Source organism: Microcaecilia unicolor, chromosome 3, assembly GCF_901765095.1.
Source record: "Microcaecilia unicolor chromosome 3, aMicUni1.1, whole genome shotgun sequence".
NCBI lineage: Eukaryota > Metazoa > Chordata > Amphibia > Gymnophiona > Siphonopidae > Microcaecilia > Microcaecilia unicolor.
In genome coordinates this window covers 475,114,478-476,267,910 of record NC_044033.1, presented here as the reverse complement: position 1 = coordinate 476,267,910, position 1,153,433 = coordinate 475,114,478, and the positions used below count along the sequence as shown (strand labels likewise).

The 1,153,433-nt window shown below is 42.5% G+C and overlaps 4 protein-coding genes across 5 annotated transcripts; 1 reads left to right on the top strand and 3 right to left on the bottom strand.

The window, feature by feature from the left end:
• Positions 1-216,920: 216,920 nt before the first annotated feature.
• On the top strand, positions 216,921-351,167 carry B3GAT2 (beta-1,3-glucuronyltransferase 2). Its single transcript, XM_030199010.1, has 4 exons — positions 216,921-217,571; positions 307,677-307,821; positions 350,650-350,798; positions 350,884-351,167. Exons 1-4 carry the CDS (start codon positions 216,921-216,923, stop codon positions 350,968-350,970), a joined length of 1,032 nt encoding a protein of 343 aa, XP_030054870.1. The 3' UTR covers positions 350,971-351,167.
• A 240-nt stretch (positions 351,168-351,407) lies between these two features.
• Positions 351,408-735,792, bottom strand: SMAP1 (small ArfGAP 1). Of its 2 annotated transcripts, XM_030199008.1 has the most exons (11): positions 735,531-735,792; positions 627,122-627,255; positions 590,076-590,161; positions 552,850-552,925; positions 523,972-524,049; positions 518,911-518,991; positions 413,036-413,120; positions 371,288-371,415; positions 361,811-361,979; positions 360,507-360,811; positions 351,408-352,368 (listed from the first exon to the last, which is right to left on the bottom strand). In XM_030199008.1, exons 1-11 carry the CDS (start codon positions 735,646-735,648, stop codon positions 352,234-352,236), a joined length of 1,395 nt encoding a protein of 464 aa, XP_030054868.1. In that variant the 5' UTR covers positions 735,649-735,792; the 3' UTR covers positions 351,408-352,233. The 2 variants fall into 2 exon arrangements, with proteins under 2 accessions (XP_030054868.1, XP_030054869.1); XM_030199009.1 differs by lacking the exon at positions 523,972-524,049.
• A 45,998-nt stretch (positions 735,793-781,790) lies between these two features.
• On the bottom strand, positions 781,791-818,576 carry SDHAF4 (succinate dehydrogenase complex assembly factor 4). The gene is made up of 3 exons (XM_030199005.1): positions 818,476-818,576; positions 795,342-795,494; positions 781,791-782,114 (listed from the first exon to the last, which is right to left on the bottom strand). The coding sequence occupies exons 1-3, from the start codon at positions 818,534-818,536 to the stop codon at positions 782,005-782,007; spliced, it is 324 nt and encodes a 107-aa protein (XP_030054865.1). The 5' UTR covers positions 818,537-818,576; the 3' UTR covers positions 781,791-782,004.
• A 10,503-nt stretch (positions 818,577-829,079) lies between these two features.
• FAM135A (family with sequence similarity 135 member A) lies at positions 829,080-1,118,131 on the bottom strand. The gene is given in 23 exon segments (XM_030199007.1): positions 829,080-830,151; positions 833,947-834,060; positions 841,365-841,475; positions 874,597-874,748; positions 878,822-878,919; positions 885,016-885,107; positions 895,640-895,797; positions 911,863-914,185; positions 928,597-928,751; positions 929,409-929,482; positions 939,013-939,168; positions 971,318-971,367; positions 976,084-976,161; positions 988,616-988,769; positions 995,093-995,219; positions 996,239-996,402; positions 996,404-996,413; positions 1,009,515-1,009,585; positions 1,009,709-1,009,848; positions 1,034,748-1,034,827; positions 1,051,579-1,051,699; positions 1,071,765-1,071,854; positions 1,118,054-1,118,131. Coding segments are annotated over 21 exon segments (4,590 nt in total). The 5' UTR covers positions 1,051,656-1,051,699; positions 1,071,765-1,071,854; positions 1,118,054-1,118,131; the 3' UTR covers positions 829,080-829,945.
• Positions 1,118,132-1,153,433: the final 35,302 nt, after the last annotated feature.

Sequence of the window (1,153,433 nt, the reverse complement as noted above, 5' to 3'; positions counted from 1 at the left end):
TGCGAATCCTGCTTTGCAAACCACCTATCAGACCTGTGAGTTCTTGTACCAAGTAGATCGCTGCCGAGCCCGGAACTCGGACCAGGTTCTGCTTGGCAGCCGGACAACCCCGGGTTTCACCTGCGCTGACCACCGTTCCCCAGAGGTTGAGCCCCTGGGTGCGGGCGGCCTGCAGGGCTTACGAGATGGAGCAGGAAGCGGGGTGATGAGCATGATGGCCAGACAGGCAGCAGGCAAGAGAGTGATTCAGGTACAGGCAGAGTCAGTAGGCAGGCAGCAGGTCAAGAGAGTAATCCAGGTACAGGCAGAGTCAGTAGGCAGGCAGCAGACATGAGAGTAATCCAGGTACAGGCAGAGTTAGTAGGCAGGCAGCAGACATGAGAGTAATCCAAGTACAGGCTAAGTCAGCAACGAAGAACAAAGTAGAGGAGAAGCACACTACTGAGCAAGTAACACCTACCAAAGTAGAAGCCGAAGCAAGGAGTCTAGGGAGAGCTCAGCTGATAAAGTGCTGGCGTCTGACATTAGCAGGGAGAAGGGGCACAGCCATAGGACCAGTGGCGTAGCCAGAAGTCAATTTTTGGGTGGGCCAACAGGTTGGATGGGTGGGCACTAGACAGTGGTTTGCTGGTAAATGTTTAACAACAGGCTCTCTCCCCGGTCCACCTCTGCGCCCCCCCCCCCCGGGCCACCTCCCCTCAAAATAGCAGAGCTGGCTATAGCCGGGGAGAGAGCCGGGGGGGGGGGGAGGCAATGCATTACTCTCTCCAGGAAAAAAAATTAAATGATCCCAGGTGCCAATCTAATTCATGTTTAATGTGGGATAAAATGCCATAAATAAGTGAATAAATATAAACTTTTAATGTTGAGCACCTGATTCTCAAAGTGGACATATTCCAAACACTATAATGAAAATAAAATGATTTTTTTCTACCTTTGTTGTCTGGTGACTTTGTTTTTCTGATCATGCTGGCCCAGTATCCGATTCTGCTGCTCTCTGTCCTCTTAACTCCGTTTCCAGGGCTTCCTTTCCATTTATTTCTTTCCTTTCCTCCTTTCTTCTTCATTTCTGGTCCTCCGCAGACTTGACTGTCCAGTGGATCCAGCTTCTGCCTATTTTCTCCATCCATGTGCAGTTTTTCTCCTCTCTTCCTTTCCCCTCATATCATCTCCTTCCTCTCTCTTCCCTCCCCTCCATCCATGTCAGCATTTCTTCTTTTTCCCCTCCATCCATGTGCATCTCCTTCCTGTCTTTCCTTCTGTCACGTCCATCCATGACCAACAATTCTTTCCCTGCCCTCTCCTCCATCCACCCATGTCTAGCAACCCTCCTCTCTCCCCTGCCCTCCCCTCCATGTCCAGCAATTTCTCCTCTCTCCCTGGGCCCTGTCCTCCCATCCATGTCCATCGATGCTCCTCTCTCCCCTTTGACCATCTCCCTCTCATTCCCTCTCCAGCACTCCCATTCCCCCCTCTGTCTCTCCCTTACCCAGTCTCCTAAATTCCTCCCCCATCTTTCACCCACTTCATTAGTCCCCCATTCCCCATACTCTGTACTCACCACCCCTCCCAATCCCATCCTTCCCTCTGCTCACCAACAATAAAGAACGACAACGTGGACGCAGGCAGCAGCTCACAGGTTTGCTTCCTGTGATTTGAGTGAACAGCGACGGCTGCGCGGGGGAGTAGAAAGAGATTTTCTAAATTGATTCCAGTTCCTTCCCTCCTTCTCTAGTCGCAGCGGCGAACTGGCGCGGGTGGCCATTAAAAGCATAAAGTAGCCAGGCTCTTCGACTCCGTCCTTCGCTTCCCTGCCCTCTCAGCGCGTCCCGCCCACCCGAAAGGAAATGACATCAGAGGAAGGCGAGACGGTGAGAGGGCAGGGAAGCGAAGGACGGAATCGAAGAGCCTGGCTGCTTTATGCTTTTAATGGCGCCACCCGCGCCAGTTCGCCGCTGCGAGTCTGGAGCGATCAGATGAGCCAGAGCTGCAGTGTGTGTGCGCTTGGGTGGGCGGGTGGCCGGGCGGGCCTGAGCTGAAATTGGGTGGGCCTGGGCCCATCCAGGCCCACCCGTAGCTATGCCCCTGCATAGGACAAGAGCAGGGGAAGGAGGAACCGGAAGACCAATAGGAGAGAAGCAAGGGAAGCCAGGCAGAGGAAGAGCAGACCCAGGTGGGTAGAAGCAAAGCAATCAAGGAGCCTGCAGCCAGAGAAGAACTACACACACATGGCTCAGGGCTGTGTCAGTCAAGTGTGCATGTTGACGGGACCCTGCACAGCCCGAGGACGTGGCTTGCATTGAGGTAGGGGACAGGACACCACCCCTCCCTGAGAACTGAATTGATTTACACTTTTCTGACTACTGACTGTTCTATTATGACCCATGAACTGCTTAAGCTAAAGCTCTAAAATGCCTGAAAGCTGAATCTTTACTTTCTGCTGAGAGCTGTAAATTCGAGGTCATGCTGATTCAGCAAGGAGCACTCTTCCCTCCCTGACAGAGTTGACTGGCTCAGATATCACAAGGACACTAAGAATGTACACAGTTTGAAAGTGAAGATGTGTTGAGGTTTCTAGACAAAACGATGATAAGACCTGGGTCCAGGATGGATTCCTGTAGCAAAATAGCACTACAATCTCCTGTGAAAGAAACATTGGACTTGTTATAAGATGCTGTGTTACATAAACATTTAGATATTGCGTTCTACATTCCATAACATTCAGATAGTGTTTTCCATTTTATGTAAACAATAAAGTAAGACAGAAATTAGCCGACGTAAGACAGAAATTAGCTGAAGTTGCAAGACTGTATGATTTGGGAGGGAAATTATGCCCAATCCACTGTATATAAGGCACTGTTGTATTGTATGTAGACAGAGGCTGAGATGATTGACAGTGAGTAATTTTTTGTCTCACTCCCTCTCATAACAAATTCTTATTTGTTATTGCCTTATTGCTTTATTATAATCTAAATTGGTGAGGAATAAAGACTTTCCCTTACATATCTTGGGGGTGGCTGGTCCACTGTATCTTGGGGGTGGGTGTAAGGAGGCAGAAACCCTATTGGTATATTTCTTATGGTAAGTAGAAGGATCAGAGAAAGAATTACCACCTATTATAGCCTTCTCTGGGACTAGGTGATTATCAGAGGGGACCATATAACCACAGACTCCACTATCAACAGAACAGACCTCCCCTTGGCACCCCCCCCCCAAGTGCAGACTGCCCCCCCCCCATAGCAGAACCCCTCTCCAACAACAGCCTCCCCTCCTGGCACCTCCCCCCAATAGCAGATCTCCCCCTGAAAACAAACTCCTTCCCAATAGCAAATCCTCTCCCTGATAACAGACTCCAGCCCAGCACCTCCCTTTTAATAGTAGAACCCCTTCCCCAAAACAGTCCCACCCCCCTAGGCCCCCCTCACCCATCCACCTATTGCCCCCTCCCCAGGGTCTATCTTTTACTCCCTGGTGGTCCAGTGAGGTCAGGCAGGCAGGAGTGAATCCCACTTGCTCCTGACTCTAGTGGCTTCTGGTAGAAAATGGTTGCTGCAAGCTCTAACAGCACACCACATAATGCCCTTCTCCTGCCCACTTTTAAAAGGGTTAGTGCAAATATTCAGTGAGACTGACCAGTTAAGTACCACTGAATATTGGTGGCTGGCCCTCTGAACATGATTGTAGCAGGTTGCCTCTTCTGCCTGCTTAAATCCCTTTGAATATCGACATGAGAAATTAAAGAAGTCAGCACTGAGGCCAGAAAACAATGAACGATTATGGCCGTGTTTACTAAGCTGCGTTATAGGCGCATTAACATTTTTAACATGTGTTAACCACGTACACGCCTACAATATCCCTATAGGTGCCTACACAGTGTGCGCGCTAATTGTAGGCACATTAAAAATACTAACGTGCCTCAGTAAACAGGACCCTTAGGGGTATGTTTACTAAAGTGCATTAGCGTTTTTAATGCACCTGTAAATTTAAGGTGCGCTAAACGCTAATGCGCCTATACATTTCTATGGGCGCGTTAGTGTTTAACGCATGTAAACCATTTATACGCATTAAAAACGCTAACGTGCCCATAGTGCCGCTTAGTAAACATAGTCATTTCCTCACTTACACCTATGTTTACTAAGCGGCACTATGGGCACGTTAGCGTTTTTAATGCGTATAAATGGTTTACATGCGTTAAACACTAACGCGCCCATAGAAATGTATAAGGAATGAGAGATGGAGAGGGAGAAATTATGAGCTTGGAGGTGATAAGAAGGATTTATGAAGAGCTGGATGGCAGATGAACAATGGAAATTTTTCAATAAAACATTGCATGAGCATATACTTTGGAACTCCATAAACTATTTAAAATGACCCCTTATAAATTTTAGTAATATGCAAATCTGAGTTTGACCAGCTGCAAGATACCGCCCAGATTTGGAGATGGTATAGGACATAAATGATTTAAATAAATATCTTCTGCTTCCAATTTTCTTATGAACTTGAGACCAGTGTTGTCAGAATCATGTCAGATCTCTCACAAGCAACAGGTCACAGTACTGATGAGTTTAGATATTCCTTTCTATACTAGGCCTGTACTATGGCCCTGCTGGCCCTCGGTTTTCCTAGCTTTGCTATTATCAGCATAATTTTAGTTTCTCCCTGCAGCTGCATGTAAGCAAGAGTGCTTTATTACATGCCAAGGAGAAACTTAGGAGGAACTGAGGCTATGCGGCCCATATATGGCAGATACACTTGGATATAACCTTGATGGTGATGCAGTGGCGTTCCTAGGGGGGCTGCTCAGCTTCATTTGTTTCCATGCTCCCTCTGCCCCGGAACAGGAAGTAACCTGTTCCGGGGCAGAGGGAGCATGGAAACAAACGAAGCTGTCTGGCGCGCGGCACCCCCCCAGCGGCGTGCACCCAGGGCGGACCGCCCCCACCGCCCCCCCTTCGTACGCCACTGTGGTGATGAGAGACTGAGGACTCGGCAGACTCCAAGATGTTTCAACGGAAATATGTGTTCAGAGAAGAAGGACACCTGGTGTTTCATAATACTTACTTGTTTGCTACAGGGTTTGGCACACTGGGAGCACGCGTTACTGATAAGGAATTAGCCAATTGCCACAAAGTGTGCATGTGAACACAAGTAGGAGAGGATGACACAATGGAGGAAATTGCCATTTTTGTATATTACTATATTGTGTAATGGAAGGAAACAGGAAGATCCATATTTGACCACAAGTTAGTTTAGGAGAAATCACATGATGTAGGAGAAACGAAACTTACAACTGTATATATGTGATGGCTAGGAAGGTTTTGCTGAGCAGACTTTGTTATTCAGTCTTTGCGTCTGGCTTTTTCTGTGTGACAACCTGCTCCAGAGCGAACAATTATTTTGTATTGGCTTAGTCAGATACCAATCAAGATTTTTACTGGTTGCGCCTATATCTAAGTCTGATTGTCTCTCTTATTCCAGCCTCTAGGGCTGAAGTGTTTTCCCTTCCCCAGGGGCAAGGGACAGGATTACACAATATTGATAAATTTGAGAGACTAGAGAAGGAGGGGAATGGCATGGAAAACAGAGGCAACCATGATTAAGGTGCAGATAAAGAAGGCCAAGAGGGATTACGAAAAAAAGATAGTATTAGAGGCAAAAAAACATAGTACAAATTTTTTTCGGTATATTAAAAGCAGGAAGCCGGCAAAAGAATCGGTTGGGCCACTGGATGACCGAGGGGTAAAAGGGGCGATCAAGGAAGACAAAGACGTAGCAGAGAGACTGAATGAATTCTTTGCTTCGGTCTTCACCGAGGAAGATTTGGGTGGGATACCGGTGTCGGAAATGGTATTTCAAGCGGACGAGTCGGAGAAACTTACTGACTTCACGGTAAACCTGGAGGACGTAATGGGGCAGTTCAGCAAACTGAAGAGTAGAAAATCTCCTGGACTGGATGGTATTCATCCTAGAGTACTGATAGAACTGAAAAATGAGCTTGCGGACCTACTGCTAGTGATATGCAACTTATCCTTAAAATTGAGCAAGGTACCGGAAGATTGGAGGGTGGCCAATGTAACGCCGATTTTCAAAAAAGGCTCCAGGGGAGATCCGGGAAATTATAGACCGGTGAGTCTGACATCAGTGCCGGGGAAAATGGTAGAGGCTATTATTAAAAACAAAATTACAGAGCACATCTGAGGACATGGATTACTAAGACCAAGTCAGCACGGCTTTTGTGTGGGGAAATCTTGCCTGACCAATTTACTTCAATTCTTTGAAGGAGTAAACAAACATGTGGACAAAGGGGAACCGGTTGATATTGTGTATCTGGATTTTCAAAAGGCATTTGACAAGGTACCTCATGAAAGGCTACAGAGGAAATTGGAGGGTCATGGGATAGGAGGAAATGTCCTATTGTGGATTAAAAACTGGTTGAAGGATAGGAAACAGAGAGTGGGGTTAAATGGGCAGTATTCACAATGGAGAAGGGTAGTTAGTGGGGTTCCTCAGGGGTCTGTGCTAGGACCGCTGCTTTTTAATATATTTATAAATGATTTAGAGATGGGAGTAACTAGTGAGGTAATTAAATTTGCTGATGACACAAAGTTATTCAAAGTCGTTAAATCGCGACAGGATTGTGAAAAATTACAAGAGGACCTTACGAGACTGGGAGACTGGGCGGCTAAATGGCAGATGACGTTTAATGTGAGCAAGTGCAAGGTGATGCATGTGGGAAAAAAGAACTCGAATTATAGCTACGTCATGCAAGGTTCCACGTTAGGAGTTACGGACCAAGAAAGGGATCTGGGTGTCGTCATCGATAATACACTGAAACCTTCTGCTCAGTGTGCTGCTGCGGCTAGGAAAGCGAATAGAATGTTGGGTATTATTAGGAAAGGTATGGAAAACAGGTGTGAGGATGTTATAATGCCGTTGTATCGCTCCATGGTGCGACCGCACCTTGAGTATTGTGTTCAATTCTGGTCGCCGCATCTCAAGAAAGATATAGTAGAATTGGAAAAGGTGCAGCGAAGGGCAACTAAAATGATAGCGGGGATGGGACGACTTCCCTATGAAGAAAGATTAAGGAGGCTAGGGCTATTCAGCTTGGAGAAGAGACGGCTGAGGGGAGACATGATAGAGATATATAAAATAATGAGTGGAGTGGAACAGGTGGATGTGAAGCATCTGTTCACGCTTTCCAAAAATTCTAGGACTAGGGGGCATGCGATGAAACTACAGTGTAGTAAATTTAAAACAAATCGGAGAAATGTTTCTTCACCCAACGTATAATTAAACTCTGGAATTCGTTGCCGGAGAAAGTGGTGAAGGCGGTTAGCTTAGCAGAGTTTAAAAAGGGGTTGGACGGTTTCCTAAAGGACAAGTCCATAAACCGCTACTAAATGGACTTGGGAAAAATCCACAATTCCAGGAATAACATGTATAGAATGTTTGTACGTTTGGGAAGTTTACCAGGTGCCCTTGGCCTGGATTGGCCACTGTCGTGGACAGGATGCTGGGCTTGATGGACCCTTGGTCTTTTCCCAGAATGGCATTACTTATGTACTTATGTAAGAGTGAAGAGTGTACATTGTAGTCAGTGCTGGGTGCCAATTACTTAAAAATTGGTTTAACTTTAACTGTAGTTACTTTACTAAAAAAAATATTTTAGCTACTTAATTAACTACATTTTTCTTGTAGTAGTTTGACTGCATGAGACAACTAGTAGTTAACAAATGAAGAAATGTTAACAGAAATTAGGAAAGCTGGCAAATTGGACAATATAATAATGGGTGATTTCAATTACTCCATTATTGACTGGATAAATGTCACATCAGGGAGTGCTAGGGAGGTAAAATTCCTAGATTTAATAAAAGACAACTTCTTAGAGCAACTGGTCCATGAACCGACAAGAGGGGGAGCTATTTTAGATCTGGTCCTTAGTGGAATGCATGGTTTAGGATGAGAGGTAACGGTGTTGGGTCGCTGGGAAACAGTGATCATAACATGATCAAATTTGAGCTAATATATGGAGTGAAATCACAAAAGAAATCTATTGTAGCAGCATTTAATTTTCAAAAGGGTAACTATGAGAAAATGAGAAAAATAGTAAAAAAAGAAGTTAAAAGGATCAGCCACAAAGGTTAGGACGTTAAATAAGGCATGGGCATTGTTTAAAAATACCATCTTGGAAGCTCATATCAGATGTATTCCATGTATTAATACAGGTAGAAAGAAGAGCAAACAACGACCAGCATGGTTAAAAGGTGAAGTGTAAAAGACTATTAGAGCCAAAAAAACATCTTAAAAAAATGGAAAAAAGATCCAAATGAAGAAAATAAGAAGCAACATAAGCACTGGCAAGTTAATTGCAAAGCAATGATAAAGAAGGCTAAAGGAGAAAAACAGAGAAGAAAAACTCATAGTAATAAATATTTCAGGTACATCAGAAGCAGAAAACCTGTGAGGGAATCTGTAGAACTGTTAGATCATCAAGGAGCAAAAGGGGCACTCAAGGAGGACACGGCCATAGCAGAAAGACTGAATGAATTCTTTGCTTCAGTCTTTATTGAAGAAGATGTAAGAGATCTACCTGGTTTTTAAGGCTGGTGATGCAGAGGAACTAAAAGAAGTCTTGGGAACCTGGAAGACGTACTGAGTCAAACTGGGGAGGGTGGCAGTATATAAGTGTGTATTGGCATATTGACAAGAGTAGTAAATCACCAAGACTGGATGGTACTCAACCCAGTGTTCTGAAAGAACTCAAATATGAAGTTTTCAATCTGCTGTTAGTGATCTCTAACCTGTCGCTAAAATCGTCCATAGTACCTGAAGACTGGAGGGAGGCCAATGTTTTTTTTAATCTTTATTTATAAATTTTACATTTACATTACCAACATAAATGCAATGGAAATATTCAGGAAATGAAAATAGTATACATTGATAAACTAAAAGGAAATACAATTCTCCATTCTTTTGTCCACAAAACTTTGATCCAAGTATTAGGTAAAAAGAAAAAGAAAAAATCTATATAATTGAAATTTGAAGAGCAGACTTAATCCTGCTAGCCTACATATAGCATTTTCTCACTGGGAAACAACTAAAGGCTTTTCCACATTTTCTTGTGATTGAATAAACTGTAGCAGTTTTAAGGATCAAAGAAAACATAATTATTTGCATTTAGGGATACCAAGCATCTGCATGGAAATTTTAACTGGAAAACAGCACCCAAGTTAAGAACTCTTGTCTTATAGGACAAGAATTCTCTTCTTTTCTTCTGAGTATCCCTCGCCAGATCAGGGGAAATTTGAATCCTTGAGCCCATAAAAACTGCACTTGCATAACGGAAATAAGTCCGTAAAATATTATTCCTATCCATTTCTAGAATGAAGGTAACTAATAATGTAGTCCTTTCAGTCACAATCTCCAAGGAGCTTTCTAGGAATTCAGTCAAATTTAGGTCCGGTAAATTTTGAGGATGTCCTTCATTCATTTTCTTTATTCCAGTTATGTACTGGGCTCTAGCAATAGGTGGGAACCCTACTGCTGGTATTCCCTGTACTTCTGCAAAGTATTTTCTCAACATGTCCACTGATGGATTAGCAGAGATTTTGGAAAATTTATGAACCTCAAGTTATTCCTGCGACTTTGATTTTCAAGAAATATTAATTTACGAGTATGAATCTCCCACTCCTTGATTAATGTGGCTGTAATACTTTGAAATTTGGCAATCTCTCCTTCCAAAATTGTTACTTTTTCTGTGTTTTCCTGGACTTTCCCAGCAGTTTCTTGATATTTTGTTTTTAATTCAGTAATTTCCCCCTTAAGAGAGTTTGTAGTAATTTGTAAAGAAGTGTGGATACCTTGAATGGCGTCCCAGAGCGCTTCTAGCGTTACTACAGCTGGTCTTAAGGTTCCTTGGTTTCCTTCAGGGGTGATAGCTCGATCCAAAGATGAGGTAGCCATTTCCTCCATTGTTAATTTGGTCGGCGTTGAGGCTCCAACGGGTCCTCCCAGGACAGCTGACAGGGGCTGTATACCACCAATCGCTCCGGTCTTCTGTCCCTCCGTCAGAACCGAATCAACTCCTGGACATGGGGGGGGGGGGGGGCTGTGTGAAAGGGAGGACTAAGCGAGACTCCCTCAATGCTATGATCCATTTCCGTGGATCCTGTAGTCGCAGGTAAGCGCTCTCCGAGTGTCCGCACTCCGAAGGACTCAAGGACGGTCTGATGTGCAGCGGGATTTACAGCTTGGCTCGGGGAGGTAAGAGCTTTTGCTTTCCCTTTCCACTTTCCTATGATGTTCAATCAGGACTCTTGCGTTTTTTCCTCCTGGGTGCTCAGGAGCTCTGACACTCACACCCTTTCAATCGCCATCTTGGATCTAGAGTTCCGGAGGGAGGCCAATGTGACACCGATTTTTAAAATGGGTTCCAGGTGTGATCCAAGAAAATACAGACCGATAAGCCAGACAAAATATTGGAAACTATTATAAAGAATAAAATTACTGAACACAAAAACATACATGGTTTAATGGGACAGAGTCAGCATTAATTTAGCCAAGAGAAGTCTTGAGTCACCAATTTGCTTCATTTTTTTGAAGGGGTGAATAAACGTGTGGATAAAGGTGAGCCAGTTGATTTAGAGACATTTTTTCAAAGTACTTACACTTACAAAGTTACATGGAGGCTCATTTTCAAAGCACATAGACTTATAAAGTTACATAGAGAGGCATTTTCGAAAGGGATGTCCAAGTTGCAACTTGGACGTCCTTGCAAAACTGCGAAATCTAGAGGCAGGGAAACCCGTGGTTTTGAAACAAGATGGATGTCATTTCGAAAATACCGTCAGGGACGTCCAAATCCTTAAATTTCACCATCCCTAGATTTGGACGTCCCTAGACATGGACGTTTCTGATTTTTGGTGATTTTCAAAACTGTTCATATCAAAAACAACCAAATGCAAGCCGTTTGGTCATGGGAGGAGCCAGCATTTGTAGTGCGCAGGTCCCCCTGACATGCCAGGACACCAATCGGGCACCCTAGGGGGCACTGCAGTGAACTTCATAAATTGCTCCCAGCAACATAGCTCCCTTACTTTGTGTGCTGAGCCCCCCAAAACCCACTACCCCAACTGTACACCACTACCATAGCCCTTACAGGTGAAGGGGGGCACCTAGATGTGGGTATAGTGGGTTTGCGGTGGGTTTTGGAGGGCTCACTGTTTCCTCCACAAACATAATAGGTAGGGGGTGATGGGGATGGGTCCGCCTGTCTGAAGTGCACTGCACCCACTAAAACTGCTCCAGGGACCTGCATACTGCTGTGATGGACCTGAGTATGACATTTGAGGCTGGCATAGAGGCTGGCACAAAATATTTGTAAAGATGTTTTTGAGGGTGGGAAGGGGTTAGTGACCACTGGGGGAGTAAGGGAAGGTCATCCCCAATTCCCTCCGATGGTCATCTGGTCATCTGGTCATTTCAGGCACCTTTTTGTGCCTTAGTCATAAGAAAAAACAGGTCCGGGTGAAAACGTCCAAGTGCTCGTCAGGGACGTCCTTGTTTTTTTCAATCATGGGTCAAAGACATCCAAGTGTTAGGCATGCCCAAGTCCCACCTTCGCTACGCCTCCGACATGCCCCCTTGAACTTTGGCCATCCTTGCGACAGAGTGCAGTTGAAGACGTCCTAAATTGGTCATGGGAGGAGCCAGCATTTGTAGTGCACAGGTCCCCCTGACATGCCAGGACACCAATCGGGCACCCTAGGGGGCACTGCAGTGGACTTCATAAATTGCTCCCAGCAACATAGCTCCCTTACCTTGTGTGCTGAGCCCCCCAAAACCCACTACCCCAACTGTACACCACTACCATAGCCCTTACAGGTGAAGGGGAGCACCTAGATGTGGGTATAGTGGGTTTGCGGTGGGTTTTGGAGGGCTCACTGTTTCCTCCATAAACGTGACATGTAGGTGGAAAGAGGAAATTACATCAGAGGAGGGTGGGACACTGAGAGGAAAGGGAAGAGAAGGCTGGAGGCTAGCCGAACCGAGCCTGGCGCTTTCACTGCCACCGCTGCGGCTTGAGGTAAAATAAAAGTTTTAAAGGCAGGGTGGCAGGAAGGAAAGGAGGGCTGTTGTGGGAGAAGAGGGTGGGCAGGTGAGGGCCAGGGTTGAACTGGAACTCAGGGGCTTAAAAGGAGGGGCAGGTGGGGGCTGGGGCGAGTCACTGGACATGGATGGGAGGGGAGGACAGGGGAGAATCGCTGGACATGGATAGGAGGAGAGGACAGAGGAAAATCGCTGGACATGGATGGAAGGGGAGGGCAGAGGTGAATCACTTGACATGGATGAGAGGGTAGGGGAGAAAGGAGAAATCGCTGTACATTGGGGGGAGGGCAGGGGAGAGAGGAGAATTGCTGGATATGGATGGAGGAGAAGGCAGGGGAGAGAGGAGAGTTGCTGGATATGGATGGAGGAGAAGGCAGGGGAGAGAGGAGAGTTGCTGAACATGGATGCATGGAGTGGAGGGCAGGAGAAATGCAGGGCATGCATATAGATGGAGGGGAAGAGAGAGGAGACATGCTGGACATGGATGGAGGGGAGGGAAGACAGAGGAAGTAGATGCACATGGTTGGAGGAGAGAGGAGAAATGCTGGACATGGATGGAGGGAAGGGAAGAGAGTGCAAGTGAGATGAACATGGATGGAGGGGAGGAGAGAGAGGAGAAATGCTGGACATGGATGGAGGAGAGGGACTTCCGGGTTAGTGCTTAGTAGCGCAAGGAGATTGTTGAGTGGCAGCCGGCAGGCAGCATGTGGGAATCGCTGCGACTGCGAGCAGAGCCTGCGACTGGAATCGCTGTCAGGAACACTGCTGCTGGGCGGGCCTGCAAGGAGGGTGAGGGAAGATGAGGTGAAAGTTGCTACAGCTGCACGGGGGGAGGGATGATGGGGAAAAGATGTCACATGGGGGAGGGAAGACAGGGGACAGCAGCTGCACAGGGGGAAGGGAAGATGGAAAGAAAGATGCTGCACAGTGGGGAGGAAAGATGAGGCATGGTTGGTTGGTGGGTGGGTAGGTGGGTGGGAGGGAGAGGGAGATGCACGGGGAAGAAGGGAGAGATGCAGCAAAGGGGTGGATGGGTGAAGAAGGGAGAAGTCATGGCTGTGTATGAGGTGGAGGGGAGGGAGACATGCTGCATAGAGAGGTGATAGGTGATGAGGGGGAGAAATGGTGGGCATAGGGGTGGAGGGAAGGGAGAAATGTTAGACATGATGGTAGAGGGGAGGAAGAGAGAGATGCATTGGAAGGGGAGAGAGATGTTGGATCAGAACACAAGGGAGAGGAATGTTGGACATGATGGTAGAGGGGAGGAAGGTAGAGATGCTGTATGGGAAGGGGAGAGAGATGTTGGGCCCAGAATACAAAGGAGAGGGAGAGAGAGATGGTGGACAGTGGGAATGAGAGGGGGAGATAGACATGGGGGTGGATGAGAGGGAGGGAGAGGGACACAGTAGGTGGTGAGGGGGGAAATGGGCCATGGGGGAGAGGACAGGAATGAAGAGAGAAGGGGCAGGAAAATATAAGGCTACCAGGGTGGGGTGGGGAGGTGATCAGATGCTGTGTGGAGGAGTGGCCTAGTGGTTAGGGTGGTGGACTTTGGTCCTGGAGAACTGAGGAACTGAGTTCAATTCCCAGCACAGGCAGCTCCTTGTGACTCTGGGCAAGTCACTTAACCCTCCATTGCCCCATATAAGCCGCATTGAGCCTGCCATGAGTGGGAAAGCGTGGGGTACAAATGTAACAAAAATAAAAATGCTGGTTAGAAGGGTGGAGGGAGGAAGACGATGGGAATGGTGGAACCCTGTGGGAGAGGCCAAGAGGGGGAGGAGAGGGTGGCAAGGAAATGAATGAGAGATAGTGATTACAGAGGGTAGAAATATGGTACTGGGGAGTAGATTAAAGATAAAAGAGAAAGTAGGGATGGGGAGGAGTAAGATGGGGAATGGGAGAGCTAGTGGGTGAAAGAAGAAGATGGAAATTTGATAGGTAGTTGAAAAGTAAAAAGGAGACGAAGAAGGGTGAGAGAGAGGCAAAAAAAGAGCTAAAAAGGAATGATCAATATGTCAGAGGCAGGAATAATGAGGGAACAGATAGGAGAGAGGAGAAAAGACAAATGGACTGCAGCCGCTTGAAGAAGAATTAGCAGATGACAGAGAGGAAAGCAGAAAAGAGAAATTGGAACCAGCAAGATGGAAAAATAAAATGTCCAGACAACAAAGGTAGAAACAAAGCATTTTATTTTGAATGTTTTAAATGGAATATGTTAGCTTTTGGAAATGTGCATAGCAAATGTCTTTCTATTGTGATCTGTAGAAAAGGAAATGCGTCTCTGTTTTATGTCTCCAGTGTTGCAGTAATGCTATGTTTAACTTCTTAGGGTTCCCTTTCAATTTTTGTCTAAATATTTTTATTTCTAATTTATGATCCCTTGTTCTGTATTTGGTGAGGGTCTGTTGGTGTGATAATAATGGCAGGTGGGAGATTGGAGGGGCGACAAAGAGGAGAGGGAATCGGGGAGGGGAGCCCTCCTTTATTTTCTGACCTGGGCCAAGTAGGTCTAACACCAGTCCTAACCCTTGCTGTATAGCTGGTGAGGATTCCCAGGCATCCCCAGCTAAGGACCTCCTCCAAAGGCGGCCAGAACTCCCTTCTACCAAGCTCTGGCACAGCATCCTTCAGCCATCGACAGCTAAGCATGTGTGGGGTGCTGGCATCAGTGGCTTACGGTCATTGCTGCTGCCTACCAAGCTTGGTAAAACAGAGTTCTGGCCACCTTCAGAGAAAGTCTTCAGCTGACTGAGCTTGAGGATCCTCATTAGCTAAAGTATTTATATTTTGATGTGGAGGTAGGGCGGAGCAGAGAAAAGTTTGTGCCCACCCACTTTGGGCTCAGGCCAGTGGTGTGCTGGAGCCGGCTCGCACCGGCTCGCAAGAGCCGGTTGTTAAATTTTCTTCCGGCTTGCGAGCCGGTTGTTGCAAATAGCGAGCCAGCTCTGGCTCTCCTCCCTCCCTCCTGCCTCCCTTCGGATCTGCCTCACCTCCCACTTGTTTTTTAAATTCTTTGGTTCCAGCGCCGAGTCGCCGACTGTCTGAGTCCTCCCTTGCCGATTTGCGCTTTAAAAATGGCCGCCGAGACTTCCAGAGGTGGCCTCGCGAGACTTCGGCTGAAGTCTCGGTGGCCATTTTGAAGCGCGAATTGGCAAGTGAGGACTCAGACAGTCGGCGACTCGGCGCTGGAACCGAAGAATTTAAAAAACAAGCAGGCGCGCGGTGAGGGACCGGATCGAGAGGGAGGGAGGGAGGAGAAGAAGAATTTAATAAAACAACTCGGGAGGGGGTGGCAGGGGGGAAAAGAGAGTCGCTGCTGGGCATGGGTGGATGGAGGGGGTCGCTGGACATGGGTGCATGCAGGGCAGGGGAGAGGAGGGTCACTGCAGGACATGGGTGCATGCAGGGCAGGGGAGAGAAGGGTCACTGCTGGACATCTGGGTGCATGCAGGGCAGGGCAGAGGAGGGTCGCTGGACATGGGTGCATGCAGGGCAGGGGAGAGGAGGAGAGAGAGAAGAAATGCTGAACATGGATGGAGGAGAGAGAAAAGTGAGGAAGGAGATGAGATGAGGGAAAAGGAAGAGAGGAGAAAAACTGCACATAGATGAAGAAAATAGGCAGAAGCTGAGGACCAGAAATGAAGAAGAAAGGAGGAAAGAAATAAATGGAAAGGAAGCCCTGGAAACAGAGTTAAGAGGACAGATAGCAGCAGAATCGGATACTGGGCCAGCATGATCAGAAAAACAGTCACCAGACAACAAAGGTAGAAAAAACATCATTTTATTTTCATTATAGTGTTTGGAATATGTTCACTTTGAGAATCAGGTGCTCAACATTAAAAGTTTATATTTATTTACTTATTTATGGCATTTTATCCCACATTAAACATGAATTAGACTGGAACCTGGGATCATTTAATTTTTTTTCCTGGAGAGAGTAATGCATTGCCCCCCTCCCCCGCTATAGCCAGCTCTGCAATTTTGGGGGGGCGCAGAGGTGGACGGGGGGGGGGGGGGTGCAGAGGTGGATGGGGGGGGGCGCAGTGGTGGATGGGGGGGGCGCTGAGGTGTACCGGGGAGAGAGCCTGTTGTTAAAAATTTACCAGCACACCACTGGCTCAGGCCCACCCAAAACTGGCTGTCTGGCTATGCCACTGGGTGGTAAGGGCTGAGGCAGTAAATACCCTGTTTCCCCGAAAATAAGACATCCCCTGAAAATAAGACCTAGTAGAGGTTTTGCTGAATTGCTAAATATAAGGCCTCCCCCGAAAGTAAGACCTAGCAAAGTTTTTGTTTGGCCCCAATGGGTGCCCACACTCTCCCACCAGAAGCTCACTATTTGGCAACTAGCCACCCAGCCCAGTTCCCATTAGTGTGGAGGTAATGATGGCGATATGGTACTGTGATGTGGTTTATTAGGGGAGGTTGTGTTATAGACGTCCGGCTCTCACAAGGACACAAAAAAACATTCTTTTCCTCGTTCTTCCTCTATCAGGGGCCATCGTTGGACTTTTTTTTTGTATGTGTAATCGTTTGGTTCTCTAGTGTGGTGCATTTGGGTATAGCTTGTACCGTGTTTCGCCGAAAATAAGACATCCCTGAAAATAAGACCTAGTGCATCTTTGGGAGCAAAAATTAATATACGACACTGTCTTATTTTCGGGGAAACACGGTAGCTGCATGCTACTTTTCATTTTAGCGTATGACCATTTGCTGCCCCCATTTTAAAAAGCCCCTTTTCCCAGCCATGGTAAAAAAATGGCCTAGCACATGCCAATTTCACATGTCCACACTACTGCAGGCCACTTTTTACCGCTGCTTAGCAAAGGGACCCCTTACTGCATAAAGATAGGACTGACTTTTATGTGGTCCTATTTATGTAGTTAACCTGGCCAGTTAAGAGCTGAATATCGTCACTTACCCAGCCAAGGATGACTCCACCCCCAGAAAACTCCTAAAATATCCAGTTTATAGTTCAGTGCTAACCAGTTATTTTCAGTGGCACTTTGAAATCTGAGTAGGCATCCCTCACTGCTAGATTAACAACTGCTGCTACAGGAATAAAACAAAATAAAGAAAAAAGTAAAGATGAGGAGTCCTGGATGATTGTTGTATTTTGATGTGTGACTGAAGACCACAGCTATTCATTATTTTATTTATTTATTTATGTTACATTTGTACCCCGCACTTTCCCACTCATGGTAGGCTCAATGTGGCTTACATGGGGCAATGGAGGGTTAAGTGACTTGCCCAGAGTCACAAGGAGTTGCCTGTGCCAGGAATCAAACTCAGTTCCTCAGTTCCCAAGGACCAAAGTCCACCGCCCTAACCACTAGGCCACTCCTCCATGTAAATGCACTGTATCAGATAATTTCTATCGAAGATAGTTTGCTGCAGTTAATTCTTTTTCTTATGTGCATGGAGAATGTTTCCTGAGTTCAATTATTGCATCCTAATGAAACACACCTAGTATACTGCTTTTTAGTAAGAACAGAAGAGAGGGGGTGTGGCGGGGGAGGGGGGGTCATATGCTTTTAGATTTCTTCAGGCCTTCCTGATCAGAATTATGTCAGACACATTGATCAGAAAGTAAAGTCTAAAAGTCAGATGCCTTTTACTACAGCTGATATGTTTTAATAAATTACTACTGGTTACCTCACACTCTGCTACTAATTAGTGACTTTACATGCATTATTTAGGAGATATCAAAGACAGGAAAATTATACCCCATAAGGGATGAATGCATAATGCTGAGTGTAAGAGCTTTATTCTCTGTCGTATGATGGAAAATGTTGGATTATTTGTAGTAAATAATTAGCAGATTTTAGTACACACAGCTTCAGCTTTAGAAATGTTAATTTCTTTCTTCATCTCTCTCTCATTCACCCCTGAATAATTCACTGCTGAGTCACTTTAAAGTTGAAGTAACAAAACATCTGTTTACTCACAGTTTGCAGTTAGATTATAATCAGACAGGCTTATATATACATATTATTATACATTTGTATTATCAGCTCCTTCCATGTGCTTAGATGGTAATGGATGCTCACACCACCATAGATCCTCTCAGGTTAGGAGAGATCATGAGCTCCATGTGCTCCATGTGCTGCATCTGCTGCATCTAACCCCCACAGGAAGTTGCATAGCAGTGTGACCTCTCTAAGTAATTCACATCAGAGGTCACAGAGTAATCACAGAGAAATAATAGGTGACAGGCAATGCATGTAAAATACAATTACATTCCAACAAACCCCTTCTCATGCATAACTGTCATGCAATTATTTATTCATACAAAGTTCAAGCTTTATACGCAGATTCACAAAATGTTCTCTGGGTAACGGTTTGGTCATGATGTCAGCTGTCATCTCACTGGTGTGACAATAGTGTAGACTGATGACCCCTTCTTTTGCCAACTCTCGCACGTTGTGGTATTTCGTTGCGATGTGCTTGGTGCGTGACTGAACCTTGTCATTCTGTGACAGTCGGATGCAGCTCTGATTATCTTCCATTATCTGGATTGGTCTCTTTTCAGCTATACCAAAATCCAGCAAAAGTTTTTCAATCCACATCAGTTCTCTGCACGCTTCCGATACGGCCACATATTCAGCTTCTGTAGAAGACAAACTCACAATACTTTGTTTATGACTGGCCCATGAAATTTGTACATTTCCATACATAAACACATATCCACTTGTGGATTTATAATCAGAATGATCCCCTGCCCAATCTGAATCACAGTAACATATTAGTTTTGGATTACTATTGGCTGAAATCTTTAATTTACAATCAATGGTACCCTTTAAATACCTTACCATCCTTTTAACTGCAGTCCAATCTGATTTGGTAGGTGAGCTGACCCTTCTGCTCAAAATTCCTACTGCATTTGCTATATCAGCCCTGTATGTGGTAGCTAGATATAAAAGCTTACCTATGGCTGATCTATATTGGATGTTATCTGGTAAAGGTTCTCTTACTGTTTCATCCTTCAGAAAATCAGTGATCATGGGAGTGCTTACAACTTGGGCATCTTGCATACCTAAACTTTCAATAAGCTCATTTATTTTCTGCTTCTGGCTTAGAAGATAAGAACCATCATTTTGTTTCTCAATTTCTATACCAAGATAGTATGACACATTTCCAAGTTCTTTTATCTCAACATTCTGGTTTAAACACTTTACAATGTCCTTGTACTCTTGCTCACTTTTGCTTGCAATGAGCAGATCATCAACAAAAGCTAAAATGTATGCATATTGTCCATTTGTGCACCTAGTGTACAAACATTTATCTGCTTCACCTTGCTTAAATCCTAAATTTGTCAATATTTCATGCAATTTTTCATTCCAACATTTTGCACTTTCCTTTAATCCATAAAGACCTTTGTTTAATTTACACACTAGCTGTCTTTGTTTTGTATTTATGAAACCTGTTGGCTGTTCCATGTACAAGTCTTCAGTTATATCTCCGTGAAGAAACGCTGTTTTCACATCAATGTGGTTGACTTGCATGCCTTTTGAGACTGCAATGCTCAGAAGTGTTCTAATTGTCGTGTGTTTCACTACAGGTGCAAACACTTCATCAAAATCTTCTCCATATTTTTGAAGATATCCCTTTGCGACTAATCTGGCTTTATACCTTTCCACTTTTCCTTGTGCATTCCTTTTTAACTTGAATACCCATTTGCATCCTATAGCTTTCTTGCCAGGAGGTAATTTTGTAAGAATCCAAGTATTATTTTTATCCAATGCATCAATTTCTTCTTGTGCAGCTTTATGCCATTCAGCAGCTTCTTCTGCTGGCATTTTCTCAATCTCATCCCATGTTAAGGGCTCTTGAGCTTCTGCTGACTTTGTTAGGTAAGACAGTCTTGGGGGTGGAACACCTTTGTTTTCCCTGGATGAGCGTCTGACAACAGGTTGGTCTGACCTTTCCGTATCCTCTAAATCTGAGAGTTCTTCTCCAATTGATTCCCCTTCTCCAACTGTACTGTCTTCTTCAATGATCCTTTCTGTGTCTGTTTCCTCTGCCTGTTCCTCGTTAGATACAGGTGAGTTGCTTTCAGACATCTGCCTTGGTATGGCATTTATATACACTGGCATGTCTATTATGGTTCTAGTTTCATATTCTGGATGATAAGGCTCATCTGGGATAATCCAGCCTTTATCAACCCTTTTGTTTTCATCAAAATATGTAACATGTCTTATGCCAACAATGCCAGTTTTCAGATTCAAAATTCTATATCCTTTGTGTCCTGGAGCATAGCCAACTAAAATGCCCCTTTCTGTTGTGGAATCCAGCTTATGCCTTCTTTGCTTTGGTATATGAGCATATGCTGTACTTCCAAATGTTCTTATGTGTGACAGGTTTGGCTTCCTACCATGCCATGTCTCATGTGGTGTGCGCTCAGCGCCTTTAGTTGGCATTCTGTTTTGTAGGTACACTGCTGTGGGAATGGCTTCCCCCCATAGTCTTTTAGGGAGATTGCTATCTGACAGCATACATCTGGTCATTTCCACAATTGACCTAAATTTTCTCTCTGCAACAGAATTTTGCTCTGGTGTATAAGCTACTGTTGTGATATGCTGAATGCCTTCTTGTTCTAGAAATGTGCGCATGCTTTGTGAAGTGAACTCACCACCATTGTCGGTCTGAAGAACCTTTGGTTTTCTTTCAAATTTATTGCTCACCATGGCTACGTATTTCTTCAGCATGTCTGTGACTTGACTTTTCTCTTTCAGCAAATAGGCCACACAATATCTAGAGAAATCATCCAAGAATATTAGCACAAATCTGTTATTTCCCAATGATGGGATATTAAACGGTCCACATAAGTCACTGTGTATTAAGTCCAGTACTTTATTACTCCTATTTCCTGTGTATGCAGGAAATGAGGGTCTCACACCTTTTTGAGTAACACAGTCTATGCATTTCTCCATTTTACCAGCATTCTTCCTTACTTGCGCCATATGTGAGGCTTCACCTGAAATGCTCAGTTTATAAACATCATTATGCATAAAAGCTTCAGCATACACTTCATCATTTTTAGAGATTGTGCACTTACTGTTTTCAAAATGAATCACAAATCCCTTCTTATCTAATGTAGATACACTAAGCATATTACAAACTGCTTGGGGAATATACAAGACATCACTTACAGGAATTTCTTTAACTTCATTAGACACTTTGCATTTTAAGAATCCAATTCCTTTTGCTTGGATCTTAGCAGTCCCTGCGTTTGCAGTTTTAAGAATACCTTCCTCTGGACACATTTCCTGAAAGAAATCCTTACAATTGGTTAAATGGCATGTGCTCCCTGAATCCAAAATCCAAGTACTTTCATTTGAATTATTATTTACCATAGTCAAAGATTTTTCTGCCATTAGAAAACCCTTGTGTTTATCTTTGTCCTTCATACATTTCCTGGTTTGAAAATTCTTTAGTTCCATTGGCTTAGGTGAGCTAGAGGGAGTGTTTTGTGTTTCCTTACACCATTTAGATACATGTCCCTCCTTTCCACATGAGTAGCAAATCAGCTTGCCCTTGGGTGGAGTTTTCCCATAGCTCCGCCTTCCTCTGTTCTTTGCCAAGAAATTTGTTTCATTTCTCTCTGACTGACTTTGAGAACACATCTCCTCAGAATCATTTATTATGCATTCCTGCCTTAGTTTTGATGTTGCCTGTTCAAAAGATTGCCCTTCAATGGCCTCATTTACAGACCTAAAAACATCAAACTTCTTTGATAGTGAGGTAAAAAGAAATGCTCTTTTCAATGCATCACACATGGGAATTCCAGAAAGTTCTAACTTTTGAAATGAAGACATAAGATGCATAATGTGATCATTACATTTACTTTTATCCCTTAATTTGGTTTCATTCAACTCTGCCAGCCAAATTGGTTGCTGCTTTGCATATGTAGTTGCATACATAGTTCTCAGTTTATATAAAATGTCCTTTGGTGTATCTTTTCCCTCCACTAATATGGCTTGTTTCTCTGAGAGAGCTTCCAAAAGCATGCACTTCACATAATAGTTTGCATTGTCCCATTCAGCCATATTTTCAGCTGTTCTGTCTTGGTCTAAGCATATATTTAATCTTTTTGCTCGAAGGAGACATATGAATCTTAGTTCCCACTGCCGATAATTAAACTCAGTTAATTTAGGCACCTTGAGAGAATAGAACAATGGTGAATTTCTTCCCTCAGCCATTTTCTTAGCCTTCTGTCTGCTGTGTGGGGGGAGAGAGAGACAGACTGAATCTTTCCTTTAAAACTTAAGAGAAAAATGTGGCCCTTTTTTCTGCCTGGTAATATTTCTCTTCTTTTTCAATTCCTGAGCCCCTGGGCCCATAACCCTTTTGTTGGATTATTTGTAGTAAATAATTAGCAGATTTTAGTACACACAGCTTCAGCTTTAGAAATGTTAATTTCTTTCTTCATCTCTCTCTCATTCACCCCTGAATAATTCACTGCTGAGTCACTTTAAAGTTGAAGTAACAAAACATCTGTTTACTCACAGTTTGCAGTTAGATTATAATCAGACAGGCTTATATATACATATTATTATACATTTGTATTATCAGCTCCTTCCATGTGCTTAGATGGTAATGGATGCTCACACCACCATAGATCCTCTCAGGTTAGGAGAGATCATGAGCTCCATGTGCTCCATGTGCTGCATCTGCTGCATCTAACCCCCACAGGAAGTTGCATAGCAGTGTGACCTCTCTAAGTAATTCACATCAGAGGTCACAGAGTAATCACAGAGAAATAATAGGTGACAGGCAATGCATGTAAAATACAATTACATTCCAACAGAAAAGATCATCAGTCATTACACCAGTGACTGAAGACCAAGTACTTTAGCAAATGTGCTTGTATTTGGATAACAGCTTTCCTACCTCCTATTGTATCAGATTGTGTACCAGTGTAAACTGGTGATGCCCCCCTTGAATATGGTTAGGTATACAAAAAAATTTTTTGAAGCGCAGTGTAGGATTTATGTAACAGCAGAAACTGGTTGGTTTACAATGAGAATATAAAAGTAATAATAACTAAGTAATCCTGAAAACGGAAGTACTTCTGTGCATGAAAGAAGAGTGGGATCTGGGGGTAATTATCCAAGTGGAGTGGAAGAGTGGCCTAGTGGTTAGGGTGGTGGACTTTGGTCCTGAGGAACTGAGTTCAATTCCCACTTCAGGCACAGGCAGCTCCTTGTGATTCTGGGCATGTCACTTAACCCTCCATTGCCTCCAGTACCTGTATACAATATGTAAGTCACATTGAGCTTCCCATGAGTGAGAAAGCATGGGGTACAAATGTAACAAAAATAAAAAAAATCTTAAGATGGACAAACAGGTAGAAAATTTGATGACATAAGCTAGAAAAATGCTTGAGTGCCTAAGGAGAGGCATGGCCAGCAGGAAGATTTCATTTCAAATTCTGTATACAATTCTGGAGACCCCACCTTCAAAAAAAATATAATCAGGATGGAGTTGATCCAGAGAGCGGCTACTAAAATTGTCAGTAATCTTTTTGTCATAAAGCATATGGTGACAGACTTAAAGATCCTAATATTGTCCTCCCTTTTGGGGTTGGGGATGGGCCCTGACCCATCTCGGCATTGGGTTCTTGGCGGCACTCCATCCTGGAAGTCTCTGAGCAATCAATTGTAGGTATAGGATCCAGCAAGTTAAAGGGATGGCAGAGTTCAATTGCTGTAATCTCTTTCTAATTCTATAACACGCCTAGTATACAGTTCATACATCTCAAACCATTGCCTTTTTCTATAGTACAGTCTGGAGGGCTAACTTCTCTGTCTTGACTTAGTTTGGCTTTTCAGCCTCAAAGGTAGAACCCCTTCAGTCTCTACCAGCTAGCCATTTTCAATCTCCCAAAGAAACAAGGATTAATGAGGAGCAAGAAAATAAAAAGAAAACAAACCTTCACCAGTCCCACCTGATCATGCTTTCTGGATTGCTGCCTGTCCTGACCTCTGCCTGAACCTGACATTGTTTCCTGATTGCTGCCTGCCTAGTACTCTGCTTGGACCTGGCTGTGCTTCATGCTTGCTGACCGCCTGGATCTCTGCCGGGACCTGACTCTATTTGCGGTAGCTGTCTGCCTCACTTCCTTGCTGCCTAGTCTGGTCCCCTTCATGGTAGTCCTTTCTGCCCAGATCCTCCAGAAGTCCCACTGGCTGCCTGCACCCAGGGAATCAACCTCTGGGGAACGGCGGCTATCGCAGGTGAAGCACTAGGCTTTTCGACTGCCTATTCTAGAACTGATCCCATGCCTTCGGGCCTGGAACTTCTGCTCTAGGATCGGCACATGGGCTCACAACCGGCGGCTTTGCACAGGTCATTCGCAACAGTCTGGCACAGACCGTGACACTTCAAAACACTGCGGAAACTGAGAAGAATCAGAGACTATTTCCCCAGACGGTCATTCCATCTTATAGTACAGACGCTGATATTGTCGCCACTGGACTACTGTAATGCAGCAATTTTTCAGATGCGCGTATTGGATACACGCCAAAATGAAATTACTGCAAGAGCCAAGCGGTAGTCGGGCGGTAACTTCATTTTGGCGTGCGTTGGGCATGTGTAGACGCTTACACGGCTTAGTAAAAGGGCCCCTATATGTTTTGCCTAAGATACACAAATCCGTTGATCATCCACCAGGACATCCTATTGTTCAGGGATAGGATGTCAGACCTGTGAGTACCAAGTAGAATGCTGCCGAGCCCGGTACTCAGACCAGGTTCTGCTTGGTGGCCGAACAACCCCGGGTTTCACCTGCGCTAACTGCCATTCCCCAGAGGTTGAGCCCCTAGGTGTGGGCGGCCTGCAGGGCTTACGAGATGGAGCTGGAAGCGGGGTGATGAACGTGATGGCCAGACAGGCAGCAGGCAAGAGAGTAATCCAGGTACAGGCAGAGTCAGTAGGCAGGCAGCAGACACAAGAGTAATCCAGGTACAGGCTAAGTCAGCAACGAAGAACAAAGTAGAGGAGAAGCACACTACTGAGCAAGTAACACTTACCAAAGTAGAAGCCGAAGCAAGGAGTCTAGGGAGAGCTCAGCTGATAAAGTGCTGGCGTCTGATATCAGCAGGAAGAAGGGGCACAGCCATAGGACAAGAGCAGGGGAAGGAGGAACCGGAAGGCCAATAGGAGAGAAGCAAGGGAAGCCAGGCAGAGGAAGAGCAGACCCAGGTGGGTGGAAGCAAAGCAATCAAGGAGCCTGGAAGCCAGGCAGAGAGAGAGCAGAGCCAGGTACATGGAAGCAAAGCAATCAGGGAGCCTGCAGCCAGTGAAGAAATACACACACATGGCCCAGGGCTGTGCCAGTAAAGTGTGCGTGTCGACAGGACCCTGCGCAGCCCGAGGACGCCGCTTGCATTGAGGTAGGGGACATGACATAGGGCTAGTATTAGAGTCCTTGTCAATTTTTGTTACTTTTTTATGACCATTTATCACACATGGAGGGGCATTTTCAAAATGACATCTAAATCCAACTTTGGACGTTTATAAATCTTATTGTTGTCCATGGTGGCTGTAAAGAACAGGAACTTTTAATATATGAATGAAAATAACCATGGATTATATCAAACAAGATGGGCAGAAATTACTGAAACCCTGAGTACTATCCAGATGCACTGAAATAATTTGGACAAATCCAAAGATGGAAATTCAAAATATAGTGACAGTGAAGCAGTACTTTATTCCATCTCATTCTGTTCCATTTATTTCTATTAACAGGACAAAACAAGAAGCTAATCTGCATGTGCTACACTTGAAAAAAAAACAGCAAATAATTATTGAAGAGCCACAGAGAGAGGCTGCCAAAAAAGATTTCAGGCTAATCATGGCTTTCTATCAATCCTACCCTGATGTAGAAATGATTTCATATATTAACGTATTAAAATATTAGATGATGGCAGATAAAGACCTGTATAGTCCTTTCAGTCTGCCCAACAGACTGGATGCAGGGACAAAAATACCATAATTGGAATATGTTAAAAAAAAATAAACATGATAAGCTAAAAGTCTCTTTTTCAAAAACTGAGTCAACTAGCAGCTTATTTATGTATTAGGATTTTGTTTTTTACTGTCTTTTTGAAGGAATTCACTCAAGGTGGTGTACAGCAATAAGAACTCAAACATAAGCTATAGTCAATTACAGCAGTAAAATATTCAAACAGCAATACATAGTACACTATGTTAGAATGTCAACACCATACACAATAAAACATTTTAATAGACAACATAGGGTGTAAGCAAAGATGAAACATATAGCTAGATTAGATAGATTGACAGGAGTACGAAAATAAGGGACTAATTTAAAGAAAGTTGCAAATGAGGTCAGAAAGGTGCTTGAACATTACCTTAGCTAGGGTAGGAGTGGATAAACGTGTGTGTGTGTGTTTGTGTGTGTGTGACTATCAAGTTAGTTACTTAGAAGTAAATACTATGAATGTACTTATTGTAAACCACCAAGAGCTCTACAGACTATATGGGTTATAAATGTTTTAAATACATAAATATTCAAGTTGGCTAATATTTTACATTAGAGATATAGTGAAGGGAAACAAAAGCCAAAAGTGTACATTGTTCACAAAAAGGAACCTGAATGGAGGCTGATGAGAATTTAAAAGATTGATGAGTGCACGGCAGCCTTCTCCTCCCATGAGATCAGCTAGGCTGCCCTTCAACACCACAAGTAAACTGCAGCATCTGAACCATCTGGTTCCTCCAAACATGATAAGCTTGTTTGTATGAACTGGCTGTTTTATTGCCAAGATAAGTGAGACATCTTGTCAAACAAAATATTGGTGAACTAATAGAGGGAAAAGAAATCCACAAGCTTGCAGCAAAACAGAGATGGGAGCTATGGAATCCAGAGTGATTCAAAATGTGCCCTTAGTCAGTGACCTTCCAGTGCACACCCCTCCCCCTCCCTGACTCTGGTCACTTACCTACATATTCCATGATGTCTCATATATAGGGCAGGATTGGTCCCCTTCTGATCCTATCCTGGCTGAGCTCCAGGTTCAAAATGGGAGATCTGACCCATAGCAGTGGTCTCATGTAGGGGTCTAGCTGCCATATAAAGAGAAATGAATATTTTAGTATTTTTCTGTCACATTTTCTTGTTCTCTTGCATTGCTACATGGCTTTGAAAAAACTTAAGTGGCTATTTTGGGTTTATTTTATAAAATGTTATCCCTGGATTCTATAAAGGTCGCCCAAATCTGAGCTTCCATATTTGGGCGTGGATCACAGATCTGCATGCAAACTAATGTGTTAATTAGCCATTAACAATCATTGAATTTATTTGACACTAATTAGGACTTATGGATCTGCTTATGCGCTATTCCATAACACTGTGTTCCTAAATAATCTCGTATGCAACTCAAAAGGGAGTGTGGCCAGAGGAGGGGCTTGGGTGGCTCAGGGACCCTCCCAAAATTTAGGTGCAGTGTTATAGAATAGGGTAATTTATACGTCTAAGTGCCATTGGTTGTGTGCCAGCATTTACAGCAGGTTTCACAGGCATAAGTCCTTGTACCCAAAGCTGAGTGTGGGAATCAATGCTCAGCGCTATTCTATAAAGGCTGCTTGATGCTAAGTGACCTTTATAAAATTGACCCTTGATGCAGATCTTTCTGGTGCCCAACTTTGGACATCATTTACAGAATTCCTCCCTGTATGTCTTAACTTTTCATAACTCAGGCACTTAGAAACCCATTGTTCTGCCCCCATATTCATGGAGGCAGGGTATATTGTGATGTATATTTAATATGAGTATTATTTTTTATGTAATTGCATTGTTTGTGTAATAGATAGCATTGTGTATTAGGACTACTTTTCCTTTAGTTTGCAGTTCCTGTGATTGACTCCTTGTGAGCTTTCCCTATTGGCTGTTAGCTCTGAGCTAGGGCCAGCCCTCCCTCTCTGTCCCTGCGGACTGTGTGTGAGAGACAGCCCAGTCTGCTTTGCCTTGGTGATCAGTAGCTGTTCTAAGGGCTGATCCCTGCTTAATCTACTATAATTCCATCAAGATTTTTCATCACCTCTCCAAGTCATTACCCCAAGTCATTCCCCATTTATTTATTTTCTCTGAGTTCTCCCCCTTATTTTCCTTGAGTGTTACAGCTTTTCCTGTCAGCTGCAGTGGCATACCGAGGGCGGGGCGGTGGGGGCAGACCGCCCTGGGTACAAATCAGTGGGGGGTGATCTGCTCCGTCCATCGGTTCACCTCCCTGCCTACCTTCCCCTAACTTGTTCCGCGGTGCTGGCACGCACCTTACACCTCCGTCGCGGCGCTCACTCTGTCTCCTCCCAGCGGCTCCTCTCTCTCTCCCCATCGTCTCGACTACACTACTTTCATGCGTCAACGCCTTCTTCCTTCAGCGCCTGCAGTGCTTGTGCGCCCTTCCTCTGTGATGTCTCCTCCGGGTGGCTCAGGCTGGCTCCTCTGTCCCAGCTTGCAGACACCTGCCAGCTTCAGTGCAGCCACAAGCCTGCTGTGCCTTCCGCTTTGACACTTCCTGCACTACTCCACCCCCACTGGACCACTGGTAGAGTCAGCAGAAGAATCAGGGGATGGATCTTGCGAGTCTTTGAGGTCACTTCCCGTTCCAGGTCCAGAGCAGAGCCAGGTAATTAGGCCCCGTGGGTCATTCCTAATATTTATTTTAAAATTGTGCTGCCTTGACTTTAAAAAAATAAAAAATAAAAACATTTGATTGCTTTTGCTGCTGCTAGTTTGGCAGGAGCAGACTGCCGGGGGGAGGGGGGGGAGGAGTGTCATGAAATGTAAAAACGAAGGACTTGGGGGGTCATAAAATGTGAAAAAGAAGGACTGGGGGTGTCATGTAATGTAAAAAGGAAGGACTGGGGGTCATAAAATGTGAAAAGGAAGGATTGGGGGGTCATAAAATGTGAAAAGGAAGGATTGGGGGGTCATGAAATGTAAAAAGGAAGGACTGAGGGGTCATAAAATGTGAAAAGGAAGGATTGGGGGGTCATGAAATGTAAAAAGGAAAGACTGGGGGGTTGTCATGAAATATAAAAAGGAAGGATTGGGGGGTCATAAAATGTAAAAAGGAAGGACTGGTGGGGGCAAGAACACTAGTCTGGAATGGATGGGAGAGAAAGTGGGCACCTGGCTGGACGGATGGAGGGAACAGAGAGAGGTGCGGACGACGCTGATGGAAGAGAGAGAAGAACGGGCAGACCAGATGCTGGATGGAAAGGGGCAGAAAGAGGAGACTGAAGCTGGATGGAAAGGGGTAGGGGGCAGATGCTGGATGGAAAGGGGCAAGAGTGAGGGGGCATACACTGGATGGAAGGCAGGGAGAGAAAGGGTAGCACTGCAGACACACGTGCGGCTGGATGGAAAAGGGCAGAATCTAGATGGAAAGGGGCAGACCAGATACTGGTTGAAAAGGGACAGGGGCAGAGAGAGGGGCAGACACTGGATAGAAAGGGGCAAAGAGGGGGAGCATACGCTGGATGGATCTGTGCCAAACCTATCCTTATGCTTAAGACTTTTCCTAACTGTTTGTATATCTGTTGCTTCATGTGAACGAAACTTTTCAAAATCAAAATTAATAAAAAGTGTTCTTCGATCAACTGTGAGTGAAGATAGATTGACAAACCTGGCTATACTGTCCATTGAACATGAATATATAAAGGAGATCAATTTTTATGAAATCATTGACAAATTTGCAGACGTTAAGGCTCGTAAACAGAAACTGTAATGTTGTTATTATTTATTACTGCAACAGACCAATATGTAGGTATGGGGGTTTCACATCTTTTTTTTTTTCAAAAAATACATTAATGTATTTAAAAAGTATTAATCCTTTACTTTTGCGCTTTTCTGTATTGTAATATTTATTTTATGTTTGATTTTACTGGTCTGGCATGATGATTACATATGCAAGTTTCAACAAAAGAAAATGTTTACTGTCTTTTCTTTTTTAACCATTTATTTCATTTCATGATTATTGCTAAAAATAATTTTTTCATGGGAGGGGGTGTTAAAAAAGGTCGGCCCTGGGCCTCAAGTATGCTAGGTATGCATGAGTTTCCCAGTGGTGGAAGAAGAAATATATCATCTTGCCATACTGTTGGTGTACATTTTGAAATTTGTTTTGTATCAAAACATAGTTGCTAACTAGTCTACCGTGTCCTGCACGCTATTAAATCACTTCTAAATTGCTTTTTCACTCAGGCATGCCTAATCTATTACAGATGTCATTGTCATCCACAAAAAGACCCAGGGGTCCTTTTACAAAGGCGCGCTGAAAAATGGCTTGTGATAGTGTAGGCGCGGGTTTTGGGCACGCGCCGATCCATTTTCAGCGCGCCTTTAAAAACGGCCTTTTTTAAAATTTTTGCCAAAAATGGACGTGTGGCAAAATCAAAATTATTGCGTGTCCATTTTTGATCTGAGATCTTACTGCCAACTGTTGACCTAGCGTTAAAGTCTCATGCAGTAATGACCTACGCGCGTCAAATGCCACTCGGACCCATGTATCGGATACTCGCCAAAAATGAAATTATCGCAAGAGCCACATGGTAGCTGGGCAGTAACAGAAACTAAATATTAAATCCCAGTAATTGATGATAACATCTGATATTTACTGCCTGCAATATGTCTCTTAATAAGATTTCCACAGAAGGAAAAACGGCCTCAAAGAGCTCAAGGATATATTATATCTGCAGAGCTAATCGGGTCAAAAAGATCCTCTCTTCATCATTGGCCATAAAAAAAATCTTCTGAGATGGAGTACTGCCCACAAAATATAGTTTACAAAAAACGTGGTAAATACTAAAGCACTAAATCATTTCTGCAGTCTCTGCATGGTAAATAAATTAACAGGCTCAGCTCAGACTCAGCTATCATCAGGTGAGCTTAAACGAAAGAAGACACTTATCTTAATTCGAAGGCCAGTAGGTATTTCCTATGCCCGTGCCTGTATGTTGAGTCTGTTTACAGCGGATTCACTGCTCACTTATTACAGCAGTCTATTTCAGCAGTCTTTGCCCTCCTGCCCCAAGCCAACGGTGGCCAGCGTTTCGCGCTGCTGCATCAGGGTCTTTGAGGCTGGGTTCTGCTGCAAACAGAACAGATATTGGAATTTTGCATTTCAAAAGGATCTACTAAAGTTATACTGCTCACCAATACTCTTTATGCTTCATAAATACCTTTGCACTACCTGAAGGTGACCATAAATGTTTGTGTACGGCGTCATTTGCGACAGCTGTTGCCTTACCAGCCACTCCCTTAAATACTATCAATGACGTCAGACGCCAAAAATAACCTAACCTATCACAGTTGATGTCTGTCAGTTTAACAAAAACTGGCTCCATTCAATACGTATGTTTAGACCCGTAGGTTGAAGGGAATGGAGCTTATGTATCCATTTCTGCTCCTTTTGAATCAGAGTACAACGATAATCTCCTCCCCTAGAAGAGCAAAAAACAGCTTGTAGTACTAAACATTTAAATTCTATGAAATCGTGACTGAATTGCATACAATGTGATACCAGTGGCACCCTGATCTTCTTGGTGTTAATAGCACTTTAATACTCTGCCAAACGGGTTGATAGTTTTCTTGATGTTTGACCTACATAAATTTTATTGCAGGGGCACTTGAGACAATAGATAACATGAGAAGATGAACACATTGTACTCGATCTCAGTGCATAAATTTTTCCATCTGCTGGGTTGGTGAAATCTGACTTTTCATCCCCTTTATCATTTTCATTGCCCTTCTCTGTACCTTTTCTAATTCCACTATATCATTTTTGAGATGCAGTGACCAGAATTGCACACAGTTTTCAAGGTGCAGTTGCACCATGGAGCAATACAAAAGCATTATAATATCCTCATTTTTGTTTTCCATTCCTTTCCTAATAATACCTAACATTTTACTTGCTTTCTTAGCCGCCACTGCACACTGAGCAGAGGTTTTCAACGTATCATCAACGATGACACCTAGATCCATTTCCTGGTCGGTGACTCCTAATGTGGAACCCTGCATCATGTAACTATAGTTCAGGTTCCTCTTTCCTACATGCATCACTTTGCAATTGCTCACATTAAACGTCCATTTAACACTACTCTCTGTTTTCTATCCTTTAACCGGTTTTAATCCACAATACAACACTACCTCCTATCCCATGACTCTCCAATTTCTTCCTGAATCTTTCATGAGGTACTTTTTCAAACGCCTTTTGAAAATCCAGATACACAATATCAACCGGTTCACCTTTATCCACATGTTTGTTCACCCCTTCAAAGAAATGTAATAGATTAGTGAGGCAAGATTTCCCTTCATGTTGGCTTTGTGTCATTAATCCATGCTTTTGAATGTGTTCTGTAACTTTGTTCTTTATAATAGACTCTACCATTTTGCCCAGCACCGATGTCAGGCTCACCAGTCTATAATTTCCCGGATCCCCTCTGGAACCTTTTTTAAATATCATCATTACATTGGCCACACTCCAATCTTCCGGTACCACACTTTATTTTAAGGATAAATGACATATTACTAGCAATAGTTCCGCTAGTTCATTTTTCAATTCTATCAGTACTCTGGGATGAAAACCATCCAGTCCAGGAATTTGCTACTCTTCAATTTGTCCAATTGCCCCTTAACATCCTCTATGTTTATAGAGATTTCATTCAGTTTCTCCAACTCATCAGCTTTGAATACCATTTCTGGCACCAGTATCTCTACCAAATCTTCCTCGGTGAAGACCGAAGCAAAGAATTCATTTAATCTCTCCGCTATGGCTTTGTCTTTCCTGATTGCCCCTTTTACCCCTCGGTCATCTAGCGGTCCAACCGATTCTTTTGCTGGCTTCTTGCTTTTAATATACCTTTAAAAAAATGTACTATGTGTTTTTGCCTCCAGTGCAATCTTTTTTTCAAAGTCTGTCTTTGCCTTCCAAATCAGCACTTTGCATTTAACTTGACATTCCTTATGCTGTTTCTTATTATTTTTAGTCTGCTCCTCGTTCCATTTTCTGAAGAATTTTCTTTTAGCTCTAATAGCTTCCTGCACCTCACTTTTTTTTAAACTATTTTTATTAAGCTTTTTAACAAACATAATTTCACATTTATGAATGATAATACACAATTTGGAAATAAAAATTATATAGACAAGCAAATATTTTTTTATGTTTCAAATAGTTATCGACCACAAGAATAAGAAATCAATCCAAGATGTAAGATTAATAATATAATCTAAAGGAAATAAACATACATTGTAAATTATAATAATGAAGCGTCACGTCCCCGAGTGATTAACTCCATGGCTGTTAAACTGTGTGCATATGGGATTAAACCACTACATTAACCTCTTCCCTACTGATTAGAAATTCCTCTAGCTGTTTGGGGTCAAAAAATTGAAACTGTTTAGATTGAAACACTATTCTACATACACAAGGAAATTTCAACAGGAAGGTAGCTCCTATTGCCACAGTTCTTGTGCGTAAAGCCAAAAGGGTTTTACACCTCTTCTGAGTCTCTCTTGATAAGTCTGGGTATATTCTTATTTTTGACCCCCAAAAAACTGAATCCAAATGTCTTAAAGAAAGTCTCAGTACTGCATCCCGATCCATCTCCAAGGCAAATGAGACTAATAATGTTGCTCTTTTCGTTATAACGTCTAATGATGACTCCAAAAAGGTAGTCAGATTCATCACTACACCACCTTGAGGAAATTTTTCTGATTCCATTCTAGAATCAGTTGGCAAATAAAACGCTCTAGTTATTGGTGGTAGTGAATTTTCTGGCATACCCAATATTTCCACAAGATATTTTTTTACCATTTGTACAGGGGTAATAAGAGGTGAACTAGGAAAGTTTATTAGTCTCAAATTAAGTCTCTTAGACTGATTTTCCAGATATTCCAGCCTTCGGGAAGTAAAGTTTTCAGTCTTTTGCAATTGAATTAATGCAGTTTATGATAACGTCTTAATGATTATAGCATTTTTTGTTACCACAGATTGTAGGGAGGAATGTGCAGTAAAGGTTAAGTCCCATAGTGACTCTAGTGTCACTACAGCTGGTTTTTCCATTTTCTCCAATGTTAGTTCAGGAAGGGGTGCTTTAGCAGCATTTTCCAGAATACTCACTGTCTGCAAGCAGTACAGGAGCTGATGTCGCTTCTGGAGCTCCCAAACTGTCGTCCCTCTGATCTCCCCTTGTCTCCAAAGGGCTCCCTCCCTGCAGACTCTGCTCTCCACTAGGGGTTGAACCTGCAGGGCTCATCTGAAGACACTGGCTTCCTGGTTGTGGAGGAGCTGCACGTTCGATGGGGCTGAGAGAGGCCCCATCTACACTGTCGGCCGACGCAGAAGCCCCAGCCTCAGCTACCGGAGAAGAAATCTGCCCGGGACCCAGTGCGACTGCAAAATCTTCCATCTTAGCCTGCCAAAGTTTACTTGTCCCGTCAGAGAGAGAGGGAATCTCTCTGACTTTGCCTCTCCTTTTCCCCATTCCGGGGTTCAGGTAAGGAGCAACTTGCTGGCGTTTGCAAAGAAGAGTGAGACGCGTCTGGTAACACTTCTCATACTGTCGCCATCTTGGATCCCCTGCACCTCACTTTTTAACCATGCCGGCTGTCATTTGGCCTTTTTTAATAAACAGAATATATCTGGCCTGTGCTTCCAGGATGGTATTTTTAAACAGCATCCACGCCTGATGTAAATTTTTGACCCTCGCAGCTGCTCCTCTTTTTTCACTGTTCTTCTCATTTTATCATAGTCTCCTTTTTGAAAGTTAAACGCTAACATATTGGATTTCTTGGGTATACTTACTCCAAAGGTAATATAAAATCTGATCATATTATGATCACTGTTATCAAGCGGCCCTAGCACCATTACCTCCCGCACCAGATCATGTGCTCCACTAAGGACTAAGTCTAGAATTTTTCCTTCTTTTGTCAACTCCTGTACCAGCTGCTCCATAAATCAGTCCTTGATTTCATCAAGAAATTTTACCTCCCTAGCATGCCCTGATGTTACATTTACCCAGTCAATATTGGGGTAATTGAAATCATACTTAACAATATTTGGAATCTGTAGAATTCAATATCAATATTATGGCAATAATTCTACAATTATATACCAGGTATTTGAAGGTGTATCTTGTAAGTTTCAATGAAGAGTTGGTGGAGAAAGAAAAGACTTCAGTATTCACGGAGATACCTCAATTTAAAGGACACACCTTTCTGAGTAAAGAGGACTCCTCATTAATCATAAGTCTTCAAAAAACACTCCACATACAGTTTCATATTCATGAAACAGCTACATAACCACCTCTCCACAATACCTATGGGGTGAGACTCAATTTTATAGTGAAAGCGTGTAACCAGATATTACTTATCTTGGATGACAAATTGTTCTCCTTATCTAATATCCTCTTCACGATAATGATGATCAATTCTCCCAACAGGGGAACCCTGTTTTGCCTTAACACAACACTAGGCAGACAACAGGCAGACTAAGGAACAGGGACTGAAAGCTGTCAAGCAGCCACTAGGAGAGATACAATCAATATGCTAAAAGCTAAACTGCACAGGAACCAGGCAAGACAAACAGACAAGAAACAAGACTAGGAAGTAATAAAACTTAAGCTAACCAACATAGACTGAACAAGAACCAGACAAGGAATTCAGACAAGAAACTAAACTAGGCAGAAGTGCAACAGAGCACACCAACTCACCCAGAGACCTTTGGCAATGCAAAGGCAAAGTAGCAAAGCCCACAGGTGCTTAATAAAGACCATCACCTGCTGAGGCTCAGCTGCAGAAATCCCAAGACAAGTATGGGTGCTGCTTATGGACAAACAAGGCAAGCAATTCTGGCAGACAGGAAGGACCGGACCGGCCTCTGACACAGGCTTGGGAAACAGCAACAGCTAGTCTATAGCTGTCACTGGTACTGGCCACCAGAGGGCGAGGGGAGCCCAAACCAGCAAAACAGTCATAATCATGACAATTGGGTAATTGAAATCAACCATTATTATTGTATTGCCAAATTTGTTAGCCTCCCTAATTTCCGATAACATTTCTACATCTGTCTGTTCATCCTGGCCAAGCAGACGGTAGTATACTCTTGTCACTATCCTTTTCCCCTTTACACATGGAATTTTAATCCATAGGAATTCCAAAATGTGTTTTGTTTCCTGAAGAATTTTCAATCTATTTGATTCAAGGCCCTCCTTAACATACAGTGCTACCCCTCCACCAATTCGATCCACCCTATCACTACAATATAATTTGTACCCTGGTATGACAGTGTCCCACTGGTTATCCTCCTTCCACCAGGTCTCAGATATGCCTATTATATCTAATTTTTCATTTAGTGCAATATATCCTAACTCGCCCATCTTATTTCTTAGGCTTCTGGAATTCGCATATAGACATTTCAGACTATGTTTGTTGTTCCTATTTAAATCATGCTCAGTACTTGAAAGTATTCATTTGCAATCTTTTGTCTGATTTTTATTTTTATTTAAGGACATCTGATCTACTATGGTCTCTTTTGAAATCTCACTATCGGGATACCCTATCTTCCCTGTTTTGGTGATATCTTTGAAAGATACCTTATTCCGAACCATGCGCTTTTGAGCGACTTTTGGCCTTCCCCCTGTTTCTAGTTTAAAAGCTGTTCTATCTCCTTTTTAAATGCCAATGCAAGCAGCCTGGTCCCACCCTTCTTAAGGTAGAGCCCATCCTTTCGGAATAGGCTGTCCCTTTCCCAGAATGTTGCTCAGTTCCTAACAAATCTAAAAACCTCCTCCCTGCAACATCGTCTCATCCACACAATGAGACTCTGGAGCTCTGCCTGTCTCTTGGGCCCTGCACATGGAACGGATAGCACTTTACAAAATGCTACCCTAGAGGTTATGGATTTGAGCTTTCTACCTAAGAGCCTAAATTTGGCTTCCAGAACCTCTCTCCCACATTTTCCTATGTCATTGGTACCCACATTTACCAAGACAGCCAGCTCCTCCCCAGCACTATCTAAAATCCTATCTAGGTGACATGTGAGGACTGCCGCCTTCGCACCAGGCAGGCAAGTGACCAGGTAATCCTCATGTCCACCAGCCACCCAGCTGCAACTGCAGTTACACCAGCCGTAGACCTGGAATAACTTTGATTGTGTAGATGCAGCAAGACAGCGGCGTACCAAGGGCGGGGCGGTGGGGGTGGTCCGCCCCAGGTGCACGCTGCTGGGAGGGGGTGCAGAGAGCAGCTGAGCACCTATCTGCTCAGCTGGTTCCCTGCTCCCTCTGCCCCGGAACAGGTTATTTCCTGTTCCGGGGCAGAAGGAGCAAGGAGCCAGCAGAGCCGAGACCCGTGCAGCTGCTCCCAGCAGCTAAAAATGCACCCAGCGGGGGGGGGGGGGGGGGTTTGATGCGCCGGAGGGGGGTGTCATTGCACCGGGGGTGGTGGTGTCGTGCTGCACCCGGGGGAGGTGCGCATTGGCGATCCGCCCCGGGTGGTAGCTGACCTAGGATCGTCACTGCAGCAAGATAGTGTATGTGTCACAGCTGTGGCCATGCCCCATGCCCCCGGCTCACCTTCTGCCATTGATAGGTGTCAGGGTCAGGCCCCATGGCTTTCCCCAGGGCTCCAAGCTGCCTCCCCAACATGACATGCCACCCACACTGCTGCCTCCAGCGCCCTTAGGTGCCCCGCCAGTCATACAGCTGCTTACTCAAGGGCCATGATTTAAGGGACCAGCAGTGGGAGATCGACAGGGCATGTGCTGGAGCCTTTATAAGGGATCTTAGGACTCTTCTGCACTGCCTTTGCAATGGGTCTCTTAGCTTCTGCCTGGTGTGTGTTGCTCCGCTTGGGACTGATCCTGTCTGCTGATCCTGCCTTTGCCCGTTTTTCCTGTCCATGTCTCCAGTCATCCTGCTCTTGTTCCTGCTTCATTCCCTGGATTAGCTTCTTGGCTTTGACACTGGCTTGGCTTCTCCATTCCTCCTGGACCTCCGCCTACCCTGACTCCAGCTTTCCTGACCATGCCTTGTTCACAGCCTGCCCTGATCTCCAGAATTACTTAGACTTTCCTGGTCCTCTTCCCTGGAAGTGTTACTTGGACTTTCTTGGGCCTCTTCAGTACCATCACTGGTATCCGGTCCAGCTCACCTGCTGTTGGCCTCCATTATGGTACTTGCTACTACCTATGCTGGTAAACATACGACGTGGGAGCCTCAGCCAACTGCAACCCGATTCAACCCTAGACCTTATTCAGCAAAGCTTGCGCCACTTTTGGGCTACTCCTTGTCATCCTTAAATTCCACAGATCCTGCCTACTCTTCTGGAAAATCTCAAGATTGGCCAGCCTTGATCCTAGTCTGGGTGTGACTCTCCCCTCGCCAGTCAAGGCCTACCTAGCCTCTGGGTTAGTTAGGAAGCATAAACTCAACTGTAGCCAAAAAAGTACTCCCCGCTTCGTGACAGGATTTGGTCTTCCCAGAAAAACCATTAGATAGATTGCAACTTTTGAAGAGTACAGCTGCTAAAATGATCTTTTGAAGCAGTTAGTATGATAGAGTTACCTGATTGTTGATGGACCTAAATGCCAGAATTATTTGTAAGGTTTCATGTCTGGTCTTTAACTTCCCAATCTATCCACTGATATTCAACGGAAGATAACCGGCTATCTCCCACTAAATACCCTGGTCACCGGCTATGTTACTGCTGATTTTCACCGGCTGACTGATTAAGTTAAGCAGCCAGATAGACCCACTACATGGGTCTATCTTTGGCTGCTAGAACCTAGCCAGTAAACCAATGAATATTGGCTTAACCGGCTATGTTTGTGGCCTGCCACAAAAAAAAAAAAGCAGAAATTCAGTGCTGGTGGAGGATACGACCCCAACATTGAAATTTTGGGTTCGCCGGCAACAGTGGGAGTTAGCCGGTCTAACTCCCGCTGTCTCAATATCGGGGCCTAAACCTTTACATAGTTTAGACTCAGTTTTTTAATATGATCTACTTTATCATTCTTCATCTCAGTTAACTTTAAAATTAAAGAAAAAATACTAAATATTCTTCTCTTTCTTCCGATTTATCGTCTTGTGTCTAAAAGAAACTATGAAAGATCTTATTCATATCAGGCTGTTTCTTATTGGAAATCTCTTCCAACTAATCTAAGACTCAAAAATTCTTGTGTTACATTTCGTAAAAATCTTAAGATTTTTGTTTAATGAATATTTATTTGTTAATTTTGTTTAAAGATTGTTTATTGTTTATTTAAGCTACAGTATGTTATGTTGTTATGCTTTGTTGTATTGTATCTTTTGTCTGATTGTAAACTGCTTTGGACCCTTTGTGCGACTTTAACAGTCTAAAAATGTCAGACTAGATTAGATTAGGTCATACATATCCGACAGTATTCTGTAAATTGCGCATGTAAGTGGCAGCCCTGCCTTCCCCCTCCCATGCTCCACCCATGTGAATGCCCCCTTGCATTTATCTGCTATGCCATTTACACATGCTATTACAGAACAGTGCTCAGTTGCTTTGCTGCCACTTATGCATGTAAGTGTACACTTACCCGTAAAAGTGTTAGGGCCTTGTTTACTAAGCAGCGTTATAGGCGCATTAATGTTTTTAACACGTGTTAACCATGTATGTGCCTACAGTATCCCTATAGGCACCACCATTGCGCACGTGCTAAGTGTAGGCGTGCTAAAAACACTATCGCACCTTAGTAAACAGGGCCCTTAGTATTTTATACACATGTGCTCAAGTGATAGAATGCCCCTTTACCTCCGGATTCTATGTAGCACAACTTATGTTGTGTGCACAAATACAGTCATATTCTGCATTTGCGCGTACAACCTAATTAGTTGACAAGCCAATCAGCACCGATAATTGCCAATTGACAATTATTGACACTAATTGGCATTAATTAAAATTTATGCACAGAACTGACTATTTGTATTCTATAACGTGCTGCACGTACATTCTAAGTCGCATAGTTGAAAAGTGGGCATGGACCAGCACTCGGTGTATTCTATATACCGATTGGAAATTTAGGCTTATTCTATAAATTACGCCTAAATTAAGGCATACTTTATAGAATAAGCTTAGGCTAATTTCATTTCGGTGCCGAATTTTTAGGCGTGATATATAGAATCTAGTGCTTAATGCACTATAGTAAACACATCTCTATATTTTAGGATGAAAATTAATTTAATGTGAGCACCTAATTTTTTTATATTTGAATTTCAGACAAAGAGATTATACATAAAATATCTCAGTCAACAAGGAATATACTTATGAAATTTTAAAGATAACAGACTTGAGTAATATCCATATATCTCCCTGTGGGTGCTTGTCTAAGAATATATATTGGTGCAATTCTTAAACTACAATAGGGATTTGTTCAGAATTTAAAGGGAATAAATAGGAATAAAACAAAACACAGAAAAGAAAATAAGATTATACCTTTTTTATTGGACTAACTTTACATTTTTTGATTAGCTGATCTGAAGAAGAAAGGTTACCTTCAAAAGCTAATCAAAAGATGTATTAAACTAGTCCAATAAAAAAGGTATCATCTTATTCTCTTTTCTGTGTTTTGTTTTATTCCTATTTATTACCTTTAAAAATGGACTAACACGGCTACAGAAATTAAAAACTGCATCTCTTTTAAATGGTGGGTCAGTCATATTTTTCTTGAACAGAGGAGCATTTCTGAAAAAAGAAAACAGTGCTCTGAAATTAGCATCTTTAACAGACACAGCAGAAGCTTGGCAAGTTTTACCAGATATGTTGGCACAGCTTTGTTCTGTCATTAGCAGCTTTAAATCTGTAACTTCCACAACAGCCCTGAGCTCAAATTGCTTATACAGCACTCCTCAATCCTCTGCTGTCCTGTGAGACTCATGGGAGGTTTTTTCCAATCTGAGAAATGCATGATTTAGGATTTTTCTTGCACATAAACATCACATTGTTTTCTTCTAGAAATCTCAAATTATTTTGTGAAGGATCTCAGAGAGTTTTTGTAGTTTGAAGCTGACAAATTTGCATTATTAATGCTAAGAACTGCAGCTCCTGGTTATCTCTAAGGATCTTCATGTGAACAGCATTTCCGTCTAAGGTGATAACCAGCAGAGACAGTTGAAAACAACATGTTAGCTGGGGTGGCTAGCTTTTCAAAACATGATGACATGATCAGGAATACTGAAGTAAAAAAAAACCTCATTTTGATTTTGTTTTATTCATCACATATGGATCAAAATTGTCGTTCTTTATGCTTTTCCTTTGTACTGACTCTCAAGAGCTTTATCTTTATTGAGGAACTTCCTGTACCACTTTTACTGACACACAGGTCAAAGTGGTTTATAGCCTAAGTAACATAAAATTGAAAAGAAGTACATCAATAAGATAGGAAAGAACAATAATCATTCCTGACATAAAAGATAACAGAAAAACACATTATTACAAAATTATTGAGAAGGGGCAAGTGCCCAGGAACGCCAAACCAGTGATTCCTCAATACGTGCTATAAGCCTGCTGAAACAGCCACTTCTGATTTAAAAGAAGGCAATGATAGTTCGTTATGAATTATAACTGGTAAAGAGTTGCAGAGTGCGGGGGCTATAAAATAAAAAGCACAAAGTCTGGTTCAGTCCAACAGTGCTGCATGGGGATTAGGCAAAACCGAACAACGATCATTTAGGCCCCTGTTTACAAAGCTGTGCTAGCGGCTGCCAGTGCAGTAATGCCAACACAGCCCATTCACCTGCGGAATGGGCTGTCGGCATTGCCACGCGACTTTGTAAACACGGGGGTTAGTGATCTCAAAACCTGAATAGGGATATAAGGAATAGTTGATGTCACTAAATATGATGGAAATTCTATCTGAAAGGCCTTAAAGGCAAGGAGCAAGATTTTACACTTTACTCAGAACTCAATGGGAAGCCAGCGATATTTCTTCACTGGAAAGGAGTGACATGAGCTGACTTTCGGGAGTAACAAAGAAGACGAATGGCCATGTTCTGTAATGTTTGTGAGTGATAATGTGTGTGTGAATGCTGAAGAGATAAAGGCAGAGGCAGAGTGATTGAAAGGATGGAAGACTTGTAGGCATATTTGTTTGCTATAAGCTTATTAGAAAATAAGTTTGGTTTAAAGTAGCACTACACGTACTCAGGGGCAGACTGACCATTCGGGCAACCAGGCAGTGCCTGAGGGCCCAGAGGCTCTGCCTAGATGCCCGCCGCACACTACAGCCCTCCCTGGTCCTGCCTTTAAAGGCGCACCACTGATGATCTAGTGGCCTCTGCGGGGAGGAACATGTTTTTCCTGCCCGTTGTGCTGCTGTTATTCCCCCTGCCCAGCACCGCCGTATTTTAAAAATTGCGGCCAAGACTCCCTGCAGAAGTCTCGCGAGACTGTTGAGACCTACAAAACTACTACAGGAAGTCTCGGCCGCCATTATGAAAACACAGTGGTGCAGGCAAGGGAATAGCAGCAGCGCAGCGAGCAGAAAAGAACATGCTCCCCCCACCCCCGCAGAGACCACTAGACCAGACCACCAGGACCCTTCACATAGGACCAGGGCAACTGCGGTAGGGGAGCAGTAGCGCGGCAGTATGGGGTTGTCGGGCAGCGGCCGGGCAGGGGGCCCAGACCACTCTCAGTCTGCCCCTGCATGTACTAGAGTGGAGCTGTACAGCATTCATGATCTGAACTGTAACAGTACTCACCTTGAGTATTGCTGCAATGACACCTAGATCTTTTTCTTGGTGCTGACACCTAAGGTGGACCCTGGCATGAGGCAACTATGATTTGGATTATTCTTCCCAATGTTCATCACTTTGCATTTGTCCATATGAAATTTCACCTACCATTTCGATGCCTATTCTTCCAATTTCCTAAGGTGTTTCTGCAATTTTTTACAGTCCACATGTGTTTTAACAAATTTGAATAGTTTTGTGCCATATGCAAATTTAATCACCTCACTTGTTGTTTCTAAATCATTTATAAATATGTTAAATAGCACTGGTCCCAGTACAGATTCCAGTTGCACCCCACTAGTCACCCTCTTACATTGAAAAAAATAGCCATTTAACCCTATCCTCTGTTTTCTGTCCAATAACAAATTTTTAAATCCACAGAAGGACATTGCCTCCTATCCCATGGCTTTTTAATTTTCTCAGGAGTCTCTCATGAGGGACTTTGTCAAAAGCTTTTTGAAAATGTCAAAAAAAAAAAAGGCACAAAGCGGCAGATGGACATTTTCAAAAAGCTTTTGACAAAGTCCTTCATGAGAGACTCCTAAGAAAATGAAAAAGCCATGGGATAGGAGGCAATGTCCTTCTGTGGATTAAGAAGTTGCAAAACCGTCAAATCACTATTTTTGAAACACAATTTTTAGATGTTTTTCTATGCAGTTCATCTGCAGTGTGTCAAAATCACAAAGGGGATGATGGGGGCATATTGGAGGCGAGATTTGGGAGTTCCTAACACGTGGATGTTTTCCTGCCATAATGGAACAAAGCAAAATTGTCCAGGACTAAAATCTAGACATGTTGGACTAGACCTGTTTTAATAATGACTAAGTCACAAAATGGTGTCTCAAATGACCACTGGAGGGATTAAGATATGATCCCCTCCTTAGTCCCCCAGTGGTCAGTGGCCCCATCCTAGCCCCCTAAGATGTAAAAGAACTAGTACATATCAGACTCTGACTGCTTCAGATGTTACGACCAGTCCTCTTAGAACAGCAAGCAGGTCCCTGGAGTAGCCTAGTGGTCGGTATAGTGCACTGTAGGGAAGGGGACCCAGACCAATATCTCACTCTAGCTGTTACACTTGTGGTGGAAAGTGTGAGCCCTCTAAACTCAACAAAACCCTACTGTACCCACGAGTAGGTGGCACCTGCAGACATAGGGGCTGTTGTAATGGTATACAGATTGGTACAGTAGGTTCTTGATGGATTTTGGAGGGCTCACCATACATTATAAGGGGGCAACGGTGAGATGTATACCTGGGACCTTTTATGTGAAGTCCACTGCAGTGCCTCTAGAGTGCCCCACTGCTTTGCTGGGATGTCTGTGTGGCCACTCTACTAAGAATGCTGGCTCCTCCTACATCCCAATGGCTTGATTGTGTTCATTTTTTATTTGGACTTTTTTTTTTTTTTCAAAAATGGTTCAAAAAGATAGACGCACTAAGCATCATCTAGTAAATAGCCATTTTTGAAAAAAAAAAATATATATACATTTTTCAAGTTTGAAAATGGCCATGTTTGCTACTGGATTTTTGGATGTTTTCTGCAAAACAAGTCAGATTTAGACATCAAATTGAAAATGCCCCTCCACATCAACTGGCTGACCTTTATCCACATGTTTATTCACACCTTCAAAGAAATGAAGCAAATTGTTGAGGTAAGCTTTTCCTTGGCTGAATCCATGGTGACTCTATCCCATTAAACCATGTTTGTCTATCATGCTTATTTTCGAAAGAGAAGGGCGCCCATCTTTCGACACAATTCAGGAGATGGGCGTCCTTCTCGCAAGGTCATCCAAATCGGCATAATCGAAAGCTGATTTTACACCCTTGACTGCTTTCCATCATGGGGACGACCAAAGTTCATGGGGGGGTTCGGCAGGGTAGCGAAGGCAGGACTGGGGCGTGATTAGGAGATGGTCGCCCTTGGCCGATAATAGAAAAAAGAAGGGCGTGGTCCATTTTTTTTTCATGATCAAGCCTCAAAAAGGTGCCCGAACTGACCAGATGACCACCAGAGGGAATCGGGGATGACCTCCCCTTACTCCCCCAGTGGCCAGTAACCCCCTCCCACCATGAAATACAAGTTTAAAAATAATTTGCCAGCCTCTATGCCAGCCTCAAATGCCATACTCAGGTCAATCGCAGCAGTATACAGGTCCCTGGAGCAGTTGTAGTGGGTGCAGTGTACTTCAGACAGGCGGATCTGGGGGGGGGGGTTGGGAGGCTCAGCACCCAAGGTAAGGGAGCTATGCACCTGGGAGCAATTTGTGAAGTCCACTGCAGTGCCCCCTAGGGTGCCTGGTTGGTGTCCTGGCATGTGAGGGGGACCAGTGAACTACAAATGCTGGCTCCTCCCATGACCAAAGGGCTTGGATTTGGACGTTTTTAAGATAGACATCTTTGGTTTCCATTATCGCCGAAAACTGAGGATGACCATCTCTAAGGTCGACCTAAATGTCACGATTTGGGCATCCCCCACCATATTATGGAAATGAAAGATGGGCGTCCATCTTGTTTCAATAATACGCGTTGCCCCGCCCCTTCACGGCACTGTCCTTGGAGTTGGGCGCCCTTAGAGATGGTTGTCCCTGTTCGAAAATGCCCACCATGTGTTCTATAATGTTATTCTTTATAATAGTTTTCACTGTTTTGCCCAGCACTGAAGTCAGGTTTACCGGTCTGTAATTTCCTGGATCACCTCGAAACTCTTTTTAAAAATTAGTGTTACACTGGCCACCCTCCAGTCTTCAGGTACAATGGACAATTTTAACAACAGGTTACAGATCACTAATAGCAGATCAGCAATTTCATGAGTTTTTTCAGTGCCCTGGGATGCATATCCTCCTATCCAGGTGATTTACTACCCTTTAGTTTCTGAGAAGTTCCGAGAGGAAGACATTTCTCTAGTAAGTGAACGCTATTTTGCTTTGTGCTTTGGGTACTTAAAGATTGGGGTTTAAAGGAGGAATTGTAGGTTAGTGTTAGGCAAAATAAAAATATAAAAAGCAATCTCCATAGTCTTTTCCACTTAGTTTTAAAAACTTTGTACCACAGCATTAACAGATAGAATCTAGCAGGCACTGCAGGATCTAGTTTAGTCTTCCCACCCACCCCTAGGACAACTCTTCATTTATAGTCAGTTATTGTAATTAGGGTAACAAGCAAGGAGTGCTCTTACAGAGTTTTAAATGCATTTCATTACCATCTAAGAAGGAAACACTAAATAAATCATATAATATACTATATAAACTAAAAGACACTTTTATATTAGGCTAATATCCTTAATACTGTAGCAAGTTTTAAGTTATTGAAAAACTCAAAAACACTAAGATGGAGTCAGCAGTCCAGCAGCGAGAGGGGTGCTATCCAGTCTTTTGCATTGAGTGTCACATGTATGATTATCTCCCAGTTGGTGAGATGTCATATGTGTGTGCCCGATGCAAAGAGCTTCTAGCTCTCAGAGAACGTGTCCGTTCTCTTGAGGCTATAGCAGACTTGGTGGAGCTGAGGGAGACAGAGAGGTACATAGATGTGACCTACAGGGATGTTGTAGAGAAGTCCCACCTCCAGTCTGGTAGCCCCTGTGCTACCTTGGAGGAGGGAGGTCTCCTAGAAGGAGAGCATCACCCTGGTGAAGTAGGAAGTACTCCTGTAGCCAGGACCTGCCCACCAGTGGATGTACTATCCTCTCACACCGAGGATATGTCTCCAAGTGCTGCCTGGGAGGGAAAGGTTAGGGCAGCTGTGGTAGTTGGTGATTTGATCATTAGGCATATAGATAGCTGGGTGTCTGGTGGACATGAGGATTGCCTGGTGACTTGCCTGCCTGGTGCGAAGGTGGCGGACCTCACTCGTCACCTAGATAGGATTTTAGATAGTGCTGGGGAGGAGCCGGCTGTCTTGGTACATGTGGGTACCAATGACATAGAAAAATGTGGGAGAGAGGTTCTGCAAGCTAAATTTAGGCTCTTAGGTAGAAAGCTACCCGTTCCGTGCGCAGGGCCTAAGAGACAGGCAGAACTCCGGAGTTTCAATGCATGGATGAGATGATGGTGCAGGGAGGAGGGTTTTAGATTTGTTAGGAACTGGGCAACATTCTGTGGAAGGGGGAGCCTATTCTGAAAGGATGGGCTCCACCTTAGCCAGGGTGGGACCAGGCTGCTGGCGTCGGCATTTAAAAAGCAGATAGAGCAACTTTTAAACTAGAAACGGGAGGAAAGCCGACAGTCACTCAAAAGCGCATGGTTCTGGAGAAGGTATCTTTCAAAGATATCACCAAAACAGGGAAGACAGGTTACTCTGATAGTGAGGTTTCAAATGAGACCATAGTAGATCAGGTGTCCTTAAATAAAAATCAGACAAAAGATTGCAAATTAATACTATCAAGTACTAAGCATGATGTAAATAGGAAAAACAAACATAGTTTGAAATGTCTATATGTGAATGCCAGGAGCCTAAGAAATAAGATGGGAGAGTTAGAATATATTGCACTAAATGAAAAATTAGATATAATAGGCATCTCTGAGACCTGGTGGAAGGAGGATAACCAGTGGGACACTGTCATACAAACTATATCGTAGTGATAGGGTGGATCGAATTTGTGGAGGGGTAGCATTGTATATTAACGAGAGCCTTGAATCAAATAGATTGAAAATTCTGCAGGAAGCAAAACACTTCTTGGAATCACTGTGGATTGAAATTCCATGTGTAAAGGGGAAAAGGATAGTGATAGGAGTGTACTACTGTCCGCCTGGCCAGGATGAACAGATGGACGCAGAAATGTTAAAGGAAATTAGGGACGCGAACAAACTGGGCAATGCAATAATAATGGGTGATTTCAATTACCCCAATATTGACTGGGTAAATGTAACATCAGGGCATGTTAGGGAGGTAAAATTCCTTGATGAAATCAAGGACAGCTTTATGGAGCACCTGGTAGAAGAGCCGACGAGAGAAGGAAAAACTCTAGTCCTAGTCCTTAGTGGAGCGCATGATCTGGTGCGGGAGGTAGTGGTACTGAGGCCGCTTGATAACACTGATCATAATATGATCAGATTTGATATTAACTTTGAAGTAAGTATACATAGGAAATCATAAACATTAGCGATTAATTTTAAAAAAGGAGACTATGATAAAATGAGAAGAACGGTGAAAAAAAAAACTTAGAGGAGCGACGAGCGACTGCGAGGGTCAAAACTTTACAACAGGTGTGGATGCTGTTCAAAAACACCATCCTGGAAGCCCAGGCCAAATATATTCTGCGTATTAAAAGAAGAGGACAGAAGACCAAACGATAGCCGGCGTGGTTAAAAAGTGAGGTGAAGGAAGCTATTAGAGCAAAAGAAAATCCTTCAGAAAATGGAAGAAGGAACCGACTGAAAATAATAAGAAACAGCATAAGGAATGTCAAGTCAAATGCAAAGCGCTGATAAGGAAGGCTAAGAGGGACTTTGAAAAAAAGATTGTGTTGGTAGGAAAAACACATAGTAAATTTTTTTTTCGGTATATTAACAGCAGGAAGCCGGCAAAAGAATTGGTTGGACCGCTAGATGACCGAGGAGTAAAAGGGGTGATCAGGGAAGACAAAGCCGTAGCAGAGAGATTAAATGAATTCTTTGCTTCGGTCTTCACCGAGGAAGATTTGAGTAGGATACCGGTACCGGAAATGGTATTCGAAGCTGACGCGTCGGAGAAACTTAATGAATTCTCTGTAAACCTGGAGAGTAGCAAATCTCCTGGACCGGTTGGTATTCATCCCAGTGTACTGATAGAACTGAAAATTGAGCTTGCGGAGCTATTGTTAGAAATATGTAATTTATCCTTAAAATCAGGATCTAGGGACTTCCGGTGACGTCATCGCCTTGATGGCAGCCTAAGCTTGCAGCTCCCGATTAACCCCGCTAATAAAGCGAACATTAGCGAAATTTCTTACCGGAATTCCTCCTATTTCGCATGCTGGTGGTGTAAAATAGCTGGCGCATTACCCAATGTCGCAAAAATTGAAAACTATAACGGCTAAAGGGGGAGCCAGGAGTAGCCAGCGCGCTTCCAAGACAGGAGTGCGCCATGTGTCCCCGCAACGTGGTGAGGCCTCCGATTCTGAATCGGTGCGCTTGGAGGAAGATTGTGGTGGAGATCTAGAGGTGCGTTTTACCAAAGTATTGAAAGATTTGCGGAAAGACCTTGCTCATATGAAAGCGGACATTGTGGAACGCATTGACCACTTGAGAGGAGAACTAAAGGAGGTGGGGGCCCGTATTGACGACCTCGAAGTCCGCGTCGAGGAACAGGGAGAAGCGATGTCCCAATTACGTCGGAACGACGAGGGATTCGAAAGCCAACTGATAGAGTTGCAATATAAGGTAGATGATATGGAGAATCGGGGACGTCGGAACAATCTGCGTTTTCGAGGGGTCCCGGAGGCGGGAGAACAGCAAGAAGATGTTAAAATAATTGTACAAGAACTGTGTAAGCAGCTGCAGGCTGAAACGCCGGATAGTCCCATGCCCGAAATTGAGCGGGCTCATAGAGCTCTGGGGGCACCCCCACCAAATAAACCTAGAGATATAGTGGTGAGATTTTTGAAGTATACGGACAAAGAACAGCTTTTTACGTTAGCAAGACAATGCAAGGATTTACAGTTTAATGATACTCCAGTGCATGTGTATCAGGACTTGTCGGCCTTTACATTACAACAGCGGAAGCTTATGAAACCTATATTGGAAGTGCTAGGCCGCCAGAATGTGAAATACCGTTGGGCTTTCCCATTCGCCCTGTGTTTTACTATTGCTGGAAAACATCATAAGGTGCGTACACTGGAGCACGCGCAGAATACCTTACAGAAGGCGGGAATCATGGTGCAGGAGAGTGAGTCACCTATGGAGTTGACTGCAGCCCAGGATAAAGTACGTCAGTGGCAACAAGTCTTTAACAAAGCAAAGAAGCCGCGGCTGAACACCTGACTTCTTTGGGACTGCAGAGACTGTTAAGATTAGTAACTACCAGAACATAGAGTTCGGTGTGAGTGTTGCATGAGGACACACGGAGGATATGTGTGCATGAATTAAGGAAGGGGTCGGGGTTGTTTGCTGTTGGGTGCTAGGGGGTTGGGTGAGATGTTCATTTCTGGGGGGTTATGCGGAGGGTGGGGAGATGGTTCCCTTTGTGCCTTACGCAAAGAATGTTAGATGGGTAGAGGGGAGGGGGAGGGGGGGTTGGGATGTTAGAGTTTTCTCCAGGGATGATTGTTCTATACAAGAGAGCGTTATGTGGATGTGTGATTGCCATTACTAAATGACTTCTCAAATGAGGATTGTAACCTTTAATGTAAAAGGACTTAATGTGCCAAGAAAGAGACAATTGATATGGCAAGAAATACTCAGACTGAAACCCCAGGTTGTGATGCTACAAGAGACGCATTTGAAGCGGGTTCATGAGAAACTGTTTCGACATGCTTCTTATTCCAAGAGTTTTTTTGCATCTGATACCTCAAATAAGAAACAGCGAGGAGTTGCGTTGCTTTTCCATTCAGACTTCCCATTACAGGTGCAACAGGTGAAGAGGGACCCGAAGGGCCGCTATGTACTGGTCAGAGGATCTGTGGAAAATAAGGAGATAACTTGGGGGTGTGTATATGCTCCCAATTCGGGGCAATCCTCCTTTCTCATGTCGCTACAAAAGCAAGTAAGCCTGCTAGCTGGGGGCCAGCTTATCCTAGGAGGTGATTTTAACGCCACCATGAACCCTGTTGTGGATAAATCTGGTCTGGTATCTAAGGGGGATAAAATTCTTGCAAAAGTGTTGAATAGGGTTACTGGTGAACTAGGTTTGTTTGATTCATGGAGGGATTGCCATATTTCAGAGAGAGATTACACCTTCTATTCCTCTGTGCATGATATCTATACTCGTATTGACTACCTTTTTGTGGATAAGACTCTGGGGGGAGTGATTCAGGATACCAAGATTGGTAACATAACAGTATCCGACCATGCCCCCTGCTGGGTGGATATTCAATGGAACACGGAGAGCTCTAATGGGGGTGGATGGACTTTTAACAATACCTTGCTGACACACAAGGGGTTTGGGTCGGAGTATTTGGAGGTGCTTAAAGAATATCTACATTTTAATGTGGATTCCGGGCCCTCTATAGCAGTGGTATGGGATGCCCTTAAAGCAGTGTCACGAGGCCATTTTATGAAGGTGGCGGGGAGGTTAAAAAGAGAGAGGGAAAAGGAAAAGCACTATTGGAGGGGTCAGATCAGAGAGTTGGAACTTAAGCATAAGCACACTGGTTCCCATAGGATATATAAATCTCTACAGATGGCTAGATTAAAATTAGACACCTTGCTTACGAGGGATCTTGAGTTTATTAATGATAAGTTACGACTCTATGGATACACTACTCGCAACAAGATTGGGAGGCAATTAGCATTTAAATTACGCAAGTTGCGAGCAGAGAGAACAATCTTTCGAATTAAAGGGCCTAGGGGTGAGATTAAGAAAACATCTAAAGGTATTAGAGAACAATTTTGTAAGTTCTATGCTGACCTCTACACTAGAGATTCAGCGATACAGATGGATGATATTCAGTCATACTTAGATACCTTGGAGTTACCAGTTATGGCCTTGGAACATAGGGCTCGACTGGAGGCTCCGATTGAGGTGAAGGAAGTGATCCAAGCTATTAAAACCGTGAAATCTGGAAAGTCGCCAGGGATAGACGGCTATACTGGCGAATTTTATAAAGCATTTGCACCTCAATTAGCACCAGTGCTTGCTGAAGTATTTAATTTTATACGTGAGGGGGGTCCCCTTCCATCAACTATGGCACAGGCTTGGATAGCTGTTATTCCTAAACCTAATAAAGATGTGACCGAATGTGCATCCTATAGACCTATTTCTGTACTGAATGTGGATGTGAGAATAATGGCTAAGATTTTGGCTGTTAGGCTTAATGTGGTGTTGCAGACCCTCATTCATCCAGATCAAGTAGGATTTGTCTTGAACAGGCAGGCCTCAGATAATATCAGGCGTACTCTTGATATTATGTATGTAGCGAAACAACAAAGGACACCCTATTGCTTGCTAAGTATTGATGCAGAGAAAGCATTTGATCGTGTTCATTGGCAGTTTATTTATCAGGTCTTAGAGAGATATGGATTTGGGTCTAAGTTTCAGAGTTGGATTCGTGCACTTTATGAATCTCCCAGAGCATGTGTCAGGATTAATGGACAGGTTTCCCCTTTTTTTGACCTACAACGGGGTACCCGGCAGGGGTGTCCCCTGTCGCCTCTCCTTTTTGCCCTTGTAATGGAACCTTTAGCCGTCACTATTAGGGAAAACCTTAGAATAAGGGGGATTGTGGTTGGACAATTGGAATCCAAAATTGCACTTTTTGCAGATGATATTCTCCTGACTCTCTCTTCCCCCATGGAATCATTGTCGGAGGTCTTTCAGGAGATAGATCGTTATGGGCGGGTATCAGGGTTTAAAATTAACGTTATTAAGACGGAGGCCATGGCAATGGGGTTGACTGAAGAAGAATATGGTAGATGTAAACAAGAGTATCCCCTAGCTTGGGTGACGGAGAGTATGAATTATTTAGGGATCCGCCTTACGAAGAGCTTTGATTGTTTGAGTGATGCCAATTATGTTCCATTGTTGAATAGGATTAGGATTGACCTGGAACATTGGGAGCACTTGTCCTTGTCATGGTTTGGGCGTATAGCCTCCATTAAAATGAATATTCTACCTCGCTTGCTATATCTTTTTCAAGCGCTACCCATACCAATCAAGGGACAATTAATCCAGTCGATGCAGAATCGATTACATAAATTTATTTGGCAGGGAGGTAAATCTAGACTTCCCCGGGCTATTATGTATAGGGCACGCAGGACAAAGGGGGGACTGGGTGTTCCTAAATTGGATCTTTATCATTTGGCTGCTCAAGCCAAAGCTGCTGTAGAGTGGTTCCAGGAACCGTTGCATAAGTTACGGGTGCAGATGGAACAGAGTTTGGTTAGAAGCCCATTGAAATTGGGCCATTTGATTTGGCTGGCCCCTGGAAGACGATATCTGGGAACTAATCTGCCTCCTATTATTCAGTATACATTCATATGTTGGGATAAATTGGAACGTAAAAAAGGTTTTTATAATTCTCGACTGTCTCCTATAGCATATCATTCAGCTTTCCCTCCGGGTTGTGTTCCTTCAGCTTTTGCAAGATGGCAGCGACAGGGATTAGATTTATGGGGGCAATTAGTGGAGGGTAAGGGATTTGTTTGGTTTGCTGATTTGGCGGATACCTATAGTTTACCACACAGGGATCAATATGCTTATAACCAATTATGGCATTTTCTACAATCTCCTGGTATCAAGGAGAAATTATTTGCGGAAGTGACCTTTTTAGAGGAAATTTGTGTTCGGCAAGAAGGCACTAGGGGGCTGATAACGTTGTTGTATGGATACTTGAGGGATGCAATGCCAGAGGTTAGTCACTACCGTGCTAGATGGGAGAAGGAATTAGGAGTGTGTTATGAGGAAGCCGAATAGCAGAAAATGGAGAGAGGAACCGTTAATTGCTCCCCAGCAGTTAATATTCAAGAGAATAGCACTAAAGTTTTATATCGTTGGTACCTCACACCATCCCGTTTGAGTCACATGTTTAGGGGGGTCTCCTCCCTTTGTTGGCGGAACTGTGGCCAGAGAGGCACTCATGGTCATATTTGGTGGTCATGTCGGAAGGTGCAGGCCTACTGGAAGGCGATTCAGTGGAAGGTGCAGAGGTGGGTGGCTCACCCTATTCCTTGGGACCCAGCTATATTTTTGTTTAACAGACATGTTCCTGGGGTGCTGGGAGCGAAACAGATTCTGGTTAGACATTACTTCAGTGCAGGGCGGTTAGTAATTGCTCGATCATGGAAGCAACCTGGGTGTCCTTCAGTGAGTAAGTGGAAGGCTCTTCTTGAGTACATTGCTGAAAGAGAGCGACTGTGGGCTAAAGAGAAGAACACTTTGGCTAAATGGAAACAGGTATGGGCAGTTATGGGTATTTCTTAGGTTATTTTTGATATGAGGAATGGCAGGGGATAATAGTGGGGGAGTCCCTGGGAGGAAGAATTGGGGGGGAGGGATTAGGGTATTATGTTTTGGCAGAGGTATTGGTGTTGTTCATTTTGTTAAAAAATGTTAAAATGTAACTGGGACTAGCTTTGTATTAAGAAGGTGTTATGTGATAGCAGAGACCTTCGGAGAACTGACTTTGTCTAATGGAAATGAGTAGATGTGTTTATGTCAACATGTATGAATGATAAAGTCTTTCAATAAAGCTCCTGGTTAAAAATTAAAAAAATAAAAATCAGGATCTAGGTGTTGTCGTTGATGATAACGTTGAAAACCTTCTGCTCAGTGCGCTGCTGCAGCTAAGAAAGCAAATAGAATGTTAGGTATTATTAGGAAAGGAACGGAAAACAAAAATAAGGATATTATAATGCCTTTGTATTGCTCCATGGTGTGACCGCACCTTGAATATTGTGTTCAATTCTGGTCTCCGCATCTCAAAAATGATATAGTGGAATTAGAAAAGCTGTAGAGAAGGGCGACGGAAATGATAAAGGGGATGGGATGACTTACCCTATGAGGAAAGGCTAAAGCGGCTAGGGCTCTTCAGCTTGGAGAAAAGGCAGCTAAGAGGAGATATGATAGAAGTCTATAAAATAATGAGTGGAGCTGAACGGGTAGATGTGAAACGCGGGGCCACACCAGCCTTTAGGCATGCACTGTTGGCTCTGCTGTCCTCTGACCCCTCTGGCATCAACTTGGCAGAGGGCCGGCAGAGCTGACAGCACATGCCTGAAGGTTTCTGTGGCCCTGTGCTTGCTTTTCTTGTTTTGCCGTGGCTGCTGCTGCTCATCAAGAGAAGCAGCAGTGGTGGCAGCAGCAGATCCCCTGGCGCACAGTGTGTCTCAGCAGGAGACTTCCCTGCTTTGGCAGGAATGCGGGAGATGACCCGCCAAAGCAGGAGTTTCCTGCTGAAAGCAGGAGACTTGGTAGATCTGCATATGTTTCAACTGAAACTATGAAATTGCTACACCACCTTCACCAGTGGAACATGGGCAATGGACTCCTATGAGCCTCAGAGGAAATGTTAATGCTGATCTAGAGGAAAAGAGAGAGAGGGGTTTATGACAGACATATTCAAATATCTCAAAGGTACAAATAATGCATACAAGACAAACTTTTTCAAAGGAAAGCAAAGAAGGCCTTTACCTAAGGAATACGGTCTTGCTGAAACTGTCCTCTGCAAACGTGACTAGCATGGGAAAAGGAGGAAAAAAACTGGTGCTTAGGCTGGAAAGGTAAATAGCAGATGTATGCATGCTTCTTTCCACAATCCCCTGCCACCCACACAAATAGCAGATGCAAAGCTCATAGACACTTTTTGTGCTTTCAACTTGCTGTGATTCAAAAAGAAATAAAATAAGCTGTTTCTCTTTTCAGTTTTTCCTACTGTAAAGATATCATGGACATGATATACTGCCTCTTGTGATAGAAGCAAAGTGCTTTACATTTATTACATGCAGGTACTTTCTCTGTCCCTAGTGGGCTCACAGTCTAAGGGGCCCTTTTATTAAGCAGCGGTAAACAATGTCCTGCGGTAGTGTAGGCACGTGTATTGGGCACGCACCAGGCCAGTTTTTACTGCACCTACAAAAAAGGCCTTTTTTTTAATAGGATGGGGAAAAGGACCTGCGGTAAAAATGAAACCAGTGTGTGCCCAAAACAGGCCTGAGCCCTTAATGTCACCCATTGATCTAGCAGTAAAGGCTCACACACTATATGTGCGGTGACCGGTCAGTGCGCGCCAAGTGCTGATTACCGCCGGAACTAGCATGCATAGGAGGAAATAAATAAATAATTCATCCACATGTTATGGGTGTGGCCAAATCTGAAATTACCACCAGGAGGGAGTGCTGACCTGGCAGTAGTCTCATTTCGGCGTGCGCTGCATGCGCATAGAGCCTACCATGGCTTAGTAAAAAGGCCCCTAAGTTTTTGTACCTTGGGCAATGGAGGGTTAAGTGACACCAGCAGAACAGTGGGAATTGAACCCAGTTCACCAGGTTCTCAGCCCACTGTGCTAACCATTATGCAGGCTGATTGAAAATGGCCTCAGGAGTAACGTAAGGGAGTATTTTCTCATGGAAAGAGTGGTAAATTCATGGAACATTTTTCCAGAGATAATGGTAGAGGCTGGAACAATAATGGAATTCAAGAAAGCATGCGATTAGCACAGAGAATCCTTGGATGTGAAGAAATGAAAGTAAGAAAGAGCTGAAATTAGACAAATCGTGAAGTATTGCACTAAACCTATGCAGACTCAATCACTGTGAACAAACTTTTAGGCAGGGCCCCATCAGGGGCTCTTTAGATTGCAAGCCCACTTGGGACAGATAAAGTACTTGCATATAATATAGGTAAACCACTTTGGCTGTGCCACAGAAAGGCAGTATATCAAATCCATTACCCTTTATCCTTTACTAGGGGCTATTGGGAATCCATGTCAGAGCTGTGGGACAGGAGAACACCAGTATAGGTAAGCGCTTGTTCCCCTTTACCTTTAAGAGAAAGGATGGGAGGACAGGAGCCAAGTAACTAACCATATACCTCTCCAACCCCTCCTGCCAGCCGGGTCTCAGTTTCAGAAGTCCTTGCAAACATCTGATTTGGTTTTTTTCGTCACCATAGGCCTAATTTCTGGATTTGCTTCCATTACTATACGCCTATAGAATGACAGTGAATCCAGAAACTGGACTGCCGCACTAACAATATATAGTAAGATCGACTGTTTGCAAAAACTGCTAAGCATGCAACTGGCAGGAAGGAGGAACAGAAAGGCAGGGGAAGGGAAGTAGAAGGCACTCACAGCTAGTTTAATGAATGCAACAGTGTTCTCCTATGTCTGTATAATTAATGCCACCGGCATCACTCTATTTATAATAATTAATTCCCACAACACCATGGTTCTTAATCTAATCCTCAGAACTGTGCCAGCCAGTCAGGTTTTCAGGCTATCTATAATGAAGGGAAAGGGAATGGGACTTATATACTGTCTTTCTGTGGTTTTTCCAACTACATTCAAAGCAGTTTACATATTATATACAGGTACTTATTTGTACCTGGGACAATGGAGGGTTAAGTGACTTGCCCAGAGTCACAAGGAGCTGCAGTGGGAATTGAACCCAGTTCCCCAGGATCAGAGTCCACTGCACTAACCACTAGGCTACTCCACTGTGAAGAGGCATGAGATAGATTTACAGGCACTCACTCCACTGTCTGCAGATATCTCTCAAGCATATTCATTGTAGATATGATGAAAAACTATCTAAACAAACACTCAATACTGCATGATGCCCAATCAGGATTCCGGTCGAATCATAGCACAGAAACAGTATTAGTCACCCTTATGACTAAATTTAAACAAATAATTGCGACTGGCAATAATATACTCCTCCTACAATTTGACATGTCAAGTGCTTTCGATATGGTTGACCACGGAATCCTATTACACATACTTGAATACTTTGGCATTGGAGGAAATGTCCTGAATTGGTTCAAGGGGTTCCTAACCCAACGTTCGTATCAAGTCACATCAAATTCAACCACGTCTAAGGCATGGACACCTGAATGTGGAGTACCACAAGGATCACCTCTCTCACCAACCATTTTCAACCTAATGATGATCCCTCTGGCAAAACTCCTATCAAACCATAACCTTAACCCATATATATACGCTGATGACGTGACAATATACATCCCTTTCAAACAAGACATTAACGAAATCTTCAACGAAATCAATCAAAGCCTACACATCATGAACACATGGGCAGATGCATTTCGTTTGAAATTAAATGCAGAAAAACTCAATGCCTGATACTCACCTCCCAATACAACACAAAGGAATTCACCGCTATAAACACACCAAACCTAAACCTTCCAATCTCAGAAATGCTCAAAATCCTTGGAGTCACTATCGACCGCCACCTAACACTCGAAACTCACGCAAACAACACAACTAAAAAGATGTTTTACTGCATGTGGAAATTGAAAAGGATAAGACCATTCTTCCCAAGATCCGTCTTTCGCAGCCTAGTGCAATCCCTCGTACTCAGCCATCTGGATTACTGCAACTCACTATACGCAGGTTGCAAAGAGCAAACACTGAGGAAACTTCAAACAGCCCAGAATACGGCAGCCAGACTCATCTTTGGAAAGCCAAAATATGAAAGTGCAAAACCATTACGAGAGAAACCGCACTGGCTTCGACTCAAGGAACGCGTCACTTTTAAAGTATGCACATTAGTCCACAAAATCATCCAAGGCGAAGCCCCAGCCTACATGTCTGAGTTAATAGACTTACCACTCAGAAACGCCAAAAGATCATCCCGAACTTTCCTCAACCTCCACTTCCCCAACTGCAAGGGCTTGAAATACAAGACGCTACACGCGTCAACCTTTTCTTACATGAGCACGCAGTTTTGGAATACACTGCCGTGCAACTTAAGAACAATCCACGAGCAAGCTTCCTTCCGCAGATTATTGAAGACCCATCTTTTTGAAAAAAATTACGGAAAGAGCCAAAACACATAAAGTCCACACTTACTGTTCATTAATGCACCATACATCCACTTCTGAACTCTCATCCCCCGTGATCTCACATCACTCATACCTTTACTCACAGAAATATGTATACCATATGTCTTTATGCCTTAGTATTGCCCTTTAAGCTCCCATTGTCTCTTTCCAATGTTCAATGTTTGTGTTCCATTGTTGCACTCCTTAACGACACTTCGATTGTCTCGCATAATTCTGCACATCCATAACCAATTTGTAACAAATTGTACTTCCATCATTCATTTCTTATCGTAAGCCACACTGAACCCGCAAAAAGGTGGGAAAATGTAGGGATACAAATGCAATAAATAAATAAATATTACGGACTGGACTGAAAACCATTACTATAGAGGACTTTATAAGAAAGTCAAGGTCCGGAAAATAGAACTGTGTCACACTTACTGTAATTCTACTACTTGGTATCTTGATAAAGGCATCACAAGAGAGCACACTTAGCATTAATTCTATAACAGTACTTAGGCATACGCCTAAGCTATTGTAGAATACTAGCAAAAGCCAGTTTGTGGTGCCAAAATGTAGGTGTGTCCACTTACACCAGATCAATGGGTGGTGTAAGTCAAGTGCTCCATGTAGCAGATGTAATTAATAGTACAATACGACGCTGATTATCTGGAGTATCCTCAGCAGGAGGGTGGTCCAAATAATCATAAATCTGGGTGATTGGAGAAACCTACATGAACATCCAATTGTGGTAAAACAAAACAAATTCGCTGATTACCGGCCTTCCCTGTTTCCACGTCTCTTGTAGTACCCCCCTTAAAGGGCAGGCTTCTCTCTCCTGTTCCCACACCCCCACCCCCATGACCAGCAATCAGGCATCTCTCATTCTTCCCCCCTCTGGTGACCTTCTGCTTTTACAGTTAGCAAGCATTGAACACAGTGCCTCTTTCTAGCCTGGAACCTCCATCTGTGGCGTCCCACCTCCTTTGAAGGAGCTTCCTATTTCCTGGAGCAAGGACACTACACGGTGGTCAACAGAAAAACAGATCAGTAGTAGATATAAATAAACTTCATTGATGGTGCAAGAATATTGCCTGACACAGGCCGTGTTTCGCCCAGCAGGGCTGCATCAGGGGCTATAAAATAATAAAACACATAAAATAACTAATATCAAATGATATAAAAGATATAAAAAATATAAAGAACAAACTAATCCTAACAGCTGAAAAAAACCATGATACGAAACTTAAAAAACTAAACATACCCACAATGTGCTATGTCAAGAATGTATATACATATAAATTATATATATATATATATATATATATATATATATATATATATATATATATACAAGCAAATAAGCGAGTCTATATCAATAAATAATACATAAAATAAAACAATATATTTAAACGATCCCTAGATGCAATCAGGCTCATTTTCGAAAGAGAAGGGTGTCCAAAAAGCGACACAAAAGGCGCATGGGCGTCCCCGTGTAAGAAGGTTGCCCAAATCCAATAATCGAAACAGGGCCATAAGGACGTCTTCAGCGCGAGGATGCTCATCTATGGTTGTCCCCACAGGGGGCGTGTTATGGGCGGCATTACGAGATGGGCGCCCCCAGCGTATGACGGGTAGCGAAATGGTTTCGCATGGGTGGGAACATGTGCGTCCTTAGTTAGACCTGAAATAAAAGAGACCAGGCTAAGGGGGAAGTCGTCTTTAGTGATTTGGTGGAGATGGAGAGTGGTGAGATCGTTGTTGGGAGAGAAAGTTGAGAGTTGTTCAGTGTCCTGGTTTTTTTTTTAATGAGAAGTCTTTATTGTTACCTTTGTCTGTGTCCCTGGTTTGCTGGTCTATCTGCCCTTCAGTATGCTGGGGCTGGTGCCCACTAAGACCAACTTCTGTGTCTGACTGGTGTCATCATCCGCACAGCAAAAGAGGCTTAACATAATCCAGTTTGTTTTGCAGCATTCATATACATAGCCCCACATGTGAAGACCCAGGAAACAGATGATGAAGAATGGCATTAGCAGATAATCACAAATGGAGATGAGGAGTACAGTGCACTTTAGAGACTGATGTGCAAGAGAGCCACACAGGGAGGTGGGGTAGACATAGAACTGTGGAAGGAGTGTAGGGGTCACAGTGAAATTACCTTTGTGGGTGGGTGACTGTTTTGGTGCCATTGTGCCAATGCAATGGAAAGAATCGAAAATACTACTACTACTTATCATTTCTATAGCACTACTAGATGTACGCAGCGCTGTACACTTGAACATGAAGAGACAGTCCCTGCTCGACAGAGCTTACAATCTAATTAGGACAGACAAACAGGACAAAAAAGAGATAAGGGAATATTAAAGCGAGGATTATAAAATAAAGACTGAGAAGGGCGCTTAAATACTATCCCAGGGACGCCCATGTAAGAACGTGATGGGCGACCCTGAGATGGGCGTCCTAATTACGATTATTGACAAAATTCCTAAACGTCTCCAGTTGCTCTCTGCGATTTGGGCGTCCTCATTTCAATTATGTGAGAAACACGTCCTTGTTACTGTACTTCACACATTAATGTTCCTGCAACTACATGCACTGTACTTGCAGGAACATTAACTACATGCACTGTACTTGCGGACATCCAGGTACGGGAATATAAGGAACATTAATAAGGGACGCCCAAAGTATAGTAGAAAGGACGCCATCTTCCAGAACCGCGAAAGGACGTCCCTAAGACATTCACTGTACTTGCCAATTTGTCATATCAACGTCCTTATTACTATACTTTTGACTTCTCCGATGTAACCTAGCTGTCCCATCACTACATGCACTTACGGAACAGCCAGGTACATCGGAGAAGTCAAAAGTATAGTAATAAGGAAGTTGATATGACAAATTGGCAAGTATAGTGAATGTCTTAGGGACGTCCTTTCGTGCATAGGCGTAGTTTGACTGTTTCATTTGTGGGGGCAAAGGATGGGCGGAGCATATTAGCATATTCATTTGCATATATACATATGCAAATAAATATGCTAATATGGAGGAAGGAATTGAAATTTACAGGCAAAATATCACAGATGCACATTTCAAAAAGCTGACATATTTCAATTAATAAATTCTGAATAAAATACTTTTATCTACCTTTGTTGTCTGATCATTTAGTTTTTCTATTCGCTTTGGTCCCAGTGTCTTCTGTTTTATGCAGTGTCTTCTTTCCAGTAGGCTTCCCTCTGCTCCCCACCCTCCCAGTCCCATCCATCTCTTGTTCCTTCCCTCTGCTCCCCACCCCTCCCAGTCCCATCCATCTTCTGTTCCTTCCCTCTGCTCACCATCCCTCCATCCCATCCATCTTCTGCTCCTTCCCTCTGCTGTGCCTGACCTCTCCCAATCCCATCCATCTCCTGGTCTATCCCTCTGCTCCCCACCCTTCCCAGTCCCATCCATCTTCCCTCTGCTCCCCACCCCTCCCAGTCCCATCCATCTTCCCTCTGCTCCCCACCCCTCCCAGTCCCATCCATCTCCTGCTCCTTCTCTCTGCTCCCCACCCCTCCCAGTCCCATCCATCTTCTGTTCCTTCCCTCTGCTCACCATCCCTCCATCCCATCCATCTTCTGCTCCTTCCCTCTGCTGTGCCTGACCTCTCCCAATCCCATCCATCTCCTGGTCCATCCCTCTGCTCCCCACCCCTCCCAGTCCCATCCATCTCCTGCTCCTTCCCTCTGCTCACCTCCTCTTCCAATCCCATCCATCTCCTGCTCCTTCCCTCTGCGCCCTCTGTGTACGTGACACGGCCGTCCAATTTATTTGGACCGCCACCCGGTTTTGCCGTTCCATGGACCGTGGACCGCGTTGGAGTGCTGAGAGCAATGAGAGAGCCACCGCTTGGATCCTCTGGGGAGGTCAGCTGTCTGCAGCTTCCCGGAAAGATAAGAGTTGCTTCTAGGTTGACTGCTTCAGACCCACCAGACATCGGAAGTAGCAGGAGATCTAAAGCAAGAGTGATCAGTTGCTTACGATATCGGATTCTCAATTCTTTCTTTCTCTATCAATTTGAATAAATTGTGGAGTCAAACGCTTACATTACTTTCTCCACTTGCTACAGCTGTGTAAACGAAGCTAAATGGCTTCTCGTAATAGATATATTTTTTTGGTGTGGGATAGGGTGTAATTCAAGACCAGGAGAGGGAGACGATGATCTCCTATGTCTGCTTTGTTCTTAGCGGTCATGTCAGTGTGGCACTATTATAAGTGACTGAAAAGCATCAAGTCCCATCTTAGGGCAAGTGAATTTACACTTTGACAATTCTTTAGACTCATCATGTCCATTCTTACGCTGGCATCACATCCATACGAGTAACCTTTACCCCAAAATAGCTGCCAACAGGGAAGGATTTATCCTTTAGTGGGTCCTAGGCAAACAAATATTTTTCTTGTTGTTGTTACAATAACTCTTTATTGATTTTTTTTATATTATAATACAGTGTAACAAAACATTGTTGAAATCGGAGCGTCCAGTTACATGTCATTACTGTCACAATTTGAAGATTTGTTTTTACGTCAGATTCGTGATTTTTCTCTTGGTGATCTCCTGCTCAGCTGGTTACTCAAACTCTTAACATTTTTTTGCTTAGAGTATTGCAGAGTTTTATACTCAGGGTTTCCAAACAAAATATGAATGAGAATTCAATTGTTGTAAAACATTGCTGCAAAAAGACGTTTTCTATAAGAAGAGGTCCAATAGTGCTTTGCCTTCCTTGCATCGGCTTGCTTGTATTGAATTTAAGATCTTGAATATACGTGTAATTAAATTTGCAGATGACGCAAAACAATTAAAAGCTTTGCATCTTGTGCCATGGGGGGGGGGGGGGGCGCCAACTGATGGTCTGCAGGGGGGCATCAGAGACCCTTGGCACGGCCCTGAGTGCAGTGGACTGTAGAGAACGAGACCCAGGCCCATATCCCACTCTAACTGGTACACTAGTGGTGGAATGTGTAAGCCATCCAATAAACACAAAATATTGTAGTGGTGTACGGTTGGGTACAGTTGGTTTTTGGTGGGTTTTGGAGGCTCACCATACAATTTAAGGGGATAACTGTGAGATTTCTACCTGGGACCTTTTATGTGAATTCCACTGCAGTACCCCCTAAGGTGCCCCACTGTAGATGTAATATTGATAGCACACTTTGGGGTTGTATTGGGGTACCTGACACTTAGTACAAATTGCCATGTTTGCTACTAGAGTTTTGGACATTTTTCGCAAAACATCCAAAATTTGATTTAGGCATCATATCAAAAATGTCTCTCCACATGTTCCAGGAACTGTTCCAACACAGAGCTATAATCATGGCAAGAACTATTTTGTTGCTAGACCATGCTACCAATGCAGCACAAAAAGGAGCGTAGGAAGATATGAAATCCAAAGTGAATCATGGCAGTTTTGTAAGTATATTGTCACGGCTGTAGCCGTGTGTCTGCACCCCGACTCACCACACCATCCTGGGGACTGAGCCCTGTGGCTCTTCCAGCCTCCGGTGGTCTCCCCATCAGGTTGGGCCATTGGTCTTGCCGCCCCCTGTGTCCCAGACTGCTCCTCCGGCCCTTTGTCCTCTGCTGTTCTGAGGAATGTCGGCACTCCTGGGCATGCATGCGGAAGACGGGTTTAAAGGGACAGAGGTAGGAGTCTGTTAGGGCGCCCGGAGATAACATCACTGCTGGGAGCCTTTTTAAGAAGTCTGTGCCTCCTCACTACTGCCTTTGCAATGTGTCGCCAAGCATCCCTGTGTTTTTGCTCCTGCCTGCCTCGTCTTGCCCAGTCTCCAGTCTTGTCCTGCCCTGCCTCCAGCCTTGCCTTGCCAGTCTCCAGCCTTGTTCTACCCTGCCTCCAGCCTTGACCTTCCCTGCCTTCAGCCCACCTTATCTTGCTCTGTCTCAACCCTTGTCTTGCCCCATCTCCAGTCTGCCATGTCTCCTTTTGACCCCATCTTGTCTCCAGCCTTACTTCCGACTGTTCCTGCTTCACCCCAGGTTCTGGTTCTTCCAGGGCTGCCCCCAAGGGCTCTTTTTCATTGCCACCCCAGATCCTGTTTCCGCCAGGACTGCCCCCATGAGCTCTTTTCATGGCCACCTCAGGTACCGGTTCTGCCAGGCCTGTCCCCAAGGCCTCTTTTCAGAGCCATCTGCTGGCCTCCAGGAAGTACTTGCCTGCTGTCAGTCAGGATTCCCCAGCTGTGGTCCAAGGTCTCACCCACCTAGACAATGATATATACCCAAACATACTAGAGGAAAGGAGGGTCAATGAAGCAGCCAAGTAGAAAACATGAAAATTCAGACACACGGATTCTGGGGTCTAAACATGTTCTTTTGTAGTTTTATTTGATGTCAGAAAATTATTTTATTTTGTGCTGTCTGCTTTATTTGCTAAATTAGCAATCTTCCTCCTTTTCTTTCATGGTCCCAAGGTTTGTTCTGAATAAAGCAAAATCTACTTTGCGTGATGTTAATCACACTTATATGTTTACAAAGTGTGCTTTGTAATATGTCCTAAATATGTATAGAATGTTTGTACATTTGGGAAGCTTGCCAGGTGCCCTTGGCCTGGATTGGCCGCTGTCGTGGATAGGATGCTGGGCTCGATGGACGCTTGGTCTTTTCCCAGTGTGGCATTACTTATGTACTTATGCAAATATCTGTTTGTTCAAGTGTTTGCTATTCTACTACTACTACTACTACAACTTATGATTTCTATAGTGCTACAAGGCATACGCAGCGCTGTACACCATACATGAAGAGACAGTCCCTGCTCAAAGAGCTTACAATCTAAATAGGACAAACAAACAGACAGAACAAGCAAGAGGCAAGGAAATTAAAGAGGGGATAAAAGGTACAGGGCAAGTGAGTAGTGGTTAGGAGACAAAAGCAGCGTCAAAGAGGTGGGCTTTTAGCCTGGATTTGAAAACGGCCAAAGACGGGGCTACATGTACAGGCTCGGGAAGTCTATTCCAGGCATGGGGAGCAGCGAGATAAAAGGAACGGAGTCTGGAATTAGCAGTAGAGGAGAAGGGGACAGACAAGAGAAATTTATCCATGGAACGGAGTACCCAAGAGGGGGCATAGAGAGAGACAAGAGTGGAGAGGTATGTGAAGCATTTATCTTTCTACCAGGTATAACTTGACTGCATTCCACAGAGGAATTTCAGAAAATCTGATTTATTCTTGTTTCTAAAGTGTTCTTGCTTCTCAGATATCTATCTGTTGGTTGATGATTGATTGATTGGGATTTAACCATCTTTATGAACATGGCTTTCGAACACCAGTGTTGTATCAAAGTTCCTGATTTTGCTGTTATTTTGCAAGTGGCGTGTTTGAATACTAAAGAAGATTATTATTAAGTTACCACATTTAATCCCCTGAAGAAGCCTCTGTGAAATGGGAACTCATTGGATTTTACTGAATAAGTGTGCGCTTTTTCTTGCATGCAAAATGGAAATGAATTTCGAAAAGTAAAAGACTGAGAATATGCAGTATAAAATATAAAATATATTTAAAAAGCAGTGAACTGTTTTTATGGAGATTTTTGGCCAATAATGAATTGAGCACTCACGTCTCTGTGATGAATCACTTAGAGGCCCTTTTACTAAGCCACGTAGGTGCCCACGTGCGCCCAATGTGCGTCAATTTGAATTACCGCCCGGCTACCGCATGGCCCTTGTGGTATTTTCATTTTTGATGCACGTCCACTATATATGCCGGAAAATATTTTTATTTTTTGGCACGCAGGTGCTAATCAGCATTGTGCGTGCATAGACCATTACCGCCCAATTACCGCGTGAGGCCTTACCGCTAGGTCAATGGCTGGTGGTAAGGTCTCAGACCCAAAATGGACAAGCGGCAATTTTCATTTTGTCACATGTTCATTTTCACCAAAAAATTTTAAAAGGCATTTTCTACAGGTGCGCTGAAAAATGATTCTGCGCATGCCCAAAACACGCATCTACACTACTGCAGGCCATTTTTCAGCACACCTTTGTAAAAGGGCCCCAACTGCTTCAGACTATTGAAGTCTTTTCCTCTATAATTTTGAATTTTTTGTTTTGAATTTGTAGCATTTTCCCACCTGATTACAAAAGCCGAGTTAGCGGATGCCGGTGCTGTAATGCTGACACAGCCCATTCACTTTGGGCTGTCTCAGCATTGCCATGCAGCAGCCTCTAGAGTGGCTTTTTAAACAGGGGGGGGGGGGGGGTTGTGTTTATGACCCACAAGTTTTGAGATTAGTTGTGAGTGAACAGGCCCAGACCAAAACGTCCAACTTTTAGCCCTGAACATTTTTGCTTTGTTCCATTATAGCAGAAAAACATCCAAGTTGTAGGAACACCAAATTCCCGCCCCAACACGCCCCTGAAACACCCCCTTTTGATTTGGATGCACTGCAAATGAACTGCAAGAAAAACATCCATCTGCCACTTTGTGCCGCTATTTGGATATTTCTCTGTTTTGAAAATGAGCCCCATGATGTCCGTACAATACAAATGAAACACCTTAATAAGCAAGCATTAGAATATTCTAATAACATAACATGATAAACACAATCCGCCTTATTTTCGAAAGAAAAAGACGCCCATATTTTGACCCAAATCGGGAGATGGGCATCTTTCTCCCGTGGGCAGCCAAATTGGTATAATCGAATGCCCATTTAGGGCGTCTTCAACTGCACTCCATCACGGAAACGGCCAAAGTTGATGGGGGCGTGTCAGAGGTGTGGTGAAGGTGGGACTAGGGAGTGTTTATCGGCCGAGGAGAGATGGGCGTCCTTGGCCGATAATCGAAAAAAGAAAGGTGTTTTAAGCGCGAATTTGGGTCACTTTTTGGACCCTTTTTTTCACGAACAAGTCCCAAAAAAGTGCCCTAAATGACCAGATGACCACCGGAGGGAATCGTGGATGACCACCCCTGACTCCCCCAATGGTCACTAACCCCCTCCCACCAAAAAAAACAACTTTACAAACTTTTTTTTCCAGCCTGTATGCCAGCCTCAAATGTCATACCCAGCTCCATCACAGCAGTATGCAGGTCTCTGGAGCAGTTGTTAGTGGGTGCAGTGGACTTCAGGCAGGTGGACCCAGGCCCATCCCCCCCTACCTGTCACACTTGTGGTGGTAAATGGGAGCACTCCAAACCGCCCCCAAAACCCACTGTACCCACATCTAGGTGCTCCCCTTCAGCCATAAGTGCTATGATAATAGTATAGAATTGTGGGAAGGGGGATTTGAGAGGCTCAGCACCCAAGGGAAGGGAGCTATGGACTTCAGAGGTAGGTAACATTTTTTTAAAATTGTTACAAGTGCCCCCTAGGGTGCCCGGTTGGTGTCCTGGCATGTGAGGGGGACCAGTGCACTACGAATCCTGGCCCCTCCCACGACCCAATGCCTTGGATTTGGTCGTTTTTGAGCTGGGCGCCTTCGGTTTCCATTATCGCTGAAAAATGATACCGCCCAGCTCAAATCCACACAAATCCGATGCATTTGTCTGTCACAAATCGTATTATCAGAAAAAAGATGGACGCCCATTTTTTTCGAAAATACGGTTTGTCCCGCCCGTTCACGTACCCGTTGTCAGAGGTAGACGCCCATGGAGATGGGCGTTCGCATTCGATTATGCCCCTCAATGTCAACAGAATACAAATAACACACATTAATAAGCATGCATTACAACATTCAAATAACATAGATATAGAGCTCATAGTTTCAGTACATTACAATGAGACATCTTAATAGGCAGTCAAGGGGGCACGTGTCATTGAGACGTACAGACAATTGGGTAGGGCAAAGGTATTGGAATAAATAGATGGGTGGCTAAATTGAAGGCAAATTATATGTATAGTTGAATAAGGTAAGAGGAACTGTTACATAAGTAACTATTGTCATAGTGGGACAGACCAAAGGTCCATCAAGCTCAGCATCCTGTTTCCAACAGTGGCCAATCCAGGTCACAAATACCCGGCAAGATCCCAAAAAAGTACAAAATATTCTATACCGCTTATCCCAGAAATAGTGGATTTTCCCCCAAGTCCAATTTAATAATGGTCTATGGACTTTTCCTTTAGGAAGCCATCCAAACCTTTTTAAACTCTGCTATGCTAACTGCCTTTACTAAATTCTCTGGCAACGAATTCCAGAGTTTAATTGTACATTGAGTGAAGAAACATTTTCTCCAATTCGTTTTAAATTTACTACTTTGTAGCTTCATCACATGCCTCCAAGTCCAAGTATTTTGGGAAAACGTAAACAGATGCTTCACGTCTACCCGTTCCACTCCACTCATTATTTTATAGATCTCTATCATGTCTCACATCAGCAGTCTTTTCTCCAAGCTGAAGAGCCCTAGCCACTTTAGCCTTTCCTCATAGAGAAGTCGTCTCATCCCCTTTATCATTTTCGTTGCCCTTCTCTGCACCTTTTCTAATTCCACTATACCTTTTTTGAGATGTGGCGACCAGAATTGCACACAATATTTGAGGTACAGTTGCACCATGGAGCGATACAAAGGCATTATAACGTCCTCATTTTTGTTTTCCATTCCTTTCCTAATACTACCTAACATTCTATTTGCTTTCTTAGCTGTAGCAGCACAATGAGCAGAAGATTTCAACGTATCATCAACGATGACACCTAGATCCCTTTCTTGGTTGGTGACTCCTAACGTGGAACCTTGCATGATGTAGCTATAATTCAGGTTCCTCTTTCCCACATGCATCACTTTGCACTTGCTCACATTAAACGTCATCTGCCATTTAGACGCCCAGTCTCCCATTCTTTGTAAGGTCCTCTTGTAATTTTTCACAATCCCCCCGCGATCTAACGACTTTGAATAACTTTGTGTCATCAGCAAATTTAATTACCTCACTAGCTACTCCCATCTCTAGGTCATTTATAAATATGTTAAAAAGCAGCAGTCCCAGCACAGACCCATGAAGAACCCTACTGACATTTAACCCTACTCTCTGTTTAACCAGTTTTTAATCCACAATAGGACATTACCCCCTATCCCATGACTCTCCAATTTCCTCTGGAGTCTTTCATGAGGTGCTTTGTCAAACACCTTCTGAAAATCCAGATACACAATATCAACCGGCTCAACTTTATCCACATGTTTGTTCACCCCTTCAAAAAATGTAATAGTTTGGTGAGGCAAAATTTCCCTTCACTAAATCTATGTTGGCTTTGAGGGGCATAATCGAACGGGGACGACCATCTCTAAGGTCCGCCCATCTCTGAGGACGTCCCCTTGAAGGGGCAGGGCATCCCCTATTATCGAAACAAGATGGGCGTCCATCATTCATTTTGATAATACGGTCGGGGACGCCCAAATCTCAACATTTAGGTCGACCTAAGAGATGGTCGACCTAAATGTTGAGATGGTCGACCTTAGAGATGGGTGACCTCAGTTTTCACCGATAATGGAAACTGAGGACGCCCATCTCAAAAACAACCAAATTTGGTCATGAGAGGAGCCAGCATTTGTAGTGCACTGGTCCCCCTGACATGCCACGACACCAACCGGGCACCCTAGGGGGCACTACAGTGGACTTCACAAATTGCTCCCAGGTACATAGCTCCCTTACCTTGGGTGCTGAGCCCCCCAAACCCCCAAAAAGCCCATTCCCCACAACTGTACAACACTACCATAGCCCTTATGGATGAAGGGGGGTACCTACATGTGGGTACAGTGGGTTTCGGGTGGGTTTTGAAGGGCTCACATTTACCAGCACAAGTATAGCAGGTAGGAGGGGATGGGCCTGGGTCCACCTGCCTGAAGTGCACTGCACCCACTTAAAACTGCTCCAGGGACCTGCATACTGCTGTAATGGAGCTGGGTATGACATTTCAGGCTGGCATAGAGGCTGGAAAAATGTTTTTTAATTTTTTGGGGGTGGGGGGGTGGGAGGGGGTTGGTGACCACTGGGGGAGTAAGGGCGGTCATCCCCGATTCCCTCCGGTGGTCATCTGGTCAGTTCGGGCACCTTTTCGAGGCTTGGTCATGAAAAAAAAGGGACCAAGTAAAGTCGGCCAAATGCTCGTCAGGGACGCTGTTCTTTTTTCCATTATCGTCCGAGGACGCCCATCTCTTAAGCACACCCCCATCTCGCCCTTGGTACGCTGCCGACACGCCCCCAGAAAGTTTGGTCATCCCCGCAACGGAAAGCAGTTGAGGATGCCCAAAATCGGCTTTCGATTATGCCGATTTGGGCGACCCTGAGAGAAGGACGCCCATCTCCCAATTTGGTTTGAAAGATGGGCACCCTTCTCTTTTGATTATGCCCCTGTTTGTCTCATTAATTCATGCTTTTGAATATGCTCTGTAATTTTGTTATTTATAATAGTCTTTACCATTCTGCCTGGCACCGACGTCAGACTCACCGGTGTATAATTTCCCGGATCTCCTCTGGAACCTTTTTTAAAAATTGGCGTTACATTGGCCATCCTCCAATCTTCCGGTACCATGCTCATTCTTTGTTGCAGGGTATGTGGCAAGCTAATCCAGATGAGAAATGAATGGATAGACAGTCACCACCTTTATTAAAAGTTTTACCTGCTTCTTGAAGAAGAGGTAGTCTTGAGTTTGGCATAGGTCCTCTGGGAATGAGTTTCAGCGTGTGGGGGTTGCACCTGAAAAAGCTTCCTGGTAGGTATCACATTGTGCAATTTCTTTTCATGAGAGTACAAAGAGTGATGATGCTCCTTCAGAGGAACTTGGAGACCCAAATTTGTATAGAGGGCTAACTTATTCTTAGGTACTGTGACCCATTTTGTATGAGATTCTTGAAAATCAAAAATAAGAGTTTTAAATTAGCCCTGAAGGGTACTGGCAACCAGTGCAGTTTTTGCAGGAAGGGTGTGATGTGGTCATGCCATTTGCAGCAGCATTCTAAATGAGTTGGAGCTGGTGAAAACTCTTTTTGGTTCGATCAATGTACAGGGTGTCACAGTGGTCCAGACCATAGGAGCCAACTTTTCAAAATTATTGGGGGTGCTAAGCCGAGTGGAAATAACCCCTCCCTAGACACATACAAGGAATTTTCTCAATATTGGGGGTGCTCAAGCACCCACAGCACCCACAGAGTCAGCTCCTATGGTCCAGACACAACGTTATCATGGTATGAACTACTGTGGGCAGGTCCATCTTTTCAATACATGGAAAGAGATTTCGTAGTTGCCGCATAAAAACAGTTTTTAAAGGTTGTTGATTTTGCAGAATCAAAGTACATAATGAGTGTAATGGTATCTCAAGATTTCTGACCTGTGATTTTTAGGGTGAGTTCATACTTCCCAATTGGTATTTTGAAGTCAAGTACCTGTCCCTTGTGTTAGAAATTCACAGAATCTCTGTTTTACTTGGGCCCAGGCAAAGTTTATTGGTTTTTTGTTCACTCCTGAGTTGCTGTTAGACAGGCAGTCAATTTACTCAGAGCTGTGGGAAGATCTGGTTCAGTGGGTATGAACAGCAGCACATCATCGGCATAGATATAGAATTTTTTGTTCCTGAACGTATTCTCAAACTATCTCATTACATTTACATGCTATAGTTTTGTTAAGTCATTTCTAACCTTTATTGAAGTACTAAGCTTCAGTCTTCTACACTTTGTACCAGAAAATTGTGATAGTTAATGGAAGATGGTGTTTTGAATGATTTATGGCCTTGCAAGAAAAATGTTGTCATTCTCAACCTCAAAATTGTGCTAATCTTCGGAAGCCCACTAGATGGAGCTCCTTTATTATAATATATATGGCATGTTACTTTTAAGTAACTGTTCTCTTCAGCTATCCCTAGCAAAGTAATTTTAAATGCAAAAAATGACAGTTGTAAATAATTCAGTGCTACCCTTCCAAACTACTACGACTAACTCAGGATATGAAATGTTAAATAGAGTGTCCAGTAACTGTCAAGAGACTAAGGTTGGCGCTCAGGTCATGAAAGAAAACAACTTTGTCCTGATTAAGTATAAAATACTAAATAATCAGTTGTATAGGTTCATAATTTAACAGACAGCACCTGCTATCTGAAATAATGAAAAAAGCAAAGTTTATAGTTTTGGGCAACTCATTCGAGCCTTTCAGAGAATCAACTTTAATTATGAATAATATCACATTTCTATTGGAGAAACAAAGATCTTGGGGCAGTTTCTGATGAATATTTAACCTTTGAACTTAATATCAATCAAATTGTAAGGAAAGGATTCTATGCTATAAAAAGATTGAGGAGAATAAGATCTAATTTGAATTTTAATGCTTTTAGACTTTTGGCACAATCACTATTTTTACCTCAGACAGATTATTGCAATGCACTATTAGTAGGTATATCGGAGGGGTTTTTGAAGAAACTTCAAACATTCCAGGATACTGTGGCTAGACTTATTTGTCGCTCATCTAAGTGAGTCAGCCACACTGCTATTGTGGAAAATCCATTGGCTACCCGTCAGGGTGCGAGTTATATTAAGCTACGCACGATTACCTTTTCCATTCTAAATGGGTTTGCCCCTGAGTATTTATCAGATCTTGCAACTCTCTCTCAGAGAAATGTCACTTTGTTGAATAGACTAGCATTACTATTGCAATATCCCAACCCTAAGGGAGTTATTTATAGATCTGTTTTTAATGGTTTATTTTTATTTCAGTCTGCCAAGTGGTAGAATGCAATGCCTTTAGACATTAGAGTATTAGCCCAGTCTAAAAGGTTTAAGAAAGTCCTTAAACCATACCTTTTTCAACTATTTAATAAGTAATGATGTACATTTTAAGTATGTAGCTCTCTGGGAATGCCTAGTGTCATTATCTTATTGTATACCAAATGGAATTCTGTGGGATATAAGTGTTTCATGTAAATATTGTGAGCACTCTGGAGGGCTGGTGCGAGGGAAAGGGGATAGTGGGTCTTTCAGCCGGCATCATCCCCGTTCATTCAGCCCAGCTAGGAGAACAGGGCGCCATCTAGGGATCAAACTGCCAGGGAAAGCTGTAATGCAGGAAAAAAACTACACTCCCCAGAAGCCAGTGCAGGGTCAGCTGAACTCCCAGGAGGGGGAGGGTGGAGTGACTGATTGGGAGATGAGGTCTGATCCTGGAGATGGGGAACAGCTGGTGGAGCTTGGGGAGGAGGAGATGGAGTGGAATAAAGAGGAGGTAGAAGGAGAAGGTAAGGAGGAGTGCATGGAGGTTGGAGGGCTTGCTCAAACTTCCTCAGGAAAGGTAAAGGCTCTGGTGGCGGGAGTGTGGCCCAAGCTGTGCATACTTGGAGAGGATAAAATAATCCAGTGGGGAAGCCACTGGTGGAAGAAATTAACCCATAAACTATCTAAGGGTAGAAGATAGTGCTGATGAGGGGAGGCTACAATTGGGAGCAAGACAAAGGTTTGCTGGGTGTGATATTCTGAGTTAAGATTGGACTGTGTTAATAAGCTGAATGTGGAAAAACTGAACTGACTCTTGCATTCTTGATGAAGAAACTGCTTGAAGATTAAAGCTGTATTAAAAGATGCTGAGAAAATAAAGACCTGTGGTTTTCAAGAACTATAAGACTACTGGAGTTTTGTGTGTCCCAGTCGTGAGCTGATCCTGGGCGCAGGTCAGCTGGGCAGCAGTTAAACTAGGACAAGCAGTGCAGCAAGGCGGTGGTTGCAGCTCGTACCGGGGAAAAGCTAGCCAAGCTAAGCAGGGTCAACCCCGGCTCTCACCTGGAAGGGTGACCTGGTTACAATATATAATTATACTGCACATCCAATATATAATGCAGCAGTGTAATGGTCTGTCAAAAACAACAAAGGTAAAAACACAATTACCTACATTTTTGAAATCCACTTCCCGAACCACACCCTCTCCAAAGGACATCACATGATGTGATAACTGCAAGCGAGCCTTCTCGGGAGTAGCCCCCAAGCTCTGGAATGCACTCCCTAAAAGATTTTGCTTAACACAAGACTATCTCTACTTCAGGAAGCAGGTAAAAACTTGGCTCTTCAACCAGGTCTTTAACAGAAGAAGAAATGATACCGGCTGCACATAGTATAGCAGGAAATGTTTATCTACTCCTACCCTAGCCAAGATAATGTTCAAGCACTTTTCGACTTACATTAGTACATAATGTCACTGCATCTCAAAAAAGATAAAGTGGAATTAGAAAAGGTACAGAGAAGGGTGATACTGTGTGCAATTCTGGTCACTGTGGAGAGAAATAAAGGGGTCTGTAGTGCAACCTCGCCATCAAGATGTGCTATCTTCCCTGTTTTGGTGATTTCTTTGAAAGATACCTTGTTCTCAACTTTGCACTTCTGAACGACTGTCAGCCTTCCCCCAGGTTCTAGTTTAAAAGTTGCTCTATCTCCTTTTTAAATGCAGATGCCAGCAGCCTGGTCCCACCCTTCTTAAGGTGGAGCCTTTCATTCCAGAATAGGCTCCTCCTTCCCCAGAATGTTGCCCAATTCTAAATATGAAACCCTCCTCCCTGAACCACTGCCTCAGCCACACATTGAGACTCCAGAGCTCTGCCTATTTCTTGGTCCCTGCGTGTGGAATGAGGAGCACTTCTGAAAATTCTACCCTAGAGATTCTGGATTTGAGCGTTCTGCCTGAGAGCCTACATTTGGCTTCCAGAACTTCTCTCCAACATTTTCCTATGTCATTGGTACCCACATGTACCAAGACAGCCAGCTCCTCCCCAGCTCTATCTAAAATCCTATCTAGGTGACACATGAGGTCTGACAAGTGACCAGGCCCAAGTGACCAGGCAATCCTCATATCTACCAGCCACCCAGCTATCTACATGTCTAATAAGCGAATCACCAACTACAACAACAACCCTAACCTTTCCCTCTTGTGCAGAAGCTCCTGGAGACACATCCTAGGTGCAAGAGGATATTGCATCTCCTGATGGGTTAGTCCTGGCTACAGGATTACTTCCAGCTTCACCAGGGTGATGTTCTCCTTTTAGAAGAGCTCCCTCCTCCAAGGTAGCACAGAAGCTGCCAGACTGAAGATGGGACTTCTCTACAATGTCCCTGTAGGCCTCCTTTATGTACCCCTCTGTCTCCCTCAGCTCCTCCAAGTCTGCTATTCTAGCTTCAAGAGATTGTACTCATTCTATGAGAGCTAGGAGCTGTTTGCATTGAACACACACATATAACCTCTCACCAGCTAGGAAATAATCATACATGTGACACTCAATGCAAAAGACTGGATAGCACCCCTCTTGCTGCTGGACTGCTGTCTGCAGCTTAGTATTATAGAGCTGTTTAAGATTTCTTAAGGTACTAGAGATACCTGGTGAATATAAAGAACCTTAAGATTATATGGTATAACATGTCATGTATTTGGTGTTTGCTTCTCAGAAACTAATTAAATGTAATAAAAACTCTCCTCTTTTTATCCTAATTAGAAAAATTGACTATAAATGAAAAGTTGAGCTAGGGGTTGCTGGGACCTCTGGAAGGGGTGGGGAATGAGGACTGAACTAGGCTTGCTGTGCCTTCTGGAGTCTATCTGTTAATGCTATGGCAGAACATTCAAGTTTTAAAACTATGGGGAAAAGGGCATGGGGACTAGTTAATAAAGTTTGCTTTTTCTTTTCTTTTTTTTAATTCTAACTGTTCTTATCAATAACCTACAATTCCTCTTTTAAATCTAATCTTTAAGTTACCAAGCACAGAGCAAAATAATGTCACTTACCCAGAGAGATGCCCTCTTCTCTCAGAACTTCTCAAAAAGAAAGTTAAGTAGGACCTTTCCTTTCTACATAGTTTGGATTCTAAGGAGACTGCTTGAAACAAACACTTTGAAACTAACCCAGTAATCAGATTGCCCTTAGTAACTTTTGCAAATATTCTATTTCCTCACACCTTAATTAACACCTAATTTAGGTCAGTAGCAGTGCTACCTCTCCAGCAGGCAAAGAACAGAAAATATCTTTCTTTTTGGACAAAGTTTGAGCCTTGCTACTATCCTTTGTAATATTTTTGGCTGTAATGTTTCTACCTCTAGAGAAAGTTTCAGTTTAAAACTATGGGGAGGAGGGCTGTACACTATGGAAACTAGTTAATAATGTGGGGGGTTTTTTTCTTTCTAAGACTGAACTAGGCCCTGCTGTGCCTTCTAGACTCTTATGTGTTAATGCTGTGGCAGAAAATTCAAGTTTTAAAACTATAGGGGAAAGGGTATGGAGACTAGTTAATAAAGTTTGTTTTTTCTTTTCTCTTTTCTCTTTTCTTTTTTCTTTTTTTTTAATTCTAACTGTGCTTATTAATAACCTACAATTCCTCTTTTAAATCTAATCTTTGTTACCAAGCATAGACCAAAATAATGTCACTTACCCAGAGAAATGTCCTCTTCTCTGAGAACAACTCTCTTTAACTAGTCTTTTATTTTCTTACTCCTGTTACTCTATCTGTCTAAATGTTCCATATTTGCTTATACCCTATGCTGTCTATTAAAATGTTTTATTGTGTATTGAGTTGGCATTGTAATGTAGCATACTATGCCATATTTTATATTGTTGTTTGAATATTTTTACTGCTGTAATTGACTATTATGTTTGACTTATTCTTGCTATACACTGCCTTGAGTAAATTCCTTCTAAAAGGAGGTAAATAAATCCTAATAAATAAATAAATATACTGTGTGGGGAACTGCACAGGGCTTCGGTGGCTACAAAAGATTGGCCTCCTAGTAATAAGCAGTGAACTCCACATCAGGTTCAAAACCAGTTTAATCTTCAGTAGCCTCACAATACACAGGTTAAATAAATACAAAACTGTGGTACAACGGTAAGTTCTCTTCATTTACCCTTTCGTAGGAGTCAATAGGTAAGCACAGAAAAAGAAGCTTAATCCATAGTCAGGAGCACTGACAAGGAATCCAAAAAAGTGCCTCACATAGCCAGCTGGAACTGAAACATAAACCCAGAGTATGAGCACAGGCACAGGAAACCAGGAATCCCGACCAGCTGGGAACTCAGGAGATCTATAAGGACCAGGAAACATAAGGAAGCACAGGTACTACATTTGAAGACCCAGTGCTGGTCCAAACCCTGTTCTAGAAGCTTGGCTCAGCAAGGCCAATCAGATAAGACACAGGGAGACAAATGGCTAGAAACAGGAGAGCTGTTATGATTGGGGTCAGAACCCCTCTCAAACTTACCTCTTTCCTGGGGGTCAGCTTCTTAGCTGGCTTCTGTTTCTTTTGTCTGTCCTTTCTGAGCTGGCTCTGTCTCTCTGTGCTGGCAGCTTCCAACAGCATGGGGTTAATTGTTTCACATTACTACAGCTGTGTGGGTGGACTGAGTTAGCTCTACCTCTCTTTGGGTGTACTGGCTTCAAGTGCTTCACGGTGTTGCATTGGTGTGGGTTGGGCCTCTCTGGGTCAGTGTGCTTTTGCCTAGGTCTAGGGAGTACGACATCATCAGGGAGGGCCTTGATAAGGAAGTGGTGTTGTTTCCTTCAGAGCCTTTGCAACGGTGATGTTTGCTTTAGGTAGGGTGGTGCAGTGTGCACTTTTGACTTTGTGTCTAGTTTCCCTGCTTGCTTTTGCTAAGGCCCAGGTTAGTGTTAGTGCAGTGTGCACTGGTGTCTGTGTGTTTAGCTTTCCTGCTTTTTCCCTTGTGGTTCCCCTGCTTTTCCCTCTTGGTTTTGGAAGCATTGCTGTGTGTAGGGCTTTGGAAGCTCTGTTACTGTTAGAAGTACTTCAGGGTTTGTGCTTTTGGGAGCATTGCAGTCTTTGCTGTTTGGGTTTTGGTGCTGTAGGAAGCACCTTGTTAGTTTTGTGTCTAGCTTGCTAGAGTAGTGCTTAGGAAGCTTGTTGGTTTTGTGTTTAGCTTGTTGTAGTGCTTAGGAAGCACCTGTTCTGCGTAGGTGTGTAGCTTCCCTGCTTTCCTTTGTAGTGTGTGGTAGCACTTCTGCTGTGTGTTTAGTGTTTAGTAGCACCTGTGTTAGCTTTGTGTTTAGTTCCCTGCTCTGTTAGTTTAGGGCTTAGGAAGTCCCTTTGTTGAGCAGGGCTTAGGAGCTCCTGTTTTGTATAGGGCTTAGGAAGTCCTTTTGTTAGTGTAGGCCTAGGAGTGCCCTGGTTAGTCCAGTTCCTTGGAGCACTGCTATCTCTTCTGTTTCCTGTCCTGGTCCCTGTGTCATCCGGTATCCAGTAAGTCCTGCCAGCTACTCAAACCCAGGAGCTCAACTCCTGGGGGGCTTAGTAGCTAAGTGCAGGTGAAGCTGTTTGGACCAGTCCAGTGTGCTCCAGTCCAGTGTTCCAGTCCGGGGAATTCCAGTCCAGTGTTCAAGTCCAGTGTTCCAGTCCTGTGTCCTCCAGTCCGGGGGATTCCAGTCCGTGTGTTCTGGTTGCTGGGCGGTGCCTGCAGTCCCTGCCGGTGCCGGTGTGCTTGCCCACCGTTGGTTGGTGGGTTTTGCCTGCTGCTGTCACTCCTCGTCAGCAGCCCAAGGGCTCACGTTTGCTCCAGAGCCCGGCCCCGCGGGCTCTGAACCTGAGAACCTGACAAGAGCACACCCATCCCTCAAGGAAATACATGAGATGGGGACACAGTTCCTCCTACAGACAGGAAGGCTTATGCTCAACACAGTTAATCAAAGCTGTCTGCTGACCCTGACATATACAAGTATGAAGCAACACATATCCATATAGATTTACTATTCAGACTTACCACATTACTAGGCATAGGGTTGGCTAGTTTCAAGATTGGTGTATTCAGAGCCATGGAATAGCTCAGGCAAACAGTGATCAGGCAACTAGTTTACTTATACATGATTCCTTCAACCCCCACCCCCGCAACTCCACCACCACCACTTACTACCCCTGAGAATTCAGAATGGCCCTAAGTGAATTCAAAAAAAGTTGGGCTTCAGGAATACATTATTAAATTAAACAAACAGTACAGACGTGAAAACAAAATTACAATACCCCAAAAATAAATTCCCACAACTAATTGTGTCAAAATCTCAAAAAGAAACAAATACTATTTACCTCAAATTATGATAAATGAGAGGAGGAAAAAGACCTCAGAGTACCAGTCTCATTCCAAATGCTTTTCAGATCTATGCCTTGAAAAGGACAGTAACTTCACTGGTCAAAAAAAAACACCATACAATAAAGCAAACTGCTTTTGAAACAAAACCTTTTTAAAGCCAAAGTGCAATTTCAATGAAAACTTATCTGAAGAGTCGGAAATAGTTCTACTGGCCATGGCCAGTATTTCACTTATGGAAACCGCATCAGGGTATTAGGACCATATCAATGAGCACAGTATTCAAAATAGTGCTTCGACTATCAAAGATAGCTTTTTCCTCCTCATATTTATCATAATTTGAGTTAAACAGTATTGTTTCTTTTCGAGATTTTGGTACAATCTGATTTGCCTTTACACATTGATGTCTGGTTTATACCATTATGAGTTCTCTACACCTGTTATGGTTCTATTTTTTCTAACTGTAAGGGAAGCACAAATATGCTTTCTTGAGCATTAATGACTCCAGTCATCACATTAGCCTTGTCAATTAGATATAGGGAAAGCCATAAGCGTTCCTATACACCCGTTCTTGGAGAGGGAACCATGAAATGTCTTGTCACCGCCAAATTCACTTAATTTCTTTATCTTTTTATTTTCCAGGTGTGTGTCTTGAATGGAAAAAAAGATCATCTTTATTGTTTCTTGTTCATTTCTTTCAAACAGACGTTTAATTTACTTTACAATTTCCATGTATATATCCCCCTTATTTGTATATACTTTTTCCCTTCCCTCACCCATAATTTTATATGTTGTTTTAACCATGTAAATATGTAGATAGGCAGCAGGTCCTTGCACATCTTCCTAAGCCCTCAGACATGCTGGTTGTGGGAAAGGCAGTATGCTGAACAAAGAGTAAACTCTAGTCTCCTTTGTTAAACTGTACAGCGCTGCGTAACCCTAGTAGTGCTTTAGAAATGTTAAGTAGTAGTAGTAGTAGTCTAGGCACTACCTAGGCACACCAGCTGGTTGGTATCAGACTGGTTGCTAGTGCGAGACAACACACCTTTACTTTGATTAGCTGCCTAATGGGTGTGGGTCTGCAAGGTGAAGCGGATATATGGGGCTGGGCTCCTGCTGTAAACTCTTTGGCACAGACATGGAAATGCTTAGAGTGGGCCAAATATGGTCAACATCAGTAGTGCTGCCCCTTCCTGGGGGCAACAACACAAATGTCTACCTATCATCTTTGTCAAGGGACAATTGTGATGGGAACTTGGTTCCAGACTCCAGCATGGAACTGGACTGGGGGCCCATCATGCTATCCCCAGTGCCTGCACATCTCTCTCAGACAGATTCCTTGGGCATCTGCTCACCACTTGAGGGGCCAGGATACCCCAGGACCTTGCAGGGAAATATCTGGCCTAATATCTCAGTTCAAGAAAGGCCCCACTCACAGATGCCCTATGGTCATAAGCTGGGAGAAGGGAGTGGAAGGGGAGACTTCAGTCATGTGTGCTTCCCCTCCCCCCCCCCCCCCCCCCCTCCAGTGTAAAACCTGGTAGCAGCTTCCATATACCTTACACCTGTGTCAGTTGCTGGAGAGGCCAACCTAAGTTCAACTGCTATTGCTGGCAGTGGCAGGCCATATCATATTCCCTGTCACCTCTTTTTGTAGTTTCTGGGGGCATGGCATAATGGTTTGGAGTGTGGCCTAGGATCCTGGGGGGGTTGCAGGTTCAAGTCCCACTGGAGCCTTCTTGTGATGCAGGGTACATTACAGCCCTATGGTTGAGCACTTTATATTAAGGAGGAGCTGTTCTGTTTGTGGACACTGAGGTCCCTTTGGAAACTTCTTGCCCCTGTCTTTAACCCCCCCCCCCCCCCCATTTTCCTTCTATAGTCTTTCACTTTTCCAGGGTTTGCCTAGTAGTGCTTAAACCACAGGGCATCAACAAGTATTTTAGAGAGTAGATGCACAGACTTTTGTATGCTTAATACAGACAACATTGTATTTGTAACCAAAATAAAACTGTCAACTATTTACAACTCTGTTTGTCCATGGGCTTCAGTGTTGTTGCAGCCACTGTTGCCTCTGTTCCTCACGGAGCATCCCGAGGTCCCTGTGTATTTCCCCTGAATGTGGCATAGGGCTCTCAGCCCCTGCTGCATGTCTCTGCACATGCCTGTGACTTGCAGCAGGAGCTGGGCTAGGAGGGCTGTCAGCCGGATTGGGGGGGCACACCAACAGGCATGGCAGCCGTTTGGGGGGGGGGGTCAAGCTGCTGTGAGCTCCTTCCCAGCTGCCTGGGGGCTCTCCCTCTGTCCTTTCTTCCCCCTCCAGTAAGGACATGTCCTTCCAGGGGTCCTCCTCCTCCTCCTCTATGGCCATCTGCTGGATGGGATAAGGCCTGACTATTCCCGGCGTACCTGTCTATACCAGTGCCTAAGCAAAACACAAATTGGTGGAGATAGGGTTCATGTGATGGGACTTCTTGAGATCACATACATAATTTTTTAATCACATGTTCAGCAATGCTCCTCACAAAGCCTGTGACAGATGGCAACAGCCAGATTAGGTGGGGAGCAGGCTAAGGTGGTAAGTATGCAGTACACAGGCACAGGTGCTGTGTGAGCTGAGGTAGCTATGGGGACAGAGGATGGCATGCTGGCTTTTCTGTGCAGCATGTGCACTGTTACTCATTTCAGCATTTACCCCCGGATTCTATATAGCATGCATAGATATCCGCGCCAAAATCAGTGCGAATTCTATAACAATGGGTGCAATTTAATTGGCTTAATAAGCTAATGAGCACTGATAACAGCACTTAACAATCAATAATGAGCAGTAATTGGCACTGATTAGAATTTAGGTGCACAACTCACTAAGCGTATTCTGTAATGATGTGCGCCAAACTTCTAATGTGTGCAAGCAAAAAGAAGCATGGTTATGGGTGGGGAAATGGGCATTTTGTAGGCGTTCCAAAATTTCCATGCCTACTAATAGAATATGGTCCAGTGCACCTAAAGCTATGTGCCGGGATTTACACCACATTTTTGTTGGTGTAAATGGATGCATGTTAAGTTAGGTGCTGAAATATCTACTAAGGGTATTCTATAATCGGCACCTAAATCTAGGCACCGATTATAGAATACGCTTAGCACTGATTTCAACGCCAATTTATTGGATGCCATAAATAGAATCTCCCCCTTAATGGTTAATGGAAGGGGCCCCATAATTACTCATCATTGGATATTCTGTACATTCTGATTTCTGCAATGGTTTGTTATTCTTTATAATGAAAACTCAATAAAATTAATTGCAACAAACAAAAGGCACTCACTTTTCCTGACCCTGCCTGTGTATGGTGTTTGCACATGAGTAGTAATGTGATCCTGGGAGACACTGCTTCACACTCACCTTTCCAGGCTGCTCCTTACAATCTCTGTGCCATGATAGAGATGTTGTGGGGTGTCAGGTGAGTCACAGGAGGACCAGGAGCTTTGACTCTTGCACAGAAAAAATTCGGCTCCCTTCACAGAGACATTGCTGTGCATACTGAGGAACTTCTTCAATATGCAGAGGTATATTTGCTGCAGATATTTTCGCAATGCGGGGACCAGTACCACCATCGCACATTTTGCATAGCGTATTTCCAATTGGCGGAGACATTTTTCTCAAGACACTTATGACGTTTGCGGTGCATCTTTTTATGAAATATTTTTGGTGTGTATTTTCAAATATCAGAAAACATTTTTTTGCTTCTTCCATTATGGATTCGTTTTTTTAAACAATTTCCCAATAAACATTTTTCCTTATTTGGATGGCATATTGAAAATGTCCCTCCACATCTCTGAAGCAGATGACTTCTAAAAAATTGTAGAACAATGTAAGTGAGCAAGCTGCTTTGTTCTTTATTTTTTGAAAGGCAAACTGAACTATACTAAACTTCAGAATCATAGCTCTACACAGTGCTTGAACTGTTTGTTACAACTCTTGTTTCCTGTGAATAATCATTTGGGTTAATTATTTTTCCATGAAAATAGGTCAGACCACTTTTGGAAGCAGCTTTCTTGAGTTGTCTAAAATTATTGGGAAGTGAATCACAGTATTGCCACTATTGCCACTAAGAGGATAAATACCATAGTGAGTTGATTTCATTCACAGCCCACTACAGTACACTAGCTATTAGCTCTTGTGAACTAAAAAGTCTAAACCTGATCAGAACTTCCCCCTCTTCCCCATTTATCACCCCTTTATCTACTTCCTGATACCAGTGGTTATTATATATCTTTGCAATCAACTCCATCTTTCTTTTCCCCTTGTGTATATAGCAGGTGAACTTCTATCATTTAGTCAAAAGTATATTGTTCTGTTCTAAGTCTACCCCTTACACTTTCCCCCCTTTATTACTAACCTGCTTTCCTTTCCCAGAGACATCAAGGTAGCTTTATTGGGTGTCATAGAGGTCATCTGTATCTTCCTACACACAGGTCATTTAATTAGACAGCTTCATTTCTCTTTCTCTCTATAAGTTGAAGGGAAGTAAAATCTTGTCTTTCGTCTGAGTCTCTTTTCCCTTATCACATCCGAGTAGGCCCCGTCAGTGTTGAGAATTATGAGATCCACTTCCTCTTGGAGTCTTGAGGCTTTCCACTTCCTTGATCTTCAAGTCTAAGATTGGGCAACCTGCGGTGTGCCATTCAATTTTATGCCAACCCTGAGACCATGGGACGTATACACAGAAAACATCATTAACCAGAGTTTTGGCAATCTTAAATACCGTATTTCAGAAATATTTTCAGAATAGCCATGTAAGCCAGATTTTTCCCATTGTTTTTAGTACTTATTTATCACAGAAGGTCTATCGAGCTCTGTGGATTTCTGTTTCTGACATAACGTAGGGTTACAGTCCATTAGAGATAGTACTGATATGTATGTGTCCCTCTGTGTATAATGGTTGCCCCCCTCTGTTCTAGTCCCTATGTTCCCCTATGTTTCTACTCATAGGGCCCGATCTTACAGCAGGACACTTATCTGAGTAATTCAAAAAGACACCTATTTTAAGCTATTTTATAAAGGCAGTTCAGAAACATATATGCCTTTAAAAATTAGGATCTCAGTGCCATGTTTTGCTCAAAACATCCAAAATCCAAATTACAAATATAGCCATTTTCAAAACAGCAATGCATCTATCTTTTTTTTTTTTTTCCAAAACTGACCACTTGCTAGATGTTTTTGTTCTGTGTGCTTTTATCTTTTTGGTCCATTTTCACAAAAAAAAAAAGTCCAAGTGAAAACACAAAATCAAGCTATTGGGATGTAGGAAGAACCAGCAATCTTACTAGGCTGGCCACACAGATATCCCAGCAGAGCAGTAGGGCACCCTAGGGGTCACTGCACTGGACTTCACCTAAAAACTCCCAGGTACACATCTCACCATTGCTCCCTTATGTTGTATAGTGAGCCCTCCAAAACTCACCAAAAAGCTACTGTACCCAACTGTACACCACTACAATAGCCCTTATGGCTGCAGGTATCACCTATATATGGGTACAGTAGGATTTTGTTGGGTTTTGGAAGGCTCACACTTTCCACCACAAGTGTAACAATTAGAGTGAATTATGGGCCTGGGTCCTCCTCTCTACAGCGCACTGCACCAACCACTAGGCTACTCCAGGGACCTGCTTGCTGCTCTAATAGGATTGGCTATAACATCTGAGACTGTCATAGAGGCTGATATGTACCCTTTCTTTTACATGTTTGGGGGTAGGAGGGGGTCAGTAACCACTGGGAGAGTAAGGAGGGTCATTCCTTTCTTCCTCCAGTATTCATCTGGTCATTTAGGGCACTTTTTGTGGCTTAGTCATTATTAAAATAGGTTTAGCTCACAATTTCTTAGTTTTAGTCCTGGATGTTTTTGTTCTGTTCCATTATGGCTGAAAAACATCTAGATCTTAGAAACTTCCAAGTCCCACTCTCAGAACACCTCCTTGAGATTTGGATGCACTGCAGACGAACTGCATAGAAAAACAGCTGGAAAATACTGATTTGGATGTTTTGGTGAGAAAACGTCCAAATGCTGCTTTATGCCACTTTTTAGACATTTTTCTCTTTCGAAAATGAGCTCCATAGTAACCTATGGAACTTTATATGTCTAAATTCTTTGAAAATGAGCCCCAAAGGCATATGTAGAACTTCACCACTGTTCTGAAGAAGGTGTGATTGTGTGCATATCCTCTATTCAGGTAGCCATATATTTTATAACATATTTGTGTTCTTTGCAATTCTGCCTCCACTCCACCACAAGCTATGCCCCTGGATTGTGTAAAAGTAGGTGCACTGTTTCTGTGTGTATACTTTTTATGCTCATATGTGGTTATACAATTTTATAAAAATCCTTTTTTTTTTTGCATATGAAACGCTTTTCATGCAGATAAAACTTTAGAAAATGACCTCCTTATAGTCCCCGAGTGGCTACTCAGTAGCTAGATACTATCTTCCAAATGTTCCAGATTCCAACCACACCATACTTCTCTAATAATTATTTTTCTTAAAGAGAGAAAAAAAAAATATATATATATATATATGTCTATCTTCCTACCATTATAAATTGGGTCAATTAATAGTTGAATTGCACTGCTTTGTTACAAGTGCTCCTGTTTCCTTCCTTCTCCTCTGCAGATTGCCTGTGTATTGACTTTTCCTGACTGTTTCAAGTCCTTTTCTTCAACCTCTGCTAAAAAAAATCATTGATGTGCTCCATATCATTTTCCTGCCCTCCATTCTATCAGTTTTTCACCTACCCCTCGCTCTCTCTTTTTTTTTTTTCTGAACTAGCAATGGCAAAGTCTTCCTACCCATTCCATTTTTTATATTCAGTACAAAAACAGCTTGCAATCACTTACAATCTATAATCATTATAAAGGTTCCATAAAGAGATATAAAACATCTGATTTCATGATTATATGAGGAAATATTAGGAGAGTAAGAGGAGGATTTTTACATCAAGATATAATTCCATAAAGGTCGCCAAAAATTGTGGGCACAAATTTAGGCACATTTCCGATTTGCAAAAGCAATTTAATAGAATAATAAGCCAATTAGTGTCAATCATTGACTTTTTAACAAACAATTATTGGCACTAATTAGATTTAATTGGGACTTACATGTATAAAGCTAGGCATGTGATTCACACTTTTTTATGCACGGTCCAAAAAAGGGTGTGTGGAAATGGGAGGGTCATGGGTGTTTCAGGGTGAAACGTGGGCATGGTTTTGAGTTACGCACTTAATTACAGAATACAGGTGCTCTGCCTGTAAATTTAAGTGTAGTTATTTGCACCACATTTTCATTGGTGCAAATGGCCGTGCCTAAATTTGCGCGTGACTTCTCTGCTTAAGCAGGTTATTCTATAAACCGTGCTGAACTTTAGGCACAACTTATAGAATACTACTTATGCGGGTATTTTTCGGCACTGACGTTTTAGGCACCATATTTAGAATTTAGCCCTTAATGTACACTTTTAATGTTTTTATTAAAATATAAAATTGATTTGGCATATGGTTTTACTCATTTTCTCATTGTATCTTATGGTAATATCAAGCCTCTTGTGTTTTGGACTAACCAAGGCCTCGGACATTTATATGTAGAAACACTAATCTACAGCTTATGAGACCAAGAAAAGTGATTTTTAACAAATATGGTCACCCTAAGTTCAGTATACGATCAAGTAGAGGATTTTGATGTATTATGTTAATGTTATCTTGAAATGTACCATCCCTAAAAAGGATCAGTACAGAAACTGATGTGCGTTGTAAAATTTCCTTATGGGAAGGAGGGTTGAGGTAATTTGATACAGCTCTGTTTAAAGGGTGATATATTATCCCACATTACTGCATGGTTGGTTTTGATATACTAAACCATTCTAATGATTCCCGACACGACAATGCCATTCACTTTGAACGGGCTTCGTTGGCATTGTTGTATAGAAATCATTAGCGTAGTTTGGTAATAAAAAGAATTTAAAATAAAATATATTCAATAAAACTTGGAATAATAAATATCAAAATAATACAGTTTTCAGATTCAATTTTTGTATTTATTTATTGGGATTTATTAACTGCCTTTATGAAGAGATTCACTCAAGGCAGTGTACTGCCGGTACAGTTTACCATAAAATTTACAATAGGAATAAAATGGGCCTTGCTGCAGATAACTCGTGCTAATCTTTAGTAAAAGACCCCCTTAAGTCCTTGAGCAATTCATCAGAGGAAGAAGGTACTCACATAAATGTAGAAAAAGATAATTCTAACTAAGTTAACTCAATCTTCACAAACATTTTTAGATACATTCACTGCAGTACAGAGTTCAATAGGGATCCCTCAACAGTTAGGGCCCAGACCCAAGAGGCAGCTGAGGAAACACGATTATATTTAATATTTTGTCTAAATCGTGAACTAAGGATCAACAAGAGGTGTTATCTATGGGTCTATCTTTTGTACCTACTCAACATTATGACCCATTTGCTATGCATCAGTATTTGTATAATGTTTTTTAAAAATTAAGGTTGAAAATGTATTTTGAGAAAAACGATCAAGAGGGTAATAAATGTAAGGAAAAAACACAATCTTTTTCACAAGAGTATTATTCACCAGGACCCATAGACACAATGCTAGCAACATTTCAATAATGGGTGTTGAGGGACGTGCAAGATATGGAACACAGAAAAATTTTTACATATGGTAATTTATCTAAAGATCAAATAAGAGCTTTAAAATAACTGCAGGAAGATGAGACTGTAGTAAATTTATGAGCAAACCAAGGAGGGAGGATAGAAGCTAAGGATAGAACACAATATTTTAGAGAAGTTGAGAAACAATTAGGGGATAGGTCCTTTTACCAGATATTGGAAGAAGATCCTACTCAGAAATATCAATCAAATGTACAGACCTTATTAACCATGGCTAATTATGCAGGTACAATAACTGGTAAGGAGTATAAATATCTTTTTAGACAATTTCCATCTATTCTGAAGATTTATTTTGTATCTAAAATACATAAAAAATGTTTGGGAACTCCCCAGGGCATCCCATTGCTAATGGTAGATGTTCATTACTAGAGCTATTGTCCCAGTATTTGGATTACTATTTGTGATCAGCTATATATTCTACCCATTTGCTACAGATGTTACATCAGATGTGAATTTCAGAAAATCAGTCTGTTACTTTAATTACATTAGATGTGAATACGCTTTACACTAACATCCCTCAAAGATCAGCATTATCGATGATATACTAAACATTAAACAAATTGGAAATATCTTTACAACAGTTTTTTTTGTATAAAATAGCAGGATTGCTAATTACTAAAAATTAGTTTTGCTTTGAGGAGAGATATTTTCTGTAGATAAAAGGAGTTAACATGGGGGTTACAGTAGCCCTGATGGTGGCGTTTTTGTATATGGCTTTATATGAAACATCAAATTTACTTCTCACATTGGAGGTCATAAAACAGAATTTTTGGACATAAGTATACATTGACTTGGGAGAATTTCAAACTATGGCTTATCACAAGAAGACTGATAGGAATACTCTTCTCCACTACAAGAGCCATCATCTTACCCTTTAAAAAAAATAGTATACATACAGGTCAATTTTTACATATTTGGAGATTATGCTCTGAAAAGGAAGATTTTTTGAATCAAGCACAGGAAATGAAACGTAGATTTAATCAAAGAGGGTATCCATACAAAGTAGTGCAAAAAGCTTTTAAAAGAGCATTTAATATTCATAGATCATGGTTGTTTTATCAAACTGAGAAATATGAAGAGGATAAAATGACATGTGTTTTACCTTATGTTCATTCTGCCAATACGATACAGAATACAGCAGTTCAAATTGTCCAATTTTGATAGGATCGCTTCCAGCTATTTATCATTACACTGGTTGCTTATTGAGGCTAGAATCTATTTCAAATTGGCATGTTTTCTCTTTAAACTTCTACATGGCTTGGCACCAGACTAGTTATGTTCACATTTTATATTCATTTATGCTTTGAGAACAAGATGCACTGGTACTGTAGGTTATTCTTTCCCATCATCAAAAGGTAAAAAGAGATTACATCTCTTTGAATTAGGGTTGGCATTTCAAGCGGCAAGATTATGGACTATGATTTCATCTATGTTTAAATTTTCTCAGTCCTATATTCTTTTTAGGAAAAATTTGAAAACCCTCTTGTTTCAGAAATATGTATCTCACACTAATTACTGATATCACTAATTATTATTTTTTCTTAATTATTGAATTCTTCCCAGTTAAATGAAATTGGCTTCTTAAAAAAATTGTAACCCGCTCAGAACTGCGAGGTAAAAGAGGGCTAGAAAAATGATTTACCATTACCATTTACCATATGGTGAAAGAAATAATATGTAAACATTGGCCAATGTTAAATCTACCTACAGGTTTTAAGCCATTACCCCGATTTGCATACACATGAGGACAAAATTTGGTAGAAAAGCTATCAATAATTATAAAGGCAGAGAAGAGGAGGGTAATCATAGCAAATGCAAAGGTTGTACGTATTGTCAGCATGACATTGAAAATCAGTGGACACAAATTCCGAATCAACAAACGGATAAAATTTTTTATTTAAAATCAAGAACAGATTTTGATTCACCATATGTCATATACGCCATTCAATGTCCTTGTGGACTATGGTATATAGGTCAAACAGTTAAAAAAAATTAAACATTGGTTAGCTCAGCATTTGAGCAATATCACGTTAAAGAAAAGTGAAGCCCCTGTGCTTTAGTGGCACACTGGCTTTCAGCACAGCATGATATTCAAGATTTCAAGTTCATCGTGTTGATTCAAGGATGGAAGTGATATAATGCAAAAGATGTTCCAATGGAACAAAGCTTGATATTTGAGTGGAGAACGATGGTTCTGTTTGGGTCTTAATAAAGAGGTAGAGTGGCCAGGAAGCTAAAAGTGTGGCATATGATACCGGTATATAAACAAATGGGATTTAGTAGTGCACATGCATCGGCGTCTTGAGAGCATAGGCGCCATTGCTCCCTCTTCTGGGTAGAGGTCCACTCTGGTTTTGTGGTCAAAAATTAATACAAGCTATATGAGGTATATGGTTGTAGATATAATTTTCAGAGGGTTTAGTGAAGTTTTGTGATAACCACGGCTCCCTTGTAATATTAATTTGTATGACTGTAGATAACCCCCTAATGACACCATGAACGAAACACAGAACTGTGTTGAGTTTGACAAAGGATCATAGTTTTAAAGAGCTGGGAAGAATCAGGTTTGATAAAATCAGTTGATAATGGAGATGGAAAGAAACCAGATGGAGCGGAAGGTTAAAACATTTTGAAGAAAAATAACTTTGTGATGTTTTATTAAGTGGTTTGAAAATACACTGCGTATGATGAATGGAGATTGCAAGTATTGGATGATTACAAAGATAACTGATAAGAACGAGAATTGAAGCAGACTGTTATTTAGGAGTATTGATCAAATATTTAACATCTGTTAGCAATATATTTCATGTATACATTTTTGAGGGAAGACTAGGTAATTTGGTAGTCAAAATATATTGTTTAAAGGAAAATAAGTTCTACTCATGTAATTAGGAAAGTGAGGAAGTATGATTGTATGGTGTGAAAGGTTAAGGTATGTATGTTAAGTGTGTAAGAAGTATATGAAAGGTGAGCTGTGGAAGTTTGTGAATTGTTTTAAATGAATAATGAAAAAAAGGTTAATTTTTGTATTGATATTGTGGTAGTTACTTGGATTTTATTAAATTTATTTATTTATTTATTATATTTGTATCCCGCACTTTCCCACTAAAAGCAGGCTCAATGCGGCTTACATAGTAATAGGTAACACAGAAGTTTGTTATGTAAAGTAGGAAATTAAGTATAACATAATAGAAGGATGGATGGGTAGTAAATGGATGGGTAGGTTGGTAGAGACAGGTGATAGAGAGAGGAGGGTAAGGTGGGAGATAGATTCTGGGTCAATGTCATTTTCTCTTCAGTATATGTAAGGTAGATGGGTTCATGAGATTAATCTGGGTCTTTTGGGTAGGCTTGTCTGAATAGATGGGGTTTTGGTGCTTTTCTGAATGGTAGGTGGTCATGGATTGCTCGGATAGGTCTAGGGAGAGTGTTCCATAGACGGCTGCCCAGGAAGGAGAAATTGGATCCATAATAAGTTTTGTACTTGAGACCTTTACAGCTGGGGTAGTTCAGGTTGAGGTACTTTCGTGAGGATACAGACATGTTTCTTGCTGGAAGGTCGACCAGATTTATCATATAGTTCGGAGATTTTCCGTGTATTATCTTGTGGATTAAAGTCTGGGCTTTGAAATTGATACGTGAGATCTTTAAGTCTGTCCCCATATGCTAAAACCATAGAACATTTCAGTAGCCCCCTCTGGACTGACTCCATCCTGTTTATAGCTTTTTGAAGGTGCAGCCTCCAGAACTGTACACAGTACTCTAAATAAGGTCTCACCATAGACTATTATTGACATATTATCACTTTTTTTTATTTTTTATTCATTTATTTGTAATTAACAAGCATTACATCTTGTATTTAGAAACACAGAAAGGCAAAAAAATTATAGAGGAAAAAACAAAATACATTTTTATATTCTTCCTTAGACCACAAAACAATGGGGGAAGGGAGACGTGTCTGTTAAAGAAATAAAGAAATAACATAGTCTTATATAATAAGAAATAATAAAGAAAATGGCCTGGCTCATTAATCCACCATAATAAAGATTAATCCGTTGTTAAATTTTTACACTGGGGGTACATTGAGGACCCGCTTTTGTTCCAGGAAAGATTTTAGCTGATCCGACTCAAAAAAAACATACTTTACATTAAGATACTTCACTATGCATTTACAAGGATAGGATAGCAAAAAGGAGGCTCCAATTGCCCTTGTCTCCTCTCTTAACGCTAGGAATAACTTTCTCCTATCTTGAGTAGTTTTAGTTACGTCTGGATAAATCCAGACCCTGGATCCACAGAAAAGTTTCATTGAATTTTTAAAGTACATTTTTAGTATTGCGTTAAGATCTTGTTCAAAAACTAGTGATATCAATAAAGTCTGTCGATGTGAGACTGCTGAAAAAGACTGTTCCAGAAACGCCGAAAGATCTTGTGATTCCTGGTTATTCTCTTGTGGTTTCACTTGATTGCTTATCTGCTTCAATTCTCCCTCTTTATTTTTAGGCAAAGGAACATAAAAAATTTTATTAACTGGAGGAATATGAGAGGGGGAATATTGTAGATTTTCAATCAAGTATTTACGAAACAGTTCCATCGGACTCAAGCCAATTATGACAGGAAAACTTAGTATCCTTAGATTCAAACGCTTATTAAAGTTTTCAAGTTGTTCAATCTTTCTCAAAGTCATCAATTTGTCTTTAATCAAAACATTGTTAGTCAGTTTCAGCATCATTATTTCTGTTTGAATCGAATCTATTTTTGAAGTAGTGTCTACTTTAAAGTTATCCATAGCTTCAGTTAAGACATCAACTTTACTTACAAGCATGGAAGTCTCTTTTACCATGTTCGCTACAGTTTGAGTCAGTTCTTGAATAGCGGTCCAGATCAACTCCAGTGTAACCACCTGGGGAGCTTGCTGTTCCACAGTTGTTTTCTCGGTCCGCTTTGGGGTGGAGCCGCCACCTGCAGATCCGCCGCCTTCGACTTCCGAAGCGGCTAGATCCGACATCCACTGCCGACTACGAGCTGGACAAGGTGGTTGATTAATATCCGGCGGGGACAAAAAGATCTCTGAGCCCAAGTGAGCCGTCGCTCCTTCGTCGGCGCTCACAGCGGGCAAACTCTCACCGGAGTTAAACGTGGGCTTTGTTGTGAAGCGATCCAGCGTCGTCTGAACCGGCGATGAGGTAAGAACCAATGGCGGATGGCTCTTTACCACGGCTTTCCTCTTTGTATGAGGCATTTTTAGAAAAAAGAAACAGGTTTTAGGTATAAGTCCAGAGAGCTCGAGCGCACACACTCAAAGCTGAGCCGCCATCTTGGACATGCCCCCCATCACTTTTTTCCTCCTGGCTATTTCTCTCCCTATGCACTCAAGCATACTTCTAGCTTTCACTGTTGCCTTTTTTACCTGCTTAACCACCTTAAGATCATCAGATACAATCACCCGTGGATCCATTGTTCCTGCTAACCTGAGCAACAGTCCTCCACCTACAGTCCTACCAGTGGGGGGGGGGGGCAGTGGCGTACCTAGGGTAGTTGACACCCGGGGCTGGTCATTTTTTAACACCCCCTCCAAAACCCAGTACTAGGCTTACCGAAAATACAAAACACTCAGGACCTATAGAGTAATTCTACCATACCATAAGCAGTAATTTCTACGAGTCACACAAGGAAAGGAAAGCATTTTAAACACTACAGTGAGCACTAGAACCAGTGGCATAGCCAGACCTGACATTTTGGGTGGGCCCAGAGCTAATATGAGTGGGCAATATATATAGATAGATAGAGAGAGAGAGAGAGAGAGAGAGACATGAGTAGTGTTTCTTGGGATACTACAAAATAATGCCTTAGAATGCACTTGATGATGGATTTCTAAGTATTCTGCCCAACAGCTGCCCTGCATCAACATAAACCACTAAATTAAGCTAGCTTGGCACTATTACAATTTATTATTGGGGAATTTTTGGGTGGGGATGGGCTCCTCATTGCCCTAGGCACGCACTGGCAGTGAAACGTCTACCCCCCCCCCCCCCCATCCAGAAGCCCACTACCAGACCACAGCCATCATTTTGATAACTAAAGAGTGATCAAAATGCTGGCAGGTCATGGTGGTGGGCTTCTGGGTGGGGGTGGGCTCTTCACTGCAGGGCAAAAAAAGGTATATTTTAATTAAATATATGCATTTTTTGCCCTAGGCAGTGAAGTGCTTACCCCACCCAGAAATTCCACAACAATAATTTTTAATAGTGCCCACCAGGCCCCAGCTAGCTTAATTTAAACAAAAATTACATGATGATAAAATTATGATGTTAAAAAAAAACAAAAAGCAGTTACAATTTTATTACCTGCTGCTGGGCTGGCAGCTGCTGCTGCTGCTTGGCACTGGCAGTAAAGTTACCTGGGCCTGGGGCCGAGACAGGATCCGATTCTCGAATGATCTCTTCTGTTCTTCTCAATTCAAAGTCTGGAAGACCACCACCTTTCCAGGGAGGGCAGGCAGGGCCAGGCTGAGGCTCGCACAACCCTGCATGCGTTCATGTGGCCATGTGCACCTATTTTTTTAGCCTGCCCTCCCTCAGACCACGTCACGAGCGAGCGGAGGAGCCAAGTGGAGCGAGAGCGAGGCTGAGAGCATGCCGCCGCGCACAGCCACATCCGGGTCCGCTACTGCGTAGGAGGACAGAATCTGTGTAGATAACCACGAGTGCAACGCACTCTCTGCCTCTAAGCCCGAAGGTAGGTGGGCTGGGCTGAATCTGATTGATCGGAGCCCTGAGCGCGTGTGCCCGCGACCGTGACGTGACATACGCTAGGCTGTGTGCGCTTGAGTGGTGGGCGGGCCTGAAATCGGAGCCTGTGGAGACTCAGAGAGGACAGATAGCTGCCAGAGCGCCGCGGTGCCGTCTCTCTGTCATCAGGTTAAGCTGCTGCGCTCGCTGCTGCTGCAGTTGTGTGGCGCTCGGGTGGGCGGGCCTGGGCTGAAATTGGATGGGCCTGAGCCCACCCGGGCCCACCCGTAGCTATGCCCCTGACTAGAACATCAATTCACCTATTGTAAAACAAAACCAGACAATAATATAGATCGTCGATCCTGCACAGTCAATGCCAACTGAAAGCCATGGCATTGACTGTGCAGGATTGATGATCTGTATTATTCTGTCTGGTTTTGTTTTACAATAGGTGAATTGATGTTCTAGTGCTCACTGTAGGGGTGGTAAGGAGATGAATGAGAGGAGGATAGTAAATACAGAGTATAAAAATTGGTAATGGGGGTAGATAAAAGATGGAAAGGGAATAGAAGGCTAGGGAAGGATTGAGATGGGAAATGGGAGAAGAGAGAAGGAGATGGAAAGTTGATAGGTAGGTGAAAAGTAAAAAGAAGAAGTGTGAGAGTGGGTGAAATTTGAGTGGACAGAGAGGGAGGAAAGAGCTAAAAAGGAAAGATCAATATATCAGAGATAGGTGTAGTAGGGGAAGGAAACAAGACAGGAGAAGACTGGAGAAAGGAGAAAAGACAAACGGACAGCAGCCACTGGAAAGAGAATTAGCAGAAAACACACAGGAAAGCAGAAAAGAGAATCTAGAAAGAATAAACTGTCCAGAAAACAAAGGTAGAAAAAGTATTTTATTTTGAATGTATTAATTGGAGTACTTTAGCTTTGGGAAATGTGCATAGCAAATGTATTTATATAAGGGGCAGACTGACCATTCAGGCATGAACATTCATACAATAAGCACATAGTAATAAAAAGAACAGATGTAGAACAGTGATCTGAGTAGGGTGGGATGGGATGGGGGGGGGGGGGGTCAATGATCTTTATTGTCCTGGGGCCCCAGATCACTGTCAGTCTGCCCCTGGAGGATAGTGAAGTTTCTAGAATCCAGTGGAATGCAGGATCCAAGGTTACAGTTTTACTAGAGGCAGGTCTTATCAAACAAATCTGATCAAATTTCTTTGACTGGGTGACCAGTGAGTTGATCTTGGGAAAGCTCCAGATGTGGCATTGTTGAATAGGAAGGGAGCAAGGAAGAGGCAGTCAAGGGCAGTAGCTGTCCTTGTTCTAGGACGAGGAAGGTCAAATTCTTGTTCTTCTCCTTTGGGAGAAAAGGAGCATTCCTTTAAGTGAAGCAATGAAGGGTGAGAATAAGTTCCAGGAACAGCCCAGCTACAAGAGGTACTCTAGAAGGTTACTTCCCAAGACCACAAAAGAAGGATACTTGTCTGGGAAACTGGAAGCAGCAACCAGGTAGTGGGACATTAATAAAGGTAAGAGGATAGGACTTCCGAGAGGTTTCCTTAGAATAGCAGACCATCCTGAGAAGTATACTGAAAGGTCAAGCATGTGCCCTTGAGTCAAACTGACTGCCGGTGACCACCCCTTCCCCCTTTTCTGGTTTTCATGGTATGATACAGGAGTGGTTTGTCATTGCCTTCTTTGCAACATGAAGCACCACTATGTTGCTGCTGCCCAATATTGGGTGGGGGGGGGGGGGGGTATGACCCAGACTGGAAATGGTGCCAGAACATGCCCAGCATCAGACCTAAGGCATGGAGGACTTGCCCAAGGCCACAAAGAGCTGCTGTGGAATTGAACCCGGCCTTTGCTGATCCCAACCCACTGCTCTAACAATTAGGCTACTCCTCTGCTCTGTCATTGCATTTAGGCACCATTTTATAGAATAACATGAAGCCAGAATTTTGGCTTTTATATTGGCACACACACACACACACATGTAATTGCTGGTGCTCACCTAAATGTTGACATTCTCCTTATAGAATTACTCCCTAGGGGGGTCTTTTACTAAAGCTTAGCTCGAGTTATCTGTAGCAGGGCCCATTTTATTCCTATGGGCCCTGCTGCAGATAGCTCAAGCTAAGCTTTAGTAAAAGACCTCCCTAAGTGAAAATCATGCATCCGTGGATCAGAAGGTACACTACTATTGGCAGAAATTTTAATGAATTAGATAAATGGTTCCAAAGCTTTGGGTGGAGGAAAGGATTTTTCACACAGAGCTACCAAGATACCCAGTTCTAGGAATGGTTTTAAGTTTACATCCCAAATCAGTGTTGGATTTATAGTCCCTGATCCCATCCGTTGAAATCAGTGCTGCGGGTCCCATAATGCATTGAGTAGGCAGAAATCCAGAACTGTCCTAAAACCTCCCTTCTAGAACTGGATAACTCGGAAGCTCTGCCCACAGTGTGGATAGGCCCACAGTGAGAATGACTGTACAATGCCAGTTCCCTTGTAGGAAACTAGGTTAAAAATAGGAAAAGACTCATCACTCTGTAGCCTGCCTAGAAGCCTGTTCTAACTGTGCTAGAAGCCCAAAGGAGGAAGTGGAAATTGCAAACCAAAAGAAAAGAAAAATTTCCTCTGAGATAAGTACTAGGCTTGCTGATTAGGCCCTCCAGTCATCTGTATATATGGCACATATGGGCCATCTGACAAGCAATTTGAACAGCTGCTCTTTCTAGCTGCCCTGTTTTACAACTGCGTAGGCTCACATTTTCTACCTCAAAAATACACTTTATTTTTAGTTGCTTTTTAAAAAATGTTTGAATAGTGACCTGCTATGTCAGAGTAACAGTCCCCTCTGTGGTTTCTAATTACATAAAAAAAGATTTTTCGACAGTGCAGCCAGCAAAAGCCCTAGGCCCCTGCACATATCACTCCATCAGCTGTTACTGGTGCTTACGTTGGAATTCTGCAGACGCAAAACAATGAATGAGAGGCACAGATTTAGCTAACCGTTCGCCGCCTATTAGAATCCCAAATGTGCAGGCAACAGTTCCAATCATTTGTTTTACAGACAATTACTTTTTTTTTCCTACATGCCATCGCTATGCCTAAGCTGACATGTTTGATTTATTGCTTTTAATATCTCCTCAAAATGCTCTTGGTCACCGTGGACACTCCATTGATTTTGAGAAAGCCACTTCATTCAATGTGAAGCCACTTTAATCCAAGGAATCATTTTTTTGTTACATCAACAGGAGCAGTGGAAACATAACCGCAATAATGAGAATATTAAAATAATGTTTGTCTCTGTGTTTTGCCAGCCACCATTTGCATAAACACAATTTCAGAGGCTTTAAGAAACTTGCTAATACGTTACAGTCTAATAACCAATTTGTATGGTCCCAGACCAGCTATCTAGGACATTTAATATAGTCCACAGTAATGCTTCCAAATAAAGGGTGACCTGCCATGAGAAAAAAATAAGTCATTTACCATCTAAAGAACTGAACCTACATAACAGGGATCGAAAAAGAGATGATTTTTTTTTTAAGGCTTATAACATGTCAATAGCTACACAAACTTCAGCAAAGTGAAGAAAGCAGGAAGAGAACTGAATTCGTGGAATGCTCTCAGGCTACAAGCATATTAACAGAGAATTATATTCTGCTTGGGTTTTTCTTATTTTGTAGTATGCCGTTTGCAATGTTCAATTTAAGATGGAATGAAAAGGCTCTAGAAGGGCAGCCATCTCTATTTCCAAACACTGTTAATAGGCAACATTCACATGCTGGAGTGCCTCGAGCTTTCAGTGAGCTCTCAGGATTATAGCTCCTTAGCTAGGGAACTGTGGCGGAATCTCTTTGCTGAGTCAGCTCCCTCACTTCTAGAAACAAGCGTGAAGCATTTTCTTTTAAAAATACAGCATAGATGTGCAGTTCTGTCAGGGCACACTCAGAGCTCCTCAAGGCAGTAGCATGTCTCTTGTGGGGGATGACTCATCCTAGGCTTCCCACAATGGAACAGTGATAGCATTTCCCGACCAAAGTAGACTCCCTTTTTCATGTGGTAGTCAGTTTGCAGAATGGTGCACCAGCAGGTGATTCATAAGGCTGGATCAGGGTTTGGAACTCCAAAAGAGTGGCCATGCCAAGTCTCCTTGATCTCACAAGGCTGGAGCTCTAGATTGAAGAAGATCTGACAGGCCTAGCATGCCTTAGTGGCAGAATTTCTATTTTAGTTCAGAACGCTTCAATTCCTGAAATGCAAATGGCCCTCTGAACTTGTTCTCACTCAAAAACCCCATCTAAATTGCAAGATTAACTTCAAATAGAGCAGAGAATTCCTGAGGGACTGCTGACAGTGGAAGTTGTTTTTGCTGGTGGATGCGCAGGACATTGAATATTGGTTGGCTGAGAAACTGTATCTCAAAGCTTGCAAGACAGGAAAACAGCTAGAAACTGTAAAGAAATTAATTCTGTTTGATAAGTTCTAGAAAAGCATGACTATAAATAAATACATTTTGTGAGAGCGTTTTAAATAAACTAATTTTGTGTCTGTAGGAGCGATTAAGAAGGTAATTCTATATGTAGGCCCCAATATTTAGGTACCAACTATGTGCATAAATGACCAGAACACAGGTCCTTGTGGTCAAAATACTGAGAAGAATTATAAAACAATCTAGGAAATTAAGTTGAAGTTCAGGTAAAATAGTTTGACATTCATTTGAGAGGACCTAACAAAGATTTGGGTTTCCTATCACATTATAAACCATAAAATTATACTTCTTGTCACCTTTGGGCTCATTTTCGAAAGAGAAGGACGTCCATCTTTCGACATAAATCGGAAGATGGACGTCCTTCCCCCAGGGACGTCCAAATCAGTATAATTGAAATCCGATTTTGGACATCTCCAACTGCAGTCCGTCACAAGGACGGCCAAAGTTCAAGGGGGCGTGTCGGAGGCATAGCAAAGGCGGGACTTGGACGTGCCTAACACTTGGACATCCTTGACCAATAATCAAAAAAAACCAAGGACATCCCTGACGAACACTTGGACGTTTTCACCCAGACCTGTTTTTCTTATGACTAAGGCACAAAAAGGTGCCCAAAATGACCAGATGACCACTGGAGAGAATTGGGGATGACCTCCCGTTACTCCCCCAAGTGGTCAGTAACCCTCTCCCACCCTCAAAAAACATCTTTCAAAATATGTCATGCCATCCTCAGATGTCATACTCAGGTCCATGACAGCACATGCAGGTCCCTGGAGCAGTTTTAGTGGGTACTGCAGTGCAATTCAGACATGCGGCACAAGGCCCATACCCCCTACCTGTTACATTTGTGGAAGGAACAGCGAGCTCTCCAAAACCCACCACAAACCCACTGTACCCATATATAGGTGTCCCCCTTCACCAGTAAGGGCTATGGTAGTGGTGTACAGTAGTGGGTAGTGGGTTTTAGGGAGCTCAGCATAGGTTCTGTCCTTCAAACGCTAGTCAAAAACTGTATTACGTTAGTCCAATAAAAAAACAGGTTGATCTTCTTATTTTCATTTTTGTTTAGTTTTGCTTTGTTTCTATTTATTACCTTTAAAGTGGACTAACAAAGCAACCACTTTACCCAATTAAGTGGTTAGGAGGGAAAATTTTCACCAGAGTCAATTATAAATTCACATCAAAAAGTGAGCAACCCTAACCTTAGCATTAGATTAGTTGTAGGCTATCCATATTGTCATGCTTCAAAATCTTGGGTGATATTCAGACAGTCTACTACCAATAGGGGAAATTAGTTAAACTCAGAGTATAATATTTCATCAAGATAATACTAAAGTACTCCAACTCAATTATTAATATTTTCTTTAATGAAAAAAAATGCGCATTTATCATTCATATACAAAAATGGCTCCAAAGGAACTCTGCCTAACAAACCTTTCACACCATGAAATCATCCACATACATCCAGTCTCAGCACTTTTCTTATAGTCATATTTTGTTTATAAAGTGACTAATTTACTAACTTGATAATTACTGCTGTACGAACTAACACTCTACAATGCATACATCACAGATAAAGTTACCCTACTCCATGTAACAAATAGCCAACATAAAGTTTATCTATGTATAAATCCGCCAGTAGAGTCAATATTGTAAAGTTTATTTCAGCAACAAAAGACGACAATCAATTTGTTTCCGATGGAGGAAGTTCAACTTGCAGTATTGTAGGACATGGCCCCAAAATGCCCACAGTAACCAGTTCAAACTCCTGCAATTCATCCAATCATCACCAGAACATAGCTCAGATTGAATATGCTGCTAAACTCCATAGATGAATGCAGTGCCAGGCTTGAAAACAGCTTCTGATGGAAACCACTTTACATAACCATTCCAATTATGTCATATCCCTCTAGTTCCTCTCCGACTATGTCATATCCCTCTAGTTCCTCTATGCGAGACCACATTTCGTTGTTTACTTCATCAGGAGGAACAACATCCAGTCCCTTCTGGGACAACCATCACGGCAAGACTCTCCCGGACTTCAGACCAAATCCTGTGACAAATATAGTAAAGAAGTATCGGTAAATAGGTTGGGGTGATTCAGACAAAATGTTAAGGTGTGATCATGTGTCGGGGTTGAAAACTGTCCATTTCCTGATTAAAATACCATATTTCATTATTCGGTGTTTATGTCAGATACTGTGAACAGGTGAGTTTTAGTTTTTTTCGAAATTCTAGATGATTATTCGTGGATTTCAGGCATTTTGGTAGAGAATTCCAGAGCTGTGTGCATATGTAAGAGAAACTTGACGCGTATATTGATTTATACTTCAGGCTTTTACAACTTGGGAAGTGAAGAGTTAAGTACGTTCTGGCTGATTCAATTGTGTTTTTAATTGGTAAGTCAATTAGTTCAGACATAAAGCTCGGAGCTAGACTATGTATTATTCTGTGAAGAAAGGTACAAATCTTGATTGGTAGCCAGTGTAGCTTTTCCCGGAGGGGTTTTGTGCTTTCAAATTTAGATAAGCCTGGCTGCCATATTCTGAGCAGTCTGTAGTTTCCTTAGGATTTGTTCCCTGCAACCCGCATATACTCCATTGCAGTAATCGACATGTGTTAATACCATTGTTTGAATCATGTTGCGAAAAGTTTCCCTCGGGAAGAATTGTTTTACCCGCTTGAGTTTCCACAATGTGTGGAACATTTTCTTTGTAATGGCGGTGGCTTGGTTCTTTAGCGTTAGGTTGCTGTCAATAATAATGCCAAGGATTTTCAGGTTATCTGAGATTGGAAGTGTGTTCCGGGGTATGTATGGCTTTGGGGTAGTTTGTAAAATGTTGAGAGGAAAGAATAAGGCATTGTGTTTTTTCTTTATTGAGTTTTAGTTTGAATGTCATAGCCCAGGTATCCATTAGGCTTAGGTATGTATATTGTGACATCATCCACATACAGAAAAGGGTTAAGGCCTTGATTGAAAAGAGACTTGGCTAAGGGGGTCATCATTAGGTTGAAAAGGATGGGTGAGAGAGGTGAACCCTGAGGTATTCCGCAGTCGGTTTCCCAAGGTGGAGAGATGTTGGAGTTTGACTTTACTTGATATGACCTTGTGGTTAGGAACCCCTTGATCCATTTGAGTATATTCCCTCCGATTCCTATCCTGTCGAGTATACTTAGTAGTATATTGTGGTCTACCATATCGAATGCACTAGACATGTCGAATTGAAGTAGGAGGATGTTTTTACCTGGTGCAATTTCTTGCTGGAATTTGGCAAGGAGAGATACCAGTATAGTTTCTGTACTATGGAGAGGTCTGAAACCGGATTGTGATTCATGAAGTATTGAGAATTTGTTGATATACTCTGTGAGTTGTTTGGCTATGATACTTTCCATCAATTTGGTTGTCAGTGGGATGGATGCAACAGGATGATAGTTGGTGATATCATTTGATTTCTTCTTGGTGTCGTTTGATAATGGTGTAAGTAAAATGTTGCTTTTGTCCTAGGGGAATAAGCCTTGTTGGAAAATGTTATTTGGATGGGATGTAAGATCTGCAATGAATCGGCCAGGTGGTGATTAAATAGTTGGGACATGCGTCGAGTTGACAATGAGCAGATGAGAGTTTTCTGGTTACCTGCTATAAAAGATAGATGCATATTTACAGACTAGCACAACATCGGTGGTTCCAAAAATCTGTCCTGAGGGAACTCGAGCCAGTCAGGTTTTCAGGATATCTGCAATAAATATTCATCAGTTAGATTTGCATGTGCTTCCTCCATTGTTTGCAAATCTCTCATGAATATTCATTGTGGATATCCTGAAAACATGACGGGCTGGGGTTCCCCCAGGACAGGATTGGGAACCACTGTTCTAAACATTTATGCACATAACATGCATATGTATTAGTGCCTAGTTTCTAGAATTGCCCTTTTTATGGCCACTGAATTTTGCTTATTTCAGAAGCACAGAGTGCAGCCTTTGATTGCCTGTTGTGAACATCTGAATTGAAGACTTTGCATATGTTTCAATGTATTTACCTATGTGCACACCAATAGTCTTCAATTAACAAAACACTGCTCATTAAGGGCTCCTTTTACAAAGCTGTGATAGTGATTCCCGGTGCGGCAAATGCGATGAAGCCCATTCAATTCCTATGGGCTTCATCGCATTTGTCACACGGGAATCAGTACCGCAGCTTTGTAAAAGCAGCTCTAAGAACTTAAAGGTACTCTGTATCAGGGCTTCTCCTGGAGGCATACCTAGCCAGTCAGGTTTTCAGGATTACCACAATGATTATACATGAGATAAATTTGCATATATGGGTCTCCAATATTTACCCATCTATCTCATGCATATTCTGTAAACCCGACAGGCTAGGTGTGCCTGCAGAAAGAGGCTTGAGAAGTTTTCCTCTGCGTCATTTGCTTGTGGCTGGTAACTTAATATTTGATGATTAGAAGAGCTGAGGAGGGTGTCATGGCAACAGACACTGAGCATATGTCATGCTGAGAAGTACCTTGAACGTATTTATTTTAAATGGTTTCTGCTATTCGTACAGCTATTACTATGAATGGAAACGCACAGTTATATGCTGAAAATATAGACGATTTCCCTGTAGTGTACTATAGCTGATAATGGTATTAATTTCTCAAAACTGGTGCTCTAATATACATACACATTTCTTTTTAGCAATGAAATAAAAAAAATAGACAAGGAAATCATTTTGTTTGTGGTAATTGATATGTTTAAAACATAGTTTTTATATTTTGGTACCACTGCTGATGATAATCTCTCTCTCTCTCTCTCTAAATATATATATGTGGAGGGGCATTTTCGAAAGGGATGTCCATGTTTTGATTTGGACGTCCTCGCAAAATGTCCTGATCTAGCGGCAGGGAAACCCGCATTTTCGAAACAAGATGGACGTCCATCTTTCGTTTCGAAAATACCGTCAGGGACGTCCAAATCCTTAAATTTGGTCGTCCCTAGATTTGGTCATTCCTAGACTTGGTCGTTTCTGATTTTCGGCAATAATCAAAACCAAGGACGTCCATCTCAAAAACGACCAAATGCAAGCCATTTGGTCATGGGAGGAGCCAGCATTTGTAGTGCACTGGTCCCCCTGACATGCCAGGACACCAACCGGGCACCCTAGGGGGCACTGCAATGGACTTCATAAATTGCTCCCAGGTACATAGCTCCCTTACCTTGTGTGCTAAGCCCCCCAACCCCCCCCAAAACCAACTACCCACAACTGTACACCACTACCATACCCTTACAGGTGAAGGGGGCACCTAGATGTGAGTACAGTGGGTTTGTGGTGGGTTTTGGAGGGCTCACTGTTTCCTCCTCAAACGTAACAGGTAGGGGGATATAGGCCTGGTTCTGCCTGCCTGAAGTGCACTGAACCCACTAAAGCTGCTCCAGGGACCTGCATACTACTGTCATGGACCTGAGTATGACATCTGAGGCTGGCAATCAATATTTTGAAAGATATTTTTTTGAGGGTGGGAGGGGGTTAGTGACCACTGGGGGAGTAATGGGAGGTCATCCCAATTCTCTCCAGTGGTCATCTGGTTATTTCGGGCACCTTTTTGTGCCTTAGTCATAAGAAAAACACGACCATGTAAAGTCATCCAGGTGTTCATCAGGGACGTCCTTGTTTCTTTCGATTATGGGTCAAGGACATCCAAGTGTTAGGCACGCCCAAGTCCCGCCTTCGCTACGCCTCCAACACGCCCCTTTGAACTTTGGCTGTCTCTGCGACGGAATACAATTGGGGACGTCCAAAATTGGCTTTTGATTATACCAACTTGGACAACCCTGGGAGATGGACGTCTATCTTCCAATTTATGTCGAAAGATGGGCGTCCTTCTCTTTCGAAAATGAGCCCAATAGTCTGTATATAGATAGACATATATCATAAACTAGTGTTTTCCAAACCGTGTCCTGGAGGCACACCTAGCAAGTTGAGTTTTCAGAGTTGATATAATGAATATGCATAAGAGAGATTGCATATATTGGGTTTCTAATGTACACAAATCTTTCTCAAACAGATTCATTACAAACATTCTGAAAACTGACCCACTTAGGTGTGCCTCCAAGGCAGCTTTGGAAAACCTATATATTCTTTCTATGCCATCTATGAACAGTAGTTTCTTGCAAATCAAGTTTCTGAAACTTTTAATGTGGCTGTCTTAAGCTGTTTGGTTTGATTGTCAGGGTGTTTCTGTATGTCCTGAATCCTCTATGGAAACAGCTGACTCTGACGTCTGTCACTTGTCTAGTGCTTAAAGTTCTAAATCAAAGACATTGAATAGCTGTACTGACATCAGCGTGGACAGCCTGTGCTCCTTTTCTCCTTGTTTTTTCTGGATCCAAAAGGCTAAGAAGGCAATTCCATAAGTGGAGTCTAGGTTCTGTTATAGAATAGTACAACCGGGTATCAACGTGCCTAACATTTAGGTGTTCACAGTTACACCAGCCCTAGAGTTGGCGTAAGTGTGGACACCTAAATACGGCAGAGGCACGCCTATATCCCACCCATGTTCCACCCCTATGTATACCCTCTTAGAAATAAACATTATCGAGGCGGTTATTTTAGAAGCCGTATGCGTAATTTTGATGTTCACAACACAGAATTTAGACATGTATTTTGCATAGAGGTCTAGATCCTGTAAAATCAGGGATATAGAAGTCTAAATCTCAAAAACATTAAGAACATAAGAATTGCCTTCCTAGGACAGACTGAAGCTTCATCAAATATCCTGTTTCCAACAGTGGCCAATCCAGGTCATAAGTGCCTGACAAGATCCCAAAAGAGTAAAACAGATTTTATGCTATTTATCCTGAGAAAAAGCAGTGGAATTTCCCAATGGAGTTTTCTTTTAGCCACTTATCCAAACCTTTTTTGAACCCAGCTATACTAATTGCTTTTATTCTTTAATCATATGTTGACTGAAGAAATATTTTCTCTGATTTGTTTTAGATATACTACTTCATAGCTTCATTGCGTGCCCCCTATTCCTTACATTTTTAGAACAAGTAAACAAGCGATTCATGTCTATTTGTTTACTGAGTGAAGTGGAACACATAGACGTGAATCACTTAGACCTCTATCATATATCCCCTCAGCTATTCTACTCCAAACTGAAGTCATTGCATCCCCTCTCTCATTTTCGTCACCCTTCTTTGTACCTTTTCTAATTCTGCTGTATCATTTTTGAGATTCAGTGACCAAAACTGCACAGACTATTTGAGGTGCCGTCACACCATGGAGTTATAAATAAGGTATTAATATTCTCAGGTTTTTTCTCCATACCTTTCTTAATAATTCCTAACATTCTATTTGCTTTCTTAGCTGCCACTACATACTGAGCAGGGGATTTCAATATATCCTCCTAACGTGGAACTTTTCATCACACAGCTATAGTTTGGATTCCTTTTCCCTACATGCATCACTTTACACTTGCTTACATTACATGTCATCTGTCATTTGGATGCCCAGTCTCCCTGTCTCAAAAGTTTCTCTTGCAATTTTTCCACAATCCTCTTGTGATTTATCAACTTTAAATAACGTTGTGTCATCAGCAAAAATACATAAGGCAAAGGAGCATGGTCTAGGTGTGTTTGGGGTGGGGCTAGGTCACAGCCTAAAAATAAACACGCATTCCCCAATTTTAAAAGGAGAATGCAGGTCTAAGTCCAAAGGATGTTGAGCTTTATGCCTGCTCCCAAGGACGTCTAAGTTTCAGAAAAGTGCTTTTTGAGTGTAACACTCCACTGGAAGAATAAGGGTAGGTTGTCCCCTTAATCCCTCAGTGTTTCTTGTCCTCCCCCCTCTCCAAAAGCAATACCAGCCTCAGATAATGGGCGAGAATGTAAAAAAACATAGACATGCATGTTTCTAAAATAGCAATAACATACGTGTATTTATAAATGTGTATGTTCTGAAATACCAGCACTTACATGTTTATGATTCTGTGTTTTGCCCTTTGATATTGAAGAAGTGTATGATTCTGAAATGAATGCACCTACCACACGTAACCAGGGTATAGACATCCATTTTACCATGTATCTTAGAACAGACTCTACATTGGCAAAGCCTTTTGTCTAAAATTCTAACAGACCTAGAAATATCCCAATCCAGATGTCTCAGTTCTGATTTGCACATCTGTTTTAAAATGCTGCTGTATGTAAATTAAGTGGGTATTTGCAGCATATCACATGGGGGCCCTGCTAGTATTTAGGTGGGTAAGTGCACAAATATTAGCTCTCAGTTCATAGACTTGACCTTTTAGGGCGCTCTGACTGTAAGAAACAGCACTTTGAATAAAGATGCTGGAGAAAACAGCTTTGGATATAGTGGATTGTGAATGCCAGTCTCAGTAATAAAAATATTTGAAGGGAAACTGGTGTGAGGTGTGATCAGAAGTTGCAGCCTATCAAGATATTTCACCCAATCCTAGACCGAGATTTAAATGCTAAGGACAAGATTCTCTCCCAGTTGGGGAAGGAGATAATAGGGAGAGAAGGGGGTTATTATATTTAACTATGTATTTATTTTGAACAGCAAGAAGATGTAATAAAGATACAAAAGCAGACTGAACAGCTTGATACAGGAGGAGGTTTTTTAGAGAAAACCAGTCTAGCTGTTTTCCACAGTGATGATGGTTGAAGGTGTAAGAGCAGATTGCACAACAGTATGAGTCAGAGTGATTCATAAAATCAGCTAATCTATATTTTTTCTGTTCCCCAATGAATCAGAAGTTATGTAAGAGATCAGCTCAGGATTTCTCCTAGCAAAGACTGAGCGGCCTTTTTCCTTGCTGACCTACTTTGCTTTAGTGAAGAACAGGAATCTCTAATCCAGTGCATGAGAACTTCAGCAGTGTAGATAATGAGAACTTTCTAAATTGCCCTTCTGAAGATAAGGCTTAAAATGCAAAGAACAATAAAAGGACACACACAAAAAAAAATAGAAAAACATAGAAAATGATGACAAATAGACTGGATAGGCCACATGGTTCTGTCATCCACACTGACTACTAAACTCTATAATCTCTTTCTCTCCCTCCAAGATCTCCTGTGCTCGCCTTATGTTTTCTTGAATTTAGATACTGTATTTGTCTCCACCACCTCTACTGAAAGGCTGTTCCATGTGTCCACTACCCTTTCTATAAAGAACCTTTTCCTTAGATTACCCCTGAGTCTACCCTCCACTCTCTTCCTAGGATCTCTTGTTCTTGACCTTCATTTTATTTGAAAGAGGCCCATCCCCTTTATCATTTACACCATGCAGGTATTTAAATGTCTCTATCATATCTCTCCATCCCACCTTTCTCCCAAAGTACACATATGTAGATCTTTAAATCTCTCTCTATATGATTTAAGACAAAGACCATTGACTATATTAGTAACTGTTCTCTGGATTGACTCTATTCTTTTTGTATCATTTCAAAGGTGCGGATTCCTGAATTGCACACAGCACTCCAAATGAGTTCTCACCAGAAACCTCTACAGAGGCTTTGTTTTCCTACTGGTCAGTCCTCTCCCTAGAGCAGTGGTTCCTAAACCTGGTCCTGGAGGCACCCCAGCCAGTCAGGATTTCAGGATGCCCACAATGAATATTCATGAGAGAGATTTGCATGTAGTGGAGGCAGTGCATGCAAATCTCTCTCATAAATATTCATTGTGAGTATCCTGAAAACCTGACTGGCTGGGGTGTCTCCAGGATCAGGTTTGGGAACCACTGCCCTAGAGCAAGGGCTCTGAACCCAGTCCTCGAGACATACCAAGCCAGTCTGATTTTTAAGATATCCACAATGATTTGAGCAAGACTTTAACGCTGTATTAAGACTATATTTTAAAAATATTTAGCAAAAGTTTTGTGGTCAGAAACTATGGATTTTTCCAGATGTGACTAAGATTACTCAGGAGAGAAGGAAACAGTTTCTGGAAATGAGAGAGGAAACTAGGACTTTGGGGGCAACATTTCTACTTGCCTACCCGTGCAAGTGTATTGTTAAATATTTAGGTATAAAATATGTGTTTTTTGTGCCAAATCAATTAAGAGAGTTTATAAACCTGAAAAAGATTGTTATAATTTAAATGGAGATGGTGGATGTTAGGGCTATGCCTTTCCTTAAAATGTTTCAATTTAGATTCCCTGATTTATTTTACAGTCCTCCCCCCCCCCCCCTTATTGTGGTCTAAGGTAGACGTGGTGAATTAATAACTGATGTTAGGGTTAAACATTTATTTTCCTATCTTTTGATGTATATTTGACATTATATGTTTCACACATGTCTAATATTTCTTGTAACAAGCTTAATACTTGTGAAAGTTTTAAATTGCATAAATAAATAAATAAATAAATAAATAAATAAATAAGATATCCACAATGAATATGCACGAAATAAATCTGCATGTGCTGCCTACATTGCATGCAAACTTATCTCATGCATATTCATTGTGATAGTCCTGAGAATCTGATTGGCTGGGTGTGTCCCAAGGACTGGGTTGAGAACCCCTGACCTAAATGGAGTTCTAAGAAATGAGGAAGACTCCCCAGGTAAGGGAATATTACATTGCTGGGAGTTTTGGGGGTCCTTTTACTAAGCTGCAGTAAAAAGTGGCTTGCGGTAGTGTAGGCATGGGTTTCGGTCGTGCACGGAAATATTTTTCAGCGTAAGTACCAAAAATGCCTTTTAAAAATTTTTTTCCAAAAATGGACATGTGGCAACATCAAAATTGCCGCGCGTCCATTTTGGGTGTCTGACCTTACCGCCAGCCATAGACCTAGCAGTAAAGAATCTGCGCAGTAACAACCTACGTGTGTCAGTTGCCACTTGGCGTGCGTCCAAAAATAAAAAATATTTTGCAGACGCGCACCAAAAATGAAAGTACAAGAGGTACATGGTAGTCAGGCGGTAAGTTCATTTTGGTGTGAGTTGGGCGCACGTAGACGCTTATGTGGCTTAGTAAAATGGGCCCTTGGTGACTTAAAGCTTGGGATAGAAGAATATTTGTATGATTTTTTTTTAAACAAGTTCAATACTTGAAAAGTAATACAGGCGTATTAATTGACTGATAAATGAGTTAATAAAAATATAAGAAAATTTAGTACAGGAAAAATATAAGCCTTCTTTAGACCACAACTGTGAGGGAAGGAGATACATTTTCAGGAGAGAATTTAAGGAATATTGTTAAATTGTATATAGTTTAACACACAATACACCTGATTCATTATACATTTAAATCAATCCATAAGATGTACTATCAAGCTGAAACCAACTTTTTTTTTTATTAACAAAGGCATTTAGTTGTTCTGGTAAAAAGAAAATATATTTAAGACCTAAATATTTAATCACACATTTGCAAGAATAATTTAAATAGAAAGAAGCTCCTATCTCTAGGGCTTCCTTCCTTAGGGCAAGAAATTCTCTTCTTCTTTCCTGAGTTTGTCTTGTAACATCCAGGTACATCCATATCTTTTTACCATAAAATAAAGATTGTAATTTTTTGAAAAATAAACGTTTAACTGCTTCCAAATCCTGTTCAAACACAAAACATACCAACAAAGAGCGGCATAATCGAACGGCGCCGGCCAAATAGATGGCCGGCCATCTATATGGCCGGCGGCGCAAAGAGCTGTCCCGAACCATATAATCGAAAAAGATGGCAGGCCATCTTTTGTTTCGATAATACGATTGGGGCCGGACAAATGTCAGAGATGGCCAGGTTTGAGATGGCCGGCATTGGTTTTCACCCATAATGGAAACTAATGCCGGCGATCTCAAACCCAGCCAAATCCAAGGCATTTGGTCGTGGGAGGAGCCAGCATTTGTAGTGCACTGGTCCCCCTGACATGCCAGGACACCAACTGGGCACCCTAGGGGGCACTTCTAAAAATGTAAAAAAAAATTTTAAAAAAAACTCCCAGGTGCATCGCTCCCTTACCTTGGTTACTGAGCCCCCCAAATCCCCCCCAAAGCCCACTCCCCACAACTCTACACCATTACCATAGTCCTTATGGGTGAAGGGGCACCTAGATGTGGGTACAGTGGGTTTTGGGGGGGTGGAGGGCTCCCATTTACCACCACAAGTGTAACAGGTAAGGGGGGATGGGCCTGGGTCCACCTGCCTGAAGTGCACTGCACCCATTAAAAACTGGTCCAGGGACCTGCATACTGCTGTCAGGGAGCTGGGTATGACATTTCAGGCTGGCATAGAGTCTGGCAAAAAAGTGTTTTTTTTTTTGGGGGGGGGGGGGTGGGTGGGAGGGTGTTGGTGACCACTGGGGGAGTAAGGGGAGGTGATCCCCGATTGCCTCCAGTGGTCATCTGGTCAATTGGGGCACTTTTGTGACACTTGGTCCTAAAAATAAATGGACCAAGTGAAGCCGGCAAAATGCTCATCAGAGCCTGCCATCTTTTTTCCATTATCAGGCGAAGCCGGCCATCTCGTAACCATGCCCCGTCCCGTCTTCTCTACCCTGCCAAAACGCCTCTTTGAAGTTTGGCCGGCTCCGTAATGGAACGCAGTTGGCGCCGGCCAAAATCGGCTTTTGATTATACCGATTTGGCTGGGTTCAGGAGATGGCCGGCCATCTCCCGATTTGTGTCGGAAGATGGCCGGCGATCTCTTTCGAAAATAAGCTGGAAAGTCTCTCTTTCAGAGTTTTCCCGATATGGATGATTCAAGAATCTCATTTACATTTAAGTTCAATTGTTTTTCATTTCCTTGAAGTTGAATTTGAGATTCCATCTCTAATTGAAGTTCTGGGGACTTTTTATTTGGTGCATAAAATATGTGATTTAATGGAGGAATAAAGTCAGAGGAATATCCCAGAATTTCTTTTAGGTACTTTTTAAAAGCATCCAATGGAGAAATCCCAATCGAGTACGGAAAATTCAAAAAGCGAAGATTCATTCGACGATTATAATTTTCTATTTGTTCTATTTTTCTGTGAATCAGTGGTTTCAGATGAAGAAAGAGATTGGGAAGGGAAAGTGCCAAAAAAAACTGTGCTGGAGCCATAAGAAATAGCAGAGAGAAAGTATAAAAAAGTTTAAAGAAGATGTTGGAGCAAAGGCTCTGGAAGGATCGGGGTGGACCTGGGAGTCACCCTGGACTAGGCTGTAAGGATATGCAGATGGACTACAAGCTCTCCACAGCACCTGGAAGGCAGTGGGTGGACCTGGGAGTCACCCTGGACTAGGGTGTGAAGATATACAGATGGACTGCAAGTCCTCCACAGCACATGGAAAGCAGCTGGTGGAAACACTGGGCTCCTGGAGAGAAAATTCTGGAAGGATCGGGGTGGACCTGGGAGTCACCCCGGACTAGGCTGTGAGGATATGCAGATGGGCTGCAAGTCCTCCACAGCACATGGAAGACAGCTGGTGGAAGCTCTGGGCACCTGGAGCAAAGCCCTGGAAGGATCGGGGTGGACCTGGGAGTCACCATGGATTAGGCTGTGAGGATATGCAGATGGGCTACAAGTCCTCCACAGCACCTGGCATGCTTGGGCATCCACGAGGCCTTCCCGAGTGGGGAAATCAGAGGCAGATGGCTAGTAGGTGAGGAGAATCCTAACACCCCTACACCCTTCTAATAATTTATCACAGCTGTTTGTTCCACAGATATGTGGCCAGTGGTCTGGAGGATGGCCCCTGTGGGGGCCTGCCACCATCCAAACAAAGGTGTGTGTACCATAGCTAATCTCATCTCCTTTCTCCTCAATACAAGTGACTATGGCTATCTCCTGAGGACAAGGCTCATGACTCCAATTGTCAACCCCCAGAGGCCACAGGAGGTTCACTATAATGGGCCCAAAGTGCTACTAGAGCAGTCATTGAGTGTACATCTGTCATGCTGAAGAACAGATTCCGCTGTCTCAATTGCTCTGGTGGTGAGCTTTTATAAAGTTCCACCAAGATTTGTGGCATAGTAGTTCTACTAGTGACATCATGTAGCTTGGTCCAATCTAGTGGACGAAGGTGCACATTTTGAAAATTACTCTTGCTCTTATTGGTAGCCAGTGTAGATATTGCAGCAGTGGTGTTGTGTGTTCGTATTTGGATGCATCGCAGATTAGGCATGCAGAGGTGTTTTATGCGGTTTGTAGGTTTTTTTCAGTATGTATTCTCTGCATCCTGTATAGATGCATTGCAATAGTCTAAATGGGACAGAACAAAACTTCGGACTAGAATGCGGAATATGGGTTTTGAGAAAAACGCTCTTAGTCGTCATAGTTTCCATAGGGATTTTAATACTTTTGATGTTAAGTATATGTTGGTCGATCAGTATTCCTAGCACTTTTACGTTGGTCTCTAGGGTGTATACTGTTTGGTCTCTGTGGATTTTTTTACTTAGTATTGATTTGGACGGGCAGGTTTTCACCATGAACTTCGTTTTTTCTCTGTTGAGTTTCAGCTTAAAAGTCATGACCTAGGTTTCCATCAGGTCAAGTGCCTGTCTGATCTCACTCAGTGCAGTCATGCTGTCATCTGCAAAGGGGATGTACAAAATAAACCAGGTTAAGGCTTTAACTCTACTCTAACCACTGGTAAAATCTAGGGTATGGATGGAGAGCTTAGAGTACCTCTCTGACAAAAAAAACAAAAACAAAATGATAAATAATGAATAATAATAAATTTTTGTGTGAAAAGGAGAAATTCTCAGAGGCTGAACTCACCCAAGTGGGCAGCCAACTGAACGTAGGCTTATCATAATGGATGGATGGGTTTCTCTATCATGGAATCTCTCCCCAATTTTTTTCAGTGCACCCATGAGCACCACTGAGCAACCCTATGCTCTACTTCAACTATACAAACAATCACAGTAAATACCAACTCATAGAAACAAAACAGGTTTAAGCTCTCAATTCATATCCTGATCTAAATCTAAATCCCACACTAAACAAGTTCCCTACTCACTTAAACCACATGCGCAAGTCAAAAAGACTTTACTCCCGTGCCCCCATAATAATGTGAGACATGAGCTAGTCTACTCACAGATGATATCTTTCATGATTGAGACAATCGTCGTCAGGGACCAGGTTTTTTACTGCCTGTTCCTGAAAATAGATACATGCTGCACCAACTTTCTGAGAAATCTTTCTTTTGCAAAGGTGATGCATATGGTTACATGATTTGCATAAATGTATGTTTTAAAGTCGATTGTTTCTAGTTTGTGGCCCAAGGGGGTCATCACAATGTTGAATAATGAAGGAGAGATGGGAGAACCTTGGGGTACTCCACAGTCTGGAGTCCATTCTGCTGATAGGGATCCTGACATCTACACTTTGAAGGATCTGCTGCTCAGGAATCCCTCAAACCAGGGTAGAACCTTGCCTCCTATTCCTATGTTGTCTAGCATATTTAATAGCAGCCCATGTTACACACACAACTGCAAATTAGCATCATAGGAGCCAACTTTTCAAAATTATTGGGGGTGCTAAGCCCAATGGAAATAACCCCTCCCTGGACCCATACAAGGAATTTTTCTCAATATTCGGGGTGCTCAAGCACCCACAGAGTCGGCTCCTATGGCACCAATTAGTGATTGTTAATGTCAGTTATTGGTATATATTGCCAATTTAGTGCCAATTAGTTAATTATATTATACACATAACTGGCCCTGTTCTATAACTGCACACCCAATTGCATGCCTAACTTTGGACACCATTTATAGAATTTGGGCAATTGCGCCATTATCCCTTTAGAGTCAAAGTGAAGCTGTCATGGTAGTCATGCCTTCTGCATCAGAAATCTGCCTTACAGACGGCATCAGGGGCCATTTTAGCTCATGAGAGCCACTGCCATGTGGCTCACTGAAGGAGTCAACCTAAGGAGGTAGCTTTTTAGGCAGAACTGTTGGGGTGTAAGCAGGGGCGTAGCTAGACAACAGATTTTGGGTGGGCCTAGGCAAGAAGTGGGTGGGCACCACGTATTCTCTCCCCCCCCCCCCCCCCCCCACACACACACAAAACAAATATCTTAGCTGGTGGGAAAACGCTTATTTCCACCTTGGCAGTCTGCAGCAGGCATGCATTGAAAACTGAGCATGCGCAGGTGCCGGTATCATGGAGAGTAGCGTTTTAATTACCATCAGGGGGAAGTTTTCAAGTGGCGGAGCTTGGGATCCCCACCAGCTACCGCTAAACATATGCTACTGTTGGGTGGGCCTGAGCTCTAAGTGAGGCCCACCTGTGCCTACGCCACTGGGTGTAAGTAATAGTACTTTCTGGGATAAGAATATGTTAGAAGTGAAAATGATTGAACATTTCAGGTGAGTGGGTAGAGTGCAATATTCTGGTAAGTTTTTAAAGAAAAAAAGATCAATACTGAATTATTCATGATTCGATTTTGTCAGATAGGCCTGTAATTACTTTCTTCACAGACTCATGCGTTCAAGGTTTGGGGACTGGCTATTTCACAGATTTGTCCATGGGGTAACAAAATTTTTCATTCTTGAAGTCATAAATCATGAGATGATATAGCTGCAGTTTTTAAGTGTGAGTTGGCTATTTCTAGGTTAAAAATTGTCAAGGACTGGTAGGGTATGAATACCTACTACATATTCATATGACTTTTTATGGGGGGTTTCTTAATACACTGACTGGTTTATTGTGGTTAAAGGCAGTTGAACAAATTAGTAAACTAAATTAAGTTTAGTTGTTCTCCTTCAGTTAATCTGGTGTTTTTTTTAATATACTTTTGTGCGTAGATGTTCGTAGGGTTTTTATCGATGACATGTTGAAATCTGTAGCTAGTCTTTCAGTGAAATGAAAATCTGATGATCGTAGGCTATTTTAACCTACACATTGATAATCTGATGTGTGCTAGCTCAAGATGTGTTTGCCTATTTTAGGGGCAAATAAGTTAAGGCAATTAACCCCTACTCATGAGGTCCCCATTCACATGGTTGAACATGTCATAGATTTAGTATTTGGCTCAGAGATATGAAATATAGCTTTGGGTATAATTTTGATCCACACACAGTGCAGTCAATTCACTTGGGTAAAGCAAGGAACATAGTGTAACCATATCAAAACAAAAACCTTTGTTTAGTCTGTGAAAGAGAAAATAATAGTCAGTAATTCTAATTCTTTCTACAGAGAAGAAACGGACCATAGAAGTGATTGAAGCAATGACGCTGTGAAGTTTCTTTAAAGTCTAGAAAGAAAGATACTTCTGAGGTCCTTTTCTTCTCTGTTGAAAGAATTAGAATTAGAATATTTCCTTTTACAGATTAAGCAAAGATTTTTGTTGTTTGATATTGAGTTTTTGGATATCATGGATTGTGTCGTGGTCCAATCACCATGTGAACAGCAATTCTATAAACTATGCAATGCATTAATTCACCCCTTGCACACATAAATGTATAGAATTCCAGCACATGTGCAAAACTGCACACTTACCCACAAACACACTAGTGGTGCACCTAAGCACAATTCTCTAATAGTGCGTCTAAGTTGCATAGGGCCAGATTGAATATATGGTGTCTGAAAGTTCTGTGTGGAAAAAAAATATGCCTTGTAGCGCTATAGAAATGATAAGTAGTAGTAGTAGCTAGACGGTTATGCACTAGCTGCCACTCCTTAATTACTTCCTTAATAACTTCCCCATCACTCCCATCCATAGCCCGTGGGCCACAGGGTCGTGCACTGTCTCATGACAGTACCAGACCTGAGCCTGCCCTTGGAAAGGCCTGAATCACCCCCCCCCCCCCCCCACACACAATTTTCTTCCCTATAAACATACTTTTCCTGCTAAAATAAGCTGCGACCTCCCCCCACCCCAACCTACCTTCCCCAACCACAAACCAACTTGGGAGCGCAGGGCGGGACAAAAACCACAGCAATGATAAAACCTCCCACCACCCTTCTTCCCAAAACAAAAAACCTTTCCCGCTCCCACGAACATTCCAAACCTATATACGGCCCCACCCCCACAACATTTCTATCCAATCCTTAAATTCTCTACCTATTTCCCAAGCGCCCAATTCCTTTTCCTTCCTATATTTAACCTCACTCCATTAACCCTTTACCTGCCCCTATCCCCTCCAACTATACACCTACACCTTTTTTCTTTCATGGAAAGCTCAGCCAATGTTAACACTCTATGCTGCCAGGAGCAGAGGGTTTCCATAATGATAGCATGGCTGACAGGATCAAAAGGACAGATCACTCGAGCCATGTGTAATCCTATGAAGAGACAAAAATGTTAGAGAACAGAGAACACTGTAGAAGCTTTATGCCAGTAACCTCCCCAGTGATGTCAGAACGAGGCAGCATCAAAAGTAGAAGTAAAACCTCTTTTCCAAGAATAATGAAGCATAACTACAACCCTTGTCTTAAAGGTAAGTGTATGGCATCCCTTTCAAACCACATTTTCACTTCTGAGACATTAACAGAAATACCAATAAAGTATATTTAATAATTTGCTTGGATAGGTAAACAAAGATTTGCTATAAAATATAAGAAGCTGGAAGACAAAGAATTATTAAGTTCTACAAAGCAGGCTTGACTGCTTTTTTAACAGAAGGAAATAGTAGGACACTCACCCTGAGATGATAAGCAGATGCAGCTATTGGACACGTACACGTAGTTCTGCTACAATAGTTTACTAGGTTATGATTATGAATGATGTTTTTGTATAGTGGTACAGTTGGTAGCATCTGTAAAAATAAATATTTTCAAGCAATTTTTTAATTTCTATTGCAAAATATTTTCAAACTCCAAATGTCCTAGTCTGTAGATTGTTTCCAAATGTTTGCCAATGGAGGTCTTCTTTGTTTTGCTATCAAAGAAGCTGCATCAGGGCAACAAACAACCTCTCTTCTTCAAATAATATTGTGACATCACTCCAGGAATCAACTAATTTCCCTCCTTCGCTTCTACCACCATTTCCATGCCTCCCCATCCTCTGAACTGTGATTCTATTACACCAAATTGTAAGCTCTATGGAGTAGGGACTGCCTCTATTATGTGTGTCTGATAGTGCTTTATATGCCTGTTATTATCTTAGAAAAAATAAGTAGCATCAGTTATAGGAGAAGGCAGGCAATCTGCCCCTACCTGTGTACTCTGTCTGTACTCTCTTTGGATTCCTTCTCTCTATGAAATCTCTCTAGCCTCTGGGGCCAGGGAGGGTCAGAGATTTTTTTTTAACCATTTCTTTGTCTCTTGTACACATATACCCTTGGATTCTATATAGGTCACCCAAATTTGAGTGCCCAATCAAATGCATATGCAAATTCATTAGTTAATGAGAGTCAACAATCAATAATTGGAGTTAATAGGCAACAATTTGCACTTGCATGCACATCTGCCCTAGTCACTGTTCTATAGTATCCATACCTAAATTTCATAGCATGCAACTGAAAAGGCACACAGCCATGGGTGGAGCATAGGCTGATCAGGGGGCTTTCCCATAAGTTAAGTGCAATGTTATAGAACAATGTCATTTTCATGCCTAAGTTGGACACCGGCTTTATACAAGGCTTCAGCAGGCGTAAATCCAGCATACAATGTTAGTCATGAGATCCACGCTATGCTAGTATTCTGCAAAGGGCGAACACCCTTTGCAGAATACTAGTTTAGGGAGGATCTTTTCAGAGCCTAACTTTGGGCACCATTTAGTAATCCAGCCCACAGTGTTACCAAAGCTGTTACTGAGATCCCATTCACTAATTGCACATCCAGTGACTGTATACTGTCACTCCTGCTTTTGCAGCCAGGGAGGGTAAGAGATTTTTTAACACTTCTCTGTGTCTCTGACTTACTACTACTACTTATCATTTCTATAGCACTACTAGATGTACGCAGCGCTGTACACTTGAACATGAAGAGACAGTCCCTGCTCGACCAAGCTTACAATCTAATTAGGACAGACAAACAGGACAAATAAGAGATAAGGGAATTACTAAGGTGGGGATGATAAAATAAGGGTACTGAATGAGTAAGGGTTAGGAGTTAAAAGCAGCATCAAAAAGGTGGGCTTTTAACCTAGATTTGAAGACTGACTTACATACAGTGCTGTCTAAAAGTCTGAGATCACAGAGTCTGCCTGCTAAGTGTCTCTCACTAGTGAGTAGTCAGTGTCTCTTGGATCTGGAGTTAGAGAGGTTGAAATCCATAAAACTGAGTTCTCAGACACACATTTAATGCTACCTAGTCATAGGCATCCATCATATTAGACATGGGGAAACTAAGCCTTCCCAGCCCAGAGGATGACCTATCCCACCTCTGCTGCAGTTTTTGCTGCTGCTGCCAAGGGCCAATACAGCAGCAGCAGCAGCAACAGCAATAAAAGAAAAAAAAAAAAAGAAACTCAGAGGTCTATAAAATTATGAGTGAAGTGGAACGGGTAGAAGTGAATCGCTTGTTTACTCTTTTCAAAAATACTAGGACTAGTGGGCACACAATGAAGCTACAAAAGTAGTACATTTAAAACAAATTGGAGAAAATATTTCTTCACTCAATGTGTAATTAAACTCTGGAATTTGTTGCCAAAGAACGTAATAAAAGCAGTTAGCTTAGTGGGGTTTAAACAATGGTTTGGATGGCTTCCTAAAGGAAAAGTCCATAGACCATTATTAAAATGGACTTGGGGAAAATCCACTGCTTATTTCTAGAATAAGTAGCATAAAATGTATTGTACTGTTTTGGGATTTTGCCAGGTACTTGTGACCTAGATTGGCCACTGTTGGAAACAGGATGCTGGACTGGATGGACTATTGGTCTGTCTAAGTATGGCAGTACTTATGTACTTATGAGTCACTTCCTGTATGCATGCTGCCAAGGATTCTGCCAGTCCTGCCCGCTCTGATTTAGACTTCCTGTTTTGGAGTAGGTGGGATCTGCAAAGCCATCAGAGGTGAATATACAGGACGTGGCTTATAATTTGTTGATGTGAATTGTCAACTTTTCAAGTTTCATATTAAATAAAAAACAGTCTTTTAAAATTAGTAGATTTAAAGTTGTATGAGCCTACTCAGATTAGTGAGGAGGTGGGTGCAGAAATCTTGGTAGGTTTAAATTCTATAAGCCCTCAAGTTGCATCACTGAGATCCATTGTGGCACTTCTCCTTATACACATTTTTGGAACTTGTCTTCAACAGTCATATTAGAAATAATAATAGTTTTAGTTTGTCAAGGCCAAAGAAATTAGATTGATGAATTCACTTGAGCCAAAAGGATATCATTTCAGCTAAGTATGTCACAAACATCAGTCAGGATGAAATATTTTACCTAGGGAGGTACTTTTTTTTCTTGAAAATTTTGGTTCTGCTTCTTTTAATTTTTGCACGATACTTCTGATTCATCCATAACTTTTCTCATTCTTTCCAGGTAACTAGCTAATGGATTGGCTTCCTGTGGTTAATGAGTCCCCATTAGCTTTGCTGATAAGAGATGGCTCCGACAATTGACATTCTTATGCTTCTGAAGCCTGACATTTTACTTGCTTTTGTTCCCGCACTTTTATAGCTTATGATCTTTAAACTACTGAAGGGAAAGTGAGGCCGAATCTCCTCAGGGATTAACAGAGGAGCACAAAAACTAGAGGTATTAAAGAACAATTTAATACATCAATTAAAAGAACGATAATAACAACAACAAAACCTTTTAAATAAATATTTACATATGCAGGGGACCATGTTGGGTTGGGGGAGGGCAAGTTTTCAAGGCTCTACTACTGGGATGCTTTTCCTCTCAGCAAGCAGCACATTCAGGCTTCCAAAGGGCAATTGTCTGTTCTGAATAGTCTTTCAAAATAAAAGAAACTATCTTCTCATTCCAATTCCCAACATGAAATAAACGTATCCCTGCCACCCATCCCCTAATCCTGTGGCTGATGATATCATTAGCAAAAGAGAAAGTAAGCACAGCATGGTACAATTTTCTGTCTTGCATTTATGTATTTATTTAATATTTTTCTATATAGTTTACAAGTTAACCAAAACTGTTGAAGTGATTTACAATTATAATTGCCCTACCGCTCCACCTCCCAGCATCCTCGCTGCTTCTGCTTCCCAGAAGCAGTAGCAGCAGCAATGGCAAAAAGTAGAAAAAAAGGTTAAAAGCTGAACTGGAATGGTCATCTTTGATCTGACTGTGGGTCTGTGCAGGGATTGGTTATCGAGTACATGTGACTTTGTAGGATGTTTTTAAGGGAGGTTTTTTCAAACCGCCGCCATCTTTGACGTTAAAGAATTCTCAGTCGAAGAGACTGGTTTGGTAATTTGTAGGTAAGATTAATGGTTTTGGGGATTTGAATAAGCTTTTTAAATGTGCATAAACTGTTAATGGATGGTTTATTGATTTTTAGGGGACACTCCTTGAAAAAGCCAAATGGCAAAACATGTCAGAATTAGTCCCCGACTGGCTTGAGCTGAATAAATTATTCAAATGAGTAATCTTTTTAGAAATTTTCATACTTATTAATTGCTGAGGTGAATTTCCAACTTTTTTAAAGTTTTGAATTAAATGAAAAATATTCTTCAAAAACTTAAAAGTTCTGTGAGCCTACTCGGATCAGTGAGGAGGTGGATGCAGAAGTCTTGGTAGATTTAAATTCTATGAAACGTCAAGTGGAACCACTGAGATCCATTGCAACTATAATTGTAAGTGGTACTTCTTATATATTTTTATATCTTATGTTAAGGAAGTTTGCATAAATGACCATTTTTGTTGCCATCTTCATAAGGTCTTGCTCATGACAAGTGACATGTGGTTGGCTTTTGGCTCTTGATGAGGTGTTTTATATGATGGTTTCTGTTTGTATAATGCCATGTAATTTCATCTCTGTGAATGTACTTATTGTAAACCACCAAAATAAATAAATCTTATTGCGTGCTCTTGTCACTTAAACCAGATTATGTAAACTTAATGCCCACGGTATGATTGTGCTGCCATGTGTTTGAAAATCAATAAAAGTAATTATTAAAGAAAAACAGTGTATGTTCTAAAAATAATCTCCAAGTTTCTGTATTATACCTTGTACTGCAGTGTCCTAATAAATGTAATCAGAAAAATCCTAGAATGTACAAAAACTGGTCAAAGACAAATTAGGAAAGTCTCTATCTGAACAGTTAAATTCACTTAAGAGTTATGTTCGAGAAACAGTCACTTATTTACTTCCCAAATGTTAAAAAACCTTAAATCAAATAGGATGATGTCTGCATCAGTTTTGTATCAAAACAGAAAAAGAAGTGAGGTCAACCAAAAGAGTCCAAAGGATGTGAAAAATTTCTTGACTTTATTCAAAACAAATAAAAGAAGTCCATGTTTATGTCAGACATAGGTTGAGCAATAGAAAGGTGACTCGACACAGCCGTGTTTTGGCAAGATGCTACATCAGGAGTCAATTATTCTAAAACACCGAAAATGAAACATATATAAATATATGAAAAAATAATATAAAATTAAAATTAGAAATGTCCCTGTAGGTCTCCTCTATAAATTCTGTTTACCTCTGCTCCTCCAGGTGTACCACTTTTGCTTCTAGAGATCAGATTCATTCTCTGAGAGCCATAAACTCTAATTACTGAGTACAGACATATAACCTCTCTCCAACTGGTAGATAATCATACATAAGGAACACGGGGTCCTTTTACAAAGGCGCGCAGAAAAATGGCCTGCGCTGGTATAGGTGCATGTTTTGGACGCACAGAGGTCCATTTTCCAGCGCACCTGTAAAAAAAGCCCCTTTTTTTTGGCCGCCAATGGACGTGTGGCAAAATAAAAATTGACGCATGTCCATTTTGGACCCGAGACCTTATCGCCACCCACTGACTTAGCAGTAAGGTCTCGCACGTTAACCCGGCTGTAATCATCAGTGCGCGTACACTGCTGATTACCGCCCAGTTAGAACCGAGCGGTAGAAAATACAAAATATTTTCTGATGCGTGTATCGGATGCGCATAGACACATGGTAGCTGGGTGGTAGTTCCAAATTCAAACACGTTGGACGCATGTAGGCGCCTACGCGCCTTAGTAAAAAGCCCCTCAATGAAAACACCAAATAGCCTCCTCATTACTGAACTGCTGTTTGCATTCTAAAAGATTCTCGAGCTGTTAGTTGTTCAATATTACAAAGGTATGTGTGATGTTTAATCCAATGTAATATTCTTCAAATGTATGTAGAAGCATATTTTCAAACCATTTAGACTTTGTAAGTCTAAATGTATACCTGATAGACTTTAGAGGATTTTAAAATCCTTGTATGTTTGCATTTTTCCTCCCTCCCCAACAAATACCCACCCGGCACATTGTTTTATTTATAGACTACTCTCAAGAGGGGGGTAATTGTTCAGACATAAATTTGAAATTTAGAAAAAAGAAGGGAGTAAGCCTGATCTACAAATATACTAATTGCAGTCCTCTTGCATGTCATTTAGGGGGTCTTTTACAAAGGTGCACTAGCGTTTTTAGCGCACGCTAAACACCCATAGGAATATATGTGCGTCTCTATTGTTTAGCATACTCTTATTTTTAGCACACCTTTGCGTGCTAAAAACACTACCACACCTTTATAGACGAGGCCTTTACAAATAATTCAAAGCACTTAGACTTGCAAAGTTCCATAGGTTACCATCAGGCTTATTTTCGAAAGAGAAGGGCGCCCATCTTTCGACATAAATCGGGAGATGGGCATCTTGCTCCCAGGGTCACCTAAATTGGTATAATCGAAAGCTGATATTGGGCATCCTCAAATGCTTTCCATCACGGGGACGACCAAAGTTCACGGGGGCATGTCGTAAGCATAGCAAAGGTGGGACTGGGGCGTGCTTAACACATGGACGTCCTCAGCCGATAATGGAAAAAAGAAGGGCATCCCTGATGAACACTTAGCCAACTTTACTTGGTCCTTTTTTTTTTTTACGACCAAGCTACAAAAATGTGCCCTAAATGATCAGATGACCACCGAAGGGAATCGGGGATGACCTCCCCCTACTACCCCAGTGGTCACTTACCCCCTCCCACCCTAAAAAAATTTTTTTGCAGCCTCTTTGCCAGCCTCAAATATCATACCCAGCTCCATGACAGCAGTATGCAGGTCTCTGGAGCAGTTTTAGTGGGTACTGCAGTGCACTTCAGGCAGGCGGACCCAGGCCCATCCCCCCCTACCTGTTAAACTTGTGATGGTAAATGTTAGCACTCCAAAACCCACCACAAACTCACTGCACCCACATCTAGGTGCCCCCCTTCATCCCTAAGGGCTATGGTAGTGGTGTACAGTTGTGGGTAGTGGTGTTGGGGGGCTCAGCACACAAGGTAAGGGAGCTATGCACCTGGGAGCTTTTTCTGAAGTCCACTGCAGTGCCCCCTAGGGTGCCCGGTTGGTGTCCTGGCCTGTGAGGGGGACCAATGCACTAGGAATGCTGGCTCCTCCCATGACCAAATGGCTTGGATTTGGTCGTTTCTGAGATGGGCGTCCTCGGTTTCCATTATCACCAAAAATCGGGGATAACCATCTCTAAGGTCGACCTAAATGTTGAGATTTGGGCATCACCAACCGTATTATCGAAATGAAAGATGGCCGCCCATCTTGTTTCGATAATACGGGTTTCCACGCCCCTTCGCGGGGACGTCCTGTGAGGACGCCCTCAAGAAAATTTGGGCGCCCCGTTCGATTATGCCCCTCCATGTACCTTTATAAACCTATGGAACTTTTTAAGTCTAAGTGCTTTGAAATTAGAGAGTCATGGGATAGGAGGTAAAGTCCTATTGTGGATTAAAAACTAGTTACAAGATAGAAAACAAAGTATGGTTAAATGGTCAGTATTCTCAATGGAGAAGGGTACATAGTGGGGTTCCCCAGGGGTCCGTGCTGAGACCGCTGCCTTATAAACATATTTATAAATGATCTAGAGATGGGAATAGCTAGTAAGGTAATTAAATTTGCTGATGACACAAAGATGGGCATTTACGAAAGGGAGGTCCAAGTTGAGATTTGGACGTCCTTGCAAAACGGCAAAATCCAGGGGCAGGGAAACCCATATTTTCGAAACAAGATGGACGTCCATCTTTCATTTCGAAAATACCACGTCCAAATCCTTAATTTGGACGTCGCTAGACATGGACATTTCTGACTTTAAGCGAATTTCGAAACCCAAGACGTCCATGTCAAAAACGTCCAAATGCAAGCCATTTGGGCATGGGCGGAGCTAGCATTTCTAGTGCCCTGGTCCCCCTGACATGCCAGGACACCAAGCAGACAACATAGGGGGCACTGCAGTGGACTTCATAAATTGCTCCCAGGAACATAGCTCCCTTACCTTGTGTTCTGAGCCCTCCAAATCCCATTACCCACAACTGTACACCACTACCATAGCCCTTATGGGTGAAGGGGGCACCTATATATGGGTACAGTGGATTTGTGGTGGGTTTTGGAGAGCTCGCTGTTTCCTCCACAAATGTAACAGGTAAGGGGGTATGGACCTCGGTCCGCCTGTCTGAAGTGCACTGCAGTACCCACTAAAACTGCTCCTGGGACCTGCATGCACTGTCATGGACCTGAGTATGACATCTGAGGCTGGCACAACATATTTTAAAAGATGTATTTTGAGGGTGGGAATGGGTTAGTGACCACTGGGGGAGTAACAGGAGGTCATCCCTGATTCTCTCCGGTGGTCATCTGGTCATTTCGGGCACCTTTGTGTGCCTTATTCATAATAAAAACACGCCCTGGTGAAAACGTCCAATTGTTCGTCAGGGACGTCCTTGTTTTTTTTTTCAATTATGGGTCAAAGACGTCCAAGTGTTAGGCACGCCCAAGTCCCACCTTCGCTATGCCTCTGAAACGCCCCCTTGAACTTTTGACGGGCTGCAGTTGGAGACGTCCAAAATCGGGTTTTGATTATACCGATTTTGACGTCCCTGGGAGAAGGATGTCCATCTTCCGATTTATGTTGAAAGTTGGACGTCCTTATCTTTCGAAAATGAGCCCAAAAGTTATTCAAATTTGTTAAATCACAAGAGGATTGTGAAAAATTGCAAGACGACCTTACGAGACTGGGAGACTGGGCATCTAAATGGCAGATGACATTTAATGTGAGCAAGTGCAAAGTGATGCATGTGGAAAAGAGGAACCTGAATTATAGCTACATGATGCAAGTTTCCACATTAGGAATCACTGTCCAGGAAAAGGATCTAGGCGTCATTGCTGATGATATTTTGAAACCCTCTGCTCAGTGTGCAGTGGCAGCTAAGAAAGCAAGTAAAATGTTAGGTATTAGGAAAGGAATGGAAAGCAAAAATGAGAATGTTACAATGCCTATGTATCACTCTATGGTGCAACCACACCTCTAATACTGTGTGCAATTCTGGTCACCGGATCTCAAAAAAGATATAATGGAATTAGAAAAGGTACAGAGAAGGGTGACGAAGGTGATAAAGGGGATGGGATGACTTCTCTATGAGGAAAGGCTAAAGTGACTAGGGCTCTTCAGCTTGGAGAAGAGATGTCTGTGGGGAGATATGGTAAAGGTCTATAAAATAATGAGTGGAGTGGAATGGGTAGACATGAATCGCTTGCTTACTCTTTCCAAAAATACTAGGACTAGGGGGCATGCAATGGAGCTATTAAGTAGTAAATTTAAAATACATTGGAGAAAATATTTCTTCACTCAATGTGTAATTAAACTCTGGAATTCATTACCAGAGAATGTGGTAAAAGCAGTTAGATTAGTGGGGTTTAAAAAAAGATTGGATAACTTCCTAAAAGAAAAATCCAAAAGCCATTATTAAGAAGGGGAAAATGCACTGCTTATTTCTAGTATAAGCAGCATAGAATCTATTTTATTGTTTTGGGTTCTTGCTAGGTACTTGTAACCTGGATTGGCCACAGTTGGAAAAAGGATACTGGGCTTGATGGACCTTCAGTCTGTCCCAGTTTTGGCAACACTTAATGTTCTTAATACTTGGAGCCACTCATGCCCTGGTATTGAATGTCCACTCCAGAGTTAGTTCAGCATGTGGTTGAAAGCAAATTACCAGCTGCTTACCACCATGGGCTGAATACTGACCCCATTATCATTATTATTTAACATCATAGCCCGTCATTCTAATGACCACAGTGGATTTCAACAAAACATAATGAGTTCTCTTTTTCCTGTGTGCAAACAATCTAACACCCCTGTTTACTAAACCATGCTAGCAGGTGCTGTGCGCTAATGCCGACACAACCCATTCACTTTCAATGAACTGTGTCGGCATTGCTGCGTGGCTTAGTAAACAGGGGGGGTAAGTTTGTTGTTGAGGCAATGGAGGGTTAAGTGACGTGCTCAAGGTCATAAGAAACTGTAGCAGGCCTCAAGCCCTAGCCTCCAGGGCCGCCGAAAGACAGAGCCAGGCCTGGGATAAGGCCGCCCTACTCGTGATGCAGCCACCGCCCCTTTACTTGGGACACAGCTGATGCTCACTCAGGCCACCACTGCCCCCACCCCCTACCTTCCTGAATCAATGTGTCTGCTCCTGCCTGGCCTGTAAGAGGGGGCCCGGCATCGGAGTACGTCTCTGTCCTGCTCCTGTGTGCATTAAAGCAATCACCCAGGTCCCGAAAGAAGCAGGAGAGAGACAGATGCCTTGGAGGCTGAGCCTGGGGAATTTTGGCCCCCCACCCCACCCTCTCAGCAGCCCTGCTAGCCTCCCTGGCTCACAGCCTGCTGTACTAACTGGCTAGTCTTAGTTTATATTGAAATTCTGTCCCATCCTGTATAGAGTGGAGATTTTACTCCAATAGAGAAAATTTGATTGAATGATTTTATCATATTTCATGGGTGGTTGAAACTGGCTAGGAGTTTATTAACTAGAAAGCCCTTGGGACTTTTTCTTGCAGTGGCGTTTACATCCAGTTTAAAGGCAGAGAAACATGATATATGGAGTGCCACTTTGATCTGCCCTCTCTTATACCTTGCTTGCCCATTTTTGCTCCCCTAACATTTCCATCCAAAGATCTCCCAGCTCTGTCCTCTTACTGCAAGTCTCCTTGTTGGAGACACATTTTCTGCAGTAATTCTGCAGGAACCCGTCTATTAACAACCATATATAGTAGTATTTGCAGGGGAGTGTGTACACAGCTCATTCTGCCTCTTTTCCATAACTGAATATGTTAATGCTATTTGCCAGGTGAAAGACATACAGGCTTATTTTCAAAGCACTTTGGGAGGCTAAGTTCCATAGGTTTCTATGGAACTTTGGGAGGCTAAGTGCTTTGAAAATATGCATGATAGTATGTGTGATTTTATGTATGGACAGAAGGTTAGAATGGGTCAGTTCATAGACCCGCTGACCTGTTTTCCAGAATAAAAATGTTAGCAGAAATAAAAGGAACTGTGGAAATTGTGAAGCCTAACAAACAGAAAGGAACACTGAATCTGACTGGTCGACCGCAGTGGAAAAATAGATTTTACATGCCTACGTTCCCATCTGTTTGCCGTGGGGCTGTGACAAGCTTACCAGACCAACTTGTGCATTTTGATCAGTGGAAAATCAGTTATTAACCAGCACAGAACTATTGATTTTCCAACCCAGTCATAACAACAAAGCAGTGAATCAGTTAGTATTGCTAACAGCCAGTGTGCTGGAAAGCTAACAGCCTTCAGCAATGCGCCTGTCATTAGCAAACCAGTGGTTATTTCTCAGACAGGAAACGCTGTGTAAAAACAGAACAGTTTTCAGCTGACAGAAATTATATATATATATATATATATATATACATAAAATTTCTGTTAGAAAATTATTTACAGATGATCTTTGCCATAGTTTAAGTGTCGTCGCAGGTTGCAGCACCTTTTTTGTATCCAACATAAAAATTAGCTAGACTGCTGCAGGTTGCGGACTTCCATGATGAACGCTGCTCGCAAGCCACTTTGCAAGCAGTGATACTCCAGTGGCCCAGGAGCATTAGTCTCAAAGCTGTGACCCCAGGTGCATCTAACAGGGGCTGTTGGATCTGTTCCCTACCTCTGAACACCATCTCTACTCCATGACACCCCCCCCCCCCCCCCGGGAATCTTACCAACACATTTCAAGTTGCTAGATGTGCTATTTTGCTGATGGCACAGGCATCAGCAAGAACAACTGGGGATCACTCCTGCTTAGGGACCCATTAGGAACATGTCAGTAGGCACACGGGTTGTGAGGATCCTTTGTGGTCTGGGTATGGTGATCGGGCGAGGGGGGCCTTCTAATCAAGAGGAATGGTGATCACGGGATGTGGGTCTTAATGGGAGGGTCTTGATCAGGTGGAGGTGATGATCAAATGGGGTGGGGAGCAGCCCAAAAGCATTGAGTCATGTATTTTTTAGTTGGGGTTATTTTACTGGCTATAACATGCAGCGAACACCGCAAGCTGCGGTATAGTTTTTACATAGTAATGAGCTGTTTACATCTCACTACTATGCACCCTGTGTTATCCCTTCCATTTTCTCTTCACGATTGGACTTCTTGCACCACTGCTTTCCACTGCCAGTGTCGCGTCTTCCGCGCCTACCTGTTCTTCTTCGCCCGTGGAGGGCGGGAGTCAGCGGCCGCGGTGCGGCCATGGAGGTCGGCGGGCCGAGTCGGGACCGGCGCACGGCGGCGGCGACCGCCAGTCTCGCCGGGGGGGGGGGCGCCGTGGAGGATTCGTGCCGCACAAGATGGCGGCGCTAGAGCACGCCCCGACGTCTTCCCCACCTCGGAGTGGGAAGGCTCTGAGGCTCCGCCTCCCCACTCCTGATTGGTGAGACTCGCCCTCGGGGGGGCGGGAAGGCGCGGGATTTAAATCCCGAAGATGACTGCCGTCGGGACTTCCGGATCGGATGTCAGAAGCTGACACAGTGGATTCCCACAGCGCTAGCCGCCCTTGCTAGCGGCTCTTCAGACGCTAGCCGCCCTTGCTAGCGGCTCTTCAGAGACTGTGTGACTTCTTCTTCACAGCGCTAGCCGCCCTTGCTAGCGGCTCTTCAGAGACTGTGTGACTTCTTCTTCACCGCGCTAGCCGCCCTTGCTAGCAGCCCTTCAGAGACTGTGTGACTTCTTCTTCACAGCGCTAGCCGCCCTTGCTAGCGGCCCTTCAAAGACTGTGTGACTTCTTCTTGGCGTGCTAGCCGCCCTTGCTAGCCGCCCTTCAGAGACTGTGTTACTTCCTTCACAGCGTGCTAGCCGCCCTCGCTAGCTGCCCTTCAGGGACTGTGATACCAGAGACTGTGTTGCTGGCTACCAACCAGGTCAGCCGTCACCCCGCGGTTCCAGCAGTCCTGCTGGCCGCCTGCAGCTGGGGGCTCAACCCTTGGTGAACGGCGGCCACCGCGGGTGAAGATTCGGGGTGCACGGCTGTCCTCTGAGGTCTCTCGGGGCCTCAGGGAACCTAAGGGCTCACCCATAGTAGAAACAGGACAGCCTGGCTCCTTGCCTTTGGAATCATCTCCCTGTGGATCTCCACCTTCATTCTTAAACCTAGTTTAAATCTTTGTGGCAGACCTGGTTTTCCAAAGTCTTCTTGTAACCACATCTCTGCTCTTCACTTTCTGTTGAGGCTTCCTTTTCATGTGCTGATTGTTCATGAAATGTATAGGTTATATTTTGTTGTCCTATTTACTCGCCTCCCATTCATCTTGCTATGTATTTGTCCTGGTTATCATTGTCCTCCATCATCTAGTTTTGGTTATTTGTGGTCTTTAGGTCTTGTGGTGTTTTCCACCATGATATTCTATTAATGGAAGTATACCCTATCTTACTTAGCTATACAAAGAACGTGCCATGAGTTTAGGTAACCATCTAATTATCACAACTGACTCTGTACCACGCATCTTGTTCACATCATATCTGCTCTTGGTCCCGCAGCTATGCGGTAAGCCATATTGCAGAAAATCTTTAGCATCATATCTATGTTAGTTGAATGTTCTAATGCATGTTTATTGGCATATCATTAGTATTATGCTAACATTGTATTATATCTCTGGTATTTGAATTCCAGTGCTGTTAAATGTGTATATTTTTGATACTGTTTCATGGTAGTTCTATTATTAGGTTTCAATTTACTGTTTTCAAGTTTACCTCATTTATTGTATTTATTTACACTTGGTTATTTTATTATAGTTATGCTGTTAATAAAATTGTATGTTAAACTGTACTCCTCCTTGGGTGAATCTCTTCATAAAGGTGGTTAATTAATCCAAATAAATAAAAATACCACATTTTAATAAATAAAAAAAATAAATAAGCCTATATTGGCATTAACAGCAAAATCATAACTTGTGGTTATAGTCAAATTGCCTAAATTTGTGTCCATGTAATATTAATTTAAAAAATGAAGTTTTGGTAAGAAGGAAAAGATCAAAGAGTTATAGGAAAACTCCTTGGTTGTATTCTATAGAAATGAACCCAGTCCCCATGAAAAGATCCAGACAATGACGTTTTGCACTTACATGCTTCTTCGAGCATGACTAGGCATCTTTATGCCAATCCGAACACACAGAGTACAATTCAAGGTGACAGCAGACACCTCCCAAATCCTATGCCCTAAGTACTAGATGTAGCATTATCTAAGCTTATATATAAATGGAGCACTTGAGATGCAACATACAGATGGCTAATTATATGCAGTAGAAGTTTATCATCTGAAGACGATTAATCAAAATGAGAACCTGAGAGCATAATTAGTAAACTAGAGAAAAAGAAATCTGTGACAGTGAATTTGTTTTCCTAAATACTGCCTCATGACGGCTGAAGATTAATGGATTACGGAACACGTATTCAAATGTATAGATTTCCTTTTCAGTTGATAATGAAAGCTAAAACGTATCTTTTATTTTTTTAGGTCTTGCCTTTCCAGGGTGAATTACAATCAGCTACAGTAGGTATTTCCCTGACTCCAGAGGGCATCTTACAATCATCTTACAAGCCTTCTTTATTAAAGCACGCTAGTGATTCCCATGCAGCAAATGCAATGCTGTGACGCATTTGCCATGCCGGGAATCGCTAGCATGGTTTAGTAAAAGAGGTCCTAAGTTTGCACCTGAGGCAATGGAGGGTTAAGGGGTCCTCTTACAAAGCGTCGGTAAGCCCAACGTGGGCTTACCACACACTAACCCCAAACTACCGCTGGCCCAATATGACCACTGGTGCTAGTTCCACTTCAAGTGCGTGCCATGTCCAGCATGCCAGAAAAATGTTTTATTTTATAGCTCGGCACTAACCCGGTGGTCATCACTGCACGTTGCCTGGTTACTGCAGGAGCCCTTACCGCCTCCTCAATGGGTGGTGGTAAGTGCTCTCCCCCCCCCCCCCTTACCACATGGCCATTTAAGGGGCTTTTCGTCCACTGTGGTAAAGAAGGGCCCTGGTGCACAGGAAAAACAACCCCTGCTGCTGCCACAGGGCCCTTTTTCCTACTACTACTACTGTTTAGCATTTTTATAGCGCTACAAGTTGTACGCAGCGCTGCACAAACATAGAAGACTCCTAAGTGACCTGCCAATGGCCACAAGGAGTGCTAGTGGGATTCAAATTCTGGTCTCTCTGGTACACAGCCTGCTACTCTAATCCACTCTAAGACATGCAAGTGCTTGTCACATATTGAATGGAGTCTTTCTAATAAGAAGCATTGGATGTTTCTTCTTTAAACACCGATGTTTATTATTACTTAGGAATTGAATCAATAACATTTAGCAAACTTGTTTTCATTGGGTGGGGAGGGGGAGTCTTGTTAGCCTTAGAAAAATAAAATTAGAAAAACACTCTGAAAGTCCTTTCCTCTGACATTCATGGGTCAGTTTTTAAACATTGGAGTGACTGTGAACTCATTTTCAAAGGGAAACCCCCAGTTAAATCATGGTAACAATAACCACCTGCTTGTGGTGGACTCGTTCTACTCCTACCACGGATCTGTTCCTTTTCAGCACAAGGTAAAAGTACCCTAGCTGCTCACCCACAAAAAATTCTTTGAAAATTGTCCACAAAGGGTTCACGTATAAACTACCTTTTTTTTTTATTAATTTTAATGTATTGGTAGAAGAATAAATAACATTTATTTTGAGGCTTTGAGAATTTCATTCTATGAACAACTCTTCCCTGTGCAAAAATGAATAATATCAGTAAAAAGAGGACATGACATGAAACAGAGGGTAGTCTCAGAAATAAGGCAATATTTCTTTACTGCAAGTAGTGGTGACTTTATGGAACAACCTCCCACTGGAAGTGATGGAGGCAAATGAAATGCAGGTAAATGAGACAGAGCCAAAATTAAATCAACAGATCCAAGAAGGCAGTGCCAAGTTGTGAGGGAGGGGGGGACAGGACAAATGTGGCAGCTGCTATTGGTGTCATGTCTTAAGGGGGTGTCATCAGAAGGCAGCTTTTTCCTATTCATTCATTCAAGCACTTATATACCAGTTAGACCTAAGCAGCTTACAGTTTCATTTTACAGGTACTGGGTCTGTCCCTAGTAGGCTCACAGTCTAAATAGTACATTGTACTACTGTTGTACCTGGGGCAATGTACAGTTAAGTGAGTTGCCCAGGGTCACATGGAGCTGCAGAAGGAATTGAACCTGGTTCCCCAGGATCTCAACCCACTGCTAACCATCAGGCAGCTGTGGGAATTGAACTCAGTTCCCCAGGTCCACAACCCACTGCACTAACCATTAGGCCACTCCTATGACTATATTTGTCAACTGTTTCTTGCTCCATCATCTCCTCTTCCAGGAAGTTTGTAGGAAATAGGAAGGAAGTGCTCCTCCTAGAGATTGGGGAGGGAAACAGAGAAAGGCTGCTGCTGGACGGGAATGAGGAGGTAATAGAGGAAGCTGTTGAACAAGGGAAAGTGGGAGACAGAAGGGATACTGCTGGACAAGGAATGAAGGTAGAGAAAGGTTATACAGGGCAAGCAATGAGAAGAAAGAGAGATACAAGATAAGGAGTGTTGGGGGGAATGGGGCATATAGGGCATGCAATGGGGAGAGAGAAAATAAGAGGTATCCCAAAACGGAAGTACAGTAGGGAAGAAAAAGAGAGGATATAGAAGAAGGAGTGAAAGAGGAAAGGAAGAGGTGGCAGGTCAGGAAGAGAGACAGAGGAAGATGTTAGAGCTGCTGCCACCAGATGGGAAAGCAAATACTTCTGCTACCAAAGAAGACACCATTGTGTTGTAACAGGCAACAAGGATCCATGGGCAAGAAAGAATATAATTCTGAATATTTGTCCTGGCCACAGGAAAAAAAAACCTGTTTTGTCACTGTAAAGAGACCTATAAAGTATTTATAATCTAAATGAATTCAAGACTATTTTAAATCATAAATGAAATCAAGTCTGATCAGCCCTAACACTTAACAATCATCAGTCTTGCTTTTCAAAAGTTTGTGAGCACATGAAATGATATCACATTATGTAATAAGAAATAACTCTTCAAACTCATAGGGCACAGTTCTATACAGAGCATCCTTACGCATCAGGATGCACAAAATTTGGTGCCTCTGAAAGTTCATTAAGATTCAATAACATATGCTCAAGCAAGGGTGGCCTTTATAGAATAGGTGCATATGTTGGCCTTAACCTTCACTCAAATGTGGTAGGACACAAGGGGGCTTATTTTCAAAGCACTTAGGTTTACAAAGTTCCATTGGTTACTATGGAACTTTGTAAGTCTACGTGCTTTGAAAAATACGCCATAAAGCCTTCTTAGGGTGCAGTAGCATGTCCATGCTCATATATGCATGCTCTATGTGTTGACATCACAGGCACAGGGACAAATAGCTGAAAACATGGCTGCCATCTGGCTGCCCAGTTTCAGTGCTCAGGACACCCTCCTGCTGGCCAGGCTCATTTTGTCGAAAATAAGGAAGCCTTTTCCAGAGCCTAGCCACAGGAGGTACTACTTGAAAGTGAGAAAACCCTGAACAGGCAGGAAGTGCTATCAGAAGGACAGAGTAGAAAAGAAGGAAAAAAGAAGTAAAATATCTTTACCTTGTGTGAAACCTGATGCCACACAGAACTGTGTGCTGTAGCAGATGGGCTAAGGATATAGCTGCTGTAGCTATAGGAAACTTTGTCCTGGGTTTTCAAAAGGGAGAGGGAAAGACATTAGAACCTGTGTGCAGGGTGCATGTGATCCAGTCACATCCTACAAAAACATATTCAGGCTCAGCAGTCCTACCAGAAGTACACGTAACCACTCCCCCCCCCCCCCCCCCCCGGCAGTCTCATCTCCAGCCAGTGGTGTAGCAAGGGGGGGCGGGAGGGGCGGTCCGCCCCGGGTGTCAGCTCAGGGGGGGGTGCTCCCTGCCAGCTCCCCCCCCTCGGCGCATCGACACCCCCCGACCAGCTCCCGCACCCTACCTTTAACAAGAATATCGGAATCCGAGGCGCAGCGCCTCGCGCCTGCCCTGCACGAAAAAGAAATGTGGACCGTCGGGCCTTCCCTCGCACTATCTGTCCCGTCCTCCACTGACGCAACTTCCTATTTCCGCAAGGGCGGGACAGACAGAGCGAGAGAAGGCCCAACGGTCCACATTTCTTTTACGTGCAGGGCAGGCGCGAGGGGCTGTGCCTCGCCTCAGATTCCGACATTCTTTTTAAAGGTAGGGTGTGGGAGCTGTTAGGGGGGGTGTTGATGCGCTGAGGGGGGGGATGTCATCGTGCTGCACCCGGGGGGGGGTGCAACGGCAAACCACCCCGTCCCGGGTGGCAGCCCCCCCTGCTTTGCCACTGCCTCCAGCTACAGTTCCACCCCAGGTGCACACGAGCAGATCTCTCACTTCTTCTCTTTACTGCCACACTTACAACTCCCACAGGCGGGGACACACAAGCTGGGCATGAGCCGGGTCCGGAATACTCCTATAGGCCGAGAATACTCTTTCTTTGGGCACTTACTCCTCAAGAAAAGCCAGCAGTCTTCTTTTCTTGCAAAAACAATAACTTGCTTTACTAACAGGAACTCAAACACAGTTCATAATAGTCAATTTAGTTTTATCACTTCAGGGATCCTTCAGATGTATCAGCACAGCTTAAACCTAGTCTCCAATGATATCAGGGCGCTTTTCTACATTCACATTTCGGTCTTTCCAAACAGTGATTAACTTTTCACCAAACAAATTAAAAGAAAGATGTTGTACACGGTGATTTTTCTCCTCTTGATAAATTTCAGTCTACACACAACCTTTCGACTTCTCCGTCATTTGCAATTAATAGGGTGCTTGACCTTGTCCTCAGAATCAGCTTTCCATTCTTAAATTTAAGTCTAGAGATTAGATACATGGAAATCACTGCACTGAATTCCCCTTACCATATTTTCTATGGCTTGGGTACAGCAACGATGAGGGTCCCGCCCTGTCTCTTCTCAGTTTAAGATCCTTTGATCTGAACCACACCCGATTTTAATTGATGTAAATCCCTACACCCAAAGTTCAGCGCAGATCCCAGTGCTACATTCTATTGTGTGAAAGGTACCCATCCTGGAGCTTTTTAGACAATACCGTTAGCACTGATTTTTTTTTTTTTGCACCGAATTTTGAGCACTATTTACTGAGTCTAGCCCTTACTGTGTGGGCAAATGCTGGAAATAACTCTAGCAGTTAGCATAAATTTTGTGGCTGTTGTGCATTACATTTGATCATTAACCAGTAGTAACTGCAAAACCTTATCACCATTTAGTAACTAGGCCTCTTAGTGTTGACTATTTTGAATTAAAGGGGGAGTACATCTTAAAGCTATATACCCTGTTTCTTCTATTTGCTTGGTAGAGCTTTTCACTGTTTGAATTCATCCATGCCATGGCTGCATGAGGTTGTAAGCTGTGCAGTGTCTTAATTTACAGAGATTCATAGCAACTTCCAGGAAGTAAATTTAATAAAAACATGTAGGTGTGTCATGATTTTTTAAACTAATGTTAACTACATGTCTTTTATTGCTGCTTTAATAGTCTTACAAGACATTTTCATTCCATGCTTATTAAGCCACGCTAGCAGCTACCATGCACTAATGCCGAGACTGCCCTTTCACTTTGAATGGGCTTTGTCGGCATTGCCTCATGGCAGCCGCTAGCACAGCTTAGTAAACAGGGGAGGGGGGGTTATCTTCATCCACAAACCTACTTTTAAGAAACAGCCATGAGGGAAATAATGTCTGTGAAAGAACTGAGCCGATGCTCTTAAAAAAAAAAATCTTTAAAAAAATTACAAACCTCACAACAGCCCTAGACAAGCTGTGAAAAGTCTCACATTTATTTCTGAAGTACAGTAACATCTCCACATAACTTTCCTCTTGGCTTGGTAGAATGTAACAGAAACTGCAAAGAATCCATTTTCCCCCAGGACTGGGCAGCTGTTAGAAACTGCACCACAATTGAAAAAGCCCCTAGCTATGTTTCTTTTATTACGGTCACCATCCTTTTGGGAACCTCTGGAGGACTTTCTTTTGTAACTAGCGAAGCTAGAGGAATGGTCTGGAACTTGGCAGCTAAACTGTAATGCTAAAAAATGCAGGGTCATGCATTTGGGCTCCAAAACCCCGAGGGAATGGTACAGTTTAGGGGTGAATAACTTTTGTTCAGGAAAGAGGAGTGGGACTTGGGAGTGATCATATGTGATGATCTTAAGATGACCAAACAGGTAGAAAAGGTGAAGACAAAAGCTGGAAGGATGCTTGGGTGCATAAGGAGAGGAATGGCCAGCAGGAAAAAGGAGGTGTTGATGCCCCTGTATAAGACTCAGGTGAGGCCTCATCTAATATAATAAAATGCACCCTCAACGTTCTGAGGACAACGTTCTGAAGCCATCTGACGTCACTCCCAGGCTGAAGGGTTCGTGGATTCGTGGTGTGAAGCCTTCAAGCCAGCCAGTCGTCTCTGCCCCGCCCTCACGTCAAACGTCATGACGTCGAGGGCGGAAAAAAAAACCAAACAATTCCGGCAGCGCAGCATCAGGGAAGGAGGCGGCGCTCCCGACGTCTCTAGCCTTCCCTTCGCTGTGCTCCGCCTTCTTCTGACTTCAAGGATGACGTCAGAAGAAGGCGGAACACAGCGAAGGGAAGGCTAGACGTCGGGAGCGCCGCCTCCTTCCCTGACGCTTCGCTGCCGGAACCGCCACGGAGGTAAATTTAAAAAAAAGAAGGGCTGTGTTTCGGTAGCTTAAGTCATGAAGAGATTTTTCCAAGGAATCAAGACCGACATGAAGTTTAAAACAGCTGGGCCGGGTCATAAACTGACAGAGGAAACGCGGTGAGGGGGAGCTGGGAAGATGGTGTGATAAAGTGTTTTGCTCATTTAGGACGCGTCAGTTTTAGGTGTTAAAGAGGGGTTTGTTTTAAATAAAAAATGCAAGACCGCTGATTTGGGGGGTTTGGATGAAGAGAGGGAGGGTACACACTGGGGATACGTGGGTGGGACGGGAGTTTCTTCTCTTTGAGATTCTGTTTATAGTACAATCATATGCGCTTATATTTGCAGTTTAATAATAGCCATGTTGTACGTATGGAGGGGGCAGGGGACAGAGAAGCATGGATGGATATGGATTGCAGGGCAGGGCTCAGGGAGAGAGGGGAATTACTGGATAGGGATGAATGGAGGGGCCAGGTGACAGAGGAGCATGGATGGGCATGGATTGGGAGGGCAGGGAGAGGGGAGAGGGGAATTGCTGGATAGGGATGAATGGAGGGGACAGATGGGCATGGATGGATATGGATTGCAGGGCAGGGCTCAGGGACAGAGGGAAATTGCTGGATAGGGATGAATGGAGGGGGCAGGTAACAGAGGAACATGGATGGGCATGGATTGGGAGGGCAGGGCTCAGGGAGAGAGGGGAATTGCTGGATAGGGATGAATGGAGGGGACATGGGCATGGATGGATATGGATTGCAGGGCAGGGCTCAGGGAGAGAGGGGAATTGCTGGATAGGGATGAATGGAGGGGGCAGGTGACAGAGGGGCATGGATTGGGAGGGCAGGGCTCATGGAGAGGGGAATTGCTGGATAGGGATGAATGGAGGGGACAGATGGGCATGGATGGATATGGATTGCAGGGCAGGGCTCAGGGAGAGAGGGGAATTGCTGGATAGGAATGAATGGAGGGGACAGGTGACAGAGGAGCATGGATGGGCATGGATTGGGAGGGCAGGGCTCAGGGACAGAGGGGAATTGCTGGAAAAGGATGAATGGAGGGGGCAGGGGACAGATGGGCATAGATTGGGAGGGCAGGGCTCACACTCTCTCTCTCTCATATACAATGTCTTTCTGACTCTCACTCTCACACACTCTGTCTCACACTGTATCACATTCACTCTCTATGTGCCACACAGTCACTCACACACTCGCTTGGTCTCATACACTCACTCGCACAGAGAATCTGTGTCTCACACATACTCTCTCTCTCGCCCACACACACACACTCTCTCTCACACTGTGTCTCACATACACACTTGCACACACTCTCATTCTCACACACACACTCTCTCACAAACACACTCACACCCAGACTCACTCTCTCTCTCACACACACACACACTCACACTTTCACTCTGACTCTCAAACAGTCACTCTCACATACACTCTCCCAAACATACACACTCCGAGGAAAACCTTGCTAGCGCCCGTTTCATTTGTGTCAGAAACGGGCCTTTTTTACTAGTTTAGAATATTATGTACAACTAGCCGTTGAGCCCGTAAAAACGGTCTAGTAGAGGAAGGGGGGGTTTGAAAGCCCCCCCCGATAGATCGCCACCACCCCTCCCCCCAGGGTCGCCGCCCCCCCCCCCCCCCCCGGAGTCCCCTCCACCCGGGCCGGGTACCTGGCTTCACTATTCAAACTGCTGGAACACCGCACACAGCTCAGCTGAGCTGCCGTCGGCCTTCCTTCTTCTCTGCGTGTGTTCCGCCCTCGTGTGACGTAACGTTGGCGAGGGCGGGACACAAGAAGGTAAGGAAGGCCAACGGCAGCTCAGATGAGCTGTGTGCTGCGTTCTCGCGGTTTGAATAGTGAAGCCAGGTACCCGGGCCGGGTGGAGGGTGGGTGGCGGCAGCGACTCCGGTTGGGGGGGGAGCGGTAGCGGCAACCCTGGGGGGGAGTGTTGGCGACGGCGGTTCCCTCACTCGCAAGTGCGCAGGTTCCCTCTCTGTCACGCCCCCGTCATCACGTATTGACACGGGGGCGGGACAGAGAGGGTCTCTACTGCGCATTTGCAAGTGAGTACGCCTCTTGCCATTTATATGTTTGATTCTGGAGACCGCACCTTCAAAAAGATATAAACAGGATGGGCACAGTCAGGTGGCTACTAAAATGGTCAGTGGTCTTCATCAAAAGTGTATGGGGACAGATTTAAAGATTTCAATATGTATACTTTGGAAGAAAGGTGGAAGAGGGGAGATATGATAGAGACATTTAAATACCTATGCAGCATAAGTGCACAGGAGGCGAGTTTCTTTCAACTGAAAGGAAGCTCTGGAACAAGGGTGCATAGGATGAAGGTGAAAGGGAACAGACTCAGAAGTAGCCAGAGGAAATACTTCTTTGTGGAAAGGGTGGTAAATTCATGGAACAGCCTCCCGGTGGAAGTGGTGGAGACAAAATCAGCATCTGAATTCAAGAGAAGCTTGGAACAAGTACATAGGACCTGTAAAAAGGTGATAGAGAGAGTAGATGGCATGGATAGGCAGATTGGATAGGCCATATGGTCTTTATCTGCCTACATTTTTCTTTTTCTAAACAACTTAAATTATTCCTGAGCTGTATTTTTGTGGCAATATTTGCAGGTCTTCTTAAATTTGTCCCTACATCCTGCCTTTCTAAAAATGTTGGTTAATGGTTACAGTGTCTGCCCAGCTTCTCCACTAGATGACACCCTAGTGCTTCATCTAAAACACCTTTGTAGTTTTGTATGTTAGAGGAGCAGAAACCCTGTGGGATATCAAACAGATGGATAGAAGAGGGCTTTATATTTCTGGGAGTCTTTCAATGACATAATTCAGAAGGTGCAGCACCACTGCGGACTGATCTCGTCATTCTAAAATGAGTGTACAGTAAATGGAAAGGTTATTATACCCTCGGGCAATCATGCTTCTAACTCTGCCTCTGCTGGATAAAATAAAGCCAGACCACCTGTGCTTTCCAAAGCAGACACATACCAATCCTTATAAAGTACTACATAAAAATCATCTTTTTTTCTTTTACACCTTGGTTGCCTAGACACTTTTCTAATTGGGTTGGTCTCAATCTGATCCACTTTTTGTGTCAGTCTTCTAAATTCTTTTCTAGGTTTGCTATTCCATTCCTTCTCTCTTCTTGTCCTTCATCCCTTTCTTTTCTATAACTGCATGGTATTGATCCTTTTCACATTTCTCTTCTCTGCTGCTATATCCACCCATATATGATTCTCCCTTTCTTTCACGCTTAGGGGCTCATTTTCAAAGCACTTAGCCTTCCAAAGTTCCATAGAAACCTATGGAACTTAGCCACCTTCTTTTTACCGCTCATCTACCTCCCTCTTATTCCCTCTCCAGCAATCCCATTGTTCCATCTGTTTTTCTCCTTCCTCAGTCACCTAATGCCCCTTCTATGTTTCACCCACTCTCTAGCCCCCCCCCCCCATTTCCATTCTCTCTACTCACCCCCTTCCATTTTTCTGCCTCTTTCCAAATCTATTTAATTTTCCACCTCTTCCCTTCACTTCTATCCAAGGGCTGCATGTCTCCCTCCCCTCCCTTTTCATATGCTGCATTTCTCCCCTCTCCATTCCCTTCTATGTATTGCATTTCTCCCCTCTCCTTCCCTTTTCATCCATGTGCTGTATTTCCCACCTTTCTCCCTCTCTCCCCTTCATGTGCTGTATTTCTCCCCTCTTCCTCTCCCTTCTATCCATGTGCAGTATGTTTCCCTCCCTCTCCCTTCTATCCATGTGCAGTATGTCCCCCCTTCCATCTCCCTTCCTTTCTATCCATGTGCAGCTTCTCTCCTCTTTCTTCCCTTTGTGAAGCCTTCTGCTTCGGATCTGCTTGGGCACGTCATACTCTGCCCTCTAAGTACAGGTCCGGCTCATCATGGAGGCAGTTTTCAGTTTATTTAGGCACAAAACATATAAGATAATCCTCCAGGAAACAGATAGTTTGGTAATCCGTACTGACTCTGCTGTCCAAGCGGCTTGGCCCCCAATGTCCAAAACCCCATACTCCAAAAAGGAATGATTCCCAAAATACAGTAGTTAACCCAAAGAAAATAGTTCAAGCACCCCAGCAGTTCATATAAAGCAGTTTATGCCAAGCAATTCCCAAAACACAGCAGTTCATATAAAGCAGTTCATGCCAAGAAATTCCCAAAACACAGCAGTTCAAAGGGTTCAAAGAAAAAAAAAACCCAGTAGTTCATATAAAGCAGTTTAAGCAGAGCACTACCTTTCCCCTCTCCCTCCTCTCTTAATCACCACAGGGAGAGTAAAAGGGTCCCACCTAACTTGGCCAACACTACCTCCTGACCAACACCCCAATACCCAACAGTTGTAAACATGCTCTCTTAACTCCCCTTCTGGGCTAGCCACCTTTTCCCTTTTTCTACCAAGCCGTCATACCATGCAGCCAGCTGCTGTTTCACCTGGGTGCCTCCCAGTTTAGCCACTGCAGAAGTATCCATCGGATCCTCTTGTCTTCCCTCCTCCACCTTTTCTTCCCCTTGCCACTCCATGGGTTCTTCACCACTCCCACCGCTCAGCTGCTCCTCATCTCCCTGATTGGGTAGGCTCAGAACCTCTTCCCTTAGCCTAGTTCTCTGTGACAGGTTTTCCCAATTCCCCCCTCTTGTCCTTCTCCTAGCAACCTCTGGGGGCTGTTGGGAATGGAAGTCCCTCTTTCTATGGTATGTCCTACTCAGGGGTTGTTGGGAGTTTTTTCCCTTTCCTCCATTCTTCAGGGGAAAAAAAACCTTCTTTCTTTCTTTCTCCAGCCCCCTCCTTCCCCCTTGCGCTTTCATTCTCCCTCTCCTCCTCATATTCCTTACACCTTCTAACCATGTGCTGCATGCCCCCCCTCTCCTTCCCCTTCCTTCCATGTGCAGCTTGTCCCCTCTCCTCTCCCTTCCATCCACATGCAGTATATCCCCCCTCTGCTCTCCCTACCCTTCCATCCATGCATGTGCAGTATGTCCTCCACTCTCCTTGCCCTGCTCTTCATTCTCTGTGCACCATGCCTCCCTCTCCTCTCACTTCCCTTCCATCCATATGCAGTATGCCCCCATTCCACTAGCATGAAACCCCTCCCTTCTACCCATGGGCAGCTCCTCTATTCTCCCTTCTACTCATGAGCAGCTTCTCCCCTCTCCCTCCCCCTGCAGGTCTAGCACTCTAATGTCACCTCCTTGCCTCCACTACAAACTTGCAATGCACAAGCGGCTCCCTCCAATAGCTCTGAGGCTTTCCCTCTGCCACGTCCTTCCAACGCATAACAGGAAGTTGCAACAGAGGGAAGGACCCAGGAACCATTTGGAGAGAGCCTGTTGTAAACGCTGCCAACAATCTCTGCAAGTTTGTAGTGGCTGCAGGGAGGGAGGTGGGGAGGACAGAGGGACGTAAGGAGGTGATGCTGGCCCATGAGAGAATTGGTACAGATTTGGAGGTGGCACTTGTCACTCCATAGTGATGCCTAGGCCCAGCCTGAGGGGTAGGGTAGGTGGCCTTTCACTGGGGTGGCAAAGGGGAGGCAACTAAAATTTAGGGGTGGGAATTCCCTCCCCCCTCCCATAGAAACACCTGCATACCATTCTGGTGCTTTGGGAGGAGCCTGATCTAAGTTCAGTGCAGTCTTTTGGTCTTCATTAGGAACTGTAACACTTGTTTGTTGAGGACAGTTCTACGGAACAATTTATTATTACTGTTGACACAGAGCTCATTATAATTATTTGGGTTAATGATATCCCCATGTTTATAGAATGTTATAATTAACTCCTTGATTGAGTTTATTTATTTATTTATTTATTTATTTATTTATTATCTCATTTATACCCCACATTTTCAACTGTGTCAGGCCCAATGTGGCTTACATTGCACCGCAAAGGCAGCCACCAATACAGTAAATTAAGCTAATACATCATTAAACCTGCATAAGAAATAAAGGAGAGGATGTGAATCAAGCGGTGGAGACACATGCTGAGTCTTTTGGGTAGGCTTTTCCAAATAACAAAGTTATGAACATGGCTAGAATGTCTAATCAGATTAGGTTTACTAATGCCCGCTGGATTTGTACAAGGGAGGCAGCCACAGGTAGGCCTAGAAGGGCCTAGGCCCATCCACTTTTAGCTCAGGTTCACCTAGCAGCGGTGCACCATTGGTATAGCTGGCAGGGTTCTACAAGCCCCACCAGATGAAAACATCTTCAGCCCACTTAACTCCTGGGTCATCAGAATATCAGGGCAGTCAGAAGCAGCACTCCCAGTCGACACCGTCACCCCGCACAAGCTCAGTTCTCACACAGAGCTGAGGCTGTCTTTAGCTGGTGGAGTAAGAGGATCTCCCTCCCCCAGCTACTGTGTTCATGTTTAAGTTTGATGGGTGAGTAGGGGGAGCAGAGGTGGTGAGAAGCAGAGAGGAAATGCATCGTGCCCTTCCCTTCCATCCATTGGTCTATCCAAAGATTACCTTCTGGCTATGCCACTGACTTTTACACTGTTGTACTTGAAATTTCATTTGATGCCCTGTTGTTCCTACAAGCTTTTCTGGGCTTAAGTATCTGGAAAGTCACACAGGAGCAGAGGGCGTCTCTGGCAGCTGTTTTCTGGTGCCATTTCTTGCCTGCCTGACACAGTGCATCCTTTTTCATTCATAACTGTTTTTTAATCTGTTAATCTTAACTGGTTTTCAATAACCAGTTATCATAGATGATTTGCTATTTTAACTGGCTTTCAATATAGATTTTAGACAGTTTCTATTATATATTTATTTATGATCAGTCTTTTTAAGTAGTGCATATTTATTTGTACATTTAATCATGATTAGTGGTTTTTAGCGGAGTATATTGGTTTATTTCATGTTTTACATCACTCATCAATGTGAACTATATCCCCACATTTGTCTCACAGTATATTCAGTGCAGTTTTTTATCCTGGAATATACATTCATCTATTGCACCAGGTTCAAATTCTGTTTATAGAGACATAGAGGTAGGGGTGCATTTTGATATCCCCTGAATAGTGCATGTTTAGTTTGACCATATCCCTTGTATAAGGGCATGTGTATTACCAGCAAATTCATTAACATTTTTATTCACACACTTTTGTGCAATAGAGGGTTTTTTCTTATTAATAAAGCTTAGCTTGAGTTATCTGCAGCATTTTATTCCAATGGGCACTGCTGCCGATAACTCGAGCTAAGCGTTAGTAAAAGACCCCCATAATATTTTAATTTTTTTGTTACATTTGTACCCTATGCTTTCCCACGCATGGCAGGCTCAATGCAGCTTACATGAGGCAATGGAGGGTTAAGTGACTTGCCCAGAGTCACAAGGAGCTGCCTGTGCCTGAAGTGGGAATAGAACTCAGTTCCTCAGGACCAAAGTCCACCACCCTAACCCCTAGGCCACTCCTCCACACAATTTGCACGTTCAGCTCTTGTTTATCAGCCATCTCTTCTGTTTTCATGATACATGTTTTCATGATATGTGTGTTTTTATGACATAAGTTACTTTTAACTTTATATTTTTTAAACATATTTGGTACATTATTTTATATAGTCCACTTTGTTTAATTTATGTTCATTATATTTATGTTTTATATATTTTCTATATATGGCTTGACATTCTATTTTATTTTCTGTACACAATGTGGGGCATAATCGAACGAGGCGCCCAAGTTTTCCTGAGGACGTCCTCACAGGACGTCCCCACGAAGGGGTGGAGAAACCCGTATTATCGAAACAAGATGGGCGTCCATCTTTCATTTCGATAATATGGTCGGGGACACCCAAATATCAACATTGAGGTCAACCTTAGAGATGGTCATCCTCGATTTTTGGCTATAATGGAAACCGAGGACACCCATCTCAGAAACGACCAAATCCAAGCCATTTGGTCGTGGGAGGAGCTAGCATTTGTAGTGCTCTGGTCCCCCTGACATGCCAAGACACCAACCGGGTACCCTAGGGGGCACTGCAGTGGACTTCAGAAAAAGCTTCCAGGTGCATAGTTCCCTTACCTTGTGTGCTGAGCCCCCCAAAACCCACTCCTCACAACTGTACACCACTACCATATGGGTGAAGGGGGGCACCTACATGTGGGTACAGTGGGTTTGTGGTGGGTTTTGGAGGGCTCACATTTACCACCACAAGTATAACAGGTAGGGGGGGCATGGGCCTGGATCCGCCTGCCTGAAGTGCACAGCAGTACCCACTAAAACTGCTCCAGGGACCTGCATACTGCTGTCATGGAGCTGGGTATGATATTTGAGGCTGGCAGAGGCTGGAAAAAATATTTAATTGTTTTTTTTAGGGTGGGAGGGGGTTAGTGGCCACTGGGGGAGTAAGGGGAGGTCATCCCCGATTCCCTCCGGTGGTCATCTGGTCATTTAGGGTATATTTTTGTGGCTTGGTCATAAAAAAAAAAGGACCAAGTAAAGTCGGCCAAGTGTTCGTCAGGGACGCACTTCTTTTTTCCATTATTGGCCGAGGACGCCTATGTGTTAAGGACGCCCCAGTCCCGCCTTCACTATGCTTCCAACACGCCCCCGTGAGCTTTGGTCATCCCCGCGACGGAAAGCAGTTGAGGACGCCCAAAATCGTTTTTCGATTATGCTGATTTGGGCGACCCTGGGAGAAGGACGCTCATCTCCCGATTTGTGTCAAAAGTTGGGCGCCCTTCTCTTTTGAAAATAAGCCTGCAAGTCCTGCCTCAGGGGTCATAAGAGACTTGCAGGCTTATTTGTGACCCCTGAGGCAGGCGGCTGCCTCCGCCAAAACCTTTGAACATTCTCTCCCAGGCTGGAAGTCAGTTTGTTGCCCTCTGCTCTTGTGTAGATTTCCTATGGTGATCCTCCGAAGGTTTGTCCTGCTTCTCCGTTTTGGCATTTAAATATCTGGAGACATTTCTCAATTTTCTATGTTGTTGTAGGAGTATCTAATGGTATTTGATAATCTTTGAGTACACTCACCACAAGGATTCATTTTTCTTGTTTGTGTTGGTTTTGATCTTATAGAGGTATTGGAAACACTCATTCTAGATTTTGTGCCGTCCCTATATCCCAGAAGAAATTGATATCTATGGTCTTCTCAGCTTCAAACAGTTTTTTATTCATGTATTCAGTGTGGTTATACTTTTTTACAGAAACCAGACCATGAAGCCTTTATCACATGCTGCTGTTCTACAAATTAATAATTAATGAATTGTTTTGCATGATCTCTCATTGCAGTAGCTCATTAATTTTGGATTTAAATAAGATTTTGTACATAGGAAACTACACCGTTTGCACTGGTCAAAATCTGTGGGGGAAAAAAACTGAGAAGGAAGCTCTAGCTAGGCACAGAGATAGTGTTTGTATGTGATATGTAAACCACTCTTGTACCACTGAAAGAATCTAATAAGTATAAAAATGTAAGAACACACTGCCCACCCTGCTCAAATGTCAGAATTTCCATGCATTTTTGCATGTAAAGACCCACTGATATTTATTTTCAGTTTTGTACAACACACTTTGGGGGTCTTTGACTAAAGCTTAGCTCGAGTTATCTGCTGCAGGGCCCATTTTATTCCTATAGGCCCTGCTACAGATAACTCGAGCTAAACTTTAGTAAAAGATGCCCTTTAGTTCTGTTATATGACATAGAGGGGCATTTTCGAAAGAAACGTCTAAGTTGGAATTTGGACGTCTTTGTAAAACGTCCAAATTCAGAGGTGGGGAAAAGGTCATTTTAGAAAAAAGATGAACGTCCATCTTTGTTTTTGAAAATGCCATGGATGTCCTTGCATTTGGATGGCTTTGATTTTCAGCCATTTTCGAACACAAAGACGTCCAAATGCAAGCTATCCAAAACAGAGGAGGAGTGGTTTAATGGTTAGTGCAGCAGGCTTTGCTCCTGGCAATATGGGTTCAATTCCCACTGCTGCTGCTTGTGACTTTGGGCAAATGAAATGCATAAGGGGCATTTTTGGATATGACATCTAAATCTGAAATTGGACGTTTTTTGTAAAATATCCAAAATCAGAACAGGAAAGGTCAAAAGTCTATCTTTTGCTTTTGAAAGTGCTGTTTGGAAAAATGTTTTGTGATTTGGGGGACAAAGGGGAGGTGATCCTAGTACACCTCTTGTGTGGAGTAGAGGAGTAGCCTAGTGGTTAGTACAGCAGACTTTGATCCTGCGGAAGTGGATTCAATTCCCACTGCAGCTATTCATTATAAAAACTGGTCTAGCTCAAAACATCTAAGTCTTTGTTCCATTATTGCTGAAAGACGTCCATGTCTTAGGAACGCCCAAGTCCCACGTTGAACATGCCCCTAGCATGCCCCCTTGAGATTTGGACGTCCTTCTGACAGACTTTAGAGAAAGACGTCTAAAAAGAGGTTTTGATAATACTGATTTGGACGTTTCTGGGAGATAAAAGTCCAAATGCTGACTTATGTCACTTTTTGGACGTCTATCTGTTTTGAAAATGAACTGGATAGTCAGTGATACTATTGCCCAAGAAAGTATAACTGCCCAAGAAATCTTCCCTCACTCTGCTGTTCTCTTTATTTACTAAAGAGCCTTTTTACTAAGCTGCAGTAAGCACTAATGCCTGCTTACCACAAGTTAAAAATGCCTACCGCAAGGAGCACTGAGGTGTCCCATGATAGCTTTAGCATGTACACGAGCTTCCCATGTGCTAAAAAAAAATCATTTTTATTTTTTAGCGCTACAGGCATGTTTGGGGGCAGAGTGGGCGTGTTTAGTGATAATGAGTTAGCACATGGGCATTGCCACACACTAACCCATTAGCACTTGGTTAGCGTGTGAGCCTTTACCGCCTAGAAAATAAGTATAGTTAAGGGCTCATACGCTACTGTCCATGCACTAATGGAAAAATTAGTGCATGGCCATTATTGCCAATATACAAAAATCAGCCATTTTAAAAGATGGCCTCAGCACGCAGGCAAACCGTGAACAGCAGCGCAGGCCACCTTTTAGCGCAGTTTAGTAAAATGGCTTCTTAAAATTTTTTGCTCATTAAAATATCACTGCAAGGTGCAACATAAAAACCAAAAACACTTCCAAAAACAAGTCAGCCGTATCAATTACATCTAAATGATCCAATTAACCACTTGCATGTATTTATTATTTATCTATAAAAATGTGATTGTCCCTTGAGCAAAGAAGCACATCTAAATGGTTTACGAACGGTACTAAAACAATTAAAACATCAAGATAGGACCAATAAAAGAAACAACAGTATAAATAGAAATTCACATCACTTCTCAAGCCCTCAGTTGTGCCTGAATGCCAGAGGAGAAAGCTATGTCTTCATGCAATACAAATCAAAATAATCAAACATTTACAATCTCCATCCCCTTCTTCATAAACCCAGTCAATTCAGTTTTCTACCTCCTCTCCATCACAACATCAGTCAATTCAATTATTCAGGCCTCAAAGATTTGCTGAAACAGCCATCTTTTAAGAAGTTTATGAAACTTCATCAAATCACAGGCTAATCTGATTTTCCTGGAAAGCTGATTCCAGAACACTGGAGCCTGACATACAAAGACTGATTTTCAAGTCCCTTTACCTTTAACTAACATCCCTGAAGGAACCTTCAGCAAAACTCCTTCTTGAGAATTCTAAGGCCTGAAAGGCACATATGACCTTTCAGAAGACTTGCCTTTCTCATTGGCAATTAATGTCACCGGCCTGACTACCGAGCAACACTTAGCTTGAGTTTCCAGAACCACTGAGCAGCTGGTTCACTTTTCCCATTTGCTTCTTCTAAGAAATCTATTTTTTCTCTTCCAAGAGATTCTGTTCTCAGAACCCTGTTCCTTGTCAGATATTTTACTCCTGAGACATTACAAGTGTGATAGCATAAGCTGCTGTACAGTGAGGAGCCTTCACAAACACAGCTAGACCACAGTTTAAAGGTGAACGAAACTCTAATTGTGTGGTTCAGAAGTCAAAAGGAAAAATATACAGAAACGTGTTCCTCTGACAAGCTATTAGTCCAGGAGTATATGGAATGTAACTTAGACTTCAATCACAAACAAAAGAGAGGTCTGTTTCCTTCCATATTACAGAAGATTCACAGTGTACACAGGGTTTGCAAAGTAAAAGCTTTTTCTACCTCATAGCCAGTGCTTTTAAGGTGCCGGTACACCAGTCCCCCCTCCCCCCTTCGGCAACTACAAGCTCCCCTTCCCTGGGCCTTATCTTAAAAGCTCTAGAAACACCAACTCACGAAGCCAGTCCCAATCTCAAAATGGCCCATGAGCACCTGTGGGAAGTCATGGCTGCCATTTTGGTTGTAGGGGTCACTTCTGCCATGAAGAAGCCACTAGACCACTAGGGCTTTTAAGGTAGACCACGGGAGGGCCTATGGGTGGGGGAGGAGGGATCTTGTGATCAGGGGGGTGCCCCGCCCACCTGCTTGTGGAAGAGGTGGCTGTATAAAAGTGCAGCCAGGAAAAAGATGTTGGTACAGCATACACTGGCTAAATAAAAATAAAAAATAAAAAAAGCTCTGCTCATGGCTACCCCTTCTGGTCCCTCAAATGTAAGCTTTGTAGGCATAGTCTGGAAGTCTGCTTCTTCCTGCTCTAGGCTATTCTGTTATTCCCCAACACTAGCTGAACCATGCTCTCCTGGCTGAGCTACTCAGGCCTAGGACTCTTAATATGAACCTGTGAGGGAGTGTGCCTAAGGGAGACAGGCATCTTCTTATAAACTCCATCACAACAAGCTTTAGATTTTTTTTTTTACTTACAGACCTGAGACATATTTTTCTGGTGCTGAAGCAGCTCTGTTTAGCGCTCATGCTTCTCTCATTGATCATATGTGGTCCTGCCAGGGAGACAATTGGTTCTGGCTCTTGCCTGTCAGTATCTCCTCCCTACACACAGGTGAGTCCCTTCCAGATTTTCTCTCTCTCTCTCTCTCTTGTGCACTTACACTCAAAGAATAAAAGACTCTTGGCCTTACTCACTGATTTCAGTTTTACACTTTGGACCCAGCCTTGTGGGGTCTCACTTCAGAAGTGTTCTTGAGACATACCAAACCTGTCATGGCCCCTTTAAATAAAAAGAGAGAAAGAAAAACAAGATTACCATGGATTGTGCCTAATGAAGCCAGCTGTGAGGGAAATTGGACAGCTTTGCTTAGAATACCAATGCAACGCTTTATTTATTGATGTGCCAGGCAGATGCAGCCTGTTCTTATTTTTGTTTGATTTCTGAAAGAGAAATTCTTATGGGATTTGGTCTCAGAAAAAGGCATTCTGACATGTAAAAAAAAAAAAAAAGATCCAAGCAAAAAAAGCAAAGGCTCCTCCACTCTCTAAGCATAACCCCCATTTTTCCAAGGCTTTCCCTGAAAACAGGCAAGGGGCCATCTTCAAGTACTGCTCAGCAGTGTTCCAGAAAAACTCTTTTAAAACTGGTAATTCCTTTCCTCAAAGCATGGGAACTAGAAGCATTGTACGTTAATTTTCACACAGTCCGTGAATCAGCATTTTAGGAAGGTCTTTCATAATTTGGAGAAAGATATCATGTCACAAACAGATGTACAGATAAAGAGATACCTTCTTCCTCCCCCTTCCCCAATCCTTTCCTGGCCCTCTAAATTTTACCAACTATTACAGGAAGAATTTTCCATGGGTTTTGTTATTTTTAGTAGTAGTATCATGTAATTGTGACAGGGAGTCAATCCTTATTAGAGTGAAGGTTCTGTTTCATGGTGGACAGGCTTCATGGGCCTGTGGATGAATTCTGTCCCTAGAAAGGGTAGACCAGACTCCTGTATAGATACGATTATCTCTCCTGTGCTGTTGACAGGTTTTCTTTAAGGACAGGGACCAAGAGTCTGCCTCTGAGCTCCACCAGAGCTGAGGAACAACCAGGGGATATTTATCCTCCAGTTGCTAAGAAGGTAGACATGTTAGTTATTTATTTATTTATTTATTTATTTATTTATTTATTTATTTATTAGGATTTATTAACCACATTTATGAAGAGATTCACTCGTTATACTCCCTTTAGTCCAGTATAGGGTGTGCCCTGACCGGACACTGTATATATTATGTGCAGCAAGGATATACCGCTACCAGTACAACATATACTCCTACGATATGTCCACTGGAAACTGCTTAGTTATACCTTCCTGCAGTTCCTTGGTTCCTGGCCTACACCAGTACTTCTCAGCCTTCTCCTGGAGGCATACTTAGGCAGTCAAGTTTTCAGGATTTGCATAAATGGAAGACCCATTCTCCTCCATACTCATTATAATAAACCTGAAAACCTGATTGGTTAGGAGAAGATTGAGAAACACTGTTCTATATCCAGCTCTCCCATCTAGCTCCTTGCTTCCTGCTCTGTGCCCAGTTCTCCAGTACATTTCCTTGATTCCGTGGCTGGCCTGGCAATCCCGCTTCAGTGCACCTGTTCACCCCAATCCTGGTTCTCCCAGCCACCCAAGCTTCTGCAGGTACACTTTTCTTGTAAATACTATACAGCATTCACTTAAATTGGTACTGACAGACGTGTCTTTGATGTACCCTTTATATATAGTTTACAGATAGGGCGCAACTTGTATTAAATTAATGGATATTTCTACCACCCTGGCAATGGGTAGGTAAATATCCCTTGGTCATTCTTCCACTCTGGCTCTCCAGTTGCTCAGAAGTAGGCTCCCAGCCTTTGTCCTCCAGGACCAACAGTTCAAACTAGTCAACCTTGACAGCTGTTCTGAATGGTGACCTGGCTTATAACAAACTGCAGTTGCTCTCACTCCCCAGACTGGCACCATGTATAAACTTCAGACTCACAGCCACAGCTGTGATTCCAAACAGTTCCTATGTTTATCCTTAGAAGGCATTCTCACACTGAAGACTGGTAACTTCAATACATCCCAATAGACCCACATTCAAATGTAAAAGAATCGCAGTCAGTCAGGGATGAATTTATTTATTTATTTATTTATTTATTTATTTATTTATTTATTTATTGCATTCGTATCCCACATTTTCCCACCTATTTGCAGGCTCAATGTGGCTTAAATTTACTGGGTGAGACTGCAACTTCCTCAGGTGGATCAGAATTTTTCCCTTTTTGCTAGGGATTTCCTAAAGTGTTACGCTTTTGGTATTCATTCCCAGTCCTTGAGGGTGTCAACAGTTCAGGTTTTAAGGCTATCCCTTAATGAGTATACACAAGAGAGATTTGAGGTATGCAAATCTCTCTCATGTATATTCATTAGAGAGTTCCTGAAAACCTGACCTATTGGGGGCCCTTGAGAACTGAGAATGAATACCAGTGGTTTAGGCCTATAAGTTTGTGGCTCAGACCCTACTTTATGAAGATCAGAAATAATTTGCTTACAGTTCTTATATGATAAAGTCAGAAGCAGCTCTTGGAATCTTATAAACTATGTAGGGTATATTGTATAATTCTCTTAGGGGGCTGGAAACAGACCCTGAGTAAGACTGGAGACAGAATGCAATTCCTCATGCTGAGTCATGAATATAACAGAGCAATTTTACTATGTCTTCTGGAGCTGCCAGTGCCCAAGAACTTTATGATCTTTCTACATTAATGACCTTTCAACTTATGTTCATACAGTAGATCATGCTCTGAAACTGAACTGGTTCTTATTTGCATGATTGATTATCTCTTCTGTGTTGTGGTGAGTCTGTGTTGTGGTGAGTTAGCCACGCTGATTATGTTGGTTGAGTTAGCTATGTTCAGTATTCTTCATAATGTCATAGAACAGGTTGCAGAAAGAAGTAGGAGTAGATGAAGCTGTTTTCAGTAGACCCACTCAATTCTGGAAAGAAGGTTTCATTCATGAAATTGTGGTGGGTGAGTACTGTACTCGGGATCTTTCTTATGGCATATTGCAAGGCTCAGTGCTATCATTTACTTTGCTCAGCATACTTTCAAGGACACTCTGGAATTTATCAGAGAATTTATTAGACAAAATACATTTTTTGATTAGTTTTCAAAGGTAACCCTTCTAAGATCTGAAGAAGGGTTACCTTCGAAAGCTAATCAAAAAATGTATTAGGTTAGTCCAATAAAAAAAAGGTATCTTCTTATTTTATTTCAATGTTTTGATTTTCTATTTATTACCTCAGTTCTGTGGAAACTGTGGGGATCTTTTACTAAGCTGCAGTAGTGTTTGTAGTACGCGCTAAACACTAGAGATACCCATAGGAATATATGGATGTCTCTAGCATTTAGCACGTGCTTATTTTTAGTGTGTGCCAAAAACTCTACCACAGATTAGTAAAAGACCCTTTGTGATCTTTTCTCTCAGTTGCACATCTCAGAATGGATGTGCACAGGTTTGTTCTTGGATTTCTTTCCAAATTGTTCCTGATTTTTGAGTGCTTTTTTCATACATTCGTTTTGATTTAAAAAATATTAAGGTTCATTAGAACTTTTTAATGCATGCAAATTAATTGTATAAGAATCAATTTGTAGGTTAATATGCATTACATTGGTGTGAAGAAACAGTGTGTTTTAAGCATGTAAAATGTATTGGATATTTTCCTGCATTATGTTTGAAGTGTATTTCTCCTATTTGGCCAGCAGATGGTGCATGTTTATGCTTAAAGCTGTTACAGAGGACTGGCTTGTCTTTCTTTATTTGGCACACATATGATAGGAAGTGTCTAGTGATGTAGCCAGTTTTTATTTGAAACTTGACTGCTTTGGGCTCTGATTGGCCTAGAGTTTGAAAAATTACCCAGTAGTGCTGACTGTTGCTTCAGTCTTAGCCAAAAGAAAGAGAGACAGATCTGTTTGCTGAGGCTCAGTGAATTATATGTCCTGATCATCCCAGGTACTGTTTAGCCAGTATGCAAATGTTTAGTTAATGTTATAATTGATCCATATTTCAGTTACCTGTTATTGTATGCTAATTGCACTTTTTTTGTGTGTTCATTGCTCCAGCGTGTGAATAAATATATTTGTTTGTTCGTTCTGCCTGTCTGGACTAATAAAGAATCCCGGTAGTTTGTGTGTTGGGTCTGTGAGTGCTTTCTGGGAACAATGGGACCGTTGGGAGTGTGGCTCCAATAACCTAGAAATCACTGGGGATAATTTGAGAGCGGGAAACTCACCCAGAGGCAGTTGTGACCCAGTTGATGGGAGGAGGGTACTAGTGTAGAGCACAAGCAGTAGGTGCAGGCTGACCTGAGATGTGCTGGGGCTAGACCCTCTATGTGGCCACAGGGTAACCCCAGGTGGGTGGCTAGGCATTTCATGACAATTGGTTTTGCAAATAATAATCCCCAAAATCTATAAATGGTGCCCAAAGCTAGGCATGCAGTTGGGTGTGCAGTTCTATAACAGGGCCAGTCACGTGCATAACATAATTGGCACTAATTGGTGCTAATTTGCCATTGTGTGCATAACAGACTTACGCACCTATTCTATAAACAGTGCACCTAACTTCTCCCACACACAAATGCAAAGGAGGCATTAACATGGGAGAGACATTGGCATTTCAGGGGTGTTTAACTATTCTTGCATACACTTTATAGATTAGTTGTATTTATGCACCCAACTGCCATATTTAGGCAACACCATTTACACCAGCCATAGATATGGCATAATTGGACATGGCTAAAGGTTGGCATGTAACTGCAGACTTATGCTAGTATTCTATAACCCAGTGGTTCCCAAATCTGGTCCTGGAAGCACCCCAGCCAGTCAGGTTTTCAGGATACCCACAATGAATATTCATGATAGAGATTTGCATGCCCTGCCTCCACTGCATGCAAATCTATGTCTTGAATATTCATTGTGGATATACTGAAAACCTGACTGGCTGGGGTGCCTCCAGGACCACGTTTGGGAACCACTGCTGTAACAGATTTGGCACGTACCTCTGCCGTTACAGAATACTAGCTTAGCGCCCAGTTATCTGGCACCTAACTTTTCCAGCCTACATTGAATTTACCCCTAAATATTTTAGGGTGGTTACTGAACCCAATGAGTATCAATAAATGCACATCCATAAGTACACGCATCCATTACTATCAGACCCCAGGGTTGTCCAACCTCAGTCCTCAAGGACCACAATCCAGTCGGGTTTTCAGGATTTCCCCAATGAATATGCGTGAGATCTATTTGAATGCACTGTCTCCATTGGATGCAAATAGATCTCATGCATATTCATTGGTGAAAGCCTGAAAACCTGATCTGGCAAGGGCCGAGGTTGGACACCCCTGGACTAGACTATTGTAATGCTCTTCTTTACAGCATTATTTGCAGCTTACAGTTTTTCTGGGATGAGCAGCAAGTCAAGTTTCTTGAATGACTTCCAATTAGCTTCCTTTTCCTATGCTCTGCAGCTCCACTGGCTTCTGTTTAGCCAATCTGTGCACTTAGAAGATTAACTGCAGTGATACATCGAGTAATTTGTAAAGCATATATGAAACTGCAAGCTTATTTTCAAACGATATCACAACTAAGGATTTCCCTTTGAAGAAAAGGGCAAAGTACATATATACCCACTGAAGGTATATGCTGATGCATGAATATTTATAACCACAGAGGGGGGTGAGCAGTTTTCAGTGTGGGAGGGGAGGTCTACATGGGTAAATAGCAGGACTTGCTTATCCACTCTTAACCTTAGCTGAGATCATGTCATGTACCTTTCTGAATCCACCGACAGCTTTCTTTAAGTTAGTCACCTCATAGGAGCCAACTTTTCAAAATGATTGGGGGTGCTCCTCCCTCCGGCTCCCCTCCCTCCCTCTCCCCCTCCTTCCCTCCGAGGTCCAGGCCTGCCTGCCTCCGAGGTCCAGGCCTCCCTCCCTCCGAGGTCCAGGCCCCCCTCCCTCTGAGTTCCAGGCCTGCCTCCCTCTGAATTCCAGGCCTGCCTCCCTCCGAGTTCCAGGCCCCCTCCCTCCCTCCGAGTTCTGAATTTTAAAAGTCATCTTACCTCAGGGTCCCGACAACAGCAGTGAAAGGCAAGCAGGCTCGGTGCTTCAGCCTGCCCTTCTCTCTCTCTCAGCTCTGTTCCCGCCCTTGCGGAAACAGGAAATGAGGGTGGGACCAGAGCTGAGAGAGAGAGAGAAGGGCAGGCTGAAGCACCGAGCCTGCACACCTTTCACTGCTGCCGTCGGGACCCCAACGTAAGATGATTTTTAAAATTCTGGGTGGCACGCAGGACGGTGAGGGCGGACTGGCAGAGGACTGAGGGAGAAGAGGGCGGGCACCGGGTAGGTCGGGCTGGCGAAGGAAACTTCCGGTTCTGGCGGGTGAAATATTGGGGGTGCTCGAGAACCCACAGTACCCATGGAGTCGGCGCCTATGAGTCCCCTTATTCTCTGTGTAACTCCTGTGACTCTAACTGATCTGTCTATATATTCCACCTTCACTTACACATTATGCTGGGCTATTAAGATGTTTTATTGTGTTAACATTGTAAGTAGCAGGGGCGAGCCAAGGCAATCTGCCGCCTGAGGTGACGGCTGAGATGCCACTGCCGCCCTCCGGCCGTGCTTGATATCTCCCCCCCCCCCCTTCCCCGAGCCTACCTTTGTTTCCCAAAAGACAATGACAGCAGCAATTCCCATAGGCTGCTCTGTCACCTGAACTGGCCTCTTCTCGCCATTGCGGCCTGCCTTTGAGGAAACAGGAAGTTACATCAGAGAGATGGTCCACAATAGAGAGAAGAGGCCATGCCAGCAGTAGTGCAGCCTATGGGAATTGCTGTCACTGTCAACTTTTAGTAAACAAAGGTAGGCTCGGGGAAGGGGACTGAAGAAGGAAGGGGGGAAAAGCCAGACTGCGGCCAGTGTGGGGGATATGCCGCTTCCTGAAGAATACCGCCTGAGGCCCCCGCCTCAGTTGGCCTAATGGTAGGGCCACCAAATAGAATACAATGGCATAATATGTACTGATATTTGAATATATTTTTCTGTTGACATTGTCTATTCTATTGCCTATATCCAGATTGATCTTCTTGTACACTGCTTTGGCTGAATTATCTTCAAAAAGGCAGTAAATGAATCCTAATAAATAAGTAAAAACCTTTCTGAAAGATTGCCCTTTTCCTGTTTAGCCTAAGGAGGAAGGTTTGTCATGCATAGATGACTGAGTCTTCACGGCAGGACAGTTTCTGGAATTCTGCCCCTTTTTCAGTTACGAATCTGCCTCATCTCATTTTCATTTGATAATGAATTTCCAAAAGTCCCTAAATCTACATGGCTTACTCTAGAATTCATTATTTTTTTAACTCACATGATGCTATTTATTTATGATTGTTATTTCCATATATTTTGAGGGTAATTCTATTACATGCGCCACTGGTTGTGACAGATATTTTAAGATATTCTATAAAGAAAAATAGGCACCTGCTTTTCTTCATAGAAGACTAGCGCAAATGGCTGTAAACCTGTGGACATTAAGTCATGAACACTTACACCAGCCGTATCATTGGTGTAAATGCCTGCACCTAGATAGTAGTATGTACATGAGTAAATTACATTATTCTGCATGCTGGGGGGGAGGGGGCTGGAGAGAGAAGGAAAGAGGGTTCTTTCCACAATGAATATGCATGAGATCGATTTGCATACAATGGAAGTAATACGTGCAAATCAATGTCATGCATATTCATTATAGAAATCTTGAAAACCCAACTGGGTTGTGGCCCTCAAGGACTGTGGTTGCCCACCCTTGCTCTAGATTTGTTTTGTTTTTTAATGTTTATTTTTTTCAGCTTTTCACCCATTCTGTTGTTTGTTTATAGGATATAATAATCATGGTAGTCAGGCTTCAAGCTTTATCATGTGAAAGGTAGCATATCTTCAGCAATCATTTAAGAAATTAATCTTTGTAGTAGCATTAGCATGAAATGACTAATCTTATATCATGCTTGTGCAAATTATCAGCTGTTTTCAAGCCTTTGAAAGAGTGGGGGTTGTTAGAGCACATGAATCATGTTAGCTACAGCTGGGGAGGCTAGACTATGAGTTACAAAGGCTTTTAAAACATTGTGATTTTTTTTCTGCTTCTCTCTTTAATCATTGATTCCATGTCTGACATTTATATAAGCAGATGTCATGTTGGATAGTCATGCAGCAGCCTGCTCTGGTTAAATTATTTATTTGGTACCTGAATCACTTCAATATCTTGGCATTCTCCAACAGACAGGATTATCATTCAGGTACCCAAACTCATCTAATGTGTATCCCCAGACTATTTGCAAAGTGCTAGAGAAAGGGGCTGAGCTCTCATGGATTAGATAGGATGGGAAGAAGCAATTGATCCCAATATTCAGTTAATACACAGTCAAGATGCTCTCTCTACATATTTATTATCTAGCAATAAGGTTATATAGTATCAGGGAAACTTCTTGGATTTTTCTACCTGCATAATTTGTCTAATAATCTCTCCCAAAATGTAACTAATAAAATAATGCTAAAACAGTTATTTTGCATGGTCTGGTCATCTTCAACTAATTAAGGGGTCCCTTTACTAAAGTACATTAAGGGGCTCATTTCCAAAAGAGAAAAAGTCTCAAAAATGGCACAAAATGGCATTTGGGAGTATTTTCTAAACTTGGATTTGAGACATTTTTCTCTGCAGTGGATCCAAATCACAAGGGTGCAGGATTTGGGTGTTCTCAAAACTTGGGCTTTTTTTTTTTTTTTGCCATAATGGAACAAAGCAAAAATGTCCAGAACTATAAGTTAGATGTTTTGGTCTAGATCTGTTTCGATCACACCTAAGTCACAAAAAGGTGCTCTAAATGATGAGATGACCACTGGAGGGATTAAGGCATGAACCCCCTTACTTCGCCAGTGGTCACTGACCACCTTCCACCCCCACCCCCCCCAAAGATGTGGTAGAAACAGTATATACCTGCCTGTATGGCAACTTCAGATGTAACATAGTAACATAGTAGATGACGGCAGAAAAAGACCTGCATGGTCCATCCAGTCTGCCCAACAAGATAAACTCATATGTGTATACCTCACCTTGATTTGTACCTGCCTTTTTCAGGGCACAGACCGTACAAGTCTGCCCAGCAGTATTTCCCGGCTCCCAACCACCAGTCCCGCCTCCCATCACCGGCTCTGGCACAGACCGTATAAGTCTGCCCTCCGCTATCCTCGCCTCCCAACCACCAACCTCTCTTCCCCCACCTGCTCTGCCACCCAATTTCAGCTAAGCTTCTGAGGATCCATTCCTACTGCACAGGATTCCTTTATGCATATCCCACGCATGTTTGAATTCCGTTACCGTTTTCATCTCCACCACCTCCTGCGGGAGGGCATTCCAAGCATCCACCACCCTCTCCGTGAAAAAATAATTCCTGACATCTTTTTTGAGTCTGCCCCCCTTCAATCTCATTTCATGTCCTCTCGTTCTACCGCCTTCCCATCTCCGGAAAAGATTTTTTTGCGGATTAATACCTTTCAAGTATTTGAACGTCTGTATCCTATCACCCCTGTTTCTCCTTTCCTCCAGGGTATACATATTCAGGTCAGCAAGTCTTTGCTCATACGTCTTGGAACGCAAATCCCATACCATTCTCGTAGCTTTTCTTTGCACTGCTTCCATTTTTTTAACATCCTTCTCAAGGTACGGCCTCCAAAACTGAACACAATACTCCAGGTGGGGCCTCACCAACGACTTGTACAGGGGCATCAACACTTCCTTTCTTCTGCTGATCACACCTCTCTCTATACAGCCTAGCAACCTTCTTGCTACGGCCATCGCCTTGTCACACTGTTTCGTCGCCTTCAGATCCTCGGATACTATCACCCCAAGATCCCTCTCCCCCTCAGTACCTATCAGACTCTCCCCGCCTAACACATAAGTCTCTCGTGAGTTTCTACTCCCTAAATGCATCACTTTGCATTTCTTCGCATTGAATTTTAATTGCCAAACCTTAGACCATTCTTCTAGCTTCCTCAGATCCCTTTTCATGCTTTCCACTCCCTCCCGGGTGTCCACTCTGTTGCAAATCTTAGTATCATCCGCAAATAGGCAAACTTTACCTTCTAACCCTTCGGCAATGTCACTCACAAATATATTGAACAGAATCAGCCCCAGCACCGATCCCTGAGGCACTCCACTACTCACCTTTCCCTCCTCTGAGGGAACTCCATTTACCACCACCCTCTGTCGTCTGTCCATCAACCAGTTCCTAATCCAGTTCACCACTTCGGGACCTATCTTCAGCCCATCTAGTTTATTTAAGAGCCATGTTATGGCCAGTCCTATTAGAACAGCAAGTAGATCCCTGGAGTAGCCTAGTGGTTGGTGCAGTCACTGTAGTGCACTGTAGAGAAGGGGACCCAGGCCCATATCCCACTGTAACTGGTACACTTGTGGAAATTGTGAGCCCTCCAAAACTCACCAAAACCTACTGTACCTACATATGGGTGGCACCTACAGGCATAAGGGCTATTGTAGAGGTCCTGCAACCATAAGGGCTATTGTAGTGGTGTACAGTTGAGTATTTTTGGTGGGTTTTCGAGAGCTCACCATACCATATAAGGGGGTAAGGGTAAGATGTGTACCTGGGGCCTTTTATGTGAAGTCCACTGCTCTGCTGGGATGCCTTGTGGCCAATCTACTAAGAATGCTGCCCCCCACCTCTCCCATATATCCTAATGGCTTCTTTTTGTGCATTTCTTGCTTGGACATTGGTTTTTTTCGAAAATGGTCCTAAAAGATAGACACACTGAGCACAAAAACAAGTTGGACTTTTTTTGGTTTGAAAATGGCTATGTTCGCTACTGGATTTTTGGACATTTTTCGCAAAAGGTTCAAAATCGGAGTTAAACATCATATCAAAAATGACTCTCCACAGCAGTTACCATGCCTTAATGTGCAGAAAGTGCAAATTTAACATGGCACTTAGTAGGAAGTGTGTCCAGCATTTCTTTTGCAGGTCATATGTTAAAATTTCCATTATTGAGAATTAAGGGACACTGCCAGGAGGCTGAAGGAGCAGAAGACCTCAATCTCATTGAACTTAAATGAAAAGTTGACGGTTTGGCTCCCGAAGAAGCATACTGTGAAACGGAGGTGCTCTGTTGAGCAAACTAGAAAAAGAGAAAGAAGTATCGTTCATAAATAAGATAAGTGTCCCTTAATTCTCTGTTGATTTAATAATGTAAAATAATGAAAATAAAATAAAAGAATTTATACACATTTAAAAATTTGAAAAAAATGAGGTTTTTTATATCAGTCAGGACATTCACACGGCATTTGTGTTGCTAAATTAATAACAACAAGTTGAGCATCTGAGGTCTTCTCCTTCCTCTAAAAATTTCAACAAAAGGTGTTAATCCACAAACAAACCTATTCTGGAGATGGAAAGGCAGTAGAACTAGAGGACATGAATTGAGGTTGAAGGGGGGGCAGGAGTAATATCAGAAAGTAATTTTCATGGAAAGGGTGGTGGATACATGGAATGCACTCCTGCAGGAGATGGTGGAGATGAAAACGGTAATGGAATTCAAACATGCGTGGGATAAACACGAAGGAATCTTGATTAGAAGGAATGGATCCATGAAATCTTAGTTCAGATTGGGTGGCACACCGGTAATTGGGAAGCAAAACCAGTGCTGGGCAGACTTCTATGGTCTGTGTGATCCTGACTGAATAGATATGGATGGGCTGGAGTGTAAATTCTAAGGGGCTTCGACGTTAGCTTCAGAACTTTTAGTACAAGAACAGTGCTGGGTAGACTTCTACAGTCTGTGCCCTGAGAATGGCAAGGACAAATCAAATGCAGATATACATATAAAGTATTGCATACCATGTAAAATGAGTTTATCTTGTTGGGCAGACTGGATGGACCATACAGGTATTTTTCTGCCGTCATTTACTATGTTACCATATTAAATTTATATGCGTGTGTGGAGCATAAATGTACAGAGTACTGACATTGGTGATCTCATGTGCATACAAACGTGTGTAAATGACAATATTCTGCCTATCTGCTGTTCTGTAATGCCATGCCTAAGTGGCATAGGAGAGAATTCTACAAATGCCCCTGGATTCTACATAGTGCGACTTAAATTGTGTGCACAAATCCAGTTGTATTCTGGATTTGCATACATAACTTAATTAGTTAACAAGCTAATCAGCACCAATAATTATCACTTAACAAACAATTATTAACACTGGCATTAATTAGAATTGAGGTGCACAACTGTCTAAGTGTATTCTATAACATGATGTGCAGAAATTCTAAGTCACATAGTTAAAAGGGGGACATGGCCATGGGCGTGGAATGGGCAGGATGTGGGCATTTCTCAAATCTATGTGTGTTGTTATAGAATATACCTGGTGCACACTTAATTTAGGTGTTAGTATTTACAACAAGTTTTAAGTGGTATAACTACCACAACTAAATTTAGTCACGTAGACGAGTGTTCGGCGTATTCTATAATCCACATGGAAATTTAGGTGTACTTTATAGAATATGCTTAGGCGTATTTTTTTCAGTGATGAGTTTTCAGATGCCACATATAGGATCTAGTCCATGATGCCTAAAGTTAAGCGCTAATTCGGTGCCCAAATTTCAGCATGGAAACGCATTCTAACGGATGCAAGGCGCTGAAACAGGGCTGAAATGGCAGATTGGTGCGGAAATACACTTACATGCCCAATTATTTTTCGCAACCTGATACAATCAATGGTACTAAGCCACCTGGACTATTGTAATGCACTTTATGCCAGCTGTACAGAACAGAACGTCAAGAAACTTCAAACAGCCCAAATACCGCAGCCAGACTCATATTTGGAAAGACAAAATGTGATAGTGCAAAATCCTTAAGAGAGAAACTACACTGGCTTCCACTTAAAGAAAGGACCACATTCAAGATCTGCACGATTATTCATAAAATCATCTACGGAGATGCTCCAACCTACATATCGGACCTCGTTGACTTACCTCCCAGAAATGCTAGAAGAACTTCCCTCACACTTCTCAACCTACACTTCCCGGGATGCAAAGAATTAAAATACAGACTAACACACGCTACCAGCTTTTCGAACTTAAGCACGAAGATGTGGAATGCACTACCCACAAATTTGAAAACAATTAACGAAATCTCCAACTTTCGCAAATCTCTGAAAACCTATCTCTTCAACAAAGCCTATCACGAGAACCCATAGCGTAACTATAACACTTCACCACTCCACCATACTCTGAACAACGCATTTCTATAACTGTCTGTTTAGCTCTTCTATGTTAACCTCGATCTCATTGTAATACCAAATGTATCTTTTACCCTGGAATGGCGATGCCATAACAGGTCTTTGTAAGCCACATTGAGCCTGCAAATAGGTGGGAAAATGTGGGATACAAGTGCAATAAATAAATAAGTAAATTATAGGATAGCACCTAAGAGTATCCATGCACAACTGCAAAGGGGACGGTTCAGGGGCATTGTGGAAAACTCTGCACAGTTATAGAATACTGTGGATGCACACCTAACTAGTACACCAAGATTTACACCTAGGTTCCATTAGTGTAAGTCCTTGCACTCAAAGTGGAACTCGGCAACCACACTATTCTATAAAGTGCATTAATCCTGGAGCGCCCTTTATAGAATAACGTTGAGCACCAACTTTTTTAGCGCCCATATTTGGGTGCCTTTTATCTGAATCTGGCCTATAGGGCACCTGAAAAATCCGCACGGTAAAAAAATATACCGAGGCGTATTCTTTATAGTACGCCTAAATTTTATAGAATAGGCTTAAATTTCCATGCAGCATATAGAATTACGATGAACACCTCTCTAAGCGACCAAATTTGGTTGCGTCCATTTGAGCATCTAACTTCCATTTGAGTGCCTAAAGTTAGGCATCTAATTGGTACTTAACTTGTGGTGCACTATGTAGAATTAGGGGGATTGTGTGGTGACTGTGCCGGCATCATCCATTTAGTTTAGGCCTCCTATTTCCATATGTAATGTCACATAACCCTTCTGAAATGACCTCCCAAGTGTCATCTATTGCACTCCAACAGGAAAGAAATTGAGTAGACTGACTGGACCTTATGGTCATTATCGGGGGAATTCTTTTTTTTTTTTTGAAATATTTTTATTAGTAAGAGAAACGTACAAACATCCGAAAGTTCGCCATATAGCAATAACACAAAATATCGCTCAAGTGATTTACATTTGAAAATAATAGTAATATAATACACCACAACACAGTAATGGCACAAACAAACAGATGACATGTTCTATCTCACCGTTGTGTGCACATTCCTCTCTATTTTCAGCTTTTCTTCCCCCCTCCCATCCATGCCCCCTCCCTCCCCTACAGAACCAAGACCTAAGTGCCTGAGGTACAGATCGTTCCTGTCTCCATGATTGGTTATAACGATTGAATTATACTGTTATACAGTTGTACCATTGAACATTTATACCATTAAGCATTAAACACTGGAGGCTTTCCCAGGGGGCAGCTGTGTCAGTTTCACAAAGCTGTTTCTCCAAAGAGAGCGGCCCAGTGGAGGCCTACCCCATGGGAATTCAAACTGACCTCCCCCTTCCCAACCTGCCATTTGCTTCATGCTACTATGCCACTGAGTAAGAGGAGGAGGGATTTTATTGACCCAATGTTGTAGGATAACTTTTTTCGCTAGGATCAGCGCCAGTAAAACGAAACGGCACTGATACAGGTTCAGTCCCTGTGCAACCAAGTCTGAATCCAAGCCCAGTAATAGGACTCTATAATTCCATTCTATGGGCTGTTCTAGCACATCGTCCAAATGCCCCAACACACCGTTCCAGAACGTCCGCAGTGCTGAACACTCTAGAAATTGGTGCGTCAGGGTACCTTTGTGATTTACACATCTATTACAGTCGTCTGATGCCCATAGTCCCATGGCCTTACCCCTACTCCTAGTAAGATACACCCGATGCAGGATCTTCAATTGAATTTCGTGACAACTCACATTAGGGGTTACCTTGTAGGCCAATTCAAAGCATCTCTTAATCTCCCTTTCCGACATCGCACTGCCCACCCCTGAGCTCCACTTGGTGGCCAGCGTGTCCACATAGTTGGTTGGCCTCCATGTTTTACCCACTTGGTACCAGACTGAGAGCTTATTGCGTTCCATGGGCAGTTGCTTGAACACTACATCTAGTGCAGTAAAGGATGGGAGTCTGTTACTCTTCTTTTTCAAGGATAACACATAATGCCTGATTTGTAAATAAGAAAAAAATAAATGCCGTGGGATATTCCATTTGGCTTGACACTCTGCGAATGATAGTATGTGGGTTCCCCCTTCTGCTAGCACCTGCCCTACATATCTACAACCTATCTGATCCCATTCCTTAAAATATCGGGATCCCCTCCCTGCGGGAAAGTCGGGATTATCTAGAAGTTCTATGAATGGAGAGGGGCCTGCTGCTTCCCCCACCCTCTGTCGCCACCAATCCCATGCCATGCGTAATGGCATTAAAAGAGGAGAGATCTGAATCTGTGATCTCCTGCCATGCAGGGTATTGAGTACCGACCAAGGGTAGGCTGCGAATTTCCACACCCGTGGCGGTGCATATTTATAGCAACCCATGTGTATTTCGTTAATCCATCTAAGGAGCGCTGCAACATTATAAAGACGAAGATCCGGTAAGTTGACTCCCCCTTCATTTCGACCCCGGACCAGCTTGCCATAACCTATCCTAGCCCTCCGGCCCCCCCCAAATGAATGAAGTTATAGCTCCCCGATATACCCTCTCATCTTTGCTGTGAACCCATATTGGCAACATCTGTAGGCAGTACAGGATCTTAGGGACAAGTACCATTTTGACAAGAGCCACTCGTCCCAAGAATGATACTGGTAGGTCTTTCCATTGATGGCACAATTTTCTTATCCCGTCCAGCTTCTCAGCTACATTCTTTTTATACATGACCTTGAAATCTATGTGTAGATAGACTCCCAAGTATTTCATCGGCCCCTTTGCCCAAGTCAACGGAAAGTCTGGACAGCTTTGGCACTTACAATTTTTGGATAGCGCCATAGCCTCTGATTTGTCAAAATTGATCCTGAGACCGGAGAAAGAGCCAAACCGTTGGATCATGTCTATGAGGGTGGGGATACCACTGGTCGCCTCCCCTAAAAAAAATTAACATATCATCCGCAAAAAGATTTATTTTATATTCATCCTTCCCTATCCGAATTCCTGTTAGTTCTTGGGACTGCCAAATTTTACTCGCTAAGGGTTCCAAGGCCAGTACAAATAACATTGGGGATAAAGGGCATCCCTGGCGCGTGCCCCGGAGCAGTGGGAACGACTGCGACAAGGCATTGTTTATCAAGATCTGTGCCGTCGGATTCCTGTATAGCGCTCGCGTCCCCCGCAGAAATTCCCTGTAGATGCCAAATTGGGGAAGCACCCAGAAGAGATAGTCCCACAGTATCTTATTAAACGCTTTTTCTGCGTCTAGGCTGACAATAATATTATCTCCCGACTTGCCTCCCTTAGCCTGCAAAGCACTGAGCGCTCTGAGGATATTTGTGGACGCATATCTCCCCGGCACGAATCCTGATTGGTCTCCATGCACCAAATGGGGAAGCACCTTCCCCAACCGAGCGGCCATGATGCTGGCAAACAGCTTAATATCTTGGTTTAGTAAAGATATGGGACGATAAGATCCCAGCACCTCTTTATCGTGCCCCGGCTTCGGCAGCACTATGATGGTGGCATGTGTCAGAGTCCCCGTGGATTGCCCTTCCGTGCACAGTGCCTCACATAGATCACTGAACGGCCCTGCTATCTTTCCTCCTAAAATCTTGTAAAATTCTGGCCCTATCCCGTCAGGTCCCGGCGCTTTGGCTAGTTTAAGCTTTTTAATGGCTGCTTGAATTTCCTCACCCGAAACTCTCTCATTCAACGCGTCTCTTTGGTCTTGAGAAAGTGTCGGGAGCTGAAGATTCTGGAAAAAGGCCTCCCTTTTACTCTCATCACAAGTCCCCTTATCGTACAATGATTTATAAAAATCCACAAACGCTGCCTGTAATTTTTCCTCCCTTTCTAGTTTTTGTCCCCCTCTATTTTTAATACTAGTGATAAAATGCTTTGCAGATCTACTACGTACCAGGGTTGCTAATAAGCTCCCCGTTTTATTGCCCCACCTATGTAATTTATATTTGTATAGCTGGATATCCCGCACTGCCCTTTTGTTCAACGTCTCGTTGATCAGGGCTTTTGTTTCCTTAAAAATTTCCTTTGCCTTCTCATCTCCTCTCATCATCGCTGCCCTAGCGTTCTGCAGTGCTGTAAGCTGGTCAAGGAGCTCCCCCTCTCTTATCTTCCTAGTCCTAGCGGTATATTCAATGATTTTGCCCCTCAGTACAGCCTTCCCTGCCTCCCATAGTGCGACCGGATCATTTACAGAGTTCTTGTTATCCTCTAGAAAAAACTGCCATTCCTGTTGGAGATAGTCTCTAAATTCTTGCTCCTGGTACAGTGTGGGGTTCATTCGCCAGCCCCCTTTGCTCCTAGCCCCACCCATGGCAACATCCACCCACACCAGACTGTGGTCCGATACCACAGCTATTTCAATCCCCGCCGCCTTGCTCACAGAAAAAAGGCCCTGTGATAATAAGATACAATCCAGCCTTGCCTGACACCCGTGAGCAGTGGAAAGGAAAGTATAGTCTCTCTCGTCCGGGTGCAACACCCTCCACACATCCACAAGTCCCAGGTCCCTCTGTAGCAACCCTACGCCTCTGTCTTCTGCATCCTTAGGTCTCATCTTTGGTGGATTACAGTCAACTAGAGGATCTGCTGTTATGTTAAAGTCCCCTCCCACGATCAGTTTATACTCTTGTAGTGGAACCAGGGCTGCTATTAGTTTGAGAAAGAATTTTTGGGAGTAGACGTTAAGGGCATACACCGAGCATAAAGCTACCTTTGACCCACACAGTATACCCATCCATATCACAAAGCGACCCTCAGAATCCTGGACCGTCTTGTGGCACGTATAATCTAAACTTTTACTTAAGAGAATGGCCACTCCCCTCTGCCGATTGTTGAAGGACGAGTAAGCCAGTTCCCCCACCCAGCCTTGTTTCAATTTCAGATACTCTGTGGCTGACAAATGAGTTTCCTGCACCAAGAGAACCCCCACTTTTAGTTGTTTACTATATTGCAAGATCTTTTTGCGTTTAATGGGTGAGTGTATTCCATCTGCATTTAGAGAAGCTATACGAATGCTACCCATTTCCCCACACTAGTGTTTTGCTAATACAGTGTGTTCTACCTTTGGTACCCTTCCGGAGTGGCATCCCAGCTATGCCACCCTGCAAAGTTAGTCCCCGGTATATATCTTGTACCTCCCTTGTCCTCTGAACTCCAAAGTGAAAGCTCTGACTCCACTGCCGCATATCCCTGCCCTTTCTCCCAGGTCTCGGTCCTATTTGCCTAATTCCCCTCTCCTCATCCCCTCGCCCCTCCCAACCCGCCCCCCCCCCCCCCGTCCCCTCTCCTCTCCCCCCCTTTCCTATGTCCCCATGCAGCCTCTCTTCTCATCCCCAGACTCACATATGCATCCGCTCTTTGAGACATCTCATCCTGTTCCCACCCATCATGCATCCATCTCCTCACGTCCTCACTCACCTTCCCTTTGTATCCTGTGATTGAGATTTGAACCCTCTCAACCATCCCCAACTGAAATATGCATCAACTCCCCACCCCCACCCGCTCCCCCCATATCTACATTTGTTGATTTGGAAAAGTAATTTGCATACCAACATACCAACACTTCAACTTTGAGACCGTAGTCCATTCCCAACTTAACTGAGCTGCAAACAGAACTCAAAAACATAACAGTAAATAATACGGTACCTAGTACAGATGTAGCATTGCAGCAATTTAAGCCTCATTTTATGATTACTGCCTGTATCGGATCAACTTTGTGTCATTCATATAGTTCGCCTAGCCGCTCTAAGGCCAAAGTGCTATTAGTTCCTAGCGGTTAGGCTAAACTTACACTCCCCTTCAGGACTCTATCGTTGGCCGAATGACTAGCAGTGTCGGTGATCCCTGGCTCCCAGGTCGCTGTAGCTCCGCTCCACGAGCGCAAGGTTTATTCGCAAGGTGTCTCAGGCCAGTCTGTCCTCTCAGTGTTCACCACTCCGCTAAAGCACTGATCCAGTCGTCCGCTGAGTCTTCCTTGCACACATGCCTCCATATCAAATCGTCCGCCCTTAGGCCGCTGCTCAATTCAAGGCTTTCCAAGTCCATTGTCTGTTCTGTTGCTCCTCCGGTGAGGTACCTGCTCAAAACAGTTCCTGACTCACTGCGTGCCCTCTGCGATCGCCTCCATGCCTTGCCGCGGCGCTCTCGCCACTCTCTCCAAAAACGCTTGGATTTCCTCTATCTTTGTGTAAGTAACAGTGCGGTTGTCGTGAGTAACTCGCACTTTGGCTGGGTATTGGAATGCGAACTTGATGCCTTACTCAAATAGTTTCGTACAATATGGCGCCATCAGCTTCCTCTGCTCCATGACCCGGAATGAAAAATCTTGGAATAATAAGATCTTTTTCCCTTTGTACTCCAGATTGCGTTGTCTCTTATATTGTTCCAGAATTTTAGCTTTATCTGCATAATTTAAATATCTGGCAATGACAACCCTCGGGCGATCTATTCCCTCTCTCCGCGTTCCTATGCGATGGATCCTCTCCACCTTACCGGATTCCAGTGCAAGGCCCAGCTGTTGGGGCAGCCACTTTTCTGCCAAATCCTTTAGTTCCGAGTCCAGGGCTGATTCGGGGATACCAACAAATCTGACATTGTTGCGTCTTCCCCTATTCTCTTGGTCTTCCACGCGGTCGAGCAGTGTGCGCATCTGGGATTCCAGGGTGCCGAGGCGCCCCTCTGCCGCCATTGCTTGATCTTCTTGTGCAGAGATGCGCTCCTCTGCTTGCTGTAGTCTGGCCGCGTGCCCTGCTAGGCACTCCTTAATTTCGTCCATGCCGGTGTGCAGTTTGGCTAGTTTGTCGTCCAGCAGCTGTGACATATTTTTCAGGGACATTTGTACTATATCCTCGTGCTGCGGAGTGAGGCTCTGACCACGTCCCGGCGAGATCGTTGAGGCAAACGGGGATTGCGTCGCCATTTTGTTTTTCGCCACGCTGCTCTTCTCCTTCCCCGATCGCAGTGTCTTTACTGGCATGCCGCTCCGCTCTGGCTCTCTTCTAGCCTCACCTCCTGCGCCTCAGCTGATTCAGTGTTCGCGCTGGTCTGTTTTAGATCTGATTAATTGTCCAACTCTTGCTCCATGGGGGAAAAATTAGGTGAGGAGCGGGGAGCCGAGCTGCCAGGCGTCCGCTCAGTTCTCTTGCATCACGTGACCCCCTATCGGGGGAATTCTATGTAAGGCACTGAATGTTAGTGTAACCTTTGGTTCGTTTATGATAGAGTGAGCCCTGGGCAGCAAGTCATTAGGGGAGTGACTGGAGGAGCTCAGAGGTTATAAAGGGGAAGTTCAAGGGGAAAGGATTGTCCCTGGTTACCTGAGGTCTGAGCTACCTATAGCCCTCTGTCAGGTGACCCATTGCAAGAAAAGAGGGGTCCTTTAGTGCCAAACCAGTGAATTCACAGACAGTAAGCTGTCACATTGCATCAGCCATTTGATGGGCCAGAAACTCTGAGGATTTGGGGAGTCCAGCCATAACCGGGGCTCGGGTAGGTCGCAGTCTACTCATAGCTGAGGTGAGACTTTAGGAGTGCAGGCCGAAGGTAAAAGACAGTTATAAGGAGTCTGTTCGGATGGCATTGAAGTACATCAGGAGAGTGAAATCCACTCTGGGATTCAGTTAGGCCACAGGACAGGCATAAGGGTTTTGCACATGTATTAACCCAGAAAAGACTATTGCTTGTGATCATCTTGAAAAGCAATCACGAGTTATAACCTGGGCTGTACTAAGATGAATGCAGTGAAATCATCAGTTATCCAGTTCAATAAATGTTCCCGTTATTCTTGATCCTCTGTCGTATGGTTCCTGAATGGATGAGCTGACAAGACCTGGACCTAAGTGAAAGCCAGTCTCTTGAGCCCCTCTAACCTGGGTGACTGGCTCGGGTTACATTAGGCACTACTTTTGGCGTGGAAAAGAGTTCTAATGGATGTAAGGTGCTGAAACAAGGCACACAGATCCTTGGGGAAAAAAAACACTTGCGTGCCTATTTATAGAATAGTGCCTGTGAGTTCCAGTGGGAATCTACAAAGGGGCATGGTCATGGGTGGGTCATGGGCATTCCTTTAAAATGTGTGCAGTGATACAGAATAGTTCAGATCTGCGCCCAACTTGAGCGGTGAGATTTACACCTGGTTTCAGTTGGTGCAACTCCTCATGCCCAAAGTTGGGTGCTGATCCTGGAATGCCTGTTATAGAATACCATTTAGCGTTGATATTGTTTGGCGCCAAATTTTGAGAGCCATTTACTAAATCCAGGCTTAAAATCATTTCTATATCAAATGTTTGTCTAGGTTCTTATAATTTTTCCTATTGTATATTCATGGAAGGATTGTTCCATTAGAAATTTTTAGTATTGCTTTCTGTGCTTTTGTAAACCACAGTGAACTTCTTCAGAGTTATCTGTGGTATGGAACTACTGAATTATGTTGTTATGTTATGTTATGTTATATTTTATGGGGTCAATATTTAAAAGTTTATCAGGTAGCAGCATCTGCCCCCTGGAAAATTCTTCTGACACAAATACTCAGCTACACTATCTAGATAGTACTGAGGTAGTCTAGGGACAAAGACACAATTTATCTGGCTAATGGCAATTTTCAGTGCTGCTATTTGGATAACTAGGCAGATACCTTAAGACAGCAAAAATGCTAGCCCTATGTGCTATCCAGATTGTGACTAAATATTGCTCTACCTGGATATTCATCATCAGCCACTATCTGGATACTGCCAAGGAATATCCAGACACTTTTTGCCTGCAGTAATACACTGACCACTACAAGCTCTATATCTGAGGGTATGTTTTTTTTAATGTGTGCTCCCGAGTTTAATATTGTGTAATTCATTGCAATTTAGGGCCAGAATAGAAGAATTGTAGTAAAATCCTGCTGGACTCTGTATCTGCGTTGTCAGATGACATTTTCACAGCACTTTCCTCTTATAGAGGATAATTTTATAATGGATTTTTTTTCACATAAAAGCCCATTTACATGCAAAAAAAAAAAGCTTTTCTAAAATTATCCCAGGAGTTACAAATGCAAAAGTACACGAAGGGCTAGGTTCTACGTATCACGCCTTGATTTCCATTCGGAAATCAAAGCGTATTGTATAAAGTAAGCTGTAATTTAGGCATACGTTATAGAATATGATGAGTGCCGCTCTGCGTGATTAAATTTAATCACGGTCAATTATGCCAACTAAAACCTAGTGTAAATGCTAATGCCTAAGGGCCCTGTTTACTAATGTGCGTTAGTGTTTTTAGCGTGCCTACACTTAATGCGCACACTAACCATGTAGGCGCCTATAAGGATATTGTAGGCATGTACATGGTTAACGCATGTACATGGTTAGCGTGTGTTAACAATGTTAACGTGCCTATAACACTGCTTAGTAAACAGGGCCCTAAATTAGGTGCGGAGGAGGAGATTCTATATATGGCACCTAAAAAATTGGCGCTGAAATCAGTGCCGACTAACCATAATCTATAATCAGTGTCTAGATTTAGGCGCTGATTATAGAATATGCGTAGCTGATATTTCAGCGCCTAAATCTACGTGCTTCCATTTACACCAACGAAAATGTGGCATAAATCCTAGCGCGTAGATTTAGGTGCACTGGGCCATATTCTATAACTAGGCATGTAAATTTTGGAATACCCACAAAATACCCATTTACCCGCCCATAACCACACCCTTTTTGCCTGCGCACGTTAGAAGTTTAGCGCACATTGTTACAGAATACGCTTAGCGACTTGTGCAACTGAATTCTAATCACTGCCAATTAGTGATCACTATTGCTTGTTAACTGCTGTTATGAGCACTCAGCTTGTTAAGTTATGCGCACTGTTATAGAATCCGCACCAATTTCAGTGCTGATCTCTAGGCGCACTATATAACATCTGAGGGGAGTGGGTGTATTCTACAACAACGCACATAGATTTTAGAAATACCCATGAACTGCCCATCATAACCATGCCCACTTTTCAACTGTGCGACTCAGAATTTACACACATCGCATTACGCTTAGCAAGTAGTGCGCATAAAGTCTAATTAATGCCAACTAGTGCTGATAATTGTTTGTTAACATCCAATTATCAGTGCTGATTGGCTTGTTAAGTAATTGAATTATGCACATTGTTATGGAATACGCTTTGATTTCTATATGGAAAACAAGGCGCGATATATTGAATCCCGGGGAAAGTGACCAGAAGACTCGTAGTTTTATATGATCCATGTTTAGGCATATGCAGGGGCAGAGATTGGGTGGACTATGGGTGGATTACGTGCATCGTTTATAAAAAGCATGTGTCCATGCCTATTTTGTACACAAACTTTTATGCCAGCTCCTGAGTGGGCTACTACTCAGCAGTCCTAACTTTATGCACCGAATTAACTGGGCATCGGTCTGAATATTGGTTGGTACTTGGTTAACTTTTGGGTCAGAGGTCATACCCAGATATTCAATCCCAGGACACATGTATGCCATGGCACTGAGTATCCGCTGTTAGTTCAACCCGTGGACTGAATATCGGGTGCCAAGATTCTTGGAAATTACACTCCTTTTAGGCATGTACCATTGTATTGCTCTACAATGGATTCATCTTTTGGCTTATGTTAAGACTGATATAAAATAATATTTACATTGTGCTGGGCTGACATTTGAAGCTGTGCAAACAGCTCTTTGTGTTTTAAGAATCAGCCATAAAGTATGTAATTTAAGTGGGAGAAAAATGAATGAGCAAGTTTCACTAGCTCCTGACAAAGCAATCACTATTAATGGGATGTATTTTTAGCAGGTGATTACATCTACAGTCTGCAGCAGGGGTAATATTAACTATGGAGCGGCATTTTAAAAAGTGTGATTACCTGACTCTTCCTCCCCCTCTCCCTCTTTAAGTTCCTACCAGTTCTACCAACCATACATGTATGTTATCCACCATAATATCACCTTGTATTCATTCATAAATTGTATTTGTTCAGACCGGAACCGGCTAACGCCGTTAACGGTTAACATGTAAGCCACATTGAGCCTGCAGAAAGGTGGGAAAATGTGGGATACAAATGTAGCACAACAAGGCTACAGGTAGTGGGTCTAATCTCACAAAGTGTGGAATGTTAAATAATGTGTAGAAGGAGGGAAGAGACCTCAGACGGGTGAAATTCCAGCACAACTGCTGGCTATACTCCTGTTAGAGTTATCACCATGAATCAATCATTGGTCTCAGACCCACCTCCTTCCTTCATGTGGACATATTCGTTTTTTATGAATAATTTAAAAAAAAGTATGCTGTGTCAACTGTGAATCACACAACTTCGAGATTGGTAAAAAACCACTTAGCTCATTGTAGCTTCAGTAATGGGGTTCCCCACCCAACAGACCCATTTCACAGGAGGGGCTTCTTCAGGGGAAAGCGAACATCCAATTTAGCCGCATTGCTGAAGCGGCAATGTAGCAATCCTACAAAGACAATGAGTGATTAGTGAACCTACCATCCTGCTTATAATCGAACGAGAAAAACGCCCAAGTTCCGACCTAAATCGGGAGATGGGCGTTTTTCTCACAAAAACAAATAAAGCGGTATAATCGAAAGCCGAACTTTGGACGCTTTCAACTGCACTCCGTCGCGGATGCGGACAAAGTTGACGGGGGCGTGTCGGAGGCGTGGTGAAGGCGGAACTGGGGCGTGGTTATCACCCGAACAGAGATGGGCGCCTTTCGCCGATAATGGATACGTTTGTAGCTAGAATTTAGGGCACTTTTCCTGGACCCTGTTTTTTCACGAATAAGGCCCCAAAAAGTGCCCTAAATGACCAGATGACCCCCAGAGGGAGTCGGGGATGACCTCCCCTGACTCCCCCAGTGGTCACTAACCCCCTCCCACCACAAAAAAATGATGTTTCACAACTTTTTACTTTCACCCTCAAATGTCATACCCTCCTCCCAAGCAGCAGTATGCAGGTCCCTGGAGCAGTTGTTAGGGGGTGCAGTGGACGTCAGGCAGGTGGACCCAGGCCCATCCCCCCCCTACCTGTTACAATTGTGCTGCTTAATGCTTAGTCGTCCAACCCCCCCAAACTCACTGTACCCACATGTAGGTGCCCCCCTTCACCTCTTAGGGCTATAGTAATGGTGTAGACTTGTGGGCAGTAGGTTTTGAGGGGGATTTGGGGGGCTCAACACCCAAGGGAAGGGTGCTATGCACCTGGGAGCTCTTTTACCTTTTTTTTTGTTTTTGTAAAAGTGCCCCCTAGGGTGCCCGGTTGGTGTCCTGGCATGTGAGGGGGACCAGTGCACTATGAATCCTGGCCCCTCCCACGAACAAATGCCTTGGATTTATTCGTTTTTGAGCTGGGCGATTTCATTTTCCATTATCGCTGAAAAGCAAAAACGCCCAGCTCACACCTTGGCGAATAACACATGGGCGTCTATTTTTTTTGAAAATACGGTTCACTCCGCCCCTTCACGGACCCGTTCTCGGAGATAAACGCCCATGGAGATAGGCGTTTCTGGTCGATTATGCCCCATGTCTCATAAAACCCACATAACCACACAGACAAACTGAACAAAGACACTTACATCCAACATGACAGACTTCAAATTCGAAGTTGGGCTAAGCGTCCATGTCCACAAACCAGCTGATTTTATATATTCAGCGGCCAATCGTGGACCGGCGCCGCCCTAATCAGTCATGGATGGCTATGCCAGAAAACCGCCCACTAGTGGGCGTAGTTACGTGCCAACAACTGAAGAAATCACAACATGGACATCCAAACATCGATGATGGGGTTGGCGCCTACATTTCTTTATAAATAACTAGCGTAATCAGGTCTATATGTTCCTATAATTTAAGCATGAGCACTAAAGCCAGCCATAGGGTTGTTGTAAGTACTCATGCCTAAATGCCATAGATATATGCATAACTTATATTATTCCATAGCTTATCCCCCAGATTCTATATAGCAGGCCAAAAGATCCACATATAACTTAATTGGCGTAACAAGCTAATCAGTGTTGATAACAGCACTTAAGCAATAATGAGCACTAATTGGTAATAATTAGAATTTACATGCACAACTCGCTAAGCATATTCTGTAATAAACTGCTCTTAAATTCTAAAGTGTGCGTTCAAAAGGGGCGTGGCTATTGGCAGAGAATTGGCATTTCATGGGCATTCCAAAATTTACGTGCGTATATATAGAATATAGCCCAGTATGTATAAATCTACGTGCAGAGATTTACACCACGTTTTCACTGGTGTAAATGGAGGCACATAGTTTTAGGTGCTGGCTTATTAATTAAGCATATTCTATATATTGCACTTAAATCTAGGCACCGCTAATAGAATGCACTTAGGCGGAAATATTTACCACATGGATTTTTTAGGCGCCTTATATAGAATCTTGCACTATGTGTATAAGTGTGAGCCCACTCAGACTCCAGCTATGTGTACGTGTAGCTGGAAAATACATGCTATGTAAAATACACACATATTTACAGAATACTGCTTAGGTAGATTTTTCACATTTAAGTATATGTGTGCACACATATGCACGTGCAGGGTGAGGCAAAAAAAAAAAAAGTAACCCCCTAGAGTTTTCTCAGCAACTGCTTTGAATTTCAACAAGAAATTTTAGGTACTTATTTAGTGTGGAAAGAACTACAGCCATGTTTCAATTATTCATTTACTCCTTTTTTATTCAGAAAGAATTTAAAGACTTTGGGCTAGATTTTATATATGGCACCTGAAAAATCTGTGCAGTAAAAGAATTCACTTAAGCGTATTCTGTAAAGTATGCCTAAATTTTATAGAATAAGCTCAAATTTTCACACAGTGTACAGAATACGTCGAGCGCTTCTGCATGCAACCAAATTTAGTCACGCCCATTTAGGTCATGTGTTACTTGGCGTAAGAATAGGCTTAAATTTCCACACAGCATATAGAATACACCGAGCACTTCTCCGCACAACCAAATTTAGTCATACCTATTTTGTGTTACTTGGTGTAAATCTTGATGCCTAAATTAGACGCAGAGCAGATGTATTCTGTATTAATGCACATAGATTTAGAAATGCCCATGACTCGCCCATTTCACGCCCTTAACTATGCCTCCTTTTCAACTAAGCGACTTGGAATTTGTGTGCACCACATTACAGAATACACTTAGCAAGTTGAGTGTGTACATCTTAATTAATGCCAATTAATTAGTGCTGATAATTGCTTGTTAACATCCAATTGACAGTGCTGATTAGCTAGTTAACCAGCTAAGTTACATGTATTGTTGTAGAATTTGATTTCCACGCAGAATTTAAAGCATGATATATAGAATTTGGAGGTTTACTTTTCAAAAATTTTGTGTAATTTTTCTTTCCCAAGAGATTGTCTTATTATTTTTTCTTAGTTGTAAACCACCTAGAATTTGGTGGTGTTCGTGGTATAGAAGCATAATGTAATGTAATCATAGTTACATATTACTATTCAACAACATTTAATTATCTTAAGCTATGTTGATGTTACATTTTACAATTACTACCTAGCGATTTTTGCATATTAAAAATGTTCAAGCTAAAACACAGCAAAACAATACAATTAACAATATGTCCGAATGTCTCAGTCACTATGAATGCTCAAAGTGTCCACCCCCAGCTTTAACACAGGCCTTCAATCATTTTGGAAAGTTCTTAGCCTTGTCGATTGGTCCCTGTGGCAGGTAGTCCAAGATCATCTGCATGCCCACCTGGCTCTGCCTTTGCCAAGTCACTCCAGTCCAGGAGAAGGGAAGGGTCACTCTCTATAGACTCCCTCACATTTCCCTAATGCATTGGTTCCCAAACCTGTCCTGGGGAAACCCCAGCCAGTCAGGTTTGTAGGATATCCATAATAAATATTCATGAGTTAGATTTACATGCATTGCCTCCATTGCATGCACATTTAATTCATGAATATTCATATTCAGATAGCCAGAAAACCTGACTGGCTCGGTTCCCCTAGGACAGGTATGGAAACCACTGGCCTAATGAAAAACCTCACAGAGTGTAAAATTGCTTTCCCCCATTGACTTTAAATGAAGTGAATGAACTAAATAAAATGAATATTTTCAGCATTCAGACATGAATGGCAATTGATCCAAAACCGAACCAAAATGATAATTATTCCTGTGTACACCCCTAGTGCACCATTGTCTTGTTTGGGTTTCCAGATTCCAGACTGGAACTACTGTCATTGAAGAGAATGTGATGAAATTGATATCCTGAAAAAACAACTGGGTTTCAGCCCTTAAAGGACCAAGTTTGTTTTCCTCTACTTTTCAGTGTTTGCTTTTTTTTCTGTTTTGTTCATATAAAATCTTTAAAGGAGAATCAGTTATTCCCCTTCTATTCTAAACTGCCAAATTAAGTTTTCTATTAATGAATATTTTTATTTCAGTAATATGCATGCAAGAAGAATCAGAAACTAAACAATTTATTTATTCATAAGAAAGGCTTCCAGCTGAGAAGGATCATTATAAGCATATTTAACTTCCTGATAGGTAATACAATATCTACATGGAAAAAGCAAGAAGAATGTAGCCCCAAGGCAAACTGAAGATTGGAGGGTGGCCAATGTAACGTCAATATTTAAAAAGGGTTCCAGATGTGATCCAGGAAATTATAGACCAGTGAGCCTGATGTTGGTACCGGGCAAAATAGTAGAGACTATTATAAAGAACAAAATTACAGAGCATATACATAAGCATGGATTAATGAGACAAAGCCAGCATGGATTTAGAGAAAGGAAATCTTGCCTCACCAATCTACTGCACTTCTTTGAAGGGATGAATAAATATGTAGATAAAGGTGAACTGGTTGATTGTGTATCTGAATTTTCAAAAGGTATAAGAACATAAGGATAGCCATACTGGGTCAGACCAATGGTCCATCTAGCCCAGTATCCTGCTTCCAACAGTGGTCAATCTAGGTTACAAGTACCTGACAAAAGCTCCACTAGTAGCAACATTCCACGTTAACAGTCCCAGGGCAGGCAGTGGCTTCCCCCATGTCCATCTCAATAACAATTTATGGACTTTTTCTACAGAAACTTGTTGAAACCTTTTTTAAAACCCAGATACGCTAACCATTGTTACCACATCCTCCAGCATCAAGTTCCAGAGCTTAACTCTTCTTTAAGGGGTCCTTTTACTAAGCTGTGGCAAAAAGAGGCCTTAGGTAGTGTGGGCATGTGTTTTGGCATTTATCAGGTCAGTTTTTACTGGGTCTGGAAAAAGGACTTTTATTCAATGGGCCGGGAAAAGGGCCTGCAGTAAAACTGAAATCAGCATGTGCCAATTTACGGCCTGAGCCCTTAATGCCACCTATTGATCTAGCAGTAAGGACTCACACACTATGTGTGGTGGTGACTGGTTGGCACACACCAACTGCCGATTAACACCGGAAATGCTGAACAAGGTAGGAAATAAGTAAATAATTTGTCCAGGCGGTATGGGCACACACAAAATCCAAAATTACACCAGAGGGTGTGTTAGCCTGGTGATAGTCTCATTTTAGCACATGCTGAATGCGCGTACAGCCTACTACGCTTTTGTAAAAGGGCCCCTGTGTGAAAAATATTTCCTCCTATTTGTTTTAAAAGTATTTCCATGTAATTTCATTGAGTGTCCTCTGGTCTTACACGTTCTATTCCCCTCAGGATTTTGTAGACCTCAATCATATCTCCCCTCAGCCCTCTTTAGAGAATGACACAGGGACAAAATTTGTCCCTGCCCTGTTCCCGTGGGTTCTGTCTCCGTCCCCGCCCCATCCCCACAGGTTCTATTTCTTTCCCCGCCCTGTCTACACAAATTGGAAGATGGGCATCCTCACAGAGTCGTCCAAATCAGTCTAATCGAAAGCCGATTTTGGGCGTCCCCAACTGCTTTCCTTCTCAGGGATGGCCAAGGTTTAAGGGGGCATATCGGAGATGTGCAAAGGCGGGACTTGGGTGTTCCTAACACATGGACGTCCTCAACCCATAATTGAAAAAAAAGGGCGTCCCTGACGAGCACTTGGACGACTTTACCTGGCCCTGTTTTTCTTACGACCAACCCACAAAAAGGTGCCCAAAATGACCAGATGACCACCAGAGAGAATCAGGAATGACTTCCCCTTACTCCCCCTGTGGTCACTAACCCCCTCCCACGCTCAAAAAATATCTTTCAAAATATTTTTTGCCAGCCTCTATGCTAGCCTCAGATGTCATACTCAGGTCCATGACAGCAGTATGCAGGTCCCTGGAGCAGTTTTACTGGGTGCAGTGCACTTCAGGCAGGTGGACTGAGGCCCATCTCCCCTACCTGTTACTTTTGTGGAGGAAACAGCGAGCCCTCCAAAACCCACCACAAACCCACTGTACCCACATCTAGGTGCCCCCCCTTCACCCGTAAGGGCTATGGTAGTGGTGTACAGTTGTGGGTAGTGGGTTTTGGGGGGCTCAGCACACAAGATAAGAGAGTTATGTTCCTGGGAGCAATTTATGAAGTCCACTGCAGTGCCCCCTAGGGTGCCCACTTGGTGTCCTGGCATGTCAGGGGCCCAGTGCACTAGAAATGCTGGCTTCTCCCACGACCAAAGGGCTTGCATTTGGTCATTTCTGAGATGGGCGTCCTTGGTTTCCATTATCGCCGAAAATCAGAAACGGCCAAGTCTAGGGATGACCATCTCTAAGGACGACCTAAATTTCAAGATTTGGGCATCCTCGACCGTATTATCAAATCAAAAGATGGACGTCCATCTTGTTTCAATAATACAGGTTTCCCCGCCATTCCATCGGGACATTTTGCGAGGACGTCCTCAACAAAACTTGGGCGTCCCTTTCAATTGTGCCCCTCATCACATCTTTCTACTGTATACTGTATCTGGCTGTCAGCATGAGATGAGAGGACTAAAAGCTAGACCTGGAGGCCCACAGCAGTCTCTGCTAGTGTGGGGCAGAAAAAAACCTATTGGGACCTTACACTTAGATCTGTGGTAGACTGGAACAGGTTTTCCTCCAGGGTTTGCCTGTACTTAGCATTATTAGTCTTTTCCTGAATCTTCATAAGCCTCCCTGATCCAGCTACTTCAAGGTACCTCTGAAATATTTAATGCTTCCACCACTGTGCTTTACTGTAGCGATGATGGTAGAAAGGAGGATGTGCTGTTTGTTTTACACCATATGCATAATTTAGTATTAAGACCAAAAAGTTCCGCATTTGTCTTACCAGACTTATAAAATGTCTCCTATATGCAAGCAGTGTCACTTAATGTTTCTATGTAAATTCTGTGTGGCACATCATACACAGGATATTGGGCTTGATGGATCTTCGGTCTGTCCCAGTATGGCAACACATATGTTCTTGTGTTCTTATGTTTCTTTAATCCACACTCCACAGCTGCTAACTTTGGAAGAATGGCCTGACTGAGGCTGTATCTTGGTGGTACCAAACTGTTTCTACTTTATAACAATAGATGTGATAGCACCCCAAGGGATATTCGTGCACCCTGAAACTTTTTTTATCACCTTCCCCATTCTGTATCTCTAAATAACTTTATCTTGGAGTTCTAATGGCAGCTCCATTTTCATCATATTTCATCTCATTTTTCAGATTCACTTCATACAATAGAAAGCTTGATTTTTCATCCAAGAGTATTCAAATCAGCTGAACTACTGATAGGACACAGATGGGCCCTATTTAACTTATTAGGAGCCTTGTTAAAGCAATTTTTGGAAATGGAGCTCATTTGAGTTTGCAGTGACAAAGGATGTGAAGACTTATGCAATCAAGCTATTGTGTTATTCATTAAAAGGATAGAGAATGGTTTGTAGATAACTGAAGCAAACGCTTATATTTATGCATTTTGACTTGTATTTTTAGACAGCAGAATATGAAAAATGTGCAATGATGTGAAGACTTGTACAAGGCACTGTAACTCTGATTTTATAGTCTATTGCAGACAAACCTCAAAACTTTCTGATTTAATCTCTGAATGCAGTGAGACTGGATCTTTCAATATGGTTGATCTCTACCAGTAATAAGAACCCTGCATCCTTTCTAGTGGTTGATTTACCTGCTACCGTTGATGCAGGTTACCATGCATATTTTGGTAATTGGCTTCATCAACAATAATGGGACTGATGTCAATTAATGTACATGACGACCTGAATAATAGCACAGATTCCTGTGGTTTAGTGAATCATCATGTAAGAGCCTTGGGTGACCTCCCTTTGGATTCTGATGGTGCTGAGCCAATGCAAAATAACAGTGTAGGGGATACTTCATCTCAGGGCAGCTCATCAGATCGCTCTCACCCAAAGGACTCTCGGAACAATTATTTTTCTCTTGGTATTTCCTTCTTAACTCATCACATGTACACTCTTCTCCAGAGAATCTGTTCTGTCCAGGGGGAAGGGATTTCTCTCCAAGGCCCAGGCTTAGATTTTTCCCTTCATACAACTAGCTTTACTGTAAATTGATTAAACAATTTTTCTGAGGCAGACTTTTTTTCTAAAGTTCTTCAGCATTAAACAACCACTGTATGTATATTCCATATAATTTCCTGATCTGTGTCTGTGATCGTTTCCACTATTAGTCAGCTCAGCCAACCTATTCCCTCTTTACTGAACTTCACAGATCCTCCTGTTTGGGATCTTTTCCACACAGTCATTCTCCAAGTGGAAATATCTCTCCGCAATACCTTCTCTAGTCAAGCTGTTGGCTGGGGCCTGTTTCATTCCAATCAAGATCTCCAACTTACAGTTCAAGCTCTCAAATTCATTTCTTGCATCTGTAGTCAGGCAGAAGGGTGGGTTAAACCTCTTACTTTGCATGCAGTTTATAGAAAGATGATAACTGAAGACTCATGGGAAGATTCATACTGGACATGAAATAGAGGAGAATTTGAAATGGGTAAACATTACTCCTATGGAATGGCCTGAAGTAACAACAAAAGAGTTGGAAAGCAGGTTAGAAAGAGCTCCAGATTAGAAGAGAGCTGGCCCAAATAGAGTGATCGATTTTTGACTCAAACATTTACCATCCTTCCACCATGAAATGGCAAACTGCAAAACTCAATTGATGAGGCAGCCAGGTTTGACACCACATTGATACTAACTAGAGCTTTACGTTAGTCACAATTAATGCCACAATTAACATGTTAATTATTAATCACAATTTAAAAAAAATTAATCATGATTAATGATTAACTACCCTCCTTTTCTCCCTCCCCCCCTTCTGCATGCCCAGCCTGGCATCTCCTCCTCCCCTCCCAAACTGCTGGCAGCTCTTCTCTCCCTTCCCCTCCTGGTTTGCCTTGTTATTTGCAATAAATCTTCACCCTGCAGCTGCAGCATATTGAAACGCTGCCTCGACCTTCACCAGGCCTTTCCTTGTGACCCATCTCATCTCCTTCTGATACAACTTCCTGTTTTCAGAAGGGGGCGCTGGATCAGAAGGAAAAGCTTGGTGCAGGCCCAAGAAGCATTTCAATATGCTGCTGCAGGGCAATAACAATACTGCAAATAGCAAGATAAAGCAGGAGGGGAGGGGAGAGCCGCCAGCAGTCCGAGAGAGATGGCAAGCGAGAGAGGGAGGAGGAATCGAGAGAATGCTAGCAGGAGGGGGGGGAATTGATGAAGAATAGGTGAAGGCACAGGGGAGGCACATGGACAGAGAGAGAGAGAATGGGTGAAGGCACAGGGGGCACGTGGAGAGAGAGAGAATGCATGAAGGCCCCCTCCAAAGCTACAGTATCTGTTCAATGGCTGGTGGAGTAGATGAAGCCCTGCCAGCCAAAGAAATCTGCTGCCAGAGTCACCTCTTCCTACTCATACTGCCTCAGGAGTGAGGAAGCCACTAACACACTCCCCAAGCATACTCAGTTCATGCATGAACTGAGCAAGCAGGGAATGTTAGCATCGGTGGCGCTGATTTCCTCTTTCCTGAGATGGCACAAGGAGAAAGGGGGATGTTTTGGCAGTGGATTTCTTCAACAAGCTTTGGCAACCCCACCAGCAAAGAAGGTATGATATCTAATGTGAGGTGTGTGGAGATGGTGAGGAGGGTGAGGAAATGCATGCCCCCCAGTCCATCCCCAGGCCTCCTCAGTTCATCCCTGTGCTCTCCCATCAACAGCTAGCTATGTCACAAATTTAATTGCACAAGTAAAAGTTTTAATTGTGCAATTAATTGTGATTAAAAATTTTAATCAAAATGCAGCCCTACTAATAATAGGCAGAACACTTGTGCTTCCAAAGGGAGATCCAAGTAAAATTCCTAAAACTTATAGACCAATAATTTGTCTACCTACAGTCTATCAGCTATTTACTACAATAGATACCAAAAGAATATGCATAAACTATAATAACATCATGGCAGTAGAGCAGAAATGTAAAAACAGGAGCATATGGAATGAACGACCAGTTAAAGTTGAATAAAGCCATCATGGCCAGTGCTAACAAAAGCATAAATCTTAGTATAGAATGGATTGATTATAAGAAAGCTATTGATAACGTCCCACATCCCTGGATAACAAATTGCCTTGAAATGTACTAAATAAATCATGAATTGATTGACTACATCAAGTCTACCATGAAAATGTTGCAAATTACACTTCACCTGCAATATGCAGACAGTTTGCCATTCCTAACATCAAGATCCAGCGAGACATATCCCCACCTCAGTTTTGGTTGACACTTAAGGGCCCTTTAACTAAGACACGTGAGCGCCTACATGCATACAATGTGCATCAAATTAGAACTACTGCCCGGCTCCCGCGTGCCATGGGCGGTAATTCCAATTTTGACGTGTGTCCACAACACGCTGCAGAAAATAATTTCTATTTTCTACCGCATGGTGCTAACCAGGCAGTAATCAGCAGTGTATGCGCACTGACGATTACCACCCGGTTAATGCATGAGACCTTATCACTTAGTCAATTAGTGACGGTAAGGTCTCAGGCCCAAAATGGACACGCGCTGGTTTTTATTTTGCCGCACGTCCATTTTCGGCAAAAAATGCCTTTTTTTGCAGGAGCGCTGAAAAATGGACTTGCACACGTCCAATACAGGTGCCTACACCAGCGCAGGCCATTTTTCGGCACGTCTTAGTACTCTTACGAACTCCTTTGGCTATGGGTTTAGCCTTACTCTTAAAGATGCCAAAAAATCTGGAGGTCAAATCATACTTATTGTTTATAGATGATCTGATGCTCTATAGTTCCAGTGACCAGAAATTAGCGGAACAACTTCGAGAGGTGAAAAGCTTTTCAGATGACATCAAGATGACTTTTTGTTTGGGCAAATGTGCTAAGGTGAATTTCATTAGGGGAAAGTTGAGCAAAACTGAAAATACCTGACTGATGACTTTGAGATAAAGGTGTATATAAATATCTAGGAGTGGAGGAAGGAACAACTATCAAGCAAAAATCATTGAGAGAAAAAATATCTGTAAAGAATATTATAGGAGTCGGGGCTCATTTTCAAAACAGAAAAACGTCCAAAAAGCGGCACAAAGTGGCAGATGGACATTTTGTTTGCCAAAATGTCCAAATTGCTATTTTTGAAACCCATTTTAAGGCGGTTTTCTATGCAGCTCCTATGTAGTGCATCCAAATCACAAAGGGGCATGTTGGGTATGGAATTTGGGATTCCCAAAACTTGGACATTTTTCTGCCATAATAGAACAAAGCAAAAATGGCTGAGGCTAAAAGTTAGATGGTTTGGTCCAGACTTGTTTCAATCACAACTAAGGTCACAAAAAGATGCCCAAAATGACCGGATGACGACTAGAGGGATTATTTTATTTATTTAAAAATTTGTATTCTGCATTCTTGGTGGATCACAATGTTACACACAAAATAATAATAACAACAACAACAATTAAAAAACCATAGAGACATTCAATATGGCAAATAAGTTCTTAGTCAAAACATGAACACATTCAATATGACAAGGCATAACCCTACCCCCTTACACTCTTCAGAAGAGATAGTTGATCTCTTCTTTGAAATCTTCTCCTGGGTTTTCTGAGGAGCTCGTGTCCTTAAAAAGAAGATCATAATTGGGAGAGAATAAGGCATAAATCTCTTCTACATTGTGTCTGGAAAAAAGTGAGCCCCCTAAACATTTTGCAATAACAACTGCAAACGTGCACCAAATTAATTAAAATTTTACATGCACAAAGTGACATTTATTTCAAACAATGTTGTGTGGTTTCATAGAAATCCACCTTAACGGTACTAAGATGTCAAATTTTAAATAGCACTACCCAAAAGTTAGAGTTTCAAACACAGTTAATGTCAATCTGAACAGTCCAAATGTTTAAATCTGATGTTCAAAGTGTCCCCTTTTGCATGAATACATTTACCAGTCAATCCCACTGTCACAAACCTGGAATATCAAACATGAAACCAGATGTACACACCTACGACGCACTTAATACCTCTCTTTTGAGTATCTCTAGCTTGGGCGTGCCTACACTCCCGGCACGTCTACATCTGGGCGTGCCTACGTCTGAGCGCCTACATCTGGGCTTGCCTACTCTGACATCAGACGCCTTCACTTTAAAACTAGGAACTTCTCACTACTTCATTGCCTCAGCTATTACCTTCCTGGTGTCTGGTGCGTTTTTCTTTGTTGCTGTTCTTCTTTGATGACTACTGCCTGGACCTGACCTCTGCTGGATCGCTGCCTGACCTGACTACTGCCTGGACCTGACCTCTGCTGGATCATTGCCTGACCTGACCACTGCCCGGACCTGACCATTGCTGGATCACCGCCTGCCTTGACCACTGCCCGGACCTGATCTCTGCTGATTGCTGCCTGCCCTGACCACTGCCTGGACCCTGACCTGCATAGCTCTGTCCTCACCTCCTTCTGTCTGAGCCCGAGTCCTCTCGCCCGACTTCCTAAGTCCTGTTGGCCACCTGAACCCAGGGGCTCAACCACTGGGGAGCGGTGGTCGCTGCAGGTGAAGCATTGGGCTTCTGACTGCTGGTCCCTGGATCAACACAAGGGCTCACTTCTATTCCTGATAGCTGTCACTCCCACCACCAGTTCACTGCTCTGTCAATGATACTCTGATCAAAGCAGCGCCACTCTTCAATCAATTGTTTTTTCAAATGGTTGGCATCATGGATCTGGCAGCGGTAGACTTGCTCCTGCAAAATCCCCCAAATCTGGTAGTCCACCAGATTGAGATCTAGACCCAGAGTATTTGATTTTCTTTTGACAACATTTTGTTTATTAATACCCAATGACATCACAGATGATGTCAGCGAGTAAGTAATTAAGTCATGTTGGAAACTGAGATTTGTGACAGAAATGTGTAAAAATGAAAAATCTCTTAATCAGGATGAGGGATTCCTATGTAATTTGGCGTCGGTGACAGAAATAGATTTCACTTTGTGCACGTACAATTTGAATTAATTCAAAGCAAGTTTAAGGTTGTTATTGCAAAACATTTAGGGGGCTCACTTTTTTCTGGTCAGTGTAGAATGGAAATTGAATAAATCCAATATGAAGCTTACCAATGGGTATATAATAAATCAATCTAAGCAGCAGAAAATATCTATTATTATCCCTGATTACAGGAATCCCACTGTGCTTTGAGGGAATTATTCTATATAACTAATTGCCTTTCGTTTGGTCCCAATCAAACAGATGCAATTAATACTTTGGTTATCCACTACAATTTGCCCTGTATTTTTCAGATTGTGGGCATTCATAGGGATCTAGACAACAACATGGAAATGTGATCGGTCTGCTGGAGTTTATTCCTTGGTCCTTTGTAGCTCTTTTCAGCCAATATATTGCCAGGCACTAGATGAGCTTTTAAGATGATGAGACCAGCCATATACTTCCTTGACTTCATTCCTGGCTTTCAAAACCTTCCCATGAGAAACAATTAAAACAAATCAATCAGATAATTAATGCAGCTCTGATGGAAGAAAGCTGAGATATATTCTTTATTGAAAAAATAAAGACTCTTGATGCTAATGATCCAGAAAATTATAAAGCAGTTTCTAATCTTTCTTTTTAGGGAAATTGATAGAAAGAGTATTAGCAACTACAATGCAGTTTCAGAAGTTTTTAGAGGAGATTAACCACCTAGGCCCTTTTCAGTCAGGCTTTTGTGCAACATTTAGCATTAAGACTGCTTTAGTGGTATTACTTGATAATTTGTGTCAAGGTTTAGCTCAAAGGAAAGTCTTTTTGCTTGTTCTTTTGGACCTTAGCACAGCATTTATCATTATTTATTTAAACATAATTTTATCCTATTCAATATCTAAACCTAGGAAGGTAAACCAACAAGGTAGACCTTGTAAAAAAAAAAACATTTTATTTGCAAGATACTGGAATTTCTTTACAAGGACACTGAATGATTTTATTTTCATTTACAGTGACATACTGCCTCTGACACAGCTATACTGATGAAATATGGCCATGTCGGGCATTTTATGTTGAACTTCTGGGAGCTTTTAATCTATTAATAAAGACTGTAGGGTCCTTTTACCAAGCTGCGGAGAAAAGGGCCCTGCGCTAGTGGCAGGGGCCGTTTTTCCCGCACGCTAGGGCCCTTTTTACTGCAGCAGGTACAAAAGCCCCCAGACACATACTCTTACCAAATTGCCATGCGGCGGGGAGCCCTTACTGCCATTCATTGAGGTGTGATAAGGGTTCCCGCACTAACCCTGTGGTAACTGGGCAGTGCATGGCGATTACCGTCGGGTTATCACCATGCAAGCCATTTCTGGGGGGGGGGGGGGTTCTTTTTCCCCCGGAAATGGCATGCACTCAAGGTGGGACTACTTCCAGTGGCCACAATGGACCGGTGATAGTCCCAGAAGAGTGAGTGGTAGGCCCGCATTGGGTTTACTGCCGCTCTGTAAAAGGGCCCCTGTGTCTTTCACAGGGTCTGCCTTGTTGTTTTACCTTCCATATTGGATTTGGTGAACTGTCTGCCTTCCTGTTTTTTAACATCTGAAATTATGCATACAAAGACTTAAATCATAATAAAACAGCAATGAAAAACAAACTATATCACTGACCACAGTAGTTTACTAACTTGGCTTTCTAGCAGCCCCATGAAATAAAGCTGTTCTAAAAAATCAACAGTTGTGGCCTGGGTATCACTAAAGCCTGATGTTGACCCCTATCTTTGGGCATGTTGTGGAAGGCAGAGGAATTGGGTGACCTGAAATCAGCATAAGCACACGCCTGGTAAGTTATCCAGGTAAGTGATGAAGGCCAGTTCCATTGGAGCATCTGGGAGGGTAACTGGTGAGACTATACATATCCATGGTTTTAGAGGGCAAATATTTTTTTTCTTCAACCCTGAAGTCTAGGAGAGCAACTGAGAAACAAAAATCTCTTTTTCTTGACCCCTGAATCTGAAGCGCAGCTTTTGGGAAAAATATCTTTCTTGATCCCTGAAACCCAGATGAAGGAGAAAGTAGGCTACTTAGTACACTGTCCTGGAAGCTCTCACCTAGGTACAGTGCGGAAACAGTTATGTGAAAGAGTTCCTTTTGCAATCAAGCTGGTCTGAATATAGGACAAGTCCAACCTGGTAGGGTCTCTGAGCTCACACAGAATGGAGACAAAGGAAAATGACTGGAGGGACCATCAGAGAGGCCTCTTCATATTTGACCTGAGGAAAGGCAGGTGCACTAGAGCCTCAGGTGGACTTTTTCTGCAGCATATAAGGGAAGGGGATTCTAGTCCAGCCAACGTAGCTAGACTCAACCCACACAACCAGAGAGGGGTGAGAGGAGTGCACAGGAGAATCAAGTAGTCCGATGAAGAGTTGAGGATAGTATAGCTGCTGTATACACTAATGCACATGTGCTGAAGAGATTATAACTACCTCTAGACTATGTTATTACTGCTGCTCATCTTCAATATTGACTTTTCCTTGACTTTGAATACTCCTGGGATATTATTAAAACTGGATTTACAGTTAATTCAGTGGAGTGGGCTTGTTTTGGGGAAGTACCCAAAAAGGCAGTCGAAGTACAGTAACCAGGAGGCCATGACAGTGGTAGAGTGAGGGCCTTAACGAAAATTGTCCCCCTGCTTCACAAGACCCATTATTTTATTGTTTGCTTAGCCCTAGATAACGCTCTAGACCGAGGGACCCTACATAGGTTGGTTTATTGTTTTACTATTGCACTTTTTTTTTTTACTTTGCTTTTGATGTAATAAAACAATTGAATGCAAAAAGCAGTAAAGTAAAACTGTACGCTAAAACAGCTGCTAGATAAAAAACAGAGAGAAAGGAGCATGAAGCCCTGATAAAAGATTTTTAGGTAAGAAGGACTTGATGTCCACATTTTCTTTTTTTTTTTTCTTCTTCTTCATGATTTGGCATTTTTGAGCTTTGTCTTGTCTTGTTGCATGGCTCGAATTAACAGATGAACTGTTTGCACATTGATTCGCCTAGTAAATTATATTGTCTTTTCTTGAATCGAGCTCCTGAGTGAAAGGCTGGAAAATATTGTTGACATGAGTGAATCATTCATGAATTAGGGTCTTGAAGATAATTCTTCCCTGGACCTCAGGACCCAAGAAAGGATATAAGGGGCTGCCTCTCCCTTTACTCCTGTAATACAGCTTGAATAAGTTCTCTGATGAAAACTCTAGTGTTGCTCATGATAATTCAACAGGGCAATCAAATTACCCTCTTAGAGACCCTTTGACTAAACTGCATTAAGCAGCTAAGATGAGTCTTACAACACTATAGACATTAGCACAGGCCCGCATTAATGCCCTCTGCATTAAAAAAAAAAAGGAGCTTGATAAAATTCCCATGAGCTGCCTAACATGGGAGCAGATGGAAGCTGGGCGACATAGGCAAGTGGAGAAGTGGTAGGCTGTGACAGCTAGCACATGGTTCAATACTGAGTTCTAGCTATCATGACTGCTGATAGGATGACCACAGTCAATGCTGCCTCAAGAGGAGGAAGAAACTGAACCTGTGCAGTTAGCAGTCCATTAGCACAGCTGCTGTAATACTAGGTGCAGTGGCACACTCCAAACACCCTTCGATCTCAGCTCCCATCCCTTAATACATTTGACCCACCCCTGAAGGCACTTCCAATCCCCTGATCCACCTTCCCAAGGTGACCCTTGAAAATTTGATCCCCATTTTGCACAAACCAGCCCCCTTCCATAAACTTCAATCCCCAAAGAAAACATCCAGCCTCCAAGAGCCCTGTTTTCCTCTCCCTCCCCCCACAAGCACACACATGCACAAACAAAGACCTCCCTGGGACCTACTTGGAGGTCAGCATTGATGGTCCAGTGGTCCCCAGCAGTGTCTTTAAATGGAAGGATGCCCCTTGGCAGTAGTATCTTATTTGATCCCAGCAACAACCCAGTTAACAGTAGAGGAGTATTGCTGCCATTAGGGACCACTGGACCACCAATGCTGACTTTCGTGTAGGGTAAAACTCTGGGGGGGGGTGGATATTTCTGTGGGGGATGGGTTTATGGAAGGGGGAGAGGTTTGTGCATGGGGGGTCCAACCAAGGGAGGGCTCAGATGTATAGGAGAGCGATGGGAGTTCAGACCCAGAAGCAGGCAGGAAGAAGCTTGCCAGCGCCGGGGGGGGAGGCCAGGCCCGAGAAATTTCCCCCCCCCCCCCCCGTCCCCCTCTCAGCGGCCCTAATACAGGCATACCTCCTGCATTTCCCATATGGGCTTTGCATTTACCTCGTATTAATCTTTGTTGTTAACATGCAGTAAGTGCAAAATCTACTGCACTTTAATAAAAGGGCTGCTTTGTGTTCAAATTTGGATTTAATTGTTTAATTTAGGCTACATTTTAAATTGTAGATATACCATTTAAATCATTGCCCCTATGCCAAAGTTTCCCTCTCTCCAACCCCCATGCCCAACAATTTTCCCTCTCTCCAAACCCCCTTCCACTCCCATGCCCCCAACAAGTTTCCTTCTCTCTAACCCCCCTATGCCCAACAATTTTCCCTCTCTCCTACAGCCCCCGAGCAGCATCTCTCCTTGTCTCCCTCCCCTTCACTCCCATGCCCAACAATTTTCACTCTCTCTCCTACCCCCCCCCCCCCCACCGTGCAGCATATCTCCTTTTCTCCCTCCCCTCTAATCAACTCCTATGCCCAACAAGTTTCCCTCTCTCTAACCCCCCTCCCCCCATGCAGCATCGGAGGCACTGCAGCACTTCAAACCTTGAAATTCAAAGGGTTGTTAGTGGCATATAAGAATTTCTGTGCTGCTGCCGGTTGACCCAGAAGCCTTCCTTCTGCTGTGACTTTCCTCCCAGGAAATTACATCATAGTTGGGGGAAAGACGCAGCAGAGGGAAGGTTTCTGGTCAGCTGGCAGCAGCGGCAGTGATTCTCACATGCCGCTGGCAACCCTTTTGAATGGGAGCAGCTGCAGAGAGAAAGGCAGATGCGGGAGCCTACCTTGCTCTGGCATTGGCAAGGATGTACCACTGCTGGATGGGCCTGAACCCAAACTGGTTAAGCCCAGGCCCACCCATGGCTATGCCCCTGCTTTGGAACGCTGCCTTTGGGGGATAGGCACAGAGTGGAACTGTACAAAGTGTAAATAGCCCTGCTTGAGAGTGCCTTGTAAGATATACCCTAAAGGAGGAGAATACAGGAAGGTTTATGTAAATACTGCACTTTTTGATGAAGAGTTCATACTGTTGGATGTTCCTGATGTTCAAGAATAAATGGTTTGAGTCTTAAGTTGCTGCCTGCTGCGTGATTATTTGGACTAACAGGTATGCAATTGTTCTCCCACAGACAGCCAAGTCTGTCAGCCTTGTTTCCTACAGAGATTTGAACCTTAACTTTGAGTAACATAGAGGAGAAGAGGGACATCCCACCTGCTAACTTTTCCCCAGGTAGAGGCACTGCGCTCCAAGTGAGTAAAGATCCGATGGAGTCAGCCTTTCGCAGGCACTCTAGCCCAATTGGACCCCAGACATAGAAGCCACCTAGGAAAATGGGTGTTACACTAATAATACTCTTTCCACTTCCCCAGAATCCTAGAGCTCCCAAGTCTTACCCCTCAATATCTGGTGATCCTCAAGCTCCTCTGTAGTCTCTAACTCCTCCTGCACACAAGCTTTCTCTCCACAGCAAATCTTCTCTCCCTCTTTGGCTAGTATGGTACAGGTCTCCTCTTCAGTCCAGAATCGGTTGGCTGTCCACTGCAAGGCTAACACAATCACTTTGCCTCAGGTAGAGGGCAGGTATGAGGGAATGTACACGAAGAACAAGATATGAAAAAGGTAGCATTTCGATTTTAGGTTAAATGTAACAAAATGTCCCTCCAACTATAGACCCAAGTCCTTACAGCCAAAATGCACACTGAAAGAATAAAACACAAGGCTCAGATATTCTAAAAAAAAAAATATATATATATATATATATATATATATATATTTTTTTTTTTTTTTTTTTAGAATAACTGAGCTTTGTGTTTTATATTGTAAGGAGGTTGGAAGGTCTAAGCAGCTCAGGAGGAGGTATGGGGCCAGACTATATTCCCCACAAGGCCCTGAGAGAAGGGATCGGGGTGGTAGGTCCCAAAACCCGGTGTGGCCCCCACGTGGAAGGGAGGGGAAAAAGGACTGGAGAGAGCAGCTGCGATGGCAGGCGAGGGCCAGGAGGGGGAGCAGGGATGACAAAGCTCAATACCCGTGGGTTAGAAATCAGTACAAGATTCCTTCCACCTGGGAGGGGGAGGAGGTCTCCAACCCACAGCCTAGCAGAGAGGCAGAGTTAATGGAGTGTTTGGAGGAAGGGGAGGCTGGAGAGACCAACACACCAGGTTTGGAGGAACCAGTGGACATGGACTGTAATTGTACTTTGGGGCAGAGTTGCAGGGACTGAAGGCAGTGGGTGGTCACAGGAGTCAATTAGCTGTGTTGTGGGCGGTGTACTGCCATTCTGCAACCACCCAAGCGGAAAGACTTTTAAAACTGAAACCCAGGCTGTTGAACTGGGGGAGAACTTGGATTTAAAGGGAAGTTTTTTTCTTGTTGCTTTATTTTGGAAACTGAATGGGACTTAACCCCTTGAACTGAGATTTTGTGGAGGAGGGGAAATAAACTGTTTGGGAACTAAAAGCTGTGTTGTCTGGAAGGACTTTGTTTGTGGACTGCTAAAGGGAGCCTACCACCCCTGAAGGTTTGCTACCGGGATTACAGTTATTACAATATATATATAAGTTAATTTATTATTCTTGGAACCAAAAGAAAGAGTGTAAATCAGAAATAATGCATTTATGCTAAATTACCCAAACTGATGGTATATCAATGAGTATTTATATACCTGTCAAGGCGAGTAAATTCCTGATTAGGACCCCTAACTCCAAAGTGCTACAGAAAAAGATAGCTATAACCTGAATGATGCTACAGATAAAATCCAGATAACTTCATGTTTTTTTTTTCAGAGGCTTCTTATACCCTTTTCATGGGTAAAGCAAGCCTCACAGTCTAGAACAGGTTTGGGGATTCCCAATGTTGTGATCTGGAGAACCAAAACACCGAGTCAAAGGCGCCAGGAGCAGAGTTAATCTGACAATAAAGTCACAGTTTTTGTAAACAAATCTGTTGTTGAAGTTATTTTCACTGTCCTGTAGCCTTGGCCATGTTTAGCAATGTCATTCTAACTGCACGCAAGTCTGAGGCCTATTCAGGCGAAAGGCCATAGCATGAGAACTGAAGCTGGCCTGAATTTATATCTTTTAAAGTCATGTTTGTAATGCTGAACAGTGCCTCCTGCAGGAGCCTTTTTCTCCCACACCATTGCCTTGTTGGACCATACCATGTGCTCTCTTCATCCGTGTTGAGTTAGAGGGATCCCAGAATTCAGTACGTGGTCTGCTATTTGTCTCCTCATGGAGGAGGATTGGAGCATTGACACACAGTGTATTCTCCCCACTCAATCTCCCCTTTCTCCCTCCTATTTGCACCCCCTCCCATCATAACCGATAGCCCTGCTGATCTCCTCTCTCACAATTTTCTCATTTCACAGATCCTCCTCATGCTACCTGCTCCATCCAATTCCTCCCCCATAAGAACATACAACTATAAGATAAGCCAAGCAGATTCAGACTGAGGTACATCAAGCCCTGTTTCCTTCCAGCAGTAGTCAGTCTGAGTTCCAAGTACCCAGCAGATCCCCAAAACTAAATCAAATTTTCTCATAGGTCATTCCAATATAGCAAAGAAGGGGGACCCAACTGCAAACAAATAAACATACGCCATACAAAGCAATCAGGATAAAAGTCCAAATGCTACTAAGTTCACTTATAAATACACACATAAAACATGTAAATTATACAGTCATGTGGGTTGCCAACAAACCTAAACAATGCTAGCAGAAATTCAATCGTTGTCCCCTGCTAGCCTGTCACATTTATGGTCACCAAATATCAAATTTGACGTGAATATAAATGTGATTGATTAACAGTGGACAAAAATTGAATTTCTACTAGCATTGTTAGATTTTTTTTGGCAAGCCAAATGATTGTATGATCTATATGTTTGTATATGTATTTTCATTAGTGAATTTGATGTAAAAACCTATACTAATTATTTGTTATAACTATTTGAAGACTTTTATCCCAATTGCTTTGTAAGGTCAACGTTTTTCAACTGGTGTGCCGCAGAGTCCACAGGGATCCCATAGGCATAGGCATAGGCATGACTACAGGGTGGCAAATGATGGCAAGTGCCACCTCAAAAAATTGCCTTGCTGTCTCAAAATCACCCTGACAGTCCAGCCTCCCTACTTCCCTTTACCCTGGTCCCTCCTATGGATCCAGCCTCCCTACCTCCCTTTACCCTAGTCCCTCCTATAGGTCAAGCACAGTTTTCCTACGTCCCTCTGCTCCCATGGGCCTCCATACTTGCAGTGTTAGCCAGCAGTGATTACAACAGGCACTCTGGCCAACCCTGGGGTCCTTCCCTCTGTTGCAACTTCCTGTTTCTGCACGGAAAGGACACAGCAGAGGGAAAACTTTGGAAGGAGCTAGATGTAATCACTGCCAGCACTGCCTGTCAATGCTGCAAATCTGTAGGCCCACTGGGGGGAGAGCAGTGGGAGGTACAAAGGCATGTTGGACCCACATGAGGGGATGAGGGAGCAATAAGCTGCACATGGATGGGAGAGGGGGAAATGCACATGGAAGGGAAAGTAAGTGGGGGGGGGATCCACATGGATAGAAGGGGAGAGGGGAAAATGCACATGGATGGAATGAAAGGGAAGGGAAGTGGGGAATGCACATGGATGGAAGGGAGAGGAGAAAATTCTGCACATAGATAAAAGGGAAGTGTGTGTGTGGGGGGGGGAATGACCACAGATGGAAGGGAATGGAGAGGGGAAATGCATATGGATGGAAGGGAAGGGGGAAATGCTGCAAATAGATAGCAGGGAAGGGAAGTAGGGATACACATGGATGGAAGGGAAGGGAGAGGGGAAAATACAGATGGATGAAATGGAGAAGAAGTGGGAAATGCACATGGATGGAAGGGAAGAAGAGAGGAGAAAATGCTGCACATGGATAGAAGGAAAGTGGGGGAAACGTACATAGATAGAAGGGGAGAGGAGAAAATGCTGCACATGGATAAAAGGGAAGGGATATGGGGGATGCACATGGATGGAAGGGAAGAGGAGAGGAGAAAATGCTGCACATAGAAGGGAAAGGAAGTGGGGGGATGTATATGGATAGAAGGGAAGAGGAGAGGAGAAAATGCTGTTCATAGATAAAAGGAAAGTATGGGGGAACAATGCACATCTGTAGACGGTAAGACATAGGGGGAAATGCACATGGGTGGAAGGGGAGAGGGGAAAATGCTGCAAATGGATAGCAGGGAAAGGAAATGGGGGATGCACATGGATGGCATGGAAAGGAGAGGGGAAATGAACATGGATGGACAGGAAGAGAGAGAAGAAAATGCTGTACATGCAGTGGTGTGCTGGAGCCGGCTCGCACCGGCTCGCAAGAGCCGCTTGTTAAATTTTGACAGCTCTTGCGAGCCGGTTGTTGTTCGGGGCGAGCCGGCTCCATTGCACGAGGTAAGCATGGCAGGAGGGCGCCATGCTTACCTCCCCTCCCGCTCCCATCCATGTCTAGTGATGTCCTACGCCTCCACCCTCCCCTGCCGCTCCCATCCGTCAGTTTCAATTACCTCCCTGGAAGCGCCGCCTTATTTAAAGCCCTGCTGCCCATCTCCCGCTGCCTTCCCTGCTTGCTTCTGAGGAGTTCGCGCCCTTAGTCCCACCTTCTAATGTCATTCTGACGTCATTTCCTTTTTCCGCGAAGGCGGGGCGCAAACTCCTCAAAAGCAAGCAGGGAAGGCAGCTGGAGACGGGCAGCAGGGCCTTAAATAATGCAGCGCTTTGAGGGAGGTAATTGAAACTGATGGATGGGAGCGGGAGGGGAGGGTGGGGGCGAAGGACATCGCTAGACATGGATGGGAGTGGGAGGGCAGGGGAGGGAGGAGAATTGCTGGGCATGGATGGGCAGAGAGGCAGGGGAGAGAATTGCTGGGCATGGATGGGCAGAGGGGGGCAGGGGAGAGAATTGCTGGGCATGGATGGGGCAGAGGGGGGCAGGGGAGAGAATTGCTGGGCATGGATGGGCAGAGGGGGGCAGGGGAGAGAATTGCTGGACATGGATGGGTAGATGGGGGCAGGGAAGAGAAGAGAATTGCTGGGCATGGATGTGTAGAGGAGGGCAGGGAGAGAAGAGAGTTTCAGGACATGGATGGAGGGGAGGGCAAGAGAAATTCTGGACATGGATGGAGGGGAGGGAAGGGAGAGAGAAGAAATGCTAGACATGGAGGGAAGATAGAGGAAGGAGATTAGATGAGGGAAAAGGAAGTGAGGAGAGAAACTGCACATGGATGGAGAAAATAGGCAGAAGCTGGATCCACTGTACAGTCAAGTATGCGGAGGACCAGAAATGAAGAAGAAAGGAGGAAAGAAAAGAAATAAATGGAAAGGAAGCCCTGGAAACGGAGTCAAGGGAACAGATAGAGAGCAGCAGAATCAGATACTGGGCCAGCATGATCAGAGAAACAAAGTCACCAGACAACAAAGGTAGAAAAAAATAATTTTATTTTCATTATAGTGTTTGGAATATGTCCACTTTGAGAATCAGGAGCTGAACGTTAAAAGTTTATATTTATTTACTTATTTATGGCATTTTATCCCATATTAAACATGAATTAGATTGGAACCTGGGATCATTTTTTTTTCCTGGAGAGAGTAATGCATTGCCCCCCCCCCCCCCGGCTATAGCTAGCACTGCAATTTTGGGGGGGGGGGCGCAGAGGTGGGGGAGTGCAGAGGTGGATGGGGGGGCGCAGTGGTGGATGGGGAGGCGCCGAGGTGGACCGGGGAGAGAGCCTGTTGTTAAAATTTTACCAGCACACCACTGTGTACATGGATAGAAGGGAAGTGAGGGGGAAACACACACGTATAGAAGGGAAGGGAGAGAGGGAAATGCATATGGATGGAAGGTGGAGAATGAGGCGGAATGCTGTGCATGGATGGAAGAGAAGGGAAGAGATGGAAAATTAGATTTGAGAAGGAGGCAGAAAATGTAAGAAGGCTGAATGTGAAAGATCAGTGCTAATAGTGGATGTAGGGCAGGAAATGGAGAGAAAAAATAGCAAAATGGACAGGAATTCCTGAAAACAGAGCTAAGCTCATAGACAAAAGGAAACAGAACCAGAGACTGGGAACAAGATGATTAGAAAAATATAACTCACCAGACAACAAAAGAATGAAAATGATTTTATTGTTTAGTGATTAAATTATGTCAATTTTGAGAAATTGCATCTGTCCGTGTTATTTTGCACTGTACAGGAGGACATGCATTTCTTTCTATTTCTCTGGTGTTGCATGACATGCAGAGTCCGGATCTCTGCTTCCAGTTTTTGTCTGCCTGTGTTTTGTCTTCCCTATTTTGTATCAGGTGAAAGGCATGTTCTGCAACTGAGGTGAAGGATTCTCCTGGCATATGGTGCTTTTTCCAGTTTCTCAGCAACAGGTATATTGGTGCTCCAATATATTTCAGTAGTATAATTAAACGAAATAACTACTGAAGGTTACAGGTATGGGTAGGGATGGAGGAGATTACTTGCAGAGTTGGGTGAGGATGGAATTGATCTTAGCGGGGACAGGTGGGCATGGGTTGGATTCCAGTGGTGTGCCTTGTAAGGGTGCTGCAAGATGAAAAAAGATGAAAATCACCGATACAGGTGGTAAATGATGACTTTCTGAAGTCTATGTGGCTAACAAATTTTATGGACTTAGGAACTTCTCTGAGCCTTTCCTCTGGGAACTTAGAAAGGGCTACTGATTGTGGACCAACCTTTGTATGCTGACCTCCCCAAGATGATGGAGTGCTAAAGAACAAGAGTATAAATCTCTCTTTAAAGGAAATGATATTATACTGGTCATGTTCCATGACTAAAAGCTAAAATATATCCCTATCAGTGTTGGCAGAGATAACTAAGCAAACTGAATGGACTGACTAGTCTTTTTCTGTTGCCATCAAAAATGCACGTATGATCAGACTAGGAAGAGAAAAGATGGTTTATCAACAAAGGAGAAAAGTTCACAAGTAGTTGTGAATGAACATTTGCAGTGAAAGGACCTCTGCACTATTTCTGACCAAGCTTGGAAAAGAGGCGAAAGGAAAAATGATTGGACAAAAAAGTAAGAATAATAATAAAGGTAATGATGGCACAACTATCTGTAAAATTAGTCTACTGAAGAATCACAAGCACCCATGGAAAATGTGTCAAGCCCGTGCATTCAAACTAGAAAAATCCTTATATTGGGAGATCAAATATCATAACAAAACCTAAACAAAGTTCATTCGTCTAGGGATGGACTGTCATACTAATATAGTAAATATGGAGGTGGATTTTTGAAAGGATGTCTACGTCAGAATTGGGATGCCCTGCTCAAAACATCCAAAAAAAAGGTCCATCTCACAGCTACTTACGAACAGCCCCACGCACGGCTTCATTTTTGTTGCAGCCAAGTTGAGGAGGAAAGCACGAACAAGGAGCTTGACATCAACAAGTTGAAGCCATTAGATACCCCTGATGAAGACTGTGTTTGTTGAAACACGGCCTGTGTTGAGTTATTCCATCAGCATTTATTTTGAAGAATAAACTTTGGTCATCCTGAACATTTTGGTTGGCTTTCTCCACTTTTTTGGTTTGACTTGTGTGATTATGTGGAATTCACCAGTGCTCTCTGGTGTTTTGTGATAGTTCATGCATGCACACACTATCGGCGTATGTCAGCATCTATTCTGAGCTTGAATTGAACCATTTTTGTAACTACCTTCATTTTTTGTTTGGAGTGTTAGTATTGGGCATAGCCAATGGCTTCAATGTAAGCTTACGATTGGCTCTTTTTCATATAAATAAGGCCATCTGAACAATGAGCCGCCATTTTGAAAGTGCTCAGCTAGTGATAGTGAGCAAGACAGCAGTAAGTGTACGGTCTGCTTTTTTTAAGAAAATGAGTTTTGTTTTGTAAGCTTTTGGTAACATTTGCTTCTATTTCTTGTTTGCAGCATTTGAGAAATCCCCTCCTGAAGCAGCAGTATGGTCCCGCGAAACAGTGGCCAGTGTCGGGGAGTGTACTACAGCTGCTGAGCTATGCTACATTTAAGTTAAGTAGCCAGTTTTTTTGAATATATAAATACATAATATAAAGAAAAAAATTTAAAGTATGTAGTAAAAAATAAATTTTTTTCTGATTTCAGGATTTTTTTAATGCCAGTGATTGATGCAGCAGGATTATTTAAGTGATTGAAATAATCTGCATTGTCTGAGGCTTTTTCCTCCCCATTTTTCAGATTGTTTTGAATGTTAGAGTGAGCAGTGGATCTGGCTGTTGAAAGAGCTGAGCACAATTATAGTGAAGTGAGACAGTGCAAAGTACCTGTAAGAGAAATTGTAAACCGTATAGTCGCCTCAGGGATCACTTGCAGTATATGAAGTGCTGAAAATAAATAAATAAATCACACTTTACATTTTAAAAAAATCACAGATGAAATTCCCTGAAAAGCTTGTACAAAGAGATATGTTTTCATAACCTTTATAAAATTGCGATAAGGAAGAACAGAATCTCAAAGGGCTTGGAAGAGCATTCCATAGCACTAGACCTGCAATGGAAAAAAAGCACTTTTATGGTAATAGAATAATGTATATTGTTCGAATCTGGGACAACAGCCTTTCTAGCCATATTTGACCTGAATGATCTATTAGATTGATAAAACTGTACTACATCATGTAAATACACTAGAGAGAAGCAAAACAAACTCTGGTACATCATTACCAAGATTTTATACTATATCTGATACTTTACAGGCAACCAATGCAATCCCTTTAATGCTGGCAATACATGATCAAATTTTGAAATATGGCAAAAAAAAAAACCCATATGCACAGCCGCATTTTGAAATACCTGTAAGGCATGGATGCACACAGGGTTTGCAGTTACCATGCATTAATTTTTGCAACTAACACATAAACTTTGCTGCACTTTAGAGGGAAAAAAAACCCTTAGTTGTGTGTTTCTCTTCCTAGTTTATCACAGAATAAGTCAACAGTGCTAGATAGTGAAATAAACTCTAAAAAAGAATACAGTCTAACAACCCATTATTACAATCCTATACCTGAAAGTGTAGAGATGGTAGTTTCACCAGTAAATTGAGCAAGAATGAGTTGGAAATTGCACCACAGCTATCAGCAGAGCATCCAAAGTTCTTGAAATCATATAGAGATTTTTCTTTCCTCATGCACAAGGCTGAGGCTTGGCTAATTCTGAGCAGCATTAGTTAAAACTCAATCACTTCTGCACTGGCAATGCTTAGTCTGATGAGATCCGAAATGATTCTGTCATAAACCCCTGAAGTAAAACAGGGTTGGTAACACAGCAAGAACAGCCAAATTGAAAACTGCTGAAGTATAAATGTATTTAATAAAGCCAGCAGTAGTGGAAAGAATAACATTGGGTTGATTGTTGTTGGGGGTTTTTTTTCAGTTCTTCAAAAAATCCAGTAGTTACAAGATTCTAAGAATCTATTTAACAAGATAGTTGAAACTTCTCATATATTCTTTATGTGTGATCACATGTATTCGTTAAAGACTCTGTTCACCCAAAATAAACTTGGGGGCTCATTTTCAAAAGAGAAAAACATTCATAAAGTGGCATAAATCTGTATTTGGGTGTTTTTCTCACAAAAACATCCAAATTGGTATTTTTGAAACCAATTTTTATATATTTTTGTATGAAGTCCAATCAAATCACAAGATGGAATGTTAAGGGTGGGGTTTGGGCATTCCTAACACTTGGACATTTTTCTTTCATAATGGAACAAAACAAAAACATATGTTGGATGTTTTGGTCTAGACCTGTTTTATTTCTGAATAAGCCACAAAACAGTGCCCTAAATGACCAGATGACCACTGCAGGAATAAAGGAATGACACCCCCTTACTCCTTCAGTGGTAACTAACAACCTCCCACCTCGCAAAGATATAAATGAAACAGTACATACCAGCCTCTTTAACAGTTTCAGATGGTATGGCCAGTCCTATTCGAGCAGCAAGCAGGTTCCGAGAATAGCCTAGTGGTCAGTGCAGTGCAGTGTAGAAAAGGTAACCCAGGCCCATAATCCATTCTGTTACACTTGTGGTGGAAGGTGTCATTCCCTTCCAACCAACCCCCTCCCCAAAATCTACTGTACCCACATATAGGTGACAACTGTAGCCATAAGGGCTATTGTAGTGGTATATAGTTGGATACAGTAGGTTTTTTGTAGGTTTTTGAAGGGCTCACTATACAATATAAGGGGGTAACAATGAGATGTGTACCTAGGACATTTTCCGCCTTATTTTCGAAAGTGATGGGCGCCCATCTCGCAAAGGCACCCAAATCGGTATAATCGAAAGCCGATTTTGGGCATCTTCACCTGCACTCCATCGCGGGAATGAACAAAGTTAACAGGGGCATGTCAGAGGCGTGGTGAAGGCAGGACTGGGGCGTGTTTATCGGCCGAGGAGAGATGGGCGCCCTCGGCTGATAATCGAAAAAAGGCGTTTTTACCAGGAATTTGGGTCACTTTTTTTGGACCCTTTTTTTTCATGAACAAGTCCCAAAAAAGTGCCCTAAATGACCAGATGACCACCGGAGGGAATCGGGGATCACCACCCCTGACTCCCTCAGTGGTCATTAACCCCCTCCCACCAAAAAAAAATCAACTTTAACAACTTTTTTTCCAGCCTGTATGCCAGCCTCAAATGCCATACCCAGCTCCATCACAGCAGTATGCAGGTCCCTGGAGCAGTTGTTAGTGGGTGCAGTGGAATTCAGGCAGGTGGACCCAGGCCCATCCCCCCTACTTGTTACACTTGTGGTGGTAAATGGGAGCACTCCAAACCGCCCCCAAAACCCACTGTACCCACATCTAGGTGCCCCCCTTCAGCCATAAGTGCTATGGTAATGGTGTAGAGTTGTGGGCAGTGGGATTAGGGGAGGGATTTGGGGGGGCTCAGCACCCAAGGGAAGGGAGCTATGGACTTGGGAGGTATTTTAATTTTTTTAAACTTGTTACAAGTGCCCCCTAGGGTTCCCAGTTGGTGTCCTGGCACGTGAGGGGGACCAGTGCACTACGAATCCTGGCCCCTCCCATGACCCAATGCCTTGGATTTGTTCGTTTTTGAACTGGGTGCCTTCGGTTTCCATTATCGCTGAAAAAAGAAACCACCCAGCTCAATTCCGCACAAATCCAATGCATTTGGCCGGCACAAACTGTATTATCGAAAAAAAGATGGACGCCCATTTTTTTTCGAAAATACGGTCTGTCCCGCTCCTTCACGTACCCGTTCTCGGAGATAGACGCCCATGGAGATGAGCGTTCGCGTTCGATTATGCCCCTCCACATGTGGTCTATTGCAGTGCCCCCTACGGTGCCCCACTGCTCTTCTGGGATGCCTGTGTGGCCAGTCTACTAGGAAAACTGGCTCCACCTATGTCCCAATGTCTTGATTTTGTGCGTTTTTCACTTGGACTCTTTTTAAATGGTCCAAAAAGATAGACGTACTAAGCATAACAACATCTAGGAAACGGTCATTTTCAAAGAAAAAAGATGTTTTTCTGGTTTGAAAATGGTCATTTTCACTACTTGATTTCTGGACGTTTTCAGCAAAACGTTCAAACTCGGATTTAGACGTTATATTGAAATGCCCCTCTTGGTCTCCTAGTAAACAAAGAGCTCACCACCCTTAGCTTACCTGAGGGCAGCCAGTCCGAGTACCAGGTGCAGATCCTAAGTGGGTGGTGACACAGATGTTTGGAAAAGCTAGAAGGCCAGGCATCAGGGCAACTTAAAATCCTTTTGGTAAGGGGGTGATTCCTATGTCAGAAGTGAATGGATAATGGGTCATTTTTTAATACAGAAGGGAAAGACCCCTCCACTGTGTCGTCCTTCCCTGTTCTCCCACCCGTACCTCTGTTACTGATGGTAATATGCACATTGAAGATTCTCCAAAGAATTATGTGCCAAAAAATCAAAACAATGCACCAAAATAATACAACCTATTAAACAGAACAATATTTACAGTTGATTATGTAAGTAACTTTAAACTGTATTTTGCTGCCAATTCTGGAAATGTATGTTTTCTGCTGCCTATTTTATTGTATTGTATGTTTTAATTTTAGTTTTTTTATGTTTTATTTTTATGAGCATTTGTTGTCACCCACTTAGATGTATCGGATAGGCAGGATATAAATTTGATAAATCGATAAATAATAAATACAAATCTGTAATTTTACACTGATCTTCTAGTCAGCACCACCCCCAAGTCCAGCATCTTCCTGTTGACTATCCAGCTCATTTTCGAAAGTGATCACCGGCCATCTTCCTACACAAATCGGGAGATGGCCGGTGATCTCCTGAACCCGGCCAAAACAGTATAATCGAGATGGCCGTCTTCGCCCAATAATGAAAAAAAAAGCCAAGCTTCAAAAAGGAGCCCCAACTCACCAAATGACCACTGGAGGGAATCAGGGATGACCTTCTCTTACTCCCCCAGTGGTCAACAACCCCCTCCCATCCAAATGAAAACAAAAAAACCTTTTTTGCCAGCCTCTATGCCAGCCTCAAATGTCATACCCAGCTCCCTGATAGCAGTATGCAAGTCCCTGGAGCAGTTTTTAGTGGGTGCAGTGCACTTCAGACAAGTGGACCCAGGCCCATCTCCCCCTACCTGTTACACTTGTGGTGTTAAATGGGAGCCCTCCAAAACCCACCCAAAACCCACTGTACCCACATGTAGGTGCCCCCCTTCACCCATAAGGGCTATGGTAATGGTGTAGAGTTGTGGGGAGTGGGTTTGGGGGGGATTTGGGGGCTCAGCACCCAGGGAAGGGAGCTATGCAGCTGGAAGCTATTTTTATTATTATTTTTTTTAATTTTTAGAAATGCCTCCTAGGGTGCCCGGTTGGTGACCTGGCATGTGAGGGGGGCCAGTGCACTACAAATGCTGGCTCCTACCATGACCAAATGCATTGGATTTTGCCGGGTTTGAGATCGCCGGCATTATTTTCCATTATGGCTGAAAACTGATGCCGGCCATCTCAAACCCGGCAAACTCTGACATTTGGATGGGCCCAACCGTATTAACGAAACAAAAGATGGCCGGCCATCTTTTTCGAAAATACTGTTGGCTCCGCCCACTTACAGCGCCGGCTCCGAAGATGATCGGCCAGCTATTTGGCCGGCGCCGTTCGATTATGCCCCTCCACGTGATCAGTGATGTTCAGCAGCACTGTAACAGAAATCATGTAGTTACTAGCAACCATAAAATGCTTTGCCTATATGTTTTTGGAAGGTTGCCAAATGACCACCAGACTTCAGATTTGCTGCACTTTAGTTTATTGCTGAGCTACTAAACATGTTTGGAATTTGCATTATCTTTATTAGCTGTATCTAATGGTTAGAGTAACAGGGTGAGAAGCAGAGAAGCCAGGGTTCAGTACCTACTGCCACTTGTACAGGTCACTCAACTCTCCACTCTCCACTCTCCATTGACTCAGGTACAATCTTAAACTGTAAGTCCTCCAGGAACAGGAAAATACCTACTTTACCTGAATGTAACTTGCGTTCACCTAAGAACATAAGAGTAGCCATACTGGGTCAGACAATGGTCCATCTAGCCCAGTATCCTGTTTTCCAAGCAGTGGCCAATCCAGGTCACAAGTATCTGGCAGAAACCCAAATCGTGGCAACATGCCATACTACAAATCCCAGGGCAAGCAGTTGCTTTCCATGCCTGTCTCAATAGCAGACTATGGACTTTTCCTCCAGGAACTTGTCCAAACCTTTTTTAAACCCAGATACACTATCTGCTGTTACTACATCCTCTGGCAAAGGTTCCAGAGCTTAACTATTCATTGAGTGAAAAAATATTTCCTCCTATTTGTTTTAAAAGTATTTCCATGTAACTTCCTCGAGTGTCCCCTAGTCTTTGTACTTTTGGAATGAGTGAAAAACTGATTTACTTCTACTCGTTCTACATCACTCACTACTGAGAAAGATGTGAGATAAATCCAATTCTAAAATCCAGTACCACACATTACAGAATGACAAGGGGATGGGGACCCACAGTAACCGCAGGGATGAGCACAGGGACAGAGCCCATGGGAACAGGACAGGGTCAGAGCCCACAGGGGATTGGGTGGTGACGGGGACAGATCCCACAGGGATGGGGTGGGGATGGGGACAGAGCCTCTGAGGACGGGGACAAACTTTGTCCCCGTGTCACTTTCTACTTTGAAGCCTGTTAATGAACTGGACTGTTATTTATGTTTGATTGATGCAGAGGACAATGTTTTTTATTTTTTGGAAAAACAAGCAAACATGCTGGCCACAGCTAGCAAAATTTGCATGGAGGATCCTGTACATCCTGCTACCAGCACATCTTCTAAGAAGACATCTTCTATTGCAGGAGGGACTGTGGAAGACAGGAGAGCTAGACTGAATTCTGAGATTGTTGATGACTTCTTATTCATCCACAGATTAAAAAATCTTAACAGTGCTGCTACTACTACTACTATTATTTAGCATTTCTATAGTGCTACAAGGCATACGCAGTGCTGCACAAACATAGAAGAAAGACAGTCCCTGCTCAAAGAGCTTACAATCTAATAGACAAAAAATAAAGTAAGCAAATCAAATCAATTATTGTGTACAGGAAGGAGGAGGGTAGGTGGAGGCAGGTGGTTACAAGTGGTTATGAGTCAAAAGCAATGTTAAAGAGGTGGGCTTTCAGTCTAGATTTAAAGGTGGCCAAGGAAGGGGCAAGACGTAGGGGCTCAGGAAGTTTATTCCAGGCGTAGAGTGCAGCGAGACAGAAGGCGCGAAGTCTGGAGTTGGCAGTAGTGCAGAAGGGAACAGATAAGAAGGATTTATCCATGGAGCAGAGTGCACGGGAAGGGCTTCATAGGGCATATTTCTCAACTCTAGGGTATACAGAATGGGTTGTATTTTTACTCCTGGACATTTTAACAGGGTGGATTAGGATTTCTTGGGTTAGTAGAAGTCAGCTATTGTTGGGGTTGGAAGGGTAGAGGGTGGTGGTGGTGGGAGGGTTTATTATAGCTGCTCATTGTTATTGTTTTCTATTTGTAATTTATACACAACAGTTGCACAGCATATTGTTCCTTTTTATACTTGAATAAAAAGATTTAAATATAAAATCATAAGTGTTTGAGGCTTCTGCAGATGAGAACAGAGCCCACGGGATGGGGTGGGGATGAAGACAGAACCCACGGGGATGGGGGCGGGGATATTGTGAATCAATACAAAATTCTACAAAAACACTCAACCAATATGGCAACTGTACTATACCATAATAGCACTAACTTCCAGGACTCACACAACAAGGCCATACCTAGGAGATGGCAGCACTAGGATATCAATAAACCCATAGGGGAAACTAAGGGGCCCTTTTATAAAGGTGTGCTAGCATTTTTAGCATGCACTAAAAAGAAATGTGTGCTAAATGCTAGAGATGCCCATATATTCCTGTGGATATCTCTAGTGTTTAGCACAAGCCAAAAACGCTAGTGCACCTTTGTAAAAGACCCCCTAAATCAGATGGATTAGCACAGATCAATCCTACAAAAACATTCAGTGCCTTTATAACCACACCAAATAGACCCTCACCAAATACAGAAGAAGTAACTGTAAACTAAATAGAGAAATATATAGACAACAATTGAACTAAACCCCAGGAAGCCAGACTCTGCAGATGGGCAACACCAGAGAAAGAGAAACAGTGATGCTGTACTGTGCAAAATAAAAAGATGACGGATACAAATTTCTAAAACTGACATTTCCACTCACTAAATTAAAAATTAATTAGAACAAAAAATGGAAAATCAGGGGATACTTTTTTATTGGACTAATATATTTTTGACTACCTAGACTAGATAGAATCCAGACCTGACGAAGGAAGTTTTGGACTCTGAAAGCTAGCTAAAAAAATATTTAGTCCAATAAAAAGGTATCACCAAATTTTCTAGTGGTTTATTTTGTTTTATTTTAATGTATTAACCTTTAAAGTGGACTTATACCACTGTCACACTGCTTCACCCTAAGTTAAAAATAAAATTATTTTTTCTACTTTTGTTGTCTGGCCATTTCATTTGGTTCCTACTTTCCTGTCTTCTCTTAGATCTCCAGGATCACTTGTTCATTTGTTCTTCTTCTCTCTTCTCCTGTATTCTTTACTTTCTCCACCCATCCGTCTCTGATCCTGATCTTTTTCTTTCAGCTTTCTTCTATTTTTCTGCCTCTTTGCCATTCAGCTTTCATTTGTTCTTACTGTCCAGCCTTCAGTCTCACTACAGCTCACCCAGAACCTCTCATTTCCCAATCCTTCATTTATTATTTCCTCTCACCTTGCCATCTAACATCTCCTCTGTCTCTCTCTCTATCCCTCTCTCTCTCTCTCTCTTTCCACACCCATCCAGCATCACCCCGTCTCTCTCTTTCTCTCTCTCTCTGTCCTTCCCCATCCAGTATTACCCAGACTCTTTTCTCTTCTCCCCATCCAGTATTATCCCATATCTCTCTCTGTCTCTCTCTCTCTGTCTCTCTCTACCGCCTCTCTCTCCCCTTCCCCATTCAGCATTATCTTGACTCCCTCTTCTCTTCTCCCCCATCCATCATTGCCCCAGCTTTCTTCTCCCCAATTCAGCATTACCCCAGCTCTCTCTTCTCTTCTCTCCCATCCAGCATTAGCCCTTTCCTGCCCCCACCCCCTTGCAGTTTTACCTGGTCAGCATCTGTCCAGAAGTAGTATAAATGCAAAAAACAGTGAAAAGATGTATGGGACCATATTCCTGTGCATCCCACTGCTCCCTTTGCCAGTCATGTCCTGTCCAACTCAGAAAGATTTTCGCATAGAATGCATGGCCAGCAGAGGGAATGGTGGTGTGCACAGGAAAATTGCACCACATGTATCTTCCTATTGCTTTTAGTGCTGATACCGCTGACCTGAGAGAACAGCAGCAGTGACATACAAGAGATGTTCTCCATTGGGACCGGGGAGGCATAGCTGCCCAACAGGGTCATTTTCAAAAGAGATAGATGTCCAAAAAGTGACACAAGTCAGCATTTGGATGTTTATCTCAAAGAAACGTCCAAAGGGGCGTGTTCAAGGCGGGACTTGGGCGTTCCTAATACATGGACGTCTTTCAGCAATAATGGAACAAAACAAAGACATCCAAGATTACAACTTTGATGTTTTGAGCTAGACCTCTTTTTGTAGTGAACAGCTGCAGTGTGAATTGAACCCTCTTCCCCAGGAGCAAGGTCTGCTGTACTAACCACTAAGCTACTCCTCTACTCCATGCAAGAGGTGCCCCAAGTGACCAGATGACCACTGGAAGGACTTGGGGATCACCTCCCCTTACTCCCCCAGTGGTCACTATCCCCCTCCCACGCCAAAAAATGTGATTAAAATATTACTTGCCAGCCTCTATGCCAGCTTCAGATGTTATACTCAGGTCAATTAGAATAGCATGCAGGTCCCTGGAGTAGTCTAGTAGTGGTGCAGTGCACTGCACACAGGTGGACCCAGGCTTCTACCTTCCCCTACTTGTTACACTTGTGGAGGAAACTGTGAGCCCTCCAAAACCCACCAGAAACCTCCCTTCACCTGTAAGGGCTATGGTAGTGGTGTACAGTTGCAATAGTGGGTTTTGGGTAGGTTTTGGGGGGCTCAGCAGACAAGGTAAGGGAGCAATGGTGAGATGTGTACCTGTGAGCGTTTTATAAAGTCCACTGCAGTGCCCCCAAGGATGCCATATTGCTTTCCTGGGATGTCACTTTTCCACTATTCTACCTGATGCCAAGCTTTCTATTTTTTATAACATCTGAGCCTTGTGTCTATTGTTTATCAGTAGATTTGGGCTTTGAATTCAGATCTATAGATGAAAAGGAGTTCTCATTACATATATCTAAATACCAGAGTGCTATTTTTCCATACTTCATAGCAAGAGTGTACATTCCCTAATTACCTGCCCCAATGCAACTGAAGCTTTTACCTCCTCAGTGCATGTATATGGTTTCATCCCTGTGTGGATTCTCGGATGCCATGTGAGGCTTTCTTTCCAACCAAAGCTTTTACCATACTCAGGACATGTAAATGGTTTCACTCCTGCATGTATTCTGTGGTGCATTGTGAGGTTTACTTTCTGACCAAAACTTTTACCAGACTCTATACATGCAAATGGTTTCTCTCCCGTGTGGACTTTCTGATGCACATTGAGATTTACATTACAACTAAAGCTTTTACCACAGTTAGAACATGTGGATTTTCTTGTGTATTCTGTACGTTTCGTATTTGGATGTATTAGATTGTAAGCTCTTTGAGCAGGGACTGTCTTTCTTCTATGTTTGTGCAGCGCTGCGTACGCTTTGTAGCGCTATAGAAATGCTAAATAGTAATAGTAGTATTTGTTTGAAAATGAACCAAAAAATAAAACATCCAACTCACAAAACATTTTTCTAAACAGCATTTTCAAAAGGAAAAGATAGACTTTTTGTAGAAAATGATCTTTCCTGTTCTGATTTTGAACATTTTACAAAAAACATCCAAATTCAGACTTAGATGTCATATCCAAAAATGCCCCTTGTGCATTTGACTTGCCCAAAGTCACAAGGAGCAGCAGTAGGAATTCAAACCATAGTGCTTCACCTCGACCTCGCTCCGTGTGAAAGAAGCGCAGCAGCGACAGTCTGCAGATTGCCTCCCTTCGGGCTTTCCCTCCCTGTGTCCAGCCCTCGTTTGATATAACTTGCGTGAGGACGGGACACAGGGAGGGAAGGCCCGAAGGGAGGCGATCTGCAGACTGTCGCTGCTGCGCTTCTTTCACACGGAGCGAGGTCGAGGTGAAGCACTATGATTTGAATTCAGGGGGGCCTGGCACAGTGGTGGATGGAGGGGCGGCAATGACGACGACCTCGGGGGGCAGGCGCGGCCTTGCCCCGGGCCTGGCCCAGTCTCTCGGCAGCCCTGCCTGAGGCACTCCACTACTCATTTTCCTTTCCTCTGAGCAAATTCCATTAATAGCTACTCTCTATCATATCTCAACCAGTTTTCAATCCAGTTCAATACTTTGGGTCCCAAGTTCAGCCATCTCAGTTTATTCAGGAATCTTCTGTGAGGAACTGTATCAAAGGCTTTGCTGGAATCCAAGTAGATTACATCTGGCACATGTCCTTTATCCAGTTCTTTCGTCACCCAGTGAAAGAAATCAATCAGATTCATTTGGCAGCCTTTTCCTTTGGTAAAATTACGTTGCCTCAGATCCTGCAAACCGTTGAATTCTAGAAAGCTATCTTTCCTTCAGCATTGACTCCATTATTTTTCTTGCCTGTAGTTTCCAACTTCTTCCCTGTCCCTGTTTTTGAGAAGAGGGACTACATCTGCTTGTCTCTAATCCTATAGAACCTCTCCCATTTCTAAAGATCTTCGGCAGCCAACCGCAGTTCTTGTCCAGGATACTGATTTGAAGCATTCAGACCTCAAAGGATAGAACCATGAACTACAGAGGGGTATAATTATATTGCACATATTCTTTCAGTATTATTATTTACTGAACTTATGCAGTGGTATTCCCCTTCTGTGATGTTCATTCTCATATAGTTACAGCCTACAGCTATGAATAAAATCATTTGTTGCATTGCTGCCTGTGTGGAGAAGGTTTGGCAATTGAACTATCATCTGTACTAAAGCAGAACACAAGTGAACTTTCTTTTTATTCTGTCCTATTTTGGTGTAACTTTAATGGACAGTGATCATATTCCATTTCATAGGAACCATCTGTATGAATGTGCCTGAAGTGAAAAAAGGGGAAAATATCTGAGATACCATTAAATTAGCTTCATTCCCTGGCATTATCACACCAGGGCACCTGTGACTTTGTCTGAGAGAGATTTTTTCCTTTAGCAGAGGAACGGAACTAGTGTATGTGCTGCAACTTTGTACATTATTATTCGCATAGCAGGTCCCTGTTCCACTATTGAGTATACTGAGTTTAATTATATTTCCACTGCACAGATATTTCCATATTTGCTGTTCAGCACATGGTCATTTGTCACTCTTTTCCCCACAGATTTCAGTATATATTACACCTGTCTTTGACCTCTCTGCTGAAGAAGTCTTCAGGGTGAATATGTCACTTGGAGTACACTTTTCTATATGAAATAATTGACACTATGAAGCTATAATTTAATTGAAGGAAACTAGTAACATCCTGAAGGGTTATATTATCACTATTTATTTATTTATTAGGATTTATTTACCGCCTTTTTGTAGGAATTCACTCAAGGCGGTGTACAGTAAGAATAGATCAAGCATGAGCAATAGACAATTACAGCAGTAAAAATATTCAAGTAACAATACAAAGTATGGCACTAGTAACCGTCCACTGAATTACAGCTCTGCAATCAATATGTCTTTCTCCTATCCACTGTTTTTATAACCTACTAAGAAAGATTTACTGGGACAATTAAACACTAGATGTACAAAAGAGTTTTTCCCATTTTGAGTCTGGGAGGGGGTGGATTCTGGCTCTTAAATATCCTTTGAAGAAACCCCTGCAGCCCATAATACAGTAATTACTAAGCTTTTGGGAAAGAAAAAAAGGTTTGGTCCAGTTCAAGAAACGAGAATATACAACATCTTATTATGAAATACAGAATATAAAATATGAATTATAGTAGATTCTCTTTTGTATTTAACCTAGTATCACTGTTTAAGTGAAACACATATAAACAAAAAATATACTCTCTCTCTCTCTCCCCCCCCCCCCCCCCCATGTATTCTTTCTCATTAACAGTATAAGAACTTTTCTTTGTTTAAATGGAGTGAAAAAGAATATGTTCATCATGAAATACAAAGATGTTTCAGGAGAACAGTAACCATGAATTATGACCCCTCACTCGGTGGACACAGCATGGTATTGCAATAGAAGACATAATACAGCTAGGCTCAGCTTTCATATGTTTAGATACTGGATTGACACTATTCATAGAGCTGCAAGTTCCTATTCGTACTTTTTTTTAAGCATCTTGAATGACAAGAGAAATAAAAGTTAAGCGGTGAAAGGGAGAGAATACAAAGGCACCTTGTCATATGTGACTTTAATCTTACTTGGCAATGCCCGGCTTCATTCTCTTATTAGACACCAAAAGCTGCTGTGAAATGCTCAGGTTTCACATTGCTATATTGATTTCTGAAATCTTGTGTTTACAGTTTCTCTGCTCAATACTATCCACAGTATATACTAAGGCGCTGGAACTGGCATGCTGATTGTAGAAACGCTGCATGGGTAAAAGCACTCCTTTTCATCCTATGAATACTTTCTGTCTACCTCCAATCACATTTTCTATATTTTTTTCCTCAGATCTCTTGAATGGTGTGCAAAGACCCTGCAGTGTTGCAAGAGAGAAAGGGGTGGGGGCTGTGTGTAGGGGGAGCAGCGGCAGAGAAAGAGATAACACCTCTCCACCCCGATCCAACACTCTTATTTCTCTGCAAGCATTCCCTCTTCTCAGTCTCTACCATCAAGAACAGTCCCCTTACTGCTAGAGGACCAGAGACACATCAAGCCGAAGCAAGAGAGTGATATCAAAGTCCCATCGCTGTTTTCAAGCATCAGAACCAGCAAGGAGGGAGATAAATCCTCCCGCCACTACTCTCAGCCCCACATCCACCCCACAACTGTAGGTCCCTCTTTCGCTCAGCTCTGCACTGGATTTCACATTTCAGTACCAGAAGCTCGGGGACTCTCTCGGCTCCGGACACGTCTCTGCCAAACAGCTTTACATAGTGAAGACGGATAGGTCTGAAGAGCCAGAGATAATCACTTGGCATTCCTCTAGCCCCTCTCCTACTAGAAACTCTTATGACGGATATGTGATGAGTGGAAGCTGTGGGAGCTCAGACATTTGTTGTGATCTGAATCAGAGATGTGAGCCGCTTTCAGGGCTTGTGTAGTTTAATGAATTTAAAACAGTTGGGGCTTTTTTTTCCTCTTCTTTAGTTCCCATCGATTGGAATCGGACCTACCGAATGGGTTGTAGCGCTAGTTCGCCTTCATTTTCAAAGGACTTCTCGGATGCCAAGTGCACGGGCAAATAAAGAGAGCGAGGGAGAAAATTCACGAGAAGTGAAACAGTGGCAGCATTTGCTTTCTTTGCAATCTCCTGTACTTTGTGTACAAAAACATTTGGGATTCCGTTTCTGCCATTCATGCTGACTTCTTGGGAGATACAGTGAAAGTGATACCGACTCCACACTTGCCTTGGAAGGCACAGCATGGGCAAGGGAGCCAGGGCATGGCAGCACTGAGGATCCTACTGGGAAACTATCTTATTTCTACGGATTGTTTTTTCTTTTTCCTGCTTTCTTTTTGTTGGCGCCACTCTGCCTCCTTCTCACTCCTTAGGAAGGAGATGAAGACTCTCTTTTACAGTCGCTTCTTCATCATCCTGCCCTGGGTTCTCATTGTGATTATCATGATAGACGTTGACACTAGAAGCTGGTCTTCCTCCAGCCGGAGCCCCGCTTCCCCCCATCGCCCCCACCAACACCCGCCAGCCTTTGGCCACAGACTGGGGCGCGGAGCCCGGCTGCTCAAACCCCCGGCTGGCGGCAGCAGCAGCGGCAGCGGCTCCTCCCCGCCCGCCGCCCTGGGAAACTCCAAAGCCGCCGTCGTCGGCCTCGTGAACGAGAGCGTGCCCCTCATCTACGCCATCACGCCCACCTACAGCCGGCCGGTGCAGAAGGCCGAACTCACGCGCCTGGCCAACACCTTCCGTCAGGTGGCGCGCTTGCACTGGGTGCTGGTGGAGGACTCGACGCGGCGCACCGAGCTGGTGAGCCGCTTTGTGGCGCGCGCGGGCCTGCCCTGCACGCACCTGCACGTGCCCACGCCCCGCCGCTACAAGCGCGCCGGCTTGCCGCGCGCCACGGAGCAGCGCAACGCCGGCCTGGCGTGGCTCCGGCAACAGTTTCAGCAACGGCCCCGGCCTCGGCCCCCGCCTGCCGGGGTGCTCTTCTTTGCCGATGACGACAACACCTACAGCCTGGAGCTCTTCCACGAGGTAGTAACCACGCTAGTAGTGCCTTATCCCACGTGCAGCCAGGCAGAGGCAGAATCAGGGACAGCTCCCTCCCCAGCCCCTCCCTCCTTCTCTCTGCCCTGCCTGACACCCATATCTCAGCCCATCTAGAGTGAGGCAGAAGCAGGATCATGGACAGCTCACTCCCCCTACCCCAGACTATAACCTGCATTCTGGAGCATCTCTAGCAGTTAGTAACTTGCCAGTGACCCCCCCACCTGTGAGTGACATGAAAGGCAGACAGAATCCAGAGTGACAAGGCAGAGGCAGGATCGGCACAATGGACAGCGCCCCCTCCCTTTCCCCTTTCCCTCTTCCCTCTTCTGCCACTGAGCTCTTCCAGAAGGTTGTAACCGTGCCAGTGGGTGCCCCATCTCACAGGCGGTGTGGCAGAGGTAGAATCAACACTGTAGGCACATCACCAACACTACCTCTACTCCCCTCTCCTCCTTTTGCCCCTCTGGTAACCTAAGGTTCTGGAGCTCTTCCAGGAGGAATTAAGTAGTAAGTAAGTAAGCCGCGAAGCAGAGCCGTGGTCAGCACCATGGACAGCTCCTGCTCCCTCCCTGCCCTGCTTCTAACTTTTGAGTTTAATTTTCTGCGCAGCTTTGCCAGCTGTCTATCCTCAGCCGGTCCTGACCATTTCTTATCGCCTTAGTGTTGCTTCCCTTCAGTAACAAGCCTGACTTTCATTCCTGAGAGCCTACTGTGTGCAGGCTGTATACCAACGTTTCTCCCTCCTGGAGCCTGACATTCTGCCTGATTTCGCCCTTCTTTGGTACAATAAGATAGTAACTATCAGTAGATGAGAAACCCTTGGCTAAATATCTCTGTGTGCTCCTATTTTCTAACTGCAAACCCTTGTCCTTCCTCCTTTCCCCCTTCCCATTACTCCATATACATATTTATAAGCACTCAATTTTGCCACTCTTTTGGCCTTAATTAACAGTGAGAATGATTATTGACAGAATAATTTAGCAGTAAGTAATATCTTCTTATATTTGCATTTGGGGATTTATATTTATCATCATAATTAAGGCTTATATTCTTAGTTGTTTATACATTGTAAATTTTTTGTATGTGCCAGTTAATTAGAGGTTCCTTGCGGGGGGGGGGGGGGAGCATAGCGGTGTTTATTGGTGCTTCTGCTCCACAGGAACTATTGCAAGATATCTTTTGTTTGGTGTGTGTGTGTGTGTGTGTGTGTGTGTGAGAAGGAGTCAGCACAGAAAAGGTATGAAGGGCAGTTCTATGACTAGGCACCTTCAATTAGGCACCCCTTTGTCTGCATTAAGTGGGCCAAAAGTAACACTTATGCTTGAAAGAGCCCTAAGCTCTATTCTGTTATGATACACATAAGTGCTATGGTATGCAAATGCAAGGGTGGCATAGGCAGAGCATGAGAGGGGCATGGGTGTGACTACATGTATAACATATAGAACTCTATAAGTTACACTCACCTTGCCACATTTAGGTGTGCATAGTTATTCCAGCTGTATGGCTGGTGTAACTGTGGACATCTAAACGTAAGGCATACTGATGCCGGGTTGGCTAGTATTCTATAATAGAATCTGGACACCCAGATATGTTATAGAATAGGCACTTCCCACGCAGCATCAGGGCACTTACAAAGAGGCACCCACTTATAGAGCAGTCACCAATAAACACTAAGAGGCTTATTTTCAAAGCACTTAGCCTCCCAAAGTTCCATAGAAACATATGGAACTTAGCCTCCCAAAGTGCTTTGAAAATATGCCTCTAAGTGGAAGATAGGAAACGAGCCGGAGAAGGGGTAACAGGGTACTAGGGAAAGTAATGTTTTTTGGATGTTTTTTCCAGTAAACACCTATTTTGTTTGTTTTTTGTGCACCAGCATGTTTTATTGGTGTTTATAGTTTAAAGCCTAAAATAAGAACCCCTCTTCATAGTGTCCTGGACACTGATCTGCTCCATGTTCCTTTCTTGATTTAAAGAATTCCAGGCTTGGATGTGATATTATAGAGACTCAGGAGTCCTTTTACTAAGGTGCATTGAAAAATGGCCTGCGCTGGTGTAGACACATGTACTGGACGCGTGCAGGTCCATTTTTCAGCGCACCTGCAAAGAAGGCCTTTTTTGGCTAAAAATGGACGTGCGGCAAAATAAAAATTGGCGCACATCCATTTTGGGCCTGAGACCTTACTGCCACCCATTGACCTAGTGGTAAGGTCTCATACGTTAACCGGGTGGTAATGGTCTACACGTGTACAAGGCCGATTACTGCCCGGTAAGTGCCGCACACCGGAAATTTTCCAGTATGCTTAGTTTACGCATGTAAAAAATGAAATTACCGCCTGGGCCACATGGTAGCTGGGCAGTAGTTCAAAACTGATGTGCGTAGGATGTGCTTACGCAGCTTAGTAAAAGGGCCCCTCGGTATGATATATTTGGGGATGACCTCAAAAACAGGAGAATCTCCATGAATCAATCCATGCCTTGATCACCAGTGACTTTCTGTGATCTTAGAAAAGTGGCTTTAGTTCCATTCACTCAACTTTACTGATACTTATTTTCCATGTCCACCATTGGGAAACCAGCATACCCATAGCCGCCGAGAGGGGGGGCAGGGGGGACAAAATTCCCCGGGCCCGGGCCTCCAAGGGGGGGCCTAGCGCCGCAGTCCCACCCTCCCTCCGTCATCGACCATCTGCCACCGGGCCGGGCCCCCTGCATTGAAATCACAGCGCCCTCACCTCTGTGTGAAAGCGCTGCAGCCAGCAAGGCAGCAAATCGCCTCCCTTCGGGCCTCCTTCCCTCCCTGTGTCCCGCCCTCATCTGACATAACTTCTGTGAGGGTGGGACAAAAGGAGGGAAGGAGGGCCGAAGGGAAATGATCTGCTGCCCTGCTGCCTGTAGTGCTTTCACACGGAGGTGAGAGGCGCTGTGATTTCATTGCAAGGGGCCCGGCCCAGCAACATACGGAGGGGGGCGAGTGGAGGGGGAGCAGCGGTGGCGGTGACCTCGGGACGGGTGGAGGGGGAGCGGCGGCGGCAACCTCGGGGGGGTGGAGGGGGGAGCGGTGACGGAGACCTTGGGGAGGCGGCCCGGTCCCGGCTCAGTCTCTCGATAGCCCTGAGTGTACCTGTTAGGCATAAAAATAGGCAGATTTTCTGATTAATGTCTACATATCTATATATATAAAAGGCAACCCCAACGTTCTGAAGCCTCCACGGAAGTTGAGGCGCCCGAGATATCCGGTGTGCCCTGGAGTGTCTGCACCGCCCTTGCGTCAAAACGTCATGACGTCGAGGGCGGAGCTATAACACTCGAGGCCCGAAACTGAAACGCCACAGGCACGGCCACGGAGGTGCAGCAAACAAAAAAAAACCAAAACCCTACCCACACACAGCGACGCCAACACCGAACAAGGCAAGTAGCTCAGAGGGAGGGGGCCCCTTGCTAGCGCCCGTTTCATTGCCCTCAGAAACGGGCATTTATTCCTAGTTTGTTTATAAAGTACAGGTACAACATTTTGCAATACAAAAAAAACAGCTCTCCACCTTGTAACTCATACTTAATTAAGTTTTCTTAAAGGATTAGCAGGTATATTTTATTATTTTGATTGAAATGCTCCAAATAATATTAACTGCCCCCATTTTGATGCTGTCAATATTTGCATTCTTTTAGAGGGCCTTTTACTAAGCCACGGTAGTGTTTTTAGCTTTCAGTAAAAATCAGCTGACGGTAAACCCCGAGATGCTCATTATATTCCTATGGGCATCGCAGCTTTTACCGCCAGTTGATTTCTACCATGAGCTAAAAACACTACAACAGCTTAGTAAAAGACTCCCTTAGTAGTTCCAGGAGGATAGGGAAAAATAATTTTAGATTGATTTAGAGTCGATTGGAGGAGGTGTGGGAAGAGGTTTTGTGATTATTGTTATTTTTAGGATATTTATTTGTATTTTTTTTAAATTGTAATCTTGGACTGGTGTATCTGGTGGGTAATAAAAAAAAAGCAGCAAGATATCTAATGGCTCAAAATCAACTTTATTTTAAATGCGAACAGGCGCAGTCCCAGGTGTTTATATCCAGACTTGCTGGTATATCTGTCTAAATAGAATATAAATACCATGTTAAATTCAATTCAGTTAAAATATTTAGAATAATTCTTAAGTTATATGAATAGACTAGTTCACATGGGTGCCATTTTACTAAAGGATGGTAAGGCTACTGTGGGTAGCGCTTGCCAAAACAGCACCACTGTGGGGTGCCCTGAGGCGTCCCGCAGTATTGTTGCAATAGAAAATAGAAATTATTTTCTAATGCGGGGGTGGGGAGTATGTATGTCCTGCACTAATCGGGTAGCACAGGCACATTACTGCGTGCTGCCCGATTAGCGTAGGAGTAGCACAGGAGCTCTTACTACCTCCTAAATAGATGGCAGTAAGGGCTCCTGGTGGTAATGGCCATGCGCTAATTGGGAAGAAAACTGAGCATAGCCATTTCTCAGCCATTCCAGAAAGTGGTCGGTGCTGCAATTAGTATGTGGGTTTGCTGTGCACTCTGACCACTTTCTAGTGCGGTTTAGCCAAAGGACCTCTTGATTTGTTATAGATTAACTATGATCTGTTGGGATTCTATTTGCAGGAATTATACCATATAAATTGTAGTTGTGATTATTATTATGAACAGGAAAGACACAGAGTGTGCAAAGAAAATATAGCAGCTAATGAGTAAGTTGGTAGAAAAAGACAGATGGTCAGAATTTCTGTGATTCATTAGAGAGATAAAGCAGAACTGGAACAGGTACAAGAGGAAGCAGGAGAATAATGTAGGTTGATCTTTTGGAAAATGGTTGAATAAGTGACAGCAAAAGGTGGCAAATGTACAAAGCTTTACTGTATTTACAGTAGTGTACTGCCATTGCTTGTCAGTAAATACATGACTTAAGTGGTGTGTTATATGAATATACCTATTGGTTACGTGTGTACCTGTCTTTTAAAGAGGTAGAATATGATATTTCCCATTCATCACATCATAGTAACCAAGAATACGATGGCAGATAAAGATCTGCATGGTCTATCTAGTCTGCCCAATAAGGTAACTAGAGCAGCACCTGCCTCTCCATACAGGTTGCACTGTCATGATCAAATGCTGACATAACAAATAGGGCAGTCACATGATCAAGGAAGAGTGGGTCTATAATTTTGGATAGTCACATTCATTGTCAATACTTGATTAAACTAGCAATCCAACAATGTTGCAAGCTGACATTTTACTCGCTGTCACCTTTAAGTGAGTGTGACTCAAAAATGCACACTTTTTCTTCATCTGTCCCTGCTATCCATCATATTAATTGTTCTTCTCTCATCCGCGTTAGGAGTTACGGATCAAGAAAGGGATCTGGGTGTCGTCGTCGATGATACGCTGAAACCTTCTGCTCAGTGTGCTGCTGCGGCTAGGAAAGCAAATAGAATGTTGGGTGTTATTAGGAAGGGTATGGAGTCCAGGTGTGCGGATGTTATAATGCCGTTGTATCGCTCCATGGTGCGACCGCACCTGGAGTATTGTGTTCAGTACTGGTCTCCGTATCTCAAAAAAGATATAGTAGAATTGGAAAAGGTACAGCGAAGGGCGACGAAAATGATAATGGGGATGGGACGACTTTCCTATGAAGAGAGGCTGAGAAGGCTAGGGCTTTTCAGCTTGGAGAAGAGACGGCTGAGGGGAGATATGATAGAAGTGTATAAAATAATGAGTGGAATGGATCGGGTGGATGTGAAGCGACTGTTCACGCTATGCAAAAATAATAGGACTAGAGGGCATGAGTTGAAGCTACAGTGTGGTAAATTTAAAACGAATCGGAGAAAATTTTTCTTCACCCAACGTGTAATTAGACTCTGGAATTCGTTGCCGGAGAACGTGGTACGGGCGGTTAGCTTGACGGAGTTTAAAAAGGGGTTAGATAGATTCCTAAAGGACAAGTCCATAGACCGCTATTGAATGGACTTGGAAAAATTCCGCATTTTTAGGTATAACTTGTCTGGAATGTTTTTACGTTTGGGGAGCGTGCCAGGTGCCCTTGACCTGGATTGGCCACTGTCGGTGACAGGATGCTGGGCTAGATGGACCTTTGGTCTTTCCCAGTATGGCACTACTTATGTACTTATGTACTTATAAGTTCACTTCTTTAGTAAGTGAAAAAGGTACAAACCCCATTCAAGACCTTTGGTCGGTGCACAAGTCTGGGGATATGCCTCAATTTCAAATAGTTCAATTCCTGTTACAGGTACTAAGTAGAGATTTTTTATCCATCCTTTTCAGACCAATACAAAGCATTTCTTTTATTCTAAGTGTGTTTTAATAGTCTTCGAGCTCAGAAAAAAGCTCTGTCCCTTGTTATGTTAAGCATTGTACAGTGCTTTGGACAAAGTACTGGAACATGAATGCACTAGTAATAATTAGCCTATTATAGAAAAAGCACTTAGGAAATATTCTTTGAAATGTGAAAGCCCCTTTTTTTTTAATGCAAAACACCTTTTAGAAATACTACATGAAATAGGAATTAGTAAAAAGACAAGCAACACACAATGGCTTTTTAATGCATTTTGTTTTATGATTATTTTTTCCTGAATAATCTCAGATAGATGGCACTAAATCAGCTTTCATTGTCTATTATTTAGCATATTTCTTCTTTCTCTAATTTATATGAATGATGCCTGAGGCACAATGAAAACTGTAACAGCAGATCAAATGAAATGCCAAAGGAAAATCTACAGGTGCAAATGAGATCCCTAAGGTCTTGGCATCTAATAAGAGAGCTGCAAATGTAGAAATGGTCAGTGGGTTAACCTTCAAATTAGAGGCACAACAAGCAGCTTATGATAAATTATTTATCTTTTCGAAAAGAAAAGCCAGTGTCTTATTAGTTGGAATTTAAAAAAAAAAGATATTTTCAGTACTCTGCATGGTCTCCACATGGATCACTTATACAAAAAACTATTGAACTGTATCATTTTCACAGCAAATACATTCACTAATGAAGAAAGAACTGGAATCCTGGCGTGCATTAAAGACTGTTGGAAATAAAATGCCAACAACCCTTTAAAAAATTGTCAATTTAAATGGATTACTTGAAGCTTGACATATCTACTAATGAAAAAGACTGATATTTCCCCTGAAGCAATCATTCTTCCATCTAGTATAAGGGAGTTTAGGGCCAGAATATGCTGTAGATAAATACTGAATATAAGCTAGTTGTTGGAAAGCCCCCTCTAAGCAGAGATTTGGGTTTCTTGAGAGGTATTTCCCTGTTGCCTTGTACTGGACAATAAGAAGCACTATAGTGCCTTAATGAGGAGATTGGAAGATTGTGCTGGAGTCACTTGGGGCAATGGTTTCTGGCATATAGCTAGCTTCTAACTCTTGCATGAATTATGCAGACTTCCTCTTTATAGCCTTCTAAAGTCAATGAAAGAAATAGGAACCTGAAGACAAATATTCATGAAACGATTACAAAGCTTAAGTATTCTCTTCAGTTTGAAATTATTTTTTTGAGTACATGGAAGGCATAAAGGAAAAGAGGTGGAAGCATAAAAAAGAGAAAGAGTGGAAAAAGAATGAAAATAACAAGGCCCAGGTATACTCTAGTTGGCATAAAAATTGATAATTAGAAAAAGTAACTCATAAGATCAGAAGAAAAATAATAGCTCAGGAAATGGAAATTGTGACTGAAGTGTGAACTTTATTTTAAAAACTAGTAAAAAAGGCCCGTTTCTGGAACGAATGAAACGGGCGCTAGCAAGGTTTTCCTGGGAGTGTGTATGTTTGAGAGAGAGAGCCAGAGTGAATGTGCGGGTGTGTGACAGAGTGAGACTGTCTGTGTGGCAGTGTGTGTGTGAGAATGAGAGTGTGTGACAGGGCCCCCTCCCCTGTTCCTAATGCCCCTCACCCCATTCCCTCCCCTCCTTTTCCTCCTCCTTCCCACACTTTGGGTTCCTTAAGGCTTTCAAAAGTCTATGTACCCCCTTGGCCCTAACGCCCAGTATCCGGATACCCCACCTCTTTCCTCCTCACCCCTCCCCCAAGATGTAATATTTTCACGTCCTTCATTTTTAAAAAAAAAAAGTGTCCTATCTACCCTGTGTACAAATGCCCGGCATTCAGATTGTGTTCCTCTCGTAAATTTTCATTTCTTTCATTCATTCAGAACTTGCCCCCCCCCCCCCCCCCCCGAACACTTTTGGTTCCTTCAGTCTTTTAAAACTCTCTTATGTACCCTGTGTGCTAATGGCCAGCATTGAGATTGTTTTCCTGTCCCAAATTTGCATGTCTTTCAGTCATTCACAACTCCCCCCCCCCTTCTCATTTAACACTTTCGTTTCCTTCAGTCTTTTAAAACTCTCCTATCTACCCTGTGTCCTAATAGCCAGCATTCAGATTGTTTTCCTTTCCCAAATGTTCATGTCTTTCAGTCGTTCAGAACTCCTCCCTCCCCCCATTTAACACTTTCGGTTCCTTCAGTCTTTTAAAACTCTCCTATCAACCCTGTGTCCTAATGGCCAGCACTCAGATTGTTTTGCTTTGCCAAATTGTCTGTCACTGATGTCACTGAGGTCAGTGTGTGCCTGCCTAGCAGACCACTTCTGGTAGGCACGGTCCCAGGCACATCCTGTTGGAGGTGAGAATTATTATATAGGACATTTACTATAAATAAGTTTAAGCATTTATAAAATTTTACTTACATGTATTTTCTTAACATAGAAATCATAATTGCACGATGCTCTTTCTTCTCAGTTGCATTTCCTATCACAAGGGCAAGTCAGGTTAGACAACAAGTAAAATTTAGATTGAACAGTATGCCAGATTCTAAGATAAATGTCAAAGTACTGAGGATGGTAATTTTAATTGCCTTTACCCAGATATAGGAAGAAGACCCTGGAAAAAGCTATCAAAGGTACATATGAATAAGATGTAGATAGCATACTGTTCACAGAAGAGAGTTTTTATGAAAAACATGCACAACTAAAACTAGACAAAGCCATGAAGCCCGATGAGATACACTCCGGGATGCTAAGGAAATTCAGAAAGGTTCTGGTGGGTTCACTAAGATTGCATATAATAAAGACAATTCCATGGAATTGGATAAGGGTAGTTGTTTGTCTGTCTTTACAAAAGTGATAAAAGAGAAGGGGTAGGAAACCATAGATTGGTAAGCTTTACCTCAGTGATAGGAAATGTAATGAACTTGCTGATATAGGAAAGGATACTTGTGGGCTCATTTTAGAAACAGAAGAGCGCCCATCTTTCGACACAAATCGGGAGATGGGCATCCTTCTCCCAGGGTCGCTGAAATCGGCATAATCAAAGGCCAATTTTGGGCGTCCTCAACTGCTTTCCATAACGGGGATGACCAAAGTTCCTGGGAGCGTGTCAGAAGCATAGCGAAGGCGGGACTGGGGCATGCTTAACACATGGGCATCTTTGGCCGATAATGGAAAAAAGAAGGGCGTCCCTGACGAACACTTGGCTGACTTTATTTGGTCCTTTTTTTCTTATGACCAAGCCACAAAAAGGTGCCTGAACTGACTAGATGACCACCGGAGAGAATCGGGGATGACCTCCCCTTACTCCCCCAGAGGTCACTAACCCCCTCCCACCCTCAAAAAACACCTTTAAAATATTTTGTGCCAGCCTCTATGCCAGCCTCAAATGTCATACTCAGGTCCATTGCAGCAGTATGCAGGACCCTGGAGCAGTTTTAGTGGATGCAGTGCACTCCAGGCAGGCGGACCCAGGCCCACCCCCCCACCTGTTACACTTCTGCTGGTAAATGTGAGCCCTCCAAAACCCACCAGAAACCCACTGTACCCACATCTAGGTGCCCCCCTTCATCCCTAAGGGCTATGGTAGTGGTGTACAGTTGTGGGGAGTGGGGGTTGGGGGGGGGGGCTCAGTACACAAGGTAAGGGAGCTATGCACCTGGGAGCTTTTTCTGAAGTCCACTACAGTGCCCCCTAGGGTGCCCGGTTGGTGTCCTGGCATGTCAGGGGGACCAGTGCACTATGAATGCTGGCTCCTCCCACGACCAAAGGGCTTGGATTTGGTTGTTTCTGAGATGGGTGTCCTTGGGTTCCATTATCGCCGAAAATCGGAGACAACCATATCTAAGTTTGACCTAAATGTGGAGATTTGGGCGTCCCCAACTGTATTATCGAAACAAAAGATGGCCGCCCATCTTGTTTCGATAATACGGATTTCCCCACCCTTTCGCGGGGACGTCCTGCGAGGATGCTCTTAGGAAAACTTGGGCACCCCACCCCATTCGATTATACCCCTCCACGTAACATAGTCTATGACAGACGAGAAAAACCTGTACAGTCCATGTAGTCTGCCCAACAAGATAAAAAGTATTATATACCATGTATAACGAGTTTATCTCTTTTTCTTAATACCTTTTTTGGGGTTTACCTTATTTTATCCTTTTTTTGTATCTTTATGTTTATTATTTTTGCCTTTTTAAAAAAAAAATGTCTTTATTTTTACTGCGCTTGCTAGGCTGCGTGTATGTATGAGTTCCAGTCAGGTTTTTCCTTTTTTTTTGTCTTATTCACCTTCCCTGTCCTAATAATTCCTAGCATTTTGTTTGCTTTTTTGGCTGCCGCCTTACACTGAGCAGACGATTTCAGCGTATTAACTACAATGACACCTAGATCTTTTTCTTGAGTTCTAACCCCCCAGGTGGTCCTTAGCATCAGGTAACTATGATTCGGATTATTCTTTTCAATGTGCATCACCTTGCATTTGTCCACATTAAATTCCATCTGCCATTTGGATTCCCAGTCTTCCAATTTCCTAAAGTCTTCCAGCAGTATTTCACAGTCCGTGTCAGTGTCTTCGGTGTCGACATCGACATCGACATCAGCATCAGGTGTTGCATCAGCATCAGGTGCATTGGGCCATATGGGTGTAAGACCCTTGCACACTGGGAGTGACCATGCATCTAGTGGGTCTCTACCTGCCTTGACGCTGGCTGCTATGCAGGTCCCCCAGGACCGATCGGCATTGGACCTGACCCAGAGGTGACAAGAGGACTCAACGTCATCATCTTTGGCACCGGCATTGGAAGAATCATCGCATCAATCCCCCTCAATGCGTGGTACTGGGAGCTCAAGGGCACTGAAGATTTCACTGGTCCCTGAGAAGCAGCAGTTCCAGGGGGACCACTCCCCCTTTATACAGGAAGTGCCGATGCATGGGTCTCCACACAGCCAGGACCAGGCACCCACTTTGGCCCTGCAGATTCAGCAGCCTGATTCTACACCAGCACCCCTGCCTTTCCTGATGTCAGCCCTTGATGAGCATCTGTGGGCCTTGCTCCCTGAGCTTTTAGCAGGTTCTTGCAGAGTGCATTGGTTTCTGGGATGCTTACACTAGCCATGCCTTTTGCTATAGTCCCGCATGGCCATCAGCCTGCAGTGAGGTCTCCGATGCCAATGCCGCTTGCAATCTCAGCATTGACTGCCACCCATTTTGGCACACCCTCGACGTTGATGGAGGAAACTTCACCGGAATCGAGGCTGGAGCCAACACCTCGCTGCCTCTCTCAGGGTCATGTACCTCTGTGTTGAGGGGGGCATGATCTCAATCCTCCCATGAGGAAATCTTGGCTGACACTATTGAGGAGCACTCATGGGACTCAGAAGAGGATCCACAGAAATCCCATCTGATCCCTCCCATTCACAGAAAAGAAGGAAGTCTCCACCTGAGAGCCTTTCCTTCCCCTCATTTGTAAAGGAGATGGTGGCTGCCATCCGTTCCTTTGGCAGTGGAGGATGAGCCCAGGACTAAGATGTTTGAGGTCCTGGACTACAACTCTCCTCATACAGAGGCTGTGATGGTCCCGCTTCACAAAATCTTATGGGACGTTCAAGTGAAGAACTGGGAGTCCCCTCTGTTGGTCACTCTCCTCTCCAAGAAGATTGACACCATGTATCAGATTCAGTCTTCCCCTGGGTTTGATAGGTCCCAGTTGCCTCATCATTCCCTGGTGCTGGAATCTGCACTCAAAGGGCCAGGAGTTCTAGGAACTATGCTTTGGCGCCCCCTGGCAGAGAAGCTAGAACCCTTAATTCTTTTGGGTGGAAGATGTAGCCACCATGCTCATCTCTCCTACTCAATCGTGCCAGCTCTACATGAGCCTGTACTTGCGGTCCTTGGTGAGCTGTATGTCTGATTTAGGATACTGTCTCCCACTGGAGCAGGCTGAATCTGTTCACTAGCTGATCATGTAGCAGAAGATGTGTTGTATGTTTTTGGCCAGGGTTGCCTATGACACTTTTGATGTGGCCTCTAGGATCTCTGCCCAGAGTATAGCAATGCGCAGACTCTCATGGCTGCGTGTCTCTGACTTGGACCCAGCAATCCAGCAGAGATTGGTGGATGCCACATGCCGGGGGTAATATTTTTGGAGAGAAGGTGGAGGATGACGCTGACCTCATCAAGAAGCACACTGATACCATTGAGTCTCTCTCCCACTAGGCACCATCTGCACCTGCCTCCTGCTCTAAGAAGTTTTTTGGCAAGTCAGGGAGGAGTACTTATTACTCGCAGAGGTGTAGGTATACCCCTTCTTCTTGCCAGCCTCAGCAGGCTCAGCCCCAGTGTGCTCATTCTCTTCAACTGCGTGTGCATAAGGCCCAGACAGCTTCCCAGTCAAAGCAGGGGTCAAGCTTATGACTGGCTCCAGCAGAGCATAGCCGTTGTAAAGGTGACCATCCCAGATAACTTGTTGGTCGGGGGAGGCTGAAGGTATACCAAGAAAGGTGGCCCCTTCTAACCTATGACCAGTGGGTTCTTCAAATAGTCCATCTCGGTTATACCCTGCATTGGCTTCAGAAAGATTGCCCACTGAAAGCACATCTCTTCAGCTCTCAGGACAAACAGGTACTTGCAGAAGAACTCTCCACCCTTCTCAAGGCTCGTGCGGTTGAACCAGTTCCACCAGGTGAAAAAGGGAAGGGATTCTATTCCAGGTACTTCCTTGTGCAAAAGAAAACATGGGGGATGCATCCCATCCTAGACCTGAGGGGCCTGAACAAATTCCTGGTCAAAGAGAAGTTCAGGATGTTTTCCCTGGGCACCCTGCTTCCCATGCTTCAGGAAAACTATTAGCTATGCTCTCTGGACTTAAAGGATGCTTGTACTCATATCCAAATACTTTCAGCTCACAGTAAGTATCTTTGATTTTGGCTGGGGACACGTCACTTCCAGTATCGCGTGTTGCCTTTTGGCCTTGCATTGGCTTCCAGGGTTTTCACCAAGTATCTTGCAGTAGTTGCAGCATCAATTACACAGACTTGGAGTCCATGTGTACCCCTATATTGATGACTGGCTGGTGAAGAGCACATTATGGAAGGGACTCAGGAGTCCATGCAGAAGACTGTTTTGGTGTTACTTGGGTTCATTTTAAATTACCCCGTCCCATCTGCTCCCTGTCCTGGAATTCATTGGAGCCTGATGGACACTCAGCCATCTCAGGCTTTTCTCCCTGTGGCAAGGGCAGACACTCTTGTCGCCCTTGCAACTCACGTCCAATCAGCTAGGCAAGTTACAGCTCAGCGGATATTGAGGTTGTTGGGCCACATGGCCTCTACTGTTCCTGTGACACCCACGGCACGTCTTCACATGAGAACTGCCCAATGGACCCTAGCTTCTCAGTGGTATCAGGCCACGGGGAACCTAGAAGATTTCATCCGAGTTCCACCAGAGCTGCTTCAATCCCTAGTCTGGTATACAATTCAATCCAATTCCAAATTCCACAGCCCATGAAAGTGCTGACAATGAATGCATGCTGACAATGAATGCATCCCACCTAGGATGGGGTGCTCATTTAGACAGGCTTCACACTCAGTGCTTGGTCAGTCCAGGAAACAGATCTCCAAATCAATCTTCTGGAGCTCCTGGTGATCTGGAATACTCTAAAGGCTTTCATGAATCATCTAAATAACCAAATTGTACTCATTCAAACAGACAATCAGGTTGCCATGTACTACACGATCAATCAGGGGGGCACAGGATCATGCCTTCTGTGTCAAAAGGCCAAACAGATGTGACTTTGGCTGCACCAGCACAAGATGCTCTTCAAGGCCACTTACCTGGCAGGAAAATTCAACAGCCTGGCTGACAGACTGAGCAGGGTCATGCAACTGCACTAGTGGTCCATCAGCATGGGCACTGCCTGCGAGATCTTCTGAGTGTGGAGCACCCCCTCAGTAAATTTCTTTGCACTCAGTCCAATCACAAAGTCCCTCATTTCTGTTCCAGGCTCCAGGCCCACGACAGACTAGCATCAAATGCCTTCCTTCTTCATTGGGGGATAGGACTTCTGTATGTGTATTCTCTCATTCCTCTTTCGGGGAGGACTTTGCTGAATCTCAAGCAAGACAGCAGGACCATGATCTTGATCACTCCCTTCTGGCCCAGCTGACCTGGTTCCCTTTTCTTCTTGAATTATCCTCTGAGGAACCATGGAGATTGGAGTGTTTTCTGAATCTCATCATGCAGAATGAGGGATCTGTTCTGTATCCCAACCTCTGGCCCTCACAGCCTGGAAGCTGAGAGATTAGAATTGCTTCCTTGTATCTTCTTGAGGGTGTCTCCAGAGTCTTGCTAGCTTCCAGAAAAGATTCAACTAAGAGGCGTTACTCTTTTAACTAGAGGAGGTTTGCCATCTGGTGTGAGGGCAAGGCCCTAGATCCTATTTCCTGCCCTGCACAGACCCTGCTTGAATACCTTTTGCACCTCTCTGAGTCTGATCTTAAGACCAACTCCATAAGGCTTCACCTCAGTGCAATTAGTGCTTATCATCCACATGTAGAAGGTAAGCTCATCTCTAGACAGCCACTAGTTGTTCACTTCATGAGAGTTTTGCAGCTTACAAAGCCCCCTGTCAAACCTCAACCTGTGTTAGGGGACCTCAACATCATTCTCACCCAGCTGATGAAACCTCCTTTTGAGCCACTTGATTCCTGTCACCTGAAGTACTTGACCTGGAAGGTCATTTTTTTGGTGACTGTTATTTCAGCTCGCAGGGTCAGTGAGTTTCAGCCATAGTGACAGATGCACCTTATATGAAGTTTCATCATAACAGAGTAGTCCTCCACACGCACCCTAAGTTCCTACCTAAAGTTGTGTCAGGAGTAGCCTATTGGTTAGTGCAGTGGGCCTTGAGCCTAGTGACCTGGGTTAGATTCCCACTGCAGCTCCTTGTGACCCTGGGCAAGTCATTTAACCCTCCATTGCCCCATGTACAAAAACATTAGATTGTGAGCCCTCTACGGACAGAGAAAGTACCTGCATATAAAGTGTACAGTGCTGTGTACATCTAGTAGCACTATAGAAATGAATAGTAGTAGTAGTTCCATCTGAATCAGCTGATTGTCTTGCCAACATTCTTCCCCCAACCTCATGCCAACCTGGCAAAAACGCACTACACACCTTGGACTGCTAGCGAGCATTGGCCTTTTTCTTGGTGCGGACTAGACCTTGGACAATCCACTGAATGTTTTTTTTTCTTTCTATCCCAATAGGATGGGGGTCGCCATTGGGAAATGCACCATTTCCAGTTGACTGGTAGATTGCATTTCTTTCACTTATGCCCAGGCTGGACTGACCCTTGAGGGTCATGTCAGGGCTCACAATGTCAGAGCCATGGTTCATCAGTAGCCCACTTGAAGTCAGCCTCCGTTGAATAACTTTGCAAGGCTGCGACATGGTCTTCAGTCCACACATTCACATCTCATTACTGCCTTGATCAGGATACCCAAAACAGTCGGTTTGGAGAGACAGTGCTGCAGAATTTGTATGGGGTCTGGAGTCCAACTCCACCCTCCTAGGCCCATTTTGAACTGTTCCAGGCTGCACTCTCTCCCAGTTGTATATAGTTTTAGGTTAATTACTTTTTTTGCCCTCATCATTGCGAAGTCCAGTGAACCACTGGTTGCTGTTTTTGGTGAGCCTGGTAGCTAGGGATTCCCATCTGTGAATATTATAGGCATGCTTGTCCTCGGAGCTGTAGCTGGTATTCTTCGAAGACAGCAGGCCTTATATTCTCACATAAACTCCCACCTCCTTTTTGGAGTTTTCTCCTTTTTATTATTCTTTATATTGCACTGCTGGTCCCGCGCTCTCGCAGCAGGCAGAAAGGCACTCGCACATGCACGATGGGACGCATCTCTCACTCAAAGGCCTATTTTTTTTAAGCTTGTTATAAGTGTGGACCCGTATTACCCATCTGTGAGAATATAAGGCCTGCTGTCCTCGGAGAATACCTGCTATAGGTAAGTACCTTCGCTATATCTGACGTGGATGATATTCAAAGATACCATTCTGGAAACCCAGACATGATATATTCCATGTAAAAAAAAAGGAGGAAGGAAGGCCAAACAACAGCCAGCATGGTTAAAAGTGAAGTGAAGGAAGCTATTAGAGCCAAAGGAAAATCCTTCAGAAATTAGAAGAAGGATCTGTCTTAAAATAATGGGAAATAGGTTAAGGAATGGCAGATCAAATGCAAAGAGCTGATAAGGAAGAAGATTGCATTGGAGGCAACATAAGAACATAAGAGTAGCCATACTGGGTCAGACCAATGGTCCATCTAGCCTAGTATCCTGTTTCCAACAGTGGCCAAGCCAGGTCACACGTTCCTGACAGAAACCCAAATCGTTGCAACACTCCATGCTACTAATCCCAGGGCAAGCAGTTCCTTCCCCATGTCTGTCTCAATAGTAGACTATGGACTTTTCCTCCAGGAACTTGTCCAGACCTTTTTTTTTAAACCCACATGCACTAACTGCTGTTACTACATCCTCCAGCAAAGATTTCCAGAGCGTAAATATTCATTGAGTGAAAAAAAATATTTCCTCCTATTTGTTTTAAAAGTATTTCCATGTAACTTCCTCGAGTGTCCCCTAGTCTTTGTACTTTTGGAACAAGTAAAAAAAATATATTTATTTATTTATTTGCAGGGTTTTGATATAGTGCAAATTAAGCCTGTACAGGCAACTAAGCAGTTTACAACAGAAGAATTCATAAGCAGCTGATGTCGAAGGGAAGCAAAAACATCTCAAAAAGGGGAGGTAAGGAGACAAAGGAGAAGGCGGTTTGGGAGCTACCCCAACATTTATTCAAAAGCTGAGGTAAAAAGGAAGGTCTTGAGCAGGGCTTTGAAAGCTTGCAAGGATATAGGTGTTCTGAGTGAGGAAGGGAGAGAATTCCAAAGGTAGGGGCCAAGGTAGCTGAAGGCAGACTCATGTGTTGATGATAGATGCAGAATCGAGGGAGGGGAAACACAAAGTAGATGATCAGAGGCAGAACGGAGAGGATGTGTAGGGGCATAGGAGACCAGGAGCTTATTCAGGAAAGGAGAGGAAGTAGGGGAACAATATTTGAAGACCAGAAATAGTAGTTTATATCGAAAAGGAAAGGCTACTGGAAGCCCATGTTCAAGACAGTGGAGAGGTATAATGTGATCAAAATGATGGGCTCGATGTAATAGTTTTACAGCTGTAGACTGGATGAGTTGCATACATTTAATGGCATAGAGCGGGAAGTTGGTGTAGAAAGAATTATAGTAATCTATGCGAGCAATTACCATGGCTAAGATAAGAGCACATATGGAGGAGGGAGAAAGGAAAGGATGGACAGATTTAATATGGTGGAGTGAGAAGAAAGCAGATTGGACTACTGAGTCAAATTGGGGTTTGAAAGTTACGGCAGAGTCAAAGATCACTCCTAAAACTTTAACAGAGGTGATGTAGGCAAAGGGTTTCTTATCAAAGAGGGGGCTAGACAGGGTGGGTAATGTGTGGGGTATATTAGAAGCAAGAAACCGGTAAAAGAATCATTTAGACCGCGAGATGACCAAGAAGTAAAAGGGCACTCAAGGAAGATAATGCCATAGTGGTGAGATTAAATGAATTCTTTGCTTTGGTCTTCACTGAGGAAGATGTGGGAGAAATGCCAGTGCCAGAAATGGAATTCGATGCTGATGAGTCATGGAAACTAAAACAAATCTCTGTAAACCTGGAAGATGTAATAGGGCAATTTGACAAACTGAAGAGTAGCAAATTGCCTGGACCAGATAGTATACATCCCAGAGTACTGATAGAATTCAAAATTACAGAGCATATACATAAGCATGGATTAATGAGACAAAATCAACATGGATTTAGTCAAGGGAAATATTGACTCACCAATCTCTACATTTCTTGGAAGGGGTGAATAAACCATCCCTAAAAATGATTAAACTTGAAGAGTATCTGTCCTTGGTGTTTAAGGTTATTGGCCCAAAGCTTTGGAATGGATTGCCATCCTCATTGAAAGTACTGCAGAATTGTGCAGAGTTTAAACAAAGTCTGAAAACTGTTTTATTTCAGCAGGCCTTTGGGTGTTAGTTTAAAAGAGAATATGGAATGTATGGAGACATGTAATATCAGTATGCTTGAGAGTCCAGTTTTTATTGAGATATAGCATTATGTTTTATTGTGGATATTTATATAAGAAATTTGTGGTTCTGTCATCTTATTTTCTATATTTTATTGTGTATGTTGATTTGTGCACTGTCAAGTACTTTTATTTATTTATTTATTGATTGATTGATTTATTGGGATTTATTTACCACCTTTTTGAAGGAATTCACTCAAGATGGTGTACAGTAACTTTTGGATTGTGTAGCTAATAAATATTTTAAATAAATAAACTAAATAGATAAATGTAGATAAAGGTGAGCCAGTCAATTTTGTGTATCTGGATTTTCAAAAGGCATTTGACAAAGTACATCTTGAAATACTCTTGAGGAAATTAGAGAGTCATGGGATAGGAGGTAATGTCCTATTGTGGATTAAAAATTGGTTAAAAGATAGAAAACAGAGAGTAGGGTGAAATGCTCAGTATTCTCAATGGAGAGGGGTATAGAGTGGGGTTCTCCAGGGGTCTGTGCTGGGACCGCTGCTTTTTAACATATTTGTAAATGATCTTGAGATGGGAATAACTAGTGAGGTAATTGATTTTGCTGGAAGACTGGGCAACCAAATGGCAGATGACGATTAATGCAAGCAAGTGTAAAGTGACGCCTGAACTATAGCTACGTCATGCAAGGTTCCACATTCAGAGTCACTGAATAGGAAAAGAGTTTAGGTGTCATCATTGATAATACATTGAAACCCTCTGCTCAGTGTGCAGCAGTGTCTAAGAAAGCAAATAGAATGTTAGGAATTATTAGGAAAGGAATGGAAAACAAAAATGAGGACATTATAATGTGTTTGTATTGCTCCATGGTGCAACCGCACCTCGAATACTATGTGCAATGCTGGTCACTACATCTCAAAAAAGATATAGTGGAATTTGGAAAGGTACAGATAACAGCAATGAAAATTATAAAGGGGATGGGACAACTTCCTTATAAGGAAAGGCTAAAGTGGCTAGGGCTGAGGAGACATATGATATTGGTCTTTAAATTACTGAGTGGAGTGGAATGGATAGAGATGAATTGTTTGTTTATGTTTTCCAAAAATACTAGGTCTAGGGGGCATACAATAAAGATACTAAGTAGTAAATTTTAAACAAACCAGACAAGGTATTTCTTCACTCAATGTGTAAAACACTGGAGTTTGTTGCCAGTGAATGTGGTAAAAGCAATTAGCTTAGCATGGTTTTAAAAAGTTTTGGATTATGTCCTAAAAGAAAAGTTCATAATCCATTATTAGGATGGACTTGGGAAAATCCACTGCTTATTCCTGGGAAAAGCAGCATAAAAAATATTTTACTGTTTTGGGATCTTGCCAGGTACTTGTGACTTGGATTAGCCACTTTTAGAAACAGGATACTGGGCTTGATGGACCTTCCATGTGTCCCAGTATGGCACTGTTTATGTTCTTATGTTCTTGCAACCCATCCTTACACAAGGTGGTAACATAAAATATTTCATGTTGGGTCAGACCAAAGGTGAAGACCAGCATTCACACTAGCCCACTCCTCAAGTCACTTCACTGGCTCCCTGTCCGCTTCCGCATTCAGTTTAAACTTCTCGTACTGACCTTTAAATGCATCCACTCTGCAGCCCCCCCATTACCTCTTCACTTTCATCTCTTCCTACATTCCTCCCTGTGAACTCCGCTTACTGGACAAATCTCTCTTGTCGTCCCCCTTCTCCTCCATTACTAACTCCAGGCTTCGCTCCTTTTCTCTCGCAGCACCTTATGCCTGGAATAGACTTCCTGGACCTATACGTCTAGCTCCATCTCTACCTGTTTTCAAATCTATGTTGAAAACCCACCTTTTCACTGCTGCTTTTTAGCTCCCATTACTTCCCTCACCCATAACTGTCTTGTCTGTATTATTTAGATTGTAAGCTCTTTTGAGCAGGGACTGTCTCTTTGTATCAGGTGTTCAGTGCCGTGTGCGTCTGGTAGCGCTATACAAATGCTAATAATAATAAGAGTGATGCTCCACGTTACTAGGAAGCATCTGACTGATTCCAAAAAGATCCATTTCTTGCAGCTTTGTCACAGAGATCAGCAGTAGATCTGACTAATATTGCTTGGTTAATATTGCCTTTTTACCTCCATTTTTGCCACTCACCCAAGGTGATTGCTTAGATCAGCCATTCTTAACCTAATCCATAATGAATATTCATGAGTTAGATTTGCATGCATTTGAAGCAGTGCATGCAAATCTGTCTCATGCATGTTCATTGTGGATATCCTGAAAACCGATGGGACTAGGTTATTCCAGTCCCCTTTACTATCTGAAATGGATAGGAAAGTGTAGAAGGGAAAATCTCCAAAACTGAGTCCTAGGTACTGTTCCACACCAGATGTAGGAGTAATCATCCCTCCTGGGACCTGAACATATCACCTCCATGGTGAATCCACACTATGGGTCAGTGGTTCCCAAACCTGGTCCTGGAGACACCCCCAGCCAGTCAGGTTTTCAGAATACCCACAATGAATATTCATGAGAGAGATCTGCATGCACTGCCTCCACTACATGCAAATCTATCTCATGAATATTCGTTGTGGATATCCTAAAATCCTGACTGGCTGGGGTGCCTCCAGGACCAGGTTTGGGAACCACTGCTATAGGTCATATGAGCTAGCTCTATGGGTGCCAGTGGGTGCTGAGCACCCCCAATATTGAGCAAGTTCCTTCATAGTGCCCGGGAAGAGATCAGTTGTATTGTGTTTGGCACCCCCAATCATTTTGCACCTATGCTACAAGTTGCAACAGGTAGGATATACCAACATAGGTCTGCACTGTATAGCCCTACAAGTAAATCATGGGTCAACCCCTGTACTAGCCATCCTTACTCTAATCACTGACACATAGCCACCAACAGATAGACAAGTACAAACTGCTGGATCAATTTCTTTATTTACTATTTATATACAAAGATTGAGTAAAACATTATTTACTCTTTTCCATGCATCTCTGGAAAAAGAGCTTTTTATTGATTGATCAGGCTGTCTACCAAAGCACCTTATAATAAATAAAAGCAATGCATTTTTCTAGCAAAAAAGGTGCCGGTACTCAAATGCAAGGCCACTGTTCAGGGGTGGGTTGATCACTGAGAGGGACTCATCCCACAATAGCCAGGCCCCCTGCAACCAGTCACAGAATCTATGACAAGGCAGAATTGGTGTGTAGAACCTGAGCTCTTTCATTAAAATTTGGAGTCCAAGGGTCAATTTTAGCAGACAATGGAAAAGGTGCCGGTACTCAGTACCCCCAAGTACCCCCTCAAAAAAGCACTGAATAAAAGTATACCACCCCATTGAAATAATGATGTAAGGAATATTGAGGAGGAAGATATGGAATTGATACCATAAATAAAGTTGTCAGGCATAATTTAAAGTTTCAAGTTTATTAAACTTTGATATTCCACATCTGTATGAACTGAGAAAGAAAGGTGGAGGCTCAGCATAGCAGGCATTAAAGATGAAAATAAAAACATGAAATGGAGGGAAGAGAGGAGGAGAGCTGTTAGGCTTTTAGGAGAATATCACCAAATGTTTAATCTGCATTTCCTTATAGGTTTCCTATATTTTATTGCTATTTTAATTTAATGGCAACACTTAATTTATTTCATTTTTATTATGTTCATAGTGTATGCAGTGCTGTAGAAGGAATTCATAGAAGAGGGACAAAACAGAGAGACAGGAACTGAGTCTCTACATACGTAACCACAGTCAAGGAAAGAGTAGAGGCTGAATAAAATGACGATCAGCCATGGGGATGAGGTCTTCAAGTCTTTATTAAAAGCACCAGTACAATGGGACCCGACATGGGCCGTGTTTTGGTGGGCACAGCCACCTGCCTCAGGGGTCACAAATATAACTCTAAATATGATAAGTTGACAAAGTATGTCTCTGGTGCGTGAAAGAGTAAACTAAACCATACAATTGGCTCAGTGAAGGTGTCGGACAAGCAAGCATTGAGAACACCGAGACAAAGCGGCAAAACAAAAACCATTCATTGAAGAGCCCATAGCAGAGAAGTGCAACCTGTAAAGGCACTCTACCAAAACCCTCATCCACACCCTTGTCACCTCTCGTTTAGACTACTGCAATCTGCTTCTTGCTGGCCTCCCACTTAGTCACCTCTCCCCTCTCCAGTCGGTTCAAAACTCTGCTGCCCGTCTCATCTTCCGCCAGGGTCGCTTTACTCATACTACCCCTCTCCTCAAGACCCTTCACTGGCTCCCTATCCGTTTTCGCATCCTGTTCAAACTTCTTCTACTAACCTATAAATGTATTCACTATGCTGCTCCCCAGTATCTCTCCACACTCGTCCTTCCCTACACCCCTTCCCGTGCACTCCGCTCCATGGATAAATCCTTCTTATCTGTTCCCTTCTCCACTACTGCCAACTCCAGACTTCGCGCCTTCTATCTCGCTGCACCCTACGCCTGGAATAAACTTCCTGAGCCCCTACGTCTTGCCCCATCCTTGGCCACCTTTAAATCTAGACTGAAAACCCACCTCTTTAACATTGCTTTTGACTCGTAACCACTTGTAACCACTCGCCTCCACCTACCCTCCTCTCTTCCTTCCCGTTCACATTAATTGATTTGATTTGCTTACTTTATTTATTTTTTGTCTATTAGATTGTAAGCTCTTTGAGCAGGGACTGTCTTTCTTCTATGTTTGTACAGCGCTGCGTATGCCTTGTAGCGCTATAGAAATGCTAAATAGTAGTAGTAGTAGTAGTAGTAGGTCTCTTTCCCAAAGAGCTTACTGTGTAATCAAGCAAAAGTAGACTGTCATGAGGTATTCTGCAAGATTGCTCTTTATTGACATTATTATTTGCTGTAGTAATAGAATCACACTAGCTATTGTAATTAGAGAAAGCACAGAAATTCATGAGCTTACAGTAGGAATGAAGTGCATTCTGTATCTCTATGCAGCTGTTATCTTAATAAGCTTGACTGATCCACCCTTTCTTTCTCTCTTCTTTAATAAATCTGATAGTTTTGGTGTAATTTCAGGTTTTTAGTGATTTTTTTCTAAATCAATAATAATGTCTTGCAAGATGGATATTGGTACCAAAAAGATAGATTTTGCAAATTGTAATATATGGGTAGCTCCAACATTTAAATATCTTGGAATGATGATCTCTAATGGTCTCACATTTTTATATTGATTAAATTATGGAAGGTAGTTAGAGGATATTAAATTGGATCTGCATAAATGGATGGCTGTTTCCTGGTTGGGCAGAATTAATAAAACAAAAAAACACAGCTGAAAAAATATATTTGTATTGATAGCAACAATTACTTACATAAATTGAAAGTATTAATTAAAAATTAATTGACAATATTAAAGAGGAGGAACAAGACTTCAAAAGTCCAGATAATAGTATCTGTAATATTTCATTTCGCCAATACCCATGAGACTCTGTTCTTATCACTGGTCTTAAAAACCTCCTCTGTATTTTTAATGTGCACAAAATCATTCAAAACTTCAAAATATCAACAAAAATAACAATAAAGCAAGCACTTAGCTTAGAAATACTAGTAAGGAAGGTTTTTTTTTGTTTCTATTTACAAGGCAATAAAAAGTGTATAAGGTACAGGGTGAGGCAGACCTCTCAAAAATGTAATTGTATTAGAGTACATGCCTTAAAGCTATCATATTTTCATACATCCCCAAGCTAAACATTCAGGGGGTCTTTTACTAAACCATGGGAGCATTTTTAGCTCGCAGTATAAATCAGCTGGTTGTAAACGCCGGGATGCCCATTATATTCCTACGGGCATCCCGGCGTTTACCACCAGCTGATTTCTACTGCAAGCTAAAAATACTACCACAGCTTAGTAAATGACCACCTCAATAAGTTAGGCTAGAGAAGTTTGCCTTCCTATTGTACTTCTATACCTATATCTTTGTGAAGCAGTAATAAAGAAAGATATTTGCGATGCAGTTCCCTTTACTTGCCTGCTGTGCTTTGTTTGGGACAAGCTAAAGCCTTCAGATGTGGTTCTCTATTCACGCTCCTCTGGACCGGATGGTATTCACCCTAGGGTACTGATAGAACTAAAAAAATGAGCTGGCAGAGCTACTGTTATTGATTTGTAATTTATCCTTAAAATCGAGCGTGGTACCGGTAGATTGGAGGGTGGCCAATGTAACGCCGATATTTAAAAAAGGTTCCAGAGGAGACCCGGGAAATTATAGACCGGTGAGTCTGATGTCGGTGCCGGGCAAAATGGTAGAGGCTATAATCAAGAACAAAATTACAGAGCACATACAAAAGCATGGACTAATGGGACAAAGTCAACATGGATTTAGTGAAGGGAAATCTTGCCTCACCAACCTGCTGCATTTCTTTGAAGGGGGTAAACAAACATGTGGACAAAGGTGATATTGTGTATCTAGATTTTCAGAAGGCATTTGATAAGGTCCCTCATGAAAGACTACAGAGGAAATTAGAGGGACATGGGATCGGAGGTAGTGTCTTACTGTGGATTAAAAACTGGTTGAAAGATAGGAAACAGAGAGTAGGATTAAAAGGTCAATATTCGCAATGGAGAAGGGTAGTTAGCGGGGTCCCTCAGGGATCGGTGCTGGGACCTCTGCTTTTAACATATTCATAAATGACCTAGAGATGGGGGTAACTAGTGAGGTAATCAAACTTGCCGATGACACAAAGTTATTCAAAGTAGTCAAATCGCGGGAAGATTGTAAAAAACTACAAGAGGACCTTATGAGACTGGGAGACTGGGCATCTAAATGGCAGATGACGTTTAATGTGAACAAGTGCAAAGTGATGCATGTGGGAAAGAGGAACCCAAACTATAACTACGTCATGCAAGGTTAAGCGTTGGGAGTCACGGACCGAGAAAGGGATCTAAGTGTCATTGTTGATGATACGTTGAAAACTTCTAATCAATGTGCTGCTGCGGCTAGGAAAGCAAATAGAATGTTGGGTATCATTAGGAAAGAGATTGAAAACAAAAATAAGGATATTATTCTGCCGTTGTATCGTTCCATGGTGCGACCGCACCTCAAGTATTGTGTTCAATTTTGGTCGCCGCACCTCAAAAAAGACATATTGGAATTGGAAAAGGTGCAGAGAAGGGCGACAAAGATGATACAGGGGATGAGACGACTTCCCTATCAGAATAGGCTGAAGAGGCTGGGGCTCTTCAGCTTGGAGAAAAGGCAGCTGAGGAGAGATATGATAGAGGTCTATAAGATAATGAGTGGAATGGAACGGGTCGATGTGGAGTGTCTGTTTACGCTTTCCAAAAATACTAGGACAAGGGGGCATGCGATGAAGCTGCAGTGTGGTAAATTTAAAACGAATCGGAGGAAATTTTTCTTCACTCAACCCGTAGTTAAACTCTGGAATTCGCTGCCAGAAAAGGTGGTTAAGGTGGTTAACTTAGAGGACTTCAAAAAAGGGTTGGATGGCTTCCTGGAGGAAAAAGCCATAGAATGTTATTGAATGGACGAGGGAATACAGTATTTCTAGGATGGGCGGGATAAATTGCTTGTTCTTTTGGCCGCTGTCGGTGACAGGGTGCAGGGCTCAATGGTCTGTCCCAGCATGGTGATGCTTATGTACTTATGCAACAGGCATGAGAGTTCAGTATAGCTTTTTCCCTAAATACTTATGCAATCCCATAAATTCAGTCGGTGTTTCCATAAAATAAGTGTTCTCTAACATATAGGAAGGTAGAAACTGCTTTAATAAGAAAAGTCTCCTTTTGCCAGTATTTTCATATCAGTCACTTTGCTAATACTCCAGAAAAGAAGTTCAGTTTTATCCAGTGTCCATTGAATGTTGAAAAGTAACTTAGCTATGGTAATAATTGCCCTGTCACATTATTACTATATTAACTAAGGGAGGAATTTTTAGGGCAACGTGATTCAATGCATTTATTTTTTTACTTCGGTATGTGTTCATTTCCTTAAATCTTCCATATCATTGACTCATTCAGTTCATGGTTTTACTGGAGGCATGTCTCACCCTGCAGTGGATAAATAAATGGGGCCGTAACACATCCACTTTATGTGGGAGAAATTGTTCTAGAACAGATCCTTTAACTATTTGTGGTGGGACTGTTTTCTAGAAAAATGTATGGGAGAACCTCTAAGGGGGTCCTTACTTAGACACGCTGGCGTTTTTAGCACCCGCTAAATGCTAAAGATGCCTATTGGCCTTATTTTCGAAAGTGATGGGCTCCCATATTTCGGCCCAAATCGGGAGATGGGCGCCCATCTCGCAAAGGCGCCCAAATCGGTATAATAGAAAGCCGATTTTGGGCGTCTTCAACTGCACTCCATCGCGGGAACGAACAAAGTTGAAGGGTGTGTGTCAGAGGCGTGGTGAAGGCGGGACTGGGGCGTGTTTATCGGCCGAGGAGAGATGGGCGCCTTCGGCCGATAATCGAAAAAAGGGCGGCAGAAGCAAGAATTTGGGTCGCTTTTGCTGGACCCTTTTTTTTCATGACCCAAGTCCCAAAAAAGTGCCCCAACTGGCCAGATGACCACCGGTGGGAATCGGGGATGACCTTCCCTGACTCCCCCAGTGGTCACTAACCCCCTCCCACCACAAAAAAAGAACTTTAAAAACTTTTTTTGACAGCTTGTATGTGACCCTCAAATGTCATACCCAGCTCCCTGACAGCAGTATGCAGGTCCCTGGAGCAGTTGTTAGTGGGTGCAGTGGACGTCAGGCAGGCGGACCCAGGCCCATCCCCCCCCTACCCGTTCCACTTGTGCTGGTTTTTATTTATTTATTTTATTTATTGCATTTGTATCCCACATTTTCCCACCTATTTGCATGCTCAATGTGGCTTACATAGTTTTGTTATGACATTGTCATTCCAGGATATCAGATACAATTGGTGATGTGCAGAGATTAAGTAAAGGAAGAAAGAAGGGGATGATTAGGGTTGAGTATAGAAGGTGAACTTTCAAAGATGGGTGGGTTTGTGAAGTGGATTAGTAAGGTTATAGGTTCTCTTTGTAGGCCTTGTTGAAGAAATATGTCTTCAGAGATTTGCGAAAGTTAGTTATTTCGATTGTTTTCAGGTCTCTAGGTAGTGCGTTCCTTAAGTGCGTGCTCGTGTATGAGAAGGTAGTGGCATGCATCAGCTTGTATTTTAGTCCTTTACAGTTGGGGAAGTGCACATTGAGAAATTTGCAAGATGATCTTGTGGCGTTTCTGGGAGGTACAGTAGGTCCACGAGGTTTAGCATGTAGATTGGGGCGTCTAAGTGAATGATTTTGTGTACAATCATGCAGATCTTGAACGCAATGAGTTCCTTAAGTGGTTAATGTTGAGCCCTCCAACCCCCCCCAAAACCCACTGTACCCACATGTACAGTGGTGGAAATAAGTATTTGATCCCTTGCTGATTTTGTAAGTTTGCCCACTGACAAAGACATGAGCAGCCCATAATTGAAGGGTAGGTTATTGGTAACAGTGAGAGATAGCACATCACAAATTAAATCCAGAAAATCACATTGTGGAAAGTATATGAATTTATTTGCATTCTGCAGAGGGAAATAAGTATTTAATCCCTCTGGCAAACAAGACCTAATACTTGGTGGCAAAACCCTTGTTGGCAAGCACAGCGGTCAGACGTCTTCTGTAGTTGATGATGAGGTTTGCACACATGTCAGGAGGAATTTTGGTCCACTCCTCTTTGCAGATCATCTCTAAATCATTAAGAGTTCTGGGCTGTCGCTTGGCAACTCGCAGCTTCAGCTCCCTCCATAAGTTTTCAATGGGATTAAGGTCTGGTGACTGGCTAGGCCACTCCATGACCCTAATGTGCTTCTTCCTGAGCCACTCCTTTGTTGCCTTGGCTGTATGTTTTGGGTCATTGTCGTGCTGGAAGACCCAGCCACGACCCATTTTTAAGGCCCTGGCGGAGGGAAGGAGGTTGTCACTCAGAATTGTACGGTACATGGCCCCATCCATTCTCCCATTGATGCGGTGAAGTAGTCCTGTGCCCTTAGCAGAGAAACACCCCCAAAACATAACATTTCCACCTCCATGCTTGACAGTGGGGATGGTGTTCTTTGGGTCATAGGCAGCATTTCTCTTCCTCCAAACACGGCGAGTTGAGTTCATGCCAAAGAGCTCAATTTTTGTCTCATCTGACCACAGCACCTTCTCCCAATCACTCTCGGCATCATCCAGGTGTTCACTGGCAAACTTCAGACGGGCCGTCACATGTGCCTTCCGGAGCAGGGGGACCTTGCGGGCACTGCAGGATTGCAATCCGTTATGTCGTAATGTGTTACCAATGGTTTTCGTGGTGACAGTGGTCCCAGCTGCCTTGAGATCATTGACAAGTTCCCCCCTTGTAGTTGTAGGCTGATTTCTAACCTTCCTCATGATCAAGGATACCCCACGAGGTGAGATTTTGCGTGGAGCCCCAGATCTTTGTCGATTGACAGTCATTTTGTACTTCTTCCATTTTCTTACTATGGCACCAACAGTTGTCTCCTTCTCGCCCAGCGTCTTACTGATGGTTTTGTAGCCCATTCCAGCCTTGTGCAGGTGTATGATCTTGTCCCTGACATCCTTAGACAGCTCCTTGCTCTTGGCCATTTTGTAGAGGTTAGAGTCTGACTGATTCACTGAGTCTGTGGACAGGTGTCTTTCATACAGGTGACCATTGCCGACAGCTGTCTGTCATGCAGGTAACGAGTTGATTTGGAGCATCTACCTGGTCTGTAGGGGCCAGATCTCTTACTGGTTGGTGGGGGATCAAATACTTATTTCCCTCTGCAGAATGCAAATAAATTCATATACTTTCCACAATGTGATTTTCCGGATTTAATTTGTGATGTGCTATCTCTCACTGTTACCAATAACCTACCCTTCAATTATGGGCTGCTCATGTCTTTGTCAGTGGGCAAACTTACAAAATCAGCAAGGGATCAAATACTTATTTCCACCACTGTAGGTGCCCCCTGCACCCCTTAGGGCTATGGTAATGGTGTAGACTTGTGGGCAGTGGGTTTAACGAAACATGAATTTACTCAGTTCTGATGTTTTGTTATTGATCAAGTGGAAGCCAACATGAGGAGAGGGGACAGAGCAAGGTGTCTTCAGTTAGAACAACGCTGTATTTTTAAATTACATGCCTTGGAACTGAGGGGCTTGAATATGGGAATACAATGGACAGTGTTCCTTTAAATTTTCAATACTTTGATGACATCATGATTTAATCAGCGTCCTTTTAAGTAAGGGCACCGAGTTTGAAGATTGATACATCTATGCTGGAGATAAAAAAGAACACAGCTACAGCACAAGTAAGGTTTTTGTTCTCACTAAAGTTTCAAATAAAATGTCTGTTTGTAATAAATATTTTGAAGAAATATTATGTTCGGCAATGTTGAGAGCTTTCTACCGTTTGATAAATTCTAGAGCTATATCGCTGAAATTTCCAGATGAGCGACCGTTCAAGAATGTGGGTTTTAATTAAGGCTGTTTGATCTTTAGATGTGAAAGCACAACACAGTTCATTGATAATGTAGAAGAACGTTGGCAGTTATCAGACCTGGGATTTCCTTGATAAAGCCTGTTGTGAATGAAGGGCGAAATGATACCCCATTGGAACTTATAGATACAAAAGATAAGAGCCAGCTCCCATGGTTTTGTGAACGGTTTTGTGAACGGATGTGTAAAAGTGCTCTATTCAATGACTTTATTAACAGTTGTTATTGAGATTATTTCTTTACGTTCTTATATGGAGGTGGAGACTAATTAGTGTTGAAGTTTTGTTCACAGTTAATTGTAGCTGACTAAGCATTCTTCTGTATGTTTACTCTGACTTTGTATTGTATTGTACCAGATATATTTAATTAGATCTAGAACCAATTTTTTAAAAAAAGTAATATGCAGTGAAGGTTTTTTTTTAGCCGATGAAGAAGTGCTGTTCTATGAGTCTATAAGCAAAATTAAAATTTAGACCACAAATGTAGAGAGGCTTTCTTGTCCTATATTTTACTTTCTGTATTAATAATTGAAATGGTCACAAGATGAAGTTATACTTTATTCACCACAATATTTACAACCACATATTTGTTTTGAACAGTTGTTGAGTTCTTAATGTTTAGAAGTGTGATACCATTAGGGCTACCATCATCATTGAGCAGAGTAGGCAGTCACCTGGAGTGGCATATGCGGAACGGGGGAGGGGTGACATTCAAGTGCAGCCAGAGATGCTTTATCTCCCCAGCAGCTGCTGCTCTCCCGTGGCCCAAAGGCCACTACTGCTGTAGATTTCCTTTTCCTCCTGCACCCCCAGTGGCACTGATCCTACTATTGTTGCTCTATCCTGCAAAACTCTACTCCACCCCTGGTAGGCAGGACAAGCAGTGCTTAATATTGCATCCTTTTCCCTCATGGAGCGATGCCACTATGAGCTGCATAAATATCATGGCTAATTCTATGAGACTGACCCTACTCTTCAAAGGAAGCAGACACTTTGGGGCCCTTTTACTAAGCCACGTAGGCGCCTATGCATGCCCAACGCACATCAGTTTGGAATTACTGCCCGATTACCACGTGGCCCAGGTGGTAATTTCATTTTTTAGGTGCATCCACGACGCGCGACGGAAAATATTTTTTTATTTTTTGGCGCATGGCGCTAACCAAGCGGTAAAAGGCATTCAACATGTGTAGATCATTACCGACCAGTTAACATGTGAGACCTTACCACTAAGTCAATGGCTGGTGGTAAGGACTCAGACCCAAAATGGATGCGTGCCAATTTTCATTTTGCCGCACGTCCATTTTCGGCCAAAATTTTAAAAAGGCATTTTTTATAGGTCTGCTGAAAAATGGATCTGTGCACTTCTAAAACACGTGCTTACACTAGTGCAGGCCATTTTTCAGCACATCTTAGTAAAAGGACCCCATTATGACCCCAGGGCCACTTCTGCTCACTGGGAAAGAAGCTCAAGTACAGATAGGAGAAGAACAGGTTACAGAAGGTTCAGAGAAGGAGAAGGAATGCAGTGGGTTTCAAGGGGAAGGTGCAAGGAGGCACTGTAGGATCTTGGGAGGAGAGGTGAGAAGATGCTTCTGAGATCTGAGGGGCAATGAGAGGAGGCATTGATCATAGTTTGTAGGGGTGGGTGATAGGGAGCACTGTGAGAACTTTTATAAGTGATGAGCGATTTTGAGGGGAGAGAAGTAGCATGGTGAGAGTTTAAAGGGGAAGAAGAAGACATGAGAACTTGGGAGGTGGGGAGGAATGGCATAGGGAGAGCCTTCCAGGAATACTGAGTCGTGGGGAAAGCTTCCTGAAGCTCGGGGGGGAGTCAGGAAAAAGAACACAGGACAAGAAGACAGGGTGCAAGAAGAAGGTGATACAGGGGGCCAGAGATTGAGGGAGAATGAAATCTGGGGAATAAGGAAGGACCAAACAGATAGAGAGGAGGACAAGGGAGTGAGAGAGAGAAGATGAAGGGTAGGGAAGAGAAAAGACCCATGAGAAGGAAAACTGAAGAAAGAGGTGGAGGTAGAGGTAGAGGGCCCAAGAAATAAATTCAAGGAAAAAGTACTGGGGGAAGGGAATGAGGCAGGGATGAGGGAGTTTAGGAAAGAGAAAGAATGGGGAAAGAAGAGCAGACAGGAAGAACTGACAGAAGGAAGAGAATAGAAAGAAAAGGAAGACAATTTATGATAATATCTGAAGAAAAGAGAAAGAAGAGAACAAGAAAACTGAAACAAAGAAAGAAAAAAAAACCACCAGAAAGATAAAGAAAATGTAAAAGGAACACTTTCAAGGCCAGAACGTGAGAAAAAAAAAGACGTGCTGAGCCAGAAAATCAAGTCAGAGACATCAAAGGTTGGAAGCATTTATTGCTTTTTAGAGAATATTGATAACTCATCAGTGTAAACTATCCTGGGAGCCAGTTCAAAGTCTCTGACCTGGTTGCATCTCTTACATAACATTTACTTGTTGGGAATAGTTGGATTCTGTTGGTTGATTTGACATTTTCTGGTGCTAATTAATTCGCTACAGTACATGCCCAGCAGGGCTGAGGCTTTTGTACTGGGTGTGAAATCTTTTGTGTTAGCAAAACTTGAAGAATGTGCTTTAGCTATATTTTGAGAGTACTTAGCTAAGAGATTCTATGGGGACATTTCACTAGACAATCCTTTCCTATCCTCCCCCTTTTTCCACCAAATGAGCTGCTGGCTGACTGCTGGTATTACAGGAAACAGATGTCCCAGGTTTGCTCACCATAAATTTCATAGCCTTACTCTAACTCCACCGCCCCCAGCCACTTGTAAGTGGTATTCAAACAGCTTTACAGCTCCCTGAGGTTATTAGTCCCATTGCATATAATAGGACTTACAGTAGAATAACACCCTAATTGTAGTTGCGCACACTAACAAGGCAGCACTGTTTAGTAAATCTAGGATAAAGGGTCACTTTTACTAAAGGTTACTAAGTCTTTAATGAGTGGTTTAATGCACAAACAGACTATCGCAGAAATGCGTTAAACCATTATGCAGTATTTTGCCTGTTTATGGGGTCCTTTTACCAAGCTACGGTAGCGGCGGGGGCCGTTTTTGCCATGTGCCAAGGCCCTTTTTACCGCAGTGGGTAAAAAGCCCCTAAAAACACATGACCAAGCAGTAAAATTATTCTTATCGTGTGGCCGTGTGGGGGGGGGGAGAGAGAACTTACCACTACCCACTGAGATTGTGGTAAGGGATCCTGCTGGTAACCCATGAGCTAGCGCCATGCTAGAAATTACAGAATTATTTTCCATAGTGCTGGAAATGGCGCACACTTGAGGCAGAACTACCGCCGGCATTCACATTGGACTGGTGGTACTTCCGGGTTGCAGCGTGGCAACCCTTTAGTAAAAGGGCCCCTAGGTGCACTAACCCACATTTTACTGATTTAAAAAATATATTTTTGGGAGGCGGTGTGTCATGGACAGAGAGTAGGCATGGAAGCATTAGCCAGCTAGTGTATTATACTTAATGCATGCTAACTGGCTAACACAGAGTTAACAAGAGAGCACTTAGCATTTCCTAAATAGGAGGTGGTAAGTGTTCTCGCATTTACTCCAATGAAATATATTTTTAAAATGCCCAAAAAATGCTGCATTAAACTGGGGCCTAGCATGCTATAAAATCCCACATTACCACACATTAACCCCCTAATTATATAAAACTCACTAAAAATCATGTGTGCAAATTTGGGTGCATGCCCAATTTATGCATGCAAGTTAATTAAATAGCAAGCTAATTAGCACCAATAATTGGCCTTTAACAAGGAATTTTGGCACTAATTTGATTTAATTAGAATATATGCACCTAAATTTTATGTGCGAGTTGAAAAAGGGGGCACGGAAATAAGAGTGTCATGGGTGGAATGGGGGCGATGCTTACATTTATGCACATTGTTATGAATTGAGGGCAATATGCACCTAATTTACGCCCTTGTTTACGAAGCCTGAAATCACGCCTATCTTTAGGCGTGGCCATTTGTACCAACTGAAATGTTGTGCAAATGAATACGCCTAACCCCCTGTTTACTAAGCCGTGCTAGCAGTTGCCGAACGGCAATACCGGCAGAGCCCATTCAAAGTAAATGGGCTATGTCAGCATTAGTGCATGGCAGCTGCTAGCAAGGCTTAGTAAACAGGGGGTTAGGCATATTCATTTGCACCCCATTTCAGTTGGTGCAAATGGCCACGCCTAAAGATAGGTGTGATTTCCGGGCATAAGAGCTATTTTACAGTATAAACTGCACTTCCCTTTAAGTATGGCTTATAGAATAGCACTTTCTATAATTCACCCCTAAAACCCAGATTCTAAGGCTTTTTAGTAAAAAGGCCCCTAAATTGTTTATTAGAAAATTTGCTATCCTGCACTTCCAATTGGTTCAGGGCGGTTTTACAATGCAATTTCAAAGAAATAGAGGAGTCCCTCAAAAAGTCCCACTCAGTGCCAAAAAAGGTACAAACACCCCAGACATAGCAAAAAGGGGAAAAAAAGGGCAAGATCTGAATCAGTGAGCCTCCAACCCTACCAGACATAGTCAATGGAAATAAATACAGCATGCTGGATTTATAGTTTGATGCCATCTTTCATGAGATTGATATGCTGAGATGGATTAATACCTGCAGAATATCAGAACATAACAGAAACTGGAAACTAGGAAAGTTTGCAGTCACCTGTGTTTACTTCATAGGCTGTATGCTCATTAATTTCAGAATGTGTTTATTACATTCCATCTGACGAAATCTCCCTCCCCCCCACGCATCCTCATAAGTGACTCAATCAGGTGCAGGGTATGCAGAGGTTCACTCCTATGTTGATTGCATGCCTCACCTGAAAATCTTTCCACACATCAAAACATTTTCACCCTCACCTGGACCCTAGATTAAGGAACAGTGCGTTGCTACAGCAAATGCCGTTTTATTGCTCATGCTGAGTAAATCATTCTGCAGTTCTGAACATGTTCCAGCCCCATTTTCCTTCTCTTGTTTAATATACTTTGTAGGGGATGGAAAGGCACGTGAATGATTAAAGGTTTTTTTTTTCCTTCTGATGGGGAGAAGCAGGTCTGAAATAGAATCATGTGAGGAACTGTTACAGAAATTCAGAGGCAAATAAATTGGTGTGATAACACTGTATTTATATTAAGAAAATGTGAGAAGGAGAATGTAATACAATATAACCAGTTGGCATGTGAAAACTCTTTGGTAACTGACTGATCAGATGTAGTAGTGGACCATGGGTGAAGGAATGCAAACAAAAGGTTGACCAATTCCTCTCTCTGGCTGCACAATTTGGAACCGGTACCATAAATAACTGTGGACGTCTCCCACACATCTGATCTGACTTTTATTCACATTTTACAAAGCTGTCCCACAGGCATAGTCTGAGTATCCACAACTCTAGTGGCCTATAATGGTTAGTGCAATGGGCTTTGATCCTAGCAGCCTGGGTTTGATTCCCACTGCAGCTCCTTGTGATCGTGGGCAAATCACTTAACCTTCCATTGCTCCAGGTACAAAAACTTAGATCTCTCTAGGAACAGAGAAAGTACAGCACAGTGTGGGGCCCTTTTACTAAGCCACATAAGTGTCTACGCACACCCAACACACTCCAAAATGGAGTTACCGCATGGCTCTTGTGGTAATTTCATTTTTGGTGCTCGTCTGATAACTGCGTCTGAAAAATATGGGGGGGTTTCAGGCGCACGTAATGGATGCACACCAAGTGTCATTTGGCACACGTAGATCATTACCACCCAGTTACCGCATGAGTCTTTACCGCTAGATCAATGACTAGCGGTAAGGTCTCAGACCCAAAATGGACGCGCAGCAATTTTCATTTTGCCACACGTCCATTTTCGGCAAAAATTTTTAAAAGGCCTTTTTTACAGGCACACTAAAAAATGGATCGGCACGTGCCCAAAACCCTTGCCTACACTACCGCAAGCTCATTTTTCAGCGCGCCTTTATAAAAGGACCCCTGTATGTCTAGTTGTGCTATAGAAATGATTAGTAGTAATAACTCTAGGCTTTCCTATGCTGAGCAAGTAGCCACTTTCAAAGTTACTACAACAGTGATTCAGATTATTAGTTTCATGCACTACCTGTTCTTAATATTCACAATTCCTCCCCCTCTAATCAAAGAAAGGATTGCAAAAAATTGTGGTGAAAAAAGACCTCAGTGTAAAAGTCTCATAACATTGGCAACAATGCTCTATGCTTAGAAATCATCGGTGTAGAAAATCCACTTCTGAGGTTACTCTCTGAATTTTGTGTCTGTTCTGTTATTTGTTCTTTTTTTCTTTTTCCGTATATTACTAGGAATTTCCATATCTTGGCCTATTGCCTAAAATTGTAGAAGAATATTAATTTGAAACTTTTCCTGGATTTTCTGTTGGAACTAAGGGGGTCTTTTACTAAAGCTTACCTTGAATTATCTGCAGCAGGTCCCATAGGAATAAAATGGGATCTGCTGCAGATAACTTGAGCCAAGCTTTAGTAAAAGACCCCCTGAGATTTTTCTTTAGTTCATCAGTTGGATTGTTGATGTGAATGTATAATTTGAAATGTGTTAAAAATATTTTTTTAATCGCCACTTATTTGAAAACATATCATTCAGTAGTGCTCCAACTGAATACATATTATGAAATGTCTGACTTACCTCATTCACAAAATATAAAGTCTCAGTTTTGCACTATCATATTGTTTGTCCATACTATGGAAGAGCATATTTAATCCTCAATATCGCCAGGCACAGCTTTTATTTTAATGTACATTCTCCAGTTCCCAACAGGGACACTCCCAGTTTCACTATGGCTGCATCAGGGATCTTCTTATCTTGTAACAGCTGGCAACACTACTCATCTGGTAGTGGACCAAACTAATAATTTGAGTGGATAGCTGTTGGGGTGATTTTGTAGGTAATCTGGTCTTTGGTGCCACTTTCAAAGTTCCGATACAAAGATCAGTCGCCCCTTTTCCAGGTAGGCTTCTTCAGGGATACTTAAGGAAATCAAAGTATGCTGCTTCTCCCAGGCTTCCTGAAATAGAAATCTTGCAGTTCATTTTCCAGTACAAACTTCCTCCTACCAATAGTTTTCACTTGCAACTTCAGGATCAGGGTTTACAAGGCAATAATAAAATCTCTGAGGAATCCCAGTCCAGCTCAGGTATGTTACTCCAAGGAAAGCTCAGGGATCGTAAAGTATGTGGCTTCTCCCCAGTTTACCCAAGGAAAAGATCTTCTGACTCATTCACTATAATATACTTGCCTTTTAAACAGGCTCTAGCCTTTAAACACTGCTACTGCTACTACTACTACTTATCATTTCTATAGCGCTACAAGGCATACACAGCACTGTACACCATACACAAAAAAGACAGTCCCTGCTCAAAGAGCTTACAATCTAGATAAGACAGGCAGACAGACAGAACAATTAAGGGTAAGGGAATAAAGAGGTGAGTATAAAAGGACAGGGCAAGTGAGCAGTGGTTAGGAGTCAAAAGCAGTGGTAAAGAGGTGGGCTTTAAGTCTGGACTTGAAAACGGCCAAAGAGGGAGCTAGATGTACAGGCTCGGGAAGTCTATTCCAGGCGTGAGGTGCAGCAAGATAAAAGGAACGGAGTCTGGAATTAGCAGTAGAGGAGAAGGGGACAGATAAGAGAGATTTATCAACAGAATGGAGTACCCGAGGGGGGGCATACGGAGAGACAAGAGTGGAGAGGTACTGGGGAGCGGCAGAGTGAATGCACTTATAGGTCAACAAGAGAAGTTTGAATTGAATGCGGAAACGGATAGGGAGCCAGTGAAGTGACTTAAGGAGAGGGCTAATGTGAGCATAGCGACTTTGGTGGAAAATGAGTCGCACAGCAGAGGTTTGGACTGATTGAAGAGGAGAGAGATGGCTAAGAGGGAGGCCAATGAGAAGCAGGTTACAATAATCAAGACGAGAGGTGATAAGAGTGTGGATAAGGGTTCTGGTAGAGTGCTCAGAGATGTTGCTAATGTTATAGAGAAAGAAACCAGCAGTACCATAGATAGGGTCTAGCACAGGGGTGTAGCTACGGGTGGGCCTGGATGGGCCCAGGCCCACCCAGTTTAGACTCAGGCCCACCCAGAAGCAGAGTCCGTCAGCTCCCAGACCCCGACAGCAGCCCAACCCCCCCAAACAGCTTGCCACCGCCGATCGCGATTCCGTCTATCCCCTCTCTTCCTCCCTCCCTCCGGCGCTGCAGTCTTTAATCTACCTGGGATCCCGGCAGCATTAGCGATGTATCCACGCTGCCTTCGCACTGCCCCGGAAGCCTTCTCTTTGCAGCGTCCCTTGGTCCCACCTATGCGGGAACAGGAAATTGAAGAGAAGGCTTCCGGGGCAGTGCGAAGGCAGCGTGGATACATCGCTAATGCTGCCGGGATCCCAGGTAGATTAAAGACTTCACATGCCGGAGGGAGGGAGGAAGAGAGGGTTGGCTATGACGGGGCAGTTTCCAGAGGCATTTCCCCTTTTTAAACGGGTATTTACCTGCAAAAGGATTCCCTCTGAAAATGGCTCGCCCTCCTAGAGTGTAAAGTGAAATAAGCTCGCTGGGAGCAGTATATACTCCCCTGGCTGGGGACGGGTCCTGGGAAAGGAAGTACTCATGAGGTTTGTTTTGAATTTTGAAATGTGCTTGTTTTATTCCTGTGCTCATGTGGTGATAAAAGTGTGTAGGTACTTTAGTATCCACGTTGTGAACACCAGCTGTATTTTCAAAAGGGGACTTTGTAAATAGTTTTCTTTGAACTTCACGTTCTTATCTATTTTTACATTCAAGGGCACTTTACTTTTGACACAAATTAGTTTTCCTGGTTCCATGAGAGGGGGTAGACGGAATTGCGCGATCCTGGACCTCGCAGGCGGGGTGCAACTTGGACTGGGAGAGGTGGGGCCCAGCAGAGGGAGGGGTGGTGAGCAGAGGGAAGGAGCAGGAGATGGATGGGACTAGGAGGGGTGGTGAGCAGAGGGAAGGAGCAGTAGATGGATGGGACTGGGAGGGATGGTGAGCAGAGGGAAGGATGGAACTGGGAGGGGTGATGAGCAGAGGAAAGGAGCAGAGGGTGGATGGGACTGGGAGAAATGGGGCACAGCAGAGGGAAGGAGCAGGAGATGGATGGGAGGGAGGGAAGGGCAGGGGAGAGAGGAGAATTGCTGGGTATGGATGAATGGAGGGGGCAGGGGAGAGAAGAGAATTGCTGGGTATGGATGGATGGAGGGGACAGGGGAGAGAAGAGAATTGCTGGGTATGGATGAATAGAGGGGGCAGGGGAGAGAAGAGAATTGCTGGATATGGATGGATGGAGGGGAGGGGAGAGGAGAGTTGCTGGACATGGGTGGATGGAGGGGAGGGAAGAGGAAGGTTGCTGGACATGGGTGGATGGAGGGGAGGGCAGGGGAGAGGAGGGTTGCTGGACATGGATGGATGGAGGGAAGGGCAGGAGAGAGGAGGGTTGCTGGACATGGATGGAGGAGAGGGAAGGGAGAGAGAAGAAATGCTGGACATGGATGGAGGGGATGGAAGAGTGAGGAAGGAGATGAGATAAGGGAAAAGGAAGAGAGGAGAAAAACTGCACATGGATGAAGAAAATAGGCAGAAGCTGGATCCACTGGACAGTCAAGTCTGCGGAGGGCCCAGCTTTTACTTATGGATATAGAGCAAGAAATGAAGAAGAAAGGCGGAAAGTAAAGAAATAAATGGAAAGGAAGCCCTGGAAACGGAGTTAAGAGGACAGATAGCAGCAGAATCAGATACTGGGCCAGCATGATCAGAAAAACAAAGTCACCAGACAACAAAGGTAGAAATTTTTTTTTTATTTTCATTATAGTCTTTGGAATATGTCCACTTTGAGAATCAGGTGCCCAACATTAAAAGTTTATATTTATTTACTTATTTATGGCATTTTATCCCACATTAATCATGAATTAGATTGGAACCTGGGATCATTTAATGTTTTTTTTTCCTGGAGAGAGTAATGCATTGCCTCCCCCCCCCCCCCCCCCCCCCCCGGCCAGGGTGTTTCCCTAGCTATAGCCAGCTCTGCAATTTTGAGGGGAGGTGCACAGGTGGACCGGGGAGGGGCGCAGAGGTGGACCGGGGAGAGAGCCTGTTCTTAAACATTTACCAGCACACCACTGTCTAGTGCCCACCCATCCAACCTGTTGGCCCACCCAAAAATTGACTTCTGGCTACGCCACTGGTCTAGCATATTATTAGAATTCAAGGATCACCATTTGCTTACTGTTCCTGCTGCTCAAATACTCTGAACAAGTAGATCTGCATACACCTCTCAGGATCTGTTGTCATTATCATGCCACTTCCATCTTTTCTGGAGGTCTCTTTGTCTGTGCTCCATGCAGACAGTTATTCTATCATGTTGTGTCTCACACCAAATGCCAGTTTTGGTCTCATACATACTGACCTCTAGAGCAAGGGTTCCCAAACCTATCCTGGGAAAATCCCAGCCAGTCAGGTTTTCAAGATATCCATAATGAATATGCATGAGATAGATTTGCATACCAAGGAGGCATTGTATGCAAATCAATCTAATTAATATTCATTGTGGATATCTTGAAAATCAGACTGGATGGGTTTCCACCCAGGACAGGATTGGGAATCACTGTTCTAGAGCACACTCACATCATCTCTTGGGCACTACCAGTGCCACTAATGCTGAAAACAGAAGGATTCATATTCTTCAGAGGCATTACTTTACCATGTGACACAGGAGCCATAACTGCTTCCCATGCGTTCCCCTGGCCTGTATTTCACCAACTCCTCTTATGAATTCCCTCCGCTTGCCATCTTATCACACCTCAATTGATCCTTAACAGAAGACAGACCTGAGGCGATGAGGAAAGAAAGAAGAAATTGGATTTAGATGTTAAAATCTAGCTCTCTAGAATAAACAAGTCATTCTTGCCTAAAGTGTCCAGTCATTCCCTCCTCAAGAAATCATGTGACTGTGAAAGATGAGCTACAGTTGTCCTCTACATGTTTGCTATGTGTCTGGTGTATGTGAACATCCACTGTATCGGTAAAAAATAAGACTTGAAACACAAGAGGAGTTGTGTTTTTAAAGCAGAAATAGGTGTTTTTAAACCACAATCACTGATTCTCAAAGTATGCACATGAAGATCCATAATGCTATCCTGGTACTGAACCAGTATTGTGGAGGCCCAAAGCATCATGATACCTGGCTCAGAAAGTCTAGATCTGAAATACCTCTTTTAAGTAATAAATACATATTTTGGATTCAAAATGCTCTTTGTGGCTTTTACAAATAATTATTTATTTATAGCCAGATAAATTAGACTAATGGTGCACAGTGCTTCTCAGTTTGATTTAAGTCCAAAAATACTATTCTAGCTCTAAGTGGATCCATATTCAAAGCATTTTAACCTGCCCGAAATGGCTACTGGCTGGTTAAATCACCTGTTCGGTGTTAACTGCTAATTTTCAGTGGCACTTAACCGGGTCAGTGCCACTGAAAATAACTAGTAAGCGCCAAAATGAAAGCCGGCTATTTTGGGGGGTTCCGGAAGTGGATTTGGCACTTGGCCACTTAAGTGCCAATATTCACCACTTAACCATCCAAGGTAACTGCATAAATAGGACCACATAAAGGTTAGTCCTGTCTTTATGTGGTGCCTCCTAGCCGGTTAAGTGCTGAATATTGCTTTTAACCACCTATGTGTTAGCCAGCTCTGCAAATCCGGACATGGTCCAGCATTGAATTTCTAGGTTTAATGCCAGCGACAGTCAGCAAAACACTAATCTTCGTTGACTGAATATTGGGTCCTTGGTTTTTATTATATGCTTTGTGCCATTTTGTTTTATAAATATACATACTTTATCCATTGCCTTTTCTTTTCTATATCGACAACAATGTTCTTAGTCATCTGAGCTCCAGTTTGCATTTCCTTAAAAATATGTTACTATAAAGGGTGCCCCAGTGGGCTAGTGCAGTACTATGTTCTGCCATGCAGAACTTGAATTTGATTCTCAAACCAGGATTCTGTTCCTCAGGCACCTGGAGCCATGGATTTTGTAAAAGTAACATTTACAGTTCCTAGAAAAAGGCAAATCTTAGCAATCACTCCACAGTGACACCTAGCAATCAGACTCAGGGACTATGACTTCAGAGCATTGTTTCATGCCTCCTGACGGGGGGGGGGGGGGGGGGGCGGGGGCATGCAGAAGACATTACTGTGTGTTTAACCCAGTTTTACCACAGATTTTACTGGCCGAGCAATTTAGAAATGGTTTCAGAATGGGTGTTAAACCATTACCAAAGACTGCATTGTAAACCGCCCTGATCCAATTGGAAGTGCAGGATAGCAAATTTTATAATATAGGGTCTCTTTTACTAAAATGCCCTAGAATCTGGGTTTAGGGGTGAATTCTAGAAAGTGCTATTCTATAAGCCATGCTTAAAGTGAAGTGTGGTTTATACTGTAAAATAGCTCTTATGCCCGGAAATCACACCTATCTTTAGGCATGGCCATTTCCAAATGATAGCTCATGGCAGCAGATCCAGCTGAGCTGGAAGCCCAAAAGAAGAGGAAACTTGTCATGAGATCTGGCCTTGAACTGTGATCACCCATTTAGTAGCTACTGAGCCACTGGGTTGGCCTTCAGTACAGTTTTATTCTGGCTATTCAAATGTACACATTTAAAAAAAAAATTTTTATTTATCATTTTACTTAATTACATTCACATTTATCATATAAATGTAAGGAAAAACAGAAATTAATATAAGGGAAAAAAACATTTTCTCTCAACAATATATACAATTGTCCACAATTGGGGGATCCAAGATCAGGAAAACAATCTCAAAGAAAATAAGAAAAACACCAAGTGGTTAATCTTACAAATTCATATTTTCTGAGGGAGGAAGGTTAATCGGTAATTGCAGCCGGTACAGTGGTAACTAAAGGAAGTTGCTGCAGAGGGTTCTTCATCTGTTCTTTTAACTCCACAAACTCTTGTAATTTCTTGGGTTCAACAAATAAGTAATAAGGAAATAAAACACTTACAAGGGAATCGCTCTAGGAAGGTCCCACCTAGGGCAATGATTCTTGGCTTAAAAGCCAAGAGTTCACACCTCCTAGTCTGCGATTCCCTTCATATATCAGGAAATATATTTATCTCTGAACCCAAAAAACTATCAGCCATGTATCGGAAATACAATTTCAAAACATTGTTCCTATCTAAATCAAAGGCAAAAGTCACTAGTAATATAACTCTATATATAGGGTATTTTAGGAAGATTTATCATTCTCAAGTTATTTTTCCTTAATTGGTTCTCCAGAAGTTCCACTTTGTTACAAGAAACATGACTGTCCTTCATTACCAGATAAACTGATTTTCTTAGAGAAACCATTTCCGTAATCAAAGTCTCTATTTTTATATCTTGGACTTCCACTTTGTTAGATAAGTATTGATATAATCACATATTTATTCCTGAAAACTTTTGACGTCTGAAGAAGAGAATTATTCACACTCTGCAGCACTTCCCATAGTGTGTCCATTATGACATTTTTTGGCTTCACCAGGTCCAATTTCTCCACAGAAACTGCTCCAGATATCTTCGGGGGGAAGAGCTCATTCTCCAATCCCCCAGTTGGTTTATTATCTGGAGTCAATGTTGCGCCAGGACCTCCTTGGATCGCGTGAGAATCCTAACCCACTTCGGGCGTTTCCACTGTCGACCTCCATAGCGAAGCATTACTGTTTTCAGGTCTTGGAGAGGTCATGCCAACAGGGGGACTCAAAGTCACTCCCTCTCCACTGAGATTGGGCGATAAAGCCTTGCTGTTCCCCAAAGCAGGAACCAATATCCCCGACGTTATGACCCCGAATCTCTCCAAAGTAGACTGAGAAGTGGTGGGAACCCCAGCCGTGTTCGAGGAGGACAACACCATGGCTTTGCCTTTTTTCTTCCCCATTCTCTGGGGAGCGCGCCTACTTCTTCAGGTATTCTGGTGTAAAACGGGAACTCAACTAACGTACGTCCTCCCTCGACGCCATCTTGGATCCTCCAGTTTGAGACACTCTTTGTCTGGTTTCTCCTCGGAGGCCTGTCTGATATGGGTAACCCTTCAGCATAGCTCTCTAAGTCATTGAAACACGGAAGCCCCTCCACCACTTACAAGGTGGTGTCCCTTCGGAGGGGGTGCACATTTTTTTAAAATACCCTGTGTCACATATACCAAAAGGGAAACAGAAAAAAAAATTCACACAAAGTTCAAACAAAACTGCTTTTTTATAAAGAAAATATAGTGTATTGCTCAGGACATTCAGGAAAAATTTAAAAAACAGATCAGAAGAAATCTCATATCCCACAGCAGAACTAATATTATATTGTATGACAGTGTAATACAAGCAATTACAATAAAGTAAAAACAATCTTTTGAAAAATTGAAATGTGAGAAAGGTGTGTTCATCATACATGTTATAACTCCATAACTAACTGTTTAAAATGTCTAATCATTACACATAAAAAAAACAAATCAGTATACAAAACAAGCCTCCTGCGGTCGGCGCTGAGCCTGGATATTCAATGCCAAGCCATTTCTGGTGACCAGCATTGAATATCCATGTGTTTTGTGGCCAGTTTAAATGTAACCGGCCAAGCCAATATTCAGTGCTGGCCGGTTAAGTTTAAACCAGCCAAAGATATTCCAGCTATTTTGGCGGCTTAAATTTGCTGCCCAGCTTAGCCAGTAATGTGCTGAATATCCTGGTTATATCATGTGATATAACCAGCTATCCGCTAAGCACTAACTAGCAATATTCAGTGGGAGATATTCAGAGAATGTAGTAAAAGCAGTTAGCTTAACGGGGTTTAAAAAAGGTTTGGATGGCTTCCTAACAGAAGAGTCCATAGACCGTTATTAAAATGAACTTGGGAAAATCCACTGCTTCTTTCTAGGATAAACAGCATAAAATGTATTGTACAGTTTTGGTATCTTGCCAGGTATTTGTGACCTGCATTGGTCACCGTTGGAAACAGGATGCTGGGCTTGATGGACCTTCAGTCTGTCCCAGCATAGCCATATTTATGTACTTACGTAAGTGCCATGTAACCGGCCAGGAACTGTTAAATGTCAGGCAGTTGGTGCCTAATAGCAGACACCAAGTTATAGAATGAATCTTTAGTGGGACCCATATAGAAGTTTATTGCAATGTGTGCTTGAAACAATTGTACCCTCCTCCTCCACCTTGATTTGGTGGATGGAGCCTACTGACTCTTTTATTGCGATTTGAGTTAGCTGGCTGATAAATTGCGTAGGTTTATTGCTCTTCATCTATCTTTAGACAGTCTTTGAATCTAGAGTGATGAAATCTAGATGAGTAGCCTACCTCCAAAGGATTTATGCTGTTAAAGAGCATGCTATAGGAAAACATGGTTCAGCAAGATAAGGCCAATATTTTAGAAGGAAATGCCATAAAAGTCAAACGTATTAAGACTTTTGTATTATACCAGTATATTTTCTTTTAGCTAAGGCAGCATGAGCACTCAACACTGGTAATAGCTTAGTGTTCTTTTACTAATGGACCATGAAGAAAAGCCAAAATAAAATAAAAAAATAGTCTAACCTTTTCCAGCTTTACTGTGCTCTGTTCTAGCTTTCTAAATTTGAAATAGCAGTGTTCCTACATGTTCGTACTTAATAAATACAAAGTATTACTGCGTAAGCTCAGGTCATCTCACTTCCATGGCACCCGCTCTACCAGTTTTCTAAGGATAAAAACCATTCCCCTCCCCCCCTTCCAAAATAACCATTAATAAGGCCTTTAGGGCTGTATAAATATTTGTTCTAGTAATATATGGTAGATGATTGTAATGGAATTTAATGTAATTGGGAGCTTTATAGCAGTGGTTGTTATGGTAGCTGTTTGTCACCATTCAGTTCTTTCCCTTGACCCCTTTGTTCCTGTTCTTCCCCAATTGATTTAAAGAGCTGAGTACATTCCTAATTCCCTCCCTTGTTTTTCTCTCTTTTCTTCCTGCCTCTCACCTTCGATCTTCTCTCTTCACCCTTTTGTTCTTCTCCTCTCTGCACTCCCCACTTGCATCCATGAGCTTTCTATCTTGCAGCCGCTTCTTTTAATTGTTGCCTTTTAAACATTCCACATTTTGATAGCAGTGCCCAGATCATTTTGTTCTGTCTTTCTTGGAGTGTGACTGGCTAATTTGTAAAGCAGGCAGCAGTGCTCCTAAGGGCATTTAATAGACTCACAAAGTCCAGAGTGCTAAAAGCTATAGACCAACAGAATAGAAATAGCAGATGGAGGGAGAACAGACAGAAATAAGATGTAAATCGGACAAATTAAGTGCAGCTGATAATGGAGGAAGGACTTTTCTTCAGTGGTATATGGCAAATATGAGCTGACAGTAAAATCTGTAATGGCAAATAGTGACCCAAACCATTGAGAAATAATTTAAGGAAACTTCAATGGCCTAAACTTTAAAGTTGATGGCAAAATTGTATTTAGAAGTTATTTGGGACTTCTAAGTAATTAATATTTTGGACTTTAGGACAATTTGCTTGAGAATCCTTTGAGGTAAATTTTCCAAAAGGTACTGGGGGCCCAGCTTAGCTAGCCAAACTGAACTGATTTTGAGCCAAACCCAGATGTCCAGGCTTATAACTAAAAATGGGCTTAAATCTAGAAGCCAAACTATGGCCACCTAATTTAAATCCTCTTCTTTCCAAATATCTACCCCATCCCTACCCCCAGTGAGCAATTTCTCCTCTCACCCAGTCTCATTAGAAAAATGTGCCCTAACATCCCCAGACACTGGCCTGATATTCACTGATGCTTAGATTCTGGGTATTCCTAAAGCAGCACTGTATTCTGTGGGTGCTGTCATGGTGCTACCTTTTATTTTTTTAGATTGGACAGGTAGGAGGGAAACTGAGTCCATGTTGGGAGTGGGTGGTTAGGGTTACCATATGGCTCAAGAAAAAGGAGGATGGATTGAGCCAGCCGGGTTTTACTTCCATTGCTTTCCATGGAAGTAATTAAGCCAGCCGGGTTTTACTTCCATTGCTTTCAATGGAAAGTAATGGAAGTAAAACCCGGCTGGCTCAATCCGTCCTCCTTTTTCTGGAGCCATATGGTAACCCTATGGGTGGTACTTATTTTTTTTAAGTGAGTGGGAGGAGAGGACTGGTCATGGTCAAGGAAAGCTACTTTCTTTATGATTCGATGAGAGAAGATGGTAAGATCATTGGGTCTGGGAGTAGTGATAGCTTAGTAAGTTTTACCCAGCTATCCCTGTGCCTAGGTTTGTCTTGCCAAATTAGCTGGATAGAGCTGAAAGCCAGTGATGGCTTCCTAACTTTCTTCCCTAGGCCTAACCTGCACCTGGGGCTGCCTATTGTTTGAGTGGTTAAATTTAGATATTCAAAACCTGTAGGGTCTCAAAAAGACCCAATGAAGCAACTTCACGCCTTTGTTAGATCGTTTTGAAAGTGTACCCTATGGCCTCTTTTTGGTAAAATTCATAAATTGCACTGCCACATATCTAGATATATTCAGATTTTGGAATTTTCTCTCATACAACAAAACATCTATAAATAATATATATATATATTTTTGGTGAAGCCAAAAAATGTCATAATGGACACACTATGGGAAGTGCTGCAGAGTGTGAATAATTCTCTTCTTCAGATGTCAAAAAATTTTCAGGAATAAATATATGATTATATCAATACTTATCTAACAAAGTGGAAGTCCAAGATATAAAAATAGAGACTTTGATTATGGAAATGGTTTCTCTACGAAAATCAGTTAATATGGTAATATATATATATATTTTGTTGTATGAGAAAAAATTCCAAAAGCTGAATAAATCTAGATATTTGGCTGTTCAAACAATTTGTGAATTTTACCAAAAAGAGACAACAGGGAAAATTATCCAGTCAATTATTTAAATAAATGCATTGATGCATGTAACATTTCCTTGGAAAACCTGAATAGATAGATAGATAGATAGATAGATAGATAGATATTCAGATTTTCCAAAGAAATGTTAGATGCATCAATGCTTTTCTTTAAATAATTGGATAATTTTCCCTATGGTGGCAAAATACTGAGAAAGAAATAGCCACCTCCACATATTAATAAATACCTCCAAGGAAACCATCAAATCTGAATCGTGCATGCCTGGACTAGAAGCTATCTCACGGATTTTGATTTCCAATGGGCTGCTGTGCGTAAGTGCAGAATGCCACTGCACAAGACTGTGCTGGCAGCCAACATTTTATCCTCTCTGAGCTGACAGGGACCTTATTTTTATGTGCAGAAACAAAGGTCACATTTCACAGAGAAATTGTCCAATTTCCTGTGGACAACACAGTCCACTTCAGGGTCGCCTGTGAATGAGCGGTATTGACCTGCAGGTGCAGTGGCATGGTCCTCCAACTACTTCCCTCTGGGCCTGCAAAAAAGAAGTGAAGAATTTCCATTTCCATTAAATCTGTTCAGAGCTATTTAATTTCCCATTTCCAGCCTGACAGGTATTTGTTTGCACAAGTGCATCGTGCGTCTCAGATCTTACATTGCTGTCAAATCAGCAGCTTAATCAGGTTGGGGAAATTGATAGCTCAACCACATCAGTGTCTCTCAAGCTTCTCCCCACTAATGAACAGGAAGCTAAAGGCACTGATGAAATGGAAGGTTTTGCTCTTTTGCAGAGAGGTTTGATGGTGTCACAGAAAGAGGTCAGATTTAACAGTTCTGGTAAATGCATGAAGGCCATGAAAAACTGATTGCCTTATTGAAGTTGGTGTCCAGTAGTCAGCGGTTTGTATTGCTACTCTACAGTGATGGCATAGCTTAAGTGTATATTTCTTACATTATTTGGTGTCAGAGTCAGAGATGCCAAGGGTGGCCCAACCCAAAGAGTGAGATTTTTCAGATTGAGTGTCCAAGGAATATCTCCAGAAACACTGAAATGGTATTTGCTTTTCTTTGGTGCCACTGAAATGATATAGGGTGAAGGGAATAGGAGACGGTAATCAAAGCAATTTCCTCAGTGGCTAAAGGTATGTGCACCGGTTTCACAGCATATGTATTTTCAGCTACAAAGAAAAGAGATGGAGTGGGGGGAAGCCAAATTATAAGTACATAAGTATTGCCATACTGGGACAGACCATAGGTCCATTAAGCCCAGCATCCTGTTTTCAACAGTGGCCAATCCAGGTCACAAATACCTGGCAAGATCTCAAAAAAGTACAAAACATTTTATGCTGCTTATCCCAGAAATAAGCAGTAGATTTTCCCCAAGTCCACTTTAATAATGATCTATGGACTTTTGCTTTCGGAAGCTGGCCAAACCTTTTTTAAACCCCGCTAAGCTAACTGCCTTTACCACATTCTCTGGCAATGAATTCCAGAGTTTAATTACACATTCAGTGAAGAAAAATGTTCTCCGATTCGTTTTAAATGTACTACTTTGTAGTTTCATTGAATGCCCTCTAGTCCTAGTATTATTGGAAAGCGTAAACAGATGCTTCACGTCTAAACTTTCCACTCCACTCATTATTATATAGACCCCTATCAAATATCCCCTCAGCCGTCTTTTCTCCAAGCTGAAGAGCTCTAGCCACTTTAACTTTTCCTCATAGGAAAGTCATCCCATCCCCTTTTTCACTTGGGAGTTTGATGCTGAACCCCTTTCTTGTACTTTCTTGATGTATTTTACTTACAATCAAGTGCAAAGGTCCCTCATACCTTTGTATCTGTGGATTTCCCTGGCCCAGATTTTTAAAGGAAACAACATATATGACACAGTCTGCACCAGAGACATAGTAACATGTTCACATGGAGGGAGAAACCAACATAAAAAGAAGGGAGAGACACGCATCCTCATAAAGAGAGGGGGAGGCACACACAGATGGAGATAGACATAGAGAAAGAGAGAGAGACAGGTAGACAGAAGCACAAACACATGTACAGAGAAAAACACAAAGAAGGACTAAGGGAGCAGGGCATAGCTAGGTGGGGCCACAGGGGCATGGGCCCCCACAGATTTAGTCCTGGCCCCCTCCACTTTTGACCCCCCCCCCACCGTCCCTCCCTCGCCACTGCTGCCGCAAGCTACCTTTGCTAGTGGGGGTCCCCAACCCCTCCAGCCTTAGTCTTCTTCTGTGCCAGTCTACGGCGCGTTCCCTCACTTCGCTGATCTGTGCTGTGAGTCCTGACGTCCTGCATGGAATGTGCAGGACATCAGGACTCACACCACAGATCAGCGAAGTGAGCGAACGCGCCGGAGACTGGCACTGAAGAAGACTAAGGCTGGAGGGGTTGAGGACCCCCACCAGTAAAGGTACCTTGCGGCGGCGGTGGTGGGGGAGGGTTGGTGGCGGGGGTCAGCGGCTGGGGGAGGCAGGCTAAAATGTGCCCTCCCCACCTTGAGCTCTGGACCCCCCTCCCGCCGAGGTCTGGCTACTGCCCTGTGAAGGAGACACACACAAATGGAAAATGAAATAGGCAGACAGATATAGATGGAGAGAAAGAGCTACATACAGAGATGGGGGGAAGATAAATACATATAAAGCAAGGGACAGACAAAGGTGTTCTTATAAAATTGGGGATGAAATCTCTTCTCTCTTTCTTCTGCTGCTCACTTTGTGGAGTCGATGCAGAAAGCTACATGCAGATATCCAAGGGTGTGGCTTCTAAGTTTAAATCAATCGTAATCCAACAGTTAAGTTTCTAGGATGGCATGTTTAGCTTTTCTCAGATTTCTGTATGGAAACTCAAGTAGTAATTGTCTCACCTAGAATGTAAACCGCACTGAACCCTGGAAAGGGGATATTACTGATATACAAGAATCGATTTGATTTGAAATACCTAGCAAAGTCTTTAAGAAAGCAAATATGTGTTATGTTTTCTATGGGCCAACACATTTCAAGTAATTCTTACCTACGAAGTTTCCTGATGAGACTCTGGTAGAGGCGGCATCAAATTCTGTTTAGCACCCTGAAAAGTATACTAATGGTCTATAAGAAATTTTGTGAAGCTCTGTGCTTAACTTTGAAAATGATGATTTCTTTATTATTATTACTTCCCAGTTGGTCCTTTTACAAAGCTGCGAAAAAAGTGACCTTAGCATGCCCTTATGTTCCCACGCATTAAGGCCATTTTTACTGCAGCCAGAAAAAGGCCGATTTTCCATTTTCTGAATTAATGGCCACACACTAAAGTTGCATTAACACACAGCCATAACCAAGAATTAGTGCCTGAGACCTTACTGCCACCTATTTTGTAGGCATTAAGGGCTCACTGACTAATCCTGCGCTAATCAGCACGTAGCAATGTAAGGGGTATGTTTACTAAGGTGCATTTAAATTTAAGGTGCATTAAATGCTAATGTGCCTATACATTTTTATGGGCATATTAGTGTTTAATGCATGTAAACTATTTACGTGCGTTAGCACCCATAGCGAACCTTAGTAAACATAGGCGTAAATACGCTAACTGATTAGCACAGAAACCCCCTCTCTCCACCTCCAGGCACATCCTCACCTAGAAAAATCTAAAAATATTTTTAGCACATGGTTTGCGTGCACACATTCAGAACTTACTGCGGGGTCACCTCAGCGTGTCCTACTGTAAGCCCTTTTAAGCTGTGGAAAGCACATGCTAATGCTTACCACAGCTTAGTAAAAGGAGCCCTACCTGTTTCTGTTAAATCTCTCCCTCTTTGTTGGGAGCTTGGTAGAGGTTAGGTTCCATATGACTGAGTGGATGAGTAGCCTACTGGTTAGTGCAGCAAACTTTGATCCTGGGGAACTGGGTTTGATTCCCTGCAGCTCCTTGTGACTGTGGGCAAGTCACTTAACCCTCCATTGCCCCAGGTACAAAATAAGTACCTGTATATATGTAAACCACTTTGAATGTAGTTGCAAAATACCACAGAAAGGCAGTGTATCAAGTCCCATTTCCCTTTCCCATATAATTTTTTTCTCTACCATTTTGTTTTGTAATTTCATGGTAATTTTGATGTGTGGAACTAACCTATTTTCTGTTTATAAAGAGATTCCTTGTAAATTTTTTTTGTACAAAAATACATTTTGAAAATGTAAAATAAAAAAAATCAGACATTACTCATTTTTAGAAAGCTTTTAAAAACATTATTTTCCAGCAAGCACTTTCTTAAAGCTCATATTTTGATGGGGGGTGGGGGTTAATCAATGGTATATACAGTGATAAGTTATTTTGATATTTTAGGATTTTTTTATTATATTTTTTTCTGTATGATTTGGATTATGTACATTATTTGTACATAATCCACGTCACCTAGAATCAATGATAGTGCAGGATAAAAAATTTTAAAACCCTTGTACCTACCACACACCCTCATTCATAATTTTAGCACCTAAATGTAAGCACCATTTGTGGCTAAAATTATAGAATAGTACTTTCTCAGATAAGTGTGTAGTTATACATGTAAGTTCTATGTGCAGGCTCAGTGCTATTCTATAAATGGCACATGCAACTTGCTTAGCTCATAAATACAAGGGAGCATTCACAGGTGATGAGCATAGGCAGGGCACGGGTGAGATCAACATTTATACATGAAACTTACAGAATACTGTAAGCTATGTGCTAAGGAGCCACATTTTGGTGTTTGCATGTACACCTGCTATTGACATGGTTTTAAGTGCGCATGCCTAAATGTAGGTGTGTAGACACCAACTTAAGCTAGTATTCTTAAGCTGCAGTAAAAAGGGCTCTGCACTAGCAGCAGGAGCCATTTTTGCCATACACTGCGGCCCTTTTTACTGCAGCGGGTAAAAAAAGGCTGGAAATAGCCATGGCCATGTGGTAAGATTGCTCTCACTGCATGGCCGTGCAAGGTAGAGCACTTACCGACACCCATTGGTTATCACCGGATAACCACAGTGTAAAAAAACTCAAGCCCTATTTTCTCCAGCACGGGAAATGGTGTGCATTGGGGCTGGAATTACCACTGATGCAAAAGAGTCTGGAAAAAGGGAGGATAGAGACAGAGCAGTAGTAATATCCATAAAAGAAAGGCGGTTATTATTAGAATACTAATGGAACCATGCCCATTTCCTCAACAATGAAACGGGCCCTAGGAAGGCTGTCGTATAAGCTTTTTTTTCTCTCTCTCCCCTGCCCTCCCCTCCATGTCCAGCAATTCTTCCCTCCCCTCCCCTCCATGTCCAACGATTCTCCTCTTCCCTGCCCTCCCATCCATGTCCTGCAATTCTCTCCTCTACTGTCTTCCCATCCCATCCATGTCCATCAATTCTCCTCTGCCCTGTCCTCCCCTCCCTCCCCTCAATGTCCCTCAATTCTCTCCTCCCCTCGATTTGTACCTGAACGTTCTCTGGTTGGCTGGCGCTGGCTTCCATTCCATTTGTAACATCCCCTGACATCAGCCAGCCTCCAGTGTTCCATTCCCTCTCACTGTTCTGCCCTCTGACGTCATTACATCTTGATGCGAGGGCAGGACAGTGAGGGGGAATGGAACGCTGGAGGCTGGCTGATGTCAGGAGATGTTACGAACCCAGGCAGCCAGCCGTGGAACGTTGGAGGTGCAAATTATTATATAGGAAGTGGTGAAAATTAAGGGATAGGTAGAAGGCAAAATAAAAGAAAAAGTCAAAAGAAAATGATCTGACCAGGAAAAAGGTTCCATAGAAAAATTAAATGGTTGGAAAGGGGAGGTAGCAGATGTGATTATGGGGTCCTTTTACTAAGCTGTGGTAGGCTCTAAGCGCATGCAGCATGTGCCCAAATGAGACTACTGCCAGGCCAGCGTGCCCTCCTGGCAGTAGTTTCAGATTTGGCGTGCGCCCATAATGTATGGATGAATTATTTATTTATTTCCTCCTATGCATGCCGTTTCCAACTGTAATCAGCACTTGGCGTGTATTGACCATCAGCATGTGAGCCTTTACCTCTAGATGAATGGGTGGCATTAAGGGCTCAGACCAGTTTTGGGCGCATGCTGGTTTCATTTTTACCGCAAGCCCTTTTCCCATCCCATTAAAAAAAAGCTATTTTTTGTAGATGCAATAAAAGCTGGCCCGGCGCGCACCCAATACACATGCCTACACTACCGCAGGCCACATTTTACCACGGCTTAGTAAAGGACCCCTATGAGATTCAGTGAGTGGAACATTTAACACCTTGAGTAAGACCGAGATCACTGAGGAAAGCAGTAAAGGACATTGAGCAAGGGATAGATGGAACATCACCGTGAACACTGAAGTCCCCTACTATCAGAAGATCAGCAAATTGAACAGAAATTTCTGATGAAGACAACAGGAAAGAGTCCCAATCTGTTGAAGTTATAGATACAGGGGCAGAGCAGCTAAAGATGAGTAGAGGGCATGGAAAAGCAACTTTCAATGCTAGTAGCTCCAGATAGGGGAGGGCAGTGTGAGGCAGTTCAGTCACGGGTAGTGAGGAGGCAAAAATAGTGGCTTAGCCTCCCCCTCTTCCAGAGGAATGTGCAGTATAAAAAGCATTGTAATGCTGGGGTAGACATTCTTTTACATCAATTGTGATTGGTTCGGTCTCTTTGACCATGATTTTTCACTCTTTTTTTGACACAGTTGGATTACTGCAATATTATTTACTTAGGTATCTCTAAATCCTTGCTTGCAAGAGTCCAGTCTAGAGACTTGCACTGGAACGGGGTTTGCGGGAATCCCGCGGAGCCCGCGGGATTCCCACGGGGACGGAAGCAGTTCTGCAGGGATCCTGTGGGGATGGAAGCAGTTCCTGTGGGGTTCCCGTGGAAGTGTATGCTGCACTTGCGCCAGCCTCTCACCTACCGAGTACCCAGTTCTTTGAGTGCTGTCTCCTCCTCCTTGCTTTAACAGCACAGATGTGGAAAGCCTCCATTAAGGAGGTGGTAGAGATACAAATGGTGGCGAAATTCAAAAAGGCATGGGATGAACACAAAGGATCTCTATTTAGAAAATGGAAGTTATAAAAAACCTAAACTTAAATGGCTGCATGTGTGTGGATGTGTCGCATAACACTTACATGGTGACTCTGGCTGTGATGAACTAGGGCTGATACTGGGAGACCTGTACGGTCTGTGTCTCATAAATGGCAATCTGGTTTTGGATGGGCTGGAAAGGGTTTAGACAGCAACTTTAGTGGCTGGAACATGAGGACAGTTCTGGACAGACTTTTACGGTCTGTGTCCCGCAAATGAGAAGATGAATAGGCTGGAGTGGGCTTTGAGGGCACCTCCAGCAGTTGGAACATAAGGATAGGGCCAGGCGGACTTCTATGGTCTATGTCCCAGAAACACCACAGAAAGATTGTAATCAAGTATATAATATCACATTCATTGTTGATTTAATCATGAATTGATAATGATTGTGACTATTGGGCAGACTGGATGGACCGATCCAGTTTTTATCTGCTGTCATTTACTATTACTATTAATCCTCTCTGCGTCCAGGCTGATGCGCAGACCTCAGCTCTGACATAAGCATGAGCATCAGATGTCACCTGACCTACTGGCGCATGCATGTGGTGATCTCTTAGCACTCAGTGCCAGTGAATCAGAGAAGTCTTATATGTGCGCACCAGAGTGTTCCAGCTTCCGTTCCTTCCTTGCCTGCAGTGCTGCGGCTCAAACCCAGAGATTGAGAGAGCTGACAGGAATTTTTTTTAATGTACTATTAAATTCTTGTGGGTGAGGACAGGTTAAATTCTTGCGGAGACAGGTAAGATTCCCCGTGGGGACGGGCGGGAACGGGTTAGATTCCCCGCAGGGATGGGTTAGATTTCCTACGGGGACAGGTGGGGACGGGTTAGATTCCAGTGGGGACGAGTGGGGACGGGTTGGATTTATGTCCCCGTGCAACTCTCTAGTCCAGACACTACAGAACACAGCTATTCATCTTTTTTGTTTTTTTTATTTATTTATTTATTTATTTTATTTATCATTTTACTTAATTACATTCACATTTATCACATAAATGTAAAGAAATACAGAAATTAATATAAAAAGGAAAACATTTTCTCTCAACAATATATATTTACATAATTGTCCACAATTGGAAGATCCAAGATCAGGAAAACAATCTTAAAGAAAATAAGAAAAACTCAAAAAATGGTTAATCTTACACTTCATATTTTCTGAGGGAGGAAGGTTTATCAGTTATTGCAGCCGGTACAGTGGTAACTGAAGGAAGTTGCTGCAGAGGATTCTTCATCTGTTTCCACAAACTCTATAATTTCTTAGGTTCAAACAAATAAGTAATAAGGAAAATAAAACACTTACAAGGGAATCGTGCTAGGAAGGTCCCACCTGGGGCAATGATTCCTGGCCGAAAAGCCAAGACTTCACACCTCCCGGTCTGCGATTCCCTTGATGTGTCAGGAAATATATTCATCTTTGAACCCAAAAAACTATCAACCATGTATCGGAAATACAATTTCATAACGTTGTTCCTATCTAATCAAAGACGAAAGTCACTAATAATATAACTCTATCTATAACTTCTGAATTTTCCAAAACGTCAGTTAAACACATCTCTTTTCTCTGAAAGAAGATTTTAAAGGAAATGTAATTTTAGTCACCAAAAGGTGGCTATCAGAAGGTATTAGCAAAGTATCAGAGAAATATTTCTTCAAGATATATAGGATATTATAGGTAAATTTATCATTCTCAAGTTATTTTCCCTTAATTGGTTCTCCAGAAATTCCAATTTTTACAAGAAAGATAACTATTCTTCATTACCAAATTATCTAATTTTCATAGAGAAGCCATTTCCGTAATCAAAGTCTCTTTTTATATCTTGGACTTCCACTTTGTTAGATAAGTATTAATATAGATTCTTTTAACTCACATAGTGAAAATTTTTAAACATCTGAAGAAGACAGTTATTCACATTCTACTGCAGTTCCTATAGTATGTCCTTTATGACATTATTGGCTTCACCAAGTCCAATTTCTCCACAGAAACCGCTCCAGATATCTTCGGGGGGAAGAGCTCATTCTCCAATCCCCTAGTTGGTTTATTATCCGGAGTCGATGCTGCGCCAGGACCTCCTCGGGTCACATGAAAATCCTAACCCACTTCAGGCGTTTCCATTATTGACCTCCATAGCGAAGCATTACTATTTCCGGGTCTTGGAGGGGTCGTGCCAACAGGGGGACTCAAAGTCACTCCCTCCACTGAGATTTGGCAATAAAGCCTTGCTGTTCCCCGAAGCAAGAACCAATATCCCCGACGTTATGACCCCGAATCTCTCCAAAATAGACTGAGAAGTGGTGGGAACCCCAGCCATGTTCGAGGAGGACAGCACCACGGCTTTGCCTTTTCTCTTCCCCATCCTCTGGGGAGCGCGCTTTCTTCTTCAGGCGTTCTGGTGTAAAACGGGAACTCAACTAGCGTACGTCCTCCCTCAACGCCATCTTGGATCCTCCAGGTTGGGACACTCTTTGTCTGGTTTCTCCTCAGAGGCCTGTCTGAAATGGGTAACCCTACAGCATAGCCCTCTGAGTTATTGAAACATGGAAGCCCCTCCACCACTTGCAAGGTGGTGTCCCTTCGGAGGGGTTCATCTTCTTTGTCACTTAAAAATATTTGACCATGTCACACCTGCTTTACGGGATCACCACTGGCTACCAGTTTCCTACTGTATTAAATTCAAAGCACTACTATTGGTTTTTAAGACATTCCATCAAGGTTCACTGCAATACCTATTTTCACTGATAATCCCATATTCACCTGTAAGGATTCTTTGTGCGGTAAATGATCATCGGATGGTCCTGCCAGGATCCTGCTTTGCATCTTGAAGTTACTCATCAGAGTGCTTTTTTCTTTGCCAATCCACATCTGTGGAACGCTTTACCTTTTCCTCTGCGTTGTGAATTCAATATAAAGACCTTTAAATACCTGTTGAAGACATGGCTTTTTCAACAGGCAATTGAGGAGGCACATTGACCCTGCAGTGCCTGAGATAGAAAGTAAAAAGAAATTAACTGCACTGCTGTGTTTTGATATAATATCCAGCTTATAATCGAAAGAGAAAAACGCCTATATTTCGACCCAAATCAGGAGATGGGCGTTTTTCTCGCAAAGGCGCCCAAATCGGTATAATCGAAAGCCGATTTTGGGCATTTCCAACTGCACTCCATCGCGGAAATGAATAAAGTTGACGGGGGCGTGCCGGAGGCGGGACTGGGGCGTGGTCACTAACCCCCCCCCCCCAAAAAAAACCCACTTTAAAAACTTTTTTTCCCAGCCTGTATGCCAGCCTCACATGCCGTACCCACCTCCATGACAGCAGAATGTGTTCGATCCTCTCACAGCCTTTCCCTGGGTCAGATGTGGCTCTCGGGTGCACTACAGGGTCACATCAGCATTGCATTGTGGTGAGTGTAGGGTATTGGGCTCCGTGATTTCATTAGCTTGTGTTACAGTCTCACGATGTTGGCAGTTGGTAGGCTCTTCTCCCATGGTGCTTTTCCCCCTGCCTACTGGGTCAGAGTGTGCCCTGTTGTGTTTCCTGTTGTAGTCCATGCGGTAGTGGCCATTTTTGTAAGCCAGTTTTAGTTCCCTTTCCTGTGTTAGCCACGTTAGAGACCTTAGTTCTTACCTTGAATGTGGCTGAAAGAGGGCATTGTACAGCATTCTGCCAGCTCTGACCTACTGCTAATCTCAGTACCAGGGAGACTCGTTGCCAGTGGGGCACAACCTCTGCAGTTAACTGTGAGTAAACGTGCTTATTCCAATAAAGGACGTTTTCGGTGAGATTAGCCTTCAGGTGTCAACTGGTGTGTCAATGTTATACAGCAGCAACAAGTCCTAGAGGCCTGCGTGTATGCAGGTCCCTGGAGCACTTTTAGTGGGTACCGCAGTGCACTTCAGGCAGGTGGACCCAGGCCCATCCCCCCCCCCCCCCCACACCTGCAACACTTGTGCTGGTAAATGGGAGGCCTCCAAAACCCACTGTACCCACATGTAGGTGCCCCCTTCACCCCTAAGAGCTATGATAGTGTTGTACATTTGTGGGTAGTGGGTTTTGGGGGAGGGGGGTTGGGAGCTCAGCACCTGTGGTAAGGGAGCTATGCATGTGGGAGCTTTTTCTGAAGTCCACCGCACTGACCTAGGGTGCCCAGTTGGTGTCCTGGCATATCAGGGGGGCTAGTGTACTACCAATCCTGGCCCCTCTCATGACCAAATGGCTTGGATTAGGACGTTTTTGAGCTGGATGTTTTTAGTTTCCATTATCGCTAAAAAAAACAAACGCCCAGCTCAAAAACGTCCATTTTTTTCGAAAAAACGGTTCGGCCCGCCCCTTCACGGACCCGTTCTCGGAGCTAAACGCCCATGGAGATAGGCGTTTGTGTTCAATTATGCCCCTTCACGTCTCTTTAATGAATGTTTGTATTATTTTCCTGTCAAATGTATTGTAGTTCTTTTCTTTTAACTTATTATAAGTAATATAAACCACTTTGCTCTGCTTGTCCGTTAAAGGTGGTATATCAAGTCATAAATAAATAAAATATAGATAAGATTCTTCCAAGTCATGAAACAAGTTTCCGTGAGACATAAAATATCAAGCCATGAATCTGAAACCAGATCATGCAGGGCATAAGTTTTGGAAAATAAAGACCAACAATTAAGGAGACCCACTCTAAGAGTGGAGACTGTTAAAAGGGTGACACATCTTGGAATCCATACACATCTTGAAATTCCTATGGATTCAAATTCCATGTGTAAAGGGGAAAAGGATTGTGATAGGAATGTACCATCCACCTAGCCAGGATGAAGAGATGGATATAGAAATTTTATCAGAAATTAGGGAGGCTAACACACTGGGGAACATGATAATAATGGGTGGATTGACTGAATAAATGTAACATCAGTGCATGTTAGAGAAGTAAAATTCCTTGATGGAATCAAGGACTGCTTTATGGTGCAGCTGGTTCGGGAGCCAACAAGAGGAGGAACAATTCTAGACCTAGAACATAGTGGAGTGAATGATTTGGTGCAGGAGGTAATGGTGCTTGGGCTTCTTGATAATAGTGCTTAACCAAGATTGGATAGCAGAGCCGGTAGTGGGAGGCGGGGCTGGAGGTTGGGAGGCGGGGATAGTGCGGGGCAGACTTATACGGTCTGTGCCAGAGCCAGTGGTGGGAGGCAAGACTGGAGGTTAGGAGGCAGGGATAGTGCTGGGCAGACTTATACGGTCTGTGCCAGAGCCGGTGGTGGGAGGCGGGGATAGTGCTGGGCAGACTTATATGGTCTGTGCCAGAGCTGGTGGTTGGGAGGCGGGGATAATGCTGGGCAGACTTATACGGTCTGTGCCCTGAAGAGCATAGGTACAAATCAAAGTAGGGTATACTCAAAAAGTAGCACACATGAGTTGTCTTGTTGGGCAGACTGGATGGACCGTGCAGGTCTTTTTCTGCCGTCATCTACTATATTACTATGTTACTATGTGATCATAACATGATCAGATTTGATATAAGCTCTGAAGTAAGTACACACAGGAAATCCAATACATTTACATTTAACTTTCATAAAGGAGACTATGATAAAACGAGAAGACTGATGAAAAAAAACAGAAGTCAAGATTTACATCAGGCATGGATACTGTTCAAAAATACCATCCTGAAAGCCCAGGCCAAATATATTCCATCTATTATAAAAGGAGGAAGGAAGACCAGCTGGCATGGTTAAAAAGTGAGGTGAAGGAAGCTATTAGAGCTAAAAGAAAATCCTTCAGAACATGGAAGAAGGATCCAACAGAAAATAATAGGAAACAACATAAAGAATGGCAAACAAATGCAAAGTGCTGATAAGGAAGGCAAAGAGATACTATGAAAAGAGGCAAAAACTCATAGTAAAAACTTTTTTAGGTATATTAAAAGCAAGAAGCCGGCAAAAGAATCGGACCACTAGATGACCAAGGTGTAAAAGGGGCACTCAGGGAAGACAAGGCCATAGCAGAGAGATTAAATAAATTCTTTGCTTCAGTCTTCACCGAGAAAGATGTGGGAGAGATACCGGTGCCAGAAATGGTATTCAATGCTGACAAGTCAGAGAAACTGAATCAAATCTCTGTAAACCTAGAAGATCTAATAGGGCAATTTGACAAATTGAAGAGTAGCAAATCACCAGGACTTGATGGAATACATCTCAGAGTATTGATAGAATTGAAAAATGAACTTGCAGAACTATTGTTATTAATATGTAATTTATGTTTAAAATCAAGCATGGTACTGGAAGATTGGAAGGTGGCCAATGTAACGTCGATTTTAAAAAAGGGATCCAGAGGTGATCTGGGAAATTATAAACCGGTAAGCCTGATGTCAGTGCCGGGCAAAATGGTAGAGACTATTATAAAGAAGAAAATTACAGAGCTTATTCAAAAGCATGGATTAAGGAGACAAAGCCAACATGGATCTAGTGAAGGGAAATCTTGCCTCACCAATCTACTACATTTCTTTGAAGGGGTGAACAAACATGTGGATAAATGTGAGCTGGTCGATATTGTGTATCTGGATTTTCAAAAGGCATTTGACAAAGTACCTCATGAAAGACTCCAGATGAGATTGGAAAGTCATGGGATAGGAGTAAGAGTTTTATTATGGATTAAAAACTGGTTAAAAGAAAATAGATAGTAGGGTTAAATAGTCAGTATTCTCAAAGGAGAAGGGTAGATAGTGGGGTTCCACAGGGGTCTGTGTTGGAACCGCTGCGTTTTAAAATACTTATAAATGGTATAGATATGGGAATAACTAGTGATGTAATTAAATTTGTCGACGACACAAAGTTATTCAAAGTTGTTAAATCGCATGAGGATTTTGAAAAATTGCAAGATGACCTTATGAGACTGGGCATCCAAATGGCAGATGATATTTAATGTGAGCAAGTGCAAAGCCGATGTATGTGGGAAAGAGAAACCTGAACTATAGCTACGTGATGCAAGGTTCCACGTTAGGAATCACCGACTAGGAAAAGGATCTAGGAGTCATTATTGACGATACGTTGAAACCCCCTTCTCAGTGTACTGCGGCAGAAAGAAAGCAAATAGAATATTAGGTATTATTAGGAAAGGAATGGACAATAAAAACGAGGCTGTTATAATGCCTTTGTATTGCTCCATGATGCAACCACACCTCAAATATTGTGTGCAATTTATTTATTTATTACATTTGTACCCCGCGCTTTCCCACATAGTGCAGGCTCAATGCGGCTTACATAGTAAATTGAAATACAAAGTCATATAATAGAAATTTCAAAACTTTATAGTTGAGCTTGATAGTGTATGATAAGCTGAGCTTGATAATGTATGATTAGGATAAGAGAGGGTAGACAGGATAGGATAGTATAATTCTGGTCACCACATCTCAAAAAAGATATAGTGGAATTAGAAAAGGTACAGAGAAGGGCGACAAAAATGATAAAGGGGATGGGACAACTTCCCTATGAAGCTAGGGCTGTTCAGCTTGGAGATAAGACAGCTGATGGGAGATATGATAAAGGTCTATAAAATAATGGGTGGATTGGAATGGGTAAACATGAATCGCTTGTTTACTCTTTCCAAAAATGCTAGGACTAGGGGTACGCAATGAAGTTACAAAGTAGTAAATTTAAAACGAATCAGAGAAAATTTTTCTTCGCTCAACGTGTAATTAAACTCTGGAATTCGTTGCCAGAGAAAGTAGTAAAAGCAGTTAGCTTAGTGGGGTTTAAAAAAAGGTTTGGATGACTTCCTAAAGGAAAATTCCATAGACCATTATTAAAATGAACTTGGGGAAAATCCACTTCTTATTTCTAGGATAAGCAGCATAAAATGTATTGTACTTTATTGGGATCTTGCCAGGTACTTGCGATCTGGATTGGCTACTGTTGGAAACAGGATGCTGGGCTTGATGGACCTTCGATCTGTCCCAGTATGGCAATACTTATGTACTTATGTACAATCTATTATCAATTAATCTGTGGTGTTTCTCGGGGATCCATTCTTTCCCCTCTGCTTTTCGTTTATCGTTTATCATTTATTTACTATACCGTTACTTCTTACATAGCAAATCTAAATGGTTTACATCTTTAAAAATACAAATGACATATAATAATATCTTTAAAATACAATTAATATACAACAGTATTCTAAAGCCTATCATCCGGGGTCTCCATCTTATTTATCACCATTAATTTTCCCCTATACTCCAACTCGGTTACTGTGATCCCTTTATTGCACACCATCTTGTTCTTCCTCTGCCTAAAAGAGCCTATTATGAATCCACTAGAAGTTCCACCTTCTTTTTTCTGGCCCCAAGATTTTGGGATTACCTCCCATCATAAATTAGAGCTGAACAATCCTTTACTAAATGTAAAACTCACTTGAAAACTTTGTATTTTGAATTGGCTTTTGGCACATCATGTTCATTATAATCTTGGCTTCAGTGCATATAGGGGTCCTTTTACTAAGGTGTGCTGAAAAATGGCCTGCAGTAGTGTAAGCATGTGTTTTGGGCGTGCAGAATAATTTTTCAGCACACCTGCAGAAAATGCCTTTCTTAATTTTTGCCAAAAATGGACATGCAGCAAAATGAAAATTGCCACATGCCCATTTTGGGGCTGAGACCTTACCACCAGCCATTGACCTAGCGGTAAAGTCTCACGTGGCAACCGGGCAGTAATGACCTATGTGCATCAAATGCCACTTTGTGCGTCCAATACATGCGTCCGAAAATAAAAATTATTTTCGTATGCGCGTATCGGACACACACCAAAAATGAAATTACTGCAAGAGTCACACAATAGCCAGGCGGTAACTCCATTTTGGTGTGCGTTGGGCATGCATAGACGCTTACGTGGCTTAGTAAAAGGGCCCTGAATGATTTGAGCAATCTGTTCTCTCCTGTCCTCTGGCCTTCCTTCACTCTCTCATTGACTAGGTATTTTAAGGATGAATGAATGTTTTTCTGTTCTTTCAGTTTTACAGCATTCTCTTTTCTTTTTCCGCTTTTATTGATTTTATGTAAACCACTTTAGCCTGATCTTAGATAGAGCAATATAGTAAAGTAGTAAAAAAAAGCCCGTTTCTCATTGAAATAAAACGGGTGCTAGCATGGTAATCACCTTCTGCCATTAATGTTTTTAAGGGATGTTCCAGCGTCCCCCTCCTTCCCTCACTCCCAATTCTAGGGTTCCCCCTCTCTCCCTCCCTCCCTCCCAGTTCCAGGGTCCCCCCCCCCCTCTCTACCTCCCTCCTAGTTCCAGGGTCCCCCCTCTCTACCTCCCTCCCTCCCAGTTCCAGGGCCCCCCTCCCTCTCTCCCTCCCACCCAGTTCCAGGGTCCCCCTCCCTCCTTCCCAGTTCCAGGGTCATCATCCCTCCCTCCCTTCCTCGCACCTAAAATATAGGCACATATTTGACCTGTTACACTAGTATTCTATAAAGAGGATAGACTTCAAGTAAGTGTATTCTTGGCACCTAAAGATAGGAGCCCCTTTATAGAGTTACCCTCCGTGTGTCTTCATGTCATACAACAGTTTATATCGTTGGCTAAATTGAAAGGAGTGAACTTCAGATTAAGTGCTACCATTAAACCAAGCAAGATTAAGTAAAGCAAACTTTTTAAAATGTTAGGCATTAAATATGATGGCAAACTTAGGGCCCCTTTTACTAAGCCACGTAAGCATCTACGCGCACCCAATGTGCGCCAAAATAAACTTACTGCCTGACTACCACTTGGCTCTTGCGGTAATTTCATTTTTGGCGTGTGTCTGCTACACGTGTTTGAAAAATATTTTTTTATTTTCTCCCATGCGCAGTGGACACGCGCCAAGTGGCATCTGACGTGCATAGGTCGCTACCATGCAGACTTTTTACCACTAGGTCTATGGCTGGCGGTAAGGTCAGACACCCAAAATGGACGCGCAGCAATTTTCATTTTGTTGCACGTCCATTTTTACCACTTTTTACCGCGGCTTAGTAAAAGGACCCCTAAATGCCTACCTTTGGGAACTTCAGAATCCCAAAAAAACTAGTTGCAGTCTCAAGAAAAAAAGATTCTAGAATGGGTGTTTACACTTGTTCTGAAGCCTAAAGGCAATTCTCAGTCACTCAAAAACAGTTCCAACACTAAGAGGCAATTCTACAACTGGGCACCTTCATTTAGGTGCTCTAGGATGCGGCTGTCCGCTCTGCCGGTCCACTGCCCCCTCTGATGTCAACTCCCTGTTCCGGGGCAGGGGACCTGCAGAGCCAACAGCTGCACATCTGCTCCATGCACCTCCTGCTTGGAGGTGGGGGTGTGCTGTGCCGCGCCACGGGTGGCATAAAAGGTAGGTATGCCACTATTCAGGTGTCCTGAGGATACCCAGTGGGAGCCTATTCTACAATGGCACCTGGAGGCCTGGATTCTTTTATAGAATACTAGCATAACCCGGTATCAGCACGCCTTACATTTACACAAATACCGTAAGATCAGACATAGACCTGACATAACTGCGGACACTTAAATAAGGCAGGGTCACAGTATTCTGCCCTGCCTATATATATATGTGTCCTCTTTGCATTTCCATGCTGTGTAAGTCCTGCATTCCATTAAAGAATAGTGCTTAGGTGTCCTGCTGACACTTTCACAGGTAAATGGAATATGCTGAATCAAGATCTGTGCAGGGGCTGAGTGCCTTGCGTTATGGCATACTCAATACAAGACATTGGGTCTGCCATTATACAAGCCACTCAGCTCCTGCAGGCTGTCCAGATGTAGCAGATTCCATTTCATGACAGAAATAGGTTTGATTGATCTTTTCCCTTTTTTGCAACACCAGCTTAATTTTTCAGACTTTTTAAGCTGACTGTATTTGTTACAATTTTGTACCAGTGCTTAGAGGCTCTATCACCCTTTTAGAATTGTTTTTAACATAACTGCATTATGTTTGTTTTAATTATTGGCATGCCAGGAAATTAGTTCTGAATAATAAATGAGGTACTGCGTTTGCATAATGTACAATACAATGTACAGAATTATACTCCCTTAATGTTCAGTGCTAACCCCCTAAATTATTACAGTGAAAACTGGCAGAAGGTGATGATGCATCCTCAGCACTTTACAAAGCAATTGGGAACCTCCAGAGGCCCATAGCTACAGCTCCTTTAAGATTAAACAAATTTATGTTTGTGGAAAAACCAGTGAAATGTTTGACTGATTAGTCTTCCTTCCCTTGACTATGCAGCTCTCCTACTCCTTTGGGCCTCCAGTTCAATCAGAACCAGCCTATGCTGGGGTTACAGTGCCAGGATTCTTTATTGGCAGCTATCAGACTTCCCCATTTACTGTAAACACCTGCTGTCTAGTGCAGGACAGTACAGGCTCAGTCTCTTAACTGAGAGATATGAGGACCCATTCTCTTTAGAGCAGTGTAATCCAAAACTGGACTGGGGACCTCCAGTCCATCAAGATGTCGGGGTATCTACAATGAATACTTTTCAGTAGATTTGCATGCACTGTCCCCACTGCTTGCACATTTATCTCGTGCATAATCACAGTAGCTAATAATTATTAATAGACCTGTCCTCCAGAAACTCATCCAAACTTGTTTTAAACCAAGCTGTGCAATTAGCCTTGACCCTTAATTTCTTGAAACAAGCTTCCAGAAAATTCCATGCTGCAAGAGATTCACCCTTGACAGTTTGAGCATCTTGTCCTCAAGCTCTGGAAATCACCAACATTGCAATTACTAAATAGTAAATGGCCATGCGATTATTATTATTATTATATTGCTGCTTTGGCTTCAAAGATATAATTAAAAGTACAGAATTTTGTATCTTTAGTAGTCCTGGAAAAAACTGTATTCTTAGTAGATTATGAAATCTTTTGTCAGAGCAAGATAAGAATTATCCAGAGATATGATAGCAAGTTTTGAAAGTCTATGTTCTATCTCTACTGATATTAAAATTGAGAAACTAACTAGGCATTGTTTATTTTAACAATGTGATACAAAACTCACATATAGATCGTGGACATTGATGATTAATAAAGTATTGTACTAAAATGTTTTTCTGTCAATTGTGATGTGTATGTATATGCTCTATCCTAGTGTTTCTTGGGTAATAAAATAATAAGTATGAATTCCTGCTATTTTAAAATAGGAATGTTTTTAATTACAAAAACATAGATTTATAACTTTAATTTTAAAAAAAAACCCAAATATTGTAAGTTGCACAACTGGAGGAGTAGCCTAGTGGTTACTGCAGCAGACTTTGATCCTGGGGACCTGGATTTGATTCCCACTGTAGCAGACTTTGATCCTGGGGACCTGGGTTTGATTCCTACTGCAGCAGACTTTGATCCTGGGGACCTGGGTTTGATTCCCACTGCAGCTCCTTGTGACTCTGGGCAAGTCACTTAACCCTCCATTGTTCCAGGTACAAATAAGTACCTGTATATGCTATGCAAACCACTTTGAATGTAGTTGCAAAAAACACAGAAAGGTGGTATATCAAGTCCCATTTCCCTTTTCGAGAGAACTTTTGCCACAGGCACTGTTTTGATTCAGGTAAACTGTCTTGATTGAAAATTACCCTCCGTAAATATTATTTATTTATTTTATTTATTATTTATTTTCCGCCTTTTTTAAGGAATTCACTCAAGGCGGTGTACAGTAAGCATAGATCAAACATGAACAATAGGCAATTACAGCAATAAAAATATTCAAATAACAATACAACGTATGGAATAGTATACTATTTACAATGTCAACACAATACGTAATAGAACATTTTAATTGATAGTGAAGCAAAGATGGAACATATAGATAGGTAAAAAAGTAAAAAGAGTTAGAAAGTAAGGTGACTAATTTAAAGAAAGTTGCACATGAGGTCAGAAATATGGCTGAAAGTGTGGGGGAGGGGGGAGGTCCTGTGGGTTTAGGTTGCAGGACTAGAATACATTCAGTTTCCAAATGTGTGTATGCTATCCTCCCCCACCCCCCCCCCCCCCCCTCCACACACACATACACTCTCCTCACTTGTCTATATGCTCAAATATCAGGTGCAAATTATGATGCTTATTTTAGAAATGCTGTTTCGGTTGTAGACATCCATACATTAGCATTTAGATGGCCATATTGCATGAACATCTAAACCCTAATTTTACAAAGCCAGGATATGGATGTCTAAAACTGAAGAACATCTATGGCAAGGGGGCATGGTTTAGGCAGGATCAGAATGGGACAAAAATGTAGATATACACAACTCGTGCACTCGGCACTTGCTCCGCCTCACTCGCAAACACTACACCAAAACGCATCTTAAAGAATGTTGGATTTATTTTGGCCGCAGCCAGGAACGTTTTACATTACAATTCAAAACAACATTATAACATATTACAACATAATTATTGTCATAACCACATAACTAACATTTATCATCAATTAATAACTTGGGGGTACACAGCTTCGGGTCTCGCAAATGCTTAGTATGCCCCACAGGTTGCCGCCCAAGCAGCCTGTGGGTTCCCTGTGCCAATTACCAGCACCCGTAGACTCCTGGCGCATCCCGCTTAAGGATGCCCAGCCATAATATCCAAAACGGCGTTCTGGCCCCCCGGCCGCCTAAGCCAGGAGACACGCTGTCCAGATTTTCCTGCTGCCACTATGCAGCCGTACTGTTGCTTATGCTTATCACTTTGCAAGAGGTCTTTCTGCCCCTGTAATCAGCATCTCAGTTAGTACTGTTACTGGTATGTTGCTGTGTACCCCCTGGTGTCATTGCGTCAACCTCTCCTCTTACCGCCTGCTGCGACAATTAGTGCCTTCTAACTGGGTGGGTGGGTGGGAGAACGCTGCTGTCTCCTTGCTGTCCCGAATGGAAATGAAATTCCCCTTTCCTTCCCTTCCTTTAACTTTTCTTTTCTCTCTGCCCCTCCCCTCCCCTTCCCTGCTTTAACCCTTTGCCTGCCTATCTCTACCTTTCTATCCTCACTGCACCCTCCTCCCGCCTCCCCCCTCCCTCCCCCACGTCGCAGGCCATCAGCCCGGTTGTGCCCAGCCTCCCTTTAGGAGGTGTGGCTGGGTTCTCAACTCGTGCACTCGGCACTTGCTCCGCCTCACTCGCAAACACTACACCAAAACGCATCTTAAAGAATGTTGGATTTATTTTATCACACTACCCGGATAAGGCCAGTGCGCAAGCCATAGCTTCAGGTTTCAGTTCAGGTTACGTAATTCCTTATAGAGGTCCCAAGCCCATGTCCATCACGTGCCCGAAGAATGCAGCCTCCATTAACATGCATTCACAGGTAGCGGAAGAAAAGATAGCTAAAGAATTGTCGCTGGGTAGAATGGCGGGCCCGTTTACGGACCCGCCATTCTCGCCCATGATAATATCTCCAATAGGGATAATTCCGAAAAAAGAGCAGGCAAAGTTCCGCCTGATCCAGAATCTCTCTTATCCGCTAGGCACCTCTGTCAATGACTATTTGGACCCTGAGAGCTGTACGGTTCATTATGCGTCAGTAGATAAAGCTATTCAAATAGTCAGGCAGCGGGGAAGGCAGGCACACTTAGCAAAGGCCGATGTTGAGTCTGCTTTCCGCTTGCTGCCAGTGCATCCAGAGTCATTCCACTTGCTGGGCTTTACTTTTAAAGGCCGCTTCTACTTTGATAAGTGTATACCGATGGGTTGTTCAATATCTTGCGCGTATTTTGAGCAGTTTAGCTCATTTGTACACTGGGTAATAGAGCAGATAGCCACAGAGGGAGCGGTGGTGCACTACTTGGATGACTTCCTGTTCTGCGGCACGGATGCGCAGGAATGCGCTGCCGTGTTGCAGGTTTTTATGCAGGTGGCACAGAAATTTGGCATCCCTTTAGCGGCAGATAAGACAGTGGGCCCAGTGCAGGTAATTACATTCCTAGGGATCGAGCTCGACGTTAGAGAACAGTGCTCTAGATTGCCGATAGACAAAATTGCTAAGCTGACTGACGCAGTTAATGCTATGATGCAGGCCAATAAAGCAACATTGAGGCAGTTTCAGGAGCTTTTAGGGCTATTATGTTTCGCCACAAGGGTGATGCCTATGGGGCGTATATTCGCTAGAAAGCTGGCCTTAGCGACCGCCGGAGTATCGCGCCCGTATCATCACATAAGAGTAACAAAAGCCATTAAGCAGGATCTAGAAGTCTGGAGGCGGTTTTTAGTAAATTTCAACGGGATTTCATTTTGGCATGATGCCCCCATCCAAGCAGATGCGTTACGGTTCTTCACAGATGCAGCAGGGGGGGAAGGTTTCGGCATTTACTTCCAAGGGGCATGGTGTGCGGCGCGATGGCCAGAAGCTTGGGTGGCAGCTGGGACTACTCGCGATATAACATTCTTAGAACTGTTCCCGATAATGGCGGCTTTCCACATTTGGGGACGCGAGTTGGCGGACAGGGCGATTATTTTTCATTCCGATAATATGGCGGTAGTGCACGCCATAAATGGCCTGTCCGCGCACACAATCCCTACCATTAATCTGATTCGGGAGATAGTTCTGCAGTGTTTGGTACATAATGTGGCCATAAAAGCAAAACACATTGCGGGTAAGGAGAATGTACTAGCTGACGCTCTCTCTCGTTTCAAGTTCGCCGACTTCAGATCCCGGGCTCCCGGTGCGGAACCGTTCCAGACCCCGATCCCAGACAGTGTATGGAGTTTTGGACCGCGGACGCCTAGGAATTGATTCTGCAATCCTTGTCAGATGCCACGCGGAGGAGGTACATGGCGGCATTGCGGTCCTATATTAAGCAGCTCACAGAGATCGGACGCGCTGATTTCTTCACGTCCTCAGCGGTAGTGCAATTTGTCATGGCATCACGCAAACAGGGGCTCAGTAGAACACACGTACTAGTCACTCTAGCTAGCATCACATTCTTTACCAAAGCGATGGGAATAGCTAACCCAACAAAGCATTTCGCAATAACCCAGATGATGAGAGGTTGGCACAGGACAGCAGGGAAGACAGCCGATAGAAGGCAACCAATTCTACATCATCAACTGGTCAGTCTTTTTGCTGCTTTAGAGGCGATTTGCGCCAGTGCCTCGGAGGTCCGCTTGTTCAGATGTGCTTTTGCGCTGGCTTTCCATGGTGCCTTGCGCGTCAGCGAGGTAGTAGCTAGATCAAAAAACTGTCTCCTTGCTGTCCCGAATGGAAAGGAAATTCCCCTTTCCTTCCCTTCCTTTAACTTTTCTTTTCTCTCTGCCCCTCCCCTCCCCTTCCCTGCTTTAACCCTTTGCCTGCCTATCTCTACCTTTCTATCCTCACTGCACCCTCCTCCCGCCTCCCCCCTCCCTCCCCCACGTCGCAGGCCATCGGCCCGGTTGTGCCCAGCCTCCCTTTAGGAGGTGTGGCTGGGTTCTTTCTCCATTTCAGAAAAAGAAGGGCATGTCTATGACACTTGAGATGCATGTCAGGCATTAGACTTGTTCCCGGGGACTTCCAGGGTGCTGATATGCACTGTGGGTGGGCTGTGGCAGCTAGAACATGGGATTGATACCATGCACTATCTGTAAGGACTGCCGTTAGCACAGCTGCATTCACCATGATGTTAGTAAGTGGAACTGCATTATCTAAGGTCCAGTATTGCATGAATGACCCCACTACAGTGGACCACCTACACCTCCCACCCTATCCCACCTCAATCACAGGCTCCCAACACCCTTATCCCCTGGACCACAGGCTTCTGGTGCTCCCCACGCTAGATCACAGGTTCCCAACACCCCACCCTCAGGAACCCCATATTCTATAATTTGCGGTATATCAAGCAAATAAATCCAATCAAATCAAAATCATCCAAGGCTCCTACATGGTGGCACAGTGGCCGAGGCAACAGCAGTCTCTTCTGCTCCTACCCTATGTGGCTCTGGCTGTCAGAATAAAACAAAGTGAAAACATCTAGCAGTGTTTACATATTTTATGGCAAAATATATTTGTATATATATTAGGGCTGTACATTTAATATGTTAATAATGCGATTAACACATTGAGAGGGTCTTTTACTAAGGCGTGCTCATGTTTTTGACGCGCTAAATGTTAGAGTTGCCTATGCATTCCTATAGGCGTCTCTAACATTTAGCACGCTCACAATTTTAGCGCACTAAAAACGTGCTCGCGCCTTAGTAAAAGATGTCCTAAATGTATAACTCCCATTAAAATTTTTAACGCATTAATGCCATCATCATCCGTCCCCACTAGCCGGCAGCTCTTCTTACCTCTCCTGACGGCACTCCAGCGGCTCCCCTCTCCTCTGCACACTCCTTCTCCCTCGCTGCTGTGGTGAAAACAGTGCTGCTTCTCACCTGGCCTTAAGCATCTCTCTGTAACAGGAAGGTCCTCCTCAGTTTAGTGAAACATGGTGCGAATATATGCGCCTAAGTTAGGCAGATATCCTCTTTCTTCTATACCAACTTGTATAAATGCTAGGAACACCCCCATTCTGCCCACCACCCTTCCATTTCTGCACCCCCTTTTTTTAAATACACATAAAAATTAGGCACAAATCCCTAAATTTACGTGTATAATTTTTAATTAAATCTAATTAGTGCCAATAATTGCTTGTTAAAAAGCCAGTTATTTGCACTAATTAGCTCGTTATTCAGTTAAATTGCAGTCGCAAATTGGACACATGCCTAATTATAGAATTAGGAGGAAAGTGTCATAAGGCTCAGTGCTGTCTATATTTTTGAGATGGTTGAATGTGCCTATTAATATTCTTTACATCTCTCCACTCCTTTATTGAATAAATATTTAAGACCAGAGTCTCTTAGTGCAGACCCTATATCATTTTGATAGCCCTGTTTAAGTCTGCGGCAACCAGTGATTGAGATGACCGTCACTTAAGAACCTCAAATAATCTCATTCATCTACATCATTGTATATTTATCTGTTCACGTAAAGAGAGAGTTCCCCTTGCTTCCTGAGGTGGTGTATAGTACTTTTTAGTACAGTCAGTGTGTCATAAAGCCACTTTGTAGCAGACACATATTTATTCTCATTTTATAGGCCTTCTGTCAGCTGTGCAAGTTTTTTGCATTTGCTTTTATTCTTCTTCTCTTATGAATTATCAAGGGTGACAGAAAACCAAAAGAGAAATAGAGGCATTATCAAAGCTGAAATGATGAGTCGCTTCAAATGTTTCTGTCTTCTCTCTCTCTCTCTCTCAAATATTTGTTAGAGTTCATACACATGACATATACTAGTTGGAATTATCAAAGCTGTGTTCCAGTACTCTGAATTTATTGATGAAATTATTCTAATGTTTTCAGCGGGAAAAGCACTAGGGAGCAAGACACACAGATATAGTTTGGCTTCTTATTTTGGGGAGAGGGGGAAGAGATGAGCAAGGTCAGATTGATGGAGGGAAGAGAATTCAAGCTTTCTTTTCCCTAATCCCCTGCTCAGATTCACGTGCATTAATGAGGTGACACTTTTGCTCCTCAAAATCACTTATACACACACTCTCTCTCAGTCTCACACTCGTGCTCTCTTCTACTTATAACTATGCATGTTAAATTTGCCCCTGGGGTATGTGTCTCTTCCAGGTGCTCCTGGGGATGAGGTAGAAGGGGGAGCAGGTAAGTTGGTTTTGTTGTGTGTGCATAGGCAACTGATGACTCACTTGTTGGGGTGACGGAAGCAGAGGTGTGGGGCTAGGCCGTACAGATTTATTCTACTATTTGGATCCTACCTGTGGAACTACTGTCTACTTCAGGGGTTCTCAACCTAGTCCTCGGGTCACATATAGACAGGCAGGTTTTCAGGATATCCATAATGAATATACATTGACAATAAATCTATTTTTGCCTTATTTGAGCCCCTCTCACAGTTTTTGGATTTTTATTTGCAACAAGCTGCCTTGGAGATACCGTCATACATTACAGATTCCTCGGATTTGTTGTTATTTTTGGAAGAATTGCAGTTATGTCAACAATATCAAATGACAGTGACCCTGGATGTCACTTCTCTTTACACTAACATCCCTCTGAATTCTGCCTTATCACTGATTGAGCGTACCCTGAATTCAAGATCCATTTCAGGGAAGATGGTTGAATTATTACAACAATTAGCACAATCGGTGATTAAAAAGAATTACTTTTAATTTCAGAGAATGTTCTATGGTCAGATTAAGGGAGTAGCCATGGGGGCCACAGTAGCACCCATGGTTGCTTGCCTTTATGTGGCAGAATTTGAGGCTGTTTGTTTATACCTACAAGCAAAGGTCATCTATTTGTGCCTGGAATTTTTCATTGACAACATCTTATTGCTTTGGGTGGGTGAAAGAGATGATTTGAATGTTTTTTTTTGGACTATTTGAACCAGTGTGACACCAATATTCAGTTTACTGCTGATATAGGGGGATCAAGAGTGGAGTTTTTGGATATCTCTGTTGAGCTAAACCATTCTGGGATATCTACAAGCTCATACAGGAAGCTACTGACTGCAACATGGTGTTACATTACACGAGTCATCATCCCCAGAAATTAAGAAATAGCATTCCCATTGGGCGGTTCATGCACTTGAAACGCTTATGCACCGAGGTTCAGCAGTATAGCTATCAAGCGTGTGAAGCAGGTGGGTGGGGCCAGAGATTGGACTCTGTGACACCTCTGTCCAAAAGTGTTCTGCTGCCCTGTCATCAGATATATTTGCATAAGTTTGGGAAGAAGAACCAGGTTAGTTTGTTTTGGGAGAGGAGGGTTTACCAAGAACGAACATAGTTTTGTGGTCTTTTTTTAGGACAATTTTGCAATTTTCATGAAGTTCCAGACTAGGATTCCTCATAGCATTCAGGATGTAAAGGTAGTTCGGATGCAGCAAAACATGGCCTCTGTCCCTTAAGCACCGTGGGTATTAGCCATAAATGGGCCAAAGCTCAAGAATTGAAACCTGCTTGCCAGGGAAGTGCAGGGCTTGCTGAAACTAGTAAGTGAGGAGTTGTCCACTTGGCCAGACAGTAGGGTTGTGATTAACAGGAATTTCTCTCCAATTTTGTTTCTATGAGCCATTAGGGAAAAGGAATGAGACTTGTTATACTGCCTTTCTGTGGTTTTTTGCAACTACATTCAAAGTGGTTTACATAGTATATACAGGTACTTATTTATATCTGGGGCAATGGAGGATTAAGTGACTTGCCCATAGTCACAACAAGGAGCTGCAGTGGGAATTGAACCCAGTTCCCCAGGATCAAAGTCCGCCTCACTAACCACTAAGCTACTCCTCCACTCCAATTAGAATTCTGCCTGTACTAAATAATTTCATATTGTGTATATTATTACATTGTTTCCATTTATCAATATTTGTTACTTATGAGCCACATTAAACTCAATCTTGTTTGGGATAATGTGGGATACAAATATATAAGTTTCTTACGAGTTCATAAGAACAGCCATACTGGTTCAGACCAAAGGTCCATCTAGCCCAGTATCCTGCTTCCAACAGTGGTCAATCCATATCACAAGTACCTGGCAGAAACCCAATTAGTAGCAAGACTCCATACTACTAATCCCGGGGCAAGCAGTGGCTTCCCCCATGTCCATCTCAATAACAGACTATGGACTTTTCCTCCAGGAATGTGTCCAAACCCTTTTTAAACCCAGATACGCTAACCATTGTTACCACATCCTCTAGCAACGAGTTCCAGAGCTAAACTGTTCTTTGAGTGAAAAAATATTTCTTCCTATTTATTTTAAAAGTATTTCCATGTAATTTCATTGAGTGAAAAATTGGTTCGTTATTACTCGTTCTACACGTGGAAGCAGCTGCAGGGAGTTCAAATTTATTCTTATGAATTAAACATTTCAATAGAAACCCAATCTGACATTTTTCAAAGGCATCATATAAATGGTATATTCACCATATAGCAGTTTAAAAATAATACAAAAAATACAATCTTGAAATCAACTCAAGCATGTAAAGGCAGCAAATGCAAAACCCTCAAGAGTGGAGCTACTTTACCAAACTTTGATTTCCCCAAAATTATGCTGGTTACCATGTTTTACAAAAATTGTAGTCTGATCAAAAGAGTGTTAGAATTGCCTAAGGGGCTAGATTATATATATGGCACCTGAAAAATCCGCACAGAAAAAAAATATGCCTAGGTATATTCTTTATAGTACACCTACATTTTATTGAAATCACTCTCCTCTCACCTACCCACACCCATCCTGTTAGACTATCAATGAAATAAATGCTTTGATGTACCCATGCATACCTCCTACTCACCCCCACCTTGCTAGACTGTCATTGAAATGCTTTGATGCTTCACTTATATATACTATCAACTAACACATTTGCTTATTTCCGATCTGACGAAGAAGGGCAACCTTTGAAAGCTAATCAAGAAATGTATTAAGTTATGTCCAATAAAAAAGGTATCATCTTATTTTCTTTTCCATGTTTTATTTTGTTTGATTTCTATTGATAAACATTGAATAGGCTTAAATTTCTGTGCAGTATATAGAATTACGCAGGGCGCCACTCCACATGACCAAATTTGGTCACGTCCATTTAGGCCATTTTTTACTTGGCATAAATTCTAATGCCTAAATTAGGCACAGAGTGGGTGTATTCTATAATAATGCACATAGATTTTACAAACACCCATACCCCACCCATGGTCATGCCCCCTTTTCAACTATGCGACTTAGAATTTACACTGAGCACATTACAGAATACACTTAGCGAGTTGTGCTCGTAAATCTTAATTCCAATTAATTCTGATAATTGCTTGTTAACATCCAATTAACAGCACTGATTAACTATTTAAACAATTCAGTTATATGCATTGTTAAACAATACGCTTCAATTTCCATGCAGGAATTAATGTACAATATATAGAATTTCAGGGTAAGTAAATAGAATTATAATAATCCAGACCTGATAAAATGCATGGTCAATTCTTGCAAATCATTGATAGAAAAAGAAAGCCCTAATTTGATGCAGAGAATGCAGTTTACCAAACAGTGAAAATATGGCATGAAGAACCTGAGACTGGAATCTATTCAGTCATCCAAACTACAAACAATAGATTGAAGAAAAATAGTACTACCATTCGCTACAAGATTCACAAAAGACAGGGACTGTTACATTCTGTTACACTCCTCCAGAGGTGCAGCCTGCTTGCGCAGGGTATGGGCATTCAAGGATGCGGTGTCCATCTCCTCTGATGGGGGCAGCCATCTTGGAACAGCTGCACATGTTTGAGCCTAATTCCTACACTATTTAAAGCCCTGCCACCAGTCCTTCCATGCTTCGGCTTCTAGTGCTTAGAGGTCGTGGTCTACGTCTGTGGTCTACAGCCGGATATCATTGTTCCTGTGATTCTGTGTACCAGACCCTGGATTGTTGCCTGACTACGCGCTGTGTTGCTGCCTGCCTAGACCTCGGACTGTTTCTCTGACTATTCGCTGCACTGCTGATTCCTTTACTCCTGGACGGTGCCTGCTGTCCCTGCCTGTCGGGTCAGTGGCCTTGCAACCCCGCTGCTTCCGGAAGTCCTGGTGGCCGCCTGCACCTGGGGGCTCAACTCCTGGGGAACGGCGGTCGCTTCCCAGGTGAAGCTAGGGGTTGTCTGGCTGCCTGACCTAGTGCGGTGTCACTCCATCTTCGCTGTGCTCAGTCGGGGCACAAGGGCTCACATTCCCAGACATAACACGCACCCACAGAATAATTTTTTTTCAGGGTTCAACTTCAATAGATGTTGATTCATCCAAGCCACAGTTCTCTTTAAACAGATATTTATAAAATGTAATGTCTTTAATCATTGAGGAAGAGATTGGGAACAAAATTTGAACATCATCTGCAAAGATAAAATAAATCAGTCCCAAGTCTTGAAGTCTTGGGACCAAGTCATGACCAACTCTTGAAGAACCTTTCCCAAGGAGCTGAAAAAATATTGAAAAGAACTGGGGAAAGTGAGAAGTATTGTACTACTTCACAGCCTGAAGACTAGGAGAAGTAATTTTATTATTCATCTTCACTGAATAATGGCAATTGTTTTTTTAGAAAATACAAAAACCAAAGTCATACTTGTCCTGATATTCCAATCTGATCTAATTTCTGCAATAAGTCATGGTTGACTAAGTTGAAAACCAATGACAAATCTAATTGCATCAGAAAGATTGGAATACCCTTGTCTACTGACATTCTAAGTTCTGATAGAAGAGCTAGCAAACAAGTTTTGACGCTGTAATTCATATAAAAATATGATTGCATAGGATCTAATATCTCAAACTTATCTAAATAAGTTTGAAATTGCATGGCAACTAAAGATTCTGAAGCTTTAGCTGAATATGGAATGCTTGCTCTTGGCCTATCATTTTCCCAAGTATATTTTATTAATTTATTTATAACATTTATACCCCGCTTTTTGCCACTGAAAGCAGCCCCAAAGCGGTTTACAATGAACTGAGAAAACAATTACAATGACAGGAGAGGAGGTAGAGGAACAGAGGAAGAAGGGAAGGGAAGAGAGTCTAAAATGGGCTGTGGAAAGCCAGGCGTTGAGATGTAAAAGTGGCTGGAACAGCTCCCAACATATATTCACACATATGCATTTAAATGCTAGTATTCTAGATATTTATATGCATAAATGCAGGTGCCTGGATTATAGAATTGCCTTATTTATGTCCCCTTAGTTTACTCGTAACATGTAAGGGAAGGAGACTTCACATGAGCCACTTCAAGATAGTGGAAATAAGACTGTCCCTCACCTGAGAAGGACTTATGTTTCCCAATATTCCAGAGGGATCATGTTGAGTAACAGTGAGTTCCTAGAGGTTTGTGGAGGAAAAATCCTGACCAAGTTGAGCTGCAGGTGGGTGGTGAATATGCCCTCACTCATGAAACTTGCTTGCATACACACATCACTTCCTCTGTCCTCTCACTGTTCACCTTCCCTACACACCTAACATCTCTCTGCTCACACAATATTTTTCTCCCACTTCTCACCTTCATTCATTCATGGTCTCTCTCTCTCTCTCTCTCTCTCTCTCTCTCTCTCTCTCTCTCTCTCTCTCTCTCTCTCTCTCTCTACCCAGGCACACAATAGACATATTGTTCTTCCCCATACTCTTGATCTTCCCTTCTTGCATTCAATCTCTGAATGACTCCCCCCTCCCCTTCTGAGATTAGTCCCTCGTTGTCTGATTCACACAGTCTCTTCCATTTTTCTTTCTGTGCCCCACCACCACTCACTAACTCTTTTGCTCTCTCTCCTCTTCACAACACTCTCTTGTACTCTCTCCTTCACACACAATTTTTCACTTTCTCCTATCTGCACTTCCCCGTTGCTACTGCAGAAATTAGAGGAAGTATTGTTTCACCTATGAATATTGATTGGTCCTGGCAAGTAGATTGAACATGCAGGGAATTCTGTAGCAAGCAGAAAATTTCCTCTGGGTTTCTCTTTGAGTCTCCTTCCGAGTACCTGCCCTGATCTCAGTCTAGTCAATGCTACATGGTTCAGCTTCTATCTTCCATCCTAGGGCTTACTCTTCTTAAGGTGCTTATTCAAGGCATCTATGTATGTGTGCATGGAAGCGCACTGGCTCCCTATTCGTTTCCGCATACAGTTCAAACTCCTCTTACTGACTTACAAGTGCTTTCACTCTACAGCTCCTCAGTACCTCTTCACTCTTATCACTCCCTACACTCCTCCCCAGGAACTCTGTTCACTTGGTAAATCTCTCTTATCTGCACCCTTCTCCTGCACCACTAACTCCAGACTCTGTTCCTTTTATCTTGCTGCTCCATATGCCTGGAATAGACTTCCTGAGCCAGTATGACAAGCATAGGCGTAGTTTGACTGTTTCATTTGGGGGGGCAAAGGATGGGGCGGAGCATATTAGCATATTCATTTGCATATATACATATGCAAATGAATATGCTAATATGGAGGAAGGAAGGAAGGGGAAAAAAGCTGCCTTTTTTTGGGAATAACCATAATGAATATGTATGAGATATCAAGCCAGCTCTTTCTCCCTTCCTTCTTTCCTTCTTCCACTCCAGTAGTATTTCCCCACCCCTTTTCCCATACCATGCCAGTGTTGACCTTAGAAATGCATAAGCTCTATATGTAGATCCTTCAAGAAGTAGTGTGTCATGATTTAGGCTCTACACCCTTTCTGATGTTTTGGTGCCACCTCAGTAAAGCCAACACACAATCTCTCCACTGCAACACACTATACATAAACTTGTGCAAAAACACACTCATAACCTTACTAAACCATAACAGCACTAATTCCAAGGACAGGACGAGCTGCAACCTTATGCATGAAAAGGCAGAACTGTAATTACACCAGGCTCTAAAACACCAATACACTACCTCGTGAAAAACACATGACACAACAGACATGACACAAGGAACTAGAAAGCAAAAAATATGAAGGCAAAATACTGAACTGGAAAGTTAACTCAAGAAGTCAGACTCAGCATGCAGCAATACCAGAAAAATTGAAACTTACATGCAAAATTTCACAGAAAGCTGACATATTCCAATTAATAAATTCTGAATAAAATACTTTTTTCTACCTTTGTTGTCTGATCATTTAGTTTTTCTATTCGCTTTGGTCCCAGTGTCTTTTGTTTTATGCAGTGTCTTCTTTCCATTTGATATTCCATTTAATAGATTCAAAATAAAATACTTTTTTGTACCTTTGTTGTCTGGACATTTTACTGTTCAATCATGCTGGTTCCAGTTTCCTCTTTTCCTGTCTTTCTGCTAATTCTCCTTCAACTGCTTGCTGTCCATTTGTCTTTTCTCTTCTCTCCTGTCTTATTCCATTCCTTCACTACACCTACCTTTGACACATTATTTCTTTTTTAGCTCTTTCCTCTCTGTTTTGTTTCTTTACTGCCTCTCTGATCACTTAAATTTCACCCTCGTCCTCATCCTTCTCCTTTTTAGTTTTCAGCTATCAAATTCCATTTCTTTCTCTCACCCACTAGCTGCCCCATTCCTCTTCTCAGTCCTTCCTCCAACCTTTCATTTCCTTTCATCTTTAATCAACTCTCCCTTACCACATTTCTGCCCCCCCCCCCCCATCACTATCATCCTCTCATTTGTTTCCTTCCCACCTCCCCTTTGGCCTCTCCCAAATAGTTCCACCATTTGCAGCATCTTCCTCCCTCCAACCTTCTAGCCCAGCACACCTGCTCCCTTTCTCCCATTGTAACCTAATATCTCCCTGTCCCTTCCACACACACACCCACACCCCAGCATCTTCCAGCCCCCACTTCCCTGTGGTCCAGCATTTCTTCCTCTCTCTCTTCCCTCCCTCCAATTGTCCAGCATTTCTCCCTCACTCCCTTCTGTCCCTGGATCCACAATCTCCCTCTTTTTCTCTTTCCCCTCTAGTGTATATCTATCCCTCCTTCTCATCCATCCCCATGTACAACCTCTCTTCCCTCCTTCTTCTCTCTCACTGCCCACATCACTCTCAGTATCTCCCTTCCTTGCACCCTGGGCCCAACATCTATCTCTTTCGTTCTCTTCCTTCCCCTTTTAGCATCTCTCCCATCCCCATACAGCATCTCTCTCTGTCTCCCTTCCTCCCTCCCAATTCCATGTTCCAATATTTCCCCTTTTCTCTTGCTGTCCCTCCCTCCTCCTCCACATCCAGTATTATTTCTCCCTCTCTCTCCCCCATGCATCTCCCCCCACCAACATTCCCCACCTCTCTCGCTCACCTCTACCTAGCATTACCCCATCACCTCAACAGTGCTCCTGTGACTGTCTCTCCCTGTCTCCCTGCCACCAGCCAGCATGCTGCCTCGCTCTTCCCCGCCGGCACTGCCTCGGTCTCTGACTCCCTGCAGCATTTTTGTCTTCACCCGTCCTGTACCCGTCGCCGTCAGCGCTGCCATTCATTCTCACAGACAGCCTCACTCCCACTCCCCTTTGCCGCGTCCTCCGGCTCTCTCTGATGCACTTCCTGTTTAACAGGAAGTGCATCAGAGAGAGCCGGTCGGAGGAGTGGACGCGGCAAAGGGGAGTGGGAACGAGGCTGCCTGTGAGAATGAATGGCAGCGCTGACGGCGATGGGTACATGACGGGTGAAGACAAAAATGCTGCAGGGAGTCAGAGATCGAGGCAGCGCCGGCGGGGAAGACACAATTAAGCCCCGCCAGTTCGCCGGTGCGACTCATTTGGGGGGGCAATGCCCCCCCTCGCCCCCCCAATCTACGCCCATGATGACAAGCAACATCTCTGTCCGTCTTCAAATCTAGGCTAAAAGCCTAACCCTTACTCACTTGTTCAGTACCCATATTTTATCATTCCCACCTTAGTAATTCCATTATCTCTTATTTGTCATGTTTGTCTGTCCTAATTAGATTGTAAGCTCTGTCGAGGAGGGGCTGTCTCTTCTTGTTCAAGTGTACAGCGCTGCATGCGTCTAGGAGCACTATAGAAATGATAAGTAGTAATAGTAAGTGTATGGTGCAAGGTGTCTGGGTATCTGGTATAAGTGATTGTGTGAGGGGGAGTAAAGATGAGACTGCATGTGGCACACTCCATCCCTCTTTGCATCGTATCCAAATTTTCAATGCTCTCCCTCTCACCCCTTTTATTCTTTCCTCTCTTCCTTCTTATTCCCCTGCTCCTATTCCCCCTTTCTTCTTTATTACTCCCCACATACCCTTCTCTTTCCTGTTCTGAGCTTCAACAGTTCTCACCTTTTTGTGACAGAGCACAGGAAATTCTTCCAGCTCTGCTTCTCTAGACGGTGATTGATTCTGAGAAGTCAAGAGAGTCTCAGGTTTTCCCTTACTTATTTTTGTTGTGGAGTGCTACTTCTGTAAGAGGCCTACTAAAGAGACGAACTTTTCCCTTCTTACCTTGATCATGGGCCAAATCAGCTGTTTAGTCTGAAGTGGGGGAAAAAGGGTCTAGAATAGCAGTAGCAGACAGAGGTCAGCCAGGACATCAGTGACAGCAGATTCAGGATTTAGTTCATGACTTTCAGCAGTATTAGATTCAGTGGCAGTGATAGAAAAAAAAAACCAGAAGCTCCAATACGCTGTACCAGCTGACAGCCTGATCAGCTGTTCTACAGAAGCTGAAGAGGGTGAACAGTTATTACAGTGGGATGCTGCACCCTGAACCAGTAACTGGAGCTGCAGTGGTGATCAAAGTAAAGTTGTTTCTGAAACCTGGAAGTGTGGTGCTGAGGGAAGGAACCTAAACGAGAGAAGACTCAGCTGGCATGCAAGCTCAGCTCTCAGGAACCACCATGACATTACTCATCTATCTGCAGTGTTTCTACTACTGCTACTTCTGTAATAGATTTTGGAACCAGCCCCTTACAGCTGTGTGTTGGGAGGGGGCGTTGCTCCCCATATTACATCCAATTTTCCCCCACTGCACTCATCCTAGAAGAATCCATCATAGAATTATGTATCTTTACTGTTGACACAATAAGATAATAGCAGTCACTGCAATGACTGTAAATGCTGTCCTGAAAATTATCCTTCAATTTCATCCTATTACCATAGGTTTCATAAATGCAGAAATCTGTTATGAAAGTGAGATCATATGAAGTAGGAGGAATAAGTACAGTATACCACTAAATAGAATATCATACAATAAAAACTCATATGGATGCTTTTCAAATTGCTGAGAGCATAAGATGCCATAGGCCTTGGACCATCTGGAGGTGGCTGTTTAGTGCTCACATCCTCCAATGGTACAGTTTTGCCACCGTTCAGCTGTAGCAATGTGTTGCAAGAGCAAGTGAAAACACTTGGGGGCAAAATGCATTTCTAATGATGCTCCTAATGACGATGTTCTATTTTCTGATACTTCTATGTCCAAATGAATTATCAGAGAGAACGTTTGGCCACAGGGACACATCATAAAATATAATCTTAAGGTGAAAGCGGCTGCTTCATGCATTTGAATGAAATTGGCTGTGGGCATTTATGTTCAAGGAGCTCCTTTCCTAGATGTCTGTAATTATATTCGAGAAATACAGACGTGACACCTCTCATAGAAGTGTTCCTGAAAACCAACTTTGATTATGATTTAAATATAGCTCTACCTGCTGGAAATGGGAATCTCAAGAAAATCTGGGCACCGAAGTCTATTTTCTTGGCTTACAAATAGCTTTTTATGCATACCGAAGACAATTTTCAGACCCAGGTGAATTCATTTGTGTAAAAGCTGGCCCCCTTGGTCAGCTGTAAGTATATGCGGGTTTCTATAACGCACATAATTTCAGCTTGGAAGAGAGAAGACGAGGAGAGGGCAGGTTAGGAGACCAGCATGCATTTGAGAGGAGAGATGCAAGTTACTGCAGCATGAAGAGTGCACTTTTACAGAGTTGTTCATTATTTTAGGGGGGGGGTATTCCCTTACAGATTGATACAAGAATGGCTAGACATACCCCTGAAGTGTTAAAAAAACGGAAAGCACATTTTTGGGTGCTGAGCCAAAAGAGAAAATGTAAAGATTTTATTTTCATGACAGCTAAGCCAATGTGTTAAAAAGGGTGGGATGTCCACCTTGAATTTTGAAAGCAGGATCAAAAGGCTTATAAATAAAGGCTGATAGTGGAGAACGCAGAAGAGCAGGATATTGTGTCTCTTCTCTGGACAACAGTCTGCCCAACAAGATAAGCTCATTGTACATGGTATGTGATACTTTATATGTATACCTGAGTTTGATTTCTCCTTGCCATTCTCAGGGAACAGACCATAGAAGTCTGCCCAGCACTGTTCTTGTACTAAAAGTTATGAAGCTAACGTCAAAGCCCCTTAAAATTTACACTCAACCCCATCCATAACTATTCAGTCACGATCAGGGCGTAGACTGTGGAAGTCTGCCCAGCACTGGTTTTGCTTCACTAGGGTGCACTACCATTTTTAGCGCATGCTAAAATTTATCATGTGTTAATGCTAGAGACATTGAAATGTTCCTATGGGTGTCTCTAGCATTAGTGCATGCTAATTTTTAGTGTGTGCTAAAAACAGTAGCGTGCCTATACTGTGGCTTAGTAAACAGGGCCCAAAGTACTTAATATTTTTTTTCTTCTTACAGTTTGTTACAATAAAAATGCAAAATCAAGAGGTATTAAGTGTTGAAATTCAGTAGTTATTCATTATCATCTTTTTTCACTCTGAATTATATGATGTAAGGTCATTCTTTAATCCTAGCCCAACAAAACTGTGAACACTATAAAAATTAAACAGTGATAATAAGTTATTATCATTCTGTGATTATAATTTGCAGTAGTCTCATAAGAAACAAGCTTATGCTGTGGCTATAAAGATAGACTTTACAGTGACTAATTGATGGTATTACTGTTGGAAGCCAAATTAGTTCTAGATTCTAAGTAAATTGCAGTCTAAAGATGTTTGTGATACTATTTTTTTTATTTTTGTTACATTCTATAGCGCTACAAGGCGTACGCAGCGCTGCACAAACATAGAAGAAAGACAGTCCCTGCTCAAAGATTGTAAGCTCTTTGAGCAGGGACTTTCTTTCTTCTATGTTTGTGCAGCGCTGCGTACGTCTTGTAGCGCTATAGAAATGCTAAATAGCAGTAGTAGTAGTAGTAGAAAAGTGCAGGGTACAAATGTAACAAAAATAAAAAAAATAGTATCACAAACATCTTTAGACTGCAATTTACTTAGAATCTAGAACTAATTTGGGGGGGGTCTGAGTGCAATATGCTTGCAGTCAATGATACCAATGGCTGAGGAGAAGCAGTCTATGGTATGGAACTGAGCCATCTTGTTCTGGAGGGCCTGAGCAGTAGTGGGGAAGGAAATTTAGTCTGAGGTGTGGGTGAGGAAGTAATCGAGAAACTGGGTAAAGCGGTTGGAGATGGCGGGCTAGGTGAGGCCTGCATTGGCTGCTAGCAATGACTGAAAAGTGTCAGTGGCAAGAAAGGTGAGAGATTCAGGATCTTACGGTGTCCTGGCCTGGAGGAGGGGTTGTAGCTAGTCACAGAGGTGCTGTACAGCAGCCCTATCAAAGCAGTACCCAGTAAAGCATTCCTATTCAGTGAGGTCCATGAAGCAGGTCCTGGGCCTAAATACTCTGGGATAGGGGTATCTACTCCTGGGCCTTCCTTCCAAACTCTCATCCACATCCAGCAAAGCTTTAGCCACCAAAGCATTCAGCGCATTGATGACTGACGTGCAGATGTCTCACTACCACAGGTACAGCGCACTAAGGGGTATGTTTACTAAGGTGCGTTAACATTTTTAACGCGCCTATAAATTTAAGGTGTGTTAAACACTAACGCGCCTAAACATTTCTAAGGGTGTGTTAGCGTTTAACGCACGTACACCATTTACGTGTGTTAAAAATGCTAATACGCCCATAGTGCCGCTTGGTAAACCTAGCCCTTAGCCCAGTAACACCACTGTCCACTCCTCCATCTACTGCACCTAGTGAGACTCAGCACCAGCACCCACTCTCCCGGCACTAGCAAACAGTCCTCACACAAACAGCAACAACGCAAAGCACAGTTAGTAATATGTAATTTATCCTTAAAATCGAGCATGGTACCAGAAGAATGGAGGGTGGCCAATGTAACACCAATTTTTTAAAAAGGTTCCAGAGAAGATCTGGGAAGTTATAGACCAGTGAGTCTGATGTCAGTGCTGGGCAAAATGGTAGAGGACTATTATAAAGAGCAAAATTACAGAGCATATTCAAAAGCATGGAATAATGAGACAAAGCCAACATCGATTTAGTGAAGGGAAATCTTGCCTCACCAATCTACTACATTTCTTTGAAGGGGTAAACAAACATATGGATAAAGGTGAGCCAGTTGATTTGTGTATCTGGATTTTCAGAAGACGTTTGACAAAGTACCTCATGAAAGACTCCAAAGGAAATAAGAGAGGCATGGGATAGGAGGTAGTGTTCTATTGTGGATTAAAAACTGGTTAAAAGATAGAAAACAGAGAGTAGGGTTAAATAGTCAGTATTCTCAATGGAGAAGGGTAGTTACTGGGGTTCCCCAGGGGTCTGTGCTGGGACTGCTGCTTTTTAACATATTTATAAATGACCTAGAGATGGGAGTAACTAGTAAGGTAATTAAATTTGCTGACGACACAAAGTTATTCAAAGTCATTAAATTGTAGGAGGATTGTGAAAAATTACAAGAGGATCTTATGAGACTGGGAGACTGGGCATCTAAATGGCAGATGACGTTTAATGTGAGCAAGTGCAAAATGATGAATGTGGGAAAGAGGAACCCGAACTATAGTTACATAATGCAAGGTTCCATGTTAGGAGTCACCGACCATGAAAGGGATCTAGGTGTTGTCGTTGATGATATGCTGAAACCCTCTGCTCAGTGTGCTGCTGCAGCTAAGAAAGCAAATAGAATGTTAGGTATTATTAGGAAAGGAATGGAAAACAAAAATGAGGACGTTATGATGCCTTTGTATCGCTCCATGGAGCAACCGCACCTCGAATATTGTGTTCAATTCTGGTCGCCGCATCTCAAAAATGATATAGTAGAATTACAAAAGGTGCAGCGAGAGCAACGAAAATGATAAAGGGGATGGGACGACTTCCCTCTGAGGAAAGGCTAAATTGGCTAGGGCCTTCAGCTTGAAGCAAAGACAGCTGAGGGGAGATATGATAGAGGTCTATAAAATAATGAATGGAATGGAACGGGTCGACATGAAGCGTCTGTTTACTCTTTCCAAAAATACTAGGACTAGGGGGCATGTGATGAAGCTATAAGTAGTAAATTTAAAACAAATCAGTTGCATATTCATTAAGGATATCCCCAAATCCTGACCTATTTGTGGCCCTCAACAGCCTTGAATAAATATCATTGCGGTGGATGATGGCTGTACATTTTCCTACTCAGCTACCAAACTTTGCTTCTGCACGAAGCAGTTTTTAGACTTGTCTTCAGTAATTCTGTGTGCAATAGCAACTGATTTTGCATGATATGTACATCTGAAACTAAACATAAGATTCAATTTAGATCCCTGAATATTTTCACATTATCGGCCAATTTCCAATTTACTATTTATTTTGAAGTGTTCTGAAAAGGTGGTTCTAGGTCAATTACTAGATTTTTTTTTTTTTTAAATAAAGCCAATGTGATTCATCCAAGGCAGTCTGGTTTCTGTACTGGGCACAGCACAGAATCTGTACATGTGGCTTTGGTAAGGCTAATCTAGCAGTGTTGCTAGACCTTAGTTCAGCTTTTGATTAATAGATCATTCAGTGTTAATTTCTCACCTTAGAGAACTGGTATTAGGGGGAGAGAGAGGAATTGTTCTTCAGTGATTTTGTTCCTTTTTGGAAAAATTGTTTTTTCTGTGTGGATTGGAATTCGGAACTGTTATTCCTTCTAACCCTTTTGTGTGGGGTACCTCAAGGGTCAATTCTATCTCCCATGCTTTTTCATCTAATTACATCATTACTTGCTATTCTAGTAAGTAATTTTGGAGTGACAGGACAATTTTGTGCTGACAGCTTATTGCATACACTAACCCTGATTCTCCTGATCTATCTGGCTTACATTCATCCCTAGATGCAGTAGTCCAATGGCTCTCTTAGTCTAGGCTCAAACTTAATGTGGGTAAGTCAGAATCAATTTGGTTCCCCCAGGTATATTGGGATGTTGTTTTTCATGTCAAGGAAATCTGCCCTTTCATTTGATCATCAAACTAGTTGTAAGATTTTCTTTTTTTTGCTTCATATAAGATTGTTTCAGTCCATCATTTCCTGGAGGTTAGGGATGTTCAACTCAGAGAACGTGTCGATCTTTTATCAACTGGACTACTGTAATGCCATTTATAATGGGCTAAGAACACCTGCATTTTAGAGACTACAACTCGTACAGAACACAGCCGTGAAGTTGTTAAAGAGTGCGTGTATGTTCGATCATGTAAACCCTGCCTCCTCCATCTAGGATTTATTCGGAGACTACATATTGTTCTTCTTTTGTTTATTCAGTGCAGTTCCTATGCAACATTATTACAGATTTAATGCATCTTTAAACCCAGGGTTTTTGGGGGCGTTTTTCCCAAAACTTTTACTTAGATTAGCTGTTCAGCTCTTTTGAGATGTATTTACTCAGGGTTGGCCATGGTGCATTGGTGGTTTTTGCTATATTTATTTATTTTATGTGTTTATATTCTGCCTAGAACAAAACGAATCACTATGGGGTCCTTTTACTAAGCCGCATAAGTGTCTACGCGCACCCAATGCGTGTGAAAATGGAGTTACCACCTGACTACCACATGTCTCTTGTGGTAATTTCATATTTGGTGCATATCCAACATGTGCGGCTGAAAAATAATTTCGGATGTGCGTATCAGACACGCACCAAGTGGCATTTGACGTGCATAGGTCATTACCACCCAGTTACCATGTGAGACTTTACTACTAGGTCAATGACTGGTGGTAAGGTCGCAGACCCAAAATGGACACGCGGCAATTTTGATTTTGCTGCATGTCCATTTTCTGCAAAAATTTTAAAAGGCCTTTTTTACATGTGCACTGAAAAATGGATCGGTGCGCACCCAAAACTTGTGCCTACACTACCGTAAGCCATTTTTCAACGCACCTTAGTAAAAGGACCCCTATAAAAACACACATTAAAAAATCTTTGAGCAGCTGTATCTTCCTCTTTTTTCCTTCCTTTTGCCTACTCTTTAGTTTATTTTTTCCCTTACTTTCCTTCTGTTTGTAAACTCTGGTTCTGTTGAATATGTTTTTGTTGTTTTACTTTATTTTATTTTTATATTTGCAAATGGACACTTGCCTGACATGGTTGTCAAAAGTTGTTAATCAAATACAATAAACATAAACATATATTTAATACCAGTTTAACCTGATGATGCCATGTAATCTTTTAAGAGTAGGATACAATAAAATAAACAAAATAAAGATTAAATGCCATGCAAAAATAGGACAGTTCTTACATTTTTAAGACTTGGTTCTTTAATAAAATGTTCTACAATGATCATGTGTATTCCCTTGTATCCTGCAGATGCGCACAACTCGGAAAGTGTCGGTATGGCCAGTGGGGCTAGTAGGTGGACGACGTTATGAACGCCCCATAGTAGAAAATGGTAAAGTTGTGGGCTGGTACACTGGCTGGAGAGCTGATAGACCATTTGCTATTGACATGGCAGGTAAGTGCTAGTGTAGGCTCATTTCAATAACCTCCATCTTAGCACACTGAACTCGCCCAATTACACTCCTAAGTATATGCTGGCAAAATTTATTTAAGACTACATGCCACATTTTACACTAAGGGCTAGATTCTATATATGGTGCCTGAAAGTTCCACACAGAATAAAAATACGCCTAGGCGTATTCTGAAAAGTACACCTAAATTTTATAGAACAGGCTTAAATTTCCACATGGAATATATAATAATGCCAAGTACCTCTCCAGAAGGCAACTGCTTGGCTCATATTCTGTAAAGGAAAGTAGGTGCCTACTTTCCTTTATAGAATACAAATGTAATCAGATAGATACGCTAGACACAAGCATTACGTTAGCCATAAATTTTTGACACAGAACGGGAGAAAAGCTTTTTTAAATCAAGCTCTTTTTCAACAATGTATACAGATTTTTTAACACCCATTTTTTTCTTTTTGAACAGTACTTTCCATCTATAACATTCTGACTTCCAGCTCAATTGGAATTGGTATCCATTAAGCATATCACAATAAGCCTTCATTCACAACTACCTGAGAATTTTATCCTTCTTTTCTATCTTCCACCAGCTCACTCAACCCAGTCATTACAGTGACAATCCTCCGTGAAGGATCACTAGGGTTCCTTCCAGGACCCTACAGTTGTGGGCTGTAAATCCAACTGTTAGGTGCCACCATTTTGCAATGTCTAGAATGTCTTTCCAATGGGCTGTAAACACTGGTTCTGCAGCATTCCCAGCCCTAATAATCAAGATAGTATCTACTATTATATGAAGCAGGAAACTACATTCTTTGACACATGCATTTTTGTGTACACAAAGGTAATGCAGTACTGATAAAGTGAAGATATTCATACTTATTTATTGATGTAGACCTAGCTCGCACCTTTTCATTTGTAGCTGTAGACACTTCCATTTTGGTCTGGAAATCTATAATGGTCACTAATTCTAATATGGTTACCTGCAGTGCTACCATTTTGTTTCTGTTCAGCCAAAAGCAGTAAAGATATTTCAGTTGAGTTGTTTAAAAACAGTCATATTGAAGTCGCCTTTCAAATGAGTCCCACACTATCATCACATCAATCCTTTCTAAAATTGTGGTTTCTTGCACCCTAAGCCACATTTCTGCTTGCATAATATGCAGTAGATATGGTTCTTCTGTGTTTATTTACAGAGCAGATGTACCATGCTGAGCTATTCAAAGAGCTCAATATGAACACTGATCAATCATGCCTTCTTCCCTTTGAACTCTACACATTGATCATTTTTCATGTTAAATAAGAGTACTGAAGGTATATCTGTTATCTGTGATAGCCTGTACAAGACCACATCACACTAAAAGAAAATTGATTAGCAACATTTTTAAATGTCATAACAGTTTTAAGATCAACTTGGAAGAGACTAATATGATCCACAAGCACAAATGGCATACAAAGTATGTAGATCACACAAAAATAGTCTTGATACAAAGTTCTTTTTATTAACAATATTTGTAAATAAAAAGAGCTTTGTTTTAAGGCTATGTCTACATGATCTTTATTTTGTACTTTTTTGGGATCTTGTCAGGTATTTGTGACCTGGATTGGCCACTGTTGGAAACAGGATGCTGGGCTCGATGGACCTTTGGTCTTTCCCAGTATGGCAATACTTATGTACTTATCTATTTGTTTCTTGAAGATGAGTTTAGATTAAAAAATTACACCCCAAATTCTGACAGCATCTTTGAAAGCAAGCTGAATATTATCCAGAAGCGGGGCAGGAGGTAGGGGAGAGTAGGGACCAGTGAGAAAGAAACCATTATCTTTCAGCCAGGTGGAAACAGTGGCAAGACAGGAGTTCAAGATAACAGGGGAAGAGGAAAGGCCAGTGGTGCAATAAAGGATTTGTATATCATTGGCATAGCAAAATGGCAGACACCCTTGTTCTTGAATTATAGCTGACAGTAGAGAAAGTAAGATTTTAAGCAGTGTGAGGGAAAGAATTGAGCCTTGGGGGACACCGGACAAACTGGGAAAACAGCAGAACGCGAATCAGAGTGAGTAAGCTGGTAAGTTCGACAGGTAAGGTAGCTGGAAAACCAGGAGAAGACAGAGCCAGAAATCGCAATGGTACAAAGGTGCTAAAGAAGAAGTGAATGGTCCAGAAGGTCAAAAGCTGAATATAAATCTAGCGAGACAATGATGACAGAGGATCGTTAATCGAGAGCCACCTGGATAGTGTTAAATATTAAGACAAGAAAAGTTTCTGTGCTATGATTAATATGAAAACCATCTTGATAAGGTTAGAGATAGGGCAGACGTTAGAGGGCTAAGAAGGGTCAAGAAGAGGTTTCTTCAGCAAAGGGGTGATTAGGGTGTGCATCCAAAAAGAGGGAACACTGCCTCAGGAAAAAACAAAATTGAATAAGGGGGAGAAGGTAAGGATGGAGGGGCTGAGCAAGGCGTTTAATGAGATAGGCTTTAATTAGAATTTATGCACACAACTTTCTATGTGTATACTATAACGTGGTGCTCCTAAATTCTAATGTGCACAGTTGAATTTCCCTTATGCACATAAATGTTTATAATGCTATCAGTTATACACGTACCCATGTAAGTGCTAGGAGAGTGCCTAAATGCTATTCTGCAAACACTTAGTTACTTTACATATTACATATTTGCAAGGGGATGTACACAGGGAAGGAGCATGGGTGGGATGTCGGCAGGGCTTCCACCTATAATGGTTCCAAAGTAGTGAAATGTCTTCCAGGATCTTCAGCTACAAGATGTACAGACCAAATACTGAAAGTGATATGAGAAGAGAGTGAGGCTTCTAACGCTGATGTACTTCACCTGTTGACAAATGACCTGGCCAACAATAGCAAGTTTACAGCACAGAGAGCATTCCAGAAGTTTGGGGAAGGGCTGAAATCTTTGGTTCGGACTGTGGCTTTTTCTGAAGTGCTTCCTATGTTGGGGAGGGGAGAGGAAAGACTACACAAAACAGAGGAATTCAATAAGTGGCTTGAGTCTTGGTGTAAAGAAGAAGGTTTTAGATACATAGGATAATGGGGTAATACGTGGAAAAATAACAAGCTGTACTGTAATGATGGGCTACATCTTTCTGTGATGGGAAAAAGGATCCTTGGGGAGAAATTCAGACAGTATGTTTCTAGCCATTTAAACTAGAGGGTGGGGATGACAAAAGGAAACTGGGAATTTCGGAAAGTCACCGCCAGAATAAACATGATGGCAGAGGGAAAGGTCATGTAAATATTAAAAAAACCACCCAAACTCACTAAGCACATGGAAAGCTATGTGCATAAATGCTCGTAGTCTAAGTAAAAAGGTTCAAGACTTGGAAGCCCTGATGTTTGAAGAAAACTTGGATATTGTTGCTATTACGGAGACGTGGTTCAACAATTCTCATGAATGGAATGTGACCGTACTGGGCTATAATCTTTTTAGAAAGGATAGAGAGGGCCGAAGAGGTGGAGGAGTGGCTCAGTGTGCTGCTGCGGCTAAGAAAGCGAATAGAATGTTGGGTATTATTAGGAAAGGTATGGAAAACAGGTGTGAGGATGTTATAATGCCGTTGTATCGCTCCATGGTGCGACCACACCTTGAGTATTGTGTTCAATTCTGGTCGCCGCATCTCAAGAAAGATATAGTAGAATTGGAAAAGGTGCAGCGAAGGGCGACTAAAATGATAGCGGGGATAGGACGACTTCCCTATGAAGAAAGACTAAGGAGGCTAGGGCTATACAGCTTGGAGAAGAGACGGCTGAGGGGAGACATGATAGAGGTATATAAAATAATGAGTGGAGTGGAACAGGTGGATGTGAAGCTTCTGTTCACGCTTTCCAAAAATACTAGGACTAGGGGGCATGCGATGAAACTACAGTGTAGTAAATTTAAAACAAATCGGAGAAAATTTTTCTTCACCAAACGTGTAATTAAACTCTGGAATTCGTTGCCGGAGAAAGTGGTGAAGGCGGTTAGCTTAGCAGAGTTTAAAAAGGGGTTGGACGGTTTCCTAAAGGACAAGTCCATAAACCGCTACTAAATGGACTTGGAAAAATCCAAAATTCCAGGAATAACATTTATAGAATGTTTGAACGTTTGGGAAGCTTGCCAGATGCCCTTGGCCTGGATTGGCCGCTGTCGTGGACAGGATGCTGGGCTCGATGGACCCTTGGTCTTTTCCCAGTATGGCATTACTTATGTACTTATGTACTTATGAGCCTGATGTCGGTGCCGGGCAAAATGGTAGAGACTATTATAAAGAACAAAATTATAGAGCATATTCAAAAGCATGGATTAAGGAGACAAAGCCAACATGGATCTAGTGAAGGGAAATCTTGCCTCACCAATCTACTACATTTCTTTGAAGGGGTGAACAAACATGTGGATAAAGGTGAGCCAGTTGATACTGTATATCTGGATTTTCAAAAGGAATTTGACAAATTACCTCTTGAAAGACTCCAGAGGAAATTGGAGAGTCATGGGAAAGATGTCCTATTGTGGAAGAGAATAGGGTTAAATGGGAAGTATTCTCAATGGAGAAGGGTAGATATTGGGGTTCCCCAGGGGTCTGTGCTGGGACTGCTGTTTTTTAACATATTTATAAATGATCTAGAGATAGGAGTAACTAGTGAGGTAAATTACATTAGCTGATGACACAAAGTTATTGAAAGTTGTTAAATTGTGAAAAATAACAAGAGGACCTTATGAGACTGGGAGACTGGGCGTCTAAATGGCAGATGACGTTTAATGTGAGCAAGTGCACAGTGATGCATGTGGGAAAGAAGAACCTGAATTATAGCTACATAATGCATGGTTCCACATTAGGAGTCACTGACCAAGAAAGGGATCTAGGCGGCGGCGTTGATGATACGTTGAAACCATATGATCAGTGTGCTGCAGCGGCTTAGAAAGCAAATAGAATGTTAGGTATTATTAGGAAAGGAATGGAAAACAAAAATGAGGATGTTATAATGCCTTTATATCGCTCCATGGTGCAACTGCACCTCGAATATTTTGTTCAATTCTGGTCACCACATCTCCAAAAAGATATAGTGGAATTAGAAAAGGTACAGAGAAGAACAATGAAAATGATAATGGGGATGGGACGACTTCCCTATGAGGAAAGGCTGAAGCGACCAGGGTTCTTCATATTGGAGAAAAGACGGCTGAGGGGAGATATGATAGTTTCCCTGAACTCCTTCCCCCAAATCCCTACAAATTCTCCCCTATAGGCTCCTTAGGCCTACCTGAAGGAATCATTCATAGGGGCCCTTAGCAGCAGATGATGATATGCATTTAAACACATCTCCTGCTGTCTGCTGCTAGATGGAGACACAGTTTATGATGGCCGGTCATGCTGACTGGAAGAGCCAGGGATGGCTGACAACCTCAGAAGGAGCTTAAATCAGAGGTAAGGAGGGAGAAGAGTGAAAGTGGACCAGAGGGATGAGTGAGAAGGAAACAAGATTAAGGTAAAGGACTTTACACAGAAGGATTGAGGTTATCTTTTCTGTTAATAAAAATCTGAGCACCTTGTTGCCATCTGTCAGCTTGAAATTTGCAAACCAGGTTTCCTCCCCAAGCCTCTTCTACCTAGCAACTATGGAAGGAACAGTGAGAAAAAATTCCAGAAGCAAGAATAGAAAGACTCTTAGCAGGCTACAGAAACTGTTTAGAAGTTGTTTGTTCTGCTAAAGGAGGTGTTAAAGAGCACTGGCTTAAAAGGCGTCCAAACTTTTGAACCTGCCATATTCACAGTATTCTCATTTTAAATCTGTAAAATAAAATGTGCAAATAAAAAGTAATCATGAATTTAAATTTGCAGAAAGTTTAACTTTGTGTCAGCTCCTGTTCACTTGGGGATTCACTGAAGCCTAAAATCTCACCAAAGGTAAGCCCATGCCTACCATTTAGTGACTTCTTTGCACATGGCCTCACTTTTCTGCCCTGATTTTCAGCCCCTACTGATTTATGCAAATGAGGCCCCATAGCAAGTCTCTTCAAATTGCTTCGCATCCCTCATTTTCCATGAGCCGTAGCTAAACTTTTGCATACAACCATACATGGTAGATAAATCAGCTGACAAACTCCATTGCATCTCTTCCTTGCAATTGTTTCCCTTGTGTTCTTACAGATCCGAAGACCGGCCAGTATTTCAGCTTAGCCTGTGTCAAAAGGAAATGGAAATTACCATAGGATGCAAAGATCATCTCTGCTTGGCTTCACAAATGCCCAAGCATAGTGACAAGAAATGCTATTTATGAAGCCAAGCAGAGATAATTTTTGCATCCTACAGTAATTTTTAATGTCCCTTGACACAGGCCAAGCCGAAATATCCTATTAGACATAATTCATACTGCTCATTGCTGAATATTTACCCAACTAATTTAACCAATTATTTCATATATGCCGTGTTTTGAAAAAAACACATTGCTGTGATCATTTGGGAGAGCCATTATGTATTAGACAGCTTGACACAGGGCATTCATTTTCATGCCTATTTCCCATTATATAATCACAGGTAACTCTTTTTTTTTTAATCTTCGCTTTTCTCTTTTAAGAACATAAGGTGATTCCCAAGGAGTTGGACATGAGTACATTTTTATAGGATTTTCTTTTTCTGTGAATTCTTTTTCTTTTCCTTTTATTACTCTGCTTTTGCTTTGTATACATTTTGTTTTAGGGACTCAGCAATAAAAGTATTTTATTATTAATCATACTCCAGCCATTTGAACCACATTTTTCTGCCTCTTGACTATTTTATTCTTTTTCTCCTCCCACTTAGGCCTTGAAGATTTTCCTCCCCTAATCCACTAGGACCCGTATATATCTAATAACGTTACTTCAACTGTTTTCACACACGTTTTTTCTTTCTTATGTAGAGTATATGGGGCCATCTTCACCCCCTTGATGAGAGGTAGACTATATATAGAACATTAAACATGCAACTTTTCCTTTGGCATTAACTAATGTTAGGTAGTGTATAATAGATTGCTGACAAGGAACGGTTACTATAGTGAATCTGGAGACTCTGGATCAGTTTGTTTTTCTATCACTTACAGCATAATCTTGTATAGATTCCTTAACCTTCTTGTGTGTACACACAGGATTAGATTTATTAATGTATGTTAATGCAATTTGATGAACATTAATGCAAGCCTCCTTATTGTCAATGAGGCCTGTTTGCTATCTAAATGCATAGCTCACATTAATGTATCTTAATGTACGTCGGTAAAACTCGCCCATATACAGTAAGCTTGAGACAGTAACAGTGAGCCTCTCTGCTGTTTGGTACAGTACTGTATACTGTACATGGATACTACCTATTATTTATGCATAAGAATATAAGAGTAGCCATACTGGTTCAGACCAGTGGTCCATCTAGCCCAGTATCCTGTTTTCCAAACAGTGGCCAAGCCAGATCACAAGTACCTGGCAGAAACCCAAATCATGGCAACATTCCATACTACAAATCTCAGGGCAAGCAGTTGTTTCCCATGTCTGTCTCAATATCAAAACTATGAACTTTTCCTCCAGGAATTTGTCCAAACTTTTTTTAAATCCAGATACACTAACCACTGTTATCACATCCTCCAGCAAAGAGTTCCAGAGCTTAACTATTTGTTGAGTGAAAAAATAGAGAAGTGATGCTGGACATTGGAGGAACAGGGTGATGCTGAACAAGGTGGGGCAGGGTCAAAGAGTGGAGATGCTGAACATAGGGGAGGATAGGGATAGAAACACAGAGAAAAGTGGATGAAGGATATGGAGAGAGAAGAAATGCCAAATGGACAAAAGAGCCTGGCAAGAAAGTTAAGAGAAGACAAAGCAAAGTGGAAACCAGAGACTGGGACCAACATAATTTAAAAAAAAAATCAAATAACTGGACAACAAAGATAGAAAAATAATATTATTTTCTATTTAGTGATTAGAAAATGTCATTTTTTGGAATGTACAACTACCAGAGCTGGTGTTATATATGGCTGAGATCCATGGCAGTAATTTGGGAGGAGACCCCAAAGCTCAGTGCCTCCTTCAAGTTCAGGCAGGCTTGGGGCCCTCTCTGGCCAGGGAGTCACAGACAATTGCCCTGGTTGCACCACACCCCAATACTATGCCTGACATCTGTTATCTTTATATTTTGAACAGTACAGCAGAAAATATATCTCTTTCTGTTTCTCTGATGATGTTCTACTTGAAATAACTGACATCTTGGGGTTTCAGTTTAATTTCTGTCTAAATATTTGTACTTCTAGTTTATGGTCATCTATTCTGTATTTGGCATCTGTGTTCTCTGTGTGTGATCGAGGCTAGTTATTCTATTAGCATGAATTTTCTATGTAGCAATCTGTAATAATTTGATTTCTTCGGTTTCCCAAATTGATGTATTGATGCTCTAGAGCCCACTATAATATTTAAATCACTACTTTTTCATAGGTAAGCTTCTTGTTTTGGAAGTTAATGCAACATGGTAGATTTGTACTGAGTGACTATTTTGTAGAGTTGTATAAACTTCACAATATGCCGGTTAGACCCAGTCTTGGCAATTGCAGGGCCCTGTGCAGACCAGTTTGGTGGGGCCCCAACCCACCCCCAATGATTCACTTCTATCCTCTGTACTACTACTTATCATTTCTATACTACTACTAGACATACACAGCGCTGTACACTTGAACATGAAGAGACAGTCCTTGGTCTCTACAATTTAATCTGGACAGACCATCCTCTTCTCACTTATCTCCCCTGATGGTCTCTACCACATTGTTCCATCATGCCAAGCATCTCCCCTCCCTCTTCCTTCCTACACTCTTATACCCCATTTCCACTCTCTCATTCTCCACCCACACTTGTAGCCCATCTCCCTGTTGTGCCTACCCCTCTCTCTCCTCCACCCCTAGTCCAGCATTTCCTTGTCCCCTCTCCTTCCTCTCCACACCTATGGTTCACTTTTCCCTATCCCCTCCAACCCTATGCCCCAACAGTTCCCTCTCCTTCACCCCTAAGGTCCAATAATTCTCTCTCCCCTCTCCTTTCCCATCCACCCCAAACTGGGGTCCATTAATTCCCTGTCCTCTTTCCCCACTCTTCTCTCTTATGATCCAACATTTAGTTGCCCTCCTACCTTCCCCTCCACCCCTATGGTCCAGCACTTGTTGTCATGTATTTTCCCTTCCCCCTTATAGCTCAGCAGTTCTATGTTCTCTGTTTCCTCTCCTCTTCTACTATGGATTCAGCACCTCTTCCTTCCCGCCCCTTCAATCCAGCACCCCCCCCCCCACACACACACACACACACACACACACACAAGGTCTCCAGTCCCCAGTCTCCAAAAACCTGATTTCTTTGCTGGTGCTGGTGCCAGCAGTGGCAACAGGCTGTATGACCAACCAGTCCTTCCTTCTGTAGCGTCCTGTCCCTCCCCTGTCCCATTATGCCGTCCACCGCCGAATACGACCCGCTCTCCTCTCTCCGGCAGTGGTTCTTCATTCCTAGCCTTCCTGCTGCCGTGTACGGTGACCCCCCCCCCCCCCCCCCCCCCGGTATCCCCACCAATCAGTGCTGGAATTCCCAGTGATGTTGCGGTGATATCATGACCAAGGCAGGAAAGCCAGGGAGGGGAAGCAAAGTGTGAGCCAGGAACTCCCATGTTGCAGGTTTTTATGGATGGCGGGGGGCACTGGACTTACAAGGAGGGATGGGATTAGATCAGTGCTGGATCTGCCCTGGGAGAAGAAACACCGCTCAGGTCTCTAATCCGCAGCGCAGGGTCCCTGGGAGATCAAGACCCTGTGTGGCCATACCAGTTGCTTCTGCCTAAGGGGTTCTTCTACTAAGGCGTGCTTTTTGCCAAAAATGGACGTGCGACAAAATGAAAATTGCCATGCGTCCATTTTGGATCTGAGACCTTACCACCAGCCATTGACCTAGCAGTAAAGACTCACATGGTAACCCGGTGGTAATGACCTACATGCGCCAAATGCCACTTGGCGTGTGTCCATTATGCGCTCCCGGAAAAAAAGAATTTCGGTCGCGTGCCTAAAATGAAATTACCGCAAAAGCCATGTGGTAACTCCATTTTGGTGCACGTTGGGCGAACGTAGATACTTACGCAGCTTAGTAAAAGAGCCCCTAAGACCCGATATGTTGTGTTAGTGAAATTACACCAGAACCAGAAATGTTTTTATACTGAGTTTTACAAGGAAATATAGTGCTGCCTGTGTGGGATCTTGTAGTTATTTGGGGGGGGGGGCAGGGCATGGGGTAGAGGGGGGGGGGGGCAGCGGGCAGAGTTTTGGTGCAGCAGGTGGTGGGTTTTTGTCTTTCAAAATAAATTGGCAACCCTAAGCAACTTGATCTCCAAGAAGCAGCAGGAGGCAGCATTTCTCTCACAGCCTTTTGTCACCCCATCCTTCCCATTCACACAGCTGCAATATCTCCACAAGTAAAAAAGAGAGAGAGAGAGAGAGAGAAGTTGGGTCATCATCCTCATGGTGGTAGGATAGGAAGATAAGAGACCTACTAGGTACAATACCTTTTTTTTTTGCCTGGTCAGGTATAAGGGAGAGAGAGGGCAGTTTAGGGAGCAAGAGCAGAGGGAAATGGGACTTGATATACTGCCTTTCTGTGGTATTTTGTAACTACATTCAAAGCGGTTTACATATATACAGGTACTTATTTTGTACCTGGGGCAATGGAGGGTTAAGTGACTTGCCCACAGTCACAAGGAGCTGCAGTGAGAACTGAACCCAGTTCCTCAGGATCAAAGTCTGCTGCACTAACCACTAGACTACTCCTCCACTCCAGACAGAGAGACGGGGACATTGGGGCACAAAGAGGCAGAAAGAGGTGAGTGTGAGGTGTTGGAATGACACATTTACTGAATCTCCTATAAATGCCACTGGTAAAATGGATTTCAATGCTCAGAATAATTAGAATATAAGACGTGCCATACTAGGTCAGACAAGAGGTCCATTAAGCCCAACCTCCTATCTCTGACATTGATCAATAGGAGTCACTAAAAGTCTGTTGTATAAATTCTAATAAATAAATCCATTTCTTGTAGTGTCCTCCCAGGGATATGCTATAGCATCCAAGATCTACTTGGCTAATAACTGTTTATTAATGTCTCTTCTAGGAATGTGTCCAAATTCCTTTTAAGCCAAGCTTGATTCCACAGCTTGATTGTTCATTGTGTGAAAAAAATACTTTCTCCAATTTGTTTTCCATCTGCCACCTGTTAGCTTCCATTGCCCTCATATAGTAACATAGTAAATGACGGCAGATAAAGACCTGTATGGTCCAACCAGTCTGCCCCACAAGATAAACTCGTTTTACATGGTATGCAATACTTTATATGTATTCCTGAGTTTGACTTGTCCTTGCCATTTTCAGGGCATAGACTATAGAAGTCTGCCCAGCACTGTTCTTGTACTAAAATTTCTGAAGCTAATGTCGAAGCCCTTTAAAATTTACACTCCAGCCCATCCATATCTATTCATATCAATATAATTTGAAGGCATTGTTTGTTTCGTGGCTTTAGTAGAGTTTGAAAGGTTGAATATGGTGTTAGATTCCCCTAGTCCTGATACTGATATATGCTTATATTCCTCAACAGCCTTTAAGTTCAGTTCAGATTACATCAATTATAAAGATGCATACAAACCCAACCGATTTGCAAACCAATAAAAATATGCCCTCCCTTTGAATATGCCCTTTGAATGCTGACACAGCCCATTCAAAGTGAATGGGCTGTGTCGTCATTTGTGTATAGCTTAGTAATCAGGTGGGATAGTGATGCTATCCTGAATACACAAACTATCTCCTAATGGCCATATAATCCAAAACAACTCTAATCACAGGCGGAAGAAAGTTCCAAACCTGAGCTGCCAAATATTGAAAAGTGGCTGAAAAAGGCAGTTTAGAACAAATACATCATGGAGAGGGAAACTGTACTAGCAGTTTCTACAGGAAACATTCTTAGATTTAGATGATGAACTACTACTACTACTACTACTATTTAGCATTTTTATAGCGCTACAAGGCGTACGCAGCGCTGCACAAACATAGAAGAAAGACAGTCTCTGCTCAAAGAGCTTACAATCTAATAGACAAAAAATAAAGTAAGCAAATCAAATCAATTAATGTGTACAGGAAGGAGGAGAGGTGGGTAGGTGGAGGCGAGTGGTTACATTTTTTACACTGAATGATATATACCACATTGGTATATATCAACAGGCCAGATGCTTAAGACAAGATTCAATTTACATAGACATCACATGAACAATACAGCCAGTAGGGCCTCCACCCCGGTGGGACAGCACTTCACAGAACCAGGACACTGTACCAGTGATTTCACAGTGAGAATACTGAAAGGTAACTTTAAAACCATACAAGAACGTAAGACCTTTGAAGTCAGAATGATTGAATATTTTAACACCCAACAGAAAGGACTTAACAAGGACCTGGGGTTCCTAGCCCATTATAAACCATAAAGCTGTATGTCTCTGTTGATCACCCCACCCCTCACCTATCCACACCCATCCTGTTAGAATATCAATGATATGCTTTGATGTCCCCATGCATACCTCCGACCCACCCCCATCCTCCCACCCTGTCAGACTGTCATAGTAATGCTTGAATGTTTTCACTTATATACACTGTCAGCTAGCACATTTGCTTATTTCCGATCTGACGAAGAAGGGCAACCTTCGAAAGCTAATCAAGAAATGTATTAAGTTATGTCCAATAAAAAAGGTATCATCTTATTTTCTTTTCCATGTTTTATTTTGTTTGATTTCTATTGATAACCTTAAGAGTGGACTAACACGGCTACCACACTCCTCTACTTAAGATCAAAGTCTAGAGGAAACTCAATGAAGTTACATGGAAATACTTTTAAAATAAATAGTAGGAAATATTTTTTCACTCAAGGAATAGTTAAGCTCTGGAACTCTTTGCCGGAGAATGTGGTAACAGCGGTTAGCGTATCTGGGTTAAAAAAGGTTTGGACAATTCCTGGAGGAAAAGTCCATAGTCTGTTATTAAGATGGTCATGGGGGAAGCCATTGCTTGCCCTTGGATTTGTAGTATGGAGTGTTGCTACTATTTGGGTTTCTGCCAGGTATTGTGACCTAGATTGGCCACTGTTGGAAACAGGATACTGGCTAGATGGACCATTGGTATGACCCAGTCTGGCTATGCTTATGTTAGATCTGAAATATCCTTCACATATCATGGTTTTGATTTTAATTATGTAGTAAGTCTAATTATTATTTTAAATAATTTGATTATGGCATTTGTTATGTTATTTTTATTTTACACTAATGTGTAGATATTCTGCGAAGTACCACTTACTGCTAGTTACTCATAATACTTTATAAATCAACAATAACACACATTTTGAATTAGTTCAGACCTCAATACTAAACATCCCTCAGGGAATGATTCCTGACTTGGATAAGCTTCTCATTTCAAACAGAGCGATAGGATAACCCTGTTCAGGCTTTTTGCTTTCTGCTACAAGTTATAGTCATTTTCAAAGACAAATTAAGACATACTTGTTCAGGAAATATGTTCTGAATCTTAATAAGTAATTATAGTTATATTGTGATCAAATATTTGTATTATGTAACTATGAATTAATGTGATTAGAAGTTATTATTTGCTGTGTTTTTCTGAATATGTCCAGTCACTTATTGATGTAATCCACATTGAACTGTAAGGTATATGGAGGAATATAAGTTGCATTGTTATGTTATGTTAGTAATTCAGTTGTAGGTCAGTTAAACATGAAATGGATGGAAAAAAAAAAAGACTTTGGCATATAAATATAATTCCATTCCAAAATCAGTAGCAAGACAATTATGGGCCCTTTTACTAAAGTATTGCCATGCGGCAATCTGGATCTACCACTAGCCCCACCACGGCCACTGGCAGTAGTTCTGTCCCAGCGTGTGGCATTTTTCAAAGGTTGTCACCACAGGGGATTACTAGAGGTAATCGGGCAGCGCCATACACTGCCCGGTTACCACTGGGTTAGCGCATGAAACTTTACCACCACTTCAGTGGGTAGCAGTAAATACTCCCCCTGAAATGGCCATGCAGCAAGTGCAAACTTACCGTATGGTCATTTCATTATTTTACCGTTTAGTAAGCTTGACTCAGGAGAGAGACCTTGGAGTGTTGGTGTCAGAGGATATGAAGGTGAAGAAACAATGTGACAAGGTGACGGCTGTGGCCAGAAGGATGCTAGGCTGCAAAGAGAGGGGTTTAACCAGCAGAAGAAAGGAGGTGTTGATGCCCTTCTATGAGTCGTTGGTGAGGCCCCACTTGGAGTATTGTGTTCAGTTTTGGAGGCCGTATTTTGCTAAAGATGTAAAAAGACTGGAAGCGGTGCAAAGAAAAGCTACGAAAATGGTATGGGATTTGTGTTGCAAACCGTATGAGGAGAGACTTGCTGACCTGAACATGTATACCTTTGAGGAAAGGAGAAACAGGGGTGACATAATACAGACGTTCAAATACAGTGGTGGAAATAAGTATTTGATCCCTTGCTGATTTTGTAAGTTTGCCCACTGACAAAGACATGAGCAGCCCATAATTGAAGGGTAGGTTATTGGTAACAGTGAGAGATAGCACATCACAAATTAAATCCGGAAAATCACATTGTGGAAAGTATATGAATTTATTTGCATTCTGCAGAGGGAAATAAGTATTTAATCCCTCTGGCAAACAAGACCTAATACTTGGTGGCAAAACCCTTGTTGGCAAGCACAGCGGTCAGACGTCTTCTGTAGTTGATGATGAGGTTTGCACACATGTCAGGAGGAATTTTGGTCCACTCCTCTTTGCAGATCATCTCTAAATCATTAAGAGTTCTGGGCTGTCGCTTGGCAACTCGCAGCTTCAGCTCCCTCCATAAGTTTTCAATGGGATTAAGGTCTGGTGACTGGCTAGGCCACTCCATGACCCTAATGTGCTTCTTCCTGAGCCACTCCTTTGTTGCCTTGGCTGTATGTTTTGGGTCATTGTCGTGCTGGAAGACCCAGCCACGACCCATTTTTAAGGCCCTGGCGGAGGGAAGGAGGTTGTCACTCAGAATTGTACGGTACATGGCCCCATCCATTCTCCCATTGATGCGGTGAAGTAGTCCTGTGCCCTTAGCAGAGAAACACCCCCAAAACATAACATTTCCACCTCCATGCTTGACAGTGGGGACGGTGTTCTTTGGGTCATAGGCAGCATTTCTCTTCCTCCAAACACGGTGAGTTGAGTTCATGCCAAAGAGCTCAATTTTTGTCTCATCTGACCACAGCACCTTCTCCCAATCACTCTCGGCATCATCCAGGTGTTCACTGGCAAACTTCAGACGGGCCGTCACATGTGCCTTCCGGAGCAGGGGGACCTTGCGGGCACTGCAGGATTGCAATCCGTTATGTCGTAATGTGTTACCAATGGTTTTCGTGGTGACAGTGGTCCCAGCTGCCTTGAGATCATTGACAAGTTCCCCCCTTGTAGTTGTAGGCTGATTTCTAACCTTCCTCATGATCAAGGATACCCCACGAGGTGAGATTTTGCGTGGAGCCCCAGATCTTTGTCGATTGACAGTCATTTTGTACTTCTTCCATTTTCTTACTATGGCACCAACAGTTGTCTCCTTCTCGCCCAGCGTCTTACTGATGGTTTTGTAGCCCATTCCAGCCTTGTGCAGGTGTATGATCTTGTCCCTGACATCCTTAGACAGCTCCTTGCTCTTGGCCATTTTGTAGAGGTTAGAGTCTGACTGATTCACTGAGTCTGTGGACAGGTGTCTTTCATACAGGTGACCATTGCCGACAGCTGTCTGTCATGCAGGTAACGAGTTGATTTGGAGCATCTACCTGGTCTGTAGGGGCCAGATCTCTTACTGGTTGGTGGGGGATCAAATACTTATTTCCCTCTGCAGAATGCAAATAAATTCATATACTTTCCACAATGTGATTTTCCGGATTTAATTTGTGATGTGCTATCTCTCACTGTTACCAATAACCTACCCTTCAATTATGGGCTGCTCATGTCTTTGTCAGTGGGCAAACTTACAAAATCAGCAAGGGATCAAATACTTATTTCCACCACTGTATTTGAAAGGTATTAATCTGCAAACAAACCTTTTCCGGAGACAGGAAGGTGATAGAAATAGAGAACATGACGTTGAAGGGGAGCAGACTCAGGAGTAATGTCATGAAGTATTTTTTCATGGAGAGGGTGGTAGATACGTGGAATACCCTCCAGTGGAAGGTGGTGGAGATGAAAACAGTAATGGAATTCAAACATACGTGGGACAAACACAAAAGGAATTCTGTTTAGAAGGAATGGATCTATGGAATGTTAGTGGAGATTGGGTGGCAACACCGGTAATTGGGAAGCAAAACCAGTGCTGGGCGGACTTCTACGGTCTGTGCCCTGATCATGGCTGAATAGATATGGATGGGCTAAAGTGTAAATTTTAAGGGGCTTCAACGTTAGCTTCAGAACTTTTAGTACAGGAACAGTGCTGAGAAGACTTTTACGGTCTGTGCCCTGAGAAAGGCAGGGACAAATCAAACTCGGGTATACATATAAAGTATCACATACCATGTAAAATGAGTTCATCTTGTTGGGCAGACTGGATGGACTGTTCAGGTCTTTATCTGCCGTCATTTACTATGTTACCTGCTGTGGTAAAAGGGGACTGCATGAGGCAAACAAATCACGCCACAGCTAGAGTAGGGCCCCTTTGACCACCACTTAGTAAAAGGGGCCCATACTGAAGCCAGCAGCAAGAACACTAAGGTGAAATAGTCCAATTCTTCACATCAACAAAAAATAGAAGTAGAAATCAGGATCACACTTGCAACTGTAGAAAAAGCATTGACATCTGTCACGTTCAAAAATTCTGATAGAAGAACATTCATATCCTCCCAGACCCAACAAGGGCCCCTTGTTTCACCAAAGCTGCATCAGGAGTGTGATGAGTTATCAAAAGAACCGTAGATACCCCAATAAGTTTCCCTCTTAGAGATATAGAAGGTAGTAAAGAGAACTCAAAAGAGATGTTAAGAACTTCTGTGGCCCAGTTACGTAATTTTTCTAAAGAAATGGTGGACAAGTTGAAGAACTTAGGGCCCTGTTTACTAAAATTAAAATTAGCGCACACTAAATGCTAGAGACACCCATATATTCCTATGGGTGTCTTTAGTGTTTAGAGCTTTCTAAAAACGCTACCGCACCCTTAGCGCTGCTTAGTAAGTAGGGCCCTTAGACTCCAAAATGGATTAGGTTGAGTCTCATTTGGGGGTCTGTTGAACTACAAATCCAGAATTTGCAAGGGACAGGGACTTCTGGTTGAATAGATAGTTTGATGTTATATAAATAATTAGAACCACTGTAGAACCAATTTAGAGCTAACTTTTTTGAATTTTCCTGTGCACCATCTATTGTCTCCAGAGACCTTATTGAGGAAGTACTTTGAGGAAGTATTGTTATCTGTCTTTGAAAAAAATGATGTTTCTAATTGTTATTAAAGGGAATGGCAAGAAGAGAGTTTGTGATGTTCTGACTGCTCCTAATTTTTGGAAATAACACAGGATGACATTTCGTCCAAGGCTACCCTCCTCGTTAGTTTCTTTACTGAATGCAATAATGTAGCTGTGTGAGAGTTTATTTTAAGAAGTGCCATTATTTTTAGAAAAAAACATAGAGATTTCCTGATGTGGCTAAGTCTGCTCAATTTTACAGAAAATTATTTCTTTAGTTGTACCAAAGGGCAGGTGCAGTGGGAGGCAGATAAAATTGCACAATGTTAATTATGCTATTTTTAAATCCAGCACAGACAGAGTATTTGCTTATTGATACAGAAGCACTGTGAGTTTAGGATTCTTTCACACTAAGGGGCCCTTTTACTAAAGCTATGGGCTTCTTAACATTTAGCACATGCTAATACCATTAGTGTACGTTAAGCTTGAGTAAAAGTGACCCTAAGAAATCAATGGTGAGGGTTGTAGATTAAATATCTGGTTTTGAATTTAGTTTTATAGGGAGATCTGAATATATTATAATCCAGTTTTCTCTTATTATTGCCTTATGCATTTCTCTTTTGCTCCCCTTGATATAAGCTTGATTGTTTGATTACTTCATTGTGTACTTTTTCTTAAAATGTAAAATAAAAAAATTAATTCATGCTAGCTTTTCCGGATTAAGCCATGTTTATTAATATGGCAGTAATTTTGTTCTTAACAATTCCTGCCTCCATATTTCTTGGCACTGATGTCAGGCTCACCAGTCTGTAATTGGTTGGATCAACCCTGAAGCCCTTTCTTGAAATTGGCATTATGTAGGCTTTCCTCCAGTCCTCAGGTGCAGTGGTAAGTTTTGAGTTTTAAGTTGCAGCTGATCAGCAGCAGGTCTACAATTTCATAGTGATTTTCTATTAAGGTTGTCAATTTGTTTCAGTTCTTCTGATTCATCACAAACAAAGAATGGCTCTGGCATGGGTATATCCTCAGCATTCTCCACATTAAATTTAAAGCAAAAAAATGAAGGGGCCCTTTAACTAAAGCTCTAGATCTAGTTTCTTACAATAATGCAGGATCTGGTGCAGGTAATAGAGACACTTGGCAGTAGTGATCATAATGCAATCAAATTTGAGAAAATCATCAGTTCTAGGACCAGTTTCTCCATGACAAAATAGTTTATGGCTTCTGAAAACTTAACCTCCCTGATGTTTTGATAATTGAGATATTTTATTATTATTGTGCTTCCACATTGGGTGGCCTGTCTAATCTCTCTTTGCATTTCATAATCTGCTTCATCATCCAAGTTAGGTAGATAACAGTAAACCCCAACTGAAACACTTCCCTACCATGCATGGAATTTCTATCCATACATATTCGAAAGCATAATTTGTATCTCACATAATTTGTATCCTACTTGTCTCTGTTGAACTAACTTACAATGCCTTGCCACCACCACATCTGTTTACTCTATCATAAGTATTGCCACACTGGGACAGACCAAAGGTCCATCAAGCCCAGCATCCTGTTTCCAACAGTGGCCAATCCAGGTCACAAATATCTGACAAGATCCCAAAAAAGCTCAGTACATTTTATGCTGCTTATCCCAGAAATCAGCAGTGGATTTTCCCCAATTCAAATTGAAAATGGTCTATGGATTTTTCCTGTAGGAAGCCGTCCAGACCTTAACCGCATTTACCACATTCTCTGGCAATGAATTCCAGAGTTTAATTACACGTTGAAGGAAGAAAAATTTTCTCAGATTTGTATTAAATTTACTATTTTATAGCTTCATCACATGCCCCCTAGTCCTAGTATTTTTGGAAAGAGCAAACAAATGATTCACATCTACCTGTTCTACTCCACTCATCATATCTCCCCTCAGCCGTCTCTTCTCCAAGCTGAAGAGCCCTAGACGCTTCAGCCTTTCCTCATAAGGAAATTGTCCCATCCCCTTTATCATTTTCGTCGCCCTTCTCTGCACCTTTTCTAATTCCGCTATATCTTTTTTGAGATGCGGCAACCAGAATTGAACACAATATTCGAGGTGCGGTCGCACCATGGACGGCTACAAAGGCATTATAACGTGCTCACTTTTGTTTTCCATTCCTTTCCTAGTAATACCTAACATTCTATTTGCTTTCTTAGCCGCCGCAGCACAATGAGCAGAGCATTTCAACGTATCATCAACAACGACCCCTTCCCGTGCACTCCGCTCCATGGATAAATCCTTCTTATCTGTTCCCTTCTCCACTACTACCAACTCCAGACTTCGCGCCTTCTGTCTCGCTGCACTCGACGCCTGGAATAAACTTCCTGAGCCCCTACGTCTTGCCCCATCCTTGGCCACCTTTAAATCTAGACTGAAAGCCCACCTCTTTAACATTGCTTTTGACTCGTAACCACTTGTAACCACTCGCCTCCACCTACCCTCCTCTCCTCCTTCCTGTACACATTAATTGATTTGATTACGCTATTTTTTGTCTATTAGATTGTAAGCTCTTTGAGCAGAGACTATCTTTCTTCTATGTTTGTGCAGCACTGCGTACTCCTTGTAGCGCTATAGAAATGCTAAATAGTAATAGTAGTAGTAGTAGTAGATAGGTGCCCAAACTGACCAGATGACCAATGGAGGGAATCGGGGATGACCTCCCCCCTACTCCCCCAGTGGTCACCCCCTCCCACCCTAAAAAAATGTTTTTAATTTTTTGCCAGCCTCTATGCCAGTCATACCCAACTCCTTGACAGCAGTGTGCAGGTCTCTGGAGCAGTTTTAGTGGGTACTGCAGTGCACTTCAGGGAGGCAGACCCAGGCCCATCCCCCCCTACCTGTTACACTTGTGCTGGTAAATGTGAGCCCTTCAAAACCCACCCGAAACCCACTGTACCCACATGTAGGTGCCCCCCTTCACCCCTTAGGGCTATGGTAGTGGTGTACAGTTGTGGGGAGTGGGTTTTGGGGGGGTTGGGGGGCTCAGCACCAAAGGGAGCAATGCACCTGGGAGCAATTTCTGAAGTCCACTGCAGTGCCCCCTAGGGCAGGGGTAGGCAACTCCGGTCCTCGAGAGCCGCAGGCAGGTCAGGTTTTCAGGATATCCACAATGAATATGCAGGAGATAGATTTGCATACCATGGAGGCAGTGTTTGCAAATCTATCTCCTGCATATTCATTGTGGATATTCTGAAAACCTGACCTGCCTGCGGCTCTCGAGGACCAGAGTTGCCTACCCTTGCCCTAGGGTGCCCGGTTGGTGTCCTGGCATGTCAGGGGGACCAGTGCACTACAAATGCTGGCTCCTCCCATGACCAAATGCCTTGGATTTGGTCGTTTTTGAGATGGGCGTCCTTGGTTTCCATTATCACCGAAAACTGGGGACGACCATCTCTAAGGTCGACCTAAATGTTGATATTTGGGCGTCTCCGATCGTATTATCGAAATGAAAGATGGACACCCATCTTGTTTCGATAATAGTGGTTTCCCCATCCTTTTTTGCCGGGACATCCTTCTAGATGGGCGCCCTTAGAGATGGTCGTCCCCATTCAGTTACGCCCCTCCACATTTCCTCCATATTGCCGTGTTTAAATTAGTGCATACCTGGCTGAAAAGTCATTTGGTTTTCAAAATCAGGAAAACTGAGCTTTTAGGCCTCAACTGATCTGTCCAAGGGACTGAACGTGTCATACAGGGAGTAGACATCCCTATTTCCAGTTTTGTTTGCAGTCTTGGTATATAGTTAGATACTTGTGTGAGTGGTGTCACACAGATTAGACTGATGAAGGCTACAACTTGTGTGTTAGATGTAAAGCTTTTCCAAGTAATAGTTCAATCTCTAATGCTGTGTAAATTGGATTATTGTAACAGTCTTTGCCCAAAGTATATAAATTAAGGCCTCACAGATGGTACAGAATGTAACCATGTGACTGATAACTAAATGTAGGGGGGTCACATTAAAACAGGAGAGCAACTGAATTGGCTCATGGTTGCTCAACTAATCAAATTTAAATTGGGAATGTTAATAGTAAATTAATTAATTAAGGCTTTGAATATCTGAATAGTTAAACTTTATGGATCTTCTACTGCTCTGTGCTTGGCTGGAATGAGACAGTTAGAAATTATTTCTTTATCTCTGGTTTGATTGAGTCAAATGTGTGCATTTGCTTTTATGGAATGCACTACCTGTTAAATTGCAGTGTGCGTTAGAATATTTAAGATTTCATAAACTTTTAAAAAGTCATTTATTTAGGAAAGCTTTTGGTTAGCCCAAAGAAAGCTGGCCAGCTTTGTTTCCTTGGTGTTCTTGAAAGACATTTTCAATGGGATTGTTATTTTGTTATTTATGTTGTCTGATATTTATGTTTCTGTAATATGTACGTATGATGTAAGCCATATAGAATGAATTTGTGAGATATGATGATATATACATTTTAATATATGGACAGAGAATGCAGACTATGATAAAGTTGTTACATCATATGTCTTGTTGATACTAGCAGATACTTCAACCCAGGTGTTTTCTGTGAGTAAGAGCCTCATGATATGGCCTAATATCCATATCTACAGCATCATAAAACTCAAGTTATGTCCTTCAGAAATAATTTGAGGAAATTACAGAGAATTGCTGTGGCACTGCAGGAATTGATTTGAAGGACAAAGATGTACAGAATGGCAATTACAGTCAAAAGCAGGTCAGTGTTTAAGTGCAATGATAGAATTAGTGGGCTCCCTGACCAGTACTAAGGAATATGAAAGCAAATGAAGATATGAAGTGAAATAATCATACTGTACTGATCTTTTTGTTTCATTGATAAAGAACAGAGTTGAAAATACACATTGGACCAGATTCTATCAAGGGTGCCAAGAAATGAGCACTGAAAAATGTAAGCACTGTGCGCTATGTTATAAAGGATCTGTACCCTTTATAGAATAGCAGCTAAGCACATAAACAGCGCCTAATTTACAGTAAGGTACCAGCCATTATGTCTGCTGAAAGCAAATGTATATGCTTGCGCTGATTGGGTCTAGTCTGTAACAATGCATGTAAATTCTGGGAACGCCCCCAGTCATGCACCCTTGAATTTCCATGCATTATCCCAGATTCTATTTATCGCGCCTCGATTACTATGCAGAAATTGAAGCATTTTATATAATAATTCTCACCTCCAACATTCTATGCGTCTTGCTGCCTGTGTCCGTGGCTGTCTTTGGAGTTGGTCTGCTAGGCTCCGTAGATCAGGCTGACGTCACGTAGAATGCCAGAGCCGTAGGAGGAGGGGCAAAAGGGGCATGGCAAAGGGGTGGAGGCGGAGCTTGAAAGAGAAACAGAAGCGTTAAGGGGCGGCGTAGCCGAGAGCGTCGCAACCAATGGCAGGGAAAGAAAGATCAGAGTCCTCCTTGGGCATGAGCAGAGGGGGCAGAGCCACGGAGAGCATGCTGCTGTGCCGAGCCCTTGTGCATTCCTGTGCTAGGCATGGGGGAGGGGGGACCTCAGGAGTTGGAGCGGCGCCGTGGGAGGGTGTGTGGGTAGCCACCACGACTCCTCAGGAGGGAGGGACCTTGAAACTCGGAGGGAGGGACCCTGAAACTCAGAGGGAGGGAGGGGGACCCTGAAACTTGGAGGGAGGGAGGGAGGGAACGACCCTGGAACTGGGAGGGAGGGAAAGGAAGGGGGAGAATGCCCCTGGCACACACTCTCATTCTCACAGACACACTTGCACCCAGTCTCACTCTCTCTCTGTCACACACACACACACTCACACATTCACTCTCTCTCTCTCTCTCAAACATACACACTCCGAGGAACCTTGCTAGCGTCCGTTTCATTTGTGTCAGAAACGGGCCTTTTTTACTAGTATTCCATAAAATGTGCATAACTTAATTAGTTAAGAAGCTGATAATTGGATGTTAACAAGCAATTAACAGCGCTAATTGGCATTAGTTTGAAATTATGCACATTACTTGCTAAGCATATTCTGTAATGTGGTGCACGTAAATTCTAAGTTGCATAGTTGAAAAGTGGGCATGCTTATAGGAATGGAATAGGCATTTCTAAAATCTATGCATGTTGTTAAAAAATACATCCACTCCACACCTAATTTAGGCATCGGGATTACACTAGGTTTTAGCCAAGTAATTGACCGTGGCTAAATTTATTCGCGCGGAACAGCACTCAGTGTATCCTATAACATACGCCTAAATTAAAGCATACTTTGTAGAATGCACATTGATTTCCGTGCAGAAATCGAGGCACGATATATAGAATTTAGCCCTATAAGATTTCCGCACATATCATTACAGAATAGAGTGCATACGTAAATCCCAGGCCAATTAATGTCAATAATTGGTTGCTAGCAGCCAACTATTTGCACTGATTGTCTCAATCAATTAGCAAGCGCAAATTTAGTCACCATATATAGAATCCAGGGGATTATGTACTATAGAAACTGAAGTGTGACTTAGGGAGCATAACTCTAGAACTGAGCAATCGCATGAAGATGCTGTATCATTTTGAAAGCATGTAAAACCTTTTTGTAAAAGTTCAGTTTTACATATCTTCAGATAGGTGTGTTGTTTAAAATAACTAGACAGGTAGACGTATTAAAATGGGCAGACATTTCACATTTCCATGCCAAAATGGAAGTGACTGCATATTAAGGTTCCATCAGTACTATCATATCTATGTGAATGAAAAATCACACACTCGTTTCAAAAAGTGAAGGATTCCTTCAGATTGTCGCTTATGTATGGCTGGCCTAAGAAATAGGAATCAAATCCAGGTCCTGCATAACACTACCATTAAGAGGATGCACATTGCTTAGATGTAAATATACCTTTGGATGCAATGCAGTTAATTTCTGCTGACACTTTCATTCTGTAATCAACACATGCTGTGTAAATACAGACACCTGGCAGACCTTGGTATTTTTAAGCATGATTACTTGATGATAAAATTAATCATTTTCTGCAAGTAATATGAAATTACAGTGAAAGCAGCAGATGGATAAAGTTTGAAGTGCTGGGCTTAGAAGAAAGCATAGACATTTGAACAGTTTAATAGATGAAAGCAGAAATACGTCTTACGTGATCATCTCAATCTGGGAGTCTAGTTAGCCCAGTTGCTAAATAGCTCTATCTATCTAATTGTCAGCAGTCAAGGCTTGGTCAATCTTTTAAAAATATATTGGAACCCAAAGACTGATTCTCTAGTGCTCAGAATCCCAATTTTCTGATCCATAAACAGCTGTCTCCTGCTGTCCCTCTGTCAACAGAAAACACATCTTTAAAAAAGAAAGGCGTGAAGCTGGTGAATTGCTGTGTACCTCTGAAGATGAGAACAAATTGCTCTCAAGTCTTGCTGAGCACCTTCACATGCTGACCTTATTTTATAAACTCTCCACTAACAGTGATTGTTACTTCGCTGCAGTAAAATGACCCATTTTACCACTGTGTCACCATAGTATTGCAGGTTAGGGAGGGACTCACGTGGTAAACTGTATTGTGCATAGCTGTAGCTGTGAACATCACATGCTCCTGGCTACAGCAACAGAAAGACAGCAGTCCTGCTATCTTTTAAACTACAGGTATGTTTTATTAAAGTATCCCCACCTCTGAATCTACTAGGTCTCCCTGACAGGTAATGGGGGTAGGGGGAAGCGACCCCTGGATGCTCCTGTCCCAGTGGCTGTTGGCATCAAAATGACCGCCTCAGCCCTCTAAGGGTAGATACGCCTGGGTGCCTGGGGATCACGGTATGGCAGTATGGGACCATTGTTACTGGGAGGGGATGAAGGTGCGGTGGGATACTTGTTCATAGGAGGATCTGGAGTGGTAAAAAGGTTTTTCAAAGACCGGCCCCTTTAAGAGGGTCCTGGGTAGCATGCTATACCATACTTATTTATAATCCTCATAAAGACCAAAAGCTTAGGGGCCCTTTTACCAAGCTGCATGAAAAATGGCCCTGCGCGGGCAGCAGGGGTGTTTTTTCCCCGCATACCAGGGCCCTTTTTACCGCAGCGGGTAAAAAACCCCCCAGTACACATGGCCATGTGGTAAGAGAACTCTAACCACATGGCCATGGGACAGGAAGCCTTTATTGCCACCTATTCAGGTGGTGATAAGGGCTCCCGTGCTAACCCAGCAGGAACCGGGCAGCATGCGGTAATGCCTGATTACTGCTGGGTTACCACCACACAAGCCATTTCCGGGTGTTTTCTTTTTTCCCCCGGAAATGGTGCACACTCAGGGCAGGACTACCGCCAGCAGCCGCGTTGGGCCGGCAGCAGTCCCGAAGGAGCAAGCGATAAGCCCTGCCTATGTGCAGCAGCCTGAGAACCAAGGGGCCTAGGTTCAAGTCTCACTTCAGCTCTTTGTGATTGTTTTTAAAAATTGTGAGCCCTGCAGGGACAGAAAAATAATTACTGTACTTGAATGTATAAGAAACCTGCAAGCCTGAAGACTATTGAAGTGGTGTACATTCAGGTACAGTAGGTATTTTTCTATCCTTGAAGGGCTAACAATTTTTTTTTTAAAATCACAAACAGCTGAAGTAGAATCTGAATCAGGGTCCCTGGTCCTCAGCCCACTGTTCTAACCATTATGCTAATCCTCTGCTCTGCAAGGGCATCTATGTGGCTATTAAATATAGCTAGGTGGGGCCAAGGGCCCCCAAACATTTTGTACGGGCCCCTGGTTTTGCTGGCGGGGGTCCCCAACCCCCGCCAGCTGAAGCCTTCTTCAGTGCCAGTCTCTCTTCTAGCCAATCACTGAGCTGAACATAGACTGTTCTGTATGTTGGCCCATAAATGGATTGTTAGATACTGGCCGGTAGATTTTATATTTGTCCCAGTCATGGTTGTTCTTTTTTTTGGCAGAGGACACCCCACTGCCCTTTTTAATGCTGTTGGTAATTGCCTATTAAAAAGAGAATATTCATGATTTTTGTGTCCTCTCTCCTTTCTATGAGGCCCCTAATTGCCTGTTATACCATCTTTTATGGGCTAACCCTACTTGAGAATCACCCACTAAATCTCTAATCACTCATGCATTGAAATGAAAAGAGGGCATAGGTGCAGCCCTTGAATTACTCAGATCCACTGTTGTAAATGAGGATAAACCATTAAATTAGATTTATTAAAGTTTCTACATGAAGATACAGGCCTATTTCCTTTTCATCTTCTGCCTACAATCAACTCAATATTCTCAGTCTTCCCCATGGTATGCACACTTTTAAAATGAGGTTACACAAACAAGAAATTTCCAATCTTCTTCCACATAACACAGTAGTAGCATTAGCCATCTTGGTCTCTTCTGCCTCCAACCTTCCTCATCTTCTCCCAAGTCCCAGAAATCTCCAATACATATAGCAGAGAGTAATGCTTCCAGCATTAAATGACTAAAGATTTAACAATCTATAACATTTAGCCCACAAGTGGTCAACAAAGGGGTACATTAAGGGGCAATGCACATCCCTTAAGCATGCTCCTGAAGTGACACATATCTGGCCTCTGTGTTTAAGGGCCAGTTCTAGAGAAGCTTGTATGATGAATTCATAGAGCACATGAGAGAAGCAGGATGGCTACACAGTATACAGGAGGCAACAGAAATTGAAAACATCAAAAACATGGCAACGACCAGGGACACTAATGAAATTACATGGAAATACTTTTAAAACAGAAAGAAATATTTTTTTTTTTCACTCAAAGAATAGTTAAGCTCTGGAACTCGCTGTTTGGAAGAAGTGGTAACAGCAGTTAGTGTATCTGGGTTTAAAAAAGGTTTGGACAAGTTCCTGGTGAACAAGTCCATAGTCTGTTATTGAGAAAGACATGGGCAAGCCACTGCTTGTCCTGGGAATGGTAGCATGGGAATGTTGCTACTAACTAGGTTTCTGCCACGTTAACAGGATTGGTCACTGTTGAAAGCAGGATACTGGGCTAGATGGACCATTGGTCTGACCCAGTATGGCTATTCTTATGTTAACAATTCCACTACATTTGACAAACTGCAAATGTTAAGTGTTCAGACATCCTATATACTAATTCTCACCTCCAACGTTCTGAGTTGCCTGGGACCATGGCTAATTCCGAGTTGGTCTGCTAGGCTCCGTAGATCAGGCTGACATCACCGTAGCCATTATGATGTCAATTTCAGAACCCGGGGGAAAAAAAACATGCCTCACAGCTGATCCATGTCCAGAGGAGGGTCGCTGGACATGGGTGGCTGCAGGGGGGCAGGGTGTTGCTGGACATGGGTGGCAGGAGGGGGGCAGGGGAGAGAGGAGGTTCGCTGGACATGGGTGGCTGCAGGGGGAGAGGAGGATCGCTGGACATGGGTGGCTGCAGGGGAGGCAAGGAAAACCTTGCTAGCTTCCGTTTCATTTGTGTCAGAAAAGGGCCTGTTTTACTAGTTCAGAAATAAAACCACAATGGTTAATAACAGAAAAAACATGCCTCCTTTCAAAAGAAAAACAATATCCCCCCAAACTACTCCCACCTTATTTTCTTACCTACTTTTACAAGACATTCATTATGATAGATGCAGATAGAATACATGATCACATATTCTATTATTATGGTAGTAGAACAGAAGGACAATAAAAAAGGAGCATATGGAACCAAAGACCAGCTGATGCTAAATAAAGCCATTATGACAAGTTGTAATAAACAGAGAAACCTGATTAAAGCATGGGTTGAATGAAAGAAAGCTTTTCACATTATCTCATATTCTTGGATAATAAATTGCCTGATATATGTAAAGTGAACTATGGATTAATTGACCATAGTAGTATGAGAAATAAGGTTCTGGGATCTAGAGGCTGTGACAGAACGGGCTGATTTGGATTTAATGACTGTTACAGAGAAGTGATTCATGGAGAACCATGACTGGGATGTAGCTATACCAGGCTATAATCTGTTTAGGAAAGACAGGGTAAGAAGAAATGGAGGCAGGTAGCATTATATGTTAAAGATAATATTAAAGCTACACAATTGCAAGATCTACAGAGTAAGGAAGAGACATTATGGGTCAATCTGGAAAGAGGAGATGGAAAATGTATTTACATTAACGATAACGGAATTCAAACATGCGTGGGATAAACATAAAGGAATCCTGTTCAGAAGGAATGGATCCTAAGGAGCTTAGCCGAGATTGTGTGGCAGAGCCGGTGGCGGGAGGCGGGGATGGTGCTGGGCAGACTTATACTGTCTGTGCCAGAGCCGGTGGTGGGAGGCGGGCCTGGTGGTTGGGAGGCGGGGATAGTGCTGGGCAGACTTATACAGTCTGTGCCCTGAAAAGGACAGGTACAAATCAAGGTAAGGTATACACAAAAAGTGGCACATCTTGAGTTTATCTTGTTGGGCAGACTGGATGGACCGTGCAGGTCTTTTTCTGCCGTCATCTACTATGTTACTATATTGGTGGGATATATAGGCCTCCTTCACAGACAGAAACAGACATATTTAATTGAAGACATTCAAAATATAGCTGTGAGAGGAGAAGTACTTCTAATAGGTGATTTTAATATGCCAGATGTTGATTGCGATATCTTTTTATTTATTTATTTATTTGTTACATTTGTATCCCACATTTTCCCACCTGTCTGCAGGTTCAATTTGGCTTACATAGTGCCGGAGAGGCGTTCGCCGACTTCGGTATGAACAGATACAAAGTGATGTTGTGGTAGAATAAGGTTCATGTGGAACAGACGCACAGGGAATCGTAGAGCGGAAGAGTTATGTTATGCCAATACTTGCTTTGGTTTCGTCGTGTTGCACAGTTCAGGCATTTAAGTTGGTTCGGTAGGGTATGCCTTTTTAAACAGGTTAGTTTTTAGTGATTTCCGGAAATTTAGGTGGTCGTATGTTGTTTTCACGGCTTTTGGTAATGCATTCCACAATTGTGTGCTCAAGTAGGAGAAACTGGATGCATAAATTGATTTGTATTTACGTCCTTTGCAGCTTGGATAGTGGAGATTTAGGTATGTTCGTGTTGATCCGGATGTGTTTCTGGTTGGTAAGTCTATGAGGTCTGTCATGTATCCCAGGGCTTTGCCGTAGATAATTTTGTGAACCATGGTGCAGATTTTGAAAGCAATACGTTCTTTGATTGGGAGCCAGTGCAGTTTTTCACGTAGGGGTTTTGCACTTTCAAATTACATTTTGCCAAATATAAGCCTGGCTGCCGTGTTTTGAGTGGTCAGAAGTTTCTTTAAGATCTGTTCTTTGCATCCCGCATAAATTCCATTGCAGTAATCTACATGGCTTAGTACCATTGATTGTATCAAGTTGCGAAATGTTTACCTCGGGAAGAATGGTTTCACACATTTGAGTTTCCACATTGAGTGGAATCACATTGTGGAACATTTTCTTAGTTGTGGATTTCACTTGGCTCTCTAGTGTAAGGTTATGGTCCAATGTAACGCAGAGGATTTTCAAGCTGTCTGAGAAAGGGAGGGTGTAATCTGGTGTGCTTATAATTGTGGGGTTTTCCGCATTGTATTGGGATGAGAGTGTGTTTTTTCTGTATTGAGTTTTAGTTGGAATGCATTTGCCCATGAATCCATGATGTTCAAGCTGAGCTTGATTTTGTTGGTAATTTCTGCCAGTTCATATTTGTAAGGAATGTATATAGTGACATCGTCTGTATAGATGAAAGTGTTAAGGCCTTGGTTGGATAAGGACTTGGCTAGTAGGGTCATCATTAGGTTGGAGAATCAGTGATAGTGGTGATCCTTGAGGTACACCACAGTCTGCTTTCCACTGTGCTGATATGTTTGAATTTGACTTCACTTGGTATGTTCTATTGGTTAGGAAACCCTTGATCCAATTAAGTATGTTTCCGCCAATCCAGAAGTAATCTAGTAGTCTTAGTAGTATGTTATGGTTAAGCATGTCAATGCACTAGACATGTCGAATTGGAGAAGTATGCTTTTACCTGTTGCTATTTCCTTCTTGAATTTGGCTAGGAGAGTTATTAGTACTGTTTTAGTGCTATGGAGGGGGCGAAATCCTGATTGTGATTCGTGTAATACTGAGAATTTGTTTATGTAATCAGTAAGTTGTTTGGTTACCATGCCTTCCATCAGTTTGACTACCAGTGGGATAGATGCTATTGGTCGGTAGTTGGTGATTCGTTTGTTTTTTTGTTGGTGTCTTTAGGTATTGGGATGAGTAGGATGTTACCATTTTCCTTAGGGAAGAGGCCTTGCTAAAGCATATAGTTTAGGTGGGATGTGAGGTCAGCTGTGGGGTCAGGGGAGGATTTCTTTAGGTAGCTGGGACAGGTATCCAATTTACAGTGAGTGTTGGAGAACCTACTAATCGCCTGGGTAACTGTTTCGACGGTGAGGAGTGCGAAGTTTGACCAGGTTCGGTCAGCTGGGAATTCTCCAAGGGTTGGGTCCAAACCATTGAGGAAGTTTTTGATATTGGTAGTGTCGTGAGGTAGCGTGTTGCGTAGGTTTGCAATTTTTTCACTGAAGTATTTAGCAAGTTTGTCTGCAGATGGGGTGTCTGAATTAGTTGTAGTGACTAAGGTGGTGTCTAGTAGTTTGTTTACGAGTTGGTATAGTTTCTTCATGTCTTTGTAATCGGTCCCTATATGACCGTTTGGTTTGTCTTATTGCGTATTTATATTTTCTTTGTGTTTGCTTCCATGCATTGAGTGTGTGTCCATCTTTTGTTTTTTTCCATGCTCGTTCAAGTTTCCTGGATTGTGTTTTTAGCTTTTTCAGTTCATTGTTGAACCATGGTATCGTGTTATGCCTGCGTGAGGTTTTTGTTCTTAAGGGTGCTACTTCATCTAGTATGCTTCTGCATCTTTTATCCCACTATATGAGGTAGTATATGGAGTTCGTTTCTGCTGTCCATTCGTTACTGTTGCCAGAATGTTTTCGAGTCTACTTGACCTCTTGTGGTGTATGTTGTGTGTTCTCATGCATTAATGGAGTTTGGGTCTTCTAGGTGAAGGTTAATGTCTCCTAATATTAGTATATTGGAGTTGGTTACACAGGTGTTTGAAATGAAGTCCATGAAGTTTGTCTGGCCTTCATTCCAATTACTTAGTGGTCTATAAAATAAGACAGAGTTCAGGTGATCACGCAGGGTTTTACTGTGGATTCTGATTGAGGCAATTTCAAGATGAGGTGGTGTGGACTTGGTAGTGGTTTCGGTGATAAAGTGGGATCAATAGATTAGTGCTATGCCTCCGTGTCTCTTTTCATTCCTGGTTCAGTGTATGATTTTGTATCCTGGAGGGCATAAGTCTAGGATTATTGGGTCCTTTTGATCATGGATCCAGGTTTCATTGATGAAAAGTAGGTCAAGGTTTTCAGACATGATCCAGTCTGTTAATAATGCTGTTTTGTTTACTATGGGTCTGGCGTTGATGTAGCCCACTTTAATGTTTTGGTATGGGTCTTCTATGTTTGGTGTTGTGTGGATTTTTGTTAGTTGTCGCTTCTTTGTTAGTGTGGGTTTGTTTGGACCTTTCTTTCCCTTTTGTTGTGGTTGTTTGCATGTTGGTGTTCTTCCTTTGTTTAGGATGTTGTCATTTTGATGGGGTGAGGCGTATCTGATCAGTCTTTGATGATTACTTAGTATGGGTCTGATGTTACTATCTGCAAGCGGGGTGGTTAGTGTTCGGTGGATCAATGATAAGGAGTAGATCGCTAGGAGTAGTTTGACGGTATTCATTTTGGTCTAATTCATTGTGGGCTGCTAGTAGGCTGTGTTTGATAGGGTGCGTGATAGGACTTTGTTCTATGGTATAAAATCTGGTGTTCTGGTCTTGTGTGTATTTTGTATTTTTCAGCTTGCCTTTGAGCTATTCGAGATTAGCAGTGGCTCTGGTTCTAGTGATATGTTAGTGAGTAGGTAGATAGGAGGGCTGGGGTTCCTGGTGGTCCGTTTGTCCCATTAAGAGTGTCCCCAGCTCCCTCAATCAGTCTTTAGTTTTACCTTGGTATCCACTGTCAAGTCTCCTAGGCTTTGCCGGTCGTGAGGTCTCAGTATTTCGAGGTAAACTAGATAGTTTACTCACGGTCTGGTATACAGGTGCGCTATCCAGGGCACAGGGACTCTGTAGCTCCGGAACTGTGTTAGTGGTAGGTGGGAGATGCTGGGAGGGAGGGAACAGCATCAGGTTATGCCGCCATGCCTTGGGTATCGTGATTATGGGCCCCAGCTCACAACGGTGGTAAAAGTAGGGTCCTGGGTTCGAAAAATAGAAAGAGGAGTCAAACAATGCAGAAACAAAGGCAGTAAAAGCAGAGTTCTGGCTCACAATGGTGGTAAAAATAGGGTTCTGGGTTCAGAAAATGGAAAGAGAAGCCGTGTGATGTTCAATGCTGGTGTCCAGATATGGCCTGGACATGAATAACTGAGTCTCTTTCTACCCGTGGTGATCAACACATAAAAACATGCTGAGTGCTTCCAGCTGAATATTTTTTTTTGTTACATTTGTACCCTGCGCTTTCCCACTCATGGCAGGCTCAATGCAGCTCTGGTAAGTTGTTAAAATAGCAGAGGATTGTGATCATTTATAGAAGGATCTTGTGAGAATAGGCTTCTAAATGATAGATGTAATTTTTAAATGTGGACAAGTGCAAAGTGATGCACATAGGGGGAAATAACCCAAATACAGGTACAAAATGCTGGATTCTGAGTTAGGAATCACCACCCAAGAAAAAGATTTTGGAATCATTGCAGACAATATATTGAAATTTTCAGCCCAGTGCATTATGGCTGGTAAAAAAGCATACTGGGTGTATTTGAATATTCAAAAATGAGTGGAGAACAAAACTGAGAATATCATCATGTTTCTTTCTAAATCTCTATAGCTCTGGTTGCCTCATCTTACAAAGGATATAGTGGAATTAGAAGTAGTTCAGAAAAAGGCAACAAGAATAACAACATACCTCTCTTATGATGAAAGGCTAAACACTTTAGGGAGCTAAAACTTCTAAATGTAATAAATGACTGTTTCTTAGAGCAACTGGTCCAGGAACTGACAAGAGGGGGAGCCATTTTGGATCTGGTCTTTGGTGGCGTGCAGGGCATAGTGCGAGAGGTGGTGGTGTTGGGTCCCCAGGGAAACAGTGATCATAACATGATCAAGTCTGAGCTACTATCTGGTATGACCCTACAAAGGAAATCTAATGTAGCTGCATTTAATTTTCTAAAGGCCGACTACAATAAAATGAGGAAAATGGTTAAAAAGAAGCTAAATGGATCAGCTGCCAAGGTTAGGACACTAAATCAGGCATGGAAGTTATTCAAAAATACCATCTTTGAAGCCGAGACCAGATGCATTCCACATATTTGCAAAGGTGGAAAGAAAAGAAAACGACAGCCAGCATGATTAAAAGGTGAAGTGGCTATTACAGCCAAAAGAATGTCCTTCAAAGAATGGAAATAGGACCCAAATGAAGAAAATAAGAAACAACATAAGCACTGGTAAGTCAGATGCAAAGCATTAATTAAGAAGGCTAAAAGAGAATATGAAGAGAAACTTGCCACAGAGGCTAAAACTTACAGAAACAACTTTTTCAGGTACAACAGACACAGCCTGTGAGGGAATCCATGGGACCGTTCGATCATGAAGGAGCAAAAGGGGCACTAAGGGAGGACACAGCCATATCCGAGAAATTGAATGAATTCTTTGCATTGGTCTTTATGGAAGAAGATGTAAGAGATCTACCTGTATCAGAAATGGTTTTCAAGGGTGATGATGTGGAGGAACTGAAAGAAATCTCAGTGAACCTGAAAGATGTAATGAGCCAAATCGACAAATTAAAGAGTAGTAAATCACCTGGACCGGATAGCACACATCCAATGGTACTCAAAGAACTCAAGCATGAAATTGCTGATCTGTTGTTAGTAATAATCGCCCATAGTACCTGAAGATTGGAGGGTGGACAATGTGACGCCGATATCAAAAAAGGGTTGTAGGGGTGATCCGGGAAATTACAGACCGTTAAGCCTGATGTCGGTGCCGGGCAAAATAGTGGAAACTATTATAAAGAATAAAGTTAAGGAACACATAGACAAATATGGTTTAATGGGACAGAGTCAGCATGGGATTAGCCAAGGGAAGTCTTGCCTCACCAATTTGCTTCATTTCTTTGAAGGCGTGGATAAAGGTGAGCCGGTTGATGTAGTGTATCTAGATTTTCAGAAAGCATTTGATAAAGTTCCTCATGAGACTCCGGAGAAAATTAAAGCGTCACAGGATAGGAGGCAAGGTTCTGGTGTGGATTAGGAATTGATTACTGGACAGAAATCAAAGGGTAGGGTTAAATGGTCATTTCTCTCAATGGAGGAGGGTCAATAGTGGAGTGCCACAGAGATCTGTATTGGGACCACTGCTATTTAACATATTTATAAATGATATGGAAATTGGAATGAGTGAGGTGATTAAATTTGCAGATGATATAAAACTATTCAAGGTTGTTAAAACACATGTGGACTGTGACATATTGCAGGAAGATCTTAGGAAATTGGAAGACCGAGGATCCAAATGGCAGATGAAATTTAATATAGACAAATGCAAGGTGATGCACATTGGAAAGAATAATCCGAATCACAGTTACCTGATGCAAGGGTCCACCTTGCATCAGTACTCAAGAAAAAGATCCAGGTGTCATTGTAGATAATATGCTGAAAACTTCTGCTCAGTGTGCAGTGGTGGCCAAAAAAGCAAACAGGATGCTAGGAATTATTAGGAAAGGGATGATGAATAAGACTGAAAACACTATAATGCCTTTGCATTGCTCCATGGTGCGACCACACCTTGAGTATTGCATTCAGTTTTGGTCACTGTATCTCAAAAATGATATAGTGTAATTAGAAAAGGTTCAAAGAAGAGTGACCAAAATGATAAAGGGGATGGAACTCCTCCTGAATGAGGAAAGACGAAAGAGGTTAGGGCTCTTCAGCTTGGAAAAGAGACAGATGAAGGGAGATATGATTGAGGTCTACAACATCCTGAGTGGTGTAGAATGAGTAGAAGTAAACATATTTTTTACTTGTTCCAAAAGTACAAAGACTAGGGGACACTCGAGGAACTTACATGGAAATAGTTTTTTTTTAAGTATTTCCAAGTAACTTCCTCGAGTGTCCCCTAGGATGAAGTATTTTTTTAACTCAACAAATAGTTAAGCGCTGGAATTCATTGCCGGAGGATGTAGTAACAGCAGTTAGTGTATCGGGTTTAAAAAAGGTTTGGACAAATTCCTGGAGGAAAAGTCCATATAGTCTGCTATTGGGACAGATATGGTGAATCAACTGCTTACCCTGGGATTGGTAGCATGGAATGTTGCTGCTAATTGGGTTTCTGCCAGGTACCTGTGACCTGGATTGGCCACTGTTGGAAGCAGGATACTGGGCTAGATGGACCATTGGTCTGACCCAGTATGGTTGCTCTTATGTTCTTATGTTTAGGGCTGTTCAGCTTAGAGAACATAGCTGGGTTTAAAAAGAGGTTTGAACAAATCCCTAGAGGAAAAGTTCATAAACAGTTATTACAGGAGACCTGGGGAAAGGCACTGCTGATGCAGAACCACAGCCCCATGTTGGGTCTTATAATAATAAAGATATCTGCCTCGTGTTAAAGCTAGGCTCCCTCTTTCCGCCCTCCTTGATGCTGGGTACTGATTGCCAGTAGTCTATTTGTTTGCATTCTTCTATCTTTAACTCTTATATTCCTTTGCTTCTGCCTGTTCTTTCCTGTCATTTAATTGTAGTTCTTTTCCTTAATTTTAAATTGTTAACCACTCAGATTATACATCCCAGGATGGTATATCCAGGGCTTTTTTTGAGGGGGTACTTGTGGGTACTGAATACCGGCACCTTTTCCATTGTCTGTTAAATTGACCTATGGAACCCAAGTTTTAATGAAAGAGTTCAGGCTCTACACACCAATTCTGCCTTGCCATAGATTCTGTGACTGGTTGCAGGGGGCCTGGCCATTGTGGGGTGGGTCCCTCAGTGTTCTCCCCACCCCTGAAGGGTGGACTAGCATTTGAGTACCGGCACTTTTTTTGCTAGAAAAAACACACTGGGTATATCAAATGCAGAATAAATTTGAAACTTGAAGATTCACCCGCTATCCCAGTTCTGGATGCCCTTAGTGCTTTTTTTTTTCTGTCGCTTATGTGCTTAACTCAATAGAATTGGGGTTGGATTTTTTTAATTGCTTGAATTTGGGGGATTTTGATTTACCAGACCAGATAAAGGGGTGGAATCGAAAATGGTGAAGGAATGTAGAAAAGTAGAATATACAGAGGTGATTTATGAATAGAAAGAGGAGTGAATTGCATTATTGAAAGTCTCGGCTCAAAGCAAGTTAAACATTCCTTTGCGCTTATTAATAAGGTATTTATATCCATTTTGTATACCACATATCCCCAAATGAGGTTCCACAGCAACGTACAATATTTTACAAGTTAAAAGTGCACAACCATAGTGTGACACAGTGACGTTTCCCTTCCTCCATTTACAGACTTCTAATACGGAGGGACACAGTAAAGTGCACCTCAATAGCATGAAAGTGGCTATGTGGGTGAATGTCTAGTGAGACTAAAGTGCATGTCTCAGGCTCTGTCCATCTACACTCACTTCTCTCAATATCCCACCCTCACTTGTACTGTATCTCCTCTTATCCTCCGTCCCTCTTGCACACTTTCTTCTCTGCATTCCCTTTCTCTCCATAGTCATCCTTCTACTCCTCAACCCCTTCACTCTTTGCACTCACCCTTCCATCTTTCTCTCTGTATTCAACTTTTCATCTTTGCCCTCCCTCTTCTTACTCATTTTACCATCTCCTCACCCATGCACTCATTTTTCCAGCATCTCTTGCACTCTCCCTTCCATCTTCTCTCCCACCTTGCTATTCCCCCTCAATTCTCCCCCTTCCTCAAACTACCCAGCCATAGCTATTGCCCTCCTCCTCCTTTCCCTCCAGCACTACCCTGCCATCATCTCCCCCCCCCCCCCTTCCCCAAACACTTTCTCCTCTTTGGACCACCCTTCTCCATTCATTCCTCACTGGAGGAATGACAAACATCCAAACACCTCCAAGGTACTAATTGTGCACAATAAAGCAAACATCTTTCAGTAAGAAAGAATGTGTAGAAAATGAGGTGATGATAGAATGCTCAAAAGGGATAACACTGTAGAGTAATATTACAACACAGAAAAAAAGGCAGTGAATGTATGGGAAAGCCTTCCAATGGTGACAGATGTTTAAGGGACTTGTCAGATCTTTGCCACACTCACTTCACTTTTTCAAACTGCTTCCACATCTCATCCCCCCCCCCCCTTCACACTCTACCCAGACTTTGACCAATTTCTTTCATGACAAGATTCACAAGATTAACTAGAGATTTTCCACTAGTCCTCCATCTTCCCCCCATTCATTCACTTCTCCTTTATCTGGCCCTTGCCATACATTTGCCTTTATCTCCTCCTCTAAACTCACTATTTGCTCTTCTGACCTCATTCCAAACCAACTATTCAGTTCATTCTCCCCTGCAGACATGTCATCCTCAATTAATCACTTGCCACTATGAATAATATACCTTCTTCAAATATGGCGTGATCACACTGCTCCTCAAAAAATGTCCAGTGCCGTATCTAACTTATTATCCCAATCCTCTCCTCCCCATCATAAACAAAAAATTTGAATGCATCATTTACCTATCTTTTCTTTCATCTCAAGCTGTTATAGATCCACTAGCTTCCATCCTCTAAATTCCACAGAAACACTGCTCTGGCCAAAGCCTCCAATGACTTCTTTATGGTCAAGGGTGTTCCGTGCCTTATCCACTTTGTCCTGTACACTGCTTTTGACATCATTGGTTACCATTATTCTTTCACACACTGCACTCAATTGGATTTTAGGATGCTTGGTTTTCTTCTTACCTCCCCCCATACTTTTGTGTACCCTCTGGTGGTTCTTTTTCCATTACTATTCAGTTAATGCACCTCTGGGCTCTGACCTGAGCTTCTTCTCGCTTCATTTTTGTCCCTTGGTGCTCTGGAGTCTTAACACAGTTTTCAGTACAATTTTTAAGCTGATGACTTTCAGCTCTACTTCTTTACATCAGAAATTTCAACTTGAATTGAGCCTGCTCATCTAACTGATGCCCCACCATTTATTTAACTTACCATAGCCAAAACAGATTTATCTTTCTTCCTAAACATATTTCCTCTCTTCCTTTCTTTCTTTGTTTATGGCATTCTCATTTTTTCTGTTCCCCCAGGCTGTAAACTCAAAGTCATCTGATGCCTCTCTCTCTCTCCAAAATACTGCTAAAGTGTATTGCTCATTTCTCTAACACTGCTAGAATCCATTGCTTGCTTTCTCAGCATGCTGCCAAAAGGCCCAACCACACTACCATCAACTCATGCTTAGACTATTTTCAACCTGTGCTTTGTGGATCTTTCACTATACCATCTTTCTTCATAGCAGTCTACCTGAAAATAAGCTGAATGACTTATCTTCCTTCGATATTGTTATGACTATGTAATAGACCTTGCTGAATTACGTAATGTACACTGATCACTTATTGTATGAACTTTTAATCTGTAGTGAAGTGCTTCATACAAAGACCATCTATAAAAGTAAAACACAGTGAGTTAAAAAAATAAACATCTCTCCTCAAGTCATTACATTGGCTACCCATTATCAAGCTTCCCTTTCACTTATACATTTATTCACTATGCAGCTCATTATCTATCTTATCTCTCCTTACAACCATCCTCCATTCATGACACGGGTGGAAAACCTCAGTCTTTGAGGGCTGCAACCTAGTCAGGTTTTCAGGATTTCCCCAATGAATATGCATAATACGCTTAAATACTGAGTACAATATCAGTATAGTTGTAACATTTACAAACATACATATCCTCCACCAAATATCAACAATACAAAAGTCTTTATTATTTCTCATGTTGGATGTATTAGAAATGAAGGGATGAAATATATGTACGACTGTGTAGATTCTTTTAATTTGCTTCACCTATGACTCCAAGTGGTTTTACAAATTTTGATAAAATTTGAGAGATAATAAAGTCTTTTGTATTGTTGATAGTTGTTGGAAGATATGTATCAATGAATATGCATGAGATTTATTTGGATACAAATGCATATTCATTGGAGAAATCCTGAAAACCTGATTGGGTTGCAGCCCTCAAGGACTGAAGTTACCCACCCCTGATCTGAAAAATCATTTTCCTCTCGCTCTTTCCATCTTGGTGCACTGTATGAGACTGTGTTGGTGTCTCATGTTTCTTCTCTAGCTATATTCAAATTCAGCTAAAAACTCACCTTTTTGAGACTGTTTTAAATCTTAATCACTTTTCTAAAATAAATACATTTCTTCTAGACTTTTGTCAAACATGTTTGCCTTGATTAGATTAAAATCTCACAAGGACAAACTGTGCATCACTGCATGCATTTACCCTTCCTTTCACACCTTAATCCATGTGTTATGTCAAAGTTACATTACGGTAATACGGTATTCACAGGTATTACTGAGAGTAACCTAAAGAGGTTTTAAACTTTAAGGAATGTGGTCATTCATCTGTTAGGAGGGGCACATTGATTTGACCATGTATTTAATTTGTATCTGCAACATCATTGGCTACTTGTGCATTACGTGTTGGTTTTGACCTATAGGGATTACTATGAGCAAAAATCACCTTCTTGCAAGATCAGTGTTGCCATATGTCCCAGGGAGGGCACTGCAGCCAGTAACCACAGTGCAGCTGCTGGTAGCTTCTTTTACCAAGGCTCATTTGGCATCCACAAGGGCGGAGACTTTTATTTGGCCCCGACCTTGTGGAATTCTTTGCATTTAACTCTGCGAGCTGAGGGATCATTAAACATTTAAAAAAAGTTATTTAAGGTACAATATTTTTCAGCTGCATTTGGTGACTCCTCTTAGACGAGAAACAACAGTCTCTGGTTTTATCTCATTATTTTGTTACATTTTTTTGGACGTGGAAGTTGAGTGGTCTTGCATGAATGTGCTGTACTATTTGAATATGGTGTTCTTTTTTAAAAATGCTTTGAAACTGCACACTGCTGTATTCTTCATTTAAGCCAAACGGTATAGCAAATAAAGTGAACTGTAACTATAACCCTGGATTCTATACAGGTTGTACAAAGTTGGGTGTGAATTCCAGAACCACACAAACTAGTCAATTAGGCGTTATCAATTATTGGGGTTAATCGGAGCTAATCAGGACTTAATTGACACCAATTTGGATTTGCTTACATATCCACCCTAGACACTATTCAAGGGCATTCCCAGAAATTAGGTGCGGCTATATAATAATTGAATTTGAATGTCTGTGGGAGTCAGGATTTTACACCAGGTTTTGGCAGGTGTTAAGTCCTCCTGCTCAAATTTCAGCAAGGGAATCCACTCTAAGCAGTATTCTATAAAGGTCACTTAGTGCTATGTGACCTTTATTTAATTGGTAAATTTTAACAGCGCCTAACTTGGGGCCCCACTTACTGATAAGTAGCAGAAAATCCTGAGTTCAACTGTGATCTAAGGGCACTGCACTAGAAAGTAAATTATGCAGACCAGGCAGGCCTTTTAATCCTTATCTGCCATTATACCCTACGTTTCTATTTTGCACTTATTAAATTACCAGGAAAACAGACTGAAGAAGTAATAACAAATGAGCAAAATGCACTTGGAAAGACATGCATGTTTGTATATGGTCCACCAAGGGGTTAATCCTGCCATGAAGAAGGGTGTTCTTGGCAAAAATGTTTAAATCTCCAAATAACAGTAGAAAATAGAAACTTCTCTTTAAAACTGAAAAGAAATCATTTTAATAATATGACTTTTTTTTCCTTTGTAAGAGGAGTGCCAAGGGAAGTAAAAAATCTCTGAAAATGTTAATTTTGTTCTTAGATAATGAGAATATATCTTCACTGGGCCTTGCTTTTAAAATCACACAGCTGTTAACATCATTCCCCAACACCCCCCCCCCCCTACACACACACAATGTGCATGCACATACACACAATTCAATCCTCATAGCTTAGAGCTTAATTAATCTCATTAGCATAGAAATATAGATGACATTGTACTGCTCATCATAATACATTTTAAAACCCCCTCAAATGAGGCCTTGAATGGTTCTGACTGTTAGAAAAACAGACAAAGTAGAATGTAAGCACCACTCACCATATCCTACTGCTTCTTGGAGGACAATGTACAGGAGAGGGGGAGCACAGACAGATCTCTGTAGTACCAGTGGCTGTCACCCCTCCCCTCCACATTTTTCTTTCTGCCAGCAGTTTACTTTCCAGGGCAAATATATTCCTTTGGAGTCATTTAATTAGCACACCTGAGAGGGCCCTTCTAAACATTTGAGTCCTAGGCATATGCCTAGTTTGTCTGTGCTTTGTACAATATTTACTGAGGACTGATTTTTTTTTTTAAATATAGGTGGGATCGCTGAAAGCTGGTTTTTTTCACTACTTGCTTCCCTTGTTGGGAATCATTAAATTATACAGCGTCCCACACATTTATGGCGCTGTATAAGTGTATGGGACGCTGTGTCCAAATGGGAACTGCTGTTGAATATTCTGATGATCCCCGTTTCTTTAAAAAAAAAAAAAAAGTATATACTACGTACTGTTGAAGATATGATGAATATGTGTGTTTGAACTGTGAAATATATAGAATTGTGGATGGTTGGGACATAATTAAATCATATTTAAAGTAAGTCCCCACACCAATACTGTTAGGTCCATTCAAGTTGATTCATGCTCAACTGATGGCAGTTGGGTGTGCAAATCCAAGTATTCAACAACATCGCACTTAATCTCTGGGAATGCCTCTCCCATGACCCCACCCCCTTTGGAGTTGAACACTATGAAATTTAGCTGTAAAAGTTACAGAATAGGGCGTAGGGCAGATGAGCACGTAACTCCTAATTAGTGCCAATTAACTCCAATAATTGATTTAGTGCGTAATTATGTGGGCAACATATACAGAATCTGGTTTTAATGGCTTTCATAGAAAATAATGGAGCATTATTTACAAGCTTTTTGTTTTCTTTTTACAGTACCATTTGTGTAATGGCACTGCTTCATTCTGTATTTTGGTATTCTATCTTTGTTTAATGTACTGTTACACTTTTAGAAAACATTTGTTCATTAAAAATGAAAACAAAAATTCAAACTCACAAGTCAAGTTGCAAAAATTAAATTTAACCTTTATTTTAAATATTTATTTTACAAAGGATTTGCAGTGAGCCTTCAAGTGATCCTAGCAAACCCTAAAGCTGTATTCAAGCGTCGGGGGTCACAGCCAGGAATGCAGGAGTCCGATTTTCTTAAACAGATAACTACGGTGGAAGAACTTGAGCCAAAAGCAGATAACTGTACAAAGGTACTAAGCCTACAATGATCACATCAGTTCCTTGTAAATGCTCTTTCTAGGGTGCTTAAGCAAAGTATTTTGGTTTTCTTTTTAGGTTCTTGTGTGGCACACTCGAACAGAGAAGGTAAATCTAGCCAATGAACCAAAATACCATGTGGACACAGTTAAAATTGAGGTATGACCCAGATGTGCTGTTACATCAAATGTACAAGAATGGATATAAGTAACAAGAGGCAGCCTCCTTGGTTACCGAGAGCAGGACATTCAAGCACTGGATAATTTGCTCTCCACAATACCCTCCACTGTTCTCTGCAAACTAGAGCTTCTTGTCAGAAGCAAATAAGAACTTAATAGGTAAAACAGATGGTGTTCAACTTAAATGTCTTTTGTCTTCATTTCTTTTTGCATGCAAGTCTCAACTGATTCTGTGCAACCAAATACAATTTTTGGCTATGAAATATTTAAAAAAAATATTTGTATATTTTGTACCCAGTCTCCTAATTGATATACTTATGAATAGCTTTCAGAACACAAAATGATTGGTCATCCAATTATCAGGTTTCTCTTTACGAAACTAGGTCCTTTAAGTAAATATGAAATACACACAAACACAAAAAGTGGTCTCTGGATTTACGTTTTTAATATTGGGAAATAACATCTTATCAATACTAGGCACCATAATATGTAAACACAATTACTGTCATAAACCTGGATATACTTTCAAGGACACAATTACTGTTAAATTACCCTGTATGCATATAGTGCATTAAAAATTCACTATAACAGCACTATGTACACAAGTATATTGCCAAATTGCATATTTAGTTCACAGAAGGCTAAAATCACAGGAATACTTGACCCATTTTAAAGACTAAACCCAAATTTATTGTAACATCCAGGTTTATATTCCTTTCACTAATTGTGCTTTCAATGAAGCACAGCATAACATCACAGTGACATGAACAATAAACCAAAAGCTATTTAATATACTAGAAAACAGTGTGCAGTCATACATTTACATTCTATTTATATGATTAAACATTTGTTCATATAGTACCTTCTAGAGGACTATTGGATAATTTGAGGGGTAGGAGGGGCAGGTTGATATTATTAGAGATATTAACTAACATGATTCTTACTTCCCTTATATGAAAACATTATATCTACCATTTCATTGAGAATTGACTGTGCATGTTGGCTAAGCAGCTTCTTTATAGATATGATTCATGAAATTTATATACTATGGAAAAGCTGCCAGCAATACATAAATGTTCTCAAACTGCTTTTCACTACATCAAATTTAACTGACAAGGTCAATTGGATAACTTCTTAATATGAACATTTGGGGGATGAGAGGGAGAATATGTACATGGTTAAAATGGGGGAACTATATGCCTGTAAGCACAAGGAATGTCAGGTAGATGCTCCAGAGGAATAGCAGCTTTCATTTCCACAGTTGTGTGCTGAGTGTCTGACCTGTGGCGTTTCCAGCCCATCCTCCCACTGTGTTTGTGGGCTGGCCAAAGCCCATCATGGTGCCAGAACTATTGAGATTCATCCCAGCCATTTGCTGATTCATCTGTGAAGCAAATGCACAAGGTAATTTAGTCTTCAGTAAAGCACAAAAATCTCAAGAGCTTGGCTCTCAGTGGAAGGTCAACGACAGATACACCTACAAGCTATCAAGCTCAAAGCATCCTGTCAACACTTAGCTGTCAATAACATTTGCAATTTTTTATTCTAATATTATAGCTTTAACATGAGAAGTTTTCTTGAAACAAGGTACAGAAAGTGTTTCTTGGTAAAAGCAATGAGCTACATGAAACAATTCTACACAATAAGCTAAAAACATATTAAAGACACTGATTTTCATTAGTTCTCTACTAAATTCATTTTATCTTTCCAGAGAAATTCCTAAACTTTATTAATAATAAAAAAATTAAACAATATTTCATTTCTGTCACGATGTTACTGTTAATAAAGTTGTTAATATTGAAAAAAATATGAACATTTCTAAATGGTAAGTTAGTCTTATGGTGCAGTAACACCAAACAGTCTGGACACAGAACATGACAATCTAACTGTAAATAAACAATAGCTTTTGTAAAGCTAGTTTGTTTGATGTAATTTATTGGATCAAAAGGGATAGGATGTTGGAATTTAGCTCTGTACACTGGATCATACAAGAATGTATTGGCGATGTTGCTGTGTACTGCATGGATGTCAGCTGCATGGTAGACTAACCAGTGAAGAAACAAAGTTGCTCATTATGGGACGATCCCATTAAAATTAAATGGGGCTTATGTCCCCAACAGCTTGTGTTAGCATATTATTACATAATCCTTATTAGGCCCCTAAATTAGAAATTAACATTAAAATTCTTAGCTCATTGCTAAAATAACTACTTAAATCTCATCAAGTGTTCTGATGAGAATAACAATGACTTAAACATGACTTATGTACGTTACATGGTTGTTACTTTATTAGCAGCTGTTTATTAGTAGGTACTCTGGTCATATAAGTTTCAGGGGAAAGACTATGAGGTTCAGTTTCAAAGCACATAGACTAACAAAATAATATAGGTTACTATGGAGCTCATTTTCAAAAGAGAAAAACGTTCAAAAAGTGGCATAAATCTGCATTTGGACGTTTTTCTCACAAAAATGGGCAAACTGGTATTTTCAAAGCCAATTTTTAGACATTTTTCTATGAAGTCCGTCAGAAGTGCATTCAAATCACAAGGGTGCGTGTCAGGGGCATGTTAAGGGCGGGATCTGGGCATTCCTAACACTTGGACGTTTTTCAGCCATAATGGAACAAAACAAAACCATCCAGTACTAAAACTTGGACGTTTTGAGCTAGACTTGTTTTTATACTACTACTACTACTTAACATTTCTAGAGTGCTACTAGGGTTACGCAGCGCTGTACAGTTTAACAAAAAGGACAGTCCCTGCTCAAAATAGCTTACAATCTAATGGGCAAAATGTCAAGTTGGAGCACTCTAGATTTCCTGAATAGAGGTATGGTGGTTAGGTGCCGAAGGCGACATTGAAGAGCTGGGCTTTGAGCAAGGCTTTGAAGATGGGTAGGGAGGGGGCCTGGCGTATGGGCTCAGGGAGTTTATTCCAGGCATGGGGGTGAGGCGAGGCAGAAAGGGCGGAGCCTGGAGTTGGCGGTGGTGGAGAAGGGTACTGAAAGGAGGGATTTGTCTTGAGAGCGGAGGTTACGGGTAGGAACGTAAGGGGAGATGAGGGTAGAGAGGTAAGGAAGGGCTGCAGATTGAGTGCATTTGTAGGCTAATAGGAGGAGCTTGAACTGTATGCGGTACCTGATCGGAAGCCAGTGAAGTGACTTGAGAAGAGGGGTGATATGAGTATATCGGTCCAGGCGGAAGATAAGGCGTGCAGCAGAGTTCTGAACGGACTGAAGGGGGGATAGATGGCAAAGTGGGAGGCCAGTGAGGAGTAGGTTGCAGTAGTCAAGGTGAGAGGTAATGAGAGAGTGGATGAGAGTTCGGGTGGTGTGCTCAGAGTGGAAAGGGCAAATTTTGCTAATGTTATAGAGGAAGAAGCGACAGGTCTTGGCTATCTGCTGGATATGCGCAGAGAAGGAGAGGGAGGAGTCGAAGATGACTCCGAGGTTGCAGGCAGATGAGACGGGGACGATGAGGGTGTTATCAACTGAGATAGAGAGTGGAGGGAGAGGAGAAGTGAGTTTGGGAGGGAAGACAATAAGCTCGGTCTTGGGCATGTTCAGTTTCAAGTGGCGGTTGGACATCCAGGGAGCAATGTCGGATAAGTAGGCCGATACTTTGGCCTGGGTTTCGGCAGTGATGTCAGGTGTGGAGAGATAAAGCTGGGTGTCATCAGCATAAAGATGATATTGGAAACCATGAGAGGAGATTATGATAATGAGTAAGACACAAAAAGGTGCCCTAAATGACCAGATGACCACTGGAGGGAATCAGGGATGACCTCTCCTTACTCCCCTCAGTGGTCACTAACCCCCTCCCACCCTCCAAAAATGTGATTTAAAACATTACTTGCCAGCCTCTAAAGTTCCATTACATCAGCATACAGGGTCCCTGGAGTAGTCAAGTAGTAGGTGCAGTGCACTGTAGACAGGTGGACCCAGGCCCATACATCGTCCCCTACCTGTTACACTTGTGGAAGAAACTGTAAGCCCTCCAAAACTCACCAGAAACCCACTGTACCCATATATAGGTGCCCCCTTCACCCGTAAGGGCTATGGTAGTGGTGTACAGTTGGGGGTAGTGGGTTTTTTGAGGGGGCTCAACAGACAAGATTAGAGAGTAATGGTGAGATATGTACCTAGGAGAATTTTAAGAAGTTCACTGCAGTGCCCCCTAGGGTGCCCCATTGCTTTCCTGGGATGTCTACAAAAATGCTGGCTCCTCCTACATCCCAATGGCATGACATTGTGCGTTTTGCACTTGGACCTTTTCTTCTCGAAAATGGACCAAAACACAAAATGTCCAAATCACAAAACCTTTTTCAAAACAGTACTTTTGGAAAAAAAAAAAAAAAGACTTTTTCTTTTCTGAAAATGACCTTCTTTCCTATTCAGATTTTGGACATTTTTTGTAAAACGTCCAAAGTTGGACTTAGATGTCATCGAAAATACCCCTCCACATAACTTTGTTAAGTCTATGTGCTTTGAAAATGAGCACCTATACATCTTATTATCAGTGATTACATCTGATTAAAGGACCTGTGACTGAAAACTTATAGGCATATTTTCAAAGCACTTTGGGAGGCTAAGTTCCATAGGTGTCTATGGAACTTTGGGAGGCTAAGTGCTTTGAAAATGAGCATATTAGTGTATTATCATTTTAGGATGATTTTTTTGTGTTTGTTTTTGATCTATATCTTTCCTTCTGCTTCTTCACACTTTCTAGTCAATCAGACCCAGTTTCTATTCAGATTAAAGTACCACAAAAACCTTTACTCAAATATTTGGTGCTTTTCCCCAATTTTTTTAATCTACCAATTTCATCATCATTAGGCTTCCAGATCAATTATAAACTATGATCTGGTGCCATAAGCCCTCATTTATAACTCTCTCAGGGATTTTCTATCTTCTCCAAAATCATCACAGTCCTCAGCAGGTGGCCACACAATCAATTACTTGAGCCAAACAAACGTTGCCACTATGTAGTGACCATGATCCAATCCCAGTATGGGCTGTGAACACTGCCTGCAAAGCATAACTAACCCTAACCAACCCATGAAGCAAAAGATCTGACCAAGGAACTGAAAGTATGTCTGCACTGAGCCTATAGACTGGTCTATTTTCCTAATTTTTAATACTCCCCCTCCTCTTTCATCTAACCCAGCCATTACAGCAGCAGTCCTAATTACAGACTGTGGTCACTGTTGTTGGCATTGTGAGTTGGCAATTTTTCTCCCACAAACCGTGAATTCTGGCTTTCTAAAATCCCCCATTCCAGTAAGTCAGGGGAAGTCAAAATCTAGGGAATCACACTCAGGTTTCTCATATGGCAGCCTGTGTAGAAACCTTTGAGACATCAGGAAACAGTTCATATTTATGGTGCTCCAAACTCAAGAATATGTAATTCATGGACAGTAGAAAAAGAGAAATGAGCAATGCACATCAGGATTCAGCACTAAAACGTCGACTCCTGACAAACTTTTACTGGTAAGCCTGACGTCGGTGCCGGGCAAAATGGTAGAGACTATTATAAAGAACAAAATTAAAGAGCATATTAAAAGGATGGATTAATGAGACAAAGCCAACATGGATTTAGTGAAGGAAAATCTTGCCTCACCAATCTATTACATTTCTTTGAAGGGGTGAACAAACATGTGGATAAAGGTGGGTCAGTCGATATTGTGTATCTGGATTTCCAAAAGGTATTTGACAAAGTACGTCATGAAAGACTCCAGAGGAAATTGGAGAGTCATGGGATAGGAGGTAGTGTTCTATTGTGGATTAAAAACTGGTTAAAAGACAGAAAACAGAGAGTAGGGTTAAATGGTCAGTATTTTCAATGGAGAAGGGCAGATAGTGGGGTTCCACAGGGGTCTGTGCTTGGACCGCTGTTTTTTTTAACATATTTATAAATGATCTAGAGATGGGAGTAAATACTGAAGTAATTAAATTTGCTGACAACACAAAGTTAATCAAAGTTGTTAAATTGCAAGAGGATTGTGAAAAATTACAAATGGACCTTACAAGACTGGGAGACTGGGCATTCAAATGGCAGATGATGTTTAATGTGAGCAAGTGCAAAGTGATGCATGTGGGAAAGAGGAACCTGAACTACAGCTACGAAATGCAAGGTTCCACATTAGGAGTCACCGACCGGGAAAGGGATCTAGGTGTCATTGTTAATGACACATTGAAACCCTCTTCTCAGTGTACGGCGGATGAGAAAGCAAATATAATGTTAGGTATTATTAGGAAAGGAATGGAAAACAAAAATGAGGATGTTATAATGCCTTTGTATTGCTCCATGGTGTGACCACACCTCGAATATTGTGTGCAATTCTGGTTACTGCATCTCAAAAAAGATATAATGGAATTAGAAAAGGTACAGAGAAGGGGAATGAAAATGATAAAGGGGATGGGGTGACTTCCCTATGAGAAAAGGCTATTTTCATTCCCCTTCTCTGTACCTTTTCTAATTCCATTATATCTTTTTTGAGATGCAGTAACCAGAATTGCACACAATATTCGAGGTGTGGTCACACCATGGAGCAATACAAAGGCATTATAACATCCTCATTTTTGTTTTCCATTCCTTTCCTAATAATACCTAACATTCTATTTGCTTTAGCCTTTTCTCATAGGGAAGTCACCCCATCCCCTTTATCAAAGTGGCCAGGGCTCTTCAGCTTGGAGAAATAGAGATCTATAAAATAATGAGTGGAGTGGAATGGGTAGACGAATGGGAATTGAACCTAGTTCTCCAGGTTCTCAGACCACTGCACTATTAGGCTACTCCTGCTCCTTTGTATATAACAACAACTAAGAAAACAGAGAAGCTGGAAAATAACTGAGCCACATATGGACTGTTCTTAAAATTAAGTGAATGTATATGTGAATTACTTTTATTAGATGCTCAAAGATGATTAAATCTTCAGTTTTCACATCTTAGATACACAATCTAAATTAGAAAGCTACATGAATGAATTATAGCAATACATTTGAAAAGGCAGAAATCTGTCTTATTAATGCTCATTTATTAGCCAATAAAGATTAAGCAGGGAGATCACTACCATTCCAGTGAGATTTGATTATTTTAGATATTAAAAAAACAACAACAAAAAACTAGAGTAAAACCATAAACATGAACAGGTCAAGGGAAGCTTATAATTTTTGTAATTTCTCCTTGAATCTGACTACACATACAGTGGGGGAAATAAGTATTTGATCCCTTGCTGATTTTGTAAGTTTGCCCACTGACAAAGACATGAGCAGCCCATAATTGAAGGGTAGGTTATTGGTAACAGTGAGAGATAGCACATCACAAATTAAATCCGGAAAATCACATTGTGGAAAGTATATGAATTTATTTGCATTCTGCAGAGGGAAATAAGTATTTAATCCCTCTGGCAAACAAGACCTAATACTTGGTGGCAAAACCCTTGTTGGCAAGCACAGCGGTCAGACGTCTTCTGTAGTTGATGATGAGGTTTGCACACATGTCAGGAGGAATTTTGGTCCACTCCTCTTTGCAGATCATCTCTAAATCATTAAGAGTTCTGGGCTGTCGCTTGGCAACTCGCAGTTTCAGCTCCCTCCATAAGTTTTCAATGGGATTAAGGTCTGGTGACTGGCTAGGCCACTCCATGACCCTAATGTGCTTCTTCCTGAGCCACTCCTTTGTTGCCTTGGCTGTATGTTTTGGGTCATTGTCGTGCTGGAAGACCCAGCCACGACCCATTTTTAAGGCCCTGGCGGAGGGAAGGAGGTTGTCACTCAGAATTGTACGGTACATGGCCCCATCCATTCTCCCATTGATGCGGTGAAGTAGTCCTGTGCCCTTAGCAGAGAAACACCCCCAAAACATAACATTTCCACCTCCATGCTTGACAGTGGGGACGGTGTTCTTTGGGTCATAGGCAGCATTTCTCTTCCTCCAAACACGGCGAGTTGAGTTCATGCCAAAGAGCTCAATTTTTGTCTCATCTGACCACAGCACCTTCTCCCAATCACTCTCGGCATCATCCAGGTGTTCACTGGCAAACTTCAGACGGGCCGTCACATGTGCCTTCCGGAGCAGGGGGACCTTGCGGGCACTGCAGGATTGCAATCCGTTATGTCGTAATGTGTTACCAATGGTTTTCGTGGTGACAGTGGTCCCAGCTGCCTTGAGATCATTGACAAGTTCCCCCCTTGTAGTTGTAGGCTGATTTCTAACCTTCCTCATGATCAAGGATACCCCACGAGGTGAGATTTTGCGTGGAGCCCCAGATCTTTGTCGATTGACAGTCATTTTGTACTTCTTCCATTTTCTTACTATGGCACCAACAGTTGTCTCCTTCTCGCCCAGCGTCTTACTGATGGTTTTGTAGCCCATTCCAGCCTTGTGCAGGTGTATGATCTTGTCCCTGACATCCTTAGACAGCTCCTTGCTCTTGGCCATTTTGTAGAGGTTAGAGTCTGACTGATTCACTGAGTCTGTGGACAGGTGTCTTTCATACAGGTGACCATTGCCGACAGCTGTCTGTCATGCAGGTAACGAGTTGATTTGGAGCATCTACCTGGTCTGTAGGGGCCAGATCTCTTACTGGTTGGTGGGGGATCAAATACTTATTTCCCTCTGCAGAATGCAAATAAATTCATATACTTTCCACAATGTGATTTTCCGGATTTAATTTGTGATGTGCTATCTCTCACTGTTACCAATAACCTACCCTTCAATTATGGGCTGCTCATGTCTTTGTCAGTGGGCAAACTTACAAAATCAGCAAGGGATCAAATACTTATTTCCCCCACTGTATCTAGTTACACAGATGTGGACAGAATTTCTTCTATGTCTGTGCATGATATCTCTTACAGTGTTTCCTAATCTTTCTGTGGCCATGATCCCATCATAGCAGCCAAATAATATTGTATAATCCCCCCTCCACCACCACCAGAAGTACAAAATAATGACCCATCAATAGATAGCCCACCCAAGTTGTGACCCCAAATGTGGGCTTTGTGATCCCATTTGATGTCCTGACCCACAGTTTGGGAAACTTTGCTCTATTACTTAAAGGAGAAAAGAGTGGAATACATTCTTTTTTTTTTTTTTTTAACTTATAGTGACTACCTAAGGTCGTAATTAGTTATCATGATTCCATGAACACTCATCACAGTAAACTTCCACAGAACATTACCACGGTTTATTCTGTTAACTCAGTCGTCCAAGTAGTTATAGAGAGTGTGAAAGGATTTGCTCACTAGTCTAGTACAGTCCACCACAGATGCTGTCCTGCTCTGCAAATACAGAACAGTCATTCGAGTTACAGATTTATTCAGGTGTATGCATTTGTGGCCTTTAATGTGAGCACACATCATGGCTCAGCACATGAGATTTTTGATGACTGGATTTGGCAATTATGGCTCTGCATCCTGTCTGTACTAGGCTGGCATAGAAACGCCAGACATTCCTCCATAATTAACTCTGATCATGCCAAGCTACATAAGAAAGAATAAGAACAAGAGTGTGAATGATACATACCTGGGAGAGATTCCAAGGGGCCTGCTGGCTTTGCTGCATGCCATACTTATTTGGTGTTGGACTCATACTTCCAACCATTCCTGCTTGTGATCCAATCATATTTGGAGGAAGTCCCATCACACCAGCTTGAACATTTCCTACAAAACCATTGGGAACTCCCATGTTCACCATCATGCCTGTGCTCTGTCCCATCACATTCCCCATCATTCCTGGAGCTGGTGGTATAGGTACTCCCATGGGTGGAAAACTTGGAAAATTAGCCGAAGGTTGTGAAGGAAATGGCACAGAAGATGCCATGAACATACCTACATTTGAGAAATGAGAAAAGAAAATTGTAATATACATATGTTTAACTATGAATAAAGCACAATAAAGTCCAATATCAGGCATGTCCAAAACTAACCCCCCTGTTTACTAAGCCACGCTAGTGGTTGCCTGCGTGGCTTAGTAAACAGGGGGGTAAATTAGCTCAATATGTAGCAGATATAGATTTTATCAATGGTCTGGAAGTAACGGCAGAGAAAACATCAGTATTTTATGCTAAGCAATACATTATACATTCCACTGTTTACATAGAAAGTGTCTCACTGCATAAACTTCAAACAATTCTACTACAAAATACTTTTTCAGTATCGTGTTTAAAAGTGTTTTAAAACATCTGTAATGCTTCAGGTACTGTATATAAATTAACCTGAAAGTTAAAGACCTAGCATTGCCTCATGATGCACATGAAGGGCAATCCTATAAACTGGGCACTAATATTTATGTGCCCATGGTGTGTATGTATGTTTAGAATACTAGCATTTATGCATGTATGTACACATATCTGCATTAGTGCTAGTAGGATGTGTAAGCACTATTCTGCAAATACCCACTTACGAAGCAGGTTAATTGCAGGAGGCAGACACATGGGCAGAGCATGAGTGGGACATAGGTGGGGCTCCCACTTATCCACATAACTTATAACATACTATAATTTTATGTGTGTGTCTGCCCCATTTAAGTGCTCACAGTTAAACTAGCACTATGGCTGGCTTAAGTGTGAGTGCCTAAAGGTTAGGTACACTGATATCAGGTTATGATAGTATTCTATAACAGAACCTTGGTTCCATTATAGAATGGGTTTCTACTGCGCAGCCTTGGGGCGCCTAAAGGGAGGTGCCTAGTTATAGAATTGCCCTCATGGTATTATATGCCTGCTAACATATTAAACAAACTAAGAACAGAAATTTTGCTGTAGGAATACTCCTTCAATATGATGTGTGCACATGATGACTTCAGAAAAATGTTTAAAAATTATATACCGGGAGCATTTTGCTGTGGCATGGTTCCTGTGCCATAAAGTGATAAGATGGAGTCCTTTGAAAGCTGCTTCTTTGCAGACTCCTCTGACTTTGCTGTTTGCTCTGTAAACAGATCAAGATCTCCAGATGCTGTAGATGAAGGGGCTGCGGTGGGTTTAGTGGATGTACTCTGTGAAAAAAGGGTCAACACACACACACTTGCATAAAACTAGACATGAAAAACATACTAAGAAATACCTCATTTGAGTGAATAAACAGGCTTCTTCAGGCATGTTAATATCTGTCACCATTATCAATTAGGGCTTTATCACAAGATTTCACTACAGCAAGTCTTGTGCACTGGCTTTTGTCTTTCAAATGCACAAACCTGGTTTGTGTGTCAAAAAAAACCCAAATCCTAGCCTCTTTAGATTTTCCTCATAGGGCAGTTACCCCACCCCCTTTATCGTTTTTGTCACCCTTTTTGTACCTTTTCTAATTCCGCTATACCTTTTTTGAGATGTGGTAGCCAAAACTGCACACAAAATTAAAGGTGTGGCTGAACTATGGAGCAATGCAAAGACATTATAATATTCTCAGTTTTGTTCTACATTCCTTTCCTAATAATTCCTAACATTCTATTTGCTTTCTTAGCCACCGCTACACATCGAGCAGAGGGTTTCAATGTATCACCAACGATGACTCTTAAATCCTTTTCCTGGGCAGTGACTACTAATGCGCAACCTTGCATTGTGGAGCTACAGTTTGGGTTCCTCTTCCCTAAATGCATCAATTTGTGCTTGCTCATGTTAAATGTCATCTATCATTTGGATGCCCAGTTTCCAGTCTCGCAAGGTCCTCAAACAATTTTTACAATTTTCTTGTAATTTAACAACTTTGAATAACTTCGTGCCATCAGCAAATTCAATCACCTCACACATTATTACCATCTCTAGATCATTTATAAATACGTTAAAAAGCTGCAGCCCCACCACAGATCCCTGGGAAAACACACTATTTAACCCTATCCAATGAGGATATTGACCATTTAATCCTACTTTGCTTTCTATCTTTTAAATAGTTCTTAATCCACCATAGGACACTACCTCCTATCCCATGACTTTCTTAGGAATCATTCATAAGATACTCTGCCAAATGCCTTCTGAAAATCCAAATACACAATATCAACTGGTTCACCTTTATTCACATGTTTACTCACCCCCTTTAAAGAAATGTAGCAGATTTGTGAGGCAAGATTTCCCTTGGATGAATCTAAATGACATGAGAAAGCATCTTTTTAATTTAAAGATTTAGAGCCCTGCTTACTAAGGTGCATTACCGTTTTTAACGTGCCTACAAATAGCGCGCATGATGATCGTGTGAGCGCCTATAGGGATATTGTTGGCACGTACATGGTTAACACACGGAAACGGTTAACGCATGTTAAAGACGCTAACGTTTCTATAACGCAGCTTTGTAAACAGGGCCCTAAGTTTAGTTTATTCTTGTATTTGATATACTGCCCTTAGGGGCCTTCTTACTCAACTGTGTTATGCACTTAACACCTGGTTTACCCTGTGTTAACTGCTAGCACAGAGTTGCATTAAGGTGTTTTTCAGTATTTTTTGCAGTTAACACAGGGTAAACTGGGTGTTAAGCAGTAATTATGTCAGAGGGAGTGTCATGAGTGGAGAATGGGTATGGAAGGCATTTGGCAATTAAGGCGCTGAATTTCTATATTAGGCAGTTACCACTGGATTCTATATATCACATCTAGTGTTCTGCGTCAAAATCCATGCATAGTCTATAACAACGAGCATAACTTAATTGGCTTAACAACCCAATCAGCGTTGTTCAGCACTTAACAATAATGAGCACTAATTGTCAATAAAGCGAAGATACTTACCTGTAACAGGTATTCTCCGAGGACAGAAGCTGATTGTTCTCATATGTGGGTTGACGTCCGCTTCGGCCCAGGAATCGGCATTTTGTTAGCAAAATAAAACAAAGTTTTGCTAGAGTCTTCTAGCGCGTGAATCGCATGTACCGCGCATGCGCGGATGACTTCCCGCCTGAGCGTGCTTCCTCAGTTTAATCAAAAGGCATAGAAGCAACAAACAACAAGAACAACTCCAAAGGGGAAGAGGGCGGATTTGTGAGAACAATCAGCTTGCTGTCCTCGGAGAATTCCCTTTCTCCGAGGACAAGCAGGCTGCTTGTTCGAACATGTGGGGTATCCCTAGCACCCAGGCTCACTCAAAACAATGAACATTGGTCAATTGGGCCTCGCAACGGCGAGGACATAACATAGATTGACCTGAAACCATAAATAACTAACTGAGAGTGCAGCCTGGAACAGAACAAAATGGGTCTGGGGGGGGTGGAGTTGGATTCTAAACCCCGAACAGATTCTGCAGCACTGACTGCCCAAACTGACTGTCGCGTCGGGTATCCTGCTGAAGGCAGTAGTGAGATGTGAATGTGTGGACTGAAGACCACGTTGCAGCCTTGCAAATCTCCTCAATGGAGGCTGACTTTAAGTGAGCCACTGACGCCGCCATGGCTCTAACATTATGAGCTGTGACATGGCCCTCTAAAGACAGCCCAGCTTGGGCATAAGTGAAGGAAATGCAAACTGCTAGCCAACTGGAGATTGTGCTTTTTCCAATGGCAACTCCCCTCTTGTTGGGATCGAAAGAAACAAACTGGGCGGACTGTCTGAAGGGCTTCGTCCGCTCCATGTAAAAGGCCAAGAGACTGAGACAACTGGAACTAAGGAAACTATTTTCTTTACACATACAGCCTTTCCTGCATCCTTCCTTTCTACCTTGTCCTTCTTGAATAGATTATGGCCCAGTATAATCACATCTCAGTCATGCTAATCTATGCACTAAGTCTCCATAACTGCCACTATATAGAAGTCAGTCTCTTCCATTACAGTCTCTAGATCTGGAAATTCATTTCCCATACTATGGGCCTTAGTATACACACCTGTCTAGATATATAAAGGGACATAGAACAACTGTTTAAGGTTTCACTTACCTGATGCCTTTGTTCACTCATCCTTATTAATCTTATTTTAAGGCCCTCCTCAGTAGGTTAGCCAATCTGTGGGTGGAAGACACTTTTCCTCTTCTTTGATAGGCAGACACCATTTCTGCTTAGCAGCCCTTGGAAAATCACCCCATGCTTCAGGAAGGTGAATCAATTTCAATGACATATCCACACAGCCATGCATTTATCTCCAGGATATAAGCTTTTCAGTTTTAGCTTTGGTTATACCACAGAAAGGCAGTATATCAAATCAATGATTCCTTTAGCCTGACTGATGAAAATACCAGCTGCAAACCTATGTGCTTCACCTTCTCTTCTAGAGCTATGATGTCGCTATCATTCCTGTCAACAAGGATGAGGACCATAGGGTAACAGAGTTGATGAGTTTTGGCAAACTCTCCATAACATTTTGTATCTTGAAACAAGGCAGACTCCTCCCCCCTCCCTGGACTTCATGTCTACTTGGCAGAAGGATGCCTCTACACCCTTCAGAAGGGAGTCACAGACTGCCACCACTTTTACTTCGCAGTGATTTCTGGTCCTACAGCTTTGGGGATTTTGAGTTCTAGTTCCTCCTGTTCCTGGGATTTGTAACTCCTTCCACTTCCAGGGTCACGTACCATTTTGTTTCAGTTCTGGAGTGCATAGTTTAATCCTTGGGACCCTATTTTGCCAAACAAATGGTACATTTCACCATGCAGACCAGAGAGGACAGGCTGAGGGGACGTTACAAGGCAAATGCTGCAACAGATATAACACATTGTTTGTAGAAAGACTCTCGCCAATCAGGATAGCAAGCATAACTTTCCAGCTTTGAAGGTCTGCCTCTAATTTCTGAACTGAGCCTAATACAGCTCCCACAATCAGGTATTAGTCAAATGCTGATGTACCCAAGCTCATTCAAATCTGGCTAGAATCACTGGAACACTAACTCTGGGCCCAAGGGTGAAAACTTCAGATTTATACATTTCAATGACTCGCAACAATTTAGAGACAGAGTAATCTGAATTAATAAAGTAAATTAAAACAATGTCTGTGTAAAGCGAGATCCTGTGGTTGACATCCTCATTTAAACCCCCAAATCTTAGGGTTCTGTAAGATCATCTGGGTGAAGGGTCTGAGAGCACATTTCTCTGGTAACTGAACATTATTTTGCTCTGTGCTTTGAGAACTTAAAGATTGGAGTTTAAAGGAGGAACCGTAGGCACTGATAGAATAAAAATATAAAAAAAACCCAAACTTTATCAACTAGTCTCCATACTCTTTCCCCCCCTAGTTTTAAACCTTGTACTACAACATTAACAGATAGCCTCAAGCAGGCACAGCAGGGTCTAGCTTACTCTTAGGGGAAAAAGCATTTGGTCATGACTTGGTTGTTCTTCCATTTCTTCTCTTGACCACCTCTGCAGCTGGCTAATTTGACTACATATTCAGTACTGGGCCATATCCAGGCAACATCTGGGTCAGCAGTGGTATCCAGAAGTTATATAGGTATGGCTGATATTCAGTGCTCTACCTACATATCTAAGTGGGCGAAGATAGGCCTGCTATTTATGCAGTCCTACTTGCTTGGATAACAATGCAGGCACTGGCACTGAACATTGCCAGTTCCTGCATAACTCTTGGCTCTGCCCAGACTCCGACACAGACAGTACCACAGTGGTTGGAAGGGATATTCAATGGCACTGTTTGGTTAAGTGCCGCTGAATATCCCCGCCTAACCCACTCTGCGTGATTCAACTGCCCAGTTAAATTGTTTTGAATATCAGGCCCTGTAGTTTTAGCTATCTTTTTCATAAGTGGTTTCTTTGTAACAAAGCCTGTGACAAGAAAATAAAGATATTTTATTCTGTAACAGAATGCATGTCTTGGCTCCAAACAGAGATAAAATTGTAAATCAAAGTATTTCATATACTTCAATATTTTGTTAAGTATAAATCATGTGGAAAACTGAAATGGAATTTGTATTTTAAACTTCTGGCCTTATTTCTACATTAGTTACAAGACTACTCAAGAATACCAAAGAGATCTGAAGCAGCTTATGAAGTCCAGGGGGGTCTCACTGCACTGACAGATCAAAGATACAACATATAGTATGTTCACACTTTCAAATACCCATTTCTTAGAGGAATTACACAATCTTACAAAATTGGAATATTTCTAAAAATATGTTAATAAAAAAAATAAATAGAGGTCAGAAATTAAGAAACAGAATATTATTATGCTACTGAGATATAATATATTTGTGTCTAGCTTTTGAGAGCTCTACCTGCACCATGTCAGTCCAATTTTGGAAAAAGGTAACCAAGAATAAATTTTGTAAGCAACTTTCTACCCTCTACAGCTGCCTTTTAATCTTCAAAGAGAAGACAAAAGGGGAACCATGCATTAATGATTTGAACTCCTATATTTAGTACAATTTTCTTTTAAGGGGGGAGGGGAGACTAACCTGGTGGCTACAGAAGCAGGCTGAGCACCAAGTTAGACAGGGTTCAAATTCTTCTTCACTCAGTATGTCAAGTCATATCACCTTTCAATACATCACATATACCTTAGAGTGCAAGCCTTCTGGGGCAAGTAGAATACCTACTATAACGGAATTTAACTCACCAATGAGTTTGAATTTGGAAACGTTAATTAAATCTAAAAATCCAAATTTGATTAAAGGTTTATGTTACTGACAAGAGAGGCACTGATATTCTAAAGATCCGGGGTATGTGTACAACGTAAACAAATTCGAGTTCAGCTGTGATGAAAGATTGCTTTAGTCTCCAAACACAAAACTGATTACTGAACCTGAATTTCAAACTCTATTGAAAATGTCATCATGCTTAATTGCCTTCCTCAATATAAATACATTATCACAAATTACTCTACATGAGGTTTCAGAACTAATATCAACTGTATTTAACATTTTGGCATACTCTTCCAAAATGCCAGGAAGTAAAAATGAAACAACTGAAGAATACACTTTGAACAAGCATCCTTGAAAAGGTTTATGTGCTACTGCTACAGATACTACACAAAACTTGAAAGTCTAGTGGCTCAGTCCAACTTGAGGCTGGACAGGAAGCCATAGAAAAAAGCTGTTTCACAGGGCTGGTGAATTTAAAACAATAATCAATAATATATTGCTAATCATAGCTGAATGAAAAACTGCATGGGAGGCTAAATAGCAGAAAAGCTGAATTATAATGAGCTTGCAGTGAAGTACTTCAGGCACATCCTGCTCTGAACTGCAAAGTGTATTAGCTGCCTAGTTTTCCTATGCATGATCCTGATTATTCTTGGTCAATCATACAAAAGTTGTTTCTGTGACTTTAGAACCCTACACCAGAAGGCAGGGAAACCACAGTAAGCATGTGCAGTGTTCGATATCAGGACAAACTAGGGGCATAAACATCTGGCAAAGATCAATTTTTGTACTGCTTCATTGGAATATTTTCTAATAATCTCATTCCCTCTGGAAGTACAGGAATCAAAAGGGAACTTCAGCACAAATAGTATTTCTTATAGCCAAAGAACAAACCATCAATGCTTTAGTAAGCTGAAATTAACAAGGGACATCTGAAATATAAAGGAAACATGTCTCTAAATGTAAACAATAAAAAAACAAAAAATAAATCAGACATTTCATGATGCTTAGATACAGAAATTTACATACAGATATAATAGCTGACAATGGCACAAAAACTTTCAAATGTTCAGTATCAACCAAAGACAGTGCTCTGATATCCCTGAGATTTTAGCTTCTTTTTATTTTCTTTAGAGAGAACTGACTCATGTGACATATTATGTTTCAAACTATATAATTAGGAACCAAGACCACCTTGCCATAATTTCCAGGCATATAGAAGAGAAATGATTAAGGGATTTGGAATGAGGTCCAGCTATGACCCCTGATGGTTCAGCTCAGAACAAGATGAACCCATTTATTAAGTCAAACACTGACAAGCTTATAGGTTGGAAAGACTAAAAGGTACAAGATCTGATATTTGCTGATGATACAATCAGCACAGAAATGGCAACTCCAAAATAGATTTATCAGAATTCAGTAGTCTGACGACAAGGAATACAAGAAGGAGAATGAAGAACTGCATCTAACGGGTATTTATTTATCTGAAAATTTGTTATACTGCCAAATCATCAATAGACAACAAAGTGGTTTACAAAACCCAATAAATCAAGAGAACATTAAATATTGAATAAAAATGAAGACACACAAAAGGAGGGGAAAGGGAGTTACCAAAATAAACCTGAGTAGGGACGCATGTACTAATCAAGGGCAAGGCAGCTCAGTGGTATCACAAAGCTGCTCATCTCCACATTCCAGATCATGAATGGAATGACCAGACGGTTTTGATACTGGTCATTCCGTTCTTACTGTGGACAAGGCTAGATTCTACAGGGGAATTAGCTTTGTTTTCTTTCTAGCACCCTCACTGTGGAAGTCTCTTCTACAACACCTTCAGATGGAATCACATTTTGAATGTTTTAAAACGGGACTTAGACTTATTTTTTTTTTTTTAATGCTAACTATATTAGAGCTGCAGTAACTGGGGGATGTGTGCAGACATACACTGGTATAGGATTGTCGTCTCTCTGTCAGATATTAGCAGCTTTTATATTTTATCATATGTATGCATCTATGTTTTTTATATACTGGATAATTATGTAAAGTGCTTTGATTCTATTGTGTTAGAAAGGCAGTATATCAAATGGTATAAATAGGCAATTAATATACTCTGACTTCCCTGATAAATTGAACTAGATTGTTTTCCTATAGAAACAAAGATCACCACTACACTCCCACAGAAAAACCACTAGGAACAAAAGAATGGTGGGAATGACCACACAGGTGGACCAGGATGACTGCAGCAAATCCTTATTGGATTCCAAGCAAAGATTAAAAGTAAACAAGCAATGGACCCAACACAGGCCGTGTTTCGGCTACAAAGCCTTCCTCAGGAGTCCTCATACCACTGTTCTCTCTAAGCTGAGTGGGAATCCTCCACCTAAAGGCCTGTCAGTAGGGGTCAGCAGTTTTATTTTCACATTTTCAATAGTGAGGGGCAGGACTCCTGGGAACCTGCCCGTCTCTAGAGACTGAAAACACAATATTGAAGCACCACTCCACACTGGCAGTAATGCTCTTGGAGAACTCACACTCAGCTTAGAGGAAATAGTGCCTCATACAAAAAAACACAAGCAGTATATTAAAAGACAAACGAACATATGATGGTTACAATATGAAATAAAATACCACTACAAAATAAAATTCCAGTACAAAATGAAAATTTAAATTACAAAGGTGCATGAAATTAATAAAAATTATACAAAAAGTATGTAATATAACATGGAAATTCAATGAATATTAAGATGCTATGCATGAAATTGTGATAATAAAGTTGGTGACCAACGTGTAAATATGGTTGAGAAATATAATTGCATAGGAGACGTATAACAGACTAACCACCAAGGGAGAAGGTGGATGAATAGAAAAGGACTGAAAACGTGAAAGTGAACTGAAGCAAATGTGGAAACCAAGGTAAAAAATAAAACCAAATAGCAATTTTCATGGTGAAAATTCCACAGGGGTAGCCATGTTAATCTGTAGGAGCAAAAAGAATGATGGCACCTTATAAACTGACCAGTTTATGCAGGTATTGGTTTTTGAAGAGAAGAGTACACTTTAACAGAAGTAACAAAAATAGAAATCAAAATGGCCTATCTTAACTGCCTACTAAGGTGGTAAGGGTTTTAACTGCCACTCTATGCAGGTTCCTCCCCATGTTTTCTCTGAAATGCAAAAAGTTATTTCACCACTGTTCTAAGGTGAGACACCCAATTCTTGAATTACATCCTGTCATTAAAGGATATAGAGGTAGATAGGGTAAGGGTGTTCCAATAGCTCCTGAAGAAACTTCAGTGGCAAGGAGTTTGGAAGACCTGTTCTGGCTGGTTGTACAGATCCGGGCAGTACGTTACTTCCCTGAATATGCCCTGCATGCTCCAAATACCTTATCCAGGACCTGTCAAATAAGTTCTAGAATGTTTAAAAAAATGTACAAATAACTAATATCCCTTCTAATAATAATAGACACTTGGAAAAATTCAATATTTGGTCACTAAGCTAATGGAGGTTCAAACCTCTATGGTTGCAACACGCCCTATGAAAAGATAAACATATGGTTAAACATATTTATTTAGGTTTTTTTTATTTGCCCAGTGTTTGATAGACTGCTCTTCATTCATACACATCAAAACGGTTTACAATCTCCAGAAAAGAGAACAGAAAGCAATCTTATAAAGACATGGAGGGGGGGGGGGGGGGGGGGGGGGAGAAGGCAAACAAAACAATAATAGGCACCAGAGGCATAACTGAGGAGTAAAAAAAAGGAAAGAACAGAACATGACACAGTTTTATTGTATTACAAATCTTACCTGGCTTACTGGTGCAGTGGATGCTGGCAAAGGGTTTGAAATCATGGGGCCAAATATGTCTAAATCATCATTTAAGGCTCCTATACTTGTAGTAGCTCCATTACTAACTGGTGCATCTGCTGGGCCATCTTAAAAGACAACAGGATACAAAGTTCAAGATGAAGGTTTAAAATGTCCAGAATTTAAAAAGCATGAGGAGATCAGCACACTAATGCCGAGAATTAGATTTCAAATTAAGATATACAACACAATTATTGAATACAGTTACATTGAATACAATTACAGTGTAAAGTTGAGGGTGTTGAAACAAGAACACAGGGCCCACCAAATCCAACCTTCGCACTGCTTTATGCCTCCCTCTATAGAGTAATCCAAATGAAATGTAAAAACCTGTCCTAGAATGTTCAGATGCAAGAAAATATTTTCCTAACCTCAAGCGTGACAAATAGCAAAAGCTCGAAATTCAGCACATTTCTCTAGCATTAATTACATCATACTCTTATCACTGCCCTTCAAATACTGCATCAATTTGACTTTGAAGTTATTTAGTATTCTAAAAAATTATGGTTTGCACTAGTAAAACGTTCCCTAATCTCCCCAGTCTTAACCCTGCTGATTTTTAATCTATTAAAATCTATTACTCCTTAGCTTGACTGGGCATCTCTGTAGGGTGATCTTTTATCACTCAGAAAAAGTAGTACAAACAAAAACAATGATGGAATTCCAAAAACGAGAGTGAAATACATAGAGGATCTCTAATGATAAAAAGATGGAAACTAAACATTAAACACTTCAGCTCAAAATAGCAGTGAAACAACTTCTTGCACTTTTAAGAAGGAAAGTGGAGTAATCTGCAGAGTGGAAGTTACAACCCTAACCACCTTACTGGGCAGACCGGATGAGCTATTTTGCTCTGCCATACTGGGCAAAACCAAAGGTCCATGAAGACTAGTATCCTGTTTCTATGTCACAAGTACCTGGCAGAATAATGGCTTCCCCCAAGTCTACCTTGTTATGGTAACAGTTTATAGCTTTTTTCCTCAAGAAATATACCCAAACCAGTTTTTAAGCTTTTCCCACAATGCAGGCAACAAAGTCCAACGCTTAATTGTGCATATTTTCTCCGATTTGTTTCAAATGTAATTCCATGGCATGTTCCCTAGCCTTTGTACTTAAAAAAAATATAAACCCCCTTTTTGTTTTCACTCATTCCACTAATGATTTAATATACCTCTATTAAATATCTTCTCAACAATCCCTTTAGACTTTCCTTATAGTGGAGTCATTCCATCCCCTTCATCTTTTTGGTTGTCCTTCTCTATACCTTTTCTAGTTCCACTATCTCTTTTTAAGATGTGATGAGCACAACCACACACAATACTCACAACCATGGAGCACTACAGCAAAATTATGATATTCTCTATTTTGTTTTCCATTGCTTTCCTAATAATTCTGAAAATGATTTTTGTTTTCTTTTGTTTTGCCACAACTGCACACTGAGCAGAGGATTTTAACAGGGTTTTTTTTTTTTTGTTACATTTGTACCCCACGCTTTCCCACTCATGGCAGGCTCAATGCGGCTTACATGGGGCAATGGAGGGTTAAGTGACTTGCCCAGAGTCACAAGGAGCTGCCTGTGCCTGAAGTGGGAATCGAACTCAGTTCCTCAGTTCCCCAGGACCAAAGTCCACCACCCTATCCACTAGGCCACTCAGGGCCGTGTCTAGGGTCTCCGGCGCCCCCCTGCAGTTGGCCCCGCCCCCCCCCGAAAAAGATCGCTACACTACCAGCCCTCTTCTCCCCAGATCCTTTTCCTTTTATTTAAATTTACCTCTGTCCGGTGGCAGCGTAGCGTGAGAAGGAGGCGGCGCTCCCCCGCCCCGACATGTCAGTCTTCCCTTCGCTCAGTGTCCCGCCTTCTTCTGATGTCATTTCTGATGTCAGAAGAAGGTGGAACTGAGCGAAGGGAAGACTGACACGTCGGGGCGGGGGAGCGCCGCCTCCTTCTCACTAACGCTACGCTGCCGCCGGACAGAGGTAAATTTAAACAAAAAAAAAAGGAAAAGGATCTGGGGAGAAGAGGGCGAGGTAAGCAAGGTGCGGCGGGGCGCCCCCCCAGAGGATGGCGCCCTCCTGCCATGCTTACCTCGCTTACCGTGTTGGCACGGCCCTGAGGCCACTCCTCCTCCACATGATAATGCCTAAATCCTTTTTCCTGAGTGGTGACTCCTAATGTGGAACCTAGCATCATGAAGCTAAAGTTTGGATTATTCTTTCCTAGGTACATCACACTGCGTTTGTCCACACTACATTTTATGTCATCTCCCCCAGGATCTCAGTCAGCTTTGAACTACTTTGTGTCATATGAAAATCTGATCGCTTCACTTGTTTCTTATTCCAAATTATTAATCTGCACCATCTAATTTTAACTATACAGTAACTTAATAGAACCTTTTGATCTTTTTTCAACAGCTGGCTGTCTTTTGAGGACAAGTGCCCAAAAATGAATCCAATGTGCAACTAGCAGTTTAAGGATAGTAACAAATACCTGAAAAAAATATCAGAGTCCTCCTTTCTACTCCCATTTCTGGAAGACTAAAATATTCCTGACTTTGGTTGCTCCCACTGGGGTTTATGAATTGTGGTATCAATAAATAACAACAATATATATACTGCATCGGCCAATATACATGCCCTACACACATTACCCTGCACATTCATAAAGTGAATCTCATCTGCCGCATCTCTATTTTTATTTTGGGAATCCAAATGTCACTGCAGAAATAATGAGTCCTGAAGTATATTTATAAATTTGATTTAATTACTCAATATACTGCTTAATACAATTAAGTTTTAAAGCGGTTTACAATAAAACAGAACAAGAACAATGACTGTTCTAACAAGTAAAACCAAACAATATAATTGCTTACCAAAATCAACGTAAATAATCAGCAATCATCAGAGTCAGAAACTGACAATATGGGGCTCATTTTCAAAGCACTTAGACTTACGAAGTTCCATAAGTTATTGTCAGGCTCATTTTCAAAAGAAAAAAAATGTTTAAAAAGTGACATAAGTCTGCATTTGGATGTTTTTCTCACAAAAAAAAATCGAAATCTGTATTTTTAAAACCCACTTTTAGACATTTTTCTATGAAGTCTGTCAGAAGTACATCCAAATCTCAAGGAGGCGTTTCAGGGGCGTGTTCAGGGCGGGACTTGGGCGTTCCTCAGACTTAGACGTTTCTCAGCCATAATGGAAATAATGGAACAAAACAAAAACGTGAAGGACTAAAACTTAGACGTTTTGAGCTAGACCTGTTTTTATAACAAATAAGGCACAAAAAGGTGCCCTAAATGTCCAGATGACTACGGAAGGGAATCAGGAATGACCTCCCCTTATTCCCACTCCCCAAAAATGTGATTAAAAACATTACTTGCCAGCCTCTGTGCCACCCTCAGATGTTATACTCAGGTCCATCAGAATAACATGCAGTTCCCTTGAGTAGTCTAGTAGTGGGTGCAGTGCACTGCAAACAGGTGGACCCAGCTTCCTACCTCTCCCTGTTACAATTGTGAAGGAAACTGTGAGCCCTCCAAAACTCACCAGAAACCCACTGTATCCACATATAGGTGCCCCCTTCACCCGTAAGGGCTATGGTAGTGATGAACAGTTGGGGGTGGTGGGTTTTGGGGGGCTCAGCAGACAAAGTAAGGGATCAATGGTCAGATGTGTACCCGGGAGCATTTTATGAAGTCCACTGCAGTGCTCCCTAGGGTGCCCTATTGCTGTGCGGGGATGTCAGGGGAACCAGTCTACTAAAAATGCTGGTTCCTCCTCCATCCGAATGGTTTGATTTTGTACATTTTGCACTTGGACGTTTTTTTCTCCCAAAATGGACAAAAACCAAACAAACCAAAAACCGTCCAAATCACAAAACGTCCAAAATACAAAACGTCCATAGTATTTTTGAAAAAAAAAAAAAAAGATAGACGTTTTTCTTTTTTGAAAATGACCTTCTTTCCTGTTCAGAATTTGGACGTTTTGTGTAAAACGTTCAAATTCAGTTTTAGACGTCATTATCAAAAATGCTCCTCCACGTAACTTTGTAAGCCTAAGTGCTTTGAAAATACAACTCTATGTCTATGGTCTAGCAAATCTGGCAAAGACATTCTTGAAAAGCCTTTCTAATCTGACATTTATAACCCAATTAATCCCTAAAAAGGTACGAAGAAGCGTACAGTCAATATTATGTACACTTAATACAAACAATGTGCTATGCCTGCCACTTCCCCTCAGAATTCATCTTCTTCCTGTTGGATCTGTATATAAACCCAGTTCTTGATGTGCACCTCCTTTGATGTTGCCTCACATTTGGACATTCTTTTCTCTGCTTTGCATCTCAATCCTACCTTGCAAAAGCTTCCTTGTTCCTGTACCATTACTTCTGCCAAAATCTAGCCTCACTTGTAATCCAAGACTCTTTGGTGAGTGCCACTGGTTTTTACTCCCTTTCTCTTTTGGGGTTCTTTGGCATACCATACTAAGGTCCCAATACAGTTGTTCCCGAGCCCAGGAGTGCCATCTCTAATGAAGAACCCGTCAGTGGACCTTAACCTGCTCACTATTTCTGGGTCATTCTAAGTGACGAGATATGTGGCAACGGCAATTTGGTGTCATTTCCAAACAATACATTTTTCCTTATTTTTTCCCGCTAAGTTTGCATGTTCGTAATCAATTTACGAACAGTAAATTTGAGGGAAAAAAAAAGCATTTCATTGAATAACACACAAGGAGGTGCATTTTCTAACAGGGTGCCTAGGCTATGAAGGCACATAGTTGTACATGTGCATGTGTTTTATAAGGCATCATGTGTCTATATGCCTTTATACCACTTACACCTTCTCCAAGGCAAGGAGTAACTCTGGCCCTGATGCTCAAAAGTAAATGTAGGTGCTAGACGCCATTAGCACTGTACTAGCACCTGCTTTTGCCCGCGCAGAATATTCAGAGGGGTCTAGCGAGGGAAACAAAAAGCGCTCCAGGCATTAGTGCAGACAGCATGCAAATGCAGTCAAGCTAATGCAAATGACCTCATTTGCATTAGCTTTTTTATATTCCTCCCCAATGCTCAGAAAAGAGCACCTAAAACAAAACTGCCTTACTGCTGCAAAAAATAACACCAGGTCGGAGCAGGCATTAGGGTGTTGGAAGGGAAAATGTCTCATTATTCTAATGCTTCTCTCATGATTCTTTCTGCAAAATCTGCTGGTTTTGATTGCTTTTAGAAGCAGAAGGAAGTCCGTACAAGCTCTTAAGCGCTGGTGGTGAGAAACAGCAGACCCAAGCGAAGGCACACATTGGCGTCTGTTTCCTGCATATAAATATGAGCATCCAAGCTAAAAAAAAAATTAGAACGCTTATATTTAGGCTGCAGAAAACAGATGCCAATGTGTGCTTCATGTTTGGGTTTTTCCAGGCGAATAGGAGTCGAGCTTACTACGGAACGCTTTTGTGAATGCACCAAGCACAATCCTCCTGTCAAACTCCCTAATGCTCAATGCAATGAATGCACCTACATTTGTATCTCATTAGCATTGAGCATTAGGGCGTTGTTCTTCTGCATTGTTCTGACACTATTTGAAACAACGCTGGAGTTTTGAGCATCAGGGCCTCTGCGTTATGTGCCAGTAAAAATCAGTACTTATGCAAATATTTTTATAAGATACAAATCCTATATAATAATTCTCACCACCAACGTTCTAATGTGTCTGCCTGTGTCCGTGGCTCCTTCAGAGTTGCTGAGCTCTGTAGCCAGGCTGACGTCACTCACAGCTGATTCCCAGGCAGGGAGAGGAGTAGGGAAACACGCACAGCAAGTGGCAGGGAGCGGCGCATCAAACGACCCTCATCTCCCCTGCTCCCCCTCCAGCCACCCATGTCCTGCGACCCTCCGCTCCCCCTGCCCCCCCCCCTGCAGCCACCCATGTCCAGCGACCCTCCTCTTCCCCTGCTCTCCCGCTGCCGGATCGCTGTTCAAAATCGCCGCGATACTTACAAGAGCGGCCTCCAAGACTTCAGCAGAAGTCTCGGTGGCCATTCTGAACAGCGATCTGGCAGCGGGGGAGCGTCAGCGCCAGCAGCGGGCAGGCAGGACCAGGGATCTTTCCTGCCTGCCCCGAAGAATTGTTTACACAACCTGGGTGGATGAAGGAGGGGCAGGGTGAGAGAGCAGGGTCGTTGGACATGGGTGGCTGTAGGGGGGGCAGGGCGAGAGTAGGGTCGCTGGACATGGGTGGCTGCAGGGGGGGCAGGGGGAGACGAGGGTCACAGGACATGGGTGGCTGGAGGGGGGGCAGGCGAGAGGAGAGTCATTGGACATGGGTGGCTGGAGGGGGGCCAGGGGGAGAGGAGGGTCGCAGGACATGGGTGGCTGGAGGGGGGCAGGGGAGAGGAGGGTCGTTGTTTGATGCGCTGCTCCCTGCCACTTGCTCCGCATGTTTCCCTAATCGTCCCCCTGCCTGGGAATCAGCTGTGAGTGACGTCAGCCTGGGTGGTTGGAGGGGGGGCAGGGGAGAGGAGGGTCGCTGGACATGAGTGGCTGGAGGGAGGGGGTTAGGGGGTCCTGAGACCAGAGAGGTGGGGGTGAAAGGGGGGCCTCAAACCATAAAGGGAGGGGGAGGGGGCACATACTCACTCACTCTCTGTCTCTCACACTCTCTATCATACTCTCCATCTCTCAAACACACTGTCTCTCAAACATACACTCCGAGGAAAACCTTGCTAGCGCCCGTTTCATTTCTGACAGAAACGGGCCTTTTTTAACTAGTATACAATAAATGCTGTTCACATCCATGTTCCTTCCATAAACCATGTAAAAATAGACATTATTTTAGTGTAGTGCCAATTTTTATGTGTGTATGTGCTGGAGGAATTTCATAAGTATGTTGTTCCACACACTCAGGTTGCTTATAAAGATACTCTCGGAGAAGAGTCAAGGGGGATCACAACAAAGCAATTCAGCAGATAAATGACATTGTTGTGCATCTCTGTGGGTGAGGGAACATATTTTCTCTCTAAGTCTTCATGAGGTGACCCTGTCGTACACTAAATTTCAGTAAGGTGATCCTGCTATACTAGTATGGTAGGAAGGGAAAAGAAGAATACATACTGGCCATGCATCGCTCAGGATAAAAAGGTGCCCATCTCTGGCTTATGCACTAGGGCTAATGATGGTGGTAGTGATAGTGCAAAACCTTCAGGAGAAGAAAACATTCCTGATGCAGCCATAGGCCATAGTGAACTTGTTCATGGACCCACTATAGCAGGAGATAAACCACAGAAACATGAAAAATTTAAGAGAATTAAAAAACTGTTAGGTGGACTCTTGAAGATAAAAAGGAGCTAATGTATGCTATTATGCTATAAAATTTGTATTTGATTACACTGGGAACAGAAAGAGAGCTCATCAGAAATTGAAGGAAATAGCAAATATATCTCTGGAATTTTTTCCCTTTTAAATATTTGGCAAGAAGTTTGTCCATTTTATTGTCACCAGAATAGTGACCAGTGGAGTGGATAGATAGGTCTTCTCTGGCCTTTGCAGAAACTATAGAATTATAGTCATATTTTGCTTTAGTGAGTTTGGCAAGGATTTTTGGATCTGATGAGGGCATGTAATTGGCTTCAAGCATTGTTAAGTGTGGTTTCTATTAAGAAGGTTTGCTTTCTATGCCATGCCATCAAACTGATGGCCTCACCTCTAAAAGTAGCTTTGTACGCTTTCCCACAAAGTTGTTAGGAATTCCTCAGATGACATTTCCCCATCAAAAAAATCTTTGGTGAAGTCTGCAAGTTTTTTTTGGTAAGATTCTCATTACTTAGTATCACATTATTAAATCTCCAGGAAGCATTGTTTTCTTCCTGGGATTGTATTTTTAACTGCAGAGATATTGCGGCATGATCTGACAAATATATTGGATGAATGTCAGAAGCAATGAGAGGGTGTTAGAAATTTAAAAAATGCTCTAATCTGGCATACGTGTTATGTGGTGGAGAAAAGTGGGTGTATTCTTTCTCAGTGGGATGGAGTATTCTCCAGGCATCTATGAGATTAGAATTTAACAACAAATTTTTCAATTCAACTAACATCTTGGATTTAGTAGGTTTACATTTAGAGGATCTAAGCAATAATCTAAAGGCTGATTAAAATCACCAGCAATAATCAGAAAGCCCATTTGATGTTGTAGCAAAGTTAAATATAAAGCTCTTATAAACTCTGGAGAGTCTGAAACAGGTGCATATACATTTAAGAAAGTATAATTTCTCGACCTGCACTTCCCCAGCTGCAAAGGACTAAAATACAAGCTAATGCATGATACCACCTTCTTCTCGTACTTGGGCACAAAGTTGTGGAACGCATTACCTAGAAACCTGAAAACAATCAATGAAACAACTACCTTTCATAAATTCCTCAAGACATATCTCTTCAACAAAGCATACAATGAAAACCTAGAACCTTACTAATCCACTGCTGAAAACCTACTGTTCACTATACCTAATTAAAGCCTCCCTTCTCCCCGCTCCCCCCGTTTTCTATTTCTGTTGATGGCTCTCTCATTCTCCCTGTCTCCTCAGCTCGAAACCTTGGGGTCATCTTTGACTCTTCTCTCTCCTTCTCTGCTCATATCCAGCAGATTGCCAAGACCTGTCGTTTCTTTCTTTACAACATCCGTAAAATCCGCCCCTTTCTTTCCGAGCACTCTACCAAAACCCTCATCCACACCCTTGTCATCTCTCGTTTAGACTACTGCAATCTGCTTCTTGCTGGCCTCCCACTTAGTCACCTCTCCCCTCTCCAGTCGGTTCAAAACTCTGCTGCCCATCTCGTCTTCCGCCAGGGTCACTTTACTCATACTACCCCTCTCCTCAAGACCCTTCACTGGCTCCCTATCCGTTTTTGCATCCTGTTCAAACTTCTTCTACTAACCTATAAATGTACTCACTCTGCTGCTCCCCAGTATCTCTCCACACTCGTCCTTCCCTACACCCCTTCCCGTGCACTCCGCTCCATGGATAAATCCTTCTTATCTGTTCCCTTCTCCACGACTGCCAACTCCAGACTTCACGCCTTCTGTCTCGCTGCACCCTACGCCTGGAATAAACTTCCTGAGCCCCTACGTCTTGCCCCATCCTTGGCCACCTTTAAATCTAGACTGAAAGCCCACCTCTTTAACATTGCTTTTGACTCGTAACCACTTGTAACCACTCGCCTCCACCTACCCTCCTCTCTTCCTTCCCGTTCACATTAATTGATTTGATTTGCTTACTTTATTTATTTTTTGTCTATTAGATTGTAAGCTCTTTGAGCAGGGACTGTCTTTCTTCTATATTTGTGCAGCGCTTCATACGCCTTGTAGCGCTATAGAAATGCTAAATAGTAGTAGTAGTACTCTCTACTTCTCCCTTAACTAACCTCTGTACTACAATAATTGTACGTGACATCCAAGAATAATTGTGTTACAAAACTATGTAAGCCACTTTGAGCCTGCAAATAGGTGGGAAAAGGTGGGATACAAATGCAATAAATAATAATAATTCTCCAAAGGAACAGAAAAAGTACACCCCAGTTGATAAAGAAGGAGATACTAGAAGTGGGTGAACATAAACAAAAAGCACAATGGGTGATCTTCCTTTTCATTGTCTGCTTTTCTGACTAGACAATAAAAAGGAAGATCTGGGTATTGTCAGCTATGATGCGGTAAGAATACTGAGTGCTTGTTTTTTGGCTGACAGCTCCTGATGATGCCCAAGTGACGAAACACAATTTTGTGTCAGGCTGGACAATCTTTTGAGACTGAAGTTATCTTTAGAGCTGCAGAATATGTTACAGAAGGAGAAGGTGTTAATTTGTTAATCTGCTATGAAAAATTGAAGGACTGAAGAGTGAATGATTGATTTTCTTGCCAGTACTCGTGGATTGCACTTGTAACATCAAGTGAAACTACCATGGACAAACTCTTTAGGTTTTAGGAGGTTCTAATGATAGTACTACATAGGGGTAATAATTGATGTGCTTTCTTTTGATTGAGCTTGTTGAAATTAATAAAACATTGTTTTGTATATTGTAAAATGTTTATTATGCTTTGTTTATACTTAAAAACTTTCTTTTTGTATAATTTGCATTTTTTGGGGGAAGTAATTATATTGTTGATGCATAAAACTAACCCATTTACAGAAATTGCCCCCAACAGAAAAGAAATACTAAAACAATCTGATCACTTCCAAATTACATATGTACATTAATGCTTGTACTATAAGCAACTAGTAGCATTTGCTATTTGTGCAGGAGGAAGGAGAAGGGCAAAATACACACGTTTGAAAATAAATGAACGTATTTGGTGACCCAGTAAGCTGCTAAATGATTGCTAAAATAACCTGAAATAGAAACAAACCAAAATTACAGTATAATGAAGGTATGATCTGACATCTATTTCATATATTTTTCTAGACGTGCTAGTTGGAAGGTAGCTTCAAGTACGAAGAACAAGTATAGGGGAAGCATAACATTTCTTCGAATTCTAGCCAAGATGGGGTAAGGGAGTTGGAGTTAGTATGTAGTAGCCAGCAAGCGCCATACTTAGGCAGTGAGGCTAAATGATAGTAATAGAAGTCGGGTACATTAAGGGTACCAAAAGATCTGGAAGCTTTTAATATCTTCATTGCTATTCAAGGTTTCTAACCAAATGAAGGTGTTAAACTTACAGTCAAACCATGAATAAAAGGCCTTTGGGCATAATGAGGGTAACTTACAAACATTATAGTTAATTTTAGGTGCAAGTGTCATCTTAAGTGAGGAAATTCTACCTAACCACGATAATAAGAACATAAGCAATGCCTTACTGGGACAGACCAAAGGTTCATTAAGCCCAATATCCCGTTTCCATCAGTAGCCAATCCAGGTCACAAGTACCTGGCAAGATTCCAGAACAGCAAAACAGATTTTATGCTGCTTATCCTAGAATATCTTCCTTCCACCAGGTCTTAGAGATGCCTATTATATCTATCTTTCATTTAGTGCAATACATTCTAACTCTCCCATCTTATTTCTTAGGCTTCTGGCATTTGCATATAAACATTTCCAACAATGGGGTCCTTTTACAAAGGCGCGCTGAAAAATGGCTTGTGGCAGTGTAGGCGTGGGTTTTGGGCGCGTGCCGCTCCATTTTTTTTTTTAGAGTGCATGTAAAAAAGGCCTTTTTTTCTGGATGTGCAGCAAAATGAAAATTGCCGCTCGTCCATTTTGGGTCTGAGACCTTACCACCAGCCATTGACCTGGCGGTAAAGACTAATGCGGTAACCGGGCGGTAATGAACTATGCGTGCCAAATGCCACTCGGTGCGCATCCATTAAGCGCACTTGAAAATAAAAAATAATTTTCAGATGTGTGTATTGGACACGCGCCAAAAATGAAATTACCGCAAGAGCCACGCAGTAGTCTGGCAGTAACTTCACTTTGGCATGCATTGGGTGCGCATAGACGCTTACTCAGCTTAGTAAAAGGGCCCCAATGTTTGTTGTTCTTATTTACAACTTGCTCAGCAATGGACAGTGTTAATTTTCAATCTTGAAAATCTGTCTGCTCTTTAATTAAAGACACCTGATCTACTATTGTTTCAATTGAAACCTCACTATCAAGATACCTTACCTTTTCTGTTCTGGTGATATCTTTTAAAAATAACCTTGATCCGAACCATGCACTTTTGAGTGTTGGCCTTCCCCCAATTTCTAGTTTAAAAGCTGCTCTATCTCCTTTTTAAATGTTGATGCCAACAGCCTAGTTCTATCCCAGTTAAGGTGGAGCCCATCCTTTCAGAACAGGTCCCCCCTACCCCAGGATGCTGCCTAGTTCCTAACAAATCTAAATCCCTCATCCCTGCACCATCATCTCAACCACGCATTGAGACTTTGGAGCTCTACCTGCCTCCTGGGGCCTGCGTGTGGAACGGAGAGCATTTCTGAAAATGCCACCTTGGAGGTGACCAAAATTTCTAGAATTCAAATATGAACTGCACTGCTAGAAGAAAATTTGCTTGTTAAAGCTGATCATGTGTGGCCAATTGACTACACCAAGCATTACTGTGATATATATAACAGTGAAAAACTACTACAACTATTTATCATTTCTATGTGCAGTGCTGTAAATATACGCATGAGGAATGGTCCCTGGTCTGTGGAGCCTACAATCTATTTAGATAGTAACATTAGGCGCTTTCTCTCTCAATCAAAATACATGTACCTAAATAACTTGAGATTGTACTTGCCTGCACTTGCCTCTACTCTTTTGTTCATTGTTAAGTTGAGACAGTAAGGAGGTGAGTAGAGAAACTATGTGCTGTGGGATATAGTCAAATGTAACTTCTGTGTTATAATGATTGAATACACACTTTTCACTTGCTGTTTTATAATCTGCACTAGTCTTAATAAATGACCTTGTTAAATTAAAAAAAAAAATGACATACACATGAAATGGCATATAGGTGGTGATTACAGAAAAGGTCCTATTTTTATATACAGATAGTGGCATGCAGGGTTTTAAATGATCAGAAGGCATGTTCTAGACAGTCCTTCCTAATATGCAGGTAAACCCTATGTTATAATAGCAATAGCAAAACATATATATCTAGGTACTTTTAGATGTCAGCAATTACATCTAAATGTCTTTTGGACTTGGCACTTGGAGGTGTACTTGATGCTGGAGAGGTGATCATCTCTCTGCTTGCAAAGTCCTTTTCCACTGGGACAAATTTTGACTTTCTGAGGAAGGCTCCTTCTTCACAGTTACTGTGCATATATTTTTATAAAACTGGCCACTTACACAGATGATTATAAAATAGTGCTGCATATGTGTATGTCTCCCATATGAAAATGTACTTATTTGCTAGGTGTGTCTATAAAATAGACCTGGCCATTGTGCAGCACCAAACATACATATGTATTCAGGGGCACTATATGTATTTTATAAAAGGCATAGTGGCCTCCTTTTACATGGATCAACGTAAATAACTTACACAAAATTATTCCTCTTATTTCCCAATTCCTTAGGTACCCTATTAGATTAGCACTGTACCCAGTGGTGTGCGGGAGCAGGCTCTCACAGGCTCGCAAGAGCCAGCTGTTAAGTTTTTAAGAATTTTGGGAGCCGGTTGTTAAAGTAGGGCCCTCCATGGCTACTTTAACAACTGGCTCCCAAAATGTGGGCTTTGGCCCCCTGCTGAATTGTCTTTTACTTTGCTGGTGGGGATGCTGAGCCCTGCCAGCCAACTAAATAGACTGCTGCTGTTCCCCGCTCCTTGTTTCCAGCTCTGGGCAGCAGGCTGGGACTTCTGGAGCATGTGAGAGAAGTTCCAGCATGCTGCTCAGAGCAAGACGTTGGGAGTGGAGGCAGTCCATTTATTGGCTGCCAGCAAAGGTATGCCTAGCCTGCCCGCACAAAGGGAGGGAGGAGAGAGAGGCAAGTGTTGCTCCCCCCTCCCCCCGGCCACCCCTGGCCCTTCCAACTGCAGAGCTGGCTATGTCCGGAGAAAGAGCCTGTTGTTAAAAATTTACCAGCACACCCCTGACTGTACCTGAATGCTGGTTTAGAATGTTCTATGACTACCCAAGTTACACAATTTTATTTTCTCTAGAAGGTGATAATAAACCTATGAAGACAACCATAAGAAGTCTGCCAACCTTAACACTTTAGGAAAAAGATCACCTAATTTTTTATCAAAACCATCCTATGAAGCTGTAGAGACTAAAGCTGGTATGAAGAAGACAAGGGACTGATAGCACAAAATGCAAGCAGCATAACACAAAATCTGGAAAGAGGAGAAACACAAATACAGGCCTTCTGCTGTTATTCTATAATATTTAGGCAACTGTAACATAAAAATACAGAAACAATCTCTTTTTAAATTAAAATATTAGTCAAACAACATTCCTACTGTTAAACAATCTTATCAATTGCAAAAAAAATTTTAAAAAGCAAAAACAAACAAGGAGACATAAAATGCACTAGAGCTGTCAGTGAAATGTAAACCCAAGATCTCAGGTGCCTGGATTGAAAGCTGAAAGTGGAGCATGTTAAAAATACACATCCTTATCAGGCACATACAAACTATGAACTCTGTGAAGCATTAATGAAAAAGATTATTCTGTCCTCCACTGTTCCATGAAAAAGTTATTTTCCACTGCACTTCCATCTTCCCAATGATTTGCCCCAAGGAAAAACTTCTCTTTGGGGACAAGGGCATGATTATCTGAACATCAGCATTAAAGATCCACTGATAACATGTGAAACATATGCCTGGTGACCATAGAGAAACCACAGAAGACTAAAAAAAAGAAATCAGAATCACAGTCCTGACCAGTTTCCATCTTGTTCTTTTTTTTTTTTTTTAATAATTGTGTAAACTTTAAGGGTTTAAACTGTCTGAACAAGCGGAGTACAATGTTCAAATAGAATTCAGCTTTACTATTTGTCCAAATACATATACTATCATTTAGATAATTTCTAGTTGAAATATAAAATGTCACATTTGCTAAATAACTCTCTTTTGCTCCCCAGGCAGTATATGACTTTTCTATTTATACATCCAAAATCAAACCAGAAATCCATTATGGCATAAATGAAGACTGCACATTATTATGCCAAGTGAGTTTACTTTTCTGGATTGTTGTGATTCAAAGGCAAGCATTGGTAAATAAGTGATAAATGTAATCAATCACAGTGTTAATAAAAAAATACTAAAAATACATATATTCAAAGTTTCTAGAAAAACTTCCAAGCAAGACCTTTATGTTCTTATGTTTTAAAGCCCAACCTATACAACTTTATCATCAGTCAAGTTGGATCCAGCTTGTATAATAGTACCATGATTCTTCATTTGCAATTACCTGGGTTTTTTTCTTTTTTTTTTCACATTCATCTGATCCAGCCATTACAACAACAGTACTTGGCTAGGGGTTACATATTAGAGCTATCTCTGGAACCCTGCAGCCATGGTTCCTACATCTGACCTAAGAGTCACCTTTGAGCGATGGCTGGGGTTCAGCTGTGAACAATTCTTCCACAACATCTGATGTACCAGCTGGCCTAGGAAAGAGAGACCTGGCACAGAAACTGAATCCAGGCCTTCTGCATACCTAGACTTGCCATTAAACATTTCAACAAGTTGCAAAATTTCCTCACAAATAGCAGAATTCTATAGTCCTAATACATCTCTCTGGTTCCTTTTAATTGCCCCACACAAAAACTGGGAATCTGGGAATCTAAATGGCAGATGACTTTTAATATGAGCAAGTGCAAAGTGATGCATGTGGGAAAGAGGAACCCGAACTATAGCTATACTGATGCAAGAATCCACATTTGGAGTCACCAACCAGTAAAGGGATGTAGGTGTCATCATTGATGATATGTTGAAACCCTGTGCTCAGTGTGCGGTGACGGCTAAGAAAGCAAATAGGTATTATTAGGAAAGGAATGGAAAACAAAAATGTGGATGTTATGATGCCTTTGTATTGCTCCATGGTGTGACCGCAGCTCAAGCACTGTGTTCAATTCTGGTTGCCACATCTCAAAAAAGATATAATGGAACTAGAAAAAGTACAGAGAAGGTAGACGATAAAGGGGACTGTACCAATTCCCTATGAGGAAAGGTTAAAGCGGCTAGGGCTCTTCAGCTTGGAGAAAAGATAGCTGAGGGAGAGAAATGATAAAGGTCTATAAAATAATGAGTGGAGTGGAACGGGTAGACATGAATCACTTGTTTACTCTTTCCAAAAATACTAAGACTTGCGGGCACACAATGAAGCTACAAAGTAGTAAATTTAAAACAAATTGGAGAAAGTATTTCATCACGCAACGTAAAATTAAACTCGAATTCGTTGCCAGAGAATGTAAAAGCAGTTAGCTTAGTGGGGTTTAAAAAGAAAAGTCCATAAGCCATTATTAAGATGGACTTGGGAAAATTCCACTGCTTATTTCTAGGATAAACAGCATAAAATGTATTGTACTGTTTTGGGATCTTACCAGGTACTTGTAACCTGGATTGGCCACTGTTGGAAACAGGATGCTGGGCTTGATGGACCTTTGATCTGTCCCAGTATGACAACGCTTACAGTGGGGGAAATAAGTATTTGATCCCTTGCTGATTTTGTAAGTTTGCCCACTGACAAAGACATGAGCAGCCCATAATTGAAGGGTAGGTTATTGGTAACAGTGAGAGATAGCACATCACAAATTAAATCCGGAAAATCACATTGTGGAAAGTATATGAATTTATTTGCATTCTGCAGAGGGAAATAAGTATTTGATCCCCCACCAACCAGTAAGAGATCTGGCCCCTACAGACCAGGTAGATGCTCCAAATCAACTCGTTACCTGCATGACAGACAGCTGTCGGCAATGGTCACCTGTATGAAAGACACCTGTCCACAGACTCAGTGAATCAGTCAGACTCTAACCTCTACAAAATGGCCAAGAGCAAGGAGCTGTCTAAGGATGTCAGGGACAAGATCATACACCTGCACAAGGCTGGAATGGGCTACAAAACCATCAGTAAGACGCTGGGCGAGAAGGAGACAACTGTTGGTGCCATAGTAAGAAAATGGAAGAAGTACAAAATGACTGTCAATCGACAAAGATCTGGGGCTCCACGCAAAATCTCACCTCGTGGGGTATCCTTGATCATGAGGAAGGTTAGAAATCAGCCTACAACTACAAGGGGGGAACTTGTCAATGATCTCAAGGCAGCTGGGACCACTGTCACCACGAAAACCATTGGTAACACATTACGACATAACGGATTGCAATCCTGCAGTGCCCGCAAGGTCCCCCTGCTCTGGAAGGCACATGTGACGGCCCGTCTGAAGTTTGCCAGTGAACACCTGGATGATGCCGAGAGTGATTGGGAGAAGGTGCTGTGGTCAGATGAGACAAAAATTGAGCTCTTTGGCATGAACTCAACTCGCCGTGTTTGGAGGAAGAGAAATGCTGCCTATGACCCAAAGAACACCGTCCCCACTGTCAAGCATGGAGGTGGAAATTTTATGTTTTGGGGGTGTTTCTCTGCTAAGGGCACAGGACTACTTCACCGCATCAATGGGAGAATGGATGGGGCCATGTACCGTACAATTCTGAGTGACAACCTCCTTCCCTCCGCCAGGGCCTTAAAAATGGGTCGTGGCTGGGTCTTCCAGCACGACAATGACCCAAAACATACAGCCAAGGCAACAAAGGAGTGGCTCAGGAAGAAGCACATTAGGGTCATGGAGTGGCCTAGCCAGTCACCAGACCTTAATCCCATTGAAAACTTATGGAGGGAGCTGAAGCTGCGAGTTGCCAAGCGACAGCCCAGAACTCTTAATGATTTAGAGATGATCTGCAAAGAGGAGTGGACCAAAATTCCTCCTGACATGTGTGCAAACCTCATCATCAACTACAGAAGACGTCTGACCGCTGTGCTTGCCAATAAGGGTTTTGCCACCAAGTATTAGGTCTTGTTTGCCAGAGGGATTAAATACTTATTTCCCTCTGCAGAATGCAAATAAATTCATATACTTTCCACAATGTGATTTTCCGGATTTAATTTGTGATGTGCTATCTCTCACTGTTACCAATAACCTACCCTTCAATTATGGGCTGCTCATGTCTTTGTCAGTGGGCAAACTTACAAAATCAGCAAGGGATCAAATACTTATTTCCCCCACTGTATGTTTTTATGTTCTAAAGTAGGAAGGTCTCTGCCTAGGCCCACTCGAGAACCTGCTAGACAGGGAGTATGCAGCTAGAGGCTGCCTAGGGGGGCTGGATAGTGTCCGTATTTTTTTTAAAGAGGTCAACAAACTCTTCCACCTTGTCCCCAATAAGGTTGTCACCTCAGCATGGTATGTCTGTCAATCTCTCGAACTGTTGGCTCCAAGTCAGAGACATGTAGCCATGACAGTCTATGAAAATCCACACCCATGGCAGAGAGCATGACCGCAATATCAAAAGTGTCATAGGTGCCCCTGGCCAGAAAAGTTCTGCACTCCAGCTGCTTTTTGGCCAACTGACAAAAGCTCTGTGGCCTGCTCCTCACAAGTCTAAGTGTACTGCATGCCAGAGACTTCAAGTAAATGCTTGTATAGAGCTGGTAGGTCTGGATTCAGGCAACGGGCATAGAGACCTGATAAAGCTTCCTCCCAAATGAGTCCAGGGGGTCTCTGTACCTGGAGGAGCAGAGGCATGAGTCATGGAATTTCTGGCCCATTTGAAGGTGGATTTGACTACCAAGTCGTGGCGTTGCACCTTTTGGAATCCAGGAGTCTTTTGGATGCGGTATTGTGTATCCACCTTCTTTGCCATGAACTGCACTGAGAGGGGAGATTTTCAGTTCTTCATCAGTGTGTCCTTCAGGAAAGAGTGTAGCGGAACCGTGACCCCTTCCCTGGGAGGAGATTCATAGTCCAAGATAATAGAGGTGGAGCCCAGGGCTGAAAAGCTGTCTCCAACTTAAGTGGGATGGCAGTAGCCATCTCCTTGACAAATCCAGTGAAAGAGAGACCTTCAGGTGGGGATTTATGTCTCCCCTGTGCAGGGTAGTGGTCAGAAGGGAACCATAGGACTCTTCCTCTAAGTAATAATGTGCATCCTCCTCTGACTCCCATTAATGGTTCAGATCAGACTCCTCGAAGTACCCTGGCTAGGCTGAGTGAATCTGTGCCTGCCCCAGCTCAGAGGGACTCTGCCCAAGCCCCAAAGGGCAAAGAGGGACAGCCCTACTCCTCAGAAGCTTAGCGGAGATTGGGTGGCTGCACTGGTGGTGGGAGGCGGGGCCAGTGCTGGGCAGATTTCTACAGACTGTGCCCTGAAAATGGCAGGTACAAATCAAGGTCAGGTATACACATAAAGTAGCACATATGAGTTTATCTTGTTGGGCAGACTGGATGGACTGTACAGGTCTTTCTCTGTCGTCATCTACTATGTTATTCTCAGACTCCAGGGAAGCTTCCTCTCTCAATGCCGAGAGTGGTACCTTATGGGTCGATGCTGATATCGATACCTACCGAGGCGCCAGAGTTAAAGCCCGCTCCATAGGCAGACTTGGGCATCATGAAGGAGTTGAGGCTGAGCTGCAGCTAGCACCCTCAATGCCTGAGCCACTGAAACATCTGCACCAGCTCCTCCCTGAGCATGGCCCAGTACTGTTCAAAGGTAGGCATTGGCAAAGGCTGGGGAGCTGGTTTAGGGACCACCTGGGGACCAGTCAGTGTCAAACCAGAAGCCGAGACCTGGATGCCTGGAGACTGCTGCATCAGTACCTCCATTAAAAAGGGGGAACAGTACTCTCTTAACCAACGCTTCTCAGGTGCAGGCGATGCTGATGCCCTGAAGCTCCCGGCACCATGTTTCAAAGGGGCCAATGCTGATGCTTCTTGGACTTCCCTTGATACTCAGGAGAGCGAGCCCTCAGTTCTAATGAGGACAACACCACATCCTTGTGTGTCCTCAGTGTTGGGTCTGATGCTGACTAGTCCCAAGGCTTGCTGATACAGAGGGAGGTGGAAACTTCCTTGATGCCATTGCAGTCCCAGTGGTAGAAGCAGTCTGGGTAGCTATCGAGGTTAATATTTCCGGTGCTGATGTCAATAGACCAGCCTTTGATGAGCCAAAACGTTTCTCCTGCTGGACCTGGCATGCTCACTGTGTTCGTAACTGCATTTGCAACAGAAAACAAAAATCAGCCTCATGGTCAGGGTCCTAGGCATCTGATGCACCAATTGTGCAGGTCTGTGATAGCCATAACCTGATTACATTGGGTGCACCTTTTGAAGCCACTGGAGGGCTTCTTTGAAATCAAAAAAGAATCATGGCTAAATTAAACATCTCAATTTTGAGATCAAAAAGGGGCTACTCTCAAATTGGAAATGCAAGCAAGGTTACGTGTTTGCCACAGGAATGGAAGGGAGGGCAGGACAATAAGAATATGCCACATTCCTTCACATTTCAAATGTGGAGGAAGGAACTCTTTTGGCTCAGACAGGACCGAACCATAAGGTAGATTTAATAGTGAACATGGTGCATGCTGGGCGGCTGGTCCGTCACTTTGAGCTAAGTGCATTTAAAACTAGTATCTTTTTAAATGAAATTTTATTTTACTCAAATACAATCAAACATTGTATAGTAAAAGAAAAATATCAATGGAAATATCTTGAAATACATTCAAGGCAAAAAGAATATCAAAAGGAAAACAACAAGAAAACAATAGTCCAATTGAAATATTAGACCACTAATTACAAAAAGGAGGGGGGGGGGGGGAGGAAAAAGGGAGTCGAGCAATTAAGAAACGTACTCATATCAGAAAAGAAAACTTAACGCGTAACCCTAAGGGACAAAAATTGTCTACTTCATTACTGCTATGAGCTATATTGGCCAACTTTTTTGAGTCCCAAAAAATCCTCCTCTGTCCTGGAAGCTGAAAAACATAGCTAACTCCTAAATATTGAACACAACATTTACACGAATAGTTCAGCTGGAAACTAGCGCCTAGACTTCTAGCTTCTTGTTTCATCTTCAAAAAAGCTTTACGTCTCTCTTGGGTTGCTCTTGTAACATCTGGATAGACCCATATCCTTTGTCCCATAAAGAGAGTCCCATTCAAGTTCTGATCAAAAATGAATGAACCCAGCAAAGTTGTCCTAACATGCTCTTCTATTGTAGAACTCTCCAAAAATCAGTCAAGTTGCCCAAATCCAAATTATCTTGAGATCTTATAGGTGCTCCTTCAGATATCTTCACAGGCAAAACACATATCCAATTAATTGAAAGAATATTTTCAGAGGTAAAATGTAAAACTTCAAGCAAATATTTCTTAAATATATCACGAGCAGCATCCCCAACTGGTTTGGGGAAGTTCAAAAAAATGTAAATTCAAATGTCTATTAACATTTTCTAGTTCTATTTTACGATTAATATTTTTATCTTGTAACAATTTCACATTGACATCACTAACATTTTTAATATCTTGTTGAATATTCTGCATTTTAATTTGAAATGTCACTTGAGTTTTATCTTGATTTTTTTGATATGTTATCTATCTTAGTAACCAGAGCAGATAGGTCCTCAGCAGATTTCACCACTGGTTTGTCTAATTTGGCCAACATGGACAATAGCTTCAAGAGTTATTTCACCCAAAGGTACTGGCAAGCTGTCAGATTTCACTCCTGTCTTCAGCAAGGATGTCTCAACAATCCCTGCTGCAGAAAACTCACAAAAGTATGTGAGTGTGTGTGTGTGTTGGGGGGGGGGGGGTGAGATTCGGCAATCTGTGCTTCAGATGGAACCACAACAGTTCCTTCAACTGCTCCATGCTGTGTCACATCCTCCAAAGAATGAAAATATACAGGGGACGCTGAAGATGGGCCTGATTCTGTTGTTAATGCTCTTGGCATTCCTCCTCTGGCAGCAACCAAACAGTAGCATTTTGCGCAACGACTTCCTTTACCAGTGTCAAGGACAGCGCAGGACAGGGTGGAAGATGAGGAGACAGCGATGTTTCCAGGTTCAACTGTGAAGACTCTTCCAGGTCAGCCACAGCTAGAGAGCCTACTCATCCAGTATCTGCTTGCGGGTGCTGGATGGCATACCATTCTATCAGCATTTGCTTGCTAGGGGGAGCAATCAGGGGTCGAGGAAGCAATCACCCGAACTTTCCCCCTTCTTTTAGGAGACATTGAAGCAATAATTCCAGACAGAAAACACAGCAACAAACGCCGATCAGCTACATGTGGCAATCTGAACTCCTCCCCCTAAAACTAGTATTTCTAACATCTATATCTAAATCATATTAAAGTAATTTTTGAAAAAGTTTAATTTATTAAAATAAAAACGAGCGAGAAAGAAATTGGGTGACTGGTGAGGAGGCAGGTGAATCATGACCCTGTGTTGGTCATGTGAAGAGTCACCGCCGAGGTCATAATTCTCACTTTTGTTGCTATAAAAGTTTTGCACAGCTATGTTATTAAATGCATAAGTAGCGTGTATATGTACTGTACAGTTAGTCGTCCAATAGCATGAAGAGAACACCTTAGTATCCAGGGGCTCAAATTTGCAGATGGGCCTGTGGTAAAAGGGTACTTGAATATGCAAGAATTACAAGAATCTAAACTTAAAAAGATACAAATAATTCTTCACACTGTACAATATTGTCAACTAGAAAAATATTTTCCCACAGAAAAGAGAAAGCACATTAAGATGAGAAAAATATATCTGATTTATTATAGTTTACTTTTCACTGTGAAACCACAGAAATATCTTGCCATTTTACCTAAGAAGCAATTCTCTGAATTTATTACGTACAACAGAAATATCAAGTCTCTGAGCCTCAAGTACCATTGACTGGTATTAATAATGTACAAGAAAATAATCTTCATAAATATCTTGCTAAACAAGCTGCACTTAGTAATGAACCAGTAAATTAATTTTTGCTCTCTGTTCCCACCTCTATTTTATTTAAAATGCACTTTATTTGCTGCAAGCAATTATTTTTTGCTGTAAAATCATCAGTGAGAACAGAAGTGCTTTAAGTGAAAATAAGCAATTCTAAATTAGACACAATAAACAGATCCCTTAAGTGCTAATGAGAAACACACAAAATTGCTTGTCAGAAAGAGGTGCAAGGCCCTGTCACAGACCTTTTCCCATTTCAGCCACTGCTAGATTGCTTATTACATGGTACACCGTTTTATGAATATTTCCTGCTCCTGTACCAGCAACCAAATGGATTTATACATCAGAATGGAAGGTTAGCATGCCAAGTTATAAGTTCATTAGCTATTATAAACTGAACCAGAAAAGAAAGAAAATCAATATAATTTAGATTAGTCACATGTCAGCAACAGCTAGTCAAGAACCCGCAGATTTGGAGACTAGACAGGCTCATATAAACAATATGTAATATTTAAATGTAGGACAGTTTGGCTACTTAATCTCAGGTAGAAAATCTCTTCTATGCTTGCTGGTCCCTGGCCTGGTGAGATGGGTCTCGCCCTGCCCATCAGCTAGACCGCTATTCTCGTCACCCAGCTGTTTTCCCTCCACTAGTGGATGGTGTTCAACCATACCCACCTGAAGACCCACTAGCAAAGGTAAAGTCTCAGATGCTCCGCCCAAACTGCAACAACACAGACTTACAAGTCACTGAATGCAATACATTAGATATCTGATGAAGATACTTTAGAGTACATTCATCAGTATTAACAGATTGTAGCACATAATCAGGACACAGGTACAATAGGTACTACAATAATGAAATAATGCAAGGTATAAAGTTTGCCCTTTGTTGAATCCCATTTCCTAGGTGTATGTGTGGGTGTTTTGGCAGTTAAAAACATGGTGACAAGCCGCCGGGTCACCTCTAATTCATTGGAACTCCTCCCCCTTTCTCTCCCTGGCAGGACTGTGCCAAATATCTACAGTGGTGGAAATAAGTATTTGATCCCTTGCTGATTTTGTAAGTTTGCCCACTGACAAAGACATGAGCAGCCCATAATTGAAGGGTAGGTTATTGGTAACAGTGAGAGATAGCACATCACAAATTAAATCCGGAAAATCACATTGTGGAAAGTATATGAATTTATTTGCATTCTGCAGAGGGAAATAAGTATTTGATCCCTCTGGCAAACAAGACCTAATACTTGGTGGCAAAACCCTTGTTGGCAAGCACAGCGGTCAGACGTCTTCTGTAGTTGATGATGAGGTTTGCACACATGTCAGGAGGAATTTTGGTCCACTCCTCTTTGCAGATCATCTCTAAATCATTAAGAGTTCTGGGCTGTCGCTTGGCAACTCGCAGCTTCAGCTCCCTCCATAAGTTTTCAATGGGATTAAGGTCTGGTGACTGGCTAGGCCACTCCATGACCCTAATGTGCTTCTTCCTGAGCCACTCCTTTGTTGCCTTGGCTGTATGTTTTGGGTCATTGTCGTGCTGGAAGACCCAGCCACGACCCATTTTTAAGGCCCTGGCGGAGGGAAGGAGGTTGTCACTCAGAATTGTACGGTACATGGCCCCATCCATTCTCCCATTGATGCGGTGAAGTAGTCCTGTGCCCTTAGCAGAGAAACACCCCCAAAACATAAAATTTCCACCTCCATGCTTGACAGTGGGGACGGTGTTCTTTGGGTCATAGGCAGCATTTCTCTTCCTCCAAACACGGCGAGTTGAGTTCATGCCAAAGAGCTCAATTTTTGTCTCATCTGACCACAGCACCTTCTCCCAATCACTCTCGGCATCATCCAGGTGTTCACTGGCAAACTTCAGACGGGCCGTCACATGTGCCTTCCGGAGCAGGGGGACCTTGCGGGCACTGCAGGATTGCAATCCGTTATGTCGTAATGTGTTACCAATGGTTTTCGTGGTGACAGTGGTCCCAGCTGCCTTGAGATCATTGACAAGTTCCCCCCTTGTAGTTGTAGGCTGATTTCTAACCTTCCTCATGATCAAGGATACCCCACGAGGTGAGATTTTGCGTGGAGCCCCAGATCTTTGTCGATTGACAGTCATTTTGTACTTCTTCCATTTTCTTACTATGGCACCAACAGTTGTCTCCTTCTCGCCCAGCGTCTTACTGATGGTTTGTAGCCCATTCCAGCCTTGTGCAGGTGTATGATCTTGTCCCTGACATCCTTAGACAGCTCCTTGCTCTTGGCCATTTTGTAGAGGTTAGAGTCTGACTGATTCACTGAGTCTGTGGACAGGTGTCTTTCATACAGGTGACCATTGCCGACAGCTGTCTGTCATGCAGGTAACGAGTTGATTTGGAGCATCTACCTGGTCTGTAGGGGCCAGATCTCTTACTGGTTGGTGGGGGATCAAATACTTATTTCCCTCTGCAGAATGCAAATAAATTCATATACTTTCCACAATGTGATTTTCCGGATTTAATTTGTGATGTGCTATCTCTCACTGTTACCAATAACCTACCCTTCAATTATGGGCTGCTCATGTCTTTGTCAGTGGGCACACTTACAAAATCAGCAAGGGATCAAATACTTATTTCCACCACTGTAGGTGCAAGAGTGGAGTGGCTCGGCAGACTTTGAGCTTTGCCATCAATACTGCCAGGAAGGGGGAGACAGTTTGGAGTTCCCCTCCCCCTGGTTGGGTTGGTTCTCTGCCACTATAGGCTCATGCGCTCTTTTAACAAAGGCAGGCGAAATGCACTGGGCCAGATGGCATACATCTGAGGGTACCAAAACAACTTAGGAAAATTCTGGCAGCTCTACTGTCTGACCTTTACAATGCCTACTTATAGCTGGGAGTGGTCTCAGGTCCTTGGAACAGCTCTTTTAACATTTTTGTGAGTGATATTGAGGAAAAGATTGCCTCTTTGTGGATGACACCAAAATCTGCAACAGCGTAGAAAACCCTGAAGGTATAGATAACATGAAGAGGGATCTAGCAAAGCTTGGTCTAGAATTTGGCAGCTAAGATTCAATGCTAAAAAATGCACGGCCTGTATCTGGGCTGTGGTGAAGTACTTTTGTGCACGATAAAGGAGTGGGAGCTAGAGTAAAAAAGATAAGGGTGAAAGTCAGAATGATGCTTGAGTGCACAGGAAGAGGAATGGTCAACAAGCAAAAAGTGATAGTGCATCTGTATGAGCCTCTTGTGAGACCCCATTTACAGCATTGTATACAGTTCTGGAGACCACACCTGCAAAAGAATAAAAACAAGATGGAGTTGGTCCAGAGGGCGGCTACTACAATGGTCACTGGTCTTCATCAGAAAGCATATAGGGACAAAGACCTCAATATGTGTACTTTGGAAGAAAGGCGAGAGGGGAGATATGATAGACACATTTAAATATTTCTGTGGCATAAATGAACAGAAGGCAAGTAACTCAACTAAAAAGAATCTCAGGAATAAAGGGATACACTCAGACATAATCTAAGAAAACACTTCATAGAAAGGGTGGTGGATGTGTGGAACTGCATCCCAGTGAAGGTGGTAGAAATCAAGACAGTACCTGAATTAAAGAAAGTGTAAGACAAACACATAGGCTCTCTAATGGAGAGGAGATAGTGGAGGCTGTAGGTGGGCAGACTAGATAGGTCATATGATCTTTATCTGCTGATTTTCTCTGTTTCTACATATATTATACACAAAGAGAATATCTGGGGGGGGGGGGGGCAATGCACTAGCTCCATTAAAAATCAGCCAATAATGCAATGTTTAAAATATGAGTTAATGAACAATATTAATGATATGGAAATGAGGTGTGCATTTATGTGGGTGTTAATATATGCATATTAAGGGACAAAATGATGCAAGAACACACAAAAAGTTAAACATTTTACATTTTATCTGCATTAAGTGTTATGAGTTTTATTGCATGGTTATTTGCTCTGATTTCAGACAAGCTCTTTAGCATACTTTTGCTTTTTATTACCCTAATAGTATGGAATTTGCGCTATCTTTAAGCAGCTAATAGGCGCTTAATGCTCATCAACATGTGAATTACCATTAACACAGTTTAGTATATTGGTCTCATAATAATTTAATGCATATTAAAGCAGCAGTCCAACACTGCAGGAATGTTTGCAGTGAATAGAAACAGTATTCCAAAGTAACAGAACATGATAAGCTGATCCATTGTGGACTCGCTCCTTTAAATTATACACAATCAAGCCAGCACATATGAACCCACATGAAAAACACATTTTGGCTGAGAAGTACTTATGCTTAAAGAAAGCAATGTTTCCTATCATGTACACTTTAGCTTAAACACATCAAGGTGTCACTTTAGATTCTCTGTTGACTGGTTTTGAATCCTTACAGAAGATTATGTCAAACTAAGGTGTCATTTATGAAAGCATGTTAAAAACATATTTTAATATTTATTGCATTGCATGCTAATACCCCAAAGTAAATGTGGGATTTACAAATGGATGTTAAATGCTAAATAAACTGCATGTGCGAGCCAGGAACATACATATGTAATCAACAGCTGTATCATTAGCCACTGCAGAAATATGTATTCCTGGCTCCCCGGCCCTTCATCTTATCTGAACAGTAGTCCCATGTATTAATCTCCCCGTATTAATCTCTCCTTCATTCCTACCATAGGCGCCCCGTATAAGAGGCTTGGGGGGGGGGGGGGGGGGGCTAAGCCTCCCCAGCCAAGCTGTGACCTTTCCTCGCCTTTTCCGCCGCCACCCACCCCCCACTGAGCCCACCCTCATCTCCCCAACCTTTCCATTCCTGCCGTGGCCGCCTGGCGTTCAAACCTTTTTAAGTCGCAGTGACGGCTCACCTCCGCTCCAGCCTTTCCATTCTCGCTCAGTGTCCCGCCTTCCTCTGTTGAGGTATTTCCTGTTTCCACGAGGGCGGGACACTGAGCAAGAAGCGAGAAGGCAGGGAAAGGCTGGAGCGGAGGTGAGCCGTCGCTGCAACTTAAAAAGGTTTAAACGCCATAGTTCCTGACCAATTAACTTTTCTTTACTTCGTTTCCATATTATGTGCAACGTGCAAGCCGGGAGAAGTTGGCGCGAGATAGAAAAAAAAAAGTCTTGTTAATTTGCAACCGCGCAAAAGAAAGAGCAGGGGAAGAGGAGACAAAACGTCTGATTTGAAAAATTAATAAAAAAAAATATATGCAAGTCCAAAATAAATCCTGGCGTTCCCTCAAATTCGAGCAGGGGCCCTCTGCTTTGTAAGCAGGAAACCTCTTTGTTCACTCGAAACAGAGGGAGGATGGCTCGGAGCTCCTGATGTGAAGATCCTGAAGAGCTTCATTACCAGGACACAGACTCGGATGTTACGGATCAGCGAGAAAACAGATTAAAAGTAAAGTGGACCCCAACAGAGGATGAACGGTTGAAAAAACTGGTGAAACAATTTGGACAAAATGAGTGGAAGCTGATAGCCAGCCTGTTCCCTAACTGTAGTGATCAGCAATGCCAGCACCAATTGCTGAGGGTTTTGTACCCTGAGGGACCTTGGACCAAAGAGGAAGATCAGAGGGTCATTGAATTGGTTAAAACATATGGCACAAAACACTGGACCCTTATTGCTAAGCACCTGAAAGGGTGTGTGGGAAAGCAGTGTCGAGAGCGCTGGCACAATCACCTGAACCCAGAAGTCAAGAAATCTTCATGGACAGAGGAGGAAGATCGGATTATTTATAATGCCCACAAGTCTTAGGAAACCGCTGGGCTGAGATTGCAAAGCCACTGCCAGAAAGGACAGACAATGCTGTGAAAAACCACTGGAACTCGACCATTAAAAGGAAAGTGGAGACTGGAGCATACCTGAATGCGGCAAAAGAAGCCAAGCCCTTGTGTCTACTGTTTGAGATGGAGGGAAAGGATGATCACAGTTATCAAGCAATAGAAGAACCAAAGGGCATTTTCACCACTTGGCCCAAATGTGCCCTGGATGATGCTTCCCTTATACCTTTTCAGTTCTAATCTAATATTTCTAATACTTTGTGACTGCCCTACACACTGCCAAGGCTGTATACGTTTTGCCATTGCTTGCAACACTTTAGCTATTCAGCAGCTTGATGTCTGTCCTTGAAGCACTAGTGCTTTAAGCAGAAGAAAGAATAATAACAGGGAGAAGAGGGTTGCTGGACATGGATGGAGGGGAGGGAAGAGTGAGGAAGGAGATGAGATGAGGGAAAAGGAAGAAAGAAAAAACTGCACATGGATGAAGAAAATAGGCAGAAGCTGGATCCACTGGACAGTCAAGTCTGTGGAGGACCCAGCTTTTACTTACGGATGTAGGGCAAGAAATGAAGAAGAAAGGTGGAAAGTAAAGAAATAAATGGAAAGGAAGCCCTGGAAACGGAGTTAAGAGGACAGATAGCAGCAGAATCAGAAACTGGGCCACCATGATCAGAAAAACAGTCACCAGACAACAAAGGTAGAAAAGATCATTTTATTTTCATTATAGTGTTTGGAATATGTCCACTTTGAGAATTAGGTGCTCAACATTAAAAGTTTATATTTATTTATTTACTTATTTATGGCATTTTATCCTACATTAAACAAGAATTAGGGTGTTTTGTGGCTCTACATGAGAATTGTGATATTATGATCCCTTGTTTCACATTGTTGACGGTCTGTATTTTCCGTATGGGTGGTATATTGGTGTATTAGGTTCTGCCCAGTGTAATATTTATGGTACAGTAAGGGTCTGAGTGTGTTTTTGCACAAAGTTGTGCATAGTGTGTTGCAGTTGAGCGATTGTGGTTAGTATATGCTTTGAGCAACCACTTTATTATTTGACATATGATACATATCTAACATCTAAATTTAATAAAAGGTATTAATTGTGACTTATTTTTTTTTCTGTGTTATCAGACAGTTATGGATTTAAGCTCCACCCTGGCCCCGCCCCTAACCCTGCCCCCTGTAGCCTCTCCAAACAGTTGGGCCACCAACCGCCTATGATTCCTACCCTAAGACAGATACTCTCTCCCCACTGTCATCAGGTTTAAAGGTACAATTGGAACTGATGTCCTCCCAGAGCTTCAGTGGGATCTTTTTTAGTAAGTTTGTCACAGGCGCATATAACAAGAGATTCGGGACACTTCGTATTTATATGCCTTGTTAAAATATTTGCAGTGTTTATAAATTGTTATTGTATGGTAGGTCGGTTGTCAATAATACGCAAAAGTAAGTTGCAAATCATTTTGAAAAGGGGTGTATGTGCCATAATTATAAACCAAGGCAGGGCTCTGGTAGCTACTGAAGCAGCCACATGGTCTTCCCCAACCAGGAGTGCTCTCCAGTAGCACTTGCCCTGCCAGCGTCAAAATTCAAAATAGTATCAGCTGACTTGTGGCTCTCATTTGCCCTGGTCCTATGCCTGACATTTTGCTGAACCACACAACTACAAGTAAAGATGTTTTTACTTTAAGTATTCTTTTTTGCAGTTGTAAGTCTCTTGAAGATGGTGAGAGTTTTGGTGAAAAGGATGGGTCATATGCTCGGTCAATGGGTATGCATATATGAAATTGAGGAGCACATCACAAGCATGTCATTGTGATACATTTGCTCCCTTTTGGAGAGAGTGTCCATACTGAAAGATCCCCCATAGGCATTTGATAGTGGAGAGGCTGATCTGTCCTGGCAATGTTCACCTGCACCGAAGCTCGGCAAAATTAGAGCTGCCCGCGCTTGCCACGTTGCATACATGCCTCCGCCTGTGCTGTGCTTTTGTTGTGTACAAGGCATTTTCCATTAGCGGCGGGTGATCTGACTCACTCGGCACGTCGCGTTTTTTTCTTCTTTTTTTTTTAAAGCGCTGCTACGGGAACGGGCAATCACAATTAATCACGGGCAAGCCCTTAGCTCATGCAAACTCCCTGCGGGTTCAAAATACTCATGGTTTTTCTTAGCTTTTCTAGCAGTCCCTGTGGGATGTGAACCCCTGCTATCTTGCCATTCAAAGCCCGGTGCTCTAACCACTTGGCCACAGCACAACTCCTACGTTTTGTTGTCTGCAGCCAGCACACCTGAGCCTACGGGGTCCAGCTTCTACATATATATCTATATTTTCTTACCGTTTGACTCTGCAAATCAAGGTCTAACACTGATTTTTTTTTTCTTCCTTGGTGCACGTGGAAACACTGGAGGATCCAAAGGTAACTTCAGCGTTGTTCTCGTCCTGCTGTCTCGTTCAAAAAGACCCTCCTCCCTACTCTTCCTTTCTTTTACCTTGCCTCTCTCCCCGTCCCTCCCTTCCCCCTCTTGCTCTTAACCCTTTGCTTGCCTATCTTATCTTTACCTGCTCTCCCACTCACTCTACTCTTCCCCTCCCCTCCCCATTGTTACCCTCGCTGGCTGTCGGCCCGGTTGTGCCCAGTACCCCTTTAATGGGTGTAGCTGGGTTCTAAATTTCATGTATAGTGAACATGATACAGACGTTCAAATATTTGAAAGGTATTAGTCCGCAAACAAACCATTTCTGGAGATGGGAAGGTGGTAGAACTAGAGGACATGAATTGATGTTGAAGGGGGGCAGACTGAGGAGTAATGTCAGAAAGTATTTTTTCATGGAAAAGTTGGCAGATATGTGAAATGCCCTCTCGTGAGAGGTGGTGGAGATGCTACATGAATGGTGATGTATTGAATTATTTCTAAACTAACAATATACGGAATTAGTAATTCATACAATTTTCTATCATAAGTATATGAAGCTCAAACCTGGAAAAAATAATTATAAACTAATCATCAGATAAAAAAAATTACATTTTAAGATATAACTTGCTTGTATATTCAAATTTAAATAAACTAGCAAAATATTGCCTAGAATTTTACTTGATATCCTTCTTCACAAAGTACCATATCAATTGAACAATGCTAGGATTATTAATTCCTTGCTTTCTAGGATTCTTTTTACAGTAGTGTTTTTCAAAGTAAATATGAAACAGCCTTGTGTATATATATATCTCTGATTGCTGTAATATTTTCTTCTGAAGATGCAGCACAGTAGGTGACCTCTTTCTACTTCAAGGCTGCAAGAACTTTTGAGACAAAATTACTGTGATCTTTGTAATACTCTATGTGCCAATATTTTCTTGCAATGTTTTTAGAATACATTTCAAGCTCATTTCTATTCCCTGAATCAGAATATTGTAGCAGGCAAGTATAAAATACAATTTATTTCCAATTTTCCAAAATAATAATTCAAAACAGCACAGTGTAAAACACACAGTTTTTATTTCCTAGCACTTGGGAGGTAGTACCAGCCCTGGCTCACATGAGTTCTCAGTGGTTGGCTCAATACTAGCAGGTTCCACAAGAAAACAAGTTCCAAAAGAATACAAAAACTTCCATTCCTTTTACCTAGAAGACAGTCAACTATGGAACCTAGATGGGAGTGGGAAAAGGGAATAAAAATGAAAGACGACTTTGGGTAGGTATAGTATCAGTGTGAGCAGGCTCAGTCTGAGATATGGAAATTCTCAGGAGAAGAGAGGGACTGCCAGGGGCAAAAAAATTATATAAGAATGAAAACTTACTTCACAAGGGACACAAAAGTCCATTTAAGCAAGGAACCAAATTCATTTGGATAGAAATATTAGTGGCTGGTAGAATTATGAGAAGTTTAGAATTTCTTCCTGCTGCCTTTCCCAAATTAAGGGCCCTGTTTACTAAGCCATGCTGTAGGTACGCTAGTGTTTTTAGCATGCACTCCCATAGAAATATATGGATGACTCTAGCAGGGGCGTAGCCACGGGTGGGCCTGGGTGGGCCCAGGCCCACCCAGTTTTGGTTCAGGCCCACCCAGCAGTGGAGGCAGCGGAGCAGAGGGAGCAGGCTGAGCTCCGATCCCGCATCTGCCTCCCCAGCCCGCCACTGCCCCGCCGTACCTTTAAATATTACAGTTTTGCTGGAGTCGCGGGCAGCCGGCATTGAAGACATCGGCAGGCTTACGCCGGTTCCAGCAGCCTTCCCTTCCCTCGTTGCAAGTCGGATGATGGCTCCGCCCTCGTAGAAACAGGAAATACGTCAGAAGAGGGCGGAACCATCATCCGACTTGCAACGAGGGAAGAGAAGGCTGCTGGAACCGGCGTAAGCCTGCCGATGTCTTCAATGCCGGCTGCCCGCGACTCCAGCAAAACTATAATATTTAAAGGTACGGCGGGGGGGGGGCAGGGGAGAGGAGGGTTTCTGGATGAAGGGGAGAGGAGGGTTGCTGGACATGGTGGAAGAAGGAGAGAGGAGGGTTGCTGGATGGAGGGAAGGGGAGAGGAGGGTTGCTGGATATGGTGGAAGAAGGGGAGAGGAGGGTTGCTGGATGGAGGGAAGGGGAGAGGAGGGTTGCTGGATATGGTGGAAGAAGGGGAGAGGAGGGTTGCTGGATGGAGGGAAGGGGAGAGGAGGGTTGCTGGACATGGTGGAAGAAGGAGAGAGGAGGGTTGCTGGATGGAGGGAAGGGGAGAGGAGGGTTGCTGGACATGGTGGAAGAAGGGGAGAGGAGGGTTGCTGGATGGAGGGAAGGGGAGAGGAGGGTTGCTGGACATGGTGGAAGAAGGAGAGAGGAGGGTTGCTGGATGGAGGGAAGGGGAGAGGAGGGTTTCTGGATATGGTGGAAGAAGGGAGAGGAGGGTTGCTGGATGGAGGGAAGGGGAGAGGAGGGTTGCTGGACATGGTGGAAGAAGGGGAGAGGAGGGTTGCTGCACATGGTGGAAGAAGGGGAAAGGAGGGTTGCTGGATGGAGGGAAGGGGAGAGGAGGGTTGCTGGACATGGTGGAAGAAGGGGAGAGGAGGGTTGCTGGACATGGTGGAAGAAGGGGAGAGGAGGGTTGCTGGATGGAGGGAAGGGGAGAGGAGGGTTACTGGATATGGATGGAAGAGAGGGAAGGGAGAGAGAAGAAATGCTGGACATGGATGGAGGGGATGGAAGAATGAGGAAGGAGATGAGATGAGGGAAAAGGAAGAGAGGAGAAAAACTGCACATGGATGAAGAAAATAGGCAGAAGCTGGATCCACTGGATAGTCAAGTCTGCGGAGGACCCAGCTTTTACTTATGGATATAGAGCAAGAAATGAAGAAGAAAGGAGGAAAGTAAAGAAATAAATGGAAAGGAAGCCCTGGAAACGGAGTTAAGAGGACAGATAGCAGCAGAATCGGATACTGGGCCAGCATGATCAGAAAAACAGTCACCAGACAACAAAGGTAAAAAAAAATCATTTTATTTTCATTATAGTGTTTGGAATATGTCCACTTTGAGAATCAGGTGCTCAACATTAAAAGTTTATATTTATTTACTTATTTATGGCATTTTATCCCACATTAAACATGAATTAAATTGGAACCTGGGATCATTTAATTTTTTTTTCCTGGAGACAGTAATGCATTGCCCCCCCCCCCCCCCCCAGGCTCTCTCCCCGGCTATAGCCAGCTCTGCAATTTTGAGGGGAGGTGGGGGGGGGGGGGCGCAGAGGTGGACCGGGGAGAGAGCCTATTGTTAAACATTTACCAGCACACCACTGTCTAGTGCCCACCCATCCAACCTGTTGGCCCACCCAAAAATTGACTTCTGGCTACGCCACTGGACTCTAGCGTTAGCATACATTAGCGTGCCTTAGTAAACAGGGCCCTAAGTTTGTATCAACTAACATGCTAGTTTTTACTGATGGCCACTAAAAATGTAACTCTTCTGGCCACAAAACTTAAAGATACTAAAAATATACTGTTCTAACTGCTCCCGCAGTATCTGTATTGTAGCTGCACAGGGTTTGACTGCAATACAGAGGTTGGTGTTTAGTAACAGTGCAGTGAAGAGAGAAAGAACAAACTTACGAGAGTGTGAAGTTCTCAAATATTAGACTGTGTCCTTTTACAACAAAAATATCTACATAAAAATTGGGAATATATATAGTAACATAACAAAACAGGCTTACGGTAATGAGGTTCAGACTTAAAGAAATTGTAATTTTCATGACTAGTGGGTAGAAATATACCCTAAGCAGCGTTGACTGGACATAGCTGAGCAGGGTAGAGAGACACCAACCCTTGGATTTTACATACAGTGTGACTAAAGTTGCGCATGCAAATCTGGTCGTATTCTGTATTTGCATGTGCAACTTAATTGAATAACGAGCCAATGAGCGCCGATAATTGCTAACAAGCTATTATTGAAATTAATTGGCATTAATTAGAATTATGTGCATAAAGGCCAACTGCTTAAAGTAATAAGCGCTAATTCTAAGGAGCCTAGGGATGGGGCCATAGGTGTGGGATGGGCAGGTCCTGGGTGTTTCTTAAAACTATGATTGCTGTCCGCACCTAATTTTGGCATAGGCATTTACACCAAGTTTTACTTGGCATAACTGTCCATGACTAAATTTAATCATGCGGTCAGGCGCTAGGCATATTCTATCCACTGCGCCTAAATTTAGGTGCGGTTTATAGAATAAGCCTAGGCGTAATTTTCAACGCCAATGTTTTAGGCATGATATGTAGAATCTAGCCCCAAATGTCCTATCTGCTGGTAACTAATATTGGGCCAACATTCAGCAGTGCAATATCCACTTAAAAGATAACTGGATAGCATATCTAAGCATTATCATTAGTGAAGAAATGTTCTAGTTGAGTTTCACTCTAGTTGTGGAAGATATTATCTAAAGATCTTAGGCTAGAGGACAACCATTCTAAATTCAGAAAAAGTTTTACATTACTGGAATCACAGGTAACTCTATCCCTCAGTTTGACAATCCTATCTCTGCCTGGAACATGCCAGGTAGAACCCATGTTCCAGGCAGAGATAGGATTGTCAAACAGAGGGATAGAGTTACCTGTGATTCCAGTAATGTAGTTTACAGCATTACATGCCCCTGTGGGTTGATTTATATAGGGAGGAGTGCCAGACCCAGTAAGGTGCATTTAACGGAGCACAAATCTAGAATCACCACGCAGAATACCCAAGCACCATTGGTAGATCATTGGCTAGAGTGCCATCACACGGTTGAAGATATATGATGGAGAATATTAGAGCATGTGGGTCCAGGGGAGGAGGGAGGGTCGGTAAAAAAGTTGCTGAACTATAGAGAACAGTTTTACATTTTTTCTTTGCGTACGGTGATGCCGGCCGGCTTAAATGCCGAGTTGGAATGGGCATCGCTGATTTGACAAGGATCAGCTCCTTATGTCCAATGGGAGTCTAGGGGAGGGTCTATTACGTCATGAATAATGAGGATATTTAAATGTGGTATTAGAATGCCAACGCCATCTTTGTAAGGCAGTAATCCTGATAAATAATAGCAGAGCTGGCGCTAAGGGAGATTTGAGGTAAGATCTTTGTTTGATTTGATTATAAGTGACCCTTGTTAGAGAAGCCGATAGGGTTGGTTTTTCAAGCAAATGGGGAGGCAACTGATGTTGTGTTTGGTTTTCATTATAGGGGAATGTCCTTGATACAGCTCATATCCTAGCGAAACACGCATGTCAGACAGCTGAACCCCTTGGTCTGACATAAAAAAGATAAAGAAGATAAGTAAAAAAAAGTAGAGAAGAGATAAAAAAAAACTATATATAGTAAAAATTGATTAATCGGGTGTGCCGATGAAGAAGTTGGTGCTAATTACATTGCCATGTATACATCTTGGGCAATGAGCACCACTGAGGTCACCATAGCTGGGTAAACGTGAAAGCATTACTATTTGCCTGAAGTGTTTATGGTTTGAATAAAAACATTTAAAAAAATCAAAACATTTTTTTTGATTGAACATCTACCTGATCCCATTGAGCTAAACTTTCTATTTGTTACATTTTGGGACCGGTGTTTAAATTGCAAGTTGATGAAAACTAGCCACTGACTGGATAATGAAAGGAAGCCATGGCTACTGCAACAGATGCTGTCCCTAGATTAGAACTCAAACACCTTCCTTGTCCAGAGGTGGAAATTTCTGGATTAGGAAGCGGAATGTTGAATTGACAGCTTCAGGCCTGCTTAGTAAGTTATGTTCTTGCCAAATGCTGGAAATTATCACTAGATATAGATATGTCTGAAAGAGAATAGGGAACTGAAAGCGATGTATGCCCTTAGCCTGCACATCTGAGCACACAGGTGCAATATGAAATATTGTATGTTAGTTGTAAAAGAGGTCTTCCATCTAATTATGGTCAGATTCTTTGTACTGGAATGGTTCACGGTTATTCAACTTTGTCCTGAACCCCCCCCCCCAAACTTGCAGATGTAAACAGAATAAAATATAATATAAGCAGAATATAACCTAGGCAATGATTTTACATAGTTTGTATTCTGTAATTTATTATGTAACTGTTGACTTGTAACCCATGACTTAATACTTTTTGTCAATAAAATACAACAGAGCACCGGAAGCTTCTGGGACAGTCCCATGTGAATTCACTGATTAAGTGAGATGTGGGGCTCTCTCTGCAAAGGCCTTTGCTTTCTATATCTATATCTATCAGCGGTGTATGTGTGGATTTCTTTCCCTTGGCCTCTCCTAGAGAAGGAAGTAAAGAACCAAGTATGAAACCTACCCAGGTGGAGGTTTCAAGCAATCAATAGCTTTGAATTTTGTCTGTCTACTTGTCCAAATAATCTACATGCTGACCTTTCAAGTAAGTGTAAAATAATAGACTTACCTGCTCTTTTTCTTTCCAAGATAAACATATCTAACTAGTTTCCTATTTCTACACAGGATGAAATGTTTCATTCACCAGATTAATTCATCTACTTTTTGTTGTGTTTTTTTTCTAGTTCTACTTATCTCCCAATAAAATAATGAGATCTTTTTAAATCATAGATCAGGTCTGGCCATGCTAGGAATTCACACAACGTCAGAGCAGCAGTTCAGTATCTAAATATAACTTTTCTTTTCATACAACTACGTACATTAAATGCCTTTTCATGCGGTGACCTCACAGTACACCACCATTTATAGTAACATAATATATTGATAAAAGTTCACTGGAAAATATGTTTCTGTATTACAGGAACTTGTGTGACTCCATGACCAGAGTACAATATTAAACACAAAGGCAGAGAAATCTCAGACATTACTACAAAGAGACTGGAGCACTATTGATAAAGAAATGTTTTGATTATTTTTAAATGAAAAGGACACTGATAAAAATTCAATACTGGGCTATTAAATTTGCCTTTTATGTATGGATTTTCTGTTAAGCCTTCAGTTTGTGCTGCAGTTATTGGTTGCTGGCCCTTACTGTACCATCCAAGTCCTATCATTAAATGGACAGTCATCAGAAGGTGCTATAAATGAAGTGGTAAAGGAGATTCTTGCAAGTTAACTTAACTGAGAAGTTTAAAGCTCCATTTTATATAGGACACCAAGGGAGGACCTGAGACCTCTAAGTCAGGACGTGTTCAGTTCCCAATGTATTTTACATAAAAGTGCAAAACACAAATGTGTTTTGTAAAATACTTAGGAAATGGAGGGGTATATGTCTATTTGTTGGCATGTCCTGTGGGAGTGGCAATTTTAGAAACAGAGATGCTAAAGAAAACAGCATCCCCATTTCACACCTTTGCATTGTTGCAGCCAGGATTATTTATTTGTTACTTTGTAGGATCTGAGAGACTGCCATTCAAATACAATTACCAAAGTGGTTTACAAAACCAAAATGAGTATGTTAAAAAAAACAAACAAACTTGAATTAAACAAGCAAGACCAGACAAACCATAAAACGAAAGGGTGTATAGCACTACTAATCCTAGTTAATTTAAAAACTAGATTAAAAGGCTCCAACTTTACTCTAATTTTAAATTTCAAATAATAACTCTGAAAATCATAAATATACTGATACTCTATTACATTCATATGATTTAAATGTTCTACATAAAGTCATATGAAAGTCATCGGGGGTGGGGGGATGAGAGAGAGAGACACTTGGGGCTTGCGGCTGGGGAGGCTTAGCCTCCCCAAGCCTCTTATACCGGGCACCTATGAGCAGACAGATGTGAAGCGTTTGTTTACACTTTCTAACAATAATAGAACCAGGGGACATAAGATGAAGCTAGAATGTGGTAGATTTAAAACAAATAGGAGAAAGTTTTTCTTTACTCAGCGCGTAGTTACTACTACTACTATTTAGCATTTCTATAGCGCTACAAGGCATACGCAGCGCTGCACAAACATAGAAGAAAGAGCAGGGAACTCGTTGCCGGAGAATGTAGTGACAGCAGTTGGCCTTGCTGAGTTTAAAGGGGGTTTGGACAGATTCCTGAAGGAAATGACCATTGAACATTATAAATTTAAATTTTTGTTTTGTTTTTGGGTTTTTGCCAGGTTCTTGAGGCCTGGATTGGCCATTGTCTGAGACAGGATGCTGGGCTTGATGGACCCTTGGTCTTTTCCCAGTATGGCGGTGCTTATGTACTTATGAAATACAATTATACATTGTATGGAACATACAACAAAACCAATGCAAATAGGATAGACTGTGCTCAAAGTCAAAGTTAGTTTCTAAATCATATGGCACTATAAACATGTCTCCAGGAAAAACCATTTGCATGAAACAGAACAAGTTCTTGAATCATGGAAAAAAAACCCCCAGAGTACTTAAATAATTATTTAAGATCTCTTAAAGAACATTAGGAGTGTGCATTCATTAGTGTGCCTTAAAAAATGTATGCACACTAAAAGGGGAAATTATCAATGTGGGCTACTGTTAAGACGTGCTATTTTACTGTTAATGCCAGTTACCAGTAACTAGTCTCTCTGAAGAAAATGAGACCTCTGCTAAGAAAGCACAATTTAGTAGTAAAATAACACATCTTCATGGCAGCCCACATTTATAACTACACCCTTAAATTGATTTAGCATGTGTTATCTACATATTAATGTGCATTAAGATGATTAGAACGTATTAAAAAGTTTTAATGTACATTAAAAATACTTTATATGAAGATGAATGTATGAAATACATTTAAAAATTTTTGAAAACTGAGGGGAAAAGGCCAGGCAAATCAAATTTGACAAAGTACCTCATGAAAGACTCCAGAGGAAATTGGAGAGTCATGGAATAGGAGGTAGTGTTTTATTGTGGATTAAAAACTGGTTAAGAGATAGAAAACAGAGAGTAGGGTTAAATGGTCTGTATTCTCAATGAAGAAGGGTAGATAGTGGGGTTCCCTAGGGGTCTGAGCTGGGATCATTGCTTTTTAACATATTTATAAATGATCTAGAGATGGGAATAACTAGTAAGGTAATTAAATTTGCTGATGACACAAAGGGCCGTGTTTACTAAGCTGCGTTATAGGCGAGCTAGTGTTTTTAGCACTTATTAATGCTAGAGACACCTATAGGTATATATATGTGTGTCTCTAGCGTTTAGCATTTGCTAAAAATGCTAGCACACCTTAGTAAACAGGGCCCAAAGTTATTCAAAGGTACTTGTTAAATCGCAAGAGGATTGTGAAAAATTACAAGAGGACCTTATGAGACTGGGCATCCAAATGGCAGATGAAGTTTAATGTGAGCAAGTGCAAAGTGATTCACGTAGGAAAGAGGAACCCGAACAATAGTTACGTGATACAAAGTTCCACATTAGGAGTCACTAACCAGGAAAGGGAACTAGGTGTCATCGTTGATGATACATTGAAACCCTCTGCTCAGTGTGCAGCGACGGCTAAGAAATGAATGTTAGGTATTATTAGGAAAGGAATGGAAAACAAAACTGAGGACATTATAATGTCTTTGTATTGTCCCATGGTGTGACTGCACCTCGAATACTGTGTGCAATTCTGGTCACTGCATCTCAAAAAAAGATATAGTGGAATTAGAAAAAGGTACAGAGAAGGGCGGTGAAAATGATAAAGGGGATGGGATCACTTCCCTATGAGGAAAGGCTAAAGTGGCTAGGGCTCTTTAGCTTGGAGAAAAGACAGCTGAGGGGAGATAAGATAGAAATCTATAAAATAATGAATGGAGTGGAACGGGTAGATATGAATCACTTGTTTACTCTTTCCAAAAATACTAGGACTAGGGGGCACACAATGAAGCTACAAAGTAGTAAATTTAAAACAAATTGGAGAAAATGTTTCTTCACTCAACGTGTAATTAAATTCTGGAATTCATTGCCAGAGAATGTAGTAAAAGCAGTTAGCTTAGCGGGGTTTAAAAAAGGGTTGGATATCTTCCTAAAAGAAAAGTCCATAAGCCATTATTAAAATGGACTTGGGAAAATCCACTGTTTATTTCTCGGATATGCAGCATAAAATGTATTGTACTGTTTTGTGATCTTGCCAGGAACTTGTAACCTGGCAAGGTCACGGTTGGAAACAGGATGCTGGGTGTGATGGACCTTAGGTCTGTCCCAGTATAGCAACACTTATGTTCTTAAATTTCTGCCCTGCACAAATTCCTACAAAACATGCATAACATAATGCAGAAATAAGTTCTTCTTACTCCTCTACAAATTTCTATGAATATCTATATAGATAAAACAAAAAAACCCTCAAAAGCATGTAACATCACAGGGTTAATGCTTTACTGTAAAATAAATGGTGTATTTGCTCAATCCTTTGAGAAAGGGAAGAAAAGTCTCTCAAGAGTCAGACAATATTTGTAGATAAATATAGGGGAATAGAGCTTCTTGAGTCAAAGCTTGTTTGCTTACAAGGCAAACAGCATATTGTCATCTGCCAGCTAGAAAAACAAAGGGTACATTTAGATTAAAATGAACAGTTCCTTCTGTCATCACCTGGGACTGAGAAACAACTGAGATAGTGCCATTCAAATACAGACGCTGGAAATCATTGAGATACTGGGATTACATGGAAAATACTGAAAGGGAGGTAGGATGAGCTGGTTTAAATCAAAATAACCTTCTTTCACAGCTCTCCAATACAACACACAGTGAAGACATTTATAGTACAAAAATCAAATAAGGCAGCATTGGCATTTTGCTCCTAAAAATACCATATCCAAACAACTTTTGTATTTGAATGTTAAAATGTCACTGTCCAAAAAACCTTTTAAGATCACCTTGAAAACTTCTATTTCCCGAAGAAGCTCATTATTAGCATTTGGTAAAGGCATTGTTGCCAACAGACAGAGGTTCTCTCATTAAGATTTCACTGACAGTGGGTTCTCAGCAGGCTTAGTCATGACATTTCAAACTCAACTAATAATATCTATTTGCATATGGAAGGTTCAGTAAAGGCCTTGTTGGCATTTTAACACCAACACATGGAGCAGGTCAATGTTACTTACCAAGTCCTAAAAGATCAATAGTGGGTTCTGGTGTTTTCTTTGGGCTTGGTTTAAGTTCTAATTGTTGCTCATCTTTTTTCATTCCCTTTATTAAAGAAAAAAAAAAAGAAAACATTTATTCTAGTAATTGAGCGGTGTAAATGTACAGTCCCCAGCCAACATGTTTCAATAATGGTGCATAAAACTGTAGGTTTAAAAGCATGATTCAGTTTACTGGTATCAAATACACAAATTATGTGCACTAATGGATTCAAATATATATAAAGGATTCATTACTGAGTTTTATGATTCATTGTATTACGAATATCAAAGCCTTGTGTAAGCTGTTCTCCAGCTTTGCCCAATTCTAGCCATTATCGTGTGTGTTTACTTCACATATTTCAAAAAAGTGAGCTTGTAATGATTAGAAAGTCTCTATGGAGAGAACCAACTGTTATCTGTATTTCAACATTCATTTACAACCTGGCAGCTTTAAGTGGAATGAAAATCTCATTAGTGAATAGAAGAATAACTAGCTTCATAAACCTTTTTTGTGATAACTAAGGTCTTGACTACTTTTGCATACTAAATAATTCTGGGCACCTTTGACAGGAAAAGGAAGCATTCTGGTTTTGAAGAAAAATTCCAAAACATATTGCAAAAATTCCTCATGTAGCAAGAACCTTAGACTAAAGAAAATTATTTTAATTAATAAATATGCCTAACCCTGATTTAAAAATGATATCTCTGTGATATATTTATGAATAAGAGGCACATATGAACAAGAATCATCATGAGAGGCTACAAACTAGACTTGGAAGTAACATCAGAAATTATTGAACAGAAATATTGGGGAATAGATAGAATGGTGTTCCAGGGGAGACAGTGTAAGCAGACAACTAACAGAATTCAAGAAAGAATGAGAAAGTATCAACTGGGGCCAATGGCATACATCAGGAAGTACAATGGACAGAAAATAAAGGCCTTATTTGCTGTCATTCTATATTTAATAGACTACACAAATGCACCTAAAACAACTTCCTCAAAGCATCCACACTTTACTCCACAATCTGCAACTTCACTATCATTATAACACATTTAAATTGCTAGGTTCACTATTGCAGAATATCTTCCAGAAGACTCTGTATAAAAGGAGAAAAAAAAAAACCCTAGTCGAAAAAGTAAAAAACACAACCAAACAAGAAGAATCAAATCAAATTAAATTAGGTCTTATATACCGCTAAAATCCCCTTTCCAGGGTTCGGTGTTTTTACATCAATAAATTATATGGCTTAGAGCATCAATTGCTTTACATTTATTAGAACAGTGCAAGAGAGAACAAGGCTACGAACAGTCAGAGGGAATAGAGAAAGCCAGTGATCTCGTAAATCGTATTATGGTGACTATTCGCATGGTAGACTAAGGGAATAGAAAGGTTTTCAGTTTCTTCCTAAAGCTGAGGTAGTTGCTGTCAGTTCTAATAGTGATGTAAAGAAAGTTCCATAGAGAGATGCCTAAAACTGGGAATAATGAGTTAAAAATTGTCTGAAATCTAAATCCCTTATACGACAGAGTGAAGAGGAACAGTTGATCTCTTAGGCATTTGGATTGAGCAAGGCATATTGATGATATATTAATCAGCAGACTGGATTTGATACCGTATAGAATATGATAGACTAAGCAAGTGGCTTTGAATTTGATTCTTTCAGCTAAGGGGAGCCAGTGTAGATTAGCCAGATATAGCGATAATGCTGTTGTATCTATTTAATTTGAAGATTAATCTTGCAGCAGTGTTCTGTATTATTTGGAGTTTCTTTAGGTATTGAGACAATGCCAAAAATAAGATGTTGCAGTAGTCAAGATGTGGCAGGATCAGCACTTGGACCAGCAATGTGAATGCTTTCAGTCAAAAAACAACCTCACCAGATGCAGCTGTATCATTTTCTACAGTGGACGAATGGTTCTAATAAGGGATATTAAAAAAAAAAAAAAATCAGTAAAATGACAATGACTTCAAATTCAGTAAAATAACAATGACTCAATACAGTCTGCATTTCGGCCTCACAATGCGCCTAATATCAGGAATCAAAACAATTTCAATGAATATTGAACCCCCAAAGGGTAATGCAAACGAAGCATAAGCCAAACCTCATGTTTTTGATGCACTAGTATTTGTTTACTGGACATTGTACTTAGCATTTTTGGACTTATGTTTAAATCATTTTTATTAAGGTCACCAACTGGCCCAAACAGACTGTAGAACAATACAAACGCAGCCATATAGCTTCAAATTCAAGCCACTAACAACTATAAAGGACACAGTCCAGTTTTTCAATCCCCTCTCCCCAAAGAAACAAAGATAATAGTTCAGCAAGTAGCTCCTCACTCAGGAAGGCAAAGTAAGCCACACAAAGGGGCATAATCGAATGGTGCGCCCAAGTTTTCCTGAGGGCATCCACGCAGGACGGCCCCGTGAAGGGGCGGGGAAACCGCTATTATCGAAACAAGATGGGTGTCCATCTTTCGTTTCGATAATACGGTCGGGGACACCCAAATCTCAACATTTAGGTTGATCTTAGAGATGGTCATCCCCGGTTTTTGGCCATAATGGAAACCGAGTATGCCCATCTCAAAAATGACCAAATCCAAGGCATTTGGTCGTGGAAGGAGCCAACGTTCGTAGTGCACTGGTCCCCCTCACATGCCAGGACACCAACCAGGCACCCTAGGGGGCACTGCAGTGGACTTCACAAATTGCTCCCAGGTGCATAGCTCCCTTACCTTCGGTGCTGAGCCCCCCAACCCCCCCCCCCCAAAAACCGCACTCCTCACAACTGTATACCACTACCATAGCCCTAAGGGGTGAAGGGGGGCACCTACATGTGGGTACAGTGGGTTTCGGGTGGGTTTTGAAGGGCTCACATTTACCAGCACAAGTGTAACAGGTAGGGGGGGATGGGCCTGGGTCCGCCTGCCTGAAGTGCACTGCACCCACTAAAACTGCTCCAGGGATCTGCATACTGCTGTCATGGGCTGGGTATGACATTTGAGGCTGGCATAGAGGCTGGTAAAAAAAATAATAATAAATTTTTTTTTTAGGATGGGAGGGGGTTTGTGACCACTGGGGGAGTAAGGGGAGGTCATCCCCGATTCCCTCCGGTGGTCATCTGGTCAGTTTGGGCACCTTTTTGAGGCTTGGTCGTGAAAAAAAATGGACCAAGAAAAATGGACCAAGTAAAGTCGCCCTTCTTTTTTCCCATTATCGGCCGACGCCCATCTTTTAAGCACGCCCCAGTCCCGCCTTCGCTACACCTCTGACACGCCCCTGTGAACTTTGGTCGTCCCCATGACAGACTGCAGTTGAGGGCACCCAAAATCGGCTTTTGATTATGCCGATTTGGGCGACCCTGAGAGAAGGACGCCCATCTCCCGATTTGTGTCGCCCTTCTCTTTCGAAAATGCCCCTGACGGGCTCACATGTTTCTCTGAACTGGATACCTGGTGCACTGTCCAAATTTGCAATCCTGCACCTATCCAATCTCATCTGGTATAAGAGCTGCAATCTCCAACTTGCCATCGTGGGCCCCTTGTCTGACACCCAAGTCAAAAGAATAACCTGTATCCCAAAAAGAATGGCCATCTGTATGAAGCCCTTAAAACCTCTCGGGGGAGGAGATGTGTAGGTGTAGCTATAAAAGAGGAACATTGGATCATAAGACTGCAACTCCAACATCTGTCCACAGCCTGTAGCAATCCCTTCCAGAAGCGCTGGATAAGAGGACAGGACCAAAACATGTGCCCCAATGTAGCTACACTGGCCCCACATTTATTGCACGTCCCACTCCTGGTCAAAGTTGCTTTAAATGCTCAATGAGGGGATACAAAAAGTCTTAATAAAAATTTGTACAGCTTTTCTCTTTGTAACATCAATAAGCGTTGTGAATAAAGTTGCTTGATATAGCTTCTGCAATGATCAGGAGTCAAATTACAATGAAGATCATGTGACCAGCAAAAGGCCAAAAGAGCATAGTCCAAATGAGGTGTAGTGTCCTTCAATTGTTGATGATGATACTTTAGTGGCACTGCTTGTTGTGAGCCTAGGGTATAGGCCTCGGAAAGCACGTCCATCACATCCTCTGTCAGGTCAGACCATTTCAAGGAGGAGACAATGTCGAAGTTGCAAATATGCAAAATAATGCCCTGAAGATATTCCATACTTTTGCTGAAGATAATCATAAGATCTAATATGTCCATCCTCATCTATTACCTGCGCTACGTAATGAATACCTTTCTTAGCCCACCGTACAAATATACTCCTCCCCTGCCCCGGGGGGAAGGCTGGGTTATTGCAGATAGATAAAAGGGGTGTGATCTTAGCAGAGAAGTGATGCCTTCTACACATTCAGCGCCAGACCGCCCTAAGGGAATATAGCATGGGGTGTCGCTTAAAAACATTAGCTGGTAGTCTGCTCCCTGTGTGTAAAATATGATTAAAATGAATGTCTGGTACTAAAGCAGTTTCAATGTCAGTTAGAGAAAATTCCTCAGTGCCCCTGAACCAATCAATAATATGTCTCATCATGCATGCCACTGTTAAGTATCTGATATTCAAAAGCCCCATCCTACCGTGATCCCCTAGGGTAGAGATCAATGCTAAAAGGAGCCTAGGTTTCTTACCCCTCCACAGATACGATTGGAGAAGCTTCCCCAGCGTCTGCTCCTCCTTTGCCCTGAGATACAAAGGAAGCTGTTGAAAAAGGTACAGCCACTTGGGAGTCAATATCATATTGAAGAATGCAATCTGCCCCCACAAAGTTAAAGACGCATTGAACCTGCTATGTGTGGGAAAGCGCGGGGTACAAATGTAATAAATAATAATAATAAAGGGAGAACCTGCCAAAGAGCCAGCCTCTGTTTGGTTACCACCAAAAGTGGACTGATATTGAGGGAACATAAAGTAGTTAAATCTGTGGGTAATACAATCCCCAAGTACCTCAGGGCTGTGTCCTCCCACTTAAACAGAAACTCCCCCTCCCATGTCTGCCACACCCTGTCAATCCAGTGCCAACGCACTGGACATAAGTAAATTAAGAGTAAACTCAGACAGGGCGCCAAACTGATGTAAAATAGAGCGAGGGGGGGGGGGGAAGAAGCGAAATTTGTGGGTCAGTTAAAAGCAAATCATCCGCATAGGCTAACACCTTGACCAGTTGATTTTGTAATGTCACACCCTGAACCTCCTCTGATCTACTCAAAAGATGCAGCAGAGGCTTCAAGGAAAAATAAAAGTGACGACAACCCTGCCTGGTACCACGCTGTACCTCAAACAACAACAATTTGCCACTGTTGGCCACTACCTGCGCAAGTGGACTCGCATATAATTGTAATGGAAGTGAATTTTAAAGACTGTTTTTCAACTCTGTCTTTGACCGAAAGTAACTTTTCTTGTAAATACAAAAACAAGTTGGAATGCAGAAAGATAAGACACAGCTCTAACTAAGTTGGTATGTGAAGGGGAGGATGACACTTGTTTTTCCGGGCCCAATTGGCCACCTGGACTTGGGAAAGCATGTGACCATGTTCCCACAGACCTAAGCAGAGAAGCATTCTGTAATTTTCCTTAGAAGCATTCTGTAACTTACCTTAGCTCTGGACATGAGCTAAGAGCCTAATAAAAAGGGAGGGCTTGTCACAGCAGAGTCGGGGTTCATCTGTGAGCAGACGTGCTGTGCAGAGGGTTTGTTCCTGGTTGTAAGGAGACTTTGAGCCTTCGCTGTAACGGACCTCCCGGCTGATGAGATAAGGGCCTGAGATTCCTGAACCAGTGATGTTGTATGTATAGTGTATGTATTGTTTCTTTCCTGGTCTAAGAACTCTTGGCATTGCTTAGATGTAGAGACCAGTGATGTAATGATTGTTTATACAGCTAATCATTGTGTGTATACAGCTAATCATTGTATATGTCTTAACCATTGTATATATCGTAATCATTGTAGAATTTAGCTCCTCTAATAAAGGTTTTCATTTACTTATTACGAATCCAAAAGAATCCAGGTCATTATTGAGCAGTCTGTGTTAGTGAGGCAGACTGTAAATCCATAGCAGTTCAATAATGCAAGCACTGTCTGCATAAACCATTCAGGTAGGCCCACCCATTTTAGCACCTGAAATAAGTAAGCCCAATTAACTTGGTCAAATGCTTTGGCAGCATCAAGACTAACCAACATAGCTGGGATGTTGTTACTACAGTGTAAAATTGATAAGAGTGCTCTCCTAATGTGCAGTACAAACTGTCGTTTAGAGACAAACCCCACCTGAGCAGAACTAACTAAATCCGGTAAGAAGCTAGCTAGTCGTGAGGCCAACAAACGTGCCAACAATTTGATATCTATGTTTAATAATAGTATTTTTGGACTTATAATATTCATTGAAATTGTTTTGACTCCCGATGCAGGCACACTGTGGCACCAAAATGCAGACTGAGTTAAGCCATTGTCATTTTACTGATTTTTTTAATAAATAGCCTTCGTTGGAACCACTGGTCCACCCCCTTCTTCTTTTTTGGTTGTATCTTCCAAAAGACTATATTTTTACACAGTGCATAGTAGATGACAGCAGATAATAAAGTAGCCTGGCGGATGAAAATTAACTCCTATATATCGTTATTGATTAAAACAAGAAAGGATTATTATTCTAAATCAATTGAGCCTGATAAGTTGGATATCTCCAAACTTTTCAAATTAGTCTATTCTCTTACATCAGCATCAGATTATACGGGCAGCAGCAGCGTTTCTATCCTAAGTGCCTCAGGATAAGGTATACTCTATTAAAAATAGCCTACCTGACAAACATGTTATGGGTAGCTATTTGAGTATGAGAGAACTAGACATATCAGTAGATAGAATTTGGGATAGTTTTAATACGATATCCCTCACAGATGTGATGAGACTACTAAAAAGGTTTGCAGCCTCTTTTCCTAGACATTTGTCCTTCTGATCTTATGAAATCCCTTAGTCTTACTTTTATAGTTTTTTTCTTTTTTTACTGATTGGCCTACTGAGCAGTTTCAATTAGGTAAATTTCCTTCTATTAGAGGAGATATTGTCCTTACTCCTACCTTGAAGAATTCAAAGGGTAGTGCCCAGGAATTAACTAATACAGACCAATGGCATTCATCCTGCTGCATATTGAGGTGGTGGAAGGTTGGGTAACAGAAAATTTAAAATTGTACTTGGATAAATTTCAGTTGCTACGTAGATCTCAACTGGGCTTCCGCTAAGGTTTTAGTAGAGACTGTGCTTAATTCCCTGATCACCCCAGGTCAGAAGCTGCTGGGTCAGAGTCAGACCTCTCCTGACGTTCAGTTTGACCTGGTTGATCATGGGATTTTACTATCTCTTTTAGATTCTTTTGGGATAGAAAGTACTGTTCTTTCACGGATTTGTTTGTTTTAATAGATATTATAGAGTAAGAATGTATGGGGAACTATCCAATTCATGGAATGCTGTTTGTGGGGTGCCTCAAAGCTCCCCTCTTTCAACTTCACTGTTTAACATCTTAATACAGACATTAGCTAATCATTTAGAGAGTCTTAAACTGCAGTCTTTCATCTATGCGGATGACATTACTGTTATCCTACCTTTTAACTTGGCTAATGCACATCATGAGACAAACCTTTTTCAATGTTTGTAAGCAGCAGAAGCCTGGATCCAATTATTTAAACTAAATCAAAAACAAAGTTTATATGGGTAGGCATTTTGGATTTTATAAGAGACAATCCTTCTACAGAAATAAGTGTGGTGTTTGGTAGAACTAGATTCTGTCTCCTGAATCCTGGGTGTTGACGTGGACTCAGTTGTCCTCGAGTTCCCAAGTTGGTAAGGTAGTCAAAAATGCATTTCTCCTTCTTAGGAAATTACGAGTCATCTGTAAGTTTTTTGACAAAGAAATATTTCATCTGTTGGTACAACTTCTGATACTTACCAACTAGATTATTGCAATACAGTATATATGGGTTGCTCCAAAGTCTTAAAGACCAAATTATAGAGGGTGCAAAATGTTGCTGTGAGAACAATCTCTGCAGTAGATAAGTATGAACTTATAAATCCCCTTTTACTACAACTACACTGGTTACTGATAGAAGCTAGATTACAATTTAAAGTAGCTACCACAACCTTCAAAGATTTTTGAAGGGATATTCCAATCTGTTTGGTTGACCATTTCTCTTTTTTGAATGGAAGGTGATTTAGATTCACTAGAAATCTTTACTTGTTGGCTTTCCCCCGTCCAAAATATGAAGGCTTTGCATCCTTTTAAGGCTTCTTTATCTTATCAAGCAGTAGTGCGCTGGAATTCTTTGACTCTTTTCCGTAGACAAATGGGACATTATTATAAATTTAGAAAGCTGTTGATGACTTTTCTTTTTAGAAAATTTTTTACAGGTTCTTAACTGATTTTTGTTTTATACACTTGTTATGGTCCTTGTTATATGCAGTATTGTATATTTTCTGAAGAATTCTTCAGACTCTTATTGTTCTCTGCAGTGAACTTGGTAGCTGTGGAATATAAAATTACAATAATGTACTATAATAAAGACCTGTATGGGTCCATCCAGTCTGCCCAAACAAAATAAGCTCATAGAAAAAGGAATGATGAAATACTACATATGATTACTTGATTTTGATTTGTCCTTGCCATTTTCAGGGCACGGACCATAGAAGTCTGCCCAGAACTGACCTTGTTCTCCAACTACTGAAGCCGTCATCTAAGCCTCACTCCAGACCATACAAATCTGTCTAGCCATGATCAGGACACAGACCATAGGAGTTAATTTTCATAACAAAAAATTAAATGAATTACTGATCACTGCGTTGCCGTTCCATACTGTTGGACTTCTGGTTGTGTGCATCTGCTGTATTGGAAAAGGAGATGGGGATAGTCCCAGTTATTAATAGTAAGTGTAATACGATAGCCTACTTCATCCCACAATCATTAAATGGGAGGGGGAAGGTGGTAGAAATGGGTATGATGCATAGGGATGAAGCAAAACATGCACATAGGGGTAAGGTTGAGGGCTGTTTAGTTTTGAAACAATGTTTCCAGTTACATTAGCATTAATTGGTGGCACAGGGAAAAAGGGGGGGCAGGGAGAAATGCAAGGTTTGGGTAGTGGTAGTTGGCATTGCCACCAGATCAGAAGTCACTGTTCGTCTCCCTTACTTAAATGTTGCTTTTATATTTGCTAGTGGTTACTGATATACGCAAAGCTGAGCACAGTAAGAGAAGTAAGATATACCGATGCTGCCTTGGAGAAACCATCACACCAGGAGCCCCGTGGGGATGGAATAACTGTCAATTTGGAAGTCTACTTCCCTGACACTGATTCTGTAGATCTTCAGGACCACACACTAAGTGAAGATATGAGGGCAGGAGGCCAGAAAGGAACACTGCAGGATAGTGTGGTTAGTACATGTAGAGGAGGGGGACCTGAGCCCAATATTGGAGATGGCATGATCAGCAAGACAGGGCCTGAATGCTGGCATGAAGCAGCAAGGTCAGAGTGCAAAATGAATATGGAGTGGAGGAGTAGCCTAATGGTTAGAGCAGCAGACTGAAATTCTGGCGAACTGGGTTCAATTCCCACTGCAGTTCCTTGTAACCATGGGCGAGTCATGTAACTCTCCATTGCCTCAAGCACAAAAACTTAGATTGTGAGCCTCCTAGGGACAGAGAAAGTATCTGCATATAATGTGAACCACACTGAATACATCTAGTAGCGAGCTGAAATGATGATTAGTAGTAGTAGCACTAGTAGTGCTGCAATTTCTGACGACTGCCAGAGTGTTCTCTGGATGCAAGGAGCAGAAGCAGTGTGTGGCCAAAGCTGTGGCTGTAGAGGCAGGGGTAGGAGTGCAGTTTTGGCTGTGGACCACCAGGAGGTAGGGATTAGAAGGGATGGAGCAAACATGGCTCTAACGGAAGGGAAGAGGCTTTTGCTCCAACAGATTGACATGGCACTCCATGGGTGAGCCAGGGAGAAAGAGAAAGCAGAGGGTAGAGAGACCGGTAAGCCAGGTCCATCTTCCAAGTTGGAGCCAGGTCTATCTATGGGGGTGTTAGGAGGGTAGAAAGCTTTGGGATACTCTTCCTGAAAGTCAGGGGGACAGCAGAGTAGTGCTGGGGTGTTGGGAAGGGGGGGAGTGTTGGAGTGGAATGGAATACTGCTGTTTGTAGTGCAGGAAGATTTGTTGATGAAGTCCAGCCTGGGGTGGGGGGGTCGTGGGAGGAGGCTTCCATGGGATACGTATGTTTGGTGTGGGAACTGGGTTGATTTTTGGGTCTCTCCACTTGGTTCTCTTGGGATTTGTGGGAATCAAAGATGGGTTATGGCCCAGTCAATCTGTCACAGGGGGTCTGATCCTCTACATGCCAGGATCTTGCAGAGTGGGTGTGAATGACCAAGGAAGTTTTTGTCCTGGATGAGGAACATTGGGCTAGATGACAGGCATGTACCATCTGGGCTTGACAGCAAGCAGAGGTTCTCATATGGAGTGTTGAAGCAGGTTTGGTTCACCAGAGGTTTTGGGGGTAAGGGGACAAAGTAGAGTTGTGGGAAATGATACTGAAACCTTGCACTTTTATCTACAAGCTGTCGATAGGCAACTTTCCTCCTGTTCTGTGTCTATCTTGAAACATGGATAGCTTGCCCCCCCCCCCCCCCCCCCAACATTACAATCAATGTATCTAAAATAAAGACGTAGCAAAGCATTTTTATCCTGGGGGAAAACAAATGAAACTAACAAGTATGTCTGGACAGAATTTCCTCCCTAGAGCTTTCTACTATCTTAGTCAAATTCAAGCTATCCGCAGAAACCTTCTAAACCAAATTGTCTTTTTCAACTCCAGGCTGGGTCTTAGGAATAGGAACATAACAAATCTTCTGAAATGGAGGCATGCCAGAGTCTAGATAATTAAATACCTCTCTTAAGAACCTATAAAAAATGTCCTTTGGAGTACAAGTCATCAACTGAAGAAAATTAAATCTCTGATGTATAAATTGTTCAGGTTTATATGCTATGGACAGTGTTCACATAAAGACTGGGCAAGATTGTTCATTCATATTTAAGAGGCCTTTGAATTGATAGGAGACATCTTTACAAAAATTTAAGATCGATATTAAAACTTGGCTATACAGACAGTGCTTTCATGCAACGTATCGATATTGACTTTATGTGATTGGGGTCAGTTCCTTTGTGGATTAACTCATACGTTTTCCATTCATCAAGAGTCTTTAGGAACTTATTTTTGTGCTTCTTCACCTTTCCTCTCTTCTGTGTTTCATTTATTTTGATTTTGCTCCCTTTTATGTACTGTGTCTTTCCTGTTAACTTATTTTTTTATTTGATTTTAAGCAGTCATTGTGAACCACCTGATTTTATAGTTTGAAAGACGGTATACCAAATGATACTAAATTAATTAAGGCTGACTGCAGCTTAATTTGTTGGGGGAGGGAGCAGGTCATTAGTCACCCTTGACTTGTGATGTGTCACCCAAACCAGTAGGCTTTTGGATTCACAGTTTTGATTCAGGATTGAGACTTCACAGCCGTCACCCAGTGAGCTGTGTAGGTCAAGTTTTGGTTGGCTTTATTCCATGTGGCACTACAGATGTCAGGCCAGTCCAGTAGATTCCTAGGTATTAACAGGGCAGAGGTCAGGCGCAGAACAGCATAGATTCTATTCTATTCATAGCTTATATTCCACCATGAGGCATATTTTCAAAGCACTTAGCCTTCCAAAGTTCCATAGGTTTCTATGGAACTTTGGAAGGCTAAGTGCTTTGATAATATGCTTCCATATCTCCAAATGGATTCAGTGCGGATTACACGTCAAGAAGCATCTCAGTTAGATGGAATTCCAGGCATCAATAACATGTCAAACCATAATTATTTCTGAAAATAATAAAGGCCAACTGCTTCCTAAATGGAAAATAATATTAAAAAGACTGTATATTATTCCAATTCTTTGCTCTAAGATATTGACAAGAGTTAAGCAAATACTTTTTCTTCATAATCCCCCTAAAACTTGGAAACAGAAAATTAGAACTGATGGAACGAGAAGCATGCCCTGTAGATAATAATGTTGAATACTTAGAAAGACAAACTGCATTTTGACCTGCTAGACTTAAAGATCAAACAAGCTATTTTAAACTTTATATGTGAATAAACCGGAAGCCAATGCAATCTTTCAAGAAGAGGAGAAACTCTATCAAATCCACAAGCTTTCGAAATCAGCCTAGCAGCAGTATTCTGAATCAGCTGACACTTGGGAGGTGACTGGTGAGGGACTACTCAGCTAGTATTATGATGGGTAGTGTCCTCAGACAACTGTTTAAAATGCTTAAACAACTGCTGAAGGGTAATGTGGTCAGGTGAAGGAAGTTGTGTAAGTAAGTTGTTTAACAAATATGTGGTTGATTTGCTTATCAAACAATGACTCCTGGTATTGTCTATAAAGACTCCTGGTGTTTGTAGAACAAAGAAGGAGTCATGTATAATGTTAAGTTAAGAAATACTAATGATGATGATAAATTTGATAGAAAAAAAGACATTGGGAGGAAATAGTGACCTTCAATGGGCTTGTACAAGTTTTCAAGAAAAGATTACAATCACAAAACAGTGTTTGCCAACTATGGTACTATCAGGGCTATGTAATTGTTTTTCTTACATTAATGAATCTCTATAGATATGAATAAATTTAAGGACTGAGTATGTGGCACAGAAGTAGGACCTGGGGTGGGAGAAGGATTAATTGCCTTTGCTTCTGCACGCATAATGAACAGCTACGTGGATTCAGGTCATTTATCTATACCTACCATTAAGTATACAACATTTGCATAATTCTCAAAGTACATATTTCATTGCACGACTTTGGCAATTACAATTTTCTGGAACAACAAACTGTATTTGCCCTTCATTGTGGCTGTGCGCTGACAACTGTTTCACGAGAGACTGTACATCCAGTGCAGTCTGTTACCCTGAAGTTTTTATTGCTCCAATTCACCAGGTTCAAATATCACCATATTAACACAGAGGGTTTCTTGTGATCCCTGAGGCAGGTGGCTGCGTCCGATGAAACACGGACCCATGTCAGGTCATTGCACTTGTGCTTTTCAAATAAAGAACTTCTGTATATCTCCTCCCAGGCTGGAAGTCAGTTTGTCATCTTCTTCTCCCGTGTTGATCCTCCTTGACGTTTCGTGGAAGGGATGCCCTGATTCTGCTTAAATACAATTTTCTGCCAGAAAGCTTACAACTTTACAATGTGTCCACCTGGCATCATCAGTTATCACTGCATAATGTGCATTTTGAATAACTGATCTGACACTTGATATAGACAACCAGGGGCGGCCCTATAATGATACCAACTGAGGCGGCAGCTTCAAGTGGTACTACAAGGGAGCGGCATCTTGCCGCCAGTCAGCACTCTGCCGAATTCCTCTTCTGGCATCTTTCCTTTCCTTTTATTTGCCGCTGTTGCACACGCGCCCTCCCCCCCCCCCCCCAGACCAGCATGTCCCCTTTTCCTCCCTCCCTGAAACCTCTTCCCCCAAGTCCACCTTTAACTTGCATCAAACGTTGCCAGGCAGCAGCAGCAGCAATTCACACGCACTGCACTGCCACCGGCCAGACATTCTCTTTTTACTGCGGTGGCACACCCTACTTCTTGTTTCCACTGGGGTGGGCCGCAGTAGAGAGAGAAGATGTTGGGCTGGTGGCAGGTCAGCACCTGTGAGTCACTGCTGCTGCCTGACAAGTTTTAAAACAAATTAAAGTTAGACTCAGGGGAAGAGGGGAGATGCTGGTCTGCTGGAATGCAGAACGGGGAGAGAGAATATGAAAGATGTTGGGCTTGGGGTACTGGAAAGAAGGGAGGGAGAATTTGCAGACTTGGGCGGAGAGGTGAAAGGAAGAGAGGGAGAGATGTTAAACAGGGAGGGGAGAGAACATGATCTTTATAAAAATACTCATCATCATACACTCTCTTGTTATCATACATGCAACACTCAACATTCCCCCTTCAGAATTCAACATTACACCAGTTCTTAAACATCAAATAAGAACTCCCAAATCATTTTTATCCCTACGGACCAACAATAACCAAAGAAACCCAACAACATCCAGACAATCATCCTCAAAATCAGGAACTTTTTCATCTAAAGCTAAATCACCTAATACGAGACAACTTATCGAAATCTTCCCCTCATCTTCATCTACTGAACCGCATCTACCTGTTCGAGTAGGATACATCAACGCTAGGTCAGTAGTTAATAAATCCGAAATCATCACAGACTGGATTACATATGACAAATTCGACCTACTCTTCATTACAGAAACCTGGGTTCGTGATACAAAAGATCCTATCATACTTGACTTATGCCCCCCAGTTTATAATATATCACATTGGCCTAGGAAAGATAAAAGAGGTGGAGGCATTGCACTTATACATAGATCTGACTTGCTTGCTGAACTTATTTCAGAATCCATCTCTCCTCATATAGAAATGGCGTCAATTAAACTACGTAACTCTTTATTATGTGACCACCTAACAACTGGAACAACAGCCAAACTATATTTATGGACTTTATATCTAATATATGTTAACAGTTCCAATATATTATTAGTTGGAGATTTGAATCTTCATTTAGAAGACTCTAATTCAGTCCATACTCGAGAATCTATTGACTTCCTCCAATTATGCGATTTTAACCTACCTCCTATGCAAACTACTCACATCAAAGGCCACTCACTTGATATCATCTCCCTCAAACATTCTTCTGACCAAAAATTCATATTATCAAACATTTGCTGGTCTGCTTCACCCTGGTCTGACCATTATAAAGCAACCTTATCTTTATAATAGCGTAAGAATAACCTAACTACAGCATGTGAACCCTTAACTATTAATACCAGAGGGTGGATCGATAAGGAAACTTTCTGGCACCAAATCTATAACACTGACTGGTCAATAAATCCCCATTCAATTCACTTCCTTACAGAATGGGACAACAGACGCAAGATCATTCTACTACTACTACTTAACATTTCTAAAGCGCTACCAGGGTTACGCAACGCTGTACAATTTAACAAAGAAGGACAGTCCCTGCTCAAAGGAGCTTACAATCTAAAAGACAAAAAGAGCAGACAATCAAATTGGGACATTCTGGATGAAATAGCCCCCTTACACTCCAAAACGTTATGTAGAAGAAACCCATCTCCACAGTTTAACGACATATTAAAAAACCTTAAGTCACAAACCAGGAAACTTGAAAAAATTAGGTGTAAATCAAAATACATCACCACCTTTAATCCCTGGAAACAATCACAAAGAAATTAAAAGAAAGTCATCAACCAAGCCAAAAGATCTTATTACTCAAGAAAGATTACAACTTCCGGGACAGACCTAAGAAAACAATTTCTACTTATAAAAAATCTTCTTAACACTTACCCAGTTACAACATCATCCTCAAACTGTCCATCTGCTGACCAACTAGCCAATTACTTTAAAGATAAAATCGTCAACCTGTGTAACACAATCCCAGAAGATGATTCCAGCATTAATAGTTTTCTTGACGAACTGGACCCAGATATTGACCAAATACCAGCCGACCGCTCCTGGACAAACTTCACCCTCCTTACTACTGAAGAAATCACCACTTCATTATCCAAACTCTCTAAAGCACACTGCCACCTTGACCCGTGTCCCAACTATGTAATGGAGAATGCACCTGCACGATTCATTACAGACCTCATCTCTCACCTAAACTTCCTCCTTCAACAGGGATCCTTCCCCATCGAACATGGCAATATATTACTTACATCCATACCAAAAAAACACCAAGAAACCTGCAGATGATATCACCAATTACCGCCCTGTGGCCTCTACCCCTTTATTGACCAAACTGCTGGAAACAGAGTAACCTCTCAACTCAATGAATTCATACAAAAGTTCTGCATCCTTCATGAGTCACAGTCGGGCTTTCGACCTGCCCACAGCACAGAAACGGTATTACTCACCTTAATTTCCAAATTCAAAAATGAAATATCATTTGGAAACTACATCCTCCTTCTGCAATTTGACTTATCTAGCGCATTTGACATGGTGAATCATGATATCCTTACAAAGCTACTTGACAAACTTGGAATCGGTGGCAACATCATCAAATGGATTAACGGTTTCATCACCTCAAGATCCTATCGAGTCAAATCAACCACATCTGTTTCCTCTCCTTGGTCATCAGGATGCGGGGTGCCCCAAAGTTCACCTCTTTCCCCGATCCTCTTTAACCTCATGATGATCCCTCTAGCCAAATTCCTTTCTAAATTTGGACTCAATCCCTTCATTTATGCATTTTATCCCCTTCAAATCAAAACACAGCAGAAATCTTCGATAAAATAATTAAGGTAATGAACATCTTAACCTCTTGGGCCAATGCTTTCAAGATGAAATTGAATAAGGAGAAAACACAATGCCTAATCCTCATATCCCAGTACTCTACTCTCACTCTGACTACAATCAACACCCCTGACGTCACCATCCCCATATCAGACAACCTACAAAATATTAGGAGTAGTACTAGACAAACACCTAACTATGGAAAATCACGCAAAAGCTACGACAAAGAAAATGTTCAACATTATGTGAATACTGAAGCGTGTGAAACCCTATCTTCCCCTTCCGCAATTTGGTCTACTCCACTGTACTTACCCATGTTGACTACTGCAATAGTATTTTTATTGGATGCAAGGCCCAAGTCCTGAAAAGACTCCAAACTGCCCAAAACACGGCAGCCAGACTTATTTTTGGTAAGACGCGGTTTGAGAGCGCAACACCTCTCCGTTTAAAACTACATTGGCTTCCTATTATGGAATGAATAAACTCCATGAAAGTCCACATGATGATTCACAAAATTATCTACAAAGAATCCCCAACCTACATGTACAATCTGATTGACCTTTCTACCAGGAATTGCTCCAGATCTTCTCGAACTTATCTAAACTTACACCTTCCCAATTGTAAAGGAATCAAATATAAAACATACTATGCATCCAATTTCTCCGTTATAGGCAGCAGGCTCTGGAATACTCTACCAAGATCGATTTGTATAGTCAATAACCATCTACCCTTCCAGAAGCTACTTAAAACTCACCTTTTCAAGAAAGCCTACACATATGACTTGACTTAAATTAAAAATCCATTTGCGATACCTGGATCTGACTACTTGACAGAACTTAAATATGCTTTTTCCTATTGAATTCATCCCTCCTCGAACCATTATTATACATTCTTTCTCATTCACAATACTTTACCCAATTTACACCCTCTTCCGTTTCCTACCTATTCCACCTTCCTCCCTTATCCTTTCTTAGTCCACCTCTTTATATACTATATTTAAATGTTTTATCCATTTTGTACTATCCTGTAAATTTTGTTTTATTGTAAGCCATATTGAGCCTGCTAACAAGTGGGAAAGCGCGGGTTATCAATGTTACAATAGAATACAATACAAAGAATTGAGGATGGGGTAATAGGAAGGAGAGATGTCAGATTCATGGGAGAGCTGGACCTGGCAGAGGGCAGAGGGGGTGGAAGAAGAAAAAGGAGGATGGAGGAGCAGGGATAGATGGGGGAGGCGAAATGGACTCGGGGGAGGGTGGAGGTGGGAGATGGACAGGGGAGGGTGGAGGGGAAATGGGGGGGCAAAAGGGGAGAAGAGGAAAGTCAGATATGGTAGAAGGGAGGGAAGGAGAGATGTCAGGGGGTCAAAGGGTTACAAGGGTAGGGTGAGAGATAAGGAGGGGGGATGCTAGGAATAGTGGATCCATGTGGGAGAGGCCATGGAAGGGATGTCAAGGAGATGAGTCAGAAGAAGATAGTGAGTACAGAGGGTAGAATGTGGTAATGGAGAGCAGATGAAAGATAAAAGGGAATAGGAGGATGGGAAATGTGAGAGCTAGGGGTACAGAGAAGGAGATAGGAAGCTGATAAGAAGATGAAAAGTGAAAAGGAATAGAACAAGAGGGTGAAATTTGAGTGGACAGAGGCAGAAAAAAATGGAGAGCGCTTAAAGAGCAAGATTGATGTGTCAGAGACAGGTGTAGTGGCGAAAGGAGAAGAGAGGAGGAAATAAAAAAATGGGCAGCGGCCACTGCAAACAGATCTAGCAGAAGAAAGCAGAAAAAAAAAAAACTTGGACCAACGTGATGGAAAAATAAGGCCCAGATATACAAAGGTAGAAAAAAATATGTTTTATTTTGAATTAACTGGAATATGTTAGGTCTGAGACATGTACATCGCAGATATTTATGCATTGTGTTCAGTACAAAAGGAAATATATTCGTTTCTTCAGTGTTGTTCTGTTTTACTTGAATAGATGTTTTGGTGTTTCAGTGTCCAGTGTAACATTTGTAGTGCTGTCCTGCCGGATTATGTGGCATAAGGAAGAAACAAGTAGCTGCATCAGATCAGTTCCTTATCCTCTGCTGGCCTGAGTTTAACTGCGTGGTTGTATGGAGTCTGCACGGTTTACATAAGCAGTGGGCCTAGGCTGGTAGAGGAAGAGGAAATGGTCTGATATGCAGCTACTTGCTTCTTATGTCACATGATAAGGTGGGGGAGGGGGGTCAAGGATTGAAGGAATAGAGAAAGGTAGGCGTTGGGGGCTAAGAGGAGAGAAAGAACTAGGAAGCTGGTGGAAGGGAAGAGGGTCAAGCTAAGTTGGGGTGAGAAAGAAATGGAGAGGGTAGAGCCTAGAGAGTGATTATTACTGGTGAAGGAAAAAGCTGGAGGTGTGGTCAGGCCTTATGACTGGGGAAATTCTGCCCAAAAAATTACAAACAATGCAGAATTTTTAAATATAGCACACAGACCACCTGATTACTAATCCACGCTAGGGCTGGTGGTGCGCTAATGCCAACGCAGCCCATTCAATTTAAACAGGCTGTGTCGGCACTGCCATGCGGCAGTTGATAGCATGACTTAGTAAACAGTGGGGAGAATTTCCCAAAATGTTTTATGCAGAAATGTTCATTTTGCTCTGAATTCCCTCAAGAGTAATAAGTGCAGTTCTTGCTGTTTGTCTCACAGCATTGGTGCTACTGCTGTATGACTTGTTTGCTAACCCCCTGTGAATGGGCTGTTTGGCATTAGCTCACTGCCAGCCCTAGCGCGGCTTAGTAAATGGGAGGGGGGGTCTGTGCGTAATATTAAAAAATCCTGCATTATTTGTAATTTTATTGTGCAGAATTTCCACAGTCAGAAGGCCTGACCATATACCCCAGCTTCTTTTGTGTGTGGTTCGATGCATCAGGCTGTTTGACTTTGGCTTTATGTGCATATAATATATAAATATATGACTCAAGTATGTATTTTCATGATTTCATAAGGGCCCTGTTTACTAAAGTGCACTAGCGTTTTTAGCACATGCTAAAAATTAGTGTGCGCTAACCATGTAGATGCCCTTAGGAATAAAATGTTTTACTTGCAGAAATGGATTTGAAACTGCACTCAGTATGGTTTATTATATAGAAACACAGCACTAATACATTCTGAAATGAATAGATAAACACAGATAATTCAACAAAGCAAGAAAATGCAATTCTGCTGGCAGACTGTCAAGATTACATTTCAGTAAGAAATCATGTTAAAATGCAATGAAAAACATCCATAATGCTCTACAGAATTTTCTTTGGCAGGGGAAAGGTGTGTCTGTTTTAAAAAATACTAGTAGGTTGGTGGTGCTCATAGGCTTCAAGTTTTATAACTATACCATTCAGATGAAACACTTCAAAGACTTGTTCAAGCACACATCCTATTACACACCAATTACCACAGAAAGAGAGTTGATGTGCCCATTTGATGTCCAATAAAACTTCCAAGCTATATTATGTCGCACTGCTAGTGTACCTATTTTGTCAAACATAGAAATGGCTATATTGATACTTACTCTCCAAATCAAAGAAATAAAGAATGACCCATTAAAATTACACAAATATGTGTAAACAAAAAGAGTATACTTTAAACAGAAGGAAAAAAAAAGTCTCAAAGAGCTCCAGATCTATAGAGCTAAAAGCGTTCAAATTGATCTGTATTTCATCACTGGCTTAAAAAACTACTACTACTACTACTTATCATTTCTATAGCGCTACTAGACGTACGCAGCGCTGTACATTTGAACATGAAGAGACAGTCCCTGCTCGACAGAGCTTACAATCTAATTAGGACAGACAAACAAGAGATAAGTGAATATTAAAGTGAGGATGATAAAATAAGGGTTCTGAACAAGGGTTAGGAGTTAAAAGCAGCATCAAAACGGTGGGCTTTTAGCTTAGATTTGAAGACGGTCAGAGATGGAGCTTGACGTACCGGCTCAGGAAGTCTATTCCAGGTATAAGGTGCAGCAAGATAAAAGGAACGGAGTCTGGAGTTAGCAGTGGAGGAGAAGGGTGCAGATAAAAGAGATTTACCCAGTGAACGGAGTTCCCAGGGAGGAATGTAGGGAGAGATGAGAGTGGAGAGGTACTGAGGAGCTGCAGAGTGAATGCACTTATAGGTCAATAAGAGGAGTCTGAACTGTATGCGGAAACAGATAGGAAGCCAGTGAAGTGACTTGAGGAGAGGGTTAATATGAGCATAACGACACTGGCGAAATATTAGTCGTGCAGCAGATCTTCCGGTAGTTTATTCAGTTCCTCTACTTCCAGCTGTTTTGAAAGCTCTCCTGCACCATTTTTTCTTTTTAAAAAGAGACCTGTCCAGAACGTAATGACTATTTTAGAATATACATCTGAACAGAGCAGTGAGGGTACATTGAAATCTTAATTTAATTGTACTTTGTTTATGTATTGGCCACCAATATAATTTAAACAGCAGTTGGGAGATACTAGTTCTCTTACTTTTCATCAAAAATGGTGCCATAGTATTTTGAGCTCCCTGAAGTTTCCTCAATAATTGTCTACGTAAACCTTCATTTTATTTTATAATTCACTTTATCTTTTAGGAATTTCAACGCAATATCACTGTGTATTCTACTTTACTACTTATGTACCTAAATGCAATACCACTTGTATTTCTCTATCCGGAAATGACGATCGCCATTACAGTATAATGTAAGCCACATTGAGCCTGCAAATTGGTGGGAAAATGTGGGATACAAATGCAACAAATAATAATAATAATAATAAATGGCATAGCATGGACGGGCAGACTGGATAGGCCATATGGTCTTTATCTGCCCACATCCTATATAATAAAACGCACCTCCAACATTCTGAAGCTGACTGCATGGCTGAGGCATTCCTGCTCTCTGTATCCATCTCCTGAATTGACATCACGTATTTCCGGGTTCGTCACAAGCAGAAGTGACCAACCACACGAGGTTTCTCGGCATCAGAATGTTGGAGGTGCATTCCATTAAATAGGATTGGTCAGTTCCTTGACGCACAGCCAGAGCTCAGCGTCCTGCACAGTAATGCTCAGACACCAGAGAGAGGGAGGGGGGGCCTGACACCAGGGGGGGAGGTATCTCTGTCACACACACACACTCTCTCTCTCTCACACACACACTCTCTCTCTCACAATGTCTTTCTCTCTCACACACACTGTCTCTCACACACTCTATGTCTCACACTGTATCACATTCACTCTCTATGTGTCACACAGTCACTCACACACTCTCTTGGTCTCATACACTCAGTCTCACAGAGAGTCTGTGTCTCAAACTCGCTCTCGCACACACTGTATCTCTGTGAAACACACTCTCTCTCTCACACACTGTGTCTCACATACGCACTTGCACACACTCTCATTCTCACACACACTCTCTCACCCAGACTCACTCTCTCTCTCTCACACACTCGCACATTCACTCTTTCTCTCACACACAGTCACTCTCACATACACTCTCTCAAACATACACACTCCGAGGAAAACCTTGCTAGCGCCCGTTTCATTTGTGTCAGAAACGGGCCTTTTTTACTAGTTTCTCTATATTTCTACAAAGCTTTACAATAATCAAATGAACTAATAACTGCCTGTACCACTGTCTTAAACAAATCTACATTTAAAAATGGTCTCAATTTGCTATTAAGCTGCATCTTATCTTAAACATGCCTTATCACCTGAGAAATCTGATGTTGACCAATACCTTTATCTTCCAAGATAACCCACAATACCTTCAAAAAAAGAAACCCACTTATTAGAGTCCTTGCAAAAGTGCTGTCAGCAAAGCACTAAGGGCCGTGTTTACCAAGGTGCGTTAGTGTTTTAGCATGTGCTAACCGTGCAGACGCCCATAGGAATATCATGGGCATCTACACGGTTAGCACATGCTAAAAATGGTAACACATCTGTAGCGCGTGGCGTAATAAACAGGGCCCTAAACCAGAGTATAGAACATCACTGTGAAGACTCAGAACTCTTGAACCAAAATCTTCTTTAATGCAAAATCAAACAAAAGAAATGACTTACAGTTCTGAAATGTTGAACAAGAGTTTCTGCCCAGCATACTGGAATCTGTTCTCACTGGCACACTCTACACAAAAGGAGGTACCAGAACATCTCAGCACCAAGCTGAGATGTTACAAAGGCTTTCAAATTGTTGAAATGTTAATGTTACAAAGGTTTTGAAATGCTCATGTAGCAAAATACAGTGTTAGATACAGTTCATTACTAATCATTTCTATTTCACTACTACATGTATGCAGCACTGTACACATTATATACAGGTACTTTCTCTGCCTCTAGGGGGCTCACAATCTAACTTTTTTTGTACCTGGGGCAATGCAGGGTTAAGTGACCTTCTGAGTTTTTTTTTGACACTTAAAAATTAGCTTGGAGAAAATGATGTGGTTAAAAATAACAAGGAAAGAGAATTTTAGATCAGGCTTGCAGGAGGATACAGCCTTCAAAATGCAGACACTGAAGGGGCTGAAGGGACTAATGGATGAGTTGGATAAGAATAGATTTTTCTGAATCTTTCAGAATCTCAGGGTGTAGTTCAAGCTTCCAGCTAAGGAGTTTTATTCTTATCTGCAAGTTAGGAATTATATTCTCACACTTACTAGAGAAAATCTGACCTAGAAGGTGGCAAACATAATAGTAGAGCACCTATTATCGAAAGCCAAAAAGAACCTCAACTTCAGTATATTATTATATGTGGGGCTTAACGTGAACCTTTTTAATAGGTTGCAGCTTCTACAAACTACTGCAACAAAATTGATATCTGGGTGCTGTAAATTTGATGATGTGACTCCACTTTTAGACACTTACATTGGTTGCCGATTTGTGCACAAGTAGAATATAAGGTTGCTTACTAAGGTGCGTTAGCATTTTTAACGTGCCTACAATTAGCGTGTACGCTAACCATGTAGGCACCTATAGGGATATTATAGGTGCGTACATGGTTAACGCACTTACATAGTTAACACGTGTTAAAAACGCTAATGTACCTATAACGCGGCTTAGTAAACAGGACCCTTTGTATTTAAAATCCTGAATAATTGTTCTGGTTGTTCAGAGAAATTCTCATTTCCATTCTACATTGTTACTTGGATTTCCATCTATTAAGGTATTTTGATATAGAAAAATCCTGGATAGTTCATTTATATATCCATAAAAATGTGAAATTCTATTCCTGAACAAATTTGTACTTTTCCGGAGTATCTATTGTTTTGAAAAGCTCTGAAAACATACTTTTCTGATATGCATCTTAATACGTGATCTGATAATTAACTAAATGATTTTTGTATTTCATATCTTATTGTAACCCGCTTGGATTCCCTGTTGACATAAGCAGAATATAAATACCGAGAACAGAATAGAATTACATAGTAATGTGACGGCAGATAAAGACCTGTACAGTCCATCCATTCTGCCCATCAAGATAAGCGCATTATACTTGATATGCGATACTTTTATATATATACCCGAGTTTGATTTGTCCTTGCCATTCTCAGGGCACAGACCCCATAAGTCTGCCCAGCACTCTTGTACTAAAAGATCTGAAGTTAACATCAAAGCCCCTTAAAATTTACACTCAATCCCATCCCTATCTATTCAGTCACGATCAGGGCGTAGACCATAGAAATCTGCCCAGCACTGGTTTCACTTCCCAATTACTAGCATCACCCCTCAAGAATCTCCACTAAGATTCCATGGTTCCATTCTTTCTAAACAGGATTCCTTTGTGTTTATCCCATGCATGTTTTAATTCCATTACCTCCTGCAGGAGGGCATTCCACATATCCACCACCCTCTCCGTGAAAAAATACTTCCTGACATTACTCCTGAGTCTGCCCCCTTCAACTTCAATTCATGTCCTCTAGTCCTCTAGTTCTATCACCTTCCCGTCTCTAGAAAAGGTTTGTTTGCGGATTAGTACCTTTCAAATATTTGAACATTTGCATTATGCCACCCCTGTTTCTCCTTTCCTCCAAAGAATACAAGTTCAGGTTGGCAAGTTTCTCCTCGTTCGGTTTGCAACGTAAATCCCATACCATTTTCGTAGCTTTTCTTTGCACCGCTTCCAGTCTTTTTACATCCTTAGCTAGATACGGCCTCCAAAACTAAACACAATACTCCAAGTGGGGCCTCACCAACGACTTGTAGAGGGGCAACAACACCTCCTTTCTTATGCTAGTTATACCCCTTTCTATGCAGCCTAGCTTCCTTCTGGCCACGGCCTTCGCCTTATCATATTGTTTCTTCACCTTCATATCCTTGGACAGTTCTCCTCCAGTTGAAAAAGATGTACAATTTTCAGGATTTCGCTGCCAACTGGAAAACTGATGTGAGGATTGAAGTGACAGGAAAATTTTTAGAAAGCAGAATAAAGGCTATGCCCTTGCTGGTTAAAGGGGGGGGGGGAGGGGGGGGTGGACAATAGTGAATTGCTGTGTATCTCTGAGGGGGAGGGAATGTCTTTTCTCACAAAGTCTTGCTGAGTACTTTCATGTGGTGACCATGTTGTATAAGATCTACACCAAATCTCAATAAGTTGACATTACTATAAAAGTATGTTAGGAAATTAAAAGAAGATATATACTGGTTGCATGTTGTTGAGGATGAAAAATGCCAACCCATAGTTTATGCACTAGGGATAACAACTACAACTGCTTATCATTTCTACAGCACTACTAGCCAAACGCAGCACTGTATACATTATCTGCCGGATTCTATATAGCGCATCTATAGCGCTGAAATCCAAGCATATTCTATAACAATGTGCGTAACTTAATTGGCTTAACAAGTTAATCAGCATTGATTATAGCACTTAAGCAATAATGAGTACTAATTTCAATAATTAGAATTTACATCCACAACTGCACCTAAATTCTAATGAACACAGTTCAAAAAGGGTGTGGCATTATTACGGAACGGCTGTTTGGTAAGGTTTGCCTCTCTGCGGATGTTACAAAAATCTGCAATAGGGTAGATACTCCTAATGGTGTGGATAACATGAGGAAGGACGTAGCAAAGCTGGAAGAAAGCTACCAAATTCTGTACCAAAGAATGGTACAGTTTAGGGGGTCAAGAATTTTTGTGCACAAAAAAGGAGCAGGACTTGGGTGTGACTGTATGTGATGCTCTTAACATTGCCAAACGGGTAGAAAAAGTGACAGCAAAAGCTAGAAGGATGCTTGGGTGCACGGAGAGAGGAATGGCCAGTAGGAAAAAGGAGATTATGATGCTCTCTAAGACTCTGGTGAGATCTCATTTAGAATATTGTGTACAATTATGGAGACTGCACCTTCAAAAACATATAAACAGGATGATCCAGAGGGCAGCCTCTAAAGTTGTCAGTGGCCTTCATCATAAAACATATGACGACATATGTATACTTTGGAAAAAAAGTGGGAGAGGGGAGATATAATAGAGTCATTTAAATACCTACATTTCATAAATGCACAGTATGTGAGTCTCTTTCAACTGAAAGGAAGCTCTGGAGTAGGACAAAAGGTGAAAGGGGTACACTCAGAAGTAATCTTAGAAAATACTTCTTCACAGAAAAGGTGGTGAATTTGTGGAATGGCCTCCCAGTGGAGATGGAGAAAATAAAACTGCATCTGAATTCAAGAAAGCTTGGAACAAGTACATAGGATTTTTTTTTTTTGTTACATTTTGTACCCCGCGCTTTCCCACTCATGGCAGGCTCAATGCGGCAGGCAATGGAGAGTTAAGTGACTTGCCCAGAGTCACAAGGAGCTGCCTGTGCTGGGAATCGAACTCAGTTCCTCAGTTCCCCAGGACCAAAGTCCACCACCCTAACCACTAGGCCACTCCTCCACTTTAAGGAAGTGAAATTGAGAGTGGATGACATGGATGGGCAGACTGGATAGGCTATATGGTCTTTATCTACTTTCATTTTTTTCTATAACCACCTTTATTGTTGCTATAGAATAATTTGTTTCTGAGACATCTGCATATTCTCAAAAGTCCAATTTTCTCTTTAGAAACACAGACTTTATTTTGGCTCTGGCTCCCAATGTTGTGCATCAGCTCCCTTTTTCCTCCCATTCTATCAAAATCATACAGGAGAGACAGAAGAAGCCAAAATGGGAGTCAGACCTGCTAAGGTTGTGATCGACGGCATACAAACCTCAGGGAGTGCATAGTTGCTGTGCTAGCTCACTGAAAATCATTTTTTAGTTATACTTTGCGATTTAGTACTGGGCAGCAGCTGGCTATTCATTAATTACTTACAAAGGGCTGTCAAAATACAATATCTGTTAACAGGGACACCAAATTCTTCACATCCACAATGCAACAAATCATTTCCATACAAAATATATGTTATAACTGGCAACTACAATTATTTTGCCACTTTTACCTAAAATTTAATTATTGTCCATCTGTGACACATATGCCATACACATTTGGAAAGCCTTTATATATTCCAAAGAGTGTGCAGCCTAAGAAAAGAAGTTACTGTAAAAATAAGAATTTTTAAATACATCCAAATTATACCAAGAAAATCTGGAAGAAATATTTATAAATAATTCAGTATGCACTGGATTAGTTCAAATCATATATTTATAAAATGCTAATAGAAACCTAACCACAACTTCAAATTGTTTTCTAAGAAACAGAGCTGAAATATAAATGTTTCACTTTACTTAGGGGTCCTTTTACTAAGGTACAGTAATGGATTTAGCGCAAGCTAACAATTAGTGCGCACTAAATGACGCGCAACCCATTGTATAAAGGAAAAAAAAAAGCAAAAAGAGAGATCATCCAGGTTCTCAGAAGAGGGTTATAAGGACTACAGAGATGATTGGTACTACTAACTGGAGACAAGGAACTGTTCGAACTTTATAAACAGACGGTGGGTATTGGCTCCCCCCCCCCCCCCCCCCCCTATTTTATTTTGCCATGTATATACTTTAGTTTTGGGAACATACTTAACAAAAGTGATTTCTATATAAAAGTATGCTTGTTGTCTACTTAGATTTCGATAAGGGATTTTGAATGCTTTTGAATTATGTGCTGTCAATTAGTGAAGGCCTTGAGGTATTTTGCCTCCCCAGAACACAGAACCCAATTTGTTTTGTGTGTTTTTCTATTGTTTTGAATTTCTCACTGTGGGGTACCATTGTTCCAACATGAAAGGGCCACTACTATTAGATTGTAAGCTCTTTGAGCAGGGACTGTCTTTCTTCTATGTTTGTGCAGCGCTGCGTATGCCTTGTAGCGCTATAGAAATGCTAAATAGTAGTAGTAGTAGTAGTACTACACTGAGTGTATACCTTTTCACTAGAATCTCATGGTGAGTTACACCCAGGTGCCTGTTACACTCCTACCTGTCTACTCCTGGCAGCGGCCATCTTCGTTGGTTCAGTTGTGGTGGCGGCCATCTTAGTTGGTTCAGTTGTGGGGGTGGCCATCTTGGGAAGTGCAGTTTGATCAGCCTCTGAGGGTGGCCATCTTGGTGCTAGACAGCCCCAGGAAGAAAGTACATATTTGGGCATAGAGCATCTCTTCTGATGGAGGCTGCCATCTTGAATTAGCTGCACATGTTTTAGACTGATTCCTACATTATTTAAAGCCCTGCCTCCAGTCAATCCTTGCTTCGGCTTCTATTGCAGTAGAGGTTGTAGTTCCCGTCTGTGTTGTTTCCGGTTATCCTGTATCCTGTGATTTGACCCTTGGATTGTTTCCTGACTACTCTGCTGTGTTGCTGCCTGCCCAGACCTTGGACTGTCTCCTAACTACTCTGTTGTTTTGCCGTCCTCCTGGTCCTTGGACTGTGTCAGTTCCCCCGCCTGTCTGGTTGGTGGCCGTACACCCCGCCGGTTCCAGACGTCCGGGTGGCCGCCTGCACCTGGGGGCTCAACTCCCAGAGAACGGCGGTCGCTTCCCAGGTGAAGCTAGGGGTTGTCTGGCTGCCTGACCGAGCGCGGTGCTGCTCCATCTTCGCCGTGCTCAGCCGGGGCACAAGGGCTCACTTCCCCAGACGTAACAGTACCGCAGATATTTTCTTGTTCCCAGAAGGCTCATAATTTAGGTTTGCGCCTGAGGCAATGGTGGATTAAGTGGCTTGCATAAGGATACAAGAAGTGACCTCGATACGTGGATCATTGACACATCTGAATGAGAAGCTTCAAAGATGCCATGAATAAAGCTCAGATATCAGAAATACCAGCCTCATGGGTCTTAAGAGAGCAAGTTTATAAAACACCATTAAATTTGTGCAGCAGATAGATCCACCTGTTACTCTAGACACATTATTAAGTGTCCTGTGGTGTGTTTGAACAACCACAATAATTTTCATCTCTTCCAAGTTGGTACCAAGATGCTGAAGATCTTAAGTGTGCTATTCCAGGTCTTCGTTGGTCTTCCTCTTTTTCTCTACCCACCTATAGGTGTCCATCACATTGCAATTTTGGGATGTCAATAATTATGCAGTCTTAAAATATTTTCTGCCAACAGGACCTTTAGTTGCAGCTACAATATCTGAGAGCACCCACTTCTTCTCAGGATCTCCTCATTGGTAATACGATCATTTTAAGTGACTAAGATTTCTTTACAGGAAACATTGGCAGAATACACAATTTTTGTGCCATCTTTGTACTAATTCTTCACGTTTCACAGGCATGGTTCTCAGGTGGCAAGATGACAGATTTATAATTTTCATCATAGTGTTTGTTGCTGCTGCCCAAATTTATTTATTCATTCATTCATGGCATTTATATTCCACATATGGATCCCAAAAAAACCCATACATAATAAAATCATTTCAGCAAACATAAAGATATGTTCAAAAAGAACTCAAACGCCCCATGGGAGAACACAGGTATAGAAGAAAGTGGGATGTTTGACCACGGAAAGACTGCAAGCAGTGGTGGTGAATTACTGCTGATGCCAGACCCACCTCAGAGATTAACACATTACGTGTCTTTTACGGATGCATCAGCTGTTCTCCGGTGGCTGAGCCACAGACTCACCACACGGAACACCTCGCCGTGTACATTTTAGCGTGTTCACCAGACGGTCTCTGTCGAGCGAGACTCCTGATGCAGGCCTAACGGCCGAAACATAACAGTTGTGTTGAGTCTTTTTTTCATCAATAAACAAGTGTTTTTAAGATCCATCTCTCCAAGTTTTTTATTTCCGTGGTCAAACATCCCACTTTCTTCTATACCAGCAAACATAAAGAGACTCATTTTCAAAGCACTTAGACTTATAAAGTTAAATAACTTACTATGTAACTTTGTAAGTCTATGTGCTTTCAAAATGAGTACCTATATCAACTACCATAAAACACCAGACTCATAAGAACAGATATAGGAAAGTACAAGAGTGGAATAGAAGAGAGAAAAACAAGGGCAAATCTACTTGCAGCACTATTTAACCATATGCTTGTGTAAATAAAAATGCCTTCAGCTTCCACCTAAATGCTGTTGTGTCTGTCAAGGAACTCAACGTTAATGGAAGACGATTCCATATTTCTGGCCTTGATACTGAGAAGCAATATGCCCAGGTCTTCACAAAGTGAACCTCATATAAATGAAGCATACCCTCTGAGCCCATTGGCCTAGGTGGATAGTAAACCTCAAACACCAAGGTGCGATAATAAGGTGCCACAGCATACAAAGCTTTAGGAATCAAAAAAGAAGCTTGTACTGTACCCAATAGAATATTAGGAGCTAATGTAGAGCATGCAGCATGGGAGTAACATGTTGCCAATGCCACAAACAGCTAAGTTAATTACCTTTAGCAGGTGTTCCTCGAGGACAGCAGGCACATATTCTCACATGTGGGTGATGTCATCCACAGAGCCCGGTGCAGACACTGCCAAATGCAATGTCAGTTTAAATATTTGAGGTAGTGCCCCCACTGTGTATGTGCTGATGTCTTCCTACCCGATGCTCGAGTGCAGGATCAGCAGTACAGTACTAAAGCTAAGAAGACAACTCCAAGGGGAGGTAGGAGACATGTGAGAATATATGCCTGCTGTCCTTGGAGAACACCTTCTACAGGTAAGTAATTTAGCTTTTGCCGAGGACAAGCAGGCATAATATTCTCACATGTAGGACTCACTTGCTACAAGGCTCAAAACATAAATGAATTCTGCAACTTGTTGATAGGGAGCCTGGTGGAAAAAAAAAAGGGCCAGAGCGCGAAGTTGACTTAAGTAGTAAAAAGATTCTGCAGGACTGCTTTTCCAAACCAGCTATCCCACCTAGAATTCTACTCCAGCCAGTAGTGAGCAGTGAAGGTGTGGCTAGAAGACCATGTAGCCACCTTGCAAATGTATGCTTGGGTGTACTTAGCTTTTAATAAGGGATTCTGAATGTCTACAAAACCATAAGTGGTGTAGAATGGGTAAAATTGAATCGATTTTTCACTCTTTCAAAAAGTACAACGACAAGGGGCATTCAATGAAATTACATGGAAATACATTTAAAACAAATAGGAGGAAACATTTTTTTCACTCAAAGAATAGTTAAGCTCTGGAACTCATTGCTGGAGAATGCGGTAACAGCAGTTAGCGTATGTGGTTTAAATAGGTTTGGTAATTAGAGTGTATGAGGTTACAGATGGATCAATAAGGAGTTGGATCATGAGTAGTAGTGATCTGAAGGATACCATGCAAAACTTTTCCATTAGGATAAATTTAAGTCTCATAGATTAGAATTAGTCGTACTCCCCCTGCCTTTTTAGGTATGAGAAAATATCTGTAATAAAACGCCCGACCCCTGTCCGGTAGACGTACTGGTTCTACTGCATTCTGCAGGAGGAGGGCCGAGAGTTCTTCTCAAAGCAAACTCATTTGGAGAAAGCTGAAACAAGACTTTCTTGGTGGGTAGGTTTTCTTTGCCAACTCAGAGCGTAGCCATGCTGAATGGTATGTAGCACCCAGCAGTAGGAGGTTATGAGAGGCCAACTCTGTTGAAAGAGGATGAGACTCCCTTCGACTGGTAAATCACTTGGCACAGATAACTGTACCATGGCAATGCTATCTAGGAAGGAGTCAAGAGGAATGCTGTTGTTTAGTCTGAGAGAGCATTTGGGTTTTCCGACCTCTCAGTTGTCTTGGACATGAGCACTGAGGTGAAGTCCGAGCTGGAAGGAGGAAGAGGAATATAGTGATGTTTTGCCATGTATAGTTGGAACGTCGATATCCTCCTGCAAATCTTCTGGTAGAAAATGAAGCAGCAGACGTTTGTGGCCTAGATAAAGGCTTAATGGCATCTGTATGTTTTTTGATTAGATCGACTACCTCCTCGACTTTGTCGCTCAAAAAAGTTTCACCACGACAAGGGATATCTGCTAGACATTCTTGAACTGCAGATTCGAAGTCGGACACTCTGAGCTACGAGACACGTCATATTGCCAATGCCAAAAATGGGAAGAGACAAAGGTGTAAAAGGCCCATCTTGCTAGATATTTACGGCAGTTGAGAAGCTTTCTGTGAATTTTAAGGACTTCCTCTGCTTTTTCTGCTGGAAAGAAGTCTGCAAATGATAAAGTACTCTGCATTAGAGCTTTTAAATATATTGTAGAATAAAGCTGATAATGTAATATTCGATTTGTTAACACTGAGGCTTGAAAAGTCTTTCTGCCAAAAGAGTCCAATGTCCTAGATTCTCTTTCTGGAGAAGAAGCAGCATGAGATCTTGCACTGTAAGTCTGTTTCAATGCAAATTCCAGAACTAGGGAATGATGAGGTAATTCTCAAATCCAGTAGATTTTTGGATTCTGTATATAGCATCAATTTTCTTTGGGGCTACCTGAATTGTCAGTGGAGTCTCCCAGTTTTTTTTTAGTAAAGCAGACTTCATAACTGAACGTAGTGGGACCATGATGCCCTATCTAGGAGGCAGGGGCGTAGCCAGACACCCAATTTTGGGTGGGCCTGGGCCCAAGATGGGTGGGTAGAACTCTGCCTTGTTCCACAAATGATTTGGTCTCTCCCTCTCTTGTCAGCATGCCATATGTTCTGTCAAACATCCCCCCCCCCCCCCCGCATACCTTTTAAACAGCAGAATTTCACTGGCAGCAAGCAGCAACTAATACACAATGCTCATGTTGGCCCCACAGCCTTCCCTCTGATGCAACTTCCTGTTTCCGCATAGGCGGGAATACATCAGAGGGAAGGATGTGGGGCCGGTGTAAGCAGTATGTATTAGTCGCTGCTCACTGCAGGCAAAGATCTGCTATTTACAAAGTATATAGGAGGGACAGTTGTTGGGAATTTTCAGCTGGTGGGCCCACCCTTGGCTACACCACTGCTAGGAGGAGAATTATAACTTAGAACTTCAAGGAGTACTGATCTAGGTTCTTCCTCCATCTCTAATCTGAAAGGAATAGATTGAGCCATTTCTCAGACAAAAGCCAGGAAAGAAGATACTCTCAGGAGGGGATCTACATCTCTCAGGTAGAAGAGACGGATCAGATGGAATGCCATAAGACTCCCCATCTGAGAACTCCAGTGGGTCTGGATCTGTCTCTCAGGAGAGGTCTGACTCTACAAAGTACTCTCATGGGGAGTACATGGAAGATTGTAATGACTAGAGCATTGGCATTGAAGAATGCATTGAAGAATCCTCTTCTGGTAAAGTCGCTTGGTCGGGTTCTAGCCACATTGGACGGTCAACGCTGAGCTAGTGTGTGGGACCTCTCCCGTGACTCTCTCTCTCCAATGCATCGACAGGTTGGGCTGACGCTGGTGCAAGTACCCTGTAAGCCCTGCAGTGACGATCCTAGGTTGGCTGCCACCCGGGGTGGATCGCCAATGCGCACCCCCCCCCCCGGGTGCAGCACGAGCCCCCCTCCTGGCGCCCCCCCCCCCAGGTGCATTCTTGGCTGCTGGGAGCAGCCACGCGGCTCTTGGCTCCCTGCTCCCTCTGCCCCGGAACAGGAGGTAACCTGCAGGAGGTAACCTGTTCCGGGGCAGAGGGAGCAGGGAACCGGCAGAGCCGACAGGCGATCGGCTGCTCTCTGCACCCCTCCAGCCCCGCCCTTGGTACGCCACTGAAGCGCTATAAGCCTGTGAAATTAGAAAAGGTACAGAGAAGGGCAACAAAAATGATAAAGAGGATGGGACAACTTCCCTATCAGGAAAGGTTGAAACAGCTTGGGCTCTTCAGATTGGAGAAAAGACGGCTGAGGAGAGATATGTTAGAGGTATATCAAATACTGAGTGGAGAGGAACGGGTAGACGTGAATCGCTTGTTTACTCTTTCCAAAAATACTAGGACTAGGGGGCAAACAATGAAGCTACAAAGTAGTACATTTAAAACGAATCAGAGAAAATATTTCTTCATTCAGAGTGTAATTAAACTCTAGAATTCGTTGCCAGAGAATGTGGTAAAAGCAGTTAGCTTAGCAGGGTTTTGAAAAGGTTTGGATAGCTTCCTAAAGGAAAAGTCCATAAGCCATTATTAAGATGGATTTGGGTAAAATCCACTGCTTATTTTTCAGATAAGCAGCATTAAATGTATTGTAGTGTTTTGGGATCTTGCCAGGTACTTGTGACCTGGATTGGCCACTGTTGGAAACAGGATACTGGGCTTGATGGACCTTCGGTCTGTCCCAGTATGGCAACACTTAAGTACTTATGTAGCAGCCCTGAGAGCTCTTCCTTGAGCTGGGAGCTTGGTGTGGATGCAGCTTGGGCTACAGCCTATGCAGGTGAGGGAGAACTCACAGATCTGGAAGTCTCTATGTGAAATGGGGTGGAGAGATGGAGAGCTGTCATGGATGCTTCCCATGCACTGATGACGTCAATACAGAGGAAGTATGGGTTGAGAGCCTGATGGGAGAACAATGGTGATGTTCTTAGGTTTTTTACACTACAGATCCCTTGATGTACACAACAATGACGCCACGGATGTAGCGTCCTTATAGGCAAGGATTCTTGATGCTAACGCTGATGCAGGTTCTGCGCTAAGTACTGCATTGCTCGATGCAGATACCTATGTTGATGCAGAACCAAAATGTTTTTCTTGTTTGATTCTGCAGGCTTTAAGGTTTGCATGCACAGGCAGAGGCTACACTAAATATCTTGGTGCTCTGGACCTAAGCACTGAACACACCGATTATGGGGGTCTGTGCTTGATATAGTCCTATTGCAGAGTACACTTCTTAAAGCCAGTCAGAATCCTCGATGTCATGGAGGGAAAATTGGCTGATGCTAAGTCAAAAGGCTCTATGGCCGAGGAGCTTGAGTAGTCTGTATAGCCGAAAATAGTTGATGTTTCTTGGCCAAAGGAAGGGCTGAAAATGAAAAATACAGAAAAGATGAAAATGTCAATAATATGAACAAATAGATGAAGAAAAAGAAAAAATATGAAGTGAAAATAGTCCTGCAAAGGGAAGGCGCCAAAAGGCACAAGTTGTGCTGAGGAGAGATTAAAAACACAACCTCTCTGTTCCGCACAAAACAATAGACTGCTGGTCCTGTAGGCTAAACAGTAGGACGAGCCCCTGTTCTGTAGGCTGAGATACTTAGGCTGGCAGAAAATTACTAAATAACAATTAGACATGTTTCTAGGGGATAAGTGTACCTCTTATTTGGACCAGACTGACTACCAATGAAAGGAAAAATGACACAAATGGGAATATATTATTTATTATAGATATAAAAATACCAATATGCAAAGCAAGTTACTATATATATATATATATATATATATATATATATATGCACTACAAAAATCTAGATCATCACTAAGATCTATAAGTGCATTCACTCTGCCACTCCCCAGTACCTCTCCACTCTTGTCTCTCCCTACGCCCCCCCTCTTGGGTACTCCGTTCTGTTGATAAATCTCTCTTATCTGTCCCCTTCTCCTCTACTGCTAATTCCAGACTCCATTCCTTTTGTCTTGCTGCACCTCACGCCTGGAATAAACTTCCCGAGCCTGTACGTCTAGCCCCCTCTTTGGCTGTTTTCAAGTCCAAACTTAAAGCCCACCTCTTTACCATTGCTTTTGACTCCTAACCACTGTTCACTTGCCCTGTCCTTTTTATCCTCACCTCTTTATTCCCTTATCCTTAATTGTTGTCTGTCTGCCTGTCTTATCTAGCTTGTAAGCTCTTTGAGCAGGGACTGTCTTTCTGTGTATGGTGTACAGTGCTGCATATGCCTTGTAGTGCTATAGAAGTGATAAGTAGTAGTAAGAGGTAAAGATATCCGATATCTAACCAGATAAAAACTATATGTATGAGACTACACAACTAATTTATCTTGTGCAAATAATCACTTAGCAGCTAATTATACTGACCACAAATCCTGAGACAAACCAATCTTTCACAGATAAAACCGTGGACTAACTATACCAAGAACTGTAGGTAATAAATCCTGTTTTCTCTTACCCTGCAGTCCTTATTGCAGACTTCCAGTGGTGAAGAAGCAGATTCCTCCGTTAAGACTCAAAGCAGAAGCCTCTGCAAGTCAATCTCAGTCCAGGAATAAAATCCAAGGTTTTTACTCTGTATACTGATTACAGAGTCTTTCGGGTAAGGCCTTAGTGCTGCAGCGGGACTGACCTTGTCAGCTTTATTACAAGGAATTCAGTCCACTGGTGTGTTTATACAATCAGTCTCTCTCTAGTACATCTCAGAGCAATGTACACACCAACCAGTCTTCTATTCTTCTCCCTCCTCTTCTTCCTCTTAAGTCCAACATTGGCAACTTTCTGGGTCAGGTGATACCTATGGACCAATCACAAATGGTGTAATTCTGTCCAGCAGAATTCATGGTGGACAATGCAAGACTTTGTGATAGCAGCAAAGAAAGTCTTATCAGTCACGAGGCTTCTGGTAGCAACCTCCCTCTTATTTAGTTATTTATTTTTTTGTTACATTTGTACCCCGCGCTTTCCCACTCATGGCAGGCTAAATGCGGCTTACATGGGGCAATGGAGGGTTAAGTGACTTGCCCAGAGTCACAAGGAGCTGCCTGTGCCTGAAGTGGGAATTGAACTCAGTTCCTCAGGACCAAAGTCCACCACCCTAACCACTAGGCCACTCCTCCACTTGATTTACATATACTCCTGGAGCCATTGTCTCTGTGAAGTAAAGCTTCTCCGCTCTTCCCAGGAGATAACTGGAAGCTAGTTAGCAGTTAACAATTTGCCCTTGGATGAAGTCATCATGGGTATGCCAAGCAGTTTCTGATGGTTTCAGATGTATTCAGGGCACAAGCTGTAGAATCCATATTAGTTAGTACAAGATGGTTCTGGGTTGGATAGGCCTCAGACCAGCAAAGGAGAGATTGCAGAAAAATACCCCTATAGTCCCACACTCGAGCATCAGGTGGAAAGGCATCCACACATGCACGGTGGGGGCACTGCTTTAAAGACTGAAAGTGACAGTGCACTTGGCAGTGTACACACCAGGCTCTATGGATGAGTCACCCCATGTGAGAACATTATGCCTGCTTATCTTAGGAGAACTATTATATGCAGCGGTTTTAACATAGAGGCTGGGAGACAGAGGTAGATCACTTTATAGTAAACCAGGTCGCTGAGCCCTACGGACTGTACTATCGAGAGAAACTCCTCACCTTCAGGAGTCAGTCTCAAATGCCCAATCATTCTAAGAGAAAAGAATGATGATTCCACTAAAGCACTAATTTGGAGCTTCAATGTAAGCATGCTAACTAAAAACACATCCAGAATCCTTCAGCTCATTCTTCACTCAGCCACAGTGTTTCTCAATAAAATAGACAGAGAAATATCAGAAAACAGTGGCCTTGAGAAGAAGTCCATCTCAGTTTTATCAACGAATCTACTGAAATACCAATGCCACCTTGCCAATCCTACAACTGACAATCCTACAACTGACATCCCTCTCAAAAATGCTGCCAAGATACATAGTGATGTTCCCAACTCCAAGAAGTTGTTGGGTAAAGGTTATTCATGTACAGTTTTGACCATCAACTTGAATGATCTTGGTCTTTCCATTGCTGATTCTCAATCTCCCCAGCAGATTTCTCCAAGCTAGTGGTCTGTTCCTGCTGACTTTCTCTTGCATCTCCCAGCAGTGCTGGTCCATGAGCTAGTTCTAATCATTTCACAGAAAGCCAACATTTGTCCTGTTCAATATTTTCCACATGACAAAATCTATAGTCAGAAGAAACAAAAGTGGTGAATACACAGCCTTCTTGCACATCAGTGATAATACTGAAGTAGTATGTGGTGCTGGTGTCTGTTTTTATATAGCAATTAGAGTTCATATAAATGTCCTTGAATACGCTGATAAGAACATTCACAGGGGCTGATGTTGGCTCCGAGCACTACATTGTGAGGACATCAGTGAAAATCCATCTGAACTGGAATACAGAAAGAAAGAAGACCTGTCGGACATGGCCAGAAGGACAACTAGCTGTCATGACTGCTGATAATGTGACTGAAGTTAACACAACCTCAAGAGATAATAAGTGCAGCTGTGCTTCCAGTGGAATGGCTGCTGCCCAAAGTTTGAAAAATGAGAGCAGTGGAGAAACTGAAGCACCAAGCCACTGCTGAACAGTTCAGACTTAAACTGAGCAATAAATTCCATATTACAACAGGCTGCTATTGAAGAACTATGGATATTATTTAACAGGGAGTAAATGAATTTGAAGAGGAGACACAAAGGTAATGCAGGATACAAGATAGAACATGACAGCTGATAGACAAAAAGAAAAAAAAAGACTGCCACAAGTCAACAGGAGCAAGCAAGAACAGCACAAAAACCAGAAACAGCTGCAATTAAAAACCAATTACTGGATCCTCAAGTTAAGAGGAATTGTCATACTGACAAAAGAACATGATTGGACAGAAAGGAAGAAAAACTGCAAGGAGCAGCTAACTGAAATGATACAAAGACACTACTGAATTGTTAAGAGAACTGACAGGCACAAGAAGTAATTCCAACATTCCAAAGATAAAAATGGAAAGATTTTGTTAATATAAGATGGATGTTAGGTAGAACACTTCAGGGAGATGCTGAATTAGCCAAACCCAGCTGAAACTTTTGATTTTGATGCTATCACCCTTCAGAGCGCTTCTCTGATTTATTCTACATGTTTATGCATATATTTCATTAAAATATGCTCTTAGTGCAAACCTCATTTAAACTTCATCCTTAAATTCAAATGCTTATTCTGGATAAAAAGTATATAAAGATAAGCTATGCTGAGTCAGACCAAAATCCTCTCTCAGACAGTGGATGGTCCAAGGTCACAAATATCCAGCAGATCCCCAAAAAGTAGATCAATTTATTATACCTCATTTCCAGGGATGAACAATGCCTTTCCTGAATCTACCTATTGAATTTTTAAATGATCTTTGCCTCTAGGAACCTGTCTATACCTCTTTTAGTCCTCCCCCCAAAAATTAAAAATGTTTGGATATTTGTGAGTTTTTAAGCTGATTTACCCATATGCAAAATATAAAGAAAGCAGATGTACATTTCAAAAACTTAGGTATTCCAATTGCTACATTAGAAGTTAACAAATAAATCAAAAACAGAAAATAAGGTAATACCTTTTTATTGGACTAACATTACATTTTTGACTAGTTTTTGGAGACCAAAACCTTCTTCCTTAAGTCAGGACAAGCATACTATTACAGCACTATACTGTCCCAACCTGAAGTAGTAGATTTTGGTCTCTAAAATTTGTCAAAAAATGTATGTTGTCCAAAACAAAGGTGTCACCTTATTTTTTTATTTTCTTTATATTTATGAACTTTTAAAGTTGACTAACACAGCTATTGCATTACCTCATCCTAAATTACCGTCAGAACCTATGGATGGTCCTATTTATTTTATGAGTTCATTGTAAGCCGCTTTGGGGCTGCACAACTGCGGCAAAAGGCGGGGTATAAATGACCTTAAATAAATAAATAAATTAAAAATAAAACTCTTTTTTTCTACCTTTGCTGACTGACCATTTAATTTTTCTAATTGTGTTGATCCCAGTCTCTGGCTACTGCTTTCCTGACTTCTTTTAACTCTCTTTTCAAGGATCTTCTGTCCATGTGTCATTTTTTTCTGGTCTGTCTTCTTCATCTGTTCCACCATAACCAGCTCCAACACTGATCTGTTTCCACTCTGCGAGTGCTTGAGCACCCCCAGTTTTGAGCCAACATTTTGACTGTGTCCAGGGAGGAACAATTTCTATTGGGGTTAGCATCCCCAATCATTTCGCACCCCTTTATCCTGTATTGCCCCATCTCTCTGCCACTCTCTCTCTCCCTCCTATCCAGTCTTGCCTCATTTCTCTCTCCCTCCCCACCTATCCAGTCTTACCCAATTTCTCTCTCCCCGAGCCGATAGCCTCTCCCTCCTTTTATCCAGTATTGCTCCAACTACTCTCTGTCACTCTCTTTCTGTCCCTCCCCACCCACCCATGTCTTGCCTAATTTCTCTCTTCCCCTCCCCCCCCAAACCACTGTAGCCCTGCAGCACAGTCTCACTCTCTCCCTTCCGTGTACCTCTGCCGGACCAGCAGTAATAAACTAAAATGGGAGATGTGCGGGACTCAGCTCTCTGCAGTGCCACTAGGGCTTTCTGCGCCAGTCCTGAAAATCTACATCAGAGGAGGTGGGCAAGACGCAGAAAGCAGTAGCAGCGTTAGAGAGCGCTGGGTCCCACTTGTATCCCAAGGTAGTTTACTAGCCTGAGCCCAGCAGAGGTACAACTGGAGGGAGGGAGAGAGACTGTGCTGCAGGGCCACAGTGGATAGAAGGGTAGAGGGAGTGGGCCCAGCAGGCAGTGAAGGTGCGGGTCATGCTGGGGAGGCAGTTTAGAACAACAAAGTAATAGCCAATAAACAGCTGTTCTGGGTAGGTGTACAGGGCGGGGACTTGAGTTTCCAGGTGATGTCAGATGCTGGCTTGCACATGATTGGGCCCAAACTTCAGGTCCCAGCTCAGCTGTTTTGGGGATTGGAAGTTTGGGCCAATCAACTGCAAGCTGTGTCTGATATCGCTTGGAAAGCATGCAGAGGGGGAGAAGCATAGGAATGGAAAATATATATTTTTAAAAAATAATCTCTATATTTGTACTTCGTTGCTAAGTACAAAAGTACAGCTTACTTGTAATGAGTTACAAGTAAAAAGTATGGCAAAAAAATGTTACAAGTACTGCCAATTGTACTTACGCACTGTAATCTATCTGTGGATTTTATAAACTTCTATTATATCACCTCTCAGTCATCTCTTTCCCAAGCTGATGAATCCTAAAGTGTTTAAGCCTTTTTTCCTGAGGCAGGCTGTCTGCAGATAACTTTATGCACATGTGTACAAGGCAATCATAAATACAAATTTCTCTATGTAACATGCAGTTTTACATGAAAAAAAGGCTTAAAATGGCCTATATGCATAAACAAATTTGTTTTATAAACAGATTTAAAAATACTACTATATTTCAATTGATCAAGTTTGCAAAGGTTTCACTGACACAGATCAACTTCAGCAAAGACAATTTTTTTTTACTCAGTTTTGAGGTGATATATTTCAAAATGACATTCTGAAAGTAGCAGTAAACAATTCCCTTATCATTTATGTCTCCACAGATTTCAAACATACCTTACTCTACATACTTTCTTCATTAGACAAAATTTAAATTTTAAAACAAAAATAAGTCCTATTTCCTAAACTCATAAACATGAACAAATAGTTCCTATGATTAATGTATTTTACTGTATGTAGCAGAAATTACAAAACTAATTAGAGCTTCACAGAAAATCTCTGATTTCAGTTGTAGCCTATTAATTAACAATGTGTGTGAATGTGTATCTGCAATTCCTTTCTATGGTATGGCCTTATTCTGTATGAATAAACATATTACTGCAATTGCTCAAGGTCAGCACATTAAGAATTAAGCTTTTATACTAAGATGATAGGAAACTTATTCTAAGCAATTACAATAATCATAGTTTATCTTTTTATTGTTACTAATGCCTTGAGCACTTTCAATTTAAAAAGACATTCAAACAGTATAAATCACAAGATAAATACATTATCACACCTAAACAGACGAATACAAAATATAAACAAATTAACACCAGAGCAGATAAGGGAAAATGGATCTTAAACAAAACATTGGAAGTAGAGTGCTTTGGAGCTGCACCTATACAATAGAGACATAAATGTAAACATAATGAGAAGAAAAGATAAGGGAATGAAGACACAGAAGATGACCTGACCTGAAACTGTTTTACATGAACATCAGAGAAATGAGAAGGCTAAAATGAGAAGGTGAGAATGCATGACAAACATAGGGACCCTTTTACTAAGCTATGTTAAACAGCTAGCACAGGTTTTACTGCACGGTATCTATTAACTTAGACTTGTGGTAATGGCTACTACCGTGTTTCCCCGAAAATAGGACATCCTCCGAAAGTAAGACCTAGTAGAGGTCTTGCTTAAATTTGAAAATATAAGGCATCCCCCGAAAATAAGACCTAGCAGGGGAGGCCTTATTTTTCGGGGAAACATCGGGGTCACCCCCCCACCCGAGATCGCCGGCTCCCCCCCTCGATCAGCGGCTCCCCCCGCCCTCAGTCACTCCCGGAACCAACCTCTTAACCGCTTCCTTTCACCTTCGCACTCGCCGCAAGCAGCAGGGCTGGCCACTCCTTCCTTCCGTGTCCCGCCCTCGTCTGACGTTATGTTACGTCAGGCGAGGGCGGGACACGGAAGGAAGGAGTGGCCTGCCCTGCTGCTTGCGGCGAGTGCGAAGATGAATGGTGAAAGGAAGCATTTAAGAGGTTAGTTACTTCCGGGAGCGACTGAGGGCAGGGGGAGCCACCGATCGAGGAGGGGAGCCGGCGATCTCGGGGGGGGGGGGGGGAGTGACCCCGATGTTTCCCCGAAAAATAAGGCCTCCCCTGAAAATAAGACCTAGCAGGTCTTGGGGAGCAAAATTTAATATAAGACAGTGTCTTATTTTCGGGGAAACACGGTATGTGTTAAAGCCAGCATGGTTTAAAAAAAAAAAGCCATGCCAGCTGCTTAATACAAAATAAAAAGTAGGAGTGGGAGGGAGACCAAGGATACCAAAGACTGGAAGATGTACGTTCATAAAAGATTTTATTGAAGTATGGAGTCTCCATACTTCAATAAAATCATTTATGAACCTACATCTTCCAGTCTTTGGCATCCTTGGTCACCCTCCCACTCCTACTTTTCATTCTGTTGTTTACCATGGGGCGTTTTGAATTCTCTGTCTTTTGGCGGATTTCTTCTCACAGCTGCTTAATACAGGCAGGGGCTGGCTGTGAGTGGTAAAAGGGTGGTAACAGGACATGGCTGGCTGTGACAACTAACTTGTGGATCCGGGCTGGCAGGACTGCCAATAACACTGCTGCAGTTAACGCAGTCTCAAGAGATGGCATTAAGTACAGCCGTGGTACTGAGAGTCCAGTAATACAGCTGCTGTCCAAAGTTTAAAAAATGAGAGCAGACTTAGGTGTACTTCCCTCTGAATCCCACCCCATGCTGACCCCCCCCCCCCCCCAGCACAACACCTCCCCCAAGGTACAGCCCAACTCTCCTCCACCCCCTCTGGAACTCAACTGGGGTTCCCTGGTAGTCTCGCAGCACAGTCTCCTTCCATTCTGTCCTGTCTAGTTCCAGATATCAACAATAGCTGTCCCGACACCTAATAATACTTGCGCAGTACTAATGCTAAGGGGTCATCCATCCAGATAAGGAGTGATTAGGGAGCACTGAAGTATTAGATGGGAATTGAGGATAAAATTAGGTGGGAATAGAGGGAGAGGAAGAAGTGATGGGATGAGGGATTGAGAGGAGGTGCAACTAACTCATTTTAACTTTGAACATTGGAGTCCATGTTCCATACCTGGGTAGGCAGCACACATACATCATGCTATCTGCCAAGGTATGGTATGTGGCCTGCATGTTAAGTGTCTGCCCTGTGCATTAAATGATGGGCTGATGCTGGGCAGGCTCTCTGCACTTACAAAGAAGCACAAACAGCAAAGGTGATCCAAGGAATGAAGATCAGACGAGAGTTCACCAAAAACAAACTTTATTGAAAAAGGACCCAAACTTGGCCAAGCTATGGCTTTGCCTTCACCAGGAGTCAACAAATGCTTCAATCAAAGTCTAATTGATTTGCTTTTGCAGGAAAAACTTCTCAACCTGAGAGCTGGCTTTACAGGAAACTTTGTTTCTAGTTTGGGGAGATTTGCTTTCTTATCCAGTTGCTAGAAGGGCAGTGATAAGAGAGGGAAAGCTTAAGGGTTCACCTGCAGATGCAAAAGGTTGAGTAGTTTTTTCTGCTGAAATGAATCATTTAGACTGATTTGAAGAATTTGGTGAAGGCAAGGCAGAAACTTGACCAACTTGGGTCCCTCTTCAATAAAGTTTGTTTTTGGTGAACTCCCGTCTGTTCTTCATTCCTTGGATCACCTTTGCTGTTTGTGTTGCTCTGTGTGCTTCTGCTGAGGTTTTTGGGCTCTCTGCATTTACTGCACAAGCTTTGCGCTTACCACAGTTTTGGTTAAGTTGATTACAGAGATAAAACGCAAAATTATTGGCCGTTTGATAAGGATTCATTTGTTTGCTAACTAATGAAGGGAATGCTGTTCAAACATATTTTTAGCTTACCACTTGTGAATTATATTAATCTCTCCCAATGCTTATGGGTCACTAAGAATAAAGTATTTATGTTATAACCTACTATTATATATTTTTGTTTCATGCTTATGTTTGCAGTAACTTTATTTAGTAGTTTTTGTGTGCATACATAAACACACACAAACTCATTGTATATACATAAGCCATTTGAGTCTCTCAAATCTTCTACACTGCATAAACTATGTTAAAAGGCGAAACATACATGACACAGCAGCTTCTATAATTTGATCTCATTACAGCAGGCACACTTGATATTTGCCAGATGTACAGTACCATTATTTTCTATTATTTCCTATATACAGAATACTCAAGCTTTGAAGAGTCATTCAGCCTTAAGAATCCATGCTAATAACCAGTGCATATAAAATTCATCTCCTAACAAATGAAGAAAGCAGTCAACTATGGGTAGGCATCTATAATTTATTAAACAAATTTAATAACTAGCAAGAACATAGGCCCCCTTAGATAAAGCCATTTTATAAAATGTAATTTCCATAGATTCATGTTGAGCAGATGTCTCATTCAGATTATTAAAGTCTTTATTAGTGGAAGCTTTACCAGCCAATCTGCTGACAATTTATAAAGCTAGTAACAGAATATAATTTAATCAAAAATCATTTACTCCCGCCCACTCCTATGTTAGTTTCTTTTAATGCCATTTTACATTTACAGCAGCTGAAAAGTCCAAAAAGTGTTGTATTGCATTTTTCAATTTTTGGTACTTGGTAATTTGGATAATAGCACTCATATATTGTTCAGTACCTTACTGTCACACATATGTGAACTTCAAATAGCAAAACAATATATTACAAAACTTAGATAAAATTTATATTTGAAAAAAGGGCACATAATGTTCTATCTAAAAAGAAACCTTGTTCTGATATTCACCCAGTTTTCTGAGTATCAGTGAGTCCAGCCTCCTAGATCATATCTAAACAATTCTTTGTGTAAGACAGCGAACCTCAGTGGTGCCACTTGGCGAATATATTTTGTCACAGAGTCATATGCACGTGTATCGTCATTGGTCCAACCACCTCTACCTAAATGTATTCACTAATTACTTGTGCATTGCTTATTCTATTGATAATAGAGTAGATTTTAACCAATACTCATCTTGAAATAAAATTTGATGTTAGTCGGCCATAGGGGTACAGTGCTCCGACATGGCACATGTTTCGCGATAGCTTTCTCAAGGAGGTCCCCTATTATTAGTCTCCTTCCAGCCTGCTGACATAATGCCCCATAGTCAAAATGGCCTAAACTAGATCCTGCAGTGCCTGCTGGAGTCTATCTGTTAATGCTGTGGTACAAAGTTTTTAAAATTAAGGGGAAAAGACTATGGAGATTAGTTGATAAAATTTGCTTTATTATATTTTTATTTTGCCTATCACTAACCTACAATTCCTCCTTTAAACCCCAATCTTTAAGTTCCCAAAGCACAAAGCACAATAGTGTTCACTTACCAGAGAAATGTCCTCTTCTCTCAGAACTTCTCACTATTGCCTGGGTGGGCACCTATCCAGACACTGGAAACACTTCCTCCATTTGTGAGCACTAGATTCATCATTGGCCCTTCCTTTATGGGTTCTATCACCATTTGTGTGAGCAAAGTACTTTGACAGGTATCAACAATCTCTCTGCTTCTTTACGGTTCTGCCAATGGGATGTTCCAATTCACATCATGCAAGTTGAAATCTCCAAGCAACAGTGCCTCCCCTTTCATTCCAAGCTTATGGATATCTTCTATCAGATCCTTGTCCAATTTCTCTATTTGTGCTGGAGAAAAGCATTAACCCCAAACACCCACAGTGGGAATCAAACCCATAACTCCTGCATTCAGGGCACACAGCCCTAACCACTATGCCAAACACACATCTGAGGAACACAGCCCTAACCCCTACGCTAAACATAACCCGAGGAAATACTTCTTCATGGAAAGGGTGATTAATTCAAGGAATGGCCTCAGTGGAAGTGGTAGAGATGAAAACAGTATCTGAAATCAAGAGAGCTTGGGACAAGTACAAAGGATCTCTAAGGGAGTGATAGGGAGAAGAGATGGCATGGATGGGCAGATTGGTCTATCTGCCTACGTTTTTCTATTTTTCTATCTTTTTATGGAAGGACAAGTGAAGACACTTACCTGTAGCAAGTATTCTTCAATGACAGCAAGCCTTATATTCTCACAAGTGGGTAAATGCGACCTGCGTTATCAAGTCCGGAGCTTACTCCAAGATTAAAAGAGCTTTGTGAGTGAGACTGGCCCCGCTGTGCATGAACGAGTGCCCTCCCATCCACAGAGAGAGCGCAGGACCATCAGTGCAATACTAAAGCATATGAAAAAACAGGAGACAAACCAAGAGGAAGTGGGAGGGTTTGTGAGACTATAAGGTCTCTTGACCTCAGAGAATACCTGTTACACATATATCTTCATTTTCTGCAAGGACAAGCAGGCCTATAGGTCTCACAAGTGGGGAAATCTTAGCTACCAGGCTCACCAAAAACAACCACCGTAGGCCAACTGGGCCTTGTAACGGAGAGGACATAACACAGATCAACCTGAAACTATATAAAAACTGTGCGAGAGTGCAGCCTGGAACAGTATAAAATGGGCATAGGCATGGAGGAGTAGCCTAATGGTTAGTGCAGCAGGCTTTGATCCTGGCAACCTGGGTTCAATTTCCACTGCAGCGCCTTGCAACTTTGGACAAGTCACTTAACCCTCAATTGCCCCAGGTACAAAAAAAACTTAAGACTGTGAGACCCCTAGGGACAAAGTACCTGTATATAATGTGTACAGCACTGCATACATCTAGTAGCGCTATAGAAATGATTAAGAGGAGGAGGAGGAGGAGGAGGGTGGAGTTGGATTCTATACCCCAAACAAATTCTGCAGTACTGTCTGTCCAAACCAACTGTCGCATCAGATGGCCAGCTCAATTCAGTAATGAGATGTGAATGTGTAGACCGAAGACCACATTGTAGCCTTGCAAATTTCTTCAATGAAGGCTGACCGCAAGTGGGCTACTGAAGCAGCCATAGCCCTGAGATGTCAGCCTTGATATGACCCTCCTGATATGACAGCCAATTAAAGATTGTGCATTTCCCGATGGCGATCTCCCCATCCTGTTGGGATCAAAAGAAACAAAAAGTTCGATGGACTGTCTGTGGTGCTAAGTCTGTTCCAAGTAGAAAGCCAATGCTCACTTGCAGTCCAAGGTGTGCAAGGTGCTCTCGCCAGGATGGACACGAGGTTGGGGAAAGAATGTTGGCAAGACAATTGACTGGTTCAGATGGAATTCAGATACAAATTTAGGCAGGAACTTAGGGTGTGTGTGGAGGACTACTCTATTGTGATGAATCCTACTGTAAGGTGCATCCACTACTAAGGCCTGAAGCTCACTGACCCTATGAGCTGAAGCAACAGCCACCACGAAAATGACCTGTCATGTCAAGTACTTCACATGACAAGAGTCTAGCGGCTCAACAGGAGATTTCATCAGCTGGATGAGAATGATGTTGAGGTCCCATGAGCCAGGTGGAGGTTTGATGGGGAGCTTCGACAAAAGCAAATCTCTCATGAAGCGAACAAGAGGCTGTCCAGAGATGGGTTACCCTCTAAACGTTGATAAGCACTAATCACATTGAGGTGAACCCTTATGGAGTTGGTCTTAAGGCCTGACTCGGAAAAGTATAGAAGATATTCAAGCAGAGTTTGTGTTGTGCAGGAAATGGGATCTAAGGTCCTGCTCTCACACCAGACGGCAAACCTCCTCCATTTAAGAGTAACACCTGTTAGTGGAATATTTCCTGGAAGCCAGAAAGACCCCAGATACATCGTCTGGAAGAGACAAGGAAGCAAATTCTAGGCTCTCAACATCCAGGCCATGAGGGCCAGAGACTAAAGACTGGGATACAGAAGTGATCTCTCATTCTGTGTGATGAGAGACGGAAAACACTCCACGGTTCTTCAGAGGATAACTCCAGAAGTGGAAACCAGATCTCTTGGGGCCAGTAGGGAGTGATCAGAATCACAGTCCTGCAGTCTTGTTTGAGCTTCAGCAAAGTCTTCCCCATAAGGGGAATGGGAGGATACAGAAGACCTATCCTCCAATACAGGAGGAAGGAAAATTGATGCTAGTCTGTTTTGGGCCTGAAGCCTGGAACAGAACTGAGGGACTCTGTGAATGACTTGAGTGGAAGAGAGGTCCACTAAGGGAGTGCCCTACACTTGGAAGATCTCTTGGGACATGCCCATTTTGAAAGATCAATCGTGTGGTCGCATGACTGTACTCAGTCTGTTGGCTTTGCCCGCCAGATAAGTGGTACAAAGAATCATACCATGGTGGACAGCCCAATGACATATCCAAATGTCCTCCTGACACATAGGGCATGATCCAGTGCCCCCCTGCTTGTTGGTGTATTACATTGCAACCTGATTTTCTGTTGGAATGAATACAATTTGGTGAGACAGCCAATCTGTGAAAGCCTTTAGAGCATTCCAAATAGTCTGAAGCTCCAAGAGATTGATCTGGAGATCTGTTTCCTGGGTGGACCAAGCACCTTGAGTGTGAAGTCCATTTACATGAGCTCACCACCCCAGGTGAGACACATCCGTCATCAGCATGTTTTGAGACTGAGAAATTTGGAATCAAAGTCCCAGAGTCCAATCAGATTGAATGGTCCACCACAACAGACAGCGAAGCAAGCTCTGGGGACAGTCAGATGGCATCTTCCAGATCTCCCATGGCATGGCATGACACCACTGAGAAGATAGGGTCCATTGGGCAGTTCTCATCTGAAGATGTATCACGAGCATCACATAAACCGAGGACGCCATGTGGCCCAAAAACCTCAAAATCTGCCGAACTGTGATCTGATGAGAGGTTCGAACCCGAGAAGCCAGAGCAACTAGAGAATTTGCTCTCATCCTCGGGAAGAAGGATAGAACCTTCTGCGTATTGAGCAGGTCTCCAATGAACTCCAATTGATGGACATAGTGCAGATGGGACCAGAGCACCCGAATATTCCTACTCATGGATTTCAGAGCCCCATCTTCGACATGTTCTTCACCAGCCAATTATCCAGATAAGGGAACACATGAACTCCCAGTCTGTGTAGCGATGCTGAGATTACCATTAGACATTTGGTAAAACAACTGGGAGCTGATACAAGGCTAAAAGGCAACATGCAGTACTGGAAGCGCTGTGTTCCCAGCCAAAATCACAGATACTTCTCGTGAATTGGAAGTATTGAGATGTGTGTGCAAGCATCATTCAAGTCCTGAGAGCATAGCCAATCATTTTCTTGAATCATGGGGAGAAGGGTGCCTGAACCAGGAATTTGTTCAGGGACCTTAGGTCTAGGACGGAACGCATCCCCTATGTCTTTTGTAGAAGGAAGTACCTGAAATAGAATCCCTACCCTTCCTCCCCTGTTGGAATGGGCCTGGACCTCATGGGTCTTTAGAAGTGCTGAGAGTTCCTCTGCAAGTATTTACTCATGCTGAGAGCTGAAGTGATGAACTCTCAGTGGGCACTTTGGTGGTCTTTGTTACCAATGCAGGGCATAATGAAGACAGACTATTTGAATAACCCACACATCAGAGGTTATAACAGGCTACCTTTCGTGGAAAAACTTCAGCTTCCCCCCAACCAGCAAGTCATCCAGAACAGTCACTGTTGCTTCAACTATGCTGGCAACAGTGAAAAGCTAGCCCTTTGCTTCAACTGGGGAGCTTCAGGGGCCTTAGGCACACGCTATTGACGTGAACAAGTGTGCTAGGGTTGAGCCTGCTGAGGCGGGCAAAAGGAGGTGTCGTACCTACATATCTGCTAGTAGGCACCACTCCTCAACTTGCCAAAAGACCTCCTAGAGGAGGAAGATGCAATCTTTTTTTCAAAGTCCCTCAGCCTTCCTTATCAGAGCTTTGCATTTGACTCGACATTCCTTATGTTGTTTATTACTTTCAGTCGGTTCCTTCTTCCATCTTCTTTTCTTTTAGCTCTAATAGTTTCATTCACCTCACTTTTTAACCATGCCGGCTGTCGTTTGGTGTTCCGTCCTCCTTTTTTAATACGCGGAATATATTTGGCCTGTACAGTTCATCTAGTCTGCCCAACAAAATCAACTCATAGCATAAGGTATGATGCGATATTACATATGCACGTACTCTTTAAGAGAAGAATGCATTATATATACATATAAGAAACAGCAGGAATAAAACTACATGTATGATAAAACCATGTGTAGAGAAAGAGCAGCATCACTCTGCAGCTTTCATAAGTAATTGCCAACAACTATACAGGGAACTGATGACCCCATAACTTACAAGTATAAATGCTGGCTATTACATGCATAGTGGTCCCATTTCAAAATACTATATGCATTAATTTTGATTGCAAAATTTAGGTAGATAGATTCCTTCTTCTTAATCCTTGCTTGAAACGAGAACTTTTATGAAAGTTACATGTGACTTGGTGGAGGTGCAAAACCTAAAGTCTAAAAGAAACAGTGGTGGCGGTCCAGGAAAGGAGGAAAAAAAAGCTTTTATGGAAGAATGACCCTACTCGGCCAAGTTTTGGCAGAAGCCTTCATCAGGGGTGAATACAATCTTCATTGTGAACTCAAAGAAACATAGGTCCAATAACGGTCGGATGCAGAAGCTGTCTGAAGGATTGTTCTAGCCTTTAAAAGGAGATTGTATTGACCCCTGATGAAGGCTGCTGCCGAAACTTGCTTTTGTGAACTCTTTTTTTTTTCCTCCGTTCCTGGAACCCAACTGCTGTTTCTTTTGGACCTTTGGATGCTAATGTGGAGGTTTCTTCCTTTTTCCAGAGGTGCAAAACCTGACAGAAATTATTTTGAATATATGTATATTCTCATTCTCCACTGGGAAACATACATAACTTTTTCACCTGCCCAAGCCACTTCCATGGCATTACCCCTTTGAATCTGTGTGTTCAGGGCCTCTACATAAATAAATGGCAGCTTTCTAGCCCTGCAAAGCTTCTAAAAGTCATTTTAAAATACATGTAGTATTATGTTACTTTTTCAAAAATGAAATTCTGATAATAAAAGACTAATATAAATCTATTTGTTTTGTCTTTTGTGTGTTTATCAAAATGCCTTTATAAACAGTCTACAAACTGGGTATCCACATCACTTGGTGATAGCTTTTTCAATACATGCTTGTTAAAGAAACTGTTTCAATAAGAGTATATGAGCTGTCAGGAAAAATTCATATCTGCAGGTCTTCTGCAAGCTACTAGCAAATTGCTAACATTACTATTTCTCCTTATGGGAATTCTCAAATGTTTATGCAATCATTTAAAGCTTTATTGCAAGCAAAGCAATAAAAAGGCAAAGAATCCAATTACTTCATGCATAAAGCTTACAATTCCTGCCTAATGAGAGCAAACTAAGAATTCTGTTCAGCAAGCATGCAGACATTAAAAGCACTAGTGAGTAAATTAGATGCAACTTTGGACAGGAAGAAAATGAGAAAAGTACTTTCTTGATATAATTCTATTATAAAGTTAACCTCATAAAAACCAAACATGACAATGTGCACATCTGAGGAATCCTACGTAAATTAAATGAAGTTGGGTATTAGGATAGAACCCCTATTTAAAAGATTTGCTTTGAAAATACACTTAGTTTAACCATTTTTACTAAGTCTATAAAGGCTGAACAAATGTAGCTAATGTGGCTCTCTTTGGTGAGCTAATGGTTAAGATGTAAAAACGAACACAATGCGGAATCGCAATACTTTACTCATACAGTAGAAATTGTTTTTTTTTTTAATATCTCTATTCATTTCCAATTAAGAATGAGCTAAGTACTTCTAAAAGATTATTTGTGCAGCACTAGAAAAGTGAAGATACCAACTAATAACAGGGATTCTCCATAGACAACAGGCTAAAATCAAATACACAAGTAGGGTAATGTCATTTGACAGTACTAACAAGGAACTGCATTCTCAGAAATACCAAAGAAGATTTTAGATACAAAATCAATTAGCTAAGTCAGAGATATAAATGTTAAATCAATACTGTGTGAAGGAGGTTTTATTTGTTTATGCTTTTAAGTGGACACCAGTAGACATTAAGGATCCAATATTACACATACACAAAAAAAAAAAAAAGCCGATGTCCTAAATTTATGCTCTAAGTCATGCTCCTAAATCTGTGCCCTATTTTCAGCCAAACGTTTGAGGATAAGTTTTCAGTTTAAAATTCTCTTAATTTAGGAGCTTAAAAGTTATACTTTTAGGCCTGCTATTCAGTTGCCTAGATTTACGAGCCTAATTTATGAGCCTAGTGCTGAAAATCTGTGCTAAGCTCATAAATTTTTCCTGCACCCTAAATCTGCTTCTGTTGCCACTCACTTTTAATGCTCCTAAGTTCATGAGTTTGGTGAGCTTTTGAGTATAGCGTTGTGTACTCAGTCCAAGCAAATTTTCAGAGTCCAATTTCTGGGCATAATTCTCGAAGGGCTTTGTTTACTAAGCAGTGCTAAGGGCGCCTTAGCATTTTTAGCACGCACTAAATGCTAAGTCGCCCATAGGAATATATGGGTGACACTAGTGTTTAGTGCTCGCTATAAATGCTAGCACGGCTTAGTAAACACAGGGCCTAAAGTTGGGACCAAAAATTATTTGAATATCGGGCCCCAAAATTTAGGGATTTCAGTTAGTGGAGCATCAGAAAGGACTGTTCCATGCCAAGTGGTCTAAAATTAAAAAAAGTTCCCACCATCATGTTCATGGACTGACCTTCCAGAAAAGGGGGTCTAGATTTGCAACTATTGCAGTTAGAGACCTCAAATTTTGGGAAACTTCGTTTAACACCTGACTCGCGCAACAGATACAATTTGAACAAAATTGGAGACATGATGGTGGGAAGGTTTAGACCACTTGGCATGAAATGACCCTATAGATAGAATTCAAAAACTGAGACAACATCTAAATGGTGGACTAGACATCCTTTATAGTGGAGGAGACTGGAATCAATAAAAATTATTACAGGATAAAAAATAAATTATATACGGAATATACTCACAATGCTTTTCCTACTAGATGTTACCAGAAAATAATCTGATCATTATCAGCTCCTATTGAATGAGAAAGTTCTCTGTATAATTCTAAAAGAGTACAATTTGAGAAAGATAAGGAAGGAGTGAACTTTCTGAATTTTATAGCCTGTCATTTATCATGGAGGACACTGTGCTCCAGCTTAGTTAAAACTGGAAGGGGCAAAATGTCTACTGTCTTTTCTCTTCTGTCTCCTACCAGTTATACTTCTTCAGTAAAATTGCAACTAGTGAAACAAACTCCTACCTGAAGCTTGCCAGCAGTTCTGTTGCTCACCTATGACTACTCCTTTTTCCTTCTGAATACTTCACTGAATGCTTCCTATGCAGAAAGGGAAAGTTCAGGTAGTGCCTTCTCAGCCAGAACACCTTTATTTTTTTTGTTACATTTGTACCCTGCGCTTTCGCACTCATGGCAGGCTCAATGCAGCTTACATGGGGCAATGGAGGGTTAAGTGACTTGCCCAGAGTCACAAGGAGCTGCCTGTGTCTGAAGTGGGAATCAAACTCAGTTCCTCAGTTCCCCAGATCCAAAGTCCACCACCCTAACCACTAGGCCACTCCTCCTTCTCTTAGTCAGCAGGAGATAGCCAAATATGCCAGTGGGTGTCCCCCTGAAGCTGTGGTGGAAGCCCCTGTGTCTGATTCTGATGTAGGAGCGTCAGTGTAGCTTGGGCTAGATACATCTCTTCCCCACTGGAAGAATACCCTGCAGTGTCAAGCTCTGTCTTGCTAGAAGCGGGAGAGAGGAGGAACAGCAGAAGGTGCTGAATTTCTTTCTCCCAGAGGGGAAACTGCTGGAGAGAATCGGACTGTTGGAGAAGAGGGGTTAAAGCCCGTGGAAGATACTGGAATAGCAGTAGCAATACAATCAAGTTTGGGCACATCAAATCTATGCTTCCAGATATCAGGCAATTTTCCTCAACTCCCACAATAGTGGGGACTGCAGAAGGTGAGCACTCTTTATTCTAGAATGGGTAGTGGTGACTCACTCACTCCATTGTGGTGATTTTAGATGCCATTTGGTCTTTGCTCCAAAGGTTAGATGGCACACTGGCTACATTTTTATGTACTTATTTATGACATTTAAACACATTTTCTCATACAATTTCAAGTTCAATGAAGTCATTACAAAATATAGAAACCCACACATAACAATAAGGAAAGAATTGTAAATATATAAAGAACTCAATAATAAAGCATAATGGGGCACCAGGATCAATTGACAGAAACTTGAAAAAAACAAATAAATATGTTATGACTATGTTATATTTTTTTTGGAAGGAATTCCACCATTCAGTACCATATCTAGTGAACTTTCTGCCTTTGTGGTTACGGTCAACGGTTTGGTATAGAAACGGGATGAAAACAGTGAATTAACCTCAACCAGGCTTCAAGATGTTGAAGGGGAGATAAAAACTTTGAAGGAAATTACCTTAAAAATAATACAGGAGTAACATTTGATTCACTGCAAAACAGAGCAAATTATAACAGATGTCCCAGGAGATGACATCCACAGATCTCTCTCAAAAATACTTAATTGAAGTTTTGTATTTTTCCTCAGGCTTAATTCCTCCTTTAAATAAGATTTATTTCCTATTGGTTGCATGATGTATTACGGAAACTTCTCTGAGGATTCCTGCTGGGTTAGATATAAATAATTTAACAGCAATGCTGGAAAGTACTACAGTGGAAGAAACTTCACGGGCTAGGTTACTGGCTTCATTTCTGTTTGACTACGATTTGAACAATGTTCTCTGTATTTATTTTAGAAATTCTCAAACCTTTTTTTATGGGTCAGCAAATTTGGATTTGTGCTGATGTGGCAAAAGCAACTCAGGAAAGTCTTTCTTGCAATAAGACAAGAAGTCAGGAATTCAGGAGCATTATTCTTTATGTTTTGTTCATTATTCTGGATCCAAACATTTGTTTTTCACTCCTGAACAGCTTCTTAGAGTCTAAGAATGCCCTTATATGAGTTACACCTAATTAATTTTTTTCTTTGCATTGCTACAATTCATAAGTGTGTGTGTGTGGGGTGGGAGATTCTGCTAAAGCTTTCCTTAATAATTTTCTTGTATCTATCACCCCACACACACTTCAGGTAAGTGATCTATTGAGTAATACAAACTAGCCTTATAAAATTCTCCACCCCCCCCACCCCTCCCAATATTCAAAGCTATTTAACGGGCCAGACACAGCTGCTGACTGGTTATATAGCATATCAGTGCCTAACTGCTAATATTCAGCAAAAGATAACCAGTTATCTCCACTGAATATTGCTGGTTAGCACCTAGCATATAACTGGATATATCACATGATCAATATTCAGCGCATAACCAGGTAAGTTTAGAAGTCAAATAAGGAATAGCCTAGTGGTTACTGCATTGGGCTTTGATCCTGGCAACCTGGGTTCAATTCCCACTGCAGCTCCTCATGACCTTGGGCAAGTCACTTAACCTTCCATTGCCCCAGGTACAAAAAACTTAGATTGTGAGCCCCAAGGGACAGAGAAAGTACCTATATATAATGTGTACAGCGCTGCGTACATCTAGTAGCGCTATAGAAATGATTAGTAGTAGCAGTACCACATACATACAGACATATCCCTCCTAAGAAGCCTACATTGGCTCCTATTAACGCTCACATAACTTTCAAAATATGCACAGTAGTCCACAGAATCTTCTACGGATTTGCACCAGATTACATGACGGAACTTATCGATCTACCAATAAGACAGCCACTAAAACGGAACAAGCACTGACAAACACGAGGAGAACTGAAAGCTGCCAAGCAGCCACTGAACAAGAAACACAGACAAACAGAAACTAAACACAAAAGACAGACAAGGAACAAGTCTAGGAAACAACAATAACCCTAGGCTAAACCACACACAGACTAACTAGCATCAGACAAGGAACTAGAAAAAAAACCAAGCTAGGCAGAAGTGCAACAAGCACCAACAAACCAGGGCCTTAGGCGATGCAAAGGCAAAGCAGAGAGTTTCCAAATGGCTAATAAGCCCAGCAGCAGCTAAGATTCAGCTGCAGCAATCACCAGGCAGCTATGGGTGCTGTGCAGGCTCAAACAAGACAAGCAAGTTTGGCAGGCTGGAAGATCCGGACTGGACTGGGCTGAAGTCTGGAAGGGAAACAGCACACACACAATCCAATGCAGTCACCAGGCCTGGCCACCAGGGGCAAGATGAACTGAGAGCCTGAAACCAGGGCACGACCGTGACAGACACTGCAGGACCTAGCATCCTGTTTGCTTTTTTGGCCGCCTGAGCAGAAGATTTTAGCGTATTATCTACGATGACACCCAGATCTTTTTCTTGAGCGCTGACCCCCCAAGGTGGACCCTAGCATCAAGGTAACTGTGATTCGGATTATTCTTTCCAATGTGCATCACCTTGTATTTGTCCACATTAAATTTCATCTGCCATTTGAACGCCCAGTCTTCCAATTTCCTAAGGTCTTCCTACAATATTTCACAGTCCACACACGTTTTAACAACCTTGCATAGTTTTGCATCAACTGCAAATCTGATCACCTCACTCATCATTCCAATTTCCATATCATTTATAAATATGTTAAGTATTACCAGTCCCAGTACAGATCCCTGCGGCACACCACTGTTCACTCTCCTCCATTGAGAGAAATGACCATTTAACCCTACCCTTTGTTTTCTGTCCAACAACCAATTCCTAATCCACACCAGAACCTTGCCTCCTATCCTATGACTCTTTAATTTTCTCAAGAGTCTCTCAAGAGGAGCTTTGCCAAAAGCTTTCTGAAACACTACATCAACTGGCTCACCTTTATCCACGTCTTCAAAGAAATGAAGCAAATTAGCAAGGCATGACTTCCCTTGGCTGAATCCATGCTGACCCTTTCCCATTAAACCATAATTTTATTCTTTATAATAGTATCCAGTATATTGCCTGGCACTGAAGTCAGGCTTATCGGTCTGTAATTTCCCACATTACCCCTAGAACCCTTTTAATAAATCAGAATAACATTGGACACCCTCCAGTCTTCAGGTACTACAGATGATTTTAATGACGTTACAGATCACTAACAGCAGATCAGCAATTTCATGTTCGAGTTCTTTCACTACCATAGGGTGTATTTATCACTATTTAACTTTTCCATTTGGCTGAGTATGTTTTCCAGATTCACTGAGATTATTTTCAGTTCCTCCACATCATCACTCTTGAAAGCCATATCTGGTACAGGTAGAACTGGCCGTTCTTTGGTATCCACGACTGCATTTGGGAGTGTCTGGTATAATCTGCTGCTAATCGAAACGTGTTTTTGAAGGACAATTTGGGTTACTTCTAAACTAAAGGAATACTGATTTGACCCCTGAGGCAGGCGCTTTTCTGTGCCAAAACACGGCCCATATTGGGTCCATTCTTTAAAGACTGTACCATTGGTTCCAGTTCTGGAGGCCCTTTTGTGCTTTTTTGCTGCTTTGGTTTGCATACTTTTGGACCCTCTCTTTCGCTGTGTGACAGGTAGAACTCTTACATCTTCTTCCATAAAGACTAAAGCAAAAACTTCATTCAGCCTCTCAGCTATGGCCTTGTACTCCCCAAGTGCTTCTTTTGCTGCTTCATGATCTAACAGTCCTACAGATTCCCTCAGATGCTTTCTGTTTCTGATGTACCTGAAAGTGAAATTTGTTTTTGGATAATTTGTTTCTGGATAATTCCAAAAATTAGAAAAGAAAAGAAAGTTGTTACGGTGAGTTTTTGTCTCTGTGGTAAGTTTCTCTTTGAATTCTTTTTTAGCCTTTTTATCAGTGCTTCACATCTAACTTGACACTGCTTATGTTGCTTCTTATTTTCTTCATTTGGATCCTTTTTCCATTCTTTGAAAGATGTTCTTTTGGCTCTAGTAGCCTTTTTCACTTCACCTTTTAACCAAGCTGGCTGTCATTTGCTTCTCTTTCTATCTTTGTTAATATGTGGAATACATCTGGTCTGGGTTACCTAGATGGTATTTTTAAACAACGTCCATGCCTGATTTAAAGTCCTAACCTTTGCGGCCAATCCCTTTAGCTTCTTAACTAATTTCCTTATCTTATCACAGAAATCTACTGTAGATTTCCTTAGTGACTTCATTCCAGATATCAGCTTAAATTCGATCATGTTATGATCACTGTTTCCCAGCAAACCCAACAGTTACCTCTCATGCTCTACCCCCTATTCCACCAAGGGCTAGATCTAAAATAGCTCCCCCTCGTGCCAGTTGCTCCAAGAAGCATTTATTACGTCTAGGAATTTTACCTCCCAAGTGCTCCTTAATGTAACATTTATCCAGTCAATATTGGGTTAATTTAAGTCACCCATGATTATACTGTTGCCCAATTTGCCAGTTTCTGTAAACATTTCTTCATCTGTTTGTTCCTTCTGTTCTGGTGGACAGTAGTACAGCCCTAACCGTATATTCCTTCCCTTCACAAATGGAATTTCTATCCATAAGGATTCCATGTTGCTGTTTCATGCAGAATGTCTATTTTGTTTAGCACAATTCCCTCTAACATATAGCACAAGCCCCCCTCCAATCTGATACACTCTATCATTGCAATATAATTTGTATTCTCTTTCAAAAAGGTGGAAAATAAACTATAAGTAGTAAAATAAATTTGCCGTCTTAAGCACAGAAAATGGGGGGGGGGGGGGGGGGGGAACAATACAAAATAACAGATAGCCTGTTCGAACTTTAATAATCAGGAGCAAATATGAAGGCAAACCTCAAAAGCATTTCATGAAGGATAATTGTTTTCAAGACTTCTGTATTCCAATAGTATATACAAAGCATAAACCAGGAGAACCTAAGGGATAAGGAGGTATCTACCACCTCTGGCGACTGAAAGAATACTAAATCCTCCAGATATTGATTACTCATCCAAATTGCTGTCAAACATATAGATTAGCTGATGTAAGTATTGTAGTTTAGTGTACTTACAACATGGAAGTCAAGGGATTTGAACTGCTTATTTAAGCTTTGTTCTATGCGTATGAGAAGAAGCAATTAAATACATGTCTATTACAGAAAAGCTATATGTATTGATTTGAAGCATATATATGCCTGCATTAAAAGCACATTTGCTGCCAAATTCATCTGCAAGCATTTCTTACTGGGATTCTATTACCCTTTTCCTAAACTGTCTATGTGATATACAAATCAAGTAACTATTTTCAATGTCTGGTGAAGAAAATGTTCTACACGTGCAGAAGCATCTATTATCAATTTTGAAAATGGCAGTGTTAATTCCTTCCTTTATTAATATGTTTCCATGTTACTGTACCATCAGAAAATTGAGAGTAGTCATTGGGACCATAAAAACCATAATAGAACTGAGCATGGCACCCTCAGATACATCTACGCAAGGAATGCTGATTTCTTAATAATACATCTATGGTTCTGTATTTTAAGCTGCATAAAAATCAGCAGGTTAATGAGCTAACCTGTCAATTTTAATGCTGGAATTATCAGGGCCGCTGAGAGACTGGGCCGGGCCTGTCCCCGCCGCCACTCCCCCTCCTCCCCAAAGGTTGCCGCCACTGCTCCATCCACCGTTCCCCCCTCCACCCCCCCCCCAAGGTTGCCGCCGCCGCTCCCCCTCCACCTGCCCCCCTCCGTCCGCCACCGGGCCGGGCCCCCTGCATTGAAATCTAAGTGCCTCTCACCTCCGTGTGAAAGCGCTGCAGGCAGCAGGGCAGCAGATCGCCTCCCTTCGGCCCTCCTTCCCTCCTTGTGTCCCGCCCTTGCGGAAGTTACGTCAGACACAGGGAGGGAAGGAGGCCTGAAGGGAGGCGATCTGCTGCCCTGCTGCCTGCAGGGCTTTCACACAGAGGTGAGAGGCGCTGTGATTTCAATGCAGGGGGCCCGGCCTGGTGGCAGACGGTCGACGACAGAGGGCGGGTGGGGCTGCGGTGCCAGGCCCCCCTTGGTGGCCCGGGACAGGGGAATTTTGTCCCCCCTACCCCCTCTCGGCGGCTATGGGCATTATAGTTTGGTTAGATGCAGGATGCATGTAATCAAGGATCAAAGTGAAATGAATGCAGCCCTCAGATGTATATGCTTTGCCTCCAAATAGTTACAAACATGCTATCCAACATTTACTAGTCTCAAAGGAAAGGGTCAGTTAAACCTCAGAGCACTGTATTCTTCTTGCCCCTACTACTGCATGCAAAAACCTACTGCAGGCCTCCCAATTTTCTCTTCCCAGGAGCCTCTTCAATAGCTAATAGGAAGATAAAATTCTGCTGTCTACTGGCTCTAATGACATCACCAAAACCACAATAGCACTACTGGTGGAATCTACAGGAATACTAGGTAGAGCTAGGTAGAAAACTTTACTGGAGCTAATATATAAGATTTTATCATCTTGCTTACAGAAGTGAAAGGGAGAGTGTTTCTATATTTATTGGGTGGTGGAAATTCTGAGTCACAAAGGGTCCCTATCCCTAACTTTGGGGGAAGGGGGCATTTATTGGCCTGGAGAGGAACCTGTGGTTTTTGCTTTGTGTGAAGGATGATGACATAGGGATTAAGAATTTGTGCTTTGGGTGCATGGAGTCCCAGAACACTATTTTACCCTTTAAATAACTAAGAACATAAGAAATGCCATGCTGAGTCACATTAAGATCCATTGAGTGTAGTATCCTGTCTCCATCAGTGGCTAGTCAGGGACATGAGTACCCAGACCATCTTATAAACACAAACACTTTTTTCTTATTTCATTTCCGCAGATGAACAATGGGTCTTCCATGCTGAAACTACTGGAGGTAAAATGTCGAAGGACCGACTGACGATCCTCCTTTGCTGCAATATGGATGGGAGTGAGAAGTTGGAACCCCTCGTCATTGGAAAGAGCAAACAGCCCTGTTGCTTCAAGAAAATTAAGCGACTTCCTGTCGCAAATTCATGGATGACTGGAGAAATTTGGAAGCAGTGGCTAAAGAAGTTAGACACTAGAATGCGGGCCCAAAAGCATCAGATTTTGTTGCTTTGTGATAACTGTGCTGCACAAAGGGATGATGTCAGGCTAACATCAAGGCGATCTTCCTGCCACCAAACACTACCTCTCTGATCCAACCTATGGATCAGAGCATAATAGCCAATTTCAAACAACATTATCGGGCTCTTGTGCTACGTCGTCTGATGAGTGTTATGGATGACCAGACTGGCAAGGATGAACGTGCTGTTGGACTGGCTCGTAATCCATCACTGTTGGATTCCCTACATATTTATTTATTGCACTTGTATCCCACATTTTCCCCCCTATTTGCAGGCTCAATATGGCTTACAAAGACCTGTAATGGCATCGTCGTACCAGGTTAAATAATACAATTGGTGTTAAAAAGAAGTTGATGTAGACAAGAGGATTTGTTCAAGCAGTTGTAGAAAGATACATTCTGAATAAAGTTGGATTGGTGTTGTGTTATAGTTAAGGGTTCTCGTGGTAGGCTTTGTTAAAGAGGTAAGTCTTCAGGGATTTGCGAAAGTTGGTTAATTCGTTGATCGTTCTCAGGTGAGTTGGCAGTGAGGCACATTATTAAAACCCTTATCCACACCACCTTATGCATAGATTACTGCAATTTCCTTCTCACAGGTCTCCCACTAAACCATCTCTCTCCCTTTCAATCTGTTCAATATTCTGCTTTAAGACATATTCCATCCCAGTGTTGCTATGCTCACATTATCCGTCTCCTCAAGTCACTTCATTGGCTCCCTATCCCTTTCTGCATACAGTTCAAATTCCTCTTATTGACTTGCAAGAGTATTCACTCTGCAGCTCCTCAGTACCTCTCCACTCTTATTTCTCCCTATACTCCTCCTCGGGAACTCTGTTCATCAGGTAAATCTCTCTTATCTGTACCCTTCTCCTCCACAACCAACTCTAGACTCTGTTCCTTTTATCTTGCCGCACCATATGTCTGGAATAGAATTCCCGAGTCAGTACTTCAAGCTCTGTCTACTACTACTACTACTACTAATAATAATAATAATCATTTCTATAGCACTACTAGATAGACACACATTATATGCAGGTACATTCTGTCTCCAGTTGGATTATGTTCTGACAAAAAGGCTGTGTTAGCGGCACATTATGAAGTGAAATGAACAAAAAGAACCATATAATAATAATATCACATGGTATAAATATTAAAAACAGATGTCATGCAAATACTACCTGTTTCTTTAAATGCACCTTAGGAAATGTCAGAGATCAAAAGCAGCTAAAGTCATAACAAAGGAATAAAAATTTTCTTTGTAAATAGTACACTGTAGCATTAAGAAGAACTAAAACAAATGTGTTAGAAAGCCTACCATACATGTAAGACAGTGCCAGTTTGGATAGTACAGACTGTCATAATGTTGCTGTGCCTTGCCAGGTTCCATTTGCCTATTTTCAGCTACCTGCTATTAAAGTAAGCTTTTTCATTTATTCATTTGATGTGTGTGGATTTGAGCCTTGATTGGCATTGTCATATTACCTGTGGTGACCTTTCCCATATGATTTTTTTGTGTTTTCATATTCATCCATTTTGGGGCTTGAAACAGAAGTAAATCAGGCGCATTTTACAAATTACATAAAATACTGGTTTCCACATAATTATTTTCAGATCTGCTGCTTTAGAAATGACATGGGATAAATGTAATGTTAAATTATTTATGTATGTATATCATTTATAACCCACCTATTAACTAGGTGAGGAACAAAAAAACACAATAAAATATAGAAAATATAACATATTACAAATCATATCAAATCAAAACTAAAAACAAAAATTAAAACAACCCTTTTACAGATTTTAATATAACAGCATCATAGAACCAGTCAAGCCTTCTTTCTCTATAAAAGCTTGAACAAAGAAAAGGGTTTTTCTCTTAAATTCATTAACAGATGTTAACATCCAAATACTTCCAGAGAGTTCATTCTTTAGGTCTAGACCAGCCAAGGAGAAAACAGTATGACAAGTATCAACATATAGAGCTGTCACTTAAAAAAAAGGCTGCACCAATAGTAGAGTTCCTGTCAATCTCAGGGAGCGAGCTGGTTTCCGATCAGATACCGCATACAGGTCAAGCTTCTCCTACTAACCTACATATGCACTCGGTCTGCAGCCCCTCCTTACCTCTCTACCCTCATCTCCCCTTACGTTCCTACCCGTAACCTCCGCTCTCAAGACAAATCCCTCCTCTCAGTACCCTTCTCCACCACCGCCAACTCCAGGTTCCGCACTTTCTGCCTCGCCTCAACTCATACTTGGAATAAACTCTCTGAGCCCATACGCCAAGCCCCCTCCCTGCCCATCTTCAAATCCTTGCTCAAAGCCCACCTCTTCAATGTCGCCTTCGGCACCTAACCACTTTACCTCTATTCAGGAAATCTTGACTGCACCAACTTGACATTTCGTCCTTTAGACTGTAAGCTCCTTCGAGCAGGGACTGTCATCCTTTTTTAAACTGTACAGCGCTGCGTAACCCTTGTAGCGCTCTAGAAATGTTAAGTAGTAGTAGTTTATAGAGATTCAAATATTCAGGAACAACACTGGTCAAATGATCTATGCCAATTAGAAAGATATCTCCTTTTTAATTGTTACTTTTTGGTGGAATACTGTTTTATTGGTCCATAGTTTTGAGCTTAAATCATATGATTTCACTCATATATGACAAGAGTATGGTCTCAAATCAAAGACTTCTTATCCTAAATCTTGAAACTCCATGAGACTTATTATTATTATTCCGTATAACAGCCTACTCTAAGTATATCAATACCACTTTTATTATTTATTCTCTAAATACTGAATGATTTGTTCCATTTGATCATTACTGTTAGTATGTTTTTATGTAAACTTGTTCCATTGTTTTTATATTTGCAAATTCTATAAAAAAATGTTGTCATCTTAAAACTTAGGAGAAAAGAAAAAGTATAGAATTCATCAATAAAGAAATAAAATTTAACAACAAATTTCCATCATCTGTACTATTAGTATACTGTATATTCCGATTGTTTCTGTTACAAATTAATAAAATTCTGGTTTTGTGCTTCTTGATAGAACTTCATAACATTTACTGATGGGTAAGACAGACTTCTGCCTTTTTTTACAAAAAGATTATCTTCCGGTTTTTTAAGATTAATGTTTAAGATTAACGTTTTCAGCCCCCATGCTGAGAAGGTCTATTCTTTAGCCATACACATTAATAATTTTTTTTAAATTTTACCATACAATTGGTAACTTCCTGGTTTAAGACATTTGCACAACATAATGTCTAAAATGAAAGATGGCTTGTAGTACTGAAGTAATTATTCATTTCACCAGCTCAGATGAAAATGTTCTTAATTCTTACAAGCTGAAAATGTGTATCATCCTCAGTCACTGATGCTTAACATTATAGATTGCTTATTAATTTAAAACAGTAATTATAAATATTTCATTAAAATATCAAGACTATTGGATCTTCCAGCAGCTTGCAAGATTTTAACAAGGTTTTTTCACTGTCCATGATGTTTTAGGGGGGAGGGAAGCAGCTCCTGGTTGCTGTTATAATTTGTTACACTCTTAGCAATATTTTAATAGCCACTGCGAATGCATCTCTAGATTTTATTAATAACAAATTACCCTTTTCAATCAGGTTCTCTTTTCTGCATTAGAAGAGAAGACAGCATATTTATGAAGTTCCAACCTGACTTCTTTCATATTCATTCCAATCTTACTCAAACCAATTATAGTTATACTAAAAAACATAAATAGTTGATTAATTCTAAAGTAGAAACTAACTTTTAAAAATCTTAATGTAATCTGGAAAGAGCTCAAAACAATTGTGATTTGCTTGTGACATATGACTCAATCAAGCTGTCTGCTTAATTTCTCAAGAATGTGAATTTTATACTCAACAGAACAAAAATAAACATTATAATAAAAAAGTATTTCACATAAATACAGACAAATCCAATTCTTGGTTCAGACCCTTCGGAACTAAGGTCTGCCACCAAAAGATAAAAAGCTGCTCAGGAAGTTTAACACTACTTGTTAAGGCAGCTGCAGTCTGTTTGCTGCTGACTAAGGAGGAATTACTCTGTGTGAGTGTAGGTTCTGCTGCTAGCTGTGAGCTTTTGCCGTTTTTTTTTTTTTTTTTTAGCCTATGGTCTGGTTATTGTTTTTATTGAATTCCTATTTCTTTTGCTGATTTTACGCTGTGCATTTTTGGTTGCTGCTCTCACTTGGATTTAACTGTTAACTATTAGGTGTATGTGCTTTAGGACTCTAATCAGTATGTAAATTTCTTTTTAATGGTCAGTTATATTTTATGTTAGTTTTAAATGTCCCTTGTTTTTATTTTAATATAGGAAGACCTTTTGGTTTCTTTTTAAAGGATATGTATGTTAAAATCAAGCTTTGTGGGCTGTTGTTTTAAAATAGATAATTATAGACTCCCCGAAGAACCTACTACTTATACAAGAGGGATAGTTGACCTGAGATCATTTTGGGAACAAATTTATGGGTGTGACTGGCAAGCAAAAGCAGACTCCTTTGATTACCTCATGCGTTGGGATGACAGGTGTCAATGCATCTTAGACGACCTTGCCCCTTTGCAACCTAAATCCTCCATCCACCGCAAATCTAAAGCTTGGTTTACTCACAACCTTAAAGTGCTAAAACAACAAACTAGAAGGCTGGAAAGAGCTTGGATTAAGTCTAAAAGCAACCACGCCTTGTCAGCTTGGAAGCTCTCCCATCGCAAATACAAATATGCAGTCAAGCAAGCCAAAAGAGCTTTCTTCCAGAAAAGAATTCAAACAGTTATGAAGGATGTGCGGAAGCTCTGAATTCTCTACTTGACACCACCCCGGTTACTTCACCACGTGATGGCATGCCATCAGCGATTCAGTTGGCCAACTATTTTAGGGAAAAAAATCCTTCTACTTCGCAACTCGCTCCCCCTGAGCTCCACTAGTATAGATGACTTCCTTATTGGCATTGCGCCCCCACTTGGCCCATGCCCTGCTGACCACTATTGGTCCTCCTTTGAGCCGGTCACCACTGAGAAGGTCTCTATGGCCATTCACAAATTTTCAAGAACGAACTGCAAGCTGGATAGCTGCCCCCTAATTACCTGCTACAATCGGCGCCGGAGTGTTCTATTGCTGACTTTACATCCTATCTGAACTTCATGCTCCAACACGGGCGCTTCCCCATTAATCACGGTCACATTCTCCTGACACCAATCCCAAAGCACCCGAAGTATGAGCCCAGCATTATTTCTAACTACTGCCCTGTTGCTACAATCCCGTTGCTAGTCAAGACTATGGAAAGCATGGTCAATTCTCAGCTCGCTGATTATTTGGATAAATTTTCAATTCTCCATGCCTCCCAATCTGGATTCTGGTCTCACCACAGTACCGAGACAGTACTAGTTACTCTCCTGTCCAACTTTAGGAAGAAATTGTCTATTGGGAAAAACATCTTACTTCTTCAATTTGATATGTCCAGCGCGTTCGACATGGTTGACCACAATCTCCTCCTTACGTTACTAGCTGAATATGGAGTTGGAGGCACTGTCTTGGAATGGTTTAGAGAATTTCTATCTTGCCGGTCCTATCGGGTCAAGGACCATTCCTCTATTTCGCCATCTTGGAGATCCCACTGTGGAGTTCCTCAAGGCTGCCCCCTATCACCAACCCTATTTAACATTATGCTGACTCCACTTGCAACGGCCCTATTCAACCATGGCCTGAATCCTTACATCTATGCTGATGATGTAACTATCTACATCCCCTTTAGATCTTCCTTAACCAAAATCTCAGCTGAGATACAGAACAGTTTCGCCATCATGGTCAATTGGGCAAACGCATTTAAGTTTAAGCTTAATAAGGAAAAAACACATTGCTTCATCCTCTCCTCCCAGTTCAATAGGTCTATTCCAGGCACAGTTGCTGCGCTGGACTTCTCCATCCCTATCGCAGCTAGTTTGAAGCTACTTGGGGTCATTCTGGATTCCCACTTGACTCTTGACCTTCAAGTTTTGTCTATTACGAAGCGAATGTTCCTCTCCATTCGACCTATTCAGGACTCTAATCCATTCGCTCATATTGAGCAATTTCGACTACTGCAATGGGATTTGAACCGGCTGCAAAGAACACACCCTTAAGAAACTCCAGACAGCGCAGAACATGGCAGCGAGATTACTATTTGGTAAATCTAGGTTTGAGGCAGTGAAACAACTTAGAAGCTCCACTGGCTCCCGATTAAAGAACATATCAAATTCAAAGTCTGTGCTCCTACTCACAAGATCGTATACGGGGACGCTCCAGCTTATATGTTCAGCCTGACTGACCTCCCTCCCAGAAATTCCAAGAAGCCATCCCGCACCTATCTCAATCTCCACTATCCTAACTGCAGGAACCTAAGATACAAACTACTCTTCGCCTCCTATTTTTTGCTGTGTGTCCCCGTTACTGGAATGTTCTGCCATCAACATTAAAAGAGACTGCCAATCACAATCTCTTCAAGAAATCCCTAAAGACTTATCTATGTGATAGATCTTACTCCTCTGCTGCTTGACTTCTTGCCATCCCTCATTCGTTTCTCCTGTTGTTTCCCTCCCTCCCCTTCATGTACCTTATTCTCTGTTTTAAACTAGAATTACTATGATGTTCTTTTCCTAAAATGTTGTATGCCACATAGAGCCTGCCATAGTGGGAATTTGTGGGATATAAATGTTCACAATAAATAAATAAATAAATAGTGTTGATAAACATATTAGATATTATGTGTTCTTGTTCCGATTGCTTTAATATAATGTGGTATTTACTTACTTTTAATGTATTTCATATATTAACTGCTTCTTGTTAATATAATTTAGTTATTAATATCATTTTTATGTTATTTTCATATGAGTACTTATTTTATGTATGGTATGTTATTTATTTGATTTTAATAAATTCATGTTTTGTGTGTTTCATTATATAGCTGTAGCCCCTGACGCAGCCTCTAGAGAGGCGAAACGTGGCCATGTCGGGTTTTGTTTTAAAGTGGCAAGAATAAGCATTTTAAACTAATCAAGACGTGCTCTGCTTTTGTGAACTGTATTGCACTACCTGCAGATTTCAGTTTTCCTCTTCTGGACTTCCTTATCCCTTCAGATTTACAAGTACATTCCATCAAAACTAGAGATTGTAGTTTTAGCGTTATTGTTCCTACCTTTTGGAACAGACTCCCTCTCTATATTCATCCGGAAACCTCCTATCAAAGATTTAGAAAAGCATTGAAGATACCATCCTTTTTATTATTTTATTTTTACGTTTCAATATTACATTCATATAACCATAAAAGCATAAGAAATATCAGCAATAAAGTCAAAATAAGTTACAACCTTAAACATAAGGTAGGAAATACCACTTAAACTTAGTCCACAATACTTTAGACCAAGACACAAGGAAAAAAAGAAAAAACAAACACTTCTAAATCAGTTTAGAGCAGGAAAGAGCGAGATAGACCCACAGCCAGTTTAACAGCATATAACTAACAAGTTGGGGCATTCAGAGAAACATCTCTTTCACCTTCTTTAGAAATTATAAATTCCTGCATTTTCTTAGGGTCAAAGAACACATAATTAGTTAAGTTTAGAGACACCAAACATCTACAAGTAAATTTCAATATAAAAGATACACCTAAAGTGAGGACTGTTGGTTTTAAAGTCAAGAATTCTCTTCTTCTTTTCTGCGTATCTCTCGCTAAGTCCGGAAAAACCTGAACCTCGGAACCCCCAAAAAGTGCATTCAAGTGGCAAAAGTACAAATGAAGTATATTATTTCTGTCTGGCTCTAAAGCATGTTATTAAAAGCATTGTTCATTCAGTTATAACTTCCAAACAGCTCTCCAGAAATTCAGTCAGATTTAATCCAGGTTGAGGATTCACGGGTGAAGTTTTCGAGATACCCGTGATATATTAGGCTCTGACTATGGGTGGAAAACCCTCAGCCAGAATTCCCAATACTTCACTGAAATATCTTTTCAACATCTCTAAAGCAGGTATTAATGGCGATTTAGGAAAATTTAAAAATCTCAAATTACTCCTTCTTCCATGATAGTCTAAATATTCCAGCTTTCTAGCTTGAATATCTCTCTCCCTGATGACTGTCGATGTAAAGTTCTGTATTTGTTTGAGCTCAGCTTTTAGTAAGTCAGTCTTATTTCCTTGAGAGTCCACTTTCCCAGACATGACTTGAAATGTTTGTTTTAAATCTAAAACCTCTCCCCTAATAGAGTTGGTTACCTGAAGAAGTGAGGAGTTCAAACCCTGAATTGCATCCCACAAGGACTCCATAGTCACCAAAGCTGGTTTCTTTAAACCCCCACTTCCAGTGGAAGAAGTTCCCAGGTTGAAGGGTAAACAAGGCTGAGTAGCCTGCATTCCCTCTGATGTAAAAATTCCTGGGGTCGAGGCAGCAACAGGCCCTCCTCATGCTGGCTGAGAGAACGACTCCTCTTTGGGTGTCTCGCTGCACCGCTCTGCAGCCGGCACCAAACTGTTTCCGGTTCATGGGGGAGCTGCGTTGGAGAGAGGGCTGTGAAACTCCTTCAATGCTGCGATCCGCCAAAGACACCGCTGATCCAACTTAAGCAGGTGCTGGCTCCTCCAATGCTTGAACTCGAAATCCCTCCAAGGTAGTCTGTCGTTAGGTAGGAATTTCTCCCAAGCTAGAGGAGGAAATAGCCTTGGTTTTTCCTTTTCGTTTCCCCATGTCCAGCACAGGGGAAAGCTCCGAAATGTCAAAAAAATCTCGGAGTCTCGACAGCTCAAAAACGCCTGACTGCTCTAGATGTCATCTTGCTATAGCTTACCCACCTGATTAATTATTGAATGGTTTAAGCTTACTTTGCCTGTCTGGACACCAAATCCTGTGCCCTCACACTGTGACTACGTCTAGTAGCGCTATAGAAATGATAAGTAGTAGTAGTAGTAGTCTCAATCTATCCTTTTTCATATTCCTTACTCTCCTTTTGTGTATTAGTATGATTTGTTTTTATTGTACTATTGGAACCTAGACTTCCCTTCGTGTCTTTTATAATTTCCCTTCCCATTAGGCTTCTATTATTGTAAACCACTTAGATAACATTTTTATAGGTAGTATATCAAACTAACCCATAACTCTTTTGGAGACACTGCTCCCAAAAGTACTGGAAAGAAGAAGAAATGAGTCAGGATACTGATTTGCATGGCTCTTTCTATACAGGAATAGCATGCTCTAAATTCAGGTCCATTGGCCCCTTTTCTGCCAGGTTCTCTATAGACAGAAACACTGTAAATGAAACAGGAGAAATGTTGATTTCCTGTGACTGCATCATATGCAAATGAAGTTCAGGTACTATCTTATGGTGCCTGTACAGAACACAACTTTCAGATAATCAAGCTTTTTCCTTGATAAAAGATTGTGACCTGGAAACTGTGATTTTCTTTTTTTCTTTTTGTAACAGAATGAGTTTCCAATTATCTTCGGATAAAGCATGCTCTATTGTATAATATGATTTGAAATTCTGGCCTTTTCTAGGTACACAACAGATCTAAACATCTAAAATTGTGCTCTCCACTTGCATTTTCAGAAGCCCCTTAAAAAAATAAAGCCGGAATTGAACCTACAAATAACATTTATTATTAATTGGAACACATTTAAAATTTATGTACCCTGAATGAAAAAAGCATTTGGAAAAAAACCAAACAAACCACACACTGCAATTATCAAATCAATATAAGAAAAATTACATATCTAGCAAATAAGCAGATTTCAAGACTTCTATGAAGAATAATATGAACTCTTCAGAAGAAAGGACAAAGAGGGGTTATAACAGAATAGTGTTTTCTAACCCTGTCTTGGAGGCACAGCTGACCAGCTTGGTTTTCAGAATATTCATAATCAATATGCATCACAAAATAGCATACACTGGGTTTTGCATACATGTTCAAGTTTTTAGGATTGTCCCAAACATATATGCCCCCAGGAAAGGGCTGGCAAATACTGGGACAGAGGTCTATAAAATCATGATGAGTAGGGTGGAACAGGTGAATTGGCAATAGTCATTTCCCCTTTCAAACAGTACTAGTGGGACAGTCCATGAAAGTAAAAGGAAACAGATATTAGAACAAATGAGAGAAAGTATTTTTTTCACTCAAATCACAATTAAAATGTGAAACTTTTTGTCGAGGATGTGGTCAAGGCAGCTATCATAGCCAGGTTTAAAAGGTCTTTAGACATGTTCTTAGAAGAAAAGTTTGTAAACCATTATTAGCCAGGGAAACATAACAAAACAGTGATCTGACCAAATAAGTGGAGAAATTGTGTTGTCAACTGTTCCATAATTTCTAATTTAGATGCAATTACACTGTCTAAAACAGTGGTTCCAAAACCTGGTCCTGGAGACACCCCAGCTAGTCAGGTTTTCAAGATTTTCACAATGAATACTCATGAGAGAGATTTGTATGCACTGCCTCCACTGCATGCATATCTCTCTAATGAATATTCACTGTGAATATCCTGAAAACCTGACTGGTTGGGGTGCCTCCAGGACCAGGTTTGGAAACCACTGGTCTAAAACATGACCTGCTATATGAGTTGATGATTTGGGGGCTCCAGTTTAGTCCTAAAGAAAGCATAAAATCATGGAAAAGTTTGGCTACTGGGTCATGAGGTATTTCATCTAGGCACAACATTTGTGCACACTTCAAACAAATGTTGAGTAATTTGCTCCATCACAATCTCTATAAAAGTTTTGGAAGTATCAGGAGTTTGATAAACCAGTAAAATACCAATGGGTGAAAGTCTGCTGAAAAGCTGATTGCAAAATTACAATTAAAAACTTATATTCCACCAAAATAGATCAGTGCAGCTTACAATATAAAACAAATTAGATAATTTCTAGTAAAATGTAAAACAGATTAAAACAATTATAATTACATTACATTATACTAGACTTAGATCCCGCTAATATCATGAATAGTTCCAAGTGGGTTACATATTAAACAAGAGTGAACCACATGTTTAGATGTTACATATAATTCAGTTAAGATGAGAAAACGTCAGATAAAGACCAGTTTCTATACATTGAAATACTTCCGAAATTAAAAAGAAGTCTTAAGTGACTTACTAAAATATAGATAATTTCCTATCAACCTCAGTTCTAATGGGTTCCAAAATGATACTGCCTTATAAGAAATTAATAACTATCTTCCAGAAAAATAACATTTTTGAAAAAGGGATACTTTCAATAATTTCCTAAATTTTAAATAACAGTTCTTAAATTGCACACTCAAGGGAAGTGAATTCCAACAATATGAAGCCTGATACACAAAAGTAGCAGAATGATAGCTCTTAAACCTACCTTGTTTCATTGAGGGATCTTAGAAAGTGAGATTATCCTTGCAACAAATATTTTTCAGTTAACAAAAAAAACTACCAATGGGACTAAATACATTGGAGCCTAGCCTTCAAATATTCAAAAGACTAATACAAATATTTTAAACTGAAAGCGTGCTTGTACTGGCAGTCAGTGCAAATCAATCAGCAATAGTGTATTCCTATCAAATCTACATTTTCCAAAAATCAATTTGGCTGCTGTACTTTTTAGCAACTGCAACCATTTCATTGTGATTTTTGTACAACCTAAGTAAAACAAGTCGCAGTAATCTAGGTGACAGTTTAATAGCCTGAACAATTAATTGAAAATATATTGTAAAATATTTCCAAACCCTTCGGAGCAGACATATTTTGATATAAACTTTCTTTGTAAGCTGATTAATTTGTAAAGTCATCATCAAATTAGAATCAGTTATAATTCCCAATACCCTGAGAGAAGATTCCAATATAAATTCCTTGGATTGAACCATAAACCTGCGAGAGTCCAATTGTATAGATGGGGACCCTGGCATACTTTGGTCTTATGGGTATTAAATTTAAGATGGTATTGAATAGCGCAACTCTGCATTTTTTTAAAAGTATACGTGAATAATCTGGACACTATCATCAAAAGAAATTAAAGAAGGAATCAATATTGTTATGTCATCTGCATATGAATACACACTCAATTCAGAATAATCACAGAAGTGACCTAGTGTGGACATCAAAACATTAAAGAAAGAGAGTCAAGTCCGTCTCCAGAGTAAAATTCATACACAGTGATGGACAGACAGCATTCTGTAAAGGAACATACATCACCACCCTTGGTGGTCTTGCGAGAATAATAAAGAATCTTATTAACTGGAGGACAATAAGAATGGAGTCTTGATCATTCACAAGCAGACAACCATATTTCAGCAAAAAAAAAATGCCAAACCAAAGTCAGAATCTCCTACTAGATCTCGAAGTAGATCTAACTTATTACGAACTGATCTAACATTGAAACCCAGTTCATACTTTCCTAACTGATAAGCTGATAACACATTTATATGTCCTAAATGCATAACTGTTATAACTTTTTTGCACTGAAGCACAATTTCAATACTTTTAACATTCCTTTCCTTTCTCAAGTTACCTTTCATTTTCCCTCCTTTTCCAGTGTGTCTACTCATTTATTGAACTTTCTCAGCTGCAAACAGGCCTATTATTCCTTCACGTCCGTCTTTAACTTAACATATTTAAACCACCAGTTCCAACATAAAGCTGTAATATAAATACCCAGAAGTAGGAGCATCTACAATCCAGCACAAATCACCAAGAGAGAAGATCAGCAAAGAATATTACAGGATAACCTGCAAAGAGTAACACATACAATCCTAACAACAATGGGGGGGGGGGGGGGAGGGGGGGGACTAGACAGAGGGGGAGATGCATCAAGCAAACGTAAAAAAATCAGAAACGTTAAAACCCTTACTGAATCTCAAATAACAAAGCATGCTCCAAAAACACAGCCCCAAAAAGTTTGGTGCGGTATTGCAAACCCTGATTCCTGAAAGTTTCGCTAATGTGCCGTAGCGGCGTACGGAACGCATGCGCACTGGTCCATTCAGAAAGCGTGTGGCCCCCACCCCCACGCGAATGGACACCCTCTCTGCCCCGGAATAGGATGACCACTTATTAAACAGGCATTGAAGCGTTTCCCAGCCCTTGTCCATCCTCCCGATGTTCCTCCTTCTCCTTGCACGGGGGAAAAGACGCTTCTCGTTTATCGTGAAAAGCTGAGCAAGCCAGAGGACATCAAGGTATGAAAAGTTGGGCTTTCTCCCTCTGGCAGCCATGACTTCTCCAATGACACACGCGCGTACCAACGCTTATATACTGCGTCTGTCTGCAGTGCACGCGCTGCATTAACGTGGTTATGACACGTTATCTATAAGCTTTATTAAAAGCTAAACAGGCTACGATACAGCTACAATGTGTTTTTGTCCACTCACAGCGCGTCTCACGTATCTGCTTCGCTGCAATTGGTTCTTTTTTGAGTTTGACATTACAGTTTTTAGCCAGAGAGCCCTAACGACAGGTACAGACCTGTCATTAGATTTCTCGAAGTTTTCCTTCGTTAAACCAATCGGAAAAGGTTAGTACATGTCATTTGAAAAGGGTTTCTACACTAATTGCTCATCTGCATTCCATTTTCGTTAGCTGCTACGGTCCTCGAAAAATGGGCTTTAGTACATGAAACGGTTGGCGATTTCTTCGAAAAAGGGTCGTTAAAGGGTTGTTAAAGTTTTGTGCATCTGGGCCAGAGTGGCAGAGTCAACCCTGGCCATCTTTCTAGGCAGACTGGATGGATGATGCTGGTCTTTATCTACATCTATGTCATTATTTGTCCCATTTCTTCAAATGGGCTAAGCTAGCACTTGATATCATTAAGGGAAAGAGTTCATGAAACAACCTTAGTGGGCAAAACGTGATCATGTCAGATGTTAAGTCCCCGGTCTGACACTATAAATGTACTCATCTTAAAGAAATGTAAGTATCTACTCAGTTGAAAATTGGACACATATATTAAAAAGGGTTTTGAGAAAACAAAGAAAAAAATAACTTTTAAGAAAAAGTGAGAAACCTTATCATCTGTGAATCGATGAGGTGGAGGATGTGTAATTCTTGCAGCACTGAGTTTGGTTTGCTGGCAATTGTCACCGCTGAGGTTCTCAGATATAATATTGTGATAAAAGAAAATTTCTTTTGATTCAAATATTGTCATAGATTGTGATTGAATAGTCCCTAAGAAAAACTGTTTGCCTTAAATATACTGGTCTTTATCTACAGTAATGTATTATATTACCATGTTATGTTTAAAAGTGCATTAATATCATGGAATAAGATACAAGCTATTAATGTGCTGGCAATTCCCACACTCTCATACAGCTTTGAAATTGTAGATTGGCCTTTTAAAGATCTTGAAAACTGGATGTGTGAACAAGAAAACTCCATGCCCATGACGTTTATAAGAAGCAGTGTATGCCGAGACTGTACATTCCTTAAGCTAAAGAACGGACTTCAAAGAGATAAATTATACATAAAGAGATATTATCATAGGCCTCTAAACCTACCTAACAATTTCAACAGATCTAAATAGGCAAAAAGCACTGAAGTATGAATGTAAACATCCAGAATCCATCTTCATCTTTAAATCTGTTATGTTATACATCTCTTCTATTCCACAAACACCCATAGAGTTCTATGCAGACTACACTTAACAAGAGACTGGATGTCTGCCCAAGCATTCCCACAAGTAGAAGGAATGAGTGAACATTCAACAGTACATGCAAGGGAAAGAAACAGCTGAATTTGGAAAACGAGGGAAAAACTCTTTAAAAGAATAAGATTAGCAAACAATGAAAAACAAGTGGCAAATGGACAAGTACAGTGGGAATTAGAAAGTGTTAGTCCAGGAACCACACATCAATTAAACCCAAACACATGAATAGTTACAGAGATGTGAACTGAAACCTAACGATGAGGTATTTATTGATAGTTACACCCAGGATAGTGCATTATGGACAAAGTGGCTCAAAATGAGCACAGAAAAAACTGTGTGTGGGGGGGGGGGGGGGGGGGGGACATATGTAGATTCTGTAAGACCTAGAAACAGTTACTTATCTCGTAGCCAGCTATGAAGTTTTGATGGCATAACATTTAAATACAGGAAGACACAATAAGGCATTTTGTACCAGAAAAGCACTGGGATCACAACTCTAAGAGGATCATTCCAACCAATAAAAAGCTTGATACAAAAAAAACTGGATATTGATGAAAAAGGAAAAAAAAAATCAGATTGGCTTTGATTATAGCATTGTCAGTTCCAAAACACTATGAATCGAACAAAGAGAGAGAGAGAGAGAGAGAGAGAAGATTCTTAAGTATCAAGAAATGAAGTCAGACTAGAAAATATGGCAGAAAATACTGAAATATTTTCCATTTTATTGTGAGCCACAGGATTTATTAAAAAGAATTTTTAAACATACCCGGATTGGTTGTTTATACATGTTATATCTTATGAATTCAAGAAGGAAACCCCTCTTTGGCACGATGCAGGTTTTATGGTGAGCATTAGCAGCTAAGGACAGACCGAGATCATACTCCACATGCCCTGACTCAGGAGGGAGACTCATTACTGTCGTGCTATGTGCAAAACAAAACCTTTGGAGATAATGCCCCTTAATATACTACTGAGTTAACCACTACTCTGAGTTCCACTGCTTAACCAGTTCATCAAATTATTAGCTGTCTTCCTTACTCCCATATGAGGTAAACCCTTTACCAGTCTTTCCTAGGGAGCCATCTTAAAGAACTATTAGAAATCCAGATAAGAAGCATCCACAACACTACCCTGACCCTTTACTTTGGTCAGCTCTTCAAAGAATGCAATACCATGTGTGAAAAACTTGTATTATCTTTTTATTTTTGTTTCTAGCATCTGTGCACTACTTAATTTACAACAATAGATCTGCATTTACCTGTCCTCCTTCTTCCCACTTTTGTGAATGATCACTTCCATGCAGTCCCTCAGAATCTTCATTTTCAATGATAAATTAAACAAAGCTCTCAATATTGTGGGATGTATCACACCAAGTTCTATTGCTTTTCTATAGGATTTCCAAATTGTTTCATAATCATTTATGGCCATATTTATTGACCTTGACAGAGTACGAGGGCATGTCACTGAAACTTCAGCCACAAAGTACAACAGGTATCAGCTTTCTGTATGTGACAGTTTTAAAATGAGAAAGGGTAAAACCTTGCTTAATTTAGGGTCTATTTTACAAAGGCGCATTAGGCTCTGCGCGTGTACAAGGCATGCCAAAATGAGACTACCGCCAGGCTACTGCGCCCCCTGGAGGTAATTTCAGATTTGTCATGCATCCATGATTTATTTGTTTCATCCCAAATATGGCGTTTCTGGCAGTAATCAGCAGTTGGTGCTCACTGACCAGTCACCATGCGTGTAGCACATGAGCCCTTACTGCTACTACTACTACTACTTAGCATTTATATAGCGCTGTCAGGGTTACGCAGCGCTGTACAAGTTTAAAAATGGGGAAGGACAGATCAATGGGTGGCATTAAAGGCTAAGGTCGGTTTTAGGTGCACACTCGTTTCAGTTTTACCGCATGCCCCTTTCACATCCCATTAAAAAAAAAAAAAAAGCCCTTTACAGATGCAGTAAAAACTGGCCTGGTGTGCATCCAAAACAGGCGCCTAGACTACTGCAGGCCACTTTTTACTGCAGCTTAGTAAAAGGAACCCTTAATGTCTCAGACACTACGACATGTAACCACTGATCTTTCCAAAATAGGTTCATTATCTCACCTTAGTACTAAGTTGTTAAAAGAAATTAACTTCTCAACTGTGATGGCATCTAGACAATCAGAGACTGAACTGTGCAGTGTCAGGTGTGCATAAATATTATGGCCAGTATTTTCAACTTTCGTCCTATTATTCTTTTTTCCAGACAGTTATTCCCAGCACACATTGAAAATTATCTATTATCTATTTCCTTTATAAAATAAAACCTAGTATGGCAATTTTATTTTTCCAAGTACATCTATATACTTTTAACGACGTGAATATATGTTGAACCCAGGAACTTCTATGCTCCTTTTGTCAAGAGTTTTCCCATAGGAAAGGAATGGAAAAATATAAATGACATATCAGGGCCCCCCTGACCATTACTCAATTTAGATCTCTATTCTCTTTACTGCGGACCATTATCATCATAAATCTTTACATCAGGAATTCTACAGTCCATGTGTTACTCTGTTTCTTTTTTTTCTTGTTATTATATTTTTAGTACAGCTGTTTCTTCCTGCTCCTATGGCCTTCCAGCTGAACTGGAACTTGCTTCTTTTGGATAATGGCATCATGAACCTTCAATCACTACTACCTGGTTATTTTCTCCTATTTATATCCCTTTTACACATCCTAGTTCCAGCTAATAAGCATCACTACTGAGCAATAGCTGGGAATCCTAATACTTTTCCCACCTGCAAGAGTTATGAAAGCTCAGATCAAAGTACTGCCAGTCCTGGCAAGCTGGGCAGCAAAAACTTGGACAAAGAATTGAACTTGGGTCTTTCAACACTTTGAGCTACCCTGGACTCATTCAATAAAACAGCTTGTTTAAAGTGTTTAAAAAAAAAGAAAAGGAAAGGAAATACAATTTATCCTCTCAGTTTCTAACATACTTTTTTTGATGAAAAATGGGAAGCAAATGGAACAATCACATTGGGCTTGATTTTGTAACAGGATACCTATGTGAGAAGTTCAAAATGTACAGGCAGGCACCTATTTTAGGCTTATTTTATAAAGGTGACACGGGTACCCATGTATCTTTATAAAACAGGCTCCTAGAGTGCCCGAATATAAACATACACATGTACACCTGCTTCAAAGGTAGAAATACGTGCAAGGACTCATAAAATACAGCTGCACATTATAATCCCACCTCTGCTCCACCAAATTATGCCCCTGAGAATGGCTATAAGCAGATCATGTAAAAGGAAGTAACCACATTCCATGTGTCAAATGGCAGTGGTTATAGGATCTGTATGGGTTTATAAAGATGACTGGGGCAGCCAGTGCACATTGCTTTCCCAAGCCTTATGTAGGTCTTTCCCACACACTAAAGAGACAATTTTCTACTATATCTTTTTCTGGCAGTGCGTTAATGTTAATACTAGCATGTGGCCATTAAAAAAAAATTACCGTGGGAGTAATTATCAACTTCTATTTAGGAAGTACTAAGGGTTCCTGCATTATGGATATGCTAACCAGTTAGCTTGGCAGTAATGTTGGCATGCTAGTTGGTTAGTACATCCATGTCCATTTTCCACTCCTGACATGCCCTTTTCTCCCCCTCCCCCCCCCCCAAAAGGCCAAAAAATAAACAGTATGCATTAAGCACAAGAAGATGGCAAAACAAACAGAACACTTTAGCGCATCCTGCACTAGACCATTTTTGCTGCATTAGGAATGTATTAGTGCCTTAGTGAAAGGGCTGCAAAGTTTGGGATAGAAACGAGCAAGCTTATACATGTGGAGCAATAGAGTTGAGGAGGAAGTTTATAGTGGACTGCCACTGGCATGGCTCCCTCCTGCCTGCCTGTTTTCTGTGTGTCCTGATATGCATGAGCAAATAAGCAATGTACAGAGAGATCGACAAATCCTCAAGAACAGGTGCTCTGACTTTTTGTAAATGCACTTAAAAATTAATAATTTCAAAGTAAGACAGTATCATGCAATGCAAAACCTATACTTTTTAATAAACAGATGCTGTTACACAAAATATAAAAAAATACACAGACATGTCAGTCTGGACATCACATTTTTAAAGGCACTTCTTAATGGAATTAAGGGCTGAAATTCAGCACACATATAGACTAGTTATAACAATGAAAAATCTAAAATCTTCTACAGATGAGGTGCCTAGTGTTCCAAGGTCAGTTTTACCTCTAGCATTTTCCTATCAACAACAATGAACAATCTGAAAACAAGAAGTAGACCAATGAAATGGACAGCCCTTGGCCTCATCACAGCCCTAACAGGCTAAATAATAATACCAAAAGGAACAAAAACACATGGAAGAACAGTGCTGTATCTGTGTGATCACAAGATTTTGAAAGAAAAAACAGGGATGTAAAAGATCTGCACACACAAAGAAACACCACATAAAAATAAGCCAACCACAAAAGCATATCATTTTGGTAAGGAAAAACAAATTGATGTATTGTGATTTAACAATATTAATTCAATTTCTAGAATTAAAATTGTGATTGATAGCAAAAATTGCACAGGTCACTAGTGTTCAAACAAATTATGGCTGGACATTAAAAATATGTTTTCAAATAAATTCTCTCTTGCTAAGAAGGACAGCTTGTGACACAGCGAAAAGATTATGCTGGAAATAACAGCTATGGCAATATCAGGTCCAGAAAGTAGTAGGTTACAGAAGCTAAGTCTGAATACCCTTGGAAATGCAATTAACAAGACCAGCCAAACATTAAATGCTTTTAATATCCATAGCAACTCAGAATAGGACTTTTGCTGCATCATTTGCCTTTGTATACTAGGTGTACACTTATTATTGATTAGAAAATTGCATTGAGAAACCGAAAACTGATTAAAATTTAAAATGGAATACAACATTTTTGGCAGCAAAACTCTAAACTATGAACATGAGTTTTGAGGCAGGGATACATCCAAATTGGACAGAACTTGGCATATTAAGAAATCCTTGATTTTATCTGGTTTAAATTCACTCCAGAACTAAAATTCTAAAATGGCATAGACCTAGATATATGGGCTATTAACAATAATGCATGGTGTCTAGGATATACCCAAGTGTGAACTGCTTTACGATCAGAAATCACTTTTTTTTTTGGCGTCCTTCACGTATACTTTGTCTCCAGACACACATTGCCACTAATTTTGGGTGCCACATCATATGACCATCATTTGCAGCTGTACTAGAGCTGAGTTCTGTCACACAAATAGGCCTTGTAAGGATAAACCACTAGAATCCTATTGCGAGGCTACACTGAGGGAATAGCTGGGACGATAATCAGCGGGACTTATGCGGTTAGAGACTACTCCTACATGGATAAGTCCTGCTCACTTATGTGTTCCAAGGTCAGCAGCATTAATGCCACTAAAAATCCAGACGGACCACTTCTGCATTATCTGAATAGTAAGAGGGTAGTCAAGGGGCAGAGTTTCCGCTTATCCGGTTCGCAGCAATTTTCAGTCCACTGACCAGGTAATGTCCTAGATAAAGTTAGGAGAGCATAAAGGCTTTATCAGGTTACTTATCTGGGCACTAGTTTAAATATTATGGGTACTCAGACAAGTACAGGCAGCCAAATCATATCAGAATATTCAATGCCGACCAGTATCCAGAAACTTTGCTGAATATATGGGTACAAAATAGCCATATCAGCTGGCATTTAAATGACAACTGCTGTGGCTGAATATTGTCACCAGTAACTTTCAAATGTGTGGATGGAGTACACATTGAAAGTAAAAGGAATAAATAAACTTGCTAACAAAACTAGCACAGAAGCACCTATCAGGGCCAAAATACCACAAATAAGTAAAGCAATAGCAGTGGTGCCTTCCTCCAGATCATGCTAACACTGATCTGCAACAGTTCCAGCAACACACTGGCAAACTCCCATGAATGCCAAAATCATTTCCAGAAAACTGAGTTTTCCAGTTTAACAGATCAGTGTGGCATGCAACCCATCAGTATAAATCACTGTTACTTCTTAACAGGAGTTATTCTCTCCTGATTAGTTGCTCTTACAAGTTTACTTCTATACAAAATTTCCCTTGAAGGGGTCGCTAACAAGACCCCTGGAATCAGGGCTGTTGAGAGGGGTGAGCAAGATGGACATCTGGCTAGCAAGGAGACACCAGTGTGCCATATAAATGCCTCTCAGCCATGGTATCTCCATCAATTAAATTCAGGAACATTGATGCTTTGAGGGCCAAAAAAAAAAAATAATAATAATTCCAGGAGCATCTATTGGTTGAATGGGATAATTTGAGGGAGGGGGTAGGGACCAGAGTGAAGTGGTATTAGAATGCAAGAGATGGGGATTGATGGGCTGTGGGATAGACGGAAGGGTATGGCAGTTCTGAGAGTATGGTTTTAATTTTTTTTTAAATTGTAATATTGTTTTTATTTTTACTGTCATAAACTGCACTGAGCAGCCAGGTTGCTGAGTTCTGTATAAAAATCATAAGTAAAATGAGACAACACACAAACAACCCAGGATTATTTTGTGTGCGCATGCTTTGTTTAGTTTGTAAACAAGAACAGTTATTTATCTTCTAGGTATCATCAGCAATAGCAAGAAAAGCAGAAAGGGGATGGAACTTGATATACCACCTTTCTGTGGTTACAATCAAAGCGGTTTACATATTATACACAGGTATTTATTTATTAAAACCTGGGGTGATGGAGGGTAAGTGACTTGCCCAGAGTCACAAGCTGCTCCAGTGGGAATCAAACCCAGTTCCTCAGGTTCTCCGGCTGCTGCACTAACCACTAGGCTAATCATTCAATGTACACATCACTATGAAGAAACTTTTCTGTTCAAATTGTATTCCCCAAGTTCTTGGGAGGATCCAAGATAGCTGTCTCGTTGAAATGGTGCAACATGCCATATATTTCTCTCAATTGTTTCCTGATTTATAAAATGGTGGGGAAGAGTAAGGGGGGGGGGGGTCAAAGGCTGAAAACACCGAGGCACCCTTTACTGCCAACTGTTGGTCCAACTGACACCTTTGGCAAGCAGGGGATCAATTGTCTCATCCATAACGGAGTCTGCCAGGAGTGTCTGCTAAAGAGAGAGGCGAAGAATGCTCCTTTGGACCAGAGGTCACACTGAGCCTGAATGCTAAGACTCTGCCTCATCAAGAATGGCAAATTCCCCTGTTTTGGGGGTCCAGTACTCACTGGGAGAGGAACTGCAGGTAATCGACCAACAGGGGATAAGTCCAGGGCATGGTAATGTCCCAGTGAAGAACACCGTGGGACAACTGTTTGGTGTGGAAGAGTTGGAGGGTTCCCATCTGCTAGAGTCCTTTTCAGACACCGACTAGAGCTACTGGGGGTCATAAGGAAAGAGATGATTTGAATAATTAGCCTTGTGAACTTTCAGAGACATTACTATGTAAACCTTCCGAGATGTCATTAGAATCTATCTGGCTATCAATCTCTGACTTTGCTAAGACAACACTGTCTGTTATTAATAGTCTGGCTCCTCATATTAGAGTTTTGGAAAGAATAAATCAAAACGATGTTGTCATTTTGAAGTTTAATACAACAGTCAAGAAAGTTGAGACTTTACAACGGAATGTATCTCAAATTCAATATATCTATTAATGATTTGTCTGCTGTTCGATTTAAAATGGAGTCACTTGAGAATACTATGGGGCTCATATATGAAAAAGAAAAACACCTAAAAAGTCGCATAAAGCAGCATTTGGTCATTTTTCTCTCCAAAATGTTCAAATCAGTATTTTTAAAATCCATTTTACAAACGTTTTTCTATGCAGTTCGTCTGCATTGCACCCAATCTCAAAGGGGTGTGTTGGGGGCATGTTAAGGGTCGGATTTGGGAATTCCTAAGACCTGGACATTTTTCAGCCATAATGGAACAAAACGAAAATGTCCAGGACTAAAACTAAGATGTTTTGAGCTAGACCTGTTTTAATAATGACTAAGCCTCAAAATAGTGCCTTAAATGACCAGATGACCATTGGAGGAATAAAGGAATGACCCCTCTTTACTCCCCCAGTGGTCACTGACCCCCTCCCACCCCACAAAGATGTAAAAGAAACAGTACATATCAGCCTCTGTGACAGCCTCAGATGTTATAGCCAGTCCTATTAGAGTAGCAAGCAAGTTCCTGGAGTAGCATAATGGTCAATGCAGTGCACAATGGAGAAGGGGACCCAGGCTTATAATCCACTCTCTTACACTTGTAGTGGTAAGTGCGAGCCCTACAAAACTCACCAAAAACCTACTATACCCACATATAGGTGACACCTGCAGCCATAAGGTCTATTGTAGTGGTGTACAGTTGGGTATATTAAGTTTTTGGTGTGTTTTGGAGGGCTCCCCATACAATATAAGAGGGTAATGGTGAGATGTGTATCTGCGAGCTTTTATGAGAAGTCCACTGCAGTGCTGGGATGTGGCTAATCATAAGGTCATAAGTATTGCCATAATGGGACAGACTGAAGGTCCATCAAGCCCAGCTTCCTGTTTTCAACAGTGGCCAATCCAGGTCACAAGTACCTGGCAAGATCCCAAAACAGTACAATACATTTTATGCTGCTTATTCTAGAAATAAACTGTCAAATGAACAAGGCACTTCTCTACTGATATGTAATAGATCCCTCTGATGAAGCAGGCATCCAAGTACAGATTAAACCGAGGCAGTTTTCATTTGTTCACCAGTTCCCAGTACAACTCTCTAAATTTGAAGCTACAGAAAAAGTCAAAGCAATGTCTAACCCTCAAGAATTTCCATGCCTTTCTGCTAAATTTCTAGAAAGCCAACAGCAGAACTATACTTAAATGGAAAGAGTTTTACATATAACTAATTGGCAATTTATTAAAATGGACTACACCACAAAATGTTTGTACTATCATATGGAAAAAGTATTACACAAAGCAATAAATAATAAGAACTCAAACTAATGGGCCATGGTAGCTTGACAGCTCTACCATTAGATTTGATAGCAAGACATCTCCTTATATTCTATTTTAGATTAATTTGCCACATTAAGAACAGCTCTGATCCAATTAACTGATCTTTTTCACCCACAAAAATAGCATAAATGTTTGAACTTAGCTTTCATGTCATCTAATCTAATATACCATAAACGTAGACAGCCCAATTCGCCATTGTGGGAGTAATGTGATGTGCCCTATTTTTAACACAAAAATATAGAAAATGATAGCAGAAAAGACCATAGGGCATATATAGTCTGCCCATCCAAACCAAAAGTCTTTGTTATATCAAAATCATTGGATATCTGTATTCACTCTAAGGTCCTCTTGCCTGCCCATAAAGCATACTAAACTGGGTCTCCAATTTACGTATCATTACTTTTGCTCTCATATGTTACTTCCTGTACTCTCCAATTTCAAAGTGAGAACCTATTGGTCAGACCATGAATTTCCTGCTCTAAACTAGAATTCCCTGCTTTTCAGCTTTTGCTTATTTGGCTCCCTCCCTATGAAAAACGTTGTCTAGCTCCATTCACAACTTATCTCTCTATATAAAAGGCAATCCCAACGTACTGAAGCCTCCACGGAAGTTGAGGCGCTCGGGATATCCGGTGTGCACTGGAGTGTCTGCACCGCCCTCGCGTCAAAACGTCATGACGTCGAGGGCGGAGCTATGACACTCGACGAGGGCCGAAACGGAAACGCCACAGCGAACAAGGCAAGTAGCTCGGAGGGACGGAGGGAGGGGGCCCCTTGCTAGCGCCCGTTTCATTGCGTTCAGAAACGGGCATTTTTTCCTAGTCTTCCTATAAAGTTTAAAAATGCTTCTAAAATCCCAGTTCTTTAATTATCCTTTTCATGGTGCAACTGATCTAGGTTGTCAGTGCTAGGGGTGATCAGGTAGAGTAAGTATACTATCCTTAATGGGCTTGTCTTCACCCAACTACTTGCTGTTGTCTTTATACTTTATCTGATGAAGTTCCTCTGCTTTTTCAACTTTTAATGTGTTGCATTGTAAACTGCATTGGTGTCTCAACTGCAGAAAGGCAGTATATGGTGACTCTGTGCCATTTACTCATGTTTATATTATCAGTAATTCCAATCCTGGAAGAAGTGCTATGTAAGGACCTGCTGCTGCAGGGAAAAAACCTGCACTGGTATCATTAACTGCTGGGAAATTGTATTCAAACTTGGGGAAAAGAAGTTAAATTGGAATTAAATAGGTAATTTCAGTGTATTTTTATCTTACTCTGCCTATCTAACAAAAGCAGTTGATAGTACAGTTTCACAGATAAAGTCACTGTCTCATCTTTATTCTGGTGAAATTGTTCTATTGGTCTTGGATTTATCTGTGGCCCTCTTGGGAGGGCTGTAGTGTAGCGCAGGGTAAGCATGGCAGTTTCTGGCGCCCCTTGAATGCTGGCGCCTCCCTGCCATGCATTCCGCCAGCCCTGTTAGGACAGCTGTTGTAGTTGGCGATTCAATCATTTGGCATATAGATAGCTGAGTGGTTGGTGAAGCATAGGAGGAAATAGAGGTATATAAAGGAGACCTATAGGGACATAGTAGAGAAATCCGACCTCCAGTCTGGCAGCCTCAGATCTGCTTTGCAGGAGGGAAATCACTTAAAAATAGAGCATCATCTTGGTGAAGCAGAAAGTGATCCTGTATCCAGGACCTGCCGTGCAAGGGTTGCAATATTCTCTCACAAAAAGTATGTGTCTCTAGGGGTTTCTGTCCAGGAGGGAAGAAAGGATGGCTGTTTAAGCGGAGATTTGATTATTAGGCAAATAGGTGGCTGGTGGACATAATAATACAAAGATATTCATAGTTAAGTTATAAAAGCATTACAAGTCTTGGAGACTGGGCGTAGAGATGGTAGAAGAAATTTAACGTGAACAAGTGCAAAGTCAAACACTTAGGGAAGAACAACTCAATCTATAGCTACATGATGCAAGGTTCCACATTACACGTCACTGCCCAAGAAAAGGATCTTCATATCACCATTGAGTATATGGAAATCCTCTACTCAGTGTGCAGCAGCAATGGCTAAGAAAGCAAATACAGTGTTAGGAATTATTAGGAAAGGAATAGAGAATAAAAAAAAAGAGATTTTAATGCTTTTGAATCACCCCACAGTGCAACCATATCTCAAATACTGTCTGCAATTCTGGCAATCGCAAGATATAGCAGAATTTGAAAAGATTATTATTTATTGCATTTGTATCCCGCATTCCCCCACCTATTTGCAGGCTCAATGTGGCTTACATAGATTTGATACATAAAAGGGCAACCAAAATTATAAAGGGGATGGGACAACTTCTATATGAGGAACAGAAAAAAGGCTAGGACTCTTTAGCTTAGAGAAAAGATGGGAGATATGATAGAGGTCTATAAAATCACGAGTGGAATGGGTAAAGTTACACTTTATTCTATTTGCTATACTGTTTAACCTCAGACAAGAACAAAATGGAATGATGCCATAACAGGTTTTTTGTAAGCCACATTGAGCCTGCAAATAGGTGGGAAAATGTGGGATACAAATGCAATAAATAAATAAATAAAACAATGTGCAATACAAATAGAAAAAGTCAGAAAGGAATGCCACAGAGTAATAGGAAAGTCAATTCAACCAGAGTCCAGCATCCACATAATACACATATAATTACCCAGGAATTCTTCACACTAATCTCTTTGGGGTGAAAAACCCAAAGGCCTCAATGAAATAGTATACATTAAGCAGCTTACCAAACCGATTCAATGAGCCTTCAGCTCATACCAACAATGAGGTCTCACTGCTAAAAGCAGCAGTCATACCAATAGTGTTTTAGGTTATGAACCCCCTATTATTTGGTAATATAGGGGGTCTTTTACAAAGGTGCGCTAGAGACACTCATATATTCCTATAGGTGTCTCTAGTGTTTAGCGTGTGGTAAAAAAAGCTAGCACACCTTAGTAAAAGGACCCTATAATAAATGATGGTAGATCAAGACCAGTATGGCTTATCCATTCTGCCCAGACAGGTGGCCAGGGCTGTACCTCCAACTCCGTGCAGATTACTCCCTCTTTGCATTTAAGGTTGTAACTGACATCCGGTGCAGTCATAAGTACATAAGTATTGCCATACTGGGAAAGACCAAAGGTCCATCAAGCCCAGCATCCTGTTTCCAACAGTGGCCAATCCAGATCACAAATACCTGGCAAGATCCCAAAAAAGTACAAAATATTTTATACTGCTTATCCCAGAAATAGTGGATTTTCCCTAAGTCCATTTAATAATGGTCTATGGACTTTTCCTTTAGGAAGCTGTCCAAACCTTTTTTAAACTCCGCTAAGCTAACCGCCTTTACCACATTCTCTGGCAACAAATTCCAGAGTTTAATTACACATTGAGTGAAGAAAACCTTTCTCCGATTCGTTTTAAATTTACTACATTGTAGCTTCATCACATGCCCCCTAGTCCTAGTATTTTTGGAAAGCATGAACAGACGCTTCACATCTACCCATTCAACTCCACTCATTATTTTATAGACCTCTATCATATTTCCCCTCAGCCGCCTTTTGCCCAAGCTGAAGAGCCCTAGCCGCTTTAGCCTTTCCTCATAGGGAAGTCGTCCCATCCCCTTTATCATTTTCGTGGCCCTTCTCTGCACCTTTTCTAATTCCACTATATCTTTTTTGAGATACGGCGACCAGAACTGAACACAATATTCAAGGTGCGGTCGCACCATGGAATGATACAAAGGCATTATAACATCCTCATTTTTGTTTTCCATTCCTTTTCTAATAATACCTAACATTCTATTTGTTTTCTTAGCCACAGCAGCACACTGAGCAGAAGGTTTCAACGTATCATCGACGACGACACCTAGATCCCTTTCTTGGTCTGTGACTCCTAACGTGGAACCTTGCATGACGTAGCTATAATTTGGGTTCTTCTTCCCCACATGCATCACTTTGCACTTGCTCAAATTAAACGTCATCATACATTTAGACACCCAGTCTCCCAGTCTCGTAAGGTCCTCTTGTAACTTTTCACAATCCTCCCACGATTTAACGACTTTGAATAACTTTCTGTCATCAGCAAATTTAATTACCTCACTAGTTACTCCCATCTCTAGCTCATTTATAAATATGTTAAAAACCAGCGGTCCCAGCACAGACCCCTGGGGAACCCCACTAAATACCCTTCTCCATTGAGAATACTGAGCATTTAACCCTCTCTGTTTTCTATCTTTTAATCCACAATAGAACATTACCTCCTATCCCATGACTCTTCAATTTCCTCTGGAGTCTTTCATGAGGTACTCTGTCAAATGCCTTCTGAAAATCCAGATACATAATATCAACCGGCTCCCCTTTATCCACATTTGTTCACTCCTTCAAAGAAATGTACTAGATTGGTGAGGCAAGATTTCCCTTCACTAAATCCATGTTGACTTTGTCTCATTAATCCATGCTTTTGAATATGCTTTGTAATTTTGCTCTTAATAATAGTCTCTACCATTTTGCCCGGCACCGACTTCAGACTCACCGGTCTATAATTTCCCGGATCTCCTCTGGAACCTTTTTTAAAAATCGGCGTTACATTGGCCACCTTCTAGTCTTCCGGTACCACATGCGATTTTAAGGATAAATTACATAATTCTAACAATAGCTCTGCAAGCTCATTTTTCAGTTCTATCAGTACTCTGGGATGAATACCATCCGGTCCAGATTTGCTACTCTTCAGTTTGTAGAACTGCCCCATTACATCCTCCAGGTTTACAAAGAATTCATTAAGTTTCTCCGACTCATCAGCTTCGAATACCATTTCCAGCACCGGTATCACTCCCAAATCTTCCTCGGTGAAGACCGAAGCAAAGAATTCATTTAATCTCTCCGCTACGGCTTTGTCTTCCCTGATTGCCCCTTTTACTCCTTGATCATCTAGCGGTCCAACCGATTCTTTTGCCGGCTTCCTACTTTTAATATAAATTTTTAAAAAATTATGTGTTTTTGCCTCTAACACAATCTTTTTTTCGAAGTTCCTCTTTGCCTTCCTTATCAGAGCTTTGCATTTGACTTGACATTCCTTATGCCGTTTCTTATTATTTTCAGTCGGTTCCTGCTTCCATTTTCTGAAGGATTTTCTTTTAGCTCTAATAGCTTCCTTCACCTCACTTTTTAATCATGCAAGCTGCCGTTTGGTCTTCCGTCCTCCTTTTTTAATACGCGGAATATATTTGGCCTGGGCTTCCAGGATGGTATTTTTGAACAGCATCCACGCCTGATGTAAATTTTTGACCCTCGCAGTCGCTCCTCTAAGTTTTCTTTTCACCGTTCTTCTCATTTTATCATAGTCTCCTTTTTTAAAGTTAAACGCTAACATATTTGATTTCCTGTGTATACTTACTTCAAAGCTAATATCAAATCCGATCATATTAAGATCACTGTTATCAAGCGGCCCCAGCACCATTATCTCCCACACCAGATCATGTGCTCCACTAAGGACTAGGTCTAGAATTTTTCCTTCTCTCATCGGCTCCTGTACCAGCTGCTCCATAAAGCTGTCCTTGATTTCATCAAGGAATTTTACCTCCCTAGCGAGTCCCATTGTTACATTTATCCAGTCAATATCGGGGTAATTGAAATCACCCATTATTATTGTGTTGCCCAGTTTGTTTGCGTCCCTAATTTCCTTTAACATTTCTGCATCCGTCTGTTCATCCTGGCCAGGCGGATGGTACTACACTCCTATCACTATCCTTTTCCCCTTTACACATGGAATTTCAATCCACAGTGATTCCAAGACATGTTTTGTTTCCTGCAGAATTTTCAATCTATTTGATTCAAGGCTCTAGCCCTTTTTTCTCTTTAAAGTGTGAAAGTTATGTTAGTTTTACTATGAGTGTTAATGCACTATACTTTTATTGCATCTCAATGTCATATAGGGAACCTCTTTGTTTATCCCATGCCTTTTTGAATTCTGTCACTGTTTCTGACCCCACCACTTCCTGTGGAAGAGTATTCCAGCCATCCACCATGAAAAAAGTATTTCCTGATGTTGCTTTTAAATTTCCCCCCTTGCAACTTCATTTCATGTTCTCTAGTTCAATAGCCTTTCCACTTTTGGAAGAAACTATTTTGCTCCTAAATATATCGTTCAATAATTTAAATGTCTTTTATTTGTCCCTCACCTCTGTTACCCTGCTGCTTGCTAGCCTGCCATATTGTGCTATGTTTTGCAGCGCGTTGCCTAGCCAGGTGAAGATGGTAAACTTATGTTCTTACCTGATAACTTTCTTTCCTTTAGTTGCAGCAGATGAACTGTACTGAACTCTGTCTTACAAGACGGTATTGCTCCTGGCGCTTCAGTATATCAGTTAGCAAAGCAGAAAAACCAAAGATACAGCCAAATATCATTCCTCTCATAATAACAAGACCATACAAGAAACCTAAAACCAGAGCACCAAAACTGAAACAGAAAAGCAGAATACAAGCAGCACTGAAAAAAAATAGACCATAAAAGGGTGGGACTCTGGATTCATCTGCTGCGACTAAAGGAAAGAAAGTTATCAGGTAAGAGCATAACTTTACCTTCCTTTGAGTCAGCAGCAGATGAATCCAGATACTTGTGTGATGTCGTAAAGCAGTTTTCACATCAGGTGGGAAGATGAAACCTCCGCAACCAGCACTGAATGGCCAAAAGAGGCATCCTCCTGAGCTGCACCTTGAGCATATTATAGGCCAGACCCTTTCCCAGACTGTCCTGAAGAAACGCCAACATTTGAAGTAAGGTCACCTTAAAGGGAGAAATCGCACTGTCCAAGCACCATCCCACGAACACTCACCAGACTCAAGCATACGCCTCAGAGGTGGATCGCTTCTTTGCCTGTAACAAGATAGCAATGACCCCATTCAAATAACCTTTCCTCCTCAACTTTGACTGCTCAATAGTCAGGCAGTAAGACCAAAGTGGCAGGGATCCTCCACCAGAACAGGACCCTAATGGAGCAAGGCGCCATCAAATGGAAGCCAGAATGGCTCATCCACGAGAAGCTGCACCAGGTCCACATACCATGGATGCCGGGGCCAATCAGGGCCAATCAGAACAATCTCCCCGGATGATGCCAGATTCAATGAAGTACCCTGCCGATCATCAGCCAAGGAGGAAAGAAATGAAGATGACCAGACCTTGGCCACTGCTGGAGAAGGGTATCGATACTTTCCCCAGCCGAGTTCCCCTCCTTGTGCTGAAAAAGCTGGAAACTTTGACATTGCCCAGTGTCGCTATAAGTCTATCTGTGGCTTGCCCCACTTTTTGGTGACACTAAGGAAGGCAACTGTCGACAACTCCCACTCTATTGATCCAATAAGATCTGACTAAGATAGTCTGCCTGCACATTGAGAGCTCTCGCAATCTGCACCACTGACAACTGCTGTACGTACTACTCCGCCCAAACAAGCAGAAGACGAGCCTCTATTGCCAAGGCCTGACTGTAGATTGCCCTGTTTGTTGATATATGCCACAGCTGTCATGTTGTCCGAGGGAACCCACAACCTGAAAAGCCTTCAGGGCCAGCTGAATTGCGTGCAATTCCAGGAGGTTGATGGGCCACCGAGCCTCGTCCATTGACCAGATTCCTTGCCTACTGAGGTAGAGGCAGTGAGCTTCCCATCTGGAGAGGCTGGCATTGGTCACCACCACCACCACCCAAGAAGATGATGCTAATAGCACACCCTGCTATAGATGCCGTGGATCCAGCTACCATGTCATACTGCGTCTCGCAGATAGCATCCATGTGAAATGCACATGATAATCCTGGGATACTGGAAACCATTGACTTAAGAGGGACTGTTGTAATGGGCATATGTGCACCTGTGCCCAAGGAACCACCTCCAAGGTTGCTGCCATGGAACCCAGGACCTGGGCATAACCACAAGTACTGTCAGGTCCTACCTTCTCCAGCTCTTGGACTCTGCCAGGCAGTCCCAACAGTAGCTGTCGATGCCTTTGGTTAATGTGATTCATAACCCTTCCAGGCCAGAAGATAGTGTAGTCTCTCCCTGATGATTTTAGCTTTCAATATGTCCTGCACCTTGAACTCTGGATCAGCAGTAACCGCTGGTATAGGTAATGGATGGTCTGTAGCTGCTGCTCCAATAACACATGGGTTTTAGCAGTGAGACATGGAATATGTTGTGGATATGCATAGTGCGGGGGTGGGGTGGGGGAAGACACAACCAATATGTAACTGGATCCAGCTGGTGTTGCACTGCAAAAGGACTGACAAGCCTGGGTGTGAACTTCTGAAAGGGTATCTTAAGCCAAAGGTGTCTAGTCCTCAGCTACACCTTCTCCCCAGGGTGGAATGTGGGGGTGGGTCTCTGCTTGCGATCAGCCTGCTTCTTGTAGCTGGCTGACATCTCCATAAGTAATCTTTGAGTATGGTGCCAAACATCCCAGATGTCTCTGACTGACCGCTGGACTGCGGGAGTGGAGGAGGAAAGATGGACCAGTACAGCAATCGGAGATGATGCCCATAAACTACATAGAAATGAGAAGACTTGGCTGTAGTACTGACATGGTTATTACATGAAAACTCAACCTAGGGGAGTAGAGGCACCTCTTTAGTGTCTGGGTAACCCCCTCCGTCTGGCTGTTAGACTTAAGGTGATAGGCTGAAGAGAAGTCCAACTGATCACTGAAGTTCTCATAGTTTCTGCCAGAAGTGAGACGTGAACTGGACTCCACAATCGCTGACAATGCGTTCCAGCAGTCCATGGAGATGAAATATCTCCTTGATAAAGAGCTGGGTCATGGAGGCCGCCAACAGAAGGGAGTTCAGGGGAACAAAGTGTTCCATCTTAGAGAAGCGGTCTACCACCATCCAGACAGTGGTATACCCTTGGGAGGGTGGAAGATCAGTGACACAATCCATGGCAAGATCTAGCCAGGGTCGCTCAGGAATCAAGAAGCTGGAGCAAGCCCCATGTGCAAGCATGCACTGACTTATTCCTGGTGCAATTGACACAAGTTGACATATTCTTGCACTTCCTGAGCCACTTGAGGACACCAATAATGGAGTTCCACCAGCCAGAGTGTCTTCTTTATTCTTGGGTGCCCTGACAATTTAGAGTCATGGGCCCACTGCAAGATCTTCCTTCTTAGCCATTTGGGAACCAGCGCCTTCCCATGGGGCACTGTAATCTGGGGAGAGAGCATCAGCCCAGGTATTCTTCTCTGCTGGACAATAGGTCAAATGAAAATCAAAGTAAGAGAAGAAGAGTGACCACCTGGCATGACAGGGGTTCAGTCTTTTGGCCTCTTGTAAATATACTAAGTTCTTATGGTCATGGTGATGGTGAACAGGTGTACAGCCCCTTCCAAAAGATGTCTCCACTGCTCCAGGGCTTCCTTGAAGGCTAGAAGTTTGCAATCTCCAATGGTATAGTTCTGCTCAGCCAGGATGAACTTCCTAGAAATGAAGGAACAAGGCAAAAGTTTCCTGCTGTGAGGAGGCCTGAGAGAGGACAGTTCCAGCCCCATGGAGGAGGCATCCACTTCAACAAAAAAGGAGCATGATATATCAGGTCGTTGCAGTACAGAGGCTGACAAGAAGGCCTCCTTAAGCTTGGAGAAGGCCAGCTGAGTTTCAGATGACCAATTGCGGGTGTCCGCTCCATTGCGAGAGAGGGCAGCGAGAGGCACCGTAAGGCTGGAATAATTGTGGATAAATAGCCGGTACTAGTCGGCAAAGCATTTACTCTGAGCTTTTTCTATGATAAGATTTCCCATGTCTTTATTCTTTCCTTCTTTGCCTACTATCTTTACTGCTATTGTACATAAATAAGCACTCTATTTTATAATACTTGGTTGTGAAGTTAGTTCTATCTATTATTTAAGCCATGGTGAATTTGGATCTAAGGATAACATGGAACACATTTGCTTATGACATGTCATTCCCTAAGGATGGTATTACCAGAGCTATTCATTAATGGTGTTCGTCAGAGTTTGGCGACGTTGCTTTTAGATCGAGATGAAAACTGTATTTTTGCTCTATGCTGATACTCAATTCTGAGGAACAGTAGTTTTTCCAGAAATCACCATAAATACATATTACGGGGACTCCTGAGACAGGCCTGAGTGGCCGAAACATGATTTGTGTCGAGTCCAGTTTTTAGTAATAAACCTTTGATGTGAACTCTGAGTCCATTAGAGGTTTTTTTGGGTCATCATCCTTCTTGTTTCCTTCGCTGTATTTGTTGTAATATGCCTTCAGCCGCTGCTGAAAAAGGCATGAGTTAAATCGAAATCCAATGTAATGTCTGTCCGATCTAGACAGAGGAGTTGCAAGGAACAAAGTTTGCACTTACATATGTATTTTATAAAGTACACAAATTAGGGTGTAAAATAAACCAGGGAATTTGTGAATGCCTCAGCACAAATTTAACTATGTACTAGAGAGTGACTAAAACAGTTTTCAGTTTCAGCCAAAGCCAAAAACAGTACAAAACACCACACCCCAAAAAAGTGAGGCCCACTCTTGATCCCCTGAACAAAATCGTCTTGCCGCATGTAGGCCCCCAGGGCCTACCTTACAAATCTTGATGGTCTAGTGGCCCAGAGTAGGGCCCACTTTTGTTCAGGGAGAAGGTAGAAGTAGGGCTCACTTTTGTTCAGGGGCAGAGGTACAGTAGGGCCCACTTTTGTTCGGGGGGAGAGGCAAAGTAGGGCCCATTTTGTTCGCGGGGAGGTGGGGGGAGGCAGAATGGGGCCTGCTTTGTTCAGAGGGAGAGTTTTGGTTTCAGCCAAAATGCACCTGCATTTTCAGCCTTAACTAAAACAAGGCATACTCAAATTTCAGGCTAGTTTTGGTGCCGAAACCAAAATTTGGTCACCTTCTACTACATACATGTACTTTCTGTGGGGAGATTTTACAAAGGCAAGTATGTGCATACCTTCCCCTTTTAAAACTGGTATAAGTTATGTACATACCTACAAAATTACATTCATTATTAGCTATTGTTTCCAAACAATTATATTCAGGCATTTTTTTACTAATTGGCACTAATAAGATTTCCAGAAGTTTAAAATAGGAAGGCTCAAAACTGATTTTCCAAATTCTCTGTTAAAAGACTTGTACCTCCTCTAGTCTTGAGTATCCCACATTTGAGAAAATTCCCTCAGCAGATTGTGAATGTCAGATATTACTTGATCTAAACATGGCAAGACAGTGTGATGGATCCCCTGTGCTTTGAACACAAAGATGTCCAAGTTATGAAAAGAAGGCAATGCCATATACTACGGAATGCAGTTGCTAGTTTACTGTGTCTTAACTTTGAACATTAATAATAAAAACAAATTGTGGTAGTCACTTTCAAGAAACATGTTCCAATGTGAACCGTTTCTAGATACCAAAAAAGATAAAAGATCATTCTGGCTATTTCTGTAACACGAACACATTCTTCAGAACTTCTAGATTACTAGTTTGCACAACAGACATTTTAATTTCCAGCAATTATTCCCGATATGTATTTTTCATAAAGATATGAAAAATCTTTTATGATGAAGTAGGATTCAGCAGATAAAGCTTAATGTTCAAGCTTCTTCTGTCCTTCATATAGCACCAGTAAGCAAAATCTTAATTATAGAGTTCTGTACAAATATTCTGTTTACCCTGTCAAATTATTCATCACTGTAGAACTATTAAAAGTGTATTATTTAGAAGGTCTATTAGTACACGCTACACTATGACAGTCAAACTAAATCATCTGATTAACACCATAGTGATAAAGAGGCTCTATTCTATATTAGAAACTTTCTTGGTGTGCCTGAGAGTGCACTCACACCAATTAGGAATTTCTTCAGATTAGTCACTGATGGAATGTAGTAAGAGACAGCAGCAAGTAGCAAAAGCCAAGCCAAGCAAAGCACTGCAGACTTTTTTAGTCAACTAAATATTTTATGCAAACTTTGATGGAAAGCCGTCCGATTTCACTACTGTTACATGCCAGCTGATTAGTCCATATTCACTCAGAGGTAGATCTGATTTAATTTTTAAAAATTTCAACTCTCTTTTGGGGGGGGGGGGCTACCTATCCAAAACAATATGCAGAGTACATACTACATCAAATCAAACCTTGGACAAGTCAGAAATTTTATAAACACACAAAGGCATCTCAAATTATAGCGAAAAAAACCCCAAAAACCCAACAACAAAAAAAGCTACAAAACAAAATGCCGTAACACAAAAACACCAAGAATAAAAAATATGACTCAAAATAATGGATAACATATCTTACAGAATAATATACATTTAAAATAATAAACAATGCTAAGAAATAACCAAGAGAAATCTGCATGCTGTGGAGGCAGTGCACGGAAATATCTCTCATGAATATTCATTGTGGGTATCCTGAAAACCTGATTGGCTAGGATGCCCCCAGGACCAGGTTTGGGAACCACTATTACACTTGTGGTGGAAAATGGGAGCACTCCCAAACCCCCCTCAAAAACCTACTGTACCCACATATAGGTGACAACTGCAGACCTAAGGGCTACTGTAGTGGTGTACAGTTGGGTACAGTAGGTTTTTGGTGGGTTTGGGGATGATTTTGACATATCTGTCCATCTGAAGGTCACTGGAGAACTTGTGCTGCTAACATCAAATTTACTAGCGATTGCTGAGTGTTGAAACAGGATATCTGGCAACAGAGATTTTAATCCACTTAGAGGACAGCATTTGTTAGCCTGTCATTGGAACTACTGTATTCAGGAGCCAAATAGGATGTGTGCAGCTTCTAACTCTGTTTCAACAGGAAGTGACATTCCTGCCAGCTAAAATGTATTTGCACAAAAGTTGAATTTAAAGAGCAAGAGAAGCCCAACTTATCTAGAACTTTAATCTGAATATAAAACATATTTGTCTTACCTGAGGAAAATGGCTGTCTACCTTATGAACTAATAACATGCCACCTCATGAATGAATTACAATTTTCTTCACAATTTTCTGTTATATTAATTAGCATATATTAATATTTTTTTGCAGAAATCCTTGCTTCAGGAAGCATTTAGTGTCATTACAAAACCATAATGTGTTTTTTAAAGTAATACATACACTGACAATTGAAGGGAAAAGATGTGAAAAAAAATCATGAACTTAGATGCATTTAAATATATAACCTGAAACAAAGTAGGGTGCCGAGATAGTAACATTATAAAGAGGATGAGTACTTACGGACATTCTAGTAAAACATCACTTATTCTCTGTGAGTTTTAAAGAAAATATCTCTATGGTGAATCTTGAATGAGCTGAGCAGAACATTTAGTTATAGACTTTCTCTTTGAAGAACATTAGAAGACGCATTAAGAGTTTACCATCAGGTCAATGAGAGAGGCTCTTCAGTGGCTTCAGGATCCACATGGTGTGTATTGATAAGTACTCTCTAATTAAGAGAAAAAGAGGGGGCTGGAGGAGCAGAAAGTCATAGTCAAAGTCTCACCTGAAACTGGAACAAGTTTACCTATGTACAGTAGAGGCTCAGTAAATCCTGTACAAGGAGTAGAACTACAACACCTATGGAAGACTTTTCAAGAAGAATGGTTTTCTACCATTGGTAAGCCTCATCTCCTAAGCCACACTATGAAAGGAAGATCAGCTTCCAAGCTTTATCCACCTTCAATAAAAAATACTGCACAAGCCAAAGGAGATTATATCACAATAGGAATAAGCAGCCCAAAGAGCAACAAGCATAAGCAGAGCAACAGAGTGGGCCACTGGGGCCACGGTCTCACCAATAGTTTGCAGCAAAATGCAAGAGAGGAAAGAAAATAACTGCAAAGGATCAATAGAAAATAAAGAAGCATTGGATATTAGGTCCCCCATAACAAAAAAGTGTGTATTCTATACAAAGAAGCTTAAAATAAATTAAGAAGGATAAAGCAAGGCAGCCTAGTAGGAGTAACTACATCCAGTTGTGATTCAATATATATTAATGACATGTTCTGGTATTCTAGCCTGCATTATGGGCACATATTTTAAACCAATTCAAAAACTGTACATTAGTTAAACAATGCTCTTAACTGAAGGATCACAACAAAACGTGATATTCCAGAAGCTGCCAGATGCCTTAACCTTGTGCAGTCAAAAAGAAATGCTCCACAGTCTTATTTAACTGTGGTCCAGCTTAGTGTTGATCATACCTCTTAGTATAGTCCCATATATTAGAAGCAGCCTGTACCAAAAAAATGCGAGAGCTCCTATATCACACAGACAGATTGGTCATTACAGCTTCACCAAAGGCACTGTCCTTTATTATGGCTTAGATTAAGCAGTAGTGGGAAGTTAATAGTAAAAAGAAAAAACTATGCTGCAGCCTTATAAATTGTATTGAGAGAGGCAGACATTAGAAAAGCCATATAGCTGCAGAGGCTCTAAATTTAGAGAGAACAATATAAGAACATAGGAATAGCCATACTGGGTAAGACCAATGTTCCATCTGTTTCTAACAGTGGCCAAACCAGGTCACAAGTACCTGGCAGAAACCCAAACACTGGCAACATTAAATGTTACCAATTCCAGGGCAAGCAGTAACTTCCCATGTCTATCTCAATAACAGACTATGGGCTTTTCCTGCAGGAACATGTCCAAACCTTTGTTAAACCCAGATACACTAACCAATGTTACTACACCCTCCGGCAAAGAGTTCCAGGTCTTAACTATTCATTGAGTGAAAAAATATTTCCTCCTATGCATTTTCAAAGTATCTCCATGTAACTTCCTTGAGTATCCCCTAGTCTTTGTACTTTTGGAATCAGTAAAAAATTGATTCACTTCTACTCGTTCTACACCACTCAGAACTTTGTAGACCTCAATCATCTCTCTCCTCATCATTCTCTTTTCCAAGCTGAACAGCCCTAACCTCTTTAGCCTTTCCTCATATGAGAGGAGTACCATCCCATTTATCAATTTGGCCGCTCTTCTTTGAACCTTTTCTATTTCCACTATATCTTTTTCGAGATACAGCGACCAGAACTGAATGCAATACTAAAGGTGAGGTCTAATAGAGCTATAGACATGATAAGAAGTAGTAGTAGTACTTTAAATAGTTTTGTGTCATTTACAAATTTAATCACCTCACCCGATTTCCAGATCATTTATAAATATGTTAAATAGCTCCAGTCCCAGTACTAATCCCTGCGGCACGCCACTATTCACTCTCCTCCATTGAGAGAAATAACCATTATCCTTACCCTCTGTTTTCTGTCCAATAACCAATTCCTAATCCTCACCAGAACACTGCCTCCTATCTCATGACTCTTAGGAGTCTCTAGTGAGGAATTTTGTGAAAAACTTTCTGAAAATCTAGATACACTACATCAACCAGCTCACCTTTATCCACGTTTATTCACGCCTTCAAAGATATAAAGCAAATTAGTGAGGCAAGACTTCCCATGGCTGAACTCATGCTGACTCTGTCCCATTAAACCATGTTGATTTATTTGTTCTTTATTCTTTATAATAATTTCCATTATTTTACCCGGTACCAACATCAGGCTTATCGGTCTATAATTTCTCAGATCACACCTGGAACCCTTTTTAAAAATCAGTGTTACATTGGCTACCCTCCAATCTTCAGGTACTATGGACAATTTTAACGACATGTTACATATTACTAACAGCAGATCAGCAATTTCATGCTTGAGTTCTTTGCATACCCTTGGGTGTATGACATCAGGTCCAGGTGATTTACTACTCTTTAATTTGTCGATTTCGCTCAGTACGCCTTCCAGGTTCACTGAGATTTCTTTGAGTTCCTCCACATCACCACCCTTGAAAACCATTTCCGGTACAGGTTGATCTCGTACATCTTCTTCCGTAAAGACTGACGCAAAGAATTCATTCAGTTTCTCTGCTATGGCCTTGTCCTTCTTGAGTGTCCCTTTTGCTCCTTCGTGATTTAACGGTTCCACAGATTCCCTCGCAGGTTTTCTGCTTCTGATGTACCTGAAAAAGTTGTGAGTTTTAGCCTCTGCAGCAAGTTTCTCTTCATATTCTCTTTTAGCCTTCTTTATTAATGCTTTGTATCTGACTTGCCAGTGCATATGTTGCTTCTTATTTTCTTCATTTGGGTCCTTTTTCCATTCTTTGAGAAGGACATTCTTTTGGCTGTAATAGCCTCTTTCACTTCACTTTTTAACCATGCTGGCTATTGTTTTCTCTTCGTTCCACCTTTGTAAATACATGGAATACATCTGGTCTGGGCTTCCAAGCAACTTAACTTACAGAAGAGTATACTGTGCCTGTTTATTTGCAACAGAATTGGATGGAGGATGACAATCTGCCACAATTCTTCTGGCAAGCAGTATCCCAGTTCTGTTGTTGTCAAAGGAGACAAAAAGCTACATAAACTTCCTGATTAATTTGGTGCTTTTGAGGCAGCATGTGAGGGCCTGTTTACAGTCCAGACTACAGACAGCTCTCTCATATAGATTATGAGGCCGCTTTGGACAGAATTCTGAGAGTACTATTTCCTCACAGATATAAAAAAGGTGTTACTACCTTGGGTAAAAAGCTGGGATCAGATCAAAGAACTACTTTGTTATAATGAAATTGTATGTATAGTTCATAGGTTATTAGTGCTTGGAGCTCACTCAGTCATCTAGCTGAGGTAAGTACTATAAACAGCACTTTCCACGTGAAGTGTTTCAGTAAAACAGGGTCTAGTAGTGCAAACACTAAGTTCATAAAAGAAGTTAGAACATTAAGGTCCCCTGATACAGATGGCTTTTGGATTGGCAATCTGAAATGGAGAAGTCTTTTGATTAAACATAAAATGATGGAACACTGAGAAGCTGGAAGACTATTCACTAGAGATATACCCTTACAGAGAACAGACTCCAAAACAATACAAAGCTATAAATACCGAAATGTTGTTATAACAGACACGTAACTGTGTTATGACCATTCACAAAGCACCATCTGGCAAACCTTTGCCACTTCATTTCATAGGTATACATGGTGGAGGGTTTTTTTTCTTAGTTTTTTGTTACTGGTTTTAGCACTGGTAGCATCAGAGTAGAGAGTAAGTACTGCTTTATTCCCAGGCTGCGAGGTCTATGAACTTCCACCTAGAATATTGATTTCTGAAAACTGCTCTTCATACATGTGCATGAAGGAGATGCAAGGATTTCAAGAAGAAGAGCCATGGGTACGGTTTGAGTGAGATATAGTATAAATTATATTTCATATTTTACACATAAATAAAAAAAATCATTTCCCTGTCAGTTTTTGCATAATCGTCTGAATCAAGTGCATGTTTCATAAAAGTGAATGTTTGACAACAGATTAAAATAAGGGACTGAAATGGTTATTGACTTTAACCCCCCCCCCCCCCTTTGCTTTCTAAAGGAGGGGGGGGGAACCTTTATTGGTTGAGTATAAAATCATTGTTACAGCTGTACATGCTGGCAAATACATATACATTTGCTGGCATCCTTAAATATTGTAAAATACCAGGGGACATGTGACCATTCTGACCATTCTGAATTTCCATATGGAAATTCTACACAAAATGAGATTTAAAGTGTGCCAATATGGTAGTGCATGTTAATTATCTAGCTCATCTAGCTCTTAGTTATTAATCTAATACAGCAGTTCTCATCCTGTGTGTTGCAACACACAGCATACCTTTTTTTCTTTGGGCAGCAGTAGGGCCGCTGAACAGTGAACTGACAGAGAGCTGAAAATCATCCTACTGTAGCACTCAGGCTGAATCACCACTGATTCCAACGCCTGCCAGTACTCTGTGCAGTGAGAGTGCTGCTGGAGCTGGCATTGACAAGGAGACTCCTGCAGCAGCAGTGCCAATGATTGGACTAAGGCATCCAACTCTCCTGCCGTGACTCTAGCGACCCCAGCAACAGGAGTGTGCCTGCAGAAACCACAGAGAGCCTGGTTCTGTGTGCTTCTATCAAACTTGGAACAGTCTTGATTTGGTCGGGGAGTGCTGCTGCAGAAATACTGACTGGCTACAAAATAGGGAGAAGATTTATGCTGGAGTTCATACCAGAAAAGCAGGCCAAGTGGAGGGTGGCGGCAGTGCTGGGTGGATTGCTCCTGCATGGTGTAGAACGAGCTCCACTCTGTGCAGATAGACCAGCAGCCTGCCTGATTCCCTTTTGCATCGAGGAGAGAAACAAAGAATAGCTGCCAGTTTAGCCAACCATTGCGGAGAAGTCAACTTTGACCCTCCCACCAGAAAGTGAAATGAAAGGTGGGGCCAAGAACTGAATACCTTTCCTCACAACCTGTCTTCTCCCACCAGAAAGTGATGCTGGTGGTATGTTTTTTCACAACTTTTGGAAATCATTCCAGTTGAAGAGGTAGGAGACAGGTTGTGAGGAAAGCACCAGTGAACTTGATCTGGTCCGTTGGTGTCTCTATCAGCTATCCCATCACCTCCACTCCACTTCACCCGCCCAAGGGTAGTCAGTGATGTAGGTCCCTTTGAACCTCCACTTCCAAGAAGGTCTCAGACATTTTATCCATTTGCTGATTTCCTATCCAAGAGAGAGGACATCCAGAGACCTCCTGCACCAAGGAGGCAGAGTCTGAGAGGAAGCCCATAGTTGGTGGCCTGGGTGTATTTCCCTCCAAGACGGTACAGCACTGAAGGATCTCATTAATTGTTTTTTCTATTTATTGATTAGAATTTGTCATTTTTTAACACAGAAACAGAGAAAAATATATTTGTTACATTTGTATCCCACATTTTCCCACCTATTTGCAGGCTCAATGTGATGAAGACCATATGGCCTATATAGTCTGCCCATCCATGCCATCTACTCTCCCTATCACTACCTTAGAGATCCTATGTACTTGTCCCAAACTCTCTTGAATTCAGATACTGTTTTTGTCTCCATCACTTCCACTGGAAGACTCTTCCAAAAATTCACCACCCTTTCCATGAAGAAATATTTTCTCAGGTTACTTCTGAGTCTATCACATTCACCATCATCCAATGTCCCCTCATTCAAAGCAGTGGCATAGCTACATGGAGCCAAGGGGGCCTTGGCCCCCCCAAAATTTCCTCTGGGCCCCTGGTTTTGCTGGCGGGGGTCCCCAACCTCCACCAGCTGAAGTGTTGTCCAGTGCTGGTCTCCGGTGCCGCCATGTTGCCTGCCACGCTCTGCCTTCCCCTCACGTCCGGCACACTCCTTTTAGTGAAACTCTCAATTTCACAAAAAGGAGTGTGCAGGACGTGAGGGGAACAAAGAGCAGGGCAGGCAACATGGTGGCACCAGAGACCGGCGCTGGACAATGCTTCAGCTGGTAGGGGTTCGGGACCCCTGCCAGCAAAACCAGGGGCCCAGAGGAAATTTTTTTTTTTTTTTTTGGGGGGGGGGGGGGGGCAAAAGCCCACGTGGCTCCATATAGCTATTTATTTATTTTAGTTACATTTGTACCCAGCGCTTTCCCATTCATGGCAGGCTCAATGCGGTGGGCAATGGAGGGTTAAGTGACTTGCCCAGAGTCACAAGGAGCTGCCTGTGCCAGGAATCAAACTCAGTTCCTCAGTTCCCCAGGACCAAAGTCCACCACCCTAACCACTAGGCCACTCCTCCACTGCCACTGCTTTGGAAAAAAATGTTGAGAATCACTGATCTAATACCACTAATATTTAGTACTTTTATCTGAATTACTGGATTATTTTTATCCTATATATATTTAGATGTTTCCAAATGACAGAATTAAACCACTAATGATAGCAACCAATATATGAAACTGGTTTTATATGTTAACAATGGCAAATCTTTCAAATCAGAAGATAGATAATCACTTAATTTCTACAATTATATCCTCAAAATGTTCAGAACACTTGAGAGTGAAAGAAAGTACGCCGCATACCTTGGGTTCTCTGTCTTTGGTCTTTTAAAAATATATTTTCAATAAAGCAAATGTTCTCATTTCATTAACCTCTGGAGAATCTCTTGGTTTACTCCTTCCTGTCTAGCACAGAAGTCAATGGAGTCAGCAAGTTATCATGTGTGGTTTCCAGTGTCATCACTATTTCACCTCACCACATAAAAATACACAAATACCAAAAACTACCATGACTATCTGTGAGTAGGGGTAGAAATGAAAAGGCCTTCTGCATTCACATGCCACTTTTTGACTGACTGATGTGTGCTACAGCAAGTTACCCTTTTATTTTTTTACCAGAAACAGTAAGTACTACTTTGGACAGAGCGTTTGCCACGAGTCCTGCAGGAGCCGCAGCCTTTTAGCCCACAGCTCACTCTGTGATACCCAATCACCCACCCTCTCTTCCTCTCCCCTCATCAGCCATCTCTTTCTCCCTCCTGTGACCCTGTCCACTGTACTTTGTGCTATTGTGTTAAGGTTTGCTTATTAACTACTATATGCCACACTGAGCCTGCCTATGGGCGGGAATATTGTGGGATATAAATGTTATAAATAAATAAACAACATTCACACATAGGATTCTCATAAACTAAACTTTTCAAACTACTTTATTGGATGCTAGCTTAAGAACTCTTCATTATATGTCTAAAAACAATTGATGTTTTTATAAAATACTGCACAGTCAAACTAAATATGAACTCAAATGGCAAACAAGTAACCAACAAGGCATTTCTCATGCCTGCTTTAAACCAACAGTACTTAATTATCACAGCCAGACTTTCCTTAATAAAGCATTACTCGGTAGAAATCATTTCAATACTCTACACTATACCAATTCCAAAACACTCTAGGAATAAATGTAATGAACCATGTCATTATGATTCAATTCAGTTAAAATTCAGCTCTTTCCAACTAGCTCTCAAATTCTTGCTCTTTAAGTGACAATCACAAAGAGTAAAGAAATACAATTGCCTATAAGGTTGTTTTAAACAAAATGCAATGTTACCTTTTCAGATGCTAAGGATTTATGTGATTTTTCTGGTTCTCTGTCTCTTTTTTTATCTTCCTTCCTTTTATCTTTTTCCTTCTGCAAAAAGCAATATTATAACAATTATTAATGATGTTGTATATAAAGTTGAATTGAACAGAATTAAAGAAATAAATATACAAGAATGCAAGTAAGGACACTGAAGAATAATGCTATGACTGAATAAGCTATTCATGTGTGTCATGATGTGACTCAAATTAAAGAATGACACGGGGACAAAATTGTCTCCGTCCCCACCCAATCCCCGCAGGTCTGGTCTCCATCCTCGTCCCGTCCCCATAGGGCATGTCTCCATCCCTTCCCCGTCCCCACAGGTTCTGTCCCCGTCACATCCCCGTGAGCTCTGTTGTCATCTGCAGAAGCCTCAAACAAACACTTATGATTTTGCATTTAAATCTTTTTATTAAAGTATAAAAAGGAACAATATGCTGTGCAACTGTTGTATATAAATTACAAATAGAAAACAATAACAACAACTAGCAGCTATAACAACCCTCCCACCACCACCACCCTCTACCCTTCCAGTTTCAACAATAGCTGACTTCTACTACCCCAAGGAATCCTAAAACCCTAATCCACCCTGTTAAATTGTCCAGGGGTACAAAATACAACCCGTTCTGTATGCCCTAGAGGGGAGATTTTTAAATCTGTGGACGAATAAGAAGTCATAAACAATTTCAGGATTCAGTCTAGCTCTTCTGTGTTCCATAGTCTCTCCTGCAATAGAAGATGTCTTGTTTTGATGTGCTGGTAGCAGGATGTACAGGATCCCCCATGCAAATTTTGCTAGATGGCTAGCATGTTTGCTTGTTTTTCCAAAAAATACATATATTGTCATCTGCATCAAACATAAATAACAGTCCAGTTCATTAACAGGCTTCAAAGTAGAAAGTGACATGGGGACAAAGTTTGTCCCCATCCTCATGGGCTCTGTCCCCATCACCACCCCGTCCCCATGGGATCTGTTCCCATCCCTGCGGTTACTGCGGATCCCCATCCCCATGTCATTCTCTACCTCAAATACAACAGCAGGTCAGGCAGAATAGATAGTTTGGTGAATTTGTATGGTAGGGATAAAGGAAGGCGCAACATTTTAGTCCAAAAAACAAAAAAAGGGAAACAAGGTAGTAGCTGGCTAGAAATTATGGGTCTCATATTTAAAGAGAGACCACAAAATCAAGTGGGGAATGCATGCAGAGCACGGTTCATGAAATTCCTTTGCATGTAGGTGTGTGTCTGTCTGTCTGATCTGGAAGAAAGAAGGAAAGGCCAATTTGAATGGAATCATAATTAATGAGATTTTAAAAGGATCTCCACGTGTAAATAGCAGCATGTACATGTGTAGATTGCAATACATGTATTAATGGTGATTTCAGAAAGCTGCTATTTACCCGAGACTAACCTCATGGCTTCCGCTGTCTCAATCTAACTGCCAGGGTCAGCTCTCTCCTACTCGCTCCCTTAGTTCCGGCTTCCAGCACCTCTGCCTTCTTCAATTTTCTGGCCCGAAGGCAGCATGAGCAAGATAAGCACACTGCCTTCAGCATCCCCGGGAGCTCTCCCTCTGTTGTAGCGCCCCACCTATTCAGGACAAGAAATTGCAGCAGAGGGAAAGCTTCTGGGTCGCAAAGGCAATGTGCTTACCTCACTGACGCTGCTAGCGGCCCGGAAAATTTAAGAAGGTGGCGCTGCAGGAAGCCGAAAGGGAGTAAGAGAGAGCTGACCAAGGCGGTTAGATTGAGAACAGTAGACAGCATGACAGGTGAAGCAGGAAGGCAGCCAGTAGTGCCCAAAACCCAGGCACTTGACTGGCCACCAGGTTTGTGTGGGGGGGGGGGGGGGGCTGAGGCTGGACTGGGAGGTCCCCTTGTAGCTAGGCACTGGTGGTGATTCCCAACGTGGAACCTTAAAGATGCAGCTACAACTGAGTTCCAGCATCTGCACCAAAAGTGTTATAAGATTTAGTCCCACACAGTTAACAGTCTATATGCTAAAAACGATAGGCTGAATTACAGAGAAAAACTAATCCAGGGGAACAGACTTGCTTCCTATTATAGATATCTTCCGGTGCTAAAGGTTTTTAGGTTGTTCTTTGTGTTTTTGTTGTGTAACACAATTTATAGTTTGCCAAAACATGAACTGTTTCAAAACTATGCAAAAAATGGTTTACATCACATTTGTAGATTTGGACAATTACCGCTTTGTAGAGTGATGGGAATTACTACTACTTATTTCTATAGTACTACTAGATCACGCAGTGCTGTACACGTTATCCCTGGGATTCTATATATAGGACCTTAGTTTCCATGTGGAAATCGAAGCGTATTCTGTAACAATAAGCATAATTTAATTGGTTAACTAACTAATCAGCACTAATTGGCATTAAGATTTACGCGCACAACTCGCTAAGTGTATTCTGTAAGTCGCATAGTTGAAAAGGGGGTGTAGCTATTGGGCAGGGCATTTCTAAAATCTATGCGTGTTATAGAAGACACCCACTCTGCGCCTAATTTAGGTGCCAGGATTTACGCCAAGTGAAGCATGGCATAAATGGCCGTGACTACATCTGGTCACATGGAGAGGCTCTCGGCATTATTCTACATACTACACAGAAATTTAAGCCTATTCTATAAAGGTTAGGCCTACTTTACAGAATATGCCTACGTATATTTTTTTCCACGCAGATTTTTCAGGCCTGAAGTATAGAATCTAGCCCTATGTGCCTTTTTTTAAACTAAATCACAAATCTAGTGCACTCACAAAATAAGTGCTCTGGGGAAACATCAAATTTGAAAAAGATCTTACATTCACCAACCATGTTTTAAATTTTTCCCTTGTCTGTTTGCCTGAAGAGAGGGAGAGCTTCTTGTCATTCTACTAGAATTTTTTTTCCTAGGTAGAAATAATTATAACTGTTTTATATATCATTTTATTACCATGACAATGCAGTTCAACCATTCAGGTAACAATATCCTGTTATATTAAGCTCCTCTGAAGTTCGTTGGTCTTTGATCCTGTACATAAAAATGCATCTGAAGAGTCGTGCCTTATAACTTTGTTACAATATGACAAATACCAATATAATCTGGCTATTATGGTGCCATATACATCAATTATATTTGGTATTATAATAAACAAGAGTGTATGCGAAATGATATTAGTGAACTGAAAAGCTAGCAAGGCCTGCAGTATAGCAGCCTATGCATTCTTTGTAAATACATTTGTTCAGGGATAATACTGAATTAGTTTTGTTACAAAGTAGCAAAATGTGTTAAGCTCCCCCACATTTCATAACAATTTTTCAGTTTATATGTGTTTCTACTATAAGGTCCAGATAATTCATGGCACTATCTATATTTAGAGTTGCATATAAAATGTTAGTCTTATCAATGGTGAAAGGCAGAGACAGAAAATAAAAACTTGCAAATGTTAAGCAGGGCTTCTCACCGCCTCAAGGGAATATGGCATGGCTACTGACTGGGCTTATAGGGTAATCTTGAGAAATTATCTTTTTTTTATTTCTTGAACAGCCAGACACAGAACCAACTACTGCAGAAAATGGGAAAAAATATCTTCAATTACTGAAGCTGACACACAAAACCAGGGCACAAAGTCTGAATTCATATAATAAAAATTAGGTGTAAGTAATGTGGTCATTTGTCCTAAACTGCAAGGCCAGACAGTGTGATACTCAAGCTGGTCTTCTGGTCCACACCACCCTGAGCGCGCCTGATCTCGTCCCCTCTAACCAGCCTGGTTTTCAGGATATTCCTAATAGAAATGCATAAGATAAAAGGTACAACACCCAGGGACTCAATATATGCAAATACATCTGATGTATATTCATTATGAATATCCTGAAATTCACTACACCAATACTGGGACTTTTATTAGAGGATTTAAACTATCTCAGATATGCAAACAAATATTTTTATCCCCCACTCAGTGAGTATATCTTGAAAACTATATTAAGTCTTCATGTTAAGTGAAAAACTTCTTTTGAAAAAATTAAGTGTGCACACTAAGGGAGGTTTGTTCAGCCTATGATGACAGTAAGAACTCCATTACTGCTGAAGCTGCACTATTTGCAAAGAGTCTGTTGAGGCTTTTTCCTCCTGTTTAAATTACCTTAGTAGTGTACATGAAGACTTAATATAGTTTTCAAGATATACTCACTAAGTGGGGTATAAAAATCTTTCTTGGCGTATCCTGAAATTCAGATAGATTGGAGGGAGATGGGCCCAAGGTACAATCTGAGCATTCGAATTGTAAAAGCATAATGACCTTGCTACTTTACAGTGCATTTAGGGGTATATTTATTAACACTTATGAACATGATACCTGCTGTAAGACCCTTGCAGTAGATAAAGGCATGCTTATGGTGTTATCGCACATTAACTGTTAGTAAATGAACCCTTTTTATTTTATACATTGTATTATAAATAAAGATAAAAGCAACTGTACATTAAAGCAACTACTTTTTTTTTAAAGATTTTAACAAAAGCATCAGTGAAGATAACCAGTGCTTCTGCTGTACACCCGAGTCTGGGAGGTACTTTGGGATTCATGCTCACTCTTGGCCAACTGTCCTCCATTTAAAAAAAAAGAAAAGAAAAGAAAAGAAAAATCAGACATCAGTTCCTAGTTACATATGAGGAACAGGAACCATTTGTACAATTGTTAAGTAAGAGGACTCAGCAGATAAACAACACATCTCAGAAAGATAAACTTGCTGGAAACTCTCCTGAGCCAAACCTCTATGCTACAATTTCATGCTCACTTATATAAGTCTGAAGAATGACAAAGAAAGAGGGGTAGAGAACGCCTGCTGGAATATCAGAGGCCTCCCAAACAAACACACAAAGAAAAGCCAAGAAAAGAAACAAAAAAAAAAAGGAATAAAAAATGAGATTGCTAAAGTGTAAGGAAATGGAGTTTCATAATGGATAAATCATGTATCAACTTACTACTGTCTGACAAAAAAAAAACCCAGCAACAACAGTCTAGAAAATGAGATACCTCTAATTTGTTCCTCTCAGCAGCAGCTTGCAGAGAAGGAGAAGATGGCAAAGCTTGAACAGCTTCAGAGAAGGATATCTGTACAAAGCAGATGAATGATGAGAAAAGAACTGAGTCAGCAGATCAGTAATAGCAGACTACAAAGAACACAAAGATACCTACATCTTTTTTTTCTTTAGCAGAAACAGCAGATCTTAAAGACAAAGAAGGAAAAAAAGGCAGAGTAAAAAGCATTCACATATTCTGACTCCTGGAATTACTGGTTCCATAGAAAAACAGAAAGCAGATGTTCTCAAAAGCTGTGCTTCTCATCCATCTCCTGGAGGCATACCTAGCCAGTCAGATTTTCAGGATTACTACAATGAATATGCAAGAGATGCATTTGTGATTAGCAGAGACCCATTACATGCAAATCTATCACGTGTATTTTCATTGTGGTGATCCTGAAAACCTGACTGGCAAGATATGCCTTCAAAAGAGGGTTGAGAAACACTGCTCTAAAGAAAGCTGTTCACCAGTAATATGCACATGTCATATGATGATGACTGGCACCAAAAAAATCCTTCCAAATCTTTATTATACAGGCATAAAGACTTTCATTGTTCAAGTGTAATAACAGTTTTCGCTGTGCTTCAGCCTCAAAGCCCCATGGCTCCTCTCAGTTCAATATAACAACTTTGACTGGGGAAGAACTTCTCTAGAAAGGAAAGAGAAGGTTTGGGTGACAGATGCAATACTGTCTTCATAAAACACCTGTAACAAAGTAAGCAAGTTTACAGTTCTCCGAAGAAAAAACAGTTCACCAAATTCACACACATAGACTTCTCCAGACAAGGGTAGTCTCCAATAAACAAAGACAATAACAACAAATGCTATTAATGGGCAAAAAATATTTTTGTTAGGAAAAAATTTATATTTTACCTTTTTTTTTTTTTTTTTAAAGAGAACAAAACCCAAAAATTATAAAATGGGTCTTAGCCCTTGAATAGGCTATGGAGAACAAACATGTCAAAGCTAATGTTTTGGGAGGTTGTATCAAGGCAATAATAGGATCAGCTCCACATTGCAGCCTTGGAAACCTAGAGGCAGACCTTAAATGACCCCTAATATTGTGGGCTTTGTTATACCCTCAAAGATTAGATCTGCCTGGACACAACAGAATAAAATATAATCAGCCATTCAATCTGAAATAGTAAGTACTTCCAGTTTTCTTACAACATAAAGAAACATACAACTGGGTAGATTTTCTAAGAGTAGACAGCAACAGCTCTTTTATGATACAGGGAATGAAGTGCCACTGCACTTTTATAGACATGAAGCCAAGGAGAAAATACTGGAACAATGATTGGGTGATAAAGCTGAAGTCCAAAAATACTTTAGTAACACATTGGCACGAGTACAGATCAGTAAACTATGAGGAGGACATCTAGTATAAAGGAGAATAAGTCACTATTGCTTGAAGCGCAGAGACTGTACAAACTGAAGAGATCTTCCCAGTCAGGTACTTAGCTCACATGAAACTAGCCACTGAAACAGGGATTAATCAGCTGGTCAGTAATCATGTTGATAACACCATGATGACACTGTAGAAAGCTTCAACTTGAAGCAAGCCACTATATAAATTTGACAAGTATATACTGTGTGGAAATGGGGTCTCCTTCTACATGCTGGTGATAAATACTAAGTGCACTCAGAAAGATGTATAAAATAGACAAGCACTTTTTGTGTGTGATAATGAATGTATCTAGGGCCTCAACCTCAGAACAGATGGAAATTCCCCTTTAAACCTATAAGACCTCTTGTAGGTTTCCAATCCAAAGAGAAGAATTTAGACAGCTTTTTAAAGAAACCAACCAAGCCTCCTCAACATCAAGGTTGTGAAGATGTTGGACTAGAACAATGCTCTCTGGTTCTGCTTGATCACACTTGGAAAGTTTCCAAGTTAATTGACTTTCTCAGGTAAAAATCCTGAATAAATAGAAACCACAGCTGTCTCAGGCAAAACGACATTATAAGGGTTGTTTGTTTCCTGATCCTTTCTGATTTTGCCAAGGTAAGGGCTACAAAAGGTGGAGAAGATATGTATATAGAAGATCTATCCCCCCAAAAAGAAAGAAGGCAACCACTGCTAATTTTCTCACTCATCTCCCCAAGCAGGAGACTGGCACCTTCCAATTCTAGGTGATCACAAAAAAGTCTGCATGCACTTGAGGAAGATTTTATTGGCCCTATACAGATTAAAAATCTATTTCAGGGGTTGATCAAGTTTGTATCACGACATGTAGGTTCCTCCTGACAGATACATGGCTCTTAGAGTCATCTCGTCAAAGTTAAGTCCAGTATCACACCTTAACAGTTTATCAGTGGACTCTGAATTATGATGATTTATATAGTGGTAACAACAGTGTGAAGTTGCATTAGATATCATTCATTATAATTTATATCTATCATCTAGTGAATTTGGAAGGAGTATTGCCTCGTGAAAATTTGATGAGTGTGTGATCGTGTGGCAGGTAGACTGAATGAGTGTGCACTGGAAATCTGGGTAGGGAATGTTGTTATATGTATATGTATTGACAATAAAAATTGTGCTTGGTATAAATTTAGAGTACGTTTGTAGTAATTAGTTTTAAGTCTTTGTACTCTAATCAAAGCTAATATTCCCCCTATGGTAGCTGTGTCTCATAGATATATGCCATGAAAGATACATGGATGATGAAAGTCGTAAGATCCAATATTCCTAACATGGACCAAACTGATGTCAGTGGACTCTAATTTATTCACACTATCACAGTTAATATATCATCAGTGCTGCTAGTGTGCAGATAGGTCAATGCTTAAATCAAGTTCAGACTGGATCTGGTGAAGTTCATGACAAATTATTTTGACTGCAGCAGCCATGATGATCTCTATGGATTTGCTCATTATATTCCAAGTTGTTCTCTTGATCAACTAATATTTTAAATAAGGAAAAATATAACCCCACTACTACCACCACCATCACCACAACACTTACATGAAATGAGTTATTGAATATTCCCGTCCATGTTTTTCTGAGCTATAATTTCATGGTGAAAACAGCCAGTCACTTAATAAATATCCATGGTGCAAAGACTGGCCAAAAGGCAAAATGTGTACTAGATTTGGGGGTGTATACCTCCTTGAGATACAAATAGCCATTCTCCTTCCTTAAGAAGGAAAATTATGGAGCCCTGGTAAACAATCCTATTTGAAAAATTCTTCCAAAGCCCTAAGGCCTGGGATGGAACAGAAACCTCCCATCTTTTTGAAAATCGGTAAGTACAAAACAAAAAATCCCCCCCCCCCCCCTCTCTCCTACAGTGAAACAAGTTTGACTGAAGGAAATTTCCAAATTGAGCAGGTTCTAGTACAGAGTAGGCCCCTGTGATTGTTTGATGAGTGATATGTAAGAAATCCTAAAGGGTATCTTAAGTTTCAATGCACCAGTGGTTAAAGAAAGCTTTCATCTCTTACCTAAATGATGGCCTTCTGGAACTAAAACTGGAATTCTGGCTATCTTCTCTGGATTCAGTCAAACTCCTGTCTCTTGTTTTCACTGAATGACTGTATAAGAGCTGCTCTGGTCTTGGTTGTAAGGCTTTAAATTCTACAGTCCAAAGTATAGCCAGGGAGTATTTTTATGGGAAAAATGTTTCCTAAACAGACTACAATGAAAGCACTCAGAATTGAATTGAGCTGTTATAAGAGGCTACAGGAACCTTTCCTCAATGTCTTTTCAGCAATTAGTTATGGGGTGGGGGGTTTTCTATTTACCTAGGTTGGCCCCTCTATTTTTCCTATAATAATTTAAAAAAATTTAAGATCTTTCTAATTGAAGCTGTAGTCAGTGTTCCATAATGCTGGTCCAATACTACTGAAGGCCTTGGATCATATAGAGGCAAAACATATTTGATGGAATGAAGGAATGCTTAATGAGTTAGACTAAAAGGATTTCAAGGTCCTGGAAGGAATATAAGGGATCAGATGTCACAAGAGATACAATGAGATACCTGAACAAAGAATTTTAGTTTTAAAGGTGATCCTGTGGGTAAGAGGTAGCCAGTATTCTTCGTGAAGAAGTAGGGTTATCAAAATTTTTTGATCAAGTTAAGAGTTTTATTGCTGTCTTTTGAAATAGTTGTGTATCAAGCTTTGAAAATTTGCTCAATAAAGGAGGCTACAGCGGTACTCTAGGTTGACAATTACATACAGAGAAGATCATTTTAAATTTGTAGTAGCAACACTGTACTACGTAGGGGTGGTAGGTAAGGTTGAAATCCAAGATAACACTAAGGATATTCAGAGTTGATTCAAAACAAACAGAAGATCTTGCAACTGAGATAGGATAGTGAAGGATGGGAGAGCCAGTACGAAAGATAAATAAGGCTCAACTTTTTTTCAGGGTTCAATTTTAGTTTAGAAGTGGATAGCCAATCAGCTATAGTGAGTAGTTTCGAATTAGGGTCACTGATGTTCTGTATATGACCATTCTCTAAAGCAGCAACAATCTGAATATCATCCGTGTAGGCTATGAGTCCAAGGGTTTGGATAAGGGTCAGTACAAGAATCACATAGATGTTAAACAGAGTTGGGCCTAATAAAATGCTTTACAGGACTCCAAAAACAAGTTTAAATACATTATAAGATGACCTATGCCAGTTTGTATATGAAACAATGGAGGTTAATGTAACTTGCCCAAGATCACAAGGAGTACCATCAGGATTTGAGCCTTAGCTTCCCTGGATCTCAGCCCACTACTCTAATCACTAGGCAATTCCTCCACACTTTGGTAATTCTTTTTTTCATTTCCATGTTAAAGAGTACTGTAGACAACACTGGGGTTAGACTCATAAGGGAGCTATTGAAGGCTCCAAAATGTAATTCTGGAAATTGGCACAGAATTGTGTGTGCAAGTACAATCTCTTGCACCTTCTTGCTTTTAAAAATGTGCATGAAAGACATGTTGACACTTGAACACCTTCAGAAGTTCTGTGTAGGCTTTCTTTAGCTCACTTGGACTCAGTGGACTCAGCTTAAGTGGGCAAAGTGAGATTTCTCATAGGACTGAGGAGCCAACAAAAATTAAATATCTCTTCATTGTGATATGGTCACCAGCAACTGGTGCAACTACATGGTCAAACTTTCAACACCAGCTTCAAGGAGCTGGACTAACTGACAAGGATAGATCTGAACCGAGATTTGTGGGCCCAAATGGCTCTAGATAATATTTGCTATCACATCCAAATGCAAACGTCTATGTCCCAGACAATTACAGCAAACTGTTTGCATTTAAGACAGATGCTGAAGCCAGCAGACTGATTTTCTTGGACTTGGTGAGGAAAACTGATAAAGGTGGCTTCAAATTAAAAAAAATTCACAAAAACAATCTAAATGGATGAAAAAATTGGCTATGCAGTTTGCTGGCACTTAAACAATGTCTATTCTGCTGAGCCCCAACAACAAATAAAGAAAAATTTTTAAATGCCAAAAGAATTAACTAGAGGGGTTTTAGACAAAGACCAAAATTTAAACCTTCATCAGCCTCAGAAGAAAAAAAAAATATGGCCAATGGTTTCAACAAACAAAAACAAACTCAATGGAGACACAAACTACCATACATCAGAACTGAAAGGTTTGAAAGAATCCAACTGTTCTGTGCCAAGCATGGTCTCATGACCCATCTGTTTGGCTATTATGAACCACTTTTCTTGTAAGAATTTAATTTTCATTACCAAATAGTATAGAATTCACTGCAAAACATAAACTACGATTTAAACCCATACAATAGCATATAACTAGCATGAGGAAAACAATGATTTTTCATGTGTTCTTCAGTTTGATCCAATGCAGCTGCTGAAATATTAATGTTTTCAGCCATGCAGATGCATGGCTAGAGAAATATTTACTCATGATCCTTTAACAGAAAATGTTCATTTTTAAGACAGAAAAGCAGAAACAGATCTGAAGTAGTAATAGTACATTTAATTCACATTCTAATGAACTCATTACTCTTTGGGGGGTACAGTGAAAGTAGCAGAAAGCAATATAGATTGTTTTACAATGGTTTTAATTCTTCTAGCAGTATAGTATATTAGCAATCTATAAATATGAGGGTTTTTCCCTTAACATCAGTATGTACAAAACTATTTTCAGTGCTATATAGCCAAAATTACTTAAAGCTATGAAATTCTCATATATGAAACTGCTGAAATTTACACATAAAAATGGGTTTCAGCTAGAAGTATTTGTGCACGTCTTCCACCTGATTTCTGAATGTTTGTCTGACCACTTCAGTGGCAGCATTGTCTTTCCTGTTCCTTTTCCAGCTGAAATGCATCTAACAATGCCTTTAAAACAATGCCTTTTATGCTGCCCTATTTCATTAATGATGCCCATAAGGCAAATTAAAAAGTACAAAAAAAAAAACCCCCAAACAAATGATGCTATTGCATCACAAGGCAGGACAACAAAGACCCTTGCTGTTTATTTAAGTGAAAACTCTTTATACAATTCCTCCTTATCAAATTTATTTTGACAAAGCTTTTTTTCATGAGCTTTACACACACACACACAAAAAATCATTTAAAAACAGTTTTCATCATCACCTGTTTATTAAATAGAAGTGGGGCAGCTTTTAAACAAAATACATATGAGCAAAGTCTGTTTTAAGCCAAGACATTTTGGCTATTTCTGCAGGTATTTTTCCATGAAAACTTAAGAGTACGGATGGACCCCATGGGTTTTTTTTATTTTTTTTTTGTTCATTTGATATAACATGAAAACTTCAACATACTTTTGAAAATCTAGAGACACACAATCTCCACCTCAACCTCACACCTCGGAATGCCTCTCTGATACATATAACTCTTGCCCTGTCCTCTAAGATATCCTTAATATATATTTTGTGCCTTTTAGCCCTTCTCTTCCCCCTTCCTTTTGCTCCCTTTGTCCTCTCCTCTGTCCTCTGTGCTTCCACTCCAGCATCTCTTGCCCCTGAATCAATTTCCTTTCACAATAGCCTTTCAATCTCTGTTTTTTTTAATCTCTTCCCCCTCTTCTTTCCCTCCCCCCAGCCTCCTGCACCCTTTCCCCCTCCTCACTTTAGGCTACATTCTCTATTTCTTCATTCACACTCAAGTGTGCTTGCTCCTCGTCTTCCTCCTTAGATCCCAGGCCAGTTTGGATCTCCATCTGCATGTTCTTTAGGCTTGCTCCAGGCCAGCCTGTCATTAGGTCAAGTTCCTGCCCCCTGGAAGCATGAAGTTGTCACTCTTCTAAATAATGGCAAACCTTAACCCACCCTCTCAACTTCCTGAATTTTTGCCCAATTTTCAACCAACCTTTCTTTCTTTTCTAATATTATTGAAAGAATTATCTTTTGGCAACTTTCCTCCTTCTTAGATGAAATATTGGCCCTACATCCCAGACAGAAGAACAACGGATCAAAGAGGTTAAATAAAAATATACTTTTATTAAAATTGCCACATTTTGCCAATAGTCAGGCTGCTCCAGGGAAAACTATGTCAATTGAAGAACAAATTGATAACTACAATAAATAATGAAATACAAACAAAACACTATAAATAATGAATTTAGTTAAAATCATAAATAAAACAAACATGCTAATGACATGGCATAAGAGCAACCAAATAAAGTATAAATACAGAAAAGAGCTAGATTTACTAAGTGGCGCTATAGGCGCATTTTAGCATTTTTAACACGCATAAATGGTGTATGAGCGTTAAACGGTAACGCACCCATAGAAATGTATAGGTGCGTTAGCGTTTCACATGCCTTAAATTTACAGGCGTGGTAAAAACGCTAACGCACCTTAGTAAACATATCGCTAAATGGCATGCCAATTCAAATCAAAGACATGCAGATGTTGCATTATCTTACTGGTACATAACGCAGATACAGTTCTCATAAAAGTGGAATAAATCAGAAGTAGTATGTGATTACAACTCATTGTGGAAGGAATCAGAGGCAATGTATGACTATGATTCACTGTATAAATACAGAAGCTGGTTGTAAAACATGCACACATTCATAATGAAAAACTACATACCTAGAGGGGAATTTAAAATCACACTTCCCCTTAGTGAAAGCAAAAAATGCTGGCACCCTATGAGTATTAAAAACACACATCAATGTCTGTAATTGAAATCAAATTTCAAGGGCTGGACTATAAATGCAGACTTAAACAATTTCAAAAACTGAAAAGGCCTTGTAGAGGAGTGGCCTAATGGTTAATGCAGCAGGTTTTGATCTCACCATACTGGGTTCGATTCCCACTGCAGCTCCTCGTGACCTTGGGCGAGTCACTTAACTCTCCATTGCCTCAGGTACAAAACTGAGATTGTGAGCCCCCTATGGACAGAGAAAGTACCTGCTTATGTTGTTCTCTGCCTTGAACGTATGGTTAATCAGATTATAAATGCCAGAATTAAATTAAAATAAAATTAAAGAAGCTGTCTAGAGAGCTAAAAACGCTGAATTTGTTGTGTCCATTGAAGAAAACTTTAAAAGCCCTCATAAAATCTCTTAAATAAGGGGAATAAAAGGACTTAAAACAAAGCACTTATAAAAGTAACAATAAATAAAATAGAGAAATCAGGGGGACAATTTAAAAAAACACAACTTATTTCAATTATGGTCACCATATCAATAAGTTCTTCTTATGACCATATGAGGAAAGGCTAAAGAGGTTAGGGCTCTTCAACTTGGAAAAGAGATGGCCGAGGTCTACAAAATCCTGAGTGATATAGAACGAGAAGAAGTGAATAGATTTTTCACTCTTTCAAAAAGTACAATGACCAAGGGAAACTTAATGAAATTACATGGAAGTACTTTTAAAACAAATACAAGGAAATATTTTTTCACTTAAAGAATAGTTAAGCTCTGGAACTCGCTATTGGAGAATGTGGTAACAGCATTTAGTGTATATGGGTTTAAAAAAGGTATGGACAAGTTCCTGGAGGAAACGTCCATAGATTGCTATTGAGATAGACATGGGGGAAGCCACTGCTTGCCCCTGAATTGGTAGCATGGAATGTTGCTAACTGGGTTTCTACCAGGTACAGTATCCTATTGGAAGCAGGATACTGGGCTAGATGGACCACTGGTCTGACCAAGTATGGCTATTCTTTCTGCTCTTATGACCACTTATCAATCACTGACATATCAAGTTTCATACACTTTGTTCTTCATACATATACACTCAGATCTAGTTCTTGGTTCAATCCTTTCTGAATTGAAAGATAAACCTTTGTTCTGTTCTTAGCAAAATGCTGCATATATCTCCTCCTCTCCAAAGTATTAGTGGTTTATTTAAGACAAAAACAAACAAACACAAAAACAACTAAAGTCATCAAAGCTGTGGTTCATGTCAAGGGCATGTTGTACTAATGACTTTTCTAAATGCCCCCCCCCCCCCCCCCCCTGTGCGGAGATGTTCTAAATGCCTCACACTTAGAGCTCTTCTGGTTTTACCTATATACATTATGTAGCAAGGGCATAATCTTGTGTAAATGATTTTCAGTCTTACAATTCGAAAAATCTTTCAGATGGTATGGCTTCCTTGTGGCTGGATGTACAAGGGTTTTGACTGTGGCATTAACTAAACAAACAGCGCTGTTTCCATAGGGAAAAGTGCCCACTGTGACTGCAGGTACACATATGGCGTCCATACTTTGGAATGCTGACCATCTTAAGATTTTACCTTTGCTATATGTCAGTGGCATAGCTATGGGTGGGTCTGGATCGGCACAGGCCCACCCATTTTTGGCTTAGGCTACCCAACTGTGACACCCTACATCAACATCTCTCCTCCTCCGCAACATTCCAGCATCTGCCCGCCCGTCGCTGAACCCCGTCTCTCCCAGCGCCTGCAGCAAGCCATTGCTGTCTGTGCCAGCTCCTTAGGCTTACGTTGGCCAGGTCTCACTCTCGTTGACATTGTTTCCTGTCTTGCAGGACCCGGATGACAGCAAATGGCAGATGAAATTTTATGTGGATAAATGCAAAGTGATGTACATTGGGAAGAATAATCCAAATCATAGTTACTTGATGCTAAGATCTACCTTAGGAAATCTAGGTGTGATCGTAGTCAATACGCTGAAATCTTCTGACCACTGTGTAGCAGCGGCCAAAAAAGCAAACAGGATGCTTGGAATTATTAGGAAAGGGATAGAAAATTAGACAAAGAATATTATAATGCATCTGGATCGCTTCATGGTGCGACCACACCTTGAGTGTTATGTGCAATTCTGGTTGCTACATCTTTAAAAAGATGTAGCAGAATTAGAAAAGGTTCAAAAAAGAGCTACCAAAATGATAAAGGGAATGGAACTCCTTTCATATGAGGAAAGGCTTAAAAGGTTAGGACTCTCCAGCTTCGAAAAGAGATGGCTGAGGGGGGATATGGTAGAGGTCTACAAAATCATGAGTGGTGTAGAATGGGTAAATGTAAATTGATTTTTTACTCTTTCAAAAGATTGCATTCTCAGCTCTACATGCCTACTTTTTTTTATTTTAGCAAAGTTCTACAAACTAACAAAAGTAGTAACCTGAGAACTTGTCATGGAAGGAGTAATTTAGTGTTTGTAAATTATATGAGAAAAGAAGTGACCACACAAGAGGAATAAGAAAGGTCTCAATAGTCAGGATATTCAATAGGCTTATTGGTTGCAATGGGATTTATATTTTGTTGGCAGCGTTTCAAAGATGAACCAAAAAGAGTCTTTTAGGAAGTTCTATGTGAGACATTAGCCAAATTGGCTGCCATATTCTTCTATTTTCCACAAAGAACAGAGACTATTTTAGGGAGTATTTCTTCGCAACAAACCAGTTAAGTCATTTCAGATAAATAATTAGTAAAAAGTTCATAAGATAATTTTGGATCAATGATAACTGCCAAGGAATCATTCCTAGATAACGTCCTGAGGTCATTTTCCTCCTTTCCACAGCAAGTGCTTATTCTTGACTAAATTAAACAAGTTATATTTACTTGGAACTGGAATGCTGGTGGACGTTAGCAAGGTTATACCACAAAAAAAGCAAATGCAATTGACTGCACATATTGTGTACTCAAGTTATAAAACAAAAGTACAAAAAAACTTTCTCTTTGAGAAGAGAAGGAAATGCACTAGTGGTTAAACAAACAGGCTGAGAACCAGGGAAGCCAGAGTTCAATTCCTACTCCTGCCACTGACATACATTGTGAGACTGGCTAAGTCATTGTTATCTCCTATTGCCTCAGATACCCGCTTAGATTGTAAGCTCTTTGGGGAAAGGTTATACTGTACCTGAATAATTATCACCATAGGGCTGATAATTCTATAAAATAAGTTTTATCATTATTCGTAACCCATGGGTTAAAAAAATGGTCTTTGTCCCAATACAGCTTGAAAACTGCCCCTATATACAGGAAATACAAAATAAAAGGCAATTTCAAAGTTTAAAAAAAAGAAATTATTCTATGTACTTTAGTCTCTCACTTATCTAGATATGGGTTTGTTTTACTTGTACCATGACAGGAATTAACCTCACTCATATGAAAAGATCTACCGAGGATATCTAATTTATTACTGGTGCTTCTTTTAATACTAGCATCATGCCAAAAAGCATTTCATCTCACAGGTTTAATGTGTAAAGGCAATACATCAAGGTATGCTTGGAATTTCTTTTTACTCAAGTCAGTGGTGCTCTACAGTATTACCATTAGGATGATCATGTGATGGACCCTTCTGTCTACACAAGTTGTACATTCATCATCTCTTAAACTTTTTCTGAGAAAAGCTTTTTATTTCATGTATTGGAAGAGACAATGATTTAATACAACTGAAAAGGATTGAGTGCAACAGACAACCAAGAGTCATTAGAAATCAAAAACACAGGCAAGACGGCTGTCATTAACTAGTAAATGAGTTTTGCTGTTCTATAGATTACCTGTTCTTCATTTTGTTTGAGAGTTTTCTGCCTTAGTAGCACTTGTGCATTACTATTTGCTCTATGCTTAGGTTTCAGGTTACTGTAAAAATTGGCAAAACTGACTGAAGTAGCTTAGTAATGTGCTGTACAGTAGAATTTATGCAGCTGATATCAGTTTGCTTCATGGGGGTATACAGACTTTGACCCAGCCATGCCACACAGAGGGATGAAGTGTTTGAAGAGTCATGCTTCTACAGCTGCAACCACCTTTCCAGTTCCAAGTCCCATTGTAACTATTCCATGCACGTTTGGATTTTGTCACTGCTTTGGCACCTATAACCTCTGCAGTAAGCCTATTCTAAACATCCACTATCCTTTCAGTGAAAAGGTATTTTCTCACGTTCCTTTTGAAACTACCTCCATTCAACTTCACACAACTACAATAATGCTACTCCACTCCTATTCAAACTACGCTGGTTATCAATTCACTATCATATAACGTTCAAAATTCTTTGCCTCAGTTATAAGGCCTTTCACCTTCGCACCCCTTCATTTATCCTCTTTGATTATTCCTCTTACTCCCAGTATTTCTCGAAGGTCTTTTGATGCACAACGTCTTGTTCTGTCCGCTCCCAGAAACACACACTATGAATATACTAGAAATTCTGCCTTCTTTTTTATAGCACCTACACTGTGGAACGACTTCCTACCTTCCATACTATCTTTGTAAAGTCCCATCTTAAAACATACTTCTGAGAAATCTCATATGGCTCTTCCCTCTCCAATTTTGTACACAGCTAAGGGACCTCTCCACCTGAGCAGATTTTCTCTGTCTTTCTTGTTGGATATGTGTGGCCTGTCCTTTGATTAATGGTATTCCTTTCATAATATATATTTTTTTGTTTTTATAGTGACTGTAAACCGCTTTGACCTGTCTGCCAGATAAGGTGGCATAGCAAATACCCATAATTAATATAAACAAACATGATAACCTCATGTCTGAAGCTTTATATTCTATGGAAAATTCTTCCTTCCGGTACTTCACAAAAGCCTAAAGATTAAGTGTATGCTTAATATTTCCTCTCTCTCTTTTTCATGCATCCTTTTATTAGCAAAAAAAAATAAAGAAAGAAAGAAAGAAAGAATACTTCATTGGGAGATCATGTCTGTCCTTCCACATTGTTTCAGCATACAAGTACTCAGACTTAAAGCACTAAAGCACCATTTTATAAAGGAAGTAGAAGTCAGAATTGAGATGTTCAGATCAGGATCTCTCCAGTTTCAGCAGTATGTTAGAAAAGAATCTGACAACACAGAAACTGTTCTAAAATCTAAAACAAAGAGAAATGAATATTTATGCATGGGGCATAAACATCCTTTAGAAAAAAAAACATATAGAAAAGTGGTGTAGCCCCCTATAAAACCATCTCTCCCAAGATACTGGGGACCCAGGATATGGGGGGAGAGGGGGTGGAACCCTTTCAGAAATCAGGTAACCAAATCCTGCAAAAAACAAATACATTACAGTCCTGTATAGAAAACCTGCCTTTGCGTGTATGCAGTGAGATCATACATTTCAAAAAACACTTTAAAAAACACATTTGTTTCTGCATGCCTCTTGAATGGATGACTGTGCGCTAATGTATTTAGTTATAGGTATATTTTGCTTTACTACTGTTTGTGTGCTTATCTTTTCATTTTCTATGTATGTTTTAATACTGTAACCCACCTAGGCTTTAGGTGGGTTATAAATTTGTAAAACAAATAAATAAAGCAGAACTAATATCCAGGACTCAAATGGGAACACCCTACCTATAAAAATGCAGCACCCTATAATACAATATACTTCCTGCTGAAAAAAACAGAATAAGTCAGACTGGTATAGATCCCTACACAAAAACACTAAGAAGTCCTTTTACTAAGCTGTGGCAAAAGGGAGCGTGTGTTTTTGATGCGCACTGAGGCCCCCTTTTACCTAAGCCAGCAAAAGGCTGGGTTTTTAAAAAATGAAATGGCCATGTGGCAAGTGAAGCACTTGCTGAACAGCAATTTCAGGGGGGAGCTCTTACCGCCACCCACTGCCCAATTACTGCCGGGTAAACACAAGTGTTACAAAAACAAAAATATTTTTCTAGTGCTGGAAATGACATGTGCTGGGGGTGGGAACTACCGCCGGGCTGCTGCGTTGGGCTTCCCACTGCTTAGTAAAAGACCCCTTAGAAAACTTCACAGAAACTACATCAAAGTAGAATATCACATCTACTTCACAAGTGCAAAACACAGACAAGACCTTGAACAAACAGGAAGCAAGGGACCACTTCCAGTAATAGAACTGAAAATCTGAAGAAGTCAGGCTCTGCATGTACAGCAATACTAGAGAAATAGAAACTGAAATGCAAGATATCAGAGATGCATGTTTTCCAAAGTTGCCATATTACAATTAATAAAATTCAGAATAAGCTTTTTTTCTACCTTTGTGGTTTAAGCCTTTTATTTTTCGATTTGTTTCAGTCCAAGTGTCTTTCTTCGTCATCTTACTATATTTCTTAACTCTTTCCAGGGTCTCCCATCCACTTGACATTTCTTATCTCCATGTCCACCATCCATCTTCCTTTTGCATCCCTCCATGTTCAGCATCTGTTCTTTCAGTGTCCCTATCCCTCCCTGTGTCAAGCATCAATCCTCAGGGCCTCACTTTGGGGCCAGAATCTCTCTTCCCTCCCCCCCCTCCCTTACAGTGGCATCTCCACCTCTCTCCCTTGGTCTAGCAACTCTCACCCTTTCCCCACCTCATCTGGTCTCTATCTTCTCCCTCCACTTCTCCTGTCCAGCATCTCTCCTCCTCTCTTCATAACTCCCCACCCTGGAGTCTGGCATCTGCCCCCCTTTTTCTAGCCGCATCATGGGTCCAGCATCCATTACTCTTACTAACCCCTTCACCCCACCCCTTTCAGGTCCAGTATCTCTCAATCACTCCCCCACCCACCCCTCACGGGTCCAGCATCACTCTCACCCCCCCATCCCACCCCTTGCAGGTCCAGCATCTCTCACTCCCCCTCCCCCCTTCTGGTTAAGATTAACCCCATTACTTAGAATAGGCTCCCTTGCTCCCAAATTGTTGTTCAGTTCCTAACTAATCTAAATCCCTTTTCCTTAAACCATTATCTTATCCTAGCTTCAAGAATTTGGAATTATGCTTACTCCTTAGGTCCTGTGTATAGGACAGGAAGCATTTCTGAGAATTTTATGCTGGCAGTTCTGAATATTAACTTCCTACCTACAAATCTAAATTTGCTTTAAAAATCTCCCTCTCCCATCTTTTTGTGTGTTGCCAAAGCACAGTAGATGATACGATATATTTTATTTCTTTATTATATTCTTTTCCTTCTTGTTAAATGATACAGGGCTGCTTTGTACTCAATATTACTAATTACATAGCTCCATTCTGGGCTCTCAAAAATTTTTTTTATTGGGAGCTAATTTACCATTCACTGACTATAGAATCAGCAAAGTATCAGATATGTCAGCAGGACATATTTTATAACTTAAAACAAATGCAACTTGACTACAAGAACTTTATCATCTTTGGTTACATTCTTCTAACAATGTTAAGCTGATGATTATGCTTTCTAAATACTGTACAAAGAAAAGAATTCAATTAATATAGAAAAATAAATGTATTATCTCTTTGCACTGACCAGCGCTATAGAAATGATAAGTAGTAGTAGTAGTAGCAGTAGTAGTATACTAATAGGATACATTTACTTCAGTGTTATAATCAAAGTTTGAAATACAAACTCAAATTTTTGAGAAAAGCTAGGGGTGATTTAATTGAGAGCAAACACTTTATTTACAAAGCTAAGGGAATCGTAAGAAGAATATCTGATAATAAATATCCTTAAGTAATATATCAGTTTGTGCAACTAAATGTACTATCACAAAATTATGTATTCCCACAAATTACCAATGATAGATATCATTTACCTTGTATAGCAATATCAGACTTAACATTTCTCTCTCTTTATCACTGTTTTGATCTCTCATCTTGTAGACAAATTACTGCCAACTGCTTTCTCCTTCTTTCCCCATTATCTCATTTCATAGCATTTCCTTCCATCTCTAGAACTGCTAGCTATAAATGCAACTCTGAGGAATACAGCTTGTAGACAAGGGAACAAAGCCAAGCCAGCATACTTGGAACAGCAAAGCTAACACTTCAAGAATGTACTTGCCACTCTGTTTAACACAGCACACTTATTATGATAGACTCTAATGACTGTTCAATTGCAAAATAAAAACAACTGAAAACTTATATGTGCATAGTTATGCACTGCTATGTGTCTTCCTTTTTTGAAATATTCTACAAATAAAAAATCCTATGTCATGCAAAATAAGAAAAAGACTTACAGAGAACCAATGAATTATTAACCTTCTCTCTTAACAAAGGACAAAACTCTTTTATAAAGTTACCTTTATTATATGCCCTGAACATTCAAATAATCTGACAGGTTTCAATGCTGCATCAATATTTTACATAAATATAAATGCAAAGCTCTAGGCCCACAGGTAACCATATGAAGTTTTAGGGAGAAAAGATCAAAATGAATGCAGTAAAGCACATTTGCTTAGCTTCAAAAGATGTTCTATGAACACAGCAGTCACACAAGTGTCACTTGACCTCTCTTTGGCACCAAAAGACAGAATCTCCTATAGCTTTCAGAAAAAAAGCGAAATGCTTTCTCCATTCATATACACTAAATCCAAAATTGATTTTGTAGATTTAATGGACTCATTCAAATGACCACTGCCTTTTTCCTTCTCAGTACTATTTTGCCTGATTTTGTATTTCTTAAGCTACAGTATTTTGTGAATCAGTTGAAGTTTTATTTTCTGGTGGCTGCATTCCATTTTCATGCCTCTTTTGCCCTGTGTTTTATTTATTTCTATGTGGACCTCCCTTGCACAGCCCTCATGCTACATTCACATTTCTGGACACTCACTGGTTTTACATTTGGTTTTCTGGGAAGGTTAGGTTTGCCTGCAAATTACTGAATTACCTCTAATGTGGGAAACAAAATGCAAATTATCCTCTACCCCTGCCAGGTATTTACCTTTCACTTTTGCTATCTCTCCTTTGCTGCCCTACCTTTTGGAATAAAATAACCTGTAGATCCCATGCCTAGCCAGTCCTGCACATCCCTCTGATTGTGTGAGTTGTGCACCCTTTGTGCATATTTCTTACTTGGCCATCCCCCTGTCTCCTAGTCCATTACTGATAATTCAATTGTTTTCTCTCTAAAGATGTTTTCCCTACTTACACTCTGTCATGTCATAGTGGTTCTGTATACGAACATGCTCAGTTCTGATCTTTCCTTTAATTTTTTCTCTTTTGCTTCTTTTCCTTTTCTGCCTTACCAACAATGGCTCAGGTCCTGCTCTGGGCAATACTGATACTTCTGTCTGTATGATACACCTTCTTCCTAATGGTGCATGGCAGTCCCAGCCATCTCTTAATCACTCTGCTTTCTTTTCCAGTTACCTAGGCCCCCCTCACTGCCTGCTTGGCAGCCTCTAATATGCACTATGTCCGTACTGGTAATCCAGGCCTTTCTATGGTCAAATAATTGGAGGCCTGCCCTATACCTCCTCCAACAATCCTTACACTTTTTGTAGATTCTGGAATGAATGCACATCTGTTGCACTGTCTATATAGCTAACGCACATGCTAGGTTATGATCCCAGATAGGTGGTAGAGAGGTTGGGAGGCGGGGCTAGTGTTGGGCAGACTTCTACGGTCTATGCCCTGAAAGTGGCAGATACAAATCAAGGTCAGGTATGCACATAGAGTAACACATAGCAGGTCTTTCTATGCCGTCATCTACCATGTTACTATATTTTTAGTGGGATACTAATTAGGTTTGTGGTTCTTGGGCTCACCAGGCCTTGCCTCCTAATGGAAAGATGCAATTACAAAGGTCTATTAGACATGTCCGGGTGGGATATTTTCACCTCTTGGTTCTCTAATTTAGGTGGTACCTTCAGATCACTCTTTATTGGACTGTTTTTTTTTATTGTTATATTGATCCTATCTTGTTGTTTGCTTGGTTGCATCTCCCCCTGTTTACGCAAATTATGCACTCCACCTAAAATCCTTTTTATGTCAGCAAATACTTCACATAACTATGCCCCACGAAGTTCTTATACTGCTACTCCCTCTGCAGACCCTGACACATTGGTTACCTCTGCATGTGTTTAATTTCTCCTCCTGGTTCCTAGACACAGGTATGCATACTTTTTTAGTATCATTCTATCTCTCTCCTCCTCTCCAAACCCTATTGGCCCCTTTTGTTAACTTGTAGCAAAGGGAAGAACTCTGCACCCTTTCTTGTCTCCTCTGGCTGAACACTGAAGACCAGAACAGTCTTCTTTTTTTTTCCAGGGGGGGGGGGGGGAGATGTTGGTGGAGGTGTACTTTGTACTTATGAAGGCCTGAACCAAGCAGTTTCAGTGCTGCTAAGTATTTAATATCTAAGAATTAATATACAGACGATGAGAAGTGGAAATTTCTCTTTTTTCTGTAAATTACAATGATATTAAGCAGGCCAGGTGGAGCAAGTACCCCCACCTCTTCCCCCTACCTTCCTCTGACCAAGCAAGTGAAAGACAATGAGCTCCTGCCATTTGCTGTCCATTTGCTGTTTACATGAGTGTGTTTATTAGCCTTTGAGAGACTTTTAGGATGCAGATCAAAGGAAGTTCCAGGTGAAGGGGGCAGGGCTAACAGAGGAGAGAGAGAGAAATCCTGTAGTCAGGACAGGATAAGAAAATATTATTGCGGGGGGGGGGGGGGGGGAGTTGTTGTAGGAGGTGGAAGGCCTCCAATTATTTAATGTACAGAAATTAATGTCTCGTATGTTGGACAGAGAGAAATGAAGGTTTCTTTCCTTCTAATCATGAGAAGCTTGCTGGCTTGCTGGAATGGCTATTACACTATAAGCCCTGATTGCCCACAATCTCTCCCATTGAATATGGTCAGGAGACAGAATTCTTTCCCATGCCCTTTGAAGTAAGGTTACTATCCAGGAGAGAATTACCCTTTTTACAACCATGAGAGGAAGACCAGGTAACATCTTGTTTCCTTCTCTGCCTAGAACAATTCAAACACTATCTCCCTGATCCCTGGAGTCAATAGCAATAGTTCTATTGACAAGAGAAACCTAACACCTCTATAGCAACTGGAAGCAGTAGTTAACTTTTGTCTCCTCTTTTAGAATAGGGGAAATACTAATTAAAGGTTCTGAGAAATGTATTATTGTGAGAAAGGCTGTAAAGATGAATAGAAGAGGTCCAAAACATTTGGACAACAGACCAAATGCATCTTCAAAAGGAAATATAAACAGATGTTATATATTTCTTTATTGTCAGGAGATCCTGCCTGACTGTAAGATGCTAACTAAGGGGGTGTGACAACCCCTCCCCCTTGTGCTCCCTTTTGTCTTGAAAGGGAAAAGAAACCCTATATAATATTTCTCTGCCAGATAGGAGATTGGGCGGTGTACATCTCTTTTGGCTCCCAAGCAAGGGAGTTTGAAAGAATGTCCTGTTCCCACTTTCCATTGTAATTTCCATTTCTATATATGTTCTCATTTCTGTCATATTCTAGACTATTTCTATGACTATTTTTATTATTTATCCTAAATCTCTGGATAAAGAATAAACTTGTGTTTTTCACCCAACGGAAGCTTCTCTTGGTTTTTTTTCTCTTTTTGTTTTTATTTGGTGTTGTGCAAATGGTCCATAATCCAGCTGTCCGGTTTCTAAGATACAGTTGAGAGGATTGTATTGTGTAAGTAGTGCTGACCGTGATTAGAGACCCTGGAGGTGCGGCACGAAAGGCACAAACAATTGCCATGGCCAAATGGCTCTTTTCCAATCCATTATTCAGCATTAACTAGGGGAAATAACCCCTTAAGAGGAAGCAGGTAGGTTTAACTGGTGAAATATTGTCTACTATAAAATAAGCAACTTCACTTTCCCTGAAAACAAGCAGCCACTAAACTGGCACTTTCATACTGAAGATGGCCTTCAATGAAAGGGGAAACAAAAATAAAAAGTAGGAGGATTTTTGTTGTGAGTGACACGGTACACAACCAACCATAGACAGGAGAATGCTGGAGGTTAACCTCAAAGATAACACAACACTGTCCAAAACTACCATCCTGTCAAAAGGCTGCATCTAGACAGTAATAGGATGTGAGTATGTTCACTGATAATCAGCAGTCTGACATAATAGCCCTGACACAATAGCCTTGTAACAAAATAGCCCTTGACAAAATAGCCCATCACAAAAATGAGAAATACAGTAAAAAAAAAAAAAAAACCCTGTCTCTCCCTCTGGGGATTTAGCATCTCTTCTCCCCTTCTATTAAGCACACCCACATCCAGGTTCACTCTTCCTTCAACTCCCTCTCCAGTGCAGCATCTTTCTCTTCCCCCACCCACGCTTTGTCATCTCTGTCCCACCACCCCCTTCCATGCATTCTGGCACCTCTCCCCTTCCTCCCCTTCCCATTGTCTGGAAATCCATCTCTTACCCTTCCTTCCCACCCACCGCCATACATAGTTTAGCTTGTCTCCCTCTTCCTCCTGCCTACTCTGCGTGACTACACTCTCTCTCACCCATATCTACCCCCTCCCTCCCCAAAGATCCTCCAACATCACCGTGGGCCTCAGGCAGCATCAATAAGCTGCTTCAGCCATCCCCGGAAATGTTCTCTGATGTATCCTGCCTACTTAGATATAGGAAGATGTATCAAACAAGGCAGTTCACAATAGAGAGAATACTTCTGAGGCCAGCCAAAGCACATTGTTTTCCCTGCTGACGCAACTGGCAACCCTCAAGAATGTTGGAGGAATGCTGAAAGAAAGGAAGAATGGCAAGAGAGACACTGGACTGCACAGGGCAGCAAGAGGAAGAGGAAGATGTTCTGGACATAAGAATTGAAACTGGGGTGGCAAAGTGTAGACATGCCTCAGCTCAAACCAGAAGCGGGACTCAGAAAGACATAGGGTTGCAGCAGTAAGAGCAAAACAAGTAAAATACTCAGGGGTGAGCCCATTTGTCAGGGGCCAAATTGTGGGCAGGCCCTTTTGTCAGGGATATTTTGTGTTTAGGATTTTTTGTTGCAGTGATTTTGACAGGGATATTTTGACCAGGTACCCTGATATCCATTTAACAAAGGTTCTTAACTGTAGCAGGTGTTCTCGGAGGACAGCAGGTTTATTCTCACAAGTGGGTGACACCAACCCGCGTCGCCCGGTCCAGGACTTATGAGTATAAGTAGAGCTTTGTGGAGTGTGAAACACACTGCACCGTGCATGCGCGCGTGCCTTCCCTTCCACCACAAGAACCCGGTCTCCTCAGTTTAATGCTACAGCAAAAATAAAGTAAAAATAACAAAGAAGACAACTCCAAGGGGAGGTGGGAGGGATTGTGAGAATATAAAGCCTACCTTGGGGTAGTTTAAAACGAACCCTAGTAGCTTGAGCACCCAAATAGTCATTCGCATGGATTCCAGAGCACCATCTGAAGAGGTGCTCTTCACCAGCCAATCATTACGATATGGGAACACATGGACTCCCAGTCTGCGTAGCGATGCTGCAACTACTGCTAGATATTTGGTGAAGACCCTGGGAGCTGACACAAGGCCAAAAGACAACACATGGTACTGGTAATGACGTATTCCCAGCTGAAATCGAAGATACTTCCAGTGGGCTGGAAGTATTACAAGGTGAATATATGCTTCCTTAAGTACAGAGAGCATAGCCAATTGTTTTTCTGAATCACTGGGAAAAGGGTGCCCAGGGAAACCATCCTGAACTTTTCTCAGACTAGAAATCTGTACAGGGCCCTTAGGTCTAGGATGGGACACATCCCCCCTGTTTTCTTTTGCACAAGGAAGTACCTGGAAGAGAATCTCTACCCTTCTTCCCCTGGTGGAATGGGTTCAAATGCATGGGCCTTCAGAAAGGCAGAGATTTCCTCTGCAAGTACCTGCCTGTGCTGAGAGCTAAATGAATGAGCTCTAAGTGGGCAATTTGGAGGTTTGAGATGTTCACTGTGGGCGTATCTGAGATGAGCTATTTGAAGAACCTACCAGTCGGAGGTGAAAAACTTTTAGCCTCCCTTGAGTACCTCGTGGAGAGGGGCAGTCACTGTCTCCTTAAGAGGAGATGTGTAGTACAGGACCTCAAGCTTCTTGGCCCTGGGTTCATCCACCACTTTCAAAGGAAATGGAATGGCATCAGCTATTTCCTTAACAAAAGACGGAAATGAAAGGCTGTCTGGTGGAGACTGTCTCCTTTCAGGAGGAGGGGAGTGTTTAGAGGGGATCCCATAAGACCCATCTGAGGAAGAATATCTGCGATCCTCCTCTGAATCCCATGGAGTGCTCCTCCTCCATGTCAGATAATACCTCCCTATGAAATTGCCAAGATCGAACCTGCCTCAATGCCGTGGAACCATGCCCTTGAGAGCAGCGTCGAGAAGTCAGCTCCCATCTCAACTCCGGTGAAGCTTCCTCCGACGTCGAGGGGGTGCCAGCTAGGGTGACAGTCAACACCGGGGCAGCACCACAGGCTGAGGGCCAGGCAGAGCTACAATGGAAGGTATGGCAGGTGCAAGCACCCCCAATACCATACCAATGCACAACCCTACATGAGGCCATCCAGTAGCTCAGGAAGCAAGGCCTGGATGCATTCATTGAGGGCCGACACCAGGAAAAGGTAGGGTGCCGGTTGAGGCGCAGGTTGCAGAACTGTTGGGGTCGATACGGGAGCAGGATCTCGGCTGCTTGGAGACAAGCACATCGTGACCTCCTGCATGGAAGGACAGCGATCCTCCCACTGCCGATGCTTTTTGGGTGCCAAATCCTTCGACACCCCAGAGCTCTTGGCACCACATGTCAAGGGTGACCAATGACAATACTTCTTGGCCTTCGCCCAAAGCGTGTCACCAAGGCTCCTCTGTGCTGACAAGGACGATGTCAAATCCATGTGTCGCCTCGGGGTTGGATCCAACGATGGACGGTCCCAGGGAGACCCACTCAACGCCTCATTGCTCCCATTGACTAAGGATCTCGAAGCAGCCACGCTTATTGACACTCTTGATGCCGGTGCAATGATCGACGTTGATGCCAACGCCTCCGACCTCGATGCCGATGTTGAGGAACCGGACTTGGCTCCAAAAATCCTCTCTCATTGAGCCTCCTGAGAAACCTGGGTCCCCTCTTCTTCATGCGAAGACATAGAAGGGCTATGGTCGGGCCCAAGACACTGCAGACACCTGGAATGCAAAAATCACCAACAAAACACTAACTGACCAACTATGAATCACATTATTCTACCGCCCGCCAGGAAACTGGACAAACGCCCAAGATGATTTCATGGACTTCGTATCAAATGTTTGCACCAAGTACTCAAATGTCCTACTAATAGGTGACATAAACCTGCACCTAGAAACACAAATGACACAAACACCAGAACACTAATGAACTTCATAAACCAATAGAACTTCATAACAGCACAAGGAGTCTCATCGTACACAAAAGGACACAATTAAGACATACTAGCCCACAGATTCTCAACTAGCAACAACCACATATTCACAAACCACACATAGGAAGAGGTACCATGGTCACACCACAGCAAGCTCACTTTCACACTACAATGGAAAGAAAACAGCAAGAAAAGAGAACCAAGAACCCAACACACATTTACAACCAGAGGAAAAGTAGACAACCGCACATTCTGGACAACAACAATAAATGAAATCAATGACATACCACCCGAGGAGAAACACTTCATGAGAATGAGACAAAACAAGTGAACACACACTAAACAAAATAGCACCACTCAAAACAAAAATCACAAAACAACCATGCCCCTGGTTTAAAGACAAACTACTACACATGAAGCAACTCTGTAGGAAACTCAAAAGAACATGGGCCAAAAACAAAATAGATGCAAACAAAACCATATCTAGAAAAGCCATAAGAACATACACAAACAACATAAAGAAAGCGAAAGCAGAACTACAGTACATATACGAACCTCGACCAGACCAATACAAAAAAAAAAATATTCAAACTCATGAATAAACTACTGAAAACCCAGAACATATTGGCGACAACTGAAACATCACCAATGTAGATGAGCTTGCACAATACTTCAAAAACAAAATAACAAATCACACCACAGCAGATAAAATATGGACACTATTTTGACAAAATACGTGCATGCATACTGCCTACTTGACAAATGCCCCAACTACATGATGAAAAACCCACCAGACTAATTCATTGAGTACCTCATCAAACACATCACATGTTTGAAAGAGATCAATTTCCAACAGACAACGGCGACATAGCACTCACACCTATCCCAAAAACACTATCAACAAGATCAGTGATATCACAAATTACAGACCAGTAGCCTCAATATCACGACTGACAAAAACGATAGAAGGTTTAGTAACACAGCAACTGGCGGAATAGTTGACAAAATTCTCAATTCTTCATAAATCTCAATCAGGTTTCAGACCACAACACAGCACTGAAACTTGTCATAACAACCCTGATAACAAAATTCAGAGGCATAATATACCAAGGACAAAACGTATTACTACTACAATTCGACATGTCAAGTGCGTTGGACCGAGTAGACCACACCACACTGTCACTGATTGACAACATAGGAATCAGCGGTGCAGTGGTAGCATGGTTCAATGGCTTCCTAAACACCAGATCTTACACCAGATTGTAAAGATGTCCAACCAAACATCAGCCTCATGGATCTCTGAGTGCAGGGTACCAAAGGGATCGCCAACATCACCAATACTGTTCAATGTAATGATGGCACCACTCAGAAAAAAATGGGTTATAACCCATTTATATATGCAAATGATGTCACCATCTTCATATCTTTCCAAAAAAATATCACAAACATACAGGACAAAATAAAAAAAAAAGGATTGGACCTCATGGAAGAATGGGCAACAACTTTCAAACTCAAACTGAACAGAGACAAAACCAAATTCCTAATACTATCCTACCCACACAACCCCACATCCAACCAACAAACATACCACATCAAAACACAACTTAAAAAACTAAGAATCATTCTTGACAAACACCTAACACTGGACAATCAAATATCAGCAGTAACATCAAAATGCTTCAGAACACAATGGAAACTGAGAAGAATAAGAGACTATTTCCCTAGACAAACTTTCCGGATACTGGTCCAATCGATACTATCGCAACTAGAATACTGCAATGCAGCAAACATAGGGTGCAAGGAAAACACACTAAAATTGCTGCGAACAGTCCAAAACACGGCAGCAAGACTGATTTTCAAGAAATCAAAATATGAAAGAGCAACCCCAATACTTGAAACACTACACTGGCTACCAGTCAAGGCAAGAATATTTTTCAAAGCAAGTACCCTAATCTTCAAGATGCTATTATGCTTAACATGATTGAACTATCTTCAAGAAATGCCAGCCCAGAAAACAGGAACTACCTACTACTATATATCTACCCAACTGCAAAAACACCATCTACAAAACTATCTACACAGCAGGATTTAGCTATAAGGGTTCCAAATAGTGAAACTCAAAACCAAAAACAATATGAAGCATCACAAATCTCCTCCAATTCAGAAAAGAAATTAAAATCTATCTCTTCAAAAAATTCTATAACTAATCACAAAGATATCATCGCCTTCCTTTCAAAAACTATATGAATGAATATCACCAAAACTCTACAAATGAACATAAAAGTTACCACTATCTTTTCCACTTCAAATCTATCTCTTCAAAAACTCTATGAACAGCCACACGAACTACAGGTGTCCTCTCCATATTGCACAAGACTATTGTAACTCCACCAAAATGTAAATTGTAAGCCACTTTGAACCGAAACTTGTTTTTGGATAATAGTGGGATACAAGAATGCATAAATAAATAATCAGACATGAATCTGTGCCTGCCCCGGCTTAGCCGGACCACGTCCACGTCCTCAAGAGCACTGAGGTGCAGTCCTACCCTCAAATCCTACCCTCAAGACTCCATGAAAGCTTCCTCTCGATGTCAATGGGTCAATGTTGACGTCGATATCCTTCAAGGTGCCAATGCCAAGGATCTCTCCATAGGCATGGATAGAGCATCAGGAAGAATGTAGGGCTGATCCACAGTTGAAGCACCCTCAATGCCTGAACGGATTGCAACTGCAGTATCTGCGTCAGCTCCTCTCTCAGCATGGCTCGGTCCTGCTCATCAAAGGACGGCATCAGCAAAGGCGGGGGAGGCAGGACAGAAGCAGCCTGAGAAGATGTCGGTGCTGAACCGGAAATGGGAAACTGGCTACTCGGAGACTTGTGCACTGGCACCTCTACCAAAGAAGGAGAGTGCTCTTCCCAGCGTTGGCACTTCTCGGGTACTGGTGGTGCTGACGTATCATTGCTCCCAGCATCATGCAATTAAGAGGGCCGATGCTTTATGCTTCTTGGGCTTCCCCCAACATGGATGACGCAAACCAGTAAATGATTTCAGTGTCAGATCCAATATTGACCAGTCCAAGGGCCTACTTTCAACTCCTGATATCAAGAGAGGCAGATACCTCCTCGATGCCAGTGCACTCTCAGTGGTTGCTGAAGGGTAAAAAAGTAATTCAGGTCTACCCATACCACTCTAGTCATGATTTTTATAGATCTCTACATATCTTTCAACAAGCACAAGAGCCCTGATCTCTTGACTCACTCAAAACAAGGGAGGTATTCAATTCGTTCTTTATTATGGTAGTCCTCTTTCTCTGTACCTTTTCTTGTTCTGCTACAGAAAAGGAACACAGAAGGCTGACCATGATGTTAAAAATTCATATTATTGAACTACTACTACTACGTCTAAATGTAAACCTAGCGGCAGTGTTACTAGGCTGGTTAACTAAGAGGTGTTTCAGATTTAAAAAGAAAAAATTCATGCAATTATTTCATATATAAAATAAAAATAGTGTCCAATAATTTCTTTATTTGCATTAAAATTTGGACAGTTTTATCTTAGCACCAAGCCAGAAATGAAATGATTACTTGAAGTCTACAGGCTTTTGGTAATCTGCAGATCAGCATAATTGGAGATAACATCACGATAAATTAATTGATCGACTGAGAGAATTAGGGATAAGAGGCAGTGTCCTGCAGTGGTCAATCTTTTTTTTTTATCTGAAAAGAAATTTAGGGTGCAATTTGAAGATCAATTTTCTGACTGGTTTGAAATTTCTTCATAGTTCCCCCAGGGCTCAGTTTTTTCAGCTATTCTTTTTAATATCTATATTAGTCTGATTTATCATTTACTTTCTTGTTTGGATGTTCAGTTTTGGCTTTATGCTGATGATTTACAATTTTTTTTCCAATTACTTCTACTGTTGAGAAGGCTTTTTTAGATATTTGCCTGTAATCAATACAGGCTTGGCTTACAGCGAACAGATTCAAGTTGAACTTGTCTAAATATTAGATTTTGGTTTTGTCTGGTAGGGTGACTAATTTTGTAGCGCCTGAGGTGTTTGTACTTGATAACTTAAAAATACCTATTGTCAATAGTCTGAAATATTTGGGTGTTTGGGTTGATTCTGTTGTTTCAATGAATGATCAATTGAATCTACTGTACAAAAGGTTTTAATAAATTTAGGTTATTACATGGAATGAAGGACTTCTTATCCCCCTCCAACTTTCAAATAGTTGTTCAAGCATCCATTACTATTGTAATGCTCTTTATTTATGGCTTCAAGCTTATAAATTGCGTGCCTTACAGATTTACCAAAATGCCACTGCTTGGATTTTGACAAATCTATCTTGATTTGATCATATTTCCCCAACTCTATGTGACCTGCATTGGTTATCTATTGATTGGAGAATTAAATTTAAAGTTCTGACTTTGGTTCTCAAAACTCTGTATGATAATGGTCCATTAATTCTGGACAGTTCTTGGAAGATTCATATACCAGCTAGACCTTTGAAAACTAGTGGTAAATTACTTTTGGATGTCCCTTCTTTTCGACAGGTTAGATTGAATAAGAATTGTTCTTCCATTTTTTATATTGAAGGACCAGTTCTCTGGAATACTCTTCCTGAGGTCTTGTGTCAAACTTCTTCTGCTGTACAATTTAGGAAGTGTTTAAAGGCTCAGTTGTTTGCACAAGCATTTGCTACTATTTAAAGACTGAAGTATGTTTTATTTTTCAGCATTTTGTGTTATGTCTTCTCTAAATGTTTGAAGAAAAGTATGTTATTTGTTACATTTTTGTGTATGTATTTTGGAAACCGCCTGCAGCTGTAAGATAATGTGGTCTATAAATTGTTTAAATAAATAAATAACATCTAAAATGGCTTTCTGATGAATTATTAAGATCTTGAATTCATGCATACCCTACTGACCCAACTTAAGTCCCTAAACCCAGCAACACAACAAAACCAAAGCCCATAATGAACACTATATAACTCTTCTTCTCCACGATTCTCCTAATGTGTCTGTAACACATGAATCTCTTTGATAATAACATCACTTTGTATTTGTTTCATCATCGGAGGCGACTAACGCCTCATGGTACTATGTAAGCCACATTGAGCCTGCAAATAGGTGGGAAAATGTGGGGTACAAATGTAACAAATAAATAAATAAAATTGCATAGCACATTTTCAATTGTATTCTATAGAAATATTCAACAAAATTATGACACTTCTGACACAAAACAGCTTTCTGGCAATATCCAAAAGAATAAATCTGGTTGCCACAGAAGTCTTGGATTCTCTAGAATTAAGGGTCAATATTTTTGTTTGCTTAATGAAATACATAATAGAAAAAACATTACTTACGTTGATGGCATTAGCTGCACTTTTGTCATAGTATTTCTTCCTTTCATATTTATCCCTGATGAAAAACTCCACAGATCTAAGAAGTTAGTTAAGGGAAAATAAACTGTAAAAAAAATATATATATAAGACAGGAGATAGAACATACTGATTCATGATATAAAGAGTTTCACTACACTAAACCACTAATATTAATTTTATAACATCTAGGACCTCTCCTTTCTATCAAAGTATTCAATTTTTAATATTTAGTTTGCAAATGTTTCAAAATACACTTTTACATAAAAAGATTCAGAGGAACTGGCCTGATGGCTCGGCAGCAGTTGGGGGAGACCTGGATTTGATTGCTGAGCACTATTACTGCTGATCAGGCCTCCTGGAAGTGCCTTGGTGGAAGATCACAGTCCCTATGGGAGGGAAGCTCAGCTGTTGCACAACAATGACACCTGTTGGCTGACTATCCCAATGCAAATTACAATTGATATCTCTCTCGTATAATGTGCAAAGTACTATTTAGACACTATATATTATATATATATATATATATATATATATATATATACACACACACACACTCCTGTGGAGTACAAAAAAAGTATGAAAGGGAAAAAGCCTCAGCACCCACGCCTCCACCCAACAGAAACACTTACCAGGTAGAACACACTTCAACAGGGTCAAATCTCTTCATCCGAATAAAACAAAGCATTGTTAAAACTCCACAGAATATTCAATTTCAATGGATGCACCCAAAAACGTGACAAACGTAAGAAAAAAGCAGGCACTTGTATTTTTGAATCTTCAGTTAAGATAAAAGCTACCTGTGAGTCAATACTGTAGCCAGAGTTTCGCTATAATCAGCTGTCTCAAGGCGTGAACAACCAATCTAAAAATATATATATAAAAGTGTATGAATAAAACAACTCAAGGTGAGCAAAAAATATATAAATAATATATAAATAAATGTGAAAACAACAAATCCAGAAATCGACAATTTAAAAAAGTAGTTTGTTCATGAGTTTGAATATCTTTTTCATATTGGTCTGGTCGAGGTTCGTATATGTACTGTAGTGTTCTGCTTTCGGATGTTTTTTTCCTTTTTCTAACAGGTTTTTTTTCTTTCTCATACAAGATCGAAAGTGATGTCATGAGTTAGGCTTTTAAAGAAATGGCTCTGCAGCTATGTTTGAAGGATCCTAGTGCTTTAATGAACTAGCAAGTACTTTTGCATTCTTTAACCATATTGTTTTTAATTGTTGATTACTGGAGTTTTTGTTTTCACATGTATTTATATATTATTTACATATTTTTGTTCACCTTAGGTTGTTTTATTCATACACTTTTATTTATATATTTTTTAGATTCGTCGTTCACGCCTTGAGACAGCAAAACATTTTATGCTGTATATCCTTGAAATAAGCAGTGGGTTTTCCCCAAGTCCATTTTAATAATGGTCTATGGACTTTTCCTTTAGAAAGCCATCCAAACATTTTTTAAACTCTGTTAAGCTAACTGCTTTTACCACATTCTCTGGCAACGAATTCCAGAGTATAATTACACATTGAGTGAAGAAATATTTTCTCCGATTCATTTAAAATGTACTACTTTGTAGCTTCGTTGCCTGCCCCTAGTCCTAGTATTTTTGGAAAGAGTAAACAAGCAATTCACATCTACCTGTTCCACTGCACTCATTACTTTACAGACATCTATCATATCTGTGCTGAACTGGTCTTATAGGATGGAATGCTCCCTGGTCAGTCAGTATTTCTCATAACAAATCAGAAGGAAACAGAATTATAACAGCTCTCCTTCCCCACAGGGAAAAGTGATAAATCAAGAACTGCAAATACGGAACAGATTACAATAGTCTGTCTAAAATGTAAAAATGCTGCAACGTGGTCCAATTGAGAAAACTAACAGATAGAAACCGCTGGAAAAAAAACAAGGTGGGCCTCAGGATTCATCTGCTGCAACTAAAGGAAAGGAAATTACCAGGTAAGACATAATTTTTTGTTCCTTAGCGTCAAGAGCAGATGAATCCAGAGTTGTGGGATGTCGCAAAATGAGAAAAAAAATGCAACATAGCCCTCGTCACTCGAAGGGTAGCATCCTTGGTGACTCACAGAGCAGTGATCATTTCCTGCATAGCCTCATGCACTGGAAAAGACTTAGGCTGTCTTCTAGTGCTCACCATTTTAGGATTAGCAGATGCAAGTGTAGCAGGATCAGAACCTGGGAGCCTTAGGTACAAAGGAAGGCATCTCTTTCTTAGGAAACACCAGAACCATGGTGGGATCATCAGATTCCTCTGTAAATAGCTCCCCCTCCTCCCATTCTTCCTGCATTTGTGCAGAAAGGGATATAACTCCCTCAGATTGAGAGGGAGACATGGGAGCAACAGACCCTAATTCTGAGCTAAAAATGAACTGTCAATTCCCCTACTAGACTTCAACATAGGCATCATGGAGCACCAGAATGAAATTGGGGGTGGGAGGTAGGTCAGAAGACCACACCCCCAGAGAAACGTCAGGAGTGGCTGACATCTGTGTAAGGACCTCCAAAGCAGTGCCAGGTAAAACAGCCATCGGCAGTGCTGCTCCCAAATCATGCTGCTCTAAAATGGCTGCCGGACCACTTTCAGCCCCATGAGAAAAATGAGCCCGCGTCTCTCTCATGTGGGAAGCCAACGAGGCCTCCCTAAACATGGCTCCATCTGTCAGAGGAGAGCCTGTACAGCTAACTGGACACTGCCCCGATGCTACTCTCTGCTTCTCACAGTGGGAGCACCATTTAACAACTTCGGCAGCCATCATAAGGAAAACCTACGAAAAATTGCAACTGAGCTTAAGTTGAAAAAAAATTTAAAGATTCACTTACCTCAGGAGAGCCAGCCGTCAGGAATACTGCTGGTCGAACTCAGTGCTGCTAGAAGCAACCTCACACCCTCTCCACTACTAAGCCCTTTATACTGGTCCAAAACAGTATTTCTCCTGCAGCCAAGGCTGTGGGCTTTAAAGAATTATGTCCCAATTTTTTTTTTTTTAAAGTGAGGAAGGAGAATGGAGGAAGGGCAGGAAAGAGAAAAATGGTAGGGGAAGGACCTGGTATTACCAGGTGTACCCCCTAAACCCGGCACTGCTCAGCCATGCACCTCAAAGCTCCACTCAACTCAGAGACCCAGAACAGGAGCCACCATGAAATGAGACCAGGAGCATGTGAGAGATCGTCCACCTGCTGGAGATACAGAATACTAACTGACCAGGGAGAATTCCACCCTATAAGACAATTCAGTTCAGCACTCTCTATCTCCACTTACTGGTAGATGGTCACAACCCATAAGTCTCAGGATTCATCTGCTGCTGACGCTAAGGAATGTAGTACTGTTAAATGTGTATATTTTTTATACTGCTTCATGGTAGTCCTATCAGGTTCCAATTTGCTGTTTTCCTCATTTATTGTATTTATGTTTGTATTTGGTCATTTTACTATTGTTAGGCTTTTAACAAAATTATAAGTATTATGTTAAACATATCTGCTGTACACTGCCTTGGCTGAACCCTTTGGATAGGTCAGCGTACAGAATCTGCCCTACAAATTATACTTAGAGCATGGCAATGTTCTACCAACAGTCTGGCTAAAGTTCTTGGATTCTTATATAGATTGATCTATATAAGAAATGTTATTCTTTTTTTTAAGCTAAAACAGCTAAGAGCAATTTGTCATTACTTTTTTGAAAATCAATTGCTTTATTAGTGCAAACTTTGATTTTGTCCCAATTAGACAATTACAATGGTGTCTATACAGGTATCTCTATTTGGTCTTCTTGGATAACTTCAATCACTCCAGAACACAGCGGCTAGATTGATATTTAAAAGGAAAATATTTGGTCAAGCTTCGCTGTTGTTGAAGGACCTCCATTGGTTGCCAGTCATGGGTAGAGGTGAGCTTAAATTAGCCTGTCTTATTTTAAAGCTTTATATGGGTCAACATCTGAGTTTATATGTCACCTAATCTTCTTGTCCCACATAAAGGGTACTACTAGTCTATGAGGTCATCATGTTTTAAAATTTCCATCACTTAAAAATGTATTATAAGAAGATACTTGAAAAGTTATTTTCATACGGGACAACCAAAACTTAGAACGCCATACCATGCTTTTCTGTAAAAATCTAAAAACCCATCTTTTTCAGAAATACTTATAATAAATTGTCATTATCAGCATAGCTAATAAGTCTCTTAATGTAAACCGCTTTGGACATTTTTAGGGAGCTAGCGATCTAAAAGTACCTTGATTAGATTAGATTATTAAACAGAAATTATTCTAAAAAGTAAGTTATACTTAGATAGTGCTGAGGAGGAGCCGGCTGTCTTGGTACATGTGGGTACCAATGACATAGGTAAATGTGGGAGGGAGGTTCTGGAAGCCAAATTTAGGCTCTTAGGTAGAAAGCTGCAGTCCAGATCCTCCAGGGTCACATTTTTAGAGATGCTCCCCATTCCACACGCAGGACCCAAAAGGCAGGCAGAGCTCCGAAGTCTAAATGTGTGGTTGAGACAATGGTGCACGGATGAGGGATTTAGATTTGTTGGGAATTGGGAGGCATTCTGGGAAAGAGGGAGACTGTTCCGAAAGGATGGCTCCACCTTAATCGGGATGGAACCCGGCTGCTGGCGCTAACTTTTAAAAAGGAGATAGAGCAGCTTTTAAACTAGAATGGGGGGGAAAGCCGTCACCCAAGAGCGCATGGTTTGGTGTACAGACTATTATAAAGAACAAAATTACAGAGCATATTCAAAAGCATAAAGTAATGAGACAAAGTCAACATGGATTTAGTGGAGGGAAATCTTGCCTCAACAATCTACTACATTTCTTTGAAGGGGTGAACAAATGTGTGGATAAAGGTGAGCCGGCTGATATTGTGTATCTGGATTTTCAGAAGGCATTTGACAAAGTACCTCATGAAAGACTCCAAAGGAAATTGGAGAGTCATGGAGTAGGAGGTAGTATTCTATTGTGGATTAAAAACTGGTTAAAAGAAAACAGAGTAGGGTTAAATGGTCAGTATTCTCAATGGAGAAGGGTAGTTAGTGGGGTTCCCCAGGGGTCTATGCTGGGACCGCTACTTTTTAACATATTTATAAATGACCTAGAGATGGGAGTAACTAGAGAGGTAATTAAATTTGCTTATGACACAAAGTTATTCAAAGTTGTTAAATCGCAGGAGGATTCTGAAAAAATTATGAGACTGGGTGAATAAATGGCAGATGACATTTAATGTGAGCAAGTGCAAAGTGATGCATATGGGAAACAGGAACCTGAATTATAGCTACGTCGTGCAAGGTTCCACGTTAGGGTGACAAATATGATAAAGGGAATGAGACGACTTCCCTATGAGGACAGGCTAAAGCGGCTAGGGCTCTTTAGCTTGGAGAAAAGGCGGCTGAGGGGAGATATGATAGAGGTCTATAAATTAATGAGTGGAGTTGAACGGGTAGATGTGAAGTGTCTGTTTACGCTTTCCAAAAATACTAGGACTAGGGGGGATGCGATGAAGCTACAATGTAGTAAATTTAAAATGAATCAGAGAAAATTGTTCTTTACTCAATGTGTAATTAAACTCTGGAATTCGTTGCCAGAGAATGTGGTAAAGGCGGTTAGCTTAGCAGAGTTTAAAAATGTTTGGACGGCTTCCTAAAGGAAAAGTCCATAGACTATTATTAAATGGACTTGGGGAAAATCCACTATTTCTGGGATAAACAATATAGAATGTTTTGTACTTTTTGGGATCTTGCCAGGTATTTGTGACCTGGATTGGCCACTGTTGGAAACAGGATGCTGGGCTTGATGGACCTTTGGTCTTTCCCAGTAGAGAGGTTTCAATAATGCTGAAAGTAAGCCAGGTGTGCTTAATGAGAGAGAAGGATAAAGGATGCACATTATCCCCTTCAACTTCTAAGCAGATTGTAGATCAAAGGAAAAAACACAATTTGAAGTGCCTGTATACAAATGCTAGAAGCCTAAAAAATAAGATGGAAGAGTTAAAATATATAGCACTAAATGATGAGATAGATATAATAGGTATATCAGAGACTTGGTGGAAAGAGCACAACCAATGGGACACTATGTTAATAGGGTACAAATTGTATTGCAATGATAGAGAGGGTCAAATTGGAGGGGGGTTGGGCTATATGTTAAAGAAGGAATTAAGTAAAATAAAATAAACATTCCACATGACACACAGAGCGGCGTGGAATCATTATGGATAGAAATTCCATGTATGAAGGGAAGGAGTATTCTTCTAGGGCTGTACTACCATTCACCAAGACAGAATGAACAGACAGATGGAGAAATGTTTATACAGATTAGGAAATCTTGAAAATTGGGCAATGCTATAATGGGTGATTTCAAATATCATATATATCTGGAATAGGTAGAACCAATAATCAACAAACTCCAAAAAATTCTACCTTATATACAACTTGGATGAACTTTGGGATCTGATGAATTGTAAGTGTACGATACACGAGGCTGGACCGGATTATGATATTGAAGACATCAGCATTTGAGTTAAGTACTCTTTCCAAGTTTTGATAAATGTGAATTTTGTGTCTCCATTACAAGTGTTTGTGGTGGCATATGATAGTGCTTTTATGAAGGGTCTATATAGTGGAGTTTTTTTTTTGTGAAGACATATGATTGCTACGGTTCCCTCATTATACCAAAGGCGTGTCCTTTAAGAACGAGGAGTATCCAAATTTTCTGAAGTCTTTTTTTCTCCACCTTTTTGTCATGATCGGCCTGCCATATTTGCCCCCAAACAAGTTGTATATAAGGTAGAATTTTGGGGGGAGTTTGTTGATTTCAAATATCCCAATATTGACTGGTTAAATGTTACATAAGGGAGTGCCAGGGAGATAACATTTCTAGATGACTGCATCTTGAAGCAGCTGGTTCAGGAACCAACGAGAGGGGAAGCCATTTTGGATCTGGTCCTTGGTGGTGTGCAGGGCATAGTGCAAGAAGTGAAGGTGTTGGGTCCCCTAGGAAACAGTGATCATAATATGATCAAGTTTGAGCTACTATCTGGGATGAACCCGCAAAGGAAATCTACTGTAGCTGCATTCCAAAGGGTAACTATAATAAAATGAGGAAAATGGTTAAAAAGAAACTGAAAGGATCAGCTGCAAAGATTAGGACACTAAATCAGGCGTGAACATTATTCAAAAATACCATTTTGGAAGCCCAGACCAGATGCATTCCATGTATTTGCAAAGGTGGAAAGAAGAGAAAACGTTAGCCAGCATGGTTAAAAGGTGAAGTAAAAGAGGCCATTACAGCCAAAAGATTGTCCTTCAAAAAATGGAAAAAGGACCCAAATGAAGAAAATAAAAAGCAACATAAGCACTGGCAAGTCAGATGCAAAGCATTAATAAATAAGGCTAAAAGAGAATATGAAGAGAAACTTGCCACAGAGGCTAAAACTCACAGTAACAACTTTTTCAGGTACATCAGAAACAGAAAGCCTGCAAGGGAAATCTGTGGGATCGTAAGATAATGAAGGAGCAAAAGGGGTGCTGAGGGAGGACCAGACCACAGTGGAGAAACTGAGTGAATACTTTGCTACGGTCATTACAGAAGAAGATGTAAGACATCTGCCTGTACTGGAAATGGTTTTCAAGGGTGATGATGTGGAGGAACTGAAAGAAATCTCAGTGAACCTGGAAGATGTACTGAGCCAAATTGACAAATGAAAGAATAATAAATCACCTGGACCGGATGGCATACATCCAAGGGTACTCAAAGAACTCAAGCATGAAATTGCTGATCTGCTGTTAGCAATATGTAAACCTGTCGTTCAAATCGTCTGTAGTACCTGAAGATTGGAGGGTGGCCAATGTGATGCAGATTTTTATAAATAGTTCCAGAGGTGATCCGGGAAATTATAAAACAGTAAGCCTGATGTCGGTGCCAGGCAAAAAAGTGGAAACTGTTACAAAGAATAAAACTATAGAACACGCAGACAAACATGATTTAATGGGACAGCCAAGGGAAGTCTTGTCTCACTGATTTGCTTCATTTCTTTGAAGGCGTGAATAAACATGTGGCTAAAGGTGAGCCGGTTAATGTAGTGTAACTAGATTTTTAGAAAGCTTTTGATAAAGTTCCTCATGAGATACTCCTGAGAAAATTAACGAGTCATGGCATAGGAGGCAAGGTTATGGTGTAGATTAGGAATTGGTTATTGGGCAGAAAACAGAGGGTAGGATTAAATGGTCATGTCTCTTAATGAAGGAGGGTGAACAGTGAAGTGCCAAAGGGATCTGTACTGGGAACGGTTCTATTTAACACATTTATAAATGATATGGAAACTGGAACGACGAGTGAGGTAATCAAATTTGCAGATAATACAAAACTAATCAAGGTTGTTAAAACACGTGCAGACTGTGAAATATTGCAAGAAGACCTTAGGAAAACGGAAGAATGGGCATCCAAATGGCAGATGAAATTTCATGTGGACAAATGCAAGGTGATGCACATTGGAAAGAATAATCTGAATCATAGTTACCTGACGCTAGGGTCTACCTTGGGGGGTCAGCACTCAAGAAAAACATCTGGGTGTCATTGTAGATAATATGCTGAAATCTTCTGCTCAGTGTGCGGTGGCAGCCAAAAAAGCAAACAGGATACTAGGAATTATTAGGAAAGGGATGGTGATTAAGACCGAAAATACTATAATACTATAATGCCTTTGTATCGCTCCATGGTGGCTCCGCACCTTGAGTATTGCCGTTTAGCTCTGGTCACTGTATCTCAAAAAAGATATAGCAGAATTAGAAAAGGTTCAAAGAACAGCAACCAAAATGATAAAACGGATGGAACACTACTCGCATGAGGAAAGGCTAAATAGGTTAGGGCTCTTCAGTTTGGAAAAGAGACGGATGAGGGGAGATACGATTGAGGTCTACAAAATCCTGAGTGGTGTAGAAGTAAATTAACTTTTTACTCGTTGCAAAAGTACAAAGACTAGGAGACAATCAAGGTAGTTACATGGAAATACTTTTAAAACAAATAGGAGGAAATATTTTTTCACTCAACAAATAGTTAAGCTCGGGTTTAAAAAATGGTTTGGACAAATTCCTGGAGGAAAAGTCCATAGTCTGCTATTGAGACAGACATGGGAAGCAACTGCTTGCCCTGGGATTTGTAGTATGGAGTGTTGCCACAATTTGGGTATCTGCCAGGTGCTTGTGACCTGACTTGGCCACTGTTTGGAAAACAGGATACTGGGCTAGATGGACCACTGGTCTGACCCAGTATGGCTACTTTTAATGTTCTTATGTTAGCTAAAGGACAGAAAACACCGATATGGTGCATTTTAAGTTACTTTTCACAAACATTTTTACAATGCACAAATAAGAAATTAGTAGATTTGGAACACACAAGGAGTTTAGAAGGCTTGCTCAGAATTTGTACGTGTACATAGGTATACATATATAACTGACTCTATGCATGTAAGCAGCAATTTTAGAAAAGCCATTACTTTATGAATACCTGTGATACACAGTTTTGACAGGGAGTGCTCCAGGAGAGATTTGTGCAGACCTAAAATGTACATGTTTATTTCCTACACTGAACAAAAATACACATATACCTCTAAACATTTTCCTCTGTTCTGACATGCATAAGAATTGGCCACTTGTTTGTTTGGACTTGAGGGTTGGCAAAGTGATTAAAGTGGGAATTCTGTATTATCTTTGGTGTTAAAAACCACCTCAAAAAGCCAAAAAATGTGCTTTGTGTAGCCAGTTTCCTAATTGGCTCCCTTTAGACATTCAATATTGTGAAATCTGGCACTTACATGCATGCCTTGCATATTTTGACCATCACAACTTAGTTGTCCCTTTCTCCACCAAGGCAACACATACAAATTTGGGATTTGCATCTAATAAACTGTGTCCTCTGTCATAGGAAAAGTTTCAGTAACTCATTACAATACCACATTCACTGATGTTGCAACTGTAGGAATGCATCTCTCTCTGCACATATACATTTATATAACCAGAGTGTGCAAGAATATAACAAATTCTACAGTGACATATTATTAACTCATTTAACAAATATATACTATACATAAACATTCAAAGCACGGTTCTCTATTAACATATTCTGGAAACAGGGATCAATGCTTTCTAATCACTTTTCTTTTGGGAACAGCACTAGACGACTAGAGTAAGAGATATTTGGTATTATCTGATTTACACAATGCATTAAATTTTGATCACAAAAAATTCAATTGTTTGTCCTATGAAACATTCATGATTTCATAAAAATCCATAGCTGAACTACACAAATATTAAATACAGCAAAAATATCCCCCTGGCAAAAAGAATCCAATAAGTACAGACAGTACTGCATAATGAAAAACAGAAATGTCCCTCGGATGAAAAAAAACTGGATGAAAGCAGGCAACAAAAGTCAAAAAGTCTAGTTAAGGATTAGTACATATGTTTAAGCTCCACGTTGTTAAAATGTATTAATATCTGATGGCACACCTCACTGAAAACTGTCAGAAGCGAGTTACAATTCATCATTAATCAGTCCTCCCTATGTCCAAGATGAGTTATAATTTATAAATAACCAGCATCCCCCCCCCCCCCCAAAACACACCCAGAAAAACAACAAATAGTTTGGGGGCGGGGAGGTTTGAATGGCAATACAAAATAAGCTACGGCTTATAGTTTAATTTGAAATAGTTATATTAAATGAATATAGAGCAAGGAGCAGCCCAGTATCGATTTTCAATTTTATTTACTCCAGAAAGTGGCAAGAAATGCCATACGTAAATTAATGTGTACTTCCTATTTACTGGTTTAGGTCAAAAATGGATATTCTGTTGGAATGGCATTGGATTGTTTCTAGATGTAATGTCCCCTTCAGGGCTTCCCTGGATTTGGGGCCAAACCTAGCTGGAGCCTCCTGAGGGCAGTCTCTGTCGGGCCCCTATTCACTTGGCGCTCAGTGCCTCCACCTGGAGAAGAAAGTGTTAGTGGGTAGGATTACCTTTCTCTCCCTCCAGGAAAATCCAAAAAACTGCTGTGAACAGGGCTAGCTAATAAATTAAACAGGCTTTATACTATGTACATAGGCCTCTATATATGCCTCTTATACATATAAGAAATGAGAATTTCTTAACAGATCAGCTCAGTTAACATAAGCAAACAAAACAATCATGTTACTTAATACTTGTGACCTTAATCCAATAGCATTAGTCTATAACGCAGATCCTTAAAACCAGTAACTTATAGTCTTTCACATATATCAAACCCTTTCAGTCTTGCCAACGTAGTAGCTGTAAGCTTTTCCCTACTGCTTAATTAAATCAGTGTGGGTGTGGTTGTGTTGCCTAGGTCCCTCCTCTCCTAAGTCCACCCTCTTCCCAGTCCCATCAGATCTCACCCCTCTGCTGAAGACTTCTTGGGTTGGACTTCCAGGCTAACTATGCTGTCCCTGCTGCGGTTTCCTGGAAGCTTTCCCTGAGCTCTGTGTACTAGCTGTCCTCCCAAGAGCTATCCTCCTCCACTGGGCTCCCAGTGCTAGCCACATCTAGGAAGTATTGTCCGTTGCTGGGTCCCTAGTGCCAATTGCACTCCAGAGGCCTTGTACCTCACTGGAACACTAGAGCCTATCGCACCCCGGCAGCTTGGTCCCTCACTGGACCTCTGTTCAAGAGGAGTCTCTGGGGTTTCTCCCTGCTGGGGTTCAGATTTACTGCAACCACCAGTACCAGAGTTCCCCACTAGTGAACCCTGGTAGTGATATTGTCCTGAACTATTCCCAAATGCCTCCTTGCCTTGAGCAATGCTTCAAAGGGCTGTCGCTCTTCTTGTCTTTAGGAGATCCTCTAAGGATACTCTACCTGCTGAGTTTCAGAATTACCAGGGAACCACCAGTTACAGGCAATTGTTTCCTCTAAATGGAGCACATGAGGGTTTGCTCATACATTTTAGGAGCATCGCTCACAGATTTTACATAGTTGCTCGCAAAATTGTTTTTGTGCTATATACAGAAATGCATTGCTAATACTGGCACTCAAAAATTGTTGGTTTTTAAAACTTGTTGCTCATACGAAAAAATAATTGCACACACCAGGCCATTCCTTAGAGGAAACATTTGTTGCAGGGTTTCCACATTAGAGTGCTGTCTCCTATCTCAGCCAGAACCTTCAGAGATGGCTCAGCATGAGACAACTCTTTTCCCACAGTGAATTCCTAACCATGCTACCCTCTTCCCTAAACTCATGGAGAGCAGGTTTTCCAATTCCCTTATTCTGATCCAGCACTCTCCAGTCAGTGTGCATGTGCATCATTTATCCCACAAGCTTTATTCCCTTCACTGAATTAATTCCCTCAAAATGTGTAAAAACATTCCCAGCAGTCCGTCTGTCTGGTGCCATTTGTATGCAGGCAGAGCTGTGGGACCAATCCTCCTCCTGCAATGTAACAATGTTCAATCAGCTACATTCCTGTACAGCTCTTACTAAGGCAAGCTAAAACTGACACGAGGATGTGTTTTAAAAGCACAATGCCAGGATTTCTTCTCTCTCCTTATTCTCAATAACCCCTCCCCCTGGGGTTCATCTGGAAATGCAATGTGTGGAAATCATCCATGTCCAATAATTTTTGGTGCCATTAATGTCTTTGAGACCAGTAAAATAACCTGTTTACTGGCCAGTCACAGCAGAGCCACCTTAGAGAGGGAAAAACAAAAAAGCAGAGGTCACAAGACCTATAAATCAATACATGCATCTAGCTTCTCCTACATCTGCACACAACTATGGAATGCATTACCAAGTGCCATAAAAGCAACGCACGATTTGGCAACCTTCCGAAAATTATTAAAGACGAACCTGTTCAAAGAGACTTATCATTTGGACCCTTCTTAAATGAACTGACATCACAACTTTACCATATATTGAACTCTTTTTTTTATTTGTTTACTTTAATCTCATTGACATTATTGAATGTTTACATTATCCTTGTTCTCAAATACCTGAAATGAATTGTATATGTATTCATTTCTAATTTATATTATATTTTCTGTACTTTAAATGCAATAATACTCTGTATATCTCATTCCGACAATGGCGATCACCATTACGGCATAATGTAAGCCACATTGAGCCTGCAAAGAGTTGTGGGAAAATGTGGGATACAAATGCAGCAAATAAATAAACATTTCTGACAAGCAGTGAAACATGCCTAAACCAGCTTCACTAACAAAAACATCAATCCCCCCCCCCCCCCCCCCCCCAAAGAATTATCCTTTAGCATTAGTATCACAGGATGTACATGCCACTGTGTTTTGCTCTTCCCCACTTTTGATGCCTTGGCCAGTTCATACAACTAATTGCTGGTCTCTGGCATGATCAGTTACTGTTTGAAGATGAGGCTCTACTTTCGTTTTCTTCTTTACTTGAGGTTTTTATCCAATTTCATCTCAAGACTGGTTTACTTATCTTCAGTTGTCTCATTTTCTTTCCTCAATTCAATTTGGTTTCGGATTCTTTGAGAAGATTCCTTTTTGGAAGATTTATGTGAAGACTCTTGGAGTACTAAGGGCTTGATGCCTTTAGAAACATTTGTGCTCTCTTATGCCTTCTTACACCCTGCATTATCTTAACTGACGGCCTGAGCTATGGGTGGTACTGGATGATGATGATGATGAACGGAACTGGAACTCCTTGGAAAAGGCACTGTTGAAGGTATCTGTTTCTGTGCCACTTAAGGAAAATGCTGTAAAAGTTTTGTTTAGATGATATCTAACATCTGCTTGTCTTCTGCACATCTTCCCAGGCTCCTCAGCTTTATGATGGTGGGAGTTTGAAGAACCTGGTACAATGCAGGGTCGCCGAGAGACTGGGCCGGGCCTGGGGCAAGGCCGCTCCGCCCCCCTCCATCCGAACCCGGGCCAGGCCCCCTGCATTGAAATCACAGCGCCTCTCACCTCCGTGTGAAAGCGCTGCAGGCAGCAGGGTAGCAGATCGCTTCCCTTCGGGCCCCCTTCCTCCCGTGTATCCCGCCCTCGCGGAAGTTACGTCAGACGAGGGCGTGAAACAGGGAGGGAAGGAGGCCCGAAGGGAAGTGATCTGCTGCCTGCAGCGCTGTGATTTCAATGGAGGGTGGGTGGGACTGCGGCGCCGGGCCCGCCTTGGAGGCCCAGGGAATTTTGTCGTCGTCCCCCCCCCCCCCTCGGTGGCCCTGGTACCATGGGCCATATTTGGTGGACCAGTGTTAAGGCCCAGATTTTTTGGCGGATGATTCAACATAGACTTCAGAAGTGACTGGCTCGCCCAATCCAGTGGTCACCAGTGTACTTTTATTTATTAAGAAAGTGCCAGGATTGAACAGGCCTCAGGCTCTTCTGGTGCACCATGCAATGTGTGCTGCTCGAGTTACACTGGCAGCTCATTGGAAGCAACGGACTGTACCCTCCTTTGTCAAATGGCTAAATAGGCTGTGGTATATCTATGACATGGAGCGTCTTTTAGCAGTTCAATGTCACTCCTTACAGAGTGGGAGGTTATTTGGGAGCCTTTCCCGAAACGTTGTTCAGCCTGACTATAGCACTTGTGCATCTTTCTTCCTCTTTTCCTGGACTCCTGAGGGTTGTTCAGTTGGGGAAGGGGTTGGGTGGGAGCGGAGGTTTAATATCTAATACTTAAAAATCTTGAAAAATGTTTAGAGGTTTTATAATCTGTTAACTGGCTGCCGGAGGTGGGGATGGTCTGTCACTGGACAAATTCTTGGAGGAAAAGTCCATAGTCTGCTATTGAGACAGACATGGAAAGCAACTGCTTGCCCTGGGATTTGTAGTACGGAGTGTTGCCACGATTTGGGTTTCTGCTAGGTACTTGTACCTGCTTGGCCACTGTTTGGAAAAGAGGATACCGGGCTAGATGGACCATTGGTCTGACCCAGTACGATCAATCTTATGTTCTTATGAAAAACAGCAAGATGTGAGAAACCGCAATCAATAAAGTCATGTGGTGATAGGATTACCATCATTATAACAAAATTGACAATGACCACCAATTAAAAAGGCTCATTATAGATAGTACAAATACAAAGAGGTCTCTCAACAAAAGGAGTAAGTAAATTCAAACTAATCTTTACTGACCCATTTAAAACTATTTATTTAAAAACTAGGAAAAAAGGCCCGTTTCTGAAACCAATGAAACGGGCGCTAGTAAGGTATTAGGATGCTGCAATTAATGTTTTGAAAGGGATTGTTAGGAGAAATGTGTTGTCATGGTAATGAATAATTTACATTGTTGTATTATGTGTAATATATTGGGGGGTTTTTTGTTTCTGGTTTTTCCGTATCAGAAGGGGGGGGCCTTGGTTATTGATTTGGTTGGGAGTGTGAGAGTTGCATGATCAATCTGCATTGCCATTCTTGGGGGGGGGGGGATGGTAGCGGTGTTCAGCATCAGTGTATGTGTTTGTGTGTTTTGGGGGGGGGGGTGGCTGTGAGTGTCTGTGTGTGAGTCTGAGAGAGATGTGTTGAATTTTCTTGGTAGAGTTTGTGTATGAAGGGGGGTGGTGCTGGGAGTGTGTGTGTGTGAGTGAGATAGAGAGATGCTGTCTGTCCATGGCAGTGTGTGTGTATGTTCTTGTGTGTGTGTGTGGGGGGGGGGGGGGGTTGGAGTTTGTTTGTGTGTGTGTGTGTGTGTGTGTGAGTGAGTGAGAGATGGTGATTCTCCATGGTACAGCTTGTGTATTTATTGTGGGGGGGGGGGGGGGAGTGCGTGGGTGTGAGTGAGAGACAGAGATCTTGATTCACGTGGCACAGTTTGTGTATGATGGTGTGGAGGTGCTTGGGGGGAGTGTGTGTGTGTGTGTCTGAGTGAGAGATGGAGATGTTGATTTTGCATTTTACAGTTTGTGTATTAAGGGGGGTGAGAGTGGAGTGTGTGGGTGTTGTATAATTATGGTAAGAACATGATAAGAGTGTGAGTGACAGAGATGCTGTTTCTGCATGCAAACATAACGTGGATTCCGTTGGTAATACGCGGTCTGCAAGCAGCCTACAGTGTGTTAGTGCCGGTTCCTGCAGCGCTATCGCCAGGTGTCTGCCAGTGCCAGCACATAGCCCCGCGAAAACGCAGCATGCAGCCGAGATCCTGAGAGAGACAGATTAGAAAACGGTGAAGTGAGGGCCGTACCTTGCGCTTTTAATGTTTGGAGGAGTGGTTGGGGAGTGAGCCGCTGCGTGTTCCCGAAAAATCATTTTTCCCGCTGCCTCCTGTGGCTCTATGTGCCTTGGTTGTTAGTTCAATTTGTCTTTCTCTGCTGTTGCCGTCCGAAAGTTTGCAGGCGGTTCTTTAAGTTGTTTTTTTTTCTGGTGTTGTGTGTAGACAGCACGTTGCTGAAGTCCAGAGCCAACTAACTCGTCTTTTATTTTCTCATTACCCGCCCTCGACGTCATCACGTTTTGACGCGAGGGCGGGGTAGAGAGAGATTACCCGCCCTCGACGTCATCACGTTTTGACGCAAGGGCGGCCCAGAAAGAGATGGTTACACACTTATGGACTAACGAACTTACGAACCCTTCACTGAAGCCACGGAGTCAGCTTCAGAACGTTGAGGGTGCGTTTTATTATAGTAGAGAAGTCTCAAACATTTAAAGACCTTAGAAAAAAAAAACGTAATTTTAACAAATTTTCTTTACAACCTTTGTACTTTACAGTACTGTCTAATTTCCATAACGAGACCCATTTCGCCAAAGGCTTCCTCAGGGTCTGTGAATGTTGGACAGCACGCACTGGATTTACTCAGTGCTCCGATACCAGAAAGCCCTGGTTCTGGCTGCAAGCGAAGTGCTGAAATTTCTCAATGCTCTGAATTTAACAGTATCACCTGACTAGGAAGGGGACAGGATGGCTCAGCTCACTTATTGTGATCAATTCTGGATTTTTGAATTAAAGCAGTTCAGCCCTAGGCATTAAATGAATGTTGAATAGACGTTGTCAGTATAGCAGAATATCATTCCACAGTGCTCATGAAACACATTGTTATTGCAATAAAGTTTGTATATTAAACATTATGACATCATTCCATTTGTTATTTCTCAGCAGGTTTGCCAGGAGGGAGTCCTGCGCTGCAATGCATTACAGAGTGAGCTGGGCAGACGCCAGTTCCTGAAGCAATAACCGAAACACTGAAGTCTAAAATTATACGTTGAACTCATGGAACAATCTACAAATTGTCACAAAAACTGTCCAAGATATGTTTATATTTTATACTTATAACTGGGTTTCATTTAAGTTGTGCAGGGTTATACACTTTAAGGATATATTTTATTTATTATCTATTTAGATTTTGCTCACACTGTTTTCAGTAGTAGCAGCTCAAGGTGAGTTACATTCAGGTACTCTGGATATTTCTGGATATTATTTGGTATGCTACTGAGACTGTTTTGAATCTTATCACAGCAACTTTTAACAACACTCTTGCACTCCAGTTTCGTGCACACACACAGTGGGACAGTCTGGTGATGTTGTTGAGCTAATATTGAGTGACTGCTTAACGACAGACATTTCATTAGCGCTAATGCTCAAATAAGTCACTACTATTAAATACAGTGCCTGATTTGACACTGAAGTTTCCCCACATTCACTATTATTATTATTTTTGATGGTATTTTTTTTTACTTTTTTTCATTGAATAATTTTGTTTACAGTCAGACTTTTTTGTGTTGATAAATTATTTATCCTTTCACTTTTCGGTTAGATGTGGTTTGAGGAAATTAAAAAGATAGCTAAAAGATAGAAAACAGAGAATAGGGTTAAATGGCCAATCTCAATGAAGGGTAAATACTGGAATTCTCCAGGTATCTGTGCTAGGACTGATGCTTTTTAACATATTTATAAATGATCTGGAAACAGGAATAACATGTGAAGTGATCAAATTTGCTGACGATGCAAAGTTATTGAAAGTTGTTAAATCAAAAGAGTATTGTGAAAAATATGCCTACATCTGCGGTGGCTGACAAGGTCAAAATGCCTCCTCTCTGGAGTGTTGCATTGGGGCAGAAAAGGTCTGGCGCCGAAACTTGGCAATTGGACTTTCCACATCATTGCAATAAATAATGGAGGCTAATCAATGGAGAGATCTACTGGAATGAGAAAAATCCCCATATCTCTAGGCAGAAGACATGTTCTGTACTAAGTCTACATGGGCAAGAGTATGGGTATTGTGTAATGATAAAATTCTAATCTTTACGATTCATGGCAATCAGTTGTCTAACAGAAATAATGCAATTTAAATTTCAGAGAAACTGATTTCTCTTGTAACATACAGTTGTACTAATTGGTATTATAAGTAAATAATTATATTTCACATGCGGTATGGTTTCTTTTTTTTCTCTCTGTTTTGTTCATTATTTATTTTCTGTTTATAACATGTTTATGCATATTTATTTATGCATGCATGCTTGTTTTCACAGATTCTTAGTAACCCTCCCTAATGTAGGTACTTGCCAAAACATGGCCATGTCAAGTTTTATGATTTGAACAAACTTGGTTTATTCATACCAACAGAGCTTGTTTGGTTGCTTACCAGGTGTTCCTCCATCTACCCATCTACTACTATTTATCATTTCTATAGCGCTACAAGGCATATGCAGCACTGTACACCATACACAAAAAAAACAGTCCCTGCTCAAAGAGCTTACAATCTAGATAAGCCAGGTAAACAGACAGAACGATTAAGGGTAAAGGAATAAATAGGTGAGGATAAAGGACAGGGCAAGTGAGTAGTGGTTAGGGGTCAAAAGCAATGGTAAAGAGGTGGGCTTTAAGTTTGGACTTGAAAACGGCTAAGGACGGGGCTAGACGCACGGGCTCGGGAAGTCTATTCCAGGCGTGAGGTGCAGCAAGACAAAAGGAACGGAGTCTAGAATTAGCAGTACAGGAGAAGGGGACGGATAAGAGAGTTTTATCTACAGACCGGAGTACCCGAGGGGGGGCGTAGGGAGAGATGAGAGTGGAGAGGTACTGAGGAGCGGCAGAGTGAATACACTTATAGCTCAATAAGAGAAGCTTGAACTGAATACGGAAACAGATAGGGAGCCAGTGAAGTGACTTAAGGAGGGGGCTAATGTGAGCATAGCGACTTTGGCGGAAGATGAGTCGAGCAGCAGAGTTTTGGACTGATTGAAGAGGAGAGAGATGGCTAAAAGGGAGGCCGGTGAGAAGCAGGTTACAATAATCAAGACGAGAGGTGATAAGAGTGTGCATAAGGGTTCTGGCAGAGTGCTCAGAGATGAAGGGACGGATTTTGCTAATGTTACAGGGAAAGAAACGACAGGTTTTGGCAATCTGTTGAATATGAGCGGAGAAGGAGAGAGAGGAGTCAAAGATGACCCCAAGGTTACGAGCTGATGAGACAGGGAGAATGAGAGTGCCATCCACAGAAATAGAGAAAGGGGGGAAAGATGAGAAGCTCGGTTTTGGCCATGTTAAGTTTGAGATGACGCTGAGACATCCAGGTAGCGATATCAGATAGGCAGGCTGAAACCTTGGTAACCTTTGTAACCTACAGTGTTGCTAACAGCCTCTTCAGCTCAACTTATTTACTGGACTGCTTTACAACATGGACTACAGTAGTATGATGGCCTTGTTAATTCATTGGAATATGTAGAAATATAGGTCAACATACAATTTGGAAGTGGTATCTATTTAGTAGACTAATTTATACATTTGACAAGCTTTTGAGAGTTACAGTTCCTTCAACAAGTCAGTGCACACTGAGCTATGAATGACGTTACCCAAATATGCAAGTAAAAAAATAGGATGTATTACAATGGTGGTATGATGATGTAAAGAACTGTAATGCAAAGTGGAGTAGCCACCTAATGGTTACAGCATTGGTCTGATAATCAAGGAAGCCAGGATCAAATTCCACTAATGCTGTTTGTGACTCTGGGTAAGACCACTAGGGGTCACGTGAATCTGGTGCTGGCAGGGGTAGGAGCAACTGTGACTGTGCCTGCCTAGGAACATAGGCCACCAAGGATCGCAAGAGGTAGACTTGGGGGGGGGGGGGGGGAGCTCAGGGATATTGAGACATGTGTTAGCAGTCTGATGCTCCCAGGCAGAAAACATTATGCCAGCTTTGAGGGGATATTATTTTTCTACAAAACACAGCTTGCAGAGTTTCAACACAAGCTGTATAATTTAATTTGCATAATATCAAGATGCTTTGCACGCACCCCCCTTGCATCTTATTATTATGCAACAGGAAGTTACATCAGAACACAGGACCTGGCAGAGAGAAGGTCCTAGAGCAAGTTTGTGAGGATCACTGTCAACTCAGCTGGTTTAAAGCTGATAAGATTGCGCTACTGCAGGAGGGTGGGAGGAAGGCAGGCATGGAGATGCCAGACCTGGAATGGAAACTGCCACTTTTTTTTTGTTTTACCATGGAAGCAAAGCTTTTTACCGCTCCTGTGAGGTGGTAAAAGGTTTTGCTCCTGCATCCGCGATAAAAACAGCCAGATTTGTTTTCTTTTACCATGGATCACTGTGGTTTACCGCAGCTCCCTATCCCTGTGTCACTCTCTAATTCAGATACAGTAGGTATTTCCCTCTCTCTGGAGGGCTCACAGTTTAAAATTGCAATGGAATATGAACCTGGATGCCCTGAATTGAAGTCCACTGCACTGACCACTAGGCTGCCCCTCTGCTCTGCAGAAATGTTTGTGGCCTATTTTGTACAAATGCTGTCCTTGTCTCTATTCTTTTAGCATTCAGAATCTGGATGTTTTATTTTGGGAAATGACTGTTCACTTTGGGCATTCTCACATATTTTCAAACAGGAAGCTTTGGCATTTTTCCTATTCGAAAATGGCAGCAAGATGGACTTTTTTTTTGGATGTTATGAGTAGGACATACCAATTCTGACTTGGACATACTTTTGAAAATGCCCCTCCACGATACTATCCCACAATTTTGCCATTTAACATGTATTAAGGAGCAAAAATCGTACTTTGCTCCCTTAATACACAATAGCAACTACCTCTAATGTTATGATATTGTCTTCTGAGACAAACTACAAATGCACAGCCTCATGTTCTACTGCTTACGTTAAAATAGATAATATTGCTTAAGAAGTTCTTCAGAGTATTCCATAAACTTAAACTGGTATGTTTATGTGCTTTTACCATGGGAGCTTTCACTGAAATCGGTTACCACTTTGTAGACAATTAAATTACCAACCAGTCCTATAGAACTAAATCTTCAATTTCCAGACACATCCCACTGACCGCAGAACAACTTTCAAAAGCTCTAACAACCTCAAAGGAACAGAACTGTTGATTAGCTCAGCTGCATAATAGATCTCATGGAACTAAAGTAATTAAAAATCTCAGATAAGACCAAAAACCCTAATAATGAAAAGCTTAATGCAAAACGTTATCATTTGTCATGCAATGGTACATGCAGCCAATAATTAACCACATTCCACAAGAAAAATTGCACGTCCACATCTTCACAGTAGCATTTCCTTAACTTCTATAAACAAAAACCTTTTTCCTTTATATGGCAAATCTTATTATAGCACTGTGAATCTATACAATGTTAGAAGAAACCAGCATCTTAAATATATTTTCTGCTACTTCTGTCAGTTCTACCATAAGTTGAGCAGGGAACCATAAATTCTACTGTCTCTTCACCAATGTTTTTCTAGTAACTTCTACTGGTTCTTCTTGCAGTATAGTTGTATAAAATGACTCAATATACGTTACTAAAATATTTTCGTTCTTTATGATAAACTCCTTTAAAATATTAATATGGGATAAGCTCCAATCATACAAAGGAAACAGGGAGATAAGGGGTCAGAAAAATGTTAAAAAGATAGTAGTTCTAAAAGGGACACTATAGCCAATACAATAAGTCTTCTTGGTGGTCTTTCCAATGATTTGTGTATTTTTCCATAAAATGTATAAAGTAGGGATAATTAGGATATGGCAAGAAAACCCATGTCTTCAGTTTAAAAAACAAAAAACACTTCCAGTCCCAAAGATAGCATTATATTACTCTTACTTTTAAAACATGATCATTAGGGTCAAAATTTAACTTCAAATGAGCTGTAAGCTTAGGCAATAACAAATGAGAAAAACACTGATGAACAGCAGAATCTACAAATCCCTACAGATATTTCGGTGGAATTGACAGCATTTGCACTTAATTATATCCAATATACAAACACAGAATAAAAAATTAAGTCTTACCTGATAATTTTCTTTCCTTTAGTCGCAGCAGATGAATTCAGAGACTTGTGGGTTGTGACCATCTACCAGCAGGTGGAGATAGTTCAGTTCAGTGTGCTCTTTCTTATAGGGCAGAATGCTCCTTGGTCAATCAGTATTTTTCATAACAAAGCAGAAGTAAACAGAATTGTAACATTTCTCCTTTCCCAAAGAGAAAGGTGATAAGCCAAGAACTGCAAACATGTAAACAGATTACAAGAGTCCATCTAAAATGTAAAAATGCAGAAATATGGTCCAACAGAAAATTAACTGATAAGAACAACCAGGAAAAACAGGATAGGCCTCAGGATTCATCTGCTGAGACTAAAGGAAAGAAAATTATGAGGTAAGTCATAATTTTTCATTAATTAGTGTCAGCAGCTGATAAATACAGAGACTTGTAGGATGTAGAAAAGCAGTCCTTAAACAGGGTGGGAACCTGAAGCTCCCGCAGATAGAACCGATATTCCAAAAGATGAATCCGACCAAGTGGAGACATCCAACTGTAGTGTCCTGAGAAGGCATGCAAGGAAGACAATAGCCACCCTACATATTTCCTCGGGGGAGAACACACAGGCTTCTGCCCAGAGGACAACTTAGGTAGAATGCAACTAGAACCTCTCCGGAAGTGGTTTACCCACTAGTTAATATGCGGACGTGATAGTCTTCTTGACCCTATGAGCAATCATGGCTTTGGAAGCCGCATTACCTTTCTGAGACTCCGAGCAAAGCACAAACAATGATCTGACCGATGGAACTTGTTGGTCACTTCTAAATAGTGCAGGAGTACACTGCGAACATCAAGCAAGCGGGAAGAAACAAAGTCAGAATGAGATGAAGGCAGAAACCACCAGAGGAAGAAAAGATGGGATGGTGTGCACTGTCACTCCTACAAGAGAAATCCAGAGGATCTCGACAGAACAAAGCCTGAAGTTCTGAAACCCAGCTTGGGCTGATACCTGGATCTCTGATTAAACTAAGTCGTCCCGGACAACAGCACCTAGAATCATTACAATGAGGGCGAGCTTGACCTGACTGGAAAGAACATATAGAGTTGCCCTCAAGAAGATGCTGAGTCTTTGAGTCATCTACCAAAAGAGTCAATCTCAAACACATGTGGAAATCTGCCGGACCAAAAAAGCCCGGATGTAAGCAAAGAACTGCACAAATGAGATCAAATATGTAAAATTAAATGATAAATTTCTAATTTTTGGGAGAGTTCAAAGGAGAGTTCAGTATAGGTTGTACATACAGCCAAGCAAAACTTCAGTGAGTCTTGAGGCAAATACGGCTCACTTTAAAGCTCTATACATCACAGAATACTCTCCAGAAAGAACTCTCAAATTAACCTGTGACTAAATATCACGCATAAACCCCAAAATTAGTGAAATCAAAAGCTAAACAAATAAATTGTAATAAAGTTCTCTGCAAACCTTGAAAAAAAGTCCTTGGAAATGGGGACAGGCTGAATGGCATGGCCATAAATTGAAAATGGTCTCCAAGGATTCAAAATTCACAGAAATCTTCTGTGGGGAGGCCAAATGGAAATATGAAAGTATGCTTCCTTGAGCTACAGGGAGGTTAGAAACTCTCCCTGCTGGATTTAAGCTATTACAGACTGCAATGTTCCCATTATGAAATGTTGAACCTTTAACATTTTGTTGATTCTTTGAAGCCCAAACCCAGGTGAAAGGAATTCCTCTTCTTTGGAAGTACAAAGTAAGTGGAATAACTTTCCATTCCCCAATCGTAACTGGGGACAGTCTCTAATGTGCCTAAATGAAGATGTGTTTGCAAGGTGCCTTGAAATGATTAACATTTAAACCAGAGCTTTCATGGAGATTCCAAGAAAAATCTGCCACATCAGCTGTCCAGTGCCTAGGCCAAAGCTAACTTCTTGCTGAAAGTGTCAAGAATTAGATGGTGTGGTTGTGCACTAGAACATGCTGGCATGGCTGCACCGTGGAGCTAATTAGTGTGGATGACAGCCAGAGCAAGATGGTGTAGCAGAATATGGCTGTTTGTACCAATGTGCACTATTGATGGCAAGCTGCAGAGGGATTTGAAACAGCAATCTCTGGATCTCTGTGCTCACTCTCAGCTGGTTGCTTTAACCATTAAGCTATTCCTTTACAGTAGCTCTGTAATATCACTAGCTTCCCAATATAATAAAAAGGTGCAAAAGTGAAACAGAAGCATTTAGAGATACTATGGCATACAGCTATTGGTACTGCTGATACAGTGGTGGCCGCAGCTGGTATGCAAGAGTTTTAGCCTGTGCAGTGTGCAATACCAGAGAACAGAACTGCTATGGAAAATCAACACAGCTAACCTTTAGCATTGTAGCACAGTTTTAGCTGCCCCAGTCATGCAACGAACTGTCTGTCAAGGCAAACAATATGAAAGAGCGAAGTAAAATGTGCCCCACTTGAAACAGAGATGAATTCCACAGCTTTTAACATTATGCACAAACCAGCCTTGAACCTGTGACCTTTTGGTTGAAAGTCAGCCACCTTCCAGAATAAATTATTCTGCATCTCAAAGCACTGTAAACACTGCACCAGGAGAAAATCTCAGCATGGCAACACGTCCCCACTCTTCCATGGTTACCACGAAGACCAGGAGAGAGATCAGAACAGTGCACTACCCTCAAAGAAAACTCAAGATGTAAAACTTCTCACAGAAACATGGAGCCAATAGCACTAAGCTTGACTCTATGCTAAACTCCTTTGTTAAGATGCTGAAAAAAAAGAATACCTGTACTGTCAATATAGATTTCTGGTAACAAAAGTTCCACAAATGAAGCGAGGGAAACGTTCAGGGTATTTCTTTTTTTTTTTTTTTTAACTAACTGCCCTCTGTCAAAACCTGAGGGGGCTCAAAGCTCTCCAAATGAGAGGTATATAAGAAAATGAGACCACTAAAGAGATCCTTTCAGAGGACCTAGCACATATGATGCACCGCCCTGATGCTTTTCGCTGGCTCCCAACCTAGGAACAGCATTTATTCATTTATTTATTTAAAAAATGTCTATACCACCTATGACTAGGTGGTTTACAAGATAACATTCACATTATTCAGAAGACAAAACAACTACATACATACACCACAAAATCAATTTCAAGTTAGTTCAATTCTTCATAATATTATTCATAAAATAAAACTCTGGAATTATAAGTAAAATCTTAACTCACAACAGGCAGTATGGTCTTTTTTAGTGACTGCTGCCTCAAAGAATCCCGCTCAGGCGTGGAAATGGGGAAAGCCGCGACATAGCCCTCATCACCCAAAGGGTAGCGTCCGGGGTGACCCACTGAGCAGTGAAGATTTCCAGTGCATAAGGCTATGCAGGAAAAGACTTAGGCTGACTTCTAATGCTTGCCATTTTAGGATTAGCAGATTCAGGTGTAACAGGATCAGAAGAAAAAATATTAAGAAGCATACATAATATGCCTTATGTATAAAGGAAGGCAATTCTTTCTTATGAAACACCTGCAGCGCGGTGGGGTCATCAGATTCCTCTGTAAACAGCTCCCCCTCTTCCAATTCCTCCTGCACCTGTGCAGAAAGGGAGTGCCCTGACATGACTCCCTCAGAATGAGAGGGAGACAGGTAAGCAATAGACTTCTGAGCTGGCATGCAAATGTCTCCTCTTTGGGGCAGGGTCCATCAGGGGAGACTGGGGCAAGGAACAAGCCAGAAATCTCCTAAAGCTGAGCTAAAAAGGAACTGTCAGTTCCCCTACTAGACTTCAACATATAGGAATCATGGAGTACCAGAATGAACTCGGAGAGGGGGAAGGAGGAATCAGAAGACCCCCACCCCCGAAGTGGATGGCATCTGTGTAAGGAGGACCTCCAAACCAGTGTTGGGTAAAAGAGCTGTCAGTAGCGCTGCTTCTAAATCGTGCCCCATGAGAATGAGCCCGCATCTCTCCCTTGTGGGAAACTGACGCCTCCCCGAACACAGCCCCTTCTGCCAAAGGAGGGCTTGCACAGCTACCTGGACACTACCCTAACACTGCTCTCCGCTTCCCACAGTGGGAACAGCGTCTAACAACTTTAGCAGGCATCACATAAAAAATAAAAGTAAAACCGCAAATGACCCAAAGTTGGAAGGAGAATGAAAGAAGAGCTGAAGAGGGGAGAAGGGTGGGGGAGGGACCTGGTATCTCCAGGTGTACACCCTAAAGCCGGCACCGTTCAGCTGCACACCAAAGCTCCACTCAACTGAGACATCCAGAACAGGAGCCACCATGAGATGAGACCAGGAGCTTTTGAGAGACTGTCTATCTGCTGGAGACAGAGAATACTGATTGACCAGGGAGCATTCCATCCCTTAAAACAGTTCAGTTCCGCGCTCTCTATCTCCACCTGCTGATAGATGATCATAACCAACAAGTCTCTGGATTCATTTGTTGCTGACGCTTAGGAACCTACACTTTTATAAAACAGTTGTGAATAAATTTTATGGATAAAATTTTAATTCTTAAACAGTCTATTGGTATTCCCTAGAAAAATTATTAAACTACCAAACAGATTTTGAGAGAAGTAAAAAAACTTAGTTTTAATACAAAATAAGATTTAAAAATTCGACTGATATTTTACACACTGCTTAAATCTTAATAAATGGCGTTTTTTTTTTCAATTTTTTTTTGTATTTATTATTTTATTGAATTTTCCTTACATTTATGTAAAAAGCATAAATTGGAATTAAAGAAATATACATTCTATTTGAAATAATCAATCAGGCAAAATATCAATTATATTAGTCCACATTGAATGATCCAAGAACTAGGTACTTAAAGTTAACAAGGCTGAAACAGTATTTTATCTCAGCCTATTTGCAACAGGAAGGACAAGAATCCAAATCGGGGCAGCCGATATAGCGTACAATTCAAAGTTAACAACACATTACTCTTTACTAACTATAAATTTCATAAGTTTTCCTGGTTCAAAAAAAATATAATTAGTGGATTCTAAAGAAATATAACATTTACAAGGAAATTTAAGTATAAAGGTTCTTGCTTTCAGTAGTAAAAATTCTTTTCTTCTTTTTTGTGTCTCTCGAGAGAGATCAGGAAAAACTTGAATTTTTGAGCCAAGAAAAGGTGTAGAGATATGACAAAAAAAAAGTCTAAATATATTATTTCGGTCCAATTCTAATGCAAAAGACACTAACAATGTTGTCCTTTCCGTAATAACTTCCATTGAACTCTCCAAAAATTGTGTTAAGTTTAAATCATTCTGGGGAGGTTGTAAATTAGAAGCTCCAGCACCAGAAATGTATATTACTCTGGTCAAAGGGGGAAAAGCTTCTGAGGGAAGCCCCAGAACTTCAACAAAATATTTTTTTAACATTTCTTTAGCTGGAATCAAAGGAGACTTGGGAAAGTTCAAAAAACGAAGGTTATTCCTCCTCAATTGATTCTCCATATAGTCAATTTTCTTCCTTTGAATGTTATTATCTTTAATAACAGCCGACATAGAGTTTTTAGTGGAATTTACCTCAGTTTCAAGGACATCAATCCTAGTCATCTGTTCAGAGACCTTACCCGAAAGCTCAGAATGAGCCTGAGACAATTTCCTCACATCCCCTCGGAGAGTTTCCGCTACTTGCAGCAACGTGTTGTTCAGGCCTTGAATCGCCTCCCAAATGGAGTCCATTGTGACAATCGCTGGTCTTACCATCTCCCCGATACAAACGTAGGGCTCGTTCTGGTATCGCTCGGGCTGTGAGGCTTGTGGCCTCAAGCCCGTTTGCGAAGATGTTTCCAACGGAGACGAGGTCGCTATGGGGTCTCCACTACTAACCGCAGGGGCTACACTTCCGGAAGCTCCCGCCATTTGCCTCTCCATAGCCAACAAATCCCCTCCAGGTCTCGGGGATGTTGCCGTCAGAGGGGGACTTAACGTCACTCCCTCAACGCTAAGGTCCGAAGTCTCCGTCGGACCCCTCGAAGCGCCGATTTGTGTTCTCTGTACCAGCAGTCCCGATTCCTCCAGCGTTGTCTGTCGGGTGGAAAGGGCTTTAACCGGACCTGTGGAGCCAGGTACGCTGGTTTTACCCTTTCTCTTCCCCATAACTGATGAAAGGAATTCCCACTCACGATTTGGCATTAGAGGGTCAGGAACTGCTGTTCATGCATCCTTCCTAAACGTCATCTTGGATCTCGGCGTTTTTTTAAGCTAATGATAAAACCTTAGCAGATTTTGACAGTATCAGGTGAGTTCCCACCAGACAGATCCCATCCACCAATTCCCACCCCTAGGACAATAACCCCCCCCCCCCCCCCCCCCCCCCCCCCCGGGACAATTCCAACCAAGGACTTTCCCCTCCCCCATTAGCTTTTCTTTTTTTTAACCTACTTTCTTGTATCTGGTCCCATAAGTCCTGGCGGTGCAACACAGAGGTTAGAGCAGCATATGCATGTACACAGAAGACACATCATGGAATAACTTTTCATAGGTAAAAGTACTAATTTGTTATAAATCATAATCAGTGTGTCATTGTGAGGGGCTGAATTAGGTTGAAACCTAGTTTGGGGGTGTGTGGGGGAGCACTGCCACCTCACATGAACTGCAGTATGTGTTTATCTATTTACGACATTTAGATCCCAGATTAAACATGAATTAAACTGAAACCTAGTTTGGTGGGGTGTGGGGGGGTGATAGGTGGAGAGGTAATTTGTTATAAATTGTAATCAGTATGCCATTTTGAGGGGCTGAATTAGGCTGAAACCTAGTTTGGGGGGTGTGGGGGGTGTGGGGGGATTGCCCCCCCCCCCCCCACGAACTGCAGTTTGTATTTATCTATTTATTTACTTATTTATGACATTTAGATCCTGAATTAAACATGATTTAGGTTGAAACCTAGTTTTGGGGGTGTGGGTGGCATTGCCCCCCATATACAAACTGAATTGTCTGGAAGAGGAATGGGATGTTTAAAAGATAATGTTGGGGGGTTGAGGAGGGTACTGCCCTCCCCCCCCCCCCCCAAAAAAAAATGATCTGAAAGAGAAAAGAGAGGGAGATTACTCGTTCTAGTGTGTTTTGTATTTTTTGGGTTATGGCTGAGAATTGTCCTCCCTAGTATGGTGGGAATTGGTGGGTGGGAACTGACCTAGAACCAATTTTGCCATAAGCTGTTGAGGCTTTTTCCTCCCATATTTTGTATTAGCAGTGTTTTTCTGGATTTTTTTTTGTAAATTGTTGAGAGTAGATGTGGATAAAGTCTTTGATAGGGTCCATTGGGACTACCTGGACAGTGCTTTGACTGATGTATGGGGGGGAGGGAGTGGTATTTAGAAGCTGTATGTAAGGAATATATTCTAACTCCAAAGCATGTGAGGGTTAATGGAGTAACTCCACTATGTTTCCACCCACTAAGGGCCTCTTTTACAAAGCCACGTTACCAATTCTCAGTGCGGCAAATGAGAGGAAGCCCATTAAATTCCTATGGGCTTCCTCTCATTTGCCACGCAGCTTTGTAAAAGAGACCCCAAGGGCACTAGGCAAGGATGCCCATTGTCCCCTTTGCCTGGTCATGGAACCTCTAGCAACAGCTATTAGGACTAATCCTGATTCTCAAGCGGCAAAGGGTAAACGACTGGGAATTTCTTGTAGATGATGTTCTGCTTGTCATTCATTCATTTCAGTATTTATATACCGCTTTGACCTAAACGGTTTTTAGTTTTATTTTACAGGTACTACGTACTTTTGTTGACCTCTATTATCATTCTTCCAAATCTGATGGCTAAATTTGAAGCTTACTCCCAGTCTCTGGGTTCAAAGTGAACATGGGAAAGAACAAAGCTCATAATCGTACACTGGATAATATACCTTACACAGCACTGAAGCAAGGTTGGGTGGGTGAAGTACATTCAGCATCGGCTGAAGGGAGGAAAAGAGGTGTAGCTATTCTGCTTAGGAAAGGACTAGCGGCTAAATCACAACTGGTGGACAAGGATCCCCAAGGCAGGTTTGTGATAATACATCTGTGGTTACACCATAAAGAGTACCTAGTGGTAGCGGTGTATGGACCAAACATATATGATAAGACATTTTATGATCGCATAACTCGCGCATGCCTACTCTACAAATCCTTACCTGTAATATTACTGGGAGATCTTAACTTAGTGGCAGACCCCCTATTAGACTGTTCAATACCAAGACACGCAGCGCGAGGGGGGCCACAAGCGAGAGCATTACATCATTTTATGCAGGAGCTTAGTGTAGTAGATGCATGGAGGACATTACATCCGGAAGGGCGGGACTTTACACATTTATCTAGAGCACACGGCACATATTCAAGGATAGATTACATATTAATTGACAGGAAGATATTTTCACAAATAGAGGCAGTGGAAATTGGCCCAGAAGAAATCTCAGACCATGCAATGGTCTGGGCCGACCTAAAGATCCCAGATAGTGACCATAATACTGCGGGCTGGCGCTTCCCATCCTACCTAGCATCAAACACAGATTTCAAGAAATTCTTGCAAGGAAGATGGGCAGAATATGTAGAATTTAATAACGAGTATAAGAACCGTCCTGCCATATTTTGGCAAGCGGCAAAAGCAGTTCTTAGAGGCGATGTAATTGCATACATAACTGGACGGGAGCGCAGAATGACAGGGGCCATTATAAACATGGAAAAAAAATTCCAAAAGGCGAAACGCAGATTTATTCAGGCCCCTAGCAACCAAAGTAAGGAACAAATGCAGGTGGCTCAAATAGCATTAAACACATTACTTCAAGAGAGAGCCTCAAAAGCACTAGTTCTCAGGAAATATAATCTTAAGAGGTTCGGGAACAAGACAGGGACTCTTTTAGCCTGCCTAGTCAAACACAGAGGTGGAACACGTGTAATCACAGTGGTAAGGGACGAAGAAGGAATATCTCAATGTAAGAGGGAGAAGGTAGCTCAGGTCTTCCAAACTTTTTTTAGTACAATATATAAACAAGTGCAAACCCCAGACCTGAGCAAAATGCAGGCATATTTTCGTAAGGCAGGCATGACCCAACTGACTAAAGAGGAGGCGAGTGAGTTAGAAAGACCCATAACAGGAAAAGAGTTGCAAGCAATTATCAAGTCTTTGCCTTCGCATTCCGCTCCAGGCCCTGATGGGTACACTAGCGAGTTCTATAAGTTAATGGGACCCTCAGTAATAGGAGCCCTTCAAGATTTCCTTGAAGATGTGGTGACACGACAAAGTTTTCCGCCGCACGCAAATGAAGCTTTGATTACTTTAATTTTAAAACCAGGGAAACCAGAAACATACGCAGACTCGTACAGGCCAATCTCCTTAATAAACGTAGACATTAAGATACTTGCTAAGTTGCTGTCAAATAGATTACACCTATATATTCCCCGCCTGGTGGGATCTGAACAGGCAGGGTTCGTTCGCAACCGCCACTCAGTAGTGAATGTCCGACGCTTACTACTCGCCATAGGGCACTGTCAACAAAAACAGATAAAAGCAGCGCTGATCAGCCTAGATGCTGAAAAAGCTTTTGACAGCGTAAACTGGGAGTACTTGTTTGCAGAACTTCAATACACAGGAATACAGGGATGGGCCTACCAGGCCATCCAAACTTTATATGCACACCCGACAGCTGCGGTATTGGTTAATGGGTGCGTACCCCGCAGTTTCCCATCCTGCGGGGGACCAGACAAGGTTGTCCTCTATCCCCAGCATTATTTTTGTTAGCTGTCGAGCCTCTCCTAAAGACTCTGGTTAGAGAGGAGGGAATAACAGGTGTAGAAGTGGGAGGAGAGAGGGTTAAGGTGATGGCCTTTGCTGATGATCTGTTGATAGTGACAGACAACCCAGAGAACTCAGTGCGAACCTTGATTCAGAGAACCACATGTTTTGGGGCTATCTCAGGATTTAAGATAAACCTGCAGAAATCCTCTATTATTCAAGTGTACCCTCTGGGAGTGGGAAAGTGGAAGGTGGAGGGAAATCAGTTGAAAACGGGGATAGAGACTAAATATTTAGGGGTGCGGATTCCGCAAGACCTGACTAAGCTTTATGACTTCAATATTCAGCCCTTGCTCTCAGAGACAATAACAAAACTGACACAATGGCAGGCGCTGCCCATTTCACTTATAGGGCGAATAGCCCTGTATAACATGATGATAGTACCATGCTGGCTGTATGTGTTCCAAATGCTGCCATTGTACTTGAAAGGTGCAGATGAGAAGAAATTGAACACAGCGCTGGTAAAATTCCTGTGGCGGGGTAAAAGGCCGAGACTACCTCTTGCTATGGTCTACACTCCAAAAGAATATGGAGGATTGGGCTTATTAAATATCAGATCGCTTACTGTAGCAAGCGCCATGAGACATTTAAACGACTGGTTTAGAGGCACTACAGACTTCTCGGCAACCAAGATCGAGCTGGAGTTGTTTAGACCATATCACTTTAGTAGCCTATTGCATGGTCTGAAATGTAAAATATCGCCAATATTGGAAGCATCCCATATCCTACCTACGGCCCAAAAAGCTTGGCGGTGGATCTGCAAACTTCATTATTGCTCCCATAAAGTAACCCCTCTGTTGCCGTTGTGTGGTAACCCAGCCTTCCCACCAGGACTTATCTATAGAATATTTAGCAGATGGAAAGAGCGAGGAGTTACCTTTTTACAGCAAATTATCACAGAGGAGGGGAAACTGCAATCTTGCACAACCTTGCAAGAGTCACAACTGTTAGGGCCAAAAGACCAACTGTTTTACTGGCAAATAAGACACTATGTGTCCAGGCTTCCCTGGGAGGCATTAGCAGAAGATGTGCAGGAGGAGTTACCCTCAGCGCTCTCCCTAAACTCTCAGCAGAAGGTGCCATTGCTCTACCATCACAGGCACATTAAGGATACTAAATCGGAATTAGACTACGCCAAATATGCTAAAGACTGGGAGAAAGACCTGTCAATACAGTTACTAACTCATGTTTTTCAGGAACATGTCCTAACTCTGAGACAGGTGATTACCTGGGCTGACCAATGGGAGCTCCAATATCGATTTGCGCTACGGCTCTATGTACCACCCCGAAGAGCTTTCCATATGGGATTGTCCCCTGATGGAGCCTGCCCTAAATGTAAAGGGAGCGGAGCAACTTTAGGACATATGTTCTGGAACTGTCCCAGAGTTGTCCGGTTTTGGTCAAACCTACTCAGTCAAATAGAGCGCTTGTGGAAAGCAAAATGGAGATACTCGCCACTGCTGTTGTTCGGCAAACCAGAGATTAGCCGACCTGGACCTAAAGGTTATCTAGCATTTGTGAAAAGAGCTATTATGATGGCAAAGAAAACGATTTTGATCGATTGGCTTGAAGTAAAAGGCCCCTCAATACAGATATGGAGAACTCAGATGATAACCTTGATGAGAATGGAAAGATTACAGGCTAGAGAGAAGCCTCACCAAGAGTTTGAACTTTTTATGGACAGATGGAGCCCATTCCTGAATACAATGCCCTCTGAATCTAGAAGCCAGATATTGAATATGTAATACTATATCTCTGCTGTATTTGTGACCTGTTCAATTTTGGGGGGTAGGGGGGAGGGTCAGAACGAAGTAAAAGGAGAGAGGAGAGGAGTTAGGGGTTAAGTTAGGGATAGGGAGTAAAATATGGTATCTGAGCTTTGTGGAATGTCACTATGAAGTTTATGCTCTTTCATTAATAATAAAAAAGATTTAAACATATACCTTACACAGTATACAATCATACTTTTCGTTGAGTGAAAAAAAAAAAAAACTAAAATATCTTGGGGTCTGGTTGACAAGACAATATGGAAGACCTTTTGAGGCTAACTATCCCTAATTACTTAAGGATGACAGGGAGCCCTGGAAGGGCTTAACATGTTCTTGATTTAGTAGGATATCCACTGTTAAAATGAATATTTTGCTCAGATTTCTCCATCTTTTTCAGGTTTTGCCCACAGCAGTGCCTAAATAATGTATTGCTTCCCTTTAGGGATATATATTAAATTTATATGGTGTGACGCACCTCCTAGGTTTCCATGGAAAATCTTATTTCAAAACCAAAAGAAAGGGGGCTTGGGTGGGCCCAATATATGACTATATTATAAGGCTGTGCAAGCTATGGCAGCAACTGAATGATTTCAGAACCATTCTCAAACTCTGGATTGGTGGGTGAGTTAAATTAAGTAATTTAATGTGGTTTCCAAGGCAGAGCCATGCTATGGGAGAGGACACCTGCTCAACAGCACCATACACTTTAGGAATATGGACACTATGAGGCATATTTTCAAAGCACTTAAGACTTACAAAGTTACATTGTAATCTATGGAACTTTGTAAGGCTAAGTGTTTTGAAAATGAGCCCCTATGTGCTTGAAACCAGAGTTCCAGTTATCCAGGTATTCGCTCATTCGGGATAATCCACTATTTAGACCTGGATTATCGTGATCCATTTATAGCCATGGGAGGCCCTGAAGCTGGCAAGGTGTGGGCAAATAACTGAGGACCATTCTGGTGTCCTCTGATGCTTTGAAGTGGGATTATCAGATCCTCCAATCACATTGCTATCTTCAATTAGCACTCTTTCTGACTAGTAAACCAATCTAGAGTGAGAAGCTACCTTTTTAGAGGAGTTATGTGAGGATTTTAGAACTACTGAACATTTAACAGCTGTTTTATATAAATACCTTAGGGTCCAGGGGCTTTCACACTTGCAACACAGAGATAAGTTACATTGGCCAAAACAGCAAACACAATTAACGTCCAAGAAAATAACATTAAGATAATTTATGGTTGGTACTTGACTCCAGATCAACTTAGTCAATGGTATCCCCAGATATTTTCGGCCCATCTGTGACAATGTAGTATACATTTGGTGGTCATGCCCTAAAGCCTATTGGAAGAGTATTCACTTTCAGATATTCTGGCTAGTAGGACTTCAAGTCCTTTGTGACCCAAGGATCTTTCCACTAGAGTCTTTCCTGAATTAACCAAGACACAAATATCTCTGATTAGAAAATGATCTAAATGTGTCCAACTGACCCTAGTTGCTGCCTAGAAGGAGAGGGTAATCCCCTCATTACACAAGTGGTGGGCTAAACTTGGTTATATGTACTGGATGGAGAAGATAACAGCAATTAGTCGTAAGGCCATGGTGAAATAAGAAAAAGTTTGGAGTCACTTAGAAACAATCTTCATCAAGTTCCTTTGTATTATATATCTGTACATGCATGAAACATAAAGGGGCCTTTTTACAAAGCAGCGGTAAGCCCACCATGGGCTTATCATGCGCCAATCTGGAGCTATCGCCAGCCCAACACGAGCACCGTTGGTAGTTCCATCCCCAACGCACAGCATTTCCGGCACTAGTTGAAATATTTGAAAAATATTTCCACAGGCACTAACCCGGCAGTTACCGTAGGGTTAACATGGAAGCCTTTACCACCACCTCAATGAGTGAATGGGTGGTGGTAAGTGCTTTTTACCCACTGTGGTAAAAATGTCATCAGCACGCAGCAAAAATGATCCCCACTGCTAGGACAGGGTTCCTTTTACTGCAGCTTAGTAAAAGGACCTCAAAATGAGGTGAGTTTACTTTGTGGGATAGGGAATACATATTTTTCATTCCTGTTATTTAATTTTTTCTTTTAATGAGTAGTCTATAAATAGAAACACAAAAAATTGGAGGGTTTTTCTCTATGAGTTTCCTAACCTGTACTTCTAACTAAATATGTGAATGCTGTTCTACTAGAATCTTCTTGTATGGAAGTTCAGCTTAACACATGCTACTGAATTGTACTTGTTATATTTGAACATTGAATTATGTTTTACTTTTTGTACTGATGGTGGCATAATTAAAGACCTCATTTAAATAAAACAAAAAAAAGATAGCAAAATTAAGAAAGATTCAGAGAAAGGCAACCAAAATGATGAACGAGATAGAACTCTCCTATGAAGAAAGGCTAAAAAGATTAGGGCTCTTCAGCATGGAGAGCTAAGGAGGGATATAATAGAGGTCTATAAAATCCTCAGGTGAGTGGAACAGAAATACAAATCAACTGCTTGCTCTCTTTAAAAAAAAATACAAAGTCTAGGGAACATTCTATGATGTTAAAAGTAATACAATGAAAACAAATAGAAGAAATATTTTTTCACTCATCGCATACCTAAGTTTTGGAACTTGTTGCCAGAGCATGTGGTAAAAGGAGTTAATGTAGACGAGTATAAAAAAGCATTTGGACAAGTTCCAGGAGATGTCAATAAACTGTTGTTCAGAAAACCACTGTTTATCCCAGAAGCAGGGTGCGGAGGCAGAGGTTAGCAGCATGGCATCTGGCTACTTTTGGGAATCCTGCCACATTCTAGTGACTTAGATTGTCACTGTTGGAAATAAGACACTGGACTTCATGGACCTTTGGTCTGACCCAGTACGGCAATTCTCATGATAAAGAAGCAGTACTATAGGTTAATCTGGAGAGAGGGAATGAAACAGATTTCTCTACAGGGAGAACTGGTTGGGCAGCTGGTAACAAAACTCACACAGGAGTTGTGATATAGGCCCTGAGGGAGTGCTGCGTGCAGTTCAAGCCTCTGCAGGATGTAAATACTGTTTTGCTGGGAAATCTGGTACTTAAAGCTTGGGAGTGAAAAGAAATTATGGGTTTATTGATAAATTTAATATTTTAGTTTCTTTAAAAAGCTAAAAAAAAAAGAAAAGATAAGCAAAAAGTGATTTTCAAATCCGTATTAATACAATAAGAACATAGTTCATATTTTATTATATTTGCTGACTGTTGAGAAGTACTGGTAAAATGGTTAAAATGCTTTCTGCATTAATATAATGTTTGATAAGTATCACTGAATTAAGAAGAACTTTTCACATTCTTTATACAATTAATGCACTTAAAAACATTAAGCATGAACACAGAAAAGGATACTGATCTGTTTGTGGTCTCCGAAAGTTCTCTGGAAGGTTTGCTTCATAAAGTAGCCTTGCCTTTGTATTGCCCATTTCCTGCATGCACTAAAAAAAAAAAGGGGGGGGGGGGAGAGAAGAGAAATGAGAAACTAAATTTTATCACTACCTGCTCTTCAAATTATAATGCACTGCTTTTACAAGGTTCATTCTAGTAATGCATGCAGAGTTACTTCTGCTCAGCTACAAGGAAAGCCTCTGTGGGGTCAAATTCAAAAGATCCACTCAGATACCTTTAAAGAAGGTAGAACACGATCAAAACAGAAGACCCCCCCCCCACCCCCTCCAATCCAGATACCCCAAATCCCCCCCCCCCCCAAGCCAGAGGCCCCTCCAAGCCTACCTTTTAAATCCCTAATATCTAATGGGATTGCACCAAGAACAATCCCCACACACTCCTGTCTTTTGTTGGCTTCGGGTTCACAATGGTGCCAATGACCCCTAGCGGTGGGCTCGTGGCAGCACCCAAGTCACTGTGGACAATATGCTGAAATCTTCTGCCCAGTGTGGCAGCAGCCAAAAAAGCAAACAGAATGCTAGGAATTAACATGAATGGGATAGAAAATAAAACAAATAATACTATAAATGCCTCTGTATTGTTCTATGGTACAACATCACCTTGAGTACTATGTGCAATTCGGGTTGCCATATCTCAAAAAAGATGTAGTAGAATTAGAAAAGGCTCAAAAAAGGGTAACCAAAATGATTAAGTTGATGGAACCCATCTTACATGAGGAAACACTGAAAAGGTTAGGGCTCTTCAGCTTGCAAAAGAGACGGCTAAAAGGTGATATAGTTCTACAAACTATAAACTGCCCGGAGAACCCCCAAAAATCCCGGTCCAAGGGTGAACAAAAAAGACCATTCCACACTGTCGAAGGCCTTCTCGGCATCCAACGCTAATAGCAACGTTGGAGGGTGGGGGTCCCCCCTCCCACATGCTGTATCACATTAAAAACCCAGTGGACACTGTCTGATGCATTCCTCCCTGTAATGAATCCCACCTGGTCTCTATGCACAATCTGTCCTACCACCCTATTGAGCCGGGTGGCCAACACTTTTGTAAGAAGCTTAGAATCCACATTTAGGGGGGATATGGGTCGATAAGAACTACAGAGTGCTATCCTTCCCGGGTTTGTGCAGTATTGTAATGTTAGAATAGGAGAACGAGCCAGTATGTCAAGCTCCATCTCTGGCCATCTTCAGATCTAAGCTAAAAGCCCACCTTTTTGATGCTGCTTTTAACTCCTAACTTGTTCAGAACCCTTATTTTATCATCCTCACTTTAATATTCCCTTATCTCTTGTTTGTTCTGTCTGTCTGTCCTAATTAGATTGTAAGCTCTGTCGAGCAGGGACTGTCTCTTCATGTTCAAGTGTACAGTGCTGCGTACATCTAGTAGCGCTTTAGAAATGATAAGTAGTAGTAGTAGTAAGATCACCCCATCCTCCAAAGCAAGATTTAAGACTTTCAGCAATGGTCCAACAATAATGTGCCAAAATGTTTTGTAAAAGTCTATGGGCAAACCATCCGGACCTGCCACCATGCCTGGAGGTGAGAACTTAATTGCCTCCCAGAGTTCCCTCCCCTGAATGGGGGCATCTAACTCCATCTTGACATCATCTTTAAGCCTTGTATGTTCTAAGAGGGACAGAAAGAACTCCAAATGCTGCCCCGTACTCAAGACCTGATGCATAAAGTTTGGAGTAATAGTCATTAAACCAGGTGGCGATCAACACCCCCCCCCCCCCCCCCCCATGGTCCCTGTGAGAAGTTCTCTGCTCGTCCACGATTTCCTGAATTGTACCTTGGGCAATTCGCTTCCTAAGCTGAGAGGTCTACTGTTTATCAATTCTCCCACATGACAATTAATGTCGAAGCCCTACCTTCTTGTAAAGCACATCTACTTCTGCTTAGGCCACAGAACTGAGTTCTCATCTTAATTCAACTACTCTGGCCGTAAAGCTCTCAGATGGAGCACTTGTGTTGGCGTTCAACCTCTCTCAACTTCTTAAGCACTGCTTCCCTCCTCTCAGTCTTCTCCCTCTTCAGTCGTCCCTAGTTCAATACATTTTCCCCTGACCAAAGCTTTCATCGCATCCCAAAGGACATACTGGGAGACCTCCCCAGTATCATTCAGCAGTAAGTAGTCCCTTAGGCATCTCTCTGTCTTTTTAACAAACTCCTGTTGATTCAAAAGAGAAGTGTTCATCTTCCATGCAATATGGCCTCCCTCCTCTCTATCCCGCTTAGAAAAAGTCAAATGAAGGGAAGCATGATCCAAACTAACTATACTACCAATAAAGTGCGTACATAGGAGCGTATCTGATGCTCCACTAGAAACAAGTCTACACGGGAATAAGAGTTATGACTCGATGAATAGTAAGTATAGTTCCGCTCATGTGGGTGTAAATCTCTCCAAATGTCGAGGTCAAATGCATGACTAATCTCTTGCAGAGACTGTGAGAAGGATTGAGGAGCAAAGGCACAGACCGATCCAAACGGTCATTCATAACTCAGTTCAGGTCGCCACCTACAAGAAGAGGCAAACTGGTCCATCTCTGTACCTCAGTATGTGTGCTCTGCCAGAAGTAAAATTGCCATTTATAAGGGGCATATAAATTAACTAAGCAGAGCAAGATGACACCCAAAATAAATTCTAATGCAACTGCTCTTCCAACCCTGTCTCTCCATACCCACTGAGCCCCTACCACTTTGTCCTTTCAAAAGAGGATCGTCACTCCTGCACTATTGGATAACCCTCCCGAGTGATATACCTCTCTTACCCATGGGACTTTGAATTTCTGCAAATCTCCCCTTTCTAAATGAGTTTCCTAGAGAAGATAAATATCAGCATGCAACCTGTTGAGTTCAATCATAATTTTCTTACGTTTTAAGAGGGTTTGCAGTCCCAAGCACATTATAAGATATTACTTGGAGTGTCATTGTTCCTTATAGTAAAACACAGCACCCATCAGCATGCTTGTAATTAGAGAGCAAAACCAATATCCCTCGTCCCTTAAAGTAGTTCGCTCAGTCCCTCCCACGGCACATCCCCAGCAATTATCCATATCCACTCTCGCTAACATACAAACTGTAAAACTGTTAACCATCAAATAACTGAATAAAATACCCCACTTCATTTTCCCTTCACACACATAAGCACCCGCATTTCGGGCCCCAGAGGAAGTGCTCAAAAAAAGATTGGCGCTCCAGCTGAGTAAGGCGCACTCTGCTGCCCTCTGTGTGTAAATTGTCTCTGTGTGTGCAGGCAGGGTCTTCCAGAGTACTCCACCTATTGTTTCAGCTATTAAATAGTAGGAACTCACGTCACCATTACTGCTACTCCACCTCCAGCGGAGAGTTTAGTGGACAACCGAGGCTGCCCACAGTACCCCCCCCCCCCCCCCCAAAAAAAAAAATAAAATAAATCAGAGAATGTCAAGAGATTATTAGGGTCCCAGAGACCAAAAGAAAAAGGGAAATATTTCTCTCTCTTCCCCCATCCTCTCTCCTCCTATAAATCCATACACTGTTCCATTGAGGTGTCCGGGTATGGCATACCCATTTCTGCTAGGCTCAAAAAGCCAAAGTGAGGTCATAAGTCTCGCAGTATCAGCCAGTGTCTGAAGAACCATTACGTCCCACAGTAGATGTTAAAGTCTACTGGAGCTTGGAGAGTCTTGTTTTTTGCCCGAAAACCCTAGAGCGCCCTGTCTCCCACCAATGGTCCGGTCTCTTGAGATTGGTAGAATCAAATGGTGGATCATCTGGGAAATGTAGGTGCAAGAAATGCTGGACTTCCTTAACCTCTGAGAAAGTAATTTGTTCACCCTTCCACCAAATCTTAAGGGTGGCTGGATACAGCATAGTCATTCGAACGTCGTGCGAATGTAACCGGCGCTTAATTTTCTAAATAACAAGCACTTCTTATCCAGTTCCACACTATAATCTTGAAATATCCAGATGGGAATGTCCTTATATTTCAGATGGCCTTCCTTACGAGCCCGCTGCAATATCAGTTCCTTCTGTCTGAAGTTAAGCAGTTTGAGAAGCAAAGGTCTCTGGCTAGCACCAGGTTGCGGGAGCTGTCTGGAAACTCTATGCGCCCGTTCCACCACCATATCTCCTGGAAGAGCTAGAGAGGCAAAAAGCTCCTATAGCGGTCTCTGACCAAATTCCACTGTGTCATTCCCCTCCCGCCCTTCGGGAATACCCAGTAGTCTCAAATTCAATCGGCAGGGCATATTTTCCAGATCATCGACTTTACTAAGCAGCTTTTGAATAATAGATCATGCACTCCCACCTCCTGTCGTAAGACCTACAGATCCTCCTCAGCCGAGGAGATGTGCTGTTCAGATTGCTCTAATTGGTCCACCAGATCCTTAAGCTCCGTCCGCACACTGCTCAGTGTAGTATAGATAGCAGCATTACTTTATCGAATTGTAGTCAAGGGTTGTGGCGCCATGTTATGGTCCGGAGTGCTGGGGGAGACACATACCGATCCCACCGACCTACTGGAAGACAATGAAAAAGGTAGGTTCGAGCGGGCCACCCTGCCATTTTTGTGATCAAATGCAGCCCTTCATGGTCTGCTGTCTGGTCGGTTTCTGCGATTTAGGCAGGGTCTGTATCATTCTGGAAGATCTCCTAGTACCTCTCCGCATCTGGGACACCCTCTAATAAGTAGATAAGTATTGCCACACTGGGACAAGCCAATCAAGCCCAGCATCCTGTTTCCAACTCAGTATGCAGCGGTGGCTAAGAAAGCAAATAGAATGTTAGGAATTACTAACAAAGTAAAAGAGAACAATTCTAATGCCTTTGAATTGCTCCAAGTTGCTACCACACCATGAATATTGTGTAAATTTTGGTTGCCACATCTCAAAAAAGGTACATCAGAATTAGAAAACATACAGAGAAGAATGAAAAAGGAGATGGAACAACTTTCCTATGAGGAATGGATAAAGAGGCCAGGGCTCTTTAGACTGGAGAAGTAGTGCCCTGCTTGTCCACCCAGAAAATGTGTTATGTATTAACTCAGGTTCCCTTTGTCAAATATTACATCTTGTTTAAAGATCAGAAACCATTCAGTGTGACATAACAGTGCAAATTGGGGGGGGGGGGGGGGGGGGTGTCAAAAACTTTTTCACATCACTAGTTCAGACTTTTAGGACACAAATTAATTGTTGGCAGGTATGGCCAAAGCAGCTTAAAAAGTTAGTCAGTTTGACATCATTAACTGGAAAATTAATGGTAACAGTAATTATAGAGAGAAAACACTGCAGAACACCTGAGGAGAAACAAAATAATTAAGATAAAGCAGCAAGTATTTACTATGGGGAAACACCAGGAATTAAGAATGACTGCAGCAGACATCAGCAACATAATCAAAAGCTTTTTACACAGCAACAGAAAAGACATTAAATAGGACATAAGAGGTCACATAACCACAAACAGTAAAAGGAATTCAAGCTGAAGGGGGTATTCTAGCAGTGGTAGACAACTCCCAGGGTCAGAGCTAGGGGCATTACCAGTCAACTAGCTGACACGTGATAAAGGTATGGGCCTCCTTTTATCCTATGCAGTCACTGAAGCCCTGTGGATATATACACTGGTGCACAAATGCACATATATAAGTCTCAACAGATGTAATTTGCTGGTTCCTAAGAATATGATACTTCTTTTTTAAACCACCAATTCAAAATATGACAGAGTATGAGTAATAAATCCAAGCATACCTATACTATATAGTTATATACTCCAGGCATTGTATGACTGGACACTTGAATTCTAGATATAGCAAGCTTTCTAAATTGTGCTCAAGATAGATTAATACCTACTGTACCTGAATTGTAATTTATCTCAGACAGCTTATAATCTAAATCCATATCTGAGGCAGTAGAGAATGAAGTGATTTGCCCAAAGTCATCAGGAGGGTCAGTAGGATAAATGGCATCCAGCTGCTCTTATCATTAGCTCACTCCTCCATAGCACAACATAAAAAGGTTTCAGGACTTAAAAAAGACACTACGAGAGGAGATAGAATTAAGTAAAGAGGAACGTAAAGCACCTCACTCAGTAGTTTATAGGCAACAGATTTGGTAAACAGAAAGGAAAGAGAAAAAAACTTAGGAGTACAATAATGACCTTAATACTGTATTTAACAGTAAAATTTATTTTAATTTCTCTCATTATCTAATATTTTCGCAATTCACATTACATATTTTGGAGCTCAAGACAAGCAGCAACAAATATATCTTCAAAATGGGGAGAGGGGAGTAGGGTAAGGCCAGGCTAAAAGGTACAGTGGTGATAGGCAGTGAGTGGCAACTAACTTCCCACCTTCCATATCAAGCTTCTCTTTCCCAAAGCCTCCCCACATTTTTATGTCTAGAGGACTCATTGGGAAGAAGAGGGTAAATGTCTGTCACTACTGTACCTTTGGCCTGGACTGGCCCTACCCCCATTTGAGATTACATTTCTTGCTCTTTACCCTAGGCTTTAAAATACTTAGTTCGAGCCTTACGCCAAAAGGCTGATTCTATATCACAAGAGAAGCTGGATATGGCAGATATATGTAATTCAGTTCTCTCAACTCAAAATAAGATGGACTGCCCTCTTATATGGACACATGTATGCCATGGTACTAGATACTACAGCCTATGAATTCCTCTTTCAGTGAACTGTAGGTTCAGACAGTGGCTTAGCCAGACTGCCAATTTTGGATGGGCCTGAACCCAAAGTGGGTGGGCACAAAATTTTCTCTCTACCCCCCTCCCCCAGCAAAATTTAGTCACGCTAATCAGATGCATTTGTCACACAGGGTAAAGTGCTGCTTTTCAGTGCATCAGATTTCAGAAAATGTATTTAATAGCCTAACACCCTTTTCAGTGAGCTTTCAGAGGCCAAAACCTCCTGCCTCAGGTCAGTATAATGCTGTTACGGTATCCTCGCCTGACCTAAGGAAGGAAGTATTGGTCTCTGAAACTTCATTAACACAGGTACCATATTATTTTATCCTAAATTAAAAATAAAATTATTTTCTTTACCTTTCTTGTATGGCCATTTACTTTTTCTCATTGTGTCGCTCCCAGTCTCTAGATTCTGCTTTCCTTCGTTTTCGCTTAACTCTTCTGCCACGGTTTCCTGGCCATTTCTCATTTTTCTCTCCTTTTTCTTTGCTTTCTTCAATATTTTTCTGCCTCTCTCTCTCTGTCCTGATTTAATTCATTCTTACTATCCATTCTTTACTTTCCTTTATCTACTTATGGCTTTTCATCTTTTTCTCACCCTTGTTCTCCCCATGCCCCTTCCTCTTATTCTCCAGTCTTTCACTACTCTCCTTTTCCATCCAGCAGCTCTCTTCTTTCTCTCCCCATCCTTCCAGTCTCCCCTCTCTCGCCCCATCCTTCCAGTAGTCTCCCCTCTTTCTTTCTGCATCCTTCCGTCCAGTGTCACCTCTTTCTCCCTACCCTTCCATCCAGCGTCTACCCTCTTTCTCTCCCCATCCTTCCATCTACCCTCTCTCCTGATCCTTCCATCTAATCTCTCTCTCCCTCTTTCTAACCAGTGTCTCTGTATCACTCTACCCTTTTCTGTTCAGTGTCCCTTCTCTCTCCACATCCTTCCAGTCTCTCCCCTTTCTCTCCCCATCCTTCCATCCAGAGTCTCTCTCCCCATCCATCCGTTTTCCCTCTTTCTCTCCCCATCCTTCCATCTGTTTTCCCTCTTTCTCTGCCATCCTTCCATCTGTTTTCTATCTTTTCTCCCCATCCTTCCATCTATTTTCCCTCTTTCTCCCCATCCTTCCATGTTTTCCCTCATTCTCTGCCATCCTTCCATGTTTTCCCTCATTCTCTTCCATCCTTCCATGTTTTCCCTCATTCTCTGCCATCCTTCCATCTGTTTCCCCTCTTTTTCTCCCCATCCTTCCATCTGTTTTCCCTCTTTTCTTCGACGAGGCCCGCCCTGCATGCCAGCCCCAGCACCCATTGCCGGCCACTGCTGCTTTTCCAGTTGAGCAGCAGGGCCGGCGCTACAAAAAGAAGAAGCGCTAACGGCGCTAAGGACGAAAAATGTTTAAAAAAAAAAAACTGCGGCACCGGCAGGCACTGTCTAGGCAGCCTTGAGGCATTGGCTGCTGGCTCGCAGGCTCCTCCCGTCTCCTACGTCACTGGACGTAGGAGACGGGAGGAGCCAGCAGCCAATGCCTCAAGGCTGCCTAGACAGTGCCTGCCGGTGCCGCGCTTTTTTTTTTTTTTTTTTTTAACATTTTTCGTCCTTAGCGCCGTTAGCGCTTCTTTTTGTAGCACCGGCCCTGCTGCTCAACAGGAAAAGCAGCAGTGGCCGGCAATGGGTGCTGGGGCTGGCGCTGGGCGGGCCTGGGCTGAAATTGGGTGGGCCTGGGCCCAGCCAGGCCCCCCCGTAGCTACGCCCCTGGGTTCAGACCTTAAAACAGTAATTTTGCTGCGCAAGCCAGACAGTTTAGCACAGATGTAATGCAAGAAAATATCATAATGACTTGGGTTTTCGAGGAAAAGATAAGGGAGCAAACATGAGATGGGTACATGGGAGCATTTTTATGAAGTGCAGAGAAGTGCCCTCTAGGGTGCCCCACTGCTCTCCTGGGATATCTGAAGGACCAACAAATATTGGACAACTAGCGAGCACAGGCCTCATTGAAGGGGCCACAGAAATTGTTAACACCTCTCTAAGGGCAGCTACCAACAACACTAAAAGAGCTGTAGTGCGTTCCCTACTGCAAAACAGCTCACTGGACCAGGACAAGCTTGAAAACCATCAACCAGTCTCTAAGATTCCTTTCCTTGCAAAACTTATAGGAAGGACATTCTGCACTCAACGACTGGCTAATTGAAAGTAATTGGCTAGACCCATGTCAATCTGGCTTCAGACATGGATATGGAACAGCGACAGTTCTTGTGTCCCTTCTTGATGATCTGTACAGAAACAGTTATGGGGGATCTGCCTCGATTTCTCGGCTGCCTTCGACACCATGGATCATATCATCATGCTTACAAGACTGGCAGAAATAAGTATCAGTGGTACAATATTTACATGGTTCAAATCCTGTCAAATAGACAACAATCAGTTCTGTTCAGCAACAGCACATCATTACCTTGGGCACTGGACTGTGGAGTGCCACAGGGATCCATACTGTCTCCCATTTTATTTAATATCTACATCAAGCCTCTGGATGAGCTGCTTTTGTCGATGGACACAAAATTCTACATCTATGCTGATGACGTGCAACTACTCATGCCCACTGAACCAGATCCAGCCACAGCTCTGAACAAACTGACTGCCTGCCTAACTGCAACTCAGAAATGGGCAAACAACAACAAACTTTGCCTGAACCCAAATAAAACAGAGATTCCTTGGGTACCAACTAAAAGTGGACAAATACCCAACTTCAAAATACCTTTTGGAAGTATGACCCCCCCACACACTTAAAATCACAGGTCAGGAATCTAGGGATACTGCTAGACTCATCACTCACTCTGATCCCACAAATTCAAACAACCTTCAAAAACTGTCTCTATCACCTATAGCAGATATGAAATCTCTCTCCATACACTGAAAAGATGAGTCTGACCACAGTGGTCCATGCCATGATAATATCACGACTAGACTACTATAATGCCCTGTACACTGGCCTAACAAAAAAGACTTTGTATCAGCTGCAACTAATTCAGAATGCTACAGTACGAGTGATACAAGGCTGCAAGTTTCATGACCACATCACGCCCTTCCTGCAAAAGATGCACTAGCTACCAGTACATTACAGGTCTAAACTTAAAATTCTATGTTTGATTTTCAAGGCCCTCAGACAAAATGGGCCAGAGTACTTAAAGAATAAGTTAACCCGTTACACACATTTAAAATTTCTAAGGTCCTCTCAAGGATTATCATTATCTATCCCCTTATCAAAGGAAGTTGTATGATGTGATACCTACCAGCGAACCTTCTCAAGAGCAGCCCTCACACTCTGGAGTTTACTCCCAGAGGGGCTATGTATAACTCAAGACTACCTCTACTTCAGGACGCAGGTGAAAACCTGGCTCTTCTCCCAAGCCTTTAATACATAGTGACTGACTATACACCCATTCTGCAACTGGACTAGCTTGCTACACATACTGTAACTTAGATCAGTTCCTTATCTCTAGCTTAACTATACAAAGATTTTGCCTTGATTTTAGCTAACCATCAAATTATCCTAACTGACTCTGTACCACGCACCTTGTTCCCATCATATATCTGCTCTTTGTCCTTCAGCTACATGGTAAGCCATTTGTAGAAAATCTTTAGCATCATATCTATGTTAGTTGAATGTTCTAATGCATGCTTATTAGGTGTATCACTAGTATTATGCTAACATTGCATTATATCTCTGGTATTTGAATTCCAGTGCTGTTAAATGTGTATATTTTTGATACTGTTTCGTGGTAACTCTATTTAGGTTTCAATTTACTGTTTTCAAGTTTACCTCATAAGTACATATGTATTGCAATACTGGGAATGACCAAAGGTCCATCAAGACAAGCATCCTGTTTCCAACAGTGGCCAATCCAGGTCACAAATACCTGGCAAGATCCCAAAAAGTACAAAACATTTTATACTGCTTATCCCAGAAATAGTGGATTTTCCCCAAGTCCATTTTAATAATAGTCTATGGACTTTAACTTTAGGAAGCCATCCAAACCTTTTTAAAACTCTGCTAAGCTAACCGTCTTTACCACATTTTCTAGCAAAGAATTCCAGAGATTAATTATACGTTGACTGAAGAAATATTTTCTCCAATTCGTTTTAAATTTACTACATTGTAGCTTCATCCTATGCCCCCTAGTCCTAGTATTTTTGGAAAGCGTAAACAGACACTTCACATCTACCCGTTGAACTCCACTCATTATTTTATAGACCTCTATCATATCTCCTCTCAGCCACCTTTTCTCCAAGCTGAAGAGCCCTAGCAGCTTTAGCCTTTCCTCATAGGGAAGTCGTCCCATTCCCTTTATCATTTCTGTTGCCCTTCTCTATACCTTTTCTAATTCCACTATATCTTTTTTGAGATGCGACAAATAGAATTGAATACAATATTCGAGGTGCAATCGCACCATGGAGCTATACAAAGGCATCATAACATCCTTATTTTTGTTTTCCATTCCTTTCTTAATAATACCTAACATCCTATTTGCTTTCTTAGCCGCAGCAGCAAACTGAGCAGGAGGTTTCAACGTATCAAAGATGACACCTAGATCCCTTTCTAGGTCTGTGACTCCTAACATGGAACCTTGCATGACGTACCTATAATTCGGGTTCCTCTTTCCCACATGCATCACTTTGTACTTGCTCACATTAAACGTCATCAGCCATTTAGACGCCCAGTCTCCCAGTCTCGTAAGGTCCTCTTGTAATTTTTCACAATCCTCGCTCACTTTAATGACTTTGAATAACTTTGTGTCATCAGCAAATGTAATTACCTCACTAGTTACTCCCATCTCTAGGTCATTTATAAATATGTTAAAAAGTAGCGGTCCCAGCATAGACCCCTGGGGAACCCCACTAACTACCCTTCTCCATTGAGAATACTGACCATTTTATTTATTTATTTATTTATTTGTGGCATTTATACCCCGCTCTTTCCCGCTCAATAGCAGGTTCAGTGCGGTTTAGAGTATGGTACATAGTATCTTAGAGATAATACAGAGTAACCCTACTCTCTGTTTTCTATCTTTTAACCAGTTTTTAATCTACAACAGAACACTACTTCCTATCCCATGACTTTCCAATTTCCTCTGGAGTCTTTCATGAGGTAATTTGTCAAACGCCTTCTGAAAATCCAGATACACAATATCAATCGGCTCACCTTTATCCACATGTTTGTTCATCCCTTCAAAGAAATGTAGTAGATTGGTGAGGCAAGATTTCCCTTCACTAAATCCATGTTGTCTTTGTCTCATTAATCCATGCTTTTGAATATGCTCTGTAATTTTGTTCTTTATAATAGTCTCTACTATTTTGCCCGGCACCAACATCAGACTCACCGGTCTATAATTTCCCGGATCTCCTCTGGAACCTTTTTTAAAAACCGGCATTACACTGGCCACCCTCCAATCTTCCGGTACCATGCTCGATTTTAAGGATAAATTACATATTACTAACAATAGCTCCGCAAGTTCATTTTTCAGTTCCATCAGTACTCTGGTATGAATACCATCAGGTCCAGGAGATTTACTACTATTCAGTTTGTAGAACTGCCCCATTACATCCTCCAGGTTTACAGAGAATTCATTAAGTTTCTCCGACTCATCAGCTTCGAATACCATTTCTGGCACCGGTATCCCACCCAAATCTTCCTCGGTGAAGACTGAAGCAAAGAATTCATTTAATCTCTCTGCTACGGCTTTGTCTTCCCTGATCGCCCCTTTTACTCCTCGGTCATCAAGCGGTCCAACCGATTCTTTTGCCGGCTTCCTGCTTTTAATATACTTAAAAAAAGTTTTACTATGTGTTTTTGCCTCCAACGCAATCTTTTTGGAGTCAAAAACACATAGTAAAAATTTATTGTATTTATGTTTATTCTTGGTTATTTCACTATTGTTACGCTGTTAATAAACTAAGTTTTATGTTAAACTGTGCCTGCTGTACACTGCCTTGGGTGAAACTCTTCATAAAGGCAGTTAATAAATCCCAATAAATAAATAAATAAAGCTGGCTCCTCCTACATCCCAATGGCATGAAATTCTACATTTTGCACTTATTCGGGGTTTTTCTTTTTTCCTGAAAATAAAAAAAGAGCATCCATTTTCGAAGGGAAAAAAAGACATTTTTCTATTTCAAAAATGACCTTCAGATTTTTTAGACGTCATATTGAAAACTGAACCAAAACTGTTTTTGGATAATCATGGGATACAAGAATAAATAAATAGACAAATAAATAAATAAATACATTTCTTGGCTTTCTCAGGGGAAGGGGGAGAGGGGAGGAATTCTACAAAAGATAGAGTACTCTGTACTAGAGATTTTAAATAAATTGTGGAATAAAGTTGATAATCCAATATGAAATCGGTTAGCATTGAAGCCTTAAAATTTTTCTGCCAAAAGAGTCCAATGTGTTCTAGCTTCTCTTTCTGGAGGAGAAGATGCATAAGATCTTGCACTGCAAGTGCTTTTTAAAGCAGATTCCACAACTGTGACTCATTGTGACTCTGGGCAAGTCACTTAACCCTCCATTGCCTGCCACATTGAGCCTGCCATGAGTGGGAAAGCGCGGGGTACAAATGTAACAAAAATAAAAAAAATAAAAATAAAAAAACTAGAGAATGATAGGTAACTGGGTTCTCTCAAACCCAGTGGATTTCTGTATCCTATATATCAATTTTCTTTGGAGCTACATGAACTGTCAGTGGAGTCTCCAAGTTTTTTTTTAGTATTTTTCATAATTGTATGAAGTGGAACAGTGCTTCCTTCTCTACAAGAGTCATAATCCAGAACCTCAAAGAGTTTCAAATGAGGTTCTTCCTCTGTCTCTAATTTGAAAGGTATGGCTTGATCCACTTCACAGACAAAGCCAGGGAAAAATATACTTTCTGAAGACCTACGTCTGTCAAATGGCGGAGAAGGGTCAGATGGAATGCCATAGGACTCAGCTCAGAGGACCTCTGTGTCGTGATCCACCTCCAAGGAGAGGTCTAAGTATGACTCATCAAAGTACTACTCATGGGAAGTGCGTAGAGGAGAGTGTCAACTACAGCATCAGCTCTGTGTCAAGGTGCATTGAGGCAAATGAGTTTCCAAAGTTGGAGAGAATATTTTCCCTGCTTCTCCTCTGAGAATAAAGATGATTGAAGACTGAATGGTGAGAAGCAGACATGAAATCTGTGTGGCTAGAAAAGCAAAAAAATAAATGGAAGAAAATAAAAGTCAAAAATCAATGACAAAGGTGGATGTAGGAAAAGAAGTGAAGTCAAGAGGAGAGATAAGAAGTTGCAAATAGAAAGGAGACCCTGGGAGCAGAGTTAAAACAGAAAAAGAAGACACCAGAAACAGGAAGCAAGATGTTTTTTTTTAAAAACACCACACACACAAAATGGCCAGATAACACAAGTGAAGAACCGCACTGCTTTCAAGATCTGCGCATTGGTGCACAAAATCATCTACGGAGAAGCCCCCGCTTATATGGACACTCTCTCATTAACCTGCCACTCAGGAACTCCTGCAAGTCAGCTCATTCGTACCTCAATCTCCACTACCCAGCTTTTAGTGGCCTCAAATATAAGACCGTCTATGCTTCCTCTTTCCCCTATCTCAGCACTCAATTGTGGAACGGGCTGCCTCAAAAGGTCAAATTCACTCCAGATCATCAGACCTTTAAGAGGTGACTCAAGACCTTCCTATTTGGTAGAGCATACACCGAAAGCCCGCCTGGCGCCACATCCTTCTGAACTACGGCTATCTCAGCGACAAATTATTACATCTTCTCTCTCCCTTTCCTCCCTCAGTTGTTTCTCTTTCCCTCTTATGACTTTGAATATTGTATTTTATACTATTGTTTGCTTAATTGACTATTGTACACCACATTGAGCCTGCCTGCGGGCAGGAATATTGTGGGATACAAATGCCATAAATAAATAAATCTTCTCAAAAACCTCCTAGAAGACATATCTGCAGTATCAAGGCATCAGAGACACAAATATAATAATAGCTCTACCCTTCTACTCCAAATGCTAGAGTAAAATAATTTTTACCAAAAGTTTTTTTTTAGCAAACTTTATGCCCTTGTATCAACATTTAACTGATTACATAAGAAAGGGACAAACTAAAAAAATGCCTTCTCTCTAGTGCATTCCCATCATGCCTTAGAAAGAGGAGGTACTGTCAGTCTATGCGTCATAATTGATCTAAGCCCGCCCCCTGCATCCCCCCTCCCCCCAGAACATAGGGCAGTACCATACATGTTGAATAGGATGGGGTTTCAGTATATAATGCTTTATGAGCAAGAATCAACAATTTAAATTGTGATCTATATAGAACCAACAGTCAATGACAGTGCAAATATAATGGGGTCACTAGATCAGACTTTCACACCTTACCAAGCAGATGTATAGATGCATTTTGTAATGTTTGAAAGCATTTGTTTGGATACCAATACACCCACACATACTATGTTACTGTAGTCTAGTTTAGAAATTACAAAAGTATTTATCAGAGTATGTAATGCTGCTTCATTAAACAAAGGCATAGGCACCCTAAGATGATGAAGAGATAAAAACCCTTTAGATAGTACACTGGTGACTTATGTGAAATGAGAATCAAGAATAACTTTCAGATATTTAAAAATATTCACCAGTTGGACCAAGGCACCAAAGAGAATTGGGATTACAAATGAACATTCTAAATGGCAAGTCAGCCAGCAAGGAATGGTCTTTGAGGGCTTCAAAACAAGTTTATGTTCCTGTAGCCAATTACTAACAGCTGAAAGGCAATCTTGTAGGACTGTGATAGCTATACAAGGTGCACAAGCCTTAAATAGTAAAATATCATCTGCGTATACATAAAAACTGGTACCATAATCCTGAATTAACTTAAGATGGGGACTAAAGAAAAATATTAAACAAAATTGGTGATAATGCAGATCCTTGCAGGGCCCCTAAGTGTGAATGATATGGATTTATCTGAGCCTGTCATAACTTCAGAAGTCTGTTCAGATAAAAACGAAAAAAAAACCACTCCAGTGCTGTGCCCCCAAGCCCTATTGATCACAGTTTCTCCAGGAGCAAGGAATGATCAATCAAATCAAAAGCAGAATTCAGATCTAATGATACTGCCAAACCAATTTTTACCTGCCTCCAGCATACAATAAACTTAATTCAAAAAGGCCACCAACACTGTTTCTGTGCTATAACCAGCCTGAAAGCTCGATTATATAGGACTGAAAATATTGCTCGATTTAATAAATGTAGTTAATTGATCTACTACCTTTTCCAAGTTTACTCAAAAAGCATAAATTAAATATGTCTGTAGTTTGACACTATCATAGGATTTAGAGCAGAATATTTTTTAAGATGGGCCTTATTACAGAGTAATACAGTGACACGTGGAGGGGCATAATAGAACGGGGCGCCCAAGTTTTCCTGAGGGCGTCCTCGCAGGACATCCCTGCGAAGGGGTGGGGAAACCTGCATTATCGAACATAGATGGGCGGCCATCTTTCCTTTCAATAATACGGTCGGGGACGCCCAAATCTCAACATTTAGGTGGACTTTAGAGATGGTCGCCCCTAGAGATGGTTGTCCCCGATTTTCGGCGATAATGGAAACCGAGAACGCCCATCTCAGAAACGACCAAATCCAAGCCATTTGGTCGTGGGAGGAGCCAGCATTCGTAGTGCATTGGTCCCCCTGACATGCCAGGACACCAACAGGGCACCCTAGGGGGCCCTACAGTGGAATTCAGAAAAAGCTCCCAGGTGCATAGCTCCCTTACCTTGTGTGCTGAGCCCCCCAAACCCCACTCCCCTCAACTGTACACCACTACCATAGCCCTTAGGGATGAAGGGGGGCACCTAGATGTGGGTACAGTGGGTTTTGGAGGACTCACATTTACCACCACAAGTTTAACAAGTAGGGGGGAGGGTGATGGGCCTGGGTCCGCCTGCCTGAAGTGCACTGCAGTACCCACTACAACTACTCCAGGGACCTGCAAACTGCTGTCATGGAGCTGGGTATGATATTTGAGGCTGGCATAGAGGCTGGAACACATATTTAAAAAACTTTTTTAAGGTGGGAGGGGGTTAGTGACCACTGGGGGAGTACGGGGAGGTCATCCCCGATTCCCTCCGGTGGTCATCTGGTCATTTAGGGCACATTTTTGTGGCTTGGTCCTGAAAAAGAGAGACAAGTCGGCCAAGTGTTCATCAGGGACGCCTTTCTTTTTTCCATTATCAGCCGAGGATGCCAATGTGTTAAGCACGCCCCAGTCCCGCCTTCGCTATGCTTCTGACACGCCCCCGTGAACTTTGGTCGTCTCCGCGACGGAAAGCAGTTGAGGACGCCCAAAATCGGCTTTCGATTACGCTGACTTGGGCAACCCTGAGAGAAAGACGCCCATCTCCCTATTTGTGTCGAAAGATGGGCGCCCTTCTCTTTCGAAAATAAGCCTGATAGTAATCAAGCAAATGATGGCAGATAAAGACCTCCATGGTCCATCTAGTCTGCCCAACAACATTGCAAGAGCCATGCCCACCGCTCTGTATGTGCCCCAGTCACCCATACATAAATGCTGGTTGTCAAGACTCCACCAAGCCAACCATAAAGGCAGCCAAGCATGACAGGGATCATATGTGGTTATAACCAAGACTGCAAATATTGCTGATAGTATTCAGCTTACCAGACAAGAATGACAGGGATGATATGTAGTTATAATCAAGACTGCAAGTATTGCTGATAGTATTCAACTTACAGAACAAGATGTCAACCCCTCCGCCCTGAGCTGCACAGCAGCCTCACTCACAACATGCTATAATAAAGTGATTAGTGATCTACAACACTGGTGCTGCTGAAGCTTCATCTGTCTTTTGCCATTTGCTGGCCACAGACCATAGAAGTCTGTCCGGCATTGACCTCAGTTCCCACTATTCTTGCCCAAGATAGCACCTCGGCAGTAATGTTGTGTTTTCATTCTCTTTCTATTTAGGCATCCCCTGTGTCTAACCCACAGATTCTTGAATTTGCTCACCATGTTTCGCTTTATCACCTCTCCTGGAAGGGTGTTCCAGGCATCTACTCAGAAGTGTAGCCAGGTTTTGATGTCAGGGGGAGCAGACCTTTTGTAAAAACAGGCACCAATACAAGGCTGAAGGGCTGATCTGCATAGACACCATTTCATTCAAAACCTGTTTGGGGGAGCGGCTGCTCCCCTTGCACCCCACCTAACTACGTCTCTGCATCTACTGCCCTCTTTCTGAAAAAGTACTTCCTGATGTTACTCCCAAGTCTACCTCCCTGCAACCTTCATTCATGTCCTCTAGTTCTACTGCCCCTACGTATCTGGAAGAGGTTTGTTTGAATATTAATACCTTTCAAGAACTTAAGTGTCTATCATTTCACCATTCTCTCTCCTTTTCTCTAGTGTATACATGTTCATGTCCTCCAGTCTCTTCTCATACATTTTTTTTTATTTATAAATTTTTATTGAACAACCAATTTTACAACATGCTGGAGCCTTAGTCTCCAATATCATTCCAATATACAAATATTCTAACATTTTCCATCAACCACATTTTCTCCCCTTACCCCCTATTAACCCCCCTCCCCCCCCCCCCCCCCCCCCCCCCGTATTCAGCCCGTTTTCCTGGAACTCCCCCCATAATATTGTCCAAGTGTTGCCATTCTTCTGCAGAAGGGCAAAATTTCCCCCTACGTTTATCTGTCATCTTTTCCATTGCCACCACCATTTCTCTATCCAATCATTCCCCGTTGGACCCATTGTTTGTTTCCATTTCAAGGCTATTATCGTTTTTGCCACCGCTAGACCCATTCTTTTAATTCTACATTGCCACTTCTTCCTCCCCCTCCCCCCCGTTTCCCCAACCCAGTAAACACCATTTGGGATCACAGGGGAACAAGCTACCCACCACTTTGGTTAATAAGCTTGTTACTTCTTTCCAGAACACCTGCAGTACCGGGCATTCCCACCATATGTGAAAGTATGTTCCCTTTCCCCCCTCACATCTACAACATCTATCTGATGAATTTGGATACATTGCTTTTATCTTGTCTGGCGTAAAGTACCATCTATTTAATATCTTATATGCATTCTCCTTTATTAGTACACATATTGAAGCTTTTTTAACCTCCAAACATACTTTCCTCCATTCAGTTTCGCTAAACTGATTATCGAGATCTCTTTCCCAGGCTAGCATATAAGGTAATTTGACAAAATCCCTTCCTCTAATGTGCTCATAAAGCTTAGTAATCCCTTTCCCATTCAAATCTATGTCCCCCCACAAATTTTCAAACTTTTCACTTTTTGTTGTGCCATCTTTCAACCCTTTCTCTTTTACAATATAATTTTTCACCTGGAGGTAAGCATATATGTTTGTCTCCAGCAAATCATAATCCTTCCTAAGGACCTCAAAACTTCTAATTGATCCTTCATCCAAAAAATCCCTAAAACAAATCAGTCCTTTTTGGAACCATGTGAGAAATACCCTATTCTCCCCACCCCCTGGGAACCCAGGTTCTTGAGTTATCCAGGCATATGTCGATCTATTCTGAGTTCCCCTTAACTTCTTTTTGAGTGCACCCCACAACGTCAGCAAATGAGAGACAAATGGATTTAAAGACATCCTCTTGTAAGTAAACTCTGCAGTGGATCCCCACAGAAGGGCATCTAGCCTCCCGTCTTGAACAAATATCTGTTCTAACCTTGTTGCAGGTGAAAGATCCACTTTACTCCACACCCCAATCTGTTTTAATTGGGCTGCCCAGTAGTACCAAAGTACATTTGGCATACCCCTTCCTCCTTGTTCCACTGCCCTCCACAAGGTCTACCGTGACAACGTAGCCTGTTGTTCTCCTCAAACAAACCCACCCAATTCCGTTTGTAATTTCAGTAGCTCCCCCTTAGGGACAGGGATTGGTAAAGTCTGAAACAAGGACAGTAGCCTAGGCATAATGTTCATCTTTATAGCTGCTATCCGCCCCCACCAAGAAAGCCAACTCAGCTTCCATCTACTTAAGTCTCTTCTTATGACTTTAATAAATGGCACATAATTCAGTAAATATAAGCTACTGAGATCTTGCGGAATTCGTATTCCCAAATATTGGAAGCTGGTGGCTACCAACCGAAATGTAAAGTTCCTTCCCATCTGCTCCAGTTCTTGGTCCGTTACTGTAATCCCCATTAATTCAGATTTATCAAAATTCACTCTAAAGCCCAACTGTATTCCAAATGAATTTAATTCCCTGATAATTACGGGTAATGTCAAGAGTGGGGACCCAACATAAAATAAAATGTCATCAGCGAATAATGCAATTTTGTGTTCCCTCCCTCCCATCCGGACCTCTCTAATGTCCCTTATTGATCTAATTCTTTGCGCCAGTGGTTCTATAGATATAGCAAATAATAATGGGGACAAAGGACACCCCTGCCTCATTCCCCTTTCAATATATTAAATTGACTAGACCAGCTCCCATTTACTTTAATCCTAGCCACTGGAGCTGCGTACAGCCCTTTCACCCAATCCCATTTCTAACATAACTTCCCACAAGTACTCTCATTCTACCCCCAAGTAATGTTTAGGGTCCATCTAATATTGTCAGCCACTTGTCTATGCGCTATAAAGCCCGACTGATCCTCATGAATAAGAGAGGGCAGAATCCTACTCAATCTCTCCGCCATGACTTTGGCTAGAATCTTAACATCGATATTCAGCAGAGATATTGGTCTATAGGATCCGCAAACCATGGGATCCCTTCCCGGTTTTAACAAAACTGATATTCCTGCTTCCTGCATACTGGATGGTAATCCTTTCTCTACAAAACAGGCATTCCCTACCCTTACCAACAGTGGCCCTAGCTCTTGTTGGAAAACCTTATAATATTTAGCAGTGTACTCATCTAATCCAGGTGATTTCCCCCCCTTCAAGCCCTTAATGACCTCCATCACCTCCTGCAATTTAATCGGAGCTTCCAGCTCTGCCCTTTGTTGAGCCGTAATACTTTGCAGTTCTAGCTCTTGTAGGAAGTTTTGAGTTTCTTCCATGTGGGCCTCTGGACCCTTAGTATACAATTTTTCTTCTCATACATCTTATGGCACAAACCCTGTACCATTTTTGTCACTTTCCTCTGAACCATCTCAAGTCTTTTTATGTCCTTAAAGAGATATGGCCTCCAAAACTAGACACAGTACTCCAAGTGGGGCCTCACCAATGACTTGTAGAGGGGCATCAGCACCTCCATTCTTCTGCTGGTTATGCATCTCTCTATGCAGCCTAGCATTCTTCGGGCAACAGTCACCACCCTGTCACACTGTTTCTCTTCCTTAAGATCCTCAGACACTAACACCCCAAGATCTCTCTCCTGGTCCATGTCAGTCTCTCATCCCCAAGCACATACTGGATTTCTACACTTCTAAGTGTATTACTTTGCACTTCTTCATATTAAATTTTAACTGCTAAGCATTTGGCCATTCTTCAAAATTTTGCAGATCCCTGCAGTTGGATCCAAAAACATAAAAATTCAACACCTAGGGGAGGTGGGAGGGTATCCGAGAATACATGGCCCTCTGTTCTCAGAGCACACCTCCTACAAGTGAGTAACTTCGCCTTCTCCAAGGACAAGCAGGCCATAGTATTCTCACAACTGGAAACCCCTAGCTATCAGACTCACCAAAAATAAACAAAGTTCAACAGGGACTTGCAACAGCAAGACAAATCAGAACCAATAACTCTAACAACTAAAACAGTTCTATTCTGAAGGTGCAACCTGAAACAGAAAAGAATGGGCCTAGGAGGGTGGGGTAAGATTCTAGACCCCAAACAAATTTTGCAAAGCTGTCTTTCCAAATCTATTTGCACTGAGTATTCTGCTCAGGTCAGTAGTGAGTTGTAAAAGTGTGGCTTGAAGACCACGATGCAGCTTTGCAAATCTCCTCACTTGAGGCTGAACTCAAGTGGGCTACTGACGCAGCCATGGCTCTCAAATTGTGAGTCATGACATGACCCTCAAGAGTCAGTCCAGCCTGGGTATAAGCGAAAGAGATGCAGTCTGCTAGCCAATTGGACAAAGTGCACAATGGTTGCCCCCATCCTGTTTAGGTCAAAGGAAACAAAAAGCTGGGTGGAATGTCTATGGGTGGAAGAGCAGGGTGGAGCAGCAGCCTAATAGTGCAGCGAGCTTTGATCCTGGTGACCTGGGTTCAATTCCCACCGCAGCTCTTTGTGATCTTGGGCAAGTCACTTAACCCTCCATTGCCCCAGGTACAAAAATTTAGATTGTGAGCCCTCTAGGAACAGAGAAAGTACCTGCATATAATGTGTACAGCACTCGGTACATCTAGTAGTACTATAGAAATTAATAATAGCAGAAGTAGTAGTGCTATTGGCTTTAGTATGCTCCAGATAAAAGGCTAAGGCTCTGTTGCAGTCCAAGGTGCGCAATGTGGAGGAGTGGCCTAGTGGTTAGGGTGGTGGACTTTGGTCCTGGGGAACTGAGGAACTGAGTTCGATTCCCACTTCAGGCACAGGCAGCTCCTTGTGACTCTGGGCAAGTCACTTAACCCTCCATTGCCCCAGGTACAAATAAGTACCCGTATACAATATGTAAGTCGCATTGAGCCTGCCATGAGTGGGAAAGCACGGGGTACAAATGTAACAAAAAAAATGTTTTTGCCACAATGGGCATAAGATTTCAGGAAAAACAGCAGCAAGATAATTGACTGTTAACACAAAACTCCATCACAACTTTAGGAAGGAACTTAGGATGAGTACGGAAGACTATTCTGTTATGATCAAACTTTGTGTAAGGCCCACAGCTCACTCACTGTGCAAGCTGAAGTGACTGTTATCAACAACAAGACTTTTCAGGTCAGATACTTCAAATAATAGGAGTCAAGTGGCTCAAAAGGAGCTTTCATCACCTGGATGATGATGACACAACTGGTGGTTTGATGGGGGCCTTTGTTAGAAACAAACGTTGCATAAATCGAACAACTAAAGGTTGTACAGAGATATACGCTTAGCTCTACCTGGCAACAGTAAGCACATCACACAAAGGTGAACTCTTACAGAGTTGGTTTTGAGACCAGAATCAGAGAGACATAGAAAGTATTCAAGCAGGGTTTGTATACAGCAAGAGAGGATCTAGGGCTTTGTCCTCACACCAGAATTTTTCCTGGAAGACAGCAGGATCCTGGAGATACCCTCAGGCAGTTGAAGGGAGGCAAATTTTATGCTCTCAACTTCCAAGCTGTGAAGTCCAGGGACTGGAGGATGGGATGCAGAAGAAGTTCCTCATTCTGGGTGATGAGGGTCAGAACACAGTCCAATCTCTATGGTTCATTTGAAGACAACTCCAAAAGTAAAGGGAACCATATGTGCCTCACCCAGTAAGGCGTAATTAATATCATGGGTCTCCAGTCCTTTTTGAGTTTCAGCAGTTTTCCCTATGAGAGGTATTGGAGAATACACACACAAAATGCACTCCCTCCAATCAAAGAGGAAGGCATCCGATACTAGCCTGTCATGGGACTCGCGTCTGGAGCAGTACCAAGGAACCTTGTTTTTGAGGTGAGTAGCAAAAAGATCTATTGAGGGGGTGCCCCACTCTCAGAAGACATTGCAGACAACACCTATGTTAAGAGACCACTTCTGTGGTTGCATTACCCTGCTCAGCCTGTCTACAAGACAGCTCTTTCCCAGCCAGGTATGTAGCTCCGAGTACTTTACTGTGGCTGGTGGCTCAGTTTCACATTCCATCCACTTCCTAACACAAGGGACAGGATCCCATATCCCTTGCTTGTATATGCAACCTGATTGTCTGGATTAGAACTTTAGCAAGTTCCAGACTACCTAGAGCTCTAGGAGGTTGATCTGAAGCTCAGTCTCCTTTGCAGGTCAGATTCCCTAGGTGTGATGCCCATCTACATGGGCTCCCCACCCAAGACTGGATGCATCTGTGGTTAGAATTTTCTGGGGCAAAGGAATTTGGAATGGGATTATCAGGGTCAAATTGAATCAAGTTATCCACAAGAGGAGCAACTGGGTCAACTCCAGGGTAACTTAGATGGCATCCACAAGATTACTCGCGGCTTGACACCACTGGGAAGCAAAGGTCAAAAAGCGAGGTAGGCATTTGCACATGACGCCATTAGATCCATTCCGGGAGTCCCCCATTTGGCACAAATCTGAAGAAAAACTTCTGCCAGTTCCCATTCCGCTGGGTCGATTTGATGCCTGCTGAGAAAATCGGCTTGCACGTTGCTCTGACCTGCTATGTGAGCTGCCGACAGAAGCTGCAGGTGTAGCTCGGCCCAGTGGCAAATCTGAGCGGCCTCTGCGGCCAGGGCCCTGCACTGAGTGCCTACCTGACGATTTATGTATGCCACCGCTGTCATGTTGTCTGACAGAACCCGGACAGCAAGCCCCTTCAGAGTCTTTTGAAAGGCCATAAGAGCCTGGAATATCGCTCTCAGTTCCAAGCAATTGATGGACCACCCCGCTTCCACGGGTGTCCAAAGGCCCTGAGCATAGCTTCCCTGGCAATGTGCTCCCCAGCCTAGAACGTTGGCATCTGTTATCACCAGGCACCAAGAAGGAAGTGCAAGAGGCATTCCTTGGCGCAGCATCCTGTCGGAAAGCCACCACTCAAAACTGAGCCGGGCCGCAGGGAGCAACATTAGTCCGTGTTGATATTCCTGGGACATCGGAGACCATTGTTGAAGCAGGGCAATCTGCAGAGGCCTCATATGCGCTCTCGCCCAAGGCACCACCTCCAAGGTGGCCGTCATCGACCCCAGCAGCTGGACAAAGTCCCAAGCTCACGGACGAGGCATCCGAAGGAGCAGACGGACCTGATTCTGAAGCTTGCACCACCTTTGGTCAGGGAGAAAGACAAACCCTGATGCCGTGTCAAACCGGACCCCCAAATACTCGAAAGACAGAGGGGGTCAGGTGACTTTTGGGTATATTGACCACCCAGCCTAGTGCCTGCAGGACCTCCACCACTCTGGCTGTGGCAAGACGATTTTCGGTTGCTGAATCCGCTCTGATGAGCTAGTCGTCGAGATAAGAATGAACTCTGATACCCTCTCGCCTGAGGCAGGCAGCTACGACCACCATTACCTTGGAGAAGGTATGGGGAGCTGTGGCTAGGCCGAAAGGCAAGGCCCGAAACTGGAAATGTTTTCCCAACACCACAAAGCAGAGGAACCGCTGGTGTGGAGGCCAGATAGGAATGTGCAAATATGCTTCTTTTAGGTCCAGAGACGTGAGAAACTCTCCTGGCTGAACCACCGAAAGGACGGAGTGCAGGGTTTCCATGCGAAAATGTCGTACTCTGAGGGCCTCGTTGACTCTTCGTAAGTCGAGGATCAGTCTGAAAGACCCGCCTTTTTGAGGCACGACAAAATAAATGGAATAGCGGCACCGGGACCACCACTCCAAGGTGCAGCAAGACTTGTAAGGTCTCCTCTACCGCCGCCCATTTTATGGCAGTGCCGCATCTGGACTCCACAAACACGTCTCTCACCGGGGCACCGAATTCCAGTCGGTAACCTTCTCTGATCAGATCCAGGACCAACTGATCCGAGGTAATCTTGGTCCACTCCTTAGAAAAAGGGAAAGACGTCCTCCTATTGCAGGCATGGAGGAGTGGACCGGCGTCCCATCATTGTGGAGGACGCCCCTGAACTCCTGGCCATGACCCGGCCCCTGCGGAACGTTTGTCCGAGAGAAAGGAGTTCCTCTGCTGAAAATGGGTACATTGAGAAAACCCAGCAGAGCGCCCCGGGCGATACCTGCGAGCTTCAAGGAAGCATGGTCTGGAAGAGGAGGGAAACACAGAACTTTTGGAAGAAGGCCTCGGCCTATCCTCAGGTAACCACTGGGGTTTAGAGTCCCCCAGGTCTTTCACAATCTTCTCCAATTCCTCTCCAAATAACAGGAAGCCCCGAAAGGGTAGCCTCACCAGCCTTTGCTTAGAAGCCATGCCAGCCGACCAATGCCGCAGCCAAAGAAGGCGGCGGGCATAAACCACCACAGACATCTGTTTAGCCGAAGCTCTTACCAGATCATAAAGGGCGTCATCCAAAAATGACAGGGCCGACTCCATCTGCGGGGCAACCTCAGAAAGGGGCCCCGCACCATGGGCAGGCTGTTCCAGGTGGATGTGAAGCGTCTGCTCACGCTTTCCAAAAATACTAGGACTAGGGGGCATGCGATGAAACTACAATGTAGCAAATTTAAAACAAATCGGAAAAAGTATTTCTTCACCCAATGCATAATTAAACTCTGGAATTCGTTGCCAGAGAACGTGAAGGCGGTTAGCTTAGCAGAGTTTTAAAAGGGGTTAGACGGTTTCCTAAAGGACAAGTCTATAAACCACTACTAAATGGACTTGGGAAAAATCCACAATTCCAGGAAAAACATGTATAGAATGTTTGTACGTTTGAGAAGCTTGACAGGTGCTCTTGGCCTGGATTGGCTGCTGTCGTGAAATAAAATAAAAGTGGGAGGACGACCAAGGATTCCAAAGACTTAATGCCAAATGCTTTTGAGAACTATTTGATGAAGGCAAATCCTCAACAAAGGGAGGTCTTTAGAAAGACCGTTGTGAAGGTGAGAGTGCTTCGTTGTCTCCTGTCGTGGATAGGATGCTGTGCTCGATGGACTCTTGGTCTTTCCCATTGTGGCATTACTTATGCACTTATGCTGCAGCCAGGAAAGACATGCCCGGGCTGCATAGGAACTGCAAATAGACACCCTCAAGGCAAGGCCCGCAATTTCAAAGGGCCGCTTCAGCGCGGACTCCAGCCGCCGGTCCTGCATGTCTTTCAAAGGGACCCCTCCCTCTACTGGGAGAGTGGTCTTTTTTGTCACCGCCGTGACCAATGCATCCACTTTAGGCATCCCCAAAGGGGCCAAGTGCCCTCATGCAGAGGGTAAAGCTGACCCATAGCCCTGGCCACTTTCAACAGCTCATCAGGGTCAGACCATTGAGCAGAAATAAGCTCTTGGATAGAGTCATGCACAGGGAAGGCCCGAGTAGGCTTCTTAGTACTTGCCATCCTAAGATTAACAGAGGAGGCCTCACCTTCAGCAGGATCATCAATCGAGAGCTGGCAGCTGGTCGCGGTGGAAAATCCAGACTGCATTGGGATCATCCAAATCCAGTGGCGAACAGACACCCTCCTCTGGATCATCCGTCCCTGAGGGCCTGCCAGATTCCCCACAGCCCGACCACGGGGGGGGGGGGGAGGATATGCGCCACTTTCAGACGGAGAATTTACTCGCCACAATGCAACGCAGTCTCAAACACCTGCGGCAGAGCTCTTTTCAGCATGAACACCTTATGCATTAAAAGTACAAACTCAGGGGAGAAAATCTCACCCTGACCCTCCGCCTCCGAATTAGGAGAAACGGATGTAGGAGCTCCTCTGGCAGCTTCTAAACGAGGTGTCCCCCTGCACTCAGACTCCTCAGACCTGCGGCGCTTCCAAAATGGCGCCCGCTGCCAGCTCCATCGAGCGGGATGAAACATCACTCGCCACGCTCATACTAGCATGAGCATCTAAGGAGCACGTTTTACACAGCCCCGCTGCTGATCTGCGTTTACCACAATGGGAGCAGCACTTAACTCCCCCAGCAGCCATCGCCCGACTGGACAGAAATATAGTAATAAAATGGCAGCTTCGCGCCAAAACTTACCCCGTTCGGAATGGCATCCGCGGGACCTCCCCAGAAGAGCTGGGCACCACTCTCACCTCAGAAGACCGAGTCAACGAGCTCCGATCAAGCTGCACAGAATCTCTGGAAAAAGCCTCAGAACAGCCACGCAGTAAAAAGCATGCTCTTTTTTTTTTTTTTTAACGCTGTGAGGAAAGTTGGAGGCAGACAGCAACAGAGGGACTCCGGGAGGCGAGGGAATGGGTAAGGCAGGGAAAGGGCGAACCTATATGCCTTTAAAGTGGGCACCACCAGCCACAACACCCCTGCTCAACTGGCAAAGCACAGGAGCCACCCCAAGCAGTCTGAAATCCAGGAGCTGATCAAGCTACATACACACCTGCTGGGAGATAGAGAAATATTGAAGGCAGTTGGGGCTAGCCGTCCAAGAGGCACTATGGTTTTCAGTGTTCTCTATCTCCACCTGCTGGTAGCGGATGATACATACCTGTAGCAGGTGTTCTCAGAGGACAGCAGGCTGATTGTTCTCACGACTGGGGTTGACGTCCACGGCAGCCCCCACCAACCGGAACAAAACTTTGCGGGCGGTCCCGCACGCAGGGCACGCCCACCGCGCACGCGCGGCCGTCTTCCCGCCCGTGCGCGACCATTCCCGCTCAGTTGAATGACAAGCAAATGATCAAAACGCAACTCCAAAGGGGAGGAGGGAGGGTAGGTGAGAACAATCAGCCTGCTGTCCTCGGAGAACATCTGCTACAGGTATGTATCATTCGCTTTCTCCGAGGACAAGCAGGCTGCTTGTTCTCACGACTGGGGTATCCCTAGCTCTCAGGCTCACTCAAAACAAGAACCCAGGTCAATGGAACCTCGCAACGGCGAGGGTATAACAGAAATTGACCTACGAAGAACAACTAACTGAGAGTGCAGCCTGACCAGAATAAATTTGGGTCCTGGAGGGTGGAGTTGGTTTAAACCCCAAACAGATTCTGCAACACCGACTGCCCGAACCGACTGTCGCGTCGGGTATCCTGCTGGAGGGAGTAATGTGATGTGAATGTGTGGACAGATGACCACGTCGCAGCCTTGCAAATCTCTTCAATAGTGGCTGACTTCAGGTGAGCCACCGATGCTGCCATGGCTCTGACACTATGAGCCGTGACATGACCCTCAAGAGTCAGCCCAGCCTGGGCGTAAGTGAAGGAAATGCAATCTGCTAGCCAATTGGAGATGGTGCGTTTCCCGATAGCGACCCCTTTCCTGTTGGGGTCGAAAGAAACAAACAATTGGGCGGACTGTCTGTGGGGCTGCGTCCACTCCAAATAGAAGGCCAACGCTCGCTTGCAGTCCAATGTGTGCAACTGACGTTCAGCAGGGCGGGTATGCGGTCTGGGAAAAAATGTTGGCAAGACAATTGACTGGTTAAGATGGAACTCCGACACCACCTTTGGCAGGAACTTAGGGTGAATGCGGAGTACTACTCTGTTATGATGAAATTTGGTATACGGAGCATGAGCTACCAGGGCTTGAAGCTCACTGACCCTACGAGCTGAAGTAACTGCCACCAAGAAAATGACCTTCCAGGTCAAGTACTTCAGATGGCATGAATTCAGTGGCTCAAAAGGAGGTTTCATCAGCTGGGTGAGGACGACGTTGAGATCCCATGACACTGCAGGAGGCTTGACAGGGGGCTTTGACAAAAGCAAGCCTCTCATGAATCGAACGACTAAAGGCTCTCCAGAGATGGCTTTACCCTCCACACGATAATGGTAAGCACTAATCGCACTAAGGTGTTTCCTTACTGAGTTGGTCTTGAGGCCAGACTCCGATAAGTGCAGAAGGTATTCAAGCAGGTTCTGTGCAGGACAAGAACGAGGTTCTAGGGCCTTGCTCTCACACCAAACGACAAACCTCCTCCACTTGAAAAAGTAACTCTTTTTAGTGGAATCCTTCCAAGAGGCAAGCAAGACACGGGAGACACCCTCAGACAGACCCAACGAAGCGAAGTCTACGCCATCAACATCCAGGCCGTGAGAGCCAGAGACTGAAGGTTGGGGTGTAGCAACGCTCCGTCGTTCTGCGAAATGAGAGTCGGAAAACACTCCAATCTCCACGGTTCTTCGGAGGACAACTCCAGAAGTAGAGGGAACCAGATCTGACGGGGCCAAAAAGGTGCGATCAGAATCATGGTGCCGTGGTCTTGCTTGAGCTTCAGTAAGTTCTTCCCCACCAAAGGTATGGGAGGATAAGCATACAGGAGGCCGGTCCCCCAATGGAGGAGAAAGGCATCCGACGCTAGCCTGCCGTGTGCCTGAAGTCTGGAACAGATCAGAGGCAGCTTGTGGTTGGTCTGAGAGGCGAAAAGGTCCACCGAGGGGGTGCCCCACTCTCGGAAGATCTTGCGTACCACTCTGGAATGGAGCGACCACTCATGCGGTTGCATGACTCTGCTCAGTCTGTCGGCCAGACTGTTGTTTACGCCTGCCAGGTATGTGGCTTGGAGGAGCATGCCGAACTGGCAAGCCCAACGCCACATCCCGACGGCTTCCTGACACAGGGGGCGAGATCCGGTGCCCCCCTGCTTGTTGATGTAATACATTGCAACCTGATTGTCTGTCTGAATTTGGATAATTTGACAGGACAGCCGATCTCTGAAAGCCTTCAGTGCGTTCCAGACCGCTCGGAGCGCCAGGAGGTTGATCTGAAGATCCTTTTCCTGGAGGGACCACAGTCCCTGGGTGTGAAGCCCATCGACATGAGCTCCCCACCCCAGGCGAGATGCATCCGTCGTTAGCACTTTCGTGGGCTGTGGAATTTGGAATGGACGTCCCAGGGTCAAATTGGTCTGAATGGTCCACCAGTGCAGTGAAGTGCGGCAACTGGTGGAGAGGCGGATGACATCTTCTAGATTCCCGGTGGCTTGAAACCACTGGGAAGCTAGGGCCCATTGAGCAGATCTCATGTGAAGACGAGCCATGGGAGTCACATGAACCGTAGAGGCCATATGACCTAGGAGTCTCAACATCTGCCGAGCTGAGACCTGCTGAGACGCTCTGGTCTGGGAAGCCAGGGACAGGAGGTTGTTGGCCCTCGCTTCGGGAAGGAAGGCCTGAGCCGTCTGAGTATTCAGCAGAGCTCCTATGAATTCCAGAGACTGGACTGGCTGGAGATGGGACTTTGGGTAATTTATCACAAACCCCAGCAGCTCCAGGAGGTGAATAGTGCACTGCATAGACCGGAGAGCTCCTGCCTCCGAGGTGTTCTTGACCAGCCAATCGTCGAGATATGGGAACACGTGCACTCCCAGCTTGCGTAGATACGCCGCAACCACCACGAGGCACTTGGTGAACACCCGTGGGGCAGAGGCGAGCCCAAAGGGCAGCACACAATACTGAAAGTGCCGTGTGCCCAGACGGAATCTGAGATACTGTCTGTGAGCTGGCAGTATCGGGATGTGAGTGTATGTGTCCTTTAAATCCAGGGAACATAGCCAATCGCTTTTCTGAATCTTTGGCAGAAGGGTGCCCAAGGAAAGCATCCTGAACTTTTCTTTGACCAGGAATTTGTTCAGGCCTCTCAGGTCTAGGATGGGGCGCATCCCCCCTGTTTTCTTTTCCACAAGGAAGTACCTGGAATAGAATCCCTGCCCTTCCTGCCCGGGTGGCACGGGCTCGACCGCATTGGCGCTGAGAAGGGCGGAGAGTTCCTCTGCAAGTACTCGCTTGTGCTGGGAGCTGAAGGACTGAGCTCCCGGAGGACAATTTGGTGGAGGGGAGGCCAAATTCAGGGCGTATCCGCACCGCACTATTTGGAGAACCCACTGGTCGGAGGTTATAAGAGTCCACCTTTGGTGAAAAAGTTTTAACCTCCCTCCGACTGGCAGATCGTCTGGTACGGACACTTTGATGGCGGCTATGTTCCCATGGATCCAGTCAAAAGCCCGTCCCCGGCTTTTGCTGTGGAGGCGCAGGGGGCTGCTTAGGCGCACGCTGTTGACGGGAACGAGCGCGCTGGGGCTGTCCCTGTGCCTGATGAGGCCTTCGGGCCGGCTGGGTGTACCTACGCTTGTTGTAGGCGTAGGGCGCAGCCTGCCTGGCCCGGGAAAAACGTCCACCTGCTGAGGTGGATGCTGAAGGCACCCGGTGGGAGAGTTTGTCGAGGGCGGTTTCCCGCTGATGTAGTTGGTCCACCAACTGCTCGACCTTCTCACCGAAAATATTATCCCCCCGGCAAGGGACGTCGGCCAGTCTCTGCTGGGTGCGGTTGTCCAGGTCAGAGGCACGCAGCCATGAGAGCCTGCGCATCACTATACCTTGGGCCGCAGCATGAGATGCCACGTCACAGGTGTCATATATACCCCTGGACAGGAACTTTCTGCAAGCCTTCAGCTGCCTGACCACCTCCTGAAAAGGCCTGGACTGCTCCGGAGGGAGCTTGTCGACCAGGTCCGCCAGTTGCTTCACATTATTCCACATGTGGATGCTCGTGTAGAGCTGGTAAGACTGGATGCAGGTCACGAGCATGGAAGATTGGTAGGCCTTCCTCCCAAACGAGTCCAGAGTGCGAGACTCCCGCTCCGGGGGCGCCGAGGCGGTATCCCTCGAACTCCGTGCCCTCTTGAGAGCAGAGTCCACGACCGCCGAGTCATGAAGCAATTGGGGCCGCATTAACTCTGGGTCCGAGTGGATCCTGTATTGGGACTCCGCTTTCTTGGGGATGGTGGGGTTAGATAGCGGTCTCAACCAGTTCCGAAGCAGTGTCTCCTTGAGGACATTGTGTAACGGCACCGTGGAGGACTCTCTAGGTGGTGATGGATAGTTGAGGACCTCGAGCATCTCAGCCCTCGGCTCATCCACAGAAACCACGGGGAAGGGAATGCATATAGACATATCCCTGACGAAGGAGGCAAAGGAGAGGCTCTCAGGTGGCGAGAGCTTTCTCTCAGGTGAAGGAGTGGGGTCGGAGGGAAGGCCCACAGACTCCTCTGAGGAGAAATATCTTGGGTCCTCCTCCTCCCCCCCACGAGGCCTCTTCCTCGGTGTCGGACATGAGCTCCTGCAGCTCAGTCCTCAACCGGGCCCGGCTCGACGTCGAGGCACCGAGACCTCGGTGGCGTGGTCGAGCGGTGGTCTCCCGCGCCGGCGGGGATGAAGCTCCCTCCATCGACGTTGACGGGGACTCCACCTGCGTGGCAGTCGAGACCGGCGCCGCAAGCGGCGTCAGTGTCGAGGGCCTCGGCACCGGGCTAGAGCACGCCGGCGCCTCATCAACGGCGCCGAGGGCGCAAGCACCCCCGGCGCCGGCACAGTCTGGCGCATCAGCCCTTCCAGGATCCCCGGAAGGATGGCTCGGAGGCACTCGTCCAGGCCCGCTGTCGGGAAAGACGAAGGGGCCGGTAGAGGTGTCGGTGCCGGAAGCTGCTCGGGTCCAGGAGACTGCACCGAAGTGCTGGCACCCTGACGTGCTGATACCTCTACGACAGAGGGGGACCTCTCCTCTCGACGCTGCCGCTTCCTCGGCGTCGACTCATCCCTGGCGCCGGGAGCCGGATGCGTCGTGGGCGACCGATGACGGTGTTTCTTCGCCTTTTTACGGTGCCCGTCATCGGCGCTCGGTGGGACAGAAGAGGAGGAGGTGGATCCCCCTCGGCCTCGAGGAATCGGATCTGACAGGGTTCGGTCCCGAGGGCCCTGGGTAGAGGGAGTGACCGGGGCCGATTGCCCACGCGGCCTCTCACCCCTGCCGTCTCCGGAGAGCCGGTGGACCGACGGGACCTGTGCTCCTGGGGTCGATGCCGTCGGTGCCAATTTCGTGGACATCGATACCGGTACCGAAGATCCGGCCGTCGATACCGATGCCGTCGAAGTCGAGGGGCCGGCACAAGTTCCAAAAAACCGGTCCCGAAGAACTTGCCTCGCTACTTGTGTCCGTTTCCGGAGACCGAGACACAAGGTGCATGTCTTGGTATCGTGCTCTGGCCCGAGGCACTGGAGGCACCAAGCGTGGGTGTCGGTCTGCGAGATATGCCGGCCGCACCGACCACACTTCTTAAATCCACTCGGGACCTTCGAGGACATCGACGGAAAAATCGCGTCGGCGAAGTCAAAGTCGTCGATGGTGGCGGTAAAAATCACACCTCGAAAATAAATCGACCGCGCGGCCACAAGGCCGCAACGAGACGCCCCCGCTAAAAGACGAGGGAAAAACAAAGTTCAGCGTTTTTGTTTTTTTTTTAAAGGAAAAAGAGAAAAACGGAGAACACGAAGAGAAAAAAAAGCTTGCGGCGAAAGCGCAATCCGGTTTCCGGGGCTGACAGAGAGAGACGAACGCGGCTCTCTCCAACGCGGAAAAGAAAAGACTGAGCGGGAACGGTCGCGCACAGGCGGGAAGATGGCCGCGCATGCGCGGTGGGCGTGCCCTGCGTGCTGGACCGCCCGCGAAGTTTTGTTCCGGTTGGTGGGGGCTGCCGTGGACGTCAACCGCAGTCGTGAGAACAAGCAGCCTGCTTGTCCTCGGAGAAAGATGGATACAACCCATCAGTTAATGGATTCATCTGCTGCTAATGACAAGGAACGCTTTATTTTAACATGAGCGACTTCTCTAAATGTGAGGACGACCAGACGTTGGTGTGTCAATGAACAGTGAGGACGATTAGGGATGTAGGGGAACAGCAAGCAGGCAAGAAAGGCAGGATCTCAAGTGAGTCAAATTTTAAACACCAAGAGTATAATTTTATATATAATACATTGAGGAAATGGCAACCAAGGTGAGGGATTCATAAGGAGTGTCACGTGGTCGAGTTTCCAGGACCCCATGAATAAGTTTAATAGCTGTGTTCTGCACGCACGCATCTTTGGCGTCCGGTCCAAGAATGCTTGGCCCAGAAGGGTGCTACCAGCACTCAATGCTGTGGAAGATGAGAGCTCCTCAATGTCGTTGCATCACTAGTGTCCAAGTACAGCTCCAGACGCCATGGGGCATATGCTCTCGATACCGATATTAATGTATCGGACTTCTGCATGCCGAATGGCCTCTCACACATGACCTCTATAGTCTTCTCAGTTCTCTTCTGTCTAAAAGCATATAGCGAACAATCAAAAGTCTTATTATGCTCAGGTCTTAGACATTACAGGAATACATCAGGTGGCGAGTTTATGGGATTTAAAGGTGGAAATAGCTGCAGTGAAATAAATAAACAGCTCAATTATAAAAACCTTTGTGAGAAAAACTCTCTCAAGCAATGGAAAACCCAGCCAGAACCCAGGCCTAAACACAGCCAAGAGCTGCTAGAAAATGAAAGAAAATTAAATGGGCCAAAAACTAAAAAAGAGGAAGGGAACAATGAAAAAGAAAAAAATCCCATGCTACTCATGCAAATGAAGAGCAGGAACGCCAAAAATAGCATGAAAAAAGGTTCTACTCGCTGCCACGATGGAAGACGCACTTTCTCAGCTCCATGAAAAAAGTGAAACTGGAGGTCCCACATGACTCAGGAAGGTACTCGAGAATGATCATAACCACGAGTGGTGTGGGCCTACCAAAGCCTTCTTAAAGAGAAAGAAACACAGGATAGCGTCCACACCAGGGCTCCGTCAGGGGACACAACCCAGTTGTGAAAATACTTGGCCTGCTTGTCCTCGGAGAACAACATTTATGGCTCTCTCAGCAACACAACTACTTACCACAGAGTATGTTCTTCTCTGCTACTGCAACAAGGTTAGTGTATGGTGGAACTTAGGGCTGCATTCAGTAAACAGTGCCAAAAGTTAAGCACCAGGAAAACTTTGAACTCAGCACTATTCTGTAAAGGGTGCTCGTGGCTCAGCTCTCTTTACAGAATAGCCAACTCTGGTCAAAATACTGCCATTTGCTTGGTTATCTCACTAAACATTTCTTCACATATTATTCCATTTTATGTAACCTCAGCTTTCACTTGAGGGCCAGATTATGTTTAAATTAGGTAGTCTAGTTTTTAAAATATCGTATGGAGCTATATCAGGTTATATGGTGACATTAATATGCAGGCCAGTATATGGGAGAATGTATCTTATATGACATTCTAATTTTTTTAACATTTGCCAGCCCTAAAGTGATCGCTACTGGAAATTATTTCAGACAACTTTTAAGAATCAAGCAGCAGTTTTTGGTTACACCTTTCAAATGGGATCAAAGCCTTATCTAGTTTTGCTAAGATGATGCTTAGAACCAATCTTTTTAGGAAATATGTTTTAAATACAGTGAATTAGTTATAATTTTGTTGTTAATTTAATGTATGCTCCTAGATATCTGGTCTAGCTCTCTTATTGTTATCCTTTTTGAACTACATTCGGTAATAGCAGACTATAAATTTTATAACTGTAAATCCTGGCATGCAACTTGGACGCACAGCCCCTAAATTAACACTACACAGAATTCTTTGAAACACCCCTGACCCAACTCTGCCCCTCCCATAACCACGCCCCCTTTTAGACTGCACATTAGAGGATTTGTGCACAGATCTTTATAGAACCAAGCAGTCAGATCCGTGTGCAAATCCATATTAGAGCCAATTAACATCAATAATTGATAGTTAATGGCTCATCAAGAAACTCCAAATAGCCCAAAACACTGCCGCCAGACTCATATTTGGAAAACCAAAATATGAAAGCGCAAAACCCTTAAGAGAGAAACTCCACTGGCTCCCACTTAAGGAACGGACCACGTTCAAGATCTGCACGATCGTACACAAAATCATCCAAGGAGACGCCTCGACCTACATGCTAAACCTCGTGGACCTGCCTTCCAGAAATGACAAAAGATCATCCCGAAAATTTCTTAATCTACACTTCCCCAGCAGTAAAGGACTAAAATACAAACTTGTACACGCGACCTCCTTCTCCTACATGAGTACGCAGCTGTGGAACGCACTACCAGCTAACCTGAAAACAATCGGCGAAATATCCAACTTTCGTAAATCTCTGAAGACGTACCTCTTCAATAAGGCCTACAAACAGGACCCATAGCTTAACTACACCACCTCACCAATCCACTCTAACCCGAAAATCATCTTTCTATACCTATTTTCTTATTACTTCTTTCCATCCTTAATCTCTTTGCATCACCGATTGTATCTGACACCCTGGAATGGCAATGCCATAACAGACCTCTGTAAGCCATATTGAGCCTGCAAATAGGTGGGAAAATGTGGGATACAAATGCAATAAATAAATTAACTAATTTATTTGCACTTCAATCTGGGTGTCAATTATAGAATCCAGGGGTAATATCTTTCGCTACCTTAGGTCTTATATAGAATTTGTGTGAGAAGATTTGTTAAGGAGCACCAGCATTTTACCTGGCACCTCATGCACTAGAAACAAACAGAACTCAATACTCTGCTTCCATCTGCTGGCAGGGGGATTAAAGCAGAGTACTATGGGCTATCCAGTGAAACATCTGAGAATATATGCTTAGAAAGTCTTATAAAACCTTTAAAATCTCATGATATTTTATCGCCAAAGATAACAATTTAAATATTTTCACAAAAATAGCATATAAATACAACTAATTTAAACTATTTGTATTTTAGAATAAGTTCACTTTACCTGAATCTGTTCTGGTGTCCACTGGTCCAAGTTAACTGATTTGACCTTTGATATATGAACACCAAGATTTCGATGAATTCCAGCACATCTTATGCAAATGAACACCCCAATATTCCAGGAAGCCCATCTTGGACCTGCGGTAGAACAAAAAGAAAATCACTGATATATACACGTATGGAAAAGAAAATGATTAAAAAAAAAGAAGCGGTTGTCTATTTTAGTTGAGCACTGGTACAGCCTGACATTTCCACTACTCAGTTAATCAGGATGGATACACAAACGCATGGCACATGAAGGGTTGAAACTCAGATTGACAGCAGCAGTTAGGAAGAAAGACTTGTTTCTGTGCTAATCCTGACTGGTTATAAATCACCCAAGAAGAGACTAAATGTTATTCCAATCTCTCTGCAGTAATTTTAACTACAGTTGTCTACCTGTTTAAGGTTAATTTATGAGAAAGAACTTTGCTCAAAACATATGATTCAGACTCCCATGAAAAGCTCTCATCACAAATTCTGAGTTTCTTATTAACATAACATAGAGAATGAAGGCAGATAAAGAAGGTACACAGAATCTTGTTTTAACATACACCAGTCCCTCTAGATCTGCTAGTCAGAGGAAATGGAAAAAATGAAAATGTTGTAAGCTTATATCATTTATAAATAGATTACAATAGTTCATGTATTTCCAGGATATATTTAACCAGATCATTGACCTAATAGAGAACCTGTTTAAGTTATGTTTGCATAGCAAATCATTCTTTTGGGGTCTTACATTTTGTATATAATCAAACTGCCTCAGTCTGACAAACAGAACATACAGTATATGCCTCAGAACCATTATTAATGTATATCACTGTTATATCTGGTGTATTGTAACCTGTCTCAGTTTGGATTCTAAAATCCCATAGCATTTCTATATTTTCATTTTCTATGATTTTATTCTGAATTTCATGCACCAAATAATTTTAGTCACACTAAATATATTCTTTTTATATAAGTGCCAATGAATTAATCTGGAAACTGTGTTGTATCCTTTCCTATATTCAGTTTGGACGATTCTGTTGCTGCCACTAATAATGCAGTCTACAGTTTCCTCTTTTTCTTTACAGTCTACATTTATTGTAATTGCTCATTTGCTTGATTTTTGTCTTCATGACATTTGTTTGAATCGCTTATTCTTCAACAGCAAAAATTACAGCTTAGGTTTCTTTTTTTTTTTTTTTTACTTCCATTCTGTTGTGAATTCCATGGGGTCCTTTTACTAAGCTGCAGCAAAAAGAGGACCTGGTGCACCTCTGTGCGGGTCTTTTCCGCATCTTATGGCCATTTTTGCTGCAGTTGTAAAATGGCCTATTTTCTTTTTTGTATTAAGGGCCATGCGCAAATGTTGCCTTTAGCATATGGCCATTTAAAAAAAAAATCAGAATATGGCCATTTAAAAAAATAAAAATCAGAGCATGAGCACTTCTTTTTGCTTCAGCTTAATAAAAGGACCCCATGGGATTCAAAACAGAATGAAAGTCAAAAAAATGAAACCTAAGCTGTAATATTTGCTGCTGAAGAACTCAATGAAGTTACATGGAAATACTTTTAAAATAAATAAGAGGAAATATTTTTCACTCAATGAATAGCTAAGCTCCGGAACTCATTGACAGAGGATATAGCAAAAGTGGTTAGTGTATCTGAGTTTAAAAAATAATGTTTGGACAAGTTCCTGGAGTAAAAGTCCATAGTCTATTAGACAAAAAGAACCCACTGCTTACCCTGGAAATTGATGCTACTGTTTGGTTTTCTGCCAGGTACTTGTGACCTGGATTGGCCACTGTTGGAAACAGCATGCAGTCCAAGATGGACCACTGGTCTGACCAAGTATGGCTAATATTATGTTATGTGGTTGGTAAAAATGTTATAGGCCAATACTTTTTTTTAGTAACTCCTTTTTCTTTATCTTTAACAATTAAGGAAAGCCCTTCCTACTGTTATCCATTTCTCCATAGATCCTCTGGTCAATAAGGTATTTAATTAACAGCTATTCCGTCATGTAGATTGGACAAATATTTGAGTCAGAAGCAAGTTTCAGCTGTAGTCCAGCAAATGGGTTAAGAGGCAGGAGTGTATGGGGATCACTCCTACCACCCATACACACCCCTTGCCCTGCCAAATAACCTACCAGGGTAGATCGGGGGGGAGGGGGTGGGAATGCTGCCTCAAGATGCTGATTGGGGGTGGGGAGGAACAGGCTTTAAAAAAAAAAAAAAGCATAGCGTGGATGCATTTACCATACTGTATTATCATGCATTTACCATGCTTTAAGCGCCTCTCCTGTACAGTACCTGCTGTGCAGATGCTGGTCATGGCTCCAACAGTCACCACACAGAATTTACAATTATCATTTGTTAATTTTAGCAACTAACACACAGTGTCTCCAAAGCTTTATCACACTTTACTAAACAGGCCCCTAAACAAATTCAATTGTAGTACACAGTTCTAGGAGCCATATTAGGTCGTGGGGCAAACAAGCGTTCATACTCATTGTGCCACATTTTACATGTCCCCATAGGAAGAGCATTGATTTGACTAAGGTGACCTGCAAATTAAGCATAGCAAATACATGAACTTTCAAGACCACAGAGGCCTAGTGGGCATATGCCTAAAAATACAAAACATCCCCAGCACAACCAGATCATGGACTATTACTACATTACTGCTCACCAAGACCCTGGCAGGCAATAGCAGACTATCTCCAAATATTTATAATGCAATGTCTAACCTCCAACCCATTACATAGTAACATAGTAACATAGTAGATGACGGCAGAAAAAGACCTGCAGGGTCCATCTAGTCTGCCCACGATAAACTCATATGTATATACCTTACCTTGATTTGTACCTGTCTTTTTCAGGGCACAGACTGTATAAGTCTGTCCAGCAGTATTTCCCGCCTCCCAAACACCAGTCCCGCTTCCCATCACCGGCTATGGCACAGACCCCGTATAAGTCTGCCCTCCCCTATCCTAGCCTCTCAACCACCAACCCCTCTTCCCCCCGCCACCCAATTTCAGCTAAGCTTCTGTGGATCCATTCCTTCTGCACAGGATTCCTTTATGCCTATCCTACGCATGTTTGAATTCCGTTACCGTTTTCATCTCCACCACCTCCCGCGGGAGGGCATTCCAAGCGTTCACCACCCTCTCTGTGAAGAAATACTTCCTGTCTTGGAACGCAACTCCCAAACCCTAACCCATTGACTATTAAAGAAGGAAACCTGAACATACACCTAGAAGATGAGCAATCCCAGGAAGTCCACTGTCTATTAGATTTCCTAAAGAACTTGAATTTATCACTAATTAGTAATGGACCCACACATACAAGGATGGTCATCAATTAGATGCTGTATTTGCCCCCTCTCCCCTTCATGACCCGATTCAGAAATCATGGAAGCCATCTGCCCTCATATGGTCTGACCACAAAGTTCAAGAATTTAAACTACCTATAATTTATACCAAAGAAAAACACACAGAGGAACAATACTATCCAGAGGTAAAATAGATGGAACCAAACTGTGGGATGGGGTGACAGCGAAACAATACCTAGAGCCAGATTCCACACCAGAACAGCTTGTTACCAATTGGAAACTAGCCAAATCCTCCCTTGAAGACATAGCACCGATGACAGAGAGAAAGATCATAAGAATGGCTATCAACCCCTGCTACTCCCATGAACTAAAATCTCTTAAAACATCCTGCAGATGTCTGGCGAGGGCATGGATGAAAATCACAAGATAGAGAACTCTGGAGATCACAAATCAGAAAGTACAAGAATATGATAAAAACAAAGAATCAAAAATACTCCTCCCAAAAGATCAATAGTAGCAGCAATTCTTTTCGTGCTCTCTTTCACTTAGTCAAGTTCCTGACCAAGACTTCACAGACTGTAGAAGAAACAAAGTTTTCCTAAGATGAATTTGCGGGCTACTCAGCCAAAAGCAGAGAAACTGAAAAAATTCATACCATCAAGTTCAGAGGAGTTGACGATCAACCCTGGGCTTCATTTAAGTCACTAGGATCCCTGTGAATTCAAAAACATCCTGTCCAAATTTACTAAGATATCCTACATGCTGGACCCTTGTAGGGCAGAACTGCTCAAGCTAGCCCCCATCCCCAATAATAGAGCATGTCAAAATAATAGTTGAACAAGTGAACGGCCACAAAGTGATAAATAATAAGCTGTCCTCAGGAAACTTTCCCAGGGAGATTGGTAGCATTATACTGTCCCCTTCCTGAAGGGGGAGTCACTTGACATAGAACCCTAAACAACTAGCAACCAGTAGTGAATATTCCCTCACTAACCAAAATGACAGAGGCCGTAGTTGTGAAACAATTCCAAGATTTCTTGGATCAACACCAATCACTAGACCCTATTCAGTTGGGATTTTATCCATGTATTTAAAACGGAAACAGCAATAGCAAGACATCTATCAGAATCCAGGCTACTGCTGGAGACAGATCAACAAATTTTCATTATGCAACTGGACATCAGCCGCCTTCAATCTGGTGAACCATACCACTTTACTAGGGAAGCCTGAGGAAGTGGAATCACAGGAGAAGTCCTGGGATGGTTCTTGCAACACAGAACAATACAGGTAAAATGGCAACAATCTTTATCCCAATCCTGGAACATGAGGTGTGGGGTGCCATAGGGCTCCCCCCTATCCCAAGACCTCTTTAATTTCTATCTCAGAGGCATTGGAGAAGTGATGAAGCCCTTCGGAATCAAATACTTCTCCTATATGGATGACATTTTCTTTTTCCCATAGAACGATCTATTCTCAGCTTACTTACTGATGAATGAAGTCTTTAACTTATTATTCAACTGGTTTTGTGCCATGAGCCTAAAAAGAAACCCAGATAAACCAACATACTACGGCTAGGAAATGAATCACTCGCACCACCAACCCTACTACCTATGCTTGTCTGCCATATCAAGCATTTGATAGATTCTACTCACTTTCAGACAGTTGTTCAAGCATTAGTCCTGATGATTCTGGACTATTGCAACATAATGTATCTAGGCCTTCCAGATAACTTCAAATTGTAGAAAATCCGGCAGCCAAGCTAATAGGAGGAGGAAGGTGGAATGAATGCGCCACTCCATTCTCACTTACACTCCACTAGCTTCCCTGCAAAGCAAGGGTGGAATTTAAACTCCTTACCATGTCCTTCAGATGCCTTTATGGAATGGCTACATATTTACAATGTTTCACAAATGTTTACAGTGCCAGAAAATCACTCATATTTCTAGCAGACATCAGATTGATACTCCCAAATAAACAAGAATTTCACTTGAAGAAGATTTTTAACAAGATGCTGCTAGGGAGGGATGCAGAACTGGAACTCATTACCTTTAAAGATCAGAATAACATCAGACTATGATACTCCACCACCAACTGAAAACATGGCTTTTCCAAGAATATTATGCCCATCAGTGGTCCCTACCCAATGGTCTCAATAATATATATAAAACAAGTTGGGGGGGGGGGGCAAACAAGGGTACCATGGTAGAGGAAGATCATGTGGACAGGCAGCCATCAACAACATTTTCAACATACAAAGCTGCAACTACTAACTATAATCTGCACATTCCCCCCCCCTTTCCATCCCATCCCCCCATCCCTTCCGTTGGTACATTGCATGCCAATATACACATCATGGACTGCATAAACCTTAGCCACAATTGCAAAGCCCTCTAGCCCCCTCCCAAATCCCATCACTCTCAAACAGAAAAATCTCAATCAAGTCCAAGATCATCATTTATGACACATCCAAATCATTTAACATAACAGGGCAGACTCTCAAGGGTAAGATTCCCATATTTTCAGAAATCTCTTCTTCGCAAGTCGTCCCCTAAGAACTGCTGTCATCCTCTTCATCCATAAGAGCTAAAATATCTGGTTGCTCCATTGCGTGACATTAGGCAGAGCTGGCTTGATTAACTGTTATTTTAAAGAAAGATTTGTACACTGCCTAGAACTTAAAGGTTAAGTGAACTATGAATGTCCACATTAAATTAAACTAGTGAGACAGCATGTAAGATCTCCAAAATATATATATTTTTTAAAACTCTCAAAATTAGTTGGTCCTTCAAGGGAAATCATTCATACAAAATGACACCGACATACATAAAAAGAGTGAGGAGTTCCTTTTACCATTCTGTGAGAAAAGTTGACCTTAGTGTGCCCTTAGGTGGGTTTTTCATAAGTACGTAAGTATTGCCATACTGAGACAGACCAAAGGTCCATCAAGCCCAGCATCCTGTTTCCAACAGTGGCCAATTCAGGTCACAAATACCTGGCAAGATCCCAAAAAATTACAATACATGGCCTCAAGTATAAAACCAGCTACGCATCTACCTTTCCTTATATCAGTGTACGATTGTGGAATGGTTTACCCAAATCAGTAAAAACTACTCCCGAACAACCGGCTTTCAGAATATCACTGAAGACCATCTTATTTAGAAAAGCTTACGCTACAGTCCCACATTGCATTAGTGACTCCTGAACTGTTACTGTTATGCGGCCGTATTGAATTCTTCTGCACCATTCTCTTTTCTTTCCCTCTGTCATTACTCACCAACTACTTCACCCTTGATGTATCTGATTGTTTGTTACTAGATTGATGTAAGCCTTTTTAAACTAATGTAAGCCACATTGAGCCTGCCCATGGGTGGGAAATGTGGGATATAAATGCTATAAATAATAATAATACTGCTTATCCCAAAAACAGTCCAATTTGATAATGGTCTATGGACTTTTCCTTTAGAAAGCCGCCCAAACCTTTTTTAAACTCTGCTAAGCTAACCGCATTTACCACATTTTCTGGCAATGAATTCCAGAGTTTAATTACATGCTGAGTGAAGAAATATTTTATCCAATTCATTTTTAACTTACTACTTTGTAGCTTCATCGCATGCCCGTCCTAGTATTTTTGGAAAGCGTAAACAGAAGCTTCACGTCTACCCGTTCCACTCCACTCATTACTTTATAGACCTCTATCATATCTCCCCTCAGCCGCCTTTCCTCCAAGCTGAAGAGCCCTAGACACTTTAGCCTTTCCTCACAGGGAAGCCGTCCCATCCCCTTTATCATTTTCGTCGCCCTTCTCTGAACCTTTTCTAATTCCACTATATCTTTTGTGAGATGCGGCAAACAGAATTGAACACAATATTCCAGGTGCGGTTGCACCATGGAGCAATACAAAGGCATTATAACATCCTCATTTTTGCTTCCTATTCCTTTCCTAATAATACCTAACATTCTATTTGCTTTCTTAGCCACAGCAGCACATTGAGCAGAAGGTTTCAACGTATCATCAACGACAACACCTAGATCCCTTTCTTGGTCTGTGACTCCTAACGTGGAACCTTGCATGGTGCAGCTATAATTCGGGTTCCTCTTTCCCACATGCATCACTTTGTACTTGCTCACATTAAACGTCATCTGCCATTTAGTCGCCTAGTCTCCCAGTTTCGTAAGGTCCTCTTGTAATTTTTCACAATCCTCCCGCGATTTAACAACTTTGAATAACTTTGTGTCATCAGCAAATGTAATTACCTCACTAGTTACTCCCATCTCTAGGTTATTTATAAGTATGTTAAAAAGCAGTGGTCCCAGCATAGACCCCTGGGGAACCCCACTAACTACCCTTCTCCATTGAGAATGCTGACCATTTAACCTTACTCTCTGTTTTCTATCTTTTAACCAGTTTTTAATCCACAATAGAACCTATCCCATGACTCTCCAATTTCCTCTGGAGTCTTTCATGAGGTACTTTGTCAAACACCTTCTGAAAATCCAGATACACAATATCAACCCACACGTTAAGGACATTTTTCCTCCATCCAGAAAATGGCCTTTTTTCTATTTTCTTGAATTAACAGCCATGTGCTAATGTTGCCATTAGCACACAGCCATTAACAAATATAAGCGCATGAGCACTTACTACTACCTATTTTGTAGACAGTAAGGGCTCACATGCTAATCCTGCGGTAATGTAGATACGCTGATTAGTGCAGAAATGCTCACACTCCACCCCTCTAATATGCTTCCTCCACTGAAAACATTTTTTAATTCTCTTGTACGCAGTTTGCATACACTAATGTCAAACTTGCCACAGTACATCTAAGCACATTAGTATCCAATGCAGCTCAGTAAAAGGGTCCCTGAATGACCCTGAATGAGCTAAAGATTTACTCTTCACAAAAAAAAAAAAAGGAAGGGGCAGATATGGTGCAAACATTCAAATATTCTTCAACCTACATTATGGGGTCCCCTAGGGCTCTATTTTTGTCCCCTTCCCATTCAACATCTGTCTAAGCCCACGAGTGACCTTAATTGGTTCAAGGGGTTCCTGACCACACGATCATACCAAGTGCTATCTAATTCGACTACATCAGCTACATGGATACCTGAATGTGGAGTTCCACAGGGATCCCCCCTCACCGACTCTATTCAACTTAATGATGATACCCTTGGCGAAACTACTATCAAACCAAAACCTTAACCCATACATATACGCAGACGACGTAACGATCTACATTCCATTTAAACAAGATCTAAAGGAAATTTCCAATGACATCAACCAAAGCCTACATATCATGCACAAATGGGTGGACACATTCAAGTTGAAACTCAATGCAGAAAAAACCCAATGCCTAATACTCACCTCGCAACACATGAACAAATTCACCACCATTGACACACCAAAACTGAATCTTCCAATTTCGGACACCCTAAAAATTCTTGGCGTTACCATTGATTGACACCTAACACTTGAGAGTCACGCGAAAAACACAACCAAGAAGATGTTCCACTCAATGTGGAAATTAAAAAGAGTAAGACCTTTCTTCCCAAGAGCAGTCTTCGGCAACTTGGTACAATCAACGGTACTCAGTCATCTAGATTACTGCAATGCACTCTACGCTGGCTGCAAAGAGCAAATAATCAAGAAACTTCAGACAGCTCAGAACACTGCAGCTAGACTCATATTCGGTAAAACCAAATACGAAAACGCTAAACCCCTACGAGAAAAGCTGCACTGGCTCCCACTAAAAGAACGTATCATGTTCAAAATATGCACCCTAGTTCATAAAATTATTCATGGAGATGCACCAGCCTACATGTCAGACCTGATAGACCTACCACCCAGGAATGCTAAGAAATCATCCCGTACATTCCTTAATCTTCACTTCCCAAACTGTAAAGGTCTTAAATACAAACTAACGCATGCGTCAACCTTTTCCTACCTGAGCACACAATTCTAGAAGCCCTAGTGACAAGACTTCAACCTTTATAAAGGGGCACATCATTGGGGGGGGGGGAGATCATTAGAAAAAGACATCATACTTGGCAAGGTTGAAGGTCAGTGCAAAAGATGAAGACCAGCAGTGTGAGGAATCAGTATATAATAACGGCAGCTGTGGATGCCTCTTTATTAATAATTAGCTGCCGTTATTATATTTTGCACTGACCTTCAACCTTGCCAAGTATGATGTCTTTCTTTAATGATCTCCCCCCCCCCCCCCCCCCAATGATGTGCCCCTTGTATAAAGGTTGAAGTCTAGTCACTAGAGCTTCCAAGGAAAGCATAGGTTTGAACTCCTTCAATACCAACGGATTTGTTCTTTGGGCAATCCATGGACACAGTATTCTCATCCAACGCAGTATTTTCATCCATCAACATACTCGTAATTTGAAGGCATCAATTTTCTTCCTATCTTGCTTCTTCACTGTCCAACCTTCACATCCATAATGACATTATTGAAAATATTATGGCTTGGCTGCATTAAAGCTCTTGAAACTGAAACAGTTAATCCAGAATTCATCATGTGTTTAATCCCATTGCTTTAATTTATAGATTTTTGCAACTGCACAATAAATAAAAAAAAGGTAGAAAAGGCTATTTAAGCAAAGGTGTAAAATAAAAATTGTTTTCTGAATAAAATGCAATTTATGTCAATCTATTCAGAAAAGCTCACTTACAATTCAAAATGCAGTGCACCTTTGTTGGATTTAATTTTAATATTTTGACTGTATCTACAGAAAGGCAGTATATCAAGTGTAGAATAAACTAACATTTCTGTAGTACAGAAGACAAGCAAATTAAATAGGATGGTTTGTAATTGCTTACATTCAAAAGTTATTGCAGAAAAGCCCAAAGCAGCTTTACTTTGTCTAAATTCATATTTAAAAAATGAAAATATTAAAAAATAATTCTTAAAGTATTTAGCATCATGAAACACTATTAAAACAGACATATAGAACACTGGAGGAGTGGCCTAGTGGTTAGGGTGGTGGACTTTGGTCCTGGGGAACTGAGTTCGATTCCCGGCACAGGCAGCTCCTTGTGACTCTGGGCAAGTCACAACCCTCCATTGCCCGCCGCATTGAGCCTGCCATGAGTGGGAAAGTGCGGGGTACAAATGTAACAAAAAAATAAATAAAAATACACTAAGAACCTCCTTTTTCAAACAAGTCTGACATTACACTGAAGCTGACAGTAACTAACTATAAAATTTTTTTTTTAATTTTCTAGCATTGTTTTCCATCAGTAATGTGATTAATTAGTATAAGAGTCTCTAGTTGAAGACATTCCATCACTTGTACCGTTTATCAGAACACTGATTTTCTATTCCTGTTTTCTAGTCTCACCTACATTGATTTACTGCAGTCAGTCAACTTGAACAGTTGGAGTGCATTCTTTTCTTTTCCTTTTGCTTCTTGAAATACAGCTTCCATAAATTAGTCAACATCAGCCATCCACAGCATGCACATCTGAAGCTAATTAACAGCATTACCATCTTACAGAGCTGTCTTAACAGACAGATAAATGTAATAGGGTGCTTCAAGATACATCTTTTGTTCTAGTTTCAATTTAAGATGCATCACAAAAACAGATACAAAACTGCATTTATTCCTTGCCAAGATGTTTTACAAATGACATTGTTAGTGGTTGTGTGAATAGACAAGCAGATACTGAGATGATGTTGAAGGAATTACATAAACTGGGGAAATAGTACAAAAATGGTTCAGGTAATATGTGGTAAGGTTCATATACCAATTTATCCAAAATAAAATATGCTAAAAGTAAACAAAAAAAGTCACTGTATAGCACTGATGCCTTTGTAAGGTGAACAAATGTTTAAGGAAGCAATGTTTCAGAACTACTCCTTAAGCAGTGTTAGCCAAGGGTATTTCTCATGTTTAGAGCAACTAAACATGTTTGGAATATAGCAAGATTAAAGATTTAAAATAACTTTACATTGATTTATGGAAGGTGATGCACAAAGTAATCAAAGTACAAATTGACTTTAAATTCTATGAAAGAATGCTCCATGGCTCATGTAGAAAGGTTCTAGTATACTCCACCACTAGATCAAAGATAACCATTAATAAAAGAATATGCTATATGAATACCAATATCTAAAGAACATAACAACAAAATCAAGAATCAAGCATCCTTTGGAAAATTATGCATGTCTGCAAACAACACAAGAATCAGCAAGGGTATATAGAAGATTAAAAAAATAAAAAATAATAATTAAAAAAAAGACTAAAATCATCTATTGCATGATGTAAACTGAGTTTTCAATGCAGATCTTCACAGAATACCAAATTACCAAGATGTTTCTGTGTGACAGAAAAACAAGAATGAGAATTCTTTTGAGAGGGGGTTGGCCAATGTATAAAAGACAAGAGTAAATTTTGTGTGAGAATGCATGGGGGAAAAAACAAGGAGTGTTTCTTTGTACAAGGAGAAAGCTTTATGTACCTATGTGAGAAAGAGGCTGTTTACACGCACATGTATTTGATAGAAAACTCGAGTGTGCATGTGTATGTTGATGACAGGTGATGGGTGTGTATGCATACAAAACATGGAATCATTTTATGACCAGTGCACAGGAACAGCTGCTGCATGGCCACAACACTTCACACCAACTCACATAGCAACCACTTGCTATAGGAGAGTGGTGGGTTAAAGGCATAGGCAGTTAGTTCATGATAAGTTACTGTGTCCTGTCACTACTACAGATAGCTTACAAACCTTGTAATATAACAACAGAAGAGGAAGGGAAATAATAAATGATCTACCAACAAAACTCTCCCAATGTCAGGAGAAAGCAAGCTAGACAGGGCCTATTAATTTACCCACATTCATTATTCTCAATACCACAATGCAGAAACAGAGCTAGAGAGAAAATTAAACAATAAAATGGAGGAAAAAGCCTCAGAGCCTTACCTCTAGCAGTAATTTTTAGTCAGGCTTTATGGGCAAAAAAAAAAAAAACCCTTGTAAATAATTCACTCAGCTCTGTATAAAGAAGAAATTACAGTGAAAAAAAATCATTAGAAACAGAACTTATGTGTTTTAACTAAAGACTCAGTCCCACTGACGGTAGCCAGCATTTCACTGAACTGCAGCTTCAGGAATTAGAGGGACCAATCTTAGCAATCGCTCCACTTCAAAATGGTGTCAGCTTCCTTACATATAGCACATTTGCGCTTACAACCACCCTCAAGAGGAGGCAGTAAGTGCATCTGTGCTATCGGCAATACACTTATGGCCCCAACACCTGAAACCTAACCTTCCCACCACCCAAAAATCATAAAACCCCCTTAACCTCTCCTGGTAGAATACAGCAAACCCTCCACTCCCATCCCCTGGATATCAATGAAAGAACCTCACAAAAACACACTCCTTATTTGGCAGCCTGGCCCACAGACTAGCACAAGGAGTCAGAGGTACCATTTCAAACCCAGGATGCTGATGTGGCAGGAGCATCTGGGGAATCACTCCTTGCCCCTCCCCACCAATAAGCCACTAGGGTCCACCAATGAAAGTCATGGAAAGAATGCAAAATCCTGCTGGGGGAAAGGTTATCAGGAGTAGGGAGTTCCTTTTAACAGCAGTGGCCTCTTAGAAGCCGAAGATCAAATTACCTGCGCTGTAAAGTTAGCACCAGAACAACGCAAGGAATTAAAAACCCAATGATTAAAACTAATAGCTTGCAAATTTATGTATGCTATTAGTTTTGATCATGGGGCATGATACGAGTTTAACTGTCAGAGTTATTTCACAGGGGTACTTATGCAGGAGAATTATAAACCTCCCGCAGAAGTTGTTTGACAGGTCTGAGCTGTCAAAAAAAAAGCCTGAACCTATCAAACAGGAGGTTCCTTCCCCACCCCACCCAACACACACACACAAGGGGCTGGAGGTCCAGTGGACCCCAGTCACTCTAAGACCCATTGAACAAGTTTCCATGGGGGCCCAGTGGCCTTCTTCCCCCAACTCTCCCCCCCCCCCCACACACACACAAGGGCACATGGGGGGCTGGAGGGCCGGTGGACCTCTAGCCCCCCAGCCACCCTCCCCAACACCAAAAGACTAACCCTGGTGGCCCACTAGGTAACTATACCCCACATCTCACTCGCCTTGGAGGACTAATGTCTCCAACCCCACCCCTGTACCTTCAGAAGGGAGGAGGGAGTAGCACTTCTGCTTCTTGGGACTTAGCCTTCAAAATTGCGGCGCTCTGCCCTCCCAGTGCATCCTGGAATGTACTGGGCAGGGCTTCAATACCATATAAGGAAGTGTTTCCGACCCCTCCTCCTTGTGTCCTTATGTCGGGGGGGAGGAAGGCCCTGGCCCACCAGGGAAACTTGTTCGAAGGGGGTTAGAGGAGCTGGACGTCAACCAGACCTCCAGCCCCTGTGTCCGGGGGGGGGGGGGGGGGGGGAGGGGGAGGGGGAGGGGGCCTGTAAGCATGCAAATGCATACTTGACAGGGTTCCCATTTCTCCTGAATGCCCTGCAAACCTTAACACCAGTTCCGAGCTGGCATAGGGTTTGTCACAGCAGCAGCGCCCTCATTTGGCACACTGCCCGCTGAACATTGGGAAAGAATAGTTAATGGTCCTGTTTAGCATGCATTTATGCTACTTGCAGTCAGAGCCAGCAAGTGCTTTGTTTTACACGCTCACCAGCTCTGATCATGGGGCGACAGCAAACGCCTCTAGGGCCCGCATTTGATTCTGATCATTGGCCCACTCCAGCCCATCCAAATCTATTCAGCCATGATCAAGGCACTGATCAAGGAAGTCTGCCCAGCACTGGCCTTGTTCTCCAACTTCTGAAGCCGAATCTGTCCAGCCACAATCGCAGCACAGATTGTAAAAGTTTGCCCAGTACTGGATTTGCTTCCCAATTACCAGTGTGAAAAAACTGTACTAAAAAAAAAAAAACTGTTCAGTTCTGGGTTCAGTTCTGCTCCCCATGTGCATGACTGTATACTTTTTTTTATATCACATCGTTTACACACATTTGATTACTGCTCACTCTTCCTTTGAAGCTCTCAACCCGTGTGTTCAACCCATTGGAAGTCTTAACATCATCTTAAAAAAAAAAAAAAAAAAAAAAAAAAAGAGAGAGAGAGAAATACTTTCCTACTGATTTCTGCTCTATTTATTTATTTTTCATGCTCATAGGGTCACAACAGTTAAAACATACATAATCAGGATAAAAACAGACACACAAACAGCACAAAAAATCTAATTACTAAAAATGCCAACATTATCACCAGTTGACAATAATATGACACAGTTACACAGTTGAGAAAGCCTGCACAAAAAGATGAGTTTTCAGCAGTTTTTTTAAACTATGCCACTCAGATAGTATATGGTCCTTTCACTGCCACCGCCTCTGATTTCCGATCAAGGAAATTTTATGAGGAGTGCATGGCACAGAATGAAGAAGGAGGGGCACAGGTGATATTATCTATTCTTTCAGTCAAAGGTAAGGGCATAAAAAGGTACATACACATTCTAGAGATTAACCTCAACCAGGTGGGTTATTAGGTAAAATTAACTGATAAAAGTTTCAAGAAGTCCGTCCTCCGCCTTAAAATCTATGTAAGAAAAGCTGTCAGCTTCTTGGGTGATTATGGGGTAGGAAAGATGGAATTCTAAACCAAATGTATACAAAAAATGGAAGATTAAACTGCTGTGCAAATTTAATATCTTTCTATACACTAACCACCTAGTATCACAATATTAATTCAGAATTTCAAGTAATTTAGAGGGGAAAAAGTTAACAAAGGCAACTCTTAGCACAAATCCTTAAGAAACCCAGATTGTGTTTCAACATAGGAGGGTATGTCAAGATATTAATAGTAACCTCTCCTTTTAACTGCTAGCTTTAAAAAGTCAAATGCCATCCTCTCTAACCCTTGCAAACTCTCCAAACACTCATCACATTCCACCTCCACTTCCACTTCCCATCAGCCACAGCCCCTCAGAGTCTTTAAGTAGGGCATGGGGAAACCCTGTCATCCTACTGTTTCAGTCATCATTGCACTTATGTTCTCAATTTCTTTGGCTGCCCACTAGATCCCTAAATGTGACATCAGTGTCACTCAGACACAGAAAACTGAGAATACACACATGTTTATTCCATGTAACACATGCTTAAAATAAATAAATAAATAAGCCCTCTTCCCCAATATATAAATCAAGGTGGAAAATGGAATAGTATAAAAGATACCACAGGAAAGAAAGGATTTGAACAGTTTAACATTCAGATAGAATAACATTATGCAACTAATTCTCACCTGTAGAGAAAATATGACAGAGAAGGCATTATTTATAAATCAATCAAACTGCGTTAGAAGGTCATGATCCATTTGGTAGTAAGAAATATAAAAAAAACTGAAAGAAAGAAACCAAGGGCCTCGGCAGCATTTCAAAGAAGATAACCAAACTGCTACCTATGATGGAATACTTTGACAGTACTGTGAAGACCTACAATGTACTTTCTGGCTACCCCTCTACATATTACAGCTGTTCCAAAACCATGTAGCTTAGTTCTCCCTCTCCTTTGTAAGCTTTACAGAGTTCCACTTTTTGCAGGGCTTCAGTGGCAAACATTTACTCAGATTTGTGTAAAATTTTTATGGAAGGTGCCTGAAAGGTAGTATATCAAGTCCATAATCTTTTACCCTTTATCACCTCTGGGCCCAATGCTCAAAGCACTAACACAAGTGTCACTAGAGGTCACAGCAGTCATTTTGACAATGGAGGCAGCCTGGGCAGGAGTAACTGGGCATCGCTTCAGCCCCAAAGACCACTTGACCACCATGGAACTAAATACAGACCAAATTGGAGGGGGGGGGGGGAGATTACTAGAGAAGTACACTGTTCGTCAGATAGGTGGAGGGAAGAAGGGGGACACTGTTCTTCAGGAAGGAGGGAATAGAAATCTGAGGGGGGGGGATGGACATAGCATATCTCCTTATGAAGGTCCTGTGTGCATGGGGTTCTTAAAGCCTAGATGGTGAACAGCATGTATAAATTCACTCACAAAGAAAACAACAAAGACAAAAATTAAGTTGATGCAACAGATGGAATGGGGGAAGGAGCCTGTGGGGAGGAATAGAGATAGGAAGGGGAGGCAATGAACAAGTTGCAATATTGGTGTCCCCACCTCCCTTGTGCCCTGTGTGGCTGCACCAGCTACATACACATTTCACTATGGCACTGAATGATTTGATTTATTAATTTAATATACCATTTATTACAACTGTTTAAAAGCAGTTTACAATAAAAATAGATAAAAACATTTACAAAAATTTAACAAAAAATATAACACAATATATATCATCAAACAAAAACAACATTTATTCAAGTATCAAATTATAAACAAAAACATCAGATCATATGCAGAAATAAAAGACCTTAAGAACAATCATCCAAAAATTCTCAATAACTTGGGTTTTCAACATCTTATGAAAGCCAAGATAACTGGACACACCACTAACACTAACTGGCAGAGAATTCCACAAAGATGGTCCTACATAGCAAAAAGAGCTACTTCTAGTGAAAGTTAACTTCACTGATTATGATATAAACTGCAACATACATCTTTGAGATGAATGCAAACAGCGTTGATGTTCTTGTTTAATCAACTTATCTGATAGATATTTGAGCACTTCCATGCAAAAAGCCTTAAAAATCAAAACACAGCAACTTAAAAAATAATCCTAGCTGTAATTGACAACCAATGCAATTCTCTCAAGATTGATATAACATGATCTGACTTCTTAGCATTTACTATCGAATGAGAGCCGTTTTCTAAAACTGACTGAAATCTTTTCAGACTTATCTTAGTAAGTCCTCGACACAAGAAATTACAATAATCAGTCTGCTTGTTACAAACGCAAGGACTATTTTAATCAGATTTGACTTGCTCAGAAAGGTTTAAGCTGACAAAATCAGCCTTAACTGAAAATAACATGATCTTACCACATTACCAATATGTTGATCAAATTTCAATGAACTATTAAGAGAAATGATTGGTTTAGTATATTCACAATATCCCAAATTTTTCCCATTATATTTGATACATGAGTGATGGGAGATGACATGGGGAAACTGGCACTATCATGTATAGTGGCCACTAGAATGGAGATGGCCTTGCACTGGGAAAAGTAAAACCATCGGTGAAAAAAAATTAAACAAGTGGTGTAGCATGATATCAGTTTAATTGTCAGAGTTATTGATTTTGCTGGATCAGATACAAATGTATATATAAAATATATACAGCTGCAAAGACTTTACTTTCACCTTCTTCCTCTCCCCCCCCCCCCCCCCCCCCCCCCCCCCGGAAACTACTGATAACAAAAACTAGCTGGGTGGATACCTAAATCCATCAACATATCTCTAAAGAACAAAAATCTGAAGATGGACATTAATCACAGAGACAGTGAAACTCCACCTATTCTCAGACAATGACTCAGACTGAAAAGCCCATCTACCTATCTAATCAGACAAAAGAAGCCCACTTACTCTCAAACAAAGACTCTTGTAATCCTGTCAGATGCCTTATGGATGTGTGTATCACAGCAGATGTCCAGACAGAAAATCTTATGATGTCATTAAACATGTGACCAGTTACCATGCCCCATCTCAAAACCAGATGAAGCCAGTTCTCAGACACTCCACCTTACTTCAGCCTAGGGTCCAGCAAGAAAATATAAAAAGTCTGGAAAATGCCCAGCTCCCTCTCTTGGGATCTGTTTCTCTTCGCTCTGCCTCCTGCCTCTCTGCTGGACTTCACACACACCCTAAGACTTTCTCCAGACTCCAACAACAACTCTGCAACAAATGACTTCTGTTTCAGCAAGGATCTCCTTCATCACTCCACCCAGCAGCCTCTATCGAAGTGAGTTACCATTATCCAGCATAATTTATAATTCAGACCTTTTTAATCTTGAAAAGCACATTTCCCTTGTGAAAGATTCTTTAAAACTGTCTCTCTCTTGTAACATTATTACATTACCTGTATTGTAAATAAACATCTTAAAGTTAAATATATGGTCTTTATGTTCTGAGCACATGTCCTTAAACCTTGTAGTGCAGGTTAATGCAGTTCAACAAATATAGTATTTAATTCCCCCTTTTCTTACATATTCTTATTCTTATCATATTATCTTATATGTAATTGGTGGGGAATAGAATATAGAATAATATATTATATTATACATATATATTATCTAACAGTGGTATATGCACAGAATGTACAAAATAACTACCTTTAGAACTTATCCAATTTGGTCACCATAGTAACATAGTAGATGACGGCAGAAAAATACCTGCACGGTCCATCCAGTCTGCCCAACAAGACATATGTGTATACCTTACCTTGATTTGTATCTGCCTTATTCAGGGCACAGACCGTACAAGTCTGCACAGCAGTACTTTCCGCCTCCCAACCACAAGTCCCACCTCCCATCACCGGCTCTGGCACAGACCGTATAAAGTCTGCCCTCCACTATCCTCCGCCACCCAATTTCGGCTAAGCTTCTGAGGATCCATTCCTTCTGCACAGGATTCCTTTATGCATATCCCACGCATGTTTGAATTCCGTTACCGTTTTCATCTCCACCACCTCCCGCGGGAGGGCATTCCAAGCATCCACCACCCTCTCTGTGAAAAAATACTTCCTGACATCTTTCCTGAGGCTGCCCCCCCTCCCCTTCAACCTCATTTCATGCCCTCTCGTTCTACCGCCTTCCCATCTCCGGAAAAGATTTGTTTGCGGATTAATACCTTTCAAATATTTGAACGTCTGTATCATATCACCCCTGTTCCTCCTTTCCTCCTGGGTATACATGTTCAGGTCAGCAAGTCTCTCTTCATACATCTTGGAACGCAAATCCCGTACCATTCTCGTAGCTTTTCTTTGCACCGCTTCCATTTTTTTAACATCCTTTGCAAGGTACAGCCTCCAAAACTGAACACAATACTCCAGGTGGGGCCTCACCAACGACTTGTACAGGGGCATCAACACTTCCTTTCTTCTGCTGATCACAACTCTCTCTATACAGCCTAGCAACCTTCTCGCTACGGCCACCGCCCTGTCACACTGTTTCGTCGCCTTCAGATCCTCGGATACTATCACACCAAGATCCCTCTCCCCCTCAGTACCTATCAGACTCTCACCGCCTAACACACAAGTCTCTCTTGGGTTTCTACTCCCTAAGTGCATCACTTTGCATTTCTTCGCATTGAATTTTAATTGCCAAACGTTAGACCATTCTTCTAGCTTCCGCAGATCTTTTTTCATGTTTTCCACTCCCTCCGGGGTGTCTACTCTGTTGCAAATCTTGGTGTCATCCGCAAAAAGGCAAACTTTACCTTGTAACCATTCGGCAATGTCACTCACAAATATATTGAATAGAATCGGCCCCAGCACCAATCCCTGAGGCACTCCACTACTCACCTTTCCCTCCTCTGAGCGAACTCCATTTACCACCACCCTCTGGCATCTGCCTGTTAACCAGTTCCTAATCCAGTTCACCACTTCGGGTCCTATCTTTAGCCCGTCTAGTTTATTCAAGAGCCTCCTGTGGGGAACCGTGTCAGAAGCTTTGCTGAAATCTAAGTAGATTACGTCCATAGCACGTCCTTGATTTAATTCTCCAGTCACCCAGTCAAAAAATTCAATGAGATTCGTTTGGCACGATTTCCCTTTGGTGAAACCATGTTGTCTCGGATCTTGCAACTTATTGGCTTCTAGGAAATTCACTATCCTTTCCTTCAGCATCGCTTCCATTACTTTTCCAATAACCGAAGTGAGGCTTACCGGCCTGTAGTTTCCAGCTTCTTCCCTATCACCACTTTTGTGAAGAGGAACCACATCCGCCGTTCTCCAATCCCTCGGAACCTCTCCCGTCTCCAAGGATTTATTAAACAAATCTTTAAGAGGACCCGCCAGAACCTCTCTGAGCTCCCTCAATATTCTGGGGTGGATCCCATCCGGTCCCATGGCTTTGTCCACCTTTAGCTTTCCAAGTTGTTGTTACACACTCTCTTCCGTGAATGGTGCTCTATCCACTCCATTCTCATGTGTACTTTTGCCAGTCCCTCGTGGTCCTTCTCCAGGATTTTCTTCAGTGAAAACAGAACAAAAGTATCTATTTAGCAAATTGGCTTTTTCTTCATCATTATCTATATAGCGTTTCGCTGTATCTTTTAGTCTCACAATTCCCTTTTTAGTCATTCTCCTTTCACTAATATACCTGAAGAAATTTTTGTCTCCCCTCCTTACATTTCTAGCCATTTGTTCTTCCGCTTGCGCCTTCGCCAGACGTACCTCTCTCTTGGCTTCTTTCAGTTTCATCCGGTATTCCTCTCCGTGTTCCTCTTCTTGAGATTTTCTATATTTCTGGAACGCTAACTCTTTAGCCTTTATTTTCTCAGCCACTTGCTTGGAGAACCATATCGGTTTCCTTTTTCTCTTGCTTTTATTTACTCTCCTTACATAAAGGTCTGTGGCCCTATTTATTAATTCTTTCAGCCTGGACCACTGTCCTTCCACTTCTTGTACGTCCTCCCAGCCCATGAGCTCCTTCCTCAGGTATTCCCCCATTTTACTAAAGTCAGCATGCTTGAAATCCAGAACTTTGAGATTACAGTGGCCGCCCTCCACTTCAGCCGTCATATCAAACCAAACCGTTTGATGGTCACTGCTTCCCAGGTGTGCACCCACTCGGACATTTGACACACTATCCCCATTTGTGAGCACCAGATCCAGCGTCGCTCCTCCCTCGTGGGTTCCATGACCATTTGTCTGAGCAGAGCACTTTGGAAAGCATCCACAATCTCTCTACATCTGGCAGATTGAAATCTCCCATCAACAGAACCTCTTTTTTCTTTCCTAATTTGAAGAATGAGTGAAGATGGACCATGAAACTGATTCATCGAGAAAGGAAAAGGGAGAAGAGGAGAGGGATTGAGCTTTGATGGAAAAATGAAATGAAAAATTCCTAATTTGAAGAATGAGTGAAGATGGACCATGAAACTGATTCATCGAGAAAGGAAAAGGGAGAAGAGGAGAGGCATTGAGCTTTGATGGAAAAATGAAATAAAAAATTAAGGTTAAAGATACTGGAAGCTACTCTGTGCTGTTATTTTCATATTTTAAACCAAAAAAAAAAAAAAGCTTTGCTTCAGCTGCTTATTGCTATATGGAAGTGGTCAAGTCCTGCATTTGATTATTGGCTGGTGTCTTCTGATCACCATGTCAACAAGAGATACTGCAAATGCAGTGCTCACAGTTTCTGAACTCAAGGGAGTCAGAGTCACTGCACAATGGTGACACCTACTAGCAAGATTTAAATTTAGGATTGGAGTGGGTGCCAGTGTAATAGTCCAATCAAAATTGAAGGGGAGGATGACGTATAACAGGAAGTAGTATATCAAATAGCAGTTATCTCGCCATCGCCATCTTAGCAAGGATTTTTCCATTAATTATAGCTGAGCTGTCGCTAACGACGGGTATAGGTAAGCTTAACAATGACATAAAACATCACTGTTTGGGAAATATAAAGCATATGGCTCATGCAGTATGTTTTATATATATTTTTTAGGGGACAGTCCTTTTAACAGCCTGGGAGGCAAAACATGCATGTTGGACGCCGGGTCCCCCCTCTGGCATTTTTCTTTTAAGATGAGTAAAAAATAATTAAAGATTAAAGTACTTAATACATATTAAAGCTTGTTAGCTGGGTGTACCGATGAAGAAGTGGCAGGATGCACTACCAGGTTGCACTGCTGAGGTCACCAATTTAAGTGGAGAGACAGTGTGTCAAAATATTTATATATATATATGTTAGAAAGTGCTGTACATAAGAGTATGCTTTAAGAAGATAAGACTATATTTGAATGGTGTGGGAGTGAAAACTTTATATTTGGATATTTTCCCAATCAAAAGTTTTCCTGTTTTTGTGGACTGTGTGATACCATAATACAAATGGCACACCTTAACAGCCACACATTAGAGCATTCAAGTAACATAAATGGATTTTCAATGTTAGTACGATGCACTAAAATATCTTAATAGGCATGTCAGAGTGCAAGTGCACTTGAAACGTACAGACCAATTTAAGCTGATTTTCACCCTAACTTTAGGCCATCTAAAGAAGAGTGTTTGAAACTCAATTGTGTCCCAGTCCCATGCTTGATGTATTGACACTCTCCCCAAAACACCAAGAGCTGCAGAAAGGCAGCCAGGAGTTAGCTGCAGTGAAAGACTGTCAGAAAGGACTGGGCACTGTGGGTAAGGGGGAAAGTGAGCTATGGGGCTGGATAAAGGAAGGATGAAAAGTGAGGAAAAAAGCAATAAAGATAGTTTAATGTATGTTTAAAACAAACAAACCAGATTCTAGCCACCAAGATGCGTGGGATAAACATAAAGAAATCCTCCTCAGAAGGAAGGGATCCCCAGAAGCTTAGCCAGTGGTGGGAGGCAGGGCTAGTGGTTGGGAGGTGGGGATAGTGCTGGCCAGACTTATACGGTCTGTGTCAGAGCCGGTGGTGGGTGGCGGGGCAGGTGGTTGGGAGGTGGGGATAGTTCTGGGCAGACTTATATGGTCTGTGCCCTGAAAAAGACAGGTACAAATCAAGGTAAGGTATACACAAAAAATGACACATGTGAGTTTATCTTGTTGGGGAGACTGGGTGGACTGTGCAGGTCTTTTTCTGCTGTCATCTACTATGTTACTATGTTATGTTACTATATCCACACTCTCAATCCATAAGATTATCTACGGTGTAGCCCCAGGTTACATGATTGACCTAATCAATATCCCAATCAGAAATAGTACCAGTTCATCACGGTCTTATCTGAATCTCCACTACCCTAATTGCAAAGGACTAAAATAAAAGACAACCCATGAGTCCAACTTCTCTTACATAAGCACGCACCTGTGGAACAACTGCCACAAGTGGTGAAAGTGAATGCTACATACCTGTAGAAGGTATTCTCCGAGGACAGCAGGCTGATTGTTCTCACTGATGGGTGACGTCCACGGCAGCCCCCTCCAATCGGAATCTTCACTAGCAAAGGCCTTTGCTAGCCCTCGCGCGCCCATGCGCACCGCGCATGCGCGGCCGTCTTCCCGCTCGAACCGGCTCGTGTTCATCAGTCCCGTATATAACAAGACAAAGACAAGGGAAGACACAACTCCAAAGGGGAGGTGGGCGGGTTTGTGAGAAAAATCAGCCTGCTGTCCTCAGAGAATACCTTCTACAGGTATGTAGCATTCGCTTTCTCCGAGGACAAGCAGGCTGCTTGTTCTCACTGATGGGGTATCCCTAGCCCCCAGGCTCACTCAAAACAACAAACAGTCAATTGGGCCTCGCAACGGCGAGGACATAACAGAGATTGACCTAACAACTTATCCAACTAACAGAGTGTAGCCTGGAACAGAATAAACATGGGCCTAGGGGGGTGGAGCTGGATTCTAAACCCCGAACAGATTCTGAAGCACTGACTGCCCAAACCGACTGTCGCGTCGGGTATCCTGCTGCAGGCAGTAATGAGATGTGAATGTGTGGACAGATGACCATGTCGCAGCTTTTCAAATCTCTTCAATAGTGGCTGACTTCAAGTGGGCTACCGATGCTGCCATGGCTCTAACATTATGAGCCGTGACATGACCCTCAAGAGCCAGCCCAGCCTGGGCGTAAGTGAAGGAAATGCAATCTGCTAGCCAATTGGAAATGGTGCGTTTCCCCACAGCCATTCCCCTCCTGTTGGGATCAAAAGAAACAAACAATTGGGCGGACTGTCTGTTGGGCTGTGTCCGCTCCAGATAGAAGGCCAATGCTCTTTTGCAGTCCAATATGTGCAGCTAACGTTCAGCAGGGCAGGAATGCGGACGGGGAAAGAATGTTGGCAAGACAATTGACTGGTTCAGATGGAACTCCGACACTACCTTCGGCAAGAACTTAGGGTGAGTGCGGAGGACTACTCTATTATGATGAAATCTGGTGCAAGGGGCCTGGGCTACCAGGGCCTGAAGCTCACTAACTCTACGAGCTAAAGTAACTGCCACCAAGAAAATGACCTTCCAGGTCAAGTACTTCAGATGGCAGGAGTTCAGTGGCTCAAAAGGAGGTTTCATCAGCTGGGTGAGAACGACATTGAGATCCCATGACACTGTAGGAGGTTTGACGGGGGGCTTTGACAAAAACAAACCTCTCATGAAGCGAACAACTAAAGGCTGTCCTGAGATCGGCTTACCTTCCACACGGTAATGCTATGCACTGATTGCGCTAAGGTGAACCCTTACAGAGTTGGTCTTGAGACCAGACTCAGACAAGTGCAGAAGGTATTCAAGCAGGGTCTGTGTAGGACAGGAGTGAGGATCTAAGGCCTTGCTGTCACACCAGACGGCAAACCTCCTCCACAAAAAGAAGTAACTCCACTTAGTGGAATCTTTTCTGGAAGCAAGCAAGACACGGGAGACACCCTCCGACAGACCCAAAGAGGTCTACACTCTCAACATCCAGGCCGTGAGCGCCAGAGGCTGGAGGTTGGGATGCAGAAGCGCGCCCCTTCGTTCTGTGTGATGAGGGTCGGAAAACACTCCAATCTCCACGGTTCTTCGGAGGACAACTCCAGAAGGAGAGGGAACCAGATCTGACGCGGCCAAAAAGGAGCAATCAGAATCATGGTGCCTCGGTCTTGCTTGAGTTTCAACAAAGTCTTCCCCACCAGAGGTATGGGAGGATAAGCATACAGCAGACCTTCCCCCCAATCCAGGAGGAAGGCATCCAATGCCAGTCTGCCGTGGGCCTGAAGTCTGGAACAGAACTGAGGGACCTTGTGGTTGGCTCGAGATGCAAAGAGATCTACCAAGGGGGTGCCCCACACCTGGAAGATCTGGCACACTACTCTGGAGTTGAGCGACCACTCGTGAGGCTGCATAATCCTGCTCAACCTGTCGGCCAGGCTGTTGTTTACGCCTGCCAGATATGTGGCTTGGAGCAACATGCCATAACGGCGAGCCCACAGCCACATGCTGACGGCCTCCTGACACAGGGGGCGAGATCCGGTGCCCCCCTGTTTGTTGATGTAATACATGGCAACCTGGTTGTCTGTCTGAATTTGGATAATTTGGTGGGACAGCCGATCTCTGAAAGCCTTCAGAGCGTTCCAAACCGCTCTTAACTCCAGGAGATTGATCTGCAGATCGCGTTCCTGGAGGGACCAGCTTCCCTGGGTGTGAAGCCCATCGATATGAGCTCCCCACCTCAGGAGAGATGCATCCGTAGTCAGCACTTTTTGTGGCTGAGGAATTTGGAAAGGGCGTCCCAGAGTCAAATTGGACCAAATCGTCCACCAATACAGGGATTTGAGAAAACTCGTGGACAAGTGGATCACGTCTTCTAGAGCCCCAGCAGCATGAAACCACTGGGAAACTAGGGTCCATTGAGCAGATCGCATGTGAAGACGAGCCACGGGAGTCACATGAACTGTGGAGCCCATGTGGCCAAGCAATCTCAACATCTGCCGAGCTGTGATCTGCTGGGACACTTGTACCCGGTAGACGAGGGACAACAGATTATTGGCCCTTATCTCCGGAAGATAGGCACGAGCCGTCCGAGAATCCAGCAGAGCTCCTATGAATTCGAGTCTCTGTACTGGGAGAAGATGGGACTTTGGATAATTTATCACAAACCCCAGTGGTTCCAGGAGTCGAATAGTCATCTGCATGGACTGTAGAGCTCCTGCCTCGGATGTGTTCTTCAACAGCCAATCGTCGAGATAAGGGAACACATGCACTCCCAGCCTGCGAAGCGCTGCTGCTACTACAGCCAGGCACTTCGTGAACACTCTGGGCGCAGAGGCGAGCCCAAAGGGTAGCACACAGTACTGGAAGTGATGTGTGCCCAGCTGAAATCGCAGATACTGCCTGTGAGCTGGCAATATCGGGATGTGTGTGTAGGCGTCCTTCAAGTCCAGAGAGCATAGCCAATCGTTTTCCTGAATCATGGGAAGAAGGGTGCCCAGGGAAAGCATCCTGAACTTTTCCTTGACCAGATATTTGTTCAGGGCCCTTAGGTCTAGGATGGGACGCATCCCCCCTGTTTTCTTTTCCACAAGGAAGTACCTGGAATAGAATCCCAGCCCTTCTTGCCCGGATGGCACAGGCTCGACCGCATTGGCGCTGAGAAGGGCGGAGAGTTCCTCTGCAAGTACCTGCTTGTGCTGGAAGCTGTAAGACTGAGCTCCCGGTGGGCAATTTGGAGGCTTCGAGGCCAAATTGAGGGTGTATCCTTGCCGGGCTATTTGCAGAACCCAACAGTCGGAGGTTATAAGAGGCCACCTTTGGTGAAAAACTTTCAACCTCCCCCCGACCGGTAGATCGCCCGGCACGGATACGTTGATGTCGGCTATGCTCTGCTGGAGCCAGTCAAAAGCTCGTCCCCTGCTTTTGCTGGGGAGCCACAGGGCCTTGCTGAGGCGCACGCTGCTGACGAGAGCAAGCGCGCTGGGGCTTAGCCTGGGCCGCAGGCTGGCGAGAGGGAGGATTGTACCTACGCTTACCAGAACAGTAGGGAACAGCCCTCCTTCCCCCATAAAAACGTCTACCTGAGGAGGTAGATACTGAAGGCTGACGGCGGGAGAATTTGTCGAAAGCGTTATCCGCTGGTGGAGCTGTTCTACCACCTGTTCGACTTTTTCTCCAAAAATGTTGTCCGCTCGGCAAGGGGAGTCCGCAATCCGCTGCTGGATCCTATTCTCCAGGTCGGAGGCACGCAGCCATGAGAGTCTGCGCATCACCACACCTTGAGCAGCGGCCCTGGACGTAACATCAAAGGTATCATATACCCCTCTGGTCAGGAATTTTCTGCACGCCTTCAGCTGCCTGACCACCTCCTGAAACGGCTTGGCTTGCTCAGGAGGGAGCTTGTCCACCAAGCCCGGCAACTGCCGCACATTGTTCCGCATATGGATGCTCATGTAGAGCTGGTAGGACTGAATCTTGGCCACGAGCATAGAGGAATGATAGGCCTTCCTCCCAAAGGAGTCTAAGGTTCTGCAGTCTTTGCCCGGGGGCGCCGAAGCATGTTCTCTAGAACTCTTAGCCTTCTTTAGGGCCAGATCCACCACACCAGAGTCGTGAGGCAACTGAGTGCGCATCAGCTCTGGGTCCCCATGGATCCGATACTGGGATTCGATCTTCTTGGGAATGTGGGGATTAGTTAATGGCTTGGTCCAGTTCGCAAACAATGTCTTTTTTAGGACATGATGCATGGGTACTGTGGACGCTTCCTTAGGTGGAGAAGGATAGTCCAAGAGCTCAAACATTTCAGCCCTGGGCTCATCCTCCACAACCACCGGGAAGGGGATGGCCGCAGCCTTCCGACACCTCGGTACCGACGATGCCGAAGGTAGAGGCCTCGATGCAGTCAATGCCGATGCCGAGGTCGAAGACTTCGATGCTGTCGACGTCGATGCACTCGATGCCCGAGCTGTTGTCGTCGAAGAGCCCGAGAACAACGCGTTCCACTGGGCTAATCTCGCTACCTGAGTCCTCTTTTTTAAAAGAGCACAAAGACTGCAGGCCTGCGGGTGGTGCCCAGCCCCCAGACACTGAAGACACGAAGCGTGCCTATCAGTGAGCGAGATTACCCGGGCGCACTGGGTGCACTTCTTGAAGCCGCTGGAAGACTTCGATGACATGGGCGGAAAAATCACACCGGCGAAATCAAAATTCGCGATGATGACGAAGGGCACCAAAAAGAAGGGAGAAAAACCCGAATCGAGGCCAAATAGGCCGGTCCCGAAAGCGAAAGGAAACTTACGCGGGGAAAAAGCTGGAAACACGGGAAAAGGGTAAAAACCGATCGGTCTCTTTTTTTTTTTTTTTTTAGCGAAAATCGCGAAGACGCGCAAAGTCAACTTGAGGGGCACGAAACAGCGGTAAAACATGACCGTTCCGAGCGCGGACAAAAGAAGACTGACGAACACAAGCCGGTTCGGGCAGGAAGACGGTCGCGCATGGGCGCGCGAGGGCTAGCAAAGGCCTTTGCTAGTGAAGATTCCGATAGGAGGGGGCTGCCGTGGACGTCACCCATCAGTGAGAACAAGCAGCCTGCTTGTCCTCGGAGAAAACATCTTATGATCACCTAAAATTAAAAAAAATTATTAAAGACTCACCTATTCGGAAAGGTATATCCGAATGACCCAACTTAAGTGACTCAACCCTGCAACATTTCACTATCAAAGATCGTATTGAACATTGACAAACCCTTTTATCTCAAACCCAACTTGACTGAATCTTATCTTCCCTACCTCACTACAACATTTTGTACATATCTCGTACCAGACTTGGCGAATGCCTTCACGGTAAGCCACATTGAGCCTGCAAACGTGTGGGATACAAATAAATAAATAAATATAGATAGATATAGATCTATAGATATATAGATATAGATAGATAGATATGAAAATGCCTACCTCTCACTCAACCAGTTTCTAATCCACTTTACCAGTCTTACATGCTTCCCTAACCATGTAGGTTTCTTCCTAAAGCCTGTTATTTTTATATTTCACAAGTTATTCCCAAGAAAAGTATTAAGAGATGTGCATCCTTAGCAATATCTCCAGTTTTAAAACATTGTTTTCTAAAAGTCTGTGCTTTAATGGTCCAGGTTTGTACAAGTTGAATGAGTCAGATAAATCCTTTCTAGTTCTAATGTGATCTATGAGCCTACAATAGGTAAATTCCTCACCAACTCACTAGGGGGACCATCTGTTTAATTTGAGTTTTCATCAACTAATTCAGATGAATCACCAGAGGAGAAACACAACAGTACAAGATTAGAATGAGGTTGGAGGTTAAATATATATGCTCAAAGCACATAAACAGGAATGGAAAGTGAACATTAAGATTTACAAACAAAATGCGAAGATTGCTATAGTCTTATATTAAGCTGACTGCCAATAGCTCTAACAGGACTAATAAGGGTTTCTTTTACAAAGCCTCATTAGCGATTCCTGCGTGGCAAATGACAGGAAGCCCATTCAATTCCTATGGGCTTCCCCTCATTTGCCGCACAGGAATTGCCAGCACGGCTTTGTAAGAGGAGCCCTAAGACAGTTGTTTAAGTTATCCAATACATTATTCAAAGCTTCTGATGCTAAGAACAGCAGGGAATGTGCTTTGGAGTCTGAGAAAGAATTTGTATTTGATTACATATGAGTTTTTTAAAAATATTTTCTCACCATGTTGCTATATAGTTTAGTTTTTGTTTTAATTTTAATTTTATATTGCAATTTACAAAAATACATTCAGAAATCAGCAAATGTAAAAGGCATGGAAGTGGGAAAATATTGGAGAAAAGACCTCTGTTAACCCTGCAACTTAAGCCTCAAATGATTGACAAAGGTTTATTCAGGGAATATATGAATGGTCAGAGAAACTCCAACACCCCCCCCCCCCCAAAAAAAAAAAAATCATTACAATATATCAAACAATTTTTTCATATTTTTCATTTTTCTTATCTTAAAGTAGTTTTTTCAAAGTTTCAGCACAAAAAGATTATTTAACTTGCCACAAGAGCAGCTGAAGGTGGTATTTCAATTAACTTCCTCTTCTTCCAAGCTTAACAGAAAATTCAAGCACTGGCAGCCACACTACTCGGCGTCTCACTAGAATGTTCTTTTTCAGATTCAGTAGATTCCCGATAGAAGCCCTGTTGAGCTGAAACTTTGAAAAAACTGCTTTAAGGAAAATTAAAATGAAAATGAAAACTATGAAGAAAAAAAAATAGCTTGAGAGATATATTATAATGATTTTTGGACTGGGGGTGTTATTGGAGTTTTTCTGATCATTGATGTGTTCCCTGAATAAGCCTTTTTCAAACATTTGAGGCTTAAGCTGCAGTGCTAACTGAGGTCTTCTCTCTTTTTGCTGCTTCCATGTCTTTTGCATTTGCTGATTTCCGAATGCATTTTTGTGAATTTTGATCTTTGCATTCAGCCTATGTGATTGTGTGTTATATTGCTCATATTTCTAATCTTTGGTTTGCACTAGACAGACCAAATAGTTTCATCTGCATTATACCTAAAAGCGTTCGTAAATGATGGCATATTTATTTATTATTTATTTACGGTTCATTTCTACCCCACATTTTCCCACAAATGCAGACACAATGTGGCTTCCATGAATTACAAAAGTTAAGAGATACAGCACATGAATTTAGCAGTAGAATAAGGATAAAATGTTAACAGCAATTAGGATGACTAAACAGCAGAGTCACTAATGGAATACACTTGTTCAAAAAGTGAACTATAAGGAATAAAAAACTGATCCTCCCCTACTACCAGTCATGCTGGCAGCAATGATAATATATAGACTGGACGAAAAGCAGCCAAAAACAGTTAAGTTCTCAATTTAATGTGTGTGATGTTGGTATTGGAAAAATGATTAGTCCAGAAGTGAGCCCACTTGGGGAAAAAGTGAGCGTGTTGAGAAAAAGCCTCCATGAGCAAGTTCAAAATCTAGAAAACTGTTGCTGTTAAGATTGTATCATTGCTAGAAAATTGTGCTGATTAATCGGCACTCAAAACACTGGTAACACTGTCATACCACATAACTGGATCTACCTCATTCACTCAATGGATCAAGCCCAAGGCATCATCTGGATCATGTGTCTAGGATTATGTTAATGGAGATGGCTAAATTTCCAGTGCTCTCAGTTTCACAATGCATTGCTTAAAAGCCATTTGTCTTGCTCTTCAGCTCTTCTGAGCAATTCTGACAATACAAGCTGGTGTCACATAATACAAGTCATGTGGGGAAATAAGGTGTTTTGCTCAATCAGCGAAAGTGTTATTTACACTCTTAGAAAGTTTTTAAGAAAGGGCCTCAAGAAGCCCCCGGCTTATTATATGTATAGCTCACAGGGGCTGGGCTGCTTCATCATCGGCCCAGATCTCCAAACTGCACTAATTTTTTCAATTTGTTGCTATTTTTAGCAGGATGGAACAGAAGTTTTTCAAACACTCTTAATCTTTAAATTACTTAGCTTTTTATTCGGTACTTCTTAACATGGAGATTTACTTCAACGCTATCAACGACCACAGCCGACGGTGGCCAACGTTTCGTCACCTGCTTCAGGGTCCTGTGGTCTGCGTTGATCTCTGTTAGCAGCGAAACAGTCTTCTTCTGGACCAGCTTGACATAAACATATAATAAGCCAGGGGCTTCTTGAGGCCCTTTCTTAAAAACTTTCTAAGAGTGTAAATAACACACTCGCTGATTGAGCAAAACACCTTATCTCCCCACATGACTTGTATTATGTGATATTACTGAATTTGGGGGATTACCTTCTGATATTAAGTAGTTGTATATCAATACAAGCTGGTGGTTATTATGCTATTGATAAAATTATCACCCTGATAAGTCCTGGCTCTAGTGATCAACCATATAAAATTTCCCCTGTAATGACTGTGCATAGCAGAATACTGCAGCACTTACTCCATCACAATCCTTGAAGTTTTTTTGTGTATGGTGTATGTCTTTTTTGTGTATGGTGTACAGCGCTGCATATGCCTTGTAGCGCTATAGAAATGATAAATAGTAGTAGTAAGTTACCACATTCACCTGCTCTAGATTAATAACAATACAAAAAAATCCCAATAAACTACCTCATATAGCTCGAGTCATCAATCAACATTGGGATGTCCTTTCTTGCCATCCAATATTTCAGAAATGTCCCTGTATAGCTTAATCGTCAAGATCATTTGGTTCATTCTACATACAACAGTGAAATTCAAATTGGGGATACATCTATTCGGGGCCATTCTGCATGTAAACATTGTCAATTTTGTTCTCAGACTACTGATTGTACACAGTGGCAACATCCTGCAAGGGCTAAAATGTATTTTTATTTTTTATTACATTTGTACCCCGCACTTTCCTACTCATGGCTACTACTACTACTACTATTTAGCATTTCTATAGCGCTACAAGGCATACGCAGCGCTGCACAAACATAGAAGAAAGACAGTCCCTGCTCAAAGAGCTTACAATCTAATAGACAAAAAATAAAGTAAGCAAATCAAATCAATTATTGTGTACAGGTGGATGCAGGTGGTTACGAGTCAAAAGCAATGTTAAAGAGGTGGGCTTTCAGTCTAGATTTAAAGGTGGCCAAGGAAGGGGCAAGACGTAGGGGCTCAGGAAGTTTATTCCAGGCGTAGGGTGCAGCGAGACAGAAGGCGCGAAGTCTGGAGTTGGCAGTAGTGGAGAAGGGAACAGATAAGAAGGATTTATCCATGGAGCGGAGTGCACGGGAAGGGCATGGCAGGCTCAATGCGGCTTACATGGGGCAATGGAGGGTTAAGTGACTTGCCCAGAGTCACAAGGAGCTGCCTGTGCCTGAAGTGGGAATCGAACTCAGTTCCCCAGGACCAAAGTCCACCACCCTAACCACTATGACTTGAAACATAATACTAACTGTGAAATGATTTATGCAATATATGTTATCATATGCCCCTGCCAACTGTTGTATGTGGGTTGGATCATAAGAACGGTAAAAGTTCATTTGACTGAACATGAGAGCCAGCTAAAAAAAATCATGTTCTAATGGTGCCTCTGATATCTCATTGTGAATAATTTCAACATCAGTTCCATCAGTTATGATGGTTGATAATAGATTATGTTCCTCATCCCATTAAAGATGGTGATTTGGAAGTGATCCTGGCCAGGAAAGAACAGTTTTGGATCTTTGAGCTTAATACGGTCACACCAAGGAGGCTTCATGACTTTATCGAGTGTCCATTGTGAACTTTTATTCCAACTGGTATTTGCTTATTATTTATAGAGTGTTCATGTTTGTAAAGTTTTAAAAAATTATGTGATACTTTTGGTAGGGTTGGTGGGCTTTGTTTTTTTTTTACCATTTATCATTCATTAATTAATGCTTGTTCCTCTCTGGAATTTTAGTTTGAAGTGTGTTAGTAGGTACTTTACTTTTTGGACATGTCTGTACATCAGTGACATCATTTCCAACCAATAGAGTGTTATAAAAGTTTGTTCAGATGTCATACACATACTGGAGATACTACATAGTAACACAGTAGATGACGGCAGAAAAAGACCTGCACGGTCCATCCAGTCTGCCCAACAAGACAAACTCACATGTGTATACCTTACCTTGATTTGTACCTGCCTTATTCAGGGCACAGACCGTACAAGTCTGCCCAGCAGTACTTCCCGCCTCCCATCACCGGCTCTGGACAGACCGTATAGGTCTGCCCTCCGCTATCCTCGCCTCCTAACCACCAACCCCTCTTTCACCCACCTGCTCCGCCCCCCAATTTCGGCTAAGCTTCTGAGGATCCATTCCTTCTGCACAGGATTCCTTTTTGCATATCCCACGCATGTTTGAATTCAGTTACCGTTTTCAAGTCCACCACTTCCTGCGGGAGGGCATTCCAAGCATCCACCACCCTCTCTGTGAAGAAATACTTCCTGACATCTTTCCTGAGTCTGCCCCCCTTCAATTTCATTTCATGTCATCTCGTTCTACCGCCTTCCCATCTCCGGAAAAGATTTGTTTGCGGATTAATACCTTTCAAGTATTTGAACGTCTGTATCATATCATCCCTGTTCCTCCTTTCCTCCTGGGTATACATGTTCAGGTCAGCAAGTCTCTCTTCATACGTCTTGGAACGCAAATCCCGTACCATTCTCGTAGCTTTTCTTTGCACCGCTTCCATTTTTTTAACATCCTTCGCAAGATACGGCCTCCAAAACTGAACACAATACTCCAGGTGGGGCCTCACCAATGACTTATACAGGGGCATCAACACTTCCTTTCTTCTGCTGGTCACACCTCTCTCTATACAGCCTAGCAACCTTCTTGCTACGGCCACCGCCTTGTCACACTGTTTCATCGCCTTCAGATCCTCAGATACTATCACCCCAAGATCCCTCTCCCCCTCAGTACCTATCAGACTCTCCCCGCCTAACACATAAGTCTCTCTTGGGTTTCTACTCCCTAAGTGCATCACTTTGCATTTGATACTGATTCACTTATTGTTTCTTTTTACATTGTTGCAGATTGAATCCATTGCGGCAGATTGAACCTGAGTCCCTGAAGCAGAGTTTATCAAAACCCTGCAGTATCGGGTATAAAGAGAGATGCTGCCAGCGGAGATAACCAATGCATAAGGAAGTTCCAGTGAACTGAACCAGAAGAGTCGTTTTGCAATGGTTGCCGGGTGGGGTACACTCACTCAACAGCCCTGAGATAAGTGCTGCTTTCTTATTTTTCACACAGATGGTGATTGGAAAAATAATATTAAGTAACATGTGTGCATTCAGATATTATGGGGAACATGTTACTGAAAATATAGTAATATTGTAATACTGGAAGATTTGGGAGCAGTGAGTATATGATAGTCAGGAATTACTGTATTCAGATAGGATACATTGTATTTGGATAGTGACAATCAAGCACTGTGAAAGCTGAGGAACAGGGTATGCTTGATATTGAGAAATAAATATTTGTGGGGTATTCTACGATTGAGAAACATATCCACTCTCTAGGGTATTAGCCTATGAAAGCAGGCATCCCTGCTTGGGTGAGTTACAACTCTGAGAATCACCTTCAACAATTAAAAATTAAAATTTCAATAATTTTGACTACAATTTATTTACACGTATTAAGTATGCTTTTTAAGAGTTTTATGTTCCATATATATAGTTTGATTTTTCTGTCAAGAATTCTTTGGTACATGCCCTCATAATATATAATATTTTGGGGAGTAGTACCCCAGTTTGATTCTGGTACTAGATGAATAACAAGCAGATTGTGCATTAATCCTCAATTAGCTTTCCACTTTTAAGACACACTTCTTTTTTTATTTTGTATTTTATTGAATTGTTGTGAATCATACTATGCTGTTTGAAATGATAGAAAAGTTGCAATAAATAAAATAAATATTACTTAGTACTCTATAAGCAGTGGCTTTTTCAAGAGCCACTGCTTCTATTTTTGTTTGTTTTTAACTTATCAAAAAAACGCCACTATATAGAAAAATATAGTATCCGGAACAAGGTTGCGCTAATGGACATTTTTTTTTTTTTTTTTTTAATATATGGTAACATGCACTGAAGAGGACAGTACAAATAAAAAAGTAGCACATATGAATTTATCTTCTTGGGCAGACTGGATGGACCGTGCAGGTCTTTTTCTGCCGTCATCTACTATGTTTACTATGTTTACTATGGTTAGAAATATATTTTTTCTATAAAATGGAAGTCCTCATTGCGAGACATTATAAAAACTGGAAAAACATCAGTTATGATATAGTTTAAAAAATTAATCTCTCTGTTTACTAAGCCACGCAGCAGTGCCAACACAGCCCAAAGTGAATGGCCTCTGTCAGCATTAGCGCACCAGCAGATACTAGCACAACTTAGTGAACAGTATGGTAAATATTTTGAATTTTATTTTCCAACTGAAGGCTTGCAGGACAACAGTTTGATGTTCTGAGCATTTGATTCCAAAAAAGTGTGCCTAATTGGAATGAGGTTTAGCTTTTACATAGATCCCAACTTTTTTTTCATGTTTATTTATAATCAGAAAATTAAAAATTATATATATTTATTTGCACCTGCAGTGATTTCTTTTAGCCTGGCTCCTGACATGTTCTTCATATAAATCAGTCTCAAATTGTATATTTGTATAATGAAATCCTGTCAAGTCAATTAAAGCTAGAAATAGCATCAGAATTCAGTAAAAAAAATAAATAAATAACTACTTTCATGTTCCATCACCAGGTTAGACATAAAAGTGATAAATGTCATCAATCAGAAAATGTCACATCAATCAGTTTGCTGCTTCATTAATTTGCATCAGGAGCAAGATTTTGTAGTCAGTTACCAATTAAGTTCTCTTTTGAAATACTAGCTTTTGTTGCTCAAGACACATACAGTACACTGGATATGAGTACATGCTCTGAACAAATAAATGTAGAAAAACCAAAAGGTCTCAGCACCAGAATGATAAGTAGTAGTAGTAGTAGAAGCATATTTTGAAAGTAATTAACAGAACAATCCGCAATTTTATGATTTCTGTGAACAGAAGTTGTAGAACTAAGCATTTCATAACAAGTACTAATTTTCACACAAAACAAAGAAGGAAAAAACTCCACGGATGGAATGAACCACAGATGAGTCAATCAGTCAAATGTGGGAACCAGATTAATCTTTTATTGCCAGTATCCAAAAGGTTCACAGAGCCCAACACATCTGTGTTTCGGCACAAAAGAATATGCCTGCATCATGGATCAATAGAAAATCTAAAAAATACAAATCATAAAATCAAACATAAATAACATAAAAATACCAGAGTGGTACTTAAATAGGGTCATTCCATGCCAAGTGGTCTAAACGTTCCCACCATCATGTCTCCAATTTTGTTCAAATTTTATCTGTTGCGCGAGTCAGGTGTTAAATGAAGTTTCCCAAAATTTGAGGTCACTAACTGCAATAGTTGCAGATCTAGATGCCCTTTGCTGAAAGGTTGTCAGTCCTTGAGTGCGAAACATTTACCAAAATGCCATTTTTGGGGTCTAATAAAATCCAAACACATAAGAATGGCTAAAAAATTCAAATTCTGTACAGTTTTTGATGCTAATTCCAATGAAATACATTTTAACATTATGGATGCAAAATCCAGTCAAACAAGTTGACTCAAAGTGTGCATCAAAATTGGTCGCGACTCATCGGAACATATGGACCAATATTCAGATCGCAACAACTTCCATGCAAAGCTATGGACTTGAAATTTTGAACAAGCATTATGCTTGTGCTGGACATAATACTGCTAGATTTGCAACTAACCAGCATCTATAACCACCCTGCAGGATCTCTTCAAAGTTGGCACTGTCAGCGCAAATGGTAAAATATACCAAAGTTCAAAGCCAATTATTAAAAAATAGTCTGCCTGAATCAGCTTGTGAACAGTATCATCTGAAAGAGAAAATTGTGCTCTACAACACTGATATGTTTTTGTTTTGCAATGCCACCATTGGAAAACAGGATACTGGGCTACATGAATCACTGGTCTGAGCCACTATGACTACTCTTATGTTCTTATGTTAAGTTCTTATATTCTTATGACGTTCACTAATGCATAATGCATATGCTGCCTACAAGGAGAAGCGCTGAAGGGAATTGCCTTAATTATTATTTTTTGCATTTGTATCCCACATTTTCCCACCTTTTTGCAGGCTCAAAGTGGGCAATTGCACTAGTTAAGTAAAATTAATATTAAAAAAAGAAGATAAAAACTGCATAGATGCATTAAAAGAATATAGTGGAGAAAAGAACATGTTCTTTGTATAGACATTAGAATGCATATGGATTACACAGTCACATAAAACTGCCTAGCAATGGAGGGGCAAGAAACATTAATACTGAAATACATGCATAGAGGATGAACACTAAAATGAAGTCAGCCTCCTGCACAAATGCAGCACGTGTACTAATAAGTAATATATTGAATAGCCCTTGTGATAACTGAAAAGGTAAGGAGACACCACAATCACACATTTCGAATGATATCAAAAAGAGTATATTGAAGCACTGGCACATACTCGAAAAACAAATTTGCTTCGAAAATAAAAGGCCTATTTTTGTTTTTTTCTAGGAGCAATAACTTAAAAGAAAAGTTGACACCATCAATGTTGCCTCCATTACTGTCACCTTGCAGGCCCTTACAAAGCCACTCTAGTTGTGGCCATTGTTCTGTTTGTCAATATTCATTGACAATTACATTATTCACTGATCCTCAGAGAAAAAAAAAGCTTTTGAGCTTCACCATATCACTAACTGCAATACAACACAAGTAGTTTGTCATCTTATGCCATTGTAATCTAGTATATATATGTCAGACAAAACACATGGTAAAGACAAGGCTTACTGGCACAAAAGTAGCATCAATAGATAACATACCAGTGCTCCATTAGTACAGCATTGGATCAAGAAGGGCCATTCTGTTTCAGATCTAAGCTTCTTTGTGTTGAAAGTTATTTTTCGCAGGTTAAGAGAGGGAGACATTGACCAATTACTACTACAAAGTGAACAGCAGTATATTTTTGAACTGAATACTGTCTAGCATTTTGGTTTGAATAAGGAGACAGAGTACAGATATTTCCTATAGCCTTTTCCCACTGTTTGGTCTTATTTCATTTCCTTTTAACTGATCATATATGATTTATTATGTACGCTTGTTTTATTGTTTTCTTCCACAGCATTTTGCATTTTATGTGGTAAGTTTATCTAGACAGGTTTAATTTTAAAGACTGACAATTATAACTTTTTTTTAGTATGTAAGTAATCATTTGTATCACTATTCAATATATATTATTTACATTACTATTCAATATATTATGTATTGGTACACATGTTGCATTCATGCAGAATGCTGACTTCATTTTAGTGTTCATCCTCTATGCGTGTATTTCTGTGTTAATGTTACTTGCCCCTCCATTTGCTAGGCAGTTTTATGTGACTGTGAGGCATATTTTCAAAGCACTTTGGGAGGCTAAGTTCCATAGGTTTCTATGGAACTTTGGGAGGCTAAGTGCTTTGAAAATGAGCCTCCCAGTAATCCATTCGCATTCTAATGTTTGTACAAAGAACATATTCTTTTCTCTGCTATATTCTTTTAATGCATCTGTGCAGTTATCTTATCTTCTTTTTTTATATTAATTTTATTTCACCAGTCTTCCTCCTTGTATACTCAAGCCGAAATAGCCAAGTCAGGCACTTCCAACATGTAAGTATCTTCCGAGTGGAAGGCCCGTTTAGGCCTATACCAATGAAGACACTTAGTGAAGTATTACGATGACTCCTGGTACAAACTGTGGTGAACCATCATCAATGGTTTAAACCGAATCCATTTCAACAGGGGCAGCCAATGCAATTTCTTAAGATAAGGGGTGGCATGATCATGATTAGATAATCCATACAGAAACAGACAGTAGAATTATGTACAATCTGAAAAGAATGGATACATGCTGAGGACAAACCAATATACCCAATATTACAATAGAGTCATTCCGTGTCAAGTGGCCCAATTTTAAAGGTCGTCCCCACCTCACCATCTCAGATTTTGATGAAATTTGGTACATAGTTTCTTTATGATAAAAAACTAAGCTGTGCAAAATATTAGTTCAAAAGACTAAAAATTGGAGGTTCTAGGGGACCTCAAGTAAAGGGTTGCAAAATGTCGCCTGAGCAAAAATGATATTTTGGGCCAACTTCCAGAAGCTGTAAAACTGGACGTTTTAGTAGTACAAGGGGGATATTTGGAGAACCTGCACTACTTTTAGGGCTTAATGAACTGGCAAAACCCCATGTTCCTAGTCCTCTTACCTTTTGAATGGTTTAGGCTCAAACTGTGCCAAATTTACAGCGATGTTGAGGCTGCTGTAGTTTCTAAACTAGTTGGCCTTTCAGGTTGATTTTTGGTAGGTGTACTAAATGCATGACTGTAATGAGGCATTCCAATTTGCAGCACTTTCCTTCAAGTGGTTGAAAAATTATAAGCGTTCAAAGTTGGTATAAAAAGCATTTTTGCCCATTTTGGGCTATCTTTGATGCCCTTGATCTCCAGTGGGACAGCTTCAATATTCTTTCTTTTAGCACCATTAGAAAGAGCAGATTTCCTTCTATCAGAATATGTAGTTTTCAATTTGGAGTCTCTCCATATAAGGATTGCAAAAAAAGTGTTTTTTGGCCAGTATTGTTGAATGATAGATGAAACGGATATAGGGCCCATCAATGTTTCTAATTGCTGTATAAGTCACTCAGTTGCTTTAAGCATGCGTTGGTCCATGGTGGCTACGCCACTACCAATTCAATAGGAAGTGGCAACCTCATCGCCAAGAGGTCACGCCCAATAGCCAGGCAAGTCCAGCCACTTGGCACAGGTTCCCAAGCCTGAAGGTGGGCATCTTACTTGAGGTTCCCAAGCCTCATTTGGTTGTCTTTGCCTAGTTTCTCAAGCCTAATGGGGGTGTCTTAATGGTTCCCAAGTAAAACCTCAGTGCTGAAGTGACAAGAATTTTTCACTGATAAGTTTCACTGCTGTTTCTGGAAATGTATACTGTCGTCCAAGTGCTGTAGTTGCTGGTACTGGAAGAACTACTAGAATATGCTGTTCAGAAATCCAACAAGAATCTCTTCTGCTAGGCCAATGAAATGATCTTGCAGGCCCGCATGGATGCATAAAGTTGACCAAGGCATCATGTTCTTCAAATGTGTCACAGACACTGCCAATCCACCATTTGTTGTCATAAACACAGGCAACATACTGCCCAGGCTGAAGTTGAGACACATTTATGCCAGGTACACTCACTGGGTCATCTGACTGACAAAGTTTGACAACAAATGAGGAGGAATCATTTGACACTCTACTGACTGAAATTTGGTTCAAGTCAATGGGAATAAACTGGTGATTTTCACGAGTTCCAGCAACTGTGGAAGCTTTACTGAATCTTTCCTCTTATGCAGATCTTGAAGATTCAATTTCATCCTTGGAAACAAAAATGAACTTGATTTTATTTATTTTTTGATCACAAAATTCAAACAAGCCTTGTGCTGTGAGAATTTAGCTATTTTTAGGTCGTTGCAAACTAGCCTGAGCAGCTAGTCGCTTTGTTGTACTACCTATGGCATCACATGGTGACTTGCCATGGCTTGTGCCAAAGAAATTCTACTGTGCACTTATTCCAAATTCTGTTTGATGATAGCATAAGTTGGCAAAGTTTTTGAAGTTCTTGTATTGTGCTTACTGAGCCATCACTAAAGTATGTTACATATTTTATTTCTCCAATTTTGCTTTTCAAGAACGCGATTAATTTTTCCAAGAATGCATGTACAACAACTGCATCATGCCGCAAGCTGTCACTTATTATGCAAACACTTATGCACTGAATTTCACTTGAAGCATCACGGAAGTACACAACAAATGGATGCAGTGTAGCTTGACTGTTTTCCCAGTGGAAACCTTGAACAGCATCTTGGACCATAAAGGAGTAGTTTTCAGCAAAGTCCAAGAGAACAACAATTTCACAAGGATTTAGGTTTTCTTTAACAGTTTTTAAGTATTGTGTCTGATGTTTGGAAATGTAATGATGAATTGACAGGTTTGAAACTTTCAATGCAAGCTCAGATACAAAATCATCAACATACATCTGTTTGGTCTCCAGTGTGGTGCGATCTGTATGAACCCACTGCTTAAACTCGATTGTTTCACCTGGGTCAGCATCACTGAACACTTCTGTCAGGTAATTTTCAAGCACATCTTTACCTGGACATATTTCACACCTGTGAAGCATGCATTCTTTGCATTCCAAATTGCACACAGTTTTAGCCATCAGTGCTTTGTAATCTTCGTTCAGCAGATGGCTTCCAGCAAGCATAAGCTTCACATTTTGATGAATGACACAAACACACACTGAATGCATACCAGATGAGCCAACAGTGACATACCATTTTGGCCTTAGCTCACAAAATTTGGAAAAACCCACTTCTGGCCCATTTCGAGTACGATATGCAACATACATTTCTTTTAGATTGCTAAGCAGCAAGCGCTTTTGCAGAGGATGGCTCATGGAATTCTTTCCAACATCCCTGCAAGTGTGTTTGTATTTGCCTATGTCTATGAGAATATCTGTAAGAAGTACTCATAGGGTAATGTAACAAAGTTTTTGCTCACGTCAACTCAGTCCTTAGAGGGAACATTGTTTGTTGGCTCTGTTATTCAACTTGTGGGGTTGCTTTAAAAGTCTATGACATTCCCTGGACCAATAAGACTGTTTATTTAAATACTTAAGTTCTGTGGGTCTTTTCTCTGTTATTCTTTTCAAATGTAAGAGGGGTAAAAGTATAAATTTTAGATGATTTTTGTTTTTTTGCTATCCAATTTTGATTTTTCACAATTTAGATCCGCCATACCCACAAATTCTACATATAACAATTCTTCTCTTTTTAAACATACTTATTCCTCCACAACTAAAGGAATGTTTTAATGCAGCACACTCCTCTAACAGTAGCAATAAGCTAATAAATGTATCTAAATTAGCTGCCTCACCTTACTACCTGAATGCTGGAGACATACCAAAAACCCTAATTAACATAATAACAAAAAAAAAGTAATTTTGCTCTTAAAACTCCATTGGCACAGGTATTTCAGATAATTTTAAGCTGAGAGCCCATGATGGAAGCTGGTTATGTGTACTGTTCAAGCAGTGTGTCAGAGTTCCATCTTGTGGAGAAGATCTGCATAGCATTGAACAACTCATAAATCTTAGATTTTTTTATGGCAAACTAAAAAATCATCAGTCACATACTAAAAAATTAGGAATGTTCAGACATATAACTAGAGCTAGATGGACCAGATTCTGATGAAAAGATGTCATTACTTCATCTCCAAGTCCTATTTCTCACTGTACTGAGCTCTAAGCTTGCAATGCCTAGTATAGAATTAATGTTAAGTATGGTTGAAACAATAGAATACACATTTTTGCTTGAATAAGAAAACAGGATATGGGCATATGCCAATATGCCATACAAAAGTATCATTCCTCATACAAGGTATCATAAGTAACCAAACTGTCATCTGCCTTTCCCTTGATACCTCAAGTAACCCTACAAAAAATATATTACATAGATACTACTGACAAAGCAAAATGCCTACAATACTACAAACCCAAGCAAAATAAGCCAAACAAATGACTATGGGGCTCATTTTTAAAAGAGAAAGGCTTTTAAAAAGTGGCATAAAACAGCATTGGGACGTTTTTCTCACAAAAACATCCAAATCGGTATTTTCAAAGACTGGTTTTTTTAGATGTTTTTCTATGCTGTTCATCTTCAGTGCATCAAAATCTTAAGGGGCCGTGTTGGCCAGGACTAGAACTAAGACATTTTGAGCTAGACCTGTTTTTATAACAAATAAGGTACAAAAAGGTGCCCTAGATCACCAGACGAATCAGGGAATCAAGGATGACCCCCCCCCCCCCCTTACTCCACCAGTGGTCACTGATCCCCTCCCAGCCTCAAAAAATGTGATTAAAAACATTACTTACCAGCCTCCATGCCAGCCTCAGATGTTATAGTCGGGTCCATTAGAGCAGCATCCAGGTCCCTGGAGTAGTCTAGTGGTGGGTGCAGGGCACTGTAGACAACTGGACCCAGGCCCATACCTCCCCCTACCTGTTACACTTGTGGTGAAAACTGTGAGCCCACCAAAACTCACCAGAAACCCACTGTACCCACATATAGGTGGGCCCCTTCACCAAAAGGCCTATTCTAATGGTGTACAGTTGGAGGTAGTGGGATTTGGGGGGGGCTCAGCAGACACGATAAGGGAGCAACGGCAAGATGAGTACCTGGGAGCATTTATTTGAAGTCCTCTGTAGTGAACCCTAGGGTGCCCCACTGCTCTCCTAGGATGTCTGGGGGATAAAAATGCTGGCCCCCTCCTACATCCAAATGGCTTAATTTTCTCTGTTTTTCACTAGAACATTTTTTTTCTTTAATGGTTAAAAAATGTACAAAGCACAAAACCTTGTTCGAAATGGTATTTTTGAAAAAAAAAAAATCGACACAAATCGGGAGATCGGCGTCCTTCTCTCAGGGTCACCCAAATTGGCATAATTGAAAGCCGATTTTGAGCGTCCCCAACTGCTTCCTGTCGCGGGGATGATCAAAGTTCCTGGGGGCGTGTCAGAGGCGTAGCGAAGGCGGGACTGGGGTGTGCCTAACAGATGGGCGTCCTCAAGAAAGGGAAAATTAGGTTCTTACCATGATAATTTTCTTTCCTTTAGTCATAGCAGACGAAGCCATTATGTATGGGTTGTGTCCATCAACCAGCAGGGGGAGATAGAGAGCACTCAACTTTTCACAGTGCCTCATGGCCAGCTAGCTCCACTGTCTCTTCAGTATTTGAAGCTTCCAAAGCAGTATGGCAAACCGCAATGGGAATAACATGAACTTTCCTCACAGCGAACGATGGCCCCTTAACAAGGGCATATAAACAAAAAAAAAAAAAGGAGGGAATGAACTCATCCTCCTGGAGGGAATAAACTCGTCCTCCACTTTGTATAAACGGAGGGAATAAGCTCATCCTCCCAAAACATGAACTGGAGGGAATGAACTCATCCTCCTATAACTGTAACAAGAATCCTGGAGACTGTTTCCGACTTCCCCAAGGAAGGAATATAACTTCAGGAAACAAGAACAGCACTTAAAATCAGAATCACTGCAATACAGACAATCATACAGGGAGGGCTCATGGCTTCATCTGCTATGACTAAAGGAAAGAAAATTATCATGGTAAGAACCTAATTTTCCCTTCCTTGTCATCAAGCAGATGAAGCCATTACGTATGGGATGTAACAAAGCAATCCCTAAATAGGGTGGGAACAAGCCACACCACGCGCTAGCACCTTGCTCCAAAACGCGCATCCCTCCTGGCAGCCACATCCAGCCTGTAATGTCGGGCGAAAGAGAGCTTAGAAACCCATGTTGCAGCACTGCAAATCTCATGAAGAGATAGTGCTCCAGTTTCCGCCCAGGAAGAGGAAATCGCTCTTGTGGAATGTGCCTTAAAGGCTTCAGGCGGAGCCCGGCCAGACAGCAGATATGCTGAAAAGATAGCTTCTTTGAGTCAATGGGCAATAGTGGCTTTAGACGCTGAAGACCCTCTGCGAGGACCTGCAAACAGCACAAAAAGATGATCAGAGGTCCTGAAAGAATTTGTAATTCGCAGATACTGCAATAGAGTCCTGCAAAAGGTGCAACTGCCCAAATGAATCTGGAAACTCCTCCTCATCAAAGGAGGGAAGAAAAACAGGCTGGTTTAGGTGAAACACTGAAACCACCTTAGGCATGAAGGAAGGCACGGTCCGAACCGTGACCCCTGACTCCGAGAATTGCAGAAAAGGGTCTCTACAGAACAGCGCCTGGAGCTCTGACACCCGTCTCGCCGAGGTAATGGCCACTAAAAAGACGGCCTTCAGTGTCAAATCTTTCTCTGAAGCATGCCGAAGCGGTTCAAAGGGAGCTCCCTGAAGGGCCTTCAATACTAACCCCAGGTTCCAAGCTGGACAAGGTGCCCGCACGGGAGGACGGAGCCGAAGCATCCTCTAAGAAACCGTGCCACATCTGGATGAGCAGCTAAGGACACGCCTTCAACCCTGCCACGCAGGGAGGCCAATGCTGCCACTTGCACCCGCAGGGAATTATAGGCCAAGCCTTTGTGTACACCATCCTACAAAAAGTGAAGGACGTCCTTCGCTATGCCTCCGTCCCTGCGATGGCAGTTGAGGACGTCTGTCCGTCCATGCAACGGCAGTTGAGGACGTCCAAAATGTGGATGTTTCTGTGAGAAGGACATCCATGCCTTTGCTATGCCTCCGACACCCCCTTTATTTATTTGGATTTTGGATCACAAGTAGCAGCAGTGGGATTTGAACCAGTCACCTCTGGATTGCAAGACCAGTGCTCTAACCACTAGGCCACTCTGCCACTCCCTCCACTCCACTCCCTTGAAATTTGGCACCCCCTGTGAGGGGGGGCAGTATGCAGGTCCCTGGGGGGGGGAGGTATGTGTGTATGTTAGCAGAGGCATAACGAAGGTGTGGATGTCCTTCTTTCAAACATTTTGGATGTCCTCAACTGCCCCCCCCCCCCCCCTGCAGGAAAGGACGTCCTCAACTGCCGTCACAGGGACGGAGGCATAGGAAGGACGCCCTCAACTGCTGTTGCAGGAAAGGACATCCTCAACTGCCATTGCAGGGACGGAGGCATAGCGAAGGATGTCCTTCATCCATACACCTGGACTTGTGTTTTCCTAAGGTTGCAGACGGCTATTATACACGCAAGCTTGTCTGCATGTATGAAACCGTCTTTGGCATGCACAGAGCAGCCATGCATAACGCTTGGCTGCTCTGCACTGCTTCCCCTCCTTAGGAAGGAAATTGTGTGCAAATGAGCTAGCAGTGAGCAGCTCATTTGCATGTGATTTCCTTCATGCATGCCCATTCCTTTCCGAATCGGTAAGGGAAAGGCTTTTTCCGTTCAGTTAGTGGGACCAGTGCACTACGAATGCTGGCTCCTCCCATGACCAAATGGCTTGGATTTGGTCGTTGCTGAGATGGGTGTCCTCGCTTTCCATTATCACCGAAAATCAGAAATGACCAAGTCCTGGGGACGACCATCTCTGCTGGGGACGACCATCTCTAAGGTTGACCTAAATTTGCTGATTTGGACGTCCCCGACCGTATTATCAAAAGGAAAGATGGACACCCATCTTGTTTCAATAATACAGGTTTCCCCGCCCCTTCACTGAGCCATCCTGTGAGGACGGCCCCAGTAAAACCTGGGCGCCCCGTTCGATTATGCCCCTCTTTGCCTTTTTTTTAAATGACCTTTCCTATTCAGACTTAGACATCATATCAAAATGCCCCTTTATATAATACAGGATTTAATAATGATAAAAATCCAGTAAAATATACTTTATAATACAGGATTTAATAGTGATAAAAATCCAGTAAAATATACTATACACACACATGTGCTATATACATGTACACAATACAAATACAGGAATGGAGTAATAGCCTAAGGTTTAAAGTACTGAGCTGAGAAAATAGGAAAGCTAGGGTTCAAATCCCACTGCCATACTTTGTGATCTTGGACAAATCACTTAACCCTCCTTTGCTTCAGATAGGAACTTAGATTTTGAGCCATCAGGGGACAGAGACATGTCTACTGCACCTAAATGTTAACTTACCTTGAACTACTACTGAAAAGGCATGAGCAAAATCCAAAAATCATCTTAACAGGAGCATTCAAAAATCAGTATCTAATGTCCAAAAAGCCATTCCATCAATAGGAATTTACCCAAATAATCCAGATAACAGCTGTGCAATAGATTACAACCTACAATTCCATTTTGTCTGGGAAGGAATTCCTCAGGCTCAGGCAAGAACAGAGTCAAACAGCCAAGCCTTTATCTTAAAAAAAAAAAAATGAACCTTCCTTGGTACACAGTTCCAAAATGCAAATGCCAGTCAAGAGAAGGCTCTTACTCAACTGGCAGACAATTCTGAGAGAAAGAAGGAATCATAAGCAAGGCTTCACTGGCCAAATATAAGATATATATTGGGATTAGGCATGTATTGAGATAAACAGAGCCAGGCCATCAAAAACTGTAAAGCAGAGGTTTCCAAACCTGACCTGGGGGACCTCAGTTATGTTTTCAGGATATCTACTACTACTATTTAGCATTTCTATAGCGCTACAAGGCATACACAGCGCTGCACAAACATAATCCATAATATATATGCACACAATAGAGGACGTGAATGGAAATCTATTTCATGAATATTCATTACAGATATCCTGAAAACCTTACTGGCAAAGGCCAATACTGCCGCAGTATAAGAGTGGAACTTTATATATCTGTTAATAGACTTGCTGTAGCATTTTGAATTAGTTGAAAGTAGAGAGTTGCACGGGGACAGAAATCTTACCCATCCCCACCCGTCCCCGCAAGAATTTAACCCATCCCCACAAGAATTTAACCCATCCCCACCCATCACTGTAAGAATTTAATGGTACATAAAAGAAAATTCCAGTCAGCTCCCTCAGTCTCTCTCTGGATTTGAGCCACAGCACTGTAGGCAAGGAAGGAATGGAAGCTGAAACGTGGAACATTCTGATGTGTACATGTAAGATTTGTCTCTGATTTACTGGCATTGTGTGCTGAGAGGTCACCACATGCAAGCATGAGTAAGTTAGGTGACATCCAATGCTCATGCCTGTGTCCGAGCTGAGGTCTGCTCATCAGCCCGGTAGCAAAGAGGATTAATTGTAACATAGTAAGTGACAGCAAATAAAGACCTGAATGGTCCATCCAGTCTGCCCAATAGTCACACTCATTATCAATTCATGATTAAATCAACGAATGTGATATTATATACTTGATTATGGTCTTTCTTTTGCGTTTCTGGAACATAGACCACAGAAGTCTATCTGGCCCTATCCTTATGTTCCAACTGCTGGAGTTGTCGTTGAAGCCCACTCCAGTGTATGCGTCTTCTCATTTGTGGGACACAGATCATAAAAATCTGTCCAGAACTGTCCTTATGTTCCAGCCACTGAAGTTGCTGTCTAAGCCCTTTCCAGCCCATCCTAAACCAGAATTCCATATATTAGACACAGACCATACAAGTCTGCCCGGTATTGGCCCTAGTTAATCACAGCCAGAGTTGCCATCTAAGCATTACTTCACACATCCAAATACATGCAGCCATTTAAGGTTAGGTTTTTTATAACTTCCATTTTCTAATTAGAGATCCTCTGTGTTCATCCCACGCCTTTTTGAATTCCATCATCATTTGTGTCTCTACCACCTCCTTAATGGAAGACTTTCCACATTTGTGCTGTTAAAGCAAGGAGGAAGAGAAGGAGGAGACAGCACTCAAAGAACTTGGTACTCAGTAGATGAGAGGCTGGTGCAGGTGTAGCTTACACTTCCACGGGAACCCCGCAGAACTGCTTCCATCCCCGCGGGAACCCCACAGGAACTGCTTCCGTCCCCGCGGGAACCCCACAAAACTGCTTCCGTCCCCGTGGGAATCCCGCGGGTTCCGCGGGATTCCCGCAAACCCCATTCCCGTGCAGCTCTCTAGTTGAAAGTTACATACAGGGAAGCTTGCACATAGGATTACAATAAACTATTCTTGTTATCAAAAGAACCCTGGATTGCCACGAGCACTCTGCTCTCCCCTCCCCTACTTTTATGAAATAATTCTTCCAGTTGAGCTCTCTCAAATAGTACTGCTTGTTAAATCTGTAAATAGTGCTCCAGTTTCTCATATTATAAACTACAAATAAAGTTTGTTTGTTTTTTAAAAGCTTGGACTGCTATGTGCATTGGAATCCCAAACAGAAATCAGTCTGAAAAAAGCTAGAACAAAGAAAATAGCCACAATAATATTTGAAGCAATACAATATATTATATTGTTTCTAATCTTTGGGAGAAGGCAGCTGTTCTTTTTTTTAGACATCTTTTCCATTCTGGCTTTTATCAGCAAGAAAAGAGGAAAAAAACAAGACGAAAGCAAGAGAGAACAGAGACAGAAAGGGAAGTCTGTGAAGAATTGTCAAATCGCAAGAGGATTGTGAAAAATTACAAGAGGACCTTACGAGATTGGGCATCTAAATGGCAGATGACATTTAAAGTGAGCAAGTGCAAAGTGATACATGTGGGAAAGAGGAACCCGAATTATAGTTATGTAATGCAAGGTTCCACATTAGGAGTCACTGACTGGGAAAGGGATCTAGGCATCATCGTTGATGGTACGTTGAAATCCTCTGCTCAGTGTGCAACGGTCGCTAAGAAAGCAAATAGAATGTTAGGTATTAGGAAATGAAAGGAAAATAAAAATGAGGCCGTTATACTGCCTTTGTATCACTCCATAGTGCGACCGCACCTCGAATATTGTCTTCAATTCAGGTCACCGCATCTCAAAAAAGATATAGTGGAATTAGAAAAGGTACAGAGAAGGGAGACGAAAATGATAAAGGGGATGGGACAACTTCCCTATCAGGAAAGGCTAAAGCGGCTAGGGCTCTTCAGCTTGGAGAAAAGATGGCTGAGGGGAGATATGATAGAGCTCTATAAAATACTGAGTGGATTGGAACGGGTAGACGTGAATCGCTTGTTTACGCTTTCCTAAAATACTAGGACCAAGGGGCACGCAATGAAGCTAAAGCTACAAAGTAGTAAATTTAAAACAAATCTGATAACATATTTCTTCACTCAACGTGTAATTAAACTCTGGAATTCGTTGCAAGAGAATGTAGTAAAAGCGGTTAGCTTAGCAGGGTTTAAAAAAGGTTTGGATGGCTTCCTAAAGGAAAAGTCCGTATACCATTATTAAAATGGACTTGGGGAAAATCCACTGCTTATTTCTAGAATAAGCAGCATAAAACATATTGTACTTTTTTGGGATCTTGCCAGGTACTTATGATCTGGATTGGCCACTGTTGGAAACAGGATGCTGGGCTTGATGGACCTTCTGTGTGTCCCAGTATGGCAATACTTATGTACTTAAGAATTAAGCAAGCAGGGCTGTTCAAAGAGATGATTAAGTTTCAAGTTTATTACAATTAGATATATCATACCATTGAAATCCTTCTGAGCAGTTTACAATAACAAACCATCTACTATAATAAAACTCACCCTCAACGTTCTGAAGACAACGTTCTGAAGTCACTCAGTCATGGATTCATGGTGGTGAAGCCACAACACTGACCATGTCTCTCTGCCCCGCCCTCGCATGACGGACCAATCAGAAAAAACACCCTCAACATTCTGAAACACAAAGGACCATCATAACACCGTTCCCAGGCAACACTAGGCAACGTAAGACGGACCAATCAGAGGAAACTACGTGACAATAAAGGAGGAGCATTCCCCAGCAGAATGGCTCATTATCTGTGCAGCACCAAGAGCACAGAACCACTGCTGGAACGAGAGAAGAATATTCCTGCTGTGGGTATGTGCAAAAATAGATCGGGGGGGGGGGGGGAATTTTAAATGCCTAATGCCAGAGGGCCTATAGCACAGACTATATTTGGGATCGCTTGACATGGAGTCAGAGGAGCCGGAAAACGACGTGGGCGAACAGGACAAGCTGCGGCCCAGCTGGAAGGATTACCCGCGACTCAGCCAGCAGCAAACAGCGACCAAGGACAGCACAGCACATCCCCCAACCCCCAAGCAAAAAACAAAACAAAAAAAGACACACATCAACAACCTGCACACACACCGCACCCTCACACACACACCCTCACACACACAAAAAAAAAAAGCCACATGCTAGCGCCCGTTTCATTGGTTTCGGAAACGGGCCTTTTTTACTAGTAAACTAATAAAAGGAACTAAATTAACAGGAAAGAAAACAGTATGACATTAAAAGAAAAGAAATTAAAGAGAAAACGTATAAAGAGAGAGAGAGAGAAACAGAGCAACAGAGAATGATTAGGCAAGCAAGGAATCAAATACTGTGCAATACTGTGTAGGAATACTTGTTGTCTGAACCGTAAAAATCAAAAGTAGTATTTTATAGATCAGCTGAGATGAATCTGAAGCCAGTGTTTGGTAAGATAAACAGGAGTGATGTGATCATATTTATGAGTACCAGTAAGAAGACAAAGTGCTGAAATTTGCACCAATTGAAGACGCCAAAGCTCCGATGCCCAAGGTCCTATCAATAGAGAATTACAATAATCTGAACAAAACATAACCAAAGAATGTAAAATAACCTGAAGAGAACAGGTCAGAATCCAACGACCGGATAGATCAAACTTAACTTGTGAACGCAAGATTTTATAACCACACTAATATGATCATGAAAATATAATGAAGAATAAAAAAACTACTCGTGCAGTCTACAAAAGTATTAGGAGTAGTTTTTTATTCTTCATTATATTTTCATGATCATATCAGTGTGGTTATAAAATCTTGCGTTCACAAGTTAAATTTGATCTATCCGGTCATCGGATTCTGAGGGAGATTGGAAGGGATGGCTTTCCAGAAAAAACAAATAAGAGCACCCTGGATTTTCCAGGGTTAAGTTGAAGACAATGAAAACAAAGTCAATCCACTATTCATGAAAGTTTGTAATTAAGGGATTATAGCTCTGCTACTGAGTTATCGAGCAAAGCATCAAGTATTTGAACATCATCTCCATAGGCATATGGAGTAAAACCTAAAGATTATATGAGGCCTAACAATTTTGTTAACAGCATAACAATAGTAAAATGAACAAGTAAAGACAGAGAATAAAAGAGGAAAATTTGAAAGTAGCAAATTGAGACCTAATAATAGGACTACCGTGAAACAGGATAAAAAATATACACATTTAGAAGCACTGAAATTCAAACAACAGAGATATAATAGGATGTAAGCATAATAGCGATGAAGTATCTAATAAGCACACAACTAGAACATTCAAATAACATTGATATTGAACTAATGTTTTTTTACAATTCAGCTTACCATGCAGCTGAGGGGCCAAGTGCAGATATATACATGAGGACAAGATGTGTGGTACAGAGTCAGTTGGGATAAATAAATGGGTGGCTAAAGAAAAGGCAAGTTCTTTGAACAGTTAATCAAGACATAAGAAACTGGTCTAAGTTACAGTGTGTGTAGCAAGCTAGTCCAGGTGCAGAAAGGGTGTAGAGTCAGTCACCCTAAGTATTAAAAGCTTGGGAGAGAGCCAGGCTTTTACTTATTTCCTGAAGTAGAGGTAATCACGAGTTATACGCAGCCCCTCTGGGAGTAAATTCCAGAGCGTGGGGCTACTCCTGAGAAGGCTCGCTGGTGGGTATCGCATCATACAGCTTCCTTTGAAGAGGGGACAGATAGAGATGCTCCTCAAGAGGATCTTAGAGGTCTCAAAGGTGTGTAAAGAGCTAACTTATTCTTTAAGTACTCTGGCCTATTGTCTGACAGCCTTGAAAATCAAACAGAGTTTTAAATGTAGAACTATAAGGCACTGGTAAAGATTTTGCAGGAAAGGTGTGATGTGGTAACGCTGTTTGCAGCCTTCTATCAGTCGTGCTGCAGCATTCTTAATTAGTTGAAGCTGATACAAACTTTTTGTGGTTTGACCAGTATACAGGGCATTGCAATAGTTCAGTCATGATGTTATCTTGGCATGGAACACTGTCATTAGACTAGTCTTTTCAATATATGGAAAGAGATTTCGTAGCTGCCATAGGTGATAGAGACAATTTTTGAAGGTTGTCTGAATTTGCGGAATCAGAGTGAGCGATGAGTCTGGCAGTATCCCAAGATTCCTGAACTGTGATTTTAGGGGAAGTTCATACTTCTCAAAAGGTATTTTGAAGTCCAGTACTTGTCCACTTGTACCTCAGCCAGAGGCTTGAGGTAGATATTAAATGAGAGAAAGTATGGATCCCTGTGACACTCCACAGTTTAGTGTGCAAGGCAATGATGTGCTGTTGCTGAACAGAACTGATTGTTGTCTGACAAATAGGATCTGAACCACATAAGTACTATGCCACTGATATCTGTTTCTGCCAGTCTTGAAAGCATGATATTATGATCCATGGTGTGAAAGGTGGCTAAGGAATCCAGCAACACTAGTATCAAGGCAGATCCCCTGTCACGATTTCTGTGCAGATCATCAAGAAGGAACACGAGAGCCATCTCTGTTCCATACCAAGACATAAAGCCTTTATTTACTCAATTACAGGTTGTTGTTGTTTTTTTTTTTGCTTGTTCTGATTGTTTGGAGCTGGGAGGAGGGGGAAGTTCAGCATATCTTTTTCTTATCTTAATTCCACCCCCCCCCCCCCCCATAACCACCTCTTCCTCTCTCAGCAACAACTCCACTCACAATCTAACTTCATCCCTAAACCTCCAAGGAGTCCTTTTACAAAGGCGCGCTGAAAAATGGCTTGCGGTATTGTAGGCGTGAGTTTTGGGCACGCACCAATCCATTTTTTAGAGTGCCTGAAAAAAAAAGGCCTTTTTTAAAATTTTTGCCGAAAATGGACTTGTGGCAAAATTAAGATTGCCGCGCGTCCATTTTGGGACTGAGACCTTACCGCCAGCCATTGACCTAGCAGTAAAGACTCATACGGTAACCGGGCGGTAATGACCTACGCATGCCAAATGCCACTTGGCGCGCGTCCGTTACGTGCACCTGAAAATAAAAAATATTTTTCAGATGCGCGTACTGGACATGCGCCAAAAATGAAATTACCGCAAGAGCCGTGCAGTAGTCAAGCGGTAACTCCATTCTGGCATGCGTTGGGTTTGCACAGACACTTAATGCAGCTTAGTAAAAGGGCCCCCCAGTAAGGCAAAGCAGTGGCACAACTGCTTCTCCATAGCACAGCAGCAAGCAGGCCAAATCGGACCACAGCAGTTACTCCACAGCCAAGCAAAACTAGCCCTCTTCTCTGTGGCCTGGCAGCAGAGGGCCAAAATGGACTATAAAAGCATCTCCTGCTCCACTGACTGGCAGCAGATGCAAGGAATCAAGTTTGATTCTCAAGTTGCCCTTGAGATCAGGATTTTCCCACCCCTGTATAATTACATTTTAATCATAACGCATAGTTCATTTTTAAAGGATTTCTCAGAACCTGAATACCATCTTTGGAGACATATTTCAAAATTGCTCTTACTGGGCCACTTCCACCGTTACAAATTCAAGTACACCAGGGCACTGTTGTGCCGATCCTTACTGTAATCTCTCCCAGTCACCTGAAGACCTAGCACTAGGAAAATTTTCATAAATGATAAACACTGTTATCAAACTGCTTCAAAATGTAGCTGCAAAACTTTTTTTATATAAATTGGACTGAGATTTGACAATGTTACGCCTTTACCGAAGCAGCTGCACTTACTTCAAATAGCTACTAGAATTGAGTTTAAAGCTCTTTGCATCTCCTTTACATTTTATATGGTCAGAATCCTGATTACATGCATCTTATCTGAAGATAAAAATCAGGACTTGCTCACTGTTATTTACATCAACATAAGATTGATCAATGTCAACACGTAGAAGGATGTTACAATTTTAAAAACATGCTTATTTACTAAATACGTAAGAAAATCCTTCATTTATTAATTTTATTGTAATTATTGTAAACTGTATTCTTATTGTAGATCACTTTGATTGCCCTTCTCTGTTCCTTTTTTAATTCTACTATAGCTTTCTTGAGATGTGGTGACCAAAACTGCAATGCGCACAATATTTTATAATATTCTCTGGTTCTCTATATGTTTCCTATAATTCTTAACATTCTATTTCTTTCTTACCTCCACTGCACACTGAGCAACCCAGCCTGAGCTATACTGTGCTACAAAGAACATAAGTAAGTAAGTATTGCCACACTGGGACAGACGAAAGGTCCGTCAAACCCAGCATCCTGTTTCCAATCCAGGTCACAAATATCTGGCAAGATCCCAAAAAAGCTCAATACATCTTATGATGCTTATCTTAGAAATAAGCAGTGGATTTTTCCCAAGTCAATTTAATAATGGTCTATGGACTTTTCCTTTAGGAAGCCGTCCAGACCCTTTTTAAACACCTCTAAACTAACCGCCTTTACCACATTCTCTGGCAACGAATTCCAGAGTTTAATTACACATTGAGTGAAGAAAACTTTTCTCCAATTCATATTAAATTTACTACTTTGTAGCTTCATCACATGCCCCCTAGTCCTAATATTTTTGGAGAGAGTAAACAAACGATTCACATCTACCCGTTCCACTCCACTCATTATTTTATAGACCTCTATCATACCTTCCCTCAGTCGTCTCTTCTCCAAGCTGAAGAGCCCTAGATGCTTTAGCCTTTCCTTATAGAGAAGTCTTCCCATCCCCTTTATCATTTTCGTCGCCCTTCTCTGTACCTTTTCTAATTCCACTATATCTTTTTTGAGATGCGGCAACCAGAATTGAACACAATATTCGAGGTGTGGTCACACCATGGAGCGATACAAAGGCATTATAACATCCTCACTTTTGTTTTCCATTCCTTTCCTAATAATACCTAACATTCTATTTGTTTTCTTAGCCGCTGCAGCACACTGAGCAGAGGATTTCAACGAATCATCAACGACGACGCTGAGATCCCTTTCTTGGTCAGTGACTCCTAACATGGAACCTCCTTGTATGACGTAGCTATAATTCAGGTTCCTCTTTCCCACGTGCATCACTTCGCACTTGCTCACATTAAATGTCATCTGCCATTTAGATGCCCAGTCTCCCAGTCTTGTAAGGTCCTCTTGTAATTTTTCACAATCCTCTCGTGATTTAACGACTTTGAATAACTTTGTGTCGTCAGCAAATTTAATTACCTATTTATTCCCATCTCTAGATCATTTATAAATATGTTAAAAAGCAGTGGTCCCAGCACAGACCCCTGAGGAACCCCACTATCTACCCTTCTCCACTGAGAATACTAACCATTTAACCCTACTCTTTGTTTTCTATCCTTTTACCAGTTTTTAATCCACAATAGGACACTATCTCCTATCCCATGACTCTCCAATTTCTTCTGGAGTCTTTCATGAGGTACTTTGTCAAACGCCTTTTGAAAATCCAGATACACAATATCAACCGATTCGCCTTTATCCACATGTTTGTTCACCCCTTCAAAGAAATATAATAGATTGGTGAGGCAAGTTTTCCCTTCACTAAATCCATGTTGGCTTTGTCTCATTAATCAATGCTTTTGAATATGCTCTGTAATTTTGTTCTTTATAATAGTCTCTACCATTTTGCCCGGCACCGACATCAGGCTCACCGGTTTATAATTTCCTGGATCCCCTCTGGAACCTTTTTTTTAATTATTTTATTTATCATTTTACTTAATTACATTCACATTTATCACATAAATGTAAGGAAATACAGAAATTAATATAAAAAGGAAAACATTTTCTCTCAACAATATATATTTACATGATTGTCCACAATTGGAAGATCCAAGATCAGGAAAACAATCTTAAAGAAAATAAGAAAAACTCAAAATGGTTAATCTTACACTTCACATTTTCTGAGGGAGGAAGGTTAATCGGTTATTGCAGCCGGTACAGTGGTAACTGAAGGAAGTTGCAGCAGAGGATTCTTCATCTGTTTCCACAAACTCTATAATTTCTTAGATTCAAACAAATAAGTAATAAGGAAATCTGGAACCTTTTTTAAATATCGGCATTACATGGGTTACCCTCCATACACATCCTTTAAATACATCCTCCAAACACAAGAAACACTACATCCCAGTTCTACAACACAGACTAATCAGAGAACTAGCCGAAGAGCCAAGTTTTCAGATTTTGCCAAAATTGCTGGCAAGTAGTTTCAGAATTCAACTCAATGGGCAATTTATTCCACAGACCCAGAGCAGTTCCACCAAAGTACCACCACATAGGTGAAAAATGCTGGGAATGATTTGAAAACGTAATCTAATATTAACGCAGAGGTGGGCACATACCTAAATAACTTCTCCAGCAGATACGTTGGGTCATCCAAAAACTTTAAAAAATATACATGTATAGATAAAATATTTGATATAGAATGAGATCCATGAATAATACTAAAAAGATTATGTAGAACCAAGAAACAGTAAAGTAGTTTCGAAGACCTAATACAGTAACAACAGAAATGAATCATAAAGCAGAATTTATATCATGGCTTCATTATAATGGCAGAACCACAGACTGCATGTTTGGTTTGTTTGTTCTTCTGTTTGGTATTTTTTTTTTATTTGGATTTAGAACATGCCTTTTCATTGGTAGCTCAAGACAAGTTATATTCAGATAGAGAAGTACTTGTCTCCAGAGGACTCGCAAATTTAAGTTTATACCTTAATGAATGAAGAGTGACATTAGCTACTCAAGGTAACAGGAATAATCAGCAAGATTTAAACCCAGGTTTCCTTGGTCCTTGTCCCTATTCCCTCCATGGCCACCATCTCTTGTGTGACTCTGTCCATCCCCATATCCAGCTTCCCTTCCTCCTGCACCCCACCCTTCACCCCTCCCTCTGTAGGTCCATCATCTGTCCCTCTTCTGGTCTAGTCTCTCTCTTTCTCTCTTATCTCTGCTCCCCCCCCCCCCAAGTCCAGCATTTGCCCCCCCTTCTATTGCTCCAGATCTCTCTCTCTTTCACTCTGCCCCCCCCCCCCTTGTTTAGTACCTCTTCCACCTTCTGTCTCTCTCCCAGCCAGTTCGGCATCTCTCCATCCTCCCCACTCTGCAGCCAGGTCTGGCATTGCTCAATCTCTAGGTATCCCTCCCCCTCCAGGCCCCTACATGCTGTAGTAGAGATCATGTCAGTGGGGCCTTTCCTCTGTCACGTTCCGACTCTCTGATACAACTTCCTGTGGGCAGGACACGGCACAAGAAATGCCCTGTCGGCCACAGCAGCAGCTTTCAAACTCTCTGCCACGATCCCTGTAGTGTGTGGAGGCCTGGGAGGGGGGGGGGGCGAAGCCAGACCCAGGAGCAGGGAGGGGATCAGGTGCGTGCAGCTTCAGGCGGCCCTGGACATTTTGCTGGGCTGGCTCAATGGTAGCTACGCTCCTGGCCAGAAGAATGCTAAGTGCACATATGTAACCTGCCCAGAATATAGATTCTTAAATTAATAAATAAAAAATAAAAAAAGAAAGGAGGAGGAGGAGAAGGAATGGCCAGCAGGACAAAAAGTGCCTCTGTTTGTCTAGTGAAAGTATTTCAAGTACTGTATACAGTTCTGGAGAATTGAGTCAGTGCAGAGGGCAGCTACTGAAATAATCACTAGCCTTTGTCATAAAGCAAGTGGGGACAAAGATCTAAATATGTATACTTTGGAAGAAAGATATGATGGAGACATGTAAATACCTTCAAGAGACAGGGCACTTTCAACTGAAAAGAAGCACAAGAATGTGGAGTAATATTATGAGGGTGAAAGACTCAGAAATAATCTAAAGAAATATTTCATTAAAGAAACGGTGCTAGATGCATGGATGGATGGAGATGAGGACAATATCTGAATTCAAAAAAAGCATGAGACAAGTAGTAGGGATACTGAGGGAGAAGAAGGGACTGAAGAACTAAGTGGGGATAGACAAACTGCATAGGCTGTATGATCCTTATCTGCCCTCATTTTCTCTGTTTCTATGAATGGTTGACCAAGTTGTTCCAACGGCATTTACCTGGATATGAAACGCAGCAGAAACTGATATATAATTTTAAAACCATCAGCTCTGATGGGTCCGTTTCTTCCCTCTTACTGGCTTGGGGTTTTTTTTGTTTGTTTGGTTGGTTGTTTTGGGTTTTTTTGTTTTTGTTTTTTTGTTTTTGCAATGTTACAATGTATATATGAATTATTCTCATCTTATAAAATTATGTACCAGCCCCATTATAATTATTTTTTTTAAAAACATAGCTGGTCTTCAGGGGCTTGTTGTCTTTAGGCCCTTCTGTTCTGGTAGAGAAGGTAGTTTTTGCACAGTTGCTTAATCATGTGGAATAAGTGCTTGCTTTATAGCCTCATCAATCTGTTTTAGAACTGGAGATACAGTTCAGAAACAAATTTTTGTGTCACTACTGAGTGAAATTCATGACAAGTTAGCTAGGGATTGTAATGCCCTGGTAATTTTACCACATTAGGAGTCACTGCTCAAGAAAAGTATCTAGGCGTCATCGCTGATATGTTGAAACAGTCTGTTCAGTGTGCAGAGGAGGCTAAGAAAACAAATAGAATGTTAGGAATTATTAGGAAAGGAATGAAAAACAACAATGAGAAGGTTATAATGCCTTTGTATCGCACCATGGTGCAAAAGCACCTTGAATAGCGAGTGCGGTTCTGGTCACCGCTTCTCAAAAAAAGATATAGCGGGATTAGAAAAGGTACAGAAAAGGGAAACAAAAAATAACAGAGACAAAAGAAGATAGGGCTCTTCAGCTTGGAGAAGAGATGGCTGAAGGGAGATATGACAGAGGTCTATAAAATACCAATTGCTGTGGAATGGGTAGATGTGAATCACTTGTTTACTCTTTCCAAAAATACTAGTAGGGAGCACTTAATGAAGCTACTAAGTAGTACATTTAAAACAAACTGGAGAAAATATTTCTTCACTCAAGGTATAAATAAACTCTGGAATTCATTGCGGTAACAGCAGTTAGCTTAGCAGGTTTGGGTAATTTCCTGAAAGAAAAGTCCATAAGCCATTATTTAGATGGACTTGGGAAAATCCACGGCTCGTTTCTAGCATAAGCAGCATAAAATCTGTTTTACTGTTTTGGGATCTTGCTAGGTCCTTGTGACCTGGATTGACCACTGTTGGAAATAGGATACTGTGCTTGATGAACTTTCAGTCTGTCCCAGTATGGTAAAACTTATATTCTTATGATTCCTCATAGTCAACATACAAATACACTGAATGTCCTTGGTATGAGCCTAAAGTGACTGACTGGGTTAGGAACTGGTTGAGTGAGTAGTGATAAATGGAGCTCATTCTGAGAAGAGGAATATGCCCAGTAGTGTGCCACAAGATTCGGTTCTTGGACCATTTATTTATAGCATACTTGTTCAAGAAAAATGGAAATAATTACATTAAATTCTGCTAGACCTCTACTACTACTACTTATTTCTAAAGCGCTACTAGACGTACGCAGCGCTGTACACTTGAACACAGCTTACAATCTAATTAGGACAGACAAACAGGACAAACAAGAGATAAGGGAATATTAAAGTGAGGATGATAAAATAAGGGTTCTGAACAAGTGAATAAGGGTTAGGAGTTAAAAGCAGCATCAAAAAGGTGGGCTTTTAGCTTAGATTTGAAGACGGCCAGAGATGGAGCTTGACGTACCGGCTCAGGAAGTCTATTCCAGGCATATGGTGCAGCAAGATAAAAGGAACAGAGGCTGGAGTTAGCAGTGGAGGTGAAGGGTGCAGATAAGAGAGATTTACCCAGTGAACAGAGTTCCCAGGGAGGAATGTAGGGAGAGATGAGAGTGGAGAGGTACTGAGGAGCTGCAGAGTGAATGCACTTATAGGTCAATAAGAAAAGTTTGAACCCTATGCGGAAACGGATAGGAAGCCAGTGAAGTGACGTGAGGAGAGGGCTAATATGAGCATAACGACACTGGCGGAATATTAGTCGTGCAGCAGAATTTTGAACAGATTGAAGAGGAGAGAGATGGCTAAGTGGGCGGCATGTGAGAAGCAAGTTGCAATAGTATAAGCAAGAGGTGATAAGCGTGAGGATGAGGGTTCTGGTAGTGTGCTCAGAAAGGAAAGGGCGAATTTTGCTGATATTATAGAGAAAGAAACAACAGGTTTTAGCAGTCTGTTGAATATGTGCAGAGAAGGAGAGGGAGGAGTCGAAGATGACCCCAAGGTTACAAGCTGATCAGACAGGAAGGATGAGAGTGTTATCCACAGAAATAAAGAATTGGGGAGGAGGAGAGGTTAGTTTAGGGGGAAAGATGAGAAGCTCAGTCTTGGTCATGTTTAGTTTCAGATGGTGCCGAGACATCCAGGCAGCAATGTCAGACAGGCAGGCTGATACTTTGGCCTGGATTTCGGCTAAGATTTCTGGTGTGGAGAGGTAGATCTGGAAGTCATCAGCGTAAAGATGATACTGAAAACCATGGGATGAGATCAGAGTACCAAGGGAAGAAGTATAGATGGAGAAAAGAAGAGGCCCCAGGAAGGATCCCTGAGGTACACCAACTGACAGTGGGACAGAAGTAGAGGAGGATCCACTAGAGTATACACTAAAGGTACGCTGGGAGAGATAAGAAGAAAACCAGGAAAGAACAGAGCCCTGAAATCCAAGTGAGGACAGCGTATCAAGGAGTAGGCTGTGATCAACAGTGTCAAAAGCAGCAGATAGATCGAGAAGGATGAGGATAGAATAGAGACCTTTGGATCTGGCCAGGAACAGATCATTGGAGACTTTAGCAAGCGCTGTTTCAGTTGAATGAATGAAGGGGGTGAAAGCCAGATTGAAGTGGATCAAGAATAGCTTGAGATGAAAGAGAGAGAGCAATACAAAAATGACAAGAATATCAAGAGGAAAAAAAAAACATATCAAAATGCCATTAACGTGAACTAACCCCGCCTTTGGTCAACATATACAACCTAAAATGAAGTTGGACCTTTGCAGCAGAAATCTTTAAATCCAGAAAGGCTCCTAATTTCTACAGCATTAAGTATACCTATTTTATATGTAAATATTTAATCAAGCATTTACAGGGGTAAGCCAACAAAAAAGACGCCCGATAGATATAACTTCCTCTCTCAGAGCTAGAAAAGCCTCCCTGTGCTCTTGTGTTTGTTTAGTCAAATCAGGATACATCCACACGTTTTAACATTTTATGAACAATATTGCAGAAGGGCAGTCTGGTAAGGTTTGCCTCTTTATGGATGATACCAAAATCTGCAATGGAGTAGACACACCTGAACGTATGAACAACATGAGGAGGAACCTAGTAAAGCTTGAAAAATGGTCCAGAATTTGGAAGCTAAGATTTAATGCTAAAAAAAATGCAGGGACATCAATTTGGGCTGCAAAAAAACAAGTGAGCAATACAGTTTGGGGGGAGAGGGGTGAAGTACTTCTGGGCATTAAAAAGGAGTGGGACTTGGGTTGGGATTGTATGTGATGATCTTAAGGTGGACACACAAGTACATTACATAACAGTTTTGATGGCATGACTCACCAAAGAAGCTCATGGCGAATTACGGAAAAACACAATTTCATAATTACACAAAATAAATTTACTAGCAACCCCCCCCCCCCCAAAAAAAAAAACATTATTAACCTAAAACCCCTTTAAACGTATCCTAAAAGAAGATAATGCCTCTGTATAAGTCTGTGATGAGACCTCATTTACAATGTTCTGTACAATTCTGGAGACTGCACCTTCAAAAAGATAAACAGGATGGAGTCGGTCCAGAGGGCAACTACTGAAATGGTCAGTGATCATCATCATAAAGTGTATGGGGACAGACTTAAAGATCTCAATTTGTATACTTTGGAAAAATGGCAGGAGAAGGGAGATATAATAGAGATGTTTAAATACCTCCATGGCATAAAAGCACAGGAGGTGAGTCAACTTAAATGAAGATCTAAGATGAAAGTGAAAGAGTAACCTAAGGAAATACTTCTTCACAGAAAGGGTGGTGAAAACTTGGAATGGCCTCCCGGTAGAGGTGGTGAAGATAAAGACTATCTGAGTTCAAGAAAGCTTAGGACAAGTACATAGGGTCTCAAAAGGGAAGGAATGGTAGCTGGCATGGATGGACAGACTGGATAGGCCATGTGGTCTTTATCTGCCTTCATTTTTCTATGTTGCTATGTTGTAATGGATACTTCCACATATTGTTTTAGAAATGGGTGGAAGGAAGGAAATTAACACAGATTTGTGTTTCCTTTTTGTCATCTGCATTCCAGGTGTTCCCGTGTGTTTGATCTGGCAGCATCCTTTTGGTCACCATACATCTGGTCCTACAAATTGCTCCATTCCAGCTTCTGGCAGCCTTTACATTTTAGCTTCAGTCACACAGTCCCAATATACACTCCTTCCTAATCTTAGCATCCAGATTTCTTTTCTTTTTCCTTTTCCTGACCGCCTGGCAATCTCAGCAAAATCCAGGTTCAGATCTTTAACTATGTGCAAAATAACTTACGAACTTCCCAATCAAGTTGTAAAATAGTAAAGTACAAGAAAGGAAACTTTATGTCACAATTAACTTAATTCTGTTAAATATAGGTAGGAATAAGTGGAATAAGCTTCAACCGTGGCAGACAGCTGTTCCAAGTCTTCTGCTGAAGAGAATAAAGACCCCTGTCTGATCCTGCTTCTTTTCTAATCCATTTACAAGAACTACCACTGACCAGGCCAATTCTCTTCAGGCTAACACAAGTGGAAATGCCTTAGATGTCCCATGTATATCCTTCCAAGACCAGGGACACTGCCCGATGACTCCTTTCAAACTGACACCACCAAATGACTGAGAAGACCTGGGAGATGATAGCAGTGAACTCACCACAGCAAGACAAGCAGATAACAGAAGGTTTCCCTCTGTCGCAAATGGAGGGGGGAGAGAGAGAGAGAGAGAGAGAGAGAGAGAGAGAGAGAGAGAGAGAACCACCCCTCACAAAAAGGAATTCTCCGCTGGGGGAGGGCCTTCCCTTTGCCAATCCCAATTTTTGCTTACACAAAAAGGGAAAAGAAAAAAGGTTCCTGGAGCTCCTGCTTGTGGTCCTCAGCCTCTCCAGATATCCTAGGACCCTAACATGAAGGAGGGCCCCCAAGTGCCCTCTGTCATTAGATCCTCCCGTTGCCACTCTTTACCCTGTTTGGGACTATCACACATGTTGTTACTTTTTTAAAACTAGGAAGGGCTCCATGTAGCTAACTAATCACAGCATCAACTGCTGGCCCAGGATGTCAGGTTGACCTCTTGTAGGACGCCTTGCTGTCACTGAAAGGCTGAGGCCTGCCCTATTCCAGTAGTCTGCTGCACCTCCATTATGTGCATTGCAGGAGACATTTATTTATTTATAAAGTTATGCACCATCTTCTTGGAAAAAATATACTAATCAAGATAGTGTACAGAAAACCACACTAAGTAGATAAAAACAAAAATCACACAAAACCATAAAAATAATGAAGGGAAAAGAAAACAAAATGTCAAGTCTGCTCTAAAACGAAGAAATTAGGTTTCTTCCAACAGATTGTTAGGCAATTTATTCCAGTCTACTTCAGCCCTCACTTAGAGCCTATCATATCTGCCATTCCTGCCAACATGCAGCCAGCCTCAATTGGAGCTACAGGATTAATACAGAACTGACCACCCACACTTCCTCAGAACAGCATAGTATCCCTTTAAAGCACTATATCCCTGCACAACCAGGAAACAAAGAATCAGCCACACTACCACTGTTGTGGCCTATGCCAACTTCAATGCTGTACAACTGGATAGGAAAAAAAAGGGCATTCCACTAAACCAGTCCAAGCTACAACTATCTGCTGGAAACAGAATACTGACAAGTTCCAGGACTGCACTGCTTCTTATTCAGGTCATGTCACTGAAAGTTCCATGTTCCCTGTCTCCATCTACTGGTTAAGCAGCACAACCCAAAAGTCTGGATTGATCTAGCAGGATAAGGCCGTTTTTTTGTTTTGTTTTCTAAAGAAAACTTGGGTGCCAATCAACATTCTTATACACAGGTATGGAGTGGGAATCATTTTTTTCCATTAATATATCATGGCCCTTCCTCATGGCCCAAGGCAGCCACTGCCCCTCCCCATCCCAATGGTCACTCCTCCTTTCAACCCTGATTCTTCAGTTCACCTCATAAGAACATAATAGACATACTGGGTCAGATAAATGGTCCACCTACCTCAGTATCCTGCTTCCAACAGTGGCAGAAACCTAATTAGTAGCAACATTCCATGATACCAATCCCAGGGCAAGCAGTGGGTTCCCCATGCCCATCTCAATAACAGACTATGGACTTGTCCTCCAGGAAATTGTCCAATCCTTTTTTTAAACCCAGATATGCTAACCCCCATTACCACATCCTCCGGTAACGAGTTCCAGTGCTTAACTATTCTTTGAGTGAAAAAAATATTTCCTCCTAAAAGTATTTCCATGTAATTTCATTGAGGGTCCACTGATATTTGTACTTTTTGACAGTGTGAAAAACCCAGTGGCCACCACTCCTTTCAATCCAAGCCCACAATTGCTACTTCCTAGCCCAAGTTTCTAATACTCCACCCCCCCACCACAGCAGCAGCTGTTCTTTCTGGGCCAGTTATTCCTTCCAGCCTGGGGAATACCAGGTCCTGCCCCTTGTACTTACAAATGAAAACAAAGCACCCACCTGAGCACCATCAGACAGTAAGGTTTAATATAACAGCAAAGGTTGAAGGGTGAGATAGTGGGTGAAGTGGAAGAACAATGGGTTAAACTAAAAGGAACTATAAAAAAAGGAGCAGATTTTGTTTTATCAGAAAAGTTGATAAAAATAACTGGGAAAAAATAAAAACCTGTATAGTTTTTCAACAAAGCAGTTAAAAGGGCAACAAGATCAGTATCAGTATTCAAACAATACAAAAGATCACAAAAACAAGAGCAAAGGAAAAAAGGTGTCCGAGAATATGCAGATGGGATTTGTACCAGTGACAGCTGGAAGATAAAGAAACCTTGCCATTTGTTATGAGCTCTGCTCCTTGTCCTAAGCTCCAGCTACAACTCCAAGTTGTTGTTTCATCTTTGCCAAAGCTCCAGTTCCAGATTTTATTCCAAATCCAGTTCCATCTATGGCGACTGGTTACAACCTATTTACTTCCAAGTCTGTCAAAATCCCAACCCTCCACTGCAGCTGCCAAGCTCCAGCTCCAGTTCCTATGCCAGCTCCTGCACAAAGTTTCAGTTCTAGCACCAAGTCACCTGGAACATAGAAATGGATTGGATAGAATCTATTTCCAACTTCAAGCATATAAGAAAAAGGAAAATAGGCAATAGGAGGAGTAAAAAAAAAGAATGTTTACTACTACTATTTAACATTTCTAGAGCGCTACAAAGTGTACGCAGCGCTGTACAAACACAGAAGAAAGACAGTCCCTGCTCAAAAAGCTTACAATCTAAATGTTTACAGAAAAAGAGGCATGCTATAACAGTGTGAGTAAATGCAAAGTAAGAAAGAAGAACATTTTGAGAAAGCAAGAAATGAAAAAAAGTCTACATATAAAAACAGAACAAGTTTATCCCATTAAATAAAAATGTTTGAACAAACAGGGACGTAACCAGACTTCGGGGGGAGAGGGGGTCCAGAGCCCGAGGTGCGGGGGCACATTTTAGCCCCCCTCCAGCGCAGCCGAACCCCCCCCCCCCCGGCCATTGCCGACACACACACACACACACACACCGCCGCTGCCAGCACCACCACCAACTTTGACCCCCTCCCCCTGACGATGACCCTCTCGACCCGCCCCCGCCCGCCGTTGCCTACCTTTGCTGGTGGGGGACCCCCAACCCCTGCCAGCCGAAGTCTTTGCCCTTCGTTTGGTTTCTGAGTCTGACGTCCTGCACATACAATGTGCAGGACGTCAGACTCACAGAAACAGAACGAAGCTTTGCGATCTGCAGCTACCTAATAAAATCCGCCCCCGTACCGCTTCATAACAGACCTCACATTCCACCTAAACTTCATGCTCCAAGAAGTCTCTTCCCTATGGAAAATGGTAACATCCTACTCACCCTTATACCAAAAAATACCAAGAAAAATACAAATGAACTCACCAATTACCGCCCTGTAGCATCCATCCCACTAGCAGTCAAATTGATGAAAAGTATGGTAACCAAACAACTTACTGATCACATAAACAAATTCTTAATATTACATGAATCACAATCCGGATTTTGCCCCCTCCACAGCACCGAAAAAGTACTAACTACCCTCCTGGCCAAATTCAAGCAAGAAATAGCAACAAGCAAAAGCATAGTTCTCCTCCAATTCGACATGCCTAGTGCATTCGACATGGTAAACCATAACATACTATTAAGACTCCTAGACTACTTCGGGATTGGTGGAAACACACTCAGTTGAATCAAGGGTTTCCTAACCAGCAGAACATACCAAGTGAAATCTAACTCAAACATATCACCACTGTGGAAAGCAGATTGCAGATTACCTCAAGTATCACCACTATCACCGATCCACTTCAACCTAATGATGACCCCACTAGCAAAGTCCTTATCCACCCAAAGTCTCAACCCATTCATCTATGCAGACGACGTTACAATATACATTCCTTTCAAACATGTGGGTACCAATGACGTAGGAAAATGTGGGAGAGAGGTTCTGGAAGACAAATTTAGGCTCTTAGGTAGAAAGCTCAAATACAGATCCTCTTGGGTAGCATTTTCTGAAATGCTACCTGTTCCACACGCAGGGCCCAAGAGATAGGCAGAGCTCCAGAGACTCAATGCGTGGATGAGACGATGATGCAGGGAGGAAGGTTTTAGATGTGTTAGGAACTGTGCAACATTCTGGGGAAGGGGGAGCCTATTCCGAAAGGATGGGCTCCACCTTAACCAGGGTGGGACCAGGCTGCTGGCGTCGGCATTTAAAAAAGAGATAGAGCAGCTTTTAAACTAGAAATGGGGGGAAGGCCGACAGTCGCTCAAAAGCGAATGGTTCGGGATAAGGTATCTTGCAAAGATACCTCACAAACAGGGAAGACGGGGGTTTCTGGATAGTGAGGTTGCACAACAGACCGTGGTAGGCCAGGTGCCCTTAAATACAACTAAAGATCAGACAAAAGATGGCAAATCAGTAGTGTCCAGTACTAAGCATCATGCAAATAGGAACAACAAACATACTTTGAAATGTCTATATGTAAATGCTAGGAGTCTAAGAAATAAGATAGGAGAGTTGGAATATATTGCACTAAATGAAAATTTGGATATAATAGGCATTACTGAGACCTGGTGGAAGGAGGATAACCAGTGGGACACTGTCATACCGGGGTACAAAGTATATCGTAGTGATAGGGTAGACCGGACTGGTGGAGGGGTAGCATTGTATATTAACGAGAGCCTTGACTCAGATAGATTACAAATTCAGCAGGACACAAATCACACCCTTGAATAATTGTGGGATGAAATTCCATGTATAAAAGGGAAAAGGATGGTGATAGGAGTGTACTACCGTCCAACTTGCCAGGATGAGCAGGTAGATGCAGAAATGATAAAGAAATCAGAGACGCAAACAAAATGGGCAATGTGATAATAATGGGTGACTTCAATTATCCAAATATAGACTGGGTAAATGTAACATTGGGACACGCTAGAGAGGTACAATTCCTTGATGAAATCAAAGACAACTTTATGGAGCAGCTGGTGCAGGAGCCGACGAGAGAAGGAAAAATTCTAGACTTGGTCCTTAGTGGAGCGCATGATCTGGTGAGGGACGTTATGGTACTGGGGCCCGCTTGATAACAGTGATCATAATATGATCAGTTTTGATATCAACCTTGAAGTAACCATACAAAGGAAGTCAAATATGTTAGCGTTTAACTTTAAAAAAAGGAGACTATGATAAAATGAGAAGAACGGAGGAAAAAAAAAAAAACTTAGGGGGACAACTGAGAGGGTAAAAACTGTACAACAGGCATGGACGCTGTTCAAAAATACCATCCTGGAGGCCCAGGTCAAACACATTCCACAAATTAGAAAAGAAAGACGGAACTCCAAAAAGACAGCCGGCATGGTTGAAAAGTGAGGTGAAGGAAGCTATTAGGGCTAAAAGAAATGCCTTCAAAAAATGGAAGAAGGAACCATCTGAAAATAACAAGAAGCAGCACAAGGAGTTTCAAAGCAAATGCAAGGCGCAGATAAAGAAGGCCAAGAGGGATTACGAAAAAAAGATAGCATTAGAGGCAAAAAAGCATAGTAAAAATTTTTTTCGGTATATTAAAAGCAGGAAGCCGGCAAAAGAATCGGTTGGACCGCTGGATGACCGAGGGGTAAAAGGGGCAATCAAGGAAGATAAAGATGTAGCGGAGAGAGTGAATGAATTCTTTGCTTCGGTCTTCACCGAGGAAGATTTGGGTAGGATACCGGTATCAGAAATGATATTTCAAGCGGACGAGTCGGAGAAACTTACTGACTTCACGGTAAACCTGGAGGACGTAATGGGGCAGTTCGGCAAACTGAAGAGTAGCAAATCTCCTGGACCGGATGGTATTGGAGGGTGGCCAATGCAACGCCCATTTTTGAAAAAAGGCTCCAGGGGAGATCCGGGAAATTATAGACCGGTGAGTCTGACGTCGGTGCCAGGGAAAATGGTAGAGGCTATTATTAAAACAAAATTACAGAGCACATCCGAGGACGTGGATTACTGAGACCAAGTCAGCATGTTTTTTGTGTGGGGAAATCTTGCCTGACCAATTTGCTTCAATTCTTTGAAGGAGTAAACAAACATGTGGACAAAGGGGAGCCGGTTGATATTGTGTATCTGGATTTTCAAAAGGCGTTTTGACATGTACCTCATGAAAGGCTACAGAGGAAATTGGAGAGTCATGGGATAGGAGGAAAAGTCCTATTGTGGATTAAAAACTGGTTGAAGGATAGGAAACAGAGTGGGGTTAAATGGGCAGTATTCACAATGGAGAAGGGTAGTTAGTTGGGTTCCTCAGGGGTCTGTGCTAGAACCGCTGCTTTTTAATATATTTATAAATGATTTAGAGATGGGAGTAACTAGTGAGGTAATTAAATTTGCTGATGACACAAAGTTATTCAAAGTCGTTAACTCGCGACAGGATTGTGAAAAATTACAGAAGGACCTTATGAGACTGGGAGACTGGGCGGCTAAATGGCAGATGATGTTTAATGTGAGCAAGTGCAAGGTGATGCATGTGGGAAAAAAGAACCTGAATTGTAGCTACGTCATGCAAGGTTCCACATTAGGAGTTACGGACCAAGAAAGGGATCTGGGTGTCGTCGTCGATAACACACTGAAACCTTCTGATCAGTGTGCTGCTGCGGTCGGAAAGCGAATAGAATGTTGGGTATTATTAGGAAAGGCATGGAAAACAGGTGTGAGGATGTTATAATGTCGTTATATCGCTCCATGGTTCGACCACACCTTGAGTATTGTGTTCAATTCTGGTCGCCGCATCTCAAGAAAGATATAGTGGAATTGGAAAAGGTGCAGCGAAGGGTGACTAAAATGATAGCGGGGATGGGACGACTTCCCTATAAAGAAAGACTAAGGAGGCTAGGGCTTTTCAGCTTGGAGAACAGACGGCTGAGGGGAGACATGATAGAGGTATATAAAATAATGAGTGTAGTGGAACAGGTGGATGTGAAGCGTCTGTTTACGCTTTCCAAAAATACTAGGACTAGGGGGAATGCGATGAAACTACAGTGTAGCAAATTTAAAACAAATCGGAGAAAATATTTCTTCATCCAACGCGTAATTAAACTCTGGAATTCGTTGCCAGAGAACGTGGTGAAGGCAGTTAGCTTGGCAGAGTTTAAAAAGGGGTTAGACGGTTTCCTAAAGGACAAGACCATAAACTGCTACTAAATGGACTTGGGAAAAATCCACAATTCCAGGAATAACATGTATAGAATGTTTGTACGTTTGGGAAGCTTGCCAGGTGCCCTTCGCCTGGATTGGCCGCTGTCATGGACGGGATGCTGGGCTCGATGGACCCTTGGTCTTTTCCCAGTGTGGCATTACTTATGTACTTATGTAACATGACCTGACAGAAATCACCAATGAAATCAAGCTCAGCTTGAATACCATGAACTCATGGGCAAATGCATTCCAACTAAAACTCAACACAGAAAAAACACATTGCCTCATCTTCTCATCCCAACACAACACGAACAAACCCACAAATTTAAATACCCCAGATTACACCCTCCCTATCTCAGATAGCCTGAAAATCCTTGGAGTTACAATCGATCGTAACCTTACACTCGAGAGCCAAGTGAACTCTACAACCAAGAAAATGTTCCACTCAATGTGGAAACTCAAACGCGTGAAACCATTCTTCCCGAGGGAAACATTCCGCAATCTGATACAATCAATGGTACTAAGCCATGCTGACTACTGCAATGGAATCTATGCGGGATGTAAAGAGCAGCTCATAAAGAAACTTCAGACCGCTCAAAACACAGCAGCCATACTTATATTTGGAAAAATGTGATTCGAAAGCGCCAAACCCCTCCGAGAAAAATTGCACTGGCTCCCAATCAAAGAACATATTGCTTTCAAAATCTGCACCCTGGTCCATAAAATTATTTATGGCGAAGCCCCAAGATACATGACCAACCTCACAGACCTACCAACCAGGAACACAGTCGTATCAACACGTACATACTTAGCGAATGCTACATACCTATAGAAGGTATTCTCCGAGGACAGCAGGCTGATTGTTCTCACTGATGGGTGACGTCCACGGCAGCCCCTCCAATCGGAAACTTCACTAGCAAAGGCCTTTGCTAGTCCTCGCGCGCCCATGCGCACCGCGCATGCGCGGCCGTCTTCCCGCCCGAACCGGCTCGTGTTCGTCAGTCCCATATGTAGCAAGACAAAGCAAGGGAAGACACAACTCCAAAGGGGAGGCGGGCGGGTTTGTGAGAACAATCAGCCTGCTGTCCTCGGAGAATACCTTCTACAGGTATGTAGCATTCGCTTTCTCCGAGGACAAGCAGGCTACTTGTTCTCACTGATGGGGTATCCCTAGCCCCCAGGCTCACTCAAAACAACAACCATGGTCAATTAGGCCTCGCAACGGCGAGGACATAACTGAGATTGACCTAAAAAATTTACCAACTAACTGAGAGTGCAGCCTAGAACAAAACAAACATGGGCCTAGGGGGGTGGAGTTGGATTCTAAACCCCGAACAGACTCTGAAGCACTGACTGCCCGAACCGACTGTCGCGTTGGGTATCCTGCTGCAGGCAGTAATGAGATGTGAATGTGTGGACAGATGACCACGTCGCAGCTTTGCAAATCTCTTCAATAGTGGCTGACTTCAAGTGGGCTACCGACGCTGCCATGGCTCTAACATTATGAGCCGTGACATGACCCTCAAGAGCCAGCCCAGCCTGGGCGTAAGTGAAGGAAATGCAATCTGCTAGCCAATTGGATGTGGTGCATTTTCCTACAGCCACTCCCCTCCTGTTGGGATCAAAAGAAACAAACAATTGGGCGGACTGTCCTGTTGGGCTGTGTCCGCTCCAGATAGAAGGCCAATGCTCTTTTGCAGTCCAATGTGTGCAGCTGACGTTCAGCAGGGCAGGAATGAGGACGGGGAAAGAATGTTGGCAAGACAATTGACTGGTTCAGATGGAACTCCGACACAACCTTTGGCAAGAACTTAGGGTGAGTGCGGAGGACTACTCTGTTATGATGAAATTTGGTGTAAGGAGCCTGGGCTACCAGGGCCTGAAGCTCACTGACTCTACGAGCTGAAGTAACTGCCACCAAGAAAATGACCTTCCAGGTCAAGTACTTCAGATGGCAGGAATTCAGTGGCTCAAAAGGAGGTTTCATCAGCTGGGTGAGAACGACATTGAGATCCCATGACACTGTAGGAGGCTTGACAGGGGGCTTTGACAAAAGCAAACCTCTCATGAAGCGAACAACTAAAGGCTGTCCTGAGATCGGCTTACCTTCCACACGGTAATGGTATGCACTGATTGCACTAAGGTGAACCTTTACAGAGTTGGTCTTGAGACCAGACTCAGACAAGTGCAGAAGGTATTCAAGCAGGGTCTGTGTAGGACAAGAGCGAGGATCTAGGGCCTTGCTGTCACACCAGACGGCAAACCTCCTCCATAGAAAGAAGTAACTCCTCTTAGTGGAATCTTTCCTGGAAGCAAGCAAGATGCGGGAGACACCCTCTGACAGACCCAAAGAGGCAAAGTCTACGCTCTCAACATCCAGGCCGTGAGAGCCAGGGACCGGAGGTTGGGATACAGAAGCGCCCCTTCGTCCTGTGTGATGAGGGTCGGAAAACACTCCAATCTCCACGGTTCTTCGGAGGACAACTCCAGAAGAAGAGGGAACCAGATCTGACGCGGCCAAAAAGGAGCAATCAGAATCATGGCGCCTCGGTCTTGCTTGAGTTTCAACAAAGTCTTCCCCACCAGAGGTATGGGAGGATAAGCATACAGCAGACCCTCCCCCCAGTCCAGGAGGAAGGCATCCGATGCCAGTCTGCCGTGGGCCTGAAGCCTGGAACAGAACTGAGGGACTTTGTGGTTGGCTCGAGATGCGAAGAGATCTACCAAGGGGGTGCCCCACACCTGGAAGATCTGTCGCACTACACGGGAATTGAGCGACCACTCGTGAGGTTGCATAATCCTGCTCAACCTGTCGGCCAGACTGTTGTTTACGCCTGCCAGATATGTGGCTTGGAGCACCATGCCGTGACGACGAGCCCAGAGCCACATGCTGACGGCTTCCTGACACAGGGGGCGAGATCCGGTGCCCCCCTGCTTGTTGACGTAGTACATGGCAACCTGGTTGTCCGTCTGAATTTGGATAATTTGGTGGGACAGCCGATCTCTGAAAGCCTTCAGAGCGTTCCAGATCGCTCGTAACTCCAGAAGATTGATCTGCAGATCGCGTTCCTGGAGGGACCAGCTTCCTTGGGTGTGAAGCCCATCGACATGAGCTCCCCATCCCAGGAGAGACGCATCCGTGGTCAGCACTTTTTGTGGCTGAGGAATTTGGAAAGGACGTCCCAGAGTCGAACTGGAACAAATCGTCCACCAATACAGGGATTTGAGAAAACTCGTGGACAGGTGGATCACGTCTTCTAGATCCCCAGCAGCCTGAAATCACTGGGAAGCTAGGGTCCATTGAGCAGATCTCATGTGAAGACGGGCCATGGGAGTCACATGAACTGTGGAGGCCATGTGGCCCAGTAATCTCAACATCTGCCGAGCTGTGATCTGCTGGGACGCTCGCACCCGCGAGACGAGGGACAACAAGTTGTTGGCTCTCGTCTCTGGGAGATAGGCGCGAGCCGTCCGAGAATCCAGCAGAGCTCCTATGAATTCGAGTTTCTGCACTGGGAGAAGATGGGACTTTGGATAATTTATCACAAACCCCAGTAGCTCCAGGAGGCGAATAGTCATCTGCATGGACTGCAGGGCTCCTGCCTCGGATGTGTTCTTCACCAGCCAATCGTCGAGATATGGGAACACGTGTACCCCCAATCTGCGAAGTGCCGCTGCTACTACAGCCAAGCACTTGGTGAACACTCTGGGCGCAGAGGCGAGCCCAAAGGGTAGCACACAGTACTGGAAGTGACGTGTGCCCAGCTGAAATCGCAGATACTGTCTGTGAGCTGGCAGTATCGGGATGTGCGTGTAGGCGTCCTTCAAGTCCAGAGAGCATAGCCAATCGTTTTCCTGAATCATGGGGAGAAGGGTGCCCAGGGAAAGCATCCTGAACTTTTCTTTGACCAGATATTTGTTCAGGGCCCTTAGGTCTAGGATGGGACGCATCCCCCCTGTTTTCTTTTCCACAAGAAAGTACCTGGAATAGAATCCCAGCCCTTCTTGCCCGGATGGCACGGGCTCGACCGCATTGGCGCTGAGAAGGGCGGAGAGTTCCTCTGCAAGTACCTGCTTGTGCTGGAAGCTGTAAGACTGAGCTCCCGGTGGACAATTTGGAGGTTTTGAGGCCAAATTGAGGGTGTATCCTTGCCGGACTATTTGGAGAACCCACTGATCGGAGGTTATGAGAGGCCACCTTTGGTGAAAAGCTTTCAACCTCCCTCCGACTGGCAGGTCGCCCGGCACTGACACTTGGATGTCGGCTATGCTCTGCTGGAGCCAGTCAAAAGCTCGTCCCTTGCTTTTGCTGGGGAGCCGAGGGGCCTTGCTGAGGCGCACGCTGCTGACGAGAGCGAGCGCGCTGGGGCTTAGCCTGGGCCGCAGGCTGTCGAGAAGGAGGATTGTACCTACACTTGCCAGAAGAGTAGGGAACAGTCTTCCTTCCCCCCAAAAATCTTCTACCTGTAGAGGTAGAGGCTGAAGGCTGCCGGCAGGAGAACTTGTCGAATGCGGTGTCCCGCTGGTGGAGCTGCTCTACCACCTGTTCTACTTTCTCTCCAAAAATATTATCCGCACGGCAAGGCGAGTCCGCAATCCGCTGCTGGATTCTATTCTCCAGGTCGGAGGCACGCAGCCATGAGAGTCTGCGCATCACCACACCTTGAGCAGCGGCCCTGGACGCAACATCAAAGGTGTCATACACCCCTCTGGCCAGGAATTTCCTGCACGCCTTCAGCTGCCTGACCACCTCCTGAAAAGGCTTGGCTTGCTCAGGTGGGAGCTTATCCACCAAGCCCGCCAACTGCCGCACATTGTTCCGCATGTGTATGCTCGTGTAGAGCTGGTACGACTGAATTTTGGCCACGAGCATAGAAGAATGGTAGGCCTTCCTCCCAAAGGAGTCCAAGGTTCTAGAGTCCTTGCCCGGGGGCGCCGAAGCATGCTCCCTAGAACTCTTGGCCTTCTTTAGGGCCAAATCCACAACTCCAGAGTCGTGAGACAACTGAGTGCGCATCAGCTCTGGGTCCCCATGGATCCGGTACTGGGACTCGATCTTCTTGTGAATGTGGGGATTAGTTAATGGCTTGGTCCAGTTCGCCAGCAATGTCTTTTTTAGGACATGATGCATGGGTACTGTGGACGCTTCCTTAGGTGGAGAAGGATAGTCCAGGAGCTCAAACATTTCAGCCCTGGGCTCGTCCTCCACAACCACCGGGAAGGGGATGGCCGTAGACATCTCCCGGACAAAGGAAGCGAAAGACAGACTCTCGGGAGGAGAAAGCTGCCTTTCAGGAGAGGGAGTGGGATCAGAAGGAAGACCCTCAGACTCCTCGTCAGAGAAATATCTGATGTCTTCCTCTTCTTCCCACGAGGCCTCACCATCGGTGTCAGACACAAGTTCACAAACCTGTGTCTGCAACCGTGCCCGGCTCGACTCCGTGGAACCACGGCCACGGTGGGAGCATCGAGAGGTAGACTCCCTCGCCCGCACCGGCGAAGCTCCCTCCGCCGACGTAGTCGGGGAGCCTTCCTGGGAGGCGGCCGCAGTCGGTACCGCACGTGGTACCGATGCCGGAGACCTCACCCCGGGCAATGGGCCAGCCGGCGCCTCACTCAACAGTACCGGTGGCGCAAGCACCCCCGGTACCGGAGGGGTAGGGCGCAACAGCTCTCCCAGGATCTCTGGGAGAACGGCCCGGAGACTCTCGTTCAGAGTGGCTGCAGAAAAAGGCATGGAAGTCGATGCAGGCGTCGAAGTCAGAGTCTGTTCCGGGCGTGGAGGCTGTTCCGGGCTGTCCAGAGTGGAGCGCATCGACACCTCTTGGACAGAGGGTGAGCGGTCCTCTCGGTGCCGATGCCTGCTGGGTGCCGACTCCCTCGGCGACCCAGAGCTCTCGGTGCCGACACGGGAAGGGGACCGGTGTCGATGCTTCTTCGATTTTTTGGAGCGAAGCACGTCACCGGCGCTTCCCGGCACCGACAAGGAGGACGTAGAATCCAGCCGTCTCTTCCTCGGGGCCGAGACCGAAGAGGGTCGGTCTCGGGGGGGCTGTACCGCAGGAGCCCTCAGGGTAGGGGGAGACCCACCCGAAGGCTCACCGCCACCAGCAGAGGAATGGACAGCCCTCACCTGCACTCCAGACGAAGCACCACCGTCCGACGACATCAGCAGACGAGGAGGTCTCGACACCACCGACGCAGCCTTCCGATGTCGCCCCGATGCAGAGGGCCGATGTGCCCAGCCCCCAGACACTGAAGACACGACGCGTGCCTGTCAGTGAGCGAGATTACCCGGGCGCACTAGGTGCACTTCTTGAAGCCGCTGGGAGACTTCGATGTCATGGGCGGAAAAATCACGCCGGCGAGATCAAAACTCGAAATGGCGAAAATGGCACCACAAAAATAGGGAGAAGAAAATTTCGACCGAGGCCTAACTAGGGCCTACCCCGACGACGAAAGAAAACTTACCGGGGCGAAAAGCTCGAAATACGGGAAGGGAAAAAAACCAAAAGGTCTCCTCCCGAAACACTCTTCTCTTTATTATTTTCTTTTTAAAGAACGAGTCGAAAAACGACGCGCGAGGTCAACTTTCCGGAGCATGAACGGCGAAACACGACCGTACCGAGAGTGGACAAAAGAAGACTGACGAACACGAGCCAGTTCGGGCGGGAAGACGGCCACGCATGCTCGGTGCGCATGGGCGCGCAAGCACTAGCAAAGTTTCCGATTGGAGGGGCTGCCGTGGACGTCACCCATCAGTGAGAACAAGCAGCCTGATTGTCCTCGGAGAAAAATCTATACTACCCAAGCAGTAAAGGACTCAAATACAAATCAACTTATGCATCCAGCTTCTCCTATATAAGCACACAACTGTGGAATGCATTACCAAAAGCTGTGAAAACAACATACGACCATCTTAACTTCCGGAAATTACTAAAGACCGACCTGTTTGAAAAGGCATACCCTACCGACCCAACTTAAGTGCCTGAACCCTCAAACACAACGTAACTAAAGTTCGCAATGAACACTATATAATTTTTCTTCTCTACGATTCCCAATGTGTCTGTAACATAAGACCTTATTACTACTACTACTACTACTTAGCATTTCTATAGCGCTGCCAGGTTACGCAGCGCTGTACAAGTTTACTATAACATCACTTTGTATTGGTTTCTCTACCGGAGTTGGCGAACGCCTTCACGGTACTAAGCCACACTGAGCCTGCAAATGGGTGGGAAAATGTGGGATACAAATGCAACAAAGAAAAATAAAAAAATAAAAATAAAAATGCCCTGAAAGAGAATTATTTAGGAGATCAATAAAGAAAGATTTATTTTTAATATGTATATATTTTTTTACTTTATGTTTTAGCAGGAACTGCTGCTTTAAACATAGCTATAAACTGTAAGTACATAAGTATTGCCATACTGAGAAAGACCAAAGGTCCATCGAGCCCAGCATCCTGTTTCCAACAGTGGCCAATCCAGGTCACAAATACCCAGCAAGGTCCCAAAAATGTAGAAAACATTTTATACTGCTTATCCCAGAAATAGTGGATTTTCCCCAAGTCCATTTAATAACGGTCTATGGACTTTTCCTTTAGGAAGCCGCCCAAACCTTTTTTAAACTCCGTTAAGCTAACCGCCTTTACCACATTCTGAACTTTACCATCCTGCTTCTGAAAGTACTGTATGCTGAATACAAATTACATAAACTACTTGTGTGTTGTACAATACTATAGCAAGCTCAGAAAATTAGACTGAGATGGTTATTCAAGCATTATGCTAATACTATATTGGATTAAAATATATATTTAAGTTGTACATTGAAAAGACAGAAATCAGAAGAACATTTGACCTATGTCAGGTCCTTGTACCCCAAAATAGACAAGTAAAATGGTAATCTCAACAAAAAGTGTGCAACTATATTACCACACATGTTATTTACTTCAAGTCACATTTTATTCACCGTTACCTATTTACTAATAATATGTCTTAGCACATGCTAATGCAATAGCAACTTTAGTAAATCTAGCCCTGAATGTAATACCGTGTTTCCCCGAAAATAGGACATCCCCCGAAAATAAGACCTACCCAGGTTTTGGTGCCCTTAGTAAATATAAGGCCTCCCCCGAAAGTAAGGCCTAGCAAAGTCTTATTTTCAGGGGATGTCTTATTTCGGGAAAACACGGTTGGTCCGCCCACCCTCCCTCCGTCGCTCCTGCAACTAACCCCCCACCCGAGGTCGCCCCCCCACCCGAGATGGCCCCCCCCCCATCCGAGATCGCCGCCCGCCACCCCCCCTCCCCTCCATCGCTCCGAAACTAACCTGAAGCCTCCTTTCACTTGCCTTCCAGTTCGCATCGCAGCAGGGCAGGCCACTCCTTCCTTCCGTGTCCCGCCCTCGCCTGACGTAACGTAACGTCAGGCAAGGGCGGGGCATGAAGGAAGGAGAGGCCTGCCCTGCTGCTTGTTGCGACGCGAACTGGAAGGCAAGTGAAAGGAGGCTTCAGGTTATTTCCGGAGCGACGGAGGGGGGGGGGGGCCCGGCGACTTCGGGTGGGGGGCCATCTCGGGTGGGGGGGTTAGTTGCAGGAGTGATGGAGGGAGGGTGGGCGGGCCAACCGTGTTTCCCCGAAATAAGACATCCCCTGAAAATAAGACCTAGCGCCGTTTTGGGAGTAAAAATTAATATAAGACAGTGTCTTATATTCGGGGAAACACGGTAAGTACAAGCCTTTCAATCCATGTTCGTTCACTCAATGTACATCTTCCTTTACCTTTTAATTTATTGTACAACATGCAAAAACTCTCTGGAGAAAAATTTCCCATCATTTTGGGTTTCACAGGCTTGATCAAAATAATTTTCATGCAAGAGACTCCAAGGATTGGAGCCTCGGATTTCCACACTTCAAGCCTCAGGAGTTTCAGCAATTGTGTTTTTTGAAGGAGAAGCTTGAAAATTCACTGTGCTCCATAATTCTGAGATGTTTTAATTTTCCTCAAACAAGATTGCTTTCATCTCAGATTCTCTTGGATAAATATTTTAAGAAGGTCCTAAAAATTTCAACTTCAAGAAATATAAATTGCTCAGTGTTACTATATTTCTCAACGCTTCCATGTGGAAAACCCCTATTGAGGATGGCCTTGACTCCTTTGGCGGAGTTTTTAGATTAGACTAATTTCCTTGAAAGTTCTAACAATGATATTAAAACTAGGGCTACTCGCTTTGCCATGTTTTCCACAAAAAAGTATAAATTGATGGTTCTTAAAGCTTACAGAAATTAAAAGTTGCTTTGGGAGCAAATGTTTAGTTGGTTTGCATATGAAGCATTATGGCTTCTTTGATCCTACACAACTCAAACCTTTTCTGAATAGCAGCAGAAGCTCTTAGGGATTTTTTTTTTCTGTTGGGTGAGGTTAGGTTCTCTGATAATGCTCCTACAATAGTTTGGAATGGTCCTACTGTGGGGTGGAATTAATTCTATGTATGTTTTCTTTATGTAATTTTTCAAGGGTGATGACGCAGAGGAACCAAAAGATATCTCAGTGAACCCAGAAGACATACTGAGCCAAATCATCAAATTAAAGAGTTTTAAATCACCGGGACCAGATGGTATGCAGGCCATGGTACTGAAAAAACTCAAACATGAAACTGCTGATCTGCTGCTAGTGATCTATAACCTGTCATTAAAATCATCCATATAGTACCTGAAGATTGGAGGGTGGCCAATGTGACGCCAATTTTTAAAAAGGGTTCTAGGACTGATCCACAAAATTACAGACTGATAAGCCTGGCGTAAAGTTCAGGGAAAAATAGTGGAAACTATTATAGAGAATAAAATTACAGAACACACAAACGTGGTTTAATGGGACAGTGTCAGCATGGGTTCAGCCAAGGAGAGTCTTGTCTCACCAATTTGCTTTATTTCTTTGAAAGCATGAATAAACATGTGGATAAAGGTGAGTCGATTGATATAGTGTATCTAGATTTCGAGAAAGCTTTTGACAAAGTTCCTCATTACAGACTCCTGAGAAAATTAAAAAGTCATGAGATAGAAGGCAATGTCCTTTGGGGATTAGGAATTGATTATTGGACAGAAAACAAAGGGTAGGGTTAAATGGCCATGTTTCTCAAAGGAGGAGGGGTGAATAGTGGAGTGCCGCAGGGATCTGTACTAGGACTGGTGTTATTTAACATATTTATAAATGATCTTGAAATCAAAACAACAAGTGAGGTGATTAAATTTGCAAATGACATAAAACTGTCAAAACACACAGTGTGAAAAATTGCAGGAAGACCTTAGGAAACTGGAAGATAAAATTTAATATGGTCAAATGCAAAGTGATGCACATTGGGAAGAATAATCCAAATCATACTCCAACTTAGGTGTCAGCACCCAAAAGAAAGATCTAGGTATCGTTGTAGACAATACACTGAAATCTTCTGCCCAGTGTGAAGCGGAAGTCAAAATTAGCAAGCAGGATGCTAAGAAGTATTAAGAAAGGGATGGTAAATAAAACCAAAAAATGCTATAATGCAACACTCCATGGAGTGACCTCACCTTAAACATGAGGTTTCATCAGCAAGACAAGAACTTATAAGATTCTATTCTGGTCACCATATCTCAAAAAAGATATAGCGGAATTAGAAAAGGTTCAAAGAAGAGCAACCAAAATGATAAAAGGGAATGGAACTTCTCTCATATGAGGAAAAGCTAAAAAGGTTACAACTCTTCAACATGGAAAAGAGACAGCTGTAGGGAAGAGATATGATTGAGGTCTACAAAATCCTGAGTGGTATACAGCAGGTAAAAGTAAATGATTTTTCACTCTTTCAAAATGTACAAAGACCAGTGGACACTCAAAGAAACATGGAAATATTTTTAAAACAAATGGGAAGAAATATTTTTTCACTCAAAGAATAGTTAAGTTCTGGAACTCATTGCCAGAGGATGAGGTAACAGCAGTTAACATATCTGGGTTGTGGGAGGGGCCAGGATTCGTAGTGCACTAGTCCCCCCTGATATGCCAGGACACCAACCGGGCACCCTAGGGGGCACTTGTAACAATTAAAAAAACAAAGCACACTACCTCTGACGTCCATAGCTCCCTTCCCTTGGGTGCTGAGCCCCCCCCCCCCCAAAACCAAATTCCCACAACTTTACACCATTACCATAGCACTTATGGCTGAAGGGGGGCACCTAGATGTGGGTACAGTGGGTTTTGGGGGCAGTTTGGAGGGCTCCCATTTACCACCACAAGAGTAACAGGTGGGGGGATGGGCTTGGGTCCACCTGCCTGAAGTCCACTGCACCCACTAACAACTGCTCCAGGGACCTGCATACTGCTGTGATGGAGCTGGGTACGACATTTGAGGCTGGCATACAGGCTGGGAAAAAAAAAGTTTTTAAAGTTGTGTTTTTTGGGTGGGATGGGGTTACTAACCACTGGGGGAGTCAGGGGTGGTCATCCGGTCATTTAGGGCACTTTTTTGGGACTTGTTCGTGAAAAAAAAGGGTCCAAAAAAAGTGACCCAAATTTGCGCTAAAAATGCCTTTCTTTTTTTCGATTATCGGCCAAGGACGCCCATCTCTCCTCGGCCAATAAACACGCCCCAGTCCCACCTTCACCACGCCTCCGACACACCCCCGTCAACTTTGGCCGTTTCCGCGACAGACTGCAGTTGAAGATGCCCAAAATCGGCTTTCGATTATATCGATTTGGACGCCCACGGGAGAAAGACACCCAACTCCCGATTTGGGTCAAAATATGGGCATCTTTCTCTTTCGAAAATAAGCTGGATAGTCTGCTATTGACATAGACATGGGGGTAACCACTGCTTGCCCTGGGATTGGTAGCATGGAATGTTACTACTATTTAGGTTTTTACCAGGTACTTGTGACCTGGATTGGCCACTATTAGAAGCAGGATGCTGGGCTAGATGGACCATTGGTCTGGCCTAGTATGGTTGTTCTTAATGACAAAACATTCTGTCTGAAATTAGATAAGAAAATTTGTGGTAGTAGCTCTAAAGATTGTACTTTCAGGGATCTTTTCCCAGTATGGCTATTCTTATGTTCTTATGATTATTGGGTAAGTAGGCTCCTGTAACATGGGCTATTGCACCAATGCTTACAGTAGAGATATTTCTGTTATGTTTATCTTATATAATGGTGTGTTTTCTTTGCACATTATCATTATGTAAACTTTGAATTTTCCAATTAAAAAAAATTTTCAGGCACACCTGTGATTAAAATTGTTGTAGACCTATGATTGAAAGTGATCTTTCAGGTTAAAATGTTTAGCACAGAGGATATATCCAAATCATATATAGAATTTTTTTGAGTGCATATACGCAATCACTTTGGACTAAACTCTATAAATGGCACCTAAAAAAAAATCAGCACAAAACAGGCGCTAAGCATTATTCTATAAACAGTGCCTAACTTTGAGCGCCGTTTATAGAATAGCACTTAGAACCAGGAACTGCGAGTACTTTTAGGTGCAGCCATTTACACCAACAAAACCCTGGTGTAAATCCCTGTGCCTAAATTAGGCATGGACCCCCAAATTCTTTAACAATGCACATAAATGCCCCGATCCGTCCATGACCATCCCATAGCTGTGCCCCCTTTTGAACCCATGCATAAATTTAGACATGTAAATTTTAAAACCAATTAACACCAATATTTGCTTGCTAAAATTCCAATTATCTGCACTAATTGGCTCATTATTCAATTAAATTGTGCGCACGATTTAAACCATTTGTAGAATTCAGGGGTTTCTGCATAGTGGATTTGAGTGGGTTTCATTAATACACCTGCTTCCTCTAATTCGAGTATAATGTGCAAAAACTAATCCATAGGAAAATTAGGTTCTTACCTTGGTAATTTTCTTTCCTTTAGTCACAGCAGATGAATCCATTAACTGATGGGTTGTATCCGCCTACCAGCAGGTGGAGATAGAGAACACTGAAAAACCATAGTGCCTCTTGGATGGCTAGCCCCCAACTGCCTTCAGTATTTCTCTATCTCCCAGCAGGTGTGGACGTAGCTTGATCAGCTCCTGGATTTCAGACTGCCTGGGGTGGCTCCTGTGCTTTGTCAGTTGAGCAGGGGTGTTGTGGCTGGTGGTGCCCATTTTGAAGGCATATAGGTTTGCCCTTTCGCTGCCTTACCCATTCCCCCCGCCTCCCAGTGTCCCTCTGTTGCTGCCTGCCTCCAACTTTCCTCACAGCATTAAAAAAAAAAAAAGAGCGCGCTTTTACTGCGTGGCTGTTCTGAGGCTTTTTCCAGTGATTCTGGTTCTGTGCAGCTTGACCGGAGCTCGTTGACTCGGTCCTTTGAGGTGAGAGTGGTGCCCAGCTCCTCCGGGGAGGTCCCAAGGACGCCATTCCGATCGGGGTAAGTTTTGGCGCGAAGCCGCCATTTTATTGCTATATTCCCGTCTTGTCGGACGATGGCTGCTGAAGGAGTTAAGCACTGCTCCCATTGTGGTAAACGCAAATCAGCAGCAGGGCTGTGTAAAACGTGCTCCTTAGATGCTCAAGATAGTATGAGCATGTCGAGCAATGTTTCTTCCCACTCAATGGAGCTGGCAGCGGGCGCCATTTTGGAAGCACCGCATAGCTCAACCCTCGCAGTTGCAGAGAAATCTGAGTGCAGGGGGACGCCTCGTTTAGAGGCTGCCAGAGGAGCCGTGGAGAAAAAACATGAAATGTCCCTTAAAGTTCATCCCAGTAGAAAAATGTTAAATGAGAGTATGACTGGATGTCGAAATGACGGGTGACTCAAATTATTTTTTAATAAAAATAAAGCTTGTATGTGTTCTTCTTACAATTAGATTAAAACCTGGCAGCTACTGCATGAGATCATGCAAAGGATACCATGTCTGCAGGAAATGTGCTCACCACTACAGCAGGATGTGGAATTCTAGTAACTGTGCCTTATTCAATTACTATGACACGTGTACTTGTTATAATCAAAATGTTGCCAGGAGCAGCTTAGGAAGGGATACGATATTCCATTAACCTAATTCAACTGCTTTAAAAAGAAGAAAAGACACACACAATACATCTCTCCACCTACCACAAAACAGAAAGGAAACCAAAGTTTGTGTAATGTTTCAAGAGCAGAATAGCTACTGATTCGTTTAGTGGTTTGGAGTACAGATAACACCAATGAATAACCCATGCAAGAAGTGTGGTCTAGCATTTAGAGCAGCAAACTAGAAATCAGCAGCAGCTTTATCAGTGTGTAGATTCGGTCCTCCTACTATATGACCCTATCATCCTGGTCTTCTACTAATCAAATCATAACAAATTTCATTTTTCCCTCTGGAAGCAGGCACATCAGAGACTGAAACTGATAGCTAGACCTTTCACTCCAGTTCCAGCAGTATGTACATTATTTAAGTACTTTATTACAATTGATAAACTGAACTGTGATCCTACTTTCATGAAAAGTGCCACATGGACACAAATGCTTAGTTTAATAAACTGAGAGCACATATCGCAAAGTGAAAGCAAGGTACCATGGTGCAGCACAGATTTTTTTAAAAACCCACCTGCACGGGATCAAAGAGTACTATTTAACACATTATCATCACTGGGTAAAGAGAGATGTTAAGTATGTTTATATTAAACTTTCTGTATCATCCTTCACAGAGTTATCAAAGCAATTCACAATCTAATCAATAATTCAGAAAATAATTTGGAAACAATATAACAAGGAAGTTTAAAAATCACGAAAAGCTACCAAGGCAAAATGATACAACAGCAAAGGCAGGCAGCATCTATAAGCCTACCCCCCACCCCCACCATCCTAAAATCTACAGGTCCTTAACCAGTGGTGTGCTGGTAAATTTTTAACAACAGGCTCTCTCCCCAGTCCACCTCGGTGCCCTCGCCCCCCCCCCCCCCCGTCCACCTCGGCGCCCCCCCATCCACCTCTGCACCCCCCCCCCCCAGGGGGGGGGGGGGGGAGCTGCGGCCAACACATTACTCTCTCCAGGAAAAAAAAATTAAATGATCCCAGGTTCCAATCTAATTCATGTTTAATATGGGATAAAATGCCATAAATAAGTAAATAAATATAAACTTTTAACGTTCAGCACCTGATTCTCAAAGTGGACATATTCCAAACACTATAATGAAAATAAAATTATTTTTTTCTACCTTTGTTGTCTGGTGACTTTGTTTCTCTGATCATGCTGGTCCAGTATCTGATTCTGCTGCTCTCTATCTGTTCCCTTGACTCCGTTTCCAGGGCTTCCTTTCCATTTATTTCTTTTCTTTCCTCCTTTCTTCTTCATTTCTGATCCTCCGCATACTTGACTGTACAGTGGATCCAGCTTATGCCTATTTTCTCCATCCATGTGCAGTTTCTCTCCTCACTTCCTTTTCCCTCATCTAATCTCCTTCCACTATCTTCCCTCCATGTCCAGCATTTCTTCTCTCTCCCTTCCCTCCCCTTCATCCATGTCCAGAATTTCTATTGCTCTCCCCGCCATCCATGTCCTGAAACTCTCCTCTCTCCCCTGCCTCCCTCTGTCCATCCATGGCCAGCAATTCTCTCCCCTGCCCCCCTCTGCCCATCCATGCCCAGCAATTCTCTCCCCTGCCCATCCATGCCCAGCAAGTCTCTCCCCTGCCCCCCTCTACCCACCCATGCCCAGCAGTTTTCTCCCCTGCCCCCCTCTGCCCATCCATGCCCAGCAATTCTCTCCCCTGCCCCCCCTCTACCCATCCATGCCCAACAGGTCTCTCCCCTGCCCCCTCTACGCACCCATGCCCAGCAAGTCTCTCCCCTACCCCCCTCTACCCACCCATGCTCAGCAAGTATCTCCCCTGCCCCCCTCTACCCACCCATGCCCAGCAGGCCTCTCCCCTGCCCCCCTCTACCCACCCATGCCCAACAGGCCTCTCCCCTGCCCCCCTCTACGCACCCATGCCCAGCAGGTCTCTCCCCTGCCCCCCTCTACCCATCCAGCGATTCTCCTCCCTCCCCTGCCACTCTGAAGCATGTCCAAAGATGTCCTTCGCTCCCACCATCCCCTCCCACTCCCCTCCGTCTTTTTTTAATTACCTCCGTCGAAGCGCGCGCCATTTAAAGCCCTGCTGCATGCTGGCCGTCTCCAGGCTTCCCCTGCTTGCTTCGGATGATGTTCGTGCCTTAGTCCCGCCTTCGCGAAAAAAGGAAATGACGTCAGAATGAAGGCGGGACTAAGGCACGAACATCATCCGAAGCAAGCAGGGGAAGAATGGAGACAGCCAGCACGCAGCAGGGCTTTAAATGGCGCGCGCTTCGACGGAGGTAATTAAAAAAAGATGGGGAGCGAGAGGGGAGGGTGGGGGCGAAGGACATGGTTGTACATGCTTCGGAGCGGCAGGGGAGGTAAGCATGGCCTGTGATGGAGCCCTCCTGCCATGCTTACCTCCCGCAATGGAGCCGGCTCGCCCCCAACAACAACCGGCTCGCAAGAGCTGTCAAAATTTAACAAGCGGATCTTGCGAGCCGGTGCAAGCCGGCTCCAGCACACCACTGTCCTTAACAATGCTCAAAGAAATATATCTTCAAGACTGTTTTAAACTTTGTCAAAGAAGGTGACAAAAGAATGTGCTGAAGCATACTATTCTACAACAAAGGGACCAAACAATAAAATGCCAATTGTTGAATGCATTTCAGTTGAACTCAGGCTGGAACTGGAACCACACAGGCAGATTATCAGCTTAGGAATGGAGAAATCTAGCAGGATCACATTTCACAAGTAAAATGGCAGTGCTAAAAGGAAAGACATCTACCTTCTATGAAATACTCCAGTTCCATTTCTTTAGGCAGACTCTTTCAATTGCATCACAGTTTGCCCATGAAAACATAAAGGTGTGTGGTATTTATTTGGATTTTTCTAAAAATATTTTGTTTCATGCAGATCTCTTTTGTTTAAACATAACCAAATGGGACAAAAGCCTCTAAAGCAGTCCATTGGTTTTCTTATATTTTGTTCTTGTGATGAATTATACTGTGCCAAAACTGAAAACTCATCTCTTCTATCTGGTTGATAATAAAATAAGCTCATTGTGAACACTATCCACCCTAAAAGTTTGTTTTCTGGCTGTCCATGAGGAAAAAAAAAACAAATAGAAGAATCCAGATGCATACATGCTTTAACTAGAAAGTATCTAGTATCAGTGCTACAGTTTGATCGCCAATTATTTTCTCAGTTACAATTTAGACAGTTTAATTTTAAAAGATTTAAAATTCAGTTGCTGTTTATGCACTGGAAGAACCATTGAGATTATTTTCAAGAACAAAAAACCAATTTGATATTAAGCCTCTTCTAGAGTTAACCCTTACTGTGCTAAGGAAATGATGTAACATTACAATACTATCACTCAACTTTATCAGCCAGTGTATTAACACTTGTAGCAAGTCAAAACTAAGGGCCTGATGTGTTTAAAGTTGTAACTCTTTCCCCATTTTGTATCTACAGGAATAATGCTTAATAAATCTGAAACCGAGTCACATATACTATATAGCAGAGATGGCGAACCTATGGCACGCGTGCCAGAGAGGGCATGCAGAGTCCTCTCTGCTGGCATGCATGCCGTCGCCAGGGGCAGGCCTGGAGGGGCCGAGGCCCAGCCACTTTCCCTCCAGGCCCGCCCACCCAACATCCCCTCGCATGTCCTCCCCGCCGGCGCTGATTACCTCCGTCGAAGTGGCTGCATCTTTGAAAGCCCTGCCCGTCTCTAGCCTTCCCTTCGTGTTCGTTCCCTCAGAGTCAGTCCCGCCTTCTGACATCATTTCCGCGAGGGCAGGACTGACTCTGAGGGAACGAATTCACGAAGAGAAGGCTAGAGATGGGCAGGGCTTTCAAGGACGTGGCCACTTCGATGGAGGTAATAAAAAAGATTTACATGCAGGGCATGGATGGGAGCGGGAGGGGAGGGCAGGGAAGAAAAGAGAATCGCTGGGTATGGATGATTGGAGGGGAGGGCAATTATTGGACGGATGGAGGGGAGGGGAGGGGAAAGAAGGGAAGACAGGAAGGAGATGCACATGGATGGAGGGGAAGGGAGTTATCAGCATGCATGCAACAGCAAAAATCACATTAATTACTCAAAAGCATGCCAAATGCTTTTAAAGTTCTGTTATTTAGGTTAAATTGCCCTATTGGCACTTTGCGATAATTAGATTTTGGGTTGCTGTTTGGGCACTCGGTCTCTGAAAGGCTCACCATCACTGCTATATAGCATCAGCACTTCCACATATACTTTCCTTCCACAACATCCAAATATAGTTCCTTTCCAGAACAACAGTATACAACCAATGCATAAGAATGAAATGTAAAAATAAGCATTATACAGTCAGTTTATTTATTAATTGGTTTGCTGTGCTTGTTTCATCAGGGCAGTTAAATTTAAATTTTCAAAAAGGAAGGCGAGATTATTTCCTTAGATTTCTCTTATTTTCAGGGCCGTGCCGATGCGGTAAGCGAGGTAAGCGCCGCAGGGGGGCGCCCACCTCTGGAGGGCGCCACCGCGGTGCTTACGCTCGCCCCGCGCCGCCGAGGACTTTAAATTACCTCGGTCGCAGGCTGCACGCTGCAGCAGCGTCGGTGAAAGCGCTGCCGACGTCTCCCTTCCCTTGCACTCATTGGTTCCCTCATTGTCCCGCCTTCTTCTGACGTCAGAAGAAGGCGGACACTGAGGGAACCAAGAGCGCGGTGGGGGCGGTCCGCCCCGGGTGTCAGCGGGTGGGAGGTGCTCCGCTCCCGCTGCTCCCACCCTACCTTCTTTTAAAAAATAAATCAGTAAAGCGGCGTGGCAGGCAGCGCAGCTTCGCGTCTGCCCTGCTTGTAAAACAAGTAGATCTCCTCGTCGGGCCTTCGCTCACTGGGTCCCGCCCTCGAGGAAATAGGAAGTTACCTCAGAGGAGGGCGGGACCCAGTGAGCGAAGGCCCGACGAGGAGATCTACTTGTTTTACAAGCAGGGCAGACGCGAAGCTGCGCTGCCTGCCACGCCGCTTTACTGATTTATTTTTTAAAAGAAGGTAGGGTGGGAGCAGCGGGAGCGGAGCACCCCCCCCCCCCCCCACCCACTGTCATCTCGACAGAGCTGGTAGTCGGGTCGGATCAGGGGTGCCTAGATGGCAGAAGGGGATGGGGATGGGGAGGGGAGCCCAGATGACAGAAGCCCAGATGACAGAAGGGGATGGGAGCCCAGAAGGGGATGGGGAGGGGATGGGGAGGGGAGCGGTGTCCAGACGACAGAAGGGGATGGGGAGTGGTGCCCAGACGACAGAAGGGGATGGGGTGCCCAGATGACAGAAGGGGATGGGGAGGGGAGCCCAGATGGCAGAAGGGGATGGGGTGGGGAGCCCAGATGGCAGAAGGGGATGGGGTGGGGTGCCCAGACGACAGAAGGGGATGGGGTGCCCAGATGGCAGAAGGGGATGGGGTGCCCAGATGGCAGAAGGGGATGGGGTGGGGTGCCCAGATGGCAGAAGGGGATGGGGTGGGGAGCCCAGATGGCAGAAGGGGATGGGGTGGGGAGCCCAGATGGCAGAAGGGGATGGGGAGGGGAGCCCAGATGGGGTCTGGGGCTGAAAGGGGAGGCCCTAATGCAAGGCATGTGGATGAAGGGAGCTGGAACTGGGGGCTGAAAAGGAGGGTAGGTGGGATAAGGGGGCTAGTACTGGGACTGGGGGCTGAAAAGGGACAAGAGCTGAAACTGTGGGGACTGGGGGCTGAAAAGAAGACAGGGAAAAGTGGCTGGGGCTGAAGCTCGGGACTAGTGAGAGAAAAGGGCTGCGTTTGAAACTGGGGGCTGAAAAGGGGACAGGGAGAAGTGGCTGGGGGCCGAAGCTCAAGACTGGTGGGAGAAAAGGGCTGGAACTGGTGGCTGAAAAAAAGGGGCAGAGAGAGGGGACAGATCCTAGATGGAAGGGGGAGTGAGAGGGACCTTGATGGATGGGAGAGGGAGGGCAAATGGTGGATTGAGCGGACAGAGTGAAAGGGCAGACAGTGGATGGAAGCGATAGAACGGGCAGACAGTGAATGGAAGGGGGGGAGAGAGAGAGGGCAGACAGGGGCAGATGGTGGATGGAAGGGGCAGAGATAGAGGGCAGATGTAGATGGAAGGAGCAGGGAGAGAGGGCAGACATTGGATGAAGGGGACAGCAGAGAGGGCAGACACTGGATGGCAGAGAGAGAACAAAGACAGATGCTGGATGGAAGGAAGGAAGACAGTGAAAAGAAGATGAGGAAAGCAGAAACCAGAGACAACAAACTGTAAATAAAATATTTACTTTTATTTTTTTGCTTTAGGATACAGTAGTATTGTAGCTGTGTTAATAAATGTTTATAATAGGTAATCTTTTTATTGGACTAATTTTAATACATTTTGACTAACTTTCGGAGAACAAAACCCCCTTCCTCAGGTCAGGATAGGATACTGTAACAGCACTATACTGTATTGACCTGAGGAAGGATGTTTTGGCCTCTGAAAGCTAAATGTATTAGTCCAATAAAATGGTATTGTTTTATTTTCTATATTTGTTTTATTTCTATTTGTTAATTTGTAAAGTGGTGATTGGTTCTTGTTAGTTTTTTTCAAATTTACATCTGCAGTCTTTATATTTTGCACAGTACTAGGGGACATTTTCTGTTTCTGTGGTGTTGCATTGTATGCAGAGTCTGGCATCTTGGGGGTTCAGTTTAATTTTTGTCTAAATAGCGTTTGGAATATGTCCACTTTGAGAATTTACATCTGCTATCTTATTTTGCAATGTATAGCAATTTGTTTCTAAGAATATTGCTGACAATTCCTGTCAGTGTGGCAAGTGGTGAGCGATCATTTTCACCGGGGGGGGGGGGGGGGCCTGATCATTTTCACGGGGGGTAGGGGCGCCAACTGATAGTCTGCAGGGGGCGCCAGAGACCCTAGGCACGGCCCTGCTTATTTTTAACTCCTCAGAGGAAGTGACCTAGGATTTCTGCCTTTCCTAACACAACTCATTTAATAGGTCCTACAGCCAAGGAAATGCAGATGGACCTTTTTCTCTGCTATTTAGCCCCTTGAGGACCACTTAGACTAAACTTTGAAGGATCTTTATACCTGAATTATAAATTAGAGTTTCTGATCCTAAGCTACAGCTGTTTTTTTTGTTTGTTTTGGTTTTTTTAGAGGCTTCTAGAAAGCAATACAAAGAGGTGTTAATAAGTACTGGTGCTTTTGCATCACAAACTAAATTTTAGGGAATATTTCAGATTAATTCAATTCTCTTTCCAGTATCTCTCTTTCCCCTTTCCACTTGCTCCTTTGTGCCCTTTGAACCATCCACCCTCTCTTCCCAGGCTGCAATGACTCTTCCTGATCCGGGCTCATTACAGGCAGCAACTGTGGCAGTTTTCTTTCCACTTCTCACAGCTGCAAATCTCTGTTTAGTAATTTGAAACCACAGCCACTGCACCTGCAGACTAACATAAATGTTAAAGTGCAAGTGGTTCCGGGAGCAGCAAGTGAAGAAAACAGGCTGAAGTATCATTGCTGTTGGTTTTAACTTACTAGAGATTAGCAGCAAGGAGAAGGAAGAAGTGAGGCAGGAGGCAGCTCAAATGCTGCTGCTGCTGCTACCACCACCATCCTTCAATCAGTCCTGTTCCTCTAGAAGCATTTGTATGACCAAGGTAGCCACTGCATCTGTTTGACTAGCACAACAGCAGCAGCAGAAGGATGGCTTCAGAGCTTTGAGAGGCAGGCTGTTTTCTGGGCGTTTTCAGTTATAACCAAACAACAAAAGCCCTAAAAGCAGTGCTACAACTCATCTAAAGCATCCTTTGGAAGAGGAGGACTAAAAATCCCAAAACACTATATAAACAGCAGGTTTCACAAAATGCAGGAAGTAGTTTAGCATCCTCAGCGAGAATTATCAAGGAACAGTGTATGCCTTTTAGCCACAGAACTCACAAAATTGCAAGAGTTTCAGAAGAAATATGCAACAATGTTTTTGTAAATCAAAGATGGAATGATAACCTGTTTCATTTCATCATTGCCTATAATAGCTCTGAAATTTCTAGATTAGAAGTATAATAATATCTACATTCCTTTCCCTGGGGTTTAAAAACAATTCTGGAGATACAAAAGAGCGATGAGAATGAACGGCTGAATATCACAGATGGGAGAAGAAGTGGCCTAGTCCTTAGAAAAATGAGCTGAGAACTAACGAATGGTACAGGGACAAAGTTTGTCCCCACCCCATCCCCATGGGTTCTGTCTCCATCCCTGTCCCATCCCCGCAGGTTCTGACCTCATCTGCAGAAGCCTCAAACACATGATTTAATATTTAAATCTTTTCATTAAAGTATAAACAGGAACAATATGCTGTGCAACTGTTGTTTCTAAATCACAAACAGAAAGCAATAACAACTATAATAACCCCACCACCACCGAGGTCCTTTCATTTCTTCCACTAAAGCTGGCGCCGAAAGTTTCTTCTGAGTCTGACGTCGCTGCACGTTGTACGTGCAGGACGTCAGATTCTGTTTCTGAGTCTGACGTCCTGCACGTACAACGTGCAGCGACGTCAGACTCAGAAGAAACTTTCGGCGCCAGCTTTAGTGGAAGAAATGAAAGGACCTCGGCTTGGCTGGCGGGGGTTGGGGGTCCCCCACCAGCTGACGGAATTCTTTTACAGGCAGCCGGCAGCGGCAGGAGGACGCGGACCTCGGCTGGCGGGGGTTGGGGTCCCCCGCCAGCGAAGGTAGGCGACAGCAACGGCGGGGGGAGATTGGCAATGGCAGCGGCTGGGGGGAGGGGGATCGGCAATGGCGGCGGCGGCGGGGGGGGGCTATAATGTGCCCCCTCACTCTGGCCCTGGCCCCCCCTACCGCCGCAGTTCAGATACGCCCCTGCTTCAAACCCCAACAATAACTGACTTCTACTACACCAAGAAATCCTAATCCACCCTGTTAAAATTTCAAGGGGTACAAAATACAAATCGTTCCATATACCCTAGTGGGGGAGAAACATGCCCTATGAAGCACTGTTATGATTTTTTAATCTACGGTTGAATAAGTCATCAATAACCTCAGGATTCAGTCTAGCTGTCTTGTCTTCCATAGTCCTTCATGCAATAGAAGATATCTTCTTAGAAGATGTGCTGGTAGCAGAAATATACAGGATCCCCCCATGCAAATTTTGTTGTTGCCAGTATGTTTGCTTGTTTTTCCAAAAAATCAGAATATCCTACGCTGCATTACTCAAACATAAAAACATAAATAACAGTCCAGTTCATTAACAGGCTTCAAAGTAGAAAATGACATGGTGACTTACAGGCTCATTTTCGAAAGAGAAGGACGCCCATCTTTCGACACAAATCAGAAGATAGGCGTCCTCACAGGGTCGCCCAAATCGGCATAATCGAAAGCCGATTTTGGGCGTCCCCAACTGCTTTCCGTCGTGGGGACAACCAAAGTTCATGGGGGCGTGTTGGGGGCGGGACTGGGGCGTGCCTAACACATGGGCGTCCTCGACCCATAATGGAAAAAAAAAGGGCGTCCCTGACAAGCACTTGGAGGACTACTTTACCTAGTCCTGTTTTTCTTACGACCAAGCCACAAAAAGGTGCCCGAACTGACCAGATGACCACCAGAGAGAATCAGGGATGACCTCCCCTTACTCTCCCAGTGATCACTAAGCCCCTCCCACCCTCAAAAAACATCCTTAAAAATATTTTTTGCCAGCCTCTATGCCAGCCTCAAATGTCATACTCAGGTCCATCACAGCAGTATGCAGATCCCTGGAGCAGTTTTAGTGGGTGCAGTGCACTTCAGGCAGGCGGACCCAGGCCCATACCCCCCCTACCTGTTACACTTCTGGTGGTAAATGTGAGCCCTCCAAAACCCACCACAAACCCACTGTGCCCACATCTAGGTAACCCTCTTCACCCGTAAGAGCTATAGTAGTGGGGTACAGTTGTGGGTAGTGGGTTTTGGGGGACTCAGCACACAAGGTAAGGGAGCTACGTACCTGGGAGCAATTTATGAAGTCCACTGCAGTGCCCCCTAGGGTGCCCGGCTGGTGTCCTGGCATGTCAGAGGGACCAGTGCACTATAAATGCTGGCTCCTCCCACGACCAAAGGGCTTGCATTTGGTCATTTCTGAGATGGGCGTCCTTGGTTTCCATTATTACCAAAAATCAGTTATGACCAAGTCTAGGGACGACCATCTCGAAGGACGACCTAAATGTCAAGATTTGTGCATCCCCAACCGTATCATCAAAACGAAAGATGGACGTGCATCTTGTTTCGATTCCACCAGGACGTTTTGCGAGGACGTCCTCAGCAAAACTTGGGCATCCCTTTCGATTATGTCCCTCAAAGTTTGTCTCCTCAGGCTCTGTCTCCATCACCACCCTGTCCCCTCAGGCTCTGTCCCCAAGTTATTCTCTACTAAGAGGAATCAACTTGCACTGCTGCCACTAACATTCTTTGTGACCATGGGCAAGTCATTTTATCTCCCTCTGCCTCAGGTACCCTCTTAGGACGTAAGCTCTTTGGGGCAGGCATATTACATCTGAATATCTATTAACATTGTACAGTGTTCTGCATGTCAATGAGCACTATAAAAGTAAATATGATTACATTAGGAAGCATTTTAAAAATAAGGGTCCCCAAATCCACTCCTCAAGGAAGCAAACCAGTCCGAGTTTTAAAAATGTTCTTGATGAAAGATTTGCATACAATGAAGGCACTATATGCAAATATATCATACATATTCATTTGTGAAATCCCTGGATTCTACAGAAAAATCCAGCAAGTCACCTACAGTGCCTTGTAAAAGTTCTCACACCCTTTTCTACTTTCCATATTCTGCTGTCCAAAAAAATACAACTCACAATGCATTAACGTAAGAGCTCATTTCACTGATCTATATAACATACTCTACACTTCCAACATGAAAGAAAAATTACATTATTAGTCAAATGGTAGTAATGATTAAAAAACCAGAAAAACTTGATTGCATATGCCTTCACACTTCTTGCCCCAATAATTGCTGGAAGATCCTTTTGCAGCAATAATAACCATGACTTGTTTACAAGAAGTGTCCACCATATCACTCAGCAGAATGATGCACATTTTGCCATCTTTTTGGCAAAAAGATTCAAGCTCTCTGAAGCTGGCAGGGGAATAATCTATGGACAAAGGTGATCTAGGAGTTACTCAACTGAATTTTCATCTCAGAGAAAGGATAAAAATATTTTCTAGTCCTTTACAGTCATAGTCTACTGAACACTATGCAACAGCAATAACTATGCAATTGACAATAGTGTCCCTTAATTAAATTTCCTCTCTCCCATCACCTCCAGATAAAGTCAAGATTGAAGATTTTATAAGACAGAATTTCAACCTAGCAGGCCAGTGCTTTCTTACAAGCCTAAAACTAGGATCAAAAGGGAGGAAGAATGTGTAGGAAAGAAACATAATTACAATATTCATTAAGAAAAATGTCTGGATCACGGCAGATTCTACAGAGCTCCAATATGTGCATTTTGTTATAATTGTTACAATGTATTGTGTATTGCTGTATCTTGTAGTTTAGGTATAGTTTGTATTTGTTGGTGGTAATAAGAGTTAAACATAAGCCTAAAACTAGACTCTCTGATTTCAGTCTCTGAGGGCCCCATATTAGCTGGGTTTTCAGGATCTCTCTAATAAATATATTTTTGATATATTTGCATACAATAGGAGATTGGCAATGCAGATCTCTTATGTATATTCATCATGGACATCTTTAAACCTGACCAGTTTACGGCCCTTGAGCATGGGAGTTTGAGGCCTCTAGTGAAATCTATACACAATGTTATACTTGCCTTTAAGGAAAAATTATTTAATTTAATGGACATACAAGGAGAGTATCCCCACTTTTTTTATGCTCCATCAGTCAGTCTGTGTTCCTATTGTTTTTTCCAAACTAGCTAAGAGAACAGCTGAGTGTACAGCACACAAAAGAACTAAATATTTCAATGTCGTTCTTTCTTCAAAAATAATATATGGCATTACACATCTGAAGGAAATCTTTAACCACTTTCTGAGCAACTAAAATTAAATTAAACATTAATGTAGGAAACAGCTAAGAAAGAATCCCAAATTATGTATCACACCTTTAGAAATATATTCAATACATCACTAGTTAACTTTCAGATTCTTGTCATATCCTTAAACACTTGTTCACAAACCATGTCCTCAATTCCACGTAATCCCTGGCCCATACAAATCGTTAAAAATAGGGCAATATTGCAGTCAAAAACTGAAAAATGAAATTTGTCTTTATCCCATGGACATTAACTCTTCTGCATCAAGTCTGCACATCTCTAATTTTAGGAACTTAAAATCTGTACAAGTATTTCCAAATTATAAAAAACATTGAAGGATGATTATTTTCCTACTTTTTTCTTTCAAGTTGCACAATTTTCAAGACAAGATTGAAAAAATAATTTAAAAAAAATACAACTTAAGTTAGTCACCAGCCAAAGGTTTTTCAGATCCAATGAAATTTTTGTTTTCCCCTTCTTTTTATATTATTTCCAATTGTACTCTGCCTCAGAGTACTGATAAATTTGAAAAATAAACTTGAGAATTATTGTTAGTAATATGTAATTTATCTTTAAAATCATGAACGGTACTGGAAGATTGGAGAGTGGCCAATATCACACTGATTATTTTTTAAAGGTTCCAGAAGTGATCTGGAAAATTGTCTATAGACCAGCGAGCCTGACATTGGTGCCAAGCAAAATGGTAGAGACTATTATAAAGAACAAAATTACAGAGATTATTCAAAAGCATGGATTAATGAGAAAAAGCCAACATGGATTTAGAGAAGGGAAATTTTGCCTCACCAATCTATTACATTTCTTTGAAGGGGTAAAACAAACACGTGGATAAAGTTGAGGCAGTCAATATTGTGTATCTGGATTTTCAACAGGCATTTGACAAAGTACCTCAAGGAAGACTCCAAATGAAATTGGAGAGTCATGGGATAGGAGGAAGTGTTCTATTGTGGATTAAAAACTGGTTAAAAGATAGAAAACAGAGAATAAGGTTAAATGGTCAGTATGAAGGATAGATAGTGGAGTTCCCCAGGAGTCTGTACTGGGACCGCAGCTTTTTAACATATTTATAAATGATCTAGAGATGGGAGTAACTAGTGAGGTAATTAAATGTGCTGAAGACACAAAGTTATTCAAAGTTGTTAAATCTCAAGTGGATTGTGAAAAATTACAAGGGGACCTTATGAGACTGGGCATCCAAATGGCAGATGATGCTAATGTGAGCAAGTGCAAAGTGATGCATGTGAGAAAGAGGAACCCAAACTATAGCTACGTGATACAAGGTTCCAAATTAGGAGCCACCAACCAGGAAAGGGATCTAGGCGTCATCGTTGATGATATGTTGAAACCCTCTGCTCAGTGTGCAGCGGTGGCTAAGAAAGCAAATAGAATGTTAGGTATTATTAGGAAAGGAATGGAAAACAAAAATTAGAACGTTATGCCTTTATATCTCTCCATGGTGCGACTGCACCTTGAATACTGTATGCAATTCTGGTCACCACATTTCAAAAAATATAGTGGAATTCGAAAAGATACAGAGAAGAGTGACAAAAATGATAAAGGGGATGGGACGACTTCCCTATGAGGAAAGGCTAAAGCGGTTAGGGCTCTTCAGCTTGGAGAAAAGACGGCTAAGGGGAGATACAATAGAGGTCTACAAAATAATGATTGGAGTGGAATGGGTAGACGTGAATCAATTGTTTACTCTTTCGAAATATACTAGGACTAGGGGGAATGCAATGAAGCTACAAAGTAGTAAATTTAAAATGAATCGGAGAAAATATTTTTTCACTCAATATGTAATTAACCTCTGGAATTTGCTGCCAGAGAATATAGTAAAAGCAGTTAGTTCAGCAGGGTTTTATAAAGGTTTAGATAGCTTCCTAAAAGAAAAGTCCATTAGCCATTATTAAAATGGACTTGGGGAAAATCCACTGTTTATTTCTAGGATAAGCAGCATAAAATGTATTGTACTGTTTTGGGATCTTGCCAAGTACTTGTAACCTGGATTGGCCACTGTTGGAAACAGGATACTGGGATTGATGGACCTTCGGTCTGTTCCAGTATGGCAATACTTATGTTTAAACGGGTTTCACTTTTTTTTTTTTTTTTACTATTTCACTCTTCTTCTATTTTACTTTTTTCTGTTCATTTTCCCTCTCTCCAATCACTCTCCAGCTCCTCTTCTCCCCAGTTCTGTCCTGCACACTCCCTCACCTTCCCTCCTACTCAGTGTGTTTTTTCTAGTGAAAAAGGTGCTTGTACTCAAATGCCAGGCCACCCTTCAGGGGTGGGGTGATCACTGAAGGACCCACCCCACAACAGCCAGACCCCCTGCAACCAGTCACAGAATCTATGACAAGACAGAATTGGTGTGTACGGCCTGAGCTCTTTCATTAAAACTTCGGGATCATGGATCAATTTTAGCAGACAATGGAAAAAGGTGCCGGTACTCACTACCACCAAGTAGCCCCTCAAAAAAAAACCTACTCCTACTTCTCCCCTCTAAGTTAGCAGCTTTTCCCTGACACAGTAAATATCACCAGCAGCTTTTCTTAAACAAATTTCAGGTGCTGATGATTAACCACCCTGGCAACCTGCTGCCTGAGGTTTATCTAGATCTCTCTAAAGTATTTGAAACTAATCAAAATTTCTTTCAAATACATATATACTTTTAAATAATGTTTATCTTTCTGTAGGTGACGTGATAATTAAAAAAATGCATAAGTACAGTTTAATGAAATAATGAAATTTAACCTGCAAATAAAGGAGAGAAATAGCATTATAATCCAAGTCTTGAAAGCCATTTTGAGCAGCAAATACAACTGAAGCAAATAAATGGGAAAAAGCCTATGAACACAGATGGAAAAAAAATAACAAAAGAACTAAGAGAAGATACATGGCCCACACATGCTCAGGCACTCCAGGATGCTTCTTACAGCTTCCATGATCATAACAGTGATTCCAGAGACAAACAATGGCTCCTATCAAAATGTCTAAAACACAAGAGCTCAAGGGGATACTTTCAAATTTAGTCAACAAAACAAACCAATCTCCTACGTGTGTGGGTGTAATGTCTGGTGCGTGGTATTCCTCAAAAGTTAGAGAGAACCCTCAATTGGAGGAAAAAGCCTCAACAGCCTCCTTGAAAACGGATTAAAAATTCCGCTGATTTATGGAGTGCTCGCTGTCATCACAGCCCAGTGGTAGTTCCCGCCCCCACAGCGCATGCCATTTCTGGCACTACAAAAATATTTTCATTTTTGTAGCACCAGTGTGTACCCGGCAGTAATCAGGCAGTGTCACGCGCTGCCCGGTTACCGCCTGGGTAGCGCAAAAGCCCTTAGTGCTCCCACCGGAAATCGGTGCACGGCAAGTGCTTCACTTGCCACTCGTCCATTTCTTTTTTTTTTTTTTTAAACCTGCCTTTTACCCACTATGGTAAAAGGGTGCCTCAGGCACCCTTAGCAGCTTAAATTTTAACAAAAATGATGCCACAAAGAGCTGTGTTTTTAAAAGGTTTTTAGTAAAATACTGCCACACAAACGCAGCTGCCCAGAGAGTGCACTCCATAAAGATACCCCTGCCACAGAAAAAGCAGACTCTTTTCTCACCATAATGTGCTTTTACCACCAAATCTAAAGTTAGCCACATAGCATTTTTAGATCTTAAATATCCTTCCTAGATAGTAAACATTCAAAACTTGTTTAAAGTAAAAAGGTGCATTAGAGTAAAGGGTCTGGTGCACAAGCGGTAATACCTTAAACTGAATTCTTTGTATTACTAGCAACCAGTGTAACTGTTTAAGAATTGGCATCATGAGGTCAAATTTCGATATGCCCACAATTAACGTAGCAGCTGCATTCTGGACTGGTTTTAACGTGTTGACAGTCGAAGATGCTATTCTGAGGTACAACGCATTGCAATATCATGCTCTTAACAACAGATCTAAAAGAAAAAAAATACTGAAAACATAGGTTTCAATTTATACAAACTTGACTTTTCATAGTAAGTATTATCCAGTGTCACCCCTAACAACTTCATATTTTTTCTGACTGGAAGAGCCACATCACCCAAACAGTACCAGGCAATTCATCAGTTTCCCACAATTTAATTTTATATATTTATGCATTCTTGTATCCCACTGTTATCCAAAAACAGGTTGCAGTTCAAAGTGGCTTACAATTTACATTCTGATTGAGAATTACAATGATGGTGTACAGTTTATAATGATGGTTTGAGGTTTACATTTTGGTTGAAAATTACATGACGGTTGTCAATTGTGAAGCAGAAAGGACAACGATACAATCATTACCTCAGTCTTGGATAAATTTAACACAAGTCCATTTGTCTTCATCCATTGGCTCACGTTTTCCTTACAAGTACACATGCATCCTAGAAAGCAGGTGGAAACATGTTTATAGTAGTGGTCCCCAAATCCAGTCAGAGCTTCAGCCCAGTTGGGTTTTCAGGATTTCAACAATTAATATGTACGAGACATGTTTGTATATAATGAAGTCATCTTGTGCGTATTCATTGTACAAAGCCTGAAAAATCAAACTGAGTTGTGGCCCTCAATAAATTGAATTGGAGACCCCTGTTTTATAGGGAGAGAGAGAGAGTGAAAGGAGAGAAAGTTCAAAAACAAGAAGCATCTCAGCAAGTTCAAGATGCAACAAGGGGTGTGCAGCCACAGAAAGAAAACTGTAAAATGGACAGAAACTGGAGAAACTGCAGAAGTGTTAGAAGAAATGTTTGCCTCTCTGCAGTTGACGTAAGCATTACAAAAGATAAGACACCCTTGAGGGAGCAGACCGAACAACACATGATCTAAACAAGCTTAAGGAATGCTTGGCAGCTAAGATTCCATGCATCTAAGGTTCAGAAATCCAAGAAAACAGTATGAGATGGGCAGGTGAAATATCAGTGTGTACCAGCTAGAACAAAGACCTTAACTCACTATGGGGCTCATTTTTGAAAGAGAAAAGTGCCCCCCCCCCCAAAAAAAAAAAAGTGTCATAAAGCACCATTTGGACCAATTTGTTCTCAAAATGTCCAAACTGGCATTTTCGAAACCTGTTTTGCAGACGTTTATCTTTGCATTTCATCTGCGTGGACAAGGCTTATATCACACTGCACACTGTTTCATCTAGTCCACTACTGAGTTACTACTACTTACCATTTCTACAGCGCTACTAGATGTACGCAGCGCTGTAAACTTGAACATGAAGAGACAATCCCTGCTCAACAGAGGTTACAAGTCACAATTTGGACTTAGCCAGCTTTACTTTCTAGTGTGCTGTGACCAGTGGCGTACCTAGGGTAGTTGACACCCGGGGCCGGTCATTTTTTAACACCCCCCCCCCAAATCCAGTACTAGGCATACCGAGAATACAAAACACTCAGGACCTATAGAGCAATTCTACCATACCATAAGCAGTAATTTCTACGAGTCACACAAGGAAAAGGAAAGCATCTTAAACAATACAGTGAGCACTAGAACATCAGTTCACCTATTGTAAAATGAAACCAGACAGAATAGTACAGATCGTCGATCCTGCACAGTCAATGCCAACCGAAAGCCATGTCTTTTTCACAAACACAGATACACCCTAATCCACTATAGTATAAGTAATCATAAACTTTCTATTTAGACAAAAATTAAACTGAACCCCCGATGCCAGACTCTGCATACAATGCAACACCACAGAAACAGAAAATGTCCCCTAGTACTGTGCAAAATATAAAGACAGCAGATGTAAATTTGAAAAAAATAACAAACACCAATCACCACTTTACAAATTAACAAATAGAAATAAAACAAATACAGAAAATAAAATAATACCATTTTACTGGACTAATACATTTAGCTTCCAGAGGCCAAAATCTCCTTCCTCAGGTCAGTACAGTATAGTGCTGTTACAGTATCTTATCCTGACCTGAGGAAGGGGGTTCTGTTCTCTGAAAGTTAAGTCAAAATGTATTAAAATTAGTCCAATAAAAAGATTACCTTATTTACATGTTCTATTTATAAACAACACAGCAACAATACTATATCCTAAAGCAAAATAATAAAAATATATATTTACAGTTTGTTGTCTCTGGTTTCTGCTTTCCTCATCTTCTTTTCACTGTCTTCCTTCCATCCAGGATCTGTCTTTGCTCTCTCTCTGCCATCCAGTGTCTGCCCTCTCTAATGTCCCTTCCATCCACTGTCTGCCCTTTCTCTCCCTTCCATCCACCATTTGCCCCAGTCTGCCCTCTTTCTCTCTCCCCCTTCCACCCACCATCTGCCCTTTCTCTCTGCCCCTTCAATCCGTCTGCCCTCCCTCTCCCATCCATCTAGGGTCTGCCCTCCCTCACGCTCCCCACTTCCATCCAGGGTCTGTCCCCTCTCTCTCTGCCCCCCCTTTTCAGCCCCTAGTTCCACCTGCCCCTAGTTCCAGCCCCAGCCCACATCTCCCACCTGCCCCCCCTTTTCAGCACCACTATCCCACCAGTCCCCAGCCCTTTTCTCCCATCAGTCCTGAGCTTCAGCCCCCAGCCACTTCTCCCTGTCCCCTTTTCAGCCCCTAGTTTCAACCCCAGCCCTTTTCTCTCACCAATCCTGAGCTTCAGCCCCAGCCAGCTCTCCCTGTCCCCTTTAAAGCCCCCAGTTTCAGCCCCTGCCCCGTTTCAGCCCACAGTTCCAGCACTAGCCCCCTTATCCCAAATACCCTCCTTTTCAGCCCCCAGTTCCAGCCCCCTTCATCCACCACATGCTTTGCATCCCCCCTTTTCAGCCCCAGACCCATTCTCCCACCTGCCCCAGGCATGGACCCATTCTCCCTCCTGCCCCCTTGTCAGACCCCAGTTCCAGCTTCAGACCCCTTCTCCCCTCTGAGCACCCCCACCCCTCCCCAATTCCCTTCTCCCCTCTGAGCACCCCTCTCAGCTCCCCCACCCCTCCCCAGTTCCCTTCTCCCCTCTGAGAACCCCTCTGAGCTCCCCCACCCCTCCCCAGTTCCCTTCTCCCTTCTGCGAACCCCTCTGAGCTCCCCCCACCCCTCCCCAGTTCCCTTCTCCCCTCTGTGAACCCCTCTGAGCCCCCCCACCCCTCCCCAATTCCCTTCTCCCTTCTGCAAACCCCTCTGAGCTCCCCCCACCCCTCCCCAGTTCTCTTCTCCCTTCTGCGAACCCCTCTGAGCTCCCCCCCACCCCTCCCCAGTTCTCTTCTCCCTTCTGCGAACCCCTCTGAGCTCCCCCCACCCCTCCCCAGTTCTCTTCTCCCTTCTGCGAACACCTCTGAGCTCCCCCCCACCCCTCCCCAGTTCCCTTCTCCCCTCTGTGAACCCCTCTGAGCCCCCCCACCCCTCCCCAATTCCCTTCTCCCTTCTGCGAACCCCTCTGAGCTCCCCCCACCCCTCCCCAATTCCCTTCTCCCCTCTGTGAACCCCTCTGAGCCCCCCCACCCCTCCCCAATTCCCTTCTCCCTTCTGCGAACCCCTCTGAGCTCCCCCCACCCCTCCCCAGTTCCCTTCTCCCCTCTGCGAACCCCTCTGAGCTCCCCCACCTCCTTCTCCCATCTGAGCCCCCCCCCCCCCCCCCCGTGGAGAGCGACAGAGCCCTCTTCTCCTGCCACCACCCTGCGTTTTTGTTTTTTTTTTTAAATCCATGCAGCCGCGACGCAGGCAGCACCTCGTGTCTGCCCTGCTGTGTGCTGTGAAAAAGAAAATCGCTTCCCCCTGGCGTCGGGCCTTCTCTCGCTATGTCCCGCCCTCGAGGAAATAGGACGTTACCTCAAAAGTGGGCGGGACATAGCGAGAGAAGGCCCGACGCCAGGGGGAAGCGATTTTCTTTTTCACAGCACACAGCAGGGCAGACACGAGGTGCTGCCCGCGTCGCGGCTGCATGGATTTAAAAAAAAACGCAGGGTGGTGGCAGGAGACGACGGAGCACCCCCCCACCCGCCGACACCCGAGGCGGACCGCCCCCCCCCCCCCTTGGTACGCCACTGGCTGTGACTAGGACAATTTCCAGAACTTATCAATTAGGAGACAAAATAACTTGCCAGAATTAGAAGTCAGGATTACACTCCAAGAGCCTGCACTCTTAAGAAGTGCTATTCTCCATACATCTTCCATTATGTGTACCATTTACATACCCAAATCCTTCTCACAGCTCTTTAATTACTGTGTTATAGCAACATCAGCAACCGACAGAGGATTTGAGGTAAAAAAATAAACACAAATGCAAGTGGGCATAAGGAGGCCAAACTGATCTGAAGAGGTTTGTGGCTGAAAGGTTTAGGGCTCAAGAAGAATATGACTGTAGTTAGGAGAACACCATCAGGCAGACATTCAGCTGGTTGCTTAACTTTAAATGTGTAACTTGTACAATTCAAATAACATGTACTTTCAGTGGCAGTTACCCACCTATGTCTACCTACTTATAACTTTAAACAGCCACTTACATTTTTTTAAAAGTCATACCTCAAACAGCCTCTTTTCAGATTGGTAAATTTTTCCATGTCCCTTGCTTCTGAATATAAAACCTAGTTGTATTGTATTGTAACATTTATACCCCGCGCTTTCCCACTTATTAGCAGGTTCAATGCAGCTTACAAATATAACAGGTTTACAAGATAACACAAAATGGATAAAACAACTGAATTTAGTATATAAAGAGGTGGACAATAAAAGTGGGTAAGATGGATAAGGGAGGAAGGTGGTTTTACCTAAGACTGCAGAATAGCACCATTATACTAATCCTTGCATATTATACAAAACTATCCTGATAACCCTTGATATAGTCACCATCCTGCTTGTAGTAGTGATTTATTTTACAACACTTTGACTGGTGCATACTTACTCAGCATTTCCTATCCTATCCTTGTGGCCTTCCAAATGTACCAACCTATTTCCTATACAGCAATACCAAAGCTAAAACAACAGAATCCACCCTTATGACTAGGAGAGTCATCACAAAACTTGTGTTCCACATCACTGAAGTAATCACTCAAGCAAAGCAGTCTGTATAAGAAAACCATTGGCAAAGCAGGAGAGGAGTTGGTGCTCTATTTAAAAAAAAATATATATATATATATATCTATATATATATATATATATATCTATATATATATATATCTGACATGAACAGAATAGGAGAATACCAATTTCCCAGCTATTTAAAATATGCCTACCAGTGCTCAAGAAAATAAACATAGGCTGAAACTAAAGAAAGATGTGCCACCCGTACAAAAATTGGGAATTTTCTAAGTTTCTTGGTCCTCAAGTTTCAGCAGCATAACTTTGCCATTTCTGCTGTTCACTTATCTTCTGAGGACAAAAGTAGATGCTAAACAAGGATGAATCCAACACTGGGCATGTTATCCAACAGTCTTTAAATGATACAGATAAGAAGGGCTTTGTTTGTTTAGATATGAGCAGACCCTACATTGCTTGCCAGTGGCGGTCTACTTGCAACTGAGCTCCGAATAGCTTGACCCCTTTCACAACATTTCAATTCATGCAGAGTTGAATACCAATACTTTTGACTAGAGTTACTAATTTGACCCCTGAGGCGTTGATATACGCCAAAACACGGACCGTGTCAGGTCCCTTCATATCTGCATCAATTAAAGATGGATAACATCTCCAGTGCTGGATTCATCCTTGTTTAACCTCTACTTTTGTCTGCTGTAGTTTCCTGTCGTAGAGGTATCCCCTGTTTTGTTTGTTCACTTATCTTCTTACATACCTCCTGGTACTACTAATTCTCCTAATGCAAATCTAAATTATACACACTCAGTGTTAAAACAGTGACAAATATCTGTCAAATAGAATGTGCCAAAGCACTACACTGAAAACATCATTAAAAAAAAAAGCAACAGCAATGCTTGGTTCATGATCAATGCACTTTCTGTGTAGGGTGTGAAATAAATCAATTCCTAATGTTCTGGGTCATTATTACTGCTACACCTGAAATAAACATGAAACCTGATGTTTACAAACATTCTTATATGCTGTGTTTCATCACAAGTTCAACAGGATGAACAGGACACAGAATGCACAATAAAACTTTCCAGTTACAATGTTCAACTATATTTACATTTCCATCCATACAAGATGGAAATCAATCCCTCACAAAAGAAGCACCTTTAACCTATTTTTTACTGACATCATAAAACAATTGAACCTTTCATCTTTCTTCCCCTTCCCCCAAAGGTAAAATAATCTAAATATAGAAAAAAGGACAACCTGGGATTTCCAGTGTGCTGTTGCTCCTATATTTTATATATACATATCCAGTTACACTGATTACAGTAAAAAAAAAAAAAAAATACTTTGACATCTGCATTCAGCCATTCATTCTGGGGTTAAACACACCTTCTGTACCTATTCAGTTCTCATAGAGGATTATGTGCAAGCAGGACACACCTTCATGACAAACACTGAGAAAGGTTTTAGCACTATGATCTCCTGAAGGGGCCAGCTCACACCAATTACATGGGTGAACTGGATGAAGATGTCTGCTCCATGTCTTTCTGGAAAAAGAATAGACCTTCTTCCACAGCTTCACACTTACTTCCAAGCTAGATGCTGCTGAAACCACCCAAGTCGCCAGGACACCAAGAAACAGAGACTATGAGACAGAAGCAGAAATGGACACTAGGCTTTCATTATTAAATAAAGAAGATTCCTTTCCAAGGGCAAAGCATGGGAAAATTCCTACTTAGCCAAGGCTCATTATGTAGCCACAACAGAGATCAGCAACTCTTTGTGTGCAAGGGACCTGCAGCCTCAACAAACATACATACATGTATATTCACATATGCACAAGCATACCTACTAAACAACTGTTAAGTACACAGATATACAGAGAGCACATATTGTCACACATACACATATTCTTCTTTCCTTGCACATACACTCGTATAGAGAAACTCACACAGATATCCCCCCCCCCCCCCCAGCTAGACTTTTAACACACTGACATCTATACACAGATACCCTTTAGCTACAATCCTGAATAGCCAGGTTTTCAGAACAGCCCTAATGAATATGCATGTCATAAATTTGCATGCACTATCTTCACTGTATGCAAATATAGCTCATAAATATTCATTAAAGATATCCTGAAAACCATTGTGGTTTGCGGCCCCAAATGAATGCTGTTTGACACCCCTGCTTTAACACACAGCTCAGGACAGCTCACCTTTGGCTTCGCAGTCGGCACAGTACTTGTTGTCCTCTTCGCGCAGCATGCGGGACAGGATGGCCTGGTGCTGCTCATTCAGCTTCTGCGCCTTCTCTCGCTCTGAACGGGTCGTCATCCTACACACGGGGCGGACACACAACTCACTGGAAGGAGTTCGGAGAACGGGGTGTCTGTGCCGAATCCGCAGAAGAGAGCCGAGCTAGAGAGAAGAAACGGCAGCTTTCACACAGACACCCGCAGCTACGCCGACACTTCCGCAAAAGCCGGAACTACATTTCCCAGCCCCTCTTCCTGCGCGCGATGCACAGGAAACCGTCTGCAGAAAAAAAAAAAAAAAAAAGATCCCTACTGCGAGCTGCTACCTACCGACGCGTGCGCGATGAACGCAGAAATTATCGCTCCTTTCCTACGGCAGACTCAGAACTCCAGGACGTTATCTCCCCTCGGACTTTCGAAACAACAGTGCAAGAAGATAAACTTATTGTGTTCTTCCGCGGCCAGGTGAGGTGGTGGGCGCGGCATCCGTTAGGAAGTGACGCATGAACATACCTTTGTGACGTTCTGAGAGACAGAGGAATGTGACAGCGTGTTCCACAAGCTTGAAAACTGAGCCGGCGATTTTGCCGCTTCACGTTCTACTGACAGCCTTTAAAGGCTGCACGCTCCTTAAGATAGAACAATACCTCGTTTTCGCGTCTCAGATGGAATTTATTCGTAGGATTTGATTTATTTTATTTACCAATTTATTTCATGTGTTATATGCGTTTTTAAATGCTTAGGTACATAAGTACATAAGTAGTGCCATACTGGGAAAGACCAAAGGTCCATCTAGCCCAGCATCCTGTCACCGACAGTGGCCAATCCAGGTCAAGGGCACCTGGCACGCTCCCCAAACGTAAAAACATTCCAGACAAGTTATACCTAAAAATGCGGAATTTTTCCAAGTCCATTTAATAGCGGTCTATGGACTTGTCCTTTAGGAATCTATCTAACCCCTTTTTAAACTCCGTCAAGCTAACCGCCCGTACCACGTTCTCCGGCAACAAATTCCAGAGTCTAATTACACGTTGGGTGAAGAAATATTTTCTCCGATTTGTTTTAAATTTACCACACTGTAGCTTCAACTCATGCCCTCTAGTCCTAGTATTTTTGGATAGCGTGAACAGTCGCTTCACATCCACCCGATCCATTCCACTCATTATTTTATACACTTCTATCATATCTCCCCTCAGCCGTCTCTTCTCCAAGCTGAAAAGCCCTAGCCTTCTCAGCCTCTCTTCATAGGAAAGTCGTCCCATCCCCACTATCATTTTCGTCGCCCTTCGCTGTACCTTTTCCAATTCTACTATATCTTTTTTGAGATACGGAGACCAGTACTGAACACAATACTCCAGGTGCGGTCGCACCATGGAGCGATACAACGGCATTATAACATCCGCACACCTGGCCTCCATACCCTTCCTAATAACACCCAACATTCTATTCGCTTTCCTAGCCGCAGCAGCACACTGAGCAGAAGGTTTCAGCGTATCATCGACGACGACACCCAGATCCCTTTCTTGATCCGTAACTCCTAACGCGGAACCTTGCAAGACGTAGCTATAATTCGGGTTCCTCTTACCCACATGCATCACTTTGCACTTGTCAACATTGAACTTCATCTGCCACTTGCACGCCCATTCTCCCAGTCTCGCAAGGTCCTCCTGTAATCGTTCACATTCCTCCTGCGACTTGACGACCCTGAATAATTTTGTGTCATCGGCGAATTTAATTACCTCACTAGTTATTCCCATCTCTAGGTCATTTATAAATACATTAAAAAGCAACGGACCCAGCACAGACCCCTGCGGGACCCCACTAACTACCCTCCTCCACTGAGAATACTGGCCACGCAATCCTACTCTCTGCTTCCTATCTTTCAACCAGTTCTTAATCCATAATAATACCCTACCTCCGATTCCATGACTCTGCAATTTCTTCAGGAGTCTTTCGTGCGGCACTTTGTCAAACGCCTTCTGAAAATCCAGTTCCCTTCTTTATAGTATATACTGGCAGGGACAACAGAGCACCTTTTTGGTTGGAGAATTCAAACTAGGGGCTCAAAAGGGTGTGGTGCCTTGGATTTTTGTTTTTGTACCCCTGCCACAGTCTCACCTCCCACCTGCACCATTCCTTCCCCTCCTCCCACATGCCCCGCCCCCAGCCTTGGGGTCAAATACAATTTAATAATTTAAACATGTGTTTCTCAACCCAGTCACACCTTGACATTGTGGTTTTCAGGATATCCATCGTTAATGTACATGAGAGGTTTGCATATAACCATAGGAGCCAACTTTTCAAAATTACTGGGGATGCTAGGCCTAATGAAATTAACCCCTCCCTGGAAACATATAAGGAATTTTTTCAATATTGGGGGTGCTCAAGACCCACAGCACCAGCTCCTATGCATATAACAAAGGCAATGCATGCAAATTTCTCATTCACTGTGGATATCCAGAAAACTGGATAGGTCAGGATCCCAAGGCCAGTGACTCAGATGTTTGGGGAAACTAAAGATGACAGGGCAGGATTGGGCGGGGTGGGCCAAGTTAAAATCCTTGGGGTGGCAACACCTGTGTCAGCAGTAAAGGGACAGTGGCGGCACTTTTGAATTACACCAGTGAGCTGAACCACTGTGGGCAAGTGGAAAATGCTCTCTGGGCACTGGCAGCACAAAAGTAAAAATTTGGGGGCTCTGCTAGAATGGGCAAGGGGTGAGCCCTTGTGCTGGCCTCCAAGGAGAAGCGACAGTCGACAGGCCGAAACCTTCACCTATACGCAACCCTATTCCCCGAGGATTGAGCACTCAGGTTCAAGTGACCGGCAGGACTTACAAGTCGGAGGGGCTTGAAGAGAGAAGACAGCTGAAACGTTAGGCAAGAAATAGGAGATTCTGGGTCCTGTCAGGGTCTTGGCAGGCGGCTGGCAGGCAATGTCGAGGTCTGGTCCAGGTCTTGGCAGGCAATGTTGAGGTTCGGTCCGAGTCTTAGCAGGTGGCTGGCATGCAGTGTCAAGGTCCAATCCGAGTCTAGGCAAGCAGCTGGCAGGCAGAGAGACAGGCGGAGTCAGCACCAGGAAACCAGAGTCAAGATACAGAAAGGAAACGCACCGGGAGCGTTAGAAGATTTCAAGCTGAAGTGTCTTGCATATGGTGAGGCTGGAATTTCAAGGGGAGGTATGCATCTGACATCAGTGTCTCCCCAACGCACCAGTGATGTCACTTCCGCCCCTGTGTGATGAAGCTGGATAGTGAAGCCATTCCTCCTGCCAGTGCGCACACACTCCAAGGCGTGCCCCTTTAGACTGCTCGCCTGCTGTGTCTGGCACTGCTGCTCCTAGCACCGAAAGTTACCAGCCCGGCCCTGAGGACACGGAGGACACAAATGCGAAGTAAGCAGCCACGACATAAAGACAAAAATTGAACTGGGAAACCCAAGAAGTCAAACTAGATATGTACCACAACATAGGAGAAATAAAAACAGAAGTGCATTTTCTCTTGTACTGATAAAAAAATACAAAGACATCCATAATACATATTTTCCAGAACTAATATATTCCACCAAATAGATTCAAAATAAAACACTTTTTTCTACCTTTGTTGTCTGGGTACTGTATTTTTCCAAGCACGTTGGTCCCAGTTTCTTCTTTTCTGTTTTCCTCTCTCTTTCCTGTATGTGTGGTCCATTTGTCCTTTCTCCACGTTCCTCGTATCTTTTTCTATTCCCTCACTATATCTGTCTCTGATATATTTCCTCTTTCTCTCTTTTCTGTCTCTCCCCTCAAATTTCACCTTCTCAGTCCTCCACCTATATTTCACTTATCAGTACCTATCAACTTTCCATCTCCTCCTCTCACGCCTACATCTCCTGTCTCATTCCTTCCTTAGCCTCCTATTCCCTTCTCTTTCACCCACTCCCCATTAGTACAACTCTACCCTCTGTACTTACCATCCTCCTCTCACTCATCTCCTTGAAAACCCCCATGGTCTCTCCCACATGGTTCCACCATGTCAAATATCTCCCCTCCTTGTCCCTTCTTACACCCTTGTAACCCAGCATCTCCCTGTCCCCCCACCACCCCATCTCTCCTCCACCACTATGGTCCATCATTTCCCTGTCCTCTCTCCCTTCCCCTTCACCCCTATGGTCCAGCAGTTCCCTATCTCATCTTCCCCCCCCCCCTTCCTTCTTATGGTCCAGCAACTCCCTGTCCCCTCTATCCCTATGGTCCAGCAACTCCCTGTCCCCTCTCTCCCACTTCACCTTTATGGTTTAACAGCTCCTTGTTCCCTCTCTCCACCTTCACCTTTATGGTCCAGCAACTCCCTGTCTCATTGTTCTCCCTCCTTCCCCATTATGGTCCAACAATTCCTTTCCTCCTTTCCCTTCCTCTCCACCCCTATGCTGCAGTAACTCCCCTCTCTTCCTTTTCCCCTTATGATCCCACGGCTCCCTGTCCCCTCTCTCTCTCTTTCCTTCCCCTACCCCTCAGAAAAGTGCAGCTTCAGTGTTCAGCAGGGCAGCAGCTCAGAGAGGAGATCCTACTCAGGAAACCCAGCCTGGTGCCAAGAGACATGGCTACACATGTCCCAATGCCATGCACGTTCCCAGGCTGTGTAAGTGGCAAACTGCACACCAGAAGTGAAAGCCTGCTAAATGTGGTTTACCACCTACACAAATTGGGAAGGAGCACAGGATCTCTTGTGGGTCCAGCATCTCTCACCTTCTCTTACTCACTCTCTCCCTCCACCTATGGTCTGTCACTTCCCCTCCAATGGTCTGCTATCTTCCTCCTATCCCCCTACCCCTGTGATCCAGCACCTGTTCCCTTCCCTCCCTCTTCCCCCTCCCCCATGGGTTCAGCACATCTCCCTTCTCCCCCACGTCCAGGACCTTTCCCTCTTCTTCTCTAAGCCCCCCCGAGTCCAGAACATCTCCTTCCCTCAGCGCCCCCCTCATGAGTCCATCAACTCTTCCTCTTGTTCCCTCAGACCCCCTCTAAGAGTCTAACTCTTCCGCATGTTCCCTCAGTCCCCCCAGAAGTCCAACAACTCTCCCTCTTTATCCCTCAGCACCCCCTCCCCCTGTGAGTCCAGCACCACTTCCTCTTTATCCCTCAACCACCTCCTGAATCCAAAACCACTCCAGCTTCTTCCTTCAGCTCCTCCCCTGTGAATCCAACACCACTCCCTCTTTCTCCCAGCCCTCCCTTGAGTCCTGCACTGATCTCTCTTTTCCCCTCAGCCCTGTCATGAGTCCAGCACCTCCTTCTTCCCTCAGACCTCCCCCCACCTCTTCTCCCTTCTTCCCCTCTCGGTCCATCAAAACTGTTTTCGTTAGCATCCCCTGCAGCATTAACAGGCTGCATGAGCCAGTGCTGGATCCTGCCCTCTGCTGCATCCCATCCTCGCATACACAAATTTGTCAGAGGGGCAGAATGCGGCAGAGGGAAGGATCCGGTGCCGGCTCAGGCGGCCTGTTATTGCTGCAGGGGCTGCTAAAGAAAATAGGATTGATGGACCGAGAGGGGAAGAAGGAAGAAGAGGTGGGGGGAGGTCTGAGGGAAGAAGGAGGTGCTGGACTCATGACAGGGCTGAAGGGAAAAGATTTGGAGGGGCGAAGAGGGAGCAACACTGGTTCCACGGAGGGGGGTGCTGGTTCGACAGGGGGGAGTGGCACTGGCTCCACAGAGGGGAGGGGAGAAGACAAGAAGCCAACAAAGTTTAAAAAAAAATCTCCACTGCTATGTACTTAATCTATAGGGCCAGTGATGTCACTGCCTGGGCGTTCGGTGCCCTTTATCACTGATGCCCTGGACCAGAGCCTCACCTGGTCCATAGGTTAAGCCGGCCCTGATCCAAACAACACAATTTTTGGTTCCACCCCTAAGCTCTCTATTTGCTGGTGCTGTGTAGAGCCAGGCAAAATATTGGTTGAGCCATTACCCCAGTGGCCTGCTTCATAAGTACATAAGAACATAAGTGTTGCCATACTGGGACAATCCAAAGGTCCATCAAGCTCGGTATCCTGTTTCCAACAATGGCCAATCCAGGTCACAAGTACCTAGAAGACCTCAAAACAGTACAATAAATTTTATGCTGCTTATCCTAGAAATAAGCAGTGGATTTTCCCAAGTCCATTTTAATAATGGCTTATGGACTTTTCTTTTAGGAAGATATCCAAACCTTTTTAAACCCCGCTAAGCTAACTGCTTTTACTACATTCTTTGGCAATGAATTCCAGAGTTTAATTATATGTTGAGTGAAGAAATATTTTCTCTGATTCATTTTAAATTTACTACTTTTTAGCTTTGTTGTGTGCCCCCTAGTTCTAGTATTTTTTTGAAATAGTAAACAAGCGATTCATGTCTACCTATTCCACTCCACTCATTATTTTATAGACCTCTATCATATCTCCCCTCAGACGTCTTTTCTCCAAGCTGAAGAGCCCTAGCCATTTCAGCCTTTCCTAATAGGGAAGTCATCCCATACACTTTATTATTTTTGTCGCCCTGCTCTGTACCTTTTCTAATTCCACTATATCTTTTTTGAAACGCAGTTACCAGAATTGCACACAGTAGGAGGAAGTCATGGATAGAAGAAAATCATATAGGCCTGACCCTCATAACCAAGACCTCGCTACGTAGTAAAGTGGAGGAGTGGCATAGTGGTTAGGGTGGTGGACTTTGGGCCTGGGGAACTGAGGAACTGAGTTTGATTCCCCACAGGCAGCTTCTTGTGACTCTGGGCAAGTCACTTAACCCTCCATTGCCCCATGTAAGCCACATTGAGCCTGCCATGAGTGGGAAAAACGCGGGGTACAAATGTAACAAAAAAAAAAAGACGACCTAGCAATAATCGATCTATACTCACCTGGCTATAAAATGGTCCACTTGACACGAAATGCAAAAAAAGGTGGGGGAGTATCAATCATCTGTAGACAGATCTTTCTTAAAATTGAATCTAATCTCAGAATTCATAACACCATCCTTAGAAATCATTGCATACACCAGGGGCGTATCTGTGTGGGGCCACGGGGGCCTGGGCCCCCCCTAGATTTGGCCCTGGGCCCCTCTACCGCCAATGCCTTTGACCCCACTCCTGCCGCCGCTGGTACCTTTGCTGGTGCCGCCAGCCAAACGTCCTGTTCTCCGGCGCGGATCTGCAAGGGTGGGCTTCTGTTTCTGTGAGTCTGACATCCTGCATGTTGTATGGACTCGGCAGCGCGAACGGTGCAGCAATTGAGAGAGGCGGTAGGGGGGTCCAGGGCCGCGCGCTTCTGTTTCTGTGATGACATGACGTCCACACGATCCTTCCTGCTGAAGTCTGGCCTGATCTAGTCCGGTCCAGGTCAGCGGCCGTCTGACTCCACAATTCTTCCCACTGCCACCCTGTTGCTCACCGCTTCATCGTGCCTCACTGCCGCCCTGGCTGGCTGCTCACTGTGACCTGCCTCGTGCCTCACAACTTCGGGTTCACGAACTTTGCGCCAACCAGTTACCACTCACCAGAGGAGGAGGATTGGAGCACTGAAGAGCCCACCACCGACCAGAGCCACCATCAGCTGCCTAGCCTGCCTATCACTGCAGCAGCAGCACCAGTAGTCCTCCAGGCTCCACACTGCCCTGCCTGCTGTCCACTCCAGAGTCCAGACTGAGAATCCAGACTCTCCAGGTAAAAAAAAACCCCAAAACAAAAAACTTTGGGGACACTGGTGAAGTGATGCTGGGTTGGGCTGGTGTTGTGTGGGTTGTGGAACTGTGGGAACTGCAGAGTTAACTCGATGCTGGGTGATGTGGGGTTAGTGCCCCCCCCCCCTTTAACTGGCTCCCTCAAAATGTCAGGTCTAGATACGCCCCTGGCATACACTATCTAGGAAACATCAAACCAAGGCCATCTTTGCTGCATCCGGTTTTATCGACCACCAAGCAGATGGCAAGAGGCACATGAAGACTTTACAGAATTCATTTCCAATGTATGCACATCTCACATGAATGTAATCGTCATAGGTGACATCAACATCCACCTTGACAACCATGAAGAAAAAAACACCAAAGAAATCCAGGACCTTCTGGAATCATGGGAATTTAAACAACCCAAAACCAAATACTTACATAACAAGGGTCACCTACTGGACCTATTTGTCTACAGGATCTCGGATCAAAGAAATTTTGGCATATCAGATACCACCAGAAACTGACCTTCACCCTACACTGGAGAGAGAGAGGAGACAAGAGAGGACTACAGAAAAGAACCTCAGAAATACTTTCAAGGGGAAAGATAATAGCAGAAGACTTCTGGAGCATGGCAACAAATGGGGCATTAGATCCTCAATCAGAAGGCTTAATGGCATCTTGAGATACCAGTAGTAGACTAATCCTGGGCAAGATAGCACCTAAAAGATGCAAAAGGAAGACCAGCACTAGATCCTTGTCAGGTTCTCAGGTTCAGAGCCCGCGGGGCCGGGCTCTGGAGCAAACGTGAGCCCTTGGGCTGCTGCCGAGGAGCGACAGCAGCAGGCAAAACCCACCAACCAACACTGGGTAAGCACACCAGCAGGGACTGCAGGCACTGCCCAGCGAACCGGAACACCTGGACTGGAATCCCCCGGACTGGAGGACACAGGACTGGAACACTGGACTGCAATCCCTCGGACTGGAACACACACCGGACCGGAACACACTGGACTGGAGCACACCAGACTGGAACACACACCGGACCGGAACACACTGGACTGGTCCCCCGGACTGGAGGACACAGGACTGGAACATGGGACTGGAGCACACTGGACTGGTCCACACAGCTTCACCTGCACTTAGCTACTAAGCCCCCCAGAAGTTGAGCTCCTGGGTTCGAGTAGCCGACAGGACTTACTGGATACCGGATGACATAGGGACCAGGACTGGAAACAGAAGTGCTCCTAAACCTAAACTGATCTACTTGCTCCCAAGCCCTAAACCAGCAGGAGTGTTCCTAACAGTAAACTGACAAAAGGACTTCCTAAGCCCTATACTAAACAGGAGCTCCTAATCCCTGCTCAAGAAAGGAACTTCCTAAGCCCTAAACTAACAGAGCAGGGAACTAAACACAAAGCTAACACAGGTGCTACTAAGCACCAAGCTACAAGCAGAGCTTTACACTAATAAGCTGAACACAGAACTAACCAGCTACCTAAGCACTGCTCTAGCAAGCTAGATACAACTAACAAGGTGCTTCCCAAGCACTACTCTGGCAAGCAACCAGAAGAGCTCCTAGCACTAAAAGGGAAGACAGGGGAGCCACAAGGAAAAAGAAGGGAAGCTAACACATAAGCCAAAAGTGATTCTAAATCACCAACACCAACAGCAAAGACTGCAATGCTCCCAATAGCACAATCCCAGAAGTACTTCTAACAGCAAACTCTGCAGTGTTCCTAACAACACCAAACCCTGAAGTACTTCTATCAACAACAGAGCTTCCAAAGCCCTACACACAGCAATGCTTCCAAAACCAAGAGGGAAAAGCAGGGGGACCAAACACACAAACACCAGTGCACACTGCACTAACACTAACCTGGACCTTAGCAAAAGCAAGCAGGGAAACTAGACACAGAGTCAGAAGTGCACACTGCACCACCCTACCTAAAGCAAACACCACCGTTGCAAAGGCTCTGAAGGAAACAAGACCACTTCCTTATCAAGGCCCACCCTGATGATGTCACACTCCCTAGACCTAGGCAAAAGCACACTGACCCAGAGAGGCCCAACCCACACCAATGCAAAACTGTGAAACACTTGAAGCCAGTACACCCAAAGAGAGGTAGAGCAACTCAGGCAACATACCCACAGGTGCAGTGTAGTGAAACAATTAGAGCCATGCTGCTGGAAGCTGCCAGCACAGAGAGACAGAGCCAGCTCAGAAAGGACAGAGAAAAGAAACAGAAGCCAGCTAAGAAGCTGACCCCCAGGAAAGAGGTAAGTTTGAGAGGGGTTCAGACCCCAATCATAACAGCACCTCCCCCTCAAGGCTCCCGTGTCCCCACAGGAGCTCCAGGTCTCAAAAGACAATTTAGGTCTCCATGGGTAGCTGTGATGAAATCTCCCAATGGGTTTCACAACATAAATCTGGATGGCTGGGCAGGAAGTAACTAGTACATCTGGAACTTGGAAACCAGAGTGGCTTTGGCCGCCACGAGGCTCTTTAGTACGGCTGCTAGGCAGGATCAGAGTCTTGGATGCACCAAGTGGAGTCCTATTCAACAGGAACCATCTCTTGAAGGAATCCACAACTTCCTTGACTTCCTGGCACTCCACTGTAGCAGCCAGAACTGGGCTAGAGCCCACACCCATCCTGGAATCTAAAGCCGGACAGGAACTCGAACAGGACTTCAGACTGGACCTTGCCTCTTGGCTGGAGCTGGAACTCAGGAGGGGTTCAACGTCTTGGTTGAAGTGGGAACTCAGAGTAGACTCAGCATCTTGCCTGAGACTGCAATCTGATCCGGCCTCAGCCTCTTGGCCGGAACTGCCACTCAATTCGGACTCAGCCTCTTGGCTGGACTCGGTACTCAACGTAGACTCAGCATCTCGGCTGGCACTGGGACTTGCTCCGGACTCAGCATCTTGGCCGGAACTGCAACTTGACCCGGACTCAGCCTCTTGACCGGGACTGCAACTTGACCCAGACTCAGCATCTTGCCTGGGACTGGAACTCCAACTTGACCCAGACTCAGCATCTTGCCTGGGACTGGAAATCCAACTTGACCCGGACTCAGCATCTTGGCTGGGACCGCAACTCTCACCGGACTCAGCATCTTGGCCGGGACTGTAACTTGACCCGGACTCTGCATCTTGCCTGGAACTGGAACTCCAACTCTCACCGGACTCAACATCTTGGCCGGGACTGCAACTTGACCCAGACTCAGCATCTTGCCTGGGACTGGAACTCCAACTTAACCCGGACTCAGCATCTTGCCTGGGACTGTAACTCAATTCTGATTCGGCATCTCGGCTGAACTCTGCACTCGGTGCAGACTCAGCACTCATCGTGGACTCGTCATCTTGGCTGGGCTCTGCACTCGGTGTAGACTCAGCACTCATCGTGGACTCAGTATCTCGGCTGGCCTCTGCACTCGGTGCAGACTCAGCACTCATCATGGACTCATCACTCGGTGTAGACTCAGCATCCCGGCTGGGACTGCAACTCGATCCAGACTCAGCATCTTGACTGGAACTACAACTCACTCCAGACTCAGCATCTTGACTGGAACTACAACTCGATCCAGCCTCAGCCTCTTGACTGGAACTACAACTCGATCCAGACTCAGCATCTTGACTGCCAATGCTGCAACTCACTCCAGACTCAGCATCTTGACTGGAACTACAACTAGATCCAGACTCAGCATCTTGACTGGAACTGCAACTCGATCCAGACTCAGCATCTTGACTGCTAATGCTGCAACTCACTCCAGACTCAGCATCTTGACTGGAACTACAACCCGATCCAGCCTCAGCATCTTGACTGGAACTACAACTCAATCCAGACTCAGCACCTTGACTGGAACTGCAACTCGATCCAGCCTCAGCATCTTGACTGGAACTACAACTTGATCCAGCCTCAGCATCTTGACTGGAACTACAACTCGATCCAGACTCAGCATCCTGACTGCCAATGCTGCAACTCACCCCAGACTCAGTATCTTGACTGGAACTGCAACTCGATCCAGACTCAGCATCTTGGCTGCTCCTGCTGCAACTCGCTCTGGACTCAGCATCTTGGCTGTCACTGCTGCAACTCGCTCTGGACTCAGCATCTTGGCTGTCACTGCTGCAACTCGCTCCGGACTCAGCATCTGGGCTGGAACTCAAAACAGACTCAGGCACTGGGCTGGAACTCAGTGTGGACTCAGAAGCTTGGCAGACAAAGCCCTTCAGGCTGGACTCAGAAGTTTGTCGGGAAAAATCAGGAAGCCACCTTCTTTCAGCTTGGGCTTCAGGAGTATCCCGCAGGGTTGGCTCCGAGAGGAGTTGGAAGCGGTAAAAGAACAGCTTGGTAGAGGGATCAATAGCAGAAACTGGGTTTTCTTCGAACCCAAGCCAGGAGACACGCCTTCTTTCTGCTGCAGCTTCAGGAGTATTCTTCAGGGCTAGATCAGACAAAAGTGCAACCCGGTAATCCTGGAGTGTCAGAAACGGATCCAGATCAAAAATGGGGTTGGAACTGGGATCCAAACTGGTACTAGGAGACTCAGTAGACAGCGCCACTTGAACTGGATGCAGAGACTTGACTAGAAGCGCTGCTTGGACTGGACTCGGAGGCTCGGTCAGAAGCATCCCTCGGACTGGACTCGGAGGCTTGAGTGGAAGCGCCACTTGAACTGGCATCGGAGGCTCGGTCAGCAGCGTCCCTCGGACTGGACTCTGAAGCTTGGCTGAACGCGCTGCTCGGACTGGATTCAGAGGCTTGTCTGGGCGCACTGCTTGAACGGGACTGGACCCCTGCTGGGCCCAGAGCGTGGCATTCCCAAGACGTCTTCTCTCAGCGACAGCTTCCGGAGTATCCCACAAAGCTGGATTCAGGACAAGGCTGCGGCGATATTCAGCGAGCGTGATAAAAGGGTCCATATCTGAAACTGGGTTTTCAGCGATTCCAAGCCACCGGACACGTTTTCTCTCAGCTGCCGCTTCAGGGGTCTTCTTCAAAACAGGATGAGACAAAAGTTTCCCACGATACTGACGAAGAGTCATAGAAGGATCAAGAACAACGATGGAGCTGGACCCCAGCTGGGTCAGCTGGGCGGGGGTTCTTGCCGGGCTCATGGCCTTTGCAATCTGTCAGGTTCTCAGGTTCAGAGCCCGCGGGGCCGGGCTCTGGAGCAAACGTGAGCCCTTGGGCTGCTGCCGAGGAGCGACAGCAGCAGGCAAAACCCACCAACCAACACTGGGTAAGCACACCAGCAGGGACTGCAGGCACTGCCCAGCGAACCGGAACACCTGGACTGGAATCCCCCGGACTGGAGGACACAGGACTGGAACACTGGACTGCAATCCCTCGGACTGGAACACACACCGGACCGGAACACACTGGACTGGAGCACACCAGACTGGAACACACACCGGACCGGAACACACTGGACTGGTCCCCCGGACTGGAGGACACAGGACTGGAACATGGGACTGGAGCACACTGGACTGGTCCACACAGCTTCACCTGCACTTAGCTACTAAGCCCCCCAGAAGTTGAGCTCCTGGGTTCGAGTAGCCGACAGGACTTACTGGATACCGGATGACATAGGGACCAGGACTGGAAACAGAAGTGCTCCTAAACCTAAACTGATCTACTTGCTCCCAAGCCCTAAACCAGCAGGAGTGTTCCTAACAGTAAACTGACAAAAGGACTTCCTAAGCCCTATACTAAACAGGAGCTCCTAATCCCTGCTCAAGAAAGGAACTTCCTAAGCCCTAAACTAACAGAGCAGGGAACTAAACACAAAGCTAACACAGGTGCTACTAAGCACCAAGCTACAAGCAGAGCTTTACACTAATAAGCTGAACACAGAACTAACCAGCTACCTAAGCACTGCTCTAGCAAGCTAGATACAACTAACAAGGTGCTTCCCAAGCACTACTCTGGCAAGCAACCAGAAGAGCTCCTAGCACTAAAAGGGAAGACAGGGGAGCCACAAGGAAAAAGAAGGGAAGCTAACACATAAGCCAAAAGTGATTCTAAATCACCAACACCAACAGCAAAGACTGCAATAGCACAATCCCAGAAGTACTTCTAACAGCAAACTCTGCAGTGTTCCTAACAACACCAAACCCTGAAGTACTTCTATCAACAACAGAGCTTCCAAAGCCCTACACACAGCAATGCTTCCAAAACCAAGAGGGAAAAGCAGGGGGACCAAACACACAAACACCAGTGCACACTGCACTAACACTAACCTGGACCTTAGCAAAAGCAAGCAGGGAAACTAGACACAGAGTCAGAAGTGCACACTGCACCACCCTACCTAAAGCAAACACCACCGTTGCAAAGGCTCTGAAGGAAACAAGACCACTTCCTTATCAAGGCCCACCCTGATGATGTCACACTCCCTAGACCTAGGCAAAAGCACACTGACCCAGAGAGGCCCAACCCACACCAATGCAAAACTGTGAAACACTTGAAGCCAGTACACCCAAAGAGAGGTAGAGCAACTCAGGCAACATACCCACAGGTGCAGTGTAGTGAAACAATTAGAGCCATGCTGCTGGAAGCTGCCAGCACAGAGAGACAGAGCCAGCTCAGAAAGGACAGAGAAAAGAAACAGAAGCCAGCTAAGAAGCTGACCCCCAGGAAAGAGGTAAGTTTGAGAGGGGTTCAGACCCCAATCATAACAATCCTTCCCCTGGCTCAATCAAGATATTGCAATAGCCAAAACGTTATGTAGAAAACTAGAGAGGAGATGGAGCAAGGCTCACACAGAAAACAACAAGGTAATCTGGAGAAAGGCAGTTAGAGAGTACAATAATCTCATCCAATAAGCTAGAAAAAATCATTATGAGCATTACATCAGCTCAGGCCCACTAAACACCAAAAAAACTATTCAACTTAGTATCCAGATTTGACACACAAGACACAACATCACTAAATGAGGATCCCCCCCTCAGCAACTGCTCTAGCCACATACTTTGAATAAAAGGTAAGTAAAATCAGATCAGATCTTCCATCACCATAGATCCAGGTTGAACAATATATGGATACGCTAAATGGGGAACAGGAGCCCATTTGTGCAAACAGATTATGGTCTGCCTTCCCAACACCCACAACATAGGCACCCGGTATAAGAGGCTTGGAGAGGCTAAGCCTCCCCTGCTGTGCTCTGAGGGGTTTAGATTGTTGATTTACCTCCATCCTCACAGCAGGAGCTGCAGTAAAAGCCCTCTAGCCTTGTGTAACCAGTTGTAGAAATTGGTTTATGGTTTGTTTACCTTACTGCTGGGAGAGCAGGGGGGGTTGGCTGGAGGTGTCCTGGGTTGCCAGGGAGATGTTTAATGAGGATGACTTCCTGACCTGCACTGAGGACAGATAGCAGCAGAATCGGATACTGGGCCAGCATGATCAGAAAAAGTCACTAGACAACAAAGGTAGAAAAGATCATTTTATTTTTATTATAGTGTTTGGAATATGTCCACTTTGAGAATCAGGTGCTCAACATTAAAAGTTTATATTTATTTATTTACTTATTTATGGCATTTTATCCCACATTATACATGAATTAGGGTGTTTTGTGGCTCTACATGAGAATTGTGATGATATGATCCCTTGTTTCATATTGTTGACGGTCTGCATTTTCCGTATGGGCGGTATATTGGTGTATTAGGTTCTGCCCAGTGTAATATTTATGGTACAGTAAGGTTCTGAGTGTGTTTTTGCACAAAGTTGTGCATAGTGTTTTGCAGTTGAGCGATTGTGCTTAGAATATGCTTTGAGCAACCACTTTATTCTTTGACATATGATACATATCTAATATCTAAATTTAATAAAAGGTATTAATTGTGACTTTTATTTTTATTTATTTATTTTTTCTGTGTGTTATCAGACAATTATGGATTTAAGCTCCATCCGTGGCCCCACCCCTAACCCCGCCCCCTTTAGCCTCCCCAAACAGCTGGGCCACCGACCGCCTATGACCCACAACCAAAGAAATAAGTACTCTATTACATAAATATGCAAGATCTCACTGCATACTAGATGAATGCCCACACACCCTTATGAGAGACGCTCCCACATGGTTCATTGTCTCACTGACAGAACATTTAACCTACATGTTTAATAAGGGAAGTTCCCAGGTAATAAAGGAAACATCATACTCACCCCACTCCACAAGAACACTGCAAACAATAAAAATGTATCTGTCACAGTCTCAGGCTCTCGGACACTGGCACCACGTGAGCCCTTGGACCGCTGCCGACAAGCGGCAGCAGTAGGCAAGACCCTCAACCAGGACTGAGTAAACAAGCAAGGCAGGAGAAGCTGTAGACAGGCAAAGCAGGAACAACCAAACTGGGACCATAGGACTGGAACTACAGCAGTAGGCAGGCAGGGAATAAGCAGGACAGAGCAACCGGTCTTCACCTGCACTTGATCACCATTCCCCAGGGGTTGAGCCCCCAGGTGCAGGCAGCCGGCAGGACTTACTGGACCTAGCTTGCAGACAGACTAGACCAACAGGATACTAAACAAGCTTGACTAACACAGGGTTTGGGACTACTGAGGATACGGGATTCTCAGACAGGGAATAGGATACAGAACAAGCTTGACAGAAACAGGGTTAAAGTTCAAAACAGGAGTGCCCACAGGCACCCAGACAAGAACAAGGCATACAGGTAAAATACAAGACAAGGCAGAAGTGCTCCTACAGCACCAGAAGGGTAAAGCAGGGAAGCTTAAACAAGCAAGGCAGAAGTGCTTTAAACAGCACAGCAAGACAGAAGTGCTCCTATCAGCACCAAACACTAACCTGGACCTTTGGCGTTTGCAAAGGCAAAGCAGAAAGTTTCCAGGTGGCTAATAAGCCCATTAGCAGCTGAGGTATAGCTGCAGTAATCTCAAGGCAGCAAAGGGTGAGGCTAGCTGCCAAACTTCCAAGCAAGACTGGAGGGCTAAAATATCTGGACTGGACTGAAAAGAGTCTGGAAAGTCTATGGCAGCCACCGGTTCTGGCCACCAGAGGACGAGAGGAGTACAAACCAGGAAAAAAGTCACAAACATGACAGTATCCAACTACAGGTCGGTGGCCTCCTTACCCCTTCTGGTCAAAATCATAGAAGGAACAGTCTCACAGCAATTGATGGACTATCTGGCACCCCGACATAACAGCCCCGACAAAAAAGCCCTGACAAAACAGCCTGGTAACAAATAGCCCTTAACAAATCAGCCTCTAACAAAATAGCCCTTGACAAAATGTTCCCTCCTGCAAAATAACTCTTGACAAAATAGCCCCTAGACAAAATAGCCCCCTGGAAAAAATGCAGTGCTATATTCTGGGCAACCTCATTGGGCCCTTTTGTCAAGGGGCTAATTTGTCAAGGGCTATATTGTGGGCAGGCCGTTTTGACAGTGGCTGTTATGTCAGGGGCTGTTATGTCGGGAGCTTTTTTTGTTTGGAGCTATTTTGGCCGGAAAATCCTATCCACCATATATCCACCCTAGTTACATTGTTATTCATAGTTCCACGTAATGTTTGCACCTTGTTACACCCCAGTTACATTGTTATTTGTAGTTTTCAGTTTGTTACATCCTGGTTACATTGTTATTTCTAGTTCTATACAAATGTTTTCATCTTGTTACACCTCAGTTACATTGTTGTTCATAGTTTTCACCTTGTTACACCCTAGTTATATTGTTATGCATAGTTCTTTGTAATGTTTTTCACTTTGTACACTGTAAGCCACATTGACCCAAACCTTTTTTGGATAATGTGGGGTATAAGAACTAATAAATAAAAGTGAAATGAAAATAAATAATACAACTACGGAGCATATAGATAAACATGGTTTAAAGTGACAGAATCAACGCTATGATAAGATTATTAGATGATGGTACACATGTATGGATCAATAACTACACAGATGCTTTTGCTGGGATATAAGGGGTAAAAGGGTAGGGGGAGGTACTGATAGGGGAAAGAGGGGTAAGGAGTAGTGTTTACAGGGAAAGTTAATTTTTGAAAATATACCTTATAAAGTTCAAATGAACAGTGGTCAAGGGAAAGGTAATAGACCTATGTAGAGATTAGGGTAATATAATACTGATGTAATATATAAGTGTTCTCTTTGGTGCCATTCATAAAAATGTTGTCAAATATAATTGAGGGGGGGAGGATAAAATGTTAAAAGATTGATGAAGGAATGTAACAAACTGAGCTCACTGAACACTTCTTTGCATTTGGACTTCTGTACAATTTGATTGTTGATTGTGTCTTTTTGAAATTTCATCAATAAAAAATGTGAACCTTAAAAGTGGCAGAATCAGCATGGATTCATCCAAGGGAAGTCATGCTTCACCAATTTGCTTAATTTCTTTGAAGGCATGAATAAATATGTCAATAAAGGTGCACCAGTTGATGTGGTGTATCTAGATTTTCAGAAAGCTTTTGACAAAGTTCCTCATGAGAGACTCCTGAGAAAATGAAAGAGTCATGGGATAGGAGGCAATGTTCTGTTGTGGATTAGGAATTAGTTATTGGACAGAAAACAGAGGGTAGGGTTAATGGTGAATAGTGGATTGCCACAGGGATCTGTACTGGGAATGGTGCTATTTAACATATTTATAAATGATCTCGAAAATCAGAATGACAAGTGAGGTGATTACATTTGCAGATGACACAAAACTATTCAAGGTTGTTAAAGACCTTAGGAAATTGAAAGACTGGGCATTCAAATAGCAGATAAATATTTCCACCTTGGGAGTCAGCACCCAAGAAAAAGATCTAGATGCCATTGCAGGCAATATGCTTAAATATTCTGCCCGGTGTGAGGCAGTGGCCAAAAAAATAGGACGCTAGGAATTATTAGGAAAGGGATGGTAAATAAGATCAAGAATAATATAATGCCTTTGTATCGTTCCATGGTGCAACCTCATATTGAGTATTGCCTTCAATTCTGTCCACTATATGTCAAAAAAAGATATAACGGAATTAGAAAAGGTTCAAAGAAGAGCGACTAAAATTATAAAAGGGGTGGAACTACTCTTGTATAAGGAAAGGCTAAAGAGTTTAGGGCTTTTCTGCTTGGAAAAGAGACAGCTGAGGGGGAGATATGATTGAAGTCTACAAAATCCTGAGTAGTGTAGAATGAATGAGTAGAAGTGAATCAATATTTTACTATTTCAAAAAGTACAAAGACTAGGGGACACTCAATGAAGTTACATGGAAATACTTTTAAAACAAACAGGAGGAAATATTTTTTCACTCAGCAAATAGTTAAGCTCTGGAACTTGTTGCTAGAGGATGTGGTAACAACAGTTAGTGCATCTGGGTTTAAAAAAAGATTTGGACAATTTCCTGGAGGAAACGTCCATAGTCTGCTATTGAGACAGACATGGGGAAGCCACTGCTGGCCATGAGATCGGTAGCATGGAATGTAGCTACTATTTGGGTTTCTGCCAGGTACTTGTGACATGGATTGGTCACTGTGGGAAACAGGATACTGGGTTAGATGGACCATTGGTCTAACCCAGTATGACTATTCTTATGTTCCAGAGAGAGGGTTTTGTGGATGCAGAGAATGTTTATATTTAATTCCTAAGAACTGTATTGGATCAAAGGTCCGTGAAGGTCATGTATGCAGTGTGTCATGTATGTAAGCATCATCCGTCAGGTGTGTTGTGACTGAAAAAAGGTTGAGAACCACTGCCTCATTTGGAAGGCTGACCCCTTGTGGTAGTATTGTGAGACTACTACTACATCATTTTGACACCCAGAGCCAGACAGGGTGAGAGTGGAGGAGGACACCTCCCCTGTTCTCGCCTGTCCCTTTGGACAACCAGGGATTATTCTTGGGAGTTCTTTGGGAGGATCAAAGGGGAGAGGGTTGTGTTGGAGTGAGGAGGAGGGGCTTCAGGATTGGGGTTTCATCAGAGATTTGGAGGAAGACCCTCTGGGGGGGATCAGATCGAGTGGGGGGTTTAGGGGATCTTATTGGGTGGGGAGTCTTTCGGTGAAAGGATTAGGTAAGGACGACTTCTGGGGGTAATTAGGTCTGGTAAGGGGTCTTCAGGAGGATCAGATCAGGTGGGGAGGATTGGATAGGGTACATCAGTTTTCAGTGGGTTTCGAATTGGGGAGATGATGGAAGGTTGTGATTTGGGAGGGTCTTGTATTGGGGGAGTTCAGATGATGGAGTTGTGACTTGTGGGATCAGATTGAAGGGGAGGGTGCAGCACCACAGGAGTACTTTTTCGGGGGGTGGGGGGGCTGCACCACATTACATGCTGTGGTGAATAGCATGGGAGCACCTGTGCTATTTGCCACTGCATGTAACACAGTAACCATGCAGTATGTGTCTGTCCTGTGTGGTAAATGCAGGGCAAACACTAAGTACGCCCCCTGCATTTACTTCACAGGCTTTGTACTTATCATTTGCCAGTTTTTACACTTAATGCGTGATAAGTGCAAAACTCACCGCATTTTAGCAAAAGAGCCCCTTTGACTTCATGATTAATATAGCTAGGCTGAAACTGGACTCATCCTAGGTTACATGTGGACTTAATGAGGGGATTTTATGAAAAGGTTGTATAAAGGTCAAAATAGTGCCTTCTTGTAGCTTATTTTATACAGACACATAGATACCTATGAGTCTTTATAAAATATTAGCTCAAATCCTGCAGAAACAATACCTAGATAGCTGACATGTATGCCTGCTCTGGAGCAAGTATAAATGTTAGCATGTAAAGTATATGGTGATATGTGTATTGTATACAATACTAGTAAAAAAGGCCCGTTTCTGAGACCAATGAAACGGGCGCTAGCAAGGTTTTCAGCGGAGTGTGTATGTTTGAGAGAGTGTGTGTGAGAGTGACTGTGTGAGAGCGAGAGACGGAGTGAATGTGCGAGTGTGGGTGTGTGTGACGTAGTTTGAGGCTGTCTATGTGAGAGTGTGTGTGTGAGAAAGAATGAGAGTGTGCGGCAGGGCCCCCCCCCCCCCCCCCCCCCCCCGTCAAGGTGTTTTTGAAAAGAAGTAGGAGATCCCAAGGGGTCACATTGTGATGCGAGGGTGGGGCAGACACTCATGGAGAAAAAGCGATCTACACCATGACAATTTAGAATGTTGGGAAACTTGAGGCTTCATTAGAATGTTGGAGGTGTGTTTTATATAGAGAGATGTGCCTTATTTTTTTTGTTACATTTGTACCCTGTGCTATCCCACTCATGGCAGGCTCAATGTGGCTTACATGGGACAATGGAGGGTTAAGTGACTTGCCCAGAGTCACAAGGAGCTGCCTGTGCCGGGAATCAAACTCAGTTCCTCAGGACCAAAGTCCACCACCCTAACCACTAGGCCACTCCTTCATGACTCCACCTGCACTCCACCCTTCTCCTGAACATACCTACTCTAAAGTCACATACGAATGCATGCTTAACTGTAGTGCACGTACCTTTATGAGTGAAGTATTTTTATTTCATGCATGTACATTGGCATAAACAATCCCCCTATTTACTAAGCAGAGCAGCAATGCCGACACAGCCCATTCAACGTGAATGAGCTATGTTGGCATTAGTGCATGGCAGCTGCTAGTGTGGCTTCGTAAACAGGGGCAATATGTGCAATGAATCCGTGAAAAAAATTTACCTCCAAAATGTCCAAAAAGATCTCCCTATCCTATACGTCAGATTCTGCTCTTGACTGAAAAATAAAGAAATAACGAAATAAAATACAGCATTTAAAAAAAATGTATTTATTTGTTTAAGATTTTATCAACTTTCATTGAGTACTTTAGTTTCCTGAGCTTTGCACTTGTCAGTGGCAAATTTAGCAATAGGCAGAGGAAGAAAATGCTCTATCAGCCTTTTACTTCATTAGTGATAGTGCTACTCTGTCTTCTGCAAGTTCTCTTTTTAGCCTGGTAAACAAGCGTCAGCTATTACGTATCATCTCAAAGTCTTCAGGAAGCTGAAAATTATTAAACATCATTAAAATGAACCAAAGATAGAATCGGCACTATCTTTTTAGAAAAGTTTACTTTTCTATTCTACAAAGCCTAACAATGTCCCTTTAATAAAAGAAATACCACTGATACCAGCGTATGGTGCCAGAGGCTCATACACCCAGAGCAGCAGATCATATTAACAGCCATTGTATTTCACAGATGTAAATGGAAGAAACTGTTTGCTTTGACTTTGGTTAGGTAACTCTGATGGCGTATCCTCCTAGGAATATCTTTACTTGGCATGGGGCCAGGAATGCATTGACCTGGTTACACTGGGCGGTACTAGTATCACTTAGATCTGCATAGTCAGTTTCAGAGTTCAGATTTGTTGCAAAACTCTTCTAGAGAAGGTCCACTTTCTTAAGTTTAAATCAGGGCTCAAAGGCTGGCAGAACCTTTGCAAGCCTTCAGTGAGTAGCAAGGTATCACACACATCTCTGTTTATTCTTTTTTTTTTCATTATTGGGCCTGGTATGCACAAAAAAGGACGTTACACTGTACAGTGCTGTTCCAACAGAATTGAGGGAAAAACTGAATTATCTTTGGTCTTGATAGTTACTTCAAGTTTGAGGTTTTTTTTAAGCGTTTTGGACTTCCGGTGGAGCTGTGGTAGAAGATGGCCGTGGATCTCTGAGCTCCGTCTGGACTTCCCTGATATGAAGCTCTCCCCGACAGCCATCTAAGTTTTTTATGCCCCCCAGAGACAGTGTACCGCATATTATTATTATTTATTATTTCAAGTTCTTGTATTCCACCTGTACCTATTCAATTCAAGGACAGATCACAATTACTAAAGAGCTGGCCTAGTCATGACTAGGAGTTACAGTAGAATAGAGGGCTCGGAACTGAAAGATAATGAGAATGTCTATGTAGAGAGTGAGGAGGATAAAGTGAATATGCTAAACAATTACTTCTCTTCGGTGTTCACAGAGGAAAATCCTGGTGAAGTACCGTGGTTGGCTGCCGAGGGAATATCTGGGAACGGAGTGGATACTGCGCTGTTTATGGAAGAAAGAGTTTATAAACAGCTGGAGAATCTGAAGGTGGACAAAGCTATGGGATACATCCCAGGATACTGAGGGAGCACAGAGAGGTCTCAAGTGCTGGCCAAATCGAGGCCGGGATTTATAGAAGAATGTAGGCTGAGAATATAAATTTGTCACAAGAAGAAAGATTATAGGTTAAGCATGTGATAGACCTGCTTTGCAGAATAAGAAGGTTTTTAGCATTTTCCTGAATTGAAGATAATGAGGGCATGATCTTAGGGAGAGTGATAGCTGGTTCCATAGATTGGCTAGTTGGTATTCGATGGACATAGTAAGATGCTTGATTGACTTTAGGTTCTTTTGTATTGGGAATTTTAGCTGCAGGGAGTTGCGGGTGTTGTGCCGAGGAGGGATTTTTTAGTAGGATTATTAAGTTACACACGTATTGAGAAATGCCACCTGTGAGAATTTTGAAGGTAGTAATGCCTAGTTTGAATTGGACTCTGTCGCTGATTGGGAGCCAGTGGAGTTTGGAGTAGTAAGACTGAACTGGTTTGAACCACGATAATCCAAAGATTAGTCGAACCACTGAATTCTGTGCCAGTTGTAAGTAATGTATTACTGATGTAGAGCACACAGCCAGTACTAGGTTACAGTAGTCCAGTTTGGGTAGTATTAAAGATTGCACCAGGAGTCTGAAGGTTTCCAGAGTGAAGTAGTTTCTGAATATTCTCAGTTTTCTGAGTGTTATGAATGAGTGTTTAACAATTGCTTAGGTGTGGTTCTGCATGGACAGTAGATGGTCCACTACTACTGGATGGAAACTACTGTCCACTACTACTGGATGGAAACCAATTTAACCTAGACCTCCAATCAAGAATACTAGGAACAGAAATGTAATATTCTTGATTGGAGGTCTAGGTTAAATTGGTTTCCATCCAGTAGTAGTGATTTGGCATATCTTGGGTCTGATTTCGCACCTAGCCATAGGAACTTGGTTTTGTTCTTGTTCAGTTTGAGCCTGTGGAAAGCAGTCCAGTTTTCTATCGTGTGGATACAGGACGAAATGAGGGGTACCGTGCCAGACCATTGATGAATAACAGGGATGACTATGGTGATGTCATCTCAGATCGGTCCAGAGTGGCACCCAGGGTCTGCATTAATAGGTTCAAAAGGAAAGGGGAGAGTGGGGAACACTGAGGGGCCCCTACCTCCCTAATAAGAGGATCGTAGTTAACACAAAAAGTAATGGTGATAAGGGGCATCCCTGCCGAGTCCCCCACTTAATAGGGAAGGACTCACTGCAAACCCCATTTGCCACTATAAAGGCGATTGGAGACTGATAAAGGGTCTTAATTGAATCAAGGAACCTCCCTGAAAAGCTATAGCCCTAAAAAAAAAAAACTATAAATAAATTTACAAAACACTCTATTGAACGCCTTCTCCAAATCAAAACTCGCAAGCAAAGAAGGTGTCAAGCAGCGGCAAACTGCCTCCAGAGAGGCCAATATGGTTCCTGGAGACATGGCGGTTGTGGACAAACACCACCTGTGAATCAGCTACAAACACTCTAGCCAAGCAATTTGCTAACACTTTTGTTAATAGTTTGGTCTCTCAAAGAGGAGGGAAATGGGTCTATAGAATTCCGGAGCTGTCAGATCTTTCCACAGTTTGGGTAATACTATAATTTGGACTTGATTCAAAACACACTGGCTAATTTCTGTTGACTTATCAAAGCATTAAAGTGAAATGTTAGTGGATTCAGAATTTCTGCTCTTAACAATTTATAAAATTTGGCTTAGAAGCCATTGGATTCAGGGGCCTTTCCCAGTTTACTTTGCTGGATCACTACCAAGACCTCATCCCTCATTATAAGGGCATTTAGCATCTATATAGTAACATAGTAAATGACAGCAGATAAAGACCTGAACAGTCCATCCAGTCTGCCCAACAAAATAAACTCATTTTACATGATATGTGATACTTTATATGTATACCTGAGTTTGATTTGTCCTTGCCATTCTCAGGGCACAGATCATAGAACTCTGTCTAGCACTGTTCTTGTACTAAAAGTTCTGAAGCTAACATTGAAGCCCCTTAAAATTTATGCTCTATTCCATCCATATCTATTCAGTTATGATCAGGTCACAGACCGCAGAAGTATGCCCAGCACTGGTTTTGCTTCCCAATTACCGGCGTTACCACCCAATCTCTGCTAAGATTCCATAGATCCATTCCTTCTAAACAGGATTCCTTTGTGTTTATCCCATGCATGTTTGAATTCCATTACCATTTTCATCTCCACCACCTCATATCTACCACCCTTTACATTAAAAAATATTTCCTGAAATTATTCCTGAGTCTGCCCCCCTTCAACCTCAATTCATATCCTCTAGTTCTACCACCTTCCCGTCTCCAGAAAAAGGTTTGTTTGCGGATTAATACCTTTCAAATATTTGAGCATCTGTATCATGTCACCCCTGTTTCTCCGTTCCTCCAAGGTATACATGTTCAGGTCGGCAAGTCTCTCCTCATATGGTTTACAATGCAAATCCCAAACCAGTTTTGTAGCTTTTCTTTGCACCGCTTCCAGTCTTTTTCATCGTTATCAAGATTCGGCCTCCAAAACTAAACACAATACTCCAAGTGGGGCCTCACCAATGACTTGTAGAGGGGCATCAACACTTCCTTTCTTCTGCTGGGTATACCCCTCTCTATGCAGCCTAGCATCCTTCTGGCCATAGCTGTTGCCTTGTCTCATTGTTTCTTCACCTTTATATCCTCTGACACCAACACCCCAAGGTCTCTCTCCTGAGTCGAGCTTACTAATCTCTCCCCTCCTATTCGATATCTCTCTTTCGGGTTTCTGCACTCCAAGTGCATCATTACTCTGCATTTCTTGGCATTAAATTCTAACTAAATCCTATGTTAGGAAACCTTCTACGTTTCTATTTAAAACCATCTATTCCCAGTGTTCTTGTGCAAAACTGATTTTTTAATTTATTTTTAAATATGCTGTGCTCAGTGGAGGAGGTATCGTCCACATTACTCATGTGCAGTATTTACTGCTTAAGCCCCCTAATAAACATCATTGCACACCTCCTTCCTTCCTATCTCTTTGTTGTTAATAATTAATAATCTACTAAATAGTGCTACTTAGCTTGATTCCGGAGTCTGTGCTGCTCAATTGTATTGATGTTGCTGTCCTGTGGGGATCCCCATCCGGAGTGAAGTTCAAATTCAATCATATTTCCATGATTCCCTTGGAATGGGAATGATGTTCTCAGAGTTGATGTTCTTAATTCCCTGGGAACATTGACTCTAAGTCAAGCAGATAGCTCCTGGAGCAGACATTGCCAAAAATGTCACTTAGGGTCACCTTGTAGTTAAAAGATTACATAAAGCGTTCCCGCCCTTCAAGAGGCAGTTTAGGAAAATGGTGTGTTGAATCTTTGCATTCTGGTGCTTGGAATCAAGAAGTCAGCTTAGTGAAAGACAGATCTGAAGCTGAAATAAAACATGTTTTCATAAGACAAGATTTTGAAAATTATTTAATACAATTTTTTTGGTTATGATCATCCCATTATGGAACTCTCTCTCTCTCACACAATGCATTAGGATTGAGAGAAATTACCTTACATTTTGTAAGATGTTAAAAACTTACTTTTTTGAACGCTGTTATTAAAGTATTTCTGCTTTAGTTACTTATATCATGATGTTATCTTGAATGTCTTTCTAGCTGAACCCTTAGTGTAGGGAAATTGTGATTAGCACTTTGATAGTCTGCCATGACACTTGATAGAATCCCATAGTGTGGACAGCTGGCTAGAATCAGTTAGCATGTACAATGATGCCAAAGGCAGTGGAGAGATCAGTAGGGAGAGGAGGGGAGATAAATTAAATCACAGGCATGAGATAGGAGCAAAAAAAAAAAATATGCAATTGACCGGGTGCCAGTCTAATGTTTTAAAGCACCAATAAAATTCATGTTCTTGCTTGAAAATGAAAAGAGTAGATGGAAAGATAGCATGATTGGCACAGCACAAGGAAGATGAACAAGGCAACGTTTTTAACATTGTACTGTTACAAAATACAAGGCCGAGTACATCAAGGGCAAAAATATGAGACACGGTGTAAGTGTGAGTGTAGGAGAAATTGACATGGAACTGCAGAGGAGGTGAAAATGGGCATATCAGACCAAAATGTGCATTTGTAGGACAATAAAATCAAACCCTAACTGGGAGAGAAGCTGCTGCAGATGAAACTGAAGGAAGGACTCAGCAGAATTCCTAGAACCTGTATGGTAAAATATACATAACAAGCAGAAACAGTGTTAAAATCCTCATAACAGGTCTCGTTCGTGTTTCTTCAAGACAAGGAAGCTTTGCTTAGACTTTATTTGAGACAATCTACTTCAGTTACTTTTATGGGAGGAAAGATTCTGATTTTTCCTGACGTTTCCAGATGGACACAGGAGAGAAGGAAGAACTTTATGCGGCAGCAGGGGCTTAGCCAGACAGCAGATTTTGGGTGGGCCTAGGCAAGAAGTGGGTGGGCACCAAGTGTTCTCCACCCCACCAAAAAAAATATCTCAGCTGGTGGAAAAGCAGTCTGCAGCAGGCAGGCGCTGAAAACGGAGAATGTGCAGGTGCTGGTATCGTGGAGAGTAGCGTTTTCGTTACCATCAGGGGGAAGTCTTCAGCTGGCAGAGATTGGGATCCCCGCCAGCTACTGCTAAATGTGTATTACTGTTGGGTGGGCCTGAGCCCTATGTGGGTGGGCCCTGGCCCACCCCAGCCCACCTGTGGCTACGCCACTGTGCGGCAGGAAGCTTTGAATGTGGGAACTAGATTTCAGTTAAGGCTCCCATGTAAATGTGTATTACAGATTGATAATGTTAGTTTTCATTTCTTTGAGCCTTCACAATTTCGTTTATTTGGATGCAAGAACTCCTAAACAAGATTCTTAATGGCTACTGAACCCTTTAAGTGTTTAGGTGCAGTTAAATTGGAATTATTAATATTTTTTTTCCTTTATACCTCCTCTTGAGTTAAGGTATATTGGTCAGGCTCCTCTTTTTGTGGACTAATGCCTGTAATATTTGTTTTTAAAAAAGGGAATTTTCCCTAATTATTTTCTTTTGTAATTCTTAACATTTGAAATATAGCATGTTCATGTGATTTTACTAGTTATCTATCCAAATAATCTAATAATTTGATTTTTGTGGAGGAAGGAAAAGACCTGAGATGCTCGGCTTGTTGTCATTCATTTAACAACAAAAAATGCTGTGCGAACGTCCTCACTGGTCTTCAATAAAAAGAGAATAAAAGCTATAATTGTTGTGGAGCAGGAAAAGCTCTAGAGTGATACAAAATGTCTGCTATTGAAGGACACTAAGAAAGAAAATTTGTTGGTTTGTCTCCCAAAGAAGTATATTGTAAAACGAAGGCGCTCTGTTGAGCAAACCGAAAAAAACTGAAAGAAGTATTTTCCATAAACAGCTATTTTTCTTGTGGTATTTAATAAAATATTACTTTTTTTTTAAATGTAACCTCTCATTACTACAGAAACAGATGTGTCCTTTTTTCTCAGTTGATGCAATATGTGAAATAATGAAAATAAAAGCAAAGCATGTATTTACACTAAAAAATTTGAAAAAAAGAGGAGCTTTTTTAGACCAGTGAGGATGTTTGCAAGGCATTTTTTGTTATTAAATGAATGACAAGAAGCCGAGCATCTGAGGTCTTTTCCTTACTCCAAAAAATTATTAGATTATTTGGATAGACAACTAGTAAAATCACATGAACTTGCTATATTTCAAATGTCGTGTATTCTCATTAGCAAGACATAAGCCACTATAGCTTTCAATTGGCTTTGTAATTCTTAGCAGTTTGCTTGACAAAGTTATCTTTGGTATATTTTGTAATTTCCATAAACAATTTTTTAAAAATCCTCATCATGGACTAGTTAGAACTATAATGTGAACGGGCAGGAAAAATGCTGGCAATTGGCAAAGTACTGTATAATTTGTATAGAGGGGAAGGATGCTGACTCTGTGCGTAGCCAAAACAAAACAATGCCAGCATAAGAAAGTCCCTCTAGTCTCCTGTGAATCCGGAGCCATAGGGAGGGCTGCTCAATCCAACTCTTCCCCTGGAATTGGCTGGTTCCTATGGAATCATTGCAAGAAAAAGGTGTCTGAGCTGAGTCGGGGAACTGGTGGGTGTCCTTGGGGCATTCTTATACCCTCCCTGATACCCCACCTCCCATGCTAAATTGAGTGAAAAGAGAAGGAAGAGGAGAGCAGGAGCACATCAAGCTGTGGCTTTTTTCTCTGAACTGCACAGCTCAGAGCACCAGTCAGCCCCAGGTGGCCGAGGACGAGGAGGTGACCTCATGTGTGTGGCTGCTCTCCTTCTACTTCTCCTCTTAATGTCCAATTAGGGTGGGAAGTTAAACGGGGTAAAGGATCAGAAATTTGATATACTGCCTTTCTGTGGTACAAACAAAATGGTTTACATATATATTATATACAGGTGCTTTTTCTGTCTCTAGTGGGCTCAGAATCTAAGAGAAAGCAGAGGGAGAAGAACATTGGGAACCATAGGACACCAGGGGGCTTAAGAGTCCACACAGCAGCAGCAAACTGCTCCATTTCGCCACCTTGTGGTGGTTGTGCTTGTGAGGAAGATAACAGTGACAGTTCAGTGACTCAAGCTGTGTCTTTCTCCTCTACTGTTAGGTTGGAGTATTACATTATGACCCATGCAGCACACCACTGCCAAGTGCAGTTCAAAGAAGGAGGCTGCCCCAGGCAGCAGAGAGAGAAATAGCAGCCCAATGTGCTACTACTACTACTAATAATAATTTCTATAGTGCTAGTAGATGTTCCCAGCACTGTACACATTATATGTAGGTACTTTTTATGTCCCTAGAGGGCTCGCAATCTAATTTTTTTCTGGGGCAATGGAGGGTTAAGTAATTTACCCAAGGTCACAAGGAGCTGCAGTGGGAATTGAACCCACATTGCCAGGATCAAAGACTGCTGCACTAAGCATTAGGCCACTCCTCCCTCATGTGCTACACTACCACTGTCTGTCTTCTTCATATGTGGAATGGAACATGAACAAGGTGATTAGACATCAAGGGCCAAAATACTGAGTGAAAGGATTTAGAGAAAGAGGGAATTTGGAGTGTAATAGGAGCAGATTACAGGGCTACTGCCTCCTACTGGAGAACAATGAGAAACATGAAATTAAGCAATGGAATATTTTGGTTAGCATTCTGAATTTATTGTTTACTTACATTCCCCTATGAGCAGATAAGTTCTAGATTCTGAAATGATACTGACAAACAATGGAGATAAACCCAAAGTTAAAAAAAATAGAGCTAATTTTATTTACAAGCCAATATAGCAACTTTAATTGAACAGAGATACTCAGCATTTCAGTAACAAATGCACATGCAAGATAGCTCAGAGCAAAGCGATAAACACTTCATTTAATGTTAAGTTGTCAAAGATAAGTGAATAAGAGGAAAACCACATACCCTGGGCAAGAATACAGGCCTTCTGCCTATTACCTAGTAATTTGTAGTGCTTTTATGCCTGACAAAGGGAAGTCTCTCTTTCCTTGGATGAAGATGGGTCCGCAGGTGCTGGAGCAGGAAGGGCAGGCTCTGTGGTGTTCCAGATGTAGAAGAGATGCAGAGGTGTTTACGAACAGAAGATGAGATGAGACAGAGACAATTTCCAACCTAGATCTAATTGGGTTGTCAGAAAAAAGGAGCATCTTGGAGACCAGAAATTACCTTGATTTGTCAGGGGCCGTTGTCCCTGTGGTTGTGGTAAACAAACAGTTGTGAATCCAGTTGTTATGACTTGAAGAACCAGAAGACGGTCTCTTTTACAGCATTCTAGAGGGTTTTCGCCAAACTCCAAGTTCTGCCTATGCTAGGTCAACTTATTCAGGAGTCTTTTTTTTCAAAACCATAAGTACATGTTGCCACAAATGCCCAACTATTACATCACTCTAGTGAGGCAGGGGACAATCCTGCTGAGACGTATTAGTTTTACTAGACTGCTGCTTTTTACATTATGTTTCATGCCATATGATTTGTATTATTTTATTTTATTGTGTATATATTACTGTTCCCCACTTAGAATCCTAAGATAATGCGGGATAGACATAATTTTCTTATTATTATTATTGCAGACCTTGGCAAATACTGACAAAGTTCATGCTGAATTAAGGCATCACTGTCAAAACCTCACAATACTAAGAGGCCCTTTTACCAAGCTGCGGTGAAAGGGGGCCTGTGCTGGTGTCTGCGCATGTTTTTAATGTGTGCCGAGGCCCCCGTTTTACCGCAGCCAGGTAAAAGGTCAGTATTTCTTTTCTGCAGGAAATGGCCATGCGGCAAGTAAAGCACTTGCTGAACAGGCATTTCTGGGGGGAGCCCATTGAGGTGGTGGTAAGGGCTCCTGCACTAACCTGGCAGTAAATGGGAAGTGATTACCTCCAGGTACAGACCGGATATGACGGTGCGCTGGGGGTGGGAACTACTGCCGGGCTGCTATGGTAGCCCGTGGTACTTCCTTTTTAGCGAGCGGTAAGCCCCTGTTGGGCTTACCACCACTTTGTAAAAGGGGCCCTAAATAACTAAATCTCCAGGTCACAACAATCGTATTCCTCTTCTTTCAATGTCCATTATTATCACCATTGTCATAATAATAAATTGAAATGCATGTATCTGGAAGTAAAATGTGGATGTTGAAGAAGTGCTTTCAACTATGGCAAATTTTCCCATTAGGGTTTTTTTGTCTGTTTGTTTGGTTTTTTTTATTTGCATATCGCTGCTTCAGGGGATGACCATGGAACTGGTACTCCAAGCGTAGCTTCCAAAATGGCAGCTTTCCTATAGCAGCCTAGACACCTGTTAAACATGTTTTTTTCATTTTTCTGTATTTTCTGATTGGCTCCAGGAGTCACCACCTCCTGGGTGCAAAATATAATGTTTTTCATTAGTTGCTACTCCATTTTCAGTCATCTGCAAACACACTGTTAGGACTTTGCTTAGAACAGGTTGCTGAAACACCTTGTGCACAGACACTGGTGTCAAGGCCTATGCAAGACTTTGTGACTTCAGATCTGGTGTCTGATCTGTTTTGCTCCAGGCCCCAGGATATGGACAGAGCTGAGCCCTGTTTCTTTCTGTGCCTCCAGCTGAGTGTTATGATTATCTGTTTTGCTGTGATCATCATCTAATTGTACTGATCATCATCTGTTGAATAGCAGCTGTACAAGATCCTTGTGATTCCAGATTTACTACCTGCCAATAATAAAGAGCTAAATATAATTATGCCAATTTCTTGGGTATTTGATGTGAGTTTGCCTGCTTCTTACGAACAGCTGTGAGCTACGGCCCCAGCGTACCTGCACCTCAGTAAATAACCAACCCGTACAGTGTTTGCAAAAAGATACAAGATCTGTAATTTGATTTAAACTAAGCGGCAGAGAATTCCATAATTTCAGGCATGGGGTACACAAAGGATTCTTCAAATTCTGATATAGTGTGGCCACAGCAGATGTAAAACTGGCTTCCATTGCCACTCCATGAGTCTATAGATAATAATTATCCTCGAAGCAAAAATTGTTGGAAAAGAATTTGAAGAATCTTTTGTATACCTCACACTTTATTTACTAACATCGTTTTTTTTGGCATTGCTTCCTGGATGGCAATGTTCTTCTGGTCAGCTTCTTTATAAGAATTAAAGATCTTTTTGAAGTTCTTAATTTGGCAAATTCTAATATTAAGTTTACCATGCAATATATGACCGCCAGGTTACCAGTATGTTTCTTTGAAAACTGAGGTTTTGTGTTTTGCATTGTTTACTTCCATTCATTGTTTTTCTTTTTGCAGTGATTTCAAGAGAAAGCGCACCCTGAAGCAGAACCAGCGCTCAAAACATCATCGCGCTGGTGCTTCCTTTGTTTCATTAAGTTTGATTATTTAACTTTACACATTATTTAAGTTTAGCAGAGTTTTAATGAATGACCGATGATGATACAGAAGGCAAGCCATAAGATTTGTTATTTGGATGGATTGGCAAGAATGCCTCTGTGCCGAGTCATAATTTTTTTTGTACATAAAGTTACTTGTACCTGAGATTTGAGAAGGGTTTTTTTTTAACTACTTGTGTTTACATGTTCAACCTAAAAGAACAGAGTTATGTATGCTTTGATGCATTCTAGATAATTTTATTATTATTTTTACAAAGCAGAATGTGAAAAATGTTGCAAGGGTGTGAAGACTTTTACAAGATACTGTACTCTGATGTCCACCTATCAAGATGATCATGTTCCCTGCATGTACATCTTGTATTAAGATCCAGTACATAGAGAACAGATGTTAGCTCCTCTTGTAAATGCTACCAACACTTTTCCTCAGGGGTCTGTACTAGGACCACTGCTTTTTAATATATTTATAAATGATTTAGAGATGGGAGTAACTAGCGAGGTAATTAAATTTGCTGATGACACAAAGTTATTCAAAGTCGTTAACTCGCGACAGGATTGTGAAAAATTACAAGAGGACCTTACGAGACTGGGAGACTGGGCGGCTAAATGGCAGATGACGTTTAATGTGAGCAAGTGCAAGGTGATGCATGTGGGAAAAAAGAACCCGAATTATAGCTACGTCATGCAAGGTTCCACGTTAGGAGTTACGGACCAAGAAAGGGATCTGGGTGTCGTCGTCGATAATACACTGAAACCTTCTGCTCTTGTGCTGCTGCGGCTAGGAAAGCGAATAGAATGTTGGGTATTATTAAGAAAGTTATGGAAAACAGGTGTGAGGATGCTATAATGCCGTTGTATCGCTCCATGGTGCGACCACACCTTGAGTATTGTGTTCAATTCTGGTCGCCGCATTTCAAGAAAGATATAGTAGAATTGGAAAAGGTGTAGCGAAGGGCGACTAAAATGATAGCGGGGATGGGACGACTTCCCTATGAAGAAAGACTAAGGAGTGCAGTGCCATGCACCAATGCCACTGTAGCTCTACCGCAGCATTGTAAAAGGGGCCCTGTATTATTTGTTGCAGTAGTATCAACAAATCAGCCACAAAGATTCTAGATCAAAATTTTTTTATTTTTTTTTGCAGTAGTTTAGGTAACAAATTACACTGCTAACATGTCCTATCCCAGCTAACAAAGGCATCTTTATAGCAACAGCTGCAGATCAAAAGCTGGATGGAGGCGGATATAGGCAGAAATACTGGGAACTAGGGATGGCAGGTGCTGAAATGAGGCCCTTCTTGGGCTCAGACAGGACACTGCCTTCTAGAGATCCTTATAGGTTTATTACTTATATCCTGCCTTAGAAATGTCCCAACTCTTTAAATCTTTAAGAACTAAAATATCTGTCTTCCAGCCACTTTACAGCTTTCTTTCAGTTGTTGCATACTTAGAAGTTCCAGCATGTAGAAATGTTACATAAGTACATAAGTACATAAGTAGTGCCATACTGGGAAAGACCAAAGGTCCATCTAGCCCAGCATCCTGTCACCGACAGTGGCCAATCCAGGTCAAGGGCACCTGGCACGCTCCCCAAACGTAAAAACATTCCAGACAAGTTATACCTAAAAATGCGGAATTTTTCCAAGTCCATTTAATAGCGGTCTATGGACTTGTCCTTTAGGAATCTATCTAACCCGTTTTTAAACTCCGTCAAGCTAACCGCCCGTACCACGTTCTCCGGCAACGAATTCCAGAGTCTAATTACACGTTGGGTGAAGAAAAATTTTCTCCGATTCGTTTTAAATTTACCACACTGTAGCTTCAACTCATGCCCTCTAGTCCTAGTATTTTTGGATAGCGTGAACAGTCGCTTCACATCCACCCGATCCATTCCACTCATTATTTTATACACTTCTATCATATCTCCCCTCAGCCGTCTCTTCTCCAAGCTGAAAAGCCCTAGCCTTCTCAGCCTCTCTTCATAGGAAAGTCGTCCCATCCCCACTATCATTTTCGTCGCCCTTCGCTGTACCTTTTCCAATTCTACTATATCTTTTTTGAGATACGGAGACCAGTACTGAACACAATACTCCAGGTGCGGTCGCACCATGGAGCGATACAACGGCATTATAACATCCGCACACCTGGACTCCATACCCTTCCTAATAACACCCAACATTCTATTCGCTTTCCTAGCCGCAGCAGCACACTGAGCAGAAGGTTTCAGCGTATCATCGACGACGACACCCAGATCCCTTTCTTGATCCGTAACTCCTAACGTGGAACCTTGCAAGACGTAGCTATACAGTGGGGGAAATAAGTATTTGATCCCTTGCTGATTTTGTAAGTTTGCCCACTGACAAAGACATGAGCAGCCCATAATTGAAGGGTAGGTTATTGGTAACAGTGAGAGATAGCACATCACAAATTAAATCCGGAAAATCACATTGTGGAAAGTATATGAATTTATTTGCATTCTGCAGAGGGAAATAAGTATTTGATCCCCCACCAACCAGTAAGAGATCTGGCCCCTACAGACCAGGTAGATGCTCCAAATCAACTCGTTACCTGCATGACAGACAGCTGTCGGCAATGGTCACCTGTATGAAAGACACCTGTCCACAGACTCAGTGAATCAGTCAGACTCTAACCTCTACAAAATGGCCAAGAGCAAGGAGCTGTCTAAGGATGTCAGGGACAAGATCATACACCTGCACAAGGCTGGAATGGGCTACAAAACCATCAGTAAGACGCTGGGCGAGAAGGAGACAACTGTTGGTGCCATAGTAAGAAAATGGAAGAAGTACAAAATGACTGTCAATCGACAAAGATCTGGGGCTCCACGCAAAATCTCACCTCGTGGGGTATCCTTGATCATGAGGAAGGTTAGAAATCAGCCTACAACTACAAGGGGGGAACTTGTCAATGATCTCAAGGCAGCTGGGACCACTGTCACCACGAAAACCATTGGTAACACATTACGACATAACGGATTGCAATCCTGCAGTGCCCGCAAGGTCCCCCTGCTCCGGAAGGCACATGTGACGGCCCGTCTGAAGTTTGCCAGTGAACACCTGGATGATGCCGAGAGTGATTGGGAGAAGGTGCTGTGGTCAGATGAGACAAAAATTGAGCTCTTTGGCATGAACTCAACTCGCCGTGTTTGGAGGAAGAGAAATGCTGCCTATGACCCAAAGAACACCGTCCCCACTGTCAAGCATGGAGGTGGAAATGTTATGTTTTGGGGGTGTTTCTCTGCTAAGGGCACAGGACTACTTCACCGCATCAATGGGAGAATGGATGGGGCCATGTACCGTACAATTCTGAGTGACAACCTCCTTCCCTCCGCCAGGGCCTTAAAAATGGGTCGTGGCTGGGTCTTCCAGCACGACAATGACCCAAAACATACAGCCAAGGCAACAAAGGAGTGGCTCAGGAAGAAGCACATTAGGGTCATGGAGTGGCCTAGCCAGTCACCAGACCTTAATCCCATTGAAAACTTATGGAGGGAGCTGAAGCTGCGAGTTGCCAAGCGACAGCCCAGAACTCTTAATGATTTAGAGATGATCTGCAAAGAGGAGTGGACCAAAATTCCTCCTGACGTGTGCAAACCTCATCATCAACTACAGAAGACGTCTGACCGCTGTGCTTGCCAACAAGGGTTTTGCCACCAAGTATTAGGTCTTGTTTGCCAGAGGGATCAAATACTTATTTCCCTCTGCAGAATGCAAATAAATTCATATACTTTCCACAATGTGATTTTCCGGATTTAATTTGTGATGTGCTATCTCTCACTGTTACCAATAACCTACCCTTCAATTATGGGCTGCTCATGTCTTTGTCAGTGGGCAAACTTACAAAATCAGCAAGGGATCAAATACTTATTTCCCCCACTGTAATTCGGGTTCCTCTTACCCACATGCATCACTTTGCACTTGTCAACATTGAACTTCATCTGCCACTTGCACGCCCATTCTCCCAAGGTCCTCCTGTAATCGTTCACATTCCTCCTGCGACTTGACGACCCTGAATAATTTTGTGTCATCGGCTTATGCTAATTAGGATAATGTATTCGGCTCAGTTTAAAGCTTTTTGTTTCTCTTTTTTAAAAGTGTACACAGAAGACAAAATGTGATGCACTCAACATCAAACATATAAATGGCAAGTGACCGACTCACCTGCAAATGCGCAGTAGAGACTTCCCTCTCTGTCCCGCCCTCACGTCAAGACGTGATGACGTCAGAGGGCGGAACAGAGATGGAAATGGAGTCGGACTGTCGGATGCTGCCACTGGAGCCTGGAAACGAACATCGCGCGCACCAACCTCCACCCTCCCCCCATTTCTGCCGCCGCTCCCGCCCCCCTCCGTATCGGGCCCCCTTCACTGACCTGACAGCGCCTCTCACCTCCGTGTGGAAGCGCTGCAGGCAGCAGCAGAGCGATCTGCTGCTGCCTGCAGTGCTTTCACACGGAGGTGAGAGGCGCTGTCAGGTCAGTACAGGGGGCTTGGCACGTAGGGTGGAGGGAGTGGCGGCAAGGAGGGTAGCTGGAAATCTCGCCCTTTTTAACAGGCTTAACAGCTACTATATTTATAAAGGACTTACACACCATTTAGCACTAAAGTTAATTTCTATCCCATCTGGGTCTGAATTTTCTCCCTAATGACAACCCAGATGGCCAAAAAATGTTGGCAATTAACTGGCCCTATTTTAGCTTAGCACAAACAAGCTGTAGTGGACGGAGCCATTAGATGCTGTGGGTCAGTATGACTTCTGACAAGATGAGGTCCTATCCTATCATGAACATGTCATGCAAATTCTTCCCAAATCATTACCTTTTACATATTACGAAGGAGGTAGAGTAACGCTGGCAGCCTCCATGAATACCACTCATCTTGATCAGATAGAATAGCAATTTGGATGCACCAGACTGTCAAGTCTGACAGCCTAAAAGCAGAATTGTGCCAGAGGTGGTGGGAACATTAGAACACAAATTGTACATAAAAAGTTATGGGAAGCTGGGGGCTGTCTGAGCTTGAAGTTCAGAAATTAGCATTTTAAGAGCAATACTTAAAAAAAAAAAACATTGACAAAAATGTTCTGTACACCAACTCTATAGTTAATTAGGCTATCGAGCACTGGACATTTCATTGTAGTTAATAGAGGAACTAATTGACTAATTAAGAATCAGAAAATGAAACGTGTCCACAAGTCAAAAAATAGCTGGCCTGAAGGCTTATTAACAGTAAAGGCTCAGTGAATCTTACCACCAATGCCACTTTACCCAAATAGTTTTAAAATCCCATTTAATAGTAAATGATTTGAAATGTTGTTGTAATTCTACTGAGGGGATCAGATGGAGCTTTTGATTCGTCCCTTCAGGTGCTTACCATCTGTTGCATATTGAGCCAGCTGCAGTGGGCCAGTGTTAATCATTCTATCCTTTATTAAAATTAATAAATCACTCAACCAAGCAGAAATTTTATAAAAGGGAGAGATTAGGTATGTCTTCAAGTCCAAATAATCTGCAGATTGAGAAAAATAAAGAAAAGTCTTACATCCAGTTGTGTTCTGTCTTTCTGAATGGTTAGTCAAGAGAACCAGAAGAATAAATGTCAAGCAGGGGACTCTTCAAACATGTACCTGCATTCTGATGAATTGATATAGAGGGTTTCATATTTGATCAAGCACACTTTGTTCATACAGCTTAGTTTTGCTTTGATACAGCACTGTGGCTAAGTGTTTGAGCAGCCAAACTTTTCTGGGTAATGGAAGCAGATGTTTCCAGTTCATGATGCCCCACACTAGGTAAGTAATGCAGGAAGTTACAGAAAGAAAACTTGCTTTCTTTATCCCAAAGAAAACACCAGATGCTTCTATTGCTAAATATTTCACAACATACACCAAACACAAAAACATTTTAACTCCCCAATTGCGAGTGTTTGAACAAATAATTTTATTACTCTTCATTTTGCTCTTCGTGGGCTGCTTTAATAAGTCACAAAGATGATTGCAGACATTGCAAAACACCTTAGCTAGGCTAATATGTCAAGACATAGAGCATCCCCTTTATTAAGGCAATTACATTGGCTGCCAATTGAGCCTCAGATTTTATTCAAACTTGTATGCTAATATTTAATATTTATTTGTCTGGCTCCTTTCCCATAATGTCAATTTTGACTTTTCCATTGTCAGGCCGAAATTCTCTGTCTGTCAATAAACCTCTGCTTCCCGTGAGCTGCTCATATTAGATATAAGCATTTTCACTCGCTCTTGATTTATTTATTCCCAAACAGTGAAGATATGAAATTCCTTGCTATCTGGTATCACAATAGAAGCAAATGATATGAGTTTTTTTTTAATGAACTGAAAATGTATAGCCAATTTTCAGGAGATTTAAAATTTTAAAGTAAAAGTTTAAATAGGCCCACTGTTTGCTGCTGGTTACTTCTTATTGCAGTGTTTCTCAAATCTGGTCCTGCAGGCACCCCAGCCAGTCAGGTTTGCAGGATATTCACAATGAATGTTCATGAGAGATTTGCATGCAGTGAAGGCAGTGCATGCAAATCTGTCTCCTAAATATTCATTGTGGATATCCTGAAAACCTGACTGGCTGGGGTGCCTCCAGGACCAAGTTTGGGAACCACTGTCTTATTGTTATTTAGTTTATTTATTTTAAATCTATAGCCTACCTAAAACCTACATGGATTATATTTAATAATATTAACTTACATAAGTACATAAGTATTGCCATATTGGGAAAGACCAAAGGTCCATCAAGTCCAGCATCCTGCTTCCAACAGTGGCCAATCCAGGTCACAAATACCTGGCAAGATCCTAAGAAAGTACAAAACATTTTATACTGCTTATCCCAGAAATAGTGGATTTTCCCCCAAGTCCATTTAATAACGGTCTATGGACTTTTCCTTTAGGAAGCCATCCAAACCTTTTTTAAACTCCGCTAAGCTAACCGCCTTTACCACATTCTCTGGCAACGAATTCCAGAGTTTAATTACACGTTGAGTGAAGAAACATTTTCTCAGATTCGTTTTAAATTTACTACATTGTAGCTTCATCACATGCCCCCTAGTCCTAGTATTTTTGGAAAGGGTAAACAGAAGCACTATGGTTTCAATGTATCATCAATGACGACACCTAGATCCCTTTCTTGGTCCATGACTCCTAACGTGGAACCTTGCATGACATAGCTATAATTCGGGTTCCTCTTTCCTACATGCATCACTTTGTACTTGCTCACATTAAACATCATCTGCCATTTAGACACCCTGTCTCCCAGTCTTGTAAGGTCCTCTTGTAATTTTACCACAATCCTCCCGCGATTTAACGACTTTGAATAACTTTGTGGCATCAGCAAATTTAACAACCTCACTAGTTACTCCCATCTCTAGGTCATTTATAAATATGTTAAAAAGCAGTGGTCCTCCTAGCACAGAGCCCTGGGGAACCCCACTAACTATCCTTCTCCAATGAGAATACTGACCATATAACCCTACTCTCTGTTTTCTATCTTTTAACTAGTTTTTAATCCACAATAGAACACTATCTGCTCTCCCATGACTCTCCAATTTCCTCTGGAGTCTTTCATGAGGTACTTTGTAAAACGCCTTCCGAAAATCCAGATACACAATATCAACCGGCTCACCTTTATCCACGTTTGTTCACCCCTTCAAAGAAATGTAGTAGATTGGTGAGGCAAGATTTTCTTTTACTAAATCCGTGTTGACTTTGTCTCATTAATCCATGCTTTTGAATATGCTCTGTAATTTTGTTCTTAATAATAGTCTCTACCATTTTGCCCGGCACTGACGTCAGACTCACTGGTCTATAATTTCCCAGATCTCCTCTGGGACCTTTTTTAAAAATCGATGTTACACTGGCCACCCTCCAATCTTCAGGTATCACACTTGATTTTAAGGATAAATTACATATTACTAACAATAGCTCCGCATGCTCATTTTTCAGTTCTATCAGTACTCTGGGATGAATTCATTTATTCTCTCCACTACGTCTTTGTCTTCCCTGATTGCCCCTTTTACTCGGTCATCCAGCGGTCCAACCGATTCTTTTGCCGGCTTCCTGCTTTTAAAATACCTAAAAAAAATTACTATATGTTTCTGCCTCCAACGCAATCTTTTTTTCAAAGTCCCTCTTAGCCTTCCTTATCAGCGCTTTGAATTTGACTTGACATTCCTTATGCTGTTTCTTATTATTTTCAGTCGGTTCCTTCTTCCATTTTCTAAAGGATTTTCTTTTAGCTCTAATAGCTTCCTTCATCTCACTTTTTAACCACATCGGCTGTCATTTGGTCTTCCGTCCTACTTTTTTAATACGCGGAATATATTTGGCATGGGCTTCCAGGATGGTGTTTTTGAACAGCATCCACGCCTGATGTAAATTTTTGACCCTCACAGTCGCTCCTGTTTTTTTTTCACTGTTCTTCTCATTTTATCATAGTCTCCTTTTTTAAAGTTAAACGCTAACTTTATTTGATTTCCTATGTATACTTACTTCAAAGCTGATATCAAATCCGATCATATTATGATCACTGTTATCAAGTGGCCCCAGCACCATTACTTCCCGCACCAGATCATGCACTCCACTAAGGACTAGAACTTTTCCTTCTCTTGTCGGCTTCTGTACCAGTTGCTCCATAGAGCTGTCCTTGATTTCATCAAGGAATTTTACCTCCCTAGCGTGCCTCGATGTTACATTTACCCAGTCAATATCGGGGTAATTGAAATCACCCATTATTATTGTGTTGCCCAGTTTGTTTGCATTCCCAATTTCCTTTAACATTTCTGCATCCATCTGTTCATCTTGGCCAGGCGGACGGTAGTACACTCCTATCACTATCCTTTTCCCCGTTACACATGGAATTTCAATCCACAGTGATTCCAAGAAGTGTTTTGCTTCCTGCAGAATTTTCAATCTATTTGATTCAAGGCTTTCGTTAATATATAATGCTACCCCTCCACCAATTCGATCCACCCTATCACTACGATATAATTTGTATCCCAGTATGACAGTGTCCCACTGGTTATCCTCCTTCCACCAGGTCTCAGAGATCTCTCCCATCTTATTTCTTAGGCTCCTGACATTCACATATAGACATTTCAAAGTATCTATGTTGTTCCTATTTACATGATGCTTAGTACTTGACAGTATTAATTTGCAATCTTTTGTCTGATTTTTATTTAAGGACACCTGATCTACTATGGTCTCTTTTGCAACCTATCAGGATACCCTGGTATCGTCCCCTGTTTTGGTGATATCTTTGAAAGATATCTTATCCTGAACCATGTCCTTTTGAGTGACTGTTGGCCTTCCCCGTTTCTGGTTTAAAAGCTGCTCTATCTCCTTTTTCAATGCTGATGCCAGCAGCCTGGTCCCACCCTGTTTAAGGTAGAGCCCATCCTTTCAAAATAGGTTCCCCCTTCCCCAGAATGTTGCCCCGCTCCTAACAAATCTAAAACCCTCCTCCCTGCACCATCGTCTCATGCACGCATTGAGACTCCGGAGCTCTGCCTGTCTCTTGGGCCCCGCGCGTGGAACGGGTAGCATGTCAGAAAATGATACCCCAGAGGATCTGGATTTGAGCTTTCTACCTAAGAGCCGAAATTTGGCTTCCATAACCTCTCCCCCACATTTTCCTATGTCATTGGTACCCACATGTACCAAGACAGCCGGCTCTTCCCCAGCACTGTCTAAAATCCTATCTAGGTGACGCATGAGGTCCGCCACCTTCGCACCAGGCAGGCAAGTCACCAGGCGATCCTCACGTCCACCAGCCACCCCAGCTATCTATACGCCTAATGATCGAATCACCAACTACAACATCTGTCCTAACCTTTCCTGGTCAGCACTTGGAGACATATCCTCGGTACGAGAGTGTCACGGTTGTGCCCAGGTCCCTGGCTCGCAGTCACCTCGGTCCCCAGGGTTTAGACCTGGGGAATGCTGTGAATTGATGGTTTACCAGTTCCCATGTTCCAGAAGATATGCTGGTCCGGATCTTCCAGCTCTCCAGATTGTTTTGGGAGTTTTTGGAACCAAGCAGCACCCATACCTGGTGAACTCCCTTGTGACCTGCCTTTATTAACCACCTGGTAAGGTTCCTAGTTGCCTTGCAACAGTGTTCTTCAGAGGTGTTCCTTTGGTGTGAGTTGTTGCAGTGCCTTTGTGCTTTTACTCTTTGGTGATTTTGTCTCTGCTTGGCTACTGGACTTTTCTTCTGCTTGCCGCCTGCCTAAACCCGGATTGTTACTGGTCTATTCTTCTGCTTGCCGCCTCCCTAGACCCGGATTCTTCTGCTTGCCGCCTGCCTAGACCCGGATTCTTCTGCTTGCCGCCTGCCTAGACCCAGATTGTACTGGACTATTCTTCTGCTTGCCACCTGCCTGACCTGGCTTGTTTCTGGACTATTCGTTTGCCTGCTATGTCCCTGGAACCCAGCGTGTTTCTAGTGTTTCCTGCTGTCTGTCTGCTGCTGTGTCCTGCAGTCCGGCCTTCCTGTCCTGTCCAGTAAGTCCTGCCGGCTGTCTGCAGCCCGGAGCTTAACTCTGGGTGAAGGGTAGCTAAGTGTAGGTGAAGCCTCGCCCCAATCCTCTGTGTTCCAGTTCTGGTCTGCCTTGTCTTGTGTTTGGGTGATTCTCCTGCCGCTGCCGCTCCTCGGCAGTGGTCCAAGGTCTCACAAACCTAGTTACCTGTTGTGTATACGTGACAGAGAGGATAGTACATCTCCTGCAGTGCCTGCTAGATTCTGTTAATGCTGTGGTACAAAGTTTTTAAAAATAAGTGGAAAAGACTATGGAGATTAGTTGATAAAATTTGCTTTTTATATTTTTATTTTGCCTAACACTAACCTATAATTCCTCCTTTAAACCCCAATCTAAGTTCCCAAAGCACAAAGGAAAATAGTGTTCACTTACCAGAGAAATGTCCTCTTCTCTCGGAACTTCTCATACACAATGTTGCACAACAAACTATTGCTGTATCCTACTACACAAAATCATCTCCTGAATAGCATCAACCTTTGAGCCTTTATAAAGTAATTGCAGAATATAAGTGCATTCTTGTATTTTCTGGTCCACACAAACATTCTGGCATCCATCTCTCGAAATGGAAGCCTGAATCCTAATGGTAATACTGTGATTTTAGCGCGAGAGGTCTCGGCTGCCATTTTCAGACACGATTGTTGAGATAGGCACAAGTAGACAAAGGCTTCTCTCCCACTCCATTACACACCAGGGATCCCCCTGGTAAACATGAGAAGGGGTTCAAGGAGGTGCCTACCAGGAGGAAGTTCTAGTCTCTTCTACTTTCAAGGTAGGGGTAGCCACTGCTATACCACCAGGGCTAGCCTTCGAGGGGGGGGAGGTCAGGGTCCTGGCTATGGGTCCCAATGGACCACTAGGGTTTATTTTCGGAGGGGGGGGATTACATGTTTGGGGAACTGGGGGTTCACCGGATCATCAAGGCTGTGACGGTCGATCTCCCCTATTCCTCTCCTGCTTGGCACAACCCTAACGCCAGCTCTGGGCTGGCATAGGTTTTGCCACAAGAGTGCCCTGTTTTGATGCACTGCCCGCTGAGCATTGGGAAGGAATGCAGAAGACCCTCTTTTGTATGCATTTGCATGCTCACCAGCACTAAACATTCAGTGGTAGCAAATGTGGGCGCTAGTCCGGTGCTAATGGCCTCTAGCGCCCGAATTTGCTTCAGAGCATCGGGGCTTGAGACAAGAGGTCTGCACATGTGCTATTTCATCAGGTTCCTTTGCCAACCGGAGTTCTAGTTTACATCAGTTTCCATGCACCCAACACCTGCTCCAACAGCTCTAACAGCCTTTTCTCATTCACCTCATATTTAAAATATATTATGGAAAGATTTTCTCTTTTAAATTATTAACCCGCTTTTTGTTCCAAAATTCATTTACAGAAAGATTATCCAACCAGGAGCCAGCTGTAGAAACAATTATTTGCAATTCTTCACATGTAGAAGGACTTGACTCAAGCTGCTTACTGTTCCCTCCCCTCACCACAGCCTTCAGTTAAGTTTTGCTACACTCTTCATGAACAGAACAAACTTTTTTTAAAAACATTTTTATTGAAAATAAAACAAGTGAATATCAGTGTGATGTGCTAATAAATCTTCTAGACCTTATACAGTTTCATCGTTTCATTGAGTCATCCTCGCTGTCTCCTCTGTAAAAGTTTTTTTCTCCCATATATAGTTAATTACCAAATTTCTCCCCTCCCTCAACCACCCCCAATGAACAAACATCATGAATACAGAAAATACACCTTCCAAACACCCCTCCCCCCTAGTCCAACATAATGAGACAACTGGAACTACAGAGGACCTGTGGTCTGATGGCCCTCTAAGCAACAATCAGAAAATGAGGGGAAGACCCCAATTGGTAGAGGAAACATTTTATAAGGAAATGTCACTCCACTTTCTGTTTTGTTTAGGATGTTACCTCTGGCAGATCAAAACGCCAAAAAAGAAGCAAACCACCACCAGAGGGGTTGTCAACACAAAGCTAGTGTTGGAAAGAAAGCTCAGAACAGCTTTGAAAACTAAAGAATAAAAGAAAAGAAAAATGCAACTCGTTAATGAAGATCATGACTGAACAATGAAAGTGACCTAAAATAAACGACCTGCCTGGTGGGCAGACAAGGGACTTGTATATTTTAAGAAAAAGATTATAATGTACATTTTTTCTTCTATTGATAATTATGGGGCCTTTTACTAAGGGTGCACCGTAAAATGACCTACACTAGTGTAGGCACATGTTTTGGATGCAAGCAGGTCTATTTTTCAGCACACCTATAAAAAAAAGGCCTTGGTGGGGGGGGGGGGGGAGCAAAAATGGACGTGCAGCAAAATAAAAATGGGCACATGTCCATTTTGGGGCTGAGATCTTACCGACACCCGTTCACTTAGTGGTATGGTCTCACGCATTAACCGGGCGGTAATTGTCAGCGCACATACAATGCCAATTACTGCCCAGTTAGCCCTGCGGCTTAGTAAAAGGACCTCTATAAGCCTTAAGAACAAACTGACTAAATGAATGTATAAGTGGATCCCTATAACATTGACTTGGTGATAGTAACGGAGTGGAGGAGTGGCCTAGTGGTTAGAGTGGTGGACTTTGGTCCTGGGGAACTGGGTTCGATTCCCACTGCAGGCACAAGCAGCTCCTTGTGACTCTGGGCAAGTCACTTAACCCTCCATTACCCCAGGTACAAATAAGTACCTGTATATAATACGTAAGCCGCATTGAGCCTGCCATGAGTGGGAAAGCGCGGGGTACAAATGTAATATAAATAAATAAAAATAATCACCCCTTTAATTCTTCCTTAAGTCTACTTGTGAGCTGTTTTTGAATAAGTGTGATGTCTACATATGATTCTGAGAAGGATCAGCACATCAGTGTCTCAACTGGTGATTCAAGATAAAGGCAGAACATTACAAATATGAACACTTTCATGCAGAGATAAAATAAGACAACAAAAAATGGGAGATGCTTTCATTTTTTATTTACATTATTTAAAAAAATGTAATACTGAGAAAGTTTGCTAATATCACAGTTGAACTTTTAAATTAAAATTTTAATGACTCTTCTATATAGTGAAATTGCAACTTGAGCTGTTTTCTGAAAAGGTAGTACATAAATAATTACAACTAAATTAAAAACTTACAAGGCTTTCTGGTTAAACTACTATATGGATGTGCATTAAAAATCTATGCAACGACCTTTTCTCTCCCAGTCTCCATAGCGAGTAGGCTCAGGACCTCTGGGCCCATCTCTCTCCTTTGTTACAGGATTGATGTTATCTGGGAACCCTGCACAAGAAACAAAAGGACATTCAGGAATCACTCTGCATAGATTAAATACTGAAAATAACATTTAAAGGACTGTAATGATACAGAATGGAACATATGTTCTGTCTCCATTGTATGCAGAAACAAACACTGGAGGCTCATCTCAAATACAGTTTCCAAATATGTTTGGTGCTATAATTTGGATACACTATACTTTCTGAATTTGGGAAGGTGACTACTGAAATGGATAAAATTCTGCAGGAAGTGAAGTCCACTACCCAGTTGATCTTTGACCCCTATCGTTAGTTAAGGATGTTGGCTACAATATATCACTACAGGAAGGTGTTTATTTACCTGTTAAGGTGAAAACAGATCAGTATGCCCCATTTTAAAAGATCACACATTAAAGTGTAGTGAGATATACTGTCCATACTTGTTTGTATGCATAAGGCCTGCACTGCTGAATTAAGGCCTATGAACATTGGCCTCTGACTAGGCCAGGAACCATCTATTTAGAGCAATACTGTCATGGATGTTCCAAGACTTCCTGCAGTACTGGACACTGACATTCCAAGGAACATCTGTGTTTCCTCTCTCTGGTGAAATTTACACCAACACAAGTATGTGGTAATGCAAGGCACCAGCAGTATCAGCGCTGATATGAGGCACCTGGCCTTGCAGATGGCCCTCCTTATCAACAAAAGCCAAGCTAATGACAATTACCATCTGGTTAGCTCAGTAATCCTTGCACACCAAAGTTTCACCATCCTGTCCATGTGCACATCTCAACCAAGAAAGTATTTGTGTGCCCAGCTCATCCAAACAGAGAACCATTCTACGTGTTTTACGATGTCATCTAAATCATGCACTCTTGATGGATAGGGTTAGTCTACACGACGACACACAAGAGCTACAAAGGCAGTTAGCCTGTTAGAGACAGACACCTTTCTCTGATAGGTGTTATTTCACTAGCCAACGTACAGACCCTCTGAGCATCACTGAGGGGGCTAAAAACCCTCAGTGATCATAAAGGAACTGAAATAAGAATAGGTGTTGTACTGAGTAAGAACCAGTACTGGGTTGCAAAGCTAAGACTGTTCTAGAGAAGAGCTCTGTGTATTCCAGCTTCATCCCTGATAGCCTTCCACAATAAACAAAGACTGAAGACAGTGAAGCAGGAAGCCTATCTACAAGAGTGAGAGAGAGAGTGTGTGAGAGAGAGTGAGTGAGACAGAGTGAGAGAGAGAGATATGTATATTAACAATCAATTGTAATAAATAAGAACATAAGAATAGCCACACTGGGTCAGACCAAAGGTCCATCTAGCCCAATACCCTACTTCCAACAATGGCCAATCCAGGTGACAAGTACCTGACAGAAACCCAATCAGCAGCAACATTCCATGCTACCAATCCCGGGACAAGCAGTGGTTTCCCCCATATCCATCTCAATAACAGACTATGGACTTTTCCTCCAGCAACTTGTCTAAACCTTTTTTTTAAACCCAGATAAGCTAACTGCCATTATCACATCCTCAGGTAGTGAGTTCCAGAGCTTAACTATTCTTTAAGTGAAAAAATATTCCCTATTTGTTTTAAAAGTATTCCCATGTGATTTTATTGACTTTACCTTTTGAAAGACTGAAAAATCGATTCACTTCTACCCATTCTACAGCACTCAGGATTTTATAGATCTCAATAATATAATCATAGAGGTATAAAAAATAATGAGTAGAACAGGTAGATGTTAATCGCTTGTTTTACTCTTTCCAAAAATACTAAATATTTCTTCACTGTAATTAAAAACTCTGGAATTTGTTGAAAGATAATATGGTAAAAGCAGTTAGCTTAGAAGGGTTTAAAAAAGGTTTGGATATCTTCCTAAAAGAAAAGTCCATAAGCCATTATTAAGATGGACTTTGGAAAATCCACTGCTTATTTCTAGGGTAGGGTAGGGTAGGGGTTAGGGCGGCAGCATGCAGGCTCGGCGCTTAGTTCAGTTTTCCTTTCTCTCTCTCAGCTCTGGTCCCGCCCTTGCAGAAACAGGAAATGAGGGTGGGACCAGAGCTGAGAGAGAGAGGGGAAAACTGAAATAAGCACCAAGCCTGCATGCTTTTTACCGCTGCTGTTGCCGCCCTAACCCCGACGAGGTAAGATAGATGACTTTAAAAATTTGGAGGGAGGGGGCCTGGAACTCGAAGGGAGGGAGGTTAAATTGCCCTGTTAGCACTTTGCGATAAATAATTAGATTTTGGGTTGCTATTTGGGCACTCAGTCTCTGAAGGGTTCGCCATCACTGCTGTAGACAGTCAAGGAACTAGGTGCCATGGGCCAGTGTGTACTTCTAACAAAACATGAGGTCCTATTCTAAAATCAATGTTCCATGCAAATTCTCCCCAATACACTATTGTTGGTGACCTGCATATATATCACTTTTCCTGATTAGATACAACAACATATTTGGGTGCACCAAACTGTGAAGTCTTCCAGTAGTCTGATGGCCCAACAGCAGCATCATGCTTTGCCAAGCAAAAGACCTAATTTTGATGCCCGGAAGGAATATTTTTGAGGCAACATTCCCAGGCCTTGGTAGAATGCCCTATCCATCAAAAACTTGCAACACCTTCCATACTCCATAGGGAGCCCCGATTTGCGCCAGTCAGTCAAGGACTGTCATTCTGATAGCCAGGTTGGTTTTGGAATGGATTTAAAGCATTCTAGTGATTAGCATATTGCTTCCTACCCATTCTACAATGATATTACTGGCAAGGACAAGATGAACACTCAGGAGATCTCCTTTGTTTCAGGATAACTGAATGATCTCTTGATTAATCTGAACATATTATACTAAAGATATCAGTATAAGGCAGATTAATATTAGCCTTTTCATTTTGAAGTGTTACATGCAGTAATTATTCCTAGCGATCAGGGTAACAGGCACAGACAAGTTACAATAGAAACTCAGGGTCTCCGAGTTGCCACTCCACCCTGGAGATCAGTTAGCAGTAAGAGTTAGCAAGTTTAACATGCTTTCCTCCAATTACAAAGGAAAATGACATGGCAAATGCAATGCACTGAAAATTCGTTCAAAGTCAATAAAATGTTACAAATGTGAACTGACAGGCTGAAATTAGAAAAGTGAAAGAAACATTATGCATAGAAAATTCAATGTACAAGATTCCTCTAGCCAGGCTCCTTCTTTAAAGTAAACAGCCAAAAGTCTGGAATAAGTAAAGTCAAAAGCACATAAAGAAAGAAATGGTCAGTTAACCTTACACAGTTCTTTCACTACAACTGTCAGAACAGGCATCATTAAACCAGACCTAAAGGGGGACAAGTTAGATTTGCACTTACCATGTTTATTCAAGATTTCTCAACATATCCCTAACACAGATCTGGAGCACCTAACCGATCTGCTTTTGAAGATATTCATGAAACATCTGCATACAAGGGAAGCACGTGCCAATGTCTCTTACCCAGAATACTAAAAAAACAAAACAAAAACAAAGACCCCAAACAAAAAAAAAAACCCTCCCCCTCCCCCAAAACCCCCCACACACAGACCAACTAGGGGCTCCTTTAGATCCAGCTTGGGGGGGGGGTCTTTATGCTGATCACAGTACCAACCAGCAGTAACTCACTAGAAAGTATAATCCAGCACTCTAATAAACACTAAATGATTTGGGCTCATCTTCTTTGAAGTACCCCTATCACATAAGAAATATGATACTAGGTCAGGAGTAGGGGAGGGGTTCAGTTAAGGCCAGCATTCTGGCTTCACCAGTAGCTGGTCCAGGTTACAAATGCCTGGCAGAATTTCCAAAGATAAGGTTCAAACCTGTTTGGTCATATGTAGGGAAAACAGTGGTTTTCCCAAATCCACCTGGTTAATAAACATTTATGGAATTTTCCTGCAGAATATATTTAAATCCTTTCTACACCCAGCTCTACTAGCTGCTTTCATCACATCCTTTCAAATAGAATCACAAAACCCACACAAAGCATAAATCATGTATCACGCTCAAATAAAATGCCAAAGTATGTATAAATATTTTTTTAAAGACATGTGCTCAAAACCTTTCACAGGGATAATCCTAGGCACTGTGGTCTTAAACACTATCCCAGGCAACTGATCATTGCACATTACTTTTATTTTTCCTTTTTTGTGCTAAAACGTTCTGGACTGAAAACAAGTATTTAAGATCACTTATCTTTTTAAACTCAAATTGGCTGGGTCCCGACACGGTCCATGTTTCACACAGTTGCTGTTTCAAGGCACCCAACTATTGAGTTTCAAAGCGACTGCAACATCCTCTTGTGTTACTTAGATTAACTGTCAACTGAACACAAGCACGTTTTGGCACAAAAAAGGAAAAATAAAAGTACCTGGGATAGTCTTTAAGACCGAAGTGTCTATGATTATCCCTGTGAAAATGTATGCACACATTTCGTTAAAAAATATATTTATAAATACTTTGTCATTTTATTTGAGAGTGATACATTATTTGTTATGCTTTGTTTGGGTTTTGTGATTCTACTTGAATATTGATTTTCCTACACTAGTAAGAATTTTGTTCCTGTGGTTAATTGTGTTTCTTCACATCTTTTGCCTATTAGCTTCATGGAATGTCCCTAAGTCCTGGTACTATGTATAAAGGTAAATAACTGTTCCCTGTTTACCTATTCAACCCCTCATGTGACTTTATATGCTTTTATCAAATGGGATCTCTTCTTGGCCATCTTTTCTTTTTTACAAAGTAGTTCCTCAACTGCCTATCCCCTTCCAATGATTCCATCCCTCCCCCATTTGGTCCAATACCCCTACCACTGGGGTAAATTCCCATCTTTCCCTGCCTTTTACTACCTTCTCTCTTTATTTTATTTATTTGTTACTTGTATCCCACATTATCCAAATACAATTATTCAGCTCTATGTGGCTTACACAAGTAATAAAAAGTACAACTTAAGAGTTAAAGGAACATTCTTGAAAAAGTAGCGGTGAGGAGAAAGGGAGAAAGATCTTGGCTATAACAGATTTAAACATCTAGTGAAGGAATTTATTGAAAAGAAAAGCCTTCAAGAATTTGTGAAAGGTCAGATAGTTATTGAGTTCTTTTATTTCCCTTGGGATAGAATTCCACCATTTAGTGCCTAAATGAGAGAAATCTCTAGTTAGAGTGGATTTGTATTTGATATTTTTGTGATTAGGAAGTGTAGAATGAGTTAATCCTTTGCAGTTAAAGTTGGGTTTCGAGTTGGGAGATTTATCATAGTCAAAAACAGCGAAGATGACACAAAAAACGGAAAAAAGGAAAAGAGAAAAACCAAAGGTAAACCAAAGAACAGTGCATTTTGTATTTTTCACTTTTTATAATTTTCTTTTTTCTACTGTTCTTTGGTTTACCTTTGGTTTTTCTCTTTTCCTTTTTTCCGTTTTTTGTGTCATCTTCGCTGTTTTTGACTATTGTTGTTTTTTGCGAAGACAGGTTTCTTCTGTATTTTTGATATGGGAGATTTATCATGCCACATATATAGTCTGGAGCCATCCCATAAATGATTTTGATTTTGTAAATAAAACTACATGTTTTGAAAATAATTCTAGCTTTAATATGTAACCAATGTAGTCTAATGAAGAGTGGTGACACCCTTTCAAATTTAGTGACTTTTTGCAAACTGAGCAGGTGTTTTGTGTTGTTTGTAACGTCCTCATTAGTAATTGCTTATTCCCTATGTAGATGGCACTACAGTAGTCTAATTGTGATAACACTAATGTTTGAATACGTGTTTGGAATGTATTAGTTGCAAAGAATGGTCTTAGTCTTTTCAGTCTCCTGAGATATTAAATGCCTTAGTGACCACAGAGTTAACCTGGTCTGCGCAATTCAGGTGTTGGTCCATGATGATTCCTAATATTTTTAATTTAGTTTCTATGGGATAAGCTGTCTGGGCAATGGTGAAACTGTTTTGCTTGAGGGTATTATGAGGGTTTGGAGAAGACTAGGAATTTTGTTTTTCCTCTGTTCAGTTTGAGCTGAAAAGTAGTAGTCCAATTTTCCATCAGGTCCAGGTTCGCTCACGTACTCCTAAAATACATCCTAGACTTGAGTTAAAGATAATTCAGCATGCTTATTCCAACTTCCAGCCTACTTTTTCAGAAAAGGCTTGCCCAAATAGCGACCACCCCTTCACAATCTACCTCTCAATTCCTCAGATAAGGAATTTCATAGCTGAAGGCCATTGTAAGAGAATGCAGTATGTCTTCTTTCTGAAAGTGTGATTTCATGTGGTCTTGGTACAACTAAAAGTCTCCATTTTAAGGAGCAAAACTCTATTAGGGACATAATAAAGTAATAAATCCACCCCCCAAAAAAGACCCAATCAGATGAAATTATTTGATATTGGCCTTCTGACAACCACCTAATCTGAAGCAAAAAAGTCAATGAAAAGCAAAGTTCCAACAGAAGCTCAAAAGAACAGAATGACACATGTCTCTGCAATCTACAAAGCTGTAAACTGTTCACAGTTCAAATTTATTTAATATATTGAAAATAAAATAATTATTATGTAAGCAGTGTACAATTAAAAAATTAAGCTAGAAAAGAGGGAAGGGAAGAAACAGGATACCTAGATCACAATGGAGCATTATAAAAGTATAGAGTACCACAGGCAACTTAAATGTTAAAGTACATGACATAAATGGAGGGGAGAAATTGTGAAAAACAGTGACGAGCCAGTGAATGAGACCATCATGCTGCAATGGGACAGCAAAGGGCAAGGTGGGACTCATCCAGACTCAGGAGGGAATAATTTGGAGAAGAAATAAGCTTTGAGAATGGCCTTGAACCTTAAGAATGACAATTCTATCAGTATGTTAAGAGTGATGGTATTCCAAAGAGTGAAGGGGGGGGGGGGGGGGGGGGGAGATGGGGCAACAACTGAGAAGGAGGATGTTCTGGCAGTGTGAATGAACTTGAAAGATAAGTGGGCACTATCAAAAGGTGCTGCTGGGAAGAATGCAGGGAGCAAACACTGGAACATGTGGAATAAGCTATTTGAACAGAAGCATTGCTATACCAGAATGAAGAATTTGGAAGGTTAGGTAAGGATTTTAAAGCTAACCCAATATTGAATAGGCAACCAGTACTCGGACTGGAGTAGGGGTGTGACACCATCAAAATTTTTCTTGCTCCATATATTAATTTAATGTCAGTGTTTTGAATAAGTTGCAAGCAGCGGAGCCGATAGTGGGGTAAGTCATGGAGAATAGAGTTATAGTAGTCTAGATGAGAAATTACAAGGGAATGCACAAGGAGACAAAATGGAGGTCTATCAAAGAAAGCTCAAACAAGGTGAATTCGTCTTAGAAGAAAAAAAGAACTTTTTAACTATAGCAGAGATAATCAATCAACATTTAAAAATTGTACCAACAATGATACCAAGGATCTTTATTTCATTCCTAAAAGAAATGAGTTTATCAGAGATTGAGGGACCAAGGGACAAGTCAGGAGAGCCAGCTAGAGGAAAGAGTACAGCTACGGTTTTAGAGGGATTGAATTTTAACTGACGTAGAGAGATCCAGTCAACAATCTGTGTTAGTTTATGGGAAATATCTGCAATCAAGAGTGTGTTTGGTTTCCAGTGGAAAAAAGAAGTTGTATGTCATCAGTGTATATGAAAAATACCATGTTAAGTGTCAGAAGGAAAAATGCAAGACGTAAGAGAAAGACGTTGAAGAGTTCCTAAGACGGAACCCTGAGGTACACCACATATGAGATTATAGATAGATGAGTAGGCATTGGACCACAGCACCTTGAATGTTCTACCATGGAGACAGGATCTGAACTAGAGGAGAAGCATGCCGACTATTCCAATTTCTTCAAGGAGATGGAGAAGAATGTTGTGATCTATAAGATCAAACACGGCACTATGATTAAAAGCAATAAGAGGTACCTCTCTACCACCATCAAGGGTATGGTGAACATAGTCAGTAAGAGCTATCAGTGTGTTCAGTGGAAAAGTGGTCTCTAAAGTATGTCTGACATGGATAAAGGTAATTTGTTTTGTTAAGGAAAGACAACAGTTGCAAAGCTACAAGTTTTTCTGCAAGTTTTGAAACAAATGGGAGTTGTGAGATGGAGCAACAGTTCATAGGATTGGATGCATCAGCATTAGTATCCTGTAGATGAGGATAAACAATGGTAAGTTTCCAAGCCAGTGCAAATGAACCAGTTGAAAGATTTGTGACAATCAATGAGTGGAGATATGAGATATATATATGAGCTAGAGAGTTGCTCCATGAGATCATTAGGAATAGGGTTTGAGGGTGCAGAAGAGGTGGTCATGGAAGAAATAACTTTGGAAAAATTGGATTGAGATGTAGAAAGCTAAGAGAGTGTACTGCATGAGGGATTAATAGTAGTCATAGATAAAGATAATGTGGGGGCGGGGGTGCAATATAACGAAGGCTTGAAGGTCCTTTAATGCTAAGCCATCTGCTATGAGAGAGGAAATAGAGAGTTTTGACATAAATTTATAACCTGTTTAAGAATTTTGAACACATGAGAACGGTTTAGGTCCTTTCAAAGAAGAATAGAGAAATAATCCTTCTCAGCTTGGATAACTGACTTCTAATGAGAGGCAGCATTTTTAAATAAATGTAATGGAAGAAGGGTCTTTTGCCACTGATGCTCAAGATGGCGCAATTAATGAAGGAGAAGTCAAATGTAACAGGAATGAGTTTAACGACAGTGGAGTTTAACAGAATGGAGAGAAAAGTGCTGAGGCAGAGGCCCAATAATCCTTCTATGAATTTTCAGCAGGTTGCTGCTAGTAAAATAAGGCTAACTTTGTTTAAATACATTGTTGGACAGGTGTTTTCTGGGAGTTAAAAAGAAACAAAGGTAATATGGTACTCCTTTCTTGAGATTAGAAGGACATGTTCTATCTGACAAATGATTACCGGTGCAATCTGCATTCTTACTAAATTTGTGCACTCTAAGGGCTCCTTTTACAAAACCGTGGTAGTGATTCCCAGTGCGGTAAATGCGACAAAGCCCATTCAATTCCTATGGGCTTTGTCGCATTTGCCACGTGGGAATCACTGCCAAGGCTCAGTAAAAGGAGCCCTAAGTTTATTAATTAGAAAACCTGTCTTTCATTAGGAGACATCATGGCAGTGCACAATAATAAAATAAAATCACTCTAATATCCGCCTTTCATTTGGCTGATCCTAGCTCAACTAGTTGATATGCAACTAAAGAGGTCACTTCTGATTAAAGTTTCACATTCTCGATGTTTCTTAGATGTTGCTCCAACGTATTTGGTATCAAAGACCACTGACACTTTTATTCAGTGGGCCACTTTGGGGGTTAATAGGTTACTTCAGAACCTGTTGAAATTAAAAATTCTAACAAAAACAAGGTTTTGTTGCTCCTAAAGAGCTTCTTATCATGCATTAGAACTCTCTGCTGGTAGAAACTAAAGCAAAAGTGCTTGGAGTAATTTTAGATTCATCTCTGACCTTTGAAACACAAATTAGACAACTCTGGAAGAACACGTTTTACAAACTAAGGCAATTAAAATGAATAAGGTCTTACTTTAATCATTGTGTATTATGGTGCTAGTTCAAATGCTAGTTCTTTGGCACTTAGATTACTGTAACGTGTTTTACTTGAACTCACCTGTTAAGTTACTGCAACAGATTAAAAACAAAGCTATTAGGCTGATTTTTAATTTCAAGAAGTTTGATAGAGTTTTATCCTACCAAATTCCGTTACATTGGCTCCTGGTACAACAGAGAAATTTTTTTATAAATCACTGCCTACTTTTTCAAGCTATTTATGGTCTCTCCTCTTCTCTACTTACTGATTTGTGTTCTTCTATGCAGATTTTCTGACAGACTACATATCTTGCTAATATTACATCCAGTTACTTTGAAGGAAGTCCAATTTTATTAAGATAGTTAAGTCCATTTTTGGGACCTTATTGAAATGCCCTTCCTATAAATATTAGATGTTAATTATCCTTCCTTTCAGAAGAAATTCAAGACATTTGTTTTGCTGATTCTTTTTAGTATGTTTATATGACTGATGTATTTTAAAGTTAAGTACATAAATATTGCCACACTGGGACAGACCAAAGGTCCATCATGCCCAGCATCCTGTTTCTAGCTGTGGCCAATCCAGGTCATAAATACCTGGCAAGATCCCAAAAAAGCTCAATAAATTTTATGCTGCTTATCCCGGAAACAAACAATGTATTTTCAGCAAGTCAATTTAATAATGGTCCATTTTCTGAAGGATTTTCTTTTAGCTCTCATAGCTTCCTTCACCTCACTTATTAACCATGCCGGCTGTCATTTGGTCTTCTTTCCTCCTTGAGGCAAATCAAACAAGGAATATATTTGGCCTGGGCTTCCAGGATGGTATTTTTGAACAGCATCCTCGCCTGATGTAAAGTTTTGACCCTCGCAGCTGCTCCTCTAAGTTTTTTTTCCACCATTCTTCTCATTTTATCATAGTCTCCTTTTTTATCTAACCTGCTAGAGGAGGGGCATAACCCACAAGTCTCTGGATTGATCTGAGAGGACGCTATGGAAGCTAATATCAAATCTGATCATATTATGATCATTATTATCAAATGGCCCCAGCACCATTACCTCCTGCACCAGATCATGCGCTCTACTAGGGACTAGGTCTAGAATTTTTCCTTCTCTTGTCAGCTCCGGTACCAGCTGCTCCATAAAGCAATCCTTGATTTCGTCAAGGAATTTTAACTCCCTAGCATGCCCTGATGTTACATTTACCCAGTCAATATCGGGGTACTTGAAATCACCCATTATTATCGTGTTGCCCAGTTTGTTAGCCTCCTTAATTTTCGATAATATTTCTACATCTGTCTGTTCTTCCTGGCCAGGCAGACGGTAGTATACTCCTATCACTATCCTTTTCCCCGTTACACATGAAATTTCAATCCACAGGGATTCCAAATGTGTTTCTTTTTCCTGCAGAATTTCAATCTATTTGATTCAAGGCCCTCCTTAACATACAATGCTACCCCCTCCACCAATTCAATCCACCCTATCACTACGATATAATTTGTACCCTGGTATGACAGTGTCCCACTGGTTATCCTCCTTCCACCAGGTCTCAGAGATAGCTATTATATCTAATTTTTCATTTAATGCAATATATTCTAACTCTCCCATCTTATTTCTTAGGCTTCTGGCATTCAGATATAGATATTTCAAACTATGTTTGTTGTTCCTTTTTATATCATACTCAGTACTAGACAGTATTAAATTGCAATCTTTTGTCTGATTTTTATTTAAGGACACCTGCGGCCTTATTTTAGAAAGTGATGGGCGCCCATATTTCGACCCAAATCGGGAGATGGGCGCCCACTCGCAAAGGCGCCCAAATCGGTATAATCGAAAGCCGATTTTGGGCGTCTTCAACTCCACTCCGTCGCGGGAATGAACAAAGTTGATGGGGGCGTGTCGGACGCGTGGTGAAGGCAGGACTGGGGCGTGTTTATTGGCATAGGAGAGATGGGTGCCTTCGGCCGATAATTGAAAACAAAAGGGCGGCAGAAGCGAGAATTTGGGTCGCTTTTGCTGGACCCTTTTTTTTCACAACCCAAGTCCCAAAAAAGTGCCCAACTGGCCAGATGACATCCGGAGGGAATCGGGGATGACCTCCCCTGACTCTCCCAGTGGTCACTGACCCCCTCCCACCACAAAAAAAGAACTTTAAAAACTTTTTTTGACAGCCTGTATGCGAGCCTCAGATGTCATACCCAGCTCCCTGACAGCAGTATGCTGGTCCCTTGGAGCAGTTGTTAGTGGGTGCAGTGGACGTCAGGCAGGCGGACCCAGGCCCATCCCCCCCCTACCTGTTCCTCTTGTGCTGGTTAATGTTGAGCCCTCCAATAACCCCCAAAACCCACTGTACTCACAAGTAGGTGCCCCTGCACCCCTTATGGCTATGGTAATGGTGTAGACTTGTGGGCAGTGGGTTTTGGGGGGGATTTGGGGGGCTCAGCACACAAGGGAAGGGTGCTCTGCACATGGGAGCAATTTAAAAATTTTGTTTTAATTTGTAAAAGTGCCCCCCTAAGGTGCCCAGTTGGTGTCCTGGCATGTGAGGGGGACTAGTGCACTGCGAATCCTGGCCCCTCCCACGACCCAATGCCTTGGATTTGTTCGTTTTTGAGCTGGGCGCCTTCGGTTTCCATTATCGCTGAAAACCGATAGCGCCCAGCTCAAAAACGCCCAAATCCTAGGCATTTGCCCCGCACAACCCGTATTATCCAACAAAGATGGGCGCCCATCTTTTTTCAAAAAACGGTTTGTCCCACCCCTTCGCATGGCCGCCCACGGAGATGGGCACCCACTTTCGATTATGCCCCTCCTGATCTACTACGATCTCTTTTGCAACCTCACTATCAGGACACCCTATCTTCCCTGTTTTGGTGATATCTTTAAAAGATACCTTATTCCGAACCATGCACATTTGAGCGACTGTCGACCTTCCCCCAGTTATGTAGTTTCTTGTTTTTAATATGTACTCAGATATGTAAACCGCACAGGACCTGACTGGGGAAGGCGGTAATATATAAATGTGTGTCGATATTGATGCAGCCATGAAATCTTCACAATGTACCTAACATTTGGCTATCATTTAATGTTAAGCTGCAACTCCATGAAAAACGCCAGGAAACCAAAAAACTCCCATCAACAGGGCCTCAGTGATGCTCTTCACTTTCATGCAAGCCCTTCATCATCAAAAATTTTATTTTACACCTGATGAAGCATAGAAAACCAATGGAATTCAAAAGAAATTCCAAATATCTTGAGTTAGATGTCCCACAAAATTCCTGGCTTTGCTTTTTCTGCATTGCTTGCAGGCAAAGCAAACTCATATCCACCCTCATGTGGGATATGTGGGCACCCAGAGTATCTTTGATTTTATTTATCAGATATGTGATTGTGGCCACCTAGAACAAACCATGGAGCATATATCTCTTCCTAATCATTAAATGTGAGGCAACAGTACAACGACATACTTTGCAAATTATGATTGTACTGACTAGTACAACCATCTGAAAAACAGAGAGGCAACATGATTTTTTTTTTTTTAGGTCAGTTTAAACATAAAGGTCACCACAGAAGTTCTTAAACATGTTTGTTCTGAGATCATAAATGACAGTTACAGTAACACTTAACATTCCTCGTAAAAACATTGCTTACTCTCCAAAGGGTCCTTCTCTGCACTAGACTCTTCCGTTTCATCAAAACGGCCTTGAGGTGTCTTAGGTTTCTTAAGAGGTTTCTTGTCCAGTTTCAGTTTTTCTTCTGAACCAGAGCTAGCCTCTCTCCAAGGGTTATATAGTCCAGTACCCACTATAAAAATAGGTAACATGTTAAAATGTTGATCAAGAATACAATGGGGCTCATTTTTGAAACAGAAAACGTCCAAAAAGTGGCACAAACCAGCAGATAAACTTTTGCCACGTCCACATCGCCATTTTTGAAACCCAGTTTAAAGATGGTTTTCTACGCAGTTTGTATGCAGTGCATCCAAATCACAAGGGGGTGTGTTAAGGGCGGGATCTAGACATTCCCAAAACTTGGACATTTTTCTGCCATAATGGAGCAGAACAAAACAAAAATGTCCAGGGCAGTAGTTCCCAAACCTAGTCCTGGAGGCACCCCAGCCAGTCATGTTTTTAGGATATCCACAATAAATATTCATGAGAAAAATTTGCATGCAGCGGAGGCAATGCATGCAAGTCTCTCATGAATATTCATTGTCCAAACTAACAATAACTATGATTTATTTATCATGAACCATGTATATTATTAATACAAATAGACTTATTGCTTACAAATCTTCCATAAAACACTACATGCATATAGCTACTGCCCATATGTCTTAAACATACCATTCTTCAACCCAACTTTCAATCTTCTACTCATTCAACATTCCAAACCAATGTCACTTTAAAATAATTCTTCCTCCATATTATAACATCAGAGAGCAATAACTTAGATCTTAATGTATGACCACATTTATCCTCAATTCCTGCACCCAATTCTTATTTATTTATTACATTTGTATCCCACATTTTCCCACCTCTTTGCAGGCTCAATGTGGCTTACAATAAATCGTGGCTAGTGGAAATGAACAGAGAGTTGACATCTAGTATTACAGAGTGTTTTGGGTTGAATGGTAATAGAAAACATGATGATGATGTAATGTATTATCTTGACATATATCACAAATCAATACAAAGGGAAATCATCTTAGCTTCTATTGAAGGATATAGTGCTCTAAAGTTTTGGGGTAAAAGTATAGGAACCTTTACAAGAATTTGACGGAAATCATCAAAAAGTCAGCTGATCTCAACGAATCATACTGTCTGTCTTCTGTGATAATAGGTGTTGTCACTTAAATACAAAGAAGTCTTCACTTGTAATGTAAATTCTTTCAAACTGACCACAGTGCTTTTCTCCTTCACATTTCAAATACTCTAAACTCCTGGATTCTGACACAGCTCTGTGTGTCACTAATTGCATCAGCAGGAGCCTGACTCAAATCATCTTGGAATTCTTTCACGGACGCTATTCCGAACTGGATGAATCAGACAGGACACCCACATAATGGCGCCTGCCTCCAGGACCAGGTTTGGGAACCACTGGTTCAGGGCTAAAAGTGTGGTCTAGACCTGTTTTACATCATGACTAAGTCACAAAAAGGTGCTCTAAATGACCAGATGACTATGGGAGGGATTAATGGCATAACCTCCCCTTATTCCTCCAGTGGTCACTAATCCCCTTCCACCCCCCAAAGATGTGAAAGAAACAGTACATACTAGCCTCTATAACAGCTTCATGTTATGGCCAGTCCTTATTAAAGCAGCAAGCAGGTCCCTGGAGTAGCCTAGTGGCCGGTGCACGTGGACTGTTGAGAAGGGGACCTAGGCCCATATCCCACTCTGTTACACTTGTGGTGGAAAGTGTGAGCCCTCCAAAGCCCACCAAAAACCTAATGTACCCACATATAGGTGGAGTGGAGGAGTAGCCTAGTGGTTAGAGCACCAGCTTCGACATCCAGAGGTGCCCGGTTCAAATCCCATTGCTGCCCTTGTGATATTGGGCTAGTCACTTAACCCTCTATTGCCTTAAGTACAAAATTAGATTGTGAGACTGACATGGAAATAACCAGTGTACCTGAATGTAATTCACCCTGAGCTACTACTGAAAAAGGTGTGAGCAAACTTCAAATAAATACAGGTGTTACCTGTAGACTTAAGGGCTATTGTAGTTGGGTACAGTGCGTTTGGGGGGGGGGGGGGGTTATGGTGAGACGTATACGTGGGGCCTTTTCTGTGAAGTCCACTGCAGTGCTCCCTAGGGTGCTCTAATGGGATGTCTGTGGAGAATGGTCAAAAAACAGAGGTATATGTCCAGATAATCCGCAAAAAGCGGAGAACTCGAATGCCCCACGAGAGAATACAGATATGGGAGAAAGTGGTCAAACATCCCACTTTCTCCCATATAAAAAAAAAAACAGAGAAGCAGCTGCAAAGATCAAACATTTACATCAGGTTAGATGCTATTCAAAAATACTATCCTAAAAGCCCAGACCAGATATATTCCATGTATTAAAAAAGGAGGAAGGAAGGCCAAATGATGGCTGGCATGGTTAAAAACTGAGATGAAGGAAGCTATTAGAGCTAAAAGAAAATTCTTCAGAAAATAGAAGGATCCAACTGAAAACAATAGAAAACAGCATAAGGAATGGCAAGTCAAATAAAAAGTGCTGATAAGGCAAAGGGAGACTCTGAAAAGAAGACACCACTCATTGTCTCAATAAGATTTGTGACTTACATGTAATACCAAAACGGCAAAAGTAGAGGCTGACAAATGCGCAAACCAATAGGGAGATAATATCAAAAAACAGTTTATTCAGAATATTCATATCAAGGACCCGACATGGTCCATGTTTTGGCGCCAAAGCGCCTGCCTCAGGGGTCACAAATAACTTTCTCTGAGAAGAAGCTGATTGGCTTGAATAATTCCTTTATGTATGCACGTGGTTATAAAAACAAGTTAATCCACAGATCGGTTGGCTGGTCTTTTGTTCTCTCTGTGGATTAACTTGTTTTTATAACCACGTGCATACATTAAGGAATTATTCAAGCCAATCAGCTTCTTCTCAGAAAAAGTTGTTTATGAACCCTGAGGCAGGTGCTTTGGCGCCGGAACACGGACCGTGTTGGGTCCTTGATATGAATATTCTGAATAAACTGGTTTTTTTATATTATCTCCCTATTGGTTTGCGCATTTGTCAGTCTCTACTTTTGCTGTTTTGCTTTGACTCTCCGTGGAGACTCCTCCTTGGATTTACATGTAATACCTCCATCTGCTTTGTTGGTTACTTTAGATGTTCAATCTTTGTATACAGTTATTCCACAAGATGAAGCCATTAAAGTATTGGAAAAGCTTCTAGACTTGCGTATTAGACCTGTACCAATTAGACCTGTACCAGTATCTACTTCTTTTCTTCTCCAATTGGCTGAACTGGTTTTGAAGAACAATTATTTTTTATTTAATGGAGGCTTATATTTGCAACTATCTGGCATTGCGATGGGAGCCTCATGTGCCCCCTCTGTGGCTAATTTATTTATGGCTAGTTTAGAAGATCAAATTATTTACAAGCTACCTCTTTTTGAACATGTGCTATGTTGGTGGCGCTTTATTGATGGCATTTTTGTCATATGGTCAGATACCAGAGAAATCTTGGAAGACTTTGTGATATCTTTAAATAGCTGTCATCCTTCTATAAAATTCAACATGAGGTTCATCAATCGGAAATTTGGTTTTTAGATGTTGAAGTCAGTAACTGTAATGGTGTGTTGGGGACTGACATCTACACAAAGAGCTGACTGTAATACTTTGTTGGCATACGACAGTATGCATCCTTATCATACTAAAAACAGTCTTCTTTTTGTTCAATTTTTGCACTATAGAAGGATATGTTATTCTTCTATGAAATATAAAGCAACTTCTAAGCGACAAGCTGCAGGTGCGGGGATATCCAAAGAAAGTGATAAAGCATGCATATAAACGTGCGATTTTAAATCATCGTGAGGTTTTGTTAGAAGATAAAGATCGGGAACTTTCAACTTTAGACATTTCCTGCAACTTACTGTATGCTTCCTTATCTCCAAAGATAGCTAGAATCATCCAGAAAAATTGGAGTATTTTATCAACTCATGAGATTTTTTTTCTCAAGGAGAGCCAATTTTGATGATTTGTTTTGTTAATCTGATATTTGGACTGATAGATCTGTTCATAATCTGGGCCATTCTAAATGTGGTCATTGTGTTATTTAAGTTACTGAAGAAACATCTAAATTCTGGGATATGGACAAAAAGAGATGGATCTCCATTAGATGTACCACTAATCGCATTCCTAAAGCAGTGGTATATCTTATTAAATGTCCTTGTGGCTTGCAGTACATAGGTCAAACTAAGCACATGCTAAAGAAGAGACTGACTGAACATAAATATAGTATTAATGCAGGAAAAGCTTATATGCCTTTGGTAAAGCAATGCATGTTGCTGCATCATTCATTTGAACAATTGCGGTGCATGGCTATTGAACAAATAGTGGACAACGGGCAGAGAGGAGATGTTTCCCGTTGTCTACATCAAAAGGAGCAGAAATGGATATACAATTTACAAACAATGGCACCAAATGGATTAAATGGTCCACTGGAGTGGGAAGCGTTTTATTGATTCTGTGATGGTAATTTTTTAGCCGGTCTTTAATTGAGCAGTACATCATATTGGTCCTCCCCTCTAACATCAGGATGGGGGTAAATCTTTCTGAGAGCGTTTATTCTATTTTGTATCTGGACTTTGTGACTGAAAAAAATTTTGTCCTGTTTGTTTCCCCCTGAGCCAGGCCTGGTTGAAGATTAAAAGCCGACATTATTGAGCTGCAGTAACCACCCGGGTGGAGAAGCTAAGTAGAAATATTTCCTGTGCACTTGTGGCATTTTTTGACATTTTCACTAGGTTGTTGAGTTTTTCTGACACTAACCCTAGAGATGTTTTGTAGTTAGCTTTCCTCTGTTTTTTGGCTACAGCATTTTTTTCTCCCTTTTGGGAGTTGTTTTCTGCTGTGGTTTTTCAGAGGCTTTACTAAAACAGGTAATAAGTGCCCTTTATGGGGGTAGACCATCTATGTAGGCACCTCGGCTATTGAAGTTTCCTTTTTTTAATATATAATTAATCTACAATTGTTTGGTGTTATAGTATACTACTTACAATGTCAACATAATATGTAATAGAACATTTTAACTGACAGTGAAAGGTATAAGCAGAGATTGAACACATAGATAAGAGAGTACGAGGCATTAGAAAATAAGGTGACTAATTTAAAGAAAGTTGCATATAAGGTCAGAGACATGGTTAACATATAGATAGGTAAGAGAGTAACAGGAGTTAGAAAGTAAGGTGACTAATTTAAAGAAAGTTGCACACGAGGTCAGAGAAATTGTTATACATTATCTCAGCTAGGGTAGGAGTTGGTAAACATGTCCTGCTGCAATATGTGCAGCCCGTGTCACTACTTGTGTGTGTGCGTGACACTACCAAGTTAGTTACTTCTTCCACTAAAGGCCTGGTTGAAGAGCCAAGTTTTCACCTGAAGCAGCCATGGGCATAATCATATATAAGAAATCATATGAAGGGTTAATTTTGTTTAAAGGTGCTCAGATATTATTTTAAATTCTCAGTTCTGCTAGCAAGTGAAGGAATGTCATCTGGTTTAGGTTATTTACGTTTGCCGAGCTAAGGTTAGGAAAGGTCAGTGAGAAATGAAACTCTGTCCCTTGTGAATTGCCAATGCTAGCTGGCACAGCTGTAAACTATTATGAATGAACAAAGCATGAGCCAGACATGCCGTAGTTTTAAAAGAATTAGTTTAATGCTAGTTAGATTCTAAATAATTCTAGATATCCCTGATGTTTAGAATATGTCTTATAAGAATGCTTATTTTAGAATATGTGTATTCTGTGTAGTTAATATGTAGAATGTCTGTTAAATTCTGTATTACTCTTTGTCTGCTGTTTAAGACTGCAGTTAAGGAGATCAACATGTGGTTTGACTTAGCCATAGTTCTGGCTGGTTCAATGTATAAGCTGATAGGTGAAGAAGGTCAGGAAAAGTCTTGATTAATTATAGCTAAGTGTAGGACTGGCCTCCTGGAAGTAATAACCTGATATGTATGCTATTAAGTAAGATTGGCTTTTGACCCCTTTAATGAATGCCAGAGTTTAGTTAGCAGTTAGTATGAACCAGACTAGGAATATGAGAATAACCAATCTCACTAGGGCCTCTTGGTCTCTAAGGGAACCCAGTTAAGCTATAGATGAGAAATCAATCATAATGAGAAATATAAGAGTTCTGGAGACCAAATGTCTGGCTTAAGGGGCCCCAGGTCAGAGGTCAGTTTAGGATGTCTGGAACCTATGTAACTGATATTTTTAAAGTAATGATTGGTTGAGGCAAAGTGACCAATCTATTCCTTAACCAATTGGAGAGTAAGGGGGCTGGGCTAGGCTAGGCTAGGAGGAGGGCTTAGGACCCTATTTAAGTGGGAGCAGAAGCAGTTTACGTCAGAAGGAGCTCAGAAGAAAGAGAAGGACAGAAGGAACAGATAGAAGAAGGAGAAGACACAGAGAGCTGAGACAGAAGCCACATGACACAAAAAGAGCTGAGAGAAAGAGAAGAGAGCTAGAACTGATGTCTTGCTTTGTTTGCTGGCAAATAAAGAAGATTTTTCTCTCATACTGGTGTGTGCTGTCTGACTCCTGAAGCATCACAAATTCCTATCTCAATTCCTGCAACAATTCTTGGTGGCAGCGGTGGGATGAATCCTGCATTAATCCCAGCACCCAACTGACTGGAGAACATTCGCCGGGTATGTATTCTGTATTTTGTATTGTAATTCTAGCTAGAAAATTGTAAATCAGCCCCTCAAGAAGGAGGGAAGGAGAATCTGATCAATTCTCAGCGAAGGCCCTAGTACCTTCTAGTCGCGGGGACTAGAAGCGAAAACGCTTGAGCTTATCTGTATCTGAGAAATCTGAAATTGTTGGGTGGGATTTTCTGTACTGAATGAATGTGTGATGCCTGAATGTTAATGAGTGCGGACTTCTTATAGCTGCATTTCCAATTAACGCGAGTTCAATTGGTCAGCAACGGAAGGAAGCGATTGTTGTCTGTCTACCTAGTGTCTCGAGAGTGCAGACCCCTTACTGCATTCTCAAAAATTCCCCCCCTCTTTGTGTGTTGTAACTGTAAGCATTATGGGTGGGAAATCATCTAGACAAATTGCTACCCCCCTAGATTGTATGCTTAAAAACTTTAAAAAAGGATTTTTAATTAATGACTATGGACAGACTTTAAGCTCAAGTACTTTAAGAACCTTGTGTGAAGTTGGGTGGCCATCTATGGGAGTGGGGTGGCCCCCTAGTGGCAGCTTAGATATTGAAGTAATCCGGAAGGTCTACAGCATAGTTGTAAGAGAACCAGAATATTTTGAACAACTCCCTTATATAGATTCCTGGGACAGCCTTGTGACTGACCCTCCCTCCTGGTTGAAAATTTATATGGGATCCCCAGTAAAATTTATGTTAGGCCGTGTTCAAAGAAAGATTAGAAAATCTAAACTAGAAGAGGGAAAGAGCCCTAGGAAGCTTACCACCCAATCGGTGGCTTCCGCCCCTACCCTGTCTGAGAAACCCATACTCTCTGATGACCCCTCAGACCTTGAGCCACCACCTTATGGCCCATTGTTGGGGTTCCGTGCTACCCCCAGAGATCCACGCCGCCCAGCCCAAGCTTCTCCAGCACAGGCTTCTCCGGATAGTTCTTCCCCTCCTGTGCCAAACCTGCCACACCCTAGGTTGGACTTTTCACCTGGCCTCTACCCTTCTGTGCCAAATCCTCTCCTGTTAACCTCTGAAGACCCGTTTTGGGTTCCACTCCCTGACTCCTCAACTCCTGACAGCCCAGCCTCTCCCTCTAATACCCCTACCCACTCATCAGGGGCCCGGCATCCCTTTCAATGGACTGAATCACCTGTGACCACCTCTCAGTCTATGAGTACCCCTCCCCATCCCTCAGGGGTTCAACATACCTCCACTGAATGGGTTAGACCTGCTGCAATCACCTTTGAGCATGATAGGAGGGTAGCTCCTAGCTCTACCTCAGGTTCTATTCCCACCTCCTCGAGAGTTCTGCCACTTCGTCAGGTAACTACCACTCGACCGGATCCTAATAATCAGGGTCAGGTTATACAGGCACAGGCCTATCAGTATGTACCCTTCACAACCACTGATCTCCTGAATTGGAAGACGCATTATCCTTCTTATACTGAAAAGCCTCAGGCAGTGGTGGACCTAGTGGCTAGCATTATGGCCACCCATAACCCAACCTGGACTGATTGTCAACAACTTCTCCTGACCCTCTTCACAACTGAGGAGAGGCGGAAGATTTTGCAAAATGCTGAGGCCATCACGCGAGAGCGTGTCCCCGGGGGGACACAGGACCCAGAGGGATGGGTTAGAGCTCGGTTTCCTCGCGCAGCTCCAGATTGGGATCCAAATGATGGGCAGCACTATGAACTGTTGTCTGGCTATTGCCGGGACTTACTGGAAGGTATGAGGAAAGGCATAAAGAGGCCCATTAATCTGGCAAAGGTCTCTGAAATTCTCCAAGGGGCAACTGAATCCCCTGGGGCCTTTCTAGAGCGACTAATTGAAGCCTACAGAACATACACCCCATTTGACCCTGAAGCCCAAGAAAATCAGAGAATGGTGAATAGTGCATTGGTGGCCCAGAGTATGCCAGATATCCGGAAGAAGTTGCAGCGTCAGGAGGGATTCGCAGGGATGAATACCACCCAGCTAATTGAGATCGCAACCAAGGTTTTCATTAATAGAGATCAGGAGGTGCGCCGAGAGGCTGACCGGAAGATGCAGAAGAAGGCCGACCTTTTAGCGGCAGCCATTACTAATTCCACCCTTAACCGAGGTCGACCTCTAGCTAATGGGAAGCCAAAGTGGGACCCTGGACCACCAGTCAGGCCCCGAGATTCCTTCAATCAATCCCGGCCAAGGGGGGAGAATCCCAGACCAAGATTGGAGAGGGACCAGTGTGCCTATTGTAAGGAAAGAGGGCACTGGAAAGATGAATGCCCCCAGAGGCGCCAGGGACTGAGAAGGGGACCAGGAGATCGAGGAAGCCGAGGCCGAGTTCGAGAGGGAAGATATGAGCCTCCTGAATCTGACATCATCGGGATAGCCGAGATGGCAGAATGGGACGAATAGGACAGACCGGGTTCCTACAAACTGGGCTCCCAGGAACCTATGGTCAAGCTAACTATAGGGAGCCGCTCAATTCCATTCATGATTGATACAGGAGCTGAACATTCTGTTGTAACGGAGCGATTAGCGCCTGTGTCTGGAAAAACTGTCCGAGTGGTGGGTGCCACGGGGGTGCAGAACCGGAGGCCTTTCCTGACAACCCGTAGATGCCAATTAGGCTCACACATAGTCACTCATGAATTCCTGTATATGCCAGACTGTCCAATCCCTTTGTTAGGCCGAGACCTGCTGTCCAAGCTTAGGGCCCAAATTTCCTTTGACTCTGATGGCCAGACTTCAGTCTCCTTTCGGCCCCCAACATCCAGCCCTAAGGGTATATTGAGTTTCTGCTGCCCTCTTGAAGAAGAATGGCGGCTGCATCAGTCACATGGCCAAGTTGACCTACCCCTGGTAGATAGCTTTCAGGTCAGAGGGGTATGGGCAGAAGATAATCCCCCAGGGTTGGCCCGAAATATTCCTCCTGTACATGTAGATTTACTTCCAAGTGCCCGGCCAATCCATCTTCGCCAATACCCAATTCCCAGAAAGGCTCTGGAAGGGATTCAAGCACATTTGAATCGTCTGTTATCCCATGGAATTATTCGTCCTTGCCAGTCTCCATGGAATACGCCACTATTGCCAGTTCAGAAGCCAGGGACTGAGGACTACCGGCCAGTCCAAGACTTACGAGTGGTTAACAAATCCACTATCTCATTACACCCTGTAGTGCCTAATCCATATGTCCTGTTAGGATTGATACCTTCTGGGGCTACCCATTTCACAACACTAGACCTAAAAGATGCCTTCTTTTGTATTCGGGTGGCCCCAGCCAGTCAATTGCTTTTTGCCTTTCAATGGGAAAACCCAGTAACAGGAAGGAAGCTTCAGTATACATGGACCCGCCTGCCACAGGGGTTCAAGAATTCCCCCACCATTTTTGGGACAGCCCTAGGGCAAGACCTTAAGACTTTTAAATCTGAGCCTTCCAGGCGAGTTTTACTCCAGTATGTAGATGACCTCCTGATTGCAGCAGTGACCCAGGAAGAGTGTTTTGAGGCTACTAGAGAATTGCTGGAGCTACTCTTGGATGCAGGCTATAAGGTCTCACGCTCAAAGGCCCAACTTTGTCAGTCAGAAGTGAAGTATCTGGGCTTTTGCATTTCCCAGGGAAGTCGGAGACTGGATGCTAGTAGGAAGCAAGCGGTAGCTGCAATTCCCCAACCCAAGTCCAGAAGGGAAGTTAGGGAATTTCTGGGAGCAGCTGGATTTTGCAGAATTTGGATTCCAAATTTTGCATTGATGGCGAAACCCCTTTACCAGGCCACAAAGGGGGGTGAAAAGGAACCATTTGAATGGGGACCTACTGCTCAACAATCCTTCATTGCCATAAAGAAAGCCCTACTCCAAGCCCCTGCGTTAGGCCTTCCTGATGTGGAGAAACCTTTCTCATTGTATGTCCACGAGCGACAGGGGGTTGCTCTGGGTGTGCTGACCCAGATGATGGGATCCTGGCAGAGGCCTGTTGCATACCTGTCTAAACAGCTGGATGGAGTGGCTAAAGGATGGCCAGCCTGCATGAGGGCCATTGCAGCAACAGCCTTACTGGTCCAGGAAGCTGATAAGTTGACCTTGGGGCAAGAACTGGTTGTTAAAGTCCCCCACGCAGTTCTCACCCTCATGGAGTATAAGGGCAATCACTGGTTTACAAATAACCGTATGGTTAAGTACCAAGCCAGCTTGTGTGAGAATCCACGGATACACCTGGAAACAGTGGCTACATTCAATCCTGCTACTCTTTTGCCAGCATCTGAGGGACCACCGGATCATGACTGTATCCAAACTATGGATGAAGTGTACTCCAGTCGACCAGATCTTAAAGATGTTCCATGGAGGGACCCAGATGTAATTTATTTTACAGATGGAAGCAGTTATGTGGAGAACTCCAAGCGACTGGCAGGCTATGCTGTGGTGACAGAAGACAAGGTGATAGAAGCAAGAGCCCTGCCCCAAGGAACTTCAGCCCAGAAAGCAGAACTTGTGGCCCTCATACGAGCTCTGGAGTTAGCAGCAGGACTGGTAACCAACATTTATACTGATTCCAAATATGCCTTCACAACCCTACATGCTCATGGAGCTTTGTATAAGGAAAAGGGACTCATAAATGCTGCAGGCCAACCTGTTAAGTATGGACCTGAAATACTTCAGCTGCTAGAGGCTGTGTGGGCCCCTAAGAAGGTAGCTGTCATTCACTGCAGGGGACACCAAAGAATAGATACTCCAGTGGCCCGAGGGAACCGCCATGCTGATCGGGTGGCCAAGGAAGCTGCTCGAGGACCCCCAGCAAGTACTGTGACCCCCCTGTTCCAAATCCGACTGCAAGAATGGACACCTATATATACCCAAGTGGAAGAGAAATGGGCTCAAGAGGAAGGTGCAGTAAGGAGACCTGATGGCTGGTTACATCTCCCTGATACCAGAGTTCTGGTGCCACGCCACCTAGCTTGGCCTGTAGTGTCTCAAGCTCATGACCTATCACACTTAGGGAAAACAGCACTAGCCCGCCTACTCAATCGAGTAGTGGTGCTGGAAGGATTGGATAGTCTGGTTGCCACTGCCTCTGCCCGATGTACTCTCTGTGCCCAGAATAATGCTCGTCAGGGACCCCGTATTCCACCAGGAGTTCAGTCTAGAGGACTAACACCCTTTGAGTCCCTAGTTATAGACTTCACAGAAATGCCCAGGAGCGGTAGGCTCCGATATCTCTTAGTTATGGTCTGTACCTTTTCTGGGTGGGTGGAAGCATATCCTACAGTCACTGAGAAAGCCACAGAAGTAGCTCGAGCTCTCCTTAGGGATGTCATCCCCAGGTATGGACTGCCCCTTGCCATAGGTTCAGATAATGGTCCCGCCTTTGTTGAAGCCACACTTCAGGCCCTGTCCCGCGCATTGCGCATTACCTGGAAATTGCATTGTGCCTATCGTCCCCAGAGTTCAGGGCAGGTTGAGCGGGCAAACAGAACCTTGAAAAATAGCCTAGCAAAGATTTGTCAGGAAACCCAATTGAAATGGCCACAGGCATTGCCACTAGCCCTCTTCCGCCTCCGATGCACCCCAACTAAAGGAACAGCCCTCTCTCCCTTTGAAATTGTGTATGGGAAGCCCCCAGCCATTTTACAGGGAATTAAGGGAGACATAGGGATTTTAGGGTCTGCCCAGGTGCAGGAGCAGGTAGCCCTCTTGGGAAAGATAATTTCTGAGCTTCAGTCTTATGTGAGAGAAATAAACCCTGTCCCCTTCCAGGCTCAGGTACATTCCTTCCTGCCAGGGGATAGAGTTTGGGTGAAAGACTGGAGGCTCCAGCCTTTGGGGCCCCGATGGAAAGGACCTTTTACTGTTTTGCTTTCTACCCCTGCAGCTGTGAAGGTCGCAGGGATAACTCCATGGGTCCATTGGTCTCGAATTAAGTCTGCTGACCAGACTGAGCCCAGCACGGATCAGACGGAGCCTAAACAGTGGAGAGCAGAAAGAGATCCAGCGGAGCCATTGAAGTTGCGCCTGACCCGAACCAAAGAATCTACTAGCTGAAAAGAAGGGTCAACTGTATACTGCAGGAGCGGCTGAACTTCGGCTTCACACTGAGACTCTTTCTTGCCCAGATTCTGGCTTTCTTGGAATTTGAGAGCTTGATCCTTGTCAGTTGAGGGTCTATCCCAACTGGTATAAGAACTCAAAGACTGAGAACACTATATGAGAGTAATCTGTGATTAGCACAGACTGTTGAAATATTACTGCTTAATTAGTTTGCTGTATTTGTTTTAGATTAGGAAGAAGAAAATGTTAGTAGTTTGGATGCTTTTGTTGTTTTCTACTCCTTGCCTCCTTGTTCCTAATACCCCAACTCGCTCTAACCTTTGGTTACACTCTGTCCAGGAATTAATTAGCCAGGCAAAGATTACTTCCCCTTGTATTGTGTGTTCCCGATTTTCTCCTTATACCACAGATGTCCCAGCTGTACCTGTCCCTGTGCAACTCCCAGCTCTTATACCTCCCTACTTTTCGAGTTCAGGCCCTTGGAGCCAGGATTATACTTGGTGGTCCTTTTATAATGCTACTTCCCCCTCTGACTCTTCTCTAAGGCCAGTCTTTACGTCTCCCTATCCAGCTTCTGGAGTGTTTTGTTTAACAAGAGACATCTCAACTGTTCTTCCCATTCCCTGTAACTATACTAATGTTCTCCCAGAGAAGGAGGAACCTGTGTGGGTAGTTTCTCCAGGTACTCCTATGTGCCCTATTACCATACCTGTAGATTATGACCAGGGTGATTACCTGGCTCCTAACTATACTACTGAGAAAACTATAGTGTCCCATCCCATTTTCTACTTTCATAAGTCCCCAGGGTATGAAGGGGTTGCATCATATGAGCGGTCTGTTACAATTGGGGATTGGCACCTATGGTGTACAAAGTCTCCATTTCTTCTTCGTTCCCCCTGGGATAGGGGCTCGCATTATGGGCATCCTAATCTTCATCCTGTGCCTACATTTATTGGGAACTTTCGTCGCCCTCTCCTTGGTCATTACTGGCTCTGTGATAATGTCCTCCACATGATTCTTCCCGCCACATATGATTTTTGTGTATTGGTAACCTTGAATTATTTTCCTAAAGTTATTCCTCTTAAGCCACTATCCCCGCACCGCTCTAAGCGAGAGGCTTTGTCCTTACCCTCCTCCGTTGCTACAGAGGATGAGGCGATTGAATTAGCCCTCCAGTATATTAATTCTACTTATCCTCTGACTAAAAAGAGACTTGTAGCCCTTTCTGCCACGGCCTGGATTCCAATTGGAGGCCCGGTAGCGGGTATTACTGAACTAGGTATGGCTACTCGGAGACTTCAGTCCCTACTCCATGTTTTAGTTCATGAGCTGAACGTGGTAGTCAATGCATTGCAGGATCAAATTAATGAATTAAGTATAGTTTCTAGATATAACCGTATGGGTCTTGATTATCTCTTTGCAGCCCAGGGTGGCCTCTGCACAGTGCTAAATTCTTCAGAGTGCTGTACTATTGTCATAAATAGGACGCATGTAGTTAGGCATGCTATGGATAAAGTCCTACAGTTGGCCAGCCTTAATGTGGAGGATTACCGAGGAGGATTAGATCTTACCTCCTGGTGGTGGTCATTGACCTCCTGGATACGTCCCTTGTTCATTTCCTTAATAGTCTTAGTTTTAGCAGGGTTTTTGTTTTGTTTCCTGGCCTCATGTGCTTCGGCAGTATGCCGTCGGACCTTAACAAGTAGGGTAATGGTGATTCATAAGTCTATTCCTAATTAGGATCACTATAATCTCCAGAGTTTGAGTTGTGAGACTTATCTCTGCATAAGCTGATTTTAGTCTCAAAGGGGGGAATGAAGCAGCCATGGGCATAATCATATATAAGAAATCATATGAAGGGTTAATTTTGTTTAAAGGTGCTCAGATATTATTTTAAATTCTCAGTTCTGCTAGCAAGTGAAGGAATGTCATCTGGTTTAGGTTATTTACGTTTGCCGAGCTAAGGTTAGGAAAGGTCAGTGAGAAATGAAACTCTGTCCCTTGTGAATTGCCAATGCTAGCTGGCACAGCTGTAAACTATTATGAATGAACAAAGCATGAGCCAGACATGCCGTAGTTTTAAAAGAATTAGTTTAATGCTAGTTAGATTCTAAATAATTCTAGATATCCCTGATGTTTAGAATATGTCTTATAAGAATGCTTATTTTAGAATATGTGTATTCTGTGTAGTTAATATGTAGAATGTCTGTTAAATTCTGTATTACTCTTTGTCTGCTGTTTAAGACTGCAGTTAAGGAGATCAACATGTGGTTTGACTTAGCCATAGTTCTGGCTGGTTCAATGTATAAGCTGATAGGTGAAGAAGGTCAGGAAAAGTCTTGATTAATTATAGCTAAGTGTAGGACTGGCCTCCTGGAAGTAATAACCTGATATGTATGCTATTAAGTAAGATTGGCTTTTGACCCCTTTAATGAATGCCAGAGTTTAGTTAGCAGTTAGTATGAACCAGACTAGGAATATGAGAATAACCAATCTCACTAGGGCCTCTTGGTCTCTAAGGGAACCCAGTTAAGCTATAGATGAGAAATCAATCATAATGAGAAATATAAGAGTTCTGGAGACCAAATGTCTGGCTTAAGGGGCCCCAGGTCAGAGGTCAGTTTAGGATGTCTGGAACCTATGTAACTGATATTTTTAAAGTAATGATTGGTTGAGGCAAAGTGACCAATCTATTCCTTAACCAATTGGAGAGTAAGGGGGCTGGGCTAGGCTAGGCTAGGAGGAGGGCTTAGGACCCTATTTAAGTGGGAGCAGAAGCAGTTTACGTCAGAAGGAGCTCAGAAGAAAGAGAAGGACAGAAGGAACAGATAGAAGAAGGAGAAGACACAGAGAGCTGAGACAGAAGCCACATGACACAAAAAGAGCTGAGAGAAAGAGAAGAGAGCTAGAACTGATGTCTTGCTTTGTTTGCTGGCAAATAAAGAAGATTTTTCTCTCATACTGGTGTGTGCTGTCTGACTCCTGAAGCATCACAAATTCCTATCTCAATTCCTGCAACACACCTGCTCCCTGAAGTAGAGATAGTCTTGTGATAAGTGGCGTAGCCTTTCAGAGAGTGCATTCCAGAGTGTAGGGCTATTCTGGAGAAGGCTCGCTTGCAGGTGTCACATCATGTAATGTCTTTTGGAGAGGGTGTGGTTAGTGATAGTCTTTGAGAGGACCTTTGTGTCCTTGGTGTGTAGAGGATCATCCTATTCTTCAGGTACTCAGGGCCATTTCCTTTAAGGGCCTTGAAGATTAGACAAGAGTTTTAATTTTAGCCCTGTATTGTACTGGTAGCCAGTGAATGTTTTGCAAAAATGATGTGATGTGGTCACGTCTCTCGCAACCTTCTCTGAGTCTTGTTGCAACATTCTGAATCAACTGGATCTGGTGCAAACCCTTTGTAATCACAAATACTGCCTCATACGTGGACCAGCTGCCGCTTCCTGGAACTGGAGCCAGAGTTGGCATCGCTCCCTGCTTCCAAAAGTTTGTAAGCTTGTGCTTTATTTCTTTCTTTTCTTCACTTGAGGGTTAACTAGAGAATTCTTCCTTTAGCACTGGAAGTGCAAGGCAGACTTTGTAATACACCGATTTAGGTTTTGTTAGGGAAACTTATATTAGTATGTACAAAACAGGATTTTAAAGAATACCTGTGTTATGATTCTGCCGGTTTGGCTGAGGGGGAGGGGGGGACGTCTGTTCTGATTGGCTGCCAGGGGTTGTGCTGACGTCAGGGGATAGTACTTTAGCCTGCAGCTGAAGAGTTGCTCTGCTTTTGCGTTACTTATCTGGTGGTAACAGGAAAGCCTGATAGGTTTCTCTCAGAACGTGCTCTAGGTTCTGACAGGGATCTGTGTTGATTTAGAGTATTCTTTCCCTTCCCTCTGGGTTAGCTGCTGCTGCTGTGTGTGTGTGTGTGTGCCTAGCTCTGCAATCAGGGTCAGCTGCTCCTTTGTTTAGTGGGGGCTGGGCATTGCTCAGCCTCCAGGGCTCTGGGCTGAGTGAGAGCGTTCTCCTTTGTTTGTTTGTTTTAAGGATTTCTCTTCCCAGTGTCCCGGCTTGCTGGCTCAGTGAGTTTAACCCTTTGTGTACTGTGTGTATTGTATTCCTGCTTCTGCCCGGGTGTTTGTTGAATGGGCCCCACTCCCTCTCGGGAGGGGAACAGTTCTCTCTGATTGTTTGTTGATTTTTGGCAATCTCTCTCTGCTGGCTCTACAAGCTTAACCCTTTGTGTTCTGGGTGCCTCTGTCTACAGTGGGGTTGAGGCAAAGGCTTTCTGCCTTCCTTTTGTGTTTGGTTCCTCTGGCTTCTGCCTGGGGCTCCTACCCTGGTGGGGGGGGGGGGGGTGCTGTGTTAGTTTCCCTGTCCTGCGCTAGTCCCCTGCGTGGGCGTGGCCCGCTCTGGTCCTTTGTTTCCCCCTCTGCCCTATTGCTGGTGTTCAGCGCGTGTCTGGCCTCTTGGGGCCCTCTGGGTTCTTTCACCCCTCCCTGTGTGTGATTGGGTTCCAGTTCAGCCGTGAGGCTCGCACGAGTGGCTCTGTCTGCGTGGGTTCCGGTTCGGCCGCGAGGCCCGCCTGTATGCCTATTTCCCTTCTTCTTGAGGGACTATGGGGAGGGGTAGCTTAGGGGGTATTGTGTAGCTGGGGTGTGCGGTGGTGGGTTGGTCTCCCCTTGGCCTGGGTCGGCGCTCTGCTGGCCTCGGCCAGGGCCCAAGGGCTCACGACCAACCCAACGGATTACAACCTGTCTTGCACATTCTTATGTTTATCGCTTTTGCTATTCCACAATAAAACATTATGTGCACAGAACTTCTTATTAAGAGCCCAAAACAGAGGTAGATGTAAATAATCCCCTAGGCAAGCTACACCTCCCTAAAGAAAGTAGGCTTCATTAGTTCAGAAACATTAAGAGAACCAAGAAGTTCACAGATACAATAACCAACTAAACAGGTTGCAAAACAGTCTGTGTTTAAGTGCTCAGAAATCAGACTAGAAAGATAATTAACTTTAAACCAAATTGAATTTAAATGAGAACCCAAGGACTGATGTAAACTGGAACTCGGAAACCAGCCCTCACATTTGTTCTGTCTAGTCTATATTACAGGGTGGCATCTGGACATCCAACGGGTCCCAGATCCTTAGTTTCAGTTAGAATGCATCTTTTCTTAACTGGAAAACGTGGCCCAGGCATTCAGCTAGGCTCCCAGTCTCTAAGGCTGATGCTCAAAGCTGGGCACAAAAGCTCATAACACAACAGCAATGTAAAAAAATAGCAAAGCGATGTTCCAAAAGAAATCATATGCAAATGGTATGTGCAGTTAATTTGCAATAAAAAACAGAAAGGGCAGTAATGTGCCTGGCACACGTGCACAAATGTTATGTGATAAGCTGGCTCTTGTGAGCATGCCCAGACCAAACCAGGAGTGCAAGTGTACTTTTAAACATGAGTATTTCAAACATTCTTTGCACTTTACATTTTTGAAAGGCTCAAATTTAAGCACACACACACAAAAAACCCAGGTGCAAATGCGTGCTTTCACTTTTGGTTTTGTTCGAATTTCCACACGTTTGTTTCTCACTATCAGCGCTTAAAATTTGCATAGGCTTCCGACAAAACCCACAGCTCAATGTGAAAATCTGACCAGAAATCTTCTCCTGAAAATCTTCAACGCTGCCCCTCACCTGGTGAAAACGTTTTGGCATTATAGGCCATTGATTCCTTCGCAATGTTCAGACAGAAGCGCTGCAGTGTGCAGAAGGAATGCTTACTGACCCCATTAACATCTGTTTAAATACATTTCAATACAATCTGTGGTCATCTTTAGTGCACACGTTAACACCCACACTTGAATCCTTTGAGCATTCAGCGCACAATAATGTGCGAGCAAATCCGGCGCTAACCACTTTTAACGCTGGCGTTAGTTTTGAGTATTGGATCCTCTGTTCCATATCATAGTCCAACTCTCCAGTTTTAAGTCAGTTTTGTTTTTCTTTTTTAATGATTCTTGCTTCTGGTTTGCAGGGGGAAGGGAATGGAAAACAAAAATGAGAATGTTATAATACCTTTCTATTGCTCCATGGTGCAACTGCACCTCGAAAACTGTGTGCAATTCTGGTCACATGTCAAGAGAGATAGTGGCATTATAAAAGGTACAGAGAAGAGTGACAAAAATGATAAAGGGAATGGGATGACTTCCCTATGAGGAAAGGCTAAAGTGGCTAGAGCTCTTCAGCTTGGAGAAGAGATGGCTGAGTGGAGATATGATAAAGGTCTATAAAATACATAGTGGAGTGGAACAGTTCAACGTGAATAGCTTGTTTACTTTTTCCAAAAATATTAGGACTAGAAGGCACACAATGAAGCTACTAAGCAGTAAATTTAAAACAAACCAGAGAAAATATTTCTTCACTCAACATGTAATTCAAGTCTAGAATTAGTTGCCAGAGAATGTGGTAAAAACAGTTAGCTTTTACCCAGCGTTTATTTGTAACACCAAAGCAGAGTGTGTCACAACACTGGAGATTTTTTGGCACTTTGTATCTCTGTACCTGTGCCATTTGTGGCATCCTTTCTGTGTATCAAGATTTTACATTGATTGTTTGACCATCTTGGAATTTGTGACCTTTGCAAGACCCCTGACGCAGGCGGTTTTGCTGAAACATGGACCATGTTGGGTCTCAATCAATAAAATACTGAGTTGACACCTCCATTCTAGAAGGCTCTTTGTGCTTTTGATTGTTGCTGCTTTGGGTACACTTTGGATTCCCTCTCTCGTGCCTTTTTTTTTTTAAGCAGTTAGCTTAGCAGGGTTTAAAAAAGGTTTTGTATAATATCCTAAAAGAAAAGGCCATAAGCCATTATTAACCAGTGGATTTTTCTCAAGTCCATCTTATTTCTATGATGAGCAGCAAGGAGGTTTCGATCTGAGCCAGCAATGAAGCTCTGGATTGAGAATTTGACTTTCAAGGCCCTTAATGGCCCAGAGCATGTGAAGGAACAGGATCGCCCTTTACACACCTCCAAGTAGAGAATGACATGAGGACGGGGACCCGCAGTAACCGCGGGGATGGGGACAGGGACAGATTCCACGGGGACGGGGACAGACTTTGTCCTCATGTCACTTTCTACTTTGAAGCCTGTTAATGAACAATTGTTATTTATGTTTGATTGATGCAGATGACAATATTTTTATTTTTTGTTCAAACAAGCAAAAATGCTGGCCACAACTAGCAAAATTTGCATGGTGGATCCTGTACATCCTGCTACCAGCACATCTTCTAAGAAGACATCTTCTATTGAAGGAGGGACTGCGTAAGACAGCAGACCAAGACTGAATCCTGAGATTGTTGATGATTTTTTATTCATCCACAGATTAAAAAATTATAACAGTGCTTTATAGGGCTTATATCTCCCCTCTGGGGCATACAGAACGGGTTGAATTTTGTACCCCTGGACATTTTAACAGGGTGGATTAAGATTCCTGTCAGGCTGGTCGTGAGCCCTTGAGCCTAGGCCGAGGCCTAGTATAGCTTTTAGGCCAAGGCCTAGGATGGACCGAACAGGTACTATACGCTACCCCAGCTACCAAGCCCTGCACACACACACACGCAACCAACTTGCACTTCCAGAAAGGGGGAGATAAGGCATTCAGGCGGGCCTCACGGCCTATCAGGAACCCACTTGCTCAGAATACAGTCATAAGGGCCTCACGGCCTAACCGGAACCGATTCAAACCCAGGGAAGGGAGAAGAAAAAATGAGGGGTCCCCACAGGGACTAGAGCACCAAGTGCTCGCAAAGGACACAAGGGAAAAATTAACTAAGAGAGGTAACTATAGGAAACACGTCAGGCTGTACCCCACAGAACACAAAGGAAATGAGGGACTGAGAAATATGGATACAGAGAGCAGAGACCCCCAACAGACAGGAGAGGGAAAAGTCAGCAAAAAATAGAGAGTCGGGCCCGAGACACACCCCGCTCAGAAAGAGCAGTACACAGTAATAGCGAGGGTAGTGACAGCAAAAAAAGAATTAAAACAGTCACAAGGGAAAGACTGCTCCAAACACTCAGCTGCCAGCAGCAGGCAAAATACTGCAGTCAAAAGGTTAACCAGGCTCTGAACACACAGCTGTCAGAGGCAGGGACACTGCAGACAAGAGTTAACGTAAACACAGGGAAGAACAAACAATCCCCACAGAAAGAAACAAAGGTCCCGAGTCTGCCACAAAGACAAGAAGCACCACAAAATACAAACACAGCACAAAGGGTAACTCCAAGGGAAACAAAACAAACAACCTGGAACAGAATGATAAAGGAGCTTACCACAAAGCACCACAGTCAAACGGAGGAAATCACAGGTGAGGGAAGAGGGGTAATCAGACACACGCTGGAAGCAGCAAGCACACTGAGACAGAACAACAGAGGGCTACAGCAAGGAAGGAGAAAACAACTCCACAACACACAGAGCAAAAGCTCAAACAGCGCAAGGTAAGGCTTCAGCAAAAAAACAAAGGGCAACGCCAAAGCAAGGGTTGTAGGGAAGGGTAAGCTTAAGTAGATCAGACTGACATCAGCTCAGCCCAGATGGGCCAATCAGGAATAGTTCCAGGCATTCCCCTGTCTGACTAGCAGTGTTAAACAGAATCATAACAATTCCTTGGGGTAGTAGAAGTCAGCTATTATTGGGGTTGGAAGGGTAAAGGGTGGTGGTGGTGGTAGGGTTTATTATAGCTGCTCATTGTTATTATTGTTTTCTATTTGTAATTTATATACAACAGTTGTACAGCATATTGTTCCTTTTTATACTTTAATAAAAAGATTTAAAGTCATAAGTGTTTGAGGCTTCTGCAGACGAGGACAGAGCCGACGGGGTGGGGACAGAGACAAAACCCACATGGCAGGGATGGGGATGGAGACAGAACCCACATGGCGGGGAAGGGGACAGATTTTATCCTCGTGTAATTCTCTACCTCCAGGTCACTAAGGTCCTCCCAAGGAGTATCCCTAACCACACCTTCTCTAAAGGGATACCCACAAACAAGCCTTCTCCAGGGTAACCCCCACAATCTGGAATGCACTCCCTGAAAGGCTTCGTTTAACACAAGACTCCTGAAAGGCTTCGCTTAACACAAGTTTATCTATATTTCAGGAAGCAGATGAAAGTGTCAACCAGACCTTTAATGGAAGAACTAAATTAAATGACACTGGCTGCACATTCTATAGCAGAACATATTTACCCACTCCTACCCTAGCAAAGATAACATTCAAGCACCTTTCTGACCTCATTTGCAACTTTCTGTAAATTAAATGCCGTTATTTTCTTACTCCTGTTACTTCTATATGTTCCATCTTTGCTTATACCTAGGATACGAAAATATTTGATTACATATTGTGTTGACATTATAACGTAGCATATTGTAATTGTCTATTGCTTATATTTGACTAATTCTTGCTGTACACCGCCTTGAGTGAATTCCTTCAAAACAGCAGCAAATAAATCTTAAAATAAAGACTAAGATGTGCAGAAATAAGTGCTGCAGTCTCATCCATTGCAGGGCTTCTGCTATGGAATGGTTTGCCAGGATATTTGTGACCTACATGGGAGTGCTGCACAAAAAGTATGTATTAAAATATTTTCTAAACTGTGCAAGTGTTTAATTGAGAATGCTGCCATTGTGGGATTTATATAATGATGTGTGTGCTTTTTTTAAATTGTTTTTATTATGAATGTCATTTATACTTCACTGAGTAGTAGGCAGATTAGAAATTTTTAATGTAAATAATACTGCTCTGGGATCTTTCCAGGACTTGTGACCTAGACTGGCCACTGTTTGAAACATGGACCTTCAGTCTGTTCCTGTATGGCAACACTCCATGTTTTTATATAACGCTTTTATATTTTAAGGAAGGTCTGATGAGGAAAAGCGGGAATCGTTTCCAACTCCATACAAAATAAGAAAATATTTTAAGCTAAATAACGTTTCCCTTATAGTTTTCGCCTAGAGGACAGTCATCGCTCTGATTAAGGAACCTCTATTAGCACAGCTTTTAAGAATCCACAAGACACCAGGGGCAAAAATAAATGAAACGAGTTTGTGATAAAATGTCCCTAAAACACCACACTGTCACCTTTTTTTTTAATGCGTACGGGGCTCCCTTAGGCACCCGAGATTATTATCACGTTTCTTACCGAAAGTGAAACCGTGTAACCCAACCCGGTGCAGTGAAAGGTTAAGCGCTAACCTAAGCGCTAACACCAACAGCCCACATCTCACGAGATCTCTCTCAGATTATCGTTCGACTTCATTCTTAGCCCTAACCCTGTGCTTTTCCCATTACTCACCCAGAGCCGGCTGCACAGAGCGAGCCACATACACGCCATACCACAGGCCTCGCACAGCCATGACTGCACTGACTTAGCCCCGCCTCTCTCGCCTCCCGAACGTGAAACCCAACAGCAAGGAGGTTAGATTGAGCACGAGAGACGGTACGACCAGGCTATCTAGACTACACCATTATATAAATACGGGTTGAAGCCAGTAGGCGGTGTCACAAGTACACCCAAAACACTAGCAAACGCTATTGAAAGCAATAGTAATCAATAGAAATAAAACATGGAAAAAAAAAAGAAGATGAGACCTTTGTTTTTGGACATAACTTAGTATATTTCTTGATTAGCTTGCGAAGGTTGCCCTTCTTCGTCAGATCGGAAATAAGCAAATGTTGGTAGATGACAGTATATTCAGGGGTGTATCTGGACTTCAGCGGTAAGGGGGGGAGGAAGAGCCGAGGTGAGGGGGCACATTTTAGCCCCCAGCACCATTGCCAACACCCCCTGCCACCGCCAGCACCACCTCCAACAAGTTTGATCCCCCCTCTCGACCCGCCCACCATCCGTACTTTTGCTGGCGGGGGACCCAACCCCCGCCAGCCAAAGTCTTCTTCCTGCGTTTGGTTTCTTCTGAGTCTGACGTCCTGCTGCACGTACAACGTGCAGGACATCAGACTCACAGAAACAGAACAAAGCCTTGCGATCTGCAGGGCTTCGTTCTGTTTCTGTGAGTCTGACGTCCTGCACGTTGTACGTGCAGCAGGACGTCAGACTCAGAAGAAACCAAATGCAGGAAGACTTCGGCTGGCGGGGGTTGGGGTCCCCCGCCAGGAAAGGCACAGATGACGACTGCGAGTTGGCGGGGGGGGGGGGGCGGTTGAGAGGGGCGTCAGCAGGGGGTCCAGGGTAGGGTTACCATACGTCCGGATTTCCCCGGACATGTCCTCTTTTTGAGGACATGTCCGGGGCGTCCGGCGGATTTTGCCCGCGCCCACGTTTGTCCAGATTTCTGGACAAACGTGAGCGCGGGTGCGGGGAGGCGCGCGTGCGTGCGGTGGGCGGGCGATCGGCGCCGTGGGTCACCTGGTCTCCCGTCCTCTCCCCTTCCTTACCATGTTCCCTGGTGGTCAAGTGACGTCTTCGGGGCAGGAAAGAGCCCCCTCTTTCCTGCCCGGAGCGCTGCCTCCCCTGTCTATCATCCTTCTCGGTCTGGCTGGGGATTCAAAATGGCCGCCGAGAGTTGAACTCTCGCGAGGCCGCTTCAACTCTCGGTGGCCATTTTGAATCCCCAGCCAGACCGAGGAGGATGCAGCAGGCAAGGGCAGGCAGCGCTCCGGGCAGGAAAGAGGGGGCTCTTTCCTGCCCCGAAGAGAAGACACTACTAGACCACCAGGGCTAGATCGTAAGTGAGGGGGGGGGGGGTATGTGATGGTTGGAGGGGACTATGCGACGGGGGGGGGGGGGAGTAGGGGCGGAACCCGACCTGAAGGGGCGTGGCGGGGGGGCGTGGTGAGGGGCGTGGCATGATGCGTGGTGGGGGCGGGGTAGGGGCGTGACGTGTCCTCTTTTTCAGAGGACACAAAATGGTAACCCTAGTCCAGGGCCAAATTTACGGGGGCCCAGGCCCCCGTGGCCCCATAGCAGCTACACCCCTGGTATATATAAGTGAAACATCAAAGCATTTCAGTGACAGTCTAACAGGATGGGGGTGGATAGGTGAGAGACAGGAAGAGGGACAGGCAGATATGTTTTGATGTTTCGCTTATATATACTGTCATCTACCAACATTTGCTTATTTCCGATCTGACGAAGAAGGGCAACCTTCCAAAGCTAATCAAGAAATGTATTAAGTTATGTCCAATAAAAAAGGTATCATTTTATTTTCCATGTTTTATTTTGTTTTATTTCTATTGATTACCTTTAAAAGTGGACTAACACGGCTATCATACCTCTCTACTCAAGAAAGCAATAATAAAAGATTAGAAATAATGGACTTCCAATGCATGGTCCATCTGTAGAAAGTGGATAGGCAGTTGTAGTTGGATAGGAAGTGCCTTAAAAGTGGAGGACAACATGTGTTTGTTTTTCACTTATTTGACTATTTTTTAATTTATTTGAAAGCGTTCCAGTATCTACTTATAATAAAACTCACCCTCAACGTTCTGAAGACAACGTTCTGAAGTCAGTCACTCCCTGAAGGGTTCATGGATTCATGGTGGTGAAGCCACAACACTGACCATGTCTCTCTGCCCCGCCCTCGCATGACGGACCATTCAGAAAAAACACCCTCAACATTCTGAAACACAAAGGACCATCACAACACCGTTCCCAGGCAACACTAGGCAACGTAAGACGGACCAATCAGAGGAAACTACGTGACAATAAGGGAGGAGCATTCCCCAGCAGAATGGCTCATTATCTGTGCAGCACGGAGAGCACAGAACCAGCGCTGGAACGAGAGAAGAATATTTCTGCTGTGGGTATGTGCAAAAATAGACCGGGGGGGGGGAGAAATTTTTAAATGCCTAATGCCAGTACTGAAGAGTGCCAGAGGGCCCATAGCAAAGACTATATTTGGGATCGCTTGACATGGAGTCAGAGGAGCCGGAAAACAACGTGCCCGTCACCATCTGGGACGTGGGCGAACAGGACAAGCTGCGGCCCAGCTGGAAGGATTAACTGCGACCCAGCCAGCAGCCAACAGCGACCAAGGAAGGGGGAGGAGTAGGGAAACACACGGAGAGTGTTTCCCTACTCCTTCCCTGCCTAGGAATCACTGGAGACTGGCTGCCAAACTAACGAAACAACCGCACACCGACGCACCACCTCCATCATTCAAAAGGCATCCACTCTTTCTTCAACAGAAATGCAAACTAATAATACAAAACAAAGAATACCCGTTTTCTCACGCAGCTACAGGTAACTCCCCACCCCCTTCCTCTTCCCCTTCCCCTTTTGCCAAAGCGGCCGTGCCCAACCATCCCCAGCCTCAGGCAAGCCGTCTCCCACCTCGGGGATTCCCCGAGCACCCGGAAAAAGATGGCGCAGCTTCCCACAGCGCATATTCCAGCATTCCCCTGCAGCCGGCCTGAAATGGACCGAACATACCGGATCACCACCCGATGGCCCGAGACCGTGCTCCTCTCCCTTCCGCCAACTTAAAACAACCATCCCCGTCCTCAGGCAAGCCGTCTCCCACCTCCAGGATGCCCAGAACACCAGCCCAATGGAAAAAGACGGCGCTGCTTCCCACAGCACATTTCTCTTCCAGTGTTCCCCTACAGCAGCCCTGAAACGGCCAAAAAATACCGACAGACCAAGAACGTGCTCCTCTACCTTCCGCCCATCTAAAACAACACTGCTGCCTCAGCACAACACCAAAAAAGAAAACGGAAAAAACAATCCACCACTCAACAAAGGCTGACCCCCCTACAACCACATTTACATTTCACCAACAGAAAGACCCCCCTCCACAAACCTCCTTGACAGACAAAACCACACACACACAATACAACAGACACACACCCTCAAAGCCACACACCAATCCATCCCACTTTGCCAGCATAGCACAGCACATCCCCCAACCCCCCAAGCAAAAAAAAAAAAAAAAAAAAAAAAAGACACACAACAACAACCTGCACACACACCCCACCCTCACACACTCACACAAAATAACTCTGTGACACACACACACACACACACACACACACACACACACACACACACACACACACACAAAACCACATGCTAGCGCCCGTTTCATTGGTTTCGGAAACGGGCCTTTTTTACTAGTGTAGATATAAAGATCATAAAATCAAAAGTGAATATCACATCTTTAGAAATTATTGTTAAGTAGTGGAACCAGCACTAATAAAGGCTTTATTTTGTGCTAATTTTCCACACTATTCTATACAATACAGTAATATGTGGCCAAATTTCAGTGAGGATATCCTGTTTACTGATGGGTTCATCTTAACTGTTGTTGTAATCTGCCTTGGGAAGCCTGGTGTTATTGGAAGTAAAATTAAACTTTCCTTACATTGGAGCACATGGAATCGCACATCAACTCATCTCTTTGGTACAAATGGATTATTCTGTTTGTGCATGTTTCAAGGACAAGTGGTTTTCATAAGTCAAAATAATAAAAATATTTTCTTTTTCATGCAGATCTCTCATTTGTTTAACTAAATGGGCTATAAGCCTCTACTGCAGTCCATTGGTTTTCTTATATTTTGTCCTTGTGATGACAAACTGAGCCAAAACTGGAAATACAGCAAGGCAGAATAATAGAATTCAGTAACACCCACACCTTATTAAAATTTTAAGTGTGTTTGCATTTGGGTAATAACTGAGAAAATGCTGTTGAAAAACTGATTTGAAGAAGAAATAAATATAGAACTGGAAAATGTTGGCACATTTAGACCGACTCTGGACTTCTGTATGAAGGTAGCTCTACCCTCATTATTTAATATCTTTCTTTTAAATAGTAGTAATGAAAAAGATTAAGTGCATTTTTATAATATACCACTGCATTCCACAAAAGAAAAGGAGCAGATTCCCACAAACCATCTCTCTCTCTTGATCTATTCATAGGGGAAAAAAAGATGTTAACTCCTCCCACGTTTCAACATATTTCATGTTTAATGTGGGATATAACTGCCATAAATAAGTAAATAAATAGATAGATAGAAACTCTGAATATTGAGCACCTGATTCTCATAACATATGTTTTAGTGGCCCTCTTCCTGGAGAAAAAAAACCTCTGCACAAATATAACACATGCTACGGTGTCCCTGTAACCAGCCCCTCTAAAATGATACACTGATTACGATTTAACAGTTATATAAGATTGAGAACGCTGTGGATCGAGCTCATGCTTGGATCATCAACTGTTTTTCACTCAGATACATTAGAGTGACTATTTGATTTGCAACGCCGCTGAGAAAAGTTATGTTTGGAGTATCAACTGATTGTCAAATGGATACATCAGAGTGACTATGGGATTATACAAGTTGAACATGCTGGAGTGTTGCCGTTATTTGGACATTTATTAACAGATATATGGATGTGGTTTAAGCCACCGGGTTTAGACTTTTAAGATTATTGAGGACAACACAGAGAATGGGACACTGTTACAGTTGTTCAGTTGATTTATTTATTTAATTACATTTGTATCCCACATTTTCCCACCTATTTGCGGGCTCAGTGTGGCTTACAATACATTGTAAATGATGGGAGTACAAATTGTTACAATTCGGTTATGGATTACATTGTGATAAGTTATGCTAAGACAAAATATCATTAAGGGAACAATTTAAGCAAAAAGAGTTTTCAATGGTGACTCCTCAAAGTATGAATGGCAAGATTTGATAGCTACTAAATGCAATAACAATGGGGGTATCCCTGACCTGTTTACAGTCCTAGAAGACCAAACAGCCAGCCTGTTCTATTAATTATCCTAAGGTTGGAAAGTATGTCAAGATGTTTTTCTTTAATAGATCTGCTTAACACCTAGTTGTGGGCTGAAAGGTGCTCTCTTAGGGGTATGTTTACTTAGGTGCATTAGCGTTTCTAACACACCTTTAAATTTAAGGCGCGTTAAACACTAATGTGCCTATACATTTCTATGAGCACATTAGTGTTTAATGCAGGTAAACCATTTACGTGCATTTAAAATGCTAACATGCCCATAGCATGCCTAGTAAACACAGGCATTAGGCACCAAAAACAATACATGGAATAACCGCCTTTTTCTGTGGGTGGGCTTGGTATTATGGTCCCTACTGGAGCAGAGGTCCAATATAGCTCTGACCACCTCCTCCCTTACTGGAAATTAAGAGCATGATGGTACAAAGGGATATGGAATAGGGCATAGCCTCCTCAGATTTTCTCTAGTGGCTTTTAGTCTGAGGTAATGGGGGCCCAAGCCTAGTAGAACCATCAAAGGTGATCCTCTACCAGCTCCTGCTGGGGTTGAACAGCAAGAGCAGACCTTCCCAAACTGTGGATCAGGACCTCAAATGGGGTCAAGAAAAACAAATTTGGGGTTACAACCTGGGTAAATTTTCCATAGGTGCATCATTATTCTGCACTTTTTTTTTTTAGGGTGAGGGGTTCATCTCAGGATTTTGTCTGTGATCATGGGATCACAGCCTCAAAAAGATTGATAATCTTTGGAGCATTATGGCCCTCTGCTGTGCTTCCAATAGCTGTTCCTACTGGCTGCCCTGCTATGAAAGGAATGGCTACATGTCTGGGAGAACAGTTTGCCTGGCAGCAATTTTTTCATCACTTGATAGCAGCTTCCCTCGCTCTGTCCTCATGCTAAGACTTGAAGCCTATCTTGAGGGACTTGCTTGGATTTCTGCTTTCCCAGGTCCTTTAGTATATCTATAGCCATTGCAAAGAGCACACAGACCCTAAAGAGCAACTTGCTGATAGAAGCATTTGCTTCCTAGTAGTGGAGCCCAAACAACTGCAACTGTAGTAGCCATGAGCACTGATGGAAAGATTAGGTGATTAAGTGCAGCTACAAAACATACCCATTATAAAACTTACCCATGGGTAGCCTTTTCTCTCACAAAAGTATCTGGGTGCTGCTGGCTTCAACAGAGAAGAGACCACACTGCATACTAGCAGCTGCCACCATCTAGAAGGAAAGGCTAGAATCCTTAAGGGTCTGCTTGAGAGAATCCTCAGTTCTATCATGCGAGTCCTTCAGGGCTAAACTGCTTTCATCTGAACTGTAGTTTTCCCAGGTGCAGTGCATCCATCCAAAGCACCTTCAATCTATTTTTCACATGGAAATGGGTACAGTTTCTCCACTGCATTAACCACTTAGTCGTTCCAGAATGGGTGTGTCAAATATGAAACTCAATTTCCTTCATTATCTGATACATGGGAAAGGCTCAGGCCACCCTACAGGCTTCAGCAAGGGATCCTCTAGAGGCTCTAGTGCTTTGACGGTTTCTTGGAGATCCTCTGGACCTTTACAATCTGGGAAATAAGGTTCTAAAGCTCTCCCTTCCTAAATAACTGAGAATAAATGCTTTCTATCATGCCCCATAGAAAGGCTGCCCTCTTTTTGGTCTCCACATAGGTTAGTTTTGTACATACCATGACACTAATGAACCTCACTCCTAAGGCATGGTATGTAAAGTATGATAGCAGTAAATTTGAGAGACAGAGACCAATCACTACAGAGCTTCCTTCTGGAGCTCATAGGATGTAATGTGTATAGGCAACCTCTTGTGATGTGCTTGGAAATTGCTTTTAATCAAGCCTGTGGTACAGCGCAGAACAGGACATTTTTTCTGAATCTTTCTGAAATATTTTCTTTGTCTTTGACTGCATTTCTTAGTACTTAGGAAAGAAACAGAACTGTAGGAGCAAAGACAAGCCAGCTAGACTTACTCAGACAGAGAAAAAGCAACTTATTCATGCCCAAAACCTTAAGGAGATGAATAAAAAAAAAAAAAAAAAAAAAACCTGTATCCAGGTAGATGAGTAACCTTTTGTAGACAAGACCAGAGAGGAGACTGATAATGGAGAACATAGGGAGGTTCTGCCTCCACTATGCTCTATTATTTTTTTGGGTACTTTCGAAGTGTTTCACAATAAAGCAAACAGCAGTTGAACATTGTCTTTTATTGCCAGTAGATAGTTGGAAACCTGATATTTGACATTGTTAGTCTAATGGCAGCCCCTATCCAAGTCCTACCTGATGAATATACTATTCAAATTAAAAGAGCAACTTCAAAAATGTACACCTCTTTATTGTTTTGTATCAAAGAGTCAAAAATGATCCACCCTTGGAAAGTCCACATGTGAGAACGTGTCATGAATTCAGCTCTATAGTATAGTGTTGGTTGCTTTTAGTACACTTTGATATGTAGCTATAAAGGGCAGCAAAATGAGCTGTAGGCAATACCTATTTATTGGACTAATTTAGTAGCTCTTATGAGCTTGTCAAAATTGTATTAACTTAGTCTAGTAAAAAGATATTGCCTTTAACCTATTTGGTGGCCTTTATTGCTGTGTGTTCTGAAGCGTACAGTCACCTAAAAATGCTATGTCTTGTTTTTCTAGCATCAAAATAGTACCAACAAAAGAGCAATAGAAAAGGTATTGGACCCCTCTAAACATTTGGGTAGAATGGCCTTTAACTTGTTACTGATTTGACCTAAACAAGTACTATCTTTATTCAGTTAACAAACAGCCATGTACATCAAACAATCTATATTAACAGTTTAATGCTCAGAAAACATCTGTGGTCAGAAAGTGGTTTATATTTTCCATTTGGGATCCTTTCTTTCCTAGAAACACCACATCTTGAAAGTTAACATTCTATGGCATTTAAATCTAATTTGGGAAGCTGACCGATATAGCTATCAGATACAATAATTTGTAAAATTGTCACCAGGGATAATTCATTAACTGTGCCCTCCCTGCTCACAGTGTGGAATACTACTACTCAAGGGCTAAAACAAATGTATATAAAACATTTCTAAACCATCTTCCCATTCTTTATAAGAAACAAAACAAAAATATTTAAGTTAGTATACGATTTATAATCACAGAAGAAACATCTCTTTCTATGACATCACAGTTTCCATTAGCAGAAAATGAATACTCAAGAACAGATTTTGTATACCTAAAAAGGGAATGCTTATACTTATGGTATTACATATAAGCTTAAGGTGCGAATGTGTCTAGGAAATTCAATTAACAGCAGAGTGGTCTTGTGGGAAGCAGATTTTTTTTTTTTGTATATACTCTAATCCAGTTCTTATTTTGTAGGCATTAATCTTGTGATACTTAAGGTTTCAACTTTCAAATATTTTATTGACATCATATCTGATGATTAAATTATAACCCAGTGCTAACCATAGATATCTTAATATGAGTATTGGATGTATTAAATCAATATTCACCCTAGACCTTGGCAGCAACTCTTTTCACATAAGAGAACAAGCATTTGCCATACTGGGACAGACTGAAGGTCCATCAAGCCCAGTATCCTGTTTCCAGCAGTGGCCAAACCAGGTCACAAGTATCTGGCAAGATCCCAAAACAGTACAATACATTTTATGGTGCTTATCCTTGAAATAAGCAGAGGATTTTCCCCAAGGCCATGTTAATAATGGCTTATGGACTTTTCTTTTAGGAAGTTATCCAAACCTTTTATAAACCCTGCTAAGCTAACTACTTTTACAACTTTCTCTGGCAACAAATTCCAGAGTTTAGTTACACATTGAGTGAAGAAACATTTTCTCTGATTTGTTTTAAAATTACTACTTTGTAGCTTCATTGCATGCCCCCTAGTCTTAGTATTTTTGAAAGAGTAAACAGGTGATTCACGTCCACCCATTCCACTCCATTCATTATTTTATAGACCTCTATCATATCTTCCCCTCAGCCATCTTTTCTCCAAGCTGAACAGCCCTAGCTGCTTTAGCCTTTCCTCATAGGGAAGTTTTCCCATCCCCTTTATCATTTTTGTCGCCCTTCTCTGTACCTTTTCTAATTCCACATTGCCCTATGACTCACCGATATCATCACTGGTCCTTTTTTGTTTTCACATTTTCTAAAACCGCATTTGGCATATTTATTAATAATTCAATAGGAAGTTTTAGAACATATTTACTTAACTCACTTCCACGTTCACTCAGAAAATTGCTGAACCATTCAAGGACCCTCACCAACAAGGGCCATGTTTCGCTAATGCTGCGTCAGGACTCGGTCCTCGCATTTTCCTTAGCTAAGTTAGTGATTATTATCATATATCAGCAGTTAAAATAAAGTGCACCCATAGTTGGTGACGACATTTAATAAGTTAGATTCTCCTGACACAGTATACAGTTAAAATTATATTCCAAGAGTTCTAGTATCAGTCATTTTCACAATATACAAAAGGCAAAGATTTTCATTCTGGTTTATAAAAATACCTGCAAACACATCTGAAACCACCACATGGGGTTCAGCGGGAGAGAAGCCAACAGTGAGAATAAGCACAGACACTATATGTGTGTGAACTGCTCACACCTGACATTCCAGAAATACAATTTATGTTGTTCTTTACTACAAGTTATTTAGGATCTTCCAAACAAAGTATTAATACTGTTATCCTCAATACATTTTATGAGAAGGGAAAGAAGACTAAGTGACGGTTTCCTATCCCTCAAACAATGAAACCACTGCAAAGTGAGTGAAATTAAAAACATTGTGCAAACTTTCAGAGAGGTGAATGACTTCAGGCTCATTAAATGTTATTATGAAAGTCATTTGTTCATTTATTAACACCAGATGCAATGAACATGCATTTAATTATATAACATTCATATTTTGCAAAACTTCATTCATTGCAATTTGCAAAAGCACGGTTTCCTTCTTTAGAGTCATATTGGATGAGACAACTGGAGAGAAAATATTTGACTGTATCACCATTCAGCACCAAGAAAAGTCAGACTAACATTCCTAGGTATCAAAAAACTATATCTGTATCACCAAACATGTAGTTAATAATTTTGTTCCATTTCAAGATACATTACTCTTTATTTACAATACCTTGTAGTCAGTAAAACCTTCCTACAATATTTAAAAATTATCTAAATTCATAAAAGTATTGCAGAAATTTATTACATTACTCAATGTACATACATACAAGTTAATTCACACACAAGATTCAACTGAAGAAACCTTATAATAGAGGAATTAAGAATGACATTAGTTAAGTTTCCTAGACTCAAATTAGATGAAGGCAGTTGTCACTTAAATATTAAAAACAATTTTCAATTGTTGCTTACTTCTAAAAATTGAAGTTCCAGTAATAAAAGTGAGCATGTAGAGCAACACATTTTCAAGATCATCATATAAAATTTATTTTCAGAGGTGTTACAAGTTCAACGTCAATAATGATTCTGTATAAAACCGGGATGTAGTGTTAGGGTTTAAAGTTATGTTCTGTCCAGTCCAACAGATATTGTACAGCAGCTCTCAAAAAAAAAAAAAAAAAAGTAGTCTTAGCAGCCATAATTATGTTTCCAGTTACACTTTCTAAAAGGCTGAGTAAAACAAAGCATCCAAAGACCTTCTTAAAACTATTAGTTTTGCTTTAAATTATCATTTGCTTTGGCAGTCAGAACTTCTAATAAATATAATTACACAGCAAGGACTTTTGCAGACTTCAGAATCACAAAACCAGCCAAATTTATATACTGTCCTTACATGTCCACTGTAAAATAATTAGGTACCAAAAAAAAATTGAAAAATATAGAAAAGTAAAAAGAATGAAATTAAAACAAAATATTGCACAACCACATAATCCAGAAAGAAAACCTGTAAAACATGGATAACTTAGCTTCCCTACAAAAAGTATAAATATTTATTAAAATTCAATGGCAGCTAACACTTATTTTTAACCACTCTTTGTGATTCATTTCATAATGAGGTAATAGCCAAGGTCTCTTGCAGTGCCTTTCTCCTATTGGAAATATTTTAGCCCAGCAACTAGAAAGAATTTCTCCAAAAATATTTCAGAATCAAGAACAGCAATATGTGCAGCTCTCCCTATGAGAGAATTAGCTGTGTTGGGTAAAGCATGAATCACATCATAACGAACCAAGTTACAGTCCTTATTTTGTAGAACTGGCAGAAGCAGGTTCTGGATCATCTCAGCATAAACTGGACCTGAAAAACAAGAAAACTAATTGCAGGTGAGCCATATTTGGCAGCAAAGAAGTGTGTCGGGCTTACCATTCATAATATAAATACACTAATATAAATTCCACTAACAAGACTCTGCACAGTTCTGATTGTAGAGGAAAAATGGTAGAGGGTGACACTGCAGACTAGGGAACAATGGATGAGGGTGGAGAGAAAGATCTCTATGGAGAGTGGTGGATTTGGTCCCTTCACCCCCTAACTTTTTCTGTCAGTTGCTGACCTACCAGGATAGAAATCTGTCTTGGGAGTTATAAAATTAGCAATTATGAGAGGGTCTTCCAAAACATTTGAGCCCTAGTCATGTGCTTAGTTTGCCTGTGCCTTAAGTCCTGCCTTGTATTTAACACCTACTCATTGAACAGTAGAAGCAAGCAAGGCCTCTTGTTCAAAATTTGCAATGGCAGGTCCTACATTGGTTATAAATAGCCTCAGATCAGACAAATTGAAGTTGCTTCTCTTTTTCCCAATCTGGCACTCTGTCTCTCTAGCAATCTTCTCTATATGGATCTCTACTTGGCCCAACTCCCCACTAAATCAATACCTCTTTGGCTCCCTATAGTGCTCCCAGTAACATGTGAAAACAACTGCTCACCACCTTTTACCCACCACTCCTGCCATTTGATAAGAGTAGCCATACTCGGTTAGACCAATGGTCCATCTAGCCCAGTATCCTGTTTTCCAAACAGTGGCCAAGCCAGGTCACTGGTACCTGGCAGAAATCCAAATTGTGGCAACACTCCATACTACAAATCTCAGGACAAGCAGTTGCTTCCCATGTCTGTCTCAGTTCCTGGAGGAAATGTCCATAGCCTGTTATTGAGATGGACATGGGGAAGCCACATTTGCCCTGGGATTGGTAGCATGGAATATTGCTAATTGGTTTTCTGCCAGGTACTTTTGACCTGGATTGGCCACTGTTGGAAGCAGGATACTGGGCTAGATGGACCATTGGTCTGACCCAGTATGGCTATTTTTATGTTCTTAAGGTGTGGGCATCAATTTGGAAGAGACCATTAATGAATGAGAATCTCTACGGGTATCTCACCAGGGAGCCAGGGGATTGATTTCATCAGTTTATGCTCTTTTGATATCTAAAGGTTTTTATAAACTGACTTATATGATAGAGTGGGAAAATGATAGGTACAGATTACTCTGAAGCACAATGGAGGGATATTTTACTCAATGCCCATAAATATTCTGTAGCTGCCTTTATTAAGGAAGCTAATATAAAGGTTTTAATGAACCAGCATTACTCCCTGGCCATGAATAATGCAGTTTCTTAACTACTCTGGAGGGATATGAGGCTGTCCGCACCATCTCCGGTAGACCTGCCCAATAACGCAAGCAGTTTGGGGATAAGGTGGGTAAAGAGATGACATTTTTGGACAGGTGTTTGATATCTCCTGAATATTGTCTATTGGGAGCTGGGAGGGAGAACTCTCCTTTAGGAATGCAGATTCACATGTGCTATTTATCACCTCATAGAGTTCTAGCTAAGCACTGGAAATCTAGAATGCTCCATCATTAGATCTCTGGAAGGGATGTATGTGGAAAATGGTGCTCACAGAACATCTCATTGTGATATGCAGGGATCAGGTGGACACCTAACTTTAACAGATGAGTGGTGGGGTTGGTGCTTATATTAATACTACTTCTTGTGCTACTACTTTTGATAATATGACCATAGCTTTGCTACTCAATAGTTAGCTCTGTTTTCTGAGTGCAGACACATTAGGTTAACTCAAGCCTAAGGAATACATAAAACCAACACCACCAATGTAGCTCAGTTTAACAACACAAGTGCCGATGATCAGTTTCCTCAGGCTGTCCCAAACAGCACAGTAAAATTACCACCAGAGCAGTGCGGGGAAAGAATGCCCTTATGATCAATGCTAACAACATGCAAATTTATGCACATTATTAGCATTGATCGTACAGACACTTCTGCGGGAGCATTGTGCCTGGGCATGTGCTCAAGGCACAATCCTCCTGCAGAAGAGGATTGATAGGTCCATGATTTTGTCCCAGGCCTGTAAAACCTGGACCTCCAGGCCCCCCCCCCCCCCCATCCCACCAAACAAACACAAGGGCCTGAAGGTCCAGTGGACCCCTAGGCCCCTCACCCCCCAAGGACATAACCCCCCTACCAACCCGAACCACCCCACCAAGCACAGATGGGCCTGGAGGTCCAGTGGACCCCCTCCCTAAAGCACATACCACCCCCACACACACCTTTTTGAGGTTATGCAACTCTCTATGCAGCCAAGTTAAAAACAAAAAAACAAAAACAATTCTAGCCCTGAAGACAACAGACACCATTCTGTCAACTGCAAGGAAACAAACAAGGGAGTACAGGAAGAGGCTGAAAAGGGACAAACAAGAATAATCTAAGGAAATGTTTATTTATGGAAAGAGTGGTGAACGTGTAGAATGATGCCCAACTGCTGATGATGGAAACAGACTATATCTGAATTCAAGAGAGCATGGGACAAGCAAAGAGAAGCTCTAAAGCAGAGGAAGGGATTATAGAGCTTAGTAGCTGGTATGGATGAACACAGCCTGTATCTAAATTGTATCTAAATTGTCATTTTCTCTAGTTCTATGTTATGTTTCCACCACAAGGTTGAAGCTGACCTGATTCAAGTGGTGCCAAGTAGATAAAAAATGAGGTAGCAATCCCCTGTATAAGTCAGCAAGAACACTGCTCCTCTAATCTTATCAAAAATCAGTGTGTTTTTTTTCTAACAGAAAGGTGCTGGCACTCAAATACATGGCTATCCTTAAGGGGTGGAGTGATTGGGGACCTGCTCCACCATAGCCAAGTCCCCTGCAACCAGCCACAAAATCTATAAAAAGGCAGCACTGGCTGTGCGTGCTCTTTAATTTACAGTTGGGGACCATGGGTCAGTTATACCAGGCAAAAAAAAAATGTTGCTACTTAGGACCTTCTGAAAAAAAAAAAGCTCTGCCCACAATCATCCTCTTCCTAGTTTTTTTCTCTGCTCAATCTCCCAATAAATCAAGCTATCGCTTATCCCCCCTTCAGTTCCACTTCAGTGGTAGTGCGATTTCTTTTATTTCTTTGGTTAGTAATGTTACTGCTGCCATGACCTATTTTGCCCAACAGGTTCCTCCCACTCTTTTAGGATTTCAGCTCAATCAGAATCAACATTGACTGTGTTACAGTGCCATGAACTTTCATTTTTTATCTATACTAGGTTTCCTCTCCTATTATTTTAAATATATTCTTGTCAACTTAGTCACTGAAGCAACAGAAGCCACAAACCACACTACCTTCTGGAATCTGCCTTACATGAACCCTAAATCTGGGAACCACGTGCCATCACTGAGCAATGGTGGAGATTCCCTCTTTGCAGAAGTTGTAAATGGTACTTCTGTAGCTTCAGCAAGAACAAGGAACAGCAAACTTAAACCAGGAATGAAACTCAGGTCCTCTGTATGACAGCACACAGTACTACTTCAAGGCTGGCCTTATTACAGCCATTCTTCTGTCGTACATTCTATGCTATTCCAGGCCAGAAGTGAAGGCAGCTTAGAACTTTCCCAAAGAAGCTGTAAGATACTTGGACCATCTTCTTTTACTCTTAGCAGCACAATTTCATTTCACTATAGGCATGAGATACTGTTGCTTTAAAGCACAGATCATGAGGTGTGTATTGCTGGGTCCTTTTGTCATTTCTTTTTTCATAAAATAGTCATAACAGACACTAAATCCATATAAGAACATTTTTTTCTTACCTGACTGTTTATCTTTTAGAGCTGTTTTACACATCTCAATTCGGGCAGAATGATATGGAACATAACGATCCTGCAGAGAGCCAACTAATACTATGTTTTTGAAGAACTGAAGACCTAAGATAGGAAAATAAGAAGGAAAAATTAGTTAATTACCTGATAATTTTCTTTCCTTTAGTCCCAAAGGATCAGTCCAGACAAATGAGTTGTTATCATCCACCAGTAGATGGAGATAGAGAACTCTGAGTTGTGCCTCAAAAGCTCCTGCGCTTAGCAACCAAACCAGTATTTGATAAAGCAGTGAATGAGCGACTTCCAGAGAAAAAAAACTCCAGCCTCTAGACAGAAAAGGAACTATGAAATAAAAAGCAAAAACCTCATGACTTAGAAATAACAGAACCAGAAAAATACAAGTACCTGAAATTACACAGAACCCGGAAAAACCGAAACCATCACAGAAGGGCAGGCTCTGGACAGATCCTTTGGGACTAAAAGAAAGAAAATGATCAGGTAATTAACTAATTTTTCCTTCCATTATGTCCCAAAGATCAATCAAGACAAACGGGAAGTACAAAAGCAATCCCTAAGAGGGGAGGGTCTGTGCTATCCCTGCAGCGAGAACCATGGCCCCCAAGGAAGCATCTGTTTGAGCAGATACATCCAAATGGTAATGCTTAAAGGAATGAGAAGACCACCATGTCGCGGACCGACAGATCTCTGCCAACCAAATTGCCGTAGACTTTGCCAAAGAAATTGCCAAAGACCTGGTAGAATGAGCCTTGACGTGCAAGGAAGCAGATCTACCCCTCAGAATGTAAGCCAAAGAAATAGCCTTCTTAAGCCATCGAGTCACTGTCACTTTGGAGGCCGCCAAACACTTCTGGGGTCCCGCAAAGAAGACAAAAAGATAATCAGTCCACCTGAAATCATTGGTACTGGTAAAATAGTGCAAAAGGATGCACTTCACATCCAATAATCGCAGGGAAGCATATTCTGCAGAACAGACCTCCCTGGAAGAAGAAGGAAGAAACAGTCTGAATGATATGAAAAGGAAATACAATCTGCAGTAAAAAGGATGGAACAGTCTGTACGGAAATTCCAGAGTCAGAAAAGTGGAAAAAGAAATCCCTGCAAGAGAGAGTTTGAAGCTCTGAAATTCTCCAAGCCAACGAAATGGCAACTAGAAATACTGCCTTTAAAGTAAGATCTTTGATCATTGCTGAACAAAGGGGCTCAAAGGGGGCTGAAGAGCCTGAAGAACCTCTTCAAGACTCCTCTGAGGACAAATATTGCGGAGAGGGGGATGCAGATGAGCGACTCCCTTGAGAAATCACACTATATCAGGGTGAGCAGCCAATGAGGCAATCTGTATCTTCCTAGTCTTTCAATGTTTTAGTTGGGTTAGTGGTAACAGAGAAAATTCCTCACCATAAATTTGTCAGTGTTTTGTTGTAAACGAGAAACATTCCAAACCACTGCAGGTCCATTGGGGGGGTTAGTTGTAAAAGAGAAGATTCTTAATCTGCGGAAACCCATTGGACCGCTGCTCTTCGACTCATGAGACCTTATTCGCTGGTTTTTTTAGTTCTTTTTGGGAGTGTTTGCAATGTTGTCCCTTTTTAGGGGCTCTATCATGGGCTGGAGCTCATGGCTAAGTATCAGAGACAGTTCTTGGCAGGCAGGGAAACGGGGTTTCTTTATGCCTTTAGAAGCACACTCTGGAGAGTAGTTTTCCTTAATTAGGGGTAGAGTAGTATAAATATATAATGGTTGACACTACGTGTTTATTGTTTATTTACTTTTGTACTGACTCTCTAGGCATATTTCTGTTTGCAGTTTTTTGTCTTGCTTTCTCCTAATGTCACTTGCGGTGAAAGCGTAGAGCTTTCCGCCAATTAGTAATTTTTATTTCGGGTCCCTATGTTGGAGTACATTAATAGATGCGTGAGTATGATTGTGTTATGTCTCTGCATGTTTTACTATCAGAATAATCATTGCATGTTTTTGTAAACTGTTAGCACATTATCATTTCTAGGTCTCCTTGTTATCCCTGAAGCTGCCTTTTGAACCACTAACCTTGTACCAGGTTTTACATCTGGTCAATATATATTATACATATACATACGCTGCCACCTGAACATTGAATGAATTGAGAGCCAAGACTTTTTTGAATCCCTCCTGAAGGAAGGATAAATTTGAGACAAGGAAGCACGAGATGTAGAAACACCATTCTGTACAGACCAGCTCTCAAAAGTTCTCTACACTCTAGCATAAGTATTAGTGGACCGCTTTCAGGCTTGGAAAAAGGTAGTAATAACATCATCTGCATAACACTTCTTCCTCAATTGTATCCTCTCAAGAGCCAGACCTTAAGACCAAAGCGAGAGGGATCCTCCATAAGTACTGGACCTTGGTGAAATAAGCCCACCTGTGGAGGAAGAGTCAACTGAAGAGCGATTTGAAGACGGATGAGGTCCACATACTAAGGACCTCTAGGCCAGTTCGGAGCTACAAGAACAAATTTCCCAGGATGAAACGCAATCCTGTGCCAAGTGTTTCCCATGAGAGGCCAAGGAGAAGACACGTAAAGGAGGCCATCTGACGACCAAGGCTGTATGAGTGCATCCATTCCTAGGGAGTCTTTCTCCCTTAAACGGCTATAGAATCTGTGTACTCGTGCATTGAGTCTGGATGCCATGAGGTCCAGAACCGGAAGGCTCCCACTGTGTTGAAATGAGGCAAAATGCAGTCTCGACAGTTGCCATTCCCCAAGGACCACAGACACTCTGCTGAGAAAATCTGCTTGCAAGTTCTGTGAAACCCTATGTGAGATACTGAAATCATAAGAATGTTCAATTCCGCCCACTGAAAAAGATGACGCGCCTCTTGAGCTAGAGATACACTCTTTGTTCTTTCTTCTCTGTTGATGTACGACAAGGCTGTGACATTGAGAGCACACACACCGGCTTCCCACAAAGAAGAGGCACAAAGGCTAGCAGAGTTTTTCAGACAGCTTGAAAGTCCAATCTGTTGATGGACCATGAAATCTCCACTCTTAACCAGCGGCCCTATGCAGAGTGGTGGAGATAATGGGCTCCTGAAGAGGCTGGCATCAGAGGTGAGAACACACTAACTGGAAGTCTGTAAGGGCAACCCCACCTGAATGTGTGCAGGGAGAAGCCACGAAGTCAAGACTCTGTCTGGCTTGAGGCGTCCACAGCACCAGCTGGTCATAAGTCCCCAAGATTGGAGACTACCAGCTCAACAGGGATGACTGTAGGGGACGCATGTGGAACTTTGCCCAAGGTAGAACATCCAAAGTTGCTGCCATAGAACCAAGAACCCGAAAATAATCCCACGCCCGCAGGCAGGGAAGAGAGGCAGAAGCCTGAAAATTTGCTGTTTGAGCTTGAGCCGACGATGCTGTGCCAGGAAAATCTTCCCTGCCTGGGTATTGAAGCACACTCCCAGAGAGAAACTCCAGGGTCTGGGTGGGAGTGAGATGACTTGTTGTAATTCTCCGCCCAACCCAGTACAGAAAGAAGAGACAAGACTGTGTGTACTGAGAAGGCTCTCTTGATAAGAAGGCGTCCGGATTAGCCAATCATCCAGGTAAGGATGTACTTGGATCCTTTGCCAGTGAAAAAAGCTGCTACTATCACCATACCTTTAGAAAATGTGTGAGGTGAAGTGGCGAGGCCAAAAGGCATGAAAATGATCTCCCAGGATCGCAAACTGGAGAAATTTCCTGTGAGGAGGTCCAAACTGGGATATGAAAATAAGCCTCCTTGAGGTCCAATGAGGGGAGAAACTTGCCTGGCTTAACTGAGGCTATGACAGAACGAAGAGTCTCCATGTAGAAGTGCAGAACTCTGAGAGACTTGTTCACCCCACTGAGATCCACAACCAGGCAGAGAGTCTTCTTTCTTTGGGATGACAAAATAGATGGAATATCGACCCATGCCCCTCTCTGCCAGAGGAATGGGCTGATTGGCCCCCAGTTGCCTTAAAGAGGCTAAGGCAGCACTGCCTGACTCTACGCAGAGCTGCTGCAAGGGGACAGCATGAAAAGATCTGTGAGTGGCTTTGAAAATTTTAGCTTGTAGCCATAGAGAGTGATAGAGGACCCATTTGTCTGCAGTAATGGTGGTCCACTCCTTGGGAAAGTGGGAAAGACTCATCTATTTCTACATACAAGGAGTGAACCTCGACCCCCGTCATTGCGAGGGTTGCAAAGAGGAAGAGGTCCTTGAGGATGCGGAAAAGGGCTTCTTGCCTCCTCGATATGAAGACCGAGTCTGAGGAATGAGGTTCTTGAGCAGAACTACTAGCCTTCCCTTGGTCTATACCTCTGCGCATCTCGAAAATGAGACTTAGCTGCCTGGAGGTAAGGCTTAGGGATTGTCCTCAGGTAGCCGCTGGACCTTGGAATCTCCCAGGTCTTTAACAATCTTCTCCAAATCTGCACCAAAGAGTAGTTTCCCCCAAAAGGGCAACTTCGCCAGACAAGATTTGGATGCCACATCAGCGGCCCAATGCCTCAACCATAGCCAGCGTCACGCCAAAACGGTCATGGCCATACCCTTACCTGACACTCTGAGAACATCATAAAGAGCGTCTGACAAATAGGACAACCCCACCTCTGGGGTAGGGAGAAAGTCCGGAGGTGAGTCCAACATGGACAATTGTTGAATCTACGATAAAGAAGCCCTGGCTATAAAAGAAGAAATTGCTGCCTGAGAATTTAACGCATCTAATTGAAAGGCAAGCTTCAGGGAAACCTCAAGCTTGTGGTCATACATATCCTTTAATGCAGTGCAGCCTTCAACAGGGATAGTGGTACTTTTAGTAACTGCCATAAAGGCATCCACCTTAGGCAGAACAACCTGCTCTAAATCAGACGGCAGAAGAGGATATAATTTGGACACAGTGCAAGCCACCTGGAGGTTAGAATCAGGGTTCTCCCACTGAGCCGCAATAAGCTCTTGCATAGAATAATGAATATGGAAAGATACAGGAGATCTCTTAGTACCTGACATAATAGAGCAGGACCACATGACTGAAAAGCAGGGGAAGAAATGTTTAAAGCCTGCATACATTTTGTGATCAACAGAGGTAACTCCATTATCAAAAACAGCCTAGCTACAGTAGGATCATCAACCCTGTCTGCCTCTGAAATGTTCAAGTCAGGGCCATCAGCAGAGCTAGGACAGTCAGAATATACAGATAAAACCTTCTCTGACTCCCCAGGGGGAACATTCTCCAAATCTTGCGAAACAAAAAGTTTTTGTTTCTTAGGAAGCTGCTCCTCAAAAGCAACGTGAGGGGAAGAAGGAGAGGCAGCTTTAGCCAACTTTAATAAAAAGGTCTGATGTAATAAAAGAACAAATTCAAGTGAAAACAGTTGGGCAGAGACTTCTACCCTCACAACCCTGCAAAACCAACATCCCAGAACACGGTAGCGGGCGAGAAACCTGCTGAAAAAATGGCCACCGAAACCTGCGCAGTTGGCGCTGAGCCTGTACCAAAACCGCCATCAGAGCAGCACCGGATTGAACTCCTGGAGACGGAGTACTGACGGCCAAAGCGGCATGTCCACAGAAGTAAGCAAAGTGCGCAGGAACCAGTAGCCAAAAGCTTACCCCCAACAGTGTGCATGAAACTTAATAGACTCAGACATACAGAATAATAAATCTACTCACAGAAAACAGCCAGTCTCATGACCTCCAAGGCACTGAAGCCGCACAACCTTGTGCCCTCAAAAAGAACCGCAGTAACTGTTTTTAAAAAAAAATATATATAGATAGAGGTAGGAGAATAAGAGAAGGGAAGACTGAGATAAAGTGGCAATGGGGGAGAAGGGAGGGACCTAGACCACTAGGTTTAGATCTGAGACACAGGATATTCTCAACCCCAAACTCAACTGAACCTGCAAGCAGGACAGGAGGCCACACAGAAGTCACCACAGCGCACAGGAGCTGCTATCCCGCCTGCTGGAGATAGAGAATACTGGCTTGGTTGCTAAGTGCAGGAACTTATGAAGCACAGTTCATTAGCGTTCTCTATCTGCATATTTTCCTCCTATCTAAGAAGTGCTTAAACTGTGGATCAGAGGTCAGCAAACTCCTTATTCAATCAGGATCCTTTACGGATAATGGCTCATTCTTTAGTTCTTAGTCATCTGGATTACTGTAATTCCTTATTTCAGGGCATTTGAGTCAATGACCGCCAAGGACTCCAATTATTCAAAATACTGAAGTGAAACTCATTACAAACATCAGGAAAGTTCATATCACTCCATTAATAAAACATTAACAATGGTTACCTGTCTTCCACAGGATCACTTTCAATATTCTTACTCTAGTTCATAAAATTCATTATTTAGGTTGCCCCTTTTCTTTTCTCGGCTGTTAATAACCCATTCCTCAACTAGATCCACTGAACAGAATTGCTTTGTGGTTTCCTCCTACTGTCTAATTAGAATCAATAATATCCGTAGCTCTGTTTTTAATGTTATCAACCCCACATTTTGGAAAAATTTGCCTATTTAAGATTGGAAATGTCCTTCCAATTGTTTAAGAAGGGGCTTAAAACTTATTTTATTTGCTGATTGACTATTTGAGCTAAAATGAGCTCCTCATTGAGCACCCCTGTCCACCACAGGGCAGGGTTGGCTTGGACTTGGGATGTAGAACTGCTAGACTTTCACTTTCTCTGATAGATTTTGAAATTTTATGCTTTTTCCTGCTATGACTATTTATTTGATTTTATTGTAAACTGCTAAGAGAGTAAGTCTATTTGGTGATATATCAATTAATAAACTTGGTCCACTAGTGGCCACTGTATAATGTGGGACAGGAATCACATTGCATTAGCGCTGCAGGGCAGGCAGTCACAGTTCTACTTATACTACACAGGGACTAGTGAAAAATGCTGCCATATACAAATGGATTTTAACACAGGAAACCAGGATATTTTCCACATATAGATTCCGCTATGTATGTATCCATGTGTATACTGGTCTTCCAATGGTCTGTATATGTTATTATCCCATTAGGCATGGTTACTTTGTACATAGATATGCTGACCATTTCAAGATATCTGCATGTGGATTTTGTCACCCCAAAATTTTTTTCCCACATTTTTGTTAGGAGTTGGAGATACTCATATTGTAGACTGGCCTTCATACTCAATAGCTTTTGTGAAATACTGCTCTAGCCTCCAAATACAGACATCACACACATGTTCTATGTAAAATGGGGCTCAATGTGTATCTAAGCTGCAAAAGATTAAGAGTTTTGCATTATAGTGATTAGCTAAGAGTTCAGCATAACCGTAATGAAATATTGAGCATCAACAAAGAATGCAGTAATATATAAATGTACATATTTGCACAATAAAGCAAAAAAGATGAAATTTACCTGTTTTTTTGCTGAGTTTGTACAAGAAGGTTTGTCGAGGGTCAGAGTGATCTCGGCATGTTAACTGTAATAAAGAACCTGACTTTTTCCACTTCTGCATAAACCACAAACCTGTATTGGTAAGATACAAAAGAAATCATTTATTAAAATTGCATCAATACATTAAAAAAATTATACAAGGTCACCTTGGTAGAAAAATATACCCACAGTATTAGAAAATAAAGGAATATATTACATCCAACCTCCTTATAGGATCAACACTATGGGGAAGACCAGCAGAGAAAGGTGACAATTCTAACTTACAAAATAAATAAAATAAAAGCAAATTCATAAGTACATAAGTACATAAGTAGTGCCATACTGGGAAAGACCAAAGGTCCATCTAGCCCAGCATCCTGTCACCGACAGTGGCCAATCCAGGTCAAGGGCACCTGGCACGCTCCCCAAACGTAAAAACATTCCAGACAAGTTATACCTAAAAATGCGGAATTTTTCCAAGTCCATTTAATAGCGGTCTATGGACTTGTCCTTTAGGAATCTATCTAACCCCTTTTTAAACTCCGTCAAGCTAACCGCCCGTACCACGTTCTCCGGCAACGAATTCCAGAGTCTAATTACACGTTGGGTGAAGAAAAATTTTCTCCGATTCGTTTTAAATTTACCACACTGTAGCTTCAACTCATGCCCTCTAGTCCTAGTATTTTTGGATAGCGTGAACAGTCGCTTCACATCCACCCGATCCATTCCACTCATTATTTTATACACTTCTATCATATCTCCCCTCAGCCGTCTCTTCTCCAAGCTGAAAAGCCCTAGCCTTCTCAGCCTCTCTTCGTAGGAAAGTCGTCCCATCCCCACTATCATTTTCGTCGCCCTTCGCTGTACGTTTTCCAATTCTACTATATCTTTTTTGAGATACGGAGACCAGTACTGAACACAATACTCCAGGTGCGGTCGCACCATGGAGCGATACAACGGCATTATAACATCCGCACACCTGGACTCCATACCCTTCCTAATAACACCCAACATTCTATTCGCTTTCCTAGCCGCAGCAGCACACTGAGCAGAAGGTTTCAGCGTATCATCGACGACACCCAGATCCCTTTCTTGATCCGTAACTCCTAACGCGGAACCTTGCAAGACGTAGCTATAATTCGGGTTCCTCTTACCCACATGCATCACTTTGCACTTGTCAACATTGAACTTCATCTGCCACTTGCACGCCCATTCTCCCAGTCTCGCAAGGTCCTCCTGTAATCGTTCACATTCCTCCTGCGACTTGACGACCCTGAATAATTTTGTGTCATCGGCGAATTTAATTACCTCACTAGTTATTCCCATCTCTAGGTCATTTATAAATACATTAAAAAGCAACGGACCCAGCACAGACCCCTGCGGGACCCCACTAACTACCCTCCTCCACTGAGAATACTGGCCACGCAATCCTACTCTCTGCTTCCTATCTTTCAACCAGTTCTTAATCCATAATAATACCCTACCTCCGATTCCATGACTCTGCAATTTCTTCAGGAGTCTTTCGTGCGGCACTTTGTCAAACGCCTTCTGAAAATCCAGATATACAATATCAACCGGCTCCCCATTGTCCACATGTTTGCTTACCCCCCTCAAAAAAATGCATTAGATTGGTGAGGCAAGACTTCCCTTCACTAAATCCGTGCTGACTTTGTCTCATCAGTCCATGTTTTTGTATATGCTCTGCAATTTTATTCTTAATAATAGCCTCCACCATCTTGCCCGGCACCGACGTCAGACTCACCGGTCTATAATTTCCCGGATCTCCTCTGGAACCCTTCTTAAAAATCGGAGTAACATTGGCTACCCTCCAGTCTTCCGGTACTACACTCGATTTTAGGGACAGATTGCATATTTCTAACAGTAGCTCCGCAAGTTCATTTTTTAGTTCTATTAATACTCTGGGATGAATACCATCAGGTCCCGGTGATTTACTACTCTTCAGCAAGCTGAACTGACCCATTACATCCTCCAAGGTTACAGAGAATTTGTTTAGTTTGTCCGACTCCCCCGCTTCAAATATTCTTTCCGGCACCGGTGTCCCCCCCAAATCCTCCTCGGTGAAGACCGAAGCAAAGAATTCATTTAATTTCTCCGCTACGGCTTTGTCCTCCTTGATCGCCCCTAGACAGCAACAGGCATCCCTATAAACTTAGTATATCGTAATTCAGGTATGAGCTACAAGGACTATATCAAGTATATTAAGCTAAGCCACAACAGACTACCTTCAGCTCCAATAACCTCTTGACTCAAACTGGAACACAAAAGTCACTAAAAGATTTGCAGGTCTAACTTCCTCACTGGTAGATCTCTTTAACATGCCAGTAACTTGTAACTCTTTTTCCTGCAGAAGACAGTAGATGCTGTTCACCAGTGAAAACAGCTTCTGGCAAGATCAGTAAGGTATCACTAAACATGTTCCAACTGAAACTGCTGGTAAAGATGGAAAGTTCATAAACTTCAAGTTCAATCTCTTGGTTTGGTTTTTCTAAATTTTCTAATTTCCTATGAACAGCTTCTTTATACCAAACCAGGGAAGCAGTAGTTACCTGCAAGGTCTCCAGCTCATGTACCAAAATGTATGATTTACTTTCACACCAGGGGCGTAGCCAGACTTTGGTGGGGGGGGGGGGGTCCAGAGCCTGAGGTGAGGGGGCACATTTTATCCCCCCCCCGGCGCCGCTGACCCCCCAGCCACTTTTGACCCCCCCCCCCCCGGCGACGCTGCCCCTCCCCCATCCTTTTTGACCTCCCCTCCTGCCACCGCCAGGTACCTTTGTTGGCGGGGGTCCCCAACCCCAGCCAGCCTCCGAGTCCAGCGCGTTCGCTGATCTGGATTCTTTTTCTGAAAACAGAATCCAGATCAGCAACGCGCCAGAGACGGGCGTTGAAGAGGCGGGGGAGGGTTGGCGGTGGCAGGGGGGGGTGAAAGCAGGGGGGCCAGGACAAAATCTGTGGGGCCCGCATTGAGGAGCTAAAGCGAAATCAGCTGCTGAGAATTTGTAATACAGTGCCGATGTTTATATTTTTCGGTGCCCGTGCAATTTGTTGTATGTAGGGCACATTACTCGTCAATTTAAAACTCGGGTCATTGAACATCAGCACTGTATTACAAATTCTAAGTTGGAAGCACCTATGACTCGCCATTGTGTGCAGGCTCAACATCATTTCAATCAGTTACAATGTATGGTCATTGACCAAGTTCTAATGTGTAAGAGAGGGGGAGATGTTAAATCAATTTTATGGTGTAAGGAACAACATTGGATCTATCTATTAAAATCGGTTATACCCACAGGACTAAATAGAAACATTGAATGGAATGCTTACTACTGATGGTTTGTAAAAGCAGTTTCCCTTGTTTCTTAAGTTCTGATTAGATACGTAATTATGTAATGACACAGTGACGTCATCCTAAGAGTATAAGTAGATCTATACCTAATTTCCTGTTTCTGCTCCATCTTTGTTATGTTTCGACGACACAGATTCAGCTTTCATTGTAGCGGTGTTGAACTTTAGATGGATCTTTTGAAGAGCCCTTCCTGAAGCAGCCATAAATTTGGCGAAACAAGGCGCTCTTGTTGAAGGGCTGACATCCTTTTCGCTTGGTGGAAGAATCGAAGGGCTGACGTCTTTCTTTTTTGTTTGAAAAAAATACTTGCAGGGCTCCGGAGCCCCTTAGGAGGAGTGTCGGCTTTCAGCATTTACAGCAGCTCACAGGAACTCATAGCCTGCTGCAGCCCACAGCTGTTTATAGCAATTTACAGCAGCATTAGATACCATCAGGATTTGTGGACTAGAGACTGTCTGCTTAATTAAAGCTAAGTACCAACTTTAGAGGGGATAGTTTGCTGATTGACAGTAAAAGCCAGCATGAGGAAGTTTTAATTCAATGCCTGTTTAATGAACTGCTAAGATTGCCGTGTCCTCCGATTGGGGTGGTTTTCCGTAGGTAGCCTTTATTGCAAGTTTTGGGCTGGGATTGGTCTGTTATTGTTTAGTTTGGGTGAGTGCCCCTTTATTAGTTAGTATATAAGAAGGTAAGAGAGTTTTTCACCTCATTTGCTTTTTCTCACCAATTGTGAGTTTTTTTGCTTCTGGGGTTTTTTTCTCTTTGTCCTTCTCAGGAAACCAGTGATATTAACCTACTCCTGATACAACAAGGATAGTATAAATACTTTTGTATTTTTCCTGTTTGGAGATTTGAGGTTTCAATTGTTTGTAATATATTTTAAGTGGAGCTTTTTCCACAATTAAAGGGACACTCACAAACTAATTATATATAGCAAACTCCTTGTAGAGAGTTAGAGTATTTCAGTAGAGTTTGTTTTTCTCCTATTTAGCATACAAGTTTTTATTGAGCCATGTTGGATGGTTCAGTGGTTTTTCTTGCTCTGGAATGTGCTTTGTTGTTTGCAGGATTTAGTTACTGGAGCTCTCTTTCTGTTATGTAAATTTTGTGAAGTAATCATAGAACATACATACATGTGGCTGTTTTCTCTTTTGAGATGGCAACCCTAGTGCAGGCAGCTGGTTATAGAGGGGCGGGGCAATGAAGGTACAACAGCAGTTATTACAAGGGACTTGTGTCCACTTGCACGCATATATGCTAATATGCTAACTGCTATTCGGCAAATACCCGCCTAACGTACATATCACATCTTTGCAGAATAAATTTAAACACTGTGGCTGAAGACACTCTGGCCAACATCAGTGCTATTTAACCGACCAGGAACGATCTGAATATCAGACCGACATGTTTTTAACATTTCATGGGTATCTAGGTAATTTATTTGTGGGTTTTATTTTGGGGTAGAACGTGATCATGCATTTTGCTTACTACAGTAGATAATGCATTTTTATTTCTTCTGTGCTGTGCTGCTTAGAGAATGCGATTTCTTAGTGTTTCCTTTTCTAATTTTTGGTCCTTTATTCTGTAATTGGTGAGGATTGGTCTGTGTTTCATGAGTGACTGAAGTAAGATTTAAAAATGTTCAGTGTTTCCAAAGTTTCCATAAGTGTGAGTGTGGCTTATATTGAAGCAGAACTGTTTATTTAGAAATCCATCATAAAGTTTACTCTAAGGCATTATTTGGTATACTCCCAAACGCTACTCACACCTATATGCCTAGTGCCCCCCTCCATGTTAACTCTGTGCCGCCCCCCCCCCCCCCAAAGAAAAATGGCACATCAGGCTACGCCCCTGCTTTTCACTCTCCATCTATACCATAAAAATGTTATTAATACACCAATAATATTTAAAGGAATTAATCATTTTTATTCACAAATGTCTCTAGTTCTACCACAAAAAGACTGGCATATTGTGGTGCCACCCTGTGTCCATGATTTGTAGACAGAGCTCTGTACTGAAGCTGAAATAGTTGTTGGTTAGAATGAATTTGACTAGTTCTGTAATGTTTATGTATTTTGTTCTGTTATTTTTGATGGGTCCTTACATAAGATTTTTCTATAGTATTAAATACAGTCGATGAAACCTGAAGTTAGACTCTTTTTTTTAAAATTAAAGATATAACAATTTTGGATTGTGCCCCATCCTTCTACCCCCCCCCCCCCCCCCCAGTCATCCCAACTCTTAACAACCACTGTTTAGAATTCAGTTCTGAATGGGGATTGGTCCATTTTTTTTTTTTTTTTAATCTCTTGCAAGCAGTGGTCCTGACACATCTGAATTATTGTAATCGTATTTACTTGGGTCTTCCCAAGAAACAGAAATCTAGACTTCAACTGATATAGAATATAGCCACCAAGATTGTAACTGGGCATAAAAGATATACACAACTTCATTCTTATCAAGATATTCTCAGTGGAAAACAGAAAATTATATGGCCTTCAGAAAAAAATATGAAAACAAGGATGTTTGAAAAACCTTTTCGGTAGATGATGTAATTCTGTTTATGAAGTTACGGCTTGCTGTTGTACTTATTTTTTTTAGTTTTTATTGTTTTAATGTAAATGTTTTGCTGTTTGAATATTCTCTTCTTGCATACCCCTTACGAGACTGATTGACCCATATGAACTACTTTCCCTAGTACCTCATGAAGCATGTAAACACTCTTGCTAATATTTTTAAGTCACATGCAAGTCACAATTTCACTAGCAGAAAATACTTTAGTTTTATAGCATTTTGCTTTAAAGCCATTAATTGTGGTGATTTACTTAGATTTAGAGAGTTTATAATTTCCAAGATGTAATCTAAACTCAAGGGGGATAATTCTTAGCAAGTTATGGCCATAATGCATGTATTTGCCACTTAACATGCATTAGAGAGAAAGTTATCAACATAGGCTACTGTTAAGACAGGTTATTTTAGCACAAGTCATGCTATTTTAGCACAGGGTCTCAATGCATAAAACGGGATGCTGTGCTAAAATAGCAAGACTTGTGTAAAATAACTTACCATAATGGTAGCTCATGTTGATAACTTCTCCCCTAAATGGCAATAACGCATGCCAATTACCATAACACATTAACATAAATTACCAAGGGATATACAGTAATGAGATGAAAAGCTTGAGAATGCATTCAAAACATATTATTACTAGGTAATCAGAAAACGCAGCTTATGATGAACCCCACAAGCTATTTTATTCCTGGAATAAAACACCAGCTAAAAGCTGGCTTTATTTTTCCTACTCAAGAGCACTGGGCCACTAATACATGGCCTGATACTTTCAGGTGATAATTTAAAGGGGCCAGAGCAAAAGGTGCTTCCCCCCTCCTCCTCCCTGTGGAGCCCTCCCTCCTCCTCCTTACCCCCCTGTAGAATCTCCTCAGACTTACCTTCTAACTCCTTGGTGGCCCAGTATAGGGCAGACAGGAGTGATCCCCAGTTGTTCTAGCTCGTGATGGCTCCAGGTTCAAAATGGAAGCCTCAACCTCTAGTGATAGACTTATGGTACTATTGCTAGGGTTTATATTGCCATATTAGGTTTTTTTGCCCTTATATGGCAGCCTGATCCTTTGCAGTAGTACTATGAGAGTCATAATCACCATTTTGAACTTAGAGCCTACACAGGTAGGAGGCAACTGGGGATCACTCCTGCCTGCCCTACATAACAGCAGGGAGATAATAAGGCAGGCCTGGGAGGGAGGGTAGGCTCCACAGGGAGGACCTCTGGAGGGGGGGAATCTTGGAGGGGGGAATATTAGGTGGGGGAGTAGAGGGAATCTTATGTTACAGCTCTGTTTTGAAACACTTCCCAGCAGTATCAGGCTGCATGTTAAGAGCCCAATGCTCCTGGGAAGCAGAATAATGCAACTTGAACTGCAAGTTGCATTATTCTTTTACTGTGGGAGTCAATAATGTATGGACTTGTGTTACCAAAGGTTAGTGACTTCTGCAGTAAACTAGGGTGTGGTAAAAAGGCCAACTTGTACTGCACTATCCCCCCAGAATTTTATTTTTTACCACACTTTGATATACCATAGCATTCAGCAACTTGTGGTCTCTCAAGCTCACAAGATGCTGAATCCCATGGTAATAGAACGCAGCGTGTGGGCCATCTTGCAAAGCTGTAGCCCGATACTGCTGGGCTACATGTTAAAGAACTGTGGGGCTGCCTGAAACCCCCCTTCCAGATTGCAGCCCTCTGGACTCACCCCCTTCAAGCATAGCATCCCCCCTTCTGATTCCAGCACCCCTCAAGGCATCCTTGATCAGACCATCCCACTGAAGGCATCCTTGAATGGAACATCTCCCCCCCCCCCCCACCCACAGATCTAAGTTCCTCTTTACCCCCAAGGCCTCTGCCCCCCCTCCAAACAAGGGCCTCAAGGCCCTTACCTGGTGGTCCCGTGTTAGTTGTACAGTACCGATTCCGCTTTGCTGATGCCTGGCCACTGCCATATCCAAATTGGTGTCCCAGATAGTAGTGCAAGAATACCACTAAGGGTGCCATTTTGGATGTCGTACTGGCTGGGCAGGAGTGAAGGGGAAATCTCCTGTCTAGCAACACTTGACTACCAGGTAAGAGCCCTGAAGCCCTTCCTTTTTTTATTGGGGGGGGGGGGGGGGGGGAAAGCCTAAAGCCTAGATCCATGGAGGGGTGTGTGTGTGTGTGAGTCTAGGATGCTATGATCAGAGGGGGAGGGGGCTTGGAGTCCAGGGTGCTGCGATCAGAAGGCAAGGGGAGGGGGGTTCAAGCAGTCCCATGTTCTCTTTCACATCAGGTCACATCTGTGGCCCAATGCTCCCAAGGTAGTATTTTACTGTGATTTCTGGACTATAACTCAACTTGCGGTGTATCACAGCAAATCATTTTATGGTATTTACATAGTAATGAGATGCATTTGAATGTTTTCCATCTAATTACTATGTAACCCACGGTAATTTAAATATTACCACAGAAAAGTCAAGCTGCGTTAGGACCCTTTAAGTTGTGTTAAGGGACAAATAACACAACTTAAAGTCCTAATGCAGCTTGATAACTTCCCCTATTTTCTTCCTCTGATGACAATGACATTTGGATCAGATCCAAATATACTTGTACCTCATGTAGGATGAGTTCAGTAATATTCTTTATAAAAGTCAGCAAACCTATTTATAATTAACTCTTTCAAATCTGTTTTCTTGCTTTCTGTACTTTGCAAGCAACTTTTTCAGCAAGTAGTTTATCAGAATCATAGTTTTCCTAATATTCCCCTTTGTTTTGGGGTTCAGTTGTGCTATTTGAAATAGAAAATATACAAACTTACCTTCTTTAAAATTTCCTACATGCCTATTAATCCATTACTAACTACTAACAACTATCTTTATGTAGTTCAATATTATATTCGTTGTGATTGCTCCTTCTCCTTTTCAAAATAGCAGAAGTGGCTTGCCTACATTTTTCTTTACTTTTCTCATCCTTAAATAGTCTTTAAATATGCAAAATTGTTTTGGAAGTATTGAAGATCATTTTGGTCTTCAGCCAGCAGGGGCTTCATCTTACCAAATTACAGTACCAGTGTCAGCTTGAATTACATCTTTCACCGATACACTATTGACAAATCAGTAGTTGATTCAAGAATCGAATTACATGGGTAACAGTAAACGGTATAAACCTTTCTGCTTTGGATGTAAATTCTCCCCGTATCTACTACCCTCACATTATTAAGCACCAAATCTTCACAATTTCAATCTTTGATTCCTTCCCATGAACTGTACAATTTTAGGGCCACAGCTACATAATTTCCTCCTATAATTAGTTTCAGTCAGAAATGCCATCTATTTATTTATGAAAATCTACAGTTCACCACTCCAAGAGATGTCTCCTTCTGGCAAAGTTCATCAATGTTTAAAAAGCATCACAAAAGATATTAGCTTTTTAGAATGTGCTCTGATCTGAGTTTGGCCCATAGATATTCACAACTATTATATAAAGATACTTCAGGTAAATACATTTACCTTCTTTGTCTGTTTTTTTTTAAATTTTTGATATGAACAGGACCATGTCAAGCTATAGTTGCACTGGTTATGAACATTCCGACTACCATTGCTCCTCCATCTGTATTTCCTGAAGCCCAAAATATCTGAATGTTGCTTGTCCTAAAGAAGTTTCCCCTTATGTTTTCTAAAATGGATTTTCTGTGCCAACATAATATCTGAACCTAATCACAAGGGGGGCCAATTAAAAAAATGCCTAGTGGCCATTTTCAGTATAACCTAGCAATTCCCAAAACAGGACTAGTAGCCAAGTCTTATTTCACTTCCAAATACAAAGTGGGGTCAGCACTCCCTCCCATCCTCTCCACTAATCAATAAAATAAACGGGACAGAGGTCCCTCTAATCCTCCTCAGTCTCGGTTAAAAAGCAGAAAAAGTTCCCTCCCCCTGACAAAGTACTACTGCTACTACTAATCATTTCTATAGTGCTACTAGATGTACGCAGCGCTTTAAATAAAACACATATGAGACAGTCCCTGCTCAACAGAGCTTACAATCTATTCAAGACAGTCAAACAGTGCAAACAAGGGAATAGGAGTTATCAAGGGAATGATTAAAATAGGTATGGGTATTGCAAAAGTTGGACTTTAGACTAGATTTGAATATGGCCAGAAACAGAACTTGACATACTGACTCAGGAAGCCTATTCCAGAGATAAGGTGCAGCATAATATAAGGAAAGGAGTCTAAAGCTGGCAGTAAACGAGAAGGGTACAGTTAGGAAAGACTTACCTGATAAATGGAGTTCCTGGAGAGGGGTGTTGGGAGAGATCAAAATGGAGAGATACTAGGGAACTGCAGAATGAATGCTCTTGTAAGTCAGTAAGAGGAGTTTGAACTGTATACAGAAGACGATAGGGAGCCAATGAAGTAACTTGAAGAGAGGGGTTATGTGAGTGTAGCGACATTGGTGAAAAGTAAGTCATGGAGCACAATTTTGAACAGATTGAAGGAGAGAGAGATGGAGTAGTGGAAGACATGTGAGACACAATTTGCAGTAATCTAAGCACGAGAGTGTGAATAAGTGTTTTTGTAGTATGTTCAGAAAGAAAGGGATGAATTTTGGAGATGTTATGGAGAAAGAAGTGACAGGTTTTAGCAGTCTGTTGGACATGTGAGGAGACAGAGAGGCGTCAAAGATGACCCCAAAGTTTCAAGCTGAGGAGACAGGGAGGATGAGTATGTTATCTACAGAAATAGAAAATGAAGGAAGAGGAGAGGTGGTTTGGGGTGGGGGTGGGGGGGGATAAGTAGTTCACATTTGGCAGTGAAACATCCAGGCAAAAGGCTGAGACTTGGGCCTGGATTCCTGCTGAAATTTCTGGTGCAAATAGGTAGATCAGGGAGCCATCAGCATAAAGATGAAAACCATGGGAGAAGATCAGAGCACTGAGGAAATAAGTATACAGAAATAAAAGAAGTGGTCCCAAGACAAGACCTGATGTACGCCGATTGATAATGAGACAGTAGTGGAGAAGGAACCACCAGATCATACACAAAGTGCAATGGGAGAGATAAGAAGAAAACCAAGCTAGAACAGAGCCCCGAAGTGAGGACTGAGGCATATTTTCAAAGCACTTAGCCTTCCAAAGTGCCATAGAAACGTATGGAACTTTGGAAGGCTAAGTGCTTTGAAAATATGCCTCAGTGTATTACAAAGTAACAAAGTAGATGAAGGCAGAGAAATACCTGTACGGTTCATTCAGTCTGCCCAACAAGATAAACTCATATGCGCTACTTTCTATGTATACCTGACCTTGATTTGTCCCTGCCATTTTCAGGGCACAGACCATAGAAGTCTGCCCAGCACTAGCCCCACCTCCCAACCACCGGTGCTGCCACCCAGTATCTGCTAAGCTTCTAAGGATCCATTCCTTCTGAACAAGATTTGTTTATGCCATGCATTTTTGAATTCCGTTACCGTTTTCATCTCCACTATGTCCTGCTGGAGGGCATTCCCAGTATCCTGAGTCTACCCCCCTTCAACCTCATTTCATGTCCTCTAGTTCTACCACCTTCCCGTCTCCAGAAAAGGTTTGTTTGCAGATTAATACCTTTCAAATATCTGAACGTCTCTATCACATCACCCGTTTCTCCTTTCCTCCAGGGTATACATGTTCAGGTCAGCAAGTCTCTCCTCATACTTCTTGTAACGCAAATCCCATACTATTTTTGCAGCTTTTATTTGCACTGCTTCAATTCTTTTTACATCCTTAGCAAGATATGGCCTCCAAAACTAAACACAATTCTCCAGGTGGGGCCTCACCAACAATTTGTACAGGGGCATCAACACCACCTTTCTTCTGCTGGTCACACCTCTTTCTATACAGCCTAGTATCCTTCTGGCTATGGCCACCACCTCGTCACACTGTTTTGTCGCCTTCAGATCCTCAGATACTATCACCCCAAGATCCCTCTCCCTGTCTGTACATATCAGACTCTCACCGCGTAACACATATATCTCCCGTGGATTTCTAAACCCTAAGTGCATCACTTTGCATTTCTTTGCATTGAATTTTATGTTAAATCTTTTTTATTGCAAGGTAAAGTAAAACACATTGTTACAGAAACGCAATAATCAGAACTTGTTTTATATATACTTCCCCTCCAACTAACCCCTTTCCCTCCCCCCTCTCCCCCCTACTCCCCTTCCCCCCTTCCCCATCCCCTTATTACTAGTCTACAGAGTACCATTAGTAGTTCAATAGTCTACTCCTAGCTGTCGGAGTTAGTGTGTGAAGAAATGTGTTCCATACAACTTGAAACTGTGATCCAGCTTTGGAATTAAAGTCCGCTATCCCCATTCTCTCCAATCTCAATAGTGCTATCATGCGCGTCCTCCACTGAGTCCGCGTGGGACATTGTCGAGACAGCCAGCCAGCCATGATCACTTGTTTGGCAACTATAATTGCTTTCTGAACAAAAATTGTAAATCCTGCTGGGATTGGATAGATGAATTTTGGGTGTCCCAGCAATAACCCAGAGTCATATTTCCATTGTGCGGACCACAGGCCAGAGACATATTGGATCAGAAGTGTCCAGAATCGCGCTACACCCCTGCAACTCCAGAGCATATGTCCCAGTGTGGCTCCGACTTCTCCGCATTTGGGGCACTCTCCCCACGAGGAGAGCCCCATGTGGAAAGCTCTTCTCGGGGATATGTAGAGGCGGAGCGCTATTTTAAATTGCAGTTCCCAATGCATAGTCATGCTGGTTTGTTTCCGTATCTTTAACAGGTGCTCTTTAAGTTGAGATGCCGTCAAATCTAATTGTATGTCATTTTTCCACATGGCCAGTAGCTTATTATAATCCAATTCTTCTGCTGTATCTTTAATATGTCTGTGATGGAATTTGAGTGGAATCTTTTGTTGCGCTGTGAGAGAAAAGGCTGAAGTTAGTTCCTCTTGAACGTCCTCTGCTAAGTCTTCCCACGGCAAAGATTGCACATAGTGCCTCAGTTGGAGGTAATGGAATTTGTCCGAGGGACGTAAAGAGTATTCTTTCTGTAGTTCCGGAAAGGATTTAAGTTTTCCCTCCGGGGTAACAACATGTAATAAATATCGCATCCCACTGCGTCCCCATCTCTGAAAAGCTGGATATAGTAAGCCAGCCTCAAAGGCCGGATTTCCACATATGGGTAGGTATGGAGTGGTCCTCGCTGAAAAGTTGTGAAGTTTACAAATCCATTTCCACACCATTCTTGCTGTCTTCATTATTCCAGAAACTCTCAAAATGTAAGGTATCTGGGGCCCCCTTACATGTAAGTAGGTACTAAAATGTATTTCAGGGTGCTGCTGTAGTTCAAGTGCTGTGTTTGTGAAATCTTGAGTTCCTCTGAACCAGTCATTTATATGGCGCATGCCACTGGCCACTGTCATAAATTTGATGTTCAGGAGTCCCAAGCCACCATATTCTGTCGGGATACATAGCACTGAGTATGGGAGGCGTGGTTTTTTCCCCCTCCATACGAAGACCTGCACTGTTTTTATCAGTTGTTGCTCATCAGTCCTCTTTAAAAAGAGCGGGAGGGTCTGAAATGTATACAGCCATCTAGGAACTATGACCATATTGACCAGGGCAATTCGTCCCATTAGAGAAAGTGGCAGCGCCCTCCAGGCCAACAACTGTTTTTTTGTGTCCCGCAAAAGCCGCTGTACATTGAGTTCATAAAGTTTGGACAAATCCATGGGGATGTGGACTCCCAGATAGGTCAGCGAGATCCGCGCCCATTGTAGGGGAAAAGTTCCAGGCCAGGTTGTTTGTATCTCCGGGAGCACTGGAAGTGCTGTGGATTTGTGTAGGTTTAATTGGAAGCCAGAGAGACTCCCATATTGTTCAATGATCTTTAGTAATCGTTCTAGGGTTCTGGAGGGCTCCCTCAGTACCACCAATAAGTCATCTGCGTAGGCCAGAATTTTTATTGTATGACCCACTAATGTAACCCCTTGTAGGTCTGGGGCTGCGAGGACCGTTCGTATCAGGGGCTCCAGAGACAATAGAAACAGCAGGGGAGACAGGGGGCAGCCCTGCCTGGTACCTCTGTAAATCTGAAACTCTGTCTCCCTGATACCATTCACCAATACACTCGCTCTGGGTTGACTGTATAGAGTTTCTACCGCTTGTGTAAACCACCCCCTTATACCCATCTTTTCCAATGTTTGAAACATGAAGTCCCACCCAACCCGGTCAAAGGCTTTCTCAGCATCAAGACTCAGAATCAGGGTGGGTACCTCGTTTTGTCTACTTGCTGCTATTGTCAAAAGGAGCTTCCTGACATTATGTACCGCCTGTCGGCCTCTCACGAATCCCACCTGCTCTGTACCTATCAGTGAGGGCAAGCATTGTGCCAGCCTATCTGCCATTATTTTCGCCAATACTTTTGTGTCTACATTTAATAGCGATATCGGTCTATATGATTCCACTTTGTCTAAGGGTTTCCCTGGTTTAGGTATGAGCGTTATCAACGCTGTGTTCGCATATCGTGGAAAGCTCCCTTCCTCAATGACCTCTTGGAAATATTCCAGGAGTGCTGCTAAGGCTTTACCAGGCAGGATTTTATAGTATTCCCCAGAAAAACCGTCTGGGCCCGGTGCAGACCGCAATTTTAACGCTTTGACCCCCCTCTGCAGCTCGGACATTGTCAATGGCTGGTTTAAAGTTTCCAGCTGTTCCTCCGTTAATTTGGGGAGGTCTATGTGCTGCAAATAATCTCGTATTGCATGTGCGTTTGGAGGTGATTGCTTTTGATATAAAGTAGTAAAATATTCTGTAAATGTCTGTCCTATCTTTCTATTGTCAGTTATGAGTTCTCCCTTATGGCTTTTTAGGGAGGTCACCGTCCGTGGACCGCCTACCGTTTTAATTAATCGCCCCATCATTCTGCCTACCTTGTTCCCAAACCTCTCTAATTTGTATTTATAAAACAAAGAAGACTTCACCTCTTTCTCATGCAGCAGACTATTTAATGCTACCCGAGTGGCTTTTAAATTTTCCAGGGTAACCAAAGAGGGATGATGTAAGTGTATCCTTTTAGCCCTCTGTAGCTGTCGTTCTAAGAGTAATATGCTAGCTGCTTTTCGTTTATTCTTAGCGCTACAGTAAGCTATGATAGCCCCCCGCAGAACTGCCTTTGAAGCTGACCAGAACAGCTCAGGTTGGAGATCTGCATGCATACCATTATGCTCTATGTATTGCTCCCAGCTCTTTTGTACATGCGCCCGCAGGTGCGGGTCGGTATGTAGATGAGCCGGATACCTCCATCCTGTCCCCCCCTTGAACTCTGACCTAAGCTTGAGGTCTACCCATACCAGGGCGTGGTCGGATATTTCTTCGGGACCTATGGTTGCTGCCTCCACCAGATGAAACAAGGGACGGGCCAACATAATATAGTCTATCCTGGCATGAGAGCCATGTGCCCTTGACCTATGTGTATAATCGCTCTCCCCAGGGTGGAGCACCCTCCACGTGTCCACTAAATCTAACGTTTTATTAAACATTTGGAACTCTCGCGCCCTCGTCCCACGGTAGTCGGAGGCCAGGATATTAGTGCAATCTTGACGAGGGTCTATAACCGCATTAAAATCCCCTGCTACTATCAAATCTCCTCCCCCACTCTGCAAACATCTCCCGGCCAGATCTTTAAAGAATGCAGCATCAAAATTATTGGGCCCATATAATACCAGCAGCAACAAGTTCCTCCCTTCTAGCCACACTTTTAGCAAAATAAAATCCCCTCTATCCCCCCTTTCCAAGATTGTAGCTTTATAGGGGAGTCCTTTTCGAAATAGTACAGCAACTCCCCCCTTCCTACCGCGAGATGGGGAGGCAAATACTTCGCTAACCCATGATTTTTGCAGCTTTAAATGTTCTTTCTCCGTGAGGCGGGTTTCTTGCAAGCATGCCACATCAGCTTTATGTCTTTTCAATGCTGATAAGATCTTAGATCTTTTAATCGGGGAGCTTATTCCTCCTACATTCCAGGTTACAATTCTAGTGGACATGCTTACTAAACTCACCATTTTTAGTGATCCTGCCCCCCAACTTTACGGTCTCTCGCTGTTCTTTAACTGTAAGAATCCCCCAGCTCTCCGACCACTCACCCCAACTACCCAAGTTGCCTAAGTGTTTCATATTACCCCATTGATCTCTAACATACAGTGATTTTAAACTTCTGGTACTCTTTGATTTTGAACTGAATAACATCCCAAATCCCAATCCCCCCCTTACCCCCCACCCTTTCTTCCATCCCTCTGCCATCATCCAGACCCAGACCTGCGCCTGGGTACGGCTAGAGTCCACCTGAGTAGCGAGGGGCCCTCCTCCCCGTATGATTTAAATTTCCTGTACTTACTGCTGCTGCTATATATATTATTCTCCGACTCACAGCAAGCGTTTTAGGACTTTCAATCACCCTCAGAGATGCCCTTCTCCTGTAATCCAGTCTTGGCTTCCTCTGATGTTTGGAAAGTGTGCCACTGTCCTTGTATCAGAACTTTTAGCGTAGCCGGGTATTGGAGCCTAAAGCGAATTTGTTTCTGTGCTAGCATTGAGCATATCTGATGGAATTTTTTCCGTTGCTCTTGTACGCCAAAGGAGTAGTCCTGAAACATCAAAACTGGGCGCCCCTCGTGTGTTAAGTCTCCCCTCCTAATCTTAAATCCATTCAGTATTTCCATTTTAGAGCGGTAGTTGAGCACTCGCGCCACTATGACACGAGGTCTCTTTTGACTATCAGTTTTGCGTCCCACGCGGTGTGCGCGCTCAAGTACTAAAGGCCCAAGGGAGTCTGATAAGGCCAATTCTTTAGATAGCCAGTCTGTGAGCCAAGGCACTAAATTTCTGTCCGGTATGTTTTCCGAGATGCCTACAATGCGCACATTGTTCCTCCTGGAGCGGTTTTCTAAGTCCTCCAGTTTATCGTAATGCTCCTGGAGCTGTTGTTTAATTTCGCGGATGTCCACGCTATAGGCCTGTGAGTCATCTTCTAAAGCCGAAACCCGCACAGAGAGATCTTCCGCGCGGGTCTCCAGTCCCTCCAACTTAGCGTGGAAAGTGTCTATTTTTTGTTCAACAGTGTCCCACCGAGGCTGCCAGGCCTTCGCCACCGCGGCTGTTAGTTGCTCCAGTTGCGACGTCGAAAATGCTTGTTCACATTGTTGTGGTTCGCCCGCCATTTTAGACTCGGAGGCAGGCAACTTAACCTTTTCTTTCTCTTTTTTCCCGGTCCGAAGCGCCATTCCAATCGGGGTTTTGTTCAGGTATTTGTCCATGCAGTTATGCTGTAGCCGGCGGCTATTTTATTAATGTTTTTTGAGCAGTATTTTTAAGAATACGGGGTTGCGGCCCACGAGCTGCAGCACTGCACGTCTGCTCAGCTCATCGCATCACGTGGACTCCTGCATTGAATTTTAATTGCCAAACATTAGACCGTTCTTCTAACTTCTGCAGATCCTTTTTCATGTTTTCCACTCCCACCAGGGTGCCCACTGTTATAAATCTTGGTATCATCCGCAAAAAGGCAAACTTTACCTTCTAACCCTTCGGCAATGTCACGCACAAATATACTGAACAGAATCAGCCCCAGCACCGATCCCTGAGGCACTCCACTACTTACCTTTCCCTCATCCGAGTGAATTCCATTAACCACCACCCTCTAATCCAGTTCACCATGTTGGGTCCTATCTTCAGCCTGTCAGGTTTATTCAAGAGCCTCCTGTGGGGAACCATGTCAAAGGCTTTGCTGAAATCTAAGTATGTCATATCTATAGCATGTCCTTGATTCAATTCTCTGGTCACCCAGTCAAAGAATTCAATGAGATTCATTTGGCATGATTTACCTTTGCTAAAACCACGTTGTCTCGGATCTTGCAACTTATTGGATTCCAGGAAATTCACTATCCTTTCCTTCAGCATTGCTTCCATTACTTTTCCAATAACCGAAGTGAGGCTTACCGGCCTGTAGTTTCCAGCTTCTTCCCTATCATCACTTTTGTGAAGAGGGACCAAGGTGGTGATCAACAGGGTCAAAAGCAGCAAATAAATCAAGAAGGATAAGGATATGGCCAGGAACAGATGACTGAAGACTTTAGCAAGGACTGTTTGTCGAATGAAGAGGGCAAAAAGCCAGATTGTAGTGGATTAAGAACAGCTTAAAATGAAAGAAAGTCAAGGCAACAGTGGTGAACAGAACTTTCAAGTATCTTGGATAAAAAAGAGAGAAGGGAAATGGGGTAATAGTTGGAAGAGCAGGAAGGATCCAGAGAAAGCTTTTTAAATAGTAACTACAGTACAGGCATAACCACCGGTGGGCATGGGTGCCCATCCAGCAGTGGTACAGCTGTGGTGTGGCTAGTGGGGATACCCAAGCCTTGCTAGCTAACGATTCCTGGCATCTCTCTCCTCTCCCCTTCAGGCATTCCAGAGTACCAACTCCACCCTTCTGTAATAATATTTTATTTTTCTATTCCACATGTGCCAGAGCTGGTTCAATGCGGATCACATTACAGAAGAGCCGGTACAATCCAGGAATACACAGAATGATTTAACATAGTAGATATCCAATTATAATTTCATAATACAAGAAAATTCAAGAAATCATGATCACTGTTGTACAACAAATTTATTAAATAAAAATGTCTTTAAAAACTTTGTAAAAGTCCTTTAATCACTAATCGACCATATCTCAATTGAGATAACATTTCACTGCTTGAAAAGAAAATGAAGATAAGCAACCAGAACACTTTTGTCCCCTTTGAACTAGGAAAAGCAAAGGGATTGAGCTGTCTCAATGATAGTTCTTACTGAAGATACAATTACCACCAAAGAATACATATACATTGGTGTTAGGCCATATAATATCTTATACAAAATAAAGCAGAACTTAGAAAGCACTCTAGCCTCCACTGGAAGCCAGTGGAGATGTACAAATGACAGAAATATGATCAGATTCGGATAGTGAAAAGAAAGTTACTGCTGTATTTTGTATTGTTTTGCAATTTTTTTTTCTGTAGTACCACCTTTGGAACAGTTCAGATAAATTACAATAATCAGTATGTGCCAAAAGAAGAGATTGAACCAGTAGTTTGAAATACATTGTATCAAAATATTTAAAAATTCTGTGCAGTTTTCTCATTAACATGAAAGATTTTTTTGACCGAATGATTAATTTGATCATCTAAGGATAATGTTTGGTCAATCATGATACCCAAAATTCTTATTGGTGGAAAACATAATTCACATTATTTAACTGAAAAAAGAAGTGTTACAAGATGCAATAGTATATCTACTTACTAAGAAACTTTGTTTTGTCATTGTTCAATTTCAAGCAATGTCTTTACCAGCAGTGGCTCAAACCCACTGCTTGTGCCGACCCTCTGATGCAACTTCCTGTTTCCACATAGGTGAGGCCAGGTCAGAGGGAAGGCTCAGGCCTGCACCAGAAGGGGATACAAGTCACTGCTCACTGGTGGTGAAGAAATGAAGGTTTTAAAAGGTACCGGGGGAGAGGGGGGTGTCGAGTTGAGAGACACCCAATTGCCTTGGGAGGGGGGGGGGAGGGAGAGGGGGCAGGGTTGTCATATCTACTCACTTTGGGCTCAGGCCCACCCAAAATTGGGTGTCTGGCTATGTCCCTGAATCACAGTATGTTTAAATGCATCAGGAGCAGTTGGCAATGGAAAGTGAAAGATTGATGATATGACAGATAGAAGGGATGACAGTACGAGATATACTGCTGAGTAGATGGGTGAGAGAATGGGATGAGAGGAATAGGTAGCGAGTTTGGGAAAGGGAAGATATGCAGTTTCCTCTTCAGTGATTTTAGAAAAGGAAGAAAATATGATATGGGTTGAAGGAAGGTCAAGAGATGGAGGTGGAGAATTCAAGATTAACTTTGCGAACCTTGTCATGGAACTACTCAGCCATAGTCTGGGGAGAAAGTGAAAGGGAGGTTGGAGGTAGAGGCACTTTGAGGATAAAGTTCAGTGTGGCAAAGAGACTGTGAGTGTTGGAGCCAAGAGTTTGTCAAATGGATGTAGCAGTCTGGTTTGGCAAATGAAAGAGTAGACTGGAGGGAGGTCATACATTTCAAGTTCTTGCTGAAGTCAGACAGGCACGGGATTTTAGCCAAAGACACTCATCAGAGCTGGCACAGGAATGTAGGTAGTGGATTCTGGATGTCAGCCAAGGCTGGGGTTTAGTATACCTTACAGAATGGGGACTGGGAGGAATGAGTGTGTCCAGAACAGAGGAGAGAATAGTATTATAGGAAGAAACAGACTCATTTGACAGAGTTGGGTAACACTAAGTTAGGGTCCCCCTGATTATCTATCCTCTTTCACAATTCCATATCACCCCTCAGCGTTCCCTAAACATGCACATCTGTAGTCAACTAGGCACTGTACTGCCTTCTTTCACCTCACATCTGGGATAACCTTCCCCTTTCTATCTGCAGTAATTCTCTGTTTAAAAACTTAAGTTTTTAAACAGGATTATCAAGGAACTGACTAATCGGGATTGGCAGAAAAAGGTCTATGTTCTTGTTCTATTACCTTCCCTAACCCCCCTTTATCTCTCTAAATGCCTTCAGTGCTGTCCTATTTTAATTGTAGTTCCTTTTGTTTTCCACTGAACCTATTGTAGATTGTACACTGCTCTGCCGAGTTCAGTTACAGCGATCTAGCAAATATTAATAAACTAAACTATAGTTGATGAGAAGAGAGATGAAGCAGTGGTTGAGAGAATCAAAGGGTCAATAGCTGAAGATTCCTAAATGTGTTTGTGGAGATTGGATGAGATTGAGGTGGGTGGGGGTGGGGGGTGTTTATGTGTGAAAGTAATCAGATAATGGTCAGAGAGGGGAAGAACTGTGGTGGAGAAATTAGAGAGAGCAATCGGAGAAGACAAAATCAAGGCAGAGGCAACTCAAAATTTTCCTCAGGTAAGCCTAACAAAAAACAAAAAAAAAAAAGGAAGGAAGAAAAAAAAAAAAAAAAAAAAAAAGAGAGAAGCAAGGAAAGCCAGTTGTGATACTACAAAAAAGAGCAGAGATTCAGCAGGATGTTCCTCATCATGTAACTGACAAAATTAAAAGTGAATGTCAGCTGGTTCACTGTCAATCAGATTCCTTCCCATGCATGCAAAGTAGTTCTTCCTAGAATGATCACTAGATATTTCAATGAGAAATACCTCCACTGAAGATGTTTGTCAAAGATTTTGTTCTGCATATAAATTGATCTTTAATTCATGCTGAGATGAGAAAATCTGTGTAGTAATTTGTAAGGTGTCATAATATTTGTGATTAAATTCAGAGATATCTGCCCTCCTCAGTTTGCTAAGAAATAAACAGCAAACCTTTTGTACAGCACCTCTCTCCTCGAGCAAGCAGCCTACTCTTTTTGCCATGGAGATTCACCTATTTTTCCCTTTTCTCCAATTACGCTTAACTTACTTAGATCATCTTCAGGAGGGAAGGGGGGAATACATGGATTTTGGGAAGGATTAGAGTTGATTCTGTTGAGGGGGGGGGGGGCTGTTGAAGGGACTCCTTCCTTTTCTTTTTTTGTTCGTGAGAAGGGGAGAGTCAGAAGAGACAGAGCTCTCTCATTCTTGGTATTATTACTTTGCTTCAATTGATGGATGTTCTCTGGGGGATTAGGGTTGTTATCAACTATGTTGTATTGGGACTGTGGGGAGGCGGGAGGGGATAACATTGATAAAACTTGATGGGTTGTATGGTATTAACATTGTCCTTATTGACTTGTTGTTATTGGCTTTATCAATAAAACTTGTTAAGATAAACAGCAATAACAAAAAAGGAGAGGATGGTGCTGTGACATGCCAATGGAATACAGTAACACAGTAAATGATGGCAAAGACACACATGATCCATCCAGTCTGCCCAACAAGGTGACCAAAGCCGCAGCTGCCACTGTGTGTGTGCTCCTGTCACCCATGCTTAAATGTTGGTTGTCAAGTCTCCACCATGCCAACAATATAGGCAACCAAACAAGATGGAGTCTTGGTTATAACTACATATAGTATTTAACTTACCAATCAACATGTCTTTCCCTCCCTCCTGGGCTGCACAACACCCTCACTCGCAGCATAAAGTGATCTACAACATAGTAACATAGTAGATGACGGCAGAAAAAGACCTGCACGGTCCATCCAGTCTGCCCAACAAGACAACTCATGTGTGCTACTTTTGTGTATACCCTACTTTGATTTGTACCTGTGCTCTTCAGGGCACAGACCGTATAAGTCTGCCCAGCACTAGCCCCGCCTCCCAACCACCGGCTCTGGCATAGACCGTATAAGTCTGCCCAGCAGTATCCCCGCCTCCCACCACCGGCTCTGGCACAGACCGTATAAGTCTGCCCAGCGCTATCCCTGCCTCCAAACCTCCAGTCCCGCCTCCCACCACTGGCTCTGGCACAGACCGTATAAGTCTGCCCCGCACTATCCCCGCCTCCCAACCTCCAGCCCCGCCTCCCACTAACGGCTCTGCTATCCAATCTCGGTTAAGCTCCTGGGGTTGTTGAAGCTTCACCTGTTTTTTTTCCCCATTTGTGAGATCTGCACGGGAATGGAGATTGCAGAAATCCTGTAGAACTCGTGGATAAGGAAGAAGTTGCCACACAATTCTACAGGGATGGAAGATCGAAGGGGAGAGAGATAGCTTAGTGGGAGACCTGTAAGAAGCAAGTTGCAGTAGTCTAAGCAAGAGGTGATAAGAGTGTGGATAAAGGTTTTGGTTGTCTGCTCACAAAAGGGACAAATTTTGGTATTGTTATAGAGAAAGAAACAGGTTTTAGCAGTCTGTTGGATACGTGCAGAGAAAGAGAGAGGAGTCAAAGATGACCACACGGTTACAAGCTGATGAGACGGGGGGGATGAGAATGTTATTCACAGAGATAGACAATGGGGGAAGAGGACAGGTGTCAGTGTCAGAAGTTCCTGCAGCACATGATGTGAATTTCGAGTCTCGCTATGCAAAAGAAAACCTGTTTGGTGGTGATGATGTAGGAACAAAAGACTGCACACAAGGGCACAAAATTCCAGGAGCAAGGGTATAATTTTTTGGCGCCATGGTGCCTGGGATTTGTTGAGTCCCGGTCTATCATATTTTCTCTCTCCCGCCTTTCTTCCAGAGTATATATATTGAGGTCTAAAAGTCTGTCCCGATACATTTTATGACAGAGATCACTGACCAATTTTGTAGATGCCCTCTGGGCCGATTCCATCCTGTTTTTATCTTTTTGAAGGTGAGACAAAATTGCAAGACTTATGGGATAAGGAGGACATACTGTGGGTTAATCTAATGACCGTGAATAATGTGGCTTCAACTATCTTACTCTGATGGAGGAAAAAGCCTCTGTATCACCGATCCAGAAATCATTATATTCTGATTTTACGGGGTAGGATTTTCATCGGCTGAAAAAACCTCCTTTATACAACCTACGGTGTAAATTTTCGATATTCTGTATGTTTGTATATCTTAAAGTGTCTAGCACTTATCTTAGTATTGCAGTGTTGCTCTGACGGGGTCCCGTTTCGCCATGTTTGGCTTTTTCAAGGAAAATGACCTCATACTGCATGCGCTGGTATTTCTCTCCCAGCATAACTTCTCTTTGTTCAGAATATAATGATTTCTGGATCGGGGATAGAGGCTTTTTCCTCCATCAGAGTAAGATAGTTGAAGCCAAGTTATTCACAGCTACTCTTTTCAATTTAAGCAACATTAATATTAAATATTGTGGTCAAGTCCTATTGATTAATAAAAGGTTAATCTAATGAAACATCTATTTACATTGATGTGATATGCAGGACTCCTTCACAGGCACAGATGTGGACAGAGAAGCCATGCACTATAAAGCATGAAAGAAGAAGTACTGCTAATAAGTGATTTCAATAAGCTAGAGGTTGATTGGGACATTCATGTTGTGGTGTTGCCTAGAAATAGGAAGGACCTGGATTTTCTAAAGGGAGAACTATTCCAGCAATTGGTAACGGAACCCACAGGTACGGGACCTATTGCTCTGGATGGGGAGTGTGTTCCTGATGTTTATAGTGGGTGATCATCTAGTGATCATCAGATACTGTAGTTCATATAGTAAGACATATATAGAAAGACTTCATTCAAATTTGAAGGTTCTAGACTTTCAGAAAACACAAAGTGATGGGGCCATGTGAGATACATCTCAGAATACTGAAAGAACTTAGGGAAGTTCTTTAGAATCAGGAGTGGTTCTGGAGGACTGGGGAAGGGAAAATGTGGCTCCTCTCCACAAAAGCAGAAGTAAGGAGGATACTGGGAACTATAGGCTGGTTAATCTGACTCTATGGTGAGTAAATTAATAGAAAAGCATTCTGCTTCCCAAATTGCTGTACTTATTTATGGCACTTCCTATCACCCTGCCAAATATTTTCCGTGTTTGGGGCATAGAGTTTTTGCCTTTATCTGGAGAAGAAGGCCGCCACAGGTCCGATGTGAGGTGCTGTACCAGTTACGAGCCCAGGGTGGAATGGGGATCCCCTCCTTTAATCATTACTATCAGGCTGCACACCTTAAAATATTAGCTGAATGGCTGGCAAAGTGTGGAAAACTCTTGAGCAAAATTGGCTGGCTTAATTCCCTTTGTGGGCGATACCATGGCTCTCGTATTGGCTCCTTTTGGAGGTTGCCCAGGGTGCCCCTCCCTTGCTTCGATGGCCTCTTCTCCATGTGGAGCAAGGTTCGAGCACTGTTCTATCCAGAGAGAAATTTCTTTTTGCATATGGCCATCTGTTCCATCCCATACTTTGTGTCAGGAATTATTAATCCTTGCTATTGATATTGGGAGGGCTTGGGTCTTCAGGAGCTTAGGCAAATTTAAGAGGAGGGAGAAATGTCATGGGAGGACCTTCAGGAAGAATACGGTCTCCCAGCCTCCCATGCCTTTCAATATCTTCAGATGTGAGATTATATTCTTCGAAGAGCAAAAGGGGAATTAGGCCTAGCTGAGACCCTACTGGAGCGGGCAATGGGTTGTGGGGGTAGGAATCTCCTGGATATATAGGGCTCCCTTTCTTTTTGTAAACCTATTATGCACTATTTACTGAGAAGGGAGAAGGATCTGGGTACCTTTTATGACTTTCCTCAGTGGGGACGGGCATTTAAATCTATTTTTAAGGTATCCATAGCCAGCAGCTTGGTGGAAAGTGGCTATAAAATTCATTACCATTGGTATTACATACCTCAGCGTCTTCTTAAAATGTTTAGACATGGGGGATATGGCCCATATCTGGTGGACTTGTCTAGAAGCTCAAAAATACTGGACAATGGTGTTAAAATTTGTCTTTAGCCTCATTCAAATTTTTAATGAAGATGGGCGACTGCCTCCTCCAATTTAAACCTTATGGTGTAAAGCCGACCACTCACAAATTTGGTGGTAACTCAAGTTTTTGTGGCTAGCAAGTTGGTACTGGCGGAGACATGGAAGCAATCCACACTGCTAGGTCTCCAGATAATTCTGCATAAATTGGATTATATCCACTTGATGTCCAAATTGACTGCTCTGCCAACTGGCAAGATGTTGCCTTATCATAAAATATGGGATCCCTAAGAAACCTGGACCTGGCACCCAGATTCTCCTTTGCTATTCACCTAGGCGTACATGTCTCTCATCACAATCTATGGTGATGGGGGTGGGGGGGGGGAGAGGGTTATTCTTGCTTTATGTTTCCCTCTTTTAATGTGGGATTCTGTTCAGGATTGGAGGGCATCATTTGTAGGTTGGGGAGTGATCTTGAAACTAGCATGTTTTTTTGGCTGTTGCTTAATTGCTGTTATTATACTGTTTCTTTTGTTCTGTTATACTACTATGGAAAACAAATTAATGGAAATGCTTCTATAATAGAGGATAGTGCAGTTTTTAGAATCCAGTGGATTGCAGGATCCAAGGCAGCATGGGCTTACTTAAGATTGTTAGAGGAATCTGATTAAATTCTTTAACTGGGTGACTAGAGATTAAGGGAGAGTGTTAGATGTGGTGTAGCAAGATTACAGCATTTAACATGGTTCCACAAAGGCAAAGCGCTCGCATCCTGGAGATGAATATGTGGTTGCTTAGATGGTGTCATCAAGAGCATTTTGGCTTCCTGGACCATGGGATGCTCTTCCAAGGGCTGCTGAGAACAGATGGTGTCCATCTATCAAAGAAGGGAAGAAGTGTCTTCAGCAGCAGACTAGCTAACCCACTGAAGAGGGCTTTAAACTAGAATCGTTGGGGAAGAGTGGTCAAAGCCCCCAGGTAACTACAAGCACTTAGGTAAGTGAAGCATTAAATACCTCTACATAAATGGAAAAAAGAGACATCTGGAAAGCAGTATACCAATGCTCAAAGTATGGGAAATAAGGTAAAGGCCAAATGAGGGAAGCTCGCATCCTGGAGCTAAATGTGTGGCTGCATGGATGGTGCCAACACTAGCACTTCGGTTTCCTGCACCATGGGATGATTTTCCAAGAACTGATTGTGTCCATCTTTCAAGGATGGGATGAAGTGTCTTCAGTAACAGACTGGCTAAAGTACTAAAGAGGGCTTTAAACTAAGTTTGCTGGGGATGGGTGAGAAAAGCCCCAAAGTCATAAATAACCCTCAGGAAGGTAAAACATCAAATACCCTTATAGAAAAAGGAAAAAAAGAAAGAGTCACATCTGGAGAGCCCCATATACCAATGCCCGTAGTATGGAAAACAATTTTCTAGATCTAGAGGCTGCAATGATAGAAGCCAACTTGGACTTAGTAGCGGTCACGGAGATGTGGTTCACAGAAGGTTGAAAATTATAGACCTGTCAGTCTGACCTCGGTGGTGAGCAAACTTATGGAAACACTTCTAAAGCAGAGGATTGTGAGGTTTCTCGAATCGAAAGGACTGCAGGAACCAAGGAAGCATGGCTTCCCTACAGGCAGGTCATTTCAGACGAATCTAATTTATTTCTTTTACTGGGTGACCAGACAGTTGGACTTGGGAGGAAAGCTAGATGTGGTGTACTTGGATTTTAGCGAAGCCTTTGACATAGTTCCACACAGGCGACTGATAAACTGAGCGCTCTTGGCATGGGACCTAAAATGACTGACTGGGTTAAAAATTGGTTAAATGGAAGGAGACAGGGGGTAGTGGTAAATGGAGTTTGCTCTGAGGAAAGCGATGTCAGTGGTGTACTGCAGGGGTCGGGTCCTCGCACCGGCTCTCTAACATCTTTGTGAGTGACATTGCGGAAGGGCTGTCTCTTTGTGGATGATACCAAACTCTAATAGGGTGGATAGCACGAGGAAGGATCTAGCGAAGCTTCAAGAATGGTCCGATAATTGGCAACTAAGATTTAATGCTAAGAAGTGCAGGGTCATGCACTTGGGTTATAAGAATCCAGCGGAACGGTATAATATGGGAGATGAAGCGCTTCTTTGTATGAAAGAAGAGCGGGACTTGGGGGAGAATGTGTCTGATGACCTTAAGGTCTCCAAACAGGTAGAAAAAGTGACAATCAAAGTCAGAAGGATGCTTGGCTGCATAAGGAGAGGGATGACCAGCAGGAAAAAAAAAAAAAGAGGTGATAGAGCCCATGTATAAGTTTCTGGTGAGGCCCCATTTAGAGTATTGTGTGCAATTCTGGAGGCTGCACCTACAGAAGGATATAAACAGGATGGAGTCAGTTCAGAGGGTGGCTACGAAATTGGTAAGTGGTCTTGGTCATAAAACATATAGGGACAGGCTTAGGGGCCTCAAAATGTGTACACTGGAAGACAGGGAATATGATAGAGATGTTTAAATACCTCAGTGGCATTAATGTACAAGAGGTGAGCCTTTTTCAAGTGAAGGAAAACTCTGTAATGAAGAGGCATACGATTAAGTTAAGAGGAAATAGGCTTAGGAGGAATCTAAGAAAATACTCTTTCACGGAAAGGGTGGTGGATGCGTGGAATGGCCTCCCGGAGGAGGTCATGGAGACGGGGACTGTGTCAAAGTTTAAGAAAGCATGGGATGGGCATGTGGGATCCCTTTGGAAAGAAAGAGTTAGTGGTTACTGAGGATGGGCAGACTGGATGGGCCTTTTGACTCTTATCTGCCATCATGTTTCTATATTTCTATCTTGAGACTGTGATGGAAGACAATGATTGGATTTAGTGGCAATCCAGAGAACCATACTGGGCTGTAATCTGTTCGTGAAACACAGGGAAGAAAAGGAGGGGGTGCCATTATATGTTAAAGATAATATTAAAGCCACACAATTGCAGGACCTACAGGGTAAGGAAGAGGCACTGGAATCTGGAAAGAGGCAATGGCAAATATATTTACATTGGTGTGATATATAGGCCTCCTTCACAGACAAAAGAAATGGATGGAGATTTAATGAAGGCATTCAAAATATTTATTTTATTTATTCCACCGACTTCATATATCACAGAGGGCCTGACATAGGATTTAAAGCGGTTTACAAAACGCATGAAAAAAGGCAGATTAGTAGACGCAGAGAATAATAGGGGAAATGATGGGAGGTCAGAAAAGGAAGATAGCAGGTACACAGGGAGACTAGGGTGTAGTCGAGTAGGAGGCAGTGAAGAGATGGGTTTTAAAGGCCTGCTCAAAGGAGGAGATGGTGGGTTGATCAGGGATATGGGAAGGGAGGTCACTCCAAAGCTTTGGACCTAAGTAACTGAAGGCAGTGTCACGGATGTTGTTGAGGCGGATGAGAGATGGTGGAGGTAATGCAAGGAGATGCCAGCAGATCTAAGGCAACAGAGGGGAGAGTAAGGGGTAAGTAGTTTGTGTTAAGATAGGGTGAAGGAAAATCTAGATTTAAAAATCAGTAAGAGTATTTTGAATTTAATGTGGGCAGAAATCGGGAGCCAATGTTTGGATTATAGGGGGGGTGGAACGTGATCAAAGCGATGGACGTAGTGGAGAAGTTTAACCGCAGTGGATTGGACTAGCTAAAATCGTTTGATGCTTTGGAGGAGAAGGCCGGCAAAAAGGCAGTTGCAATATAACAAGGGCGTAATATAACAAGGGCATGGAGGAAAGGATGTAGTAAGAGGCTGGGAGGAGGAAGCGGACGGAATGGATTTGATGGTGGGTAAACAAGGATGAGTGAAGTAAAGAGTCAATGTCAGGTTCAAAGGTCAAAGAGGTGTGATGTGAAGAAGGAAAAACGATAGTTTCACATTTGGAGGTGTTGAGAAACAGAGGTCGGTTGGACTTAAGCCATGTGGAAACCTTAGAAAGGCAGTTCTTAGAGTGGTGACTGAAGAAGAATTGGCGCAGGTGTGGTTTTTAATAACAGTGAGGAGGGAGGCCAGGAAAATGTTAAACATATCAGGCGCAAGTATGGAACCCTGAGGGACTTCAGACTGTAGAGGAAGAGATGAACAATTGAACGAGAGATGATAGAAGTGGTTGGAGAGATAAACTGTGAACAAAGAAAGGACAGTAATGAGATACCAATGCAGCGAAGACATTAAAGCAGAAGCATGTGATCAACAAGGTCGAAAGCAAAAGAGAAATATGGATGAGATCAGAGGGAAAGAAGTAAGGTTTTGATGTTATGGTTTGGGCGAAAGTCCACCTGTAAGGGGTGAAAGATTTTACTGGACTCAATGTGCTGGGTTGTCAGTGAATAAGTTTTTCTAGAACGTTGGAGAAAAAGGATAGGTTGGAGATGGCCAAACTTTTGCGGGAGTTGTGAAGTCTAAGTGGGGCTTTTTGAGAAGCAGGAGGACAGACGCATGTTCCAGGTGGAAGACACCATGCCCTCTGAGAGTAGATGATGGAGCAACCTAGATGCTTAACATGGTATGTGCCCTGAAGAGGACAGGTACAAATCAAAGCAGGCCAGAGATCAGCAGGGAAAGAGGAAGGATTAAGGGAGCTCAGAGCTCGAGTAAAAATGGTGACATTGGGCAAATAGCTGTGAAAGGGGAAGTACTACTAATAGGCAATTTTAATATGCCAGATGTTGATTGGAGTACCCCTATCTGCTTCTGGATTATCTACAGGGGGAATTATTCCAGCAGGTGATAATGGAACCCACGTGGGACGGGGCCATACTGGACTTACTGTTTATTAATGGGGAAAGTGTTTCTGATGTTATAGTAGGTGACCATCTGGCATTCAGTGATCACCAGATGGTGTGGTTTAATATTAAGATAGGTGTGGAGAGGGTTCATTCAAAAGCGAAGGCTCAAGAATTAAAAAAACAAAACAAAAAAAAAACCCAACTTTGTTCAGATGGAGGATTACATCAAGGAAATGTTGTCTGGATGGGAACATCTGGAAGAAGTTGGAAAGCAGTGGGCAAAACTGAAAGGATCTATAGGAAGGGCAACAAAACCTTTTTGTAAGGAAAGTAAATAAAAGTAAGAGGAAAAGGAGGTCACTTTGATTTTCAAAAGTAGCAGCTGAAAAGTTAAGGCAAAAGAGGTTAACATTTATAAATTACAAGAGATCATGGAAAGAGGAAGACAGGTGACAACATCTGGAAAAGATAAGAAGCTAGCAGAGTAGTCAGGAAAGTAAATACAATAACATGGGGGAGGGGAGAAAACTTTTTTTTTAAGATATGTTAGTGATAGGAGGAAGTGCAAAAATGGCACTGTGAGGCTCAAAGGTGAAGGGGGGAAATTGTAGAAGGTGATAAAGATAAGGTGGAATTGCTTAACAAATATTTCTGTTCTGTGGTTCACATGGATTTGAAAAACCGCTTACAGCAGATATTTTTAAAAGAGAGGCATAACAATTGATCCCAAAATCTGAGAGAACAGCAGCAGGGAGGATGAGAAAATAAATGAATCATAGGAAGAGAGGAGGGAGAGAGGAGACATGATAGAAACGTTTAAATATCTCAAGGGCATTTATGTACAGGAAGACAGCCTTTATCAAATGAAGGAGAACTCTGGAATGAGGGGGCATATGACAAAGTTAAGAGGGAATAGGCTTAGGAGTAACATAAGGAAGTATTATTTCACAGAAGGGATGGTGGAGGCATGGAATGGCCTCCCAGTGGAGGTGGTGGAGTCCTGTTGCAGAATTTAAAAAGGCATGGGATAAGCATGTGGGATCGCTTAGGAACAGGAAGAATTAGGGGTTACAGAGGATGGGCAGACTGGATGGGTCAAATGGCCTTCAGACTCAAGAAAAATGTCAGGAAGTATTTTTTCATGGAGAGAGTAGTGGATGCTTGGAATGCCCTCCCATGGGAGGTGGTGGAAATGAAAACGGTAACAGAATTCAAACACGCGTGGGATAAACATAAAGGAATCCTGTTCAGAAGGAATGGATCCTAAGGAGCTTAGCCGAGATTGGGTGGCAGAGCAGACTTATACGGTCTGTGCCAGGGCTGGTGGCTGGAAGGCGGGGATAGTGCTGGGCAGACTTATACGGTATGTGCCCTGAAGAGGACAGGTACAAATCAAAGTAGGGTATACACAAAAAGTAGCACATATGAGTTTATCTTGTTGGGCAGACTGGATGGACCATGCAGGTCTTTTTCTTCCGTCATTTACTATGTTTCAATATGTATACTTTGGAAGAAAGGCGGGAGATATGATAGAGACATTTAAATACCTATGCAGCATAAATGCACAGGAGGTGAGTCTCTTTCAATTGAAAGGAAACTCTGGAACGAGGGGGCATAGGATGAAGATGAAAGGAGATAGAAGTAACCTGAGGAAATACTTCTTCATCGAAAGTGTGGTGAATTCTTAGAATGACCTTCCGGTTGAAGGGGTGAAGATGAAAACAGTATCTGAACCCTGCCAGCCATATCACAGCCGTGCTGCTGCTGGGTGGGCCTGTGCACACTCAGGCCCACCATGGGAATGCCGCTGATCAGTGGACAAAAAAAAAAAAACACCGCATGCATAAAAGTCCCTTCTGCAATAGAGCAGTGCCAACAGAGCTTGGACTCAGTGGCCCTTATCTGCCACACTTTTGGGGGTCCACTGGGTCTGATGAGCCATAAATGGCTGCATCAGACTAGCTGACAAGGTAGACCTCACAGTCTTGGAACAAAAATGTTTCCAGTCCACAGAGTTAGAATCAGTAATAGCCATCTAGCATCCCAACACTTCCAAGCTCCATACACATAACATACCATTTCTCTCTGAATATTTTATCAAACATTAAGCCATATTACTCATCTGTCTCCCCTTACAGAACAGTTTCACAATCCCTAATCTCACACACCTTAATACCCTCTCCCCCCAGCCCACTCTTTTTCAATGAACCAGCTGTAACAACCTAAAGGACTAGGAAGCGGGCATCACCTGAGCTTCTGGAAATAAAACAATACATTTTTTTAAAAAATCACTCATCCTCCATTAAATGCCCCAGTTCCCATATGTCAAGTGTCTGCCAATTTATCACATTATGACCTACAGTATTTTAAAGTATTTATTGTCCCAGATAGGGATTCTTAAACTGCTACACCAAGGACCATCTACTATTTGATCCATAGTCAGTACTGCTGCTGTTTAGCAGATTGAAGGCTCAAGACTGGGTGCCTTCATAACAAACTATGGGGAAACAATGGCTCAAATTTCCACTCATGTGAAATCCTAATCTCTCAATTATATTAATTATTATTGTTTCCCCACACAATGGGCCAATCTCAAAGCTTTGTTAGAGGTGTGCATCTTCCAGTTTCTCTCTTTCACACTTGCTCGTCCCTCCTTTCATGCCTCTTTCTAGCTGCTGCATTATATCTATTTTAATTCTTCTATTTTCAGCACTCTCCCCAGATATACTTAGCTCATTCTAACAAAAAAAGAAGCTGTACTTAAGAACTTCTGCAGTATTCCATGAATAATTAAGCTTTACAATAAAAGCATATTTTGGAGTATTTTTTTTTTTATATACAAACATTTGAAGACAGACCACAAAATGATTTTTTTTTAAATTTGCCCATCCCTTATATTTAATGTAAATACAACAACAAAAGACTGGAGTTGAGACCATCATGTATTTTAATTCAGAAGGAATAGGGATGCAGGAAGCAGAATCTGCAGGCACGTTGCATGTGCAAAGTTGACAACTAAATAGCAAGGTGAAGGTCTTAGAATAACCTCTGCTTCGAGGGGGAACGGAGAAGAAAATAGGGGAAAAACAACAAAAAAATCTCTTTCATTATGACAATGTTTATAAAAGTACACATAACAATAACCTGTTTCCTTATTCACATTCCTTTTTATCAAGAAAGCTGAATAGCTATCATTCTTACCTGTATTAACAAGAGCACTGCTGTTGTAGAGTGTACCCAGATGCGGGCCAGATAGAGAAAGGAAGGTGTGAAGTTTGTTGAGGTAACACCTAAACCTAGGTCTTGTGAGGACTGATCGGACGATTAGGTTCCCCAATGAATGCCCTATAAAGCTATTAAAAAAGTGATGATGAATAATTTAGAAAGATTTTTACAGTAGTTTTAAAAATGATTGTAATTACAAACTAGATAATTATTAGGTAGTAGGTTTCTAAACATAAGCAGAACAGTGATGAAAATTGTTTAGGTGCAACAAAAAATTGTGCAAAAATTAATAACATTTCCTACTAAGATTTATTAAACTTGCAACTGATCTACTGAACGAAAACACTTAGCCCAAGAAACAGCAGGATCCATCTTCAGCCTACCCATAATTTAATCACCTCCCTGTTTTTCTCTCTGCTACTAGGGAGAGATTCAAGATTTAGATGAGTGCTTTGCAACCCTTCTTATGCATATTTGTCATGGATATTTTGAACATCAACTGGCAGGGGGTTCTCCAGGACGAATTTGGGAACCAGTGCTCTCTGTCATACAGAGAGGCATTTTCGATAAAACGTCCAAGTCCGATTTTGGATGTTTTGCTAGAAACGTCCAAAAATTGAGTGGTGAACATAGCCAGTTTGGAACCTGAAAAAGGTTCTTTTTGGTTCAACAATCACCTTTTTCCTAGATATTTTGTGATCGGTGTGTCCAAGGGGAAAAAAAAGTTGAAAAACATCCACTAGGATGTCTGGGGTGGCATCATTCTTAGTAAACTGGCAACACAGACATCCATGCAGAGTAGTGGGGCAGCTTAGGGGCAATGCAGTGGACTTCACATAAAAGGTCCCAGGTACACATCTAACCATAACTCTTATACTGTATAGTGAGCCCCCTAGGAGCAAAAAATACCTATTGTAGCTCACTGTGCATCACAATAGCAGCTCTCAAACTTGCAGGTGTCACCTATATGTAGGTACAGTACATATTTAGTGTATTTTGGAGCACTCACACTCTCCACAAGTGTACCAGTTAGAGTAGGATATAGGCCTGGGTCCTCTTCTCTACAGTCCACTGCACTGACCACTAGGCTACTCCTGGGATTGGTCATATGAAACTGTCATAGTTCACTCTCAGATCTTATGGGGCTCGGACATCCTGAACAGTTATACATATGAAAATTAGTAAGTTTACAACTGCAAATGTATGAGCAAGTTTCAATGTTGTAAAGAAAATAAATTATTTTAGTTTAAAAAAAAGTAAAACTAGCACTCTGAACCAACATAGGAGAAAGGAAACAGCTCCTGGAGCACCATCATGATAAATTTGAATGAAGGTAATACTAAGCTTCTACTGAATACCTCAGTCCTTGCAAATCTTATCATGAGAAACCACAGGCTTGCCACTAATATTGCCATTACTCTAAGAACACAGGCTTAAGCCAAACCAAATATTCACACAAACTGTGAAACCTAATCTGCCAACTGATTAGACACTATTGCTGCTAACCAGATACTGGTGATGTTTAGCTACTAGTTAGGGGACAGCATTTTTTTTCACCAAACTTTATCCACACAACTTCTTCCTCCACCCATGGTCTGCTCTGTACCAGCTCAGCATTAAGGGCTAGACTCTATATATGATGACTTAAATCTAGGTGTCTCTGATTTACACGCCTAGCAGTATTCTATACGCCGTGTCTACATTCAGACACGGTTTATTGAATAGTGCATAGGCTAGGTGAACATGCCTAGATTTAGGTGCACTCATTTACGCCTGTGAAAAGCTAGTGTAAATGCCTGCACCTAAATCTAGGTGCGCTCCCCTAACACCATGCGTGTAGATTTGATTGATGGCCCTAACACATCCACACTCCTCCCATTGCCACGCCCCCTTTCTGGTCATGTGCACTGGAATTTGCATGCACCTCTTTAGAATACACTTAAAAAGATGCATGCATGTAAACTCCAATTATTACCAATTAGTGTTAATTGGTTATCAGCCAAGCAACGCTAATTGGCTCGTTAACTGAGCAGCATGTGTCGATTGGCCATGCACGCCATATATAAAATATGGGAGTATCTGTGTAATACTGAGGCAATCTGGAAGGATAGTCAGCAGTATTCATCTGTGTAGTGCTACTGAATATCCACTATTAGCTCTGGTCAGCATAAATATCTGGATAATAGAAGCTGTTATCTGGATATTTGCTTTTGAATATCTGGCCTTATCTGTTTACTTATGAAGAGAACAGGCATACTGGCCTCAAAAGAAATTAAATGTATAAACTCTCTGCAGGTTTTCAGCTCGACTTCTGCAGCCAAAATTACAGAGGTCTGTCTTCTCTGCTTCAACAATAATCCCTTCCCCTAAGAAAGACGTACAGAAGGAAAAGAGAAAAGGCTTGTGTATTAATATATTAACTTAAAGTCAGATCCATGGAACATTTTGTTTTATTCACTTTATTGTTTGCTTGTAAGCCACATTGAACTTGAGTCTATTTTGGGCTAATTTGGGGTATAAATGTCATAAATGAATGAATAAATAAATATATCAATTTTCTTTGTGTAGCAGAAATGGGAATGGAAGCACAAAACAAACAGGAAGAAATATTTTTCACTCAACAAATAGTTAATATCTAGAACTCATTGCTGGAGCAAGTAGTGGAGGAGTGGCCTAGTGGTTAGGGTGGTGGACTTTGGTCCTGGGGAACTGAGGAACTGAGTTCGATTCCCGGCACAGGCAGCTCCTTGTGACTCTGGGCAAGTCACTTAACCCTCCATTGCCCCATGTAAGCCACATTGAGCCTGCCATGAGTGGGAAAGTGCAGGGTACAAATGTAATAAAATAAAATAGTGTAACTAGTTTAAAAAAAAAAAAGATTTGGACAAATTCCTTGAGGGAAAGTCCATAGACTGATATTAAAATAGACTTGAGATTAAGTAGCATGGAATCTTGCCACTTTTTGGGACTCTGCCCGGTAGTTTTAAACTGGACTGGCCACTATTAGAAACAGGATACTGAGCTAGATGGACCCTTGGTCTGACCCAGTAAGGCAACTCTTATTTTTGTTTTTATGTTAGATAATTGATCTCATTAGCCATTTTTCACCCTCTAGCATGCGGGAGTTCCAAAACATTCTAGTGCTTGGGACAAAATCCTGTGAACAGGAAAATGATAGATCATTTTGTTCATGTCCATGTTTAAGTGTGCTCCCTACCAAGGCTGCCTCTAACATTCTGTGCAGCCTGTCACAGAGCCATGAACAGTTGCAGGAGCTCCCTGATTGACCTGGCGAAGTTTAGAGGCCAAGAAGGTACACAGTACCTGTGGGGGGGGGGGGGGGGGGGGGGGGGAGGAGAGTCATAAAAAGCAAGAAAAATATTTTTGTGAAGTAATTTCTCTCTGCCTCAAACGCTTCTCTCATTTTGAAGACCCCTCCCCTGCACCACAGATGGTATACTTGGGTAGGTAAGGTATCCCAGACAGCCTAAAAATCTGGAGAGAAGTCTCTTGGAACACTCATTTAGCACATTGCTCTGTGGCCAATAGGGGACACCACAATGGTGGAAGCTGTATTCCACTGGGCTCTCAAATCCACTGGGCCAAAATGCACTGCAAGAGCTCCGGGGCCAACTTCTATTTTTCCTTTTAAAGTCATAGCATGTTGGTATCTTCAAGAAATATTTCAGCCTCATTAATTTTTTTTGATTAGGATGAAGTGTAGTCCTCAAATCCAGTCCTGGAGGTCCATAACCCAGGCTGGTTTTCAGAATTTCCACAATGAATATGTACAAGATCTATTTGCATTCACTGCATGCAAATAGATCTGATACATATTCATTGTGGAAATCTTGGTTGTGGACCTCAAGGACTAGGTTTGAGGGCCCCTGCCCTACGGTCTGAAAAGATGTTGGTCTTTTAAAGAGTATCAAGAACTATTAAGCCACCCAATTAAGACAAAGTGATATGACTTCAGCAATATTTCTCCTAAGATGTGCTCTTCTAGTAGCTGCATGTCAACTTGAAAAACATGGCAAAAATACTGCTAAAGCTCTCTGGTTGTCCTCAACAAGGGAGACACTGCCAAACGGCATTAGGTCTTTGTCATTTTAAAAATGAGAGTTAATACAGGATGCTCATAACCTGTACATTTTAAGGGATGCATTACGGTCTACAGCAAGTGCAGGGGGTTACTTGTTACCTGATTTTTGAAACTGATAGATTGTAGATTTGAATGTATTGTATTATCTCATCCAAAAGGCGATCAGTCATAGAATCAAAATCAGCAAAGGTATCATTCTGCAAGAAAAGAGAAGAGATTAACCATAAACAGATACTGTTTTCAAATGAATTGTTTCCCCAAAATTCAAAAATAAGTTTAAGAAAAAGCATTAATTTTCAAGCCCAATAAAATTATAAAGAAATAATCTGCAATACATAGTAACCACTGGGTATTACTACTTTAAGCCACGTTTTCATTTTAAGCATTTGGTTTACTGTTAGCAAGAAGCAGCATTTTAAACCAGCTAGAGGGAATGGTAGCAATAGAGTCTGTACTTAAGGAATTCATAAGAACGTATGAAAAGCCATGCTGAGGCAGACCAAAGTCCAGCATCCTGTCTCCCACAGTGGCCAGTCTGGGTCACAAGCAGTGGCGTAGCTAGGCAACCAATTTTGGGTGGGCCTGAACCCAAAGTGGGTGGGCACAAAATTTTCTCTCTAACCCCCTCCCCCAGCATTTCCCAACTCAAAAGATAAATACTTTAGCTGATGAAGATCCCCAAGCTCTGTCACCTGAAAACTTCCACCAAAGATGGCCAGAATTTACTTTTACCAAGCTTGGTCGGAAGCAACAACTCCTTGAGCCAACGATAGCAGTACCCCATGCATGCTTAGTTGTCAGTGGCTCAAGGATGCTTCCCCCTTCTGCCAAGCTCAGCAGAAGGGATTTCTGGCCACCTTCAGTGGAGGTCCTCAGCTAACAGGGCTTGGGGATCCCCACCAGCTACAGCAAGGGTCAGGGCTGCTGTTAGCCATGCTGGGGACCAGGGCAGAAAATAAAGAAGCCCTCTCCTCTTTAATCTCCCCATCTGCCCTTACAGTCTCACACTGACAGACCATCACCAAATACAGAACAAGGGATTACAAATTAGAAATAAAAATATTAGACAAAAATTGAACTGAGAACTTCAACATTTAGTGCAACACTGGAGAAATAAAAACAAAAATGCATTTCCTTTTCTACTGAACACAATAAAACTGAACATATTCCATTTAAAACATTCAAAATACAATTATTTTTCTACCTTTTGTTGTCTGGACATTTTATTTTTCTATCATGTTGGTTTCAGTTTCTCCTTCCCACTTTCCCGTCGTCTTCTGCTAATTCTTCTGCTAATTCTTCAAGCAACTGTTGTTCATTTGTCTTTTCTCGTTCCATTTCCTCACTACAACTGCTTCTGAAATATTGATCTTTCCATTTTAGCTCTTTCCTTTCTGTATTTTGTTCTTTTCTGCCTCTGTCCACTCAAATTTAACCCTCTTTCTAAACTTTTTCCTCCTTTTTACTTTTCAGATATCTATCAAATTTCCATCTCCTTTCACCCACTAGCTCACCCATATCCAAACTCACTCCTTCCCAGCCTTCCATTCCCTTCCATCTTCAATCTACGCACCATTACCATATTTCTACCACCTGTAATCACTATCCTCTCATTCATTTCATTACCATCTCCCCTCTCTCTTTATCCTCTCTCATAGCCTGACATCTCCCTTTTACCCCCTCCCCCACCAGCATATGCCTGTCCCCTCCCTCCATTGTCCTGCATTTCTCTCTCTTACCCATTGTCCAGCATATCTCCCTTCTGCCCCTGGATCCCTCTTCCCCCTCTCTTGTCAGCATCTCTCCTTCCCTTTGCTCCACCTCTATGTCCAACATATCTCCCATATTGTCCACTATCTCTCTCTCTCTCTCTCTCCCTGCCTTGAGTCCCTGGTCTAACATCTTTTTCTCTCCCCTCCAGCCATGTTCAATATTTCCCTCTATCATCTCTCACTCCCTTCCCTCCACTGTCATGTCCAACACTTTTTTCCTCTATCGTCCTTTGCCACTCCCCTGCAGCCTTTCCCTTCCTCTCCCCACCACACCCATATCAAACAATTCTCACTCTCTTTTCCTCCTGCATCTCTCCCTCCCCCATGTCAAACAATTATTTCTCCACCCCACAGTCTCACTCACTCACTCTCTCCACCCCAACCCCTCTCATGGGGCAGGGCCAAGGCAAGGACACTGATGCCCAACCACTAGTTTCTCCTCCTGGCCACTGCTGTAGTGTCTGAAGCCCAAGAAGTGTTATTAGTGAACAGGGGTAGGGCACCGGGGGGAGGGGGGGCAGTTTTATGTTCTGAAAACTTGAGTTTATAGGTAGCCTGTGACAAAAGAACACCTGTTTCTAATAAATACATTGAACTCTGTTACTTATCCCCTTTAACAATGTACCATGCTCAGTTGGTGAGAATGGAGGTTTCTGTTTAGTCTGTGCAGAAAATTACAAAACACAGGTCTGTGAAGCTCAAGAATGAATCAGATCATAGTCATTTCTGATGTGGAAAAGCACACGATTTGAAAAGCAAAAGCTGCTTGCCCCTTGAGATCTCTCCTACCTAGCACAAGACCATATCTTACCTGTACATTCTGGAGCAACCCTGGAGACCTACTAACTTTATTCTTTAGAAAAAGGTGTGATAGCAAGGAACTTGACTTTATTTACGAGGCTGGTGGTATCCTTGGAGAAAATCGTGAGCTTGCTTTTGAGTGCTGGTGCTTTTAAGATTAGCAGGCTTGGCGGCCTTGAGGAATTGCTGCAAGGCAACTTTCATGCCCTTCCCTGCCTCTCTCTCCACCCTTGCGTCCCACCGCGCCTGCAACGATAATGCTTGTCCTCCCCTCTGGCGCTGCCTCGGTCCCTGCATTCTTTTCTTCGGTCGTCGCGTCGCCGGCAGCGCTGCCATTCACACAGGCAGCTCCGCTCCTCTGCCGCGTCCATCCGGCCCTTTCTGACGCACTTCCTGTTTATGTAGGGCCAGACGGACGCGGCAGAGGGGAGCGGAGCTGCCTGTGTGAATGGCAGCACTGCCGGCGACGCGACGACTGAAGAAAAGAATGCAGGGACCGAGGCAGCGCCGGCGGGGAGGACAAGCATTATCGTTGCAGGCAAAGCTCTTGACGGCCGGAGAAAAGGCAGCGAGCGACATGCGAGGGATGTTGGGTGGGCCTGGAAGGAAAGTGGGTGGGCCTGGGCCCATCCAGGCCCACCCGTAGCTACGCCCCTGGTCACAAGTACCTCCAGCCAAAAAGAAAATCTATTTCCTATAGTTCATTTCCAGGGATGAACAACAACTCTTCCAAGTCTACCTGGCTAATATGAACAAAGCCAGTATTGGGCAGACTTCTACATTCTGTGCCCTGATCGTAGCTGGACAGATTCAGCTTCAGAAGAATAAGGCCAGGGCCGCCGAGAGACTGAGCCGGGCCCCCCTCCCCCCACGTGGCCCGTCCGGCGCCGCAGTCCCCGGTCTCACCTATCCTCGGCTCCGTCGACCGTCCTCCGATTGCTGCATACATCCAATGAAGGCCTACCCTAAGCACTGTTTTTATTTCTGGGGCATGTACTTTTATAAGGACATACAGAAGATGGAAGGTTTGTAATGATCTAGGGCCTGCAACACAAACCCTTTAAAGACTTCAGACATTCAAAATGTACTTTCTGGAGGGAAGATGCGAAAGGAGAGCTAACATTCAAATAAATCAGAGAAACGGGAATTTTTCATAGCAAAGGAATTTTAGTCACAAGGGGCTGGAGGCAGGATGATCTAAAAGGTCTTGATAAAATACTTCTTTGAGAGGAGGGTAGGTGCTTGGAAAAACCTACTGAGGAGATAGAAATCAGTAGTGCAAATAGAATTAGAATATGCTTGGAAATGATATAGAGGATAATAGTGCTAGAAACAGCTTGGGAGTTTTCAGTATTGCAAACAACCAAACCTTCACTCACTGAAGGCAGAGGCTAATAGAAAGATCACAGAGTGAAAGCAAAGGACCAAAAAACAAAGATAACCCTTGCAGGCTGTGGTACAACCGGATGTGAACCAGTAATGATTACCAAGCTCTACCAGAAACTATGTGGGTTGGTGTTGACAGGCTGATGTTGACAGTATTGTCCAGCAAGGTAATGAAACAAGAAGCAGATAAAGGAAGCATGAACTGACACTACCAGATGCCACAGGTAGTCTGATTGATACCAGTAGGCTACAACTCACCAGAATTCAAGCATATTCATATTGTCCACTTGGTGGTAGTTATGTATCATCCAGTAAAATCACAAGGACCAAGAAGGATTACTATTCAGTTAACAATTTCATTTTATTTAGAAGTATTGTAGATGATTACAAAGTACAGCACGAGGCGAGTGTGCTGGGTGTGGATTAACTATGGGATCTTGTAACCTCATCTATTCTGAATGGTAGCAAATTAATGACGACAATAAAAACTTACTTGGATAAGCAGCAATATTCTAGACATGCATATATTTTTAGCAATATGGGCAAAGATAACAGGGCAGATTGGCCAAAGCAATGGCATTTTTCTGTCGTCATCTATTCTCATAAAATTGGATTAGTGTAATATGGTATATGCAGGTCTCCCTCAATATGTTATTTAAAAAGATGCAAACCATTCAAAACACAGCAGTATGTATCTTATCCTGTGTTTATTGCTCAGAACATGTCACTCCTAATATGCTATCATTGGTTCTCAGTTGCATTTCTGATTCAATATAAAATTTTAGCCCTAGCTTTCAAGGTTTCTGCTCACCTTGGCTCTTTCATATTTAATTCCACTTCCCACACCTCCTCCTCCTCAACTACTGTGGAATATTCCTGATTTCTATTTGTCTATTCCCTCTGCAGTAAGGCCTCACCTTGAATCCAGTCGTCAAAGTGCTTTTTTCACATACACTGAATCTGCTTTCTAGAATTTGCTTCCATTAACACTATGTTTCGAATGATCACGGACAAAATTTAAGGTTGCCCTTAAAATATCTCTCTTCACCCTGGCTTTTGCTGGCCAGAGTAACTGTGGCTGACATGGAATCCCCTGCTCGCGGATTTACACCTCCCCTTCATTCCTTACCCCAACACTATCTTTTCCTTGTTTTCTTTCTATCCTATTATATTATGAAGTTCTTTTCTATTTCTGATTTTATTATTATTGTTAACCGTCTTGTCAGCCCGTCTAGAAAGGCAGTATATCAAATCAATAAACAAACATATCAAATCTTAAGGTATTTTGATGTAACCAAAAGTAAACTATGTCAAAATAATCTTTCATCAATGTGAAGTACATATCTAAAAAATAGATGTGAATTTACATAGGACAAAATTTTAAGTCTATTAATTGTGGCTGAATTATAACAGCACAGCTATTTTCTGACCCTATGCTGGGGCCAATCAGACAGTTACCTATAAATCTGTGCTTTCTGCGTGACTATCTGACTGACCCCAACACAAGGTCAGAAAACAGACCTAATTTTGGAAAGTTATCATTGTTCAAGCCAAACTTCTTATTATGAAAAGAAAGGACCTTATTACAATATAGAGGCTGACTGAATTTCAGTTTTGGCGCCGAAGCTGGCCTGAAATTTATATTCAGACTTGTTTCAGCTTCAGCCAAAAAAGTTAGGGTGTTTTCCGCTGAAATCAAAATAGTGCTGCGTTTCATAGCTCTCTTGCCCCCTCCATCAAACAGAAGCAGCCTTTGCTCCCCCCCCCCCCCAAACAGCTCTGACCAACCGTACAATCGCTGATGGTCTAGTGGTGTAGTTTTGGCAGGGGCGATCCACAGTCACTCCTGCCCAAGCTGGCTCTGCTGTCAAAATAGCTGCCATGAGACTGACAATAAAGGTCATGACAGCAATAATAAGATTAGAGCAGACATGAACAAGAGTGACTGGGGTTCGCTCCTGCCCAAACCATCCCACTACACCCACCAGCAATTGTATAGGTCCGGAGGGACATAAGGATTGGTGGGAGGGAGGCTTTGATGGTGGGGGGTCCTGAAGGAGGGCAATAGCGCTGATTAAGGTTTCAGTTATGCCTAGGGACCCAGGGATGAATTTTGGTCAGATATTTGATTTTAGAATAAATGAAAAAAGCTGTTTCAGTCACCCTCTATTACAATATTTAAACTTTCTAATATAGAATCAAATGGGTTAATTCAATAAATCACTATTTAAAAATCAGTAAATGCACAACAACTATCATATGTGCCAGTGTATCATCTGAGTTGCAAAGTAATACTTTGTTAAGAAATTAAAATCTTCTATTCCCATTGAATACCTGGTTTCTCTCGGACATCAGGAAGTCTATTTGTCCTCCAGGTATTCCAAGCTCAATATAGGTCTTTACTAGCCGAAGATCTGCACTGTTTCCTTGAAAAGATGAGAAAAAACAAAGTTCTTACTGTGCAGAAAAAGAAAATAAGCTAATGCAATCACAACTATTTCCCAGATTGGCCAAAAATGCCAATTATAAGAACCATTAAATGGAAATCCATCTGCTTTGACCAAAACAGAATATATAATTTGTCCACCTGTCAAGGAATGTTTCCAGTAAGGTGGTTCACTTTTTGTTTCATGCAAAAACAAAACAAAAAAAAACCCTCCTCAATCTTAAAACAGTTCTAGACTTACACTTTGTATAGCATACCAAGCAGTCACTTCATGATCATTCTGCATCCTCAGAGGCTCAGTACAGCTCTGGATTTGACAACAAGCATACTAAGATTGTACCTAGAATGGCAAGCCAGCTGAAGGCTTGCTGCCTACTAGCAAAGCTGCCACTGTCATCCCTCCTCTACCTTCTTCCAGTGTAGACTGTAGAGACCAAAGACTATAGCCCACAGAGCATCTGTTTGATTCCTTAATTCTCCTTGTGATACATGTCATGGATGCTGATCTGGGCTGGCAGGAGGAAAGTACCAACGATGACACAGGATTTGTCCTCCTCTTCCGCTACCTGGCCTCGTCTGATGCTTTAAACTGCACAGAGCAGCATATGATTCAAAACAGTTGGATCTCTGCTTTGCTTTTTTTTTCCTCCTTTCTCAATTCCAGACCTCCTTGTCTATCTTTTTCCTCTCCTTCCATCCCAGATTCATGAGCTTTCAATTTTTTAAAACTTTTTCCATCCTCTTCATCCCCTTGACTTCTTTTTACCCCTATCTTAGTCCTCTTCCGTTTTCTACCCATCTCTTGCTCTCTCATCTCCTTTCTCTTCCCATCCCTAAGATCTCTACCTTGTCCTAAAATCTGAGGGTCCCTTTTCCAAACCCAGAAAAAACTATACTGATACAAGAAGGGTTGCAAAACTACTTCTGAGACATAAGTGAATGTTTAACTTGCTTATACAAATATTTTCAAAACTTTTAATGAGAGCATTGGGCTGTTTAAATTGCCGAACAGCCAGACATTATCCATTTAGCTGCAATATGGAGCCAAATTGCAGGCCTAAACTAAATGGATAGTGCACTTTTCTCTCTCTCTCTGCAATGACTAAACCAATCATTTTTGTGATGTAAAGATGTTTTCTAAGGAGAAATTATGTCTTACCTGAATTTTCTTTCCCTTAGTCCAACCAGACCAGTCTAGAACCTGTGCGTTATATCTGTTGACCAGCAGATGAATGCAGAGACACAAAGTAGTTCTGTGTGATTTGCCCCTTAAGGACACCGTGCATTCTTAGAAGGCTCAGTATTTTGAATTAATGTCAGTACAATATACTCAACAACTATTGCATTTATTTTTATCTTTATTACATCAATTAATCTCATAAACCTAACAATTATTGTCTAAAATCCCCATATATCTATCATTCATTCAATCATCCATTCACTCTAATTCACATTTATAAAACTAATATCAAAATATCAAACTCTTTAACAATATAACAATAGAACACCCGGAATAATAGAATCACTTATGATCTTATAACAAAAATGTTGCTTTCAATAGCAATATTGGTGTAAAACTTGTAAATTATACTGACATTCAAAAACATTTCTTCTTCATTACGATCCTCTCTTAATCTATTGGTAACCTGCTGTAAACTTTCTGTTGCCCTGTGGCAATTAGTCCATTGATTAAGTCAATTGTCCATCACAGCAGGTTAAAACAAAAGGTTACATTCCATCGTAACCCACAACTGATAACTCTGTGCTGTGGTATTGAATGACAGTAGTTCCATTCACCGTGACTCATTTGTGTGCTAAAACAGTTGTACAACTGTTTTAGCACACAAATGAGAGGACTGCTGCAGTGAAGCAGTTTGAAATTCAAGGAAAAGTCCCGTGAAGTATGCAGTCACGGTGAATGGAACTACTGTCATTCAATACCACAGCACAGAGTTATCAGTTGTGGGTTTCTTAGTGTCCATACCAAACCAGTACAGTACCTGTGGGATGTAGCAAAGCAGTTCCTAAATAGGGCAGAACTCCTAGATTTGAGAAGCTTTGTCCAAAGCAGCATCTTCCAAGTTGAAGAAAAAAATAATCGGTCCCCTAAAAATGAGAAGGTCACTCATCTCTTTGAATGCTGTAAGAGTGAGTATTGATGAAATATCTCCCTGAAGGTAGAAGATTATGGAAGAGTGAATACAGTCCTGAAACAAGCAAGCAAGGAAGAATTGCCCAGGAGTCCTTAATTGGTACATCCAAGTGGACTACCCTGGTAAACAGAGTTCCCTACATTCTCTTAAAATTAATAGTCAAAAGACCAACTATTTCAGATCTGTCCAAGACTTCACCGAACTATGAAAGGGCCAGACAAAATGCCATTCAGGGCAAAGGTTGCTTAAAGTGCCTCTTTCCCAGATGGACTTAAAACAAGATGCTGAGGGCATGTAAATATAGTGTGCGTTTACTGCAGAAGGCCAAAGAAGGGATAAAAAAGATTTAATAGGGTCCTTTTGGCAGCTTGTTCTTGGCACATAGCCTGCAGAGGGAAGGTGTGAAGGAACAATATTTATTGTATTTTATCTTATTGCCAGACTGGACCAATTTCCATGCTAGGCCAATAACCATAGAGATGACCATATGGGCAGAGGTACTAACAGGATGGATCAAGCTGATGACACTGCAAGAACCAATCAAAGATTGCATGCTCCATATTGTTCTGTTAGGGGCAGTGCAAGATAGAGTTGCAGCCATGCTTCTTGGGCAGTGGCTCTAAGAGACAGACATGAGAATCTCAAAGAAGTTACATGCTCTGATAGAGGCAAATATGATTAAGGTAAACCCAATAAGCTGACCTCTGCAAGTAGCTTTGTTAAGAAAAGGGTTGTAGAGTATCAGGCTTATTTTCAAAAGAGAAGGACGCCCATCTTTCGACACAAATTGCAAGATGGGCGTCCTTCTCATAGGGTCCCTAAAGTGACTGACTGTTAAAAATGGTTGAGTGGGAGACAACAAAGGGCAGTGGTAAATGGGCTCCCTCTGGGAGTTACCAGTGGTGTTGTAAATGGATTAGTCCTTGGTCTCAGGATTTCTGTTTGTTAAAGTGGCAGAGATTATTGAATACTGTATATACTGGAATATAAGCTAAGATTTTGGGGCTTTAAAAACAAAAAAGCCCCAAAATTGGGATCTTGGCTTATATTTGAGTCAGCACACAAGTTCTGCTCTTCCTCCATCCCTCTGCAGTGGCCAGCAAATCTTTCTCCCCCCCCCCCCCCAGTGATCGTGTTTCTCTCCACTATTCTCCTCGCGATGAACAGCATGGCATGTCTTTCTCTAACCACCTGCTGCTGAGACCACGATTCTTGCCTGCCTGCCTCCTGAAGCTACCGCTGACACACAAGTATGGTAACTACATGCTGAGCCTTGAGCATGTGCAGATGCTCAAGGTCCCGCACTGGCCCAGTGTGCAGTTACTGTTCTTGTGTATCAGTGGTAGCTTCAAGAGGCAGAAATACCAGTAAGAATTGTGGTCACTGCAGTGGGGGTAGGGTTAGAGAAAGACATACTAGTCATCGTGGGGGGGGGGGGGGGGGGGGGGGGGGAAGGAGAGAAACTGGCAATTTCCATGTCACAGCTGCAATAGCAACCTGATATGGTAAAATTATGTATAATCATACCTGATAATTTTCTTTCCATTAATCATAGCTGATCAATCCATAGACTGGTGGGTTGTGTCCATCTACCAGCAGGTGGAGATAGAGAGCAAACTTTTGCCTCCCTATATGTGGTCATGTGCTGCCGGAAACTCCTCAGTATGTCGATATCAAAGCTCCATCCGCAGGACTCAGCACTTAGAGAATTACACCCACGAAGGGACACTCTGCCCAGCTCACCACCGCCGAAACGGGGGAGGGGAATTAACCCAGCTCATCCCCACACAAGTGGGGGAGGGGAATCCGTCCAGCTCATCCCCGCGGAGCGGGGGAGGGACACCACACCCGCCGATGCGGGGGGATCTGGCTTATCCTGCAACCGCAACCGCGGGAGGAGCTGACTGACCCTAACACCGCCGAAGCGGGAGGGGTACAAAGCTGCCCTACAGCCGCACGAAGCGGGAGGGAGTGCCGGCAGAATTTATGTCTCAATCCAGCCCCGTAAAACGGAGGGGAGAGGAATGCAGCAGCTCACTGTAACACAAACTCGTCTCAACTCTTGAAGAATCCAAGTGAAAGAACTTGAACACGAAGTCTTTCTGAAATAACTGAAGACTAAACTTGAACCTGAAATGCAACCAGAATAAAAACAGAACAGATATCTGGGAGGGGCTATGGATTGATCAGCTATGATTAATGGAAAGAAAATTATCAGGTATGATTATACATAATTTTACCTTCCATATCATCAAGCTGATCAATCCATAGACTGGTGGGATGTACCGAAGCAGTACTCACCCAGGGCGGGACATTGAAATCCCTGACCTCAACACTGAAGCTCCAAACCGGGCCTCCGCCCGTGCAGCCACAGTCAAACGGTAATGCTTGGAGAATGTATGAGCCGAAGCCCAAGTTGCCGCCTTGCATATCTCTTCCAAGGAGACGGATCCGGCCTCTGCCATCGAGGCCGCCTGAGCTCTCGTGGAGTGAGCCTTCAGCTGGATAGGCGGCACCTTCCCCGCGGCCACATAAGCCGCTGCAATGGCTTCCTTGACCCATCTTGCCACTGTAGGCTTAGCAGCCTGCAGACCCTTACGAGGACCTGCAAACAGGACAAACAGATGATCCGATTTCCGGAAATCATTGGTCACTTCCAAGTATCTGAAGATGACTCGTCTCACATCCAGATATTCAAGAGCGGAGTACTCCTCTGGGTAGTCCTCCCTACGAAAGGAAGGGAGACAGAGCTGCTGATTCACATGGAAGCGAGAAACAATCTTGGGCAGGAAGGAAGGCACTGTGCGAATAGTCACTCCTGCCTCAGTGAACTGCAGAAAAGGCTCTCGACATGAGAGCGCCTGGAGCTCGGAAACTCTTCTGGCTGAAGTGATAGCCACCAAAAAGACTGCTTTCAACGTCAGGTCTTTCAGAGATGCCCTCGACAAGGGTTCAAAAGGCGGCTTCTGCAATGCTCTTAGCACCAGGTTGAGATTCCACGCAGGCACCACTGAGTGCAGAGGAGGGCGCAGGTGATTAACTCCCTTGAGAAAGCGCACCACATCTGGCTGCGAAGCCAGGGAAGCACCCTTCAGGCGGCCCCTGAAGCAAGCCAGAGCCGCTACCTGGACTTTAAGGGAACTGAGCGACAGGCCTTTCTCCAGACCTTCTTGCAGGAACGCCAACACTGAAGAAATTGGAGCAGTGAAGGGAGAAAGTGAGCCTGCTTCACACCATGCTGCAAAGATACGCCAAACCCTGGCGTAAGCAGTAGAAGTAGAGCGTTTCCTCGCTCTCAGCATAGTGGCGATGACCTTGTCTGAGAAGCCCTTCTTCCTCAGACGCTGCCGCTCAATAGCCAGGCCGTAAGACCAAAGGGAGAGGGATCCTCCATCACCACGGGACCCTGATGTAACCGGCCCTGCTCCACTGACAGCCGCAGAGGATCGTCGACTGAGAGCCTGATCAAGTCCGCATACCAGGGACGTCTGGGCCAATCCGGACCCACCAGGATTACCCTGCCGGGATGCTTTGCCACCCGGTCTAGCACCCTGCCCAACATGGGCCAGGGCGGGAACACATAGAGGAGCTCTTGTGTCGGCCACTGTTGGAGAAGAGCATCTACTCCCAGGGATCGAGGGTCCCGTCCTCTGCTGAAAAAGCGCGGCACTTGGCAATTGGCCGATGACGCCATCAGATCTAGGCTCGGCTGGCCCCAGCGCTTCGTGATGTCCAAGAACGCCTGAGCAGATAGTTGCCACTCTCCGGGCTCCAAGGTATGGCGACTGAGAAAGTCCGCCTTGACATTCATGACTCCGGCAATGTGGGCCGCTGAAAGCTGCTCCAGGTTCGCTTCCGCCCACTGGCAAAGACTCATAGCCTCCTTGGCTAGAGGGGCGCTCTTGGTACCTCCCTGGCGGTTGATATAGGCCACAGCCGTGGCATTGTCCGACAGGACCCGTACAGGCTACAACACCAGTACCGGGATGAACTCCAATAACACCAACCGAATGGCTCTGAGTTCCAGGAGGTTGATAGACCACTTGCCTCTGCAGGAGACTAGAGCCCCTGCGCTGTCCTTCCCAAGCAGTGGGCTCCCCAGCCCAACAAAGAGGCGTCTGTCGTGACGACAATCCACTCCGGGGTCACCAGAGGCAATCCTGCAGACAACTTGTCTGTCTGCGTCCACCAGCTCAGCGCCTTGCGCACTGCTGGGTCCACGGGAAGGCGCACAGCATAATCCTCCGACATCGGAGTCCAGCGCAGCAGCAGAGATAGCTGTAGTGGTCTCATATGAGCCCTGGCCCAGGGCACTACTTCCATCGTGGCCGTCATAGAGCCCAACAGCTGCACGTAGTCCCAAGCCCGAATAGGAGAGGCTACTAGGAACTAGTCCACCTGAGCCTGAAGCTTGACAATCCGATTGTCTGGCAGGAACACTCTGCCCACTTGGGTGTCGAATCGAACTCCCAGATACTCCAGGGACTGAGTCGGGCGCAGCTGGCTCTTCTTCCAGTTGATGATCCATCCCAGGGAGCTCACAAGAGCAACTACCCGGTCCATAGCTTTGCCGCACTCTGCATAAGAGGGGGCTCGGATCAACCAGTCGTCCAGATAAGGATGGACTTGTACTCCTTCCTTTAGCAGGAAGGCCGCTATGACCCCCATTACTTTGGAAAAGGTCCGCGGAGCAGTAGCCAACCCGAAAGGGAGGGCTCTGAACTGGAAGTGTCGTCTCAGGACTGTAAAACGCAGAAAGCGTTGGAGAGGAGGCCAGATGGGAATATGCAGGTACGCTTCCTTGATGTCCAAGGAAGCCAAGAACTCTCCTGCCTTCACTGCCGCTATAACAGAGCGGAGAGTCTCCATGCGAAAGTGCCTCACTTTCCAGGCCCGATTGACCCCTTTGAGGTCGAGGATAGGCCGGACAGAACCTCCTTTCTTTGGAACCACAAAGTAAATGGAGTAACGTCCCTTGCCAATCTGATTTTTTGGCACCGGAACGACCGCACCCAGGCGGATCAGGTTGTCCAAGGTCTGCTGCACTGCCACAGCTTGACCGGAGACTTGCAGGGAGAGAGTACAAACCCGTCTCTTAAGGGTTGGCAGAACTCTAGCTTGTAGCCGTCTCTGATGACTTCCAGCACCCACGCGTCTGAAGTTATAGTGGTCCCCTCGCCCAGAAACGAGGACAGCCGTCCTCCAATCTGCACTGGGGCGTGGACCAAGGCCCCGTCATTGGGTACGAGACCCTGGGGGAGGACCGGAGGGAGCACCTCCGGGACGGCGGTCTCTGCGAAAGGAATGCTGCTTGGGGGAGAAATTCCTCTTGAAGGAAGAGGGGGCAGAGGAACCCGACTTGCCCGGGCGGTACCGACGGGCTTCCAGCAACCGTCCTCTGGAGGTACCGGGACGAGTACTAGCCCGAGCCCTGACCTCTGGTAATTTCTTGCCCTTAGACGTGCCGAGATCGGTCACGATTTTGTCCAGCTCGACCCCAAAGAGCAGTTTGCCTTTAAAAGGCAATCTAGCCAGGCGGGATTTAGAGGCGTGGTCAGCAGACCAATGTTTCAGCCAAAGCCACCGCCGCGCAGAGACTGTCTGAGCCATGCCTTTAGCTGAGGCTCTCAAGACATCATACAGCAAGTCTGCCAAATAGGCTAAGCCCGATTCCAGGGCCGGCCAATCAGCCCTCAAGGAAAGATCCGAGGGGGAAGCCCGCTGCACCATAGTCAGGCACGCCCTGGCCACATAGGAGCCGCAAACTGAGGCCTGCAAACTTAAAGCAGCTGCCTCAAAGGACGACCTTAAGGCCGCCTCCAATCTTCTGTCTTGGGCGTCCTTTAGGGCCGTGCCACCTTCCACCGGCAACGCCGTTTTCTTAGTCACCGCAGTGATTAAAGAATCCACGGTAGGCCACAGATAGGCCTCACGTTCACTCACAGCCAAAGGATAGAGGCGGGACATAGCCCTAGCCACTTTAAGGCTCGATTCCGGGACATCCCATTGAGCCGCAATTAAGGTGTGCATGGCATCATGCACGTGGAAGGATCTAGGCGGGCGCTTCGTCCCCAGCATAATGGCAGAGCCAACAGGGGCTGAGGGAGAGACGTCCTCCGGAGAGGAAATCTTCAAAGTGTCCATGGCCTGTAAAAACAGGTTGGGCAAATCCTCTGGGCTAAAAAGCCGCGCTGCAGAGGGGTCATCCGCTCCATCCGAGCGGGGATCTATCTCCTCCAAGGAATCCGCAAAGGACCGTTGGGAGACCTCAGACACGCTGCCCTCATCTACATCGGAGGAGACAAAGTCCTCCAAGGCCTGGAAATCAACCCGAGGGCGTTTACCTCTGGGAACCTCAACCTCTTTATCAGAAGAGGGAGCAGGGGCAGCGTTTTGCATGAGGAAAGCCTGATGCAGCAGCAAAACAAACTCGGGGGAGAAAACCCCCCAGACTGTGCACTTCCGCAGCCTGGGCAACAGCCCTAGACGCACTCTCAACCGGCGCTCGCAATAGCGGGGGAGAGACATGCTGCGCATCCAAAATGGCGTCCGGCGCGAAACTCCGCGAAGGAGCCGCGCGGGAAGAACGGCGCTTAACTTTAGCCGCTTGTGCCGTCGCCCAAATTAAGGGCGTTCATGGCATTAATGTCTCCAACCTCAAGGGCGGCCCACGAAGAAGCCGTCCGAGCCGCGTGGCCGGCCAAGATGGCGGAGGCGAGGAGCGGGGGATGGGCGTTTATGGCGGGAAAAAACCGCCACGCCGGAGGAACGACCGGGACATTCATCGGTCACTAAACTGTCACCCATCAAGGGCGAATCAGGTTGTAAAACCCCCGCATCCCCTCTAGAAGCGCTCCAGCGATCCGGGGAGCGACCCTTTGCGCCCTCGCCCTCCGACGCCATATGCCACGAGGAGAAGAATCGGGGAACCCCCTGCCCGCTATAAAAAGGTAAAATTACCTGCTTGCCGCTCCGAGCTGTAACGAACTGGTGTCCCAGTGAGTAGCTGCAATGAACGTTTAAAGAAACGTCGAATTAAACGCCTTTAAAGACGTTTAAAATTTTTTTTTTTTTTTTTTTAAACGGAGCCAGCGGGAGGGGGGAGAAAAGGAGGGACCTGGCACCACCAGGTTTGCACTTGCTCAAAAGAGCCCTCAACCCCAGGCCTCAACAAAACCTAAGGATTAGGCTTGGAGGCCTAGCCAGAGCTGCTGCTGTGTGTGACCACCACCTGCTGAGATAGAGAACATACTGAGGAGTTTCCGGCAGCACATGACCACATATAGGGAGGCAAAAGTTTGCTCTCTATCTCCACCTGCTGGTAGATGGACACAACCCACCAGTCTATGGATTGATCAGCTTGATGATATGGAAATTGCTATTCATACAGTGGCCTACTTATCAGAGTTGCAAGAGCACCCTGCATTTTGTGATTGCAATGGCTCACTGAAAATTACAGCTGCTCTGACAGCCTTAGTTTCTCAAGTGCTCCAGTGTCCAGCATATCACAACTAGCACAGCAGTATGCATATCTCCAATACTGCATCAGTGAGTGTATTGCAACTGCATGAGTAGCTTGAATTTTCTGCAGCTTGTCTTCCACAATTTTGATGGTAGCTGGCTTACAGTATTTCAACTACAGCATCACACTGTGTATCAAGCTGCAATATGCTTTTCACAGCTGCACCTTCAGTGTGCTTGTCACAGCTACAGCAGTGATCTAATTATCACAACTGCAGCACAAGCCTGCTTTTTGTAAATAGAGTGATGGCTGATTTTTCATTTCTTCATGGCTGCAGCAGCAATCTCCTCATCTCAGCTGCTGTTGTGATTGACATATCTTAGTTGCATCTGTGGTGATAATTCAGAGGCGTTTTCAACTGGCATAATTAGTTGCAACAACTGGCAAACTACAGCTGCAATGGCAGCTGTCACAGCACATCAGCAACATTTGAATGACTAGTGTGCTAAATCCCAAAAGAAATGACCTCTCCCTGGATATAGTCATGAAATCAGCTCCATAGTGGGGGTGCTCAAACTTCAGCACTCACAGGACTACCTCCTATATGCTGGTAGCATTACTGATTGGCATATATCAGCTGTAACAGCAGTACCTAGCATTCCTCAATTCCACTGTAATGTTCTTACATTCTAAAATGCAAAATAAAAATAAAAAATTATGGCAAGAATGCGTAGTCTTGGTAGACTTTGTAGACTGGTCCATCACAATCACCCAAATTTCTATCCTCGGCTTATATCTGAGTCAACCCCCCCTCCCCCAAGCTTATATTAGGATGGGCTTATATTCGAGTATATAAGGTATTTATTTATACCGTCAATAAGATGCAGGTTTACATACCATCCAGGCCATGGACACAAACGATAAGATGGATTCCTTCTTCTGAACTTTCTTCCTCCATGCTGAAATAAGGTATTGTAGAAGCTAGCCGAGGAACATCACTATATAGAAATCCAGGGAGCTTCAGCTGCTTCAGTTCCTCTTTAGCCTGGAGGAAACTGAAAGAAAATAAAAACTAAACATGACATCTAAATCTGTTATGTTTGATTCCATTTTATTTCATTTATTACACCTGGATCACAGGACTAGCATAGCCAGGAAAAACAATGAATAATTTTTATTTTAACTGTTGATCTCTGAAAGAACAATCATCTACTGATCTTGTAATCTACATGCTGGGTGTCCATAGGAGAAGCATTTATAGCAGAAGTCTTCTTTTTTGCTGCTAGACCTGCTGCTCTTCAGGTTACTGCACAGCTTAGCATATTAACCAACTATACCAACAATTCCCATATGAGGTGGTGGGTAGAGTGCATGGATCATTTTTTTGCTGTAAAACAAAATTAAAATAGAATGAAAAAAACGAAAACAAAACAAAAACCTAGATGGACAGGGGAGCGAGATCACAGAAAACAAATAGGAATCAAGTGGAACAATTTTCTGAAGACTGTTTGAAAGGAGCTAACTAAACTAAAAGTAGACACCGGGCCCAGATGGGATACATGAGAGGGACTGAAGGAACTTGGCAAAGTTCTGGTGGCTCAGCTGTCTGACTGGCAGAAGGTGGATGTGTTCCCTCTCCACAAAAGCCAAATCTAAGGAAGTGGTTGATAAATAGAGGCTGGTTAGTCTGACTTCTGTGGCAAATTTAAAGAATGGAAACACTGCTGAAAAAGAGGATAGCAGAGTTTCTGGAATCCTATAGACTGCAGATGCCAAGGCAGCATGGTTTTACTAAACTTAGACCCAATACAAAACAATTCCCATGTTGGACAAAAACACTCACAAAGCAAGAGACTAGCGTTTAAACTTAACCCTTCAATCATCAAAATAGTGCATGAAATAATAAATTATATGAGAAAATGGGAGAGGCCCTCAAATTGATATGTCATCCAAAGACCGTGTCCCTATCAAGGGCTATTTATTTCATCAATGAAAGAGAAGTTCCAACAATTACCCTGTACATAAGTAGCCCTTTGTGGGTACACTGCCTTTGGGTGACATATCAATCTGAGGGCCTGTCCAATTTTCACATATAATGTATTGTTTTGATGATTGAGGGGTTGGCTTTAAAACACTGTTCTCTTTATACTTTGTGAGTGTTTTTACTAGAGTTAGGTCATATCAGACAAAAGCTGCCTAATTTCTTTGACTGAGGGATCAGAGAATTCAATTGAGGGAATGTGCTAGATGTGGTATACTTAGATTTCTGTAAAGCCTTTGACACTTCCTTATAAGTGACTTATAAATAAATTGAGCACCCTTATGGTGGGCCCTAAAGTGACTGACTGTTAAAAATGGTTGAGTGGGAGACAACAAAGGGCAGTGGTAAATGGGCTCCCTCTGGGAGTTACCAGTGGTGTTGTAAATGGATTAGTCCTTGGTCTCAGGATTTTTTTTTTTTTTTGTAACTGATATTGCAAAAGGGCAGTTGGGCAAGGTTTGCCTCTTTGTGCATGATACTAAAATCTATAATATAGTAGACACTCCGGAAAGTGTGGCTAATAGGAAGGATCTAGCAAAGCTTGACGAATGGTCTAGGATTTGGCAGCTACGATTGAATGCTAAAAAAATGTGGGGCTCTGCATTTGGGCTGCAAAAACCCAAGGGGTTAGGCCTAGAATAGGGAGTGAATTTGCCCTTTCCTTTCTGAACACGCTATCAGAACTCTCATCCACACTCTCATCACCTCTCGCTTAGACTACTGCAACTTGCTTCTCACAGGTCTTCCGCTCAGCCATCTCTCTCCTCTTCAATCTGTTCAAAACTCTGCCGCACGACTAATATTTTGCCAAAGTCGTTATGCCCATATCAGCCCTCTCCTGAAATCGCTTCACTGGCTCCCTATCCGTTTCCATACACAATTCAAGCTCCTCTTATTGACCTATAAGTGCATTCACTCTGCAGCCCCTCACTACCTCTCCACCCTCATCTCTCCTTACACTCCTTCCCTAGAACTCCGTTCACGAGGCAAATCTCTCCTAGTTGCACCCTTCTCCTCCATCGCTAACTCCAGACTCCGCTCCTTCTATCTCGCCGCACCTTATGCCTGGAATAGGCTTCCTGAGCCATTACGTCTAGCTCCATCCCTGGCTGCCTTCAAATCTGGGCTAAAGGCCTACCTGTTTGATGCTGCTTTCGACTCCAGACTTGTCACTTTTATCTTATCCTTGTGTCCTTCTGTCTGTCCTTCCCTTATCCTTATTGATCCTGTGTTTGTCCTGATTTAGATTGTAAGCTCTTTTGAGCAGGGACTGTCTTTCTTCATGTTCAATTGTAAAGCGCTGCGTACAACTGGTAGCGCTATAGAAGTGATTTATAGTAGTAGTAGTAGTAGAAGTACTTCTGTGCATGAAAGCAGGATCATGTGGTATAAGTCTTTAGTCAGACTTCATTTGAAGTATTTTGTACAATTCTGGAGACCACTCTTTTAAAACATAAATTAAAAAGAATATATAAATAGGGATGGAATCAGTCCAGAGAGCTGCTACTAATATGGTCAATGGTCTTCATTATAAGACATAAGGGGCCAGACAAAGATCTCAATATATATATGTTGAAAGAGAGGCAGGTGAGGGAAGAGACATTTAAATACATCTGTAGCATAAATACACAGGAAGTTGGCCCCTTTCAATTGAAAGGAAGTTCTGGAACAAAGGAGTATAGGATGAAGGTAAAAGGGGATAGATTCAGAAGTAACCTAAGGAAATTCTTCTTTGTGGCAAGGGTGGTTAATACATAGAATGACCTCCTGGTGGCGGAGACAAGAACTGTATCTGAATTCAAGGTAGCATGAGACAAGCAGAGATGACCTCTAAGGAAAATGAAACGTTTGTAGAGCTTACTAGTTGGTATGGATGGGTAGAATGATTAGGCTGTATGATCTTTATCTGCCATCATTTTCTCTGTTTCTATGTAATATTACTCTTAGGGAAGTAATGCACTTTAATTTACACCTATTCTTTTAACGCAGACTTTCCCAACATATGGTACCTATACCCCAAGTGGTGTGTGAGACATTCACACAGGGAATGTGCACAGTACACGACTCCTGGCAACAAAGGAAAAAAAATCTCTTGCTCCCCTTTGCACAGTCCTTCAGCCATAGTTTAAGTTGAAGCAATCACAAAAGCTATAAGGGGCACACACAGAGGAGCTCTCTTGGTCAGTGTGCTCTGAGCAACATGCCTCTTAGTTTCAGCGAAATGTGCCCCAAGTTGTGATGTAAGGAGCTCTGCTCTGGATACCCCACCGTCAGATTCTCCTCTGGCTTCCTCAACCCCAGGCCATGCAGTCAGGCCTATCACTCTCAGAGTTGAAGAGCTCCATGCTGAACACTCCCCATCCCCAACAGGAAAACAGTTACCTTCCTCTGGCCTCCACCAACTCCCCAACCAAGTAGAGTTCTGTGCTGACAACCCCTCCCCCCCAGTAGGAGGCTGCAGCTGCTTCTGGGCTATGCAATCAGACCTGCCACTGCCCAAAGAGCCATCACCAGAAAGCAGCACCTCTTCCTGGCCTCCTCCAAACCTGGGCTATACAATCGGGTAATATCCAATCCCATCTGCGCAGCAGCCTTGGTCTGGTTCTTCAGATTTTCCCAATTCAGTGTTGGGCCAAAAGAGTAGCCCACTTTTCCAACACTGGAATTTTTAAATAGTCCTAGACCTCCAAAATGTTTATTTTTAACTTTAATTAAAAAGCTGGTCTCTGTACCAGTCTCCTTTTATGCACTGCTCATACGCAAAAATGTGTGCCAGTTTTGGGCTTAGAAGACTTCTCTCCATGCTTAGGGACTTATTTTTGCTCTTTCGCAAATACGTGATTGTATAGGTGTATAATTCACATCACCACCATGGCCCGTTTACAGCCACCATTAACGGTCACTTGTGGGTCCCACCAGCCACTTTAAAACATTTAAATCGCCAGCTCCAGGGCTTTTATTTAACTCTGGAGCCTTCCTAGACCCTAAAACCTGTCTCCCCCCTGCCTGTCACACATGCCTGCATGACATCATTGTTGATGTGAACACACATCTGTGCCACTGAACATGCACGCATATAACATCAGCAACTAACTGAAGGCCTCAGCATGGCAGGGGCTTCTCCTGCCCTACTCTACCAGCTTCCTTTTACTCTCAGGCGGTACAGGAAACTAGCACACGACCACTTAAAACCACATCCCAGGCCTCCCTATAGCCGTTGGTACACTCAAGCCAACCTCCCAGGTAACCAAAAAATATTTAACCATAGGTTACATAAAGACAATTCACACTAAGTGGCTGTGATTGCATTCCTTGTATGTTCTGAAGATGATTTCTACTTCTGTGTCATTACTATAATTTTCCTTTTGTCTGTGAAGAAGTTGCCTATAGTGATTTTTTAAAATGTGCTTATTTAAACATTAAAGATGTCATTGCCTCTTTAGGGGAGATGCTGGGAACAGGGAAAGCCAGAGAGACAGAGATGAGAAATGGATGATGGGCACGGAGAGAGACGAAATGTCAAATGGACAGGAGACGCTGGCAAAAGAATGAAAAGAAGACAGAGGAAAGCAAAAACCAGAGACTGGAACCAACACGATTAGAAAAATGAGAAGTCAATAAAGGTAGAATAAGCAATTTTATTTTCTGTCATGATTAGAATGTGTCAGTTTTTGGAATGTACATCTGCCAAAGTTAGTGTCTACATGAGCATGATATATAACAAATCATGTTAACTGTGCTAATTTTCTAAGCACAGAATGCAAAAAGAGGTAATGGGCCACAATCTTGAGTTTAAGAGGCTGTGGTTACATTCCTTGTATATTCTGAAGACAGTTTTCACTTCTGTGTCATTACTATACGCTACTTATTTTTGGTTTTCATTTGGTATGTGCACAGAAAGGTGCCCTGGTTCACTGGGGACTATTTATTACAAAAAAATAAAAATAAAAAACAAAACCAACAACAAAAGTTCTTCACAAAAGTGGAGAAGTTGTCCATAGTGACCAATCGAGCTTCATATTTTATTCTCTTGGGGTGGGGGGGGGGGGGGGGGAAATAAGGAATCTGACTGGTCACTATGGAGAAGTTCTTCACTTTCGTGGAGAAATTTCTCCTGTTTTTATAAATAGGCCCCACCTCTAAGTCTAACTGCTCATTTTTACTCAGTTTGTAAAAACAACACACCACTAATCAAGGGGTCAGACAGTTTATATGCGAATGAAATATAAGAGTTCATATGAACCGTGTCTTGTTCTGTAATTCATTTCCAATTACTTGTATGTGTTATTTGTCAAGTTAGTTAACTGTTTAATAATAAAATGTCCATTTCAAAATCTCTGCTGATCGGAGATTGGGAATAGTAGGTTGAAATTTGTTCAAGTTAAGGGGTACTTGGCTTGAAGAAGCTGGAAAACACTGATTAGTGTGCACCACGACACACTCAAAGAAAACAGGAAAATATAGCTGGTGCCAAAGGAAGAACATGAAGAAAACTGACACACACAACTGATCCTTGTGATAATTTTACTTAAAAGAAAAGGTACTGGGTTCAGGGCCTGCTGTGACCATTTTACACTCCAGGTACGAGGAAAAGAAAGTTCAAAACGTTTCCTGGTTTACTAGCTGATATAACCTGAAAAAAAAAAAAGATCATCGCTGCCATATGTAGGATGGATTATGAGAGACATATAGAAGAAAATATTAATGGAGTGGATTTTTTTATCTTTATTCAAACTTTTTTATATAATCTCAAAATTATTGAGACATTGAAATCCACATTAAATTTACATAAGGTCAATAATAAATCCAAAAGAAGATGAAACAAATTTAACAATTTTCGTCCACCAGATAAGAAATATGATTCCAAGAGTTAGAAAACCAAACAAGGAAAAAAAAAAAAGAAAACATACAGTTCCCCCTCTTTAGTCAACCTCCGGCCTGTTATTCAGGGAGGGCATACAACATTTACTTCCATTCTTGCATCAAGAAAATCAATAAACTGTTTAGAGTCCATGAATTGATATTATTTACCCTCAAGCACTATATTACAAATACAAGGGAAACGCAATACGAAATTAGCTCCTGCGGCCTCAGCTCTGGGGCGCAGGGCTAAAAAAGCCCTGCGTCTCATCTGCGTTGGCCTAGAGAGGTCAGGAAAAACTCTAACCTTTGAGCCCATAAACAGTTTATCTATGTGTCTTAAAGAAAGTCTTAAAACAGCATTCCAGTCTGGCTCCAAGACAAAGGTGAACAACATAGTTGTCCTATGAGTAATAAGTTCCAATGAGTTTTCCAGGAAAGAAGTAAGGTTCATAGCTTCTCCCACTACTGGTAAGGGGGGGGGGGGGGGGGGCTTTCCATCCTTCCCCTTAGGGCTCCAGATGTATTGAGCACGTGTAATAGGAGGTAATGAATCCTTATCCATCCCTAGAATCTCAGTCATATACTTTTTCACCATCTCCAAAGAGGGAATAAGTGGAGACTTGGGGAAATTAAGAAACCTTAGGTTAAGTCTTCTAACCTGATTTTCCAGGTATGCCAAACGTTTATGACGAAAATTGTTATCTTTAACCAAAGCTGCTTCCAAAGTCCCCATTTCTTGTATCTTAGAGTCCATATTTTCCAACTTAGAGGACTGCTGTGCAGTCTCCTGTGCTTGTATCAGAACAGCTTGTGAAATAACATTAATATCGTTAGTATTCTCTTTAATCATAGCCTGCATGGAAGAATGTGTGCTGTATACCATATCCCACAGTGACTCAAGCATCACAACGGCAGGTTTAATTATACCACTTGCTGGTAAAGGGGAATGAGACAAGGTCTCCCGGCGGGATAACTTGGAGGCAATATCCTGAGGTAATACCTTTAAGGCCTGCAAAGCCGGAAAGACTTGTTCCTGAGTCCTGTTCCCTTTCGCTATAGTCCTCCCCTCAAGCAGCGCTGGTTTCACTACTCCGGTGACCGTTACTGCTTGGGCTACTGCGAAAATCTCACTCCCCGGCTGGCATGGTGCCATGCGTTCCACGGGGCTCAAAGAAGCCCCGTCTCCGCTCTCTATCAACGTCAACGCGTCGAGAGCTGCAGACGGAGATTAAGTACTTAGAGGGCCCGGTTGCTTCTTCGGGAACTGCAAAGTTGTTTGCTTCATTGTCGAAAAGGTTCCAGGAGTTGAGGGGATATCCTTCACCTTTCCCCTCTGTTTCCCCATCGTATTCGACGGGTCTGAGGCCATGAATGAGACAAAAATTCGCACTTTCCTCAGGAGCAAACTTGGGTGCGTCTGATCAAAGCGCCATCTTGGAAAGAATCCGCCAATGGAGTGGATTTTCATTACATTCCATATAGCTGAGAAGACTCAACAGGGGCGTTTTTCATACCAACACTGATCCTAGAGAACCAGTTGCAGGAATGAAGGCAGGCTGCAGATAAGGGTAAGAGTTATAGGGTAAGTGCTGGTTCTGGATTCCATTCTTTGTTCAGCAGGCAGTGAATACTAACTTACACTCCCTGCATATATATTTTTTTAATATTTCAACATCTTTATTGCATGAACAAAAATCCACAGAGCACATTAAAACTGAATGGCACCCCAACCAAACTGTAACTATCACTAAATCTATCAAAGACCTTCACCACACAAAAGGAACTCCCTCCCCTCTCCCAAATACACTTTAACAAAATCAGATTAGGTAGTCTGGTTCATGGTCCAAGGCGGTTAAGAGCCAATATCATTAAGCACTTGACTCTGGAATCTCCCACAATCTCCCCTCCCCCCACAATTAGCATTATTTAAAGCATGACAACTCAGAAGTGTGTTAGTATTCCTATACAGCCAATAAGATTTTCAGGATATTGATAAAATGTACATTTGCACATGCTGGATTTTGACTGCATGCAACTCTCTCATTTATAATTTATTTTATTTTTATAATCTTGATATACTGCCAGTCACGCAGTGGTACATTAAGGCAGTTTACAACAATATTAACTAGGAGGAGGGAGAATGAGGAGACCAAAGGTGTAGGAGTTAAGGGGAGAGTGCAGCAGTAGTGGATTACATGCTCATATGAAATACAGTGAACACAGGTTGAGTGAAAGAGAAGCAAAGAGGAAGATTTAGAATAGCCAGGTTTTGACAGCCTTTTAAAAAGGTTTTGGAGTTAAGACTCAAGATGTATATTGTGTGGAAAAGAATTCCACAGCTGTGGTCCAATATAGTTAAAGGCGGAATGAATCTACAGTAATATGTACCCAAATGTGAAGGCGGTGGGAGGGTAAACAGAGCTGCTTGAGAGATCAAAGAGAAGGCGGGAAGGTAAGGAACTAGATGATCAGCAAGATAAGATATGACTAGATACCCTTTATGAGCTAACAAGGGTTTGAATTTGATAGAGAAACAGCATTCAGCCTGCAACAAGGGAGAGACATGATCATACCACTGGGCATTGTGTATATCATTATGGAGATACCAAAAATCTGACTGGCTGTCAAAATCCCCAAATGAAATGCTGCATGGAAGCCAGAGAACCTCCATCACTTCTTGAACCAATTTATCCTCTTCTGTTCCAGGACCCAGTATAAATGGAGGGAAAGGGAAATGGGACTTGATATACCACCTTTCTGAGGTTTTTGCAACTACATTCAAAGCGGTTTACATATATTCAGGTACTTATTTTGAACCAGGGGCAATGGAGGGTTAAGTGACTTGCCCAGAGTCACAAGGAGCTGCAGTAGGAATTGAACTCAGTTCCCCAGGATCAAAGTCCACTGCACTAACCAAATCAGTATGTTTATTAGAGTGGGTGGTGCAGGGGCTCTGAGGAGGCTTTAAATGCTTTTGTCTTTGATTTTGTAGGGAGCTCCCTACTGTGACTGCAGAAAAATGCCTGGGGGGAAAGGGTCAGAGCTATTCTGCTACAAGGAAATCAGCACATGAAAAGAAAACCAGGCAGCAGTTTAGTGCTGAAACAAAACTTAACATTTTTTTCTGTGAAGGACATCCAAGTGTTAGAAACTCGGAGGGGGGGGGGGGGGGGGGGTGCTTTTGGGATGGGTGTCCTCTGCATGAGTCCTGCTCAGCAGCCCCAATGAGAGGTGCAGACCTCCTGTTAGGTATTCCATGGTAAGGGGATAGGAAAACGGTAGTGCATCGCATCGCATACACATTATAATACTAATTTGCTCATCTGCATTCCGTTTTCCTTAGCTGCTACCATGACAGGACAATGCCCTTTTGTGCATGTCCCGGTTTACTACTTGCACATTAAACTGACTAGAAACAGTTTAAAACCCAGGTTGCTGGCTCGTTAAGTTTAGTGCATCTAGTCCTGAATGTATTTCTTTTTCAAAAAATTGTTTTCCTTTTTTTTTCCTACTCATTAACAGCCCAAATGTTAAGCTGCTTACAATCTTAAGCAAATGTATAATACAATAACAAAATCCTTTTAGAAGACAATAAGGCATTTGAATATTTTAAAATACAGTGCTATGATTAGCAGACTCCTTGTGCATTTCTGTCTGGCAAGCTAAGCAGGAAGCTTATTAAACTAGCAGTTGGGTGTGTCTGGCAGGCTGCAGGTACAAGTCTTAGTAAAAACAGGGGTGCTTAGGTCTGTCTGGCAGGCTACACATGGGACCTAGCAAATCAGATGTTCAGGAAATAAATGCACTAGTATTTACATTACCACAGAGATTTATGGATACCCATGAAAAAGGAGAACTGCTGGTTAAGAATTTAATGGGGGATCTCGTGTACTCATATGGATACTGTATATAGTCAAGCTCGATACAGTGGTTGGCAGCTGGGATATATCCCTCACAGTGCAGGTAGGAAAAACTGGGCTGAATGGTCTTTTACATACTATGTTACTATACCAAATTTACTGAAATATAAATTCATGTCATTTATTGCATGTAAACTCCAGAATGTGTTACATTTTGAATTGTATTTCCTAATGAAGTATATTAGACCCATTAAGATAAAGCATTTGAATTTGCTTATGGATGCAACATAAATGATCATGCACCTTTTAATTCTAATCTGAAATCTATTTTTTGTGAGCACATCAATGTAAGGTTTACATCCCAGAGCCAGGTGAAAGACTGCCAGCTGCTCCAATCCTGGCAGCATCACAACTACTCTGAAGCAGATGCAAGAAGGAATGGATATTCAGATCAGATACCAGGCTGCTCACATTACCCATAACACTGTAAAAAATCAAAGATTGAAATTAATAGTCTAGCATCTGTTTCTCTATGCTCCTAAAAATACATTTAGATTGGACTGATCCGCCAGTATTTAGCCAGTTTTTGCATTTAAATGGATACAGGGTTCTACTTTATAAATAACAAATAGATGATGAAGTAGAATAGCTGAAATAAATGAATTTTTTTAAAGTTGTGTTTTCTTGCTCCATTCCAGTATTTTCACAGCAAAATAAACTACCAAGTTATTTTGAACAGGTTATAAAATGTCACGTCTAGCTGCATGAGACAACCCCCCCCCCCCCCCCCCCCCCCCCGTACACTTGTCTGACTGAAATTAGGGTAGTGGGGGTGGGGTGAGAAGAACCTTCAGTCAGCATATTCTGAAATATATGACAGTACCAAAAGTTACCATCTAGGTACCTATGTGTCTGAATACAGGAAGGTGGCACTTACGCAAAAGACATACTGGCACAAATATAGAAATTTATAACATCCATATGCCTCAGAAGATGCAGAAAAACAAAACAAAAACTGCTCCTCTTTCTAAAATACCTCCCACCACTAACTTTCTCTGTCTCTATGTTCTTCTTCCTCCCTATTCTGTGCTGAATTTCAACATTTTTCCCATCCTGATGGTCCAGTTCTTCCTTTCTGCTCACTCTTTTTACTTCACCCCTTCACTCTGGTTGATGTAAAGGGGAAATGAGATAGGATTTGATATATTGCTTTTCTGTGGTTACAATCAAAGTGGTTTACATATTATACATAGGTATTTATTTTTGTCCCTGGGGACATGGGAGGGTTATGTGACTTGCCCACCAGAGTCACAACGAGCTGGCAGCGGGAATCAAACCCAGTTCCCCTGGTTCTTAGGCCACTGCACAAACCATTAGGCTATTCCTCCACTCTCTGCTTCACTTCGGCATGCTTTCTTTCCCTTCTGTTCTGTGCTAGCAATACAGAATAGCAGGTTGTAGTGGAAGGCAGAAAGTACTTCTCTGATGTGTTGCAGCTTCAGCATCATCTTGTAGCATGTTGGTTAAGCGCACTCTGCTGAAGAGATGCGGACAGTAGCATCTCAAAGGAGTACTTACTCTTTGCCACCATTGCCTTATCACATATAAGTGCTAGTACAGCACAATGAGTTACTCTACAATTGGCAAGCTAGTGACTTGAAATCTGGCTCCCTGAAAAATGATGGAAAAGAAAAAAGATCCATATATCACACCTTTCTTTAGAATGAAAAGGAAATTGAAATGTAAGACGTTAAGCCACCTAAAGGGCAATTAAGGTGTTTACAATTAGGCACCCAGAGGGCACCTGGTAGGGGCCTTTCCTTTAAAGGCATACTAGCCTAACCGGGTATATATGTGCCTAACATTTTGATGTGAGCACTTACACCAGCCATAGAGTTGGTGCAACTGTTAGTGCCTAAGTGCTGCAGATACCCATGTAACTTACAGTATTTGATGTTACGCGTTTCAGTTTGAGCCCTGTCCAAACTCCACCCATGTGTACACACCCATGGCACATATGTGCTCTGTAAGTTACACAGGTGATTACAGAATACTGCTTAAGTAGAATTTTGGCTGATATAAGCATATGTGCACGAATACACATTTAAATACCATTAGGCTAAACATTAATGTGCATAAGGCATGCATACATCGGATAGATTTGAAAATGAACTTGCGGAACTATTGTTAGTAATATGTAATTTATCTTTAAAATCAAGCATGCTTCTGGAAGATTGGAGGGTGGACAACGTAACGCCAATTTTTAAAAAATGTTTCAGAGGAGATTTGGGAAATTATAGATTGGTGAGCCCGACGTCAGTGCCGGGCAAAATTACCGAGCATATTCAAAAGCATGGATTAATGAGACAAAGAGGGGCATAATCGAACGTCGCCGGCCAAATAGATCGCTGGCGGCGCTACAGCTGGCCGGAACCGTATTACCGAAAAAATGGCCGGCCATCTTTTTTTTTCGATAATACGGTTTAGCCTGGCCAAATGCCGTGGAGTTCACCGGGTTTGAGATGGCCGGGTTTGTTTTTCAGCGATAATGGAAAGTTATGTCGGCCATCTCAAACCCCAGCCAAATTCAAGGCATTTGGCCATGGGAGGAGCCAGCAATTTTAGTGCACTGGCCCCCCTGACATGCCAGGACACCAACCAGCCACCCTAGGGGTCACTGCGGTGGACTTCAGAAAAGCTCCCACGTGCATAGCTCCCTTACTTTGGGAGCTGAGCCCCCCAACCCCCCCCCCCCCCAAACCCACTACCCACAAATGTACTGCACCCACTAAAATTGCTCCAGGGACCTGCATACAGCCTCTAGGACTTATTGCTGCTGTATAACTTTGGCACACCAGTTCACACCTGAAGACTAAAAAAAAGTCCTTTCTTGAAATAACCACGTTTACTCACAGTTAACTGCAGATCAGAGTCCCCTGGTACTAAGATTAGCAGTAGGTCAGAGCTGGCACAATGGTGTACAATGCCCTCTTTCAGCACCATTCAAGGTAAGAACTACGTTCTCTAACGTGGGTAACACAGGAAAGGGAACAAACTGGCTTACAAAAATGGCCACTACCGCATGGACTACAACAGGAAACAAAACAGGGCACACTCTGACCCAGTTAGCAGGGGGGAAAGCACCATGGGAGTAGAGCCCAGTACCCTACACTCACCACAATGCATTGCTAATGTGACTCTGCAGGGCACCTAACAGAAAAGGTGTCACACTCACCCGAGAGCCACATCGCAACCAGGGAAAGGCTGTCGGAGGATACAACACATTCTGCTCTCATGGAGGTGGGTACGGCATTTGAGGCTGGCATACAGGCTGGCAAAAAAGGTTTTTAGTTTGGAAGGGGATTGGTGACCACTGGGGGAGTATGGGGAGGTCATACCCCATTCCCTCCAGTGGTCATCTGGTCAGTTGGGGCACCTTTTTGAGGCTTGGTCGTGAAAATAAAAGGACCAAGTAAAGCCGGCGAAATATTGCTTAATGCCGCTTTTTTTTCCATTATCGGCAAAAGCCGGCCATCTGGTAGCCACGCCCATGCCCGCCCATGGCCCGCCTTCGCTAATCTACCGACACGCCCCCTTGAACTTTGCCGGCGAAGCGACGGGGAAAGCGGCAATGCTGTAAAAAATGCCGCTTTTGATTATACCGATTTCGCCGCTTTTAAGAAATCGCCGGCCATCTCTCGATTTGTGTCGGAAGATGGCCAGCGATCACTTTCGATTATAAGCTGGAAAGTCAACATAGATTTAGTGAAGGGAAATCTTGCCTTACCAATCTACTACATTTCTTTGAAGGGTTGAACAAACGTGGATAAAGGTGAGCCAGTTGATATTGTGTATCTGGATTTTCAAAAGGCATTTGACTAAGTACCTCATGAAAGACTCCAGAGGAAATTGGAAAGTCATGGGATAGGAGGTAGTGTTCTATTGTGGATTAAAAACTGGTTAAAAGATGGAAAACAGAGAGTAGGGTTAAATGGTCAGTATTCTCAATGGAGAAGGGTAGTTAGTGGGGTTCCCCAGGGCTCTATGCTGGGACCGCTGCTTTTTTAACATATTTATAAATGATCTAGAGATGGGAGTAACTAGTGAGGTAATTAAATTTGCTGATGACACAAAGTTATTCAAAGTCGTTAAATCACGGGAGGATTGTGAAAAATTACAAGAGGACCTTACAAGACTGGGAGACTGGTTGTCTAAATGGCAGATGACGTTTAATGTGAGCAAGTGTAAAGTGATGTATATGGGAAAGAAGAACCGAAATTATAGCTACATCATGCAAGGTTCCACTTTAGGAGTCACAACCAAGAAAGGAATCTAGGCGTCGTCGTTGATGATACGTTGAAACCTTCTGCTCAGTGTGCTGTTGTGGCTAAGAAAGCAAATAGAATGTTAGGTATTATTAGGAAAGGAATGGAAAACAAAAACGAGGATGTTATAATGCCTTTGTATCGCTCCATGGTGCGACTGCACCTCGAATATTGTGTTCAATTCTGGTCGCCGCATCTCAAAATAGATAATGGAATTAGAAAAGGTGCAGAGAAGGGCAAAGAGGATGGGACAACTTCCCTATGAGGAAAGGCTAAAGCGGCTAGGGCTCTTCAGCTTGGAGAAAAGGCGGCTGAGGGGAGATATGAAAGAGGTCTATAAAATCATGAGGAGTGCAGTGAGTAGACATGAATCGCTTGGTTACTCTCTCCAAAAATACTAGGACTAGGAGGCACGTAATGAAGCTACAAAGTAGTAAATTTAAGACAAATTGGAGAAAATATTTTGTCACTCAATGGGTAATTAAACGCTGGAATTCACTGCCAGAGAATGTAGTAAAAGCGGTTAGATTAGTGGGGTTTAAAAAAGTTTTGGATGACTTCCTAAAGGAAAAGTCTGTAGACCATTATTAAAATGGAGTTGGGGAAAATCCACTGCTTATTTCTAGAATAAGCATCATAAAATGAATTGTACTGGTTTGGGATCTTGCCAGGTACTTGCAATCTTGATTGGCCACTTTTGGAAACAGGATGTTGGGCTTGATGGACCTTTGGTCTGTCCCAGTATGGCAATACTTATGTACTTATAAATCTTAGGGGATCTTTTACTAAGATGTACTAACATTTTTAGCTCAAGCTAAAAATTAGCTGGTGCTAAACGCCAAGACATCTATTATATTGCTATGGGTGTCTCAGCATTTAATACCAGCTGATTTTTAGCAAGAGGTAAACATGCTATTGCACCTTAGTAAAAGACCACCTTAGTGCCTATGTTATTGAATTGACCTCCTAGAGGTTAGAGCTGTGGATTAGGAACCAAGATTGCCAGGATTCAAATTCCATTTCTTCCACTGGTGCTCTTTGTAAATTTGGGCAAGTTATTCTACCTTCCATCACCTTAGATAAACAAATCTAGAGACTGACATACACTGCAGGCTACAACATGAGAAAGTCCAGAAATTGAGTTTTTTTGCAGCAAACCCCCCTTTGTAAAGTTTCAGTTTTTTGTGAGATGTAGTGCAGTTTCATGTGAAATTCTAATTATGCTCATTATTGAGCTGCTGTGATACAAGATTATGCAAAGCAACTCAGTGATGAATTCTATGAAAGCTGATGTATGAAAATATTTTCAAATGTTGGTTATAGCAAAAATGATAGCTATCACTCAATGAGAAGTAGCTATCTTTGTTTGGCCATCCTGAGAGCTAAATTTTGCATTACATTTTTCTACCCAACTCAATAGCACAGGTAGCAACGTGTGTATGAAGACGACTGCTAACCTGCAGGTAATACAGCAGATTCATGGATTTTAAGCTCGATGGAGCAGGGAAATACCTACCATACCTGAATTGTAACCCACCTTGAGTTTGGGTTTGGAAAGGCAAATTAAATCAAATCCAAATCAGAGTGGGCTGTGATTCATTTTCTTGTATACGATTATGAAAACACTACTTTCTTTGACTGTTAATGAACAGGTTACAGGGAGTCAGTCACCATTCAGGTAGAAACTAGTGCTAAAGCAATCACTACGCTAAACAAAATATTTCAACAAAATATTTCTTTAAGCAACCAAAATGATTCATGAGGATTATAAGAATCAACTTCAACAAAGTAAATTCTGAAGTCTCTAAGCGTCCTACAGCTACTTCAAGAGGTTCTTTTCAACAAAATACATAGGCATGTGTACGTCGTCGTAAGAAGAGAAACTGAAAAACATGTTATCACGCACAAACATGAATCAGTGAGGTACAAACCAAATAGTTCTGAAAACAAATGAGTATTACCACCATATAAATGTGCTTTTTCTGAACATTTTATAAGGATCTTATTTATATAAAATATCGTATTACTTACGCTATCATTTGAGGTTTGGGAGAACTTTCGTACCAGAAAATTGATGAAGTCGAGCTAAAGGTTGTGCTACTTGGTTGTTTTGTAATAGTATCAAGTTTGCTTCTAGAAGCATATGCAATATTGCAAGGAGAGTCCCTTAGTGCAGAAGAAAAAGACAGACATCCAGGTGCACAGACACCAGGCATGTTCATTCCATCCCGTAAGTGCCCACTGTTAATTCTTTCTGATCTCATGATTTTCTCACATTCATCACCAGTTGCTCCATCCAAAGTGTCACAATTATCTGTTTCTTCATAGTAACCATTTTCAATCATTTCATGATCCTGTTCCTCCTCTTCCTCTTCAGGGGGAGGATTAATAATTTGTTTCCCTAAAGATATTTCCTGGGAACTAACAGTGTGACCAGTATCAGCAGGGATTATATCGGAAATACCTGTGCTGTGTAATGAACCAAAATAGTTTTCTACAAATCCTTGTTTAACCATATCAGTACTGCTTGTTGAAGAAATGTTAGCTAAACCTGTTTGAGCTTCCCTTTCAGTATCAGGAAGTTCTTCAGTTGTTGGTTTTAGTTTTGAAGGTTCATGGTCCTTTTTTTCACTGTTCTCCACAGTACCTTCAGCATCACTAGCAACAGAACCTGAAATAATACAGGGTTCCCTAAGATAAATAACCTCAGAGTTCATTTTATTCCCAATTGGTGTACAGTTGTGACATCTGTCTAGACTCTGGGGATCCTTACAAACAGTGCTTGTGTTCATAGATGTGGAGTGCATGCTTGTCATGTTGCTTGATGTATCTTCATCAGAACCCATGACTTGAAACTGATACCTAATGCTAGGAAGGGAGGAATGTACAGATACTGGCTCTTCAGTCTCCCCTGAAAATACAACACTTTGTTGCTGCAAAACTACACTGGATTTCTGGTTGAATTTTGGCAAATCGATACTGCCCAGATCCAGCACAGTTTTGCTATCACTTAAATGACATTCGGGCATCACAGATGACTTGGAATTTTCATCAGGTGATAGCTCATCATCATCAGAAGGTAGCGAATTGATAGATGTCAAGGATGACTGTATTTCACTTACAGCACTGGTGCTCTCAGTGCAATGACTTTCTATTGTGTTCTTGAAGCTCGAATCTGGTTTGAGCAAAAGCTGAGGAAATAGTTTTTCACTGTTGGAAGCACCATGTTCAAGAACAGTTTCAAAAACTGCCTCTGGATTGGGAAGCATTGCAAAAGAACTGGGTTCACTTTCTATGCCTGAATCGGAAAACCTAGAAGAGGCAGAGGGGACACCAACGTCTGGTAGCTTAATTGTATCTCCACTTACAATAATATGAACTTCTTTTGGGCAAAAAGATGCTTGGTTTTTTAGTCTTGCCAATGCATCTCCAGTACCTACTAGTCTTAAATTTGTTTCCAGCCCTACCTCCTTTTCAAACATGGAATCCTGCTCTAGCGAGTTCACCCCTCCACTTTCTGTAGGCTGAAAGTCATTTATTTGCAAATCATCAGTAAACACCACATCTTGCAAATTCTCTTTCTGTGAACCAATAATAACAGTTACTTTCTCACCCTCATAAGGGTTCTTGTTACTTGGCTTGACCTCAATTGTTCTCGGTCCTGATGGTATAGTTCTTTGATGGTCAATGTAATCTTCAGTTGTACCACTAGGTGGAAAGATATTAGCTACATGTGTCACTCCAGTGCCCGCCTGGAACACATCAGCCATACCTGAAATTTTTAACTCTGGAAAAGTATTCAGATTACCAGTACTGCACATGCTAAACTGACTGTGTTGGCCACTGCCACCTTTTATGGATTCAGTTCTATCTGTATCAAATGGTAAAGATGGCAGTTCTTTATGACCTGTTTGTCTGACATAGGTCTTATGACTGATTGAAATTTCCTCTATTGTTGGATCCAGCTCTTCATTTTGACCAATAGGAGGCCTGCTGTCAAAGGATTTAGAAATGTCCTCCGTGGTTGTATTCTTTAAGCATTTATATCCCACCAAAATCACAGAATCCTTGGAGTTTTGTTTAACTATTTTTTTTGTGTTTTCAGTTTTCATTGTTTTCATGAGTTTATTAGCCTTTGTTTTAGATTTATTTATATCGTCATTTTTTCCTTTAGGAGGCTTTGCCGCATTCTTTTCATACTCTGTATACCAAATGCTATTTGATCCTGCAGATCTAATTTTGAACTCGGGGCTAGAAAATCCAGCTACGAGGCCCTCTTCAGTTTCCAGCCTTTCTGATTTATTAGAATCAGATCTCTCCAGATTCTGTATGCCAAACCAAGGGACATCCAAGTCTATTATAAAAAGAAAAAAATATACATAATGTAAAAAGCAGTCTTAAAATTATCAAAAATTAAAATAAAGCTTTAAAGCTTTTTCTATAATTTTCCTAAGTCCCTCAAAAAAGAAAAGAAAAACAAAATCCTATGATTTCCTTCTCAAATATAGGAATTAAATTTTTATATGCCTTTCAGTTCATATACACCAAGATATATATATTAGTAGAAAGGAAACACTTCATTCACTCAAATCATTTGTATCTGACTACTATGACATCATACAAATTAAGCATTATCATTTGTATACTGTACATGAGATGTAGGTAGAACTGTAGAAACACAACCCTTATTCCTTGGAGTTCATGGTCAACTCATGAAAGACAGACAAGACTCAAGAAACCAAGTGTGTAATTTATAGTTTTAGGACACCTGTTCATCTGATTTTCTCACCGATTACAGCAAGACAATTTACCACAATTATGGAGCTGCAGCACTTGCCATGGGAACATGCTTCACATAATGATCAATGCTGCCCATTTCCCACAGCTGCTCTGACCCTCTGCAAACTCTCTCTGGGCCAGTCTGACCTGCTAATGCAATCTCTTTCTTGCAGGTCTGCTTCATGCTGATGTAGTATTTCTTCAAGGTTGTTCCTACAACTCTATTGTCTGCTTCTGGATACTGCAGCAGGAAGAAGGTAGCTCTAACAGTAAAAAGCCAGAGTTGAAAAGGAGACAAACTGAATGAGGAAGATGAAGACAAGAGAGCAGGGTGGACAGATGGGGAATGGAGGGAGAGAGATGAGCAGGAACTAAAGGAATTGGTACTGGTAGTAGTAATGCTTAAAATAAGATAGGTGGGAGAAATAAGCAGCTGGTAGTGAAGACTGAACAGGAAGACAGACAGAAGATGGAAAAAAGCTGCGAGACAACATTCTAACTTGGATTTTGGGGCCCTCCCCGAGTCTTTTCTTGGCTCTCTTCTTAACTTTCCTACCACACTTTTAGTGTATCCATCTCTCGCTATTCCACTACCAGCTGGTGTTCTTCTTGGCTCAGTCCTGGGGCTCTCTCTTCTCTTTCCACTGCTGTTTCCCTGGCGCTCTGGACATTTCTTATAGCTTTCAGTACAATCTTTAGGCTGAAGATGCTCCACTATATCCCTCTGCATCATCACACAGAATCCAGTCTCAAATTTCAGCCTGCTCATCTAGATGTCCCTCCATCACTTTAAACTCAACATTGCCAATACATAGCTTCATTTCTTTTCTTAAGGAACCATGCCCTATTTTTCTAGCTCTGTGAAAACACTGTTATCCTCCCAGTCTCTTCAATCTTGAGGTCATCTTCAATTCCTCATTCACAAATGCTGTAATACAATCAAAATCCATCCCTTTCTTTCCAAAATGACTACCAGCATCCCTATACAGTGTTATCACTGCTTTACACTTAGTCCAGGAAGCTGCTCCTCACATCTTCCAGTAAATTATCTATCAAAATGTCAGTCTATTCAGTAGTCATTTGCAAGATTTATCTTCCTCCAGTGTTCTTATGGCCTATATATCCTTTCTTGTAAAGTTACTACACTAACACCCCATCCATTTCAACATACAGTTCAAGCTTCTACTCATCTATCAGCTCATTCATTTTGAAGCTTCTTATTTTCTCCCCCTGCATTATCTCATTAACGCCAAACTAATTTTATCTGTGTCCTTCTCCAATGTCAACTCATCTCTGTTCTTCCTGAGTTGATGCCATCATGCTTTTTCTTTGGTCATATTCAAGTATCACCTAAAATCCTTCCTTATTTGAAATAGTATGTTTTGCATGGTCATGTTGACAGCATGACAAAATAACAGGATAGAACTTCTCCATTATTACCAGGACCATCTTTGTGACTTCCTCTCTTTGGTGACGGTATACCTCACAACCTGAGTCATGAGAGTTTTTTCTCTATCTTACTCAGTGCATTTTTTCTAGCAAAAAAAGTGCCGGTACTCAAATGCCAGGCAACCCTTCAGGGGTTGGGTAATCACTGAGGAACCCACCCCACAATAGCCAGACCCCCTGCAATCAGTCACAGAATCTAAGAAAAGGCAGAATTGGTGTGTAGAGCCTGAGCTCTTTCATTAAACCTTGGGGACCATGGGTCAATTTTAGCAGACAATGGAAAAGGTGCCGCTACTCAGTACCCCCTCAAAAAAATCCCTGATCTTACTTGGCTCAAACTACTGCCTCAGGTGACTACCTCCTACCTGCACAGAGGCCAAAAAGGTTTGGTTGCAGAGAAGCATTATACAGAGTGTACTCCTGCTTGCTGAATTTGCAGGTTCTAAATTCATTTGAAGTTTCCCTTGCAAAAGGTAGCACAAGACTTCAACAAATGGCTGTGTCTGTGCACTCAGTACCATCATTCTCTGTGCAGTGGCCAACTGCATGGCCAGTAGAGCCTTCCAGGATGTGCCTACTGCCATGACTGCACAAATTTCCACAATGACGCCATACAAGCTTCCACTGTGTAGTCACTACAATCTTCCTCTGTGCAGCTAATAGACAAATCCCATTTCTTCCTAACCTGAGCATCACCAACATGTTCATCATACCGGTTCTGTAGAGATGGTTTCGGTTTCTCTTTTCTTGGAGGACATGCTAAAAGCACTATGAAGTCAATTTCTTTAAAGGGGGAAATCTTTTCCAATTGTGAAATGGATCACTACTACTTAGAAAATGCAAGTTCTTTTCTGAAGCTTATGGGCCGATGATCAGAAGCAAATGCAGGCGCTAAAGGCTATTAGCATCATACTAGCGCCTGTGTTTGTTAGCGCCCCATGATCAGAGCCCCCGAGCGCATGAAACACTGCGCTCACGGGCACTGAATGCCGCTAGCATGCAAATGCATGCATAACAAGGCTTTTAGAATAAGTAGCATGCAAATGCATGCTAAACGTATTCCTTTCAAATGATCAGCGAGCCAACATTGCTGTGCTGTCTGTGGCAAACCCTACACCAGCTTGGAACTGTCGTTAGGGTTTGCAAACCATTGGGGAGGAATGGTGAACCCTGTCCAGCATGCATTTGCATGATAACAGGCCCCTCATTCCCCCCAGTGCAGATCCCCCTCCCCGAAGGAGCAGGAACCCCCGACCACTCCATCACGATCCAGCGACACAGGGACTGGAGGTCTTGCGGGCCTCCAGTCCCCCCGACCCAAGATTTTGGAGGGGGGGAGGCTGGAGAACTGGTGCGTGGTGGGTCTCCAGCCCTAACACTCCTAGCATCCCCACTCCCAAAAGCCCTGGTGGCCTAGTGGGCTGCAAATCAAGCTCCCCCGACCTGGTGGTCTAGCAGCCCTCTTCCCCACCCCCCCATATCTTTGTTGGAGGAGGGAGGTAGACTCCCTCCTTATCCAGCAGCGCTGCCTTGAAAATGGCGGTGCCCCACCCTGCCCAGTGCATCCTGGGATGCGCTGGGCAGTTTCACACCATATAAGGGAGAAATATTTTCGAGGCAGCACTGCTGGAAGAGGAGGGAGCCTACCTCCCTCCTCCAACAAAGGTATGGGGCGGGGAAGAGGGCTGCTAGATTTGATTTATGGTCCACTAAGTCAGCAGGTCTTTTCTTGGGGGAATGCTAGGGAGGATTGGGGGGGTTGGAGACCCACTGATCTCCAACCCCCCCCCCCCCCCCCCCGAAATTGTGTAGGGGGGGGCCAGGGGACTCCAGTCCTCTGTCGCTGGCATGGGGTGGGGGTTCGGTTGGCGCACTAGGCCACCAGGTCCATGCTGTTTGGGGTCTAGTGTCCCCTGGACCTTAAGGTGGCCTAATCCGGTAGAAAAGGCAACAGTCAAAGCCAGAAAGATGCTTGGGTGCATAAGGAGAGGGATGACCAGCAGGAAAAAAAAGAGATGATAGTGTTCTTGTATATGTCTCTGGTGAGACCAGTATAACCCGATACCCAATAAGCAAGCTTGTTTGTCATTAGACCTATCATTCATCATCCATAATTTCATATTATCCCACACCACTTGCCAATATTTCTGCACTACCATGCAATCCCACCATAAATGTTCCAAAGAGCCTTTTAGGCTGCATAGTCTCCAACAAAGGTCAGAGTTCTCTGTGCCTACTCTTTCACTCTGAACAGGAGTCCAACAGGCTCTGTGTAATATCTGATACTGAAGCTGAATATAATGTGTGATTAAGAGTATACCTGTGAGCGTACTGGTATACAGTGTTCCAGCTATCCACTCCCAAAGATATTCCCAACCAATTCTACTATTTCCTTTCAGAGGCAACCCTCCATTATGGGGCCATTAGAGTTAACTGAGAACAGATCTTGGAAAGAAGTTTTTTTTTTTTTTTTAGATCGATCCAGATTTGAACACCACTATATCAATCCTGGCAGTATCTCTATGAAGGTTTTCCTTCGCATCTAGTCCCTCCCCCCCCCCCAAAAAAAAAACCTGCCCTTGACAATATTGATAGAAAGGGATTGTACAATTCAGGAAGTCTTGCAGTTGCCCATGTGCTATTACTGTACCCTGAATAAATGCATCTCTACAAATGCTAGAAGCCTGAAAAATAAGATGGGATAGTTAGAATATATAGTACTAAATGATGATAGATATAATAGGCATTTCAGAGACTTTGTGGAAAGAGGACAATCAATGGGATACTGTGTTAATAGGTTGTATCACAATGATAGAGAGCAGGGGCATAGCCACGGGTGGGCCTGGGGCAACCCAATTCAGGCTCAGGCCCACCCAAAATTTCTTCTCCCTTAATATGGCTGGCAGGATCCCCAAGCCCTGCTAGCTGAAGACCTCCTCCCTGCTGAACAAACTTCTTCCCACCGGCTGCCGGCGCCCACCCCTTTGCTCACTTCTTTTCTTACCTGGATGCCTGTCTGACTTGCTACCTCCCTAAGGCTCCTTCCCCAGAGGTTCTGAGCACTCGGGGGAGGGGAAAAAAAAAAAAAGAGCTGCCATTATACAGCCGCATGCTGCAACACTGACTCACATGATCATAGCCAGGCTCTAGTCTGCCAGAACCTTCCCCTGTGACACACTTCCTACTGCCGTTCCGGCAGAGCCTGGCCGTGACTGTGAGACTATAAGTGAGTGTTGTATAGAGTCAGACCTTCTGCAAGTGAACAGACAAGTTTAATTTTTTTTTTTTTAGTAGGATAGAATAGAAGGAAGGTAAAGTCAGCAGTTTATCAGGTAGATATTAAGAGCAGGACACAGGTAACATCAGTTTACAATCAAACCAAGTCTGAAAATGCCCAGCTTAGTTTAGACAGCGCTCAAGGTAAACCAAGTGTTATATTTTCTCTTTTTCCACATTGCTGTATACAATTGCCCCTCCTCCAGAGTCACCAGATGCTATGTAACCAAATTGATTGGATTAAGTCTCTCGCACAGAAGGTTCAAAACACAATTCTAATAAATGCACCTTTAAAACACTAGATTCACCAGTCATCAGATTCTATGTAACCAAATTGATTGGATTAAGTCACTGGCACAGAAGGTTCAAAACGCAGTTCTAATGAAAGCACCTTTAAGACAAACTGCTGCATTCTACCACTGAACCTTAAAGGTCCAGGTAATTTGTTCCAAAGAACAGAACCTACCTCCTACAGAGGCCTCCAACATCAGCTATCATTCTCAGAGCTTTGGTCAAAATGCTATATTAAATATGCAAACATGGACCACCCCAAGCTTGGCTCCATGTATACGTTTCTAGTATGTCCAAGCAGCAGTTACTCTCAGCTCCAAGGCTAGGCCTTACTTCCCGATTTGCACAGGAATCCTGCCTGCCTTGCCGAGTTGTTTCTTTCCTTCTATAGCTAGAAAACAGAGGTGCTGAGGAGACCTTGTGGGCTGCTGTTCTGAGCTCTGAGAGAACTCTTATGTCTTCATGATATCACTCACGTGGGCCTTATCAATCCTACTGTCTATGGAAAAATCTGTTACAGGTAAGTAGCACTGCTTAACTGCCAAGTCCTTTCTATTGATCAACCACTAATAGACAAGACTTTTCCTATACCTAAATAAAATTTTTCTACAAAACTAAGTCTCACTGCACAATTTCTATACCATGGGCTTAAACTACTAAATTTAGAAAACTGAATATTTAACTACTGTGCAGTAATTCCGAAATTAATTGTTGTTTCTTTTGTTATTTTCTTAAATCATTTTCAGATAAACTTGTGAATTGAACAGCATATTTTGCTCTAATCAGAAGCAAAAATCCTTCATTTCTGAGGATGGTTTTAATCCCTACCATTTTTTGGTCATAGCCTTGCTGGATTTTAACAATGTTGATTATGAGAAATACATTTTATGAATCCTGTTACTTTTCTGTATTGCGTCTCTTACCAAATTTGAAGTGCCATGGAATGGGGAGCATCTCTAACGTGCATCTGTATACTACTGTATGTTCTTAATAATAGTACAGAAGAACATATCACTGATATACCATCTTAAAATATTTAAGAACTATTAATAAACAAACTCTGCATTATTTGTTTAAACACCCCCCCCCCCAATTGCCTAAGGTACAAAAATAAATATTCCCAATTAAACGTTGCTCAATATGAAATATATTAACAACAACAATATACAAGCTGGAGTATAAAATAAAGCAAATGTCATCCGGAAAAAAAATCATCCTCAATTAACTGCCACAGACTCACCTGTCATTTCATTCTTAACTACCCATCTATCCAATCAAAGAGACACTAACCTCAGCTATCTGGGAATGGAACCATATAGCCTAATATCCAGCAGAAGGCAGTCCTAAAATTTCAGGCCCACTGCTGAAAAAAAAATATACTTCTGTACTCAACCAGGCAAAATATCTTCCATCAACAGAACTTCCAAAATGGAATACTGGCTAAATCTCAATTTCTGCTTGGGCACACATTAGCAGACTTTCTTAAATAAGTACTTTGGATCATTGGTATTCTAAATTTCCAAAAAATTTAACAATTTATCTTTGCCCCAAAACACAAAAGAAACCATTGTCATCTTCTTGGCCTACATTCACTGATATATTCCATATTTGCTGATGCTTGCAAGTAAGTCAAAGGATGTCCCATACTGCAGCCACCACACAGTATAGTCAAAAGGTGCAGTCAACAAATGATAATTCACTGATTTATAGACTGCTAGCTCCAGGAAAGGTCAAAAATTCTTCACCATTCCTAACTTCAGCAATGCAAAACATAGGTCTAACTTCAATGTATTGCTTCAGGGTCCAGGTGGTATGTGAACTCAAAAGCCACAAATCTGACTCATTCAAGAAATTATCATACCCTCACTAAAGGTGCCAGTGACAATCAGTACTACCCACTCACAGGATCTCTGTATTACCACTCTAACATTATTATCCAAAAGCCATGTAACTTATTTATACCCTTTCTCAAATCCATGCTTGAATCTTCCAGATCTTTGCTCACAAGCAGCATGAACTGGACATTATCTACATATAAAACTCAAATCAATAGCGCCAATGGCATCTACTACTACTACTACTACTACTTAACATTTCTAGAGCGCTACTAGGGTTACGCAGCGCTGTACAATTTAACAAAGAGAGACAGTCCCTGCTCAAAGAGCTTACAATCTAAAGGACAAGTGAACAGTCGGTCCGATCGGGGCAGTCAAATTGGGGCAGTCTGGATTTACTGAACGGTAAGAGTTAGGTGCCGAACGCAGCATTGAAGAGGTGGGCTTTAAGCAAAGACTTGAAGATGGGCAGGGAGGGGGCTTGGCGTAAGGGTTCAGGAAGGTTGTTCCAAGCATAGGGTGAGGCGAGGCAGAATGAGCGGAGCCTGGAGTTGGCGGTGGTGGAGAAGGGTACTGAGAGGAGGGATTTATCCTGTGAACGGAGGTTACGGGCGGGAACGTAAGGGGAGATGAGGGTAGAGAGGTAGTGAGGGGCAGCAGACTGAGTGCATTTGTAGGTAAGAAGGAGAAGCTTGAATTGAATGCGGTATCTGATCGGAAGCCAGTGAAGTGACCTGAGGAGAGGGGTGATATGAGTATATCGGTTCTGGCGGAATATGAGACGTGCAGCAGAGTTCTGAACAGACTGAAGGGGGGATAGATGGCTAAGTGGGAGGCCGGTGAGGAGTAAGTTGCAGTAGTCCAGGCGAGAGGTAATGAGAGCATGGACGAGAGTTCGGGTGGTGTGTTCAGAGAGGAAAGGGCGAATTTTGCTGATGTTAAAGAGGAAGAAGCGACAGGTCTTGGCTATCTGCTGGATATGCGCAGAGAAGGAAAGAGAGGAGTCAAAGATGACTCCGAGGTTGCGGGCAGATGAGACGGGGAGGATGAGGGTGTTATCAACTGAGATAGAAAGTGGAGGAAGAGGAGAAGTGGGTTTTGGTGGAAAGACGATAAGCTCGGTCTTGGATATGTTCAGTTTCAGGTGGCGGTTGGACATCCAGGCAGCAATGTCGGATAAGCAGGCCGATACCTTTGCCTGGGTCTCCGCGGTGATGTCTGGTGTGGAGAGATACAGTTGGGTGTCATCAGCATAGAGATGATACTGGAAACCATGAGATGAGATCAGGGAGCCCAGGGAAGAGGTGTAGATTGAGAAGAGAAGGGGTCCAAGGACCGATCCCTGGGGAACACCAACAGATAAGGGGATGGGGGTGGAGGAAGATCCATGAGAGTGAACTTTGAAGGTGCGGTGGGAGAGATAGGAGGAGAACCAGGAGAGGACAGAGCCCTGGAACCCAAATGAGGACAGTGTGGCAAGAAGTAAGTCATGATTGACAGTGTCAAAAGCAGCGGATAGATCCAGGAGGATGAGGATGGAGTAGTGGCCTCTGGATTTGGCAAGGAACAGGTCATTACAGACTTTAGAAAGTGCTGTTTCTGTCGAGTGAAGAGGGCGAAAACCGGATTGAAGCGGATCAAGGATGGCATGAGAGGAGAGAAAATCAAGGCAGCGGCTGTGGACTGCGCGCTCAAGTGTCTTGGAGAGGAAGGGTAGGAGGGAGATGGGGCGGTAGTTGGAGGGACAGGTAGGGTCTAGTGATGGTTTTTTGAGGAGTGGCGTGACTACAGCATGCTTGAAGGTGTCGGGGACAGTTGCAGTGGAGAGAGAGAGGTTGAGGATATGACAGATGGAGGGGGTGATAGTAGGAGAGATGGTGTTAAGTAAGTTGGTGGGGATGGGATCAGAGGAACAAGTGGTGCATTTTGAGGAGGAAAGAAGGCGGGCGGTTTCCTCCTCGGAGATATCAGGAAAGGAGGAGAAAGAGGTCTGGGTTGGTTGGTTGAGGGAGAGGGTTGAAGGGTGAAGAGGAGGAGGTGGCTTGGTAGTGAACTCAAGGTTGATCTTTTGCACCTTGTCGCGGAAGTAGTCAGCCAGTGATTGAGGAGAGAGTGACGGGGGGGTGGGAGCGGAGGGCACTTTGAGGAGGGAGTTAAGGGTGGCGAAGAGACGACGAGGGTTAGAGCTGAGAGAATTAGTCAATTGGGTGTAATAGTCCTGTTTGGCAAGGAATAGTGAGGACTGGAAGGAGGATAGCATGAATTTGTAGTGAAGGAAATCTGAATGGGTGCGAGATTTCCTCCAGAGGCGTTCAGCAGATCGGGCGCAGGAGCGAAGGTAACGGATGCAAGGGGTCAGCCAGGGCTGGGGATTAGTACGCCTTGTGGGACGGGAGGTGGATGGTGCAAGGGTGTCCAGAGCAGAGGAGAGAGTGGCATTGTAAGCGGAGACAGCCTCGTCAACAGACTCGGAGGACATGATGGAGGGGAGGAGATTAGAAATACTAGATGATAAGGTGGGAGGGTCAATAATCTGGAGATTCCTGGAAGTAGTGGTTAATGTTGGGCGGGGCTGAGGGGGAGGGTGAAGAAGTGTGAAGGTGATCAGGTGATGATCAGAGACAGGAAGAGCTGAGGTGTGGAAATTGGAGGGTGAGCCGGAAGAGGAGAGGACGAGGTCAAGGCAATGGCCATCACGGTGAGTAGGGGTGGTGGAACAAAGCTGGAGGTTGAAGGATGATGTTAGAGTGAGGAACTGAGAAGCGTGAGAGTTGGACAGGTCATCAACATGTATGTTGAAGTCTCCGAGAATGAGGGATGGAGATGAGGGTTCAAGAAAAACAGAAAGCCAGGCATCGAAGTCGGTGAGGAAGGAAGGGAGGGATTTATCAGGGGGGCGGTAAATGACTGCCACTCTGAGTGGCAACGGGTAGAATAGACGGATGGAGTGGACTTCAAAGGATGAGAAGCAGTGAGACTGTGGTAGGAGGAGGGGTTGGAAGCTACAGGAGGGCGAGAGTAGTAACCCGACGCCTCCTCCACGGCCAACTAGGCGGGGAGTATGGGAGAAGAGATAGCCTCCATGGCATAGAGCCGCAACTGAGGCAGAGTCGTCAGGGGAGAGCCAGGTTTCAGTTAGGGCAAGCAGGTGAAGGGAATGAGAGATGAAGAGATCGTGGGTGAAGGGAAGTTTGTTGCAGACCGAGTGGGCATTCCACAGTGCACATGAGAAGGGGAGGGAAGAGGGGGGGAGGAGGGGAATAGATATGAGATTGGAGACATCCCGGAAACGTTTGCATGGATAGGACGAAGACAGGTGTGGGGGACCTGGATTGGGATTGATGTCTCCTGCGGATAGCAGGAGGAGGAGCAAGAGAGTGCGGAGGAGGGTGGGGGAGGTAGGGCGACGAAGGCGACGAAGACGGGATGCGCTTAGGAGGAATGGGGATGGGTTAATGGCAGGAAGGAAGTGTTGAAGGTTGAGAGCTAGGAAGGAGGAGGGGGACAGGAGAGATGGTGAGGTGGTGAGGGACGGGGGTGAGTAGGGTATTGCAGTAGTGAGCAAGATGGGAGAGGACATGGGTGGGCAGTGAGTTCCAGTGGTAGACAGTGGTAGGGGGAGGGGAAAAAGATTAGGAAGGGACAGGGCAAGGAAGAGAATGTGTAAAGGGGCCATAAGTAGTAACTGAGGTGTTACGGGTATATATGTAGTGACTGAGGTGTTAAGCGATAGATAGAACGGCAGAGCTGGATTAGAGGCTTAAAACTGGAATGGTAGGCAGCAGGCAGGTAGGCACTGCCCAGTAAGAACAAGTCACACCCACTATGTTTGAAAAATGTGGGAGGAAAGGAGGTGAAGAGCCTGAACACAGAGACAGAGCAGTTATCTGCAGGCAGATTAGGTTGCTTGGGAGGGTATATAAGAACTATCACCCTAGGGGTGGGTGGGTAGAGGGGTGGGTGGGAGGGATCTAAGTCTAAAATGTACAGACAGAGCTGCAGCACAGCCAGTTAATCTGTAAAAAAGATGGATTTCTCAAGAAAAACTGGTATAGAAGGCTGCCCCTCTAACAGAGAATCAGGTCACACCCACTAAGTTTGAATTTGTGGGGGAGATTCAGAGACAGAGCTGCTAAGTCTAAAATGTACAGACAGAGCTGCAGCACAGCCAGTTAATCTGTAAAAAAGATGGATTTCTCAAGAAAAACTGGTATAGAAGGCTGCCCCTCTAACAGAGAATCAGGTCACACCCACTAAGTTTGAATTTGTGGGGGAGATTCAGAGACAGAGCTGCTAAGTCTAAAATGTACAGACAGAGCTGCAGCACAGCCAGTTAATCTGTAAAAAAGATGGATTTCTCAAGAAAAACTGGTATAGAAGGCTGCCCCTCTAACAGAGAATCAGGTCACACCCACTAAGTTTGAATTTGTGGGGGAGATTCAGAGACAGAGCTGCTAAGTCTAAAATGTACAGACAGAGCTGCAGCACAGCCAGTTAATCTGTAAAAAAGATGGATTTCTCAAGAAAAACTGGTATAGAAGGCTGCCCCTCTAACAGAGAATCAGGTCACACCCACTAAGTTTGAATTTGTGGGGGAGATTCAGAGACAGAGCTGCTAAGTCTAAAATGTACAGACAGAGCTGCAGCACAGCCAGTTAATCTGTAAAAAAGATGGATTTCTCAAGAAAAACTGGTATAGAAGGCTGCCCCTCTAACAGAGAATCAGGTCACACCCACTAAGTTTGAATTTGTGGGGGAGATTCAGAGACAGAGCTGCTAAGTCTAAAATGTACAGACAGAGCTGCAGCACAGCCAGTTAATCTGTAAAAAAAGATATTAAGAAAGAAAGTGATTATTTCCAGGAAACCCCTCAGCAGATTTCACCACAGTAGGACAGGATCCCACAAGGCAACCACTTGGGTATGATCTAATAAGAGGACAGCAATTCAAGTGCCCTCTCCCCAAATCCCAAATATAAGCCAGAAGGACAGAGCCAGTCAAAGACTGAATATACTAGAGAGATCCAGCTAAACCACCACAGCTGATATTCACCCCAACCCATCAATGACAAGAAAGACCTTATCTTACATCAGAGGTTCTCAACCCAGTCCTCAGGCATACCTAGCTAGTCAGGTTTTCAGGATATCCACAACGAACATACATCAAATCACTTCTAAATATAGGATCACTACCTATTGACAATGATTAATCTCTACACTATTTTCTCTTAAATCACTGTACATCAACTTTAAACTATTCACAAAAATACCTTTATCTACTTTTAATAGAAAATCTGCAAAAGACACACATTTAAAAGAGACATAGTCAGGCTAAGTCACTGGTACTCCTAAAGGATTGTAGCTTAACTGGACAACCAAATGAAGATAAGGATATTATAGTTGGATATTCATGGAGGTCAGGGTAGATTTAAGTGGTAATACATGATACTGGGCAAATTTGAACTCAGCTCAGGTATCTGGTGGGCTTGTTTTTAAGTGTATATCTTTTGTAGATTTTCTATTAAAGTGAATAAAGGTATTTTTGTGAATAAAGTTGATGTACAATAGATTTAAGAGAAAACAATGAATATGCATGAGATAAATTTGCATACAATACAGACAGGGCATGCAAATTTATCTCATGCATATTCGTTGTGGCATATCCTGAAAACCTTACTGGCTAAGGTTGAGAACCTCTGTCTTATAGTTACCAGTACAGATTCTGTACTATAACCTGCACAGAATCCCTTGACAGATCCCAGCCTTCCAATCTGGTCCAAATAGATAAAATGGTGTAACATATTTCTCAATAAACCTTGCTAAAAAGAAGCCCTTTTCAAAACTTAGGGCAACAATCTTTCACTTAGTGATGCATTCATTAATCCACCCAGTCAACATACCATGATTCAGAGCGCCCTTAACTTTCACAGTCTAAGAATTAAGGAAAGACGTCTTCAGGTATGCAGCTGGCCGCATATCCTCTTAGAGCCAATAACTCAGAGTGAGGTGAAATCCAGAAACCAGGACACAATCCCTTGCATTCCTACTGCAGAAGGTTGAACAACAACTCCCTCAGCTTTTTTTTTTTAAGAAGTCCTGAGACAACTTAAAACTTGATCCACAAAAAAATGAAAGCAAATTAGGACCTTAGCATTAGCCTCAATACTATCTACCTTGAAGTCAAGTTTGTTACTAAGAAAAACAAAAACAAAAAACAACCCCCCCCCCCCCCCCCCACCAAAACTTTGGGAGTTTTCAGCAGAAGCAAGCAATCCAGAATAAAACCCTGTTAAGCTTCACTACCCTTCTGGTATTTATTTTTCCCAGACTACTTTAACCCTCAATACTGCAGATTTCTTTTAGTTTCTACAGATGCCCTACTACCTTATAATTATCAAACAATTCACCTGAAAACAATGGTGTCATCCTATTCTCCCTTACAAATTTGCTCTTCAATGGAGACGTTTCCTCTATCACTACCTTTGTCCACTGGTAACACCAAAACACCATACTCTCCAAAGTGCTCAGTGGAGGCTCCAAAGCATTTCCTGACAACTTTTCAAAAACAGTTCTATATCAATTTTATCTTTGATCTGTCTTTTTGAGAAAGGCAAGTGTAAGTACTGCATGGAACAATCCACAAATATAGCTAATGCAACGTTCCCAATAATTTGGCCTCCTAGAAGCCAATAATTAAATTCAAATGTGCTCATTAACGTGTAGAACCTCCTTTCAAAACCTGAAATCCCAAAATATCTAAATCAGAAGAAAAAATACTGAGTCAAAAGGTCAAGACAGATCTTTACTATAAGGATTCAAAAAAATCACCCACAACTATCAGGGAATTACACAGAAAGCTTAGCTAAACCCTCTAGTCAAACCCAACCTGTCAACAATACCCTGAACTTTGCTCAACATTCTAGTAAATCAAGTAGAGGATGATCACTGAGTTTATATTGATTAGACTTCATATATTAAATGTTACATTACAAATTCTATAGAAATATATTGATACTATTATAGCTTTCACAATTGTAGATGCACTCCACCACACAAATATGCTAATTTTAGAACAAACCAAAGATTCATATTAGATTACTCCTCTTACATGCAAGAACCTTACCGCTTGTGCTTACCTTCAGTAACAGAGTCTAAATATCTATCTTCAAAAATAATAGGCAGCGAGGTGAAATCTCCATCTAGTTCACTGCATTCAATAGGCAGAGGTGGGAGAGAACTAAAATAAGTAGAATTTTTGATAGCTGTAGACATCTGTAGATGACTTTGAGCACTGTGAGGGAAAATAAACAACTTATTCTCAGCAAAATATATTGGAATAAAATAAACTCACTTTGGATTATTGTCTCAGGAGCTGTCTGGCTCCTTTATGAGGAGGGAAGATCATCACCTGGAAGGCACTTGGGCACCTGAACAAGCCCAATTTGGAATCAGCCAGTCACCCCAAACCCTCACCCATATTAGCTTGCCAGATGACAGTAGGGGAAGGTGGTTGGGTTGTGGCTATTTCTGGGCAGAGGCCTAAGCTGGTACCCAACCTAGGGACAAAAGTTTCTCTGCACCGTTCCATGTCTGATGAACCAGCTCCAGAAGGGGTGGAGGACAACAGCCAGACAATCTACTTTGCTTTCTGGCAAACCCTTGCTTCTCCATTCTCACTGGATTTTTTCATACAGGGCAGTACCTTTGTAGCACCATCAGGTTGTACAAGCTAAGCAGACATGACTCTTTGTGGTTGCAACAGAAAACAAAAAGAAAACTGCTTTTGTAATATGAAATACGTTACAGATAATGAAACACATCCATCTGTCCCCATTACCACTTATCTAAACTGCACCTTAGCAGCTTTCCATCAAACCACACAATGAGATTAAAGTTTCCAAGTTAAAAATGTCATGCATTTTACTGTTATCCACTTTAAGTTACTCACTGAAGCTCTTGATAAGCCAAGGCTGCCTGCCTGGGGTGCTCCAGGCAAAAAAAAGCTTCTGAAAATCTGCGTACCTGAAAGATACAAAGTATTATATATTTACTCTCCAAGTAATTTTAAACCTCTACAATACTGCTATACCATACTACATTACTAAGGCTTTATTTTTTTTTTTACTTGGACACTTGGAGGGGCATTTTCGATATGACGTCTAAGTCGGACTTTGGACGTTTTGCACTAAACGTCCCAAATCCAAACACAAAGCAAGACCATTTTCAAAACCACAAAACATCCCCCCCCCCCCCCCCCCCGAAAATAGCACTTGAAACAAAGTTTTGTGCTCTGTACATTTATCTTTTCAGGCCATTAAAAAAAAAAAAAATGACAAGTGAAAAACATAGAACATCAAGCCATTGGGATGTAGGATGGGGCCAGCAGTTTTAGCAGACTGACCCCCCAGACATCCCAGGAGAGCAATAAGGTACCCTAGGGGGCACTGCTGTGGACTTCATATAAATGCTCCCAGGTACACATCTCACCATTGCTCCCTTATCTTGTCTGCTGAGCTCTCCAAAACCCACTACCCCAACTGTACACCAATACAATAGCCCTTTATAAGTGAAGGGGGCATCTATATGTGGATACAGTGGATTTTTAGTGAGTTTTGGACAGTTTCCACAACAAGTGTAACAGTTAGGGGGAATTTGGGGCCTGGGTCCACCTGTCTACAGTGCACTGCACCCACCACTACACTACTCTGGGGACCTGCATGCTGCTCTAATAGACCTGGCTATAACACAGAGGCTGGTGAGTACTATTTTTAATCATATTTTCTGGGGGTGGGAAAGGGTCAGTGACCACTGGGGAAGAGAGGCGGACATCCCTGATTCTCTCCAGTGGTCCATCTGGTCATTTAGGGCAAGTTTTATTTTTTGCCTTATTCATTCTGAAAACAGGTCTAGACCAAAACGTTGGAAGTTTTCACCCTAGACGTTTTGGTTTTGTTCCATGATGGCTGTAAAATGCTCTAAGCCAGCCTTCGAAACACCCTCCAACAGGTCCTCTTGTGATTTGGACACAATGCAGACAAAATGAATAGACAGACGTCTGCAAAACAAGTTTCAAACACACTGGATATTTTGAGAAAAAATTTGTACAAATGGTGCTTTATGACACTTTTTGGACGTTTTTCTCTTTTGAAAATGAGCCTCCAAAGTACCATGAGTTTCAAAATGAACATAAGAATTTCCATTCTGGGCCAGACCAATAGGTTCATCTAGGCCAGTATATTTTTTCTAATAGTGGCCAATCCAGGTCACAAGTACTTGTAAGAATCCCAAAACATTTCTAAAGAAAAATATATACCTGAGATTTCATTTGATGACCTTCAAAAATTGGCTTACATATTTATTTTGTCACATATTGCTTACTGTAATGTTTTATATTTGGATCTTTCCATACTGGGACAGACCAAAGGTCCATCAAGCCCAGTATCCTGTTTCCAACAGTGGCCAATCCAGGTCACAAGAAACTGGCACTATCCCAAAACAGTACAATACATTTTGCGCTGCTTATTTTAGAAATAAGCAGTGGATTTTCCCCAAGTCCATTTTAATAATGGTCTATGGACGTTTCCTTCAGGAAGCCAGCCAAACCTTTTTTGAACCCCAATAAGCTAACTGCTTTTACCACATTCTCTGGTAACGAATTCCAGAGTTTAATTACATGTTGAGTGAAGAAATATTTTCTCTGATTCGTTTCTGATTTACTACTTCTTTAGCTTCAATGCGTGCCCCCTAGTCCTAGTATATTTGGAAAGAGTAAACAAGCAATTCACGTCTACCCATTCCACTCCACTCATTATTTTATAGACCTCCATCATATCTCCCCTCAGCCATCTTTTCTACAAGCTGAAGAATCCAAGCCTTTTCAGCCTTTCCTCATAGGGAAGTAGTCCCATTCCATTTATCATTTTCGTCGTCCTTCTCTGTACCTTTTCTAATTCCACTATATCTTTTTTGAGATGCGGTGACCAGAATTGAACACAGCATTCGAGGTGCCCCCAAGGATGCTCTATTGCTTTCATGGGATGTCACTTTTCCACTATTCTACCTGATGCCAAGCTTTCTATTTTTTTTTTAATAATATCTGAGCCTTGTTTCTATTGTTTATCATTAGATTTGGGCTTTGAATTTAGATCTATAGATGAAAAGGAGGTCTCATTACATATATCTAAATACCAGAGTGCTATTTTTCCATACTTCATAGCAAGAGTGTACATTCCCTAATTACCTGTCCCAATGCAACTGAAGCTTTTACCTCCTCAGTACATGTAAATGGTTTCAACCCTGTGTGGAATCTCTGATGCCATGTGAGGTTTTCTTTCCAACCAAAGCTTATACCACACTCAGGACATGTAAATGGTTTCACTCCTGTGTGTATTCTCTGGTACATTGTGAGGTTTACCTTCTGACCAAAGCTTTTACCAGACTCTATACATGCAAATGGTTTCTCTCCCATGTGGACTTTCTGATGCACTTTGAGATTTACATTACAACCAAAGCTTTTACCACACTTAGAACATGTGAATCGTTTCACTTTATTGTGGATTTTCTTGTGTATTTTGTATGTTTTGAATTTGGATGTATTTGTTTGAAAATGGACCAAAAAATAAAACATCCAAATCACAAAACATTTTTCCAAACAGCATTTTCAAAAGGAAAAGAGACTTTTTTTGTAGAAAATGACCTTTCCTGTTCTGATTTTGGACGTTTTACAAAAAACGTCCAAATTCAGACTTAGACATCATATCCAAAAATGCCCCTTGTGCTTTTGACTTGCCCAGTCACAAGGAGCAGCAGTGGCAACATGAACCCATGTTGCCAGGATCAAAGCCCGCTGAACTAACCATTAAGCCACTCCTCCTGTTTTGGATGTCTTGCATTTGGATGTCTTTTGTTCAAAAATGGACCAAAAAAAAAAGGACGTCTAAATTACAGGACGTCCAGAGTATTTTCGAACACAAGAGACAGATGTCCATCTTTTTCGAAAACGACCCTCTTTCCTGTTCGGAATATGGACATCTTTGTAAAACGTCCAAATTCTGATTCAGACTTTTCTTTCGAAAATGCCCCTCCAGGTATTTTTAAATAAAAAGCAGACAAAAGATTGCAAATTATCACTGTCAACTGCCGAGCAAGATGTAAATAGGAACAACAAACATAGTTTGAAATGTTTATATGTGAATGCCAGAAGCCTAAGAAATAAGATGGATGAGTTAGAATATATTGCACTAAATGAAAAATTAGATATAATAGGTATCTCCGAGACCTGCTGGAAGGAAGATAACCAGTGAAAATTCTGCAGGACACAAAACACATCTTGGAATCCCTAAGGATTGAAATTTCATGTGTAAAGGGAAAAAGGCCAGTAATAGGAGTGTACTACTGTCCACCTGGCCAGGAAACATTATCAGAAATTATGGAGGCTAACAAACTGGAGAACACAATAATAATGGGTGATTTCAATTACACCGATATTGACTGGGTAAATGTAACATCAGGGCATGCTAGGGAGGTAAAATTCCTTGAGGAAATCAAGGACTGATTTATGGAGCAGCTGGTATAGGAGCCAAGAGGAGGAAAAATTCTAGACCTAGTCCTTAGTGAAGGGCACGATCAGGTGCAAGAGGTAATGGTACTGGGGCCGCTTGATAACAGCTATTATAATATGATCGGATTTGACATTGGCTTTGGAGTAAGAACACACAGGAAATCCAATATGTTTAACTTTCAAAAAGGAGACTATGATATAATGAGAACGGTGGGGGGAATAAAAAGAAAAAAACCATAGAAGAGCAACTGCAAAGATCAAAAATTTACATCAGGTGTGGATGCTGTTAAAAATACCATCCTGGAAGCCCAGGTCAGTTATATTCCATGTATTAAAAAAGAAGGAAGGAAGACCAAGCGACATCCAGTATGGTTAAAAAGCGAGGTGAAGGAAGCTATTAGAGCTTAAAGAAAATCCTTCAGACATGCCTGCTTACAGTTTTCAGCCAATCAGAAGCAAAGACACACCCAAGTCATGCACACTCCCTACCCCTAGGGATGATGCCACCAAATATGACGTCTTGACTCCGCCCAAGCCCTACCCCTTTTGCATAACAATACCCCTTGCCCCACCCTATTCACATAGTCCTTCCCCCAAACCCCACCCCTTTCAGTGCTGTCACAGGAAGTGATGTCATAGCCACACCCCTTTTCAAGATGCCAGCCACCACCATATGCATCATCTCCTGTTTCCACTACTAGCCACCATCTTGGATGGGGTCATGTGATAGAAAGTGACATCAAAAAAATCCCAACACTACCCCCTACAGCCTCGGCAGAATTTAGTCACACATGCACACCTTAACCTTTTTTTCTCACAGGAAAGAAAAGACATTTTTATTTTCTTTTTCTTACAATTTGTTTCTTTCAAAAAAAGGATACCTTGCTTGTGCTTATTTTAAAAAAAAACTGTTTTCACTGAATGACAGCTTTAGGTTTTAAAACAAAAAGAATAGACCGACCGTCCTCCTCCTCCTTTGCTTTTAGCCTACATAAGAATGCAAAAGCTGGCCCATCTCTTGTTTTCAAGAGAGATCATGCCCTAAAAGTCTGAACTGATACAGAAAACAATGACAGGGGGTTTGCTTTTGTAAGAGCCAAGCTAGTTTTATCTGCAGATCCTTCAAAAGGCAGAAGGGTGCTGCTTTGTGCCTCCCCCTTCCTCCTAGCTAGCAACAAACCTTACAGGGAGAATCACAGCTCAGGCTTAAGACAGATGAACTTAAAAATTTACAGACAAGCCAAGATGGAATGGCAGAATAAATACTTTTCTGTTTTGCCTCCCTTTCTCGGCAGTACGAAAAAAAAATCTAGTTTTTGCTTTTTTTTTTTCACACTGACTCTGTGAGCTCTACCCCAAGCTAAAACACAGAAAATCACACCTGTGTTTCAAAAAGGCCAGCCCCCTTCTTCTCGCTAGCCATCCCCGCAAGCATCCCCTCCTCTCTACTCATACCTCCACACACTCACTCCCTCTAGTCATCCACCACAGAAATAGGCATTTGTTTATTTCAAAAGGATACAATCTGAATGCTTTATTTTGCTTTTAGCACTGTGTTCACCTTCACCTGTGAAACATTCAAGTTACAGATAAGCAAATCTCTCACTCGCTGCATCTCCCACTTTTTTCTCATTTATCACACAGTCACAAGTATAAAAACATAACACATTGCAAAGCTAGGCAAGGTCAAGTAAAAATATAATCAATACCTGTAATGCAAAATGTCAAAATTTTGAATCAAAACCTGTTTATATACATGACCCTTTGAATTTTTTTTTGAAGTACACAATATTCAATCTGTCACTGGGCCTTGTTTCTGGCTATTGCTTTTTACTGAATGGATATCTTAGTTTGTTCATTCAGTGGCACCCATGGATTTTAATCCAGAATTAGCTCCTTTAGACCGCAAAAATTTATTTTCTCGCTGTTTAATGTGATACCTTTCATCCTTCAGATGGATCTCACCGCTGAATTGCTTGTACCTGTATGTTTTAGGACTGGCCGATACAAAGTCTGTGATATGCTCACCCTTAGGGATCTCGCTCGTTAATTTGCCTAGTCACCCAAAGAAGGGTCCCACTCACCCTCCTTAAAAAACATAACATATCACAGAGTCTGTATCGTGAAAAAGGCAACGCTCTTGTAAAACGTCAAGAACCCTATACAGCTCTAGCCGGGCATTTGCAGTTGTGAAAAAGGCTATGAAGATGTTTGTATTACCTGGTGGTGCACAAAGTTTCTTCGTACACTTCCAGGTGACGCACGCTGTATCATCGTCTATAAGATCGCAAGACGAACAGTGTATTCGTGGGAAAACAGGTACATATACAGCTCATTGAGGTCTCTTACAATGATAGTGGTAGGTATTTCTTCTTTGACCAAACTTTCCCCATACAAAGAGTTTAAGAACAGCTTTGCAATTTGTCATTTTGCAAGGTAACATCTGATAGGCACGTAAAAGCACACCTTCTTTCTTGTAGCAATCAGCTATCTACCTGTTTTGTTGTTCAGCATTGATACACCAATCAGGAAACCCCAATGCTTCGGTGCTTTTATTGTAGATGCATGTTTATGTATTCTGCAAAAATAGTTTTGTAGATGTCTTATTTCCCCCACTCTGTATCCTTTAGAGATAGCCATTTCCAAATCTACGGCTCACCATGTCTCCATCAGGGCTCTCTTGCTGTCATTGTGGACGAATTTCTCCCACTGACTTGTTATGGCGCAGGTGCGACACAACAGGAACATGATTTTACCGAGCACCCTAAAGGAAAAACAGTCTATGGGGGGGAGGTAGAGAAACCTCGACTTTCAGAAGCCCAAAATAATTAGAGGGGGCCGAAATTGTCATAGATGATTTTGGGGCGTCCGATCTGATATTCTTTAGTTTTATTGACAAAAGGGTACATGCTGGTAAAATCATAATAGTGTATTTTCTCACCCTGTTTAACCTGATAGTACAGACACACAGCATTCGTTCTACCTTCAAAAAAGGCATCTCGTGGAACTAAAGGTTTGGGTAACGCAGCTCTGCTTAGAAAGGCTGCACATTCCCTATCCGTTTTAATCAAACCGTCCCACTCATGTTCCCAAAATACTGACGACCTTAAATCCTCTATGTTTTGTAGTTGAGAAGCCCGAAGGTGGTACTTGTCAAAGGGTTCAGTTTTCTAGAATCGTAGCAGATCATACAACCATGGTAAATGCATCCATTAAATTCAAAGGCAGGGTGCTCACCGATATCAACGGCATATCCGTTGAGAAAGTCACCCACCTACATTTTGCCCCCCCACCCCTCCACCCTTAGAGAACACCTGATTTGTATATGTTCTATGTCCTCTGTGTACATCAGCCAACGGATATTGGTGGTTAAAAATCTTTTGGTCTGCTGATGATAATTTGTTATATTTGTATCCCACCTTTTCCTACTTATTAGTAGGCTCAAAGAAATCACTGACCTCTGGCAGAGCTATGGTTTTCAGTTTTAAAGACAAGAACATGAACGTGGTTATACACACGGAAGTGAGTGTGATTAACTAGAATAGGTCTATACAATTCTTTAGGGTTGCTGCCCCACTCCCCGGTATTTCTTCTAGGTCTACCTCCACAGCCCTCTCTATCATTTTCATAATTTCCTCTCTGTACAGGACACATGCTTTTTGTAAAATACAGACATCTTACTTACAATAGAAAGCTAATTCTTTTTGTAAATCAAACGTCTTATGCTTGTTCTCGCCATGCCAGCATGTGAAAGCCTCTTTCTCATCAGGCATTATGCTCTCAACGTCGTAGTAGTTTTCCTCTGGGATTTTCTCCACACAGTTTTGGTTTTCCATGGTGTTCAAAAAGTGAGGAAAGTACCCTTTGCTCCCTTCAAAGCCCATGGCTTGCAGGAGCTTGCTAAGCTTCATGAGCAGAAAATTTAGAGAGTCTATAAAGCGAATGCCCAGCATATTAACAGTGATTTGTAAAAGCTTATCACCCTGTGCTAACAAACTCATATCCATTATTTCCCGCAACAGCTGACTGATGACAAAATAACCATCCCAACCATTCGAACTGTGCGCTATGAAAGTATAGTCCTTAAACCCCCTGTCAATAAAACAACCTATGAACTTGGAGAGACAATTCACCCCCTTGCATTCCCATTTGTGCTCACAGTAAAGGTTCGTTGCAAAGATGTAGCTGGATATGTGCACCCCTGTTTCCTATTTACACTCACAATCATAAATGATATACCTTTTGGATGTTTTAGGCCTAGCCAACCTCGTTATATAGCATAAATGATTACCCTCTTTCAGTAAAGGATCACCGCACTGCAAACATTTTGACATTGCATTTGTGCTTTTTTTTCTGTGTGAGAGTCACACTTATCGCAAAATATTTTAGACAAGCATTCTCTCTCTTTTTTGGACGCCAGGTTTGTATGCCATTTCAATAATGACTAAGTTCCAAAAAGATGCCCAAACTGACCAGATGATCTCTGGAGGGATAAAGATATGACCCTCCCCCTTTAATCCCCCAGTGGTCACTGACCCCCCTCCTACACCCCCCCCCCCCCCCAAGAGGTGAAAGTGACTGTACATATAGGCCTCTATGACAGCTGCAGATATAATGGCCATTCTTCTTACAGCAGCAAGCAGGTCCATGGAGTAGCCTAGCGGTCGGTTCAGTGGACTATAGAAAAGGGGACCCAGGCCCTTATCCCTAACTGGTACACTTGTGGTGGAAAGTATGAGTGCCTCCAAACCACAAAATACCTACTGAACCCACATAGAGGTGACACCTGCAGGCATAAGGGCTATTGTAGTGGTATACAGTTAGGCACAGTACATTTTTTGCTATTCCTGGAGGGCTCACCATACAATATAAGGGGCAGGGCTGCCGAGAAGGGGGGTCAGGGGGGACAAAATTCCCCAGGTCCGGGCCTCCAAGGGGGGCCCGGCGCCGCAGTCCCTTCCACCCCCCCCCTCCCGTCCACCACCAGGCCGGGCCCCCCTGAATTCTAATCATAGTGCCTCACCTTGACCTCGCTCCATGTGAAAGAAGCGCAGCAGCGGCAGTCTGCAGATCGTCTCCCTTTGGGCCTTCCTTCCCTCCCTGTGTCCTGCCCTCGTCTGACGTAACTTGTGCAAGGGTGGGACACAGGGAGGGAAGGCCCGAAGGGAGGTGATCTCCAGACTGCCGCTGTTGGGCTTTTCACACGGAGCGAGGTCGAGGTGAAGCGCTATGATTTGAATTCAGGGGGGCCCGGCCTGGTGGTGGACAGAAGGGGGCGGGTGGAGGGGGGCGGCGACGATGACAACCTCGGGGGGGGGGGGGGGGGGGGGGGGCGGCCTTGCCCCGGGCCCGGCCCAGTCTCTCGGTGGCATGATGCGATGTGTACTTGGGACCTTTTAATATAAAGATCACTTCAGTGTCCCCTAGGCTGCACCACAGCTCTGCTGGGTTGTCTGTGTGGCCCACTCTAGTAAGACTGCTAGCTCCAGACATCCCAATGCCTTGTTTTTGTGCGTTTTCCCCTTGGACATTTTTTGTTTGAGCATGGCCCTTAAAGAAAGACGCACTGAGCACAAAAATGTCTAAAATAGGGTGATAGTCGAATCAAAAGAATAGACCTTTTCTGGTTCGAAAATAACTGTTTGGAACTGGATTTTTGGACTTTTTTTGCAAAACCTCAAATTGGATTTTGATATATCAAAAATGCCCTTCATTGTAAAATGGTTAAATTTTAAATGTAACCTGATGCTTTTAATTTAAGACTACTTTAGCTTTTGAGGTACGAAGAATACATTTTTCTTAACTAAGAGTGTCCTGAAGCAAAATAATTGACATTCATGAAGAAGGAATACAATCAAGGTCTTATAGGTGCAATAGCCAACAGTGATCAACAGTAAGTATTAAAATACTGGGGGGGGGGGGGGGGGGGGGGGGGGGGGGGGGAAGCTAATGAGAATAAATTTGCTCAAATTACAGCCTATTCAATACTTACTCTCAGTGTATGATGTTCTCGTGCTACTAACAAGGAGATCTCCTCTTGTAAAGCAACAACTTCCAGAAACTGTCCCCAGAGAGCCATTAGAAGAGAGCAAAGTTGTGCAAGATTCATGTTTATAAGTTCTGCCAGTTCATCAGGATTTTCTAATTTCTAAGGTTAAAAAAACAATTTTATTTCATATCCCAATGACACACTGATACAGTACATATTTTATGAAATCTGCAGTCAAAAAGGAAAAGTAAAATTGCTTATCCAAAATAGGTGTTCTCTGATGACAGCAGTTCAGTCATAAGCAGGTAACATGGCCTTGGCCTGGTGCCAAGTGGACATCTGTTCCACAGTTCTGTGGAAAGTCCTTCACTAAGAATGCATGAAAGTTCTTATGTTGCCACAGTCTCACTGTTCCCCTGAATTCCGATAACATAGCTTTTATGGATAAACTCCTCCAAAAGTGAAGGTAGGAAGAATTGTGTGACTAGTAAACCACTGTCTTCAGAGAATACACGTTATATGCAAGCCATGTTCTCCCAGATTCTATAAATGGGGCCCAAATATCCATGTGCAAAATTGCGCATGCAACTAAATTGGCTAACGTTTCAATTAGTGCCAAAAATTGGGTGCTAACAATTATTGGTCTTATTTGGCAACAATTTGGCTTTGCGTGCGCATCTTGCTAGGTGCTATTCTATAAAGACATGCGCGCAAATATTATAGTGTGCAATTCAAAGGGGGGAGTGGCCATAGGCATAGGCGAGTCAGGGACGTTCACTAAAGATGCATGCAGTATTATTGAATACCAGGGATCCACACCTAAATTACGTACCAGGATTTACAACAGGTTTTGCTGGAGTAAATCGCCACACCCGAAGACTGGTGTGGAAATTGGATCTACGTACTATTCTATACATGGTACCCAACTTGGAGTGCCATTTATAGAACAGCGCTCCACATAGATTTCTTTTGTGCCTTTTTTGTGCGCCATTTACTGAATCTAGTCCTTTATGTTCTCAGAAGACAAACAGTTCACTATGGTCACACAAGTAGGACTCCTTAGCAAAGCATTGTCTTCATGTTTTTTCTCCTATTTTTTGTTGAACTTAACTCCAAAACATGCTTATGTTAGGTAAAAATATATTTAAAAAAAAAATTTTTAAACGAGGACAACTCAATCATAAAACAAGTCTCAAGGGAGATAGAGTTATGCTATATCCCTTAAAGAAACCATAAAATAAATAGATAGTCAAACTGTCAATCATGCTGAAACCCTGTATCAAAACAGCCTTGCAAACCTTCTCAATTGAGGTGTAGTGACTACAGCATCTTAATGGGTGCTTTGCACTGATACATCCGTACTTGTCTGCTATGTACTCTTGTTCAGTCATCCATCCAAGAAAGGAAAGGCATGGATCCCCAAGTCTCTATAAGAATGTCACAAGGACATCTAGACTTTTTGAAGAGATCAGTATCCAATATTCAGAGTTGTAATTTTCTACTACAAATCTGAAATATTTCTTGGAAATTGAAAGTAACCACTGTACGTACATGTGCCTCCTAAATCCAGAAACCACAGCTAGGGTTTTTGTTTGTTTTTTTTTTGGTGGGGAGGGAACTTAAGATGTCTAGGGAAATCTTCATATTTTACTTTTCAGGAAGATGTTGAAGGACTTGAAGTCAGACAGGCTTAATTGCTATGGTCTCTAAGGAGAACAGGATTCTTGTCTAAGCAGGTTATGGAACAGATTGAGCACCAAAGTCCTTCTGGGAAAACGATTTGGAGAGATCTGCAAGAGTTGTATTCTCTATCTGTACTTTATTAACCACAGACAGATGGGCCCTTTACATGACCTCATTGTTTTTGTAAACACTCATCCTCTAGAACCAAAGCTAGCCAAAATTACATACGGAAAAATAGCTAACTACCTGATAATTTTCTCTCTTTTAGTCACAAAGGATCAGTCCAGACAAATGGGTTGTGACCTTCTGCCAGCAGGTGGAGATCAAGAACTCCAATGAGTTGTGCCTCATAAGCTTCTTTGCTTAGCAACCAAGCCAGTATTCGATAACAAAGCAGTGAAAGAGGGACTTCCAGAGACAAATTAGCCTTTAGATAGAAAAAGAACTATGAAAAAGTGCAAAACTCATGCCTTAGAAATAACAGAACCAGAACAATACAAACACCCAAAATTACAAAGAACCTGGAAAAATCAAAACCATCACAGAAGGGTGGACTCCGGACTGATCCTTTGGGACTAAAGGAAAGAAAATTATCAGGTAATTAACTAATTTTTCCTTCCATTACGTCCCAAGGATCAATCCAGACAAATGGGATGTCCAAAAGCAATTCTTAAGAGGGGCGGGGACTGTGATATCCCTGCAGCAGGAACCATGGCCATGAAGGAAGCATCTGCTTGAGCAGACACATCCAAATGATAATGCTTAACAAAGGAATGACAAGACCACATCACTGACCGACAAATCTTTCCCAACAAAACACCTTAGACTGCCAAAGAAGTCACCAAAGACCTGGTAAAATGAGCTTTGACGTGCATCGGAGCAGATCTACCGCTCTGAATGTAAAAAGAAGAAACAGCCTGTTTAAGCCACCAAGCCACTGTCACTTTGGAGGCTGGCAAACCCTTCCAGGGTCCCACAGAGAGGACAAAAAGATGATCAGACTGCAGGAAATTGTTGGTAGTGGTAAGATAGCACATAAGGGCACAGTTCACATCCAGTCGCAGGGAAGTGTATTATTTATTTATTTTATTGCATTTGTATCCCACATTTATTTATTTATTATATTAGGTAACACAGAATTTTGTTATGTAAAGTAGGAAATTAAGTATAACATAATAGAAGGATGGATGGGTAGGTAGGTAGAGACAGGTGATAGAGAGAGGAGGGTAAGGTGGGAGATAGATTCTGGGTCAATGTCGTTTTCTCTTCAGTATATGTAAGGTAGATGGGTCCATGAGATTAATCTGGGTCTTTTGGGTAGGCTTGTTTGAATAGATGGGGTTTTAGTGCTTTTCTGAATGGTAGGTTGTCATGGATTGCTTGGATAGGTCTAGGGAGAGCGTTCCATAGACGGTTGCCCAGGAAGGCGAAATTGGATCCATAATAAGTTTTGTACTTGAGACCTTTACAGCTGGAGTAGTGCAGGTTGAGGTACTTTCGTGAGGATACAGACATGTTTCTCGCTGGAAGGTCAACCAGATTTATCATATAGTTTAGCGATTCTCTTTGTATTACCTTGAGGTTTAAAGTCTGGGCTTTGAAATTGATACATTCTTTGATTGGGAGCCAGTGCAGTCTTGCACGGAGAGGAGTTGCCATGTTCAGTGGGGAATGAACCTTGCTGTAGCAGAAGGTTTAGGTGGGAGGTGAGATCTATTATAAAGCATTCTGGGCCATTTTTCATTAAGTAGTTGGGGCATGGGTCGAGATGGCAGTGAGATTTGGAAAGTTTGGTGAGTGCCACAGAGACTTCTTTCGTGGTAAGGAGGGTGAAGTTTGTCCATGAACGGTCGGCTGGAATTTCATCTCCATAGGGGTCCAATTCGTCGAGAAAGGAATCAATGTTAGTACAGTCTTGTGGAATTGTGCTGCAAAGATTGGTGATTTTGTTATTGAAGTAATTTACCAGCTGGTCAGCCGACGGGCAGCAGAATAGACATCCCTGGAAAAAGGAGGAAGAAGCTTGAAAGGAGATACAATCTTGAGCACTGTCCAAATAGAAACTTGAGTCAGAAAAGCGGAGAAACGGATCCCAGCAAGAGAGCTCGAAGCTCAACTCTCCATGCCCATGAAATGACTAGAAATACTACCTTTAAAGTAAGATCTTTGATCGTTGCCGAATGAAGGGACTCAAAGGGGGCTGGCTGAAGAGCCTTAAGAACCACTTGAAGACTCCACTGAGGACAAATATTGCAGAGAGGGGGACACAGATGAGTGACTCCCTTGAAGGACTGCACTATATCAGGATGAGCAGCCAATGAGGCATTCTGTATTTTGCCTCTATGACACTCCAGCACTACCACCTGAACCAAGACCGAATTGAGGACCAAGTCTTTTTTGAATCCCCCCTAAAGGAAGGATACATTTAAGACAAGGAAGAACAAAAATGGAGAAACACCATTCTGTACAGACCAGCTCTCAAAAGTTCTCCACACTCTAGCATAAGAAGTAGACCACTTTTGGGCTTGCAGTAAGGTAGTAAAATCCGCATAACCCTTCTCCTTCAAGTGCACCCTCTCAAGAGCCAGGCCTCAAGTCCAAAGTGGGAGGGAACCTCCATAAATACTAGACCTTGGTGCAATAAGCCCATATGTGGGGAAGTGTCAACCAAGGAGCAATTTGAGGACGGATGAGGTTTGTATACCAAGGACATCTGGACCAGTCCACATGGGATGACGCACAATCCTTGTGCAATGTCCTTCCCACGAGAGGCTAAAGAGGAAACACAAAGGAAGCTATCTGATAGCTAAGGTTGTACCAGTGCATCCATTCCTAGGGAGTTCTCCCTGAAGCGGCTACAGAATCTGTTTACTTGCACACTGAGTCTAGATGTCATGAGGTCCAGAACCATAAGGACCCACTGTGTGTGGCAGTTGCAATTCCCCTGGGTCCAAAGACACGCAAGCAGATTTCCTCAGCAGAAAGCGCTGTGGACCCTCTATGTGAGACGCTGAAATCATCAGAATGTTCAATTCTGCCCACTAAAACTAAATAAATAAGATGCACCTCCTGGGCTAGAAATACACTCTTTGTTCCTCCTTGTTTGTTGATGTAAGACACAACTGTAACATTGTCCGAGAGAATGTGCACAGGCCTCATGTGAAGAAGAGGCACAAAGGCTAGTAGAGCTTACCGACAGCTCGCAGTTCCAATCTGTTGATGGACCAGGAAGCTTCCACTCTTGACCAGTGGTCCTGTGCAGAATGGTGGAGATAATGGGCTCCCAATCCGAAAAGGCTGGCTTCGGAGGCGAGAAAACACCAACTGGGGAGTCTGTAAGGGCAACCCCGCTTGAGTATGCACAGGGAGAAGCCATCAAGTCAGTCTCCTTCTGGCTTCTGGTTTGAGGTGTCCATAGCACCAGCTGGTCGTAAGTCCCAGAGACCGGAGACCACCAGCTCAACAGGGATGACTGTAGGGGCTGCATGTGGAGCGTTGCCCAAGGCAGAACATCTAAAGTTGTCCCCACAGAACCGAGAACCTAAGCATAATCCCATGCCTGCAGGCAGGGAAGAGAGAGAATTTGCTGTTTGAGCTTGAGCTGACTATGCTAAGGTAGGAAACCCTTCTCTGCCTAGGTGCTGAAGCTCACTCCCAGAAATTCCAGGGTCTGGGTGGAGGCGAGATGACTCTTGCTGTAATTCACCACCCAACCCAGTGCAGAAAGAAGAGACAGGACTGTCTGTGTACTGCGAAGGCTCTCTTGATAAGGCGCCAAATTAGCCAATTGTCCAGGTAAGGATGCATCTGGATTCCTTGCCAGCGAAGAAAGGCTGCCACCATCACCATAACTTCTGAAAATGTGCAGTGGCGAGGCCTAAACATAGCCTTGAATTGAACATGGTCTCCAGGGATTGCAAACCGGAGAAATTTCCGGTGAGGAGCCCCAAATTAGGATATGAGGTGAGAAACTCGCCTGGCTGGACCAAGGCTATGACAGAACAAAGAGTCTCCATGCAGAAGTGCAGAACTCTGATAGAATTGCTCACCTCTTTGAGATCCAGAACTGGAGGGAGAAAGTCTTCTTTCTTTGGGACGACAAAATAGATGAAATATCAACGCGTACCCCTCTCTGCCAGAGAAACAGGCTGAATGGCCCCCAGTCGCCATAAAGAGACTAAGGTAGTTAGAACTGCCTGACTCTTTACAGAGCTGCCGCAAGGGGACAGCATGAAAATATCAGAGTGGCTTTGAAAATTCTAGCTTGTAGCCAAGGACAATGATATCAAGGACCCATTGGTCTGCAGCAATGGTGGTCCACTCTGTGTGAAAGTGGGAAAGACGCCCATCTATATCTACGTACAAGGAGTGAATCTCGACCCTGTCATTGCAAGGGCTGCGAAGGAGAGGTTCTTGAGCAAGCAGAAAAAGGGTTTCTTGCCTCTTCAAAAGGAAGACTGAGTGAGGAAAGCAAAGTTTTTGAGCGGAAGCAATGGCATTCCCTGGTCTATACCTTCACGCTTCTTAAAAAAGAGAGACTTAGCCACACGGCGATGAGGCTTAGCTTGTCCTCAGGTAGCCACTGGACCTTGGAATCTCCCAGGTCTTTAACAATCTTGTCCAAATCCGCAACAAAGAGCAGTTTCCTCCTGAAAAGGCAACTTCACCAGACAAGATTTGGATGCCACATCAGCAGCCCAATACTTCAACCATAGCTAGTGTTGTGCCGATACGACCAAGGCCATACACTTAGCTGACCTCTGAGAATATCATAAAGAGCACCTGACAAATAGAACAACCCCACCTATAGGGTAGGGAGAAGTCTGGAGGCGAGTCTAAAGTGGACAATTGTTGAATCCACACTATAGAAGTCCCGACTACAAAAGAAGATGAAATTGCTGCCTGAAAATTTAACAAAACTAGTTGAAAGGCAAGCGTCAAGAAAGCCTCAAGCTTGCAGTCATGGATATCCTTTAATGCAGTGCTGCCTTCAACAGGTATAGCGGTATGTTTAGTAACTGTCATAAGGGCATCCACCTTAGGTAGAGCAAACTGCTCTAACTCAGATGGCAGAAGGTGATATAATTTGGACGTGAGCCACCCGGAGGTTAGAATCAGGTGTCTTCCACTGAGCTGCAATAAGCTCCTGCATAGCTTCATGAATATGGAAAGATACAGGAGGCCTCTTAGTACCTGACATAATAGATGGAACAGGAGCAGAGGACCGAAGCAGGGGAAGAAATGTTTAAAAGCCTCCATAGATTTTATGATCAACAGAGGCAATTCTGCTCTCAAAAGCAGCTCAGCCACAGTAGGATCATCACCCCAGTCTGCCTCTAAATGTCGAAGTCCTGGCCATCAACAGAACTTGGGCAGTCCAAATACACAGATAAAACCTCCTCTGAGTCCCAAAGAGGAACATTCTCCAAATCCTGCAAAACAGAAAAAAGCTGCTCCTCAAAAGTAACATGAGAGGAAGGAGGAGAGGCAGCTTCAGCAGACTAATAAAAAGGCCTGATATAATAGAAGAACAAATTCAGGCAAAAACAGCAGTGCGGAGCAGAGGCATAGCCAGACTCAGTACAACACCATACACAAATATCTTTCCAGAGATGTTTTTAAGAACACAGATTTTTCACCTACCCCAAATCTCCCTCCCCTCCGCAGTATCCTGGCATCTGCACTCCTGTCTTTGAACCCCGTCCCTCTCCGGACAGTGTCAGTACAGGGGTCCTCAGCACCTGCAGCGGATTAATTCTTGTTGCTTGCGCCGGCCACACAGGCTTCCCTCTGCCACGTCACACCTTCGCTGACGTTATTGTCTGTTTTCTGTCTAGTGGAACGTGACAGTGGGAAGCCTGCAGGGCCGGTGCAAGCAGCGTGAATGAATTAGCTGCAGGCACCGAGGACACCTGTACTGACACCGGGGACAGAAGGTGTTCAGAGACAGAAGTGCAGATGCAGACACGCTGCAGAGGAAAGGGGGGAAGAGAGCAGTGTGTCCCTGCAGCTGGGTGGGCCTGAGCTAAGAATTAGATTGTAAGCTCTGTCAAACAGGGACTGTCTCTTCATGTTCAAGTGTACAGCGCTGCATACATCTAGTAGCACTATAGAAATGATAAGTAGTAGTAGTAGTAGGGTGGGCCTGTGCCAACACAGACCCACCTGTAGCTATGCCACTGGGGCAGAGACTTCTACCCCTGCAAAACCAACATCTTGGGACACAGTAGAAGGCGAGGAACCCGCTGACAAAATGGCTGCCGAAGCCTCACGGCGTGCAGGAGCCATTGGTGCTGAGCCCGCCAAAACTGCCATTGGAGCGAGGCCGGATTGAACTCGAGACAAGTATGGCGGCAAAAGCGGCATGTCCACAGAAGTAAAGATAAGTGTGCAGGAACCGCTAGCCGAGAGCTTACCCCCCAGTATGCAGAAGACTTAATAGGCTCAGACAGAGAATAACAGACATACTCACAGAAAATAGCCAGTCTTGTAACCTCCAAAGCACTGAAGCCCCACAATCTTCACACAGCACAAGCGCTCTCAAAACCATAGTGGCTGCTTTTTTCTTTTTTAGAGGCAGGAGAAAAAGAAGAGAAGACTGAGATAAAGAGGTAGAAAGTGGCAACGGGGGAGCAGGGAGGGACCTAAACCACTAGGTTTGCACCAGAGGCACAGGATATTCTCAACCCCCAAATCAACTGAACCTGCAAGCAGGACAGGCCACTCAGAAGTCGTCACAGCACACAGGAGATGCAATCCCGCCTGCTGGAGATAAAGAATGCTGGCTTGGTTGCTAAGCGCAGGAGCTTATGAGGTACAACTCAGAGTTCTCTATCTCCATCTGCTGGCGGATAGTCACAACCCATTTGTCTGGACTGATCCTTTGGCGGATGGTCACAACCCATTTGTCTGGACTGATCATTGGGACGTAATAGAATCTTCTTTCCAAACCTGAGCTCAAGGCAAGTTACATTCACACTCAGTAGGAATTTCCCTGCCCTAAAGGGCTTATGTGAGGACTAGATATATTGAAGTGCACTACTATGTTAGCATGTGCTGAAGTTGTTAAAGTGTATAGGTCCCACTAAATTAAATGGGACCAGTGGTAAACGTGTGATAATGCATGTTGGAATGTGCTAGTATGGTAACACACTTTAGTAAATCTAGCCTAAAAGTTTGAACTCGAGGCAATGGAGATTGAAGTGACTTGCCAATGGTCACAAAAAAACCATCAGTGAGATAAGAGGGACTTCAGCCCTGATTCCTCTGGCTCTTAGCCCGCTGTGATTCCTCTAGTTCTTAGCCCACTGCTCTAATCACTAGGCTACTTTCCCACTCCAGGCATTTCAGGAAATAAAGAAAAGGTGGCTTGGACTCACCCTCAAACTGCAATTTAAAAGGGGTGGTTTTAGTAATTATCTGAACATAAGTATGGGGAGGATAAATCTTCAAGGGAAGATATATTTTTTGCTTGTGGCTAAAATTACATACATAAAAGATCACAAGAGTATTCTTCTTCAAAATAATAATTAAAAAAAGCTTCATACATGGAAACAGGACCACAACATTCTTCATACAGATTCAGAAAGGATTTACCAAATAGAAGTTTCAAGCTCCTGAATCTGAAGCCTTTTTGAAGGGACTGAATTTGAGGCTTGTTCCCTTGTGCAATGGGGTCAACTGGTACTGAGGGACAGGAGAGATTTCTGCTTCAAGCTTCATAGTTTTAACTTGGAGCAGACAGAACCGTGCCTGGATCTAAATCCTCCATGCTTCAACAGTCAGCACTGAGGGAGAGACTTTGAGGAACAGATCATTCAAAATATCAAAAGATACTGAAATTCTTAATGTTCCAACCTCTGTTCTTTGGATGATGCAGATTTCCCTGCATCTCCATGCTATTAAAGACATTCACCAAAGAACAGCAGTGATGCTACAAAGTTTGTACTAGACACTTAATGACTCTTCTTTCTGGTGCCATGCTCAAGTTCACACCGACTTTTCTCAGATTTTGTGGGGGGCAAGGGAATGGGGGTCAGACTTCTCTCAACTCCTGGATCTATACCCAGAGTAAAGACCAGAGAATTTGATGGTCCCTTCTGCAAGTCTTGGCATCAATACTCAGTGTGATTCCATGGTTCATCATTGAGTCTTTGGTACTAGGTTCATGAAGCTGAAATTTTTTCTCTCAGAAAGGTACTGGAGGAATCTAATATTCCAGACCAAAGTCACTTGGATTTATATCATTGAGGCATCAAGGTCTTGACCTAAATTTTGTAGCAAATCCCATGATGCTCAATGATAGATGTTTTGTATGGAGTTGGGGCAGAACTTGACATCAGTAGTCATTCTCTGATAGGATGAGAAACACAGACAAATCAAACAAAAAGAAAATCTTGAAGAAATAGACTAGACTAGACACCTTGGAAAATTACAGCCAAAAGGGAGTAAATGCAGCTGACAAAAAAAAGTAATCCAGTGCCAATTAGCAAAACAATGAAAATATAATGAAGTCTTAAATTAACACCAAATACTGGCTAAGGGCTAAGAAAATAGGCAGTTTTTCATCTTTTTGAGAAAGATAGAAAACTGCTTCCCCCCCCCCCCAAAAAAAAAAAAAAAAACAGGCCTGTTTGTGCTGGTACATCTCATCTTCAACGGGTAAACAGCAGGGCCACTAAAAACATGAGAAATCCCATGCATATGTGGTATAAGCCTTTCCAGAATGCTCTGCCATCAAATATAATCATGTGACCCACTTGTGTGATTAGGGTGAACTGCTCATCTTCAGACAATACTTGCTTATCAAAAATATACATGTAACCTTTTGGAAATTTTACATAGCTTCACATAAGGAAAGACTAAAAATGCATACATCAAAGGTTTATCAAGAAGGATTACCATGAATGAACTTGAAGAACATAAAACATCAGGCATGATTCAATACGTGACAGATCTATCTTTCTGAAGTCTCTACCCAAATTTATTTCCTCCTGTGGAGAGCAGAGATGTGTCCAGGCAGTCTCACTTTCACCATGTAATGCCCATTATTTGCAATAAAAGAGTATAAATGTGTTTTTTTTTTTTTATTCTTATGAGAAGTCTTAAGAGCTGGCCAGGGTTACCTTCTTAACCATTGGAGATAGGACTGCCTTACCTGTGACTCCCATATTCCACCCCCCTTGCCCGCTAACTATCATCCTTTCAAACACTCTTATTTTATCACCACCCACCCCTTCATAAATACCTAACACTCAAAATCCTGATTGCAAATAAGTTTAACACACCAGGAGGAAGTCAACAACAAGCTGCAGATTTATTAACAATTCTATAAAATGTTAACCAGAAACTCTGAATAGTAACACCCCAAGCTACACTTAAACGTTATGACCGAGCCTCCCCTCTTCAACTACTCGCCTTGTCAGCACCACCGCTCCATCTCTGATGATACCTACTCCCCCAGCCCAGTCTTGACAGGGGCTTGAAGCAAACAGGGGCCTCCCTGCCCTTTCATCTGGTCTTGTGACCTACCATGATAATCAAATCTTTACTCTTGCTTATGATTCATCCCCTATGAGCCATAACTCCTATAGCTCTGATGTCTGCAACAGGGGCCAATGACCTAAGTCAATGGCCCCAAGGGCCACTGTTGGAAGCAAGAAACTGGGTTAGATGGACCATTGTTCTGACCTAGTAATGGCTATTCTTATCTCCTTAGGGTCTCAAAGCTGCGACCTACTGCACCGTAACATTGAAAAAAATGTTCAATAATTTCCTGTATATCATTGAGAAAAAGGCCTGCTCCTAAATTAGACAAATTAATTTTATCCCTTCCAAACAGCCTGGCACACTATCAGGCTTATTTTTGAAAGAGAAGGGCGCCCAGCTTTCGACACAAATTGGGAGATGGGCGTCCTTCTCTCAGGGTCGCCCAAATAGTCATAATTGTAGGTCGATTTTGGGCGCTCCCAATTGCTTCCCGTCGCGGGGATGACCAAAGTTCACGGGGGCATGTCAGAGGCGTAGCGAAGGCAGGACTGGGGCGTGCCTAACAGATGGGTGTCCTCGAGCAATAATGACGAGAACTTGGCCGACTTTACTTGGTCCATGTTTTCTTACGACCAAGCCTCAAAAAGGTGCACGAACTGACCAGATGACCAAAGGTGCGCGAACTGACCAGATGACCTTCCCTGACTCCCCCAGTGGTGACTACCCCTTCCCACCCTGAAAAAAACAACTTTAAAACCTTTTTTGGCCAGCCTGAAATATCATACTGAGGTCCATCGCAGCAGTATGCAGGTCCCTGGGAGGGGAGGTATGTGTGTGTCAGCGGAGGCATAACGAAGGCGTGGACGTCCTTCTTTCAAACATTTTGGACGTCCTGAACTGCCCCCCCCCCCCCCACAGAGACAGCCAAATTTCAAGGGCATGGAGTGGAGGAATGGCCTAGTGGTTAGAGCACTGGTCTTGCAATCCAGAGGTGGCCGGTTCAAATCCCACTGCTGCTACTTGTGATCCAAATAAAGGGGGTGTCGGAGGCATAGCAGGCATGGACGTCCTTCTCACAGAAACATCCACGCATGGACGTCCTTCTCACAGAAACATCCACATTTTGGATGTCCTCAACTGCCATCGCAGGGACGGAGGCATGGCGAAGGACATCCTTCACCCATACTCTAAAAAAAAAAATAAAAAAAAAAAAAGAAGACGACGTCCCTGATGAACACTTGGACGTTTTCACCTGGACTTGTATTTTTCTAAGGTTGCAGATGGCAATTTATTTAAGGTTGTAGACGGCTATGATACATGCAGCTTGTCTGCATGAATGAAGCTGTCTTTGGCATGCGCAGAGCAGCCATGCAAAATGCTTGGCTGCTCTGCACTGGCTTCCCCTCCTTAGGAAGGAAATTGTGTGCAAATTAGCTAACAGTGAGCAGCTCATTTGCATGCGATTTCCTTCATGCACGCCCGTTCCTTTCCGAATCACTAAGGGAAGAGCTTTTTCTGTTCAGTTAGTGCATCAGTTAGTCCACTGCAGTGCCCCCTAGGGTGCCCGGTTGGTGTCCTGGCATGTCAGGGAGACCAGTGCACTACAAATGCTGGCTCCTTCCACAACCAAATGAGTTGGATTTGGTCGTTTTTGAGATGGGCGTCCTCGGTTTCCATTATCGCTGAAAGCCGGGGTCGACCATCTCTAAGGTCGACCTAAATGTTAAGATTTGGGTGTCCCCGACCGTATTATCGAAATGAAAGATGGACGCCCATCATTTCGATAATATGGGTTTCCCTTCGCGGGGACGCCCTCAGAAAAACCTGGGTGCCCCTTTCGTTTATGCCTCTCCACATGTCCACCAATCATATCTAAGTTCGTAGCCCCCTTGTGCTGCGAACCAGGCCACCACCTGCCTGCTGATTATAACCGCACTCCACTTCCTCACTGCCAGACAAATGGGCCTGGGAATGATATTGGACCAAACCATCCAGAAAGAAGAGTACCAAGACACTATGACTTAAACCATCCTTCTGTGTCTATAAAACATTTTCTAGTCCAGTTGTTCACATTTTCTCCCAGGTGGATGAGCATTGAGTGTGGATGTCCAGGCTTGGACCGTAGAAGCTGTGAGGAGGCAGGAAACTACAAAGTCCAGAATGCACTGCAGCAGGAAGGGAAGCAGAGTCAGGGGAAGGACTCTAGGCAGGAGAGTGAGAAGCCAGGAGTTGACTGGGAAATTGAACCAGGTGTGAGAGGTTTTCAAGCAGCTTTATTAAGACAATGGTGGAAAGCTGGAAGGTGGAGATGGAAGCACTGGGGAAGATCTCTGCTGAAAAGGTGACTGCTGCACTACCCTCTGAGAAGGAAAAGTAAATGCTTTTGTTTGGCTGTTTAAACTGTGAAAGTTTGAGGAACTGCTTTAAGTCTGAAAAGGGTTTAATTAGAAGACTCTGAGTAAATGCCTTTTGTTATGTTTGAGTTGAAGAAGAAATGTTTGAGTTAAAGAAGAAATAAGCCATGAAGCTTATGTTAAATGGCAACTAATAAAGCCTTTGGTTATAAGAAGCCTGGTGTTGATGAATATTTGTGAAAGGAGAACAGGAAGCAGAGTCCTGGTGAATCACCGAGAAGTGTAGAGCCCAGCAGTGACTGTGTGTGAAGGAAGCTAAGCAGGGTCAGCCCTGGCCGGGTCCTGGAAGGGTGACCAGCTCACAAAGTGGAAGCAGCTGACTCCACTGCATGCCTTGCTCCCCAAGACAGGAGATCTGTATCCCACTTGTGCACCATGCCCAAATGGATACTGTCTGGTCAATGTGCAGCTCTGTAGCCAGCAAAATGAATATATGAATGCCCAATAATCCAGAGTGCACCTGGCCAGCTGTGCCTGGAAGAGACAATTCAGTCAAGGGCACCTAGGCAAGGAATAGTGAAAGTACCCCAGCCACTAACCCAAGGAAAAGATGAGCAACAGGCTTGTGAAGAAAGGAGGAAAGGCCAAAAAAAAAAATGCCCATAGTTCAGAAGAACCGACATATACTTGAATTGCAAACAGGACCCCCACCCCCACCCCGTGCAACAGCAAAACTCAGGACTGGGGGGGGATATATATAACCCTGAAAGGATCTGGATGACCAGCAGCCTATACTCTTAAAAGCTTCCTCACCCAGCCCTGCTACACTAGCGCTCATCACGTCAGTGAGGAAGGAATGCATGCCAAATCTTTATGGTTTTTCACCAACCGCTTTAAGACACTTCTGCAATACCGCTGAAAACTGGTATCTGGTCAAGACTAACCATTCAGCATGCACAAAGAAGGGCAGAGTTCCCAGTGGGCAGGCCCGCTAAATAAACCAACATCTGATCCACTGGGCAGGTGTCAACCTCCTGGACCCTCTTTATTTTATTCTATTTGTTACATCTGTACCCCACATTTTCCCACCTATTTGCAGGCTCAATGTGGCTTGCATAGTACCGTAATGGCGTTCGCCATGTCGGTTGATAACAAATACAAGGTTATATTGTGGTCTGATGAGGTAGGTGTATGTCAGACACCATGAGGGTCGAAGGGAATGTAAATTGTTTATTGTTCCGTACGATCATTGGTTATGCTGGGAATGGTGATTTACGGTGGATCGGTGGGGTAAACCTTTTTGAAGAGGTTGGTTTTTAGTGATTTCCTGAAGTTTAGATGGTCATGGATAGTTGTGCACTTATGTAGGAGAAGCTGGATGCGTAAGTTGTTCTGTATTTAAGTCCTTTGCAATTTGGGTAATGTAGGTTTAGATATGATCGTGATAATCCGATTCTGTTTCTGGTTGGTAGATCTATGAGGTCTGTCATGCATGCTGGGACTACGCCGTAGATAATTTTGTGGACCAGGGTGCAGATTTTGAAGATGATCCTTTCTTTGATTGGGAGCCAGCACAGTTTTTCTTGGAGGGGTTTGGCACTTTCGAATCGTGTTTTACCAAATATTAGCCTGCCTGCTGTGTTTTGGGCAGTTTGGAGGGTTTTTTTTGTGAGTTGATCTTTGCATCCTGCGTAGATTCCGTTGCAGTAATCTGCATGGCTTAGGACCATTGATTGTATTAGGTTTCGAAAAATTTCTCTCGGGAAGAAAGGCTTTAATCGTTTGTTTATTTATTTATTTATTGCATTTGTATCCCACATTTTCCCACCTATTTGCAGGCTCAATGTGGCTTTCATAGTTTTGTTAACATTGTCATTACAGGATAACAGATACATTTAGTATTGTGCAGAGATTAAGTAAGGGAAGAAAGAAGAAGGAAGGAAGTGAGTTTCCACATTGAGTACAACATTTTCTTTATTACGGAGTTTACTTGGCTCTCAAGGGTAAGGTTGCGGTTGATTGTGACTCCGAGTATTTTTAGGCTGTCTGAGATAGGGAGGGTGTGTCCTGGGGTGTTTATGGTTGTTGGTTTGTACTTGTTATGCTGGGATGAGAGGATGAGGCAGTGTGTTTTTTCAGTGTTCAGTTTCATTTGGAATGAATTTGCCCAAGAGTCCATGATGTTCAGGCCGTCATTGATCTCATTGGTCATTTCTGTTAAGTCATGTCTGAAGGGAATGTAGATTGTTACGTCATCTGCATAGATGTACGGGTTAAGGCCTCAATTGGATAGGGACTTTGCCAGTGGGATCATCATTATGTTGAAGAGTATTGGTGATAGTGGTGATCCTTGGGGTACTCCGCAGGCTGCATTCCACGGTGGTGATATGTTTGAATTTGATTTTACTTATGTTCTGGTGGTTAGAAAACCCTTGATCCAGTTAAGTACGTTTCCATCGATCCTAAAGCGGCCAAGGAGTCTTAGTAGTATACTGTGGTTTACCATGTCGAATTGGAGGAGAAGGATGCTTTTACCTGCGGCTATTTCCTGTTTACATTTCGCCAGCAGAGTGACTAGGACAGTTTCAGTACTGTGGTGGGGCGGAATCCTGACTGTCACGTTTTCAAGGCAGAAACTAGGTTTGTGAGCCCTTGGGCCACTGCCGTGGAGCAGCAGTGGCAGGCAAAACCACCCCACACCAGAGACAAGGCAGAACTCTGACAGGGACAGCTAGACTTCACCTGCACTTGACCACCGTTCCTCAGGAGTTGAGCCCCTGGGTGCAGGCGGCTGGCAGGACTTACCAGACAGGACAGGAACTGAATACCAACTAGGCTGGACAGGGACTGAGGGTCAGAGGGAAAAGGAATAAACATGGGCAGCAAGGCAGGAAACTGGGCTAGGACTCACAGACAGACAATACTACACAAAGCAGGAAATGGACAAGAAAAAGGACAGGAACTGAAAGCTGACAAGCAGCCACTGAAACAGGGTACAAACACTGACAGAAAAGAGACAGGACTGAAAGCTGCAGAGCAGCCACTAAGCAAGAGACACAAACAGAAACTAGACCAAGAATACAAACCAGAAACCAGACTAAGAAATAAGCAATAAACCAAGCTAAACTACACAAAGACTAACTAGAACTGGACAAGAAACTCAAACAAGAAACCAGACTAGGCAGAAGTGCAACAAAGTACCACACCAGGGACCTTAGACGATGCAAAGGCCAACACAGACGTTTCCAGCAGGTTAATAAAGCCCATCAGCTGCTGAAGTTCAGCTGCAGGAATCACAAGGCAGCTACGGGTGCTGTTCAGGCACAAACAAGAGAAGCAAGTCTGGCAGCCTGGAAGATCCGGACCGGACTGGGCTGAAGTCTGGAACGTGTGACAGTCCATAGCAGCCACCGGTTCTGGCCACCAGAGGGCGAGGTGAGCACAGACAAGGAAACATTCACATATGTGAGTCGTGTAGTATTGAGAACTTGTCCATGTATTCCGTAAGCTGTTTGGTCACCAAGCTTTCCATCAGTTTGACTACTAGTGGGATAGACGCCACTGGGCAGTAATTAGTGAGGTCATTTGTGTTTTTCTTAGTGTCTTTTGGTATTGGGGTGAGTAGGATGTTACCATATTCCTCGGGGAAGAGACCTTGTTGTAGCATGAAGTTGAGGTGGGATGTGAGGTCTGCTATGAAGCGGCCGGGAGCGGATTTAAGTAGATGACTGGGACATATGTCCAGTCGCTTGTGTAACTGATTCAATGGTGAGGAAGGTAAATGTTGTCCAGATACGGTCAGCTGGGTATCCACCAGGGATTAGATCCAGGTCGTTGATGAAGTTTTCGATGTCGGTGTTGTGCTGAGGAAGTGTGCTGCATAATTTTATTATTTTTTCATTAAAGTAGCTAGCAAGTTTGTCTGCGGGTAGGATTGTCTGTATTGGTTGTGGTGATAGGGGTGGTGTCTAGTAATTTGTTTACAATTTGGAATAGTTTCTTCAGATCTTTGTAATCCGGTCCTATTTTAGTTTTGTAGTATGACCTTTTGGTTTGTCTTATTGCTTATTTGTATTTTCCATGCATTGAGTGTATGTTCATCTTTTGTTTTTTTCCATGCTCGTTCAAGTTTCCTGGTTTGTGTTGTGAGTTTTTTTTTCGTCATTGAACCATGGTATCGTGTTTTGTCTTCTTGAGATTCTTGTCTTCAAAGGTGCTATTTCGTTTAGTACGCTTCTGCATCTATCCTCCCAGTGATTTAGATAATGTATGGAATCTGTTCGTGTTGTCCAGTCGTTGTCATATATCAGTTGACAGACTATTTTTGGGTCTATTTGCCCTCTCGTAGTGTAAGTTGTATGTTCTGGTGTGCAGTTTAATCCCTTCTTCCGCCAACAGACCACCCCTTCCCCACCCGGGCAGTCTTAGAATGGACCAGACAGATCTGAGAATGTCACCCTGCACCACAACGTGCTCACCAAGCAAAGTCCATAGTCCTCTATTGACATAGACATAGGGAACGCCACTTCTTGTCCCTGGGATCAGTGGCATGAATCTTGTTACTATTTGGGATTCAGAACCTGGATCGGCCACTGTTGGAAGCAGGATACTGGGCTAGATGGATCATTAGTCTGATCCTGTATGGCTATTCTTATGTTCAAAAAGGCAAACATGAGTGTCACATTCTTTGCTATCTGCCATAGCAGCCTTTAGCTTAGACCACTGTTTTTCCACTTCTCTTACGTCTTCCCATGCCAACAGCTCCTTCTTCAGGTACTCCTCCATTTTATCAAAATCAGTACGTCTGAAATCCAGTACTTTGAGTTTTGTGCGTCCGCACTCCGCCTTTGCCCTTATATTAAACCATATGGTGATGATCACTATTACACAGGTGGGCACCCACCCGGATATCGGAAACACTACCTCCATTAGTGAGCACTAGATCCAGCATCAACCCTTCCCTCGTGGGTTCCGTCACCCTTTGTCTGAGCAAGGCACTTTGACAGGCATCCACAATCTCCCTACTTCTTTCCAATTCCGCAAAAGGGACGTTCCAATCCATGCCAGACAAATTGAAATCTCCCAACAGTAGCACCTCCCCTTTCATACCAATCTTTTGAACACCTTCTATCAGATCCTTGTCTAACTTCTCTGTTTGCGCAGGAGGCCTGTAGATAACTCCCATGTGGATACAGGTTCCGTCTTCTCTTTCCAGGACGATTCATAAAGCTTCTTCTTTTCCCCAGATACCCTGCATTTCAGTCGCTCTGATATTATCTCACATACAGAGCCACTCTTCCACCTCTTCAGCCCTCTCTATCCTTCCTAAAAAGATTATAGCCCAGTACGGTCACATCCCATTCATGAGAATCGTTGAACTATGTCTCCGTAATAGTAACAATATCCAAGTTTTTTTTCCAAACATTAGGGCTTGCAGGTCTTGAACCTTTTTCTTAGATTACAAGCATTTGTGCATATAGCTTTCCATGTGCTTAGTGAGTTTGGGTGTATTTTTATATTTACATGACCTTTCCCTCTCCCATCATGTTTATTCTGGGGGTGACTTTACAAAATCCCCCGTTTCCTTTTGTCACCCCCACCCTCTAGTTTAAATGTCTAGAAACATACTGTCTGAATTTCTCCCCAAGGATCCTTTTTCCCATCACAGAAAAATGTAGCCCATCATTACAGTACAGCCTGTTATTTTTCCATGTATTACCCCATTCTCCTAGGGATATATTAATGGGTCATATAGGGAGGAGGAACAACCTTAGACGAACAGAAAGAATCCTGATATACTACTACTACTACTACTTATTTCTATAGCGCTACTAGACGTACGCAGCGCTGTACACTTGAACATGGACAGTCCCTGCTTGACAGAGATTAAAATCTAATTAGGACAAACAGGACAAACAAGAGATAAGGGAATATTAAAGTGAGGATGATAAAATAAGGGGTCTGAACAAGTGAATAAGGGTTAGGAGTTAAAAGGTGGGCTTTTAGCTTAGATTTGAAGACGGCCAGAGATGGAGCTTGACGTACTGATTCAGGAAGTCTATTCCAGGCATATGGTGCAGCAAGATATACAAAGCTAGTGTGGTAGCAAAACAATATATACTGCAATATTGGACCAGAACACAGTGCCTTCATACTGGTATTGGAGAAATGCCCTACATTCGCTTATAATGATGGAGGCCCATGATGCTTGTCGCACGGCAAAACGTAAAAGTCTCTTTTGGGGGGAGGGAGGGGGGATCATATATTCAATCGCTAACTGGACGAGCCAGAAGCTTAATTCTGAATCAGATGACCTTGTAAATTCAATACAGAACAGAATTTAGTTTAGAAATTGATACTGGGCAGAGGGGGGAAGCTGAGGGTCTGTTGGAACGGGATTCAGCGGTTATAAAGTGGGGAACCTAAGAACTCTGGTACCTCACTTTAATTCGGGAAGACATATATAAGGGAATTAGCAGTTATAGTTATGATTGCTTTGGGGGTGGGGATGGGAAGGGAAGAATGGAAAGAGGAAGAGCTGATATTGTCAATCGGGATGACGACTTCTGTATATACTTTATAGGTACTAATGAAAAACGTGAAACTCATGACATTTCCTGTAAGTAAACTGCGTATGCTTTATTGATGTTGTACTGGTGTTTGTCATTAATAAAAATATGTTATATAAAAAACACCCAAAACTGACCACTGATCAATCGATAATTACTGACCTATCTCCCTTTTATTTTAAAAGTCCTTTTATAAAGTTTGCTGTAGTACAACTAATAGAATTTCTCAAAAAGACAAATGCTCTACATCCATGACAAACTTCGCTCAACATTCAACTGAAAAAACTCTCAGTAGAAGTGTGGCAAGTGTATGGCCTTGAGCCCCAACAAACAATCACTCTCAGTGGTGAAAGTAAAACAAAAACACTTTATTATTCAAAGCCTGTTTCCTTCACAAACTGGATAAACAAAAAAGTCTCTTTAAGATCATGTTGCAATCTTACTGCTGCTGGTTACTGACAGGGCCCCCCAGTCTCAGTATGCACTAATCTTGTCTTAAAGGTTAATTAAAACTAGGCCTGGCTCTGGCCTTGCCTTAAGGATCAGCAGTTCACAAGGTTCTAAGGTAAAGTTTGGCCTGCCTCAATTAACCTTCTGCTGCTTATAGATATGTGGTGAAGACATTTGCAGAAGAGCTGTCTTGTCCTCCCTGGGCCTTTCTGGCTTAGTTGTGCTTAGTTTTATCCTGCTTGGACCACACCCTTCCTCCTCTGTCCTCACTGAGCCACGCCCTCTCAGCTCTGTATTGGTTTAAGTGGCTCTGAGAGGGAGTGATATTAAGGGGGATTTGTAACTTCCTATACACTCTCACATCCTCCTTGGTCTTTAACTATATTTGAGCAATCTTGGATGGCTGGAAGGATGTTTTTCTTGTACCCCTTGAACTCTCTGTAGCTTTTGACCTCATCTGTTATTTCATACTTCTCCAAAGATTTACTGAACTTCATATTTCTGACATAGCACTTTCACGGTTTCAGTCATTTCTCCAATTGTTCCTTTGCAATATGCTTCTCACACAATCTTTCTACGCCCTTGCCACTCTCCAACCTGGTGGTCCTACAGGGCTCAATCTCTTCCCTGCTTGGCTGATCCAATCTCTTGATCTCATCTTCTTCATGTATATGTTGACAATATCCAGATTCTTACTCCAACTGATTCACACTCCCCCCACATTTGTTCCCACTATTTCAGGAAAATTGGGTAAGGAAAATTGAGAATGAACTAAAGTTGAATACTACCAAAAGTGATGTCAGTGATTTTCATAATCATACCTTCCACGCCACCCCACTTCCTTCATCTGTTAAAGGCAGTTACAATTTAATGACGCTATAAAAATAACGAGCCTCATGTTAAATCAGCTCACCTTTCACTTCCACAATTCTCACATGATATTCAGATTTGCTCCATTACTTCCATATTTGAGCCCTCAGCAGTTCAAACCTTCAATCTGGCTCGTGTGACTTCAAAATTAAATAACTAACTCTTTACTCAATTGTGACTCACAACTGTCCAAGTCTGTAGGCTTCGACTTACACAGAACACAGCCATTAAGCTCTTTTATGGTTATAGGTAGTATGATCAAGGCTCCCATCTTTCTTACTGACCACTAACTCCCTGTAGTTTAAAGAAATCTCTTTTAAGCTTCTTATACTGACTCACCAAATCTAGGACTCAAGATCTCCCTCATTTCTCTTGTCTTCTAATTCCATATACCCCTTGCAGAATATCAAGCTCAATAAACCATAAGTCCTCATCACCACCACAGTGAATAATGGAAGTGGAGAAGTAGTCTAATGGTTAGTGCAGTGGGCTGAGATTCTGGGGAACCAGGTTCAATTCCCACTGCAGCTGCTTGTTACCCTGAGCAAGTCACTTAACACTCCATTGCCCCAGGTACAAAACTTACGATTATGCGCCCACTTGGGACAAAGAAAGTACCTGCATATAATGTGCACAGTGCTGCATATGTCTAGTAGTGCTATAGAAATGATAAGTAGTAGTAGAAGCTGCAGCTTCCCTTACCTTGGGGCAAAAGAGATCAGAGGTCTGGAATGGGTGGTCTGATGCAAATGATCCATACATAAGGGTACTAACAGAGCTAAGATGTGGCGAACTGCTCTTGAAGGGCATACGAGGAGTCTGAAGAGAGAACTGATTGGTGTATGGGTGATTTAACATTATAAGGATGAGAGGGGGGAGGGAAAAAGGTTGCTTCTTTTTTATATTGTTTTTCCATTTTCATTTTCTTTCTCTCCTTTTCTTTGGTGATGAGGAGGGAATAAGCCAAAAGTTGACATCTCTTGGGAGAGGGATCTTAAAAAAAAGAGAGCAATGGAGTAGAAGGGGAAGACTGCAGTCTGATGAGGCTTAAGAAAGTGGTGTACCCTTCACAATGTACTGCACAAGAGGAAAAAAAATCCCATGGGGTTAGAGGTGCAAAAACTCCCTATGAGAATACTCATCTTACCCATGCTTGAGGGTGGAAGGCATAGTACTACAAGGAACATAACACATATTTGTGTTTTCCCTACATTATAAAGTGGCCTCATTGAATGGGGGAGGGGGGCATAATAATCCAATTAAGAGGAAAATTATTTTGAAATACTTTAGATGTGAAAAGATAGCTATTGCACTCTTGCAGGAAACAAAACTCAAGAATTTGAAAAATCAAAGTGTTCAGTGTGCTACTCCTCTGATGGGTCTAAAAGAAAAGGGGTGGTGATTCTCATCCACAAGAAACTTCCTTTTGTCACATGTGCCACAGGAACACATGCTGAGATTAGAATAGATGTCATAGTCACCAGTTCATATGTGCTCCTATATAGGGCCTAAGGGTGAATTTTTTGATGAGCCTTTCTGAACCTCTCTCCCAAGGGATAATGAGACTATCGTCGTAGCAGGTGATATGAACTGTGGCGTGACACCTCTAGAAAGGACAAAAGTAGCAACAAACCACAAGAAGGAAGACTGCTAGCAGCAGTGTCGGAGAACTAGAGTTTGGTTGATCTTTGGAAGGCACAGAATCCTGGATGTACAGATTATACATACTCCCTCATCCCCCGTAGCCCCCCTTCCTCTCCCATCTCCATCCTCCCCTCATCCCCCGTGGCCCTCCCTTCCTCTTCACTCTCCACCCCTCCCTCATCCCCCACTGCCCTCCCTTCCTCTCTCCTCTCCACCACCCCTCCCTCATCCCCTGATGCCCCTCCTTCCTCTCTCCTCTCCACCACCCCTCCCTCATCCCCCGCTGCCCCTCTTTCCTCAGATTTTGTCTCTACTTTGCAGTCTTCAGTTACACAAGCAGAACTCAAACAATGGAAACTTGCAGGCTGCTTTCTGAATCCTGATAGTGTCTGGATACAACCTAATGGTCAGATATGTGCATCACAGTACATTGTCTCTTTACTCCTACATTCACTTCATTATCCACTGCATCTCAATGCTTCTACATTGTATGATCAACTCTCTACTAAGTTGTGGACTTCACAGCTGCTCGCCTTGTGTAAGACAGTTGTTCAGCATTGTAACAAATGTTTTCTGTATACACCGAAGCGGGGACCCGCTATTCCTCCTGCTCATTTGCCCGTGGTGCAAGGTCCAGGCCTCCACTGGTATGTTGACTTCACAGATATGCAGATTCCTGTCCGAGGTAAACGGTATCTGCTTGTCTGCGTGGATGCCTTTCCACACTGGATAGAAGCATTTCCCTGCACTAGAGAAACTGCACAGGTTATGGCACTTTCTCTTTGTCAGGAAATCAATCCCAGATTTGGGATTCCCTGTCGCATCACCACAGACAATGGTTCTCATTTTGTTAATGAGTTCCTCAAGTCTTTGCTTCCTGCCTTGGGTATTACCCACCGTACTATTTCTGTTTACAGACCTACCAGCAATGGCTTAGTTGAGCGCTATAATGGCCTTCTGAAAACGAAATTGAGACAACTCATGGCAAATGGCATTAAAACATGGCTCGATGCTTTACCTCTGGCCTTGCTGGCCCTGCGAGCCTCCCCCTCCGCCTCTTTAAAGTTGTCTCCTTTTCAGCTTTGTACTGGCCGCCATATGCACCTTCTTAAAGGCAATCCTGACAACACCTTGCCTGATTCCTATTCTGTTTACTGGGATGTCTTACAACATATCATTACTTGTCTGTCTTCGCTTCCCCAGGCAATCTCAGACAGAAAAGGGGAGGGTAATGATAGCCCTGCCCCTGGTTCCCCAACACATCTCAAAGTTGGATCTTGGGTTTATCGGAAATATTACACCCACAAAACGTGGAAGGATCCTATCTATGTAGGCCCTTTCCAAGTTGAGGCCCTGTCAGCCACTGCAGTCAAGCTGCGAGACCACGCTTCTTGGGTTCACCTGAAAGATATCCGTATCTACAAGGCTCCTCATTCTGATTTTTTCAAGCCACTTGATGATCTCAGATCACCCACCACAAGTCAACCAGCCACCTCCACCAGCTCCAGAGGTGCCACCTCTGCCGCCTCCACCACTCCTGATTCACCTGGTTCCTGTACCTGAAGAGCGTATCCCCTACTTACAAGGCAGGATTGTGCATCTACTTGAGTTGGTTGAGGATTTGATCACTCCTGAGGCCCCTGACGTTGAATGTCTTCATCATCTTTACCACAAACTTTGTAATTTACACAGTCTTTGCTACCCCCGTTTCAGGCTGACGGACTAAAACATCTTGTCCTATGACCGAGTATCTGGCCTCCACAGACAATACCTGCCAGGAAGCACCACCTGTACCTGCACGGAACATTGCCCGTCCACAGGAGTCCACACTTGTTGATTTGACACCTGTCGAACCTGTTGCTGAGCCTGCATCCGCTGTTCTTCCACCGGAACAGTGTGACATAAGTCCACCCTGTTACTCTGAAGCTCACAGCAATGCATCAGAGGATATTGAATTTTGCACGCCAAAATTTGCATTAGAAATTGTTGTTTTGGTAGTTCTCATAGTCTTGGTAGCTGGACTGATTGTTTATGTGTTTGAAAAACTTCATGAGTTTCTCCTAAATAGACATTAAGGTTGCTATCATCTGTACCTAGATTGTGTGTGTGTGTGTGGGGGGGGGGGGGGGGTTGCTCTTGACCTAATTGCTGTCCCTCATCCTCCTGCTTTAAGGAGGTACTTCCCACTGCATGACCTAGGCCACTACCACACGACCCCTCCCTTGGGCCTTCCCCTGGGACCCCGCCCCAGAGGATGACCCTACCTGGGATCCCCTAACCAGGTATCAGATACTGTGTTCCACACTATTTGACACCTGGACCGTAGGTCCTGATAGACAGGTAGTAAACGTTTTTGACATATTTGAAGGGTGTGGCGTTGTAAGAGTTGAACGACCAGAAGCTCTATTAACCATACCTGACACAGCAGAACTGTTTGGCTTTTGGCTTGTCTCATATAACATTGTCAACAGTGGTTGGCAACCTTGGTTCTACATTAGGACAAGAGGGAATCAAGATCTTCAGATTTATTCCCTTTGCCCTGTTGGAGAACATCAACTTGGAGCAACAAGGATCTATCCCTGAGATTCCTTCCCTTTCAGCAGAAACCCCAGGGTTATCCTCTATACTCTGTTCTCTTGTCTCAGCCCTCTAAACCAAGACAATCTTGACTGGTATTTTCTTCCTAACATGCTTCCTGTTCACCTTTCCCATACCCGTTTTTCCTCAGGTAGTGTTAGGACCTGACCATCCTATCCTCTTATCTCCCACAAATGACACACTAGTGGTTACTCTTGATGTGTGTACTTATGTTAATTGTGGAGATTTAAGTTGGCAACGGTATTATTCTGCATATGACATGTACATGTGTCCAGGTTCCAACTGCAACAGTTGGTCTAAAGTCTGGTGGAAATCAGGCCAAGGTCAATACCAAGGTAATGACAATCCCCTAAGAAAGAGTATTAGCATTCTTAAGTTAAAAGCAGATGTACAGCACTGCCAGATAGGCCATTGTAACCCTGTTGCCATCACCTTTACAGGTGTAACAACAAGCACTTACCAGACCTATTCTCTAGGAATAGATGCTGCAGGCAGAGACCCAATTGCTACCATCTGCATTTTTCCTCCTGCCAGTTCTTTATTCGGAATTGACACTCCCACTAATGCCAACCTTAGCTCCTACAGTAAAGATTCCATATCAAGTTCGCAGAATTGAGAATGCTAAAGATTGGGTCGTTCTAGAAACTGGATTTGGTGAACGAAATCTTTGGCTAGAATGGGCCCACTTTACCACAGCCAGTTTGAATGTCTCCATCTGCTATTTCTGTGCTCATGCTTGTGCAGATCCCTTAGCAGTCCCCTTTCCTTTTGACCTTTCCAACCATCCAGAAGGTCTCCTGTCTATGTTACATTTACTTCAGGCCTTGGAGCCTATTAATCAGTCTTGTCAGCCCCTAGCAGAGAGTTATCCTGCATTGCCCCTACGACAGAGTTCCCCCTACCCCCTTCTTAAGACCTGATCCCACTACAATGTTCCAGACTTGTCTGGCCAGGTACCCAACCCGAAACTCCAGGTTTGTAGGTAATCTGACTTCCTGCAAAACTACTCTTTACAATATAGGTTATCTGACTTCCTGCAAAACTACTCTTTACAGTATTGAACAGATAAATTTTACTGCCTTTTCTCAAGCCCGAACTGATGTATGGTGGTATTGTGGAACCAATGCTCTGTATCACACCCTACACAGAAGTTGGAAAGGAACTTGTGCCCTTGTTAAATTGGTAATTCCACTAACAATTGCCTCCCTGAGTTCACCCCATTCACCCTCCACACACCGATTTAAAAGACAGGCCTCTGTACCAGGCTCATTCGATGATCATGTCTACATAGACTCAATTGGAGTTCCTAGAGGGGTACCTGACGAGTTCAAGGCCCGCAATCAAATTGCTTCAGGTTTTGAATCATTTTTCTTTCCTTGGGCTACAATTAACAAAAATGTAGATTGGATTAATTACATCTATTACAATCAGCAAAGATTTGTTAATTATAGCAGAGATGCCATCCAAGGAGTAGCTGCCCAATTAGATACCACCAGTAGAATGACAATAGAGAATCGAATGATTCTTGATATTATGACAGCATCAGATGGTGGAGTGTGTGTCAAATTGGGTACTCAATGCTGTACTTTTATCCCCAATAACACTGTTCCAGACGGGTCAATTTCCAGAGCTCTGAAAGGCCTCACCTCACTTTCAGAGGAACTGGCTCGCAACTCTGGTATTGACAACTCCTAGACAGAACGGCTGGATAAAACCTTTGGAAAATGGAAAAATCTTTTTGTTTCAGCTGCAATTGCTATTGTAGTTTGCATTGCTATTTTCATAGTTGTAGGATGCTGTATCATCCCATGTATTAGGGAGCTAGTGGTACGCGTAGTTGCTACCGCTATAAGCAAGAAAGAACCTGTAGGTCATTATGTTCTGTATGAACGCCTTATGGCTGATATCGAGCTTGTTGCTGGAACAGAAGAAGGATCATATGCTTCTATGTATTTTTCAAGCCATTAGAAGTTAGCCTGGCCTTCCTATATGTTTTAGGCCTGTTAAAGTTAAGTCACTGTAATACTCACAATTATAATACTTTTGAAGTTGCAGTACTTATTCATGTTAGTAGATTTTCATGTACCACTCTTAGATTTTTTAGTGATGTTAAATGAAACATGACTGCTTTATTAATAACAATTTAAGCAATATTTACATAATCCAAGTTTGACTAATGATAAGGTTTGTAGCAATGATATATTAGTTTGCTTCAATTGTAAGATACACTCAAATTTATTAATTCCATTATATGGTGCCTAGACTTGATTGACTTCACATATTCCCAAGCCTCACACTACTCCAGAGGGGTAGTCGTAGGATACATAGTTAAGTTTTTTTTGGGTGGGAACATAGAATGAAGAATTTCATGTAGTATATATCTACATGCTTAAAGATTGATTCTCACTGAGGCCTAAGTCCCACATCATAACAGAGTGCCCCTGTTCCCTTGAAGGTATTCTTCCCCCCCCCCCCCCCCCCCACAGGACTCTAAGAGCCCTCTGGAAAAGACGACCTCGCCCACTAGTAGTCATGTGTGCCAGCCCCCCCTAAGGGGCCTGGCAAGAGGGGAATGAAGAAATATGGTAGCCCTTGCTCTCAATAAAATACAGGCCAATGGCTCAGGCTAAGAGCTAGGCCTCTTTAAAAAGTAAAAATCATGTCTGATACAAAATGTATTTCTCACTGCAGCTGAGGCTGAAGTGAGTTCCCAGAGAGCTGACAGGCAAGGGAGGAAGCATCTGCTCTGGTAAACAACCCATGGGACTAGACCTGTGAAAAGTCATGAGAAACTTGTTTTGGCTAATTTAAGTTGATAAAGGGCTAGATGTACGTGGGATGAGCATACCCAAAGGGAGGGGAGAGAGCTGAGCAGTGCTGAAGAGAGCAAAATGACCTGTGAAGTCATCTCACAAGATGTGCTCTGGGGCTATTTTGTTCATAGTTAGAGCTGGAGAATAAGTGAAGTCATTCCTTATCAACTGATAAGGGGCAAGAGCCCTGGTGAGAACGCTAGGGGCCATTGGAATCAATTGTGCCAGAATGGTATAAGAGATGCAGTCAGAGAGGTATCAGGGCAGAAGAGAAAGATCAGAGAAGAAGCCAGAAGCTAGGAGAGAAAAGGATACAGACAGACGTGGCGTGAGATGCTGTTCTACCATATGACTGCCTGAACTGCTTGTACTATCTTTGGTAAGATATCAATGTTAATAAACTATATTTCTTTACCTACTAAATACTGGGTTCCTTTATAACTGCATAGGTTTATACTGCCTTGACTGCTAACACTGTCATGTGCAGATACAAGGTTGGGATAATTAAGTACCTAGAGGGGATAGACATTTCTGTCAGGAGTAATAGAAGGGCCATGGCTCCACTGCGCAACAGAGATGGAAAATCCTAATAAAATTAATAGGGAGGTGGAAGGCCTTCCAAATTTGGTATCAGATCATGCAATCATTTTTGGTATATGGACCCCTCAAGGGTGGAAATCTCAAGGGAGGCACTGGAGAGCTAATTTGTCCCTATTGAAACATAGCGCTATACAATGATGGTTCCAAAAGAAATGGGAGAATTGCACTACACATAGTTTGGGATGCAGGAAAGTCTTATGTTTGAGGGATCCGAACACAAAAGCACCGGAAAAAACGAGGGAAGAGCAAAAGGTTGAACTACTTGAAGCAAGAAAGACCCTCCAAGCCCAACATAAACAAGATAGCCCAAAGACATTGACATTTCTCCATGAAAAACAGAGAGATCTTGCTCTACTAGATATGTAGCACAGAGTTTCTACTGGCTTATAAAAAAAAAAAACTATATGGAAAATGGCAATAAAGCACAAGTAAGTTGCTAACACAGCAGTTACAGAAGCAGCAGGGGGGGTCTAAATGGTTCAAATCCTTAGTTACAAAGCAAATCACACCATTGGGTAATAAAACACTTATAGTTGTAAATTGTAACACATTTAAATCACATAACTAGCACTAAAATAAACTTTATTATATAACAAACTTCTAAAATCACTCTAGATTCATCTAAAATCTAGAGTGATTTTAGATGTTTGTTATATAATAAAGTTTATTTTAGTGCTAGTTGTTGTACGATTTATCCCCGACTCCTCCAATTTGAAATGGAAGAGAGGAGCATAACCAGTCAGTTAGATACCTTTAATTAAAAAAAAAAAATCTTTACCAGACCCTTCGTATGTGATTGAAAAGAAAGTAGAATCCATAATCATACCAGAAAAAAAAAAAAAAACAAGGTTAAGATGCCTGCATTAAAATTTAACTGCCAAGAAGCTAACCAGACCTCTTTCTGCATATTCCCTCTGGGGTGTCCACCCTGTTGCAGATCTTTATGTCATCCCTTCTAACCCTTCAGAGATATCACTCAGAAAGTACTAACAGGATTAGCACCAGGACAGATCCTTTGGGGCACTCCATTGCTCACCCTACTCATTTTTCTTTCTTTGAAATGTAAGCCATTTACCACTACCCTCAGTCTGCTGTCAGTCAACCAAATTTTTTATCTAGTTGACCACCCTGTGATCCATCCCCAGACTGCTCATTTTGTTGATAAACCTCCTGTAAGGAACATTATCAAAGGTTCTGGTTATTGGTCCACCAAATCCAATGCATACCCTTTATCTAGTTCCATGGTCACTCAGACAAAGAAGCCAATCAGATTCATCTGGCATGATCTGCCTCTGGTAAAACCACATTGCTTCAGATATTGCAATCCACTGGACTGTAAAATAAAATTAAGTACTCTCTTTTCTTCTGCAGTATCTCCGTTACTTTTCCTACCAATGTGGCGAAGCTTACTGTCTTGTTTACCACCTCCTCTTTATTACCACTTTTGTGAAAGGGGACAACATTCACCTTTTTCCAGTCATGCAGAATCTGTCCAAACTCCAGGGATCTGTTAAACATATCCTTCAGGGTACCTGCCAGAATGTCCTTTGTATCCTGGGATATATTCCATCTGGTCCCATGGCTTTATCCACTTTCAGCCTTGCAAGTTCTTCACAAACATCCTCTTCCATGAAGATGTCATATTTACTTCATGTTGATAATTATTTTTGATAGTTATCTATGGCTCCTCTCCAGATCTTTTCTTCAGTGAATACTGAACAGAAACATTTATTTGGCATTTTTGCTTTTTCTTCTTCATTTTCCACAGTGCTGGCTCAAAGCATGGCCCAGGTGAGCACTGACTCAAGGCTCCAAAAGCCTGCATTATTGGCTCCCCTGCAGCAGCCAACTACCTGCTCTAGGCAGTGTCTCCCACACTTCACATATCCAGCATCTCTCCTTCCCTCCTTTCCCACCATCCCGGTTTGGGTACCTTCCTACCTCTTTCAACTCCCTTCTCAGTCTGACAAGTCCTCCTCTTTCAACCCTTCATCTCCTCCAGTCCACCTTTAAATGCATCTTTACCCACTAGAGGTGGCCAGCAGCATTGGTTAGCCACATACTCATACTCTACCAGTAGCTGGCCCCAGCCTTCTCTACAGCATCCTGTCCACTTTCTAATGTACCTTCCTGTTTGCACAGGTCCTGAATGCTGTAGAGAAAAGACCCTGGGACAAGCCACTGGTAGGGAAAAACTCAATTAAATGTAGACTAAGGGAACTTTCAGACCATGAGGAGGGGTGAGAGAGGAGGAAATACACCACCTAGGGAGGGAGAGACATGCTGGACAATGGGAGGGTGGGAAAAGATAGGGAGACACATTGAACAGAAGGGAGAGAGAGGGACAGATGTTGGACATAGAGGAAAAACAGGAAGACCGAAGGCAGATACTGGACATGAAAGGGGACTCAGATAGATGCTGGATTGAGGGGGAGAGATTGTACAGTATAGGAAAATGCTGGACAAATGAAGACATAAGAAGATGGAGAGAACATTTTGGTCATGGAGAAGGAAATGGGGACATAGGAGAATGAAAATACTGACAGGGAGAGGAGGGAGAGATATTCTGGACAGAGGAGATGGAGCAAGAGGGAGATACAACAAACAGGGAAAGGACAGAGAGAGATGGAGAACCCTGGACAGAGGGAGAGAGAACAAGAGAGGGAAGACACTAGATAGATTATAGTAAGGGGGTCGATTTTGGACAGAGGAAGAGAGATGCTAATATGGGGGAGGGGGAAGTTACTGAAAGGCTGGGGATAGAGGGAGAAGGGAAATGGTGGCTAGGAAGAGGGAAAGAGATGAAAAGCTGTAGATAGATGCAGTAAATGCAGACAGAGTGGCAAGTAAGGAGGAGTTAAGTCTTAGTGGATAGAAACAGAAAATTAAAAGGAAGCAAGCTAAGAGGTAAAGATCAATTTCCAAGAGGAGAAAAATGATGGATGAAGGAAGTTCAAAACAGCAGGCTGTCACAGTGGCAGTGTAAGTACGTTTGACGTTTCTAAAACTTGAAAAAGATTCTCCCTTCAACGAGTTGAACTTAGCTGATCAGTGTGACTTTTCAGGATGCTAATCTGAGTGGGAAAAAACCTCTTAAAATAGTACCAATTTCAATTTCATCAGAGCACAAGAAATGTTAATTTCTACCTCTAGAAAAATCAGTTTAGCAAATAATTCCACCTTCTTTATAAAGGCCAAAATGATTATGATAGTATGCTATATGCAAAAGCTAATGTACCTTAACTTCTTCACATAATTCTGCAAGACGAGCATCCACATCTATTTTCTCTGGAATCACACAAATGCAGATATGAAAAACATTAATGAATGTTAGATTTTTCTTTAAGTTACAAAGCATGAATTCTTATTAGTTCAGAATCTATACAAGAAAAGTTTATTTAAAAAAAAATCCTCAATCTTGTTCCAAGTTATAATATTGTACGTAACAGGATTTTTTTCAAGTTATAAAGGACAGAAGTTCTTTATATAAAAATAATATTCAATTTATACATTAAATGTTATGCTATTTTCCCCCAAACACACATACTACTAATTTTCTGAATATTTATCTGTTTTTCCCATTTTTATAAATGTAAGCAAGACTCATGAGCATTATTACACACACACACACAAAATGAAAAACAGGAAACATAAAAGCAAATATACCATTTACATCTCAGAGCCAATCACTAATTCAAACCCATTAACAATTTTCATATTATGATTTTTGGTGAAAGGCCAACCCTATGATTCAGATCATAGCAATGTGCACTGTTGCGTGGGGGATCCAGGTTCAGATATCCGATCTGGAGCCAGTTTGGACTGGGGTATCATACAGGTGGCGAGCTTTCAGCATTAAATTAAGGATTGGAGATGCAACACTCCAGTCCTTCTTGATATCCAGTAACCATTGGCACTTATCACCAGTACAATACCATGAAGCAAAAATCTTGAATGAATGGTTTCTTTCAACCTTTTTTCCACAACAAATGACATGTAGGACAACTTCTGAAGAAAACTGAAGAGTAAACCACTTTGATGCTCACCCGAAAGGTGGTATATTTACATGCCAATAAATTAAACTACCTTTTCTCCATCCCTTTCCCTCAAAATTCTATAGATGAATAAATGAAGGCTAGAAAGAAAAAGTGCTTATGAAGATCTGACCATGACTTAAAGACAGTGAATTTTATTAACCTCAGGTTTTCTAGTGTTTGCAGGTCTGCACGCTAACTACATCACACCTTTTTATTTATTTTTTTTAAATGAGACTGATAAAATTCTGTCTATATTTATTTTACCACAAACGTACAAAGCAGTTAAAATCCAACAGCTGATGCGTTCTAAGTTAAATCTGGCGAGTCATTTTTTTATGAGTTAGTTTGACTACTGTAAGTGGATGAATGACAGTTCATTATTGTTTCTGAATAACTTTGGCAAGAATTTCTTAGAAATTTTGATGAACATATGAATAACCAACTTAAATAAAATGAAAAAAAAAAGCAGCAAGAGAAAATTTACATTTCTTAGTTTATTTATTATTAGGATTTATTTAACGCCTTTTTGAAGGAATTCACAAGGCAGTGTATTGTAATATTCTTGCTCAGATGTGAAAGCAGATCAATGGAGTAAGACAGGTGGGTCTCAGGCATTAAACAAACAATCATCTGGAGCTTTTGGGAAAGATTTCCTATATGTAAGAATATCAGATCAAATGCTACTCCCACTGAAAAAAAGGGGAGGAGACAGGACTATATGGATCTCTTGAGCTGCAGTCATAAGAGAATGGATATTATAGATGACTAATTTTACTTTCTCTGAGACCAAGCAATCGCAATAGAAGCATACATACAAGACTGGTACACGGTTGTCTTTAACCGAATAAAGCAAAATTGCTTACTTTCAAAATGTGTTTTCAGTAGACAGCAGGATACTAGTGCTCACAAAATGGAGCAATTTCATGAGGAGCTTATACTTTTAAGCTTGTAGAACTTTCTAGCATGTTCTATTGAGCATGTGTGAACTTTCTACACCCTTGTGGTCATGTGAAACTCCTCACAATTCCACATATAGCTATTGGCAAAAAGAAAGCCAAGACCTATTAAAGATAAGCAAGTTTGCTTTCTCTGAGGCAAGCAAGATAGAATTCCTCACAGAACGTGAATACCTAGCTATAGATACCTTGAACAAAAAAAAAGGAAAAATATCTAACAATGCCAATAGGCAATCTGTTTTTGTTTCCAACAAGCCATTTAGCAACAGTATATATTTTAAGAGAACCTGAAAATAATAAAATTGGCCCCTAAAAGTGGATGGATTTGGATTGAAAACCTCAAAAGGATATTGCAAGTAAGATTAACCAAACCTAAATGTGCCAGAAGTTTTTATCTAAACAGTAATGAGATGTAAACACGTGGGTACAACTCCACATTACTGACTTGGAAATCCCCTTTGTGTACGCCATCCTTGGATGGGGCACCAACGCTTCTATGGCCCTTGCATGTCCTCTTATACCTTTGTCTGGGCGTAACAAAAGGAGCTAAAATCTGCTAGCCAAATAACATAAGGTAAGTAAAACTGGGTCAAACCAAAGTCCATACTGTGACAGTGGCCAGTCTTTCGTCATAAGAGTCTGGCAATTAAAAGAATGAGCATTGCAATGAAGTAACAGGGTGACTGGTAGGGGATAAAACTGGAAAGATCTCGCCTGACTAGATTTGAGTCAGCCATCAGGGTAGTATGTCTGATCTGTTGAGTGATTTGGATGAAGGACTCGTAGATCTTCAGTAGTCTGCGATTACAGAAATCTTAGAATCAACTGGGTTTGTTTCAGAAGGAAACATGTATTGTTAAAGCCATAGACCCAACATCCTCAATAAGCTTCATGTCAACTTCTTTATTTCGTCTAGTGCAGCCAAGGTTTTGCTGAAGCTTGCTTACTAGCACATTTCCTACAAATTTCAATTGAGATGGGTTCTAATGGTATTTTGAGTAGTTTATTATGAACCCTAGCAACCTCAGCACTTAAGTGATTTCACTCAGTGATTCCACAGAAATGCCCTTGACCTACCCAATCATCCAGATAGGGAAATGTGCAAACCCAACTTGCAAAGATATACTGACACCACTGTCAGACATTTTCCAAATATTCGTGATGAGGATACCTGGCTAAAAGCAGCAAGCAGTATCTGAGATATCCTTTAAATTCAGAAAGCATAGCCAGTTCCATTTTCTTAGAAAAAGGATGATGGCACAGAAGGAAATCACCTCTTAATTTTCCTTCACCAGAAATTTGCTCAAAAGTCCTTAGCTGTAAGATGGGACAGAATCCTGCTGTACTTTTTGGGATCAAAAGATAAAAGGAATAAAATTCCCACTTTCTTTCCCATGGTTGAACCAGTTCAACAGCTGTAGTCTCTAAGAAGGAATAGAATTCCTTGACAGCAGTTCCTAATGCTGAGAGGAAAACAAAAGACTTTTGTAGGACAATTTGAAGCGGTTTCCAATAGATGAAATCAGAAACTATTCCTGATTATACTGAGAACTGAATTGTCTGAGGTTAAGCTGACTTTGCTTGAATAAAATTTTAACATTCTCCCCACAGGTTCTCCAGAATGGATGTGGATTATGTTTTCTTGAATCCAGTCAAACCTCATTCCTTGGTTTTGCCTGGGGTTGTGTGCATGACTTTTAGCCCTTTTCTCTCTGGGTTGAGAACAAGATCCCTGCTGTTGATGGGGTCATGAAGTAGAAGGTACCTCCTTAGCATCTTATTCAATGATCTCTTGACCCACTCTCCACATCAGTAAGAAGTGGCAGCAGAGTCTCTGAAGCACACAATTGTAGGATAAATCTGTGAGTTTTTTTCTTCACATGCTACCCAAACTCAGCGGTCCACAGCTATGAGCACCTGCAGGCAACAATTCTATTGGCATAGGCTCTCAAAGTGATTTTAAGAGAGGACCATGGCAACATTAGGAGCTTAAAGAACTGCCCTGGGTTCGGCCTGTTTCTCTACTAAAATGGTATGACTAAAGTTTAGGCAGAAAAGAAAACAAAGTGTGTGAACATTTTTAATGAAAACAGGTCAAGCAAAAAAAATAACAGCTAAGGTTTGGGTTTTATAAGCCCCTTCTGACAGACAAAATTAGGGCTAAGTTGCAGCTGGTCTGGTGGTCACACAGGCTCATGGTAATGCATATGTAAACCTTTCCTGAAAGCTCTACATGATTCTCTGATGTACAAAAGCCATCTGACCCACTGGAATTATCAAGAAATATTTCTGTTATTTACCAGTGTCAGTTTCATTTTGCTGCATTCTTTCTTCCGGTATCAACTGAAAGTGTAAAATGAAAACTATACTTCTTACTCTTTTAATCTATATACGAAAATAAACAAAGCTATTTATATTTTGGATCACCTAGGTCTTTTTGATATGCTCAGCAAATTCAGATCTCATCTCAAAACCAGCTACTTAAAATACAGCCATAACATTTAACATACAGTAGTGCAATTGCCAATCTTTATAAAAGGAGAACTAGAGATGAATAAATCTATCATATAGATGGTCTGCTATAAGCAGATTTTGATTCTCATAACAAATTTTGTACAAGGCTGAAGTGACACAACATCAATTTGCCATATCCAAGGTTTGGTGAAAAGACCCTCTATAACAGAGGTATATTAAGGGCCCTGTTCAGCAGAAATGATCCAAGAGCCCTTGTCTATATACGAAATGTAATAAAAACAGCAGAATACTTGATTCAGTCAAGAAGGGACAGGCCTGCAGAAAGAGGAAGGAGGTGATTTACAGAGAGGAGTAAAGGAAGAAGCTAAGCAAAACACAAATTGTAAAGGCTAGAGATGGTTTCATGTCTGCCTCCAAGCGGCAGATCTAAGAGTGGCAAAACATGATATTTTTGCTGAACAGAGTCCTATATGTGTAATAAGAAAATTTGCATTAAAAAGATCTGATGGTTTGTACGGCTTGCTTTGAACACATACCTAGACTGTCGACTCTCTGGAATCGTGGATATTTTCTTCTGAGAAGGCGATCATAAAGGACCTGCATGCTGGATTTGGCTAGTTATAGGAATTGCACACACATGTACTAGTTACTACATTCTTTTTATATCTATGCTGTATTTGCCTTATAGTTAGTACAAAAGTTTAATAGGGTCCTAGCAATGTGATTAGAAGTTTAGGAAAGCTGACATTAGGTGCTTGCTTATGATGTACATTAAATGCTGTTGCTGAAATGTTTGCACATTTACACACTTGAGAATTCAGTGGAAGCTACAATTCTATATTTACATTATGTTAAAATTAGGATCATAATATCTAGTTATTTTGTGTAAATTATTTCACATGTATTTTAATATGCCAGTATATTATTATTAGACTGAGTTCATATATGTTTAAAAAAAAACGTACATCATAAAAATAAGCAAAGTGAAAAGAAAAGATAAGGGACTTTTGTTAAAATGAAGAGATAAACCTTTGGCCCACCCATTACACAAATATGAACACCACAATAAAGAAAGTGCAAGATGAGGGTTAAAGGATGATGACTAGTGAATAGGCAAATCCAGTGTACAGTAATGAGCTGGATTTCATGAGAGCTATTGCAGGACAGTACTGTGTTAGCATAGACTATCTCCAGATCATGAACAGAAAGTGAAGGATGTTAGTAATGTTAGAGTCTAAGTCACTTTTACTCTAAGAAACATTATAGTTACATTGTTATTCTTATGGTTAGTTTATTAAAGAAAAAATTAAAATCATGGGAAACAGCAACAAAAATTCACAAAGTTCATAACAAAACATATATGGCAAACTGAATAAAAACAAACAAAAAAATGCAATGGAATTCACCTAATTAAGCCAGCATTTTTTGATTGCTGTACCAGAGAAAACCTAGCTCTCTTTAAGAACATTCATGTTGTCAGGAAAATCATTCTATCCTATAACTATTGACAACACTAGTGTTGCATGATCTTTAGTTTAGGTCTTGAAGAAAACTATAAAACATGGCATGTGAATTCCAAAATATATTTATGAAATACAACTTTAACAACTTGGAAGTTAAGAATTGCAAAAAAGTGATGTGGTATAAGTTCTGCACTGATTTTAAAAATTAATCTACATATCAATAATGGGACTTTAGTTTCTGATAGTACTGCTTAGATGTACTTCTCACAGTGACATTACAGCAGCTACATATGCAAGCTGACATTTCGACAGCGAGATCAAATGCTATAATATTTATTAGTTTAGACTAATTTTAGATTTTCTTAATTTTATGATATCAAGTTATATTAGTGATCCTGGCAGATAAAAAAAAGGTGGCCCCGTTTCTGTACCTGAAACTGAAGTGCCCTATTAAATCAATTTTCAAAAAATGAGATAAATCGAGGGTGTCTTTTACTAAGGTGCATTCACGTCTCTAGCATGCACTAAAATTGTGGGCACGCTAAACGTTAGATATGCCCATAGGAATGCATTGGTCTCTCTAACGTTTAGCAAGTGCCAAAAAAGTGAGCGCGCCTTAGTAAAAGACCCTCCAAGTTATCATAATTAAAAAAAGTTTGTTATAAGGTTAATTTAAACCTAATGCGGAACTACAAACATCTTTATTTATAAATTGAATCTTAAGATTTTATTATGGCAGAATTTCTTGGAGGCTTGGGTTATGGGTGATTAAACAATTTCAGTTCTTTGCTTTACTTGGCACAAACATGACCAAAGAAGATACTAATTACTAATTATTATTACCTAATGATAAACTCCCCATTTGTTTTCGTTTTTCTTAAGTTGGTAAATTGCACTATGTTCCTTGGTTTGTAAATCAAGATTAAAAAATGCAGGAAATATGCATCCAAAAAGGTAGAGGTACAAGAGCTAACTCAACGTATAATCTATTTAACAGTGACTTTCAAATCCAAATATATAAAGGACAAATAGAAAAAGGAGGAAAAAAGAAACAAGGAAAAAAAATGAACAAGTATAGAGTGAGAAATGATTTAGAAGACCAATATGGTCATCTTTTGACATAAAAATGCCTCTCTCAAGGGGAATAGATTATTAACATGGAAACAATTGAGTTAAAGGTCATAAGGTTTATTTTCAAAAAATGCCTGCATTTATTAACTGGCCAAATTTTGAAAGGCTAAAATGAAAGTGTAAAACTTACTAAATCTTGTCAGCTTAAAGTTAGAAGTAGAGCACCCAGCTCATATTCCTAAACTTAGCCAGCTAAAACTAAAATTATGCACCAGCTACCTAATGTCCATATGTCAACCTAGTTCTGACACCGGAATGACCCAGAGTTTGATTAGCTAAAGAAAACCACCTAGTGAAATTTAGGGGGCAAACTTTAGCAGTTTATCCCAATGTACTTTCAAAGGCTCTTATACCAGCTAAGTCCTTACCTAGCCAGCTAGATCCCTCTGAAAGCTGAGCCCTATGTGAAAAAACTAGAAAGAGGAAAGAACAACATGCTATTAGAAGGGTAACAGAAGTGATATTCTAATGGATAGGCCAATTTTCAAAGTCTTTTATGCTAAAGGCCGATTGCTAATTTGCCATTTTTAGCAAACATTTTAGAGAGGATGGTGAATGAGCAGCTAGAAACTTTTACTGAGCAGCACAATTTAAAAGATGCAAGCCAGGTAGGGTTTCATCCTGTTTCTTAAAACAGGATGAATGTTACAACAACAGCACTGGACCAGGTATATTGTGGTAGATTCAAAATTCAGCAGTGTAGATTATTCTGCTTGATTTGCCCAATGCCTTTAATTTGGTTGATTAAAGTCTTATTGTCAAGGCATGGGACGGACCTGTCAGGAGCTGCTACATCCATTGATTTAGTCTTTTCTTTTTAGGTGAACATGGTAAGTAACGATAGATAAGATATCTGGGTCTCAGGAGCACCTCATGAAGTCCCTTGATGTAATCTCTCATCTTTATTTAGGGCCTTGTTTACAAAGGCACACCAGCATTTTTAGCGCACGGTAACTTTGTAGATGCCCATATTCCTATGGGCGTCTACACTGTTAGTGAACACTAAAAACGCTAGCACGCTTTTGTAAACAGGGCCCTTAATGTTTTGTGCCCTTTGCTACAGATTTGGTGGTTTGGTTTCTTTTCTTGTATGAGAATGATTGCTAGATGATGATTCCACTGGGAAAGGATGTGATGCAGATGATGGCAAATTTAAACCTCTGTCTGGATACCATTTTAAGATAGATGCAGAAAAGTTGTTTAGTGGTAAATGAGCAAAACGAATGTTTGTCATCGGTCTTCACTCCTAGTCCCTGAGGGCCACCAACAAATCAGGTTTTTAAGATACCCATTGCATGCTAATCTTTCTCATACGTATCTTTTATATCTTTTACATCACATATAGGTGGTCATGAAGTAGATTTTTTTGGACATACATGTTCAATATATGCAAGGAACATTCACCGCTCGTATACCAAAAAGCACCAGATAGGAATACATCATTACAATATTGTAGTTTTCATCCGAAAAAGTTAAGCGACACCATTCCTATAGGGTAATTTTAAACAATGAGATTACCCTGTTAAAGAAATACTTAAAGCTTTCAAGGCAGGAAACGTCCATAGGAGCTGGTTGCTGAACAGTTCCAGAACATTCCAGACCATTGGATGGTCACAGGTGAACCAGATTTATATATTTATTTATAGACAAGTGATCTGTAAATATTGGCCCATTTTGTCATTGCATCTGGGGTTTTAAAAGTATACCGCATTTTGCACGCACTAGGAATCAAAATTTGGGGGATTTATAGCAAGATCAATGAGACCATTTTTGTTGTGGGCAATGTGTATACTGTTAATTTGCAATAACAAATTCAATCATTAATCCCAAGTAGTATATGGGATTCGGTGACCCTATCAAAAGTGGTATATAGGCCAAACTAAACGGAAGATGAAACAGTGGATAGTTCAACATTTAAGTAATTTGAGAATCAATAGATTGGACACCCCATTAGTTGAACACTCGAATCAGGCTAATCATGAAGCAAATAGCTTGCGCTTTGTGGTTCTGCTGCAAATCCATTTCAAATTGGGGGGGGGGGGGGGGGGGGGGATGATGTATCTACCATACTGGTACAAAAGGAACAAACATTTATTTACATGTGGGATACTGTGATGTTGAGGGGCTTGAATAAAGAAACTGAATGGCTCCACGTGTGAAACAGAATTTTAATTTATATGATGTCATGTCCACCAGTATAGCCAGCCTCCTGATAATATGTATGCACTGGCGTTTTTTGAGCCTCTTACTGGGAAGACAACACCCAGAGTAGGAAATTTCAAAGATTTGGATTTTGGTAATGATTAATATAAGTACATTAGGAATGGTTTAAGAGTGCAACTATGTGTTATTAAGCTTTCTTTTCTACAGTCTTGTCTCCTGAAGAAGCTGAAGGTGAAACATGGACCCATGTAGAGTACAGGACTTAATGCACAATTGGATTTTGAGCATAGGGGATTGTGTTTGGTGTGACCAAATATTAGTCATGGACATTTTGGAGTTCAAGATGGACCATAGAACATCAGAGTATATTTGGAGTCCACTGGAAGATTGGGCTCCATCAGCCATTTAAAGTTAACGTAATTTACAGCATGCGGTATTGAACATCACCTGCCACCACAAATATCTGACCTGTGGTGGTTTCAATATGTTAAGGTAAAACACTGAGCTCTGTTCACTATATTTAAGTAAATTTGAATTGTATATTTTTTGGTATTTATTAATTAGTAGTCTTTAGTTACTTGAATGCATATTTGTTAGCGATATCCTCAAACCATGACTTGTTGGTGACCCTCGAGGACTGGGAGTGAAGACCAAGGTGTTATGTACTGGAAAGGTAGACTGGCAAAAGTGGGAGGGGGAGGTGACCTTGCCTGGTGAAGAAATTCCATTATGTAGGGAGGAAGTACTTGATTTAAGGGTGTTGAGTGTACCTAATACTCTCCCTGAAGGATAATATGCAATAAACTACAACAATCTACTATGCATGTCTTATTTAGATTATAGGCATGCTTTATATATTGGTCCTTCCAGAATTGTTTAAGACACTCCAGGTAGTGCAGAAGACTGTAGCATGGCTGGCAACTGGAAATGAGAAGATGGTGAATGCCACTCCTTCATTAAAATCCTCCATTGGTTAAGCTATTAGTCTTAGCATTCTGAGCTTCACTGATACTGTCATATTTGTTGGGTTGCCTGAAATAGAATCTGCTGGGAAGAGACATGTTCCAGTCTATTTCTACTTTGCTTGTAGAAATAAACTGCCTAGCTTTTTTGGAGAAATGAAATATTTTCAAAATGTTTAAGTGATTGTAACAATTTTTATGATAAAGAGATCTGCACTTATGATCTGTCTAGTTGTTTTTATAAGATTTTATATATTTTTTAATTGCTACCCACTTTAGATTAAGGCGGAATACATATACGAAAAATAAATAATTTAATGTGAAATATGACATGGGGTCCACCAGATGGCCTGTCTCTGTGGTAGTTCCTCTATATGGAATGAATTACCATCTGAACATTGGTCAGAGAATAATCTATTTAGATAAAAAGTTTGATTTTTTTGCTCCCTATTGACTGAACTGCCAAATTAGATCTATCTGAAATAGCTAGACCACTTCATTATATGAAACTGATGGAAACCAAGGATGGCAGTATGGGGTGTGGTTGGAACAAGATCATCAGTGCTAGTGTGTGCTACCTGATGTTCTTGATTAATTTCGGCCTCTAGAAAACAGCATTTTGATTTTGGCACAGAAATCGATCCGAAATCAGGATTTGGACGAAAATGCTTGTGCATTTTCGGCCGAAATCAAAACTCTCTTTCCCCCCCCCCCCCACCCCACCCCAGAAGAGGGTGGGTCCACCCAGGCCGGCCATCTGACCCCAACACCTCTGCCCTCCCACACCTCCCTTTAAACAGCCTGGTGGTCTAGTGGCATCTTCTAGGCTACAGCGATGTCCAATCGCTCTTGCCCCCACAGGTTCCTTAGCCAAAATGACTGCCGAAGGAGGTCCAGGAGCGACTGGAGATTGCTCCTGCTTAAACAGCTTCTGATCCCAAGACAGCCACCAGGACCTCCTGCAGCTGTCTTGCAAGGGTATTGCAGAAAGTCCTGGTAGCAATTCTGGCAGAGGAACCTACAAGGGCAAGAGTGATTGGGGATTGCTCTTGACCATAAACAGACATTAGACCACCAGGCCACTTAAAAAGAGGTGAGAGGGAGGAACGGTTTTGGTGGCTAGCTGGTTGGCCGGCCCGGGAGGACCATGAGGTGCCATTTGTGGTTCCAGTTCAAGTCAAAAATGAGTGGCAAATTTCAGCCATGGATTCAGTTTCAGTCAGTCTCTGCTTTCCTCATAATGGTTAAGAGCTGAGCGTTTCCCTTGGATAAACAACAGGGCCTTCCCCCTTTAGCTCCATGACTTCCTTCATTCAGCAAGTAGTGGGAACTACTGAAGTCTCCAGTGGAGCACCACTAGGAGCAATGCTGGGGCAAGGATAGCTGACATCTCCCCCAGCAGAACAACTATCCTTGAGCCAAAAGGGATGGCAGCAACTACAAAGCCCCGCCATGGCAGTCCAGGCAGTGCGTCAGGGAGGGGATCAGGGATGGAAGTTGCTTGCCTGGAATGAACAGTTGCTGCAGAAGAGTTGGGATTTCCTTCTAAAGATGTTGGCCTTCATGGTCTGTAGCCCGGAGAAGCAACACAGAAAAGAAGTGGAGAAGTTAATACCGTTCCAGAGTTTAAGCTACCATAGACTGAGATGACATCTTCAAACTCAATATGGTTAGCTATCACATGCCTAGATAAATGTCTTTTTCGGTCGATTTCCCAGGTGAATTTTCAGACACAGTATCTCTCTAGTAGACTGAAATTCCAGATGCCATTCAGTTCAGGTGGTACATGCGATTATGTTGGTTTAGTGCCCTGAAGACACCATTACGGCGAAACATGAGATCATGTCGGGACTAAAATATTGAGACCAAGAGGAGAACAAGAGACATAAGTTCCAGAAGGGGTATCTCTCTGAATCTGTATCAGCTGCTGCAGAAATACTGATGCTCAATAGACAGGATTGCAGTATTTCTCAGAAGTAGACGAGTTGCAAACAGCACTGATGATCACATCAAATGACAGTTCTTATGATATCTTGTTGATATGAACTGTTGCTTTAAGAGAGTGTTTGTATGATTTTTTGCATATGGGGCAATTTTGAAATAATAGTGGGTACTGTTGTAAGCAGTTTGAGTATTGGGGGAATTTATGAATTAGTACCAGCAGTTAGTCAGCGAGGTAGTTTTAATAGATGTATTTTTATTAATAAAGATTGTGAATTTGTGTATAATATTTATCAAGGTTTCATGCCAAAGAAAGATGAGAAATCTAGAGGGGTGAATATAGATTTGACTTATAGTTCTTCTGAAGCTTTCCACGGAAGAACAAATGGTCACAGCTAAAATGATGGTGTCACTTGTTGTGGAACCAGATAAGACACTGGATTTTGAGACTGCTATTCAGATGTAAGGGAAAATTACTTTTTGGATTAAGGATTTGCGTCTTCCCAGATGTTTCAAGAGCAACACAAAACAGGAGAAAGCAAATTTCTACTGTTACGATCTTGGAGATTTGTAAATTGGAATAATGTTTTTCCTTAAGTATCCTTCGAAGTGTATTGGGCACATAGCTTCAAATGTATTGTGAAATATAGGAATTTGAAACCTGTATATTTTTATTCTTCTCAATTGTCCTTTCCCTTTGACATAAATTGCTTGTAATTTTTTTCTGTTCCTTCTCCTCTGTTGTCTCCAATACCATAGGGTGTTTATGTAGCTCCTGAAATCAACCATGGTTTCTTTTCCCCTATATGTGTGACATCAATTAAATATTTCTTTGTGATTTTTCTGCCTTGTACTCTAAATGCAGGGCAGATGCTGGACATTCCTCCTGCATTTATCATACAGGCTTTGTTTACTGCATCTTAACTTTTGTAGTTAAAGTGCAGTTAAGTGCAAAACCTTACTGAACTTTAGTAAAAGAGCTCTAAGTTAATAGTATCCAGGAAAATAGTAACCAGGAAGACAGCCCTTATCTATTTTACCCAATAGTTTGAATTTCTTCTTTCTAGAGCTAAATATAAAGTAGAGCACTCATTTTGAAAAAAAAAAAAGATCAAAGGGGGTCTTCTACTAAGATTAACGTTTTTAGCTGGAGCTAAATGCTGAGACACTTATTATATTCCTATGGGCGTCTCAGCATTTAGTGTCAGCTGATTCTTAGAATGCATTATAAAAACACTAGCACACCTTAGTAAAAGACCCCCCCGCCAAAAAAAAAATAAAGTCTTGATCATTCTCTCAAATTTTCAACTAAGCCGAACTGGCATTAAAAGATCTGTGGAGTTTCATTTAGTAATGCTTTCTGTTAAGAGTACTGTATGTAATGTTGTATACATAATTGTATTTAGTGCTATCAGCTATAATTTTACACCAAGCTTATCTGGATATTAATTATGAATAGTAATCCTTGAGAAAGACATTTTCTATGCCAAAATGTAGCCATATTGGGTCTTTTTCTAATTTTCTAATGTATATTCCTTTTTCTGTTTGGCTCCTCCTTCCATCCTTCATGTTCTCTGGCTTTGACTCCTGCTAAAAGACAAATTATAAGTTTGTCTACTCTTGGTTTAACTTTTGTCTCCTCTTCTTCCCTACTTTTTGGAATGTGCAATTTTTCCTGCAATTTTTTTTCTTCATCTCTCCCTTTGTGGTAGATAATCTCTTGTTATTCCCTTTGTTTGCAAAGGCACTGAAATAAATTTATAGCTGGGACTAAAATTACTAAACAAATTTGACAGTCAGAAGTCCACATACCTAAAACAAAATAAAGCCTCCATGTGACTCACCACAATTACATGTTGATCAAACAGATATCGCTCCGTTATTGGAGGCATGCTCTTTATATCCACATATGAGCACGTAAGTTGAAAATGACTACCAAAAGTTAAAAGGATTATCAAAAGGATCATCAAAGATGAATCTATCTTTTTAGATTCCTTGGTGCTCCACTGCATGAGTTCTTACATCCACTACACTTAACAAAACCCACAACAAACTGAACGTAGCTTTCACAGCTGTGTGTACCACTCTTCCAAAAGGGCCCAGTTAGAAAATAAGCTTCAGTTTGGATGACTACTGTGAACTACACATTAACTGCCGAATTCTATATAGCGAGCCTAGAGATATGTGCTGAAATCCAGGTGTATGCTATAATAATGCGCCACATCATATTTTTATTGGTGTAGTTATAGAACATGGCCTAGTGGCCGCAAACCTACAGGAAAGGATTTATGCCACATTTTCGTTGGTATAAATGAAAAGTGCATAGTTTTATGCATTGGGATGTCAACTAAGCGTATTCTACATACCGCGTCTAAATCTAGGCACCGCTTATAGAATATGCTTAAGCGGAAACATTTACAGGGCGGATTTTTAGGCGCCTTTTATAGAATCTGACCCTAAGGGGGCAATTCTATAAAGGACCCAAAAGTTAGACTCCAAGATGCAGAGCAGTAAGCGCTAATTCTGTAACCGCATCTGGGTACCTACATTCCATTAGAAAATACTACCATAAGTAAGCATTTATTCACCCTCATGAGTGGAGGAGTGGCCTAGTGGTTAGGGTGGTGGACTTTGGTCCTGGGGAACTGAGGAACTGAGTTTGATTCCCACTTCAGGCACAGGTAGCTCCTTGTGACTCTGGGCAAGTCACTTAACCCTCCACTGCCCCACGTAAGCCGCATTGAGCCTGCCATGAGTGGGAAAGCGCAGGGTACAAATGTAACAAAAAAAAACCCCAAAAGTACAATGAGGTTAAAAAAAAAAAAAAAGAAAAAAGGAGTCCAATAGATGTAAGATATAGCAATTTATTCATCAGTACGGGTAGGATGAAAATTAGTCCATGCATCCAACAGAATAAATAAAGTAGAGAAATGAGATTCAAAAATGTGGCACAATAGCATATAATTTGTATTATTTTTGTATACTACCCACAGAAATGTGAGACCCCCCTCCCCCATGCAACTCCCTTTGCAGTTGCATGCTAAAGTTATAGAATACCCCTTAGAGCCCAACTAGCACTTATGCGCATAGTTGCAACAATCTCATGCATAAGTGATAGTATTCTATAATAAATAAATGATTACAGTTCCCTAGAGCTGTAAAAATTTAATAATATTTGATGAGTTGTATAATGAATTTGTGATAAATTAACATTTTATTTAGTTTTATAATAGCTATACTGTTATTTTATGTCTACTCATTATGTAACTAACTCTGAAACCCATTTGGGGTGTTATCGGGAGAACAAACTAAATTATGGAATAAATACATAAATTTTAGTGTGTAAATGGCAACTTGCATTTAGGCACTAAGTTTATAGAATTAGGAATTAAGTGGGTAATTTTATAAAACATTATCCTTATCTAAAGCATCTTTAATACAGAGAAAATAGCTAGATGAAATCTTGCAGTTACCCTTTAACCCTAGCTGCACATTGACATTCCTGGGGACATATTTTGGCAGAGTTCTAATGTACATTCACATATTTTTATACCAATTACCAAGTGTAAATTTGTGCAAGGGAATATGTGTGTAATGTGTATATGTGTTTTATAAGTACACACAGATACTTATGTTGCCTCTATAAAGCAGGAACCATATTAAAACACTGTTATTAAATCACTTTCCACAAATATATTCATTTTACTTAAGCACTTGCCTCACTTAAAAACTACAATCCTCCATTCACATCATTACCATTCTATTCCTGCCCTCATTCACTACCTTTGAGAGACCAATCTGCATTCTGTGCTTGCCACTTACTAACTCAGAACCTCCTTAAGCATTCCGATCCCTCCTTTTATAGTTTGCAGTTTAACAAACCTACCAGTGTTGGTTAGCATCAATACAATTTAACTAAACTAGAATAAAGATGCTGGAAAGAGCTCAACTAGTGAACCACTAAAATCTGTTAACTGTCATTTAAAGTGTGCAACAGTAAAATTATTAGAACACAAAATCAAAATTTTTTTTTGTTACATTTGTACCTCGAGCTTTCCCACTCATGGCAGGCTCAATGCGGCTTACATGGGGCAATGGAGGGTTAAGTGACTTGCCCAGAGTCACAAGGAGTTGCCTGTGCCTGAAGTGGGAATCGAACTCAGTTCCTCAGTTCCCCAGAACCAAAGTCCACCACCCTAACCACTAGGCCACTCCTCCACTCCATCATTTACATATTCTGTGACTGCTTTTCCTAATTCTAAATGCTTAACATTAGCTAACGATAATTATATTAAAAAGTTATATTTTAAATCTTTATAAAGCTGAAATTCTTCAGATCTCAATAAAAATATTAACATAAATCTAGGCGTGAAGTAAAAGTTATTGGGGGAAATCTTATCTATAGAACTTCCCCACTGACTTCCATAGAGATATACCTATAAAGAGTTCGATTTCAAAATGTGTATAAGACCTTGAATTATATCACTCCTGCCCAATCCCACCAGTGACCAGAGATTTTGAAAGGTAGGCACAGGGGGAAGGAGGGGCCTTGAGACGGGGGGGGGGGGGGGGGGGAGCATTAGATTTGGGAGATCCTTTAGAATGGGGAGGCCTCAGGAGAGGGGTTTGTGCTGGGGGAGGGGGCACATATAAGTAACTGTGCTTAGCTCCTTTAAGATACAGTCCAGGATCATCAGACCATGGCTTTGCAGCCCAATGCTTCTGGGATTGTGAAATAATGTTGCTTTTGTGGCGGCTCACAATAAACGTTATTTCATACAGAAGTCAGGAACCTCCAGTACTGAAATACCACAGGTTAGTGACTCCTGTGTCAAATCAAGGTGCAGTAAAAAAAAAAAAAAAAAAAAAAAAAAGATATAAAAGAAAGCAAACTGCTTCCCTTTTTTTCACCTCCCCATCATCCCCTTAAGTTGGTGCCATGCTTTTGTACTCATCCAGTAAAACCTATACAGAACAGAAGATATATCCTGACTGATATCCATTTAACTTTTGGTATTTAATATTAAAGTTCATATTGGAATCATTCTCATTGCTCTTTGAGGATATGTAAATACATCAGAGTGCATTCACAACAACTAAACAATATCTATCAGTCTGATGAACGGTGAATCGGAGAACCAAATTTAGAAACAGTTGTCTGAGATCATTTTTGGAAAACCTATAAGCCATTCTCTCGGGAAGGGAGCTTATGAAGCCTTGAAAGTTAGTGACATATGGATATGCCATGCTATTGCTTCTTATTTTTTCCCAGAATCAATAGCACAACAAACATCTTGACCCACTAATCCTGACTAAAGTTTAGCTCTCTTATACTGATTTGGCAAATATGCCATTGAAAGGTGTTCCCAAGAAGGCTGGCATTGCAAATTCGGTCATGCTGAACATACCCAGCTCCATTCTGCGCGATGAGGGAAGTTCCTTTGTGATCATGATGAAATAGCCATAAAGGCCCTTGAATGCTAGCAGCAAAGTGGCACAAAGGGTATAATGAAGATTGTAGGCATGTTGCAAGAAGCATTCTGCAATTATGAAACTGTTGCCCTGAAATGTAAGAAAAAAAAGAAAAGAATAAAAAAGCAGAGTTCACAGGTCAACATGATTAACTAAGTTGAAATAGATAGAAAAGTAACAGCACATCTTAACTGGAAAAGAAAGCCATCCTCCTACTGGTTAGTACTTTCTATTGATAAGGTGATGCGATAGCCATGTTAGTCCACTTTTACGATTTAACAGTTTTTATTAGGATCAAACAAATCCAACATCTAAAAACTAAACAAGTCTATATATAAGCATCAAGCAATGACATGACTGTATATAAGCATATCAGAATAATAAGCAAAAACATCTGTACAACAAACCTAGAGAACAAATGATCCCTTTTGTTGTTTTTTTTTAATGGATATGAAAACACTCACACCCTCCCCTCCTCAGTACCTCGTTTCTTATCAATGTTAACTTTGGTTTACAAAATTACCCCCTTCCCCCCAACCCCACTTTAACCCAGTACTTAACCATACTTTAAGATGGCCCGGTGTCTGTATTCTTATGGCTCCAGGACATCTTTTTAGAAATAATGTTCAGAAATCCCAATCCATCCACCCCTACCATGCAGAGAATCCCAAGACACCCCTTAATATAGCAGTGCCGGCTTAACACTTTGAAACCTGTTCAATACTGCATTTCTGGCTTTATGGGAAATATTTTGTAAGTAACAATTCCAGATGGACATGAAAGCCCTCTTTCTTTCTGGGGAATTCCCAATAGCCCTCGCCTCCCATAAAATAAAAGCACGCAATCTATTTCTCCAATACCAAAATGAGGGATGTTCCTCCTGCACCATGTTAATCCACTTTTAAAGATAATAAATATAAATAAAGCAAAACATAGAAAAGAAGATGAAACCTTTTTTATTGGACTAACTTTGTACATTTTTTTGATTAGTTTTCAAATGTAAATCTTCTTCAGATCATAGAAAGCAAATGTTGACAAATATCAGAATATACAAGTGAAACATAAGTATTCCAATGACAGTCTCGCAGGAAGAGGGTGGAGTGGTTTAGTTGAGAAGTAGGGAGAGCTGGGTGGATGAAAGACAGGGAGAGATGGATGGCTGATAAAAGGGTGTCAAAGCAGTAGAATTTTATGGTTTATAATGAACTAGAAAACCCAGATCTTAAGTCCTGTCTGGTGGGCGTCAAAATATTTAATCATTTAAACTTCAAAGGTTTTACGTTCCTGGATTGTCATAACCACACTCAGATCCTCGTTTTAACTTATTCTCTAAACTGAATAGTTCAGATGAATATAACAAGTGGTTATCAAAGTAAAAACATCTTGTATTTGATGGCGTTTTCCTTCCTTGGGGTTTTTTTTTTGGGGGGGGGGAGGGGGAATGGGGGTAGGGATTATATACTGAAGCTTTGTTGGATTACCAAAATTCATACTGATTTTGATTTATTTACTTTAAATACCACCTTATACCAAAGAGGCACCAAAGTAGTTTACACAGTTACATTTTAAAAAAAAATAGCGAGAAATTACAATTTTACAAACCATTAAAAAAAATAAAGAAAAGAAAAATGCAATACATAATTGTAAATCAATAATTTTTGCAAAAATTTGTGGAAGACATAAGACATAAATTTGATTATGTTACTCTTCACTGGCTTCCTACTGAAGCATGATGTAAATTTAAGCTTTGTTTTCTTATTCACAAATTTTATGGTTTTGTTCCAGATTAACTCTGCCAAAAACAAAGCGACTTAACCAACTTTCGGAAATTACTGAAAACCTGCCTCTTTAACAAGGCATACCGCAATGATCCTTCATATGAACTTTAATGCATTACCTCTTTACCTATTATCCTGAATGTGTTCTCTTTATACCTGTTTGCTCAACTTTATTTTGTCATTCATGTTCTCTATGTAATATCACTTGTATCTCTCATTCTGGAATGGAAATTGCCATGACGGAACAATGTAAGCCACACTGAGCCTGCAAATAGTGGGAAAATGTGGGATACAAATGCAACAAATAAATAAATAATCTGGAACAAAACCATAACTAGTTCGTTCTTAGACCTCGGGACCATTGTTTGCTGCAGTTTCCTTCTATAAAGCATGTTGAAGTGCAAGTCTTATCACAGTTCTGATTTTGTTTATTGTTCAGTGCAATGTTGGAAATCCCTTCCTTGGAGTTGAGATAACAATCGTTTTAACGATTTCAAAACTGTTAAAGGCCTTTTATTTAATGTAATTTTGTTTTTATTTAATGTACTGAGAAAGTTTGATGTATTCTTTGTATTTTTTCCTAGTGATTTATTTTTATTTATTTATTGCATTTGTATCTCACATTATCCCACCTCTTTGCAGGCTCAATGTGGCTTACAATTCATCATGAATATTGGAAATAGAAAAGAATATATATTTGGTTTACAGAGAGTTTGGGTTACATGGTGGTAAGTACATGGTTGTATTACAGCAAAAGACGTTATAAGACATTCTTATCTATATTAAAGATTGTGCAGTTACACGTGTTGATCTTTGTGATATATCTTCTCGAAGAGATACGTTTTTTAGTGATGGCCTAGTTTGTATTTAAATTGTAATCCACATTGATCCTTAGTTGGTATATAGCGGAGTATGGAAGAAAGTGGGATGTTTGACCACAGAAATACAAAACCTGGAGAGATGGATCTTAAAAATACTTGTTTATTGATGAATAAAAGACTCGACACAACCGTTGTATTTCAGCCGTTAGGCCTGCATCAGGAGTCTCGCTCGACATATAGTAGGTCTCATACGTCGGAAATCAGCTGATGCGTGCGTTGGGAGACACTTGATGTGATAATCAATGAAGTGGGTCTTTAAAAAGACCTTTTTACGAAAGAACTTGCGCGTAAACAAACGAAATGTCCGCATTAAGTTTTTATCCTCTGAAATGATGGTCTATATAATAGGGGATTAGATTTATGTGAAATCCACATAGCAACCATTTTACTCATGTTTAGAACTCGCTCGTTATTATGAAGCAATTCACTAAGCAATTGTAGCTGTTTATTCAGTAATATAATAGCTACCCTCCTGATCACCCTGCACTGCAACTATCAACTGAATATCACTTGCAAAAAGATGGAAATTCAAATCCAATTCCTTGAATTTCTTATCCAGAGGAGCCAATTACAGATAGAATAAAAGAGGTGAAAGGAGGCCCCTTTGGTACTCCTCTCAGTAATTACTTTGGTGAGATTTCCTGATTTGAGTTTACAATTTGTGATCATCTGACAAATAAAAATGAAACCATTTTAACACTGTAGTGTCCATTCCTATATTCTTCAACAGCCTAAGTAATTGCACATAAGAGACTGTGTCAAAAGCTGCACTTAGGTCAAGCTGGATCCACACAATACATCAAACCCATGTTCACTTTTAGTCAGAATATCACTGACAATGGATACAAGCAGAGAGTCAGTGTTAGAATTACATCTATAGCCTGATTGATGCACATGGAGCACATTTTTACCATTCACAACTCAACTAAAAGACCTGTTTACTAAGGTGTGTTAGTATTTTTAGCGCATGCACAAAATTAGCATGTGCTGTGCAGGCACCCGTAGGAATGTTGTGGGCACCTACACAGAGAATGCTAATGCTTGGCGCATGCTAAAAATGCCAACGTACCTCTAGCGCAGCTTAGTAATCAGGGCCTTAATTGTTCCAATACATTTTTCTCTAATAATTTACTCATAAAAGAAATTTGGCACAGGGTGAAAGCTGCAATAACCATCCTCTGGGGTTTTTTTTCCCCTTTCTTCAAACTTGGAGTCACTACAGCTTGTGTTAACTGATCAGCGACTATCCCCTTGCTCAATAAAGAATTTAGTCAGAAATGGCACAAATGATTTATTCATCTGTTTTAAAATTCTGAAGGGAATTTTGTCCAAAATAACTGCAGAGAAATTAATTCCCTGATTAAATTTTGATAGTTTTCTCAGTTACTAAGGAAAAACTATTCCAGATGGCCTCAACATTATCACTTGCCAACTAATTTAACATATCTGCCTGTTGTGCATACTCGCTGACTGGAAGTAGATCCACAATTTTTTGCTTAGGAAAAAAAAAATATCTGAAAACCCCGTACTAGTAAGGGTCATTAAATTCCTCAACATCAGTAGATGAAGTTAATTTACACACTATTTTAAAAAACTTGTGGGGGTTGTTACCAACCACCTCTAAAAACTTTTAATAGATTCTCTCTTACTTTTTAAAATTTCAAGATGAACTCTTAACATCTGATTTTCAATTCTGGAGATGGATTTTCCCCCCCTATTAATGTTCTAATTGCCTAACCTGTCGCTTTAATAGAGCTAACCCCTGATGATACCAGGGTGAAGCTAGTCTAGAGGGTCCACAAATTACTTCAAGGATTTTGTTGGACAAATTTGCTAAGGTTTCCTCCAAAAAATCCACTCCCTCTTTTGGTTTGACATCAGATGTTGAGAGCAGATAGGGAGCTATGATATTTTCCATATCTTCCCCTACAAATTCTGGTTTCAGACTTATTTTTGTTAATTTCTTTCCTGCTGAAGAAATCATACAACAATCCCTAAATTTAAAGCTACAATCAAGGAAATGGTGATCAGGCCAAGACACTGGAAAATTTTCAACAGACTATCTGAAATAACAAACAGCAAATATCAGATTGAGTATATTTCTTTGCTTATGAGTAGGATATTGAATCGAGACAGCCCTAACCCGGTCATAGAATCCATAAACAGCCTGTATTTACTGCTCCCACTCACCTTGCAGATTAAAATCAACTAAAATTAGCAAATTGTTAGAATTTATTTCTGACCTGGCAGTGAAATATAACAAAACATTGTTAACAGGAACACCAGGAGGATTGTAAACCAGTAAAACAGTGCAATCTAAATTCTTGACCGACTTATCTAAGACATTCAATCTGAAGGATTTCTTTCTTAATAATCAAAGTAAAACCAAACTAAGGGATCCTTTTACCAAGCTGCAGGAAAAAAGGCCCTGTGCCACAGCGGGTAAAAAGACCCCAGGCACACATGGCCATGCGATGGGGAGCCCTTACCACCACCCACTGATCTGGCGATAAGGGCTCCTGCGCTAACCCGGCGGTAACCAGACAGTGTGCGGCGATGCCCGATTACTGCCGAGTTACCGCCGCACAAACCATTTCCGGGGGTTTTCTTTTTCCCACGGAAACGGCGCATGCTAGGGGCAGGACTACCGCCGGCAGCCGCGTTGGGCCGGCGGTAGTCCCAGAAGAGTGAGCAGTAAACCCGTATTGGGCTTACTGCCGCTCTGTAAAAGGCCCCTTAGAGTGAAACACCACAGCAAGACCCCAACCCTTACTAAAACTTCTACTTAAAGTAATATATTTATAACCAGTAGGACATAATTGATCTATCTCCTTCCCCTAACCACATTTCCGTGATCTAAACAGTGCCGACTGACCCAATCCCTAATTTAAAATTTCTTCTTACTCACAGCTCTAGCATTTATTAAACCCAATTTAAAAACCAGACTATCCACAAATGAACTAAGAGGGATAGGTACTAAAACATGAGACCTCAATTTAAACTCTCCTTACTACCATAAATCCTTGCATAATTGATTACAGGAATATTGCAAACTTCACTAGCACAGAAAAACACATTTTAATAAGTTTGAAAACACCACTAAAACCAATAGGTATAATAGGTAGTACACAATTTGTTAGACTTAAAGGTAGAAGTTTTATGTGGGTATAAATGAGAGATTTAATGAATGAAGATAAAGGGGGGGGGGGGGGATTTGTGTAGGGAATGTTTATATGCTGGACTGTATTTTTATATGTTCAATAAAAATGTTTAAACTTAAATTATTCTCTATCATCCAGAAGTCAGATGCCTTTCTTTTTAATAGAAAATTTCCCTTACAGTTATACACCGGCTGGTAAATTACAGCCTGTGCAGCTATGAGGGGAAACAGATGGTTGCCATTTATTTTGTTCCGATCTGTAATTAAATATTCGATAACACATCATCATGTGCTATCAGTCAACATATCCTACAACTCCTCTGGAAGTTCAAGTAAAAGGAAAATCTAACAAAGAAAAGGTAACAGATTATGTGCAACTGGCTAATTACTCATGTGAAAACATCAGGCTCCATTGCTTAAATCCTGTATTGTTTTGTTATTATTAAAGTAATGATTGCTCTGAGAATTTCCTCATAAGCCAGATAAATGTAGAGTGTGGGGGGGGGGGGGGGGGGGGGGGGGGGGGGGGAAATACTGAGGGCAAAGTATCGCTTTAACAGGAGAGAATTACCAATGAGCATCATGCTCACTTACATCTGCTGATAACTGCTTTGTATAAGCACTGCCGAAGACAACACTTTCAAGTGTAGGAATCAGAGAGTCCTTATTCTGGGCTGGGGCATTCCTGTTCAGCCAGGTATTCTTCATCGGACGAGGAAAACTAGTACAATCCAACAAAATAAGAAAATGTTCACAATTACTACAATAAAACATGAATTCAACAGTACAGTTGTCACTTATCTGCACATGCAATGAAACAGGGTGAACTGTTTTAAATTACAGCACTTAGAAGAAGTCAGTGATATCAATGAGACAAAATGAATCAATTTTTGTGAACTTTTTCATTTGTACTTCAGTTATTTGCTAAGTCAGGCATTTTCAATGACTGACAAAAACAATCTCCTGATTTAGAAAACAATATAGCTTACTTTCCTATCCAAGACTGCTGCACTTTAGACGGATAAAAAATTTGTCATCTCTGCTCTACAAAATAGTCTCCTATGGGCTTCTTTTACAAAGCCACGCTAGTGACACCCTTGCGGTACATGAGAAGAAGCCCATAGGAATTGAATGGGCTTCCTCTCATTTGATGCACAGGAATTGCTAGAACGGCTTTGTAAAAGAAGCCCTAAATTACTTATGCTAACCCTCAGACTTAAAGTCTTGCCCCCACTTTACTAGAAGAGAAAGGAAAGTTCTCTTTTGTTCCCTTTTTCATGTTGATGATTTTTTTGAGGAGCATTAGCATATTTATTATATTTCATGATTGTTTCCCCCTTTTTTTATTGATAGAGAATGTGGTAAAAGCAGTTTAGCAGAGTTTTAAAAAGGTTTAGATAATTTCCTAAAAGTCCATAAGCCATTATTAAGATGGACTTGGGAAAATCCACTGTTTAATTTTAGGACAAGCAGCATAAAATCTGTTTTTCTCTTTTGGGATCTTGCCAGGTACTTGTGAGCTGGATAGGCCACTATTGGAAACAGGATACTGAGCTTGATGGATCTCCAAATATGGCAATGCTTATGTTCACAATGCCATAGGGTATCTTCAGTATCACTTGGAAAAGCAGGCTAAAAATCCAGAAATTATTAATTTTCTGATATCACACTTTTTATCAACAGAGAACACAATAGCAGACAACTTAGTATTTCTGCAGATTTCAGTCTTTAGCGATTTACCTTATTAGTGGCTGGTGCAGAGCAACCAGGGAACCATGGACTGTAACAGATATCACGGAAAGGTGGAAGTAATCAAACATAACATTAACATGGTGATGAAGGCCTCGATGAAGGCTGAAGTGCAGTTTTAAGGTCCGGCTACTAATTAGTTTGCAAGCCACTCAGGTCTTCTGGTCTGGAAAAAAAAAAGTTTATATATGAGCCATTACAGCAAAAACCTCCAGATGCATGTTATCAACTGATCCCACTCAAATCACTGCCAATATTCTATGTAACACTGCCATTACAGAAATGTTGTTCAATAAAATCCTCTCACTGGGAAACAACCATACAGAACTAGAGTCTGTTCAAGAATGTCAAGATAAAATGCTAACCCTTCCCCTTTTCTGTTTGCATCACCATCATAATAAAGCCACTAAAATGCAAGGGCTATGAGGAAAAGGGGCATCATTGTGGATTTTCTTGAAAAGGGGAAAAGTACAAGTAGAAGAATTTGATAGAGAAATAATTCAAGACATATATGGGATTGTAACAACAGAGGTGTTGCTGGTGGAAGATTTTCAGTTGGTCAGTGTGAACTGAAGCATAGCTATTGCAGAATCAGAAACAAACCTAGACTCCCTGTCAAGAAACCCTCTTCAGATCACTGGCAATGGAACCTGAAAGAGAGGAGGAGATACCAGCTGGTTACTCAAAAACCAGGAAAAGTGTTTTCTAAATTATTAGGTGGTTGGTAACCTGACCTTAGGTAATCAGACAGTACCGCATGATTAATGTAAAGGCAAAGGCACAGAGAAGATTCACAGAAGCAGCAGCCTGAAAGTTTCAAGTGCTGACTTAAAAACAGAAGAGTACCTAATCAAGGAACTGGCAGGATTGGACTATATTGAGAACAGTAAGCTAAACAATAAAAAAGCCAGGAAAATAAATTTAAGTAAGAGGAAATAGACCAGTATGAATCTCCAAAAAGAGATGAGTGAAAAATTTTTGAACATTTAAACAAAACAAGAGATCTTAGTAAAGAGTAATGAATATTTAGAAATGTTATAGGAAATCAGGAAAGACAGTCAACATGTTTAAAACTTTGATCAGAAGAAAAGTTAGTTAAATACAGAAACAGACAGCAAATAAAGACCATATGGCCTATCAAGTTTGACCATCATAGACAAAGTTACTCACTTGTAGCAGATGTTCTCCGAGGACAGCAGGTCAAGTATTCTCACAGCTGGGTGATACCAGTCTGACAGAGCCTGGTGCGGTGGCTGACTACCAAGATAATAAGTGTCTCACTACACATACGATGGTGACTTCCTGCCTGACGCATGAGCATGGGTCCCTCAGTCATACAGATAGCTAAAGAATACAACTACAAGGGGAGCTAGGAGGGTATGTGAGAACAATTGGCCTGCTGTCCTCGGAGAACCTGCTACAGGTGAGTAACTTTGCTTTCTCTGAGGACAAGCAGGCCAGCTGTATTCTCACAACTAAGAATCTCTAGCAACCAGGCTCACCTAAAACAACAATACTAGGACAATAGGGACTCAAAAACGTTGAGGCCTGAAAGTCAATTAACCTGAAACTATTTACAAACTAGTTGTGAAGGTGCAGCCTGGAAGTAAAGAGAACTGGGCCTAGGGGAGTGGAGCTGGATTTTACACATCAAACAAATTCTTCAGGACTGTATGCCCAACCAGGCTGTCACATCAGGTATCCTGCTCAAGGCAGTAATAAGATGTGAATGTGTGGACAGATGACCATGCTGCAGTTTTGCAAATCTTCTCTATGGAGGCTGACCTCACAAGTGAGCTATTGAAGTAGCCATGGCTCTGACATTAAGAGCCTTGATATGACCCTCTAGAGTCATCCCAGCCCAACCATAAAGAGAGATGCAATCTGCTAGCCAATTAGAAAGTGTGTGATTGCCAATGGCTACCACCATCTGATTTGGTTCAGATAGAAGGCTAAGGCTCACTTACAATCTAAGGTATACAGTTCACTCTTGCCAGAATGGGCATGTAGTTTTGGGAAAAATGTTGGCAGCACAAAAAGATGGAATAGTACCTTAGGAAGGAACTTAGTGTGTATGTGCAGAGAACTATCCTATTGTGGTGATACTTAGTGTAAAGGTGGATTAGATACTAGGGCCTGAAGCTCACTGACCCTGTGAGCTGAAATGATGCCACCAGAAACACAACTTTACAGGTCAAATGACAGAAATTAAAGTGGCTCAAAGGGAGGTTTCATCAGCTGGGTGAGGACAACATTGAGATCCCATGACAAAGTTGGAGGTTTGATTGTGGGCTTTGTCAACAGAAAACCTCTCATGAGGCGAACAACTAGAGGCTTACAGAGATGGCCTTACCTCCTACACAGTGATAACCACTAATTGCACTGAAATGAACCCTTACAGAGTTGGTTTTCAAACCAGACTCGGAGGTGCAGGAGGTATTCAAGTAGTTTTTGTGCAGGGCCAAGTGAGGGGACCTAAGGTCTTGTCCTCATACCAGACGGCAAAACTCCTCCACTTAAATGAGTACCACCTCTTAAAGGAATCTTTCCAAGAAGCCAGCAAGGTACAAGACACCCTCCAGCAAATTTAAGGATTTGAATTCTACACTCTCAACATCCAAGACGTGAGCCAGGATTGGAGGCTGGGATGCAGAAGGGATCTTTCATTCTGCGTGATGAGGATTCTATTCTGTTCATAACTTATATTTCAAGGTATCTACAAATTGATTCACTGCAGATCACAAGATAAGACATCAGTCAGAATTACAAACTTTATATCATAAGTTGAGTCACACCATATTTTCTCCAAAAATAATAATGTTTTCACCTGCTTTCTGAAAGTTTTTTTTTTTTTGTAAATATCCAAACCAATAGTACTCCACGATGGAAACGAACAAAGTCAAATCATACAACAAATAAGAGTAAGAACACCGTCCTGATCAATTTTTAATTACCCAACAGACAAACTTCCCACTCCCACCCCCTCTCCCCTCCCCTTCCTGGGATCCCCGTAACTCCTGAGAAAAACCCCTCATAGATTTGCCAGAGAGACCTATACGCCTGACCTGACATACTACGGGAAGACTTGAGCCGCTCCCTCTCCCAATAGCCCATCTGAAGCATCTTTGCATGCCAATGCTGTAGAACCGGAGGGTTTTCCACAACCCAATGGGCTAATATGAGCTTTCTGGCCAGGATTAATGCCACACAAAGAAACCGACCTTGGGAGGCAGAGATCCCCAGGCTACTCATCAAGGACTCATCCCCCAGAAGCACCACCCTGTAAGCCCACTCAATAGTCCTGTCAAGCACACGTTCCACAGAGCCAAGCAATCCAGTCTAGAATTCACTCAGCCTCGTGCATTCCAAGAAGTGGTGTACTAACATACCCACTGCGCAATGGCATCGTGTGCAAGTATCATCCTGCCAGAGACCCATCTGTTTGCCCCGGACTCTAATATGCTCCTGCAAATTAGCATTGGGAGTAGCCTTAAAAGCTCAAAGGCAGACGGTCTGCAAACTCTTTTTTGTTTTCCACCATGGTAGCCTTAAAAGCTGACATGAAACAGGCGCCCAACTCCGCCACTGACAAGTCTTCCCCCAATTGCTCTCCCCACTGTCAGGCCAAGCAAGCAAATGAAGGGGCAGGGTGCTGCTCCCTGCCCAGGGCATACCAAGCTGACAATTTATTGGCCTGAGCGGGCAGCTGACAAAAAAAATGTATCCAGGAGGGTAAAAGACAGGCCATCGACCACCAGAGGGAACCAAGGATGCACAGTAGTGCCGCAGTTGCAGGAAATGCTAAAAAGTCCGGAGCTATGGACCGCCACCATCTTCAATCGAAGGGAAGATGTCCCCCCCCCCAACCCCCCTCTACCCATACCCTGGATCGAGTTGTGCCCTATCCCGCGGAAAGCTAGGGTTGTCACTACCATCAAGAAGGGCGACACACCGAAGCGTACCCCCCCCCCCACATCCAGGCCTGGCGACCGTGGCCGAGCAGAAGGTGCAGCCCCCCCCCCCAGAGCTGCAGAGTGTTGAAAGCCAAATAGGGGTGGGAGCAATCCTCCCACACATAGCGTGGCGCAAATTTGTAGATTCCCATGTGGAGCTCATGTATCCACCTGAGTAGTGCAGCCACATTATACAAACACAAGTCGGGTAAATTAAGTCCCCTTTGAGTGAGAACGGGTCAGTTTAAATTATAACCAATTCGAGCTCTATGCCCTGCCCATATAAGGATCCTATAATCCCATGTATAGCTCCTCCTCTCGCCTATCGATCCACAGAGCAGCATATACAGAGAGTATAATATTTTAGGAAGCATGACCATTTTGACTAAAACCACCCTACCCAGCAGGGAGAGCGCAGGTCTCGCATCTAGGGCACAAGGATTTGATAGCGTCCAACTTGTCACGAATAATTATTCCGGTACAACACTACCCCCAGGTCCTTATGAGATAAACCCCTAGATATTTCCAGAGTACCCGAAGACCAGGCGAGAGGAAAGGTAGACATCTGCTGGCATCCACAAGGCGAGGCCAAGGCCTCAGATTTTTCAAAATTAAATTTTTAAGCCCAAGACAGTTCAAATTGTAAAATAAGTGACATCAATTTAAGAACGTACTCAGTAGCCTGATCCAAATATAAAGCATGTCATCGGCAAAACAATTAATTCTGTACTCTGAGACCCAACCCGAAGGCCCTTAGCTCAGCAGAGTTTCTGATTTTTATGGCCAGAGGCTCAGCGACAATACAAACAGCATAGTGGATAAGGGGCAGCCCTGTCTTGTGCCCCGCTCCAAAAGAAATTCAGGGGATAAAGCACCATTGACAGGATCTGTGCCGTAGGATGACTGTATAAAGACCAAATGCCCCCAAAAAACTCTCCCATCTACCAAATGGAGACAGTACCCAAAACAGATATCCCACAAAATTTTATCAAATGCCTTCTCCCATCAAGGCTAGCTATCATAGAGTCTCCCGGCCTACCTCCCAACCTTTGTAAAGTCGACAGTGCAACGCAATATATTATAAGAAGCGTACCTGCCCGGCACAAAGCCAGCCTGGTCTGCATGTATCAGCTCAGGCAACACCTTACCCAACCATCAAGCCAGAATATTGGCAAAGATATCTTGATCGAGGAGCCAGAAAGCACCGCATCTCTCCCCCGGCTTGGGTAACACTACAATGTGAGCATGGGGCCTTCTTCCCCCAGCCTCTCCCGATGTACATAAATGATGACAAAGCTCTTGAAAAGGAGGCCCAATTTTCCCTCCTAGAATTTTATAAAACTCAGGGCCTAACCCATCAGGACAGGCGCTTTCACTGATTTGAGGCACCATACGGCCTGACAGATCTCTTTCAGTTCGACCAGGGCATTCAGCGTCTCTTTGAGCATGTGAGAATTGGGGCAAATTTAGGCCCTGGAAAATAACTCCCGCTGTCCTCGGTCACTCTCCTCTTGTCATAGAGATCCTTATAAAACTGCACAAAAGCATTTTGGATATCTTCCACCACCTGCACTATTCTCCCCTCTCGCATACGTATTTTAGTTATCATCTGCTTCAACCCTTATATGTTTTACTAATCTGAACAGTAACCTTCCTGCCTTATTTATTACATTTGTATCTCACATTTTCCCGCATAGCAGTAGGCTCAATGTGGCTTACAGGTTCCAGAGAGGAAAGTACCAACTCCGGGAATATATACAGAGTGGAAAATAGAGTAACAGTAGGTGCAAGGAAGCTGATAAGGTTCCAGAAAAGAGAATACAACTCTGGGACGAATATAAGTAGCATATGAAGCTGATAAGTCCTCTGGGGATGGGACTACAGCTTCTAGTGAGCAATACAGAGTAGGATAAGGGTAGAAGTACACTTAATTATAACTGGAATGATAAAATTCGTACAGTTTGAGGTAATAGGATTATGTGGAAGGGGTATTGTTCATTTCTTAGTTCGATAGATGTGATGCATTGTTCATGAATTAGTTCGAGTCTGCTGGTAGCTTTCCGGAAGAGGCGAGTCTTGAGGTCTTTCGGAATTTTAGATGGGGGTTCACAGTTCTAATGTTTCTAGGTAAGCGTTCCAGAGTTGGGTGCAATGTATGAAAAGCTGAATGCATATGCTGATTTGTATTTTAGTCCTTGACAGTTTGGGTAATGCAGGTTTAGAAACGTTCTTGATGATTCGATGATGTTTCTAGTTGGTAAGTCAATACGTTCGGTCATTAGGTTGAGGCCAGACCATGGATTATTTTGTGGACCAGAGTGCAAATTTTGAAGGCTATTCGTTCTTGATTGGTAGCCAGTGCAGTATTTCGTATAGATGTTTATAATTTTTGAATCTTGTCTTTCCGAAAATGAGTCTAGCTGCCCGTGTTCTGTGCAGCCTGGAGTTTCCTTAAGATCTGTTCTTGCATCCTGCAAATACGGCGTTACAGTAGTCAACATGTGATAGTACCATTGTTTGAATTATTTACGGAAGTTTCCCTAGGGAAGAACTGTTTAAATCCTTTTGAGTTTCCACATTGCATGGAACATTTTCTTGTGGTGGCAGAGGCTTGGCTCTCCAGGGTTAGGTCAATAATAATTCTAAGGATCTTCAGTTTGTCTGATATTGGGAGACTATGTTCCAGAGTTTTCATGGATGAAGGGAGGTTGTTTTGTAGTGAGAATAGGGCAGTGAGTTTTTTCCGTGTTGAGTTCGAGTTTGAATGCCGATGCCCAGGCATCTATTAAGCTTAAACTAGTCTTAAACAGTGATTTCTGTCGGATTAGAGTTGAATGGTAGGTAAATGATGACATCATCCGCATACAGAAAAAGATTAAGATTTTGCTTGTATAGGGCATGAGAAAACGGGATCATCATCAGATTAATATTGGGTGAGAGAGGTGAACCCTGGGGTACTCACCAGTCGGTACTGCCCTGATGGATGATGTTTGAGTTGCTTTTTACTGATAGGATCTTGTGGTTAGGAAACCCTTGATCCAGTTGAGTATATTCCCTCCTATGACTACCTTGTCAAGTATTCTTAATAATATATAGTGGTTAACCATATCGAAATGCGCTTGACAAGTCAAATTGCAAGAGGAATATGTTTTTACCTAATGTGATTTCCTTTTTAACTTAGACAGGAGAGTTACCAGGATGGTTTCCGTACTGTGGAAAGATCTGAAGCCCGAGATTCATGAAGGATTGAGAAATTGTCGATGTATTCTTTAAGTTGTTTAGCTACAATGCTTTCCATCAGTTTGGTTTGTAAGTGGGATGGATGCCACAGGTCGGTAGTTGGTGATACGTTAGTTTTCTTTTTGGTGTCTTTTGGTAATGATGTGAGTAGTATATTACCTTTGTCCTTTGGGGAATATGCCATGCTGGAACAAGAAGTTGAGGTGGGAGGTAAGTTCAGTGATGAATCGAGCGGGGGAGGGGGGTCATTAGGATAATTGGGGCAGGTGTCCATTGACAGTAGACTGTAGAGAGCTTATTGGTTGCTAGTGCTATTGTTTCTTGTGTGATCTGGGCGAAATTTGTCCAAGTTCGGTCAGCTGGGTATTCTTCTGAGCGTGGTCTGCTCATTAAGGAAGGTATCAAGGTGGTGTAGTCCTGTGACATAGTTTTGCGTAGATCGATAAATTTTGTCTGAAGTAGTTAGCAAGTTCGTCTGCTGTTGGGATTCCTGATTTTGTTGAGGACACTGGTTTGTGTCTAGTAATTTATCCAGTAGCTTGTATAACTTTTTCATGTCTTTGTAGTCAGAATCTAGTTGTTCATTATAGTAGCTCCGTTTGGATTTTTTATTTCATATTTGTAATTCTATGTGATTCTTTCCAAGCGTTTAGATTTTGATCGTTTTTAGTTTTTCTTCCAGGTTCGTTCAAGTTGTCTGGTTCTAGATTTCAATTGTTTCATATTTTCATTGAACCATGGGTTCCTGTTTCGTTTGTGAGTGGTTTTTGTTTGTAAAGGAGCTAATTCATTTAGACAGTGATACACCTCAATTCCCATCTGCAAGATAGTTAATGGAATCAGATGGAATAGACCAATTGTTGTCGTAAATTGATTGCCAAAATGCAGTTGTGTCCACTTTAACCTCTGGTTTGGTAAGATTTGTTTTCATCAGCTTTGAGATGCCCATTCTTCAGCCAATGTAGGTCAGATTTAATTTGAAGTGATCTGACCATGGAATTTCAGTCCATTTGTGGTCAAGGACTTTAATGATTTGGTCTGATACGAATTTATGGGTTAGCAGGTCAAGTGTGTGGCCTTTTCTGTGGGTGGCATTTGGATGTGGCCATTCGCAATCCCATAGTTGGAAGAATTCCTTACAATCTTGGACAATATTTGAGTTTGGGTCTTCTAAATAAAGGTTTATGTCCCCAATGACTAGTATGTTTGAGTCAGATGTACAAGTGGCCGATATGAAATCCATTAGGGTTATATATGCTTCACTCCAAATGCCTGGCGGTCTGTAGAATAGGACGAAATTTAGATTGCCGGCTACACTTTTATGTTGCAATCTGATTGAGGCAATTTCTAGTTGAGGTGTGATTGATTCAGCAGTAGTTTCTAAAGTGAGATGGGATCTGTAGATTATGGCAATGCCTCCGCCTCTTTTACCTATTCTGGTGCAGTGTGTAAAGTTGTATCCCGGAGATCAAAGGTCCAGTATTATGGGATCTTTTTGATCATGGATCCAGGTTTCACTGATGAAGAGTATATCTAAGGTTTCCGATGTGATCCAATCTTTTATCATTTCTGCTTTGTTTACTGTTGATTTCCCCAATGGTGCAGGTTATATTTATACATGTGGATATCCTGTACACCCTCTCACTCAGAAGTTAATTAATTCAGTTTCTCTGCTATGGTCTTGCCCCCCCCTAAGTGCCTCTTTTGCTCCTTCACAATCGAAATGGTCGATTTATCTTTTATCCTCTCTCATTAAGCACACCTGGCTTATTTTCAGCATTGTTGAAACCTCTCTACTGGGATTCCCTATCTTTGATACATCACACCTAACCATGCACTCCTGAGCAAATGTTAACTCCCCCCCCCCCCCCACCCCAAATTCTGGTTTAAAAACTGCTCTCCTTTTTAAAAGTTAGCGCCAGCAGCCTGTTTCCATCCCAATTAAGGTGAAGTCCATCCTTTCAGAAGTCTCCCCCTTTCCCAGAATGTTGCCCAGTTCCTAACAAATCTAAATCCCTCATCCCTGCACCATCGTCTCAACCACACATTGAGACTTTGGAGCTCTGCCTGCCTTCTGGGTCCTGCTCATGAAATGGGAACCATTCTGAAAATGTAACCTGGAGGAGTTGGACTTCAGCTTTCTACCTAAGTGCCTAAATTAGGCTTCCAGAAAATCCCTCCCACATTTTCCTGTGTCATTGGTACCCACATGTACCAAGACAGCCAGCTCCTCCCCAGCACCATCTAAGACCCTGGCTAGGTGATGCGCAAAGTCTGCCACCTTCACACCAGGCAGGCAAGTAACCAGGTGATCCTCATGTCCACCAGCCACCCAACTATCTACATGCCTAATGATCGAATCACCAACTACAACAGCTGTCCTAACCTTTCCCCCGTCTGGGCAGAAGTTCTTGGAGACACACTATCCTTGGTGCAAGAGGATAGAGTATCCCCTTGGTGGGCAGGCCTTCTATGTACCTCTGTTTCCCTCTGCTCCTCCAAGTCTGCTACTTTAGCCTCAAGAGAATTGTCCCATTCTCTGAGAGGTAAGAGCTCTTTGCATCGGGCACACACATATAACCTCTCACCATATATTGGTATCTTTAAGTCTGTTCCCATACACTTCATGATGAAGACTGACCATTTTAGTAGCCACTCTCTGAACCGACTCCATCCTTTTTATGTCTTTTTGAAAATGTAGTATCCAGAATTGAACGGAGTACTCTAAATGAGGTCTCATGACAGAGGTACTCTCACTTTTTCATGCAGGCTATTCCTCTCCCTACATACTCAAGCATCCTTCTGGTGTTACCTTTTATACCTGTTTGGCCATCTTAAGATTATCAGATTCAATCACCCCCAAGTCCCGCTCTTCTTTCATGCGCAGAAGTACTTTACCCCCTATACCAGGGTTTCTCAACCTAATCCTCAGGAACCCCAAGCTAGTCTAATTTTCCAAGATATCCACAATGATTATACATGAAATATATCTGCACACAATAAAGGCAGGGCAAATATATCTCATTAATATTCATTGTGAACACCTCAAGAGCCAGAATGGCTTGGGGTTCCTGAGGACTGGGTTGAAAAATGCTGCTCTATTCAACTCCCTTGGGTTTTTGCAGCCCAAATGCATAACCCTGTATTTTTTTAGCATTAAACTTAGCTGCCAAATTCCATAACAGTTTTCAAGCATCACTAGATCTCGCCTCGTGTTACTCATAACATCCAGGGTGTCCACTCTATTGCAGATTTTGTTCTCATCAGCAAAGAGGCACACCTACCATACATACCAAAAACAACTGGACCTAGAACTGATTTCTGTGGCACACCACTGTTAACATCCTTTATCTCTGAGTGTATTTAATTTATCACTACCTTTGTCCCCTGCCACTCAACCAATTTCTAACCCAGTCACTTACTTCACAGCACCTATTGAGAGTACTCCATTTATTTATAAGTTGCCTATGCAGAACCATGTTAAAGAATTTGCTGACATCTAAGTACTCCATGTCTGGTGTTCTCCCTCAATCCAAATCTCTGATCCCTCAAAGAAGTTAGATTAATCTGACAAGAGTTACCTCTAGCAAAATTATGTTTCCTCAGCTCCTTCAATACATTGGATTCCAAGAAACCACATTATTCTGTTTTAGGAATGTTTCCATTAATTTATCACAAAGGTTAGACTAGTAGGTTCATAATGACCAACCCCCTCCTTACTTCTACTTTTAAAAATTCAGGAAGGCTACATAACTTTTTTTTTAGGTACATTAACCCATTAGTGCCCAGTGTTCCCATAATAAGCCATATGGGAACAAATTGATTTGTTCCCAGATGGGAACAGTGAGCACTAATGGGTTAAAGAAAAGAGGAAAGGGAGAGGTGGATTGTAAGTGAAGCCAAAAAGAAGACTGAATGGTAAATAAAAAGTGGAAATGCTAAACATTATTCACTATTCACTGAAGAAGGGATAGCATAAGGAACATTCATAGCTAGTAGAAGTACATATGGCAGTGGAAAAGATGCCATACCATTTACAGAAAAGAGTGTGATGAACTAAAACAAAATGGCTAGAGCTTTAGGATCAGATAAAATACATCCAATGAGATTCATGGAGCTCAGCGACTCCAGCAGGCCCACTGATAAATCTATCCAATTGACCTCTGGAGATGGGAGTGTTCCTACAGTACTGGAGAAGGGTAGATGCTCTCCCTCTTTGTAAAAGTGTCGATATGAAAAATTTTGATAACTACAGGTTACTTTGACCTTGATTGTGGGCAAAGTAATGGAGATACTAGTGAAAGAAATGAGACCTGTATGAAAATTCAAGGAGTTGTCAAGTGCTTAAGATTCATGCAAAACAAACAAAAGAAAATTGGAGAATCATGCATCCTGAGTAAATCAGGCTCCATTCAGTCCTCAGGACACACCTAGCCAGTCAAGTTTTCAGGATACTCACAATAAATATGCATGAGATACCTATATGCAGAAAAACAGAAATGCATGCAAATGTGTTTCATACAAATTGTGAGTATCCTGAAAACCTAATTTATTTATTTGGATTTTGCTCACACCTTTTTCAGTAGTAGCTCAAGATGAGTTACACATTCAGGAACACTGGGCATTTCTGTGTCCCTGGAGGGCTCACAATCTAATTTTGTACATCAGGCAATGGAGGGTTAAGTGAGTTGCCCAAGATTACAAGGGGTAGCAGTGGGATTTGAACCAGCCATCTCTGGATATCAAGACTGGTGCTCTAACCACTAGGCCACTCGAATTGTCTAGGTGTCTCAAGGACTGGGTTGAGAACCACTGGAGTAATTCTAATAAGGGGTTGTTGTTTAGATTTAGGCACCAAAAAGAAGAAAAGTAAGCTGACAAATGTGCACCTAGACTGCAAAAGAACACAGTCCATCCAAACTCCAACCATGAGAATGCCCACTTGCAAAGTACATGCCATTGCATCTTGGTGTGAACTTACAGAACACCACTTAGCTGGAAAATCATTACACACGTGTTAATATGTGCACATAATGAATGACTAGAATACTGTCATTTTACAAGCATTCTTCCTGCTTGTAAAATGACAGTATTATAGAATTACAGTTTATTTACAGTTACCAGATTGCTTTAGCTGCCAAGGCAGAGACAAAACTGCAATCTTGAGAAATCAAGAAAGGAAGAGTTCATTATTATTATTAACAATTCATACAAGAGTAGGGGGAAAGGGTGCAAAAAATCCAAAGGCGCAGCATATCATAAGCATGGGGATCAAATACTGATGTATAGCAATCAGGAGACCTTGAGGCAATTAATTCTGATGTCTCAAAGTGCAACAAGTTGGTAGCCATAGCAAGAATACTAGAAAGCAAAGGAAGATATGATATAGGCATTTAAGATCCTCAAAAGTATCAATAATGTAGAAACAAACATATCAATATTCAGCTGCCGTTGTCAGTTCCCCCCCCCCCCCCCCCCCCCCCCCCCCACTAAAGAGGCAGCAGTGGTTAAAAAAAACCCAACAACAGATAATCAGTGCCATTATCCAGATAGTAGACAAGGCAGAATATCTGGATAATTAGGTCCACACCAGAACCTATTAGCAGCAATGTTGAGTCCAAATAGTGGACTGAAGACTGAATATTGCATTTTTAAGTTCTGGGATCATTCTGGCACTTATCTGTTCCCTGCTCTGGCATTATCCACACAGTGCGATACCTAGCAGAGCCATCTAGATGGTGCCTCTTAACAAACTGGTCAGCAACACTTCTGCCTATCTGGATATGTGTTTTTGAATAATGACCCAAAATGTTTTTTGATGGAAAGAATATTCTTCTAACAAGATGTCATAATGAAGGGAGTTAGAATACATCAGTGATTAAAAAAAAAAAAAAAAAAAAAGCCTACTTGTACCACTTATTTGTACTACCATATATTCAATGACTGTATTAAAAATGGAAATTTTCTCCAAAAGATAATTTAAAAAGGGTGGTGTTTTTCAAAATAGCAGTTTTGATGTTCACAGTTATTTCAGTGATTCAGTGACCTGGTAAAATATTCTTGTGATTACTTACGAATAATCTGTGTCTGTGAAGTGCAGGTCTAAAGAGAGATGAAAATTCATTTCATTAAGGGACTCCTCAATCTAGAAACAAAATGGTAGAGGATGCTGATGACTGTGAATACAGTTTTACAACTAAAGCAGAGTCCTATTGTTTGGAAACTATGATTTACAATTAAATGGTCGTCAGGTGGAAGCAGGGATTACCTTCTTTTCATCAAGCAGCATTTTCACTTTGAAGATCATTACATCATTAATGGCAATCTCTTCATTTTTGTACAGAATTTGAAAAACTTTACTGCATATTACGTTATCTTGGACAGAAGCTGGAAAAGCCAGATCAAAACCTGAAGACAAAAACGAAAGTGAAACAGATTAATTACAAGCATTACCAGACAGAATTACAAGGCTGCTTGCTTTCACCTTTTTTTAAAGGCCATGATGGCTTTCGTATTTTTTTTTCTTTTTAAAGACCACTTTAAATCAACATTTCACGATGTGAGAGGCCACATCTGTTTCACATCATTCCTTTGTAGGTTTGCTTTGCTAGTATATAAGCCCTAATCATGTCTTCATGCTACAACTCGGTGACTACAACACAGATCTGGATGCAATTTGGCATTGTGGCAGGATACTAAAAGTTGATGGGGAATAATGACTAGGTCGAATCAGTAAACCTTTGTCTGACAACTTTTTATATCATTCCCCAGTTCCAATTTTCACTTGCTTGGAGGAAAGGAAACATCTATGGAATGGAGGAGTAGCCTACTGGAGACAGTAGCAGGTGGCAAACCATGGAAGGAAGCTCAGTTCAAATTCCACTGTGGAACCTTGTGATCTAGGGCAAGTCATTTAATCCTCCACTGCCTCACGTACAAACTAAGGGGCCCTTTTACTAAGCAGTGGTAAAAAGTGGCCTGTGGTAGTGCAGGAGTGTGTACTGGGTGCGTGCCAGGACAATTTTTACCGCATCTACAAAAAAGGGCTTTTTTTTTTTTTTTTTTTAAATGGGACAGGAACAGGGCCTGCAGTAAAAAAATGAAACCAGCGCCCTTAACGCCACCCACTGATCTAGCGGTAAAGGCTCACGCGCAACATGAAAGGTGACCAGTCGGCGCGCGCCAAGTGCTGATTACCACCAGAACTGGCGCACATCTGAGGAAATAAATAAAATAATTCGTCCATGCGTTATGGGTGCGCGCCAAACCTGAAATTATCACCAGGGGGGCACACTGGCCTGATGGTAGTCTCATTTGGGAGTGAACTGCATGCACGCAGAGCCTACCGTCGCTTAGTAAAAGGACCCCTTAGACTGTAAGCTCTCTGGGGACAAGAAAATGCCTACTGTACATGAATGAAACTCACCATTAGCTATAACTGAAACAGGTGTAAGCTAAATCCAAAATTCTTTCCCCCTTCCAACCATGAATCCTATTTCTAACATGAACTTTTCAACTTGTTCTAATACCATGTTTCTCTATAACACATAGGTGTTTCACTGGGCATCAGAGGCTACATTCTCACTATCGGAGGGCCAAAGTAGACAATTTATAAAAAGGGAGAGAAATCCAAAATCACAATCTCCTGTAGCAGCAATCTTAAAAAATATTCAATGGCAATCCTTTACAGGATAAGAACAATGTTTAGTAGAATTTCATTGCTAAACTGACATGATGTTACACAATTAGTTTTCTTCTTCCTTTGAATTACTCAGCCAAAAAAATAGAACTAAAACAACCTCAAATCCAAGTATCAAAAAAGATGGTTGCTTAAAGCTTAGATTGTGGATTCACTAACCACATAGCTCAAATGTGCTCCTAACTAGAGTATAGTGGAGAAAAAAAAAAGAACTCAGCCCTTGCTTAGACCAATACTGATCAATAGGGCACCAATATCATCATTGGTAAAAAAAAAAAAAAACCTCCACTTGTAATACAATTTAAACATCTCTTGTGAAAATGGTATTTGAAGCAAAAGAACAGTGGTATCCACAACCACCAGCTAGATACTGGTATGAAGGAAGCCCCATGCTAACAAAGTTCAGTAAACAGCACAAAGTCTGTATTTCATAATAGTTTATCTTGTATCCGCAAAACCTTCACTCCAAAGGGTACTTGCTGGCTTCCTTTGAATTACCCCATACACAGCATACATTATACCTTTTAGGACCTAAAAAAAAGGTCCTAAGAACACTAAATTATCTTTTTCTAACAATATGAATTTACTTCAGCTACATAAGCATTTGATTGCTCAATGAAATGGTTTAATTTTAGTAAAATAGCTTTATTTGATTAGGACTTCATTCACTCCAAACCTCTTTAGCCTCTGGAGTGCAAACAGTTGGGGGAAAAAAGGCAAACAGCAACTGTCTCAGAAAAATATCTATTATAGTATTCAGATCCAAATTTACTCCTTCTCAGGCCAGATCAAAGCACTGCCATGCATTCATAGATTTCATTACTTCTAGAGTCTGTAGGGTTGATATTCAATGTGATTTTACTGGACATTTTCAGTAACACTTAACCAGTTAGTAATTAACTGAAAAACAGCTATTTTGGGGGCGTTCCAGGGGCAGAGTTGGCACTTGGCCAGTTAATTGCCAGTATTCAGCACTTAAATGGCTACGTTAACCAAAAACTGAGATTGCATAAAATGCTGTCCTATCTTTATGTAGCAACCAATAGCTAGTTAAGGCCCTCATGATCAAAAGCAAACTCCGGCGCTAGAGGCTGTTAACGCCATACTAGCGCCGGAGTTTGCAGCCGACCCATGATCAGAGCCCTCGAGCGCCTGAAACAACGCACTCGAGGGCTCTTCGCGCAAGTAGCATGCAAATGCATGCTAAACAGGGCTCTTAGCACAATTAGCTTGCAAATGCACGCTAATCAGCGCTTAACGCATTCATCCCCAATGATCAGCATCCAGCGTGCCAAAGATTGGGTCGCTGGCCGCAGCTAAATCAACGCCAGCTCCGAGCTGGCGTTAGACTTTGCGGATCATTGGGGAGGAATGGTGAGCCCTGTCCAGCATGCAGTTGCATGCTGGCAGGCCCCCGTTCCCCCCCCCCAAAAGCGAACGCGAACAGGGGGCTGGAGGTCCGGTGGGTCTCCAGCCCCCCTCCCCCAAAAAATGTTGTTGCCGTCGCCGGCTAAACGCTCTCCCACCCTCCCACCCAGCGACAGGGGGGGGGGGGCTGGATGTCCGGAGGACCTCCGGTCCCCCCCCCCCCGACGATCCCACCCCTTCCATGTTCAAGGAGGGCTGGAGATCCGGAGGGTCAATAGCCCCCCCTCCCCCCAAAATGTCGTGGCTGCCGGCCAAACCAAACCCTCTCCCACTCTCCCACCCAGCGACGGGGGGGGGGGGGGGGGTGCAGGAGGCCCACCCTAACTCCTGCCCCCCAGTGTTCTTTCAATCCCTGGTGGTCTGTGGTGGGTGACAACCCCCCTCCCGGCCCCCTACCTTTCGTTGGAGGAGGGACACAGCATGCCTGCCTCCCTCCTCTTCCAGTCGATGTCGCTTCAAAATGGCGGCGCCCAGCCCCGCCCATTGCATCCTGGGATGCACTGGGCGGGGCTACAGACCATATAAGGGAGCGGGGCTTTTGATCATCTGGGCCTAAGTGCTTAAAATCGAACGTAACTGACTATGCATTAGCTGACTCCACAAGATCGGATATTCAGTGCAGAAGGTTGAACAGGGCCTAGAACTGAATACCCGGAATAATGCCAGTAGCGGTCAGCAAAACGCCGAGCGCTGCCGACTGAGCACTGACCCTTGTGTGTTTTCAAGGAAACCTCAACCTAAAAAAATAAAAAATAAAAATAATAATAATTCTGGTCATGTTAAGAGTTAATTATCTACCTTCTTTAATTTGCACATGTTGGCTAATTCTTTTCATGCAAAAGTATCACTATCAAATTTTCACACCAAGCAGAGATGGTTGTATTCACATTCTGAAATTCACTCTGGCTTAAGCAAAAATCTAAACCTCATCCAAATCACACTACTTTTGAAAACAATACCATCTTTTATTCTAAACAGAGCATATTTTCTTAAAAAGTCCACCTTTATTCCCATTCTTACTCAGTTTAACAGCTCACATGCTAAGTACAATTGCATCCCATGGTTACAAACCCTTTTCCACATATTTGCATCAATTTGTACCACACTGTCATTGAGGAGTCATTAGAAAACATGCTGTTGGCTAACAGGTTAGTTATGTTCTGTGAGGCATGTTTGTACAAGGGCTTATACCTTCCATGTACAATTCGCTTGCTCTGTGAAAAAGAAGTATAATGGTTTGTTCAGACCTGTCACATGCTGGCAATGTTACTGCTTTTGTAATGCTGCTCTAATGCAGTAGTTTTGCTCTTAAGAAATAATTTTTTTTTAACCCAGTAAACGCCACAAGTAAATTTGTGCTCTTTCCCAAGTACTTATCAGAGGAGAATATCACCACAAGTAATTGGTAAATTAGAGCAAACTGAATGATTTTTTTATTGTAAAGAGCTGAAGTATTTATTAAAGATAACTAATGAGACAATCATGGTACAACTAAAGAAATTCAGAGGTTCTTTACAATTGAATGTGCGTTCATGTGCAAGAAATGGAGACAGAAAAAAAGTGACTGGCAGAGTTGGCAAAAAAGGTAGGGAGTAAGAAAGGAGATCAAGGGATGTGCATGTGGTGTGATCATGGGTTGTGTACATAAGAAGCAACTGGGGGGGAGGGGGCAAGGGGCAGCATGTGAGAACAAAAATGAAAAATCAACCCACTATAATAAAACGTTAGTGGTTTGTACTCTTCTTGGTTTGTTTCTGCCCCTCCAGTGCAGTGTACATGTGAGGTCTGAATGTAGCACCCAACCAACAAAAAGCAGCAGCACAGAAGACATTGAGCCACAAATCAGGTTGGAACCCTGGGCACCTCCTCTCACAGTGGAGACAAAGCCTGAGAATCTATGTGGCACGACTTATGGGGAGGCCAGGTGCTGTGAGCTGCACCAGAATTAGTCAGGGGTATGGAGGGGCAGAGTCTAAAACCTGCCTGACAAAGCAACAATGGAGGGCATGTGAGGCAGGAGGGCATGTGAGGCAAAACATGTGGGGAGGCTACGCTAAGTCCTGCAGGCGAAACAGGAGGTGGTGCAGCAAACACTGAACTCTGCAGCAGATAGGGAGCAGAGTAACAGTTAATACTTCAATAAGGAAGGTGTGTGGACTACAAAAGGACAAATAAGGTGGGGAAGGGTTGGATGAGGGAATAGTGTGGTGGAAGAATGGGGGCTAGAAACTGCAAGAATTTTGATAGTGGAAGGGGAAAAGGTTAGGACTACTCACATCCCTACTAACAGAACCTACACCCATTGACTGCTCATACCCTGTCCCTCCCCACACCCATACAAGATGGAAGGAGAGCACAGACCTACTCTCTCCCACATACACACACAGACAACCCATACATACATTCACTGGCAGAGTCACTAGGAACACTCCCCCCCACCCAAGCAGATAGTAACATTTATTAATTCATTCATACTTGCAACCGACAATTATCCAAAAATGAGTTTTGGTTCAACATGGCTTACATTTAACAGTTGCTAGAGATTACATTGATTCAATTACATTTACAAGGTTATATGATGCTTTGCTGTACAGTGGTTGTCAAGATAACTATTAGTGCGTATGGAATACTCATTGGGTTACTTAAGAAGGTATGTCTTAATTCTTTTATGAAAAGATGTGTTACAGTTAGAGGTTGTGTTGTGTATTTTTGTTACAGAATGATTAGTGCATATTTTACTCACAGAATTTCCTGATGAGGTAGGTCTTTAGGTCTTTTCTGAACTGGAGGCAGTTCGTGGTGCTTCTTATGACTATGGGAATTAAGTTCCACCATATTGAGCCCAGGAAGCTAAATCTCGCCACATAGGTGCAATTGTATAGTATGCTTTTGCAGTTCGGCAGGTGAAGTAGTAGGTAACCTCTGGTTCCTGGGTTTGCAATAATATACACCTCCTCTACAGCATAAACCCAGATGTCTAAAGATCAGGAGTTGAGAGTCCTATAGGATCCTTTTTGTGAAAGGGACTGGGGTGGGGGAGAGATATAGATGGATAATAGGCGACAGATGCTCATTGCTGGTACACCAATAGGTGGATTGATTTCTTGGGTATTGGGTGGAGGGAGGGCCTTTAGTTTTGACTTAATTTTGTCAAACTTTCTATAATGCTGTATACTACTTTGGAAAACTGTTGGAAAATGGGAAAATCAAGATCCAAAAGTTTTAAATGCATACATATACTGGGAGCATTCTAGGGGCTAAGCTATGGGATCCCCTTAGGAGTTAAGATTCTTAAGTAGAGGAGAAGATTTTCTGGGTTGTGCGATGATACAGGTAGTGGAGGACGGGGCCAAGAGACAAAGATACTTGTATCTACCATGTTTTACCCCATCATGTTCGAAAGGCTTTTAATAGGAGCCTATGTAACAGGGTTTATTTTCAACTCCTATGTGTACAAATCTTTTGGTAAATCCCTCCTTTATAGCCACTCCATTCCTATCAGGAAGAATATAATGAGAACTAAGTGAACTAGAATGCTATGCCTGGTTTTCATTCTTGAGTCAGACCAGCAAAGGCTAGAAATGCTGCCAAAGCTACATTTAAAGACTCTGAGAGAGGAAAAGCCTCAACCATCATTTAAAAGACAATATATCTAGTGGCCAGACTCAAGATCCGTATTAACTGAGTTCCAGAGGGAGCCATTTCTGGACTCCCAGCTGAAGAGAGTCACTCCTGGGCTAATTTGGAAGAGGATTATAAAAATAGAGTTAAACAAAAACATGGTACCTTAGCCCAACAGAAGACAATTCTGATTGAGAGTTAAAACTGCTGAATCCAAATAAGGTACCAAAAATCTAAACAGACTTCTAAATGTAAGAAATAAAATATAGCATAACAAAAATAAGAGAACAAAACCTATATTTATTTTATGTTTTCAGAATTTGATATACTGCTGCATCACAAGCACTTCAAAGCTGTTTACAATCTCAGAGTGGGGATAGAACCAAAGGGACAAAATCTGACACAAGAGGGAGAGAAAATAGCATAACAATATTTACCTTACACTGCCTAACAAAGGCTACAGAAAGGGTTAAAAAAGAGCCAGGTTTTAAGGTTGACAAATTTTAGCTCAGAAGGTTCAGAGTGAAGGGCTGCTGGAAATCAATTCCACAAAGTAGGCACAATACATGAAAAACCTGTGGCATGAGAACTATCCAACCAAATGTTAGTAAAAGAGGGAACCACCAGAAGGTTGATATCTCAGTGAGCAAGTGGGGGTGGGGTGTACAGAATAGTTAGTGAAAACAGATAAGGAAAACCTGAGTAACAGCCCAATGTTCAGAACACTTTAATCATGTTATTATTATTATTGAACGTTATACCTTGTCCTGGATCTCATATACCTGATATGAATTACTTATTTACTTCTAATTTGCCTGATATTTTTATGTACCTTAATTGTAACAATACTCTGAACTTCTCATTCCGTTAATGGTGATCGCCATTGCGGCATAATGTAAGCCACATTGATCCTGCAAATAGGTGGGAAAATGTGGGATACAAATGCAGCAAATAAATAAATAAGTTTGAATTGAATTCCATACCTGACTGGTAGCCAGTGCTGGTCTGCTAGGAGTGGAGTAACATCATTTGATCCTTTTCCTGTACAGATTGGCTTCACTGTTGTGTTTTGTACAAGCTGAAAGTTTTTGCATGAGTAAAGTGGTAAAACCAGCAAGGAGGGAACTGCAATAGCCCAACCGATTCTACATTTAATGTGTGTAACAGTAATTTCAGAGTTTTTATCATCTAAAAGGGGTCTAAGTGGTCTATCTAATCTGTAGAGCAGTGATTCTCAAACTTTTTAAGAGAGCGGCACACTCAAATGTCTGTCATGGCACATCTATATTATTAATGCTTCGCTCATGTAATTAACTGTAAATAAAGCATTTTATAATTTACATTACATACAACTATACTCAAATTTTATTACAATATAATTATATTTTTATAGTAAGACAAGACAAATGAAAATATTCTAGAGAAGTTCTAAATGTTATTTTCAAAGTGCATTGTTTTCAATATGAAATATGATCCTGCTTGAAGAGACTGATCTTCTTTATTCAGGGAGGAATATTGAACAAACACACTCTTAAATCATGTTCTACTGATAGTTCAGATCTGAATTTGGTCTTAATTCGAATGAGGCTAGAAAAGTCTGTCTCGCATAAGTAAGTGGTAGCAAATGGCAACAGAATTGAAACAGCATGTCTAGCAATGTCCAGATATTCTTTGCTAATTGTAAGCCAAAATTTGTCCAAGTCTAGTTCGTTGAATTTGAGCAACAATGTGCGATCCATATTTAGCTCAGTCAAATTATCTTGGGCAATTAGGTCCAGCTCAGTGGAACCTGCTACAGTGGACTGGCTGAACGGGTTCCTTTCCCAATCATGTCAGGAAAGTAAGCAGCAAACCTTCCATGAATAATCTCCAGATGTTGACCAATTTTCATGATCAAATTCTTGCCTGCCTGATCAGTCACTGCAGCGGGAACATTTCTAATGTTCCCTGTGCAACCTTTTCTCACCACAGCAGGAAGCCACAAAGCTCATCTGTAATAGCAAAGATTCATTTCTACCCTGCAACTTTATATTTAAATCATTAAGAAGTTGGAAAATGTCTACCAGATATGCAAGTTTTGCCCACCACATATCATTGCTGATAAAATGTTAAAAACCACAGCCCTCGGAAGCCAAAAATAACTTCACTAGTTCTCCGAGTTCATACACATGTAACAAAAAAAAAACTTTGCTGCGACTCAACGAACATATTTCTGTATGCAGCAGAAGCAGATTTGTATGAGTAGTTCCCATTTCTGCACACAATGCTTCAAATAGAAGTGACTTCAGTTGACAATTTTTACAGCCAAATGAAGCACTTTGAGTTCTAGTGGTAAAGTTTTAGCAAAAAGGGCCTCCCGATGCAGAAAACAATTATTCATTTTTATATCAGGATTTTGCTGTTTCACTTTGGCCAGAAATCCCTTCACTTTACCAGTTATGGCAGCTGCTCCATCTGTGCAAAATACTAATCCAGGTATTCCATTGCAGACCTTCTTCCTCAAAAATTTTTGCAGTCAGTTTAAATACCTCTTCCCCTGTTGTATGACTAGGGATTTCTCTGCAAACAGAAAATTCTCAGTAATGCAACTGTTGTCGACAAATCCGACATATATACCAAAAGTTGAACCTTCCCTCTTACATCTGTAGATTCGAGTTGTAAAGCAAAGTATGCACTTGCTAACAATTTTACCCGAAGTTGGGCCAAGGTATCACCTGACATAACTTCAATTCGACAACTGATTGTACTGTCAAAAGGCACTTTTGCCATTTTTTTAAGCAGCTATTTCTTGACAGCCCAGCATTATCACACTTTCAGCTATCGTGTGGGGTTGTTTGGTCTTTGTAACAAGCTCAGCAAATAGCTTCCAGTGCTTTCTCAGAAACTTTAGTTAGACTAGACAAACTACGCTTGCTTTATGTTCTGGTCTTGCAAATGTATGAAAAACTGTACATCTTTGTGTGACGACGATGAATTTTACTGTTGAGATGTCCTTAACTTACTTGGTACCATGAACCCATTCAAAAGTGTCTCTCTACATACAAGGCATAACTGCACTGGGCATGAAGAATCGCCTGTCCACGAGAATCCGAAATGCAGATAATTGTCGCTATACTGTCTGTTGATTATCTTAGCCTTCTTTGCATCGGGTTTCTTCATGCTTGTATCAGAGGATGAAAACTTTTCTTTGGTAACCAGATACTTATCAATTGTGAAAAAGCAAACAGTAATATTAATAAAAACTCAAGCCAAATTACTGAAGATGGAATAGCGAAACTTAACAGTGCAGCTGTACTAGTGTCATGGCGTGTGTTAGCTGACTGACCCCGGATCTCCTGAGCCACGTTTATAATCTGTTGGTGCTTAATCCTGGCCTGCAGCTGAGCATGCCCAGCTCCATGGTGCCGTGCAAATTGAGGAAACCTGGCGTACATGTAGCAGGATCGTATGACCAGGCTGAAACACAGATGACTCGCTTGCAGACGTCAAGGGTTGTTCCATGAGTCTTGACCCTCTTGGTAGGAGGGGTGTTGGCCGGCTAGATGATGAACTCGGGCAATGGGGCAGGGTGAATTTTGCATGGCTGAATATTTCTCATTTCAGCCGTCTGTTAAAGTTTTTTAAAAAACTTTGTCGGTACAGCTCTGGCTCTCTTGTGGTACACCGTTTGAGAAACCCTGCTGTAGAGCAGAGAGAATAAAAACAGACCGAGAAGATGTAATAGTATCTAGGACAAAAGGTATTTTGAAGACAAAAAAAACAAACATTTAAGAGTAGCAAAGTTCTGACAGCAATTTCCCAAATACCTGCTGCTGCCTACGTTTTATCATCTTTCTGCTGTTATCTCCTACACGCTCACCCTTTTCTCTTTTGTCCTACCCAGCTTTGGAACACACTGCCGCTCAACTTAAGAGCGATCCATGAACAAGCATCCTTCCGCAGATTACTGAAGACCCATCTATTTGAAACAATTTACGGAAAGAACCAAAACACATAGAGTCCACACTCACTGTTCATCAATGCATCATACATCCACTTATGATCTCCCATCCCCCATAATTCAACACTACTCATACATTTACTCACAGAAATATGTACACCATATGCCTATGTGTCTTAACACTGCCCTTAAGCTTCATGTTGATGTCCCATTGTGATATTCCTAATGATAATTCGATTATCTCGCATAACTTGTACAATATAACCCATAACCAAGTTGTAACAAATGTATTTTCATTATTCTTATCTTATTGTAAGCCACACTGAGCCCACAAAGAGGTGGGAAAATGTGGGATACAAATGCAAACAATAAATAAATAAATAATCACTGGAAGCAAAGGCATTTTGGGTGTGTGTGTGTTTTTAAATCAGAAAAGAATGTAGTATACTAAATAGAATCCTATTCCGGTAACGGAATTCAAACATGCGTGGGATAAGCATAAAGGAATCCTGTGCCGAAGGAATGGATCCTCAGGAGCTTAGTCAAGATCGGGAGGCGGGGCTGGTGGTTGGGAGGCAGGGATAGTGCTGGACAGACTTGTATGGTCTGTGCCAGAGCCGGTGGTTGGGAGGTGAAGATAGTGCTGGGCAGACTTATACGGTCTGTGCCAGAGCCAGTGGATGGGAGGAGGGGCTGGTGGTTGGGAGGCGGGGATAGTGCTGGGCAGACTTATACGGTCTGTGCCCTGAAGAGCACAGGTACAAATCAAAGTAGGGTATACACAAAAAGCAGCAAATATGAGTTATCTTGTTGGGCAGACTGGATGGACCGTGCAGGTCTTTTTCTGCCGTCATCTACTATGTTACTATGTACTACATCCTTTACCGATTAAAAAAGGAAACAAAAAACCTGTATTACTTGCTGGGATCCCTCCCTTTACAACCTAAGCCTATGCCCTTCCCTCCAACCTAAAACCCATCATCCTCCAACTAGGGCAGCAGCCACGTTATACAACCAATGCCCATTAATCAGCTAGCTTGACAGGAACCTAATTGTAGCAGCATGCCATTGTTACATCACATTACACTCTGTTCTTGTATTCTGCTAATATTCAATGAGTTCGAAGTGGATCACAAACAAGAAAAACTAGATAAGACACCTAGGACCATATAAAAAAAATTTAAAAAAACAAAAACTTCTGCAAATAAAATCCAATTACATCAGTTTAGAAATGACATTCATGAAGAGAAAGTAGTTATTTTCCTGCAAAAAATCTGCCAGCAATGGGCCATTACTGCTCCCTGTTCTTAGTCAACATCTAAACCACTTTTTCAGAATGGGGGAGGGGGGTAAAGAGTCTCCTTCCCACTGGTAAGCTCCCAATATTAGACTTAAAGAAATAAATACTACAGGATCTATGGAAGGGAGCGCTACTCACTGTTATTTTTCTTAGACATGAAACCCATGCACTGAACCTTTTCTAAATTATAGCCTCTTTCATAAGGAAGCACAACCATCTTATTGATTCATGAATGTGGTTACAACACCGCACAGGAGCTTGTTTTTACAGATGGAGACAGACTTTAACAAGCTTGAGATGCAGAAAACTACTTGACTGTGGTACTTGAAATCATAGAAGGAAAATTCACTTGCAAGTGATATATGTGACAATGTCTGTGAGACCGACTAAGAGGCTGGGAAGTCAAACAGAACATTTTCTTTTCTTTGCAAAAATATACATGCTAGACTAAACTATATTATTGGTCTAGAGAGGCCAATAAATAGTTCATGTTTTTTACATGCTGTGAAATTTTCAGTAGCATCTACCTCATGGCAGGCAATATGACAGATCTCAGAAATACACAGTGAAATATCACAACTAGCAGGATGGCATTTTGCCAAACCCCGGAAATTCCAAATACAGCTTTTCAGCATTCTCTAAAAGGCTAAAAACAGATCTAGTGAAACTGTCTGCTGTGTTTACCCTCCTCCACAAATGCAAAATTTGGTAACGAGCATGAGGAGCTGTTGCTCCAAAATCTGCAACATAAAAAAATCACTTGAATAGGAAACCTGTCTTATTATGATTTTTAATCAGGGTCAATGCTACCTTTTTTGCTGCTGTATGCAAATAACAGCGCACTGCTGCCCGCCTCTCCCCCACCCCAAGCAATTTACCACCATAGGTTCTGATGGAGTCTTTCAAGAGTTTCTTTTTTTGTCTGAACCTGGGTTTTTTCTTAGGCAGTACACTGGAAGAGCAAATGCTTGCAGACAGATAGCAGCAGGCCAGCAAGGGCAAGAAGCGCTATCTCACCAGTTTCAGTGGAAACAGAAAAGTCAGTTGGGGCAGCTTGAATTAATGAAGACAGAGCCATTTCTCAAAAAACATGGAGCCCCGATTTGGGCCATGCTGCTGCACTGTTCAACATATCCATAGAAGCATCATGGGAAGAAGAGAAATACAAAGGGACAACAGAAGGTCAGAGGTGGGACCATCAAGGGAAAAGAAGACAAGGAAACAATGCAAGGGGTCAATAGGGGGAAAAGAAGGGAACAATGGAAGAACATACATCAGGGAAGAAAGAGAGAGATCAGGGAACAACTGCAGGTGGTGAAGGACAAAGAATTAAAGAGAAAAAGGGTTTAAGGAGAAAAAAAAGAAAATTAAGGAGAAAGGGATAAACTAAGCAAAGGAGAGCAGTTAAAAGGAACAGAGGGAAGAAATGGACACATAAGTGCTAGAAATAAGGAAAAAAAACCAGAAGGAAAGAACTGAAGTAACAAGTGGAACTGGAAGACAGATGAGAGATGGAGAAAATGATAAATGAAGGACTGGACGAGCAATGTGAGTGTGGAAGGGAATAAGCTGTGTATAAGAGTTCAGAGGGTTCAATGTTAGCAAGAGTGGAATGAGAGTATGGGAAGGGGGAACTATGCATGTAGTAAGAAGTATGGAGCATAGTAAAGAAAAAAATAGCAATAGAAATAGAAAATAAATGGTATAAAAATGGGACTTGAGAATGTATTCAGCAAAAGAAGAAAGGGGAGCAGGAAGGCAATATTAAAAGAAAATCCAAGAGTAGGAGAACATACAGAAATCAGAGGAAAAGGAAATATAGCAAAGTAGATAATGAATACAGAAAAGAAAAATTAAAATACGAAGTATAAATAAAAGAATAAAGAAAGTTTACAAAAGAAATGGGAGCAGGAGCAAGGAACAAGAAATTTAAAAAAAGAAAAAGAAAAGGTAAAGAAAAATAAACGTTTAAAAATATTTCATTGAAAAATAAGTTACACTGGCTTACTGACTGGAATGTGTTCCATCTCTGATCCTATATAATAATTCTCACCTCCAACGTTCTATGCTTGGGACCGTGGATCCCTGGCTGCAAGTGGTCTGCGAGGCAGACATGCACAGACGTCACTGACGTTAACACAGCTGATTCCAAGGCAAGGGGAGGAGTAGGGAAACACATGCAGCGTGTTTCCCTACTCTTCCTACTGCCTCGGAATCAGCTGTCACCCCCCCCCCCCCCCGCGCTATGGCCCCCTCGAAACCCACCCCCTCCCGCGAACCTGTCGATCCCCCCCCCGGAACGCCGAAAACTGCCGCCGCCACCGCCGCCGCCGTTGTTGTGCTACCTTCCCTTCCCGTAGGTTCTTTAATCATCTTCTTAGAAAGTTTAACTCCTGACGTCAGACGCACGGAGTTAAACTTTCTAAGAAGATGATTGAAGAACCTACGGGAAGGGAAGGTAGCACAACAACGGCGGCGGTGGCGGCAGTTTTCGCTGGCACGGGGGGGGGGGGAACGACAGGTTCGCGGAAGGGGGGGTTCGAGGGGGCCATAGCACGGGGGGGGGGGGGAATTGCCTGCCTAAGGCCCGTTTCCTTGCCTACAGAAACGGGCCTTTTTTACTAGTATCTTTATATTTTGCATAGTACACGAGAGATGCATATGTGCATAGTCTGGGAGCAATATCTCCAAACAGCTTTGTTTTATGCAAATCATAGCAGTAATGAACCCCACACTCCCAAGCCCAAGTATGTGAAGTATGATTTCAGTCATATAGGTAGCTTATCTAGGTGTGCCTGAAAATTCATTTAAGTGTGGGAGTAACCAATATGACAAGGAATACTTTCTCCCATATATTCTTGGTCTCTGGTCATATTGCTTGGTATTTGAAGACCTTCTTTTTCTCCACTAGATGCACAGAATAATCACTTGACACAGAGTCCTTTATTATCAACTAGTAAAAAAGGCCCGTTTCTGGAGCAAATGAAACGGGCGCTAGCAAGGTTTTCCTCCCCAACCCCCCCCCCCCCCCCAACCCTTCATCGTTGTGAACCCACTGACGCCATTGCTCCGCACCTCGTCAACACACCTTCATCACCTTCTTCGTTCTGAAGCCACTGACGCCATTGCTCTGCCCTCGATGTGTGATGCCATTGGACGTCATCACGTTTGACGCAAGGCCGGGGCCCAGAGACTTGGTGATTTCGGTGGCTTCACCACCACGAACCCTTCATGAAGGAAGTGACGACAGTGTCTTCAGAACGTTGAGGGTGAGTTTTATTATATAGATTCTATCCTCATGGGGTTTTTTTTTTCTTTTAGCATCCTGTCCAGTTTTCTTGCATCAAGTTGTTATCAGTTGGAACTGAAACATCCCAGGTGATCACAACATCTTCATTTTTCATAATTCTATTAGGGGTGTGATCCCAATGCTTTTCTGGTACAGTGATACTGCAATTAACTACAACATTTGGCTTTTTTGGAATTTCCAGTCCAGTTTTGTCTGCACATTTCTATTTCAAACTGATGGTTCCTTATTATGTATTTGCTGATGTCTGTTCATAATCTGTTTGTGACTTAGGTAAGGAACTTGGATATAGTTTCTATGTAGGGATCTACATACTCCTGATTGTTCTGTTCTCCCAATAAGAATAATGTGTTGGTGCTCTAAGGACTGTTGTAATGCTGCCTTTTCCTAAGCTCTGTGGCCAGTTGCAATGGCCAAAGAGACAAGGTAACAATGCAAGAAGGGGACAATTCTATGTTACTCCAATTTATTACTACTCCATCCCCTTTTCCAGTCCATGACAGAAGGCTACACGGAGTAACTTATAGGACATAACTCTGTCAGTGAAACTCTATTCCTTAACCAAGAAATTTGGTTACACAAAAAAAACAGTGAAGTTCTGTTCAATAATATTATGAAGTACAGCTACTTTATAATCTTAATCTTAAACTCGTTCAGCCCTATTTCTCTGTGGATCATTTTGCTCTTTTAGTGCAATATTTAATAAAGTCAGGAATAGATTATTGCAACTTATGTCAGCATCCAGACCAGATTAATGAGAAAATTCAACTCATACATTTGCTAAACTGATTTTATGGTTCAAGGAAATTTGACAGCTATTTCATTACTGATAAAACTACACTGGCTTACTTTTGAAGCAAGAGTAATGTTTAAGGTGGCATGCTTTGCACATAAAATATCCAATAAATGAAAACAAAGCTGTGGTCTCTACAATATCATCATCAAAGGTTCCTTAGAACTATAATTTAAATGTTTTTGCAGATAATCAGAAAATGGGTGAACCAAACTTTCCAACTGTAAAACAAAACACTTGCACACCACACTCAAATTCCTCATCGGTCCACTTCTATATACACATATAAATACATATATACATATAAATACATATATATACATACTTTACTGTGAATTTTCATTTATTTATTTATTCATTCATTCATACTTGTATTCCACAATTATCCAAAAACGAGTTTTGGTTCAATGTGCTAACATTTAATAGTTGCTAGAGATTACATTGATTTAATTACATTTACAACGTTACATGATGCTTTGTTTTACAGTGTTGTCAAGATAACTATTAGTGCATATACTCATTCGGTTTCTTGAAAAGATACGTCTTAGTTCTTTTCTTAAATGAAAGATGCTTTACAGTTACAGGTTGTGTTGTGTATTGTTGTTCCACAATAAGTGCATATTTTACTCATAAAGGTAGGGTCTTTAGGTCTTTTCTGAACTGGAGCTAGTTTGTGATGCTTCTTATGACAAAGGGAATTGAGTTCCAGCATTTTGAGCCCAGGTAACTAAATCCCGCCATGTAGGTGGACTTATATTGTATGTTTTTGCAGTTGGACAGGTGAGTACAAGATCCCAAAACAGTACAATACATTTGATGCTGCTCATCCTAGAAATAAGCAGTGGATTTTCCCTGTCCATTTTAATAATGCAACAATATCAGTGTCTGTACTATAAAATAGAATGATTGTCTAGGAAAATAGTCTTTGATTCTTCTCAGTTTCCATACTGTTTTGAAGCTTTTTGACGTGATTGCAGCAACTTCTTCATGAGTCAGATGTTTGTCGAGAACGATTCCTATTATTTTTATTTGTGTTTCAATTGTATAAGATTGTTGATCTATTATTAGGTTTTGGTAAGTGGTGGGATTGTACTGGCTGGATAGAACCAGGAGTTTGGTTTTGTCTCATTTAAGTTTGACAGTTTGGGCCCAATTTTTCCAAGAGGTCAAGTCCTTTTTTTGCCTTATCCAGTATCTCTGTGATGCTGTTGTTGAAAGGTAAGTAGATGGTGACATCGTCTGCATATATGAATGGGTTTAAACCCATTATTTCCAGTTTCTTCACAAGTGGACCCAGATCAAAGTCCGCTGCACTAACCACTAGGCTACTGCTCCACTCCAAAGTAGGGTGTGTTTATTTTTAACACATGCTAAAAATGCTAGCGTGCCTTTGTAAAAGGACCCCTAAGGTTCTTTTTGAATATGTAGACTATGGGGGATGTATCATTTCTTAATATATTGAACGAACGTGCTCCCTTTTAACTGCACTCGAATCATCTCCCATTAGTAAGGTGTACTCTCTCTCCTCACAGGGCAAGATGATTGGGGGGGGGGGGGGGGGGCACAGTCATTAGTATTTGGACAGCATGGATCTTTCTACATTTCTGGAAAGATCTATACAAAAAAATGCATAGATAAAAAGTTACCCCAAACTAGGTATTATTTCAAGTAGAAAAAAAGGCTGTCAGCAGAATCATTGGCACTATACCTCACTGGTTTACATACAAAATAGCAACCTAGGTGGCTAGACTTCTTCTCAAACTGTTTAAGATGGTTAAAAATTATATTGAACAAAACATTTTAAAATATATTTAGCATGAAATCTCTTTGGTGGGCTTTAATATTCAGGAGGATTTCTTTGGTAACCTTAGTTTTTATTTCCTATATTGTTGTGTAATTATTTCCTGGATGATTTCATAACTACAAAGCATTATTTCTATGCAACTGATTTGAAATGACCATACATAAATATTTTAAAGCAACCCCTCCACCCCCCTCCCCCCCCCCAAAAAAAAGGTTCGTCTAAGGTATCACCTGCCTCTATCAATTTTATTAGTTGGCCTAGTTGTTTGACCAGCTAGCAAGCTATTACCAGAGTGCAAGTGATACAGGAATTAACTAAATATCAAAAGCAAAGCTGCTTGCCTGTAACAGATGTTTTCCCGTTGACAGCAGGATTAAATCAGGCACACAACTGAGTGACATATTTGCATGACACCAGGACAAAACAGCTCTCCCAGAACTCAGAGCTAATGTAACGTTCTAAGCATGTGCAGCTCTTCTTCCTATGTGCGCCAGTCTCCTTAGACCCCTCAGTTAGCTCCATAGCAGAAATACAACTCTCAGAAAGTTGGAAGGGAATGTGTGCCTGATAAATCCTGTCCAAAGAGTAGTTATTAAAATGGTTAGCAGTTTTCATCAAAGTATATGGGGACAGACAAAAGATCTCAAAATGTATATTTTGAAAGAAAACAAGGCAAGCGATCTGCAAACTCCAATGTGGAAAATAACACAGCAGATCAATTTAATAAATTGAAACTTTATTGATAATACCAAAATGTTGCCCGACACAGGCAGTGTTTCACCCAAAAGATTAACATACTGATGTTTACTCTCAATACATAGTTTTTTTTATATAAACCTATTTTTTATGAATACGTTTATGTATATTGATAATCCAGCATAAGAACGGCTTGTTCCAAGCTTTCTTAAATTCAGATACACTTTTTGTGTCCACCACCTCCACAGAGAGGCCATTCCATGAATTCACCACCCTTTCTGTGAAGAAGAATTTCCTTAGGTTACTTCTGAGTCTGTCCCCTTTCACCTTATGCTCCCTCATTCCAGAGCTTCCTTTCAATTGAAAGGCTCACCTCCTGTGCATTTATGCCATATAAGTATTTAAATATCTATCATATCTCCCCTCTCCCGCCTTTCTTCCAAAGTATACATTTTGAGATCTTTAAGATTATCTGAATTCAAGAGAAGAATAGGACAGGAACACAGGAACTCTACCGGACAGGAAGGGATAATAGATGGCATGGAGTGGAAGAGTGGCCTAATAGTTGGTGCAGCAGGCTTTGATCCCAGCATCCTGGGATTGATTCCCACTGTAGCTCCTTTTCATCCTGGGCAAGTCCTTAACCCTCCAATGCCTCAGGTATAAAAACCAAGATTGTGAGCCCTCTAGGGACAGAGATAGTACCTGCTTATAATGTGAGACTGCTCTCTGCTTTGAACTCAATGGTTAAGCAGATTATAAATGCATGAATTAAATTAAAATAGCTAAGCAGTTAGAACATATGGCCTTTAACTGTCATCATTTTCTATGCTTCAAGGCCATGTGAGCCAGGGCCTTGGCTGGAATTTAGAAGGGTAGCCCGATTCTGCATTAAAAAACTACATTAGAAGTCCAAAAATCCAGACTGCTGAGGGATCGGGTCAGTCCAGATTTTTATTTTCTGGATTCTCAGGCAGTACTTTTAAAATTCAAATTTAAGGAAGCACAAAGAGCTGAACAAGCACACTTTGTTCATCTTATTGATTTATTCAACAAATACACAAAACAGGAAAAACATACTGTAAAATCTCAAATAAAAATAATGGATAATTTGGCTGGTAGTATTGTATATAGTTGTGGCTAAAAAGGTACATATAGTCCCATCTTCTTGGTACCTGAGATCTTCTCTTTTTCCCTCCTCCCTCCCCCCCCCCCCCCAAATAGGCTATACAACATAGTTGCTCGATACCAACACTACCTTTTTGTATGAGTAAATATTTCCATTTATTGTCGACTGTTTGGGGCTTTCCTTGCAACTATTCTGGTTATCCAACATACTATGTCCCAGCTGGTGAAAACCGGAGATACTAAAGAGTCGCTGGGCAATTTCAGCAGACAAGTTGAGACAAGATCTTGCAGCCCCCACCCTGAGGAACAGATCCTGCATCGTCGGAAGCCTCAGTGGACGAGGGTGAACTTAGATTATTCTCATTGGGCTTAACAAGGATTTTAAGAACTGCTTTTCTGTCCTTAGCACCAACATAGGGGATGTTGAGATTCAGGGTGTTAAGACTCCACAACAATAGGAGATATATTTGCAAGGATAGTGGCAAAAATTGCCAAACACAGCAACAGATAGATCTGTATCACTAAAAAGGATAAAAGAAAAAATAATGTAGACACAATAAGCAAATGGATTGTGTGCAGATACATGGAGGTAGGGGGGTATGTCAATGATTACAAATCATCACATAAAGGGTCTCACCAGAGAGTGAGCAAAAGAGTACCCTGTGACTGCATATGAGACTTCCCCTCATAAAAACAAGAATAAAAAATCCAAATACAGTAATTAATGAGTGAACATAAAAGCTGGACTCCAGATTGTTTCATCTACCTTTGAGTTATACACACTAACAGTGATAAGTAGATTTAAGTCGAACGGATTTGACGGTTTAGCCAAAAGGTGGCAGGATCAACTCTGTCGCTGGTTTTTTCAGACATTCTCCCGCTGGGTTCTCACCCAAAGGTGCTGCCTGAGATGATACTAACTCAGGAGAAGCTTCAGCCTTTGACCCACTTACTGCTGACGCTAACGGAGACCCCGCTGCTGACCCAGAAGCATCTGGCTCTGCTTCCATCCTGGGGGAAGGGGGGGGGGGGGGGGAGTAGTAGGACCTAAAAGGCTGAGCGAAACATCACTCCCAAAGCTTGTGCCCCTTTACAAAGTGAAAGCAGATGGTTCACACGAAAGTGCACTGGTGTACGCAATGATCTCTGCCTGACGAAGAGTAGGAAACACCACCCACCGAGCGGGTTGGGCGGAAGGCTTCCCATGGCAAGTTCAAGAAACTGAGAAGACCTCACTCGTGGATTCACATCAAGGCAGCAATCTTAGACCAGTTCTACGTGCTTGGAGTCACTTTGTCTGTTGCCTATGCAGCTATCTCCTCTGTTAAGAGTGCACATTTTGAATATCAATGACCTTAAGTCACCTGGTAAGAGATACTCACTTTATAGGGAGCTGACTCGTCTGAATGTACAAACTGTATGTATGCAAGAAAACCATCTTTGTAAAACTCATGAATATATGCTTCATCATAGAACATATCCTTAAATCCTTTTTGCTTCTGACCACCTTTAGATTGTAAGCTCTTTTGAGCAGGGTCTGTCCTTCTTTGTTAAACTGTACAGCGCTGTGTAACCCTAGTACTGCTCTAGAAATGTTAAGTAGTAGTAGTAGTAGCAGAATACTAAGAAGCGTGGGGTGGCGTTATTTTCCACAGAGACTTGAGACTACAGATTCAAAAAGTTAAGCGAGAACCTGAGAGCAGATACCTCATAGCATAGGTTGATTGATCAAGTTGAATTGACAATTAGAACATAAGTAATGCCACACTGGGAAAAGACCAAGGGTCCATCGAGCCCAGCATCCTATCCACAACAGCAGCCAATCCAGGCCAAGGGCACCTGGCAAGCTTCCCAAACGTACAAACATTCTATACATGTTATTCCTGGAATTGTGGATTTTTCCCAAGTCCATTTAGTAGCGGTTTATGGACTTTTCCTTTAGGAAACCGTCTAACCTCTTTTTAAACTCTGCCAAGCTAACTGCCTTTACCACGTTCTCCGGCAACGAATTCCAGAGTTTAATTACACGTTGGGTGAAGAAAAATTTTCTCTGATTTGTTTTAAATTTACTACACTGTAGTTTCATCGCATGCCCCCTAGTCCTAGTATTTTTGGAAAGCTTCACATCCACCTGTTCCACTCCACTCATTATTTTATATACCTCTATCATATCTCCTCTCAGCAGTCTCTTCTCCAAGCTGAAAAGCCCTAGCCTCCTTAGTCTTTCTAACTTTGATGCCCCCAATGTAGATCAAAATGCATTTTTTCATAAAATGTAGATATTGTTGGGTGGCATTTACGAGGACCTTTGGTGATAGGAGGTGACTGTAATCACATTCTTAACCCTACCTTAGACTCTTCTTCTGTATGACCTGGTGGAGACAAGCTAGCCTTGCTTTGAAAAGTGTTTTGCAAGACTTGGGCCTAGTAAATGTTTGGAGATATGTAATGAGCTCCAGAGAGATTACACCTTTTACTCTTCACCCCATGACATGTTTACTTATAAAATTCTCTTTGGGGCTCAGTGGTGAGGATGGAGATTGGGACTCTGTCTCAGACCACGCTACCTGTTGGGTTGACCTTGCTGACATCGGGATGAGTGTTTGGACCCTTAACACTAGCTTACTTAAGGATGATGAGGTAGTTAAAGAATACAGAAAAACCCTTCTTGATTACCTGAAGCATAATGTGAATTCTGGTCCCTTTTTCTCTGTTGTCTGGGATATATTGAAGCAGTTACTAAAGGCTTCTTTTTAAGACATGCATCCAGGAAGCATAGGGCCAGAGATCTGCTGAGGCAGCAGTACCTCACCCAGCTGGCTCATCTTGGGTTGCAAAATAAATGAACAGGCAGCAAGCAGGTTCCGAGTTCTCTTAGACAGACTCGTTTATTGCTAGAAGAACTCAATCAGGAAGACTTGCAGTTTGCATTAGACAAGTTTCATCAGAAACATTATCAATATACGGGGAAGGCAAGCTCCCTGTTGGGTTTTAAACTCTGTAAAGCTCGATCTGAATGGATTTGTGCATAAGATCAAGGACCACACAGGTCAACTTTTGTATAAATCAGCGTAGGTCAAAGGGTGTTTTAGGGAATTCTTAGCCAGCATACACAGGGACCTAAGATTCTTCCTAATGATCTCAATGATTACTTGGGTGCTCTGGAACCGCTCTCCTTGTACGATACACGGAGTTCTTTGAACGCTCTGGTGACACCCAGAGGTTTTGGGTTCTATTTGGGCTTTGACGTCTGGTAAGATACAGAGGTTGGATAGACTCCTGGTTGAATTCTACAAAAACCTTAGCGCCCAAGCTATCCTCTTTGTTGGCTCGCCTTATGAATGGGATCCAAGATGGGGGCGAGTCTATTGCTCCCACTTGTTGGAGGCCTGGATCTCTGTTATCCTTAAAGAGGGAAAAGATGTGACAGATTGTCTAGGAAAACTTCGCAACAGGCATTCCTCTTGGCAACCAATGCTAGAAAGACTTTTGACAGAGGTGCATAAAACTCTTCGTAGGGTGATCTTGGGGGGAGGCTTCTTGTGGGTGGGTGCAGGCATTGTATTCTGCCACCTGAGCTTCTATGCGAGTTAATGGGGGGTAATTCAGTCATGTTTTCACTGACTCGAGGAACCAGGTAGGGGTGCCCACTGTCCCTGTTGCTCTTTGCTCTTGTTATGGAGCCCTTAGCTACAGCTATACACTCTAACTCTTTTATTCATGGCATCCAGGTTAGGGGAAGGGAATACAAGACTAGCTTGTTTGCTGATGATGTTTTGCTATCTTTGACATCCACTCTGATTATGCTGCCAATGAAGGAGCTTGCTACATTCTCCCGGGTCTTGAGGTTTAAAAGTAATATCGGGAAGACTGAGGGGTTTAACCTTACTCTGCCAGAGAGTGTCCTTCAATCTTTGCAAGTTTCTTTTTCATTCCGTTGGGTTACTAAGGGCCTGAAGTACTTGGGTGTTTGGTTGCTTCTACTCTCAACTGTATGAGGCCAATCACACTAAGTTGATCTCCACCAAGAGCTGACCTAGCCCGGTGGAAAGATTTTTCACTTACTTGATTTAGTAGAATATCAGGAACAATGTGGTGGCTGAACACAGGAATCCCACAGGGAAGACAGCAGCAAACCAAAAAGCAGGAAACAGAAGGCGGCTCAACAGACAATGGGACCAAAAGTATAAAGCTATAAGTATATGAATAAAAGTATTGTTTTATATTTTTAGTCCCATTATCTGCTGAGCCTTCTTCTGTTTCCTGCTTTTTAGTTTGCTTTGGAAGGTTAAGTGAATTGCCCGGGGTCTCAAGGAGCTGCAGTGGGAATCAAACCTAGTTCCCCAGGATCTGTCCGCTGCACTAACCATTAGGCTACTCCTCTTACCCTTAGCAAATGAATAGCCTAATGGTTAGTGCAGTGGACTGAACCTGGAGATCGGGGCTCAATTCACACTGCAGCTCTTGAGCAAGTCGCTTAACCCTCCCATTGCCCCAAGTACAAAAATATAAGACTGAGTCCACTAGGGACAGAAAGTACCTGCATATCCTATATAATAAAACGCACCTCCAACATTCTGAAGCTGACTGCATGGCTGAGGCATTCCTGCTCTCTGTATCCATCTCCTGAATTGACATCACATACTTCCGGGTTCCTCACAAGCAGAAGTGACCAACCACACAAGGTTTCTCGGCTTCAGAATGTTGGAGGTGCATTCTATTAAATAGGATTGGTCAGTTCATTGAAGCACAGCCAGAGCTCAGCGACCTGCACAGTAACGCTCAGACACCAGAGAGAGAGGGGGGGGAGGGCCTGACACCACAGAGGTGGGGAGGTATCTCTGTCACACACACACTCTCTCTCTCACAGTCAATGTCTTTCTTTCTTTCTCTCACACACTGTCTCTCACACACTCTATGTGTCACGCAGTCACTCACACACTCTCTTGGTGTCATACACTCAGTCTCACAGAGAGTCTGTGTCTCACACACACTCTCTCTCTCTCTCGCACACACTATATCTGTGTGAAACACACACTCTCTCTCTCACACTGTGTCTCATATACACACTTGCACACACTCTCATTCTCACAGACACACTCGCACCCAGACTCACACGCACACATTCACTCTCTCACACACAGTCACTCTCACATACTCTCTCTCAAACATACACACTCCAAGGAAAACCTTGCTAGCGCCCGTTTCATTTGTGTCAGAAACGGGCCTTTTTTACTAGTGATAAATATAAAACCCTACCACAGAAAGGCAGTATATCAAATCCATGAACCTTCAGCACTCTGGAGAAAAGGAAATACCTACTGTAGCTGAATGTAAGTTGCCTTGAACTAAAAATAAAAAGGCACAAACCGATTCAGAGTATACGTAAGTAAATTACAGCTGTGCACACGGCAATCTATTGTTTGCTTTATAAATGACAAGACCAGCAAAAGAATTAGTTATAAAGTGTTTAAAATGATTTTCAAAACAGAAAATAATCTAATGTTATATATCCAACCTAAGTTTCTGTAAAGCTTTATTTCTATACATTTTCATATCTATACTAAAATAGATTTTCAACTCTTGCTTACCTGTCGGACGTAACAAACTAGCTTCAATTTTGTGTGGAACTCTGGGTGGAATTTTCATAGATGCCCGGATCTGGTAAAAACTGTAGTGACAAGATAAAAGTCATTTGTGAAGTACAGAAAGTCATGCACATAGCATACTAACATAATAGACAGCAGAAAAAGACCATCTGACCCATCCAATCTGCCCAGTTATTCTGTCTCCATTACAAAGGTCACATTCTGGTTGTCAGTCACAGATTATAACCATTTGCAAGATTTTATTTCCCTTCTTTGTACTCTACCATCCATGCTACAGGAGCATACCAAATCACCAGTTAGTCCCTTCCAGAACCAACTTTTCCATGCCTAGCCACAAGACTCTATATTAACTTGAGTAGCCAACAGTACTCGTGGTCATTAGCAAACATCCTGTACAGGGGCCTCAAAGAAGTTCAACACTTCTAGTGACTGAGAAATATTTGAGAGCTCTTAGAGACCACTCTGAGGTAGTTGCCATCTCCCAATGAAAGCTCTCTTTTCCAGACATCTGAGCACCAAAGCCCCCATGGACACTATAATAATACTGCCTGCTTAGATGTACCAGCTAACGTGACCGACTGGGAGTCTCTAGCTTATCCAGTCGAGATCTTTTAGGCTATCTGGGCTCCTCCAGACCCTTAGTCTCAGACTGTGGCTCCTGGCCATGCTGATCTCCTTCAGCTTCAATAAAACGTCCCTGTGCAAAAGCAGAACAAATTCTGGAGAACAGGCATCTTTTGCACTCATGGACCCAGAACTCCCCTGCTGAATCTCCCAAGTCTCCCCTCGTGAGACAAGATGGGTTCTTGCAAGACCTCCCCTACCACAGCTTCAGATGAAAATGCTCAGAGACCACCAAAAGAGGCAGAGAAGAAAATAGCCACTGTTCCTGCAGTTTCTGTGAGAGGTACATGGCTGTGACTCAATTATGTGCCAGATGCTCCCCCCGGAGCCATGGCCATCTTCTCTCCTTCCAAATAGTCCCAAGCGGGGCTTCCCCCAAGTTCCAGCTGCCCTGTTGTCCTGCCACAGCACAAATAGAATCGCCTGGAAGTGTCCCTTAATATGAACAGTACATCCTCCTCCGACAGCGCTTCCATTAGAACAGTGGTGGCTGAGTAGGTTGTGGCTGTAACAGTCTTGTCCGGTGCTTGTCTATCTTTTTGTGGCTTTGAACCCATAAGAACGGCCAAACAGAACTTTGTGAACTCCATAATAATGATGTAACTAGGAAGAGCCCACCCAAGTCGTACCCCTTCTGGGGTCCCGACTCACAGTTTGGGAAGCTCTAGTCTTGGCAAATCTCTTCAATGTTGCTCCCAGCGCAAAATTGACCCCAGATCTTCACCGTCCAACCTCTCCAAGGCTTAGGCTGCTAGTGGTAGGAAAACCACCACCCCTATGTTATAAGCTGCTCCAAGACTGGCCCTCCTCCACTGAGACTTTTTCTTTTTTTAAATTTTACTACAAAGATCCCTTGGAGCGAGGGGGCAGGAAAGAAGGAAAATCCAAACCACAGCTCGCCAGTCCAACTGCTAGATAAAAAAAGGGGGGAGGGAACCAGAATCCTCAGAGTATCCCCTCACTAACGGCCTTTACTCTACTGTCCCTGCCCTTCAAGCTTTATTGGTCAATCAGCTCTCCAACTGGCCCAGGAGCAACACCAGTCCAGAACTACTGCATAATATGCCTGTCAATCTTCTGCTGGAGACAGAGAAATACTGCTGCATAGTACTCTTTATAAGGAAAAGCTCACAAGTGATTGATCTTTGTTTCCCATCTGCAAGTTGGTGGGTATAACCAAATGCTTCTGGACCTGTCTGGCTGAAATGACGTGCTCTTCACCAGCCAATCGTTGAGGTAATGGAACACATGCACCCCCAAGCATGCATAGCCAATCATGTTCCTGAATAGTCGGAAGAAGGGTGCCCAGGGAAACCATCCTTAACTTTTTTGACCAGGAATATGTTCAGGGCCCTTAGGTGTAAGATGGGATGCATAACCTGTTTTCTTTTGCACGAGGAAGTACCTGGAATAGAATCCCAGCTCTTCCTCCCCTGGTGGAACGGGCTTGACCACGTGGGCCTTCAGAAGGGCTGAAAGTTCCTCTGCAAGTACCTGCTCATGCTGAGAGCTGAAGTAAATGAGCTTGGTGCAATCTGGAGGTTTTTGAAGCTAATTGAGGGTGTATCTGAGTCAGGCTACCTGGAGAACCCACCAGTCAGAGGTTATAAGGGGCCACTTTTCGTAGAAAAACTTCAGCCTCCCTCCAACCGGCAGAACATCCAGTACGAACGCTGACAGCAGCTATGCTCTGCTGGAGACAGTCAAAAGCTCCCCCCATTTTCTATTTCTGTTGATGGCTCTCTCATTCTCCCTGTCTCCTCAGCTCGAAACTTTGGGGTCATCTTTGACTCTTCTCTCTCCTTCTCTGCTCATATCCAGCAGATTGCCAAGACCTGTCGTTTCTTTCTTTACAACATCCGTAAAATCCGCCCCTTTCTTTCCGAGCACTCTACCAAAACCCTCATCCACACCCTTGTCACCTCTCGTTTAGACTACTGCAATCTGCTTCTTGCTGGCCTCCCACTTAGTCACCTCTCCCTTCTCCAGTCACTTCAAAACTCTGCTGCCCGTCTCGTCTTCCACCAGGGTCGCTTTACTCATACTACCCCTCTTCTCAAGTCGCTTCACTGGCTCCCTATCCATTTTTGCATCCTGTTCAAACTTCTTCTACTAACCTATAAATGTACTCACTCTGCTGCTCCCCAGTATCTCTCCACACTCGTCCTTCCCTACACTCCTTCCCGTGCACTCCGCTCCATGGATAAATCCTTATCTGTTCCCTTCTCCACTACTGCCAACTCCAGACTTCGCGCCTTCTGTCTCGCTGCACCCTACACCTGGAATAAACTTCCTGAGCCCCTACGTCTTGCCCCATCCTTGGCCACCTTTAAATCTAGACTGAAAGCCCACCTCTTTAACATTGCTTTTGACTCGTAACCACTCGCCTCCACCTACCCTCCTCTCTTCCTTCACGTACACATTAATTGATTTGATTACTTTATTTTTTGTCTATTAGATTGTAAGCTCTTTGAGCAGGTGCTGTCTTTCTTCTATGTTTGTGCAGTGCTGCGTACGCCTTGTAGCGCTATAGAAATGCTAAATAGTAGTAGTACTTATGCTCACGCTGTTGACAAGCAAGCTAGGGGTGAGCCTGAACAGGATAGTGAGAGGAGGTGGTGTACCTACACCTCAGAGTAGTATGCACCCCTCCTCGATTTGCCAAAAGACCAAGCTGAGGAGGCTGATGCAGAAGGCACCCGGCGTGAGAGAGAAGCGATGCTATCAGTGTGTTTCTGGATTTAGTCAGCAACCTCCTGAAACTCCTCTCCAAAGAGGTTATCCCTCTGGAATGGGGCATCTGCCAACCTCTACTGAACAGACTGTTACAAGTCAGAAACACGCAGCCATGAGAGTCTGCACATTGCTATACTCTGAGCAGAGATCCTGGATGCCACATCAAAGGTATTGTAGGTGCCCCTGTACAAGAATTTATGACACACCTTCTGCTACTTGGCCAACTGGCCCACAGACTCAGACTGCTCCAGTGGGAGAGATTCCACCAAGTCCACCAACTTGCACACCCTCAAGTACACAATTGTGAAGAGATTGAATACTGGACACGAACATTGAGGCCTGAAACATCTTCCTCCTAAAAAGAGTCCAAGGTCCCAGCTTCCCTGCCTGGAGGTGCCATGGCAGAATCTGTAGAACTCCTGGCTCTTTTGAAGGAAGACTGCACCACCACAGAATTGTGAGGCAACTGAGGCCTATCAAAACCATATGTGCTGTGGTTCTGATACATTGTGTCAATCTTCTTGGGCAAGACAGGTACTGACAGAGGGGACTCCCAATTCTGATTGAGGACTTCCTCAAATATCTCAAGGAGGAAGACAGCCTCAGCCTCCCTAGGAGGGGATTCATAGTCCAAGACCTCAAGCATCTTAGCCCTGGGCTCATCCTCCACTTCCAAATGAAACGGAATAACATCAGCCATTTCCTTCACAAAAGATGAGAATGAAAGGATCCCCAGTGAACACCTTCTCCTTTCCAGCAGAGGGGAGGGTTCAGAGGATATGCCATAGGACTCATCCTCTGAAAAGTAACTTAGATCCTCCTCTGACTCCCATGAACGATCCTCATTGATGTCCTGAGTAGGCTGAGACAGAGCCTGCCTCAACCTTCAGGAGCCATGTCCTCGAAAGGGGTGTCGAGGAGTTGGCTCACGCCTTGACTCTGGCAAAGCTTCCTTCACCAATGCCGAGGGAGTACCAGCTTGGGTGGCTCTGGACACCGGTGCCGCATGTGACACCGATGTCGGAGGCCTCACCACAGGCTGAGGGCCAAGTGGGGCCATAACGGGGAACAGGGGCCTCAACGAGGGGCAGGGTAGGCGCAATCACCCCTGATGCCAATGCACACTGATGTTAAAGGCCAACCAGCAGCTCAGGAAGCAAGGCCCGGATACGTTTGAGGGCTGACACCGGGAAAGACTGGGGCGCCAGTTCCGAGACAGGTTGCGGCTCCTGGCTGCTAGGGGACCGATGCTTCAGCACCTCCTGGATAGAGGGTGAGCAGTCCTCTAGGCGCTGACACCTCTAGGGTGTTGAATCCCTTGGCCTCCCGGAACTCCCGGCACCATGTGTCAAGGAAGACCAATGCCTCTTGGCCATCAACCAATGCTCAGCTTCGAGACTCCTCTGTGCCGATCAGGACGACATCGAATCTCATGCTGAACAGCCCTAGGGGCCCTGCATGCCTATGTCAAATCCTCATGTAGCCTCAGGGTCTGGTCCGATGCTGGCCAGTCCCAGGGGCCCTGCACGGCAGTCTGCATCGAGACAAGTGGAGACCCACTCGATGCATTATTGCTCCCAGTGTCACAAAGTCCAGTAGCAGCAATGTGGACCATGCTCCTCATGCAGACCTCAACAATGATGACGAAATCGCCAACCTCGATGCCAAAGTCGAGGAAATCGGACTTGGCTCCAAATACCTTTGTGCATTGAGCCTGTCAACCTGGGTCCGCTCTTCATCCGAAGACAGAAAACACAGCAGGACTATGGCCGGGCCCTAAACACTGAAGACACCAATAAGTGTCCTTACCAGAGATTGTCCGATTGCACCAGGTACAGCGCTTGAAGCCACTGGGAACTTGAGTGGACATGGACGGAAAACTTCAGCAGCCAAATCAAATGGCATAATGGTGCCGAAAAAAGGGGCAAGGCACTAGAAAAAAGAAAGGGGAAAAACCCGGCCGAAGTCAAGGCCTAAACACGGCCTAGTGATGAGGAAAACAAAGGAAACTTAAAAAATGGAGAAAAAAAAAAATCTAAAAATATAACGGAACAGGAAAAAGAGGACCCAAACACGGGCACACGAAAAATGCACTTAAAAAAAGAATGCCAAAAAGCAGGGGGGAGACCTGAGAGGAAATGTGTAGCTTAGGGTCGCCATGACCTGAGAAAGTTTGGGAATGACTAGTATAAGGGGTGAAGTACTCCTGTGTACAAAAGAGAAGGATCTGGGGGTGATCATATTTGATTATATTAAAGCAACAAAAACAGGTAGAAAAGGCAATAGCAAAAGACAGAAGGATGCTTGGGTACATAGGGAGACAATGACCTACAGCAAAAAAACAAAGTGATAGTGACTCTGTATAAGTCTCTCATTTGAAGTACTGCATCAAAGTCTGAAGACAGCACATTCACAGGAACATAAATAGGATAGTAAACATAGAAATGGGAGGAGTCCAAGATGGCGGCAGGCTGTCGCTGCAGTGAGCACTGAATTGCTAGCCAGTGCCTTTATTCTGGATTCCTTTTTTTCTAATTTCCTTTATTATGCCTCATACTAAGAGGAAGGGGGTCGTTAAGGTTGTCCTCACCAGCCTTTGTGGTTCCCCCTAGCCAGCTTTGCAGCCGAGCCCTCAAAGGTACTTTCTAGGAGCGGAGGCTCTACGTTGAAAAAAGGCAGAGGAGCAACCCCTTCACTGGAGTATGAAATATATCTCCCTCAGCAAATGTACCACCGTGTACGGCAGTCAGACTGGAGACTCCTGAAAGTGCCACTCTCGTTGCAGAATCGGCGATAGCAGCGCCTTTATAGAATGGGGCCCCAGGAATTAGACCTCCGGGTGAGACCACAAGAGCCGAGTATATGGCTGCACGGTGGTTTCTTTGGACCTTATTTGGAAAGCCATTCAAGATTTTAGTGTAATTTTGAATAATTAGATATGATGAATAAAAATTTGGAAAAAATGAAAGTGGATTTTTCTGGACAAATTAATCAAGTTCAGACTGAAGTTAAAAGCGTACAAGAATTTAAAGCTGCTGTGGTGGTGAACAGATTGATGGTTCAACGTAAACTAGAACAATTAGAAGACCAGAATAGGATGTTTAATCTCCGAATTCTTTGACTGTGACACCTTTGGATTTATTTAAGAAATATTTAATTGATGTTTTGAAAATTTTCCTCTGATGTTTTTCCTCCCATAAACAAGATATTCTATTTGCCACTTTCCTCTAAAAATAGCCAAGGTGAAGTGGGAGCTGATTTAATTCCCGAATATGGACTTGAACAATATTTCAGCTATCCTTGAAGAATCTGTTCATGGAACATCTCAGAGAGCGACTTCATTGATGTCTTTAGTATTTGAGCTGGATGTAACCGATTACGAAGCACTATTTTATTTTATTTTTTTATTACATTTGTACCCCGCGCTTTCCCACTCGTGGCAGGCTCAATGCGGCAGGCAATGGAGGGTTAAGTGACTTGCCCAGAGTCACAAGGAGCTGCCTGTGCCGGGAATCGAACTCAGTTCCTCAGGACCAAAGTCCACCACCCTAACCACTAGGCCACTCCTCCACTCCATTTAAGCATTCTTAGGATTTATTTTTCAGACAAAAATTATGGATATATCCTGATGTGGCTAAAGTAACTCAGGAGTGCAGAAAAGCTTTTCTTGCCATGAAGCAAGGAGTGAAAAATCTAGGACCACTTTTCTATGAGCTTTTCCCTGTAATTGTAGGATTAGAGATGGGCAAACCAAGTATGTCTTTTTTATTACTGAACAGTTAAGGGCATTCCTGGATCTGAAGAAAGTAGTACAATCTTAGGGCCCATGGGCATCTCTAGCGTTAGCATGCACTAAACACTAGCAATCCTATAGCACGGCTTAGTAAACAGAGCCCTTAACAGGCTATCCCTCGTAGCTTCAATAAAAGAAAAAGCCAACTACGGGCCCTGTTTACTAAAGCTGCGTTATAGGCATGTTAGCGTTTTAAACACACATTCACTGTGTACGCTCCTACAACATCACTATAGGCGCCTACATGATTAGCATGCGTGCTAATTGTAGGTGCATTAAAAATGCTAATGCATCTTAGTAAACAGGGCTCTAAGTGTTTTACTTTGTATTTTTTCCTTTTGCGAGATGTATCATTTCTGGAATCTCCTCCCTCTTTAGGTATGCAGTCTAAGGAAGAATTAAAATTTACTTCCTTGGTTTAGTTGATTTCTGTTATTTTTTGTATGGATGCACAGATGGTGAGCCTCTCATTTGAAAAGAAGCAATTGAATGAGGGATGATAGGATGAAGGTGAACAGGGAGACACTCAAAAGTAATGTAAGTAAATATTTATGGAAAGGGTGGTCGAGGCCAGGACTACATTTGGGATTGTAGAGTTTAATAGTTGGTATGGATTGGCAGACTGGATAGGTCATATGGCCTTTATCTGAAATTATTTTCTATGTTTGAAGACAGAAATGATCCAGAGGATAACAGCATGGTGGATGTTCTACCTCTATAAAATTGTAAACAGACATTTGGAAAGGGCTGGCTGGTTAGTCTGATCTCAATAATGGGAAAATTAATGGAACACTCTAAAGAAGAAGCGTGAAATATCTGAAATTCGAACATTGTAGGATCCAAAGCACCACGGTTTTAATAGAAGGAAACAGACCATTCAAATGCCTTGATAGTTTGAGACCGTTCTTTCAACACACACCTTCTACTGAATACTTCTTATACTATATGAGGTACACAATATGATTGGGCATGCATTTGATGTATCTATGTACTTTTTTTTTTCTTACTTAATATTTTATATTTTTCTTACTTAATAAGGCTAATACATAAGTCTTATACACAGGAAACAGGTGAACAGACTCCAGTTTTAGATGGCAATAAAAAAGTAGTATCATACAAGTCTCCTCCTAGGATCAAGAAGCTAAGAGAAGAGAAATTATTAAAGAGAAGACCAAAAAAACAATTAACTACAAAAAGGTAAGAGATAAATATCCACAATCTAGTCCTAAAATAAACATAATTGCTTATATTTCAAAGAGCTGGAAAAACAACTACATACCTTATTAAGGGGTGAGGGGCATTTATTACACTAGCTTCCTGACTAACTATCATCTCCTTTAATTGGGCAAGGTCAAATCAAACATTCTTTCCCAACATTTTTAATCAAACACTTCCTGGGAAAAGAAAAGGAAAAGGCATACCCAAGGCAAGCGCTCTTGACCAGAGTTGCAAGAACTCTCTATGAAAAGCTTGAGCCTTAGGTGACAAATTTGGAGATATATATTTATATCGTACCCATGGAAAGACATCATATGCATTTTAAAGAAAGCAGATAATACCTTATCTCTATCTAAGAGATTGTGAAAAGTTGCCACCATCACACCTCTTGTAGTAGATTCTTGCATAGAAGATTAAAAAAAAAAAAATCAGTCAAATAAGATTAAATTGAAATATCCTGAACTTCCCACTCCCCTTTCTGGACCAGGAACACAAAACACCCTAGGTTGGGAGGCAGGATCAAAATTAAAAATTTTAAGGAAATATTGCTTTAACATCTCTACATACTAAACATTTTAAAATCACCAATTGTTAGCACTCAATGCATTCTCAGCCTTTTCCAATTTAGTTTCTAATAAATTGCCCTTAAACAAACTACATTTAGTACTTTCTAAAACATTCAACCTCTTACAAACATCGGATAGATCTTTTTTACAACCCGTAACTTCAGAATCTAAACCACATATTTCCTCCACTGTTGTTTCACCAGAAAATCTACGTAGCTGAGATAGACTACCAGACAGAGATGCCATCCATCCTAATCATAGAAACCTATGGAACTTTGGAAGGCTAAGTGCTTTGAAAATATGCCTCATAGGCATATTACCATCATAAGAACATACTGAAAACACAACTGGCTTCAAAATTAAAGAATAAGCCACACTGTTCTCACTTAATGCCCTGTATCAAAACTGTTTTACTACTCTGACCACCAGCTACTATAGTAAAATTAGGAATCCCATCTCTACCATCAGAAGTACCAAAGCCTCCCTTAGATGTTAATTGTTGCCATCCTAACCCATTTCCCATTTTTGGACTAGGTCATTCTGAAAGGCCAGAAGACTTCTCAACTAGCTGTTTAGGCAGTTAGGGGCCGTCTGGACCAACTGAGTTTTAAGAAAGGAGTTAAAACAGGGTTATTCAAACGAGAGACTTTCAACATGGATGAAGGACACTAGGGCTTTAGTTCTTTTATATTGTTTTAATAGTCTGATTTTCCTTACGTATACTGCCAATTACAGTCAATTGGATTACCTTTCCTAACTGTTTCACATTATGGCTACATTTTATCTTTTTTTTTGTCTGTCTTTTTGTTTTGTTTCAGTTTTCAATACCACTTTTTGTAAACTCCTTTGACATTTATTGAAAGGCAGTGTACCAAATAAATGACACATCCTCTTCTATACACTTCACTAGAAGGAACCTCACTTGGAAGAGGTAAATAGAGACTAAAGAAAAAGAAAAATCAATCCCAGAACTACAAATGTAGAGCTCCTAGTACTTATAGAATTAATTATAAGGTGTTTCAGGAGAATTCAGTATAGGCTGCACCTGCAGCAGAGCTTAGTTATCAATGAACCTTGCCAGAAACCGGCTCACATGACAGCTCTATACATCACAATTCTCCTTGAGAATTACACCAATTACTATGTGAATTTTTATCCCTTTTTTATAAAATACAAAACGTGAACTTAAGCAAACAGTACTAGAGAGTCTCTACCAAAATGGTAAAATTATGTATCATACCTGATAATTTTCTTTCCATTAATCATAGCTGATCAATCCATAGACTGGTGGGTTGTGTCCATCTACCAGCAGGTGGAGATAGAGAGCAAACTTTTTGCCTCCCTATATGTGGTCATGTGCTGCCGGAAACTCCTCAGTATGTCGATATCAAAGCTCCATCCGCAGGACTCAGCACTTAGAGAATTACACCCACAAAGGGACACTCTGCCCAGCTCACCACCGCCGAAACGGGGGAGGGGAAGTAACCCAGCTCATCCCCACACAAGTGGGGGAGGGGAATCCGTCCAGCTCATCCCTGCGGAGCGGGGGAGGGACACCACCCCGCCGATGCGGGGGGATCTGGCTTATCCTGCAACCGCAACCGCGGGAGGAGCTGACTGACCCTAACACCGCCGAAGCGGGAGGGGTACAAAGCTGCCCTACAGCCGCACGAAGCGGGAGGGAGTGCCGGCAGAATTTAAGTCTCAATCCAGCCCCGTAAAACGGAGGGGAGAGGAATGCAGCAGCTCACTGTAACACAAACTCGTCTCAACTCTTGAAGAATCCAAGTGAAAAAACTTGAACACGAAGTCCTCCTGAAGTAACTGAAGACTAAACTTGAACCTAAAATTCAACCAGAATATAAACAGTACAGATATCTGGGAGGGGCTATGGATTGATCAGCTATGATTAATGGAAAGAAAATTATCAGGTATGATACATAATTTTACCTTCCATATCATCAAGCTGATCAATCCATAGACTGGTGGGATGTACCGAAGCAGTACTCACCCAGGGTGGGACATAGAAATCCCTGACCGCAACACTGAAGCTCCAAACCGGGCCTCCGCCCGAGCAGCCACAGTCAAGCGGTAATGCTTGGAGAATGTATGGGCCGATGCCCAAGTTGCCGCCTTGCATATCTCTTCCAAGGAGACGGACCCGGCCTCTGCCATCGAGGCCGCCTGAGCTCTAGTGGAGTGAGCCTTCAGCTGGATAGGCGGCACCTTCCCTGCGGCCACATAAGCCGCTGCAATGGCTTCCTTGACCCATCTTGCCACTGTAGGCTTAGCAGCCTGCAGACCCTTACGAGGACCTGCAAACAGGACAAACAGATGATCCGATTTCCGGAAATCATTGGTCACTTCCAAGTATCTGATGATGACTCGTCTCACATCCAGATATTTAAGAGCAGAGTATTCCTCTGGGTAGTCCTCCCTACGAAAGGAAGGGAGACAGAGCTGCTGATTCACATGGAAGCGAGAAACAATCTTGGGCAGGAAGGAAGGCACTGTGCGAATAGTCACTCCTGCCTCAGTGAACTGCAGAAAAGGCTCTCGACATGAGAGCGCCTGGAGCTCGGAAACTCTTCTGGCTGAAGTGATAGCCACCAAAAAGACTGCTTTCAACGTCAGGTCTTTCAGAGATGCCCTCGACAAGGGTTCAAAAGGCGGCTTCTGTAATGCTCTTAGCACCAGATTGAGATTCCACGCAGGCACCACCGAGTGCAGAGGAGGGCGCAGGTGATTAACTCCCTTGAGAAAACGCACCACATCTGGCTGCGAAGCCAGGGAAGCACCCTTCAGGCGGCCCCTGAAGCAAGCCAGGGCCGCTACCTGGACTTTAAGGGAACTGAGCGACAGGCCTTTCTCCAGACCTTCTTGCAGGAATGCCAACACTGAAGAAATTGGAGCAGTGAATGGAGAAAATGAGCCTGCTTCACACCACGCTGCAAAGGTACGCCAAACCCTGGCGTAAGCAGTAGAAGTAGAGCGCTTCCTCGCTCTCAGCATAGTGGCGATGACCTTGTCTGAGAAGCCCTTCTTCCTCAGACGCTGCCGCTCAATAGCCAGGCCGTAAGACCAAAGGGGGAGGGATCCTCCATCACCACGGGACCCTGATGCAACAGGCCCTGCTCCACTGGCAGCCGCAGAGGATCGTCGACTGAGAGCCTGATCAAGTCCGCATACCAGGGACGTCTGGGCCAATCCGGACCCACCAGGATTATCCGGCCTGGATGCTTTGCCACCCGGTCTAGCACCCTGCCCAGCATGGGCCAGGGCGGGAACACATAGAGAAGCTCTTGTGTCGGCCACTGTTGGAGAAGAGCATCTACTCCCAGGGATCGAGGGTCCCGTCCTCTGCTGAAAAAGCGCGGCACTTGGCAATTGGCCGATGACGCCATCAGATCTAGGCTCGGCTGGCCCCAGCGCTTCGTGATGTCCAAGAACGCCTGAGCAGATAGCTGCCACTCTCCGGGCTCCAAGGTATGGCGACTGAGAAAGTCCGCCTTGACATTCATGACTCCGGCAATGTGGGCCGCTGACAGCTGTTCCAGGTTCGCTTCCGCCCACTGGCATAGACTCAGCCTCCTTGGCTAGAGGGGCGCTCTTGGTACCTCCCTGGCGGTTGACATAGGCCACAGCCGTGGCATTGTCCGACAGGACCCGTACTGGCTTCAACGCCAGTACCGGGATGAACTCCAAAAGCGCCAACCGAATGGCTCCGAGTTCCAGGAGGTTGATAGACCACTTTGCCTCTGCAGGAGACCAGAGCCCCTGCGCTGTCCTTCCCAAGCAGTGGGCTCCCCAGCCCGACAAAGAGGCGTCCGTCGTGACAACAATCCACTCCGGGGTCACCAGAGGCATTCCCGCAGACAACTTGTCTGTCTGCATCCACCAGCTCAGCGCCTTGCGCACTGCTGGGTCCAAGGGAAGGCGCACAGCATAATCCTCCGACATCGGAGTCCAGCGCTGCAGCAGAGAGTGTTGTAGTGGTCTCATATGAGCCCTGGCCCAGGGCACTACTTCCATCGTGGCCGTCATAGAGCCCAACAGCTGCACATAGTCCCAAGCCCGAAGAGGAGAGGCTACTAGGAACTGGTCCTCCTGAGCCTGAAGTTTGACAATCCGATTGTCTGGCAGGAACACTCTGCCCACTTGGGTGTCGAATCGAACTCCCAGATACTCCAGGGACTGAGTCGGGCGCAGCTGGCTTTTCTCCCAGTTGATGATCCATCCCAGGGAGCTCAAAAGAGCAACCACCCGGTTCACAGCTTTGCCGCACTCTGCATAAGAGGGGGCTCGGATCAACCAGTCGTCCAGATAAGGATGGACTTGTACTCCTTCCTTCCTCAGGAAGGCCGCGATGACCACCATTACTTTGGAGAAGGTCCGCGGAGCAGTAGCCAACCCGAACGGGAGGGCTCTGAACTGGAAGTGTCGGCCCAGGACTGCAAAACGCAGAAAGCTTTGATGGGGAGGCCAGATGGGAATATGCAAGTAAGCTTCCTTGATGTCCAAGGATGCCAGGTACTCCCCTGCCTTCACTGCCGCTATAACAGAGCGGAGAGTCTCCATGCGAAAGTGCCGAACTTTCAAGGCCCGATTGACCCCTTTGAGGTCGAGGATAGGCCGTACAGAACCTCCTTTCTTTGGTACCACAAAGTAAATGGAGTAACGTCCCTTGCCAAGCTGATTTTCTGGCACCAGAACGACCGCACCCAGGCGGATCAGATTGTCCAAGGTCTGCTGCACTGCCACAGCTTTGACCGGAGACTTGCAGGGAGAGAGTACAAACCCGTCTCTTAAGGGTCGGCAGAACTCTAGCTTGTAGCCGTCTTTGATGACTTCCAGCACCCAAGCGTCTGAAGTTATTGTGGTCCACTCGCCCAGAAACGAGGACAGCCGTCCTCCAATCTGCACTGGGGTGTGGACCAAGGCCCCGTCATTGGGTACGAGACCCTGGGGGAGGACCGGAGGGAGCACCTCCGGGACGGCGGTCTCTGCGAAAGGAATGCTGCTTGGGGGAGAAGTTCCTCTTGAAGGAAGAGGAGGCAGAAGAGCCCGACCTGCCCGGGCGGAACCGACGGGCTTCCTGAAACCGTCCTCTGGAGGTACCGGGACGAGTACTAGCCCGAGCCCTGACCTCTGGTAACTTCTTGGCCTTAGACGTGCCGAGATCGGTCACGATTTTGTCCAGCTCGACCCCAAAGAGCAGCTTGCCTTTAAAAGGCAATTTCGCTAGGCGGGATTTAGAGGCGTGGTCAGCAGACCAATGCTTCAGCCAAAGCCACCGCCGCGCAGAGATTGTCTGAGCCATGCCTTTAGCTGAGGCCCTCAAGACATCATACAGCAAGTCTGCCAAATAGGCCAAGCCCGATTCCAGGGCCGGCAAATCAGCCCTCAAGGAATGATCCGAGGGGGAAGCCCGCTGCACCAAAGTCAGGCACGCCCTGGCCACATAGGAGCCGCAAACTGAGGCCTGCAAACTTAACGCAGCCGCCTCAAAGGACGACCTTAAGGCCGCCTCCAATCTTCTGTCTTGGGTGTCCTTTAGGGCCGTGCCACCTTCCACCGGCAACGCCGTTTTCTTAGTCACCGCAGTGATTAAAGAATCCACGGTAGGCCACAGATAGGCCTCACGTTCACTTTCAGGCAAAGGATAGAGGCGGAACATAGCCCTAGCCACTTTAAGGCTCGCTTCCGGGACATCCCATTGAGCCGAAATTAAGGTGTGCATGGCATCATGCACGTGGAAGGTTCTAGGCGGGCGCTTCGTCCCCAGCATAATGGCAGAGCCAACAGGGGCTGAGGGAGAGACGTCCTCCGGAGAGGAGATCTTCAAAATGCCCATGGCCTGCACTAACAGGTTGGGCAAATCCTCTGAGCTAAAGAGCCGCGCTGCAGAGGGGTCATCCGCTCCATCCGAGCGGGGATCCGTCTCCTCCAAGGAATCCGCAAAGGACCGTTGGGAGAACTCAGATACGCTGCCCTCATCTACATCGGAGGAGACAAAGTCCTCCAAGGCCTGGGAATCAACCCGAGGGCGTTTACCTCCGGGGGCCTCAACCTCTTTACCAGATGAGGGAGCAGGGGCAGCGTTTTGCATAAGGAAGGCCTGATGCAGCAGCAAAACAAACTCGGGGGAGAAACCCCCCAGACTGTGCACTTCCGCAGCCTGGGCTACAGCCCTAGACGCACCCTCAACCGGCGCTCGCAAGAGCGGGGGAGAGACATGCTGCGCATCCAAGATGGCGTCCGGCGCGACACTCCGCGAAGGAGCCGCACGGGAAGAACGGCGCTTAACTTTAGCCGCTTCTGTGCCGTCGCCCAAATTAAGGGCGTTCATGGCATCAATGTCTCCCACCTCAAGGGCGGCCCAAGAAGAAGCCGTCCGAGCCGCGTGGCTGACCAATATGGCGGAGGCGAGCCGCGGGGGATGGGCGTTTATGGCGGGAAAAACCGCCACACCGGAGGAAGGACCGGGACACTCATCGGTCACGAAACTGTCACCCAACAAGGGCGAATCAGACTTTAAGACCCCCGCATCCCCTCTGGAAGCGCACACGCGATCCGGGGAGCGACTCTTTGCGCCCTCGCCCTCCGACGCCATGGGCCACGTGGAGACCAATCGGGGAACCCCCTGCCCGCTATAAAAGGTAAAAATTACCTGCTGTCCGCTCCGAGCTGTAACGACCTGGTGTCCCAGTGAGTAGCTGCAATAAACGTTTAAATAAACGTCGAAATAAACGCCTTTAAGGACGTTCAAAATTTTTTTTTTTTTTTTTTTTTTTTTTTTAAACGGAGCCAGCGGGAGGGGGGAGAAAAGGAGGGACCTGGCGCCACCAGGTTTGCACTTGCTCAAGAAGAGCCCTCAACCCCAGGCACTCAACAAAACCTAAAAATTAGGCTTGGAGGCCTAGCCAGAGCTGCTGCTGTGTGTGACCACCACCTGCTGAGATAGAGAACATACTGGGGAGTTTCCGGCAGCACATGACCACATATAGGGAGGCAAAAGTTTGCTCTCTATCTCCACCTGCTGGTAGATGGACACAACCCACCAGTCTATGGATTGATCAGCTTGATGATATGGAAGTTTTTGTTTAAAGACCCTTTCAAATTATGTATCATCAATGCAGTGGAAAAATATATATGTATGAGGTCTTTGCACAGCACCTCTGCACTGATACGAACAGCAAACCACTTATCTGGGTTCAGTGCTGCAGCATCAACGCCCAACAGAGATTGGATTGCAGCTGAAAGATACTTGGCATACAGCTTACAGTTTTGATTACTTCTAGCACCCCACATCCCTGGAGTTTCCACAACAGGGATCTCTGTTGGGCGTTGATAGTGCAGCGCTGAACCCAGATAAGTGGATGCAGCGCTGAAAAGCGGAAGAGCAGATTAATAATTAAAAAAAAAAAAAAAAAGCAGCTTTAAACTTAATACATCTCCACAGCAACAAATTACAGATCAAAATAAAAAAAGGGAGGAGGTAGCATTACTGACAGAGGGCCAGCAAGGAAAAAAAAAAAAAAAAGAAAAAAAGATTTTGCACATCCTCTGAATTTCTGATATTACATTTTGTGTGGAGGAGTGGCCTAGTGGCTAGAGCACCGGTTTTGCAATCCAGAGGCGGCCAGTTCAAATCCCACTGCTGCTCCTTGTGATCTTGGGCAAGTCACTTAGCTCTCCATTGCCTCAGGTACAAACTTAGATTGTGAGCCCTCCTGGGACAGAGAAATATCCAGTGTACTTGAATGTAACTCACCTTGATATACTACTGAAAAAGGTATGAGCAAAATGGAAATAAAAAATACATATATTTACAAACAACCAATTCAATAAACAACAATGCCTCAGGAATACCCACCCTCTTTGAAATAAATCCACATTGTAGAACTTGTGGAGCTCCACAGAGAATTCCACTGTAGCCTGAATTTCACTCATTGTTTTGATGCAGGTGTCAAAAGCTGCTGTCAGCACATCAGTTACTGAAAATAAAAATAAACACCACAAGCCATATTATACAAGGGGAAAGAGAAATGGGCCTGGCAGTGATAGAAACTCTAGTCCTGTGAAACTTGCTGTGACCCTACTGCCTCAGATTGTAACCACTCCCTGCTAAAGCACATTTCTGCAATTTTCAGATTAGTGCTCTAGTTTAAAGTGCTATATAAATGCCAAGCAACATAAATACAATGTTTATAAAAAGATAAGCAAATTAAGTTGGAAGAATTTCCTCCACAAGGCATTTTTGTTCTATCAGTTCCACAAAGGAAATGAAAGAGTTTAAGAGATTAACATGGGAAATCCTAATGCAACAAGTACTTATAATATTCTAACATACAGCACTGTCTGAGCCAAGATCTACTTTTTCTGCTAGGGGGTAGGGGAAGAGTTGGCACTCCTGGAAAACATGGAGATGGAAGCTATAAAAGCTTTAAAATAAAAGACAATTCCCAAGAGGTGAACAAAACTAATAAGAAATGTTATCTTTAGCTTTTCATGTAAGAACTTGATAAATGGACCACAAAAATCTCCCATTGTGGGGGTTACACCTGTAAAAACGCTGTTTGAAAATGGACTAGATTAAACCAGGAGTTCCAAAGAAATTAGTCCCCCTAACGTGACCTCATGCATTTCTTCGAGAAGAATTGTTTCAGCTTCTGTATAGTGAAACACAGCAGTTAGGGAATTCCTCATTTCAAACTGCCTCTTCCTGTTCTCTATCTTTGCAACCAACCAAACTTACCACTGGCAACTGCCCTGCTGTGCCACAAAATGCTCCCTGCAACTGCCTCAACACCCCCCTCCCACCCCCAGCTAACAGCACCCACTTCCAAAAATACCCTCTATAACGTTTAGTTTAATTTATTCACTTGTATTCCACATACAACTATGCGAACAAAAAATAACATACATAATCCCAAACACTAACACTATAACAAAGACATTAAAAACATTAGATTTTTAAAAATTCCTTCCATACCAACTTCTGCAAGGAAAAAAAACAAAAATTAAATCCCACTAGTTGACAAAAAAAACTGCACATCACCCTCAATTCTGAAATACTGCTCCCATTCCAAAAATAAATAAAATAACCCTACAATTGTGCAATCACCCCATAAAAATCTCAACCCAAAAAGATACCCCCTGCAAACTTCTCCACTCCCAAAAATTATCCCCCTGCATTTGCACCACTACCTAAGGGGCTCATTTTCAAAGCACTTAGACTTACAAAGTCTAAGTGCTTTGAAAATACAGTGTACCCACCCTCCCAAAACACACAACATATGCACAGCTCGCTCTCTTTACAAACACGTTGGGCACACTGGATGGACCGTGTGGGTCTTTATCTGCCATCATTTTCTGTGTTACTGCATTAATGAAACATCTTAATAAGTACAAGAGTTGACTAATACAGTTAGGACAGATTGACAAAATATATAAGACAACAACATTGTGATAAATAAATGGGTAGCTAGATTGAATGCAAATTATATAATTGAATACGGTATATGGAATTGTCATGATCTTCATGTGCTGTAAAACGAGACATATGTACATCTCCTTGCAGCGCATGTCCTACAAAATACCATCAACATTTTAAGGTAGTTACATATACTTTTTCCAGCATCTACCTCTGAAACAGTTTAATTTGGCTTTATAATTTGGCCTTTCTACTGTATTGCACACCAGGGTCAGCTGTAGTATATTGTTTCCCACTCTCTCATACCCATGGCATCCTGGTAACATTTAGGCCTTAACCACCCCTTAGAAAGTTCTGCATCCCTTATGCAGTGTTCACTCTCTCTATGACGGGCACTGAGGTGGCATACTGGGTTACCACGCCCAGCAGTGGCTGCCCTACCTAAGACATTAGGTTTGGACTCATAATGGGACTTGCTTATCTCCGTAGCTATGGAGACAATACTGTGCAGGACAGGGGATCTCCTGGTAAATGCAGACGATGCACTACTGGAAGTATGTAATACATAGAAGTATGGCAAGTGGGCCACTGCTGTAAATAAAGCAGTGGTGGGTGTGAATGCTGTATCAGGTACCCAGGCGTGCTTTCCATCTTAAGAATGAAAAAGGAAAACAAGTGTGGGAATGTCAGCATTTGCCCCTGTACAGATCAGGGCCTGACTGGAATGTTAGCCTATTCACAGGGGGATGATCAGAAGCAAACACCAGCGCTAGAGGCTGTTAGCGCCATACTAGCACCTGCGTTTGCTAACGCCCCATGATCAGAGTCCCAGAGCACGTGAAACAACGCGATCGCGGGCTCTGAATGCAACTAGCATGCAAAACAGGGATCTTAGCGCAAATAGCATGAAAATGCATGCTAAACCTATTCATCCCCAATGATCAGCGACCAGTGCGCCAAAGATTGGGTCGCTGGCCGCAGCAAAACCTACGCCAGCTCCGAGCTGGCGTTAGAGTTTGCAGACCATTGGGGAGGAATGGTGAGCCCTGTCCAACATGCTTTTGCATGCTAGCAGGCCCCCATTCCCACCAAGGAACAGATGACCCCCCCCCCCCCCAGCGACAGGGGGCCGGAGGTCCGGTGGACTTCTGGTCCCCTCAAGACCCCCCCAAATTCCCCTCAGCATTTCTAAAAGGTCCCTGATGGCCCAGTGGTGACCAGCCTCTCCCCCCGCAACAGGAGCGCTGGACCTCCGGTCCCCCCGACACAGTTCATAGAAGGCTGGAGATCCGGTGGGTCTCTAGGCCCCCCCTAATCCCCTAGCATTAACAAGGGGTCCCTGGTGGTCCAGTGTCAATCCCCCTACCCCCACCACCTCCCTACCTTGAGTTGGAGGAGCGAGGTAGCCTGCCCCCCTCCTCTTCCTTCGATGCCGCCTGCAAAATGGTGGTGCCCAGCCCTGCCCAGTGTGTCCTGTGATGCGCTGGGCGGGAATTCACACCATATAAGGGAGAATATCCATGTAAGAAACACAAACCAGCATCCATTTTAAGTGCTTTTCTGGAACAAATTCAGCCCGAAGAATCTATGACATACTATCAAACATATAAATTGCGAGTGACCGTACTCACCCACAAATGCGCAGTAGACTTTCCCTCTCTGTCCCGCCCCCGTGTCAAAACGTGATGACGGGGGCGGGACAGAGAGGGAAACTGCGCGAAGGGGAGGGAGGGAGGGAACTGCCGAGGTCGCTACATCTGCTCCCCCCAACCGGAGTCACCGCCGCTGCTGCCCCCCCTCCATCCGGCCCGGGCCCTCTCTTTGCAATTCAACTTACAGCGCCGAAAACGCAGCAGGCACATCAGCTGATCTGCCGTCAGCCTTCCTTCCCTGCCTCTGTCCCGCCCTCGCTGACGTTACGTCACATGAGGGCGGGACACAGGCAGAGAAGGCCAACAGCAGCTCAGCTGATCTGCCTGCTGCGGTTTCAGCAGCTCAGCTGATCTGCCTGCTGCGGTTTCGGCGCTGTAAGTTGAATCACGAAGAGAGGGCCCTGGCCGGTGACTCGGGGGGGGGGGGGGGACGGTAGCGGCAACCTGGCGAGGAGGGTAACTAGAAATCTCGCCCGTTTTAACGGGCATAACGGCTAGTAAAATTTCATAACACGTTATTTACATTCAAGATTAGAATATGGAATGCCACAGTTTTGTTTTGTTTGGGGGGGGTTGTTTTTTTTTTTGTTAAGGCTAATATTTATAAATTAGGGGTTCTCAGTGCAGTCCTCAGGAAAACAAACCAGTCTAGTTTTCCGAGACATGCATTTGGGTTGCAAAAACCTGGGGAAGCAGTATATAGTTTAGGGGGTGAAGTAATTCTCTGCATGAAAGAGGAGGAGGACTTGGGTGTGATCGTGTATAATGATCTTTAAGGAGCTAAACAGGTAGCAAAGGCAAAAGTGAAAGCTAGAAGGATGCTCAAGTGCATAGGGAAACGAATGGCCAGGAGGCACAGTACAGCAGATGCTCTCTGAGGACAACAGGCCAAGAATTCTCACAGCTGGATGATACCAACCAACGGATCCCAGTGCAGACGCTGACTAACAAGATAAAGAACTTTCTAGCAGCATCCCATTGCACATGTGTGGGGCCCTCAGTCATTGTAAAAAGCTAAAGAACATAACCCCAAGGGGAGGTGGGGGGGGGGGGGGAGTATGTGAGAATACTTGGCCTGCTGTCCTCAGAGAATACCTGCTAGAGGGCGAGTAACTTTGCTTTCTCCAAGGACAAGGCAGCCGTCGAATTCTCACAGCTGGGAATCCCTAGCTAGCAGGCTCAATGAAACAACAATATTAGGTCAATAGGGACTCGAAACGTTGAGGCCTGTTCTTCAATCAACCTGAAACAATTTTGATTACTAGTTCTCAAGATGCAGCCTGGAACAGTAGACAACTGGGCTTGGAGGAGGGGGGGGGGGGGGGGGGAGTTGGATTCTAGACACTGAACAAATTTTGCAGACTGTCTGACCGAACCGGCTGTCAAGTCAGGTATTCTGCTCAAAGCAGCAATGAGATATTAATGTGTAGACAGATGACCACATACCAGCTTTGCAAATCTTCACTATAGAGGCTGACCTTGTGGGCTACCGACATAGCAACAGCTCTGACCCTCCAGAGTCAGCCCACCCTGAACATAAGTAAAGGAGATGCAATTGTGTGTGTTTGCAGATGGCTACCCCCATCCAGTTTGGGTCAAAAAAAAAAAAAAAAAAAACCACCCACTCAAACAAAACAAAAAAAAAAAAAACACCTTGATGGACTGTATGGGTTTTAGTCTACTACAGATAGAAAGCTAAGGCTTGCTTGAGATCCAAGTTATGCAGTACACTCTCTAGGACGGGAAAGTGTTGGCAGAACGATTGACTGATTAAGATAGAACTCAGACGATACTTTAGGAAGGAACTTAGGATGCTGAGAACTACTCTATTATGGTGAAAGTTAATGTAAGGTGGGTCAGCTACTAGGGCCTGAAGCTCACTGACCCTGAAAGCTGAAGACCACCACCAGAAACACAACTTTCCAGGTCAAAACCTTCCAATGACAGGAATCAAGCAGCTCAAAAGAAGCTTTCATCAGCTGGGTGAGGACAATGTTGAGATCCCATAACACAGTTGGAGGGGGCTTTGTCAATAACAAACCTCACATGAAGCAAACAACTTTAGGCTCTACAGAGATGGGCTTACCTCCCACACGGTGATAAGCATTAATTGCATCGAGATGAAACCTTACAGAGTTGTTTTTCAAACCAGATTCAGAGAGCTGCAGAAGGTATTCAAGCAGTTTTTTTGTGCATGACAAGTGAGGAGATCAAAGGCCTCGCCCTCACTCCAGATAGCAAACCTCCTCCACTTAAATGAGTAACATCTCTTACTGGAGTTTTTCCTGGAAGCCAACAAATTGTGGGAGACACGCTACAGCAAATCCAAGGTTTCAAATTCTATGCTCTCAACATCCAAGCCATGAGGGCCAGAGACTACAAGTTAAGATGTAGAAGAAACCCGTTCTGCGTGATGATGGTCAGAAAACAGACCAATCTCCGTGGATATTCAGAGGATAACTCAAGATGAAGAGGGTACCAGATCTGCCTCGGCCAGTAAAGTGCAATCATGATCATAGTTCCCTGGTCTTGGTTGAGTTTCAACAAAGTCTTCTCTATGAGAGGTGTTGGAGGATACACGTACAGAAGACCCTCCCCCCAATGTAGAAGAAAGGCATCTGACGTTACTCTGCCGTGTGATCTGAGCCTGAAGCAGAACTGGGGGAACCTTGCTGTTGAGGTGAGTGGCAAAAAGATCCGAGGGGGTACCGCTAGTCTGCCATGTGATCTGAGTCTGGAGCAGAACTGGGGGACCTTGTTGTTGAGGCGAGTGGCAAAAAGATCCACTGAGGGGGTGCCCAACTCTCAGAAGATCTTGCGCGCTATGCTCATAATGAGAGACCCACTCATGCAGTTGCAAAATCCTGTTCTGTCTGTTCACCAGACAGTTGTCCTTCCCTGCAAGGTATGTGGCTTGGAGGTCCATCCTATGAAGGGCCCACTGCCACAAGGAAAGGGGTAAGATCCCGTACCCCTATGCTTGTTTACATAAAACACTGAAGTCTGGTTGTCCATTTAGATGAGAATTTGGTTTTGTAGCTGATCTCTGAAAGTCTTTAGAGTGTTCCAAATGTCCCTGAGCTTGAGGAGATTGATATGGAGATCTATTTCCTGAGCAGACCAAGTCCCCTGGGTATGCACAGAGGTGCCAATTGGCTGCTTGGAAAAAAAGGAAAGTGCAAATAAGTTGAGAGGAAGGGAAATAGGACAGAAGGAAGAGCGTCTACAAGAATGGGAAGAAGGGAAGGCGGTCTGGAATCTGAAACTTAGATGGAAGTTTCAGAAAGAAGCAAGGCTAACATTTGGAAAAAGCGGAAGGGGGAAAATAGCAAAAACAAACAAAAAAAATCAGCAAATCATGCAAAACAAAAGTGAGAAAAAAAGTACGCTCCTAAAATTTTTGAATGACATTTTTTTTTGCCACCATTGCTCAGGTGTTAAATTTGTACAAAAAGAAAATCTGATTTACAATATTTAAAGACTGAAGTTGCCTACCACTGTTGTAGATAAGCTCTTAAATTACAGGGCCTTGAACATTTCATTAAAGCGAATGATACATACCTGTAGCAGGTGTTCTCCGAGGACAGCAGGCTGATTGTTCTCACGACTGGGTTGACGTCCACGGCAGCCCCCACCAACCGGAAAAGAACTTTGCGGGCGGTCCCGCACGCAGAGCACGACCACCGCACATGTGCAGCCGTCTTCCCGCCCTTGCGCGACCGTTCCCGCTCAGTTGAATGACAAGCAAAGGAATGAGTAAAACGCAACTCCAAAGGGGAGGAGGGAGGGTAGGTGAGAACAATCAGCCTGCTGTGCTCGGAGAACACCTGCTACAGGTATGCATCATTCGCTTTCTCCGAGGACAAGCAAGCTGCTTGTTCTCACGACTGGGGTATCCCTAGCTCTCAGGCTCACTCAAAACAAGAACCCAGGTCAATTGAACCTCGCAATGGCGAGGGCATAACAGAAATTGACCTATGAAGAACAACTAATTGAGAGTGCAGCCTGAACAGAATAAAATCGGGTCCTGGAGGGTGGAGTTGGATTCAAACCCCAAACAGATTCTGCAGCACAGACTGCCCGAACAGACTGTCGCGTCGGGTATCCTGCTGAAGGCAGTAATGTGATGTGAATGTGTGGACAGATGACCACGTCGCAGCCTTGCAAATCTCTTCAATAGTGGCTGACTTCAAGTGGGCCACTGACGCTGCCATGGCTCTAACACTATGAGCCGTGACATGACCCTCAAGAGCCAGCCCAGCCTGGGCATAAGTGAAGGAAATGCAATCTGCTAGCCAATTGGAGATGGTGCGTTTCCCGACAGCGACCCCCTTCCTATTGGGGTTGAAAGAAATAAACAATTGGGCGGACTGTCTGTGGGGCTGTGTCCGCTCCAGATAGAAGGCCAACGCTCGCTTGCAGTCCAATGTGTGCAACTGACGTTCAGCAGGGCGGGTATGCGGTCTGGGAAAGAATGTTGGCAAGACAATTGACTGGTTAAGATGGAACTCCGACGCCACCTTTGGCAGGAACTTAGGGTGAGTGCGGAGTACTACTCTGTTATGATGAAATTTAGTATAAGGAGCATGAGCTACCAGGGCTTGAAGCTCACTGACTCTACGAGCTGAAGTAACTGCCACCAAGAAAATGACTTTCCAGGTCAGGTACTTCAGATGGCAAGAATTCAGTGGCTCAAAAGGTTTCATCAGCTGGGTGAGGACGTTGAGATCCCATGACACTGCAGGAGGCTTGACAGGAGGCCTTGACAAAAGCAAGCCTCTCATAAATCCAACGACTAAAGGCTCTCCAGAGATGGCTACACGATGATGGTAAGCACTAATCGCACTAAGGTGATTCCTTACAGAGTTGGTCTTGAGACCAGACTCTGATAAGTGCAGAAGGTATTCAAGCAGGTTCCGTGCAGGACAAGAACGAGGTTCTAGGGCCTTGCTCTCACACCAGATGACAAATCTCCTCCACTTGAAAAAGTAACTCTTTTTAGTGGAATCCTTTCTAGAGGCAAGCAAGACGCAGGAGACACCCTCAGACAAACCCAACGAAGCAAAATCTAATCCCTCAACATCCAGGCCTTGAGAGCCAGAGACTGAAGGTTGGGGTGCAGAAGTGCTTCATCGTTCTGCGAAATGAGAGTCGGAAAACACTCCAATCTCCACGGTTCTTCGGAGGACAACTCCAGAAGTAGAGGGAACCAGATCTGACGGGCCAAAAAGGCGCTATCAGAATCATGGTGCCGTGTTCTTGCTTGAGCTTCAGCAAGGTCTTCCCCATCAAAGGTATGGGAGGATAAGCATACAGGAGGCCGGTCCCCCAATGGAGGAGAAAGGCATCCGACGCCAGTCTGCCGTGTGCCTGTAGTCTGGAACAGAACAGAGGCAGCTTGTGGTTGGTCTGAGAGGCGAAAAGGTCCACCGAGGGGGTGTCCCACTCTCGGAAGATCTTGCATACCACTCTGGAATGGAGCGACCACTCGTGCGGTTGCATGACTCTGCTCAGCCTGTCGGCCAGACTGTTGTTTACGCCTGCCAGGTATGTGGCTTGGAGAAGCATGCCGAACTGGCAAGCCCAACGCCACATCCTGACGGCTTCCTGACACAGGGGGCGAGATCCGGTGCCCCCCTGCTTGTTGATATAATACATTGCAACCTGATTGTCTGTCCGAATTTGAATGATTTGGTAGGACAGCCGATCTCTGAAGGCCTTCAGTGCGTTCCAGACCGCTTGGAGCTCCAGGAAGTTGATATGAAGATCTTGTTCCTGGAGGGACCACAGTCCCTGGGTGTGAAGCCCATCGACATGAGCTCCCCACCCCAGGCGAGATGCATCCGTCGTCAGCACCTTCGTGGGCTGTGGAATTTGGAATGGACGTCCCAGGGTCAAATTGGTCCGAATCGTCCACCAGTGCAGCGAATTGCGGCAACTGACAGACAGGCGGATGACATCATCTAGATTCCCGGTAGCTTGGCACCACTGGGAAGCTAGGGTCCATTGAGCAGATCTCATGTGAAGGCGAGCCATGGGAGTCACATGAACCGTGGAGGCCATATGGCCCAGGAGTCTCAACATCTGCCGAGCTGTGACCTGCTGAGACGCTCTGGTCTGGGAAGCGAGGGACAGGAGATTCTGCGCCCTTGCTTCGGGAAGAAAGGCCTGAGCCTTCTGAGAATTCAGCAGAGCTCCTGTGAATTCCAGAGATTGGACTGGCTGGAGATGGGACTTGTAATTTATCACAAACCCCAGCAGCTCTAGAAGGTGAATAGTGCACCGCATGGACCGAAGAGCTCCTGCCTCTGAGGTGCTCTTGACCAGCCAATCGTCGAGATATGGGAACACGTGCACCCCCAGCTTGCGTAGATACGCCGCAACCACCACGAGACACTTCGTGAACACCCGTGGTGCAGAGGCGAGCCCAAAGGGCAGCACACAATACTGAAAGTGCCGTGTCCCCAGACGGAATCGGAGATACTGTCTGTGAGCTGGCAGTATCGGGATGTGAGTGTAAGCGTCCTTTAATCGACATCGACGGAAAAATCGCGTCGGCGAGGTCAAAGTCGTCGATGGTGGCAGTGAAAAGCACACCTGAAAAAGAAATGACCGCGCGGCTAGGAACGACGAGGACAACTCCTTTCTTTTTTTTTTTTTTTTCTTAGTTCTTAAGAAAAAAAGACCACACGAACGCGAAACAAAAAAAACCGCGGCTAGGCTGCAATCCGGTTTCCGGGGCTGACAAAGAGAGAGATGGTAACACGTCTCTCTCCATGCGGAATAGAAAAAAACTGAGCGGGAACGGTCGCACACGGGCGGGAAGACGGCCGCGCATGCGCGGTGGGCATGCCCTGCGTGCGGGACCGCCCGCAAAGTTTTTTTTCCGGTTGGTGGGGGCTGCCGTGGACGTCAACCCAGTCGTGAGAACAAGCAACCTGCTTGTCCTCGGAGAATTTATTTTATTTCATTTATATCCCACATTATCCCAATAGACCAGGTTCAATGTGGCTAACAACTTATTGCAATTAACACTACAAAAAGCGATGCAGGATAGTATACATTAAATAGTAATAAAAGTAAAGGAGGACCGAGTATTACAATATGTAATATGAAAATGAATACTGGACACAAAAAGGTAAGAGTTTGTAGTCATCCATGAATAACAATTAGAATGGAACTGAGAAATTGGAATAATTGTACAATTAGGGGTTTAAATTAATTATGATCAACCGTGAGAAACTGCTTAAACAGAGGCTGTAAGGTATTTAAGACATGACAAAAGGATCGCCACACTGGGACAGACCAAAGGTCCATCTAGCCCAGCACCCTGTGTCCGACAGTGGCCAATCCAGGTCACAATCACCCGACAAGATCCACGTAGCAAAACATTTTGTACTGCTTGTCCCAGGAATAGTGGACTTTTCCCTACGTCCGTTTAATAACTTTCTATGGCCTTTTCCTTCAGGAAGCAGTCCAAACCTTTCTTAAACTCTGCTAAGCTAACCACCTTAACCACATTCTCCGGCAACGAATTCCAGAGTCGAATTACGCGCGGAGTAAAGAAAATTTTTCTCTTGTTTTAAACTTACTGCACTCCAGCTTCATCGCATTCCCCCTTGTCCTAGTATTTTTGGAAAGCGTAAACAGACGCTCAATATCTATCTTTTCCACTCCACTCATTATTTTATATACCTCTATCAAATCACCCCTCAGCCGCCTTTTCTCCAAGCTGAAGAGCCCCAGCCTCTTTTGCCTTTCCTCATAGGAAAGTCGTCCCATCCCCTTAATCATCTTTGTCGCCCTTCTCTGCACCTTTTCTAATTCCACTATATCTTTTTAAGGTGCGGCGACCAGAATTGAACACAATACTCTAGGTGCGGTCGCACCACGGACTGATACAGTGGCATTATAACGTCCTCATTTTTATTTTCCATCCCTTTCCTAATAATACCTAACATTCTATTTGCTTTCTTAGCCGCAGCAACATACTGAGCAGAAGATTTCAACGTACCATCAATGATGACTCCCAGGTCCCTTTCTCATTCCGTGACTCCTAACACTTAACCTTGAATGACGTAGCTATAGTTTGGGTACTTGCTCACATTGAACGTCATCTGCCATTTAGATGCCCAGTCTCCTAGTCTCGCAATATCTTCTTGCAACTTTTCACAATCTTCCTGCGATTTGACGACCTTAAACAACTTTGTGTCATCAGCAAATCTGATAACCTCACTAGATACCCCCACCTCCAGGTCATTTATGAAAATGTTAAAAAGCAACGGTCCCAGCACAGATCCCTGAGGGACCCCACTAACTACCCTTCTCCATTGAGAATACTGACCATTTAACCCTACTCTCTGTTTCCTATCTTTCAACCAGTTTTTAATCCATAACAATACACTATCACCGATCCCATGACTCTCCAATTTCCTCTGGAGTCTTTCATGAGGTACTTTGTCAAACGGTTTCTGAAAATCCAGATACACAATATCCACCAGCTCACCTTTGTCGACATGTTTGTTTACCCCTTCAAAGAAATGCAGTAGATTGGTGAGGCAAGACTTCCCTTCACTAAATCCATGCTGACTTTGTCTCATCAGTCCACGCTTTAGAATGTGCTCTGTTATTTTGTTCTTAATGATAGTCTCTATCATTTTGCCCGGTACAGACGTCAGACTCACCGGCCTATTAATTCCCCGGATCTCCCCTGGAACCTTTCTTAAAAATCGGCATTACATTAGCGACCCTCCACTCTTCCGGTACCACGCTCGATTTTAAGGATAAATTACATATCAACAACAGTAGCTCCGCAAGCTCATTTTTTAGTTCCATCAGTACACTGGGATGAATGCCATCTGGCCCAGGAGATTTGCTACTCTTTAGTTTGCGGAACTGCCCCATTACATCCTCCAAGTTTACAGAGATTTCATTACATTTCTCCGACTCGTCAGCCTCGAATACCCTGTCAGGCACCGGTATCCCAACCAAATCTTCCTCGGTGAAGACCCAGGCAAAGAACTCATTTAATCTTTCCGCAAATTTCTTTATCTTCCCTGAGTGCCCCTTTTCCTCCTGGTCATCCAGTGGCCCAACTGATTCTTTTGCCGGTTTTCTGCTTTTTATATACCTGAAAAAATTTTTACTATGTGTTTTTGCCTCCACCACTATCTTGCTTTCAAAGTCCTTCTTAGCCTTTCTTATCAGCGCTTTGCACATGATTTGACATTCCTTATGCCACTTTTTATTATCTTCACTCGGTTCTTTCTTCCATTTTCTGAAGGATTCTCTTTTTGTTCCAATAGCCTCCTTCACCTCTCTTTTTAACCACACCGGTTGTCGTTTGGTTTTCTGCCCTCTTTTACTGATACATGGAATATATTTGGCCTGGGCCTCCAGGACGGTGTTTTTGAATAGCATCCACACCTGTTGTAGGTTTTTTACCTTATCCTTCGCTCCTCTAAGTTCTTTTTTTTTTAATGAAATTTTTCAAATAGATACAAGCATATCAAACTTGTTCAGAAAGTTGGTTAATTATGATTTAACAACATAGGAAATTATAATCATATTTAGTATTTAGTCCACATTGGGGAGTTCAAAATAAACATTATGTTGAAGAGTAAAGAACATATGCGTAAAAAAAAAAAAAAAAGAGTAAGCGGGCGTGTGCTTGATCCTATACATACTAATTCAAGCATTATTAATTATTGGAGCTTCTACTCCAACTACCCTTCTAGTTGTAATAAATGACTCAAGTTGGGAAGGATCATAAAATACAAATTTCTCAGAGTGATAGTTAACTAGACATTTGCACGGAAATTTAAGAAAAAAGGTTGCTCCCAATTGAATCATTTCTTGTTTCTTTTGTAGGAATCTTTTTCGACGTGCTTGCGTCTCCCTCGATACATCTGGATAAACCAAATTTTTTAATCCCTTAAAGAGTTTTTCTCCATTTTTGTAGAACAATTTAATATCCAAACTTTATCGGGCGATAAAGCCACTGTCGCTACCAAAGTAGCTGGTACAATTTGTTCAGTATCTGAGGTTTCTAATAGAACCGTTACATAAGGGTTGATTTCCTTCTAGTTGTTGATTTCTGGGAGGGAGGTAATAAACTTGAGCAAACGGAGGTATATTCTCCTCCTCTATCTGAAGAATTTCCTTGAAGTATGTTTTTAACATCTCTCTTGGAGCAATAATAAGTAAGGAAAATTTGTAAATCGTAAAATTATTGCTTCTAGAATAATTCTCCAATATTTCCGATTTTCTTCTTAAATTAATTAAGTCTTTAAGCATAGTATTTTGTACTTCTTGAACTTGTTGAATATTTTTTTGCTTGCTTTTCGGCTTGTATATTGAATAGTTTAACTTTCTCTTCTACCCGGTCAACATCCAATTTTATCTTCTAAATCTGAAGGATTAGCGCTTTTCCCAAATCAACTATCAATGTCCAAAGACTATCTAGTGTCACTTCAGGAGGTTTAGATGTTTGTAAAGATGCAAATGAGATAGCTCCTACCTCTGATTGTTGTGCAGAAATACCTGCCAAACTTGAGACATTTTCTTCCACCATCGCTGTTTAGCTCCCACGTGACCTAATCTCGCCTCTTCTCTTCCTACTTCTGTAACCACTCTCGGACTCAGGTTTGGAGACGCCAACTTTGGCGAGCTAGTTCCACATGGATGCGATGGGGGGGGGAGGTGCTCGATCGTCAGGGCTTAACGAAACTTCCAGCCCAGGACTTTCTTGCAGGTCTTCAACTGCCGCGGAGCTCGTCTGCGGGCCGCTCACTGACGCACTAGGATCCGCAGCCCTCTGAAAAAAGTATCAATCGGGCCACTTAGAGTTGGGTTATTCAGCTGCTGAGAGGCTGGGGCTGCAGCTTTTCTCCTTCTCTTAGGCATTGCTTCAAGTAAAGGTAAATTTTGCAGGAACTCTCTAAGTTCTTTTTTTACCATCCTCCTCATTTTATTTGGAATATCAAATAATTAGGTTACCATCTGGTGAGTTTTGAGAAGGAATTCCAGCATCTGATACAGAAATAAGGGAATCCTGACAAGTAGATTGACCTGTAGATCACATTTTTGCAACTGGGATAATGGAAGGTTAGATAGATAATCTCTTGAAACAGGGAAAGCACTGTGAAGGGGGGAGATCAATTAAAGGTTGCAAATAATCAGGGGTTAAGCCACAGAGTTTTGAAAACAAATGTACATAGTTTGAATGCTATTCTGGCTTTGACTGGGAGCCAGTGTAACTTTATTAGCAAAGGGGCTGCACTTTCGAATCTCATAGCCTTGTAGACTAATCTGGCTGTTGTATTTTGAGCTGTCTGCAGTTTTTTCAAGGAAGATTCCTACAGTCGGCATAAAGTATGATAATACTAATGTTTGTAATAAGGTTCTAAACATATCATTAGGGAAGAGATGCCCAACTCTTTTTAGTTTCCACATTGCTTTAAAAGTTTTTGTGATGACTGCTTGGACTCGGACTTTGAATAACAAGTAAGAATCAATTATTATACCAAGTATCTTTAGTTGGGACTCTAATGGACAAGTTATATTATTAATTGTGAAGTTTTGACAACTGAAGTTTTGCCTCAATTCCATGGTGGTGGAATCCGCTCTCAAGAGAGCCAGGAATTCTAGAGACTATGCCTCAGCGTCCCTAGGCAGAGAAGCTAGGACTTTGGACTCTTTAGGGAGGAAGATGTTCCAGGCCTCAATGCTTGTATCCTGTACACAGTCTTAACAGCTCTTCACGAGCGTGTACTTGCAGGACTCTGTTCGACATGGTGGACTCTCTCCCATTGGAGCAGGCGAAGTCAGTGCGCCAGCTGGCCAAGCAGCAGAACGCATGTCGAAAGCTCTTGGCCAGGGGCGCCTATGACACCTTCGACGTGGCTTCCAGGATCTCTGCTCAAAATATAGCAATGCGCATTCTTGCATGGCTACGTGTTTCTGACTTGGAAGTCAGTTCAGCAGAGGTTGGCGGATGCCCTATGCCGGGGTAAACTTTTTGGCGAGAAGGTTAAGGAGGTTGTTGACCAAAAAGCACACTGATACCATCTCTTCTCTCTCTCCTGCCAGGCGCCTTGTGCATCAGCCTCCAGGTCTTTTGGCAAGTCGAAGAGGGGTGCCTACTACTCACAGAGACTTAGATACGCTACTCTTTCTCAGCAGCCTGCTCAGGCTCAACCCCAGTGCGCTCATTCTTGTCAACAGAATGTGCCTAAGGCTCCTGCTGGTCTCCAATCTAAGCAAGGGACAAGCTTTTGACTGGCTCCAGCAGAACATAGCCGATGTCAAAGTGTCCGTGCCAGACAACTTGCCAGTTGGGGGGGGGGGGGGGGGGGAGGATGAAGTTTATCCAGGAAAGGTGGGACTCGGAACGTACAAGTCAGCTCAGCACCGGCCTTAGTTGATACAGCCAGAGTTGCTATCTAAGCACCACCTGACATGCAAACACATATGCAACCCTTTATGTTTTGCTTTTTATGCCATTCAAATTTCTAATTAGAGATACTCTGTGTTCATTCCACACCTTTTAGGATTCTGCCTCAGTTTTTTTCTCAACCACCTTGTAGGAGTATTTTCCTACTCTCTCATCTTTGCTGGTCTGAGGCCTGCTAAGCCTGAACCATCTTTTATCAACTAATATGGATTCTACAGCCTGTGCCCTGAAGATCTGAAACCATCAGAAAACCAGCTTTCAGGAAAATTACTGCTTGGCATACCCATGACGACATCATCCAAGGACACGTTGTTTACTACAAATTAGCCTATCTCCTGGGAAAGTGGAGGAGCTTACTTCACAGAGACAATGGCTCCATAAGTATATGTGAGCAAGAGGGAGTTTGCAACCATCAGACTTGTGACTGATAAGAGTTTCTTTGCTAATAACAAGGCCTCTCTTCATAACCATGAACTCTGCTGGACAGAAGTAAAGAATTTGTGATTGGTCCATTGGTATCACCTGAGCAAGAGGGATGCCAAACTTGGACTGAAAAGGAAGGAAGAAGGAGAGAAGAACAGAAGACTTGTTGGTGGATAGACCACTCGGAGGTGCAAGACTGATTTTCCTAAATACACCAGTAAACTGAATTCCTTGTGATAAAAGCTAACAAGGTCAGTTCCGCTGCAGGACTGAGACCTTACCCAAAAGACTGTATAAATCAGTACACAGAGTAAAGAAATTGGATTTTATACCTGGACTGGGATAGACTTGCAGAGAATTCTGCTAGAGTCTCAACTGAAGAATCCGATTCTTCAACCCACTGGAAGTGTGCAATACAGATGTCACATTTGTGACTATATTCCCTGTTGGACTTGCTTTGGGGTTCCTCCAGCCAAGCCAAGTCTGTTTGTAAATCCTGAAGTCTGTGTGAAAATCCTGAAATCCGTTCCAGTCCATTCCAGGATCCTGTTCCAGCCAAGCCATGCTCTGCTGTTGTTGCTGCCAAGCCCCACCCTTACTGGTGACCTCATCTGTAGTGCCTTTATTAAGCACCTGGGAACTTCCAGGCTTTGCCTTTGCCACATAGGTTGTGTGATGAGTTTCTCGTCAGTGAGTGTTTGTTGCAGTGCTACCCTGTTACTTCTTATTCTGCCTTTGACCCTGCTTGGTTCCGGGAGTATTCTACTGTTGCTGCCTGCCTTTGACCCTGCTTGTTTCCTGGAGTATTCTACTGTTGCTGCCTGCCTTTGACCCTGCTTGTTTCCTGGAGTATTCTACTGTTGCTGCCTGCCTTTGTCCCTGTTTGTTTCCTGGGCTACTTGACTGTTTGCTGGCCACCTGCTGGACCCTGTAGTTCTGGTTTTCCCTTCTGTCCCATAGTCCTGCCAGCCACACCCAGGGGCTCAACCCCGGGGGAACAGTGGTCAAGCGCAGGTGAAGTCTAGCTGTTCCTGCCTTGCCTGTTCCAGCTTGCTCTGCCTCAGCTGCAGCTTCAGTCCGGCGGTTACAGTACTGTGGCGGAGCAGGTGGGGGGAAGAGGGGTAGGTGGTTGGGAAGCTAGGATAGGGGAGGGCAGACTTATACGGTCTGTACCAGAGCCGGTGATGGGAGACGGGACTGGTGGTTGGGAGGCGGGAAATACTGCTGGGCAGACTTATACGGTCTGTGCCCTGAAAAAGACAGGTACAAATTCAAGATATGAGTTTATCTTGGGCAGACTAGATGGACCATGCAGGTCTTTTTCTGCCGTCACCTACTATGTTAGTCCGTCTGTGTTCTGCCTTGTTTGGGTGGTTCTCCTGCTGCTGCCACTCCTCGGCAGTGGCCCAAGGGCTCACGAGTCCAGATATCTGCAAGAGTCTGACAACAGACTGCAAGATAAGAGGAAGCAGGATTTATTACCTATAGTTCAGGGTATAGTTAGTCTAAGGTTTTAGTCTATGTTCTGGTTTGTCTCAGGATTTGTGGTCAGTAGGATAAATATATCTCGGTGATAATCTATATTTTTGTAGTGCACAAATTTATATTTGTCATATTCTTATTTTTATATTTATAATAAATAATGTATTTTCATTTTGACATTCTCCTTTCATTGGCAGCCAGCCTGGCTGGAACCTAAGGGTCAAATAAGAGGTACTGACATATTCCTTTGCAAACGAATCCAGAATAATTGCTATTGTGTGATTATCTGATATAGAAGTACCTACAACTCCCTCGGGAGGGCATTCTAGGAATCACCCACCCTCTCTGTGAAAAAGAATTTTCTGACATTACTCCTGAGTCTACCACCTCCAACCTTAATTGATGTCCTCTAGTTTTACCATTTTCCCTTCTCTGGAAATTTTACTACTTTTCAAGTATTTAAACTGTCTGTATTATATCTCCCCTATCTCTCCTCTAGGGTATACATATTCAGGTCTTCCAGTTCTCATACGTCTTTTAGTGCAAGCACCATATCAATTTTGCTGCCTTCTTCTAGACCGCTTTAAGTCTTCTTTCATCTTTAGCGAGATATAGCCTCTAAACCTGAATACTGCAGGTGGGGCCTCACCAACAACTTGTACAGGGGCATCAACACCTCCTTTCTTCTGCTGATTACACCTCTCCCTATACAGCCTAGCATCTTTCTGGCTACAGCCATCGCCTTGTCACAATGTTTTTATGTTTTGTCACATTCAGATCCTCAGATACCATCACCCCAAGATCCCGCTCAGTCTGTGCATATCAGCCTCTCACCGCCTAACGCATACATCTCCCTTGAATTTCTACTCTAATTGCATCACTCTGCACTTCTTTACATTGAATTTTAAATTGCCAAACATTAGACTATTCTTCTAAATTTTGCAGATCTTTTTTCATGCTTTCCACTCCCTCTGGGGTGTCCGTTCTATTACAAATCTTTGTATCATCTGCAAAAGAGTAAACCTTACCTTCTAACCCTCTGGCAATGTCGCTTACAAATATACTGAACAGAATCGGCCCCAGCACCGATCCTTAAAGCACTCCATTGCTCACTGTTCCTTCCTCCGAGTGAATTCCGTTAGCCACCACCCTCTGGCATCTGTCTGTTAGACAGTTCGTAATCCAGTGCACCTCTTTGGGTCCTAACTTCAGCCTGTCAGGTTTATTCAAGAGCCTCCTATGAGGAACAGTGTCAAAATGTTTTGCAGAAATCTAAGTAGATTACATCTAGAGAACATCCTTGATCCAATTCTCTGGTCACCCAGTCAAAGAATTCAAATCAGATTCATTTGGCACAATTTACCTTTGGTAAAACCATGTGGTCTCGGATCTTGTAACATATTGGATTCTAGAAAATTTACTACCCTTTCCTTCAGCATCGCTTCCATTACTTTTCCAATAACTGAAGGGAGGTTTACCAGCCTATTTCCAGCTTCTTCTCCATCACCACTTTTGTGACGAGGGACCACATCCGCTCTTCTCCAATTCCACAGAACCACCCCATCTCTAAGGATTTATTAAACAAATCTTTAAGAGGACCCACGAGAACCTCTCTGAGCTCTCTCAATATCCTCGGATAGATCCCTACAATTTCAGATAGTCAAAATCAGGGAATTTGTACCAACAGAGCCTTGTGAAGAGCATGGGAATTTCTATACTCTAAAGCTAATAGAAGGAAAAAGGCTTTTTACATTCAAAGCAAAGTAGTAATAAAATGAGAAGAAATAGTCTGGTGGTTAAAGCAAAGGGCTGAGAACCAGGGTCCAAATCCCACTTCCTCTATCGATATTCCTTAAAACCTTAAACCTTAGGCAAATCAAGTTCTCTTTCATTGTTAAGGTAACTAATTAAATTGTAAATTCTTCAGGACCACGACTTGTACTTGAATACAACAATGTTAAGCTGCCTTAAAAATAGTCTATATGATTTAGAAAAGCAGACTAAAAAAATGAAATTCTTATTATAAAACAAAAACCATGCTGCCTTACTTCAGGTAAGAAGCAAGAACAGCAATGTTATTAGAAGACATGCTGAAATTATACTAATAAAATGCTAACCATAATTAATTGGGATTTATTAACCACCTTTATGAAGAGATTCACCCAAGGCGGTGTACATACAGTAGGTACAGTTTAACATCAAACTTACAAATTTTTTAACAGCATAACAGTAGTAAAATGAACTATATACACAGACAGAATGAAAGAGAAAAACTTGAAAACAGCAAATTGAAACCTAATAGGACTACCATGAAACAAGATCAAAAATATGCACATTTAGCAGCACTGAAATTCAAATAACAGAGATATAATACAATGTAAGCACAATAGTTATGGGATATCTAATAAGCACACAATTAGAACATTCAAACATTGCTATGATACTAATGCTTTTCTACAATACAGCTTCCCATATAGCTGAGGGACCAAATGCAAATATATAGATGGGGACAAGGTGAGTGGTACAGAGAGTTGGGATAAATAAATTTATATTATACAGTTTACAAATGCTGTAAAAAAAATGCATTACCAGCAACTAAAAAAAAAAATACCTACTTCTGATATGGTTTCCATTCTAATTCAGAGAATATCCCAACTTCCACTTGCAATTATCCATTATCACTGTCACAAGCACATTGTCAACACCTGAAGAAAACAGATATTGTATACTGTTAATATTTTATTCCTTATCTTTCCTTCCAAACACCCAAAGCAAAATGTACATACACAGATCAATGCTTGCTAATTATGGCTTACATCCTAACTTTCCTCAATTATTAACCAATGGTTTTAAAACTACTAGAGTGGGAAACAGCATGTGTAGAACCCATCTAACAACTACAGATTTAAAATACATAGCTCAGGCAGACCTATTGGCTCAGTGACAGCAGAACTGTATACTGATCTGCAGGAGACCTGGATTTGATTTCTAGGCCTGGCTCCTGCTCTTCTGAGCATCAGGACCATGGATGCTAAGACTACCACCCAAAGACTCGGTCATTACTCACAACTGTGTCGAGGACACACCTATGCTGAGGTCAAGAGGGAGATACAACCTGTCACTACGATAACTGGGAAACACAAGAGGAAGCAAGCAGACGAAAACTGGAGAAAGCTGAAGCTGGAACCTGGTATGGCATCATGAGTCCTTAAGTGACCGGGGAACCTAAAGGAGCAGTACACAACTGCTCAGTGACAACCATCAAACAGTCACTGAGATAGTAAATTTACCATACAATTGTCCGTTTTCATCAAGAATATTTGTGCAAGGTCATTAGGTGCCCTAAACTAACCATCAGCCTTGCATCCATTACAAGTAATTTCTGGCCCTTAGCTCCCCTCTCAGATTTTAGTAATTAACCTCAAAATCATAATCACCCCAAATTACCCCTCCTAGAATAATCTTGCATAAAAACAGTTAATTGGACATCATAATTTCAAACAGACATACAAGTGTAACAATAAACAAGGTAAACATTTTAAGAATAGTGCAGAAGGGCTGCCAAAATGTTCTTTCCTATGCATTAACTAGAAGAACATTCTAGGCCTCTGCTCCAGAAAGATGACAATCAACTAAATAGCAGATGGTCTAGTCTGAATTTGGCTCAAGAGCATTTGAACTTAAGCTTTTGGAGGAAGTATAAATAGGTTCAAGGGAGGAGCTTTGTTACTTCTTCTTCCTTCAGAAGGAATCCACAAAGAGAACACAGAGAAGCAGTAAGCGGAGACCCACCAGAGCCATAGCTCCCTGATCTAGGAGTTAAAGGAAAAAAGTAGGCATAAAGAGCTTGACCCTCAGCTGTCCCCTGTTGCATGTTAAGGAAGGGAGAGAATGATATTAAGGTTGTATTTGAAAATAATGGTCACCCATTTATAGAGAGGAATATTATTTATTTGTTTGTTGCATTTGTATCCCACATTTTCCCACCTATTTGCAGGCTCAATGTGGCTTACATAGTACCGTTAGGCATTTGCCCAGTCGGTTGATAACAAATACAAGGTTGTATAGTGATCGAATGAGGTATATGTGGAGGGTCGGAAGGGATGAAGGTTGTGTGTTGTCCAGTGCGATCATTAGGCATGCTGTGCTTTGGGTGAAGAGGTTTACGTAGGGTCGTTGGGCAGGCTTTTTTGAAGAGGTTGGTTTTTAGCGATTTCCTGAAGTTCAGGTGGTCATGGATGGTTTTCACAGCTTTTGGGAGGCCATTCCATAGTTGTGTGCTTATGTAGGAGAAGCCTGATGCGTAGGTTGTTTTGTATTTCAGTCCTTTGCAATTTGGGTAGTGTAGGTTTAGGTATGATCTTGCAGACCCGACTCTGTTTCTTGTTGGTAGATCTATGAGGTCTGACATGTATCCTGGTACTATGCCATATATGATTTTGTGGACTAGAGTGCAGATTTTGAAGATGATCCGTTCTTTGATTGGGAGTCCGTGCAATTTTTCTCGAAGGGGTTTGGCACATTCAAAGCGTGTTTTGCTGAATATCAACCCAAGTACATAAGTATTGCCATACTGGGAAAGACCAAAGGTCCATCGAGCCCAGCATCCTGTTTCCAACAGTGGCAAATCCAGGTCACAAATACCCGGCAAGATCCCAAAATTGTACAAAACATTTTATACTGCTTATCCCAGAAATAGTGGATTTTCCCCAAGTCCATTTAACAACGGTCTATGGACTTTTACTTTAGGAAGCCATCCAAACCTTTTTTAAACTCCGCTAAGCTGACCGCCTTAACCACATTCTCTGGCAACGAATTCCAGAGTTTAATTACATATTGAGTGAAGAAACATTTTCTCCGATTAGTTTTAAATTTACTACATTGTAGCTTCATCGCATGCCCCCTAGTCCTAGTATTTTTGGAAAGCGTGAACAGACGCTTCACATCTACCCATTCAACTCCACTCAACCTGGCTCCTGTATTTTGGACGGTCTGGAGTTTTTTTTTTGTTAGTTGTTCTTTGCATCCCGCGTACATTCCGTTACAGTAATCTGCATGACTTAGGACCATTGATTGTATTAGGTTTCGAAAGGTTTCCCTTGAGAAGGAAGGTTTTAGCCGTTTGAGCTTCCACATTGTATAGAACATTTTCTTTATTACATTGTTTACTTGGCTCTCGAGAGTGTGGTTGCGATCGAGTGTGACGCCGAGTATTTTCAAACTGTCTGAGGTAGGAAGGGTATGTCCTGGGGTATAGTTGTGGGTTTGTATTTGCTATGTTGAGAAGTGAGGATGAGGCAGTGTGTTTTTTCAGTGTTCAGTTTCAGTTGGAATGAGTTTGCCCAGGAGTCCATAATATTCAGGCCATCGTTGATTTTGTTGGTTATTTCTTTCAGGTCATGTCTGAAGGGGACGTAGATTATAACATCATCTGCGTAGATGAACGGATTGAGGCCTCGATTGGATAGGGACTGTGCCAGTGGAATCATCATCATGTTGAAGAGTATTGGCGATAGTGGTGATCCTTGGGGTACTCCATGTACTGCTTTCCACGGTGGTGACATGTTTGAGTTTGATTTTACTTGATAAGTTCTGGTGGTTAGAAAACCTTTAATCCAATTTTACTTGATCAGTTCTGGTGGTTAGAAAACCTTTAATCCAATTAAGTACGTTTCCTTCAATCCCAAAGTGGCTGAGTAGTCTTCGTAGTATATTGTGGTTTACCATGTCGAATGCGCTCGATATGTCAAACTGGAGGAGGAGTATGCTTTTACCTATGGCTATCTCCTGCTTGAATTTGGCCAGGTTAAATGCCGGCAATCTCTTCAGTTTATGCTTTGATTGTACTGTCTTGAATTAATGCTGTATATCTTGTAGAACATTCTTTCAATATTTGTTGAGGCCTTCCACTCACAGCTTTTTCATTGGAGGCCAGACTACATGAGAGGTTCCACAATGTAAGTCTTCACTGAGACTTTATACAAATAAATCCACAAAGAAGGCTCATAAGGCCATAGTACTGAGGTCCATCATGAATCTGCATGATTTATAACATCAACTACCTTGAGGAACCGAATGACTGCGGTGGGCTCATCTGCCATTGGGATCACTGGCGTACTATTGCAGTACAGTTTTGTGGGACTGAACCTTAAAGTTTTACAGCATTTTTTTGTTTTTCTTCCATTTGAGGACTTATTCTTGTTTCAGGAGTTTATTCATTCTTTTCTTTAATTCTTTTGTGTATATCATAGGAATTATTACTAAGTTTGTGAGGATTAAGAAAAATTGACAAGTCAGATGAAAGACATGTTTTATTAAATGTAGTTCTAAGAAAAATTGTGTTTTCATCCTGTCCTAAATCTTATGCCTGTTCCATATTTTATGCTCATTTCAAGAGACTCTCTCCCTGTTCTCCTTCTGCCCAGCTGAAATGACACCCGACACGTGCAGTGAAGAAAATGATACCACCTGCTGATAACAGATGCTGCCTTATAACTGAAGCTCAACCACTTTCCTCATCCAGAAGTGGAAGCCTCTGGATTAGGGAATGGTGGTGTGTGTGGATTTCTTTCCTTTGGCCTCCTAGAGAAAGGCGTAAAGAGCCGGTGATTTAACTTGCCCGGATAGGGTCTTAGGTAATCAAGAACTGTTCCCATATCAAATGAACTGATCAGGAAAGGTCAGCTTGACCTATAGCTGTCCCTCTGAGGCACAGACAATGCCAGAAAGGGAAGGGAAGCAGTGGAGCCAGTGAGTGCCTACCATATTAAATAGCAGGGGGATTACATCCATCCAGGGCTTTTCCTACATCTGTTCAACAAGGCAAAACTTAATTTAAATTTAGTGTAATTTAATATAATTTTAACATTTATATTCCGCTTCACTAAAATAGTTCTACGTGGAGAATAAGAAAAATGACACATACAAACGTAATTTATTTATTGGGATTTATTAACCGCCTCTATGAAGAGATTCGCCCAAGGCAGTGTACAACATATCAAGTACTACTACTGTAACAATTGAAATTTACAAACATAAAATGCACAATAAAAAGATGTAATATGCACTAAAATAAAAAAAATTCAAAACATTACAATAAGTATTTAAATACTATTTTTCATTGACCATCAAAATCTCACATATAGTTATCAGGTACAATTCTGAAATCTCAAGGCAAAGAATTCCAGAATTCTGAACTTACAGTACTCAGGGAACAGAGTACCACCAAAGAGAACTAAAGGAAATACTTACCCACAGATTCTATATAGCATGCCTAGAGATCTGCACCAAAATCGGTGCAAATTCTATAACACTCGTGTAACAGAACAAGTTAACAAGCTAATGAGCACTAACTGGCACTGATTAGAATTTACACGCACAACTCGCTAAGTGTATTCTGTAAGGAAGTATGCCAAATGTCAAAATGCACAGGAAAAAAGGGGCGTGGTTATGGACAGGAAAATGGGAATTTCATGGGCGTTCTAAAATGTTTGTGCGTAGTTATAGAATATGGCCCAGTGCACATAAATCTACACACCAGGATTTACACCACATTTTCATTGGTGCAAATGGATGTGCGTAGTTTTAGGTGCTGAGATATCAACTAAGCTTATTCTATAATCAGCTCCTAAATCTTGGCACAGATTATGAAATATGCTTAGTTGGCACTGATTTCAGCGCCAATTTTTGAGGCACCATATACAGAATCCCCCCTTAAGGGGTAAGAGTACAGAAACCCTGCTGCTTCCCGCTAGACTAAAGAGTTGCATGGGGATAGAAATTTAACCTGTCCTCACTGGCATCTAACCCATCCCTGCTTGTTCTCGCTGGAATCTCCTCCAGCCCAGCAAGTCATTTCCTCCATTCATGCTCATCCCCCTATGCTAAAATAACCCAACTTAACAGTAACCCATATTATATTGATAACCTCCCCTGTCAGTTCTTATGGGAATTCCAATACTATCAGCCATATCCATTAATTTTTTTTAGTGCTAATTTGAATTGCCATGGCAAGAATTGGTAAGCTGGCCTGGCAATACACTTCCACGGGACCTGTGTTCATCCCCACGGGGCTAGAAGGGATCCCCCTCTAGCCCCGTTCCCATGCAGCTCTCTACTACCCAATAGAACAGAGAGGTGGAGGACCATGGGGCTTAATCTTTACCCCAAAAAAGATACCATCACTATGGAGATAAAGGCTGAACAATTGCAGAGTGGGAGAAAAATAAGAAAGGCACCATCAAAAGGCACAATTACATATTCTGTGGGCAAGAGAGCATGATGTTGGAGTTGGAAGTGGAAAAGACTATTCCATGATGACCTAGAACTGTTAAAGCTGTTTTTATCATTTTTACAACTATTTTACACAAAGTTTTTATGGACAATTTGTCTCTTCATTTTCTTCATTCTTCTTTTCTACTTGTTCATTATTAGAGAGCCCATTAAAGAAAGATTTTATTTTAATCCCAGAGATCGCCTCCAGTTTTCTCTTTGTCTGTTTTCTATATTGTGCCCAATTGTTGATATGCCATTTAAAAGTTTAAGTTTACTAGAGGGGGAACCTTTACCATCTGTGTACGCGAGTCAGAAAGTTCATCGAGTAGAAGTGATTATTTGGCCACAGACACTACTTATTAGGTACCCATTTCTGGGGTAACTCTCAACCTCATTATACAAAGGAGTTGCTACAAAAGTAATAATAAATATTTAAAAACTTGTTTTACATACACGAAGGAAGTTTCTAAAAGCCATTTAATCTAGGTAAATGTGCTATTTGGAAATTGCCCGCCCTCTCTGTAAGCAAAAATAAAAGCTGAACATATATACCCTGCGATTGAAATCATGGCATGCAAAACCACAGACTGATTAATTATGGGGTATACTTTTCTAACGCCTGCCTGGAAGATGGTCCAGCACCCAAGATGACTTCATGGACTTCATATCAAACTTCTCAAATGTCCTTCTACTAGGTGATATCAATCTACACCTAGACAAGCAACATGACGCCAACACCAGGCTTCTAACAAACTTCCTGAACCAATGAAATTTCAAAACGACACCAGCCACCTCATCTCATGTAAAAAGGTCACCAATTAGACATACTAGCTTACAGACTCTTAGCCAATAATACCATATAATAGAGAATCATAACTGGGCAAAGGTGCCATGATCAGACCATAACAAACTCACCTTCACACAACAATGGAAAGAACAGCAAAAACAGAGAACCAAGGACACCACACGCTGCCCTAACCAGAGGAAAAATAGACAACCATAGCATCTGGTCAACAGCGATGAATGACCAAACATAATATCCACTAACATTCACTTCATAAGAAACTGAGATGAACTAAGTGGAAATGCACTAAATGGAATAGAACCACTCAAAATTAAAACTAAGAGGAACGAATAACCGTGCCCCTGGTTCAACGAGGAACTATTAGAGATGAAAAAACTGTGCAGGAAACTGGAAAAAACTGTCCAAAAACAAAATCAGACATGAACAAAACCACATGAAGCAAATAGCAAGTACAAACACCATAAAAAGAGCCAAAGCAGAATACTATACTACATACAGTGGGGGAAATAAGTATTTGATCCCTTGCTGATTTTGTAAGTTTGCCCACTGACAAAGACATGAGCAGCCCATAATTGAAGGGTAGGTTATTGGTAACAGTGAGAGATAGCACATCACAAATTAAATCCGGAAAATCACATTGTGGAAAGTATATGAATTTATTTGCATTCTGCAGAGGGAAATAAGTATTTGATCCCCCACCAACCAGTAAGAGATCTGGCCCCTACAGACCAGGTAGATGCTCCAAATCAACTCGTTACCTGCATGACAGACAGCTGTCGGCAATGGTCACCTGTATGAAAGACACCTGTCCACAGACTCAGTGAATCAGTCAGACTCTAACCTCTACAAAATGGCCAAGAGCAAGGAGCTGTCTAAGGATGTCAGGGACAAGATCATACACCTGCACAAGGCTGGAATGGGCTACAAAACCATCAGTAAGACGCTGGGCGAGAAGGAGACAACTGTTGGTGCCATAGTAAGAAAATGGAAGAAGTACAAAATGACTGTCAATCGACAAAGATCTGGGGCTCCACGCAAAATCTCACCTCGTGGGGTATCCTTGATCATGAGGAAGGTTAGAAATCAGCCTACAACTACAAGGGGGGAACTTGTCAATGATCTCAAGGCAGCTGGGACCACTGTCACCACGAAAACCATTGGTAACACATTACGACATAACGGATTGCAATCCTGCAGTGCCCGCAAGGTCCCCCTGCTCCGGAAGGCACATGTGACGGCCCGTCTGAAGTTTGCCAGTGAACACCTGGATGATGCCGAGAGTGATTGGGAGAAGGTGCTGTGGTCAGATGAGACAAAAATTGAGCTCTTTGGCATGAACTCAACTCGCCGTGTTTGGAGGAAGAGAAATGCTGCCTATGACCCAAAGAACACCGTCCCCACTGTCAAGCATGGAGGTGGAAATGTTATGTTTTGGGGGTGTTTCTCTGCTAAGGGCACAGGACTACTTCACCGCATCAATGGGAGAATGGATGGGGCATGTACCGTACAATTCTGAGTGACAACCTCCTTCCCTCCGCCAGGGCCTTAAAAATGGGTCGTGGCTGGGTCTTCCAGCACGACAATGACCCAAAACATACAGCCAAGGCAACAAAGGAGTGGCTCAGGAAGAAGCACATTAGGGTCATGGAGTGGCCTAGCCAGTCACCAGACCTTAATCCCATTGAAAACTTATGGAGGGAGCTGAAGCTGCGAGTTGCCAAGCGACAGCCCAGAACTCTTAATGATTTAGAGATGATCTGCAAAGAGGAGTGGACCAAAATTCCTCCTGACATGTGTGCAAACCTCATCATCAACTACAGAAGACGTCTGACCGCTGTGCTTGCCAACAAGGGTTTTGCCACCAAGTATTAGGTCTTGTTTGCCAGAGGGATCAAATACTTATTTCCCTCTGCAGAATGCAAATAAATTCATATACTTTCCACAATGTGATTTTCCGGATTTAATTTGTGATGTGCTATCTCTCACTGTTACCAATAACCTACCCTTCAATTATGGGCTGCTCATGTCTTTGTCAGTGGGCAAACTTACAAAATCAGCAAGGGATCAAATACTTATTTCCCCCACTGTACATGTGCCCAGAAGAGATAAACATGAAAAAAATATATGAACTAATGAAAAACTTACTAAACACACAAGCCATGCTAATGTCAAATGAAAAACCACCAACAGTAGATGAGCTCGCACAATATTTTGAAGAAAAAAATAATAAAAATAAGATCAAACCTAGCTGCAACACAACCACCACTCAGATTTGCTACACGGATGTGAAATCAACATGGACCATATCAAGGCAGAAAGAATCTGGTCCTCCTTTAAGATACTAACAACCAGCTCAAGTTAAAGCACTTCTGACAAAATATGCATAAGCCAATAGCCTACTAGACAGCTGCCCAAACAACATGGCAAACCCACCAGATTGAACCAAACGCTTAACTGAACACATAGAATACATATTCTCAAAAGGCCATTTCCATTCTGACAAGGGCAACATCATATTCACTCCAATCCCTAAAGATGCCACCAGAAAGATCAATGCATTCACTAATTACAGACCAGTGGCATCAATACCGTTGCTGACAAAAACAACGGTTGGACTAGTAGCACAACAATTAATGGAATACCTAACACACTACTGAGTCCTTCACAGCTCTCAATCAGGCTTCAGACTATGTTATAGCACTGAAACACTCATAACCAACCTAATCACAAAATTCAGTACAATAAGCTAAGGCCATTCAATGCTACTACTACAATTCGATATGTCAAGTGCCTTTGATCTACTAGATCACACAATACTAATGACCCTGCTCGACAACATAGGAATAACTGGAGCAGTAGCAGCCTGGTTCAGATCCTAACTTGTCAAGATGTCCAATGAATTTTCAGCCTCCTGGATCCCTGCATGCGGGGTCCTCAAGGTTCCCCAATATTATTCAATGTCCTGATGGCTCCACTTGGCAAGAAACTGGAAAAAATGGGTTTACACCCATTCATATACGCAGATGATGTCACCATCTACATACCTTTCAACAGCATCACAGAGGTACTGGATAAGGCCAAAAAAGGACTCTACCTCATGGAAAACTGGGCCACAACTGTCAAACTTAAACTGAACCAAGACAAAGCCAAACTCCTGGTTTTATCAAGTCAACACAATCCCACTACTTATCAAAACCTCATAATAGATTAACAATCTTACACAATTTAAACACAAATAAAAATACTAGGAATCATTCTAGACAAACATCTGACCCTTGAAGACCAAGTTGCAGCAATTACATCAAAAAGCTTCAAAACACTATGGAAACGGAGAAGAATCACAGACTATTTCCCCGGTCATTCCGTCTTATAGTACAGATGCTGATATTGTCCCAACTAGATTACTGTAATGCAGCATATGCAGGCTGCAAAGAAAACCTACTATGATCGTTGCAGACCATCCAAAACACAGCAGCGAGATAGATATTCAAAAAGTCAAAATACGATAGAGCAACCCCATTGCTCATAATGCTACATTGGCTCCCAATCAAGGCCAGATTATTTTTTTCAAAACCAGCACAATCATCTTCAAAATACTATCACCAAGAAATGCTTTTTATGACTATGGAAATTGAGTGCAGGTGAAATAGTAGGTAACCTCTGGTTCGGCATCACAAACTACCTCCAGTTCAGAAAAGACCTAAAGACTTACTTCTTCAGAAAATTCTATGAGTAAAATATGCACTAATCATTCTGGAACAACACCACAACCTGTTAACTGTAATGCATCTTTTCACTTAAGAAACAAACTAATACAACTTCTCAAGAAACTCAATGACTATTCCATACATACTAATAGTTATCTTGCCAACCACTGTGAAAAACACTGCAACATACAACCTAGGAAATGTAACTGAATCAATGCAATCTCTAACAACTTTTAAATATACGACATACTGAACCAAAATGCATGCTGGGATAATCGTAGGATACAAGTATGAATAAATAAATAATGGCAATTTACTGTTTAACAGAGGCTCCTAACACTAATAAAATTCTTGTTTTGTTCTTCTTTACAAAACGATTTCTTTCTGTTTGCTCCCCATCCCCAAACGAGAGAGATATATTAAAAAAAAAACATACTTCCTTTCATCGTACAAGCCATAAATATGTAATTACACTAAAAATAAACATTGCTCTTAGACTTACCAGCTAAAGATACAGTAAAAACAAAACACACTTAAGAGATAGCCATCTTCTAAAATACACCTAATGAGGGAGATAAACACATTAGCTGCTTTGATCACTATGGATACCATACTGATATTCAATTAAAATATATCATAGGGCACTTGCCATCTGGCTACACTAGTAAGGCAAAAGGATATTGTAGAAATAGCATCTGTAGAAAACTTTGCCAATTTGTCGAATGTCTGGGATGACATGCTGCATGCCTAAATTGAGTGAATAACCAAAAGCTGATTTCAATGTCCAACACTATTTATTCAAATGTGTCCACAATTGGTTAAACTTCTATTCTGCATGAAATCAAGATCAAACATGGGCTGTTTAAGCACTCAGGCCTTCGTCAGGGTCCTTTTAAAACACGAGTATAAAAATGAGTGAAAATATTAATAAAACATAATAAATGCAGTAACAATAATAAATATGCATGGATGTGAACCAAACTGTGATAAGACAATTGGTGTAGCATAGTGTAAGCACTATATAAGGTGAGAATGTATCCATATACATGATCTATTTTGACAAGTGTCCATAAGTTCCAATAAAGTGGAAATATAGTAGTGACAATATAAAGGTGGAAATAAAACTGATACAAGAACCATCCTGTATGTGAAAGCACTTAAAAACAGAACTGAAAACATAAAGTGAGTAGAAAAGATAGAAAGAACATAATGTATTTTTAAAAATCTTGCCAGATAATTTTCTTTCCTTTAGTCACAGCAGATGAATCCAGAAACAGGTGGGTTGTGACCATCTACCAGCAAGTAGAGATAGAGTGCTCTCTGTCTTATTAGACGGTGTGCTCCTGGCATCCTCAGTATTTCTCATAACCAAGCGTATAACAGAACAAGTAAACCATACCTCTCCTTCCTCACAGCCCCCTCCCATATCCATGTCAACAAAACCCTGAAAACCAACAAGAAATAGTTAACACTACCAACACAGTTGTAGCACACATTTCCTGAGACACCCGACTCCCCCAGCTCCATCCATTTCAGCTCGGAGTGGGACTCTGGATTCATCTGCCATGACTAAAGGAAAGAAAATTATCAGGTAAGATAAAATTTTTCATTCCTTAGCGTCAGCAGCAGATGAATCCAGACAGGTGGGATGTAGCAAAGCAGTACATAAACTGGGTGGGGAGCCAAAACTCCTGCCGCCAGAACGGAAGCCCCAAACACCGCCTCTGTGCCTGCAGCCACGTGTACGTGATAACGTTGACAAAAGTACACGCCAACACCCAGGTCGCCACCTTACTGATGTCATCCAGAGCCACTAGGCAAAACTCCGCTCAAGAAGCCGGCAAGACCTGAGTGGAATGCGCACAAAGCCCTGCTGGTGACACGTGACCTACCAGAACATACGCTAAAGCGACAGTTGCCTTAACTAGAAGAAATAGTCACCTTAGAAGCCGCCTCATCTCTGCGAGGCACAGAAAATAGGAGAAACAGATGATCCTGTGGAATATAGTAAAGGAGTGGTTAAGTACATAAGTACATGTTGCCATACTGGGAAAGACCAAGGGTCCATCAAGCCCAGCATCTTGTTTCCAACAGTGGCCAATCCAGGTCACAAATACCCGGCAAGATCCCAAAAATGTACAAAACATTTTATACTGCTTATCCCAGAAATAGTGGATTTTCCCCAAGTCCATTTAATAATGGTCTATGGACTTTTCCTTTAGGGAGCCATCCAAACCTTTTTAAAACTCCGCTAAGCTAACCGCCTTTACCACATTCTCTGACAATGAATTCCAGAGTTTAATTACACATTGAGTGAAGAAAAATTCTCTCTGATTCATTTTATATTTACTACATTGTAGCTTCATCGCATACCCCCTAGTCCTAGTATTTTTGGAAAGTGTAAACAGACGCTTCACATCTACCCGTTCAAGCATATGTCCAGACAAAGCACCTGAAAAGCTCTCACCTGTCAAACCTAAATCCCTTGTGGTTTGGTGGACCCCAGACAACCCCCCCCCCAGACATGAGGGCAGTGGACCCCAGCCTCTCCCCCCCCCCCCCAAAAAAAAAACCAGAACCCTGGTCTAGTGGGACCCCTAGCTAGGACCCCTCCCCACAGACTAGCCGCAGTGGTCTAGTGGTGGCCTCCCACCCTAATACCCTCCAACCTTGAAAAAGGAAAAGGAACTAGTACTCCTTCCCTACTGCTACTGAGTGGTCCTCAAAATAGCGATGCACTGGGTGGGGCCCCAACTACAAGGTTGCACCAGGAAGGGCACCGCCATTTTGAGGACTGCCCAGAAAGAGTCCTAATCCCTCTTCCTTCAAGGTAGGAGGGGGTTGGCCTTATATGGTAGTTAGGTCCCAGCTAGTGCATCCCAGGATGCACTGGGCAAGGAGCCACCATTTTGAGGACCCCTCAGCATGAAGGAAGGTGTTCTACTCCCTCCTCCGTCAAGGTAGGAGGGAGGGAGTTGAGTTGGGGGCGCCACAACTGGCGCACACTCTTGTGTCTGTGAGTTCCACAGATTACGTCTACCAGACGGTAAAAACTGTCACAGCACTGATATCCAGTGGCCTCCAGATAGGCCCGCACAGTGTTGAGAATCTCCAGCGTTCTTGCAAAAGTGACAGGAGGTTGTTGAATTTCATCAGCATGTGCCTCACTGCTCATTTCATCATCTGTTTCATCATCAGCCGTTGTTGCCTGCGTGTAGGCGCATATCTCGACACCAGTGCTTTCATCAGCTGTTTGCAGATCGTAATCAACAGCTACGTAGTGATGAAACTCCTCTTCAGTAACACTGGCTGGGATGTCAATAACCTGCTCATCTGACGCGTTTGCAACAGCTGTATCTGTTTCGTCCCTCTCCACATCCTTAATAAAGCTTGCCCGTTTGTAGCAGTTCACAATGGTTTCCTGTGTAACATGATTCCAGGTTTCTTTCTGCATATGTAGGGAATCCAACAGTGATAGATTACGAGCCAGTTCAACAGCACGTTTATCCTTGCCAGTCTGGTCATCCATAACACTCATCAGATGACGTAGCACAAGAGCCCGATAATGTTGTTTGAAATTGGCTATTATGCCCTGATCCACAGGCTGGATCAGAGAGGTAGTGTTTGGTGGCAGGAAGACCACCTTGACGTTACACAGCCTGACATCATCCCTGTGTGCAGCACAATTATCACAAAGCAGCAAAATCTGACGCTTTTGTGCCCGCATTCTAGTGTCTAACTTCTTTAGCCACTGCTTCCAAATTTCCCCCGCCATCCATGAATTTGCGTTAGCCTCGTATGACACAGGAAGTCGCTTAACATTCTTGCAACAGGGCTGTTTGCTCTTTCCAATGACGAGGGGTTCCAACTTCTCACTCCCATCCATATTGCAGCAAGGAGGATCGTCAGTCAGTTCCTCGACGTTTTACTTCCTGTAGTTTCAGCTTGTTTGAATGCAAGTGTTCCATCAGGAATCGCTTGCCAGTAGAGACCGTTTTCGTCAGCACTGAAAATGTCACGAGGTGCAAACTTGCTCAAAATGGTAGGAAGAACTGAAACAACCCAATTTCCAGCACCAAAGTCATCAGCGTCTTGTTTTTCACCATGCTGTTTCTTGAATTTTATGTTGTTCCTCTCCTTCCATCTTTCCAACCATCCAACAGTGGCTTTGAATTCAGTTAGTCCAAGACTTTCAGCTAGCTGGTTAGCTTTCTCCATAAGCAATGGACCACTGACAGAAAACTGTCTGCTCCTGACTTGAGAAAACCACCACAGAGAAGCATCTTCTACATCCTCAGCTTTTCCCGCCCATTCTCGTTTCCTGTGTGGATTTGTATTGTTTTGCCAGTCTTCCAGAAGCTGATCTTTCTGCTTCAAGATACGTGAAATTTGATTGGGATTGACACCATATTCTTTAGCAATAGATGCTTGACTTTGTTTTCTAATTTTTTAAGACCTTCTATTCGTTCAGCCAGTGCTAAAGTCTTACAGTTGCGCGACGACTCCAGTGTACACTCTTAACAACATTCTTTCGCTTATTCTGCCTGTGGCAGTTAACCATCGAGATTGCAAATTTACCACCCCTTTGTCATGTGCCAATCGGCTTCCATATCCATGCGTGCGCTTAAGCGGAGTCTTTCCTGCAGAGGAGCGGTCTTAAACCATGCATATAAGCGAATCTTGCACTTATCAGTGGTGCGCTAAACTGGAGTTTGTCCCCATAGAAATTGATGGCGCCATTGTGTGATATGATATATAAAGTGAGAATAGCAGGAGCCCTTCGGAGAAATGCAGGCTGTGTATTATATATGTGAAAACACCAAAGACGAATGGCCTGCATCTAGCGTGTTGTAGGAACACCCAAGGTAAAAGCAAGGTAAACATTGGAGAAAGAGACCCGGTGTCTATGAAAGTGACAGTACTGAAAAACAACAAACGGAGAGAAAATAGCTGTGAGGGTAAGGAACATAAAGTAAATGGATGGGTAACTGTATATGAAAAAGGTTATAAAAATCTACTATACCTTAAAAAAAAAAAAGAAAAACCTTTTGTGGAACAGTAAAGTAGTATCGCTTCTGAACATTGCTGTGCAGCAGTGCAAAAAGTGTGCAAGGAAGAGGACCAGGTTTAAATGGACAAAAGGAGCGTCAAATGGTGTCTGAACGCATGCGTGTGGTACTCACAGAAAACGGCAAGAAAGTGCTGGTGTGTGTCAGTGCGGTATGTACATAAAATCTGTGGGGTGTGGGGAAAATGAATGAACAACACCTGCGAGGACATACTGCATAAAACAAACTAAAGTGTGGGTAATACATGAGACAGAGAGAAATACATGTGTATATGTCAAGTGGCTACTCTATTTCAGTATGAAAGAAGCTAATGCAGCACCTAAAAAAATAGTAAAGAAACTGGACTATGTAAAAGCATAGAATATGGGAAAAGCTGTAACAAAGTAAACATTATAGAACATAAGAAAAACACTGATAATAGCATATCCATGTTCTGGTCATGACAGTAGTTTCAACCAGGAAGATAGCTCCACCAGAAATGCAACATTTCACCCAGGAGAGAGACCAGTTTCAAGTACGGAGTGTAAGAAAAGGTTCAGTTGCTGGAAATTGTCAAAGCAGTACAGAATCCATTCTGGGAAGAAACCATTTTACATGCACTGAACGTAGGGGGAAAAAAAAAAAAACTTTACTCATAAATCACAGTTAAAGCACCAGAGAATATATGTAGGAGTAAAACCATTCACATGTGCTGTGTGTGGTAAAAGCTTCTGTCAGAAGATATTACTCACTATTCACAAATTGAAGCATATAGGTTAAAACTGCTAGCAAGCATAGAGTGTGGTAAAAACTTCTGTTACAAGCACCAGAAGGGCAATGAATATGGCAAAGCTGATGGCCTCTCAAGGAGGGAAAAGCCAGAACCACCCTGACACTGGACTATCGAGACCCTATCAGGAGTCGATGGAGGCCACAATCCGGGGTCTGTCTCTTGAGGAAGGAGGTGTGATAGAACAGTACGTTTTAAACCTGTAAAATTGCCTTTAACACCTCATTTCTCTAATTTGGCCAGCAAGCGGTGCATGTTTTATGTTAAAGCTGTTATAGAAAAGTGCATGCCCTCTTTTAGTTTCACTCAGTGAAGAAGTGAATCTACAATACTGTGAGCAGTATACTTTTAAAACGACACAGAGAGAGAGAGAGAGAGAGAGAGAGAGAGAGAGATCTTTGCTGAAGCTCTTAACAGCTGTATGCCCTGATCTCCCCAGGTACTTTGTAGGAAGTAAGCAAATGTTTAGTTAGTGTTATAATTGATCCATATTTCAGTTACCTGTTATTGTTTGCTGATTGGACAATGAAAAACAAAACAAAAAAAAAGTGCATTTTTAAGACAATTTAGTTTGACGACTCTGCCTCTCTGGACTGAAAGCATCCTTGTGGTTTGTGTATTGGGTCTGTAAGTGTTTTCTGGGACCGTGGGACCACTAGGAATGTGGCCCCCAGTAACCCAGAAATCACTGGGGATAATTTGAGAGCGGGAGACTCACCTAGAAGCGGTTGTGACCCAGTCTGTGGGAGGAGGGTGCTAATGTAGAGCACGAGCAGTAGAGGAAGGCGGACCGGAGCTGTGCTGGGGATAGACCGTCTAAGTGTCCGCAGGGTAACCCCAGGTGGGTGGCTAGGCATTTATTGACACTCTTGTTGGGAACAGATGCACCAACATTGCTCAAAGTTCATGAGTCACATGCAGGTCCACCCGATGCTCAATATGCTTACCAACTCATCCTGGGATGGGTGGGATGGGTGACTGACACCTGCCTGAACAGACTGAGGAGACCAAATAAAAAAAAAAAAAAGACATAAGTATACAAAACATGCACCTTGGAGAATGGGTGCACCACCTAGTTCAAGCCTTGTCATAACCATGTGCATGTGAAGGAGGTTTACAGCTCGGAAGATCCAGACTCCTGCTCAATCATCTGTCAGAACACCTCTCCACCAGATTTAGGAGAACATCGGGGGAATTCAGTATTCCAACTCACCATGGATTATGACAAACCAATGCTTTCTGTGGCAGAGAGTTCTTGAGAATCATGGATAAGGAATTCAACAAAGATAAGTAAAATAGCTGGGTAGCTCTTCTACCATTCCGGACGTCCAGATCACAACCACTTAAGAAAGTAGTCTTGTCTCAATTCATTGCAAAAGGCGCTAAAAAGGAAACCAGACACCAGACACAAAACATCACTTTATAACATTTATGTATATGCTGGATAACAGCCATGCAGAGCCAGCTCCACCAATGAAGACTGTTGGTACCTACCTTTGGGGTATATCACCCACAAAAACCAGGCCAGATAACGATTGTGTTTGATTCCAGTGCTGAATTTCAAGGAATCTCACTCAATATGCTACTTTCTGGGCCCGACATGATCAACAGACTATTAGGAGTCTTAATTGGCTTCAGAAAGGAACCCATCACCATAACAGCAGATATCCAGCCAAGGTTCTGTTGCTTAGTCCCAAACTACAGAAATTACTTGAGATTCCTGTGGCAACAATATCAAATCAGGAGATCGTAGTATACAGAATGAAAGTTTACATCTTTGGCAATGTGCAGACATTTCAGTCAAAAAGAGGAAGTCCGCCTGGGCTGAACAAGGGTAGACCGTTTTGGTTGTGTGCTCTCTCTCTCTCTGAGTCAAAGCAAGACTGTCAACTCATCCTGTTGTGTTTGTCTGACAAACGGGAGGTAGTTCCTTTTTCTAAACGAGAAGCTTCTGCTAATACTGGACTGTGCTTGCTCATCTAAAAGGATGATGTAGGCTCCAATGCTACAGTAGAACGATACTTCAGGGTGGTACAATAATCTTTGATAGTATGAACAGTTTCTTTAATTTTTTTTTCCACCAGAGAAGGCATCACTCATACAGGATATATATCATACAGATATATCTGACAACGTGGCATGTGTTTCTTTTAAGACATGACTGTTGGAAGATGCCTTGCTATGTACAGCTATCACTTATGCTGATATTCTAGACAAAGTGTTAAAGACATCACATGCTGAGCAACTGAAGTGGGTTCCATGCTCATCTGCCTCTGTATTTGTTCAGACTATCAGCAGTAAGGCTAAAAGAAATTGCTTGTATTTTCTGGAGCAAGGTAAAACTGGTGAGAAGCAATCTGTGAAGACAGATCAGCTACAGAAAGAAGGCCAACTGTCTGGGATATTTTCTTGGTGGCATATTAAGAACAGTCCCTGTAGCTGATTCAACTACAACCGAGATGCGTGAAGCTGCAGCTCGTTGCATACAGGAGTTGGCTGAACTTTATATTTTGGGTCCAACTTTTTTAGAGTCTGGTTGTAGCATTACTGACATTTAACAGGTCAATGCCTAAATATTGCTGCCATCCATATAATTTTGTGGCCAACCCCTACTCTGCCCCTTTACTATATGGATAGCATTCAGCTGTTCATATGGATTTTTGGCCCAATCAGATCCATGTAAGGGTTGAAAATCCACAGACATGCAGGGTATAGGTTACTGGCCACTGGTGACTGCATAATTTATTGTATTTAATATTTCATACTAGTAAAAAAAAGCCCCGTTTCTGATGCAAATGAAACGGGGGATAGCAAGGTTTTCTTCTGTGTGCATGTGGGAGTTTGTGTGTCCCTGCCCTCTCTCCCCTCCCCCCTCTGAGTCCTTCACTGCTTTGCTGTGTTTTCCTTCACTGACTGTTTGTGTTACAGAGAGGGCGGGGCAGACACTCATGGGGAAACCGGATATCTCTCCCCCTTCACACTTCCGGCTGGAGGCTTCATAGAACGTTGGTGTTGCCTTTTATATAGAGAGATAGTCTGCCTGTAAGCTCAAAAGCTATCAAGCCGTGTATATTCAGGTCTAGTAATTTTCTGAAGCAATGCAGGGTTAAGTGATTTGCCTAAGATCACAAGGAGCAGAAGTGGGATGTGAACCACTCTCCTGATTCTTAGCCCATTGCTCTAACCACTACACTTCTCCTCTGCTCATATCAGCTCATGTGTTTCCATTGCTCTGTAGCCAAAATAGCCCAACTTCCTCTTATCACTGCATATATGTCAAACTGAATGGTTTCTGACCTTTAGATAAAATGTAGCTTTAGAGGGAACCCGAGTAAACAAAACACAGTTTTCAAAACAGTACTTCATTTAAGGAACAAATTATCCAACACCCATGTGAAAAAGTAACCGCCCCACAGTTAAATCAAGCAACTGATAAAATTTGCTAATTAGATTCAGCTCTTTGAATACAGCTAAGCTTGACTGCAGCCAGCCCTGTTGAATCTAAACCTACTATATATTGAACCTTACCATAAGGGTGAAGTAGTCACCACAAAGTTTCTGCAAGAACACTGTCACAATCAAAGAAAATTCCAGAAGAGATGAGGAAAAAAAAGTGTCGAAATACATCAATCTGGAAAGGTTTACAAAGCCATTTAAGCTCTGGAACTCCACTGAACCATAGAGAACCAAATGGAGAAGACTTGGAACTGTGGTAAATCTTCCCAGGAGTGGAGGGCCTGGCAAAATTACTCCAAGGGTGCAGCAACAACTCATCTGGGAAGTAACCCATAAGAGCACCCAAAGAACTGAAGGTCAAATTCATGACACCACAATAAGACAGACTGGACAAAAATGGGATTAATAGGAGAGTAGCAAGACAGAAACCACTGCTATACAAGAGTAACATCTATACTTGTCTCACATTTGCAAAACATACCTGGATGATCCCTAAGCCTTTTGGGATAATGTCCAATGGATAAACATATCAAAAGTGGAACTCCTGGACAACACAGGTCTCATAACTGGTGAAAAGCAAGTACATCATACCAACAGTCAAACATGGTGGTGGTAGTGTGATGGTGTGGGGATGCTTCACTGCCTCAGGCCCTGGAATGATTGCCCTACTAAAGGAGCCATGAATTCTGCATTGTACTACAAAATTCTTAAGGAGAATGTCCAGTCATCTGTCCATGAGATGGATCTGAAGCTGAAGAGTAACTGGGTAATGCAGCAAGACAAAGAGCCAAAATACATCTGAATGGCTGAGGAGAAACAAAATTAAAATTTTGGACTGGACTTGTCAAAGTCCTGGCTTTAGAGATGGTGTGGCAGGACTTGAAACAGAAGTTCATACACGAAAAACCTTTGACTGTCTGAATTAAAGCAGTTCTGCAAAAAAGGAGTAGGCTCAAAAGCCATGTGAAAATTTGATATCAAAGTTATTAAAAACACACACATTTGGTTGCAATTATTGCTGCTAAAGGTGGTGCAACCAGTTATTAGGTTTAGGAGGCAATTAAGAACATAAGAATAGCCATACTGGGTCAGACCAATGGTTCATCTAGCCCAGTATCCTGCTTACAACAGTGGCCAATCCAGGACACAAGTACCTGGCAGAAACCCAAATAGTGGGTTTTTGACGTGGACAATATGGGTGTTGGAAAACTGTTCCTTAAATAAATGAAAGAATTTAAAGACTATGATGTGTGTTTACTCGGCTTTCCTATAATATTACATTTGTTTAAAGATCAGACACCACTCAGAGACATATATGCAATAATAGGAGAAATCAGAAGGCGAGGTAACTTTCACATCAATCATTGTATATGTATCCCTGTCCATCTTTTCTTCTGCAACACCTACATTGTTCTAGCTCAGGTCACCCTTGCCCTTATCAAGGTCACTGTTGAGCTCACAGGAGATTGCTGTTTGTTCAGCCAGATTAGTTGTCTCCCCACCTCTCTTTTTTTTTTTTATCCCCAACCATATGAGGAAAATAAACATGCAAGAGTTTCTATTTAAAAAAAAAACAGCTTTTACCCAGACTCTTCTCACTTTTATTCTACATGGTCCTTTGTATCAAATCCCACTACTCTTATCCTTAAGTGACTTGACCAGGAGCTGCAGTGGGAAATAAATAACTTTAATTGTGAAATTAATCTAGACCAAAAATTTTAATTGAAATGCAGACCTCAAATACACTGAAGGTTTCCACCAAGCACCAGCAAAATATACTGATGTTGTCATTGGAAAAGTTCAGTTTTTATTTTATCCCCAATTGCTGGTAGGAAGGGAATAACACCCACTTGTTCAGAATGGTGCAGCCAGACAATTACAGGGACCGGAACAATCCGCTTTTGGAGCCATTGGAGTGGATTGTTCCAGTCATTCCCCTGACGCAGCCTTTGGCAAAACAAGAAACCCCTGTTGGGATTGAGCTAAGAGCAAGCACCGAGTGCATTACAGCCAATAATTTTCAGATAAATGAAGCTATGTGATTGCATTGTGGTATTTAAGATTTCAACAATGGCAAAACTTATGAAGCTTTTTGTTTGTTAATTTGATGAGACTGAACAATTGAATTGTTTATTGAAGGAGGTGATTCATAACCCTCCCCCTTTTTTGGGCATAATAGTGGAGTTTCATTGGCCTATGATAACTGTGAGCTGACATATTTGTCAGCCTTGGCTGGATATGTATTCCTCCTGTTTTATTGAGGCCTTTTTTCTCCACTTTTTTTTTTGTTAAAAATCATTGGTAGCAAGCCTTAGTTCCTCATTGGACAAGGGTGAGAGTCATACTTAATTTCAATTACCCCAATATTGACTGGACAAACGTTACATCAGGGAGCACTAATGTGGTAAAATTCCTACACGTAATAAATGAGCAACTCATCTAGGAACAGATAAGAGGGGGAGCTATTTTAGATCTAGTCCTTAGTGGAATACAGGGCACAGTACGAGAAATGACAGTGTTGGCAGGGCCGGTCCTAGGGTCTCTGGCGCCCCCCAGCAGACTATGAGTTGGCGCCCCCCAATCTCCTTTCTCTCTTCTCCCACCCTGCGCTCATGTCCAGCGATTCTCCTTCGCCCCATCCCCCGCCATACCGCGCCGCCCTTGGTACTTTAAATCTTTAATTTACCTCAGTTCCAGCAGCTGCGTCATTTGAAAGCCCTGCCCTGTCTCTAGCCTTCCTTCCCTCGTGAGTTCGTTCCCTCAGAGTCCCGCCCTCGAGGAAATGACGTCAGAAGGCGCGACTGCGGAACGAACTAACTAAGGGAGGGAAGGCTAGAGACGGGACAGGGCTTTCAAATGACGCGGCTGCTGGAACTGAGGTAAATTAAAGATTTAAAGCACCAAGGACAGCACGGTATGGTGGCACCTTTGAAGGCAGACGCCACCCTGTGGTGCTTACCCCGCTTACCAGATTTGACCGGCCCTGAGTGTTGGCTCCACTGGAAAACTGTGATTTTATCAAATTTGAGCCGATATCTGGAGTGAAGTAACTTAAGAAAATCTATAATGGCAGCATTTAAATTTTCGAAAGGGTGACTACGAGGAAAATGATTACAAAAGATGCTAAGATCATCAGCTGCAAAGGTGTCCTAATCAGGCATGGACACCATTTAAAAATGCCATCTTGAAAGCCCAAACCACATGTATTCCACGTATTAAGATGGAAAGAAGAGCAAACGACAACCAACACAGTTAAAAGGTAAAGTGAAAGAGGCTATTAGACCCAAAAGAACATCCTTCAAAGAATGGAAAAATGATCTGAATGAAGAAAATAGGAAGCAACATAAGCACTCGAGTTAGAAGCAAAGCACTGATAAAGAAGGTTAAAGAACACAATGAGAAACTTGCCACGCAAGCAAAAAATTGGGGGGGGGGGGGGGGGGGTACATCAGAAGCAGAAAATCCCATGGATTCCCTCACAGGCTGTTAGATCATCAAGGAGCAAAAGGGGCACTCAGGGTGAACAAGGCCACAGCAGAGAGACTGAATGAATTCTTTGCTTTGGTCTTTACGGAAGAAGATGCAAGAGATTTACCTGTACCAGAAATGGCTTTCAAGGGTGACAATGCAGGGGAACTAAAAGAAATCTCAGTGAACATGGAAGATGTACTGAACCAAATTGACAAATTAAAGAGTAGCAAGTCACCTGGACTGAATGGTATGCATCCTAGGGTACTGAAAGAACTCAAACATGAAATTGCTGATCTGCTGTTAGTGATCTGTACCTGAAGAATGGAGGGTAGCCAATCTAATGCTGATTTTTGAAAAGAGTTCTAGAGGTGATACAGAAAATTACAGACTAGTAAGCCTGATCAGTGCCAGGCAAAATAGTGAAAAATATTATAAAGAAAAAAAAATTATAGAACATATAGAAAAAATGGTTTAATGGGACAGAGTCAGAATGGATTCAGCCAAGGAAGTCTTGCCTCACCAATTTGCGTCATTTCTTTGAAGGCTTCAATAAACGTGGATAAAGGAGACCCAGTGTAGTTTATCTAGATTCACATCAGGATCTTAGTAAAAGCTTTCCGAAAGACTCCTGAGAAAACTTTAAAAAGTCATGGGATAGAAGGCAATGTTCTATTGTGAACTGGGAATTGGTTACTGGATAGAAATCAGAGGGTACGGTTAAATAGCCATTTTTCTCAAATGAGGAGTGGAGTGTCACAGGGATCTGTACCGGGACCGGTGCTAATTAACATTTATAAATTATCTGGAAATCAGAACAAGTGCGGTGATTACATCCACAGATGACAAACAATATTCAAAGTTGTTAAAACACATGCAGGCTGTGAAAATTGCTGGAAAACTTTAGGAAACTGAAAGACACGGCATCCAAATGGAATTTGAAATTTAAATTTGGACAAATGCAAAGTGATGCACATTGGGAAGAATAATCCAAATCATTAGTTACCTGATGCTAGGGTCCAACTTAGAAATCAGTAACCAAGAAAAAAGATCTAGGTGTCACTGTAGACAATACGCTTATATCTTCTGCCCAGTATGCGGCAGCAGCCAAAAAAAACGCTATCAGGATGCTAGGAATTATTAAGAAAGGGATGGAAAATAACACAAGAATATTACAGTATGCCTGTATCGCTCCACGTTTTTGTTCTTTTTTTCTGAAAATGGACTTTAAAAAGCACAAAGTCCAAATGAGAAAAACACAAAATCAAGTCACTGGAGGAGTCAACATTCTTAGCAGACTGGCCACACAGCATCCCCAGCACAGCAGTGGGGCACCCTAGGGGGCACAGAGGTGGAGTTCACCTAAACATTCCCAGGTATACATCTCACCATTGCACCCTTATATTGTATGGTGAACCCTCTAAAACCCACCAAAAAGCTACTGTACCCAAATGTACACTACTACAATAGCTGTTATGCCTGCAGGTGTCACCTATATGTGGATACAGAAGGGGTTCCATATTGCACCAATCTTAATATATTAGTTTATGTTCAATGCTTTGAGACAGAGAGAAAAAAATATTTTGTTTTGCTCCCTGTTAATTCAAAATTTATCTGAATCAATGGAAGCAAAACCCGGACTGGATCAATGTGTCCTCCTTTTTCTGGAGCCATATGGTAACCCTATCCATTATAAACAGATCTATTAAAGTATTAGTATTTGGTTATTATCTCATTCTCTTATACTAAATGAAAATAAAGCAAATTTTATGGTTTATCTCAAATTTAACTACAATTCCCAATTACATTTTGGATGATACAGGGACCACCTTGAAATTAGAAAAAAAACATCACAGGTCTTGAGAAAAAGATATTACATTCTTCATTAAGAATTAAACCACAGATAAAATGGGGAGGAGGGGTTTCAACAAACTATTAATAAACTTAAGCAACTAATTCATTCATAATTTACAAAACATTTTGGTATTCAATCATTGGTTCTTTCATAAATTGATTACTGCAATGCTTCATATTTTAGTTTGGCTGCAAAATTGTTTTATAGAATTCAATGATATGAGAATACTGATGATCGACAGTTTTAGGAAAGCAAGATGGGATCATGTTACACCGTTGACCACAAATCTTCATTAATTACCTGTAAGAGCTCAAGTACAGTTTAAGATATGTTTATTTTTTTAAGTCGCTGGGAGGACATTTGTCCGAGACATTATGCTTGTCTATTAGACTATTAGGGTTTAATAATTTATATCAATATATGCAGCACTTACTTTTGTGCTTTCTGTCTGTGAAAGGTTTGAGGTTGAATTCCTTTTATGAGTATGTTCCTTTATCAAAGTGCAAAGATATTGAATTTATTGCCAGCTGAAAATTGTTTTTCTGCTTGTCTTTTCTGACATTACTGAAAGCATATTTCTTTAGAAAATGCTTATTATCCAAGGAGAATAAAATGTTGTTTATGACATGCAATGTTGTTTTATCCTGATTACACACGGTAACAGTTTTCTTGATTGTTATTCCATCCTGAACCTTTTGGGAGAAAAAGCAGGTTATAAAAGACTAAAGTAAAGTTTCATCACCACCAAGGTCATTGCCCCCGGACAGTCACTCAAGGCCAGGGTATAATAAGTTTTCAGAGTGCTCTTAAATTTAGGGAAGAAAAAAAACCTCTGAATAGATATAAAAGGGTAGTCCATTCCACATGTAAACAAAAGTGATGGACAGAGTATAAGCAAATTTTCCTAGGAGGGAACTACAATCAAATGCTGTGGGAAGAGTGCAGAGATCTAGAAGGGGTGTAGAAGATGAGAACGTTATACAGAAATTACTGATCACCAGTGTGAAAAGCCTTATGAGTTAATATGAGGATCTAAACAAGATGTAAAAGACAACTGGGAGCCAAAGTTCTTTAGATAAACAATGGTGTCATATTTATTAACTCTGTAGAGTAATTTCATGGAGGTATTCTGAATAATCTGAATCTTATGGAGCTGTGATTGGGGCAGGCCATGAAAAGGAATTACAAACACTCCAAGTGTGATATAACCAAGGAGTGAAGTAAAAGACAAAAAGCCTTATTTACCATTATTTATTTATGACATTTTTATCTCAAAATTAACTCAAAAACAAGCTTAAATTCAATGTGGCTTACAGTTTAGATTAAAAATAGAGAGTTTGAATTTCAACAATAGTGAAGTTGTATGATGAAGTCACTGACAAATTTACAAATAAACTACAAATAGACAAAGTTCTCAACTGATTAGATGGTAGTTTAAGTAGGATTAGAAATACAAACTTAATGTGCCTTCTCTAGATAAATAGATCCTTCTCCACCCAGTTACACCACCAGTCACCAATATACATAAAAACTTTCTCCCCTGCAGCAATCTTTCACCTTTCAATTTAAATTAATTTGTGTTGTCACAGGGAAGTAGCACTTCTGAGTCATATTTAACTACCTCAGGTTCCTCCCTAACTCCATTAACCAGTGGCGTAGCCAGACTGCCAATTTTGGGTAGGCCTGAACCCAAAGTGGGTGGGCACAAAATTTTCTCTCTACCCCCCCTCCCCCCCTCCCAAGCAAAATTTAGTCACACTCAGATGCATTTGTCTCACAGGGTAAAGTGCTGCTTTTCAGTGCATCCGATTTCAGACAATTTATTTAATAGCCTAATCCTTTTCAGTGAGCTTTCAGAGGCCAAAACCTCCTGCCTCAGGTCAGTATAATGCTGTTACGGTATCCTCTCCTGACCTAAGGAAGGAAGTATTGGTCTCTGAAACTTTATTAACACCATATTACTTTATCCTAAATTAAAAATAAAATTATTTTCTTTACCTTTGTTGTATGGCCATTTACTTTTTCTCATTGTGTTACTCCGTCTCTAGATTCTGCTTTCCTTCGTTTTCTCTTAACTCTTCTGCCAGGGTTTCCTGGCCATTTGTCATTTTTCTTTGCTTTCTTCAATATTTTTCTGCCTCTCTCTGTCCAGATTTAATTCATTCTTACTATCCATTCTTTAAATTTCCTTCATCTACTTATGGCTTTTCATCTTTTTCTCACCCTTGTTCTCCCCATGCCCCTTCCTCTTATTCTCCAATCTTTCACTACTCCCCTTTTCCATGCAGCAGCTCTCCTCTTTCTCTACCCATCCTTCCAGCATCTCCCCTCTCTCTCCCCATCCTTCCAATAGTCTCCCCTCTTTCTTTCTGCATCCTTCCATCCAGTGTCACCTCTTTCTCCCTACCCTTCCATCCAGCGTCTTCCTTCTTTCTCTCCCCATCCTTCCACCCATCTACCCTCTCTCCTGATCCTTCCATCTAATGTCTCTCTCCCTCCTTCTAAACAGTGTCTATCTCTCTACCCTTTTCTGTTCAGTGTCCCTTCTCTCTCCCCCATCCTTCCATCCAGTGTCTCTCTCCCCATCCTTCCGTTTTCCCTCTTTCTCTCCCCATCCTTCCGTTTTCCCTCTTTCTCTCCCCATCCTGCCATCCATTTTCCCTCTCCAGATTCAGGCCCACCCGATTCAGGCCCGCCAGCCCCAGCTCCCATTGCCGGCCACTGCTGCTTTTCCTGTTGAGCAGCAGGGCCGGTGCTACAAAAAGAAGACGCGCTCAGCTGACTGAGCTGAGCGCCAACGCTAACGACGAGAAAAAATGTTTAAAAAAAAAAAAAGCGCAGCACCGCAGGCAGCCTCGAAGCATTGGCTGGTGGCTCTGCAGGCTCCTCCCATCTCTTACATCACTGCCCCTGCGTCACTCCAGGGGCAGTGACGTAAGACGGGAGGAGCCTGCAGAGCCAGCAGCCAATGCTTCGAGGCTGCCTGCGGTGCTGCGCTTTTTTTTTAAACATTTTTTCTCGTCGTTAGCGTTGGCGCTCAGCTCAGTCAGCTGAGCGCTTCTTTTTGTAGCGCCGGCACTGCTACTCAACAGGAAAAGCAGCAGTGGCCAGCAATGGGAGCTGGGGCTGGTGCGGGCCAGAGTTGAAATTGGGTGGGCCTGGGCCCACCCAGGCCCACCCGTAGCTACGCCCCTGCCATGAACTGCACCTGAGCTGTTACTATCTCACCAAAGTGCACAATTATATATTATATACAATTAATTCACCCCATTTTTTTTAAATAGTTAGCCTCTGACTGTCCATCCCTGTAAGCTACGGTACTCGCAAGGCACCCAGCTTACCCTCCCTACAACTGTTACCTCAAATTTAGAACCCTTACCATAGAGTCCCTGAGAATTTATCTTTTTCCCTTGTATACATCTGCTTTTTTTCTTTCAAAGTTCTTGTTACAGTGGACCTCCACATCAAATTTTATCCCTACTCTGGGCACCACTGATGGCTTCGACTTACACAAGCATGCTGTAAAATGTTTGTAGAAAAGCAGTTTTTTTTCAGAACTGATCACCCAACCAAGAGACAGAAGCAACTGCACTACAGAAGCAGTCACTTAAATCAACTCTTTAAGAAGTGACCCAGTATGAACCACCCAATCTGCTTAAGGATTAACTGCAATTCCTTCTCGATGAAGAAAGGCAGTTATAACCACCACAATCTTGGAAAATGTTCTAGGAGCTGTGGCTAAGCCAAAGGGCAGGGCTTGAGATTGCTAGTGGAGCTCAAAGATTGCAAACCTACATAAGAATTGCACTATCAGACCAAAGATCCATCAAGCCCTATATCCTGTTTCCAGCAACGGCCAATTCAGGTCAAAAGTGCCTGGCAGGATCCAAAAAGAGTAAAACAGATTTCATGTTGCTTATCTCATGAATAAGCTAGGGATTTTCCCAAGTCCATCCTAATAATAGCTTTTGGAATTTTCTTTTAGGAACTTGTCTAAACCTTTTTTAAACTCTGCTACACTAACCACTTTTACTGCATTCTCTGTCAATGAATTCCAGAGCTCAATTACACATTAAGGGGCATAACTGAAAGGGGCGCCCAAGTTTTCCTGAGGACATCCTCGCAGGACATCCCGGTGAAGGGGCGGGGAAACCCGTATTATCGAAACAAGCTGGGCGTCCATCTCTCGTTTCGATAATACGATCGGGGACACCCAAATCTTGAAATTTAGGTCATCCCTAGAGATGGTCGTCCTTAGACTTGGTAGTTTCTGATTTTCGGTGATAATGGGAACTAAGGAAGCCCATCTCAGAAACGACCAAATGCAAGCCTTTTTTTTTTTTTTTTACAACATTGCCGTTAGATTTAGACAGTCTGTTATGGGGAATTTTAATATACCATTTGATCCACTGTTGATGAAGTTTGTGGAACAGGACCATATTTTGTCTGAGGTACTAACAGCCTGCTCGTTAGAAAAAACTGTAATGCCTCTACCCAAGGCAGGAAATGTGCTTCATTTAGTATTTTTGTACTTATATCCATGTTGATAAGTGAGCCTACAGTGAGTGAAATTTGGTTGGTCACTTCATTTTGTGATTAGTTTTTTGGTAACTATAGGAAGTGATGTTCCTACTATGGGACAGAAGTACACTTACGACATATTCATTTTTTGATTTTGCTTCTTTGAAGACATTGCAAACTGGACGCTTGTCTCAGCTACTTATTTAACTCTGCACCTAAATGCTTCATTGAAGACCTAATGTCTTACCTAAATTACATGCTCCAGCAAGGCCTCTTCCCTGAGGATCATGGTAGTATCTTACTCACCCCAGTACCCAAAGATACCAAGAAAAAAACCAACAGACCTAACCAATTACCATCCGGTTGCATCCATTCCATTAGTAGTTAAATTGATGGAAAGTACAGTGTGCAAACAATTAATGTATTACATAGACAAGTTTTCATGACTGCATGAATCACAGTCAGGATTTCGCCCAGTACATAGTACAGAGACTGTACTGATCACTCTCCTAGCTATGTTCAAGCATGAAATCGCATTATGTCATGGTGTTTTCCTACTCCAATTCAACATGTCAAGCGCATTTCACATGATAAACCACAGTATACTCTTACGTTTACTTGATCATCTAGGTATTGGAGGCACCGTATTTAAGTGGATCCAGGGTTTCTTAACAAGAACATATCAAGTTAAATCAAATGCTAATATCTCATCCACGTGGAACACAACTTGCAGAGTACCCCAACGTTCTCCATTATCACCTATCCTATTCAATATAATGATGTCACCATTGGCCAACTTTTTATCTACACAGAACTTCCAATCGTTCATTTATGCTGATGATGTCACAATTTTTATTCCCTTCAGCAATGACCTCTTGGAAATCTCCTCTGACAACGCTCATTGCTTGACCATTATGGATTCATGGGCTAATTCATTTCAACTAAAATTAAACACCGAAAACACACATTGTCTTATCATGTCATCCCCATACAAGAACTACAAGCCTGCAACCCTAAACACTCCTACTTATTCTCTCCCTATTTCTGATAGCCTAAAAATCTTAGGAGTCATTATTGACAGTCACCTCACACTAGAGAGTCACGTTAACACCACTATAAAGAAGATGTTTTATTCTATGTGGAAACTTAAGCGATTGCGACCTTACTTTCTAAGGGATGTATTCCATAACCTGACACAATCAATGGTATTGAGCCACACAGATTACTGTAACGGAATATATGCGGGTTGTAAAGAACTCATGAAAAAAACTACAGACAGCCCAAAATACAGCTGCGAGAATGATATTCAACAAACAACGATTTGATAGTGCTACACCTCTTTGATTGAAACTACACTGGCTCCCTATCAGGGATCACATAACTTTCAAAATTTGCTCTCTAGTTCATTATCTACGGTGAGGCCCCAGGATATATGATTGATTTAATAGATCTTCCAGCAAGAAACCAAATCAGTTCCTCACGTACCTATCTGAACCTTCATTATCCAAGCTGCGTTGGACTCAGATACAAGTCAACCTACGCATCAAGTTTTTCATACTTAAGTATGCGAATGTGGAATGCATTACCAAAGAGCATTAAAATAATGCCCGCCCATCAAGACTTTAAACGAACTTTAAAGACTTACCTGTTCCGCAAAGCCTACCTTCTTGATTCCAACTACTTACCTCAACCCTTTACTGCATATTTATATATATTGTAATGAATTTAAACTCCATGTCCTTATTGTATCCATTTACCTCTATCTACCTGACCCTTTTAATTTTTGTATTTGTTTAATACCTGCCGTACTTGACATCCAGCATGACGGTATTTTATAAGCCACATTGAGCCTGCTAATATGTGGGAAAATGCGGGATACAAATGTTACAAATAAATAAATAAATGGATTCCCCAGATTTGTTTTCTGGGTAATGTCTGTATGGTATAGTACTTTGAAAGAGTCTTTAGATGTGTTGACGCCAGTATGAACTGTGACGGTGAAGGGGGGGGGGGGTGTCCACGTTCTTGGTATACTACAGCTCTGGTGACATTCAGAAACAGTTGCGTCAGGCTGAACAGATGTAGATAATTGTAAAACATAAAAATTGAAATTGAGAGTGTATGTGGCTGTGTGTGATACGGAGTATAATAATTATTGTAAAGAAAACATTAGTGCTGCTATGAATAAACAGAACTATTTGAAAACTGTGAAGTACTTGTATTATGGGAATGATAGAGCTGTGAATTAGGTAGGCCCAGGAGCCAAGGAATATGCTCAGTGAAAAAGTGTGAGATGCTGGAGGGGCAGTTGGGGAGTGGGTTAGACGAGGAGGATGCAGTGGTTTTGACTGCAAGGTTGGAAGCCCACTAAATCTGCATCAGTGGCATCAGTTTTGATATTCATTGAGAATTCTTTTAGCGCAGGCGTATTTCCTGATGCTTTGAAGTTAGCAATGATGAAACCCTTGTAAAAGTCTGTTAAAGCAGATCCTGGAATGGCTTGTAAATACAGATCTCTCTCGGTACTGCCAATAGTGTGAAAAGTTATTGAGAAGATGGTATTACAGCAGTTGGAAGAATTTATTAATCGTGTTCAATTCCAGTACAAGTTTAGAAAAGTCTATAGTATTGAAACATAAACAGTAGATGAGCTTTGTAGAAGGATGGATGGAAAGCGTGCTTACTGGCAGGTCACTAGATATAACTTTGGCATTTGACAATGTGAATAGCCTTACTTCTGGCTAAATTGTCACAGCTAGGTATGCAAGGAATTGTATACGACGGGTTTAAATCTTACCCGCATGGAAGATGAATGGAGGTGCGTGTACAGGACACTATGAGGCATATTTTCAAAGCACTTTGGGAGGCTAAGTGCCATAGATTTCTATGGAACTTTGGGAGGCTAAGTGCTTTGAAAATAAGCCTCAATGTCCTCTATATGTTCAGTTTCAAAGGGAATTCTGCCCTGTCGGATTTACTCTTAAATATATACATGTCATCTTTGGGAGAGCGATGTTTCATGATCTTAAAGAGAATTACAGAATGTACGCCAATATTCAATTTTTTTCCCCCTTTTACATGAAAGGAAGATGCGTCTAGGCAGGGCTTTTTTTGTGCCGGTATGCACCAGTACAGTGTACCGGCACCTTTTTTCCCCCGGCAAGTCCTGCACCCTCTCTCAATTGGATCACTCCCCTACTTACTGTTTTTCTAGGACTTGGCAGCGCGAACGGTACAGGCAGCAATTAAGAGAGGCTGGCAGTGTCAGAGCTTGCCTCTGCGAGTCCGGCCTATGCGGAAACAAGAAGTTGAAACAAAGTAGGTGGGACTCGCAAAGGGAAGCTCCGACTCTGCCAGCCTCTCTCAATCACTGCCTGCACCATTCGCGCTGCCGAGTCCGATGCTGGCAGCCTTTCTTTATTGCTTCGTACCAGGCAGGCAGTGGAGAAGGAGGACAGGCTGGGGAAAGAAGAATCGATAAAAGGGGAGGGCAGGGGAGAATCGCTGGACATGGTTGGGAGGGGAAGGAAAGGGAAGAGGGGAGAAAAACTGCACATGGTTGGGAGGGGAGGGAAAGGGAAGAGAGGAGAAAAACTGCACATGGATAGAGAAAATAGGCAACAGCTGGATCCACGTTATACCTCCTGCAGTCAATTCCACGAAGGAGGATACAGCTTTTACTTATGGATGTAGGGCAAGAAAAGAAGAAGAAAAGAGGAAAGTAAAGAAATAAATGGAAAGGAAGCCCTGGAAACTGAGCTAAGAGAACAGATAGAGAGCAGCAGAATCAGAGACTGGGACCAATTGTAATACATGGGATTGAAGGTCAGCTGGGGATGGAATGAGTGGAATGTTTTGGCTGTAATTATGTGTTGATATTCTCTGTTATGGGAAACAGGCTAGTTGTTTAAGGGATGCCAGCACCTTTGGGAAAGGCACCTTCAACCTGTGCAGGTCTGGGGGAGTTATTCTCTGTTATGGTGGTTGTTTAAGGGATGCCAGCACCTCTGGGAAAGGCACCTTCAACCTGTGCAGGTCTGGGGGAGTTATTCTCTGTTATGGTGGTTGTTTAAGGGATGACAGCACATCTGGGAAAGGCACCTTCAACCTGTGCAAGTCTGGGGGAGTTATTCTCTGTTATGGGAAACAGGCTGGTTGTTTAAGGGATGCCAGCTTGTGCAAGTCTGGGAAAGGCACCTCTTGTTTCACACTATAAAAGAGGCGAGAGCACCGGACTTGCTTTAGAAGCTTGCCTGAACGTAAGGGACGCCTGGTTCAGTGATGGTCCCTGCAATCTCTGAGGAAGAGCTAGTGCTTCCCTGGTGGTCTTCCCAGATGCTGACTGAATTGCGGGTGCTGTAAGTATCTTGGTGTATGTGTTCACATATGTATCACCAATAAAAGCGATATACCGCATATTGTGTCTGGTGGCTTTTGTGTTGTCATAAGCACAGCGCCCCCTAGTGTTACAATTTGGCGTAGTCGGCAGGATATCGCATTGTTGATACGGTGATTACATTTGTGAATATATACTTGTTTTATTGTTTTGTGAATATGTTGAAGAAAGGGAAGAAGAGCAAATCTCATCAGGAGGCTGTGCAGGCACAGCTTCCGAAGCTGTTTGCAATTCCTGGATGGGATAAATACCCATATCAGGCATTGGCAACAGAATGGGCAACAGATACGGGGTTGAGTGAGAATTGGGAGGTATGTTTGGGAGAGGGAATGTGTGAGGATGTGTTGAAATGTTTACAAAATGCCCCTGTGGTTAAAGGGAAAGAATTAAGAACTGTGGGTCGGAGAGGGTGGATTTTGGTGTCGGCATATCGCCTGATGCACCAGCAGAATCTGTTATTACAACAGAAGCTGTTGGAATCACAGGCTGAGATTCTGACATTGAAAAGCAACTTGGTAATGTCACAGTGTCAGGGCACATTGATGATGGATAAGTGTACGGGGTACCAGCAAATTGCTGAGCGGGCGGCGGTGCGAGTAGCGCAGTATAAGTATCGGAAAAGGAGAGGGCGTGTGAGTAAGGTAAAGGTTGCAAAGGTGATGGCTACTGCCACACAGAATCCTAACGGATGGGATCCTGAGATGTGGGATGGGGATATCTGGTCTTCCACACCCGAGAGTGAGTCAGGGGGTGAGGAAAGTGCTGCTCCGGAAATGAAGCCGATAATTCGGCGACGAGCACAGTTGGGTGGGGCAGCACCAGTGCGCATGGATTTAGCAGAAGACTATACGCAACAAGAAATTCTCAATATCATGCAGCAATTCCAGCAACGTCCAAATGAATCCCTTATTGCTTGGTGTGTAAGGCTGCATGATACTGGGGCAATGGGGATACGGATGGACAATGAGGACTGTTTGAAATTTATACCTTTATCTCGAGATGCTATAATTCAAAGTGCATTTCGGGAACATAGTTTAGCAATGCCTGATGGGAATGGGTCAGAGGCTACTACTCTGATTGAGTTAGTGGGAACAGGGTGTCGTAGAAAGTACCCTTTAGAATCAGATTGGCCTGGGGATGACAAGCCTTGGTATACTTTGAAAGATTGTATCCAGCGATTAAAGGAAGAGGCAATGAAAGTGTGTATTGTCACAGGACAGATGGATACACTTACCCAAGTGCCTATGTCAGCGGCAATTAGAAACAAAGTAATTAAAGGGTCTCCTCCAATGTATAAACAAGTTATTTTGACTCTGTTGATGAATGAAACAGATAACCCGTTGGAGGGCATTATGGATAAAATCGAGCAATTAGGAGATTTGGGGGATTGGAGTCTGAAGCTGACAGATAGGAAAAATAATGAGGGGCAGAGAATTGGGGAAGGGCCGAAGGGGCAAGGTTCAGAGGTAGAGCGAGTATCTCGTAAGGATATGTTTGCCGCTCTACTACAAGCGGGGGTGGCTCGGGAGAAAATAGATGGAATTCCCACTGGAGAGTTATGGCAGCAATATAAAAAATTAGGATTGGATAAGAGAGGGATGAAACCGGTTCGGAAAACCCGGACAGTGGGAAAAGAAAAACTTCCTTCAGCCCCACCTGTGGAGGGTCCGGACTATTCAGATTTGTATCATGAGGTCCGTACTCTCCTGCAGAGAATGACACTTCCATCTACTACTACTCTGCCCCCATCTAAAGCAGAAACCAATCCGTTTAGAGAGGATTGACTAGTACGGGGATGCAATGTAAAAATTGATCCACGTCCCTATATTGATGTTGTAATACAATGGAGTCCGGGAAATTTTCAACAAGTACGAGCTTTGATAGATACCGGAGCAGAAGCAACAATTATAGCTGGTAACCCTTCTAAGTTTAAAGGACCAAAGTGTAATATTGTAGGACTAGGGGGAAAGAGTATTCCTGCAGTGGAAACACAATTGGCTATGCAAATTGGGGATTTACAGCTCCAAAAGTATGCTGTAATGATTACGCCAGTGCCAGAATATATAATTGGTATGGATATTCTGAGAGGTTTAAAACTTACTATTGATGGGGGAAGTTGGCAATTTGGAACGTCTCCCGCAGTTCCCCGGCGTTTGAAGTATATTTCCACTTATAATATTCACACAGTATTAGTGGGAAAAATTGTTGATGAGCCTCTCACCATACCAGCCGCCACTCAATTAGTTGCACAAAAGCAATATCGGATTCTTGGTGGTATTGCAGAAATTACGCGAACAATACAGGAATTACAAGAGGTAGGGGTTATTGTCCCAGTTACTACCAAATGGAATAATCCAGTATGGCCAGTGAAGAAATCTGATGGATCCTGGCGGATGACAGTAGATTACCGTCAATTGAATAAGGTTACACCCCCGTTGCATGCTGCAGTCCCCGACATTGTAACTTTAATTGAGAACATACAAAATAGAAAAGGAAAATGGTATGTAGTGATAAATTTAGCAAATGCCTTCTTTACAATAGCCTTAAAAGAGGAATTTTGGGAGCAATTTGCATTTACGTGGCAGGGAAGGCAGTACACTTTTACACGGTTGCCACAGGGATGGTTGAACAACCTGGTTACCTACATGGAAACAGAATGATTGGTATATTCATACTAAACTGGTTTGGGGATCACAGTTATGGCAAGAAATTAGTGAATTTTTGCAATCTACTTCTGCCTATGTCTATCATGTTGATGCACATGTTTCCCCTATAACCTCTGATCATATTTTTAATCAGACAGCAGATTCCTTAGCTACTATTCACACGAATGTCATCTCTGGAACAGATGATTCTACTATTCATCGGGGTGAAGAGGAGACCGGTATTGCAAGCTGGGCACATCAAAAATGTGGACATCTCGGAGAGCAAGCCACCTATTGTTGATAATTCCTGTCAATTCCTCCTCTTTTACTCAAATTTCTGATTTTGTGGGAATCACTGAGCGAGGTACACAGGGGTTTGGGTCTACTGGGAGGGGTGTGGGTGGTCGGGTATGGCATCAGGACCCTGCACACCCAGGTCCTCCTCAACCTGCTGAAATTATAGCCCGAGGGGAGGACAATACTGTTACAGTAGTTCAGCCAGGACAACAGAGTTGGACGAATGTTCCTGCTGATCATTGTTATTTAAGGGAATAGGATTTATATGTGTTTCTCCATTTCTTTTTGTTTCAGGGCATACTGTTTCTCTGTTTGGGTTGGGAACTTGATGCCCGTACTCCCGGCGAGCGAGTGCTGGGAGTGACCTCGCGTGTCCACTATTGGTGGAGCAACAAAAATAACTCAACCTTACAGCAAGATAATTATACATGTCATACTGCATGTCCGGTATTGAACGTAACTGCTTCCCAAGCTGTGTTTCATAAAACTGAACAGCGCTTTGTAGTCGTTTCATCCAGTTTTGTGAATGTGACTATCCATAATGCTACGTCCTGGGTTATGTGCATCCAGCCTATGGGATTCCGGGACCAGATATGGAGACTATGGAATCGGACACGCAAAATGCAGTTCCTCCGAACTTGTAACAGCTCTATAGTAAATATTACTTTGAATCGAACTGCTGAATGGATTTTCACTAATGCTACACCAATTGCAAACCGTTTTACACCCTGGATGGACTTCTTGCATGTGTTGCTTGCTGTTAGTAATATGACTAATCCTGCTCCACTGTCACGCATTCCCACTACATGCAAAAATATGTCTATGCAGTATAGAAAGACAGTATTAACTTACAATGTTACATTTCCACACTTGCCTCGCTGTACTAGGATACGGCGAGCATGGTATGATACTATTTTGGGGGGTGCGGGAACTGGACTGGGAATTCTGAATACTGTAGATACAGATACTCTGTTTAGTAAACTACACTATCTAGGTAAGGACTTGCATACTGAACTGAATATTTTAGCCAATTGGTTACCTGCCATTCCAGGAACAGGACAATTAATGGTGCCTGCGATAGCAGACATTAATAATTTATTAGCCCAAACTTTTAAGTTTGAAAATTATACTGACATTACTTTGACAAAAGCATTGAATTATACTTGGTGTTCATTACAGACATTGTACGCTTTGCATCAGCGGGACAGAGTCCAGATGGCTCTACAATTGGGGATGCATACCCAGTTGCAGACCCTTTTCGCTGGATATATTCCGGTTGATGAGTGGTTGTTCCCACATTCAGAGAGTACAGTCTGTACTGATCGATTCTGTACAGGGGTTTTATCTTCATATAAGATTTTCCATACTCATTTAGTATGTAAGTATTATATATCTCCAGTATTAGTGAATGTTTCTGGTATCGTAACCTTTTGGGCCCCGCATATGAATGGGGAGTATATAACTGTATATAATGAGACATATAAATTGGATATGTGTAATGAGCAGGGAAATCGCATGATTTGTCCTTTCCAGCCACCACAATTTGAACCTTGCTTATCCCCACGTTTTGGGGAATGCACATTTACTGTTTTCCCTGCCAACTATGAGTTCTTTGTAGAAATTAGTCCGCGGACATTATGTATTTCCACTGCTAATTTCACAACTTTGTCAAATAATACCTTCCTGACCGATCTGTCAGGAGTCAGTTCCTGTTTTACTAGTATATCAGTATTTTGGTGGAAAGGACAAAAGTATGTATTATATCCGGATTTATTTAATTCTGCTTTCATACAGTACAATTATACCTTCTTTACGGAGCCAATTTTAGCTGTAAATTATAGTAAGTTGACCCACATGTTGCATATATCCTCTCTTATTAATGAGTATATTCAAGGTGTGAATCACACCTTAAGAGTCATGCAAGTAGATGCTCAATTTGACAATCACACTGTCCGTATAGTGGCGGAAAATATTCAAAGTAAATTACATCATAATTGGTGGGATCCATTATTGGGACATTCTCCTAGTGCAGATGCTTTCCTAAAATGGATCACTCATCCTTTACTTGTAGTACTATTAGTTAGCATCCTGCTAGTGATTTGGAATTGTATTTTGACATGTAAAATTTGGAAACGACCTACGGTGGTCCATAATACTATGTATACTTCTGTCTCCTCATAAGCAGAGAATATCAAGGGGTGGAATGTAATACATGGGATTGAAGGTCAGCTGGGGATGGAATGAGTGGAATGTTTTGGCTGTAATTATGTGTTGATATTCTCTGTTATGGGAAACAGGCTAGTTGTTTAAGGGATGCCAGCACCTTTGGGAAAGGCACCTTCAACCTGTGCAGGTCTGGGGGAGTTATTCTCTGTTATGGTGGTTGTTTAAGGGATGCCAGCACCTCTGGGAAAGGCACCTTCAACCTGTGCAGGTCTGGGGGAGTTATTCTCTGTTATGGTGGTTGTTTAAGGGATGACAGCACATCTGGGAAAGGCACCTTCAACCTGTGCAAGTCTGGGGGAGTTATTCTCTGTTATGGGAAACAGGCTGGTTGTTTAAGGGATGCCAGCTTGTGCAAGTCTGGGAAAGGCACCTCTGTTTCACACTATAAAAGAGGCGAGAGCACCGGACTTGCTTTAGAAGCTTGCCTGAACGTAAGGGACGCCTGGTTCAGTGATGGTCCCTGCAATCTCTGAGGAAGAGCTAGTGCTTCCCTGGTGGTCTTCCCAGATGCTGACTGAATTGCGGGTGCTGTAAGTATCTTGGTGTATGTGTTCACATATGTATCACCAATAAAAGCGATATACCGCATATTGTGTCTGGTGGCTTTTGTGTTGTCATAAGCACAGCGCCCCCTAGTGTTACACCAATATGGATAGAAAAACAAAGTCACCAGACAACAAAGGTAGAAAAAAATAATTTTATTTTCATTTTAGTGTTTGGAATATGTCCAATTTGAGAATTTACATCTGCTGCCTTATTTTGCACTGGGTATACTGGAGCTATAACAGCTTACAGAAATGATTTATAATGAAAAAAATCACATTATTTTATTCTCCTATACTAGTATAATATTTTCAATGATGTCTGTGTATATGCGCCATGGCTGGTGTAAGGGGTGTGGCTAATGTGGGTATGGCTATCATAGGGGTGGAGCCATATGTGGTGACTCCCACCCATAATGAGTACCGGCACCTTTTTTTCTTCAAAAAAAGCACTGCGTCTAGGACACTGGACCGATGTACGAGAATAAAGTTGTTATTGGATTTACTGAAGACAAACTGTGATGGTAGGGAGACTGAAAAATCTGTTTGTAATCAGGTCCTGAATGTCTGGCTGCATCTGGAAGGCCATAGAAGTACCTCTAAGCCCACTTATGATTGACAAACACGGAACGCCTGACACCAAAGCAGAAGGCTTCTCAGTGGAAAGCACCACCTATGCCTCAGAAATAAGAGTACTGAGCTCATCTTTATGAAGCAACCTCAGTACTTTCAAATCATCCCCTTCCTCAGGAGGGAGCTCTCCTTTCTCTAATAGTTCCTTCAATGATGGCTCCTCTGACCAGACCAAGGCCACATTAGATAAGGAGGGAGAAACAGAGATAGCCTCATCTGCCCACTCCTGGAAGTCTAAACAAGATCTCTTAGGATCTAGAGTGGAAATGAGGCAAGAAACTGAAGCACGGAGGAGAGGGAATCAAGATGGCGTTTTGAGCAGTAGTGTGGACGCGACGCCTTGTATGCTGCTGAGTAATCTGCCATGTGGGCTCCGTTTACTGTCTGAATGATGGGGAAGCGGAAGGGGAAAACTGCGGCACCTACCTCCCTGGTCCCGCATTCAACGCCATCCACCCGCCAGACAACTCTCGACAGCTTTGGCATCGCCTCCCAGGTTCAACAGACTTCCGTTTCGACTAGCCCTGCTCTTTCGGGAGCGGAGCGCAGCATAGAGGGAGTCTCATTGAGCCCTCCCTCACTTACAGCACCCCAGCAGCCCGGTGTCGTATTTTCCCCACTGGGGCCACGGAGAATGGAGGAGTACCCAGCCACAGCCGTGGAAGGAGGACCCAGGGGAACTTCAACCCCAGGAAGTGAAACAGCGGAGCAGGGGCTGAGTCAACCCTGTTCTTCTACTCCTGGGAGTTTGGTGCTGGGGAACTCTGGAGGAATTACAAGACCTGCTGTAGTCACGCTGGAGACCCTATGGGACGCTATACAGGGTGTGAGTAATGTCTTGTTACAAATGAATACCTCAATGAAAAATGAAATTTCGGAATTAAAACAAACTCATCAGGACTTGTCTGTTAAATTTCAAGAGCAAACCGAAAAAAATGCCAAGTTCGATGGGGAACTGGAAAAATTACAAAGTATTACCTCAGAATTAATAAGAGAAAGAGTTACAAGAAAGGAAAATTGAACATTTGGAAAATAATGCTCGTAGGAATAATTTGAGGTTGTTAAATTTTCCAAAGTGCCCATTGATACCCGCAGGTGAAATGCTTAAGAAATATTTTAGAGAAATACTGGAGATCCCAATGGAGGGCTTCCCGCCCATCACGAGGACCCAGTATTTATCAGGAATAAAGGGATCTAAAGGGCCAAATCAAGATAATCCTAACTTAAATTTAACAGAATTTCTTGAAAACTCTCTTGAGATAGTAACTGAAAGAACAACGTTAATTGTAACGTTTGCTCTGGAACCAGACAAAAACAATATATTCCGACTTTATTTTCGTCACCTGAATGACTCTTTCCTTGGGGGTAAGATCCAGATCTTTCCGGACATCGCAAGAAACACACAAAAAAGGAGAAAAGAATTTCTTTTATATAAATCTAGGGTTTTGAATTTAGGTGGTCTTTTTGTGTTAAAGTTTCCTTGCAGATGTTGTATATCTTTAGAATCAGTTAACTATGTATTTTATACCCCAAGAAAATTGTTGGAATTTATTGAACTTAAAGAAAAAGCGAGAAGACCCCTGGAAACGATCTCATAGGAAATGCTGTAAAGTCGGCTTTCGGTCTCCGTTGTTCCTAACTACTTATTAATTTGATTTACTTTTTTTTTTTTCTCTATATATCCTAGTATCTCGATTCAGATATTGATATTGGGGACTAAAGTAAAATTATATTTCAATAATATATTTACTGGATGTAAAATATGTTATTCATATATTCTTTTTTATTTTTTTTTTCTGTATTTCCACATTTATGTTTAAATATGTAAATGTTAAAAAAAAAATTAATAAATATGTAAAATAAAAAAAATAAATAAATAAATAAATAAAAAAGAAACTGAAGCACTTTGCAGCAACTCTGACTGTCCGTGCTTCAGTAAATAGGCCTGGTGTAAGAGCAATATAAACTCTGGAGAAGACACAGATCCCAATGCAGCTTAATGCTCTGTTGGGCCTCGAAGGCTGTAAAATGGTGGCTGTGTGTGATCAGACAGAGGCTGTTCCTCACTGCCAGTCTACCCTGACAAACAGCACCCGTTCCTGCGCGCTCCTGCATCATACTGCGCACCGGTACTGCCAGAGAGCCCAAAGACTCTGGCATAACCGAATGCTGCGCCAAATCCAAAGTTGTGCTCCCAGGGGCGTAGTCACAGGTGGCTCTGGGCTCACCCAATTTGGGCTCAGGCCCACCCAGCGGCTCTGACACTTGCAAGCGCCAGCATAGAGGGAGCAGGCTGGGCTCAAGGTGCCTATAGTCATGTATCTCCCTCCCGTCACAAATATTTCTGTCAAATGGTTACCACCGGCAGCAATTCTCACACACTGCCTGCGGATAACCAGTAAGATTCCCCTCTACTGCGCACAGCCCCCACTCAATGCAACTTGCATTGTCTTTTCTTTTCTTTCTTTTGCTAGGGCACAACCACAGCAAAGGAGAGGCTCCCAGGTTAGTCACAGGCAATGTGTGGGAAATCAATGCCACTGCTGGCAACCTTCAGACACAAATATTTGTCAAGGTAGATGGGGCAGGGAAGAGATTCACACTGGCAGAGAAATGCATGGGGGGTGCAGGGGAGCAAAGGAAAAGAGAAACTGCAGAAAAATGCATGGAGTGGAGGAGAGTGAAGGAAAGAGGTACTGCACATAGGGGAGAGAAGAGAATTAATTGCTGGATATGGAGGGAGTGAGAGATGCTGCATGGGGTGTGAGATTAGAAAGGGAGAATTTCTGGGGGTGGGAGGATTGTTGGAAGTGTGATGAGGTGGGTGGGAGATGCTGCATGGTGGGAGAGGAAGATATGCTAAACATGGGGTGATGGAAGAGGAGGGGAGGGAGAGATGCACTGGGAGAAAATGAGAAGTGTTGGACATGGAGGTGGTTGGGAAGGAGGGAGAGATGTGGACAGTGGGAGAAAGGGAGAAGGGAAGAGGCGTTGGACATGGGGGTGGATGAGAGGAAGGGGAAGTGAGAAAGAGGAAGATGCTGGATATAGGGACAGAAAGGATTGAGTGAAATATGCTGGACAAGTGAGGGATGTAAGTGAGAAATGCTGGATCATGGAGGAGGAGGCAGGAAGGAAGAGACAGACAGGAGATGCTGCGGAGGAGTAGTGGAATGGACAGTGAGATGTCAGACTACAAAGGTGGGAAGGGGAGAAAGAGGGAGCAGGTGCTGCGCTATAAGGGTGGCGGGAGGAAGATGTTGGAAAGGTGAAAATGTGGGAGAGGCTAAATGGGGGGTGGCAAGGAAATGACTGAGAGGATTATAGGGGGCAGAAATATAGGATAGGGGAGTTGATTAAACTTGAAAAGGAATAGAAGGCTGGGGGAAGGAGTCAGATGGGTGGGGGATGGGAGAGCTAGTGGGTGACAGCACAAGATGGAATTTTATAGGTAGCTGAAAAGTAGAAAAAAGAGAAGAACGAGAAAGAGGGTAAAATTTCAAGGAACAGAGGCAGTAAAGAAAAAGAGAAAAGAGCTAAAAAGAGAAGATCAATAATGTGAAAGATAGGTGTAGTGAGGGAAGAGACCAGACAGAGAGGAGAAAAGACAAATAGAAAGCAGCCGCTTGAAGGAGAATTAGCATAAAACAGACAGGAATGCAGAAAAGAAAAACAGGAATGATGGAAAAATAAAATGTCTAGGCAACAAAGGTAGAAAAAAAAAAGCATTTTTATTTTGAATGTATTAAATGGAAAATGTTAGCTTTGGGAAATATGCATAGGAAATGTCTTCACACTGTGTTATGTAGTAAAGGAAATGCATTTCTGTTTTTATTTCTCTAATGTTACAGTTTTCAAGTTTTTAATTTTGTTGATTTTTTGTTTGTAATTTCCTGGAAATGGCTAGCTTCTTGTATACTGGGATCCACTTTGAACCGTGAGGTATTGGGGAATATAAGTTATACTGTTAATGAGGTATTGTGGAATATAAAAGTTATACTGTTAATGTTAACATGCCAAGTTTAACTTCTTGAGGTTCCCAGTTCAATTTTTGTGATCCCTTGTTCTGTATTTAGCAAGGGTCTGTTGGTATGATAGTAACTAGTAATGCACTCAAGCATGCAAATAATTGATACGAAAATCAAAAATCACAGTATCACACTAACTGTGTTAAATTAGTAAGAAACAGGAGTCTGTTGTCACCCACAGATCAATCCAAGTCTTCTACCATATAAAGTGGAGAAAAAAAGGGGATTCAGTACCACCACCCAGCCAGCCCAAGATTGTCGGGCTATAAGGCATGGGCCCGGCGCAGCATCATCTAGCCCCCCCCAAAAACTCCACCCTGTCAAATATCCAATAATATCAGAAACTAGACTTGAAAGATCCTGAGAGCAGACAATGGATATATCTCTGTATCAAACAATTGAGATCCCAATGTATATCAGTCTCAACAAGTATGTAAATGTTTCTGCTTTACATTGTTGAAATGCCACAGATAACTTATCTTGACTCCCAATGTAATAGTGTCAAATCCACAGTCTGTAGCTGAATCATAACCATTATCCAAGCACCAAGTAGAACTTGCATCCTTCCAAGTTGTTCCAAGTCAAACTAGTCAGACTTACCACTGCCAGCTGAAGCTCACAGTCTCCACAAGTCTTACCCCAGATAAGAAAGGATCATAACTAATACGCTCTCTGAACTAATATGCTCTCCAGCAACTTTTTTTTTAAGGTTGTTGTGCTGAAAGAGGAGAGCTCCACAGGAAATGGGGAAGAGGTGAAGGAAGGGAAAAAGCAAATTTGTGGGGCACCAGAGACAGGGATCTGAAGACCTCAAGATATGGCTCTTGAGACTCAAGCTACCCACAAAGCTCAACTGGGGACCACTTGACCAACTGGACCAGGAGCAAATCACTCACAACCAGAGGCTGAAAAGTGTTCATATCAACAAACTGAGCTGAGACATATCTCTCCTGATACCCAGTCAGGCAGCACCTAAGTATTTTCTATCTCCACCTGCTGGTTGATGGACACAACTATCCCACAGGTTCTGGAATACTGGGAAAATATGTAATGGAAACAATTATTAGATATGCAGACTTGGGAAAGTCATCATTCATTTGAGTATGAGCAACAAGGAATGGATCTACTTTCTGGTACCCTAGTGGATAACTGTGACCCAGACTAACCACTGATAGTAAGGATGCTCAGCTTAATGGATTTTTCATCAAACCTAGTATGGAATTTCTTTTGTTCCTATATAATTAATTAGAATTAAGAAACAGAGGAGGAAAATAAGAGACATGAAAAATGTTACACTTATAAACTTTTAATGGGCACCTACATCTTCTTTTTAAAATTTCCACCCCTGCCTGAAACAGTGTTGTGCTAGGTGGTGAAATCCAATACTGTAAAAGATTTATGGGAAAGGGCAATGGACCGCCTTTCTGAGGTTTATGCAACTAAATACATTCAAAGCTGTTTACATATATTCAGGTACTTATTTTGTACCCGGGCAATGGAGGGTTAATTGACTTGCCCAGAGTCACAAGGAGCTGCAGTGGGAATCGAACTCAGTTCCCTAGGATCAAAGACCACTGCATTAAGCACTAGGCTACTCCTCCACACACTTGGGATTACCCCCCCCCCCCCCCAAAAAAAAGGGCATTTGGAAAGTTTCCTAAAAGGCATTAGGGCCAAAGGAAAAAGAGAAGTGGCCAAGATGTGTAGTTTGTGTGGCAAATTAGCATCCTTATCTACCCCAAACAATTAAAACACACTAAACTGAAGACAACAAATCTAACTTGGATAAGGAGCAATAACTTGCAGTGGTCGAGACCGTATGAATGACAACTTCAATTAAATAAATGTGACTCAAATGTTCAATCCAGAAGCTTTTAACACTATATGTTTGTTTGTTTTTATCTGTGCTAATTATCAACCGCTGATCTTGGAACTAGGTAGCTTTGCCGAGTCTTTGCTCTTGTTTCACTGATGCTCTTGTGGCAAAAGCATCACCCGAGATACCAAGTCACACGCATTTGGCTGCCACACACAAGCAACTCTCTTCACACGTATTCAAACAGCCGGTTGAATTACCCCCCCAGTCCGTCATCCCTATCTCTCTCTCCCTTCCTTCCACTCTCTCCAGTTCACCATCATTCCCCCTCTCCTTCCCATCCGTGGTTCCTCATCCCTCCCTCATTCTCAACCCCCCCCCCCCCCCCCGGTCCTACCTTTAACTTGGCTTTCAGGTCCTAGCAGCAATTCAAACAGGTTGCCTGCAGCGACCTAGGAGCCTTTCTACAGCCGCGTCCCGCCCCGCCGGAAACAGGAAGTTGTATGATATCAGAGGAGGGCAGGACAGCAGAAGGAAATAAGTTGCGTCAGAGAGTGGGCGGGACACACTGGCGGAGAGAGTTAGTTGAGGTGCTGTAGTGTGTGTATTGGCTCTAGCTGTAGTAAGCCTGTGTGAATTGCTATTATTACCGCTGAAGTCAAAGGTAAGATTAGGGATGCAGTATTGAAAGAGAGAGGAGGAGACATACAGGCGGAGGATGTTGGTTGTTGAGCGTTTGTTTCTTCTGGTTTGCGTGTCCGGGAGATGCCTGTAGGAAGGGTGCAAGACACGTCTATTGTCCATGTAAATTCCTTAAGTAGAAAGCAGTTCGCCATAGATCTCAGTAAAGGAGGGATCACGAGCCTGTCAAAAGCCTTTCCTAGACTCATTGCGCCTCAGTTTACCCACGCATACATTGCTTAGACTTGCACTCTCTGTCCCCCAGACTTACAGCATTCGAATCTGTAAACTCTGGTTTTATTTTGCTCTTGTTGCAATATAGAAAAATAACTTTTTTTAACCACTTGATAGAATTCCATAAAGTATTTTATGTGTGTGAGGCATGTTCTACATGTGGAAATGACTTTTATAAAATTATGTGGGTGTATATGCATGGCATATGTACTTGACCAACAAGAAGAGCATGTGTACTTTTTAAGAGGTTTGCCTGTAGGTGTCCTGTGTGGAAGATATTTTTTTAAAATGTGCACTAAATAAGGAGAACAAACATAGGGACCTTTTACTAAAGCTTAGTGCAGTTGGCACACGCTAAATACTAAGAAGCCAATGTTATACCTGTGGAGGCATATTTTCAAAGCACTTAGACTTACCAAGTTCCACTTGGTAAGTCTAAGTGCTTTGAAAATGAGCCTCATAGTCTTATTAGCAATCAGCATGCACTAATTCTATGAGGGGGGGGGGGGGTCTTTTACAAAGCTGTGCTAGAGTTTTTAGCTCGCATAAAAATCAGCTGGCGGTAAACACTGAGGCGCCCATTTTATTCCTATGGACATCGCAGTGTTTACTGCCAGCTGATTTTTATTGTGAGCTAAAAACTTTAGCTGGCTTTGTAAAAGGCCCCCTTAGTGTGTCCAGTTTTATTAAAAGGGCCCATTAGCTCTTTGTAAACTTTATTAATATTAGTTATTAATATCCAGAATGTTTTGCCATCAGGCTACATCAGGGTAAAATGATGAATTTGATAACTGAAACATATGAAGAATAAATATCTCTCTATATAAAACGCACCTCCAACGTTCTAATGAAGCCTCTCTTAGCAAGGTGAAGGGGGTGAGATCGCATTGTGTCTGCCCCGCCCACGCGTCAAACGTGATGACGTCGAGGGCGGAGCAATGACACTCAACCAATCGCATCGCTCGGCAGCGAAGCGTCAGGGAAGGAGGCGGCGCTCCCGACGTCTAGCCTTCCCTTCCATGTGTTCCGCCTTCTTCTGACGTCAAGGATGACGTCAAAAGAAGGCGGAACACAGCGAAGGGAAACCTACACGTCGGGAGCACCGCCTCCTTCCCTGACGCTTCGCTGCCGGAACCGCCACGGAGGTAAATTTAAAAACAAGAAAAAAACAAAAACACGCATGTTGGGGGGAGAGAAGAGGGTGGCCAGTAAAGTACAACAATGGGAGCGGGAGGGCAGGGGAGAAACGACAGCATGGATGCGAAGGGGGGGGGGGGAGAAGAGGGCGGGCCAAGCTGGGACATGGGAGAGAGAGGAGCATGGATGCAAGGGGGGGTCATGGAAGGGAGAGAGGGGACTTGCTGGAAAAGGATGAATGGAGGCGGCAGGGGACAGAGGAGCATGGATGGGCATGGATTGGGAGGGCAGGACTCAGGGAGAGAGGGGAATTGCTGGATAGGGATGAATGGAGGGGACAGATGGGCATGGATGGATATGGATTGCAGGGCAGGCCTCAGGGAGAGAGGGGTATTGCTGGATAGGGATGAATGGAGGGGCCAGGTGACAGAGGAGCATGGATTGGACTCACACTTTCACTCTGACTCTCAAACAGTCACTCTCACATACACTCTCCCAAACATACACACTCCGAGGAAAACCTTGCTAGCGCCCGTTTCATTTGTGTCAGAAACGGGCCTTTTTTACTAGTATGAATAATAAAACATCAAAACTAAAAACCATATAAAATCCATCAAACCATGGATATCATGATGTATACACAGAGCCCCATTAAAACCACTATTAAACAACATAAATATACATAGAAATGGAAATCCAAAAATATAAAACTTAGATATTGTTTATTTTGTTTTATAAACTATTCATGTACCTACATTAGCGTATATGCACAAAGTTGTATCTTTAAATCAGGTGTAACATTTCCTGCTTGGAATTATTGTAGGGGCCTGTTGCACAAAGAGGCATATTTTCAAAGCACTTAGCCTTCCAAAGTTCCATAGGTTTCTATGGAACTTTGGAAGGCTAAGTGCTTTGAAAATAAGCCTCAAAGTCAGTTAAACATTCAATTTCTCTTTATAAAATAAGAGTGTGGGTTGACTTTTTGTTTTTTAAGCACTCTTGTTATAGATTACATTATGTTCAGTACTTGTATGCCACTCAAGCCAAAAACTAGATCAGAGTGGCTCACAATAAGAAGTAGGGCAATACCCTAGAAGACACAATACTGGTTTAAAAACTAACATCAGTATTTAAGTTGATAATAGAAACCATGTGATTAAGCAAGTTACAAAATAACCAAGTTTTCAAAGATTTTTGAAACATAGCTGTACTGATTGCCTATTGTGGGCAATACATTCCACCACTTACCCCCATGTTTACTAAGTTTACTCAGACTGAATCCTCACAAAACCAAGATCTTATGGTTCCACAATCCAGGAGTTCAAGTATCTGCCACCCTCACAGTAGGATTCGACAAGGCACGTACAGTGGAGTCAGAAGCCAAAGTGCTTGGTGTCCTTGATTCTTCCTTAACCTTCTTTCTCCACATTGATAAGCTCTGGAAGACAACTCTGTTTAGATTGAGACAGCTTTGTCTGAAGTTCCTTTTTTGACCAGAAAGCATTCACCCTACTGGTCCAAATGCTCATCTTACATCACCTTGACTATTGCAACCAGTATCTCAACATACCTAGGTGAAGTACACTAGCTTCCCGTGAAAGACCGTATCAGCTTCAAAGCTGCCTGTATGGTCTTTCAAATCCTATACGGAATTACCTCAGGCCTATTAATCAATATATTGTTACTAAACTTAGCCCGCTCCCTGAGACTGATCGACTAGCTGTTCATTTCCTCACAGCCTCACAAGGGAATCGACCTCTGGAAAACTTTCGACTCGCTCTTCCCTGTAATCAAAACCTTCCTATGGAACTCTCTACACGTCTGAATTAAGACAGACAAGGATTATCTCCGTTTCAGAAATAAACTTAACTCACCTGTTCCCTAACCCTGCCACTTAACTCATCTTCTTAGCATTCTGAAATTTCTTGCTTTCCATTGTTATCTCTAGCCAAGCCATGTAAACCGCACTGAACTCTATTTAGGGGATATTAGTGGTATATAAGACCTCACTTGAATTGAACTGAATTGAATAAATTCTGTCAAATGAACCAGTTCCTCTGAGCTTGCTCTAAACCATAGTCCATAAAGGTTTCAAAAGAACAAAATTGTAGTTTTCAAATCATTTGTCCAGATATATGTAAATGAACAAGATGTTTTACAACAAGACAAATCAATTATACTATAGGGTTTTTTTTAATTCTATTTATGACAAAACAAAATTACATCAGTTGTACAATAGAATAGAAAACAAAAAAATAATAGTTTCTGAAACAGCCATGATTTTAATAACTTAAAAGCTTTAAAATCATTGTGTTCGATTTAAGAAGAATGGAATTTTTTTGGTGATAAGCATCTGTTTATTTTTATCATTTTTTTTTATTTTATTCTCTTCTGTATTTTATCCATTTTGTGCTAATCTGCTTTGGAGAAAAACGTGGAGTTAGAATGGTAGACCAATGTTAATGTTTGGCTATATTTCCATTGTTGACTTTTTTTTCTATTGTATTTTTACTGTCTGAATAATATTAATTTTCCTTTCTTTTTTAGGATGGCATTCAGAACTCTGGAGGTGATGGGCTAGGACAGATACCCCTGGAATTTTACCAAAGAAATCACATTAGCCTCTCACAGATGAGGCACATAAAAGCATAGAAAATGATGGCTGATAAGGCCATAAGGTCTATTTAGTCTGCCCAGCCAGAGGACAGTGTTTGTACACATTTCATAGCCTTTCAAAACAGCAGAATTTATTGATTCTGTAGAGGACCCTGCTGATTATTAGGCTAGTTATTCATCAATAAATAAAATAGCATCTCCTGGTGAGGCAGCCTGGACAGAGAAATCATATTAATTTGTTAATTCTGTTTAATTTTGGTTCAGGCCTGCAAGTGGTAGAATGCCATCTGGTTTTAATTACTCAAATGTCTAGCTTTTGCTAGACTAGAGGTTAGAAAGGTCAGAGAGAAATGAAACTTTCTTTGTCCCTTTTTGAGTGATGGATTGTTAATGCTAGTTCAAAGGCATAATAAACCACATCTGGATGCCATTCTAAGTAAGGCATACTGGACAGTCTCGAGGGGATTAGCAAGCAGGCAGTTTTAAAAGATTAGGCTGAATGCTGTTTAGAAGGAGATAGTTTAGATTTAAATAATTCTAGATAATTTAGATTTTGTCTTATAAGGAATTCTGATTTCTGCTTATTTTAAAATATGTTTTATTCTGTTTAATTAATAAGTTCTATTTCTCTATGTAAAATACCTTTTCAATTCAGTGTCTGACTTTCAAGTGAGATTTGTCTGCAGTTTAAGAGGTCATCATCTGGTTTGAATTATCCACAGTCCTAGCTAGGTGAAAGAGGTCAGGAAAAGTCAACTCTTCTCCTTGATGGATTATAGCTAAGTGTAGGACTGGTCTCCTGAAAGTAATAACAAACCATGTCTGTGTGCCATTAAGCAAGATTGGCCCCTTAATGAATGCCAGAGTCCGGTTAGTATTTTAAGTTAACTGGGAATCTGAGAATTTAATAATAATAAAATGCAGGAGATAGGTGCCACATTGTCTAGTTTGAGAGGCCCCAGGTCATAGGTCAGTTTAGGAAATATCTCAAACCTATGTAACTGATATTTTGAGTAAATGTGTAGAGATAATTAGTTCAAGACAGGGTAATCAATCTATTCTTTACCATCTGGTGAGAAAGGGGGGCTAGAGGGGTTTAGGACAATATATAAATGAGAACAGAAGCAGCTTACGTGAGACGAGACAGGAGAGCCAAGACACAGAGAGACGAGAGAAAGAGCTAAGACACAAGACACAGAGAGCTGAAGGAGAGAGCTAGCGCTGATGTCCTACTTTGTTTGCTGGCAAATAAAGAAGATTTCTCTCTCATTCTGGTGTGTGGTGTTTGACTCCTGAAGTACCACAGATTCTGCTAACAATAGTGGTAATTCCTGCATCACTGGAAGGTGGCTGCCTTTCAACCTGAAGGTTACAAGCTACTACTACTAGTACTACTTAACATTTCTAGAGCGCTACTAGGGTTACGCAGCGCTGTACAAATTAACAAAGAAGGACGGTCCCTGCTCAAAGGAGCTTACAATCTATAGAACAAAATGTCAAGTTGGGGCAGACTGGATTTCCTGAGTAGAGGTGTAGTGGTTAGGTGCCGAAGGCAACATTGAAGAGGTGGGCTTTAAGCAGTGATTTGAAGATGGGCAGGGAGGGGGCCTGGCGTATGGGCTCGGGGAGTTTGTTCCACGCATGGGGTGAGGCGAGGCAGAAAGGGCGGAGCCTGGAGTTGGCGGTGGTGGAGAAGGGTACTGAAAGGAGGGATTTGTCTTGAGAGCGGAGGTTACGGGTAGGAACGTAAGGGGAGATGAGGGTTGAGAGGTAAGGAGGGGCTGCAGATCGAGTGCATTTCTAGGTTAGTAGCAGAAGCTTGAACTGAATGCGGTACCTGATCGGAAGCCAATGAAGTGACTTGAGGAGAGGGGTGATATGAGTATATCGGTTCAGGCAGAAGATAAGGCGTGCAGCAGAGTTCTGAACGGACTGAAGGGAGGATAGGTGGCTAAGTGGGAGACCAGTGAGGAGTAGGTTACAGAAGTCAAGGCGCGAGGTAATGAAAGAGTGGATGAGAGTTCGGGTGGTGTGCTCAGAGAGGAAAGAGCGAATTTTGCTAATGTTATAGAGGAAGAAGCGACAGGTCTTGGCTATCTGCTGGATATGTGCAGAGAAGGAGAGGGAGGAGTCGAAGATGACACCGAGGTTGCGGGCAGATGAGACGGGGACGATGAGGGTGTTATCAACCGAGATAGAGAGTGGAGGTAGAGGAGAAGTGGGTTTGGGTGGGAAGACATGAAGTTCGGTCTTGGCCATGTTCAGTTTCAGGTGGCGGTTGGACATCCAGGCAGCAATGTCGGATAAGCAGGCCGATACTTTGGCCTGGGTTTCCGCAGTGATGTCTGGTGTGGAGAGATAAAGCTGGGTGTCGTCAGCATAAAGATGATAGTGGAAGCCATGAGACGAGATCAGGGAGCCCAGGGAAGAGGTGTAGATTGAGAAAAGAAGGGGTCCAAGGACAGAACCCTGAGGGACAAGCTCAAGACTGGCTTGTGCATGATAGTTATTAACATTAGGGGGGAGGGGGGAGAAACATGCTGAGAGACTGAGATCTTTAATTGGATGGATAGGATGGTGTTAGCATCCTCGAAGGCAGGAAGCGCATCTGTTTCACACCATGGTGCGACCTCACCTTGTGTATTGCATTAAATTCTGGTTGATATAGCGGAATTAGAAAAGGTTCAAAGAAAAGCAACCAAAATGATAAAGGGGTTGAAACTCCTCCCATATGAGGAAAGACTAAAGAGGTTTAACGATGGAGGAGGTTTTGTTGTTGTTGTTTTTTAATGACGCATAAGGGCTTTTTATTTCCGTCTTAACAATTTTTCTTAGTTTTGGAAGGTTTGACCTAAGATTGTTTGATTCTATGGCTTGCCTTTTGAGTCTTGTTTCCCAGTTTGCTTCAAGGCAAGGAATGCTGAAGTCTTCCCCCAATACATTTACATTTGGTTTTTTTTTTGGGGGGGGGGGGGATTAATGTCAGCTTGTCTTTCAGTTTATATTTTGGCAGATATAATTTATGTTTTGGTATTTAAAATCACCCATTATTTCCTAATTTCTATTAACATTCTCCCCCCCCCCCCCCCCGCCCCACATTTACAAAGCCACACTAGCGGCTGCTGGTACACTAATGCCAACACAGCCCATTCATTCTGTATAGGCTATGTTGGCATTGCTGTGCAGCAGCCACTAGCGCAGCTTTGTAAACGGGGGGGGGGGGGGGGGGGGGTGCCCTGATCATGGCTGAATAGATATGGATGGGCTGGAGTGTAAATTTTAAGGGGCTTCGACATTAGCTTCAGAACTTTTAGTACAGGAACAGCTGGGCAGACTTCTACGGTCTGTGCCCCGAGAAAGGCAGGGACAAATCAAACTCGGGTATACATATAACGTATTACATACCATGTACAAAGAGTTTATCTTGTTGGGCAGACTGGATGGACTGTTCAGGTCTTTATCTGTCGTCATTTACTATGTTGCTATATGTATATGGAGGACTCATGGTGGAATTGATAGATCACTTATCTATTGCACTCATGACCTTGCTCTCAGATTTCTGTCAGGCAGCCAGCCTCTGACCAGCAAAGTCATCCATCCACTTAAATAAAGTTAAGTAAAAAATAAAAAAAAAAAGTCTCAAAGGGGAAATGTAGTATTAAGGTCCGTAAGGCACTGGGTAAACAGATAAAGAGAAACTGTGAAGTTGACAGCTTACAAGGCCTTTCTGTGAAATCAATGTTGGAAAGTCATTGACAGAAGGTGAATTTCACTAAGTGTGCAAGCCCAGTTTCAAAAGGGGAAAAGTATGTCATTAAACAGATGTTTTAAATATTTGGATAAGATGGGACAGTATGCTCTAGAGGAATTCTGGGGAGAATGCTTTCTTAAGGGAGAAAGTGTAGCATGATATGATCAGTGGTGTGCTGGTAAATGTTTAACAACAGGCTCTCTCCCCGATCCACCTCTGCGCCCCCCCCCCCCCAAAAAAAAAATAAAAATTGCAGAGCTGGCTGAAGCCGGGGAGAGAGCCTGGGGGGAGGGGGGGGCAATGCATTACTCCAAGAAAAAATGATCCCAGGTTCCAATCTTATTCATGTTTAATGTGGGATAAAATGCCGTAAATAAATAAATATAAACTTTTAATGTTGTGCACCTGATTCTCAAAGTGGACATATTCCAAACACTATAATGAAAATAAAATTATTTTTTTTCTACCTTTGTTGTCTGGTGACTTTGTTTTTCTGATCATGCTGGCCCAGTATCCGATTCTGCTGCCATCTGTCCTCTTAACTCCGTTTCCAGGGCTTCCTTTCCATTTATTTCTTTACATTCCGCCTTTCTTCTTCATTTCTTGCCCTACATCCGTAAGTAAAAGCTGGGTCCTCCGCAGACTTGACTGTCCAGTGGATCCAGCTTCTGCCTATTTTCTTCATCCATGTGCAGTTTTTCTCTCATCTCATCTCCTTCCTCACTCTTCCCTCCCCTCCATCCATGTCCAGCATTTCTTCTCTCTCCCTTTCCTCTCCTCCATCCATGTCCAGCAACCCTCCTCTCCCCTGCCCTCCCCTCCCATCCACCCATGTCCAGCAACCCTCCTCTCCCCCTGCCCTCCCCTCCATCCACCCATGCCCAGCAACTCTCCTCTCCCCTGCCCCCTCCATCCATCCATACCCAGCGATTCTCCTTTCTCCCCTGATTACCTCCATCAAAATGGCCGTGTTATTGAAAGCCCTGCCCATCTCTAGCCTTCCCTTCGAGTTCGTTCCCTCAGAGTCCCGCCCTCGCAGAAAGAGGAAATGATGTCAGAAGGCGGGACTCTGAGGGAACGAACTCGAAGGGAAGGCTAGAGACGGGCAGGGCTTTCAATGACGTGGCCGCTTTGACGGAGGTAATCAGGGGAGAGAGGAGAATCGCTGGGTGGCGCAGGCAAACGAAGGCAGTGGTGGGAGGTGAGGTAAATGGGGTAAGCATGGCTTGTGGTGCCCTCCTGCCATGCTTACCTCGTTTACCGGAGCCGGCTCGCCGTGCTGAACAACCGGCTTGCAAGATCTTTAAAAAATTAACAACCGGCTCTTGTGAGCCGGTGCAAGTCGGCTCCAGCACACCACTGGATATGATGAATGTTACTTGCTCAGAAAACAGACCTGGCTCTACCCTCACCCTGGAAACCTATGGTAGGACTATTCAAAGGACTACCAGTGTAACAAAGGCTGGCTGGGAGGATAATGAAAAGTAATCACCACCATTCTCCAAAGAACAGAATCTGTATATTCACAGCAATCACAGAGACTGGACTTAATAAAAGACAGCCCATCTACGTGAAACTCCCAGACAATGACTCTTTTAATCCTGTCAAGTACCTTCTGGGGTGTGTACAACAGTACTGTGATTGGTTAGCCAGGAAACGTGACCAGCTGCCATGCTCCCATCTCAAATTCCAGATAGAACTGGTTTCCTGAGTTTTCATTGGATCAATATACCCCACCTGACTTCAGCCTATGGCCCAACAAGAAATTTAAAAAAACTGGATGACCAGACTGGCAAGGATAAACGTGCTGTTCAACTGGCTCATAATCTATCACTGTTGGATTCTCTACATATGCAGAAAGAAGCCTGGAATCATGTTACACAGGCAACCATTGTGAACTGCTACAAGCGGGCAAGCTTTGTTAGAGATGTGGAGAGGGACGAAACAGATGCAGCTGTTGCAAATGTGTCAGATGAACAGGCTATTGACATCCCAGCCTGTGTTACTGAAGAGGAGTTTCATCAATACGTACCTGTTGATTACGATCTACAAACAGCTGACGGCAGCACTGATGTCAAGATATACACCTACACGCAGGCAACGGCTGATGATGAAACAGATGATGAAATGAGCAGCGAGGCACATGCTGACGAAATTCAACAACCTCCTGTCACTTTTGCAAGAGCGCTGGAGAGTCTCAAAGGGAAATGGGACTTGATATACCACCTTTCTGAGGTTTTTGCAACTACATTCAAAGCGGTTTACATATATTCAAGTACTTATTTTGTACCAGGGGCAATGGAGGCTTAAGTGACTTGCCCAGAGTCACAAGCAGCTGCAGTGGGAATTGAACTCAGTTCCCCAGGTTCAAAGTCCACTGCACTAACCACTAGGCTACTCCTCCAGTCCAGTCAACACCGTGTGGGCCTATCTGGAGGCCACTGGATGTCAGTGCTATGACTGTTTTTACTGTTTGCAGATGTAGTCTATGGAACTCACAAACACAAGGGTGTACAGAGGACTATGACTGATTACTTCAAGTAAGTCTAACGTCAGTTAACGGAGACTGTATAATGTCAAGTTAACGGAGACTGTATACTGTACGTATAATAAACAGTACTGTACATATGTTTATCAGATGTCATGCTTCTTTGGGTCACAACGGTTAAGTGCACGCTCCGTTTAACTGCATGTATTTCTTTGGTCCCAAACCCTTGCACTTAAGCGGATTGCACTGTATATCCTTTTATCCCTTTCAAAAGGAAACGTGAAGAAGAATTTGGGATTTCAAAGATGAGAGGAACATGAAACAGAGGGCTGCTATGAAATGTAGTTTAGAGAGCAGATTAGGATGACAGGAGTGGCAACGGAAAAGGCAGTAATAATTTGGAAATGCAGCTGGGGCTAATTGGAGAACTGCAGTAAGGAAACAGCATGGCTCTACCCTCAAGGGCAGAGTATACTTAAAGGAGGGGAGGCAGGTGAGGTTCAAGGGGGATTGCTTACTCAGGCTCAGATGCAGAGATGTCCAGAGTTTAGAGTTTGAGAATCTTATAATGGTGTAAGACTGGATCAACCTAGAAGGGAACTGCTATTGTACATAACTGGGCTGTCTACCGTGCAAAAACTGGAAGCTGTAAATGGGAACAGTTGAACATTGAATAAAGCCACTCTTTGCTGAAAGCAGCTTTTAATGCCCCTGTATAAGACGTTGGTGAGGCCCCACCTGGAGTACTGTGTTCAGTTTTGGAGGCCGTACCTTGCGAAGGATGTCAAAAAAATGGAAGCGGTGCAAAGAAAAGCTACGAGGATGGTATGGGATTTGCGTTCCAAAACGTATGAAGAGAGACTTGCTGACCTGAACATGTATACCCTGGAGGAAAGGAGGAACAGGGGTGATATGATACAGACGTTCAAATATTTGAAAGGTATTAATCCGCAAACGAATCTTTTCCAGAGATGGGAAGGCGGTAGAACGAGAGGACATGAAATGAGATTGAAGGGGGGCAGACTCAGAAAAGATGTCAGGAAGTATTTTTTCACGGAGAGGGTGGTGGATGCTTGGAATGCCCTCCCGCGGGAGGTGGTGGCGATGAAAACAGTAACGGAATTCAAACATGCATGGGATGTGCATAAAGGAATCCTATGCAGAAGGAATGGATCCTCAGAAGCTTAGCTACAATTGGGTGGCAGAGCAGGTGGGGGGAAGAGGGGTTGGTGGTTGGGAGGCGAGGATAGGGGAGGGCAGACTTTTATACGGTCTGTGCCACAGCCGGTGATGGAAGGCGGGACAGGTGGTTGGGAGGCAGGAAAAACTGCTGGGCAGACTTATACGGTCTGTGCCCTGAGAGAGACAGGTACAAATCAAGGTAAGGTATACACATGAGTTTATCTTGGGCAGACTGGATGGACCGTGCAGGTCTTTTTCTGCCGTCATCTACTATGTTACTATCCTGCTTATAATCGAACGAGAAAAATGCCCAAGTTCCGACCTAAATCGGGAGATGGACGTTTATCTCACAAAAACGAATAAAGCGGTATAATCGAAAGCCGATTTTTGGACGTTTTCAACTGCACTCCGTCGCGGATGCGGACAAAGTTGATGGGGGCGTGTCAGAGGTGTGGCGAAGGCGGAACTGGGGCGTGGTTATCTGCCGAACAAAGATGGGCGCATTTCACCCATAATGGGAAAAAAGTATGCGTTTTTAGCTAGAATTTAGGACACTTTTCCTGGACCCTGTTTTTTCACGAATAAGGCCCCAAAAAGTGCCCTAAATTACCAGATGACCACTGGAGGGAATCGGGGATGACCTCCCCTGACTCCCCCAGTGGTCACTAACCCCCTCCCACCACAAAAAATGATGTTTCACAACTTTTTATTTTCACCCTCAAATGTCATACCCACCTCCCTGGCAGCAGTATGCAGGTCACTGGAGGAGTTGTTAGGGGGTGCAGTGGACTTCAGGCAGGTGGACCCAGGCCCATCCCCCCTACCTGTTACAATTGTGCTGCTTAATGCTTATTAGTTGTCCAACCCCCCCAAACCCACTGTACCCACATGTAGGTGCCCCCCTTCACCCCTTAGGGCTATAGTAATGGGTGTAGACTTGTGAGCAGTGGGTTTTGAGGGGGATTTGGGGGGCTCAACACACAAGGGAAGGGTGCTAAGCACCTGGGAGCTCTTTTACCATTTTTTTTTGTTTTTGTAAAAGTGCCCCCTAGGGTGCCCGGTTGGTGTCCTGGCATGTGACGGGGACCAGTGCACTACGAATCCTGGCCCCTCCCACGAACAAATGCCTTGGATTTATTCGTTTTTAAGCTGGGCGCTTTCATTTTCCATTATCGCTGAAAACCAAAAACGCCCAGCTCACAAATTGTCGAATAAAACATGGACGTCTATTTTTTCCCCAAAATACGGTTCGGTCCGCCCCTTCACGGACCCGTTCTCGGAGATAAACGCCCATGGAGATAGGCGTTTCTGTTCGATTATGCCCCTCCATGTATGTCCTAAACAGTGCTTGCTTTCTGGGGAAAGAATGCAATGGCATCCTGTGATGGCGGTGTTTTAGCAATATGTATAGTAATTTCTAGAGTTTGTTAAATCTTTATCTGAAGTGGATATACTTTATGATATGTAAACTAGAAATCACAGCTGCCTAGTTCATTTCATGCAAGGCGGGGATTATTTTCCATTCTTTTTGAATAATGTGATAAGCTTTGGCTAAATATGTTGTTAGTACTGCCATCTCTGGTATTTGAATTTAATAATGTGTGAATAATAATAACTTTGTTTTCAGCTCAGATGTTATCGCATTATGAACATTTGGAACTGAAGCAGAAACAACTTGTGAAAGAAAAGTGAAAATTGTATCCTGGAACTCAATTGATACATGCTGCAAAAAATACATATTTCTTAATAGTAAGTAATTAGTCACTGCTACTGAATTACCACAATGGAAATAATGAAATAATCAGATTCCTCTATAAAAATAATACCTCTCTAGATTAAACCTTAACCTAAATTTACATATTCTAGTAGATTAAATTCTAGAAATAAAATTAAAATAAAATAAGACAAAATTAAAATGCACAGAATCTCAGAAAGAAAATATTGGAAGGAACTGAAGGTCAGTTCACCCTGAGTTTTAAGGCAGGATCCATTATACCTCAGTTATCCTAAAAAAAAATGCTTATGAAAACACAGAAAATTACTGCAGAGAAGGACCACAAAGCCATCTAGGCTACTAATGCTTGATGAAATACTGCAGAATTTACAGGATTTTATGCTTTACTCTCACAGTCTCAACGCTAAGGATTCCCTGTGCTCTTCCCATGCTTTATTGAATTCTGTTACTGTTTTGGCTTCGGTTACTTTGACTGAGAGGCTGTTCTATAGCTCCACCATCCTTTCTGAGAAAAATGTTTTTCCTGAGTTTATTCCCTTTCAGTAGAATATCATGATCCTTTATACTGCAGCTTCCTTTCACTTGAAATTGCTTGCTATCCCAAGGGCCACATTGGGAGCCATAACTGGACTATGGGGCTGGTGAAGATCTGGAGTCGGAGAAGCATGGAGTGGTCCCAGCAGTACAATTATACCCCCCCCCCCCCCCCCCATGTCCCCAGCCTGGTCTAACCAGAACCACTTTTCACCAGCCATCTCCAGCCAAACCCCCACATCCCTGTCCAGTGAGCACAAATTCTGGTGCTGATAGTTTTCATTCACCAACAGTGCTAGCAATTTGTGATTTGCACAATATTACATTGAGATATTATGTGATCTCTTTTATTAGTCACATGATGTTACCATACTCCTAATGCAGGCAGTGACTGAAACTTGGCCCTGTCAGTTTACTGGTCATGTTTTGTTTTTCAGTAAATAATTCTGCCAGTGCCTTACTGGTGTGCTGTGTTCTCTTTTACCTTGATCCAGTTTCTCCAAACATGGTGCTAGTGTTTGGCCACCGTTTGTGTTCTTCAGCCTCTCTTGGTGCTCCAGCTGTTAGGATAGGGCACTATAAAAGTAAATGTCCACTTTTTTTAACCCACTCACTCCAGCTTTTCACATACATCAGTTTATTTATTTATTTGGATTTATTAACCACTTTTATGAAAAGATTCATCCGAGGTAGTGTACAGCAGGACTTGACATAAAGCTCACAATTTTGTTAACAGCCTAACAATAATAAAATGACCAAATATATGCAAAAATACAATCAATGAGGTACAACTTTATCAGACACAGTAGAAGCAGAAAGCCTGTGAGTCAGTCAGATAGAACAGACCATTAGATCATCAAGGAGTAAAAGAGACACTCACAGAAAACAAAGTTATAGTGGAGAGACTAAATGAATTCTTTGCTTTACTGAGGGGGATCCAAGGTGAAGATACGGAGGAACTGAAATAAATCTTGGTGAACTTGGATGATGCAATAGGCCAATTCGACAAGCTAAAGAGCAGCAAATCACCTCAAGCCAGAGTATTGAAAGAACTTAAAAATTACATTGCAGATCTACAATTAGTAACTTGTAACATCATTAAAATTGGTAGTTATGGTTGTCCAGGTCTTGCTATGGATAGCCGGGACAACCGCAACAATCATGATGCCAACCACAGAAGCATAAGAGAACATATCGTTAAAGTTGTTCTGATACCTGATGACATAGGCGCTGACTCCGTGGGTGCTGTGGGTGCTCAAGCACCCCCAATAATTTGGCAGTGGCACGTGACGACGGTGACGTGACCGCTCCTTCCCTGCACTGTCCATTCCGACTCCTGACTCCTTGCCCTGCTGGCTGCACCGCTGTCTGTGCTGTCCGTCCACCCACTCGCTCCGCCTCCTACCTGGCTCCTTCCTTCAATGCTCCGGACTGACTCTCCGTGTGCAGACACTGCCTTCGTTCGCCATCGGAAGCTTTCCCTCTGGCTCTGCTCTTTCCGGTTCCGCATAGGCGGGATGATCAATCAATCATCACCATGCTGCAACAGAGAGGCAGAGCACAGAGGAGCTTCCGGTCCCGAAGCGGAGCCACCGTCGCGAAGCCGAAGAAGCCCGAACTTAGGCAGTGGTGGGGTGGGCCGGTGGCACCGCGCGTGACGGCGTGATCATGTCCTCGGTCCTCCTGTCCTGTCTCTCCCGTGTCCCGGGCCGGCTCCCGCTCCAGTCCCTGATGCTCCCTGCCATGGCCCGCCCTGCACAGCTTCATTGTTCAACTTCCTGTCCCGCATAGGCGGGAATCGCGGGATGCTGCAGACAGCAGAGGGAGAGCTCGGGAACACGAAGGCAGCTGCTGTGTGGTCAGTGGTGTGCTTACTAGCGGTCCGGATTGAAGGGCAGAGACTGAGAGTGAGCCAGAGAGGACGAGGTACAGGGAAAGGTGCCAGCCCAGCCCCAGATGACGTAGGTAAGGTTATTTATTTAGGTGTGTAGACATATAAATCTGCATTACAGTGTGTTAAGCCTAAAGCTTAATGTAGTTCAGTAGAAGGGCCCCCTAGTCTAATTAGCTTGTACAAAGGTGGTTATTGGTGAATTTATTATAAAAGAATAATAGTATGTTTGCTGATTCATAATCCAGTGTGAGCATTTGAACCCAATAATTTCACAGAACCCATATCCCTGTGGTGCTGGTGAGGCTGGAAATCGCAGTGCTTTCTCAGGAGGGAGCCTGGAATTTCAGCACCCCCAATCATTTTGAAAAGTTGGCTCCTATGCCTGACGATAGGAAAATGGCCAATATAATCCCAGTTTTTAAAAAAGGTTTAATAGATACAGTAATCCAGGAAACCACAGACTGGTGAGCTTGATGTCGGTGCCAAGCAAAACGGTAAATATTATAAAGAACAAAATGACTGAACACAGAGACTAATATGGTTTAATGAGATAGTGTCAACATGGATTTGGCAAAAAGTCTCGCCTCACCAGTCTGCTATATTTTTTTTTAAGGTGTGAATAAACATGTAGATAAAGATGTGCTTGTTGATATTGTTGGTGGAGGTGTACATTGTACTTATGAAGGCCTGACCCAAGCAGTTTCAGTGCTGCTAAGTATCTAATATCTAAGAATTAGTGTACAGACGATGAGAAGTGGAAATTTCTCTTTTTTCTGTAAATTACAATGATATTAAGCAGGCCAGGTGGAGCAAGTACCCCCCACCTCTTTCCCCCACCTTCCTCTGACCAAGCAAGTGAAAGACAATGAGCTCCTGCCATTTGTTGTCCATTTGCTGTTCACATGAATGTGTGTATTAGCCTTTGAGAGACTTTTAGGATGCAGATCAAAGGAAGTTCCAGGTGTAGGGGGCAGGGTTGACAGAGGAGAGAGAGATAGAAATCCTGTAATAAGGACTGGATAAGAAAACATTATTGCAGAAGGGGGAATCTCTCCCTTTGAATATGGCCAAGAGACAGAATTCTTTCCCATGCCCTTGGAAGTAAGGCTAGTATCCAGGACAGAATTACCCTTTTACAACCACAATCAGGTAACACCTTATTTCCTTCTCTGCCTAGAACAATTCAAACACTATCTTCCTGACAAGAGAAACATAACACCTCTATAACAACTCTATAAGGAAACAATAATTAACTTTTGTCTCCTCTTTCAGAACAGGAGAAAATACTAATTAAAGGTTTTATTTATTTTTGTTACATTTGTACCCCGCGCTTTCCCACTCATGGCAGGCTCAATGCGGCTTACATGGGGCAATGGAGGGTTAAGTGACTTGCCCAGAGTCACAAGGAGCTGCCTGTGCCTGAAGTGGAAATCGAACTCAGTTCCTCAGGACCAAAGTCCACCACCCTAACCACTAGGCCACTCCTCCACTAGAGAAATGTATGTCCAAGACATTTGGACAACAGACCAAATGCATCTTCAAAAGGAAATATAAACAGATGCTGTGTATTTTATTGATACTAGAGATCCTGACTGACTGTGGGATACTAATTGAGGAGGTGAGGGAAGCCCTCCCCTCTCTCTTGCTCTTTTGTACTGTAAGGGAAAGAAAGTTCTATATATTATGTCTTTGCCAGATAAGAAGTTGGTCAGTGTCTAGTGCACTCTGCCCCATGCCAGGGGATGGAGAGCCTGACCTGATCATTTCCATTGTCCTTTCACGTTTTTTCTCCTCTTTTCTATACTAGACTATACTTGAATATTTTCTTATTTTTTATCCTAATCTCTGGATAATTAAATAAACCTGTGTTAACCCCAGGAAGCGCTTCCTTGGTCTCTTTTTGTCTTGGTTACAGTCTAAAATAGTGCTACCAGTTGTCTGGTTCTCTTAAGATATCGATTGAGAGGAATTGTATTGTGTAAGTAGTGCTGACCGTGATTAGAGACTCTGGAGGCAGCACGAACAGGCACAAACAATATAGAGGCTCATTTTCGAAAGAGCAAAACATCCAAAAAGCAACAGATGGACGTTTTATTATCTTAAACTTCAAAATTGCTATTTTCGAAACCCATGTTTAAGACGTTTTTCTATGCAGTTCATCTGCAGTGCAAATCCAAATCACAAGGGGGCGTGTCGGGTGGGATATGAGCATTCCCAAAACTTGGACGTTTTTCTGCCATAATGGAATAAAGCAAAAACATCCAGAGCTAAAAGTCAGACGTTTTGGTCTAGACCTGTTTCAATCATGACTAAGTCACAAAAAGGTGCCCTAAATGACCAGATGTCCACTGGAGAGATTAAGGCATAACCCCCCTTACTTCTCAAGTGGTCACTGGCCCCCTCCAATCCCCCAAAGATGTAAAAGAAACAGTACATACCAGCCTCTATGACAGCTTCAGATGTTATGGCCAGTCCTATTAGAGCCACAAGCAGATCCCTGGAGTAGCCTAGTAGTCAGGGCAGTGCACTGTAAAGAGGGAGACCTAGGCCCATATCCCACTCTAACCAGTAAATTATGGTGGAAAGTGTGAGCCCTCCAAAACCCACCAAAAACCTACTGTACCCACATATAATTGACACCTGCAGACATAAGAGCTATTGTAATGGTGTATAGTTGGGTACAGTAGGTTTTTGGTGGGTTTTGGAGGGCTCCCCATACAATTTAAGGTGGTAACAGTGAGATGTGTACCTGGGACCTTTTATGTGTAGTCCACTGCAGCACCCCCTAGGGTGCCCCACTGCTCTGTTGGGATATCTGTGTGGCCAGTCTACTGTTGTACCCCCCCTCCCCCCATATGTCTCAATGGCTTGTTTTTGTGCATTTTTCCCTCGGACATTTTTTTTTTTAATGGTCACAAAAGAAAAATGCACTGAGCACAAAACTTCTACAAAACATCTAGGAAATGGCTATTTTCAAAATACAAAGATAAGATGTTTTTCTGGTTCAAAAATTGCTGTGTTCACCACTTCATTATTGGATGTTTTCAGCAAATCGTCCAAAATCGGATTTAGAAATCATATCAAAAATGCCCCTCCACGCATATCTAGATTTTCAGAAAGCTTTTGACAAAGTTCCTCATGACATACTCCTGAGGAAATAAAAATCCCTCGGATAGAAGGCAGATAGCTATTTACATAGTAGCATAGTAGATGATGGCGGAGAAAGACCTGTACGGTCCATCCAGTCTGCCCAACAAGATAAACTCATATGTGCTACTTTATGTGTATACCTGACCTTGATTTGTATCTGAATAATCTAAATGTCAAAACAGAGCTCTTGGAATATCGTGAACAATCAAGTCCTGATAAACTCAAAAAAGATATCCAAGTAAATAGCGATGTGCTATGGATTGTTTTAAAAAGGAAAAGCCTCAAATACAAAGGGAATATTCCGTTGTTGATTTTGACAACCTTAGGGAGACCCCTTAAATCATCACGGGCATAAAAACCTCCTTAATCACAAAAGTTGTACTCCTAGAACCAAATAATAATTATTATTATTTTCAATGGTTCTAAATGATTCATGTATCTCTCCAGTTTTCGTGCAGTCATGTATCACTCTCCACGGCCCGACTTCAGCCAAGTTTCGTTATCTGCCTCAGGGTCCATGGTGTCCGACCACTGGTATGGTTCGATGTTGCCACTGCTTCAATCTTACATTTTGTTCTTGTTATGACTTAAACTGTGCCAAAACTGAAACTCTTCTCTTCTAACTGGTCTATAATAAAAGCAACTCATTGTGAACACTATCTACCCTAAAAGGTTGTTTTGTGGCTGTACATGAGGAATTGTGATATTGCATAAATGTGTGTGTTCTGTTCCTAGTCATGCATCCAAAAGTTATGTAATCCTTTTAAAAATGCCAGTTAATTTATTAGTTGAACATAACCAGAAAGGTATGGTATGATTGCATTTTCAATATGGTAATATTAGAGTCCAGCTATGGAACAAGTTTTTTTTTTTGTTACATTTGTACCCCATGCTTCCCCACTCATGACAGGCTCAATGTGGCTTCCATGGGGCAATGGAGGGTTAAGTGACTGGCCCAGAGTCACAAGGAGCTGAAGTGGGAATTGAACTTAGTTTCTCAGGACCAAAGTCCACCACCCTAACCACTAGACCACTCCACTCTTCACTGGACCAAACTTATTTTCCTTGTGCCATCACCATCCAGTTGAATAGGCAGTGCCTTAAAAGGTGGAGGATAAAGGGACTGATATTTTTTATTTGATATTTATATGCCACATTATTCCACCAAACCCAGGTTCAATGTGGCTTACATTTGTAAATACAGTGAAACAGAATAACAGAATTCAGTAACATCATGAAAGCAAATAAATGGATATGTCTGAAACATTTATGCTGAGATTAGCATATATACCCAACTGGGCTTTTAAAAGTATGTCCTTTAATGATACCGCATGTTCAGAAATCATAGCCATAAGTATAGACAGTTATGCAAAAATTATCATATGCACACACCAGAACAAGCATCCATATACTGTATGCATTGCAAAAGTAAACAACTTCTACAGAGTGCATCCGAAACTTTATTTTTATGTTTTAATTATCTTTATTCAAAGCACAACATGTTAGTAGATAAGCTTCATACAGAACAAGAAAAACCAGTGAATCATCCAATATGGCATAATACAAACTTTTCTAATTCTAATGTTGTATTACCAGGTGGTGTTCAAAATATTCTGCTTCAAACAACTGCAGCTGGTTGTAAATCACACTTATTTATTCTTACTTTTATTAAGAGGACCTCAAATCTTCCTAGCTTGGCTGTTCTATTCAGAACTCATTTGCATGATATTTTCTTTCATGCGCTCAAGCTGTTTTCTGAAAGTATTTATTATCACTGGTCCTGTATTTACTATCAAAATCTTTCAGAGGTCAGGTTTCTTACGTCACTGAAAAAAACTCCCAATCCGAGAAAAACCAGTGACTCCTGCCTTCTGAAAAACAGCTTTCCCTTGTACCAAGCAGAATATTTTCTGCAACTGATTCTGTCATTCCTTTACATTTGAATAGGGTTAAATGCAGTGCTCAATCTTCACATTATCCAACCCAGCTTTTCTCTTGGCATTTCATTTGTGGATCTCTATCCACCCCAAACAAAAACAGTCTGTACTTAGCTCAAGTTAGAGCAACATGATATAGCTTCCATATTAGGAGTCACTACCAAGGAAAAAAATCTAGGTGTTATCGAGGACAATACATTGAAATCTTGTGCTCAATGTACGATGGTGGCCAAAAAAAGCAAACAGAATGGTAAAAACAGTTATGCCCTAATTCTATATTAGATGCTCAAAACTGCGTGCACAAATTTCGGCATGCACCTAATTTGTATATGCAATTTAATTGATAAATGAGACAATCAGGGCTGATAATTAGGCATTAATAATAAATTAGCGCTGTCATTAATTAAACTTTGCACACACATCATTAGGCACCAGGATCTGTGCGTAAATTTTATGCGTGGATCCGAAACAGGGACATTCCTGGAGTTTATGTGCACTCTTACTTAAGTGTGAGAATTTACACCAGGTTTCAGTTGGTATAAATTCTCGTGCCCAAAACTGAGCATGGATCCTGGCACCAAATGCTATTCTATAAACAGTACCCAAGTCTGGGGTCCTTTTACCAAGCTGTGGGAAAAAGAGCCCTGTGTTAGCAGCGGGGGTCATTTTTCCCATGCGCCAGGGCTGTTTTTTCTGTAGTCGATAAAAGCCCCCCCCCCCCCCAAAAAAAAATGGCCATGCAGTGAGATAACTCTTACTGTGTGGCCATGCGGCAGACACACCTTACCGCTACCCATTGAGATGGCAATAAGGGCTCCAGAGCTAACTTGGTGGTAACCAGGCAGCACGCATCGATGCCCAATTACTGCCAGGTTATTGCCGTGCAAGCCATTTCTGGGGGTTTTATTTTTCCCATGGAAATTGCGCACACGGAAAGGGACTACCATCAGCGGCTGTGTTGGGCTGGTGGTAGACCCAGATAAATGAGTGGTAAGCCCACATTGGCCACTGCTCTGTAAAAGGGCCCCTCTGAATGCATTTATAGAATGATGCTTAGCAGTAATTTTTATTGGTGCCCAAATCTGGGCACTAATTACAGAACTGAGTCCTAAATGTAGCTGTGTTTTAAAAACATTTTTTGGACATACAGTAGGACGCCAATTATCTGAACTCCGATTATCTGAATGTCCAGTTATCCAGACTGCTTCCGTTCTTTATTGTTTACATTTTTTTATTGGAATCTCTGTATCATAGTTATCACTTTATACTTGATATACAGTAAAAAAAAATTAAAAAATTACAAATAGTTTAATATTTTTCCCCATTTATTATTGAAAGCAAAATATAATGGTCAACATATAGTGCTCTAAGTGTGTGCTCTTTTCAAAAAGGAACATCCAATCATCCAGATATTCCATTATCTGGACTGCCCTCTGCCGAGGTTAGTCCAGATAATCAGCATCCTACTATATTCCTGGGATGTGAAATCAATAAACTATTGATAACGTAGACCTAAGGAACTGCTGCTTATCCCTGAGGGTAGGAATCTTGCTACTTTTTGGGACTCTACCAGGTACCTGTGACTTGGATTGGCCACTGTTAGAAGCAGTAACGTGGCCAGCTATTTTCAAATGTTGTTGTTCTGGGCTCTGATTGGCCTGGAGTTTGAAGTTACCCAGGAGTCACTGGTTTTGCCTCCAGTTTCAGCCAAGGAGAAGAGAGAGAGAGAGTGAGAGTGAGAGAGAGAGAGAGAGAGAGAGAGAGAGAGAGAGATCTTTGTTGAAGCCCTGTGAAAAGTTATATTTGATAACTTGTGAGTAGCTATATGTCTTGATCTCCCCAGTTAAGTACATAAGTATTGCCATACTGGGAAAGACCAAAGGTCCATCAAGCCCAGCATCCTGTTTCCAACAGTGGCCAATCCAGATCACAAATACCTGGCAAGATCCCAAAAAAGTACAAAACATTCTATACTGCTTATCCCAGAAATAGTGGATTTTCCCCAAGTCCACTTAATAATGGTCTATGTACTTTTTCTTTAGGAAGCCGTCCAAACCTTTTTTAAACTCCACTAAGCCTTTACCACATTCTCTGGCAATGAATTCCAGAGTTTAATTACATGTTTTAAATTTACTACATTGTAGCTTCATCGTATGCCCCCTAGTCCTAGTATTTTTGGAAAGCGTTAACAGACGCTTCACATCTACCCGTTCCACTCCACTCATTATTTTATAGACCTCTATCATAGCTCCCCTCAGCCGCCTGTTCTCCAAGCTGAAGAGCCCTAACCGCTTTAGCCTTTCCTCATAGGGAAGTCGTCCCATCCCCTTTATCATTTTCGTCGCCCTTCTCTGCAACTTTTCTAATTCCACTATATCTTATTTGAGATACGGCGACCAGAATTGAACACAATATTCGAGGTGCGGTCGCACCATGGAGCGATAAAAAGGCATTATAACATCCTCATTTTTGTTTTCCATTCCTTTCCTAAGAATACCTAATATTCTATTTGCTTTCTTAGCTGTAGCAGCACACTGAGCAGAAAGTTTCAACGTATCATCAACGACGACACCTAGATCCCTTTCTTGGTCCATGACTCCTAACGTGGAACCTTGCATGACATAGCTATAATTCGGGTTCCTCTTTCCCACATGCATCACTTTGCACTTGTTCACATTAAACGTCATCTGCCATTTAGACGCCAGTCTCGTAAGGTCCTCTTGGAATTTTTCACAATCCTCCCGCGATTTAACGACTTTGAATAACTTTGTGTCTTCAGCAAATTTAATTACTTCACTAGTTACTCCCATCTCTAGGTCACTTATAAATATGTTAAAAAGCAGCGGTCCCAGCACAGAGCCCTGGGGAACCCCACTAACTACCCTTCTCCATTGAGAATACTGACCATTTAACCCTACCTCCTATCCCATGACTCTCCAATTTCCTCTGGAGTCTTTCATGAGGTACTTTGTGAAACGCTTTCTGAAAATTCAGATACACAATATTAACCGGCTCACCTTTATCCACAGGTTTGTTCACCCCTTCAAATAAATATAGTATATTGATGAGGCAAGATTTCCCTTCACTAAATCCATGCTGACTTTGTCTCATTAATCCATGCTTTTGAATATGCTCTGTAATTTTGTTCTTTATAATAGTCTCTACCATTTTGCTACCTAGGAGTCTAAATTTGGCTTCCAGAACCTCTCTCTCACATTTTCTTATGTCATTGGTACCCACAGTTACTATTTAGATAGTAAACAAATGTTTAGTTAGTGTTATAGTTGATCCGTATTTCAGTTACCTGTTATTGCTTTGCTGATTACACCTTTTCTGTTCATTGTTCTAATTTTTCAAACAATAAACATTTTCAGTTTATCGCTCCTGCTTGTCCGTACTCATTAAGAATCCTGGTGGTTTATGTGTTGGGTCTGTGAGTGCTTTCTAGGAACTGTGGAAGCACTGGGAGTGTGGCCTCAGTAACCTAGAAATCACTGGGGATACTTTGAGAGTGGGGGACTCACCCAGAGGCAGTTGAGACCCAGTTGGTGGGAGAAGGGTGCTAGTGTAGAGCACAGGTGGCAGGTGCAGGTGGACCTGAGCTGTGCTGGAGATAGACCCTCTAAATGATCACAACCTCTAAATGGCCACAGGGTAGCGCCAGGTAGGTGGATAGGTGTTTCATGACACACCTATTGTGTCATTGGGAGGAAAAGTTAGAGGCAGTTTTTTTTATATTCACATAACCTGTTAATACACCCAATAAGAGAGGTTTTCATTTTCAATCTAGATAACAGAGCTATGAGTTTATCCAAAGAAACAGTATTGGGAAATTATCTGGGTAAAGAAGAGAGAGAAAACTTGATCAAGATCTGATGGAGTAGCTGCAAGTTTTCCCAGAGTGGCTTCCAAACCCACAAAGCCTAGCTTTATGCAGAACCTTACTACTAGCATTTGCTGCAAAAATCTGAAATTGCTTCTCCAGGCACCAGAGCAGTTTCTGATGCAAGTTCAGAAGTGTTAAATCACCCCTGGACTTCAAGACTTCCAACAGAGCTTCGATTACACTAACACTGTCATTGCTTGATGCCATAGGAACACTATCACTGGCCACTGGCTCCCTTGGTAGAAGAGGGCATTAATTCTCTAGAACTCAAAGGAACTTTAGTCTCTTGCAGCCGATGACATCTTTGCTGCTGCCTAATTTACAGGCCCATCAGCCTTGCTGTATCACATAAGTAATGCCACACTGGGAAAAGACCAAGGATCCATCGAGCCCAGCATCCTGTCCACGACAGCGGCCAATCCAGGCCAAGGATACCTGGCGAGCTTCCCAAACATACAAACATTCTATACATGTTATTCCTGGCATTGTGGATTTTTCCCAAGTCCATTTAGTAGTGGTTTATGGCCTTGTTCTTTAGGAAACCATCTAACCCCTTTTTAAACTCTGCTAAGCTAACTGCCTTTACCACGTTCTCCAGCAACGAATTCCAGAGTTTAATTATGCGTTGGGTGAAGAAACATTTTCTCCGATTTGTTTTAAATTTACTACACTGTAGTTTCATCGCATGCCCCCTAGTCCTAGTATTTTTGGAAAGCGTGAACAGACGCTTCACATCCACCTGTTCCACTCCACTCATTATTTTATATACCTCTATCATGTCTCTCCTCAGCCGTCTCTTCTCCAAGCTGAAAAGCCCTAGCCTCCTTAGTCTTTCTTCATAGGGATTTCTTAGTAGCATCAAAGATATGTACATGGGGGAGGGGGTTCTCTTTAGTAAGAGTACTGGGCAGGAATGCCTTTCTCTTCTAGGTACAAAGAAATGATGGCAAATAATGACCATACAGACCATTCATTCTGTCCATTTACATCAACTGCTAACCTCTACAGATCTTCCACTTCCTCAGAGATCCCTAAATAGACAGAGGATAGTATCATAACAAAACTCAAATGACCTCATGGATGTTGGGCAGGAGTGGTGCTTAGACAGCAACTCCAGCAGTGAAGCACAGTGCCGGGCAGACTTCTATGGTCTGTGTCCCGTATATGGCAAGACAGATTAGGATGGGCTGGGGTGGGGCCACTCTGGTAGTTGGGATGTATGAACAGTGTTGGGCGGAGTTCTATGCTCTATGTTCTGAAAACGGCAAGGAAAGATGAGGGTCAAGTATATGTTTGTTTGTTTTTTAAATACCATATTCATTTTTTGTTTGATCTAGGACAGACTGGATGGACCATCAGGTCTTTATCTGCCACCATCTACTATCTGTAGCTCTCATTAGAGAACCACCTCAAAGATCTAATAAGATATTACTAATCGAGACCACCTGAAATTTATATGTGTACTCTTTTCACAGTTAAACCCTTCACTTAATATTTTTTTTCTCTTCCAAACAATGCCATGTAATTTTGTCTAATCCAACCCTCATAGCAGGTAAGTGGGAAATAAAAGCCCAACTACAAAAAATAAAAGCCCCCTTGTAGGAAAGCAACTAAATTGACCCATCACTTTAACCTGCAATATAAAAATAAAACAAAATAGCTCCTTTTTAAAAGGATGACTAATACAAAGGTGTGAGCTAAATTCCAATAAATTCCAATAAAAACATATCAGGCAGAGCATTTGATGTAAACAAGCCAGAAAAATTGCCTAAGCTTGTAATGAGCCTTCCAAGAATGGCCATGTTGAGAAGGAGAACGTAATAATCCAGTTCTAGCTCAGTGAGTCCTCTGGAATCACCTTGAATCAGTCTCTCTGGGAGCATACTGTTCATTTGAATCACAAATGTCCTGCAACAAAACCTGCTGTGATCAGGGTGAATGACTCAATCAGTTTTTAAGGTCTGTGAACTAGATTCCTTGTCAAAATTTAAGATCAGCATTAAGGAGACAGAGTGGTTTATAGTTGTAGCATAGCTGCAAGTCTCTACCTTCCTTTGAAATCAATTATATAAGTACCTAGTAGGCAGAAGATCTTACAAACTCTCATGATATAGTTCAACAAAACAAGGGTCTAAAATATGCTTGTTTATGGTAATCAACAGGTAGCCCACTACATTTAGGATTTAGTTTATACCTTTTTCAGTAGTAGTTCAAGGTGAGTTACATTCAGGTGAGTTACATTCAGGTATTTCCCTGTCCCAGAGTGCATACAATCTAAGGGGCCCTTTTATGAAGGCGTGTGGCAAAACAGCACTACCTCCAGATGCACCAGGCACCCTACTACTACTACTTAACATTTCTAGAGCGCTACTAAGGTTACGCAGCGCTGTACAGATTAAGAAAAAGGACAGTCCCTGCTCCAAGGAGCTTACAATCTAATGGGCGAAATGTCAAGTAGGGGCAGTCCAGATTTCCTGAATAGAGGTATGGTGGTTAGGTGCCGAAGGCGACATTGAAGAGGTGGGCTTTTAGCAAGGCTTTGAAGATGGGCAGGGAGGGGGACTGGCGTATGGGCTCAGGGAGTTTGTTCCAGGCATGGGGTGAGGCGAGGCAGAAAGGGCGGAGCCTGGAGTTGGCGGTGGTGGAGAAGGGTACCGACAGGAGGGATTTATCTTGAGAACAGAGGTTACAGGTAGGAATGTAAGGGGAGATGAGGGTAGAGAGGTAGGGAGGGGCTGTAGATCGAGTACATTTGTAGGTTAAAAGGAGAAGCTTAAACTGTATGCGGTACCTGATCGGAAGCCAGTGAAGTTCTGGGTTTGCCATGCGCCACTTCCTGTTCTAGAAAATAATACTCCAGTGCATTGGGGAGGGGTGGGGAGTAGCATTCCTGGTGATAATCTGGCGGTGTGGAGATTGTATGTGGCACTATGTTTTTGTTTGATGTTTGTGTAGTGGTTTTTAATACGTATGTTTTTATGGTAGCTGCTTACGTTGTAAGTAGGTTAGAAGTTTTAAATAAATAAATAAATAAATAGAGTGTGACTCGTTACCACCTTCTAAATAGGAGTGGTAATGGCTGCGTGCTAATTTGGAAATTAGCGCATGGCCATTAATGAAAGAAATTGAAATTTGGCCATTTTAGAGCCATGCTAAAAAGTGGCCAGAGAAAACTCCTGCTGGCCACTTTTTTTTTGTGTGTAGCTGAGTAAAAGGACCCCTAAGTTTATACCTGGGCAATGGAGGGTTTACTGACTTGCCCAAGATCACACAAGCAGTAACAGTGGGATTTGAACTGGGCTTCTCTAGTTGTCAGGCCAGTGCTCTAGTCACTAGGCTATTCGTCCATGTCTTAGAATCTTATAGTTATTAATAATTGGAGAAGTAAGCATAAATTTTCTTTTAAAGAGTTTTGGTAAAGCAATATCTTCCTTGACATTATCAAACTTTCTTGTAACATCTGACATCTCCAAGATATATATATATATATGTTTTTTAAAAATTACCATACAAATCTCCTTAGGCTCAGTAATCAATTTTGCTTCCACTTTTCTAAAACCACTACTATCTCATGCCCTCCTCCTGAGATCTAATCAAATGAGCTAATATCCTACTGCTCTTGATACCATATGCATATAATTTGCATTTAGTATGAAACATTGCATACTCAATATTTTGTAGAAAAAGTCTTATTCAATGCAAATTTTGAATTAATCTCATTTTGAAGGTTTGCCAAAGAAGAGAATCTTCTATTACTTTCCTCCAGTCTTGTAATTTCTTTTTCCAAGAAAAGGTCTTCTTTCTATTGCTGATAAATTAACACCCTCCCCCCCCCCCCCTTCTCAATATCTCAAGCCATTTGACCGGAGGTTTTGCTAATATATATTTTTTAAGAAATTACATTTAATCTAATCTTCTATGTAACACTTTTCATAGTTAAGACATTAATATTCATTTTCCACTTTCCAGCCTTTTCATCAGTCATATTTAGATTAACATCCACTGTCTCAATCAGGGGCCTAATTACTAAAAGTTTTCTCTCATTTTGTGCTTCTCGGAAAAATGCTTAATTTAGGGGCCCTTTTACTAAGCTGTGGTAAGTACTAATGTGCTTACCACAGGTTAAAATGCACTACTATGGGGCATACTCAGGCATACTGTAATGATGCGGAATAGGTAGAATCTATTATCAAACAAAATTACACCTTCCTACCTTATATACAACTTATTTGAGAGTAACAATGGCAAGCCAAAGGTGAGAAGCTAGTGTGAAATTTGTTTGAGTGGAGATTTTTTGAAGACACATGACTGATACGGTTCCCTCATTATACAAAAGGTGTGTCCTTTAAGAACGAGGAGTTTCCGAGTGATCTGGTGTCTTTTTTTCTCCACATTTTTTTACTTTTTCTCACCTTTGGCGTGCCATTGTTACTCTCAAATACGTTGTATATAAGGTAGGAAGGCATACTCAGGCATCCCATGATAGTTTTTTGCATGTGCATGCACTACCCACATGTTTGAGGTGGTGAGTGGGTGCAGGTATGCTAATCAGTTAGAGCCCATTTCATGAAGCTGCAGCGAAAGGGAGCCTGCGCTGATGTTTAAAAGGCAGGTCTTTGTTTTTTTTCAGGAAATGGCCATGTAGCAAGTGAAGCATTTGATGCGTGGCCATTTCGAGTGGGAGCACTTACTGCCACCCATTGAGGTGGTGGTAAGGGCTCCCACGCTAACCTGGCGATAACCGAGCAGCATGTGGCGCTGCCTGATTACCGCCAGGTAGACACCAGCACTACAAAAATAACAATATTTTTGTTGCGCCGGATATAATGTGCACTGGGGATGGGAACTACCATTGGGCTGCTACGGTAGCCTGGCGGTACTTCCCTTTTAGTGAGTGGTAAGCCCACGTTGGGCTTACCGCCGCTTTGCAACGGATCCCTTAGTATGTGGGCACTGCCATATGATAACTGATTAGTGTAGGATTAGCATGCAAGCCCTTACTGCCTATAAAATAGGTGTCTGTAAGTCAGTGGTGTAGCTACTGTGGCCACGGGAGCCTGAGCCTCCCCAAATTGGCTCTGGGGCCCCCAGTTTGGCTGGTGGGGGTTCCCAACCCCCGCCAGCTAAAGCGTTTGTCCCGCGCTGGTCTCACATTGCCTGGCACCCTGTCCTATTTTCAGTCACTGTGCACGCTCGTTTTAATGAAACTGAGCATGCGCATTAAAACGAGTGTTCACAGCGACTGAAAACAGAACAGGGCGCCAAGCAATGTGAGATCAGTGAGGGACAAACACTTTAGCTGGTGGGGGTTGGGGACCCCCGCCAGCCAAGGTACCTTCACAGTGGGAGTGGGGGGGGGGAGGAACGTTGGCAGGGGGGGGGGAAGTGGTGGCGGGAAGGCCAGAATGTGCCCCCCCTACCCAGCTGTAAGTGCTCATGTGCTAATAGCTAATGGGAAAATTAGCACATGGCCATTATTGCAAACATTGAAAAATCGGACATTTAGCAGCAGAGCTAAAACGGCCTTAGCATGTGGGAAAGACCCACGCTGGGGCTAGTGCAGACCACTTTTTAGTGCTGCTTAGTAAAAAGGCCCTATGTGGATGAGCTCTTAGGGGCATAGTTATCAATGTGGGCTACCATTAAGATGTGTTATTTTACCACTAACTCATGCTATTTTAGCACAGGTCCATTTTATGCATTGAGACCTAGTCTTGAAAGGCCAAAAGGTCTTAGAGAGGAATATACACTAGTTACTAATAAATAGGGTTAACAGTAAAATTACACATCTTAACAGTAGCCCACGTTGATAACTTCCCCCCCCCCCCCTAAGTTGTCTATAGCTGAGCTGAAGTGGTAACAATAAGGCTTCAGATACAGCAAAAGCTCCCCATGTGGAAAAAATGGTACAGAGAATTAACCCCCCTGTTTACTAAGCTGCGTGGCAATGCCAACACAGCCCATTCAAAATGAAAGGGCACGGCTTAGTAAACAGGGGGGTAAGCGACTCAGTGAACAACTTATGGACTTAGAATGGTACTGTCGAAAAAAAACAAATTTAAGAATTTGGGGGGTCTCAAAGCCCAACGAAGCAAGTAATATGCAAGTTCTGCAGAAGAAAATATTTGTTGTAGCTTTAAACAAGGAGAATCTGGAAAAACCCGAGATCGAAAGATGGATGGCAATTTTGGGACAACTTCTGGGGGACCGAATGTTACTTATGTCATATTATAGGCCCAATATTGGATCAGTGAGATCCCTAAAACAGATCTGTATTTTAATCCAGAACCATATTTGTAAGACAATAATGCTTGGTCAGAGATCTACTTGATTAATCAAATTTAGATCAGAGAAACTCAAATGGCTAAATGACTGGGGACTGTGGTTTACATGATGAGTGGAGATTGTTTTAAGTAAAGAGGAAAGGTGTGCAGGACCCATTGCCATTCAGTAAATTTGGTAATGTGCACAACTGAGGTCACTAAGATATAGAGAAATGAAATAAATGTTTGAAATACATCGTTAGAAGGAAAGTGAGTGGGAGCTGGTTTAATATATAAGTGGACGATATTTAAAGCCTCACGTTGAATTTATTGGAGAAGGAGCCATTGGGATTGTTAAGTAAAGAGTAGGCACGATCAGGTCAATTCTGTATCAGGAGGCTATTTTACAATGGAACATGCGCGCCTACTTTTTTTCGTAGAATAATCGTCTAGGCCAGTGGTTCCCAAACTTGTTCCTGGAGGCACTCCAGCCAGTCAGGTTTTATTCATGAGAGAGGTTTGCATGCACTGCCTCCACTGCATGCAGATCCCTCTCAAGAATAATCATTGTGGATATCCTGAAAACCTGACTGGCTGGGGTGCCTCCAGGACCAGGTTTGGGAACTACTGGCCTAGCCGATTATATGTGCACGGTTTATAGAATAAGCCTAGGTTTGTTTGTTTTTTGGTGCTGATTTTTTTGGGCATGATTATATAGAATCTAGCCCATTGTACTTTAATTCTAATAATAGTGCAAGCTGCTTGGAGCATCCTCTAGAAGGGCAAACAAAAAAAATATTTATTTAATAAGGCCCTAGAATCTGCTAAAATAACATCTTATAACTCACTTATGGTTTAGATTGCTACACCACTCAAGATTTAACAGCTTTGCTCATCAATAACTCATAGGTTCCACATTCTGTCAGTATATTATCTGCAATAACATACAAGCTCACACAGAGAAATTCATACACACAATACATAATGTAGTGCATTAGCTTAAATTAGTGGGCAATGAAAAACTGCACTCAGAAGTTAGTGGTGAAAAAGAACTGTACATCCAGCACAGAGCCATTTTGTATTCAGCAGATGAATGAGGGGTAGTTACTGCAAAAAAAAAAAAAAAAGTCAGAGCTTATATAAACTCCACTTCACCTCTTATTACATCTGTGCTGTTCATATAATGTAAACTATAGAAAACTTAAAAGAAAGAAATAGTATATTGAAAAATCTTTCAAAAATTACTCCTCCAAGAAGAGGGGAAATGTAATTACATTTCAGACTTGCTACCCTTTCCTTGAATAAATCCATATTTTCAACATTTTGATGTCAAATAATGGAGTTTACTTAACACACAATACAGTTTTTGTCTTCCAAAGATACAATATAAATGTACTCAATTCAATATTGCACAGTTAATGCAAACAAAAAGCAAATTTTGTCACTTTCGACCATTCTGCTGAAAGTATATAAAATATTCTGCTTGCAGTACAGAATAAAAAAAAACATAATGGTGGGTGAATTAAGAAGAGAAATAAATAAACATATCCTAAGCAGAATAAAATAAGATTATTTGTTGGAAGGGATATGTGCTATGGCATCAAAACAAGAATTATCTAAAAATGTTTGAGATCACACTGATCCCTCTAGGGATGCGGCAACAATACTGAGGGGAGGAAGCAGAATTATCTTTATTGATTTATTTAAGGGGCCTTTTACAGAGCCATGCTAAAAATCAGCTTGCACTAAAAGCTGAGATGCCCATTATATTCCTATCTCAGCATTTAGCACACACTGATTTTTAGCGTGACCTAAAAACGCTAGTGTGGCTTTGTAAAAGACCCCCTTATTGATCATATTTATATCCCACTTTATATCCAAAGTGGGTTACAATATAAACATACATAATTCAAAAACATAAACCCTCTTGTTTACTAAGCTGTGCTAGCAGCTGCCGTGCGCTAATGCCAACACTTTGAATGGGCTGTCAACATTGCTGCACGGTAGCTGCTAGCATGACTTAGTAAACCGGGGGGGGGGGGGGGGGGGGGGGGAATCATTAAATTTTCAATCTAATATTTCACTGCTATCTGGAAGAAAAGTCCATGTCTAATCTGAGATTAGACATCTCCAAAATATTTCACAAAGAAATAAGTTTTTAAAGGTTTCTTAAAATTTGATCTATCATAACACAATCTCAAATAACTAGGTAATTGATTCCAAAGAATCACTTCCTACTGTGGTGAAGGCGGTTAGTTTAGCAGAGTTTAAAAAGGGGTTGGACGATTTCCTAAAGGACACGTCCATAAACCGCTACTAAACAGACTTGGAAAAATCCAAAATCCCAGGAATAACATGTATAGAATGTTTGTACATTTGGGAAGCTTGCCAGGTGCCCTTGGCCTGGATTGGCCGCTGTCGTGGACAAGATGCTGGGCTCGATGGACCCTTGGTCTTTTCCCAGTATGACATTACTTATGTACTTATGTACTACTACTTATAATTTCTATAGCACTACAAGGCATACGCAGCGCTGCACACCATACACAAAAAGACAGTCCCTGCTCAAAGAGCTTACAATCTAGATAAGACAGGCAGTCAGACTGAACAATTAAGGGCAAGGGAATAAAGAGGTGAGGATAAAAGGACAGGGCAAGTGAGCAGTGGTTAGGAGTCAAAAGCAGTGGTAAAGAGGTGGGCTTTAAGTTTGGACTTGAAAACGGCCAAAGAGGGGGCTAGACGTACAGGCTCGGGAAGTTTATTCCAGGCGTGAGGTGCAGCAAGATAAAAGGAACGGAGTCTGGAATTAGCAGTAGAGAAGGGAACAGATAAGAGAGATTTATCAACAGAACGGAGTACCCGAGGAGGGGCGTAGGGAGAGACAAGAATGGAGAGGTACTGGGGAGCGGCAGAGTAAATGGACTTATAGGTCAATAAGAGAAGTTTGAATTGAATGCAGAATTACAGGTCAAAACACATAATTGCTTGTAAATACCCTTGAGAGAGTATTACAGACCAGAGATTTCCACTGTAGGGATTTTCAGGAGATGTCAAGTGTCGATTGAATTAGTGTCAATTAGAAGATGCTTAAGGGGTCTATTTCTAACATAAGCTAACTTGTGCTACTCTACCATAGGTCCTGTGTTATGCAATGAGGCTTACTGTAGTTACTAATATCATGGGTTAACAGTATGGGTATGGGTAATGCATTTGATATACCACATTTCTGTGGTACAACCAAAGTGGAGGAGTGGCCTAATGGTTAATGCAGTGGGTTGCGGACCTGGGGAACCAGATTAGATTCCTGCTGCTGCCTGATAGTTGGCAGTGAGTTGAGATCCTGGGAAACCAGAATGCAAGTCCTACATCTTTCCCTCTCCCTTCCTCTCACCACATTCCTCCGTACTTCTAATACTAGTGGCAATTCAAACAGACAGCCTTCAGCCAGCATCAGGGCCTTTGCTCTGGCATGGTTATGATAATATTAGTTATGTGAATGTCTGTGTAATAAGGCAGCTGATAATTCCATGGTTGAGGTCAACCAATGGCAGAGCAGCTTTAAAAATATTCATTGACATCAAAATGTGCTCTGACCTTCCTGAGATTGTAGCTGAATTGGCCTATTTCCCCATAGGAAATAAAAAGAAGGGATTCTATTCATTGGGACATTGTGTGTCACTGGATGCTCTGCTATTAGTGTCAGAAAATGAAATGAAAATGGATGAATGGTTCAGCATTATTGGAGACATGCAGACATGTTGATCTTGTAATGCCAGTTCCCTATAGGAAACCAGGCTAAAATGTTTAAAACTAAGTCAATGGCAGGAAGCTACAATATCAATAGCATATAAAAACAAAGGCAAAAAGCACATTGCATAAAAAAAAACGCCTGTCAGACAGCAGCCAGTGTTGGAAAGCACAAGAGGTATCAAGTAAACTAATTATAGTAAAAAAAAAAAAATCATGGCTTGTTTCAGAACAATTGTGCAAAAATGCATGAAAATTCCCTCCCCCTCCTTCTCTCCTGTGTCCTCAATAAGAAAAAACAGTCTGCACATGACCTCTGTAGCTCTTGTGGTTTCTAAACAGCAGCTGGTGTTGATATTAGACAAGCATTTTTTATGAGGTTTCTTTTTTTCATTGCTACTGTGATTTTTCTTTTAGCTGTTTCTGTTTATCTGAATTTTTAAATAAAATTATTCTCTTATCAGATTCCAAGGTAACAACAATGCATTGAGCATTCACTGCTATCAGATATCATAACACTGATGTACTGCCAAAAATATCAT

Bases quoted from the DNA above. Each gene is read 5' to 3' on its own strand.
- SDHAF4 (XM_030199005.1), bottom strand. From the start codon at position 818,536: ATGGCTGTGCGAGGCCTGTGGTATGGCGTGTATGTGGCTCGCTCTGTG. The intron at 795,495-818,475 runs GTGAGTAATGGG...CTATTTTTATAG, and splicing joins CTCTGTGCAGCCGGCTCTGG to TGGGTACTGGACTATATAAC. The intron at 782,115-795,341 runs GTAAGCAATGTT...TTTCTTGTGCAG, and splicing joins AGAGAAGGACCCTTTGGAGA to GGTTCCCAGATAACATCAAT.
- B3GAT2 (XM_030199010.1), top strand. From the start codon at position 216,921: ATGAAGACTCTCTTTTACAGTCGCTTCTTCATCATCCTGCCCTGGGTT. The intron at 217,572-307,676 runs GTAGTAACCACG...TGTATCCTGCAG, and splicing joins GCCTGGAGCTCTTCCACGAG to ATGCGCACAACTCGGAAAGT. The intron at 350,799-350,883 runs GTACTAAGCCTA...TTTTCTTTTTAG, and splicing joins AAGCAGATAACTGTACAAAG to GTTCTTGTGTGGCACACTCG.
- SMAP1 (XM_030199008.1), bottom strand. From the start codon at position 735,648: ATGACGACCCGTTCAGAGCGAGAGAAGGCGCAGAAGCTGAATGAGCAG. The intron at 627,256-735,530 runs GTGAGCTGTCCT...GTTCTACCGCAG, and splicing joins TGCCGACTGCGAAGCCAAAG to GTCCAAGATGGGCTTCCTGG. The intron at 361,980-371,287 runs GTAAGATTTGTA...CTTTTTTCACAG, and splicing joins CCACTGCACCAGTAAGCCAG to AGTACATCCACTAAACCCAC.